The sequence below is a fragment of the Mastigoproctus giganteus genome, chromosome 6 (genome assembly GCF_048544385.1).
Source record: "Mastigoproctus giganteus isolate SK-2022 chromosome 6, ASM4854438v1, whole genome shotgun sequence".
Classification (NCBI taxonomy): domain Eukaryota; kingdom Metazoa; phylum Arthropoda; class Arachnida; order Uropygi; family Thelyphonidae; genus Mastigoproctus; species Mastigoproctus giganteus.
This window is the reverse complement of record NC_143580.1, coordinates 49,933,921-50,919,393: the sequence shown is the minus strand read 5'-3', so window position 1 is coordinate 50,919,393 and position 985,473 is coordinate 49,933,921. Positions and strand designations below refer to the sequence as shown.

The window sequence follows — 985,473 nt, the reverse complement described above, 5'->3', positions numbered from 1 at the left end:
ATACTGCCAATCCTCTACCCATTATTTTCAGCATTACGAAGCCTACACAGATCGTACAAGCAGAATCCATTGTGGCTAACCTAGTTATCTCTTGCTAACAACCACGCTCCAGTTTGCAGTGGAAACAGATAAAACATATTTAGTAGGTTGGTGTCACCCCGTCACCTGAACGAAAGTCCGCCCCCTTGACAGTCGTCTTATCTCCGTAGTGTTTGACATGTGTGTCGCCTGGCGATTCGTGAAAGGGAGTAGGGACAATATTCACAGCTGGACCCTAACCCAGTTTGCATAATCTTCCAAACAGAATACGGACAATGATTGTTACCTTCTAATGAGACAACCCCTCGTTATGCTACATCCGGTTAAATGACCACTCAGCGTAAACCAGAGGAACTGGAATGAATTTTATTACTTTACCTTTTATTGTTGATGCAGTCATTATGAATTGGATTCGAAACCATTCTTTGTATTCTACCATTTCACGTGCATTTCGTACAGATTGAATAAGTCTAGTTCGTTTTGAAATCTTAATGAATATAAGATCCGTGCAGTCTTAGAAATAGTTGAGCCTGGTTCATTACTTCCATACAATGATACAAATGTTCCTTCCAGACTCTTTAATAAAATATACACTTATCGTACCAGTAAGGGACAATGATTTATATGTTATCAGTTTAGAAATTTCTCCATGGTAACGAGAACATGTATATTATAGATCAATATTATTTCCTGCAACGATCTTCAAGGCAGAATTCACGTAGATGGTGCGACTTCTTTATCCTTTTTAAATTGAAGATAAGGGTAAAAGTAGAACGTAGGCCCTTGATCAGAATTCTCCAATTAATCAAAAAGGTATACCATCTGTTTCATCACTCATCTTCAGATCTGGAGATGGATTGGGGAACTGCATTTTAATAAATAAACTTTTTCTTTATACTCCAGATGGCCACACAGGGTCAGAGGAGTTTGAAGTTCATTTTGAAACTCACCCATTTAATAATCCGGAATTCCATGCCCAATGCACATGTGAGATTGCAGACTCTAGCCCATGCACTGTCCTACCAAAAGTCAAGGGTGTCCTCTGTGTGTGACTACTTAAATAAATATATTACCGTGTTAAATATATTCATTGGGAAAAATTAATAGCGTGTTGACCCACTCTTTGCTGTAAGGGCTATTTAAATATGTCGCAGAAGACTTTTTCAAAACTAATTTCTAGTCGAAAGCTGGTGTTATAGTGCTCTACTCCTCCTTTAAAGCATTCGTGAGCTTAATTAGCAGTTTTTCATCATGAGTTTCCCCTAATTCTACATTCCAATTCGTCCAAAAGACGTTCAGTTAAGTTGAGATCAAGTTTCTGTGCTGGCCAATGCAGTGTTCCGATATTATTCTCATCAGAACATGAGTTCACAATCACAGCAATAATTAAAATTAAAATTAAAATTAAGAATGCATATCAAGAAAATAAAAAAATAGTCATGTAGGAAACAGGAACACAATGTAAACTATATACGTATAATTAAAATTTATTTTAAAATATAAAGAACAATTACGTTAACAAGGATTAATGGTAAAGCACAGTATTTATAATAAACATATAAAAGTTTTATTAAACTAGCTGGCGTGTCTATTATTTTGACTATCCACTATAGACGAATCTCATTTAACAAGTAAATACACACAAATGCTTATCTCTTTGTGTACAAGTATATGCAAGTTAAGTGATAATGTTTCTTTCCAGTAGTTCATTGTGTGAACAAAATATTCCGCGTTTGTTAAACCTATCTGGGACAGTGCATGCTTGTTGTAACAATGTAATGAAGGGCCCCCATGTGAATTCATCGGCACCACATAATGGTGAAGCAACCCCTGAAAATGAGTTAAATATCGCTCTACCACTTGCAAAGCACGCTGCTTTGTACTTGTAATACACTTTGTTTTGATATCACGCTCACCATGGTAACAGAGAAGTTATTCAGTATTGAATTCTACCAGGTATTGAACAGCATGCGCAGCTCTCGTGCAACGAACGCCCTGGTATTTCTCACATGGGAGGGACTGATTGCAGTAAGTACACCGACAACCTTCTTTAGATTTGGTGGAGCATCGAGACATTGTACGAATGTCAATGAGACTGGAAGCTGGCTTAGGGCGAAACCTGTTTCAACAAAAACAACTCTTGCACAGAATCAGGTAAGGAGTTCTCTTTGCTACACCAGAAAACAAATGCTGTAGGGTTTTAGGCGCATCAGTGACTAAGACCATATTGTGCAGCATATATTGTCTGTAAATTGTGTGTTCTGTAGTTGATTTGCTCTTTTCTGTAGTAGTAGTAGTAGTAGTAGTAGTAGTAGTAGTGGGGTTTTTAGGAGCATTAGCGACAAAGGCCGTGTTGCTCCGTGCATATTGTCTGTAATATTGCGTATGTTCTGTGGTCGATCTTCTGTTTGCTGGATGAAAAACCCCAGTTTCCAAGAGAAAAAACCATGCTACCCTCGCCTGAGACCGACTAACTCAGCCACGTTGTGAAAAAGGCCCATAAAAATTCTTCTCGTCTTGAAGGGATTCCAACTCAGGTTTTTTCCAACCGGTATGGAGAAGAAGGGTGTTTCCACCAAATGTACTATGTGCAAATTTCCACTACGCGCGATTACTCCTGTTTTTTTATTTTTTAGGTCCTAACCACTGAAATCTCAAGAAATTAGGTGGCAGGACCTGCCAGAGTACTTAGTTAAAATACTGCAGAAGGGATCCGGCAGCTAAATGGCCAGAAGAACAACGGTACTCAATACTGTACATATGCAATAGTCATATACTTTTAAATCTCTGGCCTTTACAGCGTTCTGTACCACAAGACAATGTAAACGTGTAGATGGGTGAAACCCCTGGTGCCGTCAGACCCTAAACACACTTTACTTTCAGAGCTAGAAATGCGTACATACATAAATGTGGACTGCAATCCACTGATATCTTACCAGTATCCCACTGTCTTTGATTCCATTTACATAATCGAATGCAATTTCTAGTTGTCTATCGGTATGAACCTGAACCACAGATGGGAAATAATGGCCCGCGACCCCTTTTAATGGTGCTCGCAGAAATCTACCATTTCTTCCATCGTTTATCCGAATAAGGAGACAGCACCATATTCATTCACGTAATCTTCCCATTAATGATGTCTTCTTCTTCTTTGTCCTCGCCTTTTCCCACGTTCATATGGGGTCCCATTAATGATGTCTAATTGACCCTAATTTTTTTATTTTCATAATTTACCATATTTTCATTCTCTTTATGTGAATTATGCTTTAAAATTATAATGTTAGTAATAGGCACTTTTAGTAATTACGTTTTTATATAAAAATTCTTTTTAAAAGAATATTTAAATGAAAATATAATAATATAGATAGTTATATACAGGTGATTGGAGCGTAGCTACCTATTTTTAAATATCAGCGATCGACTAAAGATTGAAGCCAGATGTGAAGTAAAGGGTGGTCAGTAACTGCTACTAACCGCTCCCTTATAAGCGCAGACAAAGATCATCCACTTCTGGGTTGGAGGAGAACATTAAAATAGTACAAGACGATTTTTTCACAGTCCTCAGAAGTTCCTTAGAGGGGCATGTGCGCATGAAAGTAGGCTGAATCCTCCATAAAAAGGATGGAGTTTAAATCGTGCTCGGATGACTACAGAAGTAACAAGATCTCTTATTATTTGGTGGTAGCCATTTTTCACGTTGGGGCCTTCCTTAGAGGGCAACAGCCATTGCTAAGGATTTACACGATCAGCTGAAAGGGTAAAGAAGATCCCGAAGTATGATGAATACAAGATACCACTTCTTGCTTCAAATTTTGCTTTTTCTGAATTCACAAGTTGCCTAATTATGCAGGACGGTGGTCCGCCACACTTGGATATTCCCTGAAAAAAAAACTGGTTTGATATTAATTTCTCAAATGGATCGGCAGATGTGAGCCAACAGAATGATCTTCACGGATCCTTGATTTGACCGATTTTGATTTTTTCTATTGAGGTTAGGCCGAAAGGAAAAAAACAGAGAAAATCAAAAACTGTTGATGAACTGAAGGAAATTATGACTGGCAGTGTTCCTGTGGAAAATATATCGGTTATATCAGCGATTTTCAACCGTGCCGCGAAGGGTCTTCAGATGTGCCACTGGAGTTTGGGGAAAGTTCGAAAAGAAGCGAGAAAAAAATTGAGGAATAAAAAAAATCATCGAGGTAAATTTTAGAAGTACATACTGTATATTTTTCATAAAAGGCCGATAAGAATGAAAACAGTAACAGTTTAATATAAAAAAAAATATTTCATAGTTTAATATTTCAGCACCTAATGGGCAAAGGTCATGCATTTAGACTCGTGATATTATAGAGGTATAGTGCATGTAAACACCAAAAGCCTCCTGACAGAGTTCCAAGGAGCATTAACAGCTCGAGAAGTCATTCGTGCGCTAGAAGCGCTTGAGGCAGTCTGTTAATAGATTCAACTAACTGTCAGACAACTTCTAGTCAAAATAGAAGTTCAGTGCGTGGGCTATCGCAGAGATAGGCAGTCTGTTAATGGGCTATCGCAGAAATAGGCAGCCTGTTCATGGACTATAGCAGAAATAGGCAGACTGTTCATGGGCTATAGCAGAGATAGGCAGTCTGTTCATTAATGGTTTCGGCTGTTTGTACGAAAATTTCCAGTAAAAATTGAGATCCAGTTCGGGGACTCTCGCAGAGATTTCCTGTTTCTTCATATCTCTTAATCATGTCAATAGGACTGTCTTGAATTTGAAAGTCGTTACGTGTTTGAGAATTTGAATGGGCAGAAAGTTGTAATAACACTGGTTATTTTCATTTAAAAGGTGAACCATTAAAGCTTTGTGGCAGCATCAGTTATTTTTACTTTTTTTTGACACAACACAATAACGTAAATGGCTACTTTCTCCCTTTTTACACGTACGCTCTAATATCTTAAAATGTAAATCTTGACCCCTCTGGCCAGCACTGGAACTGTATTTTATTTAAAAAAAAATTCCACTAAATTTTACACCTGACTGTGTAAAAAGTGTTTTCCTACGATGCTTCGTTTTACAGTTTTTAATTTTTAAAAGTACCTAAGGATTTCAAAGGTAGAGATATATCTGCACCAACCCATCTAGTGTAATTACAGGATTATCCAACTAAAATGCAACCCAGTTTGTAATACAAGACAATTGTTTTTAAAAACGAATGCAGAACTAAATTAAAAGTACTATTGAATGTATTGGAAGTGTCCATCTTGTTCGTTTTAGACATATATTCCCTCTTTTCAATGTATTTGATGAAAATCTGCGATGAGAGAGAGAGATTTAATTCTGTGATTTATCTATCGAAACAAATATTTTTGGGTATTTTATTATTGATTGTTTGCAAAAATGGTCTTGATGCAAGGTAATATTCAAAAATAAACATCGTTTTGTTAGGAAAAAATCTAATTTACGCACCGCACCAATAAATGTTGCACTGCTTCTCAATTACACTGCTGTTGCAACCAAACTGTCTCCTGCCACCTGTATAAAATATCTTACACCATCTTCAATGACACCAAACGCTCTGTTACCATGGAAACCTCGGTAAATATCGTTCGCAATTTAAATATACTGTATAATAGAATATATTTAAATAGAATCCACCCTCGCGGGTAGAACAGTTGATAGGATTGCTGTCCTCCCCACACCGGGTGGAAAATATCGAGTCCGAGTCCCGTCGATAACTGTAGGAATTTTTATGGGCCTTTTTCACAACGTGGCTGAGTTAGTTGGTCTCAGGCGAGGGTAGCATGGTGTTTCTCCCTGAAACTTGGGTTTTTTCGTCCAGCAAAAAAAAAATCGACCTCAGAACATGAGATTTATAGACAGTATGCACAGAGCAATATGGTCTTAGTCGCCGATGCTCCTAAAACCCTACTTGACTTGACCAATGGAATCCTTTGGCTGAACAGAGCATATGTATTTATCTATTTAGCATAAATAGCTTCTGATGTGCTACGTGCTGTTTTGAAAATCAGTTTCGTCGCTTCTTGGCATTCAGATGAAACCCTTAGTGGGTTTCATTAAACCCATGTATTGTTGACAATCCTTTTCATTCTCACCGAGTCAGTGTGGTGAGTTTTCAGTGTTAGCATCTTTGGACCTGAAGATAGAGTCGCTTCTGAAGTTTATTTCTTTAATTGGTGACGGAGTAGGTACCACTGAAACCTCGTCCAACAAATTGGTGAAATGCTACATGCATTTATTGAGAATATCGTGTTGATTTTTTGAAGGAAACATTTGAGAATACAATACAGTACTCTCAAGCAGAGATTTCCTGGTGATCACGGTATATATTTCTCTTGGCTAACTTTATCGCCCAGTATAAACTCATGTGGACACATTCTATAGGAACATCTTAACAAAGAAGAGTTAAAGAAACCTTCACACAGCTATGACTTGAAAAAAGAAATATATAATCAACTAAAATGTTCGAGATATAAAAATATTTGCCCTGCTTTGTCATAGCAACAGATAATATTTGTAGATTTTGTAAGCTTCTGGAAGCAGTGATGTTTCAAGGTGCATCTGTTGCTAAAATGCCAAAAGACCCTTGAACTTACTTTTATACATTGACAGCATGGTAGTTGAGTGGGAAGTAGTCCGAGCAATTGCTCTTTAGAACCTTATACGCTTTTAACCAACTGACTTCTTGAAGCGAATTCTCATGTTAGCTTCCTACACCAAAAATTGAGTTCTTCATTCTATTCCTTGACAAAAAACTGCTTGACGAGCGATGAAAATATAAGTACAAGACATGTCTACCGTATTAACCATTCCAGTAATTTGAATTCAATTTATTGTGAATAGTCTAGCTGTTGATTAAAAATCGATGATTTGTCCCATGGATTCAGCTAGTAATAATAAATTAATAAATCATGATAATTATTTATTATCACAGCTTTTTGTTGCTCAGACATGCAAAGGAATGTTTGCTTTTATGGCTTAGATTTTCTTTACGTCGGTGAATATGTCTACATGATGTGTGTCAGGAATGTCCATAGATACAAAAGAAAATTTTAATTTGGCAATGTGTTTGGAATTGTTTTTAAAAATCCCGAGGACCTTCTACCGCAATTTACTACTATGGGTGACACGTATAACCATCACTTTGTTCGTCTGTCAACAGTGGTAGCACCCATTTGAGAATGTCGAGTAATCTCTTGTATCCTCAATACATATGAAAGAACGAATAACTAGCCTTAATTCCTTACTACTGAATACGAACTTTGTGCCCTTGCGGTTGGTAGCATAGTTGATATCGTCACCATCTTTCTCCACCGTGTGGAAAAGGCCAGAGTTTGAATCCTGTCAATGATGTGAGGAATTTTTAAGGGCCTTTCTCACAACGTGGCCTAGTTAGTCGGCCTGATGGGTTCAAACATGTTTTTTAATCCCGGAATTTTTCGTCCAGTAAACAGCTAACCGACCATAGAACCACGCAATTTGAAGACAATACTATATACGGCGCAGTATGGCCTAAGTTGCTGATGTGCATTAAACCTTACAGCAACAACGAACTTTGTGAAAGACTCTCTGTCCATCAGGCCTTGTCAGATCCACTTAAACCACTCCATTAACACCGTTCCTCGTCTCCCTTATTGTGTGAAATTCGATATTCTCCGTATTAATCAATATTTCTTTTGCGTGAGATTTCTGAAAGTCCTAATTGTTTATTTTTTATTATTTCTCTTTTAATTTGCGTGTGGACCTTTTCAGCATTTCAGAGAAGCCTGGCGTAGATTTCTTTGTGAAAAGTCGTTCGTTCCTAATAATATGAGAAATAGCGTGTCCAATAGCTAGTAATGTAAAGGTCATTTATAGCTATTTGGCTTCTAATGACAGTGCCCACATGTGGATGCACTGACGCAACTCTAGTAGTCATAGAAGGGGAAATTTCCACCGGTCTCTTAGCAACTATCACACAACAATCAGCTGATTGCACACCACCTACCCTTCGATGACTGCACAGGCTTGACAAACGTTATTTCTATTGCTAGCAGGTCGGAACTTGTCTTGTAATTACAGCCACTGCTTATGAAGGACTAGGGATGGAAGTTGGCAGAAACTTGACATGATCTAAAATTGAGGTAAATATTTATTTATTTCTATTTTTCTGTAGATAACGGTTTAGGTACTCGACTATCTCTTAGTTAATTGAATTCATTTGAAATGAAGATAGATTTGAATGCAGTTCTTAACCTTTTTCATAGACATACACCCATACATGAACTTGTTAAAATCGAAAGCTGGACCTGCGTTTTTTATTAACAGTTGAAAAGTGTTCTAAATCACCGGAACGGCATAACAGCACATGAAAGTAGATAGTCTTGAAAATTCCTTAGAAGCAATCCTCTATTTGTTGGATGGGTAGGAGTGGGTTCGGTTGGGCAAAGCAAGCGCTGAAGCAACTAAGTTCATAAGGCATCAACATGTTATGTCTGTAAAATGCGTGTTATTTTAAGATTGATTTATGGGTGTTTTGGGATGAAAAACCTGAATGGCTACTGAACGAACTTACTACGTTCAATAGCCTTGGATTCGTGGTAAGTGATGCTAAGAAAAGTCGCATGGCAAATCTGTGCGGTAGCACAGTGGTTTCAATCACTTTTATGGGCTCTTTTTCACTCCGTGGCTGATTAATTGGGTTTCAGGCGTGGGCAGCAAGTTTTTCTCCTCCTGGAAACTCGTATTTTTTGTCTGGCAAAACATGCAAATCGATCAGAGAACACACCAAATTTATTAATATATTACACATGGGTAGATGAGTTGGCTCTTCGATGGCCCTAATATGACAGTTTTTTAAAAGTCGGATGCCAGTGAGTTTTCAGCCGACATTTCTAGATGTATTTGCATTCTTTCAGAAACGGATTCCTTGTTTTAACACATGAAAGACATGTGCCATTCCCACCTACTTAGAATAAGTCCAGTGTTCGAATTAGTCCAGAATGCCGTTCCTGTTGATACCTTATTTTTCTAAGCGTTTCAGTTGTTAAACTTCCCCACAAAAAAGTTTAACTAAAAGATTGTTAAGATGATCATTGCCGATAACAACTTCGAGCATATTCATAATCAATTGTTACATTCGAATGGTAGAACCAGTAAGAACGGATATGTAATGCTTGCATGTGTTCGATAACTTTATCCAATACGTGCAGGAATCATAAACCTTTTTACCAAAAAAAAGCATCTACTCTTGTTTTTTTACAAATATTTGCTTTCCAATTGTTAATATTTTGAAGTTCGGTTTAAATATGTGTTTGTCAAAGCAACTAATACTATGAGACGTCAGTGTGTTATGTTTGTAACTAAGTATGTTCTCCTGTCGGTTTGAATGTTTGCTGGATGAAAAAAAAAAAAGAAGACATTTGGCTCTCACCAGAGACCGACTAACTCAGCCACTTTATGAAAAAAAAAAACAATCCCGGTCTCGCTGATGTGATCTGAACTCACGCTTTTTTCCTATGAATAATAGGTGTGGGAGGATGGTGGTGATTATATCCACTTGTTACCCGTGAGGGCACTCCAGTTTGGATACTGAACACAACAAACTTCACACTATGCTATTGTGTCTAGTTTTTTCGATTCTTGTGTATTATCCTTCCTTTGTTTCGTAGCGGTGAAAGTCCCAGGTAGGGACTTTAAAGGGGCTATGGTCAGAGGTGTATTGCTAAAAAAAAATAGTCCCGGAACACTCGTTCTCCAGAAGACTATATGATAACGCCACATCGACTGTACAGTAACTGAATCAGACTTCAGACTCACGGTTCATAGAACAACCAGTTCTAGCGTTCAGCTCATGGAAAAACAAAATGGAGCGTTCGCACGCATCACAGTATATAAATAAATTTTCTGTTTATACTCCGGCACGACAACCAAGTCAGTAGAGTTTACAATAAATCGTCAATACAAATATTTATCGTATTTAGTAGTCACGGGCTTGAACCCCGGTCCACTCAAGGAACGCGTGCTATGCACTCTCACTCCTGACCACTGGGCTACGTCTCTCATTGGTTGGATGTCTTTATCTAACACATTGTACTTTAGTAAGAAACGTTTATATTTTTGTTTTTCAATAAATTTTTAAAGAAATCTATTAATTTTAAAGATTACTATTAATATATATTTTTAGTAGCAATGGACAAAATAGATATTATTTCTCTCTCCCCTTTGATTATAAAATTCATTCCGAATTTTCAAAACTATTTTTAAAGAAATCTGACACAGTCCTTCGCCTTTTGGGACACAAAGTTGTAAATACTTGGCAAAGTTCGGATAGTTGTTGGCAAAGCGTTGCCTTTCCTCATGGAAATCAAAAATGGCAATAAAATGTAATAAAAATAAAATGTAAGTTTTGTAAGTTTCCTTACTTTTATTATACGTGAATGAAATGCATGTTCTTGAATGCAAGTACTGTTTTTTTTTTTTTATTTCCTGTGTATACTGTTCTAAACTTACGCTTTGGCTAGTAAGAAATCAGCCAAAACTAGTTCTGACACTTGTGTGATAAGATACTGCACTTAACATTACCATGCACGAGATTCAGTCATTATGTGACGCAAAGGAAGACGAATGGGATATCGCAGTGCGTTGTTGCTAATAGCATAGGAGATATATTCTACGAAAGTCCGTGACAGGCTTGTGTAGGGTGGTGTCGCAGTTGTTTTGAGCCTGCAGCACGCGATCTGTAAGGAAATAACTTTTTTGTGTCTGGATTCGCCCGTATTTTAGTGCTTTGTCAGCCAGCTCTATACTGTAAACATCACGTTTTTAACAGCAGCACAAAAAACACTCTCTTGCTTCTGAGTTGGTTAATAATAAGATATTAATAAAGTTTCCTAAGGTATATTAAACATACCTATTTGATTGTTAATGATCGTAAGTATTGCATTCATTGATTTTTTTTTTTTTTTAATTTTTATTTTCCAGTCTTAAACCAGTGAATTTTTAGGCTACAGAAAGTTATGTGTGAGAGGTGTCCCCACGTTCTGTCCTCCTTAAAGTGCACCTCAATATCAGATGTAAACAGAGAACTCATTATTTCATGGTAAGTGAATGGAATTTTTCTTGTTAGAATTTAAGAGCCGATCCTATTTTTTTTTTTTTTTTGGTAGTTGTTGGCGCCTCGGCTTCTGTGGCCACAGGTTTTTTGCAGTACTTTGATCCAAGCTCGAGGCGGGATTCGAACCCGCGACCTTTGGGTTGCCAGGCAGGCACTTTACCCACCCGGCTAGCCCGGTCGGCGCCGATCCTATAAATTCTTTTTAATTTGAAGTATGAGAATATCAAGATATTTAAATTTAGCATCTCACTTTGAGATAATTTCTCACAAGACTTTAATTTCGGTTGTTAAGCAGCGTGGAACTTCATTATTAGGTGGTTTTGAGAATTTTTTTTTTTTTTTTTTTTTTTGAGGCTAGTTAAGGCTGTCATCTTGGAGAAGTTCTTTCCATAGCATTAATCAATGCTAGGGAAAAGAACAGCAAGAAGGAGTTCTTCTTGCCTCGATTCATGGGCCCTGACTGTTAGGATTTGAAGCCCTTTTAGTCTTAGGCCAGGGTGCACTGCACTCGCCCTCTCCCAGGGGTCGGTACTGTAGTGATTTAAGAACATTGAAAGAAACTGGTTCATGGATGCATTATAATTACCTTGATCACCGTCGTATTTTCATCGAAACATAAAGCATGAAATACCAAACAGCTTCTTTGAAAATGGGTGTATGCACAAATTCATTATCATGCTATTAAAGGCGAAAAATATATTAAGGATTTTTGTTGAATCCAAATCAAGGCTTAACGAACGTAAACCCTAAGAAAGAGGAACGTAATATAAGATAAATTTATGTAGGATTTTGAAAATTCAGATCAGTGGGGAAGACATCGACTAAGTTACAATGTACCAAAAAGTTTCTAGACTGTCTACCCAATATGTATAATGGGTAGACAATTTACTAAGGATACTATCCTGGTTCGTACTGTGCATAGTTATCATTCGTCCCCAGAACAACCATTTGCTTCGACAAGAGCTTTACTTGATGATTAGCATTCCGTCGGTTTATTTCCGAACAGAGTGGATAGCGTTTCTCACTTCGTGGACAGTACAAAGAAGTGCCTGATGATCCATTTTCGACCCTACTTCACAAACGCTTTATTGAGCAGAAATCTAAATGGTGTGTTGGGCAGGAAAGTAAGGAAAGATCGAAATGGACTTGGTCTGCCACAAGAATTGCAGTAAGAAGGTTCTGCCATTACTGGTCTGCAGTGTTTTCACCAAATATAATGGTTCCATGATTTATTATTATTATTAGCTATATATGGTGCAAGGAAGCCTTGAGGCTTATGCTGCACCAGCCAAAAAAAAAAAAAAAAAAAAAAGAGAAGAATGATGATAACCATCTCAGAACCCTGGGTGTGCCAATTCCATACTCAACAGATGTGAGCGCCTGGGATTAATTCATATTTTTTGGCTTCATACCTGGTCCTACATCAGGGCCGCAATTAAATAAACAATTTCATAAATAATATAAATTATTACTATCTATTAGATCATTTGATGTTTTTGAATGTTTTCTAAATTTAAAATTAGAAAGCAAGGTATAATAATTCTCCATATCTTTCAGATCGACAGGCAGACGTATAAACTACTGACCACTGCCATTTTTTGCTGGTTTTCTTTCCTATTATTTACCCCAGTAGGTAAGTAAGAAAAAACAATTATAATAACATTTATGATCATCTATTATTGATTAATGAGGGTCTGGAGTAACTGTAAGAATTCATAACTCGCAAAATAGTGGGAAGGAAAGATTGGCGTTTTATGATCAGGTAGCAGATACGAGACGTTTTTTTTTTGTGAGGCAAATATTCATATGACAACCAATTAGAATTCGATGTTGCAGTGTGTGTAGAAATACTGATTAGCAGTACTAGAAATTAAAGAAAGGAAATTTGTTTATAACGCAATGTGGTACTTCATAAATTCAGTATATCCACCACTCTGTTCAAGACGCTTTTAAAAGTACATTGCGAACAACTGATATGACTATGTTCACTGGAATGCGAGTTATATATAGGAGCTATATAGCAAAAACAAGTGGAAGAATAATACTGCTTATAAATTCATTACCCTCCCCCACTACAAACAAAATCCAACAGGTTTAGATCTGATGATCTTGAATCCATATGATTTTGGTTGTTATGGGGGTTTTAGGCGCATCAGAAACTTAGACTATACTGAGCCGTACGTAATATGTTGTAAATTGCGTGTGTTATGTGGCCGATTTGCTGTTTTCTGGGCGAAAAACCCCAGTTTCGGGAGGAAAACCGACTAACTGGGACCGACTAACTCAGCCACATTGTCAAAAAGGCCCATAAAAATTCATCGCGTCATTAACGAGATTGAACTCAGGTCTTTTTCACCAGGAGTGGGGAGGACGATGATTATACCAATTGTGCTACCCACGAAGGCCACATACGATGCTCAATAATGTTTCATCATTCCAACGGAAACTACACAACGTAGAAATGATTATATCATGTGGGGAAAGGAAAGGCTTAGATGGAAGTAACTTGTACTGGCTCTTTTTTGACAAGGACTGAGACAAGTCAATCTCAGACGAGGGCTTCTCCCCTCACAGCAACCCGGATTTTAATTCCAGCAAATAGGCAAACCGACCATAGGATACACACAATTTACAGGCAAAATGCAATTTACACTTCATGGCCTTAGTGTCCTTGGACTAAATTTAAAAACAACAACAGGAGGGAAAAATAAATAATGCAATTAAGTGTGCCAGTTTTCGGTTCACCGGTATAACACACTTCACACTTGTAACGCAACACAGTGTCAAGTATCTCTGATGTTTGAACCACATTGAGAGAGAGAGAGAGAGAGAGAGAGAGAGAGAGAGAGAGAGAGAGAGAGAGAGAGAGAGTTTGCTTCAAGGACCAATGGTAAAGGAGGCGATGAATCCTCACCTTGCAGAACGTAGTGTTCTGATAATTAGCTAACAGCGGGCTTGCTATATAATAAAAGTGTTTGTTCACGGATAATCTGCATGTTGTACCGGTTGATAAACCCGGAATAACTGGGGAACACTGTTCCACTCTCCGTCTGAGATTGGCTAATCACAGCCACGATTGAAGAGGACGTTAGAAATTCCTTTAATCGTCGGGTGAAATATAACTTGTTCCCTATCTATAATTATATATTACTTGTTTATCTTATTGTGCACATTTATTAGCGTGATGGGCCAACTCTTGCGGGATCGCTATTATGACACGCCTTGCCAAAGAATCTATGAAGTTCTTAAGAGTGTCAGGAAGAATATCATACCAGACAGCCATCAAAATATCTTGCAATGGTTCCAGAGGGATTGGTTCGCGAAGACTCATTACAGTCCAACACACAAATGCTCAGTTAGACTGAGATCTGGAGGATAGGGCTGGACAGAGTATATGTCAAAATCCCAGCTATTCAACAGCATAGGAAATCGAATAGAACGGCGGAGTCGGGTAACAGCATCTTTAGTTTTGATACATAGCAGGCGGTGTCCATTCCTTTATACGGTTTCCTCCTTAAGTTAACTCATCCATCCATTCACCATTTCAGAATAATGTAAAGCACAATTAATTAGACCACATGACCTAACGCCATTTGTCCGGAGTTCACCCTTTTCAGGTGTGACTTCACAGCTGAAACTTTTTAGTCCGGTTTACTTCCAAGATCAGCAGCGTGCTGAGGGGTGTCTGACTGCTGTAGTCCATTTATCTGCAAAGCTGTCTATATGGTGCGTTAATTAGACTGTAGAGTTCCTGGACTGAAGGTATCACCTCAATCACCTTAGATCTGCGAACGTACCTGCTCCTGAAGAGAGGACTCCACGAGAAACGCATAAAATGAATAAACAGCATACTGGTTTTGCCACTTGTTTTGAGGGTTCTGAAATAGGTCCGTGAACAGATACTTGTAAGACATAATGTATCTACCTTGTTTTAATATTGTGAACACTTCAAGACCTTTTTGCACAACAATTTGAGAGATGAATTTTTAAAGACGTTCCGGTATTTATACTCTGATTACCTTGTAGCTAATGCTAAAGTTGAATTAATTCAACTTGTTTTAATTTTATTGAATCGTGTTTTCCAACATAGGGATGAGCTCCAGTAATGATATAAGTCGATTTTACAATAAAATAAATTGCTGTTTACGATGTGCTTTTGTAAAATTGAAAGTGGTAAACAAAAGCATGAAATTCAAATGGTAAACAAAAGTATTTGGATTTATTTGATGCCACTTCCTTGGCCAAACTTGGAGGTCATCTCATCGAAACCATATATGGCGTGTAGGAACTCCTGAAAGGTTGAGGAAAATATAATTCTTTCAGCATTCACTGTTATCAACCACGGTCCTCCCCAACAGTGGAAAAAGCCTGAGATTCGAATCCCATAAAATACGAATAAGAAAACAGACCAGAGAGCATACGCGATTTATGGACATAATATACATGGGTGATTGTTATCAGGTAACCATAATATGACAACTTTTATGACAGTTATTTTACATTGTTATCGACCTACACAAAATATGACACTACACTCATTCCCGGCCATCACAGTATACCACGGCGGAGCTACGTTCAGGAGCCGCCCTGCATAAGACACAATGCATACACATATATTGTTATAAAAAGTATAGGAACACCATAATCACATGATGTGCAAAATATCGACTAAAGTAATAGGGTAGCGGGCGTTATATAAGCGCATGCGTATAAATTGAACTGCAGACAGCATCTCGTTTAGTTTCCAGCGAAATTCATACAGGGCAGAGCTGAGGGAATTCGAACGGAAAGATAGGTGGGCGCCACAACTGTATGCACAATTGTACAAATGTGGATGACGAAAGGTGATGTATTATAACGTATTTTTTTGGAGGATAATTTGGAAGAAAACTGAGAAGTTAAGGTCAGTAGCAAGCTTTTTCTAACAGCTTCAGAAGACAGTATGCTCTCGTTAAGGTTGGTGCACAAATTTTGGGAAGAGGTTTGACTATATAAGCATGTCAGCATGAAACCATCTATCGTGCAAGATGTGTTCGTGCGTGTTTCGAAGAATAGGGTCTCAGTTCAGTTCACCTTTCCTGGCTTCTCCAAATCTTCAGATCTTCCTGTTAAAAATCTGTGAGGCATTAGAACCCAGTATACAGTTGGACAGTTGCTGCTCTCATTCCTGAATAGACTGGAGGTATTATTACTGCTATAGCAATCGTTTAAAATTGCACTCGATACTTTTAAGCCATTAGTTGAATTGGAGTCAAGTGAATGGGTATAAATTGAACTTAGCTGTGGAGGTCTGAAAGATACTGAGGTTTGATTTCAAATTTTTCAGCTGCCAGTGTATATAGAAAATTCTGTATATATAGAAAGTATACAGTGTATATAGAAATATATCAGAAAATTCTGAACTTATTTTATTCCTTGTGAGAATTTTTACTCCCATTCTGATGAAGAGATTCTGTAATGAAATATTTTATTATTACTTTTTATAGCCTGTACGAAGTGCGCAGAATCGTGGAAGCCTTACAATGGCATCTGTTTCTTTTTCTCCGGAGTCAACACTTTGGCCTTCCCGAAAGCTCAGGAATACTGCTATCAGAAAGGCGGAATCATCGCGAGCGTGCGAAACAGCGGAGAGCACAACTTTATTGTGAAAGTAAGTAAAAATGTTTCTACATAAGAAAGTAGCGAAATAAAAGCATGCAAGCATAAAAGACACGCTGCTTTGTCTAGACAGCCACTGTTTTACATCGAACACTGAATTCCTTGCAGAATATCCAGCAGATGGGATCCTCCTACCAGCGGGTGCGATGGTATGTTGGAGTCTATCAGTTTAATTCTACTGACAACCGCAAATATCGGTGGCTGGATGGTAGTATAGCCCGGTTTCGCAACTGGATGAGTTCACAACCGAATAACATGTACGAGAGATGTGTTCAGCTGGACGGGAGTGACAGCTTCAAGTGGCGGGATGCCATCTGTGAAAAGAGGGCTCCGTTCATTTGTAGGAGAGAGGACGGTAAGATGATGGAAAAGTGCCTATTTCGTTTACTTTAATAAAAGTTCTTAAGTCTTATTGTTTTGTTGAACTTTACAGAATCTTTACTTTGTCTTTACAGAATCTGTTGCTTGCTACAAAGGTCATCCTATGGGAGTTCATACATTACATTTAGACAACATGAGCGTTACATTATGCCTGGAACATTGCAGGGGTAGAGGATACAAACTAGCTGGTGTTGCAACTGGCAGGTGCTTTTGTGTGAAAAGGAGAAATCTCGACGAACTAGAGGAAATACCCCAACAGAAATGCGCAGAACTTTGTGAAAAAGAACACTGCGGAAACATGGAACATGTTGCTGTATATAACATATGTAAGTTTTTTTTTTTTTTTTTTAGTATTAAATTATATATTATATAAAAAGAAAAAAAACTTTCGGGTTCTTTTAGACAATTTCGCCATTTACGCTTTGTATTTTATTTAGCTTTCTACAAAGAAACTGCCAGGAACTGCGACGACTTAGTGAATGTGGGTATCACTCATCCAGGTTACTACATGATGGAGCGGGACAAGAAACTCCAACAAGTGCTGTGCTTTGCGGAGAGTAAGTTGATCAATTGATCATGTTCTAAAACTTTAGGAGGTCAATCAATGAAGCCTTATACAGGGTGTCTCAAAAATACACGGCATAACTTCAGGAATGAGTTCTTCATATATAGACGATAAAAATATTTTATATCTTCTACGGGAAACTCTTCATTTAGGTCACAACAAACATTAGTTTATAGTTTTCGGAAACGTACTAGAGTGAATACGATCCTACTGCCCCATCTGTTTATCCCATTAATTAAACATTATTATTCGTAAATTATTAAATAAATATTTTGTTTTCTGTTAACTACTATATAACTATTGCCATTATACTAGCAAAGAATAAATAATGAGTTGAGAATTTAGGAAAGATTAAACAGCACTCCTCAAGAGGTACATAAAAAATTTACACATTACAACCTTGATTAGCATCCAGCGTTTCGTAAATCCCATCAACCTCCTTTTATTCTGGATTTTTAAAAATCCCTGTCGAGTAGGTCTCCATTCACAAAATAGGGGCTCACATCTGGTGAGTAATGAGCTTGGCAAACCTAAGGTCCTGAGCTGGATATCATCATTCTTCTCTTTCTCGGTGATTCTTTCCTTTCTACATCCGAATCTCTCTCTCTCTCTCAGGATAACTCGGGAAATTTTTTAAATTTTGTTGGCAGCATAAGCCTCCGGTTTCCTTACATCATACGGCTAATAATAATAATAATAATAATAATAATAATAATTATTATTATTATTATTAACATAACTTTAAAATAAAAACAAAGAAGGTAAATAATTTGAAGTGCTTCCTTGATTTGCTTCATCCTTCTCCATGTTTGTATTTTTAATATAATAAAAGTTGCATTTATATTTATTTTTTATACTCTTATTTTTAACTAAGTGGGTGCGCTGGGTGTGAAAAACACCCCATTATTAGAATTTATAATGTTTCTATGTACTCATAAAAATTTATTTTGGTTAAAACTGCTTTAAGAATTGTACATTTATATATATATATATATATAAATGTGGCACACATTTTTTCTGATTTCTGTTTTTTTTTCGTGGGTGGGGGGGGGTTACTATTTACTATGTTCCAGCAATGGGATTTCTAAATAAAGCACTCTTGGAGTTAAAATTATGGATTCAAGAAGAAGAAAACTTGACCCTACTCTGGACAACAGAGGAACCTCTGCAGAGTTTACTTGCACTGGCAAGTAAACTTTGCAGAGTGGGGTTCAAATTTACAAAAACAGCAGACAGAGAAACTTTATTCTTTATATGCCGTATAAATCAAAAGTCAGGAAAAGTGCACTAATGTTCGTTATATTACTATTGCGAATGTAAGTTTGGTTTTGCTCCTTATAAATAAATAAATTTTCTGTTTATACTCCGGCGATCACACTGTCAGAGGAATCCACAAGATAGACAGAATACAAGAAACAGCACCGTATTTAGTAGTCACGGGCTTGAACCCCAGTCACTCAAGGCACATACTTAAGCACCCCCGCGTCTGACCACTCGGCTACGGCCATAAATCCAAAGAAGGCTTTTATTGGCATTTTTTTAGCTTTTATCTCACTTTGGGATTATACTGTATAAGAAAATAAAAGTCATATGATCCTTCCTCCCCCCCACCCACAGCCCCACAACTTTGAATTTATGGGCGATTACAGCGAGGTGGCCTAATTAATTTTGAAGTATTCTTTAATACCTATGGGGTGTTTCCAACACCCCGCATGCCTACTTACCATTAAGTTTGTGTAATGCTCAAAAGATCTATTGGTTTACAACTTTGTCTAAATTCTATTAAATACAGATGAAGAATATATAATATATTAACAAACAAATTAGTGGCATAACAATCCAAAATTGAAGTGCCTAAAAAGCTCTAGATACTCTATGCCTGAGTACTTTTCTGATTTCTCAACCATCAGAATTAAAACTCTCCAACACCGTGTAATACACCCCTCCTTTGGCCAGTGAGTTCCTGAAAAATTTTTTTGCTATTTGAATAACTTTTTTCCCCTAAAAGGACAATGTTATAATGATGACGGCATCCTTAATAGAGCTTACAATAGAATAAACGTAAATATATATTCAAATCTTAATAACAAATTTAACAAGGTAAAAATGAGGAGGTAAGGTTTAAACTTTAACAATATCAAAGTGCGTTTTAAATTGGTTTAATTTATGCACAATAGTACATGTATATCAATAACTCATATATTCAAGGCAGCGAAACAATTAAACAATATATAGATTTCACTTATCCCACAATTCTCTCGAAAGGAATGAATTTCGAAAGATTATTTTATCCTAAAAAGCATAATACTATAGTTCATTGAACTGAAAGCAGTTTGTCTTTAAATGCCCTATGACAGCATTGTATCGTGATACGTGAAACATAATTTAACTAGGAACCAGGCTCGAATTAATGACTAAACACAAGTTAATTCATTATAGTAAGTAGAAAAATAATAGGTTGCCCAGAGTCATTCAATAGACTTAGGCACTTTATACACACTATGCAGTGAATACGTAGAGGGAAGTCTATTGAATTACCTTGAGCCACCTTTTGTTTTTCTTTCAACTATAGCTGAAGAATTCCTCAAACTGGTGCTTGAGCAGAGGATATGGAAAGTAAAATAAAAGATTCAATAAAGTTAATATTGTGTAACTGCTTAATATGAATCAGAGTGAATCCTGTATGAAAAACTACTGTTCACACATGAGACTGTAATAAAAATCATACAAAAAGGTTTTGTAAATACAAAATAAGCTCATTTATTTATGAGCCTATTTTGTATTTACAGAGCTTATTTATTTTTATATATTTTTCCATATTTACTACTAATATTATTGGTTTTTTTTTTTTGTGAGCGGTTTTTGATTTTCAAACTTGTTCATACAACTAAATGATAAACCAAACTATAATAAAGGAAATATTTTATCTCCTTTCATAACGAGCTAGGAAAACTTATTCGGCAGAAAATATTGTCGTACGGTTCGTGTTGTTTAAAAAATCTTCTTATTCGAATCAGTGTATAAAAATTAGCTCACCTTAGGCGAAGGAGGGGTGTGTACAAGTTTTCATTACATTGTTATCACGCGTTACAACTAAAAGACAGGGGCGGACGAACGATGGAGTAACTGTTGTTCTTATTCCTGGCCTTTAGTGCCGGATTTAAACTCGTTGTGACCCTAAGCTATGACATATATGAGGCCCTTCTCTCTTACAGTTCACCTGTGACAATATTATAAAAGGATTTTTTAAGATGGAGGTCCCTTGCAATGCGAGGCCCTAAAGCTGTAGCTTGTTTAGCTTATGTGTAAATCCAGCCCTGCTGGTCTTGTGTTGGTTACGTTTACGATTTTGGTTTCGTGGAATGGATTTTTCCCTTGCCTTAGCTTTTTTATCTGTGTATTGGTAAATTAGATTGCTAAAGTGATTAAGTCCCTGTGCTTACTGTTATGCCGCTAATTCAAATAGTGTATGTTTGCACGATAGGTTACTTTGTGGCGTGAATTTATTACAATTTATTATAATATCGTGAATTTATCATAATATCGTCTAATTTAGCTTTCAGAACTATCTTTTCTGTCTCTGTTAACGTTAATGCTTTTTATTTTTTATTTTTTCTTTCTAGTAAAAAAATAATCTTTTAATATTACGAACTCAACAAAAATTACAAATTTTTAATGCTAAAATAATATTATTAATTTTTAATGCAAAAATAATGTTATTAATTTTTTAATGCTAAAATAATGTTATTACTTTTTTAATGCTAAATTAATATTAAGTTTTAAGAACTCTAAAATGTATTTCAAACTATTTACTGAACGTGCAATTGATTAATAGTACCAGTTTTATATTCCGTTAAAATCACTGTTAAATTCAATTATTATAAATATTTTTAGACTTTTTTTCCAGCAATGATCTATTCAAACTTGACTAAGCAAGTGAAAAAAGGTACCAGAGCATTCAGAACAATCATTTCCTTACCCCTTCCCATGCTTTCTCACTTCTATTCTCTTTTATGTTTTGAATAAATGAAAAAAAGTTATGTGTTTGTGCTTGGTATGAGCCGCAAGGTGGTGTTGTTTGTTTACCTGATGCAAACGAAAGTGTATGTGTTTCGGTTGCTTTTGGTGAGTGAAGCTTAGTATGGTTTGTTTTCTTGTATGGGTGAAGCTGATTGAATAATTGTATCTGTGGAGTGTGTATGTTGTGATGAAACGATTAGGAAATTTAAGCTTTGTTAGCTAAAATAATTATAAACAACTCAAATCAGAATCAAGATAAAATGGAAAGACAAAAGAATTCAATGAGCCGGTAAGTGTTTTATTCTTTTCTTCAATCCATGTATAGTATTTTCGTTTATGGAAGGACTACCTTAATTATATCTGTATAACAAATATTGTAAAATATAACAATAATAAGTATAACTTTGGGATATTAAGATTAATTTTTCAGATTATTTTTCCATTTTTGTTCGTATTTTTACTTTTTTTTACTCTAGGAGTGAAAGTAAACATGAATTCAACTTCAATGTTTCTCAAACGTCTTTGTAATCACGGCCCCAAATCTTACTCTTTCTGTGGAACCAGCCATTATCTGTGATATATTATATTTGTTATTTATTTAAAACATATTATGTTTTAAATTAATAACAAACAGTTTCGGACTCCAGAAACATCGTACGAATCCTGCTTCAAACATTGTTCTAGTTGATATTTTAAAATAGTTTAACTGAAAGAGTACTAATTGCTTTAATATTACTAATTGCTGATTATTATTATTTTTAATAATTTTACTAATTACTAAAAGAGTACCTAATTAAAGAAATTTAAAATAATAAATATGCATAAAGTAATAATAAACAAAAATTAAAAATATAATTAAAATGATTGCTTAATTTTATCTAATATAATTTAGAATTACAGAAATACATGATTTTACAAAAGGACAAAGTTGTAATGTCAATACTGATGCAGTTTTTTTATTTTTATTTCAGATGCTATATCAGATGAATCGCGTTGGTTGCCTCTTATTCTGTTCGAAATATTAATATTGTATGAATGAATGCTCTCATTTTAGTATTGTGAAACATGTTACTATTGATTAAATTTCTCTATTTAACTTTTGAACCTAATTTACAGTGTTTTATTGTATGGTAAGCATGCTGCTAGCATAATTATGAGTATGTCAGCATTAAGCAGTGATATGACTATCCCATTTTCCCCATGTGGGGTCAAGTGAAAATGCAAGGAAATTATGATCACACAGCAGTTTTAGTGGCACAGTATCACTTGATTGGTGAAATAGCACACCTGAATAGTGATTGCCATTAAACTCAATGGAGTTTTTCTAATCTCATGGCACACCGGTTGGGGAGAAAGAGAGAGAGGAAACAGCACCGTATTTAGCAGTCAAGCAGCTTTGTACCATGGTCACTCAAATGTGCGCACTTATGCAACCTCGTACATGACGTAGTTAGCCAATCTCAGATGGAGTAGGATTTCCATATGATTTAATTCCGAAGTTTCTGAACATGAAACAATAAAATCATCTTATGAACACAGATTTGTAAAGGCATAATGCACCGTAAAACATAGGAAGGTATAAGATGGTGAGACTGGATTCGGAATATTATATTCAGGTCTAGAGACCATAATTACAAAAAGTCTGTCTGCTTCTAGAAAGGGTTCAAAGAAGGATGAAAAGATTGGTAAGATGTGCCAAATGTTGTCCTTAAGAGAAATGGCTTAAAAGGCATGATCTGCAAAATAGTCACCCAGTAGAATGATGCAGGGAAGCAATGGTTATGCAGTGTCAGGTGAAAGAAAAGTTTCCCTAAACATTTCATTGTGTACAAGTTAAATGCCAAAGCACCTAAGGGCTCTGAGGCATCAGTATATTGTGTCTATAATTGCTTGTATTCTGAGGTTGATTTGCTAGTTTGCTGGACATAAAACCCGAGGTTCCGGGAGAAAAACCATTCTTCCCTCTCTCCTCAGACCTATTAATTCATTTCCTTTGTGAAAAAAAAAAAAAAAAGTTCATTAAAATCTCTGATCCTGAATTAGAATCCTGAGTTCCTATCCCATCAATGATGGGTTAGGAACTCAGGCCTATTCCACCCAGTGTAGAGAGGATGGTGATTATATCCACTCAAATATTTCCTCAAAGTGCAATAAAGTACCTTCCAAGGGTGAACGAAGGGGAGAGTTTGGCAGTGTTGAAAGTGAAAGTGGATGAACACATTCCAACATTATGAACAATGTTATTGGGGAATTTATTTTCCCTTTTCTGGGTGATGCAGAATAAATTTGGTGACTTGAATCCTTTGGACATTGTAATATTAACACTAATTGGTACAGTCTCTCCTTCCAACAAAAAAAAAAAAAAAAATAGTAGCACGATGCAAAGAAGCAACTGTTATGCAGCATCAGTCGAAATAAAAGTTTCCCAAACATTTCCTTGTAGTTTCTCTGTTTTGGTATGGCTGTAGCTCAGTGGTCATTGAAAGTAACAGAGGGACTCCTCAGTTATATTGTATGTGGCAGGCTCACACCAAGGTATTTTCATGCCCCTCTCAGAAAATTTTTTCGGCACTCCTTTACTAAGGATATATATATGTATTTTTTTTCATGATTTGTAAAATTTGCCACCCCTTAAAGAATGGCACCCCGGGCAAGGGCCCTGCTAGCTCGTACCTTAATTCGGCACTGGTATGAGGTAAAAAATATTATTACAGTAGTAAAATCCAGTAAGGTTGACAAACAGATGTAAATTTAATCAAGTATGAATTTAATGATTTTTACAAAATAAACACAATAAACAATTATTAAATAAACACAATAAACAATTATTAAATTAATGAAAATACAATTAAAATATAAATTCTAAACTTTCTTGAAATTAAAGTTTTATAGCAATTTATATTTAAAAGTAAGTACTGTACTATATAAAGAACATTAAAAAATATACGGTACACGCTTCGATAACACTGAACAACTACTGAAAGAGCATATGCTATTGCACTCCTGGCCATTCGGCTACTGAAGTATATGTACTTATATACTTGCATATATATATATATATATATATATATATATATATATATATATATATATATATATATTATTCTTTTGTAATATGATAGTTCATGCCGTATTTTATTTATAATTATAGTAGTTTTATTTATTTTAATTTCTTACTAGCTTTTTCTGTTGTCCCAGTAGCTGTTTTAGCAATGCATGGGTACAAACAGAGTACATATTATTATTCTTTTGTCTTATCTTTGTGGTTTGTTATTCTTTTGTATTAATTTTGTTAATTACGGGTGTTTTTAACACATAGGTATTTTAGTAAATACATAACTGTTCTTTACGATAGCCTAATCTCGGTTATCTTAATTTACCATGGCCTATACATTTATGATTTTACAACTTGTTACGTATTGCTAAAGAAATTGTCAAACAATTATTAATGAAAAACTATAGCAATAAGCAAATTATCAATACTACTTTATAATATTATATTAAACATTCTTATACATTTCAGTATTACATCACATGTACGTCAATCCCCTACTTCATCGGGGGCTTTGAGAGGATTGACAGTCCATTCGATGTAATGCATTTCTTACTTACCCGTTTCTGTTTGTATCTATCACAGCTTTGCTATTTTTTCAGTACTAAATTCTAATTTTTGAACCCTTGTTTATATTATTCCTAATTGTTATTAGTTAAATTCGTTTTTTATAATTAACCAAATTAATTTCCCATCATCTACCCAGCAACTGTGATATAATACACAAAGCCCAACAGGTAAGTTTTTTTAATAAAAATATTGCAATAACTTTACTCACTTGATGTGTTTAAGTGGAGGTCGTAGTGTCGAAAAAGGAAAGTTTCCCATCCTACTTGATGTGTTTCTGTGGAGGTCGTAGAGTCGAAATAAGGAAAATTTCCCACTTTTAACTGGTTTTATGGATGGCCATCCCTATGGCGCTGTTTTTATGGCCCTGTCGCGTTAACGTTTCACATATGTGCAGATGGTGTGTTGGCCGAAGTCCCCGATATTAAGGCCAAGGTCTATTATTGTGTTTTGGTGGTTGGTTCAATGATTTTATTTTACTTAACTTAGTTGTGTATTTACATTATTTTTACATTTATTTTATGCCTTACCTCGGACAGTGCCGGTACCGCTTTTCCAAGGCGTAAAAGCACTTGTTTGTCCTGAGGTAAAACTATATACATATATACAGCCTCTTACTATGGGAGGGGGGGGGTTAATTTTGGCAATAGGTCGTAGTGCAGTCAGGCGACGAGCCTCGCCTGGGTGCAATAAACCTAGTAAATAAGGGGTTACTCTTCTGAGTAATTACTATTATATTTTTAGTTGGCTTTTGATAAAAGTATATGGGTCTACATTGGGATGGTGTTTTCTAACATTTGCGTATATGGCAGTTCTTACGTGATATCTACTGTATTTTTTGGGAATTTTGTTTCTATCCAGCGTTATAATGAGTTTTTTAATAGCTATTTTTCCACTATTCATATTGTTGCATATTTGCAATAGTCTGTTTGTCTGATTTCTTATAGTATTACCATGTATATGCTTTGCTATGTTACTTTCCCAGTGTGTGAGTTTTATTGTTTCGAAATTAAAATGATCTCTTTTATCATGGTGATGTGTATATATTTTGTCTGGGTGGATGGCTATTTCGCTGTCTAAGTAGACAGCTTTTTGGTTGTTATCCGGATTTGTACATTCAATTTTAAGGTCTGCTGGGTAATTGTTCTTTGCTACGTTTATAAAGTTGTCATGGTTGAACACGATTACGTCATCAATGTATCTGTAGAATTTTAAACTGTCCGTAATTTTACTTTCATAATAGTGCAGGTAGAGGTTAGCCATGGCACAAGAACTGCTGGATCCCATAGCTATCCCCCTGCATTGTATATACACTTTGCCTCCCATTAGAATGTAGTTTCCTTTGACGCTGATTTTTGTGAGGTCATTCCAGTATTGTTTTTTGCATTGTAGTATGCTGTGATATTTTTGGTAATATTTCTGTAGTACTTCTATTAGGTTGTCGTGCGATATGCTTGTAAAGAGGTTTTTGAAGTCGTATGTGTTTATACTTCTAATATTGTTGTTTTGTTCTTTTAAAAAATCCAAATATTCTTTGTTGTTGTTGATAATTCTGGTGTTTTTAATTTCTTTGGTGATGTTTTTTAATTTGTCTTCCATGATTTTATTGGTATATTTGATATAGCTGCTTTTGCCTGAAGTAATGAATCTTTTTCCCGTAGGAATCTTGTGATATTTTGGAATCCAATATATGTAGGGGTATTGCATTCTGTCTATTTTAATTTTAAGCTTTTTATGCATAGCCAATACTTTTTTGCTGATGCTGTTTGGGTTGGAGTCTATGTACTTGTAAGTTTCATTGTCATGTAATTCCTCTTGCTGGGTAGATGATGGGAAATTAATTTGGTTAATTATAAAAAACGAATTTAACTAATAACAATTAGGAATAATATAAACAAGGGTTCAAAAATTAGAATTTAGTACTGAAAAAATAGCAAAGCTGTGATAGATACAAACAGAAACGGGTAAGTAAGAAATGCATTACATCGAATGGACTGTCAATCCTCTCAAAGCCCCCGATGAAGTAGGGGATTGACGTACATGTGATGTAATACTGAAATGTATAAGAATGTGTAATATAATATTATAAAGTAGTATTGATAATTTGCTTATTGCTATAGTTTTTCATTAATAATTGTTTGACAATTTCTTTAGCAATACGTAACAAGTTGTAAAATCATAAATGTATAGGCCATGGTAAATTAAGATAACCGAGATTAGGCTATCGTAAAGAACAGTTATGTATTTACTAAAATACCTATGCGTTAAAAACACCCGTAATTAACAAAATTAATACAAAAGAATAACAAACCACAAAGATAAGACAAAAGAATAATAATATATATATATATATATATACACATATGTATTTATATATATATGTATGCAATGCTGGTCGCGACCCACTAAATTTATTTCAGGACCCACTAATGCGTCGTGACCCGCAGTTTGAAAAACACTGTTCTCGACTATTCTACCTATTCACTGCATATCAGACGGATATACAGTAGACTTTCAGAATAACGGCACCTTTGGGGATTCAAGATGCTGTTATTTAAATTTTTCTGTTATCTAGAAAGTTTCATTTTTAATATATTTAATGTAGAAATAATGAGATTAAATAAGAAATAGAGAGATTAAGAATGCAATTTTATTAACTGCACTTAAAAAAAACAGGCGCCTCTGTAGGCAGTGTGTAGCACATACTTCTTGATTAGACCGGGGTTCAAGCCTGTGACCACCAAATACGGAGGATGCGGAAAGGTCAGGGAATGACCACCGCATATCCTCGGAGAAATATGGCCTTAGTTGCTAATGCTCCTAAAAACCAAATAACTACAACTTGTTATGTGCATGGTGATTTCCCACAGTTAAATCTCACAAATATTCTATAACGCCTGTATTAAAGAAAGCATATGAACTTTATTTTGGCTGCAAATTAGGTGATCAGGACAAGAAGAGTGCTCTACTAATTGTGTTTCGTGTCTAAGAGGCTGATCAAAAAATAAAATTAAAATATCACTGCCGTTCACTGTTCCCACGGTGTGGAGGTGGTCAACCATTGATTAGTTGGTTATTGTAGGGTTTTAGGTGCATAAGAAACTTAGGCTATATTGTGGTGTATATAATATGTCTGTAAATTGCAGGTGTTCCATGGTCGGTTTGCTGGATGACAAACCCAAGTTCCCGGAGGAAAACCCTGCTACCCTCGCATAAGACACTGAATAACTCAGTCACGCGAAAAGGATCCATAAAAATTTATCACATCATAAGCCGGGATTTGAACTGGTGTGGAGAGAACAGTGTTATACCCACTGTGCTATGACCTACAAGGGCGACGGTAACCAATCATGTGAACTACAGTTATATTTGCATAGCTGAAACTGAAGGACAGAAAGCAGTACCAGATTAGGGGCACGGGCTAGCAGGGCTCTTGCCTAGGGTGCCATTCTTTAAGGGGCACCAAATTTTACAAATCATGAAAAAAATATACTGTATATATTCTTAGTAAAGGGGCTGCTGAAAAATCTTTCTGCCCGTGGTGTGAAAATACCTTGGTCCAGCACTGATGGAAAGCAAAAGACAGGGAAAAAAAAAAAGAAGAGCATCCGAATATCCTGCCAGCCACCAGACTGTCACAGTGATGAGCTATCTATTTCTCCATGAACTTGGTCATTAGATAGGAAAACACAGATGATCCAATGAAAGCAGTCCATTCAAGTTCTTAATGGCCAGACCCGAATAAGCCATGTAACTCAAAGTGAATTAAATCAGCTTGTGATTTAAATCTAAGGCAGAGAAAAGACACAACAGCATCTGTATTTCGTAAATGACAAAAAGTGCTTTCTGTATATTTTGCTACACTGTGGTGATTTTGATTGGCTGCGTTATGCTATTGGAAGAGAACATAAACCCAATGAGGCTTTTCATGGAGACGCCTCCATAGCCGGGTGGGCAGGAGCAGCAGTGCATAGCACACGCTTCTTGGTTAGACCGGGGTTCGAGCCCGTGACCCAAATAACAATAACAAGCTTTTCGTGGACTCTTCGAAATGGAGTCTAAAAGTGGGATGCTTCACAATGGAAATGTGCATCAATCAAATACTGGTCGGTCAGCTGTCCACATGTAAATCCTATAATAATAATAACCAGGAGGCTTTGCCCCCTGCTCACACATTTTTTACATAAAATGTAGAGGTATAATGGAATAAGTCAAATCTTTTCTACGTAAAAGACACACCCGTCGAAATGCACTGATTGATATCTAATCAGGAAATGATCTGTATAATTATTTACCTGTGCATTTGTAGTGACGTAATTACCCTGCCCACTTGTATCACATGACCTGCATCCCTCTTCTCCCATTGGCTACCCCCAAAATGCGGCATTCTCAAGGTCAAATAAATGGCACTATGTGTAATTATTTACCTGTGTTTACATAGGTCACTTAGTAAAAGGCCTTTTGCTTCAGATTCCATAATGCATGAGGAATATTGTTGCATCTGAAAGAGCAGGAATAAAATATTTACAACTATACAAATATTTAAAATATTTACAAAATACTAAACTATTTACAAACACATAAACTATATCTGGACGATGGGTCCCTTCTTATTAATATAAAAAAAAAACAACGTTACAATGGAACATCAAGTGATGCTGGGTGTGGTAATGTATTAGACAGTGAAACACGTGCACAAGGTTGGTGAACGTTATGGAGGCAGTTGTCTTGCAATGTGCGAACATTGGCATGCGTCCCACGTATGCACTCTACATTGTCAAGAGCAAGTGTCTGATTCTGCCCAGAAACCCATTTGTACACCTTCCATTTAATATTCACCAAACTCGTACATGTGCTTCACTGTCTAATACATGACCACGCCCGGCATTGTTCGATGTTCCATTGTAATGTTTTTTGTATATTAATGTCGGCTGGCGAAGGGACCCATCGTCCCGATATAATAGAAGTATGATTGTGAATAGTTTAGTGTTTTGTAAATATTTGTATAGTTTTGTTATTATTTATATAATAATAACATTATATTAATATACTAAACATTATAACGCACTGATGAGGAAATGACCTATATAATTATTTACCTGCACATTTGTAGTGACATAATTGCCTTGCCCTCTTCTCCCATTGGCTCGAATAAATATCACTAGGAGGAAAACTTTTTTAATGTATAGAGAGATAATAATAATATGAAGAAAAAGAAGAAGCTATGCAAAAATACCAGTTGATCAAAGAAAGTGTACCATATTACAAGCATGAATCCCAGGCAGTACTAGAGACTCTTACTCACAAACTATACTAGGGCCATGCCATAATAATGGACAAGATGATCATGCATAACGGACCAAACATAACCCTCATTGACAAGAGGGAAGGGGGCTACCTACTTGATTGACATGGCAGTGCCCAACACTGGCAACTTCCAGAAAACGTGTGCAGAAATTACTGATCTAAGACAGGAAGTCAAAGAAATGTGGCATATGCAGGGCCGGACCAATGTATTTCTGTGTTCTGGGCAGAGAGGTTTATCCCCTTAAAGAATGGTGCTCCGGGCAAGGGCCCTGCTTGCCCGTACTTTAATCTGGCCATATGGAACAAGTATTGACCATCCCAATCAGTGTCAACCACTGGCATGGTGTCAAAGAGCCTCCATCAGAACATAGCAGCAATAGGCCTCCCAGAGAGTGCTTACGTGGAACTGCAGAAAGCTGCAATCCTGAACACCTGTATGATACTAAGAGTTCCTTGACCAGCAGTAATAACAACAATAATAGTAACCAGACACGAATCAACCAATCGATGCACTTGGTATCGGTACCTGTCATGGGTGGAAAAAATTCCATGAAGGAGAAAAAGTTTTTATAATAATAATTTATTCACTGCCAGTCAGAAGTATAAAGCAGAAAGTCACGTAAAAAAAAAAAAAAAAAACGCTAAGCAAAACAGGTTGGTCAAAGGGCACTTGTTAACCTAACCTTAATATAATAACTTTTGTACAGTTTGGTTATGGAAATTGGCTAAATTATGATTTGAAAATAAACCGAAGTTGGCTAAATGCGTGTAGCTCACTGCCGATGCATTTACCTTGTAACCATGGCATACCGTGCTGTGGCAATGTCTGTAGTGCACTGTGGTGGCTGCTGTACTTAGCCAAAATATCTATAACAAGTCTATATACAGAAATAAAAAGGAATTTACCTCAATGCTTTTTTGTAGAATGCTTCACTACAATATTCTCCCATATTTTAACAGACGTAAAATTATCACTAAATGGCTTCCTTCCCTCACAGACATATGAATGGTACAACGTATCCACGATCGTTAGTCAAGATTTCCCAACCCAACCACCACCACATAACCTTGAGAGTCAGTAGACATTTTGTCTAATATTAAAATCAGTGAAATGATCACGGCGTATAAAAGTTAAAATTTAAAATAGCGAAATTAATTTAACCCAATTTTCTCAACTTAACCCAATTAAGAAGTTATTCAAAATTGGGTTAAATTATTTTAGCAATTTTAACTTTTATATGCCGCGATCATTTCATTGATTTTAGTATTAGACAAAATGTCTTCTATCAGGGTTATGTGGTGGTAGTTTGATGTGTTGGTGGTCGGGTTGGAAGATCTTGACTAATGGATATATCGGACCATTCATGTCTGTGAGGGAAGAAAGCCATTGAGTGATAATTTTACATCGATTTGAATTTGGGAGAGTATTGTAGTGAAGCATTCTACTAAAAAGCATTGAGTTAAATTCCTCTTTATTTCTATATATTAATATAAATGTACGACTCATTAACGGAGCATTATAGCTCTGTTTTATTTATTATAACAAGTCTATTTACACACCTGTGGCAGTGCTCAGATCATTTTTGTACTACCATGGTTGTCTATGGGTAATTGAATATCTGTGTTAATCTGTGAATTCACCTCATTGCTATAAAGAGAGTTCTCGAAAAGAAAAAAAAAAATCGATTCTGCTGTAAACGTTAAGTATTTTACAGGAACATTCTTAAGGAATGGATCAATATCATCAAAATGTATTTAAAATCAGTCACTTTCAAACAAATTTCGAAATGGTTGTGAATCTCACCCCCAATGTGCTCACTGTGCAGTTTTTGTAGTCAAGTGTCCATGACGTTTCATGTATTTAGCATCTGTACTCAAGGTATTTAGCATCTGAACCCAAGGCACAGCACAAGATTAGTTACAGAAGAGATTGCTTCACTTTTGCTAATGAGCAGTGGCACATTATTCTATAGTAAAAAACAGCAAAACTCTGCTGTTTTTTACTAATATTTTTAAGTAATTATTATTGGAAACTGAACTTTCTACCTGCCAAATAGCTGCCAAGGTCAATGAATTTTATTTGAATATAAACTTGAAAATTACCTTTTTTTCAAAAATGGTTTTACTGAGTGTGATGAAATTTTATATTTAGTTCTTATGTCACAAAATTTGTTTGTTTTGTTGTCACAATAAAATGAAATTGAAAATGTTCCTTATTGGTTTTTTTCTTAAGATTGGGTCCCCAAATTACATTTTACCTTGTGCCCCATGAATGTATCATGTGCCATTGAATTAACACATTAATTAACACATGAATATATCATGTGTTAATAAATGATGTTTTTGTTTTTTTAATTTCATGAAATTTGTTTTGCAAATTTTATGAAATTAACTTTGTAGTTAAAGAGAAATTATAAAATATCTCTATATTTGATTTGATTGTGATTAGGAAACAAAAAAAAAAAAAACAAAATCACAGGGAACTGAATCTGAGGAGTGTGGTGGACCAAAGTGATGGAGTGCAAACCAGTGAGGTAGTAAAGGAGCAGTGGAAACAAATTTGAGACCTAACATAAGAGAAATAAAGGTCAATTGGATGGCCTCCTCAGATTTTTTTTTTTTTTTTTTTTTTTTTAAATTAAACCATAGGAACTTTTCTTGTTGCTACAGTAATTAGGGTCCATTTTGTGTTCAACGTGACATCAATAAATTTCATTAATGATAGCATTACAATTATTATTAAGTTAATATTATATTTATCACATTTATTAGCATTAGCATTAGTAGAGGCATATGATGCAAGAAAGCAAGCTTATGGAGCATCAGCCAAAAAAAAGAAAAAAAAAAAAACACTTCCACTTCACCCCTCCATTCGTTTGAAATAGCTGTCCAGCTGAGCCTTAAATTTATTTAGGCTATTAACTTCCACAACAAGGGATGGAAGTCTGTTCTACCAAACAAATACCCACTGGCTAAAGGCAAATTTCTGCATATCTATCCTACATCTGTCTTTCCTCAATCTGAATTTATGCCATCTCAGGTGATTATTCTGAGCAAGAGGAAGAATCCCATCAGCATTGAGCATGCTCAAACCATTCAAGGCTTTATACACCTCTATCAGATCACCTCGCTGGTGCCTAGTCTCCAGACACTGTAATTTGCAAAACTTAAGCCTTTCTGCGTAAGAGCAACGCTTTGTTCCATTCACTAATCTTGTTGCCCTTCTCTATACTCGTTCCAACAGCTCTACATCTTCCTTGAAATGAGGCCTCCAGACCTGTATACAGTACTCAAGGTGTGGCCTGACCATTGCCTTATACAAAGGAATAATCACCTCCTTATCCCTGCTAAAAAAATTCCTGTATATCATTGACAAGACACCATGAGCTACTCTTGCAGCCCGTCTGCACTGCTCAGAAAACTTCATATCTGCCTGCACAATTACCCCCAGGTCCTTTTCATTCTCTACCATTGCCAGTGTAATACCACAGAGTTGAAACGTTGCTCTGGGGTTACTGTTTCCCATATGTAGTACTTTACATTTGTCAATGTTAAACTTCCACCTCTCAAAAATTTGCCACCTCTCAGCCCATCTGCTCAATCTTTCCAGATCCTGTTGCAGCAGAATAGCATTAGTAGTGTCCTTAACAACCCTGCCAACCTTCGTATCGTCTGCAAACTTGGACATTAAGCTTGATATACCATCATCAATATCATTTATAAATACAGAAAACAACACTGAACCCTGAGGGACTCCACTAATAACATTAGTCCACGATGAGCAGTGTCCATTGATTACCACTCTCTGTCTGCTCCCCCTCAACCATCCCTTTATCCATAGCAGCAATTTGCCTCCAATGCCACAGTGCTCCAATTTGTGCAGCAGTCTTCCATGTGCAACAGTATTAAAGCCTTTCTAAGATCCAAATATATAATATCAAAGTTATTCCCTGCATCCAGTTCTTTTGTGACTGCATCATAGTATCCAATCAAATTGGCAAGACTTTCCCTTAACAAAACCACGCTGTGTCGGAGCTATAACTGAAGTCTTGTCTAGATGATCCTGCAGTATTTCTTTAACCAGTGCCTCCATTAATTTTCCTGGAACAGAAGTTAAACTCACAGGTGTATAATTACTTGTGTCAGCCTTTGATCCTCCTTTGTGAATTGGGGTCACATTTGCACATCTCCAGTCTATGGGTACCTCCCGTGAGTCCAAAGAAGCTCTCATAATTATGGCTAATGGTTTGCTTACTTCCTTTGCTGTCTCCTTTAATGTAACTGGATAGATACCATCCACCCCAGGTGCCTTTTTTTATGTTTATCCTCAACAATTTCTCCTCCACTTTCCTCTCAGTTATTACAAAATCATCTAGCTCACTGCCAGAGTTTACTTCACCTCCGGCATTCCCCTTCCTGAATAACTCCTCATGTGTGAATGTAGATGCACAATACTCGTTAAGTTTGTTAGCCATCTGAGCAGGATCCTCAACTGTTATGGTGCCTCCGTAGCCAGGTGGGCAGGAGCAGCAGTGCATAGCTCACGCTTCTTGATTAGACCGGGGTTCGAGCCTATGACAACCAAATACGGAGGATGCGGAAAGGTCAGGGAATGACCACTGCATATCCTCGCAGCAATATGGCCTTAGTTGCTAATGCTCCTAAAAACCAAACAACAAAAAACCTCAACTGTTGAACCATCAATATTCAGTGGACCAATCTGATTCATCCCTTTCCTTCTAGAGTTTACATAGGTAAAGAACTCTTTTCTGTTTTTCTTTGCATCTATACAGTTTTCTTTGCATTTATAATTATTAGTAGTGGCAAATTATGCAAGAAAGCAAGGTTATGAAGCATTGGCCAAAAAAAGAAAAGAAAAAACAATCCCACCATCACCTCCAATAATTTTTCTACCTCTGCCTTAAGTTTATTCAAACTACCTGCATCCACAACAAAGAATGGAAGTGTGTTCCAACAATCAACCACCTGCTCGCTGAAGACAAACTTCCACATAGAAAATGTATGTATTATCAAGATATGAATGAAATCTTGTTTTCAACTTTTATATAAACCATTTGACGCTGCAAAAAAAATAAAAAATAAAAAAAAAATAAAAAACCCTTAAATAAAAAAAAAAAGCCTGAAAAGCCAAGTAATATTTGACAGGTGCTCTCAAAATATTCCAAAATGAGAATTTGCAACCTTTATACAACAATTTTGGTAAACACAACAATTATGGCTGAAATGTTATCAGAAGCCCTCAATTTGCTTCATTTTAAATGGAAAACAGAAAAGCTTACCAGGTGAAACCTAGTATTTAATTGACCCACACAGCAGCACACCATCAAGCATTGACAAGACCAATTTCTGAAGATAATCAACTGATAGTTCGTGATTCCAAACATGAATTATGGCTTCCTAAAGTTCACGAAGGGGTCTTTGGTTTCTTTCTGGCAACTGCAGATTTCACATGATGCCAACAGTTCTCTGTAGGATTCAGATCTGGCCGGGCTGTTTCCTGGTCAGCTAATGGACCGTTCTTCCAACCATTTTTTCACTTAAATGTAAACACATTACCGTCGAACCTCTAATGCAGAAATGAAGCTAAAGTAACTACAGAAGTGCCTGCTTACACTTTTTGCCCGATGGCAAGGAGCAGAGTCATCCTGAAAGATGCAGTTACTTGGCAGGTTAGCATTAGTAGAGGCACACGATGCAAGAAAGCAAGCTTATGCAGTATCAGCCAAAAAAAAAAGTTCCGATTTCACCCCTCCATTTGCTCCAAATACCTGTCCAGCTCAGCCTAAATAAATTTAAGGCTATCAACTTCCACAACAAAAGATGGAAGTCTGTTCCGCCAGTCAAATACCCGCTGGCTAAAGGCAAACTTCCACACATCTATTCTATAACTGTCTTTCCTCAATTTGAATTTATGCTCTCTCAGGTGATTATTCTGAGCAAGAGGAAGAATCCCATTAGCATTGAGCATGCTCAAACCATTCAAGGCTTTATACACTTTAACCAGATGACCTTGCAGTTGCCTAGTCTCCAAACACTGTAATTTGCAAAATTTAAGCCTTTCTTCATAAGAACAACCCTTTGTTCCATTCACTAATCTTGTTGCCCTCTGTACCCGTTCCAACAGCTCTACATCCTTCTTAAAAAGAGGCTTCCAGACCTGTATACCGTACTCAAGGTGTGGCCTGACCATTGCCTTATACAAGGGGATAATCACCCCCTTATCCCTGCTAGGTTTAAATGGTCTCTAATGGTTGGTAGCAATTTGCCTTTCATTGGCCTTCCACAGGTATCCATTGGCATTTACGGAAACTTTTATAAACTGCAGGTGACTTGCTACATGATACAAAATGCACTCCCATATCATTTGGCTGGTAGGGAATTTCACTGTAGACACCATACAGTCTGGATGATATTCTTCACTACTTCTATGGCGAATCGTTTGTCTCCCATCAGCCATGCAGGTTGAATTTCTTCTCATCTGAGAAAATAACTGACTTCCACTGCTCGGGGGTCCATTTGACATGCTCCTTACATCAAATTAATCGGGCCTTTTTCATTTTTTGTGTGACGATGGGCTTCTTCTTAGGACGACGGGCTACAAGTCTATTTTTGAAGAGGCATCTTCTGACTTACTGCACTTGCTACCACTCCTGTATGATCTTCCCATTTTCTTTTCAGCTCAGACGAAGAAGCTTTACGGTTTTTAATGCATAAGCGCTTCAAAACGTGGTCCTGTTCTGGCGTAGACTCGTTTGCATCCTGTTCCTTTTTTCCTATCAGCAGAACCAGTATTCTTGAGTTTGGAAAGAAATCTACTCACTGTCAACTGATTACAAGACACACTATAAGCAATATGATGGGAAGAACATCCTTCCTCATGTAAAGCAACAATAGCACTCTTTCTTTGTGCCGTCAACTGCACATAACTCGCCATCCTGACACAAGCAAGGAATGATTGCTACTCTTGCAGAGCGTGCTTATATCGCAGAAAGTAACAGCTGATGCAATATTACGTCATCACCTACACGTGTCAATTAGGGCTCACAATACTGGTCAAAATCTTAATACTGGTATTTCTGTATTTTTAATTTATGAAACCGGGATACCAGTATTCCAAGAAAACCCCATTTTTTGCAATAAATTTTGATGACAATTAGGTTTATAAAATAAGGAAAAAAACAAGTAATTACTTGAATTCACATTTTAAATCAAACCTTTATTACAATAATAAATATTCTAGAAAAATTATTAAACATTTAGTTTAATTATTAAACATCTAAAAACAATAAAATAAGTATCCACACTACCTGTCTGAATAAAGTGAGCTCTTAAGAAACTCAATAGTGTTATCGTTTAAACTGGATCTAATTTTGGTACATATTTAATTAGCGGCAGAAAACATCTTCTTAGATTCTGTGTCGGTTTGTGCTGTTGTACTGAGTTAGTCATAGATGAGTTGAAGTTTATTCCCCCCCCTTATTCCCCCACTTCAAAAAATATTATTCCATTTTTTATCAAAAAAAAAAAAAAAATTTCCTTTTTGACTTTTTATGGCACTACAGTGGTACCTTGGATTACGAGTAACTTGGTATGCGAGTGTTTTGCAAGACGAGCAAAAATTTTTAATAAATTTTAACTTGATAAACGAGCGAGGTCTTGCAATACGAGTACAGTCAGTCCTCGTATAACACGTGTTTACACTACACGAATTCGATCATACACGATTTATAAATACGGGAACGATATCTTATATAACACGAACCGAATTCGCTTATGCACGAAGCGCCTTTGTGTTTACAAGAAATGGCAGTCGAACGCAGAATCACCCCAACCGAACGCAACCCGATAGGAATGAAGAGAAGATTTTGAAAATGTATTTATGGTTTTTTATATCAGTGAAGGGGAAACACATTTCACCATAATAACGTAAAAACCAACACAATTCCAGCTATCGGTATAATCGCAAATGCAATTAGATGGAGTTTACTACCAGTTTATAACAGATTCCACTCGCAAGAAACTAGAAATTGTTTTTATTGTTTTATGGTAGTAACCCCTAGAAATGTGCTTTAGTGAAATGTGAGGTGTTAATAGAGTTGTCTCTGCCTTTACGGTGTTGTTTATTCAGTTGCTACACGCGCAGCTTTGTTTATGTGTATCAAGCGTGCCTCCTCGTTTTGTAATTGTGCTTTATTCCCTAAAAATGAGTAAAATAATTAAAAGGTGTGAAAAGGAAGCATCCTGGCGAAGACACTGCAGATTCAGAGAGAAAAAAAAAACAATATCGATAAACAGAGGCGGATGGGTCAAAAATTCTTACCCGGGAAAATTTATAGTGGCCTCATACTATGGTTTATGGCCAAAATCACAACGGCCTCCGGCCCACCGGGCTACACGCGTGCAGCTTTGTTTATGTGTATCAAGCGTGCCTCGTCGTTTTGTAATAGTGCGAGCGATGAATCTGATTTCCGTGAAATCCTGAAAAGGAGGCAAAAGCAAGTGTCATTGGAAAGATTCCTTGTTAAAGTCGCACAAAAAGAAAAAATCAACAGATAGCAGTGATTCCGTTAGAGACAGTGAAAGTCGTCCTACCCAATAATTAATAAATTCGATTGCTTTATGTATATTAAATTTAAATATTAAAAATATAAAAAGGTATGTATTTTGTATTAATCATTTTACAGTATATGAATATTTTTGAGTTTTGGAACAAATCATCTGGGTTTCCATTATTTCTTATGGGGAAATTCGCTTTGATATACGAGTGCTTTGGATTACGAGCACGTTTCCGGAACGAATTATGCTCGCAAACCAAGGTACCACTGTATATCCATATTAACAAAAGAAAGGATTTGACGGTTAAGCTTGGTGATGAAACTAGATCTAAGTTGAGGGGAGTTTATTTATTAATTTTTATTTCCCTATACCTTAGTATTGCCATCAGTGGCCATTGTTATGATTTTCGTACAGCAGCTCCCCTCAAGCCCTAAGCATCACAAACGACCTGACTGCATTAAAAATTTAGAATTTCCAGGAGCTGAGGGATATTCCCCTCCCTCCAAACGAATATATATATTGAATATTGTATATATATTATATATGAGCTGTCAGTTTCTCTAGAGCAATGACACAAATATCAAACAAAAATCATTTATCATACAAATTACTTGCAATACATAAATGGTGTTCATTTACATATTTGGTCAGGTCTGTCCTCACATGGGGAAATCTCGTTATGTCTGATTGCATCAGTGCTGGAATGGCTCCAAGCTCTGGAGAATAGAGTGCGGGCAGTGCTGTTGAGATGACTGGGTGCATGGCCGGATCTGTAGTTTGTAAATTGTCTGCACCACATAGGTTTACGGTATACCGAAGTCTCTAGACATGGGCCTATTCGTTGCACTAAGACATCCAGGAACGGGAGCGCCTCGTTGATTTCTAACTCTAGAGTAAACTGTATGAAATTAGACAGGGAATTAAGGTATTCTAGTAATGCTGTTTCAGAGCCACATGGTATTACAGTGAAAACTGGCCATGCACCCAGTCATCTCAACAGCACTGCCCGCACCCTATTCTCCAGAGCTTGGAGCCATTCCAGCACTGATGCAATCAGATGCAATGAGCTTTCCCTTGTGAGGACAGACCTGACCAAACGTGGATATCCATCCCATGTGCTAGGCAGATGCCTATTACAAGCACAAGAACTCGCATCCCACCCAAGACCCCCGAACCAAGACAATATACAATCCGCCTACGTTCCCTACTATCCAGGTGTGTCAGGTCGGATCTCAAAAATCCTCAGAAATTACAACATCAAATGCGTACAGTTACCCTGCAGAAACCTACGTTCACTTGTCTCCAGTGTGAAGACCCCTGTCACACCTCTCTTACGCAGCAATGTAATGTACCGCATCACCTGCAGAGACTGTGACAGCTGCTACATAGGTGAGACATCAAGACGTCTTCAAGATCGCCTTACGGAGCATGATAGAGCAATCCGGCTTGCCAAAACTGACCAGTCCGCAGTCGCAGAATATTTTTGGGCCACCAACCACAATCTCAATCCCAAATGTGACTTTGAAATAGTGGACCACTCGCGACACTTTCGCCACCGCATATGGCTAGAGTCACTTGATATATTAAACAATCCGAAGGCCATAAATTGCTGCAAAGGCATGAGAATGCACCCCATCCCGGAGACAACCATTCTACACCTCGGCAAATGCTGGAGTAAAACAGCGCAAGTCCGTGCGACAACAATAGGAAACCAGCTTGAATGAATAATGTGACTTCACTCTCAGCTCACTGCACACATAACTATATCAGTTGTATTCAAAATTTCAATCAATCTATTAGTTGCCAAAGAGGCTCGTCAGCCTCAAAAGCTTCTGCTGTATATTTGTGTTATTAAATACATTCACTGGGTTATACTGTATTTCTTAACTATGGACCCCAGTACACAAGGCCCTTTCGTGATAATCCCTCATTTGCAAATTCAGCAGTATTAATGATTTGTTGTTGTTGATTTTATAACCTTTATGTGAATAATTCATGGGTAATTATTTTTTAAAATTAGTACCGAAAAACTTGTATTTTTGTATCAATACCGGGATTTGAATACCGGAAAAAAATTATCGGGATTCAGCAGTCTTGGTATTCTAAGCACTAGTGTCAATCTTATCTGATGCAATCTGTAAGAAATATATATATATATATATATTTTATGAAAACCTCAAACACGAGAGGTATTAGAACCTATAGTACTTAGTACCGTGCTTGGGTTGGAGCTTGAGAAGACGAAAGAAGATATTTGTTAATATTAGACTTGAACTTCTGTTGACTGTAATTTTCAGGAAATATGTATGAAGGAAGGTTCCAGAAAATGGCAGTTGAATGAATAAATGAGGCAGATGAAAAGTTGGTTCTGTGAGTTTGAAGTTGGACAGTAAATGGACGTTGGCTGGTGGCGGCACGTGTTCGGACTGTTTTGAAAGAGAGAGCGGGAATTATAGAAGCCAGTTCAGAACAGTGCCCATGGAAGTATCTAGAAAAGGCATGCAGCAGAAACATGTCTATGAGACAGCGAGTGGAGAGACTGTTAGAGATGAGTCATTAATTAACCTAACTGCCCTCTTCTGAATGGAGTCTAGAAGCCTGAGGTTTTGGGGCCATCACCCCAGATGAGGGAACAATATTCCACGGTAGGGTGGATTTGCAATTTGTACAGAGTGACCAGCTGTTTGAAAGAAAAGTAATGCCGAGAGCGAAAGAGAAAACGAAGTTTTTAGATGCAGAGGAAGTGTAAAAATGTCTTAATTTTTACTTTATGTTTGCCTTAGACGGCTGTTTTTGCCAATTCACCTTATACTTTTTATCACTACTATACTTGCAGTGTGATACTCCGTGTTTAAGGGCACTCCTTTTTTTTCTGAGTGTATGTCCGTTGGCGCCGCACAAGGGAAAGACAGCAGTTGAAATACTATTCCACCTTTATGAGTCTGGTTGATGCACAGCAAGAGATTGTTACTCAATCGGAACTGACGAACATCGTGGAGATAATATTCAGAAAACGAAGAGAAATTAAATGATCATTGTCTGATAAAAGAGCAATGACAATTAAGAAACAATTTATGGTGAAATCTGAACCTTATTACTACAGGGTGATTGTTGATTGTTGTCTGGAAATTCCTCGTGTTGGGAAATGGACTTTCAATCTAGTGACTAATGCTGGGACGTCTGGAAATTTCACCCTGTGCAGATGTGAGGCTCATCTTTCTCATCATAAGTTCCATTTTCACTGTATCTAGTTCCAAAATAATCCCTGGGATTTTACTTTGCCCAAGAAATTAGCATTTTAACCAATAGAACACATTGGAAGGTCTAAAAGGGGGAAATATATATATTCAGATGACAGATGCAAGGGACCTCTTTTCTTCAGGCTTTCTGATCGGAAAACTTCATGAGAATCTTTTGCTGCTGACTCCTGTTCCTGAATAAAGCAAATATTATTCTGGTAAGTCTCACCCTAACTTTACGGCACCGATAGCTTAAACATGAATGAAAGTGTTAGATGTTCATACCTGACTCTTTATTTGATAGTCTAATGAGAAATATCCCTCCTTGTAGGAATATTCACTAAGGTAGCATCAATCTCACAACACCTTAGAAATTAGAGTAAGACTCGGGAAGATCCATTTGCATTAATACTGTCACATACTAAGTCCGTACAGTACACTTACATATACACCCAGATACTCAAACTGAAGGATGATTGTTGGCTCCGTGTGGGCAGTGCCAACTGAAGACCATATGAAGAATGCTGACATGTTTGTACACATGTACCATTAGCCTAACATATTTAGCTCTTCAATTTATTCCTTTTTATAAGAGATGGAATCTTAGTATAATTATTATTTTACATGAGTTTTATATGTACACATGTTGGAAATAAACTGTTTTGTTTGATCATCCTTGCCTCAGCTATTTTCTTGCTACAGGTTATCCATAGCACACATTTTATAGTGAAGGAACTATTGATGCAGCATTCTGAGGTCCAACTCAGGAGGATTTCAGAATGAATAACACAATGCCAATTCGATGTTGCGAGTCTATTCTCCATGTTGCAGAATAGGGCATTAGGGCATGAGATTGTTGACCTAGTATATAAACCACTAGTCAATCATATAAGTTCATAGGCATTTTCTGGAACATCAATATTAATGATTAAACTTGCCCAGTAATCTTGTTATACACATTGCATCTTAATAAGAGTTGAACGTCTTAATCTCCATTCCAAGAATAATGGCCAGAATAACCCCTGTGGAACACTGGTGCCATGAAAAACCTTTCTACACGAATGCCCGCAAACAATTCGAGTTTTGTGGACGGAAGAGCAAGTTGAAGAGCAAGAAGATACCAGAAAACAGGAGACGAGACAAGACTAAGGGGACTACAGTAATAGAAAGAAAGGTTGTGACAACTGCTGGTTTTGTGGATACAGAGAATAGGTAATGAGGCATTTCTCTTTCACATCAATACAATACAGACATATTCAGGAACATCCATATTTAGCAACTAGAAATGGTTCTACCTATATACATCTGTTTAAAAAGGAAAAAAAGAGTTTCTATATGTTTTAACACATTTCTTGTAGAATAAGTTGATAACTAAAATAATAGTTCCTTTTCAGCTCCAAATAAAGGTAAGTCACACCATTTTGGTGGACCCAAATCTCACCCAGTTATTAATAAATTTAAAATGGAAGAACAGAGCCCACAAAGAAGAGTAGATTTATCAGCACCCCTATTTGGAACACAATAATCACAACCTACTCTCGAACTTGGCAGGCCCCATTTGGCTAATATTGCCGGTTACCTTGGGCTTGTGCCAATCTCTTGGCAAACATGATGAAGGCCCTTTTGTCCAGTTGTTTTTTGAGATTTTAGAGAGTGGGTGAACTAGCATTTTGGCAAGATAGGGAATTGATAGCAGTGATTAAGGCAGTGGACGTTTTGGCCAATTCCCTTGCATTACGTGGGGAGAAAAACTACAGCACATTTAAAAATGCTTTTTTGGCTCAGTTTGAGAAAAGGGAACCGATTGTGATATTTATCTCCACCAATTAGCGACGAAGATCCAAGGACCGTCGGAACCATTGGTCAGCTATAATTTGCGGGTAAAGAATTTGGCCTGAGCCACATTCAAAACACAAGAAAATTCTCCTGAAGCATCAGCCATACTCGATCAAGCCATGTTGGCACAATTTCTCAGCAGTATTTCAAATAAAATTAGAATGGTACTCTCCCAGAATTCTTTCACTTTTTCACATGCGGTCAAAATTTTGTGAAGGAAAGAGATCAACGATCAGCTGATACAATCAAAAAATGTGCAATTTCATGTTATCAGTAGCCAGGTAAAGAATGATGAAGTTTGGTATTACCAGGGAAACAGTTTGGAACATGCTTAAGCCTATACATATACATACATATATTAACAACTTCATCCCATACGTGCCTCCAGGGCCTAGGCCCATATGTACTAATTCTCAAGGTCTAAAGACCATATATACAGCCTTTGATTTAAAAGTATGTACTCATAATCAACCTAATAATAAATAAAATATATAAATAAATAAATAATTAACAATAAATCTAAAATTTCTAATTAAATCTTGGTTCAATATCAATAAAATTTCACATAATGTGCACTATAAACAGCTGGTATATTAGCCTGTCAGCACTAAATAGCACATTGTGTTATCTGGCTGCTATTCCTATATCTTGTGATGAAATCCCTCCTACTATTTTAGAAACAGGTATCATTGAGCTAAGCAACTCCCCATATTCAGCACCGATTGTTTTAGTGAAGAAAGATGGATAGTACCGACTACGTATTGATTTCCGTAGGCTCAATGCAAAGACCATTGCAGACAATTATCCAATCCGAAACATGTCTGAAATTTTTGGTGTTCTTGGCAATGCACATTATTTTAGTTCGTTAGACTTGCAAAGTGGGTTCCACCAGATCGAGGTCCATCCTTTAGACCGTCATAAAACAGCTTTTACTACAGGGGAATCGTTATTTCAATATAAGAAAATAGCAACATGCCATCCAACGTGCTATTCTTATAACAACATGACCATGTTATAAAAGAATATAACATGGCCCTCCTTTTAAACACATTAACAAAAGTTGAGAAACATTTAAAGGACACTCGACTTACAATCATCCAGCAAGGTATCCAAATCCAAATTAAAGGTCTCCTGTTCAAGTGTGCTGCACAGATCTTCATAATAGGGACAATAGAGCATGCCGTGAAGGCCAGTCTCCATCGCCTCACAGAAGCACAAGCCAGACAGGACCAAACCAAACTGACTCAGCATAGACATTAAGCCATGCCCAGTCAGCAGGAAACAAGCACTCGATTTGAACTGCAACCACAATTTTAATTTCCAATTCCTGGTTGTTACAGAGGGAATAAAAGCGTAGGTTTCACTGCCTTTATCGGAGTTATTCCATCTAGTTTGCCAAATATTCATTAACTCATCATGTATCCTCCGTCTGTCAACTGCAAGCAGCTGCCCCTCAAGCACTACCCCACCCCCGGGCATGACCGAATACCTAAAATCTCCACGGAGATGCATCTTCTAAGACAGTACTTTAAGCCTGCTTGGATTACCAATAAATCCGCAGGCATCTTCCCAGATATTGCACAGTACGGCAAGCCCTGGTGATACCTAGAAGAGCGATTCTCTTCAAATTCTCTCTACAACATTTATCACTTTATGATACCAAGCACCAGCAGCATATGTGATAATGGAGACAAATACACATACTCATAGCATATTTAAAGATCGTCCTTTGATTCTCTATTTCATGCTTATTACTCTGTGGAGCTTGGCATAAAGGAGTTTAATTTTTTGTTTTAGATATATGACATGTTTTGTAAAAAACGCGCTCTTCCAGACACACCAAGGTACGCACATTCCTCAAAGAGACACCTCTGCTTCGAACAAGGGGAGGCCTCGTCCTGCTTAGCTTTCCCTTCAGCAACATAGTAACAGTTTTGTCTTTAGAAATATTAACCTTGTGCAAGGAACTCCAATCGAACAGATTCTGTAACAGGGAACTGGCCGTCTTCAATATCTCTCCTGGACTTACTGGGAACCAGCAAAACTAAATCATCAGTGTAGGCAATGGCCTGTGAGTCCCCCCTGTTAAGCTCTAAAAATTCATCTAAAACCATGTTCCACATGAAGGGGCTGAGGATCAACCCCTGTGGTCATCCCCGTTTGACCTTAAAAATCTCAAGAGAGGACTGAACAATTACACTACACTCTGAAAAGTAATTCTGCAAGATGTTATATAAGTCCCCGGGCAGAGGGCAGTTCTTGCCCTGCAGAGGATGCTACCCCACGACAGGGCATCAAATGCACCCCTAAAGTCCACAAATAAGCCGAGGACATATCGTCTTGATTCTCCCTGTACAATTGTAATAAGTTTACGTATTGCATCTTCAGTTGAGAGGCCCTTCTTAAACCATATTGTTTACTTGAAGAAAGATGTAAATTTTCATATTTAAATTGATAACTGGAAATTATCAGCCTCTAAAATTTTTCCCAAGGTTGGAAGCAAAGCAATTGGGCGATATGACATTGGCTCACTCAAGGACTTCTCCGGGTTCTTCAGGATCACTCTTAGGACCATGGTTTTCCACAGTTTTGGAAAAACTCCTTCTAGTAGACACGTATTGTAAAGATCTAACATTATATTGGGGAACATAGAATAAAAATGTTTTACATGTGTCTCAATAAAGTCTATCCCCGGCACCTTCCCATCCCTTACTGTATTAACTGCAGCATCTAATTCAGTTCGAGTAAATGGGGACCCTCTCTCATTAGAGATATATTCCTGATTTGCTACCTCAATGGATCTCTGGAAGTCAGTATTCATCTCATTATCTTTTAAAAACAATTCTGACAAGACCTGCTAGATCGAGTGAGCCCAAGTCACCGTATCCTCCTGGTTCCCATTCAGTACAGAATAAGCAATATTATCTAATACTAACTTCTCAGTGATAACCTTGTAGACTGGGCCCCAGGGATTTGCATTTCCAACCTGTTCAACAAATGATTGCCATGCAAGTTGCTTATATTGTTTAATCTTCAATAAATATTCATTTTTTAACTCTATAGCTTAGTTTTAATTCCATGATTAAAGCAGGATTAGGTATTTGTCTTGTCCTCTGAAAATTTTTTCTAGCAGATCTTAACCTACATTTTCATTCATCTAAATATGAATTCCACCATGGGACAGATTTAGCATTAGCAGAGGCATATGATGCAAGAAAGCAAGCTTATTCAGCATCAGCCAAAAAAAACAAAAAAAAAAAAAAAAAAACCCACTCCCATTTCACCCCTCCGTTCGTTCGAAATACCTGTCCAGTTGAGCTTTAAATTTGTTTAGGCTATCAACTTCAACAACCAGTGATGGAAGTCGGTTCCACCAACCAACCACCCGCTGGCCAAAGGCAAATTTCCGCACATCTATCCGACATCCGTCCTTCCTCAATTTGAATTTATGCCCTCTGAGGTGATTATTCTGAGAAAGATGAAGAATCCCATTGGCATTGAGCATGCTCAAACCATTCAAAGCCTTATACACCTCTATCAGATCACCTCGCCGGTGCCTAGTCTCCAGACTCTGTAATTTGCAAAACTTAAGCCTTTCTTCGTAAGAGCAACCCTTTGTTCCATTTACTAATCTTGTTGCCCTTCTCTGTACCCGTTCCAGCAGCTCTACATCCTTCTTGAAATGAGGCCTCCAGACCTGTATACAGTACTCAAGATGTGGCCTTACCATTGCCTTATACAAGGGAATAATCACCTCCTTATCCCTGCTAGAAAAATTCCTGTATATCATTGACAAGACACCATGAGCTACTCTTGCAGCTCGTCTGCACTGCTCAGAGAACTTCATATCTGCCTGCACAATTACCCCCAGGTCCTTTTCATTCTCCACCACTGTCAGTGTAGTACCGCAGAGTTGATACGTTGCTCTGGGGTTACTGTTTCCCATATGCAGCACTTTACATTTGTCGATGTTAAACCTCATTTGCCACCTCTCAGCCCATCTGTTCAACCTGTCCAGATCCTGTTGCAGCAGCATAGCGTCAGTATTGTCCTTAACGACCCTGCCAACCTTTGTATCATCTGCAAACTTGGACATTAAACTTGATATCCCATCATCAATATCATTCATAAACACCGAAAACAACAACGGACCCAACACTGAACCTTGAGGAACTCCACTAATAACATTAGTCCACGTTGAGCAGTGTCCATTGATTACCACTCTCTGTCTTCTGCCACTCAACCATCCCCTTATCCATAGCAGCAATTTGCCTCCAATGCCACACTGCTCCAATTTGTGCAGCAGTCTTCCATGTGCAACAGTATCAAAAGCCTTTCTAAGATCCAAATATATAATATCAAAGTTATTCCCTGCATCCAGTTCTTTTGTGACTACATCATAGTATCCAATCAAATTGGTCAGGCAAGACCTGCCCTTAACAAAACCATGCTGTGTCTGAGCTATAACTGAATTCTTGTCTAGATGATCCTGCAGTGCTTCTTTAACCAGTGCCTCCATTAATTTACCTGGAACAGAAGTTAAACTAACAGGTCTATAATTACTTGTGTCAGCCTTTGAACCTCCTTTGTGAATTGGGGTCACATTTGCACATCTCCAGTCCATAGGTACCTCCCCTGAGTCCAAGGAAGCTCTCATAATTATGGCTAAGGGTTTGCTTACTTCCTTTGCTGCCTCCTTTAATATAACTGGATAGATCCCATCCACCCCAGGTGCCTTTTTTATGTTTATCCTCAACAATCTCTCCTCCACTTTCCTCTCAGTTATTACAAAATCATCCAGCTCACTGCCAATGTTTACTTTACCTACATCATTCTCCTTCCTGAATAACTCCTCATGCGTGAATGTAGATGCAAAATACTCGTTTAGATTGTTAGCCACCTGAGCAGGATCCTCAACTGTTGAACCATCAATATCCAGTGGACCAATCTGATTCATCCCTTTCCTTTTCGAGTTCAAGTATGTAAAGAACTCTTTTCTGTTTTTCTTTGCATCCTTTGCCAAGGATTTTTCATAGTCTGCCTTTGCCTGCCTAATCTCCTTTGTGACTTGGTTACAGACCAACTTATATCTATCATAGGCTTCCATGTCACCCATTAATTTGTATGTATCCCATGCATTTTTCTTCTCTGCCACATGTCTCATTAGTTCATCTGACAACCATTTAGGCCTAAACCTTGAACAATATTTCTTAGTTGGTATGTAAAGCCTGGTAGCCTCCAAGATTAGTTCCTTGAATGCTTCCCATTTTGAGTTTGCTGTTGGTAACATCATCAGTTGGTCCCACTGTATAGAATTTAAATACTGTCTCAGACCATCATAGTCGCCTTTACGAAAACAAAAACCCTTCCCTTTACCTCTGATGGTAGTTACCTCCTTGAGTAAATCCCACTTCAACACACTGTGATCACTGCCACCTAGTGGTTCATTTATCTGCAGGTTCTTAATGCATGAAGAATCACTACTGATAATCAGATCAAGAGTATTGCTCCCTCTTGTTGCCTCACGAACATGCTGATGTAGAAAACAATCATCCAATAAATTTAAAAACTAAATTTAAATTTAAATTTAACAAAAATTTAAAACACTTCTTTTTTTACTCATCAAATTCTGACTTGCTAACTTTAAAATGTTAAGATTTCTGCCTTTTTGGCAGCACCACATAGAGCCCAGTCCACAATGCAACTCATTTGACCCTGAATATAGTTATCAAATCTATCCCAGTTCATAGATCTAATATTATACCTACTAGTCTCCAGCCAGGCACGAGGCACCCCAGCACCACAATAATCAAAAGAAATGCCCCTGTGGTCACTTGTATTTAATGCACCATGAACCTTCCAATTATGAATATTACCTAAAATAGCACTGGAACGAACAGTAATATCAATGTAAGATTCACCATGCAGAGAGAAGGTAGGAAGCTGCCGCGGATCATTGATGACGCCCCACCCAGCAGAGCAAAGGAAATCTCCAATCTCCTGTCCTCTTTCATCAGTATTCCCAGCTCCCCAGAGTGTGGAGCCAGCATTTGCATCTTCTGCAACAATCACAGGCTTCCTCCGCAGGACACCCTCACCTTTTCCAAATATTGTATATACGAGTCAATAATATCACTATGCTTACAATAAAGGGACACCAGGTACACAGAATCAGTAGGTGTCATTATTTCATGACATATCCCAGAATCAAAACAAGGTCGTAATCCTGGTAACCACTAACTGTGGATTAATAACTATTACAGCAGCAAGAGGCATGTCTTCACTTTGTATGATTCTGTATGTACCCGAATATCCTCTCACTTTCCCTTTAAAAGTATAGGGCATAAGAATAATGTCATAGGATGCTTAAGCCTATGCAAGATCAAGTACAAGACTTGCAACAATCGTTAGATACATTATCTGTAAACAACGCGACCATTAATAATTTGGAAATACAGATAGCCACTATGAATCAAAAGTTTCGATCTCAAAACGAAAATAATGTGCGTCCTTTTTCCGATCTGGAAGAATTTTGTAGAACGCCGTATATCCACATTCGGTCGAAGTAACCATTGCCAGACAGCACGGCCTTGAGGTCAAAGGTCGTTGACCGCTCAGATGTTTTGTTGCACCGTGCGATGCTAGGCAGCATGCATTTGAAACCCCGCAAACACCAGAAAACGCCGGGAAATGCATTTCGTTTACGGTGGTCAATCCTGCGAGTACCAGCCGATGCCGTTCACTCACCTGTGTACGTACGACGGAGCGCATAGGTACAATGCGTTACCGAACATTGAGGCATCCTATGCTAACAATCAGAGTTACAATTTTAACGGAAACAGGGAAAGAATTGCAGATAGAATATATTATAATAATCAAAATAGGCGTAATATGAACTTGTATGTAAGGGCAAGAAGGGGAGTATCTAGGAACGAGTTTAATCAGAGACAAACTCAGCCTAAAGCCATTTTAGGTAGGAAAATACATCAGGCAGACAGTGGAAATTACAGGCAAGATAGAGATAGATATTTTTGACAAAGAAGGGTTTCTGAACAAAATAGATTTTCAATGCTGTAAAACCCCTTTGCCACGTAAAAATCTTAAAAGGGTTGGTAAACCAAATACTAGTTGTATAAACGCACAGCATGGGATCTTCATTTTAGAGAATAGTACTAAATTACCTGTGATTGCAGGGTATGTTCAAGATATACAAGCCAGATATCTTATAGACACTGGGGCAACTCTCACCCTAATGAGCACAGATTTGTTTAACAAAATTAAGCATTACAGATCCTAATTCATCCCCCAACCTAACTGTAACCGGCGTTACAGGCAATATCGTTCCTATACTCCAGAGCTTCCCAACATTTCTTAGTTCACGGCACCTTTAGTGTCCCAGTAATTTTTTCACAGCACCCCTAGGCCAAAAGAAATACTTAACACAGTGGTTTTTGACCTTTTAATATATACCTATATAATAATTTTATTCTTTATATAGAGGTACTAAATAAAGATCAATTATAGATCACCACAAAATTAAAAAGATACGGTACAATGGATATTGTACCGTACCCTTTTATAATGAAATAAATATATAAATTTCAAAATAATAATAATAATAATAATAATAACTTTAAGTAACTTAAACCCAAATTACATGGCACCCCGGTTGAAAACCACTGCTATACACACTGAAGTTACAGCAAATCTTAAGTTAGATAGTGTGACCTTTCGGGAGAATGTTTTAGTAGCTTCTGGAAATTTTAAGGGGCGGTATGATATAATATTGGGATTAAATGTTTTAAGGAGATTTTGTTTTCAATAGATTTAGGTAAAGGAATAGTGCATTCAGGTCCACTGAGGATTTGCTTAAGAGTAGGGAACAGTTCTTTGGTTCCAAACTCTCAGTAGCTAAACTTACCTGTAAGCATTTGCTATCAGCATCCTCAGAGAGGATGGTAACAGTATTTTGTGACCAGCTTGCTGTTCCTACCAAACAACTAGTATTAGCAGAACCTAACTTAAGTCGGGTTGATTTAGTCATTAGATGCTCAGTTCATAAAATAGGGAAAAATGGAAAAGTCTCAGTGCTTGTTGTGAATTTGATAACTGGGCCACTTCACCTTCCGAAAGGAATGGGAATTGCTAATCTTGAGAGCCTTAATAAGAATTCAGTTAACTTTGCAGGTGAGGAAAAAGATGAGAAAAAAATACCTCATGTGACTATAGAAGACTTTGAGCTTGGTCATCTGATAGGTGATCATAGATGCAAATTGTCAGACTTATTGTGTAAATATAAGGATGTGTTCACCAAGTCGTCAGCCCAGCTAGGTAATTCAAAGGTCTATCGTCACAGAATTAAGTTGACTGACAATATCCCAGTTAATCAGAGAGCCTATAGAGTTCCTTATTTATTGAAACAGGATGTTCAGAGATAGGTAAACGACCTTTTAGAAACAGGTATCATTGAGCCAAGCAATTCCCCATATTCAGCACAGATTGTTTTAGTGAAGAAAGATGGATCGTACCGACTACGTATTGATTTCAGTAGGCTCCATGCAAAGACCATTGCAGACAATTATCCAATCCCCAACATGTCTGAAATTTTGGATGCCCTAGGCAAATGCACTTTATTTTAGTTCGTTAAGACTTGCAAAGTGGGTTCCACCAGATCGAGGTCCATCCTTCAGACCGGGCCGACTGGGCTAGCCGGGTGGGTAAAGTGCCTGCCTGGCAACCCAAAGGTCGCGGGTTCGATTCCCGCCTCGGGCTTGGATCAGTATACTGCAAAAACCTTGGGAGGTGCATTATGGGCACAGAAGCCTATGTGCCAACAACTACCAAAAAAAAAAACCTTCAGACCGTCATAAAACAGCTTTTACTACAGGGGAATCATTATTTCAATATAAGAAAGTGCCATTCGTGGTGAAAAACTCTCCAAGCTTGTTTGTTCGTGTATGTCTTTGGTACTTCAAGATTTGAAAAAGGACTCAATCTTTGCATACTTGGATGACATTGTCATCGCATCTGTTGATTGGGAATTACATCTTATGAAACTGGAGGTCTTCAAGCGTCTAAGAGAATATGATCTTAAGCTGAAGCCTAAAAATGTGAATTTCTGAGAGAGCAGTTGAAATATTTGGGTCACCTGGTTAGCGAAGTCTGTGTCCACCCAGATCCCACCTGCTGGCTGAAGGCAATTTCCACACATCTATCCTGCAGCCATCCTTCCTCAGTTTCAATTTATTTTCACAGGTGCCTAGTCTCCAGATGCTGCCATTTGCAGAAGTGAATCCTTCTTGGTAAGAACACCATTTTGTTCAATTCACCAATCTCATTGTCCTTCTCTGCACTCATTCCAGCAGTTCTACATCCTTTCTAAAATGAGGCTCCAGACCTATGTACAGTACTCAAGATGCTGCCTAACTATGGACTTGTACAAATGGATAATCAACTTCTTATCCCTGCTAGCAAAGTTCCTGTATAAAACTGACAAAACCCCATGAGCTATTCTGGCAGCCTGTTTGCACTGTTTAGAGAACTTTATATCTGACTGCACAATTACCCTGAGGTCTTTTCCATTTTCCAATAAAAGTAATTTAATATTTTTGATTTTTGTATATTAAATCTAGGCTGTTACAATGCAGACACCAATAGAGATTTCTGCTATAAATATTTTTACCCACAGCAATACTGTTTTTTTTTATAGCAGTAAACCTTTGAAAATAGCAAACCTTATTGACTGAAGTTTTGCTGGGTTACTGTTAATGTGGGATATGAAGAATTCAAACCTGGCAGCTTATAGTGCAGCTGCCAATAGATATTTGAAAAAAAAAAAAAAAATCTTGGTCAAATACACACTGGAGACAGATGCTGTAACAATACTGTTTCCAAAATCTTGTTTTTGTAATAATAAAGGGAAACTGAATGCAATGTTTTTTGCCTGTAGTAGTGCTAGTAGATATAAGAGATATTAGTAATTTAATATTGTTGTTTTCACACTAACGTAGCTGCAAATAATTAAAACAGGTCAAATTGTCTCTGAATATGAAGAATGAATTCAAGGACAATAACAGACAGCATCCTTAACAGTTCCATCACAAAATAAATTAATTTACAATTTTTCCTAAAGAGTTAGGCTTGAAGCATTTGGCTTGCCATTCAGCTGATTACCTATTAATTATTGGTTAAATGCTGAATTTTTAACAGAAAAATCAAAATCGAACAAGACACTCTTCTTGGAAGGTACTGTGAATTACTATGGGCAGACAATCTAATTAAAGGGTGGAAAAGAGCTATTTTCTGATGGAGGTCTCTGAGACTGCCAGACCTAACTGGCAAGGTAATTGAAGTGATTTCTACTTTTGGGAAAATGCAATAGTGAAAAGAGGTACAAAGTAATTGATAAAATCAGTACTGAGTGAACCATTCTAGAGGATAAGAAAATATTTCTTCACAAGTTAACCGAGTGAAAACACTTTTTAATATTGGAAAAATTGTTATAAACATTAAAAAAAAAAAAACACAAAATAACTTTCATATTATTGTTTTTTTTTTCTGTATTATTTTAGTTAAATTTACTTAATGGATAAAGTTTTTAATTTTGAACTGTTAAAATTCATTTATTTATACATTTATTAAATGAATAAATAAACACCTATAAATAAATAATTAATAAATATGAATTTCTTATTTAGAATTTAAGGCTGCATCTGGTTGAAAAATTTCTTCAAAATTACATATTATTTTAACAAACATCTAATTTTCTGTTCAGTATGCATATATAATGAAGTTTACCATAAAATGGGTGCTATATTTTAGAAGCACATTATGTTTATGGTAAATCACTGAAACTAAATCAAAAATAGATTTGGTTCGAAGTTACTAATCTTTGCTAAATAAAACTCAAATTATGTTGAAATTGTTACTGTATAGTATTATATTTGCATACAGTATCTCTCTCAGAAAAATATTTTTGATGAAATATTGCTTTGAACAAAATCAAGGTCTCATATTTTGTACAGTCAAAGTCAATAATGATTGGAACATTCCTGATATTCTCATTATATTTGCATTCACTGATGTCTGTTATATGTTATGAAATTTATTATTTAAAAGAGCATTTTTAGTGTTTGAAATAAAGTGGTAGGGCAGTTTTGTTAATTAAAATACAAATACTAAAAGGCTGATCTAAAATGGCAAATTTTTCTAAAGGAGGAGGGTTGCTGATTTTTAGCTGCATTGTCTCTAACAGGAAAGTTTCGTATGGTGCACTTGGAGCATACTGAGAGAAGCATTAAATTTATATTAACCCTTAAGTAGTGATGGAAAGAGAGGTATAATATAATGATCCCACAGGACTCTGACATAGCACCAAGAATTTAAGTGTACATGTTATCAGTAATTATTTATTAAACAAACAAATAAACCAAACAAAGTGAAGCCAACCAGAATGACTGGAGTGTGATTTTTGATGTGCTAGAGCCAGTGGTAAAGCAAAGGTTTTTACAGACCCTATATTGCATAGAGCACAGATTACTTTCATAAATCATAAACCTCCACTCCACTCCTATCACCTTGACAGCAGTGATGCTGTAAGGAAATCACAGCATGCATTTGTTTAAGGAAAGTTAATGCCTGACCAATCTGATTAGCTCTTATAAGGTTTTCACAAAAGACATGGTAGTAAAGATAACTTAAATTTCACTGAAGCTTTTGATACCATTTCCCATATAATTTTGTTATATAAACTGGAGCAATATCACATAAGGGGTGAGTTACTATTATGGATAAAAGGACTGTTAAGTGGTAGGAGACAAAGAGTAGTGATGAATAGCCATCACTATTCATGGACTAATGTTATGAGTGGGGTACCATAGGGTTTGGTGTTATAACTTCTGGGGGTTAATAAGTGGGTTATAACTTAAGGATCCCATACTTGACTATTAATTAGCTCCCAACGTGGCTGTTAAACATTATTTTCTATTTTTTCATCAATAATATTGTACTAACTCAAAAAATAAAATATAATTTTCATATTATCAGTGATTATTCATTAAAACAAACAAACATCGGTGGCTGTTTTGAAGTGCCTTTTGATGTGCTAGAGCCAGTGGTATAACACAAGATCCTATAAATCCTGCACTGCATAGGGTATACAGAATACTTTCATAAATATCATAAAACATAAACCCATTCCACTCATATCATCTCAAGAGCAGTAGAACTGAGGAAATCACAGCATGAGTTTAAGAAGTCATGCCTCACCAATCTGATTAGTTGCTATGAGGTGTTCACAAAATACATAGTAGTAAAGATAACTCAGATTTCAGTAAAGCTGTTGATACTGTTCCTCATACTGTTGTTATATTGGAGACATGTTACATTAGGGGCAAGTTACTATTATAAATAAAGGGATGGTTAAGTGATAGGAGGCAAGAGTAGTGATAAATGGCCACTACTCTTCATGGACTATGATATGAATAGGATACCATAGGGTTTGGTGTTGGACCCCCGTACTGTTTTTAATATTTATTAATAATAGTGATGCAGATATTTCAAGTTTGATGTTTAAGTTTGCTGATGATACCAAGGTAGACAGAGAAATCAATGACATTAATCAGGATATGCTACTTGAAGATCTAGATAAACTGAAAAAAATGGCAACTGGCATTTTGGTAGCAGTAATTCCAGAATAATATATCATTTGGGTAACACCATACTTGTGGTAGTTAATAATGAAAAAGACACCTAGGGGTAATTATTGTTGTTTGTTTGATACTTTGGTACATCAGCAACTAAGGCCATAATGAACCTTTTACAGCCTTAGATGTAAAAGGTGCATTTAGTCTTAAATGTTTATAGTATTTGACATCTTATTTCAGATAAGATGATATTCCCCAATAAGTTAAAATGAAAAGGTCAGCAGTATTCTCTTTGTCTCCTAGTACATGTAACATCAGCTGATCATAGTGAGAAGAGAATGCTATTTGCTGTTCCCTTACATACAATGGACACTCTAAGATGATGTTTTACTGTTAATAGGGATTAACATTTATTGCAGTGTGGAGGATCATGTTTTATGAGCAAACAATTATGTGTTAGTGAGTATGACCAATTCTTAATTTTGAAAACACAACTTCTTTCTTTCGATTCTTTCTTAGGCTTGACAGCATTGCTTGGTCTCAGCTTTTTTAATCTCAGGTATTTTATTGTTTGTTTGCTCTTTCTAAATAAGTAACCATTTCTTTTTACAGGTTCATTGTATAATGGATTGATAATCAACATAAGATATCTTGAAGGCAACATCAGGTTGGAGGCACTCTTGGCAGCAGCAGCATCAGCTTGTTCCTTACTTGGGATTCCAGAATGCCCAGGGATCCAGCAAAAAGTGATGAGCTGATTACATGTGTGAAGCCGTACTAACTGTTTTCAAATTTTTTCTAATAGAGGATGATCAAGAGAAGGATTAATTTAAAGAGCACACAGAGTGCTTAAGGAGTCAGTATATGTAACAGTTTGAGAATATGATAATCGTGTAATATTGTCAAAGGCTAGTTAGATGGTATATAATTCCACTGTAAAAGTACTGCATTCCAAAAAGATCTGCTACTTGACAGAACTACAGTTGTACCAACTTCACTCTCCATCTCAGTGCTATCTATGTATATTTGAGTGTAATTGCTTTGCTGAGAAGAGTGAGCTATGTGTAATTGCCTGATGATAGAAAATGGTTTTAAATGTATATCAAGTGCATTTGCCATGGTGGGATTTCCATACTAGTATCATGAAATGTATTCATATTTAATCCCCAGCACATTTTTAATTCTTGCAGCCTAATTACAGATTATATATTTTGGCGTGATTTTTTTCAGTAGAGAATCCCACATTTTTTTGAAGATGTATTGCCAAATGGGAGGTTGCTGATTTTAGCTGCATAGTTCAGGAGCAGAATTTCTCATCATAGATGAAGAGCCTCAAATATGAAAAGCCTCAAGTGCAAATTCAGAGAGCACTGTGGAGTACAGGATAAAGCCACTTCAGTATGCTTTGTCTGGCTCATTCATAAACTTGAAATCCATGTATTCCATAGTCCAAACAAGACCTAATAAAAGACCAGTACAGATGTAGCAATCTGTGCCCCAAGACTTGGCATAAATTTCCCAGAGGACATTTAATTTCTTTAGACCATCTATGTGGATATGTTTGATATATTCAAGGAGATTTAATTTCTTTTGACCATCTGTGTGGGTATGTTTGATATATTCAAGGAAATTTAATTTTCTGTCAAGTATTATACTTAGAAATCTATCTTCTGGAATGTAATTTGATGGGAATCTATTTGGAGGTTTGGATCAGGATTTAAAGTATGCTTCTGGTTTTTTGTTTAGAAAGTCAGTAACTGTTATTTCTGGACCAAGAAATTAATCTAGTTACCTTTCAATTAGATGCATTAGGGTTGAATTTGAAAGTGTCTGCAATTCTGCCCAGACACGATAGGAGGGAGTATATGATGAGAGCCTTGTCGATCAATTCGGCCCTGGAAAGATTGTGCAAGGCTCAAGGGGTAGAGTTTTTTTCAGCCTGGTCTGTACTTGTTAACAGGAGAGATTGCTTCTACAGGGATGGGATACACTTAAATAGAAAGGGTGCAAGAATATTTGCTGATGCTATCAAGGCAGTGTTAGGTGGGTCAGAAAACTGCTAGCTTGGGGGGGAGACAAAGACCAATAGATTGACAGTAGTCACTGGCAGAGGTGAAAGAGATTCTTGCACTGCTTCTATTAGAATGAGCAGAAGCCTGAAAAACAAGATGCATGATATTTCAGAGGACTGCTGGGAGCCATTGCGGGTACAAGGTAAACACATGGGTTGTGTTCGGGGGTAGCTAAGAATAGAAACAGGGTGCAGGTATACTTGCGTGTACACCAATGCTAGGAGTTTAGTAAATAAATTTGATGAATTTGAGGTATTGCTCAAAACATCAAAGGCAGATATTGTTGGGATATCAGAGATGTGGTGTCACAGATATAAGGGATGCAGAACTGGAATTTGGGGAGTACAACGTCTGCAGAAAGGATAGACAGGATAGGAAGGGGGGAGGGTTATGCTATTAGTTAAGAAACACATAAAAACCAAGGAAGTGAAGCCAGTCGACATCGCTGGACAGTGCAGTGTTCAGTCAGTTTGGTGTGACATAAGCATTGGGAGATCAAAATTGAGAGTAGGAGTGTGCTATAGGCCTAATGACTCTGATGAGTATAATAAGAAACTGAACAGGGAAATAGAGTGGGCCAGTAAATCAGACAGTCTTATAATGGGAGATTTCAATTTCTCAGATATTGACTGGAATTTGGGGGCTGGTCACTCACACACTAGCAGGGCTTTTGTGGATTTATTGGATGATTGTTTTCTACATCAGCATGTTCGGGAGGCAACTAGAGGGAGTAATACTCTTGATTTGATTATCAGCAGTGATTCTTCATGCATTAAGAATCTGCAGATAAATGAACCACTAGGTGGCAGTGATCACAGTGTGCTGAAGTGGGATTTACTCAAAGAGGTAACTACCATTAGGGGTAAAGGGAAGGGTTATTGCTTCCGTAAAGGCGACTACGATGGACTGAGACAGTATTTAAATTCTATACAGTGGGACCAACTGATGATGTTACCAACAGCAAATTCAAAATGGGAAGTATTCAAAGAACTTATCTTGGAAGCTACTAGGCTTTACATACCAACTAAGAAATATTGTTCAAGGTTTAGGCCAAAATGGATGTCAGATGAACTAATGAGGCATATGGCAGAGAAGAAAAATGCATGGGATACTTACAAATTAACACATGACACAGAAGCCTATGATAGATACAAGTTGATATGCAACCAAGTTACAAAGGAGGTTAGGCAGGCGAAGTCAGATTACGAGAAATCCTTGGCAAGGGATGCAAAGAAAAACAGCAAAGAGTTCTTTACTTATGTAAACTCTAGAAGGAAGGGGATGAATGAGATTGGTCCACTTGATATTGATGGGTCAACTGTTGATGATCCTGCTCAAGTAGCTAACAAACTAAATGAATATTTTGCATCGACATTCACACATGAGGAGTTATTCAGTGAGGGGAATGCCAGAGGTGTAGCTTACTTCTAGAGTTGAATAGATGGGCTGAGAGGTGGCAAATGAAGTTTAACATTGACAAATGTAAAGTACTACACATGGGAAACAGCAACCCCAGAGCAACGTATCAACTCTGTGGTACACTGACAGTGGTAGGGAATGAAAGGGACTTGGGGGTGGTTGTGCAGGCAGATATGAAGTTCTCTGAGCAGTGCAGATGGGCTGCAAGAGTAGCTCATGGAGTATTGTCAATGATATATAGGAATTTTTCCAGCAGGGATAAGGAGGTGATTATTCCCTTGTATAAGGCAATGGTCAGGCCACACCTAGAGTGGAGGAGAAACTGTTGAAGATAAACACAGGAAAGGCAACCGGGGTGGATGGGATCTATCCAGTTATATTAAAGGAGGCAGCAAAGGAAGTAAGCAAACCCTTAGCCATAATTATGAGAGCTTCCTTGGACTCAGGGGAGGTACCCATAGACTGGAAATGTGCAAATGTGACCCCAATTCACAAAGGAGGATCAAAGGCTGACACAAGTAATTATAGACCTGTGAGCTTAACTTCTGTTCCAGGAAAATTAATGGAGGCACTGGTTAAAGAAGCACTGCAGGATCATTTAGACAAGACTTCAGTTATAGCTCGGACACAGCATGGTTTTGTTAAGGGGAAGTCTTGCCTGACCAATTTGATTGGATACTATGATGCAGTCACAAAAGAACTGGATGCAGGGAATAGCTTTGATATTATATACTTGGATCTTAGAAGGGCTTTTGATACTGTTGCACATGGAAGACTGCTACACAAATTGGAGCAGTGTGACATTGGAGGCAAATTGCTGCTATGGATAAAAGGGTGGTTGAGGGGGAGAAGACAGAGAGTGGTAATCAATGGAAACTGCTCATCGTGGACTAATGTTATTAGTGGAGTCCCTCAGGGCTCAGTGTTGGGTCCATTATTGTTTTCTGTATTTATAAATGATATTGATGATGGTCAAGCTTAATGTCCAAGTTTGCAGACGATACAAAGGTTGGCAGGGTTGTCAAGGACACTACTGACACTATGCTGCTGCAACAGGATCTGGAAAGGTTGAGCAGATGGGCTGAGAGGTGGCAAATGAAGTTTAACATTGACAAATGTAAAGTACTACACATGGGAAACAGCAACCCCAGAGCAACGTATCAACTCTGTGGTACTACACTGACAGTGGTAGGGAATGAAAGGGACTTGGGGGTGGTTGTGCAGGCAGATATGAAGTTCTCTGAGCAGTGCAGACGGGCTGCAAGAGTAGCTCATGGAGTATTGTCAATGATATACAGGAATTTTTCCAGCAGGGATAAGGAGGTGATTATTCCCTTGTATAAGGCAATGGTCAGGCCACACCTAGAGTACTGTATACAGGTCTGGAGGCCACATTTCAAGAAGGATGTAGAGCTGCTGGAAAGAGTACAAAGAAGTGCAACAAGATTAGTGAATGGAACAAAGGGGTGCTCTTACGAAGAAAGGCTTAAGTTTAGCAAATTACAGTGTCTGGAGACTAGGCACCAGCGAGGTGATCTGATAGAGGTGTATAAAGCCTTGAATGGTTTGAGCATGCTCAATGCTGATGGGATTCTTCCTCTAGCTCAGAATAATCACCTGAGAGGGCATAAATTCAAATTGAGGAAAGACAGATGTAGGATATACGTGCGGAAATTTGCCTTTAGCCAGAGGGTGGTTGGTTGGTGGAACAGACTTCCATCCCTTGTAGTGGAGGTTGATAGCCTAAATAAGTTTAAGGCTCAGCTGGACAGGTATTTTGAACGAACAGAGTGGTGAAGTGGAAGTGGGTTTTTTTTTTTTTTTTTTGGCTGATGCTGCATAAGCTTGCTTTCTTGCATCAAATGCCTCTACTAATGCTAATGCTAATATTTTGAGAATGATAGGAGATAGTAGGGTCTCTGCATAAAGATATGTTTTTTCAGATGTGGATTCTGCTGCTGTCAGAATCTGTTGTGCAACATAATCTACTGCAGAGTCAATCATGTAGAATGAGATAATGGATATATATCTGAATGCAATGTTTTAGATATATTCATTTTTGATATTTTATCCAATTTGCTTTGTTAAATTTCCAGGCTGTTCATGTCAGTTTGAGAGGAAGAGTTTGTCCAGAGTTTACAGATTACCAGGAATTGATTACTGCTGCAAGGGCTATTGGCAACTGTCCATTCTGTGAGAGAAAATAAAGTTGGGATCATATTGAAAAGTCAGTTGTTGAATTGGATCATGATGGCATATGCATGTATGTGTGAGCACAGTTGTTTGGCAATGTCATTACGCTTTTCAAGAAATTTTCCTATTAACTATTCTCCTTTGTCTAGGTGTTGGGAAGCCCACAGTGGGCGGTATCTATTCCAATCACCCCATAAGTTCAGCAAGAGTATAATCATGATTGAGTGAGAGATAGAGAAACTACTGTTATTGTTAATCTTAGAGTAACATTGGCAGTAACTGCCTCCAAAGATGTTACTAGTGGGACAGGTCTAGGTGTTGCAGAATTCACCAGCAGTACAACACTTCCATGTGCTAGCCTAGAGGAGCTGCATCTTTCTTTTACATGACATAGTGTTTAATTGAAGATATTGGGTTGGTCGTATTTGTTCCTCGAAGACAAAGAATGATTGGTTTGTATTTACCTCCAAAGGTTATATACATTGTCTAGGTTAACTTAAAGTCCGTGACAGTTCCAGTGAATTAGTGTGTGCATTGTTTTAGCTTATCTGTCGTATCTGTCTGCTTATGAGAGGAGCTTTTCTTGTGCCTATTGACTCTTTTTTTTCTTCTGGAATAACTGCCCTCCAGTGTCCATCTCATCCTCAGGAAGAATTTCAAGGATTACATCATCTTGATACGAGTTTATCAGTATCCATGACATCAGTACTAAGGATGTGTCTTTCATCTGTTTCAGATTCATTCTATTTGTTGTTGGGTAGGATTTTTATCTGGAGGTATTGTTATCAGCATATGACATGTTGCTGGGGGGGGGGGTTGTATTTTTGGCAGAATAGCAGTTGTGCCCAATCAGATGTTGAAATATTAGGAAGTATTGAGCAGTTGGTTTTTGTTGATAGTGAACATAGCTTTTGAACTACTGATGTATGTGTCGACAATTTGCCAGGTACTGTCTGTTCGCCACTGGAAGATACTTGAGGGTGTGGCTACGTAGGCACTTCTATTTTCTGACATAGGGGTGTCTGGAAGTCACCTATGCAGGTGTCCGGCAGTATTTACGTCATATAACTGCTGTCAGTACTTCTTTACCTTACCCTTCTGCAAAATGGTTTGGTCCAGTTGCCAAGGCAAAGTATCTTCTACTGGCGAACAGACAGACAGTAGTGCAAACTGCTTATTTGCTTATTGGTATGAAATGTTATGCTCAACTTTATATATTTTTGAATTTTTTTCTCTCATTTCTAGTGGGTGCAGTCCTTTGCAAAGGCTATATGTTTACCTTGGTAGTTTGAACAACTTTGGATTTGAGAAATACTTTCATGTTCCTAGATCCACATGAAGCACAGGTGGCAACACATTTGCAGGCTGTTTGTGAGTGACCAAATTTCTGGTACTTGTAACATTGGATCAAGTTCAGAATGTATTTGGACCTGACACTCAGGTACCCAGCTTTTATGGTTGTTGGCAGATTTGGTGTTTTGAAAGTGAGGATGACTGTGTGAGTAGGAATAAGCACTCATTTTTTTTATAACTATTTTTTTAGTGTTCACTGTTTAGAATTTTTTCTTTTACAGTTTCCTCCTTATGTATCAGCAGTGGGATCTGCTTATACATTGAACAGATCCCACTCTGCTATAACCCCATTGGAGAAGTTTAGGGTGATGCATGGGGTAATCTTTGTGGGAATTGTGCTGAAGGTGGATAATTTAAGTAGTCTCTGCATGTCTATGTTTGGTCATTTGAACAAGATTCTCAGATTGCAGTCTCTGAACGATTTTTGTAGGGCAAGCCACATTTTCAAGATATTTCTGGATTAAAAATGGAGAAAGCTTACTCAGTAGAGATGGTCTGTCAAAGATTGAAGTAATAAAAAAACAGGGGGAGCAGGGATGTCTGTGCCTTCTTTCATTTGGTGCAGTTGGTTAGCATTGTCTGTGAAGGACCTGAATCAAAGATTCACCATGGAACTGTTTGTTGTTACATGTATTCCACTTAGAGTAAACTAAACAGAAAATGGCACTTTGGAAAGAGTTTGCTATGAATTGCATAGAAAAATAATTTGGCACTTGGGGCAATTATCCAGTTCTCTGAACAGTGCTTAACAGGCTTCTAGAACAGCTCAATGGATTTCTGTCAGTGATATACTTGAATTTTGTTAGCAAGGATAAAGCAATGATTATCCCATTGTATAAAGCAATGGTTAGGCCACATATTGAATACTACATATGTTTGGAAACACAATTTTACATAGCATAAAGACTTTCTTGGTTAGAGAGTTGACAAGAGTAGTTTGGGGTGGGAAGGTACAAAAGTATTGAACAATTAGACTTTACGCCAGCCGGTATTCAAATAAACAGATTTCAATCCTGCAACTAAAACACTTTATTTACAATAAAATAAAATACAAGTGTATAAAATGAAATGAAATAAAATATAATGATAAAAACAGTTAATAAAATACCGTAACAACTGTAGCTTTCGGAGACAGCAGTCTCCTTTCTCAACAGCACATTTCTGCTGCGTGGCACATCCTTAAATAGCAGATCCATAGCACTCGTCACATGGTTCCTTGGGAATATGGCTGGAATTTCCCATTTATGCACTGGAACCGGAAATGGCTCGGGAGTGTTGCTAGCTGAAACCGTTCATCTCGCCCAAGAACAACGGTTTCAAAGAGGGGATGTAAGTGTACACTCTTGTCTCTATTAATGGAATTGCTAGCTGCCCCAATATGTAAACTCTCAAGCCATTTATGGTCCCAGAACCCCTGTGCATGATCAGTGATGACAGCATTTCGGAGAGATTTGATGTTGCTTCTCCCAGAAGTGTTCTGCCATGGCAGACTTCCCATAGTTTGCAGACTTTATTGCATTCATATGCTCCCCCAGACAGTCTTTCAGTCGTCATCCTGTCTCACCTACATAACACACCCCACAATCCGGGCATTTAATTTCGTATACCACTCCACTGTTGGCTTCTTTTGTTATGGGGTCTTTGACACAAGATATCACTGTGTACAACCTCCATCCCGGGAGTCGCACACAGCGTATCTGGCATCTCCGAATTATTCATGCAATGTGGTCTGAAAGGCCCGGATAGTAGGGAATGTATGCAGTGCTCACAGGGGCAAACGGCTCAGTACGGGTGAACTCCGCTCCTCTAATAATTCTTGAGGTCTGCCGTGACACGAATAATTTCGTTATCTTTGTCCTCGGAGGTGCTACAGTGGGACCACACCCTATCTACTAAAGCCTTGACAACACTACCCTTGTGTTGGCTGGCTTGTGCCGAGGTATAATGAGTATATTGACCTCGGCACATGGGCTTTCTAAACACCTTGGTCTTGAGCCTACAACCATCCCTAATAACCAACATGTCAAGGAATGGTAGGGTTCCCTCTGCTTCCACCTCCGAAGTAAATTTAATAAAAGGGGAGAAGCTATTAAATACATCAAGTATCTGATCCTCCCTCTCCTTTTGTATAATGGTGAATGTGTCATCAACAAATGTTTTCCATTTATGCATGGGAAATTCCAAACCCTCAAAAATTCTAACTTCCAACTCTTCCATAGCTAAGTTAGCCACTATGGCACTAAATGGGGGAACCCATGGCTGTGCCATGGACCTGCTTATACATAACATCTTGGAAAACCATGGTGGTACTGGATAAGCAAAACTCCACACCCTCACAAATATCGTTAACACTAAGAGGAGACCTAGTACTTAACATCCTTTTCTAATGCCATTCTAACACATTGGACTCCAAATTTAATAGGGATACAAGTGAACAATGATGTAACATCGAAAGAAATCATAATTTCGTCTTCTCGTATAGTCTGTCCTTTTATAAAATCCACAAACTCTTTGCTATTCTTGATAACAAAGTTGGAAAGTCCTACTATGGGTGTGATCAACTTGGCTAGGTACCTTGATAGAGGACTATTTACAAATGATACAATTGGCCTGAGTGTTTACAAATGATTGGCCGGTTACAAATGATACAATTGCCCACTTTATGTATTTTGGGGTGCCCGTAGAATCTGGGTAGGTGGCATCCAGCAGCATGTAATGACCAATATACCTCCTTGGATATCCATCCTGACTTGTTTTTATACGTAGTGGTATCTTGCAATTATTCCAAAGCTTTATTAAAATATTGCTCCTTGTCCAAAATAACTGTAGCTCTACCCTTGTCCGCGAGTAAGACTATGATTTTGTCATCTTGTTTAAGTTCCCTCAAAGCCCTTTTTTGACTAGTACTAAGGTTGGAGGGGGCCGACTTGGTACCCAAGCTTAAAGGTACAAAAGGCTGTTCTTATCAAGAAGACAGTTCTGGAAATTTTAACATCTAGAAACTAGGCATCTGTATGGTGACCTAATTGAGCAGATGACTAATGAGGTATATGGCTTTAAAAGGGTTGAATACTCTAAATGTTGATGGCATCTTTATTCCTTCTGAGACAACAAATACATAAAAGGATATAATATCTAAAAAATATCACAATTCACTAAAATATATAATTATATCCTTTTATAAGAGATGGAGTCTTAGTATAATTATTTTAGATTTGGTGTTTTGAAAGTGAGGATGACTGTGTGAGTAGGAATAAGTACTCATTTTTTTTATAACTATTTTTTTAGTGTTCACTATGTTTTGAATTTTTAGTTCTTTTACAGTTTCCTCCTTATGTATCAGCAGTGGGATCTGCTTATACACTGAACAGATCCCACTCTGCTATAACCCCATTAGAGTTTAGGGTGATGCATGGGGTAATCTTTGTGGGAATTGTGCTGAAGGTGGATAATTAAAGTAGACTCTGTATGTCTGTTTGGTCATTTCAACAAGAAAATTCTAAAATATAAAATAATTCCAGATAACCCTATATGATTTATAAATATTTGCAATGGATCAATGTATCACAGAATGCTGGAATTCTGTAGAGAAAATTACAAGTAATAACTTTAAAAATTTGTTTGAAAAATGTTTATTTTTTTAAAAAATTATTACAGTAAATTCCTGTGATGGGCCTCCTTATTGCACTATCCTGCTTTTAATTTCTCTTCTGGTTTCATGGTCAAGCCTATGAAATTACTTGCATTTTTTTATTGGCTGCTACTCCTTTTTTAAAATGGGGACAAGAGGGAATTAAACAATGATATAACTTTTCATTCCTCTTTATTTTTGGCTTTGGGAAAGGGATGATAGATTTGTAGGGTTGGACATCAACTAGCACAGACATATAGCACACTGTTGCACTTGATTATACACTAGTGAGCCAAAACATTACGACCACTTACCTAATATGAAGTTGGTCCTCCATGTGTAGCCAAAACAGCTTGTACCTGGCAAGGCATGGATGCTACAAGATTTCTAAGTGTGTCTTGTGGTATCTGGTACCAACACGTAACTAGCAACTGTGGGTGAGATGCTGCAGATCGGAGCGCCTGTTCCACAGATGCATGATGGGATTGATGCCTGGGGAATTTGGAGACCAGGGCAACACCTGAACGTCTTCCTCAACCAGCCTCGAACAATCCGGGCAGTGTGGCATGGGGTATTACCCTGCTGAAAGACAGTACCACCAGAGGGGAAGACCACTGTCATGAAAGGGTGTACCTGGTCAGCAGTGATGTTTAGGTAGGTGGTAGATGCAAGAGTGGCCGGCACATGGATTACTGGACCCAGGGTATCCCAGCAGAACATTGCCCAAAGCATGACACCGCCACCACCGGCTTGTTTTCGTCCCACTGTGCATCCAGGCGGCATCACTTCCCCAGGTAAACGATGCACACATACCTGGCCATCCACATGGTGTAACAGGAAACATGATTCATTGGACCAAAATGACCTTCCAATCACTCATGTGCCCATTGTAGGTGCTGTCACCAGTGAACTGTGGTTAACATGGGCACTGAGTGGCCTGTGGCTTTGTGACACATTACTCTCATCACCAGCATTCCAATTACCGGAAAGTTGCACCACAGCATCGATGAGCCATGGTTGTCTAACACCTCACTGGCAGTTCGTGGGTTCCCCCTCCTTGGGCCACTTTCAGTAGGTAGTAACCACGGCTGACTGTGAGCACCCCCCCCCCCCCCCAAGCCATGCTGATTTGGATATGCTTTGACCCAGTCGTCTGGCCATTACAATTTGGCCTTTGTCAAACTTGCTTAAGTCCGCTGCCTTTCCCATCTGAAGAACAAGAGTAACACTGATTAACGGAGCTCAGTATCAGGTGTTTTTTACAGCATGTCCTGACCCGCGTTGTAGTTCACCTGCAGTTGCTTCGATTTGCATAACGGCTTGCTGGTCAATGTTTTGGCTCATCAGTGTATATGGTGGCTGTGCATTTTCAAATATTTATTTTTTTTAAATTTAATATATTAAACTGTAGTTAATATATTAAATATTAACCTAGATGATAGTGTGAATCACACAATCATCTAGGTTAGTTTACATTTGTATTTAGTTAAGTATTTATAAACCTACAGCTTATTCGGCAGGCCTTTAGTATTGATATTTTGGTGGGAACTTTGTAACTTTCATTCGGTAGCTTAAATTTAACTTCTAGTGGTTAAAAGTTTGAATTCTCTAATATTTTGGTAATTTAAATTCTGTAATTGTTGTAAACTTAAATTTTGTAATCTTTCTAAAAGTTCAAATTTTATTTTGATAATAGTTATTACAAGATCCACTTACAATACAAAGTCCAAGGATATCGTGACTCAGACGGAAATGCCTGCAGGTGTTTCCAGTGGGAGATGAGTTTGTCATTTGAATAGAATGTGGGACGTATTCTAAGGTTGGTCTAATGGACAAACCTAGTTCAACTGACGATTCTTTTCTTTGCACTCAATGTAAGGAGTGTACTAGTCTCAAATTACAACTTGGTACATTATGAGAATTTGAGTCACCGAAGAAACCAGTGCTTGCCCTAGAAACAAATGTAATTGAGAGCTTGTCAAGGACTCAAGTATCTTGTGACCTGTAAAGTGATGCACCCCCATTTGGGTCTCAGGTAAGAACAGTCAAGTGCATACTGCTCTGATTGAAGGTGATCTTGTTTTATTGGAGCCTCAATTGTCAGGGAAACATGTAATATTTTTTGTAATAAAGATAGGTGGACCAGAACTAGGGTATGTTGGCTGGGAGCAACAATTGATGATGTTACCAACAGATTGTCAGATTTTAAGAAGGGTAAAGAGCATTATTATTCATATGGAGGGACAGATATTAAATGAACATGACCTTACCTTTGTTGGATAAATATAGGACCATGCAGAAAAAATGCTGTGAGTTAGGTCAGAATGTGTCTGCAGTTCTGTCAAGACACGATAGGTGGAATTACATGCTGAAAGCCTAGTGGATTAACTCAAGACTTGAGGGAATCTGCAAGACTCTAAGGGAAAATTTTTTATCAGTGTAGCCCACATTTGTAGGTAGAAGGAATCTATTTTGTAGACATAGTATTCATTTGAACAAAGGTGGTGCAAGGATTTTTGCCAGTATTACTGAGGATACCTTAAGAGGACAGGGAAACTGCTAGTTAAGGGGAGAATGGTAATATAGATCTACATTTATCTGATGATATAGATCAAAGTAATGCTTACATTCACCTGAACAAATTTTTTGTTTGTTTCCACAATAGCTGATGTTGGCAATGTTTCAAGTAAGCAGAATGTGAAAGATAGGGAAACAAGACTAAATATCTTCAAGGGTGTGTCAGGGTAGTAAACTATAACTCTCACTCCTGACCACTCGGCTACGGTGGCCGCACTATAGAAGAATACTTGGTCTTAACTGTGTCTACAGTGATGTCAATAAAATGGCTGAATTTGAAATCCTTAAGACAACTAATGCTGACATAATAGGGCTAACAGAAACGTGGTGCCACCTGGAAATTGGGGATGATGAGTTCCACTATGGTATATATAATGTATTTAGGAATGATAGGGAAGACAGAAGGGGTGGTGGTGTTATCTTATCAAAAGCAGCCTGAGCACAAAAACGAGCTTTTGCTGAGTCTGAAGTCACTTCTACCAGCATAGAGTCTCCATGGCATGAGTTAGTTGGAAACAAAGGTATAATGACAGTAGGGGTAATCTACAGTGAAGAGTATGAAGAGTCTTTACATGCAGATGGAATGAACAAGCATGTCTTATTACAGGCAACAATCTGCCCCAGCTTGATTGGAATAAGTGAGTGGGAAATATTTTTCTAAATAAACTAGATGATTATATTTGTACCAGCATATGAGAGAAAATACTAGGGGTAAGAATATTCTAGACTTGATTATTACTCACAAATCAAATGACATCACAGAGTTCAGAGTACAGAAACCATTGGCAGGTTGTGATCACACAGTTGGAAGATGAAGAAAGATGTTGCAGTAGTTAAATGCATGGGTTTTAACTTCAGAATAGATTTTGACAGTTTAAGGCACTATATGGCATCTATTAATTAGGCAGATTGCAGAAGCCATGAATACATAAATACCATTAAGAAAATATTGCAGGAGGATGCCAAAATGGATGAATGTAGTGCTGGCTGGTCAAATAGAGCAGAAAAAGACAGCATGAGACAGTTACAGAGTGATGAAAAGTACTGAAGCCTACAACAGTTGCAAGTTGATTTGTAATAGTACCACAAATAAGGTCAGGAAGGCCAAGGCTGCATATGAAAAAGCACTGGCTAAGAAAGCAAAGAATGGAGACAAAGAATTTTTCTTGTAGGTGAATAAAAGGAACAAAAAAGCAAATCAAAAACAACCTGTCCAAAACAACTTAAGCTGATGTTGCATATGAATTGAACAGTGAACAGGTACTCTGCTTGTCTTTATTGAAGAAAGACTGTGCAAGTGAGAACAAGTCATACGAGATCAATGATTTTGAAATTACAGATGACTGTTTATTAACAAAATTGAGTATAAAGACAAGTAAGGCTCCTGGATTCGACAGCATATACCCACTAATTTTGAGGGAAGCTGCCAGGGAGTGTATTAAATGATTGAAATTAATTATGAGGTCATTGGGGTATCACCAATACATAAAGGTACTTCTAAGAGAAAATTGGTAATTACAGGTTAGTTAATCTGACTTCAGTGGTAGAGAAAATCTTAAGAGGAAATGGTTAAGAGTGCAATACAGAGACATTTAGATAGATGTGTCATCTGAATAATATGCAACATGGTATTGTTAAGGGAAAATCATGTCTAACTAACTTAGTAGGCTATTTTGATGCAGTTACTCATAAGTTGAATGTAGGGAACAATTTAGAGTTTATTTGGATTTTATCAAGGCATTTGAATCAGTCCCACACGAGAAGTTATTGTATAAAGCTGGAACATGGGATGACTTGATAAATTCTAAAATGGGTGGTTGCAGGGCAGAGGGTTGTGATTAATGGATATTCTTCAGATCGGTGTAAAGTCAGTAGTGGGGTTCCCCAAGGATTAGTTCTTGATCCACTGTTGTTTCCAATTTTCATAAACAACAATGGGATAGAAGGCTTGATGTCAAAAATTTTTTTTGCAGATGACAAAGATTAGTAGAGTAGTTAATAATCAGTACCAAGCAGTACTTCTTCAGGATGACTTGAACAGGCTGCAAGAATGGTCAGAAAAGTGGCAGTTATGTTTTAATGCAGCAAAATGCAAGGTATTATTTATTTTGGGGTTGCTATTCCCCACTTAGAGAGTAGCAATAAAATAAATGATACACTTGGTGGGGCTGAATTAAAAACAGTAGTGGAAGAAAGAGATCTGGGAGTTATAATATGGGCAGATATGAAGCTTTCTGAGCAGTGTAAACAGGCAGCCAGGAAAGACCATCCATGGTGTCCTACTGATGATTTATCTATCATTATCCTGTAAGAGATATGGAGCTCATAGTTCCACTGTATAAGGCAAATCCAAGGCAGAATATACTGAACACAGGAGCTCATAGTTCCACTGTATAAGGCAAATCCAAGGCAGAATATGCTGGTTCCACAGGAGCTAGTTATTGTCAGGGAGATGGGAAATATATTGTGCAAAAAGGATAGGTGGAATAGGAACAGGATATCAAGTATGGAGACTTTATCTGAAAAAAGATATCAGCTTCTTGAAAGAGTCCAAACTTGTAGGGTGAGATAGGCAAAAAGGGTGACCAATACTAGGAAAGACTGCAATTATGTGAGCTACAGAGCTTGGCAACCAGGCACCTCAGCGGCAATCTGATTGAGGTTTATAAGGCTCTGAAAAGGGTGAGTAAAATGAATGAAGGTGGAATTTTCACTGTTAGAGATAATTCCAGAACTCATGGGCATAAATTCAAGTTACAGGGGAAGAGGTTTAGACTAAGTTGTAGGAAGTTTTCTTTTAGTCAATGAGTCGTTGACTGCTGGTACAGGTAGTTTAAATTAATTCAAAGGTCAACTGGATTGTTATCTATGTGAGGAGGGAAGCAAATAATTTGTATTTTAACTTTTTTTTTTTTTTTTTTTTTTTTTTTTTGCCAGCCAGTGCAGTAAATGCCTGTGGAGGCAATAGCCATACAATGCCTTCTTTGCATTATATGGCTACTACTGTTACTATAGAGACTAAATTCTAGGAATTGTTAATCATGCAGTTTGTTTACTTCATTAGAGTTAATTTCTGGTGCAAATGATATTTATTTCATATTTAACTCAAACTGCTGAAGTTAGATAGGCCACTTTTACAACTCAGTGTCTAGCTCAGTGGTTTTCAACTGGGGTGCCGCAACAACATTCTTGGTGTGCCATGTAATTTGGGTTTAAGTTACTTAGTTATTATTATAATTTTTTTGAAATTTATATATTTATTTCATTATAAAAATGGTACAATATAAAGGGTACGGTACAATATCCATTGTACCGTATATTTTTAATTTTGTGGTGATCTATAATTGATCTTTATTAAGTACCTCTATATAAAGAATAAAATTATTATATAGGTATATGTTAAAAGGTCGAAAACCACCGTGTTAAGTATTTCTTTTGGCCTAGGGGTGCGGTGAAAAAATTACTGGGGCACCGTGAACCGAGAAAGGTTGGAAACCTCTGGTCTAGCTACTCATTGTTTTTGAGGAAAAATGTTGAATTAAAAAAAAAGTGTTTTTTTTTTTTTTGTAATTCAATATTGCCTGATTTCCATGGTAGTACAATAATTAGTCTTTTGTGTGTACGTGCGTTCAACATGGTATTAATAAATTTCATTAATGACAGCATTATTATTAAGTTAATATTACATTTATCGCATTTATACAAAAAAAAAAGTGCACGTCTGTTCAATCATTTTGAATCTATAACTTGTGAGTTTGCATTGAAACAATCTTGCTTATTTCTTGGCAAGTGTCTTTTTGTTGCTTAGCTACTATATTTCTTCATTAACATAGGTAATTTTCCCTTACTTGTATAATACTGAATTTACCTTGTTAGCTAGCAATTTAATGTGAACTTTAGAACTAAATTAAACATAAAAATCTTTAATTTGTTTTCTTTTAATTTTATATCCAGCAGAACCCCAGTAATTTATCCTTAATAAAGAGGTTAATTATTAAGGTTTTTCAATAACATGAAGATAGCCAAACATTGCAAGAGAGAGAGCCAAACATTAACTTCTTGGTTTAATAATAAGGTAAATGCAGTATTACCTACTTATTTTTACCAACACAGAGTTTTGTGTAATTTAAGAGATGTATTGTATAAATAAGAAAGATTAAAACAACTACTTATTATTTTTACTAGCATTTTTCAGTAACATAAACAAAAGATACAAGCTTTACAATTCAGATAATTTTTACAATGATGTCAACATTATCATAAAAAGAATAAAATATAGCATTTCAGAGAGCAAATAATCTTCAAAATCTTTTACAAAATTTAACAGTTTACAAAATCTAGATGACATTTACACAAATTAGCGAAAGACCTTTTTAAAGCCATACTGCAAGTAACTTTACAGAATTGTACTGTACACAATTACAGTTTCATATGACTAGTGAGGAGTGGATGGTGGAAGCCCAACAATCCCTGATGCAGATTTTAGTTTTGGTTTATGTACAAATACTTTGATAGCACCACTGAAGTCTGCACTAACTATGACGTATCCAGAATTAGATCCCTTTTCAGCCACAGAACTAGACGAACCGAGTGAAATCTGTTCAGTTTGCTCAAGCTGTTTTAACACAAGACTTGGTTTAGGAGAGAAAACTGCAGCTGTTACCACAGCATTATGAGCTAGAAAAACATGACATTTAAAAACATTAAAAAATTTCCTAATTAACTTCTGAAATAACTGACTAAATAACAGAAAACAATTTAACACTATATTATTTTGCACAGATTGTTCCCCCACCTCAATAATGCTCTCCATATTTTTAAACTTACAGACTGCAAAGGCTGTGCCAATGTTTCATTAAGCTGGATATAATATCTACAGTGGCAGACAAAACAACTGCATCATCACTTGTGAATTTTGCAAATAATGTTTTATGCTGCATTCTGGGTTGCAGAAATGCTTGAAATGCATTTGTTAGATGGGATATATATCTGAATAAAATCCAATAAAAAGACTCCACCTGATATAACTAATGCCATAAATATCTTCCCAAAGGGTAAAATGCATAATTAATGGAAATATGAGAAATCATGCAAATGGCAATCAGGACAACCAGACATACATTTTATTGCATTTAAGTGTACAAACTGAAATGACAAGTTAACGTAATAGTATTATGTACGGTAAATCAGCAAAATAAGTCCTCAATATTTTGTTGTTCCTCTTCGAGCTGCAATTACAACCTTACAATGATATAGCATAGAGTTAATCTACTTCTGGATATACGGTTGCCCAATTTCGTGGTACCACACCCTTATAATGCTCTCCAGCAGCTGAATCTTACTTGTTGGCATTTTCTGAGCAATTTTAGACGACATTATGTACCAGCAATTTTCAATAGGGTTCAAATGGGACTGTTGCCGGGCCAGTCTAACACTGTAATGCTAGAATTTCTAAGGTATGACTGCACCTTAAGGGAGAAAAACAAGGGAAAACATTGGTGTAAGTATGTTTTAAGCCTTGTGAGACAAGGAGACAAACTCATTAAATCTAAATAGCATAAAACTTACCAATTTTGATGTGTGGCAAAGTGCTGAGTCCTGTTGGAAAATGCAGTTTTGGATGTCTGTGTGGTGATCCCCAATAACGGGTTTCAGGCACTCCTCCAAGATAGCAGTGTAGGTTTCTGCACTCACTGTTCCGTTAATAAACTTAATTCGCCCCATCCCTTTGCTTGTTATACATCCCCAGACTATCTGAGCGGCACGAACTTTACAGTCGGTGTTATGCGGGTATGCCTCTGATTTTCGTCTTCTGACATACTGCTTCAAATCCGAGCCATGCAGGTTGAATTTCGATTCGTCAGAAAAGATGCTGGTGTCCCATTGCTCTTTTGTCCATAAAACATGCATTTTAGCCCAAGCAAGTCACTTCTTCCTCATTTGTTGGCTCAAAAGGCTTCTTCTCGGGTGGATAGGCATGCAGACCACATTCCGAAAGCAGTCTTTGGGTAGTTCGTGCACTTGATTCAACACCAGAGGCCATCTCAAAGTCCAGTTTTAGATCAGGAGCACTAGCATGGCGATTACGAAGGCATAGCCGTTTCAAATATCGTTCTTGGAAAGGCATAGTCGCTCTCTTAAAGCCTGATCTTTCACGCTTTAATTTCAGCACCCAGATACTGTTGACTGGTGGCAGCCTATTTTATCAGTGATAGCATGCATAGAAAGTCCTTCCTGGGACAGAGCAACAGCTACACTTTTTTTTTTCTTGGTGGCAACTGAACATAAGGAACCATGCTTATACCTCCACAAAACAGGATACTAATGAGCCCGTATACCCTTCCAAATGCCGTATATATGGAAATGGCTGATGCAATACCTTGCAATTATTGTCTGATGCAACAGAAGCATTATCTGATGCAATACCTTTGCTTTGCGACAAACAAAATGACCGTAATCAAGCAATATCGTATACGTTTCACTACAAATATTGCTTTTTTAAACTGATGCAGTTTTTTTTGTCTGTCACTGTATATGCTGACCTGTCATATTACTAATTAGAAATGCCCTATAATATACATCAATTTCATAAATATTTGTGAAGTTAATTTAGAAGTTTTAGGGAAGAAAGGTTTTTATTCTGATAGGCTGACTTTTCCTGGTTAAAGCTTTAGGAGTGCAAATGTATATTATGAAAATATACTTAACCCTTCCACAAAGTATGGTTAAAGAAATGTTCTCACATCATTATGTGGGTTCATTTCACATAATATGGCAGAAATGCTACTTGCATGCTAACCCAAATGTTTTGCAAAGCGTTACCATTAAGTTTGGTCTGTCTACTATAAAATGATTGGTTTCTGGATCTGTTTAAAGCTGGAGAACAGAAATAGCTTAGATTCCTTTTCCTAAATGGGGAATACCCCATATGTCCAATGTTTTAATTAGGCTATGGAAGGGAATTCAACAGCATTCCTCAGTCCACTGTTTGAGAAATTCACTACTCAGACAGACAGACATGGAGTGAAAATGTGGATATGTACTATCCTGTTGAAAGTACTAATGTAATTCAGCAACATGTTTCTTATGTGGGAACTGCATTAATAAGATGCCCAATAACAGTATTACCAAATCTGTAAGGTCCGACTGTCCCACAAGAGGAGAGTCCCATTCACACAATAATCTCTAGCAGGTTAACATCTTTCTCTAGGTGTGAGGGGAGGATTGTTGCTGGCACAGTAAACCAGTTGTGTCAGTTCAAATGATTAATAAATTTTAATGGTGTTTTGTCTAACCATAGGATTAGATCCTGAGAATCACCAGCTTTACTCTTCTTTTGACACTCAAAGCTGTGCTGGTTGCAGTGGCAACAAGCACAGCTTTGAGTGTCTTCTTTTGACACATTATTTTGATAACTATCATACTTTTAGATCTGCCACTGCGGGGAAGTGAGCCAGAAGGGTTATGGGTTTATGTCCTCCAAGATTCTCATAATACTCAACTTATCCAAATGCAGTTCTTCAGAACACTGCTGTGAATTTTTTTGCGACTTGCTATATACATTTCTAACCTTCGCATATCTGCACTTCCTTAATTTTTTTCTCCCTCAACTTTCCTTATTAATGTTGTGAACAGTTCCATGTTCTTTATACAAATCACAGAGGTAGGTTACTGTTAGCCGTGCTGGTAGTTGTGCTTCATATTGATGTTCCACACGTGCTGAACCGCTAATGGTTTCATTCTTTCAGTACCATTTTAGAACAAATTTCCTTTCTTAAAATATTACTAAACAAGGCATCACTAATTCTGAATCTGTGAGAGCTGTTGTCATGTTGAGGCTGCTTTTGATAAAAAAGCATGAATCCGTCACCCTTTCTTATCTTCCCTAAATACATTGTATATATCATAATGAAACCTTTCATCCCACATTTCCATTAGCCCTACTAAGTCAATGTTAGTTGTCCTAGCTAGGAGCTGAATTCACTTATTTTATTGAAAGCATTCCTGACAATACTGTAAACACAATTAAGACTTAAGTGTACTTGTACAGTTTACTGTTCTGATATACCCATTATTTGGGCTTATTTTCCTAGCATTAGCTTCCCACTCACTGAAACATTGCTACCCTCAGAAGATCTTCCCAATATTGGTTGCTGTGGCAACAAACAAGAACTCATGAGATGCGTGCAATCATTACTTTGACCTATGAGAATATCATCAAATAAACATGTCTATAATACCCACGTACCCACTCCAACTAGCAGTTTGCCTGAATCCTTAAGGTATCCTCAACGATACTAGCAAAAACTCCTTGCACTACCTTTATTTAAGTATATCCTGGCAAGTCTACAAAACAGATTTGATGTGTTTATTCAGAATGTAGTATTTTTTGCCATAATTTCTATATTAAAAGCCAATAGACTTTTAATATAGAAACCATTTACTGTTTTCTTAATTATAATAACTGGTAGCTCTTTGTATAATTTCTTTTGTGGATAATTGAAGCAGATGTTACCTAAGTTCCCTACTTCTAAGTTCTTGCACTTTCATTCCTGTCAATGGAACACTTTTCTATTGTGCTGGCTTATTTTGGTTAGTATAGGTCTGGTATTACACAGAGATGAATAAGCAAACATTAAATTTTGTTTAAAACCAGGTAAAAATGCTACAGAGATACATAACCAGTTGCAAGGCCTTAATGGTGATGAAGCTTTATCACATTCATGTGTTTCTGAGTGGTATGGTAATTTTTTTTTTTCATGAGCAGAGGAGTTTGAAGGTGATTCTATGTTGGGCAGAACTTCGACTGCAACTTCAGCTGGAAACATCAATAGGGTCAAGGAATTTTTGTAATATGGTTGTTGAACAACAGATCCTAGCAGGAAAACTGAACATAATAATAATAATAATAATAATAAATTAAAAAAAAAAAAAAAAAGTTGTCACTGAATTCCAAGGAGTAAAGAAAAAGGAAGTTGTGTGCAAGGTTGGTTACATACAGTCTGACTCCAGAACAAAGGAAACTTGGGCAGAGATTTGTGTTGACCTTCAACAATCTTCACTTAATAGCATCACCCTCACTTTTCCCAATAATAATGGAGACAAAAGCAGGTGCTTCTAATATAATCAGACTAATACTTAGATTAGGGTGCTTAAATCCTGAGGATTTAAGTGTCTAAGACTAGCAATGGTGAACCTTTTCCACTCTGCATGCCAAAATTGGTTAAAATTAGTAACTTTGTTTCTGTATAGTTCTGAACACAATTACACTTACAGGTTTCACTGACCAGATTAGCATTAGTAGAGGCACATGACGTAAGAAAGCAAGTTTATGCAGCATCAACCAAAAACAAAAAAAAACTCTCCCATTTCACCCTTCCGTTCGTTCCAAGTACCTGTCCAGCCTAGCCTTAAATTTGTTTAGGCTATCAACTTCCACAATGTAGGATGCAAGTCTGTTCCACCAACCAACTACCCGCTGGCTAAAGGCAAACTTCCGCACATCTACCCTACATCTCTCTTTCCTTAATTTGAATTTATGCACTCTCAGGTGATTATTCTGAACAAGAGGAAGAATCCCCTCAGCATTGAGAATGCTCAAACCATTCAAGGCTTTATACACCTCAATCAGATTACCTCGCAGGTGTCTAGTCTCCAGACACTGTAATTTGCAAAATTTAAGCCTTTCTTCGTAAGAGCAACCCTTTGTTCCATTCACTAATCTTGTTGCCCTCTGTACTCGTTCCAACAGCTCTACATCCTTCTTAAAATGAGGCCTCCAGACCTGTATACAGTACTCAAGGTGTGGCCTGACCATTGCATTATACAAGGGGATAATCACTTTATCCCTGCTAAAAAAATTCCTGTATATCATTGACAAGACACCATGAGCTACTCTTGCAAACCGTCTGCACTGCTCAGAAAACTTCATATCTGATTGCACAATTACCCCCAGGTGTTTTTAACTTTCCACTTCCCTGAGAAACGTACCACCCAGTTGGTACGTTTCTCTTCAGTTATCGCTACCCATATACAGTACTTTGCATTTGTCAAGGTTAAACTTCAGTTGCCACTTCTCAGCCCATTTTCCCAACTTATCTAGATCCTGTTGCAGCAGCATACTGACTTTTGTATCATCTGCAAACTTTTGTTTGCAGATGATGAAACCTTTGTATCATCTGCAAACTTGGACATTAAGCTTGATATACCAGCATCAATATCATTTATAAATACAGAAAACAACAATGGACCCAATACTGAGGTCCTTGAGGGACTCCACTAATAACACTAGTCCACAATGAGCAGTGACCATTGATTACCACTCTGTCTTCTCCCACTCAACCATCCCTTTATCCACAGCAATTTGCCTCCAATGCTACACTGCTCCAATTTGTGCAGCAGTCTTCCATGCAACGGTATCAAAAGCCTTTCTTCGATCCAAATATATGATATCAAAGTTATTCCCTGCATCCAAGTTCCTTTGTGACCACATCATAGTATACAATAAAACTGGTCAGGCAAGACTTTCCCTTAACAAAACCATGCTGTGTCCGAACTATAACTGAAGTCTTGTCTAGATGATCCTGCAGTGCTTCTTTTACCAGTGCCTCCATTCATTTTCCTGGAACAGAAGTTAAACTAACAGGTCTATAATTACTTGTGTTGCCCTTTGATCCTCCTTTTTGATTTGGGGTCACATTTGCACATCTGCAGTCCATGGGTGCCTCCCCTGAGTCCAAATGTACGCTCTCATAATTTGCTTACTTCATTTGCTGCCTCCTTTAATATAACTTGATTGATCCCATCCACCCCAGGTGCCTTTTTTATATTATCTTCAACAATTTCTCCTCCACTTTCCTCTCTGTTATTACAAAATCATCTAGCTCACTGCCAGAGTTCAATTCACCTCTGGCATTCTCCTCCCTAAATAACTCCTCACGTGTGAATGTAGATGCAAAATACTCATTTAGGTTCTTAGCCACCTGAGCAGGATCATCAACAGTTGAACCATCAATATCCAGTGGACCAATCTGATTCATCCCTTTCCTTCTAGAGTTTACATAGGTAAAGAACTCTTTGCTGTTTTTCTTTGCATCCTTTGCCAAAGATTTCTCATAATCTGCCTTTGCCTGACTAATCTCCTTTGTGACTTGGTGTGAGTCACCACCCACAAATTCCAGTCAATATCTGGGAAATTAAAATCCCCCAATATAACTCTCTCTGATTTACTGGCCCACTGTATTTCCCTGTACAGTTTCTTATTATACTCATCAGAATCATTAGGCCTATAACACACCAAACTGATTCGACCCTGCGCTGTCCAGCGATGTCGACTGGCTTCACTTCCTTGGATTTTATGTATTTCTTAACTAATAGCATAACCCCTCCTTTCCTCTCCTCTCTGTCCTTCCTGTACACATTGTACTCTCCAAATTCCAGTTCTGCATTCCTTATATCTGTGTGACACCATGTCTCTGATATCCCAACAATATCTGCCTTTGATGTTTTGAACAATGCCTCAAATTCATCTACCAAACTCCTAGCATTGGTGTACATGCAAGTATACATGCACCTGTTCCTATTCTTAGCTACCTTAACACAACCCATGTGTTTACTTGTACCGCAATGACTCCCATCATCTTTTTAATACCCTGCATCTTGTTTTCCAGACTGCTGCTCATTCCAGTAGAAGCAGTGCAAGAATCACTTTGACCTCTGCCAGTGACTACTGTTAATCTATTAGTCCTTGTATCCCCTCCCCCAAGCTAGCAGTTTTCCCACCTACCTAACACTGTCTCGATAGCATCAGCAAATATTCTTGCACCCTTTCTATTTATGTGTATTCCATCCCTGTAGAAGCAGTCTCTCCGGTTAACAAGTACAGACCACACTGAAAAAAATTCTACCCCTTGAGCTTTGCACAATCCTTCCAGGGGCCGAATTGATTGACAAGGTTCTCATCATATACTCCCTCCTATCACGTCTGGGCAGAATTGCAGACACTTTCAAATTCAACCCTAATACACGGCTTTTTTTCAACAGTGACCTGTACTTGTAAAGTAATTCCACAGGTCTCTTACTCTTAATATCATTAGTGCCAAAGTGTACAACAATATCACCTTTTGTGCTCTTAAAAGATGATATCCGCTCTACAACGTCATCAACCTTTTACCCTGGCAGACATACCCTTTTCCTGTTTCACCTATCCTTTTTACACAGCACGTTCCCCGTTTCCCTGATAATAGAGTCACCAACAACTACTAGTTCCTGTGGGACCAGGGCATTCTGTCTTTGAGGTTGCCGCTGTGTTGTGTGATGATCAAGTGCAAGCTCTGGCATTGATGTGGGCAGCTGAGAGCTTGATGGGCCCCTCAATTTAGATCCTTCGAGGGCATCCACCCTGTCCTCCAAGCTCTCATATAGGTCCATAACAACGCTGAGTTGTCACCTCATTTCCTCACACTCCTTACATCGTGCACACACAAAGACATCGCCCTTGGCAATATCATGTCCCGTACCTGATTGCTCCACAAACATCAAGAAAGCAGTGCATTTTAAAAGGCTGTGATTCAGAGGGCAACTGCCCCCCTCAGTTCTCCCCTGAGCCACAGCACTCTCATTAGCTTGAGCCTTTTGCTTTGCTGCTCTGGTCTGTGATTGCGATTCAATTTCAATAAAATTTCAATTCCAGTACAAAATTATAACCCTAAACTTGTATCCCAACGCAGTTATAACACTATATATCTATATATTTTTTTTAGTATTGTGTATTATCTCCAAGTTCTGATATGTAACTTTCGTATCAAGTATAATTTAATTGACAATGAAGTTTACACAGCGTACCCCGTTTTCACCTCTGCCAGTGGCTACTGTTAATCTATTAGTCCTTGTATCCCTCCAAGCTAGTAGTTTTCCGCCCAACTAATACTGCCTTGATAGCATCAGCAAATATTCTTGCACTCTTTCTATTTAAGTGTATCCCTTGTTAAATCTTTATAAAGACTTAAGAAGATTAATAAATTTTACTGATTAATTGATAATATTATATACTATACTAATCTAACACTATCTAGTTCAGGATATAATGTTGTATCATATAACAATGGCAGCAAGATATGAACTGTAAATCTACAGACACTTAAGTATTAATACTTCCAAAATCTCGCTGTCTGAATTCAGAATAAACCGAGGATCTTGTCTAGGTCTATACGCTACTTAAAGAAAAGAATTAAGCGGCTAAATATAGCTAAAAAAAGTCTGTTCGCCAGAGCTGCAAAACTTGTAAAACACATGGATTGGGTAATCTTACTGATACTAAGTAATAACCTACAAAATCTCTATCTAAGTTAATATGCCAATTTAAACCAATTTAAGTTAATAAAATAGAAAAACTTCTCTATTTTCCGGAGCCGTAAAAGCTTCGCCTGAACAAGGCTACTCTCGTTCCCAAAAATGGATGATAGACCAAAAAATGAACTTGTCTAAAAATATGAAAAGACTTAATTAAGGCTGATTCCCCTCCCATGTTAGCTTGATTTTTTTAGTAGTACTGAATGCTGAAACATCATGAACAATAATGAAACAGTCTTTATACTTTAATTTTCACTTATTTTATGTCTTATAGTTTATGTTTCACTTAATGTCTAATAATAAAAAAAAAACCACTTAAATGCAAAAAAGTTTCATAAATTAAGGTTAGCATTAATGATACTGTTATTATTAATTGTATTATTATTAGTATGATTAATGCTATAAGCTAATTCATCAATGACTGTTTTTCTAAAAACTAGACTTTTGAACCAACAAAAATTATACCATTCCACACAAATAAACATAACTAAAATGAACTATCAGTGAATGAAACAAAATATCAATTGCCAATAAATTAATTGAAGCTGAACTGAGAATGATTGTGGCTATCACACAAAGCTCAAAGGTGAAATACAGGTTAAAACCTGAAAAAATATTTACTTCATCAAGAGTACTAGTCTGAATACTTCTAAAAGTATAGCATTTAAAGCTTATACTAAATAAGAAAATAACTGAGAACAAAGTTTAAGCCAGTTTTCAAAACTACTTTGAAGATGCATATAGTTTTGCTTTAATGCTTGCTTAAAAGTCTGTGAATTAGTTATTTTGTCTGAATAAAGTGATTAACTTTAAGAAAAACTTATCCAAGGATTATGAGAAATTCCTGAAAACATGTTAAAGTCCCTTAATTAATTTACTTCAATCTACTGAATTTCCAGCCATGAATTTATAAATTTTCAGTAAATTATCCATTGTGTGAAAATTGATTTTTTAAAGCATTAAAAACTGTAGAGAATTCATACATTAGTGACATGTAGTAGCTTAGATCACAATCTTATCAAGCCTCCATTTTCATATTCACTTTAAAGTGAAATACCAGGTCTCAGAATTGTTTTCCAATCTCATTTTGTAAACACCATTTCTTTTAGTGTGAATCCATGAATATTAGCAGCAAAAAACTGAATTTAAACTTATCAGGAAACACATTTGATTCCTGCAAAGTAATAAATGCTATTACTTTGCAGTTGTGTAGGCATTTGATACTAATATTTCTGCTGTTTATTATTTTTAAAAGTCAAATTTTGTCAGTGACTTTAGGAATTCCTTTATGGCCTTTTCATTTACATCATTTGTTAATTGGTCTTGGACAGAAGTGTAAGAGTACCCCATGAGGTATTCATTTTGTCACCCCACAAATATGCAAACCACTCTATGAACAGAAGTTTTTACCAGCTCTGGCACATTCACGGACTTAGATATTAGATACTCTAACAGAGAATATATTGCTCTGTTTGGCAATGAAAATAAATAAAATAACTGTCAAATTTTTGGAAAATGAAATTTCCAATAAATAGAAAGCACACATTTGCAAGTTTAAGGACAATGCCGGTAAAGAATCATTACATTTAAATTCTCTAAAATAACAATCCTCTTACCTTTTATTCCTTCCCAAAAGTCATTACGGTCTCTACGAGTAGAGTAGAATTTTGCATACTCATGGTGTGTCTCCCATATATAAATGAACTGATTTTCTGAACCACTAATTATATATTTTCCATCATGACTGAAAGGAAAATCACAATTAGAAATTTAAGTGTTTCAGCAGAAAGCCTTCAGAATCTTATGTATGATAACAAAATTAATAATTTCACATAAATAACTAGTGAGCTGAAAATAATATACCATAATTTCGATATGTGATTTTATAAAACAAAATCACAAGGAAACTATATTGTCTAGTTCATCTGTCTAAAGAAAAGAGGCTATATTAAATTATATGCAAAGAACCTCCTACTACCTATTTTTTTCCCTTCTTCCCAAGTATACATATGTATATGTAGTAATATCTATTTAGTACAAAGGGCATGTTTCCCAGAAATAAATACACAAAAATTAACTAAAAGCCTATAAGTAATTGCAAAGTTCTGGTTCTCAGGAGGGTGAAAAAAAAAAAAAAAAAAAAAAAAAACCCATATTTCAAGACATGTCTGATATACCGGAACACTAACTATTTGTTAGTATATAGTGTATAGTGTGTTTAGGGTCTAATGGCAACAGGGGTTTCCCCCATCTCTGCGTAATATACATTATGGTGTGATACAGAACACTGTAGAGGCTAGAGGTTTAAAAGTGTGTGGATATTGTGGTGTGTAATGTTTTGTACCGTTGTTCATCTGGTCTTTCAGCCGTTGGCTCTCAAATGAGACCCACCGTTGCCCACACTATACCTCGTGGAGGCAGACCAGGTACACCAGTATTTTAGAGATTTACTATTTACTCTGGCAGGTCCTGCCACCTAATTTCCTGAGATTTCAGTGGCTATGACCTAAAAAAAAAGAAAAAAAGAAAAAAAAAGTGGAGGGGGGGGAAGAAACACTAGAAATTGGGTCAGGCTGAAAGAGATAAGTTATACGGGTTAGAGTTCATTTTTTTTATTTTTTTAGTGTGGGGCTTGTGTAATTTTGGCAAGGGTCAAACGCTAGTCGCAAGATAGCTAGAGAGGGAAGGGAGACTGAGGACTGGGGGAGGTGAAAGACAGAAATATGGGGTCAATAGTGAAGATAACCCCAAAAGTCGGCAGGGCAGGCCCATGCGTTGCCAGGTGAAGATAGGGGATGGCAGGGGGAGGGAGGGTACAGAGTAACCATCCCCTGCCAAGGGAAGGGAAGGAAAGTGAACTGAGTGAGGGTACCCGGTTCAGATCGCCTAATGATGTTTCGGCAGCAAACTGCATAATGTCTTTGTCAGGTCTTCGTATGCCATTCCTGGGACATGTTGTCCCGTCTGTGTGAGTGGTCAAGTCCAGATAATGACTCCAGTTTAAGCCAGTGGTCAGATCCAGGTTAAGTTAATGATTAGTTGTTCTTCAGATTCTAGCTGTTAGATTTTTGTTTGGTTAACACATCTAAGGATCTTTATTATGGATGACAAGTGGTTAGTTTGTGGGAAAATTCCTGCTAAGGTTGTGGGTATGTTCTTCTTCTAGTAAAAAGATCCTGCGCAAACTGCGTTAAGGCTTTATAGTTGTCCTCGCTCTCCAGGAGATATTGTTCTTGATTTATTGGCGAGAAACGTATTCTGGTTATTAAGAGGCAGCGGAGGTCTTCGTATAGTTGGCAGTGGTGCATGAGTTGCTCCAACGTCTCTGGCTGTCCACAGTGGCAGAGAGGGGTGTCACTCAATCCGAAACTGGAGAGTTTTGCTCTTATTGCGCCGTGTCCCGTAAGTAGGTAAAATGTCAGCAGTCCTGGTGAAAACCAGTTTGGGCTTTTGGGAAACACTAGTTGATTATCCAGTATGAATCTTTGGGTGACTTCCCCTTTTGTTGAAGTCGTCCAGCGGATTTGCCAGGCCTGCTGTAGGTGCGTGAGAAGGCGTTTTTTCTCGAGTTTAAGATCGTTAGTAGTGGCCATATAGTATAAAGAAGTTGGGGGAGGAGAAAGTATATGTTTCCCCTCTTTCCTAGTTATCTGACTTGGAATTTCCCTGAGCAACTGCTTATTTCAATATTAACAACTTGCTGGCTAAAGAAAAACTTCCTATAAGCCAGGTTATAATTCTTTCCCCTTAGTTTCACTTTATGCCCCTTTGCTTCTAGTGTCACTTAATACCTTAAATTTCACCTTCACTCAATTTACTATTCCCTCAAATTCTACAGAGCTCACTAACTACTTAGTTACTAAACCCAGGAACACAACATCAAGTCCACTGAACTTCAGGACTGTGACCTCTGCACTGCTACAGAATGTCTGGAAGGAATGACTTAACTGTTTGGACTTTGTGTGTGCAAGAAGATGGTTATATCGAGCATCATTAAATTACATACCGGTATCACTAATTCCAGATATCTGACTCACTGTATAATTAAGGATACTTTTACAAAGTGAAATGGGAAACAAAATAGGTTTTACTGAAACTTACATAAAAACACAAAAGCTTGATATCAACACTAGATTATTAGCAGGTGGTGTTTCAGGGTTCATTCTTACTGAATCCTATTTGCAGACTAAAAGGACTATGGGCGAAAGAAGCACTCATTTAATCAAGATGTAATAATTAGATGATTTATACTATTCAATTTTAATTTTATAAACCTCTAAAGTTCCCATTATCTTAAATTTTATAGTTACTTTAGCAATAAAATTTAAGATAATGGAAACATTTTTATACTGTATCAAAAATTTATTAACAAAATGGTGCATTTTTGGTAATTAAGTACAAATAAGCTATAACATGTGGCTACCAGGTATTAACGTTTTGAATACACAATTAAACTTAACTAATATGACATAGGCTCATATGCATTTAGTTGGGAAATACAGAACTCAATGGATAAGAAGCCAATTATGAAGAGAGAGAGAGAACCTGAAGAAAGGGTATATCTGAAGAATCTTTTCTCAAAGGGCTGCTCTGACTTCATCATGACAATCACCTTCATTAATCTTGTTGAACTTCATTATCAATTAAATTGTACTTTTAACTATACATATAACGACTTGGGTTACGTAACATAAATAATTAATACTTAACTTGATACGGAAGTTATATAAAGGGATTTCGTAGATAACACTCGATACTGAAACATAAATATAGCGTTATAACTGTGTTGGGATATAAGTTTAGGGTTTTAATTTTGTACTGAAATTGAAATTAAATCGAAATCATGACTCAGACCAGAGCAGCAAAGCAAAAGGCTCAAGCTAATGGGAGTGCTGTGGCTCAGGGGAGAACTGAGGGGGGGCAGTTGCCCTCTGAATCACAGCCTATTAAAATGCACTACTTGCTTGATGTTTGTGGAGCAGTCGGGTACGGGACATGATACTGCCATGGGGGGATATCTTTGTGTGTGCATGACGCAAGGAGTGTAAGGAAATCAGGCGACAACTCAGCGTTGTTATGGGCCTATATGAGAGCTTGAAGGACAGGGTGGATGCCCTCGAAGGATTAAAAGTGAGGGCCCATCAAGCTCTCAGCTGCCCACACCAATGCCAGAGCTTGAACTTGGTCATCACGCAACACAGTGGCAGCGCTCAAGGCAGAATGCACTGGTCCCAAAGAAACTAGTAGTTGTTGGTGTCTCTATTGTCAGGGAAACGGGAAACATGCTTTGTAAAAAGGATAGGTGGAACAGGACTAGGGTATGTCTGCCAGGGGAAAAGGTTGATGACGTTGTAGAGCGGATATCATCCTTTAAGGGCACAAAAGGTGATATAGTTGTACACGTTGGCATTAATGATATTAAGAGTAGGAGACCGGCAGAATTACTTAACAAGTACAGGTCACTGTTGAAAAAAAAAGCCGTGAATTAGGGTTGAATTTAAAAGTGCCTGCAATTCTGCCCAGACACGATAGGAGGGAGTATATGATGAGAGCCTTGTCAATCAATTCGGCCCTGGAAAGATTGTGCAAGGCTCAAGGGGTAGAATTTTTTCAGCCTGGTCTGTACTTGTTAACAGGAGAGACTGCTTCTACAGGGATGGGATACATTTAAATAGAAAGGGTGCAAGAATATTTGCTGATGCTATCGAGGCAATGTTAGGTGGGTCAGAAAACTGCTAGATTGAGGGGATACAAGGACTAATAGATTAACAGTAGCCACTGGCAGAGGTGAAAGTTATTCTTGCACTGCTTCTATTGGAATGAGCTGCAGCCTGGAAATTAAGATACAGGATATTTCAGAGACTGCTGGGAATCATTGGGGTACAAGGAAACACATGGGTTGTGTTAGGGTAGCTAAGAAAAAGAACAGGTGCATGTATACTTGCGTGTACACCAATGCTAGGAGTTTAGTAAATAAATTGATCAATTTGAGGTATTGCTCAAAACATCAAAGGCACATCAAGCTCTCAGCTGCCCACACCAATGCCAGAGCTTGAACTTGGTCATCACACAACACAGCGGCAGCCCCCAAGGCAGAATGCGCTGGTCCCAAAGGAACTAGTAGTTGTTGGTGTCTCTATTGTCAGGGAAACGGGAAACATGCTTTGTAAAAAGGATAGGTGGAATAGGACCAGGGTATGTCTGCCAGGGGATATTGTGGGGATTTCAGAGATGTGGTGTCACACAGATATAAGGAATGCAGAACTGGAATTTGTAGAGTACATCTACAGAAAGGATAGACAGGATAGGAAGGGAGGAGGGGTTATGCTGTTAGTTAAGAAACAAAATCCAAGGAAGTGAAGCCAGTCAACATTGCTGGACAGTGCAGTGTCGAGTCAGTTTGGTGTGACATAAGCATTGGGAGATCAAAATTGAGAGTAGGAGTGTGCTATAGGCCTAATGACTCTGATGAGTATAATAAGAAACTGTACAGGGAAATAGAATTGGCCAGTAAATCAGAGAGACTTATAATGGAGGATTTTAATTTCGCAGATATTGACTGGAATTTGTGGGTTAGTCACACACACTAGCAAGGCTTTTGTGGATTTATTGGATGATTGTTTTCTACATCAGCATGTTCGGGAGGCAATCATTGGGAGTAATACTCTTGATTTAATTATCAGTAGTTATTATACATATAAATTGACATGTGACACAGAAGCCTATGATAGATACAAGTTGATCTGTAACCAAGTTACAAAGGAGGGTAGGCAGGCGAAGGCAGATTACGAGAAATCTTTGGCAAGGGATGCAAAGAAAAACAGCAAAGAGTTCTTTACTTATGTAAACTCTAGAAGGAAGGGGATGAATCAGATTGGTCTACTTGATATTGATGGGTCAACTGTTGATGATCCTGCTCAGGTAGCTAACAAACTAAATGAATATTTTGCATCGACATTCACACACGAGGAGTTATTCAGCGAGGGGAATGCCAGAGGTGTATTCAACTCTGGCAGTAAGCTAGAGAATCTTGTAATAACTGAGATTAAAGTGGAGGAGAAATTGTTGAAGATAAATACAAGAAAGGCACCTGGGGTGGATGGGATCTATCCAGTTATATTAAAGGAGGCAGCAAAGGAAGTAAGCAAACACTTAGCCATAATTATGAGAGCTTCCTTGGACTCAGGGGAAGTACCCATGGACTGGAGATGTGCAAATGTTACCCCAATTCACAAAGGAGGATCAAAGGGCGACACAAGTAATTATAGACCTGTTAGTTTAACTTCTTTTCCCGGAAAATTAATGGCGGCACTGGTTAAAGAAGCACTGCAGGATCATCTAGACAAGACTTCAGTTATAGCTCAGACACAGCATGGTTTTGTTGAGGGGAAGTCTTGCCTGACCAATTTTATTGGATACTATGATGCATTCACAAAAGAACTGGATGCAGGGAATAACTTTGATATTATATACTTGGATCTTAGAAAGGCTTTTGATACTGTTGTACATGGAAGACTGCTGCACAAATTGGAGCAGTATGCATTGGAGGCAAATTGCTGCTATGGATAAACGGGTGGTTGAGGGGGAGAAGACAGAGAGTGGTAATCAATGGACACTGCTCATCGTGGACTAATGTTATTAGTGGAGTCCCTCAGGGTTCAGTATTGGGTCCATTATTGTTTTCTGTATTTATAAATGATATTGATGATGGTATATATCAAACTTAATGTCCAAGTTTGCAGACGATACGAAGGTTGGCAGGGTTGTCAAGGACACTACTGACACTATGCTACTGCAACAGGATCTGGAAAGGTTGAGCAGATGGGCTGAGAGGTGGCAAATGAAGTTTAACATTGACAAATGTAAAGTACTATATATGGGAAACAGCAACCCCAGAGCAACGTATCAACTTTGTGGTACTACACTGACAGTGGTAGAGAATGAAAGGGACCTGGGGGGTGGTTGTGCAGGCAGATATGAAGTTTTCAGAGCAGTGCAGACAGGCTGCAAGAGTAGCACATGGTGTGTATTGTCGATGATATATAGGAATTTTTCTAGCAGGGATAAGGAGGTGATTATTCCCTTGTATAAGGCAATGGTCAGGCCACACCTAGAGTCCTGTATACAGGTCTGGAAGCCTCATTTCAAGAAGGATGTAGAGATGCTGGAATGAGTACAGAGAAGGGCAACAAGATTGGTGAATGGAACAAAGGGGTGCTCTTACGAAGAAAGGCTTAAGTTTTGCAAATTACAGTGGCTGGAGACTAGGCACCAGCTCGGTGATCTGATAGAGGTGTATAAAGCCTTGAATGGTTTGAGCATGCTCAATGCTGATGGGATTCTTCCTCTTGCTCAGAATAATCACCTGAGAGGGCATAAATTCAAATTGAGGAAAGACAGATGTAGGATAGACGTGAGGAAATTTGCCTTTAGCCAGCGGGTGGTTGGTTGGTGGAACAGACTTCCATCCCTCGTTGTGGAAGTTGATAGCCTAAATAAGTTTAAGGCTCAGCTGGACAGGTATTTCGAATGAACAGAGGGGTGAAGTGGAAGTGGTTATTTTTTATTTATTTATTTTTTTTTTGTTTGGCTGATGCTGCATAAGCTTGCTTTCTTGCATCAAATGCCTCTACTAATGCTAATCAGGGGAAGGTGATTCTTGCACAACTTCTATTAGAATAAGTAGCGACCTGGAGCGTGGGGTGTTGGGGGTTTCAGGGACGGATGGCAGTCATCCTGAAATAGGTGGGTATATGGGATGTGTTAGGGTAACTAGGAATAGGAGTAGGAGCATGTATGCTTGCATGTATACCAATGCTAGACGTATAGTAAATAAATTTGATGAATTTGAAGTGTTGGTCAATACATCAAAGGCAGATATTGTTGGGATAGCAGAGACATGGTGTCACACAGCTATAAGGAATGCGGAACTGGAATTTGGAGAGTGCAATATGTACAGAAAGGATAGACAGGATAGAAAGGGAGGAGGTGTTATGCTGTTAATTAAGAAAAACATAAAATCAAAAGAAGTGCATCCAGTTGATATAGATGAACAGTGCACTGCTAAGTCAGTTTGGTGTGACATAAGCACTGTGAAAGCAAAAATAAGAGTAGGAGTGTGTTATAGGTCTAATGACTCGAATGAGTACAATGAACAGAGAAATAGAGTGGGCTAGTAAATCGGAATGTCTTATAATGGGGGATTTTAACTTCCCAGATACTGACTGGAACTTGTTGGTTGGTCACTCACACACTAGTCAGACTTTTGTGGATTTATTGGATGATTGCTTTCTGCATCAGCATGTTCGAGAGGCAACCAGAGAAAGTAATACTCTTGATCTGGTTATCAGCAGTGATCACAGTGTACTGATGTGGGATTTACTTAAAGATTTAATTATCATCAGGTGTAAAGGAAAGGGTTTTTGCTTCCGTAAAGGTGAGTACAGTGGAATAAACTGACGATGTTACCAACAGTAAATTCTAAGTGGGAAGCATTCAAGGAATTAATCATGGATGCTACTAAAAGTTTCATACCTATTAAGAAATATTGTTCAAGGTTTAGGCCTAAATGGTTATTAAATGAACTAATGAGACTTGTAACAGAGAAGAAAAATGCATGGGATGCATATAAATTATCAAGCGACTCATAAGCCTATGGCAGATATAAGCTAGTCTGTAATCAGGTCACAAAGGAGGTTAGGCAGGTGAAGGCAGATTACGAGAAATCCTTCGCAAAAGATGCTAAGAAAAACAGCAAGGATTTCTTTACTTATAAAAACTCTAAAAGGAAGGGGATGAATCTGATTGGTCCACTTGACATCGATGGTACGACTGTTGATGATCCTGCTCAGATAGCAAACAAACTGAATGAGTATTTTGCATCTACATTCACACATGAGGAATTATTAAGGTTTGAAAATGGCAGAAGGTTATCAAATTGTAGCAGGATACTTAATGATTTTGTAATAACTGAAAGCAAAGTGGAGGAAAAATTGTTGAAGTTAAACATAAGAAAAGCACCTGGGGTGGATGGGATCTATCCAGTTATATTAAAGCAGGTGGTAAAGCAACTAAGCAAACCCTTAGCCATAATTATGAGAGCATCTTTGGACTCAGGGGAGGTTCCCACGGACTGGAGATGTGCAAATGTATCCCCAATTCACAAAGGAGGATTGAAGGGTGACATGAATAATTATAGACCAGTTAGTTTAACTTCTGTTCCGGGTAAAATAATGAAGTCGCTGGTTAAAGATGCATTGCAGGATCATCTAGACAAGACTGCAGCAATAATTCAGACACAGCATGGGTTTGTTAAGGGAAGGTCTTGTCTGACAAATTTGATAGGATATTATGATGTGGTTACAAAGGAACTGGATGCAAAAAATAATTTTGATATCATATATTTGGATTTCAGGAAAGCTTTTGACACTGTTGCGCATGGAAGACTATTGTACAAATTGGAGCAGAATGGTATTAAGGGTAAGTTGCTACAATGGATAAAAAGATGGTTAAGTGGGAGAAGACAGAGTGTGGTAATCAATGGGTGCTGCTCTTCTTGGAATAATGTTATTAGTGGAGCCCCACAGGGTTCAGTGTTAGGTCCACTGTTGTTTTGTATATTTATCAATGATATTGATGAAGGTAAATCAGGCTTAATGTCGAAGTTTGCAGATGATACAAAGGTTGGCAGAGTTGTTGTTGATATGGAGGTTTGATGGCGCATAAGCTACTTTGGCTATAATGCTGCAGGGTTATTAATGACAGTAATGGCAGTGTGCTACTGCAACAGGATCTAGATAATTTGGGCAGATGGGCTAAGGAGTGGCAACTGAAGTTTAACCTTGACAAATGCAAAGTACTGCATACGGGTAGAAGTAACCCCAGAGGAACGTACCAACTGTGTGGTACTACACTTAAGGTGGTAGAAAATGAAAAAGACTTTTGAGTAATTGTGCAGTCAGATATGAAGTTTTCTGAGCAATGCAGACAGGCTGCCAGGGCAGGTCATGGGGTTTTGTCAATGATAGACAGGAATTTTACTAGCAGGGAAAAGGAGGTGATTGTCTCTCCGTATAAGGCAATGGTCAGGCCACGCCTTGAATACTGTGTACAGGTCTGGAATTCTCATTTTAGGAAGGATGTAGATTTACTTGAGCGTGTACAGAGAAGGGCAACAAGATTGGTGAGGGGAATGAAGGGATCCTCTTACCAAGAGAGGCTTAAGTTTTGCAAATTGCAGTGGCTGGAGACTAGGCACCTGTGCGATGATCTGATTGAGGTGTATAAGGCCTTGAATGGGTTGAGCACGCTGAATTCTGATGGGCTCCTTCCACTTGTTCAGATTACGAACCTAAGGGGGCATAAATTCAAATTAAGCAAAGACAGATGTAGAATAGATGTGCGGAAATTTGCCTTTAGCCAGGGGGTGGTTAATTGCTGGAACAAACTTCTGTCGTTGTGGAAGTTGATAGGTTGAATAAATTTAAGGAATAACTGGACAGGCATTTGGAGGGAATGGTGTGATTTTTTTTTTTTTTTTTTGGCTGATGCTGCATAAGCTCATACACTTGCTTTCTTGCATCACATGCCACTACTACTACTACTTCTACAGGAAAGATGCAAGGCAGAGGATGGCAGCCTTATAAAAGAATATGGACTAAGGTCCAAGGATAACTAGAGAGGGATTAGTTCTGTACCAATAGAGCGTTAGCTAGATAGTAAGGTTGAGGGTATGGACAGTCTCGATCAAGGTTACAAGGGATAAGAAGATTTAAAAGAACATGGTTGCAGCAAGGCTCTGTTCTGAAGTTAAATTAAGAAAATCAGAAAAAGTGGTTAAAAAAATATATATATTAAAGAAGACCAAAAAAGGAACAGGTGACAAAGGAAGGGAAAAAGTCTAAAGCTAAGAACCGGTGGAAGAATATGGATAATGGTTGCTAATGCATAATGGATCTAAGATAAACAAATAATAGAGAGGAAAAAGAATTAACCATGAATTATAAAAAACACATAATTCAAAACTTCATTCTGATGTTGGTGCCTATTCAGATGCTGTGTACCAAAAGTACCTGTTAGGTGATTCACCACACAAATAGGTATCTAGTGTAGTGCATCACCTGACAGGATCTTGCAATTTTTAATGGTTTTAAAACATTTAAAAATCACTTCAAAAAATAGTGGAATAAAATTTGTTTAGGAAGCCAGAAAAATTTTCAGATTTTTAATCATTAATTCAGGGTTTATACAGTGGAATTATTTTTGAGAGATACATGTCATGTGACCAGCCACCACCACCAGGTTAATCATTAACAGTGAGCACAAATTTATATCATAAGTGTTACCTAAAGCTTGCCCTTATTTGACTACTAAGGTTGGCATATCCTTTATATTTGCAGGACAAAGACAAGTCACGTAAGTCATATAAGCGGATTCGGGAATCATTAGATGTTACAAGTATCTGCAAAAAAAAAAAAAAATATGTTATCAAAATCAAATGCTCCATTCCAACATGAATATCAATTTATTTTTTGAATAAATAAATTAATATTAGCCAAACCTATATAAAGTTACTCTTGAAAGAATATCAATTTTTTACTTCAAACTAACTACATATAATACATACACAGATACGAATCCATAATTCCAAAAAAATGTAGTGCATTATCAACATTTTTGAATAAAAGGTTGAATCAAATTTTGTTAATATTAAGCCCAAATTTCTGCACAATGCTCCTTGAAATATGGAGTTTCAATGAATAAGCCCCAACACAGAAGGGGTCTTCTTTTGTGTTGGGGCTTATTCTTATTGCGTACATTTTTTGAAACGTCATTTTAGAAAGAGCGCAGATCTGCTGTGAAGAGAGAAGAAAAAAGCAGTAAGGTCAACTGAGGGCATAAAAAGAAAGACTGGGTTACTCTAAATTGCAGTCTCTGAAAATTAGGCATTTACATGGTGTTCTACGTAAAGTATATAAGGTTTCAAAATGGTCAAGTGAAGTAAATATTGATGGCATTACTCATTCTGAAATTATATATTCAAGAGAGTCATATATTTAAATTATAAAGGATGGTAGCAGAACAGATGTGCAAAAATTTGCATTCAGCCAGAGCATGACTGATTAGTCGAATAACCTTCAACCTATTATTGTGGTATGTTCGTGTCAGACGGCACCTGGGATTTCTCCCATTTCCCCTATTATTGTGGTAGTGGGTTATTTCAAGAAATTTAAAAGTCTAGATGAATAAATAGAAGGAATGAGCAAAAGAGGTGAATAATTTTTTTTTTTTTTTGGCTGGTGTAGTATAAGCATTTCTTTCTCGCATCATGTTCCTTCTTAGTAACGGTTGCAAGATTTTTAAGATCACTAGTGGCATATCATATCACAAAAAAAAAAAAAAAAAAACACCTTAGTCACTTCATCTGTCTATCCTCTAATAATCTGTCTAGTTCTCTCTAAATTTATTCAAACTACCACTTTGGATAATAATGAGAAACTGCAGTCTCTCTCAGGACCTATTATTAAAATAGTATCCATTAATATTGAAGGTCTCTCTCTCTCTCTTTAGGTAAAGAAGAATTTCTCCATAAACTATGTGCCAATTCCAAGTGTGACATACTCTGCATCCAAGAAACCCAACATGGTCCAAGTCATCAGTGCCCTTACATGAAGAGCATATAAATTATATGTGAAAGACCACATGAGAAATATGGCAGAGCAATCTTCGCAAGGGAAGGAATATTGGTTGCCTCAACAGTGAGCTCTGCAGACAATAATTTTGAATGCTGATGATTGAACTGGACAAACGCTTTGTTACCATAATTTACAAACCTCCAGATGCCACTTTTGAGCCCCCAGAAAGACTCTTTCAGCAAGATGGGAAAATACATTTTGTCATCTGAGATGTCAACAGCCATAGCATCAGCAGGGGCTATTCTGAGACAGATGATAACAGGTGGGCAGTTTAAACCTTGACTGAGACTTGGCAGAAACAAATAATTTAATCATTATCCATGATGCAAAACTACCAGCATCCTTCAAGCAGGAGATGGAGGCAAGGTTACAACCTGGATCTTATCTTCGTAAGTGAAACCATTGGACAACAATGAGCAAACACATTTGAAGAGATTGAGGGTAAACTTGCTGCAGCACTCCAACAACTCTCAAACTACTATAAAAATAATCATTGACACCCAACTCCACAAAGACCCAAGTCTGTGCTTTCCACCTGCAAAACTACCTTGCCAACAAAAGGGTGGACATTAAGTGGCAGGGTATTGCCTTGGAACATTGTGATGCCCCAAAATATCTGGGCGTCTCACTAGACTGAGACTTCACATACAGGAAACATTGTGAAAACATTAAACAGATGGTCACTACATGCAACAATCTTCTAAAAAAAAAACCCAGACAAATTCAAAATGGGGTGCACAGCCTAATACCTTAAGAACGCCTTGGCATTATGCTACTCATCTGCTGAATGTGCCAGCCCAGTCTGGTGCCATTCCACACATGCAAAGAGCATAAAAGTACCATTGAATGCTGTCTACTTAAAGGCTACTCCAGTTGAGAAGCTATATACCCTTGCTGGAATTGCCCCGCTGGATGATGTGAGACGGGAGATACAGGAAAGCACTGAACTATCAAAAGTGACAGATAATCCATTATACCCAATGTTTGAACATCAATTTGAAATAGTTATATAGAGGGCACTCACTGTCATTACAAGTTTCAACTGTGAATTACAAGTTCCAAAAAAAGCATAAGTGTTCTGCCATTTTATTTATCATATTATACTTTATAAGTAGCTTTATAGTTCTAGTTACGGTCGTTATTTTTATTTTTTATCTAGATAAAGATTTTGTAGGTTACTACTTAATATATGTAAAACTGTTGTTTTGTTCGAATCTTGCCACCATCGTTAGAGTATAGAGTGAGTGGTAGGGAATTCAAATTTTTAATTCTGGTAAATAGGTAGCTCTAGCGTAATATGTATCACTGCATTTAGGAAGCTATTAGATAGTGTAGTATTGATAATTGATTAATTAAATTTATTAATCTTATTAATTTTCATTGTTAATCAATAGTATTCAATATCATGCCCCACTAGAGCAGCAAAGCAACAGGCACAAAGTAGCAAGAGTGCTGTGACTTGGGGTAGAACCGAGGGCAGCGATTCCCCAACATATAACAGCCCAAAAAAATGTGCAACTTGTGAAAGGTTTGTAGAAATTTCTGGAACAGGACATGGTCTAGCCAAGGAGGATGTCTTTGCACGTGCTAGGTGCAGAGAGTGTCAAGAAATTAGGCACCAACTCATTGTTCTGATGGATGCTGATAAGAGTTTGAAGAGTTGGGTAGATGTCCTTAAAGGTATTAAAATGGGGAACCCACCAAGCTCTCAGCTGCCCAACTCAACTCCACAGCTCACTTTTGTATACCAGGAAACACAGTGGCAATCTCAAGGCAGAATGCGTTGGTCCCACAAGAGTCAGATATTGTCGGTGACTCTGTTGTCAGGGAGACGGGTAATACAGTAAACCCCCGCTATTCGCGGTATCGCGATCGCCGATTTAATATAAAATGAAACCTAAAAAAATGTGAATTTTAAAGCGCCGTGAATATTTTCTGCCATAAAAAACATGTGCGTGGCTAAAATTATCTTTCCCGGTCAAAACAGCGCTCAGTGGGTGGGGGAGAGGGGTGACAAAATCGCGAGCGTGGATGTTTCTCGCTAATCCTTGTTCAGTATGTGTTATGCGTTTGTCATGGAAGGTTTCGTCGTTTGCTTTTAATTTATATGTTTATAAATTGAATAAATTTATCAATTTATAAATTGATATGCTTACAAAAATGATAAATCTATCATTTTGCAGTCTAAAACAGACTTTTTCAAGTGTGTTAACGGAAGAAAGTGACTTTATTGTGGACAAGTTCTTTCTAACCCCTACAAAAATATGGCTACGAATAAAAAGAGAAATGTGAAAATATCAAAGAAGGTGATGACATTAGCGAATAAAATTGAGTTATTAGACAAAATTTCTAATGGTGAAGTGTCTCCTCAGTGGCAAAACATTATAAAATCAATGAGTCAACGGTACGATCAATCAAAAAATCGGAAGAAAAAATCTGCCGTAGTGTCTGTGAAAACGCGCTAATTGTTTAAAAAATTTGCTCTGTAACTCGTGATGTTAAATTAGAAAAAATGGAAAAAGCTTTAAATCTGTGGATAGAAGACCGAACTCAAAATAAAATTCCATTAAGTTCACTCATCATTCGCGAAAAGGCAAAACTCCTTTATCAACACTTTAGCGAAACTAGTGATAGCACTGGCATGATTTTTTTTTTGCTAGCAAGCAAAGGCGCTGGTTTGAAAGATTTGTTTGAAATTTCTAATAAATATTACATTTAATATTAAATTGTTTCTTATTTTCATTTTGATGCCATATGCTTGCATTTCACTATGTACTGTCTATGTACATAGTCATATTACGAAGGTACATATAATACATACATAGACAAAATTTTAGACTAGTTTTTCTTATATATTTCATACTTTGGAACGGAACCCCTTTATTACTATGGGAGCCATAACTCAGTATTCGCGTTTTCGGTATTCGCGACATTTGTCAGGAACGTAACCCCTGAGGGTTTACTGTATATTGTTTAAAAAGGATAGGTGGAACAGGACCAAGGTATCTCTGATGGGGCAAAAGTTGATGATGGTGTAGAGCAGATATCATTTTTTAAGGGCACCAAGAGTGATAATGTTGTACACGTCGGCACTAATGGCATTAAGAGTAGGAGATCTGCAGATTTATTTAACAATATTGAATACAGGTCAATATTGAAAAAAAAGTCATGAGTTAGAGTTAAATTTGAAAGCATCTGCAATTCTGCCCTGGAGAGACTGTGCAATGCTCATGGGACAGACTTTTTCCCAGCATGATCTATGCTTGTTTACAGGAGAGAGTACTTCTACAGGAATGGAATAAACTTAAATAGAAGGAGTGCAATGGTGTTTGCTGATGCTCTCAAGGCAGTGTTAGAGAACTGTTAGCTCGGGGGGATTCGCAGACTAAAAGTAGCTGCAGGTAGAGGTGAAGCGATCCTTGCACTGATTCCATTACAATGAGCAGTGGCCTGGAGAGGGGGATGCTGGGGGTTTCGGGGACTGGCGGGAGTCATCATGTAACAAATAAATACACGGGCCGTGTTAGGGTAACTAAGAATAGGTGCATGTATACTTGCATGTATACTTGCATGTACACCAATGCTAGGAGTATAGTAAATAAATTTGATCAATTTGAAGTGCTGGTCAAAATATCAAAGGTGGATATTGTTGGCATATCAATGATGTAGTGTCACACAGATATAAGGAATGCAGAATTGAAATCTGGGGAGTACAATGTGTACAGAAAGGATAGGAAGGGAGGAGGGGTTATGCTGTTAATTAGGAAACACATAAAATCTAAGGAAGTGCATCCAGTTGACACAGATGGACTGTGCAATGTTTACTCAGTTTGGTGTGACATAAGCACTGGGAAAACCAAGTGGAGAGTAGGAGTGTGTTATAGGCCTAATGACTCTGATGAGTACAACAAACAACTGTACAGAGAAATAGAGTGGGCCAGTAAATCAGATTGTCTTATAATTGGGGATTTTACTTCCCAGACATTGACTGGAACTTGTGGATTGGTCACTCATACATTAGCAAGACTTTTGTGGATTTATTGCAGGATTGTTTTCTACATCAGCATGTTCAGGAGGCAACTAAAGGGAGTAATACTCTTGATCTGATTATGAGCAGTGATTATTCGTGAATTAAGAATCTGCAGATAATGGAATCACTAGGTGGCAGTGATCGCAGTGTACTGATGTGGGATTTACTTAAAGATATAATTACCATCAGGGTAAAGGGCAGGTTGTTTTCTTTTGTAAAGGTGACTACAGTGGTCTCAGACACTTTTTAAATTCTATTCAGTGGGACCAACTAATGATGTTACCAACAGCAAATTCTAAATGGGAAGCATTCAAGGAATTAATCGTGGAAGCTACCAGGCTTTTCATACCAATTAAGAAATACTGCTCAAGGTTTAAGCCTAAATGGATGTCAGATGAACTGATGAGAATTGTGGAAGAGGAAAAAAATGCATGGGATGCATATAAATTATCAGGTGACAGACACCAATGGTAGATAAGATTTTTGAAGATTTTCTTCAACATCCTCTGAGTCCATCTCTGGTTCATCTTCATTCATAACATTATGTATTATTTTGTCATCAACATTTATGGCAAATTAAATTTTTATCTGAATTAAACCACTCAACAACTGGTTTCATCTAAAATTTCAAAACCTTCATTCTGTCTTAAATCAATATTATAGTCATTATTAATCTTGTCACTAAGAACGCTGTCTTTTGTAGGCACTTGTAATATTTTCTGAAAAGATTTCTGTGATGTGCTTTTGTTCAATGTCCACGATACTGAAATTCCACAAATTGCATTCGATACTGTCATGTTTCCAAAATGGTAAGTTATCTTCCGTATTTAATTTATGTGACAAGTTTTTTTTAAAATTTCTTTAAAATTTTGAATCACCCCTTGGTTCATCGGTTGTATTAATGCTTGCATTTGGTGGCAAATATGTTACAAAAATGTTTCCCATCATATATTTTTTAAAAATAAATTACTGTAAACAGGTACTGTAATTTATAATAAGACATTTAAATCACCAATCCCCCCTGGTTAATTAGCAACCCAGTTAAACTGCTCCCCTCGATGACCAGGAGACTAAGTTGTTTGATTAACTATTAATTGAATGGACCTCATACAGTTCATACTTTTGATTAAAGGTAAATGCTTTTTTATTAACAATCTAATTAAAAGCATCTATTATATATTACTTTATCTTCTCCTGGCATTGGTTCAATTCCACTTATTTTTCTTCCCTGTGCATTCTTTCCTCTTGTGGAGCGAACATGGATCTGCGTGTAATACTTCAATTGCTGAAAAATATATGACATGGGACTATAAATAAGAATAATATTATACTGAGATATATAAACAAATAATATGGAGCATAGTATTTCCTTTTTAAAAATTATCAAGATAAAATAAATCCCCCTATTAAATATTTTAAAAAAATCCTTAATATGAAATTCTTGTCAGTCATTTGATTTGTTAACGGAACACTTGAAAAGCACATAATAAAAAACAAACAAGAGAATTAGAATAGCCTAGATTATGCAACTAATTTTACATCCTTTTAGTAATTGCTTTGACTTAAACCCACCATGCCAAGGCATTCCCTGTAATAACCTACAAACTTGGAATAAACCAGCCACACACATATGCATGCATGCACATACACACAGTTAAGTGAAGAACCCTTGAAGGTTGGGAACAGAATACATAAGTAATTCAGAGATTTTAAAACTTTATGATAAATATATAATAAAGTTGTTTCAACATTAGTCAGCATAGGCAAGAGTTACACCAATGAGCCAAAACATTATATGACCACCTACCTAATATGATGTTGGTCCTCCACGTGCAGCCAAAACAGCTCATACCCGGTGAGGCATGGACGCTACAAGATTTCTAAATGTGTCTTGTGGTATCTGGTGCCAACACGTAACCAGCAGATCTTTTAACTCCTGTAAGGTCCGTGGTTGAGATGCCGCAGATTGGAGTTGCTGTTCCAACACAAACCACAGATGCTCGATGAGATTGATGTCTGGGGAATTTAGAGGCCAGGGCAATACCAGGAAGTCTTCCTCATGTTCCGCGAACCAGTCTCGAACCATCTGGGCAGTGTGGCATGGCGCATTATCCTGCTGAAAGACTGCACTGACAGAGGGGAAGACCGTTGCCATGAAAGGGTGTATCTGGTCAGCAATGATGTTTAGGTAGGTGGTAGATGTCAGAGTGCCCAGCACATGGATGACTGGATCCAGGTATCCCAGCAGAACATCGCCCAAAAACACGACACCGCTGCCACTGGCTTGTTTTCGCCCCATGGTGCATCCAGGCCATCACTTCCCCAGGTAAATGACATACACGTACCCGGCCATCCACATGTTGCAACAGGAAGCATGATTCATCAGACCAGACGACCTTCTTATAATCATTCAAGGTCTACTTTTGATGCTCACATGCCCATTGCAGGCACTGTCGCCGGTGAACCGTGGTTAGCATGGGCACTCGGAGCGGCCTGTGGCCATGCAGCCCCATTTTCAGCAGGGTTCGATGTACTGTGCATTGTGACATGTTACTCCCGTCACCAGCATTCCAATTGGTGAGCTGCGCCAAAGTCACCCTTCTGTTGCCACGTACCATCCGGGAGAGCTTTCGCTCACCTTGAGCACTGATGAGCCGTGGTTGTCCAACGCCTCACCGGCGATTCGTGGATTTCCCCTCCTCAGACCACTTTTGGTAGGTAGGTACTTTGGTAGGATGACTGTGAGCATCCCACCAACCGTGCCATTCCGGATATGCTCTGACCCAGTCATCTGGCCATTACTATTTGGCATTTGTCAGACTCGCTTAAGTCCACTGCCTTTCCCATCTGAAGAACAAGAGTAACACTGATTAACGGAGCTCAGTATTAGGTGTTTTTTTATACCATGTCTCGACCCGTGCACACAGTTCATAATGTTCTGGCTCATTGGTGTATGTATGAATAGTTAAGTCCAACTGACTGCACTCCAAAGCAGGAATGCTAGGAAGAATAATGTGGATGATTCAGGTTACTGTATTTTCTTATACCATAAGACACTTTTTTTTCTTGGAAAACATTGCCTAAAATTCTACACATCCTATGATCCAGATGTATATTAGGTGCATGCAATGGTAATTGTTTTTTTGGACCAGACTCTATACTGTTGTTGCTGTGAAAATGCCAGATGTCAAGATAATGGAGAACGGACTGCTTTTGAGAGCTGATAATTATCGATTTTTGTATAAAATTAATAGTGCAACTTGTTACTTGTGCTTATCTGATAGAGTTGGTTAATTTGTTGCTTCCTTGGTTTTCAAAATTGCTTATAAATGAAAGTTGTAGTCTGCCACATTGTTATGGCATCGATATAAAAACACATAAGCATAATTTAGTAGTAGTCTTTTACACAATTCTGTAACTGTATAGTTATATTAGAAGTCTATAAGTGTTTTACTCTGTCTATAGGCGCCTCCGTAGCCAGGTGGGAAGGAGCAGCAGTGCATAGCACACACTTCTTGATTAGACCGGGGGTTCGAGCCCGTCACCACCAAATATGGAGGATGCGGAAAGGTCAGGGAATGACCACCGCATATCCCGGAGCAATATGGCCTTAGTTGCTAATGCTCCTAAAAACCAAACAACAACAAACAAACAACTCTGTCTATAAACTACAAATAATGTAATGTACATTACAAAGGGTACTAGGAAAGTTTTGCAATATGACGCAACAATGAATCACAGGAAGCTGCTTGTTGCTGCATGTTGAGACATGTTCATACGTGCATAGTAGCCGCCGCGCCAAGTCGATGGGCTCAGTTATTCATTAGTAGTGAGAGTGTAAAGTGCTTGCGATGGCATCGTGGTCACGAAATGAGATAAGGACAGTTTTGCGGTATAATTTCGTGCGTGGTTTAACCATAGACCAGTGCTTAGAAGAAATGACTCTTGCACTAGATGATGATTGTCCACATCGTACAACGATATTCAGATGGTATAGAGATTTCCAAAGGGGAAATTTCACTCTGGAGGATTCTGAGAGGCCGGGAAGGCCACGAATGTTAGTTACGGAGGAAAACGTTACTGCTGTGAGGAAAATGCTTGACGAAAACAGGCGAGTGACCTACCAACAGATAGAGGATACTTTGGGCCTAAATGCACCAGCAATTCGTTCGATTCTGCAAGATCATTTGCACGTGAAGAAACTTTGTTCTCTCTGGGTGCCGCATCAACTGACTGAAGAGCAGATGACACGACGTGTGACTTGGTGCCGGGAGATGTTAAAAAAGTTTGATAAGGGACAATCTCAGTATGTGAACAACATCGTGACAGGTGACGAGACTTGGCTGTACTATTACGATCTGCCGACCAAGGCTCAAAACAAAGTTTGGGTCTTTGATGATGACGACACACCCATAATTGTCAGAAAATCCCGATCTGTAAAGAAGAAAATGATAGCTGTATTTTTCAAATCGAGTGGAATTGTGGAATGTGTCGTTTTGGACACGCAGAAGACAGTCACAGATAACTGGTATACTGAACAATGCCTGCCTAAATTCATTGGATCTATGAAGAACCTGCGGCCAAAGTCAAGAATGACACCTGGTACCTCCATCACGATAATGCTGCAGCTCACCGCGCCAAAGCCTGCACCGAATATTTGACCACGACAGGACTGAAACTTCGAGCACCCTCCCTAAAGTCCAGACCTTGCTCCCTGCGACTTTGCACTGTTCCCGCATGTGAAAATGAAGCTAAAAGGGAGGCAGTTTTCCAGTGATGAGGACCTTCTACGGGCTTGGGACAACGAGTGTGCTTTACTCCCTAGTGAAACTTGGCAGAACTGGTTTAAAGATTGGTTTCGGAGGATGGAGAGGTGTATTGAATGTAGAGGAAATTACTTTGAAAAAATTAAATAAACAAAGCTGTATTGCAAAACTTTCCTAGTACCCTTTGTACATAATCTAAAACAACATAGTTTGTACTGCTATCATACAAGTGGGATTAGTGCAGCATTATTTTAACAGTTCTTAGTTTTGGGTGTTGTTTTTAAATTAAATTTAGACTAAAATAATGCCTCAGCATAGAGTAGCAAAGCAATGGACTCAAAGTAGTGTGTGCTTGTGTGTTATGGATAGTGGTGCATATAGTGTGCATATTCATGGTAATATGCAATTAAATAACTAAGAAATGTAACCACTTCATTTTTATTACAGAGACCTGTCCAGAATTGATGATATATTTCAATTCATTTCAGAAAACAGAAAAAATCATTGATGTTTGCCTTGTAGATGATGAGGGACAACACGTTCCACATGCTACTGATGTGGACTGTGTTGTTTCTCATGTGACATTTCATCTTGACCCCTACGGTACAAATCGGCACTCTCTACTCAGCCAAGGAGTAAGCCAATAAAAATTCCTGCATCATCGACAGGATCTGAAACCGGCCTTTTCCACCTGGTGCGAGGAGAACAGTGAGGATACCACTGTGCTACCCATGTAGACTGTAAATCTAAGCAAACCAAAAGCTAACTATTATATTCAGGTCACCCGGTAAGCTATTACATATACCCATGTGTATTGTGTAAATTGAGTGTGTTCTCTGATGATTTGTCTGTTTTGCTAGACGAAAAATCCCAGTTTTTGGAAAAAAAAAAAACTTGCTATCTACGCCCGAGACAAACTAACTCAGCCAAGGAGTAAGCCAATAAAAGTTCCTTGCGACATCGACAGGATTTGAACCAGAGCCTTTTCCACCCAGTGGTGGAAGGATAGTGATGATACCACTGTGCTATCCATGCAGACCTGTAAATCTAAGCAGACACCACTACAGAATTTCTAGTGTAAATCCCCTTGAACACTTTAGTGAACCCCTTGGGGTTCGCAAACCACTGGTTGGGAACTACTGCCATAGGGGATGTTAATCAGATCATCTTCATCAGACTCTGGATTGATCCCACTAGCTGGAGAAGTGGTAACGTCTCTACTGTCTATTATACCTCCCTTGCGGAGATGTGCAAAACATGATAGGCAACTATAGACCAGTAAGTCTGATGATACAATACAGGACCATCTGAATAGGAATGGCATTCTTAAATAACTTTGATGCTAATTTACATTGACTTCAGTCAACAACCATATGAAGAATGGCTTAGAAGGTGTTCATTGCAAAAATTAGCAATTAATCTTGGGGGAGGGGGGCATAGTATGAGACTCTGAAGGAATCAGTAAAACGAATAAATAAGGTATATTTTCACTTGTAGAAGAGAAAAGAACTAAGGGCACAAATGCAGAATTTTGGGGATGGGTGAGGGAAAGCTGGATCTCATGAAGTTTACCAGTGTATTGTAGATTACTAGAATAAATTGTCTGTAATGGTGGTTAAAGCAGAGAGTTTGGTAAAGTTCAAAGCAGAATTGGAAAGCCACTTTTGCGATGATGAAAGTGTGCATCAATTCAAATTATTTCTTGCCTATTTTCACCAAAATACTAAATGGTGGTCAATGTACACCAATGTGCCTACTGGTGTGACTTTTCTGATAGATTCAATAGAGAATGCAACTTATGTAACTTAAGAAAGTGGTTAGTGGGCCACGACAACAAAACAGCTTTATTGTGGTAAGGCAACAATCCCATTAACAGGGATGCCTATAACAACCTGACATATACTACATATGTTAAGCATAAACACACTGTATTTAAAAAATAGCTATTAATATAACAGCAGTAGAGTCCAATCTTTTTCGCGGTCCATGGCCTGTTACCTCAAATATAAAAGTAGTCCATCTTCAAAGAAAAAAAAAAAAAAAGTTGAGAAACTGCACTGGATGGTTATATAAGTTAGTAATTAGACAGTATGAACCAGAGGTGTAATGCTCAATACGTTCTACGTTGATATTCAATATTTGGAAAAGAATAAGAGAGTTTACCTCAATATGATACTATCCAGAAATTAAAATGAAAACAATTAAAAAATTGAAAATCTAACATTAAAGTAAAAAGTAAATTAAAAGAATTTAACGAAAAAATTGCAAAACTATTTTTTCTTCCTGAAGCTGACAACACTTTTCGACCATACGTTGTGATCACAGGTATGAAAATTACTGAATAGGGGTAAACATGAAACTTAAATAGGGATTATTTGTCTTCTCGCATGTGCATAAAAGACCATGAATCGAAGATTAGATATGGCCAGCGAACATTACCACAATTCTCATGTAATTTAATTTCCACGGTTTCTGCAATTAATAATCTTGTATAATTACATTGGACACTAAGTATTTTGGCCTCGTTAAATAAAAAAGTATGTTTTCATTAACGGTATGAAAGGCTAATTCTAACCCTGCTGAAGAAAAGCACGAACTGAGGCCACGTGTTGATTAACACGAAAATTCAGAGGAAACCGCATAGAACCTTGATAACACAAGTCACAATCACTGCAAAAAATGTCGTATACTAGATCATTTATTTGATTTATGGAAAAGTGCCCCCCCCCACATTTCACTCCTTGTAGATAATGAGTAGGTTACAAAAATGTAAATACAGTCAACTCTCGATAACTCGAATTTTTATTGAAGCCCCAGCCCCTTTAGGAGATTCAATGTTAAACTCTCTCGATTACTCGAACTGAACTTCCGATAACTCTTAACTTTTCTGAACAAATTTTCAAAATTACATTTGTGTACAAATTGTCACATAGCTTTTAAACTAATTTCTCCCCTTTTGTATGTCTTCAGGATTCTCTTCCCATTGTGAAAGGATTAACCGGAACTATTAATCCTTTCACAATTGAAAGAATACATACTAGACCGTGAGGGCGATAGTCACGTGGTTAGTGACGGACAGGGGGGGGAACAGTGACTAATCTTATGAGTCTTTTCAGTAACAGGTGAATCTTGTTCTGATTTGTCTAAATTCAAACAATAAAAGTTCCTGCATCTGGCTCTCCTCACATTTCCTGGCACAGTGGACAGTGCGCATTTGCTGTTTTCATCGCCTCACTATTGGCGGTGCATTGCGTGAACAAGCTGAGCGTCGCAGGCAGTGCAATACCTGCATATTATTTTTGCATCTTGATTAATCCTGAGCGTACAATGGCAAAAAGTGTTCCGTCAATAAGAGGCAAAAGAAAACTGGTAGATGATGACAACCACATTTACGTGTTTTCAAAGAGAACTGTAGATGAACAACATGGAATTTGGGTTTGTGAAAAACGTTCCACCTGCAAAGGGTGTGTTTGGACAGAGGGTTTGGGTTTGGAAGGCCCAGTTGTGAAAGTCTTAACTAAACATAACTATGCAGCTCAAGCTGCAAGGTTGAAAGCATTGTAACTGATTGGCCAAATATGGCAACATGCAACAACCACGAGCGAATGGCCACAGCAAATTGTTGCATCGGTAATTGCAGAGGCTCATGCCAATGTCATAGCATTACTTCCTAAAAAAGGATTCACTTAAACGAACCATTCATCATGTTCGATGCAACAATGGTACTCGTGCTTTACCGAGCAATCTCCAGGACCTAGTAATTCCACAAAATTATCAAGAAATTATTATCGATGGCAATGTACAACAGCTTTTGATGTATGATTCTCAGGATGAACTGCTCCCGAGTCGCATGCTTATTTTTTTTCCACTAGTAACAATTTTCAGTTATTAGCACGTAGCCAGGAGTGGTTTTCTGATGGAACTTTTAGCACAGTACCCACACTTTTCCAGCAGCTTTATACAATTCATGTGGTTCAATTCAATGCAGTTATTCGAGTGGTATACACGCTTCTGCCAAACAAAACTCGTGCCACATACGTTAAGTTGCTTCAAGAAGTTAAAAATCTACAACCGGGTCTCCAACCCCAGCGACTTATGATAGATTTCGAACAAAGTGCCATGCAAGCCTTCCAACAAGAATTTCCTGGTATTGTAAATACCAGTTGTTTTTTCCATCTTTCCCAAAGCGTTTGGCAAAAGGTACAGAATGAAGGTTTAAAAGCCTGATACAAACAAGAGCATGAATTTGCTTGTTGGATCCGAATGATTCCTCCTGCTAACGTTATTCAAGCATTTGAAGATTTAGTTGAAGCTGATGACTTCCCCATTGAAGCTATGGTGATTGCAAACTACTTTGGAGATACATATATTGGATATTTTTTATACCCACCATCCATCCCCAAACAAAGGAGAGGCCTGCAATTACCCATTTTTACCCATTAATGTGGTTATGTGGTTAACCAATAGAATATTGGTTAACCACATAACCACATTGAATTGTGGAATGTTTACACACGAACACTGAATGATCAGCAACGTACCGACAACGGCATGGAGGGATGACACAGAGGATTTCAGGAAACTTGTGCTACTTTATTCCCAAATATTTACTGATTCATTGATTCTTTAAAGAAACAATAAGGGCTGCACATTTCGAAATTACACAATTGCCAGTAATTCAGGCAATTAAAGAAACAAGAAGTATGCTGCAATTTCTGATAGAATCAAAAGAATAGTCCAAGATTTTCAAAATCGTAACGTGATTGATTACCTTAGAAGCATTGCATACAACTTTGAGTTTTAAACAATAATAATGTGCATGTATTCTATTAAAACAAAATAAATTAGAATTATTAAAAAATTAGGTGTATTATTTACATTTTTGTAACCTACTCATTATCTATAGGGGGCGAAATGTGCTGGGGGTGAATTGTGGGGGACAAAATGCGAGGGGCCACTTTTCCGGATCCCCATTTATTTGTGTTGCGAACGAGGAAAGGACTGAGCAATTGTTCAGTATAGTGTGTAATTTTCGTATTGGCCTGGCTACAATTTTAAATTCGGTATCTTTAAAGACTCTGTTAAGCTGTTTGTGCCACTGTTCAACATATGGGACAGAAATAAAGTATTTTTTGATATTACTATTGTTGGTTGGTGTAGCTTTTTGTATCCTATCCCTAGCTTGTGCCCTAACTGATATTGCGTAAACAGTGTGAATTGGTATTGAATTTGGACTTCATAATGTTCCACAAAAAGATTTATTCAACAAGTTAACCAAGTGGTGAATAACATAAAAGAAACACAACTTCCTAAATTGAATACACATGACAGTTCAGTTTTATGTGAACTTTGGGAAAATAAAGACATTATTATTATTCAGAGTTGTTGTTTGTTTGTTCGTTATTTGGTTTTTAGGAGCATTAGCAACTAAGGCCATATTGCTCCGGAATATGCGGTGGTCATTCCCCGACCTTTCCGCATCCTCCGTATTTGGTGGTGACGGGCTCGAACCCCAGTCTAATCAAGAAGCGTGTGCTACGCTTTGCTGCTCCTTCCTACCTGGCTACGGAGGTGCCTTATTATTATTCAGAGAGCAGATAAAGGAGATACAGTTGTAATCCTCGATAAACCTTATCATATTAATAAGTTAGATTCAGTTGTATCGGATACCTCCACTTACTTGAAGTAGACCTGGCACTATTTACCAATTTGGTCAATCAATACAATAAAATGTTAACCACATATCGAAAAAATGACAACATTACTATGGCTCAGTTAAAGGAACTGAAGATCAGAACATACAATATTCCTGCACTTTTTGGTCAGGTAAAATTACATAAGACCGGATTTTCTATTTGGCCCATTGTTTCAAACTTGTCATTTTCATCCCTGGCCACACATGTATATAGCATTATAAAACCCTTTAGACAGGTGATGCAATTTGGGATTAAGAACTACGATTCATTATTTAATAACCTTAAGGACTGTAGACTTGGTGACGATGATAATTTATTCTTACCAGATGTTACCTCGTTATATACGAATGCAGATGTTGAATACACATTAGATATTCTTTGGGATATGTTAAATAATAACTCTATACCGATTAATTATACAGTTTCCTATTAAGGAAATTTTTCACTTAATTAAACTGTTAGTTTAAGCCAACTATATCACCTTTCGAGACAAAGTATACAAACAAATTTTTGGTTTGCCAATGGGATTGAGCCTGAGCGGCTTAATATCGGAGATCTATCTTTCAATGATTGAGTGTATACATTTGGCGCCTTTTCTACCCCATATCACATACTATGGGAGGTATTTAAATTATGTTCTAGTTATCACTGATAGTAGCACTATCCAATACATTTAACATTTGTTTCATAACATTCATTCTAGACTCAAATTTATATTGGGAAGGGAGAATACGGATACTAAGCCATTAAAATTTCTAAATTTCACGCTTACTGGGGATTTGAATAAAATTCAATTCAACATATATCGTAAACCCACAAACACTGCTATGCTTCTGCATTATAAAAACTATCACCTGTTCACTGTCAAAAAAAAAATCTATTATCTTTAAGCAATTTCTCAATGCCTATAAATATTCAATGATGGAATCTGCTTTGGGCTCAGAAATACAAACATTAACCAGCAGATTCTTAAACAAGGGTTTGTAAGATCTGAAAATCTTACAAAAATAAAATATATTTTTTTGACTTCTGAAGTTAGTTTTCCTTTTTGGATTCTTGCCGTTGGGAGAAATGTTAATAGCGTCAGTTTCTATAAACAAGAATTATCCAGTAAGGATTGTAAAACTTAAAAGGTAGGAAGAACGAAAAACAGAAAAATTAGCTTTGCATCCGTCAAAACAGAAAACTGACGGAAAATACTATAGCAAGCCCAGCAGGTGGTACGGCGCAACAAGTTTATGAGGGGTCACGCACCGGAAACGCATATGGCTAAACGCACACACAAGCCTCTAAAAATAGACGCGATGGTCTCCAGTGACACATTTGTGGTTTGTCTGTAGTGCTTTTGAGACAAGCTGTGATCACCCAGAAGGAGTTGTTTTGATACATTCGGCCTACATGAAAGAGCTCAACGGATGTCAACAGGTAGGAAATAAAAAAGGAGAGGGGTATTGTGAATCACGTGCCACAGGGCTGGCTGACCTGCCAACAAATGAAAGGATAAAAATGAATATAGGAAGGAGGAGATTGGTAGAACACTGTGGAGAGGCGTGACAGACTGGTAAGAAAAATTTGTGGATGGAGACGGACAAAAAAAAGAGGGAGTTGGGCAGTAAGAAGAGAGTGGGTCAGTGTCAGTGAGTTGGGCAGTAAGATGAGAGTGGGTCAGTGTCAGTGAGTGGGGCAGTAAGATGAGAGTTGGAGAAGAAAAGAAAGGAATGAGTTTTTTTAGATAGAGTAGCCGGTGGAGAAAAGTGGCTAAGTTTAATGTGTAGTCAGTGATCTAATAAGTAGTGAGAGAAGCAGTCGAGTAAGTGGAAAGATGAAGTTGAGGTGCAGAAGTCGGTCAGACAGTCAGTCAAAAGTAGACTGAGTTTTGAAGTGAGAGATGAACACGTGCCATAGAAAAGAGGGAAAAATTTTCAAGATCCTTAAAGTAGATGAGAAGGAGTCAACTCCATTATGAAGGAACGAGATTGCCTGATATTCTGAGAGCAAGTACGCTGGAGCTGATGAAATCCGAAGCCGGACAAAAAGAGTACAGCCATTCTGATCAGATGAAATTAATGCGTCCATAAAGAAATAAAAAGGTACCCAGGAAGGAATCCAGCATCTTATGTCGAACGCCCCCAGTGATTGTGAGATGCGACCCAGATAGAAAGGATTCCCTACTCGCTTAGAGAAGGATGTACCGTGAAGTCTGCCAAGTTATGTCAGTAAGTGATTAGTTTGTTTAAGTACTCTCACCATCACATCGATTATAGACACTTGATAACCAATTTATCAGAACTTTTGATTGAACACATATGTATAAGTAGTACTATATTGTAATGAATAAGTTAGTGAATGTTATGAACTGAAGGACATTACCCAGGGCAAGTCAATATATATAAATAAATTTTGGAAGGGAATAGATATAAAATTTTTGAAGTGATTGATACTTGTTAATATTTGGTTAAATAAGTGAATGACTAAGTATGAATTTTGGAAGGGGATAGACGGATGTCAGTAACCCCCAAATGTGCAAGTAGTTAATTGTAGAAATTTGATAGTATTGATTACCTAGATTAGAGAAGGTTGTAGGCTATAATCTGTTAGAAACCAGAGTAATGATTTATACTGAAATTAAGAGTATCGGAGCTTTATCAATTTGGAGTAGGAATTGTTTTGTAATGAAAGGAGAATGTTAATAGATTCTTTTGAAAGTTAATTGAACTCAGGAGTAAGGAAGTAGAAACATTTTGTTAGTTTAAAAGAGGAGATAGTTGTTTATGATTTATGTAAAGGAAATAGCCCTCCTTGAGTTTGCTCAATAGGCAAATTACTTTGCTCATTTACATTCTGTTATAAGAAGATGAAATTAAATCTATTTGGTCATGAGTTTAATAAATTTCTTTTGTTTGATGTATCTATGTAAAAATGTCCAATAAACTGATTTTTCTTATTCAACATTTGTGTGTTTCTTTGTTGTTCTGTGTAAGGCCTATCCAAAAGGGAATTAAACACATCAAGGAGATTTTCCCCTAGAACTTGGAAATTTTCTGTAAAGTATAGTCAGATGCGCAAGTGGGGAGTTGTTAATAGGGGAATAAAATATAAATAATATATAAAATAACATTTTCATAAAATATCCCCCCCCACCCACAGGTTACTCCCTTGCTACAATAAACTATATTAATACAGGCATGCACAGCGTAAAACAAGAAGGAAGCCAACCATATTTTGGTCGCCCCCCCTCCCATAAAAATAAAATATTTTATTTTTAAATAAATATATTTTTATAAATATAATTTTGTATATATATTAAAACTTTTATTTATTTAAAAAATAAATTTATATAATTAAAAAAAAAAATATACAGTGAAACTTCCCTTTAACGGACAGCCATGGGGAACGAAAATGTGTCCGTTAGAGAGAAGCGTCCGCTAACAAGAAGTCTGAGGGAGAAAAAAAAAAAAAAACAGAAAGAAAAATCGTTAAACGTTTAATGTAAAATTAAATTAAAATATATACAGATTTTGAACAATATTTTTGCAAATAATATACATACAATTGTGCTATGCATATTATGACTTTATCTTAAGAAAAATACATACAGTAATCACTTATTTTCTTCTGCACCTCTTCCGGCTGATAATTTTGTTTTCAACATTTGTTTGGAGTGAAGAAACCATCAAAACTCCTTCAGTATCTTCTTCAGCGGCAAAAAACATTTTTAAACGATTGATTTGTATGAGCGCTTCTTCGGTGGTTCACCGTTAATATGTTCTTCGACAGAATGACCTCCTTCCATTTCTTCATCCTCATGAGGAACTTCTTGAAAAATATCGATGATAATGTCGTTGATATCTAGAGCACCGTCTTCTGTAGTGAGGTTCGAGTCTATATCTTTGTAGCCAGGGTCACTAGTAGCGGAAGTATCGCACATTATCAATAGATGTTCAAGTTCTTGTTCTTCTTGGTGCTCCATATTGCTGTTCACAACTTCAATTTTTGTGTTTGATAAGCCAGACTTTACAAAACAGTTCACAACAGTTTGTTTTCTAATTGCGTTTACTGAAGAGGAAATCCACTGAATCGCATCTAGGATGCTGATTTTCTTTGCAAGGTCACTCGCACATGTTACATCGTTCATGTTTGCAATGAGATGTCTTAAAACACGTTTTCTGTAGTGAAGTTTAAATTTTTTTATTATCCCTTGATTCAAGGGCTGACACTCTGCAGATGTGTTTGGTGGCAGAAAAACGATTTGAATGTTGGACAATTCAATATGCGGGTGAGATGCAGCATTATCTATGAAAAGAATAATTTTTCTGTTTTGACGAATCATGTTTTGGTTAAAGTGACTTATCCATTCGCTCATGATATCTCGTGTCATCCACGCTTTTTTATTAGACTTCCAGTCAACATTCAAAAGATTCAACTTTATGCCCTTGAAACAACGAGGATTTTGTGGTTTTCCTATAACAAGAGGTTGTTCAAAGTCAAAGTCTCCCAGCATTAGTACAGTCAAGCATTCCTTAGAAATTTTTCCGCCCTGGCACTTTTCGTTTTTTAGACTCATTGTTTTTTCAGGAAGAGCTTTAAAAAACAACCCTGTTTCGTCACAGTTGTAAATATCCTTAGCTTCAAAATCACGACATAAATCTTCCAATTTGATGGTCCACTCTGTTACAACCCCAGAATCAACAGATCCACCTTCACCACCTACGGTTTTCCAAGAAATGTTATGCCAAAATATTTGAACTTGTCTAGCCATCCCACAGAAGCTTTAAACTCATTTACTCCAATAGATTTCGCAACCTCCAAAGCCTTTTCCCTAATAATAGGCCCATTAATGGGAATTTATTTAGCACGTGCACGACAAAACCACTCATACGTAACATTGTCAATTTGAAGTCCAACAGCTTTCGGAAATTATTTTTGAACCTGATCATTTCCGTGTTGCCAAAATTGCTTGAGCAGTTCATTTTTTTTTCTTTAGGATGTCGCTTACCTGCGTCTTCCCGATTTTGAATTTTGGAGCGAGATTGCGAACACTATTTTTTTTGCCGATCATACGCATTAATGAGTTCGACTTTATCTTTTAAAGTTAAATGTTTACGAGAAGACATTGTGCACTTCACACGACACTGAACAAAACTGAAAACACGAAAGGCCGACCATATTCTTCCTCCTCCTGCACACACCGAATTCATCAGAAGTTTTACACGTGCCTTAAAATTCTTGAAAAAGGGTTTAGAACCGCGACTTAAACCTTGATAAAATTCAGAGAATCGGAAATAGAAAATAAACACACGATTGAGGCAATACGTGGAAGAAATGCTCGTAGAGAAAGGGCCGTGAGCTCGCCCGCTGGCCGTTATGGGGCGATCAAATTAAGTGCTAATCTAAACGAAACAGTGCAGATTGCCTATCCGCGTCCGTTACAGAGAATGTCCGCTAGACAGAAACTGCAAACACGTTAAAACCAATAGAGGTGAGTTGGGGAATTTGAAAATGTCCGTTGTAGAGAGATGTCTGTTAACGAGAGGTGTCCGTTAGGAGAAGTTTCACTGTACATTATAATAGTTTGTAACTAATAAATATTCAACCTTTTTATTCTATTTATTTATTTATTCTAATAATATTCTACATTCAAAAGGAACAAAGGCAATGAATTCGTCAATTAATTCTTTTCCAGTGACAATGGCAGTTAAATCCTGATTCAAGTATGAAAGCAATAAGTAGTTCAACCATTCTTGCGTCACGATGCTTCTTAATTTTGTTTTTATATGACTCATTTTTGAAAAAGTTCATTCAGGAGTGCAACTTGTAATACCTAAAACCTGAAAGTCATATGTCACTTTTGTGAAATTTGGATATAATTTATATCGATCAGCATCAATAAGCCATTTGCTCCAGGTTAAAAGATTTTTATAATTTAGATGATTAGTGGCTTTTAACAATGATATTTCGGTCTGTAAATCTGTCAAAGATAACTGAAAACAGTCGCAGAGTATTTCCATATATTCAGATGTAAGATTTAATTCAAGGAGATTCCCCATAGCTTTGATTACTAGGATTATTTCTTGATTAAATCTGCTCTCTACAGCATTCATTAGGGTATCAAGAAGTGGGTAATAAAAATTTATTCGTAAATCTTCGTCTAAATTTTCATAGTGATGTTGAGTATTTCCATTTCTGAGGGCCCCCTTCAAGTTTACGGGGAGTAGTTCCCCCCCTGCACATGCCTACATGTATTAGGATACTTTATTTCTGTCCCATATGTTGAACAGTGGCACAAACAGTTTAACAGATTCTTTAAAGATACCGAATTTAAAATTGTAGCCAGGTCAATATGGAAATTACACACTACATTGAACAAACACTCAGTCCTTTCCTCGTTCACAACACAAATAAATGACCCGGTATACATTTTTTGTGGTGATTGCTACTTGTCTTATCAAAGTTCTATGCGGTTTCCTCTGAATTTTCGTGTTAATCAACACGCGGCCTCAGTTTGTGCTTCTCATTCAGCTGTGTCAGAATTAGCCTTTCGTGCCGTTAACGAAAAGCATACTTTTTTATTTAACAAGGCCAAAATACTTAGTGTCCAACATAATAATACGAGACTATTAATTGCAGAAACCGTGGAAATTAAATTACATGAGAATTCTGTTAATGTTTGGCGGCCATATCTAATCCCTATTTAAGTTTCATGCTCACCCCTATCTAGTAATTTTCATACCTGTGATCACGACATATGGTCGAAAAGCGTTGTCAGCTTCAGGAAGGTAAATAGTTTTGCAATTTTTTTCGTTAAATTCTTTTAATTAATTTATTACTTAATTCTTAATTGCATTAAATTGATTTTTAATTGTGTTCAATTGATTTTTAATTTTTTTTACTTTAATGTAAGATTTTCGATTCTTTAATTGTTTTCATTTTAATTTCTGGAGAGAGTATCATATGGAAGTGGAAGTAGGCAGAATTAAGTGAGAAAATATTAATAATAAGTCTTCCTAACTGTCAATAAATGCTATCAACAAACTGCTAACACTACCGCAATCAAATATTAGAAAATATACACTTACCTCTGTATTATAAAAAATGCAGCGACCATCATAAGAACCAACAACAGCAAACTTTCCATTCTGACAAAAGCTTACAGCAGTGATAAGTTTAGTTTGGCCACTTAATTCATTCCAGAGAGTTACTTTTTTGTCTGGAATATTCCATAATCGTAGTTTTCCATCAAGTGATCCACTCAAAAAGTATCTATCATCCTTAAATTTAAACAATATTATAAGATTACCAAATTCACTATATAAATTGTAAGCTAGAAGCATTAGTAATATTAATTTTAACACATTAACTACTTTTTTTTAATTTTTTTATGAAAACCTCAAACACGAGAGGTATTAGAACCTATAGTATTTAGTACTGTGCTTGGGTTGGAGGTTGAGAAGACGAAAGAAGATATTTGTTGACAATGGACTTGAACTTCTGTAGACTGTAATTTCAGGAAATACGTATGAAGGAAGGTTGTTCCAGAAAACGGCAGTTGAATGAATAAACGAGGAAGATGAAAAGTTCGTTCTGTGAGTTTGAAGTTGGACAGTAAATGGATGTTGGCTGGTGGCAGCACGTGTTCGGACCGTTTTGAAAGAGTGAGCTGGAATTATAGAAGCCAATTCAGAAGAACAGTGCCCATGGAAGTATCTGTAGAAGAGGCATGCAGCAGAAACAGTACGTCTATGAGACAGCGAGTGGAGAGAGACTGTTACAGATGAGTCATTAGTTAACCTAACTGCCCTCTTCTGAATGGAGTCTAGAAGCCTGAGAGAGGTTTTGGGGGCACCACCCCAGATATGGGAACAATATTCCATAGCAGGGCGGATTTGCGATTTATACAGAGTGAGCAGCTGTTTGGAAGAAAAGTAACGCCGAGAGCGAAAGAGAAAACCAAGTTTTTTAGATGCGGAGGAAGTAATATTTGTAATGTGCTGGTGCCAAGAGAGATTAGAAGTCATTGTAATCCCCAAAAGAGATATATCATTTTGTGTAGAAATTGGAGTGTCACCAAAGATAAGCACAGGAGCAGAATTCTTTTTGCGAAATATGACAAGACTGAGTTTTAGAAGGATTGAAATCAACTAAGTTGTCTTTGCCCCACTGAAGAATTACCCGAAGATCGGCATTTAAGGAATTGGTTTTTTTTTTTTTTTTTTTTTTTGATTTGGTAGTTGTTGGTGCATCGGCTTCTGTGGCCATATTGCACCTCCCAAGGTTTTTGCAGTACTTTGATCCAAGCCCGAGGCGGGAATCGAACCCGCGACCTTTGGGTTGCCGGACAGGTACTTTACCCACTCGGCTAGCCCAGTCGGCTAAGCAATTGGTAACAGATTTTCAAGAAATTGAAGCTGATTGATCAGGACAAGGTTTCATCGGCAAAACTATGGATAGGATTTCCAGTCAATGGAAGGTCATTAATATACAAGAGGAAAATGATTGGGGGAAAGAACTGAACCTTGGGGGACACCGGCATTAGTGGAGAAGTTAGAAAACAGAGAGCAATCTACTATCACCCTCAGTGAGTGATCAAAGAGAAAACTGGATAACCAATTACTAAAAACAGTTGGCAAACCATATGATGGAAGCTTGTTTAGAAGATGCCAAACACAATCGAAAGCCTTTGAGATGTCAAGAGCAACTACTTGTGTTTCCCCGAACCTTTCCAATGACTTAGTCCATAAATGGGTAATATAAGCAAGAATATCACCAGTGGATTGACACTGACGGAATCCATACTGGCGATCGTTGATCAGACGGAAGGTTCCTAGGTAGTTTAAGAGTTGGCGGTTAATTGATTTCTCCATTACTTTAGAAAGAGTAGAAGTAATTGCAATGGGACGATAATTGGATGGGAGGGATTTGTCACCCTTTTTAGGAACTGGCTGGATATGAGCAAATTTCCAAACAGAGGGAAAAACACCTTTGGAATAAGAAAGTGAAAAAAGGCGGCAAAGAATAGGAGTAAGTTCAGGATCACAGGTTTTGAGAACAAGGTATAGAAATACCATCGGGTCCTGGAGCTTTCTTAGCATCAAGATTCGTCAAAATCCTTCTGACATCCTTTTGATGGAAGACCACAGGAGGCATTGAATGGAGCATGTTGGGAATGGTGGGAGGTGTTTTACCAAGATTATTAATACATGAATTGTAAGAAAAATGGGATGCTAGCAGATCAGCTTTATCCTTGGCTGAAGTGGCAAAAGAACCATCTGGTTTGGACAGAGGTGGGTAAAAAGTTACGGCCAATAGCTTTGGCAAGAGACCAGAATGCTCGGCTACCATTAGGGCAAGAAGCAAGTATTCTACCAAACTACTCTAGTTTGGACTGATTAATAACTGCTTTACAATTCTTGCGAGCTGTGGTGAAGGCAGAAAATGAAACTGGAGAATTAGAAACAAGCCAATTATGATATGCAACATTCTTCTCTTGAACAGCCTTAGCACATTTATTGGAAAACCAAGGTTTAGATAAAGGACGAGATTTTAAAGTGGAGTGTGGGATAAAGGATTCCATTCCTGCAAGAATAATTTCACTGACACGATCTGAGCAAATGTTGACATCAGAAGTTTTGAAACAGTAATCTGACCAAGAAAAAGAGGAAAGGAAGTCTCGCAGGTCATCCCATTTTGCATTCTTGTAATGCCAAACAACATGAAGCTGGGAATAGCCATGAGATAAAGGTTCCATTGGAGAAGAGACAATCACCAAGTTGTGATCTGAAGTGCCTAAAGAACCTCTCACTTCGACCGCGTACTTAGAAGGGTTGTTTGTGAGAAAAAGATCAAGCGTATTGACTGTATGATTAGGATTATCCGGTATTCTTGTAGGTAAATGAACAATTTGTGTAAGGTCATTAGTAATTGCAAAAGCCTCAGCATCTCGACCAGCTGGGTCGGTGTGACTAGAAAACGGAAGCCAGCTGGAGTTGTGAACATTAAAATCACCAAGGAAAATTACCTCACTGTTAGGAAAGTTGGACTGGAGAAAGTCAAGTTGCAAAGAGAGGAAGTCAAAGAGCTCCAAGTGATTAGTGGAATTGAAAGAACGGTAGAGACAACAGATGAATTTGATGCAATGAGGTAGAGAGATTTTAAGCCAGAGAAGATCAAAGAGAGGAGATTCCAAATTGCCCAGTCTCTGACAGGGAATATCAGAACGGACATATGCATAAGTACCACTTTTGAGGTGAAGGGAATCGTACAGCGAATAATTTGGGCATCTGAGATGAGCAGTAGTTGAATCAACCGACAACTGAGATTCTGTCAGAAAAAGGACATGGGTTTGGCAGACTGCAAGTGGAAATGGACATCACTGAGATTAGAACTGAGACCACGTATATTTGTGAAATGAATTAGGAAGTGCTTGGGAGGTTTAGATCTTTTCGCAGATAAGCTTGCTCTATTAGTTTGACAATTCATGGTGTATTCAATAGTAAGAAAAAGTGGGTGGGACATGCTATATGAAGTAATGAAATTTTTGGATAAGGCATACACGTGGTAAGAATATACCCAGATCCTTGACAGAACGTGGCCTCGACAATGCTCCCCGTATACACACTACTCGGACTCCCTCCAGTCACTATCTGGCAGAGTAGAGGGGTTGCAAGATTATACACTAGCTGATCCGGAAGCCTCCTAGAGAGTTACCAATAGGTTCGGTCCGGTAAACTAACTAGCAGCCGGCCTGTGAACACCATTTTAGAGCTGTACCCTCGAAATGCAAGGAATATTGGATCTCGCCACGATGTTCATCATAATCTCAAATGTCATCAATCATACTGCATGATGGAAGAGATAGGGAATATTTGATAATTGATGAGAGTCATCTACCACCTAGTACTGCCTGGTAACAAAGAGGGGCGGCGTTCCTCCATGTGGTGTGGGCGCCACACCTCGACCCCTGCTTACATTGGTTCACACCTGGGTGGTCACCCACCATGTACTTGTGCATGGAGGTTAAACCCAGAATTACTAACAGTCCCACCATCGTGAAGGTGCAAGAAGAGGATTTGGCTATCACAGACTGTCTGGAATTCGCCGAAATCGAGTCCACTTGACTTGAGTGTCACCCGAATATCAGTTCCATCAGCGTTTTAGACTCCCAGGTAGCAAGTGCAGCTTGTCTGGCAAATCTGAGACAATGTCTGTGACAAGGACCCGATGTTGGCTGGAGTCAGCCCATGTTCGTAGAGTTTTGAAAGAGAGAGAGAGAGAGAGAGAGAGAGAGAGAGAGAGAGAGAGTGGGAATTATAGCAGCCAATGCAGAAGAACATTGCCCATGGAAGTATCCTGTAGAAAAGACATGCAGCAGAAACAGTACGTCTATGAGACAGCGAGTGGAGAGACTCTGTTAGAGAGGAGTCATTAATTAACCTAACTGCCCTCTTCTGAATGGAGTCTAGAAGCCTGAGAGAGGTTTTGGGGGCACCGCCTCAGATGTGAGAACAATATTCCACGGTAGGGCGGATTTATGATTTGTACAGGGTGAACAGCAGTGGAATAAAAGTAATGCCAAGAGCGAAAGAGAAAACAAAGTTTTTTAGATGCAGAGGAAGTAATATTTGTAATGTGCTTGTGCCAAGAGAGATTAGAAGTCAGGGTAATCCCCAAAAGAGATATATCATTTTGTGTAAAAATTGGAGTGTCAACAAAGATTGGTAGCAGATATTCGAGAAGTTGAAGCCGATTGAGCAGGGAAAGATTTCTCAAAATAGATAGTGGAATGCAATGTGCTATCATCGGCAAAACTATGGATAGGATTTCCAGTCAATAGAAGATGGTCATTAATATACAAGAGGAAAAGAACTGAACCTTGGGGAACACCAGCACTAGTGGAGAAGTTAGAATACAGAGAGCCATCTACCATCACCCTCAGTGAGCGATCAGAGAGAAAACTGGACAACCAATTACAAAAAATAGGTGAAAAGGTGACATGAGTAATTACAGATCTATTAGCCTAATGTCTGATCCAGGAAAAAATAAATAAAATCGCTGGTTAAAGAAGGACCATTTGGATAGGCATGCAATTATTTGACAAATTCATGCTTTAATCACAGCATGAATTTGTCAAGGGGTGGTCTTGTCTAACCAATTTGATAGGTTACAAAGATGCAGTGACCAAGGAACTGGATGCAAAAAAAAAAAATTTTTGACATCATATACTTGAATTTCAGAACGACTTTTGCTACTGTTGCACATAAAAGACTTCTGTACAAAATGGAGCAATGTGGTATTAAGGACAAGTTACTGCTATGAATAAAGGGATGGTTATCAGTGGGTATTGCTCTTCGTGAGACTAATGTTATTAGTGGGAGTTCCCCAGGGTTCAGTGCTGGGTCCATTGTTGTTTTCAATATTTATCAATGATACTGATGAAGGTATATTAGGCTTAATGTCTAAGTTTGCAGATAATACAAAGTCTGACAGGGTGGTTAACGGCAGTCATTAAGGTGAGCCACTGTAACAAGATCTAGGAAAATCGAGTCTACAGGCTGAGAAATGGCAGATGAAGTATAACATTGACAAATGTAAGGTACTGCGCATTGGTAGCAGTAAACCCAGAGTAACTTATCAAATGTGTGGTACTACACTTAGGGTAGTGGAAAAAGAAAAGACCCGAGGATAACTGTGCAGTCAGACATGCTGCCAGGACAGCTCATGAAGTTTTGTCAATGATATGCAGAAACTTTGCTAGCAGGAATAAGGAGGTGATTATCCCTTTGTAAAAGGCCATGGTTAGGCCACATCTTGAGTTCTGTACATCACACTTTAGGAAGGATGTAGATCTGCTGGAATGGGTGCAGACAAGGGCAACCTGATTGGTGAAAGGAACAAAAGGGTGCTCTTACCTAGAAAGGCTTCAGTTCTGCAAATTGCAGTGTCTAAAGACTAGGCACCTGTGGAGAGATCTGATTGAGGCATTTAAGGCCTTGAATGGATTGAGCCAGTGGAATATTAATGGTATTGTTCCACTTGCTGAGATGGTGCCTCCGTAGCCAGGTGGGAAGGAGCAGCAGTGCGTAGCACACACTTCTTGATTAGACTGGGGTTCGAGCCTGTTGCCACCAAATACGGAGGATGCGGAAAGGTCAGGGAATGACCACCGCATATCCCGGAGCAATATAGCCTTAGTTGCTAATGCTCCTAAAAACCAAATAAACAATAACAACTTGCTGAGACTACACATGGGGGGGGGGGGAATAAATTCAAGTTGAGGAAGGATGGTTGCAGGATAGATATGAGGAAATTTTCCTTCATCCAGCAGGTGTTTGTAGATCAGGCTTCCATCTGTTGTTGTGGAAGTGGATGGGTTGAATAAATTCAAGGGAGAACTAGACAAATTCTTGGATGGTACTGATGGGTGAACTGTTTTTTTTTTTTTTTTTTTTGGCTGATGCTGTATAAGCGAGCTTCCTTGCATCATTTGCCTTACTACTATTATCGAGGAGGCAACTTGTTCCAGTAATCTAGCAATAACTTGCTAGCTAAAAGAAAACTTCCTACAACCCAGTCTAAACATCTACCCCTGTAATTTGAATTTATGACTCCTAGTTCTGGAACCCTTTATAATAGTGAAAATTTTGCCTTTATTCATTTTACTATCTCTTCTCTACAGACTTCAATTATATGCCCTCTAAGGCGCCTGGTTGCCAAGATCTGTGGCTCGCTTAATCAATTTCTTTCCTTGCATGGTCATCAATTTCACCATGTAGTTGCCTGTCTTTGGACCCTTTCAACAAGCTAAGTGTCTTTTTTTGATGATGTCCCCATACCTGGAAACAGAAGTGCAGTCTTACAATTGACTTATAAAGTGGGATTATGTCCTCCCTATCTCTACAGGCTACTCTTCAATAAATTACTGATAAGATTCCATGGGTTTCCTGGCCATCTGTTTACACTGCTCAGAGAACTTCATATCTGTCTGTATAATTCCAGATTCCTTTGTTCCTGCTGTTTTTAATTCAACCCCATGAAATGTATAAGTTATTTTCAAGTTATTCCCGAAGTATAAGAACTTGCATTTTGCTGCATTGAAACATACTGAAGCTTTTCTGACCATCCTTGAAGCCTGTTCAAGTCATGCTGAAGAAGCACTGCTTAGTTAATATGGTTAATGGTAAACATTAATCAGTGGTTTGACTCATGCTCAGCGATGATCATTAACTGCTCTCCCAATCTTTACATTAAATACATGGTATATTGTATGTAAAGAAACGTAAAGATCATACTGATAGGTAGGAGGAAAACAGATTTTTTTTTTTAAGCAACAATTCTCAAATAACAAATTTGTGAGTAGTTACAGTGAATGTAAATTTTAAGTCTGGATGAGAAACTGACATGAGGAAATAAAATTTACTATATTTACAAGGAACTGGAAGTAATGCAGTTTTAGGTCATAGCTGTTCTGCAAAGGGAACCATTTTGGCTTCTCCCTCTTCATTTAAAATTAGAACTGCATGCCACCTGGACAAACTAGATGGTACAAAATATTATTAAAATATTTATAAATACAAGGAAATAATATACCCTATATTTCAGACTAGTGCAGAAAAAATGAAGAATTTAGAAGGATAGAGCCTCTATATCTTAGGATTAGCTTTAGAGTACAATTAAGTGAACATAAAGATAGAGTAGATGCTGACCTACCAGAGGAAAGTGAGAGAATCTAACTAGGTACAGGAGGTTTTTCTCTCTTGCACCTTAAAGTTGGCCATAGGATATCATTACATTTCTCAACTATCTGTATTCAAGACTAGTGCAGCACAAAGCTGAAGGGCTATTTGAATTCAGTGTGAAGAGGCACTGATATTTTAAGATGCGTTGGCTCCAGTATTCAGGATTGCTTATATAGATAGAGGTGGTGATCTTTGGAACAAAGTGACAGTCCATCCCGACAATGTGGTTTTTATTTGGTAACGTGCTCATAGAATAACATTACAGCAGCCATTTTGAAATTATGTAGGTTACCCTTAGTTTTTATTGGTTAGGACTGAATAAAGATTAGATGCCCTCTAGTGTGTGTGTGTGTGTGTGTGTGTGTGTATTGTGTAAATATTTATAAGTTTTATGTAAATTATTTTGGGACATAACAGTACATGAACATCATTAAATAGTGCAAAACTTTGGTTAACTGGACTCATAGTGGGGAACCGAACTATACGTACTTACCAGTTTTGAAACCTCGAAAGTATATATATATATATTGAGTATATATTTACATTCCCTGTAGTTACAGGGAAATATAAATTTTAAGTCTGGATGAGAAACTGACATTCAGAAATAAAATTTACTATAGAAAACTTAAGTATAAAAATACGATGACGAGTGTGAGGGATAAAATTCCACAAGAGATTTAGGATCTATTAGGCTCAGTAAGAGGTTGCATAAGAGGAAACAATTGAAATGTAACTGGGGGAGCATGAATGATTCATGTACGACTCCTACAGAAGTAAAATATATAGGCATAGCACATCAGGGATTGTGAGTATAAGCATTTAAGGAAGACAACAAAAGAACATACTAAGGAAGACTGTGTAACTACAGAAATAGACTTTTATGGATTCTGGAGATAATAAGGGTGCAACTTCTAAGCTTGTGGATGTGGTTCTTTAGAAGAATCATCTTTGGGAGGTACTGATCATGTGGTTGATGTTTCTAGTTGTTCAAAGGGCAACAATACTGAAGCAGAGCAGGACTGATCTTCAAAGATCCCAGACGTTGGAGTGAAAGCAATTACTGTGTTGATATCATTTCGTTTGATGTGTGCAGGCTACACAGCTATTCTGGATAAGGAGAAGAAAGCACGAGTAAGTAATAAAGAGGTAGTTGATGAGTTTCTTAATGCATGGGATTTGGATGTCGTTAAATTAGGAGATACCCTACCATGAATTCACATGATTGTGATGATTATTTTTTTGAAGTCAGCAGGACTGGATAACAAGACCTGTGCTTTGGCTGCAGTTAGGGATAGCTGGAATTTGCTGATGGGCTTCGCTTTTAGGATGTTCCTAAACAGGACAAGCTAGGCTAAGTGGGGAATAACCCAGTTGAAGAATGGTGCATAATTAAGACTAATGCTGAGGGCTGCAAGGAGGATGACGAAGAATCCTTGCCTGGCTTTAATAATATGAAAAGGGAAATTCATACACTGGAACATGATAAACCTGAAGGTACAAAATTTGTGAGTGATTTATGGAGGAAAAGGATTAAAGCAGGAAAAGTGTTGCGTTGGAACCCAGTATTCCAGAAGGAGGACAAAGCGTGACAAAGTGGTTACTTGACAACTAGGGGGAATATTCATAGAGGACACAGCAATTCATCTCAGGCCATGAAGATTCTTGAAAATACAAGTAATTCCACCTTCTCTTCCCCAATAAGTGTGGGGAGAAAAGAGAGAGAGAGGAAACAAAGGATGACACTATATTTGAATTCAAGATGATACATCTGGAGCATTTACAGCAGGATTTGAAGCATAAAGCAACAGGTGATAAGTCGGTATTTGCAGAATATTGAGCAGGCTCTACAGAAAGGTGAGCTTAGCAAATTTGTTACCATTCCACAGAGAATGTCTGTTAATTATGGAAGTGCATCACTTTGAGAAAATATTAGTATGGCAGACAATTTTTCAAAATCAGGATCAGAAAGGCTGTAAAACTTCAACTGCACTGAAACTTGAAGAGGACAGGCAGAAGAAATTGAATAAACCTTCACATAGAAATGATGATTATGTACAACTGTATGGGTTGTGACGTTCAAAAAATTCTATCTGAGGACAGTGGCTCGATCTTCATTTTGTTGAAGGTGAGGAGAAGTCAGCGGGATTGGATAAAGGACTGTGGAGGAGGAAAGATGATCGTGGAACTTGGTATGTCCAGGGAAGTTAAATCAATTGAAAGTAATGCACAACTAAAGGACCTGGAATTTCTGTGACTAGAGTTTCAAGTCCAAAGCTGGACTAGAAACTTTATTGTGTCACACAATAAAAGAAATACAGGAATAAGACTTGTCGAATTAGCTTTACGAATGGAATTTATCAGGGTTTGAGATCGGAAAGGATGAGTTTTTACAAGAGTGTATGGTTTCCTTTTCAAGAGTCAACAGGTCGGGAGAGAGAATATTTTGAGTGTTCAAACTGCATTTTTATTGGTTATAGTGCTCATCATTTTGGAAGGTACTACCTGACCACAATGTGTTATTGGTGTCTATGGAATGGACACACTGCTGGACATTACTACTCACAGAAGGAAATTTGTTCATATTGTGCACAAAGCAAACATTATGTTGATTACTCATATAGGAACACAACACCAAATTGTGCAAATTGTTTAGCTGCAAATCGTTGTGTGACACATTCTGTCTTGAGCACTTCTGTCTTTCATTTTGGAAAGCTCTGCAGTTATGGGCAAGACAGACTGTGATAGTAGCGTTTGAAAACTGGGTTTAATTGAGCATGGATTGGGGCTCTGTACATTACACTACTCTAGTGTTCTTCTGATCTGTATGGGTAGATGGGCACGAAGTCACTTGTACTGGGTAGTAGATCCCTGGTCTGACTCCACATGCCAGGGATGGAAACTAGCCCATGCCAGCTTGCTGTGACAAGCTAGGCTGAGAGGCCAGTCACTCAACACAAACAATACAACTCAATATAAAACATACCATAGCCCTTCACACCACTACCAAGACAGTCACCATTACTCCGCAATCCAGAGCATGGTGGACTCCCCAGCTCAACCAAAGTTTCCACTACAAACAATTACTACACGCCAAGTGGAAAGCTTCCGGCAATGTCCAAGACTGCATTTCATTCTCCAAAGCCAGGGCCGAATTCAACAGAAACAAATCAGCTGCAATTAAAAAGCACCTCGAAAGAACCCTAAAAAGGGGAAAACCATTCTACAGAACAAAGGCTAGTTCTTCCAGCAACATTGACCCAGTTGACTGGCTCAACTACGTTGCCAGATTTTCTAATCAACCTCCAGCTCTACCTAATCGGCCACTCCTCAACCGCTCTCATCTCACTGATAGTCTCGCTACGATCCGAATTTCTAAGCAACAACTGATGCAGGCCATCAATACTCTCCCTCTCACAACAACCACCGGTGACGATGGCATCCCCCAGTTCATAATCAAATGTTTAAGTGTCTTCATCATCAACTCACTCCTCAACCTATACAACAGATGCCTCGAAGTTCACTTCTTTCCACCCCCAGTGGAACAGGTACTCTGTCTGGCCCCTTCCTAAGCACCAACAATCAACGCTCCCAAGCCAACATAGGCCCATCGCTTGCGCCTCTGTATTGCTAAAAATTCTGGAGAAAGCATTGCTACCGTCTGTCACCCATCAAATTCTCCGTGACAGTCCTCAGCAAATACACTATGGGATATCAGGAAGGTCAACTATCTAAGATGTAAGATGGTCAAAGGCATCTAAGATGTGCATTTGAACAAAGACAGGAATTGTCAGTTATATATCTTGACATCCATTCTGCATTTGATGCCATCTATATACCTCATCTCCTACGTCTCTTAGAAATTTTCGCGGCGATGTTCTCTGGTTCCTAGAATCTCTCCTATCGAAGAGGACCCTTGTTCTAAAGATCGGAACAAAGACCTTCACGCGTCACATAACTGCCGGTGTACCTCAAGGGGGGGGGGTCCTGTCTGGCATTCTCTTCTCAGCAATCATGGTGCCATTTGTGACCAATAAGTTCAATTGGATCACATATGCTGACGATGTCAAGCTTCTTACTAGAATATCGCCATCCAACTCAGTAGCCGAAATCACTCAGCAAATCACTAGCAAACTGCAGGACATGGCTGACTACCTCAATACCTTCAACCTCCAAATCAACCCCCTAAAATCGGCACAAATAACTTATTCTCTAAAGGACAGCCCAACAACGTTGGAGCCTGTGCTTAACGGCTCCTCAGTTCCAAGTGTTCAAACACACAAAGATCTGGGGGTCGTCTTCGACTCCAAACTATCTTTCAACGATCACATAAACCTCATACAGTCGAGGCTGAATTCACTACGCTGGGTCGCCAAACAACAGCTGCTCCACACCACCGACCCACAACTGGTAAAAAGATACATTGTATCAATCCTTTACCCAACAATACTGTATGCTTCAGAGATATGGGCATCGGCCGCCGAATCCAACATTAAAAGAATATTCTCTGCCGAATTCTGGCTTCTAAAATGGGCCAACAGCAAACTCCACCTTCCCCCAGCTCTTAGATCAACGCAGTTAGCAGAAGCTCTTCACCTACGCAGGCTCCGGTCCTACATCGGAGAAAGAAGGCTGCTGTTCACCATCAAGATGGCCACCGGTAAAATTACAGAGCCGAACTTCTGGGATCACTGCTCTTGGCGCATTCCTCCCCCTTATCTCCGGTCTTCAGCACAGCTGCTAGCAAACCGTAACCAGCTAGTACTAACCGACAGATTCCTGCCAAAGCAAATGCTGTCCTCACTGCAAGCCATCGACGGAGACTTCCAAGAAGCGGTCAATAATAAAAAATACAGGAAGGGTATCCTCGTCGAACTGAAAATGTAAAACTGTGCTTTGTTAATAATCTGATTTATCTTTTTTTCTCATGTGTATCTCTTTTGTAAATATGTTTTGTTAACCCCTGGCACCACCATGCTGTGACGGGACTAATTGTATGTCTATCATTGCTGCAATTAAAGATTCTATTCTATTCTATAATTATTATAATAATTATGTTTTATCTTGTCTCTCACTACATTACATCTAGCGGAGATGGGGGGGAACCCCTGGTGCCATCAGACAACTAACACACATACATTACGTATATCATAATGTAGTGAGAGACGTTACATTACGATACACACGTCACTATACTGATTGGCCTTTATGTGTATGGTATCTATGCACCAACAAATAATGACAACAATAAAAAAAAAAAGAAAAAAAAGTACATTAGTAGTAGTATTGGAGTAGTAGTGGCATGTGATGCAAGAAAGCAAGTGTATGAGCTTAACCTATCAACTTCCACAACAATAGATAGAAGTTTGTTCCAGCAATTAACCACCCGCTGGCTAAAATCAAATTTCTGCACATTTATACTACATCTGTCTTTCCTTAATTTGAATTTATGCCCCCTTGGGTTCGTAATCTGAACAAGTGGAAGAATCCCATCAGAATTCAGCATGCTCAACCGATTCCAGGCCTTATACACTGCACAGGTGCAGAGTCCCTAGCCACTGCAATTTGCAGAACTTAGGCCTCTCTTGGTAAGAGGATCCCTTCATTCCCCTAACCAATCTTGTCGCCCTTCTCTGTACATGCTCAAGCAAATCTACATCCTTCCTAAAATGAGGCCTCCAGACCTATAAGCGGTACTCAAGTCATGGCCTGACCATTGCCTTATACAGAGGGACAATCACCGCCTTTTCCCTGCTAGCAAAATTCCTATATATCATTGACAAGACTCCATGACCTGCCCATGCAGCCCATCTGCATAGCTCAGAAAACTTCATATTTGACTGCACAATTACTCCCAGGTCTTTCTCACTTTCCACTTCCCCGATTGTAGTACCACACAGTTGGTACGTTTCTCTTCGGTTATCGTTACCCATATGCAGTACTTTGCATCTGTCAAGATTAAACTTCAGTTGCCACTTCTCAGCCCATCTGCCCAAATTTTCTAGATCCTGTTGCAGTAGCACACTGCCATTACTGTCATTAACAACACTGCCAACCTTTGTATCATCTGCAAACTTCGACACTAAGCCTGATATACCTTCATCAATATCATTGATAAATATACAAAACAACAGTGGACCCAACACCGAACCCTGTGGGACTCCACTAATAACGTTAGTCCACGAAGACCAGCACCCATTGATTACCACCCTCTGTCTTCTCCCACTCAACCAACCTTTTATCCATTGTAGCAATTTACCCTTAATACCATTCTGCTCCAATTTGTACAGTAGTCTTCCATGCGCAACAGTGTCAAAAGCTTTCCTGAAATCCAGGTATATGATATCAAAATTATTTTTTGCATCCAGTTCCTTTGTAACCACATCATAATAACCAATCAAATTTGTCAGACAAGACTTTCCCTTAACAAATCCATGCTGTGTCTGAATTATTGCTGTAGTCTTGTCTAGATGATCCTGCAATGCATCTTTAACCAGTGACTCCATTATTTTACCTAGAGCAGAAGCTAAACTAACTGGTCTGTAATTACTTGTCACCCATCGAACCCCCTTTGTGAACTGGGGATACATTTGCACATCTCCAGTCCGTGGGGACTTCCCCCGAGTCCAAATATGCTCTCATAATTATGGCTAAGGGTTTGCTTACTTCCTTTGGCACCACCTTTAATATAACTGGATAGATCCCATCCACCCAGGTGCCTTTCTTATGTTTAACTTCAACAATTTCTCCTCCACTTTGCTCTCAGTTATTACAAAATGATTAAGCACCCTGCTACAATTTGATAACCTTCTGTCATTTTCAAACCTTAATAACTCCTCATGTGTGAATGTTGACGCAAATTACTTATTCAGTTTGTTTGCTATCTGAACAGGAGCACCAACAGTCGAACCATTGATATCAAGTGGACCAATCAGATTCATCCCCTTCCTTTTAGAATTTATATAAGTAAAGAAATCCTTGCTGTTTTTCTTAGCATCCTTTCCCAATGATTTCTCATAATCTGCCTTTGCCTGCCTAACCTCCTTTGTGACTTGATTACAGACTAGCTTATATCTGCCATAGGCTTCTGTGTCGCCTGATAATTTATATGCATCCCATGCATTTTTCTTCTCTGTCACGAGTCTCATTAGACAACCATTTAGGCCTAAACCCTGAACAATATTTCTTAATAGGTATGAAACTTTTAGTAGCTTCCACGATTAATTCCTTGAATGCTTCCCACTTAGAATTTGCTGTTGGTAACATCATCAGTTGATCCCACTGTGCTCACCTTTACGGAAGCAAAAACCCTTTCCTTTACCCTTGATGGTAATTATATCTTTAAGTAAATCCCACATCAGTACACTGGCAGTGTTTACAGTCTGGCTAGATGTACCTCATGTGGAGCACATCTTTGGTGAATCCATCAGTTTGTTTGGACTTCACTGATTTAAGTCAATGTGGATTCTTCTTTCTGGTGGCAGCTTTGTTAAGTCTAGACTTTATCAGTTTGCACTTTTTTATAATTGATGGACTGATAGTGTTTTAGTGAGCTTCCTAATGGTTATGTCGAATAGGGTTGTAGATTGTATAAGTGGGTTCATGTATCTCCGTTTTTAAGTATGGTATTGTATAATATGGTAGGGATGCCAGTTTTTGGCAGGGAATGCCTAGTATAATAAATGAAACAACAACAACAACAAAAAAAAAGACATTCTTAGCATTAATTTCGAAAATAGGTAATGGAGAAACATTAATTTCTGAAGGACTTAAATTATTGAATCAAGATTTGTTCCTAAAGAAGATGTGTGTCATTTATGTCCTCATGGTATTCGGCTGTTTCTAAAGAATAACGATGTTAGTGACTATAATAATTATGTTTTATCTCAGGAAGGAATGCACAAAGTTGTTGCCCAGGATGTGTATTAAGGAAATAATTCTGAAGAATAATTGAGGAGTATGAGAAATAAAATTCCTTCAATGGCAATGACTGATACAGCAGATCACCCATGTACACTTTCATTGTTAAAGGGAAAATCGTATATGATTACCACAAATATGGGTGTTGTAGACTGAATGGTAAATGGCACGACTGGTATATCAGAGTACTGTATATTGAGTACAAAGAAGATGAAAATGTCGAATGAGTATGGATGAAATTTCGCAAGAAAAAAAAATAGGGTGCAATCTTCAATCATGACATAATATATGAAAGATAAATCTATACCCAATGGATTGTGCCTATTGTTAAACAATGGATAACGATTCCATTTAAGAATAATAGATGATTAATGTGCAGATGCACCCAATTTCCTTGTGCCTGCATGTGCTTTAACTATACCTAAATCTCAAGTGGTGAACCTGTGATGAAGTAATACACGATTAAAAGAAAGATCAACAACATGTATATGTTGTTGATCTTTCTTTTAATGTCGAACCCTCTACAGAAATAGATTTAAAAAAGAATGTGAATTCAAACTGAGATTGCCTTCATAACAGAGATTTCTCATTAACATCATGGATGTACAGTTTTCAGTCATGCATGAAACAATATGAACCCATTTTCGTGATTGCAATTTACATTACTCCTGGAACAGCGCTGACATCTGTAAATTCATATATAAAAAAATTAATGCCTTATTTGATCGAATGAGCAAAATTAATTGAACCACTGGATCACTTACCTATTATACTTGTTGATAATTTCAACATACAATTGAATTCTGAGAATGTAAAGGAATTCTGTAAGTTTATGAAAAAAATCTTGAATTTAGATTTATCATCAGATACGACACACAACAAAACCAATATTGATTGGTTTTGTTGTGTGTCGTATCTGATGATCTACTGAATCAAAAAATTATGTATCTTACTTTAGTTAACACAGACCAATAATTTCTGTAGCTGCAATACAATCTAATGAATAAATGATTGTTTAAAAAAAAAAAAAAGTTTTTTTATTTATTACAACAATCACAATGTCACAAACAATCTAAAGACGTTTAGATTTTCAATGCCAGCCAGATTATGATTTATTGGAATTTACCAAGGTTTTATCACAGCCACATTTACTGAAATGAATAAAAAAATTCACAGAATTTTTTAAATATTATGATTTTGATGCAGTTTTAATACTGAGATGGAGAAACAATGGCACGAACTCTAGTATGATGGTGAGGCAGAGTCAGCAGTTACGCATGAGCAGTACTATAATTCAAGAGGAAAAAAAATCAAGTCCGGTGCTATGTGTCAAATCTGGAATAACTCAAAAGAGACTATGGAGAACCATCAAAACAGGGTCCATTCAAGCTAAGACTATTAATGAAATTTGTTCACTGTAAACAAACAGGGATTTGTTCAAGTATCTCAAATAAGGAATTGCACAAATGAAGACCAATCCACAAAATGAGAATAAAATAGGGAAATGCTTTACTCTTCAACTTCTTTGGGATTTCTGCTGATTACAAAGACAGATTGACATATCAAGGCTAATAAAAATTTACACAAATGTGAGAGAGAAATACATGGAACCTTGTTTATGTATGTTTTAGGAGTACTGAAAAAATACATTGTCATAAGCAGGAAAATGTACTAATGAAAATTCTAATGCATTTATTTAAGAAACACTGCTAAAAAACTTAGCTAGAGTGCTTTTTTCTTATTGTTCTGGCCTAATTTGTAAACAATACATTTTACAAATAATCTGTATCCATTTTTGGCAGCCAACTAACAATGTCTTCATCAATATCAAAACTGAAAATAAAATGCTGCACAGTGTCTATGGCTCCTGTGGTTTTTGACAGCATTGGAACTGGCATGAGCTCTCTTTCTTTGCAGTCATCCCTATCATCAGCAACTCTTTCTGCTTGGCGCTGCTCCATTTCTTCTAGTGATGAAGGCTAGGAGACAATGATGCTGTTGTTGCACTCTACATAATTATCGAAACTAACGTCATTCCCAGCAATTTGCTGCCATGCATCTATTTTATCATGTGGTTATCAGTATCTGGTAATGGGGAGTCACCGGGAAGCAAATAACAAAGCCCTAAACTTTGTTGAAACTTCTGGTGTTCCCATCAACAGAATCCCATGCAGATTTTACAAACTGCACCGTATCCAAAGCTAGCCTCTTTTGTATGCATCTTTCTATAATTTTGCTTCACACACTGAATTACAGCTTGAACAAAAGGGCTATTAGTATCTCATACAGTTAGCCAGGAGGAAACCACCTTTACTTACTGCAGATAAAGTGTTGGAGGGATAGGCCACCCACACAAGGATCTATGAAGTGTAAATTTTTTTCACTTCTTTGATCACATTATGGCATCTAACACTCATAGAAAAGATTTAAAAATGGGTAGTCATCCATGCCGTAGGGTCTGAGTGATAAGTGCAAGGAAGGTGTACACATTCTTAAAACATTGAAGTTTTGCCTTCCTGATGCAAGCTTCCCTGTTCGCCCTTGAGTTTCAGCATAACATGACAGTAAGCCTTACTTTGTTCAATTTACCCCATTGCACTTCTCACCTTTGAACTGCAGTGACTTACCAAGTAAAAGGTAGTAAAACAGTCCCATCTCTTCTGTATTGAAAACACTTTTGAGGCTGTATTCTTCAAGGATAGCTGGCAGATTTTTCCATGTATCTCCCATATTTGCACTCATGCTAGGTTCACTGTGCATACAATGTACACAAGGTCACGTTTTTTCTTAAATCTTTCTATCCAGCCATTTTATGTCTTAAAACCATCTAGATTTATCTTTAGGGCTAAATTAGCTGCTCTGCATAGCAGCCAGTGCAGAGGTAGGCATGTTTGACAAGCATGCCTGCTTGAACAACTTCAGCAATATTTCGAGCTCTGGACGTTGTACTTCGTGCATGAGTTTTCTCTTGCTATTTACTCTGTCTTTGAATCGAGTTTCAAATTTTCTTCCATTTGGATACTATTATATTGAGTATAGACAGAGGGATGTTCAGAAACCATGCAATATTCACATGCTTCGTGTGAGGATTACAGTCCACTTATATGATTTTGGCATTTGTAATTTGTCTTACTCATTTCTTCTCCATTTTGAAAATCACACAGCTAAATAGGGACAGCCATTTTTCCACGAACTTAAAACACAGATCACACAACCACAAGGAACAAGTTTCAACTGGCTCAGAAGAAATAACTGAGATATTACAGGCCACAGTTTTCTCCTTCAGTGCATCATTTGAAAAATAATGCCTTAGCATGCCAGACTTATTGTTGGTAATTGCTTCGTAAGCCCTAGTTGGCCACTCAGCATCCACTGGATGTTGGCGCGGCTGACAAGAATCTCTGCTCGTGGGCATGCTGGCAAATATCCGAGAATCTCTGCTTTAGCAAGAGGGCATTATTAATCTATAGGTAGAGTGTAACAGCAAGTTTAGTATATGCCCTTGTTAAAAATATTTTTATTTCAACTGTATATTTTTATTGGTCTGTTTTTCTATTCCATAGAGATTAATTAACACTAACTTCCTAAGGAATTTATGGCTTCAGAGTTACTTAATAATAGAATTATACACAAATGTAGAATCTTACGCAAACAATAAATATGGAATAAATATATTATCATCATGCTCTACTACACAGCAGTGCTATTTATTATTCAACCAGACAGTGAACCAGCTAAACCATACGGCAGCTTGTGGGTGCCTGGAAGTTTTCAAACTTTTCTCTAGCTATCCTCAGAGCAAATATTTTTCATTAAAAAGTATCTATTATTTAAAAATCCACTGGAGAAGGCTTAACTTAACTATAATAATTAATAAAATAATTTTTATTTTCAGCCATGTCAACGAAAAAACAAAAATGCGCTTTTAATGAACAGCTACGTGCATATAATTAAGAGACACAAACACTAATGTTGTTCCAGATTCCCTTCTTTTAAACAGTAGCATTGTCCCAGTTTTTCTTCTCTGGAACACGTTTTGTCCCGGCTTTGCTCCAAAAGTATATGGTCACCCTATCTATAGGCAACATGGTTGGTTAAAATGCAATCCCATATCCAAGTGAAATTTAATCACATAAGTGGGGATCTTTGTACATATGGTTAATAGGAATGGGACTAGGAATCATTCTACTATGTAGGAAAATATGCTAAGCATGAATGTACTAATCAGGTTCCACTGTATCAGGCAGACCACTTGATTATTTTATTACTACAAGACCACTTTTTGTGCTATATGAATAGAGTGTAAGGATTTTAATATTATTTATTTTATTTGTGGATATTTGCCTTTAGCCAGCGGGTAGTTGATTGGTGGAACAGACTATCATCTTTTGTTGTGGAAGTTGATAGCCTAAATAAATTTAAGGCTGAGCTGGACAGGCATTTGGAACGAATGGAGGGGTTTTTTTTTTTTTTTTTGGCTGATGCTGCATAAACTTGCTTTCTTGCATAGTATGCCTCTGCTAATACTATTTCTGGAATTTAACATTAAATGATGTGCATAAGACTCTTAAATACAAAAGAAATTACTTACCCTAGGATGAAATGCAATGGCAGTAACAAAATCAATATGCTGGAAACAACAAAGACATTCTCTTCTTGATATGTGCCACAACCTTACTGTTTTATCCATGGAAGATGACAAGATGAAGTAATTCTGGAATATACATGAAAACAGATTAACACCCTGAAACTTTCCAAACTCAGGAATAAAGTACACACTAAGACACTCATTACATGGGAAGTACTTGCACATAGATTGAACCTGCAGTATATATAAAAGGCCATGTTTTTTAATTTATATATGCAAAACACGAAAAACATTTTCCATTAATACTTAATATCAAGGAATGTGGAATAAAATATATTAATAATTTGTATAGTTTATGAAATAACAGTACCCTGTTTCTTTACTTGATTAATAATTTGTATTATATTTCATGAATCAGAATATGATTCTTGTATATGTGTGTATAGATACTTATAAATTAAAAACTTAAAATTAAAGTATCAATAAAGTAGTAGTAGTAGTAGCATGTGATGCAAGAAAGCAAGTATATAAGTAGTGTGAGATAGTGTTCAATGTACAAGATGACAGACCTAAAAGAAATGAAAGAAAGTAGAAAAAGTAAGATAAAGTTGAAAAATATAAAGATGAAAAAAAAAAAAAAATCCTAAGATAAGTGCTATGCAAACATCAATGCTGAGAGGGCATTAAGATAGACCATGGCAGCAAGCATCATCAAGTAACCTCAACTGTGACAATTTATTCAAGATTTTATCCATTTTATACATCCACACCAATGCAGATAAGTTATAAATGGCAATAATACATTGACAGATTTAGAAACAGCACAGACAATTATGTACTGAATGTAAATTATTTACTAAATTTATTAAGATAAAATAATTGAATTAATCTAAACAGGTCAAGCGCCTGAATTGTATGCTGCAAATAGTAAATGGGTACTGCAAGTAGATGTGTCTGGAGGGGCAAGGACAAAGGAGACTAGCTTAGATGGTAAGGAATTGAGGCAAAATACATACAGACAGAAATAAACTTCCAAAAAGAATAAGTACTCAGGTATGCTGGGGGCATAATCCTAAATATTAAGATTGGCATATGTGCAATTAGTAGACGAAACAGTTAAAGTGTGTCCAAAAGTAGGAATATGGTATAAGAAAGGGGAATGACTAGTGGATAAGGAAGGAAAACGATAATGAAAGTTGAAGAAGTGAAAAGAGAAAGAACAGAAATACCATTAACTTCCCACTCGAATTACTCTAAGGCAGGGGTGGCCAACAAGTTGATTGTGATCTACCAGTCGATCACGGCTTTAATTTCGGTTGATCACATCACGACAAATTTTAAATATATATATAAAAAAATAGATTAGTAAAAATATAAATATTATTATTATGCGCCCCACTTGCATATGCTTATTACAAATCTGTTGAACCACACTGTGCGGCGACTACTCTTGTCGCCACGCAGCCGGTAGGCTTGTCTAGTGAAAATCCACGCAGTCATGTTGTGGAGAGCAGTGTTGTGTCGAATTCTTATTCATCATCATCAGCCATTTTCAATCCACTGGAGGATGAAGGCCTTTCCAGCAACTTTCCAATTCCTTCTGTTTTGTGCAACAGCCATCCATTTACTACAAACTCATGAATTTCATCTGTCCATCACCGTCATTGTCTTCCAGGTTTTCTTCTAGCTCCTCTTGGGTACCACTCTGTTATTCTCTTAGTCCATCTGTCATCATGTCTTCGAGCTATGTGTCCTGCCAAAGACCATTTTAGTTCTTTAGTTTTGATAAGAATGTCCTTTACTTGAGTTTTCTGCCTAATCCATGTGTTTCTCTTCTTATCTAACAGCCTGATTCTCAATATAATTCGTTCCATTCTTCGGCATGTAGTTCTCAGGTTCTCTTCAATTCTTGTGATGAGTGCCCATGTTTCACTTCCATAAGTCATGGTGGGGAGTAAACATTGGTTCAATATTTTACGTTTCAGACAAACTGGGATATTGCTCCTCAGTATGTGACTATATTTCCCGAATGCTATCCATCCAAAATTTATTCTTCTCTTGACTTCCAGCCATTTATCATTATTACAGCTAATGACATGTCCCAGATAAGTATATGACTCCACCTTTTCAATTACTGCTCCTACAATCATTATATCCCTTTCTGTGGCATATTTGTTCATCATTACTTTTGTTTTAGCCATATCCATCTTTAGTCCAAAATCCTTACTAACTCTGCATAACTGATTAAGATTTTCCTCTAATTCTTTCGGATTGTGGCTTATGACCACAACATCATCTGCACATCGTAAATGGTTTAGGTACTCTCCATTCATATTGACTCCTTTCTGCAACCAGTCTAATCTTCTGAAAGCTTCCTCAAGGGCAGCAGTAAATAACTTCGGAGATGTGTCTCCTTGTCAAACTCCTTTCTCAATTTTAAATTTTTGCTACTGTCTTTGTCTAGTCTAATAAAGGAGGTAGCTTTCTCATATATTTTCTTCAAAATCATAATATATGGGGTATGTATGCCTTGTCTTTCCAGTGCTTGAAACATTGCCTTATGCTGTATGGAGTCAAATGCCTTTTCATAATCACCAGTTGAGAATCCTGTCCTAAAGCCAGCTTGCTCTTTCGGTTGATTCTTATCAAATATTCTTTCTAATTCGTTAGTAATGACCCTTGTGAACAACTTGTAGATGTGGGATAACAAGCTAATTGGTCTATAATTTCCAATTTCTGATTTATCTCCTTTCTTATGCAACAGAACTATGACTGCATTATTCCACTCCTTAGGTGTCACAACTTTTCTAATGCATTTTGTGAAGCGTCTTACCAGTTTTTGTGTTATGTCTCTTCCTCCCAATTTTAACAACTCTACAGTAACTTCATCTTCCGCCGGGGATTTCTGATTCTTCATTTTCTTCAATGCATGTTCTACCTCATCAGGAAGGATATCGGGTATGTGTTACTAATTTGCGATCCATCTTCCCCACTGCTGGCATTACTCCCTCGCGCCTTGTATAATTCTCTATAGTAGTCTTCTACTATTTGAATTATGCCTTCTTTGCTATTTATAAGTACACCATCGCTATTCTTCAGTTTCAGTATCATTTGTCTTTCTGTATTATTGCTCATGGCTGCTGATTTAAGTTCTTTATTTTCCCTTAATGCTTGTTCTACTTTGCTTGTGTTAAATCTTCTTAATTCCTCTCTGAGTCTCTTTCTAATGGCTTTGCATAACTCAGTATACTCAATTTTCTCCTTGTCAGTGTTTATCTTGCTTTTCATTTTTCGCCTTCGGTTCATCATAACAAGTGTTTCTTGACTAATTTTTTCTTCTTTGGATTTTTTTTCCTATCGGTTTCTTGGGCTTTATCACTTTCAGAAAGTTGTAATATTCCTCGTCAATATCTTGGTTCTGAGCAGTCTGCAGAAACTCAAACCTGTTCTTAAGCCAGGAGAAAAAGCAGTACATACTGCTTTTTCTCCTCTTCTGTTATCTTCAAGATCTTCGTATTATTTATTCAGGTCAGTTTTTTCCTTTCTTTTCTTATATCTATATCAATATTGAACTTGATATAGATGATATAGAATTCTTATTTAGCTTACTTAATATTAATAACTGGACAGTACTTATACGTTAATTTAATGCCCTTTGATTTAAAATGAATACTATGAAAAAGAATAAACCGTACCTTTTCATCAAGAGTGAAAACTAGACTACTTTTTTGGAATGATAAAAGAAAAATGTTGTTTGATTTACAATGCTTCCATGGCTATACCCAAAGAAGGAAATTTAGAGAGGCATTTTAATGCACTCCATGGTAAATACCAATTGGATTTTCTGACTAATGTTAGTGACCTTAGAAAAAATAATTAAAAGAACTTAAATCCATATTATTCACACAACAAAATTTCTTCATGACACCTAATTTACAATCTAAAATAGTAACCGTAGCGTCATTTAAAGTGAGTCATCTTCTTGCAAAAAAATGCAAACCATTTTCTGATGGTTAATTCAAAAAAAAAGATGCATTTTTAGAAATAACATATTCTCTTTTTGAAAAATTTAAAAACAAAAATGAAATTAAAAGTGCTCTTCAAGATCTGCAATTATCTCGAAATACTGTGATGCAACGCATTGAAAAAATGTGAGCAAACAACTGCGTGCTCATATTGGAAATCATGCGTCCTTTTCTTTACAACTGGATGAATCTACAGACATAAATGATACAGGTCAATTGCTCATTTTTATTTGTATGGTTTTCAATGATTCTGCCACTGAGTATGGTTTCATTAAAATAAAGAACTAGAGGCCTTTATATATTTAACGCATTCAAAAATTTCAATTAACACTATTTAAGCTCATATCAATAACTACAGATGGAGCTAAAGCAATGACGGGCATCTGAACGGATCCATCGCATTGTGCCAAAAGGATGATGAATTCCCAGATTTTTTGAGTTACCACTGTATCATCCACCAACAAGTGTCAGCCAGCAAAAGATTAAATACTAAAAATGTTATGGACATAGCTTTCAAAATCGTGAATCAGAGGACAATCTCTTCAAAGGAGACTTTTCAAAATGCAACTCGATGAAAATGAACCAGATCTGATATTACACACAGATGTGAGGTGGCCAAGTCAGAGTAAGTTTCTACAGAGATTTTGAAATTTTCTGAATGAAATTATAAAATCTGTTGATCAAAGGGGAGATGATTATCAGCAGCTACAAGATAAGGAGTGGTTGTGTGATCTAGCTTTTTTGACAGATTTTACAGTAAATTACAGTGATGTGAATTTTTTTTTTTTTTTTTTATGTAAACCCCAAACACGAGGTATAAGAACCTATAGGTTTTTTTTTTTTTTTTTTTGTAGTTGTTGGTGCATCGGTTTCTGTAGCCATAGTGCACCTCCCAAGGCAAGGTTTTTGCAGTACTTTGATCCAAGCCCGAGGCGGGATTCGAACCCGCGACCTTTGGGTTGCCAGGCAGGCACTTTGCCCACCCGACTAGCCCGGTCGGCTAAAAACCTATAGTACTCAGTACCATGCTTGGGTTGGAGGTTGAGAAGACGAAAGAAGATATTTGTTGACATTGGACTTGAACTTCTGTAGACTGTAATATTCAGGAAATATGTATGAAGGAAGGTTGTTCCAGAAAACGGCAGTTGAATGAGTAAATGAGGAAGATGAAAAATTGGTTCTGTGAGTTTGAAGTTGGACAGTAAATGGATGTTGGCTGGTGGGAGCATGTGTTCGGACTGTTTTGAAAGAGAGAGTGGGAATTATAGAAGCCAATTCAGAAGAACAGTGCCCATGGAAGTATCTGTAGAAGAGGCATGCAGCAGAAACAGTATGTCTATGAGACAGCAAGTGGAGAGACTCTGTTAGAGATGAATCATTAATTAACCTAATTGCCCTCTTCTGAATGGAATCAAGAAGCCAGAGAGAGGTTTTGGGGGCACCACTCCAAATGGAGCGGATTATGCACCACCAACTCCTTTAGCTTTTTGATGGATTTAAGTATGCTGCTAAAAGTAACAGATGATGGTATGTGCAATTTATTAGCTTTTGAAAAAGCATTAAAATGTCTTTAAAAGTGGTGACAGTCCACATCTGGGAGACTGTGATAGGTATATTTTATCTGTAAGCTAATTTTCTCTCTAAGTACATATGTATGTACTTAGAGAAAGGTTAATATAGAACACAAGCAAAAAGCTTGGAATATGATGGCTCAGAAAACTACAAGGTGTCACAAGAAAGTGACTTTGAATTGCTAATCAGGCACTAAGAAATGAACATAAAGAAATTTCAGGAATAAAATAAAATTCAAATATAAAAAAAAATAAAATAAAAGGAAAAACTTCTTGTCTCTTAAGTTTATATGATACACAGCTTGGCTAATGAGTGAGACATATTAGGGAGTTTGATTCATATACTTCCGGAAGCTAGCAAAGGTTTCAGAGTTAAACTTTTGGATGTTTTTTTTTAAAGCAGAAATTGCTAGATTTTTAAATGTCAAATTTGTGGTTTTACTATAGTACAATAATTACTGCGCACTGATTTTCATTAACTTTACAAAAGGTGTAACAGTGCCTTCTTCAATCCTCATATAACACATGTTTATACTACGTGAATATGATCACACACGATTTATAAATAGGGGAACAATATCGTATATAACACAAACCAAATTCGATTATGCACGATTCGCTTTTGTGTTTACAAGAAATGGCAGTAAAAACGTGGAATCACCCCAACCGAATGCAACACGATAGGAATGAAGAGAAGATTCTGAAAATGTATTTATATTTTTTTTATATAAGTGAAGGGGAAACATTTCACCATAATATGATAAAAACCCACATAATTCCAGCTATCGGTATTATCGCAAATGCCATTAGATCGAGTTTACTACCAGTTTATAATGGATTCCACTAGCAGAAACGCAACTGGAAATTCTTTTTATTGTTTTATGGTAGTAACCCCCAGAAATGTGCTTTAGTAAAATGTGAGTTATTAATAGTGTATCTCTGCCTTTACGGTGTTGTTTATTCAATTGCTACACGCGCACAGCTTTGTTTATGTGTATCAAGTGTGCCTCCTCATTTTGCAATTGTGCTTTATTCCCTAAAGATGAGTAAAATACTTAAAAGGTCTGAAAAGGAAGCATCCTGGTGAAGACGCTACAGATTCAGAGAGAAAAATAAAAGCAATATTGATAAACAGAGGTGGACTGGGTCAAAATTTCTTACCCAGGAAAATTTCTAGTAGTGGCTTCATACTATGGTTTATGGCCAAAATCACACTGACCTCCGGCCCACCAGGGTTTCCCCGGTAACACTTATGGCCAGTCTGCCTCTGTCAATAGAGAAAAAATATGAAATTGTGAAACGCTTTGAGCAAAATGAAAGACCATGTGATATTGCACATGCCTAAATGAGGCAATGCTGAGAATTAGAAAGATGCAGAGAAAATAAAAACAACTTTCATAGCAGGAACAACTCAAAGTGTAATTAAAATCCATTAGATCAAGACACAAAGAATTGGAACAGATGAAACAGCTGTCATCTGTTTGTATAGAAAAATCAAACAAAAAACAAGTTTGCTTAAGATAGAAGCAAAAGCATTAGCAATATTTTATTACGTAATAGTCGTAATAAAATACTTATGTATTTTATTACGATTATTTATTGTGTTTGGTAATGTTTTGGTTACAAATGTGTGTTCAAATCTTGGGTGGTCGGCACCTAACCCTATTTTTCCCATAGGGCCTGTTGTTTATATTGCACGATTTTGCATTGCACAAAGGTTTCTAGAAACATAACTATCATGCTATACGAGGACTAACTGTATACACTATTCTCCAAAAAAAGTGCTCAGACATGCCAGTTTCATATTGATAACACTGCCATTCACTTCAACAGCATGTTGATTCTTCCTCCTTTGATTCCTATTAGAAAGGCCAAATGATGCAAAGGAAGTAGACTTTCTGAATCAGCCAAAACACGCACGCGTGCCAATGAGTGTGTGAATTGGCATATGAATATGAATTACAGCGTCTCTTCACTCTCTGTATCATAAACAGTTCAGCTGCTGCTGCTGCATGCCTTTTCTATAGATACTTCCACGGGCACTTCTCTTCCAAACTGGTATCAGTAATCCTCCTGCTCTCTTCCAACCCAGTTCAAACATGTGCTACAACTGATCAGCATCCATTCACTTTTCATCTCAAATCTTATAGAACTGAGAGAACTAAGTCTTCCTCATTTATCCCTCCTACATCTGTTTTGTGGAACAACCTTCCTTCACATGAATTTCCTAAAATCATCTGGGAGACATTAGACTTGGATTTCTACCATCTGTGGAAATCTAAGTCTACTGTCAACAAGTATCTTCTATCATCTCAACCCACAACTCATATGCAACTAAGTACTATAGGTTCTATTACCTTTCATAAAAATATATACCTATACATATTGAACAGAATAACAAGAAAGTGGAAACAAGAAGGCAGAAAAATGGAAAAAAGACGAAGTATTTCAGTGCAGTCAAAGGCAGCAAATGCCAAACCTATGCACAGCATGGACAATAAAGTGAAAAAGTTTCTATATATACATACATTTTCTTAAGGTACATAAGTATACTTTATTTATTAAACAACTTTGCTGATTAACCAACCATCAGTTCTGATCATGTCAGATACCAGGTCTTCTATTGTACAATATTTTATATAATGATTACATATTTAACAAAAAGATCAAATACCTTTGACCATGAAACATCTAACAAATCAGCAGTATGTCCCTCATATACACAAAAAGGTTCTGATCTGAAAGGTCCTTTGGCATCCTCTCCACCTTCAACTTCTACCTGAATAAGATCAAATTCAATTGATATCCATTTGTGTGTATATTATTTATACATATATAGCAATGTAAGTAGACAGCAAAAAATGTTTAGTGTGATAAAGAAAAATGGGATGGATGGATGGGACTTTTAAATAAATTAGGGTTATGGAAATCACATTTATATGTGTAAAGCAGCTTAAAAAGAATGGAAAGTTACATTTGAGGTGTGGCAATAAAGTTACTGGACTGCTGTGGTCATGTTCGATGAGCTGAAAAAAAAAAAAAAAAAAAAAATGGCAGTGGTGGTAAGTTGTAGTTTAAACTTCCTCCAACAGATGGTGATACAGTGGGCTAACAGGAAACAACCAGTTTCATTAGTAGTATTAACGTTCTATGGAGAAACGTTAAAAACTGTTTATAGTGATGATACGTTAAGTTGTACCAGTGTGTTTGAATGGTACAGGCAATTCAAAGACAGATGTGAGGATGTTTGTGATGACCCAAGAAATATGCATCTGCCAGGCTCTTGGCAGATGCATATTTTATCATTCTGAAGGTCAAACAACAATCTCTTGCCACAATTACCCAAACTTTTGCAATGGTGTCCTCATTTCAAGATTTAGCGAAAAGGAAGAGCTGCATAAGTTGTGCCGACAGCCTCATAGTTGAACAGAAGTAACAGTATCGTCATGCAAATACTTCATCCAGACTTGTCCAGACAATTCTAATTTCCTTGACTGTATTGTCACTGGGGATAATGAGTGTTGGGGTGTTTCTGTATGACCCAGAGACAGAGCATACAGTGACTTCAAAATCATCATCAAGGTCCAAAAATTGTTTCTTTTACAGAAGTCAAGGATCAAAACTATGCTAATCATGTTCTTCACCACACTTATGAATCACAAGGAATTTGTACCCAAAGGGGATAGAGTCAATGCTGCATTCTATGTATAGATGCTTCACAGAATACTGAAGTGCATTTCCTGGGCAAGGCTGCAATTTTGAGAGGGGGCAGCTGTTTCTTGTTGCACGACAATGTCCCTGCCCATTCCACACTTGGTGTGGCACTGTACAGATCAAACATCCACCCTACTCTTCTGATCTATTACCACTGGACTTCTTCCTTGTTCCTAAAGTGAAAACTGCCCCAAAGGAATGAGATTTCAGTATTTGAGGACATAAAGAAAAATCTAACTGCTGAACTGAACATCATCCCTCTGGAACCTTTGCTGAACTCTTTTCAGAAACTTTTAGAACAGTGTAATAAAAATATAACCATATTTGAGCTCCTTCACTTTGTGTTCTTTTTATTGCACCAGATTGAGAACTTTACTGCCACACCTGTTGTATATGTTAATTTAAGAACACACTGGAAAAAGGGTGCAGTATTCAGCACATAGGTTACCAATACTAGAAGGTAAAAGAAAAGTAGGAAAGATGAAAAATGAAGGAAATAAGAGTACAGAATAGGAGATTTTTTAATGCCAAAATTAAAGGTAAATTACAGGTAATAATAATTAAATTGCAAAAATCATGTATAAATTAATGATTGGACATGTATAAATGTACAAGGAGGATTACGACTTATGTAAGTAGGCCAAAATTGGAGAAATAATTTGCCAAGTCTAAAGATGGGAATGTGTTAAAACAATAAAGTACATTAATACAACGAAAAATTAAAACACAGACCAAAATTGCCAACATCTTCAGGGAAATATACCCATCAATTTTAGCTGAGAATAATCTATAACCAATCTATGTACTGAACACTGCACTCTTTAATCCAAAGCATTCTTAAATTAACACACATACATATTTATTTTTTATATATGCAACTGAAATAATCCCACCCATCAATAGAATATTACTGGACACATATTTAAATGCTTTTCTCTTTGAGCATTCCTTAAATTTAAAAGCATAATGGCAATTGTTGAGAGAAGGGACTGTTTTTGTGGAGATGAGCTGCACTTCAACAAAGAGGGACAAGAATATCTGCTGATTTTATGAGGCAGTGGTAACTGTTTTTAAAATTGGAAATGGGGAGGGGGGAAACAGAGATCAAAACATTTAATTCAAATAAAAGCCTAGGTATATTTGAATTCTTGCACTGCTTTGCAACAAATAACAAAAATAGTTGAAACATGTCATTCTAATATACTATATGCACAATTTAAATATGGTAAATACAATACATACAGGAAAGATAGGTATTAATAAAGGGAAGAAGGTATTTTAACTGCAAGTCACAATGATTCAAGGAAAGTATACGGCACAACTAAAAAGTTCATAGCCTAACAGACCTAAAAAAATTTTATTTTTCAACATAGTTACCTTTTAACACTGTATTAATTGGGGAAAATGCAAAATTCCTCTGTGTCTGAGAAAATTTTAAAAATTGGCAAAAATAATTTAGAATTGTTCATTTTTTTAATGCTCAAATCACATCTTTGGCCTCCAAAAAATTATACCCACACTGCTATTAGAGAAATATTGATCTTTCATAGAGTGCATTGTATCTGAGAAAAGAAACATAATTCAGGGTAAACCAGGTAAATATGGGGGGAGGGATAGGTTATATGATTGCAAAGCCTTTTTTGTGAATGAAATTCGGTCCAAGGTGCTATATGTATGTGAAGGGGCATTTGTTTTTGATGAAACAGCATGCTTTCTCTTTTTAGTATTTCTCCCCCATTTTTCTTTCTTCCTGAAATTTGGCTAAGTGAGACGCATAATATTCCCTTGTAATAATGTAACCACCTTCCAAAAAGTCTACTAAAAGAATATATCTGACACCACAAAAAACTGTGGTTAACCTTACCTCAGCAGTCTTGAATTTTTTTTTTTTTTTTGTGTGGGGAAGTATGCTGAAGCAAGCAATGCTTCTAATGCAAATTTTAATTTTGTTTCAAGGTTATTCTTATTTGACATAATCAACTTACCAACTTACTAAGAAACAATGGCGTTTTTTCCACTTTTTTTTTTTTTTTAATGAAAACCCCAAACATGAAAGACATTGCAGACAAAAGACACTTGCTGACATTACACTTTAATTTCTGTAGATTGTAATTTTCAGGATATATATGTGAAGGAAGGTTGTTTCATAAAACAGAGGTAGAAGGTTTGTTTGTTATTTGGTTTTTAGGAGCATTAGCAACTAAGGCCATATTGCTTCGGGGGAATATGCGGTGGTCATTCCTTGACCTTTCCGCATCCTCCGTATTTGGTGGGCACGGGCTCAAATCCCGGTCTAATCAAAAAGCGTGTGCTATGCACTGCTGCTCCTGCCCACCTGGCTACAGAGGTGCTTGAGGTAGAAGGGATAAATAAGGAAGAGAAAAATTTGGTTCTGTGAGTTGGAAGACGGACAGTGAATGAATGTTGATTGGTTGTGATATGTTTGGACTGGTTTCGAAGTGGGGAGGAGAGATGTCAATTCTGAAGAACAGTGCCCACTGAAAGTATCTAAAAGTATATAAAAGGCATGCAGCAACAACTGAACATTTATGAGACAGAGTGGACTCTGTAGGAGACTGGTCTAATTGTCCCTGGATTGCACTCTTACTCATTGCATCCAAAGTTTTCACTACCACCAAAGTCAGACTAACTGTCTATAATTACAGACTTCGTCCAATGATACCCTCATAATTAACCTCAATGGCTCAATGAACTCTTGTCACTTCCCTCAAATTTAATGGATATATACCATTTAACTCCAGGAGTTGTATTTGCCATTAAGCTTGAAAGTTTTTTTAATAAACAATCATCTCTAACTTCAAAATTGCTAATTCCACGTCTCTGCCTTACTTGCACAGCCTTTCCTCCCCATGACGGGTCTTTCATCAGTAAAGATGGATGCGAAGTACCTATTCAATTCATCAGCAACATCAGCTTAATTTGAAGATATCACCTCTAGTATGCTGGAACCTTACAGTGGGGATATGCTAATATCAGATGTTTATCTGATATTAGATTTTTTTTTTTTTTTTTTCTAGTTTTGTTCCTGTTCCAAGTTACTTTAATCTGTTGATTCTCCTGTTTATTTTTCCATCTGTGCTGGTATGTAAAAGTATTCTGTGAAAGAGTTTGTGTGTCGTTGATTTCTTTGTAGGTGGGATGCTGAATGGCACCTCTGAATGTAGCACTATTCTTTGGTCTCTTCATTGGTACAGGATTTTTAATTTGACTCTGACTGACACTGTTGCAGAAAGGAGTTTTTTTTTTTTTTTTTTTCCTTGATTCCCTATGTTCACTTCAGCACACCCAGGGAATCAGTATGTGCACATCAAGAGCTTCCCTGCGGACTACATGCAAAGTTGTAGCCTGGCTCCTCATGGCATGGATGGATACTAGGAACCAGTGGTCACCTTCTTGGTGATTGCTGTTTTCTATTAGCAAGTGGCCAGAAACAAGTAAACAACACATACTTCACAAATATAATACTACACTCATCCCTGGCCATTTTATGGAGTTCTGTTCTGTATTATCACAGAATACTACAGTGGAGTTGAACTAACTTTAAAGAGTTGCCCGCCCTACATAAAGCTGCAATTCATGTCCACATATGAGTGGAAGTCAAAGTTATTAAGGCAAACTCTCAAAAATTTAAACACTAAAAACATGAGACTTATGACTTATACATAATAAAGGGATTATCATAGAAACAAACAACCAAAGACAGAATATCAAGGCCTGTCAAGATCTCACAGAAATCAGAATCTAAATGGAAACAAAAAAATCTGTGGCAAAAATAGTTTATTTTATAGATAAAGATCTCAACAGCTAAAGAATTTACAGATGATTTTCATTACAAAAAATTAGAGGACATTGGTTTAACACATGTAAAGGCAAATAGGGAGATGCATATAAAAGTAAGAATACTGAACAAGAAAAAATCTAGTGGAAACTGGATTCTAAAAGTTTCTCAAGAATAAGGTGAATACTAATGACTGAGGGACCATTCTTGGTTGGGTCTCCTAGAGATGTAGGGATTTTGTCTGATCACAAAATGTTACAACTGTTTTGTATATGACACTGCCAAGCTTCTTAAAAAAAAAAAAAAAAAGTTTGTGGGCACTGTACAGATTGTCACCATTGCCAGGATGGCCAAAATAAACCACAATCACTCTATTAGAGACAGCCTCCCACAGTAACGGTATGCCCTAGAGCAAGCAACGGTTCCCAACCTTTCTTGACTTGCAAATCTCTTTCAACGTTTCAACATATTTTTAATGCAAACCACTAAGACAATATTCTCCATATTATCTATATTCTCTATATTATCCATATGGCTAATATGGTGCAAGGAAGCCTGAGGCTTATGCCGCACCAGCGAGAGAGAGAGAGAGAGAGAGAGAAATCACCCAAAAAAAAAAAATATAGTATAAGTATACTATAAAAATATAGTATACTAAAAAAAAAAAAATAAAGTATTAAGAAGAAGAAATCTTTATTGTACAATAAAAATACAATTCATGTCCACCACGGCCAGGGGCTTGACAAGGTTATGGGGTAACATAAAAACATGTATGACAAATAGATAAGAATTAAACCATAACATTAAATTAAATTAAAATGGCATTAAATTAAATTTACAATTATTACATTAAAAATATAATAAAATTATATTTTAATTAAATTAAAATATATTTTTTATACTTTGTAAAGCAGTTATATTAATCAGTCCAAACTACGTTTCGAACAGGCTAAGAGTAGAACTTGCTTCTTGTCCAAATGATAGTGGAGCATTCTGGTCTTTTGCCAAAGCTATTGGTCACAATTTTGCCCATCTCTGTTCCCACCTCTGTCAAAACCAGATGGTTCTGTTGCCATATCAACCAAAGATAAACCTGACCTGCTAGCATCCTATTTTTCTTCCAACTCGTGTATTAATGATCTTGGTAAAACACCTCCCACCATGCTCCATTCAATGCCTCCTGTAGTCTTCCATTAAAAGGATGTCAGAAGAATTTTGATGAATCTGATGTAAAAAAGCTTCAGGTCCTGATGATATTTCTCCACTTGTTCTCAAAACCTGTGCCCCTGAACTTACTCTTGTTTTGTGTTGGCTTTATTCATTTTTTATTTCAAAGGTGTTTTCCCTTCTGCTTGGAAATTTGCTCATATCCAGCCTGTTCCTAAAAAGGGTGACAAATCCTTGCCATTGAATAATCGTCCCATTGCACTTACCATTATTCTTTCTAAAGTAATGTTAAAATAAATTAACTGCCAACTCTTAAACTATCTGGAAATCTTTCATCTGATCAACAATCGCCAATATGGATTCCGTCAATGTCAATGTGGTGATATTCTGACTTATGTTACCCATCTATGGACAAATTCAATGGAAAAGGTTGGTGAAACTCAAGCCATTGCTCTTGACATTTCAAAGCCCTTTGATCGTGTTTGGCATAAAAGTCTTCTAAATAAGCTTCCATCCTTTGATTTTCCAGCTATTCTTGTAATTGGGTATCCAGTTTTCTCTCTGACCCTCGCTGTGGGTGATAGTAGACGGTTCTCTGTCTTCTAACTTCTGCACTAATGCTGGTGTTCCCCAAGGTTCAGTTCTTTCTCCCACTCTTTCTCTCTTATATATTAATGGCCCTCTTCCACTGACTGGAAATCCTATCCAAAAATTTTGCTGATGATAGTATATTACATTCCCTTTCCAGTTTGAGAAACCTTGCCCTGCTCAAACAACTTCAACTTCTCGAGTATCCACTGCCAAATCCTTAAATGCTGAACTCCAGTTGGGCAAAGATAACTTAATTTCAATCCTTCTAAAACTCAGTCCTGTCTTATAAAAAAGGATTCTTCTGCTCCTAAACTTATCTTCGACTACCCTCTGATTTCTAGGTAAGATCTTGGGGATTGGCACCTCCGTAGCCAGGTGGGAAGGAGCAGCAGTGCATAGCACACGCTTCTTGATTAGACCGGGGTTCGAGCCCGTCACCACCAAATACGGAGGATGCGGAAAGGTCAGGGAATGACCACCGCATATACCCGGAGCAATATGGCCTTAGTTGCTAATGCTCCTAAAAACCAAATAACTAACTAACTAACTTGGGGATTACCCCGACTTATCTCTCTTGCTATAAAGCACATTGCAAATATTGCTTCCTCTGCATCTAAAAAACAGGTTTTCTCTTTCACTCTCGGCATTACTTCTCTTCAAACAGTTGTTAAGAGTGTAGAAATCACAAATCAGGCATACCATTTAATATTGTTCCCACATCTGGGGTGGTGGCCCCAAGCCCTCTCTCAGGATTCTAGATTCCATCCAAAAGAGGGCAGTTAGGTTAATTAATGTCTCATCTGAAACAGAGTCTCTCCACTCTCTGTCTCATAGTTAGTTAGTTATTTGGTTTTTAGGAGCATTAGCAACTAAGGCCATATTGCTCTGGGATATGCGGTGGTCATTCCCTGACCTTTCCGCATTCTCCGTATTTGGTGGTGACGGGCTCGAACCCCGGTCTAATCAAGAAGCGAGTGCTATGCACTGCTGCTCCTTCCCACCTGGTTACGGAGGCGCCTCTGTCTCATAGACTCTGTGTTGCATGCCCTTTCTATAGATACTTGCATGAGCACTGTTCTTCTGAATTGTGCTTCTGTAATTCCTGCTCTCTCTTTCAAAGCAGTCCGAACATGTGCCACAACCTGTCAACATCCTTTTACTATCCAATTTCAATCCCACAGAACTAACATTTCTTCTTCCTTATTTATTCATTCAACATCTGTTTTTTTGAATAACCTTCCTTCATACATATTTCCTGAAAATTATAATCTACAGAAGTTCAAGTCAACAAGTATCATCTTTTCAACCTTCAACCCATGCACGGTACTAAGTACTATAGGTTCTAAAAAAAAAAAAAAAAAAAGTACCTATACATAAAAATGATCCTTGAGAATGAAAAAAAATTTAGTATGGAAAACATTTAACATTTTATACTGTAAGATGCTCAAGTAATTATAAGGAATTGTGGGAGATGTGGTTTATTTCTTTGGCAATTCTTTACTTTTTTTATTTAATTAATTTTTTTTTCATACATATTTCCTGAAAATTATAATCTACAGAAGTTCAAGACAACAAGTATCATCTTTTCAACCTTCAACCCATGCACGGTACTAAGTACTATAGGTTCTAAAAAAAAAAAAAAAAAGTACCTATACATAAAAATGATCCTTGAGAATGAAAAAAAATTTAGTATGGAAAACATTTAACATTTTATACTGTAAGATACTCAAGTAATTATAAGGAATTGTGGGAGATGTGGTTTATTTCTTTGGCAATTCTTGACTTTTTTTATTTAATTTATTGGTTATTATTAGTTATATTTTTTAGTTTACAATAATATACCTATGTAAATCTAATCAGACGCCATTACAGAATTTTTAGTGTGAACCCCCAGGGGTTCGCAAACCACCGGTTGGGAACAGCTGCCCTAGAGCAAGTATGATCTAGAATTAGTCACGAATAGTAAGCAAAACAAGAACCACACAGTTTCAGCTATTGGAGAATAATGTGCAGCATTCCAAATCTGTAGCAGGTGAACTATGGAAAATCCTGTTGAAAAAGACTGATTGTACAGGAGCTTTACTGTTTCGAAGGCAAGGTTAGCCCTCTCCTTTAGAATCCAAACTGCAAGCCATGATGCAAGAACTGCTAATGTTGTTTGTTAACAACAGTCAGCCAGTTGTAATCCAAAGGACATCTGTATTAATGTCACATTCCCCTTTGGTATCCTTTTCATTATTTCCCTGTAGTGTCAACTAGGCATGAATATGGGACAACATCTTAATTACTTGGATCAGACAACAGACCTTACTGAGTTAAACTAATAAAACAACTATGATACAAATGCAAAATCTACACTCTAGTGTAATAACAAGATGAGACAGACCTAAAACGACCAAAAATTGGAAGACTCCAATAAGTGCAAAAAGACTCAATGCTGAACTAGTCTAATAATCCTAGGACTTAGGAAGATGTGCATAAACCATTCCCCTGTACAGAATACCAGAGATGGGATTGGCCTGCTGAAGAAATTGGATAACTAAAAAGAATTTACTCAGAAACCAAGCTAAAATATACTAAAGCAATGGAGCTACAAAAACAAAAAAAAAAAAAAAAAAAACTTGGAGAGAACTAGTCATGACAGCAGGAAATAATGAACCATGGGGTCTGGTATACAAATAGTCTACCATTAAGATTCAGCCTGTAGAAATATTTAGTTCAATACAATGTGCAGACTCCTAGGGAACCACCACTTGGAAAGCCTCTATGGACAAAATATTAAATAGAATCAGAGCCAAGGATGAGAAAAAAAAATGAAACGATCAGCAATTTTATTCCCATAGGTTAAGTACACTGTTATACCACATAAATCTATATGTAAGATATTTGCAATGTTTCAAGGTTTTACTGAATCCGATCTTTGGGCCTCTTTAGTGGAGGGAGATACTCACCTCAAGTGTGGCTGCTTGCACAGAAACTACCTCAGAAGGTAGTTCCAATGGGTACCTTCTTTGTCTAAATCTGCTAATAATAATTTTCCTCTCCCTCTATCAACCCCCCTTACTTCCCCCTTTTCTTTTACCTCATTATTATTATTTATTTATTTTAATTTTACAGGGCTCTCCTTCTGGAACCTCAGGGTTTCAGCGGGCAGTGCAGTGCAGCACAGAGTATCATTGAATGGTGCAGATGGCCTGCCTCCTCATGGCAAGGGATGGGACATAGCAAGTGAATTTCCAAGTGATTTTTTCGCTGTCTGGGCACTAAATGGCCAGTCATACAACACAATGCAATGCAATGCAAAATGTGCAAACCTACCCAATGTACATGACTGTTTATGCAGAAATGCTACAACACAAATGACATTGGCAGATTGTAGGATGATCCTGGAGAACCATCTAGACCAGGGATTCCCAACGTAGTCAGTAGCAACCCCCCAAGGGGTCTTCAGGCAAGTCTGAGGGGTCTTTAGTTCCTAATAAAGCCACTGGGGATCGGTAAGATTATTTTAGGGGTCTTGAAAGAAACTATTTCCTCACAAAGATAATTCTAGAAATTTAGAATTAGTATATGAAACAAGTCATTAATGAAATAAGTTGCCTTTCACTTAACTTGCCAACTGAAGACGTTTTAACGAAAGTCCCCCCATTACGACTATTGGTTTATTCACTATTTAGAATTTCAACTTAATACTTCACGACAATCAAGGACGGAGTTAGTGCACTTCTACTTCCTTGTGCATATTTTAATCCCGTTTTCATCGTAATTACACTTATTCATCCCCTTAATTTTTTAATAAACCAATCACCTTAAAATTAGCCAATCTCTTATTATTCAAACCATAACAATTTCAGATCGATCAAATGTGAGTACTGGAAATTTAAGCTTTTGCTATTTTTGAATTTAGTCCAATAAAACAGTACTTTAAAACATACTGTAACTTCTAAATGTGAAATATGTTGTTAACTCGGGCAGTTAACAAAATGGCTTAGGGTGGAATCACACTATTATCACCTCATGTGAGGTTACATGGAAACAAGTGAAACGTCAAATGTATGTGTGAGAGAGAGAGAGAGAGAGAGAGAGAGAGAGAGAGAGAGAGAGAGAGAGAGAGAGAGAGAGAGAGAGAGAGAGATTTCTCATTTTGTTTATTGGTCAGAGACAAACTGTTGTTAATGGCTGTAGTTACAAGATAATGTGTTGGCCTACAAGGCCGATTCACATCCTCACGAGATCAGTTTTCTGTCACGTTGACAGAAGAAAATAGAGGAAATGATAACAGAAACATGTCCAGTCACACAGATACTCAAAGATGGCCAAAGTAGGAAAATAGACCAACAGTATTACAATTTACAAACTTAGAGGAGGAACAAGTTGATCATTTCAGTTTGTACAACTCATAACAATTTCTAACAAGTTCAACTTTTAGCACTGTGAAGTTGTTTTCGTTATTAACTTTAATTTAAAAAATTTTGTTTTGTATTGTGACAGAATAAATCCTTATTCCAAATTAAACTTAGTGTATTTCAACTTTCCTTAAACATACAACTAATTTTTCCTTACCACTGACTGAATTTCGAAATTGCATATTTTGCCCTTGTATGTCATCCTTAATTAGTTTATATTGGAAATTAAATTCTACTTTATTCATCCATAAGTACATCTTAAAACGATTTTCATCTTCTAAGTCACGCAGTAAATGATGGAATTCGCCCTTTTCTGTTCTCTTCCAGTTTATGTCATGTATCCATTGCTTACTCCCTTTTGTTTTCTCGGCCAGGGCCTCATTAACGCTATGGCCAGGGGCCTCACCCGAACAAGGGTCTCATTTTCAGTGTAAATATTTTTTGAAGTAGTGATAAAAAATTAAAGATATACTAAAGGGACCCCAAAATTAAGGATGAAATAGGCTGGGGGCCTATTTCATCCTTAATCCACCTCTGTTCTTGGCTATAAGAAAATCATTTTCCAAATCTTCAAAATCTGAAGAGGATGAAGTGTGGCAATTCATTTCGCTTTAGCTTTCTCCAAAGAGAACAACACATATATAACATATAGTGATAGTAATGTGTCTCCTATGACCAACTTCGCAGTTTACACTGAACAGTGTGTTTACGATCAAATGGCACCGGGGGAGAGGGGCTCTCCCTTTTCTGAGTGACACGACATGAGGTGACAATCACTGTGCGCCCTTGAAACCATGAATAAATTTTTTTAGTTAGTGTCCAAGCAGATTTTCATTCTAGTGGTCGTGCTCAGTTTTTGTTTTACCGCCATTGCTGTCGTAAAACTTCAATGCTATTTCTAGTGTCAGTAGATATTTTCGTTCTGCAATGTTTGGGAGTGGATTATTCATTTTGTTTTAATAGTTTCTTATTAAAATTATTTTATTTGTAAAATAATAAGAGAAGTTTACCTCAATATAATATGTAGAACACTTACGTATGATACTCTTCAGCAATTAAAACGATTGTCGTTTTAAAACGGTCGTTTTAATTCCTGGAGAGTATCATACAGAAGTGTTCTACGTATTATATCGAGGTAAACTTCTCTTATTATTTTACAAATATTGATATCAACGTAGAACGTGTTGAGCATTACAGCTCTGGTTCATACTATAAAATTATTTTAGTAAGAGTTTGAGTTGTGTTGAAATAATTTCTTACAGAAAACTCTTAATGATCATCTTAATGGTCTGACACAAAAAAGAAATGTCGTCAATATTCGGTAGAATATTTAAATTTTGGGTTTGTGCTTACTTCCAGCAATGAAACAAAACCAATGTCTTTTATGTGAGAAAACATTTAGTAATGATGCAATGAAACCTTCAAAAATGAAAGAACATTTTAAAAAAAACAGCATAATGATAAAAGCGACAAAGACCTTGAATATTTCAAGATAATGAAGGAAAAATTTTTAAATCGTACAACACTTAAGCCCTTTATAAAATCATCTGCAGTACCAGCAGCCAGTGATGGACTACAAGCATTGATTGATATTGCTCTCGTAATTGCAAAGAAAGGAAAGCCACATACTCTTGGTGAAGAAATAATTCTACCCTCTATAAAAATAGCAATAGAGTCAGTTATGAAAAAGGATGCTAATCCAGTTTTAAGGAGTATTCCACTTAGTAATAATACAGTGCAATGGAAGATTGCCGAGATGGCAAATGATGTCCAAACAACAGTAAATTCAGAGCTGAAAGAAGTTATGTTTGCTATGCAATTAGACAAGTCAACATTTGGAAGTATAAATATTTTAAGTCATTTGTACAGTATTACAGTACAAGTAAAAAAGCATTAATTGACGAATTCTTTTTTGCCAAATCTTTAAAAACTGATTCCAAAGGTGAAACAATTTTTAGATGTGTGAAAGAGTATTTTGAAAAGTATGACATTCCCTTCAGTAATATAACCACAATTGCAATGGATGAGGCTCCACCTATGGTTGATAATTACAGAGGATTTTTAGCTGTAGCTAAAAAATAAAATCCTAAAATACAAACAGTACATTGTGTTTTACACAGACAACACCTTGTTGCAAAAAACATAAGTGAAGAATTGCATGCTGCTTTGCAAATTTGTATTAAGGTAATAAATAAAATAAAAGCAAACGCTCTTAACAGCCGACTGTTTGCTATGCTATATGAAAAAAATGACAAATTTCAACCAATTGCTCCTTCATACAGAAGTAAGATGGTTGCCAAAAGGTAACTGTTTGCAAAGGCTTGTAGAACTTTATAACTCAGTGGTGGAATTTCTGTCCAAGCATGATCAATCCTTTGCCGATAAATTTAGTCAGTGTAAAAACCACCTCCTCTTTTACCTTCCTGATATATTTTCAAAATTCAATGAAGCACAAAAAAAAAAAAAAAAAACACGCAAGGCAAAGACATTATAGTTATACAGAGGAGTCATACAAATATTTTGGGATTTCAAGAAAAGTTAATGCTCTTCAAAACTTCACTGGGTCGTAGAAATTTTCATTTCTTTCCAAATATGTCATCTTTAGAACAAGAAGCACCGAAGGAAATTATTCAGATGCCAACATATTTATGTAGCCCACCTCAAACACTTAAAAGAGGATTTTAAAAATAGATTTAAGGATCTTGAAGATATGAAAGTTCTAGAATGGATTATGTCTCTATTTCATGCAGAGGGTGATAGGGACAATTTGGATCTGGATTTGCAAGGGGAAATTATTCAAATGAAGATGGACCTAGAAGCTAAATCACTGCACTCAAAAGAAAGTTTCGGGGGATTTTGGACAAGTAAAAATATTATTGAAAACTACCTCAAATTGTATAAAACTGTCAAGCCTTTAATTATTGACCTTTCCAAGTTGGTAGAAGCCGGATTTAGCCAAGCTAACAGTATTTTAACTAAACAGAGAAATTGACTAGATCTTGAAAATAATGGAGATCTAAGATTAAAATTAACAAATCACGAACCCAATATTTCTTCTCTTCTAAAAGCACAGCAACCACATCCTTCACATTAGACATGGGGTAAGTGTTAGTGTTTATTAATTTTTTTTAATATGCATTGCAAATCATAATTGGATACATTTTCTAAAAACATTGTTTATAAAATATATTAACTTGAAGCTTATTGCTCTTCGGGGTCTTTGCTATTACTGAATTTTTACTTAGTGGGTCTCTGACCAAAAAGTTTGGGAACCCCTGATCTAGACAAATAGATATCCTTTCTGTATACACACTCACTTTTTTTAAATTCTACATCTCCTATGTCAGAGAGGGACCATGTTTTTGATATCCCCATAAAGTGTGTATTTAATGATTTAACCAATAATTCATCAAATTTATTTATTATCCTCCTAGCATTAGTGTATATGCAAGTATATATGTGCCTATTTGTGCTGTTAGCAACCCTAACACAGACTATATATATATATATATATATATATATATATTTTTTTTTTTGTGTTTCATAAAGATCTTCAGTAGGCCTTGTAATTGTCCCATCTTGCTTTCCAGGCTGCTGTATGTTCCAATGGAAGCACTGCTTTCCCAAAAACTAGCAGTTCATTGATCCACCTAATTCTGCCTCATTAGCAAAAGCAAATATTCTTGAACCATATTATAAAACGTTACAAAAATAAACTCTACAAAACATAACAGAAATTAAGCAGATAACAAAAATAATACTACTGAAACTTAAGAAATTGGTGCTTTAATTTTTCCTCATCGAGAAATGTCAGTGAGCTTTTATAAGGTTAGCTGACTAGTTTATTTCTTTACTACAACCACAACGGAATTCTAGGTTTTGCAATCTTTTTACCTATTGGATATTCATTTTCTCATGGAGAAATTCAGTCAATTTGTTGAGAGGGAAAGAGTGCAGCTAAACACTTGTTTGGTCTATAAAAGTTGAACAGATCATTTTCCAAGTTCTGCATTACCTGTCAAAGTGGCTGAAATTCAGTTGTATGCATGTGTGGCCCACTGTTAACTGTTTTTATGGCAGCCTAGTGTACATACATGCATACAGGCTGCCATAAAAACAGCAAGTGAAGCTCCTCTAGCTAACTGGTGACCGCATCGAGTATAAAAATAAGGAGAAAATATATAATATATAAGGCAAATTCTTAGATTATGGAGCCTGTTTTAAGTTATTAACTTATGGCTGTTTTAACTTTACAAGTTAAAGTTTACATTAACTTGTATACTTTATTGCTGTAATATATTTTGAGTGTATTAATTATATAATTTTTATTATGAACTGAATAGAAGTTATTGGGGGCGGGGGAGAGAGACTCTAAAATATGGGCTTAATAGAATCAATGAAATGGATAAAAACTACTGTAAACCTTTCTGATGCGTGGCTATCTGAAACAGGTTTGCTGTATAATGTAACAATGCTAACACCTAAAGGTATTATTTTCACAGCGTAGTTGCAACACTTCATTAAGTTTCTGATGTTTAACTTTTAATAATCTCAAATGATACAAATTTTAGGAACTGCTTTAACTTATGAAAAAATTACTATATTAAAAAAGATCCAAATTATTAGCAAAGACTTTATACAGACATAACTCACATTTTTTGGCTGTGCAGTGATTTATATGATAAAAAGTGAAATATAAAATTAAAAGCAATGAAAAATAATCCTTCAAAAGCAACTGTATACTTTCTGTAAGGTTCCATTATTATGAAAGCTTTAATATTTACAATTTTACTATTCACTTATTGCTTTTTAAAACTTTTGCAATGATGAGTATTTCAGAAAGTGTACACATGTTCTTTTAGAGAATTACAAATTTGTACATTTTAGCACATTTAAATTTAAAACATCTTTTTCTTTATCACAATGCCAACTTTACAGTTAGAGGCGGATTACACATTACATAATTATTTTGATAATTTTTAATTTATTAATAATCAGAAGATCATATAAAAGAAACTCACACTTTTATTTATATCTTCACTAGGCTGCTGTGATGTTAGGCTTTCCTGGGATGGAGTTGGAGAGACCTTGGCTAAAAACAGAAACAATTTTTTTGAGCAGAACAAACTGCATATAAACAGTGCTACAAATGAAGTATATTATGCTCTGATCATCAAAACACCTGAACCATAAAATAAAACAATACCACACTGATTTGAATGAAACATTTTAAATCTCTGATAAATTAACTTTTTTTAATTGATTATTTTATGAACAAGGTCATTCTGTACAATGTATCATTTATCAACATTGCCAATAATAATAGCAATAATAGAAAAAGAAACTTTTAACATTTCATATGATCAACCTTTCTAATAACTTGTTTAATCATTTAACTTTATTCAAATTTTCACTAACACAACACTGGGCATAAGTTTATTCCAACAACCAATTACTCTGTCTTTTAAAAGCAGCTATTTTTTTAATGCAGAATATGCACTTGGAGAACTGGACACTAAAATAAGCTACACACTTTGGGGAGGTTGAACTAAAAATAGCAGAGAAAGAAAGGAAGAGATTTGGGAGTTACGGTATGGTTGGACACAAACAAGCAGTGTAGATAGGTGGCAAGGAGAGTCAATAGTGTCCTAGCAATGATTCATTGAACATTTTCTTGAAGAGATAGAGAGGTCCCAATACCAATGTATGAGGTAATTGTGAAATCATACTTGGAATACAGAGACCTCACATAAAAAAAAAAAAAAAAAACTTCTTGAAAGGGTCCAAAGACAGGCACAATGTACCTGGTGAAATCAGCAAAAGTGTGTCCATATGAGAAAAGAGTGAATATGTGGATTGCAGAGCTTGGAAATCAGACACCCTTAAAGAAAATCTGATTGAGGTATATTGAGTAGTGAAAGAAAATGAACGAGGGTGAAATTTTCACTGTTACAGATGGTTTCAGATTAGGGACCATAAATTAAAATTATTTGGGGGGGGGGGTTAGACTGCAAAAGCCGAGGGCTATCTTACACCATACAGCTAATTATCATTATTAGTAGTGGCAAATGATGCAAAGAAGCAAAGCTTATACAGCACCACCAAAAAAAAAAAAAAAAAAAAAAAATACTACCCCACCTCATCTAATAATGTGTCTAATTCTTCCTTAAATTTATTCAAACTGCCCATTTCCACAACAACACTAGATGATAGTTTGTTTCAACAATCGATTACAGCCACTCCTCAACTTACGTAAGCATTCCACGGAACTCTACATAAGTAGTTGAATTTTACGTAAGTTGGAATTTCCATTAATGTTTATGCAGACTCCAAACTATGCATGCTGAATTTGATTAAAGCAAAAAAGAAATGTCTCATGCACAGGAAAAATTACAAAAGTGCACAAATTACAAAAAGAGAGAGGAGATAGGCATAACATAGCAAGTTTTACCTTTCGAGCATCATTGCCAGAATGAACTTTCCAGTTGATAAGCATGCCACTGTGGATGTTGAGGGCTGTGGAGATTTAGAATGGTTTTTTCCCCCCAACACATGACAAAATTTCTCTGCAGCTGCAGAATCGGCACTGGAAACTTCACCACATACTTTAATGTTTTGGAAACCAGCGTGATGCTTGAACCTATTATTACACCACCCATTGCTTGCCACGAACTTAGCTTGAGGTTCACCGCAGTTATCCTTAATATCTTCATAAATACTTCTTGCTTTTTCTTGAATGGCCATTGGACTCAGGGGCACTTGCTTCTGAATTTGATTTTCCATCCATATTATTAATAGCTTTCCATCTTAGATATAGCATCTGAATGCTGTTTTGTGATCACTGGTGATCTTAAATGTGTTGATCCTTTAACATGTTCTTTTATACATGCACTGTCCCTTAAAATAGTATTCACAGTTGAAGCAGCGAGATCTAATTCCGTGCAATAGATGACAAACTTTGTCCTGCTTTGTAGTTCTTAATTAATCATCATTTCTAAATCAATTTTGTTTCATTTCCTAGCACTTGCACTTTCCATTGGTCCCTTTCCCTTCACCATTGTAATAAGTAAATAGGAATGAAGAGAAGATTGCTTCTACAGGGATGGGATACACTTAAATAGAAAGGGTGCAAGAATATTTGCTGATGCTATCGAGGCAGTGTTAGGTAGGTAGGAAAACTGCTAGCTTGGGGGGAGACAAAGACCAGTAGATTGACAGTAGCCACTGGCAGAGGTGAAAGAGATTCTTGCACTGCTTCTATTAGAATGAGCAGAAGCCTGAAAAACAAGATGCATGATATTTCAGAGACTGCTGGGAGCCATTGCGGTACAAGTAAAGACATGGGTTGTGTTAGGGTAGCTAAGAATAGAAACAGGTGCAGGTATACTTGCGTGTACACCAGTGCTAGGAGTTTAGTAAATAAATTTGATGAATTTGAGGTATTGCTCAAAACATCAAAGGCAGATATTGTTGGGATATCAGAGACGTGGTGTCACACAGATATAAGGGATGCAGAACTGGAATTTGGGGAGTACAACGTCTACAGAAAGGATAGACAGGATAGGAAGGGGGGAGGGGTTATGCTATTAGTTAAGAAACACATAAAAACCAAGGAAGTGAAGCCAGTCGACATTGCTGGACAGTGCAGTGTTGAGTCAGTTTGGTGTAACATAAGCATCGGGAGATCAAAATTGAGAGTAGGAGTGTGCTATAGGCCTAATGACTCTGATGAGTATAATAAGAAACTGTACAGGGAAATAGAGTGGGCCAGTAAATCAGAGAGTCTTATAATGGGAGATTTTAATTTCCCAGATATTGACTGGAATTTGGGGGCTGGTCACTCACACACTAGCAGGGCTTTTGTGGATTTATTGGATGATTGTTTTCTACATCAGCATGTTCGGGAGGCAACTAGAGGGAGTAATACTCTTGATTTGATTATCAGCAGTGATTCTTCATGCATTAAGAATCTGCAGATAAACGAACCACTAGGTGGCAGTGATCACAGTGTGCTGAAGTGGGATTTACTCAAAGAGGTAACTACCATTAGGGGTAAAGGGAAGGGTTATTGCTTCCGTAAAGGCGACTACGATGGACTGAGACAGTATTTAAATTCTATACAGTGGGACCAACTGATGATGTTACCAACAGCAAATTCAAAATGGGAAGCATTCAAAGAATTAATCTTGGAAGCTACTAGGCTTTACATACCAACTAAGAAATATTGTTCAAGGTTTAGGCCAAAATGGATGTCAGATGAACTGATGAGGCATATGGCAGAGAAGAAAAATGCATGGGATACTTACAAATTAACACATGACACAGAAGCCTATGATAGATACAAGTTGATATGCAACCAAGTTACAAAGGAGGTTAGGCAGGCGAAGGCAGATTACGAGAAATCCTTGGCAAGGGATGCAAAGAAAAACAGCAAAGAGTTCTTTACTTATGTAAACTAGAAGGAAGGGGATGAATCAGATTGGTCCACTTGATATTGATGGGTCAACTGTTGATGATCCTGCTCAGGTAGCTAACAAACTAAATGAATATTTTGCATCGACATTCACACATGAGGAGTTATTCAGTGAGGGGAATGCCAGAGGTGTATTCAACTCTAGCAGTAAGCTACAGAATCTTGAAATAACTGGGAGTAAAGTGGAGGAGAAACTGTTGAAGATAAACACAAGAAAGGCACCCGGGGTGGATGGGATCTATCCAGTTATATTAAAGGAGGCAGCAAAGGAAGTAAGCAAACCCTTAGCCATAATTATGAGAGCTTCCTTGGACTCAGGGGAGGTACCCATAGAGTGGAGATGTGCAAATGTGACCCCAATTCACAAAGGAGGATCAAAGGCTGACACAAGTAATTATAGACCTGTGAGCTTAACTTCTTTTCCAGGAAAGTTAATGGAGGCACTGGTTAAAGAAGCACTGTAGGATCATTTAGACAAGACTTCAGTTATAGCTCGGACACAGCATGGTTTTGTTAAGGGGAAGTCTTGCCTGACCAATTTGATTGGATATTATGATGCAGTCACAAAAGAACTGGATGCAGGGAATAGCTTTGATATTATATACTTGGATCTTAGAAAGGCTTTTGATACTGTTGCACATGGAAGACTGCTGCACAAATTGGAGCAGTGTGGCATTGGAGGCAAATTGCTGCTATGGATAAAGGGGTGGTTGAGGGGGAGAAGACAGAGAGTGGTAATCAATGGACATGGCTCATCGTGGACTAATGTTATTAGTGGAGTCCCTCAGGGCTCAGTGTTGGGTCCATTATTGTTTTCTGTATTTATAAATGATATTGATGATGGTATATCAAGCTTAATGTCCAAGTTTGCAGACGATACAAAGGTTGGCAGGGTTGTCAAGGACACTACTGACACTACGCTGCTGCAACAGGATCTAGAAAGGTTGAGCAGATGGGCTGAGAGGTGGCAAATGAAGTTTAACATTGACAAATGTAAAGTACTACACATGGGAAACAGCAACCCCAGAGCAACGTATCAACTCTGTGGTACTACACTGACAGTGGTAGAGAATGAAAGGGACTTGGGGGTGGTTGTGCAGGCAGATATGAAGTTCTCTGAGCAGTGCAGACGGGCTGCAAGAGTAGCTCATGGAGTATTGTCAATGATATACAGGAATTTTTCCAGCAGGGATAAGGAGGTGATTATTCCCTTGTATAAGGCAATGGTCAGGCCACACCTGGAGTACTGTATACAGGTCTGGAGGCCTCATTTCAAGAAGGATGCAGAGCTGCTGGAACGAGTACAGAGAAGGGCAACAAGATTAGTGAATGGAACAAAGGGGTGCTCTTACGAAGAAAGGCTTAAGTTTTGGAAATTACAGTGTCTGTAGACTAGGCACTGGCGAGGTGATCTGATAGAGGTGTATAAAGCCTTGAATGGTTTGAGCATGCTCAATGCCAATGGGATTCTTCCTCTTGCTCAGAATAATCACCTGAGAGGGCATAAATTCAGATTGAGGAAAGACAGATGTATGGAAATTTGCCTTTAGCCAGCAGGTAGTTTGTTGGTGGAACAGACTTCCATCCCTTGTTGTGGAAGTTGATTGCTTGAAAAAATTTAAGGCTCAGCTGGACAGGTATTTAAAATGAATGGAGGGTTGAAATGGAAGTGTTTTTTTTTTTTTTTTTTTTTTTTTTTTTTGGCTGATGCTGCATAAGCTTGCTTTCTTGCATCATATGCTTCTACTAATGCTAATGGCCTTGAATGGTTTGAGCAGGCTCAATGCTGATGGGATTCTTTCTCTTGAACCTGAGAACCTGAGGGGGCATAGATTTAAATTAAGGAAAGACTGTTGTAAAATAGATGTGCAGAAATTTGCCTTTAGCCAGCGGGTAGTTGATTGCTGGAACAGTCTTTCATCTGCTGTTGTGGAAGTCAATAGCTTAAATTCAAAGAAGTGGACAAACTTTAGAGTGAATGGATGGGTGAAATGGGAAGGGTTTTTTTAATTTTTTTTATTTGGCTGATGCTGTATAAGCATCATATGCCTCTACTAAGTACTAAAGCTAAGTACTGTATATTATGCACTCCTAATATAGTGAATATGTTACTCAGGTAACTGTGTAACGTAGGAGTATACCTTACCCCATGCCACTGTTTAAAAATCAAAAAAAGTGAACGAAGCAGGAAATTATCATCACTTGTCTACTTAGTCTAATAACTTGTCTAAAATTATCATCACTTACACTGTCTAATAATCACTTTTCTGATTTTTAAACAAGGAAATAGAGGATATATTCCCTATCCCCAAAAGATTGTTTGTAATAGTGCAAAAAGGGAAGCAAGATAATTTCATGGTACATTCACTTTTCAAAATTTCAAACAAGCATATGAGGGTAGAGTAGTAGCAATAATTGCAAATGATGCAAGAAAGCAAGGTTATATAGCATCAGCAAAAAAAAAAAACCTCACAGTTCACCTTTTTTCCTTTGAATTTATTCAACCCATCCACTTCTGCAACAGATGGAAGCCTGTTTTAACAATCAACCACCCACAGGCTAAAGGCAATCTTCCGCACATCTGTGCTGCAACCATCCCTCCTCAACTTGAATTTATGTCCCATCTTGTGTGTAGTCTCATCAAATGGAAGAATACCATTAACATTCAGCTTTATCAATCCATTCAAGACTTTAAATGCCTGAAACAGATCTTCCCTCAGGTGCCTGGTCTTGAGACACTGCAATTTGCAGAACTGAAGCTTTTCTAGGTAAGAGTCCCCTTTTGTTCCTTTCTCTGCACCCATTCCAGCAGATCTATATCCTTCCTAAAGTGAGGTCTCCAGACCTGTATTAGTACTCAAGATGTGGCCTAACCATGGCCTTATACAAAGGGATAATCACTGCTAGCAAAATTTCTGTATATCTCTAACAAAACCCAATGAGCTGTCCAGGCAGCATGTCTGCACTGCTCAGAGAATTTCATGTCTGACTGCACAATCAACCCCAGGTCCTTTTCATTCTCTACTACCCTGAGTGCAGTACCACGCAGTTGATGTTACTCTGGGGTTACTGCTACTCATGTGCAGTACCTTGCATTTGTCAACATTAAACTTCAACTACTATTTCTCAGCCCATCAACCCAATTTTCCTAGATCTTATTGCAAATCTGTAGGATATTTCATATCCCCAATAGTAAATACATTACCCAGGCAATCTTGAGGAAATAAGATCTCTCTCTCTCTCTCTCTCTCTCTCTCTCTCTCTCTCTCTATGATCTTGTTTAAAAATAGGAAAATATGAGAAATGAATGAACCATTGATGTGGATCATTTTTTGATATTTCAGGCTTGTAACAACATAATTGGTAAATCATAGGATTTACTAGATTTTGAGTTTTTGCAGTAACATAATATATATACACATCAGTGATCAATGAATCATGACCTACCTAATACTGTGTTGGGCCACTGTTTGCACGGATAACAGCTGTTATTAATCTAGGAATTGACTGCACTAGATGTCTGAAGACATCTATAGGGATCTGCAGCCATGGCACCTGCAAGGCCCTCCACAGTGTCAGATTTGATGATGGATGTGTGTCCACACACTTCACTTCCTGTTTCAAAACATCTCAAAGGTGTTTAATTGGATTGAGGTCAGGCAAATTTGGAGGCCAGTCAAGATGGGTGATATCTTCACTGTGGTCCTCAAACCACTCATGCACACTGCAGGCCTGATGACATGGCAGGGTTCACATAGTCTCTTAAGATCTGTCGGTAGACCTTATCAATGAAATATTGGTCCACCAGGAATCTTAGTTCTTATCAACAAAGGATGCCCCATATTAAGCAACCACAACCACCTGCCTGGATAGTGGGCACTATGCATGATGGGTCAATGAACTTGTGTTGCTTTGCACCACACACAAAAGTCTGTCAGCATGTTGCACCAGGTGTTTGGACTCATCCAACCAGCATGTTGTTAACACCACAGCATTTGCTATTGAAAATGATCAGCGTTATTTGTTGTGGAACCCCATAAGCCTGAGTGTGCAGTGCATTGCTATTTGGGATATTTTTATTGCATTCCCCATACTGTACTGTTGCACAGTGATCTGCTGTTCAGTCCATACAATATGCTGTACCCTTCACTAACCATGAGAATTGCCTCATGTAATCCTTTATAGTTCTATCATCAGGAGGTGCTTTGATCCAATCAACACCATTCCTTGCACACTTTAACCACAAAGGGCTGTGAGCAACCAACAAGACATGCCATTTCCAATACACAAGCACCCGATACACAAACTCCCACTATCATGTCCTTTTGAAACTCCATGACATCTTTACTAAGTTCCACAACTGCTACTTTATCACTGACTTGTACAATCAGATGCAAATTACCACTCCTCTAATATGTTGTTGTTGTTGGGTTTTTAGGAGCATTAGCAACTAAGGCCATATTGCTCCGTGGATATGCGGTGGTCATTCTCTGACCTTTCCGCATTTGGTGGTCACGGGCTCAAACCCCAGTCTAGATCAAGAGGCATGTGCTACGCACTGCTGCTCCTGCCCACCTGGCTACGGAGGCGCCTGCTCTAATATGCAAAGCTGTTTGGTCTTTCATACTGAGAGCAATGCATGGTCCAATACAATTGTGGTGTCACAATTCAGTGATGCCGACCAGGCTAGCTGGGTGGGTAAAGTGCCTGCCTGGCAACCCAAAGGTCGTGGGTTCGAATCCTGCCTTGGGCTTGGATCAGAGTAAATGCAAAAAACTTTGGGAGGTGCATTATGGCCACAGAAGCCGATGCGCCAACAACTAACAAAAAAAAAAAAAAAAAAAACAGTGATAACTGTGTGTGTGTGTGTGTGTGTGTGTGTGTGTGTGTGTATTAAGACACTCACACATGGACTGGAAAAAACAAATTACATCATTAATACTAATAACATTTATAAGCATAATATTGGCATTAAATTTCTATATAGTGACATTTCAGGATAATTTAGTAAAGAATCTTATCATCAGCCCTAAGTAAGGCTAGGTAGGTAGCAGAGGATCTTACTCAGAGGATACTACTGCTGAACTGTCTAGCACAGTAAGTTAACAGTCACAAAATTTAAAACTGCACCTCCCTGTAATGGTGGAGTAGAAACAAAGCACAACACTCATGTTGCTCTTTGAACACCCTGAAAGTGCTAAGACACTTTCTTGTACCAGTATTGATACAAATTACTAAGCTGATCTTTCAATAAGGTGGAATACCATCTCATTTTTGCAGGGAAGTGAGAATGCTTCATTATTGAAACTTTCCTTAACAAGTGGACTGGATGAAGTAATCCTACAAAATGCTTTCCTTCTCCATTACCAGACTTGACATTTTTTGATTTCTATTTCTGGGAATATGGTAAATACAAAAATTATGCATTATGTTGAAGTTTCTTGCTTTAAATACCAGTACAGTAAAATAAATGTCACATAGGTGCATCTCAGAAACTAAGTTTATGTAAGAATTGTTTCAATAAGCAATGAACAGTCAATGGCTTTTAAGAGAAGCACAGAATATTAGATTCTGGCATGACAGACATGACTAGAAAATATATTGAACCATTTGCCTAGTTGTCATAAATTTACACAATAATACCAATGTGTTCTGTAAAGAACATTATGTGGAAATTAACAACACTGGCCAACATGATTTTTACTTCCATTCATATATCAGCTGGTTTCAGTCTGTGTTTATGTGTAGATTTCAAAAATAATTCACAGAATTTCACATCGTACCACAATTTCCACATATACAGGTATTTTGTTTACACATAATATATATAACGTACTACAATACAGTAAAAATTAGATATTAGATATGACATTGACTTGTTGTATTACCTACAAATGTTTTCATGTGCTGTTAGATGGTTATTGTATTGTTATTATTATTTTTGGTGCAAGGACTGCTCAGGCCATATTGCACCTCTTAGATGTCAGTAATGCTAGGGAGAGTTAACATGTTCAACAGATGTGAGGAAGCACATCTGCTGAACATGTCAAATCTGTTTAGCTGATGCTATAGTAGCAAGCTTATACAGCATCAGCAAAAAAAAAAAAAAAAAAAATGCACATTTCACCTATCCATCCACTCCAAAAATTTTATCTATTTGTTTCTTGAATTTATTTAAGCTATCAACTTCCACAACAACAGATGGAAGTCTGTTCTAGCAATCAACCACCCACTGGCTAAAGGCAAACTTCATACATCTATTCTGCAACCATACTTCCTCAATTTGAATTTATGCTCCCTCAATGCATGTACTCTGAGCAAGAGGAAGAATTCCATCAGCACTGAACTTGCTCAATCAAATTCAAAGCTTTAAACACCCCAATCAGATCACTTTGCAGGTGCCTAGTCTCTAGATGTTGCAATTTGCAGAACTGAAGCCTTTCTTGGTAAGTGCATCCCTTTGCTACCCTCACCAATCTTGTTGCCCTTTTCTGTACCTATTCCAGCAGCTCTACATCCTTCCTAAAATGAGGCCTGATCACTACCTTATACAATGGGATAATTACATCCTTATTCCTGCTAGCAAAATTCTTGTATATCATTGACAAAACCCCATGAGCTGTCCTGGCAGCCTGTCTGCATTACTTAGAGAACTTCATATCTGACTGTACAATTACCACCCCCATGTCTTTTTCATTTTTCATTACCCTGAGTTTAGTAGCACACAGTTGGTACATTACTGTGGCATTGCTGCTACCCATATGCAGTACTTTGCATTTATCAATGTTAAACTTCAGTTACCATTTCTCAGCCCACATGCCTAACTTTTCTAGATCCTGCTGTAGTAGCATACTCTCATCAACAACTCTGTCAACCTTTGTGTCATCTGCAAAGTTGGACATTAAGCTTGATATGCCTTCATCAAAATCATTGATAAATATAGAAAACAACAATAGGCCAACACCAAACCCTGGGGTACTCCACTAATGACATTAGCCCACAAAGAGCTGTGTACATTGATTACTACTCTTTTGTCTTTTCCCATTCAACTATCCCTTTATCCATAGCAGCAACTTGCCCTTAATGTCACACTGCTACAATTTGTACAGCATTCTTTTATGTGCAACAGTATCAAAAGCAGTGAAACTGCTGTATTTGAAACAAATTATAGGATACTAGAATCCATAATCAAATTACAAAGGAAGAGGTTTAATGTGGATTGTAGATAGTTATTTTAGCCAGTAATTTGTTAATTACTGGAATGAGTTTCTTTCCCAAGTAGTTGAGACTGACAGTGTGGGAAAATTCAAAGGTCAGCTAGATACATGAGGAGAAAAACAAGTATTTTTTAAATTTTTATTATTTTTTTGGCTAGTGCAGCAAAACCAACTGGCTACCTTGCACTATATGACTAATACAAATAATGAACTAGTAGATTGGCCACTGTTTAAAGCAGTTGCACATGAATTTTTTTGAAGTAGGAAATAAAATAAATACGAATTGCTGGAGTCAACTTTACTGCAAGTTGAGTTATAAAGACATGGGTTGCCAAATATCTTTGAGAATTCATTTTCTTCATTGTTATCTCATTCCCCCCCCCCCTCAATTTGGGAGATGTAAGATGAGCAAGGGGGAATGCTTTCAACAGGACATATCCATGATGGAAAAGCAGTACCAATATCACTGGGATGCTATGCCACGACAGGAGATTAATGCTGGTTTCTTAAGAGGGAAAGCGAAATGGCATACAAGAAAAACTTCGAATGGTATTTCTAAGGAAACAGTATGTCTACAGTATATTATATTTGATAACACTGATTTACATTTGATTGAATTATTTTAAAATGGAAAAGACTCATTTTTAAGGTGGCATATGTATTATTGCATGATATTTGAAATTGGTTGTTCATCCAGGTATTAAAATTTCAGTACATCTTTCAAGAAGACATAATTCTGATATTTTTGGAATCAATTTCCCTTAGAATTTGTAACTATTACTCCAGAGGGATGTTGTACGTGTTGGCCAGTGGAAATTTCAAAATGTAAAATTAGACTCCATACACACACAGTAGACTCTCGATTTTCCAGGACACATGGTAAAAAACAAATTCTGGATAATCGATTTCCCGGTTAATTAAAAAAAAATACAAAAGTCCCCGACACACGTAAGAGATACATTCCAGGACTTCTTACTTTGTCAAGTTTTACGTAACTCGGGAATGCCTAATAACATTTTGCTACTACAGTGAAACTTCCCTTTAACGGACAGCCACGGGGAACGAGAATGTGTCCGTTAGAGAGAAGTGTCCACTAACAAGAAGTCTGAGGGAGAAAAAAAAAAAAAAAACAGAAAGAAAAATCGTTAAACGTTTAATGTAAAATTAAATTAAAATATATACAGATTTTGAACAATATTTTTGCAAATAATATACATACAATTGTGTTATGCATATTATGACTTTATCTTAAGAAAAATACATACAGTAATCACTTATTTTCTTCTGCACCTCTTCCGGCTGATAATTTTGTTTTCAACATTTGTTTGGAGTGAAGAAACCATCGAAACTCCTTCAGTATCTTCTTCAGCGGCGAAAAACATTTTTAAACGATTGATTTGTATGAGCGCTTCTTCGGTGGTTCACCGTTAATATGTTCTTCGACAGAATGACCTCCTTCCATTTCTTCATCCTCATGAGGAACTTCTTGAAAAATATCGATGATAATGTCGTTGATATCTAGAGCACTGTCTTCTGTAGTGAGGTTCGAGTCTATATCTTTGTAGCCAGGGTCACTTGTAGCGGAAGTATCGTACATTATCAATAGATGTTCAAGTTCTTGTTCTTCTTGGTGCTCCACATTGCTGTTCACAACTTCAATTTTTGCGTTTGAGAAGCCAGACTTTACAAATCAGTTCACGACAGTTTATTTTCTAATTGCGTTTACTGAAGAGGAAATCCACTGAATCACATCTAGGATGCTGAGTTTCTTTGCAAGGTCACTTGCATATGTTCATCGTTCATGTTTGCAATGAGATGTCTTAAAACACGTTTTCTGTAGTGAAGTTTAAAATTTTTTATTATCCCTTGATCCAAGGGCTGACACTCTGCAGATGTGTTTGGTGGCAGAAAAACAATTTGAATGTTGGACAATTCAATGTGCGGGTGAGATGCAGCATTACCCACGAAAAGAATAATTTTTCTGTTTTGACGAATCATGTTTTGGTTAAAGTGACTTATCCATTCGCTCATGATATCTCGTGTCATCCACGCTTTTTTTTATTAGACTTCCAGTCAACATTCAAAAGATTCAACTTTATGCCCTTGAAACAACAAGGATTTTGTGGTTTTCCTATGACAAGAGGTTGTTCAAAGTCTCCCAGCATATTTGTACACAATAGTATACAGTCAAGCATTAATTTGAAATTTTTCCGCCCTGGCACTTTTCGTTTTTTAGACTCATTGTTTTTTCAGGAAGAGATTTAAAAAACAACCCTGTTTTGTCACAGTTGTAAATATCTTTAGCTTAAAAATCACGACATAAATCTTCCAATTTGACGGTCCACTCTGTTACAACCCCAGTATCAACAGATCCACCTATTCATCACTTACAGTTTTCCAAGAAATTTTATGCCGAGTTTTGAACTTGTCCAGCCATCCCACAGAAGCTTTAAACTCATTTACTCCCATAGATTTCACAACTTCCAAAGACTTTTCCCTAATAATAGGCCCATTAATGGGAATTTATTTAGCACGTGCACGACAAAACCACTCATGCGTAACATTGTCGATTTGTAGTCCAACAGTTTTCGGGAATGATTTTTGAACCTGATCATTTCCGTGTTGCCAAAATTGTTTGAGCAGTTCATTTTTTTTCTTTAGGATGTCACTTACCTGCGTCTTCCCGATTTTGAATTTTGCGGCGAGATTGCGAACACTATTTTTTTGCCGATCATATGCATTAATGAGTTCAACTTTATATTTTAAAGTTAAATGTTTACGAGAAGACATTGTGCACTTCACACGACACTGAACAAAACTGAAAACTGAAACTCAAAAGACGAAAGGCCGACAAAATTCTCCCCCCCACACCGAATTCATCAGAAGTTTTACACATGCCTTAAAATTCTTGAAAAAGGGTTTAAAACCGCAACGTAAACCTTGATAAAATTCAGAGAATCGGAAATAGAAAAATAAACACACAATTGAGGCAATATGTGGAAGAAACGTTCCTAGAGAAAGGGCCGTGAGCTCGCCCGCTGGCCGTTATGGGGAGATCAAATTAAGTGCTAATCTAAACGAAACAGTGCAGATTGCCTATCCGCGTCTGTTACATAGAATGTCTGCTAGACAGAAGCTGAAAACACGTTAAAACCAATAGAGGAGAGTTGGGGAATTTGAAAATGTCCGTTGTAGAGAGATGTCCGTTAAAAGTTTCACTGTATATTATTATTCACAAATCTGAATTCAGCGCGATACTTGTTAATGTTTGACCATTTTCATACATCCTTCTTAGTTTAATTTTCTGATCCAAATCAACTATTATATATAAGCACATTTCTGGAGGTCACCACAATAAAACAATAAAAGCAATTTGCACTTTCCGTATTATTGGGCTTTTCTGTTCGTGTATCTAATTATAAACAGGTAATTTGGGCAGGTAGTAAACTCTATGTTATTGCATTTGCAAAAATACCGATAGCTGGAATTCTGTGGGTTTTTACGTAATTATGGTGAAATGTGTGTCCCCTTTACTGAAATCTTTAGTCATATAAAAAAAATAAAATAAAATAAATTGTAAGAATCTTCTCTTTCTTATTTTTTTGCTTGTTACTCCATATCTCACTTGTGCAATTTGTGCATGCCATGATCATAGTTATTGATTGTTTATTTTATTATTATTTTTTTTTGTTCGTTTTAAAATATAAAATTCCCAAAAAAAAAAAAAAATTTTAGTTAAAAAAATTGACGTACCATATTTCCCCATGTATAAGATGCACCTTAATTTTGGGGACCGAAATTTGAAAAAAAAAAAAAAATGTATTACATAAAGTTATTGAACTCAAGTTTTATTCATCATAAAATTCTTCCAATTCCTCATCACTGTCAAAACTCCCATCCATTAGCTTGTCCTCATCTGTGTCTGATGACGAATCACTGTCTTCATATATTGCCTCGTCCTCAGTTCCATCTATGGCATTTGAAATGCCACACTTCTTAAATGACTTGACAATGATCTCAATCTTGATATTATCCGAGGATCTTTTCGCCCAGGTACAAACTTCTCCTATAGTTGGTTTCTTCACTCTTCCTGCTGGTGTCAAATTGTCCTCAGAAGACTTCATCCATTGGTTCCATTCGTCTCTCATGGCAGCTTTGAAGGGTTTGTTGATGCTGACATCAAGTGGTTGGAGCTGGGATGTCAAGCCTCCAGGTATGACGCCAAGTTTTGTTTTTTGCTCTGCAGCAATCCTCTTTGTATTTTTTGTTATGTGTGCCCTGAACTGATCAAGCACCAATAGGGCAGGTTTGCGTAAGAGCCCACCTGGTCTCCTGCTCCAAACTTTCTCAAACCAGATCTTCATCCCATCCTGATCCATCCAACCCTTGTCGTGAACATGGACAATCACTCCTCGAGGAATGTCTTCTTTTGGCATTGTTTTGCGTTTGAAAATCAGCATAGGAGGCAGCTTGGTTCTGTCGGCACAACAAGCTAGAACAACTGTATAATGGCTCTTCATGTCCAATTGTCTTTACAGTTAGTTTTCACCCCCTTCTTATCAACAGTTCTGTTACTTGAGACATCAAATTGAAGGGGGACTTTGTCCATATTTGCAATCTGTCCCAACTCAAACTGATGTATCTTCCAACATTGAATGACAAAACGATGAAATTCAAGGACCTTCTACTCATAGCTTTCAGGCATCTTTTGGGCAAGTCTGGTGCGTGTACGCATGCTTAGTCAATTCTGTTTCATGAACCTGAAGCACCAATTGTGTACTCCTTTGAAATCAGTAACTTCTTTTTCATTAGCAATTCTTCTTGCCTCATGCTGAACCATCTTTGTGGACACAGGAATTCCAATTGCCCTTTGCTCCTCAATCCATATCTTCAATTCCCTCTCTAAATCAGGCCATTTTGCTGACTTGCCTCTAATGGCTTTCTTCTGCCGTGGCGTTTTCAGTAGGGTTTCTTATCATTTGATCCATAGCCAGTCTCGGATTGTTTTCTCAGTTGAAGGAGGACCAAACTTACGTTCAGCAGCACGATTTCCATTCACTTTTACAAACTGGATCACTTTTAACTTGAATTCAGCACCATACGAAAATCTTTTCTGAGATTTCTGGGCAGAACGTGGCAAAACGTAACCTAATATACTGGTAACAAGTGCGAAACAATGAGCGCAGAGACAACCAGCGCGAAAAAGCGGGAAATGCAAGTAAAAAAAAAATCTACAACCACTGTGTAAGACGAACCCAGTTTTTAGACCCCAAATTTTTCGAAAATAGGTGCGTCTTATACATGGGGAAATACGGTAAATCCTTAGTTGCATAAGTCGGGGACTTACTGTATCGAAAAATGTTCAGCAACCTACATAAAAAAATATGGCAATAGATAAAAAACGAAAAGAACTTACCATCCACTCCTTGTGTGTCCAATATGATGCTTCTCTTTATTTTTTGCGATGTTGATTTTAAGTCTATAGCCTTCCTATATTTTTTACGATGTTGCATATGGCTTGGTCACCAACATTATAATGGTTCATTAGAGATTTCATGGATGCACGTTTTCAAACTTTTGAATAATTTCAACTTTTTGTTTAACTGAAAGAGCAACTGTTTTGCATTTACCCATCATTTTTGCGATTTCTAAACAAAAAAAAAAAAAAAAAAAAAAAAAAAATTGACATTCCTGACAAATAACGAAACAAAATTTGTCTTTTTGCGGTGCAATGGAACACAACAATCGATGCAACGCACAAAAATAAACTAAACATTTCTTCTCCTTTTCTTCTTTTTTTGAGCAGTGGGTGTGAAGACAGCGGGGGTTGCAAGATAATAGGCACACTAATCTCCCAATGATGACTTATAATGCCACTTGTCGCTTATCTACGACCTGCAAAACATCTGCTTATACCTATTCTATTTATTACTTAAATTTTATGATTTCTGGTTTTTTTTTTCCGGGGGGGGACAGCCTAATAAACTATATTATTAATTTCATATGATATGAATATAATAATAACATTTATGTTAAAATATTTCATAAAATTTTAAGACACGTCAGCGTTTATTTATTTCAATATTCATGGCTATTTTTTTATTTTTTATTCCAGTGACTCATAAAAATCATGTCAAAAAAAAAAAAAAAAAAGAAAAGTTGATGCTAAGTGTTGCATTTTTAAACGCGACACTCAGCATCAACTTTCTGCTGCAAAGCTCCTTATAAACATACAAGGAGCTTTGCGGCAGAAAAAATTCCAAGGACTAAACTTTTCAGTCAACAACAGAAGATTAAAACTTTTACTCATAAAATTTATCTGCAGTTAGAACTAGTTTTCGAGCCTCCCAAATCTCCCAAATTGGCAAAGAAGGAAGGGGCCTTTACAAATGGAGAATCTGTAAAATGAATTTGCTTGGTAATTGAAGAAGTTTGTCCTGAGAAAGTAAAGAATTTTGAATCTGTAAGTTTATCTTCATCAACTGTAATGAGGAGAATTGAAGATTTAGGAGCCGACGTTCAAAATCAACTCGTAGAAAAAGTTCGTGAATTCACTCATTTTTCAATAGCAATTGACGAGAGTGAAGAAACAAGCCATACAGTTCAATTACTAATTTATATCTGAGGTGTAAATCAAAATTTTGCAGTAACTGAAGAGCTAGTTGCATTAAAAATCTTGAAAGATACAATAGGCAAAAATATATTTTTGAGTGTGTCAGAAGCAATTGACAGCTCCAATTGAATTGGGATTTACTATCCGCAACAATGTATGGCACTAAAAATATGGTCGGTACTAAAATTGGGTTCATGGATCAGCTTCATGAATATCTTGAGAGTAAAAATATTAAAAACCAATGCAGTTTCATTGTATAATTCACCAGCAGTCTTTGTGTGGAAAATTGGGTACAGATTCAGTCATGTCAACTGTTAATATCAACAGTAAATTTTATTTGCAAGACTGGTCTAAATCATCGGCAATTCAAAAATTTTCTTGAAACTATTGAGGCTGAATACGGTGATTTGTTGTACTACACTGAAGTACGATGATTGAGTTGCGGTAATGTGTTGAAGCGATTTTTTGAACTTAGGATCGAAATAGATCTATTTATGAATGAAAAATTGAAACGTGTTCTGGAACTGTCAGATCTCAAACGGTTCTGGAATGTTGCCTTTTTAACAGATATATGTGAACACCTGAATTTTCTTAATATGAAACTACAAGGATGAGACAAACTTGTCAATGAATTATATTATAATGTCAAAGCATTTGAAACAAAACTGGAGTTATTTAAAAGTCAAGTACTTTGGAATAATTTTTCACAATTTCCATGTTGCAATAATTTATCTAAAAATATGCCTAGTTGTAATTTTTCCACTGAAAATTTTGTTCAAAACGTTAGTTTGTTGCAGGAAAATTTTGTGGTCAGGTTTTCTGATTTTAAAAATAATTCAAAGGTGTTTGAACTTTTTCAAAATCCATTTAACATACCTGTTAATGATGATGAGAATTTACAATTACAGTTGGTAGATCTTCAATATAATGATGCACTGAATACAATATTTAAAAATGATAATTAATTCAATTTTAATCAACATTATTTGAGTCAAATTATCCAAAAATTAAAAATTTTGCAAGAAAGATTACCTTAATTTTTGGAAGTACATGTATATGTGAGCAGACTTTTTCAAAAATGAAATATGTAAAATCAAAAATATGATCATATCTAACTGATCTGCATTTACATGACTTTTTAAGAATTGGAACTAGTACTTAAAAATTCAATATTAAGAAAATTAGTTGCACTCTACAACCATATTCATCGCATTAATTATAATTTTGTTGTATTGCTAACTGTATTTTTGTGATAAGAACAATAAATAAGTAATAATTAAAATTTGATATAAATGAACCGGTATATTTTATATTACATACTATCGATTTATTTTTGAATCTGTAGATATAGGTAGATATAAAATGTTTCTCTGCATAACACCGAAGTTATGCAGAGAATGCAGTTTTCAGTAATTAGGAATTTTCTCTGGCCCGCCAAATATTCCAAAAATTCATATGTGGCTGCTTCTCTAAAAGTTTGGTGATAATATTAACTTTATTGAATTATCCAGAATTATTTATAAAAATGCTTAAGCAATTACCCTAATATTAAATTTTAGCATAAAAAAAAAAAAAAAAAAAAAAACAGATACTAATAAACATAGTGAGAGAGAGAGAGAGAGAAAATTTAGAAGAAATAATCCGTACTATAGCTTTCTTACTTCCTGCATTGTATTTCTGTCTCATATCATCAAAAAAGCAGTAAGCATCACGAAGTACCCATATCCGAAGGATGCGATCTTGACCTGCTGTTGCCTTGAAACATAAGAGTTAATGAGTTTAGCCATAGAAAAGCAAAAATTCTTTCCAAAACTGTTACAATAATTAAAACTCAGTTAAGTATACAGAAGTAAGCATAAAATTTACCTGTGGATAACCAACTGCATGTTGTTTCCTATGTTTTCACTTGGATTTAAATGTTAAGTATGATGGAAAAATTAATGCATTAGCATTGGGCATAATGCAGTCTCATTCCTCTTATTTCCTTAATTTTTTTTTTATCTAGTGAAATTGGATCTTTAAGTGGCAACAACAAACACACAATTGAGTTTACAACACTAATAAGTCTATAGTGAAAGAGATTCATGTGGTAAAAATGTCTCATTTTTATCACATGAATGAGCAAACACCTAGTATGCTCAAAAAGAAATGCAGTGCACTCGCATAACATTTCTCTGTTTCAGATTAGTGAGTTTATTTATTTATTATTTTTTAATTAGTTATTATTTGGTGTATCAGCAACTCTAATCATAGTGTGTCAAAGATCACTAAATACAAGAATGGCTTACAGTCTGTTGTAAAGAATATTCAATTTGGAAAGTTACATCAGAAATTGAAATTATGAAAGCAGTTGATATACACTGCAAGAATTCCATGAGATTTTGCATACTCCCAAAAAGATTGAGCATGGTATGCAATTTTGCAAAAGAGACTTTATGACACTTTCTTTGCTAAGGTGATCTACAGTGAGCATTACATTGCCAAAATGAAAATATTATTACCAGATGAACCGTCTGAAAAATGGATTCAAATAAAATAGGGCTGCTCATACCTCACACACTTCTTTGATATACTTGAAACTTATTTCATTGGCAGCTGATTCAAAATGATCATGGCTACCAAGAAGACTGTATCTTAGGCTCCAGATTTGTTTCTATAGGGTTTTTTTAAGGTGTATTCATAATTGCCTTCACTTATTTGAAGTGCTGCAGGTTACAATCCAGCATGCAGAAGAGATGCTATATCTAAGATAAAATAAAATGAAAAAAGCAAAAGAAAGTAGTGGCTATTATTTTTTATTACACAAGAGCTACATTCTGTTTTTTTTTTTTTTTTTGTTGGCTAGTGTAATTGAACTTCAAATTCCATCATAAAGTAATGCTAGTCAGTTTCCTCCACAGGCTGATTCAATGGCAAGTCTGTTTGCACCTCAAAATAACATTTAATTAATTAGAATCTCCTTGTCTATATTCAAATTTAATAGCACCATTAAGTAAAAATTTGGTATTACAAAACAGCTCTAATTTCAACAAACCTAAAACCATTTAACACTGTTCAATATGGAAAAAATTATCCACTGCAATTCAAATTTTAACTTAACCAGATGAATAAAGATAATTCATATTGTATATTTATTAATGCATGGCACTGGCAGATCATTAACCAAAGAATGAATGATCTTCCAATAAATTAATTAATACATAAAGATTAAAAAATAAAATAAATGTCTTGCTATTAGAAATGCAAACATGTGATTACTAAAACTATAATGTCTAGCATCGGTATTACCATTACTTAGTTCTTATAACCTAGTTTTGACAACAAAAGACTGAATAAATGAAACGCCACAAAAAAATGCTGAAGTTATATGAACTTTCAAGCTTCAAAAAAATTTGTCAAAATTTTGAATTTTACCAGTAAAATTAATGCTAAAGCAGCAAAGGTATCAAAACAGGAATGGTATATAAAATTTCATATTTTACACCTGTTCAGTTATTAGAGAACTCCTCATATCATCTTTATGTTCTTTTAACATAATAAAAAAACATATCTTACAAACTGCTTCCAGTTCTGGATCTGACAAGGTGAATCTCTAAATGATCCAAATAAAATTATTTACACAAAAACTCACTAAGGATTCTATGGTTAAACCACAAATTATTTATAGGGGATAATTAAACACTCACACTGTCAGGAATATTGAGCTTAGTCGATGGTATCCATGTCTCCCCTCACAAAGTTATTTGTGCAGAGAGAGAGAGAGAGAGAGAGAGAGAGAGACTTAAAAGAAAGTGCATGGAAGAAGAATGTATATAAAATAATAAAGAAAAGTGATAATTGCTTGATTTATATTTGTTCTATTTTGATGAACTTTCAGATGGCTCACCAAATCTTTTTAAATTTTTGTTTATGAAGCTTCAAAAAAAGGAATGAAGAGTAGATTTTGAAAATTTATGTTTTTAACGTGATTGAAGATTTCATTCAAGAAGAAACACATTTCACCACAATAACAAAAATCCCACAGAATTCCAACTGTTGATATTATTGCAAATGCAATAAGATAGAGTTTACTACCCATTTATAATTAGATTGCACTAACAGAAAAGCCTGATAAACCAGAAAGCGTATATTGTTTTATTGTTTTATGGTCGTGACTTCGAGAAATGTGCTTTAGAAAAATATCACAAAGGCGTTCACAACTGAATCCTTATAACCAAACATAGCAATAAACGGTAGTGTGTTTGTCTGGTTATTTTTGAAACAACTTCCTCATTTGAGAACCCCCTTTGTCAGTTATCCTACATTACCTGTTCAGACAGAATCCATTTATGGTTTGGGCAATGTAAAGTGTTTTAATCGGTAAGCATTGCTTTTGCTGATTTAATATTTCTTGTCTATATAAAGTGAGTGTTAAATTAGTGACTAAAATGAAGAAAGCTACAACAAAAATTTTTTTAAAGAGTTAGAAAATGGCAAAAAGGTTGTGACATTGGCCAAGAAATATATAATAAATGAATCTAGCATTTGATGAATTAGGGAAAATTCTGAGAAAATTAACATGTGCTAACAATTGGGACATCTGTCCTAAACCACATTTAGATCAAGCCAGAATTGTCTGTATTTTAAAAAAATCAGATTCGGAAGTTTTTTTGGCAAGTTTTACAACGTGAAAAACACATGGATCTACCACTACCAACCAGAATCTGTTCCACATCATTGGCTGCAAAAAGCACTACAAAAGTGAGAAATACGTTAATAGAGAAAACTGAAAAATTACTTTCTTTCTGGATAGAAGATCTTAATCAAAAGGGAATACCTCTTAGTTCAGATATTATTTGCACCAAAGCTCTGCAAATTTTTAATCACAAGAAGAAGAAGAAGCTGGTCCATCCAATGCAGATATCTTTCGGGTCAGTAAGGGTTGGTTTGAAAATTTTAAAAAACGTCCAAGTCTTCACAAGCTAAAATTAACAGGTGAAGCAGCCAGTGCAGATACGATAGCTGCTTCTCTGTATCTGAAAACTTTAAAGGATGTTATTGCGACTCAGGGCTATCTAGCAGGTCAAGTGTTTAATGCTTATTACACTGACTTACTTTGGAAGTGTATGCCAAGCAGAGTATTCATTTTAAAAGAAGAGAAAACCACCCAGGTTTCAAAGCTGCAAAAGATAGGTTAACACTTTTGATATGTGGCAATGCATAGGGTGACTAAGTGTAAACCACTTCTAATTTATATATCAGAAAATCCTCATGCTTTTAAAGGAATATCAAAAAGCTCCTTACCAGTTCAGCAGAAATCAAGCAAAAAAGCCTGGATGACAGCTAAAATATTTGAGGATTGGTTTTTAAATTGCTTTTATATTGAAACAAAAAGATATTGCCTGAAGAACATAGCATTCAAAATCTTGCTCATTCTTGACAATGTGCCCAATCATCCTGCACATTTGTCTGATATGCACCCAAATGTGAAAGTTACCTTTCTTCCAGCGAATACAAGTTCGTTAATTCAGCCGATGTTATAGATTCCTTTAAACTTTGTTACCAAAGATGATCTTTTTTACAACTGGTAGAAGCTACTGATGGAATAGGCAGTCTTTCAATTCGAGATTACTGGTGGAATTATAACATTCTTGATGCTGTTAAAAAATATTAAATTCGCAGGGGAGTGAAGTTAAGAACTCAACAATGAATGCAGCGTGGAAAAACCTGTGGCCACAAAGCTGCACTAAAGAAACCATGGTCGAAATGCCGGCGGTAGTTGAGATTGTGAGAATTAGAAAAATGATCAGTAGATAGGGATTTGAAGAACCAGAACCAGCAGATATCACAGAAGTCCTTGAATCTTATAGAGAACAATTACCAGTGGACGACACTTTTTCCCAATGCGAAGAAGATAACAAAAATGATAAAAACGAAGATGCACACAAAAATTTGACCACGAAGAGACTAGCTGAGATTTTAAGACTTGCAAATCAGCTTAGCCAAGGAGCTCTGGATATGGATTCTAATTTGGAGAGGAATTTAAATTTTTGCAGAACTTTATCATTAGCTTTAGTTCCTTATGAAGAAATTTATAAAGAAAAACAGTGTGCTTCTAAGAAAACAATTTTACCTAATTTTTTCAAAAAGTGCCAGATACTGTTGCAAGTTTATCAGAGGAAAACAGTGACAAAGAAGCAATGAATTTAGATTAAAAAAGGTACGGAACCCTCATTATATCATATAAACTACATTTCACATTGCACAGATTTGGACTATGCAGTGTTTTCCCGAAACCTAACCCCAGCGCACATCAGAGGATGACTGTATTTCAAAAAATTATATTTCTGGTATTTAAGCAAGCATTTTTTTTTTTTTTTTTTTTTTGAATTTGTAACTTACAATAATTGTGTTGATTATTCTAACATGAACTCGTATCTTTATAAAATACTATTTTGCTCATTTTATTCATTTGTAACTAATTTCTAAGAAGAATGAGGACAAAGGAAGCCTGCATCTGCCCAAGGCAGTTAGGCATAACTTATATATTTTTGTTTTTATTAAGAGGGAAGAGGAAGAAATGATTACACCTTACATAGCACTTCAGGTATAAAAGTTTTTGTTTTATTTGTAAAACTACACTGTTCAATTTTATGCTCGATTAAAGCAAATATTTCTAATTTTCTGTTTCAGTTTCATTAAATCTCCATTTAAAAATTTTCTCAATTTAAAGTAGAGAAACTTTGTCCCCAAGAAAATCTTAAATTGGATTTCTACTGTAATTAAATAAACTGATCTACTCCAGTAATTGTAAAAAAGAAATTATAAATTCAGCTCTCTTTTAAATTTGGTCCCAGGTTCTAGCATCCTTTATAAGCACAAAATCACCTTTCGTTTTACTATCTCTTTTCAGAGCTTTATAGCCCTCAACCAAATCCCTTTGGAGTTGCCTGAACACACTTAGCACATATATTCAGTCTCCTTATATGGGTGCCCTTCTGTCAAACTCACAAGGTGCATCAACCATCTTTAAACATTTCCTAAGGAGCTGAATGTCCTTGTTTAGGTGTGATCTGCATACCTTGCAGAGCATTAGTATTAATAGTGGTAAATGATTTAAGAAAGCAAGCTTTCTTTTAGCATTAGTAGAGGCATATGATCCAAGAAAGCAAGCAAGCTTATGCAGCATCAGCAAAAAAAAAAAAAAAAACCAACTCCCATTTCACCCCTCCATTAGATCGAAATACCTGTCCGGATGAGCCTTAAATTTATTTAGGCTATCAACTTCCACAAAAAGGGATGGAAGTCTGTTCCACCAACCAACTACCCACTGGCTAAAGGCAAATTTCTGCACATCTATCCTACATCTGTCTTTCCTCGATTTGAATTTATGCCCTCTCAGGTGATTATTCTAAGCAAGAGGAAGAATCCCATCGGAATTGAGCATGCTCAAGCCATTCAAGGCTTTATACACCTCTATCAGATCACCTCGCCGGTGCCTAGTCTGGAGATTAGGCACCGGTGTGATTTGCAAAACTTAAGCCTTTCTTCGTAAAAGCAACCCTTTGTTCCATTCACTAATCTTGTTGCCCTTCTGTGTACTCGTTCCAGCAGCTCTACATCCTTCTTGAAATGAGGCCTCCAGACCTGTATACAGTACTCAAAGTATAGCCTGACCATTGCCTTATACAAGGGAATAATCACCTCCTTATCCCTGCTAGAAAAATTCCTGTATATCACTGACAAGACACCATGAGCTACTCTTGCAGCCCATCTGCACTGCTCAGAGAACTTCATATCTGCCTGCAAAATTACACCCAGGTCCTTTTCATTCTCTACCACTGTCAGTGCAGTACCACAGAGTTGATACGTTGCTCTGGGGTTGCTGTTTCCCATATGTAGTACTTTACATTTGTCAATGTTAAACTTCATTTGCCACCTCTCAGCCCATCTGCTCAACCATTCCAGATCCTGTTGCAGCAGCATAGCATCAGTAGTGTCCTTAACAACCCTGCCAACCTTTGTATCGTCTGCAAACTTGGACATAAAGCTTGATATACCATCATCAATATCATTTATAAATACAGAAAACAATAATGGACCCAACACTGAACCCTGAGGGACTCCACTAATAACATTAGTCCACGATGACCAGTGTCCATTGATTACCACCCTCTGTCTTCTCCCCCACAATCACCCCTTTATCCATAGCAGCAATTTGCCTCCAATGCCACACTGCTCCAATTTGTGCAGCAGTCTTCCGTGTGCAACAGTATCAAAAGTCTTTCTAAGATCCAAGTATATAATATCAAAGTTATTCCCTGCATCAGTTCTTTTGTGATTGCATCACAGTGTCCAATCAAAGTGGTCAGGCAAGACGTTCCCTTTATCCTCAACAATTTCTCCTCCACTTTCCTCTCAGTTATTACAAAATCATCTAGCTCACTGCCAGAGTTTATTTCATCTCTGGTATTCCCCTTCCTGAATACTCCTCATGTGTGAATGTAGATGCAAAATACTCGTTTAGTTTGTTAGCCACCTGAGCAGGATCCTCAACTGTTGAACCATCAATATCCAGTAGACCAATCTGATTCATCCCTTTCCTTCTAGAGTTTACATAGGTAAAGAACTCTTTGCTGTTTTTCTTTGCATCCTTTGCCAAGGATTTCTCATAATCTGCCTTTGCCTGCCTAATCCCCTTTGTGACTTGGTTAGAGACCAGCTTATATCTATCATAGGCTTCCATGTCACCCATTAATTTATATGTATCCCATGCATTTTTCTTCTCTGCCATATGTCTCATTAGTTCATCTCACATCCATTTAGGCATAAACTTTGAACAATATTTCTTAGTTGGTATGTAAAGCCTAGTAGCTTCCAAGATAAGTTCTTTGAATGCTTCCCATTTTGAATTTGCTGTTGGTAACATCAGTTGGTCCCACTGTATAGAATTTAAATACTCTCTCAGACCATTGTAGTCGCCTTTACGAAAGCAAAAACCCTTTCCTTTACCCCTGATGGTAGTCACCTCTTTGAGTAAATCCCATTTCAGTGCACTGTGATCACTGCCACCTAGTGGTTCCTTTATCTGCAGATTCTTAATGCATGAAGAATCACTACTGATAATCAGATCAATGTATTACTCCCTCTAGTTGCCTCCCGAACATGCTGATGCAGGAAAAAAATCATCCAATAAATCCACAAAAGCCTTGCTACTGTGTGAGTGACCAACCACAAATTCCAGTCAATATCTGGGAAATTAAAATCCCCCATTATAGGACTCTGATTTACTGGCCCACTCTATTTCCCTGTACAGTTTCTTATTATACTCATCAGAGTCATTAGGCCTATAGCACATTCCTACTCTCAATTTTGATCTCCCAATGCTAAGGTCACACCAAACTTACTCGACACTGCACTGTCCAGCGATGTCGACTGGCTTAACTTCCTTGGATTTTATGTGTTTCTTAACTAATAGCATAACCCCTCCTCCCTTCCTATCCTGTCTGTACACATTGTACTCCCCAAATTCCAGTTCTGCATTCCTTATATCTATGTGACACCACGTCTCTGATATCCGAACAATATCTGCCTTTGATGATTTGAGCAATACCTCAAATTCATCAAATTTACTTACCAAACTCCTAGCATTGGTGTACACCAAGTATACATGCACCTGTTCCTATTCTTAGCTACCCTAACACAACCCATGTGTTTACTTGTACCGCAATGACTCTCAGCAGTCTCTGAAATATCCTGCATCTTGTTTTCCAGGCTACTGCTCATTCCAATAGAAGCAGTACAAGAAGCATTTCCACCTCTGCTTGCGGCTACTGTTAATCTATTAGTCTGTCAATCCTCCCAAGCTAGCAGTTTTCCGACCCACCTAACACTGCCTCGATAGCATCAACAAATATTCTTGCACTCTTTCATTTAAGTGTATCCCATCCCTGGAGAAGCAGTCTCTCCTGTTAACAAGTACAGACCAAGCTGAAAAAAATTGTACCCCTTGAGCCTTGCACAATCCTTCCAGGGTCCGAATTGATTGACAAGGCTCTCATCATATACTCCCTCCTATCACATCTGGCCAGAATTGCAGACACTTTCAAATTCAACTCTAATTCATGGCTTTTTTTTTTTCAAAAGTGACCTGTACTTGTTAAGTAATTCTGCTGGTCTCCTACTCTTAATATCATTAGTGCCAACGTGTACAACTATATTGCCTTTTGTGCCCTTAAAAGGTGAATAACAACAGCAATTCTTAAATAACAACAGCAAAAAAAAAAAAATATTCACCCATCCATCTGCTCCAACAGTTTGTCTAGTTCTTTGAATTATTCAAGCTATCCACTTCCACAACATCAGAAGGAAGTTTATTCCAACAATCAACCACCCAATGGCTACAGGAAAACTTCCGCACATTTTGCAAAAAGCCTGCCTCAATTTAGATTTATGTCCCCTTGTGTGCATAGTCTGGGAAAGAGGAAGAATCCCATCAGCAATGAGTTTTGCTCAATCCATTCAAAGCCCTAAATACCTCAATCAAATTGCCTCACAGGCAATTTGATTGTCTAGTCTCCAGATGTTGATCTGATTGAGGTGTATAAGGCTTGAATGGGTTGATCAAGCTGAATGCTGATGGGATTCTTCCTCTTGCACAGTTTCAAAATGAGGAAAGATAGTTGTAGAATAGATGTGCGGAAATTTGCCTTTAGCCAGTGGGTAATTGATTGGTGGAACAGGCTTCCATCTTTTGTTGTGGAAGCTAATAGCCTAAATAAATTTAAGGCTGAGCTGGACAGGCATTTGGAATGAATGGAGGGGTGAAATGGGAGGTTTTTTTTTTTTTTTTTTTTTTGGTTGATGCTGCATAAGCTTGCTTTCTTGCATTGTATGCCTCTACTAATGCTAATGCTGCAATCTGCAGAATTGAAGCCTTTCTTGATAACAACACTGCTCTGTTACCATAACCAATCTTGTTGCCTTTCTTTACCTGCTCCAGCAGCAATACATTCTTCCTAAAATGAGGCCTGTATACAGTACTCTAGATGTGGTGTGACTACTGCTGTATACAATAGAATAATCACCTCCTTATCCCTGCTAGCAAACTTCCTGTATATCATTGACAAAATTCCATGTGCTGCTGGTAGCCTCTGCACTGCTCAGAGAATTTCGTATCCGACTGCACAATTACCCCCAGGTCTTTTTAATTTTCCACTACCCTGAATGTAGAATCAGCAGTTGATACATTAATTGCGAATTACTTCTACCGATATGCAGTATTTTGTATTTGTCAATCGTCAACTGCCATTTCTCGGCACAACTGCCTAATTTTTCTAGACCTGTTGCAGTAGCATACCATCATTACTGTCATTAACCACTCTGCCAACGTTTGTATCATCTGCAAACTTAGACATTAAGCATAATATACATTCATCAATATCATTAATAAATACAGAAAAGAATTGGTCGAGCACTGAACCGTGAGATATTTCACTGACAACCCTGTCTTCTCTCACTCAGCCATTCCTTTATCCATAGTAGTAACTTGTCCTTAATGCCACATTGCTCCAATTTGTACAACAGTCTATTATTTGTATTAGCATTGGTTGAGGCATATGATGCAAGAAAGCAAGCGTATACAGCATTCACAAAAAAAAAAAAAAAAAAAAAAGTTCCCATTTCCCCCCCGTCTGGTCACTCCAGCCTTAAATTTATTTCAGCTATCAACTTCCACAACAACCCGCTGGCTAAAGGCAAACTTCTGCACATTTATTCTACAACTATCTTTCCTCAATTTGGATCTATGCCCCCCCCCCACCAGGTTCTTAATCTCAGCAAGTGGAAGTATCCCATCAGCATTGAGCCTGCTCAAACCATTCCAGGCCTTGTACACCTCAATCAGATCACCTCGCAGGTGCCTAGTCTCCAGAGGAATACATTTGCACATCTCCAGTCCATGTGGACCTTCCGTGAATCTAAGGACGCTCTCATAATTATGGCTAAGTGTTTGCTTACTTCCCTCGCTACCTCCTTCAATATAACTGGATAGATTCCACCTGCCCCAGGTGCCCTTTTTAAGTTTAACCTCACATCTATTTCTCCTCCACTTTGCTCTCATTATTACAAAATCATTTAGCTCCCTGTTAGAGCTTAGTAAACTTCTGTCCTCCCCTTCCTTACAGAATTCCTCAAGTGTGAATGTAAATGCAAAATACTCGTTCAGTTTGTCAGCTATCTGAGCAGGATCATCAAAAGTCGAACCATCGATATCAAGTGGACCAATCTGATTCATCCTCTTTCTTCCAGAGTTTACATAAGTAAAGAAGTCTTTGTTGTTTTTCTTTGCATCCTTTGCCAAGGATTTCTCGTAATTAGCCTTCACTTGCCTAACCTCCTTTGTGATTTGGCTATCAACTTCCACTAGAGACTAGCATATATCTGCCGTCTTCAGCATCACCTGCCAATTTATATGCATCCTACGCATTTCTCTTCTCTGCCACAAGCCTCATTAGTTCATCTGACATCCATTTAGGCCTAAATCTTGAACACTATTTCTTTATGTGCAATAGTTTCAAAAACTTTCCTGAAAGTATTTTAGTACATTAATATTATTGTGTTATAATACCAAGTATATGGTATTACTGAAGCTACACTGGAATTAAACTATGCAAGTCCTTGATTTTCTGACTGAGGACAACATATTCCCATTGAATTATGGTTGTCAGTTTCTGCTTTAAAGCATTCAGAAAAAAATTCACTTACTTCAAGCATTTCTCATTGCAGAAATCATCAACCTGTTAAGAGTGATGCTTACATCCAGCAGACGGAGTGATGCTTACATCCACAACACTGATATATCTCTGAATAACCAAACATGCCACAAGCAGTACATTGTTTACTAAGTTTCATTCAGTTACAGCAAATAAAAAAAGCAAAAAGTGCAATTACTTTCATAAACATCTTCAAAGCACTATGTTCAAATCACAAGATAATGATCCAACTCATGCTATTTCTTAAATGTGGCCAGAATTGGTTGTCTGACCACATCATTTGCCCATCTGCTCAACAATGTCTAATGCTTTCTTAAATTTATTCAAATTACCCACTTCCAACCATCCTTTTTCAACTTAAATTAGCATTAGCATTAGTAGAGGCATTTGATGCAAGAAAGCAAGCTTATGCAGCATCAGCCAAAAAAAAAAAAGTAACATAAATAAATAAAAATAACCACTTCCACTTCACCCCTCTGTTCGTTCGAAATACCTGTCCAGCTGAGCCTTAAACTTATTTAGGCTATCAACTTCCACGACAAGGGATGGAAGTCTGTTCCACCTACCAACCACCCGCTGGCTAAAGGCAAATTTCCGCACATCTATCCTACATCTGTCTTTCCTCAATTTGAATTCTGAGCAAGAGGAAGAATCCCATCAGCATTGAGCATGCTCAAACCATTCAAGGCTTTGTACACCTCTATCAGATCACTTCGCTGGTGCCTAGTTTCCAGACACTGTAATTCGCAAAACTTAAGCCTTTCTTCATAAGAGCACCCCTTTGTCCCATTCACCAATCTAGTTGCCCTTCTCTGTACTCGTTCCAGCAGCTCTACATCCTTCTTGAAATGAGGCCTCCAGGCCTGTATACAGTACTCTAGGTGTGGCCCGACCATTGCCTTATACAAGGGAATAATCACCTCCTTATCCCTGCTAGAAAAATTCCTATATATCATTGACAATACACCATGAGCTACTCTTGCAGCCCGTCTGCACTGCTCAGAGAACTTCATATCTGCCTGCACAACCACCCCAAGGTCCCTTTCATTCTCTACCACTGTCAGTGTAGTACCACAGAGTTGATACGTTGCTCTGGGGTTGCTGTTTCCCATATGTAGTACTTTACATTTGTCAATGTTAAACTTCATTTGCCACCTCGAAGCCCATCTGCTCAACCTTTCCAAATCCTGTTGCAGCAGCATAGTGTCAGTAGTGTCCTTGACAACCCTGCCAACCTTCGTATCGTCTGCAAACTTGGACATTAAGCCTGATATACCATCATCAATATCATTTATAAATACAGAAAACAATAAAGGACCCAATACTGAACCCTGAGGGACTCCACTAATAACATTAGTCCACGATGAGCAGTGTCCATTGATTACCACTCTCTGTCTTCTCCCCCTCAACCACCCCTTTATCCATAGCAGCAATTTGCCTCCAATGCCACACTGCTCCAATTTGTGCAGCAGTCTTCCATGTGCAACAGTATCAAAAGCCTTTCTAAGATCCAAGTATATAATATCAAAGTTATTCCCTGCATCCAGTTCTTTTGTGACTGCATCATAGTATCCAATCAAATTGGTCAGGCAAGACTTACCCTTAACAAAACCATGCTGTGTCCTAGCTATAACTGAAGTCTTGTCTAGATGATCCTGCAGTGCTTCTTTAACCAGTGCCTCCATTAATTTTCCAGGAACAGAAGTTAAACTCACAGGTCTATAATTACTTGTGTCAGCCTTTGATCCCCCTTTGTGAATTGGGGTCACATTTGCACATCTCCAGTCCATGGGTACCTCCCCTGAGTCCAAGGAAGCTCTCATAATTATGGCTAAGGGTTTGCTTACTTCCTTTGCTGCCTCCTTTAATATAACAGGATAGATCCCATCCACCCCAGGTGCCTTTCTTGTGTTTATCTTCAACAATTTCTCCTCCACTTTGCTCTCAGTTATTATAAGATTCTCTAGCTTACTGCTAGAGTTGAATACACCTCTGGCATTCCCCTCGCTGAATAACTCCTCATGTGTGAATGTTGATGCAAAATATTCATTTAGTTTGTTAGCTACCTGAGCAGGGTCATCAACAGTTGACCCATCGATCTCAAGTGGACCAATCTGATTCATCCCCTTCCTTCTAGAGTTTACCTAAGTAAAGAACTCTTTGCTGTTTTTCTTCGCATCCCTTGCCAAGGATCTCTCGTAATCTGCCTTCGCCTGCCTAACCTCCTTTGTAACTTGGTTACAGATCAACTTGTATCTATCATAGGCGTCTGTGTCACGTGTTAATTTGTATGTATCCCATGCATTTTTCTTTTCTGCCATATGCCTCATCAGTTCATCTGACATCCATTTAGGCCGAAACCTTGAACAATATTTCTTAGTTGGTATGTAAAGCCTAGTAGCTTCCAAGATAAGTTCTTTGAATGCTTCCCATTTTGAATTTGCTGTTGGCAATATCATCAGTTGATCCCACTGTATAGAATTTAAATACTGTCTCAGTCCATCGTAGTCGCCTTTACGGAAGCAATAACCCTTCCCTTTACCCCTAATGGTAGTTACCTCTTTGAGTAACTCCCACTTCAGCACACTGTGGTCACTGCCACCAAGTGGTTCATTTATCTGCAGATTCTTAATGCATGAAGAATCACTACTGATAATCAAATCAAGAGTATTACTCCCTCTAGTTGCCTCCCGAACATGCTGATGTAGAAAACAATCATCCAATAAATCCACAAAAGCCTTGCTACTGTGTGAGTGACCAGCCCCCAAATTCCAGTCAATATCTGGGAAATTAAAATCCCCCATTATAAGACTCTCTGATTTACTGCCCCACTCTATTTCTCCGAACAGTTTCTTATTATACTCATCAGAGTCATTAGGCCTATAGCACACTCCTACTCTCAATTTTGATCTCCCAATGCTTATGTCACACCAAACTGACTCGACACTGCACTGTCCAGCGATTTCGACTGGCTTCACTTCCTTGGATTTTATGTGTTTTTTAACTAATAGCATAACCCCCTCCTCCCTTCCTATCCTGTCTATCCTTTCTGTAGACATTGTACTCCCCAAATTCCAGTTCTGCATTCCTTATATATGTGTGACACCACGTCTCTGAAATCCCCACAATATCTGCCTTTGATGTTTTGAGCAATACCTCAAATTCATCAAATTTATTTACTAAACTCCTAGCATTGGTGTACACACAAGTATACATGCACCTGTTCTTTTTCTTAGCTACCCTAACACAACCCATGTGTTTACTTGTACCCCAATGATTCCCAGCAGTCTCTGAAATATCCTGCATCTTATTTTCCAGGCTGTGGCTCATTCCAATAGAAGCAGTGCAAGAATCACTTTCACCTCTGCCAGTGGCTACTGTTAATCTATTAGTCCTTGTATCCCCCCAATCTAGCAGTTTTCCGACCCACCTAACACTGCCTCGATAGCATCAGCAAACATTCTTGCACCCTTTCTATTTAAGTGTATCCCATCCCTGTAGAAGCAGTCTCTCCTGTTAACAAGTACAGACCAGGCTGAAAAAAATTCTACCCCTTGAGCCCTGCACAATCTTTCCAGGGCCGAATTGATTGACAGGGCTCTCATCATATACTCCCTCCTATCGTGTCTGGGCAGAATTGCAGACACTTTCAATTTCAACCCTAATTCACGGCTTTTTTTCATCAGTGACCTGTACTTGTCAAGTAATTCCGCCGGTCTCCTACTCTTAATATCATTGGTGCCAACTTGTACAACTATATCACCTTTTGTGCCCTTTAAAATTGATGTCCTCCTATGTGTGTGTGTGTGTGTGTGTCATCTGAGAAAGAGTAAGGATGCCATCAGCATCCAGCATACTCAATCCATTTAAAGCTTTAGATACTTCAATCAGGTTTTCGTGTTGGTGTTTAGTTTCCAAATGATGCCCTTTATAGAGGCTTTTTTTTTGTAAGAGTTCTGTAGGACTTCTCTAAGAACAATTAAATTCTCCTCAATAAACATATCTAAAGCAGCTGGTATTTCGTATTCTTTAAGGGTACATGATGTTTAGTCAAACTTATATCTGCCAACTTTTTTGGGGGGGGGGGAGAAACAACAACAACAAAAAAGAGAAGCCTTTTAATACTGGTTCTGGCATGCATTGTCTGAATGCTGTTCCCAGACAGCTTTCATTAATTTTTTCAATTAATGATAACCAATTAATGCATGCTGTACACTTCAGAGAGAATATTTCATATGCCCCAAGAAATGAAATAAATTATATTTTAAAGTCTCTGCATCATTTATTTTTTTATTTCATGTTTGATGTACAGTACTGGCTAACAAGAAATCTTTACATCTCATGACCAACTGAAGCTGACTATAGTGCACCATGCCAAACTTAGGCAAATCAACCGACACAGTTTAGTCACATTGCTCAAAAAAATTCAAAGTAAACTATAAATGCCTTCTGTTGGGTTCAGGAGTAAGATTCATAGATTCATATAATATTCTTGCTGATGCTGACCAAATGGGATATGAAAGATGAAAAGTCAACTAGGATGGTACTGTTTCTCTGTGTAAACTTAAAGTCTGACATGTATAAAATAGATAATATGATTGGAAGAAAAGGTAAACTCCAAAATGTTACCACAAGCTGAAATTATGAATTTAGTGAAGAATAAAATAAAGTCTGCTTAATTTTATTCTTTTTGAAATTCATAATTTCGGCTTGTGACAATAAAGTAAAGCTAGTAAAGGAGACATATCTTGCTGGGATTCTGAAGTTTTCACCTTTAAAATTTCTTCCAGTCATTCTATGTACTTCATTTAATAAAAGTTTAAGCCTGTAATGAGACATGCTCTCTCGCTGACAATTTGGAGTTTTTCCCTTTTTCTTCCAATCATTTCTAAGCACTTAATATAGAGATTTATACTTTACTTTACTCCCTTTAAAATTGGGCATTATTGGTGTAAAATTAACAAAGAGAGCCATGCTATCTTGGGTGCATTTGTTTGGCATCAGGAAGAATATCACATAAATTTAAACTAACCAAGCTTTCCTTTATAAAGAAATTCCTTAAAAAAATGACACATTTACATATTTAGACTTACCTAACCTCTTTTTAATAACATGCAACACAGACTAAACTACCTGGTAAAAACTACATCTGAGTTATTAATGCTATGCAGCAAAAAAAAACCAAACAAACAAACAAAAAAAAAAAAAAAAAAACAAACAAAAAAAAAAAAAAAAAAAAACAAACAAAAAAAAAAAAAAAAAACAAACAAAAAAAAAAAAAACACTGAAATTAAGATATTAAAAGTAAATCTTTATTATAAATAATCAAAGATGCACACAAACATGTCAACGCAATAGTACACAATGACCAGATATTTTTTTTTTACCCAACACTGTAATGATGGGTGAAAAAATATATCTGGAAAATTGTAAAACACATATTGGTACATGGTTACTACACTTAAGTTAAACATGAGAAAAGTCACCTAACATTGGATTTTGAATGTACATTGTTAAATTTGGTAGGATGATAAATGGGGGGCCATATCTGCATCAGGGTTCCCTATGAGCCCACGGCCTTGCACTGGTTTTGGAAGTGCTGCACTACTTTCTGGATATAAATTATACTTTATATTTGTTATGAACCACATGTGCAGGAAAACTTGGAAGAAGGACAGTGAGAGTAAAATTAATAAAATTATTTTTTGGGTTATTTCCTAAGCTTCACTACTAAGAGACTGCATTGTCTTATGTTATTTAAAAAAAATTCTATATCAAGAATTATCGACCTCAAGTAGTAGTGTTTTTAAAAATGAAAGATACATAATTATGTGAAAGATACATAATTATACATAATCATATACATAATTTTGTGTATAGTTTTTAATTATTACTTGTAATTTTTATTTACTTATTTTTCATTTTCGAATAAAATAAAAATAAAATAAAAACATTTATCAAACAGACAGAAGGAAAGATTCATATATATATATATATATATTCTATCCCTAGTTTTTATTAAAAATGTGAATAATCTTATGCATAATAGGTTAATAGCCTAATTCTATTTTAAAACTCAACAAAGTTTGCTTATCAAAAAGTATAAATTTTTTGTTACTGAAAATAAGCAGTACTAGTTTGAGACTTTTGAGTGCTTTTACATAACTGCTAATATCATTATGTGATTCGAGGATTATTTCCTAAATGTTCACTCTGTAGTTTATAAAATTTGTTAAAACTTTCAAGAATAGTTTTAAAATTGATAATTTTATATTTGTAAAATCTATTTAATCTAACAGTTATATCTATGATTAAATCATTTATTTTCCAATTCATGTGAAAAGATCATAATCATGCAATGACAAACAATTATTTTTGTATAGTGACCAGCCATGCAACAGCATAAGGCAAGTGTGCAAAGCAATACTCATTCTGTGCTCTGAGGTAAAAAATCAGAGGGAACCACGATCTGCATATTTGAAAAATAATGCAAACTTGATTAAAAACCTTAAGAAAAATAAACGTATTAGAACTGGGAGATGTCCGATTATCAGAAAACTTACTACTAAATTGAAAGAGATGGCAGGTATGTATATGGATCTTAAATATGCTTTTAGCAGCATGGCATGCAGATATATCAAGAAATGGAAATCGATAAAATAATCAGCAATTTAACCTGTGTGGAGTGTAATCTGCCTTTAATTTCTTAAAGAATTACAGATTATTCTCAGACGTTTTGTGGTACTTCCTATACTACTTCTTTAGTGACTGTAAAAACAGAGGAACTGGTATATTATGGTGACTTCATTTACATAGTTGTTAATTTGATTACACATTTTTTACTTGTTTAATATTTAGCCTTTAGTTCTTATATGCATAACTGAACACGAATTAGTCAACACACAGTTATCAGTAAACATCTAGTAGAGATTAATTTTAGCAGTTTAAATATTTTTTAAAATTACACTTAAGTAAACAGATAGCCATGACTACTTACATTCTTGTAATGCTGTCCTCATGACACCATCAACTTCATATACAAAGGCTCTCATATCAAACGTACTATGGTACAGCGTTTCCCAAACTGTGTTCCGTGAGATGTGAACAAGTGTTCCGCGAAAAATCATAATTAATAATTAAAAAATAAAATAAAATAAATAAATTTTGCATATTTGTAGCATACACCACTTTTGTATCGTTATAATTTTTAACATAATTTTTTTTCGGTTATTAATATACTAGCATAGACTAATAAACAAATAGACTGTGGAACACTTTATTTTGGTGGGCTTTTGCATAGAGGTAATGACATCTACGAAAAAGTAGCAATGTAGCGATCTAATATGCCATTCATATGCGATTTAGCCTGGAGTTCTTCCTCTTGAAGGAGAGGGGGAAAGCAAACCGATAATAACTAAACTCACTTCCTTGCCTAAATTTTTTTTGATCATTATCAGTATTTCGAAATATTATTATTAAAATAAATGACCATGGATTTATGGTTGAAAAAAGAACTTTAAAATGAGAAGAAAGTACTTCTAGTATTGCAACTATAGTCGATGAAAACTAACACAATATTGTCACACTTTAAAGTGAGGATGAACAATCACAGCCTTTTGTTCCCCAAAAATCCAAAGTGAAAATATAGTAACCAACTAATAAAAAACAAAACAAAAGAATGATGATGACAGTTATTTGCATTTCGGATTTACATGTATTGGAAATAAAGATGCCCCTGGTGTAGTGTGTCGTACGTAATAAAATATTAGCAAATAGTTCTTTGGCTCTCGCTATACTTGTGCTCTGTAAATGTATTGTGAGATGAAAAGTGTTCCATGGCTAAAAAAGTGTGGGAAACACTGTCATAGTATATAAAATACCACGAAATGTATGTTGTTATTGTTTGGTTTTTAGGAGCATTAGCAATTAAGGCCATATTGCTCCGGGGATATGTGGTGGTCATTCCCTGACCTTTCCACATCCTCCATATTTGGTGGTCACGGGCTCGAACCCCGGTCTAATCAAGAAGCGCGTGCTACGCACTGCTGTTCCTGCCTACCTGGCTACGGAGGCACCTTGAAATGTATGAGAATAATCCGTAATTCTTTAAGAAATTAAAGGCAGATTACATTCCCCGCAAGTAGAAGTGCTTATTATTTTACCATTCGAGCCAAAGTGGGTCTTAAGTGTCTGTCCTACACTACTTGTGTGAAAAGTAAACTAAAACTGGACGTTAAGAAACCTGACATTTTCATTTACATCTCTGTGAACAAATATTGCTATACAACCAATTTTAATTTCATGGATAAATTTTTGAAGTTTTGTATGCTCTTTTGGCTGCATTCAATATGGCTGGTTTTCAGAATCCAGAAAAACTTTTAGAAAATGCTTGACAGTCTTTTATCCTCATCCAGTTGTGCCTCTATTTCCATAATTTTGTATTTGCTTTTGATACTATTCACTACAGCTGGCTTTACAAAGTAGACAAACTTTCAAGCAACGTTCTTATCCAGAAATGGAAGAGAAAAATTATTACTCTGATAGTGAAAAAGAGTGGGGTATATAAAAATTCCAGAGTATACATTAAATAATGTATTAAGTAATTTTTTTTCTTAACAATGTAATTTTAACACTACGAGACTACATAGGTGCCATGCTGGCAAAGAAAATTAAAATATTTAAAATCTATAAAAAAGTTTAAATTTTTTTACTTTATTTCAAATATTCTAATCCTATCCTTAAAATACAGAATGCAAATAATGAAACTTACCAGAAGTCTTCCACAAGAAGAAAACTTCATTGTCCAGATAGCTCCCTAAAAACAATTATCACATATAAGATCTTTTGAAACTTTTAATAATTAAAGTATGAAAAAAAAAAAAAAAAAAAAACCATCCAACCCTTAACTAAAAATTTTTTCTACTGAACACAAGACCCAAAACTGACCTGCATACATAATTTATAAACTAAATTGTTTAGAACTTACATATACAAGTTGGTTTTGGGACAATCTGTGGTTAATACACTTAAAATCCAAACAGCTTATTTGTTATTATTGGGCAATAAATAGCCTAATACAGCGAACCCACACTTTCCAATTGGTTCACTGTACGATCAAATCACTTTATGATGGACTCTCCATAACAAAATACCGTCCACTATACAATATGTAGTAAGCACCAGTTGTTGTGATCACATTTGCAAATTACAACATGCCATTACAGTTGCAAAGTTGTTCCACAATATGAGAGATGCCAAATGGTGTACAAAATGATACAATATTTGAAGATTCAATGCACGAAGCATATGGATATGGGATTAAATTTTAAAAATCGCTATCTAAATTCAAATAAACCAAAGAGCTTGACTATGACTATAAAGCTACTTATAGAAAATAATTCAGTATAACAATCAAGTCAATAAAAGGACTAAATATATATAAAAACTTGGCACTTGCCGGCCTAACATTTTAAAAATAAGATTGAGCAACTATAAGTAGGAGGAAAATGAGATTTTTTTTTTTCCCTTATGAAAATAGACAAAAAAAAAAAAAAATAGCTTTATCACAAAAAGTAGGAGAAATTTTTAACAGATTTTCTGGAATAGAGCAGATAGTTTTTAAAATCTGCATTGCACTATAAATTAAATTTCACTGGCAATGTACACATTTTATATTAAAATGAAACCATAAAATTGTTGTTGTTATTTGGTTTTTAGGGGCATTAGCAACTAAGGCCATATTGCCCCGGGGATATGCGGTGGTCATTCCCTGACCTTTCCGCATCTTCCATATTTGGTGGTCACGGGTTCGAACTCCGGTCTAATCAAGAAGCGTGTGCTACGCACTACTGCTCCTGCCCATCTGGCTATGGAGGCCCAATCATAAAATTGTTTACCACACAGTATGCTTTCGAACATTAGCTTACGTAAGATCTTTGTCCATGGATTTGTGTGAATTGTCTGTTAGACAAAGTGATCAAAATTTCTTCAAGAAAGAATGCTACAGATTTTTGCCTCTCTTCAGAAATGCTGAGCAAAAAGTTCTGTTTATAACAATGCCACTGCTATTTAGCCTTGGCTGTCAAGAGCACTTTCAAAGATTCACCAGAAAGAGAAGAACCAAACTCAAATATTTCATCAAGCTGAATATCCTCTCACACTGCTATGAGAAATGTTAAAATCTAAGCATGACTTAGGATAATTTTTTACATTTCAAATATATAAAATGAATGTTTGTTATACTTCCTTGTTGACTTGTCAGTTCCCCAACCAAGGACCAGCATAGATGAATATAGTCAGTCCTCATATAACACAGTAGTTGTGTTCCTGGAAACCTTCGTGTGATGCAAAATTGTGCAATATAAATAACAGGCCTTATGGGAAAAATTGGGTTAGGTGCCGACCACCCAAGATTGAACACACATTTGTAACCAAAACATTACCAAACACAATAACCGTAAGTATTTTATTATGATTATTACGTAATAAAATATTTCTAATGCTTTTGCTTCTATCGTAAGCAAACTTGTTCTTTGTTTGATCTTTTATCCAAACAGATGACAGACGTTTCATCTCTTCCAATTCGTTGTCTTGATCTAATGGATTTTGTTCCACTGAGTTGTTCCTGCTATGAAAGTTGCTTTTTTCATTTTCTCTCATTCTTTCTAATTGTTCTAGGCATTGCCTCATTAAGCCTGCAGCATGTGCAATATCACATGTTCTTTCATTTTGCTCAGTGTTTCACAATTTCATCGACAGAGGTGGACTGGCCATAAGCCTTACTGAGAAACCCTGGTGGGCCAGAGATCGGTGTGATTTTGGCCATAAACACTGATATGAGGCTGCTACAAGTTTTCCCTGGAAAGAATTTTTGACCCAGTTCGCCTCTGTCTATCAATATTGCTTTTCTTCTTTCAGAACATATAGTATCTTCACTAGGATGCTTCCTCTTCACACTTTGTTCAAATATTTTACTAATTTTTAGAAAATAAAGCACAATTACAGTATAAAATGAACAGAAATGAGGAGGCGTGTTTGATACACATAAACAAAGCCACACACATGTAGCAACTGAATAAACAAAACTGTAAAGACAGAAACACACTATTACCACCTCAGGCTAGCTCACATTTTACTATGCATTTCTGGAGATCACTACATAAAACAATAAAAAAAAAAAAAGTTGCATTCCTGCTAGCAGAATTAGTCATTAGCACTAGCAAAGGCATATGATGCAAGAAAGCAAGGTTATATAGCATTAGCCAAAAAAAACCACACACCCTTCTCATTTCACCCATCCACTCGCTCCAAAATTTGTTTGTCTAGATCTGCCTTGAATCTATTTAAGCTATCAACTTCTACAATGACAGATGGAAGTTTGTTCCAGCAATCAACCACCCGCTGGCTAAAGGCAAACTTCCGCACATCTATTCTACAACTGTCTTTCTCAATTTGAATTTATGCCCTCTCAGGCAATTATTCTGAGCAAGAGAAAGAACCCCATCAGCATTGAGCATGCTCAAACCATTCAAGGCATTATACATCTCAATCAGATCACCTCACAGGTGCCTAGTCTCCAGACACTGTAATTTGCAAAACTTAAGCCTTTCTTTGTAAGAGCAACCCTTTGTTCCATTCACTAATCTTGTTGCCTTTCTATGTACTTGTCCAACAGCTCTACATCCTTCTTAAAATGAGGCCTCCAAACCTGTATACAGTACTCAAGGTGCAGCCTGATCATTGCTTTATACAGGGGGATAATCACCTCCTTATCCCTGCTAGAAAAATTCCTGTATATCATTGACAAGACACCATGAGCTACTCTTGCAGACCATCTACACTGCTCAGAAAACTTCATATCTGCCTGCACAATTACCCTCAGGTCCTTTTCACTCTCTACAACTGTCAGTGTAGTACCACACAGTTGATATGGTACTCTGGGGTTACTGCTTCCCATATGCAGTACTTTACATTTGTCAATGTTAAACTTCAGTTGGCACCTCTCAGCCCATCTGCTCAACTTTTCTAGATCCTGTTGCAGCAGCATACTGTCGTTAGTGTCATTAACAACCCTGCCAACCTTCATATCATCTGCAAACCTGGACATTAAGCCTGATATACCATCATCAATATTATTAATGAATACAGAAAACAACAATGGACCCAACATTGAACCCTGGGGGACTCCACTAATAACATTAATCCACAAAGAGCAGTGTCCATTGATTACCACTTTCTGTCATAAACGGGTAGTAAACTCAGTCCAATTGCATTTGTGAAAAATATAAACAAATACATTTTTAGAATCTTCTCTTCATTCCTATTGTGTTGCGTTCAGTTTGGGGCAATTCCCACGTTTGACTGCCATTTCTTGTAAACACAAAGGCAAATTATGCATAAGCGAATTCGGTTCATGTTATTTATGACACTTTCCTTATTTATAAATCATGTATGATCGAATTCATCTAGTGTAAACGTGTTATATGAGGACTGATTGTACTTTCTTCTTTCATTATTATGAAAGAACTTGCAGAACTCATTCTGTGAAATATCTTATTTCTTTATCTTCAATAATACTGAGAAGTACTGGAAACTTCCTATTTTCCTTTTGATAAATCGATTCATTTCAATTTGGTTCAAAAAACTTCTTTACTAAAGAGTGCTGCTGGATAATAAACTGGTTCTTCAAATATGGTTATATTTATGTTAAGGTTAAATAATATTTAACTTCACATTTCTGAAATTCAGTTGACAACTTGCTATCTGTGAGTCCTGTTTGGAGCCAAACATTCAACTGCAATTAGGCAACACACTTTAGTTTTAGGAATTCACTATGGAAAGTCAGGGGTTTATAAAATATTTGTAGTTGTAACACTTCACTGGATCGTATCAGTAAACAAATCACCTTGACAACACAACAACAGTAGAATGCACAAATGATTCTTCTTTTTTTATCATATGTATATTTCCCCTTTACATAAGTTTCCACTTATGTAAAATTTTCCTTGAATGTTGTGGTCAACTACTGATCAGTTCATCCATCAATCTGTTTTGTTCAGGACTTATTGTCTCTGTGCTCATCTCTCATCTTTTATAATTATGAATGACAAAGAAGGCTGCCTTTACTAATATATGCTGGGATAAGTCTGTCTCTTATTTCTAGACCAGTGTTTCTCAACCTTTTTTTAATTATCACTCCCAAAGGGCTTTTTTAGAAATTCTCCCCCTCCATGAAATTTTAAACAAGAAAATACTTTATACTTACTCTTTTTATTCAATGAGCCTGATGCTTCTTAGCTAAAAGTTCGATGTTCAGTATGATGTTAGTAAGTTTAATTCTAATGTCTCCTCTTCAACATATATCAATTCTGTTTCTATTTTATTTATTGAACTAAAACCACTTTCAGCCATATCAGATGTTGGAAAACAAAGAAGTACTTTGGCCATTTCAGACAACATTGTTGGATAAAGAAGTTTAGTTGTTTCTGATCCCCACAACTCAGCCATTCCATCTGTTTCGAATTTCAAATATTTCCCGTTTTTCAGTGAAGGCTTTTGATATGCATTTGCAGTCTATTGCCGTAATTAATTTCCCTTGAAGTTGTAGTGATACCTCATTAAGTTTTTAAAAAAAATCCACGCCATATAGTATATGTTGTTTTTGTGTTTGCTGATCACCTTTGCTAATTCTGTGTCTCCTTCGCTTTCTAAAAAACTAATCATCATGTCAAAAAGTTTACAAATCTTGTTAAACAGTTTCTTTTAGAAATCCAACTGACTTCTGTATGTAAAAGAAGCCTCACACACTGTTCTTCATTATCAACACAAATTTTCTGAAAATGCAATCATAATTGGTATGTGACTTTATTTTACTGATGGTTTTAATAATTATACAGAGAGACTGATAAAGAACTGGACTAATATTGATTGCAACCAAATGATGTTGGTGCACAATGTAGTGCATTGCAAGAACTTCAGGATATACTTCTTTTAGGTAGGCTATAAAACCTTTATGTCTTCCAACCATGGAGGTAGCACCATCAGTGACACAGGATACCAAATTTTCCCATGGTACTTATTTTTCATCAAACCAAGTTTTTACAGCAAAAATGGATGTTCCAGTACAGTCAGTTTCCATAGATTTTACAAACAACTGTTCTTGCAATTTACAGTCATCATCAAAATAATGAACGTAAGCCATTAGAAGGGTCTTATTGTCAGTAACTGTTTTTTTTTTTTTTTTGATTTGGTAGTTGTTGGCGCATCGGCTTCTGTGGCCATATTGCACCTCCCAAGGTTTTTGCAGTACTTTGATCCAAGCCCGAGGCGGGAATCGAACCCGCGACCTTTGGGTTGCTGGGCAGGTACTTTACCCACTCGGCTAGCCCGGTCGGCGTCAGTAACTGTGTATTCATCAATCTGAACAGAAAATTTTCTAGTTTTTAGTTTGTCAATTAGCTGCTCTTCAATGTTAACTGATATCTCATCGATTCGTCCTCAAATTGAATTGTTGTTCAATGGCAATGCTTTTAAAATACTGGAAAGATTGATCCATCACTGTTGAAATTACAGTCTCCAATGCGGATCGTATAACAGTCTCAGCAACTGTATGAACACTATACAGTTGCTGTTCAGTTTTTGCAATAATTTCTGCAATTTTATAACATGCAATCATTCCATCGTAATTTGTGTGTTCTTCTTAAATAAGAAGTTAACAGTGTTACACTGCTCAAAATTCTGTTTTAAATTTTTAAAATATTCAATATGTTTACCAACTTTATCAAGATATTTCCTTTTTAAGTGATTTAAAAGTCTTGATGGTTTCATAGTTAGTTAGTTATTTGATTTTTAGGAGCATTAGCAACTAAGGCCATATTGCTCCGGGATATGCGGTGGTCATTCCCTGACCTTTCCGTCATCCTCCATATTTAGTGGTGACGGGCTCGAACCCCGGTCTAATCAAGAAGCGTGTGCTACGCACTGCTGCTCCTTCCCACCTGGCTACGGAGGCGCCGATGGTTTCATAACCTCATTTGAAAAAACTATTACACATAAGACACGTGGGCTGTCTTCAGTCGAATGAAGCTTTCAATAAAACCATACGCTAGATATTCATCCAGATGCTGTCGACACTTTTTCTTTCCAACACTTGACATGATTGATGATGGGTTGAATAACTACAAAGAATTAAATAATAAAATATGAACTATTTTCATTTAACTCTCATAGCCCATGTCACTCACAAAAGCACCGCGGATCAAAAATAAACAACTTCCACAAGGAAACAATAAATCAATACTAATTGGCACTTAGAAAGTAGAAACAACAGACCGAAACATTTCCTCATCCCATCCATGCCTCATATATTGATCAATGAAACAAAAGAATAAATAAATAATGCCCATCACACCACTGCCAAGGTCGCAGCTGCCGGAAAGGTACAAATGCAAAGGACTGCGGAGACATTACCTCTGGCATAGGCATTTAATGCCTATGCAAAGGCTGTTGATTTAAATCATGCCCACTATCTTCCTTTTATCAAAATTTCTCACTCACTCCTAAAATAATATACCTATACGTTAAAAATCAGTTGTCTCAGGGGGAAAAAAAACCCAATGAGAGAAATTAAATATTAAGGAGTAGGATATCATCGAGTAGGGTTGAATTTTGGAGGGCCACAAACTATTGAAATACCTATGATTTTTCATAGGTATTTCATTGATTCATTTCAGTTTGGTAAAAAAATACATTCAATACTGAAATGGCTCTCCAAATATAATTATATTTAAGTTTAAGAATATTTAACTCAGTTCTTCCAAAAACTCAGTTGGCAATTTGCTCTTTATGAATTCTCTTTTGAGCCAGCACTCTTTTGATTGCCATAAGGAAATAACGCTTTAGTCTCAGGAACTGGCTACCAAAGGAAGCCTGTGATTTATCAAATTTATTTATTAAGTCATAGAGCTTCTGCTATGGGTGTATTAAATATTTGAAGCTATAATACTTCATTGGATTGTAGCAGTACACAAATCACCTCAATGGCACAACACTGGTAGAAGTTCGCCAATGGTTTTGTTACTGTATGCATAAAATATGTCAGAATCTGTTGCACTTTTATTAACAGTGATGCGTGACATTTGGATGCTTTGTACACTTTGAAATTTGTAATATTACGTAATTTTTTTTAACATGTTTACCTGCTATTCAAATAAGCTTAAAGTTATTTAACTAATATTGCATTTTTCACTGTCTATTGTTAAGATATTTTCTATATAAAACTTTATAATCATTTTTAGAATTCTAAATTACTCACTCGGACCTCTGTTTAACGAACTCCTTTTATAACATTTTTTTTTTTAAAATTCACCTTGGAAGTTACATTTAAAATAGTTTCCGTTGAGCGAAGAAAATTTTCATGTAAAGAACAGATTAGGACAGACTTAACACGAATTAAGACAGCTAACGGGATTACCATTCTACAATTGAGGGGTACTTGTAACACCTATCTGACCACCTGTCCTCCCACATACGGAGAAGTCATGCTGGTCAACAGTGAGCAGATCAAGGGGTATTCCTGATGCTGCCAATGGGCTTCGGTCAACCTTCTACTGCAGTGGTGTCCAACTTTTTACCCCCATGTCAGGCTATCAACCTCTCACCCACTCTCATCCCCTCCCTTCACCTTACACTATATCTTCAAACAGGCCTATGGGGCTGGGAAATTCCATACTGCAATCATTAAAGACCAACACCAGCCAAGGAATTAAAAATTTTACTATAAAAATAAAATATACAGAATATAATGAAATACTGTGATATACTATCGGAAGACTCAAATATTACAATAAATTACAATAAAATAAACTACGATAAAACGTTAAAAATATACTGAAGCAATAAAATTATCTAAAATAAACTGGATTAAAAGCAATAAAACCTGAAGCTTTCGGAGACTGCTGTCTCCTTCTTCAACAGTGTACTATTAGTGCAATGACACATCCTTAAGTAGCAGGCCCATGGCACTCATGCACGTGGTCCATCAGACACGTGGTCGACATTCCCCATGTGAGCATCAGAAACGGAAGTGGCTTGGGAGCGTGTCAAACAGAACCGGTTATCCCGTCTGAGGACAACCGCCTCAAACAGGGGGTGTAAACATATCCCCCCTGTCCCTGTTAATAGTATTACAACTGGATGAACCGATTCGCAAGCTCTCGAGCTACTTGCACTACCAAAATCCATGGGCATGGTCCGTAATGACCGCGTCTTCAGGGGAGATCCGATGCTGTTTCTCCCAGAAATGCTCTGCCACAGCAGAACTCGCATAATTAGCAGTCTTAATAGCAGTCATGGGCTCCCCCCGACGGTCTTTTAAATGTCGCCCCGTCTCTCCCACATAACACTCCTCACAATCTTTTTTATTTTATCGTTAAGGATGTGTCATTGCACTAATAGTACACTGTTGAAGAAGGAGACAGCAGTCTCCGAAAGCTTCAGGTTTTATCGCTTTTAATCCAGTTCATTTTAGATAATTTTATTGCTTTGGTATATTTTTAAGGTTTTATCGCAGTTTATTTTATCGTAATTTATTATAATATTTTAGTCTTCCGATAGTGTATCACAGTATTTCATTATATTCTGCATATTTTATTTTTATAGTAAAATTTTTAATTCCTTGGCTGGTTGGTTGGTCTTTAATTATTGCCGCACCTTACACTAGTTTACTTTTCCTCCCTGGGAAACTCGTTCCCCAGGGAGGGAGGAAGGTGGGCAGATAGTAGGGGAGGCCTTGCCTTACCGCAGCTAGGGACGAGTACCCGGAGGCGGAAGTCCAGGTGATCACTGCTTCCAGGTAGCCAAAAGGCCAATACACAACACTGCTCTACAGAACACACACACAAGCTCATAGAGAAAATTTTTCTGTCCTATCACTTTCTTCCGTGTAGGATGAAAATCTCCTGTGTAGGATTAAAACTTTTTTCCCTCTCTATGCTTCCTTTTCCCCTATCCTAGTTCAACCAATTGGAATTTTTTTTTATTACACAACACACACACACGCTGGCTTGACAGTGTAAAAACTGAACAGAGCAATGAGGCAGAGATTAACTTCTGTTCTAGGAGCTGCCTATACAAAAACACAAACAATTTTCCCATGTAGGGGCCATATTCAAAAAAAATTCAAAATTAGATGATTTCTTTCGTGGACCGCACTGAGTGATTCGAGAAAAATTAGTTTCTTCTTCGATATCTTGCTACACGTAAAAGAAAAACTGAAAATATTCGGAAATTTTATTAAATACAATACACAATTACATTTTCTGAACAAAATTAATTGCTGAACAAAAGTTAATTACCAAAAAAAATTTCTCATGAAATGAGAAATTTTTTTGGTAATTAACAAAATTTAAAATGCTGTTTTAGTTCACTTTTTTCATGGGCTGTAAGTTGGACACCACTGTGAATCAACTGTAAGCAACCTGTTCGAGAATTAGGAGACAGTGATTTTCTTTTACACCGACAAATAATCATCTGTTGTATCGCGGAAGTGGGGTTTTCCCCTGTAAATTTTCCCCATCTCTGTTTACATGGTCACAGTACCTGAATATCTGAATGACACCGACATTTTGGAAAGTTTCAAAAAAAAAAAAAAAAAAAAAAAATTCAAATTTAACAACTAGTTCAAAGAACTAGTGACGAGAGAAGGAAAATGAGGACAACAAAGGTATTAAACCTTCTAAACATGAAATGTTGGCATTTTGTGAAAATGAAGTTAGAAAATTGTCAATTAGGTTACAGTTAAATGAAAGAGATACAATTCGTGGATTTCAGGGGGTACCTAATTGATAAGATGGTTTCAGAAGATTTGAAGTATTTGATGAACGTTACGATACCAATTTCATCGAGTGAATGTGAAGGGTGGTTTTCACAAATGAATCTGATTGTCAGCCCAACCAGAACTTCATTCATGACACAAACAATTTCTTCACTACTAATTTCTTAAAATTATAGACCCACCGCTGACATGCTTCAATCCAGCAATTTTTTTTTTTTTTTTATGTGAAGCCCAAACATGAGAGGTATTAGAACCTTGGGTTGAAAGCACGGTACTAAGTACTAAAAGTCTTGTCTTGTTGGTATTTTATAATTATGACTATTAAAGCAAACAGCCTTGCCTAAATACATGTATGTCGATTCAGGCTTCTTCGGGAACATCATTCAACAACAGACACAAACAGTAAGCAGTCGACATAGTATGTTGGATGAGAACTTAATAAAAATTTGGAATAATCCACAAAAACTTGATTATGAAATTATTTTTACTTATTACTTATTTTACTCACATTTTATTTATTTTTTTACACTTTAATTAATTTTTATATACTTAAATAATAAATTTATGCTTAATAAACTGTGTTAATATACTTAATTTGTTGTTCTTATTCCAAAAACATTATAAAGTAACAATATCAGGAAAAAAAAAATTTGAGAGTACTTTACTTTAATTCTCAATTTTTCCTAATAGCAAAGAATGAGTACCAGCACCTATTTTTTTTACAAAAAAAAAAAAAAAAAAAAAAAGCACTGTACTGGTCAGTCTGTCATCCATCACTCTGTCATGTTTTGTCTCTGTACTCTTGTTGGTATTTTATAATTATGATTGATAAGCAAAACAACCTTGCCTAAATTAATGAGAGGGAATGGCAGCATTTTGGCTCATATTTTTTATACTAATGGCAATATGAGTTAGCATTAGCAGAGGCATATGATGCAAGAAAGCAAGCTTATTCAGCATCAGCCAAAAAAAAAAAAAAAAAAAAAACAACCACTACTCCCATTTCACCCCTCCGTTCGTTCGAAATACCTGTCCAGCTGAGCCTTAAATTTGTTTAGGCTATCAACTTCAACAACAAGCGATGGGAGTCTATTCCACAAACCAACTGCCCGCTGGCTAAAGGCAAATTTCCGCACATCTATCCGACATCCGTCCTTCCTCAATTTGAATTTATGCCCTCTCAGGTGATTATTCTGAGCAAGAGGAAGAATCCCATCGGCATTGAGCATGCTCAAGCCATTCAAAGCCTTATACACCTCTATCAGATCACCTCGCCGATGCCTAGTCTCCAGGCTCTGTAATTTGCAAAACTTAAGCCTTTCTTCGTAAGAGCAACCCTTTGTTCCATTCACTAATCTTGTTGCCCTTCTCTGTACTCGTTCCAGCAGCTCTACATCCTTCTTGAAATGAGGCCTCCAGACCTGTATACAGTACTCAAGGTGTGGCCTGACCAATGCCTTATACAAGGGAATAATCACATCCCTGTCCCTGCTAGAAAAATTCCTGTATATCATTGACAAGACACCATGAGCTACTCTTGCAGCTCGTCTGCACTGCTCAGAGAACTTCATATCTGCCTGCACAATTACCCCCAGGTCCTTTTCATTCTCTACCACTGTCAGCGTAGTACCACAGAGTTGATACGTTGATCTGGGGTTACTGTTTCCCATATGTAGTACTTTACATTTGTCAATGTTAAACTTCATTTGCCACCTCTCAGCCCATCTGCTCAACCTTTCCAGATCCTGTTGCAGCAGCATAGTATCAGTAGTGTCCTTAACAACCCTGCCAACCTTGGTATCGTCTGCAAACTTGGACATTAAGCCTGATACACCATCATCAATATCATTTATAAATACAGAAAACAACAATGGACCCAACACTGAACCCTGAGGAACTCCACTAATAACATTAGTCCATGTTGAGCAGTGTCCATTGATTACCACTCTCTGTCTTCTGCCACTCAACCATCCCTTTATCCATAGCAGCAATTTGCCTCCAATGCCACACTTCTCCAATTTGTGCAGCAGTCTTCCATGCGCAACAGTATCAAAAGCCTTTCTAAGATCCAAATATATAATATCAAAGTTATTCCCTGCATCCAGTTCTTTTGTGACTACATCATAGTATCCAATCAAATTGGTCAGACAAGACCTGCCCTTAACAAAACCATGCTGTGTCTGAGCTATAACTGAATTCTTGTCCAGATGATCCTGCAGTGCTTCTTTAACCAGTGCCTCCATTAATTTTCCTGGAACCGAAGTTAAACTAACAGGTCTATAATTACTTGTGTCAGCCTTTGATCCTCCTTTGTGAATTGGGGTTACATTTGCACATCTCAAGTCCATGGGTACCTCCCCTGAGTCCAAAGAAGTTCTCATAATTATGGCTAGGGGTTTGCTTACTTCCTTTGCTGCCTCCTTTAATATAACTGGATAGATCCCATCCACCCCGGGTGCCTTTTTTATGTTTATCCTCAACAATTTCTCCTCCACTTTCTTCTCAGTTAATAGAAAATCATGTAGCTCACTGCCAATGTTTACTTCACCTACGACATTCCCCTTCCTGAATAACTCCTCATGTGTGAATGTAGATGCAAAATACGCGTTTAGATTGTTAGCCACCTGAGCTGGATCCTCAACTGTTGAACCATCAACATCCAGTGGACCAATCTGATTCATCCCTTTCCTTCTTGAGTTTAAATAGGTAAAGAACTCTTTTCTGTTTTTCTTTGCATCCTTTGCCAAGGATTTCTCATAATCTGCCTTTGCCTGCCTAATCTCCTTTGTGACTTGGTTACAGACCAACTTATATCTATCATAGGCTTCCATGTCACCCATTAATTTGTATGTATCCCATGCATTTTTCTTCTCTGCCATATGTCTCATTAGTTCATCTGACAACCATTTAGGGCTGAACCTTGAACAATATTTCTTGGTTGGTATGTAAAGCCTGGTAGCTTCCAAGATTAGTTCCTTGAATGCTTCCCATTTTGAATTTGCTGTTGGTAACATCATCAGTTGGTCCCACTGTATAGAATTTAAATACTGTCTCAGACCATCATAGTCGCCTTTACGAAAGCAAAAACCCTTCCCTTTACCTCTGATGGTAGTTACCTCCTTGAGTAAATCCCACTTCAGCACACTGTGATCACTGCCACCCAGTGGTTCCTTTATCTACAGATTCCTAATGCATGAAGAATCACTACTGGTAATCAAATCATGAGTATTACTCCCTCTAGTTGCCTCCCGAACATGCTGGTGTAGAAAACAATCATCCAATAAATCCACAAAAGCCTTGCTAGTGTGTGAGTGACCAACCCACAAATTCCAGTCAATATCTGAAAAGTTAAAATCCCCCATTATAAGACATTCTGATTTACTGGCCCATTCTATTTCCCTGTACAGTATCTTATTATACTCATCAGAGTCATTAGGCCTATAGCACACTCCTACTGTCAATTTTGATTTACCTATGCTTATGTCACACCAAACTGACTCGACACTGCCCTGTCCATCAATGTCGACTGGTTTCATTTCCTTGGATTTTATGTGTTTTTTAACTAATAGCATAACCCCTCCTCCCCTCCTGTCCTGTCTATCCTTTCTATACACATTGTACTCCCCAAATTCCAGTTCTGCATTCCTTATATCTGTGTGACACCACGTCTCTGATATCCCAACAATATCTGCCTTTGATGTTTTGAGCAATACCTCAAATTCATCAAATTTATTTACTAAACTCCTAGCATTGGTGTACACACAAGTATACATGCACCTGTTTCTATTCTTAGCTACCCTAACACAACCCATGTGTTTATTTGTACCGCAATGACTTCCAGCAGTCTCTGAAATATCCTGCATCTTGTTTTTCAGGCTTCTGCTCATTCCAATAGAAGCAGTGCAAGAATCTCTTTCACCTCTGCCAGTGGCTACTGTTAATCCATTAATCTTTGTCTCCCAACAAGCTAGCAGTTTTCCGACCCACCTAACACTGCCTCGATAGCATCAGCAAATATTCTTGCACCCTTTCTATTTAAGTGTATCCCATCCCTGTAGAAGCAATCTCTCCTGTTAACAAGTACATTCCAGGCTGAAAAAAATTCTACCCCTTGAGCCTTGCACAATCTTTCCAGGGCCGAATTGATCGACAAGGCTCTCATCATATACTCCCTCCTATCGTGTCTGCGCAGAATTGCAGACACTTTCAAATTCAACCCTACTTCACGGCTTTTTCTCAACAGTAACCTGTACTTGTTAAGTAATTCCGCTGGTCTCCTACTCTTAATATCATTAGTGCCAATGTGTACAACTATATCACCTTTTGTGCCCTTAAAAGATGATATCTGCTCTACAACGTCATCAACCTTTGCCCCTGGCAGACATACCCTGGTCCTGTTCCACCTATCCTTTTTACAAAGCATGTTCCCCGTTTCCCTGACAATAGAGTCACCAACAACTACTAGTTCCTGTGGGACCAGCGCATTCTGCCTTGGGGGCTGCCTCTGTGTTGCAAGATTACCAAGTGCAAGCTCTGGCGTTGATGTGGGCAGCTGAGAGCTTGATGGGCCCCTCAATTTATTTCCTTCGAGGGCATCCACCCTGTCCTTCAAGGTCTCATATAGGCCCATAACAACGCCGAGTTGTCGCCTAATTTCCTTGCACTCCTTGCATCGTGCACACACAAAGACATCGCCCATGGCAGTATCATGTCCCGTACCCGATTGCTCCGCAAACATCAAGCAAACAGTGCATCTTAAAAGGCTGTGATTCAGAGGTCAACTGCCTCCCTCAGTTCTCCCCTGAGTCACAGCACTCCCATTAGCTTGAGCCTTTTGCTTTGCTGCTCTGGTCAGAGTCATGATTTCGATTTAAATGTCAATAAAATTACAATTTCAGAACAAAATTAAAACCTTAAACTTGTATCTTAACACAGTTATAACGCTATATTTATTTTTCAGTATCGAGTGTTATCTACGAGTTCCCTTTATATAACTTCCGTATCAAGTATGTATTAATTATTTGTTACGTTTGTACTCTAAGTCGTTATATATATATATAGTTAAAAGTACAATTTAATTGACAATGAAGTTTAACAAGATTAATAGATCTACTGATTAATTGATAATATTATATTATGCACTATACTATACAAAGCTAATGCTATCGAATTCCGGATATGCTGTATTGCGTTTCAGTAATGAGTGTTATCTACGAAATTCCTTTATATAACTTCCGTATCAAGTTATGTATTAATTATTTATTTTTACTAATTATTTATGTTCCGTAACCTAAGTGGTTATATGTATAGTTAAATGTACAATTTAATTGCCAATGAAGTTCGACAAGATTAATAGATTTTACTGATTAATTTTCACGTAACAATGGCGGCTGTTTATGAACGGTAAACTGGATTTGATACCCTTTCCGATACTAAGTAATACCTACAAATCTCTATCTAAGTTACTTTAACTTTAAGTACCGTAAATAGGAATATAAAGCTACTCTAGAAATAAGTTAATATGTCAATTTAAACTAATAAAGCAGAAAATAAATCAGAAAAAACTTCTCTGTTCCAAGAGCGGCAGAAAGGCACGTCCGCACAGGAAACTCTCGTCCTCAAACTCTGAGTTGGAGGAGTTACCATCCCATATATTTATTTGCTTGGAAAATAAATCTCTAATACTATTAATTTTGAATAAACTTTAAGTTATTTTATTAATCTTTGTTTTTTAAATTTAGAGAGAGTATCCTCCCTGGCCATAACATGTACACTGCATTGTAAATAAAAAACCTGAATAATAAAATTTGCTTTCTACTTTTTATGTCTAAGTGAACAATCACCGCAAACCATTCTCAAGTGTTTATTATAACCATATTTGTTAATGACAATAAGAAGTAACCAGAATTTCTGTTTTAACATATTTGTTGCAAAAAGAAAAACATCGAGAAGAGATCAAATCAAGTCAGAATGATGTTTGCTGTAATCATATACCCAGAGAGGTTGGCATCTATGCCAACACAAATTTCACAGCTCACCCTATGTAGCAGTAACAGTACATTAGAAGTTGGTACAGGTTGGACTGAAATTTATGGACTCTCAACATGGGATGGTGGTTGAATGACAGAAAATTAACCTGTGTGTGTGTGTGTGTGTGTGTGTGTGTGTGTGTGTGTGTGTGTGTGTGTGTGTGTGTGTACACAACTGCAACTTTTCCAATACTTCAATACTCCAAAAATCTATCTTTGAATAACATTCAGTAGCAGACATTATTCAGAGATAAAAGATAGATGGCTACTTTGCAGGAGGAATGGAAGTGAATTCTGGTCAAGACCTACTGAAGTTGATAGAAAATACGTCCAGGAGGGAGAAGCTGTGCCAAAGGTGGCCCTATTACATAATGGGTTTTTAAATTAAAAGTCTGTTTTGCAACTACCTTTGGTCATATTGTGTATGTAATTCTTCTATTTCATTAGTCTTACAGTTTATTCCTTAATCATCTGCAATTCTGAAACTGAATAATAAGCAAATCTTTATGACAAAACATCTGCACACTGAAATGACTTGAATGGAAAACTTTTTGCCTCATCTCACAAAAAGGCATTATAATTCTTTATTAACAGCTTTTAAACTTAGTGTTCAACTTCTAAACAATTATTCTAAACCTAGTTGAATAAAATTGAGTGATAAAAAGATACAAATAGATACAAAAAGTTACCTGTCTTTGGCTATTTACTTCTTGCACAAGTCGTATTCCTTCAAATTCAGATGGCCCCTTATGGCTACTTGATACTTTAACTTTTAAAACAGAACGGGCATCTGCTGATATTTCTTCTTCACTAGTATCAATATCTTCATTATGTCTTGAATGATTGTATACTGGAAAGAAAGATCAATTTTATGTAGAAACATTACAGAAAGAATAATATATTCAGTCCACAAATGAAAGAATAATTTAATAATATATTTCAAACTATACCTTTATTTCTTTTTAATTCATATAGAATACAAATAATGTATGAAAATCTACTCTTACTTAAAGAGTAGATTTTCATACATTATGAGCTTTTCTTTTCTAGCTTTTATTTAATATTCTTTGAATTCTGTGAGCATGTATAATTAAATTGTTCCCTATCCTTATTTTTTTTTTTATGATCCTCAAAGTTAGCACGTACACTTTCTTTTCTTTGAATAAAACAAACTGATTTCTCAATGTTCATAGTTTAATTACAAGCAGTGACTAATGCACAGGACATTTAAAGTTCTCCAGCGAATTTGTTATTTCTTGATTTCATCATTTTTTTAACACTGACTCAAAAGCTGAAGGTCTGTGATGTTTAAATTCACTGCAGAAAAGAGAATTATACTCTTTCAAAACAATTAGAGAAACTGAAATATTGATTACATAGACATAATTTGACAGTTTCTGTATGCTTATATAAACGTTTATCATACTATAGTGAAGATTAATAAATACATAGAAGCAGCTTAACACTACAGTTACTTATGCAATGATAAATGTCATCAACACAGCTGTTGAAGGTACAACTGCCACCTTCACCTCCTCTCTGATTCTTTTCAATCAACAGGAAATCTCCAGTCAACATAATTCACTGGATTCACAGCTTGCAAAGCCATTTATAGACAAAGTTTAGTCAAGTGAAACTGGATGTCATCAAGTGTGCAGAGCATCATATGGTATCACCTGTTAATGACACTGTATAACCCTCCAAGTATCCAGAGAGACTGAACAGAATGAAGAAGCCAAAGTCATGGCTGTCTTACAACAATTTCTCCATAAATGACTGTTATGCAACTACATAATAAGTTCTCTGCAAACGCAGGAAAACATTAAACCAGAACACAAACTCATATTTAGTGATTAGTGATACTCAGTTTTTGTGCATCACTAAAAGCATACCAGTAAACTAAAACTATGTTTTAGTCTACTGGTATGCTTTTCTATTCTGCTAACCACAGCAATCCAAATATTTACAAAGAATTGCAGTTAGTACCTGTTTATAAGAAAAGACAACAGTGAAAAAGAAAACCCCTGCCTTTTGTTTTTTTTATTGCAGAGGCAGCATTATACATAATATGCTTAAGTTAATAATCTTGAAGTCAAAATAATCCCCAACAGAGATATGAACTTTCCTGAAAATCTGAGTGTCATTGAAGATGAGAATAGGAGCAATAGATGCTTTTTTTGAAAAATTTATTTCACAAATGTATATAAAAGCTTATTCCAACCATCAATTAGTCTCTAGTTGAATGCACATTTCCATACATCTATTTTTATTGTACAATGAGAAAAATTGACACTACTGTTGTACAAGCCCTTCACAGCCAGAATTGCCAGGAGTTAAAAAAATAATGTTTAGATGGGATACAAACTTGGGTCCATACACTCTATGGGTAATTGCCTAAACTACAGGGCTACCTTTTTCATTTTAAATTTATGCCACTTTGTGCATGTGTGTATGTGCCATCTGAGAAAGTGTAAAGAAGCTATCAGCATTTAATTTACTCAACACTTAAAGCCTTTACACACACTTCAGTAAGTTCACAATGCAGATGCCTAGTTTCCATGGAACTCACACTTTGGGATCCTACCAAGCAGATCAAAAGGACAGGAGTGAGGAACAGAATGAGCCATTGTGTTGGAATTATTATTTTTATTATTATTTCACAATGGTCATGGGGCTCTCACCAGACATTCTGTCAGGTATGTCAAACCTGGACTTGTTACTTGGGAGTCTAAAATGGCAATGGAACTAATATTTAGTGTTAGTAGAGGCACATGATGCAAGAAAGCTAGCTTATACAGCTTCAGCCAAAAAAAAAAAAAAAAAAAAAAAAACCATTCCCATTTCACTGATCCATTCATTCCAAATGTTTGTCTAGATCTGCCTTGAATTTATTTAAGCTATCAACTCCCACAACAACAGAAGGAAGTTTGTTCCAGCAATCAACTACCTGCTGACTAAAGACAAACTTCTATACATCTATGCTATAACTGTCTTTCCTCAGTTTGAATCTATGCCCCCTCAGGTTTGTAATCTGAGCAAGAGAAAAATCCCATCAGCATTAAGCCTGCTCAATCCATTCAAGGCTTTATACACCTCAATTAGATCGCCTCGCAGGTGCCTAGTCTCCAGAAGCTGCAATTTGCAGAATTTAAGCCTTTCTTCATAAGAGCAACTCTTTGTTCCCTTCACTACTCTGAGTGTAACACCACATAGTTGGTACATTTCTATGGGGTTACTGCTACCCATATACAGTACCCATACACTTTTCCAGATCCTGTTGCAGCAGCAGCATACTGTCATTAACAACCCTGCCAATCTTTGTATCATCTACAAACTTTAACATTAAGCTTGATATACCTTCATCAATATCATTTATAAATATACAAAACAACAATAGGCCCAATACTGAACCCTGAGGGACACCACTAATAACATTAGTCCATGTAGAGCAGTACCCATTGACCACCACTCTGTCTTCTCAAACTCAACCATCCTTTTATCCATTGTAGCAACTTGCCTTTAATGCCATATTGCTCCAATTTGTACAGTAGTCTTCCATGTGCAACAGTATCAAAAGCCTTCCTGAAATCCATATATATGATATCAAAATTATTTTTTGCATCCAGTTCCTTTGTGACTACATCATAATATCCAATCATATTGGTCAGACAAGACTTCCCCTTGACAAACCTATGCTGTGTCTGAATTATTGTTGCAGTCTTGTTTAAATGATCCTGCAATGCTGCTTTAACCAGTGACTCCATTATTTTTCCCTGTGCCAGAAGTTAAACTAGCAGGTCTGTAATTACTCGTGTCACCTTTTGATCCCTTAGTGAATTGGGGATACATTTGCACATCTCTAGTCCGTAGGGACTTCTGAGTCCAAGGATTCTCCCATAATTATGGCTAAGGGTTGCTTTATGTAAATTTCTTAATAGTGAGGAAATTTTCCTTGATGATTTTAATGTTCATAACTCCAGCTGCCATCAATTTTCTAGTTACATGGACATAGTATGCTGAGATTCTAAGATTTTATGATCACTAATGACCTTTCACAACTGTTCACTTATCTAACAGAATACTGGCAAATTCTATCTACCCACTCAACACCCTTGATCCTTTTTTTCACTAACAAACCTTCAAAGTACACAGTCTAAATGGGCACCTAGGTACCTCAAATCATAATTTATAGTGTCTGCTCTAAAGGAGCTCCCCACTGTCTCTTTCTCCCACATGGCCATTATTTGCCTTTCTTGTAACGTATTGTTTCACATAACAAGTCTTCACACTGCAGCAGAAACAATGTCTGTATCACAGATACAGACATTGTTTCTGTATCTGTGATACAGACTGCAGCAGAAACAATGTCTGTATCAGTTTCTGCTGCACATCTTTTCATATAGCTACTTCCATAGGCACTGTTTGAATTGGCACCTGTAATTTCCTCACTTTCTTCCAAACTTGCCTGAACACATACTAAAATTATGCCATCATCCATTCACTCTCCAACTCCTAACTCACAGCACAAACTTTTCTTCTTATTATTATCCCTTCTAGATCTGTTTTGCTGAACAATCTTCCTTCACATTTCTTAACCGAAAATTACAATCTACAGAAATTTAAGTCTAAAGCCAACAAGTACCCTTTGTATTCTCAGTTTTCAACTCATCCACAGTACTATAGGTTTGTGGTTTTTATTTAAATAAAAATAAATAAATAAAATAAGTGCCTGAGGTTTACAGACATTGATACTGTGACTGGTTTTCAAGTATCAATGTCATAATATTTTACATTATTTGGCTTTGGTGTTTTCAGGGGAACCAGCCTAAATTTGTTTATAATAGCTCATAAATTATGCCATATTAGCTTTCTATTTAAAGTATTCAAATTTTTTTTGTCCTTGAGGTTGTCACAGACATTCTCTCAGATATGCCAGACAAGCTGTTCTTGCTACCTGGGAGTCTAAAACGCTGATGGAACTGATATTCGGGTGACACTCAAGTCAAAGTGGACCCAATTTCGGCGAAGTCCAGACGGTCTATGACAGCCAAATCCTCTGCTTGCACCTTCACGATGGTGGGACTGTTAGTAATCCTGGGTATAACCTTCATGAACAAGTACATGGTGGGTGACCACCCAGGTGTGAACCAACGTAAGCAGGGGTCGAGGTGTGGCGCCCACACCATATGGAGGAACGCCGCCCCTCTATGTTACCAGGCAGTACTAGGTGGTAGATGACTCTCATCAACCGGTGAAATACCACCACTTTGCTTATTGGAGGCTTGAAGTGGTGGAACCCATGTTTAGTCACTAGAGCTAAGTTCCGGCCAACCCTTCCCTATCTCTTCCATCATGCAGTATGATTGATGATTTTTGAGGTTATGATGAATGTCGTGGCGAGATCCAATATTCCTTACATTTCGAGGATACAGCTCTAAAACGGTGTTCGCAGGCCAGCCGCTAGTTAGTACACCGGACTGAACCTATTGGTAACTCTCTAGGAAGCTTCCGGATCAGCTAGTGTATACGGGGAGCATTGTCGAGGCCACGTTATGTCAAGGATCTGGGTATATTCTTACCACATGTACGCCATATCCAAAAATTTCATTACTTCATACAGCATGTCCCACCCACTTTTTCTTACTATTGAATACACCATGAATTGTCAAAATAATAGAGCAAGCTTATCTGCGAAAAGATCTAAACCTCCCAAGGACTTCCTAATTCATTTCACAAATATACGTGGTCTCAATTCTAATCTCAACGATGTCCATTTCCACTTGCAGTCTTCCAAACCCCATGTACTTTTTTTGACTGAATCTCAGTTATCAGTTGATTCAACTACTGCTCATCTCAGATGTCCAAATTAGCATTAGTAGAGGCATTTGATGCAAGAAAGCAAGCTTATGCAGCATCAGCCAAAAAAAAAAAAAAAAACCACTTCCACTTCACCCCTCTGTTTGTTCAAAATACCTGTCCAGCTGAGCCTTAAACTTATTTAGGCTATCAACCTCCACCACAAGGGATGGAAGTCTGTTCCACCAACCAACCACCCGCTGGCTAAAGGCAAATTTCCTCACATCTATCCTACATCTGTCTTTCCTCAATTTGAATTTATGCCCTCTCAGGTGATTTTTCTGAGCTAGAGGAAGAATCCCATCAGCATTGAGCATGCTTAAACCATTCAAGGCTTTATACACCTCTATCAGATCACCTCGCTGGTGCCTAGTCTCCAGACACTGTAATTTGCAAAACTTAAGCCTTTCTTCGTAAGAGCACCCCTTTGTTCCATTCACTAATCTTGTTGCCCTTCTCTGTACTCGTTCCAGCAGCTCTACATCCTTCTTGAAATGAGGCCTCCAGACCTGTATACAGTACTCTAGGTGTGGCCTGACCATCGCCTTATACAATGGAATAATCACCTCCTTATCCCTGCTGGAAAAATTCCTGTATATCATTGACAATACTCCATGAGCTACTCTTGCAGCCTGTCTGCACTGCTCAGAGAACTTCATATCTGCCTGCACAACCACCCCCAAGTCCCTTTCATTCTCTACCACTGTCAGTGTTGTACCACAGAGTTGATACGTTGCTCTGGGGTTGCTGTTTCCCATGTGTAGTACTTTACATTTGTCAATGTTTAACTTCATTTGCCACCTCTCAGCCCATCTGCTCAACCTTTCCAGATCCTGTTGCAGCAGCATAGTGTCAGTAGTGTCCTTGACAACCCTGCCAACCTTTGTATCGTCTGCAAACTTGGACATTAAGCTCGATATACCATCATCAATATCATTTAGTATTAGTATTAGTATTAGTAACGGCCGTATGGTGCAAGAAAGCCTATGGCTTATGCTGCACCAGCCAAAAAAAAAAAAAAAAAAATCCGAACAAAACAATGATAAAAACAAAAAATAAATAAATAACTAAATAATAATAATTAATAAATAAAAAAAAATAATAATAAAATAAAAAATAAATAAAAAGGAAATGAATCCTATCATCCTATGCGCTTCCCTACCCGAAAGTACTATCCAGATGACCTTTGAATTTCCCCAAACTGTCGGCCTCTACCATCCATGAAGGCAACTTATTCCAATAATTTATAACTCGCTGGCTAAAATAAAACTTCCTGCAGTCCAATCTAAACATTTCCCCCCGTAACTTGAATTTATGTCCCCTAGTTCTAGCATCATTTATAATCTTGAAAATTTCGTCCTCATTCATTTTACTGATGCCTCTCAGAGCCTTAAACACCTCAATCAAATCTCCTCTAAGGTGTCTAGTTTCCAAACTCTGCAACCCACATATTCGAAGTCTTTCTTCATAAGGACGCCCTTTTGCCGATCTTACCAGGCGAGTTACCCTTCGTTGCACCCTTTCAAGAAGCTCGATGTCTTTCTTTAGGTGCGGTCTCCATACTTGAACACAGTATTCCAAGTGTGGTCTAACATAAGCCTTATATAATGGGATTATCACGTCCCTATCTCTACTTGCAAAAGTTCGATAGATCATCGATAGGACACCATGGGCCTTCCTTGCAACCTGTTTACAATGCTCAGAGAATTTCATGTCTGACCGTATCGTAACACCCAAGTCCCTTTCCTCCAGTACTGGGTTTAGTTGAACTCCACCAAGTGAATACGTTATTTTGGGATTACTGTTTCCCAGGTGTAATACCTTACACTTTGTTGGATTAAAGCACAGCTGCCATTTTTCTGACCATTCCTGAAGTCTATCTAGGTCTCTCTGAAGAAGCTCAGCTTGACAGTGATCATTAACTACTCTACCAATTTTAACGTCATCTGCAAATTTAGACATCACGCCCTCTATCCCTTCATCAATGTCGTTTATGAAAATTAAAAACAACAGTGGCCCTAATACTGATCCTTGGGGAACCCCACTTCTTACATCAACCCAATCTGAGGAATAGCCATTTATCACAACCCTCTGCCTCCTGCCCTGAAGCCATCCTTCTACCCATCTAAGGATTTTCCCAGTGATTCCAACCTGTTCCAGCTTATAAAGCAACCGCTCATGTGGGACTGAGTCAAAAGCTTTGCTGAAATCTAAATAAACAATGTCGAAATTATTCCCTAAATCCAGCTGGAGAGTGACCCTTTCGAAATAGCGAACCAGATTTGTTAAACATGATTTTCCCTTTACAAAACCATGCTGAGTATCCTTGAGAATTTCAAGTCGATCCAAATGATCCTGAACTCCACCCTTGATCATTGCCTCCATGATTTTCCCTACTACTGAAGTCAGACTGACAGGTCGATAATTTCCCACTTCACTTTTAGAGCCACCCTTATGTATGGGAGATACATTTGCACTTTTCCAATCCAAGGGAATCTCCCCAGAGTCTAGTGATGCTCGCATAATTAGCCTCAATGGTTCAATGCACTCGCTTGCCGCCTCTCTTAAGATTATAGGGTATATTCCATCAACTCCAGGAGCCTTACTGGTCTGTAGGCTCGAAAGTTTTTTCATTAAATAATCTTGCGAAATTTCAATATCATTAATTACATATTTTTTAACTTCGCTCCCACAATTTCCCATTGCCACAAAAGGCTTTTCATTTGTAAATATCGATGCAAAATAACTGTTGAGTTCATCTGCAACGGCAGCTGGTGTATTTATTACTATCCCCTTTCCCTTACGTAAAGGTCCGATCTGGTTTGTCCTGCTCTTCTTGACATTTATATATGTGAAGAATTCTTTATCCCCCCTCTTTGCTCTGTTTGCTAGCGATTTCTCATAAACTGCCTTTGCCTGTCGAACCTTTTCTGTGGCTCTATTACACATCACCTTGTAGCTGTTATAGGCTTCAGTACTTTTTATTGCTCTGTAACTTTTCCATGCCACCTTTTTCTGCTCAAGTAATGTGGCAACTTCACTATTCATCCAACTTGGAACCCTTCTCGTGGAGTATTTTTTTAATGGTATATACGCATTCAAGGCATCTGTGATTAATGTTTTAAAAGCGTACCACAGTTCAATTGTATTCATTCTCTGCGCGATATCTACCCAGTTAATAGAGGCCATGTAGTACCTTAAGGCATCGTAATTTCCTTTTCTGAAATTAAAACCCATTCCTTTGCCTTTTACTTCTGCTACCTCTCTCGTCATCATCCACCGTACAACTCCGTGATCACTTCCTGCTACTGGTTCCTCTATTGTCAGCCCTGTTATGTCCTCTGATTCATGTGTGATGATGAGGTCTAGAATATTCTTTTCTCTAGTACTTTCCCTGACATGTTGATACAAATAACAGTCATCTAGTTGATTTAAAAATTTTGTTCCCCATGTCGAGTTTCCTTCCCATTTACTCCAATCAATTAGAGGCAAATTGAAATCACCCATAATAAGGCATTGACGCTTATTTGCTTGTAGAGGCTTTTGTCATAATCTTCACAATTACCTGGTCTGTAGATTACTCCTACATACAGAACATACATTTATAAATACAGAAAACAATAATGGACCCAACACTGAGCCCTGAGGGACTCCACTAATAACATCAGTCCACGATGAGCAGTGTCCATTGATTACCACTCTCTGTCTTCTCCCCCTCAACCACCCCTTTATCCATAGCAGCAATTTGCCTCCAATGTCACACTGCTCCAATTTGTGTAGCAGTCTTCCATGTGCAACAGTATCAAAAGCCTTTCTAAGATCCAAGTATATAATATCACAGTTATTCCCTGCATCCAGTTCTTTTGTGACTGCATCATAGTATCCAATCAAGTTGGTCAGGCAAGACTTCCCCTTAACAAAACCATGCTGTGTCTGAGCTATAACTGAAGTCTTGTCTAAATGATCCTGCAGTGCTTCTTTAACCAGTGCCTCCATTAATTTTCCTGGAACAGAAGTTAAGCTCACAGGTCTATAATTACTTGTGTCAGCCTTTGATCCTCCTTTGTGAATTGGGTCACATTTCCAGTCTATGGGTACCTCCCCTGAGTCCAAGGAAGCTCTCATAATTATGGCTAAGGGTTTGCTTACTTCCTTTGCTGCCTCCTTTAATATAACAGGATAGATCCCATCCACCCCGGGTGCCTTTCTTGTGTTTATCTTCAACAGTTTCTCCTCCACTTTACTCCCAGTTATTTCAAGATTCTTTAGCTTACTGCTAGAGTTGAATACACCTCTGGCATTCCCCTCGCTGAATAACTCCTCATGTGTGAATGTCGATGCAAAATATTCATTTAGTTTGTTAGCTACCTGAGCAGGATCATCAACACTTGACCCATCAATATCAAGTGGACCAATCTGATTCATCCCCTTCCTTCTAGAGTTTACATAAGTAAAGAACTCTTTGCTGTTTTTCTTTGCATCCCTTGCCAAGGATTTCTCGTAATCTGCCTTCGCCCGCCTAACCTCCTTTGTAACTTGGTTGCATATCAACTTGTATCTATCATAGACTTCTGTGTCATGTGTTAATTTGTATGTATCCCATGCATTTTTCTTCTCTGCCATATGCCTCATTAGTTCATCTGACATCCATTTTGGCCTAAACCTTGAACAATATTTCTTAGTTGGTATGTAAAGCCTAGTAACTTCCAAGATAAGTTCTTTGAATGCTTCCCATTTTGAATTTGATGTTGGTAACATCATCAGTTGGTCCCACTGTATAGAATTTAAATACTGTCTCAGTCCATCGTAGTCGCCTTTACGGAAGCAATAACCCTTCCCTCTACCCCTAATGGTAGTTACCTCTTTGAGTAAATCCCACTTCAGCACACTGTGATCACTACCACCTAGTGGTTCATTTATCTGCAGATTCTTAATGCATGAAGAATCACTGCTGATAATCAAATCAAGGGTATTACTCCCTCTAGTTGCCTCCCGAACATGCTGATGTAGAAAACAATCATCCAATAAATCCACAAAAGCCCTGCTAGTGTGTGAGTAACCAGCCCCCAAATTCCAGTCAATATCTGGGAAATTAAAATCTCCCATTATAAGACACCCTGATTTACTGGCCCACTCTATTTCCCTGTACAGTTCCTTATTATACTCATCAGAGTCATTAGGCCTATAGCACCCTCCTACTCTCAATTTTGATCTCCAATGTTTATGTCACACCAAACTGACTCCACACTGCACTGTCCAGCGATGTCGACTGGCTTCACTTCCTTGGTTTTTATGTGTTTCTTAACTAATAGCATAACCCCTCCCCCCTTCCTATCCTGTCTATCCTTTCTGTAGACGTTGTACTCCCCAAATTGCAGTTCCGCATCCCTTATATCTGTGTGACACCACGTCTCTGATATCCCAACAATATCTGCCTTCGATGTTTTGAGCAATACCTCAAATTCATCAAATTTATTTACTAAACTCCTAGCATTGGTGTACACGCAAGTATACCTGCACCTGTTTCTATTCTTAGCTACCCTAACACAACCCATGTGTTTACTTGTACCGCAATGGCTCCCAGCAGTCTCTGAAATACCATGCATCTTGTTTTTCAGGCTTCTGCTCATTCTAATAGAAGCAGTGCAAGAATCTCTTTCACCTCTGCCAGTGGCTACTGTCAATCTATTGGTCTTTGTCTCCCCCCAAGCTAGCAGTTTTCCGACCCACCTAACACTGCCTCGATAGCATCAGCAAATATTCTTGCACCCTTTCTATTTAAGTGTATCCCATCCCTGTAGAAGCAATCTCTCCTGTTAACAAGTACAGTCCAGGCTGAAAAAAATTCTACCCCTTGAGCCTTGCACAATCTTTCCAGGGCCGAATTGATCGACAAGGCTCTCATCATATACTCCCTCCTATCGTGTCTGGGCAGAATTGCAGACACTTTCAAATTCAACCCTAATTCTCGGCTTTTGTTCAACAGTGACCTGTACTTGTTAAGTAATTCTGCCGGTCTCCTACTCTTAATATTATTAGTGCCAACGTGTACAACTATATCACCTTTTGTGCCCTTAAAAGATGATATTCGCTCTACAACGTCATCAACCTTTGCCCCTGGCAGACATACCCTGGTCCTGTTCCACCTATCTTTTTTACAAAGCATGTTCCCCGTTTCCCTGACAATAGAGTCACCAACAACTACTAGTTCCTTCGGGACCAGCGCATTCTGCCTTGGGGGTTGTCTCTGTGTCACGCGATGCCAAAGTGCAAGCTCTGGCGTTGATGTGGGCAGCTGAGAGCTTGATGGGCCCCTCAATTTAGTTTCTTCGAGGGCATCCACCCTGTCCTTCAAGCTCTCATATAGGCCCATAAGAACGCCGAGTTGTTGCCTGATATCGATACACTCCTTGCATCGCGCACACACAAAGACATCCCCCTTGGCAGTATCATGTCCCATACCCGATTGCTCTGCAAACATCAAGCAAACAGTGCATTTTATAAGGCTGTGAGTCAGAGGACAACTGCCCCCCTCAGTTCTGCTCTGAGCCACAGCACTTCCATTAGCTTGAGCCTTTTGCTTTGCTGCTCTGGTCTAAGTCATGATTCTATTAATTTATTAATTAATTATGTTATGTTATTAATTATATTACGTTTGTAATCTAAGTCGTTATATGTATTTATTTAAACGTACAATTTAACTGCTAACGAAGTTCAACTAACGCTATCTAGTATGGTATCACAATGGCGGGAAAGTTATTAACGGTAGCGGTAGTTACGAACACCAATTATTTGCTGAATGATTCCTTTCGCCTCAAAGGTGGTACTTGTGCATATGTCCGTTCTGATATTCCCTGTCAGAGACTTGGCAATTTGGAATCTCCTCTCTTTGATCTTCTCTGGCTTAAAATCTCTCTACCTCATTGTGTAAAATTCATCTGTTGTCTCTACCGTTCTCCCAACTCCACTAATCACTTGGAGCTCTTTGACTTCCTCTCTTTGCAACTTGACTTTCTCCAGTCCAACTTTCCTAAGAGTGAGGTAATTTTCCTTTGTGATTTTAACGTTCACAACTCCAGCTGGCTTCCGTTTTCTAGTCACACCGACCCAGCAGGTCGAGATGCTGAGGCTTTTGCAATTACTAATGACCTAGCACAGATTGTTCATTTACCTACAAGAATACTGGACAATCCTAATCATACAGCCAATACGCTTGATCTTTTTCTCACAAACAACCCTTCTAAGTACGCGGTCGAAGTGAGAGGTTCTTTAGGCACTTCAGATCACAACTTGGTGATTGCCTCTTCTCCAATGGAACCTTTATCTCATGGCTATTCCCAACCTCGTATTGTTTGGCATTACAAGAATGCAAAATGGGATGACCTGCGAGACTTCTTTTCTTCTTTTCCTTGGTCTGATTACTGTTTCAAAACTTCTGATGTCAACGTTTGCTCAGATCGTGTCAGTGAAATTATTCTTGCAGGAATGGAATCCTTTATCCCACACTCCACTTTAAAATCTCGTCCTTTATCTAAACCTTGGTTTACCAATAAATGTGCTAAGGCTGTCCAAGAGAAGAACGTTGCATATCGTAATTGGCTTGTTTCTAATTCTTCAGTTTCATTTTCTGCCTACACCAAAGCTCGCAACAATTGTAAAGCAGTTATTAATCAGTCCAAACTAGAGTTTGAACAGGCTAAGAGTAGAAAACTTGCTTCTTGCCCTAATGGTAGCCGAGCATTCTGGTCTCTTGCCAAAGCTATTGGCCGCAACTTTTGCCCATCTCTGCTCCCACCTCTGTCCAAACCAGATGGTTCTGTTGTCACTTCAGCCAAGGATAAAGCTGACCTGCTAGCATCCCATTTTTCTTTGAGCTCATGTATTAATGATCTTGGTAAAACACCTCCCACCATTCCTAACACACTCCATTCAATGCCTCCTGTGGTCTTCCGTCAAAAGGATATCAGAAGGATTTTGATGAATCTTGATGCTAAGAAAGCTCCAGGTCCTGATGGTATTTCTCCACTTGTTCTCAAAACCTGTGCTCCTGAACTTACTCCTATTCTTTGCCACCTTTTTTCACTTTCTTATTCCAAAGGTGTTTTTCCTTCTGCTTGGAAATTTGCTCATATCCAGCCAGTTCCTAAAAAGGGTGACAAATCCCTCCCATCCAATTATCGTCCCATTGCAATTACTTCTACTCTTTCTAAAGTAATGGAGAAATCAATTAACCGCCAACTCTTAAACTACCTAGAAACCTTCCGTCTGATCAACGATGGCCAGTATGGATTCCGTCAGTGTCGATCCACTGGTGATATTCTGGCTTATGTTACCCATTTATGGACTAATTCAATGGAAAGGTTCGGTGAAACACAAGTAGTTGCTCTTGACATCTCAAAGGCTTTTGATCGTGTTAGGCATAAAGGTCTTCTAAACAAGCTTCCATCTTATGGTTTGCCAACTGTTTTTAGTAATTGGTTATCCAGTTTTCTCTCTGATCGCTCACTGAGGGTGATGGTAGATGGCTCTCTGTCTTCTAATTTCTCCACTAATGCCGGTGTCCCCCCAAGCTTCAGTTCTTCACCCCACTCTTTTCCTCTTGTATATCAATGATCTTCTTCCATTGACTGGAAATCCTATCCATAGTTTTGCCGATGATAGCACATTGCATTCAACTTTCCATTTTGAGAAACCTTGTCCAGCTCAATCAGCTTCAAGTTCTCGAAAATCTGCTGCCAATTCCTTAAATGCCGATCTTCAGGTAATTCTCCAGTGGGGCAAAGACAACTTAGTTGATTTCAACCCTTCTAAAACTCAATCTTGTCTTATATCTCGCAAAAAGGATTCTTCTGCTCCTATGCTTATCTTTAGTGACACTCCGATTTCTAGGCAAAATGATATATCTCTTTTGGGGATTACCCTGACTTCTAATCTCTTTTGGCACAAGCACATTACAAATATTGCTTCTTCTGCATCTAAAAAACTTAGTTTTCTCTTTCGCTCTCGGCGTTACTTTTCTCCCAAACAGCTGCTCACTCTGTATAAATCGCAAATCCGCCCTGCCATGGAATATTGTTCTCACATTTGGGGTGGTGCCCCCAAAACCTCTCTCAGGCTTCTTGATTCCATTCAGAAGAGGGCAGTTAGGTTAATTAATGATTCATCTCTAACAGAGTCTCTCCACTCGCTGTCTCATAGACGCACTGTTTCTGCTGCATGCCTCTTCTACAGATACTTCCATGGGCACTGTTCTTCTGAATTGGCTTCTATAATTCCCGCTCTCTCTTTCAAAACAGTCCGAACACGTGCCGCCACCAGCCAACATCCATTTACTGTCCAACTTCAAACCCACAGAACCAACTTTTCATCTTCCTCATTTATTCATTCAACTGCCGTTTTCTGGAACAACCTTCCTTCATACGTATTTCCTGAAAATTACAATCTACAGAAGTTCAAGTCCAATGTCAACAAATATCTTCTTTCGTCTTCTCAATCTCCAACCCAAGCACGGTACTAAGTACTATAGGTTATAATACCTCTCATGTTTGGGGTTCTCATAAAAAAAAAAAAAAAAAATATATATATTTATATATATATATATTAAAAAACCAGTGGTTAATAATGGACTTGTTTTTTTTCTCTCCCCTGCCCCCAAAAGTACAGCCTTGATTTCACTGCGTACACCTTAACTTCCTAAGCATATATAATTGAAGTTCATGGGTTATGCACACACACACACACACACACACACACACACACACACACACACACACACACACACACATTATTTATTTATTTTTTTTTTGTATTGACATTTCTAAGTGTGGGTAGTTTTCGCCCATATTTCATGTATGGCTATACAGCTATACACTAGTCTCACTAGCCTTAAGGATTAAATTTTTATATATGTTAAATTTAAAGTTTAAAATATTAACCATTACACTTACTTTCTGAATAGTTTTACAATTAAATAGGCTCACCAGTCTTAATAATTGAATTTTAAATTTGAAACTAACGATCCAACTTACGTTTAGAAAAGTTTTACATAAATATTAAAAATTAGTAGGTAACTGGCAGATATATGATAAACAGTATCTCTTCAGGATGCCACACCGTTTCATTATCACAGTACATGTACTGAAATAGTACATATATGCTGCCATTAACATTTCAATAGTTTCCTGTCCATTTTTTTTTTTTTTTTTAAATTTTATATTTAAATATTAGTGTTAGGGCCAAAAGTTTACAAACGTGGATTAATTTTACGTACAGGAAACTGTGGCATCTATGTTAGGTTACCTATTCTTTAAAGTTATTGATGATAGCTGCCGTTAAATTTAAGACAAAGGCCAAATCCTAATGATCTAATCTTAACAAAAACACAGAGATAACACTAAAGTAACATTTCTAGACCTAAATATTAATATTAAGGCAGTTAACCAGATAGAAATAGGAATTTACGATAAAAGACAAGAATATAAATTCGAAACAATACACCTTAGCCATTGGAGTTCAAACATACCTATTAAAATTCAAAGCAACATAATTACCTCACAGGCCATAAGAATAATCAGAATTTGAAATAACAGTAGATTTAAAATGGAAGCACTCAGAATTTTAAAAAATAAGCTTATTAAGAACAATATTCCATACAGGTTCATAGATAAAAACTTAAAATGACATAATATGGGTAGAATAGCAAACTCTGACAGAACCATTTTGTATATGATGTGTATATTATAGTAAATAAATTATAAGGTTACTATAATTTCACTATAGTTAATCTCTGCTTACATGGACTGTATAATCCCTCTAGTATGTAAAAGAGAACACCCTCCAGTGGGGAGCTTCGTGTGGCTTATTACTTTTTTATAGCTAGTTTTATTTAAAAAAAATTTTTTTTTTTTTTTTGCTTGGTTCTGCTATTTTTCAAACATTATTGTAGAGAACTGTTACAACTTTGATAGATCTTGGACAGTGAGAGGTTGCCACCTTTACCCTTGACTAGGGTGAAAAACTAACTATCATTCTCATTTTGTGGTTCGTGCTGCCTCAGGGCGGATGGGTAAGTCCTTGGAGGAAGATAACTTGATAATTGGCCTTTGTCTTAAATTTAATGGCAGCTATCGTCAATAACTTTAAAGAATAGATAACCTAACATAGATGCCACAGTTTCCTATACATAAAATTAATCCACGTTTGTAAACTTTTGGCCCTAACACTAATATTTAAATATAAAATTTAAAAAAATAAAAAAACGGACAGGAAACTATTGAAAAGTTAACGGCAGCATATATATATATATATACACTATTTCAGTACATGTACTGTAATAGTGAAACGGTGTGGTATCCGGAAGAGATACCGTTTAGCATATATCTGCCAGTTACCTACTAATTTCTAATTTTTATGTAAAACTTTTCTAAAAGTTAGATCGTTAGTTTCAAATTTAAAATTCAGTTATTAAGGCTAGTGAGCCTATTTAATTGTAAAACTATTCAGAAAGTAAGTATGATGGTTAATATTTTAAACTTTAAATTTAACATATATAAAAATTTAATCCTTAAGGCTAGTGAGACTATTCAGAAAGCAAATTTGATGGTTAATATTGTAAAATTAAAATTTAATTTAATAATAATAATAAAAAAAAAAAGAATTCTTAAAGCTAGTAAATCTAGGAATATAAAACTATTCAGAATGTTAGTTTGACAGTAAATTGTATAAAATAATAAAAAATGGAGTTCTTAAAGCTAGTAAGCCTATTATTATAAAACTAATCAGAACTTAGTTATATAGTGAATATCTTTAAATTTTAGATTTGAATAAAAATTGAGTTCTTAATACTAGTGAGACTATTATGTTAAATACTATTCAGAACATAACATTGATGGTTAATAACTTTTAAGAAATTTAAAAACTGAGTTTGTAGTGCCAATAAGACTATTATGGTAAATACTATTCAGAACGTAAAAATTGATTGTTAATATTTTAAAATTGCAAAAAATTGAGCTCTTAAGGCTATTCAAGCTATTATTGTTAATAGTTGATGGTCATTTAAAAATTAAAAGCAGACATAAATTATTTTGGGATACACAAAGAGACAAAGATAAATCTTTCCAAATTGCAAATACCGATCTAATCCAGGGCCGTTACTAATACGGACGGGAACTTGCAAACCCGGATTTCCTAAGCACCAACTGCATTTTCTACAATCATATTCTATTTGCTATCCTTCCCCTTAAATATTTTCAACACTCTGAGCTATTAGTGCAATACGAGGGCAGGAGTGGCTATTGCTATCCTAGGTACTTACCTAATTTCACCTCCCACTAGCTGTATAGCCAGACAGGGAATACAGGCAAAAACTACCCACACTTAGAAATGTCAATACAAAAAATATTTACCTACTGCTTTATCTTTGCAGCTTGCGCAAAATAGGCAAATATTTGAGAACAATTACAATAAGAATAATAGTTTACAAACCACTTGAATATATATATATGTATATTATACAAATTTCTATATAAATCTAGATGAAACCATAGGTAGTATCAGGTGTGAATTCACTGTGGAAAGAATAGTAAATGAATCCAAGGAAAAAAGAATCCAATTATGAAGTGATATAAGTAACATGGTGACTTAAGATCCATAGGTGGTGCAGTTGGGATCCAATTATAAAAGAACAGGAATTAATTCCATGTATATAAATCTAAATGAATCCACAAGTAGTATCTGGTGTGAATTCACTGTGGAAAGAATAGTTAATGAATCCAAGGATAAAGTACCAATTGACATATCCAATGGTAGTGTAGTTAAGAATATAATTATGAAAGAACAGGAAACAAGTCTATAGATATGAAACAGTTTAACCTTAAGAAGGAAGAACACAAAGTAATTCCAAACTCAATAATTTGGATGTCTCTATACCTAATAGTGATGTAGTTAGGAGATTGTATAAAGTAATGTATACAAAATTTAATGGTAAAGACCAAAGTCACTAAAATCTGAAGGCTACTATATAATTTTAGTAGAAAAACTAGAGATTGATTTTCAAAGGTGTAGTATGTTAACAGGTGCTTGAAAAATCCAAGACCCAAAAATGCTAATTCAACATATAATATAAACCATAACTTGAAACAAATTAATAGAAGTCAGTAAAGATTCAACATGGGTAGTTAATTATAAGTAATTTCATGAATGATTATTAAAATAAATCCAATGGATACATGAGAAAAGTGAAAACATAACGGTAGAAACTTAGTGAGTAAAGAGACAAGGTAATCAATCCGAAGGAAATAGTTGCATCGGAAATCATGTATAGCTATTACTTACCAAGTAGTGGAATTCCATCAGATAATTTTACAACTATAAAAATAAGTTTAGAACTGACCAGTACATAGTAAATTATAATTGAATTTATTTCTAATCAAATGGAAAACTATATATTGTAACAGTATTTTACAAAGTAGATAGGGATATTATTGTTGAGAAGCTTATTATAAAGGAGTTGTAGAGCTTTGGTGAACTGTGGTTGGTTACTACATATGTAAGCTAATCTGATGGTTTGGGTATATATTACATTTTTATGTATTTTGTTGGAAATATTGGAATGCTAGTTGGTAAGGTAGATGACATGAAAGTTAAATTTATTTCTTTTGTCATATATATTATGACAAAACAAAACTCATGGCACACACTGCTAGAGGCAGAAGGGAAGAGGAACCCTAGGGGCCTGGTGCATAAACTTGTCAGGAACAAATCTGGTCTAAAAACATCATCAATTCCATATGCAATAATGGCTCTCCTGAGAAAAATATTGTCTGGACACAATGAACAATATTCTGGATGATTTGATTTACCAAGGTGATACTGCCCTAAACACAGACTTCCATAATCAAGTCACTATCTACAACCAAAACTTCCAACCTACCGCTATTGAAGATCCTTTTACTGAAGAGGAAGTGGGCATGACCATTAACAAGATCAAGAATGGCAAGGCTTCTGGTCTGGACCTCATCCAGGAAGAATCTGTCAAATGTCTTTGGACTGTCGCTCCTGCGATCCTCATTCAGATTTTCAACACCTGCCTGAAAGATGGCATATTTCCATCACCCTGGAAGCTTGCAAACCTGAGACTTCTACCAAAGGATCCAGTTGGATCCTTTGGTAGAAGTCTCAGGTAATATCAGGATGATAGGCTAGGTAATATCAGGATGATGGGCTCCTTTGGGTAATATATATACTCAAAGGAGCCTATCATCCAATAGCACTTTTACCAATACTGGGTAAAGCGTTTGAGAGACTCCTGCTATTTCGACTCCAACTTGCATACAAAGCTAAAGGTATTGCAGCTCCCCTCCAGTTTGGGTTCAGGCTGAGTTGTTCCACAACTGATGCTCTGACCACGATTCTGAAACTTGCAAAAGATTCTGAGGCCACCTATGTCTTTGCGCAATTTTTATAGATTTCACCATCTCACCATCAAAACACAGTTCCATTCCATCGCCCAGCAACTTTCCAGAGGCTGTCCCCAAGACTCCATCCTTGGTCCAGCAGTGTGGAATATGATCCTGGATGACTGGCTCCTGAGGATATATCCCAATGTCGCACAAGCTTCTTATGCCGACGACCTTGTCATCATTGTTGAAGGATCTACGAGAGCTACAATAGAAACTAGGGCCAGTGCAGTATTGTCGTCTGCCCTTTCCGAGTGGGCTGAGAACAACAAACTTTCAGTCTCTACTGAAAAGAGCAAAACCCTTCTACTGAAAGGAAAGTTGGATGTGAGGAGGCCTCCAAACATCCGTTATAAAGGGCAATCACTCAAAAACAAATGCGCTGTCAAATATCTAGGTATTATACTGGATGACTGAGAAACTTTCATTCCCCACCATGTTCCATCAAAGATAAAATTAAAGCCTATATTACTATGCTGGCACGCCTTACCCGCAAAGGGTGGGGCCTCAAAGGTCGGATTTTATATCTTCTTTACACAGTGTATTTATTCCCATTGTCCCATATGTGGCTGCACTGTGGTATAACAAGATAAGGATAGTAAGAATGAAACGTCTGATCCTTCAGGTCCAGTGGCTTATGATGCTGCAAATGACTCGTGCGTGTCAGACCGCATCACTACAAGTTCTTACTGGATGCCTACCTCTAGATCTCCATGTCATATATTTCGGCCTCTCTCATGCCATCAAGAATAAAGAGGTTGAAATACTCACCATTAAAAAGCATACAGACACTAACATCACACATGAGATGACTCGCATGTGGACTGAACTGGTTTCCCCATGGCAGACATGATGGAATAGCTCATCAATAGGTGAAATTACTAAACTCTTTATTCAGGATGTCACCTTGCTCAACAAACGACGTTGCAACTGGTTATATCCTAATGTCTATACGTCCCTTTCTTTTGACTGGCCACGGATCATTTAAAAGGTGTCTTCTCAACTTTGCTCTGGCTGACAATACTTTTTTGCATTTGTGGAGGGCCAGAGCACTGGGACCACATGATGCACTCCTGTCTGATCTATCTTGACCTCCGCAACCAGCTTCTTCTGACCCTTATTGCACCAACAATCCATCCAGAGGCTAGGGTGCTGGAATCAGAAGAAGCCTACAAAGAATCCTTGACCTATGCCACCGTGGTCTTCAACGGATGTCACTATCACTCACAACCACCAACAGGCACAACCTATGTGCCTGTTGGTGTGCAGCTCATTCTTTCGACTAGTTTCCCCACTGCCAGTCATACCAGAAATTAAATAACTTGTCAGCCATAAGGATATAACCAATCCCAGTAATGATTCTGTGCTCCACAGGATGCACCACTGCAATCACATCACCAAGTTCTATTACATGGCCATTCGAGAGCTGCCTCTAATTCCCCCCCCCCCTTTTTTAATGTAAACCCCAAACACGAGAGGTATTAGAACCTATAGTACTTAGTACCGTGCGTGGGTTGGAAATTGAGAAGATGAAAGAAGATATTTGTTGACATTGGGCTCTAACTTCTGTAGACTAATTTTCAGGAAATACGTATGAAGGAAGGTTGTTGCAGAAAACGGCAGTTGAATGAATAAACGAGGAAGATGAAAAGTTGGTTCTGTGAGTTTGAAGTTGGACAGTAAATGGATGTTGGCAGGTGGAGGCACGAGTTCAGACTGTTTTGAAAGAGCGAGTGAGAATTATAGAAGCCAATTCAGAAGAAAAGTGCCCATGGAAGTATCTGTAGAAGAGACATGCAGCAGTAACAGTACGTCTATGAGACAGAGAGTGGAGAGACTCTGTTAGAGATGAATCATTAATTAACCTAACTACCCTCTTCTGAATGGAATCAAGACGCCTGAGAGGTTATGGGAGCACCACCCCAGATGTGGGAACAATATTCCAAGGCTGGGCGGATTTGCGATTTATACACAGTGAGCAGCTGTTTGGAAGAAAAGTAACGCTGAGAGCGAAAGAGAAAACCAAGTTTTTTAGATGCAGAGGAAGCAATATTTGTAATGTGCTTGTGCCAAGAGAGATTAGAAGTCAGGGTAATCCCCAAAAGAAATATCACTTTGCTTAGAAATCGGAGTGTCACTAAAGGTAAGCATAGGAGCAGAAGAATCCTTTTTCTGAAATATAAGACAAGACTGAGTTTTAGAAGAGTTGAAATCAACTAAGTTGTCTTTGCCCCACTGGAGAATTACCTGAAGATCGGCATTTAAGGAATTGGTAGCAGATTTTTGAGAAGTTGAGCTGATTGAGCAAGACAAGGTTTCTCAAAATGGAAATTGGAATGCAATGTGCTATCGTCAGCAAAACTATGGATTGGATTTCCAGTCGATGGAAGGACATTAATATACAAGAGGAAAAGAGTGGAAGAAACAACTGAAACTTGGGGGAAACCGGCATTAGCGGAGAAGTTAGAAGACAGAGAGCCATTTACCATCACCCTCAGTGGGCGATTAGAGAGAAAACTGGATAACCAATTACTAAAAACAGTTGGTAAACCATAAGATGGAAGCTTGTTTAGAAGACCTTTATGCCAGACATGATCGAAAGTCTTTGAGATGTCAAGAGAAACTACTTGTGTTTCAACAAACCTTTCCATTGAATTAGTCCATAAATGGGTAACATAAGCCAGAATATCACCAGTGGATTGACACTGATGAAATCCATACTGGCAATCATTGATCAGACGTAAGGTTTCTAGGTAGTTTAAGAGTTGGCGGTTAATTGATTTCTCCATTACTTTAGAAAGAGTAGAAGAAATTGCAATGGAATGATAATTGGATGGGAGGTTTGTCACCCTTTTTAGGAACTGGCTGGATATGAGCAAATTTCCAAGCAGAAGGAAAAACACCATTGGAATAAGAAAGTAAAAAAAGGTGGCAAAGAATAGGAGTAAGTTCAGGAGCACAGGTTTTGAGAACAAGTGGAGAAATACCATCGGGACCTGGAGCTTTCTTAGCATCAAGATTCATAAAAACCCTTCTGACATTCTTTTGATGTAAGACCACAGGAGGCATTGAATGGAGCGTGTTGGGAATGGTGGAAGGTGTTTTACCAAGATCATTTAATACATGAGTTGGAAGGTGTTTTACCAAGATCATTTAATACATGAGTTGGAAGAAAAATGGGATGCTAGCAGATCAACTTTATCCTTGGCTGAAGTGACAACAGAACCATCTGGTTTGGACAGAGGTGGGAGCAGAGATGGGCAAAAGTTGCTGCCAATAGCTTTGGCAAGAGACCAGAATGCTCGACTACCATTAGGGCAAGAAGCAAGTTTTCTACTCTTAGCCTGTTCAAACTCTAGTTTGGACTGATTAATAGCTGCTTTACAATTATTGTGAGCTTTGGTGTAGGCAGAAAATGAAACTGGAGAATTAGAAACAAGCCAATTACGATATGCAACATTCTTCTCTTGAACAGCCTTAGCACATTTATTGGAAAACCAAGGTTTATTTAAAGGACGAGATTTTAAAGTGGAGTGTGGGATAAAGGATTTCATTCCTGCAAGAATAATTTCACTGACACGATCCAAGCAAACGTTGACATTAGAAGTTTTGAAACAGTAATGTGACCAAGGAAAAGTAGAAATAAGTCTCGCAGATCATCCCATTTTGCATTCTTGTATTGCCAAACAACACGAGGTTGGGAATAGCCATGAGATAAAGGTTCCATTAGAGAAGAGACGATCACCAAGTTGTGCTCTGAAGTGCCTAACGGACCTCTTCGACCGTGTACTTAGAAGGGTCGTTTATGAGAAAAAGATAAAATTACCTCACTGTTAGGAACGTTGGACTGAAGAAAGTCAAGTTGCAAAGAGAGAAAGTCAAAGAGGTCCAAGTGATTAGTGGAGTTGGGAGAATGGTAGCGACAACAGATGAATTTGACACAATGAGGTAGAGAGATTTTAAGCCAGAGAAGATCAAAGAGAGGAGATTCCAAATTGCCAAGTCTCTGACAGGGAATATCAGAACGGACATATGCACAAGTACCACCTTTGAGGCGAAAAGAATCATACAGCGAATAATTTGGGCATCTGAGATGAGCAGTAGTTGAATCAACCGATAACTGAGATTCTGTCAGAAAAAGTACATGGTGTTTGGCCAACCGCAAGTGGAAATCGTGAGATTAGAATTGAGACCACGCATATTTGTGAAATGAATTAGGAAGTGCTTGGGAGGTTTAGATCTTTTCGCAGATAAGCTTACTCCATTAGTTTGACAATTCGCGGTGTATTCAATAGTAAGAAAAATTGGGTGGGACATGTGGTATGAAGTAATGAAATTTTTGGATATGGCGTACACCGTGGTAAGAATATACCCAGATCCTTGACATAACGTGGCCTCGACAATGCTCCCCGCATACACTCTACTCGGACTCCCTCCAGTCACTATCTGGCAGAGTAGAGGGGTTGCAAGATTATATACTAGCTGATCCGGAAGCCTCCTAGAGAGTTATCAATAGATTCGGTCCGGTGTATTAACTAGCAGCCAGCCTGCAAACACCGTTTTAGAGCTGTACCCTCGAAATGTAAGGAATATTGGATCTCGCCACGATGTTCATCATAACCTCAAAAGTCATCAATCATACTGCATGATGGAAGAGATAGGGAAGGGTTGACCGGAACTTAGCTCTAGAGACTAAACATGGGTTCCACCACTTCAAGCCTCCAATAAGCAAAGTGGTGGTATTACACCGGTTGATGAGAGTCATCTACCACCTAGTACTGCCTGGTAACATGAGGGGCAGTGTCCTCCATGTGGTGTGGGTGCCACACCACGACCCCTGCTTACGTTGGTTCACACCTGGGTTGTCACTCACCATGTACTTGTGCATGGAGGTTATACCCAGGATTACTAACAGTCCCACCATCGTAAAGGTGCAAGCAGAGGATTTGGCTATAACAGACCGTCCGGACTTCGCCGAAATCGAGTCCACTTGACTTGAGTGTCACCCAAATATCAGTTCCATCAGCGTTTTAGACTCCCAGGTAGCAAGTACAGCTTGTCTGGCATATCTGAGAGAATGTCTGTGAGAACCTCAAGGGCCAATGAAATTCTTGTGGAAGGACCCTGTCCATCCACAGTAATTTCATCTTCTCCTGTAATGCTCCAACATGTTCTCTGCTGCTCCTAGAAGACTTCATTGGGTGATTCACCCCCCCCCCCCCCTTTTTAGGCTTTGCCACTGAAATCCTTGGAAATTCGTTGGAGTCTACCAGAGTACTTAAATAATCTACTGGGTGCCTGACCTGCCTGCTCATGGCAAAGTGTAGGCAATGGTGGGTCCCAATAGCGGCCCAATGGCTAAATGGTCAGAGAGACAACAGACCACTCTGCACACACTTTTAAATCTCTGGCCTCCACAGAGTTCTGTGTCACTCACAAAGAACACAATGCAGAGATGGGGGGGGGGAACCCCTGGTGCCTTCAGAAAACTAACACGCTTTATACATTCTCTAATAACAATTAAACCTGACAACCTTTCTTTCTTGCTCTAGGGCCTGCCCATCCTTGTTCTATCCCTGTTTCCAGAGAAAGCAATTCACGGAGTCTGTCTTTCTTGGTAAGAGCATCCTTTTGACCCCTAACAATTCTTTTGCTCTTCTCTGTGCCCATTCCAAAAGATCTAGGTCATTCCTAACATAAAGTTTCCAAAACCACATGAAAAATTTCAAATGTTGCCTTACCATTCCTTATAGAATGGATAAATCACCTAATTGTCCCTGCCGGTATTGTGTAATTAATGCATACATGGAATAGCCACTAGTTTATTCATAAAAGTAAGACAGACAGAAAAAAATTACCATGTCAGCTGAAAAAATCTGAAAATAACTTTTATTTTAGTAGGTTTACCATTTTTATCCCTTCAAATTCAAGGACAAAATGTCTTTAACATAAAGAACATTAAAAATAAATATTTTGCTTTTAATTCAATGCCCTGAAATACCATTCTGTATTTTGTGGTACAGAATTTTTGTTTTTTGTTATTTGGTTTTTAGGAGCATTAGCAACTAAGGCCATAATGCTCCGGAATATGCGGTGGTCATTCCCTGACCTTTCCGCATCCTCCGTATTTGATGGTGACGGGCTCGAACCGCGGTCTAATCAAGAAGAATGTGCTACGTACTGCTGCTCCTTCCCACCTGGCTACGGAGGCGCCAGGTACAGAATTAAATAATAATTAAACTACATGGAGTCAGACCTATCCTCATCTTATTTTGCAGCTAGCAGGCTTTAAACTAATTAGTTAATGCAAGGGCCTTAATGCTGAAAGCAGAACAAACTTTGCTTTCATGAGTTGCCTTGGTATTGGGCTGCTTCCACAAATTTGTATTTAAACTTCTGGATAGATTAAACTTTTAAAAATGGCATTACATCATGAAAAGAAATAATCTAACATTTAGCCATTGTCTCATCTTTTGAATAAATAATAATTTGCTGCAACATCACTTTTTGTGATGCTATCTGTTTGTGATGCTACTTGCAAATAGTAATACTACTATTTACAATAATATAATAGCAGTGCAACTTGTTTGTGATGATGTGTAAGTTTTTAAGAATTGTGATGCTATCTGTTTGTGATGCTATCTGTTTTGTGATGCTATCTGTTTGCATCACTTTTTGTGATGCTATCTGTTTGTGATGCTACTTGCAAATAGTAATACTACTATTTACAATAATATAATAGCAGTGCAACTTGTTTGTGATGATGTGTAAGTTTTTAAGAATTGCCTTTCTAGGGACACACTTCAAAAAATCGGGGAATTCAAGTTACAGCCAATTAAATCTGGGGACAGCCTCCCTTGCATGTCTGATAATATTATAAGAATTTTTACTATACAGGAACTCCCCGGCTTACATAATACTCAACTTATGGAAATTTGACTATACCTAAGTTTTTGCTGGCAGGTGGAAACTTAAAAAAATTTTGGAAAAATATTTTGCATTCCATAGGAATAAATGGAGGTATCATGAAAATATTGTAATGTGAACCCAACATTACATTGTTTTTTTTTTTTTTTGGTAATTCGTTCCAAGACCTTGGAAGTTGACATTTTCACTATATAACTAAGCTATTTATATCTCTAAAAGGTCATTTTTATGATGGAAATTGCACTGTTATCATATGTTCTGTTATAAGAATCAACTTTGAACGCTTTTGTGATATTTTTCTAAAACACATTTCTGGAGGTCATTATCATTACCATAAAAAAATTCACACTTTCCAGTTTATTGGGGTTTTCTGTTAGCGCAATCTATTATAAACAGGTAGTAAACTCGATCTTATTGCATTTGTGATAATACAAATAACTGGAATTCTGTGGGTTTTTACGTTACGGTATTATGATGAAATGAGTTCCCCTTCACTGAAATCTTCAGGTGCCTCCGTACTCAGGTGGGCAGGAGTAGCAGTGTGTAGCACACGCTTCTTGATTAGACCGGGGTTCGAGCCCGTGACCACCAAATACGGAGGATATGGAAAGGTCAGAGAATGACCACCGCATATCCCTGGAGCAATATGGCCTTATTTGCTAATGCTCCTAAAAACCAAATAACAACAACAACTGAAATCTTCAATCATATAAAAAACATAAATAAAATTTCGGAATCTTCTCTTCATTCCTATTTACTTAATACAATGGTGAAGGGAAAAAGACCAACGGAAAGTGCAAGTGCTGGCAGTGCTAGGAAACGAAACAAAATTGATTAGAAATGAAGATGATTAAGAAGTTAATCTTAATCATCAATGAAGGTGATTAAGAAATTAAGATAATTAAGAGAGGGCCGCACTCTGTGGCCCTCTCCCCAGCTTCAGCATAGCATGTTAGTAAGTTACCACCTCCACCCACAAATTTATTTTAAGTCCCCATTCTCTATTCCCATCATTTTTCTTTCTTCGAATTTTAATTTCTTGTTATTTTTTATTATTATCATAGTTTTTATTATGAGTATTTCTTCCACTAATGCAGGATCAGCTACAAGATATACGTCTCCTTTCACACTATTCCCACATTTATACTCTCCATTATCACAGTAAATTGCGCTGCTTTGAGTATATCTTGTGTTCAAAACAGAGGCCCCCAATCATTTGTTGCATTTCTCTTGGTTGTGGTGGCTGATCCATGATAAAATTGCAAAATCATCATAATTAATCAATAATGAGTAATTTTACTTTACTAACTGCATGTTTTTTACAGGTACGTTCTTGTAATTTTACTATGGATTCAACAGAGCGTTTTTTAGACTACTCTTCCCTATACCTATAGGCTCTATATATATATATATATATATACAGCAGACACTCATTTTACCAGGACAGTTCAAGACTCCAAATTAAAAAAAAAAAAAACATAACCAACCAGAAATCATAAAATTCAAGCAATAACAAAATAGGTATAAACAGATGTTTTGCAAGTTGCAAATAAGCAACAAGAAGTGGGCATTATAAGTCATCATTGGGAGATTAGTGTGCCTATTATCTTGCAACCCCCGCTGTCTTCACACCTGCTGCTAAAAAAAAGGGTTAATTTGTTTTAGTGCGTTGCGTTGATTGTTGTGTTCTGTTGCACCGCAAAAAAGACAAATTTCATTTTGTTATTTAGGTCAGAGATGCTGAAAATTTTTAATAGTAAATAATTTTTTTTGTTTAGAAATCGCAAAAATGATCGGTAAACGCAAGAGTTTTCAGTTAAACAAAAACTTGAAATTATTCAAAAATTTGAAAACGGTGCAACCGTTAAAGCTATAATGAACCATTATAATGTTGGTGATCAAAACATATGCAACATCGTAAAAAATAAAGGGAAGCTATTAGATTTAAAACAGACATTGTAAAAAATGAAGAAAAGCATAGTATTTTGGTCACGCAAGTAGTGTGTGGTAAATTTTTTCGTTTTTTTATCTATCACCATATTTTTTACGTAGGTTTCTGAACATTTTTCGATACAGTAAGTCCCCAAACTTACGCAACTTTGGACATAAATTTTTTTTTTTTACTCAAATTTGAAAAAAAAATTTTTTTTAGGACTGCAAAATTTAAAACAAACAAAAAAAAATAATAAACAATCAGTAATGACAATCGCGGCAAGCACAAATTGCACAAGTTAAATACGGAGTAACAAGCAAAAAAATAGGAGAGAAGAGAAGATTCTTAAAATTTATTTGGTTTTTTTATATGACAGAAGATTTCAGTGAAGGGGACACACATTTCACCATAATAATGTAAGAACCCACAGAATTCCAGGTTTTGGTACTATTGCAAATGCAATAAGATCAAGTTTACTACCCATTTATAATTAGATGCACTTACAGAAAAGCCCAATAAACCGAAAACTGCAAATTGCTTTTACTGTTTGTATCTGGTAGTGACCTCCAGAAATGTGCTTTAGTAAAATGTGATCTCGCATGGGGTGATAATAGTGAGTTTTCGCCTTAACCCTGTGGAGTTCTTTACAAAAAATTTCACTTTGACCATTATCATGGTGCTGACTAAGAGAATAAGTGACAGCAGCAGCACTAGTAAATCTACCAACAAAAGGAAAGTGATCGAGTTGGATCAGAAAATTAAAATAATAAGGATGTACAACAATGGTCAAACATTAACAAGCATCGCACTGAATTCAGACTTGTCAATAATAATATAGTAGCAGTAAGTTATTAGTCATTCCTGAGTTACGTAAAGCTCGACTTACGTAAGAAGTCCTGGAACATATCTTTTATATTGGGAACTTCTATATTTTTGTATTAACCGTGATTTTTTTTTTTTTTTTTACCATCTATCCCAGAAAATCAAGAGTCTACTGTATATATATCCCGGATAATCTATTTCACGGTTAATTCAAAAATATACACATCCCCGACATAAGAGATACGTTCCAGGACTTCTTACATAAGTCAAGTTTTACGTAACTCGATTTATACATATATACAAATGAACTTCCCTATAACAAATTCGACAAATGTAGCGAAAAAATTCGTTATAGAGAAATTTCGTTATGCAGAGAATATCTTTTTTTATTAGAAATTGTTATTTAATTAGAAAATGAACCTACATTTATTTTTAATGTATTTTATTTCAAAATCACTTATTTAAATTACGTTTACACAATTTTCACCGGTAAGTATCACAAATTAAAAAAAAATCTGTAATTTTTGTTTGCATGGTACAATTAAAAAATTGTCTGATTCTCAAAGAAAACCTCAATTTTGTTCAGAGCATTAAAAACATTTTCACAAAACTGTAGACCCATACGAACCGTTTTAAAAGAGTTAATCAGTTCTTCGCGAGTTGGCTTTTCTACGGGTTGTTCTGATGCGTTTTCAGCACCATCGTTAAATTCTTTGTGGTCATGGCCGCGTCTAACACTGTTCAGCAGTATTTCATCTTCATTTGGATGTTCTGTTGTAGTCAGGTCGTGATCTACATAAACATAACTATCCAGTGTTATTTCATTTTCGATGTTTCCGAATGATTCTAGTAATGTCCAAAAGTTTTTCAGTTGTGAAAGGAGCAGTTCATCTTGTTCGTCCAGTTGTTGTTCGACTTATGTATTCAATGCAAATCCCGCTTTCGAAAAACAATTTTGAATAGTGTTTTCAGTGACATCATTTGTCCAAACTTTTGCTAGTTCAGAGATGCAATCTCTAAGGTTAATTGTAACCCTCTGAGTTTCTATTTTCTGATAATGCCATGGCAATCTTCATTATTATTCTCTTTCAATAATGAAATTTAAAATTTTTAATAATGCCTTGGTTCATTGGCTGGAGTTTTGACGTCACGCTTGGTGGTAAAAACAACAACTTCACACTTTAAATTTGGCAGACATACTGGCAGTATGTGTCGAACAGTTGTCAGTTACCAACACGATTTTCCTTTTTTCTTTTGTTATACACTTGTCTAGTTTTAATATCCAGTCTTCAAAGATATCACTTGTCATCCATGCTTTTTTATTAAAGGTGTAATCAACTTCCAAAGATTTTGTGCCTCTAAAACATCTTTTTTTGATTTTCTGATGACTAAAAGTCTTAATTTTTGACTTCCTGTCATATTTGCTCCAACTAGCACAGTGATTCTTTCTTTGCTTTGTTTTTTACCAAAACATTTATCCTCCTTAAAAGCAAGTGTTCTATTCGGTAAACATTTAAAGAATAAACCCATTTCGTCAGCATTAAAAACATCCTTAGGTTCATATTCTTCCAAAATCTTCTTTAAGGTATTGTTCCCTGAACTGTTGCAATCTTCTTCGCTTACATTAACACTTTCTCCACAAATAACCTTTTCCACTATTCTGTGGTGCTTCTTAAATTTATCTAACCACCCAGTGCTCGCATTAAATTCTGTATGTTCCAGGGACTGTGCAAATTTCAGAGCTTGTTGCTTAATTGTTGGACCCGATATTGGTATATTCTTTTCACGTGTCATTTGCACCCATTTTAGAACAGCTTTATCAATATCTTCGTGCCGACCGGGCTAGCTAGGTGGGTAAAGTGCCTGCCTGGCAACCCAAAGGTCGAGGGTTCGATTCCCGCCTCGGGCTTGGATATCACGATGGTGCTGTACTATGCGGTTGGATCTCAAGGCCACAATACATGAAGAAGCAGGAAAAAACCGGTTCCTTCGTGTATTGATCACGTCATACGATAAAAAAAAACAAAAAAACATCTTCATATATACACAACTTGATTTGCTTCTTGTCTGCTCCTCCTTCAATTGCATTTAAAATTGATTCTTGATTTTTTAAAATCTTAGATAAGCTGCTTGCAGGTATGCCATACATATTTCTCTGCAATATCTTTTTTCTTAAAACCCTGGTCAATATCATCAAGAATCTTTACTTTATCATTAGTACTCAAACACTTTCTCTTCGACATTGTTTCCACAACTGTAAAAATTACTGGACTGCAGCTCTTGCTGATACATACACCGCAAACTTTGCTGTGCTGGCCATCTAGTGAATTGTTAGTACCGCCTACTCAATGACGTTTGCTTGCCAATTCAACAGTATCACGTGACTTTTCCTATCAATCATTTTGAAGAAATATACGACTTTGTGAATTTCTTTTATTCTGCTTTCAATCATATATACACGAAAGTAAATTTATGGTTAATGTATGCTGTATGTTACTTTCCAGAAAAAAAAAAAAAATACATACAAGAGCACATAGCCTATGTGATTGATGACAAATTGTTCTAAAAGAACGAAATAAAAAAAAAAAAAAAATTCATGAAAACCATCTACTGGGAGTCCAGTTAGATGAGAACAGACATATCATATAATGACTGACAGGAAGGTCACATGGACAGGTACGGCTGAGGTGAGAAGCGAATGTGACTCAGTAGGCGTTACTAAAAAGCGACTATGGTGGCATTCTATGTATTGCTGCTGCAGCACGCTAAACGTATACTGCATTGAATTTCATTTTCCCCTTAGCGGCGCCTCAGTAGCCAGGTGAGCAGGAGCAGCAGTGTGTAGCACACGCTTCTTGATTAGACCGGTGTTCAAGCCCATGACCACCACATATCCCGGAGCAGTATGGCCTTAGTTGCTAATGCTCCTAAAAACCAAATAACAAACAACAACTCCTTAGCCAACATCAATTTACAAATCACTCTATTTATAGTAAAGTTTATGACCACTTTTAAGAAAACCCATTTGGTTTTATAACTGTAACAAAAATGAAACAAAGACCCTCCTACTGGCATCAATGGCCACAAGTGTTCACTAAAAGGATGATTATTTAATTCCAGATACTAATGAGCAATTTCAGAGGGAAAATTTCAGTGGCTCTTTAACAGTAAATGCTTGAAAATCTTCAAAAATGCTTTTACTAATTTTTTAAAAAAATTCGTTATAGAGAGTAAAATTCGTTATTACGAAAAAATTCGTAATACAGATGACCCCCGCTTAATGCTGATAATTCATTCCGGAAAAACAGAGCACTAAGTGAATCCGTGCTAACCGAGCTCCGCATTCCCATAAAGTAACATATGTATTTGTAAGTTGCGGTCGGTGCCATAGGATATTTCCTAATCAATAATAAACGGTAGTGAAAAGACGCACAAATGTCGGTTAAAATATTTAATATTCAAATATTTGTACATATAAAATATTCTGCATTACATATGTATATAATTATGTGGTAACTACTTATGTATCAAAATTAAACTTAAAATTCCAATTAAAATCATGAATTTAATTGATCTAAATTAATTTTAATTGATTTAATTTAATTGATGAATTTAATCATGAAAAATGTGTCGATTTTGGGTTGAACTTTGGCCCTCTTCTAAATAAACTAAAAGGGGTATTAATTTTAAATCCCCCGCAGCGTTACCTACCACCCAACAATAAAGTCAACCGAATCTTCGCCGCTTTGAAACCCGGCATGTTTTTTTCTTCTTTCAATATGAAACTTCTTTTAGGCATTTGTTTCCACAAAAGTCCTGCTTCATCTATGTTATAAACTCGTTGAGAAGTATAACACACAATACCCCTCTTCAATAATTTTAACAAGTTCTTTTTTGAAAGTTTCGGCTCCTTGATCTGCACCTGTGGCTTCTCCCTAGATTTTAAATCTATTCAACCAGCCGTTACCAGTTTTAAATGGTTCCACAATTTTTTTTTTTTTTTAGGTGAGTTTTCTTCAGATCATCATATTGGCTAATCTCTCTCTCTATCTCTTTTTAAAAAAATTTTTTTTTAATAATATTTAACTTAACTGAATTCTGCATTGGATATTTCCATTTCAATGTCAAATTCCATTTCACGTCTTTCCATTTCAATCCCAATAACTGGCCTAGCCCTAGTTGCTTGCAGTGGAACAGCAATCTTTCCCACTGCTAAAATTAATTCTTTATTTTTTTATAATTGTTCTTACAGCATGATGTCTAATACTGTACTGAGTGATGACTAGACTTCGGATAAATGCATATAACGCAAATATTACAAGCAATATACTTGATCATTTTTTAAAATGTTGATCTCGGAATACGTAACAAGTCACTGTACTGCAATTAAATTAGCGTGCAAGAAAATTTCACTGAGCGTGGGAAACGTTTTAATGCTGTTTTTCTATTCATTTTCAAGCTATCGGCTCCATCAAATGAAACGATTTCGTTAAATATGCCAAAAATGCAATCTGTAAAAGAGCGTTATAGCGAATCAGCGTAAAGCGAACTGTGTTATAACGAGGGCCTGCTGTATAGAGAAATTCGTTAAATAGAAGTTCTACTGATATAAAAATAATAGGATGTAGTGATAAAACTGAAAGTCTAAAAAAAGAATGAAAAAATTATTAATTTATTAAATCAGATTATGAATCCGGGACACTACTAATTACAGCAGAAATATCCAGCAACCATAATGAAATATAGACAAATCTATTTGATAAGTGTATTGAGTAGGGCTGCTGGCCTGTAAAGTAAAAGCAGATTACCTGAAAATAAATAATAAAATTAAGACTAACATAAAAATAACAAAGTAATAAAATAATACTTAATGCTGTAGGTCCTAAGATTTTACCTAAGTTTTCAAGCAGCCAAAACCGAAGTAACCGCAGCATTAAGCATGGTCTCTGTTTCTGTTATGATGTATATGTACGAAATTTATACATCATAGCCAAACCGACAGAGACCAAAAAGGAAGGAATAACAAGAATATAATTCAAAAATAAATAAAATAAAACGTAATCTGCTTTCAGGTAATCAGCAGATTACTTTTAGGTAATCTGCTTTTACTTTGCAGACATTCTTAATTTATTCCATTGTAATTACACTTGACAGGCAATCCTGCTCGATACACTTATCACATACATTTGTCTATATATATATAAAGCTGCATATTTTTAAATGAACGTATGAAAAAATTATATTATCAAGACCATTTATACACCCATCAGAACAAATTTATACAGCTGAATGCAAGTCTCTTGTTATTACTGTAGAATTTCCCTACATTTAATATTATTAAGTTAACGGTAGATTAAATTATGCTTATTATGGGTACTCTTTTTTTTTATAATACATTTTTATTATATTTGAATAGTTGTATCGAACATCCATCCTTTTAATATTCTAGAGAAATGAATTAAAAGTTAAATAGCAATTTTATTTTTATTTTAAAGATTCAACTTTATCTTACAATGTAAATATTATGTATTCTTTGATATTAACACACACAACACACACACACTAGTTCAGAAATTATTACCTTCATCAGCTACTGTCCTAATCTTATTTACAGTTCTTCCTAATATATGCCTCAGTTTTATCCTGTTGAAAAGATAAAATAAAGATTAATTATTTAGAATGTGCACAAATGCACAAGCCAAAAGAGAAACTACTATTATCAGTAACTGCATTATTGCATATAAAAAGAGGAGTGTTGGATGATGTTAAAATGAGTTTCAGTGTCTTGGGGGTCACTTGTTTCACATAAGTATAGTTGTTATTGTTATTTGGTTTTTAGGAGCATTAGCAACTAAGGCCATATTGCTCCGGGGATATGCGGTGGTTATTCCCTGACCTTTACGCATCCTCCGTATTTGGTGGTCACGGGCTCACACCCCGGTCTAATGAAGAAGCGTGTGCTACGCACTACTGCTCCTGCCCACCTGGCTAGGGAGGCACCCATAAGTATAGAGGTAACTAAGGTGATCAGGATATCTGAATAACGTGTGGTCCGGTTGCCTATTTCATAGGATAAAAATACACCCCCACCCATGACCAACAAATCCGACCAGCTGAAAGACCTTTACAAAGTTTTTGCCATCACTAATGGGAACAATTCACCTGGTCTGGAGTCAGGAACAGAATCAAAATCTTTCCAAATGGGAAAGCAAGTAACATAGCCACTGTATAACTTTTACAAGTTTTTTAAAATAACACAGGCCTCAGGTTCTGCTTGATAAAAGGGAACCCATGGGCTGTGGACACCAGAGTCCTCTCTATAACAGTACAGTGGGGGTTTCCACTTGGAGATAACTGGATTTGAATGATGTTGGAGATTGAGGGGAATACTTAAACTTCTTCAATAGGGGTATGGTTAGCTAACCTTAGATGGGGGAGTAATATTTTTTCTGTAAGTTTTTTTTTTTGGTAACACGGCACATAATTTGGCCCATGAATACATATGTAGAGATCTAACACACAAGGATCATTTAGAAACTGGTGAACTATGACTAATTTAGTTCTTGCTATTGTTGAGATCTTATTAGCGTATTCAGCAACTATGGCCGTACTATGTTGAAATTAGATTTCATTATAACTGAAAAGCAGATTCTTAATGCATGAAGAATCACTGCTGATAATCAGATCAAGAGTATTACTCACCCCAATTGCCTCTCGAACATGCTGCTTTAGAAAACAATCTTCCAATAAATAATACACAAAAGTCTTGGCTATCTGGGAAGTTAAAATCCCCTATTATAAGACAATCTGATTTACTTGGCCACTCTCATTTCTCTGTACAGTTGTTCATTGTACTCATCAGGGTCATTAGGCTTAAAACACACTCATGCTCTCGATTTGGTTTTCTCAGTGCTTATGTCACAACAAACTGACTAAACATTGCACAGTCCATCTGTGTCAACTGGATACACTTCCTTAGATTTTATGTGTTTCTTAACTAGCAGCATCACTGCTCCACTCCTTCTGTCCTTTCTGTACAAATTGTACTTCCCAAATTCCAATTCTGCATTCCTTATCTCTGTGTGACACCATGTCTCTGATATCCCAACAACATCAGCCTTTAATGTCTTGATCAGCACCTCAAATTCATCAAATTTATTTACTATTCTCCTAGCATTGGTGTACATGCAAGTATACATGCACCTGTTACTCTTAGTTACTCTAACACAGCCCATGTTTTTACTTTTTTCATGACCCCCAGCAGTTCCTGAAATCCCCAGCAGCTGGCTTTCTGGACTGCTGCTCATTCCAATAGAAGCAGTGCAAGAATCATTTCCACATCTGCCTGCGGCTACTGGTAACCTATTAGTCTGTGAATTCACCCAAACAGTTTTCCGGCCCACCTAACATTGCCTCGATAGCATCAGAAAATATTCCTGCACCTTTTCTATTTAAATGTATTCCATCCCTGTAGAAACAATCTCTCCTGTTAACAAGCACAGACCATGCTGAGAAAAATTCTACCCCATGAGCCTTGCACAATCTCTCCATGGCCAAATTAATTAACAAAGGCTCTCACATACTCCCTCCTATCGTGTCTGGGAAGAATTGCAGACACTTTCAAATTTAACCCAAACTCGCAACTTTTTTTCAACATTGATCTGTACTTGTTAAGTAAGTCCGCAGATCTCCTACTCTTAATGTCATTAGTGTCAACGTGTACAACAATATCACCCTTTGTGCTCTTAAAAGATATCTATTCTACTACATCATCAACCTTTGCCCCTAGCAGACATACCCTAGTCCTATTCCACCTATCCTTTTTGCACAATATATTTCTTGTCTCTCTGACAAGTCACCAACAATAACTAGCTCCTGTGGGACCAGTGCATTCTGCCCTGAAGGTTGCTGCTGTGTCACCTGATGCACAAGAGTGAGCTCTGGCATTGAGTTGGGCAGCTGAGAGTGTGATGAGCTTCCCATTTCAATTCCTTCGAGGACATCTACCCCACTCTTTAAACTCTTATAGACTCCCATCAAAATTCAGTGTTGGTGCCTAATTTCTTGACACTGTGCACCTAGCACACACAAAGACATCCTCCTTGGCTAGATCATGTCCTGTTCCAGAAAGATCTGCAAACATTTCAAATATTGCAAATTTCTTTAGGCTGTGATGCGCTGGAGAATTGCCACTTTTGGTTCTCCTTAAGCCACAGCACTCCCGCTACTTTGTGCACATTGCTTTGCTGCTCTAGTCTGGGGCATGATTTCCATTTAAATACGATGTAATTAATTAACAGTAAAAATTAATAAGGTTAATAAATTTAATTGATTATAAAAATGTTTTGTTTATAAATATGCATTGCTGTTTAGAACTGATTGTCAAAAGCATATCCAAAGCTTCAGAAGAAAGGGATCATAACTCAGTTTGGCGAAGGTAAAGAAAGCCTGCACGAGAAGCACGCAAAAGTTCGATGAAATTTACCATTAAAAGTACTCTGCCGTAACGGTATTTGTATTGTTGCTCGCTCAGTAAACATACAGTGGGTGTTATCGGTCAGGAGTAGATATAGAATCCATGGGAGATTGAAACCCTCCCAAAGTGAAGGGGATAACCTGATGTTTTTTCTTTAGAATCACTGGTGGACTAGTGGATAAATTGTTTATTAAGGGAAAAAAAAAAAAAAAAAAAAAAGGCAAAGAAGCCCACACGAGAAGCATGGCAAACTTCAAAAAAGTTTACCGCCGAAACTACGTTACAAACATTTTTTACGACGCCAGAATTCGTGATTGAATTAGTTAATTCAATTAGTGAATCTAAAGAAAAAAGGTCAGGTTATCCCCCCCCTCCACTTTGGGAGGTTTTCAAGCTCCCATGGGATTCAACTTCTATTCCAAACTGATAACATCCACTGTCTGTTTACCGAGTGAACAACAATACAAATGCCGTTACGGAAAAGTACTTTTACTGGTAAATTTCATCGAACTTTTGCAGGCTTTCTTTACCTTAGCCCTCAGTTTTTTTTCACCTGGCTGAATACAGTTTTTAAATTCCTTTCAGTGGGACCAACTGATGCTGTTATCAAGTGAAAATTCTAAATGGGAGGCATTGAGGGAAGTAATCATAGAAGCTACTATGCTTTTTATACTACGAGATGTAGTATAAAAGTCCTCAGTTAGTCTGACATCCTAAATGGATGTCAGACTAACTGAGGAGACTAGGAACAGAAGAAAAATGTGTGAATGATAATAAATTAGCAGGGGGGACATGGAATCCTACAGCAAGTACAACTTAGCCTGTAGTGAGGTTAATATTGGCTTCAGGCAAGCCAATGCAGATTATGAGAAATCCTTGGATAAGAATGCAAAGAATTCTTTGCTATTTTTTATAACACTGCTGTAAGGAAAATATGCTTTGGCGTTAGGATTCACAATAGAAAGTCAGCTAGCCACCAAACCTATTCCACAACACACCAAATTTATTTATGAAGTCATGATGCAGATTCTACTATGACTGTATTAAATATTTTAATTTGCAATACTGCATTGGACTGTATCAGCACACAAATCACCTTGATGGCAGAAGTTTGGTAGAACAGCACTAATGCTCTCCCCCCTTTTGTACCACTGATAAGTTGGCCATTCAACAACTTGTTTTGATGCTCATGATGTTGACTTTGTACTCATCTTTCACTGATCTTTGATAATTGACTGGCACAGAAGGCATTCTTTATGAATTTGTTGATGGGGGAATAGCAACACGAGTTAGAGGAGTTGCCATCATGTACATTTTTAAAAATTTTTCTTTGAAAATAAGTCTTCAATGATATTAGTTTTCATAAACTTTTAGACCTTTTATTAATCCTTATTGTTTTGTAAATTGGGAGAGGATATCATCCCTAGGCCATATCACATGCATTGTATCAGAAATTAAAAACCTGCTGCAGAATGAAGTTTACTTCTTTTTTATGGCTAAATGAATTATGACACTATTCTTAGGTGTTTAATTCAATGTTATTAGTTATGAAAATAAGAAAAACAGATATATATATATATATATATATAAAAACAAACAAACTGATTTTAACATAGTTTTCTATTTTCTTGCAAAAAGAAAAAATGTGTGTGTGTGGGGGGGGGAACTGTTACTAATTACATTATGATGGCAGATGGCTCATTCTCCATTGTAAACTTAGAGAACTGGCAGCTTCATTGGTTAATGCAATTCTTCCAAATAAAGCACAAGATAATCATAATTAATATTCCCGTAATTTGAAAGGAAGTTATTCCTAACAGATTTATGTCTCATTACACAGCTATTTCTCTAAACAAGCAGTCCCTTACTAATAATTTTGCATCTTCTAGCACTAGACATAATTTCAGTAAAGCTCAGTGGAATGTTATAATTAATCCTATTTCAGCTTTGTCTTTTGCTGATTTGTTCCTTTCTAATAAACGTCAACTTTCTTTTCATACTATTTTCTAATGTTCCTTTTCCAGCAAGCCAAAAAATCTACAGTATCCCTGCCTAGCTATACTTCTGGTTTCCTTGCGATTCACCAATGGCTGCTAGCATCTCTTCGGGTTGTTCTGTATGTAACCATTCAGGGTCCTGAAGCAAAAATCATTATTTTGCTAAGAACTCCGCTCGTATGTGTGTGTGTGCGTGCGCGCACACACACCATAAATGAGTTGTAAGTGTTGTTGTATAATATTTAACAATCACAGTCTGAAAGGGTCAGAGTGAAAAACCATGGCTCACAATTAACTTCTTTAAACTGGCAAAAAAACAATCCTGTAATGGCACTCTTTTATCCTCATTCAAGAATTGATCAGTCTTTGTCACTTTTTTAACATCAGTGCTCAGTTTCCTACCTAAAGCATTGCCAATCACAGTGTTTTCCCTGACTTTAAAATTCTTCCACCACCTGAATGCTTCTGGGGTGTAGGTATTCTATTAACACCTCTAAAATTTCTAAACTGCTTTTCTGAACTTCACACAAAATTTTATCACATCGTTTTTGTAAAATGTATGAAATATAATTTTTTTTTTTTTTTTTTTGTTATTTGGTTTTTAGGGGCATTAGCAACTAAGGCCATATTGCTCCGGGAATATGCGGTGGTCATTTCCTGACCTTTCTGCATCCTCCGTATTTGGTGGTGACGGGCTCGAACCCCGGTCTAATCAAGAAGCGTGTGTTATGCACTGCTGCTCCTTCCCACCTGGCTACAGAGGCGCCGAAATATCATTTTCTGCCATCGAAAAACAGGTGTTGTAAAACAGACTACTAAACATTTGCAAGCAATGGACAAGAGCTGTCAACCTCATCTTTTCAAATACCCTGGAAAATCAGGCTGTTTGGTTGGGATTTCTTGGCTTATTGATGACCATCATATTGTGTCCCTTCTTGTGACTAACTTGTTTGATCATTAATTGCAACACTGACCTCTAGATATTTTCATAATCTACTGTCATCACTTTAAGCCATTCTTGGCAGCCTGTTCTACATGATACATTGGCACCTGCAACTTGTTCAGAGAGGTCAAGATTTGATCCTTGTTGACAATTGAAGGAATTTCTAGTCCTCTTCAAAGCTGGCCATATATACAATTGGTAAATTCTATATATGGCCAGCTTTAAAGAGGACTAGAAATTGTATATAGGAGCCATTTATGCCAATATTTATACCATCATGTTAACTTTATTATGATATTATTTATGGGTAGTATAGTTGAAGCAGTTTACAGTGATTTACCCCCCAACCTAGGGGAACTAGAAAAACAGTTGTTGTTAAATTAAAACAATGTTATATTGATAGTTCATAAAATTAGCAAAAGAATAAGGAAAAGTTTGAATATTTAACGTAATTCTACTAATACAGTATAGTATAATCTAATTCAGGATAGGTACTACAATATTAAACAAGAAAATGAAGACTAAATTTTGTGCTGAATTGTCTGTAGTCTGATTAATTTTTAAATTACCGTATTTCCCACCACATAAGACATGCCCATAATTTAGCAAATATTACCGTAATTCCCCATGTATAAGACGCACCTTTTTCGAAAAATTTGTGGTCTAAAAACTGGGTGCGTCTTATACAGTGGTGGTAGATTTTTTTTACTTGCATTTCCCGTTTTTTTGCGCTTGTTGTCTTTGCGCTCATTGTTTCGCACTTGTTACCGATATATTAGGTTACATTTTGCCACGTTCTGCCCAGAAATGGCTCAGAAAAGATTTTCATACGGTGCTGAATTCATGTTAAAAGTGATCCAGTTTGCAAAAGTGAATGGAAATCGTGCTACTGAAAGTAAGTTTGGTCCTCCTCCAACTGAGAAAACAATCCGAGACTGGCTATGGGAAGAAGAAACGCTACTGAAAACGCCATGCCAGAAGAAGAACATTAGAGGGGCAAGTCAGCAAAATGGCCTGATTTAGAGAGGGAATTGAAGAGCAAAGGGCAATTGGAATTCCTGTGTCCACAAAGATGGTTCAGCATGAGGCAAGAAGAATTGCTGATGAAAATGAAGTTACTGATTTCAAAGGAGGACACAATTGGTGCTTCAGGTTCATGAAACGGAATGGACTAAGCATGCGTACACACACCAGACTTGCCCAAAAGATGCCTGAAAGCTATGAGCAGAAGGTCCTTGAATTTCATTGTTTTGTCATTCAATGTCGGAAGACATCAGTTTCAGTTGGGACAGATTGCAATTATGGACAAAGTCCCCCTTCAATTTGATGTCCCAAGTAACAGAACTGTTGATAAGAAGGGGGTGAAAACTAACTATGACTGGAAGAAGGGGGTGAAAACTAACTATGACTGGAAGACAAGTGGACATGAAAAGAGCAATTATACAGTTGTTCTAGCTTGTTGTGCTGACGGAACCAAGCTGCCTCCTATGCTGATTTTCAAACGCAAAACAATGCCAAAAGAAGACATTCTTCGAGGAGTGATTGTCCACGTTCATGACAAGGGTTGGATTGGATCAGGATGGGATGAAGATCTGGTTTGAGAAAGTTTGGAGCAGGAGACCAGGTGGGCTCTTACGCAAACCTGCCCTATTGGTGCTTGATCAGTTCAGGGCACACATAACAAAAAATACAAAGAGGATTGCTGCAGAGCAAAAAACAAAACTTGGCGTCATACCTGGAGGCTTGACATCCCAGCTCCAACCACTTGATGTCAGCATCAACAAACCCTTCAAAGCTGCCATGAGAGACGAATGGAACCAATGGATGAAGTCTTCTGGGGACAATTTGACACCAGCAGGAAGAGTGAAGAAACCAACTATAGGAGAAGTTTGTACCTGGGTGAAAAGATCCTGGAATAATATCAAGATTGAGATCGTTGTCAAGTCATTTAAGAAGTGTGGCATTTCAAATGCCATAAATGGAACTGAGGACGAGGCAATATATGAAGACAGTGATTCATCAGACACAGATGAGGAGTTGTATGAATTTTATGATGAATAAAACTTGAGTTCAATAACTTTATGTAATACATTTTTTTTTCAAATTTCGGACCCCAAAATTAAGGTGCATCTTATACATGGGGAAATACGGTATTTATGAAAATTAATTGTTGTAATAACCACTCTTCTACCATGTAGGATTAATAATATAGTTTATTAAGCTTATAACCCACTATACATTTAAGTTGATGTTTCAGGCAACTTACCGCTGCCTATCATCAGACCATACATTGGCTGTTAGGGGAAGCAAATATAAAGAGTTACAGTTTGGAAACATTTGTAATTAATTATTAATTGTGGGGAATCCATGCTAAGGATTTTTACAGTTAAAATTACATTAGGGTTATACAGGATTGTACTATAGATTAAGGTAAATACACATATGGATACACATACATAAAAATTAAATTCTTACCTGCTGTCAGAATCCTGCTTGCCGATGCTACCAAAACCTGTTGTGCATACTGGCAAGAGGTGCTGCTAACAGTTATATTACATGATTAAATCTACTGACAGCCACATCTATCTAGGATATCCAAGACTGCTACCAATTTCAGAAATATTAGATCTCATAGACCTTTCAATTTTTGCGGAGATGGGGGAAACCCCTGGTGCCATCAGACAACTAACACACATTAGATCTTTCAATAGGAAAACCCTACTTCTCATTTAATGGAGGGCTCTATACTCAGCTTTCAGGCCTTAGCATGGGAAATTCCCTCTCAAGGCAAAAATATTTATATCAAAATCATAAGATGAATTCCCTGAAAAGCAACCTAAAAAAACTGAAATTCTGGGGCTGGCATGTAGACAATATAATAGTAATCTGGAACCATGGAACAGAACATTTACAAAAATTTTATGAAGCCCTTAACAATCATCATCAAAAGGTCAAATTTAAAATTGAAATAGAAAACAACAGCTTTCCTTTCTTTGACATCTTTTTCATCAGAAAACCCACAGAGCTACTTATGAGTGTCTCCAGGAAGCCAAGAAACGCAGGGATCTTCTTAAACTACAAATCCTATCACCTGTTCTAAACAAAAATTGGGGTTCTCAAATCTTTCATCCTCAGAGCATACAGAATTTGTAAAGAAGGAAACCTCCAAAAAGAACTGACAACAATCAAGATTGCCTTCAAAAACAGATTCCTACCTTATAGATACGGATTTCCATTTTATCAACAGAGCAACAGAAGACCTTCAGAGAACCCCAAACCAGCATAGTATACCTTATATACCAACCAACAATCAGTAGAAAAATAAGAAAATATGGAATGACCACTTTCTTCAAGAGCTCTGCCTCAGTGAGGCAGATCCTAAAACATTAGCCCAATAACTCCAACAATCCTAGGGTCCTATTTATAAAATAGACTGTAGGTGTGGGGGTACATAAATAGGAGAATCATATAGAAGACTCAACTGCAGAATTAAAGAACATAAAACAGATGTGCAATATGGAAGAATCCTAAAATCTGACACAGCCTTCCTACATGCATTCCAATGTGGTGACACATGGGACTTAAACAATACCAGAATCCTCTCTATAAAAATGTTTGGAGTCTCATCAATTAACAGGAAACAATGAATCGAATTCAACCCTCAATATTTCCACCTAAACAACAAGAAAATAGAGGAAGATATGGAAAAACGAGAAAAACAAAAAAGAAAATACTCCAATAATCCTGAAGAGCAGCCCACAGAATTGTAATTAATTATTACAATTCTCTCCCTCCAGATCACCAATACCAGCCTGCAGATGTTCTGAACACGAAGGTAGTGCACCTCAAACAAGAACCACTGGATCCAAGGAAGTAAACTCCCGGCACCCCACTACTGATCAACAGAGTTAATTTAGTAATGTAACTGTTGGCAGCACCTCGTGCCAGTATGTATAACAGTTTTGGTAACATCAGCAAGCAGGAATCTGACAGCAGGTATGAATTTAATTTTTATGTATGCGTATCCATATGTATTTACCTTAACATCTAGTACAACCCTGTATAACTCTAATGTAATTTTAACTATAAAAATTCTTAAAAATTCTTAGCTTGGATTCCCTAAAATCCACAAAATTCCCAATTAATAATTAATTACAAATGTTTCCAAATTGTAACTTTTTGCATTTTCTCCCCCTAACAGCAAATGTATGATCTGATGACAGGCAGTGGTAAGTTGCAGGGAATGTCACCTTAAATGTATAGTGGTTTGAGCTATAAGCTTAATAAAACTATAGTATCAATCCCAAGTGGTAGAAGGGTGGTTATTACAATAATTAATTTTCATCTAAAAGAACCACGTAATATTCTTTCCTAACTATAAAAGATTATTTAGCAAAAAAAAAAAAAAAAAAACGAGGAACTGATTTATTTTATTGCACGTATCATATTACTTCTAATTCTTTTTAAATTTAAACAAAAGCGTTTTATTACACTTGACTATTTCTATAATACCATTCATACTAAGATGAATCCAAAATATTTTAATCATCTCAAAATCCGAAAATTCATTACTGCTGCTGCTAATAATGAACTGTCATGCTCATCAAACAGAATATCACCTTCTGTGCTGTCTAAGGCATTACTTATACCAGGAGTGGGCAATTAATTTGTGATGATCTACTTTTTTCCTTCAAAATGTGCTGCAATTTACCATCTCAAAAATTTCATTGCACAAGGTGCACAAATAAAGGGATGACTGTATATTTAAAATTCGTCGTGAATGACCAAAATTAAATCTGCAATTGACTCGTTGGCCACACCCGACTTATACCATACTTCTGAAATGACTTCATAACTGTCTTGGTCTGTGAACATGCACATCTGAGAAACTATTGGGCTCTTCATACAACCAGGTGTTAAGTTGTGTTGTGCTTCATCCATTTAGTCTAGTCTTCTTTCATGATAGCTTTAAAAGGCTTGTTAACAGAAACATCCAGTGGCTGTAGTTGGCCACTGGATGCAAGTCCATCTGGAATTACAGAAGTTGTGTTTTTAATCTTCCCACCTTCCTTTGTGTGGCCTCTGTTTTATGTGCACAAAATTGGTCTCATACCAGCACAGCTGGTTTCTTGAAAAGGCCATCAGGATGCCTTGACCACAATTTTTCTAGCCATAGTTTCACTTGATCTTCATTCATTCACCCCTCAGGACGAACATGGACAAAAATACCTGGTGAAATTCTTTTCCTTTGGCAGAGTTTTTCTCTTGAATATGAAGGAAAGAGGAAGTTTTGTTCCATCAGAGAACATGCCAAAACAGCATTATATTGCATCTTTTTGAGGCCTAATGTATTCATACCTTTAACATCCACATTTGTATTTGAGAGTACATCAAATGTTAAAGGTACTTCATCCATATTACCAAACTGGCCAAGCTCATAGTTTGTGTGCTTCCTGGCATTCCTAGTAAAGGTCAAAAATATTGTTCTGTAATTTTCTGGGCTATCCTTGTTTGTGTCCTCATAGCAAAGCCATTTCATGTAGTCAGGGAAGGATGTTACATGGTTGTTTTCCATTAAGATTATTACTGTATTTAATACCACTCTTATACCACATGAAATTAATAATATACAGTTGGACCTCTTCAACGAACTTCCATATAGCAAAATTTTCTATGTAGCGAACTTTTTTGATTTACCTTTGGTCATTACATTTAAAAAATAGTTTCCATATAACAAACTAATTTCGAGAGACTTGGGTAAGCATTTTTCATACCTCTGGCCTTTAGGCAACAAAGCTAGCATGAATTAAGAGCTAAAACATTTTACAATTTAATGGTGCCTGTAACCCTGTAGGAGGAAACTGACCAACCACAGCGCGGGATAAAAAAGAGATGGAAAAGTTTGGGAGAGGCCTTTTCCCAGCAGTGGGTTAGCAAGGGCTAAAAAGAAGTAAAACCTATAAAACTTATACACTACTATGCCAAGAAGTCCCACTAGTCAGCTGTCCACAGTCATTGGCAACGATTAAGGCATATTCCTGATGTGGGCATTGGCTCTGGTCAACCTATTTTCTACTGTAAGCATCCTATTAGAGAATCAGGAGAGAGTGATTTTCCTATATCTCGGAAATTCATCTGTTGTTTCAAGAAATGAGTCATCCACACTTGCACTAAATTTCACCTGTCTCTTTTTACATGGTAACTACAAATGGTCCTTAATTTCAGCTTTGTTTTAACTGTTGTGCAAGTAACTTTACAGTGTCTAAGAAGAAATCCTTGAGTGTAGTGTGAAAAAGTGGAAGTGCTTAATAGTGTAGATAGTGGTGTTAAAAAAAATAGAGAAAGAAATCGCTTTAAAATTTGATGTTCCTGCCAGTAGTGTCAACCATTCTGAAAAACCTTGTTTCGATTCTCAAACTTTGAGGAAAAGTGACCAAGTCGGAAGCATGCAAAATTATGACTTTGGGAAGATGTAGATGAAGCAGTTTTTAAGTGGATGAAGTTGATTCGAAACCAAACTATGCCAATATATGGCTATTAATAAAAGAAAAGGCTATGGAGTATGCATCTTTCTGGGGCACAAAACATTCCAAGCCAATTCTGGTTGGCTGGACAAATTTAAAGAGCATCATGGCTTGCTTGAAAAAGTTATTTCTGATGAAAGTGGAGTTGCAAACGAAGAAGATTATACCCATTGGAAAGAAACAGTTTTGAAAAAATTATGGAGGACTATGAGTCCAAAGATATTCAACATTGATGAAACATGTCTATTTTTTAAATGTTTGCCGAACGAGACACTGACTTTTAAAGGTAATAAACGTTTAGGTGGTAAAAATAGTAAGGAGAGAATTACACTCTTGGTTGCAAATATGACTGGCAATGAAAAACTGAAGCTTTTGGATAGGCAAAAAGTAAATAACTCTGATGTTTCAAAGGAGTAAAGTCGTTAGAGTTGGACTACAACTATAACAAAAAACCTTGAATGACAAGCGAAATTTCTGAGTGGTGGATTTTAAATTTCGACAGAAAGATGATGGAAGAAAACAGAACAATCGCATCAATGTCGACAACTGCCCTGCCCACCTTCACTCGGTAATTTCGAAACTTACAAGTGTGAAGCTTGTTTTCTTCCTTCTGAATAATTTGTCTTAACTGCAACCAATGGACCAAGGCATCAACAATTTGAAAAGCACTACTGAAGGCACACACTGAAAAAAATTATACTGAAAATAGAAGCCAACCAACCTATAAATTCTGTTATAGATTTGGGGATGTGCATATCAGAGTTGGCGAAAGTGTGGAGTCAAGATGTGACGGAATCAATGATTAAGTATTGTTTTGCAAAAGCAGGTTTTGCTAAAATCCTAATTAAGAGATGAGACGGATGAACTACTAGAAGTCATTGAGCAATCTTGGGAAGAGTTCCAAGCAAGGTTTGATCAGTGGAGAAATTGTTCTTGACGATTTTCATGAGTTAATAATGATGTCATGCCTGTCTACATCTACTTCAACATAGTCTTCAAAATGTCTTTCCCTCTAAGTTTAAGTGATGATGTACACACATCCCCAAATATTTCTTCACTATTATTGGACTGTTCTTATAATTAACAGAGGAAGCATGCAAAAATTTATTTGTTGCATCATTCAAGGTGATAAATCCACCTCCAAGTTGTTTTAAGCAGTTGATCACTCCTTCAACCTCATCACACACTGAAACACATAAATACACAGCCTGCAGCATGTTGATTTCACATTGTGTTTTTCTTAAAGCACTGAATTACACCTTGATTAAGTGACTGAAGAACTGATGTCATAGGTGGGAGATACTCAATGGTGACTGCATGTAGGCCATTCGCTTAATAATGAGGGATGCATTTATATCATCTATTATCCCTGTTAATCTTGTGATTTAAGTCTCTGATCCATTCTTTGTAGATTTCTGATGACATCCAAGCCTGCTGTTTTGCTCAATATAATCAGCAATGCCTTCAAACTTTTAAAGCATCAGGGCTTCTGGGCTTTCCCAATGATAAAGAGGAGAGGCTTCTCTGTGTCAGACATGTTTCCACTAGGAGAATGGTAATCCATTATTTTGCATTTTTTCCATAACATTTTTCACCTTTAAATGTTAATCACTTCAATAGTGTCTTTTCAAGATCGGGATACTTTGTCTTTTATGCTCTGATCCTACCTAGTGCAGCAGATTTCTCTAAGCTTTTAATCTTTCAGAACGGCAAACAGTGTATTCTTAAGAATGCCAACTGTTTAGTGATGCTAGTCATAGATTGCAAGCCATTATCTACAGCTTGTAAAATCTTAATTTTGCTTGCGATTGGCAAAGCTATCTATTTCACACCACTATATCAATAAACATACAATCTATATATACTTGTATAATGAAAGGAACTTCTAGGTGTTCTTTCATTTTGATATATGAATACTGTAATAAAAAACAGTAAAAAACAAGACAGAATGGTGAAAATTTTTGTGTCATTATAGAGAATCAGTTTATCTTTCAATGTCATTATTATAACAAATGTAAAATGGCATTAGATTTATGGGAAATTAGAAAGCACTTACCACGTAATATGCTGGGATGTTAAAAAGAGGTTGGTATGAAGAGCTTTGATGGTATTACAGATATATTACTTTCACGATGATGAAAACCCATGCAATCTGATTACAATCACTCAGTTTTGTATAAGCAAGTCAGCCTACTGTGTCTCATAATTTGGGCATTCCTTTAGGATATGTTTAATACTTAACAAATCTTGTTGCAATCAAGGCATCTGGGAGGATTCACTGCTCTCGGTAATAAGTGTGTTTGATCCTCAGTCTAGTTAGGAAGACTTCCACCCTACATTTTTGCTGCATAAATACTAAGAAGTAATTTTCTTTGAATTTGCAATGGAGGCTTCATTGCTTCTGCACATAAGCTGCATACTGGAGAGATTCTGAAAGCTCTTAATACAGCGTGAAGGACTCTATATGGTGGATGGAATCTGACTTACAAAGAACAATGGTCAAAGCACAAATTGGTACACTATAATCTAAACCAGATCTAATAAGAGAGGCGCCTCCATAGCCAGGTGGGCAGGAGCAGCAGTGCGTAGCACGTGCTTCTTGATTAGACCGGGGTTCGAGCCCATGACTACCAAATACGGAAAGGTCAGGGAATGACCACCGCATATCCCCAGAGCAATATGGCCTTAGTTGCTAATGCTCCTAAAAACCAAATAACAAACAAACAAACAAACAAATCTAATAAGAGATTTATACAGATGTAAGGGTACATCTATCTGCATCCCAATGTAATGATGAAATAGCTCTAAGTATGTTAATTTTGATAGCCAATACAGAGCTTTAATACATGGTCTAGAAAGGAAAAAACTTCCCACTGGGTGTGGAATATTGTTTAGGTGTAAGGTTGGATGCCAGATGCCTTTTGAGTGGCTACCTGACATTCAGTGCAAAATATATATTGATAGTTGATGGAACGACCTTAGGCAGATTATTCACTCTACTGACAAAGAGGATCATTCCCAAGAACGAGCACTGAGGAATTCCTACTTCCTGCATGCAAATGGTTGAGATGGTCTCTCTCTGTTGAACTTAGAAGGTTCTTAATGCTTAATAGGGAATTCTATAAATATGAGAATATTAACTCCAAAGCCAGTTTCACAGAGATCTAGAAGCACCCCCCCCCCCCCCAGAGTCAAAAACTTTCTCAACATCAAGATTTAACATAATTAAGTTCTGCCTTCTAAAGAAAGCATTTTTGATCTTTGTTTTTACCTGAGCACATACAAGGGCAATTTCTCCTGAAACCAAATTTTCAGAGAAATAAGTTCAATCATCCCTTGATTTGTGGGAGTTATGTTCTGGGAAAACAGTGTAGTACAAATCTGCAAAATGTGAAGCATAGTTTACATGAAATAATGGGATTCTATTCCAGTAATCAAATTATGCTTGGTAATACAAGGGACATTCAATAAATTATCTACCTACCTATCAAGGAAATGAGATAGAGGCAAAACTCTTTTTTTATTTTTCAATATAACTCCACTGAACTTCAATACACTTATTTCATTTTGGTTTGAAATTTTACTGGCACATTTTAGCAGCAGTGTTATTATGTGCCAAGAAAAAGTAAAATTGATTCTTGTAACTTTAAAAGAGGTTACCTGGTCAAAAGATTAGGTGCAAGTTTAAAAGGTGGCATATATTCTAAAAATATAAAGCTTATAAATTAGTAAACTGTAAAAAATTAAAAAGAGCTGACACCTTGTCATTGTCGGATAAAATCTTACTGAGTGTATAAGGGTCAGTCATATGGTTAAAAGCAATAAAGTGCATATTATTAAAATCTGGGCACTCGATTAAAATATGTTTCAGGGATAAAAGTGTATCACAGGGCTCACATATAGGAGGGTCATCAGCCCTCAGCAAGAAAGAATGTGTCAGATGACTGTGTCCTGTGCAGGTCCGTGCTAGAACAACTTCCTCCTTACAATTTCTGTGCAGACTAGACTGCCACAGTTCCATTTTGTTGGCAATGAGGAAATACCAGACAAATAAAATTTTTTGCCAGGTCTATCAAAGAACGCAGAAACAGCAGACTTCAGTTCATTATCATCAGCAAAGTGACGTCCACATACATTTTTCTTGAGGTGTCAAAACAGGAAATAGTCACTGGAAGCAATATCCGGATAAGTTCTGTAAAGTCAGAGGCTCTCAAAGCAGCAGCAACAGCATGTGACCTGTGCATTTTTTTTTTTGATTTGGTAGTTGTTGGCGCATTGGCTTCTGTGGCCATATTGCACCTCCCAAGGTTCTTGAAGTACTTTGATCCAAGCCCGAGGCGGGAATCGAACCCGCGACCTTTAGGTTGCTGGGCAGGTACTTTACCCACTCGGCTAGCCCGGTCGGCACCTGTGCACTGTCTTGAAGCAGCAGCAAATCTCTGGAAAGTTTACCATGATGTTTTTCCTTTATGGCATCCCTTATGTAGAAGGGCTACGTATGCCTCCCCAGTGACTGTCTGCTTGTGTTCCAAGTAGTGAATGTACAAAATTCCCTCAGTGTCCCAAAAAAATGGTGGCCTTAATCTTGCCCGCTGAAGGCTGTGTCAGAAATTTTTTTGGGTGGAGGAGAACTCTTGTGCTTCCACTACACTGATTCTTGCCTGGTCTCAGGATTCCAGTGTTGAACCTGTGTTTCATCAGCCGTAACAATTCTGGAGATGAACGTTTCAGGATCCCTTCCATAAAGCTCTAAATTCTCCTCACAAAGGGATCAGAAATCTGGGGACCCACCATGCACTGGCTTCTACAACACAGCTTTCTGGCTACAACTTTTTTCCAGGCTGCTTTTGTTATCGAGTTCTTAAGTTCATCCCAGGAGAACTTAATATTTTTTCCAGCATTGAAAATGTTATAATTTTGCCAATAACCAGAAATCAGTAGCTTCCAACAATTGTGAGAAAAAGCTTCTTAGGTAACAGAGTTTAAAGACAGCTATGATATCCTGATCCATCAGCTGAATTAACAAAGTTGTACTTGCTGGAAGAAAGGTAACTTTCACATTTGGGTGTAAATCAGATAAATATAAATATCAGGTATCTTTTCAGACAATATTTTTCTGCTTTGATGCAAAAGCAATTTAAAAACCTAGTCCTCAAAGATTTTAGCTGTCATTCAGGCTTTATTCTTAATTTCCAGTGAATTGGTAAGGAGCTTTTTGATATTCCTTTAAAAGCAGAAGGATTTTCTGACAGATAAATTAGAAGCAGTTTGCACTTAAAATTACCCTCTGCATTGCCACATAACTAGTGTTAACCTGTGTTTTGAAACCTGGGGAGGTTCTCTCTTCTTCTCTCTGCAAAATAAGCCAGTCTCATCAGCATTACACAATTGACTTGCCAAATAGCTCTCAGTCACAATAATATCCTTTAAAGTTTTCGGATACAAGGAAGCAGCTACCATATTAGCAGTGGCTGCTTTGCCCATTAATTTAGATTGAGGACTTTAATGCTTTTTAAAATTTTCAAACCAAACCTTACCAGCCTGAGAGACAACTGCACTGGATGGACCAGCTTCTTCTTGCAAGCAATTAAAAATTTCAGAGCTTTGCTGCAAATACATCAGAACTAAGAGGTATTCTATTTTGATTATGATCCACAAAGAAAATAATTTTTTAAGGTTTCTCTATTATAGGATTTCTCACTTTCTTAGTGCTTTTTGCACTCAATGATGTGGAGCAGTTAAATGAAGGTGCCTCCATAGCCAGATGGGAAGGAGCAGCAGTGCGTAGCACACACTTCTTGATTAGACCGGGGTTCGAACCCGTCATCACCAAATATGGAGGATGCGGAAAGGTCAGGGAATGACCACCGCATATCCCGGAGCAATATGGCCTTAGTTGCTAATGCTCCTAAAAACCAAATAACAAGTTAACTGAATTTTAATTTTCTCAACATTTTGTCTAATTTGTCAAATGCTAGATTCATTTATGCTGTATTTCTTGGCCAATGCCACAATTTTTATGACATTTGCTATCTCCTTAATAATTTTTCCTCTAAATTAAAAATTTATTTTTTTCATTGTAGCTTTCTTCATTTTACTCCATGTAAAATAAACATACTGTACATATATAATTAAACACACCCTTTATGTATGCAAGAAATAGTGAAGAAAGCAAAGAACTGCCATTTTCATAATGAATGGGATGATTCAGAAAAAGAAAAAAAATTTGTTATTTGAAAATAAAATTTTTTTTTTTTTTGATAACTGAAAAATTGCACAGCAGCGAACCTCCTGTTGCATATTTCAGAATTTTAGTACTTAATACCTGACTGCACAATAGCAAAACCGTGCAAATTGAGGGATGACTGTACATTCCATTTCTCCAGCATAGGGTTCAAACAGCTCAAAGGATATGGGATGATAATTCTGTGGAGATCAGCCAGATCTTTCTCAGTCTGAGGGATATGGAAGACAATTGTATGCCTCCAAACAGACAGACAGGTATTGCTTCAAAAAATTCAATTGTTAATTAACAAGTGCTCAAAATTTTGGGAGAGATATGTTCCCCAATTATATACTGAATGCCATCCTGATCTGGAGCAGTGTCACTGTATGTAGAACTTGAGTAAATTCACATTCTTGAAATGGTCTTCTATATGGCAAATCTCTCCATTTGTGGAAAAATTTATATTTGGATTTTTCCTCTTTTGCTCTCAACTACTGGAGTTTTGTACTATAAGCATATAAGGCTATGTCACAGAGAAGGATTTCAGCAGTGTAGGTACAGCAGAACGTCAGCTATCCGGAAGTCAGTTATCCAGAATAATTTGAAAGGCTGATTTTTTTTTGATTTTTTTTATTAATGGTAGTATTTGAGACAAATATTTATTATATTACAAGAATATTTCTATCTGTTTTTTCACTTTGTATATCTGGTGAAATGTTGGATTAGGAAACCATGAGTGATAGAGTTTAATCATTTGCTTCCATGAACCCAATTTTCCATGGCATATTTTTTATCTCCATTTCTCTTCATTTTTCATATTATGTTTACTTTAACTCCAGATTCAGTAAGAATAATATCAGTCCAAAATTGTGCAATTTATTAATTTTCTCAGTTTTTTACAGTAAAATGTCAACAAAAAGAAACGGCACTAAAATGGGCAGAAAAACAGGAAGAATGCAATATAATCAAAATGATATTGTTAAGGAACTTGAGATTTAGTAGCAAAAAAAAAAAAAAAAAAGTCACGACAAACAAAACAAAAAAAACGATCGAACATTATTTTTAAAAATTACTTAAATTTTTTTTTTCTACATAAAATTTGCAGTAAAATACCTATTCGAATATATATACATATGTAAATGTGTGAAATTTTATGTATAAGTTATTATTACCATCTTTTTAATTAAATAAATTTGGTTTTTTTTTCATGATATTTAAAGTGTTTTTCTTTTACCTTAAATACATTATAACAGAATTTATTTAATCTTACCTTACTTTCGATTATCTGGAAAATTTGGCTATCCGGAAGAGATCTGACATTAATTATTTTGGATAACTAACGCTCTACTGTAATTTCATCTTCAGAAGTTATATCCAGTGCATTCATTGTCGGACTGATGTTTGGAAATCATAATATTTACCATTTAGTGATGGAATTTTCCTCCATCTTGGTTCCATATTTATATTGAGGGTAGTAGAAAGAGTGATCCAAGAATCCATTTTTGTCCTTTGCCAGATTCATCTGGCTTTTGCTTTTGTTATTTTGTATGGCAACAGGTTATCCAACATGGGACATCACTGAAATTTATTCCAGGAAGGATTTTGCCATTTGTTTTTTCACCACTAAGCAATCTATATTCCACCAAAAATTAAAATGCTCTGAGTATGTTCCTGAGGGTGGATAACAAGATTTCTGTAGCCTGTAGAATCCATTCAGCAAGTTGCAGCTTCTTCCACTCTAAGGGATAAAAATTAACTGTCTATCCAGTTATGCAGTGTGGATGAATTTATTCCACTTTGCATTCCCAAAATTCCATGCATCTTCCTTGATCCATTTAATACTAATTTGCAACTACATTGAGAAAACGATTGAGAATTGTTCACTGCAAGGAGGGGGGGATCTTCCAATACAGTCCTGTCAATATCATAGTATACTGTGGAAAACATGACATTTAAATCCTACTCTGAAACAGGGATGTTTGGCGGCAGATTGATGAACACCAACAGTGATGCTTCATTCTACAAATATTTACACAGCTAGTGTCTCAAAATGAAGTGTTAATGAACTTGCAGGAATGCTTATGTGCATCATAATTGCTACACCTCCTTTAGAGGAGTTAAAAGGGAGGAGTATCATTCCTATCTTGCAGACTACCTGCTATTGACTTAAAATGACAGATCAGATGTTTTAGCCCATCGAGTCCCTCTTAACTTCCAGTTCCACTGATTAATTATGTTGCATTATTTACCTTTAGTATTATTAGTTTGGTTTGGTTTTTTAAATGCTGATGCCTTGTGCTTTCCACATTGTGACCGGTTGATCAGTCCTTTTTAGGGAAAATTGGATGAGATATTTCCATATCATTTTCAGAGTATAATTCAATAATATTATCTTGTTCCACATTTTCCATTTCATCATTATGTATGTTTCTGCTTAGTTGCAGTTGGGAGATGATGTTGTTATTGTTATTTGGTTTTTAGGAGCATTAGCAACTAAGGCCATATTGCTCAGGGGATATGCGGCGGTCATTCCCTGACCTTTCCGCTTCCTCCATATTTGGTGGTCACGAGCTCGAACCCCGGTCTAATCAAGAAGTATGTGCTGCACACTGCTGCTCCTGCCCACCTGGCTACGGAGGCAGCTCCAGTTGGGAGAACAGATTTAATTAAAACCACTATGAGAGAGTAGAATCATGATTCTAAAATCTTGTGGTGGCACCAGGAGCTTTTGAAAATCTTAGTTCAGCATAAATTACAGTTTTTACCCATTTTAACATTATGTTTTAAGGAACAGAAACTTCCATTTGTATTGTTCTTGACTGTTGTTTTTTTCCTTTTAAAAATTGAGGCAAAAGATGGGGAAGGACATGCAGCTAGTATTTCTTGATGTGCTTCAGGACATGGATCAGTATGCCTCTTTTGCATACAGGAAAAATTCATTCTTGCAGAAAAAGCATCCTTTTTATGATGCAGCCTTATAAACATGTAAATTCTGAATTTGAATGTAACTTGCCATTTGTTAGGACAGAGAGTTACATCATTCAAATGGAAATACAGTTTGATTATCAGCATACCATTCATAAATGACCACTGTGTAAAAAGATAACATTGCAGCAGGTTCTAAGAAACTGAGAAAAGGTGCTATAATCTGAAGAATTCTCATTCTGTACAGCTAGAATGTGTGGAATGTAATAGGCATCCACTGCACACTGCAAGCAATGGGAGTTGAGCTATGCAGAAGATACTGTCATCAGGTTGTAGTTACTCTGGGCTCATGGAATATGGACTGTACTTTCTTTGGTAGAAAATCACTTTTACTTTATTATGTGTTGCATTTTCCCTAGATAAGGAAGGACACATGATGTCAACAGTGCTAACTGTTGTGTTGGATGTATTTGTAATGGCACAAGCAATATGAGAATGAGGCAAAGAATTAATGAAAACAGCAGTACTTTTGCCTACACTTTTTCTGAATAGTCTGTTTGTAAACAAGGGTTTGCTAAAAAAGGGAATTTTTTCCAAATGAATGTCATTTTGCAAGCCTACTAGAACAAGGTGTCTTCAGTGTGTGTGTGGGTGGGTGGGTGGGTGGGTGTTAACCTGTAATGATATCGATGAAAGTATATCAGGCTTAATGTCTAAGTTTGCAGATGATACAAAGGTTGGCAGGGTTGTTAATGACAGTATAGATACTGCAATAGGATCTAGAAAAGTTAGGCAGATGGGCTGAGAAGTGGAAACTGGAGTTTAACACTGACAAATACAAAGTACGGCATATAGGTAGAAATAGCCCCAGAGAAGCATACTAACTGTGTGGTACTACAGTTAGGGTGGTAGAAAATGAAAAAGATCTGGGAGTAATTGTGCAGTCAGATATGAAGTTTTCTGAGCAATGCAGACAGGCTGCCAGAGCAGGTCATGGGGTATTGTCAATGATATACAGGAATTTTGCTAGTAGGAAAAAGGAGGCGATTATCCCTTTGTATAAGGCAAGGGTCAGGACAAGCCTTGAATACTGATACAGGTCTGGAGGCCTCATTTTAGGAAGGATGTAGAGTTGCTTGCACATGTACAGAGAAGGGCAACAAGATTGGTGAGAGGAACAAAGGGGTGCACTTACAAAGAAAGGCTTAAGTTCTGCAAGTTGCAGCACCTGGAGACTAGGCATCTGTGAGTTTTTTTTTTTTTTTTTTTTTTTGGAGCATTAGCAACTAAGGCCATATTGCTCCGGGATATGCGGTGGTCATTCCCTGACCTTTCGGCATCCTCCATATTTGGTGGTGATGGGCTCAAATCCCGGTCTAATCAAGAAGCGTGTGCTATGCACTGCTGCTCCTTCCCACCTGGCTATGGAGGCGCCATCTGTGAGGTGATCTGATTCAGGTGTACAAGGCCTTGAATGGTTTGAGCAGGCTCAATGCTGATGGGATACTTCCACTTGCTCAGATTAAGAACCTGAGGGGGCATAGATTAAAATTAAGGAAAGACAGTTGTAAAATAGATGTGCAGAAATTTGCCTTTAGCCAGCGGGTAGTTAATTGCTGGAACAGACTTCCATCTGTTGTTGTGGAAGTTGATAGCCTAAATGAATTTAAGGCTGAACTAGACAAACATTTGGAGTGACTGGATGGATGAAATGGAAAGAAGATTTTTTTTTTTTTTTTTTGGCTGATGCTGTATAAGCTTGCTTTCTTGAATCATATGTCTCAACTAATGCTAATATTTATTTGCATTAAAAATTTATAAGGCACATCTTCAAAAAGAAGTAAAGAATTTGCCTTATTGTTTACTCTAATATAAAATTTTTCACTGTTTAATTCACATAATAATACATCCAACACTGATTATTAGTTTTACCTGCATTTATACACAATTAAGTTTGATAAGTTGATGAATATTAATTATATCTACATCACTCAGAAAAATATCTTCCACTAGAGAGAATATTAAAAAAAGAAGAAAAAAAAGAGAATTATGTAATACACACTGTTCTATCATAAATTATATTCAGTGGTAGTTTGTGAGGTAATTTTTTTCCTCCCTAAACTAAAATCATTTTTGTTGCCATTCATGTTCTCCAATCAATCTATAAGTACCCCTTAAGTCATTACATTTTATATTCTTCATTAGCATAGGCATATGATACAAGAAAGCAAGCTGATGCAGCATCAGCGGAAAAAAAAAAAAAAAAAAAAACACCCCTCTCGTTTCATCCCTCCATTTGTTCCAAATGCCTGTCCAGCTCAGCCTTATATTTATTTAGGCTATCAACTTCCACAACAAAAGATGGAAGTCAGTTCCACCAATTGACTACCCTCTGGCTAAAGGCAAATTTCCACACATTTATTCTACAACTGTCTTTCCTCAATTTGAAACTGTGCCCCCTCAGGTTCTTAATCTCAGCAAGAGGAAGAATCCCATCAGCATTCAGCATACTCAACCCATTCAAGGCCTTATACACCTCAATTAGATCACCTCACAGGTGCCTACTCTCCAGGCTCTGCAATTTGCAGAATTTAAGCCTTTCTTGGTAAGAGCACCCTTTTGTTCACTTCACCAATCTTGTTGCCCTTTTTTGTACTCATTCTAGCAACTCTACGTCCTTTCTAAAATGAGGCCTCCAGATCTGTACACTGTACTCTAGGTGTGGCCTGCCCATTGCCTTGTATAACTTGATAATCACCTCCCTGTTCCTGCTAGCAAAATTCCTATTTATCATTGACAAGACTCCATGCTGCACTGGCAGGCTGTCTGCACTGCTCACTCAGCGAACTTTATAATTGACTACATAATTTCCCCCAGGTCTTTTTCACTTTCCACTTCTCTGAGTGAAGTATCACACAGTTGGTACGTTTCTCTTCGGTTATTGCTACCCATATGCAGTACTTTGCATTTGTCAATGTTAAACTTCCTTTCCACTTATCAGCCCATTTGCAAAACTTATCTAGATCCAGTTGGAGTGGCATATTGTCTTTACTGTCGTTAACAACCCTGCCAACTTTTGTATCACCTACAAATTTGGACATTAAACCTGATATATCTTCATGAATAACATTAATAAATAGACAAAACAACAATGGGCCCAACACCGAACCCTGAGGAACTCCAATAATAACATTTCTCCATGACGAGCAGTGTCAGTGGACACTGCTCTTCGTGGAGAATTTTTTTTTTTTGGCTGATGCTGCATAAGCTCATACACTTGCTTTCTTGCATCACATGCCACTACTACTACTAATCCAAGTATATGATATCTAACTATTATTAGTCTTGTCTAGAGGACCCTGCAATGCTTCTTTAACCAGTGATTCCATTATTTTACCCGGAACACAAGTTAAACTAATAGGTCTATAGTTACCTGTGTCACATTTTGAACCCCCCTTTGTGAACTGGTGATAAATTTGCACACCTCCAGTCCATGGGGCCCTCTCCGGAGTCAAAGGAAGCTCTCATAATTATGGCTAAGGGTTTGCTTACTTCCTTTGCTGCCTCCTTTAATATAACTGAATAGATCCCGTCAACCCCAGGTACAAAATTTAAAAACTGTCTGAGACCCCTGTAGTCACCTTTATGAAAGCAAAAGCCCTTCCCTTTAGCTTTGATGGTAGTTACATCTTTAAGTAATTCCCACATCAGTACATTGTGATCACTGTCACCCAGTGGTTTCTTTATCTGCAAATTCTTAATGCATGAATAATCACTGCTGAAAATCGGATCAAGAATATTACTCCCTCTGGTTGCCTCTCAAACATGTTGCTGTAGAAAACAAGCATCCAATAAATCCACAAAAGTCTTGCTAGTGTGCAAGTGACCAACCCACAAGTTCCAGTCAATATCTGGAAAGTTAAAATCACCCATTATAAAACATTCTGATTTAGTGGCTCGCTCTATTTCTCTGCACAACTGATCATTATAATCATCGGATTGATTAGGCCTATAACACACACCTACTCTCAGTTTTCCCTTCCCAGTGCTTATGTTACACCAAACAGAATGAACATTGCATTGTTCACCAACATCAACTGGATGCACTTTCTTAGATTTTGTGTTTCTTAACTAACAGCATAACCTCTCCTCCCTTCCTCTCCTGTCTATCCTTTCTGTACACATTGTACTCGCCAAATTCCAATTCTGCACTGCTTATATCTGTGTGACGCCACATCTCTGATATCCCAACAATATCTGCCTTTGATGTCTTGACTAGCACTTCAAGTGCATCAAATTTATTAACTATACTCCTAGCATTGGTGTACATGCACTTGTTCCTACTCTTAGTTACCCCAACACTGACTCCCAGCAGTCCTGGAAATCTCCATTACTTGCTTTCCAGGCTGCTGCTCATTCTAACAGAAGCAGTACAAGAATCACTTTTGCCTCTGCCTGTGGCCGCTGTTAACCTTTTATTCTGTGTATCCCCCCGCCAAGCTAGCAGTTTTCTGACCCACCTAACACTGCCTCAATAGCATCAGCAAATATTCTTGCACCCTTTCTATTTAAGTGTGAAAAAAATTCTACCCATTGAACCTTGCACAATCTCTCCAGGGTTGAATTGATCGACAAGGCTCTAATCATATACTCCCTCCTATCATGTCTCGCAGAATTGTAGACACTTTCACGTTCAACCCTAACTTGTGACTTTTTTTTCAACATTGACCTGTACCTCTTGAGTAAATTTGCAGATCTCTTTCTCTTAATGTTGCCAACTGGGCTACCTGGGTGGGTAAAGTGCCTGCCTGGCAATCCAAAGGTCACGCGTTGAAACCCCGCCTTGGGCTTGGATCAGAGTAGTGCAAAAACCTTGGGAGGTGCATTATGGCCACAGAAGCTGATGTGCCAACAACTAACAAAGAAAAAAAAAAACTCAATGTCATTAGTTCCAATGTATACAACAATGTCACCTTTTGTGCCCTTAAAAGATGATATCTGCTCTACAACATCAACTTTAGCCCCTGGCAGACACCCTGGTCCTGTTCCACCTATCCTTCTTGCATAATAAAATTTTTATAGCTGTCTGCTTGCTGTACATCCATACAAAATGTGTTCATAGCAATAAATATTTCTTCATATTCTCATTCCAAAATCATTGTACAGGTGACCCCCCGCTTAACGCTGATAATTCGTTCCAGAAAAACAGAGCGCTAAGTGAATCTGCGCTAAATGAGCGCTGCATTCCCATAAGGTAACATATGTATTTGTGAGTTGTGGTTAGTGCCATAGGATACTTCCTAATCAATAATAAACGTTAGTGAAAAGATGCACAAATGTCGTTCAAAATATTTAATATTCAAATATTTGTGCATTACATATGTATGTTGTAACTACTTACGTATCAAAATTAAACTTAAAATTCCAATTAAAATCATGAATTTATCTAAACTGATTTTAATTGATGAATTTAATCATGAAAAATTTGTCAATTTTGGGTTGTACTTTACTTTAGCCCCCCTCCTGGTAAACTAAAAGGGATTTTAATTTAAATTCCCCTACAGCGCTACCACCCAACAATAAAATCAACCGATCCTTCCCCACTTTGAAACCTGGCATGTTTTTCTTCTTCTTTCAATACGAAACTTCTTTTAGGCATTTGTTTCCAAAAAAGACCTGCTTCATCTATGTTAAAAACTTGAAGTATAACAGATAATATCCCTCTTTAATAATTTTAACAAGTTCTTTTTTGAAAGTTTTGGCTTCTTGATCTGCACTTGCGGCTTCTTGGATTTTAAATCTATTCAATCAGCCCTTACTAGTTTTAAATGGTTCCACATTTTTTTTTTTTTTTTTTTTTTTTAGGTGAGCTTTCTCCAGATCATCATATAGGCTAATCTCTCTCTCTTTTTTTTTATAATATTTAACTTAACTGAATTGTGCATTGGATATTATCTTCAATAAAATTAGTTTTTAAAAGTCTCTCCATTTCAATCCTAACAGCCGGCCTAACCATAGTTGCTTGCAGTGGAACACCTGTCTTTCCCGCTGCTAAAATTAATTCTTTATTTTTATAATTGTTCTTACAGTTAAACCTGCCAGCCCTAAATTATGGCACACATCCACTTGTCGTTGACCGGAATCGATTAACTTCAAAACGTCTAATTTAATTTTCAAATTCAGTCTTTTTCTTACATTTGTAGTCTTCATACTGCATCCAGACATTGTTGCTTTTTCATTCTTATCAACCATTATTAACTCTTCGAACATGTAACTGCATTGGTTGCATTAATTATGATTCAATTTTCGAGTAAACTGTCCGTTACACACAATGTCTAATGCTGTACTCAGTGATGACTAGACTTTGGGTAAATGCATATAAAGCAAATATTACAAGCAATATATTTGATAATTTTTTTAAAACGTTGACTTTGGAACTCTGTAACAAGTCACTGTACTGCAATTAAATTAGCGTGTGAGAAAATTTCACTGAGCGTGGGAAAATTTCTCAAGTCAGTGTGAGAAATGTTTTAATGCTGTTTTGCTATTCATTTTCAAGTTATTGACTCCATCAGATGAAAAATTTTCATAAAATATGCCAAAAATGCAATCTGTACACTGGTAAAAGAGTGTTATAGCAATTTGTGACAGTGTTATAGTCAGATACGGGTTTATAATATAAGAACTGCATTACAGCGAATCAGCATTATAGTCAGATACATGTTTATAATATAAAACATGCATTATAGCGAACTGATTCGCTATAATACCGTAAAATTGCAGAAATTCATTAAAAAGAATTAAAGGACTACACTAAACTTACGTTCTCTTCCGAATACCATCACTTGAATCTTGTGTAGATGATTTTTTAGGATCAGCACTTTCATCATCTGTTTCTTTTTCTAAAGTAGAGGTACTGGAAGAAAACAATAAAATATCTTTTTTTCTTCTTACACAGTTTAATTATTTAAGCAAATGCTAATTTTCTCTTTTGAAATTAACATATTTAATTCAGCAAAATTATGTGAATGCCACACTGTTAAGAAATCCAGTAACTGACTTGAGAACTAATGTATGGTAGTTTATTCCCGCAAAGTTATCAAGCTTGGTAATAAAGAAACAACTGATCTAATTTTCCCCCCAACATATATATATATATATATATATATATATATATATATATAATCCAATAATTAGTGCAAAAATTAGAGTAATAAAAATTAAAAATAGTAAAAAATAAATAGTAGAAGAGCTAACATCAGTGACAGCAGAAAAGCACAATCCATTACATGTTGCATATAATAAACTAAAAAATACAGGCATATATTCTATTTTAGTTTATATATACAAAGGGTACTAGGAAAGTTTTGCAATACAGCTTTGTTTATTTAATTTTTTCAAAGTAATTTCCTCTACATTCAATACACCTCTCCATCCTCCGAAACCAATCTTTAAACCAGTTCTGCCAAGTTTCACTAGGGAGTAAAGCACACTCGTTGTCCCAAGCCCGTAGAAGGTCCTCATCACTGGAAAACCGCCTCCCTTTTAGCTTCATTTACACATGCGGGAACAGTGCAAAGTCGCAGGGAGCAAGGTCTGGCCTGTAGGGAGGGTGCTCGAGAAGTTTCAGTCCTGTCGTGGTCAAATATTCGGTGCAGGCTTTGGCGCGATGAGCTGGAGCATTTTCGTGATGGAGGTACCAGGTGTCCATTCTTGACTTTGGCCGCAGGTTCTTCATAGATCCAATGACTTTAGGCAGGCATTGTTCAGTATACCACTTAGCTGTGACTGTCTTCTGCGTGTCCAAAACGACACGTTCCACAATTCCACTCGATTTGAAAAATACAGCTATCATTTTCTTCTTTACAGATCGGGATTTTCTGACAATTACGGGTGTGTCGTCATCATCAAAGACCCAAACTTTGTTTTGAGCCTTGGTCGGCAGATCGTAATAGTACAGCCAAGTCTCGTCACCTGTCACGATGTTGTTCACATACCGAGATTGTCCCTTATCAAACTTTTTTAACATCTCCCGGCACCAAGTCACACGTCGTGTCATCTGCCCTTCAGTCAGTTGATGCGGCACCCAGAGAGAACAAAGTTTCTTCACGTGCAAATGATCTTGCAGAATCGAACGAATTGCTGGTGCATTTAGGCCCAAAGTATCCTCTATCTGTTGGTAGGTCACTCACCTGTTTTCGTCAAGCATTTTCCTCACAGCAGTAACGTTTTCCTCTGTAACTGACATTCATGGCCTTCCCGGCCTCTCAGAATCCTCCAGAGTGAAATTTCCCCTTTGGAATTCTCTATACCACCTGAATATCGTTGTACGATGTGGACAATCATCATCTAGTGCAAGAGTCATTTCTTCTAAGCACTGGTCTATGGTTAAACCACGCACGAAATTATACCGCAAAACTGTCCTTATCTCATTTCGTGACCACGATGCCATCGCAAGCACTTTACACTCTCACTACTAATGAATAACTGAGCCCATCGACTTGGCGCGGCGGCTACTATGCACGTATGAACATGTCTCAACATGCAGCATCCTGTGATTCATTGTTGTGTCATATTGCAAAACTTTCCTAGTACCCTTTGTATATTGAATTAAGTATGCATAAATGGATGTGAAAGTTACACAAAGTTCCAGTAGCTAGAAGGGTGAGGAAAGTAGAAAAAAAAAAAGTGTAGTACATTTGTGAAAGGTGAAAGAATGTTAATATCCTACAGGTTATGATGAATTAAGAAAATTATGGGCTGAATTGCCAAGCCAATATAAAGTGGGGGAACTGTAAAGTAAAATTAATACATCAAAATACTAATAAAATGCAAATAAAATGAAAATGGTATAGCTATCATCAGATGTGGAGGAAACATTTTTAGTAAATGGTCTAATATAGGTAATGCAAAAATGCTTGATCTGATGTCAGCCAAAATACATATTGATACATGATCAGGTATTTCACCAGGGGACTACACCTGACCATGTATCAGGAACTGCATTACTATACGTGTCCATAGTAGTAGAAGAAAAGTGAAAGGCCAAAAAAGGAGTGAAAATAAAATTAGCACTTTTTAATACAGTATGGACAAGGTAGTCCCAATGCAGTGTAATTTATTTAGGTAAAAATAAGTATCGAGTTGGGATAACAATGGTTAATATCAATATGCAGAATTTAGTATAGGATTTAATTTTGTATAGATAGGAAATCAAATGCATTTTAAAAATAGATTTAGACCAAGCAAATGATTAGCATTAGTAGAGGCATATGATGCAAGAAAGCAAGCTTATTCAGCATCAGCCAAAAAAAAAAAAAAAAAAAAAACCCCACTCCCATTTCACCCATCTGTTCGTTCCAAATACCTGTCCAGTTGAGCTTTAAATTTGTTTAGGCTATCAACTTCTACAACAAGTGATGGAAGTCGGTTCCACCAACCAACCACCCGCTGGCCAAAGGCAAATTTCCGCACATCTATCCGACATCCGTCCTTCCTCAATTTGAATTTATGCCCTCTGAGGTGATTATTCTGAGCAAGATGAAGAATCCCATTGGCATTGAGCACGCTCAAACCATTCAAAGCCTTATACACCTCTATCAAATCACCTCGCCGGTGCCTAGTCTCCAGACTCTGTAATTTGCAAAACTTAAGCCTTTCTTCGTAAGAGCAACCCTTTGTTCCATTAACTAATCTTGTTGCCCTTCTCTGTACCCGTTCCAGCAGTTCTACATCCTTCTTGAAATGAGGCCTCCAGACCTGTATACAGTACTCAAGATGTGGCCTAACCATTGCCTTATACAAGGGAATAATCACCTCCTTATCCCTGTTAGAAAAATTCCTGTATATCATTGACAACACACCATGAGCTACTCTTGCAGCTCGTCTGCACTGCTCAGAGAACTTCATATCTGCCTGCACAATTACCCCCAGGTCCTCTTCATTCTCCACCACTGTCAGTGTAGTACCGCAGAGTTGATACGTTGCTCTGGGGTTACTGTTTCCCATATGTAGTACTTTACATTTGTCAATGTTAAACTTCATTTGCCACCTCTCAGCCCATCTGTTCAACCTTTCCAGATCCTGTTGCAGCAGCATAGCGTCAGTAGTGTCCTTAACGACCCTGCCAACCTTTGTATCATCTGCAAACTTGGACATTAAACTTGATATCCCATCATCAATATCATTCATAAACACCGAAAACAACAACGGACCCAACACTGAACCTTGAGGAACTCCACTAATAACATTAGTCCACGTTGAGCAGTGTCCATTGATTACCACTCTCTGTCTTCTGCCACTCAACCAACCCCTTATCCATAGCAGCAATTTGCCTCCAATGCCACACTGCTCCAATTTGTGCAGCAGTCTTCCATGTGCAACAGTATCAAAAGCCTTTCTAAGATCCAAATATATAATATCAAAGTTATTCCCTGCATCCAGTTCTTTTGTGACTACATCATAGTATCCAATCAAATTGGTCAGGCAAGACCTGCCCTTAACAAAACCATGCTGCGTCTGAGCTATAACTGAATTCTTGTCTAGATGATCCTGCAGTGCTTCTTTAACCAGTGCCTCCATTAATTTACCTGGAACAGAAGTTAAACTAACAGGTCTATAATTACTTGTGTCAGCCTTTGATCCTCCTTTGTGAATTGGGGTTACATTTGCACATCTCCAGTCTATGGGTACCTCCCCTGAGTCCAAAGAAGCTCTCATAATTATGGCTAGGGGTTTGCATACTTCCTGTGCTGCCTCCTTTAATATAACTGGATAGATCCCATCCACCCCAGGTGCCTTTTTTATGTTTATCCTCAACAATCTCTCCTCCACTTTCCTCTCAGTTATTACAAATTCATCCAGCTCACTGCCAATGTTTACTTTACCTACATCATTCTCCTTCCCGAATAACTCCTCATGCGTGAATGTAGATGCAAAATACTCGTTTAGATTGTTAGCCACCTGAGCAGGATCCTCAACTGTTGAACCATCAATATCCAGTGGACCAATCTGATTCATCCCTTTCCTTCTCGAGTTCAAATATGTAAAGAACTCTTTTCTGTTTTTCTTTGCATCCTTTGCCAAGGATTTTTCGTAGTCTGCCTTTGCCTGCCTAATCTCCTTTGTGACTTGGTTACAGACAAACTTATATCTATCATAGGCTTCCATGTCACCCATTAATTTGTACGTATCCCATGCATTTTTCTTCTCTGCCACATGTCTCATTAATTCATCTGACAACCATTTAGGCCTAAACCTTGAACAATATTTCTTAGTTGGTATGTAAAGCCTGGTAGTCTCCAAGATTAGTTCCTTGAATGCTTCCCATTTTGAGTTTGCTGTTGGTAACATCATCAGTTGGTCCCACTGTATAGAATTTAAATACTGTCTCAGACCATCATAGTCGCCTTTACGAAAACAAAAACCCTTCCCTTTACCTCTGATGGTAGTTACCTCTTTGAGTAAATCCCACTTCAACACACTGTGATCACTGCCACCTAGTGGTTCATTTATCTGCAGATTCTTAATGCATGAAGAATCACTACTGATAATCAGATCAAGAGTATTGCTCCCTCTTGTTGCCTCACGAACATGCTGATGTAGAAAACAATCATCCAATAAATCCACAAAAGCCTTGCTAGTGTGCGAGTGACCAATCCACAAATTCCAGTCAATATCTGGGAAATTAAAATCCCCCATTATAAGACTCTCTGATTTACTGGCCCACTCTATTTCCCTGTACAATATCTTATTATACTCATCAGAGTCATTAGGCCTATAGCACACTCCTACTGTCAATTTTGATTTACCTATGCTTATGTCACACCAGACTGACTCGACACTGCCCTGTCCATCGATGTCGACTGGCTTCACTTCCTTGGACTTTGTGTTTCTTAATTAATAGCATAACCCCTCCTCCCCTCCTGTCCTGTCTATCCTTTCTATACACATTGTATTCCCCAAATTCCAGTTCCGCATTACTTATATCTGTGTGACACCACGTCTCTGATATCCCAATAATATCTGCCTTTGATGTTTTGAGCAATACCTCAAATTCATCAAATTTATTTACCAAACTCCTAGCATTGGTGTACACGCAGGTATACATGCACCTGTTTCTATTCTTAGCTACCCTAACACAACCCACGTGTTTACTTGTACCGCAATGACTACCAGCAGTCTCTGAAATATCCTGCATCTTGTTTTCCAGGCTTCTGCTCATTTCAATAGACGCAGTGCAAGAATCACTTCCACCTCTGCCAGTGGCTACTGTTAATCTATTAGTCCTTGTATTCCCCCCAAGCTAGCAGTTTTCCGACCCACCTAACACTGCCTCGACAGCATCAGCAAAAATTCTTGCACCCTTTCTATTTAAGTGTATCCCATCCCTGTAGAAGCAATCTCTCCTGTTAACAAGTACAGTCCAGGCTGAAAAAAATTCTACCCCGTGAGCCTTGCACAATCCCTCCAGGGCCGAATTGATCGACAAGGCTCTCATCATATACTCCCTCCTATCGTGTCTGGGCAGAATTGCAGACACTTTCAAGTTCAACCCTAATTCACGGCTTTTTTTCAACAGTGACCTGTACTTGCTAAGTAATTCCGCCGGTCTCCTACTCTTAATATCATTAGTGCCAACGTGTACAACTATATCACCTTTCGTGCCCTTAAAAGATGATATCCGCTCTACAACGTCATCAACCTTTGCCCCTGGCAGACATACCCTGGTCCTATTCCACCTATCCTTTTTACAAAGCATGTTCCCCGTTTCCCTGACAATAGAGTCACCAACAACTACTAGTTCCTGTGGGACCAGCGCATTCTGCCTAGGGGGCTGCCTCTGTGTTGCCTGATGACCAAGTGCAAGCTCTGGCGTTGATGTAGGCAGCTGAGAGCTTGATGGGCCCCTCAATTTATTTCCTTCGAGGGCATCCACCCTGTCCTTCAAGCTCTCATAAAGGCCCATAACAACACTGAGTTGTCGCCTGATTTCCTTGCACTCCTTACATCGTGCACACACAAAGACATCCCCCTTGGCAGTATCATGTCCCGTACCCGACTGCTCCGCAAACATCAAGCAAACAGTGCATTTTAAAAGACTGTGATTCAAAGGGCAACTGCCCCCCTCAGTTCTCCCCTGAACCACAGCACTCCCATTAGCTTGAGCCTTTTGCTTTGCTGCTCTGGTCAGAGTCATGATTCCGATTTAATTCAATAAAATTCAAAACAAAAATTAAATCCTTAAGTTATATCCCAAAACAGTTATGTTATATATATATATTTTTTCGGTATCTAGTGTTTTCTACAAGTTCCCTTTATACAACTTCCGTATCACGTGTACCACTATAGTTATGTATTAATTATTTGTTACGATTAAGTCGTTATATATATATAGAGTTAAAAATACAATTTAATTGACAATAAAGTTTATCAAGATTAATAGATTTACTGATTAATTGACAATATTATATTATGCACTATACTACACTAAGCTTATGCTATCGTGTAAAAATGGCGGGAATTCACGAACGGTATTTCGACGGACTCGTAAGTATTGATTAGCTTTCAAATCTCGCTATCCCAATTTAGAATAAACTAAGGATCCTAACTAGGTCTATAATCTACTTATAGAAGATAATTTGATATAACAATTGGTTAATAAATCGACTAAATTTGGTTAAAAAAAAAAGACCTCTCGTTCAATTTGTGACACGTGGATTTGATACCGTTACCGATACTAAGTAATATCTACAAAATCTCTGTCTAAGTTAAACTTTAAACTAAGTATCGTAACTAGGAATATAAAGCTACTCTAGAAAATAAGTTAATATGACAATTTAAACTAATAAAGCAGAAAATAAATCAGGAAAAACTTCTCTGTTTCAAGAGCTTTAAGGAGCAACGTCCGCACAGGCTAACCTCGCACTCAGACTCGATTATAAGGGTGAAGTATTAAATTGAGGATGAGGAAGGGAAAAAGGAGTATTTTAAGTAAATAAAGATGAAAAATAGCAATAGAAGTAGGATGGTAGAAACGTTTGTGTCACCCTTGTATTACATTAATAGTTTAATGAACGGGAAGAACTTTAGAATTAGACAGCAGAAAGATAAAAAGCACAGAAAAAGTTATTAAATAACACTAAGTTTCCTGGAGTTGTGAAGCTCAACCTTATAGTAAGGGCTCTGGCATTTGTAAGCATTAGTATAAAGGGGAGCCTAATAGCAAATGCTTGTATTGAAAGGAAAAATGTGTGTTGAAACATGCCGAGAAACAAATCTAAAACGAAACTGAAAGTATGATAAGACAGTGAAAGTGTACAATAATTGGAGTATTTCCAGATACCTGGAGTATTATATTGGCTTGGCAATTCAGCCCATAATTTTCTAAATCCATCATAACCTCTAGGATATTAACATTCTTTCACCTTTCACAAATCTACTACACTTCCTTTTCTACTTTCCTCACCCTTCTAGCTACTGGCACTTTAACTTTCACATTCATTTATGCATACTTAATTCAATATATTAATACAACTTATATATACTCTTGCATCCTTTAATGCTTCTTTGCACTTTTAGGTGCATCTGTCATACCTGATTTATTAATCTTGCATTCACTGAAACCATTTCATCAACTGTATACCTCTTTAAACATTATCTTTAAGCGGTTACATTGAATACCCATTTATATATATATATAAAATTAAGTTTAAATTAAGTGTGAAGTGATGGAATGCATACAGATGGAACTGTAAAGAACACAAGGTACCAGAACTAACGGAAGAAGAAATAAGGAAATTGAAAAATTAAAGTGAAAAAGGAAAAGAATGTGAATAACTTAAAAGATGTCTAATTATTGTAAATTAAGGGCAGAATCAAAGAGCCAATTAAAAGGAAAGAAGCTAAAAGGTAAAAATAAAAATAATTATTAATAATTTGTAAAGAGAAATAGTGAGCATCAAAATGAAGCAGGGAAAATATAATAATGAGATAAAAGACTAAGGGAAAGAAAAAGGTTAAAGTAGTTTGAAAAATTTGATGCAAGTGCTATAAAAGGCTGATACATAATGCAGGTATTTCATCGGAGGACTACACCTGATTATGTACTAAATTACTGCATTTCTATACAAACTCACAGTTATAGAGAACAAAAATTAAAGGGAAGCTCTAAAAAGTACATAAAAAATAAAATAAAAAAGAGGGCAAAAGTTATCGATCATCCACAAAAATAAGTGAGGTAGCCCAGACACATTGTTTGTAATTAAATTAAAGTAATTAAAAAATAAAAATGAAAAAGTGAAATATGTACTGAAAGAAAGTAGATGACATGAATAAATTTTGAATGAAAATTTTTGGTTAAATTTGAAAGTGTCTGCAATTCAGCCCAGACACAATAGGAAGGAATATATGAGAGCCTTGTTAATCGATTTGGCCACAAAGAGATTGTGCAAAGCTCGTGGGATAGAATTTTTCTCAGTATGGTCTGTGCTTGTTAACAGAAGAGATTGTTTATACACAGATAGAATACACTTAAATAGAAAGGGTGCAAGAATATTTGCTGATGCTATTAGGGCAGTGTTAGGTGGGTTGGAAAATTGCTATCTTGGGGGGGATCAACAGACTACACTGCTTCTATTAGAATGAGCAGCAGCCTGGAGAGCGGGGTTTCAGGGACTGTGGTAGTCATCATGGAATACACATTGGCTGTGTTAGGGTAACTAAGAGTAAGAACAGGTGCATGTATACTTGCATGTACACCAACGCTAGAAGTATAGTAAATAAATTTGATGAATTTGAAGTTCTGGTCAAGACATCAAAGATGGATATTTTTTGGGATATCAGAGACGTGTCACACAGATATAAGCAGGAGATTTGAATTTTGGAAGTAAATTGTGTACAGAAAGGATAGACAGGATAGGAAGGGAGGAGGGATTATGCTGTTAATTAAGAAACACATACTATCTAAGAAATTGCATCTAGTTGACACAGATGGACTGTGCAATGTTGAGTCAGTTTGGTCTGACATAAGCACTGGGAATGCAAAAATGAGAGTAGGAGTGCGTTATAGGCCTAATGACTAATGAGTACAACTAACAATAGTACAGAGAAAAGAGTGGCCAGTAAATCAGAATGTCTCATAATGGGGGTTTTTAACTTCCAGATATAGACTGGAACTTGTGGTTGGTCACTCGCACACTAGCAAGACTTCTGTAGATTTATTGGATGATTGTTTTCTACAGCAGCATGTTCAAGAGGCACTAGAAGTTGTAATACTCTTGTGTGATTATTCATGCATTAAGAATTTACAAATAAAGGACCACTAGGTGGCAGTGATCACAGTGTATTGATGTGGGATTTACCCAAAGATATAACTACCATCAAGGGTAAAGGGAAGGGTTTTTGCTTTCATAAAGGTGACTACAGTGGTCTCAGAGTTTTTAAATTCCATGCAGTGGGACCAACTGATGATGGTACCAACAGCAAATTCTGAATGGGAAGCATTCAAGGAATTAATCGTAGAAGCTACCAGACTTTTTATACTGATTAAGAAATACTCTTCAAGGTTTAGACCTAAATGGATGTCAGATGAACTAATAAGACTTGTGTCAGAGAAGAAAAATGCATTTGGATGCATATAAATTATCAGTCAACACAGAAGCCTGTGGTAGATATAAGCTAGTCTGTAATCAAGTCACGAAGGAGGTTAAGCAAGCAAAGGCAGATTATGAGAAATCTTTGGCAAAGAATGCTAAGAAAAACAGCAAAGACTTCTTTACTTATATAAAATCTCAAGAAAGAAGAGGATGAATCAGATTGGTCCACACGATATCAACGGTTGGACTCTTGATGATCCTGCTCAGATAGGATGACAAACTGAATGAGTATTTTGAATCGACATTCACACATGAGGAATTATGTAGGGAAGTGGAGGATAGAAGCTTAAAAATAGTGGAGTCACTGGTTAAAGAAGCATTGCAGGATCATCTAGACAAGACTGCAGTCATAATTCAGACACAGCATGGGTTTGTTAAGGAAAAGTCTTGTCTGTCAAATTTGATTGGATACTATGATGTGGTTACAAAGGAACTGGATGCAAAAAATAACTTTGATATCATATACTTCGATTTCAGGAAAGCATTTTGATACTGTTGCACATGGAAGACTACTGTACAAATTGGAACAGTATGGTATTAAGGGTGAGTTGCTACAATGGATAAAAGGATTAGTACATGCTGCTCTTCGGGGACTAATGTTATTAGTGGAGTCCTCCAGGGTTCGGTGTTGAACCCACTGTTGTTTTTGTATATTTATCAATGATATTGATGAAGATACTTCAGGCTTAATGTCCAAGTTTGCAGATGATACAAAGGTTGGTAGGGTTGTTGTCAGCGTACTACTGCAACAGGATCTAGAAAAGTTGGGCAGACTGAGAAGTGGCAACCGAAGTTTAACATTGACAAATGCAAAGTACCGTATATAGGTAGAAGCAACTCCAGAGAAACGTACCAACTGAGTGGCACAACACTTAGGGTAGTAGAAAATGAAAAAGTCCTGGGAGTAATTGTCGAGTCAGATATGAAGTTTTCTGAGCAGTGCAGACAGGCTGCCAGAGCAGGTTATGGGGTAGCGTCAATGATATACAGGTATTTTGCTAGTAAGGAAAGGAGGTGATTATCCCTTTGTATAAGGCAATCATGAAGCTAATCCTTTAGTACTGCATACAGGTCTGAAGGCCTCATTTTCTGAAGGATGTAGAGTTGCTTGAATGAATACAGGGAAGGGCAACAAGATTGGTCAGGGGAATGAAGGGGTCTTCTTACCAAGAAAGGCTTAAATTCTGCAAATTTCAGCGTCTGGAGACTAGGAACCTGCGAGGTGATCTGAGGTGTATAAGGCCTTGAATGGGTTGGGCAGGCTCGATTCTAATGGGATTCTTCCTCTTGCTCAGATTACAAACCTGAGAGGGGATAAAATCAAATTGAGGAAAGATAGTTGTAGAATTGATGAGCAGAAATTTACCTTTAGCCAGCGGGAAGTTGATTGCTGGAACAAACAAACTTCCATCTGTTGTTGTGGAAGTTGATAGCTTAAATAAATTCAAGGAAGAATTGTACAAACTTTTAGAGGGAATGGATGCACAAAATGTTTTTTTTTTTTTTTTTTTGGCTGATGCTACATAAGCTTGCATCACATCCCTCTACTACTACAACATCAAAAATGTTGCTCAATTTATTAAGCATAAATTTGGATTTAATAGGTTATAATGGTTTATATGGGGTAGTTCTACCTTGAGTACAGTTGTAATTTTATATGGTGGTAGTTCTACTACTTTGAGAGTAATTACATTATATGACTTCTATTTGAAGGATGCAATTTGTTTCTTTACTCTCTAAATACATCACTGAGTAATCATTTACAATTGTAATATAATTATATCTGTATTTTACTTCATGGTTTTACATTTTCTTTTCATCAACAGTTTTCAATTTATTATTTTTAGGCATTGTAAACCCTATTTACATTTTTACTTTTATTCAAATGCTTTACTTCTCAAACTTCATCTACGTATCAAACTAAAACAGCTGTAACGGACACTAATTCTTCCCTCTTTAGCATTGCTCTTTTTTCAATCTGCATTTGCTTTATATACTACTTCCTTACTTTTAACAATGCCACTATTGTGATAGCTATTTGCTACTGTTTATATCGAATTTTCATCGTATGTTATTATATGACTAAGTTTTTTCCCACCTTGAGGAAATACACAGCAATTCAAACAATTTCAGGGTAATTATTTTTTTAATTTGTACTTTTCTTTTCAACATTTGAATATCCCTTTTTATTTTGGCCACACATTTTTCGACATTTCAAAAAAAATTTCTTTTTTTTTTTCTAAAACATATTTTAGCATTAGTAGCGGCATATGATGCAAGAAAACAAGCTTAATACCAAAAAAAAAAAAAAAAACACTCCACCCCATTTCACCCATCCATTTGCACCAAATGTTTGTCTAGTTCTGCTTTGAATTTATTTAAGCTGTCAACTTCTACAATGACAGATGGAAGTTTGTTCCAGCAATCAACCACATGCTAGCTAAAGGCAAATTTCCACACATCTATTCTACAACAGTCCTTCCTCAATTTGAATTTATGTCCCCTCAGGTGATTAATCTGGGCAAGAGGAAGAATCCCATCAGCACTGATGCTTGCTCAAACCATTCAAGGCCTTTACACCTCAATCAGATCACCTTGCAGGTGCCGTCACCAGACAGTGTAATTTGCAAATCTTAAGCCTTTCTTCGTAAGAGTAACCCTTTGTTCCATTCACTAATCTTGTTGCGCTTCTCTGTACTTGTTCCAGCAGCTCTATATCCTTCCTAAAATGAGGCCTCCAGACCTATATATAGTACTCAAGGTGTGGCCTGACCATTGCCTTATATATGGAGATAATCAGTTCCCTATCCCTGCCAGAAAAATTCCTGAATCATTGACAAGACACCATGAACTACTCTTGCAGTCTGTCTGCACTGCTCAGAAAACTTCATATCTGACTGCATAATTACCCCCAGGTCCTTTTCATTCTCTACCACCCTGAGTATAGTACCATACAGTTGATATGTTACTCTGGGGTTACTGCTACCAATATGCAGTACATATGGGTGGCAGTAACATTTATCAATGTTAAGTGAATATGGTGTTAGTTTCTTCCTCTTCTACTAACACTCTCTTAGTCAGGGCCCTCTCTAAGGAGTTGGGTTTTTACACTCCTAGATTGCCTGAACATACTTTAAACTCTTTTCTTTGCTTTTTATCTTTTCACTTTCTATTCTTCATTCTTCTGTCCATTGAGCTATTAGTGCAATACACAAATTCTTACTTTCCTTCTCCTCTGCTAACTTTGTCTCTTTTCTTTTACTTTTTATTTTTCCCTTTTCGTGACTTTCCTTTTAATTGGCTCTTTGATTCAGCTTTTAATTTCAAATAATTAGACATCTTATTTTTCATCTCTATACCATTTGCCTGTTTCTCTTACTATTTTTCATTTTTACTTTTTGACCTTCCAAAATTACATGTTCACTAAATTTATTCTTTTTTTGACATGCAAAATTGCATTTACATCAATATTTTTAACATGCAAAATTATGTTTCCACCAAAATTTTAATTCCAAATTTATTCATGTCATCTACCTTCTTACACTACATATTCCAGTTTTTAATTTTTATTTTTTGATTACTTTATTTTAAAACACAGCATCATGGCTGCCTCACTGATTTTTGTGGAGGATCTATCACTGTTGCCTCCTTTTTAATAAATATTTTTATATACTCTTTAGAGCTTCCCTTTAATTTTTGTTCTCTATAATTAGAGTTTGTATAAAAACACAGTAATTTGGTACATAATCAGGCGTAGTCCCTCGATGAACTACCCGCATTATGTATTAACCTTTTATAGCTTGCATCAAATTTTTCAAACTACTTTAACCTTTTTCATTCCCTTAGTCTTTTATCTCATTATTACATTTTCGTTCCTTCAATCTGATGCTCACTATTTCTCTTTGCAAATTATTAATCATTATTTTTATTTTTCCCTTTTTGCATCTTTCCTTTTAATTGACTCTTTGATTCGCCTTTAATTTTGAATAATTAGACATCTTTTAAATTATTCACCTTAATTTTCTTAATTCTTATTTTCCTCTTTCTATTAGTTCTGGTATCTTGTATTCTTCCCAATTACATTTATGTGCATTTTCCATCACTTCACACTTAATTTAAACTTAATTATATACTTTGGATCCTTTGATGCAACCTTGTGCACTTAGGTGCAATTGCCATATAACCTTTTTGCTTTCAAAACATATTTGACACATCACTTTATATCTGTCACTTGTTTTCCACTATGTATATACACTGCCCTACCATTAATATCCGGACTCCCCTCCATGGATGAGGAAACAGGTCCTATGCATGCAACACATCACAGAACCTGCTATAAATATGCACACTGGGCTTCGAACAGACAATTGCAAAGCTATGCATGTAATATGATACATTCAATAGAATTAACAGACTTCCAATGTGGAATGATAGTAGGATGCTACATAAGCAAGTATTCTGTATGAGACATTGTAGTCACTCTGAGGATCCTTAGGTCAACGGTTAGTAACATCATATGCAAATGGAAGAAGAATGGGATTGAATCTGCCAAAAAACGGCCTGGTAAAAAACAAGAGAATTCTGCAAAGAACAGTGCACGCAAATCGTAATTTGCCATTGTCTCATGTCAAACAAATCGTCTGTGAGAGTATTGGGACTAATGTCAGCACTAGTATGATACAAAGGAGCCTCTATGATATGGATTACAATGGCCATGCAGCCGATCACAAGCCACTGATCATCTCAACAAATGCTAGACACCATTTATCATGGTATTAAAGAGTGCGAATCCTGGACTGTAGAGCAGTGGAAAACAGTCCTATGGACAGATGAGTCGACGTTCATACTCTACCAGTGATGGCCATTCCTGGTTGTGGTAAATTCCAGGGGAACAGTTCCTTCCTGATTGTATCCTCCCAACAATGAAGTCTGGTGGAGGCAACGTCAAGGTATGGGACTGCTTTTCATGGTTTGGCTTGGGCTCATTACTCATTATCGACAAAACCATGAATGCTGTGCAATAGATGCTGTTGCCAGAGAGTGTCCATATTGCTGACAGTTATAACACCTTATTGGATTCGGTATATATGATCGGATTTTGCAAATTAAATATTCTGCTTTAACTGAGTGGAGAAGAGGATTGCTGAAGGTGAGAATAACTGATCGGGTTGGAGTGAGAATGCCATCTTTGGTCATCATTATCCTCCTAACATGTACCACTTGTTCTGTTAGCTTGCACAGTTAACTCTTCTTCTGAAACAGTTAAAAGGCCCCATTCAGTAATAACACCTTTTGATGTATTCAGGAATTATGTGGGGTAATTTCAACTGGCAGTCTTCCAAAAGTCTTTGTTTTTAGCAATTTCTCAGAATGATGACTTAGTGAGGTTTCTACTAAGAGATCACCTGATTGTGATCGTTATTATTTTTGGTGATCCAACCATGGACTTTATAGTCTTCTGGAATAAGAATGGGGATAATTTCCCAACGGGTTGTGTTGATAACGAATGTATCACCAAAAACAAAGGAACAGCAGGATGAGAGCTGTTGATTTTCATTCTCTTAGTTTGAGACATGTTCAGTTGTAAGTCATCAGATTTATTGGAATTAACTTTCTCCAATCTTGTGTTGTTAATTCAGTCCATTTTAAACTCCTTTTAGTCCTGGGTGGTGTCTTTTCACCCAGGTCCAGCCCTGCCACGGGGAGGCAGGAGTAGTGCCACCAAGTGAGTAAAATAGCAGGTTAGCACAGAAAAATTATTATATATTTGAATGATGGAAGAAAAACGTCTGAACTCAAAGGGAAAAACTTATCTCTCTAATATAATCGCAGTAGAAGTTGCAGGAAAGATCACTTGGCACCAGGGGCCGACAAATAGAAGGAATGGAGTTGCCGAGTTTTATGTTTTTATTTGCTTGTAATGTTGGAAGTGTATAACTTGAATATGTATATGTTCAGTGAAATAGAAATCAGATTTTCTCCATGAATTAAAAAAAAAAAAATTACAATGTTCAGAAAAACAGCAAAGAGTTCTTTACTTATGTAAACTCTAGAAGGAAAGGAATGAATCACATTGGACCACCTAACATAGATGGGTTGACTACTGATGATTATGCTAAGGTAGCTGATAAACTGAATGAGTATTTTGCATCTACATTCACACATGAGAAGTTATTCAATGAGGGGAGTGCCAGAAGTTTATCAAAATCTAACTAACTGAGAGCAAAGTTCAGGAGAAATTGTTGAAGTTAAATATAAAAAAAGGCACCTGGGGTGGATGGCATCTATCCAGTTATATTAAAGGAGGCAGCAAAGGAAGTAAGCAAACCCTTAGCCATAATTATGAGAGATTCCTTGGACTCCGGGGAGGTTCCCATGGATTGGAGGTGTGCAAATGTATCACCAATTCAAAAAGGGAATTCAAACAGTGACATAAGTAACTATAGGGTCAGAAAACTGCTAGTTGGGGGGGATACAAGGACTAATAGATTAACAGTAGTCACTGGCAGAGATGGAAGTGATTCTTGCACTGCTTCTATTGAAATGAGCAGAAGCCTGAAAAACAAGATGCAGGATATTTCAGAGACTGCTGGGAGTCATTGCGGTACAAGTAAACACATGGGTTGTGTTAGGGTAGCTAAGAATAGAAACAGGTGCATGTATACCTGCGTGTACACCAATGCTAGGAGTTTGGTAAATAAATTTGATGAATTTGAGGTATTGCTCAAAACATCAAAGGCAGATATTATTGGGATATCAGAGACGTGGTGTCACACAGATATAAGTAATGCGGAACTGGAATTTGGGGAATACAATGTGTATAGAAAGGATAGACAGGACAGGAGGGGTTATGCTATTAGTTAAGAAACACATAAAGTCCAAGGAAGTGAAGCCAGTCGACATCGATGGACAGGGCAGTGTCGAGTCAGTTTGGTGTGACATAAGCATAGGGAAATCAAAATTGAGAGTAGGAGTGTGCTATAGGCCTAATGACTCTGATGAGTATAATAAGATATTGTACAGGGAAATAGAGTGGGCCAGTAAATCAGAGAGTCTTATAATGGGGGATTTTAATTTCCCAGATACTGACTGGAATTGGTGGGTTGGTCACTCGCACACTAGCAAGGCTTTTGTGGATTTATTGGATGACTGTTTTCTACATCAGCATGTTCGTGAGGCAACAAGAGGGAGCAATACTCTTGATCTGATTATCAGTAGTGATTCTTCATGCATTAAGAATCTGCAGATAAATGAACCACTAGGTGGCAGTGATCAGTGTGTTGAAGTGGGATTTACTCAAGGAGGTAACTACCATCAGAGGTAAAGGGAAGGGTTTTTGTTTTCGTAAAGGCGACTATGATGGTCTGAGACAGTATTTAAATTCTATACAGTGGGACCAACTGATGATGTTACCAACAGCAAACTCAAAATGGGAAGCATTCAAGGAACTAATCTTGGAGGCTACCAGGCTTTACATACCAACTAAGAAATATTATTCAAGGTTTAGGCCTAAATGGTTGTCAGATGAACTAATGAGACATGTGGCAGAGAAGAAAAATGCATGGGATACATACAAATTAATGGGTGACATGGAAGCCTATGATAGATATAAGTTGGTCTGTAACCAAGTCACAAAGGAGATTAGGCAGGCAAAGGCAGACTACGAAAAATCCTTGGCAAAGGATGCAAAGAAAAACAGAAAGAGTTCTTTACATATTTAAACTCAAGAAGGAAAGGGATGAATCAGATTGGTCCACTGGATATTGATAGTTCAACAGTTGAGGATCCTGCTCAGGTGGCTAACAATCTAAATGAGTATTTTGCATCTACATTCACGCATCAGGAGTTATTCAGGAAGGAGAATGATGTAGGTAAAGTAAACATTGGCAGTGAGCTGGATGATTTTGTAATAACTGAGAGGATAGTGGAGGAGAGATTGTTGAGGATAAACATAAAAAAGGCACCTGGGGTGGATGGGATCTATCCAGTTATATTAAAGGAGGCAGCAAAAGAAGTAAGCAAACCCCTAGCCATAATTATGAGAGCTTCTTTGGACTCAGGGGAGGTACCCATAGACTGGAGATGTGCAAATGTAACCCTAATTCACAAAGGAGGATCAAAGGCTGACACAAGTAATTATAGACCTGTTAGTTTAACTTCTGTTCCAGGTAAATTAATGGAGGCACTGGTTAAAGAAGCACTGCAGGATCATCTAGACAAGAATTCAGTTATAGCTCAGACGCAGCATGGTTTTGTTAAGGGCAGGTCTTGCCTGACCAATTTGATTGGATACTATGATGTAGTCACAAAAGAACTGGATGCAGGGAATAACTTTGATATTATATATCTGGATCTTAGAAAGGCTTTTGATACTGTTGCACATGGAAGACTGCTGCACAAATTGGAGCAGTGTGGCATTGGTGGCAAATTGCTGCTATGGATAAGGGGATGGTTGAGTGGCAGAAGACAGAGAGTGGTAATCAACGGACACGGACACTGCTCAACGTGGACTAATGTTATTAGTGGAGTTCCTCAGGGTTCAGTGTTGGGTCCGTTGTTGTTTTCGGTGTTTATGAATGATATTGATGATGGGATATCAAGTTTAATGTCCAAGTTTGCAGATGATACAAAGGTTGGCAGGGTTGTTAAGGACACTACTGACGCTATGCTGCTGCAACAGGATCTGGAAAGGTTGAACAGATGGGCTGAGAGGTGGCAAATGAAGTTTAACATTGACAAATGTAAAGTACTACATATGGGAAACAGTAACCCCAGAGCAACGTATCAACTCTGCGGTACTACACTGACAGTGGTGGAGAATGAAAAGGAGCTGGGGGTAATTGTGCAGGCAGATATGAAGTTCTCTGAGCACTGCAGACGAGCTGCAAGAGTAGCTCATGGTGTCTTGTCAATGATATGTAGGAATTTTTCTGCATATCATGGTCTATTCAATAGTAAGAAAAAGTGGGTGGGACATGCTGTATGAAGTAATGAAATTTTTGGATATGGCGTACTCATGGTAAGAATATACCCAGATCCTTGACATAACCTGGCCTCGACAATTCAATAGTAAGAAAAAGTGGGTGGGACATGCTGTATGAAGTAATGAAATTTTTGGATATGGCGTACTCATGGTAAGAATATACCCAGATCCTTGACATAACGTGGCCTCGACAATGCCCCCCCCACCCCCCGCATTCACACTACTTGGACTTCCTCCAGTCACTATCTGGAGAGTAGATGTAGCAAGATTATACACTTGGTGATCTGGAAGCCTCCTAAAGAATTACCAATTGGTTCGGTCCGATATACTAAGTAGCGGCCGGCCTGCAAACACCATTTTAGAGATGTACCCTCGAAATGTAAGGAGCTCCAAGTGATTAGTGGAGTTGCGAGAACGGTAGAGAGAACAGATGAATTTGAAACAGTGAGGTAGAGAGATTTTAAGCCAGAGAAGATCAAAGAGAGAAGATTCCAAATTGCCAAGTCTCTGACAGGGAATATCAGAACGGACATATGCACAAGTACCACCTTCGAGGCAAAAGGAATAATACAGCGAATAATTTGGGCACCTGAGATGAGCAATCAACTGATAACTGAGATTCTGCCAGAAAAAGTACATGGGGTTTGGCAGACTGCAAGTGGAAATGGATATCGCTGAGTTTAGAATTGAGACCACGTATATTTGTGAAATGAATTAGGAAGTGTTTGGGAGGTTTAGATCTTTTCGCAGATAAGCTTGCTCTATTGGTTTGACAATTCATGGTCTATTCAATAGTAAGAAAAATTGGGTGGGACATGCTGTATGAAGTAATGAAATTTTTGGATATGGCGTACTCATGGTAAGAATATACCCAGATCCTTGACATAACGTGGCCTCAAAAACTTTCTGAGAGGGGGGGTAACCAGGGAGGGGCATCAATTATTCGTGGATTTTCGCTATTCGAGGTAAGTATTGGAACGCATCGCCCACGAATATCGAGGAAACACTGTACTTAATAAACTAACTTTGAATTATTCATGTGGTATAAGTGTTTCATTACATAATTAATATAAGGAACATTTTTAAAGTGTATATTAATATAATTAAGAAAAATAATGAATATTTATAGTTTTAAATTGGGGGGGGGGAGATATTGGTGGATGCTTCCAACACTTGTTTTCAATGGTGATTGTTTTGTCCAATTAAGCAATTTGTGTAAATTATCTTAAATCTTGTCGGGGTCAAAATGGCAGGGGTGACATTTTAGGGTATACAATTTCATCTGGCCGTCATCAAGTATATTCATGTCCTCTGTGGGGAAATAGATGGGATTTCATTCTTGCCAACAGTGAAGCCAACAAGTTTTCTACAGCAGAACCTAAACTGATTCATTCATTCATTACATAAGGACTCTTATATATATATATATAAGAGTACATAAGGACTATATATATATATATATATATAAAAAAAGATAAAGATGCAATGAAATTATGGAAGTCTTATCAAACAGGAATGGGCTATAAGATTTTATGCAAAATTTATAAAATGTACATAAGACCGGGTTATGGATCCGGGAACTATGGTAGATGCAGAAAGGATCGACAACCATAATGAATAATTGACAAAAAGGGAAAAATCAGTATATTTGTGTATATGGTAGGGGAGTAGAGCTATAAGGTGTAGTAACCATGGAAGAATAGGGAGAACCTGTAAGTAAAAAATCAATTTACCTGAAATAAATATAAAATGCAATCAATAAGGGCATAATAATTGTAAGAACCAAAGGACATATCATAAGATAAACTTCAAACGGCTCAAAAAAAAAAAAAAAAAACTGGTTATACCAAGATCTGCTCAACTTCTGTTTCAAGCTGTCCTACCTTCACGCCATTCCCACTGAAACCTTCCAATTATGGATTAAGTCCGTATTAAATACTATGCTACAACATTGCAAATCATCTTTTTCACAGGTACAACTGCCTTCAGGAATCAAATTCAATTCTTTCACTTTAAAACAGCAATTGGCTGACCTATAGAAACACTTCATTATGACCCTTGTTGATAAAGCTGCCTGCAATTACGCCATTATCTGTGAAACCTTTCATTTCCATATATTAAATGCAGAATTAAATTCCAGTACCACGTACAAGTTCATCACAAACAATAGCAACATCATTACCAGAAAGTTGATTGCTTTCAGCAAGAAACTCAATATCAGCTTTAGCAATTACAAATTTCCCTATATTTATTTTATTCCCAAGCTCCATAAAAACCCCACAGGCTTCAGGTTCACTTCCTGCAAATACAGTTATGCCCATAAACCTGGAAAAACACTGGAACGGTTACTAAAACCTATTATGGACAACCTTCCTGATAGCAGAATTATTAATAACATCACTCATGTGTAAACATTTGACTTCAACAGTCTATTCACCAGCATAAACCAAGCTAACTTAAAATCCGTGCTAAATATAATTTACTACTATTTATATATTATTGGTCGTAAGTCTGTCTTTTGGAATAACCTAGTTAATCTCTGTGTTTCCAACAATTACATTTTTGACGGTAAATCTATCTACTTACAAAACCATAGGTACCCCCATGGGTCGCCCTGCTAGCTGCATCTTAACTAACCTATACCAGGGCAAGGGGCCTCCGTAGTCGAGTGGGCAGGAGCGGGAGTGCAGTAGCACACGCTCTTTGAGTAGACTGGGGTTCAAGCCCCTGACTGCTGAATACGGTCGATCTGCCAACCCGCACTGGACCAGCGTGGCAGATTATGGTCCATTTCCCTCAGCATGAATTGTTGAGGAGGCTTCCATCCTGCAGTGGGTTGATAATGGCTGCACTTTACTTTTACCAGGGCAAGACAGCCCTACCCTCAGACATACAGCTTTATAGATACATTGACGACTTGATCATTTTCAACTACCCAACTTTTAAACAGACTTTGTTAGTTTTTACCCCGCAGAACTAACCCTGGATAAAACAAATAATAATGACCTTTCAGCCAACTACCTAGACCTAAACATAAAAATCGACAACCCCCATACTACTATCAACATATACAACAAAAGAGAAGCTTTTAGCCTCAAGGTAGTCAAGTCTTACCCATTGGCATTCTAACATTTCTAAAAAAGTTCATGCAAACATAATTCTTTCCCAATGTATAAGAATTTCTACAATATGCAATAGCATCAGCATATTTTCAGACAACATTAAAATACTCTACAATAAATTATTACATAATAAATTCCCGGCTGCTTTCCTCTGCCATCACTTCACAAAAGCATTTAACAATATTAAATTTAAAAATATTACAAACTACGACCCAGTTCTAAACACCATGTCAGTAGACTAATCTCCTTTACATTCTGGCTTGTACATATTATATACCACCTTGACTCTGATGTGTCTCACAGTGTGGAAAGCTCGTGTCCACATATTGAAGGGGGCTATTATGTTTCTTGTCTTGTCATCATTTTTGTGTATTCTTATATTTTTATTTTTTTATTTCATTCTTTATCTTACTTTGATTTCTTTAACATTGCCTTAAACACATGAGGCAATTGTCCAGTCATCTGTCCAGGGGCCACCTGTGGTACGAGCTTGCAACCCCGGACTGCCCAAGCACTACTTTATTCACCTCCATTTCAATTGCTTCCATTCCTTTTTACTACATTTTATTTCTCGTGAGCAATTAGGCTGGCTGAAAGCAACATCGAGATGCTATTTCTCTACTATCGTTACTTGTTTCTTCTATTAAAAAGTTTAGTGTCTTTTCCACACTACTTTGTTAGTTTTTGTTTCTCCCTCTGCTGGCTTTTTGCCTCATCTGTTTAATTGCTCACTTCCCCATCTTCTACACAGGGCTACTTCAACTGACATATATATATATATATACTACAAGTGAATGCTTAGATCTGCTTCAATCACCATTGACAACAATGTCTTCCAATCCATACAGACAGTAAGTTCTCTTGTTTTTGTCCCATCTCTTAGATATTTTTGAGTTTAAATTTTATACTTTTCTTTCTGCAGGTTTTTATTTATCATTATTATCTTTATTTTATAGTTTATTTATTATTTTATTCTTCCTTCTGGTCTCTGTTGGGTCGGCTGTGATGTTACGTATACCGTTTACATCATAACAGAAACAGAGACCTGGACTATTGTTGTGGCTCCTATGATTTTCGCTGCCAACTCTTTGAAGTAGTAGTTAAAGTGCTAGGACCCATAGCATTTGGTTCTTACAATTATTATGCCCTTATTAATTGCATTTTATATTTATTTCAGGTAAATTGATTTTTTACTTACAGGTTCTCCCTATTCTTCCATGGTTACTACACCTTATAGCTCTACTCTCCTACCATATACACAAATATACTGATTTTTACCTTTTTGTCTATATATATAGACAAAAAGGTAATCTGTATGCTGTATGCACTAAATAATTTAACCACTTTTATTGGCACAATAATAGATTGTGCCAACAGATGATAAAATTTTAAATAATTTTAATATTTCGTTCTCAACATGTGGCAACAGCTCACGTGCACCACAGCATACAGAACATGTCGGAAACAGAAGCAAGAACATTGCAGTCTTTTTCATAATTTCGGTGGATGACCTCTGAGATTGTGAAAGACACCGCAATGTTATCTAATTTTGGTCGCCTTTTCACTTCTTATCTTTATTTTTAATTTCCTGTCTATTTCTTCTTCTTTTTAATACCATATATCGCTACATTCCTTATTCATTTAGTGGAGCTCATAGTGTATACAGTACATTCAATAGGTTTAAAATCTTCACATTTCTACATACAATTTACTTTACACACACACACACACACACACACACACACACACACACTGGCTGTACGTTTTGCTAATGCAGTGTCCCTGATCCATAAGCTGTTATCTTCCTTTTCGTACAGTCACAACATTCCACCTCCATGATTAATTAGCTTCTTAATACAATTATTCTTTACCACACACACACACACACACACACACACACACACACACACACACACACACACACACACACAGTTATGCAAAATTTAAGGACCAATCAGATTTTCACCTGTAGCTTCTCAAGGAGCGGCCTGGATATGGGAAAAGCATACCAAAGGAACCTCGTGAGGTACAGAAATGAAGATGAAGAAAACAACACCGACACAACAATGGAAACAAAACGGTACAGAGGGATTTATTCAAAAATGGCAACATAGCACTGGCTGCCATGATACAGATGCATCACTGCCAAAGATGGAACAAAGGGAAGAGGTGGTTCTCAGTAGGAGATATGGCCACCCCTAATGTCAATGCAGGCTTTGCACTGCCTGACCATACTTAGAACAATGTTGTTGATAAGTTCTTGCAGTAACATCATCCATTCCTCTGTCAGTGCCATCTTCAGCTGGTGAACATTTTTTGGTGGGTGTGTGGACATGACGCTAGGCATCTCCCCAGAGCGTCCCATATGTGTTCGATGGGATTTAGATCATTGGAATGGGCAGGTCAATCCATATGAACAATGTCCTTACTTTCCAAAAACATATCACAGCTGCAGTGCGATAGGGTGTGGCATTATCTTTCATAAACATGAACTCGGGGCCAATGGCATCTCGAAACAGTAGTCTGCACTGGTTACAGTACTGCCTTCCAGTATCTGGAGTTGTGTATGTCCATCCAAGATAACACCTCGACCACATATCAATCCCTTTCAGGGATATTTGCAGGGTGATACCATGTGCCAACCTCTTGCCAGATTAGCTGACGTCCGGAATCGCTGCCAAGACTGAATCTACTCTCATCAGTAAAGAGTACCTTAAGTAAAGATTTTGTGGTTGTAACCTTTAGATATAGTGTTGGTCCTTAAGTTTTGCAAACCAGTGTATATCCTCTTTCTTTTTATTTATATACATGAAAAATTTCTTATCTCTATTCTTTTCTCTCTTGACCAGTGATTTTTCATAATCAGCCTTCTGCCACCCTAATCCTTTCTGTAATACTAAATAAGAACAACTTATAGTAAATCAGTATATGTGATTTTTCCATGTCATCTTTTACTGCTCCATTAACCTGGCCTATTCCACATGCATCCATCTTGGCATCCTCCTCATATATTTTCTTAATGGTATATATGCATTTGTGGCTTCTGTGTCTACTGCTTTAAAAGGTATTAAATACTATATATAATTCCTATTATTTGCTCTCCCTGTGCTTTCTGCTTAGGTGATAGAAAAAGCCATGCAGTGTCTTAAACGGTCACGGTCTCCTTTCCTAAAACTAGAGCCTATGTCTTTGCCACCTTTAACTGACTCTCCTTTCTCTCTTCACCTTCTCCCTCCACTTCCCCCGCTTTTTTCTCTAAAGGTTCCTGATGTCTAGAATTAATACACAAGGTTCTTATACTAAAACGTCTCCTGTCATATACTGTCAAATGCTACACATAAAAATTTGGAAATTCCTCATGCCTCAAACTGTTTCTGAATTATTACCAGACTGTGCTATGCCTCTGTCTAGTGACATATCAGTCCTTATTCAATCACAAATAAATGTTCATATTTATAATATCAAATTTAAAAAACTTTTAAAACCAAAAACTTAAATTAAACCCACAAACCTAATCCAATACAGTAAAAACTGATAATTTGAACTTTTGTAAGTTAACTTTTTTTTTTTTTCTTTTTGGAGAGATCAAAATATGTCTGTTTCAATTTAAACAGGTTATTAGTCAGATATTCTTGCTAGCACTATTCTGTTTCCCAATTCTTATTTGGAATTTATTAATTAACATTAATAATCTTTGTTTTGTTGTGATAAATAATCATTAGCAGACAGTTAAGGTGTTAATTTAGTCCAAGTGAGAACTGAGGAATTGAATAAATTTCTTGCACTTGATAATGACATTGCTAAATTTTGTTTTTGCTGCCAACAATGTTACTTAACTTGATAATTGTTCCAATTAAAGCAATAATTATTTCTCTTCTCACAAATGTCTTGTCTGTTGTTTCATAAATATATGTTTTATACATTTAGATAATTTATAGAATGTCTTAATGTACCATTTGAAATTGACTCAAAGTTTGAATAGCATAAAGCTTAATGAGCAGTACTCACCTTAGATAAATCTGCTACATTAGGTGAAATTAGGATGGAAATGAAGTATAATTTGAAGCTTAAAGCAGTTTAAAATCAGTTAACAATGAGATGTTTGTATGAACACGGAATTAAAATTTGCTTAAGGTAGAAGTGCACAACTTCGTCTCTGGTTGCCATTTGAAGAATTAAATTTAAACTTTAAAAATAATATGAGACCAGTGAAGTCATGAACGAGCGACTTTCGTATTAACATCTTCAATTGGCAGTACTAAAAAGGAAAGAAATTGCATGTTTTTAAGGACTTCTATATTCCCATGATGCACTTTGTAACATGTGGGAATCTTACGTGCGTAAGATTCCAGACCAGGGAGAGGTTAGTAGGTAGTTTCATATTTACAACGTTAAGTTTGGTATTATTGTGGCACCATTCTATAATAAGTGTCTCATATTGAAAGATTTTGTAGCTGGATCTTAATTTGATAATTGTGATGGCTGAATCGACTAGGGGGTTATGGTTATGAGAATGTATGTGTTGTGTGAGTTCGGTGATGGTTTGACCAGTTCTGAAGCTGTTATAATGGTAATAAACCCGTGTGTTGGAAGTTTTTGTACGCCGCCATAATACCAAACTTAACATCGTAAATACGAAACTACTTACTAACCTCTCCCCGGTCTGGAATCTTACACACACAAGATTCCCGCAAGTTACAAAGTGCATCACGGGAATATAGAAGTCCTTAAAAACACGCAATTTCTTTCCTTTTTAGTACTGCCAATTGAAGATGTTAATACAAAAGTCGCTCATTCGTGACTTCACTGGTCTCATATTATTTTTAAAGTTTAAATTTAATTCTTCAAATGACAACCAGGAACGAAGTTGTGCACTTCTACTTCCTTGAGCAGATTTTAATTCTGTGTTCATACAAACATCTCATTTTTAACTTATTTTAAACTACTTTAAGCTTCAAATTATACTTCATTTCCACCCTAACTTCACCTAACGTAGTAGATTTATCTAAGGTGAGTACCACTCATTAAGCTTTATGCTATTCGAACTTTGATGTTTTATACATGTAAAATTGCAGAGTTTAACATTCTAAAAAAAATATTGGAATATTTTCCTCAACCAATATGGCAAGGTATAAAAAGAAAATCAGGCAAACAAAGAAAAAGTATTTAAGTAAACAAACCAAATAACATTTAACCTTTTTTTTTTCCCCTCTGTTCAAGTGCAACTCATCCAATAGCAGCATAATTTCTTTTACATCACTAGTAATAGAATAATTTTTTACATACCTCACATATTCAGAAGTTAGCCTCATAATTTGTAAAGAAAGAGGGTTAATACATTTAGGTAAGTGTTCTTCTGCAAGACTAAGAGGAATCTGCTCTCCGGTGTCAAGGTTTTTGACAGTAACTTGTTCTAAAATTTCCTATAAGCAAAAGCAGATAATAGAAAATAAAAATAAATATATATTTATTTTTATATTGTTTAAATCTTAGAATTCAAAATATATGTTGGTCCAGGATAGTTTTTGAATGTTGCAAATGCATCCAATGCATCACAGTCTATAAGGCATTAAAATACCATGATTTAAATTTGTACAAGGAAATTGACTGTGTATATAATACACTAACAATGCAACATTATTTAATTAACATAGTTTATTGATTAATTAACATTAATCAATACTTTTCTTCAGAAAGTGTATAAGTCCCAATAATAAAAAATAAGCTAAGAGGAGCACTACTTTTTGTGAGTGGCTTAGTGGAATAAATTTTTACTACAAATTTGAGCACTTAGAGTTAGGACATTTATGAATATTCATATTATTTTCCTGTTCAGTAATACCCTAATTACTCTACAAGTAAAATATTTCTAAGCAGTAATAGTGCAATGAGGTTATTAAAATTCTCTTAACCTGGTTACGTTAGTTGATTTTCACTCTCCAGCTTTTAGGGATAATAACACAGATAGAAAGAGGGAATTTTCACTGAATCCTCCCACTAATCTAATCAAGAATAATATATGCAGTGCAAAAGTAAAACTTTCAGATTCATAATGGCAGTTGTTGTTGTTATTTGGTTTTTAGGAGCATTAGCAACTAAGGCCATATTGCTCCGGGGATATGTGGTGATCCTTCTCGGATCTTTCCACATCTTCCGTATTTGGTGGTCACGGGCTCGAACGCCGGTCTAATCAAGAAACGTGCGCTACGCACTGCTGCTCCTGCCCACCTGGCTACGGAGGCCTCATAATGGCAGTAGCAACTTCAAAAAAAACAAAACAAAACAAAGCCAACTTTAATAACAGAAATGGTTGCAAGGAATTAATGACATGAACAGATAATTTTGAAAATTAGGGCTTCCTCTTCTACTTATTGTTTTCTGACTGGAATATGTGCAGTACAGATGCAATGTCTCAATGGTCACAACAGGACATACTTTGCATTATGCAGCAACCAAGAGTTTCTGTATTTCACTTCCTTTTAAACAAATAGTACCGCTGAAAGGCTAAAGGTTAATCTGCAATTTATCTAGTAGACATGGACATGACTGCTACGGCAGCTCATTTTGGGACTTATTAGTCCACATCAGTCAGCAGATGATCTCTAGAGAAAATTCCCCGATAAAACAGTGAAAATGAAGTTGTTGTGGGCTGCTATGCAGTATGTCAGGGAATTAATCAATTAGCAAATAAGAAACTGCTGTTAATTGTGCATTTTTCAAAATGGAATTGAATTTTTGTTATTAATTGTAATATTTACAGTTTAATGTTTTTTTACATTTAATGATTAAATATGAAAATTCAACAATTATTATTACACGGCACTAATAACATAAAACATCATAAGGAAACAATACAAAAAGCCAGTATAAAATCATAATTCATGACATGCTAGATTTAAACTTTGGGGTGGGGATAGAAGAGGATGTATGATACTTATGTCTACTTACACAATGTGGGGGCTGCACAATGTGAAAAAATGTACTGCATGTTTGACACCACTGCAGTATGTGGGACTTGTTTAAAAGTCATACATCAAGGCAACTCATTGTTCTGTTTTTAAGCATTAACACTACTGTATTTAGTAGGCAGTTCAAACTCTATCAATACAAAAATACAAGACAGAACAAGGAATCTTCTTATTTTTGAATATGGGGGGGGGGGTACAATGTATACAGGAAGGACAGGAGAGGTGGAGGGGTTATGCTCTTAGTTAAGAAGAATATTAAATCCAAACCAAATGACTTTGGTGACTAGTGAAATGTTGAGTCGGTTGTGTAAGCACTGTATACCAAACTGCTATACAAGGAAATAGAGCAGGTCAGCAAATCAATGTCTCATAATGAGGGATTTTAACTTTACAAATGTTGACTGGAATTTGTGAGTTGGTTACACACACCAGTAAGACTTTTGTGGATTTCTTGGATGACTGTTTTCTACAGCAGCACGTTAGAGAGGCAACAAGAGGAAGCAATACTCTTGATCTGGTAATCAACAGTGATTCTTCATGCATTAAGAATCTGCAGGTAAAAGACTCACTGGGTGGCAGTGATCAAATGTACTAATGTGGAATTTAATGTCAAGGGTAAAGGGAAAGACTTTTGCTTTCATAAGGATAATTCCAGAGTCTCAACAGTTTTTAAATTGCATGCTGTGGGACCAACTGATGACATTATCAAAAGTAAATTCTAAGTGGGAAATATTCAGGGAAGTAATCAAAGTAGCTACTAGACTTTTCATACCAACAAAAAAATACTGTTCAAAGCTTAGACCTAAACAGATGTGAGACGAACTACCGAGACATGTGGCAGAGAAGAAAAGTGCATGGGATACATATAAATTAATCTGTAATCAAGTCATAAAGGAGGTTAATCAAACTAAGGCAGGTTATGAGAAGTCCCTGGCAAAGAATGCAAATAAAAACAGCAAAGACTTCTATGCTTATATTAACATTAGAAGGAAGGGTTGTTGTTGTTTGCTCATTTGGTTTTTAGGAGCATTAGCAACTAAGGCCATACTACTCCGGGATAGCGGTGGTCATTCCCTGACCTTTCCGCATCCTCCGTATTTGGTGATGACGGGCTCGAACCCCGGTCTAATCAAGAAGCGTGTGCTACGCACTGCTGCTCCTTCCCACCTGGCTACGGAGGCGCCTAGAAGGAAGAGGTTGAATTACATTGGGCCACTTGATGTCTGTGGGTTGTTGATGACCCTACTCAGGTTGTGGACAAATTGAATAGGTATTTGCATCTACATTCACACATGAGGAATTCTTTAGGAAAGGGGATGCCAGAAGTTCAACTCTAATGACTAGGAAGGAAAGTTGAGGATGAACATAAAAGCATCTGGGGCAGATGGAATCTATCCAATTGTATTAAGGGAGGCAGCAAAGCAGGTAAGCAAACCCTTAGCCATAATTATGAGAGCATTCTTGGATTCAAGGGAGGTCCCTATGAACTGAAGATGTGCAAATATATCAAATTCATAAAAGGGATCAAAATGCGACATGAGTAATTACAGACATGTTAGCTTAACGTATGTTCCAGGGAAAATAATGGAATCACTGGTTAAAGAAGTAATGCAGGACCTTTTGGAAAGGCATGCAATTATACTGCAATCACAGAATGGATTTGTGAAGGGGCAGTCTTGTCTAACCAATCTGATAGGTTACTATGATGCAGTGACCAAGGAACTGGATGCAAAAAATAATTTTGACATCATATATAGGTAGCCCTCTATTTATGCGGGGGATTAGGTTCCTGGGGTAACAGACACAAATGAAATCGGCAAAAATAGAACCTTTTATATAATGGAGTCAATCGAAAATCACAGGGTTAGGTTCCGGGCAGCAAAAATTTTACCTACCACTTTGCATTGATTGTTTTATTTTATTACCATTCTTCATAGTTGTAGTAATAATCGATGCAGGCATATTCATATGCCAGAGGTGGACTGGCCATAAGACTTACCGGGGAAACCCAGGTGGGCTGGAGACTGATGGAAGCTGGTGTGATTTTGGCCATAGACACTAGTATGAGACAGCTACAAGTTTTCCACCAGTAAGAATTTTTTACCCAGTCCGCCTTTGTTCATAGCCCTACACACATTAGGGTGGCTTTCACCAGCTTTCATCCGAATAACTTCCATCTTATTTTTCACTGTGAAAGATCGACGTCCCTTTTTCAACTTTCATTTGCACTAGGATTCGGTGAACTTCTTTTACCAGACATGGCTTCTCTTTATTCTATTAAGTTAAAAACTTTATTACACGATTGGCAAAAACTGCACACGGCTATCACTATTATTAATTATTATTTAATTTATTAATAGCACAATTAATAAAAAATGTTAGCATGTTAGCGTAATAAATTTCCAACGTGTAAATTGTGTAAACAAGAACCAACTGAACCTTCACAGCATGGACATTGCTTCCACTAGTGGCTACTTTCAGGAGGAAATCTTTGTCTTCTCATTGCTGATATGGACGGGCTAATTGCTGATTGGCTCAGATTGCCGTAAATCACGTGAATAGTGCATGATACATAGTACAGTACGATGCTGATAAATTTTGTCTGACGATTTTAAACATTCAATTTATAAAAAAATTGCAAAAAAAATATAAAAAAATTGCAAAAATAAATAATAAATAAACAAAAATTTTTGTTTATTTATTATTTATTTTTGTGGTTAGTGATCAGCGCGCTAATGCGAATCAGCACAAATTGGACCAATGCAAAACGAAGGCTACCTGTACTCGGATTTCAGGAAGGCTTTTGATACTGTGCACATATGACTGCTTTACAAACTGGCACCATGTGGCAATAAAGTCAAGTTACAGTAAACCCCCGCTACTCGCGGTATCTGTATTTGCGGTTTCGCGATCGCCGATTTAATATAAAATGAAACCTAAAAAAATGTGAATTTTAAAGCGCCGTGAATATTTTCCGCCATAAAAAAACATGGGCGTGGCTAAAATTATCTTTCTCGGTCAAAACAGCGCTCAGTGGGTGTGGGGAGAGGGGTGACAAAATCGCGAGCGTGGATGTTTCTCGCTAATCCTTGTTCAGTATGTGTTGTGCGTTTGTCATGGAAGGTTTCGTCGTTTGCTTTTAATTTATGTTTATAAATTGAATAAATTTATCAATTTATAAATTGATATGCTTGCAAAAATGATAGATCTACCGTTTTGCAGTGTAAAACAGACTTTTTCGAGTGTGTTAACAGAAGAAAGTGACTTTATTGTGGACAAGTTCTTTCTAACCCCTACAAAAATATGGGCCGACCGGGCTAGCCGGGTGGGTAAAGTGCCTGCCTGGCAACCCAAAGGTCGCGGGTTCGATTCCCGCCTCGGGCTTGGATCAAAGTACTGCAAAAAACTTGGGAGGTGCATTATGGCCACAGAAGCCTATGCGCCAACAACTGCCAAAAAAAAAAAAAAAAAAAAAAAAATGGCTACGAATAATAAGAGAAATGTGAAAATATCAAAGCAGGTGATGACATTAGTGAATAAAATTGAGTTATCAGATAAAATTTCTAAAGGTGAAAGTGTCTCCTCAGTGGCAAAACATTATAAAATCAATGAGTCAACGATATGATCAATCAAAAATCGGAAGAAAAAATCCGCCGTAGTGTCCGTGAAAACGAGCTAATTGCTTCAAAAATTTGCTCTGTAACTTGTGATGTTAAATTAGAAAAAATGGAAAAGCTTTAAATCTGTGGATAGAAGACCGAACGCAAAATAAAATTCTGTTAAGTTCACTCATCATTCATGAAAAGGCAAAACTCCTTTATCAACACTTTAGCGAAACTGGTGATAGCACTGGCGGGATAGGTTTTTTAGCTAGCAAAGACGCTGGTTTGAAATTTCAAATAAATATTACATTTAATATTAAATTGTTTCTTATTTTCATTTTGATGCCATATGCTTGTATTTCACTATGTACTGTCATATTATGAAGTCATATACATAGTCATATTATGAAGGTACAGATAATACATACATAGACAAAATTTTAGACTAGTTTTTCTTATATATTTCATACTTTGGAACGGAACCCCTTTATTACTATGGGAGCCATAACTCGGTATTCGGGTTTTCGATATTCACGACATTTCTCAGGAACGCAACCCCCGCAAATAGCGGGGGTTTACTGTACTGCAATAGATAAAGGGATGATTAAGTGGAAGAAGCAGTGAGTAGTTATCAATGGGCAATGCTCTTCATGGACTAATGTTGTTAGTGGAATTCTCTGCTATTGTTGTTTTCAATATTTTTTCCCATTTACTATTTAGTTTCCCATTGTTGTTTTCAATATTTTTCAATGATATTGATGAAGGTATATGAGGCTTAATGTCTAAGTTTGCAGATGATACAATGCTTGGCAGGTGGTTAAGGACAGTCATTAGGTGAGCTACTGCAACAAGATCTAGGAAAATTAGATCGATGGGCTGAGAAATGGAAGTTGAAGTTTAACAATGGCAAACGAAAGGTACTGTATATGGTTAGCAATAACCCCAGAGTACCTTATAATTGTGTGGTACTACACTCAGGGTAGTGGTGAAAGAAAAAGACTTGGGGGTAACTGTGCAGTCAGACATGAAATTTCTCTGACCAGTAAAGCCATGCTGCCTAGATTTCTCATGGGGTTTTGTCAATGATATACAGAAACTACTAGGAGGGATAAGGCGGTGATTATCCCTTTGTATAAGGCCATGGTTAGGCCACCACTGTATACAAGTCTGGAGGCCTCACGTTAGGAAAGATATCAATCTGCTGGAAGGGGGCAACCAGATTTGTTCAGGGAACAAAAAAGGGTGCTCTTACCTAGAAAGGCTTCAGTTCTACCAAATGTAGCATTCCAGGACTAGGCATCTGCGAGAAGATCTGAGATGTTTAAACCCTTGAATAAATTGAGTATCCTGAATGTTAATGGTATTCTTCCACTTTCTGAGACTACACACATGGGGGAGCATAAATTCAAGTTGAGGAAGGATGGTTGCAAGACAGACGTGCAGAATTTTGCCTTTATCCAGCAGGTAGTTGATTGCTGGAACAGGCTCCATCCGACATTTGTCGTGGAAGTGGATGGGTTTAATAAAGTCAAGGCAGAACAAGCCAAATTCTTGGAGGATATGGATGGGTGTATTTTTTTTTGCTATTGTACATAAGCTTGCTTTCTTGCATCATTTGCCATTACTACTACTTTTCAGAATTTTGAAAAGGTATCAGGTATTTTATAATTTCAAAGTTTTATAAGAGGACTAAGAAAAGAGAACCCTCTCTCTCCAACTTACAGGCATCTTTGTGCATAATTAGAAAATTTTGCTTAATATATATTGTAATTATAATTAAAATATAAATTGTGCTATTAGTGATGATAATCATTTATATCAGGGGTGGGCAACCTCCGGTCTGCAGTCATTTTTTTTTTTTTTTTTTTTGGAAAATTATCGGAATTTCTGACTTAAATACTTTGCTAAATACTACTTACTAGCTAAATACTCAGGGTAGTCATGAAAGAAAAAGACCGAGGGGTAACTATGCAGCCAGACATGTTGCCTAGACAAGGAAACTGCTAGTTTAGGGGGACAAGGGTAATATAGATACGCATTTATCTGATAGTATTGGTCAAATTAACTCTTGCACATACCTCAAGAGTATTTGTTACCGCAACAGAACATAGTAGCAAGATGTTCTGAGGGCAAAAGCATTTCAAATGAGCAGGTGGTAAATGCCGGGGAAGCGAGCTTAAATAACTTTAAGGGGTGTGTCAGGGTAATTAACTATACAAAAACACTGTCTTAATTGTTTATACAGTAATGTTAAAATGAGTGAATTCGAATTGCTGGTTAGGACAAGTAATGCTGACATAATAGGGCTTACAGAAACATGGTGCCACCCGGAGATAAGGGATGATGAGTTTTTTTTTTTGGTAGTTGTTGGCGCATAGGCTTCTGTGGCTATAATGCACCTCCCAAGATTTTTGCAGTATTCTGATCCAAGCCCGAGGCGGGAATCGAACCCGCGACCTTTGGGTTGCCAGGCAGCCAATGACCCACCAGGCTAGCCCGGTCGGCGGGGATGATGAGTTACAGTACTGTATGTATAATGTACTTAGGAAGGACAAGGAAGATAGAAGGGGTGGTGCAGTCATGCTTCTTATCAAAAGCAGCCTGAGTGCGACGAAAGCTTTCTTGGATTCAAACGTTCAGCACGTTAGTATAGAATCTGTATGGTGTTAAATAGTTGGAAGCAAAGGTATAATGAGAGTGGGAGTAATCTACAGACCAGGTGATTGTGAAGATTATGATGAGATCCTCTACATGCAAATGGAATGGGCAGGTAAGTGTGAATGTCTTATTATAGGCAATTTCAATTTGCCTCTAACTGACTGGAGCAAATGGGAAGCAAACTTCATATGGGAGAAAAAATTTTTTTAATCAACTAGATGATTGTTATTTGTATCAACAAGTCAGGTAAAGTATTAGGGAATAGAATACTCTAAACCTCATCATCACCCCTTAACCAGATGACATAATAGGGCTGACAGTACAGGAACCAGTAGCAGAAAGTGATCACTGAGTTCTACGGTGGGGATGAAGTAGCAGTAGTTAAAGGCAAAGGAATGGGTTTTAATTTCAGGAAAGGAAATTATAGTAATAGAGGCAAGCGATACAAGAAAGCAAGCATATCAGCTTATGTACAATCAGCCAAAAAAAAAAAAATTGACACAACCATTCCCTCTAAACTAGAAGTTTGCCCAGTTCTCCTTGAATTTATTTAACTTCCACAACGACAGATGTAAGTTTGTTCCAGCAATGAACCACATGCTGACTAAAGGCAAATTTCCATACATCTATTCTACAACTGTCTTTCCTCAATTTGAATTTATACTCTCTTAGGTTCATAATCTGAGCAAGAGGAAGAATCCCCTTATACACCTCAATCAGACCACCTCACAGGTGCTAGTCTCCAGCTGCTGCAATTTGCAGAACTTAAGCCTCTCTGGGTAAGAAGATCCCTTCATTCCCCTCACCAATCTTGTTGCCCTTCTCTGTACACGTTCAAGCAAATCTACATCTTTCCTAAAATGAGGCCTCCAGACCTGTATGCAGTACTCAAGGCATGGCCTGGCCATTGCCTTATACAAAGAGATAATCACATACTTTTCCCTGCTAGAAAAATACAAGGACTAATAGATTAACAGTAGCCACTGGCAGAGGTGAAAGTGATTCTTGAACTGCTTCTATTGGAATGAGCAGAATCCTGAAAAACAAGATGCAGGATATTTCAGAGGTTGCTGGGAGTCACTGCGGTACAAGTCAGCACATGGGTTGTGTTAGGGTAGCTAAGAATAGGAACAGGTGCATGTATACTTGCGTGTACACCAATGCTAGGAGTTTGGTAAGTAAATTTGATGAATTTGAGGTATTGCTCAAAGCATCAAAGGCGGATATTGTTGGGATATCAGAGACGTGGTGTCACACAGATATAAGGAATGCAGAACTGGAATTTGGGGAGTACAATGTGTACAGAAAGGATAAGAAGGGAGAGAGGAGGAGTTATGCTATTAGTTAAGAAACACACAAAATTCAAGGAAGTGAAGCCAGTCGACATCGCTGGACAGTGCAGTGTCGAGTCAGTTTGGTGTGGCATAAGCATTGGGAGATCAAAATTGAGAGTAGGAGTGTACTGTAGGTCTAATGACTCTGATGAGTATAATAAGACATTGTACAGGGAAACAGAGTGAGCCAGTAAATCAGAGAATCTTATAATGGGGAATTTTAATTTCCCAGATATTGACTGGAATTTGTGGATTGGTAACTCACACACTAACATGGCTTTTGTAGATTTATTGGATGATTATTTTCCATATCAGCATGTTCGGAAGGCAACTAGAGGGAGTAATACTCTTGATTCGATTATCAGTTTTTCTTCATGCATTAAGAATCTATAGATAAAGGAACCACTAGGTGGCAGTGATCAGTGTGCTGAAGTGGGATTTACTCAAAGAGGTAACTACCATCAGGGGTAATGGGAAGGGTTTTTGCTTTTGTAATGGTGACTACGATGGTCTGAGACAGTATTTAAATTCTATACAGTGGGACCAACTGATGATGTTACCAACAGCAAATTCAAAATGGGAAGCATTCAAAGAACTTATCTTGGAAGCTACTAGGCTTTACATACCAACTAAGAAATATTCTTCAAGGTTTAGGCCTAAATGGATGTCAGATGAACTGATGAGACATATGGCAGAGAAGAAAAATGCATGGGATACATATAAATTAACATGTGACACAGAAGCCTATGACAGATATAAGTTGATCTGTAACCAAGTTACAAAGGAGGTTAGGCAGGCAAAGGCAGATTAAGAGAAATATTTGGCAAAGGATGCAAAGAAAAACAGCAAAGAGTTCTTTAGTTAAGTAAACTCTAGCAGGAAGGGGATGAATTAGATTGGTCCACTTGATATCAATAGTTCAGCTGTTGATGATCCTGTTCAGGTAGCTAACAAACTAAATGAATATTTTGCATCAGCATTCACAGATGAGGAGTTATTCAGCATGGGGAATGCCAGAGGTGTATTCAACTCTGGCAGTAAGCTAGATTATCTTGTAATAAGAGTAAAGTGGAGGAGAAATCGTTGAAGATAAACACATGAAAGGCACCTGGGTTGGATGGGATCTAGACAGTTATATTAAATGAGGCAGCAAAGGAAGTAAGCAATCTGTTAGCCATAATTATGAGAGCTTCCTTGGACTCAGGGGAGGTACCCATAGACTGGAGATGTGCAAATGTGACCCCAATTCACAAAGGACGATCAAAGGCTGACACAAGTAATTATAGACCTGTGAGTTTAATTTCTGTTCCAGGAAAATTAATGGAGGCACTTGTTAAAGAAGCACTGCAGGATCATCTAGACAATATTTCGAAGTTATAGCTCGGACACAGCATGGTTTTGTTAAGGGAAAGTCTTGCCCGATCAATTTGATTGGATACTATGATGCAGTCAGAAAAGAAAATGGATGCAGGGAATAACTTTGATATTATATACTTGGGAATAACTTTGATATTATATATTATATACTCCCCAAATTCCAGTCCTGCATTACTTATATCTGTGTAGTAGTAGTGGCACATGATGCAAGAAAGCAAGTGTATGAGCTTATGCAGCATCAGGCAAAAAAAAAAAAAAAAAAAAAAAATCATCACACCATTCCCTCCAAATGCCTGTCCAGTTCCTCCTTAAATTTATTCAACCAATCAACTTCCACAACGACAGATGGAAGTTTGTTCCAGCAATTAACCACCCGCTGGCTAAATGCAAATTTCCGCACATCTATTCTACATCTGTCTTTTCTTAATTTGAATTTATGTCCCCTTAGGTTCGTAATCTGAACAAGTGGAAGGATCCCATCAGAATTCAGCATGGTCAACCCATTCAAGGCCTTATATACCTCAATCAGATCACTGCGCAGGTGCCTGGTCTCCAGCCACTACAATTTGCAGAACTTAAGCCTCTCTTGGTAAGAGGATCCCTTCATTCTCCTCACCAATCTCGTTGCCCTTCTCTGTACATGCTGAAGTAAATCTACAACCTTCCTAAAATGAGGCCTCCAGACCTGTACGCAGTACTCAAGGTGTGGCCTGGCCATTGCCTTATACAGAGGGACAATCACTTCCTCCTCCCTGCTAGCAAAATTCCTATATATCATTGACAAAACCCCATGACCTGCCCTAGGAGCCTGTCTGCATTGCTCAGAAAACTTCATATCTGACTGCACAATTACTCCCAAGTCTTTTTCATTTTCTACCACCCTAAGTGTAGTACCACACAGTTGGTACGTTTCTCTGGGGTTACTTCTACCCATATGCAGTACTTTGCATTTGTCAAGGTTAAACTTTAGTTGCCACTTCTTAGCCCATCTGCCCAAATTATCTAGATCCTGTTGCAGTAGCACACTGCCATTACTGTTATTAACAATCCTGCCAACCTTTGTATCATCTGCAAACTTCAACATTAAGCCTGACATACCTTCATCAATATCATTGATAAATATACAAAACAGTGGACCTAACACCGAACCCTGTGGGACTCCATTAATAACATTAGTCCACGACGAGCAGCACCCATTGATTACCACCCTCTGTCTTCTCCCACTTAACCATCCTTTTATCCATTGTAGCAACTTACCCTTACGGTGACACCACGTCTCTGATATCCCAACAATATCCGCCTTTGATGCTTTGAGCAACACCTCAAATTCATCAAATTTATTTACCAAACTCCTAGCATTGGTGTACACGCAAGTATACATGCACCTGTTCTTTTTCTTAGCTGCCCTAACACAACCCATGTATTTACTTGTACCCCAATGACTCCCAGCAGTCTCTGAAATATCCTGCATCTTATTTTCCAAGCTGCTGCTCATTCCAATAGAAGTAGTGCAAGAATCACTTTCACCTCTGCCAGTGGCTACTGTTAATCTATTAGTCCTTGTATCCCCCCAATCTAGCAGTTTTCCGACACACCTAACACTGCCTCGATAGCACCAGCAAACATTCTCGCACGCTTTCTATTTAAGTGTATCCCATCCCTGTAGAAGCAGTCGCTCCTGTTAACAAGTACAGACCAGGCTGAAAAAAATTCTACCCCTTGAGCCTTGCACAATCTTTCCAGAGCCGAATTGATCGACAGGGCTCTCATCATATACTCCCTCCTATCGTGTCTGGGCAGAATTGCAGACACTTTCAAATCCAACCCTAATTCACGGCTTTTTTTCAACAGTGACCTGTACTTGTTAAGTAATTCCGCCGGTCTCCTACTCTTAATATCATTAGTGCCATCGTGTACAACTATATCACCTTTTGTGCCCTTAAAAGGTTAGTTGTTGGCGCATCAGCTTCTGTTGCCATAATGCACCTCCCAAAGTTTTCGCATTTTTTACTCTGATCCAAGCCCAAGGCAGGATTCAAACTCATGACCTTTGGGTTGCCAGACAGGCACTTTACCTACTTGGCTAGCCCGGTCGGCAGGTGGTTGATTTGTACATTTGTACACATATGGAATGTGTGGGTGAAAAATTCCACATCCTCTATTTGAGACCAACTAAAACACCATCCAGTGAAAAATACTAGAAAAAGTTTCTCCACGAATGATTGGAACCTAGCATTTTTCATTTGATTTTATTATTATTAAGCAACCCAATCTGATCTGAAGTGGGATCTTCGGTACGATCTTGCTCACGATCCTGTAAGAAGCAGTCACTAATTCTGGTGAAAAAATGCACATAACCAAATACAAAATGTCCTACTATTACCCTCTATTCTGGCATACAATTAAAATTCTATTTCTTGCCTTGCAAGCTGGTGCTTAACCACACTTTCTTCATACAAGTCAATTCCCCTTTCTTAAAGGCATCTTTCACATCTCATGTAATGGTATACTACATGAAAATTTGCATTAAAAATCACTGTCTACTTTTTAGTACAACTGTTTTTGCTTCCTTTTAAAAGTTTACATTTCATATTTTATTACACTGACACAGGTGGCGATGTAACACTCTTAATGGTTTCTCTATAAATATTGTGTCAATATGGAAGTGCATTTGCTTTAGAAATCTGACATTCTTGATTAATCAAATTTACTTTTCAAGAACTTGAAAAGTAAACATGAATAACTTGATGTCAAGAGCAGTTTTCATCTGATGATGATGAACAAATTTTGTTAACAATTTTAATTATTAACAAATTTTGTTAATTATTAAAACCAAAATTAATAATTTTGGTTTTAATAATAGTTTTAATAATAAATAAAAAGTAAGAAAAAATACATATTTGTATAAAAATATCTGTGTACTAAATGTGTGTGTATGTGTAAATTCATATTTTATACCTGCCAGTTAAGTCAACCCGAAAATTTAAGATGACTTTGTAGTGCTTAAGGCTAACTCAGATGTCAGAATATACGGTACTAATGATTTGAATCTATGGTAATCACTATTTGTAATTCAATAATATAATCAGAAAGGCACAAAGGTGTCAAAACACACAGTCAACTACCCAATAATTAATTTTTCTTATTGGGTATGAGGATATTAATATATATCATAAAGGCAGGTATGAGGATATATAAATAGTGTTCGTATATGAAAACAACGTAGTTTTAATAATTTTGGTTTTAATAATAGTTTTAATAATAAATAAAATCAACAAATAAATAGGGTCCACTCAGTACAGTTAATTTGTGCACTTTTAGTTATCATGTAAATACTAACATGACTAAAAAATTAATATGATAAGTATTTTAGATGCTAGCATTACTTGCCATGTCAGTAAGGGGTCTTCCTGAATCTGAACGAGTCCTCATAACTATGTTAAGCTGTTTAACATTATCATCTGGACTATTGGTTAGATTTTTTGAATTAACACTTTCACTAACTGAAGCTTGATTTGAAGGAGATTTCTGAGAACTCCTCTCTAAAGATTCTTTTTTATTAAGCAACCCAATCTGATCTGAAGTGGGACCTTCAGCACGATCTTGCTCACGATCCTGTAAGAAATTATGGTAAATAAACTAAAAGTGAACTTACTTGTTATAGGTTTAATTTTCTTCACTACTGATTAATAAAGTAACTTATGATTTTCATCTACAAGTTGTCCAAGAAAGGGGGAAAAATTATGATTCTACATTTAAACAAATATATATAGACATTAGACAAAAAATTTGCCACCTGTATAACTTTTCAATTAATAATGTATAACCCCCCCCTTTAGCACGAAATCACAATAGGGATTCAACTAGACTTCTTAAATAGTTTATATCAATATTAGGCCATTCTGAAAACAATTAAGCTCATAATTCATTCAGGTTTCATGGATGCTATTATTTTCACTTTCCATTGAAGATAGTCCTATGTGTTTTCTATAGGATTTAAATCTGGTGACTTAGTTGACCAATTAAAATGCTCTACAATTCCCTTGTGTTCCTCATGCCTGTTTAAATGAGTAGAGATCCTATGAATTGGACATTTGCCATCCTGGAATACAGGATGTATTTAAATCTTCAGTCTCTTAAATGTTCAGCAAAAAGTATACCCTGATCACCAAGATGTTTTGTACAGCCAGCCTGATTCACCCTGGTTGGTATTCCAAATAGGAGACTCAGTTCATAATAGTTAAAGAAAACCACCACTTACTCACCATTGGCTTTCTATGACACCTTTCACACTCTGGATGAAATACTTCATTGTGTCTACAGTACAGTTTTTATACCTTTTAGTCCATATTAGGCAGGCTTTTTATGTGTAGCCTGTTAATACTGATCTTTTTCAGGAAGAGGGGCTACCTCAGATAGTCATGTCATGAAATATCTTCACAGTGTTCTCTCAGAAATCTGCTGATTATGTCTAGTTGTCTTGTTTGAAATTGTTTTTTTTCATTTACAGGATGCAATATTCATTACTGATCATGATCACTCAGTACAGACTTTAGCCAGAATTCTGTTTGTGATTTCAATTTCATTTTTAATTTCAATTCACACCATTCCTTAAAATCTCTTACTACTGTTCTTATTAGTAAATAAATAAGAGGAGTTAACCTCAATATAGTACGTGGAACACTTCCGTATGATACCCTCCAGAAATTAAAACGGAAAAAACGAAAAAATTGACAACTTACCGGAACATTAAAGTAAAATATAAACTATCTAAATACTGTTCTTATTGAAACACCAGCAAATTCAGCTACTTCTTTAACATGATGTCCTTTAGACCACCAAATGCAATTGCTCCTTTTTGCTACTCACTAACATCTTTTCCACAAGCTCCCCACCATCTTTTGTTGTGGAAATCTTGGTTTCTTCAGTCACAGTTGGTATACCTGTAAATTTGCTGTACGATTCCTTTCACTTCAAAGGTGGTACTTGTGAATATGTAGGCTCTGTTAGAGATTCAGTTATTTGGAATCTCCTCTTTTCTATCTTCTCTGGCTTAAAATCTCTCTGCCCCATTCTGTCAAATTCATCTGTTGCCTCTATTATCTTCCCAAATTTTTAGATTCCTCTGTATCTAAAAAACTCGGTTTTCTCTTTTGCACTTGGCATTACCTTTCTTCCAAACAGCTGCTCACTCTGTACATATTGCAAATCCGCATACCATGGAATATTGTTCCCACATCTGGAGTGGTGCCCCAAAGCCTCTCTCTCTCAGGCTTTTAGATTCTGTTTAAAAGAGGACAGTTAGGTTAATTGAAACAGAGAGTAGAGTCTCTTTACTCTCTGTTTCACAGCCTTCCTGTTTCTGCTGCATGCTTTTTCTACAGATACTTCCATGGGCACCGTTCTTCTGAACTGGAGTCTATAATTCCTGCTCTCTTCCAAATCAATCAATCCGAAGATGTGCCACACTTCAGCACCCTTTTTCTGTTCAACTTCAAACTCACAGACCAACTTTTCTTCTTCCTCATTTATTCCTTCAACTTCTGTTTTTGGAACAACCTGCCTTCACATTTATTTCCTGAAAATTACAACCTACAGAAATTCAAGTCTAATGTCAACACGTATCTTCTTTTCACTTTCTCAACCTTCAACCCATGCACTGTACTAAGTACTACAGTTTCTAATACTTCTTTTGCTTGGAGTCTTCATAAAAAAATATATAAAAAACAAGTTAATTTTATACCATAATTTCAGTGCTGCAAGCAGACAAGTGTATAAGATATATGTCTTAAATATAAGTGATTAATTTTTTGTCCATTGTCTGTAGTATATATGTATTATGCAAAAGAATAATTTACAACATGCGCATGAAATGAATCAAAAACAGTTTCCAACTTCAAAATAATATTTAAATTAAACATACAAGAGTAGTTCAATAAAAGTCTGTATCCATCTAAACATCCTTCTGTACAGAACCACTGGCCTGGAAAACATGGTTACATTCCTGGACACTACTTTTATAGAACACTTATGGTTGTCCTTGAAAAAAGAAAAAAAAAAAGAAAAAAAAAACCCCCACAACTCAGCTTCAGAAATCATTACACTATGACACTGACACCAGGAAAATGTCATGCAAAAATGATTTCGGGGATGTAAAGAAATCTGAAAGGATAGAGTAAGAGGAATATGACAGATCTCTTTATATCCCTGAAATCATTTTTGCATCCATGGTGAGATTGCCAAACATGTAGTAAAATAACATTCATTACTTGACATTTTTCCTTGATAGATGAAGACAAACAGCAAAAAATGATGGAGCAAGATGTCTTAGAGGTAACTGGTAGGGATCACACTATGCTGGTATCAGCATACTGACAGTATCACTTTCCTGGAAGAGCACTGCCTGAGAATATTTTCAATGTTTGAATGTTTCATGGTTTCCTGGGAGAAATGAAAAATCCAGTTCTTATACATCCAGCTGGGAAAATAAAATTATTCTGCTCATTGTTGTGCATACAGTCAAAAGTTGTTTTGCAGAATTCTGCCTTTACTTCTTCTGGAAAGATGCCAACAATGGAGGGATGTGTCAAGCAGAACGATTATGAATGAGCAAGTGGTTCGCATGCTGTTTTCCACTCAAATGGATTAAACAAGCTAATTACTGAATTTTTAAACTGTGATCTTTCACAACAAATTCCTCCAGGAGAGCAGCTGGTAGTTCTCCTGGAGCTGTCAGGTCAGTAATCATCTAAATGTCCTTCTGTACAGAACCACATGGACACATTCTTGGACACTACTTTTATAGAACACTTACTGTTGCCATTAAGAAAAAAAAAAAAAAGAATTCACTTTCAGAAATTATGACACTGACACCAGGAAAACATGTCGTGCCAAAATGATTTCAGGGATGTAAAAAAATCTGAAAGGACAGTATAAAAGAATATGACAGATGCAGCAAAATTATGAAGTCATCCATGATTGGATTGCCAAACATGTAGTAAAATTACATGTGCCAACGATGGACGGATCTGTCAAGCAGAACCCTTATGCATGAGCACGTGGTTTCCATGCTGTTTTCCACTCAAATGGAGTAAACAAGATAATTCTTGAATTTTTAAACAGTGGTCTTTCACAATGAATTCCTCCAGGAGAGCAGCTCGCAGGTGTCCAACAATTTCTGTATTACACTACTCATGAATAATTATCAGCTTTTTTCTCACGTGGATATAAATTTATGCAACTGCTATATATATATATATATAAAAAATATTACTACTGTAAGAGTGTAATTTGTACCATGTAGGTGCTCAAAGTGAGTCTATAGACCCATAAGAGCAGATGTATGATAAAACTTTAGTATAAAAGTACAAAGCAGGCCATTAGGCAAAAAACTTATAAAAACTAAGATAGCCTGTGTTGGTTTACTTTTTTATACCCTAGAAATAAACATATAATTAGCAATAAAATAATAAAATATAAAATAGAATAACATAAAAAAATGATTATGAGGTTAATTACTGATAAAAAGATACCTTGAATGGCAATTTTCCGAGGGCTAAAAGATACATTTTACCACTCTTCCTTTTACTACCATTCCATCATTTCATAAAAGATTAAATACATACATATGTTCTATATGCTCTACTTATAATTATTGGCATAACTTATTAGGTCCTATTCTTACCACAAAATTCAAAGTTGTCCATAATATGTGTTCAATAGCATATAGCAGGGGTGGCCAACGAGTCAATTGCGGATTTAATTTCGGTCGATCACGACGAATTTTAAATATACAGTCATCTCTCGATTTGTGCACCTTGTGCAATGAAATTTTTGAGATGGTAGATCGCGGCACATTTTGAAGGAAAAAAGTAGATCGCATCACAAATTAAGTTGGCCACTCTGGCATATAGAATATGCCGGAAACAAAAGCAAGAGTATTGCCATCTTTCTCATATGTTGTTGTTGTTGTGAGGGTTTTTTGGCACAAGGGCCTCCTGGGCCATATTGTGCCTTTTCATTATTAACTTATGACTGAGTTATTAATATAATGGTTATCAGAGGCGATTATAAATATTTATGCTTTTCAAGTATCTAAACAGTGCTTCAAAATTAGCATTATTTCCAAGTACATGTAGTAAATTTGAAGGTTCCAGCAGATTGGATGCAGAACAAAAACTGGATTTCCGGTTACTTGAATAATTAGGGCATTCTCTTAGAATATGTTTGATTGTTAGCTGTGTCTGACAGAATGGACATTGAGGTGGGTTTTCTCCCATAAGCAAGAATAAATGAGTTGTGTATGAGTGCCCAATACGGAGTCTTGCCAAAATCACTTCTTCACGTCTGCTTTTCCTGAAACTAGAAGTCCACAACTGAGGTTCTTTTTTAATCTGAAACAGTTTATTATTTACTTGTGTTTGCCACAGATTAGTCCATTGACGTCTACATGCTGTTTTAATAGTTGATTTATAATCAATGTGTGGAACTTTCAGATGATAGAATGATCCATTGGTAGGATGTTTGGCAGCACGATCTGCACTTTCATTACCTGGGATGCCGACATGCCCAGGGATCCAGCAGAAGGTAACCAACTGTTTGGATGTTTGATATTCGTATAATTGAGAACATATCTGTTTCAGAATGGGATGTTGGGAAAAAGAAGTAGATTGAATGGCAGTGACGGCACTTAAGGAGTCGGTGTATATAAGAGCTTATCTGATTTGCTGTTTGGTTATGTTATCTAGAGCTAATTTTATTGCATACAGTTCTGCGGTATAGATACTACATTCTGTAGGAAGAGACACAGCTATTGAAAAAGCAGCAGAAATTGCTGCAGCACCTACAGCTTCATCTGTTTTGGAGCCGTCTGTATATACATGACATTTCTCTGCGTTTTCTAAGGTGTGGGCTTTATGTAGCTGCTGGAAGTTGTTGTTTGGCAGGGATCCTTTTCTCCATTTCAGAAAGAAATTATCACAAAGATGTGAGTAATGAGACCAGGGATGTTCAGGAGGATCTACGTCTTCAAGGATATGTTGGAAGTTAATATTCCAACTGTGCATCAGTTCTTGCAATCTAATACAAGCAGGGCGGTTTTCATTAGGTTTGTTACGATAGAGCATTTCATTCTGAGGGTCAAACAGGTATTCCCAGCAAGGATGAGATGGAATACTTTTTATTTTTGCAGCATAGCTACATAGTAAGGATTTTCATCTAAGGTGTAACGGCGGTTCATTTGCGTCAATATACAGGCTGTTGACTGGAGACGTTCTGAAGGCTCCTGTGGCTATCCTTAGGGCACTATGTTGAACAGTATTCAGACGTAACAAGGAATTGTTTCTTGCAGAGTCATAGACAGGTGACCCGTAATCTAAGCGGGATCGGATAAAACTTTCATAAAGATGTGTGAGGGAGTGTCTATCAGCACCCCAGGAGTTAGATGACACAGCTCTTAAGATGTTTAATTTCTTTTGACAGGCCGTTCTAAGGTAGGCTATGTGACTGGAAAAGTTAAGCTTACTGTCAAGGTATAAACCCAATAAACGAAAATTGTTGGTAAGAGGAATCAGATTGTTATTTAAATATATTTCAGGATCTGGATGCAATTTTCGTATTTTACAGAAATGAATTGCAGTTGATTTATTTTCTGCTAATGAATAGCCATTCCGTTGCACCCACAATTTTATTCTGTCTATGGACATTTGGAGTTGCCTTTCAATTGAAATCATGGTTTGTGACTGACAAGAGATAATCAGGTCATTGGCAAACATGTACGATTCAACTGTTTTTGGGATAGCTTGTGTTATATTTGTAATTCTTATTGCGAATAGTGTTGCGCTCAGGATGGAACCCTGCGGTACACCCTCTTCTTGTTCAAATGATTTGGACATACTGTTTCTATATCTGACCTGAAACGTTCTGTAGTGTAGGAAGTTTTGTATAAATTGGGGTAACTGCCCCCTCAGACCAAAGGAACGAAGATCCTGAAGGATACCATATCTCCAAGTGGTATCAAACGCTTTCTCAATATCGAGATTGAGCATAACCAGATGTTGTCTCCTGATGAAAGCGGTGCAGATGTTTGCTTCTGCTTTTATCATCACATCTAAAGTTGAGTGATTTTTCCGAAAACCATACTGGTTTTGGTTTAGCAGATTGTTTGTTTCCAGAAACCACGTTAGCCGCCTGTGCACCATTTTTTCTAAGACTTTGCCTAAACAGCTAGTCAGCGATATCGGCCTGTAATTATTCGGTATGGTATGATCCTTACCTGGCTTCGGAAAGGCCAGTACAATTGAGTGACGCCATGAGTGCGGATAGGTATTTTCTAAATAAATTCGATTGTAGAATCTTAATAGGGAAATTATTGCTTTATTTCTTAACTTTTTTAACATTGTATAGCATACTCCATCCGGGCCAGCAGCAGTACTTGATGTTTTGTTTAGAGCCTCAAAAAGTTCCTTTAACGTGAATGGCTGATTGTACGGTTGAGATGCCTTAGTATAAAAATTGATTTTATGTTTTTCTGCAGATGCCTTAATTTTTTGGAAGGTTTGGCTGTATGTGGACACTGCTGATATACTGGCAAAAGACTCAGCTAATGCATTTGCTATTGCTGTTGGAGCGGACAATTCCTGCCCTTTCCAGTTCAGGATTGAGGCTGGAGACTGCACAAATTTGCCATTAAGTGCTTGAATTTTTTTCCAGATGAGCCTGCTGTCCGTGTCCTTGTTTATGGTGGAAGCAAAACTTATCCAGGCATCTTTCTTTGCTTTTCTTCTTGTTTGGCGGAATTTGGCCTTGAGTCTTTTAAAGTTAATAAAGTTAGCAGTCGTTGGGAATTTTCTAAACAAATTCCAAGCTCTATTTTTTGTCCGTTTAGCATGTGTGCATTCCTGATTCCACCAGTAATACTCTGTTTGCGTTTTCCAGGTAAATATTTAGGTATTGCAGAATTTGCAGCTTGTAATATTTGATTCGTTATATAATCGGTGACACTATCTATGGACTGAGACTGGACTATCTCATCATCAAACTGGATTAGGGAGGAATATTTATGCCAGTTTGCCTTACGGAATTTCCAAGTGAATCGCTGCAATGGAGACAAGTTTACTTGTGTTTGAATATTGCATAGAATCGGCAGGTGATCACTGTTTAGCGGGTTATCAAGGACTGACCACCCCATATTGGCATAAATGGAGGGAGAGCAGATTGAGAGGTCTATTGCTGTCATGGATCCTGTAGAAAAATGGACATAGGTGGGTGCACCAGTGTTTAACAGAGTAAGGTTATGAGCATCAAGCAGCGATTCTATTATTTTACCCCTTTTGTCAATTTTTGGAGACCCCCATAGAGGATGATGAGCATTAAAGTCTCCCAGTAAGCAGAAAGGAGATGGCAGCTGATCTACTAGCTTTTCTAAATCATCTGAGGAGAAAGCGAAATTAGGAGGGAGATATATAGAAGCTATTGTAATGGTGATACCAATTTCAAATCGCACTGCCACTACTTCAAAAGGAGTCTGAAGGGAAACATGTTTGGATGGAATGTTATTTCTGACAAGAATAGCCACCCCTCCATGAGCTGGCGTATCAATACTCCTATCTCGTCTAAAGATGTTATAATTTTTTATGGAAGGACACACTCGTGAATTTAGAAGTTTCCTGTAAGGCTATGCCAGCTGGTTCATACCGATTGATTAGATCCTGCAAATCATCTTTTGCATTCCGAAATCCTCTGCAATTCCACTGAAGTATTTTTTCCTTTATGTGATTTTTTGTGTTGTTCTCGGCACTGACTGTTTTTTAGTTGCAGCTTGCTTGTATCGATCAATTTTTGCTTTGTCTTTCCTAGGAAAGACGGGTCGGGTCGCATCTATCTCATCAGTTGCATGTAATTCTAAAAAAGTGTCTTCTGAATCATGATATTCGTCGATGTCCATCGTGTGGTGGATGTTTGCGGTTTCGTGGTTTCTGTTTCTTTTGGTTTTATTGCTGAGAAAACATCTGTTGGTATGGTGATTGGGGTATTACTTGACTGCTCACTTGTTTTTTGTGCAGGACACTGTTTTGCACTAGAAAGCAACGAACGTGCCCAGTTCGAAATTGATACATTCGGAGGAATTGTTACTTCAGTTTGGATCCCTACAGACTGTGAGGGTTGAGCTGCTGTGGCATATGTTCGCGTTGTCTCTGTTTTGATTATCTGTCTTCTTGCCTCTGAGTATGTCAACTTTGTATTTTTGAATTTGTTTTCCTTGCTTCCATAATTCACATGTCTTTGAGAAAGCTGGGTGGTTACCCTTACAATTTGGGCAGTGCGGTATGGTAATGGCACAATCAGATTGGTTATGATCTTTTGATCCGCAGATCGGACATACTGCCTCACCTCGACATGTAGTCTGGGAGTGTCCATATTTTTGGCATTTGTAGCACCTGATGGGATTCGGAATGTATGGACGGACACGGCAATGCAGGTAGCCGGCTTTCACTGATGTTGGTAAGTTAGGAGAGCTAATCTTTCTCATAATTTCAGTGGATGACCTCTCACGAAGACATTGAAATTGTGAGTAACACTGCAATGTGATCTTATTTTATCTCCATATTAGTTTAGTTGTTTTATCCTATCTTATTTTGTCACTTTATCCTATTGTATATCACTACATTTCTATTCATTTCTTCTAATTCACTTCTCGTGTATACCATAGGTTCAATAGTAACAAACTTCTACTTCACACTTTCTATATACCACTATTTAGGGTATGTTTGCTTAAGCAGTGTCCCTGATCCATAATACCTATTATTATTTTCCTGTTTACTCCAATTGCTCTCTACTATTTACTTACTATATATATACATATATATATACATATACAGTGAAGCCTCGTACCACGAACTTAATTCATTCCACGAACCAGTTCGTGGTACGAAACATGATTTCCCATAGTATCCTATGGGAAATCACATTTCGTACCTTTTTTTTTTTTTTTTTTTTTTCAGAAAAGCCCAGTTTCATCACAGATGAAGATCTGTTGTGGTAGATACCCTTCATCTTTCATGAGCTCCTGAAATTTCTTGGCAAATTTATCAGTGGCTTCTTTATCAGCACTTGCTGCCTCCCCATGCCTTATGACTCTGTGAATGCCAGTGATCCCCTTAAACTTCTCAAACCACCCCCAGCTTGCCTTAAATTCAGATTCGTCAGAGTTCTCCATTTCTTCAATGATGGGGTTTCTTAGGGTACTCAATCTGGTCACTCCCTTTGCAACCTCAACATTCTTGATGGTCTCCTTGTTCTTCAAGATGGTTCCAATGGTGGATTTGTTGACTCCATATTCAATTGCCAGATCAACTACCCTAGCTCCTTTTTCATGCTTGGCAATGATGTCTTTCTTGGTTTCAATAGTGATTTTCTTGAGTATTTTCTTGGGCTGACTTACACTGACACTTTTCTTAGGACCCATTTTTTGAATCTTTTCAAAAGAAACTTTCAAAAAACAAATTTGCAACTTTCCTGAAACAAAAGAAAGACATGGTAAATAAAACAGAATATGTGTTGTGTTTGTATTAACCACTTCCCTGATTATCAAGTTAACTCGGGTTAGCATTTTTATGTCATAAATTATTATCCCAAGATATCTTGTGGTCGTGTACGAACTTGTGTTCTTTCAATACTTACTCGAATGAAGCCGTCGGCGCATGGTAAAGTAGTGCATTCATCACAATATGGCTCTTGTGGCCATTCGCTAGTGGGCGTGTTTCTTGGAATATTTTTATCTGAGACAAGCGTCAGATGACGCCTGCTGATATCTTGCATATTGTCGTTGCCTGGTGTTCTTTCCTGAGCACTGTGCCGCACGAAGTTGTCTGTTTCGTTTTCAAGAATTAATTATGGATAATGACGAAGAATATTGCAGTTCTGATGGATAATAATTCTAGGAACATACAACACCGAATACTTCAATTTGTTCCATAATCAAGCATTTTTATTGCTTTTATGCCGTATCACACGGCATAAAAGCAATAAAAATCATTATTTAAAAAATTAGTAATTTTTGACACGAAAATAGGGAAAAATAGTAAGGGAAGAGGTTAAAACCTGGGTTCGTGGTACAAAAAGTTCATCGTATGGGGCGTTCGCCATATAAGGTCCCACTGTATATACAGGGTGATTCACTACCAGTGCGACAAACTTGCAGGAGGTGTAGGGGGCACAAAGATGAATCGGAATCACATAGCATTGTAGGGTCCGAAATGCCTTCATCATGCAGTAGAGGATGTTGAACGGGAGGTCGCGTGAACAGCGATCCCGCTGGAAGTCAGCATTTGCGAACCATTTCTGTTGAAGAAACCAAGTAGCAAAAGTCCTCCGGAGTGGATAATCCGCAGGCTCCAATGATTGGACACGTTGCAGATGGTATGAACTCATTTGGTTCGTTGACAGTATCCTCCATACAGTGGATTAGGAAATACCCAATCGTTGGCCTATCGCTCGAGTACTCATACTCTGATTGCCTTCTGCAAGACGTAGGGCATTCTCCTCATTGTCTGGTGTCCTCGTCATTCGCTCTTGATTCATGGTACCTCTCGTGAAACAACCAGTCTCACGTAACCTTCTGTGCACACGTGCGAAAATCGTGTGACGAGGAGCACGGCTGTGCAGGAAACGTTCCTGGTACAAGCGCAGAGCGGCGCACCCGTTACAGTCCGCAGCTCCATACGCGAGGTGCATGTCGGCCAGTTCAACATTTGAATACTCGTCCATCCTACTGCCTCGGGAACTGGTTCGCAAATGCTGACTTACAGCGGGATCGCTGTTCACGCGACCTCCCGTTCAACGTCCTCTACCGCATGACGAAGGCATTTCAGACCCTGCAATGCTATATGATTCCAATTCATCTTTGTGCCCCCTACACCTGCTGCAAGTTTGTCGCACTGGTAGTGAATCACCCTGTATATTAGTAAGCTAGGTAACAAAAAAAAAAAAAAAAAAAACCCCACCCATTTCCATGGTCAATTTTGTTTCTAGATGAATATGAATCTCTACTAAACTTTCGTACATTTGTTATTATGCATCCTAGACACCCTGTACATTTAATCTCATCAGCCATGATTACAGCACATCTTTTTATATCTAGGTACATGAGTGTGTCGTCAATCTTAGAGAAACCTTCATTTGGTACTGCTATTATCCACCTTACAAGTAAAGAAAACCCCTTAATTCTCTGGTGAATACATCAAAATAAGTTAAGCAAGCAAGAATTTTTAAGGGAATAAAAGTTAAGAAAAAAGCAAATAATTAACTTGTGCTAAGGCATCTTTACATTAGTAGAGATAAGAGAAACATGGTTGCCATTAGCTTTTGTGTAAAATTTAGTGGTTTTCACTATCTTTCTACAGGTGGTCTCCGATTTATTTTGGGGATGTGTTCCTATGAATGGCAATGTAAATTGGATAAGATTTTTACATGTGTACATTTATATGTTATAAAGGGGAGATGCATTCCTGTGGTCAAATTTTCGGAAATTTGACCACATCAAATTTTTGAAGTTAACATAACTTCAACTGATTAAAAATACACAGTATGTATTGTACTGCATACATAAACTATTATTTACATTCTATATTAGTCATACCAAATTATTTTGTTTTAAGAAACAAGGATAAAAGGCTAAACAAAATTCTGTTTCCCTTGATACAGTTCATTATACCAATGCAAATGATCACTCAAGACTGAATGAACTTGCTGCTCCATTTCATGTTTGGAATGGAGCAGCAAGTTCAATGGGAATGGCTATTCCTATCTCTAACAAACTGAAGGTGTCTGAAATCCTTTCTGTCGCAAGCTGTTTTACTTATGGTGCCTTTTACCCTTTATTGCTCCAACTCAATCCGATCCTCGTTGGTGAGATCAGCACAGTGTGATTTCTTCTCCATGTTACTTATATGTACTTTTTTGAAGTCTCATTTGCCTATTCCCAATCTGTAATTGAATTTTGGGGATGCTTGCAAATTCCTGAATACAATGAATGCAGCTTGAGCGACTTACTTCTGTGAGGTTCAACGTTGTTTGTGGACTTCTTAATGTTGCATCCCCTCCAGAACTCACAAACTGATGGATAATCTTAATGGTGTCTCAATGATCAGTTGTTGCATGGTTCATAAGGAATAACAGGATTTGAACGTTGATTTTAATTACAAGGCTGTATTTGTTGACATTAAAATGATATGTACATGGTCACAATATTAACAGAATGGCCCTGTTGTTGTTTTTTTTATAATACTTATTGATGACGAGAGAGAAGAAACAAAAGTTTTTAAATTAAGAATTTAAAAAAAAAAAAAATAAATAAAAAAATAAGACATTACACCAAAATGACAATTTTGAATGATGCAAATTGTAGACTGCCTGTATTTTAAATTTGTGGTAAAACTGTTCTTATTAAGCATTTATTTATCCTTTTAATTATAAAAGCAGTATAAGAAGGTTTCTAACTGATGCTAATGGAAAAAATTTGGGGCTGATTCCAAGATATCAATGAATATTGGAGATAAGTTTTTATTTTATTTAAAATTATTGGTTTATTATAATTCATTTATAAATTTAATGAAATATATATTACTGCAAATAATATAGTTTTATTGCTGTACATATGGATATCATAGTATTATATGATATTGGTACAGTACTGAAGTATAACATTGTGGTTTTAATTTAATATTTTTTAGCAAGGACACTGAGCGGCAGTTGCTAATGGCTGCTATTTGAAGTTCTCAGTTTAATTTCTATTCATTTAGTGTTAATTAGTTTAAATTTTTCAACGAAAAATTTACATTACTTAGTATTTCCTTAAGGCCATGTTTACAAAACTGTTGTGTGAAAAAATTGCAATTAATAAAAAAAATATTTTTTTTCTCAACACATTTGAATGCATATAACTTTTTTTTTATGTAGTGAACACAGTTATTAATTTTGAATGTGTTTTCAAAAATAAAATCTATTTAAGTATTATGTATTTTTTATTTGAAAAACCAAATAGCCACAAAAGACAGTAAGTGTTCAGTGATTAAAAGTTTGGCAAATGTTGCCTTAAGGCACTCGCTGAAAACTGTCTTCACTAATGTGAAAGTATGTTATTACTTCAATTACTCTTTTAACATGACTTGGTAAGCTTAACTCACTCAATGTGCAGTTATCATTACCCTCTGTAATGCAAGCTAAATTAGTTACTATTATTGCCAAAGTGGGAAATACTACACTTACTTTTCCATCAATACAATGATGCTTTCATACAGCAGAGAAAATTTACTCTCTGTGAAAGCAAAATTTAGACTTGACCCAGACTCAAGATATTAGAGATTCTGAAAAAGTTTAGAGGGAGAAAATCAGGTAGAAAGGAAAGATGGCATGTACTACAGCACTGGCTTTACCTTCAAACTTTCATAGTGATCAATCTTCCAACAAATCAAATCTCTGAAGTGCAAAACCACATTCAACTGATGACTTAAAAATTCTGCCAATTTCAGTTAGAATTACTTCAGTAAAATTGTCCCAAAAAAAAAAAAAAAAACACAATAGCTTCCAATTAGCTGCAAGAATAAATTACGTTTGGTACCCAAATGGCCTGAAACTAGAGGTCTGTTCACAAAATGGTGGGAGTGTTAGAAACAAACTGAATCATTGTAACAAATATGATCTTTAGGCTTGTTCAATGAAATTTACCGGTAAAAGTATTGCATTTGTATTGTTGCTCGCTCGGTAAACAGACGGTGGGTGTTATCGGTCTGGAATAGAAGTTGAATTCCACGGGAGCTTGAAACCCTCCCGAAGTGCGTGGGGGGGGGAGGGGTTTAACCTGAAGTTTTTCTTTTGAATCACTAATTGAATTAACTAATTCAATCACGAACAGAGTCATATTGGAAGTTCTGGCATCGAAAAAAATGTTCATAACGTAGTTTCACCAGTAAACTTTTTCGAAAATTGCCGTGCTTCTCGTGTGGGCTTCCTTTGCGTTTTTTTTTTTTTTTTTTTTTTTTTTCTTAATAAACAATTTATCCACTAGTCCACCAGTGATTCTAAAGAAAAAAAGTCAGGTTACCCCCTCCACTTCGGGAGGGTTTCAATCTCCCATGGGATTCAATTTCTACTACTGACTGATAACACCCACTGTCTGTTTACCGAGCGAGCAGCAATACAAATGCCGTTACGGCAAAGTACTCTTATCGGTAAATTTCATCGAACTTTTGCATGCTTTCTTTACCTTTGCCCTATTTCCATTAATAGAAACTTGGTTGAGAGCCAATGAATCACTGCAATCAATGACACTTGACTGGTTCTGACAAAAAGTAACTTGCATATCTTAATAAAAGAGGTAGAAGAACTTAAATCCTAACCCAAACATACCTAAAATTTATGAAAGTAATTTTGTTTGGAGACAACAGTTTTGAAACCATGATGACGTATGTCTCTCATTCTCTCACAGTAAGAGTCTGCAGTTTATCTCATACTGGAGATACGAGATAAATCGCACAGATGTGAAATGACATAAGTACCTACCTGCAACAATTGGTAAAGTTGTTGCTATAACAATTGGTTAATTAGGAAGACATTTGCAAATGGCTTCAAAATCTTAATAGATGACTTCACCATACCAATCCCAGCCACCATTTAGACATGGAATAACCTAATCAATAATGTGAACATTGTAGGCTTTATGGCACTGCCCTCGTCTGCCAGACAAGGGCAGTGACATTACTCAATCAATGTGACAGGATTTTTTCAATCTGCTCCAATAGTGGTACTGACGAAACAGATACTTTCGAAGTCTACTCCTTCGAACTTGTATCCCAAGCCAAAAATAATCCAGTGCCTACATGTAACAATTGTCCGGGATGGTCAAAAAGATTTTAAACTCCAAATTCATCAACATTCCAACGGTCAAATTTCTACATGAAATGTATCCTTGGAACTTTTTCATAACTCATCCTCTCAAAACTGCCATGAGTTGGCTTTTGCATTGGATTAGTTTCATTATTCAATCAGCAATGTTTAAGACGTGTAATTTCACATAATTTCAAATCAGTGGAATAAATAGATCTTAGATGCTTTCAAGGAAAAACAAATCAGCTAGTTAATCAAATCAAACAGTTAAACAAGGAAAAAGAATCTTTTCAGCTGCTCCGTGCATGTGCACATATACACAAAACCAAGTATCCTCAGCACTTTATAGCCATTGGAACAGTTCAATCACATTCTCAACTTCTCCTTCTCTCACTAAGCAGTGATGGATCTGTCACAATGCAACAATTCCGCTAATATCCTGACATTTAGTAGGATCAATATCTCCAAACAGGAATTTATTGAAATAATAAATAAATTACTTATATTCTCTAGTCTTGGGTCAAATATTTCTAAGTTATGCCTTTACAATCGGTAGTTAATACTGCATTGATGTGCTTGTAGTCTTGATTAACAAGAACATTCACAGCAGTCTGGGTTCCTTCTTCTTGGATGGAGTAATTCCCAAGCCTCAAACAATATCACCCAATTCGTCAGACTTAACTGATCTCGGTCTCATTAATCCGGCTCAAATTATTAGAAAAAAAAATTTATGCTTCATTACATATTAGCCCAAATCTTCAGTGAAAGACTAATACATAATCACAATGGAATGAGAAAATGTTCTTTATAAAATGTCTAATTTTTAATTTCCGTAGCTGGACCTTTATGCTACTGCATTTGATTTGGTGTTCATTAAATCCCTCCTTTCTCTATTTGAACAATTCTTTCTAATCAAAGACTATGTATTATCCTACATAAGCTCATTCTATCTAAGAGAATATTTCTTAGTATTAACCAAGGGCTCTGTGACAAGGATTCCTCAAGAAGGTTCCTCATTAGCCCTCTTCTTTGCTGCCATCTTCATATATATATATTTTTCATTCAGATGAATATTAAATAAACAACACTGTTAATATCCTATATGCTAAAGCAGTGATTACTACATTATTTATTTTAAGATATATGTAGAATTATTTTAAGTTGCATGTAAAAAAAAAAAAAAAAAAGCCCTGATTTAAGTAGCAAAGCATTAGCATTAGTAGAGGCATTTGATGCAAGAAAGCAAGCTTATGCAGCATCAGCCAAAAAAAAACAAAAAAAAACCCACTTCCACTTCACCCCTCTGTTCGTTCCAAATACCTGTCCAGCTGAGCCTTAAACTTATTTAGGCTATCAACCTCCACCACAAGGGATGGAAGTCTGTTCCACCAACCAACCACCCGCTGGCTAAAGGCAAATTTCCTCACGTCTATCCTACATCTGTCTTTCCTCAATTTGAATTTATGCCCTCTCAGGTGATTTTTCTGAGCTAGAGGAAGAATCCCATCAGCATTGAGCATGCTTAAACCATTCAAGGCTTTATACACCTCTATCAGATCACCTCGCTGATGCCTAGTCTCCAGACACTGTAATTTGCAAAATTTAAGCCTTTCTTCGTAAGAGCACCCCTTTGTTCCATTCACTAATCTTGTTGCCCTTCTCTGTACTCGTTCCAGCAGCTCTACATCCTTCTTGAAATGAGGCCTCCAGACCTGTATACAGTACTCTAGGTGTGGCCTGACCATTGCCTTATACAATGGAATAATCACCTCCTTATCCCTGCTGGAAAAATTCCTGTATATCATTGACAATACTCCATGAGCTACTCTTGCAGCCCGTCTGCACTGATCAGAGAACTTCACATTTGCCTGCACAACCACCCCCAAGTCCCTTTCATTCTCTACCACTGTCAGTGTAGTACCACAGAGTTGATACGTTGCTCTGGGGTTGCTGTTTCCCATGTGCAGTACTTTACATTTGTCAATGTTAAACTTCATTTGCCACCTCTCAGCCCATCTGCTCAACCTTTCCAGATCCCGTTGCAGCAGCATAGTGTCAGTAGTGTCCTTGACAACCCTGCCAGCCTTTGTATCATCTGCAAACTTGGACATTAAGCCTGATATACCATCATCAATATCATTTATAAATACAGAAAACAACAATGGACCCAACACTGAACCCTGAGGGACTCCACTAATAACATTAGTGGAGTCCATCAGGGACTCCACTTGATTACCACTCCCTGTCTTCTCCCCCTCAACCACCCCTCTATCCATAGCAGCAATTTGCCTCCAATGTCACACTACTCCAATTTGTGTAGCAGTCTTCCATGTGCAACAGTATCAAAAGCCTTTCTAAGATCCAAGTATATAATATCAAAGTTATTCCCTGCATCCAGTTCCTTTGCGACCGCATCACAATATCCAATCAAGTTGGTCAGGCAAGACTTCCCCTTAACAAAACCATGCTGTGTCTGAGCTATAACTGAAGTCTTGTCTAAATGATCCTGCAGTGCTTCTTTAACCAGTGCCTCCATTAATTTTCCTGGAACAGAAGTTAAGCTCACAGGTCTATAATTACTTGTGTCAGCCTTTGATCCTCCTTTGTGAATTGGGGTCACATTTGCACATTTCCAGTCTATGGGTACCTCCCCTGAGTCCAAGGAAGCTCTCATAATTATGGCTAAGGGTTTGCTTACTTCCTTTGCTGCCTCCTTTAATATAACTGGATAGATCCCATCCACCCCGGGTGCCTTTCTTGTGTTTATCTTCAACAGCTTCTCCTCCACTTTACTCCCAGTTACTTCAAGATTCTGTAGCTTACTGCTAGAGTTGAATACACCTCTGGCATTCCTCCTGCTGAACAACTCCTCATGTGTGAACGTCGATGCAAAACATTCATTCAGTTTGTCAGCCACCTGAGCAGGATCATCAACAGTTGACCCATCAATATCAAGTGGACCAATCCGATTCATCCCCTTCCTTCTAGAGTTAACATAAGTAAAGAACTCTTTGCTGCTTCTCCCCGCATCCCTTGCCAAGGATTTCCCGCAATCTGCCTTCGCCTGCCTAACCTCCTTTGTAACTTGGTTGCATATCAACTTGTATCTATCATAGGCTTCTGTGTCATGTGCCAATTTGTAAGCATCCCATGCACTCTTCTTCTCTGCCATATGCCTCATTAGTTTATCTGACATCCATTTTGGCCTAAACCTTGAACAATACTTCTTAGTTGGTATGTAAAGCCTAGCAGCTTCCAAGATAAGTTCTTTGAATGCTTCCCATTTTGAATTTGCTGTTGGTAACATCATCAGTCGGTCCCACTGCATAGAATCTAAATACTGTCCCAGTCCATCGTAGTCGCCTTTACGGAAGCAATAACCCTTCCCTTCACCCCTAATGGTAGTTACCTCCCTGAGTAAATCCCACTTCAGCACACTGTGATCACTGCCACCCAGTGGTTCATTTATCTGCAGATTCCTAATGCATGAAGAATCACTGCTGATAATCAAATCAAGAGCATTACTCCCTCTAGTCGCCTCCCGAACATGCTGATGTAGAAAACAATCATCGAACAAATCCACAAAAGCCCTGCTAGTGTGTGAGTAACCAGCCCCCAAACTCCAGTCAATATCTGGGAAATTAAAAGACTCTCTGATTTACTGGCCCACTCCATCTCCCTGCGCAGTCCCTCATTATACTCATCAGAGTCATTAGGCCTATAGCACACTCCCACTCTCAATTTTGATCTCCCAATGCTTATGTCACACCAAACTGACTCAACACTGCACTGTCCGGCGATGTCGACTGGCTTCACTTCCTTGGCCTTTATGTGTTTCTTAACCAACAGCACAACCCCTCCCCCCTTCCTATCCTGTCCATCCCTTCTGTAGACGTTGTACTCCCCAAATTGCAGTTCTGCATCCCTTATATCTGTGTGACACCACGTCTCTGTCTCTGATATCCCAACAATATCTGCCTTTAATGTCCTGAGCAATACCTCAAATTCATCAAACTTATCCACTAAACTCCTAGCATTGGCGCACACGCAAGTATACCTGCGCCTGTTTCTATTCTTAGCTACCCTAACACAACCCATGTGTTTACTTGTACCGCAATGGCTCCCAGCAGTCTCTGAAATACCATGCATCTTGTTTTCCAGGCCTCTGCTCATTCTAACAGAAGCAGTGCAAGAATCTCCTTCACCTCTGCCAGTGGCTACTGTCAATCTATTGGTCTTTGTCTCCCCCCAAGCTAGCAGTTTTCCGACCCACCCAACACTGCCTCGACAGCATCAGCAAACACTCCTGCACCCCTTCTATCTAAGTGTATCCCATCCCTGTAGAAGCAATCTCTCCTGTTAACAAGTACAGTCCAGGCTGAAAAAAATTCTACCCCTTGAGCCTTGCACAATCTTTCCAGGGCCAAATTGATCAACAAGGCTCTCATCATATACTCCCTCCTATCGTGTCTGGGCAGAATTGCAGACACTTTCAAATTCAACCCTAATTCTCGGCTTTTGTTCAACAGTGACCTGTACTTGTTAAGTAATTCTGCCGGTCTCCTACTCTTAATATTATTAGTGCCAACGTGTACAACTATATCACCTTTTGTGCCCTTAAAAGATGATATTCGCTCTACAACGTCATCAACCTTTGCCCCTGGCAGACATACCCTGGTCCTGTTCCACCTATCTTTTTTACAAAGCATGTTCCCCGTTTCCCTGACAATAGAGTCACCAACAACTACTAGTTCCTTCGGGACCAGCGCATTCTGCCTTGGGGGTTGTCTCTGTGTCACGCGATGCCCAAGTGCAAGCTCTGGCGTTGATGTGGGCAGCTGAGAGCTTGATGGGCCCCTCAATTTAGTTTCTTCGAGGGCATCCACCCTGTCCTTCAAGCTCTCATATAGGCCCACAAGAACGCCGAGTTGTTGCTTGATATCGATACACTCCTTGCATCGCGCACACACAAAGACATCCCCCTTGGCAGTATCATGTCCCGTACCCGATTGCTCTGCAAACATCAAGCAAACAGTGCATTTTATAAGGCTGTGAGTCAGAGGACAACTGCCCCCCTCAGTTCTGCTCTGAGCCACAGCACTTCCATTAGCTTGAGCCTTTTGCTTTGCCGCTCTGGTCTGAGTCATGATTCTATTAATTTATTAATTAATTATAATTAATTATGTTATATTATTAATTATGTTAAATATAATTAATTATATTACGTTTGTAATCTAAGTCGTTATATGTATTTATTTAAACGTACAATTTAACTGCTAACGAAGTTCAACTAACGCTATCTAGTACGGTATATAACTATCGTATCACAAAGGCGGGAAAATTACGAACGGTACCGGAGTTGAAACACGTGGAAACCTTTACCGATACTTTTATGCAATTACAAGGCCGAGTAAAGAATAAATACACCAAATTAATCAGAAAATCACAAAATAATGTTATACTACTAAATTTAAATCAAAAGTTTTAGAAAAACAATAACTTCAAATCAATAAATAAGAAAAATCCACTTAGCGGCTTTGAACACTACCGTCTCTAGTAGCCTCGTCAGCAGACCTCAAGTATATGTATTTTACACAATGTGTTGAATAGCAGTGATATGATAATAAATAACTTTTGCCATCATTCACCCCTTTTTTCTTATAACAGGATTCTATACTCATTGACCATAAAATTAGAAATCTTTTGCAATTGGTGTCAACAGATAATGCAAATGTAAGTTGTCAACATGGCATGATCACAAATTCCTTGGAATCAAATAAATATTGTATGCTTTCTTGGTGCTTCTTAGTCGATCCCATCAAGGTGAAGACAGGTGATCAAGAAAGCATACAATAATTATTTGATTCCAAGGAACTTGTGATCATGCCAAGTAAAGTTACATTTATCTTCTAATAACTGGAAGTAAAAGTAAAGTGCAGCCATTATCAACCCACTGCAGGATGGAAGCCTCCTCAACAATTCATGCTGAGGGAAATGGACCATAATCTGCCACGCTGGTCCAGTGCAGGTTGGCAGATCGACCGTATTCAGCAGTCAAGGGCTTGAACCCCGGTCTACTCAAAGAGCGTGTGCTACTGCACTCCCGCTCCTGCCCACTCGGCTACGGAGGCCGTTTAACTGGAAGATAAATGGCAAAAATCAAAGTGAAAGTCAAGTGTGCAGCAAATGACTGCAAAATTCAATTTAGGCAAAGAATGAGCCATTTCCAACAGAAGTTAAAAAATCTGGGATTTGGCAGTCATGTGCCTATATGATAGACCCTTTTTCTGTAAAATACTGAAAGATTTAACTGGTAACTATGAATGCTAAGACTGGACTGTGGAACAGTGGAAAAATATCATGTGATCCAAGACGTCTTGATTCACACTTTCTTGCACCAATCATGTCCATCACCCTAGCAGCTGGAGGTGGTATTATGGTATGAGGCATGTTCTGTTGGTATGGGCTGGGTCCACTCAGACTGTTTTTCTGGTGCACTATAACCTTGCTGTTTTTGCTTCAAAAAAAAATCAAAATCAATCAATCACTCAGATTGTAGAAGGTCGTTACCCACAATGAATATCATTCTTTTGTAAAAATGAAGCACTGCAAGTTTCTTTTGCAATGCTTCGTTTTTACCTGGATTGTGGTGGATTATTTCAAGATGACAATGTAACTATCTGCCATTCAAAAATTGTATCTGAATGGTTTGAGGAACATTCCCAAGAGTTCTAACATCTATCCAGATTCTCTAGATCTGAATCCATATGAGAAAGTCTGGGATATGCTTAAAAGGGCAGTTCAGCTTTACAGTTCTCTACAGACCACAACAGAGAAGCTGACAAACATCCTGATGAAAGAATAGTCAAACCTTGAACTAAACTCTCTCAGATATCTAGTGGAATACATGCCACGATGTATATGGGCTATAATTAGGGCAAAAGGTGGTCAAATAAAGGTTCCTAATTTTTTGACATTATACTGTCAATTAGAAAATTAAGAAATTTACCCAGTGTGTGTTTCCTATAAATAAACAGTGCTCACCAAGCAAGTTTTCTCACTTAAGTTAATTCAGTGTCAATAAGGTTGTAATTCTTGCCAAATTTCATTTCACTGCATCAGGGGTCGGCAAACTTTTGAGTAAAGAGCCATTTTTGATCTAATTAAAAAAAAAAGAAAAAAAAAAAAAGAGAGAATCTGAAGAGTTGCACCTCAGCTCAAGCTGGGAGGTGGGGGGGGAGTTTTTTAAGAAATGGAATAGAGTGGGAAGGTGTTTTATTAAAAAAATATATATTTTGAAATATTATTTATTAATACTGAAAAAACATAAACATCCAATTAGGTATGAATTAATGTGACTTTTGCTGCTGAACTTCTTGAACGAGTTTCTCAAACATCAGGCAAGTATGCATACCTTTCATCTTTAAACATGCTGAGAGACTCACGTTGTTCAGACAGTTTCTTGATTTATTTTTAATATAGTTCAAGTTCGAAAATATTTGCCCACATAAATATGTCGAACCAAAAACTGAGAGAAGTCCAAATGCAAAGATTTTCAAATTTGTGTGTGTCCGGTAAGCTACTCCATGCATCGAACACAAATTCGTCTTGCATTTTAAACTCATCTATCGACTCATCTTGCATTTTCAACTCATCCATTTGTGTAGAATTGCAAGGGCAGCCTTTTTGCCTCTCCAAATCCTCAATTTCAGTTTTAAGGAATTTTAGTCTTGCACTCCAAATGTTCTTGATTTTTAAGTCCTCTAATTCCATTTGAAATTGTGCTTCATGCAGGCTAAAAGTTAAAGAGCCGCATGTGGCTCGCGAACCGCAGGTTGCAGACCCCTACTCTACATCAATTATTAAAGAATATTATGACTAACAAAGTTTTAATAGTAACACATATTCCACTTCACATCCCCAGGTCAACACATATTCCACTGTGCATTACCCACAGGTTAATCAGACAAGTCTTAATCAAATTACACTTGAGATATAAGGTCTTGATGTATGAAGCTTTAACCTTTGAATGGTTCTGGAAAAATTCCTCTTCCAATGTTCTTATCAATCACATAACAGCTGAACTTTTGACAAGTTTTCCATAATCCTCATGTGCGCTTACAAAATATTTCAAAACTGAATATAATGTAATGCCACTTGTTGAAATTTGTGCTACCTCAGCATTTATAAGAATATCATATTTCAGTGAGAACTTGTACACCATATAGTCAAATGCATCAATAAAATACTTTCTCACTGAACAAAAGAACAGAATCTTTTCTTGTTTTAGACTCACCATAATCCTGGCAGTAGAGCAGCAAATGACTAAATCAGAATCATCCTTCTAATTCAGTCTGCTATGGTAATCAAAGGGAAAAAGAAAAGTGGAAAATTTAACAGCTGTTGGCATAGCAAATTTACACATCGCATTCTTCAACGTATCAAAAATAATAACTTCAGCAAATGGATTTTTTTGGGGCATTTTTTATTGAAGAACTGTGTGTGGATTTTCAAATATTTAAAAGGAACAAACCAAATGTTTTATTCAAACCAGAAGAAAGGAATATAAACAGCCTTTCTAAACATGAGAGGATAATTTGCTTAGAGTTATCTTATTTGGACTACTTTAGATTGCATTCACTAAAAGTTCACTTTCTTGATAAGTTCATTAACTTTTTCTAAATTTCATTTTAATCATGCACTGAATTTCAACATGAGCCAGTGCCACTCACTAGTGATTTTTGTTTTAAGCGGGGATTGGGGTGGGTGGATTGAGGGAAATGTATCATTAAAATCCAGGTGGCAAGGAAATGTATCATTAAAATCCAGGTGACAGTTTAAATGCAGACATGTATGTCTGCATGGAAACAAAAGTATGTCTTTAGACATACTTTTGACAAACATAAACAAAAGTATGTCTTTAGATTTTTGGATAATAAACCAGCTGGATAAACCCTTTGGGGCTTATCCAACTGGTTTATTAATTGTGAGACACTGTGTACAATATAAATTACTGCAATATATTTATTTAGCAGAATGAAGTCTATATATTAAAGCCATTCATTAAATTTGGGCTTATTATAACAAATTAAAACCTACAAATAATTTGCTAGAAAATTTGACAAAATCCAAGATGTACAATAATAATAAAATTATCATAAATGATATTAATCACTGAATCTTTTAATGTACACATAATTTGGTGTGTGTGTGTGAGAGAGAGAGAGAGAGAGAGAGAGAGAGAGAGAGAGAGAGAGAGAGAGAGAGAGAGAGAGAGAGAGAGAGAGATGTAAAGCTGGGACATTTTGCTGATGTCAATCAAAAGAAAAGTAAAAAGTAGAATTATTTAACCTGCCATTTCAAAAATATTCCCAAAAGTTGTTCATTGTAGTCAGTTTTATATTTCAGTCACTTGATTAACAGGATGTTGAATGACAAAATCTAATTCAAGCCTAATTAAAACTAGTGGTTTTGTGCATCCAAAAATGTGCTTGATTGGCAAATCTTAAATCCATCTGTACAGTGCATTATTTTCAAATCATCATGAAAATAAGGGGTACGATTTAAATAACCATGCAGAAGAAACCCAGTCCTTGCTGTTGAATTGACACCCACGGTGCATTAGCTTTGTACTTTTTTTTTTTTTGACCAATTTCAAAGATGACTACATTAGTCACAGTATCTTGCTGGAAAAAAATTAAACATGCTTACACTTCGATACTGAATTATGGATGCCTACACAAATTTCAACAATAGAGCTGATCACTTGTGGAATTTTGATCTAGGAAATGTTCAATATAATGAGTATCAATTTCTATGGGAAGCAATTTACTTTTATTTCTTGTATATCCATAAACTGATCAATAATTCAAATATTCAGATTTATTAATGAAGTAAATCCGTGGTCTAAAACAGAAGTATCAGACTCAGGTTTTCATGGGCAGTACACCAGTGAAATCGCTGAGAAATATTATATATTTGTGCATATTTTCCCCTTGCACAAATTCTTTATCTTGTGACATTTATGAAGGTTTATATAAGCTCTCAATTTTATATTAGTGTATCTCCTTTTATCATTTATTAAGTAATACCATTTATCATTATTTTCATACAGGGCTGCCAGTTTTACATGCCTGGTAAATAATTTTCTTTTATATTCCAGGATGTCTATCCAGGATTAGAGAGTTTACAAATACTTTGTCACATTTAGTGATTATGTGGATCTCTTGGTTACATAGACAGTGCACAGATTAAAAATTTTACTAATTAATTGTCTTATGTGATATTTCTTTTGGACATTAAATTGTGATTTTTGTTATTGATTATTGATCCATAATCTTAAATTTCTCCAAATCTGCTAACATAAATTCTTTGTGTATTCTATATATAAAATGATGGTGAGTCTGCATTTAGAGTATTGTATTTTGGTCTGGAGGCCACACTTGAAGAATGACACAGAGCTTCTAGAAAAGGTTCAAAGAAGGGCAGCAAGATTGGTAATTTTTTTTAATTTATTTATTTTTTTAGGAGCATTAGCAACTAAGGCCATATTGCTTCGGGAATATGCGGTGGTCATTCCCTGACCTTTCCGCATCCTCCATATTTGGTGGTGACGGGCTCAAACCCCGGTCTAATCAAGAAGCGTGTGCTACGCACTGCTGCTCCTTCCCACCTGGCTACGGAGGCACCCTAAGATTGGTAATGGATGCTAATTGATGTCCTTATGAAAACTACTTAGAAGGTATAGACTAAAACTGGCAACTAGACATCTTAGAGGAGATCGGGTTGAGAGATATATTTTTACCAACAGAAAACTAGGAGCATAAATACAAAATTCTGGGTAGTAACAGAAGGTTGGATTTCATGAAGTTTACTTTTGGGCAGCATCTTACAGATCAATAGAATAAATTGCCTGCCACAGTGGTTGAGAATTCTTCCCCCCACCCCCATTGCAGATGCAGAAAAAGCCTGCTATCTTGTATAATTTCGTCATTATAAAATTATATATATAAAACATTTCCTTTGCTTATAAATTTCATTCATGGCATTCTTTTTAAATATATACTAAGTGGACTATAATTTATATTATACACAAAGTAGAAAGTTATTAAATTTCATATGCATGATCACTCCTTACATGTGTACTTGACTGCTCTATATGCATACATCTGAGGAAGATCGTGTGCTGTTAGCACACACATACGCTGCTGGACACAAATAGCTGATGAACGAAACTGCATTATGTGCCATTTAAAATCCGAGGGCAGTTTTTTTTTTTTCTTTCAGAGAGCTATTACTGGCAATACTTCAGGCTTGTCACCTGTGTGTTAACTAAAGATGCAGTTACCCTGTCTGTACATATGTAAATGCTCATACCCACTCATCCAGAACAGTGCTCTTAGTGTAAATGCATGTTAATGCAGCATTGTTATTACAAAAGGCAATGTAATCCCACCCCCAACACTATTCAAGGCTATTTTGACAAATATATTATATGTCAAAATAAAAACAATGCAAGAATCAATTCCATTTCTGCTTATAGCTGTTATTAAATTATTAGTATGTGAATACCTCCAAACTAACAGTTTTCTGACCCACCTAACACTGCTTGGACAGCATCAGCACTTCTGTTAAGGCTCCCTCCTATCACACCCTGGCAAAATTCTGGACACTCAAACATTTACAAGTTTTATTCCTTTGCAAAGCAAGGAAATTAGGGGAACTTACCTGTGGTTTTACAACATACTGTCCTTTAATTGCACTGTAGATATCTAGAGAATACTCCAGTTCTCGAGCTAAATTTTCAACTGCTGCAGTTGGACTTGGAAGGCCTTGATGCTTTTCTCTAACTGAGAGAGACTATAATTGAAAAATGTTATGATATTAAAACAATCTAACTTTCCACAATCAAACTCACTAAAAGTAGCATGTCTTATTTAAAGAAGTGATGCTATAACATTACAAACAGAACAGAATCTAATACAATGAAAAATAAGTATCATCTGAGGTGTGCAAGGTTAAAACAATTCTAGAATTTTTAGCTTCCACCCACCCTCATACTAAAAAATGTTTGATCAAGTGGCCACATATACTTTAAGTACAGTATACAGTTTCAGTTTAAAAATAAATTTTATACATGGCCAATGTACAAAGGTAGGCAAAGAAGTCACATTATGGAAAGATTTTATGACTTTCCTTGCCATTTGTTTCTTTAAGGGCATACAATTTTTAAGTAGGTAGTGTTCACACCCAAATTTGAAGTGGGCAGGGATTAGCCATACAACACTAACAACGTAACCCAACACCACACGACAGAATGGCTACAGTTTAGTCAGGACCACCAAAAATCACATAAAATATATATACTGCATTTGGCTTTTCATTAAAAATACCTATCTAATACCTCATGGGGACACCTTTTGCCTGTAATATAGCCCATACACATCTTGTCATGGACTATAGGTGTAGCAGGGCATCCTATGGTAGTGATACCGATGTGTTACATAACATATATCCCCAGGGGCTTACATCTGGTGAGTATGGGCTTGGCACATCCAGGGCTCCAAGCTGGATATCATCATTCTTCTCTTTCTTGGTAATTCCCCCCCTCTCTCTTCCCCCCCTCAGGGTAACAACTCGGGAATTTTATTTTGGCTGGTGCAGCACAAGCCTGAGGCTTCCTTGCACCATATGGCCAGTAATAATAATGATAATGATATCCAGTAATGACCACACATTGCCAGGTGGATTGTTGTGGCACTGAATATCCTTTTCCAGTAGGTCCCAAACATGTTGAATTGGGCTGAGATTGAGTGAATTGGGGGACATTGGAGGAGGATAGAGAAATCATTGTTCCTGAACCTAGTTAGCAACCTGCTGGGCCTTGTGGCATGGCACTGCAGTTTTCCGGATACACTGTCATCATGAAGGGGTGTGCAATTCGTAAGAAACGTTAGAAAAGAAAGAGTTCCAGTGGGTCATTGATTAAAGGTGATAAGAGGGCTCTGTGCATGCCACAAAAACAGTCCCGAAACCATAACACCACTGGCTCCAGCCTGCCAAACACCAACAGTACATCCAGGTGTCATGGCCTCATGTTACTTTCTCTAAATGCAGGTACACTCATCGGGAGTAGGAAAACTTTTGAGTAAAGAGCCATTTTTGATCTAATTAAAAAAAAAAAAAAAAAGGGAGAGAATCCAAAGAGCCGCACCTCAGCTCAAGCTGGGGGGGAAGAGTTTTTTAAGAAATGGAATAGAGTGGGAAGGTGTTTTATTAAAAAAAATACATTTTGAAATATTATTTATTAATACTAAAAAAACCACAAACATCCAATTAGGTATGAATTAATGTATGTGGCTTTTTTGCAGCTGAACTTCTTGAACGAGTGTCTCAACATCAGGCGAGTATGCATAATTTTCATCTTTAAACATGTCGAGAGACTCACATTGTTCAGAAGGTTTCTTGATTTATTTTTAATATAGTTAATGTTCAAAAATATTTGCCCGTAGAAATATGTCGAACCAAAAACTGAGAAAATTTAATTTCAGAAAAGGAAATTACGATGCCTTAAGGTACTACATGGCCTCTATTAACTGGGTAGATATCGCGCAGAGAATGAATACAATTGAACTGTGGTACGCTTTTAAAACATTAATCACAGATGCCTTGAATGCGTATATACCATTAAAAAAATACTCCACGAGAAGGGTTCCAAGTTGGATGAATAGTGAAGTTGCCACATTACTTGAGCAGAAAAAGGTGGCATGGAAACGTTACAGAGCAATAAAAAGTACTGAAGCATATAACAGCTACAAGGTGGTGTGTAATAGAGCCACAGAAAAGGTTCGACAGACAAAGGCAGTTTATGAGAAATCACTAGCAAACAGAGCAAAGAGGGGGGATAAGGAATTCTTCACATATATAAATGCCAAGAAGAGCAGGACAAACCAGATCGGACCTTTACGTAAGGGAAAGGGGATAGTAATAAATACACCAGCTGCCGTTGCAGATGAACTCAACAGTTATTTTGCATCGATATTTACAAATGAAAAGCCTTTTGTGGCAATGGGAAATTGTGGGAGCAAAGTTAAAAAATATGTAATTAATGATATTGAAATTTCGCAAGATTATTTAATGAAAAAACTTTCAAGCCTACAGACTAGTAAGGCTCCTGGAGTTGATGGAATATACCCTATAATCTTGAGAGAGGCGGCAAGCGAGTGCATTGAACCACTGAGGCTGGTTATGCGAGCATCACTAGACTCTGGGGAGATTCCCTTGGATTGGAAAAGTGCAAATGTATCTCCCATACATAAGGGTGGCTCCAAAAGTGAAGTGGGAAATTATCGACCTGTCAGTCTGACTTCAGTAGTAGGGAAAATCATGGAGGCATTGATCAAGGGTGGAATTCAGGATCATTTGGATAGAATTGAAATTCTCAAGGATACTCAGCATGGTTTTGTAAAGGGAAAATCATGTTTAACAAATCTGGTTCGCTATTTCGAAAGGGTCACTCATGAGCTGGATTTAGGGAATAATTTCGACATTGTTTATTTAGATTTCAGCAAAGCTTTTGACTCAGTCCCACATGAGCGGTTGCTTTATAAGCTGGAACAGGTCGGAATCACTGGGAAAATCCTTAGATGGATAGAAGGATGGCTTCAGGGCAGGAGGCAGAGGGTTGTGATAAATGGCTATTCCTCAGATTGGGTTGATGTAAGAAGTGGGGTTCCCCAAGGATCAGTATTAGGACCACTGTTGTTTTTAATTTTCATAAACGACATTGATGAAGGGATAGAGGGCGTGATGTCTAAATTTGCAGATGATGTTAAAATTGGTAGAGTAGTTAATGATCACTGTCAAGCTGAGCTTCTTCAGAGAGACCTAGATAGACTTCAAGAATGGTCAGAAAAATGGCAGCTGTGCTTTAATCCAACAAAGTGTAAGGTATTAACACCTGGGAAACAGTAATCCCAAAATAACTTATTCACTTGGTGGAGTTCAACTAAACCCAGTACTGGAGGAAAGGGACTTGGGTGTTACGATACGGTCAGACATGAAATTCTCTGAGCATTGTAAACAGGTTGCAAGGAAGGCCCATGGTGTCCTATCGATGATCTATCGAACTTTTGCAAGTAGAGATAGGGACGTGATAATCCCATTATATAAGGCCTATGTTAGACCACACTTGGAATACTGTGTTCAAGTATGGAGACCGCACCTAAAGAAAGACATCGAGCTTCTTGAAAGGGTGCAAAGAAGGGTAACTCGCCTGGTGAGATCGGCAAAAGGGCGTCCTTATGAAGAAAGACTTCGAATATGTGGGTTGCAGAGTTTGGAAACTAGACACCTTAGAGAAGATTTGATTGAGATGTTTAAGGCTCTGAGAGGCATCAGTAAACTGAATGAGGACAAAATTTTCAAGATTATAAATGATGCTAGAACTAGGGGACATAAATTCAAGTTACGCGGGGAAATGTTTAGATTGGACTGCAGGAAGTTTTATTTTAGCCAGCGAGTTATAAATTACTGGAATAAGTTGCCTTCATGGGTGGTAGAGGCCGACAGTTTGGGGAAATTCAAAGGTCATCTGGATAGTACTTTCGGGTAAGGGAAGCGCATAGGATGATAGGATTAATTTCCTTTTTATTTAATTTTTAATTTCATTTTATTATTTTTATTTCTTTATTAATTATTATTATTTATTTATTTAATTTTTGTTTTTATCATTGTTTTGTTCGGATTTTTTTTTTTTTTTTTTTTTTTGGCTGGTGCAGCATAAGCCATAGGCTTTCTTGCACCATACGGCCGTTACTAATACTAATAATAATACTAAAAGTCCAAATGCAAATATTTTCAAATTTATATACAGGGTGTCTCAAAAATATTGGTACAAACGTTTAGGGGAGGTAGGTAACATCTAAAGGAATTTGAATCGCATAGGAATCCATAACCGGAAACGTCACGGGAAAGTAGTAGCAGAGGCACAAGACGGTAATTAGGGGCAAACATTTATTTGACATAATATTAACAATGGAGTACGAGATGGATGCATTTCATGATGTTACAACAGATGCTCGAAGGTTACACCATGAGATGCGATGCATGCGTGATACTGACGCAGCATGGATTGGCGGACACGGTCAAACACATCTTGAGTTTCTTTGACAGAAGCAGCAGCACAGACGAGTCTCGCCACGAGATCCATTTCAGTCTCCACAGGCGATTCATACATGATAGATTTGAGGACCCCCCCCCCCACAGAAATAAATCAAGGCTCGATAAATCAGGTGAGCGTGGGGGCCAGGCAATGGGTCCACCACGGCCAATCCATCGACGCCCAAAATGCCTGTTCAAGTGGTCACAAACATACCTTCCATAATGGGCAGGCGCCCCATCATGTTGAAACCAAATGATGCGTCTCACATTTGATGGAACATCGTCAAGTAACCCTGGTAGAACTTGTTCAAGAAAGATCCGATATTTAGCGGAGTTCATGCGGGATGGTAACAGGTATGGGAGGGACTAAGCAGTCACCGACCATACCTGCCCACACATTTATTGCGAAGCAATGTTGTGCCGCATGGGGGCGCACACCGTGTGGGCCCTCTGCTAATCCATACACTAGGTGCACGTCTGCCAGCTCACAGTTCGTATATCGATGCATGTTGTTCGTGTAACGACTACTGCTTGAAAGAGTAAACCAGAAATTTTCCCTCTCGCTAACTGATGAACGGTGCCGTGTACCGACTTACAGTGATGTTTCCAGTTAGGGGTTCCTATGCGATTCACATTCCTTTAGATGTTTCCTACCTCCCCTAAACGTTTGTACCAATATTTTTGAGCCACCCTGTATGTGTCCACGAATCGAACACAATAGAGTTGGAAATGGGATTCATCAGACCATGCAACAGATTTCCATGTCAGTGGTTTGATATGCCCATGCAAGGAGCAGTTACTTGTGTCTAGTGCTTTTTTTGGGACGGTACACAACATCACCTTTATTAACAGTGACGTGTGACATTTGGATGTAATGCGCTTCGAAATTTGTAATATTCCATAATTTTTTTTCACATGTTTACCTATTATTCAAATAAGCTTAAAATTATTTAACTAAATTTGTATTTTTTACTGTCTATCATTAAGATATTTTCTATATAAAATTGTTTAACCATTTTTATAATTCTAAATTATTCGGTCGGACTTCTCTTTTTAACGAAGTCCTTTTATAACAAATTATTTTGAATTCCCTTTGGAAGTTACATTTAAAATAGTTTCCGTTGAGCAAAGAAAATTTTCATATAATGAATGGATTAGGAGAGAATTAACTGTATGCACCGTTCATATTTCTGACCTTCAGGCAATTAGTGCTGCTGTGTGAATTAAGAGAGCTAAAGGGATTACCATTCTATAACTTAGTGGTACCTGGTAAAACCCATTCAACCACCTGTCCTACATATGGAGAAGTCGTGCTGATCAAGGGTGAGCAGATCAAGGTGTATTCCCAATGGGCTCTGGCCCACCTTCTACTGCAGTGGTGTCCAACCTTTTCCCATACAGGGGCCATATTCCAAAAAATTCAAAGTTAGATTCCTTTAGTGTGTTATATTTTTCATATCTTGTTGCATGTGAAAGTAAAATTAAAAATATTCAAAAATTTTATTAAGTACAATATACAATTGCATTTACTGAACAGAGCATTTGAGAAAATTTTTTTGATAATTAACAAAATTTAAAATGCTGTTTGAGTTCACTTTCCTCGTGGGATATAGGTTGGACACCTCTATGAATCAACTGTAAGCGCCCTGTTTGAGAATTAGAAAAGTGATTTTCTGTTGCCCCGACACATATAAAACATCTGTTGTTTTGCGGAAGTGCATTATCCATATTTTTCTGTAAATTTTCCCTATCTCCGTTTACATGGTCACAGTACCTGAATATCAGAATAAAACCAACATTTTGGACAGTTTCAAAAAAAAAAAAAAAAAAAAAATTCAAATTTAAGAACTAGTGACAATACCGATGATGAGAGAAGGAAAACGAGGACAATGAAGGTATTAATCCTTCTAAACATGAATTGTTGGCATTTGGTGAAAATGAAGTTAGAAAATTGTCAATTAGGTTACAGTTAAAATGCAATTCGTGGATTTAGGGATACCTAATTGATACGAAGGTTTTGGAAGAATTGAAGCATTTGATGAACGCTCTGAATACGATATGTTTACATTCACCCAATTTCATTGAGTGAATGTGAACGAGGATTTTCACAAATCTGATTGCCAGTCCAACCAGCGCTTTGTTGATGACAAAAACAGTTTCTTCACTACTATTTCTTAAAACTGTAGTCCCACCGTAATCCACTTCGATCCAGCAAAATATGTCCATTTATGGCTGCTTCAGAAACATCATTCAGCAACCGACACACAAAGAGGAAGAAAAGAAGTTGGCATGGAGTATCGGGTGAGAACTTAATAAAAATTTGGAATATTCTACAAAAACTATTATGAAATTATTTTTACTTATTTTTTTATATATATGAATAATAAAATTTATGCTTAATAAACTGTGTTAATATACTTAATTTGTTGTTCTTATTCTAAAAACATTACTACGAAAGTAACAATATCAGAGAAAAAAAAAATTTTAGAGTATTTTCATATCCTTTTAATTTTCAGTTTTTCCTGATAGCAGAGAATGAGTACTGACACCTATTTTTTTTTACAAAAAACACTGCTTGTGTCTCACAGTGAGAATGAGTACTAGTGATGTCTATTAAGTGCTATTGCCTATACGACCTAAGGTTTTGGTATATAGTACATGTGGATATTGCTCTTGCTATTCCTGTGTAGTACTGGGTAGTTAGCTGGGCCTCTGTGCTGTTACAAGATGAGATAATGTTTAACACAGGTATTGACCACACATGGCTGTTCCACGTGTGACCTCTGGCTGGTTGGTCAACCACTGTTGAGCCAGTCACAGTAGGCTCATGACACCACAAAGCACCAATGCTTAAACCACATTGGCTAAGCATTTTTTTTTTTTTTTTTTGTTGAGATACTGGCCCCTATAATCATTCCATATTTGAAGTCAGAAAGATTGATGCTGACACATTTTTCCTTACAGACACTCAAAAACTGATCATCATTTGTGTGCACTACAATCTTATATCAGCCATTTCCAACTTTCAGCCTTTGCCAGCATCACAGACCAGTCCATTTCTACATAAGGGAATGTTGCTACTGCAAAGCAAACTCAGTGTGCATATAAAGAGTCCTAGAGTATAGGCTATAGTTGACTAAGCTCAGGCAGAAAGATTAGAGTCCCTCCCAAATTATTCTAAGATTTTTAGCCCACACAATGTGCAAATAACCCTGTGAAAACACCCTCTTCTACAGACAAAATAAGATATGAGTGACAAGCTCTGGTGCTGTGGAAACCATAGTTTGAATAATTTGCTCACTATTGGTTGTAAACTTCTAATGTCTCAGAAATGTGATCATGCTGTCATGATCCCATTGTGGTTGGGATCCAGTGAAAGCATACCCTGAATGTAAATTCACAAAGGGAATATAATTTCTGATAAACCTGGACAGGACTGGATGTGAATTGCATCTTATCACTGATAGCGCCTGTAAAGAGTCTGAGTACAACACACACCTTTGGTAGTTATAAGTTTTAAAATGGTCCAAAGCAAATATAGAACTCTGCTGTGCACATGGTGCATTCTTGTGGAATCTTCTCAGATACAGTACTATCTAAGAAGATGGCAGCAAATCTCACAATTCTAATCTTGAAGGCAACAAGTCAAGGGTGTTCACCACTATGTGCAGCATAGTGTTGCAAGTGGTTAGAGGATATTGGGGAAGTCCTTCTCTATTTTTTAATGGAGAAGCTGCATAATGGTACATGAGCGTGCCAGGGTACGCAAGTGGTACATGAGCGTGCCAGGGTGTGCCTTGATCGGGCAAAGTTGTCTAACATGATGCTCATATCTTCAAGCGATCTTGGATGCTAATACCAAAGGGCAGCTAGAAGAGATATTCCCATCAGGATTTAAGTGTGGATGTCCTCATGGAGTGGGGAAGGCAGTCAGAGATTTTAGTTTAAAAGTATACTGTAATGAGAACTGCTTCCATCAAAGCAATATGTCAGTTTGCGATGTTTAGACTGAATGGGCAATGTTTGAAACAGTTCAGTAGTTCCAGTCAACCCTTCCCCATCTCTTCCATCATGCAGTATGATTGATGACTTTTGAGGTTATGATGAACATCGTGGCAAGATCCAATCTTCCTTACATTTCGAGGCTACAGCTCTAAAACAGAGTTTGCAGGCCATCTCTAGCTGATGTATATACCTGGGATCCATAATCTTGTTTAAAAAGCATTAGTGCATGATAGATTCAAAGTGAATCTGTTGTGCAATTCCATTTGCTATATGGAATGCACTCCATATAGAAATGGATCTGCATTCCATTTGCTATATGTGATGGAACACAGGATGTTGAGATCTCTTCATTTACTTTTCTGCAGTGCTGGAGAAATGTCAATGTTATATCATATATAAGTACCAGGAATTTTGTCACTGGTGCTATCAGAATGATATTCTTTCTGAACTTTGGTTCAGAAAGAAGGTGCTGCTTGCAACAAAAGTGTACAAAAAATGGTCTCCTGGGATGAAAACCTGTAACTATAACACCACCCAGGAGCTGATACACACATAATTAGATAGGATGGACAGATTAGGTAAGGCAGTATTGTTGTTGTTGTTGTGTGTGTGTGTGTGTGTGTGTGTGTGTTTTGGATGATGCTGTATAAGCTTGCTTCCTTGCATCATTTGCCAGTATTACTGCCATTATGACAAATAATAATAAAAAAAATTAACTTTAATAGCAAAAGGCAACACTTAAAACTAATCATTAACCTAGTAGTAGCATTCCATCCCTACACAGGGCCAGCAGAAAAATATTTATTGTTGGTGACTCGCTGGTTGAGAATTATTAGTTGTTACTTTGTCTTCTTATTGTTGTCTTTAGTCTTGTATTTCCTTCAGTTTGGATTAATTTATATTACTGTTCACTTTGTATAAACTGAAATTCCCTGTTAGGAGGGCATTATACCCCACTGTGGCTTTTTTTTTGTCACAACGCTAAAATACATATTTTCAGTTTCATTCTTAAATTATTATGTAAAAATTGATTTATTGTTATAAAAATAATAACTAATTTTTATGCAGTAAATAGGCAGCCATGCATGAAAGGTTCCCCACAGACGCAGACAGCCACTGTTTTAATACTTTCAGTAATTTCTTGCTAAATAACTATTTTTTAAAACTTTAAAAATTGACAATTTAAAGTTTTAAATTTTTCTTTTATAGCAGTCCACACATGGGGGCAGTTTTATCAGTGATTTTTATCCTACAGATCTGGACTGTGGTGATCCAGTTCTGTAGGAAAAACTGTGCGCCCACCAAATGTCACAGGAACCTAAAAGAACAGAGATGAATGATTTTATGTAATTATTTCAAGTTTACAATTTAGTTCAATACAGGAATTAATAAGAATCATTTAATTTTTTCATTTAAAAATGTTAATTTAAAGATATTTTCTGGATTAATTTGTTGTGCTGGAATAACAAAAGTTTTGTGCAATAAAAGTATCTACAAATTTAAATTTGGCTCCGATTAATAGTATCATGGATGAGAGGATAGTATCATGGAGGATAATATAGCATGGATAGTATCATGGACTGGATGAGAATCAACCGAAAGAGCAAGCTGGCTTTAGGACAGGATTCTCAACTATGGATCACCTTCATGTAATATCACAGCTAATGGAGAAAGCAAATGAATATAAAACACCATTATGCCTGGCATTTGTGGATTATGAAAAGGCATTTGACTCCATACAGCATAAGGCAATGTTTCGGGCACTGGAAAGACAAGGCATTGATACCCCATATATTATGATTTTGAAGAAAATATACGAGAGTGCTACCTCCTTTATTAGACTAGACAAAGACAGTAGGAAATTTAAAATTGAGAAAGGAGTTCGACAAGGAGACACAATATCTCCGAAGCTGTTTACTGCTGCCCTTGAGGAAGCTTTCAGAAGATTAGACTGGTCGCAGAAAGGAGTCAATGTGAATGGAGAGTACCTAAACCATTTACGATTTGCAGATGACATTGTGGTCATAAGCCATGATCCCAAAGAATTAGAGGAAAATCTTAATCAGTTATGCACAGCTAGTAAGGATTTTGGACTAAAGATGAATATGGCTAAAACAAAAGTAATGATGAACAAGTATGCCACAGAAAGGGAAATAATGATTGAAGGAGCAGTAATTGAAAAGGTGGAGTCATATACTTATCTGGGACAAGTTATTAGCTGTAATAATGATAAATGGCTGGAAGTCAAGAGAAGAATAAATTTTGGATGGATAGCATTCAGGAAATATAGTCACATACTGAAGAGCAATATCCCAGTTTGTCTGAAACGTAAAATAATGGACCAATGTATACTCCCCATCATGACTTATGGAAGTGAAACTTGGGCACTCACCAAAAGAATGGAAGAGAAGCTGAGAACTACACAGCGAAGAATGGAACGAATCATATTGGGAATAAGACTGTTAGATAAGAAGAGAAACACATGGATTAGGCAACAAACTCAAGTAAAGGACATTCTTATCAAAACTAAAGAACTAAAATGGTCTTGGGCAGGACACATAGCTCGAAGACATGATGACAGATGGACTAAGAAAATAACAGAATGGTATCCAAGAGGAGCTAGAAGAAAACCTGGAAGACAAAGGCGGAGATGGATAGATGAAATTCATGAGTTTGTGGGTAGTAAATGGATGTCCAGTGCTCAAAACAGAAGGAACTGGAAAGTTGCTGGAGAGGCCTTCATCCTGCAGTGGATTGAAAATGGCTGATGATGATGATGAATAGTATCATATTTCCTTTTTGTGGTACCAACCTATTTCTAAAATTTTAAGCATAAGTAATAAACATTTTGTTTCACTAACATTGAGTATTGGATGGTCCACCTCAGACCATAGGGCTATAACTTTTACCTTAAAGAGACAAATAGACAGGCAATACAGCCACCTCAAGATATAATCAGATACAACTTAAAGAAATTGAGTAAAATTAGTGAATTACTGTGGAGTCTGAGTGAAATGGGCTGTGTGAATGTAAGGATGTAAAAGTGTGTGTGTGTGCCTGGATGAGTAAATAAATGCGAGAAATAGTGTGTTGAATGTATAAATGTCGAAAGCAGAATGTAAAAGTATAACAGGAAGTTTGTTTTAAAAAAGAAAAAAAATTTACCATTAGTATAATTGTAATATAAATGTGTGTCCTTTTTTTATTATTATTATTATTTGTATGTCATTTAAATTGTGTGAGCTTTCTTTAAATTACTGCTTGTTTATTTTGTTGCTTTGTCTAAAGCAATGCATTAAATTATTTTAAAAGAAATAATTGGACAGGCAAGATTGACAGCTTGTGTCAGTTTTACTTGTTTAATAAGTCACCCCCTCCCTGGCATGAATGAGAATGATGGATGGATGAAGGAAAAAAAAAAGTATAAAACGTTGTAAAATGTAAAAACTATAAAATATTGCCTAAAAATGTAGGGGGGAAAAAAACTATAAAATGTTAAAAAAAAAAAAAAAACCCAAAAACTTAATGACATTAAATTGCATAACTAGTACTCTTTCTGGCTGATCCCTATCTATAGCAGCATTTTTATTATTATTATTTTTTTTATTAAGGTCCTAACCACTGAAACCTCAGGAAATTAGGTGGCAGGACCTGCCAGAGTAAATAACTACAATACTCGTGTACCTGGTCTGCCTCCACGGGGCGGAATGTGGGCAACGTTGGGTCCCATTAGGGGCCCCAGCAGCCAAATGACCAGAGGAACAATGGTACACGACACTACACATTTACAAGATCCATACACTTTTAAACCTCTGGCACCAACTGTGTTCTGTTTCACACCTAAAATGTATACTACACGGAGATGGGAGAAACCCCTGGTGTCGTTTGACACTAAACACACACACACACACACTGAATATTTCTAGTGGCTAAAAAACATTTAAAAAAATGTTGAATTATTATTAAGGAAGCATACTTAAGTGTTGAATCTACTCATAAAAGGTCAAGAATTAATGTATTAATTAATGTAATATAAGCATAATTGAAGAAAAAGAGAAAGATGGGGAAGAAAGGAGCAAGGATGTAATGTGCCATATGGATCAAAGAATTATTATTTGGAGATATTTGAGATATATAAAGTTCGCCTAATCTTGCCTTATCACTAAGTATATGACAGATTAGAGGAGTTTGTAGCTTTGCCAGTGATTGGAAAGAGATGGCTGAACAAGATGGACAGTTGCTCAAAACAATTGTCTGTTCCTTGCTGTAAGTTGTACCTGATATAGAGAGCAATGTGGAGGATCTTGTCCTAGGTGTGTGTGTGTGTATGTGTGTTAAAGCTGTTGAAGAAATTGTACTGTCCTGCCAGTACAATTTCTTGCTGATCCATCCATAAATTGGAATTCCATAAACACAGATCTTTTTTATTTCATTTAATGCACCCTTGATCTCTCCAAAGCTGCACCAAAATGGAAGTGTACTTTGTTCAAAAGATACCTTTATCGTCTGTTAGGGCACAAGCCAAGCCGAAAGTTGTCCCATGTATCTTGATCTGGATTTTTTGCAGCTTGATCTGCATGATCATTTCCTGATGTTGACGTGGCTAAAAATCCAGATAACTTATTTTTTCCACATTTTTGAAAATCATAAGTTGATTTTTTAGGTGCTATATCAATGGATGCGAGGAAGATTTATTATTCTGCAAAGCTAATACTGCACTAAGGGAGTCAGTATATGTGTAGATGAGGGCAGGAAAATGTTAATGCAAAACATATAGGTTCTGCAGTATAAGTATTATAAAGAGAAGGCAAGGAAAACAGATTTTGTAGACTGAAAAAACCACTGCTGCACCTACAGATCTGCTCAATTTTGATCCATCAATATATATATCTGATGACTGTTTCTATTTTGAAAACTGTGCAATGCATGTAAGTGCTGAATAGCAGTTGGTGGTATATATATATATATATATATATATATATATATATATATATATAAAATCATATTTAAATAATGTAAATAAAACTATTATAATAATTAACAACTTACCAATTAGAAATGCAATAAAAAAAAACAATATTCAGCAAATACAAACATTTGACTTTAACCGTTTATTCACTAGTATCAATCTTGACAATTTAAAAGATGTTCTCCAAAAACTATATTTGGAACATAAAAATGCTATAAAGTTTGATTTAACCTACTGGGATACTCTAATAAATTTATGTATTTTTAAGAATTACGTATATAACGGAACTTCGTTATACTTACAAGTGAATGGCACCCCTATGAGAAGTCCAGCATCCTGCATAATTGCAAACCTCTATCTATATTCTACAGAAAGAACATTCCAAGATAACCTACTTATGTTCAGATAAGTAGATGATCTATGTGTGTTTAATTGTCCGCATTTCATTCAGGATTACAGCAAATTATATCCAGAAGAACTTGTATTGGAAAAAACTAACAGTTCTGATACTATAGCAAATTACCTGGATCTTTGTATAGAAATATTCCATAATAATATAGATGTAAATGTATATAATAAAAGAGATGCATTTAATTTCAATGTAGTTGGCCTTACAAACTGGAGATCTAATATATCGAAATCAGTGCATGCTAATATCATTTTATCCCAATGCTTGAGGATAGTTTCTATTTGCAATAAAAACACAACCTGTTCAGCAAACATAATAGCATTGTACAATAAGTTGATAAATAATAATTTCCCTATTGCTTACCTGAAATACCACTTCAGGAAGGCGATAAATATAATTAATTTCAAAAATTTATCTTCTGAACCCATTGCTTCAATATAATTACCATAATTACGGATTTAGAGACACCAAGTAAGACACCAAGAAAGCACTTTGCTTTCTTGGTGTCTTACGGCTTAGAAAACTTGTACCCACCAGCCTGCAAATTATAGTGTATCATTTATTTTATTTTATGTTGTGTTATTTAATCTTACCTTATTTAATAATCACACTGTATATACTTAGGTTCACACTAAGGTGACATGCAAATTCAGCTCAGGGTCCTATATAGGAACAGGTTTACAATCCCGGGCATACCCGAGCTACAACTTATATCTTGTATTGTCTTTAAGCTGTCCTACACTCTTTGTTCTTATTTCTCCGAAATTATTAGGGTAATCCGAGTATGTAGGAGAAACTATTTCTTATTTGTACTACTATATTTTCGCCTTTATGGAGTTCAGGTTCTATTATTCCTACTCTATTAGTTTTTATTCTTCTTATTATCTGCATGTTTCTCTTTGCGTTAACTTAACTTTAATTAATTAATTATTTATTTATTCTTACCATATCCATCACATAGGGGTCACCACATATATACTCACTAGAAGGATTATTATTTCATAACGACTAGTTGTTACATTATGTCCTGGATACGGTAGATATGCCTTATACTTTACATTTATTCTTATTTTAATTATTAAATTACATTCCCTGTCGGGTCAACAATGTTCAATATATGCTTACATCTATAATATCTTCCTTTTGATTTAAAAAAAAATTTAACTACCTTTAATTGGTTTAGATTCAAATTACTTAATCTCTGGATTTTTTATATATCTTAGCAGACTGATCATTACAGAAACAGAACTCCTTGTCGTTTTTTGCCTTCAGTCTGGGTGGTTGGCCCCAGTTGAAGTCATCTAGATTGTGGGTAGACAATGATAAGTTTTATGTGTGTGTGTGTGTGTGTGTGTGTGTGTGTGTGTGTGTGTGTGTGTGTGTGTGTGTATATATATATATTTTTTTTTTTTTTTTATATATTTATATCCCTTGCGTTTATTTAAATCCAGGTTGGTATTTTCTGCTTGAATTACCTTCTATATTATTATCTTCAATATTATACAAAATATTTTATACACATTATGGTTGTAATGCATAATTGCTCTAGCAAACTGCATTGGCCCATAAGTATTAGTTCCAGCTTGTTACAATTTATTAACTTTCTTTGCATATTACTCATACAAATATATATATATATATATATATATATATATATATATATATATATATATATATATATATATTCCATTTTGATCAGAGAGAGAGAGAGAGAGAGAGAGACAGACAGACAGGTAGGTACAGTCAGCAGCTCAGGATGGTTTTGAATCTATAATTAGAGTAGAAATGTTCGAGATTTATTTCACAATCTTGAACTAAATATCTGAGTTTCAGTCCTATTGGTTTAGTTTAATTTGATCTATGACCACAGTTAATCACCCATCCAGGTTCATGGATAATGAAGCCCAGTTTAGATGCATTAACTGATTATATATTTTTGGTGTATACAATGCAGAGCATATAATCTCACTGGAGATGTAGTAGAAGTTCAGACATATCTGCACAGAATTCTAAATGCCCAAAGGCTATGTAAAAACATTGTGTTGATCTAATTGTTGTAGCCTGTTACAATGATTAGACATCACTGTACACAACATTAGAGTAGAACACTCTGTCTAGCTGAACATATACAGGAAATCCATATTCTAACCAAAATCTATTCAGAGTTTTATATAACTGCAGCAATGTTTGCCTGTCAGCTCCCCAGGCCATTGAAGATACTGTATGCAAGTGTTAAGTTCTGATAGGTAGCCAATCCAATGTACTGGTACATGTTTATGAAAGTTTGGTTTATCATCTAAGATTGAATCTAAAAAGGAGAAATTCTGAACAGCAGGTAGGAGGAAAATTATTTAAATACAGCATTGGCCCATTTAAATAATGAAATGGGCACAAATTTTACAAAGTGACTAACCAATGATTTTTCTCAGATATCTTACATCCATTATTTCTTGTTGACATTTATATTTTGTTTATGGTCAGCTGGAGCTGGTCCTCAATTGTGTTCAAGCTTTCTGACTGATAAGAGAGGGAGAGATTATCAGCATACAAATATATTTCCTTTGTGATAATGTGCAATAAAGAAAAATAGGGCTGTGATTAATACAGACTCCTAGGGAACTCCTTTCTGTATATAAACTGTTGATAAAGAGTCCTTGCATTGCCCCTGAAAAGTTCTGGGGGAAAGGAAATCACTATAGGTACATTTACAACAGCTGTAATTTATTCCTCTTTTAGAAATATTAGGTTATGCAAGTGATGTAAACTTGTTGGAAAATTGCTTTGTTCATGTGATTTGTCTTTGAAAGCCTGTACTACAGGTTTTGCCACTTACAGTAGCAAAAGAACCGCCCAAAAATTTCTGAGATCTTATGTTACTCTCTGGCATTTCGGCTGTGGTTGTTGGATCACAGTGATGCCATAATGTGGGTAAAAAAAGAAGTCAATAGGTTTCTAAAAATTAGAGTATGATATACCTTTTGCAACCATTTTTGACAAGAAAGCAGTTTTTTTTTTTGTAATTTATGAATATTCTATTCTACTTTTACACTATTCAGCAGAATATCAAATTTCAATTGGAAACCTCTGCTGGAAACCAGAATATGAGCTTTAAAAGATGGGTGTCAAAATTAGCCTCTGACATCACTTTGGTATAAAAAGTTTTTGTGGAGGAAAAAAAAAAAAAAAAAACCCACCTATTTACTGTTGTGAAATGTAATTTATATCTGGGAAAAATGCAAAATTATTACCAAGAAAATATCCAGAAATGGCCATATTACCAAAATTTGGGGTCATTCTGACTCCACATGATCTCTTATTTTTAAACTTGATGTGCTTCAGTATGCATTAAGAGAACAAAATCAAAGATTAATAAAAAAATTTTAATAAATGGAAGAAAAAGGTAAAATATTATTTCATGTGATGAAGATCTGGCATCAACATATTCTGTTAAACAACAGAACTTCTGTTAAGCAGAGACAGTTTATACATTTTTTAATATATTTTAATGTTGGACAAGGATAATATTTTGAGAATTAACTTCCTCCTTCACTTGTATGCAATCATTACAAGGATAGGAAGTATAGAAAAAAAAATATTAACCGGCTAAAAATTTACACAAATAAATAGTAGTAGAGCATAATAGGGAAAACTTAGTTCATTAATCTCTGCAATTAGTCTATATTAGTGCTACAAGTATTTAACACTTTCACTGCCTTATGGCAGTGAAAGTGTTAAGCCATCAGGGTAAGCCAGACGTTCCCCTTAGAAGAAAAAAAAAATTAAAACTTAATTATTACTAAAACAATGTGTATACTATATAAAAAATGTTAAATTTAGATTTTGTTCAGATGGAAGGGCAATCTATGTACAAGTAGAATTTTAAACTTTTTATTTAGTCTTCAACACAAAATTTTTGACTTTTTTTAATGCCTAATTATCTTCAAAGGAAACAAACAGGATTCTTAGTAGTAGTAGCGGTGGTGGTGGTTGTAGTAGTAGTGGCATCTGATACAAGAAAGCAAGTGTATGAGCTTATGCAGCATCAGCAAAAAAAAAAAAAAAAAAAATCACACCATTCCCTCCAAATGCCTGTCCAGTTCCTCAAATTTAATTAACCTATCAACTTCCACAACGACAGATGGAAGTTTGTTCCAGCAATTAACCACCCGCTGGCTAAAGGCAAATTTCCGCATATGTATTCTACATTGTCTTTTCTTAATTTGAATTTATGCCCCCTTAGGTTCGTAATCTGAACATGTGGAAGGATCCCATCAGAATTCAGCGTGCTCAACCCATTCAAGGCCTTATTTAACCTCAATCAGATCACCATGCAGGTGCCTAATCTCCAGCCACTGCAATTTGCAGAACTTAAGCTCTCTTGGTAAGAGGATCCCTTCATTCTCCTCACCAATCTCGTTGCCCTTCTCTGTACACACTCAAGCAAATCTACATCCTTCCTAAAATTAGGCTTCCAGACCTGTACGCAGTACTCAAGGCATGGCCTGACCATTACCTTATACAGAGGGACAATCACTTCCTTTTCCCTGTTAGCAAAATTCCTATATATCACTGACAAAACCCCATGACCTGCCTTGGCAGCCTGTCTGCATTGCTCAGAAAATTTCATATCTGACTGCACAATTACTCCCAGGTCTTTTTCATTTTCTACCACCTTAAGCGTAGTACCACACAGTTGGTACGTTTCTCTGGGGTTACTTCACCCATATGCAGTATTTGTATTTGTCAAGGTTAAACTTCAGTTGTCACTCCTTAGCCTATCTGCTTAAATTTTCTAGATCCTGTTGCAGTAGCACACTGCCATTAACAACCCTGCCAACCTTTGTATCATCTGCAAACTTCGACACTAAGCCTGATATACCTTCATCAATATCATTGATAAATATACAAAACAACAGAAGAACCCAACACCGAACCATGGGAGACTCCACTAATAACATTACTCCACGAAGAGCAGCACCCATTGATTACCACTCTGTCTTCTCCCACTCAACCATCCTTTTATCCATTGTAGCAACTTACCCTTAATACCATTCTTCTCCAATTTGTACAATAGTCTTTCCTATGCAACAGGGTCAAAAGCTTTCCTGAAATCCAAATATATGGTATCAAAATTTTTTTTTCATCAGTTCCTTTGTAACCACATTATAATATCCTATCAAATTTGTCAGACAAGACTTTCCCTTAAACCCATGTTGTGTCTGAATTATTGCTGCAGTCTTGTCTAGATGATCCTGCAATGCATCTTTAACCACTGACTCCATTATTTTACCCGGAACAGAAGTTAAACTAACTGGTCTGTAATTACTCGTGCCACCCTTCGATCCCCCTTTGTGAATTGGGGATACACTTGCACATCTCCAGTCCGTGGGAATCTCCCCTGAGTCCAAGGATGCTCTCATAATTATGGCTAAGGGTTTGCTTAGTTGCTTTGCCACCTCCTTTAATATAACTGGATAGATCCCATCCACCCCAAGTGACTTTCTTATGTTTAACTTCAACAATTTCTCCTCCACTTTGCTCTCAGTTATTACAAAATAATTAAGCACCCTGCTACAATTTGATAGCCTTCTGCCATTTTCAAACCTTAATAACTCCTCATGTTTGAATGTAGATGCAAAATACTCATTCAGTTTGTTTGCTATCTGAGCAGGATAATCAACAGTCGAACCATTGATATCAAGTGGACCAATCAGATTCATCCCCTTCCTCTTAGAGTTTATATAAGTAAAGAAATCCTTGCTGTTTTTCTTAGCATCCTTTGCCAAAGATTTCTCGTAATCTGCCTTCGCCTGCCTAACCTCCTTTGTGACCTGATTACACACTAGCTTATATCTGCCATAGGCTTCCGAGTTGCTTGATAATTTATATGCATCCAATGCATTTTTCTCCTCTGTCACGAGTCTCATTAGTTCATTTGATAACCATTTAGGCCTAAACTTTCAACAATATTTCTTAACAGGTATGAAACTTTTAGTAGCTTCCACGATTAATTCCTTGAATGCTTCCCACTTAGAATTTACTGTTGATAACATCTTCAGTTGATCCAACTGTACAGAATTTAAAAACTGTCTGAGACCACTGTACTCACCTTTATAGAAGCAAAAACCCTTTCCTTTATCCCTGATGGTAATTATATCTTTCAGTAAATCCCACATCAGTACACTGTGATCACTGCCACCTAGTGGTTCCTTTATCTGCAAATTCTTAATACACGAATGATCACTGCTGATAACCAGATCAAGAATACTACCCTCTCTGATTGCTTCTTGAATATGCTGCTGCAGAAAACAATCATCCAATAAATCCACAAAAGCCCCACTAGTGTGTGAGTGACCAACCCACAAGTTCCAGTCAATATCTGGGAAGTTAAAATCCCCCCATTATAAGACATTTTGATTTACTAGCCCACTCTATTTCTCTGTACAATTGTTCATTGTACTCATTCGAGTCATTAGGCCTACAACACACTCCTACTCTTATTTTTGCTTTTGCAGTGTTTATGTCACACCAAACTGACTCAACAGTGCACTGTTCATCTGTATCAACTGGATGCACTTGTTTTGATTTTATGTTTTTCTTAATTAACAGCACGACACTTCCTCCCTTCCTATCCTGTCTATCCTTTCTGTACACATTGTAACCCCCAAATTCCAATTCTGCCTTCCTAATATCAGTGTGACACTACGTCTCCGATATCCCAACAACATCCACCTTTGATGTCTTGACCAACACTTCAAGTTCGTCAAATTTATTTACTATACTTCTAGCATAGGTATACATGCAAGCATACATGCACCGATTCCTAGTTACCCTGACACATCCCATATACCCACCTGTTTCACGATGACTGCCATCAGTCCCTGAAATCCCCAGCACCTCTCGTTCCAGGTCGCTACTTATTCTAATAGAAGTTGTGCAAGAATCACCTTCACCTCTGCCTGCGGCTATTTTTAACCTTTTAGTCTGTGAATCCCCCAAGCTAGCAGTTTTCCGACCCACCTAACACTGCCTCGATAGCATCAACAAATATTCTTGCACTCTTTCTATTTAAGTGTATCCCATCCCTGTAGAAGCAGTCTCTTCTGTAAGCAAGCACAGACCACGCTGAAAAAATTCTACCCCTCGAGCCTTGCACATTCCCTCCAGGGTCGAATTGATTGACAAGGCTCTCATCATGTACTCCCTCTTATCGTGTCTGGGCAGAATTGCAGACACTTTCAAATTTAGAGTGGGCATTTCCCTCTATAAAATACCCAAAACACATATTGTTAAAAATTTCAAGATAATTATGATAAGTGTTTGGATTTTTTAATCAGTGGTATATTATATTAGCTCTAATAAAATTTTGTTTGACTGATTGAAGTAAGCAAAATGTTCCAATAATAATTTATTGTACAAAATAATATTACATACAAGTATGAAGTCAGTAATAGTAAATAGGAAACGTAAAAAAATATTTATGAACAATATTACAAAAAGTATATAAAAATAAAAGAAAATAATATCATATTTATATTATTAATGAGATCGTTGGTTGGGCTTGATGTTTAGATATAATGTTTGAAATGTTTGGTTCAAAATTACTTAATATTATTCGTAAATCTCCATGTTCTGATATATTCAATCTACTTCTACTTTTTCTTAATAAATTATTCAGGTGGCTAAAACCTGCCTCCACTAAATAAGAACTTGGAAAGGCTAACAATAAGGGGTCAAATATATGTTTTAATCCTGGGCATTTTTGCCATATATTTTTTGAATTCCAAAATTTTGCATATCCATTTGTGTTGAACAAAACTTTTAATTTGAGATCTTCTCTAATTTCGATTAATTCTTCTTGTAAAGAAATATCTATTCTGGTTATGTCACATTCAAATGGCTCAACAATCCACGATGGCACATCCAAGTTTTCGGGATCTTTAAAGCGAACATTCATATCTTCTTTCAAATTTTTCAAATAATCAGTATATAATAGTATATCATCAGCAGAAATTATCTTTTTCGAGAATAGACAGTTGTTTTAAATTTTCAAAATAATGAAAATCTGATTGGTTTAGTTTTGATAAAATAAGATCAATTTTAGAATGAAACCCAAGAATAATTGTCCGAGCTCGAATAAGATTAATATCTTTTCCTTGCAACTTATTTTGGATATTGTTAAATTGGGAAAACGTATCTGCTAAGTAAAATGTATGCCTTTTTAAATCTAATAATTGCATTCCCATAAGTTCATCAATTTGAAGGAGAAATTCTACAACTGTATCAAAAATTTCGACAAATCTCTGTAAACAATTGCCTTTGGACAGCTAGTGCACATCTGAGTGAAACCAACAAATTATTATATATTTTGTTACTGCTATCACACAATTGTGCAAAAAGACGATCATTTAAAGATTTCAATTTTATAATATTTATAGTTTTTATGTGCAAATCTAGAACATAATGAAGTTTTTCATTATTTTTTTTTGCAACTAAATGTCTGTGCAAAACACAATGTACTGTTCAAACGTTCTGGACTTTTTTCTTCAGATGAGCTAGAAATCTTCTATATTTGCCAATCACTGCAGGTGCTCCATTACAAGCCGCTGCAATTAACATTAGAAATAGGTATTTTATATTTGTCTTAAAATTTTTCAAAACAATCAAATTATTTCTGCATTCCTAATATCAGTGTGACACTACGTCTCTGATATCCCAACAACATCTGCCTTTGATGTCTTGACCAACACTTGAAGTTCATCAAATTTATTTACTATACTTCTAGCATAGGTATACATGCAAGCATACATGCACCGATTCCTATTCCTAATTGTAAGTCTCTAATTGCTCAGCAATAAGAAATTCTTCTATTATTTCTTCTTTTCTTGGGCTACAATAGCAAACATAAATCATCAATATGCTCATTCTTCCGAAAGTTGCCTCATCTAGCTGAATGGCGAATTTATTTGTTTGTAGATCAAATAATAAAGACTTTTTAATATCCTTGGCCATTTCATCGATGCGATGTTGCACTGTATTATTACTCAGCAGAATATTTTTTAATATTAGATCTGGGTCTATCTTCGTTACAGTACTTATGCAGGTAAAATTAATTTTTCACCAACTGTATGAGGATATCCTCCTTTAGCCTAGTGGTCAGGCGTGCGGGTGCATAAAGTGCACGTGCCTTGAGTGACGCGGGTTCAAGCCCGTGACCACTGAATACGGTGCTGTTTCTTGTATTCTATCTATCTTGTGAACTCCTCTGACCGTTTGGTTGTCCCGGAGTTTTTTTTTTTTTTTTTTGATTTGGTAGTTGTTGGCGCATCGGCTTCTGTGGTCATATTGCACCTCCCAAGGTTTTTGCAGTACTTTGATCCAAGCCCGAGGCGGGAATCGAACCCGCGACCTTTGGGTTGCCGGGAAGGTACTTTACCCACTCGGCTAGCCCGGTCGGCCTTGTCCCGGAGTATAAACAGAAAATTTATTTTTATATGTTGTAAGATATTTCCATTCCACCTTCAACATTTTTAGAAGTGGATGATTTAAAAAATGACTTAAGTCCCATTTTTGAAAGTAAAAGAAATTTTTCTTTTAAATTTTTTTAAAGTACTCGCAATTATTTTCTTTTTTATTAGAATGCATTCTTTCCATGTGTTCTTTCATCTTTGATGGCTTCATAGCATCGTTAGTAAATGTTTTTTCACAGATGAGACATAAAGGCATTGTATCATTTCCCGGAGTAGAAATAAACCCTAAGCTTAAATATTCTTGGGAATACTGCCAGCACTTTATTTTTGGTACTGATATATTTATTAAATACCTTAAACTCATGCAGATGAGAATATGACTATGTACATAGACAAACACAGATAACCATCTTCTATTAACAATAGAAGAGTTGGATGAGTTAGTAACAAGGTCAAATGAGAATCAAAATGATCTTGAGGAGGAAGATCTCGACATTGTTAGACCAGAATTAAATAGCAAATCATTAAAGGAAATCTTTAGCCTTTCCATACAACTTTCAGAAAAGGTGGTGGAAATGAATTTTAATTTGGAAAGAAGCATCAAGTTTAAACGAGACCTAGAACAATTACTCTTGCCTTACAGAGAAATTCAGAAGGCCTCCATAGCCGATTGGTCAGGAGTGGGAGTGCAGTAGCACATATTCTTTGAGTAGACCGGGGTTCAAGCCCCTGACTGCTAAATACAGTCGATCTGTCAACCCGTACTGGACCAGCGTGGCAGATTATGGTCCATTTCCCTCAGCATGAATTGTTGAGGAGGCTTCCATCCTGCAGTGGGTTGATAATGGCTGCAGTTTTTTTACAGAGAAATTCAAAACGAGCTCAATAAAAAAAAAAAGAAAAATGAAGAAACAAACTGATTATGAATTATTTTTCTCCCAGCAACTCATATCCTTCATATGTTTTTGAAAGATTTGTTTGAAATTTCTAATAAATATTACATTTAATATTAAATTGTTTCTTAATTGCATTTCACTATGTACTATCTATGTACATAGTCATATTATGTAGGTACATATAATACATACATAGACAAAATTTTAGACTAGTTTTACTTATATATTTCATACTTTGGAATGAAACCCTTTTATTGCTATGGGCACCATAACTCAGTATTCACGTTTTTGGTATTCGTGACATTTCTCAGGAATGGAACCCCAAGGGTTTACTGTACACTACTAAGTCTCTTAATTTAATGTATATTTATTTGTGTTTTGAAATCCATCAGTTACTGAACTGGTGCCATGAATAAAGCAATAGGCGATATGCTGGGGAATGTTGAGTTCCCCATTAATAAAATTTCTTCATTTCAAGGCAGATAAGCAAAACAGATCAGTGAGGAGATGAAAGCTGTATATGGAAATGATTACTCAATACGTGAGATGTGAAAATATGTCGCAAATCTAATGTCAAGTTCAAAACTTCCTGTCAAAATATGGAAAAAAAATGTGTAGAGGATAAAATATCCGAAACCTTAATATAAGTGGGACCCCACTGCATTTTAATTGAAAACACCATGTGCGTGCGTATGTGTGTTAATAATGTGAAATTACATTTTCAGGTCTGTTTATCATCTATAAATCTGAATTGCACCAGTTTTTATAGCAAAAAAAGTAATTTGAATTGGACAATAATACCCAACACTGAAATGTAAAACATTCAGTGCAAAAATTCAAAAGTTCTATCTATATTATATTATATGCATGCACAAAAAAAACAAATACAGCAGACTCTCGATTAACCAGGATCGGATTAACCGCGACACTTCAAGACTCCAAATTAAAGAAACAAACAAAAAAAAAAAAAAAAAAAATCAATTAGAAATCAAAAAATTCAAGTAATAACTAGAATAGGTATAAACAGATATTTCGCAAGTCATAAATAAGCGACAAGCGGCATTATAAGTCGTCATTGAGAGATTAGTGTACCTATTATCTTGCAATCCCTGCTGTCTTCAAACCAGCTGCTCAAAAATAAAGGAAATAAAAGAGAGAGAGAGACCAAATGTTTAGTTTGTTTTAGTGCGTCGCATCGATTGTTGTGTTCCCTTGCAGAGCAAAAGGACAAATTTTGTTTTGTTATTTATTTTATGTCAAGTGTGCTGGAATTTTTTTTATAGTAAAAAAAAAAAAAATTTTTTTTTTTTTTTTTTTTTTGTTTTGTTTAGAAATCGTGAAAATGATGGGTAAACTCAAAAGAGTTGCGTTTTCAGTTAAACAAAAACTTGAAATTATTCAAAAGTTTGAAAACGGTGCATCAGTTAAATATCTAAAGAATCATTATAATAAGGATGTATCAAAATGGCCAAACATTAACAGGTATCATGCAGAATTCAGATTTGTCAATAATAATATAGTAACAATATATTATTAATCATTCCCGAGTTACGTAAAACTCGACTAAGTAGTAAGAAGACCTGGAACGTATGTCGGGGACTTTTGTATTTTTGGATTAACCGAGAAATCCGGGATTTGTTTTTTACCATCTATCCTGGAAAATCAAGAGTCTATTGTATTTAATTAAATAAATAATAAAGAAAAGGAAAAGGTAAGACATACACTGATGGTTGCAAAGATGGCTTACACTAGGGGTTCCCAATGGGGTCGATGAACCTTTAAGGGTCTTTTGGGGGTCAATGGCCTATTAGTAGTTGATTGGGTGTCAATTAAATAAGATCTATGTTGTATTATTATATTTAATTTTTTTTATACATTTTTCTTAACTAAATTCATTTATTTTAAAATTTTCGCATTGTTCAGAAGTCTGGTTTAGTGTTTTTGTGCAACTAGCAAGTTATACAATGTAATACGGGCCCCTTTAGGCCCGCCTACTGTTCGTGTGAAACACTACGTGACCATCACGTGCAATTTCTCTTGTTTCAGTGACCAGAGTTATAGTATGGATTTAGAGTGCAACTAGTAAGGTCGAAATTTAAACATACATTAGTTTTATATTTATTTTATGGTAGGTGCAGTTTATACTACTACTACTACAATCCAGTACTACAGTAGTACAATCCAGTAATACATGCCACTACTACTACAATCCAGTTTCGTCTGCATTGAACACCTGTTTGGGAACATATCCTTTGTCCGTAATTAATTTTTTAAATTCAGTCAGGAAACTTTCTGCAGCCATGAAATCCACTGATGCAGACTTGCCTACACGTCTGCCTGTTATGAAGGCCATATAGATTTTTAAATATCTTTCAAGCCGGCCTTTGGTAGCTAAAAAACTTATCCCGCCAGTGCCATCACCAGTTTCGCTAAAGTGTTGATAAAGATGTTTTGCCTTTTCACGAATGATGAGTGAACTTAATGGAATTTTATTTTGAGTTGTCCACAAAAAGCTTTAAATCCACAAATTTAAAGCCTTTTCCATTTTTTCTAATTTAACATCACAAGTTACAGTGCAAATTTTTGAAGCAATTAGCACATTTTCACGGACACTAAGGCGGATTTTTTCTTCCAATTTCTTGATTGATTGTACCGTTGACTCTGATTTTATAATGTTTTGCCACTGACAAGACACTTTCACTGTTAGAAATTTTGCCTAATAACTCAATTTTACTCGCTAATGTCATCACCTTTGATCCTTTCACAATTCCCTTGTTATTCATAGCCATATTTTTGTAGGAGTTAGAAAAGAACTTGTCCACAATAAAGTCACTTTCTTTTAACTGTTAATACACTCAAAAAAGTGTTTACCCTAACACACTGCAAGACGGTAGATTTTTCACTTCTGTAAGCAAAGCAAATGATGAAACCTTCCATGGCAAGCGCATAACACATACTGAACAAGGATTAGCAGGAAACATCCGTGCTTGCAATTGTCACCCTCTCCCCCCCTCCACCCACTGAGCGCTGTTTTGACCGGGCAAGATGATTTTAGCCACACCCATGTTTTTTACAGCAAAAAATGTTCACTGCGCTTTAAAATTCCAATTTTTTTTTAGGTTTCATTTTATATTAAATCAGCGACTGCGAATATGCGAAACCACGAATAGTGGGGTTTACTGTGTATATATACACACCAAATCACTAATTCAAATATTTCTAGGCAAGGGAAATTGTAGGAAGAAGTTTTTGTTTATTATTTTATTTTGGTTGCTGCTGCGCAAGCTTGCTTCCTTGCATCATCTGCTAATGCTAATGACTATAAATTTGCTCTGTTTGGAGCACTCCATTCTCATTATGGATAATTATATCACTTCCTCTGTTTTTTTTTTTGTTTTTTACCTCTGTTAGTAGCGTGAAATTATATATTTCACCTGTATTCAATGACCTTGACTTTTAACTTTCAAATACTGTTGATTGAAAGCACAAATGTTTCAATTACCCTTGAAAGGATGCAGTCCAGAAAGTTGAAAATATTAAAAGGAGCATCCATATTAGAGTGTCCATTTTGGAGAGATAATATAGCATATTTTTCTAATACATCTGGCCAGGACCCACGTGTGACAGTCCATAACAAGAAGAGGGAGGTGTCACTATATATATATATATATATATATATATATATATATATATATATATATAGTATTTTTATAATTTTATGGAGAAGATTATAGAAAGATAAACAAATTAAGATATATACCTCGATGAATCTATAGAAAAAGTATATGATAATATAATGTATAAAAGTTAGTATATAAAAGGATAATATACAAAACTTATCATTGCTTACCCACAGTAGCGTGAAATTATATATTATAGCTGGTAATAAGCAGCTATAATATATAATTTACAATAATATACAACAAATTGTATATTATCCTATTGTATATATATTATCCTTTTATTAATAAAATGCAGAGCTTCATGGCTCAATAATTTCTACGTTGTAATGATACATTTAAAAGAATAAGAGATTACCTCAATCTTTTGGGTAGAATGCTTCCAGTCAATGCTCTCCAAATGTAAACGAATAAAATAATTTTAATGAATTCTTTCACTCATAGAGACATGACTGATTCGATGCACAACAGAATTGACAGCCGAGAGCCTCAACCCGACCCTGAAACACATCAAACCAACTCAGAAAGACCGCAACTGTGAGAAGACGTTGTCAGAATAATTAAAGTAATTCTTCTTCTTCTTCTCTTCTTCTTTGGTCCTTAGCTGGCAGCTGGGGGAGGCGGTTGGCCACGCAACCAGTATGCTGCTGTAGGTGACGCAGGGTTTCGGACTTGCTCTGTGATGTTCTTCCATACCTTACGATCCATGGCTTCAGTCCTGGCCTGGTTAAGGTCGAGACGTCGGCTCTTCAAGTCATCTTCCACTTGCTTGGCCCACGTTTTCCTAGGCGCGGTCCGTTGGATGCTCCATTGGGTGGGTCGTTGTCTCCAAAGGAGTGTGGATGGTATTCTGTTCGTGCCCATTCTACATACGTGGCCAAACCATCTGAGCCTTCGCTTCTGGATTTGGTCGGCAATGGTTGGTTGCTGTTGGCATCTGGCGCGGATGGTATCATTAGTGATGCGGTCGCGAAGAGAGATGCCCAAGATCTGCCGCAGGCATCGCATTTGGAATACCTCAAGTTTGTTCAAATCTAACTTGAGACAAATCCATGTTTCCGATCCGTAAAGAAGAATGGGCAGGATCAAAGTCCGGAAGAGTCGGATTTTAGTCTTTGTGGAAATGTTGGTCCTCTTCCACAGACACCATTTGAGCGAGGCGAACGCAGTGGCCGCCTGTCCAATTCTGCTGTGGATTTCCATGGTGGATGCAACTTTCTTCTCCTGGACCAGCGACCCAAGGTATTTAAAGTCCTGCACTTGCTCGATCTGGACGCCTTCGAGATAGATGGTGGCTTGCGACCCATCTGTTGTCAGGGCCTTTGTCTTACCAGCATTGATCTTCAAACCGTATGGCCGGGCAATGCGGGCAATGTCGTAGAGGATGTCCGTGGCTTCAGCGTCGTTACCGGCAAGGATAGCACTATCATCAGCAAACATCAGGTCAGTCACATAGTGATCCTTGTCATATTGTATGCCCTGTCTGTTTCTGAATGCTTGCCTCATAATGGCGTCAACCACGATGTTGAAAAGCAACGGGGAGGCTACATCCCCTTGGCGGACTCCAGTTTGGATGGTAAATTCCTCTGATAAATCGTTCTGGATGCGCACCTGGCTGGTTAAACCGTTGTATGCAGTTTGGAGGAGTGTGATGACTTTGAGGTACATGTTCAACCTCAAGTAGTTTCCATAAGGTAGGCCGGTGGACACAGTCGAAAGCAGACTTAAAGTCAATGAAAACAATGACGGTTCGCTGTCCACACCGGATCCTCTCCTCCATCAGCTGACGAATGGCAAAGATTTGATCACAGCATCCTCGCCCGGGTCTAAATCCTGCCTGTTCTTCTCGACTGGTTTGCTCGCGATGTTTTTGCAGTCTTGACTGGATGATCTTCATAAAGACCTTTCCGATGATGGAAAGGAGGCTGATGCCACGGTAGTTCTTGCAGTCCCGGTTATCACCTTTCTTGTGGATCGGTACGATAATGGCTTTCCTCCATGTTAACGGAATTTGTTCAGTGCACCAGATGGTTTTGAGGAGTGAGTGTAGTCGGCGAAGCAGTACATCTCCCCCGGCATTGATCGCTTCTGTGGTGACTTGGTCCACTCCTGGTGCCCTGCCATGCTTCAGGGATTGTATGGCTGCTTTCACTTCTTCTACTGTAGGCTCAACATCGACCATGGAGACCTCAGGGGGGTCGATCGAGAGTGCTGTTGCTGGCGGTCCCTGAGGTGGGTCGTGATTATACAAAGCTTTGAAGAATTCACTCCACCGTTGCAGGCGTTCGGATGGTGATCGCACGAAGGTCCCATCAGCATTCTTGATGTTGTCACTAGTCAATTTGGTCTTTCCACTCAGACATCTGAGGGTGCGGTAGAGAGTGCGATACTCGTTTTTGGATGCCGCCACTTCAAGATCGTCTGCCACTTGGTTCCAGTATGCTTCTCTTTCTGCTGTCATTCTTTGTCGGACTTCTCGGTTTCGCTGCCGGTACCGTTCAAAGTCGACCAACTTTGCCTGTTTCCGTTTGTCCACGAGGTCGAGGCACTCGTCTGATATCCATGGTTGCGTTCGACGTCGGGCAGGTGGACATAGGGGCTTGGCACATTCCAGGATGGCATCAGAGATCTGCTTTTCTTCTTCATTTATATCCTCGGGCACGGCCAGCATCTCGAAGCGGTTGGATAGGGCGATCTGATATGCCTGTTTGTTGGCAGCATTCATTAGCTGCCTCCAGTCCAGCTTGGCTGACCGAGATGATCTTTTTGCATGCCGTAATTTGAGCTGCACCTTAGCCCGGATGAGGTAGTGATCAGATCCGCAATCAGGTCCCCTCATGGCACGAACGTCCATGAGTGATGAGCGAAATCTGGCATTGATCAAAATGTAGTCCAGGATTGCTGAGTCCTTGCCAGATGGATTTCGCCATGTAAGTTGATGTTTTTGAGGGTGCTGGAAATGGCTGTTTCCAATGATCAGGTTGTTAGATGCGGCAAAGGACAACAAACGTAAGCCGTTGTCATTGATCTTCCCATGGCCAAACTTGCCCATTGTTGTTTCCCAACCAGATCTGTCCACGCCAATATGGGCATTAAAGTCCCCTGTGAGGATGATCACTTCTGTCTGTGGAATTGAATCCAGCGTATGTTGGAGCTGGTTGCAGAAGTCATTCTTGGTCGGGTCCAGGCTAGTCTCAGTTGGCGCATAGGCGGAGATAATATGGGTCTTGATGGTGCCCTTGACAGTAAGGACTGCCAGGCGGTCCGATATTGGTTGGAAAGCGATCACACTACTGGTGGCCTGAGCATCGACCATAAAGCCCACTCCTGCTTCTCGTTTCTCACCACCAGAATAGAATAGCATAACCGCTTCATTAGGTGCTGGTGGTTGGATGATCATCGTTCCAGACCCGGTGAGCCTTAATTCGGATAATGCCGCGATTGATATCTTGCACCTAAGTAGTTCTTGGGCAATGATTTCCTTTTGTCCAACGTGGTGCCCCGTTCGAACATTCCATTCGCCAATGTTAATTGTCCTTTTTGGCGTAGTAAGCTTATTGCTGTGGCCAGTGATCCACTTCACACCAGCACCCTGGGTCCCCAGTGCTGGCGCATCGGCTACCCCGGATGCGGTAACATTGTTATAACAGCTTGTTCTGTGGCCAGTGGTCCACTTCACACCAGTACCCTGGGTCCCCAGTGCTGGCGCATCGGCTACCCCGGATGCGGTAACATTGTTGTAAGAGCTTGTTCCGAATTTCATGCGGTTTCTTGCCTAGTTTCCCCGGTTTCCCGGTTCTGGTCATTTCGGCAGGATGACCACCCTCCTCCTTTCGCAGCCGGGCTTGGGACCGTCCATGGCGGAGTTAAAAATGGAAAATTGTTTACGAGAATAAATAATTAAAATCACAATTATAAAATTTGGATAAACACACTGAACATACAAATTAAATGAAATTTACTATAATTTCCTTCCTCAAGCAGACAGCACTCTGATCGTCTTGTTCACAGATCGGAAATAATGTGAAGTGTGTGTGTGTTAAGTTCTTAAATAGAGAGATTATTTGTATTGGCGCATGAGTAAAAGACCAGAAATCCGAAATTAGGTAAGGACAGCACACGTTGATGGAATTTGCATGTAACTTCATTTCAAGGGTTTCAGCAATCAATAATTTTATATAATTATGTTGTATGTTTAAAATGTATGTTTATGTTTACAGTAAATTTCGTTTAATTTTTATGTTCAATGTGTTTATCCAAATCTTATAATTGTGATTTTAATTATTTATTCTCGTAAACGGTTTTCCATCTTTAAATTATTTTAATTATTCTGACACCCGTGGTCTTGCTGAGTTGGTTTGATGTATTCTGGGGTCAGATTGGGGCTTTCGATTCCATTGTGCATTGAATCGGTCATGTCTCTATGAGTGAAAGAATTCATTAAAATTATTTTATCCATTTATTTTATTCATTTTACATCTGGAGAGCATTGAATGGAAGCATTCTATGCAAAAGATTGAGATAATTTCTTACTCATTTAAATATATTATCCTTTTATATACTAACTTTTGTACATTATACACCGGTGTGCAAAATTTAAGGACCGTAGCTTCTCATAGGAGTGGCCTAGATATGGGAAAGCATACCAAAGGAACCTCGTAAGGTACAGAAATGACGAAGGAAACAACATCGACACACCGACGGAAACAAAATGATACAGAGGGACTTTATCAAAAATGGCAACATAGCACTGACTGCCATGGTACAGATGCATCACTGCCAAAGATAGAACAAAGGGAAGAGGTGGTCCTCAGTAGGAGATATAGCCACCCCTAATGTTGATGCAGGCTCTGCACTGCCTGTCTATACTTAGAACAATGTTGTTGATAAGTTCTTGTGATAACATCGTCCATTCCTATGTCAGTGCCACCTTCAGCTGGAGAACATTTTCTGGTGGGTGTGGATGTGCCACTAGGCATCTCCCCAGAGCGTCCCATATGTGTTCGATGGGATTTAATTCAGTGGAACGAACAGTGTCCTCACTTTTCAAAAGCATATCACAGCTGCAGTGCGATGGAGTGTGGCATTATCATCCATAAACACGAACTCGGGGCCAATGGCACCTCGAAACAGATGCACATAGAGAAGAATTACCTCAGTACAGTAGCATGCACCGGTTACAATACTGCCTTCCCATATCTGAAGTTGTGTACACCCATTCAAGATAACTGCTCCCCAGACAAGAACACTTCGACCGTCATATCGATCCCCCTTAGTGATGTTTGCGGGGTGATACCGTGTGCAAACCTCTTGCCAGATTATCTGACATCCAGAATTGCTGCTGAGACTGAATCTACTCTATCAGTAAACAGTACATTAAGTAAAAATTTTGTGGTTGTAACCTTTAGAAATAGTGTTGGTCCTTAAGTTTTGCACACCAGTGTATTATCCTATACATTTTCCATAAATCCATCGAGATATATATCTTAATATGATTATCTTACTAAAATCTTCTCCTTAATATTATAAAAATACTATATGCAACACATTATGGACGTAATGCATCCATTGCCACCGCAAGTGCATTAGCCCATAAATACAGATTATTAATTAGTTCATTAATATATTAATAATTACAACCCATTAAACAGAGAGAGAGAGAGTAATCAACGAATTATGACCGCCTATCTAATACCATAGGTCCTTCTTTTGCCCTCTGTACAGCAGCTATCCGACTTAGCTTTGATTCAAGATGTTGGAAGCATTGGGAAGGTGATTGGTGTATCCAAACACCTGATATGCCTTTCCATAGTGTCCCACAAGTGCTCTATGGGATTGATATAAGGGGAATTCGGAGGACAATCAATATGCTGGAAGTAAGAACTGTGTTCCTCAAACCATTCCTGCACAACAAGTGCCCAATGGCACGGCGCACTGTCATCTTGGAAGACACCATCACCATTCAGAAAAAGGGTAACATAGTGGGGTGTACACAGTCAGCAAGCAGTTGACAATAGCGGAGACAACCGATATATTGTTCCACATGCACCAGGGGTCCAAGTTCCTGTTAGTGAAACATGCCCCACACCATACATCCGCCTCCACCGGTCTGCACTTTTGAAACCATGCATAATGGATGAAGAGCCTCATGTTGTTGACGCCAAATCCGTACATGACCATCCACAGTGTGGAGAAAATAATGTGACTCATCCAACCAGCACACCTTCTTCCAGTCTTCTAACGTCCAACTTGCATGCTATTTGCACCAGGCAAGTCCAATGAACCTTGGTAGGAGATGATGCCATAGGGGTCGTCTGATGGTATAGCCCATATGTGTGAGCGTGTGATGCATGATCATGCCAGATATTGTTCCGGGTTGGCCCACGTTGTACTGGGTAATCAACTCTTCAACAGTGCTGCGCCTGTTCACCTGTTAGAGTTGTCGCACCCGGCGCTCACCTCTAACGTTAACCTTTCAGTGACCTTTGCACTTTTGCCGTCAGGTCATGTTTGACCATTTTGATGCCAGTCCTGGTACGCTAACTACGGTGGCTCTGAAACACCCTACCAGTTCAGCCATTTGGGAAATTAAGGCACCGGCTCGTCAAGCATCCACAATCTGTCCTTTATCAAAGTCCGATAAATCCTTCCCTTTACCCATCATGCTCGGAATTTTATTACCTACTGAACCATTGACACCTTATCTATGCTACATAGGTTGACTAACTCTGCACTCTCGTACCTCACGTGGTCAGCGGGTCGCATTCAGTTTTCATAGGAGTGGTCATAATTCAGTGATCACTCAGTGTATATATATAAATATTATGTATTATAGTTAAATGTCATTGTCTGGCTGTTTAGCTAATGGGAGGCAAGGTTAGGAAGGTAATTAGGATAGAAATAGATGCTCCTGCTCTAATATTGCACTAATAGCTCAGTGTGGAAGAATTTTAGTTGTAGGTTGTTGTTGTTATTTGGTTTTTAGAGCATTAGCAACTAAGGCCATATTGCTCCGGGATATGCGGTGGTCATTCCCTGACCTTTCCGCATCCTCCGTATTTGGTGGTGACGGGCTCGAACCCCGGTCTAATCAAGAAGCGTGTGCTACACACTGCTGCTCCTTCCCACCTGGCTACAGAGGCACCTTTTATTTGTAGGAAAGTAAAAAGTATATGACTGAAGAATTTCCAGTGTTAGTAATGGCCGTGGACATAGTAAGTTTCTGCATTCAAAAGTGGTTGTCTGCATTACCAAAATCTTATAATTATATTTTAAATTAAAATTCTATTTAACATTAATGTATACACTTATACTTATGTCGTTATAAGTTAAACTGTGTGAGGTGCAATACGCTGGACTAACGCAAAATCCACTACGCATAAGAATGAATGAACACAGATCAGATAGCAATCGCAGAAAATCTGAAACAGATGTGGAGCTTAAGCACTTCCACATCCACGAATTTAACGATGCAAGCAAGGTGCCTCCGTAGCCAGGTTGAAAGGAGCAGCTGTGCGTAGCACACGATTCTTGATTAGACCGGGTTTCGAGCCCGTCACCACCAAATACGGAGGATGCAGAAAGATCAGGAATGACCACCGCATATTCCTGGAGCAATATGGACTTAGTTGCTAATGCTCCTAAAAACCAAAACAACAACAACAATGATGCAAGCATAGATAAATAGATAAACAGTTAAATAGATTTTAGCGATTATCGAATCAGGCAGGCAGAGAGAAATATTAGAAGAAATCTATATGTTAATACAGAAAACCCTGTATCCATACGGACTGAATAACCTGATAAAAAAAAAAAAAAAAAACACATAGTGAGCAATGGCCAAATGACTACATCCAGGTGCACAGTAAATATCTTAAACAGTGTGAACATGTTAAGAAATCGACAGAACAGGTTGCAAAGAAAATGAGGCAATGGGAAAAAGAAAAACAGATTTGCAGATTTTAGCAAAATGCTTTCAGATGGGACCAAGAAATGATTCATATCAAATCAATGAAAACACAAGTACAGTGAAACTTCCCTTTAACTGACAGCCATGGGGAACGAAAATGTGTCCGTTAGAGAGAAGTGTCCACTAACAAGAAGTCTGAGGGAGAAAAAAAAAAAAAAACAGAAAGAAAAATCGTTAAACATTTAATGTAAAATTAAATTAAAATATATACAGATTTTGAACAATATTTTTGTAAATAATATACATACAACTGTGCTATGCATATTATGACTTTATCTTAAGAAAAATACATACAGTAATCATTTATTTTCTTCTGCACCTTCTTCCGGCTGATAATTTTGTTTTCAACATTTTTTTGGATTGAAGAAACCATCGAAAGTCCTTCAGTATCTTCTTCAGCGGCAAAAAACATTTTTAAACGATTGATTTGTATGAGCGCTTCTTCTATTTTCATCGGTGGTTCGTCGTTAATATGTTCTTCGACAGAATAACCTCCTTCCATTTCTTCTTCCTCATGAGGAACTTCTTGAAAAATATAGATGATAATGTCGTTGATATCTAGAGCACCATCTTCTGTAGTGAGGTTCGAGTCTATATCTTTGTAGCCAGGGTCACTTATAGATGAAGTATCGTACATTATCAATAGATGTTGAAGTTCTTGTTCTTCTTGGTGCTCCACATTGTTGTTCACAACTTCAATTTTTGCGTTTGAGAAGCCAGACTTTACAAAACAGTTCACGACAGTTTGTTTTCTAATTGTGTTTACTGAAGAGGAAATCCATTGAATCGCATCTAGGATGCTGATTTTCTTTGCAAGGTCACTCGCACATGTTACATCGTTCATGTTTGCAGTGAGATGTCTTAAAACACGTTTTGTGTAATGAAGTTTAAATTTTTTTATTATCCCTTGATCCAAGGGCTGACACTCTGCAGATGTGTTTGGTGGCAGAAAAACGATTTGAATGTTGGACAATTCAATGTGCGGGTGAGATGCAGCATTATTCATGAAAAGAATAATTTTTCTGTTTTGACGAATCATGTTTTGGTTAAAGTGACTTATCCATTCGCTCATGATATCTTGTGTCATCCACGCTTTTTTATTAGACTTGCAGTCAACATTCAAAAGATTCAACTTTATGCCCTTGAAACAACGAGGATTTTGTGGTTTTCCTATAACAAGAGGTTGTTCAAAGTCTCCCAGCATATTTGTACACAATAGTACAGTCAAGCGTTCCTTAGAAATTTTTCCGCCCTGGCACTTTTCGTTTTTTGGACTCATTGTTTTTTCAGGAAGAGCTTTAAAAAACAACCCTGTTTCGTCACAGTTGTAAATACCCTTAGCTTCAAAATCACGACATAAATCTTCCAATTTGACGGTCCACTCTGTTACAACCCCAGTATCAACAGATCCACCTTCACCACTTATGGTTTTCCAAGAAATTTTATGCCGAGTTTTAAACTTGTCTAGCCATCCCACAGAAGCTTTGAACTCATTTACTCCCATAGATTTCGCAACCTCCAAAGCCTTTTCCCTAATAATAGGCCCATTAATGGGAATTTTTTTAGCACGTTCGCGACAAAACCACTCATACGTAACACTGTCAATTTGAAGTCCAACAGTTTTCGGGAATGATTTTTGAACCTGATCGTTTCCGTGTTGCCAAAATTGTTTGAGCAGTTCATTTTTTTTCTTTAGGATGTCACTTACATGTGTCTTCGCGATTTTGAATTTTGCAGCGAGATTGCGAACACTAATTTTTTGCCGATCATACGCATTAATGAGTTCGACTTTATCTTTTAAAGTTAAATGTTTACGAGAAGACATTGTGCACTTCACATGACACCGAACAAAATTGAAAACTGAAACAGAAAAGACGAAAGGCTGACCATATTCACCCCCTCCCCTGCACACACCGAATTCATCAGAAGTTTCACACGTGCCTTAAAATTCTTGAAAAAGGGTTTAGAACCGCGACGTAAACCTTGATAAAATTCAGAGAATCGGAAATAGAAAATAAACACACGATTGAGGCAATACGTGGAAGAAAAGTTCCTAGAAAAGGGGCCGTGAGCTCGCTCGCTGTCCGTAGTGGGGAGATCAAATTAAGTGCTAATCTAAACGAAACAGTGCAGATTGCCTGTTCACGTCCGTTACAGAGAATGTCCGCTAGATAGAAGCTGCAAACACGTTAAAACCAATAGAGGTAAGTTGGGGAATTTGAAAATGTCCGTTGTAGAGAGATGTCCGTTAACAAGAGGTGTCCGTTAGGAGAAGTTTCACTGTATTTAGCCTCAAAAATAGCATACTAAAAGCTCTAATAAAATTTACTAACACATTTAAAGTTAAGAATGAACATCTAATAAAACTCATAACATATATAGGTAAATAATAATAATAATACTTTATTTATCCCTATTTTATGTTACACTTTTTTGGTAGATAACAGCAAAAATGGAGGGAGAACACATAAGCTAATGGCTTAAATACAAACTTAAAAACAGAAAATTTAACACAAAACATAGAATATTGTAGGATTAAGTATCTAGACAAAAGGTTTAACTGAGTTACTGGATGAATATATTTCAAAAATACCATAACTTATTATTGCCTTTAAAACTGATAACAGCCATTATTCCTAGATTTAGCTTCCAGCCAACCATAGGATTAAGTATTTGTAATTATAAAGCCATAACTAAAGACTTAGAAACAGCACAAAATTGTTACTGCTGCGAAACCAGATACAAAAGGTTCATAAAATACAGACCACAGACACGCTATTACAGGCGATCTAGAAATTATAGAAAATGAAGAATTAAGAAACCTTATGAAACATGGTTTTAAATTTAAGCCTAACTACAAGAATAATTTTAAAAAAGTTAGAAAAGAGATATACTGTGATCTGATGCAATTTGGTTACAAATTATCTCTGAAATATGAAACACCTATAAAAGAATTTAACGTCTAGATAAGGAGCGTACTGGATGATAGCACAAACCTCATCAAAAGCACCAAACATGAACAAACTACAATAGTTAATAATACAAACATAAAAAGGCAGATTAAAGAACTACAAAATAAATTTATAATTATGAGTGTAGATAAAACCATCGATAACTTTGCCATCATTTGTAAAAAAATTTACGAGGAAATACTTAAAGATGAAATTACAAAAAGGCAACACATACAAAAGGATCAGCAACAACACAACATGCACAGTTAACAAAATACTGGCACTACACAAAAAATTAAATACAAGAATAGACAATACTAATATACTGTTCTTATATATGATACTAAAATTTCACAAAACTCCAGTTAGTTTCAGATACATTACCAGTGGCAGAAATTGCTACACCAGTGTAATCGCCAATAAGTTTGAAAAAAAAAAAAAAATGCTAAAACAATTGTATATGGACATCGACGAAACAGGGATAATAAATAGTAACATCGAAGTGTTAAAATATATCAAAGACCATCCTAATATCGCCAAAATAGAAACGTATGAATTTGTCAACCTATTCATTGCCATCCCATTAGATAAGCTCAAAATAGTATTGGACACAACATACTTTGAAGATTACAAAGAAAAATTAAAAATAAATGAAAGCCAATGGGCAGTATATACAACTACATATATGAAGGCAGAGAGATATATATATATATAAACAGGTAATAGGGGTCCCTATGGGATCCAAATTCTCAGTACTGGCAGCAAACCTTAACCTACATCATTACAAAAAAGAATACAGTATAAAGAACAGCAACCAAATAAAGACATACAGATATATAGAAGACATGATTTTTGTTGACAGCAACCTAGAAGAGATCAAATAGGATATCTATCCCAATGATCTCACTTTAACAAAAACAAACATAGATAACAACATAAAAGTAATGTTTTTAGACCTCAAAATAAAAATGAAGGAGAATAACCAGGTAGAAATAGGAATATACGATAAGAGAGAAGATTATAACTTTGAAATAATACACCTTAGCAATTTGAGCTCGATATACTAATCAAAATACAGCAAAATATAATTACTTCACAAGCAATAAGAATATGCAACAATAGTCAAAACAGAATCCCATACAGATTTATCAAAAAGTACTTAAGTTCAGGTGGTAGACGACTTTCATCAACCGGTGAAATACCACCACTTTGCTTATTGGAGGCTTGAAGTGGTGAAACCCATGTTTAGTCTCTAGAGCAAAGTTTCTGGCATCCCCCTCCCCCCATACTTCTCCTTCAACCCATGCACGGTACTAAGTACTACAGTCAGTCCTCGTATAGCACGATAGTTGTGTTCCTAGAAACCCTCGTGCAATGCAAAATCGTGCAATATAAACAACACGCCCTATGGGAAAAATAGGGTTAGGTGCCAACCACCCAAGATTGAATACACATTTGTAACCAAAACATTACCAAACACAATAAATAATCGTAATAAAATACTTTTTGTATTTTATTACGACTATTATGTAATAAAATATTGCTACTGCTTGTGCTTCTATCGTAAGCAAACTTGTTTTTTGTTTGATTTTCTATCCAAACAGATAACAGCCGTTCCGTCTCTTCCAATTCTTTGTGTCTTAATCTAATGGACAATTATGGACAAATCAGCAAATTTTAAATATGCTGATTAAATCCTGTAAAATTGAATGAAAGTTTGAATTAAAAAAAAAAAAAAGTGAAGGCAAAAAGCCCAGTATGAAATTTAAATAACATAAACTTAAGATAAAGGAATAATGTCAGGTTTTTGACAACTTACTGTATGCTTAGATTATTTTGTTTTATTTTTGACAGAGAGAGATACAATAAGGCTCTAATAATATAAACATAAACATTATCAAACACAAACATTCTAAACAACATACAATTCCATGAACTTAAATTTAATTTACCATTATATCAATAAATTACAACATGTTAACCAAACTAATATAAAATGTGTGCTTAGTTCTATGAAAATTGCGTACTGATTTTTCACAAAATTAGACTTTTAACATTGCAGCATGGACGTAACCATAAAAGTTTGATGTCAAAATCACTTGACAATATCAAAACCAGAGACCAAATTTAAACATCAAACTTTTTACATTATGTAAAATTATGGCTAGCTGGGTGGTTAATAATGCATCAGTATCAAATATTAATACTATTAAAAACCTTACCTCACCAGATTCCAAATCTGAAGGTGGCTTCTTCTTACGATTTTTCCTTGGTGGAGCTATAGGGGGTAGCGGAACATCAGCTGAGCGATCTGTTTTTGTACTCGCTACAACATCAGGTTCTGAGCAAATTATATTATTACCTCTCTGTGTCTGATGTAGATGTGTATGTCCAACTGAGGTGTTTACAGTATGTTGAACTTCACTTGAAGCCATACTAGAGCTTCTAGAATCAATACTAACATTATCATTTTCACCAAGGATTAATCCCACTTTACCTAAACTCACTGTACTCTGAGCATCATCATTTTGAAGTTCTGCACTACCTATTTTTCTGTACACAAGATGTTCATTACTGGAGGTACCATCTGCAGATGAAGTTACACTACTTTGGTCAGAAGAAATATCAGCCACATCATTCTCCAGAAGTTCCTTCCTTTTCATTTCAATGTTTTGCTGCCGCCTTTCATTTTCTCTGGCTTTTCTTTCAGCTTCCTATTAAACATATAAATTTTAAATATTACATTTAATATTTAATAAAAACAATAGATGCAGTATTTATTAATAAAATTTAATAAACATTGCATTATAAATAGGTAAAAAATATTTTTTAACATGTTTCAATCATAATTGTTACCTTAATCTGGAATGCGCAAATATGGATGAATTATTATTGTTATTATATTTTGAGATAATAAAGAGAAGGAAATATATATACTTTAAAAAGTGGTAGAAATATGAAAGGTCTGGTAAAGACAAAAAGAAAAGTGCTGAATTAAGGGTTTTTGGCATTCATGGCCCCCCCCCCCCCTGCCACAACACACAACCATCAAAGAACTCACCTCCTCAGAACCTCACTGTTTTGCACAATACACTATGATAGCAGATGTTCTCCAGGCATCCTCCATACCTACCCAACTGAAATTATTGGAATATAAGGAAAACTGCCAAAGGACCAATTACTGAAATTGGTGCAAACTGTTGTGCTATACAAGAGATCTAAACTCTCAGAATTTAATTGTTGTTGTTGTTATTTGGTTTTTAGGAGCATTAGTAACTAAGGCCACATTGCTCCAGGGATATGCGGTGGTCATTCCCTGACCTTTCCAGATCCTCCGTATTTGGTGGTCACGGGCTTGAACCCCAGTCTAATCAAGAAGCGTATGCTATGCACATGCTTCTTGCTGCTCCTGCCCACCTGGCTATGGAGGTGCCCCAGAATTTGGCAGGTAAACAACACTACTGCTACCAGAGACCATAGATTCATCACTTACAATGACAGCAGCATTTCCCCAGTTTTACATCTGTATATGACACCTCCAGATTCTCTGTGAAGACAGCAAAGTGAGAAATTTTTGACGATATCACCCAAGAAGCTCTCCAAGGTCTGCAAAATTCTACCAAAACAGGAACAGTCAATAGAAAAATCTTTCTCCACAACCTGATTTACAAGGCATTATGTGTCTCTGTGAAGAAATGCACAAAGAATCCAAGGTCAGCCCCTGGTGGTCACAGGAGCTTGCAAGCCTCCATGCAAATATATATGCAAAGAACTCCAAACGATGCATAGGACCCATTCACCACAGGTTGCTGACTGGTATAAAGCTAGATTCACTGCAATACAACAGAATATACCAACAAGATATACCATGCAAAGAAAAACTCCTGGCAGGTCCTCAGGGCAAAGAAACATGTGGGTTTTAGTTCACAAATTAGTGTTAACCAATTTTATCAGCACCATACACACAAAAGGTTCTGCATCTTGGAAGGAAGGAATAAATAAAATTCTCGATGACCTTATTTATCAGGACAACTCTGTCTTGAATACAAAAGTGTACAAAGCCATCACTGTAGGAAATCAGTGCTACCACCCATCAGATACAGAACCTTCACTGAAAAGGAAGTAGCTGTAGTTATCAGCAAAATAAAGAATGTGAAAGCTGCCGGCCTGGATTTCATTGAGGAAGTGTCAGTCAAGTGCCTTTGGTCCACCGCTCCCCCTACTACTAATACAGTTTTTCAAGACCTGCTTGGGTATTTATGCGTTTCCATTGCGATGGAAGCATTCAAGTTGGATACCCCAGGATCCAACTTGTTTCACTGGCATTGCAAGAGCCTACTGTCCAATTGCTCTGTTATCAATACTTGGGAAGGTATTTGAAAGATTACTCCTCTCCAGATTTCAATCTGTCTTTGAGAGCAAAAGCCTTGCTACTCTTCTTCAATATGGTTTTAGACCAGACTGCTCTACAAAAGTTGTGTTGCAAAAAATGCTTCAGCTGGCAGAAGAGTCAAGTGCTTCCTATTACTTGGCTCTGCTTATAGATTTCAAGGAAGTATTTGACACCATATAATGGCTAGGCTCCAGAAGGCCAGAATAGATGGTTGCACAATGTCTATATATAAATATGTACCTGTTTTACCTACAAAGACTGGGGTCTCAAGAGCCATATTCTTCTTCAGCTGTACTCAGCTGTTTTCATTCCAAATGTGCAGTGCTACTGCATGATATCACTGGATGACAATCATCAAGGAACAAATTCTGGTCCTTCAAAAATGCTACTCCAAATGACCTGTGTGTGTGTGTGTGTGTGTGTGTGTGTGTGTGTGTGTGTGTGTGTGTGTGTGTGTGTGTGTGTGTGTGTGTGTGTGTGTGTGTGTGTGTGTGTGTGTGCACGCAGAGCCATGTTGACCGCTGCCCTCCACATAATCACTGGCTGTCTTCCTCTAGACCTAAACATCCTGTCTTTGCTGGACTCCCCACAGTATCTGCAAGAACCAGGTTGAACTGCTAGGAATAAAAGCCCGCACCAACACCAAGCAAGAAAATGGGCAAGATCTGGTTGTCCTCGGGCAATCATACTGAAATGACTTCACTAAGGGTGGCATAACAAATCTCTCCATTTTGTATGTATAGCTCAAAAAGCGATGTTCTGTACACAATGTTAGTAAAGAGACTGTGTACATTTGTACACACAATCTCTTTACTAACTAGCCATAGCTCGTTCAAGAAATGGCCATAGGACTTTGGACTAGTAAATGATGCCCTCTGAGAGTCCAGGTAGGTGGAAGGTTGTGATCTCACTGTGCACTCTTGCAATGCCTATCTGTATCTGAGAGTTGAACTGCTGGAATTAATCCACACTCTAGACTGAAACATCACAGACACAAAAGATAACTACCTTGCCCTCAGTACTTATGCAACTGCAGTTTACAGAAGATGCTGGTATCAACACTCTTGCATTATCCCAGAAGTGGAATACCCTCTGACGGAGTCTCTAATGCAATAAGGTCACCTGGTCTCTAATGCAATAAGCACCACATCCCCACCAAGTCTTCCTGCACCAATAAAATCTTGAACCAAGCATCCTTATCCTCAGATGGAGCCTTAATCTACCTTCATAGCTCAGATTTTTCTCCTTTACTAGTCTCAATTTCTGGAACTAATAGCAGTCAGCCCTGAATGCCACTGAACTGGATAAACTTCTCAAAGCAGTAACATTACAGTTTAACTCTTGCTTCATGATTCAGCAGACTTGATCCCCTGCTAGACAGGACTCCTAGTAGGTGAATGCCTCACGCCATACTATTATTATTAATATCCATATGATGCAAGGAAGCCTGAGGCTTATGCTGCACCAGGAAAAAAAAAAAGTTCCCGAGGAGTAACCCTGAGAGAGAGAGAGAGAGAGAGAGAGAGAGAGAGAGAGAGAGAGAGAGAGAGAGAGAGAGAGAGAGAGAGAGTCAAAAGTAGAAGGCAATCACCAAGAAAGAGAAGAATGATGATATCCAGCTCAGGACCCCGGGTGTGCCAAGCCCATATTCACTAGATGTGAGCCCCCAGGGTTAATACGAAACATTAGCTCCTGGAATTTGTTTCTCCTCCTCTCTGAAATTCTGCAGGGATATCTGATTTTGTGCCATTCTGATTATTCCACAAAGACTACAGCCATCAACAGTGTCCTGAAACTCTCTGAGTTCAGTGCCAATCTAACAACATGAACAATATGCTATTCACATTACCCACATCAAAAAAGTTGTTCAGCATCGAAGTACTTGATGCACAATTTGTGGAAAACCACAGAACCAACTAATAAACAAGCATCATATTTGATGAGACTGTCATACTGTCAAACCCTTCCTTGTCACCACTGTGAATCATTAAATATTCATGAATTGTCAAGTTATGAGCAGTTGAACACCCTGGTTAATTTTTTGATCTTAAAAGCAAACAACAGGTTAAGCTTACAAAAATTCACAACTCAGAAGATTAGCAATATGCCTGTAAAGAACAGTTCAAAGCAAATAAAGTTGGTCCCTGACTTACATAAGGCCGTGTTACATAACTTTGGACTTATGTAATTTTTTTTGGTAAAATCATATGGATACTTTCTGTATAATTTTTAAGAGTGAAGTCGAATGAAGGAACAATAAAGTTTTTATTTTTGTTCCCATACAAACTATGTTAGATAATAATCTGCAGCGTAACTAGAATCTAGGTAAATAACTACATTGAACATCTCATTTTCTGCTCTAAAAATTTTGATGAAATATTCGGCATGTGTTTGAGTTAGGTGAATTACATCAAAGCACTTCAGAGAAACCCCCACAATGCTGAGGGAACACATGGACTGTGTCCCATCAGCTATTTCTTCAGAGAATTACACTAGCCCTTTGTCTCTACGCCCTTTCCTTCCTTTCTTTCTGGATTGTAGAGCTAGTTCAAGTTTTGTTTAAGAGCGAAGTGAGAGCTTTTGTTTGCATTTCGTATGTAATATTTGTTACATGTCGGATTATTGTGGTGAAGTTGAAATTCACGTTGTCCCAACATTTTCAACAACTTCGTGTCAAACTATCATAGTGTAGTGCATGATTCATTCACATGTCATAAGGTATGATAGCAACCCATGTAACTTAACTCTATGAAGTTCTTTACAAAAAATTTCATTTTGACAGTTATGTTGCCACCTAAGAGAATAATTAATTACAAATCACAACTATAATCCAGTTCCACTGCTAATTTGGACATAATTTCCGCGAATCCAATTTCAAATTTTCCAGGTCGGCACACCAACCTGCCACTACTGGTTTAGTGGCGGTTGGTTGCAGCATCAGCTGTTGGCACGAACTCGTAAACACTGGCAAGCCATTCCCACTTGTTTTTCTGCATTTATTATTATAACTTGCTCACATTTAGCCCCAGCTACGGTTCCAATGCATAAAGGAAGTGCCTCTCATGGTGTAAAGCGCAAACACCGTACATTGTCCATAACAGATAAAGTTGAACTTCTGAAAAAAAAAAACTCGACAGCTGTGTGTCCGTGACAAGTTTAACTCTGCTTAATTGTAAATTACAGAAATTTCTCTCAGTTCGTCTTATTTTAGTAATTTTCTTCTAGCCATTCCTTTTTAGATTTTTTTTTTTTTTTTACAACACACTTGTACAAAAACACAACACAATATGATGGCTAATACAGCGCGCTAATGAAGTTGTTTTCACAAAATCTCTAACAATACTGAAAAACTTATTGTGACATCTGAGAGTTTATTTTATTGCAATTAGTTTTATTTCAGCACTCACCGCGCATGCAATAAACTAATCACAAACAACCTTCATATGTATGTCGCAATAGCATCACACGTATGTGGCTGACATGGCTTCTCAAGAAATAAAGTAACCCACTGGGCCACATATATGTGACATAAAAAAAAAAACCACTTTTTTTAATATTTTAAGCGAAAAAAACGACAACACTGACATTACAAGATTTATTTTAGAATTACTAATCAAATTATTTCCTAAATATTTTTTGGCCCCTGGTGAATTTTTTTCTTAAACTAGCTTAAGTCAATGTGTTAAAGGTAGGATGAGGTGGTTAGCTGCTGGGTAAACTGTATGTGCTAAAATAACCACCGGTGATCTGGCAAACTCACTAATCTGACACCCTAGGTATGATAACATCCCTTGTTTTTTTTTTTTTTTTAGGAGCATTAGTAACTAAGGCCATATTGCTCCGGAGATATGTGGTGGTCATTCCCTGACCTTTCCGCATCCTCCGTATTTGGTGGTCACAGGCTCGAACCCCAGTCTAATCAAGAAGAGAAGCGCGTGCTATGCACTACTGCTCCTGCCCACCTGGCTACGGAGGCACCACCGGATGATTAGTGACAGTCAACCTGTATTAATGTCCTTTGTAGCTTCATTCCATCTAATTGGCTTTCTAATTCAGCCTTTAATTTCTTAAAATTCAATGTATCACTTAGGTTTTTTTTTGCCTCTTTCCCTCTCATCCACCTTTAATACTTCTCTTTCTTTCTATCCTTTCCCTACTAGTTTGGTGCCTTGCGCTCTTTACATTTCCATCTGACAACTCTTGCTCTAGCTTAATTACACTAGCAAACAAAAAAGTATTATTTTTTGTTATACCTCCCCAATGAATATATGTGATTCTGGAGGAAATAAATGCACTGATTCTAAAAATCCCATAAAAAGTCTATCACACCTACATCAAAAGATGTACCAACATTTAATGCTAAAATAAAGGGAAATATATGTATAATTCAAGTTTGTAATACAAGTGTAAAAAAAATATTATACGTTCTCTATAACTTATTTAACTTTGTAAAAAATATCATAAATCATTGCTAAATAGTTATGTTTCAATAATATATAATCAGCATACCTGTAATTGTCCTTAAAAATGTTTGCTACTAAGGGATTTTCTCTTGTATTCCTATTTACTCTCCCTCACAAGAAACCAGCAGTAATCCTCCAATCATTACAGGATCCCAGCGACCTTGGTACCGCTTTTCCATTGTGGAAATATCTTGATGAAAGTGCTCCCCTTGTTCATCACTCAGATCTCCCAGATTTTCGGGGAAAAATTCAAAATGGGAATGAAGAAAATGAATGTTCAATGACATTCGAAAGCCCATGTTTTTGTAGCACATGAGTAAATTAGACACTAACATTTCATAGTTTTCTTGTTTCCTATTAGCCATGTACTACCGCTTTAAATGATTGCCAGGCTGCCAATTCAATCTTCTTTAACCGGGTTTCAAACACATCATCTTTCAGGAGTTTCCTAATTTGGGGTCCAACAAAAATTAATTCCTTAGGTTTGGCATATGTTAAATTAGGAAACACACTTTTCAAGTCAGCAAATCTGTTACATTCTTTATCTAATCCCTTCACGAAATTTTTCATCAATCCAAATTTGATGTGCAGGGGTGGAAGAAGAACATTGTTTGATTGCACAAAGGAATATATTTTACATTACATTTTCCTAGTATGAACTCATCCCGCTCGTCCCAATGCTGCACAACATAATGTTCTTCTGTCACATGGCTGTCCCACAAACACAAAAAACATGTTAGGAGGATGGATTTCCAACTCTGAGAACATGTCACAATCAGTTAATACTTGGAAAACCTTGGCACAGCCTACAAAAGTCCTCATCAAAAATGCAAAGTATGCTCTCTTCAAATTGTAAATTGTTGCATTAGAATTTGAACTTAAGAACCATAAGTAGAAGTCTGATTATGTTTATCACAAGAAAACCAAGGCCAGAATCGATTGCTAAAATTAAGAGAATTAGTTTATATCTCTTAAAATAAATCAGTATATCATCCATACTGGCTAGATTATGCGAAACTGACATATTTTGGTAAAAATGTAACTCCCTCTATATTTAATAACTGTGACGTGATGTGAAACTATCGTGGTGATTTTCGAAATTTACGCATAAAAATTGGTTAAAAACAACATTTAAGTTCTTGGAGGTAAAAATCATGTTGGCTAGTGTTATTATAACTTTGCTTATATACTTTTTTATCCTTTATTGCTGCTTTGCAGATTCAGGTTTCCATCTTGGACACAGTATTCTAAATGCAATATTATAACTGCCTTATAGAATCACGGCCTCTCTATCTCTACAAGCAAATGTTTGATAAATCATTGGTGACCAATGATTTATCACACCATTGGCTCTCCTTTATAGACCCAATTTCAAAGAACTGATTCAAATCAATAAAATGCCCTACACTTTCATCGTTTATTAGAATCACTGTACAATGAGAACATTATGCCTGCCTGTACTGTAACCTCCCAATCCCTTTCTACATGTAGTTTTTTTTTTTTTTTAAATTCAATTCATCCAAGTGGGTAAGTTATTTCAGGGTAGGGTTGCTATTCCCCAAGTGAACGACATTCCAAATATACTGCTGAAGGTGCTCGATCATCCTGTAGTGAATATAATCCAGCCCAACTGCATTCACTGTTGGAATAAGCATATGTGATTTGCAATTTTTCAAGTGAAATGGTTTGTTGTATGGTTTATGCACTAAGGAGAAAGGTTAATTCTCTGTTTTTCACTTTTCTGTTTTAAAGCCAAGAAAGTTTGCAGGAATACTATTGTTGAGATCCAGTAAGTACCAATTATAGTGATAGCTGGTTATTAGAATCAGCCACTTTATAGAACCAATTTCAAAGAACCGATTCAAATCAATAAAATGCACTACACTTTCATCGTTTATTAGAATCACAACTTTGGTTACAAGAATCAATTTTGAATTCCTCTGTGATATTTTTCTAAAGCACTTTTCTGGAGATCACAACCATAAAACAATGAAAAAATTTTGCAGTTTTCAGTTTATTGGGCTTTTTTGTTTGTAAATCTTACAAATGGGTAGTAAATTAGATCTTATTGCATTTGCAATAATATCAATAGCTGGAATTAAGTATATTTTTACCTTATTATGGTGAAATGTGTTTCTCCTTCACTGAAATATTCAATCACATACAAAACATAAAAAAAATTTCAGAATTTGCTCTGCATTCCCATATCTAAACTTCATAAACTTTCTACCCCATAAAAAGTTGCGCATGTCATGTTAGTTCCAATTTGTGTGTGCTGTGTGCTTTGTTATTGATTGACACTTATATCTTTTTTTTTTTTTTTATCGTGTTTTAAATTTTACTGCCCCCCACCAAAAAAAATCAGGTCAGTGAATAAAAAGAAAGTGAATTTGAGTGTCTGGAATGAAGTTTCTGAAACCTGCATTAGCAACTGTTTCAAAAAATGTGGATTAATTATTCATGATAGTCAAATAAGTCACAATATCGGACTTGTTGAAAAGCCCGAAGACATGGGAGAACAGGAGTTTAATGATTAGGTGGACATAGATGGTAATCTACAAGTTACTACGGCATTAACAGATAAGAAATTGCCCAGCTTATTACTGATAATTTCACCAAGGAGGAGGAAAATGAGGATGGACCTGAAAGAATTCCAATTACAAAACGACAAAATTGTGATGGTATAGCCGTCCTGAGGAGGACGGCTATACCATCACAATTTTGAAAGAAACTGGTGCAAGTGATTGTGAATACAGACTGTTATACAATGTTGAAAATCTATAAATAGACTTTTTAGTGATAATTTAAAGCAATCTAAAATAAGTGACTACTGTATTTAAAATTATAATCATATTGCAAAGTGTTATTTTTAATTAATATGTATATTAATTATGCTATGTGCGAAGTATAAATTTATTTCTATTTTGCTAACCTGTACACAATATTCTTCTGATTTTCAAGTATCATTTAATTGGTAATAAAGTAATTTCGTGCTTTATATCTTTATTTTTATAGCCTGTGGATAACATCTGTCAAATTTTGCTTATCAGAATCTCTGTTTATTAGAATCAAAATTCAATTTGCAAACATGATCACTATAACCAGCACTTACTGTATTTGCATAAGTTTCCGAAAAACATCTGCAACTGCAGCTGGGTTAGCAACATCACCTAGAACTGATTATATGGTTATAACAGACATATGTTTTTCATCTTTCAATCTACTTTTGGGCTAAATGACCTGGTTACAAGTGATGTAAAATGGATACAAGAGTCTCTTTTTACTTCTGACATACTTGCTGCACTCAGGCATATCTGAAGAGTGTAAAGTTTTCTCTTGTGGAACAGTGTCGAAAATGAGTCCAGCTTTTATTTTGCACACTTTTAATTACCATGTAGGCTGGAGTCCACAGTTTAGGAGAAGGGGAAATCAAGTTGATGTTTTCAAGACAGTGTATTGTTGCTACGTGAACAATTCTTTCTGTACCCAGTTCCAAACAATTCAACTTTCACAGTGCTGCCTCTGTTGAGTGGCAAGGCCCTCTTGCAACTAATGTAGACACAACAGAGGAATACATCATGTGAATTCATGAAGGATGCAGGAGAGCAGACATAAATTAAAAGAAGGTCATATACATATATGTGCCAGTTGGACAGACAACTTGGGTAGTTGAGACCAGCTAATTTTCATAAAATCGGACAAATGCTAATAATTTTTCCTTATAGAGGATCTGCGATCTCATTATGGATTTAAAATAAACTTTGTGGATTTTTTTGAAAAGGGTAGTATAGGCTACTTTTGGAAATTTTAAAGGAATATTATATATTTTATTTTAAGGCAGAAGAATACTCTTACCCGAGGTTTTCTTCAGGAACAGGCTGCATCCGGGTGAGGTGTAATTCAGGTGTTGCTGAAATTGCAATTATATGGAAGGAGGACGAAGGAAAAAGCCAGCTTTTGTCCTAAATCCTTGCATGGGGAGTAATTGTAGGCATAAAGGGAGATGATATCCTGAAGCCTGATGGGGACTTTTCGTTTATACCATCTTCAAAAAAAAAAAAAATACAAAAAAAAAAAAAAAAAAAAACAAAACCTTTTTTTTTGGTGGTGGAAGGCCGAGACTGATATACCATTCAATGTTCTCTTCTTTGAATGGTGTTGACACTAGCAAAATAACAACCTTTCAGTGGTGCCTTGAGCTTCTAGAACAAAAAAGAAGTTTGGAGAATACAGTGGGTGCGACAGTATGCAGACTTTTTGCTAGGCAAAAACACCCAAACAGTGAGAGCCTTGTGACTTGGTGCACTGTTCGTGTAAGAGGAACCAACTGCCAACTTCTCAATACTGAGGCCACACATGACGGATTCTCTGCAACCCATGTTTCAGAATGTTGGGATAGTAGGCAGCAGTAACACTAGTTATTGGGCATGAACTCTTTGTGCACAGTTTCCTTGCAATCATAGAAAATGATGGGCATGGTTTTGATTTTTGACTTTTTTTTTTTTGGCTTTGGGAGAGTCTGTCAACTTACACTCTGCACTTTGTTGCTTCGTTGTGGGGTTGTTTTGAAAATACTGTGCTTCATCACCTGTAACGATTGAATTCAGGAACTTGGGTTTGCTTTCAGCAGTCTCAATGAGTTCTCTGTGGTGTTCAACTCATGCCTGTCATTGAACATCTGTTAATCAATGTGGAACAAGCCATGCACAGACTTTCATTTTTTTCTTTTCAAATCCTGGGTTATTTGTCGAACGGTTCCTTATTAACACACAGATCTTCTGAAATCATTTTAAGTGCTGCACATCAATCACTGGCAACGATTTGCCTCACCTTTTCAATCAACTGTGGAATTCCATTCAAATTGTTTTTGCTGAGCGTGGATGTTATTGTCTTCAAATGATTCTCTTTCACGGACAAAATGTTTATGCCACTCACACAAGCATGAGACATGCAATTCTCTCCATACACTTGCTTCATCATTTGAAAGTTTTCCATAGCACTTTTGTCCAGTTGAACACCAAACCGGATGTTTGCTCTTGTTCCATTGTCCCTCCACAACACAGAAATAGGTGAGATGCACAGTTTGGCTCACACATTCTGAAATAGCAGAAATTTCCTCTGACCTTGACTGTGGTGCTCGAGGTAAAATCACTCTTTCATTTCATGCTTACTTCTAGTAGATGGTAGCAGTAGCACATAATCATTCTCATTTTAAAATTGCTGCACTGTGTATATATCTGACCCAACGAATTTCTTGTATGTGATGCAAAATTCTGTGATAAGGGCCATCAATATCTTTAATTACAGTTCTGTTGCAACAATTCCACTGGAGAAATTTAGCCATTATTTTGATTATTATTATTATTTTTGGATATTTTCAATCAAATTACAGACAGCAGAAGTCTTGTTTTCTCCAGCCAATATAAGTTTTTTTTTTTTTTTGAAAATATGAATTGCCTGTATCCATATCTGTTTTCCTGTAAAGATCTCCAAAATTATGTCATCAGTTGTTCATTGACAAAAGTAGCACAGCTCACGGTACTTTGTTTTGTCAGTAATCTGACAAAATAATAACCATCATGTCTGAGGAGCAAATGATTCATTTAGAGAGGGCAGTTATATTAGTTTGTATTATAGTATATCCAAGTTATTTCAACTATCTATTGTTGTTATTAACTGTCTGTACCAAGCTTGCTAGTATACGGTGTTTGTCTTCACTTTATGTCTCTGCATATCTCTGCTAATTGTGGACATGTTTAGGAGGATGCGCTGCCTCACTGTTAAGGCACTAGTTTAGAAGATGAGTAATCCTTTATCATGATCTTCAGATCCATACTGGGAGCAAAAGGAAAGCCATGGCAGGCCATCTACTGAGAAATAGTCTATTCATGGAAGAAATAGTTGTACACAAATAACAGCAAGTGATTATATTACTCACCATGAAGGACTGGATTTACGTGCCATGGTTTCCAGTCCTACCATCTGGAAGGAGCAGTGCTATCAGTAACCAAGTAGCTGATAAAAAAAAAAAAAAAGAGAAAACAGAAAGTCGAATTTCCTTTCTGGATTGTGGTGTATTGTTATTAGAACTAGAAGCTGCCTTATAACAAAAAAGGAAGCAGTGAATATCAAACAAAATCTAATAAATATATTTTTGGAAGCACTGTATAGATATCTGAGAATCGCTTGATCACTAAATCTTGCTTGGCACATTGGGACTGCATGAATTTTGGAAAATCACAGCACTTGCTTTTCTTGAATTTTTGTCTGTTACATTTTTTTAATCAAATTTTATTTAAAACCAAAATTCTTATCTACTATTAAAAAAAAATTAAAAAGAAAACATACCTCAAGTTCTTCATTTGTGACATGTAAAATGGGCAGCTCATTTAGATTCCACTGATCTCCTTTGGACAGTACTTCAACTACTTTTGATACACACGTGGAATTCTAAAACAGATACCAATAAAAGAGCTAACACTTAACACTCACTACAGAATGGATGATGTTTATATTTTTTCATAAGGATAGATTTCAAAATTATCAAGGCAAGAAATTTTACTCAGAAGCAATATAAGAATTAAAATACATAATGTCATCACAGCGTTGCTTTATACTATATTTTATTATTCACTTAAATTTCTGTATGAGAGAGAGAGAGAAATGAATTGTCATGATAAACAATGTTCTGTTTAAATAAAATAATCAAACAAATTCAAAGCATTTCAGGTATATGCAGTATTTTGTAGGCATATATTTCATATAAATAGCAATGCAGTCTTCCTTGCAGAGAAGTGATGCTTTTAATTTAATACAAGTGAAATACCAAGACTATTCCTGGCAACTTGCTTCTTCACAATATGAGATCAATGCATTTTATGGCAAATAGTTTTTTTCCTTAAAAGACACACACACACACACACACACACACACACACACACACACACACACACACACACACACACACACACACACACACACACACACACCTTTTGCCAGTCAATATTCCAGCCATTCATTCAACCCCTGCATAAAATAATATATTAAAATTAGATTAGACTACACAGTTCAATCGCAAAGATTCCAACTACATTTTCACCTTCCTTTCTCACTCTCAACAAGTAGATATTTACAACACAAAATTATAGGCTTGCCTACTGCCAAACTGCATAGGTGACGGAATCCACTTATGAAACTCTTGTGAGTAGCTGTCACACTTCTGATTCAGTTACATATAAGGCTAAATCAAACAGTAAATGCAATCTGTGTGTGAAACTAATACCTCACATCAGAACACACTCCCAACGTCATCACACCAACTACTACAAATTGTTAGACAGGTCAACATGTGTATCGCCAGTGTTGCCTGTACTCAGTATGCTTTGTACAGTTGAGGTGTAATTATGCTGGTATCATTATGGGGGGGGGGGATGAGTTGTCAGTTGACCAGAACCACAGGCATGAAATTAAAGATTTCATACCAGACTCAGACTGATAAACATGATTTCAAATTTATCCTGTATTAAGATAATGAATGACACTTTAAAGTTCATTATTCATTATGTTAGCATAATAAATAATGAATGTATAACAATATTAACAGCATCTTTGGAGAAATGCAGACTAAAAATACCTGTATTTTTAGTCTGCATGCTGTCCTTAAACCATGCTGCCTAAATGAAATCAAGGATGAGAAAATTGTGTTTGTTCAAAATCTAAAACAGGTCTTTATCAATTGTGGGAAAAAATGGCATTATTAAAAATACTAAACCATGGGATTTCAGTGAAGTGATACTAAATTGATATACATATAACACAGGTTGGCAATGTTTCAAGGTTCTGCTGAACTCAGGAATAAGCTGCTAGCACCAGAACTGATCAGACTAGACCACACCAGACCGGACAAAATAACTATGGGTTTGCCAACTATGTATGGTATATTTGGGAAGGGGGAACCAATTTATTTTGTATTTATTGTAGTGCAAAATGATACTTTTCCATGTATAGTACACTTCTTTTCTTTATGTGTACAATACAGAAATATAGCAATATGATCACCTGAAATCTGCAAAAAAACTAATATCCAATAAGAACCTGGTCCTCAGGTTGCTGGATTTACAATATTTGTCTGTAGCAAGGGTAAAACTTAAAAAAAAAAAAAAAAAAAAAATCAACATTCTAAACTTTTTTTTTTTTTTTTTTTTTATTTGAGAATGAATTTATCTAAAAAAAAAAAAAAAAATCAAAGCATAGTACAGCCACTCCCTGACTTATGTAAGGGTTGCGTTCCATGGAACTCTTATGTAAGTCAAATTTTACATAAGTCGGAATTTCCCTAAATGCTTATGCAGCACTCACAACTATGCACACTGAATTTGATTGAATAAAAACAGAAATGTTCGATGAACATGTAAACAGAATTATTTATTCATTTTTTTTATCTCATGGAAAAATTACAAAAGTGTACAAAATTACAAAAAGACAGAGGAGACAGGTATAACGTCAACAAGTTTTACCTTTCGAGCATTGTTGCCAGAATTAACTCTCCAGCTGATAAGCACGCTGCTGCGGAAGTTGAGGGCTATGCAGATTTAGAAGGGGTTTCCCCAATACATCACAAAATTTCTCTGCAGCTGCAGAATCGGCACTGGCAACTTCACCGCGCATACTTTAATGCTTTGGAAACCAGCACAATGCTTGAACCTATTAAACCACCTGTCTCTTGCCACAAACTTGGCTTGGGGTTCACCGTACTTATCCTTAATATCTACATAAATACTTCTGGCTTTTGCTTGAATAGCCATTGGACTCAGGGGCACTTGCTTCTGAATCTGATTTTCCATCCATATTATTAATAGCTTTTCCATTTTCGATATAGCACTTGAACGCTGTTTTGTGATCATTGTTGATCTTAAATGCGTTGATCATTTAACAAGTTCTTTTATACGTACACTGTCCTTTGAAATAGCATTCACTGTTGAAGCAGCGAGACCTAATTCAATGCAATAGATGTTTATAATAGATTGCACTAACATAAGAGTACAATAAACCGGAAAGTGCAAATCGTTTTTATTATTTTATGGTAGTGACCTCCAGAAATGTGTTTTAGAAAAATATCAAAGGAGTTCAAAAATCAATTCTTATAACGGAACATATGATAATGATGAAAGTGGTGCAATTTCCATTATAAAAATTACCTTTTAGAGAGAGAGAAATTGCTTAGTTACATAGCGAAAATTTCAACTTCTGAGGTCTGAGAACGAATTACCAAAAATAAAAAATAAAAAAAAAAACTTTATTGCTTCAACATTATAATATCTCTATTTATTCCTTCAGGATGCAAAGTACGTTTCCGCGATTTTTAAAGTTTGCAAAAACAAAAAAAATTCTAATATTACATAAGTCGGGGAATGGCTGTATTAGCAAATTCAGAAAACTAGAAATTTCATTTCAAAGTTTAAGTTATTATAAAATAAGTCCGTTCCAAGAAAGGAACAGATTATATATCAGAGAGAGAGAGAGAGAGAGAGAGAGAGAGAGAGAGAGAGAGAGGAAACTATGTAAAAACTAAAAACCTTTTTTGGGGGGAAAGAGTTTCTTTCAATTTACACAATTCTCCCCTCCCCACACACCAATCAATATCACAAGAATATGGAACAGTAAAATCCAGTTATAACAATTCAATATTGGTATGGCAGAGTTGAGATGCAGCCAACTATAATAGTTATGTATAGTGATTTATGAATTTTTGAAAATATTCTTTTAAATCTTTCCATTACATGAGAATGGCAAAACAAAAAACCGTATAATTTTTCAATTTTTTTCCAAGGTCTGCTCTTGAAATACAAACTTCAGGGAAAAATTATAACCACTGACTGTAAAAAGATCTCTTTTATCACTTATTTTTTCTCTTTCAAATCTTCTAAATTTAAATATTCAAGCAAAGAAAACTGACTTAAATAATAAGTTTTCATACATTTAAATTTCCATATGAATTTCAACACAATTCCTCCCAAACTGGTGCACTTTTTAAAGCATCCATTCCATAAATTTGAATTTCTTGAAGTGTTCAGCTCATTTTTCTAGGTATTAACATGTCATTTTGTATATATTGAATTGGTATTGGTGCTTAAGGGCACAAGGGCAACTAAGGCCATATATATTGAATATTTCATCTTTAAATTATGTCTTCAATTTGACTCTGATCAGTTAAAATTTTGCAAGTGCTTAAGGAGGTTTTTCTTCAGTGCATCAATTTAAGCATTTTGATTGTTTGGTGCATGTAATTTATGACCTCTTTTATGCATTTTTGGGATTTCAACCTTTAGTAATTGATATAGCACTTGAATTGTAGCATTTAGTAATTGTATAAGTGGCAAATGACGAAAATAAGCAAGTTTAGATAGCAGCAATGGTGGTGGAGGGACATTCCATTCCATCTATTCCAACTTAATGTCTAATTCTTCTTCAGCAAAAAAAAAAAAAAAAAAACTCACAATTTCATCCGTCCATCCTGATTTAATATGTCTAATTCTTAAATTCCTTACATTTATTCAAACTTCCGACTTCCACAACAAGACAGTAGTTTAAGTTTATATCCCCCTTCTGTATGTTGTCCAAGAAAGATCAAAAATACCATTTTTATTAAGTTTACTCGATCCATTTGATTGTTGTTGTTATTTGGTTTTTAGGAGAGCAACTAAGGCCATATTGCTCTGGGGATATGCGGTGGTCATGGGCTTGAACCCCGGTCTAATCAAGAAGCGTGTACTATGCACTGCTGCTCCTGCCCACTTGGCTACGAAGGTGCCACTTGATCCATTTAAAGCCTTAAACACTTCAATCAGGTCTAGTTGAAAGTGCCTAGTTTCCAAGAAATGAAATTTGCAAAACTGAAGTGTATTGTGGTAAGAATACTCCTTTGTATTTTTGACTAATCTGGCTGCACTTCTCTGCATCCATTCTAAGAGATCCACATCATTCTTAAAATGAGGCTTCTATACCTGTATGCAATACTCAAAGATGCGGGCCCATTTCCTTACACAATGTAATAATCCCCTCCTTGTTCCTGCTGGACAAGTTCTTTAACATCACTGACAGAACTCAATGAGTTGTACTAGCAGCCTTTCTACACTGCACAGAGAACTTAATATTGGACTATATAATTATAGTCCCTTTCATTCTTCACCATTTTGAGTGTGGTACCACCTAATTAGTACGCTATTCTCGGATTACTGCTGAAGTTCTCTATGCAGTGCAGAAAGACTGCTAGTACAGCTCATTGGTTCTGTACCTTGCATTTACCAATATCAAAACCTTAAATTCCACTTCTCAGCCCATCTGCCTAAATTTTCTAGGTCCTTCCGCAGTAGTATGTATGCCTTGATTCCTGTGACCTGTGGTCAATATAAATTTTCTAGGTCCTTCCGCAGTAGTATGTATGCCTTGATTCCTGTGACCTGTGGTCAATATCCTAATAAATATTGTAAACAATAAGGATCCCAAAACTGAAACCCAAGGGACCTCATTAACAACATTAATATTAGTAGTGGCAAATCAAGCTTATAAAACATCAGAAAAAAAAAAAAAATTCCCCATACACCTTAATATTGCCTCCAATAACTTTTCTTCGAATTTACAGTCTGTTGGGAATGACCAATAAAATATTGCTGCTACATCCCTAATATGCCAAATTTACAAAAACCACATAATATCTCAGAAGAATGAAGAAAAATAGTTATATAGCATAAGAATTAAAAACTCTATCTGGGGGCAAGAGCAGTAAGTAGTACCGCTTTCACTTATTCTCTTAGGTAGCACCATGATAACGGTCAAAATAATTTTCTGCAAAGAACTTCATAGGGTTAAGTTACAAGAGATGCTGTCACAGCTTACGACATGCAAATGAAGCGTGCACTACATGATGTTATTTTGATGCGAAGTCGTTGAAAATGGTTGGACAACATGAATTTCAACTTCACAATAACTCAAAGTGTAACAAATATCATACACAAAATGAAAACAAAAGCTCTCACTTCACTCTCAAACAAAACCGAACTGACTCTACAATCCAGAAAGAAAGGAAGGAAAAGATGTGGAGAAGAAGGGCCGGAGTGTAATTCTCCAGAGAAATAGTCAATGGGACACAGTCCACATGGCTTGAAAACGTAACAGTTTCTCTGAAGCGCTTCGACATAGTTCAGCTGTCTCAAACACGTTATTGATTATTTCTTCAGAATTTTTAAAGTAGAAAATGAAATGTTAACTCATTATTTACCTAGATTCTAGTTACGCCGCAGGTTATTTTCCAACATAGTTTGTATGGGAACGAAAATAAAAACTTATACTTATTGTTCCTTCATTCGACTTCACTCTTAAATTATATAGAAAGTATTTTTATGATTTTGCCAAAAAAATTTACTAAGTCCGAAGTTAAGTAACTCAGGCTTAAGTAATTCGGGGACTAACTGTATTCAACCTACTCACTTCTACAACAACAGATAGAAGTTTGTTCCAACAATCAGACACCTGCTGCTTGAAGGCAAATTTCTGCACATCTATCCTGCAATCATCCTTGAATGCCATCACCAGTGAGCTTACTCAATCCATTCTATGCCTTAAACATCCTAATTAAATCTTCTCGTAGGTGCCAGGTCTCCAGATGCTGAAATTTGCAAAACTGAAGTCTTTCTTGACAAGACCACAATTTCGTTTCATTCACCGATCTAGCTACCTTTCGTTGCACCTGTTCTAGATAGTTCTACATCCTAAAATCAGGCCTCCAGTCCTGTATGTATACTCAAGATGTGGCCTAACCATTATCTAGTACAATGGGATAAATTAACTCCTTATATCTGCTAAAAAAAAGTTCCTGTATATCATTGAAAAAACTCCATGAGCAGTCCTGGCAACCCATCTGCACTGCTGAGAGAACTTGATATTTGATTGCACAATTACCGTACATACAGATCTTATTCACTTTCTATTATGTCCTGCCAACCTTTCTATCAGCTGCAAGACTATAAGCCTGATATACTCTCATTGATATCATTAATAAATATAGAAAACAACTAATAACAGTAGTCCACAAATAGCTGTCCATCAATAACCACACTCTGTTTTCTAACACTCAACCCCATCCCTTGATCGATGGCAGTAACTTGCCCGTAACGCCTCATTGCTCCAATCTGTACAGCAGTCTTTCGTGTAACAGAATCGAAAGCGTTCCTGAAATCCAAGCATATGATATCAAAATTGTTTATTTCATCCAATTCCTTTGTTACTGCCTCATAGTATCCAATCAGATTGGTTATACAAGATTTCCCCTTAACAAATCCATTATGACTGCAGTATAATTGCATTTCTGTCTAGGTGGTTCTGCAGCACTTCTTTAACAGGTGCCTCCATTATTTTCCCTACAGAAGTTAAGTTAACAGGTCTCTAATTACTCACATCAGATTTCTGATCCTCATTGTGAATTGACACATTTGCACATCTCCAGTTCTTAGGGACCTCCAACTGAATCCAGAGATGCTTTCATAATTATGGCTAAGGCTTTGCTTACCTCTTTTACTGCCTCCCTTAATATAAATGAATAGATTCCACCCACTCCAGGTGCCTTTTTTATGTTTAGCTTCATTTTCTCTTCCACTTTCTTCTTAGTATCAAAAAATCATTTAGTCCCCTGTTAGAGGTTGATAAACTTCTGCCATCTCCTTCCTTAAAGAATTCCTCATGTGTAAACGTAGATGCAAAACACCTATTCAGTTCATCAGCAACCTGATCAACAGTTAAACCACTGATATCAAGTGGACCAACGTGATTCAACCTCTTTCTTCTACTCTTAACATAAGAAGTCTTTGTTGCTTTTCTTTGCATTCTTTGCCAGAGGCTTCTCGCTGTTGTTGTGGTATTTTCTGGTGCAAGGGCTACTTAGGCCATATTGCACCTCCCAAATGAATTGAGTCACTTATGATAACTGCATGGGAAGCAGTTAGAAACGGTCATACATTTGAATTTGTTTTAAATACAGAAAGAATTCAGAGAGATTTGCTTCTTTACCAATGATACTATTCAGAGACAGACAGAGGTTGTTGTAGATCTGAAATGATACTGAAAGACGTTGGGCATTGCTGAACAAGCTACATTCAAGGCTTCTTGTAATCTGCCTCAGCTTGCTCAACTTCCTCTGTGACTTGATTACAGACTAGTTTTTATCTCCAACAGGCTTCTATATCAACTGATAATTTATATGCATCCCATGCATTTTTATTTTCTGTTACAAGTCTCGTTATTTCACCCGACATCCATTTAAGTCTATGCCTCAAGCAGTATTTCTTTGTTGGTATGAAAAGCGTAGTGGCTTCTATGATTACTTCCACAAATGCTTCCCATTTAGAATTTACTGTTGTTAATGTCACCAGCTGGTTCTACTGCATAGAAGTTAAAAACTATCTGAGACCACTGTAATTACCCTTATAAAAGCAAAAGCCCTTCCCTTTACTCTTGAAAGTAATTATGTTTTTAAGTAAACCCCACATCAGTAAGCCATGATCACTACCACCCAGTGGTCTTTTACCTGTATATTCTTAATGCATGAAGTATCACTGCTGATAAACAGATTAGTATTGCTTCCTCATGTTTCCTCTTTAACATGTTCCTGTAGAAAACATGTCACTCAATAAATCCACAAATTAATATCTGGATAAAATTCCCATTATAACACATTCTGATTTACTGGCCCACTCCATTTCTCTGTATAGTTGTTTGTTATACTCACAGTCTTTAGGCCTATAGCACACTCCTACTCTCATTTTCATTTTCTCAGAGCTTATGTCACACCAAACTGACTCAACATTGCACTGGCTACCCACTTTGACTGGCTGCACTGCCTTAGATTTAATATGCTCCTTAACTAAGGGCACAAACCCCCCCCATGTTCAAATTCTGTATCTTTTATGTCTGAGTGATACATCTCTGATATCCCTACAATGCCTGCATCTGATGACTTAATCAGTACTTCAAATTCACCTAGAATTAGCATATATGCAAGTATACATGCACCTGCTCACACACTTAGTTAACCCAATGCAGCCCATGTAATTACTTGTTCCATGATGCCCCACAGCAGGCCTTGAAATCCCCAGTACCCCACTTTCCAGGCCACTGCACGTTCCAATAGAAGCAGTGAAGCAAGTGCAAGAATCACTTTCACTTTTGCCCACAGCTGTAGTTAATTTATTAGTCTGTGTATCTTCCTGCCCCAAGTCAGTAGTTTTCTGACTGCTGCTTCAACAGCATCAGCAAATATTCTTACACACCTATTTAAGTGTATCCCATCCCTGCAAAAACAGATCTCTTCTGTTAACAAGCACAGACCATAGTGAGAAAAAATTCTAATCTCATGAGGCTTGCACAGTCTCTCCAGGGCTGACTTGATTGGCAATGCTCTCAACATGTACTCCCTCCTATAGTGTCTGGGAAGAATTGTGGACACTTTTAAAGTTAATCCTAACTTGCAACCTTTTCCCAATTTGCCCTGTATTTGTTAAGTCCTCAGATCACCTACTATTAATATCATTAGTGCCAATGTGCACAATATTAATAACAATATTAGGCTAAGAAGATCAGTGCCCATTTATAACTGCCATTTGTTTTCTGCCACTCAACCATCCCTCTGTCCATAGCAGCAACTTGAACTTAATGCCATACTACTACTCCAATTTGTACAGCAGTCTTTCTTTCACGTGGAACAGTGTCAAAAAATTTGCTGAAATCTAAACATATGTCAAAATCCTTGTTTAGATCTGGTTCCTCTGTAACTGCATCACAGTAGCTATTCAGACAGGATACCCTTAAAAAATGCATGCTTTGATTTCCGTATAATTCTATTCCTGTAAAGATGATCCTGCAAAACTTCTTTAACCACTAACTCCATCATTTTCTCTGCAATAGAATTCAAGCTTACATGTCTATAACTGCTCACATTTCCCTTTGATCCTCCAAGAGACATTTGTACACCTCCAATCTATACAAACCTTCCTAGAATCCAAGGATGCTCTCCTAATTATGAGAAGAGGTTTGCTAACCTCTTTCGCTACTTCTTTTAATATAATATGATTTAATATAATACAGGTGGCCCTAATTACAAATTATTATATAACAGGAATTACAAGATATTGGCAAGCAGTTTTTTTTTCAATGGAAAGGACAACTCAAAGAGTAATAAGTTTCTACATGGGCACCATTTTGTAGTATGTAGGAGATGTCCAAATGTTTTACAATTTTGCACCATTTTTTTTAGCATTTCAGGTGTCACAGAAACAATTGCACCAGTGATTCGCTTGCAGAGTTCAACCAGATTTGCAATGGGTGTATGATACACCTGCTCCTTTATATAACCCCCACAGAAAAAGAGTCCAGTGAAGTTATATCAGGATTTGAGTGGAGGCGGCCAGGAAAATGCTCACTGAGGAACTGTTACACATTCATAGCCCAATGAGGAGTATCATCTTGCTGAAACAATGTTCAGCTGATGTTCTGCCATCTGTGGAATCGCAAAATGCTCTACCATGTCTATCTTCTTGAAAGGGTCCAAAGGCGGGTAACTTGAATGGTAAGATCAGCAAAAGGACGACTGTATGAGGAAAGACTCCAATTATGTGGGCTACAGAGATTGGCAATCAGGCACCTCAGAGGTGACCTGATTCAGGTTTATAAGGGTTTGAGAGGGATTAATAAAATAAATGAAGGTGGAATTCTCAACTGTTATAAAGAATTCCAGAATCAGGGGCCATAAATTCAAATAACTATCCAGTTGACCTTTGAATAAATTCAAAGGTCAACTGGATAGTTACCTATGTGAGGAGGGAAGCTTATAATTTGTATTTTCTTATCTACTTGGTGTGTTTATTATTATTTTTTTTTTTTTTGCCAGTGCAGCACAAGCCTGTGGCTTCCTTGCACTATATGGCTAATACTGTTACTACTATGCCCAAGTAACTGTAACTTTTTATGGTAGTAAATACAAAGAGTTTAAATCCTTACCTGCTGCCAGACAGACCTTAATGTAAGAATTTAATCTCTTTGTATTTTCTAAGCTTAATATCTGGTTCTATTGTAACAATAATTCAAACCTAGAATTGTTTATTTACAAATCATAATTGTAACTGTAATATTCATAATATTGGTAATTGTAAGAGTAATATTGATAATTATAATATTCGTAATATTAGTTATTGTAAGCGTAATATTGATAACTGTAATTGTAATATTGGTAATTGTATTCAAATTTGTACCCCTTTTTATTTTTCTTTCCCCAACAGTATATGGTCTGACGATGGGTATCGGTAAGATACCTGAAATGTTACCTTATGTAGAGCAGTTTAGGTGAATAGCTTAATAAACTATATTATTAATTTCACACGGTATAAGAGTGGTAATACATTTAGTAATAATCTTAACGGAAAACAACCACGTAACGTACTTCCCTAACATATACAGAACAGTTTGTTTTCACTAATAATCGAGAAATCGATGGCTTTGGAATACCATAGCCATCGATATCTGGTTGCTCAATATCTTTTAGCCACAGAAGGGTGCTCTTCGGGATGGTACATCAGATGCACTCAAAATCTGCATCACTAAGACTACTGATAGAGAGTATATAAGAAAGGGAAATATGTCAACCTGTCATCCTTATTTTCTTAGAATCGTCTCTTGGCAAATATGCACACATCAAGTGCTTTCCAGCAGTAGAAACGTGAATGCTTTTTATAAAGTTGTATTTGTTAGATGTAACATGAAGGTGAAAATGAATTCTTGAAAATGGAGATGATAAAAACTGCTGGATAAATATGGGTAATATACATTTAACCCAATTTTAAACAAGTAAATTGCCATCTTAAATTGTAAGAAAAGTGTATCTTACAATTGATATGTAATTAGTACTTCCTGCTCTGAATAATAGTTTTGTTTACATCAACAGCATCTTATCCATATATAAAAAAAAAAGTACATTAAAGAAGACTATAGGAGCTTGATCATGTATTTTACTGCCATAATTTATTGTAATATACCCTTTACTTAGTAAATTTTATTTCTTCATATTAACTTACAGTTCCACACTTACATCTGATGAAAGAATTTGGAAAGAATCCTGAAATAACATACTAATTTAGTGAATATTGTGTTTCTAAATAATATACAGGCAGTTCTCACTTTACAAGTTCCCGGGTTTACGAGTTTTTTTTTTTTTACCAAGTATCAACAAAATTATGAACATTAATTGCAAAAAATAAATGTTAAACATTCATAAATACCGCATTCCCATTCCAAACCACGTGCATAGCTATATACTACAGTGCACCCAGCTTTACGACATTAATCAGTTCCAGAGACACCATCGTATCGTTAAAATATCGTAATGTGCACATTACGATATCCCAATAACACACTGTTTTTTGGTAATTTGTTTCAAGATCTCGGAAGTTGAAATTTTCGCTGTATAACTAACCTATTTATCTCTCTTAAATGCCATTTTTAAGGTCACGAGCGTAAGGCCATATAAAAGGTCGTGAGTGTGATTTGTAAATTGTATTAGTTACCAATTCAAATCATTAAAATGCACTAGACTTTCATTGTTATAATATGTTCTGTTATAAGAATAAATTTTGAACGGCTTTGTGATATTTTTCTAAAAGCACATTTCTGGATATCATGACCATAAAACAATAAAAACAATTTGCACTTTGCGATTTATTGGTCTTTTCTGTTACTGCAAGCAATTATAAATGGACAGTAAACTTGATCTTCTTGCATTTGGGAAAATACCGATAGCTGGAATTGTATGGTTTTTTTACATTATTATGGTGAAATGTGTTTTCCCTTTACTGAAATCTTCAATCGTATAAAAACATAAATAAAATTTCAGAACCTTCTCTTCATTCCTTTTTTTTTTAAAGTTTTGTGAACTTGTTACTCCATGCAAATTGTGTTAGTTGCAATTTGTGCATTCCGTTAAAAAATGCTTATGCATGCAATCGTGAAATTTATAATTAAAAGAGAATATTATCTTGAAAACAAACGACTCTTGAAACATTTCTCAAGCAGACTCCTCCTTGTGTAACAAACCGAGTGCCGAGCTAATAATGAGTGATCAACGAGTGTGCATTTAGTCGTTGATGATGAAAAATAAACATTCTTTAACATTTGTAAGTCGTAAATAATTTCTCTATTATTATAATTTGCTTGCTTTTACATGCTACGTTTTCATTTCTTTCGATAAATCAATCATTGTTTAAACATAAACTAATTAGCTAACTAATTTCACTGTTGAGAACGTAACTCCTATTTTTAACCTTATGTCTATGGGAAATAAATTCCTGCTTTATGAGCGCGCGCGCTAGGAACAAATTAACTCGTAAAGTCGAGAACCACCTGTAAATATTTAATATTTTGTTTTTCCCAATCCATATGGTATAAAAATGTCTTTATCCCTCTCTCACACTCACACACAAAATCCAGTCAAAACATTATGATCACCTATCTAATAACAGGTACATCTTCCGCCTGCTACCAGTACCACTGCTGCCACATGACGAGATGTGGACTCTATAAGACCTCTGAATGTTGCAGAAGATATGTTTGTATCATGTTTCCAAGAATGTATCTAGATCTGCGATTGTCTGTGGTAGATGTTGTTGTTGGGGGTGGATTCATCGGCGCACAGGTTGCTATGGCCAAATTGTGCCTGTTCCTTTGGAGTGTTCGCCAATTATGAGAGGAGATGGGTCTAGAAGTGACTGTATACATTGATCATTTTTAGATAAGTAAACAGCTCTGGAAAACTGACATCATTTCCAAGTATATGGATTAGTTGCAGAGGTTTATGTGACTTAAGTAGAGATCTGAAACATGCAATTCTAGCTGAATGGTAATGTGCACACTCAATGATGATATCTTCACAGTAAGTTTGGAACTATAATGTGAGCAAATTGGAGGATCTTCTCCTAACAGTAAAAATAGGCGTGTTAGATGAGTATGGCCAATTTGTGCTATTACAAGCATGACCTCTTCGTACCTATTTAATTGGTAACTAGATCTCCATAGCTGTGGATTCTGTTTTATTTCAAGAACCCCGTTATGCCTAAAATGTGGCATAATCGAAGCAAGCAGAGTATTTACTGCTTCATCTGCACGTTTGTTTCCTAGAATTCCAACATGGCTGGGTATCCAGCAAAACATAACAGTCAACTTATTTTCATTGAGCTGAAATAACTGAGATCTGATTTGTGTGAGAAGTGGATGGAAATTTAGATTTATTCTGAAGGGCATTCACAACACTTAAAGAGTCTGTATATATTATGACCTGGGTGTTTAGAAGATCGTTAAGGAGGTTTAAAGCTATTTTTATTGCATAGCGTTCAGCAGTAAAAACACTGCATTCAAGTGGTAACTGGATAGAAGGAGTGGATGTAGGACTTATCACTGCAGCTCCCATGAATATATAAGTTTTGGAGCCGTTTGTGTATATTTGAAGACTGAGTTGGACAATACACAAGCCGCATATAACTGTCTAAGATTGTGGTTTGATAGGGAGTGTTTTCCTCACAGAAGAAAATAGTTATTGCAAGGAGATATATAAACGGCCTCCGTAGCCGAGTGGTCAGGAGCGGGAGTGCAGTAGCACATGCTCTTTCAGTACAGGGGTTCAAGATCCTGACCGCTAAATACGGTCGATCTGCCAACCTGCACTGGACCATCGTGGCAGATTATGGTCCATTTCCCTCAGCATGAATTGTTGAGGAGGCTTCCATTCTGCAGTGGGTTGATAATGTCTGCAGTTTACTTTTTATATACATTGCCCATGGTACTTGTACTGCATCTGCAGCTTGAAAGATATTTCCAAGATAGACGTTCCAACGTTGGGTTACCTCTTATAGCTGGATACCTGCAATTTTGTTTTCATTGTGTTTATTCCTATATAAGTATACCCACTGAGGTTCAAAGATATGTCCAGATGGGGTGAGAAGGGAGGTTACGTAATTTGGCTGCATAGCTAAGAAGCAATACTTTTCTCCTAAGATGCAGTGGAGGTTCATTGGCATCTATATACAAACTTTGCACTCGGGATGTCTTAAAGGATCCTAAGGCAATCCTGATAGCACTATACTGGACCGGAATGAGCCAAGCCAATGCTGTCTTATGTGCAGAATCATTAACTGGGACTCCATAGTCCAGACAAGACCTTATTAAGGTATGATATAGGTGTAGAAGTGTGTAGCGATCAGCTACCCATGCCACAGAAAAGATAGCTTTGAAAATATTCATCTTTTTCATGCACTGAGTTTGTATTTGCATTATATGCACCTGAAAGGTAAGTTTAGTGTCCAGTACTAGACCCAAGAACCAGATATTGCTGCTCAGTGATATTGGTTGAATTTCTAACTTCGGATCTGGATGGAGCTGATGCTTTTTACAAAAGTGGATGCAATCATTTTGTCATGGAGAATCGATAGTCGAACAGCAAACCATGGAGTTCACTGCTGACTTTTCCGACAACCTTTTTGACCTGGGATTGAAAACCACAGGATTGAGGTAATCTGGTTCAAGAAAGGAAAAGATATTTTTGGCCTTTCTTCTTGCTATGACTGAATAAATCAGCCTCTGGTGAAGATTGCGTAACAAAAAAATATTCAGTTTTTCTTCTGTCAAATTGTAAGAAAAAGTTTTAAAAGTAGGGTTTGTTTTTCCTCCGAGTGGATTAAAAATCCAAAGCTGCATATTTGTGTGAGGAAGCAGCGAACATATTAACCAGGGGACATGCAATGGTATTTCCAAGACCACTAACCCTCCTCTGTGTAGGCATCTGGAGTAGGTGCTGGGTCAAGGTACTCATGCTTACAACCATCTATCACCAACAGTGCCTAAAGTTTCCCTCTGAATGACTGGAAAAAAAAAGTTGCCTTTTACAATAAATCCCATTTCCTGCTATGTCATGTAGATGGTAGATGGAGGGTATGGTGACAAACTGTGGTGAGGAATCACTCTGATGTCCTGGTCTAATAGAAGCAGGTGGCGACATTGTTTTGTATGGGAGTTGTTTTCCTGGGAATCTCTTGGAGCTCTCATACCCCCTGGACCTCACTCTGAATGCTAAAATCTACCCATCCATTTTGGCTGATCAAGTACATCCCCTTTATGGTGTCTTCCCAGATTGTTTGAGAGTGGTTTGCTGAACATGAAAGTGACTTCCAGGTGCTACTTTGGAAATCACTTTCATGAATTCACTAGATACAAATCCCATAGAACATATCCAAGATTATGAATTGACAGAGATTTAGATCCTCTACCACAGACCAAGGCATCTCTTCCATATAACTGACCTTTTATATTACTTGAACTAGAGAGCTCCCTAAACTGGTCAGCTAATAGTCCACCAGGGCCCGATGGAATATACTATATGATGCTTAAATACTTAAACAAGAAAGCTCTGAATTCACCACTGATATATTTCAGCCAGATATTCTCAGAAGGCTACTTCCCTCATTCTTGGTGCCACTCAATAGTCCTAGCCTTTCCTAAACTTGGAAAGGATCAGTGAGATCCACGAAAATATTGGCCAATATCTCTTAGCAGTTGCCTTGGTATGACATTAAAAAAATGCTTCACACTCGATTAGTATGGTACCTAGAATCTCATTCGGTAAAGAACTAAGGTCAGTTCTTAGTGCAACGCTCTTCTGTTGTTGTTATGGGTGCTTAATGGCACATAAGCTGCTAAAGCTATAATGTGCCTATTCACTTTTTATATTAAACGATAAGTTTTTCCATAGAGTCAGAAGAAAATCTGAAATCAGAAATAATTAAAAAGCCCAGTTTGCATGAGGAAGTCAAAAAATTCAGAAATATTTGCCTTATCACCAATGAGATTTTCAAGAGTTACTGGTTTATGAAGATTAACCAGTGAGATCAAGGATGAAGTTCTGCCTTGTTTATAGTAGGGGCAGCCAATAAGAATATGTTTAACAGTCAAATTGTTAGAACAATGTGTACACTGTGGTGGATCATCTCCTGTGAGTAAATGAAAGTGGGTCAGATGGGTATGACCTATTCTTGCCCTTGAAAGGACTACTTCTTCTCGTCTCGATATACGGACACTGGAGCGCCAAATTTTCGGATCATGTTTAAACTGAAAGAGTTTATTATTAGTCTGAGAGTGCCAAGAGTGCTGTCCATTGTGACAGGCAAGCAGCATGGACGGTTAGTGCATAATCTGATGCTGGAACAGGGATATTGGTTAAATCTAAGGTAGTTGGATTTTTTGCAGCTTTATTGGCCAGTTCATTGCCTAAAATACTGGAATGTGTGGGAATCCGACAAAAAGTGACTAGTTAGTTGTGTTCTTTAATTTGCAGTAATAAGCTTCTGATTTCATCTAGAACAGGGTGAACTTTATCTGAGGAATTACATAACAACATGATTGAGCTGAGGGAATCAGTATAAATAACAGATTTTAAGGAACAATCAGATTAGAGATTTTCTAAAGCTAGTTTGATTGCATATAATTCAGCAGAAAATATACTAAATTCTGATGGAAGGAATACTAATACAATTGTATTCGGAAACACTGCAGCTGCTCCAACATTTGAATTAGACTTAGAGCCATCTGTATAAATTTGGCAGAAATTAATATATCTCTGAGTGTGAATTGCATGAAGTTGTTTGACATTTGATGCTTGCAAAGTATTCTTTTTTCCACTGACAGAGGCAAGTGTCACAGGTTGGAAGAGTAGGAGGAGCCCATGGTGGTTGAGTATAAGTTGCTACCTGCTTTATGGGATGGATGGAAATATTCCAAACCTGTGCCAGTTCAAAAAGGCAAAGACCAGCTGGTTTTAATATGCTAGGTTTGTTTCTGTATAGGTTTTCTAACAGTGGGTTGAAAAGCTATGACTGAATGGTACGAGAGGCACAACTTTGTATCTTGACAGCATATTTCAGTAACAGTGTTTTCCTGCGTAAAGTTAGTAGGGGCTCGTGAGCATCAATGTAGAGACTATATGCTGGCGACGTTCTGAATGCACCAATTGCAATTCTCAAAGCACCGTGTTGAATGGGATCAAGCTGGCATGATGCACTCTTTCTGGCAGAATCATAGATAGCACCATAATCGAGACAGGATCTGATTAATGCCCTGTATAACTGAAGCAGGGAGGTATGATTTGCACCCCACGTTTGGGCAGATAAAGCTCTGAGTATGTTTAACTTTTTTAGACAGGAAGTCCGTACATTTTTAATATGATCTAGAAAATTTAACTTATTTTCAAGGGTTAATCCTAGAAATCTGATGTTGCTGGTGACCGGGACGGAAACATTAGAAATTTGAAGTTCAGGATCTGGACAAAGTTTGCGTTGCCTACAAAAATGGATAGCAACTGTTTTCTGCTGCAAGAGTCGATAGCCATTGAGGCTCACCCATTGTTGAATTTTATTAAGTGATATCTGAAGCTGTCTTTCAATAGATCTCATGTTTTGAGAATGACAGGAGATGGAAAGGTCATCTGCATAAAGGTAAGTCTCAACTGTATTTGGAAGCTGCTTAGTGATAGAATCTATTCTAAGAGCAAAAACAGTGGCACCCAGTACTGATCCCTGTGGAACACCTTCTTCCTGGATGAAAGTTGCAGAAAGGGCATGTTGGTATCGAACTTGAAATGATCTAGTATGTAGAAAGTTCTGAACAATATAGGAAGGCTGCCCGTAGTCCGAGAAGGTAAAGATCACTAAGTATACCATACAACCAGGTGGTATCAAAAGCCTTCTCAATATCTATTGAAACCATTACTAGATGTTCATGTTTGACAAAAGCCATATTGACTATGGCTCATTAGCTGCTCCAACTCAATGATCTAGGCGAGTCTTCTGTGGATAATTTTCTCAGGGATTTTTCTGAGACAGCTTGAGAGAGATATAGGTCTATAGCTAAAGGGGTTCGATGGATCTTTTCCAGGCTTTAGGAATGCCAAAACTGTAGAGTAATGCCAAGAAGATGGAAAAACATTTTCTAAAAAATATACGATTGTAAAAGGGGAGGCACAAAGCTTTGTCATCAAGATGTTGTAGCATGACATAATAAATCCCATCTGGCCCTGCAGCACCATTGTGGACTGTTCTAATGGCATGTAACAGTTCAGAATATTGCAGAGGTTTGTTATATAGGAGAAGGCGGGCAGTTTGAAAATTAATAGCATGCTTTTCTTTAGTGTTTTTAATTCATTGGAATGAGGTAGTATAGGCTAATGTTGCTGAGATTTCTGCAGAAGTATTGCCCAAAGCATTAGCTATATCTACGGGATTAGACAGACCTTGCCCATTCCAAGAGAGGATTGGAGGAGGTATGGTAGGAAACTTACCAGACAGCTGTCTCATTTTTTTCCATATTATTTTGGGATCAGTGTTTCTGTGAAAACTCGATGCAAAATGGGTCCAGGATTCTTTCTTGGCTTGCTTTTGTATGAATCGTGCCTTTGCCCTTAATTTCTTATAGTTAATGAGACTGACTGTGCTCGGATATTGCTGAAACAAATTCCAGGCTTTATTTTTTGCTCTCTTTGCTCTGGTGCATTTCTCATTCCACCAGTAATTATAATGCTTTCGGCCTGGCGGATCTGATAGTGGTATCATGTCTTTAGCCACATTTAGAAGATGCGACGTGATGTAATCTGTCACATTATCAATATGCTGGAGGCAGATTTTTTCCTCATCAAGGGCAATTGATAACTGAAATTTTGCCCAGTCTGGGAAAAATTTCCATTTTCTGCAGTGTTGAAGGAGTCTGTGCTATCAAAAAGTTGCATACTATTGGAAAGTGGTCACTGCCCATGGGCTCATTTATTACATACCACTCTATGGTCGGGACCAGTACTGGTGAACAAATTGAGAGATCTATTGCTGAGGTGTGTCCTGTTGGAAGCTGTTCGCGTGTCGGTGCACCAGTATTGAGTAGAGTGAGATTTAGTGCCTCTAAAAAGCATTCAATGGGCTACTACATCTATCTAATTTAGGAGAGCCCCATAAGGGGTGGTGCCCATTAAAGTCCCCTAATATACAGAGAGGTGGAGGTATCTGTATAAAGAGATCTTCAAGATCTTTTAAAGAGTACGTACGGTTTGGCGGTAAGTAGATTGAAACAAGTGTTACTGCACTGTGGAGAGTTATTTGTTTAGTTGGGATCTTTGAATTTACTAGGATTGCTATACCACCATGGGCAGCATTAGTTGTATTTCGATCTCTTCGATAAAGGCAAAAGTTCTTTATCGAAGGAGAAATTTGTGAGGTTAGGTAAGATTCCTGTAAACAGAAGGCAACTGGAGAATATCGGTTAATTAGGTATTGAATATCATCAGTGTTACAACGAAAACCTCTGCAGTTCCATTGTAAGATGGTGTGGTTCATTTAGGTTTAGTTGAGGATGATTTATCTGACTATTTTTTGTTTCAGGGGCATTTTTTTTGGAAAGGTGGGATGTACGGTATGCATAGTGTAATTTGCATGAAGTTCTAGTATGGATTCTTCATGATCTGGGTGTACATCTATTTCCATACTATTGGTGGATGATTCAGGTTTCTTATTGTCTTTAGTAGTTTTTAATTTTTCTTTGTCATGTGGGACTGTCCGAGTATCAGCTGGGATACTGATTGGAGTGTTGGTCGATTCACTGGTTTTAGTTTGATGTGTCTTTTCCAGAGTTTGATAATATATTTTTAACCCAGTCAGCTAGAGATATGCTGGGAGGTATTGATACATCTGTTTGAACTGCTGTTGAATGAAAGCTTCAAGTGTGAGATGCATATGAACGATTGGGCATGGTCAACATAACCTGTCTGCGTGCCTTAGGTAATGTGACTTTGTGCTCTATTTTATATTTTTGGATTTTCTTCTCTGTTTTTGACATTTCACAAGATTTGGAAAAGGCTGGGTGACTTTCCTTGCAGTTGGGGCAAATGGGACTTGAGGCTGAACAGTCTGCTTGTGTATGCTCCTTGGAGCCACAAATAGCATCACCTCTGCATGTTGGGAGTGTCCATACTTTTGGCATTTAAAACAACGAATGGGATTAGGTATATAAGGCCGAATTCGGCAGTTTAAATAGCCAGCTTTTACTGAGGATGGCAAATCTGGGGTACTGAGAGTTAAAATGATTGATCTAGTTGGGACGAGATTTCCATTTTTCTTAGTCACTATGCATTTGGCACTGTTTACTTTTTGAATACTCAGTTCTTGAACTAATTCCTCTTCAGATAGATCCCATTCTGTTATGATGCATTTTGAGGAATTTAAGGTGTTCTGTGAAGTAATAGATACTGGTAGCCCACAGAATGTTGTTGTTTTTAGCAACCACTCAGAATGTTTGGAGTTGGCTGTTTCCATAAGGAGGTCTCCGGATTGCAATCATTTAACTATTTTTGGTGTTCCAGCAATGGATTCCAAATATCTTTGGATAATGAATGGTGATAATTTTTAGCCCTGGAGGATAACTTTTCTCCTAAGTTACTGGCCCCGCCACGGGGAGCCAGGAGTAGTGCTGCTCGGAGGCCAAGCGGTTGAAGTGTTAGTTGATTAGTACAACTAGAAATATAGGAAAAAAGAAAGGTGTTTCCTTTCTGTGTTCTTACTTGTGGCTTTCAAGTATAGAACTGGTTTTAAAGAAAGACTGTTGGTAGAAATGTAGAAACTTAATAAGAAATAACTTCAATCACTTAACAAGAGTACTCTATAAATCACAAGAATATTGCTTGGCCTCAAAATAGGCTTGGCACCCGGGGCCACGTTCTTCTGTCTACTGTTGACGCTTATCTATACAAAGACAATACAATATCCTGTCACTCGCAAAATATGCACTCCATCGAATGACAACTGCAACTCTCGATAAACAAAATAGGGAGCGTTGTGGGCATCCCACAATGGCTATCACCTCTCCACAACAAAACGACTGCCATCCACTTTTCTAAAAAGTGTCAGCTCCATCCAGATCCTGAGAATAAGTAACAATAGTCTTCTCCATAGATACAACATTACTTATTCGATGCAATACCATGGTAGCTTGTTGTGAAGGTATTCACAATATGAGATATAATTAAAACGATATATCAAAACTACCCTGGTAATAGAAATGATGTGTGTGCATTACCCATGCATAAGTAAACTCCTTCACACGTTTAGGCATTTAGCCAAGAAATATCTTTAAGTCAGCTAATATATGCAATGCATTGCATTGCTAATATATGCAATGCATTACATTTCAGGCTCATTTAATTTTCTTTCTTATATTAATGTTTTCCCCCCCATGGCATTATTTTATTATTTTATTTTTTTGTTAGTTGTTGGCTCATCGGCTTCTGTGACCATAATGCACCTCCCAAAGTTTTTGCATTTTACTCTGATCCAAGCCCGAGGTGGGATTTGAACCTGCAACCTTTGGGTTGCCAGGCAGGCACTTTACCCACCTGGCTAGCACGGTCAGCCTGGGATTAATAGAAATGAAAAGCTAACATATCATACTACATTGAAATGTTGGTATCTTTTTATAAATTATTTACTAAGATTATTAAGATTATTATTATAGAAAACTTAATAAAACTCTACTGTTTTATGTACACTAAACTTAGCTGTTAAGTTTAATTACAACTGTATGACATTCATTACTCTTCTCCTATATATACCCGAAAGAGAAGACTTCTTTAACGTCTCTTCTCTCCCTCAGTATATCTCTTCACAAGTGGTACACCACATTCAGTGTGTTACATAATACACATGAAGCATGCACAGACTATCTAAATCTAACAAACTACGACTGCATTAAAACCACATTTAAGCTATGAATTTCTTTTTTCCATGTATATACTCTGTGGAAAAAGAAACAACTGACAGATTTCTATTTGTCTGATTTGAATGAAATTTAGGCTGGCTCGACAAATTTTTCTAAGGGAACTAAATATAAAATTTTGTGAAAATCCATCCACTGGTAGTCGAGTTGTCGCGCGGAGTGACAGATAAATGGATATGGTGAAAGCAATATGCACTTATGCACAAGGGCCGCCGTAGCCTAGTGGTCAGGCATGCGGGTGCATAAGTACACGTGCCTTGAGTGACCGGGGTTCAAGCCCGTGACTGCTGAATATGGTGCTGTTTCTTGTATTCTGTCTATCTTGTTAACTCCTCTGACTGTTCGGTTGTCCCGGAGTATAAACAGAAAATTTATTTTTTTATATACATATACATGCAAACGGACCTAAAAATGATCGTAAAGGCAACTACAGTGCTCTCACAGATTTTTTTGGTTCTATACAGTGGAAGACTATTGTACAAATTGGAGCAGAATGGTATTAAGGGTAAGTTGCTACAATGGATAAAAGGATGGTTAAGTGGGAGAAGACAGAGGGTGGTAATCAATGGGTGCTGCTCTTCGTGGACTAATGTTATTAGCAGAGTCCTACAGGGTTCGGTGTTAGGTCCACTGTTGTTTTGTATATTTATCAATGATATTGATGAAGGTATATCAGGCTTAATGTCGAAGTTTGCAGATGATACAAAGGTTGGCAGGGTTGATAATGACAGTAATGGCAGTGTGCTACTGCAACAGGATCTAGATAATTTGGGCAGATGGGCTAAGAAGTGGCAACTGAAGTTTAACCTTGACAAATGCAAAGTACTGCATATGGGTAGAAGTAACCTCAGAGAAACATACCAACTGTGTGGTACTACACTTAAGGTGGTAGAAAATGAAAAAGACCTGGGAGTAATTGTGCAGACAGATATGAAGTTTTCTGAGCAATGCAGACAGGCTGCCAGGGCAGGTCATGGGGTTTTGTCAATGATATATAGGAATTGTGCTAGCAGGGAGAAGGAGGTGATTGTCCCTCTGTATAAGGCAATGGTCAGGCCACACCTTGAGTACTGCGTACAGGTCTGGAGGCCTCATTTTAGGAAGGATGTAGATTTACTTGAGCGTGTACAGAGAAAGGCAACAAGATTGGTGAGGGAAATGAAGGGATCCTCTTACCAAGAGAGGCTTAAGTTCTACAAATTGCAGTGGCTGGAGACTAGGCACCTGCGCGATGATCTGATTGAGGTGTATAAAGCCTTGAATGGGTTGAGCACGCTGAATTCTGATGGGATCCTTCCACTTGTTCAGATTACGAACAAGGGGGCATAAATTCAAATTAAGAAAAGACAGATGTAGAATAGATGTGTGGAAATTTGCCTTTAGCCAGCAGGTGGTTGAATAAATTTAAGGAGGAACTGGACAGGCATTTGGAGGGAATGGTGTGATTTTTTTTTTTTTTTTTTTTGGCTGATGCTGCATAAGCTCATACACTTGCTTTCTTGCATCACATGCCACTACTATTACTACTACCACCACCAACTGATGATATCACCAACAGCAAATTCTAAATGGCCAGCATTCAGGGAAGTAATTTTGGAATCTACTAGGCTTTTTGTTCCAAATAAGAAACACTGCTCTAGGACCAAATGGATGTCAGATGAACTAAGAGAAGAAAAATGCATGGGATGAACATATAAATTGTCAGGCGACACAGCCGCCATGGTAGATACAAGCTAGTCTGTAATCAAGTCACAAAGGAGGTTAGGCAAGCAAAGGCAGATTATGAAAAATCTTTGGCAAAGGATGCAAAGACTTCTTTACTTATATAAACTCTAAAAGGAAGGGATTGAATCAGATTGGTCCACTTGATATCAATGGTTTGACTGTAGATGATCATTCTCAGATAGCTGCCAAACTGAGTATTTTGCATCTACATTCACACATGAGGGCTAGATGTTTATCAAACTCTAACAGGGAGTTAGATGATTTTGTAATAACTGAGATCAAAGTGGAGGAGAAATTGTTGAAGTTAAACATAAGAAAGCACCTGAGGTGGATTGGATCTATCCAGTTATATTAAAGGAGGCAGCAAATAAAGTAAGCAAACCCTTAGCCATAATTATGAGAGCATCCTTGGACTTGGGGGAAGTCCCCACGGACTGGAGATGTCCAAAAATATCTCCAATTCACAAAGGGGGATCAATGGATGACATGAGTAATTACAGACCTGTTAGTTTGACCTCTGTTCCGGGGAAAATAATGGAGTTATTGGTTAAAAGAAGCACTGCAGGATCATCTAGGAAAGACAGCAGTAATAATTCAGACACTGCATGGGTTTGTCAAGGGGAATCCTTGTCTCACCAATTTGATTGGATACTATGATGTGGTCACAAAGGAACTGGAATGAAAAAATAATTTTGATATCATATACTTGGATTTCAGGAAAGCTTTTGATACTGTTCCACATGGAACAGATTGAAGCAGTATGACATTAAGGGCAAACTGCTGAAATGGATAAAAGGATGGGCGAGTGTGAAAAGACAGTGAGTGGTAATAAATGAGTACCACTCTACGTGGACTACTGTTATTAGTGGTGTTCTTTGGGGTTCGGTGTTGGGGCCATTGTTGTTTTGTATATTTATCAATGACATTGATGAAGGTATATCAAGCTTTATGTCAAACTTTGCAGATGATACAAAGGTTGGCAGGGTTGTTAATAACAGTAATGATAGTATGCTGCTGCAACAGGACCTGGAAAAGTTGGGTAGATGGGCTGAGAAGTGGCAAGTTTAACACTGACAAATGCAAAATACTGCATATGGGTAGCAGTAACCCGAGAGATATGTACTAACTATGTGGGATAAGTACGGCAAACCCCAAGCCAAGTTCATGGCAAGCAGCGGGTGGTTTTATAGGTTCAAGCATCGCACTGGTTTCCAAAACATTAAAGTTTGCAGTGAAGTCACCAGTGCTGATTTTGCAGCTGCAGAGAAGCTTTGTGATTTGTTGGAAAAAATTTTTGATGAAGGCGACTATTCAATGCAGCAAACTTTTTAACATTGACGAGACTGCTCTGTGTTGGAAAAAAATGCTGGAATGAACATACATTGCCAAAGAGGAAAAGACAATGCCAGGTTTCAAGGCTTCCAAAGATATTGCCATGCTCTTGCCTGGGGCTAATGCAGCGGGAGATTACAGATTAATACTACTGCTTGTGTACCATTCTGGAAATACTCGTGCATTTAAGGGGATCAATAAAGCCACCCTACCCATGCATTTCCAATCGCACCAGAGAGCATGGATAACAATATCTCTCTTTGAGGATTAGTTTAAATGCTGCTTCATTCCCAAGGTTGAAAAATATTGTAAAGACAACGATGTTCCTTTTAAGATTTTGCTTCTATTAGATAATGCTCCTGGACATCCTACGCACCTAGATAATTTCAATTGGAACGTGAGAGTCATATTAGCTCAAGCAAGGATCAAAGTATTTTTATAAATGGCTGTTTTATCAATGATGCTGACTTAGAAAAGAAACATATCAACAAATCACAGAACATGAAAAATCCAAGTTGCACTGAGCATGCTCTGAAGTGTATATTATGAAAAGTGCAGATAAAGATGTAATACTCTTCTTAAAATTGAAGCTAAATTAAATCATAATAAACTCGTTAGCGAAAATAGGGTAGCATTGATTAGTGTTATAGAAAAGGTCAAACTTATCAGAAAAAGATGACAGTTTCCACAGTTCTGGAAGCGATCACAATGAAGTTACATAAAAACAATTTATATAGTATGCCATATAATTATTTATTTGAAGCATATAAAATAATTTTAACTTTGTCTACTATGCAAGTTGCATGTGAGAGATCATTTTCCAAAATAAAGTACACATGTTAAACCGGTTGCACAATTCCATGACCCAGACGAAGATGGAAAGTTTTATTCTCATGAATTCTGAAAAAGACATACTAATGAAAATCGAAAACAAAGATATAATTTCTGAAATTGCAATAAAAGATAAATCACTAAGAAATATTTTGACATAAAAATTTTTAAATTTTTAAAGAACTTTATCTTTATGGTTGTTAAGCTGTCACCATTTATTTATGTTAAGTATTGTTGAATAAAAGGGGAGAATAGGGGAACAGGTATTCTGTGCGTTATCAGACACTCAGTCTTAAACACTGATGGATCCAATATCTTTCTACTACAGAAGATTTAGAAGTACAGCTGGCCTGCTTCCTAAAAATCCTCTCATGCACACCTTCTCGATTGTAAGCCCTGTTACGTCATTTAGGTGGCAATGAACATGTGTAGAGTGGTTCTCTTCAAGAGGCCTGATCAGCGTAAAGCACGACGAAACAAATGGCCCTCAGTCCCCAGTGGCTTTCACTCCTCTTATGGCAGCGGGAGGATCAGAGTGGAAGCAGAGGGTGCTAAGAATCTCTGGATATGACCAGGCTACCATGCACAGAAACTGAATTTGGCCTGTTACAACGTAAGATCGCTCATCGGTGAAGATAGGATATTAGAGCTGGAAAAGGAACTAGAAAATGTGAATTGGGATATCATCGGTTTGGCTGAAACAGGAAGAAGAAGAAGAAATCAATCACTTATAAGTTTATCAAGTGGAAATCTACTGTCCACTAATGGAAAAAGTGAAAGGAGTGAAGTTGGAGTTTGCTTTCTGGTTCACAAGGATATAAAAAACAACATTTTGGAATTCAAAAGTACATCCCCAAGGGTGTCAAGACTAATACTCAGGATTTCTAAGAGGTACAAAGCTACAGGTTATAATGATTTATGCACCAACATCGAGCCATGATGATGAAGAGGTTGAAGAAATGTACACTGCAATTGAGTCTTCTAGATGAGCAGAAAACCCACTACACTATTATTATGGGGGACTTCAATGTTAAGGTTGGAAAAAGACAAAACAGTGCAGAAAGGGGAACTATAGGAAATTTTGGAATTGGTGAAAGAAATGAAAGCGGTGAAAGACTTGTGGAATTTGCAGAATCTCAAGGATTTTCAGTAATGAACACTTTTTTCAAGAAAAGGGTGAACAGAAAGTGGACATGGAAGAGTCCAAATGGATTAACAACTAATGAAATAGACTTCATCCTCACTAACAGAAGATATATCGTGAATGATGTTACCATCCTGAATAAGGTAAATGTTGGAAGCGATCACAGAATGGTAAGATGCACACTTGATATAGATGTAGGAAAGGAAAAAACTGACTCGAGTAAATAATACAAAGGTCTTTGAGATACCTTCTTATCTCAAAAAAAGCAGAAAAAGCAGTATATACTGGAACTTAAGAACAGGTTTGAGCCTCTGCAGACTGCTCAGGACCGAGATATCGAGGAGGAATATTACAACTTTCTGAAAGTGATAAAGCCCAAGAAACCTATAGGGAAAAAGAAATCCAAAGAAGAAAAAAATTAGTCAAGAAACACTTGTTATGATGAACCGAAGGCAACAAATGAAGAGCAAGATAAACACTGACAAGGAGAAAATTGAGTATTCTGAGTTATGCAAAGCCATTGGAAATAAATTCAGAGAGGACATAAGATTTAACACATGAAAAGTAGAACAAGCATTAAGGGAAAACAAAGGAATTAAATAAGCAGCCATGAGCAGTAATACAGAAAGACAAATGATACTGAAACTGAAGAATAGAGATGGTGTACTTATAAACAGCAGAGAAGGCATAATTCAAATAGAATACTACTATAGAGAATTATACAAAGAGCGAGGGAATGGCGCCTCCGTAGACAGGTGAGCAGGAGCAGTAGTGCATAGCACACGCTTCTTGATTAGACCAGGGTTCGAGTCCGTGACCACCAAATAAGGAGGATGCGGAAGGTCAGGGAATGACCACTGCATATCCCCAGCCCTGATAAAGGGTGAGAGTTGGCTTCAGGAAGGGCATCCGGCCGCTAAAAATTTCATGCCAAAACAATAAAAATGCTGACCCCATTTATAATGGGAAAAAGCTAAGAAAAAAAAAAAAATAAATAAAAAAATATAAGGAGCGAGGGAATGATGCCAGCAGTGGGGAAGATGGATCTCAAATTAGTAACACTATAACATACCCGATATGCTTTCTGATGAGGTAGAACATGCATTGAAGAAAATGAAGAATCAGAAAGCCCCAGAAGATGAAATTACTGGGGAGTTGTTAAAATTGGGAGGAAGAGACATAACACAAAAACTGGCAAGACTCTTCACAAAATGCATTAGGAAAGGTGTGATGCCTAAGGAGTGAAATAATGCAATCATAGTTTTGCTGCATAAGAAAGGAGATAAATCAGAAATTGGAAATTATAGACCAATTAGCTTGTTATCCCACATCTACAAGTTGTTCACAAGGGTCATTACTAAAAGATTAGAAAGAATACTTGATGAGAATCAACCGAAAGAGCAAGCAGGCTTTAGGACAGGATTCTCAACTATGGATCACCTTCACGTAATATCACAGCTAATGGAGAAAGCAAATGAATATAAAACACCATTATGCCTGGCATTTGTGGATTATGAAAAGGCATTTGATTCCATACAGAATAAGGCAATGTTTCGGGAACTGGAAAGACAAAGCATAGATACCCCATATACTATGATTTTGAAGAAAATATACGAGTCCCTACCTCCTTTATTAGACTACACAAAGACAGTAGCAAATTTAAAATTGAGAAAGGAGTTCGACAAGGAGACACAATATCTCCGAAGCTGTTTACTGCTGCCCTTGAGGAAGCTTTCAGAAGATTAGGCTGGTTGTAGAAAGGAGTCAATGTGAATGGAGAGTACCTAAACCATTTACGATTTGCAGATGACATTGTGGTCATAAACCACGATCCCAAAGAATTAGAGGAAAATCTTAATCAGATATGCACAGTTAGTAAGGACTAAAGATGAATATGGCTAAAACAAAAGTAATGATGAACAAGTATGCCACAGAAAGGGACAATGACTGAAGGAGCAGTAATTGAAAAGGTGGAGTCATACACTTATCTGGGACAAGTTATTAGCTGTAATAATGATAAATGGCTGGAAGTCAAGAGAAGAATAAATTTTGGATGGATAGCATTCAGGAAATATAGTCACATACTGAGGAGCAATATCCCAGTTTGTCTGAAACGTAAAATAATGAACCAATGTATACTCTCCACCATGACTTATGGAAGTGGAACTTGGGCACTCACCAAAAGAATGGAAGAGAAACACATGGATTAGGCAGCAAACTCAAATAAAGGACATTCTTATCAAAACTAAAGAACTAAAATTGTCCTGAGCAGGACACAACTCGAAGACATGATGACAGATGGACTAAGAAAATAACAGAATGGTACCCAAGAGGAGCTAGAAGAAAACCTGGAAGACAATGGCGGAGATGGATAGATGAAATTCACGAGTTTGTGGGTAGTAAATGGTTGGCCATTGCACAAAAGAGAAGGAACTGGAAAGTTGCTGGAGAGGCCTTCATCCTGCAGTGGATTTAAAATGGCTGATGATGATGATTATTGTTGAATAAATGAAAAAATATTTTGTTTTCTTATAAAATAATTGTGATTTATATTTAAAATTCATTAAAAAATTAATGATCAATAATTATTCTAGTATTTGTAATTCTCCACACTTCCTCACAATATGGCCATAAACACTAGTATGAGGCCACTACAAGTTATCCTCAATAAGGATTTTTGACTCAGTCTTGCCCCTAGGTTAGACCACACCTTCAGTACTCCATACAAGTCTGGAGATCTCATTTGCAGAAGGATGCAGACATGTTAGAGTGAGAGGAATATGAGAGTGAGATACCTGCAAGAATATGTTTGTTATGTTTAAGGCTTTGAAGAGACTGCGTAAGCTCGGTGATAATGGCATTCTTCCTCTTGCTAAGAATTACACAATATTCACGAGGAGCAGAAATTCAAAATGTGGAAGGATGGTTGCAGAATAGATGTGTATAAATTTGCTTTTGGCCAGAGGGTGGTTGATTTGTGGAACAAACTTTCATTTCGTGCTGTAGAAGTAGTTAGTTTGAATAAATTCAAGGAAGGAAGGACTAGACAAACTATTACAGGGAATGGACAGGCGATGTGGAAAGTGTTTTTATTCACCACATTACAAACACTGGCAATTTAGTATATTATCGTTATTTTATGGTATAGCAGATAAAGTATTTTTCAATGTATGAAACTGATTTTTTACTGCTAATAAAAAAACAGGATTGTTAACCCTGTATTAGTTGCAGGAAATGTGAAATTCCTCTGGGCTCATGAAAATTTGTAAAATAAGCAAAAAACAATTCTAAAATTATTAATTTTTTGATGCCACCTATAATTTCAAATCTTTTCTGAACAAAACTATGAAAAATCTATGTTCTGTTTTAAAAACATATTTTTAATTAATTTTTGAAAATTAAAACTCACTTTAGACCTGTTAGTGAGCGAATGTAAATTTAAAAACCCTGCTCTTCCACTTATAATTTGATTTATGGAGGGCATGTCACTAACAGCAGCGATAAATGTATGAAGTTATTGCTGCTGTTAGTGACATGGAATCAAACTGCACTTTGATTCCAGATGATGTAACAACGCCACAAAGCGAGAGAGCATTACCGATCAAAGGAAAGCACTCAGCAGTATACAGTGAAATTATTACTATTTCCCGATGCATGGATAGAGTAGATGAAGCATAAAATGCTGTGAACTTATGTGACTTCTTCCAAGTTAAAGATTCAGAGACAGTACAGGAAAACAAAAATTTAACAAAGCAAAAAAAATATTAAATATTTATATAAATTAATATTATAAGAACTGGTAAGGCTGGGAATGAATCTGTGAACTGTCTTCATTCCAAGTTTAATAAGCAAAGGTAAAATATATACTATTTGCAGCATGCAGACCCTTAGAAATCCTATATAAATAGGATTTCTAAGGATTTCTAATAGAGTATAAATAAAAACTAATTAAGTAAATTAACAATAATACAGAAATGTCCTAGAATATTGACATGCTTACAATATCTGGCTATGATATGAAAATAAAACAGAATTATTAATTAAGCATACGTACTTGATAAGCAGAACTTCCAGATTTAGATTTTACTCTGAAAAGAATAAAATAAAGTTCATTAGGATGTCAACAATTCATTTGACGTGATTTTCAGATTAACCAAATATATAGTCAGATTAATCAAATATACTTAGTCTTGTTGTAAATAGTGTAATAAAGTATTACTTACAAATACTGCATTGGGTAATTTTTTTGAGAAATCTAAACGTTGTATTTTGTTATTTATTAATCAACAAACAAATTATTCAATTCAAGGCCCCATTGACAATATAATGGTGTTTTCAGTTGTTCGGGAAGGTGTGGGTCTGAATATCGAGACTTAGGGAATTCTTAAAGACTTCTTCAAACAAGGCTGCAGATAGCTGGTCTCAGGCAGAGGAGTATGATTTTTTTCCTTCATGAATTATTCTGGATTTTCCAACGTCTACAACACTTAAACAGCACTCAAACATACACTTTCACAGACAATACATTATAAAAAATATAATGAACACCACAATATCACCAGAGTAGCTGATGTGCCGAAAAAATCTATAAACAACCAAACAAATCATTCAAAAATTGTTACTTCATTCTTTTAAACTAGCTTCATACAAATGGTCCAGTCCCATTTGAAAAGAATGTCAGCATGTACAGTATTTATAGGAAACTTGGAGTGCCTCCGTAGCCAAGTGGGCAGGAGCAGCAGTGCGTAGCACACGCTTCTTGATTAGACCGTGGTTCGAGCCCTGACCACCAAATACAGAAAGGTCAGGGAATGACCACCACATATCCCCGGAGCAATATGGCCTTAGTTGCTAACACTCCTAAAAACCAAATAACAACAACATAGGAAACTTGGCCACTACTTAAATCAAGAAAATATTCAGGTGTCATTGTCTACAAAATTTCACAAACTTCTTCTGTACATGGATTCAAAAAGACCAATCTGAGGCACTTGGAAGGAAAATAAATGCCATTTATAAGCCATTTTCAAGTGGTTTCTGCTTTGTGAGAAAGGAAAATATTACTGGAATATCCACCAAACACAACTGTTTCAACAGCTTAAAAAACACACATGCACACAATAGCCAGCCAAACTGTGACTGAACTGAAAAAAAAAATTCTTTTCCACTTCACAGAGGGCTGTGAAATTTTTTTAGAGGTACAAGCATAAAAAAAAAATCATGCTGTATATCAAACTGCTGAAAAAGAATTTTTTTTCATCTGGGAAAAGGATTTATATGATAGTAGTAATTCATGTAATCTCTGAATTTCCCTCAGAAACTATAATAAGCCTCCATCTACATTGAAATAAGCCAAATCATGGCTTATTTCAATTTGCATTGAGATAGATTTGCTTGTTATTTGGTTTTTAGGAGCATTAGCAACTAAGGCCACATTGCTCCGGGGATATGCGGTGGTCATTCCCTGATCTTTCCATTATTTCCGCATTTGGTGGTCATGGGCGCGAACCCCAGTCTAATCAAGAAGCGTATGCTACGCACTGCTGCTCCTGCCCACCTACCTAGGAAGGCACCAGATTTGTTTGTGTAACAGTATATATGACAAGACTAGATATAATGTTAATTATAATAATCCTACAAAAATGTCAAACATACACTGAGTGGCCACTTTATTAGATACACCTACCCTTTTCATAAAATGGAGATCTTTCAATGACAGCATCATGTGTTTTCACCATGCAGGTGGGCAGATATGTAGGAAAGCTGTATGGTGCAATTCAGCAAATGGGCAAGATGGAAAGTGGCTTTAAACCTTGCAGGGTACTCAGAGACAGATTTGCCTTTATCTTGGAAGCTGCAACTTTGATAAGACTTTCACATACAAATGTGTCTCAGATGTATTGATATTGCTCCAAAAACCATATAACATCCAGATAAAGGTGATATTGGTCAAAAACAGTTCACTGAAGCAAGTGACCATGGGAGTCTGATAAGCCTTGTGCAGACAGAAAAAAAGTGTATAGTCAGTCAAATAACAATCCAGTACAAGATGACACAACTTGTATACTCTAATGGATGGGGAATTGCAGCTGAACAACCAAACCAGGTTTCACCCCTGTCAGCAAAAAAATAAGTAGATATACTTTTTTTTTTTTTCACTTGGTATAGCTAGTGGAACACCAACTCTGGGCAGAGGAGGATTGGAAAAATGCTCATTGGTCTGACAAGTCCAGTTATTGCTGTTTCATACTGATGGGAGAACCAGAATATGGCAAAAACAGCATGAGTTAATGCACGCATCCTGTCTGGTGCCAAAAATGCAAAGTGACAGCAGTGTAATGGCATGAGAAGTGTTTTCATGGTGCACATTGGGCCCTTAATAATGCATCATGTCACAGGGACAGAACTATATAGATCTCAATGGGATGACGTGGAATAAGTTCTTAAAAATAGAAATCAGCAACCATCCAACGTGCAAACACTATGCATTAGTAGAGGCATTTGATGCAAGAAAGCAAGCTTGTGCAGCATCAGCCAAAAAAATTAAAGTAAAATAAATAAATAAAAAATAACCACTTCCACTTCACCCCTCTGTTCGTTCGAAATACCTGTCCAGCCGAGCCATAAACTTATTTAGGCTATCAACTTCCACGACAAGGGATGGAAGTCTGTTCCACCTACCAACCACCCGCTGGCTAAAGGCAAATTTCCGCACATCTATCCTACATCTGTCTTTCCTCAATTTGAATTTATGCCCTCTCAGGTGATTATTCTGAGCAAGAGGAAGAATCCCATCAGCATTGAGCATGCTCAAACCATTCAAGGCTTTGTACACCTCTATCAGATCACCTCGCTGCTGCCTAGTCTCCAGACACTGTAATTTGCAAAACTTAAGCCTTTCTTAGTAAGAGCACCCCTTTGTTCCATTCACTAATCTTGTTGCCCTTCTCTGTACTCGTTCCAGCAGCTTTACATCCTTCTTGAAATGAGGTCTCCAGGCCAGTATACAGTACTCTAGGTGTGGCCTAACCATTGCCTTATACAAGGGAATAATCACCTCCTTATCCCTGCTAGAAAAATTCCTGTATATCAATGACAATACACCATGAGCTACTCTTGCAGCCCGTCTGCACTGCTCAGAGAACTTCATATCTGCCTGCACAACCACCCCCAGGTCCCTTTCATTCTCTACCACTGTCAGTGTAGTACCACAGAGTTGATACGTTGCTCTGGGGTTGCTGTTTCCCATACGTAGTACTTTACATTTGTCAATGTTAAACTTCATTTGCCACCTCTCAGCCCATCTGCTCAACCTTTCCAGATCCTGTTGCAGCAGCATAGTGTCAGTAGTGTCCTTGACAACCCTGCCAACCTTCGTATCATCTGCAAACTTGGACATTAAGCTTGATATACCATCATCAATATCATTTATAAATACAGAAAACAATAAAGGACCCAATACTGAATCCTGAGGGACTCCACTAATAACATTAGTCCACGATGAGCAGTGTCCATTGATTACCACTCTCTGTCTTCTCCCCCTCAACCACCCCTTTATCCATAGCAGCAATTTGCCTCCATTGCCACACAGCTCCAATTTGTGCAGCAGTCTTCCATGTGCAACAGTATCAAAAGCCTTTCTAAGATCCAAGTATATAATATCAAAGTTATTCCCTGCATCCAGTTCTTTTGTGACTGCATCACAGTTATCCAATCAAATTGGTCAGGCAAGACTTCCCCTTAACAAAACCATGCTGTGTCTGAGCTATAACTGAAGTCTTGTCTAGATGATCCTGCAGTGCTTCTTTAACCAGTGCCTCCATTAATTTTCCGGGAACAGAAGTTAAACTCACAGGTCTATAATTACTTGTGTCAGCCTTTGATCCTCCTTTGTGAATTGGGGTCACATTTGCACATCTCCAGTCCATGGGTACCTCCCCTGAGTCCAAGGAAGCTCTCATAATTATGGCTAAGGGTTTGCTTACTTCCTTTGCTGCCTCCATTAATATAACTGGATAGATTCCATCCACCCCAGGTGTCTTTCTTGTGTTTATCTTCAACAATTTCTCCTCCACCTTACTCTCAGTTATTACAAGATTCTCTAGCTTACTGCCAGAGTTGAATACACCTGTGGCATTCCCCTCGCTGAATAACTCCTCATGTGTGAATGTCGATGCAAAATATTCATTTAGTTTGTTAGCCACCCGAGCAGGATCATCAACAGTTGACCCATTGATATCAAGTGGACCAATCTGATTCATCCCCTTCCTTCTAGAGTTTACATAAGTAAAGAACTCTTTGCTGTTTTTCTTTGCATCCTTTGCCAAGGTTTCTCGTAATCTGCCTTCGCCTGCCTAACCTCCTTTGTAACTTGGTTACAGATCAACTTGTATCTATTATAGGCTTCTGTGTCACGTGTTAATTTGTATGTATCCCATGCATTTTTCTTCTCTGCCATATGCTTCATTAGTTCATCTGACATCCATTTAGGCCTAAACCTTGAACAATATTTCTTGGTATGTAGAAAAGCAACTGAGTCAAAGTGGATTGGCATCCTTGTGACACTTCTGAAATCTTATTGAGTCCATTCCACAATGAACCCAGGCTGTTTCCAGATGCAAAAGTGGACCTATTTACTATTAGGTAAGTGTACCTAATAAAGTGGCCACTCAGTGTATTGTAAAATGACTTTATAATAAAAAAACATTTCCTCAATTAAAGACATAACCATAAAAACAAATTTAACATTTATGCACAAAAGCAGCAACAACAACAAAAAAAAAAGCTTTTCAACTGCTAATTTAATACCACTTATAGAAATCTAGAATTCTATATTTCTAGAAATCTAGGTGCTGCAGAAGAGATTGTGCTTAGCAGTGATGAAGAGGAAGAAAATTAAATTAACGTACATTATCTCACATATAAGTATCACAGTTTGCAAGGTAACACATTTGTTCAGTTATTACTATTAAGACTACTATAAAAATTAAGTTTCCAATAGTTATAAAAAATGGTGTATTTTTGTTAACTTTTGGAACGTAACACCCCTTTTTGTACTGGTTCTTAGTCCCGTATAACATAGTTTCACATTACACGAGATTTTGTAGGGACCAAACTACCATGTTATATGAGGGTTACCTGTACAAAGTTTTCATTTTAAAAAGCTAAAAATTTCATTGGAGAAAGGGGAGAGAAAAAAAAAAAAAAAAAAACACTTCAACAGAGCTTGTTGCTAGCAGAAAACTTGCTGTCTTAGGCTTGTATGCATGCATTCACCAAACCTAACACTGAAAGGATCATATATGCAGGGAGGGCTTTGATGACAGAATCCACAGCAAATTCTAGAGCAAAAATTCAGCCATAAGATTTTGGCTGTAAGAATACATGTTGGCCCATGTTTACATCTTTCTCTCTGAAGTATTCACAAGACAGATTCTACCAGTACTTCCTTACCCTCAACTTAATTTCTGAATGTGTTAATCTTTTCTGGCACTCACTCCATAAAAATGAGTTTTGTACTAGAAGGCAGCTCTGGAAAGAGAGTTTCTTTTTAATTTTTACAAAATTGCATATTTTTGTAAAAATAAAAATTTGTATATAAATGTTTTTAAATAAGCATAACAATGGAAGAACTATTTAACTAGATTTAATATTACAAAATAAAAAACCAAAAAGCCCAGGCATAGATAATTTGAACGTTGAACTATTTAAATAAGGTGGTACCTAGATCGTATGTATAGCTTAGCTTAATTTGTAGTAAGGTGGTACCTTACTACAAACGATTAAAATTATTTAGCATCATGTGGCATAAGCAACAGATATCTAATGATTGGAAAACAGGAATAGTAATCAATTTACACACAAAAAAAAAAAAAAGGCTACAGACTTAACCCTAACAATTACAGAAGGATAACACTGCTATCAACTGCATCAAAGCTATACTCTAATATACTAAAGAATAAACTTAATAAATACAGTGAACAATTTTTAGAAAAAAGAACAATGTGGGTTCAGAAAAGGAAGCAGTACAATAGATGCCATTTTCTCATTACAACAAATTTTGGAGAAAAGAAGAGAATTTAACTTATCAATGTTTCTGCTATTTATTGATTATGAAAAAGCAAATGACAATGTAAACAGTGAAAAACTTTTGGCAAATTTTACATGAAGAAAATATCTCAATCCAACTCTGGAAAGCAATCCAAAGCCTATATAAAAACTCAAAAGTTTGCATAAAATATTCTAATGGCCAACTATCAGATCCAATTAACACCAAACAAGGATGTGGTGGCTTTGGCCTATCACCAAATTTATTTAATATTTACATCAATAAAATTATTAAAGAATGGAAACAAACAGAATACAGATGAACAACAGAAATAAAATCCAAACTATATTATATGCTGATGATCAAGTTATAACTGCAAAATCGGAAAACAAACTACAGATAGCAGTTAATGAACTGAATAAAATAGGCAAAAAGTACAAGATGAAGATCTTCACCTCAAAAACAAAATTAATGGGATTATGTGAAAAAAACATACAAAGAGTCAAAATAGAACAAATATCCGATTTCACCTATGTGGGAAATTTAATATCAAATGAAGAGAAAGACATCCACACTAACCTGCAAAAATATAATAAAATGAACGGAACGATTAAACACCACTTTGGAAAACAACTGAAACAAAATTACGATTGCACAATATTACTTCAAAATCAGCCCTGTATTTTTGTTACAGCTGTGAGACCTTGGTAATAAATAAGAAAGATGCACAAAAACTAGAAGCGGCACAAATGCTTTACACTAATAGTTTACAAGGCAAGATCATCAAAGAAATTCAGATATTCGTGAGAAATTAAAAGTAGATAATATAGTAGATGATATAAAAAGGTATCAGAAAAAAATGGATTAGTCACATAGAAAGAATGAACCCAAACCAGATCCAAAAATAAGCATTTAACTACAAACCTACAGGCAAGGAAAATGTGAGCTGACCAAGACAACAATGCCCAGATCAAGGCCACCTCCAAGAGCAACAAGGGAACAGGTATTAAAAGACCTAAGCCAGATCAAGTTTTTTTTTCGTGTGTGTGTGTGGGGGGGGGAGAGTGATACTATCTTTCACATTATTCATGTATTATTTGATTCAATTTCATCAACTTTTTGATCTGAATTCTAGAAAATTGCTTTTGTAAGTCAAAATCAGACAACAATGGTTGAATGGAATGATTTCCTTCTCCAGTTTTAAAAGTTGCTTATTATTATCGGTAGAGGGAGTGCAGTAACACACGCTCTTTGAGTAGACCGGAGTTCAAGCCCCTGACTGCTGAATACGGTCGATCTGCCAACCCGCACTGGACCAGCGTGGCAGATTATGGTCCATTTCCCTCAGCATGAATTGTCGAGGAGGCTTCCATCCTGCAGTGGGTTGATAATGGCTGCACTTTACCTTTTTTTTTTTTTAATCGGTAGAGGTAGCAAATGATGCAAGGAAGCAAAGTTTATACAGCATCAGCAAAAAAAAAAAAAAAAATGCTATAATACCCATCTCCTTATCATTCGATCACCATTAATATGTCTAATTCTTCCTTTATTTTATTCAAGCTATCCGCTCCCACAACACTAGCAATCAGAGGGTAATTGATTGCTGGAACAAACTACCATCTGGCATTGCTGAAAAAGCTTTTGTGCTACCATCTGTTAAAACTGTTTACTATTAGATGACATACTTGGAAGATTTAAAAATGGTAACAGATGCATTATTTGAATCATATATGAAACAACCTTGAAAATAGTATATAGGTGTACTGTGGATGTGAATGACTCTTCAGGTGGGTAGGTAATTTCACTCGATGTCCCAATAGAACACTTCCATACAACCTTCTGGATATAAACAGATTTGCTGTTATTTATAGATTATACCAATTTCCTCATCTCTTGGTCTTATAGCTGTACATATACTGTTAGTGTTCAAAGCTTAGACCAAAATGGACATCAGATGAACTATTGAGACACATGGCAGAGAAGAAAAGTGCTGTTTTTTTTTTTTTTTTTTTTTATGAAAACCCCAAACACGAAAGGTATCAAAACCTATAGTACTTAGTACCGTGCATGAGTGGAAGGAGAAGTATGGGGGGGGGGGGATGTTGGAAACTTTGCTCTAGAGACTAAACATGGGTTTCACCACTTCAAGCCTCCAATAAGCAAAGTGGTGGTACTTCACCAGTTGATGAAAGTCATCTACCACCTGACTTGTTGTTTGGTTTTTAGGAGCATTAGCAACTAAGGCCATATTGCTCCGGGGATATGCGGTGGTCATTCCTTGACCTTTCCGCATCCTCCGTATTTGGTGGCTCACGGGCTCGAACCCCGGTCTAATCAAGAAGCATTGCTACGGACTGCTGCTCCTGCCCACCTGGCTACGGAGGCACCCAAGAAAAGTGCATGGGATGATATAAATTATCAGGTGATATAGAAGCCTATGGTATACTGTACATAAATTAGTCTGTAATCAAGTCACAAAGGAGATTAGGCAAGTTAAGTAGTGTATGAGAAGTCTCTAGCAAAGAATGCAAAGAAAAGCAGCAAATCACTGGGAAAATATGTCAATGGGTTAACTGTTGATAACCCTGCTCAGGTTGATATCAAATTGAATAGGTACTTTGTATCTACATCCACACATGAATTTTTAGGGGAGGAGCTGCCAGAAGTTTATCTAACGGGGAGCTAAATAGCACTGAGATAACTGAAAGGAAAATTGTTGAAACTGAACATAAAAAAGGCAACTATGCAGGATGGAATCAATCCAATTATATTAAGGAAAATTTGGTCATCGGGACGATGAAGTTTTTTTATTAAGAATCTCCTTGGTCTTCCTGCAGTTGTTCTGGGCAGGAAATGCATATTTTTGGGTATGGGATGCAAGTTTGCAGGAGCAGACTAAAGATAAGTGTTCTCTATAAAAATAGTTCTCTGATATCACAGTAGAGGTAGTTTGTGAAAGTTGTTACTTGTGCTCTATGAGGATGGGTGGACAAAACAGTAAAATCTTGGATTTTCTGATTGTCAATTATATTATTTATGCTTTAATGGAGAAGGGATCAGAAGGTTGAAGCAACCTATAATGGCTGGGGAAGAGGAACCAAACCATGTTAACATATGCAGCATGATGTATTTAAGTGATTCAGCATTTTATTTTTTCATAAGCCTTACTAATATTACTACATTCATAACATCATTAAAACATGAAAAAAGCCCAAAATATCATTATATTCCTCCCCTCCTTGATTTACATTTTCTTCTGTCCCAATTTTCCTTTGGTTTTAATGTTCATAACCACCACTTGGTTTCTTGATTATGTTTTAATTTTCTTTATCATTTGGCTTGCAGTATTTAATCTTTTTTGATTTTAATTTATAAGCCTGGAGGAAATAAAAACAAGAATTGCAATAGGCAAAGAGGCATTTAGTAATAGAAAAGAACTATTGAGAAGGAATTACGAAAGCAAATGGCAAAAACATTAATATGGACTATTGTACTGTATGGCTCAGAGACATGGACACTGGGAAGAGAGAAGATTAGACGGTTACAGGAATTCGAGATGTAGGTGTGGAGAAGAAAGGAAAGGGTGAAATGGGCGGACAGGGTGAGTAATGAGGAAGTTTTGAGGAAAGTAGGTGAAGAGAGAGAGAACGTTAGTAAAAGAACTAATAAGGCAAAAGAACTTTATAGGACATGAACTGAAAAGAAAAAGCATGTTGCATAAAGTAATTGAGGGGAAGATGTGTGGGAAGAGAAGGAGAAGTGGAATGATGGATTGGATGGGAAGAGGAAATTATGCAGGAATTAAAAGGAAAGCACAAGATAGAGAAGCATGGCATCAATGGAGACCTGAATCTGCCTGAGGGCAGAGAACTAGAAGAAGGTTAGTTCATGTCAATTTGCATATTTTCATTTCTATTATGTTTGCTTATTTAACATATAGAAGATGATGAACACAACATACTTTATAACAATGTCCCATTTGTTATTTTTTTTCTGGTTCAGATCATATAATAGTACCCACTGTCAATTTGCCAGATAGCAGTCAATGACTGAAATATGATCCTTTTTACAGTTCACAAGTGTTGATGTCCCTTTGCAAGGGTAGCATTTGCAAGTTCCTGGTTTCTATTTATCCAACTATTATAGAAATAGCATTCATTCTTTGGCAGGTGTACGCATAACTTTCCTTGGATAGGGTTGTGTTTTGTTTATATTTATTTTATTTGAATATTAGGTGGTTTGGTACATAGGTGCAGAATTACACCTTGCCTGATTCAATCTAACTGAAGCAAGAATTTGCACTTTTGTTACATGGTTCGGTGTTTTTTCTCTCTCTCTATAAGTCTTAGTGATATTACCACATTAATCACTATAATAAAATTAAACCATTAAAAACAGAAGTCATTTGCAAACTAGTTGTAGCAAACTGTCACATGCAAAAAATGCAATTGAAATATAAATCATATGCCACAGACCTATCATCGTAAAAGATAAGTAGTCATTATGGCTTTGAAACTGTTGTCTCTAATGGTAATAGACATTGTATAAGACAATGATTAGGCTATATCTTGATTATAACATATATCTGGAAAGTTGCACTTTTTTTTGGAAGGATGTGGATAGGTTGGAAAGGGGGCAGTGAAGTGAAATAAGATTTGGCAGGGTTGTTAATGACAGTAATGGCAGTGTGCTACTGCAACAGGATCTAGATAATTTGGGCAGATGGGCTAAGAAGTGGCAACTGAAGTTTAACCTTGACAAATGCAAAGTACTGCATATGGGTAGAAGTAACCTCAGAGAAACTTACCAACTGTGTGGTACTACACTTAAGGTGGTAGAAAATGAAAAAGACCTGGGAGTAATTGTGCAGCCAGATATGAAGTTTTCTGAGCAATGCAGACAGGCTGCCAGGGCAGGTCATGGGGTTTTTTCAATGATATATAGGAATTTTGCTAGCAGGGAGAAGGAGGTGATTGTCCCTATGTATAAGGCAATGGTCAGGCCACGCCTTGAGTACTGCGTAGAGGTCTGGAGGCCTCATTTTAGGAAGGATGTAGATTTACTTGAGCGTGTACAGAGAAAGGCAACAAGATTGGTGAGGGAAATGAAGGGATCCTCTTACCAAGAGAGGCTTAAGTTCTACAAATTGCAGTGGCTGGAGACTAGGCACCTGCGCGATGATCTGATTGAGGCGTATAAAGCCTTGAATGGGTTGAGCACGCTGAATTCTGATGGGATCCTTCCACTTGTTCAGATTACGAACCTAAGGGGGCATAAATTCAAATTAAGAAAGGACAGAGGTAGAATAGATGTGCGGAAATTTGCCTTTAGCCAGCGGGTGGTTAATTGCTGGAACAAACTTCCATCTGTCGTTGTGGAAGTTGATAGGTTGAATAAATTTAAGGCCGAACTGGACAGGCATTTGGAGGGAATGGTGTGATTTTTTTTTTTTAGCTGATGCTGCATAAGCTCATACACTTGCTTTCTTGCATCACATGCCACTACTACTAGTCAAGGGCACAAAGGAGTACTCTTTGCAAATTGCAGCACCTCAGAACTAGACACCAGACTGAAGTAATTAAGGCTTTAAATGGTAATGGCATCCATATTTTCTCAGAGAACACACAATTAGGAGCAATTAATTTAAGTTGAAAATGGATGCTTGCTGAACAATGTTCGAAAATTTGCTTTCAGCGAGAGGGGTCATTGATTGTCGGAAAAAACTTTGGTTAAATTTAAGGAAGAATTACACAAATTGTTGGGTGGGGGTTACAAATTTTTTCTTTTGGTTGATGCTGTATTTTTTTTTTTTTTTTTTTTTACAATCTGTAGCAGCTTGCGTCTATAAAAGGATATTGATTCAAGCCTGAATTTTGCTTTGACAGAAAATAAATTACCTTTATTATATGAGAACATCATTAGCATTAGTAGTAACATATGATGCAAGAAAGCAAGCTTATACAGTATCAACCAAAAAAAAATTCCCATTTCACCCACCCATTAACTCCACAAGTTTGGACCATTAGACCATCTAGTCTTGCCTTGAATTTATTTAAGCTATCAACTTCCACAACAAATGGAAGCTTGTTCCAGAAATCAACCACCTGCTGGCTAAAGGCTAATTTCCACACATATATTCTACAACTATCTTTCCTCAATTTGAATCTATGCCCCCTCAGATGAGTAATCTGAGCAGGAAGAAGAAGGCACCTCTGTAGCCAGGTGGGCAGGAGCAGCAGTGCGTAGCACACACTTCTTGATTAGACCAGGGTTCGAGCCCGTGACCACCGAATACGGAAAGGTCAGAGAATGACCACCACATATCCCTGGAGCAATATGGCCTTAGTTGCTAATGCTCCTAAAAAAACCAAATAGCAAACAATAACAACGGGAAGAAGAATGCCACCACCAGCTTGCTCAAACCATTCAAAGCCTTTTTCACCTCAATCAGATCATATAGTTAATAAGGTTACATGGAGTGCATTTTCAATTTTAGCAAGAATGCTGTTCTCTTGCAATAAAGAAAAAGAGAATGATAAATGTCCAATGGCTGAGTTAGTTTTGCATATTGTGTTATCAAGTTACAAAGGTGAAATAAAAAATATGTGTGTGTGTGTGTGTGTTCATGAGCATTTTGAGTATTATACTCAAAATGCTCATGAACACACATACTTTTGAAAGACAATTTGGTGTTACAGGTTCATAAAAAAATTCACCCAAATAAAATGAAAGAACTTAACATAGCAGCCATTAGCAACTAAAACTCAATGCCCTCTCCTAAAATATAAATAAAAAAAAGTAATAAAGTGAATGGCTACTTCATTACCTGGCTTGTTGAGTAATGTCTGGACAGTAGCTAATACAATTATTTGAACCTAATTTGACTAAACAATGAAAATTCAAATTACTTGTCACAAAATTCACATATGTTACCAGGCAAACGGTGGTTTGAATGCATCTTTGTGTGTAGCTGGTTGGTTGCTTTGGAGATTTTTTAGTGCATCTTAATTTGGTTGTACACCATCAGCTCATCATATAGTTTATGGGGCTGTTTTTAGGGAATGGGAGGCCAAGCACGTGGACATTACTATATTTAAAATACTTCTAAAAATTGGAGGACTGTTCTACATAGGATAAAGACCCCAAATGTGGCTCCATGGTTCATCCTATATTATTACCAGAGCCGGCCACAAGCATGTTAAACTGGTTCTGTTTAATAGGGCCCCATGCTCAAATGGTCTAAATAATATTATCTGCGTCTTTTCCAAATTTCTATCAATGAGCCTACCACCATCTTAATGTCCAGTTACGCACATTGTCACTCCAAGAGCTGTAAAATTTAAAAAAAATCATGGTTATGGGTCATTCCATGTCAAGTGGCCATAGGGTCCCTGCTCGACCATCTTCAATTTTGTTGAAACTTAGTGTGGATGTCTAAACAGGTTTCAAATGAAGCTATGCAAAATTTCAGTTCAAAATATAATATGCTTGAGGCACCAGCACCTTTTTTGTGGAAGTCACTTGTGTTACGCCGAATAAATCACAAAAAAATTTTCAAAGTTTTAAGTGTTATTGTTACACAACGGTGAGAGGTAGTGCTCTGAAACCTGGTATACCTAGTTAACTTTTGGCAGAAAATGCAAAATGTTTGGCATCCAGGCTCAAAAACCTTCACATTTTTTACAATACAGTCTAAAACTAGCACCATAAATTTGTCGCGACAAATTTAAGCAAGGCTTTTGAAAGTCATAACTTCAAAATAAAAACCTTTGGTACCTTTTCTTTGGACATTCCACTTACCAACTGCATGAATTCAAGCCTAACTAAATATCAGCTCTTATACTTGTTTTCTGGCTGAGATATTTTCCTTCACAGATTGACTCAAAATTTGAAAGTCAAATTTGACCTATCTTAAGGAGCAAATATCTTAATGTGGGACACCTTCAATTCTCTTGTTTTTGCCATCACTGGAAAGAACAAAGTTTCAGGTACAAGGATCACGGTTTATCTGTTTTGTGTCTTTGCACTTAAGGCCTTAAAATTAAGCCTAAACACCAAATAGTTTTATATGCCATATTGTTATTTTGAGAGATTTTTTCGTTGCAGAACACTTCCTTAATCCTGCCTAATGTTTAGAATAATCTAGAAATAGAGTATATTCTAGAATTCTGGAATATTCTAGAAGAATACCCAAGAATTATAGAACATTCTATAATTGTGGAATAGTCTAGAATTCCGGGACATTCTAGAATATTCTTGAATTCCAAAAAAACTGATGAATATTCTAGAATCATACAAAATAATATAAATAGCTGATATTTGAACCATGCTGTTATTAATGTGTTTTATCTTCATGATGAACAGTTTGTTTATTTTGTTCCTTTATTTTTTATTGTTTGACTGTAATAAAGTTAATTAAGTTTTCATTGCTTGCAGAAATGTCCACTTATTAGTCAGCACGAAAGCCATGGAATCAGAAGATTTTGCTGGAGATAAGTTGGACTCATGCACCATCAGTCATATGGATAATTCTAAATGTGATGTGTTATCCTATACATGCAAAATTGGGTTAAAATTATTTAAAGAATTTGAATTTTAAGAACAACAGCTGATAGGTCAACGTTGTGGATTAAAACTGGGTGAAGAAACAATGTCTACATCATGAAGCTTTGCTTTTGACAAAATTTGAATTTTTGTAGTGTTCATGTTGCAATCCTTTCCAGAAGAAAAATCATATGGTGAAAAAAAAAAAGTTTACAACCAATCGATTTGTCAATGGCAGATTACCTGAAAGACCTAAAAAGGTAGACATAAAACCAGGCCAGAAGCTGTGCCCATTATGCTGAAAAGAGTCTAACAGCAGAAAAGCAGCAACAGGAACATCAACTTCATCTGGATCAGATCATGATGACAAAATGCATGTGACTGAAAGCTTGAACACAAGTTTGATGGCTATTGGTATTTCTCCTCTGAAATTTCAGTGAATGGCTAGAGAGACTCGCAAGGCATCTTGTAGTTGACTTACCAAAAGGAAGGCAAGTCAAGTACAAGATGTAATTGCCAGTAAAACTGCATCTATTGGTGGCTTGGATTTAAATGACATCACGGAGCCAAGTGCAAGTCATCATTGTGGAAACTGCTTAGATTACAATAAGCTGCTGAAAGAATTGAAAGAAAAGTTGACGGTACAAAGTCATTCAGAAATACTTCAAATATTAACACTAGTTCCAGTTAGTTGGTCCATAAAGAAAACAATGGAAGAGTTTATGTTTCAAAAAGAATGGTCAAGAAAGCTAGAAAACTTAAAAAGCAGAAGAAGAAGACGGAATCATGGCCATACCTGGAAAAAAAGCTTTCTGAGCAAGTAAAGCAAAAAGTGATGGAATTTTTTGAAAATTATGAATTTAATCGGATGTGCCCTGGAAAGAAAGATCACATTTCCATTAGAAATGCAGATGGAATAAAAATGCAAATGCAGCTACTACTCAGCAACTTGAAGGAAATGTTTATAACTTATCAAGATAGAAATGGATCTGACATTGGATTTTCTAAATTTTGTGAACTTCGACCCAAGTGGTATATCACAGTTGGTGCACCAGGAATATATTCTGTATGTGTATGCACAATCCATCAAAATGTCAAGTTAATGCCAGCAGCAAGTCCTGTTGAATGTGATTACAAGGTTCTCATTGGTAAAACAGTCAGTGATTTAGAGTCAAAAGATTGTATGCTTCATCGGTGTGAAAAACATCCAGGAATAGATGAATTAAAAAAGTTTCTAGAGAATATTTTTGAAAACAATGAACCAGAAGATATTATTGAATTCAAGCAATGGATACACACTGACAGTGATACACTGGACACAAAGCAATTAACAACAGAAGATTTTATTGAAGAGTTGAGTACAAAGATATTTAACTTTTCCTGTCATCACTACATTGCTAACATCAAAACTACCACTTGAAGTTAACAAAGGAAAGCCTAATGATAGGAGAATTGGTTATCTTGATGGATTTTACAGAAAATTATTCATTTGTTGTGCAAGATGCTGTTCAAGGGTTCCACTGGGAGAATAGACAGGCTACATTGCATCCATTTGTCATTTATTACAAGGAACCTGTAATATATGACAAATGTAATAACTGAATTACAACTGAATCTTCAGAATTTAAGTTTCTGCATAATCAGTGACTGCCTTCGACATGACAATTGCAGTGCATGTTTTTCTAACCAACTTAATTGAATATTTGAAGTTTCATGACAGAAATCAGGCACATTTACTACTTCAGTGATGGTTTTGCAGCTCAATACAAGAATTTTATTAACTTGTGTAATCGTCAGAAGGATTTTGATATCAGTGCTGAATGGAATTTCTTTGGCACTAGCCATGGCAAGTCACCGTGTGATGGAATTGGTTGGGCAATAAAACGATCGGCAGCATGTGTATGTCTCCAACACCCAATTATTATTATTATTATTAGCCATATAGCACAAGGAAGCCTGAGGCTTATGCTGTACCAGGTGAGCGAGAGACAGAGAGAGTGTCAGAAATAAAAGGGAATCACCAAGAAAGAGAAGAATGATGATATCCAGCTCAGAACCCTAGGTGTGCCAAGCCCATACTCACCAGTTGTGAGCCCCTAGGGTTGAATTTGAAAACTAAATCCTGACACCAAGGAACACATTTCAAATTTGTGACAAGTGTGACTGGAATAAAATTCTGTTTAGTTTCTAAAGAGGAAATTGAGCAAGTAAGGCCATTTCAAGAGAAAAGATTCAGACGGTCATACTATTGCTGGAACAGGAGAAAATCATCACTTCATTCCTATTGATGCAAGACAGATTCGTGTTTGCAGAGTATCAAATGACACACCATTATCATTTGTAGCTCATGTAGATCAGACTAGTGAAACCAATATTCAATATGTGCCAATTGTTAATTTACAACCTGGCCAATACATTGCCTGTATTTATGACAATAATTGGTGAATTGGAAATATTTGTGAAATTTCATTTGAAAAACATGTATTGGTAAATTTCATGAATCCTCATGGAGCAGCTTGCTCATTTCACTGGCCCGCTAAACAAGATGTCTGCTGGATTCCTAAACAACAAATATTGCCAATCTTCCAGCTCCATAAACAACAACAATGGGAAAAGAATATAGCTAGCCTGAAGTAGTAACATCAACCATCAATGAAAAATTCTAGTCCATTACGAAGCAGTAATTCAATATCTTCACACTCACTTGGTTATTTCAAATTGTATTGTGTTTAAAATAAATTTTGTTGCAGTTAACTTCTTTCAAGCTTAGAAACCAATAGAACATCATCTTTATGCTTGGAATCCTGAATAAAGACCACTTTTCAGGTTTGGGAACTTGCACTAAAGAAACCCATGCAATTTCTTTTCTTGCCATTTGCACCCCCATTGTAAAAAATACAGATTTTTTTGTGAATGGCAATATATCCTTTCTCCTTAAACCAAAGGGTAGAGTAATTGCAGAAAATTTTACTCTTGTAAATGCAATAGTTCTGTCCTTATTGAGATGTGAAACTTCACCATCAAATAAGTATGCAAATATTATGTGGAAAATATAAAATGTTTAAGGCCATTTTTTAGGCCTTAAGTAGCAAGACAAAACTGAAAACCCATGATTCTTGTTGCTTAAAACCTGCTCTTTCCATTGGTGGCAAAAACGAGAGAATTAAAGGCATCGCATTAAGATATTTGCTACTAAAAATAGGTCAAATTTTGAGTCCCTCTTTGAAGGAAAATATCTCAGCCAGCAAACAAGTATAAGAGCTCATATTTAGTTAGGCTGAATTCAAGCAGATGTTACACGGAATGCCCAAAGAAGAAGGTACCAAAGGTTTTTATTTCAAAAGTTTTGGTGCCAGTTTTAGACTGCATTGTAAAAAATGTGGTTTTTGAGCCTGGACACCAAAATTTTTGCATTCTCTGCCAAAAGATAACTTGGTATACCAAGTTTCAGAGCACTACCTCTCAATGTTGTGCAACAGTAATACTTAAAACTTTGAAAATTTTTTCTTATTTGCTCCGAGTAACACAAGTGACCTCCACAAAAAAAGGTGCTGGTGCCTCAAGCATACTATATTTTGAACTGAATTTTTCCACAGCTTCTTTTGAAACCTGTATAAACATCTACACCAAGTTTCAACAAAATTGAAGATGGTTGAGCAGGGACCACCTTCAAAATTAGGCACTTGACATAGAATCACCCTTATATTACAGATTATGGGTATACCTCTGGAGGAAATGGCTTCTTTTGTTTGAATCCGTCCCGAATTTGGACATGTCCACAAAGCGGTGACAAGGTGTACCCATAATCTGGAGTTCGGCCAAAAGCACTATTACATATATACTCCATATAAGTTTTGCACAGGAGCCCAGCCGCTCAAGTAATTCTTGAACAGGGTCCCACAAATTTTGTGGCCGCCCTCATTATGCCTTGTTGGGTGATACACTGCATGCCTCGAAAATTCCCCATACTAATAGAGGGGAAACTGTTCAAGTGAGATCTGCTAACCACAGCACAGACTGAAGACACTTCTAAGAATTATTTCAATCTCAGATGGAATTCAAATCTCAATCTCTTCAAACGACAAGTGGAGGTACCCATAGTATACTGTCAAGGAGTGCAACACAATCGTTGCACTAAAATTAAAACGTTTTTCATTTTATTGCAGCTATCGTTTTGCCCGGCTACACACATAGATGTACACACACACACACACATATATATATATATATATATATATATATATATATATATATATATAAAGAACACGTCATGTTATTCCTTATGGCCTTCGTAAGCTGCTATGTTCTGAACTATTCGAGTTTCCACTAATCTAAATCTAATCATATGCATAAGCAACATGGGCTATACTGAACAAAAAGGAAGTTCATGCCGAGGCTGTTAATTCCACATTTTCCATACCTTGGATCACGAACAGGGGTTGTATCCTCCGCATCAAAAAACTCGTCAGACTCACTTTCAGTGGACATCTTATTGGAAGAACCAATTCGCAAAGTTTCAAAATGCAATCACAGAAGTGGACAACTGATTAGGCCTATAAACTTATTAGGCTTAAAAAACATTACTTGTATATGTTTTTTAAAAGTTTGGTTCCATTTAAGTGTTCGTACATCGCGTTTTGTTTTAAACTCTCACAATTAACTATCAAAACTAACTTCCAGAATAAGAAAGAGAAACACCATTTACTCTATTTTAAAAACATCAACACCATGCTACCTGCCGAACTTCAGTCACAACAGGAGCCATACTGAATTTGGAGAATATACGTCATATTTGTGTCATTTTTTGATTCATCTAAATATATTTGATATAAGAAACATTATCTATATTTTTTTATGAAATAAACCCCTTAACCTGTACAGTAATTTATGATCTTGAATAAACATTAAACTTATGCAAGGCCAAGTAAAAAAAAAAAAAAAAAAAGTACACGCGATCTTCCTTCAACTAGAGGGGTAAACGTTGTTCCCATAATGCAAAGGTGTGTCAAAATGGAAGATTTAGCGGTAGAGGTATGCGGCGAAAATGGAGCTTATTATAAGGTTAGAATTTATACAGATAAGTTTCCTTCGGCGTAATGTAATCATTAATATATATCGTGGATATTTATTTCCTAGTCAAGTGGAGAATGAAACATCTAGCAAGCTGAGAAACACGATTTTCACTATATAATTTTTCCCAGAACAACAGAACATTGCTTTATATGTAGGCTTAACAATCTGAGAGACGCGTTATATTAGTTTTGGTTTATGGTTGTTTCCTAAATTCCGAGCTTTCGTTATATGAGAATTATATTTATTGTCGTTCCACGGACCTGCTGTTCTCATTGATTTTATTTAGAGAAGATGAAGTTAAGCATACCATAGTCACCGAAATCTCCCGAAGAACTTAGGCTTAGAAATTTATATTTCGTTCGATTTTCGTTTCGAACGCACAGTTCCCAACTAAGTATCGAGTAGCTCTCATTACGATTTTTTCGCCTAAATGTATTTGACACCTGTCCATATACAGGCTAAACATTCCGAAACATTTTTTTTTTCACTTAACAAAATGAACGTTTACACTTGATATTAGAGAGAGAATCTTTTCTATAGTTATTGTGAATGCACTGATTGCGCGGCATCAAATATGCAATGCATAAATAGAAATTTGCGAAATTAATAGTATGAAGTACAAAGATATTAGAGTTTCCGATTTGCAAAAAGCAACCAACTCCATTTCAAATGCAACTCATAAAATATTTCAGTGGAACATGCCAGTTGATATTTAGATCTGCATATCGCTGTATATGGTGGCTAAACATTATTGTTATTTTTGCACCCATTTAAGACATTAACGTCGTTGGTTTTTATTGTGACCACAAATAATATAATCAGTGGTAAGGAGATCAAAAAAATGCATTGTTTAATAGATAGAGCATGCTACGGAGCAGCAGATTTTATAATGTAAAAAATTTCCCCCAACAATAGAAACAAAAACATTTAATTGCTATTACCCTCATTTTGCCAGTTTGGTTATTTTAGTGATAGTCGGTTTTTATGATATTCATTTGTATTAATAATTTATTTAAATCTTTATTGTTGCCACAACAGATGTCTTTCTTGCATTAATGTTTTGTTCAAGTAATTTAAACTTTTTTTGATTCGTAAATATATCAGAGAAATATGAAATTAATGTACAGTAGCTAATTCCATATGCTCTAATCTGGCAATCAGTTGACCTATGTATATCTGTTATTGCATGTGTTTGTGTTTAAAATATTGTACTGTTTTGTAAATTTCAAAGGGATAGTATTAATTTTTTTTATTTATTTGCAGATATGCTGTGTTAATTGTTCAGATTTGATATTCTGTATGGATGAAAGAAATAGCATGTGAATCTATATGAAATATGACATTATGGTAGACATCCTACTATAAATATTGTTCTAATATTTGGGGGAGCATCTTCTAAACTCCTATTCTCTATCCAAAAGAGAGTAGTCAGGTTAAATTAATAAATTTTCATGGTCTCCATCCTTCTGTCTGTTATTCTACTTGTTTATTATCTTGTTAATTATCTGTTATTCTACTTGTTTCATCCAAACATTTCCATCAATCAACATCCATCATTTATTCATCCCAGAAAACAGATTTTGCTTTCACTTAGAACTCTGAACTACTTTTTCCTCACTTATTCATTTAATTTCTCTTCTTTGGAATGACCTTCTTCCATATGTATATCCTGAAAATTACAATCTCCAGAAAACATCTTTCTTCTCAGCTTTCAAACCTTGCACAGTACTAAAGTACTATACGTTCCAATACCTTTTGTGTTTGGGGGTCACTTAAAAAAAATCCAAAGCTACTATGATCTGCTCTCTTAAAAAACTTTCTAATAAAAGTTTACAGATATGTGAACTTTCATTAGAAAGCTGTTGGGAGCAAAAGAAGCATGATGCATTTGAGAAAGTGTTCAAAAGTGACATGTTAGTCTCAGGTTACTTAGACTTTAATACAAGGAAAAATAAACTGCATTAGGCAATAAGGTGATGATGGTAATTGAAATATGTACCCCTAACTCCACATCAAGCAGTGTGATGAATACAAACCCTGTAAAGGCCAGATTTATTTAGCTGGTGCATTATAGCATTAGTTGCTAATGTGCCAATAAAAACCAAATCAAGCCAGATTTATTTAGAGGTTAGTGAGTGTTTGTGTAGTATTAGTGTGGGGTTGTGTTGTTCATCCAGCCTCTTAGCTTAGGGGCTTGTGTTTTCACACAGAAACCAACCTCTAGTAGTTTACCATCCAGCACCACGAGGTGGGCTAGGCAGTATAAAGCACTAGCGGGACAAACCTGTGGTAGTCGAGGCTACAGACAGGGAGAGCCCAGTAAAAAAAGAAAAAAAAACGAAACTTAGAAGAGAATAGTGGGAGGGTTTTTTTTTTTTTTTTTTTAGTAGAGAGAAAGGGCAGTAGTGAAGGTGCCCACCTAGTTGAAAGGGGGGACAGAAGAGGGTCCCCCAGGTCAGAATGCCCATCCTGGCCTGGGGGCGTGAGTTGATTGTTGGCAGTGGGTGATGACCCACCATTTGAAGGGGAAGGGTGCCACCCAGAGTGTGGAGTGAGAGGGCAACATTATCTTGTACAATGGGATAATTGCCTCCCTATCTCTGCTGGAAAAATTTCTGTATATCATTAACAAAACCCCATGAGCTGCCCTGACAACCTGTCTGCACTACTCAGAGAACTTCATATCTCACTGCATAATTACCCTCAGGTCTTTTTCATTTTCCACAGCCTTGATTGTAGTACTACATGGTTGGTACATTAATCTGGGATTACTGCTACCCGTATGTAGTACTTTGCATTTGTCATTGTTGAACTTCAATTGCCATTTCTCAGCCCATCTGCCTAATTTTTCTAGATCTTGTTGCAGTAGCACACCTTGATTACTGTCATTAACCACAGTGTCAACCATTGTGTCATCTGCAAACTTAGACATTAAGCCTTATATACCTTTATTAAAATCATTAATAAATATAGAAAAGAACAATGGGCCCAGCACTGAACCCTGATGGACTCCACTTATAACATTAGTCCATGAAGAACATTATATGTTGATAACCACTGTCTTCTCCCACTCAAACATCTTTGTCCATAACAGTAACTTCCTTATTGCCACACTGCTCCAATTTGTACAGTAGTCTTTTATGTGCAACAGTATCAAAAGGTTTACTGAAATCCAAGTATATGATATCAAAGTTATTTTTGCATCCAGTTCCTTTGTTACTGCATCATACAATCCAATCAAATTGGTCAGACAAGATCTCTTAAATCCATGCTGCTATTGTAGTATAACTGCATTCCTGTGTTTTTGGATTTGGGAGGTCCTCATGGACCTCCCAAATCCAAAGATGTTCTCATAAACATGGATAAGGGGTTTGCTTACCTCCTTGCTACACCCTTTTTTGTGTTTAGTTTCAACAGTTTTTCTCTTCCACTTTTCTCTCAGTTATCACAAAATCATTTACTTCCCTCTTAAAATTTGATAAACTTCTGCTATATCCTTCTCTAAAGAATTCCTTATATGTGAACATGAGGAATTCATAGATGTGTATATCTTCCAGGCTTGTCAGTTAATTTTTGTCAATCAATTTGTAATACATTCAAAATGAATTAGGCGCACTATAGCCATAGCAGCCAATGTGCCATTAAGCAACCAATAACACACACACACACACTCAAAATGAATTTCTGTTCCTTTGATCATACAACATTTGAAATGGGCTAAAATAATTCTCTGAAAAACCTTCTCAACTAAAATTATAAGGCATTGATAGAAGAATTCACAGTTAGGAGAGGATGTTAATAGCATTTTAATCTAAAGAAACTGCTGAAACTAATTGGAATGATGTGCAAAGAACTAAAGCTCTTTAAAAATTCTTTAAACTCTTAAAGTTTTAACAATGAAAGCTGTTAGTGCTTTCCTTTAGTTAATTTATCAAAACTGTGATGCTTGAAGAATTAAGAATATTTTATTTTCATATAAGTATAAGTTTAGCATTTAAGGTCACCTCAAACATAAACATAAGGTTTCTTTTAGTATGTATAAATTTTTGTGCCTTGATTTTTTTTGTTTGTATGGTAACTCTTGTAAATAATAGATATCAAATATATATGGTAATTTAATTCTTCATTCAGCATCTCTTTTAATCCATGAAACTGCAAAATAGTTGTCTTTGCCTCCGTTAATCCATAGCTTCAATTTTTTTTTAAACCCATTTATTTACTATACATATGAAAAACATTTTTCAGTGGTCCTTGTAGAGATAAATTTAACTCATTTAAATTCTGAAAAATGTCTGCAAGATAGCAGAGTTTCAAATACCAGTTGATATCCTTGTGGTTTTTAACAAGATCTGAAGTCTAATAGAGAAAAACTACTTATCTTAAGTTCACATAATTTTCTTGACACTCGACCTCTGGATAGCCAGTGGACTTCTGCATGTTAGGTTCGGTGTTAGGTCCACTGTTGTTTTGTATATTTATCAATGATATTGATGAAGGTATATTAGGCTTAATGTCGAAGTTTGCAGATGATACAAAGGTTGGCAGGGTTGGTAATGGCAGTGTGCTACTGCAACAGGATCTGGATAATTTGGGCAGGTGGGCTAAGAAGTGGCAACTGAAGTTTAACCTTGACAAATGCAAAGTACTGCATATGGGTAGAAGTAACCCCAGAGAAACGTACCAACTGTGTGGTACTACACTTAAGGTGGTAGAAAATGAAAAAGTCCTGGGAGTAATTGTGCAGGCAGATATGAAGTTTTCTGAGCAATGCAGACAGGCTGCCAGGGCAGGTCATGGGGTTTTGTCAATGAAATATAGGAATTTTGCTAGCAGGGAAAAGGAGGTGATTATCCCTCTGTATAAGGCAATGGTCAGGCCACACCTTGAGTACTGCGTACAGGTCTGGAGGCCTCATTTTAGGAAGGATGTAGATTTACTTGAGCATGTACAGAGAAGGGCAACAAGGTTGGTGAGGGAAATGAAGGGATCCTCTTATCAAGAGAGACTTAAATTCTGCAAATTGCAGTGGCTGGAGACTAGGCACCTGCGCGGTGATCTGATTGAGGTGTATAAGGCCTTGAATGGGTTCAGCACGCTGAATACTGATGGTATCCTTCCACTTGTTCGAATTACGAACCTAAGGGGGCATAAATTCAAATTAAGAAAGGACAGATGTAGAATAGATGTGCGGAAATTTGCCTTTAGCCAGCGGGTGGTTAATTGCTGGAACAAACTTCCATCTGTCGTGGAAGTTGATAGGTTGAATAAATTTAAGGAGGAACTGGACAGGCATTTGGAGGGAATGGTGTGATTTTTTTTTTTTTTTTTTTTTTTTGGCTGATGCTGCATAAGCTCATACACTTGCTTTCTTGCATCACATGCCACTACTACTACTACCTCTCTCTCTTTCTCTCTCTCTCTCTCTCACACGGAATTTTTTTTTTTTTTTTGGCTGGTGCAGCATAAGCCTCAGCCTTCCTTGTACCATATGGCGAATAATAATAATAATGTAGCAATAGTTTGGAATTTACAGGCTCCGTTTCATCACATAATATATCAAATAATTAAGAGTTAAGACCACTCGATTTTATTAAATTTACTATTTTGATGGATTCTGCTAACATTTCATTTAACTCTGAGCTTAGAGTACTTTGAATTATTCATTTGGTGAATAAAGCAATGAGTACTTCTAAGGGCACAAAAGGTGATATAGTTGTACACGTTGGCACTAATGACATTAAGAGTAGGAGACCAGCGGAATTACTTAACAAGTACAGGTCACTGTTGAAAAAAAGCCGTGAAGTAGGGTTAAATTTGAAAGTGTCAGCAATTCTGCCCAGACACGATAGGAGGGAGTATATGATGAGAGCCTTGTCGATCAATTCGGCCCTGGAAAGATTGTGCAAGGCTCAAGGGGTAGAATTTTTTTCAGCCTGGAATGTACTTGTTAACAGGAGAGATTGCTTCTACAGGGATGGGATACACTTAAATAGAAAGGGTGCAAGAATATTTGCTGATGCTATCGAGGAGTGTTAGGTGGGTCGGAAAACTGCTAGCTTGGGGGGAGACAAAGACTAATGGATTAACAGTAGCCACTGGCAGAGGTGAAAGAGATTCTTGCACTGCTTCTATTGGAATGAGCAGAAGCCTGAAAAACAAGATGCAGGATATTTCAGAGACTGCTGGAAGTCATTGTGATACGAGTAAACACATGGGTTGTGTTAGGGTAGCTAAGAATAGAAACAAGTGCAGGTATACTTGCGTGTACACCAATGCTAGGAGTTTAGTAAATAAATTTGATGAATTTGAGGTATTGCTCAAAACATCAAAGGCAGATATTGTTGGTATATCAGAGACGTGGTGTCACACAGATATAAGGAATGCAGAACTGGAATTTGGGGAGTACAATGTGTATAGAAAGGATAGACAGGACAGGAGGGGTTATGCTATTAGTTAAAAAACACATAAAATCCAAGGAAGTGAAGCCAGTCGACATTGATGGACAGGGCAGTGTCGAGTCAGTTTGGTGTGACATAAGCATAGGTAAATCAAAATTGAGAGTAGGAGTGTGCTATAGGCCTAATGACTCTGATGAGTATAATAAGATACTGTACAGGGAAATAGAATGGGCCAGTAAATCAGAGAGTCTTATAATGGGGGATTTTAATTTCCCAGATATTGACTGGAATTTGTGGGTTGGTCACTCACATACTAGCAGGGCTTTTGTGGATTTATTGGATGATTGTTTTCTACACCAGCATGTTCGGGAGGCAACTAGAGGGAGTAATACTCTTGATCTGATTATCAGTAGTGATTCTTCATGCATTAGGAATCTGCAGATAAAGGAACCACTGGGTGGCAGTGATCACAGTGTGCTGAAGTGGGATTTACTCAAGGAGGTAACTACCATCAGAGGCAAAGGGAAGGGTTTTTGCTTTCGTAAAGGCGACTATGATGGTCTGAGACAGTATTTAAATTCTATACAGTGGGACCAACTGATGATGTTACCAACAGCAAATTCAAAATGGGAAGCATTCAAGGAACTAATCTTGGAAGCTACCAGGCTTTACATACCAACCAAGAAATTTTGTTCAAAGTTCAGGCCTAAATGGTTGTCAGATGAACTAATGAGACATATGGCAGAGAAGAAAAATGCATGGGATACATACAAATTAATGGGTGACATGGAAGCCTATGATAGATATAAGTTGGTCTGTAACCAAGTCACTAGCTCTAGATAATATAACCAAACAGCAAATCAAAAAAGCTCTTATATACACCGACTCCTTAAGTGCCGTCACTGCAATTCAATCTACTACTTCTTCCCAACATCCCATTCTTAAACAGATACGGTCTCAATTATACCAATATCAAACATCCAAACAGTTGGTTACCTTCTGCTGGATACCTGGGCATGTCGGCATCCCAGGTAATGAAAGTGCAGATCATGCAGCTAAACATCCTACAAATAGATCACTCTATCATCTGAAAGTCCCACACATTGATTATAAATACACTATTAAAACAGCATGTAGGCTTCAATGGACTAATCTGTGGCAAACACAAGTAAATAATAAACTGTTTCAGATTAAAAAAGAACCTCAGTTCTGGACTTCTAGTTTCAGGAAAAGCAGATGTGAAGAAGTGATTTTGGCAAGACTCCGTATTGGCCACTCATATACAACTCATTTGTTCTTGCTTATGGAAGAAAACCCACCTCAATGTTCATTCTGTCAGACTCAGCTAACAATCAAACATATTCTAATAGAATGCCCTAATTATTCAAGTAACCGGAAATCCACTTTTTATTCTGCATCCAATCTGCTGAAACCTTTAAATTTACTACACATACTGGGAAATAATGCAAATTTTGAAGCACTGTTTAGATACTTGAAGAGCATAAATGTATATAATGGCCTCTGACAACAATTATATTAATAACTCAGTCATAAGTTAATAAAGAAAAGGCACAATATGGCCCAGGAGGCCCTTGTGCCAAAAAACCCAAAACAACAACAACAACAACAACATAACCAAGTCACAAAGGAGATTAGGCAGGCAAAGGCAGATTATGAGAAATCCTTGGCAAAGGATGCAAAGAAAAACAGAAAAGAGTGCTTTACCTATTTAAACTCAAGAAGGAAAGGGATGAATCAGATTGGTCCACTGGATGTTGATGGTTCAACAGTTGAGGATCCTGCTCAGGTGGCTAACAATCTAAATGAGTATTTTGCATCTACATTCACACATGAGGAGTTATTCAGGAAGGGGAATGTCGTAGGTGAAGTAAACATTGGCAGTGAGCTAGATTATTTTCTAATAACTGAGAGGAAAGTGGAGGAGAAATTGCTGAGGATAAACATAAAAAAGGCACCAGGGGTGGATGGGATCTATCCAGTTATATTAAAGGAGGCAGCAAAGGAAGTAAGCAAACCCCTAGCCATAATTATGAGAGGTTCTTTGGACTCAGGGGAGGTACCCATGGACTGGAGATGTGCAAATGTAACCCCAATTCACAAAGGAGGATCAAAGGCTGACACAAGTAATTATAGACCTGTTAGTTTAACTTCGGTTCCAGGAAAATTAATGGAGGCACTGGTTAAAGAAGCACTGCAGGATCATCTGGACAAGAATTCAGTTATAGCTCAGACACAGCATGGTTTTGTTAAGGGCAAGTCTTGTCTGACCAATTTGATTGGATACTATGATGTAGTCACAAAAGAACTGAATGCAGGGAATAACTTTGATATTATATATTTGGATCTTAGAAAGGCTTTTGATACTGTTGCGCATGGAAGACTGCTGCACAAATTGGAGAAGTGTGGCATTGGAGGCAAATTGCTGCTATGGATAAAGGGATGGTTGAGTGGCAGAAGACAGAGAGTGGTAATCAATGGACACTGCTCAACGTGGACTAATGTTATTAGTGGAGTTCCTCAGGGTTCAGTGTTGGGTCCATTGTTGTTTTCTGTATTTATAAATGATATTGATGATGGTGTATCAGGCTTAATGTCCAAGTTTGCAGACGATACCAAGGTTGGCAGGGTTGTTAAGGACACTACTGATACTATGCTGCTGCAACAGGATCTGGAAAGGTTGAGCAGATGGGCTGAGAGGTGGCAAATGAAGTTTAACATTGACAAATGTAAAGTACTACATATGGGAAACAGTAACCCCAGATCAACGTATCAACTCTGTGGTACTACACTGACAGTGGTAGAGAATGAAAAGGACCTGGGGGTAATTGTGCAGGCAGATATGAAGTTCTCTGAGCAGTGCAGACGAGCTGCAAGAGTAGCTCATGGTGTCTTGTCAATGATATACAGGAATTTTTCTAGCAGGGAAAAGGATGTGATTATTCCCTTGTATAAGGCATTGGTCAGGCCACACCTTGAGTACTGTATACAGGTCTGGAGGCCTCATTTCAAGAAGGATGTAGAGCTGCTGGAACGAGTACAGAGAAGGGCAACAAGATTAGTGAATGGAACAAAGGGTTGCTCTTACGAAGAAAGGCTTAAGTTTTGCAAATTACAGAGCCTGGAGACTAGGCATCGGCGAGGTGATCTGATAGAGGTGTATAAGGCTTTGAATGGCTTGAGCATGCTCAATGCCGATGGGATTCTTCCTCTTGCTCAGAATAATCACCTGAGAGGGCATAAATTCAAATTGAGGAAGTACGGATGTTGGATAGATGTGCTGAAATTTGCCTTTAGCCAGCGGGCAGTTGGTTTGTGGAATAGACTCCCATCGCTTGTTGTTGAAGTTGATAGCCTAAATAAATTTAAGGCTCAGCTGGACAGGTATTTAGAACGAACGGAGGGGTGAAATGGGAGTAGTGGTTGTTTTTTTTTTTTTTTTTTGGCTGATGCTGAATAAGCTTGCTTTCTTGCATCATATGCCTCTACTAATGCTAATGCTACTTTGAATTTGTGGCACTACTTCTTGAGTCCTGCATGTACACCTATCACATTTGTTGTGCCATCATACAAATTGAAACAATTTGAAATATTGATACTTTCCTTGAAATATTCAGATATTACCTCAAATGTTTCCAACCCAGTTGAAAGGTGTGGCAAGTGAAAGCTATTTATGAATTCTTCAATCACTTGTCCCAATCAAACATACATATTATAGCTTTGTTATCAGTAACCTCCATACACATATGTAAACAGTGCATGCAGTGCCCTGATATGTAGAACTGTCTTTGACATTCCCCTCCTCCAACCAAAATGGGGTGGATATTGAAGCTGCTTCACTTCTCTTGGGGCACATGTCCCAGAGTGAAGATGCAATGAGGATAAACTAGCATTATATCTGAATTCAACATTACTACTACTTCAATAACATTATGTGATTTGCTATTAAAATATCATTACTTTACTTTAAAATATCATTTTCATATTAACGTCACAATTTCACATTTCTCTACTGAAAATTACAATATTTATAGTGGAAAAACCTCATAATTATTACAAAAAAGTTCTGAATTTTCGAGCTAACTAACGCCTGCAACTGATACAGCTATGTGGAGTGATTTTTCATTGTGAAAATAGTATATGTTGAAAGGATATGCTGGTTTGAAGAAATTTTTTTTTTTTTTAAGTAATTTACTGTTGCCAAAGATTCAAATTGCTGTATGGAACAATCTGTGGAATATAACCGTGATTTTGACACACGGGTATTCAGGACCCTGCATAAGCTTCAGTGATGTTGCATTGTTTACTCGGTCCACACAGCTAAAACTCCCAATACTTTTCAGCAAAAGTGTTTTCTGGACAAAAAAAATGCAAGTTTACAGGTGGGGAAAACCACAGTATCCTTGCCTGAGACTGACTAACTCAGCTACACTGTGAAAAAAAGCTCATAAAAATTCCTTGAATCTTTAAAATGGATCAAACTCTGACTTTTTCCGCTTTGTGTGGGGAGGATGGTCATTATATCTACCGCTATCCTTGAGGGCACTAAAATAGTATGTATTATAATGCAAGGAAGCAAGATTTTTCTGCATTTTCCCAAAAAAAGGGGGGGGGGAATTCTGTCATTCATACTTTCCCCTGTTGCCAAATAACAATTATCCAATTCTGCTTTAAACTTTACTAAACTCTCCAACTCAGTCACTGTGGCAGGCAATTTATTCCAGTAATACAGCAGTTCCCAACCGCTGTATTACTGGAATAAATAGATTTACATAGGTATAATTTTGTAAACTACACAATAGTTTAATATTAATTTATGTGGTTTGGTTCAAAATTTAATTGCTCATAAGCTATTGATATATACATTTTGTCCCAAAAAAGGAAAGTAGTAAATTACATTATAATCCAAAAATCTTGGACCTTCTGATCGTACAAAACAGTCGGGTAGCTTGTGGGCTATGGTAAAAGGGTTATGAAAAACTATAACTAATAATAAACAAAGATATAATAAAATAAAAAAATTTAAATTAAATATAAAGTAAAGAACTGCCAACAAAAGAAACCACATCTATAATTCATTATAATTAGTTTACTACCTTACAGTATATTGTGTTAAATGTATTTAATAATAATTTTATATTGTTATTCAATATTGCTTATAAAAAGGTAGTACTGGAAATATTTTATAATAAAAATTCAGAACTATTATACTATTTCAGAGAATATAGGCTTATTGGTTTGCGATAAAAATATTATGTTGAAAGGGGTTTGCAAGTCAGAAAAGGTTGAGAACTGCTGCAGTAATTTATGACACACTGCCCAAGAGAGTAAACTTTGTAAGATCCAGCATTTTGTTACTTCCCAAAATTTTATATTTTTTCTCCCTGGTTTTTGCTTATCTCCTACAAGTGAATATGTACCTCTCACGTTCATTTTACTGATTAGTTTCAGGGCCTTATATACTTTTATCAGGTCCCCCCTAAGATGTTCTAGTTGCCAAGCTCTGCAGTTGACACTTAAACCATTCGTCATATGAATACTGATTAGCATCTTCACCTTTTACCATTCTGGCTGCCCTTTGAGTCCTTTCTAGAAGTTTTACATCTTTTTTCAAATGTGGCTTCCAGACCTTAACACAGTATTCTAAATTGCATTCTCATCACCATCTTATATATAAACTTGTCAATGGACAAGTTTATATGTAATATATAAACATTGTCCATTTATGTATAAATAGACAATGATATCCTTTTTCCTACTTGTGAAGTTTCTATATTTCATACACAGACACCATGTGGTAATTTCCACACCAAATGCACCATAATCCCCCCCCCAGTCTTTTTCACCTTGACATACTTTTAAATTCCAAGCTTATCAGAAATGCCTTGACTTTTTCCACTTGGTATGGGGGGAATGGTGATTATATACACTGCTATCCTTGAGAGCACAATAAAATAGTATGTGTTATAGTGGCTAAATAATCCAAGGAAGCAGGATTTTTCTGCATCTTCCCAAAAAAAGGGGGTGGGGGGAATCCCAGGCCACCTGCTAAGGTGGCCTGGGATAAAATGTGCAAAATCAAAGGAAAATTCATTTCACACCCTTCTTCAATCATGGAATATAATTAATACACTGTTATAGATTCAACTGAACTAGCAGCCAATGCTCTTAGAGAAACATTTTCTCTGAAACATCATCCTGTTCCCCAAAGTTGCTGGTCCTAAAAGAGAAAAATTAAAAGCAGAGCACTTAACTTTAAGTTAAAGTTTTCCCCCAGTAATGTGCCATTTACCATATAAGAGTTAAAAACAGCTTGTAAACTACTGTTTGGTAAGTGGCATCCTTACAAAGGCAAGTGCTCTTGGATTAGGTAGCATCCATTATGAAATGATTAAGTATCTTTCACAAAAATATATGAATGCCTGCTCCTCCTCAAGAATCTTTCTTGAGTAAATTTACTAGCTCCTATCATAAGGCAACTACCGTTGCTAAATTAGGAAAGGATCCCTAAGTTCCTACTAGCTCATTCTTACTAGGTATTTTTTCAAAATCCTGGAGAGAATGGGCAGTGCCTGTTTTATATGGTTTTTTCAAATAACTTTATTTCCAACATATATTGCAGCGTATGAAGAAATAGATATACTGTAGGTCCTTTAATTAGACTGAGAACATTTGTTAGATGCTTTCCTAAAAACACATATCTATTTAGAGCACCTAGTGTCAGGTCTTCTTTGATATGGAAGAAGCATATGACAACTTGGAGATTTGGCATTTTAAAATTCCTTTATAGCCTCAGGGATTCCCCCCCCCCCCCCCGTTTTTATTAAAACTTTTTATCCTGTCACTTATTCCAAGTTTGTTGCCAAGAGGATTGGGGGGAGGCAGAGATCAGCTTGACAGGGGTGCAGTTATACAAAAATGGCAGCATAGGTTTGTTAAGGGATGAACTTGTCTAACCAGTCTGGTTAGCTACTGTGATGCAGTAACCAAGGAACTGGATTTATAACCAAGAACAAATGGTTTATGTATACAGTTAGTTCTCGACTTTACGAGTTAATTCGTTCCTGGCGAGCACTAATAAAGCAAACTCGTAAAGCGGAAATTTATTTCCCATAGACATAAGGTTAAAAATAGGGGTTACGTTCTCAACAATGTAATTAGTTTGTTTAAACAACGATTGATTTATTGAAAGAAATGAAAAGGTAGCCTGTAAAATCAAGCAAATTATAATAATAGAGAAATTACTTACGACTTACAAATGTTAAAGAATGTTTATTCTTCATCATTGACAAAATGCACACTCGTTGATCACTCATTATTGGCTCGGAACTCATTGGTTTGCTGCACAAGGAGTCATCTTCTTCAGAAATGTTTCAAGAGGTGTTTGTTTCCAAGATAATTGTCTCTTTCAATTATAAATTTCATGATTGCATGCATAAACATTTTTTAACAGCACACACAAATTGCAACTAACACGATTTGCGTGGAGTAACAAGTTTACGAAGCTTTAAAAAAAGGAATGAAGAGAAGATTCTGGAAATTTATTTGTTTTTTATATGATTGAAGATTTCAGTAAAGGGGAAACACATTTCACCATAATAACGTAAAAAACCACACAATTCCAGCTATCAGAATTTTTGCAAATGCAAGAAGAGTTTACTACACATTTATAATTGCTTGCAGTAACAGAAAAGCCCAGTAAACAGGAAAGTGCAAATTGTTTTTATTGTTTTATGGTCGTGACCTCCAGAAATGTGCTTTAGAAAAATATCACAAAGGCATTTAAAATTTATTCTTATAACGGAACATATGATAGCAGTGAAAGTGTAGTGCATTATGATTTGAATTGGTAACTAATACAATTTACGAACCATGCTCACGTTCTTTTGTATGGGCTAAAGGTCATGAGCGTGACCTTAAAAATGACAATGTAAACAGATAAATAGCTTAGTTATACAGGGATATTTTAACGATACGATGGTGTCTCTGGAGCTCATTAATATTGTCAAGTGGGGTACACTGTATTTTATAGCTACGCATGTCGTTTGGAATGCGGTATTTATGATGTTTAACATTCATTTTTTGTAATTAATGTTCATATTTTCGATTTTGTTGATACTTTATACTTGGGGAAAAAAACTCGTAAAGTGAGAACTGCCTGTATATTTAGATTTCGGTAAAACTTTTGATACTTAATTAAAGGAGACTACAAATTGGAGCAGTGTGGTATTAGGGGAAAGTTACTGTTGTAGATAAAAGAATGGTTGAATGTTTGTTATTTGGTTTTTAGGAGCATTAGCAACTAAGGCATATTGCTCTGGGATATGCGTTGGTCATTCCCCGACCTTTCCGCATCCTCTGTATTTGGTGGTGACGGGCTTGAACCCCGGTCTAATCAAGAAGCCTGTGCTACGCACTGCTGCTCCTGTCCACCTGGCTACGGAGGCGCCGAATGGTTGAATGCTAGAAGAAAGAGGGCAGTTATTAATGGACAGTGCTCTTCTTGGACTATTGTTTTTAATGGACTCTCTCAGTGCTGGGCACCTGGTTGTTTTCAATATTTATTAACAATATTGATGAAGACATATGCTTAATATCTAAGTTTTCAGATGATCTAAAGCAGTGGTTTTTAACCGGGGTGCTGCGGCACTTTAGGGTGCCAAAACAACATTCCAGGGGTGCCACGTAATTTGAGTTTAAGTTACTTAAACTTTATTTTTTAATTTATATGTTTATTTCGTTATAAAAAGGTGTACAGTATCTTTTTAATTTTGTGGTGATCTATAATTAATGTTTACTTAGTACCTCTGTATAAAGAATAAAATTATATACTGTATATATATATAATTTGTATTATGAAATGTAATTTTTATAATTATATTAAAAAAACCTGGAAGACAAAGGCGGAGATGGATAGATGAAATTCATGAGTTTTTGGGTAGTAAATGGATGGCCAGTGCTCAAAACAGAAGGAACTGGAAAGTTGCTGGAGAGGCCTTCATCCTGCAGTGGATTGAAAATGACTGATGATGATGAATAAATATATAATAATATATATATATATATATATACAAAGGGTACTAGGAAAGTTTTGCAATACAGCTTTGTTTATTTAATTTTTTCAAAGTAATTTCCTCTACATTCAATACACCTCTCCATCCTCCGAAACCAATCTTTAAACCAGTTCTGCCAAGTTTCACTAGGGAGTAAAGCACACTCGTTGTCCCAAGCCCGTAGAAGGTCCTCATCACTGGAAAACCGCCTCCCTTTTAGCTTCATTTTCACATGCGGGAACAGTGCAAAGTCGCAGGGAGCAAGGTCTGGACTGTAGGGAGGGTGCTCGAGAAGTTTCAGTCCTGTCGTGGTCAAATATTCGGTGCAGGCTTTGGCGCGGTGAGCTGCAGCATTATCGTGATGGAGGTACCAGGTGTCCATTCTTGACTTTGGCCGCAGGTTCTTCATAGATCCAATGACTTTAGGCAGGCATTGTTCAGTATACCACTTAGCTGTGACTGTCTTCTGCGTGTCCAAAACGACACGTTCCACAATTCCACTCGATTTGAAAAATACAGCTATCATTTTCTTCTTTACAGATCGGAATTTTCTGACAATTACGGGTGTGTCGTCATCATCAAAGACCCAAACTTTGTTTTGAGCCTTGGTCGGCAGATCGTAATAGTACAGCCAAGTCTCGTCACCTGTCACGATGTTGTTCACATACCGAGATTGTCCCTTATCAAACTTTTTTAACATCTCCCGGCACCAAGTCACACGTCGTGTCATCTGCTCTTCAGTCAGTTGATGCGGCACCCAGAGAGAACAAAGTTTCTTCACGTGCAAATGATCTTGCAGAATCGAACGAATTGCTGGTGCATTTAGGCCCAAAGTATCCTCTATCTGTTGGTAGGTCACTCGCCTGTTTTCGTCAAGCATTTTCCTCACAGCAGTAACGTTTTCCTCTGTAACTGACGTTCGTGGCCTTCCCGGCCTCTCAGAATCCTCCAGAGTGAAATTTCCCCTTTGGAATTCTCTATACCACCTGAATATCGTTGTACGATGTGGACAATCATCATCTAGTGCAAGAGTCATTTCTTCTAAGCACTGGTCTATGGTTAAACCACGCACGAAATTATACCGCAAAACTGTCCTTATCTCATTTCGTGACCACGATGCCATCGCAAGCACTTTACACTCTCACTACTAATGAATAACTGAGCCCATCGACTTGGCGCGGCGGCTACTATGCACGTATGAACATGTCTCAACATGCAGCAACAAGCAGCTTCCTGTGATTCATTGTTGCGTCATATTGAAAAACTTTCCTAGTACCCTTTGTATATAGAGGGAGAGAGAGAATCGGATCTAACGCACAGAAAATTGAGTAGGGGTGCCGCAAAATAAAATAAATTACTTAGAGGTGCCGTTATTAAAAAAAGGTTGAAAAACACTGATCTAAAGGTTAGAACAGTGGCTAAAGTTAAACCTCAGTTGCCACTTAGATAAATGCATGGCACTGCACATGGGTAGCAGTAATCCTATAAACATGCCAATTATATGGTACTACATCAAGGTGTTGAAGAATGAAAAAGGACCTATGCACGTATGAACATGTCTCAACATGCAGCAACAAGCAGCTTCCTGTGATTCATTGTTGCGTCATATTGAAAAACTTTCCTAGTACCCTTTGTATATAGAGGGAGAGAGAGAATCGGATCTAACGCACAGAAAATTGAGTAGGGGTGCCGCAAAATAAAATAAATTACTTAGAGGTGCCGTTATTAAAAAAAGGTTGAAAAACACTGATCTAAAGGTTAGAACAGTGGCTAAAGTTAAACCTCAGTTGCCACTTAGATAAATGCATGGCACTGCACATGGGTAGCAGTAATCCTATAAACATGCCAATTATATGGTACTACATCAAGGTGTTGAAGAATGAAAAAGGACCTATGGGTAATTTGTGCAGTCCAATACAAAGTTCTCTCAGCAGTGCAGGCAAGATACGACAGCTCATGGGTTTTAGTCAATGATATAGAAAAATTTTAGCAGCAGGAACAAGCAGGCAATTTTGTTTGTATAAGGTAGTGGTCAGTCTCTATCTTGAGTACTGCATACATGTCTTGAGGTCTGATTTTAAGAAATATGTTTATTTGTTGGAATGGCTGTTGAAGTGCATTCAGGCTTTAAATGGATGAATTGAACTAAATGCTGATGGTATTCTTACTCTTTCTTGGACAACACGCTTAAGGGGACATAAATTGAAAAAGGACAGTTTGCAAGATGTGCAAAGATTTCCTTTCAGCCAGAGAGTAATCGATTGTTAGAACAAATTCCACATGTTGTGGAAGTGAATAGCTTGAATAAGTTTAACTTAACAAGGATTAGATACAATTTTAAAGGTGATGTACAAGTGATGCAGTTAGTTATTTTCTTTTATTTAATTATTATTTGGCTAATGCTATATACGCTTTTTTTTTTTTTTTTTTGTGTTAGTTGTTAGTGCATTGGCTTCTGTGGCCATATTGCATTTCCCAAAGTTTTTCCATTTTGTACTCTGATCCAAGCCCGAGGCGGGATTCGAACCCGCGACTTTTGGGTTGCCAGACAGGCACTTCACCCACCCGGCTAGCCTGGTCAGCGTATACGCTTGTACAACATAAGCCAATACATGGTGTAAAAATTTCCATTGAAAAATTAGGTTCTTATAAAAGTCAAACAGTAGTTACAAATTTCATCAGTTTGCATTGCATCATTTTTAAATTTGAAATATTTTGTGGAAAAGTTTCCAGTACTTCTTGGTATCATTGAAGATAAAGAAATAGATGAAGCAGTAGATGTTTTGCAGCATTATTTCTGTCATTTTTAGTGTGCGAACCTAACATAAGCTACTATGAAAGTAGAAGGAATTTATGTTCAGTGGTCCTTTCTCGGGAAACTGACAAGTGTACAAGGACGCTTTTAATAAAACAAATTATCCCAGATCAGGTCTCTTTCTTTGGAAATGCTATTTGCATCCAAGTGTAGACATCAGGATCATTGTTATAAATGAAACTTTGACAGTATTTCTGAAGAGGGCAAAGTCTACAGCAGTCTTTTCTTGAAGCAATTGTAATCAGTTGATGTTTAGTAGATGGTCCATGCAGAAATCCACATACAAAAAATCCTAGGTAACCTAACGTTTGAATGCATACTGTAATGGAAACAATCCCACAGATGTATTTCAGTATAAAATGCACATCTTGTGATGAAATTTGATTTCAAATCTGGGCTTTAAACCAGCTAAATGCGTCTTCTGCCTTCATCCATTTTTTTTTTTTTTTCCTAAATAACCCCTTGTTTCTTCCTATATTGGCATAAAAATCTGCTCTCCTCTTGCTTACAGTTCCTTGATCTCCAACTTTTCAAAAGTCAGAAACTGGATATCATCATTCTTCTCTTTCTTGGTGATTCCTTTCTACTTCTCTCTCTCTCTCTCAGCAAATTTTTTTTTTTTTTTTTTGACTGGTGCAGCATAAGTCTCAGGCTTCCTTGCACCATATGGCTAATGTTATAATAATAATAAAATTAATAAAAAGTCATTACATTGATATTAAGTGTGAATGTTTACTCAGGTGTCATCTCTTTAGATACATAAATTGCCTTTCAGGTATATGTGCATGTATACTTGCATGTACACCAATGCTAGGAATATAGTAAATGAATTTGAAATGCTGGTTAAGACATCCAAGGCAGATATTGTTGGGATATCAGAGACATGGTGCCACTTAGATATAAGGGATGCAGAATTGGAATTTGGGGAGTACAATGTGTACAGAAAGGATAGACAGGATGGGAAGGAAGGAAGGGGGGGTTATGCTGTTAGTTAAGAAAAAACAAAATTGAAGGAAGTGCATCCAGTTGACATAGATGGACAATGCAATATTGAGTCAGTTTGGTGTGAAATAACCACTGAGAAAGCAAAAATGAGTGTAGGAGTTTGTTATAGGTCTAATGACTCTGATGAGTACAATGAACAATTATACAGAGAAATAGAGTGGGCCAGTAAATCAGAGGGTATTATAATGAGGGATTTTAACTTCCCAAATATAGACTGGAACTTGTGGATTGATCACTTGCACACTAGCAAGGCTTTTGTGGATTTATTGGATGATTTTTTCCTATAGCAGCATGTTAGAGAGGCAACAAGGGTGAGGAACACTCTTGATCTGATTATCAGCAGTGATTATTCATGCATTAAGAATTTACAGATAAAGGAACCACTAGGTGGCAGTGATCACAGTGTACTGATGTTGGATTTACTTAAAGATGTAACTACCATCAGGGACAAAGGGAAGGGTTTTTGCTTTCGTAAAGGCAACTACAGTAGTCTACAGTGTCCAAGCTATAACTGAAGTCTTGTCTAGATGATCCTGCAGTTCTTCTTTAACCAGGGCCTCCATTAATATTCCTGGAACAGAAGTTAAATTCACAGGTCTATAATTACTTGTGTTAGCCTTTGATCCTCCTTTGTGAATTGGGGTCACATTTGTACATCTACAGTCTATGGGTACCTCCCCTGAGTCCAAGGAAGCTCTCATAATTATGGCTAAGGGTTTGCTTACTTCCTTTGCTGCCTCCTTTAATATAACTGGATAGATCCCATCCACCCCCACGTGCCTTTCTTGTGTTTATCTTCAACAATTTCTCCTCCACTTTACACTCAGTTATTACAAGATTATCTAGCTTACTGCCAGAGTTGAATACACCTCTGGCATTCCCCTTCCTGAATAACTCCTTATGTGTGAATGTAGATGCAAAATACTCGTTTAGTTTGTTAGCCACCTCAAGAGGATCATCAACAGTTGAATCATCAGTATCCAATGGACCAATCTGATCCATCCCTTTCCTTCCAGAGTTTACATAGGTAAAGAACTCTTTTCTGTTTTTCTTTGCATCCTTTGCAAGGATTTCTCATAATCTGCCTTTGCCTGCCTAATCTCCTTTGTTACTTGGTTACAGACCAGCTTATATCGATCATAGGCTTTCATGTCACCCATTAATTTATATGTATCCCATGCATTTTTCTTCTCTGCCTTATTTCTCATTAGTTCATCTGACATCCATTTAGGCTTAAACCCTGAACAATATTTCTTAGTTGGTATGTAAAGCCTAGTAGCTTCCAAGATAAATTCTTTGAATGCTTCCCATTTTGAATTTGCTGTTGGTAACATCATCAGTTGGTCCCACTGTATAGAATTTAAATACTGCCTCAGATCATCGTAGTCGCCTTTACGAAAGCAATACCCCTTCCCTTTACCCCTGATGGTAGTTACCTCTTTGAGTAAATCCCACTTCAGCACACTGTGATCACTGCCACCTAGTGGTTCCTTTATCTGCAGATTCTTAGTGCATGAAGAATCACTACTGATAATCAGATCAAGAGTATTACTCCCTCTACCCGAACATGCTGATGTAGAAAACAATCATCCAATAAATCCACAAAAGCCTTGCTAGTGTGTGAGACCAATCCACAAATTCCAGTCAATATCTGGGAAATTAAAATCTCCCATTATAAGACTCTCTAATTTACTGGCTCACTCTATTTCCCTGTACAGTTTCTTATTATACTCATCAGAGTCATTAGGCCTATAGCACACTCCTACTCTCAATTTTGATCTCCCACTGACGACACAGCACTGTCCACCGATATCGACTGGCTTCACTTTCTTGGATTTTATGTGTTTCTTAACTAATAGCATAACCCCATCCTCCCTTCCTATCCTGTCTATCCTTTCTGTACACATTGTACTGGTCAAATTCCAGTTCTGCATTCCTTATATCTTTGTGACACCATGTCTCTGATGTCCCAACAATATCTGCCTTTGATGTTTTGAGAAATACCCCAAATTCATCAAATTTATTTACCAAACTCCTAGCATTGGTGTGCATGCAAGTATACGTGCACCTGTTCCTATTCTTAGCTACCCTAACACAACCCATGTGTTTACTTGTACCACAGTGACTCCCAGCAGTCTTTGAAATACCCTGCATCTTGTTTTCCAGGCTGGTGCTCATTCCAATAGAATGCTTTGTTAATAGATATTAATCTATTTATACATTTTACGTATGTAAGAGTGTGTAATTTTTGTTATTAGTAGAATAATATAAGAGGCAAGCTTAAGCAGCATCAACCAAAAAAAAAAAAAAAAAACAAATTTTTTTCAAACTCTACCTTTGCAGCATTAGGTCTCACCCACTCAGTGAGGACAAATTTATCCACATATGTTTTGCACTTGTATAACCTTTACTTCCTTGTAATGCTAATTGGTCAGAGTAAAAATAACTTATCCAGCAACTGTAATTCGCCTGCAATTGCAGAATGGATGGATGGATGAATTCAGGTAATACCATTGTACTTAATGGACTCTAATTTGTCATATTATACTCATCAGTATTTTTCTGAAATATCATTTCATTTTGTGTTTGGAAGGTATAAACCAGATAATTGATGGAAGTGAGACATAAAAGAACAACAAAAGAAAAATATGGAAAAAGAAATTTCAAGCGGTGTGGAACAGGATTGTGATATGCTGCTAATAGCTGCAATGAGTTACATTAGATTGCTCCACTTGATATCAATGGTTTGACTGTAGATGATCATTCTCAGATAGCTGCCAAACTGGATGAGTATTTTGCATCTACATTCACACATGAGGAGTTATTCACGGGCTAGATGTTTATCAAACTCTAACAGGGAGCTAAATGATTTTGTAATAACTTAAGGGCAAGTTGCTACAATGGATAATGGATAAAAGGATGGCTGAGTGGGAGAGAAGACCGAGAGTGGTCTTCTTCAATGGGTACTGCTCTACGTGGGCTAATGTTATTAGTGGTGTCCCTCAGGGTTCGGTGTTAGGACCATTGTTGTTTTGTATATTTATCAATGATATTGATGAAGGTATATCAAGCTTAATGTCAAAGTTTGCAGATGATACAAAGATTGGCAGAGTTGTTAATAACAGTAATGATGGTATGCTGCTGCTGCAACAGGATCTGGAAGAGTTGGGTAGATGGGCTGAGAAGTGGCAACTGAGGTTTAACCTTGACATATGCAAAGTACTGCATATGGGTAGCAGTAACCCCCATAGAAATGTACCAACTATGTGGTGTTACACTCAGGGTAGTGAAGAATGAAAGAGACCTGGGAGTAATTGTACAGTCAGATATGAAGTTTTCTGAGCAGTGCAGACAGGCTGCCAGAGTAGGTCATAGGGTCTTGTCAATGATATACAGGAATTTTGTGAGTAGAGATAAGGAGGCAATTATCCTTTTGTATAAGGTTCATTACTGATGGAATTCTTTCTCTTGCTCAGATTATAAACCTGAGGGTTCATAGATTCAAACTAAGGAAAGATAGTTGTAGAATAGATGTGTGGAAGTTTGCCTTTAGCCAGTGAGTAGTTGATTGCTGGAACAAACTTCCATCTTTTGTTGTGGAAGCATTCAAAACACTGGGATTCATCAAACGGAACACATACAAGTTCAAAAGCTTACAGATATGCGGTTATCCTCTATAAAACTATTGTTCTGCCAATCCTTGAATTCAGTTCACCCATCTGGAATCCTCACACAAAGACTTTAATTAACAAAATTGAAGCAGTCCAAAAAACTTTGTTCGTTACCTTACGTACCGCAATCCTCTATTCTATCACTCAGTGTATTATGAATCGCTGTGTGATTACTTTCATCTGAGGCCTCTGTGCACTAGAAGAGTTACTGCTGACATCGCCCTTCTAGCCAAAGTAATCACTGGAATTTACGAAGCATCTGATATCCTAAGTAAAATAAACTTCAATGCTCCTTGTAGACAAGTCAGGAACCTTACACCGTTTCGCCTTGACTCTGCCAACATGGACTTAATGAAGTTCAGTCCACTGAACAGAATCAGAAAATCAGCAAATGACTCTCGCATTGACTTCTTTGACAACTCCCAATCACTGATGAACTCCATCCACAAGTTTGCCTCTTCACTTAAACTGCAAAGTGACTAGCTCACATCTAATTATTGTAGCTTTTTATTTGTTATATTATTTTTCTATTCTCTAACGGATTAATTATTACTTGTTTTACCGGTAACTTAACTTAATACAATCCTCGTTTGTACATATGCTTTTATTGTTTGAATCTATATCAATGTTTATCGTCCTGTAGGATTTCACATTATTGTTATTATGTTTATTGATTTGATCTCAGATACACTGTTAATGGTTACCTGTTGTGTATCTTGTTATTAATAAAATAAAATAAAATAAAGTTGAGAGCTTAAATAAATTCACGGCAGAACTAGACAAACATTTGGAATGAATGGATCAGTGAAATGGGAAGGGTTTTATTATTATTATTATTTATTTTATTTTTTTGGCTGATGCTGTATAAGCTTGCTTTCTTGCATCATGTGCCTCTACCAATGCTAATGTTTCACTTGTTAGCAGGTGCCCATTGTTTTCAGGGTGCTATCAGGTGTTGGAGTAGTTACCAAAAAGTTAGAACTAGAATTGGACTGGATAAGATAGCAGAAAAGGATATTAGAATATTTGTAACTTTTGGTTGTGGCTGTGAAGGAGGAATAAATTGAAAGGCTAAAATGGGTAGATTGGATTGGAAATGGGAAAGTATCAAGGAGAGTAAGAGAAACTAGAGGTATGATAAAGGTTATAAGCAAAAGAATGAAAAATTGGATTGGACACAATGTGTCCAGTGGTGCTTGGACACATTATGCTTGGTGGTATGAGTTTAAGATATGTTAATTGAAGGGAAAATGAGTGAAAGGCAGATTGAGAAGTGGAATTTTTAATGATTTGTAGAGGCTAATTTGTGTTGTAGGCTTGAAGGAGAGGGCTAGAGATGTGGTGAAATAGAGGTGGAGATATTGAGTTCTGACTGTCATGAATTTGCATTGTGGCAGACACATAAAATGAGCACAACATGAACATAATTAAAAACTGCCCCATAGTTGAACAGGGTCAGTGTTTATTATCACCAGTTATCTAAAGGGGTGGAGCAGTATTTTTAAATTTTCAGTTAAACTGTGAAAGTTCCTTAATGTGATTTATTCAAAATATCATAAATTAAAAAAAAAAAAAAAGTGGTACAGCCAAGCAATTTTACGGTTCAGGTTACTGTCACAAAACAGAGTTGAGCTTCAGTGCAGTTACATGATTCTGTATATATTTTTTATAATGTATAATCTGACATTTTACAGTCTGGAATTGTTTAAAATTCAGCACTTGAATCGGCGATCAGATTTATCTTTAAGAATCCAGACAAAATCTCCCTTTTAGTGCTGTTGGTGCTTCTTTTTTGTGCTTAATCACTAAGCTTCTCAACTTAGAGCAAACTACTGTTGCAAAGTGAAACTCATACGTTCATGTCATTTTAGAACAGCTGATAGTGAAGACAAAATGGGTATAGCTGGAAAATACCCATTGTATACTTAATTAAATCTATGGTTAATCTCTTCCATATGAAGCAACTTAATGATGTGCACAAACAATAGATTTAATTCCGCACAACCAAGGTTTATGTTGCCATTATAACCAAACAGCTTGTTGTTAGCTGCAGACAAATTATAGTGTTTGAAAAAAATGAAAGTTAATGATTTTTATTATGTACAAGATATTGAATAAATTTTCCACAGTGCATTGTTAAAATCAAAATTTCATGTAAATTGACGTTGATTGCATGTAATTATAATTATTCCTTAAGAATAGTTAATTTCACTTTTTTATCTGTCAGTGTGAAAGTATATTTTTCTCTGAAGCACATTCAGTGATATTCTCTCTCTCTCTCTGATTTGGCATTAGTTTTATGCATTTAAAATTGACATTACATACATGACAACAATTGCTGTGATTATTGTAATTTGTTTCCATTTAACAAATTGAATTGTTATTTACATTTTTAACCAATAACACTGCCTTTGAGTCATAAAGGTTTACAGATGTAAATAAATTTAATTGTTGCTGCTTAATATTCACTGAAGTGTGTATCCCCAAAGTATGCCTCTCTAAAATCCAGAAAATTTTAGTTTACTGTAGTAAAGAGCTTAGCTGGTTAGGTAAGCTTACCATTCCATAAACATGACACTACATCATTCTCTCCAGAACATGTTAATTATACACAATGATATAAAATTTCCGCTTTCCAAAAATAGACGTCATTGGTACCAGATTTTAATTTTTAATGAGTGCATTAATGTCTTTCAGGATCACCACTTGAAAATAATTAATATTTCTCAAGATCACCACTTGAAAATAATTAGCCAGAACTGCATACAAGATTTGATTAAAAAAGTTTAGTGAATGCTTGTTTTTCTCATAGTGAAATTGAATCATGTGGGGTCCTCTGGTGACAGTGCAGTTGTTTAGCTGCTGTCACTCGTTTGCAGAGGTCTGGGTTCAATTCCTGTCATTGATTTTTCTAATGCCTTCTTCCGTTGAGCCTGTAATGATCTGGTCTCAAGCAGAGGGAGTAGGGTTTTCCTTTTGAGTTATTCTCGGTTTCTCAGCCCCCATAATGTGCAAATCAGCTGATGAACATAGACTGGTATGTACATAGTACACAATGGACCAGTACGATGTAAGTCACTGATGTTACTAAAAACCAATAAATGATGAACATTGTGGGAACATTAAATTTTGTTTTAAACTTGGAAAGTAGTCAGTCAGAAACATGAAATGCGAGTTAGAATTTACGAAAATGATGCTATGATGAAAATAAAAAGTTTTTAAGTGGTTTAAATGATTTGTAAGGGAACTTTTTGCTTGAAGTAGTCAATTGTCTGAAGAAATGACACCCATCAAAATCCAGAAATGATAAAAACATGAATTAAGTCCGCACAATGATTTGATAAGATCAATGACTAATGATTTGAGAAATTGCTGAGGAGCTCTCTGTTTCATTTGGTTTAGCTAAGACCAATAGATGACTGCATAAAAGCATTCAGAAAATATTTTCAAAATGCTTTGATCAGTTAGGCAGGATAGAACTAGTACATGGTTGCAAAAGACAGCTGCTTGAGTGATCAAATGAGAGGGTATGGTAGTACATGCATTTGAGTTCATATTAGTAGTGGCAAATGATCCAAAAAAGCAAGCTTAAAAAGAATCAGCCAAAAAAAGGGAAAAAAACCATTTCCCATCATGTTCATCCTCTCCAATAATTTGTCTGGTTCTTCCCTCAAGTTATTCAAACTATTCACCTCCACAGCAACAACAAATGGAAGTTTCTTCCAATAACCAACCACATGCTGGCAGGACATACGTATGGAGGGAAACTTCCATACATCTATCCTGCAACCATCCTTTCTCAATTTGAATTTATGACCCCTCACATATGTAGTTTGAGCAAGAGGAAGAATATCATCGGGATTGAGGGTGCTTAATCCATTCAAAGCTTTGACACCTCAATCAGAACACCTCGCAGGTGCCTTGTCTCTAGATGCTGCAGTTTGCAGACTGAAGCTTTTAAAAGCAAGCTTAAAAAGAATCAGCCAAAAAAAGGGAAAAAAACCATTTCCCATCATGTTCATCCTCTCCAATAATTTGTCTGGTTCTTCCCTCAAGTTATTCAAACTATTCACCTCCACAGCAACAACAAATGGAAGTTTCTTCCAATAACCAACCACATGCTGGCAGGACATACGTATGGAGGGAAACTTCCATACATCTATCCTGCAACCATCCTTTCTCAATTTGAATTTATGACCCCTCACATATGTAGTTTGAGCAAGAGGAAGAATATCATCGGGATTGAGGGTGCTTAATCCATTCAAAGCTTTGACACCTCAATCAGAACACCTCGCAGGTGCCTTGTCTCTAGATGCTGCAGTTTGCAGACTGAAGCTTTTATTGGTAAGACTAACCTGTTGTTCCCTTCACTAATCTTGTTGCACTTCTCTGTACCGATTCCAGCAGATCTATATCCTTCCTAAAATACGGCCTGCAGACCTGTATTTAAGATTTGGTCTAACCGTTGCCTTGTACAGGTGCCTTGTCTCTAGATGCTGCAGTTTGCAGACTGAAGCTTTTATTGGTAAGACTAACCTGTTGTTCCCTTCACTAATCTTGTTGCACTTCTCTGTACCGATTCCAGCAGATCTATATCATGTGGGGTCCTCTGGTGACAGTGCAGTTGTTTAGCTGCTGTCACTCGTTTGCAGAGGTCTGGGTTCAATTCCTGTCATTGATTTTTCTAATGCCTTCTTCCGTTGAGCCTGTAATGATCTGGTCTCAAGCAGAGGGAGTAGGGTTTTCCTTTTGAGTTATTCTCGGTTTCTCAGCCCCCATAATGTGCAAATCAGCTGATGAACATAGACTGGTATGTACATAGTACACAATGGACCAGTACGATGTAAGTCACTGATGTTACTAAAAACCAATAAATGATGAACATTGTGGGAACATTAAATTTTGTTTTAAACTTGGGAAGTAGTCAGTCAGAAACATGAAATGCGAGTTAGAATTTACGAAAATGATGCTATGATGAAAATAAAAAGTTTTTAAGTGGTTTAAATGATTTGTAAGGGAACTTTTTGCTTGAAGTAGTCAATTGTCTGAAGAAATGACACCCATCAAAATCCAGAAATGATAAAAACATGAATTAAGTCCGCACAATGATTTGATAAGATCAATGACTAATGATTTGAGAAATTGCTGAGGAGCTCTCTGTTTCATTTGGTTTAGCTAAGACCAATAGATGACTGCATAAAAGCATTCAGAAAATATTTTCAAAATGCTTTGATCAGTTAGGCAGGATAGAACTAGTACATGGTTGCAAAAGACAGGAGGGAAACTTCCATACATCTATCCTGCAACCATCCTTTCTCAATTTGAATTTATGACCCCTCACATATGTAGTTTGAGCAAGAGGAAGAATATCATCGGGATTGAGGGTGCTTAATCCATTCAAAGCTTTGACACCTCAATCAGAACACCTCGCAGGTGCCTTGTCTCTAGATGCTGCAGTTTGCAGACTGAAGCTTTTATTGGTAAGACTAACCTGTTGTTCCCTTCACTAATCTTGTTGCACTTCTCTGTACCGATTCCAGCAGATCTATATCCTTCCTAAAATACGGCCTGCAGACCTGTATTTAAGATTTGGTCTAACCGTTGCCTTGTACAATGGCAATTTCAATTGTACAAGGCAACCTTGTAATTGCCTCCTTATCCCTGCTACCAAAGTTCATCTGTAACATTCATAAAGCCCCATGAGCTCTCTTGGCAGCTTGTCTACATTGCTCAGAGAACTTTATACCTGACTGCGCAATTCCCCCCAGGCACCTCCGTAGCCAGGTGGGCAGGAGCAGCAGTGCGTAGCACACGCTTCTTGATTAGACTGGGATTCGAGCCCGTGACCACCAAATACGGAGGATGTGCAAAGGTCAGGGAATAACCACTGCATATCCCCGGAATAATATGGCCTTAGTTCCTAATGCTCCTAAAAACCAAAACAACAACAATTCCCCCCTCATCCCCCATAAGTAATCCTTAGTTTATTCTGAATTGAGACAGCGAGATTTGGAAGTTTTAAGTGTTCGTAACTTGCTGCCATTGTTATACGACACAACGCTATATCCCGAACTAGATAGTGTAAGCTTAGTATAGTACAGTATATAATATAATATTGTCAATTAATCAGTAAAATCTATTAATTTTGTTAAACTCGTCAATTAAATTGTACTTTTAACTAAATACATATAACGACTTAGATTACAAACGTAACATAATTAATTAATACATAACTTGATACGGAAGTTATATAAACGGAACTGGTAGATAATACTCGATACTGAAAAATATATATAGCATTATAACTGTGTTGGGATACAAGTTTAGGGCTGAAATTTTATTGAAATTACATCGAAATCATGACTCAGACCAGAGCAGCAAAGCAAAAGGCTCAAGCTAATGGGAGTGCTGTGGCTCAGGGGAGAACTGAGGGGGGCAGTTTCCCTCTGAATCACAGCCTTTTAAAATACACTGCTTGTGTGGTGTTTGTGGAGCAATCGGGTACAGGACATGATATTGCCATGGGGGATGTCTTTGTGTGTGCGTGATGCAAGGAGTGTAACGAAATCAGGCGACAACTCAGCTTTGTTATGGGCCTATATGAGAACTTCAAGGACAGGGTAGATGTCCTTAAAGGATCTAAATTGAGGGGCCCATCAAGCTCTCAGCTGCCCACATCAATGCCTGACCTTGCACTTGGTCATCACACAACACAGCAGCAACCCCCAAAGCAGAATGCACTGGTCCCACAGGAACTAGTAGTTGTTGGTGACTCTATTGTCAGAGAAACGGGGAACATGCTTTGTAAAAAGGATAGGTGGAACTGAACCAGGGTATGTCTGGCAAAGGTTGATGATGATGTAGAGCGGATATCATCTTTTAAGGGCACAAAAGGTGATATAGTTGTACACGTTGGCACTAATGATATTAAGAGTAGGAGACCAGCAGAATTACTTAACGACTACAGGTCACTGCTGAAAAAAAAAAAAAAAAAAAGCCGTGAATTAGGGTTGAATTTGAAAGTGTCTGCAATTCTGCCCAGACATGATAGGAGGGAGTATATGATGAGAGCCTTGTCGATCAGTTCGGTCCTGGAAAGATTGTGCAAGGCTCAAGGGGTAGAATTTTTTTTAGCCTGGTCTGTACTTGTTAACAGGAGAGACTGCTTCTACAGGGATGGGTTAAACTTAAATAGAAAGGGTGCAAGAATATTTGCTGATGCTATCGACCAGTGTTAGGTGGGTCGGAAAACTGCTAGCTTGGGGAAGAAACAAGGACTAATAGATTAACAGTAGCCACTGACAGAGGTGAAAGTGATTCTTGCACTGCTTCTATTGGAATGAGCAGAAGCCTGGAAAACAAGATGCAGGATATTTTAGAGACTGCTGGGAGTCATTGCGGTATAAGTAAACACATGGGTTGTCTTAGGGTAGCTAAGAATAGGAACAGGTGCATGTATACTTGCGTGTACACCAATGCTAGGAGTTTGGCAAATGAATTTGAGGTATTGCTCAAAACATCAAAGGCAGATATTGTGGGGATTTCAGATACGTGGTGTCACACAGATATAAGGAATGCAGAACTGGAATTTGGGGAGTACAATGTGTACAGAAAGGATAAGAAGGGAGAGAGGAGGAGTTATGCTATTAGTTAAGAAACACATAAATTCCAAGGAAGTGAAGCCAGTCGACATCGCTGGACAGTGCAGTGTCGAGTCAGTTTGGTGTGGCATAAGCATTGGGAGGTCAAAATTGAGAGTAGGAGTGTGCTGTAGGCCTAATGACTCTGATGAGTATAATAAGACATTGTACAGGGAAATAAAGTGGGCCAGTAAATCAGAGAATCTTATAATGGGGAATTTTAATTTCCCAGATATTGACTGGAATTTGTGGATTGGTCACTCACACACAAACATGGCTTTTGGAGATTTATTGGATGATTATTTTCTACATCAGCATGTTCGGAAGGCAGCTAGAGGGAGTAATACTCTTGATTCGATTATCAGTTTTTCTTCATGCATTAAGAATCAATAGATAAAGGAACCACTAGGTGGCAGTGATCAGTGTGTTGAAGTGGGATTTACTCAAAGAGGTAACTAGCATCAGGGGTAATGGGAAGGGTTTTTGCCTTTGTAATGGTGACTACGATGGACTGAGACAGTATTTAAATTCTATACAGTGGGACCAACTGATGATGTTACCAACAGCAAATTCAAAATGGGAAGCATTCAAAGAACTTATCTTGGAAGCTACTAGGCTTTACATACCAACTAAGAAATATTCTTCAAGGTTTAGGCCTAAATGGATGTCAGATGAACTGATGAGACATATGCAAAGAAGAAAAATGCATGGGATACATATAAATTAACATGTGACACAGAAGCCTATGACAGATATAAGTTGATCTGTAACCAAGTTACAAAGGAGGTTAGGCAGGCGAAGGCAGATTACGAGAAATATTTGGCAAAGGATGCAAAGAAAAACAGCAAAGAGTTCTTTACTTAAGTAAACTCTAGCAGGAAGGGGATGAATCAGATTGGTCCACTTGATATCAATAGTTCGGCTGTTGATGATCCTGTTCAGGTAGCTAACAAACTAAATGAATATTTTGCATCAGCATTCACACATGAGGAGTTATTCAGCATGGGGAATGCCAGAGGTGTATTCAACTCTGGCAGTAAGCTAGATTATCTTGTAATAAGAGTAAAGTGGAGGAGAAATCGTTGAAGATAAACACAAGAAAGGCACCTGGGTTGGATGGGATCTATACAGTTATATTAAATGAGGCAGCGAAGGAAGTAAGCAATCTGTTAGCCATAATTATGAGAGCTTCCTTGGACTCAGGCGAGGTACCCATAGATTGGAGATGTGCAAATGTGACCCCAATTCACAAAGGACGATCAAAGGCTGACACAAGTAATTATAGACCTGTGAGTTTAACTTCTGTTCCAGGAAAATTAATGGAGGCACTTGTTAAAGAAGCACTGCAGGATCATCTAGACAATATTTCGAAGTTACAGCTCAGACACAGCATGGTTTTGTTAAGGGAAAGTCTTGCCTGACTAATTTGATTGGATACTATGATGCAGTCAGAAAAGAAAATGGATGCAGGGAATAACTTTGATATTATATACTTGGATCTTAGAAGGGCTTTTGATACTGTTGCACATGGAAGACTGGTGCACAAATTGGAGCAGTGTGGCATTGGAGGCAAATTGCTGCTATAGATGAAGGGGTTGTTGAGGGGGAGAAGACAGAGAGTGGTAATCAATGGAAACTGCTCATCGTGGACTAATGTTATTAGTGGAGTCCCTCAGGGTTCAGTGTTGGGTCCATTATTGTTTTCTGTATTTATAAATTAGCATTAATAGAGGCATATGATGAAAGAAAGCAAGCTTATGCAGCATCAGCCAAAAAAAAAAAAAAAAAACTTCCACTTCACCCCTCCGTTCGTTCAAAATACCTGTCCAGCTGAGCCTTAAATTCATTTAGGCTATCAACTTCCACAACAAGGGATGGAAGTCTGTTCCACCAACCAACTATCCGCTGGCTAAAGGCAATTTCCGCACATCTGTCCTACCTATGTCTTTCCTCAATTTTAATTTATGCCCTCTCAGGTGATTATTCTGAGCAAGAGGAAGAATCCCATCAGCATTGAGCATGCTCAAACCATTCAAGGCTTTATACACCTCTATCAGATCACCTTGCCGGTGCCTGGTCTCCAGACACTATAATTTGCAAAACTTAAGCCTTTCTTCGTAAGAGCAACCCTTTGTTCCATTCACTAATCTTGTTGCCCTTCTCTGTATTCGTTCCAGCAGCCCTACATTCTTCTTGAAATGAGGCCTCCAGACCTGTATACAGTACACTCAAGGTGTGGCTTGACCATTGCCTTATACAAGAGAATAATCACCTCCTTATCCCTGCTAGAAAAATTTCTGTATATCATTGATAAGGCACCATGAGCTACTCTTGCAGCCCATCTGCACTGCTCAGAGAACTTCATATCTGCTTGCACAATTACCCCCAGGTCCTTTTCATTCTCTACCATTGTCAGTGTAATACCACAGAGTTGATATGTTGCTCTGGGTTGCTGTTTCCCATATGTAGTACTTTACATTTGTCAGTGTTAAACTTCATTTGCCATCTCTCAGCCCATCTGCTCAACCTTTCGAGATCCTGTTGCAGCAGCATAGCATCAGTAGCTTCCTTAACAACCCTGTTTTTCTTTGTTTCCTTTGCCAAAGATTTCTTGTAATTTGCCTCTGCCTGCCTGCCTGCCTGACCTCCTTTGTGACTTGATTACTGACCAGCTTATACCTATCATAGGCTTCTGTGTCACCTGTTAATTTATGTGTATCCCATGCATTTTTCTTCTTTGCCACATGTTTAATTAGTTCATCTGACATCCATTTTGGCCTAAATCTTGAACAATATTTCTTAGTTGGTATAGAAAATCTAGTAGCTTACAAGATTAATTCTTTGAATGCTTACCATTTTGAATTTGCTGTTGGTAACATCATCATTTGGTCTCATCGTATAGAATTTGAATACTGTCTCAGACCACCGTTGTCACCTTTACGAAAGCAAAAACCCTCCCTTTTACCCCTAATGGTAGTTACCTCTTTGAGTAAACCCACATCAGTACACTGTGACCACTGCCTCCTAGTGGTTCGTTTATGTGTAAATTGTTAATACATGAAGAATCACTACTGATAATCAGTCAAAAGCATTACTCCCTCTAGTTGCCTCCTGAGCATGCTTCTGTAGAAAACAGTCATCCAATAAATTCACAAGTCTTGCTAGTGTGCAAGTGACCAATCCACAAGTTGCTGTTAATATCTGGAAAGTTAAATCCCCCAAATTGCTCATTATACTCATCAAATTCATTAGGCATATAACACACATAGGCATAACATTCATTAGGCCTATAACTTATATTTCCTTTCCCAGTGCTTGTCACACCAAACAGACTCAACATTGCATTGTCCACCAACATCAATACTGATTAACTGGCCCACTCTATTTCTATGCACAATTGCTCATTATACTCATCAAATTCATTAGGCATATAACACACATAGGCATAACATTCATTAGGCCTATAACTTATATTTCCTTTCCCAGTGCTTGTCACACCAAACAGACTCAACATTGCATTGTCCACCAACATCAATTGGATGCACTTCCTTAGATTTTTTTGTTTCTTAACTAATAGCATAACCCCTCCTCCCTTCATGTCTTGTCTATCCTTTCTGTACACATTGTACTCCCCAAATTCCAACTCTGCACTCCCTATATCTGTGTGACATCATGTCTCTGATATCCCAACAATGTCTGCCTTTGATGTCTTGACTAGCACTTCAAGCTCATCAAATTTATTGACTATACTCCTCGCATTGTTGTACATGCATATATACATAAACCTGTTCTACTCTTAGTTACCCTAACACACCCCATGTATTTACTTGTTCCACTATGACTCACAGCAGTCTAGGAAATCCCCATTGCCTTGCTTTCCAGGCTGCTGCTCAATTGCATTTCAATAGAAGCAGTGCAAGAATCAATTTCCCCTCTGCCATTTGCTACTGTTAATTAATTAGTCCGTGTATCCCCACCAAGCTAGCAGTTTCCGACATACCTAACTCTGCTTCGTTAGCATCAGCAAATGTCCTTGCACCCTTTCTATTTAAGTATATCCCATCCCTGTAGAAACAGTCTCTCCTGTTAACAAGCACAGACCAGGTTGAGAAAAATTCTACTCCTTGACCTTGCACAATCTCTCCAGGGCCAAATTGATCGACAAGGCTCTCATCACATACTACCTCCTATCGTGCCTAGGCAGAATTGCAGACACTTTCACATTCAACCCTAACTCAAGACTTTTTTTCAACATTGACCTGTGTTTGTTGAGTAAATTTGTAGATCTCTTACTGTTAATGTCATTAGTTCCTACGTGTACAACAATATCACCCTTTGTGCCCTTAAAAGATATCTGCTCTACGTCATCAACTTTTCCTACTGGCAGACATACCCTCTCTCACTCGACCATCTCTTTATCCAAAAACAGTTACTGGCCCTTAATGCCACACTGCTCCAATTTGTGGAGCAGTCTTTTATGTGTAATGGTATCAGAAGTTACCAGAAATGCAAGTGTGTGATGCCAAACTTATTTTTTTCCATTGCATCATAGAATCCAATCAGATCAGTTAGACAAAATTGTCCCTTAACAAATCCATGCTGTGACTGTATTTTAATTGCATTTCTGGCTAGATGGTCCTGCATTATTTCTTTAACCAGTGACACCATCATTTTAACTGGAACAGAAGTTAAGCTAACAGGCATGTATTCTTCTTGCCTTTTGTGAATTGAGCATACATTTGCACATCTCCAGTCGATAGGGGCTTCTGTATCCAAAGATGCTCTCATAAATTATGGCTGAGGGTTTGCTTATACCCTTTTCTGCCTCCCTTAATATAGTTGTACAGGTCCCGTACAACTCGGGTATCTTTTTTATGTTAAGTTTCAACAGTTTCTTTGAATTTTTTTGTCAGTGACCACCTGTTGTCTGTGTTAGCTTGCCTGACCTTCTTTGTGACTTGATTACAGTCTAGTTTATATTTGCCATAGGCTTCTGTATCACCTGAGAATTTATATGCTTGCCATGCATTTTTCTTCTCTGCCACAAGTCTCATCAGTTCATCTGACATTCTCTTTATGTCCAAGCCTGGAACAGTATTTCTTAGTTGGTATGAAAAGCCTAGTAGTTTCTATGATTAATTTCCTGCATGTTTCTTATTTAGAATTTGCTTCAGTTGAGTTGAGTTCATTTGTTTAGCATTAACTTTTGTTTTTAGCTCATGTGACTGCTAATTACAGTTGTTTTTATAGTCTAAACTCCTTTTACTCTCTGTGTCCTTCCTGTGTTATATATACATAAAGCTTATTATATTAAAAAATATTAACACTGTTTACATTTATTATTTTAATTATTTTTTTGCAGTATTCACCTAACTTTTTGATCAAACTTTGGACTTTTGTTGGCTCTATCTGATTAATATTTGTAAGTTAAGGTTGTAAATACTAAGCAGAAGAGTTGAGGAATGGAAAAAAACAAAAATGTAATCAATAAAATTTTCTTATATGAGCTCTCCAAAATGTTTTGTTGTGGAAGTATTACAAACTAGGTAAGTTCTACCGTAGGTTGGCTTCCTTTGTACCCCACTTCATTCCTTTCCTCATATAATTTTTTTCCCCATATTCTTAATATGCCCAGAAACAAGCACCACAGTTTAATTTGTTTTCCCCACTCTGAACATCCATTTAGCATTGGGTAATTTTTTGGTGCTCTGGGTCACATTGGGGATTTTCTGAAGCTCATTGGGCATTTAATGAAAGATTGGTCATATATTTTGGTCTGTGAGAGTTGATGGACATTGGTACCTCCCTTGCAAAATAACCTAAACTGCTGCGTTTAATCCTCTATTAGTATTAGTAACGGCCGCATGGTGCAAGAAAGCCTATGGCTTATGCTGCACCAGCCAAAAAAAAAAAAAAAAAAAATCCGAACAAAACAATGATAAAAACAAAACAAAAAAATAAATAAATAACTAAATAATAATAATTAATAAATAAAAAAAATAAATAAAAAGGAAATTAAACCTATCATCCTATGCGCTTCACTTACCCGAAAGTACTATCCAGATGACCTTTGAATTTCCCCAAACTGTCGGCCTCTACCACCCATGAAGGCAACTTATTCCAGTAATTTATAACTCGCTGGCTAAAATAAAACTTCCTGTAGTCCAATCTAAACGTTTCCCCCCATAATTTGAATTTATGTCCCCTAGTTCTAGCATCATTTATAATCTTTAAAATTTTTTCCTCATTCATTTTACTGATGCCTCTCAGAGCCTTAAACACCTCAATCAAATCTCCTCTAAGGTGTCTAGTTTCCAAACTCTGCAACCCACATATTCGAAGTCTTTCTTCATAAGGACGCCCTTTTGCCGATCTCACCAGGCGAGTTACCCTTCTTTGCACCCTTTCAAGAAGCTCTATGTCTTTCTTTAGGTACGGTCTCCATACTTGAACACAGTATTCCAAGTGTGGTCTAACATAAGCCTTATATAATGGGATTATCACATCCCTATCTCTACTTGCAAAAGTTCGATAGATCATTGATAGGACACCATGGGCCTTCCTTGCAACCTGTTTACAATGCTCAGAGAATTTCATGTCTGACCGTATCGTAACACCCAAGGCCCTTTCCTCCAGTACTGGGTTTAGTTGAACTCCACCAAGTGAATAAGTTTTTTTGGGATTACTGTTTCCCAGGTGTAATACCTTACACTTTGTTGGATTAAAGCACAGCTGCCATTTTTCTGTCCATTCCTGAAGTCTATCTAGGTCTCTCTGAAGAAGCTCAGCTTGACAGTGATCTTTAACTACTCTACCAATTTTAACATCATCTGCAAATTTAGACATCACGCCCTCTATCCCTTCATCAATGCCGTTTATGAAAATTAAAAACAAGAGTGGTCCTAATACTGATCCTTGGGGAACCCCACTTCTTACATCAACCCAATCTGAGGAATAGCCATTTATCACAACCCTCTGCCTCCTGCCCTGAAGCCATCCTTCTATCTATCTAAGGATTTTCCCAGTGATTCCAACCTGATCCAGCCTATAAAGCAACCGCTCATGTGGGACTGAGTCAAAAGCTTTGCTGAAATCTAAATAAACAATGTCGAAATTATTCCCTAAATCCAGCTCGTGAGTGACCCTTTCGAAATAGCGAACCAGACTTGTTAAACATGATTTTCCCTTTACAAAACCATGCTGAGTATCCTTGAGAATTTCAATTCGATCCAAATGATCCTGAATTCCACCCTTGATCATTGCCTCCATTACCTTACTACTGAAGTCAGACTGACAGGTCGATAATTTCCAATTTCACTTTTAGAGCCACTCTTACGTATGGGAGATACATTTGCACTTTTCCAATCCAAGGGAATCTCCCCAGAGTCTAGTGATGCCCGCATAATTAGCCTCAATGGTTCAATACACTCGCTTGCCGCCTCTCTTAAGATTATAGGGTATATATTCCATCAACTCCAGGAGCCTTACTGGTCTGTAGGCTCGAAAGTTTTTTCATTAAATAATCTTGCAAAATTTCAATATCATTAATTACATATTTTTTAACTTTGCTCCCACAATTTCCCATTGCCACAAAACGTTTTTCATTTGTAAATATCGATGCAAAATAACTGTTGAGTTCATCTGCAACGGCAGCTAGTGTATTTATTACTATCCCCTTTCCCTTACGTAAAGGTCCGATCTGGTTTGTCCTGCTCTTGGCATTTATATATGTGAAGAATCCTTTATCCCCCCTCTTTGCTCTGTTTGCTAGTGATTTCTCATAAACTGCCTTTGCCTGTCGAACCTTTTCTGTGGCTCTATTACACATCACCTTGTAGCTGTTATAGGCTTCAGTACTTTTTATTGCTCTGTAACCTTTCCATGCCACCTTTTTCTGTTCAAGTAATGCGGCAACTCACTATTCATCCAACTTGGAACCCTTCTCGTGGAGTATTTTTTTATGGTATATATGCATTCAAGGCATGTGTGATTAATGTTTTAAAAGCGTACCACAGTTCAATTGTATTCATTCTCTGCGCGATATCTACCCAGTTAATAGAGGCCATGTAGTACCTTAAGGCATCGTAATTTCCTTTTCTGAAATTAAAACCCATTCCTTTGCCTTTTACTTCTGTTACCTCTCTCGTCATCATCCACCGCAGAACTTCGTGATCACTTCCTGCTACTGGTTCCTCTACTGTCAGCCCTGTTATGTCATCTGATTCATGTGTGATGATGAGGTCTAGGATATTCTTTTCTCTAGTACTTTCCCTGACATCTTGATACAAATAACAGTCATCTAGTTGATTTAAAAATTTTGTTCCCCATGTCGAGTTTCCTTTCCATTTACTCCAATCAATTAGAGGCAAATTGAAATCACCCATAATAAGACATTGACGCTTACTTGCTCATTCCATTTGCATGTAGAGGCTTTTGTCATAATCTTCACAATCACCTGGTCTGTAGATTACTCCTACTCGCATTATACCTTTGTTTCCAACTATCTCACACCATACAGACTCTATACTAGCATGTGAAATGTCTGAATCCGGGAAAGCTATCGTCGCACTCAGGCTGCTTCTGATAAGAAGCATTACCCCACCACCCCTTCTATCTAACCTATCCTTCCTAAATACATTATACAAGCCGTACTGAAACTCATCCCCAATTTCCAGGTGGCACCACGTCTCTGTAAGCCCTATTATGTCCGTGTTACTTGTTTTAACCAGCAGTTCGAATTCGCTCATTTTATTGATGACACTTCTAACGTTACTGTATAAACAATTAAGATTTACTGTTCTTGTATATTTTCGGCGCCTCCGTAGCCAGGTGGGAAGGAGCTGCAGTGCTTAGCACACGCTTCTTGATTAGACCGGGGTTCGAGCCCGTCACCACCAAATACGGAGGATGCGGAAAGGTCAGGGAATGACCACCGCATATCCCCTGAGCAATATGGCCTTAGTTGCTAATGCTCCTAAAAACCAAATAACAAACATAACATCTTGTATATTTAACAACCCTAACACAACCCTTGAAGTTTTTTAGGCTCTCTTCCCTGATATTAGCTACCCGCTCACATGAAACGTCTTTGCCCCCAGAACCTCTAGATAATACGTCCAGTTGGGGTAACAGATAAGAACTCTTAAGGTATGTGCAAGAGTTACATTGACCAATATTATCAGATAAACGCGTGTCAGTATTACCCACATCCCCCCTAACTAGCAGTTTCCCCAAACCTTTAAGGTATCCTCAATAATACTGGCAAAAACTTTTGCACCACCTTTGTTTAAGTGTATCCCGTCTCTACCAAACAAATTCCTTCTACCTACAAGTGTGGGCCATGCTGATAGAAATTTACCCCCTAAAGCCTTGCAGATTCCTTCAAGTCTTGAGTTAATCCACAAGGCCCTTAACATATAAACCCTCCTATCATGTCTGGGCAGAATTGCAGACACATAGACATTATGGCCTAGCTCGTGACATTTCCTCAGCATGGTCCTATATTTTTCCAATAAATCGTCAGATTGTGTACGTTTAATATCATTTGTCCCCACTTGAATAATAATATTTTCTTTACCCCCTTTAAAATCTGACAATCTGTTGGTGACATCATGAAGTTCTGCTCCACCTATCTTTATTACAAAAAATATTCCCCGTTTCCCTGACAATGGAGTCTCCTAATAAAACAATGTCCTTTTTAACCAGAGTAGTTTGCACTTGGTTTTTCTGTTTTGAGGCTCGAATCGGGTGTGCATCACTTGGTAGATTGCTGGAGTTTTGAGTCCCTGACGAGCTCCCAGATGCATTATTTTCGAGGGCAAGCACTCGTTTTTTCAGGGACTCAAATTGTTCCATCAGTGCACCAAATTGTAATTTAAGATCGGTGCACTCCTTACATCGGTGCACTCCAAAGAAAAGAATCCCCAGGTGAGGTAGGATTAGTCACCAGGTCGACCTTGGAAAACATACCACAAGTTCCACAACAGATTAAATCATGACTCACCCGTAAATCGCCATCTGCTATTTCCGTGTAAGTCACGATACCCTGTGACGTGTTTAAGGCAGATCTCGTAACTACCATTATAAAATTAAATAAATATCAATGAAAGTAACTTTAAAAAATTATATCTATAATATTATTAAAATCAAACAGTTACAGGAAAACCTATAACAAAATAATCCAACAATATCTAAATAAATCAAATATTTAAAAGCACTATCCAAAAGTAAACCACTTAATTGAGGAGCCCTGTCTAAGCGCGTCCGCTCACCTCGAATGCCAACTTATTACTTGAGCCCTGAATGGAACAAATACATTTGTGTGGCATCTGTGAAACACCTTTTTTGTTTTAATTATAAAAAATAATTTTTAGCTTTTACTGAACTGAAATATTTTAGCAAAAGCTGGTGGTAGAAAACCTGGCAAGTGACAATTTTTTTTCAATTCAGTGGTAGAGACAGGTGACCCTGAAAAATAATGTTCCCAGATTAGCCATTAATCAAATTATTAAAAATTTGAAAATTTTTTTTACCTAAATATAGTTTACTTTTATTGCAGTAGTTTCTGAAGTGTTATTTTTTTAACAGTTTTCATACATGTCAAGAAAACTAGTAAGGTGACCTGCTACTGTCTTTTCAACTGTTTGCCCTTTTGGCTTGCAGACTGGCATGGTACCAACAAGTGTGAATGCTGTTTGTTTAAAATTTCCAGTTACTTGTATTTCTTCCACTACTTCAGTGAACATCTACTGTTTATTCTAGTTGTTTTTGAATGATTTATTATTGGTTTCACAGAGTAAAAATGATTATACAAAGCTTGATAGTCTCTCAAGATGACCACTATGCTGTGGGAAGCAAAATATGTAGTTTCAAATTTTGTGAGTTGCGAAGTGTGCCAAATTTGAAATAAATTTTGAAATAAACCTGAAAATGGAAGTAACTAATAGTAAGCAGATATATAATGTTCTTTAATTTTTTTATTTTTATACATAATAAGCAGAAATATATTTTCATGCACGTGTTTGAAATTTTGTACACTTAATGTTTTTTTGCAAATTTCAGCAGAATTAATTATTTTTATTTTTTGAAAATAAAAGGTGTTAAAACACGTTTTAAAATTAATTTTTTTTTATTAAAACTTTAAAAAGTACATACAATAAGTACTGCAATCTATTAAGAAAAGATGAAAAATTGGCACTATTTACAGAATTCAAAAAACCAAAAACATTTTCAAAAATTTAAACAAAGTTTGGCACCTATCAGATTATCTGCCACCATGTGTAGCAAACATGGTGGCAGATAATATGATACCGTGGCACCAAACATGGTTTGGTGCCACGACCGCTTGGTTAATTTCTGGAAAAAGTGTTTGAGTTTGTTCAGTTCTGCTTGGAATATACCAATATTTCATATTTTCTTAATGGATTAAAATATATACTGTCTGTATGTTTTTTAAATAAAATTAAATATTTAAAAAATGCTGTGCTTTTTTTTATTTTCAAATACCAAAAAAATATTTTGCTGAAAATTAAAAAAAAAAACATTAAAGCCATAAAATATAAAGATGATACAGTTATTTCTTCAATTTTTCCAGTTTAAAAAACTTAAATCTGTGTATAAAAAAACAATTTAAAACTAGTTTTACAATATATGTAAAACTATATAGTTAAAAAACAAAATATATAAATATCTTTCTATACATTAAAATAATTTTCCTCCTAGCAATATTTATTCAGCCAATGGGAGAAGAGAGAGATGCGGATTACATGGTAATACGTAACAAATACTAAAACACATAACAGAAGCTTGTTTTACTGTAGTAAAACAAGCTTCTGTTTAAGCATGGTCATGCTAGATAAACCTTGTGCATGCGCTATGTTTATCTAACATGACCACGCGGTACCATTCTTGATTTCCATATGTAACATAATTATGTATTCATAGCTCAGGAAGAGACACACAGTGTCGAAAGCTTCTGTAAGTATTTTATTTTATCAAAAGAAGCAAGTGCAGTGAGCAGGGGGCAAAGCCCCCTGGTATATATTCACTTCAATTTTTTTAAAAGGTTATTTCAGATATGGTGTACAAAAATTGTGAAAAATTTGAGTATTTCTTACATTGCTAATTCTCTATTCTGAGTGAATATTGTGTTCTGTGTTTGAATAATAAAGCATTTGTTATTATTAAAAAATAACAAATCTTTCAAATGAATTGTTCAGAAGTACCTCATATAAGACCATTAACACCATTGCTCTCTCACGTGGACAGATTACAATGATAGATTGCATGGGCGTATTCTATGAATAATTTCAACTAGAAACAAGCACATAATTCAAAGCTTCATAGTGTTGCTACCCATCAGGTTTCCCAGTGCATTACTGTGAATTAAATTAGAACATGGGATCAGATGGTCCCTTTCATATTAATAACACTGGGGAAATGATGAAAAAAATGTAAAAACCATACCGAGTAAAGATTTGTTTGTGTTTAGGAAGATAAAAGAAATTTCAGATTTTTTTTTCGCTGACAGTTAATGCAGGCTGTTACTTCAAAGAGTAACCTAACTGGTCCAGCCCCACTGCCGTAGAGCTATTTATTTTTTTGTTATACTCAATTACAAAATATTTAACAAAAATTGGAGAAAATAATATCTTATTTCTTAGAATTTTCAACATCACTCATCTCCCAATTTGAAACATTTTGTATTCTAGAGGTACCACGTGAATGGCTTATGTATTTTATCAACTGTTCATGCTGCAGAGGTTTGGTTTTTTTCAAAGCCAGCTGAAACCAAACCTCTGTGCCATGATTAGACAGGTGGTGTCTTGCTGGTGTCTGACAGACACCATGTGAACTTAGGACTTATGTACAAGAAATAATACTATTGCTCCTGTAACCTGTTAATCTGAACAAAAAATGAGAATATTGATGGAAAAGGTATACAGGAGGATTTAATTTTATTTCTGGATTTCAAAAAATAAAAATTTATAAAAGTGTCACTTGTCAGTCGAGGGTTAAGCTTAATAAGAAAATAACTAAAATATTTAAATAAGAAAATATTTAAAAAGAACTTTTACTATTTAAGCTTCTAGAAATTATCTCAAAGCACATGAAACTGTGTCAAGTGTAAATCATTACTTTGGGATGCATGTTTATATCTGAACGGCCTTGAAGCTGACTGATGTTGTGCAAAGCTATGGTTCCATATTTTTATTCTAAATTGTACATATGTTTGAGTTCGCCATGGTTGAAGCTTGTGATTGCAAGTCTTTCTTGGAAACTCCTCTAACTGTATATGGATGTCCAAGACTACAAAGAGAAATTTTTAAAAATTTAAGTATAGATAATATTTGTAGGAGAATAAGTGAAATTTTACTCAATACGATATGTAGAACACTTCTGTATGATACTCTCCAGAAATTAAAACGAATAAATGTTTAACGCAAAATGATTACAGTAAAAAATCAATTGAACACAACTCAAAAAAAAAATTAAAAAATAATTAAAATCAATTAAAGTTAAATGTAAATTTGTAAAACGATTTTCTTTCCCGAAGCAGACAATTTTTTGACCGTGTGTCATAAACCCAGGAATGGAAATAGAATTTCTACACGAATACAACTAGAATTTCCATTCCCGTGATCACGACACACGGTTGAAAACCATTGTCTGCTTCGGGAAGAAAAATCATTTTTCAAATTTATGTTTAACTTTAATTGATTTTTAATTAATTTTTTAATTGTTTTTTGAGTTAATTTTTGAATTGTGTTCAATTGATTTTTTACCGTCATTTTGCGTTAATCCTTTATTCATTTTAATTTCTGGAGAGTATCATACAGAAATGTTCTATTTAAAATAATTAAATGCACTTGGCATAATACTTTAAGAGTTTAATAGCTATATAATATCGGTGTTTTGATACACCATAGACACTCTTAAAAACTACAAAGTAGTTGTTGTGGGCATCATTTGCTCTTTCTCATATTGTGCTCTGCCTTCACGACGAGTTGCCATGATGCTGCACTACCTCAAATAAGTAATGCTTCACTAATAGAGAAGACTATTGTTATTTATTCTCAGTGAGTACCACCACCCAGACATGTTTCAAGGCTATTGGCCTATCATCAGTGAGTGGGCAGGTACCCTAGTATTGCAGACATGACGACCCAGTTGTGAAGTTAATCGCACAATATGAGAGATGCCAAAAGGTGTACACCTTTTGGCATCTCTCATATTGTGCGATTAACTTCACAACTGGGTCGTCATGTCTGCAATACTAGGGTACCTGCCCACTCACTGATGATAGGCCAATAGCCTTGAAACATGTCTGGGTGGTGGTACTCACTGAGAATAAATAACAATAGTCTTCTCTATTAGTGAAGCATTACTTATTTGAGGTAGTGCAGCATCATGGCAACTCGTCGTGAAGGCAGAGCACAATATGAGAAAGAGCAAATGATGCCCACAACAACTACTTTGTAGATTTTTAAGAGTGTCTATGGTGTATCAAAACACCGATATTATATAGAAATGTTCTATGTATCATATTGAGGAAAATTTCTCTTATTCTTCTACAAATATTGATATTAATGTAGAACATATTGTACACCATAGCTCTGTTATATACTATCATATACGGATAATTAATGTATGATTTTATGTCTAGGATGTCTAATTTAACTAGCAGTAATTTTCGGAAAATTCTTTTGCGGGCTCTGTAAAACTTTTTTGAAGTCTGTGCCTGTCCGATGGGCTGTACTTTTGAGCACCTCTAATCTAATGCATCTAACTGCCTTCCTCTCTGTCTTTTACTCAGTAAATGGTATGCCCCTTGCATTCTAATACTAATAAACACCAATATTCACATACACACTTAAAATAAATGAATATCTATTTTTTTTTTTGGGGGGTTTCTTTGACTAATTATGCTAAATTTAATCACACACACACACACAGTTGAAGCTCTTTACAGTGACCCTTATTTTAACATCCCAGACCATAACGACCAATGTAATTGGTTCTGGCTGATTTCTAATAAACCTAATGCCATTTTACATTTATTGCAATGACCCTGAAAGATGGAAATTAATTTTTTGTAGTTACCCAAAAGGTTCAGCTGCCATTTGTTTTTTACTTTTTTTACGCATTTTTTACACCTCATATCTGACTGCCTATCCATCCACATGCAACAGAGGGACTCCTAGCAAACAGATTTCCATGAAATTTTATATTTAGTTTATATAGAAAGATTTGTCAAGCCATCCCAAACATTAAAATCTGACAAATAAAAATATGGCAATTATGTCTTTTCTCTATACAATTTGTACAGAAAAAAGAAATGCATAGATATGTAGTTTTAATGCTGCATTAAAACTGCATTTAATTTGGCTTTAGACAGTGTGTGTTTTCCTTGAGATGTGTATTGTTATATAAGACTCATGAATGTGATGTCACTAGCGAACATACATATACAGTAGAACCGCGGATAAGAAGTTTTCCAAGGGACCAGAGGTTTAGAACTTCTTACGAGGGAAAATGACCCAAGGGTATGAAATATTGACAACACAAATAAAAATGAAAAGCTGCACATTCATGTAAATCATCATGTGAATTGTAGAAAAACTATCAAGAATAAAAATTGTCATTTAATGGGAAACAATATTTATTAGCCATGATTTAATAAGATTTCAAAATTATAACAAGGATGCAATGAGAATGATAAAAATCAATTGCAATAAATACAAGTAGTAAAAAAAAAAAAAATAACTAAAAAAATGTGCTAGGGAAATAAATAAATTTCCCTAGCACATTTCAACACTGACTCAGGAACATCAGGCACACTATGAATGAATTCATAGTGTGCCCGATCCTGTATATCATGGGTGGCCAACGAGTCAATCGCGATCTCCCAGTCGATTACAGATTAATTTCGGTCGATCATGACGAATTTTAAATATACAGTCATTCCTCGATTTGTGCACCTTGTGCAATGAAATTTTTGAGATGGTAGATCGCGGCACATTTTGAAGGAAAAAAGTAGATAGCATCACAAATTAAGTTCGCCACTCCTGCTGTACATCATCTATGCTTCTGTGTCAGGCGACACAGAAGTAGATACAAGCTAGCTCTAATGAAGTCACAAAGGAGGTTAGGTAAGCGAAAGCAGATTTATGAAAAATCTTTGGCAGAAGATGCAATGACTTCTTTACTTATAAACTCTAAAAGGAAGGGGATGAATCAGATTGGTCCACTTGATATCAATGGTTTGACTGTAGATGATCATTCTCAGATAGCTGCCGAACTAAATGAGTATTTTGCCATCTATATTCACACACACGAGCGCCTCCGTAGCCAGGTGGGAAGGAGCAGCAGTGCGTAGCACACGCTTCTTGATTAGACCGGGGTTCGAGCCCGTCACCACCAAATACGGAGGATGCGGAAAGGTCAATGGAATGACCACCGCATATTCCCGGAGCAATATGGCCTTAGTTGCTAATGCTCCTAAAAACCAAACAACAACAACTATATTCACACATGAGGAATTATTCAAGGAGGAGAGGGCCAGGTGTTTTTCAATCGTTAACTGGGAGTTAAATGATTTTATAATAACTAAGAGCAAAGTGTTGGAGAAATTGTTGAAGTTAAACATAAGAAAGGCACTTAGGGTGGGTGGGATCTATCCACTTATATTAAATGAGGCAGCAAAGGAAGTAAGCAAACCCTTAGCCATAATTATGAGAGCATCCTTGGACTTGGGGGAAGTCCCCACGGACTGGAGATGTGTAAATGTATCTCCAATTCACAAAGGGGGATAAATGAATGACATGAGTAATTACAGACCTGTTAGTTTGACTTCTGTTCCATTGAAAATAATGGAGTCACTGGTTAAAAGAAGCATTGCAGGATCATCTAGACAAGACAGCAATAATAATTCAGACACTGCATGGGTTTGGCAAGGGGAATTCTTGTCTCACCAATTTGATTGGATACTATGATGTGGTCACAAAGGAACTGGAATGAAAAAATAATTTTGATATCATATACTTGGATTTCAGGAAAGCTTTTGATACTGTTCCACATGGAAGACTATTGTACAAATTGGAGCAGTATGGCATTAAGGGCAAGCTGCTGCAGTGTATAAAAGGATGGTCTAGTGGGAGAAGACAGTGAGTGGTAATAAATGAGAACCCCTCTACGTGGACTACTGTTATTAGTGGTGTTGGGGCCATTGTTGTTTTGTATATTTATCAATGATATTGATAAAGGTATATCAAGCTTTATGTCAAACTTTGCAGATGATACAAAGGTTGGTAGGGTTGTTAATAACAGTAATGATAGTATACTGCTGCAACAGGATCTGAAAGAGTTGGGTAGATGGGTTGCGAAGTGGCAAGTTTAACATTGACAAATGCAAAGTACTGCATATGTGTAGCAGTAACCCCAGAGAAATGTACCAATTATGTTGTGTTACAATCAGGATAGTGGAGAATGAAAGAGATCTGGGGTAATTGTGCAGTCAGATATGAAGTTTTCTGAGCAGTGCAGACAGGCTGCCAGAATAGGTCATGGGATCTTGTCAATGGAATTTTGCAAGCAGGGATAAGGAGGTGATTATCCCCTTGTATAAGGCAATGGTCAGGCCACACCTGAGTACTGCGGTCAGATCTGGAAGCCTCATTTTATGAAGGATGTAGGGTTGCTAGAACGAGTATAGAAGGGCAACAAGACTGGTGAAGGGAACAAAGGGGTACTCTTATGAAGAAAGGCTTAATTTCTGCAAATTGCAGCTTCAGGAGACTAGGCACCTGCAAAGCGTTCTGATTCAGATGTATAAGGCCCTGAATGGATTGAGCAGGCTTAGTGCTGATAGGATTCTTCCTCTTGCTCAGATTACAAACCTGAGGGGGCACAGATTCAAACTGAGGAAAGACAGTTGTAGAATAGATGTGCGGAAGTTTGCCTTTAGCCAGCGGGTAGTTGATTGCTGGAACAAACTTCCATCTGTTGTTGTGGAAGTTGATAGTTTAAATAAATTCAAGACAGAACTAGAGAAACATTTGGAATGAAATGATTAGTGAAGTGGAAGGTTTTTTTTTTTTTTTTTTGACTGATGCTGTATAAGCTTGCTTTCTTGCATCATATGCCTCTACTAATGCTAATTGCTGCAGTGAAGAGAAGATCATTGCATCTCGTGCAGCAGGCTCATCTTGTTCAGACTCACTATCAGTCATGTTTTGATCTTCATTGCAAATATCTTCAGTACTTCGCAATTCACATGCATTAACATAATTGTATACATCAGCATAATCATAAAAATTTACTGTAAATCCAGAACTAAGACTAAACAAAGACCAATAGATTGACAGTAGCCACTGGCAGAGGTGAAAGAGATTCTTGCACTGCTTCTATTAGAATGAGCAGAAGCCTGAAAAACAAGATGCATGGTATTTCAGAGACTGCTGGGAGCCATTGTGGTACAAGTAAACACATGGGTTGTGTTAGGGTAGCTAAGAATAGAAACAGGTGCAGGTATACTTGCGTGTACACCAATGCTAGGAGTTTAGTAAATAAATTTGATGAATTTGAGGTATTGCTCAAAACATCGAAGGCAGATATTGTTGGGATATCAGAGACGTGGTGTCACACAGATATAAGGGATGCGGAACTGCAATTTGGGGAGTACAACGTCTACAGAAAGGATAGACAGGATAGGAAGGGGGGAGGTGTTATGCTATTAGTTAAGAAACACATAAAAACCAAGGAAGTGAAGCCAGTCGACATCGCTGGACAGTGCAGTGTGGAGTCAGTTTGGTGTGACATAAGCATTGGGAGATCAAAATTGAGAGTAGGAGTGTGCTATAGGCCTAATGACTCTGATGAGTATAATAAGGAACTGTACAGGGAAATAGAGTGGGCCAGTAAATCAGAGTGTCTTATAATGGGAGATTTTAATTTCCCAGATATTGACTGGAATTTGGGGGCTGGATACTCACACACTAGCAGGGCTTTTGTGGATTTATTGGATGATTGTTTTCTACATCAGCATGTTCGGGAGGCAACTAGAGGGAGTAATACTCTTGATTTGATTATCAGCAGTGATTCTTCATGCATTAAGAATCTGCAGATAAACGAACCACTAGGTGGCAGTGATCACAGTGTGCTGAAGTGGGATTTACTCAAAGAGGTAACTACCATTAGGGGTAAAGGGAAGGGTTATTGCTTCCGTAAAGGCGACTACGATGGACTGAGACAGTATTTAAATTCTATACAGTGGGACCAACTGATGATGTTACCAACAGCAAATTCAAAATGGGAAGCATTCAAAGAACTTATCTTGGAAGCTACTAGGCTTTACATACCAACTAAGAAATATTGTTCAAGGTTTAGGCCAAAATGGATGTCAGATGAACTAATGAGGCATATGGCAGAGAAGAAAAATGCATGGGATACTTACAAATTAACACATGACACAGAAGCCTATGATAGATACAAGTTGATATGCAACCAAGTTACAAAGGAGGTTAGGCAGGCAAAGGCAGATTACGAGAAATCCTTGGCAAGGGATGCAAAGAAAAACAGCAAAGAGTTCTTTACTTATGTAAACTCTAGAAGGAAAGGGATGAATCAGATTGGTCCACTTGATATTGATGGGTCAAGTGTTGATGATCCTGCTCAGGTGGCTAACAAACTAAATGAATATTTTGCATCGACATTCACACATGAGGAGTTATTCAGCGAGGGGAATGCCAGAGGTGTATTCAACTCTAGCAGTAAGTTACAGAATCTTGAAATAACTGGGAGTAAAGTGGAGGAGAAACTGTTGAAGATAAACACAAGAAAGGCACCCGGGGTGGATGGGATCTATCCAGTTATATTAAAGGAGGCAGCAAAGGAAGTAAGCAAACCCTTAGCCATAATTATGAGAGCTTCCTTGGACTCAGGGGAGGTACCCATAGACTGGAAATGTGCAAATGTGACCTCAATTCACAAAGGAGGATCAAAGGCTGACACAAGTAATTATAGACCTGTGAGCTTGACTTCTGTTCCAGGAAAATTAATGGAGGCACTGGTTAAAGACGCACTGCAGGATCATTTAGACAAGACTTCAGTTATAGCTGAGACACAGCATGGTTTTGTTAAGGGGAAGTCTTGCCTGACCAACTTGATTGGATACTATGATGCAGTCACAAAAGAACTGGATGCAGGGAATAACTTTGATATTATATACTTGGATCTTAGAAAGGCTTTTGATACTGTTGCACATGGAAGACTGCTACACAAATTGGAGCAGTGTGACATTGGAGGCAAATTGCTGCTATGGATAAAGGGGTGGTTGAGGGGGAGAAGACAGAGAGTGGTAATCAATGGACACTGCTCATCGTGGACTGATGTTATTAGTGGAGTCCCTCAGGGCTCAGTGTTGGGTCCATTATTGTTTTCTGTATTTATAAATGATATTGATGATGGTATATCGGGATTAATGTCCAAGTTTGCAGACGATACAAAGGTTGGCAGGGTTGTCAAGGACACTACTGACACTATGCTTCTGCAACAGGATCTGGAAAGGTTGAGCAGATGGGCTGAGAGGTGGCAAATGAAGTTTAACATTGACAAATGTAAAGTACTACACATGGGAAACAGCAACCCCAGAGCAACGTATCAACTCTATGGTACAACACTGACAGTGGTAGAGAATGAAAGGGACTTGGGGGTGGTTGTGCAGGCAGATATGAAGTTCCCTGAGCAGTGCAGACGGGCTGCAAGAGTAGCTCATGGAGTATTGTCAATGATATACAGGAATTTTTCCAGCAGGGATAAGGAGGTGATTATTCCATTGTATAAGGCGATGGTCAGGCCACACCTAGAGTACTGTATACAGGTCTGGAGGCCTCATTTCAAGAAGGATGTAGAGCTGCTGGAACGAGTACAGAGAAGGGCAACAAGATTAGTGAATGGAACAAAGGGGTGCTCTTACGAAGAAAGGCTTAAGTTTTGCAAATTACAGTGTCTGGAGACTAGGCACCAGCGAGGTGATCTGATAGAGGTGTATAAAGCCTTGAATGGTTTAAGCATGCTCAATGCTGATGGGATTCTTCCTGTAGCTCAGAATAATCACCTGAGAGGGCATAAATTCAAATTGAGGAAAGACAGATGTAGGATAGACGTGCGGAAATTTGCCTTTAGCCAGCGAGTGGTTGGTTGGTGGAACAGACTTCCATCCCTTGTGGTGGAGGTTGATAGCCTAAATAAGTTTAAGGCTCAGCTGGACAGGTATTTTGAACGAACAGAGGGGTGAAGTGGAAGTGGTTTTTTTTTTTTTTTTTTTTTTTTTGGCTGATGCTGCATAAGCTTGCTTTCTTGCATCAAATGCCTCTACTAATGCTAATGCTAATGCTAACTACTTTATAGGTTTACCCATTCGTCAAAAGGAATCCATTCCTGTTTCATTACTTTCAGCTCTATCAACGTTTTCTTCTATATCATTATAGAATCCAGCCTTTTTAAAGGAATTAATTTTAACAGTAGGGCTCAGTGTATCCAATGATGCTTCTAAATAATGCATTTCCTCTTAACAAAGAAATTTTGAACTTTTCAGTTTTTCCATTCAATTTTTACAAGGGCATGCAATTTATTTGATAATAACTAGAGCTCTTAAATACTCATCAAAAAGAGCACAGGTCATTCATGCTGTTTTATTGTTCCTACATGGAAAAGTTTTCATATTCTTGAAACAGTTTTGTTTCTTGAGTTTTCCTATTACAAGCAATAGTAGTTTCTCTGAGCCATCCTTATTAGTCCCCACTAGCACTTTAATTCTCTCTTTACTTAGTTTACCACCATGACTATTCTGTCCTTTGAATGCATGTGTCTTATTAGGAAGTAGGTTATAAAAGAGTCCTGATTCGTCAACATTAAAAATATCATACTTTCTATATTGTTTGATCAAAACATGTAGTTTCCTTTTTCTCCTCTCATCGACTTGTAACATCATCACACTAGAAGATTCTCCGCAAATTACTTTGTAAATAAACCATAATTCTTCTTAAATCTATCAATCCACCCATTGGAAGGAATGAAATTCACTTCAACCCATCAGCAATTTTGATTCCCTTCTCTCTTAATGCCATTAACTGGAACATTAACAGTAGCAGATATCTGCTTGAGCCAAACAACTAAGACCTTCTTAGGTCTTAGTGGTTTGGCTCTCCTTTTAACTTTACGTGAAACATTAAGGGTATTTGAGTTCAACACTTCTTTTCATAACATAATTCCATTTATTGTAGAAATGCCATATTAAGTTTTTTTGTCGCCTCGACTCGTGTGCAAGAGGGATTTGATTCCACCATTTTTATGACATTAAGTTTTTCTTTTAATGTCACTGCCTTTATTTTTATTCCTTTGGAATTCATCCTTCCAAATTAAAAAAATTATAATATAGTATAATTAATAATTCATATTTGTTGTGTTAAAATAAAACTGCCAAGGGGTAAATAATTAGGGCCAGTATGGTAGATAGGCAAAAATATGGTTATTCTTTAAAGAATTGTCAAAAATACTAATGGTAATCAACAGAAATAAAGAAAGTACAGTATTATAAGTTTGGCTTTTAACATACCTTAAAAAAAGGCCTGGCCAGCTTGTGGGCCACATACGGCCTGACAGATGATTTTTATACTATTGACGACATCAGTGGGAAATCATTCACTAGCTACACTAAGCATGATAAATAACAAGAAATATAATACTAGACCAGCTGTACTTTTCGAATCCCCACCACTCATTCCATTCTTCGACCGGAAACTGCAGATAGAAGTACGTGATTGATTTACAGTGCACTGTAAATCAATCACGTACAATCAATCACTTAAAACACATTCATGGCATGACATCAAAAATCAACTTTTTTACATGTATGTGACACCGGAAAAGTATCCCAAATTAAGATTTTTTGTACAAAAAATTGTGAGCACCTTCGGATCCACATATATTTGTGTAACTTTCTTTTCAAGATGAAATTTATTAAAAGTAAATTTCAAGCTTCAATAACCAATCAATTGAGATGTGCAACTACCAATATTGATATTGAAATAGATTTAAAAAAACTGAGTGATCACAAAGAAAACCAAATATCTCATTGATGTAGATATATAAATAAATATATAATAGCTTTGCCATTCACAGACAAAATTAAGATTTTACAAGCTGTAGATAATGGCATGCATTCTATGACTGATATTGCTAAGCAGTTGTGGAATTCCTAATCATACACTGCTGACCATTCTAAAAGATTTTGAAAATATTGAAAGTCTAGAGAAATCTGCTGTACCAATTTTGTGCTCAAATACAGTAGTATTTGAGCACAAAATTCAAAGTACCATATCTTGAAAAGGTAGCCTTAGAATGGCTTATGATGAATGGCATGCAAAAACATTCCTGTAGATAGAAATCCTTTAAAACTAAGGCCGAATTGTTTGTGCATTGGATGAGTATTGAAAATTTCAGGTCTTCTGATGGATGGTTCCAAAAATTTATCAGCTGTCTTTCAAGCGAGTGTGATGAAAGTGCAGCTGTTGACACTGAAGCTATAAAGGAATGGAAGTAGAACCATTTAAAAATGTTTTGGTCTGGTCTTGTACCAGAACAACATTTTTAATGCTAATGAAATTGTATATTTTTTTTTTTTTTTTTTTTTTTACGTGCTGGATAAAATTGTTACATTTAAGGGAGAATATTCTCCTGGCAAACAAGTCTGAGATAGAGAAGCCACATTGCTTTAAACTTTTGAAAGGCATTGTCAATTTCTTGGAAATCAAAAATTTATGAAGAATGGACCAGATGCTTAGATTGCAAGATGAGTAGTGGAGAAAAAAGAAAATTCTCTTATTTTTTTTGTCTTTCTGCAAACACGTCATTTTTTCTTCGCCTTTTTCTTTTCACAAAAAGTAAAACTATGTTAAAATCAGAATATTTAAAAATTCTGTGATTTTGTTTATTCATTTTCAGAATATGACTGTGATAAACATGAGAATAATTTGTAATTGTTCAGTTAGTCATTAAAAACAAACTACTTCATTTTTTCATTTCCATTGCAATGCATGTTATGGTCCAGAGATGAGATGATACTCTCTCTCTCTCTCTCTCTCTCTCTCTCTCTCTCTCTCTCTCTCTCTCTCTCTCTCTCTCTCTCTCTCTCTCTCTCTCTCTCTGCACCTGTACGTGGTGAGGGGACCTCCCAGTGACGCTGCTGGACTTCCAGACTAGCATCACTGGGATCAAACGCCCACAGCCCAGGTTCCAGGCTTACATCAATGGAATCCGGCGTGTTTGCTGTGCGCTGCGACCCGTGGAAATTCGGAAGGGGGGGGATCCTGGTGGTTGAGGGGCCCAGCTTCAATACACCACTTTGGCCCCTGCTTCGACAAGACGGGTGGTCCTGGAAGGCCCAGCTAGGATCAATCGGCTAGTAGGCTCGCCTGCGAGGGTCAACCGTGTCAATGCCACGCCCCTACCCTCATGGTCCGAGGGACAGGATTCAGGCTGGCGGCGGTGCGGGTATAGTGTCTGGGTAGCCCTGGCGTCCCACTCCCGAGCGCATTTATTGCATGCCGGGTAGTGGGCGTCCCTTTGGGCTCCGTGGTGGGTGGGGAGCCCGGGCACTGAACAATTTAAAAAACTCCATGAATCCTGATAAACTTATTTCTTCAGGGGCCCCAACCCGGTCCCTATCTGAAAACATAGACGGAGAGGCAGATAATATTATTGCAACAAAGAGGCAGCGAACTGAAACATCATCATCAGGACCTGCCCCAAGATTTCTAATCATGCATTCCACCACTGAAAAACCGATTGGCAAAATGTCGCCCTTCTTCATACAGAAAGGGTTAGATGGGTTAGCAGGGTCACCCAAATCAGTTAAGAGGCTTCGTTCTGGAGACCTTTTAATTGAAACTAAAAATGACAGGCAATCAGAACATCTACTCCGAACAACATCAATCGGAGGAATCCCTATAACAGTGACACCACACAGAACACTCAATTCATCGAGAGGTGTCATTTCAGAGTGGGACCTTCTCGACGTAACCGAGGAGGAAATCTGCTCCGAATTAAAACCACAGGGAGTCATTGCCGTCAAGAGAATCACTGTGCGAAGGGATGGAAAAATAGTTAAAACCAGGAGCATTATCCTGACTTTTAACTCTCCTAAACCTCCTGACGAGATTAAAGCTGGATACATCAACTGTTCAGTGCGTCCATACATTCCGAACCCTTTACGGTGTTTTAAATGCCAGAAGTATGGACATTCTCAAATGGCCTGCCGTGGAGTCCTTGCATGCGCTCAATGCGGTGCAAGGGACCACGAAACAACAGCATGTTCAGCCGCAAAACCCACCTGTATTAACTGTGAAGGCGAACACCCGGCCTACTCACGAGCATGCCAGAGGTGGAAAGAAGAAAAAGAAATTCAACGGCTGAAGGCAGAGCTAAATATATCATACCAGGAGGCAAGGAAATCGGTCAACCCCCCGAATATCAACAGACCTACCTACGCCCAGAAGGTAGCAGGGAGATGTTCCGTCGGAACTCAGACGGACATGACCATTCCTGCAAAGGAATCTTTCACTCCCATCGCGCGTTATCTCTTAAGTTCTCAAAAACCTGCACAGAAGGACCAATCAGCTGCCACTCCTATATCGGTACCTCCTAATGCTCCACAAGTAACAAAGGTAATTATGAAAGAAAAGAATAAGAAAGGGGAAGTCCCCCCTAGTACCCAAGAAAAGATTGATGTGGAGCAGAAGGAGGTACCTGAAGATTCAGTCTTGGAACTCTTTGCGGAGGAAGAAATGGACACGGGACAGCGTCCATTCTTCCCCAAAAAAGATAAATCCAAGAGTGATAAAATTAAGCCCTCAGCACCTCAGAAGCCGCCTGATGGACCCACCAAGCCAAAATAATGGCTAAATTCCTACAATGGAATTGTCGTGGATTCCGGCGAAATATTGATGACATCAAGGCCCTCCTGCAAAAGCACGAGCCAGTCTGCTTTTGCTTGCAGGAGACATATCTGAAGGCAAATGATGATCCCACCATGCACAACATCACATTTTTTCGAAAGGATAGAATTGCGGATGGCTCTGTACATGGGGGAGTGGCTATCCTTGTGGGTAACCAGACCCCAGTGCAGCCCTTGCTAATTACAACCAGCATAGAGGCTGTTGCAATTCGCCTTTCGGTGGGATTTTTATTAACTGTGTGCTCCATTTATTTGCCACCTGGGACTGACATCACCCAGGCAGACCTTGATGATCTTCTAATGCAGCTGCCTCCCCCTCTCTTACTTCTCGCCGACCGGGCTAGCCAGGTGGGTAAAGTGCCTGCCTGGCAACCCAAAAGTCACGGGTTCGATTCCCGCCTCGGGCTTGGATCAGAGTACTGCAAAAACCTTGGGAGGTGCACTATGGCCACAGAAGCCGATGCGCCAACAACTACCAAACCAAAAAAAAAAAAAAAAAAAAATCTTACTTCTCGGGGATTTTAACGGACATAACACCCTGTGGGGTAGTGCTAACATCAACGGAAGGGGACGAGTCATAGAGCGTATGCTCAATGACAATGACCCTTCCCTTCTAAATACTGGAACAAACACCTTCCACATGCCTACCCGTACTTTTTCTGCCATTGATCTCTCTATCTGCTCCCCTTCTCTACTCCCTTCACTCACTTGGGAAGTGGAGGAGAATCCATACGGAAGCCACCACTTCCCCGTGATAACCTTGTTACACAGTGGGAGACCATGTCTTCCTTTTAGGTTACCACGGTGGAAGATTGATCAGGCTGACTGGACTGCCTTCCAACATCAGGCAAATTTTGATCTTAGCACGGTCAGTCAAGAGCCGATCAATGATGCAGTTAAGTACATCACAGAAAATATTGTCCAAGCAGCTGCGAATGCTGTTCCACAAACATCTGCCCGGTTTCCACCATTTCCCAAACCTTGGTGGAATTCACAATGCACAGCAGCAAAAAAGGCTCAAAACAAAGCGTGGGGGATATTTCGCCGATATCCTACCACGAACAACCTTATAGCCTTCAAACGTGCACGAGCCAAAGCACGCTACATCCGTCGTTAGAGTCAAAAGGAATCGTGGATCCGTTTTACATCATCTATTAACCAGTCTACCAACTCTAAGGTAGTCTGGGATAAAATCCGGAAAATGAAGGGGAAATATACATCCCACCCTTCTTCAATCCTAGATTATAATGGATGCGCTATTGCAGATCCAACTGCAATAGCCAACGCTCTTGGGGAAACATTCTCTAACATCTCTGCAACATCTTCGTATTCCCCAGAGTTCCTGGTCCTGAAATATAAAATCGAAAAACGGGCACTTAACTTTAAATCTAATTGCTTTTATCCCTACAATGGGGATTTCACTATTCAGGAACTGAAAAGAGCCCTCGCTCTTTCCAAAGCAAGTGCTGTTGGACCAGATGGCATCCATTATGAAATGATTAAACAACTTCCACCAAAATCTATGGAGTGTCTGCTCCTTCTGTATAACAGAATCTTTATTGAAGGGCAGTTTCCGGACTCCTGGCGAAAGGCAATCGTTCTTGCCTTTCCTAAGCCAGGAAAGGATCCAAAAGTCACCACCAATTATCGTCCTATTGCTCTGACCAGCTGTCTGTGCAAAATCCTGGAGAGAATGGTTAATTCTCGTTTAATATGGTATCTCGAAACAAATGACCTTCTCTCCAACATCCAGTGCGGCTTCCGAAGGAACCGGTCCACTTTGGACCATCTTATTAGATTGGAAGCATCCATCCGGGATGCTTTCCTAAAACGCGAACACTTGGTGTCGGTGTTCTTTGACATGGAGAAAGCGTATGACACAACTTGGAGATTTGGCATCTTAAAAGATCTGCATAGCCTTGGCCTTAGGGGGCAACTCCCCATTTTTATTAAAAACTTTTTAGCCAATCGATCTTTCCAAGTTCGTGTGGGATCCTCACTCTCTCGTCCCTTCAGCCAAGAGGAGGGAGTACCACAAGGATCAGTATTAAGTGTCACGCTTTTTGCCATCAAAGTCAATTCCATCACAGAACAACTTCCTCCAACTGTAAACTGGGGCGCCTCCGTAGCCAGGTGGGAAGGAGCAGCAGTCGCTTCTTGATTAGACCGGGGTTCGAGCCCGTCACCACCAAATACGGAGGGTGCGGAAAGGTCAGGGAATGACCACCGCATATCACGGAGCAATATAGCCTTAGTTGCTAATGCTCCTAAAAAAAACCAAATAACAATAACAAACTGTAAACTGTGCCCTCTATGTTGATGACTTTAGCATATTTTGTCAGTCATGCAACATTGAGGATTATTGAAAGACAACTGCAGAAAGCCATTGATCGCCTTAATTCCTGGGCACTTGCTAATGGCTTCAGGTTCTCGCCGGAGAAGACCGTTTGCGTACACCGGAGAAGACCGCAAGCGTAATCTTCATCCTGAACCTGAATTAATTCTCGGACAAAATGCTATTCCAGTAGCGTCAAGCACAAAATTCTTGAGACTTGTGTTTGACGAAAAGTTGACATTTCTTGAACATATTCGTCAACTTCGTACAAAGTGCACGAAGGGACTAAATATTCTTCGCTCTCTCTCCTCTACGCGTTGGGGAGCAGATAGGTACACCCTACTACGTATTTATCGTGCACTTGTATGATCCAAATTAGACCATGGAGCCCAGGTATACTCCTCAGCTAGAGACAGTGTCCTTCGATGGTTGGATCCCATCCACCATCAGGCTATCCGTATAGCTACTGGAGCATTTCGAACATCTCCTGTCCAGAGCTTATACGTCGAAGCAAACGAACCACCGTTATCCCTTCGACGTAAGCAGTTGTCTTTAAGCTATGCTTTAAAGTTGAAATCCCCGCCAGACCATCCTACATGGACATCTGTCTTTGAGCCACGTTGGGAAAACTTGTACAATACCAGTCAGACTGCCAACCGACCTTTTGGTATTCATGTCCAAGAGCTACCAAGAGCGTTTAACATCATGGTAGACAAGGTTGCACAAACACCAAAAGAGACTCTTCCACCCTGGCATGCTCATACTCCATCGTGCGACTTCTCCCTTAAGAAATGGGTAAAATCTGAGACCTCGTCATCTATCTACCATCAGCTCTTTTCCGCACAACGAGCTGAGTATTCCGACTTCCTGCCCGTCTTCACAGACGGCTCAAAGACTGAATCGTGCGTAGGATCTGCTGCTGTCTTTCGGGACACTATAATATCTCAGCAGATTCTTCCTGAATCCAGCATATACACTGCAGAGCTGCATGCTATAGAGTTAGCCTTGGATCACATTCGAACTTCTCAATGCCAAAGGTCAATAATATATTCTGATTCTTTGAGTGTATTACAGGCTTTATTATCTTTGAGACGCAACTGTCATCCAGTTCTCTCTCGGGTTCAGCAGAAGATATATTCTCTTCATAAATATAAATTTGATATCCGCTTCTGCTGGATTCCTAGCCACATTGGGATAAAGGGAAATGATTTGGCTGACACCGCAGCCAAATCAGCAGCTCCCACTAACAATCGTTGCCTGTCAGTCCCCTATACAGACTACAGGCAAATAATACACCAAAAGATATATTCCCAATGGCAAGAACTATGGTATAGAGAGAGAGAGAACAAATAAATTATACCAAATAAAGCCTCTAATACAAACATGGCAGTCCAGTCTGCGCAGGAATCGGAGCGAGGAAGTTGTTCTTGCCCGACTCCGCATAGGACACATTCGTTTCTGCTGAGGGCGGATGATCCTCCTATGTGCGAGCAATGCGACACCATTTTATCCGTTAAACATATTTTATGTGACTGTTCCAGTTTTAGTAATGCCCGTTTTATCGCTTTTAACCATCTGACTGAGCCTTATACACTCAGTCAGATTTTATCCGACAATGACCACGTGTCTGCTATTTTTAGTTTCCTGAAATCAGTAAACCTTTTTAATCATATTTAAAAAATCTTATTATTTTTACCTTGTTTACTGATATTCGTCTTTTACAATTTATACGTGGCTTTTATACCCTGACTTAGTGACCTAATTCGTTAGGTCACTGAAAGATTTTTACCATTTTCATGACAAGGTTTTGGCGCATTATAGTCTTAGTTGCTGATGTGCCAATAAAACTAAACCAACCAACCAACCAACTCTCTCTCTCTCTCTCTCTCTCTTTCAGACACACATACACGCACAAAATTTATAAAGATAAATATAAGAACTTATATTTTTATTTATATATAAAGTTTATTATATATAAAGTTTATATATAAAGCTTATATATAAAGTTTATTAAAAACTATTATAATTATAGATAGGAGGAGCATTTTGTGTCACTAAACACAGTGCTCACACACTCTTAAAGGCTTTTTTTTTTTTTTTTTAAAGAAAATAAATTACACATTTTCATTGTTTCAAAATCCTAGGTCACATTGCTGATAGTCTATAAATATGAACCAAAACACTGCCACCAGTAAATTATTCCTAACTTCCTCTCTTTGGTCCTTGAGGTTGTCACAGACATTCTCTCAGATATGCCAAACAAGCTGTACTTGCTACCTGGGAGTCTAAAACGCTGATGGAACTGATATTCGGTTGACACTCAAGTCAAGTGGACTCAATTTCGGCAAAGTCCGGACAGTCTGTGACAGCCAAATCCTCTGCTTGCACCTTTAAGATGGTGGGACTGTTAGTAATCCTGGGTATAACATCCATGCAGAAGTACATGGTGGGTGACCACCCAGTTGTAAACCAACGTAAGCAGGGGTCGAGGTGTGGTGCCCACCCCACATGGATGAACGCTGCCCTCTATGTTACCAGGCAGTACTAGGTGGTAAATGACTCTCATCGACCAGTGAAATAACACCACTTTACTTATTGGAGGCTTGATGTGGTGGAACCCATGTTTAGTCTCTAGAGCTAAGTTCCGGTCAACCCTTCCCTATCTCTTCCATCATGCAGTATGATTGATGACTTTTGAGGTTATGATGAACATATCCAATATTCCTTACATTTCGAGAGTACAGCTCTAAAACGGTGTTTGCAGGCCGGCCGCTAGTTAGTACACCGGACCGAACCTATTGGTAACTCTCTAGGAGGCTTCCGGGTCAGCTAGTGTATAATCTTGCTACCTCTACTCTGCCAGATAGTGACTGGAGGGAGTCTGAGTAGTGTGTATGTGTGGAGCATTGTCGGGGCCACGTTATGTCAAGGATCTGAGTATATTCTTACCACGTGTACGCCATATCCAAAAATTTAATTACTTCATACAGCATGTCCCACCCACTATTTTTTACTATTGAATACACCATGAATTGTCAAACTAATAGAGCAAGCTTATCTGCGAAAATATCTAAACCTACCAAGCACTTCCTAATTCATTTCACAAATATACGTGGTCTCAGTTCTAATCTCAACGATGTCCATTTCCACTTGCAGTCTGCCAAACCTCATGTACTTTTTCTGACAGAATCTCAGTTATCGGTTGATTCAACTACTGCTCATCTCAGATGCCCAAATTATTCGCTGTATGATTCCATTCTCCTCAAAGGTGGTACTTGTGCATATGTACGTTCTGATATTCCCTGTCAGAGACTTGACAATTTGAAATCTACTCTCTTTGTTTTTCTCTGGCTTAAAATCTCTCTACCTCATTGTGTCAAATTCATCTGCTGTCTCTACCGTTCTCCCAACTTCACTAATCACTTGGTGCTCTTTGACTTCCTCTCTTTGCAACTTGACTTTCTCCAGTCCAACTTTCCTAACAGTGAGGTAATTTTCCTTGGTGATTTTAATGTTCACAACTCCACCTGGCTTCTGTTTTCTAGTCACACCGACCCAGCAGGTCAAGATGCTGAGGCTTTTGCAATTACTAATGACCTAGCACAGATTGTTCATTTACCTACAAGAATACTGGACAATCCTAATCATACAGCCAATACGCTTGATCTTTTTCTCACAAACAACCCTTCTAAGTACACGGTTGAAGGGAGAGGTCCTTTAGGCACTTCAGATCACAACTTGGTGATTGTCTCTTCTCCAATGGAGCCTTTATCTCATGGCTATTCCCAACCCCGTATTGTTTGGCATTACAAAAATGCAAAATGGGATGACCTGCAAGACTTCTTTTCCTTGGTCAGATTACTGTTTCAAAACTTCTGATGTCAACATTTGCTCAGATCGTGTCAGTGAAATTATTCTTGCAGGAATGTAATCCTTTATCCCACACTCCACTTTAAAATCTCGTCCTTTATTTATTGGAAAACATTGGTTTTCCAATAAATGTGCTAAGGCTGTTCAAGAGAAGAATGTTGCATATCGTAATTGGCTTGTTTCTAATTCTTCAGTTTCATTTTCTGCCTACACCAAAGCTCGCAACAATTGTAAAGCAGTTATTAATCAGTCCAAACTAGAGTTTAAACAGGCTAAGAGTAGAAAACTTGCTTCTTGCACTAATGGTAGCCGAACATTCTGGTCTCTTGCCAAAGCAACTTTTGCCCATCTCTGCTCCCACCTCTGTCCAAACCAGATGGTTCTGTTGTCACTTCAGCCAAGGACAAAGCTGACCTAGCATCCCATTTTTCTTCCAGCAGTTAAACCAGATGGTTCTGTTGTCACTTCAGCCAAGGACAAAGCTGACCTAGCATCCCATTTTTCTTCCAGCTCTTGTTTTAATGATCTTGGTAAAACACCTCCCACCATTCCCAACACGCTCCATTCAATGCCTCCTGTGGTCTTCCGTCAAAAGGATATCAGAAGGATTTTGATGAATCTTGATGCTAAGAAAGCTCCAGGTCCTCATGGTATTTCTCCACTTGTTCTCAAAACCTGTGCTCCTGAACTTACTCCTATTCTTTGTTGCCTTTTCTCACTTTCTTATTCCAAAGGTGTTTTTCCTTCTGCTTGGAAATTTGCTCATATCCAGCCAGTTCCTAAAAAGGGTGACAAATCCCTCCCATCCAATTATCATCCCATTGCAATTACTTCTACCCTTTCTAAAGTAATGGAGAAATCAATTAACCGCCAACTCTTAAACTCACTAGAAACCTTCCATCTGAATCAACCATCGCCAGTATGGATTCCGTCAGTATCAATCCAATGGTGATATTTTGGCTTATGTTACCCATTTATGCTGGCGCACTATGGTCATAGTTGCCGATGCGCCCAATAAATCCCGAAACAAACAAACAAACAAACAGTTACCCATTTATGGACTAATTCATTGGAAAGGTTCGATGAAACAAGTAGTTGCTCTTGACATCTCAAAGGCTTTTGATCGTGTTTGGCATAAAGGTCTTCTAAACAAGCTTCCATCATATGGTTTGCCAACTGTTTTTAGTAATTGGTTATCCAGTTTTCTCTCTGATCGCTCACTGAGGGTGATGGTAGATGGCTCTCTGTCTTCTAACTTCTCCACTAATGCCAGTGTCCCCCAAGGTTCAATTCTTTCCCCCACTCTTTTCTTGTATATTAATGACCTTCTTCCATTGACTGGAAATCCTATCCATACTTTTGCCGATGATAGCACATTGCATTCCACTTTTCATTTTGAGAAACCTTGTCCTGCTCAATCAGCTTCAACTTCTCGAAAATCTGCTACCAATTCCTTAAATACCGATCTTCATGTAATTCTCCAGTGGGGCTGAGACAACTTAATTGATTTCAACCCTTCTAAAACTCAGTCTTGTCTTATATCCTGCAAAAAAAAGAGGATTCTTCTGCTCCTATGCTTATCTTTAGTGACACTTCGATTTCTAGGCAAAATGATATATCTCTTTTGGGGATTACCCTGACTTCTAATTTCTCTTGGCACAAGCACATTACAAATATTGCTTCCTGTGCATCTAAAAAACTGGTTTTCTCTTTCGCTCTCAGCGTTACTTTTCTTCCAAACAGCTGCTCACTCTGTATAAATCACAAATCTGTCCTGCCATGGAATATTTGTTCCCACAACTGGGGTGGTGCCCCCAAAACCTCTCTCAGGCTTCTTGATTCCATTCAGAAGAGGGTAGTTAGGTTAATTAATGATTCATCTCTAACAGAGTCTCTCCACTCGCTTTCTCATAGACGTACTGTTTCTGCTGCATGCCTCTTCTACAGATACTTCCATGGGCACTGTTCTTCTGAATTGGCTTCTATAATGCCCGCTCTCTCTCTTTCAAAACAGTCCGAACACGTGCCACCACCAGCCAACATCCATTTACTGTCCAACTTAACTCACACAACCAACTTTTCATCTTCCTCATTTATTCATTCAACTGCCATTTTCTGGAACAACCTTCCTTCATACGTATTTCCTGAAAATTACAATTTACGGAGGTTCAAGTCCAGTGTCAACAAATATCCTCTCTCATCTTCTCAACCTCCAACCCAAGCACGGTACTGAGTACTATAGGTTCTAACACCCTTCGTGTTTGGGGTTCACATAAAAAAAAAAAAAATCAGTGAAGGCCACTTTCCTTGTCAATCACAATTGCAAAAGACCATTGAGAGACAAGTTAGTTGATGTACTCTGTTCAGTATGCTTTAGGTGCATTAGAAGGTAGTAATAATTCATGGATTTATAACAAAAAAAGCAAAAAGCAATGACTTTTATGTGTGAATTGAGATCATTTTGTTTCTGTGCATTTGCCACAGTGGCCATTCATTCCTCCTATCAGCACATGGCAATATACATAATATCTAGTGATTCAGCTACAATATATGGTACATGGATAGGCTATGTGATATGTATGGGGGAAAACAAAAGAAATAATAATTGGTGGATTTCTATTGGTCTGATTTTAATTAAATTTGGGTAGGATCGACAAATTATTGTACAGGAGTGAAAATATAGCATTTCACGAAAATCCATGCACTGGGAATGGAGTTATTACGTGTGGAAGATAGGCAAAGAAATAATTAATTGCTCGATTTCTGTTAGTTAAATTTCAATGAAATTTTTAATGGCTTGACAAATCTTTCTGAAACAGCCAAATATAAAATTTTATGAAAATCCATTGAAGAGGTGATGAATTATTATATGTGTTCGTGATGATAAAGGCAATAGATGCTTTTGCATATATGCTAAACACACTTAACAAGCATGATAGCATATATGCACTATGTCATAAATATCAAAAGTTGATGCAGTGAAACTTTAGAGTATAGTTTTATACGTACTGTACAAAAAAAAAAAAAAAAAAAAAAATCCAAGTTTGCACATTGTACCATCAAAGTTATTTTTATGCTAATACAATCTAACAAAGAGTTACAGCTTTATATATTGCCGCCTCTGTAGCCAGGTAGGCAGAATCAGCAGGGCATAGTGCACACTCCTTGAATAGACCAGGGTTTGAGCCTGTGACCATCAAATACGGAGGATGTGGAAAGGTCAACGAATGACCACCGCATATCCCCGGAGCAATATCGCCTTAGTTGCTAATGCTCCTAAAAACCAAATAACAAACAAACAACAAACTTCATATATTTAATACACTTATAGCAGAAATTATATGACTATAAATAAATTTTGTAATTTGCAGATTTCCCTATGGCAGTTGGTAGTCTGTTAGTTTCAAATAGAATTCATAGACAGCAAGTTGCCTAGTTGGGTTATTAGAAGTGTTGCATTAAATATTGTTTAACTTAAATATAATTGTATTTGGAGAATGAGGTGTTTTTTTTTTTTTTAACAAAATTGAAGTGATTTGATTAAATGAAATTAAAGTGATTGAATAATTTTGCAAAAAAAAAAAAAAAAAAGTTTCCAGTAATTCTCACTATCAGTGAAGGTAGAGGAATAGATATTTTGCAGATAAGGACTGTCAATTATTTCACTGTGGGAACTTACCTCATTCTATTATGAATGAAAAAAGAATTGTAGAAGTATGGCGACCCTTGGTCAGAGAATTGACAAGTGCACATGAAATACTATAACAAGTTATCCCGAGTTATTCTTGGCATTTTAATAATTTCGTGTAGCAGTGCTGATTGTTGTCAGAAAATCTTTAACCAGGTGAAGGAAAAAAACCAAACTAAACCCTACTTCCACAACAGTAGGTGGAAGTTTATTCTAACAATCACTTATTCTGGTAGAAGCTTATTTCTGTACCATTCTGCAACCATCCTTTTTCAATTTATGTCCCCTCACATATACAGTACTCTGTTGAAATAACTGCACATTGAGATCAGATGTATATAGATACAGCGCAGATGTCTTGCACTGCCGAAAAAAGAAAATGGCAACTCATGTAATTACTGTATTTGTTTACGTTCGTCATTTTGAGTGAATTCTGTACTGATATTACGGATTTTACTGCTGCTTTGCATTTATTTTAAATTAAAACCCCTCACTATAACCCCTAAAGTTAATTAACCTCATACATAGAAGAAAAGAACACCATGAAAGCTTAGTGACAAACTGGATATAATCCAAACCATTACATTAGGGTCACCCGGGATGTCAATACACAAAACCCATGTGCATTGTGTCTGTAAATTGTGTGTGTTTTGCTGGATGAAAAAAAAACCCCAGTTTCTGGAGGAAAAACCTTGCTATCTATGCCTGAGACCCACTAACTCAGCCGCAGAGTGAAAAAAGCCTATAGAAGTTCCTCACTTCATCAACGGGATTCGAACCCGGGCCTTTTCCATCCAATGTGGGGAGGATGGTAACAATACCACTGTGCTACCCACGCAGTCTAAACTTGATATAATAAAGAAAATAGAACAGTGCGTAAGCAGAAGTGTATTTATGACAGAATATAACATTGGATCTTCTACATGTTTATGTTTTTTTATGTGCAGTTAATAAAATTGCATACTTAATCCCCCTATTTCTTATTTGGCCTCATTATTTCTACTTTAAATACATTAAAAATAAAATTTTCTAGATAACGGAAAAATCGAAATAAGGGCACCTTGAATCCCCGAAGGTGCTGTTATTTCAAAAGTCTGCTGTATAACTTAAGAGAGTAAAGATATCATCGGCATTTAGTTTATTCAACCCTTTTAAAGCTTTAAACACTTTGGTTAAATTGCTACACAGATACCTAGTTTCCAGACATTTCAATTTACAGAACCTCCAGTCTTTCTTGATATGAATATCTTTCCATTTCACCTGTTAGGCCCCACCTGGTTGGGGCCTAACCACATCATGGATAGTGCACACAGGTATAATTATTAAAAGTCATTATTCATACAATGGAATAATTACCTTTTTATCCCTGCTTTTTATATTACGTGTTATTGTCAGAATCCAAATGAGCTGTCCTAGCAGCCAGCCTGTTTATACTATTCATAGAACTTCATGTCAGACTCTGCAATTACTTCAATCTTTTTCATTATTTGCTATCTTGAGTTGAATTTTATTCAAATGTTACATTATTCTGGGATTACTGTTACCCAAATGCATTATTCTGCATTTATCATTGTGATACCTGCCAATTTTTTGGTCAAACTGTTTAGTTTATTTAGATCTTTTTGAAGTAGCATGTCGTGATAATGTAATTAACCATTCTGCCTGCCTTTGTATTACAGTATAGTTAGACATTGAACTTGAAATACGGTGCCTCCGTAGCCAAATGGACAGGAGCAGCAGTGTGTAGCACACGCTTCTTGATTAGACCGGGGTTCGAGCTCATGACCACCAAATACGGAGGATATGGAAAGGTCAGGGAATGACCACCGCATATCCCTGGAGCAATATGGCCTTATTTGCTAATGCTCTTAAAACCAAATAACAACAACAACCTGAAATACCTCCATCAGCATTTACTTAAATGTAAATTCTGAAAGTGGATTGTAGTGCTAACTTTTTAACAGTGCCTTATTAATTTTAATAAATTGTATTACATTTAAAATGCAATTAAAATTTTTTTTTTTTATTGAAATAGAAAAATTTTGAAAAATGGCCGTGGTTAAAGACTTGTATTCACTTATTGTTTAAATCGGGTGTACAATATACATGTCACTAATGGCTTGATGACTGAGGTTTACCCTGATTATTGTTTGGTGATTAGCAACATTACATTTCTTATAAATATTTATATCTGATGTTGAAATATTTTCTCATTACCATTAGATTTTTTTTAATGCAAATGGTCACTCATTATGTGAATGGAAATGAAACAATATATGTATGTGAATTGAATTATAAAATTATTAAAATATAAGAAATTTACTGCAATTGAAATGTGTGTGTAATATTTTTATTTTTTATTTTTATAGGCATATGTGACAGATGTTCATGAAGAAGAGGTTACAGTAGCATTTGAAAATGAGTATGTATATAGATATTTATCAGTGATTTTTCAAATGGTTAAAAGCTGGACAGATTTTCTGTTTTTCATTTATTTGATTGAAATGAAACTAACTACAAAACATGTAGTCTGGAAACTAATTTTACTAAAGACGATAATATTCAGTCAGCGGGCTTGTGTAAAAAATTGCTCCAGCAGTTTTTAAACCATTCACATTTGAAAAAATCTTTTATATGTTGATTGAGATATACAAACTTAGATGAGAGGTTATAGCTGTGCTTTATAACTTCTACCATTGGTCTAAGAAAAGCATTTTGCTTTAATATAGAGCTAATTGTGATAAACTTTGAGAAACCTTCAGAGCAGTCACTGAAAATTATTTTTATATTACATTTTTAATGATGATTGGAAATTTGATTCACTTTTCAGTCAAAACTATAAAAATTTATTAATTTCTACTAGAATTTTAATGCTGATATAATTTTAATAGTCACTTCAAGTAATGAAAAAATTATTATTAAAATTAGCAGTGGCTTTACAGTCATCCCTCAATTCGTTTCTTGGAGGCCGAATGTTAGGTGAAGAGAATTGTATCAATTTGATAATACAGTGAAAACACAATGTTCTAAATAAGTAATTATTCCTGAACATCCATGTATTGGCACCATAAATGCAGTACTTTTTTATGACCTCCTGAGGAGTTAATATTTATTCAAAAATAAATTAATATTTAAAGTAATATTTATTCAAAAAAACTTTAATATTTATTCAAAGAAATGATCCAAGGAGAAGATCATTTGGAGTCTAGGAAAATTGATCGCCAGCAATTTACCGCCGTGTCTTATGATCTCTACAACAAAACGTATTTAAAATCATTCAGTCAACCAATTTAAATGTAAGTCACATAAACATAAATTCACTTGAATTTTTGTTTATGTGACTAGGCTTTAAAAATTATTCAGATGAACTATTATCTTCATCGTTTAGGCCCTTTTGTGGGCTCACTTCTGGAGTTTTTTGTATTTTCTCATAACTCACTGGGTCTACACGTTTCATGGGGTGAAAAATTTTTCTGGTGGCAGTGAAATGGCTTCCTTTATTTTTTTAAGCATAGGCCCCTAGCTTCTTACAGAATTCTCTGTACTTCTTATCATATACTTTCATGATCTGGATCATTTGTGTGAATAATCTCTTTTGTTGCCTCTGAATGACTTCCTCTAAGTGAATTTTAATAAAGGAGTTCTATTTTTACATCCATTCCTTTCTTGTGGTCTCAGTTTGTCATCAAATTTAAATCTTCAATATAATGGCTCATAATGTGAGGTAATCATTTCTGCAACATCATCTCTCCATTCCCTTAAAAGCCAACTGATTGCAGTTGCACAATCTCAGCTTGAAGTTCCACTGTAGTTTCTTCAAATTTTCTGAAGTTACTACAACCAACATTCTAATCAGTTTCCCAGATATCATTCATATAGTTGCAGGAAACTCCATTCCCAGCTTCATTAGTGATATTTTTGGCTTGAAGGATGTTAACTTTCTTCCAGAATTGTTTAATTTGAAATTTTCTTTTCAGCGTAATTTATAAGTCATTAAATTTATTAACAAATTTAATAACATCATGTGCAACTTATTTAATGTTTATTTAAAAATTTTCCATTCAAATAGGAAGACAACACAGTGATGGCTTAATTAAAAAAAAAAATCATCATCATCTGTCATCGTTCCGCTATTCCATGGGTCGATGTATGAAGCCTTGCCACCATGCCTTGTCCGTGTACTTCTCTCTGTCATTGATTTCACTCTAGTTTCCTCATCTCTTAATGACATCGGTCTTTTTCATGTCTTGCCATCTCATTCTTGGTCTCCCCATTGGTCTTTTGTCCCTTGATTGTAAATAAATCAAACATTCTTCTTAGCAAACGCCTCTCATTCATCCTCTTGTCTTGTCAAAACCATTTCAAACAGGACCCTTCAATCCTATTCTGCAGTTTTTCAACCTGAATTCTCTCCCTAATCACATCATTCTTGATTTTGTCGCTTCTTGTCATTCCAGCCGTGCTCCTCACAAATCTCATTTCTGCCCCCTGAATTCTGCTTTCATCCTTTTTCCTCATAGTCCAAGTTTCAGATGCATACGTCAGAATTGGTATGTAATAGACCTGATATATATAGCCTTCTTACACTTTAGTGGTATGTTCCTATTCCAGATCAGATCTCGTCTGCTTATAGAAATTCCCGCCCGCTTGTATCCTTCTACATATTTCGTAATCTATCACTCCAGTCTTTGTAATGGTGCTTCCTAGCTACTTGAAGTTGTTAACCATTTTTAGCTCTTTCCCTTCCATTGTAATGTATCTGTCAAGCTCGCCACTCTTTATAACCATTACTTCACTCTTCTCCCGACTGGAAACCAGTCCAAATTCATTGGCCATACTAGCCCATATATCAACTTGTTGTTTCAATTGTTCCTTGCTCTCTCCCCATATGCAGAGGTCATCTTCAAAGAGTATGACTTTCATCTGGTCCTGTCCAAGTTGTTCCACCACTCTACATTGCATGTCATTCATGACAGCTGTGAATATTAGTGGTGACAGGATGCCTCCTTGCCTCAAACCTAATGTTATTCTGAAGTTCTCCGTCAACCCCATCACCATTCTTTGCTCACTGTATTGTTGCACATATTCTCAATTCTCTCCACAAGAAGTCCCCAAGTTTCTCAAAACTTCCCACATACTCTTACGGCATCAAACGCTTTCTTTATATCCAAAAATGCCATCCATAATTCTTTTTGTTCATAACACTTTTCCAACAGTTGCCTGATGCAGAAAATTAGATTCACTGTTGACCTGCCAGGCCTAAAGCCATACTGTTCCTCGGCCATCCTGTTTTCAATCGTTTCTCTTATCTTCTGCTCTAACACTCTCTCTCATACAGCTTACTCACATGCGATGTCAGTGTGATGCCTCTATAATGAGAACACTTTTTCCTGTTCCCCTTCTTGAACAATGGGATAATCAAACCTTCTTTCCAGTCCTTCAGCGCCTGTCTCTCATCCCAGATCTTATGGAACAGTCTGTATGTCCACGCTATCTCTGCCTCGCCTGTAGCCTTCAGCATTAATCCATTTATATCATTCATACTGGCAGGCTTACCTGTCTTGATGTATTTCCATGCCTCCACTACACCATTCCATGTCAAGTCTGTCTGCTCTCCATATCTTCTCTTCCATCCCCTCTTCTGTGATCAACCTGCCTTTGTTCCTTTTGCTGGCTGTCCTGCACATTCATCAGATTTTCAAAATACTTCCATGTTTCTCTTATCTCTTCATCCTTGGTTATTAGGTTCTGATTCTCATTCATCAAGTATTTGCTCTGTTCACTATCTCTTTTTCTATTCCTCACCATACCATACAGCATCTTTTTATTACCGTTGATATCTTGTTGTAGAGTTTCACTCCATTCTTCCAACCACAGTCTTCTCTCCTCGCTAAATATTCTGTTCTGTAAACAGAAAGCTGTCACCATCATCATTCCTAGGTCTCCAACCATGCTGACCCATAATGTATTTTAGTCCTAGTCCTTGTCTCTCCACTCCGTCTTTTGCGTTCAGGTCACTCAATAACTATATCTTCACCCGTGATGTTCTCTTCGAGCTTGTCCTCAAACTCCAGCTTTTCCATTTCTTCGCAACTGGTTTGCAGTGCGTAACATTGTACTATCTTCAATGTTTCACTGTCATTCATTTGCAGTTTAATTCACGAGTCTGTCATCATTTTTGTTCTTTTTGTCATCATTTTTGTTCTAAAAGTAGGTCCTGAATGCATTATCCTTGATTTTCACAGCATCTGTCGTTCTATCATTCCATCATGGGGTTTCTTTTCATCTCCTTCTATTGCTTGTCCTTCCATAAACCTGCTACTATACAGTCTTTGAATGCTTTCATTCTGATTCCACACTGTTCACCACTGTCTTAGGTACAACCTTCCTGAACTCTTCTCTGAACATTGCCCCTTTTGTCTCTTCTTTCAACTTTCACACCCTTAGTTTTCCATCTCTTGTTATTTTGATCCTCTTCAATTTAAGGAATCTTAAAACTCCATCAACTAGCCTGTGATCACTATCTAAGGAGAACTAGGAATGACCTTGATGTCCATTAGTCTTCTGTGTCGCTCTTTATTCATGAGTATGTAATCAAGGAGGGATTCCTGTTTACTCTCCCGACCATATCTTGTCACTTTGTGACTCTTTCTCTTCTTGAACCAGGTGTTTCCTATGACCAGCTGTTCCGTAAACAGAAAGCTGTCACCATCATCATTCCTAGGTCCCCAACCATGTGGACCCATAACGGATTTTAGTCCTTGTCTCTCCACTCCGTCTTTTGTGTTCAGGTCACCCATGATAACTATATCTTCACCCGTGATGTTCTCTTCGAGCTTGTTCTCAAACTCCAGCTTTTCCATTTCTTCGCAACCGGTTTGCAGTGCGTAACATTGTACTATCTTCAATGTTTCACTGTCATTCATTTGCAGTTTAATTGACATGAGTCTGTCACTGATATTATTCACTTCCAGTAGCCTTTCCATAATCATGTGGTCTATAATGATGGCTACACCCTTCCTCGCTACGTCACCCCCAGACCAACAAGGTAATAGCCTTCTTGTAACTCTCTACATCCATTTCCTTTCCTTTCCATTTTGATTCACTCAGTCCAATTATGCTTATTTTTCTGTCCTTTAAGATGTCCACGTATTCCTCAATTTTTCTTCCTGACAATGTCATAATATTGAGTGTGGCTAGTTTAATTTTTGTTGTTATCAGCTGATCTTGTTGGTTGCAGATACCACCACGTCCGGGCTAATTAGCTTTGAGGCTTCTTTTTCTATTGAAGGCAATAAATTTAAGCTGCCAATCTACCAAACCTGTCGCAGTAAAAAAAAAAAAAAACAATGAGGTAATAATCACTTATAATTTCATATGCATAACAAAGCAGATTTTAGTTTCATAATCACATGGCAATAGTAGTCATCATCGAAATCTGTTAAATACAGTGAGTGTCCAGTCAGTATATTACAAATCAATGCATCTGAGCTATGGGCCTTCCACTCACTGTTTAGCTCTGGATAGAGTAAGCTATATTTCTTCTAGTGCTTGGTTTGACACCATCGATTCACCTTCCTCTTGATCTGCCTCTAGGCTAATTTACTTTCATTTTTGCTTCTACATTGACATCGTGGTCAACTTGTATGTAAACCTTATGGTCCTACATACTGCAGCCCAACATTCTTTCAGTCATTCACCACCAAAAAAATCAGAGTTTATAGAGACTGGTTCCTGACCTACAGTCTGTGGATTCCTCGGGGGAATCAATAAAGGTAGTTCTCTGGGGGTCTGTGAGCTATTTTCACTACAGTACATTTATGGATTATCTGTGTATTTAATTTCATTTTCTTTAATTTTCATTGTGATAACATTCTGAGCTTTGGTAGTGCGTGAAACCAAGTTAATTGTTAAAAATGGTTTGATGATAGATGGAATTAAAAAAAAAAAAAAAAAAAAACAGGGGGGGTCCTTGGAGGAAAAAATAATAAAAACAAGTCCTTGTTGCTAAGAATGTTTGGAAACACTAGTCTACAAACTGCAACAAGAAAGGGGGAGGGGAGATAACTGAAATATTTCTGTTGAAGCTTTTTTCATGAAGATTACTAAGCTGTCAGTCATATGCACCCAAGTCAGAAATCCCCAGTCAGGAACTAGGGCTGCAGCCCTACTATGTAGTACTCAATTTGTCCCCCCCCCCCCTTCCAATTAAGTTAATAATGTTAGGAATTTCTGTCAAGTCCAGAGCAATCAAGGCCAGTTCATCTTGCAATGAAATGCCAACTTATTTTTCCAGAAGCATTCAGCAGGTCAGCACATGATTTTAAGTAAGTGTTTAAGGATTTGACTAGTTTATTGCAACTGAGAAAACAGTTGAAGTAATTCTGGAATGTTTGACTTGTAATTTATTTCGTTCAAATTAATAAATTTTGTTTAGCCAGCAATGCAGAAAAGTGCTTTCTTTGTATATTTAGCCATAAATGAAATGCGAGTAATTTATTAGGATGTTAGGAAATAAAAATTTTATAGGCATTTATTTATTTTAATGCATCCACAGATAAGTGAAAATTTAAAAAAATAATAATAATAAAAAATTCTTAGTGTGGAAATGAACACACAATGTAAATTTGACAAACTAATTACAGTAGTTTAATGAAATGTAAAGGTTACATCAAGACAGATCCCTCAAACTAAATTAATTCAAACATATAATACAGTAGTTGTGATTTCGGAACCTCTGTGGGCTTAATTTTTAAGACATAACCATATAACTAAACAGAAAAAAAAGAAGAAAATTTGATTGGAATTGTATTTCATAAATTATAGGTTAACATGTTATAAAGGATTATAATACTATGAAGAATGAAAAATGTTATAAAAACTTATGAACTGTGTACGAAATTAGAAAAGTTCCTGATATCTTAATTAGAATACCTGGTTCCAAGCAACTGAAAGTACAAGCAAAATAAAATGGTTTGAGAGTAAGATGATTGATCAACTAATAAAGGAGTAGACAGTCTTGGGTATGAAATTAAGAACAGTAAAATTTTATCAGAAAAGGAGGGATGGGATGTGAATTCAACCCCTAAAGGAAAAGAACCGTAAAGGTAATAGAGTCATAGTATGAGATGATAGAATTAAAAAAAAATAAAAATAAAATAAAGTGTCATCTTACTCTCAGAACTGTTCCACTCCTTTCCTTGTACCTTTAAATTCTTCATTTGTTTAGAGACCTTAGCGTTGACAAGTTCCTAATTTGTAATAAAAAAAAAAAAGCTACCTAGTTTTTATAGGTAGCTTTTTTTTATTTTTAAAGTTTTAATCTATAATTGTATGGAAATTAAAATTTAAATCAAATTTCTCTGTCTGTTCTGTTATGTCCTGGAGCCCAGACAGGTCTCAAAACATGGCTATTGTTAATATATACATGTAAGTCTATAAAATCAGTACCGTTAGAAATAATGTGATGACTAGACAATAATAATACAAATAATAACACACTATATACTCTGAGTGGCCACTTTGTTGTATACATGTACCTTTTTCATGAATTGGAGTACTCCTTCAATAACAGTATCACGTTTTTATACCATGTGATATAAAGCAGGTGGCAGGTATTTAGGGATGTTGTACATTTGCTATTCAGTGCAAGAATGGGCAGGATAAAAGAGTTAAGTGAATTTGAACATGGCATGATAGTCAGTGCCAGAGATGCCAGTATGAGTATCTCTGAAATTGCAACCCTGCCAGTGTTTTCATGCATGACTGTGCCTTGGGTGTATTGAGATTGGTCTACCAACCAACCAAATAACATCTAGCCAATGATCCTGTTGTCAGAAATAGCTCTTTGATGCAAGATGCCAATAGAGGCTTCTGCGGGGCAGAAATCAGCTTCTAGAGAGTTTTAATGTGCTAAAACTTTCTAGAGGCCTAAAATGGGTTACATTCAGTCAAATAACATAATACAATGGTGAGGCATTTCAGAATGCATAACTCATCATACCTTGGCATGTATAGGGGATTGTGGCCAATAACTGAACTGGATTCCACTCCTGTCACCAAAAAACAACTTGTAGTTTCAGGAAATCCAACACTTGGACAGTGGAGGATTAGAAAAATATTGCGTGGTCTGGCAAAACACAGTACTGCTGTTTCGTGCTGATGGGATGATCAGAATATGGCGAAAACAGCATGGACCCATCATGCCAAGTGGATGTTATCCTTCCCACACAGTGTAATCTGGCAGTGTAGCTATATGCAGTGCTTTTTTTGTAAAAAAATAGGTGCCGGTACTCATTCTTTGCTATCAGGAAAAATTGAAAATTAAAAGGATATGAAAAGTACTCTAAAATTTTTTTTTTCTCCTGATATTGTTACTTTAGTAGTAATGTATTTAGAATAAGAACAACAAATTAAGTATATTAACACAGTTTATTAAGCATAAATTTATTATTCAAGTATATAAAAAAATAAGTAAAATGTGAGTAAAATAAGTAAAAAATAATAACATAAGTAAAAATAATTTCATAATAAAGTTTTTGTAGAATATTTCAAATTATTATTAAGTTCTCATCTGACACCCTATGACAAGGACTGACAACCTTTTTTAAGTGAAGAGCCATTTTTGGTCTAATTAAAAAAAAAAAAAAGAAGGGAATCCGAAGAGCCTCAGCTCAAGCTGGAGGGAGGAGGGGAAAGGCGAGAGTTTTTTTTAAGAAATGCAATAGAGTGGGAAGGTGTTTATTAAAAAAATATATATATTTTGAAATATTATTTATTAATACTGAAAAAACGTAACAAACATCTAATTAGATATAAATTAATGTGACTTTTGCTGATGAACTTCTTGAGCGAGTCTCTCAATATCATGCGAGTATGTTGTAATTAAACATGCTGAGCTTTAAACATTCTCGCATTGTTCAGATGACAGTTTCTTGATTTATTTTTAATATAGTTCATGTTCAAAAATATTTGCTCGCAGAAATACGTCAAACCAAAAACTGAGAGAAGTCCCAAAGCAAATATTTTAAAATTTATAAATGGGTCCGGTAAGCTACTCCACTCATCAAACACATTTTGGTCTGCATTTTAAACTCATCTATCGCCATCCATTTGTAGAATTGCAAGGGTAGCCTTTTGCCTCTCTAAATCCTCAATTTCAGTTTTAAGGCATTTTAGTCTCGCACTGGACATGTCCTTGATTTTTAAGTCCTCTAACTCCATTTCAAATGGAGTTGAGAAGTTGAAGCTGATTGAGCAGGACAAGGTTTCTCAAAATGGAAAATGGGATGCAATGTGCTCTCATTGGCAAAACTATGGATAGGATTTCCAGTTAATGGAAGAAGGCCATTAATGTACAAGAGGAAAAGAGTGGGGAAAGAACTGAACCTTGGGGACACCGGCATTAGTGGAGAAATTAGAAGACAGAGAGCCATCTACCATCACCTTCAGTGAACGATCAAAAAGAAAACTGGATAACCAATTACTAAAAACAGTTGGCAAACCATATGATGGAAGCTTGTTTAGAAGACCTTTATGCCAAACACAATCGAAAGCCTTTGAGATGTCAAGAACAACTACTTGTGTTTCACCGAACCTTTCCATTGAATTAGTCCATAAATGGGTAACATAAGCCAGAATATCACCAGTGGATCGACACTGACGGAATCCATACTGGCGATCATTGATCAGATGGAAGGTTTCTAGGTAGTTTAAGAGTTGGTGGTTAATTGATTTCTCGATTACTTTAGAAAGAGTAGAAGTAATTGCAATGGGAGGGATTTGTCACCCTTTTTAGGAACTGGCTGGATATGAGCAAATTTCCAAGCAGAAGGAAAAACACCTTTGGAATAAGAAAGTAAGAAAAGGTGGCAAAGAATAGGAGTAAGTTCAGGAGCACAGGTTTTCAGAACAAGTGGAGAAATACCATTGGGACCTGGAGCTTTCTTAGCATCAAGATCGTCAAAATCCTTTTGATGGAAGACCACAGAAGGCATTGAATCCAGAGTGTTGCGAATGGTGGGAAGTGTTTTACCAAGATCATTAATACATGAGTTGGAAGAAAAATGGGATGCTAGCAGATCAACTTTATCCTTGGCTGAAGTGACAACAGAACCATCTGATTTTAACAGAGGTGGGAGCAGAGTTGGGCAAAAGTTGCGGCCAATAGCTTTGGCAAGAGACCAGAATGCTCGGCTACCATTAGGACAAGAAGCAAGTTTTCTACTCTTAGCCTGTTCAAACTCTAGTTTGGACTGATTAATAACTGCTTTACAATTGTTGCGGGCTTTGGTGTAGGCAGAAAATGAAATTGGAGAATTAGAAACAAGCCAATTACGATATGCAACATTCTTCTCTTGAACAGCCTTAGCACATTTATTGGAAAACCAAGGTTTAGATAAAGGACGAGATTTTAAAATGGAGTGTGGGATAAAGGATTCCATTCCTGCAAGGATAATTTCACTGACACGATCTGAGCAAAGTTGACATCAGAAGTTTTGAAACAGTAATCCAACTAAGGAAAAGAAGAAAAGAAGTCTCGCAGGTCATCCCATTTTGCAATCTTGTAATGCCAAACAACACGAGGTTGGGAATAGCCATGAGATAAAGGTTCCGTTGGAACTTATATGCTAAAGCATCATACAAGTTTCTAGCAACAACTGACTAACTGGTTAAAATAAATAAATGATATATACATAAAATAATAAAATTGAGATAAAATATAAAATAAAATAAAAGGATTTAAATACAATATGATAAAAGCATTAAAATATACAGAAGCTTTTGAGACAAAATGCCTCTTCATCAGCCATTCGGTGAATGGTGTACTCCAGTATATATTGTTAGTTACAGCAGCAAAAGTCAGCTGAGCATGATCATATATCGTGAGTCTGGTGTCGGTAGAACAGAATTACGTACACGTGATGATCGCCAGCGCTCATCGCACTGCAATACAGTACATTCCATAATACGGTGCAAGTGCATTCCCCTCGTGCAATTCATAGTGCTATTATTGGTAGCTGTGTGCAGTACCTCAAGCTATGGCGCTGAAGGTAATCAAGTGAATAGTCAACAATTTCAATATCCTATGAGGGATCAAGATTGTGCTGCTCAACCCAATAATGCTCGGTGACTGTGGAACATTCAAAATTAGTGGTTCATAGAGTCACCTCGTGTTCAGAAAACCAGTCTTTCAATCTTCTGCAGACTCACCTACATAACACTCCCCACAATCCGGAAACATAATACGGTATGCAGAACCACTCAGCAGGAAAGGAGGGACAGGCGTTTCCACCTTAGAAATAATAGACTGTAATTTCCTTCCCTGGAAGTGTCATACATCGTATATGATGGAGATGCAAAATCCTGATAAGATGTTCTGATACGCTCAGATAATAGGGGATGTAGGCGGCAGAAATAAATTCATTAACACAAGGAGGGTTAGATTGCATAACAAATTCATGAGCCTGAAGCTCACATCTATCTAGAACCTGAGGTGGATAACTGCAATTTGAAAGCTCTGCCCTAATTTTGGAAATATTCAACTGTCACCAGTCAAACCAGTCAAGCACAGGAGAATAAAGTGCGAGCAGTGCTATGGAAATGACCAGGGGTGTGCGTGATCCATAATTGGTAAATTGGCCTGCACATATTGGCTTTCAAAAAACGGAAGTTACTAAAAGCAAATCCACACATTGGACTAACACATCCAAAAAGGGAAGAGTATTATCACCCTTGTAGATCAGTCGTAAATTGAATGACAGGCGACAGGGAATTGAGATATTCCAGCAGTCTAGATTCTGATCCCCAAAGGACAATTGCTAAGTCAACATAACGACACCAGAGAGTGCTAGGAACAGGTAGGTTCAAGAAAATGTGACTCTCAAGTTCCTCCATGGCAGTATTGGCCATGATAGGACTAACAGGAGCACACATAGCTGTGCACTGTATTTGGCAAAACGGAGAGTCACTGAACATGATCATGCCCCTGTTAAACACAGATTGAGAGTGGTACAGATATCATCTGTAGAGAGCGAGGTTCTGTCTCCTAATGTGATATCCCTGCTCAAAAGACATATCTTACAGGCAATAGCCTGTTGTACAGAAACAGAGAAACCACATCAGATCTCTACTTATATTCATATTATATTAAAGTTATGAAAATCTGAAGCTTGTGAAATTGCAAAGAAAAGAAACAACAAACAAAAGGTCATACTGTATGTACAAGATGTTAATGTATGAGGATATAATGTAGCCATGGGATTATGATATTAGTTGAAGGCCAATATCAGTATCATTAATATGGAATATGCAAATAATGTTAATGATATTGGATAAAAATATACTACTGATAATCTCCTAGCAATATTTGAAAATTTCTCTTTTCTGCTACTGGATATGTAGTTTGTACTCTTAAATTGCATATGTAGTTTGAGGTAATTCATTATTGCATGAATGTGAATTAACTATTCAGTTTTTCTAGTATTTATACATTTTTTATGATATTATTTTAGTTGGCAGCCAGAAAGCAAGTTTCCATTTCGACGTGTTCGTCTCCCACCAACAAAGGATGGAGACAGTGAAGATACAATTGTTGATGGCCAAGAAGTCGAGGTATTTTTTATTTTGTTAAATTTTTTTGGGATAACTATTTATTATTATTAGTATTAGTAGTGACACATGATGCAAGAAAGCAAGCTCATACAGCATCATTCAAAAATAAACATTCCCACATCGCCTCCAATAGTTTGTCAAGTTCTACCCACTGGCTAAAGGCAAACTTCTGCAGCCATCTTTCCTCAGTTTGAATTTAAGCCCCACATGTATGTAGTCTGAGCACGAGGAAGAATGCCATTAGCATTGAGTTTGCTCAATCTATTCATTACTTAAACACCCCAGTCAGATTACTCCACATGTGCCTAGACACCGGACACTGCAGTTTGCAGAACTAAACCCTCTCTTGATGAGAGCACCCTTGTGTTCCCCTCACCAGTTGCATTGCCTTTCTCTGGTGCCTCCATAGCCAGGTGGGCAGGAGCAGCAGTGCGTAGCATACGCTTCTTGATTAGACCGTGGTTTGAGCCTGTGACCACCGAATACGGAGAAGACGGAAAGGTCAGGAAATGAGCACCACATATCCCCAGAGCAATATGGCCTTAGTTGCTAATGCTCCTAAAAACCAAATAACAAGAAATAACAACAGCATTGCCCTTCTCTGCACCCATTCCAGCAGATCTACATCCTTTCCTAAAATAAAGCCTCCGAGACATGTATGGAATACTCAAGATGTTGCTTAACCACCACCTTGTACAATGGGATGATCACTTCCTGATATCATTCGACACTGAGTGATCACTGAATTATGACCACCTACGTAATACTTCGTACGTCCTCCTTTTGCCGTCAGTACAGCAGCTATCCGATGTGGCATTGATTCAACAAGATGTCGGAAGCGTTCGGGAGGTATGGCCAACTATTCTGGGTGTAATGCAGTTAGCAATGCAGGTATGGAGGTGATTGATGTATCCAGATGCCTGATATGCCTTTCAGTAGTTCCCACAATTGCTCTATTGGATTGATATTGGGGAGTTCGGAGGCAAATCGATATGCCTGGAAGTCAGAACTGAGTTCCTCAAACCATTACTGCACAAGTGCCCGATGGCTTGGCGCATTGTCATCTTGAAAGACACCATGACCATTCGGGGAAAAGTGTAACATAGCGGGGTATACGTAGTGAGCAAACAGTAGACGATAGCGGAGACCAGTGATACGTTGTTCCACATGCACCAGGGGTCCAAGTTCCTGCCAGTGACACATGCCCCACACCATACAACTGCCTCCACTGGCCTGCACTATTGATACCATGCACGATGGATGAAGATCCTCATGTTGACGCCAAATCCGTACACTACTACCACAGTGTGGAGTAAATAACGTCACTCGTCCGACCAGCACACCTTCCAGTCTTCTAACGTCCAACTTGCATGCTCTTTGCACCAGGCGAGTCTTTTATGCAGATTAACCTTGGTTAGCAGAGGATGCCATAGGTGTCGTCTGCTGGTATAGCCCATTCATGCAAGTGTGTGACGTATGGTCATGCCAGATATTGTTCCGGGTTGGCCCATGTTGTATTGGGTAGTCGACTCTTCAGCAGTGCTGTGCCTGTACGAGCCGTCGGAACTGCCGCTCACCTCTAACATCAACCTTTTGCTGTCTGTGTGGGTAGCACAGTGGTATCGTCACTGTCCTCCCCACACCGGGTGGAAAAGGCCCTGGTTCAAATCCCATCGATGGCACGAGGAACTTTAATGGGCTTTTTTTTCACTCTGTGGCTGAGATAGTCTGTCTCAGACGTAGGTAGCAAGGTTTTTTTCACCCAGAAATTGGGGTTTTTTTCGTCCAGCAAACAGGCAAATCGACTAGAGAACACACACAATTTACAGACAAATAAATATATGGGTAGATGTAAGAAATTGCAGGTGGCCCTAATATAATAATTTGAATTTGAATCAACCTGTCGCTGACCTTTGCAGTTTTACTATCGGGTCGTCGTTTGACCGTTTTGAAGCCACTCCTGGTACACTTTAACTACAGTGCCTCTGAAACACCCCACCAGTACAGCCATTTGGGAAATTGAGGCACCAGCTCATCGAGCACCCACAATCTGTCCTTTATCAAAGTCCGATAAATCCTTCCTTTTACCTATCATGCTCGGAATTTTACTACCTAATGAACCACTGACACCTTATCTATGTTACATAGGTCGATTAACTTTGCACTCTCGTACTTCACGTGGTCAACAGGTCGCATTCAGTTTTCATAGGTGTGGTCATAATTCAGTGATTACTCAGTGTGTATGTCATTGACACAACCCCATGAGCTGTCCTGGCAGCATGTCTGCACTGCTCAGAGAATTTCATATCTGCCTTCACGATTATCCTCTGGTCTTTTTCATTTTCCACTGTCCTGAGTGTAGTACCACATGGTTGGTAGGTTAATCTGGGATTACTGCTAACCATATTCAGTTGTAGTAGTAGTAATGGCAAATGATGCAAGAAAGTAAGCTTATATAGCATCAGCCAAAAAAAAAAAAACAGTTCTCTCATTTGTATCCTCCAAGGATTTGTTAGTTCTTCCTAGAATTTATTCAACCCATTTACTTCCACAACAGCAGATGGAAGCTGTTCCAACAATCAACCACCCCCTAGATCAAGGGTTGGCAATTTTTTTTGAATGAAGAGCCATTTTTGATCTAATTAAAAAGAGGGAGAGAATCTGAAGAGCCCCACCTCAGCTCAGGCTGGGAGGAGGGCGAGGGATGGGAGAGTTTTTTAAGAAATGGAATAGAGTGGGATGGTGTTTTATTAAAAAATATATATATATTTTGAAATATTATTTATTAATACTGAAAAAGTGTTACAGGCATCCAATTGGTTACGACTTAATGTGACTTTTGCTGCTGAACTTCTTTTGACCGAGTCTCTCAATATCAGACAGGTATGCCATAATTTTTATCTTTAAACATGCTGAGCGACTCGCATTGTTCAGACAGTTTCTTGATTTATTTTTAATATAGTTCATGTTCGAAAATATTTGCCCACAGAAATTCATCAAACCAAAAACTGAGAGAATTCCAAACGCAGTTTTTTCAAATTTATATACATGTCCGGTTAGCTACTCCAAGCATTGAACACAATTTGGTCTTGCTTTTTCAACTTATCTATTGCCATCCATTTGTGTAGAATTGCAAGGGCAGCCTTTTGCCTCTCCAAATCCTCAATTTCAGTTTTAAACAATTTTGTTTTGCACTCCACATGTTCTTGATTTTTAAGTCCTCTAACTTCTTTCAAATTGTGCTTCATGTGGGCTAAAAGTTAAAGAAACGTAGTTACATGCTCAAAGAGCCGCAGGTTGCCAACCCCTGCCCTAGATAAAGGCAAACGTCCGCACATCAATCCTTTTACCATCCTTTCTCAACTTGACTTTATGCCACTCGTGTGTAGTCTCAGCAAATGGAAGAATACCATTAATATTCAGTTTAATCAATCCAGACAAGACTGTAAACACCTTAATCAAATCTCGCAAGTGCTTAGTCTGAAGACTGAAATTTGCAGAATTGAAGCCTTTCTGGGTAAGAGCACCCTTTTGTTCCCTTCACCAGTCTAGTTGCCCTTCTCTGCCCCTGTACCAGCAGATTTGCATGCAGCCTAACCATGGCCTTATACAAAGGGATAATTACCTCCTTATTCCTGCTAGCAAAGTTTCTGTGTATCATTGACAAAACCTTTCCTCAGCTCTTCATAGCGACATTAAATAAGCATAGATAAGAGGGGGTTAAAGAAGGATTAGTGAAATGGAGCAGGATTTCAAAGTTTTTTCAGTATATTGTAAAGTTTATTTTAATAAATCTTTTTCCTATAATAGTTTGATTTATTTTTTATATTATAAATATAATTTTTTGAAAGTTTCTTTTATTAATAATTAGTAAATTTCATAATGGTTATTACAAGATCTGCCTTGAATACTTCATCAGAGGGTACCATGACTCATACGGAAATAGCCGATGGTGATTTCCTAGTGAGTCGTGATTTTATCCTTTGCAGAACCTGTGGCATGTATTCCAAGGTCGACCTAGTGGATAATCCTAGCTCACTTGGAGATTCTTTTCTTTGTCACTGTTGTAAAGAGTGCACCGACCTTAAGTTACAATTTGGTGCACTTCTAGAACAATTTGAGTCACTTAAAAAAATGGGTGCTTGCCCTCGAAAATAATGTTACTGGGAGCTCGTCAGGGACTCAAGACTCTAGCAACCTACCAAGTGATGCACTCCCGATCTGGGCCCCTGAACAGAATAACCAACTGCAAACTACTCTGCTCCATTGTCGTGGAAATGGGAAATATTTTTTATAATAACGATAGGTGGACTAGAACCAGGGTATGTCTGCCGGGAGCAACTATTAATGATATCACCAACAGACTGTCAGATTTTAAGCAGGTAAAAGAGAATATTATTATTCATGTGGAGACTAATGACATTAAGCATACACGATCTGACAATTTCTTAGACAAATATAGGATCGTGCCGAAGAAATGTCGCAAGTTAGGTCACAATGTCTATGTGTCTGCAATTCTGCCCAGGCATGATAGGAGGGATTATATGCTTGAAAGCCTTGTGGATTAACTCAACACTTGAAGGACTCTGCAAGACTTTTGGGGGGAGGGGGATTTCTATCAGCTTGGCCCGCACTTGTAGGTAGGAGGAATCTGTTTTGTAGAGATTGATACATTTAAACAAACGTGGTGCAAATGTTTTTGCCAGTATTATTGAGGATACCTTTAAGGTTCAAGGAACCTGCTAGTTTGGGGGGGACAAGGGTAATATAGATATGTGTTTATCTGATAGTATTGGTCAAATTAACTCTTGCGATAACAAACAAATGAGCGGGTAGCACATGCCAGGGAAGCGAGCTTAAATAACTTTAATTGGTGTATCAGGGTAGTTAACTAAACAAGAACACTAAGTCTTAATTGTTTATACAGTAAAGTTAAAAGTGTCGTCAATAAAATGAGCGAATTCGAATTGCTGGTTAGGACAAGTAACATTGACATATTTGGGCTTACAGAAACGTGGTGCCACATGGAGATAAGGGATGATGAGTTTCAGTACGGTATGTATAATGTTTTTAGGAAGGACAGGGAAGATAGAAGAGGTGGTGGGGTCATGATTCTCATCAAAAGTAGCCTGAGCGCAACAAAAGCTTTCCTGGATTCATATGTTTTGCATGATAGTATAGAATCTGTATGGTGTGAAATAGATTTCAATTTGTCTCTAATTGATTGGGGCAAATGGGAAGTAAACTCCACATGGGGGACAAAATTTTTAAATAAACTAGAAGATTGATATTTGTATCAACATGTCAGGAAAAGTATTAGGGAAATGAATACTCTAGACCTCATCATCACCCACGAACCAGATGACATAATAGGCTGACAGTACAGGAACTAGTAGCAAGAAGTGGTCACGGAATTCTATGGTGGACGATGAAGAGAGAGAGGTAGCAGTAATTAAAGGAATGGGTTATAATTTCAGGAAAGGAAATTACGATGCCTTAAGGTGCTACATGGCTTCTATTAACTGGGTAGATGTCTCACAGAGTGCAAATACAATTGAATCATGGTATAACCTTTAAAACATTAATCACAGAAGCCTTGAATGCTTATATACCATTAAAAAAATACTCTACAAGGAAGATTCCAAGTTGGATGAATAATGAAGTTGCAAAATTACTTGTGCAGAAAAAGACTCAATAGAAAAGTTACAGAGCAATAAAAAATACTAAAGTCTATAACATCTACAAATTGATCTGTAATAATGCCACTGAAAAGGTTAGGCTGGCAAAGGCAGATTATGAGAAATCCCTGGCAAAGAGAGCAAAGAGGGGTGGGGATAAGAAATTCTTCACATATATAAATGCAAAGGGAAGAAAGAACCAGATCGGACCCTTATGTAATGGACGTGGGATAGTATTAGATACCCCAGCTGAAGTTGCAGATGAACTCAACAGTTACTTTGCATCGATATTTACAGAAGAAAAACCCTTCATGTCAATGAGAAATTCTGGGAGTGAAGTTGAAAAAAATGTAATTAATGATGTTGGAATTTCACATGTTTATTTAATGAAAAAACTTTTCAGCCTGCAGGCCAGTAAGGCTCCTGGAGTTGATGGCATATACCCTATAATCTTAAGGGAGGTGGCAAGTGAGTGCATTGAGGCTAATTATGATAGCATTACTGGACTTGGGAGTGATTCCATTGGATTGGAAAAGCCAATGTATCTCCAATACATAAGGGTGAAGTGGGAAATTACCGACTAGTTAGTCTAATTTCATTAGTAGGGAAAATTATGGAGACTATGATCAAGGGTGGAATTCAGGATCACTTAGATAGAAATGGAATTCTGATGGATACTCAGCATGGTTTTGTAAAGGGAAAATCACGTTTAACTAATCTGGTTAGCTATTTTGACAAGGTCACTCAAGAGCTGGATTTAGGGAATAATTTCAACGTTGTTTATTGGATTTCAGCAAAGCATTTGACTCAGTCCCACATGAGCGGTTACTTTATAAGCTGGAACAGGTTGGAATCTCAGGGAAAATCCTTAGATGGATAGCAGGAGGTAGAGGGTTGTGATCAATGGTTTTCCTCGGATTGCACTGATGTAAAAGTGGGGTTCCCAGTGGATCAGTATTAGGACCATTGTTGTTATTGATTTTCATAAATGACATCGATGAAGGGATAGAGGGTGTGATGTCTAAATTTGCAGATGATGTGAAGATTGGTAGTGTAGTTAATGATTGCTGCCAAGCAGAATGACCTGGATAGACTTCAGAGATGGTCAGAAAAATGGCAGCTATGCTTTAATCCTGCAAAGTGTAAAGTGCACCTGGGGGAAGAGTAACCCCAAAATAACAACAACTAACAAAAAAAAAAAAAAAAAAGTTAAACTAAAGCCAGTACTGGAGGAAAGGGACTTGGGTATTACGATACAATCAGATACGAAGTTCTCCAAACACTGTACACTGTTTGCAAGAAGGGCCCATGGTGTCCTATCGATGATGTATCGAACAATCGCTAGTAGAGATAAGGACATCATAATCCCATTATATAAGGCTATTGTTAGACCACACGTGGAATACTGTGTTCAAGTATGGAGACTGCACCTAAAGAAAGATATTGTTCGTCTTGAAAGGGTTCAAAGACGGGTAACTCGCCTGGTGAGATCAGCAAAAGGCCATCCATATGTAGAAAGACTTCGAATATGTGGATTGCAGAGCTTGGAAACTAGGCACCTTAGAGGAGACTTGATTGAGGTATTTAAGGCTCTGAGAGGCATAAGCAAAATGAATATGGGCAAAATTTTCTAAGTTACCTACATGAGTGGCAGAGGCTGACAGTGTGGGGAAATTCAAAGGTCAGCTGGATAATTACCTAAGGGAGGAGGGAAATGCATAGGTTGTCCATTTCCTTTTCTCATATTAGTTTTTATTATTATATATTTTTAAAATTTATTCTTATTATTATTAATTTGTTTTTATTCTTATTATTTTATTTTATCATTTTTTTGTTATTTTGTTTTATTATTATTGATTTTTTTTTTTTTTTTGGCTGGTGCAGCATAAGCCATAGGCTTCCTTGCACCATGTGGCCATTACTGATATATAACCATCCTTCCTCAACTTTAATTTATGCCCCCTCATGTGCGTAGTCTCAGCAAATGGAAGAATACCATTAATATTCATCTTAATCAATCCAGACAAGGCTTTAAACACCTTAATCGAATCTCGCAAGTGCCTGGTCTCAAGACTGAAATTTGCAGAACTGAAGCCTTTCTGGGTAAGAGCACCCTTTTGTTGCCTTCACCAGTTTAGTTGCCCTTCTCTGCACCTGTACCAGCAGATTTACAAGCGGCTTAACCATGGCCTTATACAAAGGGATAATCACCTTCTTATTGCTGCTAGCAAAGTTTCTGTATATTATTGACAAAATCCTATTAGCCGTCCTGGTAGCATGTCTGCACTGCTCAGAGAATTTGAGGATACATTATCCCAGATCTTTTTCATTCTCCACTACCCTGAGTGTAGTACTACACAGTTGATAAGTTACTCTGGGATTATTGCTATCCATTTGCAGTACTTTGCATTTATCAGTGTTAAACTTCAACTGCTTTTTCTCAGATCATCAACCCAATTTTCCTAGCTCTTGTTGCAGTAGCTCACCCTGATGAATGTCATTAACCACTCTGTCAACCTTTGTATCATCTGCAAACTTAAACATTAAGCCTGATGTACCTATATCAGTATCATTTATAAATACAGAAAACAACAATGGGCCCTGCACCAAACCGTCTGGGACTCCACTGATAACATTAGTCCATGAAGAGTAGTGTCCATTGTAGCCACTCTGTCTTCTCCCACTCAACCATTCCTTTATCCATAGCAGTAACTTTCCCTTAATGCCACACTGCTTCAGTTTGTACAGTCTTTTATATGTAATGGTATCAAAAGCTTTCCTGAAATCCAAGATATATCAAAATTAATTTTTTCATCCAGTTCCTTTGTCACTGCATCATGGTATCCTATCTGATTGGTCAGACAAGATTTCCCCTTAACAAGCCCATGCTGTGACTGAAGTATAAATGCACCCCTTTTTAATTCTTTAAACAGTGGCTCCATTATTTTCTTTAGAACAGAACTTATGCCAACAGGTCTGTAATTATTCATGTCACCCTTTGATCTCCCACGGTGAATTGGGGATACATTTGCACATCCCTGTGGCCACTTTCCCTGAATCCAAGGATGCTCTCATAATTATGGCTGCAGGTTTGCTTGCTTCCTTTGCTGCCTCCTTTAATATAACTGGATAGATTCATTCCACCCCAAGTGCTTTTTTTATGTTTAACTTCAAAAATGTCTTCCACTTTCCTCTCAATTATTGCAAATTTATTTAGCTCCCTGTTAGAATTTGACAAACTTCTGGCATCCTCACTCCTAAAGAATTTCTCGTGTGTGAATGTAGATGCAAAATACCTATTCAGCCTGTCAGCAACCTTGGAAGGATCATCAAGTGTTAAACCATTGACATCTAGTAGACCAATATGATTCAACCCCTTCCCTCTTCTATTATCTGCCTTGGCTTTATTAAGCTCCATTGTTATTTGATTGCAAGCTAGTTTATATCCATGGGATTCTGTATGACCTGATAATTTATATGCATCTCATTCATTTTTCTTCATCCCACCTGTCTCAATAGTTCATCTGACAGCCAATTAGATCTAAGCCTTGAAGTGTATTTCTTAGTTAATATGAAAAGCCTTGTAGCTTCTGTGATTATTTCCCAGAATGCTTCCCATTTAGGTGCCTCCATAGCCAGGTGGGCAGGAGCAGCAGTGTGTAGTACACGCTTCTTGATTAGACCGGGGTTCGAGCCCGTGACCACCAAATACGGAGGATGCAGTAAGGTCAGGGAATGACCACTGCATATCCCCAGAGCAATATGGCCTTAGTTGCTAATGCTCCTAAAAACCAAATAACAAACAAACAAGCTTCCCATTTAGAATTTGTTGTTTTTGTAACAACATTAGTTGGTTCTGCTGTATAGAATTTAAAAAGCTGTCTGAGATCACTTTATGAAAGCAAAATCCTTTCCCTTTACCCTTAATGGTAGTAACATCTTTAAGTAAATCCCACTCCAGTGTTATCACTGCCACCTATTGGTTTTTTTTATCTATAGATTCTAAATGCAAGAAGAATGACTGCAGATATAATCAGATCAGGTGTTTGACTTTCCAGATATTGAGTTCCACTCAATATCTGGAAAGTTAGAATTCTCTATTCGAAGACATTTTGATTTACTGGCCCACTCAATTTCTCTGTAATATTGTTTTTTCTACTGATCACAGTCATTTGGCCTGTAACACACTCCTCATTTTAGTCTTCCCAGTATTTGTGTCACACTAAACTGACTGAGCATTGCACTGCCTTAGATTTATGTGCTTCTTAATTAAGAGTATAACCCCCCCCCTCATATCCTATGTGTCCTTTCTGTATACATTGTACTCCCCATATTTAAATTTTGCATTTGCTATATCTGAGTGATACCATGACTCCATTATCCCCACAATTTCTGCATTTGATGATTTGACCAGCACTTCTAATTGTTGGGGGGGGGGGTGAGGTATTAAGGCCTAGAAATATGCCTGTAAATTTATTCATTCCTCAGCAGACAGCCTTAGATTTATGTGCTTCTTAATTAAGAGTATAACCTCCCCCCCTCATATCCTATGTGTCCTTTCTGTATACATTGTACTCCCCATATTTAAATTTTGCATTTGCTATATCTGAGTGATACCATGACTCCATTATCCCCACAATTTCTGCATTTGATGATTTGACCAGCACTTCTAATTGTTGGGGGGGGGGAGGTATTAAGGCCTAGAAATATGCCTGTAAATTTATTCATTCCTCAGCAGACAGCTGTTTCTGTTACTGATCAGCAAAACTCTGCCATAGTTAACACCCAAGTCCAGTGTTAGAAGGCACTTTCTGATAGAAATTTAAATGTAAAACTTATTGTATCAAATTTTGTATTTCACTTGTAATTCAGTTTGCAAAGAGATTTGAATTTCACCCATTTACATGAAGCGTCAAGTGTTCTCTGTGAAAGAATTAATTAATAATGCTGCGCTAATATATCATATGATAGTTTAAGTAAGTTGTTTTTATTGAAATGTTGCAATAAAATCAAAAACCATTTGCAAGGAGGTATATGCACTCTGAGTTCATGTATTTTCTTATGAATTTAATCCGGGAGCCACTCTGACAAACCTGATTTAGGGAAACAGTATATTCCTGAAATGTCGACCAATTTAAGTGTAGCTTAGGTGTTTTCACTTAATTGCAACATATTGGTAAAATTTACTTAATGTATCATATGATACGTCAGTGTGCATTATTAATTTTTTCTCAAATGATAAATAGTCACTTAACACTCCTCTTCCATTTATTAAAATGTTATACATATTTTTTTAATGGTTATCCAGAATATGAACCTGTAATACCCTAGTCTTGTGGTGGAGAGCTTTGGAAGAATTTTTTGAAATGGAATTTGAATTACTCTGGGTTTTAATTTTCAGGAAAGGATGGTTATTCAAAGAGTGGAAGTAGAAGTGATGACTTGAAGAAAAAGATAAGTTGAGTGAATGTGGAGGCAAACTATGAACGGATGATTGATTGTTATGAGTGTTGATTGGTATGATGGGTGATTGTCAAAAGATTTAGAAGAAACTGGTGGAATTACAGATATTCATGGAATTATTTGTAATAAAGGCATGTAATAAAAATTATTCTTTTGAACAGTTTTCAGGTATTTGAAGGTACAGTACAGAGAAAAAGCCTTCCCTTTTTTGCTTTATTTGTTTGTTTTTTTTCGTTTGTTAATAGACAAATAAGGCAAGAAAGCACTCAACGTTATTTACATGATTTTTCTTCCATTGAGTGGTAATTGTGAAATCAGCATTTAAAAATATTGGTGAAATTTTCAGAAATTTTGCCTCTGCAATGTGTGGTTTTCAAATAAGAAAGAGGGTTGACTGTACTTATTAGTGAATAATTATTAAGTACACTGAATCCTCTAATATTAAAATATTATTAGAAGATTGAGTTACATATAATAGTATTAGTTATACATTCATTATGTTCACTTATAGGATGAGTATTTAAATTTAAAACACCATGCATGTATTTTTTAAGGTATTCTCTCGAGCTAATGAACAAGAAGCTTGTGGTTGGTGGCGGGCTGTTGTAAAAATGACCAAAGGAGATTTCCACGTAGTTGACTATTTAGGTTGGGAAACCACATATACAGAAATAGTACCAAGTGACAGGTTACGTCCGAAAAATACAAAGTGAGTTTATTTATTTATTTTTTTGTAGTAGAGATTTCAGTCAAATTTCTAGGGATATAATACGCCAGCACATTTTATGAGAGCAAATGAAAAGTGCATATATTGACCTTGGGGGCATGTTCTGACATGCCCCCAAGGTCATCATGTGCAATACATTGATAGACAATTCTGCATGTGTGTCACTAGTTGCCCGCACTCCATCTATTTTGTACAGTCAGTGTAGTCACATTAGTTCTGCTTTCCAATTGCACTGTTAGTGAACAACATGCTGCAATTGGATTTTTGTGGTTTGAAGGGGTCATACTCTCCAGATTCACAGAACATCAGCATAACATGGAGTAAAGTGTATACCAGTCAAAGAAGGTTTTAGGAATGGTTAGTAAGATTAGAAGTAGCAGAATTAATGTGGTTAAAATGGTCAGGTGGCCTGAGCAGTTCCATCAACCACTCTTAACTGAGTGCAGGCAGCTAGCATATACTTGTAAACTCAACTATTAACATAGTAAGTGGGATGACATTGGGTGTGTTTTCTGACTTGGGGTATTATTTTTATACTCAAATTACCTTTACTGGTCGCTTTACCCTTGTAATATTGAACAACAACAAAATGTGTATATGGAACATTGCTAGAGTCATTAGCTTTAAGTATCATGCTGATACATCTAATTTGTGCTTGGTTAAAAAATGTTGATGAACTTTGTTGGGTAAATCATACAATGATAGAAAGTAATTTAAAATAACAAATTGTGTACATCACTGTATGTCTTCAACAGTTGCATTAGAGAGCTCTGCTTGACTTTGGCAGTTTGGCACACCTGTTCAGCTCATTTTCAGAAATGGATGACTAGATCTTCTGAAGGTTAACAGGTAACAGTAAATAACTAACAAGACACAACTTGATTTCCCAATTATGTTATGTGAGTTCCACAATTGAAGTTACATACAGTCTTCAAATTATGTTATTTTAATATGACATATTTAATTTTAAATTTTAAGTTCTAAATATAAACACTTTCTTCTCTCTCTTTACCAAGAAATAATCTAAGGAACAAAATCTCAACAGGGCACTTTTTTTTTTTTTTTTTTTTTTGACAATCTGCCTGGCTACCCTTTTAACTCTGAAAATCTGAACAATTTTCATGCCAACAAATATGGTTTCTCTTTGTTGCAACTTATAGACCAGGGGGTGATAGAGACATCCAATGCCTATCCCTATGACAAAATAACATGATCCATTGCTAAACGAGTCACATACACTGAACTCGCAAGACAGCACAATTGAAAATGAATGAAGAGGGTAGACATACAAGCATTAGTCTCACATTGATTCGTCACCTAATTGATTTCATAAAATAATTAAATTACAGGATAACCAGGATTTAGATGTATTCAAACAATTACATAAATATGAACATATTAATAATAATACCTAAGTAATAATTATATTCATGTAGGTTGGTAGAATAGGTATGTGAATGGTATAATCAATTTCATCATGCTCATGTACTCATTCTTATAAAAAACAAATTTGGAGGTGCCCAAAGATCTGTTCAGTTTACATTTTTCCTCTGACGAAAAATGTGTTGACCTGTGTTATTCGGCATTACTGCCCAGCACTGCAGATGGCTGTTGCTTATTTGTGTTCTTTCATTTGTCATATGGTACAAATGTGTTGTTTTACTTATTTTTTTGAAACACTGGGGTAAGTGTACTGAAGTCGGTACTGTCCCAGTCAAACCATTACATGTGATCACTTTACATATGTAACTATATTTTGAAGGCCCATCACAACAAATTGCTTCAGATTCATATTAGCATATTATCAGTAATATAATAATGGGAAAAATTAGTGTGTGAATCTGCCTTACAGTGGATATTTTTTATTTGGCATTTTCTTTATTTTGAAAATCCATGTGGCCTTATGGTAAAACCATTGTAGGATATAAACAGAAAATTTATTTTCATTAATTTTGGGTAGGTGGAGGTGTGAATTCCTGCCTTATTTCTTATAGCCTCCCTTTTACTGTGGATACTTTTTTTCTCATATAATTTATCATATCTACTACAAGAGCTATATTGCACTTTATAAGTTCTGATGTGCTATTTGCAATTTCTATATCTTCATTCTTAGCTGCTTATCTTGTACATTTCTGAGTTTCCAGATTTTGAATGAAGATGAATGCTGTCTTCATTATTTGGCTCATGGGGAAATTGTCATTCTCTTCCATCTTAAATATTTTAAACTGATTAATATATTAATTGATATTCTAACTTACACTTTGAAATGTATTGCATGAACTTGTATTGAAACAGGAAAAAAAATTTAATAAAAAAAAATTATATATAAAAATATGATACAAAATAGCTGAATGTGAACATACATTCAAATGCTAATGCAGTACATTGGTCACCAATTCTTTGAAATAATTATAAAAATATTAACATTTGTACTATACTCATAATAAAATGTTTATTAGAACCATTGTATCAAGTAATGCTTCATATTTGGCCGAACACTTTTCGGACATCGTATACTGTGGTATCATAGTATAATGTCATATAATGTCACAGTTTACACTGTGACAAGTGTTATGTCACAATCAATTTCCTATTATTGAAAAGAGTTGGCACAGTTGATGATCAGAGATAGATTTGGACTCATATAGAAATAAAGTATACATTTCAAATAAATGGCAACATATACTTCACACGAGCAGTGGTTTTTATTTAAAATTGTAATAGAACTGTAATGCTCATTACATTCTATGTTGATATCAATATTTGTAAAATTAATCAGAGAAGTTTACCTCAATACAGTACGTAGAACACTTCCGTATGATACTCTCCAGAAATTTCTGTATGATTCTCTCCAGATTTCTGGAGTTGAAACGTATTGCATGAACCATTACATGTCAAAATGTAGAACACTTCGTACATTACATGTACGAAGTGTTCTACGTACTATATTGAGGTAAACTTCTCTGATTAATTTTACAAATATTAAAATTGTAATATGTTACCAGGGTAACATGTGAAAGGCCTCCACAATATAATTTTGAAGCATTCAGTATAAAATATAGCATGAGGACTTTGCCCTAAATTCATTGAGTTCATTCCTAAATAAATAATTTTCAATCTTATGTAAGGTCAGAAAATGTCTGTATTTTGTTTCTTTTACCATTAGGTAACCACTCTTGGGAATTCCAGGAAATACAGATTTAATGCAGATATGGGTTGAGCAAAAATAACACAAGTACATATGAAATTATTGTCGAAATTAATATACAGAATAGTCTAATTGTGTGTTAATTGGATTGGCTGTATCACTTGAGTTACTCAGAGAGTGAGTGACTTTACTAAAGTGGGCCATATTGATCCCAAAAAATTTAGCAGTCAGCAATATATATGAAGGTAAAACAACCAAATAATTAAAAATGTAATCAATTGCTTTATACTGCAGTGTTAAAATTGTAAGAGCTTATTTCAAACTATGCAGGATAAATTGAGTAGATTTGTAATCCTGCATATTTTGACCCTACACATATGTAGAACAGATCCCCCCCCCCCTTCATCTTTTATAATCTCTCTCATTATGTAAGTCCTGTCACTTGTCCAGCATGACTGTAGCGAACTATACAAATGAAAAGACAGGGTAATTCACTGTTAAATCCATGTGATTCTGCAAAGTCTGGTAATGTTAATTTATTCTACATCTGTAAACTCCTCTGAGAATTATTCTGTGATCATTCTGGAGTATAAACAGAAAATTTATAAAAATTAAAGCATGGTAGGCACATCTAGTTTCAACAAAAACCTTTTTCCTTTTATTTATTTATGTTTCATATAAGTAATTATAGCATCTTTTGCAGATGCAGAAGAATACAGTTACATATATATGAAACATAAATTAACTTAATCTTAAGTTTATACACAAGCTCGCCAAAAAAATATGAACCTTTGTATTAAGACAGTTACAGACAGAAGAAATGCAAATTGATGCAAAGAAAATTGTGACGTGGGGCGATTATGTGTTGTCCCGTTGAGTATAAAGACTGCATAGATCGTTCGACTGCAGTAATCTGAAGCCAGAATGTGGAGAATACGTGATCTGTCAGACTTTGAAAAATCTCTTATTGTAGGTATATGTTCAGCATGAGCTACAATTCAAGAAATGAAAGACAACACATTTCTCAAGAGCATTCATCTCAAAGATTTTTAATGACTTCAAAGCAAGGGGTTCTTCCACATCTCAGGCATAAATGTGGCAGAAAAACTATACATCAAGAGCAGAGACATTGTACTCTGTGGAGTGCTGTACAGTGTGCTGTACAGCCTTCCTTAGCTGTACATTGGACATTCAGTGTGCCCCAAATAACAGCTGAATTCAGCCAAGCCCTGAACTACCCTATTTCATCCCATATGCACAGGGAATTGAAGAAACTGTGTATCAGCAGTCACCTGCCTATTTGGGAGCCACTTGTTTCAGAGAAAAACAGAAAAGTCCACTTGAAGTGGTGCCGAGAATGTTGTGATTGGACAATGGAAGAAAGTCATGTGGTCAGATGAATCATGTTGTTCATGTGGTCACATGATACATGTTGTTTTGCAATGATGGTAGGCAGAGAATGTGGTGAGAACCTCACAAAGCAATGGACCCTGCTTGCCGTGTTAAGGCAACCCAAGCATCTGGAGGTGATATGGTATGAGGAATGTTTTGCTGGCATTGCCAGGGTCCGTTGATACTGGTGAAGGGTCAAATGTCATCCAGGGAGTACCTGAATTTTGTATCAAATCTACTGCACCCTGCAATGTTATGCTTTTATCCTGAAGGTGATGGCCACTTTATGGATGACAATGCAACAATGCATCATGCCAGAATTTTGCAAGAATGGTTCAGAGAACATGGCATTGATTTCCAACATCTTCCCTGTAGAGAGCATATTCCTTCAACTTTGTTGCTTTGTTTGTTATTTGGGTTTTAGGAGCATTAGCAACTAAGGCCATATTGCTCTGGGAATATGCTGTGGTCACTCCCTGACCTTTCCGCATCCTCCGTATTTTGTGGCCACGGGCAACTTTGTTGCAGCTACATGATATTTTGCTGGAAGAATGGTTACACTTAGACCAAAATACACTAAAACACGTTATAGAATGCATGCTGTGCCACACGCTGTTATTTGGAACAAAGGTGGCTTGATTCAGTACCGAATAAAGGGTCAATTTTTTTTTTTTTTTGGCCAGTGTGTGTATTATTTGTTTATATCCTAAATTTACATCATTGTTTTATTTATATAATTTTTATTTTATTATATGATCTTATTGAAATAACATATGAGTTATATTCTGCTTTCTAAGCGTCATGTAAATTGCAGTCCCTTTTTATATATTAAGAATTGCAATTTATTTGGACTTATATCTCAGACAGAGATATAACTTTATAAACAACTTGCAGTTGTTCCCTAATTAAGGTATATATATTTTATGCAAGCTAAGTAATGCAATTTGTATTTGAAGCTATATACTTAATATAGAAAAATAGAATCAGGTTGAGAGTGTGAGCAATGAGAATATATTTTTTAAACCTTCATGCTCCACAGTTCTTATTTTATAATTTAAAGATTCCATGTTTACAATGTAGTCAGTGTTACAAACACGGCATTAATCCTTTCATGAGTGAGTTTTCAGAACATTTTGAGTTCTGGGTAGTGAATTTCTAATAATGGCTCCATGCAGTGAGGTTTTTTGGAAATTTTGAAAAAGTGAAAATGTATATGCTTTTAAATATTAATTTGTTCTTATTTTGATTTTTTTGCTTGACACTGCAGTAAAATTGCCAGAAATCATATCACAATTAATTATTGTGAAATAGGAATAACACTTTGATAACAATTCACAAACAATGTGAATTGTTATCAAATTGATTTTATTGTGTACAGAGTGTTATAGTTAAACTCCCATACAATATTAAAAAAAAAAAAAAAAAAAAAGTGCAGCCATTATTAACCCACTGCAGGATGGAAACATAATCTGCCACGCTGGTCCAGTGCGGGTTGGCAGATCGACCGTATTCAGCAGTCAGGGGCTTGAACCCTGGTCTACTCAAAGACCGTGTGCTCTTGCACTCCCGCTCCCGACCACTCAGCTACGGAGGTAATGGCCACTCTTTCAGATGTGGCCATTACCTCCGTACACAACATACAATATAACTACTTAATAATTGGCAATGTTTCAGGATTCCATGTTGAATTTTTTCATTAGGCCCATGGATTGAAATGGTAATGAAACCAAAATGTAAGTTAGTTTGCTATGGCATATGCAGGAATTCTTATGTAGTATGATGGGAATTACATAAGGATCCTTATATGATTCTCTACATACTCTACTCTAAACTAACTTTTTATGTAATTTTGATTCCATTAACATCTGTTTTGAGGCCTGATGAAAGATTCAATGTAGATCCCAAAATGCTGCCAATTATTAACCATTTATATTGTTTAGGTGTTTTACTTATTTATTATAATACTTTGTAAATAATAAAATTAACTTAATAACAACATTTTGGAGTTTAATTAGTGTTATTCATATTTCACATTAATTTGTTATTAACAACTAAATTTGTTCTTATTTGGAAATAAAACAAATTCATTTCTTATTTGTTTTTATCATCAAATTGGAATTTTAAAAAAAATAAAAAAATTTCATTAAAAAAAATATCATTTCTCTTTTGATAACAGTAATATCCTCTATATTTATATATTACTTTATTTGATTTCATCAACTTTTGAGTCCAAATTCTAGAGAATTTTTTCAGTTTTTATTTTTGTAAGCCCACATATTGTATTAGGCATTCCCCGCCAACCTTTGGCAACCCTCATATATTCACAGTATCATACAGACAAAATCACACAGAGAATGAGGTACAGTATTTTACAGACACTATATATACAAATTTAATGTTCAATAATGTAAAATTAAAATGTGATTCATTATATATCTATTTGTGAGATCCCAATATAAATCATTGTTCCTAAATTTACCCAAAAACTAAACTTTCAGGTTACCAAAATATTAATGTCCAATAGTAGATCAAAATAAAGTCCAGCTCATAGTGAATCCAATTCACAAATAGATAATTATATTAAAATAGCAATTCACTCCATTGAATAATTCTTAATTTTTTCTCAAATAATAATTGAAACCACTCAATAGAAACTTCATTTAATTAATATCCTATATTGTCTCAGAATGAATTTCATGGTTTAATTCAACTGTAATATTTGTAAACCTTATATCATGACATAGAAGTCATGCAGTCTGTGCTCTACATTAAACCTAAATCAATTTTAACCCCAGTTCCAGAATCAAATTAAAGCCCTAGTTGAAGTACAAAATTTTGTAATACCTAGAAATCACAAGTCTTAATCAGTATAAGTCCATACAACATCCAAATTAGAGAAGTTATTGGTCTGTATTTGAGATCATTGCATAAGACCTAAATTCCAAGAAATCACTTTATTGCATCAGAGTTCATTTCGCAGAATGAGTTCCAGTTCATAATGCCAAAGATGATTTACAGCTTTTCTAGCATAGATAATTTCACCTCTTGACATGTTCTCCTGTTGTATTTACATACAACACTCAGTCTGCTCTTTGACCATTTGTAGTGTTCTCTGATAAATTGGAAATTCTTTATGATTGTATTGAATGGTTTGAATCAACTTTATTCGCCAAACAATTCACACATACTGGATTGTTGCCTTTAGCATTATGCTTTAATTGACTATGCCCTTTGTTTGTATAATGTATACAGTGTCCTTACTGATACACTGTTCTGCAGTATGTCCCCAAGACAAATGTTTATAACAGGGTGTAACTAGATAATACCACTTGAACCCATAATTAGACCAACCTATGAATATTCTCCATCACATTTCATGGATCTGATATAGAAGTTTTGCCCACAAAGTTCCTTCATGTTCCTTCTCTGTTAGACCTTGAAATCAAACTCAGGTTTCATTTATAGATTGCATCTATAAATTTCGTTCATTAACTTGTCTTCTGAGGTCAACAGATGTGAACCCTTGCTTTAAATTTCAGTGATATTTTTGTGTTGCCATCTGTTATAAACTGCACCTACCTTAGCTGGAAGTGCCGATATGAGATAGCAGCATGTCAAATAAAATTTCAAGACGATTTGTACATTAACAGATACATTGTTTGAAGACACCCTCAAAATGTAGATTTGTATACATATTCCCACAGAATCTACACAAGAAAATTGTAGATCCACATATACTCCTGAAAGGCTTCATTGGCATCTATCATTGTCAATTCAATAACTGTCCTGCTGTTATGTGTTGGCATTTAGTTGGTGGGGAAATTTGGCAAGTTCTCCCCTTGTAATTGTAGCATTTCTGTAATTGGGGATTGTTGCACGTACATGAATGTGTTTTTTATGGATATACGAAATTGGGTATTGACATTGTATATAATATAATAGCGAACCATTTTATCAGTTCTGAAATAATTTTTATTGGTCTATTGATGCTTAGTAATGCTGCACAGTTTAAGTAGTATTTATGTAGATATACACAGTGTGTGCTAAAGAATCATACTTTGTTTATCACCTTGCAGTTTTCATGAAATGATAAGATGATATTCAAATTTGTGGAAAGATTTCACAGATATTTGAAAGGGTAATTACTTCTGTGGCATGGACATTCACCTGATCTAGGGAACTAAATAAATTAACCAAGGTCTGGATTTTTTTTTTTTTTTTTTTTTTTCAATTGAGTGGTTGTTCCACTAGCACCTTTTTTCCATATTTTTGAAACTGGAACTGACACTTTTTTTTCGCATATGATTGGCTGCCAAAACTTTTTTTTATGTGAAACATCCTTGGGGCACCTCAACCAAGTAAATATGATCAGTCACGAAAAATGCAATGTGGAAGTGATATCATTTGCAGCTTCTGCCTTAGTCGTGGCACATGATAGCCTTTGTCGCTTTTGCACCAATAAAATCGAAATCCAATCCAATCAGCTTCCACCAGAGGGGAATTATCGTAACTTGTATTGTTGCAATCATACTTGTATATAAATATACAAATATTTGTAATCAAACATACATTGAAACAATACAAGTATTTGTAATCAAATACTTGTATTGTTGCAATCATACTTCCTGCAGCTGCCATTTGATTGTAGCTGTTCAAATGGCTACAATCAAATGGGTAATTATGCTATTGGCTTGGATTTTGCTAACCTCTTCCAAGCCAAGGATGTTTTGCGTAAACCATCTATTGCATGTACTCGTCACACATGCTTTTCCCCCCCCCATGTAAGTTTAAACATACAGTAACATGTTGACATAATTATTTTATTGTTAACTTCTAATATTTTTTACTAATGTTCCTAATGTACCACCTTTAAATATTGTAGGTATTCTGTAGTTTGTATGTTTATTCGTAGAATGAAAAATTTGAGCTTCTGGAACCAAAATCGTGCTCCCTTTGCTGAAGACATTATCTTGGCCATGGTATGCTAAAAATCCCTTTACTTTCTCCTGTTCTGGAAGAAGTATCATACATGTTGGCAGGTGACAGTAACTGAACCCAAGCCTTTTCCACACATTGTGAAATAGTGGTGCTAGACGAAAGAGTCATTTATAACTAGTTTTTGTTTACATTATTTCTTCACAATTACAGATGAAACCCATTATAATGTGATGCTTGGGGTCCAAAGAATCACATTGCGATATAAGCAGGATCATGTTAGAATCTTCTAGCCATTTTTCAGCATTCAAACTCATACGTACTATCAATTTTGATAGTCTCTTTTTTTGTGCAATAATTGCAATACTATGTCTAAGAAAAATCACACAAAGAATAATAATGGAAATAATATGCAATTACATTGTTTCAATCTTTTATTGATGCACTTTACAATCAAGTATTTAAAAAACCAATATTCATGTTGTTAAATATACATAAACATGATAAACACATGTCTTTTGTCATAAAAACAAATCATTACTCACAAAAACTGCTTTTCCACGTGGTTGTATTGACTGTTATGTTCGTGTTGTGAAATTAGCAAACTGTCGAAAATTCAAGAGAAAAAGGAAAACATAATGCACTCCACATTCTTTCAACTACTCAGTAGACATTAGCAAACAAACTTTCACATTTTAGTTGTTACTTTTAAGTCTCATTTTTTTTAAAAAAAAAACAATCAGGGGTTGACTGTTTCATTATAACTCTTTTATTTCTTTTTAACAATTTCAAAAAAGCATTTTAATCATGACTTTAACCAGTAATGTGTCCGATTATTTCCGAGTCAGTCGTGCTCATATGTAAGGCAGTTGTTATCCCCCATTTACCTAACATTCTGTTGTGCCCCTTCTTTCTCTATCGAGAACTTGCCAGTACTCGGACAACATTGGCCATGTCATCTTCTCTCGTGCCATCATCTTCATCATCTCTTCTCTTCATCCTCAACATCTTCTTCTCTAAAGCCCTCAAAGTCATTCTGTGCATCACTGTCACTGGCTACTTGGGAGTTATCCGGGATCAGACTTGCACCCAATATGTTTCTCCAACATTTTGATATACACCTTTTCGTCATTTCCCATGCTTTGCCACCAATATAAAATACTTCCTTTAAGTTCAGCTTCTTTAAAAATTAGGTAACATAATCCCTGCTAGTGATTATTTGCGGTCTCAGAGCCTTGCAGAAGTTAATTTTAAACGTTGATATAATCCCTTGATCCAGAGACTGTATCTTATATGTGGTGTTTTCAATAAGTAGCTCACTCGGATTTTACCATCTCTGCTTATTAGGTTATCGGCAGGAAGATGGATAGGGCAGTTATCCTGCAGCAAGAGAGTTTTGGTACCCATCCCTTGTTGCCATAAGTGTTTACATATATCAGGTACAAATTTCTTATGAAACCAGTTTTCATTAATACTTAAAAGTCATCCATACATTTTTGCTAAAGTCATAGACAAATGGCATAGAGGCCATGTTCATATGAGGGAAGCACCATGGTGATTTAAACTTTCCTATGCAAAGTGACTTCAGCTTGTGATTTCCTGTTTGGTTTACACAAAAAAAGTACGGTCACTCTGCCTTTCATTTGCTTGAAACCTTGTTTTCTTTGAGCATCGTTCTTACAATCCATAGTAGAATCGGGTAGTATTATATAACAAAGTCTGGTCTCATGCAGTATGACCACCATCTTCTCTATTGTTTTCTGAAGCTGGGCAGGGTTAAGAGCATGCAGCTTCATCATTGGCTGAACATATCTCACGTAATATAATTGTTTTGGTTATTCCATGCCAATTTTTAAAATGTGTTAGCTATCCGTTACTTGCAGTGAATGCTGTGGACTTGTTTCCATGGAAATAGTTGTGGAATTTTTTTAGCTTGGGTTTGCAGATGGAGTCCAGATAGAGGTGTGCCTTCAGATCATTCTTGAACAAACTGGACAAAGCACAGCTTTATCCAGTTGTTTGTCTTGAGGTTGCCGCAGGTATTTTATTTCCAGTCCAGCTCTTGTTTCCATACACTTGCCTTCATCATGAAGTTTCTTCTCTTCTTTCTTCCGTCCATACACTGTAGGTCTCTCCACTCCAAGGTCTCTTGCCACTAGGCGCCTCTGTAGCCAGGTGGGAAGGAGCAGCAGTGCATAGCACACGCTTCTTGATTAGACCGGGGTTCGAGCCTGTCACCACCAAATATGGAGGATGCGGAAAGGTCAGGGAATGACCACCGCATATCCCGGAGCAATATGGCCTTAGTTGCTAATGCTCCTAAAAACCAAACAACAACAACAAACAACGTCTCTTGCCACTTGAGTTTGCTTGGCTCCGGATTTGATTCTGTCAAGAGCAGCAATTTTTTTCTTCAATAGTAAACTTCTTACATTTTTTTTGAAGTTTCAGATATTTCTTTAAATTTGTACAGTTTTTTTTTTTTTTTTTTTTTTTTTTTTTTTAAATACAACTTACAATTTGAGAAACAAGAAAATTTACAGTTAGCGATTGAACTTGTGGGAGGGGTGTTTTTCTACACGAAACTGCTACTTATTTCCCTCTTATTTGCATATCTCCACCTAACTAATTTGTACAGACCCAATCACTGTGTTATTTCTTAAACTTATTTTTCTAATACGTTACTAACACCAACTTTGTTTCACTTGCCAAGGAACCTTTTCATCTCCTGACTATGCTACTTTGAACTTTGCTGAGGCACCTTTCCCAAAAATGACCAAATCCTGCATGTTAAATAGTGGTATGATAGAGGGATTAAATTGATGTTACTACCTCCCTGAGCACCCTTTAAATCCATGGTCTTTCTATGTTATTACTTTGCTTTGTCTATTGTTCCCACAGGCCCACTTGTACTAACTGGAATATTTATGAAATGTTGTTTTCTTTGTAAAATTGTTTTATTTTCACATACTATTCTTGTCCAGAGAAATAGGTATTCGCAAGACTTTGTGTCTTGCAAACTTTTTAAGATCAGACTAACTTTTTAAGTTGTTTATTATTGTTTTTACTGAAATCAAAGGATAATGCCTATCACGAATTCATATTAATACAGATATTGCCACATGTTCATAAGAAAGAATCCAAAATGTTGATCTTCAATGACTAAGATCAAATTTCAACCGATGAAAAATGGGAGCCATGCTTGCATTGCATTCTAATGAATCGTGTTTTAACAGGTTTCAGTTGTATTTATAGCAATGTCTGAATTATATTAAATAATACTTATATTGCATAAAATGTAAACAATGTCTATTTGGAGTTCATCTTTTTGGAACAAGCATACTCATATAGTTTGTATTGTGTAACAGATACATTGTCTGAAGAAACCCTCAAAATGTAGATTTATGTATGTAATTTCCACAGAATCTGCACAAGTAAAATATAGATCCACATACATATTCCTAAAGGGTTTAATTGGCGTCTGTCATTGTCAGTTCAGTAACCTTCCTGCTATTATGTGTTGGCATTTGGTTTGTTGGTGGGGACAGTTGAGAAGATATCCATTTGTAATTGTAACATTTCTGTAATTGGGGACTGTTGCACCTACACAATTGTGTTTTTATGGGTACAAAAAATTGGATATTGGTATTGCATATAATATTGCTTACATTGATATCAAACCATTTTATCAGTGCTGAACTGATAAAATGGTTTGATACAAAATTCTTAATAATTGCAGCCTTTCAGGAATGTATCATATGCATTAATTTGTATATGCAAAATTCATACATATGAATTTACATATGTGTCATAATTTTTGAAATATGTTTATATCCCTTTCTTTTTTTTGACAGTATGTTAGAAGAAAGTTTGTTGCTATGATATTTTCTTCATTATAGGAAATTATTGCATCAAATTCAAAAACATATTTGATTTAAGCTTTATTTGATATATTTATAAATTATGATTAGAAGTTGATATAAATTTAATTTTTTAGCTCCCCTATCACAAAAAATGCTTTTCATAAATTTGAATTAGAAGTTCCAGAGGATGTCAGAGAATAGTAAGTAACTTGATTCACTTTTAAAATTAGCAAATACTAGAACTGTCTTCAGTTTTTTTTTTTTTTTTTTTTTAAGGTAGAATATGACATTTGTTGAGGTCTTAAGGATGATGATTCAATGCCAAGCATTCATTTCATTGAAATTCAGGGATATGTTGTTGTGTTTCAATAAAAAAGATTTTATGCTGAGTTGAAAATCATGGCTGACAAAAAAAAAATTCTGATTGGATGAATAATTTAAGTTATGAGACAGTGATCTTATGACAAAATAAGAAAGTTTTGTTTGGAAGTACACTTCATCTCCTTTTATCTTTCCAGAAAAGCCAAACAAACCAAATCTTGCTAGAAATGTGATACACAGATCATTTTCATTCATGGAATTTATTTTATTATTTTATTTATTTTAATTCTTTTGGGGAACATTTGGAAGTGTTTATAACATTTGGAACAGTTTATACACAACTTTAATATGAAATGGTTATGTCCAAATTGTCCATGTTGATTAGTACCTTATTATAACAGCACATTTCTGTTTCTTGGTAAGAAAGAAACAGCAGTCACATAGTGCAAGATGTGGATTGGGGAAAGGGGGGGGTTATTAAATTTAACCGCTCCAGAGCACTAACAAGGGTCAGAAAAAAAAAAAAGGATCTACTTCATATCTACTGGAGTTAGTTACTATTGTGCTTGTCCTTAGCAGGCTCTTTAACTGTCAACCTCATGGGTTTGATTTAAATCCCTGTATATTACAATTTCTAAAAAAGGATTTTCACAGTGACTGATTAATGTTGAATTCAGTCTAAAGTTCTGATGTGAAATATACACTGTGATAAAACTTCATTTGACTAACCTTACTAAGCCTGTAGCAGACAGTATGATGAGTAATCTGAAAGTTAACATAAAGAGATGGGCAATAAGTATAAAACCTCTGACACTTCTTAAACCATCCATGCTGATGACAGCTAACACATTGCATGCAATGTCTTATAGCTTACCATACATTCAAGATGTATTGCTTGTTATTACAGATATTATGCATCTTGTATTGAGATATATATATTGCTGGGAACTATATAGATTGGATTAATGTGTGAGTAGGTGTGCTGATCTGTTAGGTTAGTTACAATGGAAAAAATTTTAAAAAAGTGTCTGAAAAATAAAAGCAGATTAAAATAAAAATGGTACTTAATGCTATAGATCCTAAGATTTTAACTAAAAAATCATGGGCCGGCAGCCAAAACCGAAGGAAATACAGCAAGAAGTAAGGCCTCTGTTTTACTAAGAAATTAATTGCTTTTAGCAAGAAATTGAAAATAAACCATCAATAACTACAAATTTCCTACTTCTCAAAAAAAGTGCATTCAAATATAATAATCTCTCATTGCATCAGAATTGCCACCATATGTAATAACAACAATCTCTTTTTAGATAACATCAAATTACTCCTCAATTTGAAATGATACTACTTGGTAGTATCATTTTAAATCTGACCTCGGCTGAAGAGAAATATTCTCTTCAGTTTCTCTTCAGCCGGGGTCAGATTTAAACTTGTTGTAGCCCTAAGCTATAACATGTATGAGGCCCCATCTCTCTCTCTCTCTCTCTCTCTCTCTCTCTCTCTCTCTCTCTCTCTCTCTCTCTCTCTCTGTTCAGGCCCCGGGTACCAAGTGAATTCGAGGTCAAGCGATATTTTCTGCACTCCATAGAGTGATCTTCAAAAGCGAATAAAGTTATTTCTAAGTTCCCACTTTTCTCTTAGCAATCTTATTTTTCAATCCGTTCTATACTTGAAAAGCCACAAGTTAGAACACAGAAAGGAAACCCACATTTCTTTATTTATCCATATATTTCTAGTTACTAAACAACTAACACTTAAACCGCTTGGCCTCCTAGCAGCACTGCTCCTGCCTCCCCGTGGCGGGGCCAGAAACCTTGACAGATAAGTCCTTTTTGCTAAGGGCAAAAAGGAGCAAACATGTCAAATACAGAAAATGACAACCAAAAAAAAAACAGAAGACTGACCGGATGGAGCACCCTGCCCATCTTTCTTAATTTTCCATTCGTTAAGTAGTCAGCCTATGAGTGAATTGTCTCCTTTTGTCATCCAAAAACATCTGGAGGGTATTGCAGGATCTCCCAAGATAGTGAAGAGACTGCAATCAGGTGACCTTTTAATAGAAACCACGAATCAAAGACATTCTGAAAAGCTTCTACAACTAACAAGCTTTGCTGGAATTCCTGTAAAAATATCTCCTCACACAACCCTAAATTCATCTAAGGGTGTCATATCGAGTTAGGATTTATTAAATGTCATCGAGGAAGAAATAACCCAAGAACTGCAGGGACAGAACGTAATTGAAGCGAAAAGAATAATGATTAAAAAAGATAATCAACTGACACCTACCAGAAATATTATTCTTACCTTCAGTACGCCAAACTTACCCTCCTCTGTAAAAGCAGGTTATTTATTTTGTCGCATTCACCCATACATTCCCAACCCTTTAAGATGCTATAAATGCCAAAAAGTATGGGCATTCTCAAACTGTATGTAGAGGAATTCCTGTCTGCCCCAACTGTGGGTCCTCAGACCATATACAAAATGATTGTACAGCTACAAAAATGACATGCCCAAATTGCAAAGGCGATCATCCTGCATATTCCAAGACATGTTCGTGTCAAGACATGTGAAAAGTGGAAAACCGAGAAAAAAATAGTAAAATACAAGGTTGAAAACAAAGTCAGTTACCAAGAAGCAAGAAAACTAGTTGCACCAACTATAAACCAGAATATCACCTATGCAAATACTGTAAAAAAATATCAAGCAGTCTCCGTTCAAACTAATGTCACAATAAAAAGTAAAAAAAGTAAAGTGCAGCCATTATCAACCCACTGCAGGATGGAAGCCTCCTCAACAATTCATGCTGAGGGAAATGGACCTTAATCTGCCACTCTGGTCCAGTGCGGGATGTCAGATCGACCGTATTCAGCAGTCAGGGGCTTGAACCCCGGTCTACTCAAAGAGCATGTGCTACTGCACTCCTGCTCCTGCCCACTCGGCTATGGAGGCCACATACCAACTAATAAATCAATTTCTGATTGGGCTAGAAATGCTCTCTCTCTCTCTCTCTCTCTCTCTCTCTCTCTCTCTCTCTCTCTCTCTCTCTCTCTCTCTCTCTCTCTCTCTCTCTCAGATACAACCGACTGTACGCAAGCAACAATCCAAGACCACAGACCAAGCAAATAATACACCTCTGACAATACCAGCGGTATCTCCTCCTCCAGTGATTGCTACCACATCTTGTATTAAAAACTCAGATGCTATGAAAAATATTCAGGATGCAACCATGGACACAGATGGCAGATCTATACAGGAAGATCCTATTTTAGAAATCCATGCCAAAGAAGAAGAAGAAGAAATGGACGCTGGTCGGCCAGTTTTCCAAAAAAAAAAAAAAAAAAAAAAAAAAAGACAAACAGAAATTGGAACGCCATAAATCAGTCAGAACCGTCTCCATCAACTAAACACAAATAATGCCTTATATTTTACAATGGAACAGCAGAGGCTTTCGTTGCAATATAGATGATATCCAAGATTTAATTAATCGTTTTTCTCCAGTTGCCCTTTGTCTTCAGGAAACTTACTTAACATCAAAAATTTCTCCTTCGATAAAGAACTATTACCTTTATCGAAGGGATCGTAATACAACAAATGCTGCCCGTGGTGGTGTAGCAATCCTGATAAATTCAAAGATCCCAACTAAACATGTTCCACTTCAAACTGAAATAGAAGCTGTTGCTGTGTATATAACTCTCCATATTGCAATAACACTAGTATCAATCTACTTACAGCCAAACCATACTTACTGTTTAAAAGATCTTGAAGACCTCCTTATATAGATACCTCCACCCCTCTGTATATTAGGGGATTTCAATGGGCATCACCCCTTATGGGGGGTCCTAAATTAGATAGACGAGGTCGACTCATTGAGAGCTTTTTAGAGGCACAAAACCTCGCCATACTCAATACTGGCACATACTTACGTTCAGCTCCCAACTGGACATACCTCAGCAATAGATCTCTCCATTACTGGTTCTGACCGTAGAGTGGTATGTTTTAAGTGATCCAATAGGTAGTGATCACTTCCCAATCGTATGTAACCTATTAATAGCACAGATTCCTCCAGCTCAACCCTGCAGAAAATGGAAATTTGACCGAGCAAACTGGGCAAAATTCCATTCATTAATGTCTTTTGATGAGAAAAAAATTCGTCTCCAGCCTGTCGATGATGTGACAGAATACATTACGGTCGCATCTCCTAAATGTGGCTAAAGACACAATACCATTGTCAAATCCCCCCCCCCCCCGGTCGTAGGCATTATAATTATTGGTGGAATGGGGAATGCATAAAAGCAAAAAATAAAGCATGGAATTTGTTTCGGCAGAATGTAACAACAGCCAATCTAATAAATTATAAGAAGTCAAAGGCAAAAGCACGTTTCATACAAAGGCAAGCCAAGAAAAAATCCTAGATCCGTTTTGCATCAAGCATTAACAAAAACACTGACACCAAAATAATATGGAATAAATTTAGACAGCTTTTTGGTAAGTTTCCAACCTTCTCCAATCCTTACCTGGAATGGGTGAGATCTGTCTAAACCTTTGGATATTGCAAATGCTTTGTGCAACACTTTTGCTGAAGTCTCAACGCATTCAGCTTATATTTCATCATTCCAAAGAATTAAAAACACTGTAGAACAGCGTTCTATTAACTTTCAATCTGCTCTCCTTCTGCCCTATAACAAACCTCTGCAATATTCTGAACTCTTGCATGCCATTGAAACAGCTCACAGTGGTGCTGCCGGACCAGATGGAATCTATTATATCATGCTAAACATCTTGATGACAAAGCTTTGTGCCTCCTTCTGTTCTTTTAGAACTGAATTTTTTTAGAGAATGTTTATCCATCCTCTTGGCATCATTCTACTGTTTTGGCATTCCTAAAGCCTGGAAAAGATCCAACCAATCCTCATAGCTATAGACCAATATCTCTCTCAAGCTGCCTCCAAAATCCTTGAAAAAATTGCCCACAGTAGACTTTTCTTTATCATTGAATCCGAACAGTTAATGAGCCATAGTCAGTATGGCTTTCGTAAAAATAGGTCATGCTTGGATCTTATGGTGAAGGCTGAATTTTCCATTCATAATGCCTTTGTTAAACACGAACATCTAGTTTTGGTTTAAATAGATATATAGGAGCCTTTTGACACCACCTGGCGGCATGGTATACTTAGAGACCTTTACTCTCTTGGTCTGCGGGGCAACCTTCCAGTATTTCTGAAAAAAATTTTTACATACCAGATCGTTTCAAGTTCGATCCCAACATGCCCTTTCTACAACTTTTATTCAGGAAGAAGGTGTTCCACAGGAATCAGTCCTGAGTACCACTCTTTTTTGCTCTTAGAATTGATTCTATCACTAAAAAACTTCCAAATACTATAGACACTTATCTTTATGCAGATGACCTTTCAATCTCTTGTCATTCCCAAAACATGAGATCTATTGAATGACAGCTGCAAATATCACTAAATAAAATACAGCATTGGGCCAGCATCAATGGCTATTGACTTTCACAGCAGAAAACAGTTGCTATCCATTTTTGTAGACAGTGCAAGTTTTATCCGGATCCTGAACTTCAAATGTTTAATATCTCTATCCCAGTCACTAATGGGTGCCTCCGTAGCCAGGTGGAAAGGAGCAGCAGTGCCTAGCACACGCTTCTTGATTAGACCAGGGTTCGAGCCCGTCACCACCAAATACGGAGGATGCGGAAAGGTCAAGGGAATGACCACTGCATATTCCTGGAGTAATATGGCCTTAGTTGCTAATGCTCCTAAAAACCAAATAACATAACAGTCACTAATAACATCAGATTTCTAGGATTAGTTATGGACAACAAGCTAAATTTCTTAGAACATATTAAAAAAGTACGTACTGACTGTCTAAAAAAGATAAACATACTTAGAGCACTATCTGCCCTGACATGGGGTGCAGATCATACCTCTCTACTTCGATTATACAGGGCAGCAGTCAGATCCCATATTGATTATGGAGCTTCCGTGTATAATTCTGCTAGAATGAGTGCACTATGCTGGCTTGATCCAGTTCAACACAGTGCATTGAGGATTGCACTTGGTGCATTCAGAACATCTTCACCACATAGCCTTTACATTGATGCTAATGAGCCCCCACTATCTTTACGTAGGAAATCACTATTGCTAAACTACGCTGTCAAGATTCAAAGTTGTGCCTTGCATCCCATTCAGTCATACCTTTTCAATCCACTCTTAGAAATCCTCTACAGAAATAAACCTAGCATAGTAAAACCAGCTGGTCTGCGCCTTCTTGAACTGATGCAAGTTTGGAATGCTTCCATCCATTCCGTACAACAGGTAGCGACTTATACTCAGCCACCATGGGTTCCACCTCCTATACCGACATGTGACAATGGGGAAAGAATATGTTGCAAACTTCAAATGTTAGACAACTTCATGCTATTCACAATCAAAGATATATTGATTTTTCTCCAATATGCACAGATGGCTCTAAATTTAATTCAAATGTTGGAGCAGCTGCAGTGTTTCCGAATACCACAATTTCAGCATCTCTTTCCATCTGAATTCAGTATCTTCTCAGCCGAACTATATGCAATTATGTTAGCTTTACAAAATCTCTGTTCTGACAGTTCTTTAAAATCTGTTATTTACGCTGATTCCCTCAGCTCAATCTTAGCATTATGTAATTCTTCAGATAGAGCTCATCCTGTTCTTGAGGAAATTAGAAAATTGTTACTACAGATTGAAAAACGCCACCAACTAGTCACCTTCTGTTGGATTCCAGCACATTCTGGTATTTTTGGCAATGAATTTGCCGACAAAGCTGAAAAAAATCCAACCATGTTAGTTTAATGAATATCCCTGTTCCAGCATCAGATTATTCACTAATGATTCATGCTGCATGCCTATCACAATGGACAACAATCTGGCACTCTCAAACTAATAATAAACTCTTGCAGTTTAAACATGATCCGAAAATTTGGTGCTCCAGTGTCCGTATATTAAGATGAGAAGAAGTATGATTTCAAGGGCAAGAATAGGTCATACTCATCTAACCCACCTTTATTTACTCACAGGAGACGATCCACCACAGTGTCCACATTGTTATATAAATCTGATTGTTAAACACATTCTCATTGACTGCCCCTGCTATAGATGAAACAGAACATCAACCCTGCTATCACTGGTAAATCTTGATAAACCAGTAACTTTAGAGAATCTCATTGGTGACAAAGCAAATATTTCTGAATTTTTGAACTACCTCAAACAAACTGGACTTTTTAACCTTTTCTGATTTTACAAAAATTTCCAATATCCTTATATTATAAATGAATAGGCACATTATAGCCATAGTAGTTTATGCGATATAAAACCCCCATGACAGCAACAACTCTGTTCATGTGCTGCATTATTGTCAAGAATTATTATTATTTTTTTTTTTATGTAAACCCCAAACACGAGAGGTATTAGAACCTATAGTACTTAGTACTGTGCTTGGGTTGGAGGTTGAGAAGACGAAAGAAGGTATTTGTTGACATTAGACTTGAACTTCAGTAGACTGTAATTTTCAAGAAATACTTACGGTAGAAGATTGTTCCAGAAAACACCAGTTGAATGAATAAACGAGCAAGATGAAAAGTTGGTTCTGTGAGTTTGAAGTTGGACAGTAAATGGATGTCTGCTGGTGGTGGCACGTGTTCAGACTGTTTTTAAAAAGAGAGCATGAATTATAGAAGCCAATTCGGAAGAACAGTGCCCATGGAAGTATCTGTAGAAAGGGCATTCAGCAGAAAGAGTACGTCTATGAGACAGCGAGTGGAGAGACTCTATTAGAGATAAGTCATTAATTAACCTAACTGCTCTCTTCTGAATGGAATCTAGAAGTCTGAGAGAGGTTTTGGTGGCACCACCCCAGATGTGGGAACAGTATTCTATGGTAGGGTGGATTTGCGATTTGTACAGATTGAACAGCTGTTTGGAGAAAAGTAATGCCAAGAGTGAATGAGAAAACCAAGTTTTTTTGATGCAGAGGAAGCAATATTTGTCATGTGCTTGTGCCAAGAGAGATTATAAGTCAGGGTAATCCCCAAAAGAGATATATCATCTTGCCTAGAAATCGGAGTGTCACCAAAGATAAACATAGGAGCAGAAGAATCCTTTCTGAGAGATATAAGACAAGACTGGGTTTTAGAAGGATTGAAATTAACTAAGTTGTCTTTGCCCCACTGGAGATCAGCTTTTAAGGAATTGGTAGCGGATATTCGAGAAGTTGAAGCTGATTGAGCAGGGCAAGGTTTCTCAAACTGAAACGTGGAACGCAATATGCTATCATCGGCAAAACTATGAATAGGATTTCCAGTCAATGGAAGAAGGTCATTACTATACAAGAGGAAAAGAGAGGGGGAAAGAACTGAACCTTGGGGGACACCAGCATTAGTGTAGAAGTTAGAAGACAAAGAGCCGTCTACTATCACCCTCAGTGAGCGATCATAGAGAAAACTGGATATCCAATTACAAAAAACAGTTGGCAAACCATAAGATGGAAACTTGTTTAGAAGACCTTTATGCCAGACACGATCGAAAGCCTTTGAGATGTCAAGTGCAACTGCTTGTGTTTCACGGAACTTTTCCGTTGAATTTGTCCATAAATGGGTAACATAAGGCAGAATATCACCAGTAGATTGACTCTGGAATCCTTACTGGCGATTGTTTTGTAGTTTAAAAGTTGGCAGTTAATTGATTTCTCCATTACTTGAGAAAGAGTAGAAGTAATGCAATGGGACGATAATTGGATGGTAGGGATTTTTCACCCTTTTTAAGAACTGGCTGGATATGAGCAAATCTCCAAGCAAAAGGAAAAACACCTTTGGAATGAGAAAGTGAAAAAAGGTGGCAAAGAACAGGAGTAAGTTCAAGAGCACAGGTTTTGAGAACAAGTGGAGAAATACCATCAGGACCTGGAGCTTTCTTAGCATCAAGATTCGTCAAAATTCTTTTGATGGAAGACCACAGGAGGAAGGAGGGAGAATGTCTAGATAGACCTCAGTATTATAAGAAAATACACATAACACCATCTAGGGAACAAAATACCAACTAAACTACATTTTTTTTCCTTCTTTTTTTTCCCTTCCACTCAACACACTCGATTGACCTCACACCACCTTGGGTCAAGTCCCTCTCTCACTGTTCACCTGTGACAATATTAAAAAAGGGATTTTTTAAGATGGAACGAGGCCTCTTGTAATGTGAGGCCCTAGGCTGTAACTTGTTTAGCTTATATGTAAATCTGGCTCTGCCTTCAGCCTTCTTTTACCATCATTTTAGGAAAGCACTGAATATCATAAAATATAAAAAGCTCATTAATATCCATATTGATATTAACAAAATAATTACTGGTTGATACATTCAGGCTTGTATATATAATGTATAGTCAAATATCCTCTAGCCTCTTTGGTGTCTCATGGTGTAGAAAGCTTGTTGCCACTGATTGGCTAACTCTGAGTTTATTATATGTTATTAGTTATGTCTTGTTAGTTGTTTTTTCGTCTTTACTTTCATTTCTGACATTGTTTAGTCTCATATTTATTTAAACAATACCATTACTGACTTAAACACAAGTCCTTATGTCCAGGGACCTACTATTGGTATGGGTTATGCAACCCCTGACTGCCCGAGCACTACTATATTCCCCTTCTTCTAATTACTTTTTGCTGTTCTTAGACTACATTTTATATCTTGTGTGCGATTAGGTTGACCGAAAGCAATATTTGAGATACCATGTTTCTGCTATCGCTCACTTTTTCTTCTTCAACAAAGTTTTGAGTCTTTTTAATGCTGCTTTGTAAGTTATTGATTTCTCCCCTGTGGTCTATTTGCCTCATTTGTTTAATTGCCTTCTTCCCAGTCACACTGGTAAGGTTCACATTGACCTGTTTACACCTTCTTTCTCCCACCCCCACCGATAAACACTCTCGGCGTGGCTTTAATGGTTATAAATTGCTGGGAACTTTCAGCTAACTTTTTTTTGGTCTTCGATACAGCCTTGATACGTTTCACTTCCTTCAGCCCATTTTATCAACTCCTGCTAGGGTTGACAGTAAGTTGTCATATTCCTTTCGTTTTCATATTACATTTTCTTTGTTAAAATTCATGTAGGGCTGTTTGCTATTCATTTAGTTGGAATTAATTGGTATTAATTTTATCTTCATTTTGCTTTTTACTTTTATTTTTTAATTATATTTGATTTTTTATTCCTTTTCTTTATGATCTCTGTCGGGCTGGCTATTTCTTTTTTCTGTCTTCTCTGTGTATGTTATAACAGAAACAGAGGTCTTACTTCTTTTTGTATTTCCTTTGGTTTTGGCTACAGGCCCATGATTACCTAGTTAGGATCTTAGGATCTATAGCATTAAGTACCATTTTTATTTTATTTAATTTTATGCAATCTGCTTTTATTTTTCAGGCACTTTTTAAATTTTTTTCTGTGGTACCTACACCTGACAGGCCAGCACACCTACTCATACACTTACCTAATCTCTTTATATATATTTCATTATGGTTGCTGGGTATTTCTGCTATTACTAGCAGTGTTCTGGATCCATAAACCAGCAAAATATATTACTTTTTAGTTCCTTTTTAGCCGCTGTGTTTTTCACTACAACTTATTATTAATTATGTAAGTTGTATTAATATATTGCATTAAGTATGCATAAATTGCATTAATAAATTGAATTAAGATGCATAAATGGATGTGAAAGTTACACAAAGTGCCAGTAACTAGAAGGGTGAGGAAAGTAGAAAAAGAAGTGTAGTAGATTTGTGAAAGAATATTAATATCCTAGAGGTTATGATGAATTAAGAAAATTATGGGCTGAATTACAAAGGATTTAAATCAGCAGCCATGAGCAGTAATACAGAAAGACAAATGATACTGAAACTGAAGAATAGCGATGGTGTACTTATAAACAGCAGAGAAGGCATAATTCAAATAGCAGAAGACTACTATAGAGAATTATACAAGGAGCGAGGGAATGATACCAGCAGTGGGGAAGATGGATTGCAAAGTAGCAACACATACGACATACCCGATATTCTTCCTGATGAGGTAGAACATGCATTGAAGAAAATGAAGAATCAGAAAGTCCCGGGGGAAGATGAAGTTACTGTAGAGTTGTTAAAATTGGGAGGAAGAGACATAACACAAAAACTGGCAAGGCTCTTCACAAAATGCATTAGAAAAGGTGTGATGCCTAAGCAGTGGAATAATGCAATCATAGTTTTGCTGCATAAGAAAGGAGATAAATCAGAAATTGGAAATTATAGACCAATTAGCTTGTTATCCCATATCTACAAGTTGTTCACAAGGGTCATTACTAACAGGTTAGAAAGAATACTTGATGAGAATCAACCGAAAGAGCAAGCTGGCTTTAGGACAGGATTCTCAACTATGGATCACCTTCACGTATTATCACAGCTAATGGAGAAAGCAAATGAATATAAAACACCATTATGCCTGGCATTTGTGGATTATGAAAAGGCATTTGACTCCATACAGCATAAGGCAATGTTTCGGGCACTGGAAAGACAAGGCATAGATACTCCATATATTATGATTTTGAAGAAAATATATGAGAGTGCTACATCCTTTATTAGACTAGACAAAGACAGTAGCAAATTTAAAATCGAGAAAGGAGTTCGACAAGGAGACACAATATCGCCGAAGCTGTTTACTGCTGCCCTTGAGGAAGCTTTCAGAAGATTAGACTGGTCGCAGAAAGGAGTCAATGTGAACGGAGAGTACCTAAACCATTTACGATTTGCAGATGACATTGTGGTCATAAGCCACGATCCCAAAGAATTAGAGGAAAATCTTAATCAGTTATGCACAGTTAGTAAGGATTTTGGACTAAAGATGAATATGGCTAAAACAAAAGTAATGATGAACAAGTATGCCACGGAAAGGGAAGTAATGATTGAAGGAGCAGTAATTGAAAAGGTGGAGTCATATACTTATCTTGGACATGTTATTAGCTGTAATAATGATAAATGGCTGGAAGTCAAGAGAAGAATAAATTTTGGATGGATAGCATTCAGGAAATATAGTCACATACTGAAGAGCAATATCCCAGTTTGTCTGAAACGTAAAATAATGAATCAATGTATACTCCCCACCATGACTAATGGAAGTGAAACTTGGGCACTCACCAAAAGAATGGAAGAGAAGCTAAGAATTACACAGCGAAGAATGGAACGAATTATATTGGGAATCAGACTGTTAGATAAGAAGAGAAACACATGGATTAGGCAGCAAACTCAAGTAAAGGACATTCTTATCAAAACTAAAGAACTAAAATGGTCTTGGGCAGGACACATAGCTCGAAGACATGATGACAGATGGACTAAGAAAATAACAGAATGGTACCCAAGAGGAGCTAGAAGAAAACCTGGAAGACAAAGGCGGAGATGGATAGATGAAATTCATGAGTTTTTGAGTAGTAAATGGATGGCCAGTGCTCAAAACAGAAGGAACTGGAAAGTTGCTGGAGAGGCCTTCATCCTGCAGTGGATTGAAAATGGCTGATGATGATACCAAGCCAATATAAAATGGGGGAACTGTGAAGTAAAATTACTGCATCAGAATACTAATAAAATGCAAATAAAATGAAAATGGTGTAGCTGTCATCAGATATGAGTGGGAAACATATTTAGTAAATGTCTAATATAGGTAATGCAAAAATGCTTGATCTGATTTTAGCTGAAATAAATATTGATACATGATCAGGTATTTCCTCAGGGGGACTATACCTGAGCACGTATCAGGAACTGCGTACTATACTTGTCCGTAGTAGTAGTAGAAGAAAAGTGAAAGGCCAAAAAAGCAACGAAAATGAAATTAGCACTTTCTAATACAGTATGGACAAGGTAGTCCCAACACAGTGTAATTTATTTAGGTAAAAATAAGTATTGAGTTGGGATAAAAATGGTTAATATCAATATGTTTAATATATATATGTAGAATTTAGTATAGGATTTAATTTAGTATAGATAGGAAATCAATGTATTTTAAAAATAGATTTAGAACAAGCAAATGGTATAAGGGTGAAGTATTAAATTGAGGATAGGGAATGGAAATAGGAGTATTTTAAATAAATAAAGACGAAAAATAGCAATAGCAATAGAAGTAGGATAGTAGAACGTTCGTGTCACCCTCGTATTACACTAATAGCTTAACGAACAGGAAGTGCCTCCATAGCCAGGTGGGAAGGAGCAGCAGTGCATAGCATACGCTTCTTGATTAGACCGGGGTTCGAGCCCGTCACCACCAAATACGGAGGATGCGGAAAGGTCAGGGAATGACCACCACATATCCCGGAGCAATATGGCCTTAGTTGCTAATGCTCCTAAAAACCAAATAACAAACGAACAGGAAGAACTTTAGAATAAGACAGCAGAAAGATAAAAAGTCATTAAATAACACTAAGCTTGCTGGGGTTGTGAAGCCCAACCTTATAGTAATGGCTCTGGCATTTGTAAGCATTAGTATAAAAGGGAGCTAATACCAAATGCTTGTATAGAAAGGAAAAATGTGTGTGTGTGTGTCAAAACATGCCGAGAAACGAATCTAAAACGAAACCAAAAGTAGATAAGACAGTAAAAGTGTACAATAATTTGAGTATTTCAACAAATACCAAGTGAAAATGAGCTGGCGGGGAGATAAAGTGCACAAATTCAGTAGAATAGATGAATGCATGCAGGCTTCAACTAAATGAGCAATATTTCTACATAATAAAGCAATTTATAGCAGCGAAGCGGAGTTAATAGTAAGCTGCGAAGAAATTCAAAATAGTGACCTCTATAGTCGTATTTAGAATACAAGTGCACGGAGATAATTTATAATTAACGTTGGAAAAAGGAAAAGAAACACGGTTGGAATATTATGGCTTTACTGTGATAAAGTCATACAAAATTAAACATTACTGTTAATATATAATTATACGGTGGCAAAAAACATATACACGTTAGACAAAATGATGAGGATACGTTATAATAAGCTGAATAGTAAACGTATCTGAGTATGGTAAACAAGAATCATCAAATATTTGAGATATAAATAAATTAATAATTATAATTTAGCATTAGCATTAGTAGAGGTATATAATGCAAGAAAGCAAGCTTATGCAGCATCAACCGGAAAAAAAAAAAACCAAAAAAAAAAAAAACACGCTCCCATTTCACCCCTCTGTTCGTTCCAAATACCTGTCCTGCTCAGCCTTAAATTTATTTAAGCTATCAACTTCCACAACAAGGGATGGAAGTCTGTTCCACCAACCAACTACCCGCTGGCTAAAGGCAAACATCCGCACATCTATCTTACATCTGTCTTTCCTCAATTTGAATTTATGCCCTCTCATGTGATTATTCTGAGCAAGAGGAAGAATCCCATCAGCATTGAGCATGCCCAAACCATTCAAGGCCTCAATCAGATCACCTCGCAGGTGCCTAGTCTCTACAGACACTGTGACTTGCAAAATTTAAGCCTTTCTTCATAAGAGCAACCCATTGTTCCATTCACTAATCTTGTTGCCCTTCTCTGTACTCGTTCCAATAGCTCTACATCCTTCTTAAAATGAGGCCTCCAGACTTGTATACAGTACTCAAGGTGTGGCATGACCAATACAAGCCTTATCCATTGCCTTATACAAGGGAATAATTACCTCCATATCCCTGCTAGAAAATTTCCTGTATATCATTGACAAGACACTATGAGCTACTCTTGCAAACTGTCTGCACTGCTCAAAAAACTTCATATCTACCTGCACAATTACCCCCAGGTCCATTTCGTTCTCTATTACTGTCAATGTAGTACCACAGAGTTGATACGTCACTCTGGGGTTGCTGCTTCCCATATGTAGTACTTTACACTTGTCAATGTTAAACTTCATTTGCCACCTCTCAGCCCATCTACTCAACTTTTCTAGATCCTGTTGCAACAGCGTACTGTCATTAGTGTCCTTAACACCCTGCCAATCTTCGTATCGTCAGCAAACTTGGACATTAAGCCTGATATATCATCATCAATATCATTTATATATAGAGAAAACAACAATGGATCCAACACTGAACCCTGAGAGACATTAGCATTAGCATTAGCATTAGTAGAGGCATTTGATGCAAGAAAGCAAGCTTATGCAGCATCAGCCAAAAAAAAAAAAAAAAAAAAAACCACTTCCACTTCACCCCTCTGTTCGTTCAAAATACCTGTCCAGCTGAGCCTTAAACTTATTTAGGCTATCAACCTCCACCACAAGGGATGGAAGTCTGTTCCACCAACCAACCACCCGCTGGCTAAAGACAAATTTCCGCACATCTATCCTACATCTGTCTTTCCTCAATTTGAATTTATGCCCTCTCAGGTGATTATTCTGAGCTAGAGGAAGAATCCCATCAGCATTGAGCATGCTGAAACCATTCAAGGCTTTATACACCTCTATCAGATCACCTCGCTGGTGCCTAGTCTCCAGACACTGTAATTTGCAAAACTTAAGCCTTTCTTCGTAAGAGCACCCCTTTGTTCCATTCACTAATCTTGTTGCCCTTCTCTGTACTCGTTCCAGCAGCTCTACATCCTTCTTGAAATGAGGCCTCCAGACCTGTATACAGTACTCTAGGTGTGGCCTGACCATCGCCTTATACAATGGAATAATCACCTCCTTATCCCTGCTGGAAAAATTCCTGTTTATCATTGACAATACTCCATGAGCTACTCTTGCAGCCCGTCTGCACTGCTCAGAGAACTTCATATCTGCCTGCACAACCACCCCCAAGTCCCTTTCATTCTCTACCACTGTCAGTGTTGTACCACGGAGTTGATACGTTGCTCTGGGGTTGCTGTTTCCCATGTGTAGTACTTTACATTTGTCAATGTAAAGTACTACACAATAATCTATCCAAATTTGCATGAAAGTACATCCAAGGAAAAAGAACTGGTTTAAATCCATAGAAATAAGTAACATGGTGACTTAAGATCGAAAGGTGGTGTAATTAAGGATCCAATTATTAAAGAACATGAAATAAGTCCATGTATATGAAACAATTCCAAGGAAACATTTATAGTATAGCTGAACAGGAAATCTTCATCTTCCAGTCACATAGTTCCCTGAGGAGCTGTTGTGGCCACCAACAAATTCCTCCAAATGCATCGATCATCTGCTGTATGAGCAGCATCGCAAAGTGTCATGCCCAGAAGTTCACTGATCCCATCCTTCCACCTAGTTGCAGGTCTTCCTCTGCATCTCTTCCCCTCGATTTTTCCTTCCATTATATTCTTCAACAGAAAGTTTTCCCTTCTTACTATATGACCAAAAAACTTGAGTATTCTTTTGTTGATGCTATGAAGAAGAATTTTAGGCCTGCAAATTTTATTCACTACCCACTCATTTGTTCTTCAATCCATGTAAGAAATTTGCGGTATTCTCCTGTAATACCACATTTCAAATGCCTCAGTTTTCTTCCTGTCAACTCTTTTCAGATTTCATCTTTCTCATCCATAAGTGGCAACTAGAAAAATTAACGAATCAATGATTCTGTTTCCATCTCCGCCTGTTTCGTCTTTAGTGGCAGATCATGATCTCTCCATAATTTTTATCAGATCAGCCACCAACATTTCAGCAAATGCCTGTCATCTCTTTACATCGTTTGAGCAGTCACTATTTTTATTTATTCTTGACCCTAATTAATCAAATTCATCAACTTCTTCGATATCTTGCCCATTAATCTTCACTTTACTGGAACCGAGATTATCACCAGTCACCATGATTTTAGTTTTACACACATTCAGAAACAATCCTTTTTTCTTACTTGCTTCACATTCTCTCCTCAGAGTTTTTTTAAGATGATCCTTAGAATTACAAATTAGCACAGTATCATCTGCATAACGAAGGTTGTTTAGCTTCAATCCTCCAATTTTGATGCCAGTCTCTAAATCTTCCAAAGCTTCACACATGATATCTTCGGCATAAAGATAAAAAATGTGAGGTGACAAAATACAGCCCTGCTTGACACTGTTACCTATTGTGAAAAAGTCCGTGTTTCCCATGTTCATTCTCACAGTTCCTTCCTATTCCTGTACAGTAGCTTAATTAGCTGAATTATGTGGATTGGGAAACCCATAATAGTCATTTCCCATAGTTTCTCATGTTGAACACAATCAAATGCTTTTGCATAATCTATAAAACACGAAACAACTGGAACATTGAATCTTTGCATTTTTCAATAATCAGTCGTAGACTTAAGATCTGATCTCTGGTTCCTCTACCCCTTTTGAAACCTGCTTGCTCTTCTGGCATTTCTTCCAGTTTTCTTGAGATTCTGTTTAATATGATTTTAAGAAGAATCTTGCTAGTTTGAGAAATTAGGCTAATAGTCCTGTAATTTGAGCAAATTTTCAGATCTCCTTTTTTGGTAAGGGGATGAAAATTGATTTCTTCCAATCTGATGGCCACCGTCCCATTTCCCAAATTTTTACAATCATTTTATGAAAAAACTTGGTGCCCTTCACACTTGTAGCTTTAATCAATTCCACTGCGATTTCATCAATTCCAGTTGACTTGCCACATGTTAGTTCTTTGGCTTTTTCGACTTCTTCCTTCAGTGGTACTGGTTCGTGATCACACTCTTGAAAAGGGGGTGGCAGATCATTAGTGCCAGCAGGTGCTTGAAAGAGCTGCTCACAGTATTCTTTCCACCTTCCTTTGATTGTGTTCTCTGTTAAAATTTTCCCATTGGAGTCCTTAATTACATTAAGATTTGGTCGGAACTTTTGTCTTAAGGACTTAATTATATCATGCATCTTTTTAGTGTTGTTTCATTTGTTGTGATATTCAATTTCTTTACACTTTCGATTGATATAATCCTGTTTGTCCTGGCTTAAACAGCACTTGATGACTTTGCTTAGTTCCTGATACTCTTCGTTTCCTTGTACACTCTGGGCTTTTGCAGTTCTTCTTTGTTCAATAAGTTTAAAAGTGACTTCTGTAATCCAAGGCTTCCTGATCTTTGACCTTTCTCTATTGTGTTTATTTGCTGAATCCTTAATAATTCCTTTTTGTATTTTCCCACATTTCCTCAGGCAGCATATCATCATCTAGTTCTAATAGAGCTTGAAAACGATTGCTTGTTTCAAGCATATAATCATTTGGAATATTTTCTACATCCAATGGTCTAGGGAAAACCTTATTTATGATCTTTTTCAGCTTGAGAACGATGTGGAATAACTGATGATCACTGCCACAGTCTGCTCCAGGAAGTGTTTTTGCTGTGATTACACTGGAACGCCACCTTTGCTGCATAAGGATATAATCAATCTGATTCCTTGTTTTATGATCAGGAGATTTCCATGTGTAGAGCCTTCTTGGGTGCTGCTGAAAACAGGTGTTACATATGAAAAGACTGTTCAGATGACAAAATTCAATTAAACTTTCACCCCACTTCTATTGCCAAGACCTTGAGAGGGCTCTTTAATCGTGGAAGAGAACAGTCGGTGGATTTTTGGCTGCTGTAAAGGGATTAATATTTTTAATTTTTACCATATTCCTTCATTAATGAACATACTACATTGTGTTTTACAGAGATATTAAATAGGTTTAGTAGCGTTCGTTAGCTTCTTATTTTGAACTTAACTAGCGATTTTTGGAAGTTACGACTTCTGGGTTGGCGCCAATATTGTTGAACTATCCGCCATATTGTAGTCGATAAGAAATAGTGTAATGTATATATATCTCGAACTGGTAGCATAATGTATAAAGTAAAACTAGATGGCATAATACGAAGCACTCAATTAGGAATCAGTTAGCTTATTATAGTATTGTAAATTAATCAAAAATATTATTAATCTTATTAAATTTCATTGTTAATTAAATCGTATTTAAACGGAAACCATGACCCAGACTAGAGTTGCAAATCAAAGATCACAGACTAGCGAGAGTGCTGTGACTCGGGCGAGAAAGGAAGGGGGCAATTCTCCAACACATCAGTCTCAAAAAATGTGCGAAATATGAAATGTTTGCTGAACTTTCTAAAATGGGCCATGATCTAGCCAAGGAGGATTAGACACCAACTCAGCATTCTGATGAGCGTCTATGAGAGCTTGAGATGTAGGGTAAATGCCCTCAAAAAAATTAATATGGGGGGGGGTCCATCAAGCTCCCAGTAGCCCAGCTCAACGGCAGAGCTCACTCCTGTACATAAGGCAACACAGAGGTAATCTCCAAGGCAGAATGTGCTGATCCCAAAGGAACTAGTTATTGTTGGTGACTCTATTGTTAGGGAGATGGGGAACAGGCCTGACGTAGCCGAGTGGTCAGGAGCGAGAATGCATAGCATGCATTCCGTGAGTGAACCGGGGTTCAAGCCTGTGACTACTAAATACAATAAATATTTGTATCGATGATTTATTGTAAACTCTACTGACTTGGTTGTTATGCCGGAGTATAAACAGAAAATATACTATGCAAGAAGGATGCCAGGGGCAAAACTTGATGACGTTGTAGAGTAGATATCATCTTTTAAGGGCACAAAAGGTTATACTGTCGTACACATTGAAACTAATGACATTAAGAGTAAGAGATCTGCAGATTTACTCAACAAGTACAGGTCAATGTTGAAAAAAAAGTCACGAGTTAGGTATAAATGTACAGGTGTCTGCAATTCTGCCCAGACACGATAGGAATGGAGTATATGATGAGAGCCTTGTCGACCAATTCGACCCTGGAGAGATTGTGCAAGGCTCAAAGGGCAGAATTTTTTTCAGATTGGTCTGTGCTTGTTGATAGGAGAGATTACTTCTACAGGGATGGGGTACACTTAAATAGAAAGAGTGCAAGAATATTTGCTGGTGCTATCGAGGCAGTGATAGGTGGGTCGGAAAATTGCTAGCTTGGGGGGATGCACAGACTAAAATGTTAACAGTGTCTGCAGGCATAGGCAAAAGTGATTCTTGCACTGCTTCTATTAGAATGAGCAGCAGCCTGGAAAGCAAGGAAATGGAGATTTCCAGGACTGCTGGCTGGGAGTCATAGTGGAACAAATAAATACATGGGCTGTGTTAGGGTAACTAAAAGTAGAAACAGGTGCATGTATACTTGCATGTACACCAATGCTAGGAGTATTAGGAGTATAGTTAATAAATTTGATGAGCTTGAAGTGCTAGTCAAGATATCAAAGGCAGATATTGTTGGGATATCAGAGACATGGTGTCACACAGACATAAGCAGTGCAGAAAAATGGAATTTGGGGAGTACAATGTGTACAGAAAGGATAGACAGGACAGGAAGGGAGGAAGGGTTATGCTCTTAGTTAAGAAACACATAAAATCTAAGGAAGTGCATCCAATTAATGGTGGACAATGCAATGTTGAGTTGATTTGGTGTGACATAAGCACTGGGAAAGGAAAAATGAGAGTGGGTGTGTGTTATATGCCTAATGAATCTGATGAGTATAATGAGCAATTGTGCAGAGAAATAGAGTGGGCCAGTAAATCAGCATGTCTTATAATGGGGGATTTTAACTTTCCAGATATTGACTGGAACTTGTGCGTTGGTCACTTGCACACTAGCAAGACTTTTGTGGATTTATTGGATGCCTGTTTTCTACAGCAACATGTTTGAGAGGCAACCAGAGGGAGTAATACTCTTGATCTGATTATCAGCAGTGATTATTCATGCATTAAGAATTTGCAGATAAAGGAACCACTGGGTGACAGTGATCACAATGTACTGATGTGGGAATAACTTAAGGATGTAACTACCATCAAGGCTAAAGGGAAGGGCTTTTGCTTTGGTAAAGGTGACTATAGGGGTCTCAGACAGTTTTTAAATTCTGTACAGCGGGATCAACTGACAATGTTACCAATGTGGAATTCCAAATGGGAAGCATTCCCACTTCAGGGACTTAATTTTGAAGGCTACTAGGCTTTTCATTCCAACTAAGGAATACTGTGTTCAAGGTTTAGGTCTAAATGGATGTCAGTTGAACTAATGAGGCTTGTGGCAGAGAATAAAAATGTATGGGATGCATATGAAGTATCAGGTGACACAGAAGCCTATGGCAGGTTTGAACTAGTCTGTAATCAAGTCACAAAGGAGGTTAGGCAGGCGAAGGCAGATTTCGAGAAATCCTTGGTAAAGTATGCAAAGAAAAACAGCTAAGACTTCTTTAATTATGTAAACTCTAGAAGGAAAAGAATGAATCAGATTGGACCACTTAAAATAGATGGGTTGAGATGGTGTTGGGCACATTGATGATCACGCTCAGGTTGCTGATAAACTGAATGAGTATTTTGCATCTGCATTCACACGAGGAGTTATTCAATGAGGTGAGTGCCAGAAGTTTACAAACTCTAAAAGGGAGCTAAGTGATTTTGTAATAAAAACTGAGAGCAAAGTGGAGGAGAAATTGTTTAAGTTAAACATAAAAAGGCACCTGTGGTGGATGTGATCTAATCCAGTTATATTAAAGGAAGTAAGATTCCTTGGACTCGGGAGAGGTTCCCATAGACTGGAGGTGTGCAAATATATCACCAATTCACAAAGCCGGGTTCAAAAGGTGACACAGATAACTATAGACCTGTTATTTTAACTTGTGTTCCAAGGAAAATAATGGAATCACTGGTTAAAGAAGCACTGCAGGATCATCTAGGCATGGGATTGTTAAAGGGAGGACTTGTCTGACCAATTTGATTGAATACTATGATGTGTTCTCAAAGGAACTGAATGCCAAAAATAATTTTGATATCATATATACTTGGATTTCAGGAAAGCTTTTGATACTGTTGCACATGGAAGATTACTGTACTAAGTGCAGAGATATGGCATTAAAGGTAAGTTGCTACAATGGATAAAGGGATTTTTGAGTGAGAGATGGCAGAGTGTGTCACTCAATGGACACTGCTCTTCATGGACAAATGTTATTAGTGGAGTTCCCCAGGATTCGGTGTTGGGAACATTGTGGTTTTTATATTTATCAATGATATTGATCAGGTTTAATGTCCAAGTTTGCAGATGATACAGAGGTTGGCAGGGTTGTCAACGACAGTAAAGACAGTATGCTACTCTAATTGGATCTAGATAAGTTGGGCAAATGGGCTGAAAAGTGGCAACTGAAGTTTAAAATTGACAAATGCAAAGTACTGCATATGTGTAGCAATAACCGAAGAGAAATGTACCAACTGTGTGGCACTACACTCAGGGAAGTGGAAAGTGAAAAAGACCTGGGGGTAATTGTGCAGTCAAATATGAAGTTCACTGAGCAGTGCAGAGGGGCTGACAGGGCAGGTCATTGAGTCTTTTTAAATGATATATAGGAATTTTGCTAGCAGGGACAGGGAAGTGATTATCCCCTTATATAAGGGAATGGTCAGGCCACACCTAGAGTAATGTGTACAGGTCTGGAGGCCTCATTTTAGGAAGAATGTAGAGTTGCTAGAACGAGTACAAAGAAGGGTAACAAGATTGGTGAGGGAACAAAGTAGTGCTCCAAGTAGAACCAAGAAAGGCTTAAATTCTTCAAATTTCAGCACCTGGAGAGTAGGTACCTGCGAGGTGATCTGATTGAGGTGTATAAGACTTTGAATGGGTTGATAAGCTGAATGCTGATGGGATTCTTCCTTCCTCTTGCTCAGATTAAAAGCCTGAGCGGGCACAGATTCAAATCGAAGAAAGACAGTTGTAGAATTGATGTGTGGAAATTTGCCTTTAGCCAGCAGGTAGTTGATTGGTGGAATAGACTTCTCCGTCTTGTGTTGTGAAAGTTAATAGTTTTTTTGTTTTTTTGGCTGATGCTGCATAAGTTTGCTTTCTTGCATCGTATGCCTCTGGTAATGCTAATAACTTAAAATTCTAACTAACGTTTGCAGGTTTATTACCTGACAATATTTGCTGTGCCGTGAAGTCATCGTTTCATGGGTAATGATGAGATCAAGAATATTCTCACCTAGTATAGTTTGCACCTCTGGCCTTTAGGCAATAGAGCTGCTTCTGTAGAATTTTTTTTTTTATGTGAACCCCAAACACGAGAGGTATTAGAACCTATAGTACTTAGTACCGTGGTTGGGTTGGAGGTAGAGAAAACGAAAGAAGATATTTGTTGACATTGGACTTGAACTGCAGTAGACTGTAATTTTCAGCAAATACGTATGAAGGAAGGTTGTTCCAGAAAATGGCAGTTGAATGAATAAATGAGGAAGATGAAAAGTTGGTTCTGTGGGTTTGAAGTTGGACAGTAAATGGATGTTGGCTGGTTCGGAATATTTTGAAAGAGAGAGCGGGAATCATAGAAGCCAATTCAGAAGAACAGTGCCCATGGAAATATCTGTAGAAGAGGCATGGAGCACAAACAGTACGTCTATGAGAAAGCGAGTGGAGAGACTCTGTTAGAGATGAATCATTAATTAACCTAACTGCCCTCTTCTGAATGGAATCGAGAAGCCTGAGAGAGGTTTTGGGGGCACCACCCCAGATGTGGGAACAATATTCCATGGCAGGGCGGATTTGCAATTTATACAGAGTGAGCAGCTGTTTGGAAGAAAAGTAACGCCGAGAGCGAAAGAGAAAACCAAGTTTTTTAGATGCAGAGGAAGCAATATTCGTAATGTGCTTGTGCCAAGAGAGATTAGAAGTCAGGGTAATCCCCAAAAGAGAGATATCATTTTGCCTAGAAATCGGAGTGTCACTAAAGATAAGCATAGGAGCAGAAGAATCCTTTTTGCGAGATATGAGACAAGACTGAGTTTTAGAAGGGTTGAAATCAACTAAGTTGTCTTTGCCGCACTGGAGAATTACCTGAAGATTGGCATTTAAGGAATTGGTAGCAGATTTTTGAGAAGTTGAAACTGATTGAGCAGGACAAGGTTTCTCAAAATGGAAAGTGGAATGCAATGTGCTATCATTGGCAAAAGTATGGATAGGATTTCCAGTCAATGGAAGAAGGTCATTAATATACAAGAGGAAAAGAGTGGGGGAAAGAACTGAACCTTGGGGGACACCGGCATTAGTGGAGAAGTTAGAAGACAGAGAGCCATCTACCATCACCATCAGTGAGAAATCCGAGAGAAAACTGGATAACTAATTATTAAAAGCAAGTGGCAACCCATAAGACGGAAGCTTGTTTAGAAGACCTTTATGTCAAACACGATCAAAAGCCTTTGAGATGTCAAGAGCAACTACTTGTGTTTCACCAAACCGTTCCATTGAATTAGTCCATAAATGGGTAACATAAGCCAGAATATCGCCAGTGGATTGACACTGACGGAATCCATACTGGCGATCGTTGATCAGACGGAAGGTTTCTAGGTAGTTTAAGAGTTGGCGGTTAATTGATTTCTCCATTACTTTAGAAAGAGTAGAAGTAACTGCAATGGGACGATAATTGGATGGGAGGGATTTGTCACCCTTTTTAGGAACTGGCTGGATATGAGCAAATTTCCAAGCAGAAGGAGAAACACATTTGGAATAAGAAAGTGAAAAAAGCCGGCAAAGAATAGGAGTAAGTTCAGAAGCACAGGTTTTGAGAACAAGTGGAGAAATACCATTAGGACCCAGGTTCTGATGGTATTTCTCCACTTGTTCTCAAAACCTTTCTTAGCATCAAGATTCATCAAAATCCTTCTGATATCCTTTTGACGGAAGACCACAGGAGGCATTGAATGGAGCGTGTTGGGAAAGGTGGGAGGTGTTTTACCAAGATCATTAATACATGAGCTGGAAGAAAAATGGGATGCTAGCAGGTCAGCTTTATCCTTGGCTGAAGTGACAACAGAACCATCTGGTTTGGACAGAGGTGGGAGCAGAGATGGGCAAAAGTTGCGGCCAATAGCTTTGGCAAGAGACCAGAATGCTCGGCTACCATTAGGGCAAGAAGCAAGTTTTCTACTCTTAGCCTGTTCAAACTGTAGTTGGGACTGGTTAATAACTGCTCTACAATTGTTACGAGCTTTGGTGTAGGCAGAAAATGAAACTGAAGAATTAGAAACAAGCCAGTTACGATATGCAACATTCTTCTCTTGAACAGCCTTAGCATATTTATTGGAAAACCAAGGTTTTGATAAAGGACAAGATTTTAAAGTGGAGTGTGGCATAAAGGATTCCATTCCTGCAAGAATAATTTCACTGACACGATCTGAGCAAACATTGACATCAGAAGTTTTGAAAAAGTAATCCGACCAAGGAAAAGAAGAAAAGAAGTCTCGCAGGTCATCCCATTTTGCATTCTTGTAATGTCAAACAACACGAGGTTGGGAATAGCCATGTGATCTGAAGTGCCTAAAGGACCTCTCACTTCGACCGTGTACTTAGAAGGGTTGTTTGTGAGAAAAAGATCAAGCGTATTGGCTGTATGATTAGGATTGTCCGGAATTCTTGTAGGTAAATGAACAATCTGTGCAAGGTGATTAGTAATTGCAAAAGCCTCAGCATCTCGACCTGGTGGGTCGGTGTGACTAGAAAACAGAAGCCAGCTGGAGTTGTGAACATTAAAATCACCAAGGAAAATTACCTCACTGTTAGGAATGTTGGACTGGAGAAAGTCAAGTTGCAAAGAGAGGAAGTCAAAGAGTTCCAAGTGATTAGTGGATGGGAGAACGGTCGAGACAACAGATGAATTTGACACAATGAGGTAGAGAGATTTTAAGCCAGAGAAAAACAAAGAGAGTAGATTTCAAATTGTCAAGTCTCTGACAGGGAATATCAGAATGGACGTATGCACAAGTACCACCTTTGAGGTGAAAGGAATCATACAGCGAATAATTTGGGCATCTGAGATGAGCAGTAGTTGAATGAACCGATAACTGAGATTCTGTCAGAAAAAGTACATGGGGTTTGGCAGACTGCAAGTGGAAATGGACATCGTTGAGATTAGAATTGAGACCACGTATATTTGTGAAATGAATTAGGAAGTGCTTGGGAGGTTTAGATCTTTTCGCTGATAAGCTTGCTCTGTTAGTTTGACAATTCATGGTGTATTCAATAGTAAGAAAAAGTGGGTGGGACATGTGCTGTATGAAGTAATGAAATTTTTGGATAAGGCGTACAAGTGGTAAGAATATACCCAGATCCTTGACATAACGTGGCCTCGACAATGCTGCCCGCATACACACTACTCCTACTCCCTCCAGTCACTATCTGGCAGAGTAGAGGTAGCAAGATTATACACTAGCTGATCCAGAAGCATTCTAGAGAGTTACCAATAGGTTCGGTCCTGTGTACTAACTAGCGGCCGGCCTGCGAACACCGTTTTAGAGCTGTACCCTCGAAATGTAAGGAATATTGGATCTCGCCACGACGTTCATCATAACCTCAAAAGTCATCAATCATACTGCATGATGGAAGAGATAGGGAAGAGTTGACCAGAACTTAGCTCTAGAGACTAAACATGGGTTCCACCACTTCAAGCCTCCAATAAGCAAAGTGGTGGTATTTCACCGGTCGATGAGAGTCATTTACCACCTAGTACTGCCTGGTAACATAGAGGGCGGCGTTCATCCATGTGGTGTGGGCACCACACCTCGACCCCTGCTTACGTTGGTTTACAACTTTGTGGTCACTCACCATGTACTTGTGTATGGAGGTTATACCCAGGATTACTAACAGTCCCACCATAGTGAAGGTGGAAGCAGAGGATTTGGCTATCACAGACCGTCTGGACTTCGCCAAAATTGGGTCCACCTGACTTGAGTGTCACCTGAATATCAGTTCCATCAGCGTTTTAGACTCCCAGGTAGCAAGTACAGCTTGTCTGGCCTATCTGAGAGAATGTCTGCGACAACCTCAAGGACCATCAAGGAATGTACAAATTAAGAACTAAAGGGCCATTGCACAATTTAGTGGTGTCTACATTTACAACTGACTTCCACACTGTACCGAGAAGTCGCACTGGTCAACTGTTTTCTAGTGTTCATAGCCAGTGGAAAATAATAATTTAGTTTTTTAAAAAAAGTTTTTCCCCATTGTACGTTTCCCTTCTAGTTATTCCAGTCAATGTGAGACAGATTGAAGCCCCACATAATCAGACATTCACGCTTGCTTGCTCATTTTGTCTGCATGTAGAGCCTCTTGTTGTACTCTTCACAATATTCTGGTCTTTAGTGTACTCTCTCTCTCTCTCTCTCTCTCTCTCTCTCTCTCTCTCACTATACCTTTGCTTCCAACTAACTCCACCACATAAATTCTATGCTGGCAGACATAACTTCAGATTTAGAAAAAGCCCTTTTTTTAATCAGGCTGTGTTTGATAAGAGTTAAGAGATGAGGTTAATTGCCATAATGAGGAATTCAAATTCAGCCATTTTATTGACAACACCTCTGACATTACTGCAGACACAGTTAAGTCTAAGGATTCTTCTATAGTTTACTATCCTGACACACCACGTGAAGTTATTTAGGCTTGTTTCCCTAGCTTTATCTTCCTTCTCATTTGATATGTTGCTACCCTCAGAGGCACACTATAGCCATTGTAGCTTATGCACCATTAAACACCCATAACACACACACTACCCTCAGAACATCTTGCCAGCATCAGCTGTTGCAGCAACAAACAAGAATTCTTCAGGTGAGTGCAAACATTACTTGATCGATATCATCCGATAAATGTGGATCATTATTACTCCTCTTCCCCCTAACTACAAGTTTCCCTCAACCCTTAAAGGTACCCTCAGTGATACTGGCAAAAATCATTACACCACCTTTGTTCAGATGAATACCATCTCTACAACATAGAGATGGTATTCATTAATCTAATTCACTCCCCCACCCAAAAAAAAAAAAAAAACCAATAATTTTTTAATGAACACACCATCCAGGTATGAAATATATTTTATAACAACATTTAAGATGAAATGTACGGAATTATATATTCTTCAAATATGAAAGTATTTATACTCATACTAATTTTTTCATCTGTGTTTATTTTCACTTGTTCTGGAAGGGAAGTGTGAAATTATTAATTATTTTAAAGGGTGAGGGTGCAATCTAAAAGTTTGAGAATCTCTGATTTAGTCTGATGCTTTTTGATAATGGAGTGACTTCCAGTTTTCAAAATTATTTTAGATTTTGTCATATTTGTATTATTTTTTTAAGAAGAGATGTATTTTACACACCTCCCAAATTTAATGATTTGCACTTAAAAATGAATAGTAGATAGTTCTGCCCATATTTGTGCTAACAATGATTTTGCCATGGTGTGTGTGTGTGTGCATTGTCTGCAACTTTTGGTGAAAAAATATCTGGACTTCATGCAGGTTTTTTGGCCTTAAAACAGGTGTGCTTACATATTTAAATTTTTGTAATAAAGAGTTAACTCTTAATAATTGTTTAATGTTTGAGTTCAATGCTTGTAAGTAGCAATTAATTATTCAGCTGGAGTTCAGTTCACAATCATTGTTACTGGATATTGGGTGGTTTGTTCTTTGTTGTGTATTGCTTTTTGTGTTTGTTGTTAAAAGAAGGCAGGTTAGTTTAAATCTGCCAGTATTTCATTTTTTTAAGAGGAATTGTTATAGTGAAAGAAGATTAATTAATTTGGATTTGTTAAGTGATGACTGCTGCAGTAATCAGTTCACGTGAGTCTGCATGATGCTCTACAGCCAACTTCAGCCAGGTCATGGATTGTAAAGATTTTACATTGGCCAGTACTGTGGAATTAAATACTGTAGAATGAAAATAATAAACAGCAGACAACTTTAAAATACATTTTGTTATGTTTTTCAACAACTTGTAAATGACTGTATGATATGCATTACTTAGTTTTTAATTTAGAATATATGTTGTAAATGCTGTTCTTAGAGTGCCAATTTGTGGTTCCAGAGCATTTTAGTCAAAATCAGATCCATTTAAAAGTCATTCATTTGTCAGTTTGAGAGTTTGTGAGGTTGGGCTTGGCACACCCAGGATCGTGAGCTGGATATCATCATCCTTCTCTTTCTTGGTGATTCCCTTCTACTTCTCTCTCTCTCTCTCTCTCTCTCTCTCTTTCTCTCTCTCTCTCTCTCTCTCTCTCTCTCACTCAGGGTAACTTGGGAATTTTTTTTTTGGATGGTGCAGCATAAGCCTCAGGCTTCCTTGAACCATATAGCTAATAATAAATGAAAAATGAAATGAAATGATAATTTCTAAGAGTTGGCTACTATACTCCCAGGGGCTCACATTTGGTGAGTATGGGCTTGGCACACCTAGGGTCCTGAGCTGGATATCATCATTCTTTTCTTTCTTGGTGATTCCCTTCTACTTTTGATTCTCTCTCTCTCTCTCTGGGTAATCTGGGAAATTTTTTTTTTTTTTTTTGGCTGGTGCAGCATAAGCCTCAGGCTTCCTTGCACTTTGTTGCTAATAATAATAACATAGCATCCAGGTGGAATTTGGGATTGCATCACTAGTTTAAATCAAAATTGATGACTCGATCAGATAAAATGTTTGAGGTATTGTAGTAGTTTGTATTCAATGAATTTCTGTACTGCCTTAAAAATTATTGGAAGGATAACTGGATGACCATGCAGCAGACTATTCTTAACTATGCAGCATGAAAATGAGGTTGTGTTCTCTTTTGAAATTCTTATTTCACTCATCACTTTCAAGCTTCATTATCATTTTCACAAGGTTTATATGTCGTAAGGGCTACTTCTGATTTTGTTGAAACTGTGTGGCACACATAGTTTTATTTAAATTTGAGTGTAAGTCGTACTGCCAGAGGTATTGCTGTCAACAGATTTTTAACCCAGTACTCGTGAGAACTATTAATGGTAGCAAGTATGTAATTACTGTTCCTTCATATCTATAGTAGATACAGTATCTTTCTGAGCCATTCCAAATTGTATTGTGGTTTACTGGAAGATGGAAATGTAAGTCTTCCATTTCCTGTTGGAAAGGCCTGTTTTCAGATCCCATGTTGATAGGAGGAACTTTTATCGACTTTGTTTGTTTTGACTGAGGTGTTCAATCTCAGATCAGGATTACATGGCTTTTATCTCCAGAAACTCGGCTTCCCCCCCAACTGAAGATGAAGAAGTAGAATATACACTATTAATCCATTTGCCTGTTTATACAGTACACTGGTACCTCATAGCCTTAGCTGCTTTGCAGCTATATGTGTGTGCGCACGCACACACACGCACCCTGCTTTAGAGAATAACAAATAGAGAAATAATATCAGATCATGGCAACTTGTTGTGTTTAAAGTTATTCAGGATTGTTAGTTTCTGTCAAAAAAAAAAAAAAAAAAAACGAGGCATTGTGTGCAGGGTATGTTTAATGTGGTAGAAGTAAATTTGCTAAGAAAATCATGAAAGTAGAAGTTAAAGAGTAAGATGCTAGCAGGCCATCATTTTGTCTTTAATTTGTTTTTATTATTTTTTTACGGTGACTGCAAACAAAATGTATTAGAACCTTTAGTACCGTGTGTGGTTGCAGATTGAGAAGAAAAGAGGTACGTTGACATTGGACTTGAATTTCTGTACAGTAATACCCCACATAGCACTGATAATTGGTGCCGAAACTATTCCGTGTTATGTGAAACTGTGCTGATTGAGGTATAATTATAATGGGTTTTAATTGAATTTGCACTTGATAGCCAATTAAAAGGATTTGAGATTTAAAAAAAATATTGCAAAAATTTTATTAATGAAAAGGTGACATCATGAGAGATGATAACAAAGCTTTAAAAAAGCGGTTGTTTATTTAGGTATTTCAATAATGAAGTCTGGTGAAGCTGCTTCTTTTTCTCAGCATACACGTCTTTGTAGCATTGAATTCCGTCTTGTAAAATTTGCTGTAGCTCGATGCTGCGTTCAACATTTGGATCTCCATTCTTAATCGCCTCGCAGGCTATGTCAATCCCCCAAAAAAACCTTCGGTTCTTCTGTTGAAAATTGTTTTGGTGGTTCTTCAGTGTTATCCACTTCAGAATCTTTTTTCTCTTCTGCATATGCAGTTTGCTCATCAATTTCAAGGAGAGTTGCACCATCTAAGTCATTTGCATGTGAGTCAATGCAGTCGTGTACATTGGCAGTGTCCAAAAGTTTCGAATTCTAAGTCTTTTCCAACCTTCAAAATGTCTTCGGAAATTATCTGAACTTGCGATTCAAAACAAGTGAAATCATTTAACAAATGGGCAAAACATGCTGCCAAACAGAAAGCATGTTATTGGCAGTGATTTATAGCCAAGATGCAGATATATTTTCAATCGTATTTAAAGGGGTAAAAAATTAATTTTGAAATAAAAGGTTTGAAAAACTATCATGTCGTCTCGTCAGGATGGAATTAAGAATACTGAACACTGTTGCGCATTGCAGCTGACTGCCTGAAGGGAACTAAAGTACCATGTGCATGGTAGACAATAGAGTTGGTACCACAGCATATATGTATAGTACCTGTCTAGGCTATTGAATGAGTTTTAATATGTACAATAAATTTTCGACTTAAACTTAATTGAAAACCATGTTATAGTGAAACCTGTGCTGTTTGAAGCCGTGCTATGCGAGGTATTGCTGTATGTTGTAATTTTCAGGAGATATATTTGTAGGGTTGTTGTTGTTGTTTCAAAGAACAGAAGTAGAAGGGATAGATGTGGAAAAGTTAGTTCTGTGAGTTTGGAGTTGAATAGTGAATGGACATTAGGGCTTGCAAACCGGTTAAATTGGTTTTCATATTGAGTTGTTAAAACCAAAACTGAGCTTCTAAAACCAAATTCGAATATTTTCTTAGTTAGCCCTCGAATATAGTTTTTTGTTACGCACATTTTCTTTTGTTTGTTCGTTTGTCTGGATCGTTCAACTGCTTTATGTTTTAAACATGTTTTTTTTTTATTATTTTACGGTTAGGTACAAATCTCATGGGCAAGTGGCCCAAATCTAGGAGGGATACCTTTTATCTTCCCACCTGTATCATGGCACGATGCAGGTGTACTCATTTACGACTGAGTGAGTCGGAGAGATAGCGTAAAAGAAAATGCTCAACATTTCTTCGTTCCATCTATCTTGTTTGCCAGGCAAGTTATGGAACACGCCTTATTGATGGTTACCCACTAGAACAGATTCGCTGAATATTGCATCAAATTTCAATCGTAGAAAGTTTTTTGCTTCTTTATTCCTATTAAATTTGCAATCAAATGTTCTCCAAAAAGCAGCTTCACCAAATTTAGCTTTTATGTAATTTTGAAAATACAATAGATTTAATTGGGGGGGAAAAAATTGCAAGTAAATAAATAAAAAATTTCTTTTGTGAAAATTTTGAAACTTGCCTCGTTTAGACTCTTCATTCAGTGCTTGCGGGAGTGACGCATAGTATTGTGCCTTTGTTATCTTCAATATTTTTATTTAAAATTGTCGGTGATATAAATTCCTACTAATTAATATTTATTACTCTTAATATGTTGAAATCAATTAACTCTAAGATTTTGCTCGAAAAAGCAAAGATGAAGCACAATGTTCAAAATGTCAGAAGATAATGACGTCGTCTGGAGGATCTACATCATCTTTGATGTTGCATTTAAAGAAAATGCATCAGATCGACATTAAACAAGATAACAGTGAACCTCCCTTAAAAATGGTAAGAACATTAGAAAACTTTTTATCGTTAAAAAATCTATGGAAGAAGAGATTTCAAAATTAGCTGCTTTAGATGGATTTTCTTTTAATTCAATTGCCAAGAGTGAGTTTATACAATCAAGCCTTCACCTTCAGAGAAATAAATATGATAAATTACTACCAGCCTCAGTGAATGGAATTGAAAATATGGTTCTGAATTATTATAAAACTAAGAAAGAACTCATTCAGCATTTCAAAAATTCATTGGTTTTGGGTGCACGGTATTCATAGACTCTAGACGAATATACATCTATACAAAATAAAAGGTATATGAATATAAATGTGCATTCAAAAGACAATCATTGGTCGTTAGGTCTTATTGAGATTAATGGTTCAATTGATAGCAGAAGAACTGAGCAAATTGTGAAGGGACACTTAAAGGAATTTGGTTTGAACTTGGATGACGATATTGTTGGCTGCACCACCGATATAGTAGCAATAATGATTAAGTTTGGCAAACAAATTATGCCTAATCATCAACAGTGTATAGCCCATTGTATACATCTGTCAGTTATAGATGTACTTTATGAAAAAACAATCAATTATGGTGCCACAGTCTCTGAGTCTCCAAAAGACAATGAAGAAAGTAGTGATGATGAAGAAGTTGAAGAAAGACAGAAAGGCATGCTTTATCAAACCGACTTTACCGATGAGCTCATTTATTTCTTCAATCCAATAGCCAATATTGCCCAAACTATTCACAGAGTCAGAAAAGTTTGCAAGCTTTTTCGAAAATTGCCTACCAAAAATGACATATTACAAAATTTTGTTAAAGCAAAATTTAATGGGAAAGAATATAAATTTATATTAGATTGCAAGACTAGATGGGATAGCACATTCTGTATGATTGAGAGATTTTTGAAATTGAAAAATTGCATTCCAAATGCTCCGTGCAGTACTGTCAACTGAAGCTGTGTCTGACGATGACTGGAAAACACTTGAATTGCTATGTGAAACTTTGCGACCAGTTGAAATGATTCTGAAGGCTATAACCTCAGAAGATATAGACTTACTTAAAGCAGTCTTCAATAGAATTTTTGCTTGCTAAGCTTGAAACAGCAGAAAACCCATTTGCTTTAAAGTTTCACCAAAGCCTTTTGCAGCAACTTGCTTTTGTTACAAAGCAAGACGAAATTGCCAAACTGTGGCTTTGCTGAGCTATCTACACAATCCCAAAAAGTTTAGGAAAGAAGATTCAGGTTCAAGAACTTTTGATTTTCCAAGTAAGCAAGTTTTGAAAAAGCATGCTGAAGAGATTTATTAGAGATTATTTGCAAAACATTCCGAAGGAGTCTTAGCGTTGAATGAAGAAACTGAAAATAAACGAACTGTTCTTTTAGAAGAAAACAAAGACTCGTCTAGTTCTGATGTTGGAGATACACTCATGCTAGAGTATGCTAGTGTAATAAAGAGATTAACTGAAGAGCCTTGAAAATATCCAAGTGAATTGGAAATCAGCAAAGAATTTAAACTTTTGGAGGCAATTAGTAGTAGAAGTTAAAAGCTGGAGAAAGTTTTTAGAGCACTATTGACCATTAAAGCAACAAGTGTCCAATCTTAGAGAGTGTTTTCGATCACTGGTCTCTTTTAACACAAAAATAAGGTCAAATCTATCAGGAAAAATGCTTAATATACTGTGTTTTTTAAAGGATCATTTTCAGAAAAAAAGCTGAGCAATAAATAGTGAAGTAATTTCCCCAAGCTGTTTTTTTTCCACATTATTTTTATTTATTTATTATTATTATTATTATTATTATAGGGCTTATTATTTTTTTGTTTACTATATGAGAAGATAGTTTTTATTCAAAGGATTTGAATACAATTTGTAATTTTGTATAATCTCAAAGCCGGTTATTTTTTTGCAGCATTTTAATTTTTTAATTTTTTTTTTTTTTTTTTTTTTTTTTACTATAAGAGGTGATAGATTTTGTTTAAAAGATTTGATTACGATTTGTACAATCTACCCAAGATAAAATAAATACCTGTGTTATAAGCTTTTAATTATTTTTCCTAAGTCTGAGAAAATCGGTTTTAAAACCAGTTTTAAGAGTAAACTTCAGTTAAACTCGGTTTTGAAATTTCTTGGTTTTATGCAAGCCCTAATGGCCATTGATTAGTTGAGGCATGTGTTCAGATTGATTTGGAAGAAAGAGGTTGAATTACAGTTGTATGAACAGTGCCACACAAATATTGGTAGAAAAGATGTGCAACAGAAAGTGAATGTCTATGTGATAGAATGTGGAGAAAGTTTTTAAGAGAGCCATCATTAACTAACCTAACTCTCCTGTTTCAGACAGAGTCAAGGAGCTTATGGGAGATTTTAGGGCCACTGCTCCAAATGTGGAAAAGGTATTTGGCAGATTTGAGTTTTGTACAGAGTCAGTAACTATTCAGAAAAAAAATAATACCGAGTGCAAAAGTGCAGCCTGTTTTTTTTTAATTGCAGAGAAAAATGTTTGTGATATGTTTATGCCAAGAGTGGTTAGAAGTCTTGGTTATCCCTAATAAAGATACATGATTGAGTATTGTTGAAGATGAGCATGGAAGCAGTACTCATTTTTGTAAAGAGATGAGACTGGACTCACTATTAGAATGATAGAGCTAAGTTTTCTCCACCCTGCTGGAGAATTACCTGGCTTTGAGCATATAGGGAATTGGTGTTGGATATTTCAGAAGTTGTAACTATTTGTCTAGACCACGATTTCCCAACCTGGAAGGTGGAAGTAGTATTCTCTCATTGGCAAAACTGGACAGGATTTCCAGTCAGTGAGAGAAAGTCATTGATATACAGCAGGAAAAAAGATTGGAAGAAAGAACTGAACCTATGAGAACAACTCCAACAATAGGAGTTATATTTAGGTAGGATAGGGAAGATAGGTGTGGTGGGGTTTTGCTTCTTGTCAAAAGCAGCCTGTATGTGAAAAGAGCTTTTGCTGAGTCAGAAGATACATCTGCCAGTATACAATCTGTGTGGTATATGTTGGAGCAAAGGTATAATGAGAGTGGGAGCGAACTACCGACCAGAACATTGCGAAGGATATGATGAGAGTTTCTACATGCAGATTGAGTGGGTGAGCAAGTGTGAATACCTTATTATGGTTGATTTTAGTTTGCCCCTTATTGATTGGAATAAGTGGGAGGGAAACTCACTATGGGGACAATTTTTAAATAAACATGATTATTATTATTTGTAGAGGCATATTATAGAAAATACTAAAGGTAAAAATATTTTAGTAGTCATTATTTATTACTCGCAAATCAGAGGACACCAGGGTTTAAAGTACGGGAACCATTCGCTTGGTAGTGATAATGTAGTTGTTAGTTGGAAGATAAAGGAAATATGTTGCAGTAGTTAAAGATAAGGGCATGGGTTTTAATTTCAAAAAAGAGGACTATGACAATTTTTAATGCTACATGGGATCTATGAAATGAGTGGCTGTAGAGGGAGTGCTCAATTATGGAATACATTTAAAGCAGTAATCACAGAAGCCAACAATGTGCATATACCATTAAGAAAATATAGCGTAAGGAGGATACCAAGATGGGTGTATACAGAGCTGGCCAGTATAATAGGGCCATAAAAGGAAAAAAAAAAAAAGGTGGCACTGGAAAGTTACTAAGCGATAAAAAGTACCAAAGCCAACAATATTTAAAAGTTAATCCGTTAAAAGTTTGGGGCAGCCAAGGCTGAGTACGAGAAAGCACTTGTTTAGAGAACAAAGAATGGGAACAAGAAGTTTTTCATGTATGTGAATATAAAAAGAAGAAGAAAATGAATCAGTTTGAACCCTTATGTATCGGGTGTGGGAAAGTCTTAGATAACCCAGCTGAAGAATGAAATAAGTATTTTACATTGATTTCGATTTTTACTGGCGAAAGAGCCATCATGGTGAGGAGAGGCAGTGTTGAGTGAAGCTGGAAAGCATGAAATTAATGATATTTAAATTTCTGAAGATTATTTATTAGAAACCTTCCAAGCTTAAAGGCAAGTAAGTCTCCTAGAGTTGATAGCATATACCTAATAATTTTGAGGAAGGTGGCCAGAGAGTGCATTGAACCATTGAGGTTAATTATGAGGGTATCATTGGACTCAGGAGAAATTCCAATGTATCGCCAAACATAAAGGCAGTTCTGAGAGTGAAGTTCGTAACTATTGACTGATTAGTCTGACTTCAGTGGTAGGGAAAATCTTGGTGGCAGAGATTAAGAATGCAATGCAGCAACATTTAGATATAAATGGCATTTTGAAGGATAAAACATGGCTTTGTTAAGGGAAAATCATATTTAGCTAACCAGGTTACTCATGAGCTGCATTTAGGGGACATTTTCAACATAGTTTAATAGAGGCATATGATGCAATAAAGCAAGCTTATGCGGCATCAGCCAAAAAAAAAAAAAAAACACTCTCCCATTTCACCCCTCCGTTTATTCCAAGTACCTGTCCAGCTGAGCCTTAAATTTATTTAGGCTATCAACTTCCACAACAAGGGATGGAAGTCTGTTCCACCAACCAACTTCCCGCTGGCTAAAGGCAAACTTCCACACATCTATCCGTCCTCAATTTGAATTTATGCCCTCTCAAATGATTATTCTGAGCAAGAGGAAGAATTCCATCAGCATTGAGCATTCTCAAACCATTCAAGGCTTTATAGACCTCAATCAGATCACCTCGCAGGTGCCTAGTCTACAGACACGGTAATTTGCAAAATTTAAGTCTTTCTTCATAAGAGCAACCCTTTGTTCTATTCACTAATCTTGTTGCCCTTCTCTGTACTGAAGGATGTAGAGTTGTTCCAACAACTCTACATCCTTCTTAAAATGATGTCTCCAGACCTGTATACAGTACTCAAGGTGGCCTGACCATTGCCTTATATAAGGGGATAATCACCTCCTTATCCCTGCTAGAAAAATTCCTGTATATCATTGACAAGACACCATGAGATGAGCTACTCTTGCAGCCAGTCTGCACTGCTCAGAGAACTTCATATCTGCCTGCACAATTACCCCCAGGTCCTTTTCATTCTCTACCACTGTCAGTGTAGTACCACAGAGTTGATACGTCACTCTGGGGTTGCTGCTTCCCATATGTAGTACTTTACATTTGTCAATGTTAAACTTCATTTGCCACCTCTCAGCCCATCTGCTCAACCTTTCGAGATCCTGTTGCAGCAGCATAGCGTTAGTAGCGTCCTTAACAACCCTGCCAACCTTTGTATCGTCTGCAAACTTGGACATTAAGCTTGATATACCATCATCAATATCATTTATAAATACAGAAAACAACAATGGACCCAATACTGAACCCTAAGGGACTCCACTAATAACATTAGTCCACGATGAGCAGTGTCCATTGATTACCACTCTCTGTCTTCTCCCCCTCAACCATCCCTTTATCCATAGCAGCAATTTGCCTCCAATGCCACACTGCTCCAATTTGTCCAGCAGTCTTCCATCTGGAACAGTATCAAAACCCTTTCTGAGATCCAAATATATAATATCAGAGTTATTCCCTGCATCCAGTTCTTTTGTGACTGCATCATAGTATCCAATCAAATTGGTCAGGCAAGACTTACCCTTAACAAAACCATGCTGTGTCCGAGCTGTAGCTGAACTCTTGTCTAGATGATCCTGCAGTGCTTCTTTAACCAGTGCCTCCATTAATTTTCCTGGAACAGAAGTTAAATTAGCAGGTCTATAATTACTTGTGTTGCCCCTTGATCCTCCTTTGTGAATTGGGGTCACATTTGCACATCCCCTGAGTCCAAAGAAGCTCTCATAATTATGGCTAAGGGTTTGCTTATTTCCTTTGCTGCCTCATTTAATATAACTGGATAGATCCCAGTTATATTAAACGAGGCACCCCAGGTGCCTTTCTTGTGTTTATCTTCAACAATTTCTCCTCCACTTTACTCTCAGTTATTGAATTTGTCCATAGATGGGTAACATAAGCCAGAATATCACCAGTGGAACGACATTGACGGAATCCATACTGGCAATTGTCGATCAGATGAAAGATTCCAGATAGTTTAAGAGTTGGCAGTTAATTGGTTTTAACATTACGTTAGAAAGAGTAATGGTAAGTGCAATGGGGCGGTTATTCGATGGGAGGGTTTGTCACCCTTTTTAGGAACTGGCTGGATATGAGCAAATTTCCAAGCAGAAGGGAAAACACCGTTGAAATAAAAAGTGATAAAAGCCGACACAAAACAGAAGTAAGTTCAGGGGCACAGGTTTCGAGAACAAGTGGAGAAATATCGTCAGGACCTGGAGTTTTCTTACATCAGATTCATCAAAATCCTTCTGACGTCCTTTTGACGGAAGACCGCAGGAGGCACTGAATGGAGTGTACTGGAAACAGTTTGAGGTGAGTTTTTTTACCAAGATTATCAATACATGAGTTGGAAAAAAAATAGGATGCTGCCAGGTCAGTTTTATCTCTGGCTGATATGGCAACAGAACCATCTGGTTTTGACAGAAGGGAGAACAGAGATGGGCAAAAATTGCGACCAATAGCTTTGCCAAAAGACCATTATGCTCCGCTACCATTTGGACAAGAAGCAAGTTCTACTCTTAGCTTGTTTGAAATGTAGCTTTGGACTGATCAGTATAACTTTACAAAGTATATAAAATATAATTTTATTATATTTTTAATATAATTTTAAATTTAATTTAGGTGGTAGATGACTTTCATCAACCGGTGAAATACCACCACTTTGCTTATTGGAGGCTTGAAGTGGTGAAACCCATGTTTAGTCTCTAGAGCAAAGTTTCTGTCATCCCCCTCCCCCCATACTTCTCCTCCAACCCATGCACGGTACTAAGTACTATAGGTTTTAATACCTTTCGTGTTTGGGGTTTTCATAAAAAAAAAAAAAAAAAAAAAGGCCATTTTAATTTAATTTAATTTAATGTCATGGTTTAATTCTCATCTATTGGTCATACATCTTTTTATATTACCCCATAACCTTGCCAAGACCCTGCCCGTGGCGGGCATGCATTGTATCTTTATTGTACAATAAAGATTTCTTCTTCTTCTTAATACTTACTAATAATTTTTATTATTATGCATTGCCGCTTATAAAAACGTAGTACTGGTAATATTGTATAATAAAAATGCAGTAATATTATACGACAACCCCAGGGGCTCACATCTGGTGAGTTTGGGCTTGGCACACCCAGGGTCCTGAGCCGGATATCATCATCATTCTCTTTCTTGATGATTCTGTTCTACTTCTCTCTCTCTTTCTCGGGACAACTTGAGATTTTTTTCTTTTTTCTTTTTTTTTTTTTTGGCTGGTGCAGCATAAGCCTCAGGCTTCCTTGCACCATATAGTTAATAATAATTTCAGAGAATATAAGCTTAATGGTTTACATTAAAAATATTGTGTTGAAAGGGGTTTGCAAGTCAAGAAAGGTTGGGAACCGCTGGTCTAGATGATCCTGCAATGCTTCTTTAATAGTGACTCCATTATTTTCCCCGGAACACAAGTTAAACTAATAGGTCTATAGTACTCATGTCACTTTTTGATCCCCCTTTGTGAATTGGGGATACATTTGCACAACTCCAGTCCATGGGGACCTCCCCTAAGTCCAAGAAAGCTGTCATAATTATGGCTAAGAGTTTGCCTTTTTTCTTTGCTGCCCCCTTTAATAACTGGATAGATGCCATCCACTTCAGGTGCCTTCCTTATGTTTAACTCCAATAATTTCTCCTCCACTTTGCTCTTAGTTATTACAAAATCCTTTAGCTCCTTGTTATAGTTTGATAAACTTCTGGCATTCTCCTCCCCTAATAACTCATGTGTGAATGTAGATGCAAAATACTCATTCAGCTTGTCGGCTACTTGAGCAGGATCATCGATATCAAGTTGACCAATCTGATTCATCCCCTTCCTTCTAGAATTTACAAGTAAAGAAGTCTTTGGGTTTTTTTTGCATCATTTGTCAAAGATTTCTCGTAATATTCCTTCCATTGCCTAATTGCCTTTGTGGCTTGATACCCTGAGACCATCTTCTGTGTTGCCTGATAATTTATATGCATCCCATGCATTTTTCTTCTCTGCCACGAGTCTCATTAGTCCATCTGACATCCATATAAGAATAAACGGTAAACAGTATTTCTTAGTTGGTATGAAAAGCCTAGTATCTTTCAAGGTTAATTCCTTGAATGCTTCCCGTTTAAAATTTGCTGTTGATAACATCATCAGTTGGTCCCACTGTATAGAATTTAATAACTGTCTGAAACCACTTTAGTCATCTTTACGAAAGCAAAAACTCTTCTCTTTTCACCTGATGGTAGTTACATTTTTGAGTTAATACATCAGCAGCACAATGTGATCACTGCCATCCAGTGGTTCATTATCTGCAGATTCTTAATGCATGAAGAATGACTGCTGTTAATGAGATCAAGAGTATTATTCCCTCTGGTTGCCTCTTGAACATGCCGCTGCAGAAAAGAATCATCCAGTAAAACCACAATTCTTGCTAGTTTGCAAGTGACCAACTCACAAGTTCCAGTCAATATCTAGGAAGTTAAAATCCCCTATTATAAGGCAATCTGATTTACTGGCCCACTCTTATTTCCCTGTACAGTTGTTCGTTGTACTATTCGGAGTCATTAGGCCTATAACACACTCCAACTCTCAATTTTGCCTTCCCAGTGCTTGTGTCACACCAAACTAACTCAACATTGCACTGTTCACCCATGTCAACTGGATGTACTTCCTTAGATTTTGTGTTTCTTAACTAACAGCATAACCCCTCTTCCCTTTCTGTACACATTTTACTCCAATTATGTGTGACACCATGTATCTGTTATCCCAATAATATCTGCCTTTGATATCTTGACTAGCACTTAAAATTCATCAAGCTTATTTACTATACTCCTAGCATTGGTGTACATGCAAGTAAACATGCACCTGTTCTTACTCTTAGTTACCCTAACACAGCCAATGTATTTACTTGCTCCGTGATTACTCCCAGTAGTCCTTGAAATCCCCAACAGTTTTCTTTCCAGGCTGCTGCTGATTCCAATAAGAACAGTGCAAGAATCACTTACATCTCTGCCTGCAGCTACTGTGAATCTGTTAGTCTGTGAATCGAACCCCCACACCAAGCTAGCGGTTTTCTGACCCACCTCACACTGCCTCGATAGCATCACCAAATATTGTTGCACCCTTTATATTTACGTGTATTCCAAACTTGCAGAAGTAGTCTCCCCTATTGACAAGCATAGGCCATACCAGGAAAAATTCCACCTTGTAAGTCTTGCACAACCTCTCCATGGCCGAATTGATTAACAAGGCTCTGATGTACTCCCTCCTATTGTCTGGGAAGAATTGCGGACACTTTCAAATGTAACCCTAACATGCAACTTTTTTTAAACATTGACCTGTACTTGTTAAGTCCACAGGTCTACTCTTAATGTCATTACTGCAAACATATACAACAGTATCATCTTTTGTGCCTGGCAAACATACCCTGTTCCTATTACACCTATCCTTTTTGCACATTATATTTCCTTAACAAATAGAGTCACCATAATAACTAGCTCTGTGAGACTATGTGCATTCTGCCTTGAAGATTGCTACTGTTTTGCCTGATGCACGTGAGTGAGCTGTAGCACTGAGTTGGGCAGCTGAGAGCTTGATGAGGCTCCCCCATTTTAATTCCTTTGAGGGCATCTGCCCTGCTGTTCAAACTCTCTTAAATACAATTTAATTGATTAACAGTGAAAATTAAATTTAATTGATTAATTGACAATATTACACTAAGCTAATAGATTCCTAAATGCAGTGATAACGTATTACTCTAACTAGTTTTACATTATAGCTTATGCTGTCTAGTTTGAGATATACATTACGCTATACTCTAATGCAGGGTAGGCCAACAAGTCGATCGTGGCTTTAATTTCAGTCAATTATGACGAATTTTAAATATATATAAAAAATAGATTGGACATGTGTTTTTGTAAAGGGTGGCTCCTAGAATGTCTGTTCAACTCTGTGAAGAACAGTATCTCTGTGAAGTATCTCTGTGAAGTACCTCGTATCTCTGTGAAGAACAGTATCACTACAAATGGGCCAGATATGTGTGCGACGTAGGTTTGTGTGTTCTGTTCTGGCCTCTTGGCTACCCAGAAGCATCAGTCACCTGGACAGATGATTCTGAGTACTCGTCCACACTACAGGAAGGTGGGCCAGTCCCAGTAAAACATGTACCGTCTCAAAAGAGACTCTGACTCGCCTGATGCTGTCAAAAGGTGGGCCAGGTTCCTCTGGGGGTCCATTCCAGAGGAAGAGAAAAAAAAATCCCATGTTGTAATAATAAAAATCCCGTGATGTAATTAAAAGAAAAATCCCATGGTGTAATAAAAAAAGAAAGGAGGAGAGAAGCTGCACTAGTGGAAAGTGTGTGTGTGGGGGGGGGGGGGTGATGAATGAGGGGGGAAAGTATGCTAGTGCAGAGCGTGAAGAGAAAATGAGGAAAAAAATAAACAAAATAAATTTTAAAAAATAATAATAAAAAAAATAATTAATAAAATAAAAAAATATATTATAGATAATTAAAAATTTTAGATTAGTAAAAAAAAAATTTATGCTGCTGTCCGGGTTCCCCATTCATAGCCTGCGTTATTCTGTAGGAGGCTTTCCTGCATGTGAATACTTGCGTTGAGAAATTCTGGAAGACAGCAAGGTTCTGTGGTGTCTGTAACAGAATGTCCAGTTGATTTTCAGTGAGAGGGATGGTATTTGCTAGGTCTTGCCCCAGGTCCTCATAGAGAGTGCCCTCGAAGAGAAGGTGGAACCAATTCTCCTTGGCCCCGCAGTAGCAAACGTCTATGGGTGTTAGGCCTAGTTGGAAGAGCTTCTCATTCAATGAGCTATGCCCAGTGACTATGAATGATGTTTCAAGAGTTAGACAGAGCCACTTCTGCACTGATTTAGAGGAGGGGGGAAGGTCACATCCGGCAGGAATCTCCTTGTAACTGCTGCCTTGGTGGAAGTGTCCCATCTTGTCTTCCAGATGTTTATCATCTCATTATAACAGCATGTTTTCTCTGCCTTAGGGTCAGTGTCCAGATTTAGCTCAATGTCCAAGATCTTGGTCAGAATTTTCTTGTTGATTCTAAAGGTCAGGCCACAGAAGGTTATATACAGGTCCAGTGGAAGGGTCCCAACTAAGACCTGGATAGCAGCAGTGGATACTGTCCTGCATACCCTATGGGTAGCTAGAAGTATTGTCCGTTGTATAGAGCCTAATTTGCCTATCGTGTTTGCCAATCTAGCTCGTTGGAACCAAGCACCTGCAGCATATATCACGATCAGGAGGAAGACGGCTTTTAGTACAGCCGAAGCGACTGCTTGGACAGGCTCCATTCGTTCCTGGTAATTCTGATTGACCCTGAAAATTTTTTCACCTTGGAGCTGAGATGGATGAGGTGGGGGTGAAAGCTTAATTTATGATCCAGAACCACCCCTAACACAGTGGTCTGTGTGACAATGGAAAGTTGTGCCCCAGAGACTTTAACTTGCGGAGGCCGCCTGAGGTCCAGCTTATTTTTAAACAGCATCATTTTAGTCTTGCTTGGATTTATCCGTAGTTTATTTAGTGCAGCCCAGGAAGAGAGGTCATCAAGGACCCGATTAGCATTGTCTTCTATGGCTTTGCGAGAGCGGCCGGACACCACTATCACGAGATTGTCCACAAAAGCAACAATCTTGGTATTGGCAAAGGAGCGGGAAAGCCAGTCTTGTAGGATCATGTTCCACACGAGTGGTCACAGGACTGGATCCTGAGGGCACCCCCGGGTGATTGGCCTGGAGACATGATGGTATTTTGACTAGAATTACTGTTCTATCTGAAAAGTAGCTTTGGAAAAGTTTATAGAGATGGCTGGAACAGGAGGCTGTCCAGAGCACTGTCCCACCAGACAGTGTCAAACGCACCCTCGAAGTGAATGAAGATGGCAAGTTCAAATTTTTCTTCGGAGTTTTCTATGTGCAGAACTAGATCGAAGAGAGCCTCCTCACAGGAGCATCCTGGAGTGAATCCATACTGGCAGGGGGAGAGCAGATTCTGTGCTTGAAAGAGAGTTGTAGTTCTGAGCACCATTAGCTGCTCCAGTATTTTGCCAAAGTTTGCAAGTAACGCAATTGGACGGTGAGAGTGCGGGTCAGTAGGGTTTTCGTGCTGCTTCTTAATTAGTCTCAGTAGTGAGATCTTCCAGTCCACAAAAAAACATCCCTCCTGAAGACATTTGTTGTACAGTAAGAGTATATACTCCGGCTGAAGCTTGTGGAGATGGAGGATGAACCTGTATTTGATGAGATCTAATCCTGGACATTTTTTGATGTTAATATTTTGGAGAACTGCTGATAATTCTTCCAAGGTGAAAGGTTCTGTGGTTTCATCTGATTCATAACTGTTGTTTGCAGTACAAATGGCAGTATGTTCAGACAAGTCCTGAGCAATGTCGTCTGGTGGAAATAGCTTATCAAGGATGATGGGCTGAGTCCTGCCAGTTGGAAGTCTCCCGGGAGTCTGCAAGATGTCCAGAGTGTAGGTTTCGTCCCGCATGATCTACTAATTCATCAGCAGTGCGGATTAATCAAAAAATAAAGGTTATTATTATTATGTGCCCCACTGCATACCCTTATTACAAATCATTTTAACCACATGATCACTCTTGTCATCGTGCAGCCACTATGCTTGTCTAGTGAAAATTCACGGAGTTGCTACTTTCAGGAGAGCATAGCTTATGTGTTGAATTCATATTTGGCTTACTTTATATTAATAACTGGACAGTGCTTATACGTTAATTTAATTCCCTTTGATTTAAAATAAACACTACGAAAAAGAGTAAAACTTATCATTTTCATCAAGAGTGAGTGGGAAGAATAGAATACTTTTTTTGTAATGATAAAAGAAAAATGTTATTTGATTTGCAATGCTTCTGTGGCTATACCCAAAAAAGGAAATTTAGAAAGGCACTTCAAAGCTCTCTATGGTAAATACCAATTGGATTTTTCGCTTAATAGTGACCTTAGAAAAAACAAATTAAAAGAAATTAAATCCAAATTATTCGCACAACAAAATTTCTTCGTGACACCTAATTTACAATCTAAAGCAGTAACTGTAGCATCATTTAAAGTGAGTCATCTTACTTTAAATTGACCACTTTCTGATGGTCAATTCATCAAAGATTCATTTTTAGAAATAACAGATTCTCTTTTTGAAAATTTTAAGAACAAAAACGGAATTAAAAGTGCCCCTTCAAGATCTGCATTTATTTGGAAATACTGTGATGCAAAGCATCGAAAAAAATGAGTAAAAATGTGAGCGAGCAATTGCGTGCTCATATTGCTAATTGTGTGTCCTTTTCTTTACAACAGACGTCAGTGATATAGCTCAGTTGCTTGTTGTTATTCGTATGGTTTTCGATAATTCTGCCACTAGAGAAGAACTGCTGGGTATGGTTTCGTTAAAAGAACGAACTAGAGGTCTTGATATATTTAACGCATTCAACAATTTTATTGAAAAAATTAAATTACCACTATTTAAGCTCGTATCAATAACAACAGATGGAACTAAAGCAATGACAGGGCATCTTAACGGATTCATCGCATTGAGCCAAAAGGATGATGAATTCCCAGATTTTTTGAGTTACCACTGTATCATCCACCAAAAAGTGTTAGCCAGCAAAAGATTAAATACTAAAAGGATTATGTACATAGCTTTCAAAATCGTGAATTACATCTCTTAAAAGGAGACTGTTCAAAATGTACCTCGATGAAAATGAACCAGATTTGACATTACACACAGATGTGAAGTGTCTGAGTCGGAGTAAGTTTCTACAGATTTCGAAATTTGCTGAATGAAATTAAAAAAATTGTCGATCAAAGTAGAGATGCTTATCAACAGCTGCAAGATACGGTGTGGTTGTGTGATCTGGCTTTTTTGGAAGATTTTACCAGTAAATTAAGTGATCTGAATTTGGAATTACAAGGAAAAAATAAAAATGTGGGTGACATGATTAGTAGTATTTCTGCATATAGATTCAATTTTTGGCAGTGGCGAAGGATCTCAAAAAAAAAAAAAAAAAAAATTCAATCATTTTGCAAATATGCAAGATCATTTGCAAAAGTATCCTGTTTTTGAATTTAATAGTGAGAAATAATATGTTTCTGAAATTGAGAATGTTGTGGATGATTTTGAAACCAGATTCAGTGATTTTAAAACAATTGAAGACTTTGTTCAGTATATTTCTTGTCCATTTAAGGTCGACTTAGATACGAAACAAATTGCAGAAAACATCACTGAGATTTTTCACACAGAAAATATTACTCGAAAATGAAATTATTACATTGCGAAACGATATCTTCCTAAAAGCCAGGTCATCAGAAAAAGAGTTTTGGAAATATGTTTGCTGAGAAAAGTACTGTTAAAAAAATGCAGTGAATTTTTAAATTCCTGTTTTGGTTCCACATATCTATGTGAATCGACCTTTTCGTATTTGAAATAAATAAGAAAAAAAGACGAAGATTCGCTCTACTCTTACAGACTTGCATACAGAAGATTCTTTAGGTTGGCCTTATACGTATATATAATCTTTATTGTATACAATCGGGGATATACTTATCACAGTATATCCCCGATTTTGAAAGCTTGGCAGATGACATTAAGACACAAACTTCACAAAATTAAAATTTTAAATATGTATGTATTTAAAATAAGAATTCTGAATTGTATTTTAAAATAAATTTTAAAATTTATAAGCAACATTTTTCATTGTGTGTTGATTAACCTTTTTAACCATGTGCAATGAACTTCTTGAGATGATAGATCGCGGCACATTTTGAAGAAAAAAGTCGATCGTATCACAAATTAAGTTGGCCACCCCTGCTCTAATGATCACAATGTTAAAGTAATTATAACCTTAGCTAAACACAAAAAAGGAACAGTAGACTCTCGATTTTCCGTGGTAGATCATATAAAAAAATCTCGGATAATCTTTTTCCTGGTTAATCCAAAAATACAGACGTTCCCCACATACGTAAAAGATAAGTTACAGGACTTCTTACGTAAGTCGAGTTTTACGTAACTCGGGAATGACTAATAAACTATTGCTACTATATTATTATTGACACCACGATACTTGTTAATTTTTGGCCATTTTCATACATCCTTATTATTTTAATTTTCTGATCCAAATCAATCGCTTTCCTTTTCTTGGTAGATTTACTAGTACTGCTGTCACTTATTCTCTTTGTCAGCACCATGATAATGGTCAAAATGAAATTTGCTTTAAAGAACTTCCACAGGGTTAAAGCGAAAATTCACTATTATCACCCCATCCGAGCTCACATTTTATTAAAGCACATTTCTGGAGGAGACAATAAAACAGTAAAAACAATTTGCACTCTCCGGTTTATTGGGCTTTTCTGTTAGTGCAATCAAACGGGTAGTAAACTCGATCTTATTGCATTTGCGATAATACCGATAGGTGGAATTCTGTGGGTTTTTACGTAATGGTGAAATGTTTTCCCCTTCACTGAAACCTTAAAAAAAAAAAAACATAAATAAATTTTAAAAATCTCCTCTTCTTTCATATATTTTTTCCTTGTTACTCTGTATCTCACTTGTGTAATTTATTGTGATCATTGTTATTGTCTTCTTATTATTTCTTCTTGTTTGTTTTAAATCTTATAATCCTAAAAAAAAAAATGAGCGAAAAAAATTTATGTAACTCCATAGGTTGCTGAACATCAAAAAATGTTCAGCAACCTATGTAAAAAATATGTCGATGGATAAAAAACAAAAAATTACCACTCACTATTCGCGTGTCCAATACGATACTTCCCTTTATTTTTTTTTGACGTTGATTTTAAATTTAATAGCATCCCTTTATTTTTTACAATGTGGTGTATGGTTTGTTCACCAACATTATAATAGTTCGTTATAGATTCAACGGATGCACCATTTTCATTTTTCAAACTTTTGAATAATTTCAAGTTTTTGTTTAACTGAAAGTGCAACCCTTTTTGCATTTACCCATCATTTTCGCATTTTCTAAACAAAAAAAAATATTTACAGGAAACCCCCTTATAACACGGTACTTCTACAAAACAGATTCGCTCTAACAAGATAGATAAATTGCAGCAATCCTCCTACAACACGATACTTATATAACACGTTTAGAAAATTTCGGTAAATCTCGCATAACAGGGCATTTTTGAGCTTTCGTGCTGGAAAAAAATCCTGCTATTATGTTGGATGTAATTTTTCAACATTTCCTGTCTTTTTGAATCCCACTGCTGACTCGCTAGTCAAAAAAATATTGAGAAATGCCTGTACTTTATTTTGTTGGGAAATCCCCATGTTACGTTCTGTGCTTCAATAGCAATTGAACTCATGCTTGTTGAACTTGTGGAAAAAATCTTGATTTCAAAGTTTTGGATAGCACACCAGGCCATCCAAAAGATTTGAGTCATCCAAACGTTGAAGTTATGTTCCTACCACCACAGTTTTTTTAGGTTAATACAACTTCTTTCATTGAGCTATTAGATTAAGGCATATCCACCTTTAAAACTCATTACATCAGAAAATCGTTACAATGGATTTTGGAAAAAATTAATGCCAAATAAATTGACGTAATGGAGGCATGGAAATATTTCTCAATTGTGGACTGTATCAGAAAAAGCTTTATCGATGAAAGAAGTAAAACTGCCAACATTAAATGCGTGGGGAAAAATGTATGGCCAGAGTCAGTTCATTCAATAAATATGGTCGAACTGGCAGAAAACGGAATTGGTGCGGTAGTAAAATTTTGTATGTCAGTAGGAGGGAAAGGTTTTGATGATATCGCTACTGAAGCCCCACACTGGGTGGAAAGCCAACCGGGCTAGCCGGGTGGGTAAAGCACCTGCCTGGCAACCCAAAGGTCGCGGGTTCGAATCCCGCCTCGGGCTTGGATCAAAGTACTGCAAAAACCTTGGGAGGTGCATTATAGCTACAGAAGCCGATGCGCCAATAACTACCAAAGAAAAAAAAAAAAAAAAACTGGGTGGAAAAGACCTGAGTTCGAATCCAGTCGATGATGGGAGGAATTTTTATGGGTCTTTTTCACAATGTGACTGAGTTAGTCGGGCTCGGACAGCATGGTTTTATCTCCCGGAAACTAGGATTTTTCGTCCAGAAAATTGACTACAGAACACACGCAGTTTATAGACAATATACACAGAGCAAACATGGCCTTAGTCACCGATGCTAAAAAAAAAAAAAAAATTACTGAAGACGTTCAAGAATTACTGGTAGAAAAAGAGGCAGGCGAAGCGGATTTGGTGGAAATGGCATCAGAGGTAAAACCAAATCAATTCAGAGGATGATAGTGGAGATGAAAATTTTAAACTTCCAAATTTTACATTAAAAAGCATACTCGAAGGCATGAAGTTAGCTGAGCAATTAGAATCTTATTTTTTGAATGGCGATCCTTGAATGAAAGGAACCCCAAGTTCAAAAGGGAGCTTCAAGAATGCTGTTCCGTACAATGAAATTCACAAAGATTTATTAAGCAGAAGCAAATAAACCCAGATTACTGATTTTTTTTAAAGAGAGCAGAAGATACAGCAAACCTAGAAAGGTGTATTTTTGTTAGTTTTTGGAACATAACCCCCCTTTTTGTACTTTTCTTACTCCCATATAACATGGTTTTGCACAACATGACATTTTATAGGAACCCAACTACCGTGTTATATGAGGGTTACCTGTACTATAAAAAAAATTTCAACATCCCTGACATAACGAAACAAAATTTGTGTTTTTGCAATGTAACAGAACACAACAATCGATGCCGACACACTAAAACAAACTGAACATGTGGTCTTTCTCTCTCTCTCTCTCTTTTTTTTTTTTTTTTTTTTTTTTTTTTTCGAGTGGCAAATGTGAAGACAGTGGGGGTTGCAAGATAGTAGGCACACTGATCTCCCAATGATGACTTATAATGCCACTTCTTGTCGCTTATTTACGACTTGCAAAACATCTGCACCTGAAATTACTCTAATCAAATTTATTAACTACAGGTAACCTTGGTATAATACGGTAGTTAGGTTCCTATAAAATATCGTGTAGTGCGAAATCATGCTATACAGACTAAGAACCAATACAAAAAGGAGGGTTATGTTCCAAAAGCTAACAAGAATACATAATTTTTTTTATAACTGTCGGAAACTTAATTTTTATTAAAAATAGTAATGACTGAACAAACGTCTTACAAACTGTGATGCATATATGTCGGATAATGTACGCTTGTTTAATTTTCTTCCTCTTCATTGCTGCTAAGCACAATCAAACAAGAACATTTTCTTTGTTGTAGAATACCTTCACCTTCTGAACTGTCTTCTGAAGCATCCAGATTTCGTGTATCTTCTGCTCTCTTTAAAAAATCAGTAATCTGGGTTTGTTTGGTTTTGCTTGATAGATCTTTATAAATTTGTAAAAAATGGAGCTAAGCATTTTTAAAGCTCTCTTTTGAACTTTGTTCTCCTTTCAGTGGAAGGATCTGCATTCTAAAAATAAGATTCTAATTGCTTGGCTAATTTCATGCCTTCGTATGCTTTTTAGTGTAAAATATGAAACTTCAGAGTTTTCATCTACGCTATCATTGTTTGAATTGGTTTGTTTAACCTCCAACGCCATTTCCACCAAATCCACTTTGCCACCCTCTTTTCTACCAGTAATTTGTGAATGTTTGCAGTAGTCATATCATCAAAACCTTCCCCTCCTATGGAAGTAATTTTATTCCAGTTGATCATATCACATGAACTCTACGCTTGGATCCAAATATTTCAAATTTGTATTCATCCATCCATTGTTCATTTCTCTACTCTTCAGTTGTCCGATTTTGATGGTTCTTACTTCCCTTCTTTTAATTTCTTAATGTTTCAGAGGATAGTTACAAACTTTTTTTTTTTTTTTTATGTTTTAACATTTCTTTTTAAAGTGTTTAAAGAATGGACTCATTGTTTAAATTGTTTTTAAAGTACAGATTTATTGTCTTTCACTCAAAGATTTGGTTTGGTGATTCGATGTATTTTGGGGTCCGCTGGCCTCCAATTCTGTTGTGCATTGGATCATTGATTTTGTCTACGTGCGTGAGGAATTTGTGGACATAATAGGGCTTACAGAGACGTGGTGCCACCCGGAAATTGGGGATGATGAGTTTCAGTATGGCTTGTATAATGTATTTAGGAAGGATAGGGTAGATAGAAGGGGTGGTGGGGTAATGCTTCTTATCAGAAGCAGCCTGAGTGCGATGATACTTTCCCAGATTCAGACATTTCACATGCTAGTATAGAGTCTGTATGCTGTGAGAAAGTTGGAAACAAAGGTATAATGCGAGTAGGAGTAATCTACAGACCAGGTGATGGTGAAGATTATGACAAAAGCCTCTACATGCAAATGGAATGGGCAAGTAAGCGTCAATATCTTATTATGGGTGATTTCAATTTGCCTCTAATTGATTGGAGTAAATGGAAAGGAAACTCGACATGGGGAACAAAATTTTTAAATCAACTAGATGACTGTTATTTGTATCAACATGTCTGGGAAAATACTAGAGAAAAGAATATCCTAGACCTCATCATCACACATGAATCAGATGACATAACAGGGCTGACAGTAGAGGAACCAGTAGCAGGAAGTGATCACGGAGTTTTACGGTGGATGATGATGAGAGAGGTAGCAGCAGTAAAAGGCAAAGAAATGGGTTTTAATTTCAGAAAAGGAAATTACGATGCCTTAAGGTGCTACATGGCCTCTATTAACTGGGTAGGTATCGCGCAGAGAATGAATACAATTAAACTGTAGTACGCTTTTAAAACATTAATCACAGATGCCTTGAATGCGTATATACCATTAAAAAAATACTCCACGAGAAGGGTTCCAAGTTGGATGAATAGTAAAGTTGCCACATTACTTGAGCAGAAAAAGGTGGCATGGAAAGGTTACAGAGCAATAAAAAGTACTGAAGCCTATAACAGCTACAAGGTGATGTGTAATAGAGCCACAGAAAAGGTTCGACAGGCAAAGGCAGTTTATGAGAAATCACTAGCAAACAGAGCAAAGAGGGGGGATAAAGAATTCTTCACATATATAAATGCCAAGGAGAGCAGGACAAACCAGATCGGACCTTTACGTAAGGGAAAGGGGATAGTAATAAATACACCAGCTGCCGTTGCAGATGAACTCAACAGTTATTTTGCATCGATATTTACAAATGAAAAGCCTTTTGTGGCAATGGGAAATTGTGGGAGCGAAGTTAAAAAAATATGTAATTAATGATATTGAAATTTTGCAAGATTATTTAATGAAAAAACTTTCGAGCCTACAGACCAGTAAGGCTCCTGGAGTTGATGGAATATACCCTATAATCTTAAGGGAGGCGGCAAGCGAGTGCATTGAACCATTGAGGCTAATTATGCAAGCATACTAGACTCTGGGGAGATTCCCTTGGATTGGAAAAGTGCAAATGTATCTCCCATACATAAGGGTGGCTCTAAAAGTGAAGTTGGAAATTTTCGACCTGTCAGTCTGACTTCAGTAGTAGGGAAAATCATGGAGGCATTGATCAAGGGTGGAATTCAGGATCATTTGGATAGAATTGAAATTCTCAAGGATACTCAGCATGGTTTTGTAAAGGGAAAATCATGTTTAACAAATCTGGTTCGCTATTTTGAAAGGGTCACTCACGAGCTGGATTTAGGGAATAATTTCTGCATTGTTTATTTAGATTTCAGCAAAGCTTTTGACTCAGTCCCACATGAGCGGTTGCTTTATAAGCTGGATCAGGTTGGAATCACTGGGAAAATCCTCAGATGGATAGAAGGATGGCTTCAGGGCAGGAGGCAGAGGGTTGTGATAAATGGCTATTCCTCAGATTGGGTTGATGTAAGAAGTGGGGTTCCCCAAGGATCAGTATTAGGACCACTGTTGTTTTTAATTTTCATAAACGACATTGATAAAGGGATAGGGGCGTGATGTCTAAATTTGCAGATGATGTTAAAATTGGTAGTGTAGTTAATGATCACTATCAAGCTGAGCTTCTTCAGAGAGATCTAGATAGACTTCAGGAATGGACAGAAAAATGGCAGCTGTGCTTTAATCCAACAAAGTGTAAGGTATTACACCCGGGAAACAGTAATCCCAAAAAAACTTATTCACTTGGTGGAGTTCAACTAAACCCAGTACTGGAGGAAAGGGACTTGGGTGTTACGATACAGTCAGACATGAAAATCTCTGGGCATTGTAAACATGTTGCAAGGAAGGCCCATGGTGTCCTGGCGATGATCTATCGAACTTTTGCAAGTAGAGATAGGGACGTGATAATCCCATTATATAAGGCTTATGTTAGACCACACTTGGAATACTGTGTTCAGGTATGGAGACCGCACCTAAAGAAAGACATCGAGCTTCTTGAAAGGGTGCAAAGATGGGTAACTCGCCTGGTGAGATCGGCAAAAGGGCGTCCTTATGAAGAAAGACTTTGAATATGTGGGTTGCAGAGTTTGGAAACTAGACACCTTAGAGGAGATTTGATTGAGGTGTTTAAGGCTCTGAGAGGCATCAGTAAAATGAATGAGGACGAAATTTTCAAGATTATAAATGATGCTAGAACTAGGGGATATAAATTCAAGTTACTGGGGAAATGTTTAGATTGGACTGCAGGAAGTTTTATTTTAGCCAGCGAGTTATAAATTACTGGAATAAGTTGCCTTCATGGGTGGTAGAGGCTGACAGTTTGGGGAAATTCAAAGGTCATCTGGATAGTACTTTCGGGTAAGGGAAGTGCATAGGATGATAGGTTTAATTTCCTTTTTTTTTTTTTTTTTTATTAATTATTATTATTTAGTTATTTATTTATTTTATTTATTTATTTTTTTTTTTTTTTGTTTTTATCATTGTTTTGTTCGGATTTTTTTTTTTTTTTTGGCTGGTGCAGCATAAGACATAGGCTTTCTTGCACCATGCGGCCGTTACTAATACTAATTCACATAAATTATTTCCTCGGTTAATTTTACCATGGAGAGTATTAGCACAGAAATGTTCTACAGACATCATAGAGGTAATTCCTCCTTTTCTTAACTAATTTTTCCAAAACAAAATGTTTCAAAAATTTTTCCAAAACAAAAATGTTTCCATGCCTCTATCACTTCAATAGATTTGGAATCAATTTTTTCCAAAATCCATTGTAACGATTTTCTGATGTTATGAATTTTAAAGATAGATCTAAAGCTGAATTAAAGAAATTGTATTAGGTGGTGGGAGCGTTACTTCAATGTTTTGGATGACTTAAATCTTTTGAATGGCCTGGCACGTTATCAAATCTTAATAAAACTTTGAAATCTAGATTTCTCTGCTTTAAATAGTTTTCCACAGCTGGCACAAAATGTACAAACTATTCTTTAAATAAATCGACAGTTACCCAAATTATGCCTAAGTTCCTTAGGCATAATTTAATTCACAACAAAGAAAATTATTCGAATTCGGTTCTGAACCGAATTCGAATAATTCCCTGGGTGTGCCAAGCCCATACTCACATCTGGTGAGTATGGGCTTGGTACACTCAGAGTTCTGAGCTGGATATAATCATTCTTCTCTTTCCTGGTGATTCTCTTTTTACTTCTGACTCCTGTTTTCTCTCTCTCTCTCTCTCTCTCTCTCTCTCTCTCTCTCAATCACTCACACACACACAGGGTAATTCAGAAAAATTTTTTTTTGGCTGGTGTAGCATTAGCCTTAGGCTTCCGCGCACTGTAAAACTTATATTTGTTTATAATATATTAACTAGATGTGTTATTTTATATTTTTACATATTTCCTATATTTTTTTATGTTATATTACTTTAGACTTGGCGCACAATAGCCTTACATGCTGATGTGCCATAAAACTCCTAATAACTAACCAACCAACCAGCACCGTATAGTTAATAATAATAATACATACCTAGAAAAATTTATAAACAATCAAATGAAAACCGAAATAACCTGACAAAAACCTTAAAAGTCACGAACTGCATGCTTCGAAGTCAATATTGTATGATCTCAAACAAACACAAGTTCAATAGCACAGAACTTAACTCGTGGATTTCCCAACAAAATAAAATAAGTGGATTTAACTTTTTTTTTTTTTTTTTTTTGCATAACGACTAGCGAGTCAACAGCAAGGATTCACAAAAAAGAATGAATACATTTAAAAATTGCATCCAACATAATAGCAGGATTTTCTCTGCACAAAAGCTCAAAAATACTGTGGTATGAGAGGTTTGCCGCAATTCTCTAACCATGTTAGAGCGAAACTGTATTATATAAGTATGGTGTTGTGCGAGTCTTGCTGCAATTTATCAATCCTGTTAGAGCAAAACTGTGTTGTAGAAGTACTGTGTTATATGGGGGGTTGCCTGTACGCTTCTAGCATTAATATGCAATACATGAGGGGCTGCTTTTTTGTCTTCGTCATGACTCTTAACACATTCCATGTGGTTGCTTATACAAGTGCTTTCTCCAAATATTTTATTCCCCATTTTAGCCTCCTATTCATTTAAAATATCACTGCTATTATTACATCTTACCACCATCAAAAAGTTCTTTTTCTTGCAATGTGCACAAGCAATTACATTGACCTATATCATGAATAAGCGTATTGGCATATTTATTGTTTTTAATGTACAGGGTGTCTCAAAAATATTGGTACAAACATTTAGGGGAGGTAGGTAACATCTAAAGGAATGTGAATTGCATAGGAACCCATAATCGGAAACGTCATGGGAAAGTAGTAGCAGAGGCACAAGAAGCAGAAATGACACAAGACAGTAATTAGTGGCAAACATTTATTTGACATAATATTAACAATGGAGTACGAAATGGATGCATTTCATCATGTTACAACAGATGCTCGAAGGTTCCACCATGAGACGCGATGTATGCGTGACACCGACGCAGCATGGATTGGCGGACACGGTCAAACACACCTGGAGTTTCTTTGACAGTAGCAGCAGCGCAGACGAGTCTTGCCACGAGATCCATTTCCATCTCCACAGGCGATTCATACATGATAGATTTGAGGGCCCCCCACAAAAATCAAGGCTCAATAAATCAGGTGAACATGGGGTCCAGGCAACAGGTCCACCACGGCTAATACATCGACGCCAAAAATGCCTGTTCAAATGGTCAAGAACACACCTTCCATAATGGGCAGGCGCCCCATCATGTTGAAACCAAATGTCGCGTCTCACATTTGCTGGAACATCATCAAGTAACCCTGGTAGAACTTGTTCAAGAAAGATCCGATATTTAGCGGAGTTCGTGCGGGATGGTAACAGGTATAGGCTGACTAAGCAGTCACTGACAATACCTGCCCACACATTTATTGCGAAGCGATGTTGTGCTACATGGGGGTGCACACCGTGTGGGTTGTCGTGAGCCCACACAGGAGCATTGTGCTGATTGAATAAGCCTTCCCGATTGAAATAAGCCTCATCCGTGAACAAAACATAGGCTGGAAAATTCAAGTCTTGAACACTTTCTTGGAGAAACCACTGTGCAAAAGCCACATGTGCAGGATGATCTTGGGGGAGCAGTAACTGGACCCTTTGGAGGTGAAAGGGGTGTAAGGAATCATTGTGCCAGACACGCTGTACACTGCAACGAGACACTCCTAAGGCAGAGGCAACAACACGTGTGCTGGTAGTAGGATTATTCTGGACGGCATTCAACACATTTTCTTCCATGGCGGGACTTCGGGTCGAACATGGTGTGCCTGCACTACTCCTGTTACCTCTAAATGACCCGTAATCGCACAAATTTTGATGCACACGTGCAAACGAACTGTGGTCCGGTACATGTGTCTGGGAAGCGTCCTCCATAAATTCGTTGAGCGGCTCGTCCATTTCCCTCTGCTAATCCATACACTAGGTGCATGTCTGCCAGCTCACAGTATATCGATGCATGCTCTTCATGCGGCAACTACTGCTTGAATGAATAAACCAGAAATTTTCCCTCTCACAAACTGATGAACAGCGCCGTGTACCGACTTACGGTGACGTTTCCGGTTATGGGTTCCTATGTGATTCACATTCCTTTAGATATTACCTACTTCCTCTAAACGTATACTTTTGAAACACCCTGTATATATATATATATATATATATATATTGGTATGTTTAATGATTTTCCCCCTAATTATCCATTTTCCAAATGACCTTACTTTTCAGAACTATATCTATCCCCACATGCAGTTGACTAGTGACAACAGTACATTACCTTGGGACTGACTGATCATTTCTGTGAAAAGAATTATGTTCATGTGGATAGAATAAAGTTGTCATTAAACAAAGAATTCCCAAAGCATTTGTTATCCATTCTGATTTGATGCTTAAGCAAGCCCATAAAGCTAGTGGAAATTTATATTTGCACTCCATGTGTGTTAATCTGGATAAGGGTCATTAGATTGGATGTTTGTCCTTACAAATTGCTAAAGCTGTTGACTCTGCTCACCCTAAAGTGCTTCATTTTAAGTTACTCTCTTATGGAGTGTTACCACCTAAGTTGGCTAATCTAATTGTTAAATAAGTTAATAAAGGTTGTCGAAGGGGCTTCATCCTTCACTGTTGATTCCCCTTTCAGAGTGCCACAGGACTCTCCTCTGGGTCCCCTCCTATTGCTCATCATATATTTCAATGATCTCGCAAGAGCGTTCCAAACTTTTGATGTTAAATGACAAATGTTTGCTTTGCTGATGACCTTAAAGCCAACAGCATTGCTGATTCGGTTTCCGATGCTCGTGTTTTGTGGTGTTAACTTGAATTCATCTCATATTGGCTCAGTGAAACAATGTGTCTTTAAAAGTGAAACAATGTGTGTCTTTAATTAAAAGTTAGTGCAAGCTGTGTTGGTATTTTTCTCTGCTGTTGGTTTGAACCCTTCATACTATTGAATTATGTTGCTCAGGAAGAGGTTTGCATTGTTAATAACTTTAGAGATCTTGGTGTTACCATATATCACAGTCTTCATCCATTGGCTAATAAATCTTTTCATGAACCAATGAATTTCCCAAATCTTTTCTGCTTCTTAGTCTCATTAAATATGCTTCCTTGGTTTTTAGTAGTGAGGCTACTGTTGTGATCCTTTTCAAGCAAGTAATTTTACCTGTAATTGATTATTGTGCCATTATTTGGTATCTGTCCCATTAATATCCTGTGGACTAACCCAAACATATTCAGTCATCAGTTATGAAGTAATCTACAGTTATAATTTAGTTCATAATTTTTTTGCCTCTTCTTCTCTTCTAACTCTTATTCCTTGGCATGTCTTTTGTGTGCAAATTCCCATCTTCTGCATGTTCTACTTGCCTCATTCTCAGAACGAACTATTCATCTCTATGAGTGTGGTATTTCATGGTATATTAATCTTCACAGAATTGATATTTTTGTTCCCAAAAATTTGTGCAGGAAGCTAACCTTGGCATGCTAAAGTAACTTTCTCTCTCTCTCTTTTTTAAAATTCTGTTATTCCCTTATTATATGCAGTGAAGCCTAACCAAGGGTATTTAGCCTGTCAGTTTTACATTATTATCCACATGTCATTGTATATTGTTCAAAGCTGGAAATAGTTGGACGTTGATTATTGCACATTCATGTTTTTATTTTTTATTTCTGCATACAAAATAGTGCATGCAGATGAACAAGTATTTATCACTGTAATGTATGCATTATTCTAAACAAATAAACAAAATTGGACTTCTGCAACGTAGTATTCTGTTAAGTAATCACTAAATTTTTTAACTTTTTCAATGTTATGATTTCTCGAACTTTATAAAAGAGTCAGTCTGCTGCTGCTACTTTTAGCTTCAAGAAGAGAGATAGTCTAAAAATCCAAAGAATCTGTTGTCCACATTCAGAATCAACATCTTTTTACTCTTGTATTAGGCTGCATTCTTGTATTTTTATTACTGACTGTATTAGGTAGAATTGGCACTCCCACAATACTACAGTCAGGCCAAATGCCTTTTGCAGCACTGTGGATTGCGATTTTAAAATTGGCAACTACTGTATGTGTCTGGAAATGCAGATGCAGGTTCCCATGCCATTTATTTAATATTCAAAATGTTTTCTTAAGTTGAAATAGTTTTATTGGGTAGAAAATGTTCTAGGTTAGGTTAACTCATTTTATCCAATGGGATATAATGTCAGTTTTCAACATCGTGGTTAGCAAATAATTGTCAAAAATATTTAGTGTAAAAGTGAAAATGTGCTAGCAGTGATTATTTGTCTTTGTTGGCATGGCATAGCTATTTCAAATTAGAATTGGTGGAGAAGTTTACTATATTTTATTCATAGTCATGTTCTCACCATATTAGGGTGTAATGATCAAAGTAGAGTACTTTATGGATATCAGAAATGCATTTTTCCAGTGGTATTAAGATTTTCTTTTGTACGTGATATGACGACTTCTTTATATATTGAACATCTCTAGTTTCATTAGTTCCTGATTGATGAGATAGGACATGGCTTACCTTTTTTTAATACTCAGCGTTAGTGATTGTTGCTTAATGATAATTTGCTCAGATTATCATTAAGCTTTTCATTTTGGACACAAATCTTGCTTCATGATAGTATAGAACTTTTATCAGCATACAGTTTTTCCCTCTACATTTTCTAATGATATAGCCTTAAATCCTTCTGTAATTTCCCTTCTTCACCCATAAATATGCATATCATCATGTGATTAACAGGTAGTGTCCATCTCAGACTAAATTCCCCCCCCCCCCCCAGAATACTCCATCCATGCACATTGCTTTCTTGGATGCTGGGTATAGTTGAGCTACATTTGTTTTTTCCACTTTCAGTGCTGCTGTTATTTGGTTTTTAGGAGCATTAGTAACTAAGGCCATATTGCTCCGGGGATATGCGGTTGTCATTCCCTGATCTTTCCGCATCCTCCATATTTGGTTTTCACGGGCTCGAACCCCAGTCTAATCGTGTGCTGCGCACTCCTGCTCCTGCCCACCTGGCTACAGAGGCGCCCCACTTTCAGTGCACCTTGACTCTTCTGATAAGAGAACTTGTAAAGGGACATGCAAGCAACTTAATATCAGTTTGAAACTACTATACCATGAAGTCTGCCGCTATGGGGAGGTCCAAAGAATTAAGAGAGCCTGAAGGTGATATGGTTGTTAAAAAGCAGTGAGGTGGGTATCCTACCTGGCTGATATAAAAAGAAACCTGCTTATTTTTGTAAAAATAAATTTGCCTGAGTTATTTAATTCTAAAATATTTATCAGTGGCCACAACACTTATTATTTTTATAGAATTTGATTCATATGTATTAAAATCCATATTAATATTAAAATTCTTAAAATTTTTCCAAGACCAGTGGAACTACTATACTGAATATAGTTTTGGTGGATAATCTACCAAAAGATATAATGATTTTCGTTACTACTTTCTTTGTTTAGCATTAGAAGTGGAAAACGATGCAAGAAAGCAAACTTATAAAGCATCAGCCAAAAAAAACCCCAACACTTCCCAATTTAACTATTAATTCCCTCCAGTAGTTTATCTAGTTCTTTGAATTTATTTAAGCTATCAAACTATTAAACAACTTCCACAACAACAGATGGAAGTTTATTCCAAAAGTCAGCCATTTCCTGGCTAAAGGTGACTTCTGCACAACTATTCTGCAACCGTCCTTCCTCAGTTTGAATTTGTGCCCCCTTTGTAGTCTGAGCATCCCATCATCATTGAGCTTGCCCAATCCATTCAAAGCTTTAAACACCTAAATCAGCATCACCTCACAGGTGTCTAGTCTCCGGGTAGGCGCCTCCATAGCCAGGTGGGAAGGAGCAGCAATTCGTAGCACACGCTTCTTGATTAGACCGGGATTGGAGCCCGTCACCACCGGATGCGGAAAGGTCAGGGAATGACCACCGCATATCCTGGAGCAATATGGCCTTAGTTGCTAATGCTCCTAAAAAAAAAAAAAAAAAACCCAAAGACCAACCAGTCTCCGGGTGCTGCAATTTTCAGGACTGAAGCCTTTCTCGGTAAGAGCACTCCTTTGTTCCACTCATCAATCTTGTTGCCCTACTCTCCACTCTTTTCAGCAGCTCTACATCCTTCCTAAAGTGAGGCCTCCTGCAGGTATCAAGATCCATTTAGGCCTCTGCTTTGAAGAGTATTTCTTTTCTGTATGCAGTACTCAAATGTGGCCTGACTAGTGCCTTATACAATGGGATAATCAGCGCCTTATCCCTGCAATCAAAATCCTTATATATCATCAATAAAATCCCATGAGCTGTCCTAGCAGCCTGTCTGCATTACTCAAAGAAGTTCATATCCAATTGCACAATTACCCCCAGGTCTCACTTTCATTTTCCACTACCCAGAGTATAGTACTACACAGTTGGTACATTGCTCTGTGATTACTGCTGTCCATATGCAGTACTTCACATTTGTCAATATTAAAATTCAATTGCTACTTCGCTTAGCCCATCTGCCTAACTTTTCTAGATCCTCTTGCAGTAGCATACTGTCATTCCTGTCATTAACTATCCGACCAACCTTAGTGTCATCTGCAAACTTGGTCATTAAGCTTGATATACCTTCATCAATAAGATTGATAAATATAGAAAACGATAATGGGTCCAACATGAACCATGAGGGACTCCACTAATAACATTAGTTCATGAAGAGCAGTGTCCATTTCGTACCACTCTGTCTTCTCCCACTCAACCATCCCTTTATCCCTAGCAGCAACTTGCTCTTAATGCCACACTGCTCCATTTGTACAGCAGGCTTTTATGTGCAACAGTATCAAAAGCTTTCCTTAAATCCAAGTATATGATATCAGAATTATTATTTTTTTTTGTTTCCAGTTCCTTTATGACCACATTGTAGTACCCAATCAAATTGGTCAGACAAGATTTCCACTTTACAAACCCATGCAGTGTCTGAAAAATAATTGTAGCCTTGTCTAGATGATCCTGCATTACATCTTTTACTAGTGACTTTATTATTTTCCCTGGAACAGAAGTTAAACTAACAGGTCTGTAATTATTAATACCATCCTTTGTTTCCCCTTTGTGAATTGGGGATACATTTGCACATCTTCAGTCCCCGAGGAACTTCCATTAATCTATGGATGCTCTCATAATTATGGATGAAGGTTTGCTTATTCCCTTCATTGTCTCCCTTTTATAATTGGATAGATCCCACTACTCCAGGTGCCTTTCTTATGTTTAACTTCAACAATTTCTCTTCCACTTTTCTCTCATTTATTACAAAATCATTTAGCTCTCTTCTCTGTTAGAGTTTGATAAACTTCTGGCATCCAACAGGGAAATACTGCCTCGATAGCATCAGCCTTACTCTGCCACGAAGCAGTAGCAAATATTCTTCCCCCCTTTCTATTTAAATGTATTCCATCCTTGTAGAAGTGGTCTCCCCTGTTAACAAGCACAGACCATAGTGAGAAAAATTTTACCTCATGAGTCTTGCACAATCTCTCCAGAGTTGAATTGATTAACAAGGCTCTTATCATTTCTGGTGCACAGTAAATAATTACAAATGCACAGATAAATAATTACATAGGTCATTTCCTGATTAGATATCGATCAGTGTTTTTAGACAGGTGCGTCTTTTACGTAGAAAAGATTTGACTTACTCCGTCTTATCTCTACATTTTACTTAGAAAAGTGTGCACAGGGGTTGGCGAGCAAAGCAAGCAGAGAGTGAAGTCCCCTAGTATATAATTTAAATTAGAATGTTCTTATCAATACAAAAAATGGCAGCAGAAGTCGAATGTGGTTCCTTAAGCAATTATGAATGATAAATAACAAATTCACCAATGTAAGAAGAGAATCACAAGTAATAACTACACTTTCAATTCTAAATGAAAATTTAAATGCTTTTTAAATGCTGAAAATTTAAATGTTTATTCTTCTTTTATCATATCCATAAAAGAAACTTATGAATAGAAGGTTCTTCATAGACATGAAGAAAATTTGAGTTTCTATTGAGAATCCCAGTATGACTACAAGAATGTACAGACTTATTAAGAAACACGTGTTATGTGTATAATTTTTAAATGTTTAATTGTAAATTAATGGATAATTTGTTATTTAATTGCTTTGAACCTGAGTTACTGAGATAGTATTTACAGCAGACCCATGACACGTACAAATCATTACCATAAAATTGCTGTAATATATACAGGCAGTTCTCGCTTTACGAGTTTTTTTTCCTAAGTATCAAATATCAACAAAATCGAAAATATGAACATTAATTGCAAAAAATGAATGTTAAACATTCATAAATACCGCATTACAAAACCACGTGTACCCCACTTTACAATATAATTTTTCAGTTCTAAAGACATCATCGTATCATTAAAATATTGTAATGTTGAGCCCACTAACACATTGTTTTTTTGGTAATTCTTTTCAAGATCTTGAAAGTTGAAATTTTTGCTGTATAACTAAGCTATTTATTTCTCTAAAATGTCATTTTTAAGGTCACGCTCGTGACCTTAAGTCCATATAAAAGGTCGGGAGCGTGGTTTGTAAATTGTATTAGTTACCAATTCAAATCTTTAAAATGCACTACACTTTCATCGTTATCATATGTTCCGTTATAAGAATCAATTTTTGAACACCTTTGTGATATTTTTCTAAAGCACATTTCTGGAAGTGACAACCATAAAACAAAAACGATTTGCACTTTCCGGTTTAATGGGCTTTTCTGTTACTGCAAGCAATTATAAATGGGTAGTAAACGCCATGTTATTTATTGCATTTGAGAAATATTGATAGCTGGAATTGTATGTTTTTTTACGTTATTATGATGAAATATGTTTCCTCTTTACTGAAATCTTCAGTCATATAAAAAACATAAATAAATTTTCAGAATCTTCTGTTCATTTCTTTTTTTTTTTAAGCTTCATAAACTTGTTACTCCACGTGAATCATGTTAGTTGCAATTTGTGTGTGCCGTTAAAAAATGCTTATTCATGCAATTGTGAAATTTATAATTAAAAGAGAAGATTATCTTGGAAACAAATGCCTCTTGAAACATTTCTGAAGAAAACGACTCCTTGTGCAACAAACCGACTGACGAGCGAATAATGAGTGATCAAACGAGTGTGCATTTAGTCAGTGATGATGAAGAATAAACATTAACATTAGAAAGTTGTAAATAATTTCTCTATTATTATAATTTGCTTGATTTTACAGGCTACGTTTTCATTTCTTTTCAATAAATCAGTCGTTGTTTAAACATAAACTAATTAGCTACCTAATTTCATTGTTGAGAACATAACCCCTATTTTTAACCTTATGTCTATGGGAAATGAATTCCAGCTTTACGAGTGCACATTAGGAACGAATTAATTTGTAAACTACCTGTATAACCTCCCCCCCCCACACACACTCACACACACCTTTTCCAAGTTAGTGTTGTCTTTGGGATTCAATGTCAGTGCAAGTGTGTAATGCTGACAGGGTTGTTTATATTCTTTAGTGTTTTTTTTTTTAAGTGGTCTCATAGAAACATCATCAGAATTTTGTAAGTAGCAGCTAATCTGTATAATACCAACTTCACTTAAATGCCTGCATCTCAAATTAAAATTGTGCAAAACATATGAGTAACTGGGTCACCAAATTTGAAAATACTAGTCTGTCGAGATTTGCTAACAGTGGTTCCTGTATCTCTGCTACTTCCTTTTTTTTCTCCCATTCTTTTATACCAAATTACAGTAAACAAAAAAAAAAAAAAAAACAACAACAACTTTGCTCTCTATGCTATCTCCTGATATATATCTGCTTCCTGAAATAAACTTAGTCATATGCTACCCGGGGACCACTGTTATTGTATTATGAGAGATGGATTCAGCATCATCAGACTATCACTCACACAAATTTTATCATAATTACAAGAACAGTGTATAACACTGATCAACACGTAAAATGTTGCGAAAATGAAAATACCCAATCTTAACTAATTTCATGCTGGTGAACACGAAAATCACATTAAAATTTGTCGATTGGCTCTTGTTTTCAAATTACAGTTGGGTAATCCGAATTATATTAGCTCATATTATTAAGTTACTCTCATATTAGCAAGTTACTCTACATTATTAACTACAGCTCTCAGCAAAACTCATGGCTGCACTGCAGTTTCAGTACCACCACAGTCTTATCACGTGATAAGTTGTCACTCCAAATGTGTCTTCAACTCTGTTGCAGTAATCCTTGAATATGATACTGGGTGATTTGTTCTCAGTTAACGGATCTCTGTGAGATTCCTACTTTTTACATGGTACAGTAAACCCCCGCTATTCGCGGTATCTGTATTCGCGGTTTCGCGTATTCGCGATCGCCGATTTACTATAAAATGAAACCTAAAAAATGTGAATTTTAAAGCGGCGTGAATATTTTCCGCCATAAAAAAAACATGGGCGTGGCTAAAATTATCTTTCCCGGTCAAAACAGCGCTCAGTGGGTGAGAGGAGAGGGGTGACAAAATCGCGAGCGTGAATGTTTCTCGCTAATCCTTGTTCAATATGCGCTTGTTATGGAAGGTTTCGTCGTTTGCTTTTAATTTATATGCTTATAAATTGAATAAATTTATCAATTTATAAATTGATATGCTTACAAAAGTGATAAATCTACCGTTTTGCAGTGTAAAACAGACTTTTTCGAGTGTGTTAACGGAAGAAAGTGACTTTATTGTGGACAAGTTCTTTCTAACCCGTACAAAAATATTTAAATCTGTGGATAGAACACCGAACTCAAAATAAAATTCCGTTAAATTCGCTCATCATTCGTGAAAACGCAAAACTCCTTATCAACGCTTTAGCGAAACTGGTGATAGCACTGGCGGGATAAAGTTTTTTTGCTAGCAAAGGCGCTGGTTTGAAAGATTTGTTTGAACTTTCTAATAAATATTACATTTAATATTAAATTGTTTCTTATTTTCATTTCGATGCCATATGCTTGCATTTCACTATGTACTGTCTATGTATATAGTCATATTATGAAGGTACATATAATACATAGACAAAATTTTAGACTAGTTTTTCTTATATATTTCATACTTTGGAACGGAACCCCTTTATTACTATGGGAGCCATAACTCAGTATTCGCGTTTTCGGTATTCGCGGCATTTCTCAGGAACGTAACCCCCGCGAATAGCGGGGGTTTACTGTATTTGTTTTTTTTTTAAGATTAATATTACCCATAAATGTGTGAATAGTCTGAAAGACTTCTGTTACATATGTGGAGAAGTGACATTAGTTTCAAGAAAGTGTCCTTTAACTCGAGCCATAAAAAAGGCCTACTTCTTGTACTTTGGGTATAAAGTAGGCGACCAGGACAAGAACTGGGCCCACACATATGCTGCACTACCTGCTCATCAAAATTCAATGTGTGGGTGAATTGAAAGGGACATTTTATGCGTTTCGCAGTGCCCATGATATGGAGGAAGCAAACAAATCACGTCACAGACTGCTACTTCTGTATGGTGCCTCCTACTAGAAAAGGGATGACAATGAAGAAAAAGTGGACAGTGACATACCCAAATATACCATCTGCAATTCGTCCTGTGCCTCACGGTGAAGTGCTACCTATTCCTGAGCCACCTGACTGTTTTTCTCTACACTTTGATGAAGATGAAGACACTGATGAACATCAACTTGATATATACACAAAGAAATATAGCAGCCATCTACGTCAAGGGATCCACCATTTTGTCCAACCTTTACCCTTCTGAACCACATAAGATCACAGAAAGTGAGCTTAATGACCTCATCAGGGATCTTGAACTGCTGATGATTAAGGCAGAGCTTTTGGCCTTGGCTACAACAGTAAAATCTTCTAGACCATTCTGTGAAAGTGATAACATTTCGTCCTCGAAATAAAGACTACGATAAATTTTATCAAACAGAAGAGGAATCACTGTTTGTTAGGATGTTCATGGTCTGATGGCAGCAATGAAAATGAGACACATTCTCAAAGAATGGCGACTATTTATAGATGCTTCTGTGTTTATTATACAGCCTTAAGGCTGTGTTTATTACACAATGGAAATATGCCGCCTTCAGTACCTCTTGCATATGCCGTCCACAAAAAAAAGAAACATACACAAACACGGAAAGCATCCTCTTAGGTGTACACTATCAGAAGTGTGAGTGGCAGATATGTGGTGATTTAAAGGTAATCACCATTTTATTTGGACTACAAAAAGGTTACACCAAGTATTGTTGCTTTCTCTGCGCGTGAGATAGTAATGCCAAGATATGCACTACAAAAGGAGGAGTTGGTCTCAATGAGAATCGTTAACACCAGTAATGAAGAACGCATCATTTGAACCTCTGGTAGATCCAAATAAAGTTTTGCTTCCACCACTCCTCATCAAACTGCGGACGAAGCTCTTTGACGCTCTTGGAACAGAGAAGTTTTTCCTGATTTATTTTCTGATTTATTAGCTTAAATTGTCATATTAACTTATTTCTAGAATAGCTTTATATTCCTAGTTACGATACTTAGTTTAAAGTTTAACTTAGACAGATTTTGTAGGTATTACTTAGTAACGGTATCAAATCCACGTGTTACAAATTGAACGAGAGGTCTTTTTTTTTAACCAAATTTAGTCGATTTATTAACCAATTGTTATATTAAATTATCTTCTATAAGTAGATTATAGACCTAGTCAGGATCCTTAGTTTATTCTAAATTGAGATAGCGAGATTTGGAAGCTAATCAATACTTACGAGTCCGTAGAAGTACCGTTCGTGAATTCCCGCCATTTTTACACAATAGCATAAGCTTAGTGTAGTATAGTGCATAATATAATATTGTCAATTAATCAGTAAATCTATTAATCTGGATAAACTTTATTGTCAATTAAATTGTACTTTTAACTTAATCGTAACAAATAATTAATACATAACTATAGTGGTACACGTGATACGGAAGTTATATAAAGGGAACTCGTACAAAACACTAGATACCGAAAAAATAAATATAGCATTATAACTGTTTTGGGATATAACTTAAGGATTTAATTTTGTTTTGAAATTTTATTGAATTAAATCGGAATCATGACTCAGACCAGAGCAGCAAAGCAAAAGGCTCAAGCTAATGGGAGAGCTGTGGTTCAGGGGAGAACTGAGGGGGGGTAGTTGCTCTCTGAATCACAGTCTTTTAAAATGCACTGTTTGCTTGATGTTTGCGGAGCAGTCGGGTACGGGACATGATACTGCCACGGGGGATGTCTTTGTGTGTGCACGATGTAAGGAGTGCAAGGAAATCAGGCGACAACTCAGCGTTGTTATGGGCCTTTATGAGAGCTTGAAGGACAGGGTGGATGCCCTCGAAGGAAATAAATTGAGGGGCCCATCAAGCTTTCAGCCGCCCACATCAACGCCAGAGCTTGCACTTGGTCATCAGGCAACACAGAGGCAGCCCCCTAGGCAGAATGCGCTGGTCCCACAGGAACTAGTAGTTGTTGGTGACCCTATTGTCAGGGAAGCGGGGAATATGCTTTGTAAAACGGATAGGTGGAATAGGACCAGGGTATGTCTGCCAGGGGCAAAGGTTGATGACGTTGTAGAGCGGATATCATCTTTTAAGGGCACAAAAGGTGATATAATTGTACACTTTGGCACTAATAATATTAAGAGTAGGAGACCGGCGGAATTATTTAGCAAGTACAGGTCACTGTTGAAAAAAAGTCGTGAATTAGGGTTGAATTTGAAAGTGTCTGCAATTCTGCCCAGACACGATAGGAGGGAGTATATGATGAAAGCCTTGTCGATCAATTCGGCCCTGGAGGGATTGTGCAAGGCTCAAGGGGTAGAATTTTTTTCAGCCTGGACTGTACTTGTTAACAGGAGAGATTGCTTCTACAGGGATGGGATACACTTAAATAGAAAGGGTGCAAGAATTTTTGCTGATGCTGTCGAGGCAGAGTTAGGTGGGTCGGAAAACTGCTAGTTGGGGGGGGATACAAGGACTAATAGATTAACAGTAGCCACTGGCAGAGGTGGAAGTGATTCTTGCACTGCTTCTATTGAAATGAGCAGACGCCTGAAAAACAAGATGCAGGATACTTCAGAGACTGCTGGGAATCATTGCGGTATAAGTAAACACATGGGTTGTGTTAGGGTAGCCAAGAATAGAAACAGGTGCATGTATACCTGCGTGTACACCAATGCTAGGAGTTTTGGTAAATAAATTTGATGAATTTGAGGTATTGCTCAAAACATCAAAGGCAGATATTGTTGGGATATCAGAGACGTGGTGTCACACAGATATAAGGAATGCGGAACTGGAATTTGGGGAATACAATGTGTATAGAAAGGACAGACAGGACAGGAGGGGAGGATTGGTTATGCTATTAGTTAAGAAACACATAAAGTCCAAGGAAGTGAAGCCAGTCGACATCGATGGACAGGGCAGTGTCGAGTCAGTTTGGTGTGACATAAGCATAGGGAAATCAAAATTGAGAGTAGGAGTGTGCTATAGGACTATTGACTCTGATGAGTATAATAAGATATTGTACAGGGAAATAGAGTGGGCCAGTAAATCAGAGAGTCTTATAATGGGGGATTTTAATTTCCTAGATATTGACTGGAATTTGTGGGTTGGTCACTCACACACTAGCAAGGCTTTTGTGGATTTATTGGATGATTGTTTTCTACATCAGCATGTTCGTGAGGCAACAAGAGGGAGCAATACTCTTGATCTGATTATCAGTAGTGATTCTTCATGCATTAAGAATCTGCAGATAAATGAACCACTAGGTGGCAGTGATCACAGTGTGTTGAAGTGGGATTTACTCAAAGAGGTAACTACCATCAGAGGTAAAGGGAAGGGTTTTTGTTTTCGTAAAGGCGACTATGATGGTCTGAGACAGTATTTAAATTCTATACAGTGGGACCAACTGATGATGTTACCAACAGCAAACTCAAAATGGGAAGCATTCAAGGAACTAATCTTGGAGACTACCAGGCTTTACATACCAACTAAGAAATATTGTTCAAGGTTTAGGCCTAAATGGTTGTCAGATGAACTAATGAGACATGTGGCAGAGAAGAAAAATGCATGGGATATATACAAATTAATGGGTGACATGGAAGCCTATGATAGATATAAGTTGGTCTGTAACCAAGTCACAAAGGAGATTAGGCAGGCAAAGGCAGACTACGAAAAATCCTTGGCAAAGGATGCAAACAGAAAAGTGTTCTTTATCTATTTAAACTCAAGAAGGAAAGGGATGAATCAGATTGGTCCACTGGATATTGATGGTTTAACAGTTGAGGATCCTGCTCAGGTGGCTAACAATCTAAACGAGTATTTTGCATCTACATTCACGCATGAGGAGTTATTCTGGAAGGAGAGTGATGTAGGTAAAGTAAACATTGGCAGTGAGCTGGATGCTTTTGTAATAACTGAGAGGAAAGTGGAGGAGAGATTGTTGAGGATAAACATAAAAAAGGCACCTGGAGTGGATGGGATCTATCCAGTTATATTAAAGGAGGCAGCAGAGGAAGTAAGCAAACCCCTAGCCATAATTATGAGAGCTTTTTTGGACTCAGGGGAGGTACCCATAGATTGGAGATGTGCAAATGTAACCCCAATTCACAAAGGAGGATCAAAGGCTGACACAAGTAATTATAGACCCGTTAGTTTAACTTCTATTCCAGGTAAATTAATGGAGGCACTGGTTAAAGAAGCACTGCAGGATCATCTAGACAAGAATTCAGTTATAGCTCAAACGCAGCATGGTTTTGTTAAGGGCAGGTCTTGCCTGACCAATTTGATTGGATACTATGATGTAGTCACAAAAGAACTGGATGCAGGGAATAACTTTGATATTATATATTTGGATCTTAGAAAGGCTTTTGATACTGTTGCACATGGAAGACTGCTGCACAAATTGGAGCAGTGTGGCATTGGAGGCAAATTGCTGCTATGGATAAGGGGATGGTTGAGTGGCAGAAGACAGAGTGGTAATCAATGGACACTGCTCAACGTGGACTAATGTTATTAGTGGAGTTCCTCAGGGTTCAGTGTTGTGTCCGTTGTTGTTTTCGGTGTTTATGAATGATATTGATGATGGGATATCAAGTTTAATGTCCAAGTTTGCAGATGATACAAAGGTTGGCAGGGTTGTTAAGGACACCACTGATGCTATGCTGCTGTAACAGGATCTGGAAAGGTTGAACAGATGGGCTGAGAGGTGGCAAATGAAGTTTAACATTGACAAATGTAAAGTACTACATATGGGAAACAGTAACCCCAGAGCATCGTATCAACTCTGTGGTACTACACTGACAGTGGTGGAGAATGAAAAGGACCTGGGGATAAATGTGCAGGCAGATATGAAGTTCTCTGAGCAGTGCAGACGAGCTGCTCTTGGTGTCTTGTCAATGATATACAGGAATTTTTTTAGCAGGGATAAGGAGGTGATTATTCCCTTGTATAAGGCAATGGTTAGGCCACATCTTGAGTACTGTATACAGGTCTGGAGGCCTCATTTCAAGAAGGATGTAGAGCTGCTGGAACGGGTACAGAGAAGGGCAACAAGATTAGTGAATGGAACAAAGGGTTGCTCTTACGAAGAAAGGTTTAAGTTTTGCAAATTACAGAGTCTGGACACTAGGCACCGGCAAGGTGATCTGATAGAGGTGTATAAGGCTTTGAATCGTTTGAGCATGCTCAATGCCAATGGTATTCTTCATCTTGCTCAGAATAATCAGCTCAGAGGGCATAAATTCAAATTGAGGAAGGACGGATGTCGGATAGATGTGCGGAAATTTGCCTTTGGCCACCGGGTGGTTGGTTGGTGGAACCGACTTCCATCACTTGTTGTTGAAGTCGATAGCTTAAACAAATTTAAGGCTCAACTGGACAGGTATTTCGAGTGAACGGAGGGGTGAAATGGGAGTGGTGTGTTTTTTTTTTTTTTTTTTTTTTGGCTGATGCTGAATAAGCTTGATTTCTTGCATCATATGCCTCTACTAATGCTAATGCTAACTGGGGCTAATGAAAAATTTTGTGAAGGCTTTGGAAGTGAACGGTCCTGTGTTCACATACTTGCAACAGAAATTCCAAATGCTTAGTACAGAGAAGATTAAGGCAGACATTTTCACCGGTCCACAAATAGGGCAACTATTCAAAGACGAACAGTTCGAATGTGTTCTTTGTGATAGTGAGAAAGTGTGGAAAGCTTTCGAAATGTTTCGACTGATTTTCTAGGAAATGTTAAAGCCAGCAACTAAAGGCAGCTTATGGAAGATCTCATTACTTCTTATGAAAAACTGGGGTGTGACATGTCATCGAAGTTGCATTTTTTGCACTCACACCTGAATTTCTTTCCGGCAAACTGTGATGCCATCAGTGAAAAACTTGGTGAGTACATCCATCAAGACCACGCAGCGATGGAACAAAGATACAAAACCAACGGAGTGCTGCTGTGCTAGCAAGTTATTGTTGGATGGTGAAAAGGGATGCTCCCAAAGCTGAATACAAGCGAAAGGTGAAAAGGCCCCATATTTGATACAGGTATGTTCGTAGCTACATCTTCCTGCCATATAAATGGCAGTAAGATGTAGAAGAAGATTATAGTAAGAATGGCAGAAGATTATACCTTGTATAAATATAAAAAAACTACTTTTTTCGAAAACAAGAGCCACTCTGCCATTTTAAACACTATTTCCACGTTTAGCACACCAAAATCTATAAAGTACAAACTTAATTTTATGCTTGTAACAAGATATGATCCAAAATTTGCTGTTCAGTGTAACGTAGCTTAATTCTACGGTACTCACCTTTTTTATAATATGCAGTTGATGCTTTGGATAGGATGGATACTAATTTGAGTTTAAAAATTGGGATTAGTATGGATAAATTTAATTTTGAAACAGAGTTAAAATATGCCCAAGGAAATAGAAATGGTATCAAGTTTATTTTTGTGTCTGAAAATATTGTATGTATTGTCGTGTTTGTATGTATCTTGGTCAGAAAGGATTTGTTTCATTTTATCAATATATGTACTTTTATTTAAGATCACTATGGTATTGCCTTTATCGGCTTTCTGTATAATAATGTTTGGATTATGTTGTATTTTCTGTATGTCTGTTAACTCTTGCTTATTTATATTAGATTGGGGTTGAAATTTTGAATTAAGAATGGAGTTGGCTTGATGTATTATTCGCCATTTATCAGGGTGGTTTTCCAATTTGGTCTGAAGAACTTCAGACCAAAGATACCATTCTAAGGAAATTAAGGGCAAATAAAGAAATTAACTTACATACTTTGCAACAAATAGGTATACGAAATAACATCCTTCTGCAAATGTTTGGTATCACCAAACTACACAAACCCAACCATCCATTAAGACCAATAATCTCCTTCAACAAATCAGCTTTTGCCAACTTATCCTCCTTTCTAGTAAAGATCATTTTCCCCCCCTTACACTCACGTCACTTCTATTAGACACCAGATATTTCTGGTTCCACAATCAGATATATCAACAGATAATCGGTTTACCCATGGGATTGGGAATTTCAGCCCCCCCATTCCCTTCAGAGATCAAATTATATGCATGATATGCAGATGACATGCTTATAATAGGAAACAAAACCATAATTGATAACCTTTTCATTAAATTTAACTCAATACACGACAGATTAAAATATACTCTTGAAATAGAAGAAAATGGACAAATTAATTTCCTCAACCTTATCATATACAAAATGGACACCAAACTCGGAACTAGAATTTTCAGGAAAAACACCCACACTGGAAAACACTTACATTTTGAGTCACACCATCCACTTAGTATAAAAAAAGCTGTCCTCTATAACCAAATTTATAACGCTATCAAATACAGTTCCACACAAGATGACCTATCCAACAAACTTCAATACCTTACAGAAAAATTCATATCCAGGAAATACCCTTTTCAGTTAATTCAGTAAACTATTTCCACCATCCAAAATAATATCTAAACACCATCCAAACACATTACATGCTGTAACATACGTTACTGCATGTTCTTCCTTATCATAGTAATCTTGCCGGACAATTCCGTCGAGTATTTGCCGGTACTGACATCACTCTCACATTTTCAGCATATAATAAACTGGGATCAGTGTTTAATTCATATAAAGATACACATAAATATCAAATCTGTGACATGAATAATATTGTTTATTTAATCAAATGCCAACAAAACTGCAATGTGTGCTACATTGGTAGCACCACCTCTCCACGACTCCACAACAACATCAAATACATGAGCGTATTATCATTACCAATAGCTTTAGAACAGGAAAATCAAACACAGAACTCACATTACATGTACAATCCCACAATCACACCCCTTTAGTTGATTCAGCCATCCCCATTATTAAATTGAAATCTAGTTTTAAAATTTTTCAGTACAACGCCGTCATCATAGAATGGTTTCGCCATAATTCTAATTTTAACGTAATAAATGCCAAATTACCCTATAACATCTCTCTGGTTTGGAATCTCACTCGCCTGAGATTCCCACATGTATCAAAGAGCATCAAGGGAACATAGAGTCCTTTAAATACACGCGTTTCACTTTCTTTTCATTATTGACAACTGAAGACGTTAACAACGAAAGCCAATTCGTTACGGCTATTGGCCTCCTTGGTTTACAGATATAGTTTCAATCACTTTCAACCTTAAATTCTATGGCAACCAAGGACAAAGATGTGCACTTCTATTTCCTTGGGCATATTTTAACTCTGTTTCAAAATTAAATTTATCCATACTAATCCCAATTTTTAAACTCAAATTAGTATCCATCCTATCCTAAGCATCAACTGCAGATTATAAAAAAAGGTGAGTACCTTAAAATTAAGCTATGCTATTAACTTGAGTCAATCTAAATCGGTATCTTAAGAAATTCTACAAATCATTCAGTTGTTCAGTGTAATTAATAAGAGCATTTATGTGATTGTTATGGTGGTTACAGTTTTTATATAGCGCATTAGAAACTTAGGTTCCTGAGTATATATGCCGCTAGAAGTGTGTGTTCATTTTCAAGTTTGCATGTTGTGCTGAAAAAAACAAACAGCTCATGTGGCAGGGTAAGATCCTACTTTCTCCAGTCTTTTATGGGATTCAAGCCAACATCTCCTCCAAATGTGACAATGGCAAAACCACTGTACTGTCATGGGGGCATTTATGTGATTGATAAATAAACTATAGGATACAACAATAAAAAATTTAAAATTCAAATAAATGCATCTCTTTTCATACTTGGGTCATGATTTAAATTATGTCAGGAACCCCATGCCCTGATTTGGTTTGGTTATTAAAGATAATGTGGGGGCCATTGGGCAATCTGGTGGAGGAGTGGGGCAGAATTTATAGTGTTGCCACTGAATAGTTTTCCTACACATTTAAAAATAAAAGTATAGTATAGCTTAGCTTGTAGATTTAAAGGGAAAAGAGAAGTAGTCTGTGAAATAAGTGATCAAGTGGCTTGACAATCAGTTTGGTTAAAAATGAATTTTTAAAAACATGAACTTAAGATATGAATCCAGATGTACTCATGCATTTAATGGAAAAATTTTTGACAATTTATGCATTTCAAGTAAAGGTCAACCATTAGCTTCAGCTGGAAGTATTTCAAAATAAATCTATTTTTGTGTTTGATTATAAATTACAATGAATTTCTTCCATTACTATTCTTTGTGACAGTACAGTCACAAAATATAATTAGTTTACTAACTAACTATACTTAGATTTCACAGAGTATAATTAATTTTCTTCACATCATGTGTTAGAAAAACTGTAACTTGTTCTCAAGATTCCTTATTGGCATAAAATAAATAAAATTTCAAACAAATATAACATATTTCTGTTTCCTTTTACTAATTATTAATTGTAAGATAGAGATATATTTATGATTATATTGTAAACATATATATTAACCAGAAAAATCATTTAACTATGTTGTGTGAGGTCTGACAAAGTATTTGGATTATGTTTTCATTCTTTGTGATTGAGACAACAAAATACAATGTGACAAAGCGTAATGTGCTTAGACATCTCATTCCTACTGTAACACACAAGCTGTTTGCTTACAGTAGCCTGTTATTGTCAGCTGATAACAAAGATGTGTTTTGCATCTTGCTGATTTCAAAATGTTGCAGTGCACTAAACATTGCATATATACATTGAATTTTGCTTTGAAATTGGAAAAAAAAAATCCGAATTAAACGTATTATCTTCTTAAAATGGCATGTGGAAGCTCTCCAGTGTGTTGTGTAAAAGTTTTTGACTGGCACTGCTATTGCCATCTTATCATTTTTTGACTGTGAGAGTGTTGTCCAAATAAGATTATGCTCGAGAGAGGGACAAAAAATTAACAGAGTTCTACCTTGAAGTGCTGAGATGCTTTCATTATGCAGTTTGAAGAAAAAGGAAACAGGAAAAGTGGAACTCCAAAGATTGAGGATAATCATTCAAAAATGTGGGAAACTTAATAGAAGGCAAAATGAAATTCTGTTCCACATCTTTTAAACCTTTAATTTTCTCCCCCTTCATTCCAGTTGCTATATAGAGTTTTATTAATAAGGAAAATCAGCTGGCACTTTTGTTATAGTGAAATTTTTGTTAAAACTTGTGTAACAGTAGTTTACTGTACTGTTTAAGAAATATTTCAAGTGACTTTATTTTGCTAAATGTTAAACAAGATTTTTTTTTTTCCTTTCCCTTTTAGTTCCAAAACAGAATCTGCTCATAAAGAATTTAAGAAAGCCATAATTGCAGCTGTTTGTAGGTTCAATCCAGAGAAAAATTGTCTTGTTGTCATAGTAAGTATAGTTTTTAATCTGTAGAAAATAGTTTTTGAAATTTGCTGCAACTTCCATTGATCACATTTATGGCATTAAAGCTGGCTTATATTTATTGAATTATAATTCAAAAAAGGTAGGAAGTTACTTTTTTTTTTTTTTTTTCTAGGCATGTTAGCATATATGTGTAAAGTACCTGTATACCTCATTATGTCCATCTGTACATAATAACTCTACTCCTAGCAGTGCTTTAATGACATTTTTAAATTTTTTTTTTAGAAAAGATTTGCCATGCTGCTGTCCCAAATTTCATTAAAATCAGGTCAATAGAAATCCAGTTCTTCTTCTTCTTTAATGCTGCCGAATGGCGTTTGCGACTTCGTTTTGATATTGTTCTCTGTCTAGCGCTGCGTGTAGAATTTGTGCTGTTGTCATGTGAAGCCAGGTGTTGATGTTATCTAGCCATGCCATTTTCGGTCTGCCTGGGCGTTTCTTGCCTTCGATCTTTCCCTCCAGGATGAGTGGTAGTAGGTGATATTTTTGTTGGTTCCTAGCGATGTGACCTAGGTATTTGCATTTCCTGCTGATGATGGTTTTGAGCAAGTCCCGTTCCGTGTGCATGTCCTGCAGGACCTGTGCGTTGGTTATCTTGGCTGTCCACGGAATTTTCAGCATTCTTCGGTAGAGCCACATTTCGAAGGCCTGGAGCTTTTTTGTAGTGGCTGATGTTAGAGTCCAGGTTTCTACACCGTAGAGCAGTATTGGCCAGATGTAGCATTTCAATGTGCGTAATTTGAGCACGATGTTCAAGCTTCTGTCGGTGAGGAGGGTTCTCCATTTGGTGAATGCCTGCCTGGCTTGTTCAATTCTGCTTTTGATTTCGGCCTCATGGTTCAGCTGGTCATCAATGAGCACTCCGAGATACTTGAAGCGGTGTATTTGCTCTAATTTTTCGTTGTTTAGTTTGATCGTGATTTTGCTTGCAGTCCTGCTGACCTTCATCACCTTTGTTTTCTTTTTGTTGATTCGTAGCCCCCATGCTTGGCTTTCTATGTCCACTTCGTTCAAGATGGTCTGTAAATCTTGTTCTGAATCCGCTATTAGTGCTGTGTCATCGGCATATCTTAAGTTATTGATGTAGTGTCCGTTAACTTTTATGCCGATGTTCTTGTCAGCCAGTGTTTGGTCGAAGATCATTTCCGAATAGATGTTAAAAAGAATGGGAGATAATGGACAGCCTTGCCGGACGCCTTTTTTTATTGGAATTGGGTCTGTCAGATCGTTGTCATAGCGAAGCCGGGCTGTTTGATTCCAGTAGAGAGTTGAAATCCAGTTAGTTTCTTTTTTCATACATATCACATAGGCTTTCATATGCTTATATTGTAGCTAAATTTTCCATTTATTACATTTTTACTGTTTTTACTAAAGTTGAGAAATAAATTAGGTTTTGAGTTTGATAAAGGAAGTAGCATTAATTTTTGTCATCAATTACTTTTAGGCAAGATCAGATACGTCAAAAAAACGAGCATCTATGCTTTGTGAAATGCATTTTCGAAATTTACGTCAGAAGGTCCTCTTATTAAATAGAACGGAAGAAGCAGCAAGGCAATTAGAGGTAATTTAATAAATATAACTATAAATAATAAAAAAAACTTTTGTTGGATTAACTATTGTCTATTAGTGCATTTTATATATATATTTTTTTTAAACCAACATATGTCATCCATATCCAAAGAACAAATGAAAGATTTGAGGCCCAGCTGAGTCTTTATTATTACTATTATTGGTTATTTTATGCTCATCTGATGCTTTTGTGTATCAGTGACAGAGAAATCAAGATAGCCCTTTGAAGAATTTGTAATATTCAGTATTTTAAGTCTGTGGTTAGTCTGGCTTCTTTTCTAAGCCATAATGAAATAAACTTGGAAGAGAATAATTTTCGGTTTAAGAATATGAGAATTCAGAATAATTACAAGTGTCTATATTTATAAATTAAAGCATGTTTTGAATGTTTGAACATCGCTTGAAAGAAAGTCAGACCGATGCCAGATGTTTGGTCTGTAGTCTGTTAGTCACCTAGTAAGATTTTAGGCCCAGTTCTATTTCATAGTTCTGACTTATCCCTCCTCTTATGGGAACATTACTGTAAATTTAGAATGGCCTTTCTAAACCAGTTCAAAATTTCAGGACTTGTTTTGTTTTTGTGTATCTTAGAAACTTGTGTAAAAAATAATTATATGACAATTTTTTTATTGAAAAAATTCTTTATTAACAAAGAACAAACTCACATATATATAGCTGCCAACCATCTGAATTTATGCAGTATTTTTTGATCTTTACTCTACTCCCTCTCACTCTCCCTCTCCCTCTCCTAACACCGCTTTTTTCACATGAAATATATACTATTTCAAAATATGGCTGATGTTAAAAAAAAAAAAAAAAAATTCTGTGAATTTCTACATAATTTTGGAACTGTGGTGGAGATGATTTTTTATTTTCAAGTGGCTTAAAATGAGGATAAGTGTCCAGTGCTGTGGTTTTATTTGTTTTAACAAAACAAAAAAAAAAAAAAAAAAAATTCTGAAATCTACAATACCCCCAATTTTTATCCATTTATCTTGTAATTTTAATCAGTACCCATTGTGTTACCAGTGTGCTCATTGGGCTGTTAGTAGTGCTTATAGTTGTACTAATGATAAAAAAAAAGCTGAATTAAAATAATTTTTCATTGTCATGTCACAATTTTTTAAAGAATCGGTTTATATAATATAGTTGCACTAAATAGTGAAAAAATTTCAATATAAAATTTGCATTTACAGCTGCATTATAATTTTCTAAAAATTAAGTTCTATGATAGATAAAAATTACAGTAAACTTTATTGTTAAATTTAATTAAACTTAAAAAAACTTAACTTTGTTTTAGAATTACTATATATATTTTTTTAATATATATAGTATTATTAGCTCTGAGAAAACAAAAATGAATAAAAAAAATCTATTCATATTCACATTTAAGCAGCTAAACTAGAACATAAAATTTGGATATGTTATGAATGTTTTATATACTGCTTTTAAAATTAAACTAGATAATACTATAGGATTATCTCCATTATTTTAAAATTAAACTAATGAACATAATCCTATAGTACGTACAAACTGGACTGCAAGCTAAGGTAGATCATGAGATGTTCATGATGAGGAATGCAAAGAAATAGCAAAGAATCCTTTGCTTTCCTCCCTTTCCTTCATTAGAAGGAAAGGGATGAACAACATTCGCCTACTAGATATGAATGGAATAACTATTCTTGCCTGAGAATGCAAAGAATTCTTTATGCATGTTGACATTAGAAGGAAAGAAATGAACAACATTTACCTTTAGATATGAATGGCATAACTATCTATGATCCTGCTCGGGTTGCTGACAAACTAAATAAATATTTTGTATCTACATTCGTGTATGAAAAAATTTTTAGGAATGGCAACATCAGAAGCAAAGCACATAGGGCTGATAGAATCTGTGTGATTATATTAAAAGAAGCAGTAAAAGAGGTAAGCAAACTCTTGGCCATAATTATGAGAATATCTGTGGATTCAGGGGAGGTCCTATAGTTTGGAAGAGTGCAGATGTCTCCTATTCACAAAGGGTGATGGAAGGCAACATAACAGTTATAGACCTCTACGTTTGACTTCTGTTCCAGGGAAAATAATGAAATCAGTAGTACAAGAAATATTGCAGGATTATCTTAATGTAAATATTAAAAGAGAGTCTTGGAATGATTGAAAATTAAGTGGAGTAGGCATTATTATTCTTTTATGCCAAAGAGCAGATGGCAATGAAAAACTAAACCCAATGGTGATTGGAAAATTCCAACCCAAAATGTTTTAAAGTAGTTTACCAACTTCCATGCAATTATGAGACCAGAAGAAGTTGCTTGGCTTGCAGTCAAAATTTGTCTTGAGTATTAAGAGTGGATAGTTGAATGTCTTCAGAAAAAAAAAAAAAAACATTTGATGAATGTAGATCACTTTACAGCAAATTTCTGCTGAGATACTAAAGCCAAAGAACATTTTATGATACAACTGGATTTTTGCAGCAGTGTTAGAAATAATTCTTAGATCAAGGCATTATTTGTAACCTGAGGAGATGCCTAATAAGGTACTTGATCTTCAAAGTAGAAAGGAATAATTTTCAGCCAAAGTGGAATGCCTTGGGTGCTATTCATAATGTTACTTCTTAGAATGGAATTTCATCATTGGCTTCTTGAAGGAATGACTTCATATTGCATTATTGGTTTCATGAAGTAATGACTTCTTATTACATCAGCGGCTTTGGTGACAATATCGCTGAAAATATAGTCCAGCAAATGATAATAGGATGGGATGTGGAAGGGATGGGACTTTAAAGGAACATATGGATTTCATTGGAGAATTTGTGGAATTTGTTAAGGCAGATGATGATGGTGTTTCTATAACAACAACAATGCTAACATACCTGCTGACCACCAAGTGAATTTTTTTTACCAGTTATGAAATTGAAAGTTAGAATGTCTGCTGTACTTAGCAATGTATGTAAGACAATTAATTTATTAAAGAAATAATTGGTTTTAAAGTTTCCTTTGATATTAATATCAGTTCTGTTTTTACTAGTTTATGTAGGCAGGCGAAGGCAGATTACGAGAAATCCTTGGCAAGGGATGCAAAGAAAAACAGCAAAGAGTTCTTTACTTATGTAAACTCTAGAAGGAAGGGGATGAATCAGATTGGTCCACTTGATATTGATGGGTCAAGTGTTGATGATCCTGCTCAGGTAGCTAACAAACTAAATGAATATTTTGCATCGACATTCACACATGAGGAGTTATTCAGCGAGGGGAATGCCAGAGGTGTATTCAACTCTAGCAGTAAGCTACAGAATCTTGAAATAACTGGGAGTAAAGTGGAGGAGAAACTGTTGAAGATAAACACAAGAAAGGCACCCGGGGTGGATGGGATCTATCCAGTTATATTAAAGGAGGCAGCAAAGGAAGTAAGCAAACCTTTAGCCATAATTATGAGAGCTTCCTTGGACTCAGGGGAGGTACCCATAGACTGGAAATGTGCAAATGTGACCCCAATTCACAAAGGAGGATCAAAGGCTGACACAAGTAATTATAGACCTGTGAGCTTAACTTCTGTTCCAGGAAAATTAATGGAGGCACTGGTTAAAGAAGCACTGCAGGATCATTTAGACAAGACTTCAGTTATAGTTCAGACACAGCATGGCTTTGTTAAGGGGAAGTCTTGCCTGACCAACTTGATTGGATACTATGATGCAGTCACAAAAGAACTGGATGCAGGGAATAACTTTGATATTATATACTTGGATCTTAGAAAGGCTTTTGATACTGTTGCACATGGAAGACTGCTACACAAATTGGAGCAGTGTGACATTGGAGACAAATTGCTGCTATGGATAAAGGGGTGGTTCAGGGGGAGAAGACAGAGAGTGGTAATCAATGGACACTGCTCATCGTGGACTGATGTTATTAGTGGAGTCCCTCAGGGCTCAGTGTTGGGTCCATTATTGTTTTCTGTATTTATAAATGATATTGATGATGGTATATCGGGCTTAATGTCCAAGTTTGCAGACGATACAAAGGTTGGCAGGGTTGTCAAGGACACTACTGACACTATGCTGCTGCAACAGGATCTGGAAAGGTTCAGCAGATGGGCTGAGAGGTGGCAAATGAAGTTTAACATTGATAAATGTAAAGTACTACACATGGGAAACAGCAACCCCAGAGCAACGTATCAACTCTGTGGTACTACACTGACAGTGGTAGAGAATGAAAGGGACTTGGGGGTGGTTGTGCAGGCAGATATGAAGTTCTCTGAGCAGTGCAGACGGGCTGCAAGAGTAGCTCATGGAGTATTGTCAATGATATACAGGAATTTTTCCAGCAGGGATAAGGAGGTGATTATTCCATTGTATAAGGCGATGGTCAGGCCACACCTAGAGTACTGTATACAGGTCTGGAGACCTCATTTCAAGAAGGATGTAGAGCTGCTGGAACGAGTACAGAGAAGGGCAACAAGATTAGTGAATGGAACAAAGGGGTGCTCTTACGAAGAAAGGCTTAAGTTTTGCAAATTACAGTGTCTGGAGACTAGGCACCAGCGAGGTGATCTGATAGAGGTGTATAAAGCTTTGAATGGTTTAAGCATGCTCAATGCTGATGGGATTCTTCCTCTAGCTCAGAAAAATCACCTGAGAGGGCATAAATTCAAATTGAGGAAAGACAGATGTAGGATAGAAGTGCGGAAATTTGCCTTTAGCCAGCGGGTGGTTGGTTGGTGGAACAGACTTCCATTTCTTGTGGTGGAGGTTGATAGCCTAAATAAGTTTAAGGCTCAGCTGGACAGATATTTTGAACGAACAGAGGGGTGAAGTGGGTTTTTTTTTTGGCTGATGCTGCATAAGCTTGCTTTCTTGCATCAAATGCCTCTACTAATGCTAATGCTAATGTAATACTGATTACATATATTAATTTCAGTTTTATTGTTTCTTGTTACTTCTATTACAAATAAAATAAAATCTAAACAAAATATTATTCTTATTGTTGTTAGCCAAAGCTTAAGTTAATGACCTGACCCATCTGTTGGATAAATATAGGACTGTGCTGAAATAATGCCACTAGGTCAGAATCTGGATGTGTGTACATATCTGCCCAGGCATGATGGGGGAGGGGGGGAATTATATGCTGAAAGTCTTGTGGATTTACTCAAGACTTAAAGGAATCTGCAAGGCTCTTGGAGGAAAATTTTTATCAGCATTGCCCCACATTTGTAGGTAGAGGGAAGCTATTTTGTAGAGATTGTATGCATTTGAACAAAGGTGGTGCAAGGATTTTTGCCAGTGTCATCGAGGATACCCTAAGGGTTCAGGGAAACTGCTAGTCACAGAGGGAAAGGGGCAAATTAGATCTGCATTTATCTGATGATATGAGTCAAAGTAATGCTTGCACTCATCTTGTGAATTCTTCCTTGTTGCCACAACAGCCTATGTTGATAAGATGTTCTAAGGATAGCAATGTTTTAGATGAGGAGGAAGATGAAGCTTGGGATACTAAACTAAATAACTTCAAGGGGTGTATCAAGGTAGTAAACTATAGATTACTTAGTCTCAACTATGTCTATAGTAATGTCATGAGTGTTGTCAATAAAATGACTGAATTTGAACTCCTGGTTAGGAAAATTAATGCTAATATAATAGAGGCTAACAGAAACGTGGTGCCACCTGGAAATTGATGATGAGTTCCAGTACAGTATGTATAATGTATTTGGGAAAGATAGGAAGATAGATGGGGTGGAGGGGTCATGCTTCTTATCAAAAGCAGTCGGAGCATGAAAACAGCTTTTGCTGAGTCTGAAGTGACATCTGTCAGCATAGAATCTGTGTGATGAGAGTTAGTTGGAAGCAAAGGAAGAGCAAGAGTGGGAGTAATCTACAGACCAGAAGATTGTGAAGAATATGATGAGAGTCTTTACATGCAGATGGAATGGGCAAGAAAGCATGAATGTCTTATTATGACTTTAATCTGCTCCAGATTGATTGCAATAAGTGGGAAGGAAAGTCAGAATGGGGAAAAGCTTTTTTAAATAAAACAGATGATTTTTATTTGTACCATCATGTTAGAGAAAGTACTAGGGGTAAGAATATTCCTGACCTCATCATTACTAATGGATCAGATGACACCACAGGGCTTAAAGGTAAAGGAACTATTGTCAGGAAGGCATCATGTAATCATCATTTGGAAAGAGTTGCAGTAGTTAAAGGTAAAGGCACAGGATTTAACTTTGGAATAGGGAATTTTGACAGTTTAATGGCATCTGTGAATTGGTCAGATTAGCATTAGCATTAGTAGAGGCATATGATGCAAGAAAGCAAGCTTATTCAGCATCAGCCAAAAAAAAAAAAAAAAAAAAAAAACCCACTCCCATTTCACCCCTCTGTTCGTTCGAAATACCTGTCCAGTTGAGCTTTAAATTTGTTTAGGCTATCAGATTGCCGATGCATGGCGAATACATTTGAATTATGGAATACTTTTAAATCAAAAAACACAAGTCATGAATGCATATGTACCTTTAAGAACATATTGCAGGCGGAGGATTCTGAAATGGATATCTGAGTGGCTGGATGGTCAAATAGAGCAGAAAAAAAGATAGCATGTAATAGTTACAGAGATAAAAAGTGCTGAAGTCTACAACGAGTACAAGTTGATCTGTTACAGTACGACAAATAAGGTTAGGTAGGCTAGGCTGTGTATGAGCAAGCATTGGCTAAGAGAGAAAAAATGGGGACAAGGAATTTTTCACATATGTGAATAAAACAAAGAGGAAAGATAATCAGATCAAACCCTGGGGTTTTACCCCCAGCTGATCTTGCGGATGAATTGAATAGATACTTTGCATCGGTCTTTACTGACAACAGACTTCACGCTAATAAGAAGCTGTGTGAGTGAGGCAGAGCCATATGAAATTAGTGGTGTCGTAATTAAAGATGATTGTTTATTAGGAAAGCTTTTGAGCATATAGGCTAGCAGAACTCCCGGAGTTGATGGCAAATACCCTATAGTTTTGAGGGAGAGTGCAAGGGATTGTATTGAACCATTGAGGTTAATTATGAGGGTATCTTTGGATGGGGGGGGGTTCGATTGGAGAAGTGCCAATGTATCACCAATATATAAAAGTGGTTCTAAGAGTGGAGTTGGTAACTACAGGCCGGTTAGTCTAAATTCAATGTCAGGAAAAAGCTTAGAGGCAATGATTAAGTGTGCTATTCAGGACATTTAGATAGATATGGCATTCTGAATGAAGGACACACAACATTACTGCTTTGTTAAGGGAAAATCATGCTTATTAGAAAAGCTCTTTTTACACACTTACTCATGAGCTGGATTTTGGGAACAATTTTGACATAGTTTATTTGGATTTTAGCTAGGCATTTGACTCAGTCCCTCATGAGAGGTTACTGTATAAGTTTGAACAGGTTGGGATTATTGGTAAGATTCTAAGATGGATTTCTGGGTGGCTGCAGGGCAGAAGGCAGAGGGTTTTGATTAATGGATATTCTTCAGATTGGTGTTACATCAGGAGTGGGGTCCCCCAAGGATCGTTTCTTGGACCACTGTTGTTTCTCATATTCATAAATGACATTAATAAAGGGGTAGGAATGATCTCAAAATTTGCAGATGACATTAAGATGGCAGAGTCGTTAATGATAAGTGCCAAGCAATGCTCCTTCAGGATGACTTGAACAGACCTGAAAGATGGTCAGAGAATTAGCAGCTATGTTTTAATACTGCTAAATGTATTACACTTGGGGAATAGCAACCTACAAATAAATTATACACTTGGTGGCAAATGAATTAAAAACAGTGGAGGAGCAAAGGGATCTGGGAGTTACACTATGGGCAGATATGAAGTTTCCTAAACAGTGTAAAGAGACAGGCAGCCCATGATGTCCTGTCTATGATTTATCGAATTATCCTATAGAGATAAGTAGGTCATATTCCACTATATAAGGCCATTGTAAGACCACATTTATAATACTGTGTTCAAGTATGGAGACTCCATCTAAAAAAAAACTTTAAACTTCTTGAAGGGTCCAAAAGATGGACAACTCAAATGATGAGATCGGCACAAGTATGAGGGGAAAGACTGATTATTTGGGCCTACAGAGCTTTGCAACCAGGCACTTCAGAGGTGACCTGATTGAGGTTTATAAGGTGCTGAGAGGATTAGAGGGAAGCTAAAATTTATTAGCTTCTGTGGTTTGGGTGCTGAAGGTTTTCCTGGTATTTCTTCAGTAACTTTTTTTTTTGCATTAATGTTGTGAATGTTTCCTAGGTGATTCAGCATTGCACCTATGGATCCTTTATAATTAGTAATTTCTGCCTTGCATTTTATACTTTCAGCTTTCAATTCTGTTTTTAATTTATTGAAACCTTTCCAAACACCACTTTTTTTTTTTTCTGTCATTTCTTGGGAGAAAAAGCAAAGCATTTTTATAGTTTATAATTTCATAAATAATATGAAATTGGTCAGTAAGTACAGAATTAAGTCAATATTTATTGGTAAATAGTACAAAAATTATGAATAACTTGTCAAACTTGGATTTTTATAGGTTGATGTGAAATATTATAAATGTACCAACCAGTTAAATATCAATTTTATATATAGATACTTCAGGTTTACTCTAGGTTTGTTATTTATATAATTTAAAATTAAAATGAATGAAATTTTTTAATGACTATAATTTTAATGAAAATCTCCACCATTCAATCATTTGTCAAATATTTTTTTTTCTCATATTAATAAGTGCACTTCGCTCGAAGGTGGGGGCAGGGTAATTCGAAAGTTGAAATTACAAATTAATAATTAAATAGAAAACAAAATATATGTATTAATATAATATGTACACTGGTGTCAAAGAAAGTGAATTTCACATTTCTAACCCTTTTTTGCAATGGTATGTTACATTAATGACTGGAATCACAAATAGAAATATAAACAAATGATATTTATTAATAATTAAGGCAAAGCTAAAAAGTAATATTTAACAGGTGCTCTTAAAATATTTCAAAATAAGCATTTGCAACCTTTATACAACAGTTTTGGTAAACACAACAATTATGGCTGAAATTTTATCAGAAGCCCTCAATTTGCTTCAGTTTATCATTTTAAATGGAAAACAAAATGAAAAGTTGACCACGTGCAAACTAATATTTAGTTGAACTGCCTCTGGCCGTGATGACAGCAGCACACCGTAGAGGCATTGACAAGATCAATTACTACAGGATAATCAACTGATAGTTCATGGTTCCGAACACAAATAATGGCATCCTGAAGTTCATGAAGGGTCTTTGGTTTCTTTCTGGCAATTGCAGGTTCCACACAATGCCAACAGTTCTCTATAGGATTCTGGTCCGGGTTGTTACCTAGCCAGCTAAGTGTTGTAATGGACTGTTCTTCCAACCATTTTTTCACCTGTAACAAATGTAAACACATTACTGTGGAACTTCTAATGCAGAAATGAAGCTAAAGTAACTACAGAAGTGCCTACTTACACTTTTCTCCCAGTGACGAGGAGCAGAGCCTTGGCATGACAAAGATGCAGTTACTTGGCAGGGTGAAATGGTCTCAAATGGTTGGCAGCAATTTGCCTTCCAATATAGCCAGGTATCATTGGCATTTATGGAACCTTTTATAGACTGCAGGTGATACGAAATGTACCCCCATATTATTTGGCTGGTAGGGAATTTCACTGTAGACACCATACAGTCTGGATGGTATTCTTCACCACGTCTACAGCGAATCGTTTGTCTCCCATCAGTGCCATGCAGGTTGAATTTCTTCTTCTCGTCCAAGAAAATAACTGACTTCCAGTGCTCGGGGGGTCCATGTGACATGCTCCTTACACCAAATTAATCGGGCCTTTTTCATTTTTTGTGTGAGGAGTGGCTTCTTATTAGGACGATGGGCTTCGAGTCCATTTTTGAAGAGGCATCTTCTGACTGTTACTGCACTTGCTACCACTCCTGTATGTTCTTCCCATTCTCTTTTCAGCTCAGACAAAGAAGCTTTATGGTTTAAAGGCATAAGTGCTTCAAAGTGCGGTCTTGTTTTGGGGGTAGACTTTTGTTTGTGTCCGGTTCCTTTTTTCCTATCAGCAGAACCACTATTCTTGAGTTTGGAAAGAAATCTGCTCACTGCCAACTGATTACAAGACACTCTATAAACAGTGTGACAGGAAGAACATCCTTCCTCACGTAAAACAACAATAGCACTCCTTCTTCGTGGCATCAACTGTACGTAACTCGCCATCCCGACACCAACTCGCCATCGTTGATGTCGGGATGGCGTAACTCGTCATCCCGACATCAGCTGCACGTAACTCGCTACCACTCCTGTATGTTCTTCCCATTCTCTTTTCAGCTCAGACAGAGAAGCTTTATGGTTTCGAGGCATAAGTGCTTCAAAATGCGGTCTTGTTTTGGGGGCAGACTTTTGTTTGTGTCCGGTTCCTTTTTTCCTATCCACAGAACCAGTATTCTTGAGTTTGGAAAGAAATCTGCTCGCTGCCAACTGATTACAAGACACTCTATAAACAATGTGACAGGAAGAACATCCTTCCTCACATAAAACAACAATATCACTCTTTCTTCGTGGCATCAACTGCATGTAACTCGCCATCCCGACACAAGCAAAGAATGACTGCAACTCTTGCAGAGCGTGCTTATAAAGCTGAAAGTAACAACTGATTCAATATCATGTCATCACGTGTCAATCTTATCTGATGCAATCTGTAAGAAATATTGTCATATAGTTACGTTATTTGGACGACAATTACAATTTTAGGGGGTGATGCATTTTCTTTGAACACCAGTGTATATAATCCGAAACCGTGGTTTTTGAGGTACGTTTTTCATCCAAAACCATGGTTTTCCGGTTTGGATATATCTGATTCAGAAACCTTTAACAGTAAGCAAGAGGCACCTCCATAGCCAGGTGGGAAGGAGCAGCAGTGCATAGCACACGCTTCTTGATTAGACGGGGGTTCGAGCCCGTCACCACTAAATACAGAGGATGCGGAAAGGTCAGGGAATGACCACCGCATATCCCAGAGCAATATGGCCTTAGTTGCAAATGCTCCTAAAAAAAACCAAAAAAATAACAGTAAGCAAGATGAGTAGGTATTACCAATTTGAAATAAAATTTTGAAAAAAATATATATACAAATATATTTGTATATATGAAGTTCGCTAATATGTACATATTTTTAAATTTTTTTTTAATTTGTACATATAATTAGTAGAAATAGATGCTTAAAATTTCATATACTTAACAGTCTTTTCAACTGGGAAATGGGTCAGAATAACAGATTCAAGTTTGTATTTTTTGTCTGATACTTTTTTCTTTTTTTCTTTTTTTTTTTTTTCAGAATTACTGTTTTGATCTTTTTTATCCAAAATAAGTGATAAGAAAAACTGCATTTTTTAAAAATTTTATTTTTTATTGCCATTCAGTAAGTATTGTAATCTTTTAGGAAAAGCTGAAATGTACTGAAATACAATTTTTTTTTTGGATGAACTGTTTTTTGCCTGTTTTGTTCCAAAAACCTGTTTTAATTCTGCCTAGAAATAAAACGAAAGCAAAACTTTACCCTTGATGGTAGTTACCTCTTCGAGTAAATCCCACTTCAGCACACTGTAAAATCTGTGCTCTTTAGAAATAATAAGTTGAAAGGTATGATTTCTCAGTTTTTCTATTTGGGTAATACCATAAATTCCGAAGACTGGTTCATGATATTTTTAAAATATGAAATTTCGCAAGTATACATATGCTTAGAAAAAATTGACATAAAGTTTATTTTTTATGTTAAATTTTTATGATAATTTATGGCTTTAAGACTCTGATATGTGAATTATATTAAACTATAAATTTGAAGAACTTGGGGTGTTGGTCAAAACATCAAAGGCAGATATTTTTAGAATATCAGAGACGTGGTGTTGCTCAGATGTAGGGAAAGCAGAGGTGGAATTTGGGGAGTACAATGTGTACAGGAAGAATAAACAGGATAGGATGGGAGGAGGGGTTATGTTATTACTTAAGAAACACAGAAGATCTAAGGAAATACTTCCAGTTAATGGGTGGTCAGTGCAGTGCAGTGTCAAGTCAGTTTGGTGTGACATAAGCACTGGGAAAGCAAAATTAAAAATAGGAGTGTGTTAGAGACCGAATGTACAGAGAAATAGTGGGCCAGTAAATCAGATTGTCTTATAATGGGGGATTTTAATTTTCCAGATATTGACTGGAATTTGTGGGTTGCCCACATGCACTAGCAAGGCTTTTGTGGATTTATTGAATGATTGTTTTCTACAGAAGAATTTTCGAGAGGCAACTAGAGAGAGTAATACTCTTGATCTGATAATCAGTAGTGATTCTTCATACATTAAGAATCTGCAGATAAAGGAACCACTAGGTAGCTGTGATTACAGTGTGTTGAAGTGGGATTTACTCAAAGAGGTAAGTACTGTCAAGGGTAAAGGGGAGGGTTTTTGCTTTCATTAAGGCGACTACAGTGGTCTCAGACTGTTTTTAAATTCTATACAGTGGGACTAACTGATGATGTTACCAACAGCAAATTCAAAATGGGAAGCATTCAAAGAATTAATCTTGGAAGCTACTAGCTACTTTTCATACCAACTAAGAAATATTGTTCAAGGTTCAGGTCTAAATGGATGTCAGATGAACTGATGAGACATGTGGCAGAGAAGAAAAATGCATGGGATGCATATAAAGTATCAGGTGACACCGAAGCCTATGGCAGGTATAAACTAGTCTGTAATCAAATCACAAAGGAGTTTAGGCAGGCAAAGGCAGATTACAAGAAATCTTTGACAAAGGATGCAAAGAAAAACAGCAAAGAGTTCTTTACTTATGTAAACTCTAGAAGGAAAGGGATGAATCAGATTGAGCCACTTAACATAGATGGGTTGATTATTGATGATCATCTCGGATAGATGACAAACTGAATGAGTATTTTGCATCTACATTCACACATGAGGAGTTATTCAGGGAGGGGAATGCCAGAGATGTATTAAACTGGCAGTGAGCTAGATGATTTTGTAATAACTGAGAGCAAAAGTGCAGGAGAAATTGTTGAAGCTAAACATAGGAAAGGCACCTGGGGTGGATGGGATCTATCCAGTTATATTAAAGTAGGCAGCAAAGGAAGTAAGCTAACCCTTAGCCATAATTATGAAGAGCTTCCCTGAACTCAGGGGGAGGTACCCATGAACTGGAGATGTGCAAATGTGACCCCAATTCCCAAATGGGGATCAAAGGGTGACACAAGTAATTACTAACAGGTCTGTAATTACTTGTGTCGCCTTCTGTTCCAGGGAAATTAATGGAGGCACTGCAGGCTTTGGGTTTGTTAAGGGGAAATCTTGTCTGACCAATTTGATTGGATACTATGATGTGGTCACAAAGGAACTGGATGGAAAGTATAATTTTGATATCATATATTTGGATCTTAGAAAGGCTTTTGATACTGTTGCACATGGAAGACTGCTGCACAAATTAGAGCAGTGTGGCATTGCAGGCAAATTGCTGCTATGGATAAAGGGATGGTTGAGTGGGAGAAAACAGAGTGGTAATAAATGGACACTGCTCTTCTTGGACTAATATTATTAATGGAGTCACTCAGGGTTCATGTTGGGTCCATTGTTGTTTTCTGTATTAATGATGTTGATGATAGTATATCAGGCTTAATGTCTAAGTTTACAGACGATATGAAACTCATTCGTTACAAAGGCAAGTTTTTCGTGCTGTGAAAATTAAGATCATCGCATCATCTATGCAATTTACATTTTGCTGCCTGCAAAAACAAAGGACAAGATAGTCATTTTAATTGTTTACAGATGTAAATCAATTCAGTTATTTGTGCTTAATATTCATTGAAATGGGCTCCTCTAAAACTATTCAACCTATAGGTGCAGCTATCTAAAATCTGGAAAATTTTAAAATCCAGCACCTCTCAATCACCAAGGGTGCCTGATTTTAAAGAGGTTACTTTATAATTAATTATATATTAAGATTGCTTACAAAATTTGAATATATGGTAATAGTTCAGTGAATTTGATAACATCAATTCATTAGCAGTTATTTACATCTCTTGCAGTCTTAACTTAAAATGTGTCCAATTTCAGAGTACAAGGTTACATTCTACGTCAGGATATGTAGAAGAGTTTACGGTAAGAGAAGATTTGATGGGTTTAGCAATTGGTGCTCATGGAGCAAATATCCAGAATGCACGGAAGCTAGAGGGTATCACAGGAATAGATTTGGAAGAATGCAGTTGCACATTCAAAATATATGGAGAAGTAAGCACATTTTTTAAAATTTTTTTGCAATGCGAACCCATAAAAGTATTTGTTTAATATGAGGACAAATCAAATAAAAAGCAAAATTATTCTTCACCCACTTCCCAATAACTGGGACTTTTGGTACTTTATTTTCAAAGAGAGAGAGAGAGCGAGCGAGCGAGCAATCACCACAACAGTTTAGCCATTTTTCCATAGGTCCCTTGTTATGCTGGCTTGTCACAAATTAACTTTGACAATTCATTCAGGTTTAGTGAGTTTACTCTGTCACCTCTAGCCATGACAAGCTGCAGTCCCTGTGAGTGAACGAACGCTATGCACATAATCTTTGCAGTGCCTTAAAGTCTTGAATTTCTTTGATGACTGACAACATTTACACTTTGCTGTATTTATTGCTATCTGGCTCACCATGCCTATACCATTGTGTCATATGAACTTACTGTGTGATCCAAGAAGTTATTTCCTTCCCTTTAGTATCACATAGGCTGTAGACAATGCTATTTGCTTTTTTTTTTTTTCCCCCATCTGGGAAACCTGCTTTTACTTCCTTGTGCTGCAATTTGTCATGGATGATGGTGTAAGCAGACCCATGAAATATCCAGATAATTTGCCATACTGTCAACTGTTGTATACCAGTGAAACAGTTTTACTCATAAACAGTTTTACTCATTCCTTTGGAAACAGTTTTATGAGCTCTCATCCTGGATAGGACAAGCCTGTGCAATTTCCCCTTTAATGGTGATGATTGAGACATTGCATGCATGGAAGATGACTTGCAATTATTGATGCAATTCATACCAGTCCCTGAATTTATACCTACAAAATTTAAGTTTAGAATTTTTAAGAATCTTGTTTTCATTTGATTTGCCATGATGTGTAAAATCTGTTAGAATATTAAAAGACTCGTAATATTAAAAGAATCATATTTCTGGGAAGTAATATTATTTTAGTGGTTCTCAACCGTATTAGTAGTCACACTCTGGAATATGTGAATATCAACTGAAGATTGACCTTCAGAAAGTAAATATATATTTATATTATCCAAGTTGTTATGCCTGGTGGTTTCCGATGGCCTTACACATCAGTCCCTTTTGGACTGTCAGACTTTCATTCATTCATTATTTTCTTCTGTGCCAGTCTGTTTCTTGTTTGATCTTTAATACTAAAGAGTAAGCCCTCTTATTTTCTAATTCTTACTTGACACTATTGAGCCACCTTCCTCATCATCTGCCAATGCTCTTCTCACTATTAATTTTTCTTCAAATATTAATTTATTGAATCTTCTTTGTGTGAGAAAGAGTACCTTTCTCCCACAAAATAAAGAATACCATCTTAAGTTTGCTCTTCACATTTGATTGCATATTTGTTACTACAAGTTTTTGATGTGAACAGTCTTTGGCAGCACCTACTAAATTTTTCAGACTGAAGTAAAACTGATTGGTAATGAAAATGTGAGACGGAAATGGTGCAATTGATGTCACATCATAAAGGATGCCAGTGACGCTAACTCAGTCACTAACATTGTTTCAGTAGAATAAATAGCAGGTATAAGTATAAAGCGTTACATCGTTCATACTAAATATTTCAGATTGAAGTAAAACCAGTTGGTAATGAAAATGCGAGACTCAAATGTCGTCACTTCCTAAATGATGCTAATGACACTAACTGTTGATTTGTTAGAGTAAGTAGCGGGTATGAGCATGAAAGGTTACATTGTTCTAGCTGTTTGAAGTTATGAATAATGCTTATCTGCTTCAGCTCCTCGCTTCTCCTATACATTGATTTGATAGGGTACAATACAAATCAATCACTTCCTTCAGTATTTTTTGATTATGCTATTCTACAAATTATTATTTCTATATTATACTAAAATTTATTAACTATTCTACAAATGGATTTTGTTAAGTTTATTAGGTAAGCCAGTGTTTCTCAAACTTTTCATTGTTGCAGCACACTTTGAAAGATGCTACAATTTTGTGGCATACTACAATCACCATTATACTCCTATACAAAGGGTACTAGGAAAGTTTTGCAATACACCTTTGTTTATTTAATTTTTTCAAAGTAATTTCCTCTACATTCAATACACCTCTCCATCCTCCGAAACCAATCTTTAAACCAGTTCTGCCAAGTTTCACTAGGGAGTAAAGCACACTCGTTGTCCCAAGCCCGTAGAAGGTCCTCATCACTGGAAAACCGCCTCCCTTTTAGCTTCATTTTCACATGCGGGAACAGTGCAAAGTCGCAGGGAGCAAGGTCTGGCCTGTAGGGAGGGTGCTCGAGAAGTTTCAGTCCTGTCGTGGTCAAATATTCGGTGCAGGCTTTGGCGCGGCGAGCTGCAGCATTATCGTGATGGAGGTACCAGGTGTCCATTCTTGACTTTGGCCGCAGGTTCTTCATAGATCCAATGACTTTAGGCAGGCATTGTTCAATATACCACTTAGTTGTGACTGTCTTCTGCGTGTCCAAAACAACACGTTCCACAATTCCACTCGATTTGAAAAATACAGCTATCATTTTCTTCTTTACAGATCTGGATTTTCTGACAATTACGGGTGTGTCGTCATCATCAAAGACCCAAACTTTGTTTTGAGCCTTGGTCGGCAGATCGTAATAGTATAGCCAAGTCTCGTCACCTGTCATGATGTTGTTCACATACCGAGATTGGCCCTTATCAAACTTTTTTAACATCTCCCGGCACCAAGTCACACGTCGTGTCATCTGCTCTTCAGTCAGTTGATGCGGCACCCAGAGAGAACAAAGTTTCTTCACGTGCAAATGATCTTGCAGAATCGAACGAATTGCTGGTGCATTTAGGCCCAAAGTATCCTCTATCTGTTGGTAGGTCACTCGCCTGTTTTCGTCAAGCATTTTCCTCACAGCAGTAACGTTTTCCTCCGTAACTGACGTTCGTGGCCTTCCCGGCCTCTCAGAATTCTCCAGAGTGAAATTTCCCCTTTGGAATTCTCTATACCACCTGAATATCGTTGTACGATGTGGACAATCATCATCTAGTGCAAGAGTAATTTCTTCTAAGCACTGGTCTATGGTTAAACCATGCACAAAATTATACTGCAAAACTGTCCTTATCTCATTTCGTGACCACGATGCCATCGCAAGCACTTTACACTCTCACTACTAATGAATAACTGAGCCCATCGACTTGGCGCGGCAGCTACTATGCACGTATGAACATACATGTCTAAACATGCAGCAACAAGCAGCTTCCCGTGATTCATTGTTGTGTCATATTGCAAAACTTTCCTAGTACCCTTTGTATAATATATATGTATAGTAGGAATATATAACAATTAAGAAGCAAAATGAGCAGAAAAAGGGAAATAACAAAAGTTATAGTAGGTCTAATATATATATACACACACAAACTGGAAGTTATTTCTGTTGGGTACATTTAATAATATATTTATTATTTGTTTTAAATGCTTTAACGTTCTTTTTTGAACATACATGAATTGAATGAAATTTAAAAGAAAATATGTAAATAATTAACATAATTATATAAAAACAAACAAATATACAATTATAACATTTTAATCATGAGACAGTTGGGTTTGATGGGAAGCACAGTTTTATAATACGAGGATTTATTGTGAATAGGCTTACTCTCAGCTCTTCTGTAGATTTCTCTCTCTCTTTTTTTTTTTTGTTTAATCTCGTTTAAAGCAGAAAACCCTGTTTTGCACAAGTAGGAAGTGTAAAATGACAATAAAATTCTAATTGCCTTTTTCAGAAATTCCTGGATATTTATTTTGAATTTTTATTCAAAATTTGCTAATATCGGTGTTATTAAAGTGAATTTCCAGCGACTGATCACTACGGATCTCAGCCAATTTTTCTTCCTCTTGCATATTCCGAAGTTCTAACGTCGGAAGGTTTATTACAAATGGATCTCTTACCCACAAATATTTTTTGATATCAAGGGATGGGCAGTAATGCTCAATGTTTGTGTTTAACAGCTCTAATGTTTTGCTTATTACATTAATTATTTTAGTATAATTCATTTTGGCAGTCAAGGGAAACATTTCTAAATTTTTTTTCATTTATACAGTGGATACAGAAAAAATACATATTTTTTCCATATACAGTAGATTTCGGTTATTTGGGTCACCGGTTAATCGGGGCAACTGTTTATTTGAGGCAAATCTTAAAAAACAGAACCCAATCGAGAAAATAGCCAGGGTTTACTTCGCTTAATTGGGACGACATGCCGTTTAATCGGGGCAGAAGACCGTAGCACTGGAGATTAACCTGCAGTTGTCTCCGACATACCACGTGGTTCGGTCGGATTTCTGGAGGTCACAACCAGCTTTTATGTTAGCGCACTCTATCATAAATGGATAGTAAACTCGATCTTATTGAATTTGCGATAATACTAACAGCTGGAATTCTGTAGGTTATTATGGTGAAATGTGTTTACACTTCCACGAAATCTTAAATCATATCAATTAATTTTCAGAATCTTCCCTTCATTCCTATTTTTAAATCGTCGTAACTTGTTACTCCGTTCTCACTTGCACATATCACGTTACTTGCAATTTGTGTGCCATGTTCTTTGTTATTGATTGCTTACCTTTATACTGTTTAAAATTTTAACCCCCATCCACTAAATGTCAGTGAACAGAAATGTCAACTATGTAGTTAGTATGTACATATTACAGTACGTATTAATTATTCTGATTATCACATATATACTTCCGATTTTCACGTATCATTTAATTTTTTAATTGGTAAGGTAATAAAGGGTAATTTTGTGCTTAATAAATCTCTACTTTTATAGCCTGTGGATAATATTCCTCCTATTTTTGCTAATTAAAATCGCAGTATAATAGAATTAAAATTCAATTCACAAACGTGATCACAATGGCCAGCGCTTACTACACATTGTATAGTGAACAGTATTGTACTATGGTGACTCCATCGTAACGTGGTTTGCTTGTACAGTGAACCAATTGTAAAGTGGATAATTGGAGCAGCCGCTTAGTCGGGCCAAAATGTACTAGTCCTGATGTGTCCCAAATAACTGGAATCGACTGTACTCAACTTTTCTTTAAAGGTGAACAACATGTCAGTAGAAGTGAGTAAATTTTCCTATGGGCCTTGCATACTGATATTTAATGTATTAAGCTGTGCAAATAAATCTGCTATTAAGCTAATTTACAGCTCCAAATTTCATCACTTAAATAATCACAAAATTCTGATTGCTCCAGTGAAAAAAATACGAGTATTTCCTCACGCAACTTGTACATACGTATAAATATATTTTGATAGCCACTGAACCGCAGTATGCATCATTAAAGAAAAATGATCAGACTCCAGTTCCTCACATAATTTCCCAAAAATGCATATTTTTTTTGGCCTTGTTTTGATATAATTGACCATTTTAATCAATTCATCAAATATAAGTTTTAAATCGCATAAAACTCTTCGCTACTGGAACATTTCTTTGTCTAAACAAAGTGTGTTGTAATAATATTTGAATTGTGCCGTTTGATTAAATTTACAAATCCTTTTGGTGCTCCTGTCATCGCGGGAGTACCGTCAGTACAAATGCCAACACACACAACTTAGCATTAGTAGTGGTATACAATCCAAGAAAGCAAGGTTATGCAGCATCAGCCAAAAAAAAACACTCCCAAAAAATGCTTCCATCCATTCGTTCCAAATGACTGTCCAGCACACCCTTAAATGTTTTTTTAGCATTAGCAGGGGCATATGATGCAAGAAAGCAAGTTTATTCAGCATCAGCCAAAAAAAAAAAAAAAAAAAAAAACTTTCCACTTCACCCCTCCGTTCGTTCTTAATACCTGTCCAGCTGAGCCTTAAATTTATTTAGGCTATCAGCTTCCACAACAAGGGATGGAAGTCTGTTCCACCAACCAACTACCCTCTGGCTAAAGGCAAATTTCCAAACATCTGTCCTACATCTTTCTATCCTCAATTTGAATTTATGCCCTCTCAGGTGATTATTCTGAGCAAGAGGCAGTATCCCATCAGCATTGAGCATGCTCAAACCATTCAAGGCTTTGTACACCTCTATCAGATCACCTCGCCGGTGCCTAGTCTCCAGGCACTGTAATTTGCAAAACTTAAGCCTTTCTTCGTAAGAGCAACCCTTTGTTCCATTCACTAACCTTGTTGCCCTTCTCTGTACTCGTTCCAGCAGCTCTGCATCCTTCTTGAAATGAGGCCTCCAGACCTGTATACAGTACTCAAGGCACGGCCTGACCATTGCCTTATACAAGAAAATAATCACCTCCCTATCCCTGCTAGAAAAATTCTTGTATATCATTGATAAAACACCATGAGCTACTCTTGCAGCCTGTCTGCACTGCTCAGAGAACTTCATATCTGCCTGCACAATTACCCCAGGTCCTTTTCATTCTCTACCACTGTCAGTGTAGTACCACAGAGTTGATACGTTGCTCTGGGATTGCTGTTTCCCATATGTAGTACTTTACATTTGTCAATGTTAAACTTCATTTGCCACCTCTCGGCCCATCTGCTCAACCTTTCCAGATCCTGTTGCAGCAGCATAGCGTCAGTAGCGTCCTTAACAACCCTGCCAACCTTTGTATCGTCTGCAAACTTGGACATTAAGCTTGATATACCATCATCAATATTATTTATAAATACAGAAAACAACAATGGACCCAACACTGAAACCTGAGGGACTCCACTAATAACATTAGTCCACGATGAACAGTGTACATTAATTACCAATCTCTGTCTTCTGCCACTCAACCATCCCGTTATCTATAGCAACAATTTGCCACCAATGCCACACTGCTCCAATTTGTGCACCAGTCTTCCATGTGCAACAGTATCAAAAGCCTTTCTAAGATCCAAATATATAATATCAAAGTTATTCCCTGCATCCAATTCTTTTGTGACTACATCAGAGTATCCAATCAAATTGGTCAGGCAAGACCTTCCCTTAACAAAACCATGCTGTGTCTGAGCTATAACTGAATTAAGGGTTTGCTTACTTTCTTTGCTGCCTCCTTTAATATAACTGGACAGATCCCATCCACCCCAGGTGCCTTTCTTGTATTTATCTTCAACAATTTCTCCTCCACTTTACTCTCAATTATTACAAGGTCATCTAGCTCACTGCCAGTGTTTACTTCGTCTATGGCATTCCCCTTCCTGAATAACTCCTCATGTGTGACTGTAGATGCAAAATATTGATTTAGTTTGTTAGCTACCTGAGCAGGATCATGAACAGTTGAACCATCGATATCAAGTGGACCAATCTGATTCATCCCCCTTCCTTCTAGAGTTTACATAAGTAAAGAACTCCTTGCTGTTTTTCTTTTCATCCCTTGCCAAAGATTTCTTGTAATCTGCCTTCGCCTGCCTGACCTCCTTTGTAACTTGGTTACAGATCAAATTATATCTATCATAGGCTTCTGTGTCACATGTTAATTTATATGTATCCCATGCATTTTTCTTCTCTGCCATATGTCTCATTAGTTCATCTGACATCCATTTAGGCCTGAACCTTGAACAATATTTCTTAGTTGGTATGTAAAGCCTAGTAGCTTCCAAGATAAGTTCTTTGAATGCTACCCATTTTGAGTTTGCTGTTGGTAACATCATCAGTTGGTCCCACCATATAGAATTTAAATACTGTCTCAGACCATTGTAGTCATCTTTACGAAAGCAATAACCCTTCCCTTTACCCCTGATGGTAGTTACCTCCTTGAGTAAATCCCACTTCAGCACACTGTGATCACTGCCACCTAGTGGTTCATTTACCTGCAGATTCTTAATGCATGAAGAATCACTACTGATAATCAAATCAAGAGTATTGCTCCCTTTAGTTGCCTCCCGAACATGCTGATTTAGAAAACAATCATCCAATAAATCACAAAACCCTTGCTAGTGTGTGAGTGACCAAGCCACAAATTCCAGTCAATATCTGGGAAATTAAAATCCCCCATTATAAGACTCTCTGATTTACTGGCCCATCAGTTTCTTATTATACTCATCAGAGTCATTAGGCCTATAGCACACTCCTACTCTCAATTTTGATCTCCCAATGCTTATGTCACACCAAACTGACTCGACACTGCACTGTCCAGCGATGTCGACTGGCTTCACTTCCTTGGATTTTATGTGTTTCTTAACCAATGGCATAACCCCTCCTCTCTTCCTATCCTTTCTGTAGACGCTATACTCCCCAAATTCCAGTTCTGCAGTACTTATATCTGTGTGACACCACATCTCTGATAACCCAACAATATCCGCCTTTGAAGTTTTGAGCAATACCTCAAATTCATCAAATTTATTTACCACACTCCTAGCATTGGTTCTGTGAGTTTGAAGTTGGACAATAAATGGATGTTGGCTGGGAATTATAGAAACCAATTCAGAAGAACAGTGCCCATGGAAGTATCTGAAGAAAAGGCATACAGCAGAAACACTACATCTATGAGACAGCGAGTGGAGAGACTCTGTTAGAGATAAGTCATTAATTTACCTAACTGTCCTCTTCTGAATGTAATCTAGAAGCCTAAGAGAGGTTTAGGGGGGGCACCACCCCAGATTTGGGAACAGTATTCTATGGTAGGGCGGATTTGTGATTTGTACAGAGTGAACAGCTGTTTGGAAGAAAAGTAACCCCTAGAACGAAAGAGAAAACCAAGTTTTTTAGATTCAGAGGTAGCAATATTTGTAATGTGCTTGTGCCAAGAGATATATCATCTTGCCTAGAAATCGGAGTGTCACCAAAGATAAGCATAGGAGCAGAAGAATCCTTTTTGCGAGATATAAGCCAAGATTAAGTTTTAGGTTTAAAATCAACTAATTTGTCTTTGTCCCACTGGAGAATTATCTGGAAATCGACATTTAAGGAATTGGTAGCGGATATTCTAGAAGTTGAAGCTGATTGAGCAGGGCAAGGTTTCTCAAACTGGAAAGTGGAGTGAAATATACTATTATCAGCTAAACTATGGATAGGATTTCCAGTTAATGGAATATGTTCATTAATATACAAGAGGAAAAGAGTGGGGGAAAGAACTGAACCTTGGGGGACACTAGATTAGTGGAGAAATTAGAAAGCAGAGAGCCATCTACGATCACCCTCAGTGCGCGATCAGAGAGAAGACTCGATAACCATTTACATAAAACAGTTGGCAAACCATAAGATGTAAGCTTGTTTAGAAGATCTTTATGCTGAACACGATCGAAAGCCTTTGAGATGTCAAGAGCAACTAATTGTGTTTCACCGAACTTTTCCATTGAATTTGTCCATAAATGGGTAACATAAGTCAGAATATCACCAGTGAATCTACACTAACGGAATCTATACTGGCAATTATTGATCAGACGTCTGTCTGATCAATGATTAGTTTAAGAGTTGGCAGTTAATTGATTTCTCCATTACTTTAGAAAGAGTGGAAGTAATTGCAATGGGACGATAATTGGATGGGAGAGATTTTTCATCCTTTTTAGGAACTGGCTGGATATTAGCAAATTTTTAAGCAGAAGGAAAAACACTTTTGGAATAAGAAAGTGAAAAAAGGCTGCAAAGAACAGGAATAGTTTCAGGATCAGAGGTTTTGAGAACAAGTGGAGAAATACCATCAGGATCTGGAGCTTTATGATCATCAAGTTTCGTCAAAATCCTTCTGACATACTTTTGATGAAGACCACAGGAGGCATTGAATGGAGCATATTGGGAATGGTAGGAGGTGAATGGAGGAGGTATTTTCTTCCATCGTTAATACGTGAGTTGGGATAAAAATGGGATGCTAGCAGGTCAACTTTATCCTTGGTTGAAGTGACAACAAAACCATCTGGTTTTGACAGAGGTGGGAGCAGAGATGGGCAAAAGTTACGGCCAATAGCTTTGGCAAGAGACCAGAATGCTTGGCTATCATTAAGACAAGAAGCATGTTTTCTACTGTTAGCCTGTTCAAAATTTAATTTGGACTGATTAATAACTGCTTTACAATTGTTGCGAGCTTTGGTGTAGGCAGAAAATGAAACTGAAGAATTGGAAACAAGCCAATTACGATATGCAACTTTCTTCTCTTGAACAGCCTTAGCACATTTATTGGAAAACCAAGGTTTAGATAAAGGACGAGATTTTAAAGTGAAGTTTGGAATAAGGGCTTCCATTCCCACAAGAATAATTTCACTGACATGATCCGAGCAAACAACAACAGAAGTATTGAAAAATCCCGTTTTGCCTTCTTGTAATACCAAACAACACAAGGTTGGGAATAAACATGAGATAAAGGCTCCATTGGAGAAGAGACAATCACCAAGTTGTGATCTGAGGTGCCTAAAGGATCACTCACTTCGACCATGTATTTAGAAGGGTTGTTTGTGAAAAAAAGGCCAAAAGTGTGTTGGCTGTATGATTATGATTGTCCTGTATAGTCTGGTAGGTAAATGAACAATCTGTGCGAGGCTGTTAGTAATTGCAAAAGCCTCAACATCTTGACCAACTGGGTTGATGTGACTTGAAAACGGAAACCAGCTGGAGTTGTGAACATTAAATCACCAAGGAAAATTACCCCACTTTTAGCAATATTGGACTGGAGAAAGTCAAGTTGCAAAGAGCTCCAAGTGATTAGTGGAGTTGGGAGAAGGGTAGAGAAAGCAGATGAATTTGACAGCATCAAGTAGGGAGATTTTAAGCCAGAGAAGATAGAAAAGAGGAGATTCCAAATTACCAAGTCTCTGACAGGGAATATCAGAATGGACATATGCACAAGTACCACCTTTGAGGCGAAAGAATCATACAGCAAATAATTTGGGCAATTGAGATGAGCAGTATTCGAATCAACCGATGACTGAGATTCTGTCAGAAAAAGTACATGGGAGGTTTGGAAGACTGCAAATGGAAATGGACATCGTTGAGATTAGTATTGAGACCACATACAAAGGGTACTAGAAAAGTTTTGCAATATGATGCAACAATGAATCACAGGAAGCTGCTTGTTGCAGCATGTTGAGACATGTTCATATGTGCATAGTAGCCGCCGCGCCAAGTCGTTGGGCTCAGTTATTCATTAGTAGTGAGAGTGTAAAGTGCTTGCGATGGCATCGTGGTCACGAAATGAGATAAGGACAGTTTTGCGGTATAATTTCGTGCGTGGTTTAACCATAGACCAGTGCTTAGAAGAAATGACTCTTGCACTAGATGATGATTGTCCACATCGTACAACAATATTCAGGTGGTATAGCGAATTCCAAGGGGGAAATTTCGCTCTGATTCTGAGAGGCCAGGAAGGCCACGAACGTCAGTTACGGAGGAAAACGTTACTGCTGTGAGGAAAATGCTTGACGAAAACAGGCGAGTGACCTACCAACAGATAGAGGATACTTTGGGCCTAAATGCACCAGCAATTCGTTCGATTCTGCAAGATCATTTGCACGTGAAGAAACTTTGTTCTCTCTGGGTGCTGCATCAACTGACTGAAGAGCAGATGACACAAAGTGTGACTTGGTGCCGGGAGATGTTAAAAAAGTTTGATAAGGGACAATCTCGGTATGTGAACAACATCGTGACAGGTGACGAGACTTGGCTGTACTATTACGATCTGCCGACCAAGGCTCAAAACAAAGTTTGGGTCTTTGATGATGACGACACACCCGTAATTGTCAGAAAATCCCGATCTGTAAAGAAGAAAATGATAGCTGTATTTTTCAAATCGAGTGGAATTGTGGAACGTGTCGTTTTGGACACGCGGAAGACAGTCACAGCTAAGTGGTATACTGAACAATGCCTGCCTAAAGTCATTGGATCTATGAAGAACCTGCGACCAAAGTCAAGAATGGACACCTGGTACCTCCATCACGATAATGCTCCAGTTCACCGCACCAAAGCCTGCACCGAATATTTGACCACGACAGGACTGAAACTTCTCGAGCACCCTCCCTACAGGCCAGACCTTGCTCCCTGCGACTTTGCACTGTTCCCGCATGTGAAAATGAAGCTAAAAGGGAGGCGGTTTTCCAGTGATGAGGACCTTCTACGGGCTTGGGACAACGAGTGTGCTTTACTCCCTAGTGAAACTTGGCAGAACTGGTTTAAAGATTGGTTTCGGAGGATGGAGAGGTGTATTGAATGTAGAGGAAATTACTTTGAAAAAATTAAATAAACAAAGCTGTATTGCAGAACTTTCCTAGTACCCTTTGTATATTTGTGAAATGAAGTAGGAAGTGTTTGGGAGGTTTAGATCTTTTCACAGATGAGCTTACTCTATTAGTTTGACAATTCATGGTGAATTCAATAGTAAGAAAAAGTGAGGGGACATGCTGTATGAATTAATAAAATTTTTAGATATGGCGTACACATGGTAAGAATATACCCAGATCCTTGACATAATGTGGCCTCGACAATGTACCCGCATACACATTACTCGGATTCACTCCAGTCACTATCTGGCAGAGTAGACGTAGCAAGATTATACACTTGCTGATCCAGAAGCCTCCTAGAGAGTTACCAATAGGTTCAGTCCGGTGTACTAACTAGCAGCCGGGCTGCGAACACCATTTTAGAGCTGTATCCTCGAAATATAAGGAAGATTGGATCTTTCCATGATGTCCATCGTAACCTCAAAAGTCATCAGTCATTCTGTGAGTCTGTTTATATAGAGCTTTTTGAACGTAAAAACATTAAAATGGTACGCACAATACTAAATCCATTTTAGTGTATGGGTGTTCACAACCCCTCCCCATTGCTATTTATGGTTTGATTGAAACCAAAACATGAAAACAGAGTACATCTATTCACCTACAGCCTGGGTAGAAATAGCAAAAAGTGTTTGCAAGAAAAAGTGTGTGAAGTAAAGAAAATTATGAGAAAACCTATAAGCAGTTAGTTGTAAAAAAGTTTTCAGTGGAAAATCTATTACTTGGTTTCAGCTGAGCTGGATATGGTTTAAGAGTGGCGATTCTTTCTTTTTTAAATAATAAGAAACATTAAATTATGATGTTTAGTTCATTGAATTATCTGAATGCAGATGACCCCTGTGGAATCATAAAGAAAATAAATTACCTGTGTGATTTCCTCAAACTATCGGGCTCAACCACTCATGTAGGTAACATATTCCATTGAATAACAACTCACTGTCTAAAAGAAAACTTAATTTCCTACAATCAATCTAACTGAACCTTTTCCCCATAATTCAAATTTATGGCCTCTTAATCATTTATCACAGTGAAAATTTCTCCCCTGCTAATATTAGTTATTCTGCTCAGAGCCTTATAAACCTGAATTAGGTCCCTTCCTTTTAAGGTGCATTGTTACCAAGCTGTATAGCACACATAACTGCCCTACCATTAATATACAGACACCTATATATCCACAAATAATAACATGTGCTGAAACCTTTAGCCTTTATAACAACCTCTAGTCTCTGTAGGATTGAGGTGAGGGCTCTGGGCTGGCAAGTCCGACTTTTTGATTCTTATATCCTCAGACCAGTCTGTCACAATGTGAGAAGTATGACATGGAATGTTTATTTATTTATCTTTATTACAAATCACTCCGACACAGCCATAATGGCTAACAGGGTGTATCATAAATGCTCACAATTTTTTTTTGTTTATACAATCTTATACTTTAGAATAATTTTCTAATAAATTAATATGTTTACAATTTTTTCTTTCAATACTTGTTTACAAAAGACAGACTTACAACAGGAGCAAAGGCGTTTATAGTCCTTTGCTCCTGTTTACCTCTTTAATTTTTACATTTTCCTGTAATTCCTTTACTTTTAAATTAATTTACTCCTTCTCAGGCTTTTCAATTAATGTGTGCCTTTTCCTTTAAATTCCAGTTTCTTTGTTATTTCTTCTGTTTTCTTCTCTGGACAACTGATTCTCCTTTAATTGCTGTGTGCCTCTTAGGTTTGGTGTGCCAATTTTTTGTTGCTAAGTTTGGCAAAGGTACTTAGCTTTATTTCCTGTAATGTGCATTTCCAGAGCTTAAGGTTGTGGTTAATGTGCAACATCAATCTCGACCTTATGTGTGGGGCTTCATTAGACTTGTGACTTCTTATTTGCTAGCCAACCAGGTTTTATATAAGTGTCTCTTTAATTCCTCTATATCAGTGGTGGCCAGCTAGATGACCTTGGGAGCCCCAATAGTGGAAGGCATATTGGAAAGAGATATATAATAAAACTCGTACATGCGACTCCATGAGCCATTGACTCCATCTGTCATGTCTACTATCTCTATGATAAAATGCTTTAGACGTATGTGTGGTTTAATGTTTTTTACAGTGCACAATTTAATTTGTGTGAACATTATTAGTTTATTTTTAAATGAGACCCTTTAAAAGTTATTATCCTGTCAGGAAACGTATTTATGAAGACGAGAATAGGGGATTGAAGACAGAGAGAGGAAAGATGAATTTATTTTTGTGGAGAGAAACGGTAAATCAATGTGTCTTTTGTGTCAAGTAACATTGTCACAGTTCAAGGCCAGTAATTTTAAGCGCCATTATGAAACGAATCACAGTTCTTTCACCTATCAATTTCCTACTGGTTCCGTGTTAAGGCAAACTAAAATATTGTCTTTAAAAGAAAAATTTAATAGTCAAACCAAGGTTGTATCAATGTTTATTAAAGAGGCAGATGTAATAACAAAGATTGGATTTATTTTGGCCTTCAATATCACCCAGGTAAAGTGCCCCTACACAGAAGGAGAGTTCATTAAGAAAAATATTGCTGAAGTAATTTCAGTTTTAGACCCAGAAAATAGAAAACTGCACAAAATGATTGAACAAATCCCTGCGTCCAGACATACAATGGAAAGATGAATTTCTGTAATCAGCACTGACATCATAAATAACTTGCAGCATGATTCTAATCCATTAAGGGCTTAAGCCTCAGCTGCGAAAGAGATTAGACTATGTGTATTTTAGTGCAGTTGCATCATTTATAAACAGCTAATTATAGATTAGCAAATTTGCAATAGCGGCATCGTTTAAGTTACATCTCATATTGTGAATACCTTCACGACGAGTTGCCATGACATTGCACTACTTCGAATAAGTAACGCTTCACCTGAAGGAAAAGACTGTTGTTACTTATTCTCAGTGGATACCACCACCCAGACGGCACCGTTTCAGGGCTATTTGACCCTTCTTCGGTGGGTGGATAGGTACCCAAGTGATGTAATGATGACAAACAGTTGTGAAGTATATTTCCACAATATGAGAGATGCCTGATAGTGTATGATATAAGTTAAGACTCTAATGCATTAAGCTGTGAAAGAGATTAGACTATGTGTATTTTAGTGCAATTAAATCATTTATACACAGCTAATTATAGATTAGTAAATTTGCAATAGTGGCATCGTTCAAGTTACATCTCATATTGTGAATACCTTCACGACGAGTTGCCATAGATGGCAACTTGTCGTGATGGTATTCACCCACAGATGTCAGTGAACAGAAATGTCAACTAGTTTGTATGTACATATTACAGTATGTATTAATTATTCTGATTATCACGTATATTCTTCCGATTTTCACTTATCATTTAATTTTTTAATTGGTAAGGTAATAAAGGGTAAATTTGTGCTTAATATATCTTTACTTTTATAGCCTGTGGATAATATTCCTCATATTTTCTCTAATTAGAATCACTGTTTAATAGAATTAAAATTCAATTTACAAACGTGATCACAATGACCGGTGCTTACTTTACATTGTATAGTGAATGGTACTTTACTATGGTGAGTTCGTCGTAACATGATTTGATTGTACAGTGAACTAATTGTAAAAGGGGGATACATTGTATTTTGAACTATTTATGTGAAACTTTGGATAATTGGGCCAAAATGCACTAGTCCCGATGTGTCCCAAATAACCGGAATGGACTGTGATATAAGAAAAATTCAGTAATAATTCCTGATTAATTTTTTAAAAATTAAGAAAAGCACTTGCTTTTATGTGTGATCTGAGAACATTTCTTCTCGGTGCATGTGCTATATTACTCATTCCTTCCTCCAGTCAGTGCATGGCAACAAACATAATATCCAGTGCTTTAGCTGCAGTATTCTGTATATGGATAGTCTGATATGTATGAAAAAAGTAATAATTATTACTGGATTTCTGTTGGTCCAATTTTAATGAAATTTGGAAAAGTTTTTGGGAAGATTCTAGAGTTAAATATAAAATTTCACGAAAATCTGTTCACTAGGAGTTGAATTATTTCATGTGGAGGCGCCTCCATAGCCAGGTGGGCAGGAGCAGCAGTGCGTAGCACACGCTTTTTGATTAGACTGGGGTTCGAGCCGTGACCACCAAATACGGAGGATGCGGAAATGTCAGGGGATGACCACTGCATATCCCCGGAGCAGTATGGCCTTAGTTGCTAATGCTCCTAAAAACCAAATAACAAACAAACATTTCATGTGGATGGACAGACAAAAAAATAATTGCTGGATTTTACTGGTCTTATTTTAATGAAATTTGGAATAACTTGACAAATCTTTTTAAAACAGGCAAGTGAAAAATTTTGTGAAATCCATCCACCAGGCAGCTGCCACAGTTATTACATGCGGATGGATGGACAGACAGACACGGCGAAGAAAATAGACACTTTTTTGTATATATGCCAAAGCACCTATTGAGGGCGTAGTATTCTCTTTGGTGAGTGTCACAAGAAATGGGATACACAAATATAAAATTTTAGGGTTAACAGTTGACTTGATCTTATGAAATTTACCTTCAGGCAGCATGTTGTAGAACATTGAAATAAGTTGTTTGCAGGGTTGGGGAAGTGAAGACATAGAATATGGCAAAATCGAGGAGTTGTATAGGTACTTTCTGACTATGAGACAGGTTTTATTATTTATTTTTATTTTGATTTGTTTTCTTTTTTGGTAGATGCAAAATAAATTCAATTCCTTACATCATTATGCCATTTTAATACTAATACTTGACTGTTTTATGCATAATTTACTGGACATTGATTCTGGCTGGTAGATGTACAAGTTACAGAATTGTAGAGCATGTGGTATAATTCACTTAATGCACTCTGAAAACTCCAGTGGAAATTAAAATTAGATACTGCACTTGCCTTGTAGAGGGATACCATGTTCCCACCTTTGATCAATGGTTTTGAGGTATCCTGCATATGCGAATAAAAATAAAATATATAAAGAAATGGATCTGAAAGCTTTTTCATCATGTATATAGCTATTATATCCCTATAATGACTATTTGTCATAGCTTTCTAGTTGCAAATTTGCATGCCCTGTTGGTGTAAATAGTCATTCAGTTGTGTACGAAGTTTTATTTAGATATATGAATGCAAATTGAAAACTGCAGTGTCATATAACATTTAGTTTGCTTCTGAAATTTATGCAGTGGCATTCATTAATAAATCCTTTCATATCTACGATGCCAAGTGTATTGTCACATATCATGACAACAGCTAAGATTGTCCTGAACTTGTTGATTGGCAGGTGGGCTTATCAACCAATAAAATCACCCAAAAAGTGATTGGTAAACAGATGATTCCAGGCTAGTGAGTGCATACCTATGGTATGTTGTCCGTTCAGTGTATATAATGGACAATTACTAAGCAAGGTTATATTCATTAGTTGATTGCGCTCCTCTTCGTGTTGGGTGACGTATCATTAAAGGGTTAATTAAGTAATAAACAGAATTATTTCACTGTAGGTACTGAAATGTTTTGATGATGGTATACTCTGTTTTGTCTTATTGTTTTGGGGGGGGAGGCGATTGTTCTGTTCACACTAGTGGATAGCATCATGCTCACTTTAGAAATGACATTATTATCCAGAATTGACAAAGTTACTAATTTCATCTTTAATTGAATTACTTCACCAAAAGGGACATTAAAAACTCTGACAAACCATGAGACATTTTTCAAGACTTACTGGTCTCTCGTTTGATGTTTTCAGTTGGAAGTTTTTCCTTCCCCACACCACTTGGCTCCCCATTTTGATTTAATACATTATTCCCTGTTTGACGTAGAATTGATCAAACACAAAATTAATGATATTAGGTTGACTCTTAGATAACATCATTTCAAGGTGCTGACTATAAAGAACAAACTGTGAGAGGCACATTATAGCTAGAGCAACTGTTGGCAATAACCACCAACATTTCTAAAGTGAGCATAAGCTCAAATCTCATTGTCATCACTGGAGAGATTGTGTTGTCATTTGTAATAAAAAAAATAATTAGATTCATCAGTGTTATTGTTGTGTTAGTAAAAGAATCGAGTTATGGACTTGTAACAATTTTGAGTTTCATACCCATGTTGATTTCTGCATCTCCCAGTTTGAAAAGTTTATTAAATTTATTTTCATTGAATAAAAACTTGTGTAAACCATTATTTTGTTTTTCTCGCTCTCTTTTTTCTTTACAGATGTTTTGGAATGAAACTAGCATGCACATAATTTTTGTGCTTGGAGCAAAGGGCACATCCATTCATTAACACTTATTTGATTGCATGGATGACTGTGGTCACCCATAATTTAAAACCTTGTCCATGATTGATATGCAAACTGCTATGAATTTCTTAGTACCTTCCTGCCTAACCCAAGTTTGTAGTATCAGTGTGATTTCAGATCAGCTGTGGGTTAATAATCAACTTGGGTGCAAATTGAACTGGATGATAGTAGGTCATTCATGTGACCAATCTTGTTATGATTCCACTTTTGGTTTCAGAGTACAGTGTTCTTATTCACTGTGTAAATGTGAAGTAATTTTATTCTGATCTCAATACTATTTCAGTAACAGATGTTGCTATATCATTGTGGAATTAGTGTATATGAATTTTAGTACTGGGTTGAAACATAACTGTTAGAGTGGATTAATGAACGTACAGATTATGAAATAATTAGAGACATTGGAAAGACCATAGCCATCCTTGGCTTAGGCATTCAGCAAAATCCTGAACCTTTTGGGGTAGGTGATGCCAGAAGTTTATCAAACTCTAAATTACTTTGTGACAACTGAAAGGAAAGTGGAGGAGAAATTGTTCAGGATGGACATAAAAAAGGCACACGGGGTGGATGGAATCTATCCAATTAAGTGAGGCAGCAAAGGAGGTAAGCAAACTCTTAGCCATAATTACAATTGCATCCTTTAATTCCGGGGAAGTTCCTATGGGCTGGAGAAGTGCAAATATATCCCCAGTTCATAAAGGGGATCAAAGGGCGACATGAGTAATTACAGGCCTGTTAGCTTAACATCTGTTCCATGGAAAATAATGAAATCACTAGTTAAAGAAGTTATGCAGGAACATTTGGACAGCCACACAATTATACTGCAATCACAGCATGGATTTTTCAAGGGGCAGCCTTGTCTAACCAAGCTGATTCCATGCAGTGACCAAGGAACTGGATGCAAAAATAATTTTAAGATCATATACTTGGATTTCAGCAAGGCTTTTGATACTGTTATTGTACTAAAATAAAAGACTGCTGTACAGACTGGAACAATGTGGCATTAAGGGCAAGTTACTGCTATGGATAAAGGGATGGTTAAATGGAAGAAGACTGGTTATCAGTGAGCACTGCTCTTCGTGGGCTAATGTTAGTAGAGTTCCCCGGGGTTCAGTGCTAGGTCCATTGTTGTTTTTAATATTTATTAGTTCTATTGATGAAGGTATATCAGGCTTATGTCAAAGTTTGCAGATGATACAAAGGTTGACAAGGTGGTTAATAACAGTAATGACAGTATGCTACTGCAACAAGATTTAGAAAAAAAAATTAAATTGATGGGCCAAGAAATAGCAGCTGAAGTTTAACGTTGACAAATGCAAGGTACTGCACATGGATAGCAGTAACCTATCCATGAATTTTTCCAAACATTACCAAAACTTATCGACTGTTTGGTACTGCAATCAGCGTAGTGGACAATGAAAAAGGCCTGGGGATAATTGTACAGTCAGACATGAAATTTTCTGAGTAGTACAGACATGCTGCCAGGACAGCTCATGTGATTTTGTCAGTGATATACAGAAACTTTGTTAGCAGGGATAAGATGTAATCATCCCTTTGTATAAGACCTCACTTTAGGAAGGATGTAGATCTCCTAGAACAGGTGCAGAGAAGAGCAACCAGATTAGAAGTGAACAAAAGGGTGCTCTTACCTGAAAAGACTTCAGTTTTGCAAATTGCAGCATCTCGAGACCAAGCACCTGTGGAGGAGATGTGATTGAGGTGTTTAAAGCCTTGAATGGAATGAGCAAGCTGAATGTTAATCATCTTTCACTTGCTGAGACTACACACATGAGGGGGTGGACTAAATTCAAGATGAGGGAGGAGGATGGTTGCAGGATAGATATGCTATAGAATTTTTCCTTCAGTCAGTGGATGGTTGATTGTTGGCACATGCTTCCATCTGTTGTGGAAATTGATGGATTGAATAAATTGAAGGATGAGTGAACTGTTTTTTTTTTTTTTTTTTTTTTGGGTGATTCTATATACAGGTAGTTCTCGACTTTACGAGTTAATACGTTCGTAAAGCGGGAATTTATTTCCCATAGACATAAGGTTAAAAATAGGGGTTACGTTCTTAACTATGACATTAGTTAGCTAATTAGTTTATGTTTAAACAATGATTCATTTATTGAAATTATTTACGACTTACAAATGTTAAAGAATGTTTATTCTTCGTCATCATCGACTAAATGCACTCTCGTTGATCACTCATTATTGTCTCGCCGCTAATTGGTTTGTTGCACAAGGAGTCGTCTTCTTCAGAAATTTTTCAAGAAGCATTTGTTTCCAAGATAATCTTCTCTTTTAATTATAAATTTCACGATTGCATGCATAAACATTTTTTAGCGGAACGCACAAATTGCAACTAACACGGTCGCGTGGAGTAACAAGTTTACGAAGCTTTAAAAAAAGGAATAAAGAGAAGATTCTGAAAATTTATATATGTTTTTTATACAATTGAAGATTTCGGTAAAGGGGAAACATATTTCACCATAATAATGTAAAAACCACACAATTCCAGCTATCGGTATTTTTCCCAATTGAATAACATCGAGTTTACTCCCCGAGTATAATTGCTTGCACTAACAGAAAAGTCCAATAAACCTGAAAGTGCAAATTGTTTTTGTTTTATGGTCGTGACTTCCAGAAACGTGCTTTAGAAAATATCACAAAGCCGTTCAAAATTGGTTCTTATAATATATGATAACATTGAAAGGGTAGTGTGTTTGATGATTTGAATTGGTAACTAATACAATTTTCAAACCACACTCGTGACCTTAAAAATGACATTTTAGAGAGATAAATAGCTTAGTTATACAGCAAAAAATTCAACTTCCAAGACCTTGAAACGAATTACCAAAAAACAATGTGTTATTCGTGTTCACGTAATCGTGTTCACGTAATCGTGAACGTAATCATTCTCTGTTGAACACCCCCTCGTATTAACATATTTTGTATCACTGTTGTGCATCATATAATTCAGTTATTTTAGATAAATTTTTCTCTCCCTAAAACTTAAGATCTGCATATTGCACCTCCAAATACATTACCAAAAACACCTATCATGGGATTATAGAGAAGAAAGAAATTCACATGGAAAAATGAATTTTTAAACTGGATGACAGTAGCATCCACTTGATCAGTTGTCACAGAACATCATGGGATGGCTGAAGGGTTAAGTAAAATTCCATTAGGTGAAATAGGAAAATGATGTTAGCAAGGACTATAGTTATTTAGATTATACAGTAAGCCCTTGCTTAAATGGATCTCAGTTCAATGGACTTTTGGAAATAACAGACACTATTCACCAAACCAGACTTTTTCCTCAGTCTGATGGTATTCCCCATCAGTTAGAATAGTTTCACGATAAAGCAGAGTTCCAGGTGGGATTTCCTCACTAGCACCTTCCACCAGGTTTCAACTTGTCAGACATTAGCAGGGAGGCATCTGAACATGCTACAAGGGCACTGTGAACAAGCATTAGTCAGTTTCCATTGCTATTGTACTACACGGCAAAATTTCAAACTCTTCTACTCCACACAGTAAGTGTAACAAAATACAGTATTATAACATTTAATTATTTTTTAATATTACGTTACAGTACTTTTTAATTGTATTCTAGTAACTTTGGCAGTTATCTATTTCTTTCAAGTTTAATGGACAATCAGATTTATTTAACAAGCCTTATCCTCATATAGTTCATTAAAGAGAGGTTTAATGTATTTTATGAACAACTTAAAGAAATGATGCATGCTCATTGAGATTACATTTATCCTGACAAAAGAAAAAAACCAACAGACAGGGATATTACATCCTACATCCCTGTCTTACATTCCTAATGTCAAGGTGGTGCAAACTTTATTCTTCAGGTTTTCTTTTCCATGCAATATATATGATGCAGCCCAGGAATGGTGCCCTCTCTCAATTTAAAAAGCTATAAAGGCCAACAAAAGAACTTAAAGAATTATTTTCAAATAAAAAAACTGTTTTCCTCTGAATTTTGTTGCCAATAGTCTTGAAATGCAAGCTGAAACACTGCTATTTCCTATCAGTAAAGATTACCTTCCTTGTCCCTCACAATTACAAAAAACTAATGAGAGATAAGCACAGAGACATACATGTGAATGTGAAACTGGTTACATTAAAACTTCACCCTAAGGGGGTTTCTTTCTCATGGCAGAAGTTGAATGACTATGAATGAATTTGATAAATTATGGACTTAATTTGGTAGCTGGCAAACAGAAAAGAGTAAAGCATGTTTCCTTAACAGTCGAAATTCTGCTAGCTCCAAATGGAATTTGTAAATAGCAAGTTGCCTAGCTGGGTTATCAGAAGTGTTAAGTTAAATGTTGTTTAACTTAAATATAATTGTATTTGGAAACCAATTTGTTATCTGGTAACACCATTTGGAGAACAAGTTTTTTGAACCAAATTGAAACAAACTGATTTTGCAGGGAGTGAGAGGGAGAGAGGGGGGGGGGAGGGGTTGCAGTATTTCTCAGTATCAGTGAAGATAAAGAAATGAAATTTTGCAGATTAGTTAAGCCAATTTTAATATCAGAACTCTATCTGAATGCTATTACAAAAGAAAGAAGTGGTGTACAGTGGCCCTCTGTGGGTAGACTGATAAGTGTGCAAGGAAGCATGAAATATAACAAATGAAGTCATTCTTGGCATTTCAGCAATTCTAGCAGTGCTGAATGTCAGAGAATATTCAACAAAGTGAAAAAACCAAATTCAGATCTCTTTTTAATCAAGTTTTGAAAATGCTGTGTCAGCCAAGTCATTGTACTTTGACTCAAAATTTCTGGAGATGTCCAAAGTCTGTTACAGTATCTTGAAACAGTCGCAATCGCTTGGGCTTGGACAATTCAAACAAGGATCAACAGCCAGAAAAATGGTAGGTTAGCTACTGTTTAAAAGCGTACTCTACTGGTAAACAGTACTACAGCTGTATTTTAATATAAAATTTGTATGTGAGATTTAATTTTTAATGCAGTGTGAACTTAAAAACTCTATTTTTTCTCAAAAATCTCCCATTTCCCTCCTATTTTCAAATATCTCATTTCCAGTTTTTTGAAAATTGAAAGTTGGCGGTGTGCTGATAGAAAAGTAATAGTATATAAGAGAGGCATAGATTTAATGGATTAAAGTTAAGGTTGATATTTATAATTATATTTTGAGCTCCTGGAGGATTATTCTTTTATTTATTTATTTATGAATTTGTAGAATTTCTCCAGGTACACTGAAATCTTCAGATTTTCATCCTCATTTTACACATTGCCTAAAAAAATTAAAGTATTCATTTTAAAGGAATGAATGAATTCTTGTATTTGTGTAACTTTGGTTTTGGTGTGGGCTTTGATCTTATTTATACTCTTCAGTTTAAACTTACCCCAATGTTTCGTTGTAATCAACATTTGTGGCATTACAAAAACATTTTTTTTTTAAGACTCAAGAGGCAGTAAAGAAAGCTCGTAATATGTTGGAATATGCTGAAGAATCTGTTCAAGTGCCTCGAATGCTTGTAGGTAAGTAAATGTGCTTTTGTTTTCTTTCATTCCTGTTTACGTTGCTGTGATTCTTTACATAAATAAATAATTTTATTTTTTAACTTTTTTTTTTGGCCATAATAGTCATAGCAGGTCCCTTGTGCTGAAATTATACAGATTTCTGTCCATCAATGCATTTGGCATATGATTTATAATAAAATTTATAGTTAAAAAATTATAAAAATGAATATAATAATAATTGAGCCTGTTTTTCATATGTATATTCTGTTGATGCATCACCCAAAGTCCATGCCCTTCAAACTGAGAGATTTGCATGCATACTTATAGAACCCATAGTGATATATACATACCTGGATTATTCCAGCATAACCTGTTTTCCCAATGTAATTTTTTTGTTCATATTATAATATATAATATAAATGCAAATTGTATATTGAATAAAATAAATTTAAATTTGTAAAATACAGAGTGTCTGAAAAAAAATCTTTATTTTTAGAAAAGACCATAATTTTTTATTTTATATGAAATAATAGTTGTTTATATACTTCATAAATCATTGTTCATACTGGTTTGAAGGTAGTGCCATAGTAGGCTGTTTAAAAAATCGCTACTGTTAATGAGAATGCCAGTGTGTTTTGTTTTGTGGCTTGTTGCTAAAAATTTGCCAATTGAGGTTCATCGTAATCATCGTAGGATACTTAGGAAGGATCCAAAAAGTGTCCCACCCTATTGTGCATGGAGGAAAAGTTCAAGAAAACTGGAAGTTAACTGCATGATTAAGGTAGTGGATGGACTTGAATGTCTGTTGACGTTCAGGAGAGAATTCTTAATGCGGTTCATTAAAGCCCAAGAAAGTCCATTCTGCATGCTTCATGAGAAATTCATATTCGAAATGAACAGTACATCATGTCATTCATGTAAGGCTTTTGTTATTTGCATATGAAGTTCAGTAGTGCAGCATTTATTACCAACAGACAGGATAGCACATGAATTATTTGCTCTCACAATGTTACAGTTAATTGAAGAAAATAAGTTTCCTGCAGAAAGTGTGCTTTTCATGTTTCAAGACAAGTGAATTGGCACAGTGTTTGCTTATGGGAGTCTGAGAACCCACATATAGTGCATTAAAAAATGAGGTATAGTCTGAAGTCAGCATGTGTGTGTAGTGTGAACTCTGTCATGATCAGATTATTGGTCCATTTTTTTTCCTGAAAAGTCAGTTAATGGAATAATCTTGACCTTTTAGAAAATTGTGCTTCCAGCTTCCACAACTGGGGGAATACCAATTTTTTTTTTTTTTTTTTTAAATAACAGAATGTGGCTCTGCCTAATTCTGTTATGTTAAGGATAAAGTACAGTGAAACTTCCTTTTAACGGACAGCCATGGGGAACGAGAATGTGTCCGTTAGAGGGAAGTGTCCGCTAACAAGAAGTCTGAGGGAGAAAAAAAAAAAGAAAATAAGAAAAATCGTTAAACGTTTAATGTAAAATTAAATTAAAATATATACAGATTTTGAACAATGTTTTTGTAAATAATATACAATTACATACACAAGAGATAAAGAAAAATCGTTAAACGTTTAATGTGAAATTAAATTAAATTATATACAGATTTTGCACAATATTTTTGTAAATAATATACATACAATTGTATGCATATTAAGAAAAATACATACAGTAATCACTTATTTTCTTCTGCACCTTCTTCCGGCTGATAATTTTGTTTTCAACATTTGTTTGGAGTGAAGAAACCATCAAAAGTCCTTCAGTGTCTTAAGCGGCGAAAAACATTTTTAAACGATTGATTTGTATCAGCACTTCTTCTATTTTCATCGGTGGTTCGTTGTTAATATGTTCTTCGAAAGAATGATCTCCTTCCATTTCTTCATCCTCATGAGGAACTTCTTGAAAAATATCGATGATAATGTCGTTGATAACTAGAGCACCATCTTCTGTAGTGAGGTTCGAGTCTATATCTTTGTAGCCAGGGTCACTTGTAGCGGAAGTATCATACATTATCAATAGATGTTGAAGTTCTTGTTCTTCTTGGTGCTCCACATTGCTGTTCACAACTTCAAATTTTGCGTTTGAAACACCAGACTTTACAAAACAGTTCAGGACAGTTTGTTTTCTAATTGTGTTTACTGGAAATCCATTGAATTGCATCTAGGATGCTGAGTTTCTTTGCAAGGTCACTCGCACATGCTACATCTTTCATGTTTGCAATGAGGTATCTTAAAACACGTTTTCCCTAATAATAGGCCCATGAAGTTTAAAATTTTTTATTATTCCTTGATCCAAGAGCTGACACTCTGCAGATGTGTTTGGTGGCAGAAAAACGATTTGAATGATACAATTCAATGTGTGGGTGAGATGCAGCATTATCCATGAAAAGAATAATTTTTTTGTTTTGACAAATCATGTTTTGGTTAAAGTGACTTATCCATTCGCTCATGATATCTCGTGTCATCCACGCTTTTTTTTATTAGACTTCCAGTCAACATTCAAAAGATTCAACTTTATGCCCTTGAAACAACGAGGATTTTGTGGTTTTCCTATAACAAGAGGTTGTTCAAAGTCTCCCAGCATATTTGTACATAATAGTAAAATTTCAAGCGTTCCTTAGAAATTTTTCCGCCCTGAACTTTTCGTTTTTTAGACTCATTGTTTTTTCAGGCAGAGCTTTAAAAAACAACCCTCTTTCGTCACAGTTGTAAATATCATTAGCTTCAAAATCACGACATAAATCTTCCAATTTGACTATCCACTCTGTTACAACCCCAGTATCAACAGATCCACCTTCACCACTTACGGTTTTCCAAGAAATTTTATGCCGAGTTTTGAACTTGTCTAGCCATCCCACGGAAGCTTTGAACTCATTTACTCCCATAGATTTCGCAACCTCCAAAACCTTTTCCCTAATAATAGGCCCATTAATGGGAATTTTTTTAGCACATGCGCGACAAAACTCATACTTAACATTGTCAATTTGAAGTTCAACAGTTTTCGGGAATGATTTTTGAACCTGATCATTTACGTGTTGCCAAAATTGTTTGAGCAGTTTATTTTTTTCCCTTTAGGATGTCGCTTACCTGCGTCTTCCCGATTTTGAATTTTGGAGCGAGATTGCGAACACTATTTTTTTGCCGATCATACGCATTAATGAGTTCGACTTTATCTTTTAAAGCTAAATGTTTACGAGAAGACATTGTGCACTTCACACGACACACGCACGGTAGCTGCCATTTTGCAACTGGAATCTGCTGTGAGGCGACAGCACCGCAAAACTGCACTGGCAATCTCTTTGAACGTTATTAACAGATCTATCTGTCCACCGTGTTTCATCTCATTCCGTTTCACCATTATTAAGAAAAAAATGTGTTACCTTACTTTTCAGAAACCCCTCGTATTAATCGCTTCTCAGCCTTTTGGCTTATATCAAAATGTATGGGAATGTGTTGGATCTCCAATACGTTTTGAAGGTGGTTATTTCAACTGTATATTTTATAATATCACATGGCCTTAATCACCGTATGTTTCAACAGTTTCTTTAAGAAATTAAAGCTGAATACGAAGATGTAATTTTACCTAGCGCAGTAAAATGGCTTGGTCGTAGCAAAGTGTTATATCGTTTCTTTAAACTTACTCATGAAATTGATATTTTTAGAAAAAGGGAAACCAATAAAACAACTATCAAATATGGAGTGGCTGTTTGATCTTGCAATTCTTACAGATATTTCTAGTAATTTAAAAGTTCTTAATTTAAAACTATAAGGGAAAGGAAAATTGGTCTCTGTTTTGTATGGTGACATCACATAATTTCAGAATAACTTGTTATTATTTAAATCCCAAATTAGCATTAGCATTAGTAGAGGCATTTGATGCAAGAAAGCAAGCTTATGCAGCATCAGCCAAAAAAAAAAAAAACCACTTCCACTTCACCCCTCTGTTCGTTCAAAATACCTGTCCAGCTGAGCCTTAAACTTATTTAGGCTATCAACTTCCACGACAAGGGATGGAAGTCTGTTCCACCAACCAACCACCCGCTGGCTAAAGGCAAATTTCCGCACGTCTATCCTACATCTGTCTTTCCTCAATTTGAATTTATGCCCTCTCAGGTGATTATTCTGAGCAAGAGGAAAAATCCCATCAGCATTGAGTATGCTCAAACCATTCAAGGCTTTATACACCTCTATCAGATCACCTCGCTGGTGCCTAGTCTCCAGACACTGTAATTTGCAAAACTTAAGCCTTTCTTCGTAAGAGCACCCCTTTGTTCCATTCACTAATCTTGTTGCCCTCCTCTGTACTCGTTCCAGCAGCTCTACATCCTTCTTGAAATGAGGCCTCCAGACCTGTATACAGTACTCTAGGTATGGCCTGACCATTGCCTTATACAAGGGAATAATCACCTCCTTATCCCTGCTAGAAAAATTCCTATATATCATTGACAATACACCATGAGCTACTCTTGCAGCCCGTCTGCACTCTCAGAGAACTTCATATCTGCCTGCACAACCACCCCCAGGTCCCTTTCATTCCCTACCACTGTCAGTGTAGTACCACAGAGTTGATACATTGCTCTGGGGTTGCTGTTTCCCATGTGTACTTTACATTTGTCAATGTTAAACTTCATTTGCCACCTCTCAGCCCATCTGCTCAACCTTTCCAGATCCTGTTGCAGCAGCATAGTGTCAGTAGTGTCCTTGACAACCCTGCCTACCTTTGTATCGTCTGCAAACTTCGACATTAAGCTTGATATACCATCATCAATATCATTTCAAGAAACAATTGTATTAAATTCGGATGAACGATTTTCTTTGCCACGTACACAAGACATTTCCGCTTCCGGTTCTGACCATGTGCCAATTGAACCACGTGGAGAAATACCACGTGTGGAAGTACCGTGAACCTGCTATTTAAGGAGATGTTGCAGAAAGTTATATTACTGTTGAAGAAGAGAGCTGACACTCTCGAAAGCTCCAGGTTTTTAGCGCTTTTAATTTTATATTTTAGCTTATTTTATTGCAAACGATCTTTTATTACAGTTTTTAGTATTCCGTAATGTACAGTCATTAGTTTATTGTAAATAATTTGTTTTATATTTTTATACTATTTGTAAAAATTTTAGTTACAGTAAATTTTGTTCAATGGTCGGTGTATGAGTTAATTTCCTAGATATGAGTTTTCCCGACCTCAGAGGCCTCTTTCAGGATATCAATATCATTTATGAATACAGAAAACAATAATGGACCCAACACTGAGCCCTGAGGGACTCCACTAATAACATTAGTCCACGACGAGCAGTGTCCATTGATTACCACTCTCTGTCTTCTCCCCCTCAGCCACCCCTTTATCCACAGCAGCAATTTGCCTCCAATGTCACACTGCTCCAATTTGTGCAGCAGTCTTCCATGTGCAACAGTATCAAAAACCTTTCTAAGATCCAAGTATATAATATCAAAGTTATTCCCTGCATCCAGTTCCTTTGTGACTGCATCATAATATACAATCAAATTGGTCGGGCAAGACTTCCCCTTAACAAAACCATGCTGTGTCCGAGCTATAACTGAAGTGTTGTCTAAATGATCCTGCAGTGCTTCTTTAACTAGTGCCTCCATTAATTTTCCTGGAACAGAAGTTAAACTCACAGGTCTATAATTACTTGTGTCAGCCTTTGATCCTCCTTTGTGAATTGGGGTCACATTTGCACATCTCCAGTCTGTGGGTACCTCCCCTGAGTACAAGGAAGCTCTCATAATTATGGCTAAGGATTTGCTTACTTCCTCTGCTGCCTCCTTTAATATAACTGGATAGATTCCATCCTCCCCGGGTGCCTTTCTTGTGTTTATCTTCAACAATTTCTCCTCCACTTTACTCTCAGTTATTACAAGATTCTCTAGCTTACTGCTAGAGTTGAATACACCTCTGGCTTTCCCCTCACTAAATAACTCCTCATGTGTGAATGTCGATGCAAAATATTCATTTAGTTTGTTAGCTACCTGAGCAGGATCATCAACAGTTGACCCATCGATATCAAGTGGACCAATCTGATTCATCCCCTTCCTTCTAGAGTTTACATAAGTAAAGAACTCCTTGCTGTTTTTCTTTGCATCCCTTGCCAAAGATTTCTCGTAATCTGCCTTCGCCTGCCTAATCTCCTTTGTAACTTGGTTACAGATCAACTTGCACCTATCATGCTTCTGTGTCATGTGTTAATTTGTATGTATCCCATGCATGTTTCTTCTCTGCCATATGCCTCATCAGTTCATCTGACATCCATTTGGGCCTAAACCTTGAACAATATTTCTTAGTTGGTATGTAAAGCCTAGTAGCTTCCAAGATAAGTTCTTTGAATGCTTCCCATTTTGCATTTGCTGTTGGTAACATCATCAGTTGGTCCCACTGTATAGAATTTAAATACTGTCTCAGTCCATCGTAGTCGCCATTACGAAAGCAATAACCCTTCCATTACCCCTTATGGTAGTTACCTCTTTGAGTAAATCCCACTTCAGCACACTGTGATCACTGCCACCTAGTGGTTCATTTATCTCCAGATTCTTAATGCATGAAGAATCACTGCTGATAATCAAATCAAGAGTATTCCTCCCTCTAGTTGCCTCCCGAACATGCTGATGTAGAAAACAATCATCGAATAAATCCACAAAAGCCTTGCTAGCGTGTGAGTGACCAGCCCCCAAATTCCAGTCAATATCTGGGAAATTAAAATCTCCCATTATAAGACTCTCTGATTTACTGGCCCACTCTATTTCCCTGTACAGTTTCTTATTGTACTCATCAAAGTCATTAGGCCTATAGCACACTCCTACTCTCAATTTTGATCTCCCAATGCTTATGTCACACCAAACTGACTCGACACTGCACTGTCCAGTGATGTCCACTGGCTTCACTTCCTTGGATTTTATGTATTTCTTAACTAATAGCATAACCCCTCCTCCCTTCCTATCCAGTCTATCCTTTCTGTAGACGTTGTACTCCCCAAATTCCAGTTCTGCATTCCTTATATCTGTTGACACCACGTCTCTTATATCTCAACAATATCTGCCTTTGATGTTTTGAGCAATACCTCAAATTCATCAAGTTTATTTACTAAACTCCTAGCATTGGTGTACACGCAAGTATACATGCACCTATTTCTATTCTTAGCTACCCTAACACAACCCATGTGTTTACTTGTACCGCAATGACTCCCAGCAATCTCTGAAATATCCTGCATCTTGTTTTTCAGGCTTCTGCTCATTCCAATAGAAGCAGTGCAAGAATCTCCTTCACCTCTGCCGGTGGCTACTGTTAATCTATTCATCTTTGTCTCCCCCCAAGCTAGCAGTTTTCCGACCCACCTAACACTGCCTCGATAGCATCAGCAAATATTCTTGCACCCTTTCTATTTAAGTGTATCCCATCCCTGTAGAAGCAATCTCTCCTGTTAACAAGTACAGTCCAGGCTGAAAAAAATTCTACCCCTTGAGCCTTGCACAATCTTTCCAGGGCCGAATTGATCGACAAGGCTGTCATCATATACTTCCTCCTATCGTGTCTGAGCAGAATTGCAGACACTTTCAAATTCAACCCTATTTCGTGGCTTTTTTTCAACAGTGACTTGTACTTGTTAAGCAATTCTGCCGGTCTCCTACTCTTGATATCATTAGTGCCAACGTGTACAACTGTATCACCTTTTGTGCCCTTAAAAGATGATATCTGCTCTACAACATCATCAACCTTTGCCCCTGGCAGACATACCCTGGTCCTGTTCCACATATCCTTTTTACAAAGCATGTTCCCCGTTTCCATGACAATAGAGTCACCAACAACAACTAGTTCCTTTGGGACCAGCGCATTCTGCCTTGGGGGTTGCCGCTGTGTTGTGCAAGGACCAAATGCAAGCTCTGACTTTGATGTGGGCAGCTGAATGCTTGATGGGCCCCTCAGTTTAGTTCCTTCGAGGGCATCCACCCTATCCTTCAAGCTCTCATATAAGCCCATAAGAACGCTGAGTTGTTGCCTGATTTCGATACACTCTTTGCATCGTGCACACACAAAGACATCCCCCATGGCAATATCATGTCCCGTACCTGAATGCTCCACAAACACCATGCAAGCTGTGCATTTTAGAACGCTGTGATTCAGAAGGCAACTGCTCCCCTCAGTTCTCCTCTGAGCCACAGCACTTCCATTAGCTTGAGCCTTTTGTTTTGCTGCTCTGGTCTGAGTCATGATTTCTTTTAATTTAAATAAAATTTCAATTTCAGTTTATAACCCTAACTTATCTACCAACACAGTTATAACGGGATATATATTTTTTAGTGTCAAGTATTAATTATCTCCGAGTTCCCTTTATATAACTTCCGTTTCAGTTATGTATTAATTATGTTACGTTTGTAATCTAAGTCGGCATATGTATTTAGTTAAAAGTAAAATTTACATGCCAACGAAGTTCAACAAGTTTAATAGATTTTAGTGATCACCGAAAATATTATAACCTATACTATACTAATGCTATCTAGGTTCGATATATAACGATCGTATGACAAGGACAAAGGCGGAAAGTTACGAACGGTAATCTATGTACACTTAAGTATTAATTAACTTTCAAATCTCGCTGTCTCAATTCAGAATAAACTAACGATCCTTACTAGGTCTATAAGCTACTTACAAAAAATAATTTGATGTAAAAAATATTCAATAAGCAGCTAAATATGGCTAAAAAACTTCTCGTTCAGCGGAGTTGTCTTGTAACACGTGGATACCCTTACCGATAATTTTATGCAATTGCAAGGCCGAGTAAAAAATAAATACACCAAATTAATCAGAAAATCACAAAATAATGCTATACTACTAAATTTAAATCAAAAGTTTTAGAAAAACAATAATTTCAAATCAATAAATAAGAAAAATCCACTTGGCGGCTTTGAACATGTCTGGCCCTTATTAGCCTCGTCAGCAGACTCCATTGAGCGAGATAATTTAGTTCACTTCGGAGGTTGTATCGAGCTAAAAGAGAAAGACATATTTCACAAGAATCGTCTCTCGTTATTACAATTACTTTTTAACAAGTTTGAAAGTCGATTTGCTGATACAAGATTCTATGAAAAAGACAAGCTTGTTTGAGAATCCATTTACCTCAATGGCTGAAAACTAAAATCCCAGCATACAACTTGAACTTATTAATCTTCAAGCCAAAGCATGGTTCAAAAATAAGTACAGTATATTGACTGCGAAAATAAACTACTTGAATTGTACAAGGCTCCCCAATGTGAAGATTTTCCAATAATAAAATAAAATACAATGAAAATGGCTTCTTTGTTCTGAACAACATATTTTTGTGAGCAAGTTTTTTCAAGCATGAAAACAAATAACTATTTAAAAATAAACAGAATGACAGATGAGCGTCTTCATTCTGTATTGAAAACTGGTGTCATGAATTTTCAAAATTTTGAACAGTTATCTAAAATTATTTAGCCTCAAATCATCTCATTAAGTGTTAATTTATTCATTAAATGTTATTGTGTATTGTACTTAATAAAATTTTCTACAATTTTCAATTTTAGGAGCATCATTATACAGGAATACCCTGCATAGCACTGTTAATTCGTGCCAAAAATATACCACGGCATGCGAAACTGCGCTGATTGAGGTATTATTAGTATGTATTTTAATGTAATGCATTCCGACAATTTTATTATATGAGTCGAGTTGCAAAAATATATAGGTGTTTGTTTACCGTAAATTGATGCACACAAAGTTCTTGAAAAAAAAGAAACTAAAATGATAAAAATGAAAAATACCAGTAAGTACAGTACAAATGATTTTTATTTTGACAAATAACTGGTCAGCTTAGTTTGCACTATTTTTTTTTCTTCTTTTTATCTGCATGCATCTCTTTATAACATTGGATGTATTTTTTCAACGCCTGCCTTACTTTCATACCTCTTTCGATGTTTGGATCTAGAAGAACACTCAGCGCCATTACATTTCTTCTTTCACTCATATTTGCGTATAAAGGTGTAACGTTTTTAAAAAATAATCTTTAATAAAAATACACAACGAAAAATAATTGTACAGCTTACGTACAGTCAACGTCCTAACCACTCGGAATCTAGTGTTTACTGATCTATCAAATCTAGCAGAGTCGTTATATAATAGGAGATGTGACAACAGTCAGCATCGCCTTGAATCCATAACGCATTGGCCTATGTGCTGGCATTATAATACATGTATACATATCAAATGTATTGGTGTGCATAACGCAGTTAATTTTTTTTCAATTTGTAAACTGTGCTGTAGCGAAACCCGTGCTGTTCGAAACCGTGATATGCGAGATATTCCTGTATTTATTTATTCACCTTAATATTGAAAAGCTGTGATCCTTTTCAGTAAATTTTCTAAAGTGAGCATTTAAAAGCAAAAGCAAAGTATTTTTTTAAAACACAAAAGTAAGTCATATTTTTATAATTTTAATAATAAAATCTAAAAAATGAATCACTTACATAGATTTGTTGTACATAAGTGTTGGAAATTTGCATTTTTTTATATATAGCCCGAAAAAAAAGAAAACGGTAACATGAAAATAGAAACTTTCCTTTTACATGTAACAAGATATGGAAAATGTAACATGCTAATTTTTCTCGAATCACTCAGTGCGGCCCACGAAACAAATCTAACTTTCCATGCAGCCCTTGTACTGGAAAAGGTTGGACACCACTGTACCAGCCTATATAGGTTTGAGAGATAACCAGTTTTTGTTATTTATTTTTTTTATTTTGTGATATTGACAACTCTGTATAGATTAACATTCCCCAACTGGCTCGTCACCTCCCGAACTTTAAGTTTTGACAAACATATTCATACTGTAAAAAAAAAAAAAAAAAAAAAACCACCCCTCGTCTCTCAGATCTATACTTTGGATTCCAATTAACCATGGCCTGAAATTTGTTTGAAGTGATACATGGTGCAGAATATTGTGTGATGCTGTAAATAAAACATTTTTAAAAATTTTAATTGTTTTTTTAAAAAAAAAATTTTAATTGAAACATTTGTGTAGAAAAATTAATCACAAGTAATTAGAATATGAAGGTTTCAGAACTTGTTAGAGATGAATGTTTCCATTGATATCCTTTAAAAGATCATTCATAAGCATCTTTACACCTGAAGTGGCTGCATGGTTAAGTCCAAGAATATTGCACCTATTTGCAAGTGTAGGATTGTTCAGCATGTAATTCAAGAGTGCCATTATGAGTGCTTACCCTGCTGATCCTTTAAAAGCATAATGCAGCTCTGATTTAGCTGGGGCATGTATACTGTTTCTTTTTATGAAATTTTGGGCTATTAACTTAAGGAAGAACAGTAGTCTTATTTACGGTGCAAAAGTAAGGTTGTAAATCATAACTACACAAGCAAGTTGTAATAAGTATGGTGAGCATCGTACTGAAACATTGGATGATTAAATACAGAGTTGATTGTTACATTTATTTATTTTTCTTATCCGATCTAATCTGATTTTTTTTGCCAAATATAGATATTTGGAAAATGACTTTTCAAAAAGTTTGTATAGCTTTCCATATTCTTATTTTTTATACTTATATATTTCAGGTAAAGTTATAGGAAAAAATGGTCGTATTATTCAAGAAATTGTTGACAAATCTGGGGTTGTGAGAGTGAAAATTGAAGGTGACAATGAGAATCAAGCTCCAAGAGAGGAGGTAAAATTTTCTCGCCTTTCTGATGGAAGGTTAAATTAGGAATGGTATTTTGTGTATTGGGTGCAATTTTTTTTTTTTTTTCACTAGAAGAAATATAAATTATTGCAAATAATTGTTTTTTGTCACGCTAATTGAAAACTTAGGAGACTTCAGAATCATTGCCAATAAGTACAGCTATTCATTACTTTAATGAATAGCGTTGAAAAGGTATTCTTAAGTTTATGTAGTGAAGAAGGCAGAAGTATTAGGCTTTGCACAAAATGAGGTAGGTTCAGTAGAACTACATTTAGAAGAATGCAGTGAATGTTGCATAATTCCCTGCTATGTGTATACACAACATTTAAGTATACCACTTGATTTTCTTATTTAATATGGTTGAAGTTAGGTGATTAGATTTGTTACTGATATGAGGATGTAATTATAGCATATGGGATTCTACTGTTATCCAAACAGGATCAGCGTTCTATTGTAGAATTCTCTTCCAGTTCGGACGATAGTTTGAGTGTAAGAACTGTCAGCCAGTGGAGATTTGTCACATGATTCAGATGTTTGTGTGACATCATATATTTCCAAGATAATTAGAGCTCACTGGTGGGAACAGTTGTGTGAAGGTGAAGGTTTGATAATTAGCTTTTGCTATTCAGTGAGTGAAGACAGGATCCACCGTTGGGAGGGAAGTGCACATGTGGTGGATGCTGGATTTAAGGTCCTGAACTTAGTCAAGACTAGATTATGTAAGTTGTGTTGTAGAGCATTCATCTTTTACTCTTAATTGTTTTCTACAATTACAGAATTACATAATTCTATAATTTTAATTACAGAATTACACGATTTTGCAATTTTAAACAATTTGGCTGCAATCAGCAGTCAAATTGTTGAAATAGTGGTATCTTAATGTTTAGTTTAATTTTTTTTAAATTAGCTTAACTAATTTACTCCACTGTACTTCACTGTTTTGTACTGTGGTTTATTGAAATAATTTAATCCTTTCCTTCCTTTTTTAAAGGTTAGGGTAGGATGTTATGTATATGGACATCCCTGCAGCTCTGACTTCTGTAAGATTTCTCCTGCTGCTTACAGCCACATGTTAGTCTTAACATTTTTGTAGCTAGGTTATAGGTTAATTTACATTAGGTGGTTGTGATGGCTTCTGCATTCTTTTCAACTTCTCCAGTTTTCCTGGAATATTTCTCAAAAATTACTTACAGTTTTGCAGAAAGTTTACTTTTCTTTAGCAGCATCTCCATGTTCTCTGTGATGATTTTTCCCCCCTCTCTCTCAGGTATATACAGTCGAACTTCCCTATAACGAATTCCATAAATCCAGCGAAAAAATTCGTTATACAGAGAATATATTTTTTATTAGAAATTGTTATCTAATTAAAAATGAAAACGAATCTACATTTATTTTTAATGTATTTTATTTCAAAAACACTTATTTAAATCACATTTACACAATTTTCGCCGGTAAGTATCACAAATTAAAAAAAATCTGTAATTTTCATTTGTACAGTACAATTAAAAAATTGTCTGATTCTCAAAGAAAACCTCACATTTGTTTAGAGCATTAAAAACATTATCAGGAACATTTTCACAAAACTAGACCTATACGAACCGTTTTAAAAGCATTAATCATTTCTTCACGAGTTGAGTTTTCTACAGGTTGTTCTGATGCATCTTGAGCGTCATCGTTAATTTCTTTGTGATCATGGTCGTGTCTAACTATTCGGCAGTATTTCTTCTTCATTTGGATGTTCTGCTGTGATCTACATAAACAAAACTATCCAGTGTTATTTCATTTTCAATGTTTCTGGACAATTATAGTGATGTCCAAATGTTTTTCAGTTGTGAAAGGGGCAGTTCATCTTGTTCGTCCAGTCGTTGTTCGACTTCTGTATTCAATGCAAATCCCGCTTTCGAAAAACAATTTTGAATAGTGTATTCAGTGACATCGTTTGTCCAAACTTTTGCCAGTTCAGTGATGCAATTTATAAGGTTATTGTAACCTCCAAGTTTCTATTTTCTGATAACGCATTGACAATCTTCATTATTATTCTCTTTCGATAATAAAATTTAAAATTTTTAATAATGCCTTGGTCCATTGTTTGGTGGTGAAAACAACAACTTCTCACTTTTAAGTTTGGCAGAAATACTGGCAGGATGTTCCAGACAGTTGTCAGTTACCAACATGATTTTCCTTTTTAATTTTTTTGTTATATGCTTGTCTAGTTTTAATATCCATTCTTCAAAAATATCACTTGTCATCCATGCTTTTTTATTAGATGTAGTCAACTTCCAAAGATTTTGTGCCTCTAAAACATCTTGGGTTTTTTGATATTCCAATGACTAAAAGTCATAATTTTTCACTTCCTGTCATATTTGCTCCAACTAGCACAGTGATTCTTTCTTTGCTTTGTTTTTCGCCAAAACATTTATCATCCTTAAAAGCAAGTGTTCTATTCGGTAAACATTTAAAGAATAAACCCATTTCGTCAGCATTAAAAACATCCTTATGCTCACATTCTTCCAAAATCTTCTTTAAGGTATTGTTCCTCCAACTGTTGCAATCTTCTTCACTTAACATTAACACTTTCTCCACAATTCTGTGGCGCTTCTTAAATTTATCTAGCTACCCAGTGCTCGCATTAAATTCTGTATTTGCACAGTCCCTTGAAATTTCATTCCAAGGGACTATGCAAATTTCAGAGCTTGTTGCTTAATTATTAGGCCCAATATTGGTATATTCTTTTCACGTATCATTTGCACCCATTTTAGAACAGCTTTATCAACATCTTCGTATATATATACACAACTTAATTCGCTTCTTGTCTGCTCCTCCTTTAATTGTATTTAAAATTGATTCTCGATTTTTTAAAATTGTAGATAAACTGCTTGCAGGTATGCCACATTTCTCCGCAACACCTTTTTTCTTAAAATCCTGGTCAATATCATAACATTCTTTGCTTTATCATTAATACTTTAAACACTTTCTCTTCGACATTGTTTCCGCAATTGTAAATATTACTCAAATGCAGCTTTTGATGATACACACACCACCAACTTCGCTGCACTGGCCATATAGTGAATTTTTAGTACCGCCTACTCAATGACGTTCGCTTGCCAATTCAACAGTATCACGTGACCTTTCCTATCAATCACTTTGAAGAAATAGGCGACTGCATATTTCTTTTATTCTGCTTTCATTCGTATATACACGAAAGAAAATTTATGGTTAATGTATGCTGTATGTTACTTTCCAGAAAAAAAAAAAATTCATGAGAACCATCTATTGGGAGTCTAGTTAGATGAGAACAGACATATCATATAATTATTGACAGGAAGGTCACGTGGTACAGTTGAGGTGAGAAGTGAATGCCACTCAGTAGGCGTTACTAAAAACCGACTAGCGTTCTATGTATTGCCGCCGCAGCATGCTGAAGTTTACCGCAGCAAATTTCGTTTCCCCCTGAGCCAACATCAATTTACAAATCTACCCTATTTAAAAAATAAATAAATTTTCTGTTTATACTCCTGGACGACCAAACGGTCAGAGGATTTCACGAGATAGACAGAATACAAGAAACAGCACCATATTCAGCAGTCACGGGCTTGAACCCGGGTCACTCAAGGCACGTGTACTTATGCACCCACGCGCCTGACCACTAGGCTACGGCGGCCTGTTGTAAAGTTTACTGTTGTTGTAAAATTTATTGTAAAGTTTACGACCACTTTTAAGAAAATTCATTTGGTTTAATAACTGTAACAAAAATGAAATAAAGACCCTCCTACGGGTGTCAATGGCTACAAGTGTTCACTAAAAGGATGATTATTTGATTCCAGATGCTAATGCGCAATTTCGGAATGAAGGAGGCAGTATATTTGAGTAGCTGTTTAGCAGTAAATGCTTGAAAATCTTCAAAAATGCTTTTACTAATTTTTTAAAAAATTCGTTATAGAGAGACTAACACTTCGCTATATGGGGTTCATTTTACATGTAATTTCATTTCAAGGTGCAATGTTTTGCGAAAAAATTCGTAATATAGAGAAGTTCCACTGTATTTGGTTTTTCTAAAACGTTTCAGGTTAATTCAAACTATTCTCTCTTGGAAAAAAAAAAAAAAAATGCTGAGAACTGCTTACCTTAGACATGGTTTACTTTTTGTGAGTGTTATTGTCTTCTCCAAAATTTATTGCATGCCAGCCACCTACTGTGGAATGAAAAATTCTTTAATTTCACTCAGGAAGAAAGTGTTATTTATTTTGAATTCAAAGTGTTCTTTACTATATGATTTTCCAATAATTATTTATTATTTGTGACTTGGAAAGGTTGCACTTACTTTGCTTTTAAATCCAAAAGCAATGACGGCAACAAAAGCAAAAATTGTTATTTTCAAGAATGGAATTAAGATCATCTGTGTCATATAAATATGGCCTCCATATCGAAGTGGTCAGGAGCAGGAGTGCAGTAACACACGCTCTTTGAGTAGACCAGGGTGTTCAAGCCCCTGACTGCTAAATACGGGTGATAGCCAACATGAATTGTCAAGGAGGCTTCCATCCTGCAGCGGATTGATAATGGCTACAGTTCCTTTTTTATGTCTTATAAAATGTTTCTCATAAAATTAAGAGAAAATAATGTTATTATTTGTTGTGTTTTTCTGTGCTTACTGTCTGAGTACCATATTGTCTCACTTCTAATACAGACATTTCTTGGGATCTTTAGAAATGACTGTGTTTATCTATGAGTAAACTTAAGTTAATAATATCAGTTTTAATTGAGTAACATCTCCAAGAAGGTGATTCTCTTTGTTGTTCATTAAAAACTTGAAGATACCTTTGTAACTGTTTCAGAACTACAGTAGATTCATGTTATTTAGGCCACCAGTTAATCGGGGCAGCCGTTTATTTGGGGCAAATTTTAAAAAATAGAACCCAATCGAGAAAATAGCCAGGGTTTACTTCGCTTAATTGGGACAACATGCCGTTTAATCGGGGCAGGAGACCATAGCACTGGAGATTACCCTATGATTGTCTCCGACCGTACCACGTGGTTCGGTCGGATTTCTGGAGGTCACAACCATAAAACAAAAACAATTAGCAGTCACCTGTTTATTGGGCTTTTCTGTTAGTGCAATCTATCATAAATGGATAGTAAACCTGATCTTACTGAATTTGCGATAATACCGACAGCTGGAATTCTGTGGGTTATTATGGTGAAATGTGTTCACGCTTCCATGAAATCTTTAATCATAAAAAAAATAATTTTCAGAATGTTCCGCTTCATTCCTATTTTTAAAGCTTCGTAACTTGTTACTCCGTTCTCACTTGCGCGTATCGTGTTACTTGCAATTTGTGTGTGTGTGCCGTGTTCTTTGATATTGATTGCTTATCTTTTTACTGTTTTAAATTTTAACCCCCACCCACAAATGTCAGTGAACAGAAATGTCAACTAGTTAGTTTGTACATATTACAGTACATATTAATTATTTTGATTATGACGTATGTTCTTCCGATTTTCACGTATCATTTAATTTTTTAATTGGTAAGGTAATAAAGGGTAAATTTGTGCTTAATATATCTTTACTGTTATAGCCTGTGGATAATATTCCTCCTATTTTCGCTAATTAGAATTGCTGTTTAATAGAATTAAAATTCAATTCACAAACGTGATCACAATGACCATTGCTTACTACATATTGTATAGTGAACGGTGAGTCCATCATAACATGATTTGATTGTACAGTGAACCAATTGTAAAGTGGGGGTCCATTGTATTTTTAACTATTTACGTGAAACTTCTAATAATTGGGGCAGCCGCTTAATCGGGCCAAAATGCAGTAGTCCCAATGTGTCCCAAATAACCGGAATCGACTGTATTTAGTTTCATTATCAGACAGTAGGTAGATTCAGTTTAGTGACTTGAATGATAAATAAATATAAAGGAGTCTCTGACTTATGTAAACTCAGTCTTATGTAAGGTTTGAAGTGAAAAAAAATTTGTTGTATGGACGGCTGGCAAAGGGCACATGTGTAATGCAGCATCATTTGTTCGTGTTTGTGGCGCATGTTCTTCATTCTTGGTATTAAATGGTAAAAAATGCCGCACAAGAGTTTAGCTGCTGGATTAATTTTTATACTTTTGTATTTGTTACATTTTTAACGGAACTTTATTTATTTAAATTTCAAAGTACAGTCAGACCTCTCTAACGAACTTCCATATAGCGAATTTTTCTATTTAGCGAATTTTTTTTATTTACCCTTAGTCATTATATTGAAAATAGTTTCCATATAACGTACTGATTTCGGGAGATCTGAGTAGGCATTGTTCGCACCTCTGGCCTTTAGGCAATAGAATTGACACTCTAGAAAGCATGAATTAAGAACTAAAAGGATTAAGAATTAATCACATTAGCTTTTAAGAGCTAAATGGTTTAATTCTTAAGAGCATTCCACAATTTAGTGGTGTCCGTAAAACCTATACAACCATCTTTACTGTACCAAAAAGTTGCTCTGTTCAACTGCTACCTATGTGTCCATGGACTTTGGCTCTGGTCAACTGCTACCTATGTGTCCATGGACTTTGGCTCTGGTCAACCTGTTTTCTGTTGTAAGCACTATATTAGAGAATTAAGGGTGATCGATTTTCCTTTATCCCAGAAATTAATCTGTTGTTTTACAGAAATGTGTCATCCACTCTTTCACTAAATTTCATCTGTTTCTGTATGGTAGGTACAAATGGTCCCTAAATCACTTTTGTTTTAGCTGCTGTACAAGTAACCTTACAATGTCTAAGAGGAAATCCTTGAGTGTATTGGAAAAAGTGTAACTGCTTAATAACGTAGATCGGGGCATTAAAAAAGTAGAAATAGTTTTAAAATTTGGTATACCTTCCAGTAATGCATCAACCATTCTGAAAAACTGTGTTTCAATTCTCAAACTTTGAGGAAATGGGAGCCACTCGGAAGCATGCGAAATTATGCCTATGAAGATGTAGATGAAGCTATTTTTAAGTTGATGAAGTTGATTTGAGACCAAAACATGCTATCAGGGCCTTTGATAAAAGAAAAGGCTGTGTTCAGTATGCACCGTTTTTTTGGGATGTAAAAGATTCCAGGCCAGTTCTGGTGGGCTGGACAAATTTAAAAAGTGCCATGGCTTACTCGAAACAGTTATTTTTGGTGAAAGTGGGTTGTAATCGAATATGACTGTACCCATTTGAAAGAAAGAGTTTTGAAAAAAATTATGGACGACTACGAGCACAAAGACTTATTGAACATTGATGAAGCAGGTTAACCAGACACTGACTTTTAAAGGTAATAAATGGTAAGGAGAGAATTACAGTCTTGGTTGGTGCAAATATGGCTGATAATGAAAAACTGAAGCTTTTGGTAATAGGAAAAAGTAAAAAACTCCAATATTTCAAAGGAGTAAAGTCATTAGAGTTGGACTACAACAAAAAAGCTTGGATGACAAGTGAAATTTTTGAAGTGGATTTTAAATTTTGGTAGAAAGATGACAGAAGAAAACAGAAAAATCACATTAATCGTCATTGACAACTGCCCTGCCCACCTTCACTCGGTAATTTTGAAACTTACAAGTGTGAAGCTTGTTTTCTTCCCTCCAAATACTTTGTCTAAACTGCAGCCAATGGACCAAGGCATCAAGAATTTGAAAATGCACTACCAAAGGAGCATACTGAAAAAAAAATTATACTGAGAATAGAAACCAACTGACCTATAGATTCTGTTATAGATTGCAAATGTGCATATCAGAGTTGGCAAAAAAGTGTGGAGGCAAGGTGTTTCATCAGCGAAGAAATTGTTCTTGATGAATTTTTACGAGTTGATTCAAGTGACTCTTAACATTTTGGAGATTATTCAAAGAACTAGTGACAATATTGACAATGAGTTAGATGAAAATGAGGGCAACAACAAGGCAATGAGGGCAATATTAAACCTTCCAAACATGAAATGTTGGCCACATTTGAAACTTTGTGTAGAGGCCTTCAGTGTGAAGAAAATGTGCCAGAAAATATATTTAAGTGTTTAAACAAATGCGAACATTTTTATGAACGAGCTACAGTAAAATCCAGTGTACCTCAACAAATATCCAAATACAGTCAAACTTCCCTATAACGAATTCGATAAATCCAGCGAAAAAATTCGTTATACAGAAATTTCGTTATACAGAGAATATCTTTTTTATTAGAAAATGAATCTACATTTATTTTTAATGTATTTTATTTCAAAAACACTAATTTAAATTGTTTACACAATTTTTGCCGGTAAGTGTCACAAATTAAAAAAATGTGTAATTTTTGTTTGCACGGTACAATTAAAAAATGTCTGATTCTCAAAGAAAACCTCACATTTGTTCAGAGCATTAAAAACATTATCAGGAACATTTTCACGAAACTGTGAAAATGTGAAAATGAAAATGTGACCCATACAAACCGTTTTAAAAGCGTGAATCATTTTTTCGCGAATCAGCTTTTCTAAGGGTTGTTCTGATGTGTCTTCTTCGTGATCATGGTCGCGTCTAACACTTCAGCAGTATTTCATCTTCATTTGGATGTTCTGTTGTAGTCAGATCTTGATCTACATAAACATAACTATCCAGTGTTATTTCATTTTCGATGTTTCCCGACGATTCTAATAATGTTCAAAAGTTTTTCAGTTGTGAAGGGGGCAGTTCATCTTGTTCGTCCAGTTGTTGTTCGACTTCTGTATTCAATGCAAATCCCACTTTTGAAAAACAATTTTGAATAGTGTATCAGTGACATCATTTGTCCAAACTTTTGTCAGTTCAGAGATGCAATCTCTAAGGTTAATTGTAACCTCGAAGTTTCTATTTTCTGATAATGCATTAACAATCTTCATTATTATTCTCTTTTGATAATGAAATTTAAATTTTTAATAATGCCTTGGTCCATTGGCTGGAATTTTGATTTCACGTTTGGTGGTAAAAACAAATACTGGCAGGATGTGCCGGACAGTTGTCAGTTACCAACACAATTTTCATTTTTTCTTTTGTTATACGCTTGTCTAGTTTTAATATCCATTCTTCAAAAAATATCAGTTGTCATCCATGCTTTTTTATTAAAGGTGTAGTCAACTTCCAAAGATTTTGTGCCTCTAAAACATCTTGGGTTTTTGATTTTCCAATGACTAAAAGCAAGTGTTCTATTCAGTAAACATTTAAAGAATAAACCCATTTCGTCGGCATTAAAAACATCCTTAGGTTCTTCTTCAATACCTTAAATCTTCTTTAAGGTATTGTTCCTTCAACTGTTGCAATCTTCTTCGCTTACATTAACACTTTCTCCACAAATAACCTTTTCCACAATTCTGTGGCACTTCTTAAATTTATCTAGCCACCCAGTGCTCGCATTAAATTCTGCATGTCCAAGGGACTGCAAATTTCAGAGCTTGTTGCTTAATTATTTGACCCGATATTGGTATATTCTTTTCACGTATCATTTGCACCCATTTTAGAACAACTTTATCAACATCTTAGTATATACACAACTTAATTTGCTTCTTGTCTGCTCCTCGTTCAATTGCATTTAAAATTGATTCTCGATTTTTTAAAATCGCAGATAAGTTGCTTGCAGGTATGCCATATTTCTCAGCAACATCTTTTTTCTTAAAACCCTGGTCAATATCATGAAGAATCTTTACTTTATCATTAATACTTTAACACTTTCTCTTCGACATTGTTTCCGCAATTGTAAAAATTACTCTACTGCAGCTCTTGCCGATACACACACCACAAACTTCGCTGCACTGGCCATATAGAGAATTGTTAGTACCGCCTACTCAAAGATGTTCACTTGCCAATTCAACAGTATCACATGACCTTTCCTGTCAATCGCTTTGATGAAATATACGACTTTGTGAATTTCTTTTTTTCTGCTTTAATTCATATATACACAAAAGAAAATTTATGGTTAATGTATGATGTATGTTACTTTTCAGAAAAAAAATAAAATAAAATACAATAACATATAGCCTATGTGATTGATGACAAATTGTTCTAAAAGAACGAAATTAAGAAAGAAAAAAAAAAAAAAATTCATGAAAACCATCTACTGGAAGTCCAACTAGATGAGAACGGACATATCATATAATGATTGACAGGAAGGCCACACGGTACAGTTGAGGTGAGAAGCGAATGTCACTCAGTAGGCGTTACTAAAATCCAACTATGGTAGCATTCTATATATTGCTGCCGCAGCACGCTAAGGGTTTACCGCACCGAATTTCATTTTCCCCCGAGCCAACATCAATTTACAAATCTACCCTATTTATTGTAAAGTTTATGACCACTTTTAAGAAACCCATTTGGTTTTATAACTAACAAAAATGAAACAAAGACCGTCCTACGGGCATCAATGGCCACAAGTATTCACTAAAAGGATGATTAATTACAGATGCTAATGTGCAATTCGGAGGGAAGGGGTCCATATATTTGAGCGGCTGTTTAGCAGCAAATGCTTGAAAATCTTCAAAAATGCTTTTACTGATTTTTTTAAAAATTCGTTATAGAGAGACTAACACTTCCCTATATGGGGTTAATTTTACATGTAATTTTGTTTCAAAGTGCAATGTTTTGCGAAAAAATTCATAATACAGAGAAATTCGTTAAATAGAAGTTCCACTGTATTTTACTACATAAGACATGATTCTTCAAAGTGTACTAATGTGTTGTGTGCATCATGTTGTAAGTAGTCATTTCTAAATATATATGTATTAATAAATTAATTGTTTTAAAATGTTAGAAAATTTATTCATTCCCACTGATTTCTGATTTATTTTCCATCTTTTACTATATTTCTGAAAGTTGAATTACAGTATTTTTCGTTGTTGAAAAGATCATATTTCTTTATAACAAATTTTTTCAAGCAAACAATCGATTTCGTTATATAGAAGTCCAACTGTATGTATGTGTCATAAGGAAATAAATAGATATTTACAGATTTTTTTATTATGTACATTTCTTGGGAAATGAAGACATATGATGTAAAATTCATAATAAATAAGCTAATATTTCTTATAAGTAAGGTCTCCAGAAATTTGAATCTTTATGTAGGTTGTGGATTGCCTATATACATTTATTCACTGCTTGCCACATGGTGCTAATTGAGGATACCCTATCATCTAATGATGGAACCAGATAGTCCCAAAACCAGTTATAACATTCCCTTCAAGTTTTAACGAATAATGGATTCGCCTTATTGATGTTATTCGATTGAAAACAGTATTAGTTCCTTAAGATTGAATTGAGGATAAACATAGTTATTTCTAAAGAGCCTGAGTCCATATTCTATTAATGGCATAGGAGGGACAATATATTGTCATCAGGCAGTAAGGACAGAAAAACACAATGCTGAGTAGCATTATTTTCTGAAACTATTTCGATACCTACATCAAAATGGTACCCCTTTTCTTTACTTACTAAACATTTGTATATTTTGGTTTAACGTTCGTAAAATTGGTACAGCCATTTATTGGTACAGCCATTTATTGCAAATTTCTTGAAAAATTAAAAAAGACTAAAGCAGCCTCTTTAACCATTTCAACACATGTATGCTGATCTATATTTTTCAGGTGTGGGCTATTTCAAGTGCATGCATGGATCTGCACTTTGAAGAGTGTTCGAACATGTCCATTATACAAATTATCTTTAAATTTTTCTAGCACGTGTTGCCATCTCTTATCTGTGTTTCCACTTAACTTGTAGATACAGTTGAAATCATGAAAATAGCTTTCAGAATAAGAGGAGATTGCAGTTGTCGACTTTCATTTGTCCAAGTTCAGCTTACAAAAGCTGAAATTGAAGAATTTCTGGGGAAACAGATCCAGAATTTGATAAAACTGAATCAGGTAATATATAAATAGATGTAGAGGACATTATTGCTTCACAAAAGGAATGGTTTTTAATATATTCTGATCCAATTTTTGACAGTAATTTTATTTTTTTGTGTTGGGCAATAAAATGAAAATGGAAACATTTTAAGATTTTTAGTATTTATGTAAAAATTTTTCATTTTTACTAAATTTTGGAATGCCACTAAAGTTTCACAGAGCCTGCAGCTGTGAAAATTCACTATGAAATTTCACCTGTGTTTAGCAAACTTACTGCTGTTGAAAGGGTTAGTGTTCCACATCAACAGTCGGTGGAGAAATATTAAAAAGAGTTATGTTGTAATTATGGCATTTGTTTTTTTAATTATCATGAAATAATAATTTTAGCCTTCTTACACCTGATAATACTATATATACTTGTATTTTTTTCCCCTCCCTCTAATGGAAAAAGGCTTCTGAATGCAAAAATTTCATAATTTTGTATCTCTGTTTATTGCACAGCTCATTAAGTAATGGTTGTATACCAAGGTAACGGTGGCAGCAGAATACACAATATCCTCAGTATCAAGAGAGGGATTTTTTAACAGTTGGCAGATGGCATTATCATTTTTTTTATTTAGGAGTGATATTTCAAGAGCAGTAGAGCATTTATTAGTGCAGTACATGACATAGGTCTTTTCCTGAGAAAAACATAGTTATTTTGGAACATTACCCTGCATTCATATTATTTTTGCCGTGTCGTTGGGTGCACCCAAGAATAAGACTTGCACATTATTCTGATGACCTAAAGCAAAACAGTGAGAACTGCATTCACATCATTGATGAGCATTTTCTTCAGAGTTACATGAAGCTAAAAATAATGAATATATTTATACAGGAAAGGACACTGTGGCACATTCTACAACGTTCTTAAATTCTGTATTTGTTTTTTAATGAGATTTTGTTGAATTAGATTGCATTTTAATTGAATAACTCTCTACTTTGTTAGAACAGAATAAAAAATACTTTCAGAACACAAAAACAAGTAATGTGTGTGTAAAATATGGTTTGTTGAATTTCGTAATGAAATCCATTATTTTACTGGGCAATTGTATTGTTTTGACTGTACTTTTAGTTGTTATCACAACTTTCAGTCATTTTTGTGAAGAGAAATTTTTAAAATCTGGATTTGTACTGCTTACCATTCTATAATGCAGTAATATTGAAATCAGTACGTATTTGATAATTAATGTCTGATCATATATGAAGGATTCCTTATGTGCTCTGATGTAACAACTAGATCATAAGTATAGTGTAGCCTAATTTTCAGCACTCACCTCATAATAATCCACTTGGTTTGATGAAATTTATAACAGGTACATAGTAGTTTTAAAACTTTTAAATTCCAATTAGTAGCTATTTGTAAATTGTGTAATTATGAATTTTTAAAAAAAATTAAAATTTACTAAATTATGAGCTGTAAAACATGTTAAAATTTGCCTAAGAAAGGAAAGTGCATATTCCATTTTGTGGTTGTCTTATTAAATTTAATTAATTTCTTTAAGTTAATTATTCTTTGAAATCTATTTTATAGAATGAATTCTGAATTTCATGTAAATATTCTTTTGTGTTGTGTTACGCATTTGCCCAAGCTCACGAATATATATATATTTCATCACTGTGTCATAGACATTAACTTAAATAACACATTGTGTCATAGACACGTTGTGTCTATGACACAACGTGTTATTTAAGTTAATTTCTAAGTTAAGACACGTTGTGTCTTAACTTAGAAATAGTATGTATGTACAATTTGTCTGCTGTATATATATATATATATATATATATAAGTAAAATAATAGTAATAATTAGTATTATCAACGTAGAACATATCGAGTAGTACAGCTCTGATTCATACTAGCTGTATATATATAAAGGAATATCAAATAAGCCTACCGCTTGCATGGTTATGTAATGCATTATAATATTATTTGTCATGTCAAATATAATTAACATAGAGGATTATTTTTTTTAAAAAAAAGGAAAAGGGGAACAAGATAAACTGTTTCTGGACCTCTATCATAACTAGGGAACCCATCTAAGTGTAGAATATTTTTGAACAAATGCTTTCAATGCATTCTACATGGGAACAGCAGGGAGGCACATTCTATATTTCTAACACTTAGAACTTAATCCACAATTTTTTTTTTTTTGCTTGGATTAGCTGTATGATGCGAGGAAGCCTTGTGTTTTTGCTGCACTAGTAAAAAAAACTAAAAAATAACCATTTGAATGGGTTTTTTTTTTTTTTTTTTTCCCCTTCTTCACATGCTAACAGCCCCAGCTACCCATGGAGGCAACTTTTCCAATAAATAACCTTACCGGCTAAAATAAAACTTCCTGCAACCCAGTGTACCCCTTCAACTCATAGGTAACATCAGCAGGGTTATCTGTAACTTTCCCACATCCATTATGCAAAGGTTCAATCTGATTCACTCTATTCTTTTCTTCTTGGTACTTATGTACAGGCCCCGGGTGCCAAGCGATTGTGATCGAGCGTTTTCTCTGTGATTAAAGTGTGATTATTCAAAAGCGATTTAGAGTTATATTAAGTTCCTGCCCTTAAATTTATTTATTTAAAATCAGCTACTGTTACAAAAGTACTTGTACAGAGCGAGAAAGAAAAGTTACCTTTCTTTATTTTTCTTGTATCTTTTACTAACACTTACTACTTTACGCTTGGTCACACCGGGCACTGCTCCTGCCTCCCCGTGGCGGGGCCGGAAATCTTGGCAGAAAAGCTAATCTGCCAAGGGCCAAAAGGAGCAAGCATGGACCAAAATACGTTTCCGCCTCTAGAGCCGACAAGCTCTCGGCCAGAGATAGACATTGACCATAACATGTCGCAACCCAAAAGGTTGAAAACCACTTCCTCAGCGACAATTTATCCTACATTCCTTATAATGCACTCTCTTGCAGATCAACCTCTGAGTAAGCTCTCTCCGTTCCTTATCCAGAAACACCTGGAAAGTCTGGCAGGATCTCCTAAGACAGTCAAGAGGCTACAATCAGGTGACCTTCTATTGGAAACAGTAAATTGTAAACATTCAGAGAAACTGCTAAAACTTACAAGCTTTGCTGGAATTCCAGTAAAAGTTTCTCCCCATGCTACCCTAAATACATCTAAGGGCGTTATATCCAGCTGGGATCTATTGAATGTCACGGAGGAGGAGATAACACAAGAGCTTCAAGATCAAAGTGTCATTGCTGTGAAAAGAATTATGGTGAAAAGAGAAAATATACTCACACCTACAAGGAATATTATTCTAACTTTTAACACGCCAAACCTACCATCATCGATAAAAGCAGGCTACTTACTCTGCCGCATTAGACCATATATTCCTAACCCATTGAGATGTTTTAAGTGCCAGAAGTATGGCCACTCTCAAACGGCGTGCAGAGGAAACCAGGTTTGTCCTAATTGTGGGTCCGCTGACCACACCCAAAGTGACTGCTTGGCAAAAGAAATGACTTGTCCCAACTGTAAAGGAAACCATCCTGCCTACTCAAGGACATGTGACAAATGGAAAACCGAAAAGCAAATCGTAAAATATAAGATAGAAAATAAAGTAAGCTTTCAAGAAGCACGGAAATTACTCACTCCCACTATAAATAAACGTACGTACGCCAATATTGCGCAAAAATATCAATCAGTAGCCACCCAAACTGATGTTACCGTCCCTTCAACCACCTCAATCTCTGACTGGGCTCGGACTGTTCTCTCTCAGCAACAGTCCAATGTCCCGAAACAGTTGAACCAGGCAAGTAATACTGCACTTACAGTACCAGCTACATCTCCTTCTCCTCCCCCAGTGATTTCTTCTATATCGAATAATCGTAACTCAAATTTAAAAAAGAATATCCAAGAAACATCTATGGATACTATTGAATCATCCAGACAAGAAGAACCGATCTTAGAAATATATGCGGAAGAAGAAATGGACACCGGTCGACCATTATTCCCAAAAAAAGACAAACCAAAGCCTGAACGTCACAAGACAGTCACATCAAAAAAACAGTCAGAAGCAGCTTCTTCTACTAAACATCAATAATGCCTTACATTCTACAATGGAATTGTAGAGGATTTCGTAGCAACCTTAACGATATTCAAGTCTTAATTAACCGCTATTCTCCAGTTGGTTTCTGTGTACAGGAAACCTATCTAACTCCGCAAATTTCCACCAACATAAAGAACTATGCCATCTATCGGCACGATCGTAATAATTCAAATGCTGCCCGTGGGGGCGTGGCCATCTTGGTCAGCTCAAAGATCCCTACCAAGCAAATTGTTTTGCAAACTACAATTGAAGTTGTAGCCGTACGCTTAATAACTCAGATTGCGTTAACACTAGCATCAGTCTATCTCCCACCAAGTCATACCTTCTCTTACCAAGATCTGGAAAACCTGCTAATGCAATTACCACCCCCTGTCTGTATGTTGGGTGATTTCAATAGCCACCATCCCTTATGGGGATCAACAAAATTAGATACACATGGCCGCCTAATTGAAACTTTTCTAGACAAGCAAAACCTTACTGTTCTTAATACTGGCGCACCCACTCACATACAATTACCAACTGGACAAATTTCTGCAATTGATCTATCAATATGTTCCCCGAATCTGTTTCCAATCATAGAATGGTCTGTTTTAGATGACCCCTTAAGCAGTGATCATTTTCCGATTATTTGTGATCTGCTCACTGCACAGCCACCAACAGTCAAACCCTGCAGGAAATGGAAGTTCTCTCAAGCCAACTGGGTCAAATTTCAATCAGTAGTCACCCTGGATGAACAATATATACGAACACAGTCAATAGATGAAGCCACAGAGTATATTACTTCACATATAATATCTGCAGCTAAAAGTTCAATTCCATTGTTGAATCCCCAATCCCGACGGCACCTTAACTATTGGTGGAATCAAGAATGCACAATAGCTAAGAAGTTAAAAAATAAAGCATGGAATTTATTCCGTAGATCCCCAACCACAGATAATCTTATCAATTACAAGAAACTAAGAGCGAAAGCACGTCGCACTCAAAGAGAAGCAAAGAAAAATTCTTGGATTCGGTTTGCATCTACCATAAACAGGAACACTAACTCCAGGTTAATATGGAAGAAAATCAGGCAGATTTCCGGAAAATTTCCAACCACCCCTTCACCAATTCTTTCATGGAATGGGCAAGAACTATCTGCTCCTCAAGACATTGCAAATGCCTTGGCAAAAACTTTTGCCGAAGTTTCTGCGGCATCAAATTACTCTCCGGATTTCCAGAAAATAAAGACCAAGACTGAACAACGAGCCATCAACTTTCGAACCTCAGTTTTCTTTCCATATAATCAGCCTCTTCAATATCATGAACTTATACATGTCATTAAAACAACACGCAACAGTGCCGCTGGACCAGATGGAATCTCTTACATTATGTTACAAAACCTTGGTGACAGAAATTTACAAATACTGCTGGTCTATTATAACCGGATATTTATGGAAAACATTTATCCCAGCTCTTGGCATCATGCCACAGTCCTTGCCTTTTTGAAACCTGGAAAAGACCCTACAATTCCATACAATTACCGACCAATTTCCCTCTCCAGTTGCCTCGGAAAATTACTTGAAAAAATTATTCATAATCGACTTGCATGGGCCATCGAAGCACAACATCTAATGAGTAATAATCAGCATGGCTTTCGTAAGAACAGGTCCTCCTTAGATCTCATGATCAAGGCAGAGTCTGCAATTCGCAATGCCTTCGTAAAAAATGAACATCTCGTTTTGGTGTCCATAGACATAGAGAAGGCATTTGACACTACCTGGCGTCATGGCATTCTCAGCGACCTCCATGCCCTTGGTCTACGAGGCAACCTTCCTATTTTCATCAGGAACTTTCTCCAGACTCGTTCGTTCCAAGTTCGATACCACAACTCGCTTTCTATGACATTCTTACAGGAAGAGGGAGTGCCACAAGGTTCAGTATTGAGTGCAACCCTCTTTGCCCTTAAAATTGATTCTATCACAAAGGAACTTCCAAATACAGTTGAGACCTATCTTTATGCGGATGACCTCTCCATATCTTGCCATTCTCAGAATATGAGATCCATTGAGCGGCAACTACAGTTATCCTTGAATAAGGTCCAAAGGTGGGCAGGACTCAATGGCTATCGTCTATCTCAGCAGAAAACTGTTGCAATCCACTTTTGTAATCAACGAAAAATGCATGCAGATCCTGAACTTCAGATGTCAAATTTTACCATTCCAGTGTCCAACAATATCAGATTCTTGGGATTAATCCTTGACAGAAAATTAAATTTCTTAGATCACATTAAATCGCTGCGTACTTCCTGCCTCAAAAAACTGAACATACTCAGAGCTTTATCTGCAATGTCTTGGGGAGCAGACCGTACATCTTTGCTTCTATTATATAGAGCATTGATCAGATCCCGTTTGGATTATGGTGCTCCAATCTACGATTCTGCTCGAAAGAGTACACTACGCTGGTTGGACCCTATACAGCATAGTGCATTGCGGATTGCCCTTGGCGCATTCAGAACATCTCCTACCCACAGTTTATACATTGAAGCACATGAGCCCCCTCTTTGTCTCCGCAGGAAAGCACTACTTCTTAAGTATGCAGCCCGAATACAAAGTTGCTGTCAGCATCCTATTGGGCCATATCTCTTTAATCCACCACTGCAAAACCTTTATAGAAATAAACCCAGTAAAATAAGACCGGCAGGCTTACGCCTAATTGAAGTAACACAGAATTGGAATATTCCTAATGTCAACAGGCTAGATGTAGTGAAATGCCCTCACCCACCTTGGACACCTCCTCCACAATTAACTTGTGATACTTATCTTCAAAAATGGGGAAAGAATCTTCTACCGTCACTCAACGTGAAACAACTCCATGCAAGCCATATTCAGAAATATGCTAATTTATTGCCAATATATACTGATGGCTCCAAATCACATTCAGCCGCTGGAGCCGCAGCAGTATTTCCCTCTACAATCATTTCTGCTTCCCTTCCACCTGAGTATAGCAGCTTCTCTGCAGAACTTCATGCAATAAAGTTAGCTTTAGAAAACCTGAATCGCTACCCATCTCTAAAATATATTGTATATACTGACTCTCTAAGCTCAATTACAGCAATACAAAACTTTTCTTACAAGGTTCATCCTATTTTAAACCAAATCAGAAGCCTCTTATTAAAAATTGAAGAACGTCATCAATCAGTGACCTTTTGTTGGATCCCAGCCCATTCGGGGATAAAAGGGAATGAACTGGCTGACAAAACTGCCAAAAATCCATCAACTTATGATTTAACCCATGCTCCTATTCCAATCTATGACTATAATAATATCATACAAGCAACATGTCTTGCACTGTGGAGAGAGCTATGGCACACCCAAAGCAATAATAAACTTTATCAGTTGAAACAGGATCCACAACTTTGGCGCTCTAGCACCAAAACAGTACGCAGAGAAGAAGTAGTGCTTGCACGAGCGCGGATAGGACATACATATCTGACACACCTTCACCTACTTACAGGAGAGGGTCCTCCTCATTGTCCACACTGTTCCTCGCACTTATCAGTCAAACACATTCTCATTGACTGCCCTCACTACGATCAGGACAGAATATCCATCCTCCTTTCCCTAAAAAATCTTCCGGAACCGAAGACATTAAAAAATATTATAGGTGACGATGCAAACATCAACGAATTCTTTTCGTTTTTGAAAAAAATTGGATTGTATGATAAATTCTAAACCATCACTGTAATAAATCATAAATTGATTCTATCAGAAATTTGAATTTTAGCATTTTCCTATGAATAGGCGCACTATAGCCCCAGCAGCTCGTGCGCCATTAAACCCCCATCACAACAACAACAACTTATGTACAGAAAAACACCTTGGCCTGTTCTTTCCTAGCTTAGTCAGTGATTTCTCATTATCTGCCTTTGCTAGCTCAGCCTTTTCCGTGGCATAATTATACACCAAAATGGTTAGATCAGTCGTTTTCAACCTTTTTTTAATAACGATTCTCTCTCTGTATATTTTTAATATTAAAAAAATATATATTATATATGATAGTTATTACAATAATATAATTATAAAATTAAATTTCATAATACAAATTATATATAGTATCGGTGTAAATACACCATAGTTAACCCATAAATTTGAACTACTCTGCTTACGTAGTTCACCTACAATGTGATCTGGTGTGTATAAGGCCTTGAATGGTTTGAGCAGGCTTCCGTGCTAATGGGATTCTGCTCAGATTAGGAACCTGAGGGGACATAAACTCAAATTGAGGAAAGACAGTTGTAGAATAGATGTGTGGAAATTTGCCTTTAGCCAGCGGGTATTTGATTGCTGGAACCAACTTCTATCGTATGGGTGAAATGGAAAGTGTGTTGTTGTTTTTTTTTGTCGATGCTGTATAACCTTGCTTTCTTGCATTATATGCCTATGCTAATGCTAATATCATCTGGCTTAATGGGATATGATCAGATTTATTCCCCCCCCCATGCTGATAAAAATAACAATCATGTAGCTGATTTAAAAATTTTGTTCCCCATTGTGGACTTCCTTCTCAATTGCCCTAATAAATTTGGGTTTGGTTATTGATGAAAGACCTTTGTCAGGAGAAGCTGTGCAAATGAAGCTCAGACATATAAAATTAGTGATTTTGAAATTACAGATGACTGTTTATTATAAAAATGTTCAAGCCTAAAGGTCACGGAGTTGATCATGCATACCCATTAATTTTGAGGGTGGCAACTGGAAAGTGTATTTAGCCATTGAGGTTAATTATGAGAGAATCATTGGACTTGAGCAATTCCTTTGGTTTGGAGAAGTGCCAACATATTTCAAATACATAAAGGCAGTTGTAAGAGTGAAGTGCGGTAACTACAGACTGTTTAGTCTAACTTCAGTGGTAAGGAAAAGCTTGGAGGCAATGATTAAGAATGCAATCCATTTAGATAGAATGGCAATGTGAAGGACACTACATGATTTTGTAAAGAAAAAATCATGTGTAACTAACCTGGTAAGCAATATCACGTGAGCTGGATGTAGGAAACAGTTTCAATAGTTTATTTGGATTTTAGTATGGTGTTTGACTAGTCACCCTTGAGAGGATAATGTATAAGCTGGAACATGTTGAGATTACTGGAAATATTCTAAGATGAATCAAAGGGTGGCTGCAGGGCAAAAAAAGGCTGTGATTAATGGATTTTCTTCTGATAGATATAATGTCAGAAGTGGGCCTCCAGTGATCGGTTCTTCAACCACTATTGTTTCCGATTTTCATGAACAAAATCAGTGAAGGGATTAGAGGGTGTGATGTCACAACGTGCACTGATTGGGAGAGTCATTAATGATCAGTGCCGAGCAGCACTCCTTTAGGATGGCTTGAACATACTTCAAGATTGGTAAAGAAGAAGAAAAAAAAAGCAGCTGTGTTTTAATTCAGCAAAATGCAAGGTGTTACACTTGGGGAATAGCAAACCCAAAGTAACTTATACATGAGGTTAAATTAAAAACAAAGCAGAAGAAAGGGATCTGGAAGCCATGATACAGGAAGATTTCAGAGTGGTAAGTCACAATATGGGCAGATATGAAGTTTTCAAGCAACCAGGAAAGCCGATGGTGTTCTGTCAGTGAGTTATTGAACAATATCCTGTAGAGATAGGAAGGCCATAATCCCACTGTACAAGGCATTTGTAAGGCTACATTTGGAATACCATGTCCAAGTATGTAGACCTCATCTGAAAAAAGACATTGAGGTTCTTGAAAGGGTTGAAAGAAGGGTAACTTGCATGATGAGCCCTGCAAAAGGGCAATCGTAAGAGGAGACTTCAGTACACGCCACAAAGTGTATTGAAGCATTGAGGTTAATTGTGGGGTCATCTTTGGACTCAGGAGATTCCTGTGGATTGGAGAAGTGCCAATGTATTGCCAATACATAAAAGTGGTTCTAAGAGTGAAGTTGGTAACTACAGACCAGTTAGTCTGACTTCATTGATAGGAAAAATCTTAGAAGCAGTGATTAAGAGTGCAATACATTTAGATAGATATGGCATTCTGAAGGATGCATAACATGGCTTTGTTAAGGAAAAAATCATGTTTAACTAACTTAGTAGACTATTTTTAACACAGTTACTCATGAACTGGATTTAGGGAACGATTTTGACATAGTTTATTTTGATTTTAGCAAAGCATTTGAGTCATTCCCTCATGAGAGGTTACTGTAAAAGATTGAACAGGTTGGGATTACTGGTAAGATTAAGATGGATTGCTATGTGGCTGCAGTGCAGGAGGCAGAGGGTTATGATTAATGGATATTCTTCAGATTAGTGTAACATCAGTAGTGGGGGTCCCCCCAAGGATTGGTTCTTGGACCACCGTTGCTTCTCATTTTCATAAATAACATCAACAAAGAGATAGGAGTTATGTTATGTCAAAATTTGCAGGTGATATTAAGATTGGCAGAGTTGATAATGATTGATGCCAAGCAGTGCTCCTTCAGGATGACTTGAACAGGCTTCAGGAATGGTCAAAAAAGTGACAGATAACTTTTAATGCAGCAGAATGCTGGGTCATACATTTGGGGAAGACCAACCCCAAATTAATTATATGCTTGGTAGGGTTGAAATAAAAACATTAGAGGAAGAAGAGGATCTGGGAGTTATGATACAGGCAGATATGAAGTTTTCTGAACAGTGTAAAGAGGAAGCCAGGAAACCCCATGGTGTCCTATTGATGTTTTATCAAACATTATCCTGTATAGATTGGAAGGTCATAGTCCCACTGTATAAGGCCACGTTTGAGGTCTCCATACTGTGTTCAAGTATGGAGACTTCATCTGAAAAAAAGACATGCTTCTTGAAAGGTCCAAAGATGAGCAACTTGCATGGTGAGATTGGCAAAAGGACGACTGTACAAGGAAAGGCTCCAATTATGTGGGCTACAGAGTTTGGCAGCCAGGCACCTCCGAGGTGACCTGATTGAGGTTTATAAGGCACAGAGAGGGATTCATAAAGTGAATGAAGATATAATTTTCACTGTTGTGTAGAATTCCAGAACTTGCAGCCATAAATTCAAATTATAGGGGTTGAGGTTTAGATTAGATTGTAGAAAGTTTTCTTTTTAGCCAGTGAATCATTATTTTCTGGAAGAAGTTGCCCTCGCAGGTAGTTGAGGCTGACAGTTTCAATAAATTGAGAAGTCAACATCCAGTTAACTGTATGAGGAGAGAAATATAATTTTTATTTTTTTATCAGTTGATGGGGTGTGTGTTTTTTTTTTTTTTTTTTGATTGAAACAAAAGCCTATATCTTGCTTGCACTGTATAGTTACTAATAAGACATTCATACTTGCTTACTGTTTTCCATTTGCATGTAGAGGTTCTCATCATTATCTTCACAATCTTGATCTATAAATTACTCCTGCTCTTATTATACTTGCTTTCAAGTAATGCACACCACACATGCTGTACTTGCATAGTATGCATAACTTCTGAATCTGGGATAGCTTTTGTCATCTCCCCCACCCACTTTTCTCTCTCTCTCCCTCCTCCATCTTTCGCTCTTCCCTCTCTCTTCCTTCTCCCTCTTTCTCTCTCCACTGTTGTCTTCCCTATCCTTACAAAATATGTTGTATGTATCATAGTGAATCTCATAATTTCCTATTTCTGGTTGGCACTGTGTTTCCATTAGCCCTGTTATGTCAACAATAGTTGTTCTGTTTATTAGAAATCCTTTTCTTGCCTAGACAGGAAAAGTGTTGGATGCTTTGTATGTTGTAATTTATTAAAGGGCTTTATTCTAAAAGATCGCAAATAAAAGGGCCAAAGGGAGTTATAATGGTATAACATTAGCATTAGTAGAGCCACATGATGCAAGAAAGCAAGCTTATGCAGCATCAGCCAAAAAAAAAAACTTCCACTTCACCCCTCCGTTCGTTCGAAATACCTGTCCAGCTGAGCCTTAAATTTATTTAGGCTATCTACTTCCACAACAAGGGATGGAAGTCTGTTCCACCAACCAACCACCTGCTGGCTAAAGGCAAATTTCCACACATCTATCCTACATCTGTCTTTCCTCAGTTTGAATTTATGCCCTCTCAGGTAATTATTCCGAGCAAGAGGAAGAATCCCATCAGCATTGAGCTTGCTCAAACCATTCAAGGCTTTATACACCTCTATCAGATCATCTTGCCAATGCCTAGTCTCCAGGACACTGTAATTTGCAAAACTTAAGCCTTTCTTAGTAAGAGCAACCCTTTGTTCCATTCACTAATCTTGTTGCCCTTCTCTGTACTCGTTCCAGCAGCTCTACATCCTTCTTGAAATGAGACCTCCAGACCCGTATACAGTACTCAAGATGTGGCCTAACCATTGCCTTCTACAAGGGAATAATCACCTCCTTATCCCTGCTAGAAAAATTCCTCTATATCATTGACAAGACACCATGAGCTACTCTTGCAGCCTGTCTGCACTGCTCAGAGAACTTCATATCTGCCTGCAAAATTACCCCCAGGTTCTTTCTATTCTCTACCACTGTCAGTGTAGTACCACAGAGCTGATACGTCACTCTGGGTTTACTGCTGCCCATATATAGCACTTTACGTTTGTCAATGTTAAACTTCATTTGTCACCTCTCAGCCCATCTGCTCAACCTTTCCAGATCCTGTTGCAGCAGCATAGCATTAGTAGTGTCCTTAACAACCCTGCCAACCTTTGTATCATCTGCAAACTTGGACATTAAACTTGATATACCATCATCAATATTATTTATAAATACAGAAAACAATACTGGACCCAACACTGAACCCTGAGGGACTCCACTAATAACATTAGTCCCCGATGAGCAGTGTCCATTGATTACCACTCTCTGTCTTCTCCCCCTCAACCACCCCTTTATCCATAGCAGCAATTTGCCTCCAGTGCCACACTGCTCCAATTTGTGCAGCAGTCTTCAATATGCAGCAGTATCAAAAGCCTTCCTAAGATCCAAGTATATAATATCAAAGTTATTCCCTGCATCCAGTTCCTTTGTGACTGCATCATAGTATCAAATCAAATTGGTCAGGCGAGACTTCCCCTTAACAAAACCATGCTGTGTCCGAGCTATAAATGAAGTCTTGTCTAAATGATCCTGCTGTGCTTCTTTAACCAGTGCCTCCATTAATTTTCCTGGAACAGAAGTTAAACTCACAGGTCTATAATTACTTGTGTCAGCCTTTGAGCGTCCTTTGTGAATTGGGGTCACATTTGCACATCTCCAGTCTGTGGGTACCTCCCCTGAGTCCAAGGAAGCTCTCATAATTATGGCTATGGGTTTGCTTACTTCCTTTGCTGCCTCCTTTAATATAACTGGATAGATCCCATCCACCCCTGGGTGCCTTTCTTGTGTTTATCTTCAACAATTTCTCCTCCACTTTACTCTCAGTTATTACAAGATTATCTAACTTACTGCCAGAGTTGAATTCTCCTCTAGCATTCCCCTCGCTAAATAACTGCTCATGTGTGAATGTTGATGCAAAATATTCATTTAGTTCGTTAGCTACCTGAGCAGGATCATCAACAGTTGAACCATCGATATCAAGTGGACCAATCTGATTCATCCCCTTCCTTCTAGAGTTTATATAAGAAAATAACTCTTTGCTGTTTTTGTTTGCATCCCTTGCCAAAGATTTCTCGTAATCTGCCTTCGCCTGCCTAACCTCCTTTGTAACTCGGTTACAGATCAACTTATATCTATCATAGGCTTCTTTGTCATGTGTTAATTTATATATATTCCATGCATTTTTCTTCTCTGCCATATGTCTCATTAGTTCATCTGACATCCATTTTGGCCTAAACCTTGAACAATATTTCTTAGTTGGTATGTAAAGCCTAGTAGTTTCCAAGATAAGTTCTTTGAATGCTTCCCATTTTGAATTTGCTGTTGGTAACATCATCAGTTGGTCCCACTTTATAGAATTTAAATACTGTCTCAGACCATCGTAGTCTCCTTTACAAAAGCAATAACCCTTCCCTTTACCCCTGATGGTAGTTACCTCTTTGAGTAAATCCCACGTCAGCATACTGTGATCACTGCCACCTAGTGGTTCCTTTATCTACAGATTCTTAATGCATGAAGAATCACTACTGATAATCAAATCAAGAGTATTACTCCCTCTAGTTCCCTCCCAAACATTCTGATGTAGAAAACAATCATCCAATAAATCCAGAAAAGCCTTGCTAGTGTGTGAGTGACCAACCCACAAATTCCAGTCAATATCTGGGAAATTCAAATCCCCCATTATGAGACTTATATATTAAAATATATTAAATACTTGTTACTGTCATTAATTTGGTAGAATAATTATGGAATGCATGTTCCAGCACATGCTGACAGAAGGAAGATAACCATCTTTCTCTGATTCTGATTAAGTTGGCGGTTGCATTTCTGTACAATTGCTGTTGATATGTTGTATAAACAATATATACATTCAGATCTGTGATACAGTTAAAATAACTTAGTACACCCAAGGAGTTACCACAGTGACCACTCAGCAGTGCAGTATGATTTGCTTTTGTCAGATCACAAGTTCAACTTTCATCTTATGTACGTAGAAATTTGTTATTCATTGAGTTCGTCTTTGATTGTTCTATGCTTTTGATTTATCATGAGTTTTGAGTGAATTTTTTTTCTTTGCAAATTGTCAAATTTGGAATGTGCAGACATGCAAATTCTGTTAAGGGAAATCTGCTTTTGAAACATTTACAATAATGTATCAAGTTTATGGAGATCTCTTCAGCTCATAATACTGGATTTAATGGTATTGTAGATTTAAAGAGGGAAGAGAAAGTTTAGCAGACAATGGCCATGCTGGAAGACCTTTAACTGTGCTCATATACCTACAAAAATTGAAATAGCCGGACAACTTGTGCATTGGAACCAACATCTGACTGTTGATATTTTTACATAAGCTCTAAATGTTGAACGCGGATCACTATCTCGGCATGTGGTGCTTGGTACTCATAAATGATAAAGGCACTAAGTTGATAACAATTTTCAGTGATCTCGTAATGGTATTGATTATGATCCACTGTTTTCTTTGTAATTCACAAACAAAGCATGCACCATCAATTTGGACATAAATCTCATTTGTCACCATCAAAAAATTTGTGAAGACAGTGTGAAAGAGAAAGCGATGTTAGAAATTTCTCCGACCATCATGATATATTGTGTACAGGGAAGTCATTTTTCAAGGTCCCATTCAGAATAATGGCAGAAGTGTTCTGCTTGCAAAAGGCAATTTGGCAAAATTGCATTGGAACCAACATTTGTTGGTTCCAATGCAATGGAATTAATGGAAAATAATTTCCAACTGATAGATGGAAATTATTATATGAGGCTTGACTAGCAGTTATTGATGCTACTGAAGATGTCTACTATTCATACAGAACTGCTACCCACAGGTTTACCAACATTGGCAAAAATGCACTACTGCTCTTATTTAGAATACTTTGAGAGTGGCTGTGTCTAGGTTTAGTTTGTTTAATATTTAATATTTGTGAAGTTTTGGCAATACCAGGTATAATTTTTGCTAGCTGAAACTTGTAATAAAATGCATAGAGTACAAGTTTTCATCTGGTGCCTTCTCCACTAAGGATTTTTCTAATTTGCCTTTACATTATATATATTTTTTTATGATTAACTTTGATTTTGTATTTTTCTTGACCAGCATGTAAAAATTGGAATTAAGTTTTTCAAATGGATACCCTAATGTCAGCCACAGCTAATTATAGAAATAGTTCTAATTGTCAAAACTGTCATGTTTAATTTTCACCTACTGTAATTGCTGTTGAATTGAGCAAATGAATTAAATCTGCAACAGTACATCTTATTAGTAAATCGCTCTATATTTTCTTGCAGAGGATCTCAAGAGTGTGTTTTGGTCTAGCTTTGTTGGGGTATTTAAACTTACTGGATTTTACCAATATTAACATTTTCAGGAGTGAGTTTATAAGTAGTGTGTATGTTCTGAGGTGTGAATTTTTAAAAATTTGTAAAAGTGAAAACTTTATGCATAACTGCTTTTAAATATTAATTTGTTTTTGTTATGGCTTGGTTGTCCCATGTTAGATTTAAATTATTACAGAAATCTAATTAAAATAAAAGAAAAATACAAAAAATCCTAAAAAAATTGCAAAAGAATTTGAAAAAAAAAAAAAATTGTGAAATATTCATGAAAATCCTATATATATATTTTTTTTATTTTTTATTTTTTTCCTATTTTCTTCAACCTCTGGCTATGAATTTAAAAGAATTTTGGCATCTCTAAGCCAAAATCAGACAACAGTGGCTGACAGTCCCAATCTCCTCCTTGTTTTCTCCGATTTTTGAAATCTGTTTTAGTTCTACCATCTATTATAACCTTTATCTACAATTATTTAGAAACACAGATGAGAGATAGCAAAACATCCTAGACAATTTGAAACATACTCTCAATTATATTGTGGGAGACAAGATTGAAAAATGTATATATATATACATACATAAATAATTTCCCTCGGGGCCCACATGTGTAAAATATATAGATTTAACATACTCTGGAAAATGTTAAGTACACACCTTGGCAACTTTACTAGTCCAAGGTATCCTAATGCTTGTAATTTTATTTTCTCTAAAAAATGGATCAAAATGCTTATACTATGGTAGTTTTTACCATATATGCTCATTGCTAGACTTTCAGACTGATTCAAGCTTTATGCACTTTTCTGCATTGTCCACCTCATAGTTATGAGTGCATGAAGTCACTCGGGTTTGTTAAAAAAATAATAAATAAAATAAAAAATAAGTAACAAAGTGGCAGAAAATAAATAAAAAAATAAATGAAGGTAGGATAGTCCCAAATGTTAATAATAGAATGTTAAAATAGTTGAAATAGTTTATTATATTTAAAAGTATATTGAATCTAGTGGAAATCTCATACAGATATTTACCTCATAGTTATGAGTGCATGAAGTCACTTGGGTTTGTTAAAAAAATAATAAATAAAATAAAAAATAAGTAACAAAGTGGCAGAAAATAAATAAAAAAATAAATGAAGGTAGGATAGTCCTAAATGTTAATAATAGAATGTTAAAATAGTTGAAATAGTTTATTATATTTAAAAGTATATTGAATCTAGTGGAAATCTCATACAGATATTTAATATATAGTTACATTTAGTGGAGAATGTTTTTATATTAAAGTTTTAGTATTATATTAGTATTGGCAAAATTTTGCAAGCAAGCAAAGGTTATTCAGCATCAGCTCTTAAAACTCATTCTGTAAAACAACCTGCTTCCAAAACACTAGATGGAAGTTTATTTCAACAAGCATTACTCTATGACTGAAGACAAATTTCTATACATCTTTTCTTCAAATATCCTTTTTCTAGTTTAAATTTATGTTCCCATGCATGATTTCTGCAAGAAAGAGTAAAGATATCGTCATCATTTGGTTTATTCAACTCATTCAAAGCCTTGCATACTTCATTCAATTCTCCTTGGAGATGCTAAATTCCAGATGCTGCAATTTCTAGAATTAAAGTCTTTATTAATACTCTGGTATTCTCAGAAGAGTATGCTTTTGTACCTCTCCATTATTGTTGCTCTTCTCTGCACCTTCCAGTGTACAGGCAACTCCCGTATAACACTGTACTTCTACAATACGGTTTGAGAATTGTGGCAATCCTCGCACAACACGGTACTTATATAATACAGTTCACTCTAGCCCGATTTGAGAATTGGGGGAAATCTCTCTTAACGTGGTATTTTTGAACTTTTGTGCTGGGAAAACCCTGCTATTATGTTAGATGTAATTTTCAATGTTTCCATTCCTTTTTGCGAATCCCTGCTGGTGATTCATTAGTTGTTATCGTCTTCATGGTATTTTTCTAAAGCACATTTCTGGATGTTACTACCATAAAACAATAAAAACAATTTGCAGTTTACAGTTTATTGGCCTTTTCTGTTAGTGTAATTAATTATAAATGGGTAGTAAACTTGATCTTATCTTCTTGAATGTTATAGTACCAATAGCTGGAATTGTGTGGGTTTTCACGTTATTATGGTGAAATGTGTTTCCTCTTTCATGAAATATTCAATTATAAAAAACATAAATAAAATTTCAGAAACTCATTACTCCATATCTCACTTGTGCGTATCCGTGATTGTTGCAACTTGTGTGCACTGTGTTCTTTTTTATTAATTGCTTATCATTTTTACTGTTTTAAATTTTACAACCAAAAAAAAAAAAAAGTCAGTGAACAGAAATATCAATTAGTTAGTATATACATATTACAGTACATATTAATTAAGCTATAAACGTAGGCGTAAATTTATTTTTATTTTACTAACTGGAAAATATTCTTCCGATTTTCACGCATCATTTAACTTTGTTAATTGGTGAAGTTAAATAAAGTTAATTGGTGAAGTAAGGTAATAAAGTTAAATTTGTGCTTTATCTTTAAAGTGGGGGTCAACTGTATTTTGTTGGGAAATCCCTGGGTTAGGTTCTGTGCTATTGAACTTGTGCTTGTTTGAGACCATAAAAAATTGACTTCGAAGCATGCAGATTGTGACTTTGATTGTGACAGAGAGCAGAAGGTACATGAAATCTAGATGATGCAGACGAGATTGTGCTTAGCAGCAATGAAGAGGAAGAAAATTAAATGAATGTATATTACCTCACATATAAATTTCATAGTTTGCAAGGTAAGACAAGGTAAGTTCATTTATTACTACTATTATAAAAGTTACTACTATTATAAAAATATTAATTCAAGTTACTACTATTATAAAAATAAAGCTAAAATATTAAGTTATTACTACTATAAAAATAAAGTTAAAATATTAAGTTATTACTACTATAAAAATTAAATTTCCAATAGTTATTTTAAAAAAAAAGTATATTTTTGTTAGCTTTTGGAAATAACACCCCTTTTTCTACTGGTTCTTAGTCCCATATAACATGGTTTTGTATTACAGGAGATTTTGTAGGAACCAAACTACTGTGTTATATGAGGGTTACTTGTATTGATATTCTTCCTAAATGAGGATTCAGTACCTGTATGCGGTATTCAAGATGCAGCCTAACCTTTGCTTTATACAATAGGATAATAGTCACTTTGTTACTACTAGCAAAATTCCTGTGTAGTAATTACAGAACCCATGAACTGTTAATTACTCTAGGCATTTTTCTTTCTTAGTTGATTTGAGTTTGATTCCACCCAAATGATATTTTAATCTGGGATTACTGCTATCCAAATGCAGTATAAATACCTTGTATTTATCAATATTAAACATCATTTGCATTTTTCTGCCTAATTGATTGAGGTCCTGTTGGTGTAGCATAACCTGAGTGCTGTCATTAACCATGCTATTCCTTTGTGTCATCAGCAAGCTTAGCTTTAAACTTGATATGCTTATATTGATATCGTTAATAAATATTAAAACAATAAGGGGCTCAACAGTGAACCCTGTGGAACCCCCTCTCAAAATATTAATTCACAAAGAGGAGTGGCCATTTATAGCCACTATTTGTTTCTTACCACTCAGTATCCTGTTATCCATAGCAGTAACTTGCACTTCAGTTCCGTACCATTCTAGTTTTATTATTATGCCTTTCAAATAGATATAAATATGAGTTTTCTATTAGCACAAACTCTGCTGGTAGAAAAACCCATATTTATATTTATTTATATAATAACTAAAGGTCAATGACTTAGTTGATACATCCTTCACACTAGAAAAAAATGTTACGGTTGGGAGCAGAAGAACATCAATTTATAACTGGGAGCTAGATAATTTTGTGATAACTGAGAAGAAATTGGAAGAGAAATTGCCGAGGCTAAAAGTAAACAAGACATGCAGGGCTGATGGAATGTATCTGGTTAAAAGAAGCAACAAAAGAGGTAAACAAACTTTTGGCCATAATTATGACTGCAGCCTTGAATTCGGGAGAGGATCCTATAGATTGAAAATGTGCAAATGTCTCACCTATTCACAAATGGTGACGTGCAGTTATAGACCTATTAGATTGACTTCTGCTCCAGCGAAAGGTCAGCAGTTAAAGGAATATTGCAGGGTCATCTTGACAGGAATGGAATTAAATGGAAATTAGAGTGTGAGTTTGTTAAGGCAGAATCCTGTCTGACCAATCTAATTAGCTACTATGATGGATTAACAAAGGACTGATGCAAATAATAATTTTGACATTATATGTTTAGATATCAGTAAAGCTTTTGACACTGTTCCACATGAAATACTGATGTACAAATTGAAGCAGTGTGGCATTAGGGGCAAATTATTGCTATGGATAAAGGGATGGTTGAGTGCAAAAGACAAGATGGTTAACAGGCACTGCTTTTCATGGATTAATGTTATGATGTTCAGTGCCCCGGGTCTCCTTTGCTGCTCATTATTTATTATAATGATATTGCTGACGGCATACAAAGCTTAATTTAAGTTTGCAGATGTTATAAAGGTTAGCTGGATGGTTAATGACAGGAATGAAGGCATAATACTGCAGGAAGACCTAGAAATTTAGGCAGATAAGCTGAGAAGTGGCACTCAAGAGTTAACATTGATAAATGCAAGGTAATGCATATGGGCAGCAGTAATCTCAGAATAATAAGTGGTAACTCACTCAAGGTGGTGGAGGATGAAAGAGACTTTGGAGTATTTGTACAGTCCAACATGAAGTTCTCTGAGCTATGCAGGACAGGCTACTAGAACAGCTTATGGGGTACTGTCATTGATATACAGGAACTTTGTCAGCAGGGAAGGAGATGATTACCTCACTGTATAATGCAGTGGTTAGGCTGCATCTTGAGTACTGCACACAGGCATGGAAGCCTCATTTTAAGAAGGATATGGATCTCTTGGAATGGGTGCAGAGATCAGCACTGATTAATCAAGGACCTCTTTCTTGATGAACCATATTAAACAAGGGGTTAGACCTTATTGTAAAAGACTTCAGTTCTGTAAATTGAAGCATTTGGGCTAGGGCACCTGTGAGAAGGACTGATTGAAGTGTTTAAGATTTTAAATGGATTGAGTAAACAGAATGCTGTGGTATTCTTACTATTTCTTGGAAAGCGTACAGGAAAGGACGTGAACTGAAATTGGGGGGGGGGGGCTATGGGACAGATATGAAATTTTGCTTTTAGCCAGAGAGTAATTGACTGTTGGAAAAAACTACCATGTGGTGTTTGAGTAAATTTAAGGAAGAATTGACAACTGAAGTTAGTGGGGTTGCTACCTGACATCATTTGCCACTACTAATTTATATTATAATTTATTTTAAATTTATTTACTAATTAAATTAAATTTACTAATTTATTTTAAATTCAATATTATTCAGTAATGAATTTCTGCCAAGGCAAACCTAATCCAAAAAGACATCAAACTATGTAAGAATCTAATTACTCAATGGGCAGTTTTCACCAGCACTCTCTCCAATCATAAACTGACACTGACACTGGTAAGAAATATCTTATCCATCACTGTGAATACCTCAACAGAAGCATCTGCTTCATATATTTGTAGTGACAGCATTTAGGTAAACTTTTTAGAAAATCATATATTTTGCTGAAAAGTTTGAAATGAACTTGGTGCACAGTACATATGATAACATAGTGTGTATTCAGAAAATGTAATAACATCAACAATATACCTAAATAAGTGGCTCTGGTACTATCAGAAGTGGTTCACTGTGTAAGAAAGTGGTAGTTGCATTTTGATTTTTAAAAATTTCAAAAATTACCTATGATTGTTATGAAAGGTCTGTTTTTTAATTTAAACTACCTTTGTGAAGCTGCTATAGTCATAATTCTTCACTTGTTTTATCCTTGAAGAAGTACAAAAAAATACATCTTACAAAGCATTCACCGAGTTGTAGACGTTCTTGCAATCCAAGTAGGTTATGTGGCTCTGACATATGCCTGGTCTACTGTGCATAGAAATATGATTGAGTGTATAACTGCACCAGATTCAACAATGCAAAATCACAAAATGCTTTATTGTGGGGGGGGGGAACTTAATTTGTGATGTGATCTACTTTTTTTCTTCAAAATGTGCCACAATCTACCATCTCCAGAATTTCATTGCACATGGTTAAAAAGTTAATCACACATATTGAAAAACGTCTTTAAATTTAAATAAAATTTAGAATTCTTATTTTAAATTCATACGTATTTAAATTTTTAATTTATGTGAAGTTTGTGTCTTCATGTCATCTGCTAAGCTTTCAAAATTAGGAATATAGTGTGATAAGGCGAACCGTAAAGAACCTTCTGTATGCAAGTCTGTAAGAATAGAGCATTCACTTTTTTGTTTTTTTTCCCCAAATACAAAAAGGCCGATTCACATAGATAGGTGAAACCAAAACAGGAATTTAAAAGTTCACTGCATTTTTTTACATTTGTGTTCTTTTCTCAGCAAACTCTTTCCATGTCTTTTTCTGATGATCTTGCTTTTAGGAAGATATTGTTTTGCAATGTAATAATTTCATTTTCAAGTAATATTTTCTCCATGTAAAAAATCTCAGCGATTTTTTTTTTTTTTTAATTTGTTTCGTATCTAAGTCAACATTAAATGGATAAGAAATATATTGAACAATGTCTTCAATTGTTTCAAAGTCATCCTCAATTTCAGAAACATATTTCTTACTATTAAATTCAAAAACAGGATAGTTTTGGAAATGAACTTGCATAGTTGCAAAATGATAGTTTTTTTTCTTTGAGATCCTTAGCCATTGCCAAAAATTGATATTTATATGCAGAAATATTACTAATCATGCCACCCACATTTTTATTTTTTCCTTGCAGTTCCAAATTCAGATCACGTGATTTACTGGTAAAATTTGCCGAAAAAGCCAGACCACACAAATACTGTGTATCTTGTAGCTGCTGATAATCATTTCCGCCTTGATTAACAAATTTTTTTTTTAATTTCATTCAGCAAATTTCGAAATCTCTGTAGAAACTTACTCCGACTCAACCACCTCACATTTGTGTGTAATATCAGATCCGCTTCATTTTCATCAAGTTGCATTTTGAAAAGTCTCCTTTGAAGAGATTGTCCTCTGATGGAATTCATGATTTTGAAAGCTATGTCCATAACACTTAGAATTTAATCTTTTGTTGGCCAACACTTGTTGGTGGATTCAACACTTGTTGTTGGACTCAAAAAATCTGGGAATTCACTATCCTTTTGCAGTGCAATGAATCCGTTAAGATCCTTGAGGTTATCACAGACATTCTCTCAGATATGCCAGACACGCTGTACTTGCTACCTGGGAGTCTAAAACGCTGATGGAACTGATATTCTGGTAACACTCAAGTCAAGTGGACCCAATTTCGGCGAAGACCGGACGGTCTGTGACAGCAAAATCCTCTGCTTTCACCTTCACGATGGTCGGACTGTTAGTAATCCTGGGTATAACCTCCATGCACAAGTACATGGTGGGTGACAACCCAGGTGTGAACCAACGTAAGCAGGGGTCGAGGTGTGGCGCACACACCACATGGAGGAACGCCGCCCCTCTATGATACCAGGCAGTACTAGGTGGTAGATGACTCTCATCAACCGGTAAAATACCACCACTTTGCTTATTGAAGGCTTGAAGTGGTGGAACCCATGTTTAGTCTCTAGAGCTAAGTTTAGGTCAACCCTTCCCTATCTCTCCCATCATGCACTATGATTGATGACTTTTGGGGTTATGATGAACGTCATGGCGAGATCCAATATTCCTTACATTTTGAGGGTACAGCTCTAAAACATTGTTCGCAGGCCGGCCACTAGTTAGTACACCAGACCGAACCTATTGGTAACTCTCTAGGAGGCTTCCAGATCAGCTAGTGTATAATCTTGCTACCTCTACTCTGCCATATAGTGACTGGAGGGAGTCGGAGTAGTGTGTATGCGGGGAGCATTGTGGAGGCCACATTATGTCAAGGATCTGGGTATATTCTTACCATGTGTACGCCATATCCAAAACTTTCATTACTTCATACAGCATGTCCCACCCACTTTTTCTTACTATTGAAAAAACCATGAATTGTCAAACTAATAGAGTAAGCTTATCTAAACCTCCCAAACACTTCCTAGTTCATTTCACAAATATATGTGGTCTCAATTCTAATCTCGACAATGTCCATATCCACTTTCAGTCTGCGAAACCCCATGTAATTTTTCTGACAGAATCTCAGTTATCAGTTGATTCAACTACTGCTCATCTCAGATGCCCAAATTATTCGCTGTATGATTCCTTTCGCCTCAAAGGTGGTACTTGTGCATATGTCCATTCTGATATTCCCTTTCAGAGACTTGGCAATTTGGAATCTCCTCTCTTTGATCTTCTCTGGCTTAAAATCTCTCTACCTCATTGTGTCAAATTCATCTGTTGTCTCTACCATTCTCCCAACTCCACTAATCACTTGGAGCTCTTTGAGTTCCTCTCTTTGCAACTTGACTTTCTCCAGTCCAACATTCCTAACAGTGAGGTAATTTTCCTTGGTGATTTTAATGTTCACAACTCCAGCTGGCTTCCGTTTTCTAGTCACACTGACCCAGCAGGTCGAGATGCTGAGGCTTTTGCAATTACTAATGACCTAGCACAGATTGTTCAGTTACCTACAAGAATACTGGAAAATCCTAATTATACAGTCAATACGCTTGATCTTTTTCTCACAAACAACCCTTCTAAGTACACAGTCGAAGTGAAAGGTCCTTTAGGCACTTTAGATCACAACGTGGTGATTGTCTCTTCTCCAATGGAACCTTTATCTCATGGCTATTCCCAACCTCGTGTTGTTTGGCATTACAAGAATGCAAAATGGGATGACCTGCGAGACTTCTTTTCTTCTTTTCCTTGGTCGGATTACTGTTTCAAAACTTCTGATGTCAACGTTTGCTCAGATCGAGTCAATGCAATTATTCTTGCAGGAATGGAATCCTTTATCCCACACTCCACTTTAAAATCTCATCCTTTATCTGAACCTTGGTTTCCCAATAAATGTGCTAAGGCTATTCAAGAGAATGTTGCATATCGTAATTGGCTTGTTTCTAATTCTTCAGTTTCATTTTCTGCCTACACCAAAGCTCGCAACAATTGTAAAGCAGTTATTAATCAGTCCAAACTAGAGTTTGAACAGGCTAAGAGTAGAAAACTTGCTTCTTGCCCTAATGGTAGCCGGGCATTCTGGTCTCTTGCCAAAGCTATTGGCCGCAACTTTTGCCCATCTCTGCTCCCACCTCTGTCCAAACCAGATGGTTCTGTTGTCACTTCAGCCAAGGATAAAGCTGATCTACTAGCATCCCATTTTTCTACCAGCTCATATATTAATGATCTCGGTAAAACACCTCCCACCATTCCCAACATGCTCCATTTAATGCCTCCTGTGGTCTTCCGTCAAAAGGATATCAGAAGGATTTTGATGAATCTTGATGCTAAGAAAGCTCCAGGTCCTGATGGTATTTCTCCACTTGTTCTCAAAACCTGTGCTCCTGAACTTACTCCTATTCTTTGCCGCCTTTTTTCACTTTCTTATTCCAAAGGTGTTTTTACATCTGCTTGGGAATTTGCTGATATCCAGCCAGTTCCTAAAAAGGGTGACAAATCCCTCCCATCCAATTATCATCTCATTGCAATTACTTCTACTCTTTCTAAAGTAATGGAGAAATCAATTAACCGCCAACTCTTAAACTACCTGGAAACTTTCCGTCTGATCAACGATCGACAGTATGGATTCCGTCAGTGTCTATCCACTGGTGATATTCTGGCTTATGTTACCCATTTATGGACTAATTCAATGGAAAGGTTCGGTGAGACACAAGTAGTTGCTCTTGACATCTCAAAGGCTTTTGATCATGTTTGGCATAAAGGTCTTCTAAACAAGCTTCCATCTTATGGTTTGCCAACCATGTTTTTAGTAATTGGTTATCCAGTTTTCTCTCTGATCGCTCACTGAGGGTGATGGTAGATGGCTCTCTGTCTTCTAACTTCTCCACTAATGCTGGTGTCCCCCAAGGTTCAGTTCTTTCCCCCACTCTTTTCCTCTTGTATATTAATGACTTTCTTCCATTGACTGGAAATGCTATCCATACTTTTTGCCGATGATAGCACGTTGTATTCCACTTTCCTTTTTGAGAAACCTTGTCCTGCTCAATCAGCCTCAACTTCTCCAAAATCTGCTACCAATTCCTTAAATGCCGATCTTCAGGTAATTCTCCAGTGGGGCAAAGACAACTTAGTTGATTTCAACCCTTCTAAAACTCAGTCTTGTCTTATATCTCGCAAAAAGGATTCTTCTGCTTCTATGCTTAACTTTAGTTACACTCAGATTTCTAGGCAAAATGATATATCTCTTTTGGGGATTACCCTGACTTCTAATCTCTCTTGGCACAAGCACATTAGCACATTACAAATATTGCTTCCTCTGAATCTAAAAAACTTCATTTTCTCTTTCGCTCTCGGCATTACTTTTCTTCCAAACAGCTGTTCACTCTGTACAAATTGCAAATCCACCCTACCATGAAATATTGTTCCCACATCTGGGGCGGTACCCCCAAAACCTCTCTCAGGCTTCTAGATTCCATTCAGAAGAGGGCAGTTAGGTTAATTATTGACTCATCTCTAACAAAGTCTCTCCATTCTCTGTCTCATAGACGTACTGTTTCTGCTTCATGCCTTTTTCTACAGATACTTGGGCACTGGTCTTCTGAATTGGCTTCTATAAATCCCGCTCTCTCTTTCAAAACAGTCCAAACATGTGGCATCACCAGCCAACATCACTGTCCATCTTCAAACTCACAGAACCAACTTTTCATCTCCCTCGTTTATTCATTCAACTGCCATTTTCTGGAACAACCTTCCTTCATACGTATTTCCTGAAAATTACAATCTACAGAAGTTCAAGTCCAATGTCAACAAATATCTTCTTTCGTCTTCTCAACCTCCAACCCAAGCACGGTACTAAGTACTATAGGTTCTAATACCTCTCGTGTTTGGGGCTCACATTAAAAAAAAAAAAGAAAGAAAGAAAGAAAGATGCCCTGTCATTGCTTTGGCTCCATCTGTTGTTATTGATACAAGCTTAAATAGTGGTAATTTAATTTTTTCAATAAAATTTTTGAATGCATTAAATATATGAAGACCTCTAGTTCTTTCTTTTAATGAAACCATACCCAGCAGTTCTTCTCTAGTTGCAGAATCATCGAAAACCATTCGAATAAAATCGAGCTGTATCACTGACGTCTATAGATTCATCCAGTTGTAAAGGAAAGGACATACCACTAGCAATACGAGCACACAATTGTTTGCTCACATTTTCACTCATTTTTTCGATGCTTCACATGACAGTATTTCGAGATAATTGCAGATCTTGAAGAGCACTTTTAATTTCATTTTTGTTCTTAAAATTTTCGAAAAGAGTCTTATTTCTGAAAATGCATCTTTGATGAATTGACCATCAGAAAATACTTTGTATTTTTTTGCAAGGAGATGACTCACTTAAATGATGCTACAGTTACTGCTTTAGATTGTAAATTAGGTGTCATGAAGAAATTTTGTTGTGCGAATAATCTGGATTTAAGTTCTTTTCGTTTATTTTTTCCTAAGGTCACTATTAGGCGGAAAATCCGATTAATATTTACCATAAAGATATTAATATCGTTAATAAATATTGAAAGCAGTAAAGGGACCCAACATGGAGTGCATTGAAGTGCCTTTCTATATTTCCTTTTTTGAGTCTAGCCACGGAAGCATTGCAAATCAAACAACAACATTTTTCTTTTATCATTACAAAAAATATTCTAGTTCCCACTCTTGATGAAAATGATAACGTTTTGCCCTTTTTCGTAGTATTCATTTTAAATCAAGGGATATTAAATAAACATATAAGTACTGTCCAGTTATTAATATTAAGTAAGCTAAAAAAGAATTTGACATGTACACTATGCTCTCCACAACAGAACTGCATGAATTTTCACTAGACTACAGAGTAGTACTCTTTGCACTAGACAAGCCTAGCTGCCACATGGCGTCAAGAATAGTCACGTGGTTCAACGGATTTGTAATAAGCGTATGCAGTGAGGTGCACAATAATAATTGCATATAGATTTTGACTAATCTATTTTATGTGTGTGTTCAAAATTAAAGCTGCGATCGACTTGTTGGCCACCCCCTGCTTTATTGCATGTACCCACCCAGAGGCGGGTTGTCCCGAGGGTGCAAGGAGTGCACTGCACCCAAGAGCCAACATTCAAGGGGCACCCCTGAAAACCTGATCGAGGGCGTTGGGATCGCAGAACAGAATGGACGGTGGATTTTTGGCTGCTGTAAAGGGATAAGTATTTTTTAATTTTTAATGTATTCTTCGTTATTTAACATAGTACATTGTGTCTTATGGAGATATTAAATAGGTTTAGTAGCTTCTTATTTTGAATTTGACCAGCGATTTTAGAAGTTGACTCCTGGTGTTGCCGCCAATATTGTTGAACTAGCCGCTATATTGTAGTCGATAAGAAATATAACATATATATACTAAGGGTACTAGGAAAGTTTTGCAATACAGCTTTGTTTATTTAATTTTTTCAAAGTAATTTCCTCTACATTCAATACACCTCTCCATTCTCCGAAACCAATCTTTAAACCAGTTCTGCCAAGTTTCACTAGGGAGTAAAGCACACTCGTTGTCCCAAGCCCGTAGAAGGTCCTCATCACTGGAAAACCGCCTCCCTTTTAGCTTCATTTTCACATGCGGGAACAGTGCAAAGTCGCAGGGAGCAAGGTCTGGCCTGTAGGGAGGGTGCTCGAGAAGTTTCAGTCCTGTCGTGGTCAAATATTCGGTGCAGGCTTTGGCGCGGTGAGCTGGAGCATTTTCGTGATGGAGGTGCCAGGTGTCCATTCTTGACTTTGGCCGCAGGTTCTTCATAGATCCAATGACTTTAGGCAGACATTGTTCAGTATACCACTTAGCTGTGACTGTCTTCTGCGTGTCCAAAACGACACGTTCCATAATTCCACTCGATTTGAAAAATACAGCTATCATTTTCTTCTTTACAGATCGGGATTTTCTGACAATTACGGGTGTGTCGTCATCATCAAAGACCCAAACTTTGTTTTGAGCCTTGGTCGGCAGATCGTAATAGTACAGCCAAGTCTCGTCACCTGTCACGATGTTGTTCACATACCGAGATTGTCCCTTATCAAACTTTTTTAACATCTCCCGGCACCAAGTCACACTTTGTGTCATCTGCTCTTCAGTCAGTTGATGCAGCACCCAGAGAGAACAAAGTTTCTTCACGTGCAAATGATCTTGCAGAATCGAACGAATTGCTGGTGCATTTAGGCCCAAAGTATCCTCTATCTGTTGGTAGGTCACTCGCCTGTTTTCGTCAAGCATTAGCCTCACAGCAGTAACGTTTTCCTCCGTAACTGATGTTCGTGGCCTTCCCGGCCTCTCAGAATCCTCCAGAGTGAAATTTCCCCTTTGGAATTCTCTATACCACCTGAATATCGTTGTACGATGTGGACAATCATCATCTAGTGCAAGAGTCATTTCTTCTAAGCACTGGTCTATGGTTAAACCACGCACGAAATTATACCGCAAAACTGTCCTTATCTCATTTCGTGACCACGATGCCATCGCAAGCACTTTACACTCTCACTACTAATGAATAACTGAACCCATCGACTTGGCGCGGTGGCTACTATGCACATATGAACATGTCTCAACATGCAGCAACAAGCAGCTTCCTGTGATTCATTGTTGCGTCATATTGCAAAACTTTCCTAGTACCCTTTGTATATATATCTCGAACTGATAGCATAAGGTATAAAGTTAAACTAGATAGCGTAATACGAAGCACTCTATTAGGAATCTGTTAGCTTATTATAGTATTATCAATTAATCAACAATATTATTAATATTATTAAATTTCATTGTTAATTAAATTGTATTTAAGCGGAAATCATCACCCAGACTAGAGCTGCGAAGCAAAGATCACAGACTAGCCAGAGTGCTGTGGTTTAGGGGAGAAACAAAGTGGGCGATTCTCCAACGCATCACAGTTCTCAAAAAATGTGCGAAATGTGAAATGTTTGCCGACCTTTCTAAAACTGGACATGATATAGCCAAGGAGGAGGTCTTTGTATGTGCTAGGTGTCTGGAGTGTCAAGAAATTAGGCGCCAACTCGGTGTTCTGATTGGCGTCTATGAGAGCTTGAGGTGTAGGGTAAATGCCCTCGAAGAAATTAATATGGGGTACCCATCAGGCTCTCAGCTGCCCATCTCATCAACAGAGTTCACTCCTGTGCATCAGGCAACACAGAGGCAATCTCCAAAGCAGAATGCACTGGTCCCAGAGGAACTAGTTATTGTTGGTGACTCTATTGTCAGGGAGATGGGGAATATACTTTGTAAGAAGAATAGATGGAACAGGACCAGGGTATCTGCCAGGAGCAAAAGTTGATGATGTTGTAGAGCACATATCATCTTTTCAGGGCACAAAAGGTGATATCGTTGTACACGTTGGAACTAATGACATTAAGACTAAGAGATCTGCAGATTTACTCTACAAGTTCAGGTCAATGTTGAAAAAAAGTCACTCATGACTTTTTTTCAACATTGACCTGTACTTGTGCAGAATGGCAATTCTGCCCATATGCGATAGGAGGGAGTATATGATGAGAGCCTTGTCAATCAATTCGGCCCTGGAGAGATTGTGCAAAGCTCAAGGGGTAGAATTTTTTTCAGCCTGGTCTGTGCTTGCTGACAGGAGAGACTGCTTCTACAGGGATGGGATACACTTAAATAGAAATGATGTAAGAATATTTGCTGATGCTATCGAGGCAGTGTTAGGTGGGTTGTAAAACTGTTAGTGTGGGGGGATACACAGACTAAAAGGTTAACAGTGGCTGCAGGCAGAGGCAAAAGTGATTCTTGCATTGCATTCTATTAGAATGGGCAGCAGACTGGAAAGCAAGGTAATGGAGATTTCGAGAACTGCTGGGAGTCATAGTGGAACAAGTATATACATGGGCTGTGTTAGGGTGGCTAGGAGCAGGAACAGGTGCATGTACACCAATGCTAGGAGTATAATTAATAAATTTGATGAGCTTGAAGTGCTAGTGAAGACATCAAAGGTAATATTGTTGGGATATCAGAGATGTGGTTTAACACAGATATAGGGAGTGCAGAGTTGGAATTTGGGGAGTACAGTGTGTGTAGGAAGGATAGGAAGGGAGGAAGGGTTATTCTGTTAGTTAAGAAACACATGAAATCTAAGGAAGTGCATCCAATTGATGTTGGTGGACAATGCAGTGTTGAGTCTGTTTGGTGTGAAATAAGCACTGGAAAAGGAAAAAATGAGAGTAGGTGTGTGTTATAAGCGTAATGAATCTGATGAGTGCAGAGAAATATAGTGGGCCAGTAAATCAGAATGTCTTATAATGGGGGATTTTAACTTTTCAGATATTGACTGGAACTTGTGGGTTGGTCACTCGCACACTAGCAAGAATTTTGTGGATTTATTGGATGCCTGTTTTCTACAGCAACATGTTTGAGAGGCAACCAGAGGGAGTAATACTCTTGATCTGATTATCCGTAGTGATTCTTCATACATTAAGAATCTGCAGATAAAGGAACCACTGGGCGACAGGGATCACGATGTATTAATGTGGGAATTATTTAAAAACTACAATCAAGGCTAAAGGGAAGGGCTTTTGCTTTTGTAAAGTTGACTACAGAGATCTCAGACAGTTTCTAAATTCTATACAGTGGGATCAACTGATGATGTTATCAACAGTGAATTCTAAATGGGAAGCCTTCAGGGACTTAAATTTTGGAGGCTACTAGGCTTTTCATTCCAACTAAGAAATACTGTTCCAGGTTTAGGCCTAAATGGATGTCAGATTAATTAATGAGGCTAGTGGCAGAGAAGAAGAATGTATGGGATGCATATAAAATATCAGGCGATACAGAAGCCTATGGCAGGTATAAACTAGTCTGTAATCAAGTCACAAAGGAAGTTAGGCAGGCGAAGGCAGATTATGAGAAATCTTTGGCAAAGGATGCAAAGAAAAACAGCAAGGAATTCTTTACTTATGTAAACTCTAGAAGGAAAGGGATGAATCAGATTGTACCACTTAACATAGATGGGTTGACTATTGATAATCATGCTCAGGTAGCTGATAAACTGAATGAGTATTTTGCATCTACATTCATACATGAGGAGTTATTCAATGAGGGCAGTGCCATAAGTATATCAAACGCTAACAGGGAGCTAAGTGATTTTGTAATAACTGAGAGCAAAGTGGAGGAGAAATTGTTGAAGTTAAACATAAGGAAAGCACCTGGGGTGAACGGGATCTATCCAGTTATATTAAAGGAGGCAGCAAAGGAAATAAGCAAACCTTTAGCCATAATTATCAGAGCTTCCTTGGACTCAGGGGAGGTCCCCATCAACTGGAGGTGTGCAGATATATCACCAATTCACAAAGGAGGTTCAAGAGGTGACACAAGTAACTACAGACCTCTTAGTTTAACTTGTGTTCTGGGGAAAATAATGGAATCACTGGTTAAAGAATCATTGCAGCATCATCTAGACAAGAGTGCAGTTATAGTTCAGACACAGCATGGGTTTGTCAAAGGGAGGTCTTGTCTGACCAATTTGATTGCTTACTATGTCGTCACAAAGGAACTGAATGCCAAAAATAATTTTGATATCATATACTTTGATTTCAGGAAAGCTTTTGATACTGTTGCACGTGGAAGACTGCTGTACAAATTGGAGAGGTATGGCATCAAGGGTAAGCTGCTACTATGGATAAAGGGATGGGTGAGTGGGGGACAACAGAGAGAGTTAATCAATGGACACTGCTCTTCGTGGACAAATGTTATTAGTGGAGTTCCCCAGGGTTCAGTGTTGGGTCCATTGTTGTTTTGTGTATTTATCAATGATATTGATAAAGGTATAACACCTTTAATGTCCAAGTTTGCAGATGATACAAAGGTTGGCAGGGTTGTTAACAACAGTATTGACAGTATGCTACTCCAACTGAATCTAGTTGGGAAAATGGGCTGAGAAGTGGCAACTGGAGTTTAACATTAACAAATGCAATGTACTGCATATGGGTAGTAATAATTGAAGAGAAACATACCAACTGGGTGGTACTACACTCAGGGAAGTGGAAAGTGAAAAAGACCTGGGGGGTAATTGTGCAGCCAAATATGAAGTTCGAACTTCATATTTGGCTGCATATTTGAAAGCAGTGCAGACGGGCTGCCAGGGCAGGTCATGGAGCCTTGTCAATCATATATAGGAATTTTTCTATCAGGGATAGGGAGGTGATAATCCCGTTATACAAGGCAATGGTCAGGCCACACCTGGAATACTGTGTACAGGTCTGGAGGCCTCATTTTAGGAAAGATATAGAGTTGCTTGAACGAGTACAAGAAGGGCAACAAGATTGGTGAGGGGGAACAAAGGGGTGCTCTTACCAAGAAAGGCTTAAGTTCTGCAAATTGCAGTGCCTGGAGAGTAGGTACCTGCAAGGTGATCTGATTAAGGTACATAAGGCCTTGAATGGGTTGAGCTAGCTGAATGCTGATGGGATTCTTCGTCTTGCTCAGACTAAGAACCTGAGGTGGCACAGTTTCAAATTGAGGAAAGATAGAATAGATGTGTGGTAATTTGCCCTTAGCCAGTGAGTAGTTGATTGGTGGAACAGGCTTCCATCTTTTGTTGTTGAAACTAATAGCCTAAATAAATTTAAGGCTGAGATGGACAGGCATTTGGAAAGAATGGAGGGATGAAATGGGAGGGGTTTTTTTTTTTTTTTCTGCTGATGCTCCATAAGCTTGCCTTCTTGCATCATATGCCTCTACTAATGCTAATGATGATTCCCTTCTGAACTTAGCATTTACACTTTTTTAGCCTTTGTTTCTCCTACTGAAAAGAATTTAAATTTGGCTCTGGTCATTATAATCACATTTGTGAAAATAAAATTCCTTTCCTTTACCATTAAAAGCAGATATGTGCTTTAATAAATCCCACATCAATACACTATGATCACTGTCACCTAAAGGTTCCTTTACTTAAAGATTCTTAATACATGCTGAATAAATGCATGTAATCAACCAGATGGAGACTATTGCTTTCTATTACAATGTTGGAGTAAAAAACACCAAATTGAGAAATGTTCTGCTACTGAGTGTGCTGCCAACCTGTGAATTCTGAATGATATCTGAAAATAACTACCCTTTGAGTAAGTATTCTATATAATTATTCATTATACTCTTCTTTATATATTCTTTAAGAATTAACTAACCCATGAGTAGGCATTCTGTGTTGTTCACTACTTTTCATTTGGCTTATAACGAGCTCCTACTCTCATCTTTGTTTTTCCACTGTTTGTCACAACAGACTGACTCACCACCAATATTTAGTACTATTAGTATTAGTACTGGCAAATGATTAAAGAAAAGCAAGCTTATTTAGTATTAGCAAAACACACACACACACACCTATTAACTGACCTTTGTCTACTTGTTCTGTTTTTGAATCTGTGCACATTTTAACGAAAAGCCTTCTTTTCGTTAAAATCATGTCTCTTTTGTATCCCCCCCCCCCCAAATCATGTATCTCTTTTCTGTACCAGAAGTTGACATTTTCAAATTCTCTATTCCAACATCAATCTTATGCTTTATTTCTGTTAGTCCTACAATGTGTTGATGTTTTATGACTTAATCTATACTTCTGACTCATCAAATTTACCTAGTCTAATCCTGTCATTAGTACATAAGCTAATGAATGTATGCCTGTAAGTGTTTTTAGTAACTGTTGCATAGCCCATGTAATTACTAGTCCCATGTGAAACCACTAATGTTCTCTTCCTTCTTTTCAATACCACACATTTTAGTAGAAGTTTAGCTACTGCATGTCAAGCATCACTTTAGCCTCTGCTTTTGTCTGCCATTAAATGTTTAGTCTGAAAATATCCACCATCTTCCAAACTAGCAGTTTATTGACTCACCTAACACTGTCTTATTACCTTCGGCAAATATTCTTGCACCTTTTCTATTTACTTATATCCTGTCCCTGTAAAATCAGTCTCTTCTATTAATAAGTACAGACCATGCAGAGAAAACTGCTCCAATGAGCCTTGCACATTCTCTCCAGGGCTAAATTTATTGATAAAGTTCTCATTGTATAGTTCCTCCTATCATATCTGTTGCGAAAATTCCAGGCACTTTCAAATTTAATCCTAACATAGCTTTCTTTCTCAACTATACCTATTATGTAAACATTGTCTATTCTTAATATCATTAGTACAAACATATACAAAAATATCACCTTTTGTACCCTTAAAAAATTATAATACTATTTTGCAACATCACTACCTTTTGTCCCTGGGAGATATACCCTGTTCCTACCCCATCTAACCTTGTATAAAAAATTTCCCATTTCCTCTAACAGTCTCCAAGGACCTTACAATGGCAACAATTGTTGTACAAATATGCTCTGAAATGTATACAATTGATATTCATGTAAATTTCTCCTGTATGCTTGCAGATGAAAAATATGACCTACAACCTTTCTTTTACTTTGTGGTAGAAGATATTTCTCTAGCACAAAGTATTTGCTGTTTAACATTTGTAGCTTGTCAAAATTTGTATTTACTTATAATGGTTTCTCTAATGCAGCAAATGTTTTTTGATTTGGTACTTATCAGATTAGAAATATTTCACCATATCTTTGAACAGTAGGCTACAGAATTCTTATGAATGTCACCATAATTTAAAATCACTTCATTTAACTTGATAAAAGTAAACAGATTTGTAGTGTCTCTTATCCTATCAGTTTGTCATTCTGTATAATGCCATTCTTTAAGCAGTAAGGCAGTCATTCTGGAACCTAAAAACTGAAGTAATAGATAATTCTGCTATATGAATCACACATTGGCTACTACATGATTTATACATTGGTTTGATTCATGTAATAGAACAATACTGTTCATATCCTTCACATCCATATTCCTATATATGTTTTGTTCTATTTAAAGCCTGATTTTGTCATATCTTTATGATATAACTGTTGACATAAAAGTGTATAGCTCTTTTTCTCTATTTTGTAATTTGTGATAAGAGTTTAATTAATATCATGGAAATAAAGACTTATTAGCCGTATGTTTGTAGGTACTGTTTTCTTATTTTTAGTTGTAAAATATGCTTTTATGGTTTTTTTCTGTGTTTTCGCACACCCTGTATGTGTGCATAAGCGTGTGTATGTGTGTTTGTATGTTTATTTGCTTCTTTTAGGTACATTTTAGAAACAATGATATACAGGCACTCCCCAGCTTATGTAATACTCGATTTAAGGAAATTCGACTTTGCGTAAGTTTTTGCCGGCCGGTGCAAACTTAAAAAAAGTAGTGGAAACGTATTTTGCATCCCGTAGGAATAAATGGAGGTATAGTGAAAATATCATAATGCAAACCCAATAACACATTGTTTTTTTTTTTTGGTAATTCGTTCCAAGACCTTGGAAGTCGAAATATTTGTTATATAATTAAGCTATTTATCTCCCTAAAAGGTCGTTTTTATAATGGAGTGTTACCCTATCATTATTATCATATGTTCCGTTATAAGAATCAATTTTTAACAGCTTTGTTCATATTTTTCTGAAGAATCTTTCTGGAGGTCACGACCGTAAAATAATAAAAACAATTTGCACTTTCCGGTTGATTGGGCTTTTCTGTTAGCACAATATAAACTGATAGTAAACTCGATCTTATTGCATTTGCGATAATACTGATAACTGGAATTATGTGGGTTTTAACATTATGGTATATGGTGAAATGAGTTCCCCTTCACTGAAACCTTCAATCATATAAAAAACGAATTTTCAGAATCTTCTCTTTATTCCTATTTACTTATTACAATGATGAAGGGAAAGCGACCAACAGAATGTGCAAGTGCTGGCAGTGCCAGGAAACGAAACAAAATTGGTTTAGAAATGAACATGATTAAGAAGTACGAGGCAGGACAAAGTTTGTCATCTACTGCACAGGAATTAGGTCTTGCTGCTTAAACACTGAATACTACTTTAAAGGACAGTGGGCATATAAAAGAACATATTAAAGGATCAACGCATTTAAGATCAGTAGTGATCACAAAACAGTGTTCAGAAGCTATATCGAAGGTAGAAAAGCTATTAATAATATGGATGGAAAATCAGATTCAGAAGCCAGTGCTCCTGAGTTTAATGGCAGTTCAAGCAAGAAGTATTTATAAAGACATTAAGGGTAAGTACAGTGAACTCCAGGCCGCCAAGTTCATGACAAGCAATGTGTGGTTTAATAGGCTCAAGCATCGCACTGGTTTCCAAAACATTAAAGAATGCGGTGAAGTCGCCAGTGTCGATTCTGCAGCTGCAGACAAATTTTATGGTGTGTTGGAAAATACTTCTAAATCTCCACAGCCCTCAACTTCCTCAGCAGTGTGCTTATCAGCTAGAGGGTTAATTTTGGCACTGATGCTTGAAAGGTAAAACTTGCTGGCATTATGCCTATCTCATCTCTGTTTATTGTAATTTTATAATTTTAAAATTTTTCTAATTTTGGACACTTTTGTAATTTTTCCTGCGCATGAGATAAAAAAATTGAATAAATAATTCTATTTACATGTTCATCGAACATTATTTTTTGGTTCAATCAAATTCAGCACCCATAGTTACGTGTGCTGCATAAGCACTTAGGGAAATTCCTCGCGTAAAGGGTTGCGTTCCGCAGAACACAACCCTCGCGTAAATCGGGGAGTGGCTGTACAATCAGTTCTACACATTCATATGTTTAATAGGTTATAATAACTGCATGTTCATTTACATAACAAAGAAACACAACAGAACTGTTAGGACTGCTTTCCTTTTTGTAATATATTTGTTTTGAAGTTTGCCTTCACTCATACTATAAAAATCATGAAAAATCGTGATTTTCTTTGTTAATTAAATATTAAGATCGGAAGAAGCAGTAACTCCAGAGTAACGTATCAGCTGTGTAGTACCACAGCTGACAGTGGTAGAGAATGAAAAGGACCTGGGGAGTAATTGTGCAGGCAGATATGAAGTTTTCTGAGCAGTGCAGACTGTCTGCAAGAGTAGCTCATGGTGTCTTGTCAACAATATACAGGAATTTTTATAGCAAGGATAAGGAGATGATTATCCCCTTGTATAAGGCAGTGGTCAGGCCACACCTCGATTACTGTATATAGGTCTGGAGGCCTCATTTTAAGAAGGATGTAGAGCTGCTGGAACGACTACAGAGAATGGCAACAAGATTAGTGAATGGAACAAAGGGTTGTTCTTAGGAAGAAAGACTTAGTTTTGCAAATTAGTGTCTGGAGACAAGACACCTGTGAGGTGATCTGATTGAGATGTATTAAAGCCTTGAATCGTTTGAGCATGCTCAATGCTGATGGGATTCTTCCTCTTGCTCAGAATAATCGCCTGAGAGGGCATAAATTCAAATTGAGGAAAGACAGTTGTAAGATAGATGTGCGTTAGTTTGCCTTTAGCCAGCGGGTGGTTAATTGCAGGAACAAACTTACATTTGTTGTTGTAGAAGCTAATAGCTTAAATAGATTTGAGGCAGAACTAGACAAACATTTAGAGCGAGTAATTTTTTTTTTTTGCTGATGCTATATAAATTTGATTTATTGCATCATGTGCCTTTACTAATGCTAATGGTTTGTAAAATAACCTGTAAAATGCATGTTCGTTTACACAACAAAGAAGCTCAACAAAACTCTTAGGACTGCTTTCCTATTTGTAATATATCTGTTTTGAAGCTGGGCCTACGCTTATGCTAAAAAAAATCATTAAACAGCATGATTTTCTTTGTTGATTAAATATTAAGATTGGAGGAAGACAAAGAATTAATGTTGTAATATTGTTTAGATAGAAATGATCAGGGATTATTTTACAAACCATTAGCATTAGTAAAGGCACATGATGCAAGAAAGGAAGCTTATACAGCATCTGCCAAAAAAATCTCATTGCACTCATCCACTTGCTACAAATGTTTGCTGGTTCTGCCTTGAATCTGTTTAAGCTGTCAACTTCTACAACAACAGATGGAAGTTTGTTCCCGCAGTCAACGACCCGCTGGCTAAAGACAAACTTCTGCACATCTATCCTACACATGTCTTTCCTCAATTTGAATTTATGCCCTCTCATGTGATTATTCTGAGCAAGAGGAAGAATCCCATCAGCATTGAGCATGCTCAAACCTTTCAAGGCTTTATACACCTCAATCAGATCACCTTGCAGGTGCCTAGTCTCCACACAATGTAGTTTGCAAAACTTAAGCCTTTCTTCGTAAGAACAACCCTTTGTTCCATACACTAATCTTGTTGCCCTTCCCTGTACTTGTTCTAGCAGCTCTACATCCTTATTAAAATGAGGCCTTCAGACCTGTATACAATACTCAAGTTGTGGCCTGACTGTTGCCTTATACAAGGGGATAATCACCTCCTTATCCCTGCTAGAAAAATTCCTCTATATCATTGACAAGACACCATGAGCTACTCTTGCAGACCGTCTGCACTGCTCAGAAAACTTCATGTCTGGCTGCACAATTACCCCCAGGTCCTTTTCATTCTTTACCACTGTCAGTGTGGTACCAGAGAGTTGATACGTTATTCTAGGGTTACTGCTTCCCATATGCAGTACTTTACATTTGTCAATGTTAAACTTTAGTTGCCACCTCTAAGCTCATCTGCTCAACTTTTCTAGATCCTGTTGCAGCAGCGTATTGTCATTAGTGTCATTAACAACTCTGCTGACTTCTGTATCGTCTGCAAACTTGGACATTAAGACTGATATACCTTCATCAATATCATTGATGAATACACAAAACAACAATAGGCCTAACACCAAACCCTAGTGAACTCCACTAATAACATTTTTCCATGAAGAGCAGTGTCCATTGATTACCACTCTCTGTCTTCTCTCATGCAACCATCCCTTTATCCTTAACACCAATTTGCCTCCAGTGCCACACTGCTCCTATTTGTGCAGCAGTATCAAAAGCCTTTCTAAATCCAAATATGTGATACCAAAATTATTCTTTCCATCCAGTTCCTTTGTGACCACACCATAGTATCCAATCAAATTGATCAGACAATTTCACAATAACTGTATAATCCCAACCATTATTAAATAAATTAGAGTTGTGTTGTATTAGGATAATAATGATAAAAATGAAATGAAATAAATATAATACACTGGATAAAACTGATAAAATAAGATAACTGTCTGTACAATAAAAATATAAAATACAATAAAATAAAACAATATAAATAAAACACCAATAAAAGCGATAAAATACTGAAGCATTCGGAGGCGTCTGCCTCCTTTTTCAAAAGTGAAGCTTATCGTACAGTGCTTCCTTAAATATCAGCAGGTTTCTACAGGAGCATGGGCAGCACAATACTGCCCATGCTCCTGTAGAAACACATGCTGTGAACCGTGAGCCTGATAGCAGTGTGAACAAGATAAAAGGTGAAAAACATGTGATTTTAAAAATCGGTAGTAATGGTGGATAATGTTACGAGTATGTATTACTATTGGTGCCAGAAATTTGCCTTGTTATAAAAGGAAGGTGGTATTTGAATTTTTTTTTTTAATTTGCCCTAAAAAAAGCAGTGTATTCAGAAGTGTATGGAATATTTTGCCACAAAAAAACTGTTTGATGAGATAAAATATTTCATGGTATGAGTGTGTGTGTGTGTGATACTGACTTCTGTGTAGTGACCTCTGACTGACCATGCATTGTCTTTCCCCAGTTGAAATTCTGTTCACAAACCAAATTCATTGCTTTGTGAAATTCACCAGTTCTTGTGACATTATGATAATACAGCAAACCCCCGCTATTCGCGGTATCTGTATTCGCGGTTTCGCGATCGCCGATTTAATATAAAATGAAACCTAAAAAATGTGAATTTTAAAGCGCCGTGAATATTTTCCGCCATAAAAAAACATGGGCGTGGCTAAAATTATCTTTCCCGGTCAAAACAGCGCTCAGTGGGTGGGGTGACAAAATCGCGAGCGTGAATGTTTCTCGCTAATCCTTGTTCAATATGTGTTATGCGCTTGTTATGGAAGGTTTCGTCGTTTGCTTTTAATTTATATGCTTAGAAATTGAATAAATTTATCAATTTATAAATTGATATGCTTAAAAAAGTGATAAATCTACCGTTTTGCAGTGTAAAACAGACTTTTTCGAGTGTGTTAACGGAAGAAAGTGACTTAATTGTGGACAAGTTCTTTCTAACCCCTACAAAAATATGACTACGAATAACAAGAGAAATGTGAAAATATCAAAGAAGGTGATGACATTAGCGAATAAAATTAAGTTATTAGATAAAATTTCTAATGGTGAAAGTGTCTCCTCAGTGGCAAAACATTATAAAATCAATGAGTCAACGGTACGATCAATCAAAAAATCGGAAGAAAAAATCCGCCGTAGTGTCTGTGAAAACCCGCTAATTGCTTCAAAAATTTGCTCTGTAACTTGTGATGTTAAATTAGAAAAAATGGAAAAAGCTTTAAATCTGTGGATAGAAGACCGAACTCAAAATAAAATTCCGTTAAATTCACTCATCATTCGTGAAAACGCAAAACTACTTATCAACGCTTTAGCGAAACTGGTGATAGCACTGGCGGGATGTTTTTTTTAGCTAGCAAAGACGCTGGTTTGAAAGATTTGTTTGAAATTTCTAATAAATATTACATTTAATATTAAATTGTTTCTTATTTTCATTTCGATGCCATATGCTTGCATTTCACTATGTACTGTCTATGTACATAGTCATATTATGAAGGTACATATAATACATACATAGACAAAATTTTAGACTAGTTTTTCTTATACAGTAATACCCCGAAGTTACGCGATAGGTGGGTCCGACGAAAATCGCGTAAGTCGAATTCGCGTAAGTCGGGGTACAACTTTGCATATAAATACATATAAATTTTGCTTAATTGGGACCAAGGACTAACAAAAACACTAGTTTAGAAGAAAAATATTAATAAAATTGCAGTTCTTTATACATATTAATACAAAATATGTATTAAAAAAAACAAATGACTTACGTAAAAAAGTTATTTCGATGTCGATGGCTTCATAAAATCTAACAAATTCGTCTGACGACACAGCGCGTTCTTTTTTTCACGCAGAATTTCTTCGTAGCAAGCTAATAATTTTTTTATTCCTTGCTTTGTAGCTATAACGCGTTCTTCGTTGGAGTCTATGTTTTCTAAAATTTTTAAGCCCTTTTCAATTTTCAACCTGTCAAGTTTGCAATTGTCATGTGCTTTTCGCCGTTGCTTCATTTAGCCCTGTAGCACGTGCAATATCACATGGTCTTTCATTTCGCTCAAAGCGTTTCACAATTTCATATTTTTTCTCTATCGACAGAGGTGGACTGGCCATAAGCCTTACCGGGGAAACCCCGGTGGGCCAGTGTGATTTTGGCCATAAACCATAGTATGAGGCCACTATAAATTTTCCCGGGTAAGAATTTTTGACCCAGTCCGCCTCTGTTTATCGATAATTGCTTTTCTTTTTCTCTCTGAATCTGCAGTGTCTTCACCAGGACGCTTCCTTTTCACACCTTTTAATTAAGTATTTTACTCATTTTTAGGGAATAAAGCACAATTACAAAACGAGGAGGCACGCTTGATACGCATAAACAAAGCTGCGCGCATGTAGCAACTGAATAAACAACACCATAAAGGCAGAGATACACTATTAACACCTCACATTTCTAGTGGTTACTACCATAAAACAATAAAAATCCAGTTGCGTTTCTGCTAGTGAAATCTGTTATAAACTGGTAGTAAACTCGATCTAATTGCATTTGCGATTATACCGATAGCTGGAATTGTGTTGGTTTTTACATTATTATGGTGAAATGTGTTCCCCTTCACTGATATAAAAAAAACATAAAAGCAACAAAGTTGAATTTTGTTCATCTTTCGCTTTCATTCTCCACCGTCGCACCGTATATCGATAACATATGAAAAACGACCTTGAAGATAGTGGGCGGCAGCGTTGCCAAACGAAAAAAATCAAGAACCGCGTAACTCCGAGTTCGCGTAAGTCGGGGTATTACTGTATATTTCATACTTTGGAACGGAACCCCTTTGTTTCTATGGGAACCATAACTCAGTATTCGCGTTTTCGGTATTCGCGGCATTTCTCAGGAACGTAACCCCAGCGAATAGCGGGGGTTTACTGTATTTAATATTATCAGCTGTTATCAAGTTGCGTTATGGTTGTGCTGTAACTGCAGTATAATCAAAATTTATCTATTTTTTTTTTTATATATATATATATATATTTATATATAATTTGTGTATTTTAATGTTTTGATAATCATACTTTGGCTTCATTTGATAGCGTAGTTTGACTATATATAGAAACAGCTTCTTCACTCCCTCCCTCCCTCCTTCCCTTCTCCCTCCAATAAAGTTTTAATTGTTTTATATTTGTAGTGTAGAGAGTGGTAGCCTGTCTGCATTGTCATTCAACAGAAAGCCAAGGATTCAGTTCATGATGCCTAAGGAGGGGAAAAAAATGCGATTTGATAGAATATTGTAATTATGAGATGTGGAAATACTACTTATAAATGTTACATGATTTCCATACTGTGTTCTGTTCTCTCTGGTGCTAGTAATGGGTTGCCAGATATTTCAGTCTTCTTAACTAAGAAGAAGAATATTTTTCATACACAAGTATTGTACTAAATTAATGGGAAAGTGTGTGTATTTTAATATAGCCAATGCTATTTTGTCTTGTTCAAAATTTTATAAAAATAAGGTAGGACTTTTTTCATCATAAAAAGTACCAGTATGTTCTTGTTGGTTTGCTTGTTTTGCAAATGAAAAAAAAAAAATCAAATTCTGGGTTCAAAAAAATGTATGCAACCCTTACTTGGAACCAACTCATTAAATCATGGTGCGAATAAAAAAAAAAAAAAATAAAAATTCTTGCTATCTTAATGGAATCAGACCTGTAGGTCTTTTATACATAGTGTGGAAGGGCAATGATACTGACCAATGTGCTAGCCATATATGAAATTTCATTTATATTGTATTACCCTTTAAATAAATGGAATCACCAAAAGGTTAATTTATTTTTAAAATATGAGATACTGTTGTGATAAACTGCTTTCAAAACTGCATTAGTTGTATTGTAATTTCAAAGTTCTAACTTCATATATAGCATAGCAGGTCACACCAAGCAGTTTCATTCATCCTCCTTCCTTTTTTTTTTTTTTTCCCCCCCCTCAGGCAATTACCACTACAATCCAACTGTTATCGAATGAGGGATCAGCAGCTTCCAGGTTCTTAAATGGTCTGTCATGGCAGTACGTCATCTTTTAAATAAATGGCAGATTAACCATTTAGTAGTGCCATTTGTTTAACCTTCACATAAATCTGGCATGTAGCTTTGCAAAACAGTACCTCCCATTTCTTTCTAATAGATCAGTGAAAGCCATTTAGTGTGCTACCTTTCACCAGTTAGTAATTTGAACATAATCTGTTCTTTCATTTTTGACAACTATGTCTATGACTTAGTATGTAAAGTGCCACACTTTTGTGTGGTATCTTACCAGTTGTATTTTATATTTAAATACCATTTATGTTTTTTTTTTTTTTTTTACAATAGAATTTCACAAGTAACTAATATACAGTAAATAGAAAAGCAACAGAATTGGATTTCTATTTATAGAGAACATTGTTCAAGAAAAATTTGATTGTTGTTTTTCTTTCTACTAAACAGTAAAAAACCAGATTTTAGTTTGGACCTGAAATTAATCATTGGGAATTAAATCCATTGGGAGTTTAAGTTCAACTACTTGTAGCAGGCCATCATTGTCTGAATTGGTTTATGGGAATTCTGCCATTGTTGAAATTCAGGGTAATGGGATTTCAGATAAACACTTAAAAAACCTTGCTCAATGTTAGCATTAGCACTAGTGGAGGCATACGATGCAAGAAAGTAAGCTTATATATAATTACCCAAAAAAAAAAAAAAAAAAAAAAACCCTTCCTATTTCACCCATCCATTCACACGAAATGCTTGTTTAGTTCTTCTTTGCCATGTACTTATTTAAGTTTTCAGCCTCCACTACGACAGATGTAAGTTTGTTCCAACTATCAACCGCCCACTGGCTAAAGGCAAATTTCCACACATCTATTCTACAATTGTCTTTCCTCAGCTTGAATTTATGTCCCCCCAGGTGAGTAATCTGAGCAAGAGAAAGAATCCCATCAACATTGAGCTTTCTCACACCATTAAAAGCCTTATACACCTCAATCAGATCACCTCACAGGTGTCTGGTCTCCAGACACTGTAATCTGCAAAACTTAAGCCTTTCTTTGTAAGAGCAACCCTTTATTCCATTCACTAATCTTGTTGCCCTTCACTGTACTCATTCCAGCAGCTCTACATCATTCCTAAAATGAGGCCTCCAGACCTGTATGCAGTATTCAAGGTGTGGCTTGACCATTGCCTTATATAAGGGGACAATCACCTCCTTATCCCTGCTAGCAAAATTCCTGTATATCATTGACAAGACACAATGGGCTACTTTTGCAGACCGTCTGCACTGCAGAAAACTTCATATCTGCATGCACAATTACCCCCAGGTCCTATTCACAGTCTACCTCTGTCAGTGTAGTACCACACAGTTGTTACATTACTCTGGGGTTACTGCTTCCCATATGCAGTACTTTACATTTGTCAATGTTAAACTTCAGTTGTCACCTGTCAGTCCATCTGCTCAACTTTTCTAGATCCTGTTGCCGTAGTATACTATCATTACTGTCATTAACAACCCTGCCATGCTTTGTATCATCTGCAAACTTCGACACTAAGCCTGATATACATTCATCAATATCACTGATAAATATACGAAACAACAGAGGACCCAACACCGAACCCTGTGAGACTCCACTAATAACATTAGTCCACGAAGAGCAGCACCCATCAATTACCACCCTCTGTCTTCTCCCACTCAACCATCCTTTTATCCATTGTGGCAACTTACCCTTAATACCATTCTGCTCCAATTTGTACAATAGTCTTCCATGCGCAACAGTGTCAAAAGCTTTCCTGAAATCCAAATATATGATATGAAAATTATTTTTTGCATCCAGTTCCTTTGTGACCACATCATAGTATCCAGTGAAATTTGTCAGACATGACTTACCCTTAACAAATCTATGCTGTGTCTGAACTATAACTGCAGTATTGTCTAGATGATCCTGCAGTGTTGGCGCTTCCGTAGCCAGGTGGGAAGGAGCAGCAGTGCGTAGCACACGCTTCTTGATTAGACCGGGGTTCGAGCCCGTCACCACCAAATACGGAAGATGCAGAAAGGTCAGGGAATGACCACCACATATCCCGGAGCAATATGGCCTTAGTTGCTAATGCTACTAAAAACCAAATAACAACGATCCTGCAGTGCTTCTTTAACCAGTGACCCCATTATTTTCTCTGGAACAGAAGTTATACTAAGAGGTCAGTATTTACTCGTGTCACCCTTTGAACTCCCTCTGTGAATTGGGGACACATTTGCACATCTCCAGTCCATGGTCACCTCCCTTGAGTCCAAGGAAGCTTTCATAATTATGGTTAAGGGTTTGCTTACTTCCTTTAATATGACTAAATAGATCCCCAGGTGCTTTTTTTATCTTTAATTCCAACAATTTCTCCTCCAGTTTGCTCTCAGTTATTACAAAATCATTTAGGTTCCTGCTAGAGTTTGATAAGCTTCTGGCCTCCACTACGCTACAGACATCCTCATGTGTAAATGTAGATTAAATACTCATTCAGTTTGTCAGCTACCTCAGCAGGTTTATCAACAATTGTACCCTCAATATTAAGGAGACGAATGTGATTCATCCCATTCCTTCTAGAGTGGTGCCTCCGTAGCCAGGTGGGCAGGAGCAGCAGTGTGTAGCACACACTTCTTGATTAGACTGGGGTTCGAACCCGTGCCCACCAAATATGGCCTTAGTTGCTAATGCTCCTAAAAACCAAATAACAAACAAACAACAACCTTCTAGAGTTTACATGAGTAAAGAAGTCTTTGCTGTTTTTCTTTGTATCCTTTGCCAAAGATTTCTCATAATCTGCCTTTGCTTGCCTAACCTCTTTGTGAGTTGATTAGACTAGCTTATATCTACCATATTCTTCTGTGTCACCTCATAATTTATATGGATCCCGTGCATTTTCCTTCTCTGCCACAAGTTGCATTAGTTGATCTGCCATCCATTTAGGCCTAAACTGTGAACAGTATTTCTTAGTTTGGACAAAAAGCCTAGTAGCTTCTAAGATTACTTCCTTGAATGTTTCTCATTTAGAATTTGCTGTTGAGAACATCATTAGTTAATTCCATTGTGTAGAATTTAAAAACTGTCTGAGACCACTGTAGTCACCTTTACGAAAGCAAAAACCCTTCCCTTTACCCCTGATGGTAGTTACATCTTTAAATAAATCCCACATCAGCACACTGTGGTCACTGCCACCTGGTGGTTCCTTTATCTGCAGATTCTTAATGCATGAAGAATCACTGCTGATAATCAGATCAAGATTATTACTCCCTTTGTTTGCCTCTCGAACATTCTGCTATAGAAAACAATCATCCAATAAATGAGAAGCATTCAAGGAAGTAATCTTAGAAGCTACTTAGGATCTTAGGTGCACGTACACCAACCTGACTCAGCATGGCACTGTCCACCCATGTTAGCTGGATGCACTGTCTTAGATTTTGTTTTATTAACTAACAGCCATACCCATCCTCCCTCTCTATCATGTCTATCCTTTCTGTACACTTTATACTACCCAAATTCCAATTCTGCATTACTTATATCTGTGTGACACCACGTCTCTGATATCCCATCAATATCTGCCTTTGATCTCTTCACCCGCACCTCAAATTCATCAAATTTATTTACAGTACTCCTAGGATTGGTGTACGTGCACCTATTCTTACTGTTAGTTATCCTAACACAGCCCATGTATTTAATTCTTCCATGATAACTCCCAGCAGTTCTGGAAGTCTCCAGCACCTTGCTTTCCAAGCTGCTGCTTGCTCTTGCAGCCTGTCTGCACTGTCAGAAAACTTCATATCTGACTGCACATTTAGCCCCAGGCCCTTTTCATTCTCTACTACCATGAGTGTAGTACCACATAGTTGGTATGTTACTCTGGTGTTACTGATACCCATATGCACTAATTTACATTTGTCAATGTTAAGCTTCAGTTGCCACCTCTCAGTTGATCTGCCCAACTTTTCTAGATCCTGTTGCTGTAGCATATTGTCATTAACAACCCTGCCAGTCTATCACCTGCAAGCTTCGACATTAAACCTATATACCTTCATCAATATCATTGATAAATATACAAAACAACAATGGGCACAACACTGAATCCTGGTGGACTCCACTAATAACATTAGTACACAAAGACTAGTGTCCATTGATTGCCACTCTCTGTCTTCTCCCACTCAACCATCCATTTATCCATAGCAGCAGCTTACCCTTAATGCCATGCTTCTCCAATTTGTATAGCAGTCTTCCATGTGCAACAGTATCAAAAGCTTTCCTGAAATCCAAGTAGAGTCAGGCCTCGTATAACACGTGTTTACATTACACGAATTCGATCATACACGATTTATAAATAGAGGAACGATATCTTATATAACACGAACCGAATTCGCTTATGCACGATTCGCCTTTGTGTTTACAAGAAATGGCAGTCGAACGCAGAATCACCCCAACCGAACTCAACACGGTAGGAATGAAGAGAAGATTCTGAAAATGTATTTGTTTTTTATATCAGTGAAGGGGAAACACATTTCACCATAATAACGTAAAAACCAACACAATTCCAGCTATCGATATAATCGCAAATGCAATTAGATGGAGTTTACTACCAGTTTATAACAGATTCCACCAGCAGAAACGCAACTGGGAATTGTTTTATGGTAGTAACCCCCAGAAATGTGCTTTAGTAAAATATGAGGTGTTAATAGTGTATCTCGGCCTTTACGGTGTTGTTTACTCAGTTGCTACACGGGCTCAGCTTTGTTTATGTGTATCAAGCGTGCCTCCTCATTTTGCAATTGTGCTTTATTCCCTAAAAATTAGTAAAATACTTAAAAGGTGTGAAAAGGAAGCATCCTGGCAAAGACACTGCAGATTCAGAGAGAAAAAAAAAAAAGCAATAACGATAAACAGAGGCGGACTGGGTCAAAAATTCTTACCCGGGAAAATTTATAGTGGCCTCATACTACGGTTTATGGCCAAAATCACACCGACCTCCGGGATTTCTCGGGTAAGGCCTATGGCCAATCCGCCTCTGTCGATAGAGAAAAAATATGAAATTGTGAAACGCTTTGAGCAAAATGAAAGACCATGTGATATTGCACGTGCTACAGACCGAAATGAGGCAACGCCGAGAATTAGAAAGAATGCAGAGAAAATAAAAACAACTTTCATAGCAGGAACAACACAAAGTGTAATTAAAATCCATTAGATTAAGACACAAAGAATTGGAAGAGATGGAATGGCTGTCATCTGTTTGGATAGAAAATCAAACAAAAAACAAGTTTGCTTACGATAGAAGCAAAAGCATTAGCAATATTTTATTACGTAATAGTCGTAATAAAATACGTAAGTATTTTATTACGACTATTTTATTTCATATAATAAATTTTTTACTATTTTATTAATCATTTTTATTATTTAAATAAATAATAAAAAATAAATATTATTTATTATATTATAATAAAAATAAAAATATTATTTTTTATTACGTATTTTAATTGTTATAAAATACTTACGTATTTTATAACGTATTTATAAAAGTATTTATATTTTATAAAGTATTTAAGTTTTTTAAAAACTTGAATTATAAAAGTATTTATATTTTATAAAGTATTTATATTTTAAAATACGTAAGTATTTTATAACGATTAAAATTACCCGATTATTTATTGTCTGGTAATGTTTTGGTTCCAAATGTGTGTTCAATCTTGGGTGGTCGGCACCCAGGTTTGTTATTTATTTGGTTTTTTTTTTTTTTTTTTTTTTTTTTTTTTTTTAGGAGCATTAGCAACTAAGGCCATATTGCTCCGGTGCGGTGGTCATTCCCTGACCTTTCCGCATGTTCCGTATTTGGTGGTGACGGGCTCGAACCCCGGTCTAATCAAGAAGCGTGTGCTACGCACTGCTGCTCCTTCCCACCTGGCTACGGAGGCGGTCGGCACCCAGGGGCTCACATCTTGTGAGTATGTGCTTGGCACACCCAGGGTCCTGAGCTGGATATCATCATTCTTCTCTTTCTTGGTGATTTTCTTCTTCTCTCTCTCTCTCTCTCTCTCTCTCTCTCTCTCTCTCTCAGGGTAACTCCTGAATTTTTTTTTGGCTTGTGCAGCATAAGCCTCAGGCTTCCTTGCACCATATGGCTAATAATAATAAATAATAATAAACCCACTTTTCCCATAGGGCCTGTTGTTTATATTGCATGATTTTGCATTGCACAACTATAGTGCTATACGACGACAGACTGTATATGATATGAAAATTATTTTTTGCATCCACTGCCTTTGTGACCACATCATAGTATTCAATCAAATTGGTCAGACACAACTTCCCATTAACAAGCCCATGCTGTGTCTGCATTATTACTGCAGTCTTGTCTAGATGATCCTGCAATGCTTCTTGAACCAGTGACTCCATTATTTTAACCAGAACAGTAGTTAAACTAAGAGTGCTGTAATTACTCGTGTAATTGCTCAAAATTTTACAGAAGGTTTTGAGTTCACTAATGAAAAGAAAAAACTGATCATAGAATTGCTCCACAGTTTGGATGAAACAGGTCTAATTATAAGATATTACCTACAAAAAGGCTGGTAAAAAAAAAAGTGCCTAGCAAGATAAAATCCACAATAGCCACCTGCAGATCAACAGAGAACCACAGTAGCCATCTGCTGCATTGCAACTGGAACTTACAAATTGCAACATTTTGCAGTTGATAAATCAACTAATCCTAGAGTTATTAAACAAAAATGTAACAATGTAAATTGCTCCTTTATCACTCACAAAAATCAACATGGATGATCTCAGCATTATTTAAAGAATAGTTTTTTCATGAATTTATACCTTTTGTAAAGAAGCACTTGAATAAAGTAAACTTACCTGAAAAGACTATTCTCTTTCTAGATAGTGCAGAAAGGTCTTGTTTTCACCACCAAGTGTAAACATTCTTGATCCAGCTTATGGGTCAAAAGATTCTAGAATGTGTGAAGAAATTACATAGGTGAAAATTTTTGAGTTTAATTTCAGGGGGGAAGGGGGAGATACAAATATATGTCTTATAGAATCATTAAAAGTCATCAAGGATATTGTTTTTTTTTTTTTTTTTTAATGAAAACCCCAAATACGAAAGGTATCAAAACCTATAGTACTTAGTACCGTGCATGGGTTGAAGGAGAAGTATGGGAGGATGGGGATGCGGGAAACTTTGCTCTAGAGACTAAACATGGGTTTCACCACTTCAAGTCCCCAATAAGCAAAGTGGTGGTATTTCACCGGTTGATGAGTCATCTACCACCTAACAATACAGCATGTAACACAGAATGTAATTTAAATTTCAACATTTACTAAATCTTGGATGAAACTAGCCTGTGATTGATGTCTAATAAAATACCTGAAGTAAAAGAAAATATTGAAGGACATAATTTACTAATTGATTTTAATCAAATTGGAGGTTCCTGAGCTTTACAACAAGAAGATATACAGTGTTTTCCAGCAAAGTAAAATAAATAAATAAAAAATACCCACTTCCACTTCACCCCTCTGTTCAAGGCTTTGTACATCTCTATCAGATCACCTCACTGGTGCCTAGTCTCCAGACACTGTAATTTGCAAAACTTAAGCCTTTCTTAGTAAGAGCACCCCTTTGTTCCATTCACTAATCTTGTTGTCCTTCTCTGTACTTGTTCCCGCATCTCTACATCCTTCTTGAAATGAGGCCTCCAGACCTGTATACAGTACTCTAGGTGTGGCCTGACCATTTCCTTATACAAGAGAATAATCACCTCCTTATCCTTGCTAGAAAAATTCCTATATATCATTGACAATACACCATGAGCTACTCTTGCAGACCGTCTGCACTACTCAGAGAACTTCATATCTGCTGCACAACCACTCCCAGGTCCCTTTTATTCTCTACCACTGTCAGTGTAGTACCACAAAGTTGATACGTTGCTCTGGGGTTGCTGTTTCCCATATGTAGTACTTTACATTTGTCAATGTTAAACTTTATTTGCCACTTCTCAGCCCATCTGCTCAACCTTTCCAGATCCTGTTGCAGCAGCATAGTGTCAGTAGTGTCCTTGACAACCCTGTCAACCTTCGTATCATCTGCAAACTTGGACATTAAGCTTGATGTACCATCATCAATATCATTTATAAATACAGAGAACAATAAAGGACCCAATACTGAACCCTGAGGGACTCCACTAATAACATTAGTCCACGATGAGCAGTGTCCATTGATTACCACTCTCTGTCTTCTCCCCCTCAACCACCCCTTTATCCATAGCAGCAATTTGCTCCAATGCCACACTGCTCCAATTTGTGCAGCAGTCTTCCATGTGCAACAGTATCAAAAGCCTTTCTAAGATCCAAGTATATAATATCAAAGTTATTCCCTGCATCCAGTTCTTTTGTGACTGTATCATAGTATCCAATCAAATTGGTCAGGCAAGACTTCCCCTTAACAAAACCATGCTGTGTCTGAGCTATAACGGAAGTCTTGTCTAGATGATCCTACAGTGCTTCTTTAACCAGAGCCTCCATTAATTTTCCAGGAACAGAAGTTAAACTCACAGGTCTATAATTACTTGTGTCAGCCTTTGATCCTCCCTTGTGAATTGTGGTCACATTTGCACATCTCTAGTCAATGGGTACTTCCCCTGAGTCCAAGGAAGCTCTCATAATTATGGCTAAGGTTTGCTTACTTCCTTTGCTGTCTCCTTTAATATAACTGGATAGATCCCATCCACCCCAGGTGCCTTTCTTGTGTTTATCTTCAACAATTTCTCCTCCACTTTACTCTCAGTTATTACAAGATTCTCTAGCGTACTGCTAGAGTTGAATACACCTCTGGCATTCCCCTCGCTGAATAACTCCTCATGTGTGAATGTCGATGCAAAATATTCATTTAGTTTGTTAGCTACCTGAGCAGGGTCATCAACAGTTGACCAATCGATATCAAGTGGACCAATCTGATTCATCCTCTTCCTTCTAGAGTTTACATAAGTAAAGAACTCTTTGCTGTTTTTCTTCGCATCCTTTGCCAAGGATTTCTCGTAATCTGCCTTCGCCTGCCTAACCTCCTTTGTAACTTGGTTACAGATCAACTTGTATCTATCATAGGCTTCTGTGTCACGTGTTAATTTGTATGTATCCCATGCATTTTTCTTCTCTGCCATATGCCTCATTAGTTCATCTGACATCCATTTAGGCCTAAATGTTGAACAATATTTCTTAGTTGGTATGTAAAGCCTAGTAGCTTGCAAGATAAGTTCTTTGAATGCTTCCCATTTTGAATTTGCTGTTGGTAACATCACCAGTTGATCCCACTGTATAGAATTTAAATACTGTCTCAGTCCATCATAGTCGCCTTTACGAAAGCAATACCCCTTTCCTTTACCCCTAATGGTAGTTACCTCTTTGAGTAAATCCCACTTCAGAACACTGTGATCACTGCCACCTAGTGGTTCATTTATCTGCGGATTCTTGATGCATGAAGAATCAATACTGATAATCAAATCAAGAGTATTACTCCCTCTAGTTGCCTCCCGAACATGCTGATTGTAGAAAACAATCATCCAATAATTCCACAAAAGCCTTGCCAGTGTGTGAGTGACCAGCCCCCAAATTCCAGTCAATATCTGGGAAATTAAAATCCCTCATTATAAGACTCTGATTTACTGGCCCACCCTATTTCTCTGTACAGTTTCTTATTATACTCATCGAGTCACTAGGCCTATAGCACACTCCTACTCTCAATTTTGATCTCCCAATGTTTATGTCACACCAAACTGACTCCACACTGCACTGTCCAGTGATGTCGACTGGCTTCACTTCCTTGGATTTTATGTGTTTCTTAACTAATAGCATAACCCCTCCTCCCTTCCTATCCTGTCTATCCTTTCTGTAGACATTGTACTCCCCAAATTCCAGTTCTGCATTCCTTATATCTGTGTGACACCACGTCTCTGAAATCCCAACAATATTTGCCTTTGATGTTTTGAGTAATAACTCAAATTCATCAAATTTATTTACTAAACTCCTAGCATTGGTGTACACGCAAGTATACATGCACCTGCTCTTCTTCTTAGCCACCCTAACACAACCCATGTGTTTACTTGTACCCCCATGATTCCCAGCAGTCTCAGAAATATTATTTTTTTTTTTGGCTGATGCTGCATAAGCTTGCTTTCTTGCATCAAATGCCTCTACTAATGCTAATGCTAAACTCTGTGATAATTTGTGCAAAATCTATGTTATTGCAATCGTTATTGTGTCGACATGTAAAATGTTACAAAAACGAAAATACCCAATCTTGTCTAACTTCGTGCTGCTGAACACAAAAATTACATTAAAATTTGTCGATTGGCTCTTGATTTTGAATTACAGTGGGGGTCTCATATTAGCGAGTTACTTTGCATTATCAACTTTGGCTCTCCTCAAAATGCATAGCAACACTGCATTTTCAGTACCACCATGCCCTTAACACCTGATCGGCAGCTGTCATCTCGTAAGCTGTTTTCTCCTCAAATGTATCTTCAACTTTGTTGCAGTAATCCTTGAATATTGCCAGTTACTGGGTGATTTGTTCTCATTTAATGGTTGTTCTCTGTGAGATTCCTACTTTTTGCACAGTATTTCTGTCGTGTAAGATTAATATGCCCCGTAATTGTGTGAATAGTCCGGATGACTCTGTTACATATGTGGAGAGTTGCATTAGCTTCAAGAAAGTGCCCCTTAACTTGAGCCATAAAAAAGGCCTACTTCTTGTGTGTGTGTGTAAAGTAGGTGACCAGGACAAGAACTGGGCCCCACACACACATGCTGCACTACCTGTTCATCAAAACTCAATGCATGGGTGAATCGTAAGGGATGTTTTATGCCTTTCGCAGTGCCCATGATATGGAGGGAGCCAACAGACTGTGGTGCCTCCTATTACAAAAGGGATGACAATTAAGAAAAATTGGATAGTGACATACCCAACTGTACCAATTTATTCCGTGCCTCATGGTGAGGAATTACCTATTCCTGAGCTGCCCGACTGTTTTTCTGTACACTTTGATGAAGACACTGATGAACATCAACTTGATATACACAAAGAAGTACAGAAGATGTTCACGTCAAGGGATCCCGAACTGCTGAAGATTAAGGCAGAGCTTTTGGCTTCGAGGTTACACCAATGTAATCTAGATCATTCTGTGAAATGACATTTCCTACTCGAAAAATATACTGATAAATTCTATCAAACATAAGGTGAACTCACTGTTTGTAAGGATGTTGATGGTTTAATGGCAGTAATAAATATGAGGCACATTCCCAAAGAATGGCGACTATTTATAAACACTTCTATGGTTAGCCTTAAGGCTGTGTTATTACACAATGGAAATAAGCTGCCTTCAGTATCTCTTGCATATGCCATCCACAAAAAAAAATTTAAAAAAACATGCGCAGAAATGAAGAACATCCTTTTAGGTGTACACTATCAGAATAATGAGTAGCAGATATGTGATGATTTAAAGGTAATTGCCATTTTATTAGGAAAGAACAATACTTAGTTGCACTAAGTATTGTTCTTTCTCTGTGAGTGGGACAGTCATGCCAAGGATATGCACTACGAGAGGAGGAGTTGGCCTCAACAAAAATCATTAACACCAGGAATGAAGAACATATCATTTGAACCTCTGGTAGATAGAAATAAAGTTTTGCTTCCACCACTCCACATCAAACTGAGGCTCGTGAAAAATTTCGTGAAGGCTCTGGAAGTGAACGGAAGTTGCATTCACGTACTTGCAACAGAAAAATCCCAAGACTTAGTACAGAGAAGATTAAGTCAGGCATTTTCACTGGTCCACAAATAAGCCGACATTTCAAAGACGAACAGTTCGAATATGTCATTAGTGATAGCGAGAAAGTGTGGAAAGCCTTTCGAAATGTTTTGACTGGTTTTTTAGGAAATGTTAAAGCCGGCAACTATAGACATCTCATGGAAGATCCCATTACTTCTTGCGAAAAACTGGGGTGAACTTGTCATTGAAGATGCATTTCTTGCACTCACACCTGGATTTCTGCTCGCCAAACTGTGATGCCGTCAGCGACGAATATGGTGAGTGCTTCCTTCGAGACATTGCAGCGATGGAACAAAGATACAAAATGAAATGGATGTTGCCATGTTAGCCACTTATTGTCGGATGGTGAAAAGGGATGCTCCAGAAGCTGAATATAAGCAAAAAAGGTTCTGTGTTTGATACAGGTATGTTTGTAGGTTCTTTTTTTTTTTTTTATGAAAACCCCAAACACTAAAGGTATCAAAACCTATAGTACTTAGTACCGTGCATGGGTTGAAGGAGAAGTATGGAGGGAGGGGGATGCCGGAAACTTTGCTCTAGAGACTAAACATGGGTTTCACCACTTCAATAAGCAAAGTGGTGGTATTTCACCGGTTGATGAAAGTCATCTACCACCTAATAATCTTACTGCTATATAAACAAAAGATACCTTGTATAAAATATGAAAAACTACTTTATTCGAAAACAAGAGCCAATCTGCCATTTTAAGCACTATTTCCGTGTTTAGCACCCAAAAATCTATAAAGTAAACTTACTCATGCCCGTAACAATATATGATCCTAAATTTGTTCTTCAGGGTAATTTGCACATGCACACACAAACACCACACACAATGATGGAAACAAATGAAAAATGGATCCAACTATGAAGAAGAGTTTGAATAAAATTGTAGGCCAAATCTTTCTCATGCTATAGATACAACTTTACATTATATTGACTAACAAACTAATTCAAAAGTCAGTGATGTGATGATTAAAAAAGTGAAGGGACTGTGCTACAATATTTCATCATCTAACCGAGTGGTTTTCAACCTTTTTTTAATAACGGCACCCCTAAGTAATTTATTTTATTTTGCGGCACCCCTACTCAATTTTTGCCTGTTAGATCCGATTCTTTCTCTGTTTATATATAATATTAAAAAATATATGTTATATGATATTTATTACAATAATAAATTATAAAAATTACATTTCATAATACAAATTATATATATATATATATACAGTATATAATTTTATTCTTAATATGTAAGTACTAAATAGGTAGTATGAATCAGAGCTGTAATACTCAATACGTTCTATGTTGATATTAATATTTGTAAAATAATAAGAGGAGTTTACCTTATTATAGTATGTAGAACACTTCCATATGATACTCTACAGAAATTAAAAAAAAAAAAAAATTTTTTTTTTTTCTAGTTTCTGGAGAAGTATTATATGGAAGTGTTCTACGTACTATATTAAGGCAAACTCCTCTTATTATTTTACAAATAGAGGTACTAAGTAAACATCAATTATAGATCACCACAAAATTAAAAAGATACTGTACACCTTTTTATAATGAAATAAATATATAAATTAAAAAATAATAAGTTTAAGTAACTTAAACCCAAATTACGTGGCATCCCTGGAATGTTGTTGCGGCACCCCGGTTGAAAACCACTGATCTAACCAAATGAAAATTTTTGATATTATGAAAAAATGTAGTGTGTGTACTTTTTTATGATTCCTTGAATGTTTTTATAATTTTTTTATTAGCATTAGCATTAGTAGAGGCATTTGATGCAAGAAAGCAAGCTTATGCAGCATCAGCCAAAAAAAAAAAAAAAAAAAAAATCCACTTCACCCCTCTGTTCGTTCAAAATACCTGTCCAGCTGAGCCTTAAACTTATTTAGGCTATCAACCTCCACCACAAGGGATGGAAGTCTGTTCCACCAACCAGCCACCCGCTGGCTAAAGGCAAATTTCCGCACATCTATCCTACATCTGTCTTTCCTCAATTTGAATTTATGCCCTCTCAGGTGATTTTTCTGAGCTAGCAGAAGAATCCCATCAGCATTGAGCATGCTTAAACCATTCAAGGCTTTATACACCTCTATCAGATCACCTTGCTGGTGCCTAGTCTTCAGACACTGTAATTTGCAAAACTTAAGCCTTTCTTCGTAAGAGCACCCCTTTGTTCCATTCACTAATCTTGTTGCCCTTCTCTGTACTCGTTCCAGCAGCTCTACATCCTTCTTGAAATGAGGCCTCCAGACCTGTATACAGTACTCTAGGTGTGGCCTGACCATCGCCTTATACAATGGAATAATCACCTCCTTATCCCTGCTGGAAAAATTCCTGTATATCATTGACAATACTCCATGAGCTACTCTTGCAGCCCGTCTGCACTGCTCAGAGAACTTCATATCTGCCTGCACAACCACCCCCAAGTCCCTTTCATTCTCTACCACTGTCAGTGTAGTACCACAGAGTTGATACGTTGCTCTGGGGTTGCTGTTTCCCATGTGTAGTACTTTACATTTGTCAATGTTAAACTTCATTTGCCACCTCTCAGCCCATCTGCTGAACCTTTCCAGATCCTGTTGCAGCAGCATAGTGTCAGTAGTGTCCTTGACAACCCTGCCAACCTTTGTATCGTCTGCAAACTTGGACATTAAGCCCGATATACCATCATCAATATCATTTATAAATACAGAAAACAATAATGGACCCAACACTGAGCCGTGAGGGACTCCACTAATAACATCAGTCCACGATGAGCAGTGTCCATTGAGTACCACTCTCTGTCTTCTCCCCCTCAACCACCCCTTTATCCATAGCAGCAATTTGCCTCCAATGTCACACTGCTCCAATTTGTGTAGCAGTCTTCCATGTGCAACAGTATCAAAAGCCTTTCTAAGATCCAAGTATATAATATCAAAGTTATTCCCTGCATCCAGTTCTTTTGTGACTGCATCATAGTATCCAATCAAGTTGGTCAGGCAAGACTTCCCCTTAACAAAACCATGCTGTGTCTGAGCTATAACTGAAGTCTTGTCTAAATGATCCTGCAGTGCTTCTTTAACCAGTGCCTCCATTAATTTTCCTGGAACAGAAGTTAAGCTCACAGGTCTATAATTACTTGTGTCAGCCTTTGATCCTCCTTTGTGAATTGGGGTCACATTTGCACATTTCCAGTCTATGGGTACCTCCCCTGAGTCCAAGGAAGCTCTCATAATTATGGCTAAGGGTTTGCTTACTTCTTTTGCTGCCTCCTTTAATATAACTGGATAGATCCCATCCACCCCGGGTGCCTTTCTTGTGTTTATCTTCAACAGTTTCTCCTCCACTTTACTCCCAGTTATTTCAAGATTCTGTAGCTTACTGCTAGAGTTGAATACACCTCTGGCATTCCCCTCGCTGAATAACTCCTCATGTGTGAATGTCGATGCAAAATATTCATTTAGTTTGTTAGCTACCTGAGCAGGATCATCAACACTTGACCCATCAATATCAAGTGGACCAATCTGATTCATCCCCTTCCTTCTAGAGTTTACATAAGTAAAGAACTCTTTGCTGTTTTTCTTTGCATCCCTTGCCAAGGATTTCTCGTAATCTGCCTTCGCCTGCCTAACCTCCTTTGTAACTTGGTTGCATATCAACTTGTATCTATCATAGGCTTCTGTGTCATGTGTTAATTTGTATGTATCCCATGCATTTTTCTTCTCTGCCATATGCCTCATTAGTTCATCTGACATCCATTTTGGCCTAAACCTTGAACAATATTTCTTAGTTGGTATGTAAAGCCTAGTAGCTTCCAAGATAAGTTCTTTGAATGCTTCCCATTTTGAATTTGCTGTTGGTAACATCATCAGTTGGTCCCACTGTATAGAATTTAAATACTGTCTCAGTCCATCGTAGTCGCCTTTACGGAAGCAATAACCCTTCCCTTTACCCCTAATGGTAGTTACCTCTTTGAGTAAATCCCACTTCAGCACACTGTGATCACTGCCACCTAGTGGTTCCTTTATCTGCAGATTCTTAATGCATGAAGAATCACTGCTGATAATCAAATCAAGAGTATTACTCCCTCTAGTTGCCTCCCGAACATGCTGATGTAGAAAACAATCATCCAATAAATCCACAAAAGCCCTGCTAGTGTGTGAGTGACCAACCCACAAATTCCAGTCAATATCTGGGAAATTAAAATCTCCCATTATAAGACACTCTGATTTACTGGCCCACTCTATTTCCCTGTACAGTTCCTTATTATACTCATCAGAGTCATTAGGCCTATAGCACACTCCTACTCTCAATTTTGATCTCCCAATGTTTATGTCACACCAAACTGACTCCACACTGCACTGTCCAGCGATGTCGACTGGCTTCACTTCCTTGGTTTTTATGTGTTTCTTAACTAATAGCATAACCCCTCCCCCCTTCCTATCCTGTCTATCCTTTCTGTAGACGTTGTATTCCCCAAATTGCAGTTCTGCATCCCTTATATCTATGTGACACCACGTCTCTGATATCCCAACAATATCTGCCTTCGATGTTTTGAGCAATACCTCAAATTCATCAAATTTATTTACTAAACTCCTAGCATTGGTGTACACGCAAGTATACCTGCACCTGTTTCTATTCTTAGCTACCCTAACACAACCCATGTGTTTACTTGTACCGCAATGGCTCCCAGCAGTCTCTGAAATACCATGCATCTTGTTTTTCAGGCTTCTGCTCATTCTAATAGAAGCAGTGCAAGAATCTCTTTCACCTCTGCCAGTGGCTACTGTCAATCTATTGGTCTTTGTCTCCCCCCAAGCTAGCAGTTTTCCGACCCACCTAACACTGCCTCGATAGCATCAGCAAATATTCTTGCACCCTTTCTATTTAAGTGTATCCCATCCCTGTAGAAGCAATCTCTCCTGTTAACAAGTACAGTCCAGGCTGAAAAAAATTCTACCCCTTGAGCCTTGCGCAATCTTTCCAGTGCCGAATTGATCGACAAGGCTCTCATCATATACTCCCTCCTATCGTGTCTGGGCAGAATTGCAGACACTTTCAAATTCAACCCTAATTCTTGGCTTTTGTTCAACAGTGACCTGTACTTGTTAAGTAATTCTGCCGGTCTCCTACTCTTAATATTATTAGTGCCAACGTGTATAACTATATCACCTTTTGTGCCCTTAAAAGATGATATTCGCTCTACAACGTCAGCGAATATCATCTTTTTCCAACTTTTTCAATCAACTGGCTAACTACTGATCATATCAGGTAATGGGGCTACTGCTGTACTATGAAATTCCAAGAAATCAGGCGAGGGATAGTATTTGATCTGTGTTTCGTTTCTTGTCCTCAACTCCCATACTCAATTGGCACCTGTGATATGCCAGCGAAGCTTACTTCCTGTAGAGCTTTGGTTTTGTGGACATTTTGAAATTAAACATAAGTTAACAGAAATACAGGCTTTCATGTAGTGTCTGCCAGATATTACATGAGCACCTGTTTGATTCTGGGGATGAGTGGCCTTAAAATTCTAAGGCTGCTTAGAAAGAAACATTATTATTATGATTGGTTTCTCTTAATTCTTTATATATATATATATATATATATATATATATTTTTTTTTTTTTTTTTGTAATTTCACAAATCATAATAGAATGTCATTTTTAAAAAGCTAAATTGCTTTTATATAATTTAAAGAAAAAGGTGTCAGATGCAACTCCAGCTTATTTGTTTTTTTTAGGACACATGCACTGGAGGGTTAAAGGAGTTTTTAATAGGTGCAATTAGCCAGTTTGACACAGAGAGAGTAGGGACCTGCATCCCTCAGTTATTCTAGAATTTTTAGCCTGCTCAGCATAAAATTAGCCCATGTGCATACATTTATACAGACATAAATATTCTGGCAATGTAACCCAAGATGCTGCTGCACTGTAAAACCAGCAAAAACAATTACAATTAACGTTTATTTTGTTTGTGGAGAAGTGGCTTCAAGGAAGGGTTTATATTTTCAGGTGCAAAAATAATATTCTTCCTCATTGTAGTTTTCATCCTAAACCACTTACAATCAATTATCTTTTTATATGCAGTAGACAAAGTCACTGTGTCCCTTTCTTACTAATGGATCCAGTATATCCATGTCATTTGGCCAGCATTACATGTAAAATTTTGGTTTGATCTTACTACTTAGATGTAAGGTAGGGGGTGGGGCAGATTTCACATGTTCAATCCACATCCACGAGCACACATACTGGAGTATTAGGCAAGGTTTCATATGTTTTTCAACTAACAAATTGACTGTTGAAAATATGTCATTATCAGAATGATGCGCTTAGTATCTTGTGGTATTATTTGCCTCAGCACTTAAATGATCCAATGCATCCCAGATCTCGGTAGATACCATGATATAGTGCAAAGAGAGTTAGATGGCTTGCCTTCTTCGTTGTGGTATTTTTTGCACATCTGTGGTGTCACAAAGATAAGTTCACGACTTGTCATTGGTAATGACATCTAATGACCTTGTCATTTACAAATTCCCACTAAATGTTGCCATGAAGACGACACTAGAGTTGTTGAAGAACCAATGAGTACTTAAATAGTTATTCATAGCTAGCAAAAAATGTGCTAGCTTGTCACCATTCTGCAGCCACCCATAATTTACTGTTCCTCATGTGGTCAGAGGGGATATCAGTATACCCAGGACATGTTCTCTTATGTCACTTTGTTGAGAGGCCTGTTGAAGAAAACCATTTCCAATACACAATTGACATATTATTACTAATGCCACTGACACTATGATTTTCTAAAAAAATTCTGGGTTGGGAAAACCCCCACGGGGACTTAATGTTCTAGGACCAGCATTGCTTTACAGGTCCTTCATATGGTATTGCATTATTGCCACTGTGCTGAACATGCATGTGAGATATTCATGTAGGTATTTTTAGACCATTATACTTGAAATCTCAGAAAATAAATCTTTTATAACATAAATTATCTTCTCCAGAAGACAGGTGTAATAATATCTAGTTTAAACATGGAGATTTAAGCTGTTTGCAAGTGATTTTTTTCATATTCTTATTCTACAAAATATGGTTAATGATAATATTTCTATCAAATGATGACTATGCATAAACTCCTTTGATCCACATGGCAATGTGGAGTGTAAGCATAACATTTTTTGTATGATTATAGCCAGGTGTTCAATTTAAAAGTACAGAGTTGTACTCTGTCTCGTTAAATTCCTCTAGCTCAGTTTGGCTGTCCCAGAGTATAAACAGAAATTTTATTTATTAGTTATGATAATATATCTCATGAAAATAAATGATAAGTTAGATGGGGTTACATTGACTTCTCAGTTACTTAATGTATGATATATATATTTTATTTATTTATGTACTTTTTTAAGGCACAAAATCACTATGGTGCTACCTTATGAAAACAATAGAATAATGAATATTGGAGCCATGTGCAAACCATATCTCATAATTGTAATTTTGTTTACCATGATTATGATGTATTATAATGAAATGTAGGTTATCCTGATACTCTCAACATGTAATCTGCACAATACCAGTGTCCATAATAAATTATGTATCATTCTCTATTGAAGAACTTTGTATATCATGCACATGTTTTCTTTGAAAAATTGGAATTAAGATATATATTTATGGTCGTCTTGTTCTTAATTTCAAACTGCTGCAGAAAGGGTAGAGCCCAGATGGCTTCAGTTTATATAGGCTAATCCTGTGAAGCAGAATAACTAGTGTGAATGTGAATATATCTAGAGTGATGATGTAACGATTCTCCATTTTGTGCATTCATCTGAGACATAGCATTATTGGCTTTCTGAAGATAAATTATTTAGCAGTAACCATTAATTAAAAATCAAGGCCTATGAAAAAGGAAAAAAAGCAACTGTGCTTTAATGGATAATTTCAATTTTATTTACCTTTCTAAAAGTGATCATCCTGACAAATGTATAACTAATTTAAATGTTGTCTTGCTACAGATGTGATTGTATTTCATTCAATCTTACCACCAGTGTTGTTTAATATCATAAGTTTTCTAGGACCATCACATTCCTGTGTATTTATAAGAAACTTTCCATAGGCTTTTGAAAAGGCTACCCACTACCAGGCAAGAAAAGCTTCCTACAATAACAGAAGATATAAGGTACATTTTTTGTGGCGATATGACATGTACACTATTTTCTACCACATCTTTTGTTCTAGTTTCTTTTAATTTATAATTATTTTCAATTATTCTGATTGGAATTTGAATTTTAATTCTTATAAATTTCTCTTTCAGCATTAAAGAAATTTTTAAAAAGTGGATATGGCTATGCTAGTTGATAATACTATATTTTATTGGTGCATTGGGTTAAACCATATAAATTGAAGCCATCTTAAACTCTATCGATTTTGTTAATAAGCTTTTTATAACCCCCTTTATGACATTGCATCACAACAAAATAAGTTGCCTGGCTTCATCTGCTTCTGGCAGAAGTGTGACTAATAAAGTGCATCACTTCTTTTTAATAATATGCAGAATTTTTAATAAATTTTCTTAAAAATTAAAAGTCAGTAAAATTCCCTTTTGTATTGGTAGTTATTGTATTAAGGTTGGCTTTTCAACTTGGACAGTTTCAAAAAAGGGAAAGGAAAGAAATTATCCTTCTAGTAAGTTAAACCAAAGAAATAGCTTGAATCAAAATTGTAATCAGAATCCTTTCATATAGCGAAAGCATTTTAAACAAAGGGAAAATGATTTTGCCAGATTTAATTCAAATCTTCTGCAAATGCAGTTAGTCTTGACTGTCCTGTTAGAAATCTACGGAGGGGGAAATATCTATGAATTAGTTAGAAGGGCTCTCACAAAAATCAGCCAGTAACTGGGCTACAAATGTGCTACCTTATCCTTTTAATGTTTCTGGTACCTTGAAAACTTGCTTACACCTTCATAAGATTTACAGTTACTTAACTCTTATTTTCCCCCCTCCAGGTCACTGCTTTATTTATCCAATAAATTCTTTTTTTCTTGGCAGGTTAGAGCTTCAGCAGGAGAAAGAGAAAGTAGTTTGTCTGCAGCCATATGTTCAGCATGCCACAAAGGGCATGGCACGGTAAGGCAGCCACCTCACACTAATCAGTAATTTTGGTGAGCATAGTGGCATTTGTGCCGTTTATATTAGAGAGAGAAAGAGAGATTGATAGTTCACCATCCCTCATTTCTGAATAAGAATTCCAGTTACAATCAATACATTTATATCATAAGTAAAATGTATTCAAGTTGTAGACCTGACTACTGGTCCTGACATACTTAAAAATAAAGGTCATGCAATTTTGAATAGTATAATATGGAGAGGAAAAAAGAAAAAAAAAAAAAAAAATGCTGACAACCATTTTAAGCACTTTTTTTTTTTTTTTTTTTTTTTTTCTGAAGGCAGTGGTGTGTGATGTACTGTGAAAAGAATTCCTGGTGAAAATGTCAAACTTTGATCCGTAATATTTGAATGCATAACCAGATTAAGAGAAAAAATTAACTGTAAAATGTAAAAATGTCTCTTTTGACATTTGCTCACACAGCATGAATAAAAAAGACAAATAATTTGAGCTCTCGAATTAATCATATTTAAATACTCTGCCCTCCTTTCTAGTATAAAATTTCCATACTGTGATAAATCCAGCAACATTAAACTTGCAGAGGTTTAATCACTGTTGCCTCAGTGTTGCCTTACCATTCATAGTCCCTATCAAGGGAAGTGCAATGACAATTAAGGTGGCATTCCCTAATTGGAAAAAAAAAAAAAAAAAATCAAGGCCAAAAATATCTGGTGATGAATGCTATGATTAACTAATGATTATTTTCTTAAGGGTTCAGTTTTAAGTAGATTGGTGGCTTAGTTATAGTAAGATTGGCTGCTGACCAGCATACATATTTATCCATCTGCATGTTTTCTGAAATTTTTAACCTAGCATCATCAGCTGGCTATGACCTGAGAATTTTATACCAGCATTGCATAATGATTTTATGTTGAATGTGTAAAGTTGTGATTTGTTATATCTAACATCTTTGTTAGAAAAGTAAAGGAGAAGGAATAGATTTGGAATGATCTACATGTTCAGATGAGCATTGTGTCCTTCAAAAGTGAATCTTAGCCGAATGATATGACGTTATAGAATAATGCTATAGAAACTTCATGAAGTATTCTTTATTGTTTGCCTCAAGAATTAGTGTTGTTTATATATATATATATGGTTTGCTAATGAAAATAAATTTATTGCTTAACCACATAAGCTGAGCTTTTAATTCAGCAGTTGAGCATAATTTTTCTGCTATTAGAGATAATTTTTGTTTTCTACATGCATAATAACATGCAAATAAGGCTACACTGTTGTGTGTTACTGAATAAAGAAAATAGCTGAATAGTTACATAGGAGGATATTAATAATATTTAATTCCAAATATTAGATTATATGGCGAGACTGATTAAAACAGGATTTTAGCTAGGATTTTTAAAGACTTCTTATGTTTTCATATGAAGATCCATATGTTTGTATAAGTGCTAATTCTAGATATAGTTTTCCTAGTTGTTATTATATAATTATTGCTAGATAAAGTTATCTTTTATTTTAATCATATCCTTTTCAATATGATATCTGTTTAATGGTGTTAGCATAACACTATTTGCTTTTAAAGTTTATAATTGGTTTTAAAATTTACTAGCAATATTTAGAAAATTATTATCCATTCAAATACCTGTTGTATAGTGAATGTTTAATGTTGTTATCATATTAAACTAAGCAAACTATAATAAAATATTTTCGCTAGCATTGTGTAACTGAGGTTTCTTTGAAAGGTGGAATTCTGAAGAGTCTTTTGATTCAGAAATTGGTACTTCACCAACACAACAATGAAATTACAAAATCTAGGTGGGGTTGTGGGTTTACTGTTCTCCTTAAATAGCATTGTAGTATGTTAATCAAAAATAAATTTTAATAATACAGTGTAATTCAAAAAGGTCTTTTCACTTTCAGAAATTAATTTCAAATGATTTTTCAGAAACTTTTAAAGATGCAATGAAAAGCAAGTTAAATTTCAGTAGACAAACTTATCCCCCCCCCCCAAACAATATAGTTTAGCATGTACTCCATTTGCAGCAATGTAAATATCAACACTATTCAATTTCCTGGCATACATTTAATAACATAAGGTGGGTAATTTTTACCCTTCTAACTGCAACCACTGGTTATAAATGATTTATACTGTGCAGAATTGCAATTCTTGTTCATGTGATGATCTTTTTTAGTATTAATTGTGACAAAATGATGTAGGAAGCAAGGTTATACAGCATTTGGGGTGGGCTATCCAGACCATTTGTCCAAATTATGAACTTTAAAAATTTGCCTAAGAAAGGAAAGTGCACCTTCCATTCTGTGGTTGTCCAATTAGAAATTATGTATTAAAATAAATTAAAGTGAGATAAACAGCTAATAGCTGTTTATCTCACTTTCCAGATGATACAAATTGTATCATCTGGTGAGTGTATCCCATTTCTTGGTCCTTCACGTCCTTCGATGTTGTCTCCCTATATACAAACGTGCACATCGAAACCATGCTATTGGCTCTTAAAGAACTATTAATTAAAGATGACACTTTGACAAAACGTACTGACTTAAACATTAATAACATTTTAGAGCTCACATCACTGTTACTTAATGCCAAGCAATTTAAATTTCAAAATAACACCTATGAACAAATTTTTGGCCTCCCTATGGTCCTCAGTATCTCTGCCCCTTTATCTGAAATCTACCTCGCTTCTATTGAAGAAAAAATACTTCACCCTTTCCCCCCAGGTATGAAATTGTATATGAGATACACGGACGACGTCCTTTTAATGGGCAACAAAACCATTATCGACACTTTATTTAACACATTTAATACAACCCATGAGAGACTCCAATTTACACTAGAAGTAGAAACCGATAATAAAATTAATTTTCTAAATCTCACTATATACAAAATCCGTACAATTTTAGACACCAAAATATACAGAAAGAACACACATAGGTTAAGTTTTTGCATTACTACTCTCACCATCCTCTATACATCAAAAAAGCAGTTCTCTATAATGAGATATATAATGCTATCAAATGTAGTCACACACAAACAGACCTATCCGTAGAATTGCAATACCTCACCAAAAATTTTATCGACAGGAAATATCCATTATAACTAATAAATGAAACCATTACTAAAGTCCATAATAGTACTAATAACCCTAGCAAAATTAATAACCACATGAATAATATACACAAACCCCTTATCGCCCTCCCATACCATCAACAATATGCTAGACAACTTCAACAGGTTTTTAAAAATACAGATATCAAATTAATATTTACATCTTATAATAAATTAAGTTCTAAATTTAATTCATACAAGACAACATATGAATATGGGACACAGGATTATAATAACATTATATATTTGATTATATGTCAATCAGATTGTCAAGCATGTTACATGGCAGTACAACAGAAAATTTGGGACTTCAAAAATTTCTAAGACACATGCATACTACCACTTTAATAGCTTCAAATCTAACTTATCGAGTACAGAACTAACACAACATGTTCAATCTTATAATCATAACTCACTCATCGATTCAGCTATTACAGTAGTTAAACTAAAATCCAGTTATAAAATTCTTCAAAATGAAGCCCTCATCATTGAGTGGTTCAAGTGCCACACATCGTTCAACATATTAAACAAAAAGATTGCAACCAACTCCTCCCCTATTTGGAATTTAGCACGTATAAAGTTCCCATGTGCACTGAAATGCATTTCAAGAACTTAACCAATATGTAACATACTTCGCGCACTCTTCTCTTCCCACTATAGCTAACTGAAGACAATTTCGAAAGTCGCTCGTGCGCGGCTATTAGCTGTTTATCTCACTTTAATTTTTTTTAATACATAATTTCTAATTAGACAACCATAGAATGGAAAGTGCACTTTCCTTTCCTAGGAAAATTTTTAAAGCTCATAATTTAGTAATTTTTAAATTTATAATTTCTTTAAGTTGTTAAAATTTCATAGCAACTATGTACGTGGTGAAACTTTCAACAAACTAAGCAGTTTACTATGAGGTGAGTGCTGAAAATTAAGCTAAGCTATATCTACGATCTAGTCATTACATCACAGCACATAAGGAATCCTTAATATATAATCAGTGACGTTATAAAATTAACAGAAAATTGGTGTCACCCGGAAATAGAAGATGAGTTTCCCTAATGGATATAATGTGTTCAGGAAAGATAGGCAGGATGGGGGTGTAATGCTTCTTGTCAAAAGCAGCTTGAGTATAACAAAAGAATTCCTAATTATGGAATTTAAGCATGCTACCATAGAATCTGTGTGGTATAATATAATTGGGAGCATAGAGAAAATGACATTGGCTATGCTACACACCAGCAGACTACAGAGTATAGTATGCAGATGGGCTGGTCCAGCAACTATGAATGCCTTGTTATGGGTAATTTTAATTTGTCCCTTATTTATTGGAACAAGTGATAGGGGACCTACCCATGATGGACAATATTTTTGAATCATCTGGTTCAATGATATTTTCATCAGCATGTTAAGGAAAGTACTAGGGGAAAGAACATTCTAGACCTCTTCATTCTCAAACGGATAACATCACAGGACTTAACAGTACTACTCACTCGTGAGTTGGACGGTGAAGAGAGAGTGGGAGGGGGGTCACAGTTATTAAATCCAAAGTAATAAATTATAATTTCAGGGACGGAGATTAACAGAGACATTACATGCTCTCTATTATCTTGGCAGATTTCTGGTGAATGAAGAGGTGTAGAATGTTCTTGTCCCTAGTACTTTCTTTAACGCACAGAGAAGACAAATGCAGGCATTATGGAATACCTTTTTGAAGTAGTAGTCACAGAAACCACAAATGCATTTATACCATTAGGAAGATAATAGCAACACGAAATGAATGAATGAACTGGCAAGATTTAGAGCAGAAAAAGATGTCATGAGAAAGTTACAGTGCACTGAAAAGTACTGAAGTATACAACAGTTAGGTGATCCGTAATAGTAACAGAAAGGTTTAGGCTGCAAAGGTTGATTATGAGAAATAACTAGATAAAAAACAAATATCAGCGATAGGGACAAGGCAATTTCATATATGTGAATGCAATGAAAACCAAAAAAAATCAGATAGGGCCATTATGTAATTGATATCGACGGTTGGTAACCAGCAGATGTTGCTGATGAATTTAACAGGTGATTGATGTGGATCTTTACAGGTGAAATACCCTTCACAGAGTGAAGAAACTGCAAGTGAAGCTGGGTAGTATGTAACTAGAGAGATTAGAATTATAGAAGCTATTCTGTTAGAAAACTTTTTGAACCTAAAGGCAGATAACCCTCTGGGGTGGAGGTAGATTAATTATGAGGAATTCTTTGGACTCTGAAGATTCCTTTGGATTGGAGAGGTACAAACTGATCAAAAATCCATAAAGTCAGTTCTGAGAGTGAAGTTAGTAATTACAGATTGGTCACAGAATAAAGTTAGTTACTACATATTGGTCAGTGGTAGGGAAAATCATGGAAACAATGAAAAGAAATTTAAAGGGTATCCTGAAGGAACAAAGCATGGGTTTTTAACAATAAATGGTGTTTAACTAATATAGTTAGCTGTTTTGAAGGAGTCACTCGTGAGTTAATGTAGGAAAAAAAATTTTTACATTGTTTATTTGACTGTCCTGCATGAGACGATGCTGGATGACTAAAATTCTTCCATGATAAACATTCTGTTTTGCTGGCCCATAATATATTCCATTCTCATTTTTGTTTTCCCAGTGCTTGTCACATTAGACTGACTGGCAGCCTCTATCTGCTGGTTGTACTGTTTTGGAATCTTTCTGCTTCTTAACCAGAGCATACTTCTCCTCTCCCAACTCCAGCAGCTACTCCAGATCACTGAAGAATTCAGGAATGATGTCAGGATGGAATTTGGAATAGACAAATGCAAGACTCACGGGTTCCATCAGGGGAAATTAGTCAGCTGAAATTACCATCTGCAGACTGGTAAAGAGATGAAAACCATGATAGGGAAGAAAACTACGAATACCTGGGGATGATGCTGGCTCAGCAGTTAGAGCAAGAGGAGATCAAGGCTGCTCAAAGCAAAGCTGAATGAAGAGAATACAGTAAAAGCCATAAAACTATACAGTTTCAGTGTTAACATACATACTCCTTCGGGATCACAGGTTGGACTAATAAACTGAATGATATCATGATAAAGACAAGGACAGTAATGACCAAGAGTTCCAACGCTACCTGAAGTCAGCTGTGGAGAAACTGACCATAGTGTGGAAAGAAGGTGGAAGGGGCTTGATAGACCTCATTGAACAACAGAAGATAGTAATTGTGGACTTGATTATTTCTAGAAAAACACAGTGCCACTCGTGACCCCACTCCACTCAACCTAAGCAAGGAGACCCCTCCCATCCAGATGGAACAAATAATGCTTGAAAGATGGGCAAAGAAGACACTCCATGGTAGTCACTACAATGAACTCCATCAAGACCACATCGATAAAATTGCTTTCGATGCATGGGTCGTGAGCGGTTGCTCTTTCCTGAGATTGGAGGATTCGTGCTTGCCATCCAAAATGAAGTAATCAGCACCTGGAAGTATAGAAAATACATTGCCAAGAAGCTCGAAGTGATAGATGTTAGATATTGATGATGCTACCTGTTCTCAGAAACGATCCAGAACATCATTGCAGGATGTGTATTGATAACCAAAATGGAATACTCTCGTAGACACAACCAGATAGCCAGGATAACACATCAGAAGCTAGCAAGGAAATACTGGTTGATCAAAGAATGTGCACTGTATTACAAGTATGAATCCCAGGCCATGCTAGCGACCCCAACCCACAAGCTGTACTGGGACTGCACCATAATACCGGACAAGAAAATCCTGCACAACAGACCTGACATAGCTCCTTTCGACAAGAAGGAAAAGGCTACCTATCTGATGAACATGGACATGGCGGTGCCCAACTCTGGTAACCTCCAGAAAATCCATGAGAAAAATATCAGGAAGTACACAGATATAAGACAGGAGATCAAAGAGATGTGGCACATGCAACAAATAATGACCAACCCGATCACTGTGCCAACCACTGGTATGGTGGCAAAAACCCTACAAAGAGCCTAGCAGCAATAAGTCTTCCAGAGAACACCTACAAGGAACTCCAGAAAGTCGCAATCCTAAACACCGAACATAATAACCATCCTGTGCACTTGGTACCAGTACCCATCACAGGGTGGAACAACCGATCAGGGAGAAATAATATAGTAATAATGATAAATAAAATAAAATTGGATAAACAAAAAATAAATCATGTATATCACAAAAGTAGAAACATAGAAGACCAAACATGCACAGTAAAAAATGACTGCTAAGCAAATCATCTAGAACCTCAGCCTTTTATGTATTTATTACTGCTGTGGATAAAGGGATGATCCATTGGTAGAAGGCAAAGATAGGTTATCAGTGGCACTGCTTTTTTGAACTACTGTTATTAGAAGTATCACAGGGTTCAGTGCTAGACCTTTTGTTGTTTTCATTATTTGTTAATGATATTGATGAAGGCATATTAATATTAATGTTGAAGTTTGCAGATGATACAATGGTTGGCATGGTGGTTGATGGTAATCAGAGAATGCTATTGCAACAAGATCTAGAAAAATTAGGCAGATCAGCTGAAAAGTGGCAATTGAAGTTTAACGTCAGAAAATGCAAGTTACTGCATATGGGTAGCAGTAATCTTGTAAACATTAATCTGGGATTACTGCTGTGACATACTCAGTGTACTGGAGAATGAAAAGAACTGGGAGTCATTGTGTAGTCAGATATGGAGTTTTCTGAGCAATGCAAACAGGCTGCTTGGAGACAACACATTCGGTTTTGTCAATAATATACAGGAATTTTGCAAGGAGAAATAAGGAGTTGATTATCCTGTTGTATGAAGCAGTGGTTCATATAACCACATCTAGAGTACTGCATACAGGTCTGGAATCCTTGTTTGTAGAAGTTGGATCTATTGTAATCGGTGCGGGGAAGTGCAACAAAATTAGTGAGGGGAATAAAAGAATGCTTCTACCAGGAAAGGCTTCAATTCTGCAAATTGCACCACATGATTCAGGTGTTCGATGCTTTAAGTAGATTGAATAAGCTCAACTCTAGTGGAATCCTTCCTTTTGCCCAAACTACACACACGAAGAGAAAAATTTAATTTGAGGAAGGATAGATATGCACCAGTTTTCTTTCTGTCAGTGGGTAGTTTTTGTTGGAATAAACTTCTGTCTTTGTGAAGTGAGTAGTTTGAATAAATTCAAGGAAGTACTACAAAAACTGTTAGGGGGGGTCAGGTGATATGTCTTTTTTTTTTTTTTTTTACCTTCTTGTGGCTGATGCTGTATAAACTTTCTTACTTCAATCATTTTTCACTACTTATACCAAATTGTTGACACTGTGCAGGGTGAGCTCCATTATAGTATGATTTTCCTTCAGGGAATAGGATATAACTGTGAACTTCTCAGTGTTAATTTTTTGAAGAAAAAATGCAGAATATGCTGTGAATCATCTAGGCATTTTTGAATGCCTAGATGATTCTAGGCATTCAAAGGTCAAGGGGTAGAATTTTTTTCAGCCTGGTCTGTACTTGTTAACAGGAGAGACGGCTTCTACAGGGATGGGATACACTTAAATAGAAAGGGTGCAAGAATGTTTGCTGATGCTATCGAGGCAGTGTTAGGAGGGTCGGAAAACTGCTAGATTGGGGGGGATACAAGGACTAATAGATTAACAGTAGCCACTGGCAGAGGAGAAAGTGATTCTTGCACTGCTTCTATTGGAATGAGCAGCAGCCTGGAAAATAAGATGCAGGATATTTCAGAGCCTGCTGGAAATCATTGGGGTACAAATAAACACATGGGTTGTGTTAGGGTGGCTAAGAGGAAGAGCAGGTGCATGTATACTTGCGTGTACACCAATGCTAGGAGTCTAGTAAATAAATTTGATGAATTTGAGGTATTGCTCAAAACATCAAAGGCAGATATTGTTGGGATTTCAGAGACGTGGTGTCACACAGATATAAGGAATGCAGAACTGGAATTTGGGGAGTACAATGTCTACAGAAAGGCTAGACAGGATAGGAAGGGAGGAGGGGTTATGCTATTAGTTAAGAAACACATAAAAACCAAGGAAGTGAAGCCAGTCGACATCGCTGGACAGTGCAGTGTGGAGTCAGTTTGGTGTGACATAAACATTGGGAGATCAAAATTGAGAGTAGGAGTGTGCTATAGGCCTAATGACTCTGATGAGTATAATAAGAAACTGTACAGAGAAATAGAGTGGGCCAGTAAATCAGAGAGTCTTATTATGGGGGATTTTAATTTCCTAGATATTGACTGGAATTTGGGGGCTGGTCACTCACACACTAGCAAGGCTTTTGTGTGATTTATTGGATGATTGTTTTCTACATCAGCATGTTCGGGAGGCAATTAGAGGGAGTAATACTCTTGATTTGATTATCAGTAGTGATTCTTCACTACTGATAATCATTAAGAATCTGCAGATAAATGAACCACTAGGTGGCAGTGATCACAGTGTTCTGAAGTGGGATTTACTCAAAGAGGTAACTACCATTAGGGGTAAAGGGAAGGTGTATTGCTTTCGTAAAGGCGACTACGGTGGACTGAGACAGTATTTAAATTCTATACAGTGGGATCAACTGATGATGTTACCAACAGCAAATTCAAAATGGGAAGCATTCAAAGAACTTATCTTGGAAGCTACTAGGCTTTACATACCAACTAAGAAATATTGTTCAAGGTTTAGGCCTAAATGGATGTCAGAAGAACTAATGAGGCATATGGCAGAGAAAAAAATTCATGGGATACATACAAATTAACACGTGACACAGAAGCCTATGATAGATACAAGTTGATCTGTAACCAAGTTACAAAAGGAGGTTAGGCAGGCGAAGGCAGATTACGAGAAATCCTTGGCAAAGGATGTGAAGAAAAACAGCAAAGAGTTCTTTACTTATGTAAACTCTAGAAGGGAGGAGATGAATCAGATTGGTCCACTTGATATTGATGGGTCAAGTGTTGATGATCCTGCTCAGGTAGCTAACAAACTAAATGAATATTTTGCATCGACATTCACACATGAGGAGTTATTCAGCAAGGGGAATGCCAGAGGTGTATTCAACTCTGGCAGTAAGCTAGAGAATCTTGTAATAACTGAGAGTAAAGTGGAGGAGAAATTGTTGAAGATAAACACAAGAAAGGCACCTAGGGTGGATGGACTCTATCCAGTTATATTAAAGGAGGCAGCAATGGAAGTAAGCAAACCCTTAGCCATAATTATGAGAGCTTCCTTGGACTCAGGGGAGGTACCCATGGACTGGAGATGTGCAAATGTGACCCCAATTCACAAAGGAGGATCAAAGGCTGACACAAGTAATTATAGACCTGTGAGTTTAACTTCTGTTCCCAGAAAATTAATGTTAAAGAAGTTGAAGAAAAGAAAAGTTAAAGAAGCACTGCAGGATCATCTAGACAAGACTTCAGTTATAGCTCAGACAGAGCATGGTTTTGTTAAGGGGAACTCTTGCCTGACCAATTTGATTGGATACTATGATGCAGTCACAAAAGAACTGGATGCAGGGAATAACTTTGATATTATATACTTGGATCTTAGAAAGGCTTTTGATACTGTTGCACAAGGAAGACTGCTGCACAAATTGGAGCAGTGTGGCATTGGAGGCAAATTGCTGCTATGGATAAAGGGGTGGTTGAGTGGGAGAAGACAGAGAGTGGTAATCAATGGACACTGCTCATCGTGGACTAATGTTATTAGTGGAGTCCCTCAGGGTTCAGTATTGGGTCCTTTATTGTTCTCTGTATTTATAAATGATATTGATGATGGTATATCAAGCTTAATGTCCAAGTTTGCAGAGGATGCAAAGGTTGGCAGGGTTGTCAAGGACACTACTGACACTATGCTGCTGCAACAGGATCTGGAAAGTTTGAGCAGATGGGCTGAGAGGTGGCAAATGAAGTTTAACATTGACAAATGTAAAGTACTACATATGGGAAACAGTACCCCCCAGCAACGTATCAACTCTGTGGTACTACACTGACAGTGGTAGAGAATGAAAGGCAGATATGAAGTTCTCTGAGCAGTGCAGACGGGCTGCAAGAGTAGCTCATGGTGTATTGTCAATGATATATAGGAATTTTTCTAGCAGGGATAAAGAGGTGATTATTCCCTTGTATAAGGCAATGGTCAGGCTACACCTAGAGTACTGTATACAGGTCTGGAGGCCTCATTTCAAGAGGATGTAGAGATGCGGGAACGAGTACAGAGAAGGGCAACAAGATTAGTGAATGGAACAAAGGGGTGCTCTTACGAAGAAAGGCTTAAGTTTTGCAAATTACGGTGTCCGGAGACTAGGCACCAGCGAGGTGATCTGATAGAGGTGTATAAAGCCATGAATGGTTTGAGCATGCTCAATGCTGATGGGATTCTTCCTCTTGCTCAGAATAATCACCTGAGAGGGCATAAATTCAAATTGAGGAAAGACAGATGTAGGATAGATGTGCGGAAATTTGCCTTTAGCCAGCGGGTGGTTGGTAGGTGGAACAGACTTCCATCCCTTGTCGTGGAAGTTGATAGCCTAAATAAGTTTAAGGCTCGGCTGGACAGGTATTTCGAACGAACAGAGGGGTGAAGTGGAAGTGGTTATTTTTTATTTATTTATTTTACTTTAATTTTTTTAGCTGATGCTGCATAAGCTTGCTTTCTTGCATCAAATGCCTCTACTAATGCTAATGCTAATGGATAGTGATATCAGTGAACATCAGCAGATCTGATAGAATTATGCTTTGAAAACTGTTAACATAGATATTTCTAGAATATATTTTTATTATTATTATTAGATATAGAGTTATTGCTATCAAAAGGGATTTTAAAAAAATGCTAAGGTATTTCCTCTAATTTGGTAAAATTACACTTAAAAATACCAATAACACAGTTCTGGTATTTACCAATAACACTGATGAATGCAGTGACGAGTTATATAACTGACATCTCTGCTTTTTCCTGGAATATATATTGAGGCTCCTACTGTTAGCGATCATTTGGTTTGTTTTTGCTAACAACTTGATTTTGCAAGTTGTTATAGTTGTCCCCTGCTTTAGTGCAGTTCACTAAATGCTTGTTTGCTATAGTGCTCTGTATATTTTGATATCCTCTCTTAGGTTTGCACACCTTTCGCTGGGATAACACTACTCTCTCTGTATCCCCTCTGAAGAATTACTCATTATTTATTTTTATTATTTTTTTTTTACTGTAAGGTTCTTCATTTTAATTTTTACAATGAGCTGTAATTTGAACTTGCCTTCAAAAGCATGTTCTTTGATTTAAGATAATTTTGAACCCATATTGTAATTAATGATAAAACAGCTGAATTGCTAGCCAAACTGGAAATGTTAACAAAAAAACATATCCAGTGTATGACAAGGATAAATTTTTAATGGTATGTTTTTATTGTCCCAAAAGTTATTTTCATGTCTATTGATAACTTCTCTGTTTAATTTTCAGTAGCTGTTTGTACTGGCTCAAGTTTCACGTGTCTGTGACTGTCAAATATTACAGCCATTCATTGCTATAGGTGGAAAATATATTGATGCTGCCACAGCACCATTTCTTTTGAATTACAAGAATGTACATTTTACAAATCATCCCAACTGGCAGTGTTATTGAAAAGTATGTGCCGGTGGGGGGTTGCTGTTCTAATAAGCTCAGATTTATTGAAGTGTTATTTATAAAATTTCCCTCTAGGATCCATTGTGCCCTGAAAGGTAGTTGACCTCCACGCTGCACATTATACATATTGCTTGTGCATTTTGTGTTTGAGTTATTCCCTAATAATGTGAAGAAGGTGAAACACTATTGGAAAAACTTTTCATTGGGAATTAAATTGGACATTACACTGAGTGAACAGAAATCATGGGATACCTACCTAATAATGGGTAGGCCCAACTTTTGCCCGGATAAGGGCAGTCACACGGCAAAGCATTGAGTCCACTAGTTCACGAAAGCATTCCACGGGTATTTTTTTATTATTTTTTTTTTATGTGAACCCCAAACACGAGAGGTATTAGAACCTATAGTACTTAGTACTGTGCTTGGGTTGGAGGTTGTGAAGATGAAAGAAGATATTTGTTGACATTGGACTTGAACTTCTGTAGAATGCAATTTTCAGGAAATACGTATAAAGGAAGGTTGTTCCAGAAAACGGCAGTTGAATGAATAAATAAGAAAGATGAAAAGTTGGTTCTGCGAGTTTAAGTTGGGTAATAAATGGATGTTGGCTGGTGGTGGCATGTGTTCGGACTGTTTTGAAAGAGAGAGAGCGGGAATTATAGAAGCCAATTCAGAAGAACAGTACGTCTATAAGAAAGTGAGTGGAGAGACTCTGTTAGAGATGAATCATTAATTAACCTAACTGCCCTCTTCTGAATGGAATCAAGAAGCCTGAGAGAGGTTTCCCCAGATGTGGGAACAATATTCCATGGCAGGGCGGGTTTGCGATTTATACAGAGTGAGCAGCTGTTTGGAAGAAAAGTAACGCTGAGAGCGAAAGAGAAAATCAAGTTTTTTAGATGCAGAGGAAGCAATATTTGTAATGTGCTTGTGCCAAGAGAGATTAGAAGTCACGGTAATCCCCAAAAGAGATATATCATTTTGCCTAGAAATCGGAGTGTCACTAAAGATAAGCATAGGAGCAGAAGAATCCTTTTTGCGAGATATAAAACAAGACTGAATTTTAGAAAGATCGAAATCAACTAAATTGTCTTTGCCCCGATTGAGAATTACCTGAAGATCGGCATTTAATGAATTTGTAGCAGATTTTGGAGAAGTTGAAGCTGATTGAGCAGGACAACTTTTCTCAAAATGGAAAGTGGAATGCAATGTGCTATCATCGGCAAAACTATGGAAAGGATTTCCAGTCAGTGGAAGAAGTTCATTAATATACAAGGGGAAAAGAGTGGGGGAAAGAACTGAACCTTGGGGAACACTGGCATTAGTGGAGAAGTTAGAAGACAGAGAGCCATCTACCATCACCCTCAGTGAGCGATCAGAGAGAAAACTGGATAACCAGTTACTATAAGCAGTTGGTAAACCATAAGATGAAGCTTGTTTAGAAGACCTTTATGCCAAACACGATCAAAAGCCTTGGAGATGTCAAGAGCAACTACTTGTGTTTCACCGAACCTTTCCATTGAATTAGTCCATAAATGGGTAACATAAGCCAGAATATCACCAATGGATCGACACTTACGGAATCCATACTGGCGATCATTGATCAGACAGAAGGTTTCTAGGTAGTTTAAGAGTTGGCAGTTAATTGATTTCTCCATTACTTTAGAAAGAGTAGGAGTAATTCCAATGGGATGATAATTGGATGGGAGGGATTTGTCACCCTTTTGGGTGACAAATCCCTCCCATCCAAATGACAAATGGAAGCGTTTTGGGAATGGTCGGAGCTGTTTTACCAAGATCATTAATACATGAGCTGGAAGAAAAATGGGATGCTAGCAGGTCAGCTTTATCGTTGGCTGAAGTGATAACAGAACCATCTGGTTTGGACAGAGGTGGGAGCAGAGATGGGCAAAAGTTGCGGCCAATAGCTTTGGCAAGAGACCAGAATGCTCGGCTAACATTAGGGCAAGAAGCAAGTTTTCTACTCTTAGCCTGTTCAAACTCTAGTTTGGACTGATTAATAACTGCTTTACAATTGTTGCAAGCTTTGGTGTAGGCAGAAAATGAAACTGAAGAATTTGAAACAAGCCAATTACGATATGCAACATTCTTCTCTTGAACAGCCTTAGGACATTTATTGGAAAACCAAGGTTTAGATAAAGGACGAGATTTTAAAATGGAGTGTGGGATAAAGGATTCCGTTCCTGCAAGAATAATTTCACTGACACGATCTGAGCAAACATTGACATCAGAAGTTTTCAAACAGTAATCCGACCAAGGAAAAGAAGAAAAGAAGTCTCACAGGTCATCCCATTTTGCATTCTTGTAATGCCAAACTACATGAGGTTGGGAATAGCCATGAGATAAAGGTTCCATTGGAGAAGAGACAATCACCAAGTTGTGATCTAAAGTGCCTAAAGGACCTTTCACTTCGACTGTGTACTTAGAAGGGTTGTTTGTGAGAAAAAGATCAAGCGTATTGGCTATATAATTAGGATTTTCCAGTATTCTTGTAGGTAACTGAACAATCTGTGCTAGGTCATTAGTAATTGCAAAAGCCTCAACATCTCGACCTGCTGGGTTAGTGTGACTAGAAAACGGAAGCCAGCTGGAGTTGTGAACATTAAAATCACCAAGGAAAATTACCTCACTGTTAGGAATGTTGGACTGGAGAAAGTCAAGTTGCAAAGAGAGGAAGTCAAAGAGCTCCAAGTGATTAGTGGAGTTGGGAGAATGGTAGAGAGAACAGATGAATTTGACACAATGAGGTAGAGATTTTAAGCCAGAGAAGATCAAAGAGAGGAGATTCCAAATTGCCAAGTCTCTGACAGGGAATATCAGAACGGACATATGCACAAGTACCACCTTTGAAGCGAAAGGAATCATACAGCGAATAATTTGGGCATCTGAGATGAGCAGTAGTTGAATTAACTGATAACTGAGATTCTGTCAGAAAAAGTACATGGGGTTTCGCAGACTGCAAGTGGATATGGACATTGTCGAGATTAGAATTGAGACCACGTATATTTGTGAAATGAACTAGGATGTGTTTGGGAGGTTTAGATCTTTTCGCAGATAAGCTTGCTCTATTAGTTTGACAATTCATGGTTTTTTTCAATAGTAAGAAAAAGTGGGTGGGACATGCTGTATGAAGTAATGAAAGTTTTGGATATGGCGTACACGTGGTAAGAATATACCTGGATCCTTGACATAACGTGGCCTCAACAATGCTCCCCGCATACACACTACTCCGACTCCCTCCAGTCACTATATGGCAGAGTACAGGTACCAAGATTATACACAAGCTGATCCGGAAGCCTCCTAGAGAGTTACCAATAGGTTCCGTCCGGTGTGCTAACTAGCGGCCGGCCTGCGAACACTGTTTTAGAGCTGTACCCTCGAAATGTAAGGAATATTGGATCTCGCCACAACGTTCATCATAACCTCAAAAGTCATCAATCATAGTGCATGATGGAAGAGATAGGAAAGGGTTGATCGGAACTTAGCTCTAGAGACTAAACATGGGTTCCACCACTTTAAGCCTCCAATAAGCAAAGTGGTGGTATTTCACCGGTTGATGAGAGTCATCTAACACCTAGTACTGCCTGGTAACATAGAGGGATGGCATTCCTCCATGTGGTGTGGGTGCCACACCTCGACCCCTACTTACGTTGGTTCACACCTGGGTGGTCATCCACCATGTACTTGTGCATGCAGGTTATACCCAGGATTACTAACAGTCCCACCATCGTAAAGGTGCAAGCAGAGGATTTTGCTGTCACAGACCGTCCGGACTTCGCCGAAATTGGGTCCAGTTGTCTTGAGGGTCACCCGAATATCAGTTCCATCAACGTTTTTGACTCCCAGGTAGCAAGTACAAATTGTCTGGCATATCTGAGAGAATGTCTGTGACAGCCTCAAGGACCAAATTTCCATCCATGCTTGCTGCACGTCTGTTCATAATTCCATTGCAGTCCTGGTTGGAGGATCCAAAGCTCGAATGGACCTTTCCACAGCATCCCAAAAATGCTCCACAGAGTTCATGTCCAGTGAACAGGGAGGCCATTCCATCTGCGGAATGCTCTTCAAACCATGTTCTAGTCACCCCAGCTCTGTGAGGTTGTTGTTTGGTTTTTAGGAGCATTAGCAACTAATGCCATATTGCTCCGGGAATATGCGGTGGTTATTCCCTGACTTTTCCGCATCCTTCGTATTTGGTGGTCACGGGCTCGAACCCCGGTCTAATCAAGAAGCGTGTGCTATGCACTGCTGCTCCTGCCCACCTGGCTACGGAGGCGCCGCTCTGTGAAGAGTTGCATAGTCCTTCTGGAAGTGTTCATTGCCCTGTGCAGGCACGATGACCATGAAGGCATGCAAATGGTCTGCAAGAATGGACACATGACCTGGACCGTTCAGAGATACATCTAGACATACCACAGATCCCAACATGTGCCAGCTGAACATGCTCCGTACTATTACCAACCCTCCACCTGCATGAACAGTTCCTTGACATAATGGGTGCATTTCTTCGTGCTGTTTTCGCCAGATACACACCCTCCCATCCACTCGAAATAGCTGGAAACAGAACTCATCAGAGAGACCTGGCTCCAGTCATCCAAGGTTCGGTGCCAGCGTTCTTTTGCAGTTGAGGCGAAGGGTTCTGTCTCTTGGTGTTAGCAATGCGACTCTGGTGGGTTGGTGGCTCCCATAACCTATTGCGGCTAATGATCGCCTGATAGTCTTTGTGGAGATGTCTCTGCCACCTCCCTCTTTGAAGTCGGCTGTGATTTGTGCCACTGTCACTCTCCAGTGACAGATGCACAAGTTGGCTGAAACATGAAATTCGATACGGGTCAATTGCCACATTCATCTGCCACCTTTCTCTGCCCACAGCACTGTCCATGACGAAATGTTATTCTGGAAATGGCATTTTCCCTATATGCTATATACTTTCGAACAAGGATAGTGCAATTTCTGTACCATCTCCGTGATAGAGTGACCCATTCATGGGACACCCACCATCATCTCTCTCTATCAAAGTTGGGTAACTCACAACGTTTATCCATACTGACATCAAATTACTGTCTACGTGAATGCAGTGATGCGGTATACTTACATACCTGCCAAGCGTGGGTTCATCCAGTAGTGGGTGGGGTGACAGCATTTATTTTCCCATGAAACAGGTATCCCATAAATTCTGTCTTCTCAGTGTATACAAAAAACACAAGATTCAGCTGAGCCCAAATTTACGCTAGATTTAATGGTTCTGATCAATTTAAAATCACCAATATCGCAAACTGCTCATTGTAAATAACATAAGCAGTGTATATATAAGATTCCATAATTTTAAGGTAAGCTTTCTTGCATTTTATTGAACATGTAGTCTATGTTTTATCACATAAATTATGTATTTAATGTTTATATTTAAGCCTCTAAATGTTTCTAGTACATTTAATATTGAGAAATGGTGCTGTGAAATCAGCCAGAAACACTGGTCATGTTGACAAGTTTAAATTATCTACATTGTACTCTATGGATAAATCTGCCCCACTTAATGCGGATTCACTTAGTACTGTATTTTTGCGGTCTCAATTAAGAGTCTTAAGTGGAGCATGCCCATATATGGTAGGATTTACTTTGTTAGAATTGGTAGAACGCGTTTTGTAGCGGAACTGAAATTGAGTAGTTGTTGAAGTTGCTGACTGATGTTTCTTGAGTGTGTATTTCAGAATGGAGAAAGTACCATGCACTGAGATATCATTTATCATTAATTATGTATCTGCTGACACATTTTTCAATGAATTACAGGGTCTAGTCATGACTTTCAGGTAATAGTTGTGAAATTAATTGTTGAGATTGTCTGGTATATTTCATTCACAGTCAGTTGATAGAGTAGAAGGGACAGTGGATGATACAGACTCTGTGATGTGGTCCTTTCATTTCTATGGCTCCATTAAGGAGAAAAATCCCTCCTCAGCCAAAAGAATGTTTTGCAATTTGCATAATTTTTTGTGGCTGTCCGTTTATTGCAGTGAATTTATAGTGCTTGAAATGAGTCGAACTTTTAAAAATGTCCTGTCTGGTGAACACAAGCCAGCCTTTTTCAACCTTTTTACAAATCCCAATCTTCTGTAAAAACATATCATCAAAAACAGTAATAATACTTTAATAAACAAGAAACATTTATACATGTGTAAAGTGAAATAAATAATAAACATTACTGATAAAAAGTTACCTGACATTTGGATTCCCTCTTATGTCCTTTTACAGAATACCAGAGTTCTGTGGAAGACACACTTTTCGTCCAACTTATTTCTGTGTTATATGCTCCTCTTTCATTAAAAACCAAAAACAAGCATATGAAAGATCATAAAATCATTTCTGAATGTTACGTGGGAAAAGGAATTCAGATTTAAAGATTTATTTCTTAGATTGATCAAAGTAATGGACACTTAACTTCGTTAAATTTAAAGCTTCAAATTGAGCTACTTAAGTAAATAAATTGACCCTGTACTAAACTACTTTAACAGCTTTACTCTGCTTCGATGATATTTCAGGCCGAAATTTGGGTTCTGAAGTCTAAAAAGAAGAAGAAAGGTTTCATGTTAGTACTTTGATATGTGACAGGAAATTTTGTAAATATTAAATTGTATTACGAAAAGAACAATCTGTTCTACTTTAAACTTAATGTCATGTGTATGAATAAGTGGTGTTTTGTCATTCACTTAATCCTCTAACCATTTAACTTTAAATTACCATGTTTAAACCTGTATTTGTCTCGTGGCTCGAATTGACCTCACGTGATTAACAGCAATTTGTGCTTCCCTTACTCAGTCCACACAGCAGAAACTTCAAATACCCAATTTGGTTTCTTTGAATTGGCAGAAAATTCTAGAAATGTGTGTTAATCATTTCATAATTAGTAAAAATTCATGATTAAGTTAAACCCCTAATTATATGCAAATGTTGATTGACATGTGTCATGAAGATATTGATAGTAATTTCACTTTACTGCTGCATGCTTTCTCCCATTTGGTAATGCTCTGGCTTCATGAAATATATTGATAGTAATTTCACTTTACTGCTGCATACTTTCTCCCATTTGGTAATGCTCTGGCTTCATGAAATTGATTCATCATCTGGAATCAAGCTGTTTAAGTGTACACTTCATGTTTCATGCATCTGGTGTTGCTGTTAATGATGCATGTTTTTTGAATCAAAGCTTACGTTGAAGGACATGGTTTTTAAATTTACATTTTCTCTCTCTGACAGGTTTAAAGTGAGTTTTAATTTTCAAAAATTAAAACTCACTTTAGGCTCACTTCAGGATTTTGCAACTGTTAGTTAGAATTATTTGTTGCAAAAATTCAGTAATTATTTGTTGCAAACATGGAATCTGAGGCCATGCATTCAACTGATATAGGTGGCCGGTGCAACATAAGCACTGGAATAACAGAAATGGGAATAGGACTGTAATGAGTATAATTAAAAATAACAGTACAGACAAATACACTAGGCCAGTAAATTAGAATATCTTATGTGGTATTTTAAATTTCTAGGTATTGACTGATACTTGTAGATTGGTCACTCACACAGTAACGAGGTCTTTGTGGATTTATTGGATGATTGTTATCTACACCAGCACGTTAGAAATGCAAGGAGAGAAAATAGTACCCTTGGTATGATTATCAGTAGTGACTCTTCATACATTATCTACAGATAAAAGAACCATTCGGTGACAGTAATCACAGTGTATTCATGTGGGATTTGCTTCAAGATGTAACTACTGACAAGGTAGAGGGAAAGGCTTTTGATTTTGTAAAAGTGATTACAATATGAAAATAAATGGGCCTGTTGTTAGCATTAGTAGAGGCATATGATGCAAGAAAGGAAGCTTATGCAGCATCAGCCAAAAAAAAAAACCTCTCCCATTTCACTCCTCCATTAGTTCCAAATACCTGTCCAGCCCAGCCTTAAATTTATTTAGGCTATCAACTTCCATAACGAAGGATGGAAGTCTGTTCCACCAACCATCTACCTGCTGGCTAAAGGCAAACTTCTGCACATCTATCCTACTTTGTCTTTCTTCGATTTGAATTTATGCCCTCTCAGGTGATTATTCTGAGCAAGAGGAAGAATCCCGTCAGCATTGAGCATGCTCAAACCATTCAAGGCTTTATACACCTCAATCACATCACCTTGCAGGTGCCTAGTCTCCAGACATTGTAATTTGCAAAACTTAAGCCTTTCTTCCTAAGAGCTACCCTTTGTTCCATTCACTAATCTTGTTGCCCTTCTCTGTACCAGCATCTCTACATCTTTCCTAAAATAAGGCCTCCAGATCTGTATGCAGTACTCAAGGTATGGCCTGACCATTGCCTTATACGAGAGGACAATCACTTCCTTATTCCTTCTAGCAAAATTCCTGTATATCATTCAACCTCTTGGTTTCAGAAGTCATTTTCTGTGTGATTTGTAACTAGCCTTGAGCTCGATGGCTCTAAAGGTAGTGTTTAAACATAGTGTGTATCCATCTTGGCTTTCAGCCCTAGGAGAGTGGATTTCTTCTCCCAGGTACCGGCCCTGCCATGGGGTGGAAGGAGCAGTGTCACTAGAATGATCAAGTGGTATAAAAGTTTCTTACATTTCTATTAACCAATTGTAATGTAAGAAAACTTTTACAAATCGACAAAACTGTAGCTTTGAGAAAAATACTCTAGAAATAACTCAGATTATCGCTTGATCACTATAACGCTTGTCACCTCAGGCCTTTCTCCCATTTATACCTAAGCCCGAGATAGTGTACTGACATAGCTCATCCCCTTTACCTCTCCGATTTAGGATGGCGACTGTCTTTTTTACTTGATTTGACCCTTTTCCATTTGACTCTCATACATGGTTGGTGAAAATGTGTCTCTGTGAAAATAGCATTGTTCTCTGCTGGGTGCAGTCATTTCCTTTCAAGTTTCAGATATGTAATGTAAAGCTAATTAATTCACAGTGTCTTTTTGTAAGGTGTTCAAAAATACAACATAAAATTTCAGGTGATGTATATGCAATATTTTCTATGTACTGTAAAATTTGACAGCTGTAACATGTTTGCCTTGTCTGCTGATGTGATTTTTTAGATTTAAAGTGACAGAAAATATGATGTATTCAGATATTTGAAAACAAATGAGCATAGAGACGTAGCATTCAATGCATAAAAAGCAATTCAAAAATAGATTTTGAATCTCATGATGATGATGATGATGTTGTATATGCAATACATATTTATTTGCAATTTTTGTCATAGAATGTAATCTTCTCTGAGTTGTGCTGATCTGGCAGGCACACTGTCAGAAATATGGCACCCCCCTTAACAAAACAGCAAAAAATATATGGTTGTTGAAGAGCAGTAACAACAGATATTATTATTAGTGAAATTGCACAGATAGGGGAAGAAGAGTTAATGGTAGTTCTTTTAAATGGGCCATTTTCAATTGCTGCAGATGGCTGTAATCACAATGATTCGAGCTACATCCCATTGTCAATACTTTTCATAATACAGTGGAATTGCAAAAGAGTGGTTGGATGCTCCATCAAGACAATGCTCCACCGCACAAGGTGTTGTCTGGCTAAAAAATTAACCACTCTGTTTGAACATGCACACTTCTCATCAGACCTAGCCCCTTATGACTTTTTCAGTTCTTTGAAGATATTCTGGGGAAAAAAAAAAAAAAAATCAATCAAATGTTAAAATGGCTCACATTCTGGATGACTTCCAGAAATGTTTTTATGCTTGGAAAAAAATGCACAAACAGTGTGTGCAAGCCCAAGGCAGTTATTGTGAACGGGATAATTTGTGAGGAACGGAATATTTCATTATATTTATTTTAGTTAACATTCTCATTATAGCCACACTGGGTATAAACTGAAGAATTATTTAAATCTGTCTACCTTAATTTGTCTAGCTTATTATGCATTCCTCCTCTCCTACATCTGATTTTCCCCTCTGGGTATTTATTATACTCATATATGATTTCATTTCCATTCAACAGTCAGATAAGTTTCTTTGTTCATAATTTGTGATATCATAAATATTAAATTATAATTGGTTGTTAATATTGATGGGGGGGTTCATTTGTGAACCTTGTGAGGAGAGCAGAAGTTGTTAGTTTTGCAGCCAAGTTTTCAAATGATGTGTTTTTTATGTTGGACACTTTTCACTACAACATGCGATTACAAATATACAGTGGTTATAATTGCTGAACTCATATATTGTTTGGAAAAAAAGTTTGAGCTTCCTCATAAGCAAAGGTTGGCAGAATTAGCCTTGACAAGAGTTGCTGCATGTTTTATTCTCCCTGCAACTGGTTTTTCATCTAACAAAACAAGCAAATCAACTGAACAATACAAGCAATTTCCAGACATGATATAAATAATTCATCTTGGCACAAACTGGCAAAAACCCCAAGTCCATTTCAAATCTTCATATAGCAAAATAGAAAGTTGAGTGATCTTTATTCCACCTTCATGCATGATATAAGCATATGCTGGATTATCTTTATAATATTTTCCCTCTGCAAGGGCCCTTGAAATACAACTAAAGTTTACTTGCTGCTAAGGGGAATTGACTAGCTCACAGATGTTCTCAACCATATTTTCTTAATGCTACCAATTGAGAAAAAAATATACATTTAAATTTGGAAAGTTATTTGTGCCAACACAATAAGTATGAATAAAATAAACTATTTTTACTCTGTTTATTCATTATATCCATATTTCTTTTCATAACATAAATTTTTGATGTAGTAACCAATTAGTTATTGGTCACTAGAAACCTAATTATTGGACCTTCTTAACTTCATATTGATCACTGATAGACAGACTGACATCAGAATTAAACAAGTTAAAATTTTAAGAAATGTTATTGAGTAGGGCATGGAATTTGTGGGATGGGCAGGGAATAATGGTTTTGAAGAGTTTATGAATAGCAAATTTAAGTGGCTAAATTTCCATAAGCTATTCTTGAAGCTTGTCTACACTGCTCAGAAAAATTCATATCTGACTGCACAATTACCTCTAAGACTTGTTCATTCTCGACTGCTCTGAGTGTGTTTCACACAACTGACATTATTCTGGGATTACTGATCCTCATAGGAAATATCTTGCATTTGTCAATATTAAATTTCAGTTGCCACTTTTCAACCTATCTACCTGATTTCTGTAGATCTTGTTGCAGTAGTATACCCTGATTACTGTGATTAACTATCCAGCCAACCTTAATGCATATGTATCATCTGCAAGCTTAGACATTAAGCTTGATCATTGATATTATTAATAAATATAGAAATCAACAATTGGCCAGGCACTGAATCATGGGGAATTTGCCAATAACATTAGTTTGAGAAGAGCATTGCCATTGATAAACACTCTGTCTTCTTTCACTCAGCTATCCCTTTATGCGTAGCAACAACTTGCCCTTAATGTCACATTGCTCCAGTTTGTATAGCAGCCTTTTTTGTGTAATGGTATCAAAAGCTGTTCTGAAATCTAGTATATGTCAGAATTATTTTTTGCATCCAAGTCCAAGTTCATTTATTACTTTGTCATAGTATCCAGTTCAATTGGTCAGACAGAATTGCCCCTTAACAAATCCATACTGTAACTGCAGTATGAATGCATTCCTGTTTAGATAGTTTGCATCACTTATTTAATCAGTGACTCCATTGTTTTCCCTTTAGACTGAAGTCAAGCTATAATTACCCATGTCTCCTGTTGATGAGTCCCCCTTTTTGAATTCATTTCCACATCTCCAGTCTATAAGGATCTCTGAATTCTGGGATGGTCTAATAATCATAGCTAAATGTTTGCTTACTTACCTCTTTTTCTACCTTCGTTAATATAATTGAATAGATCCCACCCACCCCAGGTGCCATTTTTACGTTTAGGTTCAACAATATCTCTTCCTCTTTCCTCTCAATTATCACAGAATCATTTCACTCTCCACCAGATTTTGATTCACTTCTGGCAGCAACATCACTAAAAAATTCCTGTCTGATTGTAGATGCAAAATATGGCCATTCAGTTTGTCATTAAACTGAGAAGGTTCATCAGTAGCTAAATTAAACTTTCATATCCAGTGGACCAATGTGATTTGTCCCCTTCCTTTTACTGTTTTCTTAGGTAAAGAAGGCTTTGTCTTTGCATTCTTTATCAGAGACTTCTCGTAATCTTCCATAGCTTGCTTAACCTCCTTTGTGACTTGATTCCAGACTAGTTTATATCTATTCTAGGCATGTGTATCACCTGATAATTTATATGCATCTTATGCAGTTTTATTTGCTGGCATGAGGTCTCATCAGTTCATGTGATATCCATTTAGGTCTATACCTTCAATTGTGTCTCTTAGTTGGTATAAAAAGCCTAATAAATTCTACATTAACATCCCCGAATGTGTCCCGTTTAGAATTGGCTGTTGGTAACTTCATCAGTGGGGTACACTGATGCAATCAATAATCTCTTTTGTTTGAAGATTCTTATGCATGAAGGGTTTCTTCTGATAATCAGGTCAAGAGTATTGCTTTCTCTCTTTGCCTTTTTAACATTCTTCCAGTCACATAGTTCCCTGAGGAACTGTTGTGGCCACCAACTGCATCGATCATAGGCTATCGCGATCATAGGAGCAGCATCGCAAAATGTCACGCCCAAAAGTTCACTGATCCCATCCTTCCACCTAGTTACAGGTCTTCCTTTAACAGCAGTTTTTGGAGTTGGTTTTGTTATGGTCTGTGTGGCATCAGATAATGTGGTGTTATGCCATTGCCTACCACATGGCCGATTTTGAAAGAGGTTGGCTTTAATCATAGGAAGAGTCATCATACATCCCACGAGATGCTCTTGAAGGGGAAAAGTGACTACAGCAGAGCCCCACTTAGTGCCCCCATTATTATTTTATTTTAAATCTTCAGTGAGGTGGTGCATTATCCCTCTTCCTCTCTCAATCTCTAGCTAATAATGACCAATATATTAATGATTTTTGAATTTTCTTAAACATACTTTCATGGTTTGGCTTAGTCCCAACGAATAAATTTTAAATTATAGCCAGATAAAATGTTAAGTATTTACGCTATGCTGTAACATAGGAAACAAATCAGCTGACCGTTAGACCTAAGAACGTTCCAACTGTCAAATAAATGCATATCTATAAGTAGTTGAATACTACCCGATATGGTGCAAAAACACTCAACCCTAACTACAATGCAACTCGTTAACAAGGTGATTACTAAGAAAAATCTCAATCTCTCAAAATCAAAATCATAACAAGGTGATTGCTAAGAAAAATCTCTCAATTTCTAGCTAATAATGACCAATATATTAATGATTTTTGAATTTTCTTAAACATATTTTCATGGTTTGTACAGGTTTAGTCCCAATGAATAAATTTTAAATTATAGCCAGGTAAAATGTTAAGTATTTATGCTATGCTGTAACATAGGCAAACAATCAGCTGACCATTACACCTAAGAACGTTCCAACTGTCAAATAAACGCATATCTATAAGTAGTTGAATACTACCTGATATGGTACAAAAACACTCAACCCTAACTACAATGCAATCGTTAACAAGGTGATTACTAAGAAAAATCAAATAACTCTTTTAATATCACATTTTAACAAAATCTAGGAATCAAAGTAACATCATTAAGCATAGACAGTGTCCAGTAGCGCCACTGGTATAGGAAACAGTTTTCCAATTAATCCACAAACCTCTTGCTGCTATGTGAGTAGCCATCCCACAAATTCCATTTAATATCCGGGAAGTTGAAATCCCCTTCTTAGTTCATTCTTATTTAGTGGCCCACTCTATTTGTCTGTATAGCTGTTTGTTATACTCATCACTGTCATTAGGCCTATAACACACTCCTACTCTAATTTTTTTTTTTCCCCCTGTTTCTTCTGTTATACCCGACTGACTGCACATTGAACTGGCCACCCACGTGCACTGCATTCACTGTCTTAGATTTTCTATGCTTAAGTTAGGGCATGACTCCTCCATCTCCCTCTATCCTGTGTGTCCTTTCTGTGCACATTGAACTCCCCCTTTTACTAATTCTGAATTCCCTACCTAAGTGACACCATGTCTCTGATATTCCCACAACAATGTCTGCATTTGATTAGTACGTCAAATTCATCCAATTTATTTGCATGCTCCTATCATTAGTGTAGATACAAGCATTGGTATACCTGCAACTGGTTTCTGTTTTTGTTCCCCGAGGACCTTTAGCAGGTCTTTAAATCTTTGTTTGTTTTATAGGCTGCTGCATGTTTTAATAGAAGCAATGCAAGAATTCCTTTCACCTCTGCCTGCAGCTACAGTTAATCCTTTAGTCTGTGTATCCCCTCCCAGGCTAGCAGTTCTAACCCACCTAATACTTCTTCACTAGCATCAGCAAATATTTTTGCACCCCTTCCATATAAGTTTATCTATCCCTGTATAAGTCTTTCCTGTTAACAAGCACACTATGCTAGGAGAAATTCTACCCATGTGCCTTGCACAGTTTCTACAGGGCTGAATTGATTGACATGGCTCTCATCGTGTACTCCCTCATATTGTGTCTGGGCAGGATTGTGGATGTTTTCAGTTTAGCAGAGAAAATTTCTCAAGTTTGAAGGTTGGAATTTAAAAAGGGTGAACTGGGTACCTTCTCCAGGTCTACACAAAAGACTGACTTTGACACGATATTTTGGGGAGAAATTATGTTGACAAGAAACCCTTTGGCCATTTTCAGTAGTTCTTTTGGCTTCAACTGAAGGCACACTCATTACCACACATGCCCAGTCTGAGAGATATTCAAGCTTGGATATACAGTGGAACTTCTCTATTACGAACTTCTATTTAACGAATTTCTCTATATTACGAATTTTTTCGCAAAACATTGCACCTTGAAACGAAATTACATGTAAAATTAACCCCATATAGCGAAGTATTAGTCTCTCTATAACGAATTTTTAAAAATATACGACCTCCTTCCCTCCGAAATTACGCATTAGCATCTGGAATTAATCATTCTTTTAGTGAATACTTGTGGTCATTGATGCCTGTAGGAAGGTCTTTGTTTCATTTTTGTTACAGTTATAAAACCAAATGGGTTTTCTTAAAAGTGGTCATAAACTTTACAATAAATAGGATAGATTTATAAATTGACTTTGGCTCAGGGGAAAACGAAATTCGCTGCAGTAAGCCTTTAGCGTGCTGCGGCGGCAATACACAGAATGCTACCATAGTCGATTTTTAGTAACGAACGCCTACTGAGTGACATTCGCTTCTCACCTCAACCGTACCACGTGACCTTCCTGTCAATCATTATATGATATGTCCGTTCTCATCTAACTGGACTCCTAGTAGATGGTTTTCATGAAAAAAAATTTTTTTTTATTTAGTTCTTTTAGAACAATTTGTCATCAGTCACATAGGCTATATGCTCTTGTATTTTTTTTTTTTTTTTTTTTTTGAAAAGTAACATACAGCATACATTAACCGTAAATTTTATATATGAATGAAAGTCGTATATTTCTTCAAAGTGATTTGAAGGGAAACGTCACGCGATACTGTTGAATTGGCAAGCAAACGTCATTGAGTAGGCGGTACCTGTACTAACAATTCACTATATGGCCAGCGCAGCGAAGTTTGCGGTGTATGTATCGGCAAGAGCTACAGTCCAGTGATTTTTACATTCGGGGAAAAAATGTCGAAGAGAAAATGTTTAAGTATTAATGATAAAGTAAAGATTCTTCATGATATTGACCAGGGTTTTAAGAAAAAAAGATATTGCGGAGAAATATGGCATACCTGCAAGCAGCTTATCTACGATTTTAAAAAATCGAGAATCAATTTTAAATGCAATTGAAGGAGCAGCAGACAAGAAGCGAATTAAGTTGTGTATATACGAAGATGTTGATAAAGCTGTTCTAAAATGGGTGCAAATGATACGTGAAAAGAATATACCAATATCGGGTCCAATAATTAAGCAACAAGCTCTGAAATTGAAATTTGCACAGTCCCTGGGACATACAGAATTTAATGCGAGCACTGGGTGGCTAGATAAATTTAAGAAGCGCCACAGAATTGTGGAAAAGGTTATTTGTGGAGAAAGTGTTAATGTAAGTGAAGAAGATTGCAACAGTTGGAGGAACAATACCTTAAAGAAGATTTTGGAAGAATATGAACCTAAGGATGTTTTTAATGCTGACGAAATGGGTTTATTCTTTAAATGTTTACCGAATAGAACTCTTGCTTTTAAAGATGATAAATGTTTTGGCGGAAAACAAAGCAAAGAAAGAATCACTGTGCTAGTTGGAGCAAATATGACAGGAAGTGAAAAATTAAGACTTTTAGTAATCGGAAAATAAAAAAACCCAAGATGTTTTAGAGGCACAAAATCTTTGGAAGTTGACTACACCTTTAATAAAAAAGCATGGATGACCACTGATATCTTTGAAGACTGGATATTAAAACTAGACAAGCGTATAACAAAAGAAAAAAGGAAAATCGTGTTGGTAACTGACAACTGTCCAGCACATCCTGCCAGTATTTCTGCCATACTTAAAAGTGTGAAGTTATTGTTTTTACCACCAAACGTGACGTCAGAACTCCAGCCAATGGACCAAGGCATAATTAAAAATTTTAAATTTCATTATCGAAAGAGAATAATAATGAAGATTGTCAATGCGTTATCAGAAAATAGAAACTTGGAAGTTACAATTAACCTTAGAGATTGCATCTCTGAACTGGCAAAAGTTTGGACAAACGATGTCACTGAATACACTATTCAAAATTGTTTTTCGAAAGCGGGATTTGCATTGAATGCAGAAGTCGAACATCAACTGGATGAACAAGATGAACTGCCCCTTTCACAACTGAAAAACTTTTGGAAAATATTAGAATCGTCCGGAAACATCGAAAATGAAATAACACTGGATAGTTATGTTTATGTAGATCAAGACCTGACTACAACAGAACATCCAAATGAAGATGAAATACTGCTGAACAGTGTTAGACATGACCATGATCACGAAGAAATTAACGATGATGCTGAAGACACATCAGAACAACCCGTAGAAAAGCCAACTCATGAAGAAATGATTAACGCTTTTAAAACGGTTCGTATTTGTCTACAGTTTTGTGAAAATATTCCTGATAATGTTTTTAATGCTCTGAACAAATGTGAGGTTTTCGTTGAGAATCAGACATTTTTTAATTGTACTGTGCAAACGAAAATTACGGATTTTTTTTAATTTGTGATACTTACTGGCGAAAATTGTGTAAGCGTAATTTAAATAAGTGTTTTTGAAATAAAATACATTAAAAATAAATGTAGATTCATTTTCATTTTCTAATTAAATAACAATTTCTAATAAAAAAGATATTCTCTGTATAACGAAATTTCTCTATAACGAATTTTTTCGCTGGATTTATAGAATTCGTTATAGGGAAGTTCGACTGTATATATATATATATTTTTTTTTTTTTTTTTTTTAATCAAAAGAGCACTAATTTGGCTTGTATGTCATTAGTGTTAGTAATTTAGCAAATTAAATTGACAATGTGTATGTCAGTGTTTTTATGTATTTGTAATTAATTTTTAATTTTTAGTCACACTTGTGTGTGTGCGCGTGCATGCATGCACACGCATTGCACCTGTTGTCTTCACATGTTCATCTGCCTGCCTGCTTACTTGTGACAGAAATACAGTTAGTGAACAGATTTTCATGAAATTTCATATTTAGGTCTTTGCACTTCTATTAATCACAGAAAAAGAAAAAAAATTCAATTAATTTATAATTTGTGGGGGGATTAAATTGGCCTAAAATGTAACACATTACATACATTAATTAACTTGGTTTTTCTTATTAGTGACAAACCACAGTTAATAACCTTTGGGCTAGCTCATATATAATATTCCTTTTGAAATTGTTGCAAGATGGGATGACAGCAACTGTTGATATTGGTTTTTTACATTTTATTCGTGTTATTATTTCATTCTCTGTTATCTGCTGTCTACTTGTCTTGTCAAAACCCATTAGCAATTAAGATTTATCTTGTCACTTTTTCTTTCTGAAATTTGCATGTAATTCTTACCACTAAAGTTTAAAAGTAATGGTTTTCCCTGAAAATAAAAAACTTGATAATGGCAAAATTGTATCTGCCGTTAGACCATACTGCTTACTCGCTGTCCATATACTGAAGCTTGCTTCACTCATATTTATTTTAATACAATTTTCAATTTGATCAGTTATTCATGAAAACACACAGTAATTTATTTATTGGAATAATCTGGTTATACTGATGTGATTATGGAATCTGCAATAAGGCCTCTAAGGTTGGGATTATTCATACCACAAATTTAAACATGTACACCAACCGTTTATAACTGATTTAGTAATAAAATAGAATAAAATAAAATGATACAAAATACTGTAAAATAATATTTATAAAAAATATGATTATTTACAAAAAACTAATTTACAACAAAAATAAAATAAAATAAGTTAAAATGCATTAAAATATAAATTTAAAATCGATAAAAACACTATTAAAGCTTTCGGAGGTATCTGCCTCCTTCCTCAGCAATAATGAATATTTAAGCGACACATCCTTAAGTACCAGGTTCACGGCACACGTGGATGACCAAGCGCATACTCGGTATTCCTTTCACTTGTACCAGAACCGGAAGTGGTCTGGGGACGTGGAAAACTAAAACGTTTATCTCTGGCAAAAACCACCGCCTCAAAAAGGAGGCGAAGCCTAACTCCCCTGTCTCTGTTTATGCTATTGTTGCCAGAGGATCCAATCCACAGACTTTCCAGCCACTTGCAGTCCCAGAATCTATGCGCCTGGTCACCTTTTTGAGGCGGTGGTTTTTGCCAGAGATAAATGTTTTAGTTTTCCACGTCCCCAGACCACTGCTGGTTCTGGTACAAGTGAAAGGAATACCGAGTATGCGCCTGGTCATCCACGTGTGCCGTGAACCTGGTACTTAAGGATGTGTCGCTTAAATATTCATTATTGCTGAGGAAGGAGGCAGACACCTCCGAAAGCTTTAATAGTGTTTTTATCGATTTTAAATTTATATTTTAATGCATTTTAACTTATTTTATTTTATTTTTGTTGTAAATTAGTTTTTTGTAAATAATCATATTTTTTGTAAATATTATTTTACAGTCTTTTTGTATCATTTTATTTTATTCTATTTTATTATTAAATCAGTTATAAAAGGTTGGTGTATATGTTTAAATTTGTGGTGTGATTATGGAAGTTTAAGCTTCAGTCACTTGTTACAGTCTGCCTATTAACTATCCAGTGTGCATGTAAGAAAAAGAAAAAAAAACCTTGTATATTTAGTCTTTAAATGCATGTAAAAAAATTATGGTAGCAGACACTTTGGTATATTTTTTCTGATTGAGGCTGAGTGGTGAAAAACCACTCAATATCTTTAGACAAAAAGCAAGAAATAGTTAAAATGGGGTACTCTAAAATTGTATTCTTAATTTTGGGTATGTTTTATTGATGAAATTAATCTGAAGCTTGACATTTTTTCTAAGGCAATTGCAAGATGAGTGAATAAAAAAGGTGCATTTTTTTATTAACTTTAGATTTTTTTTACTAACTTTCACATTTTTATTTGCCTATCTGGCCATAACCTAAAAGGGGTATTTTGTTTATTACCAATTTATTAAAACAAAACTTGGAATGGTGTGCTGTATTAATAGATTCTCATTTTGGGAAATGAGCACTCTTGTTTCCTAGCATCATGCATGGTTCTTTTAATATCAGGATAATGTGATTTTCATGGATAACAATATAAATAGATAGCTACACTGATATTGTTTTATTATCCAGTGGAACTGAAAAATAGTGGTTAATGGGGTCGGTTCATTTGTCACCACCTTCCCTTTTCTATGACAGAAATTGCTTAGCTCACTTTTCTTTTGTCAAACTCATAGCTGGATTTGTTTTGAATGCCATTGGGAATACAATTTTTCAATTCTGTGCCTGGTACTAAGGTGGTGGGCATGGCACTAAGAACCATGTATTTCCTGTGAACCTCCTGTAAGATCTTCATTCTAATTTTCTTGGCTTGTGTACTAAAATCGCAAATGCCATTTCTTGGATTAGCAAGAAAATCACAATTAAAAAAAGTAACAAAAAAACAATGATCATCATCCAAATGAGTGACAGATTCCTGTATCACTTTATTGTTTAACAATAAAAGTAAGCCATCTTCCTCTCTGCAAGATTAGAATATTCACTATTCAAAATTCGTACCCTTATGAAATCATTATTATGTACAATTGATTCAAAATCTGCAACATAATTTTTGATTTTTTTCACAGTTTGTTTGTACTTACTATTAAGTGTACTTCTAATAATGAATAACTTACTCATCTCCAAAGCATGTCAAGTTCTGTAAAGAAAGTAGACAATGATTGCGATACTAATTGATTTGTAAAATCAAGTACAATTTTTGAGTAAATTGTGCATATTATGGAGATTAAATGTATTATAATCTTTCTTAATTCATCATTACAATTTTGAGAAGGGTCTTCAGAAAATTCATATTTTCAAAAAGCAATCTAAAGTCTTACATGATATATGTATGTATTTATTTTGTTATTTCACCTGATTATTATTTTTTTGTGTGTGTGTAATTATCTTGTTTGTTTTTGTAGGTGCCATTTGTATTTGTGGGAACAGTAGAAAGTATTACTAATGCAAAGATTTTATTGGAATACCATCTAGCTCATTTAAAGGTAAGATTCAATTAATAAAGGACAATCAGTTATCAATGTTAGTGAAGGTGGGGGATGGGTGTGAATGAGATTAAATCACACACATGTTCTGTTTGTCCTCTCCCAATTGAACTAGTCAACTGCAGTCCTATCCAACTTATCATAGATATTCACTTTCATAATTTTACCATTAAATAAACTGCTTGTACTCAGCAGCACAAGCAAATTCAAACCTTTTTTCTGTTTTTGTACACAGTGTAGTAAAATGGCTGGCCATTTTACTTCAACCAGCAGATTGGTTCACCTAGTTTTGCATGGGTTCTTGCAGCAATCTCTGCAAAAAAAAACCACATAGTGTGACATACGCAAGAAAGTGCCAGAAAGCTATGACTTGACTAATGCCCATTCACTGGAAATGGGGAGCAACAGGATCTGAAGCACTTTCAGAGAGAACATCTGCATGTGTTGAGTGTTTGAAGATTACTGTCATTTGCATATTTAACATTCTATCATTCAAACAGAATTGTTCTTTTATATTTAACCTTCTAGCATTCTCTCATTGTTTTCTCATATTTTAATCCATACTAGAATACTAGACACAGACATCGTGGGACACCCCTCTGAATTTGGAAAATCATGACTAAGAATATATTTCAAACCTGCATATCAAATAATAAGCACAATAAAAGATCTAACAGAGTTTGGGGGGGGGGAAAGAAGGTATTACTCATACGTTAGAATCCCAAGTTGAAAATTGGAAATATACTGAAGAAATGGAAGTCCAGCTGTACCACTGATCCCAAGAAATGATCAGGTAGGCATAAAATACTGACTGCTGTTAGCACCTGAAAATCGTATATACTCCAAATGTATCTTCTACTATAGTAGAAGGTCTTCCTTCCATGATGCAGTGAGGCTGCCATTTTAGCCAAAAGTCGTTCAGCACACATTTTCTTTAGCATTAGTAGAGGCATATGATGCAAGAAAGCAAGCTTATACAGAATCAGTCAAAAAAAAAAAAAAAATTCCCATTTCACCCATCCTTTCGTTCCAGATGTTTGTCTAGTTCTGCCTTGAATTTATTTAGGCTATTGAATTCTACAACAGATGGAAGTTTGTTCCAACAATCAACCACCTGCTGGCTAAAGGAAAATTTCCACACATCTATTCGACAACTGTCAGTCCTCAATTTCAGTTGATGCCCCCTAAGTTTTCAATCTGAAAAAGAGGAAGAATCCCATCAGCATTAAGCCTACTAAATCCATTCAAGGCCTTATACACCTCAATCAGATCTCCTCACAGGTGCCTTAGTCTCCATAGGCCGTAATTTGCAGAACTTAAGCCTCTCTTCATAAGAGCACTCCTTTGTTCCCCCCACCAGTCTTGTTGCCCTACTCTGTACTCATTCTAGCAACTACATCCTTCCTAAAATGTGTACAGGTCATCCCAGACCTGTACACAGTACTCATGGTGTGGCCTGACCATTGCCTTATACAAGGGGGATAATCACCTTATCCCTGCTCGCAAAATTCCTGTATATCATTGACAAGACCCATGGCTTACTCTGGCAGCCTGTCTCCACTGCTCAAAAAACTTCATATCTGCCTGAACAATTGCCCCCGGGTCTCTTTCATTCTCCACTACCCTGAGTGTAACGCCACCCAGTTGGTACATTTCTCTGGGATTACTGCAACCCATATACAGTACATTGCATTTGTCAATGTTAAACATCAGTTGTCACTGCTCAGTCCATCTACCCAACTTTTCCAGATCCTTTGCAGCAGCATACTGTCGTTACTGTTATTAACAATCCTTCCAACCTTTGTGTCTTCTCCAAACATTGACATTAAGCTTGATATACCTTCATCATTATCGTTGATAAATATACAAAACAACAATGGCCCCAACACTGAACCCTGGGGGACACCACTAATAACATTAGTCCATAAAGAGCAGTATCCATTGATTACCACTCTCTGTCTGCTCCCACTCAACCATCCTTTTATCCATTGTAGCAACTTAACTTACTGTTAATGCCATACTTTGTACAAACATCCTAGAGAAGGTACTAGGGGCAAGAATATTCTTGACCTCATCATTACTAACGATTCAGATGAGGTCACAGGGCTTAAAGTACAGAAACAATGTCAGGAAGTGATCATGCAATAGTCAACTGGAAGATAAAGAAAGATGTTGCAGTAGTTAAAGGTAAAGGCATGGATTTTAACTTCAGAAGAGGGGACGTTGACATTTTAAGGTGCTATTTGGCATCAGTGAACTGTGTGATTTGGCGAGAGATGGTGAATACATTTGAATTATGGAATACTTTTAAAGCAAAAATCACAGAAGCCATGAATGCATACATACCTTTAACAAAATATTGCAGGAGGAGGAGACCAAAATAGATGACTGCATAGCTGGCTGGTCAAATAGAGCAGAAAAAGCTAGCAGGGCACAGTTACAGAGCAGTGAAAAGTTCTGAAGCCTACAACAGGTACAAATTGATCTATAATAGTACCACAAATAAGGTCAGGGAGGCCAAGGCTGTGTATAAGAAGGCATTGGCTAAGAGAGCAAAAGCATAGGGACAAAGAATTTTTCATGTTTGCAAATACAAAGAAGAAAAAAGCGAATCAGGTTGGACCCTTGTGCACTGGGTCCAACAATGGGCCCAGTGCACAAGACAACCCAGCTAAAGTTGTGGATGAATTGAACTTTGCAACTGTCTTTACTGATGAAAGACCCTTCATACTGAGAAGAGTCTGTGCAAGTGAGGTTGAGCCATATGAAATTAGTGGTGTTATTATTACAGGTGATTGTTTATTAGAAAAGCTTTTGAGCATAAAGGCAAGCAAGTCTCCTGGAGTTTATGGCATATACCCTATAGTTTTGAAGGAAAGTGCAAAGGAGTGTATTGAACCATTGAGGTTAATTGTGAGGGCATCTTTGGACTCTGGGAGATTCCTGTGGATTGGAGAAGTGTTGGTGTATTGCCAATACATAAAAGTGGTTCTAAAAGTGAAGTTAGTCTGACTTTACTGATAGGAAAAATCTTAGAAGCAATGGGTAAGAGTGCAATCCATTTAGATAGATATGGCATTCTGAAGGATACACAACAGGGTGTTTTGTTAAGGGAAAAATCACGTCTAACTAACTTAGTGGACTATTTTGACGCAGTTACATTAGCTGGATTTAGCGAACAATTTTGGCATAGTTTATTTGGATTTTAGCAAAGCATTTGAGTCATTCCCTCATGAGTAAACTGTAAGAAGCTTGAACAGGTTGGGATTACTGGTAAGATTCTAAGATAGATTGCTAGGCAGCTGCATGGCAGAAAGCAGAGGGTTGTGATTAATGGATATTCTTCAGCTTGGTGTAACATCAAGCATGGGTTCCCCCAAGGATCGGTTCTTGTACCACTGTTGTTTCTCATTTTCATAAATGACATTGATTGAAGGGATAGGAGGATGTCAAAATTTACAGATGATGTTAAGATTGGCAGAGTCGTTAATGATCAGTGCCAAGCAGTGCTCCTTCAGGATGACTTGAACAGGCTTCAGGAATGGTCAAAAAAGTGGGAGATAAGTTTTAATGTAGCAAAATGCTGGATCTTACATTTATGGAAAAGCAACCCCCAATTAAATTTATGCTTGGTGGATGTTGAATTAAACACAGTGGAGGAGTAAAGAGATCTGGGAGTTACAATAAAGGCAGATATGAAGTTTTCTGAACAGGCAGCCAAGAAGGCCCATGGTGAATACCTTCCTATCAATGATTTATCGAACACTGTCCTGTCGAGATAGTTTGGCCATAATTCCACTGTATAAGGCATTTTTAAGACAACATTTGGAATGTCTTGTTCTAGTATGGAGACCTCATCTGAAACTGAGTTTTTTGAAAGGGTCCAAAGGGCAACTTGAATGGCAAAATTGGCACAAGGACCACCATATGAGGAAAGAATCCGATTATGTTGGCTACAGAACTTGGCAACCAGACACTGAGAGGTGACCTGATTGGGGTTTATTAGGCTCTGAGAAATTTTGAGATGAGTTGGAAAAAATTATTAATGAAGGCGGCTATTCAGTGCAGCAAATTTTTAACATTGACAAGACTGCCCTGTATTGGAAAAAAATGCCAGATCAAACATACAATGTTTCAAAGGTTTCAAGGCTCTAAAAGATAGGGGCCATGCTCTTGCTTGGGGCTAATGCAGCGGGAAATTACAGATTAAAACCACTGCTTGCCTACCATTCTGCAAATCTTCGTGCACTTCTGATCGAACCAGAATGCATGGATAACAATATCACTCTTTGGGGATTGGTTTAAATGCTGCTTCATTCCCAAGGTAAAAAATATTGTAAAAACAACGGCGTTCCTTTCAGGATTTTGCTTCTGTTAGATAATGCTCCTGGACATCCTACGCATCTACATGATTTCAATTTGAATGTTGAGAGTCGTATTTCTACTGCCAAACACAATTTCACTCATCCAACCTATGGATCAGAACTATATTTCGAATTTAAAAGCATAATATTTATGCACAACATTTGTTCAGGCATTATCTGCAGTAGACAGAAAAATTTCATGTTATGAGACTTGGAAATCTTACAATATTTACCACACCATCTTAAACATTAATAGGGCTTCAGTAGAAATTACTAAAAGTTGTTTAAATGGCGTGTAGAATAAAATATGCCCATGGCATGTAAAACGCTTCAAAGGGTTTGAAAAAGATGAATCAAACGAAGAGGTTACAGATAATATTGTAAAGGTTGATGCCAAAGACGTGGAGGAGTTAATAGAGGAAGAGGAGGAATTATCTAACAAAGAACTTACTGAATTGCAGGCAACAATAGTGCAAGAATTAAATGCTGATGAAGCTCCAGATGAACCAAATGAGGAGCCGAGGGAGACGCTTCCTCACCAGAGAGATGGCAATGGCATTTTGTGAAATTGCATTGGCAGTGGCACGGTTTGAGAAGATGGATCCTGGCAACGAATAATGATATGCTTGCTTGTTACAAAGAAATCTATGATGAAAAGAAAAAAAAGATGAGCCGCCAACCCCTTCTAAATCTCCACAGCCCCAACATCCACCGTGGCATACTTATCGGCTGAATACGTTGATTCTGGCAACAGTGCTCGAGAGGTAAAACTTACTGACATATTATGCCTATCTCCTCTTTTTTTGTAATTTTTCCTGCGCATTAGATAAAAAATTGAATAAATACAATAAATAATTCTGTTTTCTTGTTCGTCGAACATTTCTTTTTTTGATTCATTCAATTCACTATCCACAAGCATGGGGGAAATTACAACTTAAGTAGAGTTCCACGGAACACAACCTTTACGTAAGTCGGAGAGTTGCTGTAACTGCATCTTGTGGGAAAAGCACTTTCTGCCATGGTGGATATCTTTGTGTCATGCATTTCCTGAGTGTACCTGTAGTATTTCCTGAGTTAACTTGTAGTTAGCTGCCGCGAAGAATTTTCTATTACATACGCCAACTACGAGATAATTCGCAAGATTTTTTCCACAACAGTAAGCTTTTTTTACGAGTTTTGGTGATGAATATATACAGTAGACTCACGATTTTCCGAGATAGATGGTAAAAAACAAATCCCGGTTAATCCAAAAAATACAAAAGTCCCCAACATACATAAGAGATACGTTCCAGGACTTCTTACTTTGTTGAGTTTTATAACTCAGGAATGACTTAACATATTGCTACTATATTGTTATTGACAAATCTGAATTCTGCGCGATACTTGTTAATGTTTGGCCATTTTCATACATCCTTATTAGTTTAATTTTCTGATCGAAATCGATGGCTTTCCTTTTGTTGGTAGATTTACTAGTAATGCTTTCACTTATTCTCTTAGTCGGCACCATGATAACGGTCAAAATTTCATTTTGACCGAAAGAACTTCAACAGGGTTAAGGGGGAAACACTATTTATCACCTCACGTGAACTCATATTTTACTAAATCACATTTCTGGAGGTCACGGCCATTAAACAATTTGCACCTTCCGGGTTACTGGGCTTTTCTGTTTGTGCATCTAATTATAAATGGGTAGTAAACGTGATCTTATTGCATTTGCGATAATACCGATAGCTGGAATTATATGGGTTTTTACGTTATTATGGTGAAATGTGTCCCCTTCACTGAAATCTTCAGTCATATATATATATAAAAAAAGCCATAAATAAATTGTAAGAATCTTCTTTTTCCTATTTTTTTTGCTTGTTACTCCATGTCTCACTTGTGCAATTTGTGCGTTCCGTGATCGTCGTTATCGATTGCTTATTTTATTTCTTTATTATTTTTGTTTGTTTTAAATTTTACAATCCTAAAAAAAAAATTTGCATAAAACTGTAGTCGGAGACTTACTGTATCTAAAAATGTTCAGCAACCTACGTAAAAAAATATGGCGATAGAGATAAAACGAAAAAACTTACAACGCACTACTTGTGTGTCCAATAAGATGCTTCCCTTTATTTTTTGTGATGTCGATTTTAAGTCTAATAGCTTCCATTTTTTTTTTACGATGTTGCATATCGTTTGGTCACCAACATTATAATGGTTCATTAGAGATTTGAAAGTTTTTAATCTTTTGAAAAATTTCTCAAGTTTTTGTTTAAATGAAAAATGCAACTCATTTGCATTTACCCATCATTTTCGCAATTTCTAAAAAAAAAAAAAAAAATTACTATAAAAAAAATTCTGACATCCCTGGCATAAACAAAATTTGCCCTTTTGCACTGCAGCGGAAGGCGCCTCCGTAGCCAGGTGGGCAGGAGCAGCAGTGTGTAGTACACGCTTCTTGATTAGAGTGGGGTTCAAGCCCGTGACCACCAAATATGAAGGGTGTGCAAAGGTCGGGGAATGACCACCTGATATCCCCGGAGCAATATGGTCTTAGTTGCTAATGCTCCTAAAACCAAATAACAACAACAACAGCTGCAACAGAACACAACACTGGACGCGACGCACTAAAACTAAACATTTGGTCTCTTTTTTCCTTTTTTTTTTTTTTTTTTTTTTTCGCGCTGTGTGTGAAGACAGCGGGGATTTCAAGATAATAGGTACACTAATCTCCCAGTGACGACTTATAATGTCGCTTGCCACTTATTTACAACTCTCAAAATATCTGTTCTGTTTATACCTATTCTAGATATTACTTGAAATTTTTGATTTCTGGTTGATTTATTTATTTTTTTTTATTTGGAGTCTTGAAGTGCCCCGGTTAATCAAGAGTCTGCTGTATTATAATTTTGGTTTTGAATAATTTAACATGCCTAACTCAAATTGGCATCGGAGACCCGTTTGCCCAATTGAGCCTTGGCAGTCAAGCATTCAACTTGTTAATAAACTACAGGTAATCCTTGTATAGCACGGTTGTTAGGTTCCTGTAAAATGTTGTGTTGTGGGAAACCGTGTTATACAGGATTAAGAAAAAGTACAAAAAGGAGGTTATGTTCCAAAAGCTAACAAAAATACAATATTTCGTACAAAATGTTAACGAAGCTAACAAAAATATGCTATTCTATATTTCGTGAATCTTCTGCTCTCTTTAAAAAATCAGTAATCTGGGTTTGTTTGCTTTTGCTTGATAAATCTTTGTGAATTTCATTGTATGGAGCTAAGCATTTTTGCAGCTCTCTTTTGAACTATGTGCTCCTTTATTTAAGAAACAGCATTCAGAAAAAAGGATTCTAATTGCTCGGCTAACTTTATGCCTTCCCCAATCCTTTTTAGTGTAAAATTTGGAAGTTTAGAATTTTTATCTGCGCTATCGTCATCTAAATTAATTTTATTTTACTTCCAATGCCATTTGCATTTAATCCACTACACCGGCTCCTTTTTCTACCAGTAATTCTTGAAGATCTTCAGTAATCATATCTTTTTTTATATTTTTAGGAGCATCGGCAACTAAGGCCCTGTTACTCTGTGTATATTGTCTATAAATTGCATGGTGTCCTGAGGTCGATTTTCTGTTTTGCTGGACAAAAATTCCTCCCTTCATCGACAGGATTCGAACTAATTTATTTTCCAGCCAGTGTAGAGAGGAGGGCAATTATATCAACTGTGCTACCCACAAGAGCCTCAGTAGTCATATCATCAAAACCTTCCTCTCCTACCGACGTAACAATTTCTGCTATCGCACCGATTCCATTTTCCGCCTGTTCGATCATATTTCCTGAATGAACCAACTCCGATCATACATTTTTACACACGCCTTTAACGTTGACGATTTTACTTCTTTCAGTGATAAAGCTGTGATTCTGATACAGTCCACAATTGAGAAATGTTTCCATGCCTCCATTACTTCAATACATTCAGAATCAATTTTTTCCAAAATCCATTGTAACAAATTTTCTGGTGGAATGAGTTTTAAAGGTGGATATAATGCCTTGATCTAACAGCTGAATGAAAGACGTTGTATTAACCCAGTACAACTGTGGTGGTAGGAACATAACTTCAATGTTTAGATGACTTAAATCTTTGGGATGGCCTGATGTGCTATCCAATAGTAATAAAACTTTGAAATCTTGATAGCGCAGAACGTAACACTGGAATTTCCCAACAAAATAAAATACGGGGATTTCTCAATTGTTTTTTTGACTAGCAAGTCAACAGCAGGAATTCAAAAAGAGTGGAGACTTCGAAATATTACACCCATCATAATAGCAGGGTTTTCCCAACACAAAAGCTCAGAAATACCCTGTTGTGCTAGGTTTACCAAAATTCTCTAACTGTGTTATATAAGTACAGTGTTTTGTGAAGATTGCAATTTATCAATCATGTTAGAGCGAAACCATGTTGTAGAAATACCGTGTTATACGTGGGTTGCTTGTATATTATTAATATCTGCATGTGGTATTATATTTATTAATAATCTTGTACTGATAATTTATAATCATCTATGGCATCTTTTTTCTTTGCCACTAAGGTAACCAACTCTTCTGTTATCCAATTTGGTCTGTACCTGGAGGAGCCTCCGTAGCCAGGTGGGCAGGAGCGGCAGTGCATAGCACACGCTTCTTGATTAGACCGGGGTTCGAGCCTGTGACCACCAAATACGGAGGATGCGGAAAGGTCAGAGGAATGATCACTGCATATCCTCGGAGCAATATGGCCTTAGTTGTTAATGCTCCTAAAAACCAAATAACAACAACATAACTGTACATGGAACAATACTACTTTTTTTTTTTTTTTTTTCTCCCCATTATTAAAAAGCTTAGCACTTTGTCCAGAATATCTTTCTTAAACATTCTCAGTTTAGCATTTGTATTAGCATATACCACGTGTGGCTATTAAATAAGAAGACTGATCATGCCGCCACTACACACCAGGTGCGACCTGTGAAACAAAGGCACGTCAGTTGACCTTGAACCTTTCCCTAGTTGTCTTCTAATTCATGTTCCACGCTCATTCAATTTGCAGTGAGACAGGTATTCATTACCTTGTGTTTTTGCAGTTTTCCAGAAAGATGACCGACAAAAGAATCAAACAATGAATCAACCTCAAATTTTTAACAAAACTAAAAACAAACTGAAAGTTGTGTTGTTACTATTTTTTTAGGGAAGATACTGAAGAGCTTGCATATTTGAATGGCATAAAAGATTTTTAGAAGGAGGAGAGAATGTTGAAGAACCATGCCATTCTGATATCCATGAAAACTGATAAAAATGTGGATATAAGGACATTGATTAGAAGTAATTGTTGTTTAAGCATTAGAATGGTTGCATCAGATCTCATTATGGACAAAAAAACAGACAATTTTAACTGAAAATTTAAGCATAAGAAAAGTGTGCTGAAATGGTGCCAAAAATTTTGATTGAAGTTCAAAGAATGAGAAGATGCCGAGTTTGTGAAGATGTTTTGAAAAAAAAATTGAAGAAGATCCAGACTTTCTGAGTACTGTAATTACTTGCAATGAAAGCTGGCTGTTCCAGTACAACCCAGAAACTAAAAGACAGCCTATGCAATGGGAGGCAAAACAATCCCTCAGACCAAAAAATAGCAAGTATGTCAAAATCAAAAATGAAAACTACATGCATCTTGTGTTTCTTATATATTAATGGAATTATTATGGCTGAATACATCCGGCTAAATCAGACATGAGTCATTGAAGTTCTGACTAGGCTTCTTGAAAAATTTTGAATTTCGGAAGGATGGTTGGATGCTCCATCAAGACCATGCTTGCACACTTTCTTTGATCAACTGGTATTTTTGCACTAGCTTCTGATTGTATTATTCTAGCCACCTATGGTCGTGTCTGTGAGTGTACTCCATCTGGGTCATCACCTTTCATCCTTTGGTGATGTGCTGGATCGTTTCTGGGATCAGTTGGCATCGTCAACATGTGTTATCTGTCAATATGGGGTTCTCAGTGTTGATTACCTGGTCTTGGATGGTGAGCATGAATCCTTTGGTCTCTTAGGGAAGAGCTTTCTGTTTGTGAACCATGTGTTGGAAGCCATCTTGTCTGTGTAGTCTTGATGGAGATCATTGGAGTGCCTACCATAGAGTGCCTTCTTTGCCCATCTTTCTGTTTTTGTCTTCTGTCTGTCTGAGTATGGTCTAATTGTTAAGATTGAGTGTTGTGTGCTGTTTGTCTATCTTTCTTATGGCTTGTTACATTGGTGCTCTCTGTTTTTCTGCAAGTAATCCCACAGCTTCTTAATCTCCTCTTGTTCAGTGAGGGCAGTCAATCCTCTCCTTCCTTTCTGGGATATGATCAGTCTCTCATTGGCTGACTTTGGGTGGTGATGGTTGCTCTTCATCATCATCGTGCTCGATCTTATAATCTCCTCCAGCTCAGTGTTGGCCCAACCTGTGATTCTGAAGGAGTACGTTAGTACGGGGACTTTTAGTGTTCATGGCTGTGACCATGTTCCCACCATTCAACATTGATTTTAGTAGGCTTCTCTACCTCTGATAGTCACAGCCATAAATGCTTAAGTCAGGCAAGCCTTGATCTCCTTGTGTTCCAGCTGGTGAGCCCTCATCATCTCCATATATTTGTATGTCTCTCCTTCTGTCATGGCTCCATTCTCTTCATCAGTCTTAGCTTTTTGTTTCAGCTGACTGGATGTCCTTGATTCAATCCACGGGTCTTGCTTTTGTCTAGGCAAAATTGCATCCTGATGCCAGTACTGAACTCTTCTGCAATCTGGAATAGCTGCTGGAGTTGATTCTTGGTTGCCGCATAGAATTTGATGTCATCCATGCACATCAGGTAAGAGAGAGGGTGTATAGGTTCTTCCTCCGTTCTTTTTTGGGTATATCCATACTCGTTATTGAGCTTGGTAAACAATAAGTGGGTTTAGGGCTAGACTGAACTACAGTGGACTCAGGGCATCTCCTTGGAAGATTCAGTCTGGTCATGATGTTCCCGAACTTGATGGTGGTCCTCCATTTTTGCCATGGTTGCTCCTAGGATTTTTTTTTTTTTTTTTTTTTTTGATTTGGTAGTTGGCGCATCGGCTTCTGTGGCCATATTGCACCTTCCAAGGTTTTTGCAGTACTTTGATCCAAGCCCGAGGCGGGAATCGAACCCGCGACCTTTGGGTTGCCGGGCAGGTACTTTACCCAATCGGCTAGCCCGGTCGGCTTGCTTCTAGGAAGACCCACATTGACTTTGTAGATCTTCAGTGTCTCTTTCAGCCAGGTATATGGCATGGAATCGAAGGTTTTGTGTGGCGGCCTTAGTGTCCGGACACGTTTTATCACGCTCCTGATTTTTGGTGGAATTTAGTAGTTTAAAATGTGTATCCAGTTCAAAAAAGTGTTCAAGCTAAAAGAACATAATTGTAAGATTCCCTAGGTGAGACTATTTTTATATTCTACTGGGAATTTAGTAAACTACCAGCATTTTTATCTGTGTCCTTTGTTGCCAGACCTACAGTGGTCACCATGTGGCTGGTGGCAGGGCCATAGAGAGGCAATGATATAAAGCAGTGGCCATGTCGATAGTTTGCACTTGACTGTGGAGGGTCCCTAAACAGTGTTAAAACCGGGCGGGAAGTCTGCTCCACCAAACTGTGCTGATAGCTGCTGAACATGTAGTGAATTATGTTTATCTTACACCTGAAGCAATGAATTCAGTTACTCCCCCCCCCCTTCTTGCCATAAACTTTGCCTGGCTGACTGTGAACGCCTTACCTATGCATCCTGAGGAATTACTGATGACACCATTGTCGCCAGGGCCCATGAAAGCCCCTCTAGGAAGTGATCCTGCTCTTCTGGGAGCATTTTCACACTAGGCAATTTCCCCTTCCCCCTTAGTGACTGAGGAGATAGCCTAAAACTTCAATAACCATCTGTGTGCCCCCAAATTCAACCACGGATTTGTGGAGGGCATCATCTGACAGAATTTTCAATGCCCTACCAACATACGCCCAATTATCCGGAATTCACAAAATGGAAGGGAAAATAGAAAAAATTATGGAACCTTTGATGCAGTCACAAAGTGATGACCTCGACATTATATAATTGACGAGACAGAAGAGATGGAGGACACCCGACCCCACAACATCTCAAAGTGAAACAAACAACAGGAACCACCCTTGAACTGCACTCTTCCAGAGGGCTCTGTCTATGAGAAAACACTCATTTTAAAAACAGCCCTTGAAAATTTATTCAAAGAGAACCCTAACAGGGTCTCAACCAGACTGAGATCTTAAATTATTACAATATTTCACAAAATGGAGCCAATTCTCCATGATACATGCTTAGAAAGTGAGAGAATGGCCACACGGCTACAAACCTATATGGAATGTTGCGCAAGACAAATGCCACAGTGCGCCCCGACATATTCAGAAACACTGAGGATCCCAACAGCAACAGAAACACATAGGCAACAACAACGCACCAGAAGAGGAAGCTCCTACCAATACCAAACCTAGTGATACTCAGACCGAAAAAAACAGGAAAAATTTCCACAAGCGAAGACCTCAAAGCAAAAGTAATAAATAACATGAAGGAGGATCTCAAGCTAACACGAATAAAATGGATGAGAAAGATGAGAGACGTAGAACTGGTAATAGAGGCAGAGACCAGACAAGAAATCCAGAGCATTGTTGAAAACCCCAAGATTGATGCCCTTGGATTAACGGCCCAGCCGCCCAAAAGGAAGGGACTGAACATGTTAATTTATGACGTTAGCCCAGAAATCATGGCCACCCAGTTAGCCGAAGAACTTTACCACAGAAACCTCCAACGTGAAATCCTGGACAAGGAGCTGCAAGAAGTGATAGCACCAAAGTACCACATAAAGGCGACGGGAGGTATAAAAAAACAGTTGGAGTGTGGAACTTATCCTTGAGGCGTGGCAAGTCCTAAAGGACCGGACAAGGGTCTACATAGAATGGGGTGGCTATCGTTTTTGAGAGTAGGTGACAGTACCGAAATGCTTTAGATGCTGTAAGTTTGGCCACTCCAGCCATGTCTATTCCCAACATGCAGACATTGCACTGAAAAGGGCTACGCATATAAAGACTGCCCACACAACGACAAGGAAGCCGCATGCACAAATTGTAAAACAATGAAACTCGAATATACACACTCAATCAGGGATCCTAACTGCCCAATCTATATAAAAGCCAAGAGCACCTACCAGAACAGAATCGATTATGGGTACAAAAATTAAGAAATATAACACAACCATGATCAAAATAATACAAACAAATGCCCAGCGAGCAAAAGCGGTGGCTGTCCAAATTCGGGTCAAGGCTGATGAAGAGAACATAAAGACATTATTATATTACAGGAGCTGTATATCCATACAAGACTGGCTACCCACTTACTCTGCGTGGATCACAATATAAAGTGATCCATGCAGAGTAAGACACCCCGTGGGTGGAAGTATTGGTCAGAAACAAGAATATTGCTGCAACAAGAATAATGCAACTATGCACAGCTTGGGCAGCCTGTGCCCAAATCATCACAGCACTCGGTTCCCTCTACGTGGTGGCTCTATACAGTAGACTGGGAAAAGAAATAGAGATCGTCATCAACTACCTACAGATCACCCTGCCAAACGAAAGAATAATAATAGGAGCGAATGTAAACTGCCGCTCTCTGCTATGGTACAGTGCTACAGATGATAGAAAAGGGACAGCAAACAGACACAACTTGAAAATTACCTGACAGGATCACAGCTAGCTGTCCTAAACAAGCCACACCAGCTACCGATATTCTGTAACACCCTCTGGGAAGTCAACATCGACATAATGATAACTATCAGTAAAAACAAACAATAAGAAAGAAACACCCCCAACTAGGAGCAGTACCCTGGTGGACTCGAGAAATTGCCACGCTCCGCGGCAAACGATAAAAGCAAGGACGGACTTTCAGAGGGCCCGCAGATCATGGCCTGCAAATGAAGTCAAAGCCCTGAGACAACAATATAAAGAGATAAGAAACCGCTATACTGATGCCATTAAGAAGAGCAAAAGATGTTCTTGGAAGCTCTTAGTATCCACAGAAGGAAACACTGACCCCTTGGGCCTAGTCTATAAGGTAAACAAAATGCCACAACTAGTACCCGGCAGGGGAACGTTACCACAACCTGGGAGCAGTCAATGGACAGCATACTGGGCATAATCTACCAGAAACCAGCATTGCCGATACTACCAGCACAGAGCCAACTATGCGAGAGCAATGCTAGTTACACAAATCAGGCCCCTTTACCATGGACGAGCTCAGCACGGCCGCTAGTCGAGTAAGAAGCAAGAAATGCCCAGGTCTCGACATGATTGCACCTGAAATCTTAGAGAAAACTTTTGAATACGCACTGTACCTATTGCTCACCCTATATACCAGGTGCCTGGAAGCGGGCCACTTTCCAAAGGCATGGAAAATGGCCAATTTAAAACTAATTCCAAAACCCCAGAAAGCCCGGGTGCATATAGACCCATAGCACTGCTCTCAGTGGTAAGTAAATTATTTGAAAGACTACTTCACAGAAGAATAATTGCCCACTACGAAAAAGCTGGACTCAATGCCGCAAATCAGTATGGCTTCAAGCCAGGGACCTCGACAGTGGACGCACTGGGAAACCTACTCAGGGCAGTGCAAGAATATAGAAACAAGTACCTGCTTCTCATCTCGGTTGACTTTGCTTGGGCATTTGACTCACTTTGGTGGCCAAGCATCCTGGCGAGGTTGAGGGAGGCAGTGGTGCCAACAAACCTATTCGTGGTCATGGAAAACTGTTTATCACATAGAAGAGTGGAGATCAATGTAGAGTATCAAAAGATCACAAGAGAAGTGCACAGAAGCTGTCTGCAGGGGTAGGTGATGGATCTGGGACCCGTCGGGGCATAAGCATTTGCTGATGACCTGATATTGACTGTGGGAGTGGATTCCTGGGCCCAGTTGGAAATCCAAGCAAACCAGGCGCTGCAGCAACTCAGCAATGGGCTCCAAAACACCAGTTCAAAATATCACCCATAAAAACCTCTTCAATCCTGCTTAAAGGAACCCTGCAATTGCGATGACTGCCGCAAATCAAAATTGACATTTCACCACCAAATTTGTAAACCAACTTAAGTACCTAGGCATAGTCCTGGACAACAACCTCACATTCCAGCCGCACCTAAAGTACATAAGGAAAAAAATGAGGAGCTATTCTGCACTTGTAGGCAGAGTTACTGGGAAAGATTGGGGACTCAAAAAAAAGTCCCCAATCTTTCCCGTTGTCTTGTAATATATTGTCAGGGTGACGCTATATTACAAGACAATGTTCCTCCCAGGCAATTACTTACACCTCAGCAATTTGGTTCCCAAAAACTGCATTGGCAGTGAATAGAAGAATCCTGGACATGATCCAAAGGTCCATACTATTAACTACAACATGGGCATGTAGCACAGTTAGTACCCCAATACTGCAGGTGCTTGCTGGAGCTCTTCCTTTGGAACTGGAGATTGTTCTCACAGGTCTGCTACACTTGCTATCCAGGGGAGTGGCGGCCTCACATCTGGACTACACAACTGACCACCGAAAAACCTAAAAACAGAGAAAACTAGACTGCAGACCCACCTGCTAAACTTATGGCAGAGAAGATGGAAGGAGACCACCAAGGGCGAGATAACCAGAAGATATCTACTAGACCTCCGGAAAAGCTACCCAAAACAGCCGGCCTGATACTTCCCAGGGTAGCACATGACATCTTTAATAGCAGGGCATGGACCCTACAATGAGAAACTGCACAAATTCGGACTCAGTGGAGACCCCAACTGTACGTGCGCAGAGACAGAAAGCTAGAATCACATAGTCTACGAGTGCCCACAATATGAAGACCTCAGGAGGTACTGATAACAAAAATAAGATACCTACCAAAAGGATTGGAATTCCATTTCATAGATACTGAGGATGAATATAGAGCATTATCCCAGCTTGCACAAGACCTCTTCATAAGCAGAAGGACATTAATCACCAGCCAGGACAATGTAAGGGCTGAAAGGGCTAAAGACGAGGGGCACAAGGACAGGGCTTGGCCCACGAGTGAAGAAACTTGAAAACAGAAATGCAGCAGTAGCTGCCAATAGCCATATGGCAATCTCTAGGCCCCCTTCACCTTTATACCTACATCCTTGGGTGTGTGGGGGGGGGGGCATTTTTGTCTCTCCCCTCCTCACCACCGCATATCTTTTACTCTGGTGGGACAAGGGCATGCCCCGCTGAAAACTGGGGCTATCTACTGTATTGGCCCCATATTTCTCTCTGTCCTCCCCCCCCCCTTCTACCTACATGCTAGCGAAAGCCCTATACACCAAAAACTTAACATGTCTAAATTACCTTACACCCATAACTTGGCCTAGCAAAACCAAGCAATGCTCCCCCTACGTCGACGCATCTTTTTTTTTTTTTTTCCCCTAGCCACCAAAATCTAAGGAAATTAAGCGGCAGGACCTGCCAGAGTGAAACTAAGACTACTGGGTTCCTGGTCTGCCTCCACAGGGTGTAAGTGGGGCAGTGTTGGGCCCCAGCATGGGGCCAACATCTAAATGACCAGATGAACAACAGTACACGACAGTACCCATGAACAACTCCCACACACTTTTAAATCTCTGGCATTTCCCAGCGAACACCCTCACCCACAATGAAAGTGACGTGGAGATGGGGGAAACCCCTGGTGCCATATGACAACTACACACTTTACACTTTACCACTGGGTCGTCTTCCCTATCTTCACCCTTATCTTTCTATATTCTGCTTAGCCTTGTTTCCCCAGCTGGTGGCTCCTGGTCTTTGCACTTTTTTATTTTCTTTGGTTTCTCTTCTGTTCATCCTGGTGGTTGCTATAACTGTACACTTTAAATGTACAGTTGGTTGGTTGCCATTTATAGCAACCACCATACTGGTGGTTGCTATAAATGGCTGTGCAGATCGTGTCTAGTGTTACTTTTTTTTTTTATGAAAACCCCAAACATGAAAGGTATCAAAACCTATAGTACTTAGTACCGTGCATGGGTTGAAGGAGATATATGGGGGGAGGGGGATGCCGGAAACTTTGCTCTAGAGACTAAACATGGGTTTCACCACTTCAAGCCTCCAATAAGCAAAGTGGTGGTATTTCACCGGTTGATGAAAGTCATCTACCACCTACTTTTGTTGTTGTTGAGGTAATCTGGTATTATTTGTTGTTGAGGTAATCTGGTATTATTTGTTGATTGATGTGGTCTATGACTTGCTATGGGTTTCTGTTTTGGTATAGTATGTGTCTTTGTGGGGTCCATTCCCTTGAATTCTGCTAGGACCTTCCTCTGCTCTTCTGTTCTAGATATTGTGATCTCTTCTGTTTTCACTTTGACAGCTCAGGGTTAAACTACTCACTTCCACATCACCAGATTGTAATTTGTTCCAAGAATCAATTATTCTACTGCTAAAAGAATATTGTCTTACATCTATCCTGCAGTTGTCCTTTTTCAGTTTGAGCTCATGTCCCCTTTTTTGTGTTGTCTGGGGGAAAAAAATAGAATATTATCATCATTAAGTTTACTCAATCCATTTAAAGCCTTAAAAATTTAAGTCGGGTCTTCCTGCAAGTATCTGGTGTCCAAGTGCTGCAATTTGCAGAACCAAATTTTTTGTGCTGAGAGAACCCCTTTGTGTTCTTAACTAATCTGGTTGCTCCTCTCTGTATACATTCATAGAAATGCACATATTTATTAAATTGAGGCTTCTGCACCTGTGTGCAACACTTTCCCTGCCGGAAAAGTCCTTGTATATCACTGACAGAACCATATGAGTTAGTTCTGGCAGTGATATACAAGGAAGAACTTCATATCAGATTGTACAGTAACGTATAGATCACTTCACTCTCCATCACCGTCATACCACCTAATTGGTGTGCTATTCTGGGATTACTGTTGCCAATATACACTACCTTGTATTTACTGATATTAAGCCTCTATTGCTACTTTTCAGCCCATCTGCCGAATTTATCTTATTGAAGCAGTATGCCATGATTCCTGTCATTAACCAACTGTTATCCTTGGTATCATCTGCAAACTTAGGCAATAAGCTTGATATGCATTTCTCAATATCTAATACATACTGTAAACAATAAGAGGCCCAGCACTGAACCCTGCAGGACTCCACTAATAACATTAGTCCAGTAAGTGATTTCCATTTATAACTACAGTCTTTCTGCTCAACCATCCCTTTATCCATAGCAGTAACTTGCCCCCTAATTCTATGCTGCTTGAGTTCGTGCAGCAGTCTTTTCTATGGGATAGTGTCAAAAGCTTTACTGAAATCTAAATATGTAATGTCAAAATAATTTTGACATTACATATTTAGATTTCAGCAATTATTATCTTATTTGCTAATGAGATTTATCAAATGGATCCCTTTACCCCTTTCTGTAATTTCCATATAATTTCATTCCTGTTAAGATGATTCTGCAATATTCTGGAGTTAGTGGTTAAATTCTTCAACCATCTCCGTTATATTCACTAGAACAGAAGTCAAGTTTACTGGTCTATAATTGCTCACGTCATCCTTTGATCTCCCTCTGTGAATATGAGACACTGCATTCTATAGGAATCTCCCCTGGATCCAAAGGATTTTCTCATAAAAAGGTAAAAGGTAAACTGCAGGATGGAAGCCTCCTCAGCAATTCATGCTGAGGGAAATGGACCATAATCCGCCATGCTGGTCCAGTGTGGGTTGGCAGATTGATTGTCTTTAGCAGTCATGGGCTTGAACCCTGGTATACTCGGAGCGTGTGCTACTGCACTCCCGCTCCTGACCACTCGGTAAATATGGTGTAATGTTTGCTTACCTCTTTACTGGATAGATCCCGTTAGCCCCATGTGCCTTATTTACATGTTTAACTTCAGTTTCTCTTCTTCTTTCTTCTCAATTATAACAAAATAATTTAATTAAAACTTGATGTACTTCTAGTGTTCCCATCTATAAAACGTCTCCATTCATGAATATTGATGCAAAATGTTTCTTTAGTTTGTCGGCAACTTGAACAGTATCATCAGTAGTTGTGCCATTTATATCAGGTGACCAGTATTGTTCATCTCTTTCTTTCTTTGTAATGTTAAGATGCTAACATAATCAAAGAACTGTTTGTTATTTTCTGTGCTTTGTTAGCCAAGGACTTCTTGTAATCTGCCTTAATTTGCCTAATCCCCTTAATGATCTGATTGCACTTTCTGTAGAATTCCATGTTCCCTGCTAATTTATAGTCATCCGATGCATTTTTCTGCTGTGACACTAATTTCATGGCTAGGTAGTCCACTGGAACAAACCTGTTGGTAATTCTCTTGGAGGCATCTGGATCAGCTAGTACAGTCCATTCTGGTTATTTGGGATACGTCAGGACTAGTGCATTTTGGCCCGATTAAGCGGCTGCCCTAATTATCCAAAGTTTCACGTAAATAGTTAAAAATACAATGTATCCCCCCCCCCCTTTACAATTAGTTCACTGTACAATCAAATCACGTTACGACGAACTCACCACAGTAAAGTACCGTTCACTATACGATGTGTAGTAAGCGCCGGTCATTGAGATCACGTTTGTGAATTGAATTTTAATTCTATTAAACAGCGATTCTAATTAGCAAAAATAGGAGGAATATTATTCACGGGCTATAAAAGTAAAGATATATTAAGCACAAATTTACTCTTTATTACCTTACCAATTAAAAAATTAAATGATACGTGAAAATCGGAAGAATATACGACATAATCGGAATAACTAATACATACTGTAATATGTACATACTAACTAGTTGACATTTCTGTTCACTGATATTTGTGGGTGGGTGGGGGGTTAAAATTTAAAACAGTAAAAAGATAAGCAATCAATAACAAAGAACACGGCAAACACGAATTGCAATTAACACGATATGTGCAAGTGAGAGCGGAGTAACAAGTTACAAAGCTTTAAAAATAGGAATGAAGAGAAGATCTGAAAATTAATTTTTTTATATGATTGAAGATTCCATGGAAGTGTAAACGCATTTCACCATAATAACCCACAGAATTCCAGCTGTTGGTATTATCGCAAATTCAGTAAGATCGAGTTGACTGTCCATTTATGATAGATTTCACTAACAGAAAAGCCCAATAAACAGGTGACTGCTAATTGTTTTTATTGTTTTATGGTTGTGACCTCCAGAATTTCGACCGAACCACGTGGTACCGTCGGAGACAATCGTAGGGTAACCTCCAGTGCTGCAGTCTCCTGCCCCAATTAAGCGAAGTAAACCCTGGCTATTTTCTCGATTGGTTTCTGTTTTTTAAAATTTGCCCCGATTAACCGGTGGCCCAAATCACCGGAATCCACTGTATATAGTAGTCTTGCTGCCTGTGCTCTGCAAGATAGTCAGAGTGGACAGTATCTGAATAGTGTGTATACTTGGTGGGGAGGTGCATTGTCGAGGCCACATAATGTCAAAGAATTGAGTATATTCTTGCTGTGTGTAAGCCATATCCAAAAATTTTATTAAACCCTTGATGTAACCGATAGGGGAGAAGGGGTGTCCGTTAATGCCGAAAGTTCATTAAATCAAAGTAACGTGGGTGGGGGGCATTTTTTTGTTGTTCTTAATGTAAAAAAAAAAAAAAAGCTTTGATACAATATACAGTACTGTACAACATAAAATTATGTTGCAATTTGGCCTTTGATTTGTGGATATCAGAAACAGTTTGTTTTTTTCATGCTGTAAATTTCATAAACACATACTACTGAGATGTCTTGTACTAATTTCTCAATTAGCTCTAATTTCTTTGCCACATTTAAGTTCACACGCTTTCTTTTAACTCCTCTACCACTTGATGCCATTTTAAGTTGTAAGGATTGCAAAATTATTTAATAAAAATGTCACAATTCAGAAATCACAGAAACTCTGTATACAACCTGACCACTGATAGCTTGAGGCAGACTGAGACCGAAACAAATCGAGTCGGTAGACTTGAGCATCTGAGTCACGTTCAGCTCGCAAGTTACCGCCAGCTCTCATCTGTAATCTGGGAAAACATCTATTTGAACACATTTTCAAAAAGAATAAAAAACAATATCCTGAATTTGATTATAAAAATAAAAGTAGGTAAATATCAAAACAATAATGGAAATAGGTAATTATTATTAATTTTTAATTAATAATGGCACTGAAGTTTTGTATAACCTAAAAAAAATAATATGGTCGAGATTAATATGTACGTTACTGTATTATTTGTCCAGTCCATTAAATCCAAAATCCGTTATATCGGGGTCTGTTAAATCGAAGACTTACTATACTTCATACAACATGCTCCTCCCACCTTTTCTTTATTACTGAATACATTGTAAATATTCATACTATTGGAACAAAATAAAGATCTAAACCTCCCAAACATTTCCTCATTCGTTTTCACAAATATACGTGTTCTAAGTTCCAATCTCAATGATGTTCATTTCCACTTACAGGCTGCCTAGCCCCACTTTTTCTGACAGAATCCAAATTATCAGTTGATTCAACCACTGCTCAATTTATATATCCTAATTATTTGCTGTACAATTCCTTTTGCTTCAAACATGGTACTTATGCATATTTCCGCACTGGTATTTCCCATCAAATGACTTGGTAATTTGGAATCTCCTATTTTTGATCTCTGGCTTAAAATCTTCCTATCTTGTTCTGTAAAATTCATCTATTGCCTGTAATGTTCATCAATTCCACTAATCACTTGGAATTCTTTGACTTCTTTTCTCTGAAACTTGACTTTTTTCAGTCCAATTTATTAACAGTGAAGTAATTTTCCTTAGTGATTTTAACTTTCACAACTTCAAGTAGCCTCAGTTTTATAGTCACACAGACCTAGCTGGGTGAGATGCTGACACTTTTGAAATTTTTAATGACCTCATATGGATTGTTCATTTATCTACCAAAATTTCCAGACAATTCTAGACACACGGTCAACACTTTTTTTTTTTTTTTTTTCCCTCTCATGAACAACTTTTTCAAATGCACTGTTGAACTCAGTGGTCCTCTAGGCACCTCAGATCACAACTAAGTGATGATCTCTTCTCCAGTGGAACCTTTCTCTCGCACAGTAATCCAACATAGGAAAATAAGAATAGAAACAAATAGAAAATAAGAATTTAAAACCGTAATCCAACCAAGGAAAATAAGAATAGAATAGAATGTAAGTCATTCCAAACTGGAATTGACTTGCAAGGTTTCTATTCTTATTTCACCTTAAAATCTTGTCTGTTATTTAAACCTTGAATTTACAATAAATTCTTTCAGGCTGTTCAAGATAAGAATGTTGCATATTGCACTGGCTTGCTCCCAGTTCATTTTTTGCCTATGTCAAAGCTTCCAATGGTTGGAAAGAAGTTATTACTCAGTCCAATCTGGATTTTGAACAGGATAAGAGTCGAAAAGTTGCTTTTCATCAAAACAGTAGTCAAATATTTTTATCTTTTTCCAGGCTTTGGCCTTAACTTTTGCCTATCTGTTCTCTTCTCCCACCTCTGTTAAAACCTGATGATTCTGTTGCCACCTCAGCTAAAGATAAAGCCAACATGCTATCATCCTGCTTTTTTTATAACTTTTGTATTGACTGTCTTGGTAAACCACCTCTACTGTTCTGTGTTGACTTTTTTTCCCTTCTGCTTGGAAATTTGCTCATATCCAGCCATTTCCTAAAAAGGATGACATATCCTTCCCATCCAGTCATTGTCCCATTGCGCTTACCTCTACTCTTTTTAAAATAATGGAGAAATCCATTATCTGCCAATTCCTAAACAATCTTAACGTTCCATCTGAGAGTGTCAGTATGGATTCCTTCAGTGTAGATCTGCTGGTCATATACTCGCTTAAGTTATCCATCTGTGGACGAATTCATTGAAGAAGTTTGATGAAACCACCTCTACTGTTCTGTGTTGACTTTTTTTCCCTTCTGCTTGGAAATTTGCTCATATCCAGCCATTTCCTAAAAAGGATGACATATCCTTCCCATCCAGTCATTGTCCCATTGCGCTTACCTCTACTCTTTTTAAAATAATGGAGAAATCCATTATCTGCCAATTCCTAAACAATCTTAACGTTCCATCTGAGAGTGTCAGTATGGATTCCTTCAGTGTAGATCTGCTGGTCATATACTCGCTTAAGTTATCCATCTGTGGACGAATTCATTGAAGAAGTTTGATGAAACTCAAGCAGTTGCTCTTGACATTTCAAATAATTTTGATTGTGTTTGGCCTAAAGGTCTTCTAAATCATCTTCCATCTTGTGGATTTCTGACTTTTTTTTTTTTTTTTTTTTTTTTTTTGTAATTGGGTATACGGTGTTTATATGACTGCTCACTGCAGGTGATGGTAGAGGGCTCTTTCTTCTAACTTCTCTTTTAATGTTGGGAGAAAAAAACTGAACCTCTGTAAGGTTCAGTGCTTTCTCCCACTCTTTTCCTCTTACATATTAATGATCTTCCATCTGGTGGAAATCATATCCATAGTTTTGCCAAAGACAGCATATTGTATTCTACCTTCCAGTTTGAGAAATCTTGCCCTGCATAAACAGCTTCAACTTGTTTAATATTTACTACCAAATTTTTAAATGCTGATCTCTGGGTAATTCTCCAGTTGGGCAAGGATAACTTAGTTAAGTTGATTCCTTCTAAAACTCAGTCCTGTCTTATATCTTGCAAAATGTATTCTTCTGCTTCTGTGTTTACCTTCAGTGATGCTGAGATTTCTAGTTGAGATCACATATCTCTATTAGGGATCATCCAGCTTCTCACTCTATATAAATCTCAAATCTGCCCTACCATACAATATTGTTCCCACATCTGGGATGGTCCACATAAACTCTCTCAGGCTTCTAGATTCCATTCAAAAGAGAGCAGTTAGAATAATTAATGACCCATCTCTTATTCTCTCCATTCTCTGTCTCATGGACAATTTTTCTTTTGCATACATTTTCTGTAGATACTTCCATGGGCACTATTCTTCTGAATTGGCTTCTGTAATTCCCCTTCTTTTCCATACCAATCCAAACATGGCCAAAACCAACCAGCATCCTTTTATTGTCCAACTTCAAACTGAGAGGATCAACTTTTCTTCTTGTTTCAACTTCTGTTTTCAGGAAGTCTCCCTTCACACATATTTCCCAAAAATTACAATCTGTTGTAATTCAAGTCTTATGTCAATAAGTATCTTCTTTTATCTTTCCAACCCTCAACCAATCATGATTGCCATATTTAGCATTAGTTGAGGCATAAGATGCAAGAAAGCAAGCTTATACAGCATCATCCAAAAAAAAAAAAACCTTCCCATTTCACCTATCCATTCATTCCAAGTGTTTGTCTAGTTTTGCCTTGAATTTATTTAAGTTATCAACTTCCACAACAGCAGATGGAAGTTTGTACCAGCAATCAACTACTCGCTGGCTAAAGGCAAACTTCTGCACATCTATTCTGAAACTGTCTTTCCTCAGTTTGAATTTATGCCTCCTCAGGTTCTTTATCTCAGCAAGTGGAAATATCCCATCAGCATTAAGCCTGCTCAAACCATTCAAAGTGTTGTACATCTCAGTCAGATCACCTCACAGGTGGTGCCTACTCTCCAGATGCTGCAACTTCCAGAACTTAAGCCTCTCTTGGTGAGAGCACCCCCTTTGTTCCTCTCACCAATCTTGTTACCCTTCTCTGTAAGCAGTACTCAAGGTGTGGCCTGACCATTGCTTTATGCGAAGGGATAATCACCTCCTTGTCTCTGCTAGCAAAATCCCTATATATCATTGACAAAACTCCATGACTTGCTCTGACAGCCCATCTGCACTTCTCAGAGAACTTCATATCTGTCTTGTCTGCACAATTACTCCCACGTCTTTTTTATTCTCCACTTCCCTGAGTGTAGTACCACATAGTTGGTACCTTTGTCTTGGTTTACTGCTACCCATCTGCCTAATTTTTGTAGATCCAGTTGCAGTAGCATACTATCTTTACTGTCATTAACAACGCTGCCAACCTTTATATTATCTGCAAACTTGGACATTAAACCTGATATACAGTATCATTGATAAATATACAAAACAACAGTGGGTCCAACACCAAACCCTGGGGAACTCCACTAATAACATTTGACCACGAAGAGCTCTGTCTTCTCCCTCTCAACCATCCCTTTATCCATTGTAGCAACTTACCCTTAATGCCATACCTCTCCAGTTTGTACAGCAGTCTTCCATGTGCAACAGTATCAAAAGCTTTCCTGAAATCCAAGTAATGATATCAGATTTATTTTTTGCATTCAGTTCCTTTGTGACCGCATCATAGTATTCATTCAAATTGTTCAGACAAGACTTCCCCTTAACAAACCCATGCTGTGTCTGAACTATAACTGCAGTCTTGTCTAGATGATCCTGCAGTGCTTCTTTAACGTGACTCCATTATTTTCCCTGGAACAGAAGTTAAAGTAACAGGTCTATAATTATTTGTGTCACCATTTGAACCCCCTTTGTGAATTGGGGATATATTTGCAAATCTCCAGCCCATGGGAACTTCTTCTGAATCTAAGAATGTTCTCATAATTATGGCTAAGGGTTTGTTAACTTTCCTTTGCTGCCTCCTGTATTACTGGATAGATTCTGTCCACCCCAGGTACCCGTTTTTTATGTTTAACTTCAACAATTTCTCCTCCACTTTGCTCTCCATTATTACAAAATCATTTAGCTCCCTGTTAGAGTTTAGTAAACTTCTGTCCCCTCTTCCTTACAGAATTCCTCATGTGAATGTAGATACAAAATACTCATTCAGTTTGTCAGCAATCTGAGCAGGATCATCAACAGTTGAACCACCATTAAGTGAACTAATCTGCTTCATCCCCTTCCTTCTAGAGGTTTTGTGTTTGTGGATTTTGTTAAAAAATAAATAAATAAAAAAAATTAATAATGATAAAAAACATGCAAAGATTGAAGGGACTTTTTTTGTATGTGTGTTATTATTAGCAATATGATTTAGTGAAGAAAGACTTGTATAGCACAGTCAAAGTCCAAAAAAAAAAAAAAAATTCTGTTCATTGCTTTTGATTTGTCCATCAGAATGGAATGATTTTTGTGTTGTTGTTTTAAATTAGTGGTGGAAGTTGGATTTTGTATTGCTTACCCTTACCCTATCATTTCCCCCTATCAGTATCAGACTTTTCAACTTGAAGCTGTACCCATTCTTGTTGACATTTGTAGCACTCTTGTCCTTGTGTCTGTGGCATATTGTTCCCCTCCTGTGTCGGTTGGTCAGTTTGGCCTGCTCAGCTCCTGGTTAATATTCATCACTAAACCATCTGATATCATATATTAGGCAGCGTCTAATTCTCAACTGTATGTAAGCCACTTCCCGTCCTGCTACGACTGCTGCCAGGCTAGACAGAATCTCTTTTAATACCCAAGTTGCTTTTTTTCTCCAAGAGTCTACCTGTTTGCTTTGTCTTTGACCACCTTTCCCTATAGACCACATTTACAGTGCAGTTTTATGATACACAGACCTAAATCTCTGGATAAGACAGTTTTATCACCACTTTTCCTGAGCCAAGATCTTTCCACGTTCCTCTTTAACTTTTTACTGTGGTCATTCCTCTTTCATGTTACTCTCCCTGATGCCTGGTTTTGGTTGGCTCACTGGCTGTTTCACATATGACTGCTTAAGTGGTGCTGGTTCTCCTTGACAAACAAACCATGGTGGACCTCCAACTTATCAATCTTCACATTGCTGATCAATACAAAGAAAGATTCAGAGTTCTTTGCAGAGAATATTGCAGTAGGATTTACTATGCCAAACAAAGCTCATAGAAGCAGAAGGGGTGAGGAACCCTTGGGGCCTGGTGCATAAACTTGTCAGGAACAAATCAGGTCTACAAACATTATCAATTTCATATGCAATAATGGCTCTCCTGAGACAACAAATTGGCTGGACACAATGAACAAAATTCTGGATGATTTGATTTACCACGATGATGCTGCCCTAAACACAGACTTCCATAATCAAGTCACTACCGACAACCAAAACTTCCAACCTATCGCTATTGAAGCTCTTTTTGCTGAACTGGAATTGGCAATGGCCATCAACAAGATCAAGAATGGCAAGGCTCCTGGTCTGGACTTCAAGGGGGAATCTGTCAAACATCTTTCAACTGTCACTCCTGTTATCCTCATTCAGCTTTTCAAAACCTGCCTGAAAGATAGCATATTTCCATCACACCGGAAACTTGCAAATCTGAGACTTCTACCAAAGAATCCCACTGACAAGATATCAGCCTATCATCCTATAGCACTTTTACCAATACTGGGTAAAGTGTTTGAGAGACTCCTGCTATTTCGCCTCCAGCCTGCATACGAAGCTAAAAGTCTTGCAGCTCCCCTCCAGTTCAAGTTCAGGCCGAGTTGTTCCACAATTGATGCTCTGACTACAATTCTGAAACTTGCAAAATATTCTGAGGCCACCTGTCTTTGCAATTTTTATAGATTTTAAGGGTGCCTTTGACACTATTTGGTGGCCAGCCATCCTAAAGAGGGTCAGGGCCACTGATTGCTCTCAAAATCTGTTCAACTACCACAAGAGCTATTTCTCTAACTGACGTACCACCATCAAAACACTGTTCCATTCCATCATCCGGCAACTTACCAGAGGCTGTCCCCAAGGCTCGATCCTTGGTCCAGCAGTGTGGAATATGATCCTAGATGACTGGCTCCTGAGGATATATCCCAACATCACACAAACTTCTTATGCCGACGACCTTCATCATTGAAGGATCTACGAAAGCTACAATAGAAACTAGGGCCAGTGCCGTACTGTCTGCCCTTTCAGAGTGGGCTAAGAACAACAGACTTTGTCTCTACTGAAAAGAGCAAAACCCTTCTACTGAAAGGAATGTTAGATGTGAGGTGGTCTCCAACCATCCGCTATAAAGGGCAATCACTCAAAAACCAACACATTGTCAAATATCTGGGTATTACACTGGATGACCTAGGAACTTTCATTCCCCACCTATGTTCCATCAAAGAGAAAATTAAAGCCTATATTACCATGTTGGCACGCTTCGCCCGCAAAGACTAGGGCCTCAAAGGCCAGGTTTTACATCTTCTTTACACAGTTGTATTTATTCCCATTGTCACATATGGCACTGCAGTGTGGTATAACAGGATGACGATCGTAAGAATGCAATGTCTGATCCTTCAGGTCCAGTGGCTTATGATGCTGCAAATGACTTGTGCGTGCCAGACCACGTCAACCACTGCACTACAAGTTCTTACTGGATGCCTACCTTTAGATCTCTATATCATATACTTCGGCCTCTCTCATGCCATCAAGAAGAATAAAGAGGTTTAAATACTCACCATTAAAATGTCGACTGAACTGGTTTCCCTGTGGCAGACACAATGGAATAGCTCATCAACAGGTGAAATTTCTAAACTCTTTATTCCAGATGTCACCTTCCTCAACAAACGACATTGCAACTGTTCTATCCTAATGTTTACACATCCTTTCTTTTGAATGGCCACGGATCATTTAAAAGGCGTCTTCTCGACTTTGGTCTGGCTGACGATGCTTTTTGCATCTGTGGAGAGCCAGAGGAATGGAACCACATGATGCACCCCTGCCCAATCTATCTTGACCTCTGCAACCAGCTTCTTCCTGCCCTCAATGCACCGAAAATCCATCCAGAGGCTAGGGTATTGGAATCAGAAGCCTACCAAGCATTCTTGACCTATGCCACCGCGGTCTTCAACAGACACCGCTATCACTCATAACTACCAACTGGCACACCTATGACTACCGCAGTTCATTCTGTCGACTAGCTTCCCCACTGCCAGTCACACCAGAAATTAAATAACTTGTCAACCATAAGAATTTACCAATCCCAGTAATGATTCTGTGCTCCACAAGATGCACCATTGCAATCACATCAGCAAGTCTCTATTATGTGGCCACTTGAGAGCCACCTCTAATTTTTTCCCTGTCCATCCACGGTAACTTCATCTTCTCCTGCAATGCTCCTAGAAGACTTCACCAGGTGATTCTGAACTTCTCTTGACAAAGTTTCCACCAGAGATTCTTGCCGACGGCGACACGTCTCTCTGCTCTGGATAAACCAAGGGGGATTCCTGCCTTCACCTCTTCTCCTTGAAGTTCCTTGCTGGCGCCGCCTCTCCATCGAGAGGCAGCGCCATCTAATCTCCATGGGATTAGATGCTTTCGGGCTCTTTTGCTGGCCTTGGACACTCCCCAGGCGGGATTTTAACCATCCTTGACGAGTCCTCATCAAAGGGGGTTCTGCTGGCGCTGGTCAACTGACAGACGTGGGATCACCTGGTCTTTTGGCCCTCTGCTGGGAGTAGCCTTCCACTCTGCCTACCCTTACTGCCTTCCCCCATTCTTATCTTTCCTATCCAACTCGCTCCATTCCTCTAACTTGGCCTCTCTCCTCTCTTGCTTTTTAAGTGAGGAGAGATCACGTCAGGCATTCCTACTACCTTCCTGACCCTGCTCCTCCTGCCGGTGGACGGATGCTGAAAGGCTCCTTCCATGGTGATCGAGCTTCCCAGTAACTAAGAGGCCAGTCAAACAACACACTACTCACACATAACCCACACTGGCTGGCCTTGCAATGTTGTGCATACATCACAGAGTACTCAACTCAGATTTGTGGGGAACCACGGGCACTGCTGACAAACACTATGTCCACTTATCAATCCTTTTTCAGCACAAGCAGAAATCATTTCAAAAGTTTTGAAGACATCCCTCTTACTGGACGTATGCTGTTTTCTCAGCTTGTTGTTCTCTGTTTAATATTGCCAAGTATGTAGCCCTAATTGAATTTATCAATGTCTCATCTGAAAAAGGAAAGAGAAGCTTTTCACAAAGTCTCTCGAGACTTCCAGCTAGAGACCTGGGCAGATTTTTGTCTTATATCATCCACTGATGCAATGTCCATATTGTGCCATTCTGTCTAAAATCTCATTTACATCTTCTGATTTAAAGTGGCTAATCAACTCCCTTCTAAAATTCTCTGCAATTTATCAGGTAGAACCAGAGTATGCCCAAATGCTGCCTCAAAATTGATAGCTCTTTCTTCATTCGTGTTATATACTTCCAAACTGGAAATACCACAGAGTTAGTCGTATCCACAGCATGCAAAACCACTGGTGCTAAACTGCTTCAGGTACCTATTTGTTTGTATCCTTTACTAAAGCTTTTTGACAAACTTCTTTTGAAACCACTTTCTGGGCAGATTTTTGCTTCTAGACAGTCATCAGTTTACTATGGCATCTCAGCACATTTAACTGAAACATCTTCAACTCATTTCAAAAAATTTATGCAACAGGGCAGAAAAAGGAAATCCTCACTCCCTCTTCCTTGACATCACTGCTGCCTCTGTCTCAGTTGTTGTTGGTCCTCTGATATCTCTGTTTCAGAACCATTACTGCATCTCAGGACCTCTGCTGAAAGTGGTTCAGCAGTTACTTTACGATCATAGTCGTATTTATTTTCTCTAACTAATCTGCAACCTCTATTTGAAACATTATTTTACACCTTCCCTGAGGAGGGAGCCCTCTTGACCATACTATTTCCTTTTCTTTAAGTCACCCGAACTTCAGTTGCTATGCTCATGACATTTTCCTCGCTTTTCCATTCATCATGTAGGTCAGTACCGATTTAAAAAAAAAAAAAAAAACAGAAAAGGCACAATATGGCCATAGCAACCCTTATGCCATTAAATACTCAAAGACATCATGATCATGAACATTATTATTATTATCATTAGCCATATGGTGCAAGAAAGCCTGAGGCTTTTGCTGTACCAGCCAAAAAAAAAAAAAAAAAAAAAATGAGTTACCCTGAGAGAGAGAGAGAGAGAGAGAGAGAGAGAGAGAGAGAGAGAGAGAGAGAGAGAGAACAGAACAGAACAGAACAGAGTCGAGTCAGAAGTAGAAGGGAATCACCAAGAAAAAGAAGAATGATGATATCCAGCTCAGGACCCTGAGTGTGCCAAGCCCATACTCACCTTATCATGTAGGGATCAACAACTGATTGATGACTTACTGGATTATACTGAATATTTTTATTTTAATGTTAACCCCTTAATGGTCAAGTAGCTACCATTTGCTCCTTTAACAATTCCTCTTTCCTGCAAGTTAGAATCTAATCTTAATTTATTCTCTCTATAAACTAGTTTTGATTTTTAGGAGTACATCTTAAGATTCCAAACTTCTCTTCTTGGTCCATTGCACAAAGTGTCAGTCTATTATTTTAACAGCATTTTGGTTCATGTGAAGTATGATGACCTCGCTCCCATCATATTCATAATCCAAACACTGGAAATATTTTTCCATCTATATCCTTCCTCACTTCCTCTAGGCATCACTAATTTGGTCTTTCATCTTGAAATCTGCCCTTCGCCTGACCCTGCCAACTGTATATTTTCTCATCAGATGGATAAGTGGTATGCTTGGACATTCTGTTGCCATCTTATTATCAAATGTATCAACATATTCAATTAGGGCTTTTACTGTTTGTTTGCAGTACAAAGTGATTGTGTTCTTGTAACTCTAGTCACTTGTCAAAGTCCCTTAGAAATTGCGAAGAGAGTTGCTTCATGGGTAAATCTAAATCACCGTAGGAGGAGCTCCTTAAGCTCTGAAACTTTCTTCATTTGTGAATTTTTCACACGACTACCAGAGCCATGCCATTTCTTCAATCTAAATTCTCCAGAATAAACAGATTTGATTTTTCATTCATTGACAACTCCATCAAGCTTGAAGATGCCTTCTTTGATCTTAATCCTGATGTCCAGATTCATGACAAAGGGTAAAAAAAGTATTTTAGATTCATTCATCTAAAACTTTAACTTTTGCAAACTTGTTATATCCAGTTTCATTGAGCTTGTTACATTTTTTTTATTTTTTTATCCCTCTGTTAATGTCACACTAACCTATTTCATGTGTTATTATTACCCCCCCCAACCTGTTTTGTTGATGTGTTATGTACTGATTTACTTTCTGTTTGTCACTTACTTTTGCTTAGCATACAACTAGCATAGCATATTTTGCATATACAGGTCAACCAACACTAATCTGAGAGCATTGGGACCTGTGGGATGCCGGATCACCGGTGGTTATTTTAGCACATACATTTTATCCAACAGCTAACCACCTCCTTCTACCTTTAACACGTTGACTGCCAAGCTAGTTTAAGAAAAAAATTCCCCAGGGACCAAAAAATATTTAGGAAATAATTTAATTAGTAATTCTAAAATAAATACTGTAATGTCAATGTTGCCATTTTTTTGCTTAAAATATTAAAAAAAAAAAAGTCTTTATGTCGCATATATGTTTTGTAACTAAAGTATGTTGGTTACTTTATTTCTTGAGAAGCCATGTCGGCCACATACGTGTGACGCTATTAGGGATACATATCAAGGTCGTTTCTGATTAGTTTATTGCATGCACGGCGAGCACTGCAATAAAACTAATTACGATAAAATAAACTGTCGACTGTCTCATTGTTAGAGATTTTGTGAAAACAAGTTTGTTAGCGTACTGTATTATCCATCATATTGTGTTGTGTTTTTCTGCAAGTTTGTATAAGTGTGTTATAAAAAAAAAAAAAAAAAAAAAAAATCTAAAAAGGAATGACTAAAAGAAAATTACTGAGAGAAATTGCTGGAATTTACAATGAAGCAGATTTAAACTTTTCACAGACACACAGCTGTCGAGTTTTTTCAGAAGTTCAACTTTATATCTGTTGTGGACAGTGTACGGTGTTTACGCTTTACACCACGAGAAGCACTTCCTTTATGCATTGGAACCATGGCTGGGGTTAAATGTGAGCAGGTTATAATAATAAATGCAGAAAAACAAATGGGAATGGCTTGCCAGTGTTTACGAGTTTGCGCCAACAGCTGATGCTGCAACCAACGCCACCAAAACAGTAGTAGCAGGTCGGTGTGCCGACCTGGGAAATTTGAAATTACGTTTGCTGAAATTATGTCCAAATTAGCGGTGGAACCAGATTACCGGTGGCCGGATTAGTGATGGCCGACCTGTATATATATACATACAGTAGAACTTTGATTGTCCGTCACCCTATTTATCGTCAGTCTCTGTTAATCATCACTTAATCCCACTACCCTGTAATGCACTGTGATACTGGCACCATGTGTCACTCAGTCTTTGTATACAACTCACTGTATACGGTACTTTAACCTCTTCTTTCATATTTTGATAATTTTTATTTAGTAAACCCATTGAAATTACAGAGAAATGTAAGCGAGTGGCGTTGGGATTATCACAAAAATTGAAATAATCAATCGTCTAAGAAAAGCTGAAAGTGCTACAACAACAACAACATCAGTGTATAGAATAGGAAGAACAACATTAAATGATATAAAGCATGATACAAACAAAATTGAAAACCACGTGTCAAAAATGGAAACCACAGTATTCGACAGTTGTCGACCCAAGGTGAGAAGCTAAGTGCAAATAGCCAGCAATTTCTGTTTATTGTGAAACACTATCGAAGGAAATAGCTGATCGAAGTTTGGCAAAGACCAAATATACAACTGCGATGAGAGTGGCCTTAATTGGAAGGCACTACCTCAAAAGACACTGGCCTCAATGACTGTACATATGGCACCAGGATATAAAAGATCACAAGACTATAATGGTATGTGCTAATGCCAGCAGTAGTCATAAATTGCTTTTTGGTTGTTATAGAAAAACCAAAAAGGCCTAGATCATTTAAAAATATTAATTTAAATGCTTTTCCAGTTAAATATTTCTCACGAAACAATGCGTGGATCAGCCAAGATATATTTCATGATTGGTTTCATAAAATATTTGTACCCTGTATTAGATCACATTTAGCATCAAAAGGTTTACCACAATATGCAGTGCTACTGATGGACAATGCACCTGCTCATTCCATACACGTATGTGATTTAAAAAGTGATGAGGGCAAAATATCATCCCCCTTTCTGCCAGCAAACACGACATCTCTTATTCAACCGATGGACCGGGGCATGATTGAGAGTATGAAACATCATTATCGCAAAACGTTCATTCAAAAACTTGTTTAGGCAGAAAATAAATTAGATGTGATAGAGTTTTGGAATAGCTACACTATAAAAGACGCAGTTTTCAATGTCCCTGATTCCTGGAATGATGTTCTAGTTCAAACAATACAAAGAAGCTGAAATAAGTTGTGGCCAGAAATATATTCAAGTGACACAGAAACTATTCCAAAAGAAACTGAAATTTTGCAGTTATGTTCGAATGTTCCTGGTTTTAAAAATATTTCGATAAAGGGAGTAAATGGATGTCAGATGCGAAATTTTAGATGACGATGAAAGTGTGCAAAGAGTGATGACAATTTCGGATGATTCTGAAACTGAAGAAGAAGAAAAAGCTGCTGCTGCTGATGGAACAACAAACAATAATTAGCCATTGTGAAGATGAAACTATGTTATCAAAGTGTGTTGAGTGGTTCGAGGTACACGAAGAAGCAAATGCTGCGCGTGTTGCTTTTGCGTAAAATTCATAACATTGCCTCCCAAAAGGCTCGAGGATTGTTTTCTTTTAAATTTTTTGTGACGTTACTAGACCAATGTAAGTCAAAATATTAAAAATAGATATGTATGTAGATATCTGTACTATGATTTTTTGATGGCCCTGGAAATTTTTTCCAGGGCCATCAAAAAATCATAGTATAATAATAAATAATAAATAATAAAGTTTAATTAAATTTCATTAGGTTATGTAATAAGAAATATCTTCTTTCGTCTTCGCAACCTCCAACCCAAGCACAGTACTAAGTACTATAAGTTCTAATACCTCTCATGTTTGGGGTTTTCATAAAAAAAAAAGTAAGATGACCCGGTCTATTGTATGTACAATATTTTTGATGTACATATTCTATTATCCATCTATTCGATTATCTGTCGTGCTCTCGGTCCTGTACCTTGGCGGATAATCAAAAGTTCTACTATATATATATGTATATATATATACACACACCGATGAGCCAAAACATTATGACCAGGGAGTTGTTATGCAAATTGAAACAGCCGCAGGTGAACTACGGCGCATGCTCGTGTCAGGAGACGGTATAAAAAATACCAGATACTGAGCTCCGTTAAACAGTGTTCCTCTTGTTCTTCAGATGGGAAAGACAGCGGACTTAAGCGAGTTTGACAAAGGTGAAATTGTAATAGCCAGACGACTGGGTCAAAGCATATCCGAAACAGCACAGCTGGTGGGATGCTCGTGGTCAGCTGTTGTTAGTACCTACTGAAAGCTGTCTGAGGAGAGGAAACCCACAAACTGCCAGTCAGTTGTTGGACGACCACGGCTCATCGATGCTGGAGGTGAGCAAAGGCTCTCCCAGATGGTACGTGACGACTGTGGCGCAACTCAGTGGTAATTAGAATCCTGGTGACGGGATAAATGTTCACTACACACAGTCCATCGAACCCTGCTGAAAATGGGGCTGTGCAGCCGCAGGCCGTTCCTAGTGCCCATGCTAACCACATTTCACCGGCTGTAGCACCTATAATGGGCACGAGCATCGAAACTGGACCTTGAGTGATTGAAAGAAGGTCACTTGGTCTGATGAATCACGTTTCCTGTTGCACCATGTGGACTGCTGGGTACGTGTGCGTCATTTACCTTGGGAAGTGATGTCGCCTGGATGCACCATGGGACGAAAACAAGCCGATGGCAGCGGTGTCGTGCTTTGGGCAATGTTCTGCTGGAATACCCTGGTTCCAGTTAGCCATGTGCCGGGCACTCTGATGTGTGCCCCCTACCTAAACATCATTGCTGACCAGGTACATCCTTTCATGGCAACGGTCTTCCCCTCTTGCAGTGCCATCTTTCAGCAGGATATTGCACCATGCCACACTGCCCGGATTGTTTGAGACTGGTTCGTCGAACATGAGGAAGATTTCCATGTATTGCCCTGGCCTCCAAATTCCCCTAGACATCAAACCCATTGAACATCTGTGGTTTGTGTTGGAACAGCAACTCCGATCTGCGCCGTCTCAACCACAGACCTTACAGGAGTTAAAGGATCTGCTGTGTACCAGATACCACAAGACACATTTAGAAATCTTGTAGTGTCCATGCCTTGCCAGGTATGAGCTGTTTTGGCTCATCAGTGTATATATGCCCTCTATAGCCCAATTTATTTCCAGATATATAAGTTTAGTGTTTCTTTGTCTGTTCAATAGTGTAGTTTTTCCATGTGAGTATCGTTTTTCTGTCTGCATAATATATAAACAATAGATTATATAAAAGGAAAAAGGAAGGAATATTTATGGATGAGGACCACTGATAGACAGACAGATAGAAGGTACCCAACAACCATAATGGATATAAGTAATAGAAAGAAATAATATAGGAAAAAAAGGGTAAAGACATAAGTAATAGAAATAAGAAATATAGAAAATGGGGATAAAGACATATAAATAATAGAGCAAAGAAGAGAGGATCCAAAACATATAGCCTATAAAGGTTTAGTAAATTAAGAACATTGTGTCAAGGGCTTTGTAACTTCTAATATGTTGCAATAAAACTAAAATTTAGTACCAGTGCTTGGGTTAAGTGTTTCCTCATTTAAAGTACTTTGAAAGTTTTTTTAGTTATTATATTATTTAAAGAGAACAGAAAATAATAAATATAAAATGCAGTATTTAAATTTGTTTTCATTAATTTTGAAATTCTCTTTCTCATAATTTTTTCTTATATCCAGTGGTTTACCTGAATTTTCTTAATATATCAGTGATAGATCATAATAATTAGTTACTTTTTAACTACTTACCAGTGATGTACTTTTGGGGATTAAAAAAAAAGCTGTTACCAGTATAAATGAATTTAAATCAACACCTAAATTTGAATATAAACCATTTGTCAGCCAATTATAAGGTTTGAAAGGAAGTTTGGTGAATCAGATTATAATTCTTGTATGTAAGAATTATAAACTGATTCACCAGATGTATGCAAGAATTATAAGCTGTAACTAAAACATTGAGTGTGGCTTACAGTGATGTCTTTTGTGCAGATTTTCAACAAGTTGTGACTTATTTTTGTGACTTGTTACCTGTAATGAAGACATATTTAGAATAATGTGCAAACATCAAATTTCATTGAAAACTTGTAAAGTTAGCTACAGAAACTCACAAAATGTTCATTAGAACTTAAACGTTGTCCTGACAAAAATAATGTGGTTATGCATCACCTACTGAAATGATCAAAACACCAATGGATCCACAACATCGTTCAAAAAAATTGGATCAGTGACTGACCATTTGAGGAATTGCTGAGAATGAGGATAACTTTATTCAGTTCAAACCATTTTTTCCCTCTGATTTGGGCATGACAGGAGTGAATGCACAGTTTGTCCCATGCCTTTCCAGTCAAGATTAAAAAAACCATCATCCTCATTTTAGTTGATTTGTTTGAGCAAGCTGTGTCAGATCTTGCATTTTTAACAAAAAATTATAACATGTGATGAGTCTTGGGTCTGCACATATTACCCAAAGGCATATTACTCAAAGTGACAGATCCCCAATGGAGAACAGCATTGGCATCAAGACCATAGAGGAATGCAGTCAGAATCATGTTGATGGTCATGCTCATGGTATTTTTTGATGGCAAGAGGATGGTGTTATTGTTAACACACCTTAGTGACTGAGATGCAGTGCACCTTAAATTAGATCTGTAAAATTACATAACAAATGCCATGTTATGTCACTGGTCATTCAGCAATTTGTGACCAACAAAAACATTCCTGTTGTTGCACACCAACCTCTTTTAGCACCATATGACTTTTGACTTTCACAGAATTAAAACAGAATAGGAAAAGAAAATGATTTGAGCCAATTTAAGAAATTCATTCAAACATCATGGACAGCCTAAAAGCATTCACAAAATATGATCTGCAAAATGTTTTACTCAGCACCAGGTGTAATGGAACAAATGTGTGGTGTGATTGAAGGAGATTATATTGGAGAATAAAAACAGTGTAAACATTTATCATTGAATAAAAAAATATATATGTATATATATATTTTTTGCAACCTTCTTGATTAAATCTTGTATATACAATTAACTTTCATTATGAGATACCTATGGGGGGGATCTTTTATTGTTGTTAGATTTATATTATGTTCATAATATTCTTTTCTATTGTGTATTTTCTACAGGAAGTAGAAAAGTTAAGACAAGAAAAACTGGAGATTGATCAGCAACTCCGAAGCCAGATGGGCTCTACACAGAATTTTCCTATACCTCGTCGTAGTGGACCAGAACGAAGCTACAATTCAGAATCAGACAGTGGTCGAGGTCGTGGAGGTGGTGGAGCAACAAGAGGTCGAGGAAGGGGTGCTGGTCCAGGCCTAAATCCAAATCGACGATGGGGAGGGGATTCCCGCTTTAACAACAATACTGGTACTCATCCACCTACGCTTAGTGATTACATCCCCAATGCAGACAGGCGTGGAGGACACAATTCTACTCATTCTCTGAGGGGAGGAGCTGGCGGCATATCAAGGGGTAGGGAAAGAGGTGGTGGTGATAGTGGAGGCAGAGGTATGCCCAACCGAAAATGAAGTTTTGCTAGTAGTGGTACTTAATAAGTTGACAACTTCCAGACCTGACATTGGCACCAAATACACAGCATTACATATATTGCTGATGGCTTTCCCCCATGAATTAAACTAGATAAGTCTTACTGTTATGACATGTTCTTTCCCCCCAACTCTGCTATTTTATTTATTTTATTTTTTTTTTTTTCTAAAACATAATCCCACCATTTTTGCTGCATTTAAAAAAAATAATGCATTGCATTTATATAGTTCATTCTGCATATTTGTTATGTTGTTTGTTAAATTAACGAGTATATTATGTAATAATTCTGTAGTTAGTTAATTACAGAAAAGTACATGAGTAAGTGTATAACATTGATTTATTGTTGAGAAATTATTATTCCAAAGCAAGACTGTCATACTCGCTTTTAAAGATGAGTAAGGCCTTCTTCACTCCCACTAGGCTAATTTGAATTTTTTTTTAACTCTCTCTCTCTCTCTCTCTCTCCCCCCCCCCTCCTGCTTGTTATATAAATACATCCACAAATGTATTTTCTGTCTTATACCTCTGTTTTGTCTTTTCAAGTATTTGGTTGTAGTCTTGCTAATGTAGCTTGCACCTTGTATTGACATTACAGTGTTTTTCTTATTGGTACCATGAATGAATTTGTGAAAGTAACTTGAAAAAATTGACTGTCAGTGATGGCTCTTTGATAGATGTCAACTATCCATGTGCTGTTCCTCATTTCTAGTCTTCCATTTGTTATCATCAGAACCCCGTTGGTCTTTTGGAAACTGCTTATGTAAAACATGGCACATCACCTCTAATTGTCTATTTTAGTTTTGAGTTTTCTGTATATAATCTAATTTAGCAGTGCAATGACTGCATTTACAGATGAAGCAGTATGTAGCAATTACTGATGAGTGGACAAATGTCTTGCAGGTTTTTGCACAAGGGGGGTGGGAAGAAACACCACATATATATCAAAACTTAAATATTTATTTTTGATATAAGAATAGAAAACTGGTAAATGATTGGTGACATCTGTATAAAGTAAAGTATCTTCTTATTTTATTTGCTTCTGTTTACCAGTAATATTAATATACTGATCATAGTTCATTACTATCATTTATAATTTAAGCAGATAGTTTCTTTGTTCTAGCTCTTTGACTTCATATAAATTTTTAAGTACCTCTTACAAAATGGTGGGTATAATTTAAAATATAACTAATGCCAAGCCTTAAACAGTAATGCTTTCCTGTTGCATTCGTGCTTATCGCCTACGAACTAACCAACCTTTGCCTGAGACAACTTTAACCGAACTTTGTCTTTTCCATCCCAGAAGTATGATGTTATCCTGGAGTTATAAATCATGCCTATATAGACAAAGCAATGGTGATACATTGACTTTAAAGCTGAGCAGAAATGAAAGGGTCGAGTGTTCAAGTGATCACTTGTAAATTATATCATGACTCAAGCTCATGTATTTTTACAGTATCCCATGACTTACTTCTATATTATTTTTCTTTTTATATTGAAAGGTGATGTTCCTCAGGTTGTAATAAAGCTGCCATGTTGAAAAGCTCATTTTATGGTGTCATGTTTGCTTTTATCTTTTTTCACCCCAGCCCTGTGATTGCACCCTTTCATCCCTGCTTGAGCTTTTTATTAAGGGTCTGTTTGTATTTAACATTCAAGAAATACAGCTTAGGCTGATTCCAAAATTGATTACTAATATTGAATTTTTTATCAACGGATATATTTATGTGTTTAGGTAAGTGAAAAAAATAAATAAATAAATAAACAGGGCTGAAAGGGTTGTCATGTTGGAGGTTGGGTAGACACATACCAACCACACTGTATCTTGTGTGTACACATCCACTTTTCCCCCCTGCATTTTCCAACATGTGCAAACATAAATTGAAATTTTTGAAAATTGTAAAATAAGATCTTTTTAGAAATCTTCAGGTGAGTACAGCCTTTCAGCCCTGTTTAAGAGAAAATTACACTACCTTAAAAGAATATAATGAGCGCACTGAAAATATAAGTTGCTTGAAACACTGCCAGTTTGTTGTATAGTATGCTCAGTTTTCAAGGAAAGCAAACATTTTGTTAGAAGGTAGATGTTTACTTGTATCATAAAAGTCTAAATTTAATACAATATGGAATTGAAAATTTATTAAATAAGAAATTGTCCATTCCATATTGTAATATATCTTCAAAGTCCACTTTTATCTACTAACTTATCATTGAAAGTGCCATGACTTTGGTTAGAATGAAATATAAGTTAAACAACTTTCAGATTAATTTGATAGGTTATTAAAATAGTTATTTACACTTTAAAGAAAACCTGAAGTACATCAGACATCTATAATAATAATAGTATATGTTTATTTGTTACCTGTCAGAAGCACAAAGCAATACGTATAGGTGTTTCTTCTGGATATTTTCAGCTTCCTCAGTGGAAACAAAATAATAGGATATTACTATTAGTATTGTTCATATGGTACAAGGAAATGTAAGGCTTATGCTGCACCACCCAAAAAAATAAGAGTAAAATAATTAATAAAAGAAAAGAAAATACACAACCTATGCATTTCCCTCCCCCTATAGGTAACTCTCCGGCTGACCTTTGAATTTTCACAAACTGTCAGCTTCTTCCAGTAATTTATAACTCGCTGGCTAAAATAAAACTTCCTGTAATCCAGTCTAAACTTTTTTACGGTTATAAATGATTCTAGAACTAAATTCCTTAGTTCTGGAATCATTTATAACAGTAAAAATTCCAGCCTCATTCATTTTACTTTTGCCTCTCACAGCCTTAAACATCTCATTCAAGTCTCCTCTAAGGTGCCTAGTTTCCAAGTTGTGCAACCCACATATTTGAAGTCTTTCCTCATATGGAAGCCCTTTTGTTGATCTCACCAGGCAATTTTACCCATCTTTGAACCCTTTCAAGAAGCTTTTTGTGTTTTTTAGGTGCAGTCTCCATGCTTGAACGCAGTATTCCAAGTGTGGTCTAACAATAGCCTTGTATAATGGTATTGTGACACCCTTATCTCCACTAGCGAATGTTCGATAAATCATCAATAGGACACCATGGGCCTTTCTTGCAACCTGTCTACAATTCTCAGAGATCTTTGTCTGACTGTATCGTAATTCCCAAGTCCCTTTCTTCCACCACTGACTTTAGTTCCAACTCCAAGTGTATAAGTTATTTTGGTTACTGTTTCCCAGGTGCAAACCTTACACTTTGTTGGGTTAAAGCAAAGCTGCCACTTTTCTGACCATCCCTGAAGTCTATCTAGGTGAGTCTGAAGCAGCTCTGCTCGGCGGTGATTATTAACTACTCTACCAATCGTTACATCATCTGCAAATTTAGATATCATGCCCTCTATCCCTTCATCGATGTTATTTCAGAAAACCAAAAACACAAGTGGCCCCAGTACTGATCCCTGGGGAACCCCATTTCTTACATTAACCCAATCTTAAGAATAACCATTTATCATAACCCCTTGCCTCCTGCCCTAAAGCCACCCTGCTGTCCACTAACCGATTTTCCCTGTGGTTCCAACCTGTTCCAGTTTATAAAGTAACCACTTATGTGGGACTGAGTCAAATGCTTTGCCGAAATCTAAATAAACAATGTTGAAATTATTCCCTAAATCCAGCTGACGAGTGACCCTGTCTAATAGCTAACCAGATTTGATAAACAAGATTTTTCCTTTACAAAACCATGCTGTGTTGTAGCCTTCTGAATTCCAATTCTATCGAAATGATCCTGAATTTCAACCTTGATCATTGCCTTCATGATTTTCCCTACTACTGTAGTTAGACTGACCAACCAGTAATTTCTCACTATACTCTTAGAACCACCCTTATGTATTGGAGATACATTGGCACTTTTCTTATACAACAGAATTTCTCCTGGTCCAGTGATGTTCTCATAATTAGTATCAGTGGTTCAATGCACTCACTTGCCACTTCCCTTAAAATTATAGGGTATATGCCTTACTTGCCTGTCAGCTCGAAAGTTTTTTCATTAAATAATCATATGAAATTTCGATATCATTTATTACTTATTTTTCAACTTTGCTCCTGTAATTTCTCATTAACATAAAGTTTTTCTTCTGTAAATATCGATGCAAAGTAACTGTTGAGTTCATCTGATACATCAGCTGGGGTATCTAATACTATCCCATGTCCATTACATAAGGGTCCAATCTGGTTTGCCCTCTTCTTTGCATTTATATATGTGAAAAATTCCTTATCGCCATATTTGCCAGTGATTTACTCATAATCTGCCTTTGCCAGCCTAACCTTTTCTGTAGCACTATCCTTACTACAAAAAATATTTCCCATACCCCTGACAATGGAGTCTCCTAATAGAACCAGAACAGTTTGCACTTGGCTATTATGCTCTGGGGCCTGAATCAGGAATGCATCACTTGGTAGGTTACTAGTGTCTTGTGTCCCTGATGTGCTCCCAGTTACATTGTTCTCTAGGGAAAGCTCCTGTTTTTTCAGTGACTCGAATTCTTCTAGCAATGCACTAAATTTGAACTTTAGATTGGTATACTCTGTACAATGGTGATAAAGAAAATAATTGCCAGGTGAACTATGATTATCTACTAGGTCGACCTTGAAATACATCCCACAAGTTCTGAAAACAATAAAATCATGACTCACTCAGAAATCGCCACCGGTTATTTCTGTATAAGTCACAATATCCTCTGATGAAATGTTCAAGGTAGATTTTGTTACAACGATTTCTAAAATTTACAAAGTTACAGGAAAAAGAACTTATATCAAAATAAACTTTATAATATATATATAAAAGCAATTATCTAATCTCCTTAATCTCTCTAATCACTATGCTTGCCCTGCCTTATAAAGAGTCGTCTGCTCGCTATGAATGACAACAGTCGAATCAATTAATTAATAAATTTTTCTTCTTTCTGTCTGCTATTAAAATTAATAGCAGACAGAAAGAAACATTGTTTGTTGTGTCTTTCTTTCTCATTTGTTGTTGGGTTGATTGTTGTGCCCCCCTCGCATTTAATGAGAAAGCCAACAGTAATCTAGCAGAAACATCTGAGATAGATGCCTGATGTACAGGGTGTGTTTTTATTCATTGAACCATTTCAGTTTTGGTTGGGGGAAAAAAAAAAAACTCATACAAGTTGTTAATTATTTATTTAAAGTAACTATATATACACAGCCACTTTCCATTCCTCAAAGCAAAATGTGTTTGATATATCCTGCCACTGATGAGTTGCCAAAATCTTAACCACCAGTTCCTTTAAAATATGTACATTTGATATAAAGAAAAGGTACATGATTAAGCAAACCAAATGTTTAAGAAAGAAATTCCTATCATTCTTGTATTATGAAATAATATCCATGAGCTACTTAGGTTTTTAAAAATAAAAAGTGTAATAAAATCATGTTAATTGCAATCATGTTGAAAAATCCAGTAAACAATATTTTAAAGAATATTGGTGACTCATGTTGGTGTAAAAATGAAGTAGACATTTGTCTCGTGTCAAGATGAACTTGAATGCATATTGCAGCCTGCGACAACTGAGAAGCACACATGCATAGTAACATAACTCATGATTTATCTGTTATGGAAATGGCTCTTTAACTACTAGAAATGTGCATTTCTTTGCATTTGAAGTTTATTTTGTACATCGTATTATTTTCTACACAGTTTTATAAGATTATGATTATTGGGTTTTGAGATCATTTTATAACATTTGTTTGAGTAAAAATTTTTAACAAATGGTTTGCATAAACTAGTGCAAACTGGCTCTCGCTCATCACTGGATATATATCCTCTTTTGAGATTAAATGTTAAAGTTATATAATGAAATGTCATAGTAAAAGGTGCAGAGTTTCTCTGGTTAATTTGCCTCTTTCAAATCAAAGTGTGCATCTCCATATAAAATAGTCACATGGGTTTAAATTGGGTAATAGAACTTTTCACCATGGAAATCAGGAAATCTTTGCATGTTCTGGTTCTAGGTGTTTCTTTCAAATCCAATGCAATATCCACAATACTAAGCTTTGTGCTGTCTTGATGGAATTTGATTTCATTGGTATCAACTTCATAAATCATGAAAAAAAGGAAGTCATTCTTCAAACATCAGAAACCACTGAGTTTGTCAGTTTAGTAGATGTAACAAATCAGTACAGACAATTCAATGTATGTGTAATAAAGCACTGAATTTTCTGTAGTGATATTTGTCATTTGGTATGCTCATACACTCAAGTGTATATAAGCATAGCAGATTATCACTAGGAAGGTTACTGTTTCTTTTTTTTTAATGGGTGATTGTTGAAGCATATACTACTCTTATAGTATAGAGTAGTTGAGGGTTGGAAATTGATTAAAGACGAAGTAAAGAATTGAAAAGGTTTCATTTTGAATGGAATATCGTTGAAGCCTACACTACTCTAGTAGTGTTGAGGGATTAAAGAAGGAAGGTTGGAAGGCTAGAGTTGATTGTTTTAGATTTTTTATGAATTCCATGAGGAAACAATATATTATGTCTGTAAATTACATGCACTATATATTCATGTTTCCTGTTTCTTGCTCAAGACAACTTGGCCACAGGAAGTTCCTTCTTGTCTAGATGGGACTCCGACAGAATTTTTCAACATGTGAAAAGACAGGATTATAATGAAGACTGTTCATGCTAAGGCCTGAAGGAACAGAGAGCAGATTTAAAATGAAAATTAATTTTTAAAATGTATTTATTTATTTTTGATATGAAAAATACCAAAAATAAATTTGAAAAATATTTGCAGTATGTACAAACTGCTCAATAACAACAGATTGGCAATACCCATTCACAGATTTAATGCTAGAGGATTCTTTACTTCTATTCTCTTTGTCAGAAAATTACTTCTTGTTTGGTATTCTTTAACCCATCCATGATAGTAGCATACTATTAATTTTAACAGCTTTCCATAAAAAAGTATAATGCTAGTTACAAAAATTTACATATCAGAATAGGGTTATTAGTGTAACAGAGTATCTGAAAGTTCTGAAAAATTGCCTTTAACACAGTGTTGAAGTTTGTTGGCCTATGGGTACTCTATGTAAATTATGATATTGATAGTATTTCATAGTGGGGAAAGACACTTTCCATTGTATGTCGATGAAAAATATGTAATTTCCCACTGACATACAGTGGAAAATTACGTTTTCATAAGGAAAAACATTTTTGAAGATGACCTGGCGTTGCAAAACCTTTGTCAGATTCCATATGCACAGTACATAAATCACTCAAAATCCCTAGGTTTTAATTAAATTACATTTGCCTTTAAAATTTTCTGTTCATGCTCCCTGTTTTTGTTGATCTTAAAAAAGCATACAGTGAAGTAATTAGAGACCTGCTGTTCAAATTTCAAAAAAAAACATGATATCAAGGAAAATCTTGCGAGGAGAATAAAGTTTATATAAAAATGGAAAAATCTGCGGTATGGAATGAAGCAGGCATTAGAAAATGGTTTAGAGTTAAACTTGGAGTGAGGTTGAACTATGCCTACTTTATCACCACTTTTTATAATTTTCGTGGTTCATTTAATAAAAGAATGTAAGGTAGAGTGGACCAGTAGATCAGGATGCCTTATAATGGGAAGTTTGACTTTCCAGATTTTAACTTTAACCTACTAGAACTTGTAGATTGGTCACTCGCACAGTAGCAGGAATTTTCTGGATTTATTGAATGCTGTTTTCTTACAGCAGCATATTAGAGAGAGCAGTACTCTTGATCCAATTTTTCAGCAGTGACTCTTCATCCATTAAGAATATACAGATAGGGGAACCACTAGGAGGCAGTGATCATAATATATTGATGTGGGATACAAATATTGTTAAAGGGAAAGGCTTTGCTTTTCTAAAGGTGACTGCAATGGTCTCAGATCACCATCATCTGTCATCGTTCTGCTATTCCACGGGTCGATGTATGAAGCCTCACCATCATGCCCTGTCCGTGTACTTCTCTCCGTCGTTGATTTCACCCAGTTTCCTCCTCTCTTAATAACGTCGGTCTTTATCGTGTCTTGCCATCTCATTTTTGATCTTCCCCTTGGTCTTTTGTCCCTTAATTGTAAAACAAACATTCTTCTTGGTAAATGCCTTTCGTTCATCCTCTTGACATGTCCAAACCATTTCAAGAGGATGAATGAGAGGCGTTTTCCTCTTGTTCATCCATGGTCTCAGACAGTTTTTAAATTCTATTCAGTATGACCAACAATGAATTCTAAAAGGTGGGCATTCCCTGAATGCCTCCCTTTTAGAATTCGTTTGCTGTGCTTTTTATACCAAGCCCTACTAAGAGATAAAGGTGAAGGTTTAGACCTAAATGTGTATCAGATGAACTGGTGAGACTAGCAGCAAAGAAAATAAAAATATGTGCAATGATAAGTTAGCAGGTGACATGGAAATGTGCAATTAGTACAGACTAATTTGCAATTAGGTCACCAGGGGTTAGGCAAGCTAAGGCAAATTGAGAAATCCTTGGTTAAGAATGCAACTAAAATTAGCAAAGAATTCTTTGCTTATGTTAACACTATATGGAAAGGAATGAACAGAGTAGGCACACTAGATATGAATGGCATAACTTCTGATTCTGGTGATTCTGTTCAGGTTGCTGAAAGCCTAAATAAATATTTTCATCTACATTCATGAATAAAGAAAAGGGTGGAGCACTAGGCATACACCAAGTTATAATTTAGAAGAAAGTGAAAAAGAAATTGCTGATTCAGAAGTAAATAAGACCCCTGTGACTGATGTGATCTATTCAGTTATATAAAAAAAAAAAAAAAGCAGCAAAAGAAGTAAACTTTTGGCCATAATTTTTGACTTCTCTTCCAGGATAAATAATGGCGGGGGGGGGGTCAGTGTTAAAGGGATAACGCTGATTCATCTTAACAAGAATGGAATTATACAGAAATCACAGCACAGATTTGTTAAGGGGAAATCCTGTCTGACCTGTATGATTAGTTACCATGATGCAGTAACAAAGGAACTGGATGTAAACAATAGTTATGAAATTACATATTCATATTTATATTTCAGCAAATCTTTTGACACTGTTCCATATGAAAGAATGCTGTAAAAATTGGAGAACTGTGGCAGAAGATAAGGTGGTTATAAATGGGAATTGCTCTTCTTGGACTGATGTGATTAGCAGAGTCCCTTGTGATTTATTGCTGGGCCTCTTACTGTTTACATTATTTATTGATGATATTGATAAAGGTATATGAAGCTTATTATCTCTTAAGTTTTTGGATGATACAAAGGTTGGTATCAAGGAACCACTGCAGTGAGGGCTAGAAAAATTTAGCTATTGGGCTGAGAAGTGACAATTGAGATTTAACATTGATAAATGCAAGTACTGCATATGGAATTGCTATCTTACAAGAATAAATGTGTATATTCTTGAGAGATATAACATTACACCCAATGAGAAATTTTACAGGAAGCAAGGGGGAGGCCAATAAGTTTTTACATAAAACAAATGAGGATGACTGAAAGATTAAAGGAGGGCAACTTTTGTCCTCCTCTGCATCAAGAAAAGAGCATCTACCTTTTCTGAAGTGAAGCTTTTAAACTTGTATATAGTATTCAAGATATTGAATAACAATTTATTGTACATTGCATGAAAAACAAATATTTCTTTCATATGCACATCACCTTAAAATTTCAGCTATATTTGCAACACAATAGTGAATCTATTTCAGATAATTTTTCTTAATTGAAAAATGATTTTAAATGTGCAACTCTATTATTCGATTTCTTCTCATAAAATTTGGCTTAAAAATGAATCCAGATAAATCAGGATACGTTACATTGACTAAAAAAATTGTGCTATCTAACATTATTCCATGAATTTGGAGAATATAGGAGGAAGACTTTAGTGTAGAAGGATCTGGGGTCTATTTCAACACAAGGATAATTTTTATGAATCATATTAAAAACATTCAAATCTTCTCTAAGAAAAATATGACCAACAACTAATTTGTATTACCAAACCTGATGTACCACCAGAGTATATAAATATATATTTTCTTTAAAACGAGACTGTATAGGTCAGATTTTATCAGCTATCCCACTTTCTAACATGAACCCACTGTACCCTGTAAAAGTTATTATGAAATGGACAGAAATGATAGTCATTCCTGGAATTTTCTGTGCAGAGCACTGCTGTATAAAAATGTTAATTGGATTAGCATTAGCCTTAATAGAGGCATATGATGCAAGAAAGCGAACATATACATATTTAGCAAGTTTATATACAGCATCAACCCAAAAAAACCCTTTTCACCCAATTCGTTCGCTCCAAAAGTTTGGACTTCTCCCATGAATTTAAGCTATCAAATTCCATAATGACAGATGGGAGTTTGTTCCAGCAATCAACCGCCCACTGGCTAAAGGCAAATTTCTGCACATCTGTTCGAAAACTGCCTTTCCTCAATTTGAATTTATTCCCCCTCAGGTGCATAATCTGAGCAAGAGAAAGAATCCCATCAGCATTGAGGTTGCTTAAACAATTCGAGGCCTATGCATCTCAATCAGATCACCTCGTAGGTGCCTTGTCTCCAGACATTGTAATTTGCAGAACTTAAGCCTTTCTTGGTAAGAGCAACCCTTTGTTCCCATCACCAATCTCGTTGTCCTTTTCTGTACTCGTTCCAGCAGCTCTACACCCTTCCTAAAATGAGGCCTAAAGAGTTGTATGCAGTACTCAAGGTGTGGCCTGACCATTTCCTTATACAGTGGAATAAACATCTCCTTATCCCTGCTAGCCAAATTTTTGCATATCATTGACAAACTCCCGTGAGCTGCTCTGGCGGCCTGTCTCCACTGCTGAGAAAATTTCATATCTGACTGCACAGTTGGTACATTACTCTGGGGTTACTGCTGCCTATATATTTTTTTTTTTTTTTTTATATATTTATCAATGTTAAACTTCAGTTGCCACTTGTCAGCCCATCTGACCAACTTTTCTAGATCCTGTTGCAGTAGCATACTGTCATTAACAACCCTGCCGAGGTTCGTGTCATCGGCAAACTTGGACAATTAAGCCTGATATACCTTCATCAGTATCATTGATAAATATAGAAAACAGTGGGCCTAACACCGAACCCTGGAGACTCCATCAATAACATTAGGCCACGAAGAGCAGAGTCCATTGATTACCACTCTGTCTTCTCCCACTCAACCATCCCTTTATTTGTTTTAGCAATTTGCCCTTAATGCCATACTGCTCCAATTTCTATAGTAGTCTTCCATGTGTAGCAGTATCAAAAGCTTTCCTGAAATAGTATATATGCTATCATAATTATTTTTTGCATCCAGTTCCTTTGTGAGCATATCATAGTATCCAATGAAAATGGTCAGACAAAACTTTCCCTTAACAAACCCATGCTGTGTCTGAATTATAACTGCAGTCTTGTCTAGATGAGCATGCAATGCTTCTTTAACCAGTGACTCCATTATTTTCCCTGGAACAGAAGTTAAACTAACGGATCTGTAATTAGTCATAACCCTTTGATCCCCTTTTGTGAATGGGGAGGTACATTTGCACATCTCCAGTCTGAGGTGATTTCCAGTCCAAGGAAGCTTTCATATTTGTAGCTAAGGGTTTGCCTACTTTTTCTGCCTCCTTTATCCACCCCAGGTGCCTTTATTATGTTCAACTTAAACATTTCTCCTCCACTTTGCTTTCAGTTATTACAAAATCATTTAGCTCCCTGCTAGAGTTTGATAAGCTTCTGGCCTTCATTTTCCTACCAATTTCCTCGTGTGTGAATATTGTCAATATAGATGCAGAATACTCATTCAGTTTGTCAGCTATATCAGCACGATCATCAACAATCAAACCATCGGTATCAAGTGGACCAATCAGATTCATCCCCTTCCTTCTAGAGTTTACATAAGTAAAGAAGTCTTTGCTGTTTTTCTTTGCATCCTTTGCCAAAGATTTCTCATAATCTGCCTTTGCTTTACCTCCTTTTGTGACTTGATTACAGACTAGTTTATATTTACCATAATCTTCTGTGTTGCCTGATAATTTATATACATCCCATGCATTGTTTTCTCTGCAACGAGTGTCATTAGTTAATCTGACATCCAATTAGGTTTAAACCTTGAATAGTATTTCTTAGTTGGTATGAAACGCCTAGTAGCGTCCAAGATTACTTCCTTAAATGCTTCCCATTTAGAATTTGCTGTTGGTAACATCATCAGTTCGTCCCACTGTATAGAAATTAAAAACTGGCTGAGGCCACTGTAGTCACCTTTACAATAGCAAAACACTTTCCTTTACCCTGATGGTAGTTACATCTTCAAGTAGGTGCCTCCGTAGCCAGGTGGGCAGGAGCAGCAGTGCGTAGCCCACGCTTCTTGATTAGACCGGGGTTTGAGCCCGTGACCACTAAATACAGAGGATGTGGAAAGGTCAGGGAATGAACACCGCATATCCCCCGAGCAATATGGCCTTAGTTGCTAATTCTCCTAAAAACCAAATAACAAACAATCTTCAAGTAAATCCCACATCAGTTCACTATGATCACTGCCACCTAGTGGTTCCTTTATCTGCAAATTCTTAATGCATGAATGATCACTATTGATAATAAGATCAAGAGTATTAATCCCCCTGGTTGCCTCTCAAACATGCTGCTGTAGAAAGTAATCATCCAATAAATCCACAAAAGTCAATATCTGGGAAGTTAAAATCCTGCATTATAAGACATACTGATTTACTGGCCCACTCTTCTTTGTACAGCTGTTTGTTGTTCTCGTCGGAGTTATTAGGCTTGTACCACTCCTACTCTCATTTTTTGCTTTCTCAGTGCTTATGTCACACCAAACTGACTCAACGTTGCACTTCCTTAGATTTTGTTTCTTAACTAACAGCATTACCCCTCCTCCTTTTCTGTCCTGTCTATCCTCTCTGTCGGCATTGTACTTCCCAAATTCCATTTCTGTATTCCTTATATCTGTGATGCCACGTCTCTGATAGCCCAATGATATCCACATTTTGTCTTGACCAGCCCTTCAAATTTACTTGCTTTACTCATGCAACTATACATGCACCTGTTCTTACTCTTAGTTATCCTAACATAGCCCATGTATTTATGTGTTCTATGATGAATCAAAGCAGTCCTTGAAATCCCCAGCACTTTGCTTTCCAGGCTGCTGTTCATTCCCATAATCGGTGAAGAATCACTGTCATCTGTGCCTGCGGCTAGTCTGTGAATTCTCCCCCCCCCCCAGCTAACAGTTTTCCGACAAACCTAACACTGTCTCGATAGCATCAACAAATATTCTTGCATCCTTTCTATTTAACCGTATCCCATCCCTGTAGGAGCAGTGTTTCCTGTTAACAAGCACAGACCATGCCTGAGAAAAATTCTACCCTATGAGTCTTGCTCGATCTCTCCATGGCCAAATTGGTTGACAAGGCTCTCATTATTACAAACACTTTCAAATTTAACCCTAACTCAGAACTTTTTTTCAACATTGACCTTTTTTTCTCCTACTCCTAATATCATTAGTGCCAGCGTGTGCAACAATATCACCATTTGTGCCCTTAAAAGATATCTGCTCTGCAATGTCAAAGACCCCTGGCAGTATGCTGTTATGGGTACATTATATCATAACTTTATGTACAATAAGGATTAATCAACTTTTGTCTGTATTTAAGATCCTGATATATTTGGTTTTTTGACTGTAGTTAGATTGACTTTTGTACATAATCTGAATTTATATCCATATAAAAGAATCTGATCTCAGGGTAAGGTATGATCTCTAAGTTACCAGTAATTATGTGTTCATAATGTGCATTGACATATGGCTGTAGATTTGCCTGGTGGCATATACAACTACTGGTATCTGGGTTAAAATTATCAATGTTGTTTGCTAAAGATTTATAGCTGCAGGCTGTGAGTGAAGGTTTTGCATATCTGTACCTGACTTTGATATCGATATTTTGACTGCTGGTTGGAAGGAGATGCCATTGCATTATATGAGTTAATGCAATGGTTTATCTTGATGTGGTCCATTGTAGCATTATGGAATTTCAATATTATGGTAGATTGCTCCTTATTTATATTCTTCTTCAAAGATTTGAGCTTAAATTTACAGATATATTTTTAACATGTGGAACTTATATATTCATTTATCATTTGAATTCAAAATGATAAATGAATTTATATAGTGCATTCAGTACACTATGTTTAGTACTGAATGGCAGGTCATGTATCTGCTGTACCTCTGTGTAGCTGCCATCCCATTCTGCTATGACTTATCTGAATAAAGTTGCCTAATTTGTGATTATAGAATTTCTTCCTATTCTTAGGTTTGCTAATACCCTTAACTATTTGAAATTTATCATAAATGCATATTTCTGCATTTATGATAAATAGGTCATACCTTGCCCTGAGTTCAAAAAGATTCTTTCATATGGATATAAAGATTATATACAAAAGTCAATCTTACTACAGTCAAAAAACAACTATCAGGACCTTCTTAATTACTGCTTCATGATAGATTTAATCAATAAATATGCAACTTTAATCCCATATGGATCTCCACCCACAACTGGTATTAACTGCAAATTCTCCAACATTAAACAGCAATTATTAGAACTACAAAACCAGTTTATTATTATATCAGTTGACAAAACTCCCAACAACTGCTTTCATATGCAAATCGTTTTACTTCCATACCTTAATACAGAACTTAATTCAATTAAATACAGGCCTATAACCAATAACAGCAGTACAATAACAAAAGTTATAGTCTTCAACAAAAAATTAAAGTTAATATTAATTATAAATTTCCCTACATATATTTCCTACCCAGGTTTCATACGAATCCTATTGGCTTTGGATTTATTATTTAATTTAAAAACAGTTAAGCACGTAAACCAGGAAAGACCCTGGAACTGTTACTCAAACATATAATAAATATCCTACCTGACAGTAGGATTATTACTAACAATTTTTACTGTATGAGATGTCTTACGTAAAGGTAATATATCACACAAACTTTTGGCTTCCACAGTCTTGTCACCAGTATCAGTCAAACTAATTTGAAATCTGTTTTAAACAACCTATACAATAAATATAAACATATAATAAGTTGTAACCCAGGATATTGGAATAATTTGATCAACCTTTGTATTTCCAGCACCTTCATTTTTTATGTTAATACTGTCTATCAACAAACCATGGGAACTCCTATGGGCAGTCCTGCTAGTTGTGTTGTTGCCAACCTCTACCTATACTGGTCAGAAACTTCACTACCACTAGAATTCTGTATGTTGAGATACATAGATGATATTTATTTGTAGGAAATTGCCCCAATTTCCTAAAAGATATTGCACATATATATCCTCCAGAACTCACTCTGGAAAAAACTAATGGCAATAACCATACTGCTAATTACTTAATTTGAATACACCTAAACCTCTTTTTACTCGATAGACACTTCTTAAAAATTACGCGTAAAAAGAACTACTGACTCCATAGAAAAAGTGAAGGTTGGTTCCAAACCTGAAATATAAGCAAAATAATGAAAAAAACAAACATTAAATTCGTTAGGATCATAAGATTTTTATTTACATTTCATGGAGATTACATTTCACACATACATACAATGAATTTTAATAACTTTAAAAAAAAAACATATTCATTTCAGTTGTTTGCTAAGGATTCTATAAAAAAATTGTTATTCGCTATCAGTTTCTGACAACAAACGCAAAAGCTTTCGTTTTTGTGAGACTGTAATATCACTAGAACTACTAGATATGGTATTATCGTCATCGAATTCCACCTCAACTTGTGGAATTCTTCTTGTCATGTCTTGAACAAAAGTACCACTGGTTGTTTCAGTAGTTTTAGGCATGAACTCAGTTATTAATCGCTGTGTTGATGCTTTAGATAAGTTGCGATATAATTCTCTGTATGAAGACATTAACAACTTAAGCTCACGTGAAAACTTCCCAGCACATTCTTCATTTGGATCATGTCGGGCAAAATAATTGCCTAAATTACTGGCCAGTTTAAGACCTTCTTTAATTATATCAGCAGTAAATGTAGGATTATCTTGATCATTATCATTAACTTCGCTTTCGGGAGTCTCAGAAACAATCCCCACTATTTTGTCTTCACTAAGAGGTTTATCAATTAACAATTCTTCAGTATCTGCCAACGTAAGATCATCGAATCCTTCTCTGCCAATTTCACATGCCAAACTTATTATATTGGGGAATTCTGCAGTATGATTGAAGGGAACAGCAGCATTCTATTTAACACATGCGGGCCAAATAGCATTCCAGCATGCATTCATAGTTTCTGGTCTCAATTCAGATAACGAAGATCGAACCTGATCAATACAATCCATAATCGAAAATTTTTTCCACACATCCATAACTGACAGTGTTTCATCATCATCATTTAGCTTGTTCAAAACGAACTGAATTGTTCGTCTGACATAATATGTTTTAAAAGTCGCAATTGTACCCTGATCTAGAGGTTGTAGCAATGATGTGGTATTGGGCAGCAGGAAACAAAATTGCACATTTGGGTGTTCTGTGGAAGGATGACTGGGTGCATTATCAAGAATCAAAAGCATTTTAAATTCAAGACACTTGTCATTCAAATAGCATCTAACTTCTGGCACAAAATGTTTGTGGAACCACTCAGTGAAAATATCAATGGTCGCCCAAGCTTTTTTGTTGGCCATCCAATGAACTGGCAATTTGTGAAAATCTACGCCTTTCATTGCCCGTGGTCTTAGTGATTGATTTATGAGCGGTGATTTTAACATCCAGTCTCCTAAAGTGTTCAAACAAAATAGGAGTGTTATGGGATCCTTTGCCGCTTTGAACCCACCAACAGTTTTTTTGCATTTTTGATACTTAAGTTCTGTTTGGCATTTTTTTTTTTTTCCAGAAAAGGCCAGTTTCATCCATATTCCAAACTAGTTCACGAGTGTAACCTCCTTCTTCAATTATTTTAGCAAGTTTTTGTGGAAATACTTTAGCAGCTGTTTCATCAGCAGAAGCTGTTTCACCTTTAATTTTTATATTATGAAGAGCATGTCTTTTAATAAACTTAGCCAGCCAACCATTGCTTGCATGAAATTCATAATGTTTTTTCCTTGATTGAGATGAAGTATCTGGCTGCAGTTTTTTAATCTATTCATAAAACCTCAATGCTGATTGCTTTTTTGATGGAATTTCCGTCAACTGGCATTCTTTTTTGTACATTATCTTCTATCCACATCACTAAAGCTTTTTCAGCCTTTTCTAGAACAACATCTCTTGTGTATGATGATAATTTCGCACTCGATTTTGTACCAGAACATACCGCTTTTCTAATAGCCTCTTAATTTTTCTTTATAGATCTGATAGTTGATTCACGGACTCCAAAATGCTTACCCACAGCCGTCACACCTTCCCCAGTTTGAAGACGATCTAAAATTTAAATTTTTATATCCAAGGAAACGGCTTTCCTTATTTTTTTGGTTATCGGCAACATCATGTGAGGGCTGGATTAAAATCTTTGGTTAATGAAATGAAAGTTTGAAAATTACATACAATGTACAATGTAGCTTACCATTTATTATTTCTGGCCAAAATTATTAATTTTATAACGCGATTTTTATTTTGATTTCCCTTAAAAAATGCAAATGCAAAAATGCGGTGACTGTGTTGTCTAGTCAAACACCAAATTCAAACTGCTAAGAACTGCTCTTTTATGTGCAGTCAGTTATGTAATTCGGGGAATTCCCAATAAATGAAATTCATAAGAATTTTCTAAATTGATACGAGAAACCAAATTCAAACTGCAAACAACTGCTGTTTTTTTTTTTTTTTTTTTTGTTTATGTGCAGTCAGTTATGTAATTCAGGGAATTTAGAATTTAGAATTTTCTTAATTGAAACGAGAATGCAATTCTACAAAATTTTGAGAATTTTCTTGAATTATGGATTTTTTCCCAACTTAGACTTTAGGTTGGTTGCGTAAAAATGAATAAAAATTGCGTAAAAAAAATTATTTTTGATATCCCAATTCGCGTAACATCCGAATTTGCATAAAAAGAGGTTTAGGTGTACTTACATTAAGAACTCACAAACAACCATTAATATATTCAATAAACGTGAGTCTTTCGACCTTAATGTTTGTTACTTTCCCTCATTGGCATTCTAACATTTCTAAAAGGGTACATTCTGATATCATCCCGTCACAAAGCTTCAGGATAGCTGCTATATGCAATAGCAATTTGATAATTCATGATATCAGAATTCTCTACAAGCTACTGGACAACCTGTTTCCATCCACTTATCTTTATTATCATTTCAGTAAAGCACTCCTTATCATCAAAGCATACGAAACTGATTAACCACTCAGTTGATATCCATAATATAATTACAAGCTGGTATTCTACTGCTAACAGGCGTTTACATGTTGTATATATTATACTCCCAGCCTCTTTAGTGTCTTACAGTCTAGAAAACTTGTACCCACTGATTGGCTATCAAGGGATATAGGCTTTATATAATTTTAATCATAATTTTATTTTAATTTAGTCATTTTTAAATTTAGCTCTATTTACTACATAACTGACTTAAATATTTGAATTACACTCCCAGAACTATGTTCAGGGTCCTAACAATAGGAATGGGCATTGCAAACCCCAGACTTCCTGAGCCCACCTATTTCTCTCCTGCTCTCTATATTTTTATTTCTCGTGAACCATTAGTTTACCAAGTGCAATATCGAGATGCTATTTTTCTGCTGTAACAACCTTTTCTTGCCCTACACATAGTTTAGCAATTAGTTACACTACTTTGTAAGTCAATTTTCTTTTCTGTCCCAGATTCCTTCTTCATATATTTAATTCCGATTTCTCAGCACATTTTCATAATTTTGACACACTGGATCGTTACAGTATACAGCTGCTATAAATAGACATTTACATGGCTTCAGAAACCCTTTGTCTTCCCATCTCTTCTGGCCTGGTATTTGCTTGGTCTGCATACCACCTTGGATTCGGTAAGTTATACTTTATTTCAACTTTCCCTTTTGATTTTAACTTCTTTTTTGCTTTCCATCTCTCTTGGGTCAGCCATGAAATTAAAAATTTTCATAGAATATACGCATGCTATTCTCATGCTTATCTCTACTTTTAGGCCTAACTTATATTATCGCTAAATTCAAAATTGCATTGTTGCTACCGCCACGTGCGAACATATATTTCATGTTAGACACAGACCCTATTTCTTGCTACCTTTCCTGTGATTTCAGTGGCTCACCTTTGACAAAGACGTTGAAATCATGAGTATTTCTTTTTATTTTCCTATATCTTTCCATGTTTTTCATAGTTCCAATATCCGTCTGAAGTGGAGGTAGCTCATTTCCTATTCTTGTCCTCTCAATTAATTTATATATCCATTATTGTTGTTGGGTTTCTTCTGCTAGAATATGTAGTGTCCCTAGTCCATAAAATCACTATATTTTTTAATATCTCTTCAACCTCTTATAAATGCAATTTATATGTACACACACACAGTACTTACTTTTTGTATTTGGGTTTATAACATATACCATATGTTTGTGTGTTTGTAATACACACACAGACATATGTATATATGTGATAAAAACACAAAAAAGTATTTCTACAGGGGCTCACATCTGGTGAGTATGGGTTTGGCACACTCAAGGCCCTGAGCTGGATATCATCATTCTTCTCTTTCTTGGTGATTTCCTCCTACTTCACTCTCTCTCACAGGGTAATTCAGAAATTTTTTTTTTTTTTTTTTTGTCTGGTGCAGCATGAGCCTTGGCTTCCTTGCACCATATTGCTAATAATAATAATAATAATATAATGCTTTAGTACCATTCTATGGGTGAAGGCTGAGAAGCGATAAGATTCTTGAAGTTAAACTTGAATTTCTGTAAATTTTATTTTTACATATAAGGGAATGTTCTATAGAACACACAAATAGAAAAGAGGGATAGTGAGGAAGAGTAAAAGTCAGTTCTCTTAGTTTGGAAATGGAATTGAGACACATGTTTGGACTGATTGGTTTGGAGGGGGGGGTAAACAGAGAATGGCTGGTTATAGATGTCATTGCCCGTAAAAATATCTACAGAAAAAAAGCAGAAATTGAATTTTTATTCCATTTTTAGAACAGCTCTATAATTTGTTGTAGAGAGGAGAGGACTGGCTCGGATGGCTGAATGGCAATCGCCACTGGACCAACAACAAATTTGGATAATTGACTAATAGTCGTGATGTGATAAGTGATTCAGATAGGACCAATGTTCTTGGGAGCTTCTGGAGCTTCCTTTAGTTATCATTTTTAACAACCGTAACCACCTTGATGTTAGTGAATATTCAGCCTGAAGACAGATCCTTAATTCTGAGAATTTTATTCTACTACAGTAGTTTATTTCCTTCTGTGCCTCTCTGTGCTTGGGTTTGAGATAGCTGGTCTTAAGTGGGGATACTAGGTCTCCCACAAATAGGCAAACTGATTCCAAAAACATAAGGCTATAGATCCAAACACAGAGAATTAATCATTAGAAAAGGCCTTAGAAATTCCTCTAGTCTGAGATGGGATCCAAATTCAGACCTTTCCAAATGAGTGCTCAGGTAACTAATTCACTAGAATGATTCAGTGATCATAATATCATATCATTTCAGTGACCTTTAATATCATATCAGATTTTAACATGAAACTTGTAATACTATCATCAGTGTCATTAATGAAAATTAGACACAGCAATAGCCCTAGAATAAAACCTAAAGCCTTGCTCTGAACACTGGTCTACTCAGAGTATTGCTTTTTATTATAACCCTGTAGTTTACCAGCAGTTTATCGCAAATGCTACAACTTATCCAACCTATGCACAAGACGTGGAACTGTGTTGTGTTAAAAGTCTTTCTAAAATCTTGATAAACAAGTTGACCAGACTTGAATGGACTTATGAGACTTCAGCTTATCTTTTATAGATAGAAATACCCTATATGCTAACAATTTTTTGAAAATTGCTACTTATCCTGGTTGATTGCTACTTATCCTGGCATACCTGGAAAGGAGCTATAACATCCTAAACCTGATTCTCACTAAGGAGCCTAACTATATCAAAAACTTGACAGTACAAGGAACAATAGTAGGCAGTAACCACAATATCATAAATCAGTTGTATCTAAAAGCACCTATGTATTGTCAAAGGTAAAGGCAAGGGGACATAATGGAATGAGATATTTCTTGGGTTGCATTAACTGGAGGGAGACTACTGTGTAGTGTGATTAGATTTATAAAACAAAAAATGATACACTCATGGCGAGTCGGCATGATTCGACTGTTATACTAGTTAAAAAATGAGTCTCTTGTACTCATTTCATGCCAACTAGCCATAACTGTGCATCAGTCCAAAATGCATTCATTAAAGAAAACAGCCTCTCTAATGATGCATTTGTGCCCGGTATTCCTAACACAAAACTCACAATGTGTGTTATGTTTCCAATCTTCATTTTTCATTGTCTGAATTGTTTCATTCCACCTCTCGCTAGTTGTCACACCACATTTCTTCCAATGATCAACCTTAGATTCACATATATATTATTAACATGATTCACTTTATTGAATAGTTTGGCTACATCTATTACTTTTAGTATGTTGGTGTCAGTTTTGGACACACTGTTGAACAACACACCAAGATGGAGGGATATTTAACAAAACCCGTTTAAAGTCACATAACTCTGCAAAAGGCTTGGCCCAGTTTTCCACATACTCTAGGAAAGTATCTTAAAATTGTTGACAGTTTCAGTAAATTCAACGTCTCTGATGATACCATCCCCAATCAGTTGGTTTTTGAGGTCCAGGACAGTAAAAAATGTTTCTCCTTTCTATTGAGCATTTATTCTGTCAGAGCAACCAGTCCTTGTGCCACTTCACTGCCACAAATGTCCTCTCATTCAATCATTTTGATAGTGTTATTGCACATTTTAAGTTGGCCGTGAATGAACTTGAACCAGAGAAGGGACTGTAGATTATTAAAAAACATCCCTCAAGAGTTTGGGACTTTTATCTTGTGATAGAAAATATGACTTGAGGCCATCAGACATTTCAATCGTTCTTTCCACTGCAGGTAACAAGGCAAGCCATCTCATCTTCACACTTCCTAATAGTTGCTTGTATTCCACTTCAACAAAGCTGACGGGGTGGGTAAAGTACCTGTCTGGCAACCCAAAGGTCGTGTGTTCGAATCCCGCCTCAGGCTTGGATCAGAGTAAAATGCATATCAACTAACAAAAAAAAAAAAAAAAACTTCAACAAAATTGCATAAGGATTTCAGTGCCTTAATTCTAATAGTTAAAACATGAAAATGTCGAAAACTTTGTTAATAGTTGATTCCACATCAATTGGCAACATATCTGCACTTGTTTGCAAAGCGTTATGCACAATATGTGCAGCACAGCCTGCTCCCAAGATGTCCATTTTCATGTTCTTACTTAACTTACGAAAAACACTATTCTTGCCTTTTCTCACAATGCCACTGAAGCTGGTGTTGCAGTTGTCACCACAAGATGCTTGTTATCTTGTTAGTTAATTTATATTTCTCCAGTATGGACAGTAATGTGATCCACTAATATCTGAGGAGGCGTTTCTTCTACAAGATTTTGGAATTACAACAATTTCACTTGTATTCCTTTCGTAGGTATAAAATACCTCACCAGAACTGGACCAACTTCGTGCTTGAGTGATTTGATGAACCTACCATAACAGATACATATTTTGCCTCACGTAAGTTACTTTTCAATTCACAAAATGCAAAAGGAGCCAGTACATTCACAACTGTACTTTCACATTTTGTTCATGCACATGTAAATCTTTTTGAGAATAAGTTTCGTATGATGGTAGATGTGCAATCCCCTGATCTAAATGAATGGTTATGCTTGATACTATGGAAAACTAGCAATCCATGTGCAGCGAGACATTTCCGTTCACCATTTACATTTTGTTGTTTTGTCATGAAAGAGGTTAGTTTGTGTCTGCACTTTTTGCTGCAACTGCTTCTTTGTGCCTCTTTATTATTATTATTATTATTATTATTATTATAATTAGCCATATGGTGCAAGGAAGCCTAAGGCTTTTGCTGCACCAGCCAAAAAAAAAAAATCCTGAGTTACCCCTGTGTGTGTGTGAGAGAGAGAGAGAGAGTCAGAAATAGAAAGGAATCACCAAGAAATAGAAGAAGAATGATGGTATCCAGCTCGGGACCCTGGGTGTGCCTTTTTAGCAGTGTGCTATGTAATATCTGAATAACCCCCATGTTCAATAAAAAAATTCAGCTGTACAATACAACTTTACCGTTAACATTATGACTTTCGATTGGGAAAGGGAATTCTTGTTTAAACGTGTCCATGAAACTATCCTTCCGCTTGGGCATTTCACGACTTATTGTCAACAAATTGAATTTATAATTAATTACTAGACCCTTCAAATAACCTTACAGAATTTACATCACCATCAGTGCATCAATACTTTGAAAAACACAAAAGAAAATACGAGAATGCATTTGCATGTCTATCTTGTCGGCCATGCTACGCACAAGTCACCTCTCATGTGCAAAAGAAAGGAAAAAAATGGGATGTTTTTTTATAAAAATAGGACAGTTGGCGTCCTGTTTACATTTTCTCAGAACAGTGGGATCAGTGGTTGAAAAGGGGGACAATCCTGTTTTTGTGTGGTCACCTAGTGTAGTGTCAGATACAAATATGCTTTGAGAAATATTCAAGCGATTTATCCTTGAAGCCAGAATTGTATTCATACCGGTGGTCAAGTTTCATAAATGTAAGATGTCAAAATAGATGACTAGTTGAGGTTAAGAGTTTAATTGAGCAATAAATAAAAAAGCTTGACAATCACATGATTCCGAGTTGAATAAGCGTTCTTAAACAATGTGCAACAAAGCAATTAACACGATAAGATTATGAGAAATCACTAGCAAAGAGAGCTAAGAACATGATGTTCTTAATCCAAATACAAAAAATAATAATAAATAAATAAATAATCATAAGATCCAAATAAAAGAGAGGGGGGAAAGAAGAGAGTAAATGAAATAGGTCCCTTAACTGGTTGCAGTGGAATGTCCCTAGAAAGCCCAGCAGCAGAAATGGCTGATGAATTGAATAGATATTTCAGAATAATATTGACATCAAAAGCAAGCTGTAATCTCTGGGGAACATTAAGGAGTTGGTTTGCTATAAAATAAGTCATAAAAGGATATCAGAGAAGTGTTAGTTAGAAAAGCTACTGAGATTACAGGAAGGCAAGGTGCCAGGGGAGGATGGTATATATAATTAGGTCTACTTAAAAGTGCTGTGCATGATTGTACTAAAAAGGTGCAAAAGTGGAGTTTGGTAAGTTAGTTTGATTTCTGTGGTAGGGAAGATCACGAAGCCTGTGTTTAAGAATACAGTTCAGGATCAACTTGACAAGAATTGCCTTGGATAAATTCCAACACAGGTTCATTAAGGAAAGATCAGAAAGATTAAACATTTGGATGCAGGTAGCAATTTTTAAATTATACCTACACTTTACTAAAGCTTTTGATACTATCCCTCACAAAATACTACTATATAAACTAGAACAAATTAGGATTTCTGGTAAGATCCTGTGCTGAATTGTGGCTGGGAAAAAAGAGAGGAGACAGAGGGTTGTTATAAATGGTCAGGCTTCAAAGTGGGTCAGTGTAACCAGTGGGGTCTCTCACTGCTCAGTATTGGGCACTGAGAGACCCCATGTTCTTGATTCAACTTCCAGGGGAAGTTGTCAAAGTTAGCTGATGATTTGAAGGTGGAAATGGTGGTTAACAATTCAAGCCAGGCTATGGTGCTTCAAAAAGATTTGGATCGGTTGCAGATATGGTTTGAAAAATAGAAATGAAAGTTTACTGCTTCTAACTATAAAGTTATGCAGAGCAGAAGAGATATTCTGGAGAGCAGAAATCGTGGAGTCATCTATTCTATAAGCTAGGGGAAGGAGGAGTTACACTGGTGTGCAAAACTTAAGGACCAGTCAGGTTTTCACCTGTAGCTTCTGATAGGAATGGCCTGTATATGAGAAAAGCATACCAAAGGAACCTCATGAGGTACAGAAATGATGAAGGAAACAACACCAACACAACAATGGAACAAAAACGGTTCAGAGGGACTATTTAAAAATGTCAACATAGCACTGGCTGCCATGATACAGATGCATCCAAAGATGGATAAAAGGGAAGAGGTGGTCCTCAGTAGGAGATATGGCCACCCCCTAATGTCGATGCAGGCTTTGCACCGCCTGTCCATACTTTGAACAATGTTGTTGATAAGTTCTTGTGGTAACATCGTCCATTCCTCTATCAGTGCCATCTTCAGCTGGTGCATCTCCGTAGCCAGGTGGGAAGGAGCAGCAGTGCCTAGCACACTCTTTTTGATTAGACCGGGGTTCGAGCCCTTCACCACCAAATACGGAGGATGCGGAAAGATCAGGGAATGACCACTGCATATCCTGGAGCAATATGGCCTTAGTTGCTAATGCTCCTAAAAACCAAAAACAACAACAACAACAATCTTCAGCTGGTGAACATTTTCTGGTGGGTGTGGGCGTGCCACTAGGCGTCTCCCCAGAGCGTCCCATATGTGTTCGATGGGATTTAGATCAGTGGAATAGGAAGGCCAATCCATAAGAACAATGTCCTCACTTTCCAAAAATATATCAACAGCTGTAGTGCAATGGGATGTGACATTATCATTCATAAACACAAACTCGGGGCCAGTGGCACCTCAGAACAGACACACATGGTGAAGGATTGCCTCAGTACAGTAGCGTGCACCTTCCAGTATCTGGAGTTGTGTACATCCAACCAAGATAACGCCTCTCCAGACAAGAACACCTCGACTGCCATATCAATTCCTTTCAATGATGTTTGCAGGGTGATACCATGCCAACCTCTCGCCAGATTAGCTGACATCCAGAATCGCTGCTGAAACCGAATCTACTCTCATCAGTAAAGAGGACCTTACTCCATTGTGCTGCTGTCCGGTCCTTGTGTTCAATGCACCACTGTAAACGTTGTCTCCGATGGGCAGGTGTTAAAGGGACGCATACTGGCTGTTGGGCAAACAGTCTACTTTTGTGGAGTCGCCTGGCCACAGTAACCCACAATATCCTGCGTCCTGTGCAGCTGGTTTGCAATGGATCCCACTGTCTCTTGGCCTGTAGGAGTATATAGCAGTCATCATTGGGTGCTGCTTTTCATAGACGACCACCACTGATCCTTCAAACAATTGTACCTGTCATTCTGAGGCACCTCCGTAGCCAGGTGGGCAGAAGCAGCAGTGCGTAGCACACGCTTCTTGATTACACCAGGGTTCGAGTCCGTGACAACCAAATACGGAGGATGCAGAAAGGTCAGGAAATGACCACCACATATCCCCGGAGCAATATGGCCTTAGTTGCTAATGCTCCTAAAAACCAAATAACAACAACCTGTCATTCTGAAGGCCAACTGTGCACATGAGACAATGCTATGGGCGATGCTGAACTCTGCAGCCAAACTCCTCGCACCTCAAGCTTCCCAATTATTTCACCCAGGTTTTGAGAACAAGTGAAGAAATACCATCAGGACCTGAAGCTTCTTTAGCATCAAGATTGTTCAAAATTCTGACATCCTTGTGATGTGATACCACAGGAGGCATTGAGTGGAGGGTAATGGTAATAGGAGGTGGTTTACCAAGATGGTCAATAAAAGAGTTAGAAGAAAAGTAGGATGCTAGCATGGTGGCTTTATCTTTAGCTGAGGTGGCATTAGAACCATCAGGTTTTAACAGAGGCAGGAGTACATATGGGCAAAAGTTGCGGCAAAAGCTTTGGAAAAACATCAGAATACTTGACTACTGTTTGGTAAAGTCATCCAGATGTTTTCTATTGGCCATTCAGATTTTTGCATGTGCACCAGCTTTCCACTGAATGACCGCAGTTATGCAAATCGCCACAGGCAGTTTCGTTTGATTTTGTGGTTGTAGCTGTTAGAAATAGTGTTGGTCCTTAAGTTTTGCACACCAGTGTAGCATGGATAGGAGAGAAAATAGCATGGGTTGGTTAAGGGGAGGTTATACCTGACCAGTCTCGTAAATTATTATGGTGTAGTCAATTAAACATTTGGATGCAGGTAAAAATTTTAAATTATACCTTATTGAAGGCTGCTATATATACTGGAATTACTGGTTAAGTTCTTGCTCTGTTTTGCAGACTGGTTGAAAGATAGGAGACAGATCTTTAGAGTGGACCAGGGTAGCAAATAAGGGTTGCTCAGTGCTAGTCACCTCTTCCTATTTTTGATTTTCATAAATGATATTGATAAGGCTATCAAAGGAAAAGGTCAATGTTTTCTGATGATTTGAAGATGGGAAAGATGGTTAACACAATTTGAGCCAGGCAGTAATGCCTCAAAGAGGCGTGGATTGGTTGCATATATGGTTAAAAGAAAGTGGCATCTGAAGTTCATCTAATGCTGCTATAAGGTTATGCATTTGGCAAATAGAAATTGTGGAGTCATGTATAAGAATTGGGGTTGGAGAGAGCTAAGAGTGGTTCAAGACAAAAAAAAAAGACTTCAGTGTTATGATTCAATCTGACATAAAATTTCCTATGCATTGTAAACAGGCAGTTATTAAGTCATGTGGTGGCCTGACCATGATTTCTAGGACTTTTGCTATTAGGGAGAAGGATGCTATTATCCCTCTGTATAAGATGATGGTTACATTTCATTTGATATTCAGGTCTGGAGAGGGTTCAAAGAGGGTGACCAAATTAGTGATGAGTGCAAATCAATGCACACATGAAGAATGGTTTAGGACTTGTAGATTGCAAGGTTCAGCACCTCCGTAGCCAGGTGGGAAGGAGCAGCAGTGTATAGCACACACTTCTTGTTTAGACTGGGGTTCGAGCCCGTCACCACCAAATATGGAGGATGCTGAAAGGTCAGGGAATGACCACCGCATATCCCGGAGCAATATGGCCTTAGTTGCTAATGCTCCTGAAAACCAAATAAACAAACAACAAACAATTGCAAGGTTCGACAAATAAGTCATATAGGGGGAGATCTGATTGAGGAGTAAAAAGTACTAAAAGGATTGAGTAAAATGAATGAGGAAGTTTGGTTCTCCTTTTTAGGCAAAATAATAACTAGGGACACAAAATATAACATCTTAGAGAATAACAAAAGATTAGATCTCATGAATTTTACTTATGAGCAACGGCTTATTGAACACTGGAATAAATTACGTCTGAAGATCAGTGAGTATGGCTAAGTTCAAAGCACATTTGAATGGTTGATTACCTTATGAGAGTAGTACAAATATTCTGTTGTTTTTATTATTTATTTTTTGACTGGTACAGAAAAGTTCAATGTTCTTCCATCATTTGACTGCACATTAACTAATCTGGCATACTGCTAGGTATGCCAGATTAGAAATTAAAATTAAGATTATTAAAAAATTAAAATTAAGATTTAAAGTACTGCTTTTCACATGGTTTGTTTTTAAAATAGTACTGAACTTATAACCATAGGACTAATAACTCCTAACATCCAAACACATTCACATTTTCAAATATCTTTCAATAAAGCGAAATTTTCAAAATATTTTATTACCAAATTGAAGATAGTCAATATGACAGTCAAAAGATTTCACTGTAATGTTCAGTGTTTGGTTTATTTATTCAGTAAATTCCCTTCCCAGTGGCATGCTGTGTTTTAGGCAAATTCACATATATTTATCTTAGTGCCTATTGTCTTTTCCATGTCTGTCTGTCCAACCATTCATCTGAATGAAACAACTTGATTCCCAGTGGGGAAATTCCAATGAAATTTTACATAATTTTAATGAAATGTTGTTAATTTTAAGCAGTCCATGCACGTTTCACATGTATTATGTATGACTCATGAATATGGCATTGCTTATGAAGATAAATCCAATCATTTATTCAAATATATAGAAAGAAACAAGACTTAAAAAAAAAAGTATACGTATAAAGGAAAAACTATAGAGTTGAGTTTTTTAAGTGTTCTATAAAGTTAAAATCTTAATTAATTGATAAGAAGTTAACTATATCTACTTTTCACTTATATTACTCACAGAATAAGAAAAAAAATTAAATGTGCCGGAAATATAATATACTGCATGCATTAACTAACATGTTTATTTATATCTCTGTCAAAAGAATCAAAAAGAAATAATTAGAAAGTGGGAAAGACTGGTATCTGGAGAATCCATCATTTTTTATCTGATTTGACTTTTCTCTGTCTTGCTACTGTAGTATAGTTGGTGACAAAGAATTTTCTGTATTTTTGCAGAAACCCAGTTCTCTCTTTTTTTTTTTTTTTTTTTTTTAATTTTGCAATTTTTTTTTTTTTTTTTATCAAATTGGCTATCAGGTGTGCTGTGGTAGCCCATATTGCAAAATAGAAATGAGCAATAATAGCATTCTTCATTATGTGCAGTTCAAAGCTAATTAATAATGTTTTTCAGTACAGTGCCAAAGAAACATGGTGTAAAATTACAGAACATGTATATGCAAGTGTTTCCAAATTTTTTTCAAAATAAAAGTAACAATAGACACATAAACATGACTAATATATTGATTTATTTTTTTAATTAGGAAACTTACAGTCAGTCTGTGTTTACAGGTGCATATGTAAGTGTGTTTAGAGTAGATTCTCAAAAACACCACTCCCAACTTCATTGCATTTTGCTGCTCTTATGTGAATCATGCGAACTACTTGCCTCAGCTCATCACGACTGGCTTTTATAGGCTATAGCACTCAATATGCTAGCCAGTTTTGTGGACCACTGCATGAGAACAATGAAAAGGAGTTCCATTGTTTTGGAATTATATTCTTCATCAAGATATGTCTTCTAATGGTTGCAGAAATTCAATTTCTGAAATTTCAGATAAATCTGCCCAGTAAGATGATTCTCAGAAATAAATGGACAACTCAACTGATCAGAGAGGACCACATTACATGTGCACTGAATCAGAAATGAAGATTGCTTTCGATAGTGGATTCATTCCCAATAAAACATCGGAACTGTATGTGTTGTTGACACTATCTTTAGTGAATTGAGCTTTATCACCAAACAGGATGTAATGATGCAAATAGTAATTTTCATTTAGCCAATTACAAACTTCCTCTGATTGACATCAGGTAGGATTCTCAAATTTGAGATGTTGAACATGCTGAATGTGGTATGGTTATGGGGAGAAGTTAGAAGATAGAGAGCCATATACCATCACCTGCAGTTGAGCAATCACAGAGAAAACTCAATACCCAATTACAAAAACAGTTGGGAAACCATAAGATGGAAGCTTATTTAGAAGACCTTTATTCCAAATGACGCCGACCGGGCTAGCCGAGTGGGTAAAGCACCTACCCGGCAACCCAAAGGTCGCAGGTTCGATTCCCGCCTCGGGCTTGGATCAAAGTACTGCAAAAACCTTGGGAGGTGCAATATGGCCACAGAAGCCGATGCGCCAACAACTACCAAATCAAAAAAAAAAAAATTCCAAACGTGATCCTTTGAAATGTCAAAAGTGACTGCTTGAGTTTCACCAAAATTTTCCATTGAATGTGCCCATAGGTGCATAACATAAGCCAGTGTATCGCCAGCGGATCAACACTGCTGGAATCCATATTGGCGATCACAGGTCAGATGGAAGATATCAAGATAGTTTAAGAGTTTGTTGTTAATGGATTTCTCCATTACTTAAAAAAGAGTAGAGGTAAGTGCAGTGGAACAGTGATTGTTGCCCTTTTTAGTAACTGGCTAGATTTGAGCAAATTTCCAAGCAGAAGGAAAAACACTAGTTGAATAAGAAAGCATTAAGAAAGTGACACAGAAGCTGAGTAAACTCAGGAGTACAGGTTTTGAGAACAAGTGAAGAAATACCATCAGGACCTGAAGCTTCTTTAGCATCAAGATTGTTCAAAATTCTGACATCCTTGTGATGTGATACCACAGGAGGCATTGAGTGGAGGGTAATGGTAATAGGAGGTGGTTTACCAAGATGGTCAATAAAAGAGTTAGAAGAAAAGTAGGATGCTAGCATGTTAGCTTTATCTTTAGCTGAGGTGGCATTAGAACCATCAGGTTTTAACAGAGGCAGGAGTACATATGGGCAAAAGTTGCGGCAAAAGCTTTGGAAAGACATCAGAATACTTGACTACTGTTTGGATGAGAAGCAAGTTTTCTACTCTTATCCTGTTCAAAATCTAGTTTAGACTGATTAGTAACTGCTTCACATTTGTTGCAAGCTTTTGTGTAGGTAGAAAATGAAGCTGTAGCAAGCCATTTGTGATATACAACATTCTTATCTTGGACAGTGTTAGCACATTTATTAGGATACCAATGTTTAAATAAAGTGCGAGATTTTAAGGTGGAATGTGGAATAAAGGATTTCATCCCTCCTACAAGAATAATTTCACTGACATGATCTGAGCCAACATTGACATCAGAAAATTTAAGATTAATCCAATCAAGGAAAATAAGAATAAAAGTCTTGCAGATCATTCCATTTTGCTTGTAGTGCCAAACAACAGGAAGCTGAGAGTGGCCCCGAGAGAAAGGCCCCATTGGTTAAGACATTATGACAGTTGTGAACTGAGGTGCTCAGAGGATCACTCACTCCAATTATGTATGTGGAAAGGTTCTCCATGAGAAAAATATTGAAAATGTTGGCCAATGGTTTGGATTGTCTAGTATTCTGGTAAGTAAATGAATAATCAGCATTTCGACCAGTTGGGACCATGTAAGTAGAAGATTCCGCCCAGTTGGAGTTTGTGAACATTAAAATCAGCAAGATAAATTATCTCACAGGAAAGTTGGATTGGTGAATGTCAAGTTTCAAAGAGTTTCAAGTGATTAGTGGAATTGGGAGATCAATAAAGGTAACAGATGAATTTAACAGTTTTGAGAATTTGATATTGAAAGTAACAATGCAACACAAAGGAATGACACTGCATGTGTTTTGTCAGGCTACATTTGATCAAGGTTGTATGGGCGCATTAAGTTACGAGTGCAGTTCTTAAATGGTGCATTGCTGAGAATCTACAGATATTACATAACTCTGTAATTATATTGAATTGCACCCGGGTTCACGTGAACTTTTTTTTTTTTTTTTACTCAGTGTTTCCTGTGAATCAGCTTCTCAAGTTATGACATATCTTCATGAATCACCCTGTATTTCTAGTGTTCTAGTAGTTGGATAGTAATATACTTCTATTTTATTGTAATTTGTTTATATTATTTTGATGGAGTTTACATTTGCTTATCTCCCCCTCTGCTCACTCTCTCTCACCACAAAGTCCCATTCTCCCACTTTGTGTCCATTGCACCGTAAAGCCTCCTTACAACAACCCATTGTAACAAATGGGCCTGGTGTACTGGGGTCCATGGTTAAGAAAAATATATACATACAATGTATGTATATATTTTTCTTAACAACAACCCACTTGTGTATAATATGGTTTGCTCTGAATATACTTGTATATTATATTCAAAAATACTTGTATATATGAATCATGTATACTTGTATAGTTTTCTAGCTGATATTCTGCCATTAAGTTGCTAATTTGTTGCAAATGTAGTATAATTTACTCTTATACCCAGCTGTCCATGTGACCCATCTTTAGTCCTAGCTGTAACTTCTAGATCGGGGGTCTCCAAACTTTTAGAGAAATGGGCCGCGTATGAATTTTTGGAATATTTGGTGGGCAGGAGAAAATTCATAATTACTGAAAACTACATTCTCTGTATAACTTTAATGTTATGCAGAGAAACGAATTTTATACCAACTTTATCTACAGATTCAAAAATAAATCATTGAATATGTGATATAAAATATACCAGTTTGTTTATATCAAATTTTAATTATTACTTGTTTATGCTACTAATCACAAAAATACAGTCAGTAATACAACAAAATTAATTATTACTTACTTATTTATTGTACTAATCACAAAAATACAGTTAGTAATACAACAAAATTAGAATTAATGCGATGAATGTGGTTGTAGAGTGTGATTAAGTTTTGTAATATTGGCTTTTAAAATACTAGTTCCAATTCTTAAAAAGTCGTATTTTTGATTTTACATGTTTCCTTTTTGAAAAGTCTGCTCACAAATACACATACTTCCAAAATTGATGCCAACCGGGCTAGCCGAGTGGGTAAAGTACCTACCCGGCAACCCAAAGGTCGCGGGTTCGATTCCCGCCTCGGGCTTGGATCAAAGTACTGCAAAAACCTTGGGAGGTGCAATATGGCCACAGAAGCCGATGCGCCAACAATTACCAAATCAAAAAAAAATAAAAATAAATAAAAAAAAATCCAAAATTGATGTTACCTTTCTTGCAATATTTTTAAATATTATATTCAGTGCATCATTAGATTGAAGATCTACCAACTCTAATTGTAAATTCTCATCGACATCATTGACTGGTACGTCAAACGGATTTTGAAAAGGTTCTAACACCTTTGAATTATTTTTAAAATCAGAAAATCTATCTGCAAGATTTTCCTGCAACAAACTAACATTTTGAACAAATTTTCAGTAGAAAAATTACAAGTAGGCATGTTTGTAGATAAGTTATTGCAACGTTGAAAATGTGAAAAATTATTCCGAAGTAGTTGACTTTTAAATAACTCCAGTTTTGTTTCAAATGCTTTGACATAATAATACAATTCATTGACAAGTTTGTCTCATCCTTGTAGATTCATATTAAGAAAATTCAGGTATTCACATATGTCTGTTAAAAAGGCACAGTTCCACAACCATTTGAGATCTGATAGTTCCGGAACAGGTTTCAATTTTTCGTTCATAAATAGATCTATTTCGATCCTAACTTCAAAAAATCTCTTCAGTGCGTTACCATGACTCAAACGTCGTACTTCAGTGTAGTACAACAAATCACCATATTCAGCTTCAATAGTTTCAAGAAAATTTTTGAATTGCCAAGGATTCAGACCAGTTTTGCGAATAAAATTTACTGTTGATATTAACAGTTGACACGACTGAATCTACACCTAATTATTTTCCACACAAAGACTTCTGGTGAATTTTACAATCAAATTGCATTGGTTTTTTAATATATTTATTCAAAATATTTATGAAGCTGACCCATGAACCCAATTTTAGTACCGACCATATTTTTTAGCGTCATCGGAATTGAATTGGGATTTGAGGCTGTCAATTGCTTCTGGCACACTCAAAAATATATTTTCACCTGTTGTGTCTTTCAGGCTTTTTAATACAACTATCTCTTCAGTTACTTCAAAACTTTTACACCTCAGATATAAATTAGTAATTCAGCTGTATGGCTTGTATCTTCACTCTAATCATTTGCTGTTGAAAAAAGGCCGCCTCCGTAGCCAGGTGGGAAGGAGCAGCAGTGCGTAGCACACGCTTCTTGATTAGACCGGGGTTCGAGCCTGTCACCACCAAATACGGAGGATGCGGAAAGGTCAGGAAATGACCACCGCATATCCCGAAGCAATATGGCCTTAGTTGCTAATGCTCCTAAAAACCAAATAACAAATAACAAATGCTGTTGAAAAATGTGTGAATTCACAAACTTTTTCTACGGGTTGATTTTGAACATCAGTTCCTAAATCTTCAATTATTCTCATTACAGTTGATGAAGATAAAGTTACAGACGTGAAATTCTCCATCCATAAAGGCCCTTCGTTCTTTGGCAATGATTTGGGAGGTTTGAAAACTAGCTCTAACTGCAGATAAATTTTGATGAGTAAAAGTTCTAATCTTCTTTTGTTTACTTTGAAAAGTTTGGGTTAGTTCTTGGAATTTTTTCTGCCATAAAATTCCGTAACATTTATCATCATTTGAGGCATGTTTTGTGGTGTAGTCACGTTTCACATTATATTCCTTGAACACTGACAAGGCTTCATTGCAAATAAGACATGTGCAAGTATAATTGAGCAGTGCAAAAAAAGTAATTAATTGGCCACCTCTCATTAAAAACGCAAAAGTCAGCATCAACTTTTCTTTTCTTTTTTTTTTTTGACATCAATATGATTTTTATGGGGTCACTGGAATAAAAAAAAAATTGCTCATGAATATTGAAGTAATAACCTTAACATAAAGGTTATTATTATATTCATATCACTCTTATATCATGTGAAATTAATAATATAGATTTTTAGGCTGTTTGTCTAATAAACAACATTAATTTAATATAAAACTTATAGTTTTATTTTTTAATGTAAAACTATATTATTACTTACAATATAGTTTAATAAGGTGACATTTTGTATATCAGGTATATTTATTCTGGTACGTCTCTAAAATGGTGTTTGCAGGCCAGCCACTAGTTAGTACACCAGACCGAACCTATTGGTAACTCTTTGGGAGGCTTCCAGATCAGCTATTATATAATCTTGCTACCTCTACTCTGCCAGATAGTGACTGGAGTGAGTCTGAGTAGTGTGTATGTGGGGGGGCATTGTCGAGGCCACGTTATGTCAAAGATCTGGGTCTATTCTTACCACGTATACGCCATATCCAAAAATTTTATTACTTCATACAGCACGTCCCACCCACTTTTTCTTACTATTGAATACACCATGAATTGTCAAACTAATAGAGTAAGCTTATCTGCGAAAAGATCTAAACCTCCCAAACACTTCCTAGTTCATTTCACAAATATACGTGGTCTCAGTTCTAATCTCGACACTGTCCATATCCACTTGCAGTCTGCGAAACCCCATGTACTTTTTTCTGACTGATTCTCAGTTATTGGTTGATTCAGCTACTGCTCATCTCAGTTGCCCAAATTATTCACTGTATGATTCCTTTTGCCTCAAAGGTGGTACTTGTGCATACGCCTGTTCCAATATTCCTTCTCAGAGACTTGGTAATTTGGAATCTCCTCTTTTCGACCTTCTCTGGCTTAAAATCTCTCTACCTCATTGTGTCAAAATCATCTGTTGTCTCTACTGTTCTCCCAACTCCACTAATCGTTTGGAGCTATTTGACTTCCTATCTTTGCAACTTGACTTTCTCCAGTCCAACTTTCCTAATAGTGAGGTAATTTTCCTTGGTGATTTTAACTTTCACAACTCCAGCTGGCTTCCATTTTCTAGTCACACCGACCGAGCTAGTCAAGATGCTGAGGCTTTTAGAATTACTAATGACCTTGCACATATTGTTCATTTCCCTACAAGGATACCGGACAATCCTAACCATACAGCCAACACTTTTGATCTCTTTCTCACAAACAACCCTTCTAAGTACACGGTTAAAGTGAGTGGTCCTTTAGGCACCTTAGATCACAACTTGATGATTATCTCTTCTCTAATGGAGCCATTATCTCATGGATATTCCCAACCTCGTATTGTTTAGCATTACCAGAATGCAAAATGTGATGACCTGCGAGATTTCTTTTTCTTGGTTAGATTACTGTTTCAAAACTTCTGATGTCAATGTTTGCTCAGATCGTGTCAGTGAAATTTGTGAAATTATTCTTGCAGGAATGGAATCCTTTGTTCCACACTCCACTTAAATCTCGTCCTTTATCTAAACCTTGGTTTTCCAATAAATGTGCTAAGGCTGTTCAAGAGAAAAACGTTGCATATTGTAATTGGCTTGTTTCTAGTTCTTCAGTTTCATTTTCTGCTTGAACCAAAGCTCGCAACAGTTCTAAAGTAGTTCTATTCAGCAATTCTAAAGCTTTTGCCCAACTAGATTTTGAACAGGCTAAGAGTAGAAAACTTGCTTCTTGTCCTGATGGTAGTCAAGCATTCTGATCTCTTGACAAAGCTATTTGGCCGCAACTTTTGCCCATCTCTGGTCCCACCTCTGCAAAAATCAGATGGTTCTGTTGTCACTTCAGCCAAGGATAAAGCTGACCTGCTAGCATCTCATTTTTCTTCCAACACATGTATTAATGATCTTAGTAAAACACCTCCCACCCCTTCCCAACACACTCCATTCAATGCCTCCTGTGGTCTTACATCAAAAGGATGTCAGAAGGGTTTTGATGAATCTTGATGCTAAGAAAGCTCCAGTCCTGATGGTATTTCTCCACTTGTTCTCAAAACCTGTGCTCCTGAAACTTACTTCTGTTCTTTGTCGCCTTTTTTTCACTTTCTTATTCCAAAGGTATTTTTCCTTCTGCTTGGAAATTTGCTCAAATCCAGCCAGTTCCTAAAAACGGTGACAAATCCCTCCCATCCAATTATCGTCCCATTGCAATTACTTCTACTCTTTCTAAAGTAATGGAGAAATTAATTAACTGCCAAGACTTAAACTACCTAGAAACCTTCCGTCTGATCAACGATTGCTAGTATGGATTCCGTCAGTGTCGATCCACTGGTGATATTCTGGCTTATGTTACCCATTTATGGAGAAATTTAATGGAAAAGTTTGGGGAAACACAAGCAGTTGCTCTTGACATCTCAAAGGCTTTCGATTGTGTTTGGCATAAAGGTCTTCTAAACAAGCTTCCGTCTTGTGGTTTGCCAACTGTTTTTTGTAATTAGTTATTCAGTTTTTTGTCTGATCGCTCACTAAGGGTGATGGTAGATGGCTGTCTTCTAACTTCTCCACTAATGCTGGTGTACCCCAAGGTTCAGTTCTTTCCTCCACTCTTTTCCTCTTGTATATTAATGACTTTCTTCCATTGACTGGAAATCCTATCCATAGTTTTGCCGACGATAGCACATTGCATTCCACTTTCCTTTTTGAGAAACCTTGCCCTGCTCAATCAGCTTCAACTTCCCAAATATCTGCTACCGATTCCTTAAATGTTGATCTCCAGGTAATTCTCCAGTGGGGCAAAGACAACTTAGTTGATTTCAATCCTTCTAAAACTCGGTCTTGTCTTATATCTCCAGAAAAGGATTCTTCTGCTCCTATGCTTATCTTTGGTGACACTCCGATTTCTAGGCAAAATGATATATCTCTTTTAGCACAAGCGCATTACAAATATTGCTTCCTCTGCATCAAAAAAACTTGGTTTTCTCTTTCGCTCTTGGCATTACTTTTCTCCAAACAGCTGTTCAATCTGTACAAATTGCAAATCTGCTCTACCATGGAATATTGTTCCCCCATCTGGGGCGGTGCTCCCAAAACCTCTCTCAGTCTTCTAGATTCCATTGAAAAGAGGGCAGTTAGGTTAATTAATGACTCCGCTCTAACAGAGTCTCCACTCGCTGTCTCATAGACGTACTGTTTCTGCTGCATTCCTTTTCTGCTGATAATTCCGTGGGCACTGTTCTTCTGAATTGGCTTCTATAATTCCCGCTCTCTCTCTTTCAAAGCAGTCCAAACACATGCCGCCAACATCCATTTACTGTCCGACTTCAAACTCAGAGAACCAACTTTTCATCTTCCTCGTTAAAGGCCATTTTCTGGAACAACCTTCCTTCGTAGGTATTTCCTGAAAATTACAGTCTACCAAAGTTCAAGTCTAATGTCAACAAGTATCTTCTTTCATATTCTCAACCTCCAACCTAAGCACGGTGCTAAGTACTATAGGTTGTAATACCTCTCGTGTTTGGGCTTTTCATAAAAAAAAAAATCTCATCGATAACTATCATCAGACCATACTGTGTGTAGAACAGAAAGGGCTAGAAAATTGAATATTTTAGGATATTACAGTTACAATAACAAATAATACAATTGCAATTACCAATATTATAATTTGCAAATTACAATTCTAAAGTATTAAGTTTTGAATTGCTGTTACAATAGAAAACAGGAAATCTAAGTTAATACAAAGTGATTAAATTCATACCTACCGACAGGCTGCCAGCAGTTAATTTATAGCAGAGGGATTAGTGCCATTAATCAATGGGATAGTGTTTTATTTTTTAATCCTGGAACCGGGGTTCTTGTATAGTAGAAGCCGGGGTGACCTTTGCTCTCATATTCTAGACATCAGGGTCGATGTGTAGGCTGGCATGGGATTAGGAAATCCCTAATTATTGTCTCTAATTGCCTATTTCTATTTAATGACAGGGTCGAGATTAACAGTTTATTTTAACGATGTCTCAAAGAATAGCTTTGAGTGGAAATAACAGAATTAATATCTAACAGACTAATCTGACAAACAAAGGCGTCAACACAATTAATCAACCGTTGAATGTTAAAATAATCTGTAAAATGTGTTTTTCATTAATTTTATTGTGATCTTATATAAACATTAATTTTTATGATCTAATTTAAATATACACGGGCCGGATACACCCTGCAGGCCGTAGTTTGGGGACCCCTGTTCTAGATAATTAGAAACAGCTAGATATAACTAATTATGGTTTGAATATCTTGAATGATACTAACACTTGATAACAAACCATTCAGCATATTCTATTAGTAATTAGCCATTTATGTATATAATGATTAATTTATTTTATTGTATTTTTTCTTATTCAGGGCTCTGTGCATTGTTTTGCCTAGTATTTTCAAATATGAGCTTACTTTCTCTCAGCTTATTACATATATTACTTCTCTGTTTGCTACATGCATAAATTCCTATTTTACAGGCTGATTTAATGTTCAATTGTTAGTCAATGGTATTAATTTTGTCTGTTACACTACAATGTAATTTTTTGAGTGTATGGATGACCTGTGTAGGGTTTTTTTTTTTTTTTTTTTTTTTTTTTTGCCTGATTCTATATAAGCTTGCTTTCTTGCATCATTTGCCATTACGACTACTACCTTAAATTCTGTCTCTTGTGTCTGTTTATTGGTTTAACATCTATAAATGATTTGTCGTATATGTATATAAATTCCTTTGTTGCTCAAAAATTAGTACATTGAAAGCATAGAGCAAAATACCGAAGAATACCATAACAGCAAGGTTTACGATAGAGAACATGTGCATTTCTCTTTGTGCAAGTAAATATAATATCATCAAGCATTTACTTTTATAATACTGACAGGCCCAGCCAAGATGTTTTTTAATGTTCTTTCTATTTAAATTATGCTATAGTTCAATTTGGAAAATTAAATGCACTAGGCATAATCCTTATGGGTTTTGATAATTAACTATATAATATCGGTGTAAATACACCATAGTTAACCCATATATTTGAGCTACGATTGTAGCGTAGAAGGCATCGTTTTAAATGTATCTCATAATGTGGTTGCCTTCACAACAAGATAGCTACTATTGAATTACTTCAAATAAATAACGCTTCTCTAGTAGAGAAGACTACTGTTATTTATTTTCAGCAGTACCACCACCCAGACGATCGTTTCGAAGCTTTTTGGCTTCGTCATCAGTGGGCGGGCAGGTACCCAGGTAATACAACAAGCCATCTCAGTTGCGAAGTTATATCCACATTATGAGAGATGCCAGAAGGGTGTGGTGGTAATGTATTTGGAAAATTAAATGCACTAGGCATAATCCTTATGGGTTTTGATAATTAACTATATAATATCGGTGTAAATACACCATAGTTAACCCATATATTTGAGCTACGATTGTAGCGTAGAAGGCATCGTTTTAAATGTATCTCATAATGTGGTTGTCTTCACAACAAGATAGCTACTATTGAATTACTTCAAATAAATAACGCTTCTCTAGTAGAGAAGACTACTGTTATTTATTTTCAGCAGTACCACCACCCAGACGATCGTTTCGAAGCTTTTTGGCTTCGTCATCAGTGGGCGGGCAGGTACCCAGGTAATACAACAAGCCATCTCAGTTGCGAAGTTATATCCACATTATGAGAGATGCCAGAAGGGTGTGGTGGTAATGTATTTGGAAAATTAAATGCACTAGGCATAATCCTTATGGGTTTTGATAATTAACTATATAATATCGGTGTAAATACACCATAGTTAACCCATATATTTGAGCTACGATTGTAGCGATTGTATCGGTGTATTTACACCGATATTATATAGTTAATTATCAAAACCCATAAGGATTATGCCTAGTGCATTTAATTTTCCAAATACATTACCACCACACCCTTCTGGCATCTCTCATAATGTGGATATAACTTCGCAACTGAGATGGCTTGTTGTATTACCTGGGTACCTGCCCGCCCACTGATGACGAAGCCAAAAAGCTTCGAAACGATCGTCTGGGTGGTGGTACTGCTGAAAATAAATAACAGTAGTCTTCTCTACTAGAGAAGCGTTATTTATTTGAAGTAATTCAATAGTAGCTATCTTGTTGTGAAGGCAACCACATTATGAGATACATTTAAAACGATGCCTTCTACGCTACAATCGTAGCTCAAATATATGGGTTAACTATGGTGTATTTACACCGATATTATATAGTTAATTATCAAAACCCATAAGGATTATGCCTAGTGCATTTAATTTTCCAAATACATTACCACCACACCCTTCTGGCATCTCTCATAATGTGGATATAACTTCGCAACTGAGATGGCTTGTTGTATTACCTGGGTACCTGCCCGCCCACTGATGACGAAGCCAAAAAGCTTCGAAACGATCGTCTGGGTGGTGGTACTGCTGAAAATAAATAACAGTAGTCTTCTCTACTAGAGAAGCGTTATTTATTTGAAGTAATTCAATAGTAGCTATCTTGTTGTGAAGGCAACCACATTATGAGATACATTTAAAACGATGCCTTCTACGCTACAATCGTAGCTCAAATATATGGGTTAACTATGGTGTATTTACACCGATATTATATAGTTAATTATCAAAACCCATAAGGATTATGCCTAGTGCATTTAATTTTCCAAATACATTACCACCACACCCTTCTGGCATCTCTCATAATGTGGATATAACTTCGCAACTGAGATGGCTTGTTGTATTACCTGGGTACCTGCCCGCCCACTGATGACGAAGCCAAAAAGCTTCGAAACGATCGTCTGGGTGGTGGTACTGCTGAAAATAAATAACAGTAGTCTTCTCTACTAGAGAAGCGTTATTTATTTGAAGTAATTCAATAGTAGCTATCTTGTTGTGAAGGCAACCACATTATGAGATACATTTAAAACGATGCCTTCTACGCTACAATCGTAGCTCAAATATATGGGTTAACTATGGTGTATTTACACCGATATTATATAGCTATAGTTCAATATAACCAAGAACTAAACTTTCATAATAGTATAAGTAACACTAACAAATATACATGCTTTTCTAATCTGGAAGCTGCTACATAGTTGTAGTTGATATTGGCAGCAAATGCCATTACTTCTTATTTTGGTGGGGAGGAACCAGGTATCTGTATCTATTACCTGATCAGATTTAGCCGAAGCAGGAATTTTAGTAAGAATTTTTAATTTTCTGTATTTTGAAAGAAATATTTTACCTATGCAGACTGGGTTATACAGACTCTTATTCCTTGATTGAATAAACCTCTGTGGATTGGAATTTTATTCCTTTCTTTTTATCCCCCCTTCCTTGCCTGTGTCATACCTATAAATAAATGTAACAAGCATAGCAGGTTAAACACTGGCTGTGGAAGTGGTTTATGAACTGCCCAAAAAGATAATAGAACTCTGAAAAATAATTATATTATCTGTAAGGACCAAATAAAAAAGTACTTGAAGTTAACACACACATCATTATGTAGTTTACACCTTCAACTGGATCTAATACCCTTAACAAAATAGGCGACACATCATAAAACATTACATTACACGCTGTGGTGCTAGTAGTGGTTATTCAAATACAAAGAGAACTGGTGGATAAACATGAACCTTTCAGTGCATGACGCGATAGTAGTGCTTAAGTACTGTATAAAATAGGATGAAGTGACACATCATTATGCAATTTATCCTCTAAACTGGTTCCAACTTAACTGGTTCTGAGTTTTGCGAATAGAAATAATATAAAAATTCTTGTGCTGAGATAAAACATTTACAATAGGTAAATCTGAAAAAAAACAATGCCATTAAATGTTAGAAAATATACATAAAATATAATGTTCCTTTATATCTTAAAAGTATATGGCATACAGCAACTTAAATTGAGGGCAGACACATTTGCACCTAACACATGAAAGACAAACTGGCATGGATGGTAATGTCTTATAAGAAGAAAGGAGGGGAGTAGATGAAGAATAAAAGAAAGGTGGGGAAAGAAAGATTGCTTGTTTGACTCAGGAGGGCACAATATCATGCATTGGCTAAATTATAAGGAATTTGCCACTGCTCATCACAATATAAAATTATTTTCCTAATAGGGTGTATATAGGGCCTTTCAATTAATATTGTGATCTGCCGCAACGCAATGAGCAGTCATTGTGTTGAGTCATGAGCAGTTAGAAAATCATGGGAAGAATCCAAAAGTTAAATGTTAGAATGAGATTGAGATGCTGTAATTGATTGACGAAGCTATAATCTGACCCGAAAACCCAGAATCATTAGAGGAAAGATTCTGGTCTGCATTTTGTGGTAATTTTTTCAAGTGATAAAATGGTAGAGGTAAAATTGAAATTTCCATTCTATTCTGAAGCAGATATGATATTATGATACAGGACTGGCTGTTTTGGCTTTTGATGCCCTAACCCTAATAAAAACTGAGGGTAAATTAAAGCAAAATAGGACACAAACAAAGACTTTCCTAGTTTTTTTCTGTGCAAATGTACTATTTATTGAGGAAGAATTTAGTTGAAAAGCTATGAGGCCACATTTGAGTTTGATATGGAGGCTTATAATGCTGTGCATTTAGCCTATTGTGTTCCTTCACCCCCCCCCCCCATTTGTCCTTGTTTATTACTGGATATTATTATATCCTTTGTAAGAATGTATATAACTTATAAAACGATTTAATACTTCTATCATGTACCACAGTGTTTTAAACTCTGAAATTTATAAGGTCCTAAAGTGAAAATTACAAATTGGCACAAGTAAATGACTGTGATAAGATTCCTGTTATGAAAGTGGTAGTTTAATTTTTAATTTTCTTGAATAAAATTTAACAAATGTGTTAGTTAGAAAGTAATTTAAAATCAATCTTGGGTCAGTGATTTTGAAGAGGTTGCACCTCTAGGATACTTGCATGTGGACAAATACACGCTGACTCAGTCAATTTCAACTTCCTATCTGGTGCAACGAGTGTGGCCATGGTCATTTAAACAAAGCACATGCAGTGCTATGTAGATGCCCCAGATATGTGTTAACAAACTGACCTGCATACATCTTTTCTATATACTGAATTTAATAAGTGGGATCCTATTTGGCAAACAAAGAAATCCAAAAAAGAATGCATCATCAACTTCTAGCTCCATGGTAAGCTGGGTAAACAATGTCAGGGAATTGTGATGCTGAGGGAGCAGCCCCTCTGATCTTCAAGGGATGACAGCAAAGATGTTATCAATATAATATTTTAACTGATACTGGCATTTTCAAAAATGTTTTCAAGGTTCTCGATAATGGTATCAGCTATGGGAAAACTAACAGGTACCCCTCCTAGCTGTACTCTGAATCTTCTGATACAAAGTATTGCTAAACATGATTGAAGAATCAGTTAAACATACACTCAAGGCATTGTGTCATCCAATAATTTCCCGTCATAAACAGCTGCTGACTGCTGCAGCAGATTAGATATAAAGGGAAGTGAGGTCATGTTATCAAAATAGGCTATGACATCACTCTCAAATATATCAAAATCCCTAATTTAAAAAAAAAAAAAAAAAAAATGGATATTGCTAGATATAGTTGTAACAATGAAATTTTCCAATAAGGGCTGATATTAACTTATTAATATATTTGGAAAGATGATATGTTGTGAGGCCACACTAAGCAGCAGTGGAATGCAACAGGACACCTGCTTTAATGCACCTTTTAAATGCCACATTAAGCCTTCATCATAAAGCTATTAATTTTGTTCATTTTCTCTGGATTCCAACTTCTTTGGTATTTTAATCAGGATTCAGAGCAGACTAGAACAACATCATGGATTGTCACATACATCGATAATGTCATATACATACTTAATTACTAAAAAAAATTGTTATTTTTTATTTATTTATTTATTTATTATTTTTTTTTTTTTTTGGTTAATGAGTATTCTGTTTTGTAAAACTTTCCATTTTAGTCCCTGACTTTTTACTAGACACTCTCTGTATTCATGTTGGTCCTAATGCAAAGGTAAATCTTTCTGGGCATAATCTGGCTTATCCAACATAACAGTATACCATCCCTTATCCTCTGTCATTGACAGTATCATCATCTTAGCATAAGAAAATTAGTCTCTCTTGTTGCGGGAGCTACAAGAGGAACATACTCAAGAATAATGGCTACTTTAAATTTTATTTCAGTAGTGATTACTTGAGGAAAGCAGTTGAGGGAAACTTCCATTACCATGTCTTATATGTGTGACTGGGGGTATCCAGGGATGAACAGCAAGGTATTAAACCATTAGCTCGTTTCCCAATCAAGTTTAATATAAATTATGAGATATCAACTTGTTCACCAACATGTGGCACACATACTATGAATATCATAAACAAGAGCATTATCTTTATCTTGATGGCAGGAACAATAAAATTTGGATTTGTGCATAAATTATAAGTTAGATAGTATGAATCAGAGCTGTAATACTCAATATATTCTACATTGATAATAATATTAGTAAATTAATAAGAGGAGTTTACCTCAATATAGTACGTAGAATACTTCCGTATGAAACCCTCCAGAAATTAAAACGGAAAAAAATCGACAACTTACCGGTACATTAAAGTAAAATATAAATAATTAAATAATCAATTTAACACAATTAAAAATCAATTTAAAACAATTAAAATTCAAATTAACGCAATTAAAAGAATCTAACGAAAATATTCAAAACGATTATCCTTCCTAGTCTTCTACGAAAGTATTCTACGTACTATATTGAGGTAAACTCCTCTTATTAATTTACTAATAAATTATAAGTAAACTAAAATCTATAGAATTACCTCCCAAAAAGTGCATAATTCTAGCTTTGCTAAGTGAAGATGAAGTTTTCTTGTGGAGCAATTCTATCTATCATATTAAATGCTCAGATTGCAGGGTTGTCACATTGGTGAGATCGGCACAAAGCTTACTGATTGTGTTCCCTCAGAGCACTAGGGAACTGTCTGCAAGGTTAATTCTACTCTTGTTGAGTGTTAGGGGTATTCACTTATCAGTCATAATCTAAATTCTAATAAGATTTTGGACAGATTTGGCAAAAATACCATGATTTTTGCCACTGTTGCATATTTGTGTTTTAAGGAATGAATTTTGTTGCAAATTCTTTATAATTTAGTGACTGAATAACGTGTTCCCCAGTAGTCTGAGTTATTCTTTTCTGTTCTTTTTTTCTTCACCCTCTCATTTGTTCTTTATCTTTATTTACCTTCTTTCTTCCTCCATTCTTTTCTTCTGTTTTGAATCCTCTTTCCCTCCCCATTTCTTTCTTTTTTCTTAAGCCAGTTTGTATCTGGTATTTGCATTTTTAGTGATAATGGAACAATTTGCTTAAAAGCTTCTTTTGTAAAATTTAGCCCTTTTAATACCATTGATTTTTCAGCTTTATCTGTTTTTTAATTTGTGCTATCTTCCGTACCTGTATATTTAATCCCGTATATTTTAATTTCTACTTATTTGTTTTATTACGTTTGCTATTTAGTTAGTTTTTTGCAAGAATATAGCTGTTCAGTAAATTTTAAGTGTTTTCCCATGATTTCGCTGCTGTTTCCTTCCAATCTCCCACGTCACCACCACTTTCTGTTACCGAACCTTTCAGCAGGACAGTTCAAATCAACCTATACATTGAATTGTAATAATTGTAATAAAATTATTGACCTTCCTCCATCGCACACTCCCAGTCTAGCAGTTTTCCTTTAAAAAAATTTTTGCATCCCGTCTTCAGTATATTCTAACCCTACAAAAAAATACTTTTTGTCAAAAAAGGGATGGCCATGCAGGACAAAAAGCCTGCCCCGTGGAACTTTGATGGTCTTTCTAGGCCAGAGTTTATTGATAAGGCTTGTACCATAGACTCCTTATCATGCCTTTGAAGAATTTTTTAATATTTACTCCTAACTCACTGCTTTTTTTATAATATTGTCACATGATTGTAAACAGATATCAAGTTTTCTTGTTGGGACATGCCTGACAAGTACCCAACAATGCTGCCAATATTTTGTATTTTCTTAATGGATTGTAATATTGTATGTTTTAAGTTTAAAAAAAATTAAAATCTTTAAAACAGTGTATTTAACATCTATTTTCAAAAAAAAAAAATTAATTTTGCTAAAAAATTACAGAAAAACATAGGTATAAAATAGAAACATTGGTCTCTTAGTGTCTTCTGTTTTTCAATTTAAAAGGTGTTAACTTGGTGAAGTTTCAAATTGCGCATGTGCGTATATTTTTTTCTTATTATGTATATTCAGTGCTTTTAACTACTATTTTTTCAGGCTGATTTCAAAATTATTTCAAATTTAGCTCTTTGTACAGCACCCAAAATTTGAAAGCACAGTGTTGCTTTCTTTCAAGATTTGAAAGAAACTGAAAAGTTTATTTCAAATCAAACTTATCATCATACTTTCAAGATTTAAAAGTGCGATGTCTGCACTGCTCAGAGAATTTCATATCTGACTGCATAATTACCACACAGTTTATAAGTTACTCTGGGGTTACTGTTGTCAATATTAAACTTCAACTGACATTTCTCAGTCCATCGACTCAATTTTCCTAGATCTTGTTGCATTAGCTCACCCTGATGACTTTTGTTAACAACCCTCCAACCTTTGTATCATCTGAATACTTGGACATTAATGTCTAAGTTTTCAGATAATACAAAGCTTGATATATCTTTATCAATATCATTGATAAATATTGAAAACAGCAATGGATCAAGCACTGAATCCTGGGGAACTCAACTAATAATGTTAGTCCACGAAGAGCAGTGCCCATTGATAACCATTCTCTGTCTTCTTGCACTTAACCATCCCTTTACATAGCAGTAACTTTCTTTTAATGTCACATTGCTCCAATTTGTACAGCAGTCTTACATGTGCAACATTATATCAAAAGCCATCCTGAAATCCAAGTATATGATGACAAAATTATTTTTTTGCATCCAGTTCCTTGGTGACTGCATCATAGTAACACATTAGCATTTAGCATTAGTAGAGACATATGATGCAAGAAAGCAAACTCAGACAGCAACAGCCAAAAAAAAAAAAAAAAAAAAAAACCCCTTCCCATTTCACCCATCCATCTGTTCCAAATGTTTGTCTAGTTCTGCCTGTAATTTATTTAAGCTATCAACATCCACAGTGGCAGATGGAAGTTTGTTCCAGCAATCAACTAGTTGCTGGAACAAGGAAATATTCCGCACATTTATTCAACAACTGTTTTTCTTTAATTTAAGTTTATGATCCCTCAGGTTGGTAATCTGAGCAAGAAGAAGAAGAATCCCATCAGCATTGAGCCTGCTCAATCCATTCAAGGCCTTATGGCATGGTGCCGTGAAGGGTATTGTATGGTCGTGGTACCTGCGTGTACTGGTGAACTGTACAATAAAGATCTTATTTATACACCTCAATCCAGACTTCAATTTGCAGAACTTAAATGTTTTTTCGTAAGAGTCTTGTTGCTCTTCTCTGTACTCATTCTAGAAACTCTACATCCTTCCTAAATGAGGCTTCCAGAACTGAACGCAGTACTTAAGGTGTAGCCTGACCATTGCCTTATACAAGGGGATAATCACCTCTTTATCCCTGCTCTCAAAATTCCTGTATATCATTGACATGACCTACTCTGGCTGCCTGTCTGCATTGCTCAGAAAACTTCATATCTGACTGCACAAATATTCCCAGGTCTTTTTTATTTTCTACCACCCTGAGTGAAGTACCACACAGTTGGTACATTTCACTGGGGTTACTTCTACCCATATGCAGTACTTTGCATTTGTCAATGTTAAAACTTCTATTCCATTTCTCAGTCCATCTCTCCAACTTTTCTAGATCCTGTTGCAGTAGCACGCTGCCATTACTGTCATTAACAACGCTGCTAACCTTAGTATCGTCTGTAAACTTTGATATTAAGCCTGATATACCTTCATCAATATCACTGATAAATATACAAAACAACAGTGGGCCCTGGAGGACTCTGCTAATCACATTAGTCAACAAAGAGCAGTCTCTATTGATTACCACTCTGTCGTCTCCCACTCAACCACACTTTTATCCATTGTAGCAACTTGCCATTAATATCACAATGCTCCAATTTGTAAAGTAGTCTTCCATGCACAACAGTATCAAAAGTTTTTCTAAAATCCAAGTATGATATCAAAATTAATTTTTGCATCTAGTTCCTTTGTAACTACATCATAGTTGTTGTTATGTTATTTGGTTTTTAGGAGCATTAGCAATTAAGGCCATATTGCTCCGGGGATATGCGGTGGTTATTCCCTGACCTTTCCGCATCCTCCGTATTTGGTGGTCACGGGCTTGAACCCCGGTCTAATCAAGAAGCGTTTGCTACGCACTGCTGCTTCTGCCCACCTGGCTGTGGAGGCGCCTACATCACAGTATCTAATCAAATTGGTCAGACAAGACTTTCCCTTAACAAACCCATGCTGTGTCTGAATTATTACTTCAGTCTTGTCTATATGATCCTGCAATGCTTCTTTAACCAGTAACTCCACTATTTTCCCTGGAACAGTAGTTAAACTGACAGGAATGTAATTACTCGTGTCGCCCTTTGATCCCCCTTTGTGAATTGGAGATATATTTGCACATCTCCAGTCCGTGGGGACATCCCCTAAGTCCATCCTTGGACTCGGGATATCACTGCCCTTATCCATAATTATGGCTAAGGGTTTGATTACTTCCTTAGCCGCATCCTTTAACTTGATAGATCCCATCCATCCACACCAGATGCCTTTGTTATGTTTAACTTCAACAATTTCTTCTCCATTTTGCTCCCAGTTATTACAAAATCATTCAACTCCCTGTTAGAGTTTGATAAACATCTGGCCCTCTCCTGCTTGAATAACTCTTCATGTGTGAATGTAGATGCAAATTACTCTTAGTTTGGCAGCTAGCTGAGAATGATCATCTACAGTCAAACCATTGAAATCAAGTAGGCCAATCTGATTCATCCCCTTCCTTTTAGAATTTATATAAGTAAAGAAGTCTTTGCTGTTTTTCTTTGCATCCTTGACAAAGATTTCTCATAATCTGCCTTCTCTTGCCTAACATCCTTTGTGACTTGATTACAGACTAGCGTATATACACTGAGTAATCACTGAATTATGACCACCCCTATGAAAACTGAATGCAACCCGTTGACCACATATGGTACAAGAATGCGGAGTTAGTTGACTTACATAGCATAGATAAAGTGTCAATGGTTCAGTAGTTAGTTAGATTCCAAGCATGATGAGTAAAAGGAAGGATTTATCGGACTTTGATAATGGATAGATTGTGGGTGCTCGACGAGCTGGTGTCTCAATTTCCCAAACCGCTGAATTTGTGGGGTGTCGAGAGCCGCCATAGCTAAAATGTACCAGGACTGCCATCAAAATGATCAAACAACAACCCGACTGCAAAACTGCAAAGGTCAGCAAAATGTTTATATTAGAGGTGAACGTCGGGTCCGATGACTCATACGGACGAACAGGCGCAGCACTGCTGAAGAGTTGACTACCCAATACAACATGGGCCAACCTGAAACAATATCTGGCATGACCATGCATCGCACGTATGGACAATAGCAGCAAACAACCCCTACGGCATCCTCTCCTAACCAAGGTTCATTGGCGTAAAAGACTCGCCTGGTGCAAAGAGCATGCCAGTTACACGTAAGAAGACTGGAAGAAGGTGTGCTAGTCGTATATGTATTTGGCATCAACAACAGCATGAGGCTCTTGATCCATCATGCATGGTATCCAAAGTGCAGGCTAGTGGAAACAGTTGTATGGTGTGTGGCATGTTTCACTGATAGGAACTTGGACCCCTGGTGCGTGTGGAACAATGTATCAGTGCTCTCTGCTATCGTCAACTGCTTGCTGACTGTTTACTCCCTACTATGTTACACTTTTTCCCCGAATGGCAATGGTGTCTTCCAAGATGACAGTGCACCGAGCCATCGGGCACTTGTCGTGCAGGAATGGTTTGAGGAACACAGTTCTGACTTCCAGCATATCGATTGGCCTCTGGAGGGGCATATCAGGCATCTGGATACACCAATCACCTTCATACCTGCATTGCTGACTGCATTACGCACAGATTGGTTGGCCATACCTCCCGAACACTTCCAACATCTTGTTGAATTAATGCCACATCAGATAGCTGCTGTACTGAGAGCAAAAGGAGGACCTACGAAGTATTAGGTAGGTGGTCATAATTCAGTGATCACTCATTGTATACCATAGGCTTCTGTTTTGCCTGATAATTTATATGCATCCCATGCATTTTTCTTCTCTGCCACAAGTCTCATTAGTTCATCTAACATCCACTTGGGCCTAAACGTAGAATAGTATTTCTTAGTTGGAACAAAAAGCCTAGTAGCTCCCAAGATTACTTCCTTGAATGCATCCCATTTAGAATTTGCTGTTGGTAACATGATCAGTTGGTCCCAATGTATAGAACTTAAAAAATCTCTGAGACCACTGAAACCACTGTAGTCACCTTTACAAAAGCAAAAATCCTTCCCTTTAACACTGATGGTAGTTACATCTTTAAGTAAATCCCACATCAGTACACTGTGGTCACCTGTTGATTCCCTTATCTGTAAATTCTTAATGCATGAACAATCACTGCTGATAATTAAATCAAGTATGTTACTCCCTCCCTTCTGGCAGCCACTCTAGCATGCTGCTGTAGAAAACAATCATCCAATGACCAATCCACAAGTTTCAGTCAATATCGGGGAAGTTAAAATCCCCATTATAAGACACTCTGGTTTACTGGCCCGCTCTATTTCTCTGTATAATAGTTCATTGTACTCATCAGAGTCATTGGACCTATAACGAACTCCTACCATCATTTTTGTTTTCCCAGTGCTTATGTCATACCAAACTTACTCAACATTGCACTGTCCATCTATGTCAACTGGATGCACTTCCTTAGATTTTGTTTCTTAACTAACAGCATAACCCTTCCTGTCTTGTCTATCCTTTCTGTACACATTGTACTCCCCAAATTCCAATTCTGCATTCCTTATATCTGTGTGATACCACGTCTCTGATATCCCAACGATATCTGCCTTGGATGCTTTGACTAGCACTTCAAATTCATCAAATTTATTTACTATACTCCTAGCATTGGTGTACATACAATTATACATGGACATTTTCTTACTCTTACTTACTCTAACACAGCCCATGTATTTACTTGTTCCATGACTACCCCCAGTAGTTCTTCAAATCCCCTGCAACTTGCTTTCTGGGCTTCTGCTCATTCCAATAGAAGCAGTGCAAGAATCATTTCCACCTCTGCCTGCAGCTACTCCTTATCTATTAATCTGTGAATTCCCGCTCAAGCTAGCAGTTTTCTGAACCACTTAACATTGCCTCGAACAGAAACAATCACTCATCCCCATCATTCAGACCTTTCCCGAATCCAAGGATGCTCTCATAATTATGGCTTTTGTTGCCTCCATTAATATAATTGGAGAGATTCCATCCACCACAGGTACCTTTTTTTATGTCCGTCCTCAACAGTTTCTCCTCCACTTTCCTTTCATTTATCATTGAGTTATTTAGCTTCTTGTTTGAGTTTCATAAACTTCTGTTATAACGTTCTCTAAAGAATTTCTCATACCTATTCACTTTGTCCTTAACCTGAGCAGAGTCATCAACAGTTAACTCAGATATCAAGTGGCTTAATGTGATTCAACCCTTTCCTTCTGCTGTTAATATAAGAATAAAAGTCTTTGCTGTATTTGTTTGCATTCTTTGTCAGAGACTTCTCATAAGCTTGCATAACCTCCTTTGTAACTTGATTTCAGACTAATATGTACAATAAGGCATCTGTATCACCTCGTAATTTATATCCATCCCATGCACTTTTTCTTCTCTGCCACATGTCTCAGTAGTTCATCTCACATTAGTTTAGGTCTAAGCCTTGAACAGTATTTTTTTTGCATAACCTCCTTTGTAACTTGATTTCAGACTAATATGTACAATAAGGCATCTGTATCACCTCATAATTTATATCCATCCTGTGCACTTTTTCTTCTCTGCCACATGTCTCAGTAGTTCATCTCACATTAGTTTAGGTCTAAGCCTTGAACAGTATTTTTTTGTTGGTATGAAAAGCCTAGTAACTTCTTTGATTACTTCCCTGAATAATTCTCATTCAGAATTTGCTGTTATTAACATATATCAGTTGGTCCCACTGCACACAATTTCAAAACTGTCTGAGACCTCTACAGCTTTTCCCTTTATCCTTGACAGTAGTTGTCTTTAATTAAATTCCACACTAATACGCTGTGATTGCTTTCTCCCAGTGGGTCTTTTACCTGCAGATTCTTAATGCCTGAAGAATCACTGCTGATAACCAGATCAAGGGTATTGCTTCCTCTTGTTGCCTCTATAACATGCCAGACTTCGTGCACCATGGCTTTAGTCCCCCATGTCAATCAATCAATCACTCTCTAACATTCTTCTGTAGAAAACTGTCATCTAAGAAATCCAAAGAAGTCTTGGTAGTGTGTGAGTGACCATCCCACAAATTCCAGTCAGCGTATGGAAAGTTCAAATCCCCCATTATAAGACATTCTGATTTGCTGGCCCACTCTATTTCCCTTAATAGCTGTTTGGCTTACTCAACACAGTCATTAGGCCTATAACATACTCATACTGTCATTTTCGTTTTCCGAGTGCTTATGTCACACCAAACTGACTCAGCGTTGCACTGGCCATCCATGTTAACTAGATGTACTGCCATAGATTTAATATGCTTAATAACTAAGAACATAACTCCTCCCCACCTCCTGTCATGTGTGCCCTTTCTGTATACATTGTACTCCCCATATTCAAATTCTGCATTGTATATGTCTGAGGGACACTGTCTCCAATATTCCCAGAATGTCTGCATTTGATGACTTAATCAGTACTTCAAATTTATTTAAGGTACCTGCAAGTATACATGTTCTTTATCCCTAATACAGTCCATCTATTTACTTTTTCTCTGATGACCCACAGCAGTGCCTGAAATTCTAGACACCTTGCTTTCCAAGCTGCTGCTTGTGGCTGTAATTGAACCATTTATATGTGTATTCCTCCAAGCCAACAGTTTTCCAACCCACCTATCACTGCCTCAATAACATCAGCAAATATTCTTGCACACCTTCTGTTTAAGTGTATCCCATCCCTGTAAAAACAGTCCTATCAACAAGCAATGTCATTAATGCACTTGTGTTGGTGAGTAGAATGTCAACCTTTGAATTTGTACTCTATATGATGGCTTTCCAAAATGTGATAATCTGTTCTACATTATCAGAACTGTTCTTGAATTATGCATTTACAATAACATGTATTGTTTAGAAGGTCTTGGTGGGGAATCTGGTTTATGGTGTAAAATGGAATTAAATAAATTTTTAGAAATAAGAAATATCAAGAACAGTTTTGATAATGTAGAACAGATTATCACATTTTGAGGAGCCATCATATGGTACAAAATCAAAGGGTGGTATTCTGCTTGCCACTACAAGTGCCAATGACATTAACCAATGTAGCAAGTTTTTTTTTAAAACTTGGTGCTACATTTGGAACAACTTTAATAAAATTTTAAAAACTGGGTGTGAAAATTGGCCCAGATGACACTGGAAAAAAAAAAATAACAATAATAAAATGTTTCCATTATAAAACTTGAAAATAATTAAATTCCATTGTTTCTCCTGATTAACAAAACTAAAACTTAACAGAACACAGATTCCTTCTGTGTATGTGTGCACACATGCAAACACACACAAAAGGGATTGGCGCCTCTGTAGCCAGGTGGGCAGGAGCAACAGTGCGTAGCACACGCTTCTTGATTAGACCGGGGTTCGAGCCCGTGACCACCGAATACGGAGGATGCGGAAAGGTCAGGGAATGACCACCGCATATCCCCGGAGCAATATGGCCTTAGTTGCTAATGCTCCTAAAAACCAAATAACAAACATAACAAACAAAAGGAATTGTTATTTAAATTTGTGTATTGCGAGCTGTCAAGCTTGAAAGTTATTACACATTACAGGATAATTTAAATGAACCTGTTTTGTGAAATCTCTTAAGTTATATGTTATAGAAACAATAAATCAGGTTAAAGTTAAATAAACCAAGAACCAAATTAAATTGAAACATATCAGTCATGGTTCAGGTTGAAATTACTTTTGTTAACTCACAAAATAACTTCAACTAGTTAGTATTATTAGTAGTGGCAAATGATGCAGCAAGAAAGCTTATACAATATCAACCAAAGATGGAAAAACTACTTCTCAAATCACCTATCCATCCCTTCAGATAATTTATCTAGTTCTCCCTTAAATTTATTCAAATTACCCATTTCCTCATCACCAGGTGGAAGTTTATTCCAGCAATCAACAACTTAAAAGCAAATTTATGCATGTTTATCCTGCAATCGTTATTCCCCAATTTAAATTTATGATCCTCTCCTGTGTGTGTTGATTGAGCATGGAGAGGCCATCAGCATTTATCTTACTCAGTTCATTCAAAGCCTTAAACATCTCAATTAGATCTCTTTGCAGTTTGCATAGCCGAGTGTTTCTTTGAAAGAGAGTATCCTTTTATTCCCCTCACTAATTTTGTTGCTCTTTTCTGTGCCCATTCCAACATGTCCAGATCCTTCCAAAAATTAGGTTTCTAGAGACTTGTGTACTGTACAATCATCATTCTTCTATTTCTTGGTGATTTCCTTCTACTTTTGTTTCTTTCTCTCTCTCTCTCTCTCACTCTCACTCTCTCTCTCTCTCTGGTGCAGTATAAGCTTCCTTGCACCATGTAGCTAATAATATTAATAAAAATAAAGTCTGGGCACATCATTTTTGCAAGCCTGTGGCCTTGTACAAATGTATACTTACCTCTGTATGCAGTGCTGGCAGAATTTCTATTTATCATTGACAAAACTCCATGAGATGTCCGAGCAGCCCATCTGCACTGTTTAGAAAATTTCATATGTGACTGCACAATTACCCCCAGGAATTTTTCGGCTCCATTATCCCAACTTGAAACGAAATGTGAGCATTTTTTAGTTCGAAAAGTAAAGGGAAAATATAAAATTACAATTAAAATAATTTTTTTTATTAATCAGTCAATCATAGTATTTATTTGTTATATAATTGTTGTTAATATGTATTTGTCCTATATAAACTATAATATTATTTATAAATTATTTTAAAAGTAGCAAGGAAGGCTACTTTTACTTTATATATTTTTCTTTAGATTTCGCTAGTTTTAAAATTTCTTCTCCTTCCGAAGATTTTAAAAAGTCTTCAAATTCTGAACAGGACATGTTATAGTTTTCTTTCACCATAAGTCAGCTTCTAAATTTTCTAATAAAAATCAGTTTCTCTCTTTCCGCCAAGCAGCTTTCATTAATCCGAAAACTGTTTCTGATAAAGCATTTGAATGTGGAATGCTTAATATGGAACTTACAATTTGAGACAAATTATTTGCCTCCGGGAATTTTGAGAAAAATTGCACCCATTTTTTATCAACACGAGTTTTCTTTTCTTCATTAATTCATATTTATACGTTATACATCTAATTTAAAACAACAAATAGAAAAAATATTTCTCAGTTCTCACTCATTTTTCTCTTATTAGGATTGATTTTTAACACATCTATTAGATTCCAATAAGAATTAATTAAAAATATGTACAATAAGTAAAATCAGTAAAGTAACAGTTTTTTCCTCTCTTATCGGGACAAATGATCGCATTATCAGGAGGCAGGACTTGAAGTTCTAAATTGGGACAATCCCGGCCATATCGGGACGGTTGGACACCTTGATTTCTATTATTAATATTATACAGCAGTCCCTCAATTAGTGCAGGTAATGCATACCTGGAAAGTGCTGCACTTATCAAAAAGTGTTCAATAAAAATAATAGGGTAATTGGTTCTAAGATTTTCAAAATATATACACTAAATTTATAAAAATGCATTTTTAACTACAGGTAGTTCCCGACTTTACGAGTTAATTCGTTCTTAGCGTGCACTCACTTATTTCCCATAGACATAATGTTGAAAACAGGAGTTACGTTCTCAACAATGAAATTAGTTAGCTAATTAATTTATTTTTAAACAGTGATTAAATTTATCCAAAGAAATTAAAACATAGCCTGTAAAATCAAGCAAATTGTAATTTAAAGAAATTATTTATGACTTACAAATGTTAAAGAGTGTTTATTCTTCATCATCGACTAAATGCACATCGTTGATCACTCATTGTTGGTTCGGCACTCATTGGAAGCACAAAGAGTTGTCTTCTTCAGAAATGCTTCAAGAGGCGTTTGTTTCCAAGATCTTTTTTCTTTATAAATTTCACAATAGCATGCATAAGCATTTTTTAACGGCATGCACAAATTGAAACTAACTAACACAATATGTACAAGTGAGATTGCAACTAACACGATATACACAGAGTAACAAGTTTACAAAGAAAAAGGAATGAAGAGAAGATTCTGAAAATTTATTTGTTTTTCATATGATTGAAGCTTGCAGTGGAGAAACACATTTCATCATAATAACTTAAAAACCCACACAATTCCAGCTGTTGGTATTTTTGCAAATGTAGTAACATCGAGTTTACTACCCATTTATAATTGATTGCACTAACAGAAAAGTCCAGTAAACCGGAAACTGCAAATTGTTTTTATTGTTTTATGGTAGTGACCTCCAGAAATGTGTTTTAGAAAAATATTACAAAGGTGTTCAAAATTGATTCTTATAATGGAACATATGATTATGATGAAAGCGTAGTGCATTTTAATGATTTGAATTGGTAACTAATACAATTTACATTATAAAAATATTGACTTTTTAGAGAGATAAATAGCCTAGTTATATAGCGAAAATTTCAACTTCCAAGGTCTTGGAACGAACCAAAAAAACAAATGTGTTAGTGGGTTCACATTATGATTTTTTTTCACGATACGGATTAATATCATAAAGCAGGGTGCACTGTATTGTATAGCTACAAGCGTGGTTTGAAATGCAGGATTTATGAATGTTTAACATTCATTTTTTGCAATTAATGAATTTATATTTTCGAATTTGTTGATACTTGATACTTGAAAAAAAAAAAAAAAACTCAAAGCAGGAACTGCCTGTATTTTTTATTGTAATGTGATTGCAAAGGATAAAAAAAAAGTTTTCATTGTTCAGAAGTTTTTTGAAACAAAAGCATACAGATACATAAAAAAACTACACAATTTATAAAATGAAGTCCTTTGATGGTTATTTTTTCATCTGCTTCACAATAGTTCTTGGCTTCAAAAACATGTTTCTCTAAATTAATAAGGTTATCATCACTGAGTTCTTATGTATGAAATTCATGAACATTTTTCAGTATCTAATTCATGTAAACCTAGTTCTCTTCCAATGTCAGTTATTTCTTCGATGACAGTTTGAGCCAGAAAGCCACTAAGGTCATTTTGTACAATTGTGGCATGATGAATATTTCATGAATGAATATTTTTAATGGCCTCTTTTATATTATATTATATTTCTTCTAGAATTCTAACAACTAAATTGCTTTTCCTACTGTAGCTTTAATTGCCTATGCAAAAGTTCTTAGATAATAAACCTTGAAAGCTGCAAGTATACCTTGGACTACAGTATTCACTGTTAAAAATATCACTTTAATGTTTTTGCTCAAATCACCAGTTGAAGTGGAAAGACAAGGGGCATTATCCAAAATGAGTAAGGCTTTAAAATCAAGGTTGTTCTTCTTACAATATTTTTCAACTGTAGGGTAAAAATAGATGGAAAACTACTCTTCAGATAGGCCGTTTTCAATTAAGGCTTTTTATTAGCATGCCAGTTTACTGGTAGGGATCATTTGTTTTAGCCTTTAAGAGCCTTGGGATTCTATGAACAATACATAAGCATTGGCTTCAATTTCAATTGCCTACAGCATTACCTCCTAATAAAAGTGTTAATCAATCTTTTTACACTTTAAATCCAGGCTGAGATGTTTCTTTCTTTGATTTAAAAAAAAAAAAAAAAAAAAAACGTCTTAAAAGGGATTTACTTCCAGAACAGTCTGGCTTCATTCACATTAAATATTTGTTCTTCACTATAACCTTGTTCCTCCAATATTTTCTTCAAAATATCCGGATATTTTAATATGGCTTCTTTATCCCCACTTTCAGATTCAGCTGTTATTCGAACATTTTGCAGTCCTGTTTGATTTTTAAAATGTTCAAACCAGTTGGAAGTAGCAGAAAAATTTTCTTCAGTTGCCATTTTATTCATGTTTTTTGTTTTCTTTTCTTTCATAGTTGAGTAAAGATTAATGATTTAGCTTTAATTTACATAGTGCTGAGCAGAATTCATTTTTGATTACAATCTTTGATCCATACAGACAAAAGGCACTCCTCAATCATTGCAATGCTTCTGTTCGTAGTTGTCTGCATTTCTACTGAATTCGATGCAAGTTTGCCCTTTTCCTTACATTGATCAGCTTTGCTCAAAATATTTTGTACTATTGATTCATTTCTTCTGAAGTCTCGCTAATTTTTGCTTTGCTATCACCACATTTATATTTTTTATTATTTTGAATTTTTCTTCCAAAGTAATCAACTTTCATTTCTTTTTATCAATTTTACTATTCATCTCCTTCCTTTTGTCCATAGTTAGGATATCATATAAGGACAGTAACATAAAATATGTAATGGCAGGAAACGATAGGCAAAATGTGCTTACACTACACTACACTACTAGAATGGCTCAGCCTGTGCTTACAGGCTGAGCAATTCTAGTGTGTCTGACACACCCATGCTTGTATGTGCATCGCGTACAATTGTGGGAAAACTGCACTAAATCAAATTTGGACCCATGTTTTCTGAAATGTGGTGTCAAATTATAAAATACGCTAAATTGAAAATAACATTAATCGAAACTGCACTAATCGAGGAATTTCTGTATTCCATTCTTAGAGGAAGCATACTGTTTTCCATGGGAGAAAAATGGGGAATATTTATAAATGGCCACTATAAATGTTAATATTTGGAGATTGTTACTTGCCACACTTACTAACTTGCATTATGAAAATTAATGAGTTCACTGATAGATTAAACATGATTTGTTGATACATTACTGTATACAACTTCACAAGGTCTATTAACAGAAATGTTTGTTACTTTTTTTACAAAATCTATTTAGTTTTTAGTGGGAGCCATAGAAGCACATTTTTCCTGTAAAGTTCATAATGGACTTCACCTGCATACACTGCACTGAAGTGAAATCCATTATGTAACAAAATGCTCATTTAGTCTAAGTATTACGCTCCAAATTGTACTGTAAAAGCCATAATAGTCACCGCATTAGTTGTGACAAATGAGGCAAAGAAGCAAGCAAGCTTATGCAACATCAGACAGACAAACAAACAAAAAAACATACATCCCACATCACCTGCTCATCCCCTCTAATTTGTTAGTTCTTCTTTAAATTTATTTAAACTATCCACTTTCACATGTTAGAAGTTTGTTCAACTACCTGATAAGTCTAAACAAATTTCCACTAATCAATCCTCTAACCATCCTTCCTTAATTTAAATTTATGCTCAATCAAATGTGTTGTCTGAACAAGAGGAAGGATGCCATCAGCATTTAGCTTACTCAATCTATTCAAAGCCTTGAACACCGTAATCAGATGTTTCAGGTGCTTAGTTTCTAGATGCTGCAATTTGCAGAGCTGAATCATTTGTTGGCAAAATATTCTTTCATTCCCCTCACTAATGTTATTGCATTTCTCTGCATTTGTTTCAATGCTTCCACGGCCTAGAAATGAGGCTTCCAGACCTGGTTTCAGCCTAACTATCCATTACAATAAATAATAGGATTATCACCTCCTTGTCTCTACTGGCAAAAGTTTATCATTGTTTATCCTGTTTGTCATTGACAGAACCCCGTGAGCTGTCCTAGCAGCCTACATGCGCTGCTGAGAGAACAACATTAGATTGTATTGTATATTTTTTTACATTACAGGATTGTTTTGTTATGATTTAATAATAGTAATAGTAATTTAACACCTATAACACCTTTTGTTGGAACCTAAAGTCTTCGGATAGTAGCTATGTTTTTAAAGGACATTGTGTCCTGTATAATTATAAAATTTTATGCATGGCAAAGAATATAAGTTATATAATTATAAGAGTAAGCATAAGACATGTAAAGTACACCTGAAATCTGGAATAACCATGTCTACAGGATTTTTTGAACATCATGAAAATTATTCAAGTATTCAAATTAAAAAAAAAAAAAAATCTAATATATAATTTAAAGGACTCTATTAAGTATATTTGCTAAATATTTCTTTAAAAAAATAATAAAAATCTTAAATTTGTTTTTGCCAGACCATTCTTCAGCTGAGCATAAAGGCATATGTTTTGAACCTGCTTTGTGTTTTGAAACAATCTGATGACTTATTCCATCATGTCATTTCACTGGGAATGAAAACAATATTGAATTGGTTTAATTTTGAATTGCAGAAATCAGAGATCCTAAGGGAAATATTTAGGCAAATAAGGCTAACTCTACAATACTTAGTGATATAAGCCACTAAAAAAAAGATTTATTAAATATAAAGTTGAAACTGTGTCTTATAACCTGTTTTTCAGATTTTCATTTTCCTTCTGGTTTATTCACATTTGTGTTTGGTGAGACATCAGACTAACTTATTGTTTGTTATCAGACTGCCAGTCATGTTTGCGTTAGCAGAATACTTGCTTTCAGTATTTTTATTTATTTATTTTTTAATAATATATGTTGTTATCAAAAATTTTCACAGTTACAGCTGTTAGATCTTCAGGGAGAAAGGAAGTACATCTGAAAGCATTCCATGAATCACATCTATTATGCAGATTGTATGCTATATTTCCTCTCAAGCTCTTTTGGTAGTAACTTGAGAGTAGCGTATATATTTTTACAATGTAGGATAATGTCTAATCAGAATTTTTGCAGTTTTAAACTGAATAACTCGGATTAGGCATTTACGTTCCCAGAACTTCCGTTGACTAGCATTATTATAACAGTGTGTGTGACTAGCATGAATTTGACTAAAGGTCAAATTTCACCTATCCATTTCCTCCAGTAGTTTATCTAGTTCTTCCTTGAACTTATTTAAGCTATCAACTTCCACAACAACAGATGGAAGTTTGTTCCAGAAATCAACCACCTGCTGGCTAAAGGCAAACTTCCACACATCTATTCTGCAACTGACCTTTCTCAATTTGAATTTATGTCCCCTTGTGTGTAGTCTGAGCAAGAGGAAGAATCTCATCAACATTGAGCTTGCTCATTCCATTCAAAGCCTTAAACACCTGAATCATATCAGCTCACGGGTGCCAAGGCTCCAGATGCTGCGATTTGCAGAATTGAAGTCTTTTTCGGTAAGAGCACCCCTTTGTTCCCCTCACCAATCTCGTTGCCTCCTCTGTACTCGAGGTTTCAGCAGCTCTGAATCCTTCCTAAAATGAGGCCTCCAGGCCTGTATGCAGTACTGAAGATGTGGCCTGACCATTGCTGTATACAATAACAGAATCGCTTCCTTATCTCTGCCAGCAAAATTCCTGTATGTCATTGACAAGACCTCATGACCTTCCCTGGCTGCCTCTCTGCAATGCTCAGAGAACTTCATATCTAACCGCACAAGTACACCTAGGTCTTTTTCATTTTCCGCTACCCTGAGTGTAGTACCACACAGTTGGTATGCTACTCTGGGATTACTGCTAGTCATATGCAGTACTTTGCATTTGTCAAAGTTCAACTTCAATTGCCATTTCTCATCCCATCTGCCTAATTTTTATAGATCCGTAGCAGTAGCATACTGTCATTAACCATCCTGCCAACCTTTGTATCATCTGCTAACTTGGATATTAAGCCTGATGCCTTCATCAATATCATTGATGAATATAGAAAACAACAATGGACCCAGACACCAAACCCTAGGGGACTCCACGAAGAACAGTGTCCATTGATTACCACTCAACTATCCCTTTATCCATATCAGCAACTTTCCCTTAATGCCACACTGCTCCAGTTTGTACAGCAGTCTTTTATGTGCAACAGTATCAAACGCTTTTCAGAAATCCAAGTATATGATATTGGAATTATTTTTTGCATCCAGTTCTTGTGTGACAGCATCGTAGTATCCAATCAAATTGGTTAGACAAGATCTCCTCTTAATACATCCATGCTGTGGTTAAAGTATAACTGCAGTATTTTCAAGCTCAGCGGTTCCCATTTGGCTGTTTGTGCAAAACGTTCTATGAGGTCTTCAGTTTTTTATAAAATAATTTTTATTTAAAAAATCTGTTTAAAATAGTATGACTGTGTGACCGACCTAGATGACCAATTAGTCAGTATTATTAAAGATAATAACATAATGCATGCTGATGGTGAATTTTGAATTGGATGTATCTCAAAATTTATGTAAATTTAGATATAGATGGCACTGTGTGCAGAAACTGTACTTACATTACCCTGCAAAATTTTGTAATATTTTTTTTTATCGATAATACGGGTTTTCCTCACTTTTTAAATGGCGTATGTCAGTAGTAAAATTTAGTAATAAGTTGGACGCATTAAGAGTTCATTAAAATATTTACAGAGTGCAGTAAAAACTTTTATATATTTATTTATTTATAAATATACAAAAGTTTTATAAAGTAAATGTTATATAATATTAATATTTTAAAATTATAACAGCCATAATGGATCATTGGTTGAAATCTGGAAATGTAAGGAAAAACGATGTTGAGAAACATGTTATTGAGAAGCAACAAATTCAACTCAAATTTCCCACAAATTCAACTCAAGGTGACCAAGAAATTAGTAAAATACCTTCAGCTGATTAAATGCTCAAACAGTGCATAAAAATGTTCAAGGTATCAGAAATATAATGAAGATTACATTTTATTTGGTTTTTCATTTCTTGTGATGAGATCCATGCCCACAATGTGTCATTTGTGGACAAGTCTTAAATATTAGCCAGAAACCTCTCTTGTTTCGACATTTACACACAAAACATTAAAACTATGTTGATAAGCCTATTGATTTTTTTTAAATGGAATTTGCAAGGATTAAAAACACATAATATTAATTCATATATTTCTCTCAATAATCAAGAAAGCAAAAAAGCTTCATATTTAGTAAGTTACCATATTGCAAAGGCTGGAAGCTGATACTATTGCAGAAGAATCAATTTTGCCGTGTACGAAAGCATTTCTCATGTGTAAGTTTGGAGACAATTCAGTTAAGAAGTTGGGATAATACCCTTTTATGATAACCCAGTGTCTTGCTAAATATATGATGCCTGATTATTATGAACGTTATGCTTTGCAGTTAGATGAGACCACTATTGCATACATAGTTAGTTACTCACATAAAAAATATTAATGCAAATATATTATGGACACATTGCAGTATGCATAGGCAAGCTTTGGCATCAAGACAAATGCCACAACAACTAAAAAGTGTTTTAGATAATGGTTTCAAAATAGTTAATTATATAACATCAAGACCGGCTAACCCCCAACTATTTACTACTTTATGTAAAGAAATGGGCAGCAATCATATTACATTTTTAGCACATGCAGACGTCAGGTAGCTTTTCTGTGGCAGAGTAGTTGTTCATTTATTCAAGTTGAGACAATAGTTGATACCAGCAACATAACTGCCATCCTTTTAACCTCAGTGGGTATATAACTGATAACACATGGCTACAAAGAGTAGCATATACATAAAAGCAGCAGGTTTTGTGGTATTCTAAATTTAAGGTATAATCCGAGTCTAGTGTGAAATTTTTGTATATATCAGGCTAATGCACTTAATGATGAATTAATCAAGCAGATGGTATGATAATTTAAAAAATACTGGAAGCATCAAAGACTGTAGATCTAAAGGACTGGATGGCTGGGAACACTGCTGAGTAAACCATTGACCATATTTGCAGTCAGGACTGCACAAGACATGCTTTTGATTTCCTCTTAAAATTGCAGTATAAGCCTTAAAACTGCAGATGGTGCAACTCATAACTTACACTATTAATCTCACTTTGAATTTGCTATGGTGATGTGTTTAAAGATAGAATGTTGATAGTAGTAGAGGCATGTAATGCTTCAATGAAGCATCAGGCAAAAAAAAAAAAAAAATTTCACGCATCCATCATTTTCGCCAAAAGTTTGTCCAGTTCCTCCTTGAATTTATTTAAGCTATCAATTTCCGCAATGAGAGGTGGAGGTTTGTTCCAGCAATCAACTACCTGCTGGCTAAAGGCAAATTTCTGCACATCTATTCAACTGTCTTTCCTCAATTTGAATTTATGCCCTGTCTGGTTCGTAATCTGAGCAAGCAAAAGAATCCCATCAGAATTGAGCCTACTCAACCCATTCAAGCCTTATACACCTCAGTCAGATACCTCGCATGTGCCTAGTCTCAGATGCTGCAATTTGCAGCACTTAAGCCTTTCTTGGTAAGAGGGGCCCCTTCGTTCCCCTCACCAATCTTGTTGTCCTTCTCTGTACTCACTCAAGCAACTCTACATCCTTCCTAAAATGAGGCCTCCAGAGCTGTATGCAGTACTCAAGGCATGACCTGACCATTGCCTTATACAAATGGATAATCACCTCCTTTTCCCTAATAGCAAAATTCCTGTATGTCATTGACAATACTCCATGACCTGCTCTGGCAGCCTGTCTGCACTGCTCAGAAAACTTCATATCTGACTGCACAATTATTCTGGCAGCCTCCGTAGCAAGGTGGGCAGGAGCAGCAGTGCATAGTACACGCTTCTTGATTACACCGGGGTTCAATCCCGTGACCACCAAATATGGAGGATGCAGGAAGGTCAGGGAATGACTACCGCATATCCCCGGAGCAATATGGCCTTAGTTGCTAATGCTCCTAAAAACCAAATAACAACAACACAATTATTCCCAGGTATTTTTCATTTTCTACCAACCTAAGTGTAGTATCACACAGTTGGTTCGTTTCTCTGGGTTACTTCTACCCATATGTGGTACTTTGCATTTGTCAATGTTAAACTTCAGTTGCCACTTCTCAGCCCATCTGGCCAACTTTTCTAGATCCTGTTGCAGTAGCATGCTGCCATTACTGTCATTAACAACCCTGTTAACCTTAGTATCATTTGTAAACTGGAATATTAAGCCTGATATATCTTCATCAATATCATTGATAAATATACAAAACAACAGTGGGCCTAACATTGAACCCTGAAGGACTCCGCTAATAACATTAGTCCACAAAGAGCAGTCATCATTGATTACCACTCCCACTCAACCACACTTTTATCCATGTAGCAACTTGCCATTAATACCATACTGCTCCAATTTGTAAAATAGTCTTCCATGCACAACAGTATCAAAAGCTTTCCTGAAATCCAAGTATATAATATCAAAATTATTATTTTTGCATCCAGTTCCTTTGTAACTATATCATAGTATCCAATCAGTTTGATCAGACAAGACTTTCTCTTAACAAACCCATGCTGTGTCTGAATTATTACTGCAGTCTTGTCTAGATGATCTTGAAATGCTTCTTTAACCAGTGACTCCACTATTTTCCCTGGAACAGAAGTTAAACTAACAGGAATGTAATTTCTCATGTCACCCTTTGATCCCCTTTGTGAATTTGGGGTACGTTTGCACATCTCCAGTCCATGGGGACTTCCCCTGTGTCCAAGGATGCTCTCATAATTATGGCTTAGGGTTTGGTTACTTCCTTTGTCGCTTCCTTTAATATAACTGGATAGATCCCATCCACCCCCAAGTGCCTTTCTTATGTTTAACTTCAACAATTTTTTCTCCAGTTTGCTCTCAGTTAATAGATGATAATGATTACCTGATCAAAGCCATGTTTTCTGACAAAGTAACATGCATTATGTCAGGTATTTTAAACATTGACTGTTTAATGCACAACACTAAGGCAATTGTCGTTTGCACTCCAAAGTGAGGAGATAGGGATATTTTTATTTTGAAAAAAGAGTAAACATTATGCTTTTCCACATCTTAAAGTGTCTACCAAAATCAGCTTTCAGCAAGTTGGGGTGTTCTCCTCAACTCACACAACATTTTGTGATATTCGTCAAATGTTCAGTTTTCAAATAAGAGAATGAGTAGAGGAAGGCTGATTTCTTACCTTCCTGTTCTTCCATTCTCAGCCGAGTAGAGTTCGGGGGAAGAGGGGGGGTATTATACAAAAACAGAGTGTACATCTCTACAATGGTTAAAAAGAAGAATATCAGAAGCCGCAGTTACCTAAGGTGCTTTTGGGTACACTGTCAACAGCTGAATTGTAGACTGTTTATATATATATAGTGAATTACAAACAGGACTTATCACCCAAAACAATTATTAAAAAAATATATCATTATTGTGAATATTAATACCATTATTGTGAATTTTTATTGCCCTAACTTATAGCATTCAATTAATATTTAAATTTAACTATAACCCCATACGTAATACTGTATGTTTATTCAACACCTCAGGAGACATGCACACTAGTAGTCTGAAAAACCCAGAATAGCTCACAGTGTTAAACCCTGCTCCCTTCTAACTCATCAAAATTGAATTGAAGAGACCTTTAAGAATTCTTTAGTCCATAACAGGACTGAAACCAGACCTCTCTAAATGAGTAACAAGTGGTGAAACCACTGTACTTTCACAGAGGACATAAAGTTTGTAACATGTAGTAAAAGAATTAGTAATTTCCTATTACTTATGTGGAAAGAGAATGCCTTCCTCAAAGTCACAATCTTCCAGTGCTGGTATGACATCTGACAGATGCCATGAGACTGTTTCCATTCAGGGTATCCTTAAATTCTAAAAATATGATAAAACTTTTTGGTTTCTCTTATTTATTTCATTCAGTATTTTTTAATCGAGTTTAGCAGATCATAATTAATACATAACCATTTTCAATTCTGTAAAAAAGCCAAACATTTTTTTATAAAGTAAAAGGGAGTATCCAACATATGCTATGTGAGCATTTTTGTTAAATTGAAAGTGCAAGTGATGGAATGTTAAGCAAAGGCTCCATAAAATATACAGTTTGATAGTATGAACCAGAGCTATAATGCTCAATATGTTCTACTTTGATATCAATATTTGCAAAAGAATAATTAGCGTCAATGGTTCAAAGGAAGGAAAATCATTTTGCATTTTTTTTTGTTAAATTAATTTTTTACTTAATTTTTAATTGTGTTCATTTAATTTTTAATTATTGTTAATTATTTCTAACTGTAATGAAAGATTTTCGATTTTTTAAAATTGTTTTTGTTTTAATTTCTGGAGAGTATCATATGGAAGTGTTCTACGTATCATATTGAGATAAAATATACAGTATAATGCTGTCTTGAATAATCTCAGAATATTTATTTCCCTCTCCTCTGATCAAATATACATGGATAAAGGTGGCTGCATCAATATTGTTTACAAATACACAATAAAAAATGTCAAACTAATGCTTCCTATAAGAACCACAGGACTGGGAAAGTTTTGAGTTTCCCATTTCTAGTTATCAGAAAGTCACCAGTTTTGCCCATGAATAGTAAATACAATCCTATGATCTAACAAAATTCTCCATGCCATAAATTAATTACAAAATGCAAACATACATTTCTTAGTCATGTCTGTGATGGGAGTGTATGGTATACACCCACATCATATCAATTATTGTTATCTATAAGATCTTAACTCCAAGTTAGGAGCATGGGATCAATTCAACCCCACACAGCTGAAACTACTAGCTGTTGTTGAAAATGTTTGCTTTGATTTCTCCATCGAAAATTACAGGCATCTCTATTAATTATCACACAATTAGCAAAAATTCATGAATAAAGTTAAACCTAATGATATGCACGTATTGGTATCAGCAACTGTAAGTTTCTGATACCAAGCTGCCGCATGCTTTCTTCCAATCATTAATGCTCTCTATATTTGTGACTTGAAACATCATCTGGAATCACTGTTAATGTGCATGTTTCAAGCAGTGGGTGCTTCTGTTACTGACAGGCTGGCATCCAGTTGCAGGCAGTTGAATTACACATTTTTTAAAATTTGCATTTCATTCCCCAACCTAAAGGGAGTTTTAATTTCAAAAATTAATTAAAACTTTGTTTTTAATCTAAAAAAAATTTATATTTCACAGTTGTGGTCAGAAAAGATTGAAAATATAGGTGGCATCAAAAAATGAACAGTCCTGAATTATTTTTTGCTGATTTTTCAAATGTAGGCACATGAGGTCTAAATGACACCAGGTGACTTTTCATAACTGTTGGCAGATTAATTCTAAGACAACTGTGTATTGCATGTTATTGTATTCACTCCAAAGTTCAAGCACACTATGGATTTATTTGCAAATCAGATGCCGTATTATTCAGTATTTACTGTAGTTCGGCGTATGGGTGTGAAAAACTAGGTATGAATTAATAACATCATCCTGTAAAAATCAAGACCAAATGAGCCTGAATTAAATCCCTTATTTAGCATTTCTTCTCAGACAGAGATTTCTTTCAGTATGATAAATCTTTGCACTTTGTGTTATCCAAAAAGAATTCAGGAAGCATGAGAAAGGTATGTATCTCATTAACTTATTGCCCTGTATTCTTTTGTTTTGTCTGATCCAATGTTGGTTTGCTTGTTTTTCTGGACAAAACACTCAAGTTTCAGTTGCTGTATTGATACTCTTTCTACCTTCCTCCAAGGTTATGGAGTGGAAGTAAAATATAAAAAAGCTCCTTCTTCCTCCACCAGAAAGTATCCCACAGCTTAAGTTTGCAGTATCAAAATAGGGCATGTCTTCCAGTACTTAATTTGCTTGGGGAATTTTTTTATAATAGCCAAGGCCAGTTTTTAATAATGAGAGTATTGTGTGCCACCCCCCCCCCTTCCAAGCAAAAGCTGTTTAAAATATTAAAATATTTTTTATGGAATTTTTGGACTGAACAAACTATATGTTCAAATAAAATTGTCTGAATGCATTCAAAAACTTTGCTGCAAGATGGATTAATGTGATTATCATTAATCACATTAATCCATGGCCTCCACTACATGTCTGTAGTGGAGGCCATTGTGAAGCTTTACGCAAATCAATTTTATATCACTTTACTAATCCTTAATTAGTATTTAATTTTTATATTAATCAGAAGTTTTTAAGTGCTTGAAAAGTTCTAGAATTATAACCATTGTATATTTGGTACGTACAGTATATACATAATGTGCCTTCATGGGCATTGGTTAGGGATTTTGTAGTACACTGATTACTTAAGTGAGATCATAAAGAGATCACACCCAGTTATCATGTCTGTGCAAATGTGTTCATTCTCAAATTTGCCTGTTGTGTGAGCTGAAACACCCAGAATAATTTATGGTGGGAAGCCCGCTCCACCATCGACCTAAAATCCGCTAACCAGCCCTCATTGATACATGAAATAATTCCTCCAGTCTCTTATGGAATTAAACCCAGACTTCTGGAAATGAGTGACAAAGAGCAAATGTAATGGAGGATTTGAGATTAGTTTTTTTCCACAGAATGGAAATGGCTGGGAGCCAGGTTTCTGAGATGAGAGGGTTATATTCTCCACACAGCCCAGCAACTGTAGTTCTACCTCTAATAACAAGTAAATTAATCTTAGAAAAAATATGGGATATGTGAGGGAACTACTTTCTGGAGGGGGAAGGATGCACAGTGGGCTCTGTTGTGCCAGAATGTGCCCACCTTCAGCTTCATCCTTCCATCCATATGCATAATGCATACTAAGTGATTTTGTATTTTATTATGAGCTAATTTTATTTAAATTGCTTATAATAATATGGAGTGTAGAATAAAAATAAATTTTAAAAGAAGCAAATTACAAAATAACAGCTACAAATTGATCTGTAATAATGCCACAGAAAAAGTTAGGCTGGAAAAGGCAGATTATGAGAAATTTCTGGCAAACAGAGAAAAGAGGGGGTATAAGGAATTCTTCACATATATAAATGCAAAGAAAAGGACAAACCAGATCGGACCCTTATGTAAAGGATGTGTGATAGTATTAGATACCCCAGATGAACTCAACAGTTTACTTTGCATCAATATTTACAGAAGTAAAACCCTTTATGTCAATGAGAAATTATGGGAGTGAAGTTAAACAAAATGTAATTAATGATGTTGGAATTTCACATGTTTATTTAATGAAAAACTTTCGAGCCTACAGGCCAGGAAGGCTCCTGGGATTGATGGCATATACCCTATAATCTTAAGGGAGGTGGCAAGTAAATGTATTGAACCATTGAGGTTAATTATGATAGCATCACTGGACTTGGAAGTGAGCCCGTCACCACCAAATACGGAGGATGCGGAAAGGTCAGGGAATGACCACCGCATATTCCCGGAGCAATATGGCCTTAGTTACTAATGCTCCTAAAAACCAAATAACAACTTGGGAGTGATTCCATTGGATTGGAAAAGTGCCAATGTATCTCCAATACATAAGGGTGGTTATTACTGACTAGTTAGTCTAATTTCAGTAGTAGGGAAAATCATGGAGACTATGATCAAGGGTGGAATTCAGGATCACTTAGATAGAAATGGAATTCTGAAGGACATCAGCATGGTTTTATAAAGGGAAAATCATGTTTAACAAATCTTGTTAGAGATTTTGACAGAGTCACTCAAGAGCTGGACTGTGGGAATAATTTCAACATTGTTTATTTCGATTTCATATAAGCATTTGACTCAGTCCCATATAAGCTGTTACTTTATAAACTGGAACAGTTTGGAATCACAGGGAAAATCCTTAGATGGATAGCAGGGTGGCTTCGGGATAGGAGGCGTAGGGTTGTGATAAATGGTTATTCCTCAGATTAGGGTAGTGGGATTCCCCAAGGATCAGTATTAGGACCACTGTTGTTTTTGACTTTCATAAATGACATTGATGAAGGGATAGGGGGCATTGATGTCTAAATTTGCAGAGGATGTAAAGATTGGGATAGTCGTTAATGAGTGCTGCCAATCAGAGCTGCTTCAGAATGATTTAGATAGACTTCAGGGATGGTCCGAAAAATGGCAGCTAAACTTTAATCCCGCAAAGTGTAAGGTATTGCACCTGGAGAACAGTAACCCCAAAATAATAACTTATACACTTGGTGGAGTTGAACTAAAGCCGGTAGTGGAGGAAAGGGACTTGGGTATTACAATAGGGTCAGATATGAAGTTCTCCGAGGATTGTAGAACTGGTTGCAAGGAAGGACCATGGTGTCCTATTGATGATTTATCGAACAATTGCTAGTAGAGATAAGGACGCCATAATCCCATTACATTAGCATTAGTAGAGGCATGCAATGCAAGAAAGCAAGCTTATGCAGCATCATCCAACTCCCCCCCCCCCCCATTTCACCCCTCCATTCATTCCAAATGCTTGTCCAGCTCAGCCTTAAATTTATTTAGGCTATCAACTTCCACAACAAAAGATGGAGGTCTGTTCCACCAATCAACTACCTGCTGGCTAAAGGCAAATTTCCACACCTCTATTCAACAACTCTCTTTCTTCAATTTGAATCTGTGCCTCCCCCTCAGGTTCTTAATCTGAGCAAGAGGAAGAATCCCATCAGCATTCAGCTTGCTCAACCCATTCAAGGCCTTATACACCTCAATCAGATCACCTCGCAGGTGCCTGCTCTCCAGACGCTGCAATTTGCAGAACTTAAGCCTTTCTTGGTAAGAGCACCCCTTTTGTTCCCCTCACCAATCGTATTGCCCTTCTTTGTACTCGTTCTAGCAGCTCTACATCCTTCCTAAAATGGGGCCTCCTGACCTGTACACAGTACTCTAGTTGTGGCCTGAAGGCTATTGTTAGACCACACTTGGAATACTGTGTTCAAGTATGGAGACCACACCTAAAGAAAGATATTGTGCTTCTTGAAAGGGTCCAAAGACAGGTAACTCATGTGGTGAGATCGGCAAAAGGGCATCCATATGAGGAAAGACTTCGAATATGTGGGTAGCAGAGCTTGGAAACTAGGCACCTTAGAGGAGACTTGATTGAGATGTTTAAGGCTCTGGGAGGCATAAGCAAAATGAACAAGAACAAAATTTTCACCATTATAAATGATTCTAGAACAAGGGGCCATAATTTCAAATTACAGGAGCCAATGTTTAGACTGGATTGCAGGAAGTTTTACTTAGGCCAGTGAGTTGTAAATTCCTGGAATAAGTTACCTAAATGGGTGGTAGAAGCTGACAGTTTGGGAAAATTCAAAGGTAAGCTGGATAATTACCTACTGAGGGCATTAGGTTGTCCATTTCCTTTTCTTTTTAATTATTTTTTTTTCTTATTATAATTATTTTATTTTTATTCTCATTATTTTATTTTATTAATTTTTTTTGTTTTATTATTATTATTTATTTTTATTTTTTTGGCTGGTGCAGCATAAGTCATAGGCTTCCTTGCATTATGTGGCCATTGCTAATACTAATAGTCTGATCCATAATGTAAAGTAGCCTTGTTATATTTTCTGTGGAAAAATTATTTCCATGATATGCATTTTGAAATTACACAATAATTTCCATAACCACATTAAAATCATCTAATTTTAAGGATATTTTGCTGGAGAACTATTACAAGATAATGTAAAATATATATTTAGCGATGTATAAACAGCTATTTCTAGTTATATTTCAGATAGAAAGTATAATGGCATATAATAATAAATAGTAAAATCAGTTTTTTTTAATAAATAGTTTACTACAGAACTTTGTAGGGGGTGGACTGGCCTGCACAGCTAGGTGGAAAATTTTCACCAAGGCCAGTAGCATTTGCAAATTGTTATTACTTTTGGGAAGGGTGGGGTGAGCCTAATGCCAGTCCACCCCTGGAACTTAATGAAAAAATTCATGTGTAATGGTATGATACATTTACAACAGAATATATATTCTTGTTTATCAAAGTTTCTTGTTGGCAGCTGTGTAAAATCATATGTAAGATATTGCCAACTTGGTAGTATATTTTCATCCTGTTTTTTTTTGGATTAAATAAACTGTGGCAAAAAATTACTGTGGAAACTATGGGTTGTTTCAGAGTGAAAAAAATAAAATGGCTTTTGAGTGAATGCAGCAGCAGCAGCAAATTGTCGGGAAGGGGTGGGGCGACCCTTGGTTTTGGCTGTGGTTTAATAAAATAATCTGTTTTTAACCTCACTTTTTGTTCAAACAAGTGAAATAATTTTTTGAGTCTTGGCTATCTGAAATCGAACCATGCACAATAAAAACAATCTCTCAATTCCAGTAAAATACTGGTTTTTGCTGTTCTAGTGTTTATACTTTGTGGGCTAATCAAAAAAAATTATTACTATATTTTATTTAATTTCACTATGCTTAAACATAATGTATAACTTTAAACTAACAAAACTGTGCCTTAAAGAACAATAACTGTTACTGAGAAAATTTCTTTTACCCATTTAATAAAAATAGGCTATGAAATAGTGAGATATGTTGTGGCAAGGGAGATTATTTTCCCTTTTATATATGGTCTGTATGATGTTCGGATGCATATCTCCTTTTTGCTTGCAACTTATTTCTGTGTATGACTTATTACTTTATCATAAATCATACTACATGTAAAAAATTCTTTTCAGTAATGATGTTTTGTCTCTGTTTGCATTTTATGTGTGTGCTTTCCTTTTCAAGCTTTAAACAGACTATATACATCTGATATGTTATGTATGTAAAGTGCTAGTTTTGATATTTTTAGGACCTCCTCCTACACTTACTCATGAAGAAACTGTAACAGATTTACCACCCCGACAACGGGGAAGAAATGATCGCCGCCGAATTACTGATGAGGATGAGTCAGTTTTAGATAGTCATGAAGTTTCTAGTGTTGCCAGCATGGATCAGGGTATGTGCATATTTTTGATGTGATGAGATTGTTACTGTAAATCATATTACTACTCTATTAATGGTATTTAATCCTCCACTGCTTACATGGCATCTGACAGACTCCACTTTTTCAAATTTTTCTGTTATTTTTGTTAAATTTGAAAAAATAAAATCTTCATGTGTACTTTTCCCATCCAGTAGTCTATTGGATGGGAAAGATATACATGAAGTCTCTAACTGATTACACAGTTAGATAGATTTTCTGTATTCATTTCAATATATTATGAATTACAAGAAATCTGCTTCTTGTTTGCCATTTAATAGAAACATGAGTACAAGAAACATAACATATATGTTTCTTGTACTCATCTTCCTTATTCACGTGGCGTCTGAGAGATGCCAGTGAGAGCTGGCTAATCTTGCGGTAGAACTTTTGCCAGATTTGTGAAAACTACAAATATAGGTAGCCCTCATTTAACACAGCAGTTTGGTTCCTGCAAAATCTCGTGTAATGTGAAACCATGTTATACGGGACTAAGAATCAGTACAGAAAGGGTGGTTACGTTCCAAAAGCTAACAAAAATACACCTTTTTTTTCTTTTCTTTTTTTTTACTATTGGAAACTTAATTTTTATAGTAGTAATGACTTAATATTTTAACTTTATTTTTATAATAGTAGTAGTAACTTAAATAGAATAACTGAACAAGCATCTTACCTTTCAAACTGTGATATTTATATGTCCGATAACGTACATTCATTTAATTTTCTTCCTCTCCATCGCTGCCAAGCACAATCTCTTCTTCAGCATCTAGATTTCGTGTACCTTCTGCTCTCATTAAAAGTCATGAACCGAGCGCTTCGCAGTCACAATTTTTTTATGGTCTCAAACAAGCACAGAACCCTAACCCAGGGATCAATCCAGTGGACCCCCGCTTTAAAGATATAAAGCACAAATTTAACTTTATTACCTTACCAATTAACAAAGTTAAATGATATGTGAAAATCGGAAGAATATTTCCAGTTAGCAAAATAAAAATTAATTTACGCTTACATACATAGCTTAATTAATACGTACTGTAATATGCACATACTAGGTAATTGATAGTTCTGTTTACTGACTTTTTTTTTTTTTGTTGTAAAATTTAAAACAGTAAAAATGATAAGCAATTAATAACAAAGAACACAGCACACACAAGTTGCAACAAACACGATATGCACAGGTGAGATATAGAGTAATGAGTTTCTGAAAATTTATTTGTTTTTTATGATTAAATATTTCATGGAAGGAAACACATTTCACCGTAATAACATGAAAACCCACAGAAGTCCAGCTATTGGCACTATAGCAAATGCAAGAAGATCAAGTTTACTACCTGTTTATAATTGATTACACTAACAGAAAAGACCAATAAACCGAAAACTGCAAATTGTTTTTATTGTTTTATGGTAGTGACCTCCAGAAATGTGCTTTAGAAAAATATCACAAAGGTGATAACAACTAGCGAGTCAACAGCAGGAATTCACAAAAAGGAATGGAAACATTGAAAATTACATCTAACATAATAGTATGGTTTCCCCAGCACAAAAGCTCAAAAATACCGTGGTATGTGAGATTTCCTGCAATTCTCAAACTGTGTTAGAGCAAAACTGTGTTATATAAGTACTGTGTTGTGCAAGGATTGCCGCAATTTATCAATCGTGTTGTAGAATTACCATGTTATATTCTGACGAGCAGTGCAGACGGGCTGCAAGAGTAGCTCATGGTGTATTGTCAGCGATATATAGGAATTTTTCTAGCAGGGATAAGGAGGTGATTATTCCCTTGTATAAGGCAATGGTCAGGCCACACCTAGAGTACTGTATACAGGTCTGGAGGCCTCATTTCAAGAAGGATGTAGAGATGCGGGAACAAGTACATAGAAGGGCAACAAGATTAGTGAATGGAACAAAGGGGTGCTCTTACAAAGAAAGGCTTAAGTTTTGCAAATTAGAGTGTCTGGAGACAAGGCACCAGCGAGGTGATCTGATAGAGGTGTATAAAGCCTTGAATGGTTTGAGCATGCTCAATGCTGATGGAATTTTTCCTCTTGCTCAGAATAATCACCTGAGAGGGCATAAATTCAAATTGAGGAAAGACAGATGTAGGATAGACGTGCGGAAATTTACCGTTAGCCAGCGGGTGGTTGGTGGAACAGACTTCCATCCCTTGTCGTGGAAGTTGATAGCCTAAATAAGTTTAAGGCTCAGCTGGACAGGTATTTTGAACGAACAGAGGGGTGAAGTGGAAGTGGTTTTTTTTTTTTTTTTTTTTTTTGGCTGATGCTGCATAAGCTTGCTTTCTTGCATCAAATGCCTCTACTAATGCTAATGCTAATATGGGGGTTGCCTGTGCAAACAAATGACAGAAATACTGATGTTTGTGTAAACATTTGGCAGAAGCCAGTTGAGCATCTGTTTCAACTCAGAGGATTGGTGACCTTAAAAATTCTGAGAAAGATTATAAAAACATTTTGTGATTGAGTTTAGGAAATCATAATTAATAGAACACTGTTTTAAATTCGGTAAAAAAGCCACAAATACTTTTTTTACCAGTTTGTTTTATAATAAAAAAAAAGGTGTCTCATAGATGATGAGGTATTTGTTCCATTTAGGTGCGATTGGCTACAGTTAATTAAAGGAAGTCTTTCTTATATGTGAACCTTATTTGATGAGACTAATTGAAGCTCTCTTCCTTTCTTTGAGTATATTTAATTTGAAATCCTAAAAATGCAGTAGGAGTTTAATGTTGTGTTTGTTTTGAAATTAGCATTAGCATTTTTAGCATTAGTAGAGGCATATGATGCAAGAAAGCAAGCTTATTCAGCATCAGCCAAAAAAAAAAAAAAACAACCACTACTCCCATTTCACCCCTCAATTCGTTCGAAATACCTGTCCAGCTGAGCCTTAAATTTGTTTAGGCTATCAACTTCAACAACAAGCGATGGAAGTCTATTCCACAAACCAACTGCCCGCTGGCTAAAGGCGAATTTCCGCACATCTATCCGACATCCGTCCTTCCTCAATTTGAATTTATGCCCTCTCAGGTGATTATTCTGAGCAAGAGGAAGAATCCCATCGGCATTGAGCATGCTCAAGCCATTCAAAGCCTTGTACACCTCTATCAGATCACCTCGGCGATGCCTAGTCTCCAGGCTCTGTAATTTGCAAAACTTAAGCCTTTCTTCGTAAGAGCAACCCTTTGTTCCATTCACTAATCTTGTTGCCCTTCTCTGTACCAGTTCCAGCAGCTCTACATCCTTCTTGAAATGAGGCCTCCAGACCTGTATACAGTACTCAAGGTGTGGCCTGACCAATGCCTTATACAAGGGAATAATCACATCCCTGTCCCTGCTAGAAAAATTCCTGTATATCATTGACAAGACACCATGAGCTACTCTTGCAGCTCGTCTGCACTGCTCAGAGAACTTCATATCTGCCTGCACAATTACCCCCAGGTCCTTTTCATTCTCTACCACTGTCAGCGTAGTACCACAGAGTTGATACGTTGATCTGGGGTTACTGTTTCCCATATGTAGTACTTTACATTTGTCAATGTTAAACTTCATTTGCCACCTCTCAGCCCATCTGCTCAACCTTTCCAGATCCTGTTGCAGCAGCATAGTATCAGTAGTGTCCTTAACAACCCTGCCAACCTTTGTATCGTCTGCAAACTTGGACATTAAGCCTGATACACCATCATCAATATCATTTATAAATACAGAAAACAACAATGGACCCAACACTGAACCCTGAGGAACTCCACTAATAACATTAGTCCACGTTGAGCAGTGTCCATTGATTACCACTCTCTGTCTTCTGCCACTCAACCATCCCTTTATCCATAGCAGCAATTTGCCTCGAATGCCACACTTCTCCAATTTGTGCAGCAGTCTTCCATGCGCAACAGTATCAAAAGCCTTTCTAAGATCCAAATATATAATATCAAAGTTATTCCCTGCATCCAGTTCTTTTGTGACTACATCATAGTATCCAATCAAATTGGTCAGACAAGACCTGCCCTTAACAAACCCATGCTGTGTCTGAGCTATAACTGAATTCTTGTCCAGATGATCCTGCAGTGCTTCTTTAACCAGTGCCTCCATTAATTTTCCTGGAACCGAAGTTAAACTAACAGGTCTATAATTACTTGTGTCAGCCTTTGATCCTCCTTTGTGAATTGGGGTTACATTTGCACATCTCCAGTCCATGGGTACCTCCGCTGAGTCCAAAGAAGCTCTCATAATTATGGCTAGGGGTTTGCTTACTTCCTTTGCTGCCTCCTTTAATATAACTGGATAGATCCCATCCACCCCGGGTGCCTTTTTTATGTTTATCCTCAACAATTTCTCCTCCACTTTCCTCTCAGTTATTAGAAAATCATCTAGCTCACTGCCAATGTTTACTTCACCTACGACATTCCCCTTCCTGAATAACTCCTCATGTGTGAATGTAGATGCAAAATACTCATTTAGATTGTTAGCCACCTGTGCTGGATCCTCAACTGTTGAACCATCAACATCCAGTGGACCAATCTGATTCATCCCTTTCCTTCTTGAGTTTAAATAGGTAAAGAACTCTTTTCTGTTTTTCTTTGCATCCTTTGCCCAATATTAAATTGTTAATATTGGGTGAAGTAATCACCCTATTAAGAGTTTCAGCAAGTAATTGTGGAAACAAGAAAATGAAGTTAGAAAAAAATATTGGCACCACTAGCTAATTAATTATCGCTGTAACTAAATACTTATATTTTCCAGGTCTCATAAAATTGTGACACCTTATTTAGTAACTCTGTCTCATTATATTTATTAGGAATAAGTAAATAATTTAATTTTTTTCACCACATGTTTTTACAATTAGGTAAAAAAAGTATAAAAGATCTTTTGTGTAGATTTACTTATATGGGCATGCAAGTTTACCTTCCTTATTTCCTCTCCATTCAGGTTGGAGTTTCCTGTAATCTGCTGAGTTTACTCCAGTCTTTGCCAATTTAAAAATTGGTTAGGGAGTATTTGCAAGCCAGGATTTATCAATATACAGTAGAACCCAGATAAGAAGTTTTCCAAGGGACTGGAGGTTTCGAACTTCTTACGTGGGAAAACTTCTCAGAAAGGAAAATAACCTAAGGGTATGAAATATTACCTACACATATAAAAACAAAAAGTTACACATACATAAGTTAAAGATCATTTTTAAGTATTTCAGAATTTATAAACATTTTACTCTATCTATGGGAAACATTTTTAAACTGGGGATTTCTAATTGCTTAACATTCTGTTCATTAACAAAAAACTTAATGAATGTTAAGTTAATGAACAGAACTAACATTCTGTTCATTAACATGGAAAAATGAACTCCTTTGGAGTTTCTACAAGCTTAAAAGGGTCACAATTACAATAAGGCAAGCAACAATCCACTAAGTACTTCAGAACTGTTCACAACCATCAGAACTTAACGGCAAGTGCTTCACGTGGTCGACGCTATCCGGTTATGGATATCGATGAAAACAATTGCAATAGGTCACTTCCAAAATGTTTATACTAAAAACATTTTAGGGCAAAAAGCCTCAGACTACAGAAAATTCACTAGTCAAACAAGTTAGTGCGTAGCATCATTTTAGTTCGTTGTAAATCACCGACTGAAGTAGGTAAAATGGCATAGTTTTTCTTATACCTAATATTGTGAATGCCTTCACAGCGGGTTGCCCTGATATTGAACTACCTTGAATGCCACCACCCCTGGGTGGTGGTATCCGCCGAGAATAAGTAAGATTAATCTTCTCCATTGGAGAAGCATTGCTTATTGGAGGTAGTGCATTTTTTTTTTTTTTTTTTTTTTTTTTTTTTTTTTGTGAAGGAATCCACAATGAGTGCATTCACATGAAGGCATTCACAATATGAAATATATCAAAAATTATGCCATTTCACTTACTTGGATAACTTACTAAGAACTAAAATGATGCTTGGCACTAACTTGTTCAATTACCAAAACGTTTATATTGTTTTATATTTTTGAATATTAAAAATTAAGAATTTCTATATTTAAAAAATGTATTAAGTGGGAAAACGTCATTGTAATAATACACTGTATATTCTTTATCACAAACTTTTTTACCCGGGAAACCTCTTACGCAGGAAAATAATGCATTACAATATAAAGAGTTGAAACTGGGACTTAAGAAACCAAACCTAATACAGGGGAAAACTTCCTATGTGGGAATTTCTTATCCAGGTTCTACTGTATATTAGTGAATTCATTTCTTGAGTCAGTTATGTTATCTAGCTTACTTACCTGTATTCATAACATTAACCAGTAATAAAAAATGAGAATGACACCTCTCTGTGATAAATAATGCCATTTATTTATTTACTTATTTCAGTTTAAAAATGCATATATATGCCTCCAATAAAAAATGAGAATGACACCTCTCTGTGATAAATAATGATATTTATTTATTTACTTATTTCAGTTTAAAAATGCATATATATGCCTCCAGTAACAACAGGCTAGATGAGTAAATCAGTTGCAACCATGTAATGTTAACAGAAGTTTCACATGAACATTATATAAAATCAAATATAAAGTATTAAAAGAGTTAGAGGTGTGGATAATTCACAAATGAATAATCAATCTGTATACCATATTTATTTTGCATGAAAAATATGAGTGGGTTGTTTCACAGGCCATTAAATATGTCTAAGGCATTATGTGGAAATATCTTGTTAATATATTTGTAATTTCTCAATTTGTTTCTAATACTGGATCCTTTTGAAGTAAGCCTTCCATTAGGATTAAAGGAGACAATTGTGGAAATTGAAGTCGCATCGATTCTGTGTGACAAGAGTAGATGCGGGATTTTTATGTTTGTTGATATATGATAAGGTTCCATAGTTTTACTTGTAAAGTGGTATAAAGAACAGATCTGGATATAAAGGGATTATTAGCTTTCCAGTTAATCCACCTCAGGAGCCAGTATTCACAACCAAAAACGTGTGTCTGATAAGGAGGAGACCAGATGACTGGTGCATTAAAAATTACTGGATCATTGCATCTAGCAGTGTAATTCACAAGGATATAGATAATGATTTGGACATAAGATGACTGACACACTGTTCAAATGTTAGTTTTGTGTCCCAAATGAGACCAAGATCTTTATGTTTGTGAACACTGATAACTGAAGATCCAAAAAGAATAAGTCGAACATTGTGCCTAACAGGTTTTTTTTTTGGCAAAAGTAAGTTGAGACATTTGTGTTCACTGATGGAAAGACCTGTAGTAAAAGCAGATTTGATGTCTATGAATACCAACCATATCAAGCTATGACCTTGTGTTGAGAGCTTCTTGAATGCAAAATAAAGTCTGAAGAATATTTGTAACTGTCGGTCAACCTCAAAGAATATTATGTAGGTAAGGCAGTTTATGCCTGAAACAGTGCTGCAACAAACTCATCCATAAGGATGATTTTGTTTAAAATCATTTGTAGCATGCAGCCAATTGAAATATGTCTATAATCTTTGGATAATTTTGGATTTCTAATTTTTGGGGATAGGTTTGGTGAAATATGTTGACCAAATCATGGGTGGAGATTTTTTAAGCTTCATTAGCTTCAAAATGCTGCACAATCACATGACACTACACTCCTTCCCACTTCTGATTAGCAATCAGTGCTTTAGGGATCCATCTCGAAGAAACCTTCATTCCTAAAATATTCGCTACAACGTTGTCAGCTCACTCTTGGGAGATGTTGAACGTTGTCTCAATTTGCTTCAATATTATTCTGTGGTCTTGCAGAATCAGGTCACAAATGGCATCCATATTTGCAATTTTTAACGTGGTAACAGGCCTCCCACTGTGGGGTGCATCTACGACACTGTCTCATCCACCCTTAAATTCTGCCAATCCAGTTTTATCACTGTGGCATATGTAAGACAGGATTCACCTAATGTTTGCTGCATGTCTTCATGGATTTATTTTGGCAACATTCCCTGTAAATGTGGGTACTCAATGACTGCACAGTGCTTGATTCTCTCAAAGTAACCATCTTCATTCACCTTCCACACTTCAGCACCCTCTGTAAAGGAGAATATAATTACAAACCTGAAATTTTCTATGAACACATGAAAAGTCACGGCACAGATTGGCAATATTGTCTTTCATGAAAACCTTTGTGATCTATATTGGACTAAAAAAACTTTTCATCCCTCCCTCATATATCTTTATTCAAATGCACAAAATGCGTAACATGGAAAGATAGCTCCATATTTTGATAAGAAAATACAGCAGTGGTTGATACAAATGGATATTGACTCTCCAAAAAGAAAACTACTGCTAGACATTACTACTTAAAATATAAACTGCATCCAGAACTTGAATTGGGACTGAAAAATCATCCAGTTATTCTCACAAGAGCTAGATTTCTGAAAACCTTTGCATATTGGGTTAAAAACTTTTCGATCCCCTTCATATACTGTATGTCTGCACTTCAACTTTTAACCACTTGAAACTCACCTATGTGACCAAGACCAAGCACATTGGTCAAATTGGGAACTGTTTTATATGAAAAAAAAATAAATTGAAAATTGAAATGGTCATATCGATTGACAGCAAAATTTACATTTAAATGCAGCAGGCGCAGCACTGTGCTGTACCTGTACATTTAAATATTCTAACAAAAGTTGTTTTTAAAATCTTTATGGACCAGAAACCCAACTCCACCTTCACTCCTTTCACTGTTTCCATTGGTGTACAGCAGATTTCCACTTGATAAACTTATAAGTGATTCATTTCTTCTTCTTGTTTCAGCCTGTTAAATTTTTACAATTTCCAATAATGATATGCATTTTATCTGCAGTGTTGTTATTGGGTGCAACTTTTTCCTTCTGTTAACATGGATTATCCTCTTTCAATTCATTGTCTACTTCCATCTATGAAACAGTAGCCTTGGGTGACCCTGCACAACTCCAAAATGCTCTGGTCACATCACTTTGGCACATTAACAAAACAGAGGTCGTGCATTTTGGTTTTGGTTTCTCTGCTATCCTCTATTTTTGTTATATACTGTTACATACTTTTTATTATATTTTTGGACTTTTTAAGTGTATAAACTGTACTGTGTGGTGACATGGCTTTCTGAAGGAAAAGTGATAGTGACAATGCAAGTGAATAAAATATAAGAACACACAACTCACAGTTATGAACTTGACTCTGCTTGTGAGGGACCTGTCAGGAATCTTCATGCAAAAATTGTTGATTCAAGGTTAATAACAAACTTTCTCTTCCTTCTTAACTATAGAAACAGTTTTATTGGAGTATTTTTTAAAGTGAAATTTTTCAGTTCTTGCAGAGAAACTGAAAATGCCATCGGGTGCCACACAATTGTTCTTGCAATAATTTTCGTTCAGTAGTCATCTGTAACTTCACAAGTGCTTCCCAAAAAATGTACATGTATGCTATAAAGGTAAAGGTGAAATTATATTAATAAAATTTCCTTGCTCCTTTTCTCTTCTGTTACTTTTTCCATATCTTTTTACTATCCACTAGTCATTATGCTTTCCTCTACCATATACCTACTCTTGGACACTTTACCTTTTATACGTACACCCTACCAAGGCCTTCTTTTTAGAATTTGGGTTTTATATACCCAGCAGGCTGAGTACTTGTTATTTTTGTCAGTTTACTGCTCTCTGTCTGTATGAAGCAAAATATTTAGCAATATTTTGCTTAAACCCTATTCTTCACCATCCTTGCCATTTATTGGTTGCAGTATCCTGTTTTCCTCCCTTGCACATCTGTCTACAGTATGAATTTACTATTCACAGCATACATTTAGGGCACTTAACCTTAGGATACTTAGTAAATAATAATTTAATTATTTTATTTTGTAAATTTATAGTTGGCATGTACCATCGGAACCACAATTCTTTTCCATGCTATTTATAAATCTCCCATTGTATTATTACTGTTTATAACCTATCTGCATTGCTCTGTATGCTATGTAAGTATATTATATATATTATTATTAATACTGGCAAATGATTCAGGGATGCAAGCTTATACAGCATCAGCCAAATAAATAAATAAATAAAATGCTACCCATCTCATCTAGTGATCTACAAATGAGGTAGAGATGGATAGAATTAAAAGAGCACAAATAAATGAATTAAAAGCAGACAGTGGATGGCTGTAAAAAATGGGAATTTACTTATATGGTGAATATATAATTAACAAGTTTTCAAGGCAAAAAATAGAAGTTGACTTATATGCTGGAATATACAGTATGTGAAACAGAAGGAGAAAAATTCTAGAGCATGTGGGAAATGGTAGGAAATTTGACAAAAACCATCAAAATATTCCATGGCATGGTTATTGTGATTGCCGAAATTGGAATATTTTAAAACTTTTCATCAGTGCCAGAAATATCTTCCTAATAGAGGAAAGGTTTGATGATTTGAAAGGATGGGTACAAGTCATTTCATACATTGAAGAAAAAATTGTAGGCTTGCATAACCTTAAATTAACTGGTTAGGCTGCAAGTGTAAATGCTGATGCAACTGCAAGGAATTGACTAAACTGATTGAAGATGGAGGCTGTTGTTTTAATCAGGATTTTAATGTGGATGAATCGAGGTTGTTCTGGAAGAAAATGCCTGCCAAAACAGGAAGAAAAGCCTGCGTAATTTTTGGTTACTCATGGAACAAGCAAATATATGGGATGTGTTAGGGTTACTAAGAGTAAAAGCAGATGCATGTATATGTGCATGTACATTAATGTTAGGACTATAATACACAAATTTGATGAATTTGAAGTACTGTTTAGGTCATCAAACATGTACAGTACATGGATTTGGAGACTTGGTGCAACTCAGCCATAAGGGCTGCAGAATTTGAATTTGAAGTCTAAATACAATGTGTACAGAAAATACATGTACATTTCTAAGGTATGGCAGCTCTGGAACTGGTTCCCAGTGCTGCTGTATGCAGCAACTGCTGCTAGCTTTACAGCATTGGCTTTACAGATCTCTGTAAAGCCAATAATGTAAGAAATATTTTGTCTGTTATCTGTAGTACTGGGTAATGTAATTGTCATATCAACTAGCCACTGAGTACCAGGAAGCAAGCAACTAACCAAAAGACTTCTTGCTACCCATCCTTCCATGAGTAGGCATGCCTTCACAAACACGTACTGAATGTCCTGAAGAAAGAGGGATAAACAAAAACAAAAAAAAAATCCTGCACTGGCAAACCAGTGCCAGCTCACATAGGCATGCTCACATTTTCACAACCTAGAGAGAAAAGAAGGAAACAGAAGGAAGGATTGGATAAAAGAGAAAGGGAATAATAAATTAATAATAATAATGAATCTTGTGCTGACCACAGCATGTGGGAAAAAATTAATAATAATAAATGAATTAAAATAAATGCAGGCATTCTTAATCTTCTCTGAAGATTGTCTCTGCAGTTATAAAATTTACACCACAAATAGTGCATGACATCAATTGCATTCTTCAGAGAAGTTCTGTTTAGTTTTGTATAGAAAAGACAGAGAGGACAGGAGGGATGGGGAAGAAGTTATGCTGTAGTTAAGAAGCACATAGAATGTAAGGCAGCACGCCCAGTCAATGTCGGTGCTGTGTTGGATCAGTTTGGTGGGACATAAGCACTGGGAAAACAAAAATGAGAGAGTAGGCATGTGTTAGAGGCTTAAAGGGGCTTAGAGGGGAACAGGTATCCTGTGTGTTTTCAGACACTCAGCCTAAAACACTGATGGATCCAATATCTCTCTATTACAGAAGATTTAGGAGAAGACCGGTTGGCCTGCCTCCCTAAAATCCACTCATGCACACCTTCTCGATGGTAAGCCCTGTTACGTCACTTAGGTGGCAATGAACGTGTAGCATGGTTCTCTTCAAGACACCTGGTCAGCGTGAAGAAGAAAAGACCAAACCCTCCAGCATATGACAGCACAACAATACAAATGGCCCTCAGTCCACAGCAGCTTTCACTCTCCCCCTTATGGCAGCAAGAGGATCAGAGGGTGCTAAGAATCTCTGGGTACGACCAGGCTGCCATGCAGGGAAACTGAACTTGGTCTGTTATAACGTACGATCACTCATCGGTGAAGACAGCATATTAGAGCTGGAATAGGAATTAGAAAATGTGAATTGGAATATCATCGGTTTGGCTGAAACAAGAAGAAGAAATGAATCACTTATAAGTTTATCAAGTGGAAATCTGCTGTACACCAATGGAAACAGTGAAAGGAGTGAAGGTGGAGTTGGGTTTCTGGTCCATAAAGATTTTAAAAACAACATTTTGGAATTCAAAAGTACATCACCAAGGGTGTCAAGACTAATACTCAAGATTTCTAAGAGGTACAAGTTAAAGATTATAATGATTTATGCACCAACATCGAGCCATGATGATGAAGAGGTTGAAGAAATGTACACCGAAATTGAGAGTCTTCTAGATGAGCAGAAAACCCACTACACTATTATTATGGGGGACTTCAATGCTAAGGTTGGAAAAAGGCAAAACAGTGCAGAAAGAGGAACTATAGGAAATTTTGGAATTGGTGAAAGAAATAAAAGAGGTGAAAGACTTGTGGAATTTGCAGAATCTCAAGGACTGTCAGTAATGAACACTTTTCAAGAAAAGGGTGAACAGAAAGTGGACATGAAAGAGTCCAAATGGATTAACAACTAATGAAATCGACTTCATCCTCACTAACAGAAGATATATTGTGAATGATGTTACCGTCCTGAATAAGGTAAATGTTGGAAGTGATCACAGAATGGTATGATGTACACTTGATATAGATGTAGGAAAGGAAAGGAAAAAACTGACTCGAGTAAATAATACAAAGGTCTTTGAGATAACAGAGGAGGAGAAAAAGCAGTACTGGAACTTAAGAACAAGTTTGAGCTTCTGCAGACTGCTCAGGACCAAGATATTGACGAGGAATATTACAACTTTCTCAAAGTGATAAAGCCTAAGAAACCTATAGGGAAAAAGAAATCCAAAGACGAAAAAATTAGTCAAGAAACACTTGTCATGATGAACCGAAGATGACAAATGAAGAGCAAGAAAAACACTGACAGGGAGAAAATTGAGTATACTGAGTTATGCAAAGCCATTAGAAAGAGACTCAGAGAGGACATAAGAAGATTTAACACAAGAAAAGTAGAACAAGCATTAAGGGAAAACAAAGGATTTAAATCAGCAGCCATGAGCAGTAATACAGAAAGACAAATGATACTGAAACTGAAGAATAGCAATGGTGTACTTATAAACAGCAGAGAAGGCATAATTCAAATAGCAGAAGACTACTATAGAAAATTATACAAGGAGTGAGGGAATGATACCAGCAGTGGGGAAGATGGATTGCAAAGTAGCAACACATACAACATACCCGATATTCTTCCTGATGAGGTAGAACATGCATTGAAGAAAATGAAGAATCAGAAAGCCCCGGGGGAAGATGAAGTTACTGAAGAGTTGTTAAAATTGGGAGGAAGAGACATAACACAAAAACTGGCAAGGCTCTTCACAAAGTGCATTTGAAAAGGTGTGACGCCTAAGCAGTGGAATAATGCAATCATAGTTTTGCTGCATAAGAAAGGAGATAAATCAGAAATTGGAAATTATAGACCAATTATCTTGTTATCCCACATCTACAAGTTGTTCACAAGGGTCATTACTAACAGATTAGAAAGAATACTTGATGAGAATCAACCGAAAGAGCAAGCTGGCTTTAGGACAGGATTCTCAACTATGGATTACCTTCACGTAATATCACAGCTAATGGAGAAAGCAAATGAATATAAAACACCATTATGCCTGGGATTTGTGGATTATGAAAAGGCATTTGACTCCATACAGCATAAGGCAATGTTTCGGGCACTGGAAAGACAAAGCATAGATACCCCATATATTATGATTTTGAAGAAAATATATGAGAGTGCTACCTCCTTTATTAGACTAGACAAAGACAGTAGGAAATTTAAAATCAAGAAAGGAGTTCGACAAGGAGACACAGTATCTCCGAAGCTGTTTACTGCTGCCCTTGAAGCTTTCAGAAGATTAGACTGGTCGCAGAAATGAGTCAATGTGAACGGAGAGTACCTAAACCATTTACGATTTGCAGATGACATTGTGGTCATAAGCCACGATCCCAAAGAATTAGAGGAAAATCTTAATCAGTTATGCACAGTTAGTAAGGATTTTGGACTAAAGATGAATATGGCTAAAACAAAAGTAATGATGAACAAGTATGCCACAGAAAGGGAAATAATGATTGAAGGAGTAGTAATTGAAAAGGTGTGGTCATATATTTATCTGGGACAAGTTATTAGCTGTAATAATGATAAATGGCTGGAAGTCAAGAGAAGAATAAATTTTGGATGGATAGCATTCAGGAAATATAGTCACATACTAAAGAGCAATATCGCAGTTTGTCTGAAACGTAAAATAATGAATCAATGTATACTCCCCACCATGACTTATGGAAGTGAAACTTGGGCACTCACCAAAAGAATGGAAGAGAAGCTGAGAACTACACAGCGAAGAATGGAACGAATTATACTGGGAATCATACTGTTAGATAAGAAGAGAAACACATGGATTAGGCAGCAAACTCAAATAAAGGACATTCTTATCAAAACTAAAGAACTAAAATGGTCTTGGGCAGGACACATAGCTCGAAGACATGATGACAGATGGACTAAGAAAATAACAGAATGGTACCCAAGAGGAGCTAGAAGAAAACCTGGAAGACAAAGGCAGAGATGGATAGATGAAATTCATGAGTTTTTTGGTAGTAAATGGATGGCCAGTGCTCAAAACAGAAGGAACTGGAAAGTTGCTGGCGAGGCCTTCATCCTGCAGTGGATTGAAAATGGCTGATGATGATGATGATGATGAGAGGCTTAAAGACTACAATGAGTATAACAAACAACCATACAGACAAATAAAGTAGGCTAGTAAATCAGAATGTCTTATAATGGGGGATTTGCTTAAAATTGTATCAGTCAAGGACAAAGGGAAAGACTTTTGATTTTGTAAAGGTGATTACAATAGTCTCAGACAGTTTCTAAATACAGTTTTGTAGGACCAACTGACATTGTTACCAACAGCAAATTCTAAATGAGAAACATTCAGGTTAGTAATTGTAAGAAGCTATGAGGCTTTTTTAATATCAACTAGGAAATACTGTTTGAGGCTCAGACCTAAATAGATGTCAGCTGAACTGGTGAGACTAACTGAAGAATAGAGAAATACATGAGATTATACTTTTACAGTAAGCAGAAACTACTCTGCAATCAAGTCAAAGTGAGTTAGGCAAGTTAAATCATATTGTGAGAAGTTAAAGGAAAAAATGCAATGAAAAACAGCAAAGACTTCACTTATGTAAACACTAGAAGGAAAGGGACCAATCACATTGGTCAGCTAGAAATGAATGATATAACTGGTGATCCTGCTCAAGTTTTTGACAAACTGAATAAATATTTTACATCTACAGTTGCACAAGAGAAATTGTTTATTTATGGGTGGGGATGCCAAAAGTATATCAAATTATAGGGAACTAAATTATTTTTTGATCACTGCGGAAAAGGTGGAATAGAAATTGTTGAAGCCAAATGTAAATAAGGCAGATGATATCTATCAAATTGTATTAAAAGAAGCAGCAAAAGTGTTAAGCAAACCTTTAGCCATAATTATAAGAATATCTTTGTATTGGGAAGATGTATCTGTGGACCAGAAATGTACAGACCAATTTGCAAAGGAAGAACTAAGGGTGAAATGAGTTATTACAGACCTGTAAGCTTGATTTCTGTTCCCAGGAAAATAATGGAGTCTTAACTTCTGAGATGATCACTCACAGAGGAGCAAGAATTAATTTTCTGGATTTATTTTGACTGTTTTCTACACCAGCATGTTAGAGAAGTAGTGAGAAAAGCAGTACTCTTGGTTTGATTATCAGCAATAACTCTTTATGCATTAAGAATTGCAGGTAAAAGAGCCACTTGGTGGCATCATCACATTGTATTGATGGGAGATTTACTTAAAGATATAACTACTATTAAAAACAAGCAAAAGGGTTTTTGCTTTTGTAAAGGTAACTATAATGGTCTCAGACAGTTAAATTCTATGCAGTGGACCAACTGATGAAATTACCAACAGCAGATTCTAAATCGGAAGCATTCGGGGGATGAAATCATAAAAGCTACTAGGCTTTTTATAGCAACTAAGAAATACTGTTCAGGATAAGACCTCAATGGATATCAGATGAACTAATGAGAATCATGGCAGAGAAGAAAAATGCATAGGGTTCATATAAATTATTGTGTGATACAGAAGTGTACAGTACAGTCAGTCCTCGTATAACACGTGTTTACACTACATGAATTCGATCATACACGATTTATAAATAGGGGAACGATATCTTATATAACATGAACCGAATTCGCTTATGCACGATTCACCTTTGTGTTTACAAGAAATGGCAGTCGAACGCGGAATCACCCCAACTGAACGCAACACGATGGGAATGAAGAGAAGATTCTGAAAATGTATTTGTTTTTTTTTATATATATATATATCAGTGAAGGGGAAACACATTTCACCATAATAAGGTAAAAACCCACACAATTCCATCTATCGGTATTATCGTAAATGCAATTAGATCGAGTTTACTACCTGTTTATAGCAGATTCCACTAGCAGAAACGCAACTGGAAATTGTTTTATGGTAGTAACCACCAGTTTTGTTCTTTAGTAAAATGTGAGGTGTTAATAGTGTATCTCTGCCTTTGCGGTGTTGTTTATTCAGTTGCTACACGCGCGCAGCTTTGTTTACGTGTATCAAGCGTGCCTCCTCATTTTGTAATTGTGCTTTATTCCCTAAAAATGAGTAAAATACTTAAAAGGTGTGAAAAGGAAGGGTCCTGGTGAAGACACTGCAGATTCAGAGAGAAAAAGAAAAGCAATATCGATAAACAGAGGCAGACTGGGTCAAAAATTCTTACCCGGGAAAATTTGTAGTGGCCTCGTACTAGCGTTTATGGCCAAAATCACACTGGCCTCCGGCCCACCGGGCGCCTCCGTAGCCAGGTGGGAAGGAGCAGCAGTGCGTAGCACACGCTTCTTGATTAGACCGGGGTTCGAGCCCGTCACCACCAAATACGGAGGATGCGGAAAGGTCAGGGAATGAGCACCGCATATCCCGGAGCAATATGGCCTTAGTTGCTAATGCTCCTAAAAAAAAAAAAAAAAAAACCAAATCCGGCCCACCGGAGTTTCTCCGGTAAGGTTTATGTCCAGTCCGCCTCTGTCGATAGAGAAAAAATATGAAATTGTGAAACGCTTTGAGCGAAATGAAAGACCATGTGATATTGCACGTGCTACAGGCCTAAATGAGGCAATGCCGAGAATTAGATCAAGACACAAAGAATTGGAAGAGATGGAACAGCTGTCATCTGTTTCGATAGAAAATCAAACAAAAAACAAGTTGGCTTACAATAGAATCAAAAGCATTAGCAATATTTTATTACGTAATAGTAAAAATAGTAATAATCGTAATAAAATACGTTAGTATTTTATTACGATTATTTATTGTGTTTGGTAATGTTTTGGTAACAAATGTGTGTTCAATCTTGGGTGGTCTGCACCTAACCCTATTTTTCCTATGGGGCCTGTTGTTTATATTGCACGATTTTGCATTGCACGAGAGTTTCTAGGAATACAACTATCGTGCTATACGAGGACTGACTGTATATATAAACTAGTCAGGAATTAAGTCACAAAGGTGGTTAGACAAGCTAAGGCAGATTACAAGAAGTCTGGAAAAGAATTCAAATAAAAGCAGCAGACTTCTTTACATTTGTGAACACTATAAGAAAGGAGATGAATCACATTAGTTCACTTCATATGAACAGTTTAACCGTTGATGATCCTGTTCAGATTGCTGAAAAACTCAAGTATTTTCCAAAATACATTACATGTGAGGAAATTTTAGAGATGAGGATATCAGAAGTGTATCACCAAGAGGGAACTGAATGATTTTGTGATAACTGAGATAAATGTGAAAAAAACACTTGGGGTGGATCCAGTTATCCAGTGCACCTATCCTATTATATTAAGGGAGGCAGCAAAAAGAAGTCAGCAAACCTTTAGCTATAATTATGAAAGAAGCCTTGGATTAAGGAGAAATTCCTATGGACTGGAGAGGTGCAAGTGTATCCCCAATTCACAAAGGGGGCTCAATTGATGACATGAGTAATTACAGCAGACCTGTTTGCTTGACTTTTGTTGTAGGCAAAATAATTGAGTCACTGGTTAGAAGTAGTAATGCAGAACCATTTAGACTGCGGTATTACTAAATCAGTCATACTGCAATCACGCCGTTGGTTTTTTTTTTTATGGGGAAGTCTTGTCTGCCCCATCTGATTGGATACTATAAAGTAGTAACAAAGGAACTGGATGAAAATATAGTGCAACCTCAATATAATACACCTCTTCATATTGCAGTTTTGGATATACCACGGGTATGGTCATGTCCCACAAAATAAGTTATGAAAAAAAAAAGTAGTGTGTTCCAAGAACTAGCAGTTTCATATTGCAAACTGGAAAAGGTGAATACTGTATATACTCATCTACTGTACATCCTATTACCATATTTTCAAGAGGGGAACTTAGCTAAAAATTGGCTATATATTCACTTTGATATATTTTGTATTCAGTTGCAGAATAATTTTTGTAAACCACAGCAGATGACATCCTTTCTTTGACTAGAAGTTGCACTTGGATAGCAAAACCTGCTACAGGCTAAACTGTACAAAAATATAAAATATACACAAACTAACAAGTGATTTATGGAGAGATCACATGACTTCATTTCAATGCTATAATAGGCTGGACAGTTTAGTTTTGATTTAGTTTTCTCAAAACAGTAAATTCTGGGGCATCAGAAATAAATACAGCAAAATTAATAAATCACTAGCACTGAAGTAATGTAGAAATGAAGTCATGGCCACACACCAAAAGAAAAAATTTTACAGTTGATGAAAAGCTAAAAATTATCGAAAGAGTTAAGAATGGTGAAACAAAATGCAATATATTTCACGAGTGTGCAATCCCAGAAGGAATGATCCATGGTTGGACAAATGAGGAAGAAAAATTGCATTCATTTGTAAATTCTATAGAACAGTGATCTCCAAACTTTTTTGGTCGCACACCCTGGAATAAAAAATTAAATATGTATAAGTTTCATATATATATATTTATATTTATAAATCATTTATATGGAAGGCATTATATCCAAAATCACATTTATGAACACATATAATTTTAAAAGATCATAAATAAAAAAGTACAAAACAAAATTAAATTGAAGTTCTAGTACAAAATGCATGTACTTGAACATGCATGATCAAACAAAGCCACTTATTGAAGTATTAAAAAAAACATTTATTTATAATTTTTATTTTCAATTATGTTTCGAAAAACTAAAGTTTTCATAATTAATAAATATTGATTTATTGCGAATTATCTTGCACAACCCACTTTGAACACCACTGCTATAGAAGATGAAGTAGGCCTTCAAAGAAAGAAAACTAGACTTTGTGAAAACAGTGATATGTGCCAATGCTTATGCAAGTGGTTTTTACAGAAGCGTAATGATGGAGTACCAATAAATGGGGTAATTTTGAAAGTACAGGCACTTAAATTTCATAAGTTGCTTGGTGGAGATGATGACACAATTAAAGCTACTGAGGGGTGGCTTTGGTGATGGAAGGCTTTTCATAGGATAACCCAGGTTAATCTTGAAGGCAAATCTACATTTGGTGACATTACAGCAACATTCACATATGAACAGTTGTACAACTGTGACAAAATAGTGCTTACTATAAACTTGTCACCAACAAGTCACTGGATACTAAAAAAGGCACCCAACAAGCAGGAATTAAAATTAACAAAAAGAGAATTACTGTGTTACTGTAGTGCAAACAAGACTGGAAATCACAAGCTAAAGACATTGTGCCTCAGTAAAGTCGAAGTCCCCAGTGTTTTAAGCATGTCAGTATGAAATCTCTATCTGTGATTTATAAAAATAGCTCCAATGTTTGAATGATAAGTGATATTTTTGCTTCATGCTTTGAAAGTGAGTTTGTTCCACATTTGTGAGATGCCACTTACTTACCAAAAAACTTTTAGAAAAGGCCTTGTTGCTGTTGCATCACTGCCCAGCTCATCCTTCAGCTGATGTACTGAAATCGAAAGATGGTGAGATCAGAGTTGTGTTTCTGCCAAGGAACACAACTATACTAATTTAGCCCATAGATCAGGGCATTATTCAAGCCTTCAAAGCCTACTGTCATAGTGAGCTACTTGCTGGTGTTTGTGAACTCATAAATTCAAGTTCTATAATTTCTGAAAACATTAACAATGAAAGAAATTGCATCTTATGTTGGATTAGCATGGGACATAGTATGTAAGCTCAAGCAGTTGAAAACGTCTGAAAAAAATGTATTGTGAAAGATGAGATCACTAATAATAACCTTGAATTAGCAGCATTTTCAGAACAGGAAGCAATGGCTGCTTGGATTGAGGTGAATATGGACAAAGTATTGGAGGGGACGGACAGATGATGTGGAAAGGTTTCTCCGTGTTTTTTTTTTTTTTTTTTTTTTTTTTTTGTTGATGATATACAGTGGGCCTCTACTTACGATGACATTGACATCCGATATTCTCAGGAACCAATATACCTTCCATACGATCAATTTTAAGGACCGATGATATTTGCAGGTACCGATGGCTTTCTAATATAACTGGAACAATACATGGATGAAAATTTTCAGATGCGTGGCACTCGGAACATCACTCATACAATTGTCCTCAACCAATTAGCATCTTTTTTATTGTTCAATGCGTACTGCGCGGATCATCACTCGTATGATTGTTTCAGATCTGTGACAATCTGAAACTTAAAGCTCCATCAACCAGCGGCAGTGCTGTGCGCTTTGAAGACTTCAAAGCCAGCAAACGCTGGTTCAAGTGCTTCAAAAAAAGGGGCGAATATCAAGTGCTTTAAAAAAAGGGCAAATATCAAGAGTGTTGAAAGGCGTGGAGAGGCATCCAGTACTGATAAAGATAAAAAAGCAGCTGAGACCTTTAAAATTGAATTTCAAGAGTTTGTTGATCAGGAGGGTTATCTTCCACAGCAGGTTTTAACACTGATGAAACCAGCCTCTTCTGGAAGCAAATGCCCAAGAGAATGTACATCACTAAGAATGAGGATAGTTTACCTGGACATAAGCCTATGAAAGATAGGCTCACTCTCCTGTTGGGTGCCAATGCCTCTTGAGATTTTAAGCTGAAGCCTTTGCTTGTGTATCACTCTAACATCCCCAGAGTATTTAAACAACAAAAGGTCGACAAAGGTATGCTGAGGGTGTTTTGGCGCAGTAACAAGAAGGCCTGTGTTACAGGATATGTCTTCAATGAATGGGAGCTTGAAGTTTTCTGTCCTTCAGTGAAGAGTTATCATGAGAAAAATAAGCTTCCTGTGAAGGAACTGCTCCTGCTGGATAATGTGCCAGACCATGATCCCAACCTTGTTCAATCTCTTGAGGTACAATTTGACTTTGTTCAAATCAAATTTTTGCCACCCAACACCATTCCCCTTCTTCGATCAATGGACCAGCAACTGATTGCAAACTTCAAGAAAATCTACACCACGAAAATGTTCGCTAGCTGCTTTGCAGTGACCTCTGGTGAAAATGCTATCAACCTCAAAGACTTTTGGAGATCAAAGTTCAACATGCTGGATTCTGTGAGGCTGATTGTAAGTTGTTGGAATGATATTTCCACCAGGTGCTTAAATTCAGCCTGGAAAAACATCTAGCCTTTAATTATTGTTGATGGATTTGAAGATGATGATGCTTTGATAAATGATATTGTTACTCTTGATAAATATCTTCTTTCGTCTTCTCAACCTCCAACCCAAGCACGGTACTAAGTACTATAGGTTCTAATACCTCTCGTGTTTGGGGTTCTCATAAAAAAAAAAAAAAAAAAATCAATGGGTCTGGAGGTTGGCGAAGAGGATGTGGAGGACCTCATGGGTGTGAGCTAACAGCAGAGGAGCTACAAGAGTTGGTGAAAATTATGGAGAGTGGCACTGGAGAGGAAGAGAAAGAAAAAGACCCAAAAAGTGTCAGCTGAAAAGTTAGACTGCATTTCTATTGGGAGCATTTAAGAGAAGTGGTAAAAAAACACTGAACTCATGATGTGCAAAATGGAAGATAGTCATTTTTTACTTCAGTAAACTACCAAAAAGTCGTAAAAAACAGTCCACTTTGGACAGTTTCTTTGCCAGTAGGAACAAAAGACACCTGACGCTTGATATAGTTCTACCACTACACGACCATTGATTTCATCAGCTCTACACTTCAAGCCTAAGGTAAATGCTAATTTGTTTGTTTGTTTGTTTTTTTTTTTAAGTTGTTTTATGACTATTTATTAAATAATTTTCATTTTTAATCATCTTCATTTTTAATGTAAAAATGAAGTGTACCAACCCCAGGGACTCACATCTGGTGAGTATGGGCTTGGCACACCCAGGGTCCTGAGCTGAATATCATCATTCTTCTCTTTCTTGATGATTCTCCTACTTCTCTCTCTCTCTCTCTCTCTCTCTCTCTCTCTCTCTCTCTCTCTCTCTCTCTCTTTTCGGGGTAATTCAAAATTTTTTTTTTTTTGGCTGGTGCAGCATAATCCTCAGGCTTCCTTGCACCATATTGCTAATAATAATGTATAACCTGGGGAACAAATTACAGGAAATTAATGTATTGTTGGTTTCAACGTACAATGGGTTTTGTGGAACAAATTACCATCGGATGTCGGGGGCCCCACTATATAAGCATGCTTTCTTGCATCATTTGTTAAGGATTCTGAGGAAGTGGGTATAATCAGGGTACCGACACCTGCAACCTCTTAACAAGGTCACAAATACATGCTGATAAGATATGTGAATGCTCTCCACCTATAGTATTTTTTCCTGAAATAGCTCAGCACATTTATACTGGAGCTTTTTTCTGAATATTTTGAACTGGATTCTAATCAACACATCTTTCCTCCATCGTGGAACATATATACCATCAGGCCATTTCCTAAAACCCATTCTACTTCCTACCTTTTTCAGCTACTAGAGAAAACACCAGTTCATTGCAGATATTCCAGCAGCAACCAATAAAATTAATTTCTCTATCCCAGGTAGATCAACTCTGACATACCTATCATCCACAACTGTGAGGTGACACAACTGTGACAAAAAATCAGATATGGTTGTTACTTACATTGCATCAATATCCAATCTGTGTTTGACCCTGTCAGTGTACCTTCTCTTATGCACCTCCTGAAAAAATACCTAATTCATCAACTATGGTTGAGGAAGGCAATTCTGTGTTATAGAATGATATTGCTAAAAGAGGGCCCACTCACTAAATCTGGAATAATAACTGTGATAGTGCCTTAAGGGAGACTTCCTCTCTTCAGTTCTGTTCACTGCCATGAACAAAATTGGAGAAAAGATGATGTCCCCTTGAGTTTATAATGATATAAAGATAACCACCAGAATATCCCCTCTTAATAACCCACCCACAGAGTATAAATGTTATATTTAATCAAAAATTATAGGCACTTCTAGAATGCCTCACCTGTTTAACATATTGATCAACCCAAATCTTGTTTTCTGTTTTTTTGGATTTGTTGTGGAAGCATAACCCATCAAAAATCAAGTCTGCTATTGAAGATTCATCGGATTTATTTATTTTTTTTTTTTTTAATTATTAAATACGACTTTTCATGGAACACAGTTTGAGAAACTGGCATAGAGGATATCCAAACCGAATCGCAAGCAGTGCTGAACACTGTGACAAAGAGGACTTTCAGGATGCATTCAAATCATGAGAGAAGCGCTGGGATTAGTGTTTACACTCTCAAGGGATATACTTATATACTTTGAAGGTGACAGTGGAAAATAAGACCCAGGATGAGTCTAATTTATTTTATAAATACATTTCGTGAACTTTTGGGTAGCACCTCGTATATTATATATAATGTGTACTATATATGTAAATTTGAAACTGGGGCAAGTAATGACAGTTTATAGCCTTTCCAGAACAGTATGTTTTCATGTTGCAATCCCTGATTGCAACATGAAAACATACATTTTACAATCATGTTACATGATTTTCATGTTTTCGTGTTACAATCCCTGATTGTAACATGAAAACATACACATGGCATGCCATTTCTATTATGAAGGGGGGGGGTTTTTTTTTTTTGCCCATTTTGAAATAATCACCTTGCTATTGACAACATTTGAGGATGGTTCCCATATTTCATGAGTTGCTGTTATAAATAAGCTGTGCCGTTGTTATTTTTTTGGATAGTTTTGGATTTAATGCCTCTACTTCCTATCCACAGACCATAGTTCATATAAATAATCATTGGTTTATCTAACTGCAATTTTACTCTAGATCTAGGTGTTCCAGAGATTCTTTTATTTGGATTAATATAGTGCTTATGAATATAATCAATTTGTAAAATGTGATGCATCTCATGATATTCAGATAGCTGGACACATTTCCTATCTTCCTGTTCCAGACCACATTAATCAAAGTTTAGTCCTCTTAAAACATTTGTACTTACCCCATCTTCGAGACCTGAACTGCAGAAAACATACTCAGAAGCCTACTTCACCATTACTCTATTCTTACTTGAACATTAATAAATAAATAAATGTGTGTTTATATACTGGATGGCCAAGGCCAGAAGAGTTTTACACTTTGGTGTAACTGTTTTATTGCAGCCAACATAGTGCAGCAACTAACAATGGGCTGTGAACTTTTTGTGGCACTGCATGGGCTCAATATCACAGAAGTCAAATTTACATCTGCACACATTAACACATCAAAATGCTAAAACATGTGAACCCAAACTAGGTAAATGATAGTCTCTGCCGCTTCTTTCATTATTATAGTGTGCTTATGGGAAATGTAGTCATGTTAAAACAAAAGGTATTTCAGTGAATAACTGTTCCCATTGGGTTTATGAAAATACAGTAAACCCCCGCTATTCACGATCGCCGATTTAATATAAAATGAAACCTAAAAAAATGTGAATTTTAAAGCTGCGTGAATTTTTTTCCCCATAAAAAAACATGGGCGTGGCTAAAATTATCTTTCCCAGTCAAAGCAGCACTCAGTGGGTGGGGGAGAGGGGTGACAAAATCGTGTGTTGTGGATGTTTCTCGCTAATCCTTTTTCAGCAGTATATGTTATGCGCTTGTCATGGAAGGTTTCGTCGTTTGCTTTTAATTTATATGCTTATAAATTGAATAAATTTATCAATTTATAAATTGATATGCTTACAAAAATGATAAATCTACTGTTTTGCAATGTAAAACAGACTTTTTCGAGTGTGTTAACGGAAGAAAGTGACTTTATTGTAGAAAAGTTCTTTCCAACCCCTACAAAAATATGGCTACGAATAACAAGAGAAATGTGAAAGTATCAAAGAAGGTGATGACATTAGCGAATAAAATTGAGTTATTAGATAAAATTTCTAATGGTGAAAGTGTCTCCTCAGTGGCAAAACATTATAAAATTGAGTCAACGGTACGATCAATCAAAAAATCGGAAGAAAAAATCCGCTGTAGTGTCAGTGAAAACGCGCTAATTGCTTCAAAAATTTGCTCTGTAACTCGTGATGTTAAATTAGAAAAAATGGAAAAAATCTTTAAATCTGTGGATAGAAGACCGAATTCAAAATAAAATTCCGTTAAGTTCACTCATCATTCGTGAAAATTCAAAACTCCTTTATCAACACTTTAGCGAAACTGGTGATAGCACTGGCGGGATAAGTTTATTTGCTAGCAAAGGCATTTTATTACATTTAATATTAAATTGTTTCTTATTTTCATTTCAATGCCATATGCTTGCATTTCACTATGTACTGTCTATGTACATAGTCATATTATGAAGGTACATATAATACATACATAGACAAAGTTTTAGACTAGTTTTTCTTATATATTTCATACTTTGGAACGGAACTCCTTTATTACTATGGGAGCCATAACTCAGTATTCACGTTTTCGGTATTCGCGACATTTCTCAGGAACGTAACCCCTGCGAATAGCGGGGGCTTACTGTATATATAAGAAATGAAACCATTCATTGTTTTCTACTCTTTAAAAATTTTTCCTCTATTACATTCATAATGGAGTTTTGACAAAAATACTTAAAAATGATTGCCATTTTCCAGGATAGCAACCATAGGACATCTGCCTGTCTCAACTTTTGATATGTACTTAATTCACCTTCTAGTGAATTTTTTCAAGATAAAAGCTAAAATGACTGGACTGTGTTCACTATTATCCTAAAATGCCATTTGTCATTCAACCTGTTTCTTCCTAGCTAATTCAAAATATGCATCAGCTGTTCAAGATCTAATATTATATGCAGTACTACTAGAGCGTTATAGGATCCAGTAACATTATTTTTATGTTTGGACTTACTTTTATAATATAAGAGGGGGTGGGAAATCTACAGTATTTGCTCTCCCCATGTACTTGTTGTCTTTTATCATGGGGCTCAAGCTCTCATTTTAAGCAAACATTAATCTGAAGAAGTGAGAAGCAAAGTTATATGAAAGAAATTACTGTTTCTCTTTGGACAAAATGAATTTGTGTAGAATATACTCTATATTCTACATTTTAATAGTATTGCAAGCTCACCTCTGGTATTGAAATTTAATTATGCACAGTATCTGTTATTGATGAATTTAAGGTTTAATTGCTTAATTTCTTTAATTAAATTGCTGTTATTGTTAGAAGTATAAGTGTTGCATAACCCCTTTTGACTTTGGCTGAATGTCCTCAAGTTGTAATGTGGTGTCCAATTCCTCATTTCTCAGAAATATTGCATAATCCTTTTGACTTCGGCTGAACATCCTTCTCGAAAATTGTAATCATAGTTTCCATTTCCTCTTTTCTTTGGAGATGGTTTTATTTCAACTGTTGCATAGGCTCTACAATCAAATTTTGGTTAATTTTCATATTAAAGGTCTTCAGCCTTTAATGTCTCTCAGTAATTTTGGTTTATATTGGGAAGTATTTATTTTATTTTTTTAAACAATACATATTTCCATACACTGCCAAAATTTTTTGCATCACCAAAGTAAATAATGTTTATATTATAAAAAGGTAAAGTTTACTAGAATCAAGAAAATTTAAACTGGTGCCCCTCGAAAATAACCTTCCAGCGTTAACTGTTAATGATTAAGATCCTGAAATTTTTTCTACCTTTCTAAATACAGTAAAACTTTTACTGCAACAGTTTTTGAAGTGATTGTCTTACAGCAATTGGGTGCAAAGACCTGTCAGGTGCTTGTCCTACCACTGTTTTTGCAACTTTTTGGAATTTGCTTGAAGAATAGGATGGTATACTGGACAAGTGCTGATGCTTTGTTTGTTTAAAGTTTCAGGTTACTTTTATCCTCTTTCACTAGATCATTAAACCTCTACTGTCTTGTTTTAAGATGTCTTTGTTTTCACAGCATAAGAATGATAACATGAAACCTGATATTCTCTCAAAATTGCTGATACTCTGTGGGATGCAACATTTGTAGTTTTCAAATTTTGCATGCTAGGAAAGGCACCAAATTTGAAATAAGTCTGAAATGGAAGTAACCGATAGTATCAAGTATTCATAATGTTTTTTTAATATATATATATATATACAGGTAACCCTTGTATAACGTGGAAGTTAGGTTTCATACAAAATGTAGGGTTATGTTCCGTAGTGTTTTTTAAATTATAAAAACAACAATGACATTCAACAAATACATAACATAAAATTATAAAAATTAGGAATTGTAAATAAATTTCATTGCACATAATGCATAAATTTCAAAATTAAAGAAATGGATATTTTAATCGTCATCACTGTCTTCAGAAAAAATATTTCGTAGATATTCTTTATTTACGAGTGGCCGGATGTTGTTATCACTTGAAATCTCTTCGACATCATTTGTATAATTCTCACTGGGTATTCACTATTTATAACTACTTGTATTTGGTTTTCATATCAAAAAGTTGGTAATAAGACCCTGCTTAGCACCATGATTAAGTTCATAATATGGAGCTAAACAACTGCCCAATTGTCTTTTGAATTTTTCTGAGCGCCCTGTTGAGGGATCATTATCCGTAAAATAACTTCCTAACTTTTGTGCCAAATTTAATCCTTCTGCTAATTTCTTTAGACTGAACTCTTTAACGGACTCAGCACAATCAGAATCTTCGGTAAAACTTTCCTCACCATTTGTATTTGCTTTGCCGTCTTCTATTAATTGAACCAATTCCTCCTCATTTAAATCTGTTTCTTCATCAATTAATTCACAAATTTCATTTTCAACCATATCGGAAAACCCCTCGCCACCACAAATGTGTGCCGGGTTTGTTATACGACTTAATACAGGTGGTACGAAATTTTGATTAAGGACAACACCAGGCCATATTTTTTTCAAGCAACCTTTCAGTGTAGAGGGTTTTAACTCCTTTAAACATAGAGAAATAATTTTTACACAATTTAAATATTGAAAACTCTTTCCACACTTGAGGCAGTGTCATGTTTAGATTAGATTCCATTTTTTTTTAATTAATTCGAATGTTTGACGAATATAATACGCTTTAAATGTTGAAATTATCCCTTGATCAAGGGGTTGAATAAGTGACATTGTATTAGGCGACAAATTATTTTAATATTCGGATGGGTTACATTTTTTGAGTGCCCTGGCATGTTATCTAAAATTAGTAAAATTTTAAAGTTGATATTCTTTTTCTTTGTGTATCTTTCTATATCAGGCACAAAACTTAAACCAATTTTCAAATATGCTAGCTATAAGCCATGCCTTTTTGTTGGCTCTCCAATAAACAGGGAGGGTAGACTTATCAATCACTTTCATAGCATGAGGATTTAAAGATTGGTTAATTAACACTGGTTTTGTCATGTAATCACCTGACGCATTACTACAAAACAGTAGAGTAATTCTGTCTTTAGAAACTTTGAATCCAGGAGCTGTTTTTTCATTTTTCGATATAAGTGCGTTTTGGCATTTTTTTTCCAGTTTAACCCAAATTCGTCTGCACTATATCCACCTTCTTCAATGAAGGTGGATATAGTACAGCTTGGAGAATTTTTAAAACTTCTGGGAATTTTCGGGCAGCATCTGATTTTCCTTGGAGCTGAAGATTATGAAAAGAAAATCGCTTTTTAAAATTTTAAATTTTAGGTTACTGTGGTGGAAGATTAATCAGGCTGACTGGAATGCCATTCAACACCTGGCAGAATTTGACATCACTACAGTCAGTCAGTCAGGAGCCTATCAATGATACAGTGGCATACATCAGAGAAAGCATCTACCTAGTTTCCACCGTTTCCGAAACCTGGGTGCAGTGCAGAATGCACAGCAACAAAATAAGGCTCAAAACAAAGCTTGGGGATTACAGTCAGTCCTCGTATAGCACGATAGTTGTGTTCCTGGAAACCCCCGTGCAATGCAAAATCGTGCAATATAAACAACAGGCCCTATGGGAAAAATAGGGTTAGGTGCCGACCACCCAAGATTTGAACACACATTTGTAACCAAAACATTACCAAACACAATAAATAGTCGTAATAAAATACTTACGTATTTTATTACGACTATTACGTATAAAATATTGCTAATGCTTTTGCTTCTATCATAAGCAAACTTGTTTTTTGTTTGATTTTCTATCCAAACAGATAACAGCCGTTCCATCTCTTCCAATTCTTTGTGTCTTAATCTAATGGATTTTAATTACACTTTGAGTTGTTCCTGCTATGAAAGTTGTTTTTATTTTCTCTGCATTCTTTGTATTTCTCGGCGTTGCCTCATTTAGGCCTGTAGCACGTGCAATATCACATGGTCTTTCTTTTCACTCAAAGCGTTTCACAATTTCATATTTTTTCTCTATCGACAGAGGCAGACTGGCCATAAGCCTTAACGGGGAAACCCCCAGTGGGCCGGAGGCCGGTGTGATTTTGGTCATAAACCATAGTATGAGGCCACTATAAATTTCCCCGGGTAAGAATTTTTGACCCAGTCCGCCTCTGTTTTTCGATATTGCTTTTGTTTTTCTCTGTGAATCTGCAGTGTCTTCACCAGGACGCTTCCTTTTCACACCTTTAAAAGTATTTTACTCATTTTTAGGGAATAAAGCACAATTACAAAATGAGGAGGCACGATTGATACACATAAACAAAGCTGCACGCCTGTAGCAACTGAATAAACAACACCGTAAAGGCAGAGATATACAACACCTCACATTTTACTAAAGCACATTTCTAGGGGTTACTACCATAAAACAATAAAAACAATTTCCATTTGTGTTTCTGCTAGTGGAATCTGTTATAAACTGGTAGTAAACTCGATCTAATTGCATTTGCGATTATACCGATAGCTGGACTGTGTGGGTTTTTATGTTATTATGGTGAAATGTGTTTCCCCTTCACTGATATAAAAAACATAAATACATTTTCAGAATCTTCTCTTCATTCCTATCGTGTTGCGTTCGGTTGGGGTGATTCTGCGTTCGACTGCCATTTCTTGTAAACACAAAGGCGAATCGTGCATAAGCGAATTCAGTTCATGTTATATAAGATATCGTTCCCCTATTTATAAATCATGTATGATCGAATTCGTGTAATGCAAACACATGTTATACGAGGACTGACTGTATTTTGACGATATCCTACCATGCTTAATCTCTTAGCCTTTAAATGTGCTTACACCAAAGAATGCTATCTTTGCTGTCAGAGTCAAAAGGAATCATGAATCTGCTTTACATCCACTATTACCCTATGAGCGAGCCAGCACTAAAGCTGTCTAGGACAAAATCCGAAAAATGGAGGGAAAATATACATATCACCCTTTGTCAGCCTGGAATATAACAGATGCATTATTGCAGACTCAACTGCAGTAGCCAATACTCTTGGAAAGACTTTTTCCTACAATCTCTTCAACAACTTATTCTTCAGAGTTCCTGGTCCTGAAAGACAAAAAAAAAAAAAAAAACAGCCAGCCAGTTCAAATCTAAAGTTTCTCATTCTATAATGTTCCTTTTATAATAGAAGAGTTAAAAACAGCTCTAACTCTTACCAAAGCAAGTGCTGTTGGACCAGATCTCATCCATAATGAAATGATTAAACATCTGTCCACAAAATCCATGGACCATCTGTTCTGTCTGTATAATAGTATCTTTCTAGGGGAGCAGTTTATGGATTCCTGGCATAAGGCAATCGTGCTTGCTTTTCCTAAACCATAAAAGGATCCCCAAGTTCCAACAAACTACCATCCTATGCTCTGACTAGCCGTCTGTCCAGGATTCCAGACAGATGGCTAGTCAGAATGCAGCATATACCCAGTTGAGTTGTTTGCTATAGAGTTAGTCTCGGACTACATTTAAACCCATAATTATCAACACTTGCCTTATATGGTATTTGGAGGCAAATTGGGGCCCTCTCCAGAATGCAATGTGACTTCCAAAGGAACAAATCCACTTTGAATCATTTAATTAAGTTGGAAACATCCATTCAAGATGCTTCCTTAGAACAAGAACACCTGGTGATCTTCTATATGGAAAGGCATATAACACAGCTTGGAGATTTGGAATTTTAAAAGACCTTTATAGCATCAGCCTTAGAGGTCACCTTGCAGATTTTATTAAAAACTTTTTATCCAATTATTCCTTCCAAGTTTATGTAGGATTTACCTTCTCTCAGCACTTTAGCATCAGCCAAAAAAAAAAACCTTTCCATTTCACCCATCCATTAACTCCAAATGTTTGTCTAGTTCTACATTGAATTTATTTAAGCTATCAACTTCTAGAGTGACAGATGGAAGTTGGTTCCACCAATCAACCACCCACTGGCTAAAGGCAGATTTCTGCACATCTATTCTTCAACTGTCTTTCCTCAATTTGAATGTATGTTACCTCAAGCAACTAATCTGGGCAAGAGGAAGAATCCCATCAGCATTGAACTTGCTCAAACCACACAAGGCCTTATACACTTCAGTCAGATCACCTTGCAGGTGCCTAGTCTGCAGACACTGCAGTTTGCAGAACTTAAGTCTTTCTTTGTAAGAGCAACCTTTGTTCCATTCACCAATCTTGTTGCCCTTCTCTTTACTCAATTCATTCGAGCAGGTTTACATCCTTCCTAAAATGGGGCCTTCAGACCTGTACTGAAAGTATGGCTGACCATTGCCTTATACAATGGGATAAACACCTCCTTATCCCCACTAGCAAAATTCCCGTATATCATTGACAAAACTGCATGACCTGCTCTGGCAGCCCGTCTGCACTACTCAGAGAACATCATATCCAACTGCACAATTACCCCCAGGTCTTTTTCATTCTCCACCTCCCTGAGTGTAGTACCACACAGTCAGTACGTTTTTCATGGGTTACTGCTACCCATATGCAGCACTTTACATTTGTCAATGTTTAACTTCAGTTGCCACCTATCAGCCCATATGCTCAACTTTTCTAGGTCTTGTTGCAATAGCCTACTATCATTAGTGTCATTAACAACCCTGCCAACCTTCATATCGTCTCAAACTTGGACATTAAGCCTGATATATATATATATATATATATATATTAACCCAAGGGAGCACATCTGGTGAGTATGGAATTGGGCTCGGCATACCCAGGGTCCTTAGCCTGATATCATCATTCTTCTCTTTCTTGGTGATTCCCTTCTACTTTTGTCTCTCTCAGGGTAACTCTTTTTTTTTTTTTTTTTTTGGCTTGTGCAGCATAAGCCTCAGGCTTCCTTGCACCATATGGCTAATAATAATGATATCTTCATCAATATCATTGATAAATACAGAAAAATACTTCTGCCAAGAGGAGGGAGTACCCCAGGGATCAGTATTAAGTGTTACGATTTTTGTCATCAAAGTGAATTCCATCACAGAACAACTTCCTGCAGCTTTAAAACTGTGCCCTCCTATTGTTGATTATTTCAGCATATTTTTTCAATCCTGCAACATCAGGATTATCAAGAGACAACTGCAACGTGCCATAGATCACCTTAACTCATGGGCAATGAATAATGACTTCAGGTTCTCACCTCAAAAGACTGTTTGCATACATTTCTGTCACAAACATAACCTTCAATCTGAATTGAGACTAGGACAAAATGTTAGTACTTGAGACTAGATTTCTCGATCATGTATTTGATAAAAAGTTAACCTTCTCCTGCAACATACCTGTCAACTATGTGTGAAGTGCAAAAGAGGCTTGAATATTCTACCAGCAATCCCTCTAATTCTTAGGGTACTGACCAATGCAGTTATGTGATCTAAATTAGATTACGGGGTCCCAGGTGTACGCATCCGCTAGTCTCGGTGTACTCTGATGGCTGGATCCCATCCACCATCAAGCAGTTCATATTACCACTGGAGCATTTTGACCATCTCCTCTCCAGAACCTCTGTGTTGAAGCAAATAACCCATTATTGTTGCTTCATTGGAAACAATTGCTTCTACAATATGCTTTCAAACTGAAATCCTGCCAGACCACCCCGTGTGGTCACCCATTTTTGAGTCATGATGAGAAAATCACAGTAGACAATGTTGTCCAGTCACCAAGGTAACTACTTCCACCCTGGCATGCTCAAACACCGTCATGCAACCTCTCTTAAAAATTTGGATAAGACCGTCACTCCATCTTCCGTCCTACAACAACATGCTGCTGACTGAGCCAAATACTCATGACTCCTTGCCTATCTCCACTGATTGCTCAAAACCAGTCATCTGCTGCCATCTGCCCAGAATAACAGTATATCTGAGAAGATTCTCCATGAATGCAGCATATACACATTTGAGTTGTTTGCTATAGAGTTAGTCTCAGACTACATTTAAACCCATAATTATCAAATGTGAATCGTGTATACAGACTCTTTAAGTATATTACAGGCTTTATCGGGCAACATTGGATTTCAGGAAAACTTTTGATACTGTTGCACATGGAAGACGGCTGTACAAATTGGAGAGATATGGCATTAAGGGTAAGTTGCTACAATGGATAAAGGGATGGTTGAGTGGGAGACGACAGAGAGTGGTAATCAATGGACACTGCTCTTCGTGGACAAATGTTATTAGTTGAGTTCCCCAGGGTTTGGTGTTAGGCCCATTGTTGTTTTGTATATTTATAGCATACTGACAGTATTGACAGTATGCTACTCCAACTGGATCTAGATAAGTTGGGAAAATGGGCTGAGAAGTGGCAACATTGAAAAATACAAAGTACTGCATATGGGTAGCAATAACCAAAGAGAAATGTACCAACTGTATGGTACTACACTCAGGGAAGTGGGAAGTGAAAAAGACCTGGGGATAATTGTGCAGTCGAATATAGTTCACTGAGCAGGGCAGGTCATGGAGTCTTTTCAATGATATATAGAAATTTTGTTAGCAGGGACAGGAAGGTGATTATCCCGTTATACAAGGCAGTGGTCAGGCCACACCTAGAGTACTGTGTACAGGTCTGGAGGCCTCATTTTAGGAAGGATGTAGAGTTGTCAGAATGAGTACAAAGAAGGGCAACAAGATGGTGAGGGGAACAAGTGCTCTTACCAAGAAAGGCTTAAGTTCTGCAAATTGCAGCACCTGGAGAGTAGGCACCTGCGAGATGATCTGATTGAGGTGTATTAAGGCCTTGAATGGGTTGAGCAAGCTGAATGCTGATGGGATTCTTCCTTTTGCTCAGATTAAGAACCTAAGGGGGCACAGATTCAAATTGAGGTAAGACAGTTATAGAATAGATGTGCGGAAATTTGCCTTTAGCCAGTGAGTAGTTGATTGGTGGAACATACTTCCATCTTTTGTTGTGGAAGTTGATGGTCTAAATAAATTTAAGGCTGAGCTGAACAGGCATTTGGAATGAATGGAGGGGTGAGATGGGAGGTTTTTTTTTTGTTTTTGTTGGCTGATGCTGCATAAGCTTGCTTTCTTGCTTTGTATGCCTCTACTAATACTAACATCATCATCCATTCCAGATCCAGCAGATGTTGTTCTCTTCCTGAGTGTTTTTTGACATCCATTTCTGCTGGATTCCAAGTCACTCTGGGATCAGGGATAATGAACTGGTGGACACTGCTGCAAGATCTCCAGAATAGTTGTAGCCTGTCAGTCCCCTATGCAGACTGCAGGAAGGTAATACACTCTAAATTTCTCTCCCAGTGGCAACAATCTTGGCATGGGCAGTTATGACCTGCCCATACACTGGCTGTCTAGTCTGTGCTGGAGCCGCACGGAGGAAGTTGTTCTTGCTCGCCTCCACATAGGACACAGTCATCTCGCTCATTCTTTTATGCTGAGGGCAGATGACTCTCCTGTGTGTGAGCAATATGACACCTTTTTAACCATATGACATATTTTATCTAATCATCCATGTTATAGACATGAACTGTTTATAAGGCTCAGTCATCTGACTGAGCCTTATAAACTTAAGTCAGATTTCATCCGACAATGGCCACGTGTCAGCCACTTTTAGTTACTTAAAATCATTAGTCCTTTTTTACCCATGTTTAAAACTTAACTTTTTATACCCTTTTCGCGTATTTTTATTATTATACATTTCAGTGTCTCAAAGTGGCCTAATTCATTAGGTCACTGGAGTCTTAACTATTCTCTTTTATATGACCTAGTTTTGTGGCATTATAGCTTTGGTTGCTGATGCACCAATAAAACCAAACAAACAAACCACCATTTTTACTACAATTGGAAGTGCCAACACTTCCAGGAAAAAATCACAAAAAATAAACTGATCCTTTCAATGATTTTATGCAACGTTAACATAAGAACTCTGTCAATGTTCTGAAATATTTTTATAATTTATTTATAGAAAGTGCATCTTCAGTGGAAGGGTCTCAGAGCCGTCGCCGCCGAAAAAAGAAGAGGAGCAAAAGACACGAGAATGATACATCTGTACCTCGAGCCCAAGAAGGCCAAGGTGATAGTTCCCATGGTGAATCTAAGCAAACAAATAAATCAATAGTCAATCAAGTTTCTATGGACAAATCAGAATCATCTAATAGTATACCTTCAGGTGGTAGTGGTGAACCAATTGCAAAGGAAACAAAAACAGAATCAACAGCAAAGGAGCAACGAGAACCTCGTCAACAGCGACCCCGTCAGAACAGTAATGTAGAGAAAAAAGCTGGAGCTCAGGGTGCTAGATCCGAACAAATTGTCAATGGAACAGCCTAATGTATTTTAGCAGATCATTGCCATTTGGTGCTTAATCTCAGTTGCCATAGAAACTAGCACCCTTTCTGCCTTGATTACATATTTTGCTGCTCTTTGTAGCATAAAAGTATTTCAAGGTTCTCAATTCTTCCTTAACAGTGTTCTAGAGCTCATAGTCACTTATTATTCAAGCCTGTAAACAAACATGAATTTCATCCAAAAAAAATTACATTCTTTCTATGCTTGAAGTTACTTGTTTGTCCCATTCACCCTTTTTAAGTTTCATATGAAATTTTATATTAGTGTAATCAAAGCATATTAGGTTTTGTGTGAAAAAACTTTATTTGCTCAAAAAAAAAAGTTATGCATATCAGATTTCGGTGTGGATCAGTTTGTTTTCACAGTTGAGTCCATTTGAACAGAATTATTTATGTAGTGAAGAATGTAGATTATTAGTATTTTGTGCTTGGCTTTGTTCTACTTAAAGTGCCTCCTAATGTAAATACACAAAACTAACGTTTATTATTTATTGTTCAACTTTGGATGTTTGTAGGTTGTTGTTCAGAACTGTCAGAGCATAAAAATTGTGGTGGAAAGAGATTATTACTGAGATTTTTTATTATTATTTTATTTTATTTTTTTTTTTTTACCTGTTTAATTTATCAGTAGGGACCTATGCATTTGGCATAACTTGTGTATCCATTTCATCTGCTCTGCAGTATCCAGCACACTATATAATAATTCTGCTTCAAGCCCCTTTATATGTTTTCACTTTAGTTATAAAACTTCAGAATGATTGTGCTTGAACCAGAATATGAAAAAGATAGTGCTGGCTAATTGTTCTATAGATAGCTGTTTAGTTTATTATTGTTTTGTTATTACCTCCCCTTCCCTGATGTAATAAAAATGTATGAATTACTGGCATTCAGCAATAAACATTTTCATTCTCCCATTTCACTTCATATCATTGCCTTTTATTTTAATGTACCTGCGCAAAAATTTATTCAGATAAAGAATAATTAATAATACCTGGTATTTGTATTTCTGAAAAATGTTTAATATGGTAATAAATATAATTTTAGCGAGTTTAATACTAAAATCTATATGCTGTCCAATGTCTCAAAATAATATTATCTTTAGTGTTTGGCCGCCATGATCTTGCCATTGATGACTATTGTTATTAAAAGTGGCCTTAATGAGATAACATTAAAAGTTTGCCAGCAGCAGCCTTTTTATGTTCTCTCGCTCATTTTCACTCAGTCACTCAGAAATGCTTTTAATGGGAAAAAAGGTTAGCAGTATAGCTGCTTTGGGTTACTAAACCATCAAATAGGGACAAGCAAATTATGTGGGAATGAGTTTTCATTTTCAGTCCTAAATTTGCTATGCTTCTGAAGTGCATTCCTTAACAACTGAACATAAACACATCTGATGGCAAGAAGAGTAATAAATATAATTAAACATGGCTTTTAAAAAAATTATCAATGGTTATTGTACTTCAAACAGAAAAAGAAACATGATTTATAAATGCAGTTGAATATATATATATATATATATGTATGTGTATTTACTATTTTAATGCATTACAAAAATTGTCATTGTAAATCATTTGTGAGCATAAGTATTTAAAATTACATAATTATTTATACAGATGATTTTTCTCCTTATTTATTCCAGAATAGGATGTACTTTACAGAATGAACTTATAATGCAGCTATAAGTGTTATATTTGTTACGGTGATATGTATATTTTTTTGTGTATGTGTGTGTGTTCTCCTATGAAGGAATATCAGCTCTGCATTTTTGTAAATCTGTACAGACAAACTGGTATCCTTATTCCTAATATTCTCCTTCGGTAATGCTGCCTTTTAGTAGCAATTTGCATAGGAGAAAGGCAACTTTTAACTGCTGACTAATCAATTTGTTATATAAGTAGAATTTCCCTCAAGACCATCCTGAATGCCAAAAGAAGTGTAGAAGAGACATTGGAAAAGCTGTATATGGATTAACTTGCACTGTGTCTTTTAGTGATAGAAAAACTCATTCTGTAGAAGAACAACCCTTTAGAATTTCTGGACAAGTACTTTAATCCAAATAGCATAAGAGGGGAAGAGTGGTGGGTGAAGAGTAAAAAAAGTGATTTGCATCATAAAATTAAAATTCCTGATTTTGAGAGATGTTGACTATACTGACAGAATACCGTCCATTTTCCAGTTTACTGATTGGGGTATTAATTACTGAATATCATTAATGAAGTGTTCTGAGACTCCTCTATTTCTTTATCTATTGAACATCATTACATGATGGTTTCTTGTACAGTGAAACCTCTCTAAAGCAGACGCCATTAGGTCAGAAGAAAGTGTCCACGTTATGGAGATCAATGTAGCAATTTTAGTAATATGGAAAAATTAAATTCATTTATTTTTTTTTATATATTGATTATCATTGTACATATTTGTTAACTTAGAAATTAACTTAGTAAACAACAGTTAACTTTTAGTAAAAATTAATCTAAATTGCTTTGTTTAGAGCATTTCATTTTGACAATTTCACTTTCATTATGGATAGCACAGGTCTGCATAGGTTTTGATGTTTCCAGAATTCTTGGTGTCTCTGGGTGTACTTTTATTGCTGATTCTAAATATCCAACCATTTTTACTTAACCATTTTTATCATCACATGCAGCTTTTTTACAGAATAAGAATTATTTTCTTAGATACATATTCCATGTATACATAATATGTGTAATACACTTCCCCAGAGGTGTTCAGGCATGTCTAGACCTACAACTTACGTTATGTGAACAATCTAAATATATTTTGTTAAATTTTCAGAAAGTGTGTATGTGGCATATTTTGGAATTAAACTTGGTGACCAAAATAAGTTGCCCCCCCCTCCCCAAAGTGTGCTGTAAGTGTGTTGGAAATGTGGAAAAAAGAAATTCATGACATTTGCCATTCCTATGGTGTTGGAGGAAATATCAGGATCATATTAATGACTGCTACTTTTGAACTTATGAACTTTTCTAAAATTTTCTACAAGCCAACAGAGTGGAGGCTATTTATTGACTCATCTCATCAAAACAAAGCTTCAAAGCAGTTCTTCATAATGTAAAAAGTTATCCCCATGATATTTTCCATTCCTGCAGCCCAATAAGCACACTTAAATGAAAACTATGAAAGTTGTTAAGCTTTTTTTTTTTTGGAAAAAATTTAATACAAGAATCATGGTTGGCTAATTTGTGGAGATTTTAAAGTTATTGGTTTCTACTTGGCCAACACCTTAACATGGTGAACATTGGGATAGCAAAGTGTGGCCACCAAGACAGTCTCTGACACCAGGTTCAAATAAGATTAATGACAAGCCACTAGTAGATTGAAACAAAGTACTGTTATTTCCTTTGCATATAATGCTAAATTTAATGAAATAGTTTGTCCAGGCCCTGAATAAAGAAGGTGATTGTTTCAAGTATTTTTGTGCTGAAAAGCACTTTGGGGGTAATTGTGCAGTCAGATATGAAGTTTTCTGAGCAGTGCAGACAGACTGCAAGAGTAGCTCATGATGTCTTGTCAATGATATACAGGAATTTTGCTAGCTGGGATAAGGAGGTGATTGTCCCCCTTGTATAAAGCAATGGTCACGCCACACCTTGAGCACTGTATACAATTGTGGAGGCCTCATTTTAGGAAGAATGTAGAGCTGCTCGAACGAGTACAGAGAAGGGCAACAAGATTGGTGAATGGAACAAAGGGTTGCTCTTACAAAGAAAGACTTAAGTCTGCAAATTGCAATGTCTGGAGACTAGGCATCTGCAAGGTGATCTAATTGAGGTGTATAAGGCCCTGAATGGTTTGAGCATGCTCGATGCTGATGGTATTCTTACTCTTACTCAGATTACTCACCTGAGGGGACATAAATTCAAATTGAAGAAAGACAGTTGTAAATAGATCTGTGGAAATTTGGCTTTAGCCAGTAGGTGGTTGATGGTTGGAACAAACTTCTGTCTCTTGTAGCGGAGGTCAACAACTGAAATAAGTTCAAGGTAGAACCAGACAAACATTTGGACTGAATGGATGGTGAAATGGGAAGTTTTTTTTTTTTTTTTTTTTTTGCCTGATGTTATATAAGCTTGCTTTCTTGCACCATATGCCTGTACTAATGCTGATGCTAAATTCCCATCACTTACACATGAAAAATTTAAAATAGGAATCTTTGCTGGACTTCAGATACACAAACCAAAACTTGCTTTAAATGTTTAGTATGCAATTTTTTGGGAAACAATAAACACTCAGAATATGAGATAGTGACTCTCTTCTCAACTATTTCTCAGAAAATTTAGGCAAGTTAAGTGAAAAACAGGGTGGAAGTTTCCATCAGCATATAAAAGAAAGGGAAAAAATGGTACCAAGCGGGGATGGAATGTCCAACTACTGATATGATGACCAACTACTGCTGAATGCTAGAAAGGGAACATCCACCAAGACTGGCTGCCTGAGGAAGTCAAAAAAGTACAAGTTTAACTCAGCTTGTGCTTGACATTTGATATTTCTGTTTTTACTTATTTTTATCAGTATTATATAAAAATAACCTATTTGTAAAATCTGTGAAAATACAAAATAAACAAATGCTTCCACAAAAATATTTTTTTTATATATGTAAAAAAATTTTGACTTTATAATTTCAATTAAATTTCAAAAGTTCCATTAAAAATGTAGTTCAGATTTCTTATCAGTAATAAAATATTAGAGACATTTTCTTAAAATGCAGAGTTTATATTCACCATTTTTACTTACTTAAAATTCTTTTAACATAAGGTAAAAATAGTGGGTAAAAACATTTTTTTTTAAATTTCTGTATATGGCTCTGCTGCAAAGCAAGAAATTTTATTTCTTAAAAGATTAACATGCAATGAGCATAATGCATAAGAAAATTTTGACCACTATTCCAGAGGGAAACCAGCTTATGTGAACACATTTCATATAAAGCTACTTAAACAAGCCACCATTTCTAACTGATGAGTAAAAGTGGTATATGTCAGCACGGAGAGAATTTTGACTAAAAAGGATACCGCTGTCGCTAAAGCAATTATTGAAGGTAATATCAAGCATCACATAGTGTTTTTATCAAAGTACATATTTGTACACATGGGATTCTGGTTAGAATTACCAATGCAACCTGTTGGTGGGGGGGGGGGTTGAAAGACAACACAGCTGTATTTTCACACTTCTTTTTTTATATATATATATATATATATATATATATATATATATATATATATATATATATGCATGCAGTACCACAAACTGAATTCTGTATATAGACTAGCTGCAGTGCTGTTTTTTTTTTTTTTTTTTTTTTTTTTTTTTTTTTGTGTCTAACTTAAGCAGCAATATCTCTGTTTTATTGCCTTGTTAAGTGATGTGTGCCAATGAAACTGCTTTGGATAGTCTAAATAAGCTTGTAAACATTCGTTATCGGCAGTGGTAAGTATTAGCAACATACAGCTTATCCTGTTATAACATGCCATCTTTCATGTGTTTCAACTTACATTTATTTGACACCTATTCCACATTACACACAAGAAAGTTCAAAGTTATGCACACAAAACCCATGTGCTTCCATGTTATACTTTTTTCACTAGCATAATTCCAATTTATGATTGTTCATGACCATGAGTTGCATATTTTGATTTGTTATATAATTTGTGTGAAAATTTATTACATTTCTTATATATACATATTCTTACTACCTGTACTATAAACAAATGAATGGGGGAAAAAAAGGAAAACAAAGCATTAAATATTGAAATAAAATTTGAAGTTTTATTAAAGGTTGTGATAATGATTTCTGATATGAATCTAGACATCAAAAGAAGCTGAATTCAAAAGAAAATTGGATGATCTGATGAGCAGTTACTGATAACTGCTCATCGGATCTGCTAAAATTTATTTTCAATTTATTCATTCTTCAAAAAGAAAGCCCAGTGCAAGAAGATTCTCCTTTTCTCCAATTGAAAAAAATTAGTCATCATAAACAAACTATTGCTTGTGTATGTTTTATTTCAATAAATTTTTATTTAATAACCTTTGAGTTTTAATATGTTATTTACCAGTCTGCATAATATGTATTGATAGAAATAAGTTTGAAAATGGAGTAAGTAATGACAATTTATAACCTTTATGGATCCTGTCCCCAGCTGTTGTATGAAAATGTGCCGTAGTGTGCATTTCTACTAAGTGATAAGGATATGTCCATATATAAAAGAATCTGTCTTATTTTACCATCTGGTATTACTGTAATGACCTTGACTTTCACTTGCTTTCATTACAAATCCTATTGACATGCAAAAATATGCATACGTGTCAATTAATGCCCTCGAAAGTGTCAGGTTTAGAGAAGCTGAAATTACAAAAAAAAGGACACCAATTAAAAGTGTTTCCATTTTTGGAAAGGTTGTTTAACATGTAACTTTACCCAAGCCAGAGTGTTCACAATCAAAGCGTCTCTTTTAGAGAAGCATTCATTAAGGGAGGTTTCACTGTATAAGGCATGAAACACCACATAATGAAATAAACCAAACTGCTAACAATGCACCAGAGGTGTACACTAGTGATGGACAAAATCAAATGATTATGCCCATCGCTAGTGAATTAAGTAATCAAAATAGTTTTTTTCTAAATGATTATTTTTATTTAATAATAATCAAAATAATTATCTTTATTAACCTTAAATCCACCCTATCATGGAATATTGTTCCCACTTCTGGTTGGTGATCCCAAAGCCTCTTAAGTTTCTAGACTCTATTTAAAAGAGGCCATCCAGGTTAATTTATGACCCGTCTCTTATGAACACTTCACTCTGTCCTTTAGATGTTCATTTTCTGCTGCTTGCCTTTCATGGCATTGTTCTTCTGAATTGGCACCTGTAATAATTCCACCACTTTTCCAAAAAGCCTGAATACATGCAGCTGCCATTCACATTCTTGATGGGTTGCAGCATGCAAATTCACAGAACCAACTTTTTCTCTTCCTCGTTTATCTCTTCTGCTTTTGCTCTTTGGAACGACCTTCCTTAACATGTATTTCCTAAAAATTACAATCTACAGAAATTCAAGTGTCTGATCAGCAAGTATCTTTTGTCTTCTCAGCTTTCAGCCCATGCATGATTATTGTTATTACTAGAAATTTGTGGTACAAAGTTAGCAAAGACCATATTGCACCTGTCCATATCCATGTTATTGGAGAATAGAACAATTCTTTTCTGGAAGGTGAATAGTTCACTCATATTGGCTTTGTCTCCAATGATATTCATTCTCAAAGGTTCTAAGTTTGAAATGCATAATGATGTATTTTTATCTTACTGATATTATGGACATTCATTAAGCACATGCTTGACTGTGATGTGGTGGAATTACAGTGAGTATATTGAGGTGGATCATAACCAGTTAGCAGGTAGAGGTGTGTGGGATCTGTCCAATACGTGTTCTCAAAAGGACAACTTGTCAGCTTGGGCTTGAACTAGATATCCAAATTTGCAAATCTTGCTTGATCTGTATGACTTCGTTATTTGTATGAGCATACTATATTTGTTTCCAGTGTATATGATATGCCCTCTGTATTGTGCATCAATAGTTGATGAATTACCAAGAAAGACGAGTCACGTTAGTATTCTTTGGATTTTTGGCTGTCTCATCAGCATTTTCATTTCCAAAGATTCTAGAGTGGGCTGAGATTCAGCAAAAGGTTATGCATTGCTGTGTATAAGCTTAAAAAAATTTCTAAATTTCAAGAAAACTTCCTTCTGATAATCTTGACTTTTTTGTTAATCGAGATCAATTTGCTTTGGGATGGGTGTTTATTGGTATATCCTCCTTTTCAGTATATTGATTGCACTTAAAGAATTGGTGAAAATAATATTTTTAGTCACGTCCTGTGCTTAAGATTTCAAGAGCTGATTTAAGGGAATATAAATAAGCAGTAAGGTTACTTCATCCATTTGGATGGACAGGTTGATGTAGTAATGTCAGGGAAGATAGCTGTTGCATGTCAGATTTTGGGCCATCAGTGTACTGCATTCTGGAGATGTACTGCATGTAGTTGTTGAATATTAAAGACTTCTGAAGTTGAGATTAAGGTAGAATTAAGCCATTTCACTACTTTATCTTGGCAGAATCGCAGATCACTGCCCCATAATCCAGACAGATCTCACTAATTTGCTGTAGTAGAGTAGAGTAGTCCTGTCTGCACCCCAAATCTTGGATGAGAGTACTCTAAAGTTATTACACTAAAAGGAAAGGGCTAAATGATATATAAGTTGATCCTACTCAGGCTGCTGAAAAATTGAATAGGTATTTGTGTTTGTATGGTGGTGTGCAGGGTTTCCCCTGTATGCTGAAAGATAGGGTCAGGAAGTATATCAAATTAGAAGAAGCCAAATAATTTTTTTATAGCTGAGAGAAAAGTGGTATAAAATTGAAGATAAATGTAAAAAGGCACCTGGTGTAGATCGGATCTATCCAGTTATATTGAAAGAATCAGGAAAAGTGGTCAGCAGACTTTTAGCTATAATTATGAAGACATCCTTGGATTGGAGAACTACACAGCGAAGAATGGAACGAATTATATTGGGAATCAGACTGTTAGATAAGAAGAGAAACACATGTATTAGGCAGCAAACTCAAGTAAAGGACATTTTTATCAAAACTAAAGAACTAAAATGGTCTTGGGCAGGACACATAGCTCGAAGACATGATGACAGATGGACTAAGAAAATAACAGAATGGTACCCAAGAGGAGCTAGAAGAAAACCTGGAAGACAAAGGCGGAGATGGATAGATGAAATTCATGAGTTTTTGGGTAGTAAATGGATAGCCAGTGCTCAAAACAGAAGGAACTGGAAAGTTGCTGGAGAGGCCTTCATCCTGCAGTGGATTGAAAATGGCTGATGATGATGATCCTTGGATTCAGGAGAGGTCCATATGGACTGGAGATATACAAATGTATTTTCAATTTACAAAAGGGAATCAATGGGTGAAGTGAGTAATTACAGACCTGTAAGCTTGACTTCTGTTCCAGGGAAAAAATAATGGAGTCACTGGTTAAAGAAGTAATGCAAGATAATCTAGACAGGAATACAATTATATGACAGTTACAGCATGTATTTAAGGGATAATTTTGTCTGTCCAATCAGATTAGATATTATGATGCAATAATAATACTGCTGCATATAAAGAACTGCTCATTGGTTGCGGCAGGAGAATACAGAATAGTTATCATTGGGCACTGCACTTCTTGTATTAATGTTGTTTGTGGAGTCACCCAGAGTTCAGTGCTATTTTTTGAATGGCATTGATGAAGACATATCAGGCGAAATGCCTAAATTTTCAGACAATACAAAGGTTGAGAGGGTGGTTAATGAGAGTAATCAGGGTATGCTACTGCAACAAGATCTAGAAAATTTGGCAGATGGGGTGAGAAGTGGCAATTGAAGTTTAACATTGATAAATGCAAGGTACTACTATGGTTAGCATTAATCCCAGAATAACATACCAACTGTTGTGCAATACTCAGGGTAGTGGAAAACAAAAAAGAACTGGGGATAATTGTTTTGTCAGACATGGAGTTTTCTGGGCAATGCAGACAAGCTGCAAGGACAGCTCATGGAGTTTTTCCCAAAAGGGAAAAGGAAGTGATTATCTTGTCATTAAGACAATAGTTAAGATACAAGACACCTTGAGTACTTGCAGTACTCAAGGTGTCTTGTATTGAGTCTATAAGCCTCATTTTAGGAAGGATAATCTGTTGGAACAGTTTTAAAGAAGGGCAGTGAGATTAGCGAGGGGAACAAAAGGCTTTGGTGCTGAAAATTGCAGTGTCTGGACACTAGACACATGCAAGATCTGATTGAGGTGTTTATCGCTTTCAATTTATTTCATAAGCTAAACGATGATGGCATCCATACCCTTGCTCAGACAATGCACACTTACATACACACATACAAGAGGACAAATTTAAATTGAAAAAGGATGACTGCAGGTTAGATGTGCAAAAAAATTTTTAGCTACAGAGAGTAATTTATTGTTGGAATAAATCACCATCAATTGTTGTGGAAGTGGGGTAGTTCTAATGAATTTAAGGAATAAGTAGAAAAGTATTAATGTTTATAAGTTTCCATGCATCATTCGCCATTAGTTTACTAAAAAAACATTAGTTGAACTAAAAATGCCTGGGAAGTAGATACTATTGCTAAGTGGGATGGTGTGACTGAAGAAGTGAAGTTCAAGATCTGTATGTAAGGATCATTTTCTACAGAAGTTTATAATTATTCTTTTGTTGAGACAATCAACAGCCATTATGTGTACTCCATGAAAGTGGTTTATTTAATGACTTGTTTTTTTAAGCCGGCCTCCATAGCCGAGTGGGCAGGAGCGAGAGTGCAGTAGCACACGCTCTTTGAGTAGACTGGGGTTCAAGCCCCTGACGGCTGAATACGGTCGATCTGCCAACCCGCACTGGACCAGCGTGGCAGATTATGGTCCATTTCCCTGAGCATGAATTGTTGAGGAGGCTTCCATCCTGCAGTGGGTTGATAATGGCTGCACTTTACTTTACTTTACTTTTTTTCTATATGGTAACCATGTCATTAGAATGACAAGAAATAGACAAATCTGCATAGAGGTTGGGCGTTGGTTTATTCTAAAGGCAAATAAGATGGCACTTATAGGTTTCTAGTACGCTTTATATTTTGAAGTAAAAAAAAAGTGAAACAATTGAAATATTTATTCATTAAAATCATCATTATTATTAGTAGTAGTATTAGTGGCATATGATGCAAGCTTAAATAGCATCAGCCAAAACAAACAAAAATATAAATAAAACCATGCCATGTCTGAATTATTACTGCTGTCTTGTCTAGATGATCCTGCAATGCTTCTTTAACCAGTGACTCCATTATTTCCCCTGGAACAGAAGTTAAGTTAAGCTAACAGGTCTGTAATTACTCATGTCACCTTTTGACTCTCTGTGAATTGGGGATATATTTGCACATCTGTGGGGACCTCTCCTGATTCCAAAAATGCTCTCATAATTATGGCTAAGGGTCTGCTTACCTCCTTTGCTGCAGCCCATAATATCATTGGATAGATCGCGTGTGCCTTTTTAGGTTAAGCTTCAACAATTTTTTTCATTTTCTTCTTAGCTATCACTTCTTATAATCTGCCTTAGCTTGCCTAATCTGCTTTTTGACTTGATTACAGACTATATCTACTGTGGCTTCTGTATCACTTGATATGGAATGAATCATAAAGTTCTGAATGTGAATTAAACAGAAATTTGGCTGATTTAGTGTAGCAAAAAAATTAAATCTCTTGAAAAGGGTTAGATAAGTTGTAAGTAATGAAATACAAAAACAAAGCTTTAAAATAATTAATACACCATTAAACTCTGTTCAAAAATGTACACCTCTGTGTTTCAGGAATATCAGTTCCTTGCAAATGAGTTTTCTCCAAATCTGTGAAAATTTATTTTAATAAAATTTTTGAAAAACTGCATGTGCTTGAAAATTTGCTTCCATATATGAAATCAGCATGAAACAATTAAGGTCATGTATTGCTTTGCTTTACATTTCATGCATATCTAGTTATCCAATACCAAAGAACCCAGGAGTTAAAAAGTTTTATTTATCATTTTTGGAATTGGATTATTTTTGGTAAATTTTTGGAATTGGATTTGAGTAAGTTTTTTTTTTTCTTTGTGTGTGTGTGGGGGGTATGCACGTGCAGCAGATATAGGTTAACTTATTAACATGAAATTATATACTAATGTCCAAAAGAATATTCTAAATACCGCATTTGCCAGCCCAATTGATGCAATTTTTTTTTTTTTTGTCGGGGAAAATGATGCCTAAAATTTTCCAGCGTCTTACTGTCCAAACATACAAAAGTGCATGCAAAAAAAAAATTTTTTTTTAGATCACACTGTATTGTAGAGGTGGCCAACTCTGCAGCATGTGTGGCACATGAAGCTTTTGCTAGCGGCACGACTACCCAAGTGAAAAAAATAAAATCCGAAATGTACGTATAGTTTAACTTTCACTTTTATGGCCAAAAATTATTATTGTTACTAGCCATGTAGTGCAAGGAAGCCTGAGGCTTATGCTGCAGCAGCTAAAAAAAAAAAATTTCCAAGTTACCCTGTGAGAGAGAGAGTCAGAAGTTGAAGGGAATCACCAAGAAAGAGAAGAATGATGATATCCAGCTTAGGACCCTGGGGTGATATAATCCAGATTTAAACACGAAGAGAACCCACAGTTTGTATTTTATTATCATTTTATAGTGTTAATTTAACACGTAAAGTGAAAATGTTAGCTTCTCATCCGTTGGTTCTATATTGAATTCATTGTTTATTTTTTTTTCTTTTTTTTACAAGTGCTTAGTGTATAGGGTAGTTACTTTATGTAGTTAGTATAAACATTTTGTGGTGCAAATCATTATGGGGGGCTGATTCTGGTAACTTATGGTATGTACTTCTAGGTGACAGGGAAAAGTTGTTACCCTTGCTTATTTAGAATATCCACCCACCTGAGATCTTACATGTCTCATTACAACTCATTCTTTATTTCTGTGGGGGGGGGGACAACAATTCTATTTCTTCCAGTAAACTTTTACTGGAAAGGAATTACCATGTAGTCCTGCCTTAAATATGTAACCCCCCCCCACACTTCTTCCTGCTAAAATCTACATTTGTAATAAGAGCATGATCATTCCAAAAATTACCAGCAATGGTTATATGGTAATCACATTTGATTGACCTTCGAGTATCAGTAATCTCTTCTATAAACGAGTTTCCAGCAGAGAGAGAGGTGGGGGGAGACACTGCTCATGATTGTGGTGCATGCAGTGTGGTAGTTTTATTTTTTATAAATTTTTAGTCATAACTGGTAAAAGGCAAATGTTTTCATACACTGTTGGCTTCAAATTGAAAATATTAAATTTATTCCAAAGAGCATGGAAATGGTGCAGCTGAAAGACATTTTGGTCCTCCAAGAAAATTATATACCTTTGGAATTTTTATTTCGAATGTATGCAATAAAATATATATATATATATTTTTTTTTTTTTTTTTCTCTAAAATCTAAGTGCATCTTATCCAGCAAATACAAGTCCTGAACAAAGAGCATTATGAAATTGCAATTGTTTAAAAGTGCACAAGGGATCAAACGTGTGCTGAAAGCTTGATGTTAATCTGATTTTTTGCATATAAAAGTAATAAAAATTTGAATATGGCTGAGGAACTGGTGGAAGATATTGAATTAGGATTGATCTCAAAGGAGGAAAAGAGCACAGAAAGCACATTCCGCAAACTTAACATCGGTCATACTTCTTGTAGGAGAGTGCTGAACAACTGAAACATAGTTCAATTATATATAGGGATAACTCAAAAATAATGAAAAAAATACTGTAAAATTTCTGCTTATGCCAGTGCTTTGCAATCTTTTTAGCCTACAGGTACATTTGCATACAAAAAGTAGCAAATTAGCACAGAAAAGAATTATCAGTTTAATAAACCATAAAGTGCAAAATAAAATAGCAGCATCACAATATGGTAGTACAGCCCATGTTTCACACAGTCATGGTGTTTTTGCAAGCATCTTATTAACAACTGGCAAGCAATATCTCTTACTAGGTGTGTAATGCATGTGTGATATAGTATCCCACCGGGTAGTAAACTACTAGCACTGATATGTCAGCATGTGAACAGTATTGGCATACCTTGTGAGTTTTTGTCTTATGTACATATCCTGCACCCTTCATTATTCATCATGGTGCTTGCAGACACTATTTTGGGTAATATTGCTTTATGCGTTGTGTTACATTTTGGGCACGTTTGGATTTTAAATAACATACTTTAATGGTTAAAAATTTCTATATTGTACTCAGAAGTGTATGCCAAAACCTCACCATGTGGTTTTCCCATGACAAGTAGCTGTATGATGTAGCAGTTCTTTTTTTTTTTTTTTTTAGAGGGAGGGTTAACCTATTAACATATTTGGTATAAAGGGATATTTGAATTGAGTGCTGAAATTTCGTAAAGATCGATCGTATTTCTGTAGGGGGGGACTAAAATTGGGCCTAAAACTTCCACGGGCCAAAACATGACATTTAGTATCTGTTCAACTTGATCTAGAGTAGTTCTTAAAGCGTACTTTCATTTATATTATTTCTTTTGTGGTCATGAATCAAAATGAGTCTTAAAAGCTTAACAGCGATCAATGAATCATGTTGAAAGTTTGGTGTCAATCTGACATTTCCTTCTTGAATAACTCTCGCACATTCAAAACTAATGGATACTTCTGTTTGTGGGCGTTAACATTGCTGATAATTTTGTATAAGCCGAATTTTCTTGTCAAGTAACCAAAAATGTGAGACACTTCCACACACACACACACATATACAGTGGAACGTCTCTATTACGAACTTCTATTTAACGAATTTCTCTATATTACGGATTTTTTCGCAAAACATTGCACCTTGAAACGAAATTACATGTAAAATTAATTCCATATAGCGAAGTGTTAGTATCTCTATAACGAATTAAAAAAAAAAAAATTAGTAAAAGCATTTTTGAAGATTTTCAAGCATTTACTGCTTAACAGCCGCTCAAATATGCGACCGACTTCCCTCCGAAATTGCGCATTAGCATCTGGAATTAAATAATCATCCTTTTAGTGAACACTTGTGGCCATTGACTCCGTAGGAGGGTCTTTGTTTCATTTTTATATAAGCAAATGGGTTTTCTTAAAAGTGGTCATAAATTTTACAATAAATGGGATAGATTTGTAAATTGATGTTGTCTCAGGGGAAAGCGAAATTCGCTGCGGTAAACCTTTAGCGTGCTACGGCGGCAATACGTAGAATGCTACCATAGTCTGTTTTTAGTAACGCCTGAGTGACATTCGCTTCTCACCTCAACTGTACCACGTGACCTTCCTGTCAATCATTGTGTGATATGTCCTTTAACTGGACTCCCAGTAGATGGTTTTCATGATTTTTTTTTTATTTCGTTCTTTTAGAACAATTTGTCATCAGTCACATTGGTTATATGCTCTTTTATTTTATTTTTTTTTTCTGAAAAGTAACAAACAGCATACATTAACCATAAATTTTCTTTTGTGTATATATGAAAAAGCAAAATAATTCACAAAGTTGTATATTTCTTCAAAGTGATTGATAGGAAAGGTCACGTGATACTGTTGAATTGGCAAGCGAACGTCATTGTGTAGGCGGTACTAACAATTCACTATATGGTTTGCGGTGTGTATCATCAAGAGCTGCAGTAGAGTAATTTTTACAGTTGCGGGAACAATGTCGAAGAGAAAGTGTTAATGATAAAGTAAAGATTCTTCATGAAATTGACCAGGGTTTTAAGAAAAAAAAGATGTTGCGGAGAAATGTGGCATACCTGCAAGCAGTTTATCTACGATTTTAAAAAATCGAGAATTTTAAGTGCATTTGAAGGAAGAGCAGACAAGAAGCGAATTAAGTTGTGTATATACGAAGAAGTTGATAAAGCTGTTCTAAAATGAGTGCAAATGATACGTGAAAAGAATATACCACGAAAAGAAAAGAATATCGGGTCCAATAATTAAGCAACAAGCTCTGAAATTTGGACATACAGAATTTAATGCGAGCACTGGGTGGCTAGATAAATTTAAGAAGCACCACAGAATTGTGGAGAAGTGTTAATGTAAGCGAAGAAGATTGCAACAGTTGGAGGAACAATACCTTAAAAGAAGATTTAAGGTATTGAAGAAGAACCTAAGGATGTTTTTAATGCTGAAGAAATGGGTTTATTCTTTAAATGTTTACCGAATAGAACACTTGCTTTTAAGGATGATAAATGTTTTGGCAGAAAGCAAAGAAAGAATCACTGTGCTAGTTGGAGCAAATATGACAGGAAGTGAAAAATTTAGACTTAGTCATCGGAAAATCAAAAAAACCCCAAAATGTTTTAGAGGCACAAAATCTTTGGAAGTTGACTACACCTTTAATAAAAAAAAAAAAAAAAAGCATGGATGACAAGTGATAATTTTGAAGAATGGATATTAAAACTAGACAAGCGTATAACAAAAAAAAAAAAAAAAAAAGGAAATCGTGTTGGTAACTGACAACTGTCCAGCACATCCTGCCAGTATTTCCGCCAAACATAAAAGTGAAATTGTTGTTTTTACCACCAAACGTAACGTCAAAACTCCAGCCAATGACCAAGGCATTAAAATTTTTAAAATTCATTATCGAAAGAGAATAATAATGATTGTCAATGCGTTATCAGAAAATAGAAACTTGGAGGTTACAATTAACCTTAGAGATTGCATCTCTGAACTGGCAAAAGTTTGAACAAACGCTGTCACTGAATACAGAAGTCGAACAAGATGAATTGCCCCTTTCACAACTGAAAAAATTTTGGACATTTAGAATCGTCCGGAAATATCGAAAATGAAATAACACTGGATAGTTATGTTTATGTAGATCAAGGTCGGACTACAACTGAACATTCAAATGAAGATGAAATTCAGCTGAACAGTGTCAGACGCGACCATGATCACGAAGAAATTAACGATGACACTGAAGACGTATCAGAACAACCCGTGGAAAAGCCAACTCGCGAAGAAGTGATTCACGCTTTTAAAACGGTTCGCATGGATCTACAGTTTTGTGAAAATGTTCCTGATAATGTTTTTAATGCTCTGTGAGGTTTTCTTTGAGAATCAGACATTTTTTAATTGTACTGTGCAAACGAAAATTGCAGTTTTTTTTTTTTAATTTGTGATACCGGCGAAAATTGTGTAAATGTAATTTAAATATATGTTTTTGAAATAAAATACATTAAAAATAAATGTAGATTCGTTTTCATTTTCTAATGAGATAACAGTTTCTAATAAAAAAGATATTCTCTGTATAACGAAATTTTTCTAACGAATTTTTTTGCTGGATTTTTCGAATTCGTTACAGGGAAGTATAGTTTGTATATTGAGAAAGAGAACTCGAAATTTCACAAAGGTAAAAAACTTGTCAAATTTCTTTGTCTAATTTTAATGAAATTTTAGATAATTCCACAGGTCTTCCCAAAAGACACAAATACAGTTAGTCTCCGAACTACGTAAATTTTTTTGGTAAAATCATTTAAGATACTTTATGTATAATTTTTAAGAGTGAAGTCGAACGAAGGAAAAATAAAGTATAAGTTTTTATTTTTGTGCCCATACAAACTATGTTGGATAATAACCTGTAGTGTAACTAGAATCTAGTTAAAATAACTACAGTTAACATTTCATTATCTGCTTTAAAAATTCTGAAGAAATATTTGATGTGTTTGAAACAGTTGGACTGTGTCCCATCAGCTATTTCTTCAGAGAATTACACTCTAGCTCTACATCCTTTCTTTCTGGATTGTAGAGTCAGTTCAGTTTTGTTTGAAAGCGAATTGGGAGCTTTTGTTTGCATTTTGCGTCAAACTGTCATCGTGTAGTGCATGCTTCATTCGTGTATTTGTATTGTATACATGTTGGGTTGCATCCAGACTAACGGGTGCAACCCAGACTAATGTCCATCTCCACCTATATATTCTGTATCAATAAAAATAACAATAATAAACACAGGCCTCTTTGCCACCAGGGAGCAGGCACCTGGTGCCCATCCGTAAGACATGAAGCTGGGCCAAGGTTAACTGCTCTGTCAGTACAATACCGGTGGGTACCATCAATCCCGCCCCCAGGCTACCCAAACCTGGAAGCCAGTAATAAAAATAAATAAGTAAATAACACAAAAAAATTAATTAAATTAAAAATAATAAAATAAAACAAAATTAAATTTAAAATAAAAATTCCAGCACTCAGTATCAGTCAACCATGACTAACACTCTTTCATTCGTGTGTCCTAAGGTGCAGCAACATCTCTTGTAACTGTAAACCCAAGCACGGTACTAAGTACTATAGGTTATAATACCTCTCGTGTTTGGGGTTCTCATAAAAAAAAAAAAAAAAATTAACACTGTGAAGTACAGAAAATTTCATTTTGACTGTTATCATGGTGCCGACTAAGAGAATAAGTGACAGCAGTACTAGTAAATCGACCAAGAAAAGGATAGCGATTGATTTGGATCAGAAAATTAAAATGATGTATGAAAGTGGTAAAACATTAACAAGTATCATGCAGAATTTAGATTTGTCAGTGGCAACAGTGAACACAATAATAAAGGACAAAGAATACGTGATGCGGTGAAGGGATCAGCACCAATGAAGTCAACTATAATAACCAAGGCTAGAATGGGACTAATAAGCAAGATGAAAAAGTTACTTATTGTCTGAATGGAATGTAGATCCAAAAACATCCCATAAAAGCAAAGGCTCATGCAATTTTTGTGGATCTTAAGACGAGCAATGATATTGAAACCACCTTTGCTGTGAGTCGTGGTTGGTCTGATAGTTTCTGTAAGAGAAGTGGATACCATAACATTGCCATAAGTCGTGAAGCAGCAAGTGCAGATGGTGAGGCTGCCAAAAAAAATTCAAGGACAAATTGGATAAGATAAGAAGTGGTGGTAATTTGCCGCAACAAATATTTAATGTGAAGGAGACTAGCCTTGGGGGAAAAAAATGCCTATTGAAGAAAAGTCTGGGTTTAAAGCTGCCAAAGACAGGGTAACGCTCTTAGTGGAGGTTAACATAGCGGGTTATAAACTTAAACCTTCAGTGGTTTGTCGCTCAGAAAAGCTGCGGGATTTTAAGGGAATTGACAAGAAATCACTTCCTGTATACTTCAGGGCTAATTCAAAGGCCTGGGTGACAATAACTATGTTCCAAGAATGGTTTCTAAATGCGTTTGTCTCCGAAGTCTAAAAATATTGCTTACAAATGTCAGTGCCCTTAAGATTATTATTATTAGCTATATGGTGCAAGGAAGCCTGAGGCTTATGCTGCACCAGCCAAAAAAAAAAAAAAAAAATTCCCGAGTTACCCTGACAGAGATTACAGAGAGAGAGAAGTAGAAGGAAATCACCAAGAAAGAGAAAAATGATGATATCCAGCTCGGGATGCTATGTTCCTTGACAACCCTCCTGGTCATCCTAAATATCTAGATTTGTACGACGGGTGGTATTCTTCCCTCCAAATACAACGGCTTTGATTCAACCACTGGATCAGGGAGTTATCCGAGCATTCAAAGCTTATACTGTACAGACAACATATTCTGAGGCTGTAAATGCAACAGCAAGGAAAGATGGATCTGCAGCAATTTTTGAAGACGTTTAACATCCTTAATGGAATATGCAACAGGAATATGAATATTAAAGAGCCTGGAATGGTGTGACAACAACTTGTATGAACAGAGTTTGGAAAAAACTTCTAAAACATTCCGAGCTTAACAAAGATGAGCTGACGTCTTCTATTACCAACGAAACTGTAAACAGCCCAGGAGTTGCAGCTGGTCCTGGAGGACGAAGATGTAGATGAGCTTATGAATGGGGTGAAGATTTAACAGAAGGCAACCCAGTTGAACACAGAGTTATTATTATTATGAGCCATATGGTGCAAGGAAGTCGAGGCTTATGCTGCACCAGCCAAAAAAAAAATTTAATATGAGAGAAAAAAGTAGGAGGGAATCACCAAAAGAGAGAAGTATGATGATATCCAGCTCAGGACCCTGGGTGTGCCAAGCCCATACTCACCAGATGTGAGCCCCTGAGTTGGGGAGCAAAGGAGAGCTGAATCTGTTAAAATCTGAGCAACTCAATAAGCAGTTCAAATTAAAGGAAATGGCAGAAACGTTTCTTAAAATTGAGGAAGGTGTCTGTTAGAAAACAGGCCTTGTGCCTCAGGTTGCATTATATCATCAAAGTTTCTTGCGACGACCGACTAACAGGTTAAAATAAATTTCTTAATATAAAAATGATGTATACATAAGATAAAGCAGAAATAAAATAAGATAAAAGCGCTAAAATACAATAAGATAAAAGCGTTAAAATATATATAATAAAAGCGTTAAAATACATATATGGTAGCTTTTGAAGCTAAGTGCCTCTTCATTAGCTAGTCTGTAAATGTTTCTTAAGAGCTCATTTTATTCGGACAGGTAGTGTGAATGCTTAGACAACCAAATTTGCAGTTTCAATATGTATATTTTTTTTGTTTTTAGAATAGCATTAGCATTAGTAGAGGCATTTGATGCTAGAAAGCAAGCTTATGCAGCATCAGCCAAAAAAAAAAACACCACTTCCACTTCACCCCTCTGTTCGTTCAAAATACCTGTCCAGCTGAGCCTTAAACTTATTTAGGCTATCAACTTCCACGACAAGAGATGGAAGTCTGTTCCACCAACCAACCACCCGCTGGCTAAAGGCAAATTTCTGCACGTCTACATCTGTCTTTCCTCAATTTGAATTTATGCCCTCTCAGGTGATTATTCTGAGCAAGAGGAAGAATCCCATCAGCACTGAGCATGGGCAAAGCATTCAAGGCTTTATACACCTCTATCAGATCACCTCGCTGGTGCCTAGTCTCCAGACACTGTAATTTGCAAAACTTAAGCCTTTCTTCGTAAGAGCACCCCTTTGTTCCATTCACTAATCTTGTTGCCCTTCTCTGTACTCGTTCCAGCAGCTCTACATCCTTCTTGAAATGAGGCCTCCAGACCTGTATACAGTACTCTAGGTGTAGCCTGACCATTGCCTTATACAAGGGAATAATCACCTCCTTATCCCTGCTAGAAAAATTCCTATATATCATTGACAATACACCATGAGCTACTCTTGCAGCCCATCTGCACTGACCAGAAAACTTCATATCTGCCTGCACAACCACCCCAAGGTCCCTTTCATTCTCTACCACTGTCAGTGTAGTACCACAGAGTTGATACGTTGCTCTGGGGTTGCTGTTTCCCATGTGTAGTACTTTACATTTGTCAATTTTAAACTTCATTTGCCACCTCTCGGCCCATCTGCTCAACCTTTCCAGATCCTGTTGCAGCAACATAGTGTCAGTAGTGTCCTTGACAACCCTGCCTACCTTTGTATCGTCTGCAAACTTCGACATTAAGCTTGATATACCATCATCAATATCATTTATAAATACAGAAAACAATAATGGACCCAACACTGAGCCCTGAGGGACTCCACTAATAACATTAGTCCACGACGAGCAGTGTCCATTGATTACCACTCTCTGTCTTTTCCCCCTCAGCCACCCCTTTATCCATAGCAGCAATTTGCCTCCAATGTCACACTGCTCCAATTTGTGCAGCAGTCTTCCATGTGCAACAGTATCAAAAGCCTTTCTAAGATCCAAATATATAATATCAAAAATATTCCCTGCATCCAGTTCCTTTGTGACAGCATCATAGTATCCAATCAAATTGGTCAGGCAAGACTTCCCCTTAACAAAACCATGCTGTGTCCGAGCTATAACTGAAGTCTTGTCTAAATGATCCTGCAGTGCTTCTTTAACTAGTGCCTCCATTAATTTTCCTGGAACAGAAGTTAAACTCACAGATCTATAATTACTTGTGTCAGCCTTTGATCCTACTTTGTGAATTGGGGTCACATTTGCACATTTCCAGTCTGTGGGTACCTCCCCTGAGTCCAAGGAAGCTCTCATAATTATGGCTAAGGGTTTGCTTACTTCCTTTGCTGCCTCCTTTAATATAACTGGATAGATTCCATCCACCCCGGGTGCCTTTCTTGTGTTTATCTTCAACAATTTCTCCTCCACTTTACTCTCAGTTATTACAAGATTCTCTAGCATACTGCTAGAGTTGAATACACCTCTGGCTTTCCCCTAGCTAAATAACTCCTCATGTGTGAGCGTGGATGCAAAATATTCATTTAGTTTGTTAGCTACCTGAGCAGAATCATCAACAGTTGACCCATCGATATCAACTGGACCAATCTGATTCATCCCCTTCCTTCTAGAGTTTACATAAGTAAAGAACTCTTTGCTGTTTTTCTTTGCAGCCCTTGCCAAAGATTTCTCGTAATCTGCCTTCGCCTGCCTAACCTCCTTTGTAACTTGGTTACAGATCAACTTGTATCTATCATAGGCTTCTGTGTCGTGTGTTGATTTGTATGTATCCCATGCATGTTTCTTCTCTGCCATATGCCTCATCAGTTCATCTGACATCCATTTAGGCCTAAACCTTGAACAATATTTCTTAGTTGGCATGTAAAGCCTAGTAGCTTCCAAGATAAGTTCTTTGAATGCTTCCCATTTTGCATTTGCTGTTGGTAACATCATCAGTTGGTCCCGCTGTATAGAATTTAAATACTGTCTCAGTCCATCGTAGTCGCCATTACGAAAGCAATAACCCTTCCCTTTACCCCTAATGGTAGTTACCTCTTTGAGTAAATCCCACTTCAGCACACTGTGATCACTGCCACCTGGTGGTTCATTTATCTGCAGATTCTTAATGCATGAAGAATCACTGCTGATAATCAAATCAAGAGTATTACTCCCTCTAGTTGCCTCCCAAACATGCTGATGTAGAAAACAATCATCCAATAAATCCACAAAAGCCTTGCTAATGTGTGAGTGACCAACCCACAAATTCCAGTCAATATCTGGGAAATTAAAATCTCCCATTATAAGACTCTCTGATTTACTGGCCAACTCTATTTCCCTGTACAGTTTCTTATTATACTCATCAGAGTCATTAGGCCTATAGCACACTCCTACTCTCAATTTTGATCTCCCAATGCTTATGTCACACCAAACTGACTCGACACTGCACTGTCCAGTGATGTCCACTGGCTTCACTTCCTTGGATTTTATGTATTTCTTAACTAATAGCATAACCCCTCCTCCCTTCCTATCCAGTCTATCCTTTCTGTAGACGTTGTACTCCCCAAATTCCAGTTCTGCATTCCTTATATCTGTGTGACACCACGTCTCTGATATCCCAACAATATCTGCCTTTGATGTTTTGAGCAATACCTCAAATTCATCAAATTTATTTACTAAACTCCTAGCATTGGTGTACACGCAAGTATACATGCACCTATTTCTATTCTTAGCTACTCTAACACAACCCATGTGTTTACTTGTACTGCAATGACTCCCGACTGTCTCTGAAATATCCTGCATCTTGTTTTTCAGGCTTCTGCTCATTCCAAATGATGTACTTCAGTATATATTGATGATTACAATAGCACAAGTCAGCTGGGCATGATCATGTATCACGAGTCTGGTGTCGGTAAAGCAGAATTACGTACACGTGATGATCGCCAGTGCTCATTGCACTGTAAAACAGTACATTCTATAACGGGGTAAGTGTACTCCCCTCGTGCGATGTATAGTACTATTATTGGTGGCTATGTGTAGTGCTTCAAGCCACGAGCGCTGGTGGTAATCACGTGAATAGTCGACGATTTCAATGTCCCGTTGGGGATCAAGATTGTGCTGCTCAAACCAATAATGTGTGGCGTGTTCAAAATTAGCGGTTGGCAGAGCCACCTCATGCTCAGAAACTCAATCTTCTATCAGACCGCAAGACCTTCAACATACCAAATACCCACATAACACCTACATAACTGCTGGAACACCTGCTAAGAAATAGGACAGAAAACCACTATTCAAATACAGGCTAGAGTCCTCGAATCAGTTCGGCTTCTGGAAAGGACACTCCACCACCGATGCCCTGCAAAACATTGTCAATGCTGCCACAACAACAGATCGGAAATACTTCCTCGTCATTGCAATTGACTTCGCCGGAGCATTTGACACCCTCTGGTGGCCAAGCGTCCTCAGTAGGCTCCGGGAGGCCAACAACCTATTTAAGTGCATAAGTACATATCTATCCAACAGATCTGTAAAAGTCGCTGCTCCATACTGCACAGTAACAAGATCAATTTACAGAGGATGCCCACAAGGCTCAGTTCTGGGCCCACTTTTTTGGAACGTGGTCCTGAATGGATTTCTAAATCTCAATCTCGGAAATGTCACATCCCAAGCCTACGCAGATGACCTCATTCTGATGTTGGCCGAGGACAGCAGAGCAAATTTAGAAAATACAGCAAACTGGGCATTTGCCATCCTACAACAATGGGCTGATAGAAACAACCTAGCAATATGTTCAGCAAAAACAAGCTCAATCCTACTTGGGGGGGGACCCTGGATGTCAGATCTCCCCAAATCAAAGTAAATGGGACCACTATCAAGCTCACAACTGAAATGAAGCACCTCGGTGTCATTCTAGACAGAAATTTATCCTTCACCCCCCCCACCCATATACGCTACCTCCGTAACAAAATTAGAAATTTCTCCTCTCTCTCTCTCTCTCTTTGCAAGAATCACCCGTAAGGACTGGGGTCTGAGGAAAAAGACTCTCGCCCTCTTCCACAAAACTTTCTTTCTGCCAGTCATCCCGTATGCATCAGGAGTCTGGTATAAAAAAGCGACAAATGCAACAAACAGAAGAAAGCTTCCTTCCCCTGGACCTCAAGATAGTTCGCTGTGGTCTCCTCTACAACCTTTCCAAAGGCAAACCTGCTACCTGTCAAGATTTCACACTAGACTTAACCAATGACCCCAAAACAGAGAAGAGGAGATTCACCTTATATCTTTAACAAATCTAGCAAACACACTGGGAGAATTCATCAAAAGGACAAATTACATGGAAATTCGTGCCAATAATACAAGCTGTCTACCCAGAATATCCGCACTGGTTCTCCCCAGGACTGCTGGTTACGTACCTGCTTACTGGTTACAGTGCCATCGGACATAAACAATCAAACTTTGGACTCAGTGACACCCCCCCATGCTATTGTGGAATTATAGAAACATGGGAGCATCTTATGCACCACTGTCATTTATAAGACGACCTGCGATGCTGTCTTATCACTGAAATCCAATATGTATTGCAGGACCAAGAGGACCGTATACTGGAGGAGGAGGAGTGTAGTTACAGGGCACTAACAAAGTATGCACAGGACCTCTTAGACAGAAGACGAACCTTCCCTGTGCCACAATCCCAGCCACCACAACCAACGTAAACTGTAGCTAACTCCCTTGTTTTTACCACCAAACGTAACGTCAAAACTCCAGCCAATGACCAAGGCATTAAAATTTTTAAAATTCATTATCGAAAGAGAATAATAATGATTGTCAATGCGTTATCAGAAAATAGAAACTTGGAGGTTACAATTAACTCAGTGACACCCCCCCCCCATGCTACTGTGGAATTATAGAAACATGGGAGCATCTTATGCACCACTGTCATTTATAAGACGACCTGCGATGCTGTCTTATCACTGAAATCCAATATGTATTGCAGGACCAAGAGGACCGTATACTGGAGGAGGAGGAGTGTAGTTACAGGGCACTAACAAAGTATGCACAGGACCTCTTTGACAGAAGACGAACCTTCCCTGTGCCACAATCCCAGCCACCACAACCAACGTAAACTGTAGCTAACTCCCTCAACGAAACCACCAAAGATCACCGGAATCTACCAAACCAACCATGAATAATCTGGCCATATAAACCACTATGCAATGGATGGACACTCAGCCAACTGAACCAAACTACTTAGGTTAGGACCACATCCCATGAAAAACACTGATTGGGCTGGACCAGACCCTGAATGTGACAACCACAGGCAAGACCCATGGACTAGACTCAAGGAACTGACCAAAAGCAGACGTATTGCTACTACGTGAATCATGGACTGGACCAAACACCTCGATGTGATAACCACGGACTCGACCCAAAGATTTGACCAAATAACAAGTATATTGTCACTGAGCCTTATTGGCTATCTGTGCCAGTTCCCTTGTCTGGCCCACTTTAGCCTCCCTGGTGGTGGGGAGGTTGATTTATTTATATGTTGTTGTTATTTGGTTTTTAGGAGCATTAGCAACTAAGGCCATATTGCTCCGGGGATATGCGGTGGTCATTCATTCCCTGACCTTTCCGCATCCTCCATATTTGGTGGTGACGGGCTTGAACCCCAGGTTAATCAAGAAGTGTGTGCTATGCACTGCTGCTCCTTCCCACCTGGCTATGGAGGTGCCTTCTCCTGGAGTGATTTGGTAACAAAGAGTAGGTTCAGTTGCATGTCTGGGTTTTCCCTACCACTTAACAGTTAGTATTAGTAAGACTAAGTGGTGCAAGGAAGTGGAGTTTTTCTGTATCAGCCAAAAATATATATAATAAAATAAAACAGAATATTTGTACTATTGCCACCATCCAATTCTGCTTTGAAGTTGCCTAGAATCACAGCCTGTACCCACTTTGCGAGGCATTTTATTCTGGTATTCAACAATCTGTTACATGCACGTGGATTTCAAGCCATCTAGACTTAATGCACAGAGCACAGCATTTCTGTCACAAAGTGTCATTGGAACCCTTGTTTCAATGTGTATAGTATTGCCTGATTCTACTCTGGATCTTGTGACAAAGGATTTTGGTCACAGACTATGACCAAAATCCTTTGTCACAGCTTTACTATTATTAGCCATATGCTGCAAGGAAGCCTGAGGCTTTTGCTGCACCAGCCAAAAAAAATTCTGAGTTACCCTGAAAGAGAGAGAGAAAACAAGAGTCAAAAGTAGAAGGGAATCACCAAGAAAGAGAAGAATGATGATATCCAACTCAGGATCCTGGGTGTGCCAAGAATGTTTACAAGATGTGAATGAGCCCCTGGGGTTATCTCCACATGTGTGGAACTATGCTGCCTACATGGGTTATAAAAGTGTTATATACAGGCATGTGTATAGTATTGTATTTAATTTGGAAAAAAAAAAAGATTAAATGTGGATGCTCATTACAGAAAGCACAGTGATTATGATTGTGGAAAGGGCTAGGATATGTGCATTTTCTAAACAGCCTTATGGCTTTCCCCACAATGTAGACAAGTTAACCAGCCTCTGGGGAGGGTTACAAGTGTGTTTTCTTTTTTTTTCTTTTTTTTTGTCCCATAAACTGTTTTCACACAACAAAACTGAACAAAAAATACATGTAGTTTATTGCCGTATTCTGCTGAAGTCGTGTAGTTCTATTACATTAGTGGAAATTCAGAAACCAATCAAAAGTATGAGTAAAATTATTTTAACTATTCATAGTTGTCTATGAATAGTTAGAGCTTGAGGCTCTAACTATTCATTTTAACTATGAATAGTTGGGGAGCCTCAAGCAATTCATATATTTTAACTTTATCTAAATGAAGAAATCCTTCTGCCAGGTGTGAGTAACCTATAGTAAAAAATTTAATCAATTATCCTAATTAGATATTAATTAAATATATTTCTACCATGTAGCGAAGTGTGATAACAAAGTGGTTCATCTAGAACGTCAAATATAATTTGGTCAGACAAGTTAGTAAATAAAGTTATTTTTAAATTCACTTACCATACCGCAACGTATGAAGGTTTAATTATAATACAAGAAAACCTCCTCCGCAATTTATTGCTTCACCGATGCAAGAACAAAATGGCACAAGCTGTGACCAAAGTTGTAACTACTAATAATATTTTTGGGTAGGAAGCCACAAACTATGACATCTGTGCATTTTCATCAATTTTTTAGACAAACTGAAGTTTGCACATTGGCATCATTATTGCAACATCTCATATAAAATCCTTCACAACTTGCCCTCCTTATATGTCTGACACAGTACCATCTGGTACTCAACTGAAAATAAGTAACAGTAGTCATCTCTAATGGGAAGCATTGCTTATTTGAAGTATAATGAGGGCAACTTGTGAAGAATTTCGCAATATGAGATGCTACAATAATAATGCCAATGCCCAACCTTCGGTTTGTCTAAAAAATTCAAATATGTAGTAATGATGCAAATGCACTAAATAATGTCATAGTCATTACGATACTTAACACAAAGATTTCTGGGTGTGGGGATTCTCCAACTTTCAGAGAAAGTTGCTGATTTGGTTGTAGCTTTGAATTTATAAATGTTTCTAACTTTTTGGTAGGTTTGTCAGCTGAAGTAGGAAGGATATGACAGCTGTTGACATTTGTCACCAATTCCGTGTTTTTGGTGTTGTGAGGTTCCACTAACTGGGGAGATGCTTGTGTTGTGTAGCTTGTAAGCTGTTTGCATAGGCCATGGTTTGTCCCAAGATTTTTGGGAGAACTCACAGCAGAAATCGATGGCTACACCATGCAGTTCTAGCTGCAGCCTACAAAAAAAAATATATATATATATATATATCAACTTACTGAACCAGTCCACATCAAGTCATTTTGATCCTTGAGAAGTAAATTCCTGCTCTTCACATGAACTCATCTTCGATTAGAATTTGCTTGGGAGCACACTTAACACAACTGACTTGGTGTGGTCTGGCTGAACGTTGACTCTTCTACCAAAGTGTTCTATGTCTCTGCAGGGTAATATAGGTCATTTTTTTTTTTTCTTCAATAGTCCCAAACAAAAAAAGTATAACCCTATGGTACTTTTATGCATTGAAGGCTGAGAAGACACTTGACATTAGTATCAGTTATGGCAAAATGATGCAAGGGAAAAAGCTTATGCAGCATCAACCAAATCCTCCTTTAGAAATTCATTCAAACTACTTACTTCCACAACACCCAATTAACAATTTCAACAACCAATTACCAACTCTTTCTCTCTCAATGAAAGAATTTTTGCACATCCATCCTACAACTATCCTTTTACAATTTAAATGTGTCCCCTCTTGTCTCATCCAAGAAAGAGTAAGGATGCCATCAGCATTTAGTTTACTCAACTCATTTAATACCTTAAAAAATTTCAATCATATCTCCTTGCAGATGTGTAGTTTACACAACTTGTCTTTCTTGATAAGTAGTCTCTTTTTTTTTTTTGCACTTGACTCATCTTGTTCTTTGCATCTATTCCAACATATCCTTCTTAAAATAAGGCTTCCAAATCTGTATGCACTGCTCGCTCCAATTGTACAATTTTTTAAAATATGTCAGCTGCATGAACTTTTAAGATGAATGGATGCCATTCATCTTAAAAGTTCATGAGCTTTTACTGCATTTCATAACAATAAGAAAAGACTCAATAACAATGAGAAATTTTTAAAATAAGTGTTACCTCAGTCAAAGTCCTTATATAAACCTTTGACAATATATTTCTATTTTAGGTTTATATTCATCATGGGAATCCTTCAAACCATACATTTCACCTATTTGGTAGTTTGTGCTTTGAGACACCTTACAGCTCTTGCTGGCCATATAATAGAGCTGTATGCATAGATATTTAGTTTGGTTTTTTTTTTTTTTTTTTTGTTTGTTGTTGGCGCATCGGCTTCTGTGGCCATAATGCACCTCCCAAAGTTTTTGCATTTTACTCTGATCCAAGCCCGAGGCGGGATTCGAACCCGCGACCTTTGGATTTCCAGTCAGGCACTTTACCCACCTGGCTAGCCCAGTCAGCTAGATATTTAGTAGGATCCATTTTGAGTAGGTAGCTGGGGAGCTTGAATATTATCACAAACTGAAATTATGTTTGCCTTCATAAGTGAAAATAATTACTACTAATATTAAATCACACCATGCAACCTAACAAACTCATCAACTGATGGAATAAATGTAAATAAGCAGTATGAGACAGGCAGTACATGTCTCATGATCAGAAGTGGCATTTTCATCAGTGTAACTTAATCAGAAATTAGAAATTAAAATCAGATACAACAGGATCTCAGTACCCATTCCTTCAGGATCAGTGCCAATTTCTTCAGAATCAGTACTGGAACCACTAACCCAATCTGAAGAATAACTAATCACAACCTTCTGCCCCATGGCCATTGTGCAATCCACTTAATGATTTTATCTGTGATCCCAATATTCCAGTTTATACAGCATTTGTCCTTCTCTTGGATAGGACAAATACTTAAGTGCAAATAAACAGTGTAAAAATTATTTCCTACATCTAGCTCATAACTGACTTGAAAATGATCTATTAATTATGATATGCTAAACTTAAAAAATATAAAATGAAAATAAATTGGAGAAAGAAATGATAATGAAAAAAAGTATTATATATATTTTTAGAATTTTCAGTCACTTATTCCTCAGACTGAAATACAAAAGCTTGTATAGCATCTGGCAGATGCAATATGAACTGTTCATGTTTAGACAGTGAAATCAAAGCTCTATGGCAAGATTAGACAGCTGTCACTGGCATCTCACAGATGCCTGGGAATGGGAGTTACCTAGAAGAAAGACATGATTTTGCTCAACTGGGTCTGTTAAATGCCAAACAAAAATTCATAATTCATAGTATATCAAAATAAAAGTAGAAAATACTGTAGGAAGAGGTACACAGATTTGATTTCATTTATAAATTTAAACAAACATTTTAAAAAAGTGGCATTTGTCAGATGCCATACTAGCAGTAGAAGGATAAATAAGCCTGTATAAAACTGCTTTTACATAGATTAGCATATACCTATATGCCTCTATTGCATTTGTAATCATTGTCTCCAAGACATTCAATGCCAATAAAATCAGACCAGCTGGTCTGTAGCTACTACCCTCCGATTTTAGAACTGCCTTGTTTTATGTACTGGTGATACACTGGCACTTCTTCAATCTAATGGAATCTCTTCTGAGTCGATTAATAATTAATCTTAATGGTTCAGGCATTCATTTGACACTTCTCTCAAAAAAACAATATATGCCATCAATTCCAGGGACCTTATTTACCTTTAGGCTTCAAAGTTTCTCCAAAGTCTTTACACAATCTGTAATAAAACTAATTTCGTACTGGTCTGTTTCTTCACTCACACAGTCTCCCCTCATCCCTGCCCCCATCATCCAACATAGAACTATGTGATTGCTCCCCCACTAAAGTTTCCTCTATTGTCAGCCCTATGATGTTATCTGGTTCATAGGTGATGGTCTAGTCTACAATATTCTTGCTCTTGCTAGCATCTACAAAGATATTTTAGACAACTGTTCTTTGTTTGCTCTGTTGTATGGAGCAAAACCATTTTGCTTTCAATATGACATGCTGTATTGTGTGGCTATCATTATTAACTGTTAATGTGACTTCTTTTTTTTTGGAACAAGGTGGGCTGTCACAGCTTATAGCAGTGGTTTTCAAACTTTTTTTAATAACGGCACCCCTACTCAATTTTCTGCCTGTGGTAGATCCGATTCTCTCTCTGTATATATATACGTTATATGATAGCTATTACAATAATATAATTATAAAAATTACATTTCATAATACAAATTATATATATACAGTATATAATAATTTTATTCTTTATATAGAGGTGCTAAGTAAACATCAATTATAGATCACCATAAAATTAAAAAGATACTGTACACTTTTTTATAATGAAATAAACATATAAATATTTAAAAAATAATAAGTTTAATAACTTAAACTCAAATTACGTGGCACCCCTGGAATGTTGTTGCAGCACCCCGGTTGAAAACCACTGGCTTATAGGAATAGCAGTTAAACATTATAAATGAGGCTATTATTGCTACCAAACACAAGACAGTAAATATTGTTATAGAGTGGTCAAAATAACTTTGATTGGGTAGGGTATGCTAATATACAAGTTAATTTATCTCATATGCTACTGATATCTGGATAGCAGATTTTTGATACACTACCTGATTGTTTTACTTTGCATTAGAAATAATTACAGTTAAATGTAATGAAAGGATGAAAAAAATAAATGGGACAAAATTATTCTAGAGGCTGAATGCAGTCTATCCTATATTTTACATAATTTATGAACCACCTGTATCACAAAGTCAAAACAAAACAATTGGAAACATGTTTCTTAAAATTTGTATTTTCTTATTATACTTTGTTGTGCTTTGCAGTAAATTAATTTCCAGGAATAAAGTGATATCTGATTCTTTTTATTCTTAAATAATGATAAAATAAATATGTACATATAAAATATGATTTATACATAAATAAAATATATATAAAATAGGAGAAAGAAAGATTACTAGGTATTGTCTTCATCATTTCAGATACGAAATGATGAAGTACTTCATATATGTTACTGGATATTAGGTACCATTAGAGTGAACAAACATTTAATTCCAGCTAGTCAATAGTTAATCCTAATTAATTTTAGCCATCAAATAAAATGTGACACCTGGATCTAGAGTACACAGTAAAACATATATAGCCATAATCATATTATGAAAAACTGTTGATCAGTTTGGTATTTTGGTGATGGTGTGCAGGATAATTCATTCAATGTCTCATATGGTCTTCTGTCAGAAGGATTTTGACAAATCTTGATATTAAGAAAGCTCCAGTCCTGATGGTATTTCTCCACTTGTTCTTAAAACCTGTGCTCCTGAACTTACTCCTGTTCTTTGCTGCCTTTTTTCATTTTCTTATTCCAAAGGTATTTTTCCTTCTGCTTGGAAATTTGCTCATATCCAGCCAGTTCCT

At 36.9% G+C, this 985,473-nt stretch overlaps 3 protein-coding genes across 7 annotated transcripts; 2 read left to right on the top strand and 1 right to left on the bottom strand.

The window, feature by feature from the left end:
* The first annotated feature begins 11,049 nt into the window (after positions 1-11,049).
* On the top strand, positions 11,050-23,585 carry LOC150084236 (neurocan core protein-like). The gene is made up of 7 exons (XM_090375963.1): positions 11,050-11,120; positions 12,693-12,768; positions 16,622-16,785; positions 16,902-17,148; positions 17,249-17,500; positions 17,612-17,731; positions 22,731-23,585. The coding sequence occupies exons 1-7, from the start codon at positions 11,118-11,120 to the stop codon at positions 22,796-22,798; spliced, it is 930 nt and encodes a 309-aa protein (XP_090232089.1). The 5' UTR covers positions 11,050-11,117; the 3' UTR covers positions 22,799-23,585.
* Positions 23,586-74,600: 51,015 nt separating this feature from the next.
* Positions 74,601-455,544, bottom strand: LOC150084235 (WD repeat-containing protein 44). 2 transcript variants are annotated; one of them, XM_090375960.1, is made up of 20 exons: positions 455,152-455,544; positions 436,194-436,227; positions 404,569-404,670; positions 391,587-392,078; positions 350,582-350,713; positions 323,363-323,587; positions 309,320-309,456; positions 282,097-282,189; positions 253,764-253,825; positions 218,878-219,038; positions 202,098-202,142; positions 182,237-182,330; positions 163,294-163,364; positions 147,270-147,374; positions 139,003-139,125; positions 118,839-119,030; positions 102,484-102,585; positions 95,921-96,036; positions 85,193-85,320; positions 74,601-74,903 (listed from the first exon to the last, which is right to left on the bottom strand). In XM_090375960.1, exons 1-20 carry the CDS (start codon positions 455,217-455,219, stop codon positions 74,662-74,664), a joined length of 2,724 nt encoding a protein of 907 aa, XP_090232086.1. In that variant the 5' UTR covers positions 455,220-455,544; the 3' UTR covers positions 74,601-74,661. The 2 variants fall into 2 exon arrangements, with proteins under 2 accessions (XP_090232086.1, XP_090232087.1); XM_090375961.1 differs by lacking the exon at positions 147,270-147,374.
* Positions 455,545-455,705: 161 nt separating this feature from the next.
* On the top strand, positions 455,706-953,349 carry LOC150084234 (fragile X messenger ribonucleoprotein 1 homolog B-like). 4 transcript variants are annotated; one of them, XM_090375957.1, is made up of 16 exons: positions 455,706-455,792; positions 524,681-524,733; positions 536,825-536,924; positions 548,620-548,774; positions 562,265-562,330; positions 639,886-639,979; positions 641,457-641,573; positions 655,714-655,887; positions 679,815-679,893; positions 691,486-691,595; positions 767,894-767,956; positions 768,828-768,905; positions 802,376-802,456; positions 841,149-841,497; positions 916,547-916,693; positions 952,711-953,349. In XM_090375957.1, the coding sequence occupies exons 1-16, from the start codon at positions 455,724-455,726 to the stop codon at positions 953,073-953,075; spliced, it is 2,100 nt and encodes a 699-aa protein (XP_090232083.1). In that variant the 5' UTR covers positions 455,706-455,723; the 3' UTR covers positions 953,076-953,349. The 4 variants fall into 4 exon arrangements, with proteins under 4 accessions (XP_090232083.1, XP_090232082.1, XP_090232084.1 ...); XM_090375956.1 differs by having other exon boundaries at positions 841,149-841,533; positions 952,711-953,345; XM_090375958.1 differs by lacking the exon at positions 767,894-767,956 and having other exon boundaries at positions 841,149-841,533; positions 952,711-953,345.
* Positions 953,350-985,473: the final 32,124 nt, after the last annotated feature.

What these genes read in the sequence shown, in the direction of transcription:
- LOC150084236 (XM_090375963.1), top strand. An exon ending in AGCACAACTTTATTGTGAAA is followed by an intron (nt 16,786 to 16,901) that starts GTAAGTAAAAAT and finishes AATTCCTTGCAG; the next exon opens with AATATCCAGCAGATGGGATC. An exon ending in TGTTGCTGTATATAACATAT is followed by an intron (nt 17,501 to 17,611) that starts GTAAGTTTTTTT and finishes TATTTTATTTAG; the next exon opens with CTTTCTACAAAGAAACTGCC.
- LOC150084235 (XM_090375960.1), bottom strand. Translation starts at nt 455,219, where the DNA reads ATGTCCACTGAAAGTGAGTCTGACGAGTTTTTTGATGCGGAGGATACA. An exon ending in CTAACTTCTGAATATGTGAG is followed by an intron (nt 282,190 to 309,319) that starts GTATGTAAAAAA and finishes GTTTTCTTCCAG; the next exon opens with TACCTCTACTTTAGAAAAAG. An exon ending in CCATTGCATTTCATCCTAGG is followed by an intron (nt 119,031 to 139,002) that starts GTAAGTAATTTC and finishes TTTAAATTTAAG; the next exon opens with GATGATAGATACTTTTTGAG.
- LOC150084234 (XM_090375956.1), top strand. Translation starts at nt 455,724, where the DNA reads ATGCAAAGGTGTGTCAAAATGGAAGATTTAGCGGTAGAGGTATGCGGC. An exon ending in CATTCAAAATATATGGAGAA is followed by an intron (nt 655,888 to 679,814) that starts GTAAGCACATTT and finishes TTTTTTTTTAAG; the next exon opens with ACTCAAGAGGCAGTAAAGAA. An exon ending in AGTGCCTCGAATGCTTGTAG is followed by an intron (nt 679,894 to 691,485) that starts GTAAGTAAATGT and finishes TATATATTTCAG; the next exon opens with GTAAAGTTATAGGAAAAAAT.